Source organism: Thermobia domestica, chromosome 6 (assembly GCF_964235325.1).
Source record: "Thermobia domestica chromosome 6, izTheDome1.hap1.1, whole genome shotgun sequence".
NCBI classification, from domain to species: Eukaryota; Metazoa; Arthropoda; class Insecta; order Zygentoma; family Lepismatidae; genus Thermobia; species Thermobia domestica.
In genome coordinates, this window is record NC_137459.1 from 198,272,867 (window position 1) to 199,366,782 (window position 1,093,916).

At 35.9% G+C, this 1,093,916-nt stretch overlaps 1 protein-coding gene and 1 long non-coding RNA gene across 11 annotated transcripts; both read right to left on the reverse strand.

Annotated features, from left to right (window-relative positions):
* Nucleotides 1-32,854: 32,854 nt before the first annotated feature.
* NfI (Nuclear factor I) lies at nt 32,855-817,786 on the reverse strand. Of its 10 annotated transcripts, XM_081762574.1 has the most exons (15): nt 817,299-817,786; nt 706,144-706,252; nt 329,975-330,130; nt 272,981-273,172; nt 243,133-243,316; nt 215,064-215,123; nt 139,738-139,833; nt 104,336-104,470; nt 94,691-94,903; nt 91,903-92,082; nt 83,473-83,672; nt 61,247-61,364; nt 59,339-59,571; nt 55,550-55,784; nt 32,855-38,511 (listed from the first exon to the last, which is right to left on the reverse strand). In XM_081762574.1, exons 2-15 carry the CDS (start codon nt 706,150-706,152, stop codon nt 38,312-38,314), a joined length of 2,211 nt encoding a protein of 736 aa, XP_081618700.1. In that variant the 5' UTR covers nt 706,153-706,252; nt 817,299-817,786; the 3' UTR covers nt 32,855-38,311. The 10 variants fall into 10 exon arrangements, with proteins under 10 accessions (XP_081618700.1, XP_081618699.1, XP_081618697.1 ...); XM_081762573.1 differs by lacking the exon at nt 706,144-706,252; XM_081762571.1 differs by lacking the exons at nt 706,144-706,252; nt 817,299-817,786 and adding an exon at nt 702,980-703,220.
* Nucleotides 764,210-817,268, reverse strand: LOC145688397 (uncharacterized). Its single transcript, XR_014131892.1, has 2 exons — nt 816,039-817,268; nt 764,210-767,314 (listed from the first exon to the last, which is right to left on the reverse strand). It is a non-coding gene; the product is annotated as an uncharacterized LOC145688397 (long non-coding RNA).
* Nucleotides 817,787-1,093,916: the final 276,130 nt, after the last annotated feature.

The following is a 1,093,916-nucleotide window of genomic DNA, read 5'->3' on the forward strand; positions in this document are numbered from 1 at the left end:
TATCGTCGTGCGCAATTTCCAACCATTTTGCCACACCTCTACCAAATACGCCAACGCTACATAGCCACACTAATCCAATTGGCAAATCCAATCGTCCATGTGGTGTTAGACCAAGTTCCTGCTGTACCACGCTATGCCTACCCACCACTGGATCATCTGTTAGCAATATACGAACACAACAAAGCCACATACCAGTATAATACTGACCGCCGTATCTACCACCGAAATTCACATATATATTCCACATAACCTTCGTACATGTACTCAAGAAGCATTTCAACACAGTAGCCAAATCTGACACATTATCGTCAACTTGATTTTGTTATTAGTTTCCTACTTCAATCCATATTATTATATAGCCTGAAACCATTCTCCATGTCGCATAATTCAAAAAGTTGAAAATACCTCTGGCCACAGAGATGGTGTTGCCTTCTACGGTGGGAATGAAACTCTCGTTAAAAAAAGCGCTTTTATACCCGAAGAAAGGGCGCAAATTTTTAAACGGGACGACGAACAAAAAGAAAGCTTTCTTATATTGGCACAAGGATTCACAGGGCAGGGAACGATTGCTAACGCCCTGCGAGAATCTATTACCAGCATTTTTGTTCATTTAGGGAGGATTGTTCTGTTACAGACAATCGACGTCCCTTTGCAGTCCGTATTGCTGACTCAAGTGGGAGTCCGTGGCCATCATCACATAGTCGTCTTCTCATCTGTTTTTGTGGAGGGTCAGTGCTTGCACTGACCGATATCTCCGCGAGGACGTATTGCTGCCTCAAGTGAGAGCCACAGTGGGCTTCCTCTCAGCACCTATTTCATACGATTGCCTCAAAAAGCTCCGCTTTTTCAACCTATTACACGGGCAACACTCTTTAAGTGCCCCATTTTTGCTATTAAAACCTCCTTCTCTTGTTTCAACCATGCATAAGCTACCAGGAGTGTGTCGACCACCTTCTTCAACAAAACCTGAACCCAAAGAAAAACCTCATTTCACCGACCTGTCACGCAAAATACAAACCTTATCAGGATATTCCGAGAAATCAACAAGTTTCGAAAAACGGGCACGCTCAAGATCTCTAGTTTACTCTTATCAAGCACCAAACCAATCTTCTACTGCAGACCAACTAACAGATATGGATTTGGAACGTGTTCCTAATGAACCACCAGGATCTGTTTCTCACAAACCTACCATCTATAATTTTCTGCTCACGAAATACGATACTAAATTTAGAACACCCAAACTTGTCTATCTTCAACTTCAAAAATATATGCCGAGAGCAGATATTTCCGACATAATATTCACCAGAAATGAGATTATTCTCAAATCTCCGGATGTCAATTTCGCTAAAAAAAAAAAAAAAAAAAAACATTCGAAATAAGGCCTATTTCAAAATCTTCGGTCCACAGGCTACTATTTAACGCCTTTCACCTTCCTCCAAAAAACAACCACCTATTGCTCGGCGACCTCCACAACTATCAGGCGTCATTCGGGGTGTGCCTCCAGGCTACACTGATGTATAAATCGAAGACGATTACGCTATGCTGGACATGAAATCACAAAATGTATTCGAATCATCGGACAAAGTGGACCCACCTATATGATACGAGTGCTCACCAACTCTAAGGATACTATCGATGTACTCCTTCTTTCTGGTGCTTCCATCTATTGTAAAAGACATCGAGTAGAGCTTTCTAAAATTCCAGCTCCTTTATCAGTACGCTGTGGACGTTGCCAAGAATACAATCAACATACCACTGCTCAATGCACCAAAATCCCTATCTGTAAATACTGCACTGGCAATCACAATACCAAATCCTGCCACAATCTACAAGCCGCTCCCAAATGCCACACCTGCTCCGAAACTCATGCTACCTATTCCTACAAATGTAAGGCTAAACCTCAACCTCTGCCAGATAAGCCAAATCTAACCGTATCTGTCCGCAAAAACGATGAATCAACTACCAATAACTCCATCAGAGACCCAATCACCATAGAAGACATGTTACGACTTACTACCATAGTTCTTCAAAATATTCATCCATTTCTTAGAGACCATATCCTACTCCAAACCACAACCACTGCCAAGTCTCTCTTTAATGTCCAGATTCAAGCCACCTACTGAGGACCTCACGTTCACTTCACATTCCACCCTATTGCACCTCAACATGACTTGGACTCTTAGATTTATGGTTCTCACCTTCTTGTTCTTAAATATTCGATCCATATCAAAACACAAACTCGTTTTTGAACAACTCTTACGTTAAGAATAAGTATGTCAATTTGCACTCAATGAAACATTTCTTACCCACACTTCACCATTCAAAATTCCTGGGTACCCACTTACCCCCCCCCCCCCAAAGAGAGCTAGATTACAGGACCACACTGCCAGTCCCGCAATGATGATTGGATTGACTTGGATCCCAAACAATGAGCTCCGGCTGAGAATCGAAACTTAGTCTTCCGCGCAGAAGATCCACAAACTAACCATAGAGCCACCAAAGATTAAATGCTAATTGAAACGAGGGTAATCATACAACAATAATATAAGTTGCAAATAAAGAAGTGAGAGCAAATTTAAGATTTTGGTAGTCTGGTAGCACTGTTAGTAAAGACCTGAAATATTAGTCGCTCACCTTTGATTTGATTCCCACAGTCGAGCTTGTGGTAGAGGCCGCTATGGCTCAGTGATGGAGCGTTCACCTCTGGTGCGTGGAGTACCTGGTGTGACGCCAGCTCGCACCAAGTGAACTTTGTGGTAGACACACATCATGTGCGTAGGTTTTCTCGAAGTTCTCCCGCTTCCTCCACATCTCTTCATTCCCCATTTCATTCATTTCTCGTCATCACCTTTTCTCTTAGCCTCGTACATAACGTGAGACGTTAAACTAAATATTTCATTTTAATTTCATTTTCAAGCTTGTTGTGGACAACATAATGTCCGTGGGTTTTTGAGAGTTTTTCTCACAACTCCTACATTTTCACTTCACCATTTTTCATAATATTCACTTTCAATAATCATTCGTCTCATTTAGACTAGAAGGCATAACCATGAAGGCACGGGACGTAAAACTAGAATTTTAATTTCATTTGTAAAATATCAAAAAGAGTAAACACAAATGTTTGAATGGCAAAAGAGGCATTTAAGATTAGGAAGATCGTGGTTTGTGGGTTAACCAACACAAATTACAGTTGCAAAAGACAAAACAAAAAAATCTCATAAAATGTTTCACAACAGGGCTTATACTTACGAAACTGAAGAGTGGACATTAGGAAAGAGCAATCGAAACCATTGGAAAACCGAATGAGGTGTTAGGAATAGTAGGAAAGAAAAGAACGATTTCAGACATTATTAAGAAGAGAAAGAGAAACTGGTTGGGGCATTGGCTAAGGATCTGTATCATTAGGGACATGCTAGAGGGTATGGCGGCAGGAAAGAAAGGGAGAGGCGAAGGAGGCTATAATTAATGGACGGTACCAATATGGCAGGATACGTATTATATATATATATATATATATATATATATATATATATATATATATATATATATATATATATATATATATATATATATTCTAAAATTCTTCCAGTTTATGTAAGGTAGAGCAATTATCGTACACGGGAATTTGGACTTTCCCATCAGCTTTTATTATAAAAGATCTTAAATACAGAAATATATTACAATAAGTAATTCCTCTAATAATTTTAAGTAAGAAAGTGAAAGGAACCCAATGACCAGGCGTCGTAGGGCTTTTGTAGGTGAAGTTCCTCTCTTTGACCAGGCGTCGTGAGAGGGGATAAGTTTTGTGTGATTAGGTGTCTCTCTCGGTGACCGAGTGTCGTGAGAGAGAAAGGGAACCCAATCGCTTGGCGCCTTAGGGCTTTAGGATAGGTATCTCTCAATTGACCAAGCGTCGTGAGAGGGTAAGGTGAACCCAATGCCCGGGTGCCTTAGGGCTTTAGGTGGTTTGATCAACCTGGATAGATTGATGCTTGTTGAGGCGTGCTCTTGTCTTTTATCCTAAAATGTCGGCTACCTTCGGTGATCTCCGTCCTGCCGACTGCTGGCGATTGTGGGCGACTCCTATTCGTTACTGTCGTCAGTGCTGTATTTGTTTACTCTAAACACGTGCAGTACACACATGATTATCGCATGATATGAAAACATGCAGAACCTTACATCCCCGCGGCGTAGAAAGAAAATAAGCCAAAAGATTATTTTTTGCCATTATTAGGAATCCGCAGATTGGTTGCAGTATACACTGGAATGCACTGAAACTTGAACAAAAATTCAAAGTTAAAAGCACTTGTCACTTAGGTAACATTGTATAAGACACTATCACACAAAAAATGAAAGTTATAGCACTTACAGTTTGTCCTCTAACCTAAGCAGGATCCGTATACATTACTTCATCTCCCTCAAAGGACAAGCTGTCGAAGCTTTGGTGGTGATAATTAATAGGTAGAATTACGTCACTGGCAGTAATGTCCGTAGTACATTTTGTGAAGTGCGCACGTCAAAGGGTGCTACTATTGAAAAAGTTTCTAATATCGATCTAGTTCTTACTAGCCGTAGGGAATTAATAACAGAAGACACTTATATAATGGTTAAAGTCACTACTAAAATAAACGTAGGCATGCCGGAAGGAAGTTTGTCAATTAAAAATTGTGATTTTCTGAACATTCTGTGTGTGTATATATATAGTTTAATATGTTAGTGACAATTATATGATTCGTAGCGAAGAGGCGAAAAAATATCGTTGCTGGCCTTGTGAAGTTCATTCGCTCGTGGCGGAAAGAAAAATGCTGGATTGCAATTTTGTTCATTGAAGGAAATTGTGCGTATGCAGGCAGTGCGAATGACAGAATGTAAGGAGGTAAGGAATAACAAGAGTGAAAAAAGACAAGGGATCTGTTGCAATAGGAATACTAATGTACGTATTAGATTTGGTCACTAAAGATAGTAAGCCATATCATATGTCATATTTTGTTTACTGCTATCCGAAATTTTGGTTCTTTTTTTCTTCACTGCCGCTGAAACATGAAGAGCGCTCGTCCCGTGTCGCTGGTTTGTATCTGCTGGAATCATGTTATACTTGTTTTCCTCTCTTCTTTTCTTCTTTTTCTCTTCCTGTCTGTTGCGCTCTTCATTATCCCCGCATTACACGTTTCTTCGCCATCATAATATGGTTTTATTCTATCCATAGAGATATTCTGTTCTTTCTCCTTGAAATTGGGGGCATGCGAACTCTGTAGAGATTATTATTTAGTTTTGAAAGGATTGTGGCTGGTCCGCAGAACCTGTCGGTCCATTGTGACGATTCACCGACCAGTCGAAAAGGAAAATAAATTAATACCTTATGTCCATTGTGGAAAGTTTCTTGCTTATGTTTCTTGTCAATATAGTTATTTTGTTGTTCATGAGCTTTTAGTAAATTTTGACGTACTTTTTCTCTTAATTTTACAAGTTGGTCTCTTTCGATTTGTAGTTGGGTAGCAGTCTGTAATTGGCAATCGCCGATTGTCCTTGGTTCGTACCCGAACATTAAAAAGAAACTTGGTTTCTTCGTTCCTAATTGGACGAAGCTGTTTAAACCAAAAGTGATGTGAGGTAATAGTTTTGGCCATGTTTCATGATTTTGTTGGACGAAAAATTTCAAGGAATTTTGTAGTTTTATTCATGACCTCGACTAATCCTATATCTTGGTGATTAAAATTAGGGCAGAACTTAAATTCAAAATTATATATTTCTGCTAGTTTTTGAAGTTTCTTCGCTCTGTGTACTGCGTGTTTGTCCAGATGAAGAAAACGAAAGGCGCCGAATTTTAAAATATTCTTCCAATAAGAATTGTTCAATTGTATCTGCTGTGATGCTATTAACAGCTTTCGTCACTATATAACGATTGCTTGTTTCTTGTTTCAATGGCAACTTAAACGTAATTTGGTTTTCCTTCTTCGTGTGGATAAGGTCCTAAACCGTCAATCATTCATCGTTGTCCTATAAGGACTGACAGGTGATGAAGGAGTTCTCCTTGTGGCTTTTTCGAGAGTTTCTTTAAGAGCTGACACTCTCTGCGGTTGTTAATTCTAAATAATATGTATGACTTCATGTATGGCATATAGTATTTATTGAGGACGGTCTTACATGTCTTCGAAAACTCAAAATGGGGTGCTGACGGATCCTTGTGAATAGACTCGAACGATTGTCCTGCCAAACTTTTCGCGATACACAAAAGATAAATTAATCCAAGTTCTGGATGTTTTGTGTACGGTAAAAAAGTGTTTCTTAAGCGAAAATACTTAGCTGTTCTCATAGTAGAACTTTTTGTAGGTTCTTTCCCTTCCAAAACTGCTATTATATCAGCGTACGAGTCATCTTTGGGCTGTTCGTTCCATAAGTTCTTCAAAGATCCTGGTTATTGTACTTAAAGAATGGGTTCTTCTAAAGAATTGGAACGGTATGCATGCGTATCCTCGGTTGCCTGATATAGGTCAGTGAGTTCTGCAGTATCATTGCTGTTTTGTTCTAAGCGGCTGATGATATTGGCCAGATGCTTCTTTCCTACAATATGGCAGATGGCAAAATTACAGTCAGCTAAGAAAAGTCTATAACGTGTGTATTTTCCTACTTTGTCCGGATGCGTGTGTAGAGATGTAAGACATTTAGCGTCTGTAAACAATTTAAACTTACGATTAAGTAGGAAATATCTGAATTTGTGTAAAGCATATACAATGGCGTATAGTTCTTTTTGCCAGACTGAACTTTTAGACTCGGTAGTTGTAAGACGACGGCTGCAATAGGAAACAATTCTTTCTTCGTCTGCTTAGGGGTTATAACAAGCCAATACCCCAGTTGATGTGACCTCGTGTCAGTATAGAACTTTATCTCTAGCTTTTCGTCAAAAAGGTAAAGAGATAGGGCATTGAAAATGTCTTCTTTCAGCTTTTCAAATAATTCATCGTGCTTTTCGGTCCATTTGAATTTAGCATTTTTAGTAAGAACCTGCTGAAACGGTTCTACCTTGGCCGTGAAGTCCTTACTATGACTTCGAAGATAAGATCGAAGACTTATAAATCTCTTCAGTATTCGTTTAGTAGTTGGTTTCTTAAAATTCTTGATCTTATTTGCTATTTTCGTTGAGATGCTGATCTTTTCTCCGGATACAAGGAATCCTAATACTGGGAGTTCTCTATATAGCAAGTGTGTCTCCTTGCGATTGGCTCTAAAGTCATGCTTCCGTAATTTTTGGAATAAAAGCTCCAAATCTGAGAGTTGTTGTTCCCACGTATATGAACCAATGACGACGTCATCTGCAAAATTGGTAATGGGATTTGGTAAACCGTCTATTATCATTTTAATTACAATAGTCAAAGATTGGGAACTTGAGCAGTGGCCCATTACGCATCTAAGTAATTAATAGCTTTTTCGTGTATGGTTCACCTCAAAAATCATGTATTTAGTGCTCTTTGGTATTCAATAAGATTTGGAAGTACGATTGAGAAATGCCCAGGGTCGAAATTAGGGTTTTCCCTTTTAAAACCCGCAAAACGTCTTCTGTAGATTGAAAAGGGATGCGCAAATATTTGGTATAACTATTACATGCTTGTAGATTCAACACAAGCCTGAATTCTGAACTATTTGTTTTTTTGATCGCAATCAGAGGCGAAGAGTGATTACTCGTCTCAGTTTTGACTTTGGCATCTATCAGTTGTATCTGCTTATCAATTTGGTTCCTGATACCTAGTGGAATAGGTGGGAACGGTGAAGGAATGACGCACTTTTATCTATGCGTATTTTATGTTCGTATCTCCTAAAATAACCTATATCCTCCTTACTATATGAAAAAACATCCCCGTATTTGTATAATAAATTGCTTACAGCTATTCGCTGATATTCCGGTAAATTGGGATTAATATTAACAAGGTCAATCTTAAAGTTTTAGTGGTCTGTTTTAATCTTTCCTGTATTTCTTCTTGAGTTCTAAATTGATGTTTTTCCTTGTTATCTTCTTCTATTTTGAAAGAAAATTCCTCCGCGTCCTCCTCTGTATACGCCACATGTGTGCCTATACTGAAAGTTATTATGCCTGCCGTAGGGTTTGAGATTAATAACGTAAGGTCGTTACTTGGTATTCGCATGGCCATTGTCTCCAATCCGTATCGATCTAACAATGATTACAGTGGAGTAATGATGTAAAATGCTGCGTCATGATTTTTCTTCGAAATTCAAACAGGAAAGAGAAATGTGATTGTGCTGGGATCGTAATTTTACTAGCTGCGAATGCATTTGCGTTTCTCTGCAAATACAATAAACGAGTAGTGGCTGCAACATTTCTTCCGTCTCTTCTCTTTCTTTGGGAATAATAGGCTTCCTAGGATTTCTATATAATGATATAGAATTATGCTCTAGGTCTATTTGAGAAAAAAGTCTAGTGAGAATGTCGTTTCCAAAAGTCGGACTGAAGTCTGCATCTATAATGCGGAAATAATGTGAAAAGGTAGTGGTGCCAATTTTAAATTTAATTAGAGCTATTTCCTTCAAAGTCAGAACTTTGGTAGCAATGCCCTTTATACGAGTCTGAAATGGGATTAATTTACAATTTGGAGGTACGTCTCTTCTGGACCATAAACTAAGACTGGATCCTGTGTGTATTATTAGTGGCAGACTCCTTGAATTTACTTTAATATTAAGTAATAATTTATTATTTTTTATCCCCAGCTTGACGTGTTCTCGGCAATCGTTGTAAGCCGCCTGAGAGAAAAAATGTCCTACGTACCATTAAAAGTTTCCGCTATTGTCTGTTCTTTTTGAATGTGATGGTTTTTTGATTGTAGTAGTTTCTGTGTGGCCCGCGCCGACTTTTCTAGAATGGACGGCGAGGCTTGACTTTGGCCTGCGAGCCCATTTATGCGTTTCCCTGGTTGGAATTTTAGGGTTATTCCAACACGAAGATGCGCCGTGGTTCTTATAGCATATTGAGCATACAAATATTTTATCGCCTTTTACAAAATTTTGTTTTGCCTACCACCGTTATTTCCTTTGTTGTTATTTTTTGCGCCCACCTTTTGCTGGCCGTTTCCTTGACGATGTTTTCTCCGTTATTACGGGTGAAATTAGTGTTTATGGTGTTCTGTTCTACCATTAATGATAATTCGGTCATTTGATTAGGTAGTTTAGTGAGGTCGGTGTGAGGAGCTTGTGAGGGCGGGTTTTGACTTTGGTTGGGGTGCGGATTTAAAATTTCAGGCTGAATGGAAGTTGACTGTAAAGGGGAAATATTCTGCAATGGAGGTGCAGAAGGTAATGATTGTGAATAACAAGAAGGTTGGAGTATTGAACAGTAGAAGTTAGTTGTTGTGCATACGTTGGCAATAACGAACTAGGATTCGTTTGGTTATGAAAGTAATTTAAAGGAAGTGTTGAGGGGCGGTTAGGTTGGCCGATTAAAGAATGAATTTCCAGTAAAAAAATCCACATAATTCCTCTTTTGCATTAGATCCTGAGCCTTTTCTAATTCGTGGAGTCGATCGTGCAACTGCTGGAATTCTTGAAATGATTCCAACGCTATATTCTGTACTAAATTTCTTTGTAATCCTAGTGAAAGAAAATGGATCTTCTGTTCTTCCGAAGCCACTGGCATTAGCTGTCTAATGGCCCTTAATTTCCTTAAGAAATATGAATCAACCGACACATTTTCGTTCTGCTGTATTTGAAAAATTTCTAATTCTGCCTTATATGCTAGCAAATTTGGACGAGACAATGAAATGAAATTGATTTAGTTTTTTAAGTTGATCGTAGTCTAAGGTGTTAAATTAATTCTCATTTTGTAATTTTAAAACAAAATCGAGAGCTCCATCCTGTTAATACATCGGGAGAGTTTCTCTCTTCTTTTCGTGGGTCCATGCCTTGAGTAAAGATAAATGATCGAATAGTATGAAAAATCGATGCGAGTCGTCTGTGCTGTGACCTGAGTATCTAGTTAGATGGAGAATATTAACAGGTATTCGGGAGCCTGATTCTGATATATTACTATCGCTTTCTCTATACGTATTTTTTCCAGATCTAGTTGCCGGCATAAATACCTGCCAGCCTAAAACGAATCAATTCACCGCTAAGAGTAATGAGAGTGCTATAACAACACGGATATTATTCGTATAAAATCCTACGTTACTAACACCAACACTAATACACTGTATTTTAGAAACTTCTAAGTCCGTTTTTCCGTTAACAAAACGAGCGTCCCGTAGGAAAGTCCTTAAGAAATGTCTGTAAATAGACGCCGACGCATATACCATGTAAATTTCTCTCTATTTATGTAAGGTAGAGCAATTATCGTACACGGAAATTCGGACTTTCCCATCAGCTTTTATTATAAAAGATCTTAAATACAGAAATATATTACAATAAGTAGTTCCTCTAATAATTTTAGGTAAGAAAGTGGAAGGAACCCAATGACCACGCGTCTAAGGCTTTTGTAGGTAAAGTTCCTCTCTTTGACCGGCGTCGTGAGAGGGGATAAGTTTTGTGTGATTTGGTGTCTCTCTCGGTGACCGAGCGTCGTGAGAGAGAAAGGGAACCCAATGGCCGGGTGCCTTAGGGCTTTAGGATAGGTATCTCTCAATTGACCAAGCGTCGTGAGAGGGTAAGGTGAACCCAATGCCCGGGTGCCTTAGGGCTTTAGGTGGTTTGATCACCCTGGATAGATTGATGCTTGTTGAGGCGTGCTCCTGTCTTTTATCCTAAAATGTCGGCTACCTTCGGTGATCTCCATCCTGCCGACTGCTGGCGATTGTGAGCGTCTCTTCGGTACTGTCGTCAGTATTGTATTTGTTTACTCTAAACATGTGTAGTACACACATGGTTATCGCATGATATGGAGACATGCGGAACCTTACAATATATATATATATATATATATATATATAATTATGGATCGACTTGATTCTATACTTGAATACAACCGTAGGGGTCTATTTAAACTGGTACTCTGTGTGTTTTCTTGTCAGGTGAGGTCGCACAGGGCCTTTGAGGGCCTTAGAAGGGGAAAGATTTTTTACTAAACCGTTAGAAGGAGTCGAGTTGGACCCTGGAAGGCTCAATGACCTCTTTGTTGTGTGAAACATGGTCCTACATGTTTCTTTAATAGAAAAATATGTTTAATTATGCTATAATCAAATTAAAATGTGTCTCAAACCAAAAAACTCCGCTTTAGCCTTAAAACGCGATCCCTAGGTCCCACAAGCTTTTTTCCTTAATTTAATCGATGAACCACTTTAAATTGTGATCCTACTAAAAAGCTTGTAACATATTACTTGCTGTAAAAATGCCATAGGAATATTACTTGGTGTGCTTCTTGCAGAAGCTCTTTGTTAAATAATTTCTCTTAACAGAACACTCATTGAGTGAGAACAGAAAAATTCCTATGAAAGTTTAATGTTAAAATTGTTTTCAAAATATTAAATAATGTGTGAACACGAATGAGATGTGCAAGAAAGGGAAGAAATGAATATTTATTTAGTTATTTATTTATTTATATATTTATTTTTCATTTATTTTTTCACTGCGAAACGAACTTCGCGAGACGTGTGCTGAAACATAAATACAGCCATCTATTCACTACATGTGGTTTCTCTGAACTGAGAGCCAACAGCAAATGCTCATGCGTACATACTGCTGCACAGTCGTACATGGGGAGGGTTTGTTAGCCACACCTTCACCAGGCGATAGAAAAACTATTCACATACACACTTTTCAATCACTTCCTTTAGTTTTGAGTGAACGGAAGATTCCATTTTTCCCTACCGCTTCCCCCTCAATAGGCACAGTTTTCTTGTTGTGAACAGGTAAACTCCACCTTCTCTCTCCTTTCTCCCGCGGTGATTGACAACGGTTTAAATCTTGTGTACAGGTGTTTGCTCCACTCTTCCTCTTTTCCCGCTGGGTGAGAACAGTTTTCATGTTGCGAATGTAAGACTGCGTCCTCTTTTTCTCTCTTTTTCACTAATTGACGATCTTTCTGTCTGGGGGACAACTCTTTCTGCGAGTTGAAGTTCCCCCGCCCATTCCTTGGCCGTGAATAGGGTTGATTGGGTTTCGTCCTGCTTTTTTTCTTGTGAACTCTTTGACGCAACTGGGATGACGCGGAAGGGTTGAATTTATTGGTCCCCTTGTCTCTCCCCAATGCCAATGACCTGGATAAATGGTTGGCTTCTCAGCACTCACCTCTTGGGCGACCAATTGGCGGTCATTAAACAGTATGTGGAACAGCTTTATCTTTTGCTGAATGGGTTTATTGGTCTTTGTATTTAGATATCTGATTTTTTTGCGGCAGAAATACAAGATGTTTTGCTTCCGAAACAATAAATTTAAATTACTATAAAACTGACAACGGTTTCCATTTTTCATTGAAATGTATGGTTTATTAAAATTTACTAGCAATAAAAGCTTTGACGGGTATCAGAACATCGTGAGGGTGCTTTTCTTTTCTTGTTTTCAGTGAAATTGCAACTAAACACCCCGCATCAACAATGTTCCTTCTGAGAATAAAAACTGTAAACTTAAATTCTAAAATAGACTTTTTCGCTACTCTTTGTAGATTTCAGTTTCTTGTATGTTCGCTGCAGCCTCTCAGGTCATTAGGAGCGCCAATATGTCTTGTCTGCACAGCATTGCTCGTCACGATTTTAGACACTAGGAATAAAAATTGCCGACTAGAGTTATTACCATAGTATGAAACTGTCTGATAACTGATATTATTTTGAAGAAATTTACATTTAATGACCCTCTGCCTCCAGAGGTATTCTGTAGAGGTCTATGTGAAAGTAGAAAAAAGAAAGAAAATTTATAAATCGTTTTATTATGGGAGTTCATGTTTGTTATCTTCGAATGCATTCTGGCATTTTATTGAAAGAAGGAAAATAAAATCTGAATTGATGACTAGAAAAAGGAGACGGTGTAGCGCACTTTTGTCTGAAAATGGAATATCCTGACCTTTTCCTCACTGTACAATAAGAGAAATGATCCCAAGCGGCAATACAAACGAAAATCCATGTACCCTATCTTTCTGTTTCCCTCCTCCTGTAACGTTAACTAAATATACTATATAAAATCAATGCAGCTCCACATTGAATATTTTACTTTACTGCCGCGCTATGGTTATTTCTCGTAGTGTAAGAACTTGTGTTTTTAACATATCTATCTTATGTTGTTCATCAGTGACTACATCAAATCCAAGTAAGTTTTTATATTATTATTATTATTGCTTTAATATATTTGTAATGAAAAACCCTAGGAAACCCTAAACGTGGTTTATCATGAAAATAATTGAGGGGAAGTGGAATCGAACTATAAAAACCCATGCACCAGAGATATGTACTCTGCCACTGAGCCACCGTATTTCCCAAACCGTCTTGTGTCGTATCTGTCTTCATGTTTTAACACGTACCTGTAAGGTCATTACCCAACAACGCCATCTTTCACTTGGACCCATCCGGTTTCATAAAACGCGCGAAAAGTTCAGTTCGTCTCTTGAGTTCGACAGCGAAAGACGTACGAAGACCATGCTCTGTATAAGTACCAGTATCAAGAGTTTCCACAAGTTCTTAACAACGAGTGTGCTATGCATACGATCTCACAAATTAAAAAAAAATAATAATATATCCCGCATGAATAAAGTTCTTTCCCCCCCATTTATAACAACGAGTATTATTATAAATAATACGAAAGAACAAACAATTAATATGATCACACTTTTTAGTATTTGCGGAATATAATTCCTCTGAGCTTTCTTTAAAAGCGATTCCTTAAACAACTTGATCACAGCATAGGTGTTCTAATCAGCTTCATATCAAATCGAAAGAATAAATAATTAACAACGAGTTTTTTTTTTAATATTTCGGAATACAATTCCTTTGAGTTTCCTATAGAAACGATTCCTATAAAGAAATCACGTGATACATGTCATTCAAACTTTTCTAAAAACCCTCCTAACGGTCAACCTTTTCAAGAACCAGTCTGACTACCTAATAGTCTGGCAGTAAATCCTTCCCCCTCCTAATAACCTGTCCGACCACTCCTGAGAAAAAATACACAGAGTACCAGTTTGATTAGACCCCCTGCGGTTCTATTCAAGTGTAGAATCACGTTGATCTCTATTTTCATATATATATATATATATATATATATATATATATATATATATATATATATATATATATATATATATATATATGGAGAGAGAGAGAGGAGGAAGAGAAACTTAAATCTAAAGACATACCTATAAACACCAAAAACATATGAATAAGGACATGTACAATACAAAGAACACTGCAGATGTACATTAAACGTTTAGAGTCACCTGGAAAAATAGAGTGAACAAATCATTGCTTGTCTAGCTCTAAGAAAGTGAACTGTCTTTTACTGAACGCGGTTTAAGTATGCCAAGTAAAGATATTGGGCAAAGAACGGTCAATAATTGTCTATAAATAATATCGTAGAGCTGATAAACCAGGCCACTGCTCGTTGTTTGGCAGTTGGAAACCAATGAAACTCCGGAAAGAGAAGGTCAAAGGTAAAAGAACCTCACTGAACAAAGACAAATCAGCTCAAGACAGGAACACAGAGTTTGCCACACAGGGCTCGTAGTCGTATATCACGTGTACCAGTGTCCTAAAGCGTCCACCTGCCGATAAAAATCACATGTCACACGTACTCCTACCTACCCTAAAACTCTGGTCTTCGTAAGAATCAAGTTATGTATTGAACGATACCAAGCTTCTGTCATCAAGGATATAAGATATGGCACATGAATGGTACACCAAATAGTAGGTCATTTCTGGTGTGATTGCCTCTCTTGACGTAAAGGATGACACTCATCAACTTAGACTGCAACGAAGTAATATATGGAGATTTAGGTGCCCAAGACATAGAGGGATCGTCACTCAGCACCATCAACCAGGCTAGAATTAACTGTTAGATGTACGTGGGACACAATTCAGGAAAACGAACGTGGGCAGGATTGATTCTAGGCCAGAGACGATCTTCCTAGCATTGAAACCATTGCGCAGAGTGGGAGGGGGTACATTCCAAATGGTGGCGGTCGGTAATCATATAAAGGGTTCGACATTTGTGACGCACGCTAATTAATTTTACACAACCACGCGCAGACAGCATATATGACACGTCGTTGCACGCGGAATATGCAGTCTTTCCATATGAACAAACTGAATAACGAATCAATTTGACGCGCATATTTCTCGGGCAGTGAAAAAGACACACTGTAAACCAGAGTTTGGAACTAACATAAATATTCAGGTATTGAATGTATTAAACTAAGTAAAAATATGTAAGCATCATTGCTGAGTACGCAGCACCTGAAGTAATGGATGCCAAACATGGTCGTAAGAAGACTAGGACGGGACCTGAAATTGGTATCGGACACCTAAAATGACTGATTGTGTTGTGCAAGTTAGGAAAGCTAAAACGTTCCTGGGAAGCAAGATCTTAAAGTTGTTGAGTTTTGTGTAGGTTCAGTTACAAACCACTCGCTAAGGAAAAACTTTCGACCTTTCGTAACGCTGAAACAACTTGAGAAGTGGTAGCGTGGAGAGACGTTAAATCTTCCGTGTACGAAATGACTATTAATTGATGGAAACTGTGGAGTACAGCTGCAGAGAGGTGTTGGAAACTATGAAGTAAAAGATGTAGCGCAAGGCAAAATAATATGCTAGAGAGAGCACAATCTTATCAGACATCTTTATGAATAACGAAAGGTGGAAGAAGATGGCCATTGATTTGTACTTGAAAAGTAGCATCGTGATAAAGGTGGTGCAAACTGTGAGTATCTGAGGAGGGAAGCGATACACTTGTAAGACTTCAAACAAATAAAGGTGTTGTACTGTGTCAAAGGCTTTATGGAAATCGCTCGCAAGAACTCCTACAGGAAGAGATTGAAGCTGGGCATAAGCAAGGACGTCGCGAATTGCGAGAGTGGTGTGAATGTTATGGGAGCGGTGTAACGTAATTAGGGCGGGTCAGATATACGAAAGATTAACCTGCTTAATACGAGGTCCAAAAGTTTAATAAAAAGTTTGTAGTCTGTGATCGGAAGCGTGATCAGACTATAGTTTGTCGAGTTTGATGTATTGGCACCTTTGGGTAGTAAAATGATAATGCCAACCCAGATAGCACGTAAGCTTAAACCAAGGGTCACTTTCCCTTGAGTTTGGCTTAGCAATGTAGTTTATGCGACAAGCGACAATCAAGGTTTATTTTAGCTTGTTTTTAACTTGAAAAGAAGTTTGAATTTATCAACTTTCTACTAAGCCTATTTCAAGCTTGGTTCAAAGTGCTTGACGTTTGTCGATTGTTTAGAAATTGGAGCCATCTGTAGGATTGATAAGTAGTCTCAGAGATTTGGCGCTTGATTTCTCGCGAAAGGCACGGTGTGGTACGTTTCAGGACCAGGCCAATACAGATTTTATCTGGGCCTCTTTGACTATTACTTTATGTTTCACAGGCCAATTCAAATCGTAAGATTTGGGCCATAGTGTATATTACAATTTAATTCTTTTGCCATAGAGTCTATTACAATTTATTATTTCAAGCTTTCCATTTCAAGCGTAGCATGTGCTTGATATGTCTCGTTTATTGCAAGCTTCTCAGTAAAGCTTGACACAAGTTTATTTCTGCACGTGAGAAAATGATTCAACTGGTTGGCGTCATGTATAATTTTTGATGTGAAGGATAATATAATATTCAATGTAAAGGTTACATATATGATGGTGTATATTTTTTGCCATCTGAGGATGTTTGGATATTGGCACCACTTTATTGGCATTCTTTTAAAAATATTGCAGAAACCATAGCTTACTACTGTGTTTACTATTAATAATGCCAATAAAGTGGTGGCAATATCCAAACACCCTCAGATGGCTAAATAATACACACCATCATTTATGTAACTTAAACAATATACTAACTTTCACATCAAACATTATACATGACGCCTACCAGTTGAGTTATTTTCTCACGTACAGAAATAAATTTGTATCAAGCTTTACTGAGAAGCTTGAAATAAACGAGACATATCAAGCATGTGCTACGCTTGAAATGGAAAGCTTGAAATAAGCTCGAAGTGACAAGCCTGTAGCATTTTTTGTAGCAAGCATTATGTACCAAGTTTGAAATAGACTTGAGATCACAAGCCTGTAGCATGCTTCATGTAACATATTTGAAATAAGCTTGAGCTAACAAGCTTGAAACAATCTTATAGTATAAGCCTACAATATGCTTGTCGCCTGTCAACTTCGTCGCTTGAATAAGCATTGATATACGCTTACAGACTCTTCATAACAAGCTTGGAACAAGCTTACATCCTTGTCACGACAACCTTATATCATGCTTGTGACAAGCTGTTTCTGCTATCTGAAAACATATTAATAGACCGGTCCACCTTGCAATAGAAAGTTGAACAATTTACTGGGTATTTGGCCTACCAGTGTAAAATAGCTAGAGTAAAGGTGATACGTGATACCGTTTTTTCCCCGAAGCCGTACTTCGTTTAATTTGGGAGAGGATTATCTGTATTTCGGAGGCAGTGATGGACGCAACTAAAGAAGTACAGTCTTGTGCGGATAAGCAGGATGGGATATAGGTAATAAAAGGGGAAGATACTGTACTAATGTATTAACTGCGAACAGTGAATAAAACGCAGTGTAATATTCCTGAAAATGGTCGTATAAGGCATCTTTAACAGTGAGCTATTGTCCAGCCGAGGTGGAGACATAAGGGATAAACTGAAGTTGGTGATTGAGACGCTTAACATAATGATACAAAGACGAATGTTCAGAGAGAAGTTTGTCAGTTGTCCCATCGTCGATGTGAATGCTCAGGAATTGGGTGTGTAGCACCTGTTTCAATTTATGCTTAACACGCATGATTGTAGCCATATTGAAAACGCTACTTGGTTGGTAAGATACTTCACACAGGATAGTGTATAAAAATGAATATTCTCAGGATAGTTTTGACGTAATTTCCCTATGCCTTGAAAGAAATTTCGAACTTGAGGTTTAATGTTAGGACACAATCACATATAAGTGTTGGGATATATCGTGCAAGCACGTAGACATCGGGTACGACTAGCAGTAAATAAACATTGGACGTGGTCGCAGGGGCGGATCCAGGACGGACTTCTGGGGGAAGCGGTGGGTTGTAATACTGCTACTTAGAGCTACTTTTAAGAGCTCCAAACTCTGGAATGGGTTTATATTTATATATATAAAATAAGAAAGTCTCCCCTTCTGGGAGGCGATCGCCCCCTCCCTGGATCCGCCCCTGCGTGGTCGATGGGTAAAAGTTGCCTTTTAATTTCCAATAATGGCGACTATGCAATTTTGGAAATAGCGTCGAAAAGCGTAACACCAGCTTAATAGCTTCATGGTCTGTAAAGTAAGCTGGATATAGAGGTATATCAAATACTTTGCTTAGAAAGCTTGCTGGAAGATAACATCTGTCCAAGCGCGAACCCACTCGGACCGATTTGAAAGTAAAATTATGGTTCTTATAAAAATTAAGCTAAATGTCTTTTAAGCAAAAATATATAACAGTAAAAAGCTGGAGATTGATGATATTTACCACTCGTGTCTTAAGAAAGCATGTGGAAATTCATATCTTCAAGAAAGAAAATCATATATGATGTAATAGTTGGCATTTAAAAAGTTTCTTCGTGATAAAAACGTTTGCGGATCATACGCTGATTTGTACCTCAAGATCCATAGACTACCGAAATACATATGCCGTCAATAACACATCGAATGGTTCATGCTGGCGAGAAAATGTATATATGAGTGGCGTTGAGGCTCTGTTTCACAATTAAAGCAGTACCCAATAACGGGGACGCAATATTGACAATGGTGGTATAATTAGACACAAAGGATAAGTCTGGATCATTTACCTCTTGCAAGCAATAGATATCAGCATCGTGAATCACGAAATGCGCTAATAACTGTTTATTAGGAAGGTTGCTTATAAAATTAATATTTGAAGTTATATACGAACGGAAGTTGACCCCAGCTAACATTAGGTAAAATACAAGAAGCATACTCGTAAGATGAATGTGCACCTTACTACGCCATGAAAATGTTCGGGATACATACCTGAAAGTGTACCTCGCCCGCAGGACAATGCATACACCGAATAAACCTGGTATACACCATACGTATTTTTGACCCCACAGAAAAAAATAAGCACTGAATTGTACCGTATACACAAATTCAGGAACTCCAAGAAGATATGTAAATATCGTAAGTGTTCATAAGCAAGAGGAATCCAAAAGTACCTTGTTCCCCACACAATGCATGTAACACAAGCAGAAAGCAACACACAAGAAACAACATACAGCCAGTGTTTACGAGACGAAACAAACCAGGGAATTATTACCACAATCACTATTCCACAAGATCAGGCGTTTGGAGGTCACTCACACTGTCTCGTTTATGTTTTCACTTGTTTCACTGATAAGATAGGCGATAAACAGTATCATCACTAAAGACGGCAGCGAACGGGGTAAGGCAGTATCAAATTCGATTTTTTTTAGTAATCATCTTGATCTTTAGAGTGGACTGAAAGTGAGGGAGACAAATAGACTTGTCAATATTCGTCATAATTTTGTTTTCTTCACTGTCAGGACTTCCTGAAATTACTTTCAGCGAATTTTAGATATTCAAGTTTATCACAATTTGGGATGTGAGTTTGGATAAGAATCAAAATCTAAGATCCGGGTTCCGGACCCAGATCCGATATTAGAATTTGGGATCTAGATCCGAGATCCGGACCCAGATCCGATATTCGAGAATCTAGATCTTAGATTCGAGATCCGGATCCAGCCATTCCTACGCGCATCATGCTATATTTTACAGTGTTCTCATGTTAGACGTTTCATTCATGTTTCGAAATTTAATTTCATTTAGGGAACTTTTCTTTACAAACAAACATTTTTTATATATTTTGAATATATATGTGTGGTTTTCTAAAAAAAAAAAAGGTTGTAAGGACGAGTGTTCGCCCTTACTGTGTTTTATTTTTTGAACAAAGGACTAGTGTAAAAAGTGTATGTAACTTTGTTACTGATAAAGGTAAGTCTAGCCAGACATACATATTTATCTACGTATATAAGCATTATGAGTTATATATTTATAATTTCATCATAGATATTGCTTACTTATTTGTATGTGTATATCTGCTTAAACTGTGTATTTCTTACTTGGTTTTCTTTCAGCTTTATGTAACGAACTCAACATTCAAGTTTTCCTATATAGTTTTCTTCTTATTCTGATCGATGGAATTTTTCAGAGGCTTGCGACGATTGCTCCTATTCAAAAGATATTTTGCGAATATTTAAGCGAAAATAAAAATAAGTAAATTAAGAAAGAAAAGGATCTTCGACCATATAAAAGAGAGGCCTCTCAGCGCATAGGGGGCTGGATGACTATGCCTGTTACAGCCGTTTGACGTTGAAAGACCCTGCCTCGCTTGTTTTAAAGAACTTTCCTATCTTGTAGGGAACGATCTGAACGATGACCGAAGACAGAGAATAAATGATTTGATTTCTTTGGAGCCTGAGTGATGGCGTTAGATTTTCTGATTTTATAAGGAAATAAGTTGGGAGTAGCCTAAGTGATGGCTAGAGGAAGAAATGAGTGATATTCTTGGGTATAATTGATGACCAAGTTTGTTAACAGTTAGCTAGCCTGTAATAAGCTTGAATGACTGCTTACTGGGATAAGTGATTCCCATTATCTTCTAGATGGAAGAAAGTAGGTTATGCATTTTTTAACCTTAGAGGCAGATAACACTTTAAGGTTTCTTATAGAATATTTTTTGCTGGGCCAGAGAAGCCTGAGTGATGGTCTTCTTTTTAAAGAAAGAGAATCAGTCTTTGGGCTAAGTGATGTCCATTGACAACAAGGTCTCTAACATTTATAGACGGAAAGTTGTAGTCAGGCTTTCCCGATAGAGGTATGCGTGAGGGAGTGACGGATCGGTGGAGTCTGACTGAATAAATTTGCAGGAGTCTGTTGTTCTAAGTGATGATCATCCGACTTAAGGGATAGGGCTCTAAAGTGAAAGAGTTCCGGATTTTTTTATTTTCCCTTAAAGAATTTCGCCGAATCACTCACATTCAATTTATTCGTGGAGAAAAATTTATTTACCCTGATAAGACTAATTTTTCCATTGAGAATAAGACAATCTACAATATTTGATGGTAATTTTTATAATATGTTTGTGGTTTACTACGATTGGATTCCCTTAGAGAGTCGAAACAGTCTTGAAGGAGCGAACCACAACAAATTTTGGGGGCCCATTCGGGATTTTTTCCAGATTTCAGTAGAAGCGAAGGAATAGATAGAAAATAGTATAGTTAATGTTATTAAGGTCAGGAATGGTAAAGTAGGAAGTCATGGCGAATTCAACAAGTCTAGAATTGCTTAGAAACCCTCTAGATTTAGAGGAAAGTGAAAAAAAAAACGAATTTGTCAGTTATACTGGAAGAAATTAGGAAATTGAAAAATGTAAACAATAGTGAAGATAGAAGCGAAACGTATTGTAATTTCAGGAAGGCAGACAATATGATTGACATTAAATTATCGACACGAACTTTTTCGGCAGCTAAAAACAAATATCCATTTGAGTTTCTTGATTCAATAGAAAATTTCGCAAAGCAGAGAAAGATAACAGAAGGATATATTGGAGCTAGTACATCCGAAAATTTTACTTGAAGAAAAAAGACAATGATTCAAGTTCCACAGGCCATTTGAAAACTATGCAGCATTTAAACATTGTTTCTTACAAGAGCGTTTATTTTTGATTATAACTCCGAAATAGAGCGCATGATCGCGGTTAAGATACAGAAAAATGTATGAGATATGGCAACCCTGTTTTCGAGAGTCAAAAGTCTTCTGACAGAGAATGAACAGATTTCGAAAGTCATAGGTATATCACATTAAAAATTTAGACAATTTTTGCATAGGAAGGAATTTGATACTCTGAAGAAGCTCGAGCAAGAATCTTTAAAGATTCAGTCATATCTGTTAAGTGAATATAATTACGTGCAGCAATCGAGAATTGGAATTTCCAATTATTCTCACTCTGTAGCAGCTATAAGTACGAGAGAGAAATATGAAACGGCAGTTACAGCGGTTATAGCAAGGGAGGAAATTCCTCAGAAAAGTAATCAAAATGTAGAAAGAAAAAGAGTCCAATGCTTTTCTTGTAAAAGGTTCGATCATAAGAGCTATGAGTGCGTGGAAAAGAAAAAAAGAAGGACCGAGAGAGAATGTTGCAGCGTCAGTCCGAGATAAGAACCATATTAATAAGAAAACAGTTGATCCTTATTTGTATGAATTATTTTATACAGAGAAGGTATTTATGTATTTAGACATCGGCTCTTGTATAAGCTTATGTAATACGAAAATGGCGAACAGACGGAGAAAAAGGGGTGCCTTCTATGAGAAGCGATAATTTGAGATTTCTCAAGTGGCCTTACGGAGTATTCCAGTAATTACTCCAACGTTTGTATAAAATCACGTAAAATTAGGCATACGTTCTACGTTCTCCGTAACATTAATATTCCTTTAATTTGCGGTGCGGACCTGACACAGAAAATTGGTATATCATTATAGGAAAATAAAGAAGCGTGGGTGCCAAAATAAAGAAAGGATCTTTTGAAAAAAGTTTAGCATCTAGTTCTGCGAGGACGAACGGTTCAATAACCGTAAATGTTCAATTATATTGTCACACGGTTCATGAGACCTTTCATGTGGTCCCTAAACTGATTAAATCTATTTTGGTAGGGAGAGATTTTATTTTGAAGGCTGGGATCTGGATTCATTTAAAATCAGGAGGATGGAGCATAGATAACAATGAAACACTTGGATGTCTAGTCGATACAATGGGAGAAAATAATAGAATGAAGTAAAATGAATTAAACTTGGTTAATGACGCAAAAATAAATAACACTTAAAGTATGATTGAAAATGTTAACTTGAAGCCCCTCTCGTGGACCAATTTACGGAAATAATTTATGAATATAAAGAAGGTTTTTCGGAAAAGCCCGGATTAACAGATGTGATTGAACATACAATAGAGCTGTCAGACGAAAAAAGAAAAATTATGTCGAATTTATTAGATGATATAGAGGTTCAAGGGTTCATTGAGAAAATTACGTCTGATTACGTAGGCTGTTCTATTTTACATATAAAATGCAATGGTAATTACAAACTCGTGCTGGACAGTCGGCGTCTCAATTAGGCCAAGAAAAAGGAGCCGATGAGTATTCCAGGATTTTTTGAACCATTAAGTTACCCAGGGAGAAAGAAATTCTATCTTAAGCTCGACCTCACTTATGCGGATGCAATTAAAAGTCTTGAGAAGATTTAAAGATGCTAATTTGACCGTCAGCCCTTCCAAAGCATTATTCTTAGCTGAAGAAGTGTAATTTGTGGGATTTCAGATAAAACGCGGAATGGTGTCATACACAGAAAAGATATGGCGCAACAAATTCAGATTCCGATAACTAGAAAACAATTGCAGTCCTTACTTGGATATTTCTCTTATTTTAGACAAAATATTTCAAACATAGTACTATCACGGCAACTCTGGGTGATCTTCTTAAGACAGAGAAATTTAAATGGGAAAAAGACATGACAACGCTCTGCAGAAATTAAAGGAGGCTTTAATTACAGACAAGAAACTTTTACTTCCAAGGCCAAGGAAGGATTTTTCCTGTTTGTAGACACTTCAAATGTCAGAACCGGATATATTTTGTCTCAGAAGAATGAACAAGATAAATTATGTGTAGTTGCATATGGTTCAAAAATATAGTTGCATATGGTTCAAAAATATGATAGACGGATAACGTCAATATAGCACAACCATGAATGGATTATTGGGAATACTATTAGCTACTGAAAGATTCAAAGTTTATTTAATTCATGCACCTTTTTTATATGTCTACACAGATCATGAAGCGTTACTTACAATGTTAAAATCTCCTAAGCTTTCTGCAATACTAACAAGATGGACGGCTAGGTTGCCGAGATTTCCAATTGTATTGAAGTATAGAAAGCTAACTAGATATTATGTAGACTATCATTCTACAATAGATAGTGGATATACGGAACCAATATATTTCGAAGGCTCAAAACTTGCCAATGAACATTTTCTTGTGGAATCAGAAAATGATTCAGGATTTCTTAAAATTCAAGAGAAATATGTTTCTCTAGTGAATTACGACGGTTTTAGAAAGGAGAAAAGTCCACTAATTGATATTGAATTCAGTGAGAGAATGAAGGAATTCAGGAGGTTGCTGAAACAGAATAAGACGAAACCAAATAAAACATATAGTGGGAAAATAAAGATTAGAGACGAAGAAAAATTTAAGTTGCTGGAAGAGCTACCTTTCTCTTTACTTGTAGAAGAAGATAGGAAGGAGAAAGAGGAAGGAGAAGAAGAAAGAATGGAGGTTTACTCACATAAGACCTTAGCTGATTTGAAGGCAGTTAAGAAACTACAAGAGGAAGATACGTCTTTACCTCCAGTAGTTAAATTCTTACGAAACGATACATCTGATTTTAGCAAAAGAAGACTTAAAAAGCTAAAATCGAGTGCGAGAAAATCGTTTATTTCAAGAAATGGATTATTAATGAAAACCGTGAAAATTAAGGGAATAGAAAGAGATGTAATCTGGCTACCGTAAACGTTAAGAGCAGCTGTGTGTGACATGAAACACAATGAAAAGTACTCTGGACATCCAAGTTTTAAAGACACGCTACTAAGAATTCGGAAAAGGTACATTTGGATATCCTTGTATAAGGACGTAAAATAGTTCACGCAAGCCTGTGTAGCTTTTGCTATCTCTAAAGACTCAGTAAAGGCAAAATATGGCTTTATGTCGAGTTCTTTAGCGGAAGCCACAGGGCATTGTGCTTATGCTAATTCCTTGGGGCCGCTAAGTAGATCGAGTACAGGCGGTCATGTGTATTGTTTAGTCATAGTTGATGCATTCACTCGATTAGTGATTTTTTACTGTCTTAGGAAGGTTACTTCTAAGACAGTAGCAGATTACCTCATAAGTTTTTTTTTCTGTGAGAACGAAATTTTCCCTCGAATCGTAACTGACAATCATGCAGTCTTTAATAGTAAATTATGGAGAGAAACGCTTGAGATTTTGAATTTTAAGGATATATATATATATATATATATATATATATATATATATATATATATATATATATATATATATATGCATATAGAGCCTGTGCGAGTGTGGGTAGAACAATGTAAAACTAGTATTTCTATGTACAGTGAGAAACATAGCGACTGGTCAAAAGATTTTAAACTATTGGAATTTGCGACAAATTCTAGAACTTGTTCGTCGAGTGGTTACTCTCCTCTCAAGATGGCATATGTGAGGGAGGTACATTTTCCCTATCATAATACAGAAACAGCCGAAGGATCCATTAAGTTATTGAACACGATTACACCAAGTTTGTTAGGGGCCTTAAAAAAAGGATGAAGGAAGCTCAAGATGCGCAAACATAACACAACGGAAAAGACACGAGGCTCCGAAGAAAATTTATGACAGGGAAAAAAAAACATTATTCTAGAGTTGGGCAGAAAGATTGGGCAAAGACGGTGCGATTGTCCTGTCCACCAAAAACATTTCTGGCAGTTTATTAGCAAAGTGCTTTTGTCCGTAACTTCTGTTTAAACAGCGACGAATACATTTCTTGTGAGAAACACATTCATAAACAAGGTTGTAAAAGTTAATACAGATCAGATGAAAATGTTTAGGAGGACACCGGAATTTGCGAAATATATTTCAGAACAGAGAGAGGACTTCGTAAACGGAACTCCCGAAATGGTGCGAAGGGGAAGAGATGCCCCTCGAATAAAACTTCCGCTCACGGGGAAAAGACAGTAGAAGGAAATGCTATTTATTAATTCTTAGCTTACTAGACAACTTTAGTTTTGATTTAGTCATTCTGAGGTTAAGAAGTATATTTCTCTGACATGGCAGGACTATTTAAAAACATTTCCTAAGAGAAGATTGGTGTATACTTCTTGCAGACCTTATTTAGACAATTCGTTTGAACTAGAACTACTATTTCGAGTTGACCGCAAGAAACCGGAAGACCATAGCGAAAGAAAAGAACTAGTACCTCAGATCTAATATCAACCCAAGATTTTGTACTTTAGAGGAGCTTAGCACACTCAAAAGAGCAAAAATCCTTACATCAAAATGTATGAGGTGATTCCTTACATCAAAATAAAAGAAAAAATCCATATGGACCTATTGCGAAAAGTGTATAGTTTCAGATCTAGGGCTGTCCAAAATTGTGAAAAAGCCGAATTTCAACAGGCCCTATTTCGAATACCAGAAACTATGAAGTGTGGTCCTTATCAGTGTAAAGGAAGTCACGCACACGCAATCCAAAAATTCATATTTCATTAATTTTCAGTGGGTGTACAGAGTATTCCATACAGGGTTAAATCGTCAGACATGCCATCAACCAAATTCTCAGATATGCTCTGATATGACTGGCCCAAAATATGCAAACAATAATTCTAAATAGCAGTGAACACAGAATCCTTTGGCGCAACGTCGAAAGTGTTAAGGATCGTCAGCAGCATGGTCTCTCGTACTCGGGAATACGCATGCTTTAATATTTTCTTACACATTTATAAGTGAAGAAAACGTGAAATATACCGTTACGAAATACATTGCATCACACATTATCCCGAACACAAAAATTCATAGAGCTGCCGGTTCCCAACACTTCCAAATTCCCTCCAAAGCAGTTTACGTCCATTGTTGGCAAAGCTTACCCTCTGTCTACTTTGACCCTCCTTGAAATCAGGATATATCAGAAAATTATTGAAAACATATCTGAGAATTGCATCCTGTAGGAATACCCTGTATACCTATTGAAAATTGACGAAATATGCACTTTTGGATTGTGTATGAATGTCTTCCTTAACGCTAATAAGGATCACCATCCAAAGTTTCTAGAATTCGAAATAGCGCCTGTTGAAGTTTCGCTTTTTTGCGATTTTGGACAGCCCTAGCTCTGAAAGTATGCACTTTTCGCCATAAGTCCATATGAATTTTTTTATCTTATTTTGATGTGAGGAATCAACTGTTAAAGTTTGTCGGTATAGTTCATTAACACCCTATATATTTAACTACATATATAAGTATTATGTGTTATATATTTATAGTTTCATCTTAGATATTGCTTACTTATTTGTATGTGTATATCTGTTTAAACTGTGTATTTCTTGCTTGGTTTTCTTTCAGCTTTATGTAACGAACTCAACATTCAAGCTTTTTTCTATATAGTGTTTTGCGACGATTGCTCGTATTCAAAATATATTTTGCGGATTTTTAAGCGAAAATAAACATAAGTAAATTAAAAACGAGAAGGGTCTTCGACCATATAAAAGAGAAGCCTCTCAGCGCATAGGGGGCTGGATGACTATGCCTGTTACAGCCGTTTGACGTTGAAAGACTATTTTATTATTTTACTTTGACAGAAGAAAGTAAGGGAGGATTTGATATTTTTAATAATAATAATAATAAAATAAAATAAAATAAAATAAAATAAAATAAAATAAAAATAAAAATAAAAGTGACTGTCTTTGTGAGACTTCATTACTCTTGAACCACCCGACCGATCTCACAATTTTCAAAATATGTGAGATTCGCACCTGGGGTGTTTTTATCATATCATTTTGACAGTACAACTTAAGGGAGAGGTAGGGGAGGGGGATATATATAAAATAAATAAAACCAAATAACTCTTGAAACACTCCAGCGATCTCGACTCAATTTTCAATATAGATGTTCGGGCTTGGGATAATTTCTGTCATTTTACTTTGACGGTGCAACTTAGGTGAGGGGGTGGGGAGATATATATGTAAAAAAAAAAAATATTATATCACTTTGATGGTGCAATTTAGGGGATTTACGGGAGGAAAGAGGGAGAGGAACATCTATAAATTATCAAAAACGACCGATATTAGTGTCGAATCTATAGTTTTCGGGGTCGCTGAGATGAACAGTGGCACTTCCGATTCCGTTTACATCCAAATTAAGCCCCGCATCTTGGGGAGAGGGAAAGCGAAATATCTACAACTGATCAAAAAGTAACCCATATTAGTGTCGAATCCATAGTTTTCAGAGTCGCTGAGGGCGAATGGTGAAACTTCCGATGCCGTGCCCCGCAACATGGAGGAGGGAGGGGAGGATAGAAGAGGAAAAGGATAAATTTGTCTTTCTTTAGTCAGAAAGTACTCTATAAGTGGATTTGTTTAAATTGGGTGTATGCTCTTCGGAACACAAATATGTTCATTAAAAACACGTGATTCAGTGCTGTCAAAAATTCCGAATCTTAAGGGGTAAATAAGGGACAATTTCTACAATATTCAAATTTCCGGTTTTATATTTATTACAAGTTGTTCTTCTCGTGCTCAGAACGAAGATTTCTTTTAGTATTGATATAATTTAATGGGAATTTATTTTCTTCTGCAGTTTCCCCATGTGCGAAATACTAAATATATATATATTGTAGGATGAGCATGTTGTCACATTGTTTTCTGTTTAAGAGCATTCATTAGAGCTCCCTCGTAGCTAAGTGGTTAGCGTACGCCCCTTTGGCATGGGAGAGTCAGATTTGATTCCCGGTGGGATCTCACGTGACTTTCATATACCCTCGCTGCTGAAATGGACGCTAAGCTGAAAATAAAATAAAAGTGTATAGATTAGAGACAAAAGGGGGAAAATTAGAGATTTTGTTTAATATGTATGTTCTAATGGTACTATATTATACAGCTGTGATGTAAGTCTTCAACATTCATACATGGATGCATCTTGTCAATAAAATGAAGATTATTTAAAAAAAAAAGAAAGAAAAAAACATACTTTTGTAGATAGAATTTGAGCCCATGTCAAAATGAAAAGTCGCATGACGCTATTCACTACACCAAGAACGCATGACGCTGATTCTTCTCCGTTTGTTTGTGATACTTTTCTGTTGACGATGTGACGATGTATCCTTTGGGCCACATACAAACTCACAAATGAAATCTTTCAGTTTTACATCCCAGTTGTGCCGTGTAGGTTAAAGGATACGGTCATTACAAGAAATAAATAAAATGGTATAATGAAGAATGTGGGAAGAAATGGGAGATCTCCGAGAAAACCCATGTACACGGAGTTGGACCACCACAAGGCCCACTTGGTGCGAGTTGAGATCGAACCAGGAACGGGTCACACAAAGTAAAGCTAAAAGTATGACTAGACAATACTTATGTACTCCACTTGTGAAGACAATTCAAACGTATATTACGCCTCGATCACGTATATCGTCATGTATATTGTCGTCGTTCTAGCAGAAGTAACGAAGTACAAACTATTACGTTTCAGCAATAGCTGTTTTGAAGTCATTGCTAAAATCGGTTTGGCAACATTAATTAATGCCACTATACTTTTTATATCTTTACATCTCTTACCTCGTGTTACACATAATTGAGTACTTTTGCATGGTCAGTTTATGTATTAACTAATAATAATAATAATAATAATAATAATAATAATAATAATAATAATAATAATAATAATAATAATAATAAGAAGAAGAAGAAGAAGAAGAAGAAGAAGAAGAAGTAGAAGAAGAAGAAGAAGAAGAAGTTAGTGACTTCTGCCTGCAAAACTGACAGTTGTTTTCAAAATATTTTCTTTGTTACTTGTGGGTAAATAGTGTACTCGACCCCATCTTCCATGAGAGAGGCCCAGGTTTCATTTCCGGTGGTAAGTACTGTGGTTCAATTCCATGTGTAACTTGAAACAACGTGTGATATAATGATTCCAAAAGGAGAGTTAAACTTCTAAAACAAGCGAGAAAGTTTCGTGATGTCTAAAGCATTCAAGTCACTTCAGTACATGTGTTAAGTGCATTACTACGTATTTATTACTTACTTTGCATGTTTCTAATTTAGAACCTGTTAAAGGAAAAGTAATGATAAAGACATATAACAGCAAAGGCACAACACGCAGTGAAAAACAAGGAAATTGTTTCTGAGGTGAAAATACCCAATCCTGAATAAATTGAACATGCTGAACTCGAATAGCACATTGAAAAAAAATAATAATAATTGGCACTCGTTGTAGAGATATTGTCGTTTTGTTTGTTGCGTAGGTGCTATTGTGTAATATAATTAATTAGATTGCAATAAAATTACGCGTAAGATCACGTACATGTGCGTCATATTTCATCACCCCTACATGCAAAGAGTTTCGACGATCCTATGCACTAAGTTGTAATAGAGGGCATTATAAAATTGATGGCGCCAGATAGCACAATATTTTGTGTATAAACGCGCTGCTTCACAGTACCTTTCAGTTCGTCCGTGTTTTGTGAAGCACACACAAGTGAGTACTTGATGACTCAGTGATTGTTGTCGAAGCTGTTGCAAGTAAGTAAGTGTGTGCGTAAATTTAATAGTAACAACGCTTCACAACTGCATTAATAGTCCTAACAAATTTTGTTATATTTGCGTCAAAGTGTCATTTGTTGCACAGAAAAAGACCATCAGTATAATTGTCAGGTATATCATTTGTATTTCGGTCGCAAGATAGCCGACTAGGACAAAAACTCGACCCTACACGTACGCTGCCGCACTTATGCAGTGAATCTTTTACAGTGGCTTAATCACAAACGAAAGACAAACCATTTGCTGTGCTCATAATTTGGAGGGAGCCTACGAATCATGTGAATGACTGTTATTTTTGTTTGCTGCCATCAGCTTCTGTAGGTATCACAAAGAAAAAGAAGTGGACAGTGCAATACCTTAACGTACCATCTGCTCTATGATCTGCATTGCATGACGAAGATCTTCCCATTCCAGATCCTCCGACAGAGGTTCTGGTTTGGGTTTCAATCAGTTCAGACGAGCAGGATGGCCATTCGCCGTGAATTCTCTCCAACCGTCAAGACAGCATGTGGTGGCAGTAAAAATGATGACTTCTCGTATTTTTATGAAACATCTAAGCCACATAAAATAGCTGCGGTTGAAGTGAACGATCTTTTTTGCCATTTGGATCTGTCTAAAAGCAAAGTGGAAATATTGACCTCGCGACTTCAACAGTGGCTCTCGAAGAAAATGTTTGAGTAACTTCATTTTGCAAGCGTCATCATCAATTCGAATTTGTCTTTAGAAAAGAAGAAAGTCTTGTGTTCTGCTGCGATATTGATGACCTAACACAAGAACTCGGCATGGCACATGAGTCCTATGAATGGCGTCTGCTTATAGACGCTTCAAAACAGTCTCAAAGTGGTTTTGCTGAATAACGGGAACCAGTTTCCTTTCATACCTATCAGGCATGTTATCTACATGAAGGAAACTTAGGTTAATGTAAAGCAACTATTGAAGAAGATTAACTACAGCAAGTATGGCTGGAAAATCTGCGTAGACCTGAAGGTAGTGTCTCCGTTGATGGGTTTGAAGCACGGATATATTGTTGTTTCCTTATCTGTGGGACAGCAGAGCAAGTGATTTGTGCTACATTAAGAGAGACTGGTCTCCGCGAGCATCTTTTAAGCCTGGAGAAACAAATGTATGGCATCTACCATTGGCATAAAATCATCATTCCTCCTTTATACATCAAGCTCGGCGTTGCTAACAAATTGATTGATGAACGCGTACTCCCCAATATTTTGAAGTACAAAATATTCAGCATTTTATTCTAATTTAATTTATTTACTAATGACAGAATAACATATAAATAATAATAATTATATTTATTTGGAATATAATATTTAGGCTGTGAAACGATTATAACAGAGTTCTTGATATACCTCAGGGGGTCCGTGAAGGTAAGCAGAAAGGTAACACATGGAATCGAAGATAATAAACAGGTTGGGCTAGGTAGTACAATTTAAATCACTTTCTTTGATGCCCCCCGAATTTTACATGCTAGAGACGCCAGTGAAGTTAGTGACTTCTACCAGAACGACGATGATGTGTTTTACGTCATAACACGAACCGGTCATATCTGACACGTTAACTACTGCATAAGAACAAAATGTTAAATATCAAGCTGGAATGTTGTAACACAAGCTCAAACATGTTAGAATTTCTGTTCATTTATCCTCACGTCGTAAGACTGAAGACTAGATCCGATGGAAACTGAACCTATGGATTACACCACGGAAAGCAAGTTCTCTAATTATTCGCTACTTGGAAACCCCTTTAGAAATCTTCCCTTAGTATCCCATAAGCGCTGCAAGTCTAAACTCGTTTCTAAACTTAAAGCAGCATCAACATTTTTATATACAGATGGACTGACTCTAATCACAATTGTGGGTCATTTCCCAAAACTTCATATCTACAAAAATGATGAATTTCAATAATACTTTTTTCAATATTTTTCCTGGTTTATTTTATTTCATAAATATTTATCTCTAATGATTTTAAATTATTATGGATATTTAATTACAGAGGAAGGCATCATGTAATTACCAGAAAATACACGCAAATTGAAAATTGTAAATTTGTAGATATTTTGTTTTGTGGGTTGAGGACCGTTTTGAATTGAGAACCGTTCCTGACAGAAGTTCCTAAATCTGAAATTTCAATATAAGAAAACTTCGAGAAGAAAGATATTGCGATAATCTCCACAGAAAGTTCGACAAAGTGTTATTATAAACTCATTTTTTTCTTTTTACTTTATTTTACCTTATGTTTTGATATGTATTTTTTAAAGGTATACAAGAGGGTAAGAAAAACAATAAACTTTTCTTTTTTTATAATCCTCTCAGCTATATTGTCTCCATGATATACACAACTAAAGTTTAAAGCTTACAGACCACTTAAAAAATGTATAATAAGAGCACTGAGTATGACATGTTGAGAAACAACAAACATAACATGGGGATGTAAAAGGATGTAAAGTATTAGTACAAATCTTGCCAGTACTATTGTCGCAAGACAACAGTAATTTGCTTGTTAGGAATGAATATGAAAAAAAAGGAAAGAAAAAAGAAAAAGAGAAAAGCACAGATCAACACTTTTTTTTTAAACTAGTGTAACAAACTTCTCTAACTTAATCAATCAACAAAACAGATCACACATTGGTCTCCGGCTACCTTTCAAGGCAAATATACTACTACTGCAAATACAATACATAGTCAGATTAATATAAAACAAAGTAGTATCACAATGACAATTTGTACCGTCAAAACATCATCTGAATTGGCAAACGTTTATTCCCAGTCTCCCATTAAATTAAAGCCTGTTATAAAACCCTTGCAACCTCTCGGAAACTAGTAATACTAGAAGTCTAGTAATACTAGCCTAATTACAAGTTAAAGTGTGGTATTTAGCGAGTTATCCACACTAATATATCTCTTCATATAAATAAAAAATCTAAATAATTTATATTAAAAAAATCCTAGCATCTAACACATCAAAACTCAGTACCTTTTTTTTCATGTTTGTGGTTTTCGAGAAAACATCTAATGTCCTTAACTCAGCGCTTTGTATAACAGGAACCGCATTGACACAACAACTTAACATTCCCTCAATGGGGGCCTGTGAACATGACGCAGAAACTTAAAAGAACGCAAAGTTAACCAATGTAACTGTGTCATTTCACACAAACGGAGATGCTAGGCTTACTATGACACAAATGTACAGATTCAATCCTGACAATAATTCGTTATTAAACTGCTCTAATGTCATATATGTTACAGTATATATATTATTAATAGTTAATACCTCAATACAGTTCTCACTATGAAAGCATATCTTATCAACTTTTTACATGAGTTATTAGTAACCAATGCCCTTTACGTATTTTGTGTAATCAGCTTGCTTTTTTTTTTCAGTGACTTTGCAATGCTGTACAATTAGTGACTGACTATAACCGTACAGCTCACAACTGTGTTTATCTGATACTACTCTATACTATGCTGAAAAAAATTGAAGCAACTACAAAAGACCTCTCCCAAATGGAGTGCAGCACTTCAGCTCAAATTCTACACAAGACATGGACAGCTTTCGAATAGTCTTGCTTTCCATGTAATTTTTTGGTGTGTCCATGTAAAAAACTTGTTGTTTGGATCATATCATTCTCAGGCACTACAGGTATTTATTGCTCTGTTACAGTACAAATAAAATGTCTTGGCAAGTCGTTACCCTGGCCAAGAGATTACTTCCTACATTGAAGCAGCAAAACTGAGAACATTTGCTGTTCGTATTGGCAAATTCTATATTACAAAACAGAAAAACCTTTTACTTAAGGCAACATTATTTTTGTTATTTCTTATCATGGTATACCTAGATTAAATATTATACAATGCATTTCAGTTCAAATTTTGTATAACAAAATGTTTTAGTATTACATTCTGATGAACCCGGTTTATAACGAATGGTGTGATCACATTTCTTTTTAATTAATTTAATTCATTATCTTTTTGTTGTAGTTCATCAGGACACACGGCAGCAAAAATCAGAAACACCACAAAGAGAATCAGGGTGCAGTTCACAGTGGGGAAAATGCCACTGTAGATTTACTTTTTTTAATTATCATTAATATTATTATTATTACATAATGTAATACAGGAAGACTAACACTCTACCAGTAAAATCCCTGCATTCATAAAAATGACAGGGCTAATAATTTGTAATTGGCAACTGTTTATTCCCTTAGCCCAAACACAGCCAAAATGTGGCAAAATGAAATTCTATAAAAATAAAAAGCATATGATGGATTTTTTTTTTCTTTTACAACTGCAGCTACAAGTTGGATTAATTGTCAATAACACTGCACAAATTTATGGTTCCTTACAAACAAAACACTAAAAAGGTCATCTATAAAAATGAGTTACTACTCAACATGCTAGCTTTTTTTTTTCTTATTCTGAAGAAACTGTCTATATACAATTAATATATTGAGCCTTTGTTGTTAACAGAGTTATTAATAAAGGAACCAACTGACTATTTGCAATATTCTCAACAATGTGTAGATATAACAATATATAACAAGTTCCTATTTATCAAAAGTCTTTCCGGATTAATCTACTCTACAAACTGGGACCTTGTTTGCCACTGGACCCACTACATTTTGATTTGATAAACTACCATCTGGCTAGTCAAGTTTGTACCATAGCAAAAGAAGAAAAAACGTAAGCTGTTCATTGTACAAATCAATCTGCTAACATTAGGTTTATAACTAATCCATCTAATTCAAACTCTGTTCTAACGTTTCACTTACTAAAGATTGATACAAGATTTTCTTTTGTATCAAACAAATTAACTTTACATATACATTTGCTACTAATTAGTGTCTATTGGAATTGGACAAATGACTCTCTAAGTTGGACTAACCTAGAATTAGCAGACTGACATCAGGTTCAATTGGAACATGACGTTGCAATTTGGGAAATTTTCTTTTAAAGCTAAATATGCAACAATGTTCTTACTTTATCTTAAAATTCCCTGTTACATCAGTTTCAACTCAGGCTGAGTTTTCGCACACTATGCAATATTGCACACTATACACAATACGTGCTTCGTTGTTTGGCATCAACAATAAGATCCTTCCTTCTTACAAGTATAATCACGAGAAATATCATTTGCTTCATTATTGCATGCTAAATGTTTTTCATCTACCTTTAGCAATATTACAGTTCATTTTTTTTTCTCTTTTTTTGGCAAGGCAACTAGGGTAAAAATGAGTGTGAAGTGCCTTACTCCTGATAAAATAGTCACAATGGTTATGATATTAAATTCAAAACCTACAGCTAATCATGTAAATGTTATCTCCCCTAAACTAACAGGTTACCTCAGGAGCTATGAACGGGCCAGTACAATGAGCATGGAAATACCTACATTTTCTTATGGCACACATTCAAAATATGAACTGAACACCATAGAAACAAACTCAATGTTGGTTATATATAACAAAGATTTTTGCAGACTCTTTTGAATTTCACTTCCCATATTATATAGGCTTCTTCAGTCTTGTATGTTGAAGTTCAGTATATAAAGAACACAGATTGGTAAACGGTATGTAAAGGTACTACATTTCAAATTACCATGCTCAAGTGTTGTCAAATGGCCAAACATGTCAGATCTCTGATTAGATGAACATCGAGTTCAAAAATTGCAAACTATCAAACATTCACACTATAGTGTGTCATCAAGCTAGCATAGTTACAATCTTATGCAACATTCTGAGGACATTAAATCATTATTTAAAAAAAAAGAAAAAAGAAAAAAAGAAAAGAAAGAAAGGAAAAGAAATAGAAGGTAAAAATTTTAAACAATAATAAGAAAGGTTTTCAGAAAAAAGGAATTGAAGCTGCAGTCCTTTGATTAATAATAATAATAATCATAATAAAGAATTTACCCCAACCTTCTACGTCATTTGTCAAAAATGCCCTGCCACAGAGGTAATAACATATCACAGACACTACACACAACAAAGAAACATCCTGCATAACACTTGGCAACGTAATTCAGTGACTAGGACTCTGCTCAACTCTAATTTTAAAACTTTGGGTTTCGGTTAAATCCTTGTCATTTGGAAATCTCTATTTTTCATAACAATTCAATAATTATTTATTATCATTTATATATATCTTTTTAAATTGAATTATAACATATATATATATATACATTACACCAACATACTCTCCCTCCCTTTCCTTCAAATGCATTCAAACAACCAAGCACACTCACAAACACACATATTTATATATATACATAAATATATATATATAGATAGATATATATGTATATATATTCCTTTGTCTATAACTATGTCTCTAACTATATTTATTTATATATATGTCACCTTCAATAATTTATATTTTATTGTGGTTTTAAAGATTTAAATTACCAACTGCGATTAAAACATTACAATATTGCAAAAACAGTGCAAATGACAAAGATTACTTTACGTGTGTAAATAAGCAATCTTGACTAAAATAGGAGCATTTCTCTATCAACCAAATTTTATTTTCAATTTTTGTATATTTGTAAACCTTTTTTATATATAATGCCATAAATAACTTCCAACAGCAATTTTTAAATTTTTTTAGCAATGATTTGCAAAAGAAAACAACAATGTCTACAACAAAATAAATATTCATAAAAGTATGATAACTGCTGGTAATACATAATGTCATGTACTACAACGCATATGTACATATTTTCTATTTGTTATTGTGATCGTATTCTGTACATAACTTGTGGTCAATATTTCAAAAATTTATAAAATGAACACTAGAATTTAAATATTTTACTATAACAACAGATAACGTACGTCATGAATAGACTTAAGAAAAAATATATATATAACTTTGGTGTTTAAAGAAGAAAATAGTATTTCAAAAATCACTAAACTCATGGTGACGTTAGAAAGTATTAACATTACAAGTTACTCAAAAACTACGAAAAAAGCAACAAAATCTCCCCTGAAAATCGTTCGTATACACTATATAGCAACACAAACGGATTAGCATTATAATAAGCAAATAGTGTACACTTCAGTACAGTGGATAAAAACAATTATTATCTCATATTTAATATGTCCTTGCTATGCTAGCTTGTGAAAGACACCACTACACTCTAAAACAGGCTACAAGTCTTTGGTTACAAAAAGTAAATGTGGCCCTTTGTAATCAATAGGTCTGGCCTATGACACACCTTCTTCTAATTACAAGTTAACTTGTGATGTTCACATAGCATACTACTGTCTTTCCGTACTTGAACGTACATGTTTGATGAAGTTAGTTCATCATACTGTAGACAATATATACAAACAAAGTCACATCACCAAGAGCTTCAACTGAACTAGACACTTATCACATTCTGTTTCCAGCTTCTCTTGACTTCCATTCTTTTATTTTTTTTTCTTTTTCTTTCTTTCTATTCTTTCTTTTTCCCAATATTCTTCAATTTCTCTGCTGAAGTCTGGGTTGCAAGGGGTAGAGGATAACGTTTATTGTAAACTGTACAGACTGTAGTTTATTACCCAGAGAGCTGCTCATTTTCTAATATATATATTTTTTTTTTTCATAAAATCACTTGTGCAAACTACTTGACTACATAGATTAATGGCCAACATACACAAATGGTCATTACCACCAGTAGCCACTTCACGTCTTTGTTTTTGAACGTTTCTTTCCTTCACTTCTCCATTCATGGCATAAAATTGAGCAAAACCTAGCACTGAAACAAAACTTTAAGATGACTGTGACTTTGTTGGGGTTGTTGGAGCACTGCTGGGGTTTGAGGCTGTCCTTGCTGGAGGTGTAGGTGTGGCCCCACCGGAACCATGACTTCTACTGGAACTTTGAGCTCCCGTTCCCGATGTAGCTGCAATTGCTTGGTTGTTTGTGTCAAGCCCCTCATTGTTGTGGACCACCGGGTTGAAGTATCGTTCTGTTAGAGGACAAGAATGAAATTAAATTACCAATAGTAATAAAGAAAATAGAACACTGTAAAATATTACACGGAATATGACATAATAATAATAATAATAAACTGCAACTTTAAATTCATGTTTGTAGCTAACTCGTAAGGATTTTCTGACTGTAACTATACTTCCACTTAAATGTTCTTTAAAAACTCAAAAGCTTTCATATTAGGAAGTTTCGTCTTTACAACAAAACTTAAAGCAATACAAGGAGCGTAAATGCTCTACGAAAATTTAGTGGATGAAACTCCGTGTAACGAAGAAATTACGTGCTTAAAGCAATACAATTGTGGTATTTTTTGGTCCAAAGTTAAAGTTTGAAATATAAATCACTTTATATTTATTTCTATAATATTTAATATTCACTAAAATTGTAACATGTAGTTTGTAGAATATGAATATCAGTTTTGCATAATCATTAGATTGTCTATAATTTAATTTCGTACAAAAGCTTTATTTTGTTATTTGTAGACGTAACATAATAACAACTATAAGGTATTTTTCTTTACACATTTAAATATATATATATATATATACAGGGTGGGCCATTTTAATTAATCCACGGAAATATCTGAAAAATGATAAAACATAGAAGAAATGTTTGAAGTACACGTTATATATTGCTAAGGGGGAAAACCAATTCCGCCAAAAGTACCCCTCCTCACCCCCCGTAAATGGGGGTAACGGGGGGTAACTTTGAAATGTCAAATGGGAACATGGGTCGAGTAATACCTCGTTCGAAAGGTCTTGGAAAACTAAGTAACGCTGTACCAAAAGATGTTTCATATTGTGCACCAGTTTCAAAATGGCCGCCATGATATGGTTCGGAAACTCCAGCACCCGTAGTATGAAAACCATGGAAGGTAAATGAATGGAACAAAATTGAAATACGTAAATATCATAGGATGATCCCTCTGATCCCAGTGGCCTCCCTGAAGGGGTCTTGGGGGCTAACTTCAAAATTTCAATGTCCGACCGGACAACGGTTCGGGCGTACGCTTGACCTACCCAATGCTGTTTGGAAGGCAGACTTCATGGATAGAGAATTGGTGCACAGAGTTAATGCGGATGGCCACAGTTACATTTTGAGTAACTATTAGCGACCTTTTGAGAACACTGCCATTTCACCTCAATCGTTTTCTCCTGCAAGATGTTTGATTTTGCAAGATTTATCGAACGAGGTACCACTCGACTCATGTTACTATTTGAAATTTTGAAGTTAGCTCCCAAGACCCCTTCAGGGAGGCCACTGGGATCACAGGGATCATCCTATGATATTTACGTATTTCAATTTTGTTCCATTCATTTACCTTCCATGGTTTCCATAATACGGGTACTGGAGTTTCCGAACCATATCATGGCGGCCATTTTGAAACTGGTGCACAATATGAAACATCTTTTGGTACAGCGTTACTTAGTTTTCCAAGACCTTTCGAACGAGGTATTACTCGACCCATGTTCCCATTTGACATTTCAAAGTTACCCCCCGTTACCCCCATTTACGGGGGGCGAGGAGGGGTACTTTTGGCGGAATTGGTTTTCCTCCTTAGCAATATATAACGTGTACTACAAACATTTTGTGTATGTTTTATCATTTTTCAGATATTTCCGTGGATTAATTAAAATGGCCCACCCTGTATATATATATATATATATATATATCAAACTATTTTACTTAAAAAGTTAATTGTCTCACATAGCCTACTTTTGAAACCATATGTACCTGCCAGAATCCCCTTAAATAAGTACATAGGGTATAGGTTGGTAATATCGTGATATGCGTAATTTTATGTTAGCATGAAGTTGGAAGGTTTACACGTACCTTCTAGGCAACAGGAAAACAGTAAATTCCACGCATGGTTATATCGTAGTAACTGCTAATATAAAATTACTTATATAAGGATACTATCAACTTTTACCCTACATATCTTGTGAATATCGTGAGAATTGTTCGCTGTATATCCGATCAATTTCGATTCGATGTTGCTATCTCGCGTATCATGCTGGAACTATGAGTTTGCTGGTGGGAGTAGTGTTGTGTCTGACCTTGCAGGTGTGTGTGTGTTGGTACTGAGTGTTATGAAATGGCGACGAAAATCAACCGATATTGGGAGGGTTACGTAATGGCTCTTTTCCATGCTAAGTTTTCGTACGTACGCATTGTGAAACAACATCGGGAAAATAGGTTAACACTCGAGGTGACGACTGAGAAAGCTATTGTAGCCCGTCACACACAACATGCTCTCCTTGCGAAACATTCACCCACAAAAACCACCAGGAGAAGGGCTACACCCCTAGTGCTAAGGGGGATCCGCCTATTGACGTGACAAGAAAATCCACCGACGCAACGTAATGTGGGCCACAGATTCCACCTCACACCGTCAACTGTGAACAAAACAATTCGCAAGCGACTCAGGTTGAAGTGTGTGCGGATGACCCGTGTACACCACCTGCTACCGCGAACGTAAGGTAGACAGCAGAAAACTGTTTGAAAAATACCTGGCGGGTTCCAAATGGAAGAAAGTTGTTACAAAGAATGAATCATATGTCCATCTCACTGCTGGTGGTCACATTCGGGCGACTGGATACCGTGATATTGACAGCAAGGGGCGTAGCAACTTTGTTCGTCAGTGTAGGGAAAGTTTCCCTCGTGGCTTTATGGTTGTTACGGGATTCGGATATGATGGTAAGTTGATGATACGTAAGGTGGACAAAAACGTGAAGCTGAATGCAAGATACTTCCAAGAATCCATTCTAACACCTATCTATCGCAGACGTATCCAATAATTGTATCGAATAGACGCGAACCAGGTGATGATTCATTGGACAAGGCTTTGAGTCATGTCACCAGATAATCACTACATTTTTATCAGGAAATTGTAGATGAGTTAGGAATTCGTGTCATTCCGTTGCAAGACATTCCTGTGGAAAGCTCAGATGCCAGTCCAATGGATTTTTGCGCATTTGGGCTGTTGAAATGAGGTCTTGAACATGTCCGTTCGCGCACCCAGGATGGTCTATGAAAAGTTTACAGGGAAGAGTGGGACAGAATTCCCATGTCTGTCCTGCGGTAGAGCTTGCTGGAGTGCAAACTGTGATGCTATGTGATAGTCCAGAATGCTGCGGGTCCAATAGAACATGATAGGTGGTGGGGATTGTTATGTATCTTTTACGTGACATTCACAACAAGAAGAATACTCTGGAGTTTTGAAAAAAGCAACAAAAAAAGAAGAAAAAAAAGAAAAGAAAAAAAGAAAAGAAGAAAGGAAGAATGGAAAGACAATAATTTAAAACTTTTGAAATATGTGATATTTCGCCCTTTGAAAATAATAGTGAATGAGTCAGGTGAATTCATCGCTTCCACTCTCAACCTACATGCAACTATCTAAAACTCACAGCTTAGGTTCCAAACAATATGTCTGATAGGTAAAGAAGGTAAAGAAAGCATAGACTGGTGGTATACGTTTCACCTTATTTTCATGTATATAGTTTCCGTCCTTTATTTATCAAGTAATTATCTTTTTCATTAGTCAATGCACTCTAAGTTCCATATGCAGCTCACGGTTTTGGAACCCAGTGTAAACAAATAAATAACACATACCGTAAACTGGATATACTTTGGCCCTTTAAAGGCAACTTTGGCCCAAAGGAAAAGAAAGATTTGATTTTTTTCCTACATGGTTATTATTTTTTCTACCAATAAGAAAAGTTGTGGACAGAAGTATTACAGCATTAAGAACACATAAATATTGACGCTAGTGATTTATTTCCGGAACCTGGGAAGAAAAATGCTAGCAATTGTTAGCAAGTAAACATGTATTATATTTCAAGTTCCACAACTTTTGATCATTGCATTAAAGTTACACATCTTCAATGCATAAGTAGAATATAAAAACGTGTTCATTAGCGAATATTAATAAGCTAACGCCTTAAATGTGCGTTCAATTATGCACAAATTATTAAGCGTTTAATTGCATGGGATAACACTGGCCCAATTTTTGGGGCAACATTGGCCCATACCTTATAAGTGTTGGAAATGGCCCAATATTAAAGACTAAATGGTTTACAATTGATACGATGTAATAAGGAAAATTAACTCCCACTAGCTTCTAAACGAGAACAATACAGTGCCTGAATATCAAGAATTTTCTCCCTAAAACTAAAAAGTATGGTACTCTACCGCAATGAAGAATATGGTGCTCCTATTTTTGGATGTTAAGTATTCATCCACTTAGAGAGATTTTCATTGAACGATATTTTTGTTTGAGTAAAGTGATTTCACACCTACGTTTGTAATACAGGCATTTTAAGTTACGTATTCACAAATTTGTAGCGTTCTTTTATAGATGTTTCGTATTCACCCAAGTAAAATAAAAATATCTTCATTGAACGATATTTCACGTTCGATTGAAATTGAGTAAAAACATTGATAATTTCACCAATGTGTTTATAGTATTCTGTTCTTCTCTTCAGTTTCTCAAATACAGTGTTACAATAATACTTTCGTGTATTAATTTGTCATTTTGACAAATGGGCTAAAGTTACACCAACCATGAAAAATCTAGCATAGCATCAAAAACTTGGACCTATAATCATCATTCCTGGTCACACTGATTATTTACTGCTTTCAAAAGAAAGCCAAAGTATTGCATTTTAACAAGGAGAAATGAAAGTAAATTACTCCAAATATTAGGAGATATTAGAATGGGAATTTTGAAAATAAATAAAATAATAATAATAATAAAAAACTTGGCCAAAGTATACTCAGTTTACGGTAATGGTGGAAATACGTCATTCTTAACCTTTTCATAGAACATGATTTGAAACGGGAGATCTGGAACTGAACTGGGTTGAGAGCATATCACGAGTTGGTCCAACCAATAATAGAATGGGAGGAGGATTTTGGAATCCTTCGCGAATCAAAAATATCCTGATAAACGAACTCATTGTCCAATGTTAGAATTTGAACGTGAAGAAATTCAAAGTGCATGTTAAAGGCGGTGTAGCCAATGGGTGGCGTTGGGGTCATAAGTTACCCACTGACGAATAGGTCTCTGGTTAAAACACGGGGAAGGGTTTTGTCTTGATCATCTCTTCAAACCAGCAATGCAATAATAAATAGAACTAACAAAATGCCTTGAAACTGCGACCCGTATTACAACAAGAGCCGCTCACATGCTTAACAGAGAAAATAGTCAGTCCACCATTCACAAACCCGTTTGTTGTTGGTGGCTGCACTCACAGCCTTAGAAATCGGAAACTAGTCACAGACTTTTTGGTTATGAAACTCTCATCAGACTGTGATCGTAGTTCTTGGGGTCGAAGGGGAAGAAGAAAATATCCCCCATCTCATTTAAATAGACGTTATTTTGGACATTATATTTCATGTTTTAGTTAATTGCAATTGGAATAAAAACTTGAAATTTGATATGTTTGTCGATTTATGGCGCCGTTATCTAATGAAATCACCAAAAATAAAGGTTTCCGACATTAGTGCAGTTTTATGGGGAACTGAAAAATCGTTCTCATCTTATTTAATTGAGATACCTTTTATTTCAATAGGTTTTTATTTATTATTATTATTATTATTATTATTATTATTATTATTATTATTATTATTATTATTATTATTATTTTTTACATTAAATCTTATGTTAGGTTCTAGATAGAATTATGTATGTAAATCACCAAAAATAGAAATTTCCAACTTTGGTGGGGTTTTATGGAAATTGAAAAATCTTCCCCATGTCATTTGAATGGGGCATCTTTTACACCCCATAATTATTAGGCATCAACGGAATTTTGAGATATGCTCTGACTTTATGATTGGTTCAATGTAGGCAAATGATAAGACTTGATAGCAATGAACACGGAATCCTTTGGCGCAATGTCGGAAGTGTTAAGGATCGTCAACAGCACAATCTCTCATACTCAGGAAAACGCATGCTGGGATATTTTCTTTCACGTTTATAGGTGGAGAAAACGTGAATTATACCATGACGAAATACATTGTATCATACGTTATTCCAAACACACACACACCCAAAAAACATGGAGCTGCCGGTTCTTACTTCCGACTTCCCTCCGAGGCATTGGATGTCCATTGTTGTCTAGGCTTACCTCCTGCTTACTTTGGACCCTCCTTGAAATCAGGCTATATCTGAAAACTCTATTGAGAGCATATCTGAGAATTACACCCTGTAGGAAATACCCTGTATACCTATTGAAAACTGACGAAATATGCACTTTTGGATTGTTTATGCTTGGCTTCCTTTACGCTGATAAGAAGCACCATTCACAGTTCCTGGAATTCGAAATAGGGCCTGTTGAAATTTAGCTTTTTCGCGGTTTTAGACAATCCTAGCTCTGAAACTATGCACTTTTCGCCATAGGTTCAATATGAACTTTTTCTCTTATTTTTATGTGAGGAATCACCTCTTACAGTTTTTCGGTATAGTTCAATAACACCCTGTATATATATATCCGTTATTAATGGCTCTTCACAAAACGACTTTATATTTACATATATGTAAGTCGATTTGTGTAAAGCCGTTAATGGTGAATATTTACTGGACTACTTGAGAGTTGAAATCAGTCAATTGTGTAGGAATGAATTTATCTTTCTTCCCTAACTCGATTTAAAATGTTCCCGGATTAAACTTTCGTGATTAAAATTTTGCACGCTTCTAGAATACATACCATCACCAGTGTATATATGAGAACTTGCAGCATAGGTTGGTGGACTTTACTCTCTTATTCTTGATGGATTTTAATTCCAAGCAGAGGAAATATTGGGGAAACCTCAAAGAAGATAGGGGTAATATTTAATCAACACCAAATATAGTTTTAAACGAGAATTATTATTCTTATTCTTATTATTATTATTATTATTATTATTATTATTATTATTATTATTTAATTGGATGATATCAATTCTACCCTTTCATTCTTGATCGATTTCAATCCCAAATACCGAGTATGACTGGAAAGCCTGAAAGAAAATATACACGTATTCTCATCGAAATCAAATCTTTTACGACAGTTATGGTGTAAAACGGTATTCATAGCATTTTAGAACAGGACAAGGGCAGACTTACCCCTTCTTACCCGCAACTTTTGACTACTTTAACCCTTATGCGGTGGCAATCATTGACAGGGACTAAAGAAAACACACACCGTACTGCGTTCAAATCAAATAATCCTCAATAAAGTTATCCTCGAAAAGCGTGTCCTATTTGCACATATCTGTGTGCAAACTATCAACATCGGATGGATCCATTTGTGCACCTTCATTTTATGTGGAAATAAACTCCAAACAGTTACTCATTAAAACTGCTCACGTTTATCGTGGACAGACAAACAAATACAAAATTGTCAGCCAGTTAAGTCAAATAGAAACTCATACATTGAAGAAGCAAACGAAAGTTTCTCGTTTATTTATTTTTTCACAAACTTCCCTGATTTTAACCCCAAGCAGTGGCGACTTCGAGAAGCCCTTAACACATGCACTGCATCATATCAAAATCATACACTTTTTTTTTTTTTTTTCGATAATCATCATTGAATATACATTCTTTATTGTACAGAAAAAAAAATATGTAAGTCCGTGGGTAACGCTAATATGCCAACTTCAAAACACTTAAGAATTACGGGATGCATAAACATCTGGCCGAAAATATTTAGATATTCTTAATCCTGATTATAAACATAAGACACCTCATTCTGTCAGTATCGCTCGTCAGTTAAGAGAAAGGAAAACACAAAAGAAGACATAATAGAAGGTAGAATAGAGAGAGAGTGTGAATTCAACAAGTGACTAACGCTATCAATGGCTTTTTTTTTTTTTTTTTTTTTTTTTTTTTTTTTTTTTTTTTTTTTTTTTTTTTGTCAAAGAGATTAACGGAAAACCGTAAAACGCTGAAGCTCCTAACTTTTAAGCAAGTACACCAACTGATAGTAGTGTCAGAAGACTTACGATAACTTGTAATACCAATGACTACACGACACATAGCAAGTCACACGAGATTTAATACACCTATATATCATACAATATTTCAGGCAACCTTATACAATATTATTACATCATGGTTTACACCATAAAACTGCATAAGGTAAATTATTCTTTTAAACATAAATTTAAGTACAACATGTTAAGCTAGACAATGAAGGAAATGATCAACTTCGTCGAAACAGAAAATGGATTAACACCCCAATCACCATCACAATTTCAAATAACTCGAATAGCTTATGTTTGCTATAGCATTTGCAATTCACTCTTTTAATTCAATACAAATGTATAATAATTTGAATTCCTTAAAATTTTCATTGTTATGTTGTGAATCACATCTCATTTTCACGCATCTGAGTTTATATTGATTTTACCGACTGATCTGTGTGTTGTTATTTACTGTTTTACGTAAAAGCTAAAATTACACTTATTTACTGGAGAAAAATATATATACCATGTTTCATATCTATGTACAAATTTAAAACGAGGTAGTTTGTGTTTTATGTACAAGCATTAGAATTTGTCTACATTTTCTTTAATAGCCCTTACGCATAAATGACTGAACACAAGTTGTGTTCAATCTCTGGAAATTAAATTTGCCTTTAGTACTAAAGTTCATCTAGCTATTATGCTCAATTATGCTCTATATTTCCCATAAATTACCTTTCATTTCCACTTTTAAAATACATTTTACGAACATTTGAATGCGTCTCGCATAATTCCCACTTTTAGGTGTTAAAATAAACAAAAAAATATGGTTGTTTTCAGCACACTTTACTCAAACGAATGAAGTTAGAAATAAAAGTATGCGTTGAAGTTTAGTTTCGACCTTAGTTTGTGCAGGTATCAAAAGTGATTTTGGTACTTTAAAGTTATATATCAGTATTTCATATTGTTTAACTACATTTTATTTTCGATACACTGCAGATAGCTACACTGGCAGCCCTACTAATAAGGGACGTATGCGAACCATGACAGCTAGATATTTATGAGAATTAGTACCCTGACTACTTGTGGATCGCTAATTATCGTTGTGATAATCACTCGGTGAGGAAATGTCTTGTTTACCCGCTACGTATAATACATATACCAAGCAGTGACCGGGTGAGGCTGTGCTCAGTTATACCTCAAAAACGCCCGATAAAGGCAGAAAATGAAAAATGTGTGCAGGTAACCTGATACCTACGGATGAGGGTCATGTGACCAAGAACACGACAACAGTGTTAGACAAAGTAGTGCTGCCCTCCCAACACAAACTTATAGGTTTTTCAAACAGAACGAATACCATTTTATGGCATTAAAACTATTAGCATAAAACGTGAAAGAAAATAAGTAAAAGGTAGGTTATCAATGTTATCAAATAAGGGAGATATGAGGCTCTAATATTGAGATTTTATGGGGACCGTACAGAGAAACGAACAAATGTACAACAACAACAAAACTGCAGGAGGAACAAATGTACAGTAGGGAGTAAACTACAGCATGCACAGCATCGAATGACTAACGGACTTGATGCAGGATTCACCCAGAAAGGGTACATGTTAAAGCAGCCGTAGAAAGAAGTTCTATGTGACATAATGCGAAAATGTTAACAGTAAGTCTTCCTGTAACGCAGCAATTCCAATGGCGTTTGAATTTCTCGAATGGCAATTCCAATGGCGTTTGGAATTGATATCTCGAACCGTTCCCGAGAGCTGTAAAACGAACTATCTTCGGGTTGCAACACCGCATAAAACCTTGCATGCCCTCAAAACCACGAAGACGACGGCGTAGCGCCTGAAAAGAGTACAGGAAAGCTGTGTCACAAAAGGCAACAAATCTGTGACAAGAAAGTACGTCAGAATCGGTTCGCAAAGATCAATGACTTTTGATAGGTGTCATTCGAGAGTATAGGAAACGTTAGCATGTGAGAAACCATGAAGATAAAACACACTGCATTCAGGTTACCAGCAGGGCCGTGCCGTGGAAAATCAGCGCCCGGGGCGAGAGTATACGGCGGCGCCCCCATACATATATTCCAAGCAATTTTTCCTATTTTTTCCTTTTTCTCTCGAATTTTTCGCCCCCTTACTTCGGCGCCCGGGGCCGTAGCCCCGCTCGCCCCCCCACGGCAGGCCCTGGTTACCAGTAATAGACAGGCGCAAAATATTTTAACATAATACACCAATACATACAACAGAAAAGCCATAGATAGTATGGCAAAATACGTACATTTTTCGCCCTAGCCGCAAACTCGATATGACGTATCAAGCCCGTTAGTCACCGGATGCTGTGATTTAGTCCCTACAGTATATTTGTTCTTTCTGCAGTCTTGCTGTTGTATAATTGTTCGTTTCGTTATACGGACCCCATAACTTCTCTACTTTAGAGCCTCATATCTCATTTATTTGGCAACACTGATAACCCACCTTTTGCTTATTTTCTTTCACACTTTATGCTAATTGTTTCAATGCCATAAAATGGTATACGTTCTGTTTGAAAAACTATAAATGTGTTGGGATGGCAACACTACTTGTGTGACACTACTGCTGTGTTCTTGGTTACGTGTCCCCCTCCTGTAGGTATTAGGTTAGCAGCACACATTTTTCATTTTCTGTCTTTTTCCGGCGTTTTTGGAGTATAACTCGCACAGCCTCACCCGGTTACTGCTTGGTATATGTATTACACATTGCGGGCAAAAAAAAAAAAAAAAAAAAAGCATTTCTGCAACTAATGCATTTTTCCATTTCTGCACTATCTCCACGATGATTACCGATCCAAAATCAGGCAGGGTATCAATTTTCATAAATATCTAGCTCTCTTGGTTCGCATACGTCCCTTGTAAGCAATAATTATAAACCACATTCAGAATCTTTCTTCCATAATTGTGTGCAAGCATATGAGAAGGTAACGGTTGTCAGTTATTGAGTAAATACAAATTTTGAATACCAGAATAATGGCCTTATCAGATGGACATAAAAATAAGTGGTTTTATGAATACAATAGTCTTCCTGTTTTAAAGTATGTTTTAAAGGCAGTATTTTAAAACTTCAGAAACCAGTAACCTTTAAATATAGGATACTAGCATCGATTACCCGCTTTGCTGGGTTAAATTAAGAAAAAAATAGTAATATGTTTTGTTAGTCAGTCACTTTTTACTATTACTAAAGTGCTCCTTGATATTGGTCATTTTCGATGATTTTTATATGTCCCCTCTCCTTCCCATGTTCCGGACCATGGCACCGGAAGTATCATTGATCATCTCAGCGACCCCGAAAAGTATGAATTCGACACCGATATTGGTATATATATTCCCTTCCCACAATTTTTGCGGGGCTGAATTTGGATTTCAATGGTATCAGAAGTGTCACTGTTCATCTCAGCGACCTCAAAAGCTACAGATTCTACACTAATATCGGCCATTTTCGATCATTTGTAAATGCCTTTCCCCTCCTTTAAGTTACATCGCCAAAGTGAATAGATAAATACCATCCCAGAACCGAACCTCATCTATGTTGAATATTTTATCGAAATCGGTCAGGTGGTTCAAGAGTGAAGTCACATAGACAGTCACTTTCTTTCTTTTTTTTTTTTTTTTTTTTTTTTTGCATATATCTCCGCCCCTTCCCCCTTTCCTACGTTGTACCGTCTAGGTTAAATGATAAAAATTATCACAAGTCCGAACGTCATCTATGTTTAAAATTTGATCGAGATCGGTTGGGTGATTCAAGAGTTGTTAAGTTTTATTTATTTGTATATATCTGTCCCCTCCTCTTCCCCTCCCCTAAATTCTACCGTCAAAGTGATATGATAAAAACTACCCCAGGTCCGAACTTCATCCATATAGAAAATTTGATTAAGATCGGTACTGTGGTTAAAGCGTGATGAATTCACAAAGACAGTCAGTCACTTTTACTTTTATTCTTTTTACATATATATCTCCCCCTCCCTCTAACCTAGGATGCACCGTAAAAGTCAAATAACGAAAACATTCCAGGCCCGAACCATGGTAGAACTAAGATAAAGTAAACCCACGCGCAGCCTCTTCGTTCGCATGACGTCACCTTCGAGACCAAATCACTGACCCTCCGAACATATACTATTCTTGTCCCCTCAGTTGAGAGGTTGCTAGTTGTATTTTTGTTGATTTTCTACGTTTTCTTTGTTTTTAATGACATTTTCTATGTGCAAATATTATTGTATATTTTGTATTGTACATATTGTATAAATAGAACTCATCTGTATTTGTTACATTGACTTTGAAAGTTTTAACAATGCCCTCACGCGTTGTGTACGGCTGTAAAATGAAAACATTAAATAGAAAAGTTGGTAAAGAGGATGCCAAGTTCCATTCATTTCCAAAGCAGGAGGATAGTAAATCGTAAATAGCAATTGTAAAAGCAATTGTAAAAGAATAAGGGCGTAATTTTGTCATCTGCGGTTGGGTCCAAGAAGTCTGTAGGTCCACATCCTGCTTATGCCAGCCATAGTTTTATGAATTTTACCAAATGAATGAATATACTGTATACAGTAACACAACGTTTTCTTTGCTAATACCACTTTAAATACTGCTTTTGTAATAATATTTTTAGCATTAATTTGTTTATTGTGCATCGCCCTATATAAAAGAACAAGTCCTGACTGACTGATTGATCAACAGTCAGGCCATACCGCTTAAGTTCGAAACTTGAAATTTAGATAAGGCATAGGTCCCACAGAAAAAAAGAAAAGAAAAAAGAAGGGGAGAAAGAGGAGTGGAAATTATTATTTTAGAATCTCCATGTCCTGGAATCTTTGAACGTTAAAGACATGAAGTTTGGTATATGAACTTCACATTTAAAATAATTATACACATCTTCTAGTGTTTTGTGATATGTGGCCTAGATGGGAAGAAAAAGAAGTGGGAATTAGAATTATTGATCTCGGAATCTCTTAAGCTTAGAGACATGAAATTCAGTATTTGGACTTCTCATTTAAAATAATTAGATATTATGTAAGCGTTTATATATATATATATATATATATATATATATATATATATATATATATATATATATATATATATATATATATATATATATATATATATATATATATATATATATATATATATATATATATGCCCTAGAAGGGAACAAATCAGGGTAAAGTTATAATTGTTATAATCAGAAAGCCATATCTCGAAATCTCTTAAAGTTATTGGCATGAAAATTTGTGTTTGTTTTTAATTTAAAATAGTTAAATTTAAAACAATTAAAGATATATATCTGCGTTTTTTAATGTTTCCTTAGAGGAAAGAACAAAGGGGCTGGAGTTGTAATTGGTAAAATAAAATGGCCATATCCCGAAATCCCTTAAGAGTAGAAACATCTTATTTAATTATGTATTTCAGCGTTCTTTTATATTACCGTTAAAATGGAAAAGAGAGGGGAAGAAAAATTACTGGTTGCAATTGTTATAATAAGAGAGCCATATCTCAAAATCCCTTAAGATTAGAGAACTTAGGGATATAGGAAGTGAAAGACCGTGGGAAAAGCAAATGCAGGGATCTAGAGGCGAAGTTCCCGGCTAACCAAAGGCTAGTTATTCAATAAATAATCTGCATGGGCTAGACTTTACATACCGATTTCTGGGTATTGGTTTTTTAAGTCCTAAGTTAATCACATAACTTTAATTCATGTGTGCTTATTTTCTAATATTCAGTACTGATTTATAAGAGAGTATTTTGGAATGAAAATTTATATTTAGATTCATATGATTTTTCATCATTTATTTCTTTATCAGGGTAAGAGAAGATATTTTTTTTCGAATATTTTCATAGCTGTGGCTTTTGTTATGCAATAATTTCATTCTTAAGCAACTCCCTTTAATATGCTACATGTTTCATCTTTTTAAATAATATTATTTCTATAATTATTTTAGATCAAGCAGGGAAAAATAAAGAAATACAGTCCATTCTTTTCCGTTTATTTCAGCTGTTATTTGTTCCTTTCATTTTGATTAAGAATCAAATTACAAAAGTATGCAGGAAAAATTGCTCTTAACAAGGAAATTAAATTAAGATAGTTTAGAAAACATTTTTTCTTACATCAGAGGCATGGGTTCAAGCAACGATCATCCGGAGTCTCTAGGATTTAAGTACAGACTAAGAGGATATATAATGGAAAGAATTCTGCCGTTTTATTTACCCACGGTAAAAAAAAAGTCAATTTATTGAAGAATCTTCTACGCAGCAGGAAACGGTAAGATCTGCATTAATTGAATATATATATATATATATATATATATATATATATATATAGAAAAAAATCCCTACTGCAAGTGCATAATGAATTATATACAACAATGCAACTGTTGACTCATATTTTATCAGAAGATGAAAATGAAGGTCAAAAGCATTCATTAAATACGCAAGACCTTAAAGAACAAAGTCTTGAATTTATAGCTGGGCGGGTAGGTTTCAAATTTAAAATCATATATTCACAGCTCCCTGTCAAAGAACCTCTTCAGGGACTGCCATACAACTGGGCACAATTAATTTCAAAAGGAGGACTGATATTTCTATCAAAGGAACGTCTAGTCACAGTCAGAGTAGCTAACAAATATTGTCTTGAATGTCATAGAGAATTTATCCGCAAAGGAAAGAGTATCATTAGAAAATTAACGGTATCGTGAAAAATGAATTTGATAACCGAACCGAAAATTTTAACATATTTTATCCAGCTTAAAACATGCATAATAATAAATTAACTAAACGAGCAACTGAAAAGTTCTTCCTCCGAAAGAATATTTTACAAGAAAATGAAGAAAGTGGTGAACAGAGAATTAAGAGGTCAGTAGAAAAAAATTCTGATTGGCAAATGCAAGTGGACTAGGTTTACTGGGGATACCATTAAAAAAAAAAAAAAAAAAAAAAGGACAATGCTTCATGTTGGATAACTTGTCTATATAGAGAGGTGAAAGTTTGATTCTTTATTGAAATACTTGATTTATCCTACATTTCATTCTATGTGCATTTTAAAAAAATAAAATATATTCCCATGCCGGAATAAAATTCCGGTAATATACTAAACATTTAAATTAGAAATAGCAAATAGACATCTTAAAGTCACGCCAGCAAACAGACGACAGCTCGAAAAGCCCAGCCAGCCCAGCCAGCCAAAGGCTAGTCTATATTATAAAATTGAAAGTGACTATGTTTGTGACTCTTAATCTCTTGAACCGCCCGACCGAATCGGTCAAATTTTCAACGTAGATGCGGGTCTGGCCTGGAAGTTTTTTTAGCTTTTTACTTTGACGGTAGAAATTAGGAGAGGAGAGAAGGGGGACATAGAAAAAAATAAATAAAACTTAATAACTCTTGAATCACCCGACCGATCTTGATCAAATTTTCAATGTAGATCAGGTTCGGGAATGGAATGATTTTTATCATTTCACTTTGACGGAGCAACGTAGGGAAGGGGGTGGAGGGGAGATATACAAAAATCAATAAATATGAAAATAAAAGTGACTATGTTCATGAATTAATTACTTTTGAACCACCTGATCGATCTCAATGAAATTTTCAAAATATATCAAGTTTAAACCTGGGAAGTTTTATATCATTTCATTTTGACAGTAGATATTATGGAAGGGGGAGGGAAAAAAGAGAAATATATGAAAATGAATAAAACTTAATAACTCTTGAACCACCCAACCAATCTCGATCAAACTTTCAATATAGATAAGTTTCGGGCCTGGGATGTTTTCTTCACTTCATTTTTACAGTGCAACGAAGGGGAGGGGGGGGGGGGGAGATATGTCAGAAAAGTAAAAATAAAAGTGACTGTCTTTGTGACTTCATCACGTTTAAACCACCCGACCGATCTTAACCAAATTTTCAACATAGATGAGTTTCAGACACGAGGTGGTTTTTATCATATCAATTTAACTGTAGAACTTAGGGAAGGGGAGAAATCTATTAAAATATATAAAACTTAATAACTCTTGAACACCCGACTGATCTCGATCAAACTTTCAACATAGATAAGGTTCGGGCCATGGTAGAAATAGGACAAGGCAAGTTCATTAGCGAACGCGTTTTCGTCCTACTCGCGCAATTACGTCACCTTCGACACACGCTTGGGATAGGAGTCGAGCTGTCGTCTGTTTGCTGGCGTGACTTTAAGATATATATTTGCTATTTCTAATTTAAATGTTTAGTATATTACTGGAATTTTATTCCGGCATGGGAATATATTTTATTTTTTTAAAATGCACATAGAATGAAAGATAGGATAAATCAAGTATTTCAATAAAGAATCAAACTTTCACCTCTCTATATAGACAAGTTATCCAACATGAAGCATTGTCCTTTTTTTTTTTTTTTTTAATGGTCCCCAGTAGACCTAATCCACTTGCACTTGCCAATCAGAATTTTTTTTTTTTTACTGACCTCTTAATTCTCTCATTTTCAGAAAAGGTGCTGCACCTTAAAATCCGCTCTCTACTGATTACAATATTCCTTAAATTTGTTTTTAGTAGTTTCAATCAGATTTTCAGCACACCCTGGTTTTGTATACAGTACTTCATACATATCTTAATAGTGGTTCACGTATCTCAATTTCTGAACTTACAATTGTCACGACTATGGTCACTGTGTTCATGCTACATTACGATAATGATGGAATTACGTTGTGATTAAAGTAACAGTATACTGCACTATAAGGCACGAGTGCATTTGTTTGACAGCCACACTTACTACTTACTACTACTACTACTACTACCACAATAATAATAATAATAATAATAATAATAATAATAATAATAATAATAATAATAATAATAATAATAATAATAATAATAATAATAAGAAGAAGAAGAAGAAGAAGAACAAGAAGGCAAATTCGTAACTATCTTATGTAATTCCACCTCGTATTATTTTGCTAGAAACCTGAGAACTTGTTCAGACATGATAAAGCCAGTAATACAGTAACTAAAATTAAAACTACGCAAATTATATACTGCCATACACTTACCATCGTCCATGAGACTACCAGTATTATTTTCCGGATTATTCCCCGAGATGAGAGGAGTCATCATATTGTAGTCCTCATCCAAACTGATGAAGGGCGCATTTCCCCAGCGAGGAATAGGAGTAGAACGTGGGGTAGTTCTAGGAGTTGTTACTGGTGAAGTGAACAGACTAAGGTTTGTTGGACTTATTACTCCCGACATGGCACTTACAGGACTGATGCTAGGGTACGTAAATAACTGGAAAGAATACAAAGAAAAGTACACATAAATTTACTTTTCTGCAAAATATTATAAGTGACACTAGCAATACAGAACAATTTTGTTTCGACGTTCACGTGATTTCTAAATAACCAAAAGGTGATGTCAAGACATTTTGTCAGTCATGAGTTGTATTGTTTTGATCTACAACGGGGTCATGTTAAATTCAATTTGTAGAATGTTCTACAAGCTCCTAATACAATAGATCTTAGTCCATCATTGGTGCCTGAAATCAATTACGAGTACAACATATAACATGCATATCGCTTTCTTTTTTCTTTGATTTTTTTTCATATACAAAAGAGGGTCAAGATTAAGTTGCCTATAACTTGTGCCGTGAGCTTTCATTTTCTCAGATTCAAAGTAGTGGGTTTTGAACTCTACGGTTTAATATATTACGAATATCCTCGGGGAAATTCAATTTAAACTAACTAACACTATGATCTATGGAACCCAGAGGTTCAATTCCGCGTTCAGAAAAAGCTCTCCATTGACTTCTGTACTTAGCCAACTGGATCCAGTTTCTACTTTGTATTCTTACTTCTAAGAGATTCGTCTTAATTTTGTACTTCCATTTGCACTTAGGTCTTCCTGATGGCAGTTTTCCGATCGTATTTTCAGTTAAAACTTTGAAAGAGTTCCTATTTTCTTCAATTCTGACTACATGACCCACCTGAGTCTTCTAAACTTGATTACCTTAACAATGTTGGTAAACGGTCGGTCATTCCTCATTCCCGTTCCTCTTGGGTCCGAATATTCGTCTCAAAATGTTATTCTCAAATACCTTCAGTCTGTGATTTTCCCCTCGAAATGAATGAAATCTTTCAGTTTTACGTCCCACGATTATGCCGGTTAAGCTAAAGGAGACGGTGATGAAAAGTGAATGTAACAATGGAATGAAAAGAAAGTAAAAGGAAACGGGCGAACCTCGAGAAAACCCACGCATATGGTGTCTGTCCACCACAAAGTTCACTTGGCGCAAGCTGGGATCGAACCAGGGACCCCATGCACCTGAGGTGAACTCTCTACCACTGAGCTACCACGACCCTGATTTTCCTCTCGAGCAAGTGGCCATGACTTATAACCATACAACACAACACGCATGATTACGCTTCAAATTCTTCGACAGAATTCGCGACAACAGCAGATTTTAAACTAAATAATAACACATTTTTTTGTTATTCAATGTATACTATTATTATTATTTACTACTGTTGATCTTTTTAGATCAACGGACACTTAGTATACTTCCTTCTCTTTACCTAAAAATATTTCATCGATTACTTGAAACAAGCCAATGGCATATCTAATGTCCTTTCTCCTACCAAATCTAAACTAGTCCTCTTCAACTTCTTCATTTATTCGGTCATATAATTTGTTCAAGGCATGACGCATGATTAAATTGTTTATTTCATGCAAATATCACACTAATACTTCTATAGTTCTCATGTTTTTCTGGATTCGGTTTCATAGTCTTTGGATTCATTATTGTCTCTAAGAAGTATTTTCGCTACTCTCACTTCTCATATATATTTCACTGTCAATTCGAACATTTCTTTCCTTTTTTCCCTCCCTCCAAAGACATTCAAAATCAGTATGTCCTGCCAGTTGCGGATCTTCATTAACATACATTTATGACTTTTCCTTTCAGTAGTCGACTATTAAAGTTCCGAATTTTCTCTCTTGCTTAACTGCCAACTTTTCTTACAGTTCCCTTTTAACAAAAAGCGAATGCACCACTCTTCTCTTTCCATGACACACACCTATTGCTGATATAGAAGCGCTATTGTACCTTTGATCACACTATTGACTCTGCTCCTATCGCGATTTACTGTTTACAGAATAATTTAAATGTAAATGAAATTTTACGAGGTCCCACAAATATTGTGAGAGATACTAGTGCCTCTTCGGTGTAAATGAATAACATGTGTGATCCGATTTGATTCCCAATGGGGTTATTAAGCGTTGAACAAAAAACGAGTAGTGGGTCGTATCTCACTTTAAACAGTAGGTCTTAGCTTCCGTCTTGTATACCCCCTGAGCTTTAACGGTACGTTAAACTTCCATCAATCAGCCAATATGTGTAGTATTATAAAACAGGAGATGCAGTAAGCACTTTTATGCTAATCTAGACATAGTCATGCACGACAAAAAATAAAAAAACAAAACAAAGAAACCGCGTATACTGTAATTGATACTCTTTCACCAGCAATTGTTTTGTTGTATCCTGCGAGTTTATCACCAAAAGAGATTAGTAACTGTTAATTACTTACAATTTTGTGTAAAAGCAGTGCGAAAATTATAAGAGCCTAATTCGGTAGCAGACTGACTTCTGTCAATACTGGCAAACATAAGATTGAGACATTCAGATATTTGGGACTAGGAAAGAATAAGGACTACAAACATCATTAGGAACTATTGTCACGATGTTTTCCAACATGCAAAGGTAATCAACATTTTATGGGTACGAGAAAACTGTAATGAAATACATGGAGTTTCTTCATAGCACTTTCAGTATATTCATTTACAAAGTGCAGTTTTGATAGCTCAGCTTCATGACGTGACCTGTCCAGAATGACTTTCATTCGATGTTTGCCAGTTCAAATCGAGATGTAACTTTTTAAATCTTTCTTTAGAGTTTTTGCATACAATAAAATAACAATTGGTAAAACATATTTGTAAACAAAAGAACATAGTCATGGGCTCCAAAATTGCACGGCGTCGCAAGTATGACTGGGTATCTTTTTGGTATAGAGCATCACTTTTTCAAAGCAAGCACCTAGCTATTAAAAAAAATAAATATAAATAAATAAATAAAGTCCTCAGCGACACGAGAACAGTTATAATAAATAAAATTTGTAGTTGCAACCTTAATTTCAAACTGATCTAAACATTTTGCGAACCTATAGGCTTGCAACATCATTATCTCCATACTGAAGTGGGCACGATAGTGTTAAATGGACAGTTTCACTATCGCTTTTTCGAACTGCAGAAAGAGGTTGGACAATTTCCTCAGATCGAATGTCTATCCTGAAAGGCCTCTCTCTTTCTTGCTAAAGAATGGAAAGCTAAGCTTGTAATATTTAGCCCATATATTATCGCTTAACGATTCAAATATGTCAATTTTGGCTGATAAATTTGTTCCACCTTCAGGAAGATTGAATGGTTTCTATATGTATGCATCTAGCAGGAGTCTTAACATTTTTAGTTCCAAATCTTTCTTGGAACATAAGCTTTGATTTTTATTTACCTATCTTCGTTGGTTTTGGCATACTAGAGGAAGGCTCCTATAGAGGAACACAATATTGTATGGTTATTACCAGAATATGGAACAGTGTGTATATTGATTCTGATCAAAATTTCCATCGTTTTCTTTTTAACGTATATATATCCAGTTATATTTCCAAAATAAAAGTACGACTTCACTAGTTTACTCGTGAGATTGCAGACCTTTTGTGAAAAATGTATATTTACGTATACAAAATGCAAACTCGTTAGTTAAATACTCGTCAGCAGCAATGCTATGTACTTACCTGCCCTGGCTGAGGATGAATATGAGCGAACGCATATTCTCTTGTAACTGAAAAGGGACTGGTGACTACTGTTCTCGTTGGGGCAACATCCGTGGCTTGCCCCTGACTACTAGCTGAACTGGAAGGGGGTGAGGGACTTAGTGCTGGTCCTCGTCCATCACGTGGAGATGGCTCTCCCATTGGTGGTGTACTTGAGGTTGGAGGAGAGTTGGCTGTCGTAACAGTCAAATCCTCTGAAATAACAGCATTATTTAAAACACAGCAAGTACAGTGTCATGTTCAAAAGTAAACTAATTTTTTTATATTTACATGGTTTTGTTTAAGCTACAAATATAAAACATAAACAAAATAAAATTATTTTGATTGTCTATAGGTCATCATCAGACACGAAAAGAAATGAAAAATAGTCACTATGTTACTAAACATTGCTGGTAAATAATCCAATGTATATTTATTTATTTCATATACAGTGTTGATGTATACCTGAGTGTTACATATAGGCCTGGTACATCTAAATACTTTCCAGGAACACTGTGAAGGACCCAACTGTTCCCCAGTCCTGTCATATCCTGGAAGCTAAATCTCCATATTAGGATAAATGATTTATTCATAAATATAATTCTACATGTTTACCTTTCGAAACATTAAGTCGTCGTTGTGGTTCAGACATACGAGAATTCATAAAATGTGTAAAAATCATTCTTAATAGCTGTTTTAACTAGGAAATAAAGCAACAGACTAATTCCTTTTGTTACTGCACTCCATAGACACGAGTATATTTTTCTTTCCTAAAACACAGAACTCCGAGATGACTGATCGACGTGACGTCATTTTCTTAGATCGAACAAAACTAACAGACTCCAAGGATCGGCAGGATATTGTTTTTAATCAGGAGTGTGTATATTTGGTGAGGTTCGACCAATAAGGAGACAAGAGGCTGATTCCGGCGTAAAGTGAAAAAGAAACCTTCGTGTAAGTTCATCCTGGCCGAAAGGGAATCAGCCCAATGTGGAAGTAGAGAAGAACATAGTACAATCCTTCCTATTCGGCCAGCCACAGCATTATATTGTCGCCCCCAGCTGTTGTAAGTTTAACCCACTCCAGAGAGAGAGAGAGAGAGAGAGAGAGAGAGAGGAGTCTTTCCAGAATGGGCAACGTTAAGAGCCACTAAGGTGTCCGTCCAGTAATAGCCCAGGAAGTCACGAACCCGACAACACGAAGAACATTGACGAAGATCCAGGATTCATCGCTTTGGTAAAGGTAATGTGCTCGGCTATCTATCCTCTAAGCTAATTCATTCTCCTTCATCTTTCACCTAATTCTAGTCTGTTCTTTTTGAATACTAATACTTACGTTTCATTTAAGTATTCCTAGGCAAATGAGCCCAGTACCAACTAAAACCCGAAGGCGGGGTTTGTAGGTACCTGTCACCAAACACCCCATTGAATCTTCTTCCTTCACCGTTCGTGTCTCGGGATATTACAGTAGTACCGCTAGGTAACAAAGATAAAACCTCGCACAAAAGGCCATGTCCAAACAAACGGCTTTTAATTGGAATAGTGAGATATGGCATCGCAGCTATTTCTAGTTTTCTAGACCAGAGTTTGCTATTTTTAAATCCAAGAGCTGCCTAATTCTCCCACAACATTAAGTTAATACGTAAAGGCTACACCTTCACCTGAAAAACTCTATATAAACATAAATATTTCTCTCTCATTTAGTTTAACCTCTACGGATCTTCCCCGAATGCTAATAGAGACGGTGCTATCAACCTGGCTTACGGTATATCAAGCTGATTAAACTAACTTTTTCGCTATTTGGTTTATCCTGAGGTAACAAAATATTAAGATCGTTGTTATAATTAGTACAATAACAGCTATAATAATCTTAATGAAAAATTCAGCTTACCTGTGGATCTTATTATTGCTACTGGTCTAGCCATAGGGGGTGGTGGAGGAGGAGGAAGCATCGAACTTGGATAATATTGAGAAAGTTTGGATGGACTCCGTGATGTGGTAGGCTGAGACTAAAAAATAAATAAATATATAAAATTATTCTGAAGTAAAACATCATAATGTACATGTTTTAACAAAATATATATTTTTATATTGTAGCATAGTATTAGCATAAAATTACTATGTACTTCTATAGATTTTATAGCATCTATAGCATTACGCAATAATTTTATGCTATTTTGCAGATAACGTTTACCGTACTATGTTGAAATATTACACTTCCCAATATAACCTACAATCCAAAATAAAAGTATCATCTTAAACACAACCGATAAGGGAATACAGCGCATAGTACAGTTCATAATTCATGTCTATGATTTAGATTGCTATAAGGAAGCTCTACTAAAATCGGCCCAATTTAAGTTGGGAGTAAAGTGTATAGAAGATTTCTCAACTGATGTGGTTTTATTCAAGAGTGCACTGAAACGTAATATATCTTATTAATGTTTCATATCAATAATCATAAAAAGTTTAGGCCTCCCATTTCACGTTCTTGTTAAATTGAATATGTTGAATAGAACTGCATATATTTACAGACGCTTTCATGATTTTATGATCAATAATAATACGGAGTATAGCTACAAAAAATTAAAATAATATCACTTGAAAATTTTACATATAAATTTATGCTTTCTACTCGCAAATTCACCACACTGTCCACCAGAATGGGACGATAGAGCAGCCAGTTGAACTAGTAATGATATCTTGCTTCCAAAACAAGTACCATTTGCGTAACAACCATTCGTGAACAGCTTCTTAGTTCTGTTTTTGTACATTCTCAAACACATTAATACATAACTAATTTATAGATCCTAAGCCGCAATTCGTGAACTATTTGTGTTATCAGAGATAGGCATGAATGTAAAATATAGAGGGAATCGGATCAATGAAATAAGATTTGAGACAAATAAAGAACATAATTGAAAAAATCATGTAATTAACTTATCCTTTCTTTCCTCACTAACAAATTTATAAAAATAATAAAATAAACATTGAATTTTACGAATAATAATAATAATAGTAATAATAATAATAATAATGATACATATTCAATGAGATGAGCACAGAAGTAGCAATCTTATTCTAATGAACATAAACTTTTTGAAGTCCCTATATTCATATTCGTAAATAGATTATTCTAATAAAAACATAAAACACAAAAACACATTTACACTATAGAATCGTTAACAACACCAAGCTTTTGGAAGATACGCATGTTACATTTTCTTTTAAAAGATGACTGTGTTTGTAACCACTAGTGCTTCCAATTTCAATGTAGAGAAAATAAAACTTGTTTCAGAAAGAAGTTTGAGACTTAAAACAGCGTGTTTTAATTAAGAAAGAAACAAAAAAAAAAAAAAAAAAACATCATTCTCAATCACTTTTGAGGCAGGACCATAGGCGGAGCTATGGGGGGGCATTGCCCCCCAACTTTTTGACAAAAAATAAAAATGCCACCTATAAAATCCTTTGATTATGATTTGTATTTACCGCCCCCCCCAGCAGACAAAAGGTCTGTCCCCCTAGGAGTCAATTCCTAACTCCGCCCATCGGCAGGACAGAACTTCAGCATCAAGTACTCTTATGAAAAAGTGAATTTAACATTTTCCGGAAATCTGTGAATTGTAACAATAGAAAAAAAAAAAAAACAAATAAACAAACAAAAAATACACAATATCATATGCAGAAGAACTTCAGTGTGTCTGTTTTAAAAGAATGAAGTACAAGCTACTCCAAAATATAATAAGTACCTCTACTTTTATCACTGCCACATACAGTGTTGAATTCAGACATTTTCGCCCGGGGGGAATGTCAACTCCTCGGGGGGAGGATTGTTTTTATGTATTTTTGCAAGAAAGCAGCATATTTAGCAATTCCATTCACATACACATCTTACCTAATATTGAGACTAATTGCTGATAAATATTCAATGTGAGATTATAATTAAAAAAAACAATCATTTAATTTTATCTAAAACATTAAATAAAGACTGGCAAAAATATTTTAGACTAAACTTTAACTGCTATTTACAGTAGCTACTTTTGGTATTATTTCCTATACTCAGTAGTTACTGATTGTTACTAATGTAGAAGTTTTTAAAAAGATTTAAATTAAGTCAAATATTTTTTGTCCTAAAACAAACATACATAGGAAAATCTTAACAAAAAGTTATCATTCTTTCTCACACTGTTCCTCCCTGATCCCTCTAAATGACGCCCTGTGAATCTCACCCTTTAACTGACATATTTTTAATTAAAGAGAGATGAGTTTGCTTCAACAATCGTAAAACACATTTACGTCTGTTACTTCCGATGCGAGAAATGGGATTTAGGCGCTCTATTTCAAATAATGCAAGAACTGTACATTTTCAACAACAAGTCGGCTGACATCAGAGATCATATGAAATGATCGAAAAACCTTCCCTATCTTTCCTTTCCTATCTCAATCTGTGCTAGTGCTACCTACTAATATATAATATAGGGCGAGAGTATAGTACTTACTAAAATACAATCCTTTCTTCAACAGTTAATAATTTCATGTTCTGCCAAACTCGGTCATAGAGTTAAAAATACAAGTTCTATTGACTATTTGGTATTCTATCTTAGATGTTACATGTTTAATATTTATATAGAATGGGTCTGTGTCATTTATATGTATATTGAAAGATCGGATTTCGTCTGCACGTGCACGGAAAGAAAATCAAATAATTGGGTAAAGTAATTTCTACATTTTGTGACTGAAATTTTTTGAGTTTCTCCGGGGGGGGGGGATTCCCCCCGGGCTACCACCTGAATTCATCCCTGGCCACATACATTATTTTTATTTTTATTTTTAAAGTTAAAAATGTATTAATTATACTAGTAATGACGAACCAATTACAGAACCATATTTTCTGTCTTTCCGCTTTATGATCTGTACATGCATTAACCAGGAAAAAATGATCCTTCACTACTTTTTGAACGAAGTCGTTGGGCTGCCGTAAGAGGCACGAGAAACAGCATAACCGCGCACCAGACGGTGACAGGGATCTTGACACTTGATCACTCAGTGTGACACATATCTTGGAATAGGAGAGGCCGACGATATATCACAGTTTCATAAGGGCTAGATTGTGATGGCCAGACGACTGGGAATAAATATGTCGAAAATACCAGGACTTGTTGGGTGTTCGCGAGCTACTGTGGTTAATGTCTCCCAAAGTTGAGAAAAGGATGATGAAACAAGCACCAAGCGATAAGGCATGGGGTTGTCACTCCTCATTAAAGACGGATGTCGTAGACTATCAAGGTTAGTAAAACAGGACAGAGCGCAAACTCTGACCAAATTAGCAGCAGACGTTAACATAAGGTAAAGCACCAGCGTGTTTAAGCACACAGTTTACCGCACACTATTAGATAAGGGCCTCTGCAGCCAACATTCACACACGCATCTATGTTAACCGTACAGAATAACCGATAACGACTGGAATAGGCACATTCCCATTGTCGTTGAACCACAGAGCAATGGCACAACGTTGCATGGCCCGATGAATCACGATAATGCCTTCATCACATTGATGGTCTGGTCAGAGTCCGTCGTCTTCTGGGGAACAGCTGCTCGAGACATGCATAGCAGGACGACGACAGGCCGATGGTGGCTCCATTATGATTTGGAAGACCTTCATATGGTCATCCATGAGTCCGGCAGTGCTTGTAGAGGGCACCATGACCAGGACTGGATTCAAAATTTTAACACAATCTATATATATATATATATATATATATATATATATATACACACAGTGGTGCTATTCAGCCGGTTTGCACCGGTTCACTAGAACCGGTTGTTAAAATATTTCAAGTTCGCAGAACCGTTTGTTATACCCAGACATAAACACACACACGCATGACTTAACCAAAAGCGAAAGGAAGATGCCAAACAAATTAGTGAAAACACCTTTGTACTTTTCCCACTCGCATGGGCAGACAGAAATTTGAATATGAATTTCGGGATTTTGTCCGGGATCTGTGAGTGTAATGAATGTGATACGTATCTAAGGGGTCGCCCACATATTACGATTTGTATCGTCGACACTGAGAAACTCCAAATACAGGAAGCATCCTGGATTTAAAAAAAAAAAAAAAAAAAAGTCAATGCAGTAAAGAGAGAGAGGGGATTCGGCCTTGCGTTACGAAGTATGACAAGATGGAGGAAAGGGTTAACGTCTTCGTTACGTAACTTTTTTATGTAATCTTTATTTTTATTCTCAGGTTTATTTTTTTTTTTTTTAAGCAAATAATTTTGTTCAGTTCTTTTCATTTTTATAAGTAAATATTTATATTGTTTTGGAAAATTGGGAACATACAGCCTGTATAAATTGAATCATGCAGATGGGATTTGAAGACACTACTATACTCCAGAATGACTGGTGACGAACTCTGCGTATATTACAATACAATAAAGCTCTGTTTTATGGCTATCGCCGCAATGCATTTACGTTACATACTCTTCTGAAGTTAGTTGTTAGCGATCGTAACTACTGCTTAAAAATAACCTCGCGTTCCCACTCGTATCGCTATTTCTGAGAATAGATTTAAAACTTTTGATTTGAATCATTACCCACTCTATTCTTCCAAGGGGTTTCGCATGGAAAACAGAAGAAATTCTTTTTCGTGAAATAATATTTTCCGCGACAGAACGATCCAAGCAAATTACGGTATTAAAAACCGAATTCGTCTGACATTCATCTCATACTGAAATTTTTATCTTTAGATTTGAATTTACCAAGAGAAATCGAGTTTATTCGCATTCTGACACTGATTTAGGACAAAAAATTTTGAAAGACGTAAACCAAAGTCCAAAGAAGATGGCCGAAAGTTTGTTCACAAACGAGATGTCCCTGCTCCTTCACGTGTGCAACCACGTCGAATCTGTGATCTACGGGGAAGAGAGCTTCTTTGTAACGTCGACATTGAGAAACTTCAAATACAGGAAGCATCCTGGATTCCACAAAACATACGTCAATGTCAATTTTCTAGATCCTGTTTCACCTGCATCTTCCTGCAGCACTTCTTCCTTGCCAATCATCGATGACCTAAGAAGTTGGGTGCGATCTCCTTGGGAAAACGACAGTATGAATTTTCGAAGAATTAAAACTGCTTAATTAAACAACCTTATGGGGTTAAAGTATTATTACAGTACTACCATTTTCTAATACTTTGACTTGTTGGCGAAAAAAACTACAGATTTATTAGAATACAAGCATTTTGTAATGAAAAGTTCTGCCATTAAAATTATTATTTTATTGTGATAATCCCCAAAATAAGCAATGGAAGAAAAACGGAAATCAAAAAGCGTGGCGTGACAAAGGAGGAGGGGTTCAGCCTTGCATTACGAAGTGTGACAAGGGAGAAGGAGAGGGTAAAATTGATCAAAAATAGCGTTGCATAATGTGTGAACGGCCCCTAATGCCTATTGCGTGTGTTACCTATCTGCAACACGTTTTTCAATGACTCCAATGTCTTCATTAGTTCTCGAGATATGTACCTTCGAAGCAATGTGTACAAAGTAAAGTGGTCTTTTCATAGATATCTCGATCGATTGCTTGTCATGACCAATACTATCATTCTTCAAAATGTGGCACTTTCCTAGTTGATGGGACATAACGTTATATATATATATATATATATATATATATATATAGAGAGAGAGAGAGAGAGAGAGAGAGAGAGAGAACCTGTTGTTAAAAGATTAGAATAGCACCATTGTATATATACATATATAATGTCTTTGTGTGCGTGTATGTATTTTTCAGCATAACTCTGGAACGTTTGGAGTAATTTTAACCAAATTGGATACACATATTACTTACAGTCAGAAAAAGAATACTATCACGGTAAGACCTCGTAGCACACTTAACAGGGGAGTGGGAGAGAGTATATATAAAAATGATGGATATTAGTGTCGAATTCGTATTTTTGGAGTCGCTCAGATGAACAGTGACACTTTCAATGTTGTTTAAATCCAAATTCAGCCCCATTAGTACTCCTGAGAAGCGGGTGAATGGTAACATGTAAAAATAATTGATATTAGTGTCGAATCCATAGTTTCTGGGGTCCCTAAATTGATTGGTGACAGTTTTGATGTCCTTTAAGTTCAAGATTAGCTTCCAGTTGGAGTAACACCCCTGGCACTTCTATTGGGAGGGGAGGGGAGACATATAAGACTATCGAAAGCGACCGATATTAGTTTCGAATTCATAGTTTTCGGTGTCGCTTAGACAAATTGTGACACAAGTCCGATTAAGCCCTTAGTGTCAAATCCATAGTTCGCGATGTCGTTGAGATTAATAATGACATTTCTGACAACGATCAGCACCCATCGGCATGGTAGATGAGAAGGGGTAAAAACTAAAATATCTCAAATGACTGAGATTAGTGTCGGATCCATAGTTTTGGTTCGTCAAACTATTAGGTTAAAATCACGATGACATTTAATCCCAAGTTTAGGCATGAATGGGCATGTCAGCTGGATTGAGAATTTAGAGGAACTCACACATCTATATTATATATATTCCAATGTACCTCCGGAACGTCTGGAGCAATTTGAGCTGAACTTGGTAGATATACGACTTTCAATTTGGAAAAAAATACTGTGAGAGAAAGATACCCCAAAGGGTGAGAGCTGGAAGGAATGACATGTAAAAATAATGCAAAACGACTGATATTAGTGTGCAATGCATAATTTTCGAGGTCGCACAAATGAACAATGACGCTCCCAATGCCGTGTAAGTTCAAGTTCATCTGCATCGACAGAGAGTGGGATAGGGGGAAAGATGTGAAAAATAAAATTTGAAAAATGACAGATTTGTATCGAATTCATACTTTCCGAGGTCGAGAAAACCTTCGACCGTTTGAAATGACTTTGGAAGATAGATAGTACCAATTTCAAGCTTTGTTTTTTTTAATTATATCAATTTGATTAAAGGTGTATTCTGTGCTGGTAGAGTGCTTCAATATTAATGTCAATAGTATCTTCTGTATTTTTATCATTACAGTTTCACTGAAATAAATATTCTAAGGGTGAAGGAGATTAAAATATTTCCCATAATCGTATTCCCTCCGTGAGAAGTACCGACATTTCAGCTAGTAAGAAATAAAAAAATAAAATTATTTATCCATGCCTTTGTTTAAACGTTTTAAAAATAGATTTTAATTAATTTTCATTTTAAATCTGCTATAAAGGAAGATTTGAATCGTGACAAATTTACATTTTTTGGATCAAAAGAACCAATATATTTTTCAGGCAAAAATTTCCTCGTAGGCCTTTTATCCGGAGAATTACATATAATGTAGCCAAATCAAAACTATCATTTAACTCAGTATGATGTGCTTATGCCGTAAAAATACGAAAACTTGATTTAGGGGCCGTTAAAAATTTTTATGGGCCCTGATCCAAAAAATTCAATATATTTCATTCAATCAAAAATTTTCTTGTACGCCCCATATGTGGAGAACTACATATAGTGTAGCCAAATCAAAACTATCACTTAGCTCAGCATGATGTGCTTATGCCGTAAAAAATTCGAAAACTCGATTTAGGGCCGTTCAAAATTTTTCAATATATTTCATTCAATCAACAAGTTTCTTGTACGCTCCATATCTGGAGAGCTACATACAGTGGAGTCTCGTTAATTCGAACTTGGATAATTCGAAATATTGGATAATTCGAATAGAAGTCCATTCTCCTTGAAAACTGTATTGAAAACAATAGCAAAAAATCGTAGATAAATCGAACTTTTGAGCCTATGTATTGGATAATTCGAAGTAAATACACTTGAAAACTTGAATGTTGGACAGATGTAAACAGAGAAATACAGTTTTAACGTGTTTTCAGTTATCCAGATGCAGCCATAGGGAAGAGTAATACAAAAGATAAATAGAAAATCTATGTAATGATAAAGATGAAGGTGAGTTGAGGAACAAGTAAAGATAGATAACGTGTGCTAATCTCATCTTGTTTTAGAATTGGTTGAAAATTTAAGATGAATTATTGATAAAGTCAACATAATGTTATTAATATCGTATTCCACGCAATACATGAAATTCGAGATTTATTGAGCGTACAAAAACAATCAAATTTAAGTAAATGAGATTTACGACATCTTAAAAATGAGAACAGAATATTCAAATTGTTACTGGTGTCTAATTGTTTGGGCTATTCAATGTATGTTGTAGTCTTGTACGTAAATATATTTTCCATTGTACACGTAGTTTGAATTATGTGGAGTCAATGTCGTTTGTTAGTTTGCGGTATTCGATCATGCAAATAATAAGCTGCTTTAAAGATAAAGTCTACACCATATGAATATGTTTTTGATGCACAGTACTTTGGTTTGTTTGTTGTTATATATGTGAAAATGAATGTTGTTGGATAATTCGAAGTTTTTTCGTGTCCCCTTGGACTTCGAATTAAAAAGAATCCACTGTATAATGTAGCCAAACCAAAACTATCACTTAACTCACAAGGAAATGGTCCCAACCTGACAAGTCCGAATTGGACGAAATTTCGTATAGATACTAATTTAAGGTAGGTGAATAACGTGGAAATAGTCATTTGATTCGCTTTTGCGTACTTTAAGAGATATACAGGGTGATACAAAACAGAATGTAATATAAGACTATTATGTAATCCCAGTCCGAATTGGGCGAAATTTTGTATAGGTACTATTTGAGACCGGTGAATAACGTGAGGATAGTCATTCGATTCGCTTTTGAATACTTTGCTAGATATACAGGGTGATGCAAAACTAAAATAACATAGAAGCATTCTGTAATACACCGGTATAGAACGATGAAAGCCCACACGTGGTTACCAAAATGAATGTGCAGATTCTTACGCCGATAATGAGGAATGCAGTGGCATCGCAGGAAAATCTCCCGTTGAGTAAAGCGGCTTCCACATGAAAATAAAAGGAGAAACAGTGTTCGATGTTGAGATCCCGAAAAGAAGTACGAATCTTTGAGAACACATGTCCCTGAAATCGCACCGTTTACCAATTGCAGTAGCACCTTGGAAGATCAACATTAGAACGGAAACTGGGTTCCATTAGATACACGATTTTACATATGTTTCCAAGAAGCGAAAAGAGAGTTCGGACCTAAAATTAAACAAACTCTAGACAGACACCTTCCATTTAACCTTGTCGTTGATGCTAGCAAGTCAGGAAAACTCACGAAACTACATGTGAAAGATAGCTGATGAGCGTGTTCATTCCTGATGTTATGGATGACACGTTACTGCTATTAGATTCCTGGAGTGGACAGACTGATCATGATATATTTAACGACTCCCAAATAAAACAGATGTTAAACAAAAAGACGCTTCGAACACAAATAATTCCTCCCAAGACTACGAGATTTGTGCAGCCACTTGACATTTACTTTTTCCAGAAGTACAAACTTGACATTAGGAGAATTGAAGAATAATTTCGACACAAGATTATACTTGAAAATAGTACAGAAAAGTTAGTACAGAGCTATAGTCTAGTATATAGTAATAGTACAGATAGAGTCTTTATAATGAAATTACATTCCGTGTACTATCTTCAATTCTGTTCCCCTGCACTGCAAGACATGTTAGTATATGCGTGGCGCAAGGCTGGATATGTGACAAAAGAACTGAACAGTGGTTTCCGTAATATTCTTCAAACTCTATTTCAAGTTGACGATGATATATGTGCAACAGAACATTGTAAGGCAGCAGCATTTCTTACCTGCACGTACTGTTCCATGGCTCTTTGTCCAACTCACTTCGTTTGCAATCCACACTACCATCGATAGGGTATGTATCGTTTTAACTTCTATTCAATATATTTCAACTATAGTTATCTCCTTTGTGTGCTATTATGACATGCATTAGGGTAAAGCGAAGATCTTCAGCACTTGCTTCTTACATAGTTGTTTTATGTTGCATTCTGTTTTATATCGTCCTATATATATTGTAAAGTACGCAAAAGCGAATGGGATAACTATTCCCACGTTATTCACCGACCTCAAATTAGCATCAATAAGAAATTTCGTCCAACTTGAACTTGTCAGGTTGGGACCATTTCCTTGTCAGAGTGATGTGCTTATTCCTTAAAAAATATGGAAAATCGATTTAGAAGACAATCAGAAATTTTGTGGCCCCTAATCGAAAGAATCCAATATATTTCATTTAATTCAAAATATTCTTATACGCCTTATATCTGGAGAACTACATATAGTGTGGGCAAACCCGAACTATCACTTAATTCAGTATGATGTTCTTAATCCGTATAATAATAATAATAATAATAATAATAATAATAATAATAATAATAAAAACTCGATTTATGGGCTGTTCAAAAATTTTGTGGCCCCTGTTCCAAAAACTAATTATTGGTCAAGATCGTAACCTTTTGATCCATTTTTTAATCATTCCTAAAATTCATGTTAAATGAATTACAGAGAGTGATTAGTTTTACTTTTATAATGTGCACTAGCATAATTATAGAAGAAATTAGTTTTTATTTTTAATTTTTTTATTTATTTATTTTTGCGTAATAGCATGAATATTCAATCATTAAAAATATCACTAAAACGAATAGAATAATTGTTTTGATTGCTGAAGTTTATGTTCCTACTGTAATACAAAATGCCTGTTTTGATTGTTTTCTTGTATTCACACTAAAATCATGAAAGTAATTATTATTACTATTACTATTATTATTATTATTAATCTTCTTTTGCAATTTTTTCTCACCCTGCTCATTAAATTTTTGTCCAACATGTGCCCTTAGGCCTGGGGCTAGTTGGTCTAGTAGTAAATTCAACCTTGACCATAACGGCTCCTAGTTAACGGCAGATCACTGCTAATCACGTATACGATCCATTCATGTCGGCCATATTTTCAGTTGGAAGTGGCTTCATTCAGCAGGACAGCGCTTCTTGTCACAAGGTCAACGTTGTGCTACAGTGGCTCGAGGAGCGCAGTGGTGAATTTCAGTTGTTTAAGTGGTCCCCAAAGTCACCCTATCTTAACCCAATTGATCACCTTGTGGAGGTAATTGAACGTCGGATCTGAGCTCATCGCGGAATTTACAGGAACTAAGTGACTTGGTGGCCAATCTCCAGCCAGCTATCAAGGTCTCATTGCTTCCATGCCAAACAGCACTGCTGTTATCCTGTGAGTCACAGGTGACATACCAGATATTAGGTAGGTGGTCATGTCTGGCTCATAAGTATATATTACCAATTATGATATGGTAAGGTTTACATAATTAACCATATGTAGTTATATATTTATATGCAGTATATATGTACTTGTATATACATATATCGAGTATACTGAATCGCGATAAATAATACCAGACTATCTTGCACTTGGTCAAAATGGAGCTAATGAAACTCGAGAAATACAAGGATTGCAAACACATTTGACGTTAAGCAGTGTGTAAATATGCCATCTTGTGTGTATTTTTCCAGTTCAGTGATAGGCTAACGCGCATATTATGTTTATATGCTTATATAGTATGTTTAGATGTTCTTGCAACCTACCCTATCTGATGTACTGTTACAGTGCTAAGTAGAAGAACACTATGCTCTATATTCTAAAGTATAAGTTTACAGTTCGCGCCGTGTGACCTTCGCTTAAAATAATAAAATATTTTTTAAAAATTCTTTTTACATTAAGGCTGTTGCTACCTCTTTGTCAAGTCGAGTTTTCCCCTATCTAATAACATTGGAACTTTTTTCGAATTTTTCTCAGTAACCAATGAACAAATCCCTACAAAAATTTGCATGGAGTCAGGTCAATAATAAAGGATTCCTTATATGAGCTTATAATTTTACTAAAAGCCTCCAATTAAGTTATTCATTCCCCCCTTTTTTTTCATGTGAAGATTTGCAACAGTGCGATCTCTCTTTCTTCCTGTTTGTGTTAGCAGCGTGCGAGAAATTCGGGCTAGCCATTTAAAACAGGTTTTAAAACTGTCCATAACGCATGTGCGGAATGAATGTTTCTACCCCTGTCGCCTTTTTCGAGGACAGATTTATGGCACTCAGAAGAGTGGGCGCTCTTTATTTTCTTTGCTGAACCTATTGCTTTTAGTATATTCGTCCAGTCTTATTGGAAGTTTTTGTGGTTACTTTCAAATCTAGCAAGGTGCCTCTTGCATCTCGTGTATTTCAAAGTCTTAGATTTAGTTATTGGTTATACAAATATAAATTAACAGACGGTTGTGATACCAGATCAATCTCCTGTGTGAAATAATAATAATAATAATAATAATAATAATAATAATAATAATAATAATAATAATTATTATTATTATTATTATTATTATTATTATTATTATTATTATTATTATTATTATTATTATTATTATTATTATTATTATTATTATTATTATTATTATTATTATTATTATTATTATTATTATTATTATTATTATTATTATTATTATTATTATTGGGAATCCGTGGAACAAGAGCCTGTAAGGAGCAGGGAATCTCGGTGCGGCTTTGACACTAGTAACCTAGTTAAAATGTGAGGTCACCACATCGGTTCTCCCTTGCCGGTAATGCTCGTTTCCCTACCGCCTTTAGCGTGGGAGATCCTTATTCGATTCCCGGCGGGAGCTCGTGTGGTTCGGAATCCACGTTAATCAGTAGTCTCGTTTCATATAGCCTCGCTGCTGAAAGGGACGTTAAAATCAATTCATTGTTTCCGTGCCGACACCAGCTGGGTTTTCACATTGAATACACTAGCGCTCTTTCACATTTATAACCTCACGGAAACAGGTAAACCAGTTAAGGTAGCATTTTGGACTAATAATTATAATTATAATATGTATCGTTTTAACAACTTTGAATACTATTATAGAATTTTTATGCTAAATAGTAATCTTTTTTTTTTTTTTTTTTTTTTTTTTACCACATGCGAAGAAAATTTAGAAATAAACCTTCTTTGTTACACAAATTTGTTCTTAGCGTGAATGCTGTCGAATTCTATTTCTAGTGATGACAAATTTTTCGGTATTGATTCAGTATCGCGAATCAATTGGGAAATTGAGGAACTGACCACACATTACCCTTATTACAGAGCGCATTTGTAGGAGAAAGTGAACTGTAGTATCAGGGATTCTTTTGTTACACAAGAAAGACATCTATACATAATGAAATAGGCTCCACTAGACAATGTAGATAAAAATATCATTTTCTATTATTATAACTTTTCGAAATATGAATAGGGATTTATTTCTTGGTTACAGGATATAGTGTAACCTGATAATAATATGCTTGAAACTTACGCATTCTACACATGGAATATTTATTTCCAAACAGTGGAAGTGAAATTTCATATATGGTTACAACACATACAGTATTATACAAATAGTACAACATATTAATAGAATAATTTTAATTTTATACATTATCTTTTTGATGCTTCATTTTAAAATACAGGCCTTACTTTTTATTGAAGTACACCCGTTTGTCAATGTCATACTTATTCAACTAAAACATTTTCGCATGAGTATAAAAATATGTGATGGAATACTGTTTCATCAAGCTACCACATTAATGAAATTCGAGTCGAGACAAAAAATATACAAGTTAAAATATACACACACATCAGCGAGAACATTATGACTATCTACCTAATTGTCAGTATGTCCACCTTTGGCACAGATAACAACGGCGACACGTCTTGGTATGGACGCAATGATCCTTGGTAGATCGCTGGAGAGAGTTGGTACCACATATGCACACAGGTCACCTGATTCCCGTAAATTCCGGGAAAGGGGCGATGCGCTCTGACGTCACGTTCAATCACATCCCAGATGTGTTCGATTAGGTTCAGATCCGGCGAGTTGGACGGCTAGCACATCACTTGGAACTCGCCACTGTGATCTTCGAACCACTCTATCCCACTCCCGACCTTGTGGCATGGTGCATTATCTTGTCGAAAAATGCCACTACCGTTGGGAAACATGGTCGTCATGAAGGGGTGTACGTAGTCTGCAAACAGTGTGACGCCTGGGCCGTTGTGGTGCCTTGCTCGAGCTCCACTAGACACATGGATGCTCCCAGAAATTGGTTTCAAAACTGTTTCTGAGTGAATACTTTCTTCAAAATAATATTACAAATTATAGAAAGATTTTCGAGACATTAGAGTCGAGTCGAGATTTTTACGAGCAGTCTCGAATCGAAAATTCGAGTCGAGAAATAAGTTTGTCTCGACTCGTCTCAAATTTTACAAAGTGTGTCTCGACTCGAATTCGAGATATGTCTCAACTCGTGCGCATCCCTAGCTAGTGCCGTTTATAGTTTGTTTCGAGTGTTATTTATGAATACAGTTGGGTTAACTTTCTGTTTAACTACAAGGAAGCCCGTTGGGGATTATTTGAACGTGACAAGTATATAGCATGCTATTACCCAGAAATCACATCTATGGTACATCCTTTTTTCAAAGTTTCATTTCTTCCACGTATAACGCTACATGCAAATAAGATCTCTGGTTCAAGGAAAATTCGAAACAACATCTAAGTAGCAAAGTACGTAAAGCAGCGATCCCTACTGTGAAACATTTAAACTTTTGATAGATAACCAACAAGGAGCTATGCTATTAATTTTTTTTATTTCGTTTAGCCCTTATTTGTTATAAATTTCCTGAGTTTTCCAGACGGAATTGTCTTCCAATAAGAAAATAATAGGTTATCTAAAGCTCAATAAATCCATTTCAACTGGAATACAAAATTATTTGCAATGTCGTATAATATTGGTAACGTTATGTTCAAAAATCACTTACAGTTGACATAGAAACCAAGGAACACTACTAGCGTCTCTCGTATTTTTGGGAGAATTAGTTTTAATCAGCAGCTTTTCCCTCTTTCTACCTTTGATTTATTGACCTTTGAAAACAACAGTAATAGATGTTCTTCTCGTACAAGGTTTTTAAGAGATGAAGAAAATATTATACCGTGTGCCCAATATAAAAGTAAATAGGAGCCCAAAGGTAAGGAACACCCGAAAATGAGACTGCTTCAATGCGTCCGAATCCCAAGATAGATAGATAATCAATTTACACGGTAGCATGTAATGCATGTCTTGATCAATGAGAAAATGAAACTTCTACAAAACTAAGGTCAAGTTGAGCAAATGGCCAATTTTAGGATTACCATATTCTGAAATGTCAAAATGTGAGCATACTTCTACGTGTACTCCCCTCCTTACCTGGGTAATATGCAGAAAGCTTATACTAAACACAATAGTAAGAAGTAGAGTCCCGGTGTGACTAGATTTAGCCATGTTCAAGACAACGAAACAATTTGGTCAGGAAATGTATGTGGATGGAAATTTTAACTCTCAAAATGCGGACATGTCTGTAAAAATGCTAATGTATGGTAACCATACCCAACGTACTTTGAGATGTCGGCAAATTAACGGTTTTATTTCTGTAATATGAAATCTACGGTAGTTTCCATTAAGTTTCTTGGAGTTTAATTAGTATAAAAGTGCGGAACATTTTTTTTTTTTTTTTTTTTTTTTTTGCTTTTAAAATAGTAAACGAAGTTGTGACTATAACTGCAAAGGCAGTTATTTATACATATGCAGTTATATATATTATGCATGAAATATGATAATAATGCATTTGAAATTTGTTTCAGGTGGAAAGAAAAGACAAAGAACAGTTACCGGATACAGATATAGTGATTATACATAAAAATCTGCTCCTAGAAACGCTTTAGTAAATAACGTTGTTCAATATAGATTTTCTAATGGAGTTATGAATAACCATTTTTGGACAATTTTAGAGTGCTAAACACGAAAATAGCACTGAAAAAGCGAGATTAGTTTTTGTTTTGAATTGTCGCGGAGAAAAGGGTGAATCTAAAAATTACACTATTCTCCAAACTTTAGTAGGTATTGTGTAACGGAGACATAAGCAGACATTATTGGATAAGGGTGCTGAAGACGAAAATGGCAAAGGGGTTTCTTGTTTTGATGTTACAGAGAAAAGGGAGGAAATGGAAATAATGGAAGGTTTATGTATTTTTCCGACTTTCATGTGGGAACTTCACAAATTCTGCACATTTTTCAAAGCCACGCATATTATGGCCTTTGTATTATTTTTATATGTTTTGTATGGCACTTTATTTAAAAAAAAGTTATAATAATAATAATAAAGAGATATTCGCTCTCGTATACACTAAAAGTATCTTTATTCAATAGAGACAGTTCGCTTCTAATTGCTTACAACTGTCTATCCATGAACGGGGGAAAAGCTAATGTAAAAGAAGAATGGATTTGTTCTCATTGTTTTTATTTCTTTTTTTCTGCTTTCAGCAAAGAAAACGTACTCCAACGCCTCCTCACTGAAATGCCATAAATATGCCATTCTTGAAAAGGGTCCCCTCGCAGCTGTGGACAATGTTCAACCTCAAAGTAACCCTCCGCAACCTGCTAGAAAAGAGAACCGAGTGTCGTCAATGCGTTGTTGCGAATCTTCACATGATAAAAAAGGGGGGAATGAATAACTTAATTGGAGGCTTTTAGTAAAATTATAAGCTCATATAAGGAATCCTTTATTATTGACCTGACTCCATGCAAATTTTTGTAGGGATTTGTTCATTGGTTACTGAGAAAAATTCGAAAAAAGTTCCAATGTTATTAGATAGGGGAAAACTCGACTTGACAAAGAGGTAGCAACAGCCTTAAGGTCCAACGGTTATGCCCTTGAGGATAGGGGAGACGGATGATTAATGAAAGTGAATGATATTGGAATTATTTTTTGTGCTCTTCCACCGGGAATCGAACCCAAGACTGCGGCCCCGCGCAGCACAGTCGTTAACGCTCTCGCCTTTGGTGCGAGCTGTACGGGGTTCGATTTCCGGTGGGGGTCACTCGGTCGAAAATGTATAAAATGCTTTTTAAGGCCAGCCGTCCTGAATGAGGTTTTCCTTATTCACATCAGGCTAATATCGGGATGGTACCTAACATATAGGTCCCAGGCCGCTACTTAACTTCCCCAATCCTTTCTCCCTACCCTTCTTCCCTTTCCCCGATAGAGTGCTCGCCGAGGGACATCATCCCTCAAAACGTGACGGGCTAACATGGGCATAAGATGCCGAAAGCCCAGAAATCTAAATCCTAAATCGAACCCAGGATTACGTGCACGAAATGCATACGCGAAAAGCACTAGACCAGAAGGGACGGCTGTGTGAAATTTGTGATGGAAAAAAAATATACATAGGGGGATTTTCTAGAGTACTATGTCATTCTGCTTCATCATTCACACGTTTTGTTGTTACTATTCATTTATATTTAACAGAGATTCATTTAACGCAAATAAAAGAAACTACAAGACGTTGAAAGATTCAATTTAATTTAATTTGGTATACGTGCACTTTTTATGATATGGAAAATTGCAAGTATTTTACAAAAAACTGTTTCAATCATTCAGGAAAGCCATTTCTATCGAGTAGTCATTGCAGAATCTCAGATATGCTACGAAAGGAAACTAAAACTGAGATTATTCGGAAAAAAAAAAAAAAGAAAAAAAAGCGAAAGATACGATTGCCGGTTTCAACGTTGATCGTCATAGTAATATAACAGTAATAAATAGCGAGAAGCAGCTTTCTGATATAGATTCAGTAGCACATATAGGTTCTATCACTGACATTATAGACCTATTGTAACTGGAAATAGTAAGAATCTACTAACTCTTCCGGTCTCAATTTTGATATTCATAGACCCAAAACGGTAAAATCTAGAAAGAAATAAGTCTTTGATATGGATTCAGTGTCCCAAGAATAAATTTCATCCCAGTTTTTACTCTCTTACTAAACCACGAAGTACTACGAACTAGTACAAGTTCCAGTTTCAATACTGATTAATATATAGCAATAATTGTAAGACATAGCGAGAAACTATTTTTTGATATGGATTCAGCGTCAGATGAACATATTCCTTCTCTGACCTTATCCCTCTATTGCAATCGTAAGTTATGCATCTACTACTTCCAGTTTCAGTACTTAATTGGCATAATTTGAAAGTCTGCCGTAGTTTCACAATGAGAAACGAAACTCATTTGCCTTTTCTTTCTACCCTAATTCTTTCCCTCGTTATCTGACAAATAACTTAGCGAAAGTCTTATTTAGTGGTTGTTTAGTGTAATGATCATGTTTTCAATTTTCCGTTAATTCGTTTTATCTATCTATCTATACACTTAATTATCAAAGAATTGAAAACATTCATGTAACGCAACAAGTAATCTTTGTTAGTTTGTACAAATGAACATTTTTATAGCTTCAACTGTCTCGTGATAATAAGTAGTACGGATTCGTGTGTGCAACAGGATACTTTGTTAGGTGTGCAAAATGAAAAATTCCGACGATTTTCAAGGAAAGCAAATATTAGGTGCTCAGTTAGTTCGAGCAAGTGTATCCAAGACTGTAGTGTGTTAGATGTATCTGAAACAACAGTGCCCAAGGTGGACAACATACATAAATCTTAGCAAAACATCATCAGGAAAGAGGAATAGTGGACGGAAATCAAGCCTACGTGGAACGGATAGCATTGAAGAGAACTATCACGAAGAACTAATGCGAAATAACTGACTGTGGAACTCGGTTAACATTCGGAACGTACTGTTTCTATAATAACAGTCCCACTAGAGTTCAGGACTGTAGTATTAACAATCGGGTTGCAATTTCAAAATCTCCGATAATGTGGTAAAACATTGGTGCAGAGAATATATATATATATATATATATATATATATATATATATATATATATATATATATATATATAGGGTGTTACATACTGAAGTATACTGACAAACTGTAAGAGGTGATTCCTCACACCAAAATAAAAGAGAAAGTTCATATGAATCTATGGCGAAAAGTGCATAGTTTCAGAGCTAGGGCTGTCCAAAATCGCGAAAAAGCTAAATTTCAACAGGAGCTATTTCGAATTTTAGAAACTGTGGATAGTGGTTCTTATCAGTGTAAAGGAAGCCATGCATACAAAATCCAAAAAGTGCATATTTCATCAATTTTCAATAGGCGTACAGGGTATTCCCTACATCGTATAATTCTCAGGTATGTTCTCAATAGAATTTTCAGATATATCCTGATTTCAGGGAGGGTCCAAACTAGGCAGAAGGTAAGCCTTGACAACAATGGACATTCAATGCTTCGAAGGGAAGTCGGAAGTGTTAGGGACCGGCAGGTTTTTTTTTTTTTTTTTTTTTTTTCGGAACAACGCGTGATGCGAGGTATTTTGTCATGGTATATTTCACGTTTTCTTCACTTATAAGCGTGAAAGAAAACATCGCAGCATGCCTTTTCCCAGTACGAGAGATCGTTCTGCTGACGAACCTTAACACTTCTGACATTGCGCCAAATGATTCCGTGTTCACTGTTATCAAGGCTTATCGTTTGCCTACTTTGGACCAATCATAAAATCAGAGCATATTTCAACATTTTGTTGATGGCATGTCTGGGAATTTTACCTTACAGGGAATACTCTGTACACCAATCGAACATTAATGAAATATGCATTTTTGGATTGCGTATGCGTGATTTCCTTTACGCTGATAATAACCACAATCCACAGTATCTCGAATTCGAAAGAGGCACTCTTGGAATTTGACTTTTTCGCGATTTTGGACAGCCCTAGCTCGGAAACTATGCACTTTTCCCCACATGTCCATATGAACATTTTCTCTTATTTTGATGTAAGGAATCAATCACCTCTTACAGTTTGTTTGTCGGTTTAGTACATTAACACCCTGTATTTATCTAGTATTTATCTATCTATCTATCTATCTATCTATCTATCTATATATATATATATATATATATATATAACGTGCACTACCCATGATTACAATGGAGTAATATGGTCCGACGAGTTATATTATTCTTATTTTCAAAAACAGGCCCGGTTTACGTATGACAGACGCCCAAAGCGCAGACTGTCTACTTCCAACCGTAAACAAAGTGGCTGCTCTTTGCAGGTGCTGTGTGGGCTGCGATTGTATAGTATTCCATTGGTCTTATTCGTCCTAGTATTACTATCAAGCAACGAAATTACAACCTGTGATTAGGTGAACAATCTAGGTGACCAGGTTGATTTTGTGGTACAGATGATGTTTCCTAATACGCAGTCTACGAAGGTGAAATGCACCAACACACAAAACCAAACTTGTTTAATCGTGTTTTGGGAACAACAGGACAAAATTCAGCACCTTCCCTGGTCACTGAAATCCCCGATTTGAACATTATCTAGGTCTATTTTACAGCAGTGAGTTCAGAACAACTTTCTTGCTTCATAATCGCCGACGCAAGTAGAAGTTGCACTGCATGAAAAATGGTATACTATTTCTTTAAAAGCGATTCACGAGATACTGCCTCAGTTCCACGAATATTATAAGCTATATTAAAGGCATCAGAGGTTCTACTGGGTTGAAGAGAATTATATCAGAGTAAGTTCTTAACTTAGAGGAAGAATTGTGTTCGTGATTCATCAACCGGCAAAATTCTTTCGACCGGGTCAATTGGACCAAACTTCTGGAAATACTTAAAGAAATCGAGGTCAATTCGAGAGACCGACGACTCATTCGCAACCTGTACATACGACAACGAATGAAGTTACGCTTGAATCAAGGAGAAACCAATAGTGTGAAGATTGGAAAAGGAGTCAGACACGGATGTAGTATGTCATCAGAATTATTCAATATTTACAGTGAATATTTAATGAAGAAAGTACTAATGGGAATAGGAGATTTCAAGATTGGAAGGCAGATCTATAACAAGATCAGGTGTACAGATCACACGGTTATTATAGCTCGAACCGAAGAAGAACTACAGGAGATGATGGACAAAAGATTTGACATTTGAAAAATATATGGAACGGAAATAAACACTGAAAAATCGAAAACCATGTGAATATCACATGGAAACGCTCGTTACGGGTTAGAGTAGAACAAAGAAAACTTAAAGAGGTCGAGAATTTCAAATATCTGGGAAATATTTTGAAGAGAAAGCAGATTGCATAAAAGAGATCAGGTCAAGAATTGTCATAGTCAAAGAGGCATTCACCAAGATTAGATCACTCTCATGTAGTAGGCTTAAAGTTGGACTAAGGAACAAGTTGACTAAGTTCTATATATGGAGTATTAGACTGTATGGTCCAAAGATTTGGACATTACGAAAGGTAGAGAAGAAATATTTAGAGAGTTTCGAAATATGGTGTTGGAGAAAAATGGAGAAGATAAGATGGACAGAGAGAGCAACAAACGAAGATGTTTTAAAACGAATAGGAGAGAAAAGGAAACTTCTAGCCAGCATAATTCGTAGGAAGGCCAATTGAATTGGACACATCTTGCGAAGCAATTGTCTTCTTCATACCACCATATAAGCAAAGATGAAAGGAAAGCGAGGAATAGGAATAAGAAGAACACAACTGATCAATGATTTGAGAAACAGAACAAAATGTTGGGAGTTAGAAAAGGAAGCTGAAGATAGAGAAACGTAGAAGAAACATTTCCAGGACCAAACCTAAAATAAAAATACAACTTAAAAAAATAATAAATAAATAAAATTCATTAGTCCCAGGACTTGATAACAGGCAGAATACTTAGTAATAATAATAATATTAAAGGCTAAAATTGGTCTAAAAGTGTATTAATAAGGTGCATAGCATTTAGTTAGTCTTTTTGCACATTATGTATATTTAAAATAAATTCCTCGTGGTTGTGACTCCAAACTACAGCGTCTCCTAGAAAAGATACACAACCAAATTCAAAATTAAGAGCACACGAAGAATCAATAAAAAATACATGATAACACTCATGGTATATATACTATTCTCTTCCATTTATGCTAAATTGTCAGACATTATAACCCACGAGTAACTATGGCCGACTAGGCAAGATATATATAACACATATTGAAAACAGTTTCGTTTCACGTTATGAAATGTATAAAGAAATAATACTTTTTTTGTTGGTTTGTTTGTTTTAGCACACACATGTTACGCTAAAATAGTAATATATATTTTAAGCTAGTGCAACTATTCGTATCTTTTTTAAATATGTAAGTACTAACCTGTGAACCCTGCTGCGTATTTTCTGCTTCTTGACAGACAAATGTTACGAAATCTGACAATGTGTCATGCCCATTTTCTGGATACTTGTTGGGACTATGTTGCGACTGGTCAGGGGTTTGCTGGTAATAGCTCGCAGACGGGCCACTACTAATGCTAGATGACGCTATGGATGAAACAGAACTGTGCTGCGGAGGCAAACCTACAAAATAGACACACGTAAAAGTACGTACTTCGTAATATGTGTAATACGTTTTCATATTTAGTTGTATTTACACCTATACCACAATACAAAACATGTAACATACAAATAGGTGCCAACAATAATAGTAATAATAAGCATGCTTTGCAACGTTTGAAAAATAAATAATTGTAGTAAGTTTGAAACAAGTTATCCAATCTTATAAATGACAGTGTGAAAGAAAGAAAAGAGAAAAGAATACGTTAAGAAAATTTAAAGTTAAGTTATTAAATCTACGTTTATTGTACTCATATAATCATCATCAATGCTGACTTAATTGTTTATTATATGATGTAAGAAAAATAGTTCTGTAATGAAAAAAAAGGCTTAATAGGTAGTAAATTATTGCATTGTAAGCCAAAAATATCAACCTCTATATGCTAATAACAAATTACTGAATTGTGCAAACAGAATCAGAACTACTATAAAAATTAAAACATTATTAGGGTATGTTTACGCATGTTGCTGTCATTATCTCTTTCCCACATGCCTGATATCCAAATCCGTAAGCAAAACAGAAGAACTGGAGAGACACAGCTAAGAAAGACACCTTGTGTTCTGTAATTCTGCATTCAAGAGTGAATATAAAGTTTCAGAAGATGAAAGAATGTATTAAATTTTGAACATAGTGGTGTTATTCCTGACTTTAACTACCAATGCGTAGAATGAAGAAAAAGTCAAGTATTAAAAATCTAAGCATTTATGTGATGCAAAAAATTTCAGTATATATCTTGGGATTTTTTTTTTTTTTTGTTACGAATTACGTCTCAACTTGGATTAGTTTGCGAAATATTGGCAAATTTCAAGTGTGTCTCACCTGCATTTGAACAAGCAATTTTTAATGTAATATTCTCTTTAAGTAAATATCCTTTTAAGATGGTGCATAATTTCATTTTCTATATATTAGACACTAAAATATCAAAGTGAAATAAAAAAAAAAAAATACCTGAACCCAAAGATAGGCATATGCAGTAAGCATTAAAGAAAATTGTCACGAAGAATTCACAGTTTACATTATGATGGTCAGTAACCTAGATTGAACTTAGAATAACTGGTAATTAAAATTATGGGTAGTAAATATTACTTAAAATTGCAATACCATAATACGGAGTACGAAATAACACTTCCAAATCACATATTGCTATGTACATTTACACACATACACATGAACTTATTATAATCAATTTAATTGTCCGTATTATTTTATAATATATATAAAAAACCTTCAAATCCCAAGGGTGTCTACAGGATATGATAATAGAAATTTTGTTAGTGCTCCCATTCTATTTTCCATAGTTATAATTAATATCATTTTTATTTATTTTACTTCAGTCTTTCAAGTTAAGACATTTTCGCCTGTTTTTACGTGCAAAACATTCTCACGTGAACTCAGCATATAATAAATAAATTCAAAAGGCACTTATTTTGCTCTTCTCTGTCCTATCTGTATCTATATCTATATCTATGTCTATATATCTATTTATATAAATAAGAGGCTCGGACGAACACAATGGTAACCGCCATAGTCATCGCATTTTCTCTGACTATGTTGCTAACATTGACAAGACAGATGAGAGGCAACGTGATAGGATGGATAGGATGTAATAGCTAAGTGGATTAATATCAACTGTAAACATGAAATATCTTAAGAATGCTAGTGCGAGTTTTCACAGAATGCAAATTACAAGCAGTTGTGATTCTTCTTGTGTGATTAGTGACGATGGTGGAGGTGTCATTGATGTTTTCTTCAGATTGCTTGATTTGTTTCCCTTTTTTGTATTGTGTCAACTGGGTGATTTTTGTCCTTAATGAATAAATTCGTTTTTCGAGCCGTGTTTGCCATTTGAATATCCTTTTTTTTAATTTTCTTTTATTTTCCTTTCTTTTATTAATGCTTCTCGGATTTTTCTGTGTTTCTTTCCATTATCTAGGTTACGTTCATCACTGTAGTTCCAGTACAGTACATGATATTGTGAAGTTCTAGATTTTCACATTTACTACGGTTTGGTATAATCTGTGTGTTTACACAGTGAATAGCTTTCCTTAGTCTCTCCTTAATGGTTTTCTTAGTTGATGCTTTTCATTCGTGTTCATATGCATATATTTGCTATATTTATTATTATTATTATTATTATTATTATTATTATTATTATTATTATTATTATTATTATTATTATTATTATAACGAAGTTTGTACACATCAGTTCTGTAGATATATTTAAGTGCTGTTTTATAGTTCGAAATAGTTTTGAAACGTGTTTTGTAATTTTCTGTTTGGTCACCAATTTTAGTCTTTACAAAGTCAAAATATTCTAATCTGGAAACGAATTCTGGATAACTACAGCAAGTATTAGCACCCTGGTTTCGTAATTTAAGCCAGTTTCCAGACAACAAATATTATAATTTCTTTTTACTAGATATTGGATTTGTTTCTCTCGGTGAAAAAAAGAAAAAAATGTGACATATTAGATAATGTGCAACAAAAATCACATCAAATCCGAACCTTCGTTTTTAATAAATAAGAACGGTTACGAGCAGGGTTGCCAGGTCAGACGTTTCTTCTGCAAGTTTATCGTTTTCTAGTATGTTTTACGTTACGCGTTTTTATTTTCCCCGTAAAATATATGGGTTTGTTATATATCTACGAAAATTAAAATTTTTCTTTTTGTCCGAAAAATCTAGCAACTCTGGTTAATACATCAAACTTTTTCCGCGTCTTATTCGGAAAGACCATAAATATCTAAGGAAACTTAAGATAAATTTCATCTGCAATTAACGCATGAATTATACTTAAATGAGTCTGGATAGTGGAGAAAAAGAGAAAGAAGGCTAAAATATTAATTGGAAATATAGATTTTTTTCTACGTTAAACAGGCATTTAAAAGCTCTCAAGATTGCAATTTGTTGCCGAACAGTAGTTGGTGGTAACAAATTTATTTTCTATTTTGCACATTATAATCAATTGCAATGCTAAATGTGGCACTGGCTAAAGTTATAATGGAAATTCTGCACCATCTTAAAAAAAAAAAAAAAAATCTACCTATGATATAAGTATACATTTTGAGTTCAATATTGGAAATACTTGTTACATTTCTGAGATCACTTTTTTCACTTAAAAAAATAATTATTAAAATACCTTTTCAAAAGAATATTACAAGAGAAAACATTGAAACACGGAAGTTACGGAACATCTAATAAACGTAGAAACAACGATTCACACATTCGCACACATTTACACATCTGGGGAATATTTTCATATCATAGATATGAACCACACAGACACTCGTCACACAAACACACACATACACACACACACACTCACATACAAACATACAATCACACCACACAGCTATACATTTACAAATACCCTTTTATCTTCTAGACATTCTCTCTCTCTCTCTCTCTCTCTCTTTCCCCATCTTACATGCGTTAAGATATTACTTTTCCGTCAACATATTTATTTTTGCTTCCTTTCTTTTCATATACACTCACACACACACGACCACATAAAAAAGAAGAAAAAATCTCATTCAAAACACACACACACATATCTGAACAAAGATAACACACTTATTACAGATATATACATTAAGTGCATAAAGAGTAACAGTAAATGTGAATGAAACTCTTGAAGTTACGAGAGTGACTAACAGTGAATAATCTTAACCATTGGCGCTTTACTTAACGTATGGATATAAATGCAGTCCGTTTAAGCATTTGGATATGTAGTACCTCATTGTTTTATTATAAGATACAGTTGTGAATCATGCTATTTTCAAGCTGAAAATAATAGTGCTTCCTTAATCTTACTGTATTTAACACTTATATGTTTGAGAACTAAAACTTCGGACTATTATTCTGAACACTCTGCTAGGAAAATAATTAAATAAAATTATGTTGCATTAAGTAGAAAACTAAAATTACGAAGCTCATTTTCCGTTTTAATTACTAAGTGCAACATAAAAGTAACATGAAATTTTAGGCTATGATTGAAATTAAAACTCTGCACAAACAACAACGTAAAGTACATTATTTGACTAAAGGAACTAGTAGTATCATAAAACTTTATCCAGATGTGACATAACCTATATATATCCCAATACCAGTTTGTATCAAGAAAAGCAAAATTTCTGTCAAAATTTAGTCAGAAGAATGTCAAACCAAGAGTAAACAACAAACATGGTTGAAATGTAAATAATAAACCTTCCTAGAACTTCAAGAATACTGCTCATTCTAAGTTTGAAACCACCTAAAAATGAAATATAACGACATGAAACATTTATTATTACTATTATTTTAGTCTCTGTTATTATTTCGGAAATATATTATTGTCTCCATCAGATACATTGCCTTCATAATACATATCTAAAGGATATGTTTAAGTAATGTGTGACGAAGGACACGTATCATTTTTGAACTACTTTCGGCAAGATGTCTGCCTTCATCAGACATATGATCTTGCCTTTATCAAACACATCAAAGATAATGTGTGTCATGAAGGCAATGACATATTACAGAAACTAGTGAAAGAAGTTTATGTACCCTTTATCAGACATTACTTAAACATACGCTTCACCACACTTTATTTGAACATATCCTTTAGACGTGTTTTATAAAGGAATATAACGTGTGTGAGGAGGGCGACGATACATTTCCGAAACCGTAACAGAGACTAGTAATAATAAGTGTTTGCTATTAGAGTTACTGTTAGGCGGTCAAAGGAATAACAGAATAATCTGGAAGAAACATCAGTAAATTGCCGATTTCTACTTCAACCATTATTAAATAGACCAATCACAGGGCTGAAAATGAAATAAATTCTGCTGTACTTCACTTCTAAACTGACCTATTAGGTTGGTGCGACTGAAATAGAAGCCCTAAGTACGTAATTTAAAAAGGAAACAAAAAAAGTCAACTACGATAACTGGTTAATCAACATACTCGCCGATTGCAACCACACACACTTTTAACATCGCTCAGCCAATAACTGGGTTCCGCGGCGATAGAAGTCTGGTGTCTAGAATGCGGAGATGTCCTCAACTGCACGTTGCACCGGCCGATTGTCAAGGGAGATCTTCCCTTCCAAGAAGAGATGGTAGTCGGTGGGACACATGTCAGTGGAATATGGTGAATGAGGAAGGGTTTAATATTGCTACTCATGGAGTTCTAGGAACATCATATTCTAGTTCTAGGAACCGCCTTCGACTTTAATCGAGTTCTAATAACTGTCCTGATAACTTACAATTTGACTTAGCAGATCTATATTTCATCAAAAGTGGCAATCACATGCATAAAATTTTCAGTTATTCCTTGCAGTCAGAAAACTTCATACCTCCATACGGCGATTCTTGTTGACCGGTGTCAACTAATGTGGCACCCATCGATCTAACTTTTTTATTTCAACGACTGAACGGAGTTACCCCCTTCCCCTCCCCAACAATCAATAGCTAACTCTCTGTTATGGAGTATGCCTAACTCGTCTGCAATGGTATGTACATTTTTCTGAGGGTCCACTTCCACAGTGTTCCTGAGCTCATCCGAACATGATGTTAGTCGGTCCACACTGAGCTCATTTTGCAATGCTGTGTTACCGGAATGAAATGTGCCGAACCAATGGCGAATTGTGAATTCATTCACCATTAGTAGACTACATGCACTGTTAATGCTTTTTCTTTCTGCTCGCTTGGCAGAATATCCCAGTTTGAATTAGCAAAGAAAAATAGCTCACAATTGTGTGTTCTCCATGGTACAATTTCAACGCCCCTGTTCAACAATGCACTGCCTCCTGACTGCCTGGCTACCCTAGTTTGTTTACTGGACGTGTACAAAATTTGTAACGTTAGATCACCCTTGTGTTGTGTTATTGAGGCGAGTTTCCACCAGACTACAAAACTTCGATATTTCATTTGCACCAACCTAATACAATGCCTACGAGACAACATGCTTAGCATACAGTTCTCACTTAAAAGAATCTTTAGAATAGTACAATCGTTAACTCAAAACGAGCAGAATGGCGGATGGAAATAGTAGTAAAAAAAACATAACTTACTTCTGTTTGTCTTTTTGTGTCGTGTGCATTAAAATGTGTAACTGTGACTAAACTCTACGCAAATTAGCAATTACATTTTTATATTGCGTTCTTCAGGAGGTAGACTAGTTTCACTTGTGTGAGAGATTACTTGTAGTCATTCATTTTAAGAAATATATTGTGGTGTTTTCGAAAGAACTCTTATAATATTTATCATAGATATAATATTTTTGAGTATTTAAGTTTCATTTCGAAAAATTCACACAGCGGGCTTTACTAATCATTACTGTTTTTTTATTACTCTTCACTAAATTTCAATATTAAAAAAAAGAAAAAGAAAATTATTATTTTAATTGGACCTTATAAAATTTTACGCTTTGTCATTCTAAATATAAATCACTAGAACTACTATCCGCTTAAACAACTTGACCAACTAAATATTACGTAAATCTTGAGACCGATAATTTATTCCCATATATAAATGATTAATCCGGTGCCCACACAATTGTATGTATGTCCTGACAGCTGCAGGGGGGTACTTTTTAAGTACACGGACGTAGTTATCAAAACAGTTTCAACACTTGAGGCAAGCAGACCATCTCAAGAGCTTCTCTGCTTTTTCTATCTTTAAATATTTTCCTAGAGCGCACATTTGTGTCCGTAATTTTTTAAGAAATGAAATCAGAATCATTTTGTAGAATTAGCAGCCACTCTACCATATTGTCAAAAGAGCATATTCATTTTTAACCTAAAATTGTTTCTCACATTTTAATGCTTATCTTGAACCATGTTTCTCACTGATTGTTCTTTCTTTCTTTCTTTCTTGCTCTCCCCCCTTCTCTTCCTCTCTCTCATGCGGCAATGTAAAGAAAAATCTTTTTCGTTTCTTATAAACTTGACAGAAATGCACGACAAAGGATTCGTAATTAGTTACAAAAAGAAAGAAAAAAATACGGAACTTGGAAATGTTCCAACGCAATTCACAATGTTACACACTTTTGCAATGTGGAAATGTGGAGAGTAAAATATTTTCTCAGTCACGAGCATATTAAGTAGGGGAAAAAAAGTTGTATAAAGTATCTCTGTACAAGTATGAATATTGTTCTAAATTTGTTAGTTGTAATGAAGAATCAGCTATTCACTTATTTTAATGAACTAATTTACTTATTCAGCTTGAAAAGTTTTACGCTGCTTTGTTGAAATTCGTAACAAAGCATCATTTATTGGCATTTTTTTGTCCATCTGGATACAATATCTTCTACTAGCTCCTTACAAAGAGGAAACAGCTCAAACACATACCGCACCTTAAAGCTAACAAAAACTGCTTGGTGGTATTTTTTTTTAACCCACAATAGCAAATATACGCAACTAGTCTAAAAAATAATATAAGAGCAACAAAATATACATACAGAATAAACAGTACAACGTTAAAAAAAAGTAAGCAAGAAGACATGAGAATGTTAAAAGTGCTTCGTTAAAAATTTAACCACCATTTGAATTGGATTCTTATACCACAATACATATCCTATAATTTCGAAATTTACAGATAATTCACTGGTACTGAATCTGAGCACTCTGATCCCAGCATGAATACTAATTAAAGAACATAAACATGAAAATTTGAAAACTTTGTGCTTTTACTGAGTTTCATTCAAACTGTGTTAGGTGTGACATAAATCAAGACAACAGCAACCTGTGAGTAAAAGTAACACCACATCAATATAACCACACAGTTAACACACCAAACCACAGAAGTACCTGTTAACAGATGGGCCTGTCATCATGCAATGAGGAGGGGAAAACTGAAACAAAAGGATTAAGATTGGTTACTACACATTGGTTGACACCTTGCAAGGTTAACCATTCTCAGTTGCCCTCACTGTGCAAATATAAGAAGGTAAATTTTAGGATTGATGGATGTAGGTTTGACTATGAGCTGCACATTATATTAAAATAGGTTTCTCACCCAGTCACCTGGTGCATACAGAGAAACTGACAGGTCCCTTATTACCCGTAAGCACTATTTAACAATCTCAACTAACTCATGCTTGCTACTAAACCCCACGACAAGTCTTAAAATTAAACCTTCCTCTCACTATTAAATGATTTCAACTTTGATCCAATACTCATGGATTTTTCTTTGTAATGACCGTCAGCACCTACCTTCCCGGCTATGAGGGCTAACCACAGCCCGACGGCTCTCATGACTAGACAAAGGATCCTCATTACTGGGTGTTCTAACTGAGGGAAGAGCCCCACTAGAAACTGGCGAAAAGCTCGACGTCTCAGTCTTCGAAACCTTCCCCGCATGCACCAGGTGGGGTGAATGCACGGAAGGTGGACCTGCAAGCAATCATTCTACTAAGGACTCTTATCTGCATTCTACACTAAGCTAAAACTGAGGCAACGTCTTCTGACAGTTCTCTTTTTGTGAAAAATATTTTAGTGTGGCTGTTGTAGTTCTATGGGACTATTAAGCATGTAGAAGCGTTGTAAAAACTTTTGTCATTCCAAAAAAACACTCCATTCTTAGCAATTAAAAACACCAGTTACTGCTGAGAAATCACTGTTACTTTGCTATTCTAAGGTTTTAATATCATTACCGTTATTTATAGGCTAATAATCAAAAGCTCTTGCACAGACTTTACCACCTCCAAATAAAGTATTTGCTATTTATTTCAGAGAGCATGATTATCTATCACATCACAACCATGCATATATTTGAACAAGCTCACTGCTATGCCAAACATTGAAACACACTCTATGTACACATACAATACAAATTTAAAAAAATCAGTTTTGATATTTGAGTAATTAGCATCCATTACAAAACAGAAAATAAGAAAAATGAATTTAGATGATCGTGGAATATAACAACTTTTACTCACCACATTAAATTATAAGGGTAATTCAGCCAACTGTTCCATGAAGCAATTGCGATTTACGTACTTGTATTTATACATATTTTTCCTAACTTAAACACAATATGCTATTCTTGAGATAACAATAGTCATTTACATATTTATTTAAGAGAACATACAACTACAAATACTACTTTTCTCGAAATAACAGCAAAATTATGTAAACTGAACAATAAAGAGATGCATCAGACATGTACACATAAATACGCACACACACCCGCACACACACACATACATATTATATATACACACATACGGTTATCAAAATAATGGAAACACCTGTAGTTTGCAACACGTATGAAGTGTAACGTGGTTATACTGAAGATACGTATGCTGCATCTAGCAGTTGTTAGTACGGTTCTAACTGATCAATCTGCAGTATTGTAAACAGGGTAGAACGGAGACATGTATTGAAGCAAGTACATGGTGGTGATGCAAAATAAGAGATCTCTCTGAGTTTCAAAGAGGCTAAATTGTTAAGTGAGCGATTAGCTGGCTCAAATGTCTCCAAGTTCATTAGTTGAGTTGATTTTGAGTTTAGCGTCCCGTCCAGCAGCGAAGCTATATGACACGTGGACCTACTGATTGACGTGGAATCCGAACCAAAGAAGCTCTCACTGGGAATCGAACCCGGGTCTCACACGCCGAAGGCGCGTATGCTAACCGCTTAGCCATGAGTGAGCTCACCAAGTTGATTAGTGTGTTAGATGTGACGTGGAGACAAGTGTCTAAGGTGACGGTGGTGTACAGATCTCATGGCAAAGCAACATCGGTGGAAGAGTAATAGAAGAAGGAAAAGATGTCTCAATGACGAGATCGAGAATTATTGAAGAAGATTTGGACCGTACAGAGAATGGAGCAAATGTGACTGCGGAACTCAAATATCATCTGGAACAGCCTATTGTAATAATCATAGTCCGACGCGAGTTGCATAACCTAAATATATATGATTGCGTTTCAATTTCCAAACAGCTGATCACTACTGAAAATGGTGCTGAAAAGTGTTCCGATGGTGATTGGAAACGTATAATACGACTCGATGATTCTCTTTTACCTTATTTTCAACAAAAGGCAGTTTTTATGTATCGCAGACACCGAAAGAAGCTGATGCTCCGAAGTGTCTCCTCTCTATCTTAAAGTATGTGGAAGCAACCCTGTGATGATGGTGGCCGCAATTTCCTGGTATTAATTGGGTCCTTAGATTACGATCCAGGTCGCACTACTGCCAGTGATAATGTGAGCATTTTAGATGAACATATGCATCGTATGATCCAGATGTTGTTCTGACTAATGATACCACTTTCCAAGATGACAATGCACCAATTCAAGATACGGTTTCATGAGTATCTGGATGAATTACAACATTCATCTGGTCCGTCCAATCCTCAATCTCAACATTATTGAATACTATTGTAGTCAGGTTTGGAGTTCAGACTTCGCAGCAGATATCCTCCTTCATCCTCGCTAACGGAACTGTAGTAGTGCATTGATGAGCAATAGTGCAATACTCTTCTACAAATTATTTATGACTTATATGCTTCCATTTCGCTGCTGCAGAATAACGGTAGTCCCATGCCGTATTAATCAGGTAAGTTGCATTTTCTTCAGGTGTTTTCATTATTTTCATATCCATCTGTGTATACATATATATATATATGAAAAGAAGAAATAGAAATTATCTCAAGAATATATTTTTTTCTATATCAGATACTAAATGAATTTATGATGAAAAAGCAAAGTAGTATGTTGGGCCCTTCTTCATGCTGCATTCAATCACAGCAGATAGTAGCAGATGCAGGTTTCATGACAAATGAATGAGTTGAGAGCGAAAAGGAATAAATAATGACTTAACAAATCAACAGAAACAAAAGTAAAAATGAGAGATTATCTGCACAGAAGAAAGATTTGTAATGTTTCCCCACAACATACGAGAGTATGGAAAACGAGGAGGGGAAGTAGCGGGGGTGAATGCAAAATGAAAACCAAAAGAAGAAGAAACGCAGAAAGGGAAGAGAGAAAGGTAGAAGTACCTAACCCACCGTGGTCGACATCCGAATGCCAACTGGATGCCTGGCTGGAAAGTGACGCTGGACTTTGCCCATAATATGCAACTTCGCCGCTCTTATCCCGTCCAGTGGGAGGAGCACCCAGATCTATTTCTTCTTCTGTTGAGCTTAGACGACGTAATCGCTTGTTTCGAGGTTCTCCAGGACTCTGAGAACTGCGCGGCAGTGACAACGGACCTGAAAAGTCATAGTCTTGTATTACAATACTCATTAAAAATAAACAACACATAAAAAAAAAAATTTGATTTTCCATCCAGGAATATTTTATTGTTAAGTCTCGAAACAACATACTTACGAATAAAACATAAATTCATGTTTGCAGATGAGCATTAATCCTTACAACATAAAATTCTCCAGAGAAAGTACACTTAAAACATTCGCATTATTCTTCATATTTGTTGAGAGAGCAAATAATTCTCAAAATACGTAATTTGCATTAACATAATTTACGAACAACACTCCTATTAAATGAAAAAGAAAAGAAAAATCAACGCTAAAGAATTTAAATATTGTATACATTAAATTCTTCCTATCTGCGCTTTTTAAATTTTTACACGAAGTTTCATAAGACACGCGTAAAACTTTAGTTTTTTCTATGTTTGTGTTGCAACGCAGTAGTTGGGAATGGGTTTAATGAAAGACCATACAAACGTCCAATATTTCGTGTAAGAATGTACAGATTTTTAAGAGGATAATTTAAACTTTACGTCAATACATTAAACACAATAGTTATTCCACTCATATAAACTACAGGATTCACTCATTTGTATTCTTCCATTCTCTCTTTCTCTCCTGAGTAGATAGATGGCATGAATCCCTACTTCAAGAAAATTTACAGAAAATTATTTGCTGAAAAATTTACAGAAAATGGACATAGCGGCATCAAATGGGACATTGAGTGAAACTGACATCAACTCAAATAGAAAATATGTGATTGAGGACTACAATATTCTGAACAAGTTCAACAGAGAAAGTGAATATTAAAAAATGAAGTGTAAAATGCATCTTATGGCCGAACTAAAAAAAAAAAAAAAAAAAAAAAAAAGGATTGCAGGCAACAGACGGAAATGTGTAGAAAATAAGTTAAAAAAAAAAAAAACTAACGTAACTTATTCATTTGAAACTGAAGAACCGTTTCGTTGCACCAGGAATGTACACATTTCGTAAGCTAAAAAGGAAATAAGAGATTTTGTATATACAGCTACAAAGATAGGAAGTACTACAACTAAGGAGAAAGAGAAGAAAATCTCAGAAGAAACTTAAGGCAATTCAACGACCTCATGAGAATTACAATAGGGAGTAGGTATCCTGCATTTGTACTTGATGTTACTCGTACTGCGAGGGTTCTTACAATTGAAGAAAACACAGATCTTATTAAGTAAACCAGAGTCTAAACAGTAGCTGCAAGCAGAGTATATTGTTGAAGAAAAAAATGGCACACTCACTAAAAACGTGGAGAAATACTAGGAGATACAACAGTTTTACAGCAAGTTATATTCAAGTGGTGATCCGGAAGCAAGAGAAAGCGAAGATGATGATAAAGGCATATAATGTCCGGCGTGCGACAAAGAAAGGTTACATGTGCCAAAAACATGAAAAAGAGTGAAAGTACCAAGAGAAGCTGGAACATCTTCCGCTACATCTAATACATTTCAGAAATCTGGTGAAGAAGCAGGAAATGTATATTTTAAATGTAGTTAGAAACAACTGTGGCACGGCATATCGCAAATTTGCAGTCAGTATTAGTCGGAAAAGTATAACAAATGAACATTTTGGTAAGCTATGGGAAAAATCAGTTATTAACAGGTTTGAAATGCATAGAATTTTCCTTATAATTCTTGAAATTTTGAATGACGACGTTTTCGAATATGACGTTTATACAGTGATAACGGATAAATAAGAAATGTTTGTTTGTGAAAAATAACGAAGCATGTGCTTCTGAAAGCAATTCACTAGTTTCGTCCGGAGTATTATTTAAAAAACCTACCTCCTCTACTATATAAAAATGAATCAAACTACAAGCAAAGAAGAAAACAAGAGTCTGCAATGGTAATACCAAGAGTGAAAAGGACACTGAAAGCGAGAGCACTGCACAAAAGGCAATGGTAAATGTACGAGCTACGACGTCCAAATCTCTCTATTAAGTGCATCGAATTAATCTTACGACTAGTATGTTCCTGCAATGTTTACTTTCTCGATAAATGATTATGGATGCAATGCATGGAATATGAGAAGTGGTTTTACGTTAAATATTTATAAATGAATCACATGGTGTTTTTTGAGTACAGTTTCCGTATTGTGAATAGAAATCTCTTAGTTATGATATGTATTTCTTTATATAAGTAATGAATACTCTTTTTTATAGTTACATAATATCGAAATCTCCCATAGCAATGCTGAATTCTCCCGCAATTGTTAAAGAAGAGAATAAATCGAGTCGGTATTTCTTTTGATAGGACTTACATGTTTACATACTAGCGTTAAATTGTATTTGACGTATATAATGGAAGTAGTTAAGATTAGAGTACGGATTATTTTCCACTAAATTTGCAGAATTTTTTTAAATAGAATAAAATATCTCTAAAGGACCCTACAGTCACATCTTCCTCATTTCATTGCCATTCAATGTCTGTTTATCGACAAATAAAGACCACAATAGCGACAGCTGTTCTTGAGTTAACGTGCTCATTCCATCTTTTACTGAAGTTACACGTTCATAGCTTTGTGTTAACTAAACTTTACAAACTGGTGAACAAACTCGCTGCAATTGCAACGATTTCCGCTACAGAGCTAGTAGTGAAACAGGGAATGGTGAAGTGCAAGACATCTTTATCATGTTCAACTATTCATCCGCAGACATTAATTTGTGGTATGTTTTATCTGTTCTATGATACGGCTTGCAAGACAGATGTGACTGACTAGTAAAACGGAATATTGTGTTACAACGGCGTGACCACGAAGAGAACGTGAATGTTGTCCTATCTGTTAGTATTACAAATCAAAGAATGATGAACTATAACCCCGAATTTAAAATTAACTGAAAGCCGTAGATAATGCCACCTGAAGGAAAATCCTCCTGAAGGGTAAAAGGGAGTGAAAGACGAAGAATTGATTTAGGGTGGCATTATCTACCGTAAATCCTCCTCACTCCAAGCACGAACCTTCAATAAGAGGCGTCGAATGCACCTTTGATCCAATCAAATTCTTCATCTGACCTACGTTGAAGTTGAAATCATTGATCAAGTCGAAGGATTGTGTGATACTTTTAGGATTCTTACACACCATGAAACGAGTACGATTATGCATTGGACCTACATCTTCAGGATGCATTACTCCTGCCTTTGTGTATGGCAACTACCACATGTTCACAGCGGAAACGGATTAAGTGGAAAGCTACTAGAGAAAACTGTTTCATATCTACTGGTACCAGATTTATAATAAATGCTACTGAAGACATGTGAGTCTATTTGCACGGGCAGGTGAAACGCCAGGAGGGACTTCCACAGGTACCACGGAACTTCCACCCTCTAATGTATTAGCAGCTGGAAATAGATCCACTATTGCTACATCTACCATTTCTTCAATTCCCTATTAGGCACACTCCGTGTTTCTCTCAACACTGAAGCTGATGTAACCTATTTGCCAAGAATTTCTCAATTTTGTTCAGTGAGCTTTTGTCCTAATTAGTAATGTTTTCAAGAGGTTGGCCCGGAAATTCCCTGGCGCATATCTGCGACCGTGCTCAATCCAAAAGATTAGTATTTTCACAGTGCTACTCCCCCCCCCCCCAGAGTACTGAATATCCGCCTCGGGATTAAACGGTTCGGTACAACTGCGGGTATATCATATATTTTGAAAGACAATTCATATGTGTGTAGAATAAAATATTCCGGTGGAATAACCTAGATAAAATGACACCGACGTGACAATGCATTAACTAATGATTCGCAACTGTTGAAATGATATACATAAATACAATGAAATGATATATGGTAAAATTGCAATGACAAGTGCAATTGCAGAAACGAGAGCAAGGAACCCACACTATTTAACATAATATTGACGCAGATGTCATAAATAAATACATACATAAATAAACATAGGAATCTTTATATAATATTACACACATGCTAGGAAAAAATAAAGTATAACAATTGCAGAAGAAATTCTGTAAGTAATACTGTATTAGCAACTTAATATAATATACATCTCAATGCTTCAGGTTTATAACCAACAGATGACTATGAAGTTTTTCAGTTTAACGTCCCACAATTATGCAATTTAGGCTAAGGGAGATTGATTATTAAGGCAAGTGAAAAATGATGGAAGAATTGGTGGAATGGAAATGTGAGGGGAAAAGAGACCCCCGCGAAAACCCATGGAGACAACGTTGTCCACCAAAAATTTACTTGGCCGGGGACTATAACCGATTAATAATTAATGCAATAAACGGTAATGTGGCCACGAACTGCGAGTCAAATGTTTCACTCATAGACATAAAACGTCACACTGGAGAGATCTATATTAAGGTTTATGCTGGAGAGTTAAAATCTTCAGGATTCTTACGAAAATCACGACTTTTCACATTATGTAATAATAATAATAATAATAATAATAATAATAATAATAATAATAATAATAATAATAATAATAATAATAATAATAATAATAATAAGCGCAGCTTAATCCCTGACGATATGGAGTGAAAATATAAGGAATATATTATTCGAAAGCTGTTTTATTAAACTACCTTTCTTAGATACGTTACAATAATAATGACGCAATAATATTTTAGCATGTTTTACACCTACGACTGCTTAAAAACTTATGAACATGCACAGATGTCTAAGTTTAATAAAGGATACATATCTATATAACAACAAATGTATGTGGTTTTCTTTAGTTCCAAACGAAATAATGTAATGTTAACCCTTTTAGATGGCAACAATAGTATATAGGTATATTAAACAAACAAACAAAAAAAAAGTGTCTACACTTTTCAAACCACGCCGTTCGGGAGACACTCCTTAAAGTAACTACAGTTGATATCAATGAATATTGAGCATGAACTAAGTTTCTGAGCATGTACCAGCTGCAAAGTTTTCCAGTTCGATATTGAATTTAGGCTAAAATGAAGAATAGTTTTTTTTTTTTTTTTTGACTACCGAGGCTATATAAAATGAACAGATCATTTAGCGTAGAATTCAAACCACGTAATGGGTTCAAATGTCAATATTTTCCTACCAAGAATCGAATATTTCATATGTAGACGTTACCTTATTTGTTAATTGCAAATTGTACTTGAAATAAGTTTAATTTACAATTATATACTATGAAAACAACAACGTAATACACATTGTATTGTAAAGTCAGTCAAACATCATAAAACTATCATTTTTGGTGTAGAAAAATAGCCGCCCTCCTAAAAATGTCTCTGCCCCTCCTTTGCCCCCCTAAGAAATTAAAGCTGGCGTCGTCACTGATAGGAAATTAAATAGATCAATCTGGCAGTGCTTACATAAAAATGAATAATACATGCTGTACCTGTTGTTAAGTAATAGCATATGTTGCACTGTGCACCTATATGCAGGGGTAAAAGTGGATCTGAAAAGGTGGGGTACGGTAGGTAGCAGCATAATGTCACGCCGTTCCCCATGGCAATCTTTGTCCACTGTAATTTTTTAGAAACTGTGGGGACGTCGTACATACTTTTTCGAGGTGGAGGACGGCGTTCCCCCTCGTTCCCCCGCACTTTTACCCCTGCCTATATGAAAGTTGATGTGATCCAAGAATAGTAAATATAACGGAATTGTGTCGTCTCCCTAATCCCATAACACTAGATATTTCATTCTGTTTCTCTTTCGAAAGATGATATAATTATTTTATTCGTATTGCCATTATCTTTAAAACATGTTAACTTGTATGTGGCTTTCAATGCAACATATACTATTACTAAACAACAGAAATCATACTATTTCGTCCATCCTACCTCTACTGATTCTATTTAAGTCCTTTCATCTTTGGCCTCTTTCATCCAATTCTCTAGCAACTAATAATTTACTTAATTGTAGTTGGAGAATATGACAAATGCAGAGGAAATCATAGATAGAAAGGAAAGGGACGCAGTCGTAATTTTAATGGGTGGTATTTTTGTGGGGATAGGATGAGGAAATATGCATTTCTCCAATTACTATTGTGTGCTGGCTAATGTGAAATCTAAATTAAAAAATGTAGTCGGCAAAAGAGTAGGAAACAGAACTCAGATACTGAAAGGCATAAGATATAGAAAAGTGAAACAATCTTCTTTCATAACTCCGAAGAAAAGTATTTAAATTGAAAGTAAATGAACAGATGAATTAGCCGGTGATAGGATAATTTCGAATTTTACGAGGCCGACTACTGTTAATGGAGTAGAATGGAAAAGGCTAAGTTATAGAACAAATGTTGAAAAAATGAGGAAGATAAAAGTATAGGAACAAAGTTGCACTGAAGAAGGGTAAAATACTCGTATATAGAAAGTCGAACAGCGAACTAAGAGGATAAACTGACATTACGACACAGAAATCAAAGATAGGAAGGGTTTTCTTAAGAGAAATGAAGTTCTAGTCAGATGGAAATAGTGCATTGAGAACGTAATGAAAGCAAGTTAAGAATCTATTGAATATTTTGAATGTTAGAAAACCAAAACTAATAAACATTTTTAAAAATTGAAAGAAACAGAAACGAGACTGTCAAGGATTTTCGGTACTGATGGACGAGTTTTGAGAATGTTTTTATCAAAAGAGAATGAAAAGCAACAGGAGTTAGATACTAAACGAACTCTGTCCAAAAAGAAACCGAACTTTCTACATAAAATGGTACTTAGCATTTGTGGAAGTTATTTAAATTTATCTTCTCCAAAATAGTTGCCTTCGTTATTTGTACACAGTTTTCAGCGTGTCTTCCAACTGTTGGAATGACTTCTTGCAATAATAAACTAGAGGTTCAAAACAGGAATCTTTCACGGTGGATTTCAACTTGGGGAATAGAAAGTATTTTGCATGTGCTAATTCAGGCGAGTAGAGTGGTTTAGAGCACAACAATTGTATTGTTTTTCAAAAAAAAAAAAAACTTTAATGAGGAACACACGCAGAATGGATAGAAGCATTGTCATGATGTAGCATTCGTGTTCCGGTTTTTTTTTTTACAACTTCTGGTCCTTTTTATCCTCACAGCTTTTCTCAGATGTCTATTACTTCTAAATACTTCTCTTTGTTGATGGTTTGACCATGTGAAATGTATGCATATCACCACAAAAGTCAAAGAAAACAACAAGGATTACTTAAACATTTGAGTGACTTGATGTGCTTCCTTGGGTCTCGGCAACGACTTTCCCACCCACTGAGATGGCTGCGCGTTGGTTTCAATGTCATAGTCACTAACCTAAGTACCGACACCTGTTATGATGTTTTCAAAAAGCAATGGTCTTCGTTTGTACTATTGAAAAGATCTTTACGTATTTCCAAACGTATTCGTTTTGTTCGTTTACGTTGAACGAATTTTGCAGCAAGAACACGATACATGTTCAGTAATAATAATTATATATACATATTAAGCTACGATCACATGACAGGACGATTTTACTGATTTCTACTTCCTCAGCTATTTCGGGAACGGTCAAACGGTGATTTTTTCCACCACATCGCAAACGTGAACGTGTTGATAAGTGTTCAGGTTTTACCTCGTCTTCAATGAGATTTCTTCCTGCCTTGAAACTTCAAACTATTCATAACACTGAGATCGGCTCATATATTCTTTCCTGTACACTTCCTATAACATTTTAAGTTTCTGTAAATGTCTTGCCCAATTTCGAACAAAATGATACATACATGCAGCTCTTTCAAAATCATCACTTTCGTAATACAATGAAATCGCCACAAGAATGGAACACAGCTTCACTCAAACGCTCGCAGTCACACAATTACAAAGAACAATATGATGTAATTACCGTAAAAATGCTTGGAAAGAAGCCCACTTAGCAGCGCTGGCAAGCAGAAAGTCAAAGACAGTTTAGCTGATCATGTTGTTGGAAAGTTCGGTTTCTTTTTGGACAGCTCCCGTATATGTTTAGTCTATTAAGAATATGAAAGGAAAAGTGAAGTCGAGGCAGTTGGAGAGAAGAAATTGAAAAGATAACTTTCCAATAGAGAAAAGATAGCACACAGAAAGATACAGGAAACATAGAACTATTAATCTCACATTATGCAAAGACATAAACTGTTTTCAATATTGAGGGAAAGATAATATAGTTATTTAAAAAAGCTGAAAATGAAATAAAATATTGAACGTCACATGGTTATGTTTTGTAGGTTAAAGAAGCCGTAAGAAAGTGAATGATTGTGAATGAATTAGCGAATTAAATGGGAAAAGGTGCGTGAAAACCCACGGAATTATGCTGTATGCAACGAACTCTCATGGCCTGGGATTAAACTAAGAAAACGCTGTGCCTCCGCGAGGAAATTAAAGAGGAAAAAAGAATGACTTATTAGGAAAAGGGGCACTACTAGAGTAGCGATTAGCTTTCATCGAGTAGTAGGTGAAATATTTTCAAAATAAAATGAACGAAATTTATTTATTTAATTTAATTTTAATTTATTTTTGTCATTAAGGTCATCATCGTTAATTGGGTAATTTGAACGAGTGCTACAGAATTTTGGGACGACACATGAATATCGAAAACTAAACAGAAATTCGCCTTCAGAGCAACAATTAAGAGTTAGACTACAAGAATAACAGAGAATAGTTTAATTAGAAAAGGTATTGAACAATTCAATATCTATTTTCAAGAATGGTGTAGGAAAGATTGTGTAGAGAAAACCGTTGGTTAGAGGAAAGAACGTAAAACAGGCGGCTAGACAAATTTATTATGAAAAATAAGAAAAATCAAAGTATATCTTATCGTTGAATGAAGAGTTATAAAAGAAATACTTATCAAATATTAAGTACTGCGTTACACGAAGCAAGAGGTATATATGTATTAGAATATCGGTTGTTTGGAATTCTACTTCTCCTTTCAGTAGCAAGGATATACCAAATGTAGGTTTGGATCCCTGCTCTCTTGCACCGAAGGCAATAAAGCCAATCGTTGAACTCGGAGGAAGGTTAAAAAAAAGTTATTGAAATAGTATGAAATTTGTATGTTGAGAAGAATGGAGTGGTACCTGTGTGGAATGAAAAACCAAATAGGGTATAAGGAACAATAAAGAAGAAAATAACATAACTGGAGTGAAAAGATATGTCAAGGAAGTGAAACAAGCTGAGAATCATAGTGTATGAAAGCTCTAAATTTGTTGCAAGTAATCTGCTTACAATGGCAGACTTTATAATGAATTGTATTAGTAGAGATAAAAATTGAAGCACATTAGCTCTTGGTTCAACGCCCCCCCCCCCCTTTGTCTCACAATTTTAGTTAGATCTATAATTATCATATGCTCACATTGTCCCCCTCGATTTTAAAATGTCAGAGACGCCCATGATTAAAATCATCCTCTCAAGTCAATAAATACATTACCTTAGCAGTAGACCATCATGATTATTAAATTATCAAGTTCTAAAGGACCTGTTACTTACTGTATGCTCCAGATGTCATCATAGAAGCGTGGTCTGGTGCCGGAGGAGTATAGCTATTGCAGTAATAGCCAGTGTTTTCTATTTTGATGGCATTTACTGGGGGTTGCATACCGTTAGGACCTTGCATGATGGAAGCTGAAAAAAAAGAAGAAGAAAAACCGGTTCCTTTAATATAATCATATCCAAAATTTAAAATCAGTGCAGTAATAACTTTTACAAGACAAAAATTCATTTTATGTATAATTCTTCATAAACATCTGATTCTATCTAAATAGGGAACGGGAGTCGAGTTTATAATGTAAACTGCTTGGTCTATGTTATCTAACAATACAAATAGCTTCTTGCAAACTTATGAAGCTGAGACACAAAATAAAGAGTATTTATATACTTTAAGATTCTCGCCAATGTAATTTACATTTCAACGAATTTTAAAGCTAACATTTATTAATCAACATTATACATTGTATACACGAAAATACCATACTCAAGAAACAAGTATACACAATGTAATCTACCAATTTTGCGTTTCCTCCTCATAAATACAAAGGTATTATAAATTTTAAGTTTCTCAAATTTCTTTTAACTCAGCACTACCGCAAAAATTCAATCCAATAAGTCGGAAGATATTCACATCTCTCCCATAATAGAATCTGGATAATTGGAGCTTCAGTATTCTCCAGTGAGATTATATTTTATAGCACAACACAGTAATGTATGTACACTAGTAATTACCCTGTCCATTACCATTCAGTTGAAGAAATGTTCAACCAGCTGCATGCACACTGAGTTAACGAAATATAATATATCATCCATCAAACTCTTTCTTGCTAAATTAGCTACATTATAATTAGTATTCGCTTAACTCTTTCTTTCTTGTCAACAATTCTGTAGCTTGACAAACTCGTTTCTAAATTTTCGAATTTTCTAATGTCACTGAATACATGTTACACACAGGCAAACACCTATATCGAGGTATAGTTATTCGGAATGTTGGAATTCCACAACGTTAAGTGATCTAATATTATGTGAAATATACTTTTAAAGCTAGATTGAGATACTTCTTGATTAAATACATGCCACATAGTACGTTCGTTTACGGCTAGTAGCAAACACACGTGCTTCCTATGACCTTTAAAGTTCATGTTTTCATGTTTTCGGCAGCCTATAACTCTAGAAGGAAGCATTTGTGCACCCAGGTTGGTCTATACTTTTTGTCTTATCTTGGTGTCAGGAATCACCTCCCAAACGTTGTCGGTGTTGTTTTGAAACACCTTGTATATGTTTCCGCATATGAAGTGTCTTTTTTCGCCAAGTCAGACAGTCGCGACAGACAACAGTTCATGACTTTGAAAACAAGTTTTAAAACCACAGCCTGATTCTGAAGTCCATCGTTCGATAGCCTTTTATTATTATTATTATTATTATTATTATTATTATTATTATTATTATTATTATTATTATTATTATTATTATTATTATTATTCTGATACAGGATGCTAAAGGAGGATATATGAGGCAGACAGACAGTAAGAGAGGCCATGCCATTCAAAATGACAGACACATTGTGAATCTGAAATCTGTTTGTCGATAGATCATTCCTTTCTTCAGCTACACACAGATGGACACATGGATAGAGCTACAAAACAATACGCATGGACAACCTGATACACTGAACACACAACAGGTCATGATAGTGAAAAAGGCTGGTGAACTGAAAGTGTTGATTCCGAATCTTAAAGAACTCCCTCGTGACTATATGGTTAGAGTACATGTCTTTTGACGGGAGTCACAGTTTGATTCTCGGTGGAAGCTTACATGGTTTGGATCCCACGTTATGCTGTACGTTCACGTTGCATATACATGTAGTCCCGCTGCTTAAAGGTGGTTGAATTCCAATTCAACCAACAACCGAATCTTAAGCCTGTTAGTGAACAGAAATTTTCGTTCTCTGCATGAGAGTATTATTATATAAATAGACAGACGGACAACTAATAGGTAGAACTTCAAAAACGGATAGATAAACTATGCTGATTCCGAAATTCTTGATCTTGAGATGCAAAGAATTACGTAAGACTGGTATCCACTGGTGGCGCGTGCCTTTGGTTTACAGGTTTCTGGGATCGATTTTCATCGGGAGAATTTTGAAATTTGAACGCACTACAGATTCCACTTTATACTTCAGTTCCACTCTCATATAGCTTCAGTGCTAAAAAGGACACTAAACTCCAATCTAACCAACTAACAAAGCAGACGAACGGACATGAGTAATGACATCGAAAAGGGTCATGTAAATAAGATACGGACGTTGCTTCCTAACAACGATGTAGTCTTACAGGTTAACAATACACTTATGCATACAGTCAGACTTGTTCAGATGTGGTTTGAAAAATTGCATACACTTCAACATCTCCACTATCTCAACCACACACACACTCCACCTGCTATTCAACATTATTGAATAACAACGGATTAGTTTCAGAGCAGCAAGTCCGGTGCGTAGTTCTTCCTTCACCATTGGCAACGTAACTGGGTGCTGCACAGCATGAAGAATGATGCACTACTCTTTTGTAAACGACTCACAAATTATATATCTCAATTCTGCGATGAATACTAGTCTAAGGTGGTTCAGTGTCGTATAAAAAAGGGAAACCCCATTTTGCTAATGTATTTCCATTATTTTGGTATAATTCTTATTAATAGATTAAACAACTAACACGCAACAAACAAATTTAAAGAACATAAAGTCACCAAGAATAGTGTGCTTTGTCTATACAATAACCACTGACGGAATGGGATGGGATACTGACGGAAAAGTCAGCGTGTCAATACAGTAAGTAAATAGAGGTAATAATAGTTTCAAAGTATCAGTAACGTGAATTTCGTTGTTCACTATGTTAATGAAAGCGAAGTTGGTAGGTGAAATCGTGGCAGTGACAAATCCAGGAAGATAGTAGTCATAAATAGCGTTATATAGTATGCATACAAACAAAACCGAAATGTTACTCTGAATTGTAAGGGTGAAAATATTGAAGCGAACACCAATCTTATTGTCCCCTCTAGTGGCAATTGCTACAACTTTGTGATGACCTCAAGTAACTCACTAACAATCCGCACGCGACTCTAATACCCTTTTCATACTTATATTACTGATAGGAAACAGTTGTTTAGCTTGTAATTCTACTATATGTATAAGTTACTGGAACTAGTGCTGTTAAAATCATTCGAATAATTTCTTTGTTGCCATTATTTGAATATTTGTTATCAATGTTTGAATAATGGATATTCGAAGAATCTGTTATTCGAATTTTAACAACACTAACTGGAACTTCAATGCTACGATAGATTGAATTACGAAGAGTTTATCCAGCCATTTCTATGATCAAACCAAAATAAAAAAAAATATTTTATAGAAATGTTTACAACGCAAAACGAAACTAAGACCAAAATATGATTCATCTAAAATAATAGACACTCTTTCTATTACAAATATGCTACACATAAAGCTAAATACTGCTTTATAAATTATGTCTAAAATCTAAACTGCTTCTAAAGACATAGTAATAGAATTATAAATTATAGTATATTCTCCTTACATATATTAATATTACTTTGATGAAATACTTTTTCATTATTTTTTTCTCGGATACAGATGCATCCAATGGAAGGAATGGAAGTACCAAGCGAACAAGCGAATCCTTTTATGTTAGGTCAAAATAAAGTGGATTAGTGGAAGAGGATTGCATTTAATGTAGAGCAGTTGCTAACATTCTGGTGTGCCACTTGAACCAGAGCTTCTGACGCCACGACATTTTCCACTAAAAGTTCAAAACCCGGCGGCGGCACGGAAGTCTCTCTATAGAACGACAGAAAACAGGAAGAAAATCATAACCTGGAATACACACAAACACACACTAGCAACTGAGCTGCTTTTTTCTTTCCAACATGAAGTTTAAACATCGTTCCTAAACGATTCTACAACATAAATTATCAATAATGAGTTGCAGAAACATATTAAAGACGTCTTTACGGATAGCAAAAAGGAAGATGTTAACGCATGTTGTACTCGTATCATCCCATGATTTTGAAAATTCTACGGAAGATTAAAAATTAAAAGATTGGCAGATTCATTAATGATACTTGTATTAGCTAAAGAAATAGTGATATTGAGGCTCTTTCTGAAAATTTGTTTTAATAAAAGTATATTCAAGAAAGAATGAGGAACTATAGATGCCGGAACCTTGTCGACTCAATGAAACTCAATAATAATATTCTCAAAATTAAACACTTTTATTTAAGTTACTCATTGAAATCTTATATCAACTTTATATTTTAAAGAATGGTCTTCCGACTGACTAAATATCTTCGAGTGCCTGTATTTTGAATTAAAAACTAATTTATTAGTAATTAAGTGACATTCATATTCAATTATTACATTATGAATCTCCAAACATCATTTTAGTAAATTTCTTTTATTTCATTTTTATTATTACATCAAACACTTTAAAGTCTTTTGTCGCTATGCTTTCTCGTTTATCGGAGTTTCTGTGTGCATATTGGTAAAAGAAAATATAAAGAAAAAGAGAAAATAGCAAAATAGAATCGTAAATTGTGATAAACTTACGTTTAACGTTCCGCGGTAATTTCTTGTAGGTCAAAGGAGATGAATAATGCAAGTGTAAATAAATATTGACGGGTGTATCGATTGAATGGAAACAAAGAGAGGAAATGGGAGAACCCACAAACACAATTTTGTCCAACACAAGATTACGTTGGCTGAGATCGAGCTACGGGCCTTTTACAATTGCGGTAAGCGCTATATACTTCCCCCTCGATTATTCATCATCGTGATCCTTTGATAACAAATTAACACGTTCCTCATTGGTGTTAACACATAATTGAATGAATCCGAAGATGCGATAGGAAGTTTGCCTTTGTATTATTAACATAATACATTAAAACAATTTATAAATCTGGTGACGTCTGGTAACCTTATGCCAATAGTTATGGGTTTGATTTCCTAACTAGCCCACTTTATTAACTTTAAGATTAATTCCAAATAAATTCAGAAGATCATGGAAAAGGCTTAGAAAACATTTGGCAAACTGGCTTTGTGTTTGTAAAGAGCCCTACTAAATTCAAGATAATTAATTTCGAATATACTTTCTGTTAAATTGTTATTTATTTGAATTTTTATGTTTTGCATCTTTATGCAACATAGAACCGAAGTTATGAAGGGCAGAGTTTACTATAAACGTAGGTTCCAAACAATGTCCAGGGTTTGAACCCGGTACAGTTGGTGAGTACAAATGCTACCATATAAGATAAACCCTTATCTTGCTCCCAAGAAGAAAGCTGGATGTGTCACCTAATCTCTAATTTATACACACTGATTTATTATCTATAAAAAGCTGGTATTATTATTTTCAGTTGTGAAAAACAATTGCTTTCAAGAATCACTTTCTATTTCGCACAGGGGCAACTTCATTAAATGGTTAGCCTTTTTGCTTTTGGAAGACAGACATGGATTCGGTTACTGGTGGGAATACATGTGTTTTGGATCCAATGAAAATTTATATATCATCTTCAACATAACCTCGGTGCTGAAAAGGTAGTTAAAATCGAACAAAGAATAAAGATGTCGCCAATTAAATTTGAAGCTTTGTGCCTTTTGACATTCTTAAACTAGTCCTGCTTAGCATACGGTATAATAAATGGAAAAATAAATTGAATTAAATGTTGAAAAGTGTGGAGCTAACAGCACAACCCTTTCCAGGACATTCGTGCTTCATAACTAACTAAAAACTCCCTGAAATGAAGCTCCTAAAAACTTAAAACGGATAGTCGACGATTTAAGTTGGAAAGTTGCGATTCTTGGTGTCATTGTTGTGGTTTTCTTGGATATGTTCTATATAATTTTCAAATAAACTGTATTTAAAATCATACATAATGTTTGATTGATGTCTACGGTTGCCAATAAAATGAACAAAATGCTTTGTTGATTGGATGTAATTTAGCGTGCATTTCAGCATCGAGGCTATATGTGGTATATATCTACAACCTAATATGAGATCCAAATCATATGAGCTTCCACTGGGAATCGAACCTGGGTCTCCCATGTTTCGTCACACGCTAACCGCATAGCCAAAAGGAAACACAGCGAACAAAATACAAAAGATAATGTGCAGTGTAGAATTCGAAAACAATAATTGTTATCAATTTAGGAAACATCTACCAAACAACTGCGGAAGAAACAATAAGGAAAGGGGGATAAAAAAAACAACTTCGTCAGCTAAGTGAACTCAAGATAGGAGCAGAAAACTGGGATCGCTCACTTTGCTATCCTCAGCAATACTTCTATGATCTATCTCCATGCTCATACTAATACAGCACGTGACATCAATAGCTAATGGTCCCTACCCTATCGGATTTCCATAGGGTGAACATAAAGGGTGACTTCTCATTCCTACTTGCCTGACCCGGAAGTGCTCACACAAATCAAACATGTTCGCTCCACGAAGAATAAAAAAGAATATGGATGAAGCCAAAACTGTAGTCAACAAAATCTTTATTCCACTAATATTCAAAGAATATGCATTAATACAGCATAAATATTAATGCTTGAAGTAAGTAGATATTGAGCCATTGAGCCATATTATATATATATATATATATATATATATATATTCTAAAGAAAATATTGACCAAAATAAAATAATGATCACATTCTGGGCCCAAAAAAATAATAATCACATTTTCAATGGATGGAATCTAATAAAATTAGTGATAGTCTACTTTCACACATATAAAACATTTTCTCTACTTCTATGTGATCCAGAATAACGTACCCGAATCGAAAATAATATTTAAACTAGCGCAAGAAACTCGACATTCTTACTCCACAATATGGAGAGAAAAGGAAAGAAAGTGAATAGGGAAATCAGAAAATGTCTTAGATACAAGATACATACAATGCTAATAATGAATAAGTATTGCATTAACATTTATTATCAAATCGTATATCAATGTTCACGAAGCCGCTCATTCTTTTTGCTATAGAAAATAGAGAAATAAAAAAAAATTAAAGTATAACTGACTAGGGCGGAGAAATACATACCGGTAATAATGATTGGTGTCGCTCTTTGCCTCTTGCTATTTGATTGAAAAAAATACTTGGTGATGATTCATGGAAACTTCTTTTTCATTATAATTATTAAGAGGATTATTTCTAAATATTATAAGCTAAAGCAAAACTTAGTTTAATTTCCCGATTCAATTTCAGAATAACCTTATATATTATGTAAATTTTATTATTATTATTATTATTATTATTATTATTATTATTATTATTATTATTTTATAGACTATAAAACAATATATGTTGTAAATTAGGGTAACAAAAAATATTGGAATTGTTCTCGCTGAAAAGAGAAAAGAAACATCTGGTGTAGTTAGAGAGTCTTGAAGAGAGGCTTGCTTATTGATATCGAGTTTTGCAAAGATCCACTAAAAGGTATATTTAAAAAAAAAAATATGTATTTAATTTAACGTCTCGTAGTTGTTAGCATTAAAGTAAAAGAAACTAATGATTAATGAAATTGAAAGATTATGAAATAATTGGTGGTGTGTGAATGTGGGAAAACTGTAAAATCCACGAACCAAACGTTGTCTACTACAAACTTAGCCTGGGATCGAACCAGGGCATCAAAGATAAGCGCTCTACCATTGAAAACCGTTGTCCCCCAAAATGTTACTGTGTTAACCAAGTCACTTAATTTTAAAATTGTGAAAAATATTCTTAACTAAAAATCATCAACTTTTAACACTTTTCTTATCCAACTATTAACTTTTGTCTCCAACACCGGAATAGGATATATTTTAGGTGTATGAACGAGATATTTTATATTACCAAAAACCGTTAAACTATACGTTTCCTTCCCTTTAACAGGAAAACTAATATGGAAGTTTTCCGTCGTTCATCACTCTGTACTGAAAACACAAAAAGGAAGTATGAATCGTGCATTTTCAGACATCATGAACAAACTGAAAATCGACAAATTGAGAACAATGTTCATCTGTTGCAATTTGTATCTGAACAAATAGTGGCTCTTCGTTATATTAAAACAGAATAATAATAGCAGAATTCCAAATTCTCGGAGAAACAGAAACCTTTTTATAAATGAAATGTTCGAGCAAATCTCCTAGTTTGATTCCCGATTTCTGTAGTTCCACATCAATTACTCTGTTTGAGATGAAATGTATTTTTTTACTGGAGTAAATATTATTATTATTACTTACTTACTATTATTTTGAATAAACTTACCACCCAATGAACAGAGAATGAGATTCAGTTTGTGATAATGAGTAGTCAAAATTAAAAAAAAAAAGTTGACGATTTTTCGTAAATTCCAGTGAAATGCGCAACGTTAAATCTCGTTATGTTGTCTGAATCTCCGACGATGTTATATAGAATGAAAATTATCATATTTTTGAGTATGTATTACTTTCTTTTTCTTAAAAAAAACTGATATGTGTACTTTTTCAATGATAATACTTTATGTCTCCTCTTCTTAAAAATAAGCTTACCATTCCCTATTGAGTGTTCTAAATTTTTTAATGTCTAAAATTAATATTATATATATGATTTTTGAAACAGTTTTAATTAATTTTTTTAATTAAAAATTAAATGGGTAATTTTGAAATTTCTGTGTAATTTTCTAAGAAGCCTAGTAACAAAATATTTAGTGGATCAGTCCTATCATTAAAATTTCCATACTATCTACAGAAACGTATTTAAATAATTTACAACTTCATAAGCTTTTGCGATTAATTGTTCAACAATAAACAACACTTGCAAATGCTATTTCACTAAATTGTATTTCGTAAATACTAGAAATTACACAGGATTAGTCTTTGAATCGAGCAATATGTAGAAAAAAGGGAAATGGAAAAAGGGTGGAGGAATGATGCACATTCTTAACAACGCAAGAACAAGAATAACATTTCCATGTGGATATAATATACTTGCTAATTGGAAAACAAAATATATATCTCAGTACTAAGATTTCCATTCCTAACACTCCAGATCAGTACAGTACCTCGAAATTGAATCCAGCGTGAATTAAAGCCATTATGCCTATTTGATGACGAAACAACCACAGACTCGGCGAGCTGTTTAGTTTAATGGCTAGTAAAGGAAGCTCCTATACATCATCCATTCTAGCACACCACATTGACTTCCGCTCCCGCAGTTACTGTGTCGTGCGACAAGGTTTGGTGGGGAAGAGAGAGACAAGAACCCACAATAGGCCCTTACAAACGGGGAGGAGAAAGCCAACAAGAAGGCATAATGTTGCTAACGGCAAAGTTGACAAAACTTTCCACTGCTGCAATTGCATTACATTTTCATAATTTGTGATCGGAAGTTTCTAACTGTCAACAATAGCTAGTACAAATCCAAAGATGCTGGAGCCATGGCGTATACGCAAAAGAACGATAGAATGCACTAAATACGCTAGGGCGAATACTATACATCGCCTCCATTCGAAAAAGACTGAAACAAGAAAGAAAAAAGAGAAGAAAATAAAATACACACAAGAGGGATATGGATGGGAAGGGGAACATAAACATGACTAAGGAAACAAACTTTTTTTTTTAAAAAAAAAAGCAGCATAATTCGTAGTATGTACCAATGAATACGCAAATTTCTCGCGTTACTTCATCATCTTGATTTTGTGTTCATATTATAAAGCTGGTTATCTAAGTAATGCAGCACATTTGATTGAATTCCATCGAGAATTAGAATTATTTGTGACTGCTTTTGTTGAACGAGCTAACTATCGTTTCTAGCAATTCCCATCCGACAATGCAAGTAATACATCTTTTTATAACGATGTTCATTTACATAAGCTTAATGTTCCCTCTTTAGTACCAAGGGTGGATAAAACGTGGATAGCCGGTTCAATATACAACCCCAACTACATAAGCATAAGCAATCTCTGGGAAATGAACCAACTTTCTGAATGATGTGTATCAAAGGCTTTTTCAATGATATGACACATGTGAATCGATGTTATAAAATCTGAGGTTATGCAACACATGAAATACGACTCAATTATATGTTTGTTGTTGTTTACAGAAGTTATTGTCCTTTTCCAGCAACGAGGCTGTATGAGACGTGGACCAACAGTGAAAGATAGAATCCGAACCACCGTAATGCGATCCGATTTCTTAATGCTCTTTTACCAGGAATCGAAGCCGGGGCCACGTGTACCAAAGTTGCACTGGCTACCCATTAGGCCAGCGGGGAGGGCTTTTGGTATCCGAAAGTTACAGCCTGATTAATTCGATGGTGTTAATACATACATAATACGTTTATATATATATATATGTGTGTGTCCCAGGAGGAAGGGGCAATATTTTGGGAAATGGTAGTATCAGTGATTCTAAGCAAAAAAGTTCATATGAACATAGGTCCTAATCTCAACGCTTTGAGAGCTACAGGTTGTGAACCACTTTGTTTTATTGCGTATTGCTCTGTACTTGTTCTACAGAGGTGGTGCATAGCGGGTTTGAATGCTGATAGAATGACCTTTCCAACGATATGCAATATGTGGCAGTTGTATCTTTGGAAGAGAAGTTATTGACGGATATTTTGGAATCAGTGTTGCCATCCAATTTCTTTAAATAATCTTAACTTTCTCAAACTTTCCTCAATATCTTCCCTTCCAAAGACAATACTGCCACATGGTGCATACCGTTGGAATGGTCACTCCATCACGTTTGAAATCCGCTATGTTTTACGTCTGTAAAATAGTTACAGGGTGAACAATACGCAACAAAGTAAACAATGGTTCACAACCTGTAGCTCTCAAACGGTTGAGATTATGACCTATGTTCATATAAACTTTTTTGCATAGAATCACTGATACTACCATTTCCCAAAATATTGCCCCTTCCTCCTGGGACACCCTATATATATATATATATATATATATATATATATATATATATAATGGCGTCTACTTTAGATATTCCTTTCTCGGAAACATTTCAACCAAAGTTACAAATTTTATTTCTATAAGAATTGTTTTCAGGAAATGTACTATTGAACGTTTCTTGACAGAATCACAAAGACATACAAGAATATTGAGCTTATTTTTCAATCGTAACCGAACTGAAAATTTCATATGCAAACTATACAAAATCGCAGTCAGGCAGGTGCAAGTTCGTGCAGAACACGATCTGCATGAAGGTTGAAAACAGATATGAAGCCAGGATTCTACATAGGGAGTTATTATTATTTTGTAATCTGAACACATATCCTACATATACCACTAAGGTAGAGTGTAGCATTTATACAGATTCTTTTGGTTATAAAAAACTCGAATCTTAATCCGCTTTTAATATTTCATGGTTGAAGAAAAAATCTTTGAAGTTATTGTAACTAAAATGTTAGTCTCATTCAAATATGTATACGGCATATGAAAACCTTTGCATATACAACAAAAACAATTTTAATTCCAAGAATGTTTATAGCAGGATAAAGAATTTATATAGTTCTGTTAAGTTTTATGTACAACTATGATCATAAACTAAACTAACTAGAGTTAAACTAAACATTTCATTATGCAACTGAAATCTACCACATTCGTTTGTCAATACACGGAAGAGTTCGTTCAGAAATTTATTTATTCGTTCCCCCATGATGCCATGTCCACTGCAATTCAATTCCATCATACAGGTGAATAGTGATGCGTAACACGGTATTTATCTTCACGTCACGCGTAGAAAGGTAGAATTGTCGAAACAAACACTTGGGATGTATGTCACCTTTACTTGCTCAGAATGGTAAATCAATCCGTTCAAAGAAAAGAAAGGTCACAAGACGTGAGGTATGTTAGCTGCCAAGTGTGTAGCTCGTTCCCACGCTATTGACTCCACGTAACAAGGAACTTTGCCCCTCCACACAGACCTTTAGGAGATACCAAATTTTCATAGTAAAAGCACATCCTACGAATCTTCTAGGGTCTACTTTCAGCTCACGTATATTTTAACAAAGCAGTTACTGTTCCTGTTCTGAAGCATTTATTTAAAGTAATCACAATCCAAAGTGTGAACGTTAAGTACATTATCGCATATCTGAACTGAAGGATCTTCTGATTTCAACCTGATTACACACGGATTTGGAATACTTTCTGAATATTTTAAACAAAATATGATGTCTTGAAAAACGGGTTAAAGCAGTGATTTAGTTTCATAAACTACCCAAATCCAACTAATCTGATTAGAGCAAATGGATTAGTCTTATAATTTGCTACTTTTATATATAGCTCAGTAGTTTAATTAACGAACTTTTAGATTAATACATAAATTGACAAAACTTAATTTTGAACACAAAAGGGCTAGGCATATTAAAATTAAAAAAAAAAAAATACCTTAAAGCAATTCGTTTTGCACATTTGATTGGATAAAACAATGTTCTCCACAATTCAAATTATTTTATCTTGCACACAATGCTGTGTATAGTGAATAAAACTAAGCGAACTGACCATATCGCTGGGAATACGGGAGTTCACATAAGAAACAGAAGATCGAGGTGAGTACCCGCCAACTTAATAGTCATATTTTTTGCTTTCAGTTATCGACAATATTGGGCATGCTTTATAAAGTTAATTAGGCTTAGGTTCTAAAGAACATTTAGTTTGGGACATTTTCATTAAAAAAAAAAATTACGTGCAGCGTATTTTCCCTCTTTTCCGTATTCTAGGTTTTATCTTGATGTATAAATTCACAGTGTATTTTAAATGACAAAGAAAAAGAATGCAAACTTTAAGTTGCCTTCTTAGATTCCGTATTAAATTATCTTTTAACTAAATAAAGTTAACGTTTTGGAAGAGACTCGGATTCGATTTATGGTAAGAATAGAAATGGTTCAGTTCCCACTTTATGATTGATGCATGTCTTACATGCCCTGTGCCAAATAGAGTTTTAGTACACCTTTTCCGTTGGCCTTATGCACGTGGTCCCACATTTATTGCACGGTGGGAAGGTATTAAAATTTCAACGCAACAGGATGATTCGGATTCCATCTTAAACTATATATTCACGTCTCATATAGCCTTAATGCTGAGAAAATGCACTAAACTTCAACAAAGAGGAAAACAAAATTGAGAAGTATGAACAAATAATTGTTATTGTAGAGAAATGCGTAGCATGAGGATGAGGATGAGGCAAGTGCATGAGGATGGAATAACTGGTGGAATTATAATGTGGGACGAAACGGAAACACCACGAGAAAACCCACGGACACGATGTTGTCCACCACAAACTTATTTGACAAGGGATCGAACCAGGGACCCCACGCATCAGAGGTAAGCGCTCTACCACTAAGTCATCGTCTTCCCATAATTACGCTTTCATTGAAATGTGTATCATAAGGGAAGAAGAGGATTCAAACATTTTCATAAACCTATTTTCCCCATGCGAAGAACGGGCAAATCAGCTAGTATATACACATACCTAATTTCAACAGTTATCCCTATACAGCATTTGTATTTCCTATTACTAAATGCAATATTCTACGTTGACTACTGTTTGCATGACTTCCAAAAATCAAATATATAAATATTGGGCAAGACAAGAAAAGCTTTTCGAACATTGAGATAGGACAATAAAACCTTAGTTCGAAAACTTAACCAAAGCCCTATTTTTTGTCTTGTTTTGTTTCGCTGGCAATATTACTCACCCAAAGAAAAAAGTTTTGGATGTTGCAAATTGTTTATATTGGGAAAATTGAATTACACTCACGTAATTCAGGAAAATTTTACGGCGTTATCTCCAGAATTATATACTACGCAGAAAATGCCTAAATTATGAAGGAAGGATAAATATGTACATGTTTCACATATTTATATTTGTTTATATTTGTTTATCACTATATTTACAATATTAATAATTAAATGTTTTAATGAAAATTTAATTAATAGATAGTAATACATTCCAAAGGTAAAGCAGTCCCCCGTTCGGATCTCCGAGTGGGGACTACTCCAGGAAGAATCACCGAAGGAGAAAATAATAAAAATAACTTTCATTTCAGCATAAGAACTTGGAACGTACGAAACTTCACGACGTGCGGGTTAACCTGAAAATTTAAAACTGGAAATGGATACATGTAAAGTGAACATAGGGAGTTTGAGTGAAACGCGGTGGTTAAAAAAGACAGTATCAAGAAATTACACAATATTTTATTCGAGTGCCCTTAAGCCCGAGAAAGATGTCGCGATAACAATGAAGAAAGAAATAGCAAAAAAACTAAGAGGAATGCCACAATGCTCGACTGATGCTTGTAAAACTATGTGAAAAACCAATGGACATTGTGATAATACAAACCGTATATACCAACAACCGACCACGATGACAATGAAGGAGAAGTAATATATTATGAGATTAGTGACACATTGCATGAGGAGGGAAAAGGTAAGGTCAACGCCAAAGTAATGGGAGACTTCAACAGCGTAGCGGGAGCAGGAGTTGCGAATAAAATGGTGGGACCTATTTGGAGTAGATAGAAGAGACGCACGGAGTTAAATTTTAATCAACTTCTGTAGACAACACTATATGGTGGTGACGAATCCGTGGTTTAAGAAAGGAAAAAAAAAAAAAGCTGTACACATGGAAAACTCCAAGAGATAAGAGACACTACTAAGTTGATTACATTCTTGTGAAGTAATGTATCAGGAATAGTGTATGAGACATGAAAATGCTAACGCGAGCAGACATTGATTCAGACTACAATCTTCTAGTCAATTGCAGGCGGAAGTGCAAACCTGGTTAAAGTCAATCAAGAAAAATGGGATGAGAAATCCAAAATGGAACTTAAAGCGACTAAGAAATATTTACAGTGATGTGAAAAAAGAGACTGAAGAAAAATTCAGTGCAATTGGCGATATGGTAGGCAGCGTGGAAAATTCACGGGGAAAATTTAAGCAGAGTCTACCACACACACTCCACAACAACACTGACAGGATAGAAGAGCACCAAGAAAACCGTGGATAACTGAAACAATACTTAAGATGGAGCAGCCCAGGAAAGCGAAAACCACGGAGAAAAAAGAATATAGATGACCGAATAATGAGTTGAGAAGAGAGACGAAAAAAAGAGAAGTACATGGAACAAATATGTGAAATAATAATGGAGCCTTCAACGGCGCGGCAGATAATATCTGATGCATCAGAAAGCACAATAATTAGAAGGGAAAGCTAACAAAAGTATATGCACGTTTGGAAACGAAAATCAACAAGGTCATGCAGTCGCTAACCATCAAATAATCCTTAGGATCCGGAAGGAATACATAAGGGATTTGTAATACTGCGCTCGAAACAGAAGAGGTGGATGATGTAGAAAAAGGACCCAGTACATTGAAAAGTGAGGAAATACAAGCCATCAAAGACATGCAAAGGAAGAAAACTACTGGAAACAGCGATATATCAGCAGATTTGCTCAACGAATTAGAAGACAATGTTGAGTTGAGTTGATTTTGAGGTTAACGTCCCTTGCAGCAGCGAGATTATATGAGACAGGACCTACTGATTAACGTGGAATCCGAACTACATGAGCTCCCGCCGGAAATTGAACCCGTTTCTCCCATGCCAAAGGCGCGTACGCTAACCGCTTAGCTACGAAGGATCTCAGGAGACAATGTAATGAAAGTCCTGATTTCATTTATTAATAAGATCTTCCAGAATGCGGAATGGCCAAAGGATTTTCTTGATGTTACAATGGTTGCATTGCTCAAGAAAACGCAAAGAAAGAAATGCTGCTATCAAAGAACCATTAGCCTTATTTTCCACACTGGAAAGATTATTGCACTCATACTTAACACGCATCTGGAAAGTAAGATAGAAGAGATGTTGAAGGATGATCAATTTGAATTTCAGAAAGCGAAAGGAACCAGTGATGCTATTGGGTTGATGAGAATTGCATCACAACGGATTCTTGACGTAAAGGAAAAGTTGTATTTGTGCTTTATCAAGGATGTACTATGTCAGTCAACGATGTACTATGTCACCCCAATTATTCAACATTTACAGTGAATGTTTAATAAAATAAGCATTAATGGGAATTTGAGCTTTCAAGATTGGAGAGCAAAACTTTAACAAGGTCAGGTATGCAGATAATATGGTTATTATAGCTCGAACCGAAGAATGACTACAGGTGATGTACCAAATAGCTGAACTTAGAAATTATTGTCGAAAAATCTAAACTCATGAAAATAGCCGGTGGAAAGACGCTCTTATGGGTCAGAGTAGAACAAAGAGAACTTAAGAAGTTAATTACTTCAAGTATCTGGGAAGTATTTTGACGAGAGACGCTTACTGCATCAAAGAGATCAGATATTGGACTAAAGAAGAAGTTGATGAAGTGCTATATATGGAGTATATATGGTTCAGAGACTTGGGCATTATGGAAGTTAAAGGAATATTTACAGAGCTTCGAAATGTACTGTTGGAGTAAGATGGAGAAGATAAAATGGACAAAGAGGGGGCAACAAACGAAGATGTTTTAAAACGGATGGGAGGAAAGAGGGTGCTTTTAGTAATACTGAAGCAATACTTAAGATGGAGGAGCCCAGGAAAGCGAACAGCACGGAGACCAAAGGATATAGATGACCGAATAATGAATTGAGAAGAGAGACGAAAGAAATAGAAGTACATGGAACAAATATACATTGATTGCATACATCCCTCGTAGAAAGGCCAATTGGATTGGACATACCTTGCGAAGGAATTATCTTCTTCATACCGCCATAGAAGAAAAGATGGAAGGGGAAAACGAGGTATGGGAAATGAAGAACACAACTGATCGATGGTTTGAAAAATAGAATAAAATATTGGGAGTTAAAAGAGAAAGCTGAAGATCGAGAAACGTGGAAGAAACATTTCCAGATCCTAACCTAAGAAAAAAACAGTCATTAGTCTCAGGACTAACCAACAGGAAGAACACATAATAATAATAATAATAATAATAATAATAATAATAATAATAATAATAATAATAATAATAATAATAATAATCACATCCATAGAATCATAACTATTGGTCACTCGGTATTAATGTCAGTGTTAAAGGACCCCAGTCCGAGTTTGTTACTTAATTACAAAAGTTCTTATATATATATATATATATATATATATATATATATATATATATATATATATATATATATATATATATATATATATGTGTGTGTGTGTGTGTGTGTGTGTGTGTGTGTGTTGTAATAAAAGTATACATACATGTTGTGTGTTAAAAGTAAATTTTGGGAGAAATGTTAACTGAAATTAAAGACATTACTAAAATACATGTCATATTATTTACTTTGCAGTTGAATGAATTATAATCTTTCAGTTTTAAGTCCCACGTTTATGCCGGCTAGTCTAAAAGAGACGGTAATGATAAATGTATGCAATGGTGGAACGAATAAAGTGGGAGGAAACGGGAGAAAGTCGAGAAAATTCTCACATACATTGTGGGTTTGTCCACCACAAAGTCAACTTGGCGTGAGCTGGGATCGAACCAGGGACCCCACGCACCAGAGGTGAACGCTCTACCACTGAGCCACCGCGACCTCTATTATTTACTTCAAAATAATATGTATGTTTAGGTCATACATTCTGGGATTATACAAAATAAACCCAATAATATGTATATTGTATATTATTGATTGCATTATTTAACTTGCTTCGAATTCAAAATGTCTTTTCACCATTAAGACTATATGGAAAGTGAACTTAGAGCTTAACTATGGATTTATTTCGATTTAATGGGGCAGTATTAACTTAACAGGGTTTCGCTTCGTTGTAGAAAGTTTGTGTGCCGAAATTTGGTTGCTTTTTAATGTATTACTTGTATCTGTATTTGGCGCATAACAGAATAATACAATCAAAATGTAAGTTTTCATAACTTAAAGGAAACAAACTTTTCTCTCTCAATGATGATAAAACATTATCACACGTGATTAAAATAAGTAAATAAATTATTATTTTCACTATAATCGATCAAAGATGTTTCATGACACAGCGGTAATTCCATTAAAAAAAAAAGAACATTTGTGTTAAGTGTAACAAAATACACGTACACACACACACAAGATATAAAAATATACGGGTTTCTTGTTGAACGGTAGAGCGGCAAACGTACGTACTTACATTATTTTTGTTTTGTCCATACTTTTTAATTAACATAATGCTAATGCTGAAGCATACTCTAACGCGATGTATTGAATCCGCGTGCATCAAACTTGGGGGTCCCATCGGACCTACTCGTGTATTTTTTGTTTATGGGCAAAGGGATAAATTACAGTTGAATTGGAATCTCTGTTTGATAGTAATTTGTTCATTATTATATGAAGAAGCTAGCTTTGTATGAGAAGTGTAGATGAGTTCCTGTTGCTTTTAGTGCTAATAAGTAGTTTCTTTGTACAATAAAAAACAAAGAAATACGCACAGAACTTGATCTAATTTGTAATAACAGTACAGTGATTTAGTCCTTCCTGAAAATTCAGCAAATTGACGGGGACGTCACAATACTGACATCTTGTCAAAGTAAACTACAGTAAGTCATTCAAAAAGCAACACGTAGGTCCGATCGGCCCTACAGAAACAGCAAATAATTGTTAATTGATATTCAGCGCCTCTAGCGGCGTTAATCATCAACATCTAACCACAAAACATACAACATTAATATCTCATGTATTGTGTGTGATAGAAACATTACAGTTCACTAACACTAGAGGCAGCACTTTAAAATACAAGTACTCTAACTACAACTCCACGAATTAGAAGTTGTGGGTCCGATCGAACGTACGATGACATTTTCTTAGACTACTCCAGCAGGTCCGATCAGACCCACATGCCAGCTAATGTGTTCAACATCATACTCTCGATATTAGACAGGGAGGCAGGTATGCTCACTGGTAGAGCGCTTACCTCTGAAGCGTGGGGTAACTGTTTCGATTCCAGACCAAGTAAGTCTGTGTTGCACAACATCGTGTCCGTGGGTTTTCTCGGGCTATTTCCGTTTGTTCCCACATTTTATTCCAGTATTTTTTAAATCATCATGTGCCTTAATCACTCGTCTTCTTTAGCCTAAAGGGCAGAACATGGGGTGGTAAACTGAAATGTTTCATTTTTCTCGATATTAGGCAACCCAATACATAAAAGTGTATAATGGGTTGTATACATCGCAGGTATTAATACATTTCTTTACATTCAAAAGAGTAGCACAAACATAATCTCCGAATTATTCAGTACACTGCAACGACAATTTTATTAAACTTCAGTCAATTGGTTCATGATAACAAACACTGTCATATGTTCTATGATCGAACAAATTTGTGGGTGAGTTTCACATTGTGAAATTATGGTAAACTTCTCAAATATGGATGGATATTCAATACAAACATTGAACACTTCCGGTTTCAATAGAGGGATAAACGTAGATATGAAACCTATACTTGGAACGCTAAAAACATATCGAACGCATTTCGGGTGTTCTCTAGACTTCCCACACACAGATTGGAATTAACATACACCGTATCCACAAAGTCATCCTACAGTTACTATGACCCACAGCGCGTAAACGGTATAAGGCAGAGACATACGTCTTTTCCACAACGTTTTCTAGACCTCTCGAAGTTTTATGTACTCCCATGCGCAAAAAAAATTGCGCGTATACTGTAACTCAAGATTTTTCGCATTTATTCCATTTTCCTTACGTTTATGGGTAAAATTCAGTTATTAGTATGTGGAGATAATAGAAAGCAATCCATCTAAGGAGATATTTCCAAAAAATATAATAAAATAATAAAAATATAAGCAAAAAACAAAATTATGCTCGGTTTTGTGTATACTGGCAACGATGATTTCTAGGGATTTTTTCAGTAGCAGATCACAATTGCGGAGGGAATTCAGTAGGGGAATCGAGAAGTTGGATCAAGGAACTCGATAGTGGACTAAAATGTTGCATTTATTGGTTAAAACCTAGTGTGTAGATTGCCTGCCAAATATAAATTAGCTTCTGTAACTAAGATGTCGTACGAAAATATAGAATTAAACAGAAAAACTCTGATCTTAAGGTTCGAAGCGATACGCACCATGGTTATGAAGATTATTTCTTTAAAAAAAAGAGCCAACACAACGTAGCCTCCGTGGTTAGGTGGGTAAAGTGGTGGAGTCGTAGTTATTTTATTATTTTGACACCACATCGAATCCCATCCCATCCTTTTTTTTTTTTTTTTTTTTTTTACAAAACATTATAGGAAGTGTATAATTTTGATGTTAATAAGAACCGAAACAATATAATAAGGAAATAATTTATTGGTAGTATCCTTTAATCGACGTATTTATTCAGTATTAGAATACGTGTACTATTGGAAGCAGTTATTGTTTTCAGTTTATAGTCTTGTATGTTACTTCCCGTTCTTGAACAGCAGACAACTCACTTCGGGTTTGTGTGTCAGGAAGAACATACGCGACCTTGAAAATCTGTGCAGTCTTACCCCTTGTTACATCGACCTGATGTTAAATGATCGTTTATGTGTGTGTGTGTGTGTGTGTGCTTGTTTTTTTCTTTTTAGAGTATTGACTTTCTCTCTCTTTTTTTTTCATATCCACAAGTGCAAGAATGCTTTCGTTGAACGTAACTAAATTATACAGATCTATGTATACGGAACACGAATATTTCCAAATATAGAATGAATATGAACGATAATCATACCATATTTCTACATTATATAGTAGCGTGAAAAACTGATATTAAAATGATATAACAAACAGGCATAAGCTTTTTTTCTAGCATGACAACACATTAAACGTAACTCATTAAATTTTGGGAATTACAAATTATCACCTTACGTGTCGTTGTATTCCTATTCTTTTTCACGTTCAAGCGACCAAAGAAGAAATTGTAGTAATAGTGATAAAAATCGAATTCGAGATTTCAATGAATTCAAGTTTCACGCCCCCACATATCGAAAAAGTTATTTTGATGTCTGTCCATCTGTTCGTTTGTTGGTTTGTCACGCTTTTACATGCATTCAAATAGAGGCCATACTGTTCGACGTATCTGGACCTAAGTCTAGACATGAAGTTTTTATAACACTTTATCGTTTCGAATTCTATATTCTCCGACACCTAAAAATAAGGGTAGTTTACTGAAGGATGAAAATTTAAAATAATTAAATTGTTTCAAAAATAGCTGTAAAGATTTTGCTTATTTTTTTTACAAATATAGTTTGAATCATTGCTCTGAAAAAAATACATAAGGTGTAATTTACTGTATGGGATGCGTTTTTTCGAGCAATTTTCTCAATCACATTTCATAAATAATTGTATCATTAATAACCTAACAATATGACACAACTCGTTCGTCCTGTAAACATTCAGAAGAGGTAGTTTACTCTTCTCCGACGATTTTCCCATTAACGCCTGACGCAATTTTGTTCATATTTCATAAATGAATATCACATAAATAACCTAACGATATGGTATAATTCCATTATCCTAAAAAGCTAGAAGTGGTATATTACTTTTCGGGGCAATTTTTACTTTACGATTTTGTCGAGAATGACTCTGGCAATTTTGTTCGTATTTCATAAATAGCCTAACTCGTTTGTCCTGAAAAGATACACAAGGGATATTTTATTCTTGGGGATGACTTTTTTGACGATTTCTCAGAAAGTACTCAGACGCTTTTGCTCATAGTTCACATACAATTATTTCTTTAATAATTCTAATATATGGCATAAGTTATTTCTAACAGAAATATGACCAATGGGTACTTTACTTTTGGACATAAGTTGCTTCGAACAAAGTTTTCCAAAAACACATTATTTTATTCGCATTTCCCAAATAAATGTTTCAGTAATAGCTGCAGCCTAACACGAGTCAGTTTAAGAAATTCGAGCGAGAAAATTCAGTGCGTTTCATCCGTACCCATTCTTAAATATACATTTTAAATGTTACACCTAATCACAATTTTCTAACAAAATCGAAACTTCTATTTAAATGTGCCTTGTTGTTGCCAAATGGTTGAAGTCCATTGGTTCTGGATTTGATTCCCGGTGAGAGCTAGTGTATTTTTATCCAACGTTAAGGTATAGGTAATAAGTAGGTGCAAAGAGAAAAGTGTTGAAACAAGCCTAACCAACCTAATAAATAATACAAAGAAATAATACAATATTACGAAATTATAGAAGAAACGTTGTTAATATTAGATATTTGCGTGTGAGATTGTCCAACCGATGACTGTCAACTCCAAAGGTAAGAAAGTGAAACATCCAATACCAGGTTAATCAGTGGTCTCTGGGTAAAGCTATCCTACTAGGAAGTGATTGAGATACCAAAAAATGTTGTAATCGCTGGGAGACATGTTAGGAGATTACATTGGGTGAGAGACTTTAATTCATGAATAGTCTGCACCTTCATTGGTGTATTGAAGTGCGTAGGTGGTGTGTGTTTAGCACATCGGGTTCCTTTGTTGTTAGTCCCTGCTTTCTAGACCGGATGCAGTTATTCCCGGTAGAAAATACAATATATATATATATATATATATATATATATATATATATATATATATATATATATATATATTCTATTACTATTAAAGTAAATAATTACACTCATTCCCTCAATGTGATACTTGTTTGTTTAATTGTATACAGAGAGCTGATCCGTGGAAGAATCGTTCATAATAATTAATAAAATAAACTCGACAAATATTCTTGTAAATAATAGGTAAAAGTTTGCGTCACACTGTTCATTTTGCTGGGCACGCCAGTGTGCCACGTTATCCGGTTGTGGCACACTGGAATATAGGGTATGGCTTTCTAATTTTTCCCAACTATTTTAACTGCTTCAATTGAAATGAATTTATAATAATAAGAGAGTGAATTTAGTCTTCTTACCCTTCGATTTAGAAATAAGGTCCGCTAGAATTGTATATATAAAAAATAATAATACTCAGAATTTTATAGAGTAGTTTGTTTTATTCGAAATGACATACTTCCTGCAACTGTTTGGGTTGGAATTATTTGAAATCAAATCTTTAAGTTTTACGACCCACGGTTATACCGGCTAGGCTAAAGGACACGGTGATGATGAGAAATGAATGCAATGGTGGAATGAAAAAGTGGGAGAAAACGGGAGAACCCCGAGAAAACCCATGCACATGGTGTTTCTCCACCACAAAATTCACTTGGTGCGAGCTGGGGTCGAACCAAGGATCCCATGCACCAAAGGTGAACGCTTTATCACTGAGCCACCGCGGCCCCTCTGAAATTATTAATAGGAGAGAGTGACTACTTTTATGAAAACTTGATATCGAACACATTTGTTTAAAAATACCAGCTTTTTGTGAAATATTGCTTAATATTCAGGAAAACCTAAGTCAATAAAATAATAATAATAATAATAATAATAATAATAATAATAATAATAATAATAATAATAATAATAATAATAATAATAATTATTATTATTATTATTATTATTATTATTATTATCTTAAATTAAAAACTCTCTGAACCTAGTGCATTGGCACAATTCCACGAATTAAAAAGAATGTGTTTACTTATCATATAAGTGTAGAAGGACTTAATCCCTGTTGCTTTCAATATAAAAAGAAAGTGTCCAACTGTCAAATGATATGCTACATAAAATGCTCTATGCAACATAATGTAGTATAGAGTCATCATTCCAGGTTGTCTAAAGAACACTTTCGTTTTAGCAAGAAAGGAAGAAAATAGAAAATACTGAGTTTTAACCTAGTAGAAAGTTTGCAGATTTAAGGGAAAATGCACAGAGTTGTTGGATATAAAATGTAGTTCGGATTAATGGAGTAAGACACCGTAAATATTTTATTGTTTGAAATATACTGGGAGTGACCAAGCCATTACATATGGAAATATCGAAAGAGATACGTTAATGGTGTTATTTGCAAACTTTTTTAGAAATGAAAAAAATAAGGAAATCTCTAAAACTCTGATATCACAGATCCAAATTGACTGACTGTTAAGTAAAACTGCTAAATCTGAGTAAAGCAAAAAAAAAAAAAAAAGTATTAATGACCTGTGTTAGTTTCAGACATATCATTCTCATATCAAAACTACGATAGAAGTAAATTATGAATAAAGGTGAATTCACAGTTCTCGAATACCAAAAAATGATTTTGCTAGATGTAACTTTTCAGAAAACTTTTTTATAAGGCTTTAGATTTATTATTTTTTTTGTTTGTTTATTAGCTTCCCCATGCCGTAAACGTCGCCAACTCCTAGTGGCTCACTTGCCGGTAAATGGCGATCGTCGATATTGAAGAATCGGGGGTATTGAAGTTACCACAACGTAAGAACGAGGACTTCATTTTGGTCCGCGCTCGTTTGATTTGTCACGGAGAATCGTAAAGGGACCAACATGAACTATCGCCAGTCATGTGCATGCGGTTATTATTATATATTATTTTTCCCTGACGAATTGTTATTATAAGGACAATATTTGAGCTCCGGGGGTCAAGAGTAACTCCTGCCTTTACATCATGAAGTGAAAAATCTTGAGGTGGGTGCGTATAATTGTATGAATTTAGTTGGCAACTGTCGCCGATCACTAGCAAGTGAATATGAAAGAACTATGAAAAAAGTAAATAGACGCTTGCCATTTTGTTATAAAATTACATGACGAGTGCATTTGATTTGATTCCGAACAGTTGTCTTCAAATATACATGGTTAAAGAAGCACTCTGATTAGAAATATTAAAAAGACTTCAACGATTTATCACTCTACAAGCTGTGTCTTCATAATCGCCTCCGTGACGAATTCGGAAGAACACGCAATTAGTAACCCTAAGGTTGATGGTTCACGCCCAGCTCAGGGCACTTTCGCTTTATTTTTTTAAAATGTTTTTAGACTCATCTTGATGCAAAGAAATTACGCATATCGGCGATTTAACGTATTTTAGGGGAATAATTTTGTGGTTCGTTGGCGTTCCGTCGCTTCTCTGCCGGTGGTGGTATAATTTTCAAAACGGAAGTGGGACCAATTTTTGGCTGCGGGACCGCCAATTTTTGGGGACATGTCACTAGTTGCCTATCGGTGGTCCACCGACGCTTACGGCATGGGATTGTCCCCTCACGAGTGAGGCAGATTGTAATCGACCAAGAGTGTTTTGGAAAAATGGGAAACATCTTCCGACTTCGACTTCTGAATAATCCGTTTAGGATCAAGTCGAATCAAGGCTGCGCCACGGGAAGGTAGAACCAGTGAGGCAATCGTTCCAAGCACTACGCTCGACAGCTTCCGTCTCATTCACGACTTAGACTCTTCAGGAAAAGTAACAAGTTTATTACTTGTAATTTATTATTTGAGTCAAAGTATTTTGCAATAAACCATCGTTTTGTAAGATATTTTTACGATTGTATACTATTAATTTCGAAAACTGTACTCATAATATAATTTCCCATCATGGATTTGAAAAAATCAAAGTTGGAACAAAGAAAGATCTCCGATCCACATGTCTCTTCATGTTTGATATGGAAGTCTCATCTTCATTATTGACCCTTAATTTATTTTAGTCCTAGGCAACGCGAATCGACGGTATGGCTCTAAGTGAAAACATTCATTTAGATGGTTAAGTAATCAGGAAATTCCTGCTGTTATTTCACGAAACACAACAGATCTTGAGGGAAAAAAAAAAAAACAATTTTGCTTACCAGGGGGAGGGAGTAAATCATCTGCTTACGTTTGCTTAACTAGGAAGAAGGCAAGGGCGCCGATCCTGGGGGGCCGGGCCCGCTCAAAGCTCATGTAGGCCTCCTTTGTATTTATGAATATACAATATTTGGCATTATTTGAGTGTAATTTGTCTTAAAATCTTCATATATATATCTCTTCTGCATTTGAATGCCCCCCCCCCCAATTTACAGAGAAATTGGCGTCCTTGGAAGATCTAGTGAAATGAATAAAAATGTGATAACGTAATACTTGAACAACTCTATCTAATGGAGGAAAGTAAATTAGTATTCAACACTTCTTTCAGTTTTAAGCATTTCAAAGATTCTCGTAATTTAGTAGCGTCCCGGATTTGCATTTTTGAAGTACGGGAACTTTATCTATACCTTAACGTGGGAATCGGTTTCGGACCATGCACTTAAGCCGCTTTGCCATAAGAGGCACAAGAAATTTTTCTTTAGATTTCCTTAGGAATATTGCGAATGGTATAACTTTTAAAATAATGTTTAAAAAAGAATACACATCGACATAATAAGATGATAATCTGATACCTAGGAAATATATTGAATTGTTTTTAATTTGTTCTCACGCTTCCAAAACAGTACTTATGCTTTTTTTATTCCAGCCTTTTAATATAAGCATTCCAGACTATTGTCTGTTCTAGGACGATACAATTCTAGTTCATGTATATGCTAGCTTTGGAAATACAGTAGAGTTTCGCTTATCCGACATAAACAGGCAGGCGGAACGCTGGATAATATGGATGTGTTAAGAAAAGACCTATTAAAAGTAAAACTTATGATATAATTTTACATATTACGCATCTAATAATAATGTTTTATAACAAATAACTGCACTGCACTGAATCAGGGACGTATCCAGCGTGAGGGCCTGAGAGCTGTCTCTCTCCGAAACTCAAGCACTTTTTAATAAACTTGCCTTTACCCTTTTGAGGTTCTTTTATATCAGTTTACTAGTAGTCAGTGTCCAAACTTTGGGCAATGTGCTGTTGTCTTGTTATAATTCTAAGAACATACCATAATGCCATTATGCCAGGTGCAGTGGCGTATTTAGGGGGTGGCTTTCGGGCTTAAGCCCCCCACGAAATCTTACTTAGTATAGTAAAGTAAATGAAATATCTTGCAGAATTTTCACATTTCCAGGCAAAGCCCCCCCGAAAGTTAGCAAAGCCCCTCCCGAAACAAAATCGTAAATACGCCACTGACCAGGTGGAATTAAAGAACAGTCTTGAATAGGATTAACATTTCGTTTCCGTTCTGTTTTTAACTTTAATATATTAGAACGATACACTCCATGTCTTCTTGCTATTTTTGTTATGTGATATACGTAGCAGACAGTTTTCTTTAGTTACATTTCTCTCGAAAATATGTTTCATTTTGTTTGTGCTATAATGCAGTTTCCAAAATAAACCGGTTTATAAATGAAAAGTAGGAAAAAGTTTAAGAGAGGTACAGAACTGTAGCATTATTATTATTATTATTATTATTATTATTATTATTATTATTATTATTTTTGATATTTAAAAACATTAGAATTACGTGCTTACGAGGATTCGTGTTGGGCCCCCTCCGAATAGAAAACCTGGATACGTGTCTGCACTGAATGATAGACGTATGAGTCAAGGTGTAGACGGGCGCGCTAGGCGATAGACTCCACAGCATGAAAAATAGATTAAGACCACAACTTGGAGATCTTCTTGCCGATTGGTGCTATTTGCAATGATATATCGGATCATATGGTATGTGGAACAAAGGATGGTCGGATAAGCGAGACTATGGTGTATTGGTGTTTCACGCAACTAAACCTGTAAAATGTTTGTATAAACAATTATCTTTCACTCCCTAGCTAAATTTGTGGGTATGATCACACACCTTGCCTCATAAAGTATAGTCTTATAAAGAAAAAAATATTTTTTTAGCTAAAACCTAAAGAAAAGCCAACTCCATTTTTTTTTTAATAATGGCAAACTAGTCCACTTCATCACGATAAATCACGTTTGGTACTAAGATGTCTTTTTCTGTCCGTATATATATCCTTCACACTTCGTTGGAGACAAAATTGATTTTTCCCCAAGAAAACGGGATGAGAGAAACTATACAACAGCATGAATAGAAAACAATAGCTATTAACAATAGTTTTCTAATCCTGGATAAATACGTCATTACAGCAAAATATCAGTAAGTTGTCCTTATTATATTGCTTCGGTTCTTATTAACATGAAAATTATAATGTTCTGTAAAAAAAATAAATAAAAATAAAAAAAATAAAAATAAAAAAAATGGGATGGGATTCGATGTGGTGTCAAAATAATAAAATAACTACGACTCCGCCACTCTACCCACCTAACCACGGAGGCTACGTTGTGTTGGCTCTTTTTTTTAAAGAAATAATCTTCATAACCATGGTGCGTATCGCTTCGAACCTTAAGATAAGAGTTTTTCTGTTTAATTCTATATTTTCGTACGACATCTTAGTTACAGAAGCTAATTTATATTTGGCAGGCAATCTACACACTAGGTTCTAACCAATAAATGCAACATTTTAGTCCACTATCTTGTTCCTTGATCCAACTTCTCGATTCCCCTACTGAATTCCCTCCGCAATTGTGATCTGCTATTGAAAAAATCCCTAGAAATCATCGTTGCCAGTATACACAAAACCGAGCATAATTTTGTTTTTTGCTTATATTTTTATTATTTTATTATATTTTTTGGAAATATCTCCTTAGATGGATTGCTTTCTATTATCTCCACATACTAATAACTGAATTTTACCCATAAAAGTAAGGAAAATGGAATAAATGCAAAAAATCTTGAGTTACAGTATACGCGCAATTTTTTTTTTTTTTTTTGCGCATGGGAGTACGTGTTATGTGTTTGCAGCGAGTTCTACATATACATCAATGCTTCCTTTCTTTTCTTCGCAGATTGAGATTTGAACAACAATTATGACAGCACAAGAGAAATTCCAATATGTGTGGGGTGGTATTCTGTGCCTGGGAAATCATCAGCAAGGATTCAACAAAAAATATGCCGGCTACATGGAAGATATTCCACATTAAAAGCATCAATAATTAGATGGAGTGCTAAATTTTTAGGGAGAGATAACATAATGACTATGTGAAGTGGATAACTAGGTGTGGAGCAAACAACTGTGGACAATGCGCAAGTTGCATTTCAACGCAGATCGCAGAAATCGGTCCGTCGGGAATCACGGGAATTGCATGTTCCGAATTCAACCATTCGTAAGGTCCTCCACAAGCGGTTACACCTGCATGCCTACAAAGTGCAACTTACGGAAGCTTTGGAGCCAAACGACCTTCCTCAGCGTATTGCATTTGCAGCTCCCGCGCCGGACTCAATTGAATACGACAATCACTACCTGCAGAGGGTGATGTTCTCTGATGATGCCCTGTTTGTTTGTTTATGTGTGTGTGTGGACATCATAACCGCCATTGCTGAGAAGACGGTTACCGAGGCGGCTTACTACGACATGCTTCATGAGTACCTACTCCCTCAGGTGTTGAAAGTGCAGCCAAACATAATCTTCCAACATAATGGAGCACCTCCTCACTAATGTCTAGATGTTAGGTACCTTTTTTCTGGGAGATGAACTGGCCGTGGTGGACCAATAGCTGATCCCTACACTCCCCTAATATCAAACATTTGGATTTTTTCCTTTGCGGCTACGTCAAGAGTCGCGTGTACGAAACCCCTGTTATAGATATTGCCGCACTTCGTATACGGATTGCTACAGTCCTTGGAACGTTACACACTTTACACATTTCTACGATGCACGACGTCGTGAACTTAGAGTCGGAAAGGGCCTCAATGAATCCCACCCAAGAATCTGTTCAGTTTCTGTGGTATCATACTAAGCTCGATCCCACTGCTCTACTAAGTAAATAATGAGATACTGAGCCTTGTCTCGTACCTACAATTTCGCATGCGCAATGTAATTACACATTAACTTTGACTCAATATAAATGAATGGTCCGCTATAAATACATACATATATTCATTCATATACTGTAGACTAGGGTGAATCAAATATAGAAGTATTTTTTATTTTATAGTCTTATGCAATATTAAAAACAATTGCTATTCAGTACGAAACTAATAATTCTGCATTCCACAACAAGCATTCGCAGGTGTATCTTTGAATCTAAATTAAGTTTTATCTTAAAAACGAGACAAACCGTTTTCATTAATTGTATTACTATGTGAATCTACAATATCTACAATTTCGAGTGCAAGGTTAGGTGTTCCAATTATTATTATTATTATTATTCATACACACACAAAAAATCAAATCTTGTTAAACTTTTTCTCGTATCATAGACGTGAAGACCCTTGCAATCGTATAATATTATATATATATATATATATATATATATATATATATATATATATATATATATATATATATATATAGGAGTTTCATGACACCTACATGCTAAAAAGACATATTTTGGATGTCTGTCTGTATGCGCTAAAGCTTACAGCAACCACCAAAATTAAACCAATTCAATTTTCATTTTGTTTAAATGAACTCAGCTAGGTGTTTTCATACTCTTCTCTACAGTTACCTCCCTACCCACCTCAAGAGAAAGATCTTAATTGATGTAAAAAAATTGAAACGTGTATTTTTAAAGTATATTTCTGGTGTTTATATTTCGTAAGTTAATCCGCAGTTAACGAAACTAACGTTACCCCTCTTTGTCATTTTTAATTTATCTCGAAAAAAAAAAGAAAAGAAAAGGACAATTTGGTGATACGAGGTATTTTTTAAGCAAATACCAGTAACAATTTTGTCTATTCTCCCATAATATGATATTGCTGGTTTTCTTTTAGAAAAAAATAGGGGAAAGAAATGATAACTACAATCTCGTTTTGAACTGAATATAGTTTGGATAGTCTGTTTCGTACATCAATAGCAATGATTGCTTACGAACCAAAACGGTCGTTTTTGTAAATGCCTTAATACATAATGGGTTAGTTTCAATTGGGGATTGGTTTTCTACTAACTTTTAGTCACAGTTGTAGTGGACGAGTCACTTTTGCTCATTACCTCTTTCTCGTTTCAGCAATACTGTATGGTCCATCACGATAGAACACATTACTTAAGCCGTGACCCAAGCTTGCTTTCTGGATATCTGATTATTCTGATTGTATTACTACTCCAGCAGTACCATCTTTAATCACTCACTCAACAAGATTTGTACTCAAGTCCTTAGACGTCATTTCCACACGGAACTTTGCAAGTTGCAAATGGCAATGAACATCGAGTAACTGCAACACTGACTCCATTGTTTCTCACAATTTTTTAGTTTATCAGTATTTTCCGTAGCTTCAAAATGGAGATTCCTTGGTCAGAGCTAATTCTGTGACTTGTAAAGGTTTGTTTCCTACAGAATTATTCCCTTGTAGTTAGTTTATTTGGTGCAAAGCAGACCTAAAATCCTACAAAAAGATCGTAAGTTACTATGCCAGGTAAATCAGTTTATTTCTGAAATGAATTTCTGCTGTAATAGTACAACGGTTAGTTGAAATGTCCGTTCTTCGGACGGAAAGAAGTTTATGAAAAATATTTGAAACCCCTCACTTCCCGCAGGGTGCGTATATGAATCAAAATGAAATAATAAAAATCCATCTCGGCCCAAGAGTTCATTATGTTCAAAAGTTCATTTTAAACACTTCAAACATTTCCTCACTTTTGCCATTATATGAATAAAAAATGGGAAATTAAGATGTAACCATATTCCACCTCAATTCCAAGCAAGATCTTTGAAAATACTTGGACACGTGTCAACTTAAAGAAGTTTATATTCCGAACTTCGTCTGCCTAACATGACGGAATCATAAGATACTCAATTTCTCGCATAAAACTTGAATCCTCGAGTTTTCCCTTAGTATACATATTTTAATGAAAGTAACACGATATAAATCTATTTGAAGGAAAGTGATATTCAAAACTCGATTTCAAACGGTTCAACCATTTTCCCGTGATGCGATCCCACAAAAGATCACTTTCATGTTTATTTGTATGAATAACAGTATTATTATTATTAGAAATATCTTGCACGTTTATGCGTTTGACGTAACATTACGGATGTAGTTTAAATCCACGTTAAGGATTTACAGTTCTGATAATGATGCATAAGACGAATTCGAAGTAAATTCTGCGGACGGGCAGACGGTCAGTACAACCCTATAAGGTCCATTAATGTGATCCTAATAACTAGATTAGCTACTCGGAAGAATTGAAGCGCTATAGTGATACTACTGGAAAGCTTCAAAATTCCGATATACGAAGTAGAAAGAAACGACTCACAATCACATGTTGAAAAATGAAATGAAATCTTTAAGTTTTACGTCCCACGGTTATGCCGGTGAGGCTAAAGGAGACGGTGATTATGAGAAATGAATGAAATGGTGGAATGAGGAAAGTGGGAGGAAACGGGAGAACCCCGAGAAAACCCATGCACACGGTGTGTGTCCACCACAAAGTTCACTTGGCGGGAGCAGGGTTTGAACCAGGGACCCCATGCACCAGAGGTGAACGCTCTACCACTGAGCCACCGCGGCCCCAATCACATGTTGAAAGTGACGGCACGAACAAAGATGACAAGTCACATTAACAACTGTGTAACTGGGGAGGAATGGGCTACAATGCATATTGAAGAATTAATATTTATAATTTAGTTTACATTTCCGAAAGAAGGTAGCGACAAATGAAAGAAATTACAATAAAAGAATTGATGGAATGGTGTTCAAACGGGAAGTAACAAAAGCGCCACAGAAAACGATAGGCAAGATGCCCATCACAAGAGTGCAATCCTGGGATCAAAATAACGACTCATTACACCAAAGACGTGCATACTAACATGGAGTCACTGGTCTCTCCCATTATTGATTTCAATTGAAATAAAGACAAAATTGTAAGATGTATTGGAAATTAAAATTTTTCGTTAAAAATTTTCAGCATTGGAGATTAATGTCTTTCTGATTATCACTGAACATTTGTTTTCCGATTTTTTTTCTTGTGCGAGAAATGGCTATAGCCGACTAATGCTTCTGTCAACGTACTTACAATTTTGAGGTTGCAAAGACTCTTCAGTATTATCATTAGATACCTTATGCATAGCATTTGGTATAGAGTAACACTTATTTATATGTTTGGGTTCTAATAAAATGATTGGGGTAACGCTGAAATGAAAAAGGAAGTAAATAGCCTTGGTAAAAGTATAAGAAAAGGATAATAATATACAAGGTGTTTTTTTTTAAAAAAAAAACAGAGAAAATAAACAATTGTTTGACAAGAAACTGTGTTCTAAAGGATGTAACAAAATTATGATCGAAGGAAAAAATTGAATAGAAAGTTTAACGCATATTGCATGGGAACTTGTCAATTCATCGTAAGATCCGCCTGTGATAGCAGAATAATATTTCACGATTGTATTATTATTATTATTATTTCGAATACATTAAAGGGAGATCAACGAGGTATCGGAGTTTTATGCTATCTAACTTTTGAATAAATTCTACTTTTATTACAAGCTCTAATACACTGAGAATCAGCACAGTAGAAGATGATCGATAATTAAACGAAAACTAATATCAAATTAACTTCATCTACTTCATATTTTCTCCATGTACTTTTCTATAATATGCTGAGTTAAAACCAATTTGAAAGCAGTTATAAAGTTCTTTTTTTTTTTTTTTAAATTCCATTACACCGAAGACAGGAAGTACGAATTTGAGATATGCTGTTCACCAACACAAACACAAGTTTATTTGGTCTATCAGTCGCAGGCTTCATTAGTATTCAGAATAGAACGGTTTGTATGCTGGGTGTGGTAAGAATGAATTATACTCCCAGTCTGGGCGGGGAAATCCGTACGATTTCATACACATATAGACTACAAAATATTCTTCTACATATTGGAGAATATAAATATGTTCTGTGAACACATGGTAGAAATTAAAATACTGTTTACTATTTGTTTGCAGTCACGACACCAATATAAGAGTCTCATATAAAATCTATATAGCTTTAGCATAAAATTTGATTGTATATGAAGAATTGCAGAAAAAGCTTTATATCTTCTTTAGACTGGTTTTAAATGCTTGTTGTCAAATCTGAATTAAGTTTCATCAATTTATCCTAATCAAATAACTATTAAGGATTTATGAGATTTTTTTTTAGATATATTAGATGTACATTATATATATAATTCAAAAAATCAAAGGCTAGCAAATTTCAAGGTAAATATTCTCTTTCTCTTTCTCTCTCTCTCTCTCTCTTCCTCTTCTTCTTTTCTAATACAAAATTAATGTGTATCTACAACCGTAAACATTCTGCATTGCCAATAATAATAGCAAGAAACTAGATAAAGATTTGGTGACTGGGTTTTATTGAACGCTTTCTGTAAATTCAAACCGTTCAGAGGAAAAACAATACTAGTGAATATCAATGTGCATTCAGTCCAATGAAATGTGTCAAATTTTATTATCACACAGAAATACACACTTCATAAGGAGTTTTTCTTTCTAGATCATTCCTACTGTATAAGAGTACAAGTTTGTAATTCATTACTTTTAATTTTAGCTCTGAAATACCAGAGATAATTCGAGTTGACAATCCAGAAAGTGAATTATTAAAAACAAGATACTATTTGATTCTTTAAAACTAAATTCTATATGATTTGAAATCAGATTCTTGGACATCATGTAAGAAATTATTTGTAATCTAACTTGTACCAATTTGAACAAATAGGGAACATTCGCAGCTTCCGATCACGGTACTTCATTCGTTCCGCCAAACTAATGATCAGCAACCTTCTACAGACACTGCTGCAAGGGGGAAAAAGTAATCACGCAATGGATCTGCAATATATTTTCCACCTCGATAGTATCTCTGGCATATCTGACTCACTCTACACCTACCATTATCATAATGTGGCTACCTTTTAGTTCTTCCTTCCAGTTTCCCCATGCAAAAAAAAAAAAAAAAAAAAAAATCATGCTAACCATGCAACAAGCAAATATATGACAACAGGCAGTTAATTCTAAGTTACCATGCGATTGGCACTCAGAAGATGATTATTTAACTATCACATCCGTGGATATCTCTCAACAGCCGGCGAGGACTTAACGTCAAGTAGCAGTATGAAGATATGCCTAGATAATACATGTTTTGCCTAATTTGTCTTCTAAAATATTGGCATGTCAAGTAATAAAACACTCCTATTCTTTCAAACCATGCAGTAGTGGAATCGACCATATTGCCTAACAAAACTTTCACTAAATGTTGTAAAACATGAAAACAGCGGTATCATGCTCTTCATTTTTGACAAATAGTATTCATGAAGTGTACCTACAGTGATTTCTCATAACATATGAAGACAACTAAATCGATACATACGCGAGATTATTACTGTGGTTTTTGCATACAGAAACGAAATAGGATATACTCAATCCCAGCAGCTAGTAGGGAAGAACAGAAGACCATTCTAACTCATTCTTCAACTACTACCGAACCCACTACAACCTATTACAAGACGTGTAACCGCCACCAGTAACTAGATTGTTTTGTACGTACCTTTAGAAAGCCTCCACAGTTCTTTGGAAGAGAAGACACCCGTAGCTAATATGGTATCGTTGCATATCACTCCGTTGTATGGGTTGTGAGTATAGCCTGGAAGACACAGACAGAGGGAGGTGGCATATTACTCGCGGAACTGCAGTACAGTTCATAGGTGTCCTATTCTGCACGAGAACTAAATTATCCGTCTTCTTTATTAATATCTATACTAAGCGAAATATATGTAAAATCTTGGAGCCATTCCATACTGAACCAGTAAACAATAATAATGATAAATAAGTATCATTTAATTAAAAACAACAAATATATTTGTTAAACTACTTAAGATATGAATAAAAACATCGTATTGAAAAATACTACACTAAATGTTTATTCATAGCATTCATTTTACGTATTTGCAGAAGTAAAGAAAAATCTGGTCTGTGAAGATCACTGTAAATTTAGATAAAGGTGTATATGTTTTTGGTTTCATGACAAAGAAACCAATGTTAATGATAAAAACTACTTTATATTGGAGAATATGTAGTACTTAGGATTGGTATGCTTAACAGTTATATTGATTTATCGTTTTCCAGCAACGTAGTTCTGGATGCTGTGTTAAGCCAATGTTCACATAGATACACTTTCTATTAAAGCATAATGATTTAAATGTAAAATTGGTAACATTTCACAAGCGTCTGAAATTTTTCGTTCAGAATTAACTCACATCACTTTTACATTTTAAAGAGTTTAGTTTTGAAAGTAGCGCCACATTGGCTAAGAGTCTCCTCATATGGAAATATGTAATGTTCAAATTATTATCTTTCATTATTTAGTTTCTGTTCATTACTGTTAACTATTCTTTCACTCGTCTCATCTCCATTAATTTAGCTTAATTATCGAAAGAATATTTACTCATTTAACATTTATTAAGCATAGATTTGTATACAATACTGCTGTCTTTAGCAAGTACTTATTTAGGCCAGGCACTTTTTCAACAATACATTTCAATCAATAAGTATCTAGTGTTTACATATTGTTACATTAGACTTAAGAGAAGACACATATACTCAAGTTAGAGAGTTCACCCATTGTGTGCAAGGCTCCTGGTTCGATCCAAAATAAGAGTTCAGGTAGGATATCACTGTGCCCGTTTATTTTCTCCCATTTTTCCCTCACTGTTCTCATTATCATTTACTTGTAAGTTTCATTTGTCCCTTACAAATCATAGTCATGGGATTTTTTTTTTAAGTTATTTCATTACACTTCAGAATACAGTACTAAACATGTAAACATATCGACATATTTTCGCATTTACCCAAAAGATTTAGTGTATCCATATGAATAGAACAACTGAAAAATGGCAAAGGCACTAAAGAGAATTGGAATGATTATTGACATATTCAGCAAAAACGTAGTTGGTAGTCAGTTGACGAAGTAGAGATATTTACTGATTTCTCAAGAAGGGACCAATTTGGGAGAAAAACAAACATAGTTACGATATAAAACCACGCTACGTATACCAAGCGAGCATAAGTGACTAGAGTTCGCGAACCGCAATCGCGAAGTCCTACGTTCGAATCTCGATATCTGCAATCATGTCTAGGGTTGTTCTGAGTCTCACTAGGCAAATGTCGAATTGATGTCTTTAATATATATTCCCTGGCGACTACTCCCAATTTTTTCTTTCCCTTTTTGTTAATGTCTCAGTGCAAAATAGTATTTCAGCTGCTTGTGAAACGTTGCAAATAATAAAATACTAATGTCAAATTATACCAACACACCAGTTTCACTGGAATAATGTTTTCCCTGGGATCAGCGAAATCAAGCAGTGCGGGGCCTGCTCAGAGGAAAGATGAATGATAGTTCATACTCACCAGATGTGTTGGCACTGCGGCGTCTACCAAGCGCCGTCAGGATACTTGGAGAGCTACTTACAAAAAGCTAACTCCGGTCTAGAAAGCCAGTATTAACGCCGAAGCCGATGTGCTGATCAAAAGTAACCCAAAAATTATGGAACCGCAAACCAGCTGCTAGCTCCCCCTAAGAGCTGTTGCTCTAGGAGTTTAATGTTAAATTACACTTTATAGCTTATCCTTTTCATTTTAGTCCCATTATTTCTCTAGAAATGAATCGATCTGATGGTACTAATTGATTTTGCAATGTCATTTCGTTTCTAAGTCCTGTTTCGTAAGAGCTTTAACTATATCTTACTCCCGTATATGAGTACAATGACTAACGCTCGGATTCTTCCGACTTACAAACGACAACTCTGATGGGTGTAAACGAATTATCTCAAATGGTACTAAAAATATCAACTAACGTTTCATGTTTCTCCTACCATTATGGCGCGCATAATAATAGCACATGGGTGTTCTATCACTGGTCGGAGAAAAGATTTAAAACGAAGTAAAATTTGAGTGAATTTAAAAGTGAAGTAATTAACTTTAAATTTCAACAGCTTACAATATACGTAGTTCCACAAGCGTATATTCTCCTATATCAAAGTAGTTCAAAATGATAGCAAAAATCAAAATAATAAGTTGAAATTATAAATATAATGTAATGTAATTTTCCAAAAGAAATACTGTTTTAAAAATAATTAATGGATTTTATGCACATATCTTCTACATTTATTTTTGCCAACACACACCATACTATTTACAATTCCAATTTTTTTTTTTTTTTTTTTTTTTTTTTTTTTTTTTTTTTTTTTTTTTTTACAATATAGTGCATATATGGAATGGCTCTTTGGACAAAACCTTTTCTTAAAATAATCTATTAGACAAACACATCCTTATTAATAATACTACCCATGTCTGCTGTATTAAACAGAGACTAAACGTAAATCATTTATCAATTATCTTCTTAATTATGCTTAGTTAACAACTGCATTTAAAACTATTGAAACAAAAAAGAACACCTATATAGTTCCCTGAAATAAACATTCATTCACAGTAAATCACTATATATATACATTTGTAAGAACTATTTGATGATACAGTTCTGAAATGAATATGAGTCAGTCCACTATTATATATATATATATATATATATATATATATATATATATATATATATAGTTATCAAAATAATGGAATACTTGAAGAAAATGCCATTTATATTGTACATGCTTAATACGGAGTGAGACTAAAGGTAGCCTCCAAGAACAGCTCTACTTCATCGTGGAATGGAGGGATGTAAGTCACGAATAATTTTTATATGATCATTGTACCATTCCTCATGCAGTAAAGAACTCACTTTCATCAGCGAAGATAGAGGAGGATATCTGCTCTTGATTCTGAACTCCAGAACTGACAACAAGTGTTAAACATTAAAGTCTGGAGATTGAACAGCCCAATGGAAGCATTCTAGTTTACCTTGATGTTCACGAAACCAAACCCAAATAACTCCAACAGTGAGAACTGGCGCATTGTCATCTTGAAAAAATGGCCTCGTTGGCCGAAAAAACATTTGGATCATAAGACTCACGTAGTCATCTGAAATGTCAAAATACGATAATTATTGGCTGTAATGTGTCCAGTGAGCGTAATCATAGGACCCAAAAATGTCAGGAAAGTAAGACCCACAGCATCACAGAGCTATCGCCATGTCTTACGATAGGGAGGAATAGTTCGGAGCATAAGCACGGTCTGTTATTATAAATAAGGGGATGGAGTATTGACTGGACCATAAACTGTGTTTCTAATCATCGGTGTCTACTTTACATGTTCTCGGCACCATTAACTTTCGATAAAGCATTGTTGGTTGTGATCTGCTGTTTGGAAATTGCAACCGAGCTAGGATGTTCAGAATATGCAACTCGCATTGGGCTTATTGTTGTAATAGACTGTTCCCTGTGCTGATTGAATTTCGGTGTCACTTTTGACGCATTTTCTCTACAGTCCTTGATAAGAATCTTCTATACTCGGCAATGCTTGTCACTAATGTTTTACTTCCATTCACTACTACTTTTCAGCGATTCTTTTTCCTTTTGCCATCAGTTCTGTAGACCGTCATCACCCTGAGCATTGCTCCACGCGACGCATGTAACACACTGGCCGTTTTAGATACACTTGCACTAACTCTCAGTGTTACCGTCTCATACATTTTATGTGTTGCAAACTATAGGCATTCCCATTATTTTGATAATATATGTGTGTATAAAAATAAACTGATATGCATTTTTTCCCTTTTCTTTCTTTCTTTTTTGTATGAAATACTTATCATAGGATGCGCAAAGAAAAATACGCATTATACAAGATGGATATAAAGAAACTTCCCGAAACCAGAGACAAGATCAAATTTTAAAAAAATCGAGTGAGATAAATCTACTCATTTAGTTATAAGGACTAAAGAAGGGGTATCAGAAACTGTTCCATTTTACCAATTACTATTTCTCTACGGCCATGAAGCATGTCTGCTAGGATTCAGTGCTGTTGATCACTTGTAAATGCTGAAGCAAAAAGAGATTTGGACTCTGTTTCCAATACACTAAATGAAAGAAAAGTCAGTCCTGGCTACGGAAACAAACACGGATTTCATTATCCTAATGTTTGGATGTAAGACATTAATTTTCTGGGGTTAGAAACGGACCTCTTGATGTAAATACACTCCATACTGCATGTGTTGAGAAAAAGAACAGAAGAGAAGAAAATATATATTGATTTTTATACACGTTACGAGTTGTTTCTTGTATACAACAGAATACAACGAGGGGGAATATAGAAAGAAAAAAATAGCGAATGGCTTCTCAGTTGGGTGATTATCGAATCAGCAGGCACTACAAATTTGGCAAGCACAGCCATTGGCAACAAGAGGTGTAAACTATAGGACAGAGAAAGAGAAACACACAATAAATAAGTTCTAATTCAATTACTTCTTCTGTACAATGACTGGCTTTTAAGAGAAAATGAACAAATCAGAAACAAGAATGGACACAACCGCTTTTTGTAATGTTTGCAGAACAAGAAACCATCAGCCGCTTTGGATGATGTATTTGCTTCCTTCCGAAAAAAGAGAGAGAGAGAGAGACTGTACTATTTCCACTAATTATATACAACTATTCAACATAAAATTATAAGCTATCTGAAGTAAATCTGAATAGCTTACTGCTATATAGCTTCACAAAGCATGCTCGAATATTTCGAAAGTTCTATGTGCGGATTGCAGTTTGCAAAAGGAATATATGCAGAATACATTGAACCAATGAACAGTTTTTGATGTTTGACAGTTAATACTAATTCTATGCATATGTATATACATAATCCTTCTACTAACTCATCCAACAACTATTCAGAGCACGCACTAGAACAATAATACACACAAAACTGTTGTAAATCGAAAGTTTATTAAGTAATCTATATGTTTTAATTAAGCTAACACTCCACAATTTAATGAAGTATCAGAACCACCAGTGACACTGCTTCGTCACTAACTTCAAAAGCGCCAGCACATGTCCAGGATAAAATTAATTTCAAGTAGATGATATCTGATAAAAAAAATACTACTATGGAAATGCTATAACATATTTGCAATATTATGAAACAGTACATGCTAAAAGGAATTCAGAATACGCAAAAAATACATGCAAGAAAAAGAACACACAGAAACGATATACTACATGAATATATTGCTACGATTTCTTTAGAATTAAGACATTCTGTACTTACAAGAATCCTATAAGAATACAAAGATACGACTAAGTAATCTGTGAGTGACAAAATAGATCGACAGATTAAAATGTACCAACATAAAATACTGTAGTCTTCTTTGTTTCACTAAAAATTTACTATCCATGGAAATGAAGTGGAACATTCGAAAGTCGTATTTCAGAATAATATCTTTTAAGAACTATTTCCCTTTTCTCTAGTGCAGACGTAAGTAGGATTTATTTCCCAACCTCTACAATTAAATCAATAAAAGAGGATTCATAAGCGAGACGATCTGAGTTTGTTTGCCGACATATTACTCATCCGGACGAGAATTTTCCTTCTCTTCCGAACTTATGCAAATAACGCGAAAACATCTTAAGAAACTTAAAGACTAGAAAAATAATGTTTCCTTTCAATATCGATAAATTCAACCTTCTTAATCTTACTCTTTCAAAAAATATCTTTATCGAAAGGAGAAAACAGTAAAGAGAAATAGTGCAACATTAATACAAGTATATCTTGATAAAATATCGAATGTTAATACAATTTTAACATTAATTCATACTTCTTTCCTTAAAAAAAAAAAAAATAAAATAAAAATACAATAATAACATCGGATTTAAAAGTTTTAGATTGTATTAAATGGTAAATTGTCTGTAGACGGATATTTTAAAGTTTAATAGTACTTAATATACACGGGATACTGAAATGCTTTCGTAAACGAATAAAACAAAGGGGTTCTTAAAAATAATCGAATCTTCGTCCTTGAATACATAAGCAGAAGTCGTGGTAAATAAGTTTTAAAACGCATAACTAGAAACTAAGCGATTTCAAACCATGACCCAAGGAATTAGAACAAAGCGAAAATATAAATATATATGATACAAAATTAAAGAGTGCCTACGCAACAAATTTCATACGGGAGGCTGGGTGTTACAGAAAGTTAAAGTCACAAATTAATAACTTAGATACTAGCAACATTTGGAAATATTTTGAAAATTCTGCTATAATTGTAGATGTTAATTATAGCTATTCAGTTTCTATTAGATACGAAAGTATTATTAGTTTCGTTAATCTTTAGCAGTGATGTATTACATTTAGTACAAGAGAAACTGTATCTATAGTCTTTGAAAATTATACTTGAGCAAAGTTCAGTAAAGTGCCATCAAATATTAAGGATATTTTAAATTCAAAATTTTTAATTTACGCATATTTGATGTTTGTCATATGGATTTAATCGATTGATATATTGGAGCAAACTGAGGATCCTACTGTTCTAAACACAACTTGATTTTTCACCCGCTAAAACCTAAACATTCATACTACATTACACTGTTTGCTTTTTAAAAAAGTTAGTTACAGACCCACTATATTTCGTGTTACATTTATGCGGCTCCCAAGTGACTATCATTAGAATATGCTTTGCATTAGGAAGACAATACAATATGTATTGTCTAGCATATGGTTAATATATATTATATGACGCCAACAACATAGAATTCAGAATACAAATTAGTGTTTTTGAGAGAGAACTTCTCAATTTTTCACTTGAAGTTCAACTTTCCTATGAAATTCGTACATACACGGTTTCGACTCTATATATGTATTTTTATTTAACTGCATTTATTTTTACTTAGACGATTTGAAAATCTGAATTCATACAGACAACTGATTCTGAAAAAATGAAAGTATTTTTTTCAATTTGACGTCCCACGATTATGCCATTTAGACAAAGGGAGACGAATAATTAAGGCAAGTGAAGGATGATGGAAGAATCGATGGAACGAACATGTGGGATGAAATGGGAGTACCTGGAGAAAACCTACGGATATAATGTAATTCATCACAAACTTACTTGGTCGGGCATCGAACCAGGGATCCCACACACCAGAAGTAAGCGTTCTATGACTGAGCCACCGTGACCCCGCTAGCCCGAAGACTAGGGAAAAGAATGTTTGTGACTTCTAACGTCCCGCAAAAAAGTTATAATCCTAATGTGGTAGAAATAAATAAATAAATAATAATAAAGGCTTAAAGGAAGCTCTATTACTTTTTCGAGTAATATATTGTATATGCACCGTCTCAAGGCAGTACTTGACTTCAACAAGAAACAATAACTGGATACTTGAAGGAATACAAAACATCTACGTTGAGGAGAATAAGTAGTTGAACAATGCGACAAATTATATTGTTTCCTCTTTAGCAAGAAAAAGAAACGGAAGCCCGTACGAAAACTTTCGCTGTCGGAACTGTGCGTTACAAATGGGAGTTACGTGTGATCATCTGTCCAGAGAATTCCAGCGCGAGCACACTGGACTGGAGTAGTGCCCGAACTGTTCTAGTGGAAAGCATGGCCTCCCCTCTGCAGTGATGCTGACATGTGATCAAGATTTAGGGAGTAGCATCCCATGTCGGTAAAGTCAATGAGCCAGGCCGATCGAGAGAAAGGCGGAGACCCATAAATACGGTGCTTGGATATGAACCCAATGGAGAGATCTTCTACCGCTTTAATAATTACCACCGGCACTAAAGGACATCAGACATGGCGTCGTCGATCGTTTGTTTTCTTCGATTAATAGACTAGACGTACCAAATATTACATCAGTATTTTGCACCACTAACCACAGTACTTTTACAATATATAACTTCTCAATATACTAATATATAAATACCTTCTAACGTACCGGGTGATCCAAAATATATATTACAGAACTTCAGAAATATATTACTGATGCATAGATAATAAATAAGTTTGAGCTTTTTAGTCCTTATGTAACACCAAAGTCACGAAAGAAAATATATTAACATATAAGTGAACTAAGAACCACGACAGTACTTGAAGAATCAGGTGCAGTTAGTGGGTTCACACATCATCATGTAAGATTACCTCACACGAAACAGACCCCTCCCCAATACACTAGCTCTCTTCCAAAATATAGGGCCGCGGTGGCTCAGTGGTAGAGCGTTCACCTCTGGTGCTAGGGGTCTCGGGTTCAAACCCTGCTCCCGCCAAGTGAAATTTGTGCTGGACAAACACCGTGTGCGTGGGTTTTCTCGTGGTTCTCCCGTTTCCTTCCACTTTCTTCATTCCACCATTTCATTCATCTCTCATCATCAACGTCTCCTTTAGCCTAACCGGCATAAGCGTGGGACGTAAAACTCACAAATTTCATTTCATTTCATTTTCTCTTCCAAAATATATGAATTACATGCCATACAAAACTAGTGTAGAAGTGTTTAGTTTTTGAAGTAATAATGTTTTTTGGTAAACGCGTTACCGACTTCGAGGAAGTCTTCTCATTTTCTGATTATCGTATTCAAATACGTTGCACCTAGCCTTGAAATTAATAATTTATAGATTCTGAGTATGCATTAGATATGGTCCTCACTTGCTGATGTAGAAGAAAACGACGAGTAAAAATCAAACCAAATTCGTGCTTTAAATACTGATCTCTGGCATCACTGTCTGGACGATTATAAAACCAAACAACATAATACTACTTTCAGACTTCCAGACAACGCATAACCCAAGGATTATTGATTACTATAATGTACAAGGTAACAAATTTTCTGAAAAAAAAAAAAGCAAATATGTGAAGCTAGTATTTACCAAAAATATTTCAATTGATTTTCAATATTTCTAATTCCTCTGACTTTCTTCTTTACACATCCATATGAAACATTTATAATACATATTTTAAATATTACATATATATACGATGAAATTTTAAGCTGTATATAATTCATTTCAAAACAATAATCTCGGGATATACAGACTTCGTTTTTAAACAATGTTAGCAATTGCTTCACTCAATATCGGTATAAAGGTTTATAATATCTCACAAACTATACAAAGGTTAGAATCAATTTTAACTTGTTTTCCTAATTTATATGTCAGAAGTTGAAAGTCCTTTTTCACTACCAGAGCTACATGAGACCAGGACCGTGCCGTGAGGGGGCGAGCGGGGCGACGGCCCAGGGGCGCCGAAGTAAGGGGGGCAAAAAATTCGGGAGAAAAAAAGAGAAAAGATGGGAAAAATTGTTTGGAATACATGTATGAGGACGCCGTCGTATACTCTCGCCCCGGGCGCTGGTTTTCCACGGCACGGCCCTGCATGAGACGTAGATTTATGATTTAGGGTCGAATTCAAAACAATCATGTGTTAAATGCTCTTCTACTGAAGATCACAACCGGTATCATTAGAACACTGTGTATGATCTTTGTTTTCACATAGAGTGAGGAATGGAAGTGACAGGGTTAACCTTTTAGAATTGCTAATGATGCAATAATAGAACATAATGGTCAGTGTGCTAAATATGCCCCTTCTTGTATTACAAAATGGCATTAATGAAATGAAACGCACCAATGAGAATGCTGCATAATTGGAGTTTTTCTAATAAAAGAGAGAGAGCAAATAAAAGGATATGCATAACAATTATTACCCAAATATGCTCTTTTCTGGTTCCTGCCTTGTGAATATTGTGCCAAAATATAACAGGTAAGAAACACATTGCAGAGCAAAAATAAATATTTAGAAGTACAAAAGTCCTATCATAAGTTACAAATGCAACAAGACAATTTTAATTAAACATGAGCATATATTAAGACGTTCCTTCGAAAATTACTTCATTCAAATTGAAAAGTTTTGCCTATCCTTAAGCAAATTTTAGTAAATTTACTCACGTTCTTAAGAACCTAAAGTGCTAAAAGAAGATATTCATACCAGCAGCGTTCCTGCAAATACTATGGACTAATACCTAAGTTTAATGTAATATATGAGATTATCTATCACAGTCTTTTTCGTGCTTTTCTTATACGTGCCACCACAGGTGTGCAAAAAGTATGACTACTTGTGTAGTAGCACTTAGTGAAATAATTCTAACGTTACTGTATTTCCTGACGTTATATCAGAAATGTACAACTATATCCTGAAAGCATTTTTTGATAGAATCCCAAAATAATAAAAAATACTTGTAATTACAATGATTTTGAATAGGGAATTACGTTATACTGCATTTGCTAGAAATTGAAGAAATTTCTGATTGTACATGTTCTGAATCATTATTATAACCTTAATAGATTGAAATTTATACTATAACCAGGTTGTGGTTAAACAATATTTAAACGAAGCTTTTATTAAATTTATTTTCCTTAAAAGCATCACCTACTATTCACTTGCTACTTTGTTAAATAAGTGCTAACTTACTAAAAATCACGGTTTTTCCAACAAAATCAATCTAACGTTTTTATGCTTAACGGAATCTACAATAAATAAAATGAGGAATTAGTATAGTAATCCATCTAATACAAGCGACAGTGTGCGATTAAGAATCACCTTTGATAAAAAAAAAAGAAGAAAGAAAGAAAGAAAAGAAGAAAAAGCTTTAGCAAATTGTAACGGAAAAGTTCAAGATTAGTTATGTATGACTCGAAGTTAATTTATTTATACATATAGGCTATTCGAATTACTCTCACACACAAGTCAATTTGTCCAGAGATTGACAAAATCTTTTTTTTTTTTTTTTTAAAGTTTTATCTTACAAGTTCAGTGCAGACACAGACTGCGAGAAAACACTTCAAATAACCAAAATAATGAGTCCAATCGATCAGCAAGATTTTGACAGAGCATTGTAAACTTTATTGAAAGATCAAGGTAATTTGTGCGATATACTTTCCAATAGAAAATGCTTAGTACTTGACAAAGCCTTTCACCTCCAACGCGCTTGTAGTAGAATACCAAAAAGTCAAGTGCTCTAAATCATACATTTATATTAGTGTACATAATAGTCTTCTAACTTCTGAAGTCTCTCATCGCACCGCGTCCTATTTTTGCCAACGCATATAAATATCTGACATAATTAAACCGGGTTGAGAAATGCCGCGGCGATCTATTTTTACTGCAGCCCAGACCTCCGGAGCGTATAAAGGCAAGGCTTGGCTCAAGTTTCTACACCTTCGCTTGGCAGCGTCTTGTTTTCGTTTGGGTTGGCACAGCTAAGTCCGGTTCGTACCAAACGTTGTGAACTTGGCCTGGCAGATTTTGAAGTTCTCAGCTGGGCTGAAACAGCTGAGTTGAAGCACTGACGTATAGGAACCAACCCACAATTCGCTTTTCTGGACACACAAAATATACACGTGTTTCCCAACAATACACAGAATTCTTTGACAAAAGACACATCGTATCCCTATCACTAATAGGATTATGTGATTATATGGTAGGCATTGCATAGTTTCTAGACTTCCTTAATCAAAGTCTTGATATAAATGGAATATTTAAAGTTGTTGTAACTACTCGTAGATAACAAAAAGCGTGAACATTTTGAATGTTTTAATTTTTTCTTTAAATTTCCAAGAAATTTTCTTAATACTACAGGAAAGTTCTCTCTTTCTTAGATGATGTAAAAGTTAGCATCGAATTTGTGTTCTTGTATCTCGCACATTATTTTCCAAAGACAGTTTTACTAGTAAGCACAACCTTCGTCCTACGAGAAAAAGAAAGAATACCAAAACTATACTTAAATTTCAGTTGACAGGATATATTTTTATCAGTTATCTAATTGTAACTTAAATCTCTTTTAGAAACTATTGCAATATTCCCGAAAATTGTTGCGATCCATTTTACATAGAAGTTTGCGCAAACTTGGTAACACTTTTCTTCCAGGCTTAAAAATACAAATGTGTAACTTAAGACACAATATTTGATATAAAGAATCAAGAAAAATTCACACTCTGCTAGTCTTTGCACTCTGCACGAGTAATTGAGCAAGAAGCGATACAATTGAATGTTATGGTAATAATCATATTCACGATTTTCCATTAACTTTTGAGATAAACGTTCTTTTGAAGTAAAGATCGTTAAAATATTGCTTGAAAATTCAATTCAAACCTTCGGGTTGTGTCCACAATTTTAAGTATAAACCCTGACTCATTTCCCTTCAAAACTTTTTTTTTCTATTGTTATCTCCCACGTAAAATGGCTTTGCAACAGTGTTCAAAACTTTGTTAGTAAATACATAAATTGTGATTCATTCACTTCCATTTATTAGACATAGTAAATACATAAATTGTGATTCATTCACTTCCATTTATTAGACATTTACTAATTACTCGTTCAATTCTTTATATTTGTTACTATCGAATAGTTAACTAGTTTTATGCCAAGTGGAAGCATTTGTGTGGTTTGATTTTTTATTTATTTTTTCCTACTCGAGTCTTTCCCAAGGCTAGGTGCCCTTTCCAGGGACTGAACCCGGGACCATGCGTGTTAGTCATCGCCCATGAAGGAGCACCACATGTAGTTTGAGACCCATGCCAAATTGTGAATCTACGTCTCGCATAGCCTTGGAGCACAACGAAATGTTAATCTTCAAATAAGTAGAAACTCTCCCGTAAACACTAGACCGGAATAGAGAGAGACTCTTTCTTTAACAATCATAATTGTTCTTTCTGTGTAAAGTATCATTTCTCGTACCATAAAGTAAGAACAAATTTACAAATAATAACTGTTAGTTGTCGGTTAACTTTTATTCATAACTTGTTATATAGAGTTATAATGTAAAACAGGGAATTCTTGAAATCTGTCTAAATTGGTCAATCCTAAACTTTCTTTACGAAAGTTAGGCAAGCTCTTTAGTGGATAAACGGTTAGCACTATCGGTTCCGTTAGCGAGGCCTGGGTTCGGATAATAGTTCATAAGGTTTCGATCTCACTTCATTTTTTGCTTGCTTTACATATATTTATTAATAAAAAAATTAAAAAAGTATTTTTATTGTACTTAATTGACAATAGAAAGCACCTATATATTATTTAGTTATGAAAAACTGCACACCCGGTACACATTAGTATTCTGCAAACGTAAACAGCACAATAGTAAACACATAAATACAAAGAGCAAACAATAAAACCTGAAGACTGTTAGTTATTTTTAATTACATGAATGACACAAACATTAAAAAAAAGAAAGAAAAGAAAGGACTAACCAATACATTTGAGTAAGAGTCAAATAGTCACTATCAATGACAGCATTTTGAGTTCCATCAATGTGACGAACCATGACGAACGACTTTTCTCAATTTAATTAACTTGGGTTTACGCTATAACTGAGCCGGAATTCAAAGGGGTTGCTATGTGCCTCAAAGAAGAGGGAAGGAGATATGAATGAGAGACAAAATGGTCCATTAGAAAAGGAAACGCGCGACCATTTTCCCTCATCAAGGAGCTGTAACGGCCCAGGATATTGTGGTAGGTGGTAATTAGCCTATCTCCCTTTCAAATAGAGGCTACTGGTGGGCTTTAACGTAACGCAGGCATCTTGAATACAAATTGGCTCTTTCTGACACTTTTCACCGTCATTAGCCATCAACTTAACACGCTGAAAGCCTTTCTTCCACCGAACGAAATCGAGCTTATTAGAAATTCAACGATCCGATCCAGGCGGCCAATCGTAATCACTGCGGGGAGTATTGGTGGGTGATAAAAGGAAGCAAGGCAGTGAAAAGAACTTGAATATAGCAAAAGGAATTTCAAGGACTTGCAGTTATCGAAATCCTAAGTGCCAGTGCTAAATCTAATCGCCAGTCCCAGCAGCCAGGTGCAGATAAATGGAATTTAGGGTGCAAACACGTGAAATTAATATCACATGAAAAAACTGTTACGAAACTGGGAGTAAGCAAAACAATTTCTAGCGTAGCAATTCGAACCATTCAAAGCTCTCTCAGATGCAAATACATATGACTATTAGGAGTAGATAAATTTATTTCAAATTGTTACTAGGGTAAGAAATACAGCACACTGCTAATTTATTGGCAACTTCTAAACCAGTATGTATGGGAATTTATCAGAGTGATAACAAACATATCAGAGACTACACACACAAACATACATATACATACATATTATATATATATATATATATATATATATATATATATATATATATATATATATATATATATATATATATATATATATGGCCTATGGAACCCGGAGCTTCAATGCCGCGTTCACAAAAGCTCTCCACTGACTTCTATCCTTAGCTAACTGCATCCAGTTTCTACTTTATATATATATATATATATATATATATATATATATATATATATATATATATATGTGTGTGTGTGTGTGTGTGTACACTGCCCAAAATGTCCTGTTACCGTTACTATGATTTATAGCACGCAAACTATATTAGATGGAGAAGCAGTTTCTTGCAACGTGTTCTAGATCTCTCAAAGTTTTATGTACGCTTTATGTTGTGTGATTGAAACGTGTTCTACCATATATCTCAAAGTTTCCTTTCCTCTCTTTGCAGATTGTGATTTGAACGACATTGAAAAGACGGGAGAAGGCTCAATTTGTGTTTTGGTATGCTTATTCTGGGAAATAACTAGTAACTGTTCAGTGAAAATTACGCCAGCAATATGGAATGAATCCCCCATCAAAGGAATTCATAATTAGATGCGGCGCGAAATTTTTAGACAAGTAACGTAATGGACATGTCATGGCATGGACAACAAGGTGTGAAGCAAGCAAATGTGGATAACGTGCAAGTTCCATTTCAACGCAACCCACAGAAATCGGCCCGTCGTGCGTCACGGGAACCGCATATACCGAAATCAACCATTCATAAGGTCCTTTATAAGCGGTTACATTTTCATGCCTACACAGTACAACTTACGCAAGCTTTGGAACCAAACGACCTTTCTCAGCGTGCTGCAGTTGCTACTTCTACGCTGGACTCAATCGAACACGACAATCAGTACCCCTGCAGAGGGTGATGTTTTCTGATGAAACCACGTTATTTGTGTCTGGACAAGTTAACCACCATAAAGTTTGGATATGACGTTCTCAAAATTCTGGCGTTCCAGCTCTTTATATATATATATATATATATATATATATATATATATATATGTAACTTTGTAAAAAGTTCAGGTCCTATCGTTTTATTTGATTTGATTTTTTAAATCCTGTTTATACCAAAGGAAAGAGGAAAGTACCTGACATATACCAAAATAGTACTCCCCACTGGTCTACCAATCATTCATAAAATTTACATATAATTGACACATTTTGGATTGGAAACACTGGATATTTTGAAACTCCATGCTGGGAATAAAATTTGGGGGACAATTCAAGCGCTCAAGTCCCATAATTTCCCTTTGCTACTACAAAAATCACTACAAATGATTAAGACTTGACAAGATAATCTGTTGACATTTTACTATATTTCTTTTGAACAAGAAGTATTTCCAACCAGTATTTCTTCAGTAGAAGGAAAGACAGAAAAATAGAAGGAACGAACAGGATAAACATGAAATGTATTTTTGGGACGCTTAATATTCTCTATAATATAGTCTATGATTTTTTAGAAATCAGTTAAACATTTCTGCTCAGAGCCGAAAGAAAGAGAACAGATTGAGCAAAAAAAGATATATACGGGTATATACTTATGCAACACCCAAATCTATAAAATGCTTAAGTGGCCACTGGTAATAATTTCATTATTAGTCACTACATAATATTAATTCAACAGTTTCAGTGGAATTTCGATTATCATTTCAAACTGAATGGTAGTGCTTTAGTTATTAGTGATAATAATAATAATAATAATGAAAAAAGCAATTCAAGTTTCTCATTAATTTTAAGTAGAAAAATAAATAACATTAAAACAAATCTCTAGCTATGTAACTGAATTTGTAAAGGTATTCAGACTCAAAAAAAGAGAAAAAGGAAAAAAGAAAAAAAAAGAAAGTCCCCTACACATGAACGATAGAAAACACAAAACTGTTACACAAAACTTCAAACAAGAATGGTCTCTCTGTCTCCATCTCCCTTTTTCGAGTGGATAAAGAAATCAAATGCAGCAGTGCTGCCTACAGAAGCAAATCAAGTTAGAATATTAAGTTACACCAATTGTGAACCATCGAAATGTGCGGTGCATAAACCGTGCTACCCTCCTTACAGCCGGATGAACACGCTCAGAGGCACGATATCGGTCTACTACATGAAAAGGGCCGAAACGCTAGGGCTCATCAAGTGCCGTTCCTCTGGCAGGAGCTGAAAGTGGGACGAAACCAATATGTCACGCAATATTTGCCTCCCCCACAACAAGTTTGGTTAGTATTGTTAGTATTAAAGTACTTTCTCTTAGTTCTTTTTTTCTTCTTATTATTTTTAATTCCATTTAACCAATACCAAACTACACAAACTGAAGTCTGAAGACAAGCTTCACACAACAACATATTTTAAGAAAAACAAATGATCAGACTGAAGATACTCATGTCAATATCACATAAGAACTTCAATGTCGTCCTTCTAAACTGGACGATAGCCAAGTGGGTTTCAGAAGTTGGAAAGCATTACTAACCTACGAATCCGTTTGCAATTTGCAAGGAAGTATAGAACAAGCTGCACGTACGAATTTCACTGATAATAATAATAATAATAATAATAATAATAATAATAATAATAATAATAATAATAATAATAATAATAATAATCTAATAACAACATTACTAACATATTGAAGTGAAAAAATACAATAAAAATTATAAAATTTTCCTGTTTATTTTATTCGTGAGATCACATTCTATAACAATTTGCGTGAACGAAATGCAAAATTTCCGATAATAGACATGCAGTTATAATGACTTGTTGCAGAATTTTGCGAAGAGTGGTATAGAATGTGTCTGTTGGTCTCAAAACAATACTTTTGCTCTGTTTCAGTAGTAATAAAATGCTTTAATTTTCAATAGCGATCGTTATGAAATTAGCAGCGCTAATAACTGCTAAAATAGGCATAATTATGGTACATGTTTATATAAAAATGAGAAGAGGAAACGCAAAACGGAAACTGAATAATATGAATAAAGTACAGTAAAGGGGAAATTTTTAATCGTAAGGACCACCGGACACCAGAATACGCACTAAATCAATAATACTGAAGTAATAATGCGTGTATGGAACAACATTATGGAACAAAATTATAACACGTAACAACAGTAAACGGTAAGTTAACAGGGATGGAAATTAATCCAGATGGAAAATAAAAATAAATACACATAATTTTGTTGAGGAGAACTGGTGAAGCAAGTCAACACAACCTTTACAACTAGAACGAAATGCTCAGAACACTCATTTAGGATATATTTAATTATGAAGGATGTAATTGATAAACAAGACGAACAGAAAGGCATTGCGGAATGTCAATTTAAATATATTTATTACTGATAAGTAACATTATTCAAACTCTGAAACGTAGTAAGTAGGTAACGTTCTTCAAACATCTCATACGAAACAATGTTCTAAAATTCCAGTGGCATGTTACTTGGAGAATACTATTTCTCCTTCATCGAAGATGTGATCAATGTCGATTTGTTTTTTGTTTTTTTTTTCCTACAAAAGAATCGATTCAAAATACTAAAAAGATTGTGTCATATAAATACCTTCTTTAATAGGTAATTTATACGATACACAAGTGGACAACGATTCAACGCGATTCATAAGATAATTCTATGATCAAAGATTTTGTTTTCAAAACATACGATGCGAGTAGTGTTACAAAAGCACATTCAGAGTAATTAACACTGGAACCCACTTTAACTATTCAGTATTATTCTCACAAGATAATGCTGAAAAGTCACAACTGTTGCTGCCGTTTAGAGTTCGTTTATAAGGAACAAATAACGAGAGGGATTTCACCTGCTGCCTATTAATTAGTTACTGTTCCAGTTTAAAAATTTAGTACCTACAAGTTGGCATCAATACAAGTATTTTTTAATAATACACATCCAGTAAGTTGACACAAGCGCTATGCAAAAGAGCAGAATTGTACGAAAGTAGAGCAGAACTGTTATCACTTGTCAAATGCAAACACATTGTAGCTATAGCATGCTTGTATTTTCTTTTGCAAAATGAAATATTTGTAATAAAGAAATGAGTAATTAATTTATTTCAAATATTTCGGAGAAACTTAATAATTCCTAAAGAAAGCTGTAAATCAAGGATCATTGGAATCACAAAAATACAAATAATATTATTGAAAACGTCATTTACGACTCGTAGTCAATAATGTTGGTCCTAATAAAAGTTTTTTTTATTATTTAAATAAACGTGAATGGATATCGAATTAATATATGTGTATATGTTTTGATTACGTATATTACTGCTGTCGATCTATACAAGAGAAATGATAGGTTCCATTTTACACTCGAGAATTTGAATTCGTTTCTAGTTTAATCAAGCCATTTCTTATGCTGAGTAAAATTTTCAAATGCTACCAACTTTACGCATGCTAGTTTGTAAATAACACTGAAGCAATTATACCACATTGAGTACAGTTTCTCTTTGACCTAGAAATAAAGTAATTATGCGAATGTTACGAAAATCTCCAATTGATTACTCACCAATTACTCAAACTGATCCATTTGTTGCGTTATTTACAAAAGAACAATCTGAAATACGTGCACATACGAAGTTTTTCCTGCTCGTGTATGGAGAGATAAAAACAAGGGAAGGTGTGCATTGTTTGTTTGTTTGTTTGTTTGTGTATGTATGTTTGTGTGGTCCAGAAAAAATAATGATACCTTTCGATTAGTTATCAATTAGCAATTTGTTTATTGAAAACTATATACAGAGTGGAGCACCTCTCCGTGTAACTTCTAAACTTAAGAAAGCAAATAAACATCCAAAGGGGAAACAGAAATATCACCGGATTGGCATTGTCGCCAAATCAATATCAAATCATATTTTTCAAATGACACTACCTCAGGTTGTTACATATTTCAAATCTGCATTGGAAACAAAACAAAAAGTTAGAGTAATACATTTATTATTCAAGGATGCTACAAAGGGTACAATCGTGGGACATTAATTTGAAAGATTTCATTTTATAAGAGGCGATGGAGCAAACAGGTGGGATGCACAAAGTACAATTCATGGACTACATAACTTACTTACATAATTTTGTTTATCTATATCCTCGAAATGTGAATTAAATTTTTGTTGTGGACAGAAATAAATTTACTATTAATGAAGTGAGAGTGGAGAGAATATGCACAATTCAACAGTTATATATATATATATATATATATATATATATATATATATATATATATATATATATATATATATGTGTGTGTGTGTGTGTGTGTGTGTGTGTGTTTGTGTGTGTGTGTGTGTGTGTATGGATATTTATTTATTTATTACTACAAGATATGTAACAGTGTACTGCAATGTTAGAATTCCGTAGGGGAATACAATTTTATTAGTACACGAAATAATTTACATGTTTCAACCTAAACCTCGCAAAACAAAACGATAACGAATCTATAATACTATTGTACTATTGATAGACGAGACGACAGCAGAGAAACTTCTCTGACAGTAATTGCTTAAAAATAACTAATAGCTTTATATCGTACTGTTCAGCTACGCGTACTGAAAGATTAAAAAAAAAAAATACTGCTTTTATAGGTACAGGCGGATTAACCGACTGCAGTAGAAAGACAATTAATGAAAAAAAAAGAAAACGAATACATCGTGTACAAAACCTACAAAATGAGGCATCTTTTCTGTTTTTTCATTAACTTCCTTTAATATATCTAACTGTATCTTCTTCTGGTGGTTTATCTCGTTTCATATTTCTAATAGGCTATTGATGGAACCTCTTATTGTAGTACGGGATATACCTGTTTCCGCTACATCTTTACTTTTATTTCTAGTTAAATGCTTGAATATAAGTTGCTGTAGAACTAGTGAATATTTCGTAATATTTCTTTGTGGTATAAAGGGTGTCTAACCTTTGATAAATTATAAGTACTTTGATATATTATGGAGCAATATATAATGCAATGGAGAAAATGGTAATAAAATTCCACAATATTAATGGTTAACGAACAAAAATATCGAAAGACAAGACATATACAAATCAATAGATATCACTGAGCTCTACAAACTGATATATTTCAGTATATTTTTTTTTTGGGGGGGGGGTAAATATAAAACTTTATGCTGCACAAGAACCACGGAACAAGGTAAAATGGGCAGTGGAGTTTACTCTCATCAACCACTTGATTATGACGCTAGCAATACGACAGTACATAGAATGCTTAACGCGATAAAGTCCAACATTATCATTAACTCAAACTTGAATTCTGTTGAAACACTATGTTGTCCAATGATTTTATATATTAGCTAATAAACTTCGCAACACTGCTTAAAATCATGTACAATTACCGAGCTCCTTCGCTATAATGTTACACGTAATAACAGGAAAGGAAAGCAATAATCACTTTAAACATTATCCATAAATACGTCACTTTAAGAAGTGCTGCAAACTTTAGTAATGTTTATTGTATCTTTGGAATGGTTTGAGACATCAAATTGCCGTAAACGGCATTATGATGGCTTCGTCTATTAAAAACCACATAACTGCTTATCTATAAGGTGGTTATCTATAAAATCTTCAATTCCTTGTGAACTTGTTTTTATTCATTCCAAACTCATCACATCATAGTCATAGGATACTTCTCTAAGTTCCTTTCATTTCTAAGTCCACCTCAATTGTGTTATTTCTGTTCTAGAGTCCTGCAAAATATGGATTTTTGTGACGCTCTAGCATCCTTATTTGGAAACATTGAATAATAAATCTGGTATTATAAGTTTTCATATGTATGTAGATTTGAAGTATGTAATAACCGAATGTAATGTCATTAAAAATGCAACTTATGTTGGGTTCGCAACATAGCAAATTTGGTGATATTTGAAAGTATATCATACCATTTACCTCTCTGGATATTTGCTTGGTATAAAATTTCAGCTTTTCTGTTAATTACTTTAGAGTCTACTAGGAAAGGTCATGTCAAGTGGTCCACGCTGTATAAGAACACGTTATAAGCAAGGCTGTTTCCAGATGAAAGAAGTAGATGTCAGAAAATTTAGTAAACGAAGAAAGCTATTGGGGGCAAGTTTATGATTTTATGATTTTATAGCAATGTTTATGGTTTTATAGCACAGTTTATGATTTTATAGCAATGATATATCTATATTATAAAATTGGAAGTGACTATGTTTGTGACTTTAATCTCTTGAACCACCCAACCGATCTCGATCAAATTTTTGACGTAGACGCAGTTCTGGCCTGGGAGTGTTTGTAGCTACTCACTTTGACGGTAGAACTTAGGGGAAGAGGAGGAGGGGGAATTATAGGAAATAAATAAAACTTAACTCTTGAACCAAACGACCAATCTCGATCAAATTTTCAACATGGATAACTTTCCGACCTAGGATGTTTTGGTCATTTTACTTTGACGGCACAACGCAGGGGAGGGAGAGGGGTGCATATATGTAAAAAAAAAATAAATAAAAATAACTGTCTTTGTGACTTCATCACGCTTAAGCCACCGAAACTATCTTAATCAAATTATAGTTATCAACATAGATGAGGTTCGGACCTGGAGTGGTTTTTATCATATCCGTTTGACGGCAGAACCTAGGGGAGGGGGAGGGAAGAGTAGTATACAAAAATAAATAAAACAACTCTTGAATCACCCAACCGATCTCGATGATATTTTCAACAGAGATGAAGTTCGGGAATTTTATTTATCTATTCACTTTGACGATAGAACTTAGGGGAAGGGGAGTTAAAGTGAAACTTGATAATTCTTGAACCAAACTACCAATCTCTATGACATTTTTAACATAGATGAGGGTCGGGCCTGAGATTTTTTTTTTTTTTTTTATCATTTCAGTTTGACGGTAGAGCTTAGAAGAGGGAGATGAGAGGTGGAGATATATAAAAATAAATAAAACTTAATAACTCTCAAACCACAGGACCGATCTCGATCCATTTTTCAACCTAGATGAAGTTGGAACCTGAGATGATTTTTGTCATATCACTTTGATAATGTAATTTAAGAGAGGGGAAGAGAGATTTGAAAATGATCCAAAATGACCGATAGTGTCGAATCCATAGTTTTTGGGGTTGCTGGGATGAACAGTGACACTTCTGATGCCGTTTAAATTCAAATTCGGCTCCGCAACTTGGGGAAGGGGAGGTATATAAAAATGATCGAAATGACCAATATCAGTGTCGAATTCATAGTTTCCGGGGTCGCTGAGATGAACAATATGCTTCCGATGCCGTGCCCCGCAACATGGGGAGGGGAGGTGGATATATAAAAATCATTGAAAATGACCAATATCAAAGAACGCTTTAGTACTTGTGAAAAGTGATTAGCTAACGGAACATATAATTATTTTATCTTAATTTAATCCAGTGAAGCGGGGAATTGATGCTAGTATATAAGGTGTTCTAGAAATGGCACCCACAGACAACACAGCGCTATTCTACAGAGCGCTATAAAGCGAAAATGCTATACAACGTTATAGCCTCCGGAGCCTCGTTCAGCCGCTATGGGATTCAAAAGTTTCGCTATGTGGCAACGTCGTAGATTAACCTGAGCGTTGCTCTACGAATAAATCAAGCAGTTGCATCGACTGTTTCGCTGATAAGTGATGGTAGTGTCAACATCTATCGACTTTAACTGATAGCTGCAAAATAATGGATGTAACTATTTGATGGATTAGTAAATGTACGCTATGGTTCTTTACCTGCGGCGTTGCCACATAGTGTAATTTGCGTCTCCAGACGAAGACTCGTGTGTACAATTACATGTTTTTTTTTCTTTCTTTCGCTTTGACTTGTAGAATAGTACTCTGTAGTGCATGGGCGACATTTTTAGAACACATCGAGCTAAACAAAATGGCATGCCTGAGGACAAACTCTCATGCGTAGATTTCGAGAAAATCGGGAAAAACGAACTTTCACGTCACTAAGGTGTATGTCATTTATTACCAATCTGATACAATAAAGGTTTTGTTATGTTGGAATACTTTGCTTATTTATGTATTTACATGAAAAAGTACATATATTAATAATTGACAAATTGTATTCGTTGTTCATTTATTCCTCCTAACAGTGAAGCACATACTTCTTGTAACTTAAATTGTTCAACAGAGGAAGAAGAATTATTTTATAATACTCGATTGTACATATATTTTTTTAAATATCACATGTTATCATTTCATTTTTTTTTTTTTTGATCAAATCTCTGGTTCTTTCATGCCATATATTTGAAATATTCCGTCCGAAGTTACAGAGCTTATTTTATTTTATTTCACAAAACTGACCGGCAAGAAACTTAGAACACAACTGAATAAATAATGCTACTTTGCCTTAAGAGTTAAAATGTAAGTGATACAGCATTTATTTTTTATTTTTTTTTCACTGTAATAATACTTTGAATTCTGTTACCTCTGTATTTCATGCATCATTGAATTTAAACAGCTCTACAATGTCATCATTAAGCGAGCAACCAACCGTAACTAAACAGTTTTTGAAGATGTGTTGCACAAGAAACCTTATGTTATAATGAAAGAGAAGTGGCAGTTGCCATATTATTATTCTTAATCGATCCTTGGCAACTTCGTCTACTTGGAAAGAATGATTTATTGCATTTGTCACTTCTTGCTCTGTTCTCTTTAATCAATCGTCTTCATATGAAACTCCAGTTTTGTTTGATTTAAAAGAGAATGGCCAGAAACCACCTAACTCCACCTCCTTTCGTCGTTCTCCAATTCTTCTTCGTAAACGTTCTTGACTGATTTGTGTCTTCTGAAAGTGTCAAAGATTTATGTAAAACTTCTACTCACGTTGTTGGTCGACAGTGATTTCTTTTCTTTTTCTTTTTCCTATACTGAAACAACTTTCTGCATCACGAATATACTTAAGTAGAACAGGAAAACAACCGGAAGAAATGATTTAATATACTTGTAACACCACACGCTGTTATTAAATTGTCTCTCCACTACAATTATTTCAGCACCTCTTATGATCAATGGCTGCTTTGAATAATGCATAATAGATCTCGAAGTTTGAGTTCGTTAATCCTACGCAGGTAATAAGTTTCTAGTCGCAAACAGGGACGAAAACATTTGCTAATAACTTTAAATTTTTGTTTCACCTCATCCAACATCTGGTAACTACCTGTGCATGTCGTGCTCTTTTTCTAATGAGGAGATAGTATCAGCTATACTTATAGTTGTTAAACGTATATAGAGGTGTTAAATCAGGAGTATCTTAAAGAAGTAAACGAATACATGTAAGAACGTTACAATGATGTACTCACTTCTTCTATTTTGTCACCAAGCTATTACATATTCTAGAAGAATAGTAGGCTACAGTGGTAAGGATTTACACAGAAAATGTAACGCTGTGGAAAATCTTGATCGTGAATAACTTAATGAGTAGTTTGCTGAATATTAGCATCCCGTTTCAACACAGAGGCAATATCACATGTGGACATAGAGTTTAATGTGGAATCTGTTTGTTTGTTAATTGAAGTTTAGTGTCCCTTTCCAGCACTGAAGCTCTATGATTAGGGCTATAGCTTAAGGTGAAACCCAAACCATCTTAATGCGTTCAACCCCCTCCTCTCGAAAAGCGAAGTCGGAACTGCGTGTACTAGAGGCGTGCGTGATAGCCAGTAGATTAGCAGGAAAGGTTAAATCTGATGGGCCTTATGCAGAGTCGTTCTGACACGTGATTAGTACCTTACTAAGGAGTTCGACTAACATATGTCTCCTGCAGTAGTCAGGCCTTTAGTATGATGCTAATCATACGTCAAAACAACACTGCATAAGGCGCAATGAGTTTTTTTTAACTAACAAGGAAGTAAATATACGGAACATAACTGCAACTAACAATGCATGTGAAGTATCCATTAAAAAGTTGAAAGTCCAGAGTTATTGAAATAAATTTCGACATTTTGACATGTCTATTGTAATTCTTAACAAAAACTAATGTCATGGGGACCAAAGTTTGATTCTTAGTACGAACTCATGTGGTATGGATTCAAGGTTGAGCCTTAAGTCCATGTCTCACATAGTCCCAGTGCTCGAAAGAAGCGCTAAACTCCGAAGTAACTCACGTAACTAAAGATGTTTAGTTTCAATTTCACGTCAATTGGATTGAGTATATTTTATACCTACTCCTTGTGAATGCTCATTTTACTTAATATTTTGCTCATCATTATCTATTTTGTACTAAAATGATCATAACTGCATGTTTTTTTCTCGTGCACCTAAGTATATCTATTTTATGCAACTGACTAAACAAGAGATCAATTTACCATTCTGCTATTTATGTTGTATGTAATCAAACACTAAAATTAGATACTGCAATTAAATAATATATCAGTAGCGTCGGGGCAGTGATTGAAGATTGGCCTTCCTATTCCAACTCCCGCCGCGTGTGAAGTGCGAGCAGTGATAAAGGTTTTTAATGCACAGGGCATAGCACCGATTGAAATCCATCGTCAGCTGTATCGTTGCAAAAATGTCAATGCTGACCTTGTGCGCCTTGCTTTGTGCTCTAGGGTCAGTTGCTTTAACACAAAACTTCTTGATCAACAGGCACTCCGTGACAGTGGTGTGCAATAAGGAGCGAAAATCTGCAGGAACTGCTTGCTCATCTCATTAGGCCCATGGACCTGGCACAGCTAACGATGGATTTCGATTTATGTTATGCCCTGTGCATTCAAAAACTTTATCACTGCTCGCATTTCACATGCGGCGGGAGTTCGAATAGGAACGTCCATCTTCAACCACTGCCATGACACTAATGAGAGCACTAGGGAAGTTCTGCTAGTGCATGTGCCATGCTAGGACCTTACTCTCTTACGTACACGTAGTCGTTTCGCGCAACATACCGTTTCCTAGCTACGGGACGCGTGGGAAACTTACTTTCTGGATGCGCCTCGTATTTAACAAGTTAATACATTCATTTAAACATATCTCGAACCCAAAGTTTAACGTAAATACGTTTCCTATGTTACATATATATGCTTATTTGCTTTGTGAATCACATTAGTTAATTCGAGTTTGAATAGCTTTTCTCCTGACCCCTACAGCAGACAAAATTGCGAAGTGAAATTTATATAATTTAAAGTTAAACTTAATTCTTCTGATCAAAATATTAATCAAATGAATATCAAGTATAGAAAGTTGACACGAGTTACTAAACAAATCTTTTTTTTTTTTTTTTTTTTTTTTTTTTAATTTTCCTAGGAGAAATTTTCGGTAGATTGCTTATGCACTGATTTAAAAATATAGAGACAATCACAATACTGAAAAACAGAACAAAAGCGAAAGCAACTAATGAATACACTCTTCTATAATAAACTGTATTCTGAGGGCTAATTCGGTATTTTATAATAAAGCCCGAGCGAGTACACTATTATGTAACATTTATTAATATCTCAAACTAACTTCTACGTTTTATCGCATTGCCACAATACTCCATAATTTTTGAGTATATTTACTAAGAAGTTGGAGAAAAATTAATAAACATAGAATAAACACAAATCACGTGTTGGATATGCAATGTTCATAGTACTTAATATCGAGACACTATAGCACAGAGAAAGGAAAAAGGCGGAAAATCAAGACTGATCCTCAAATCTTTCCCCTCTACGTTTCAGTAAGTCATCGCCTTTCACAAGACGTCAGTTATTTATAGGAGATAGCGGGACATAGTGAACGAATGGAGGAATGAAGCAAAAAAACACTAGCACCTATCTCTCGGATAAGGCGTTACAGAGTTATCGGGGTGACAGATAGCATCTGAAGGCTCATAATTCTCGGACAAGATGTCCAGAGGAATTTCTTCTACAGTTAACGTCTGCCTCCCTTAGTTCCTAATCGGAACGTCATAACGGCAGAGTGCGTTGTGTTGAAGGTTCGATTTTCTCAAGTATTTTACTTTCCATATCCCGTCTTCAATATTGTAATTAAATATTGTAAAACTGTATCTACAAGTATGATGTCCACAATTACAATATAGTGCAAATTAGCGATACATCTGTCTCCCTCTCTTTATTATATATATATATATATATATATATATATATATATATATATATATATATATATATATATATATAAATTCAAATTCCAGAATAATTCAAATTTGAAAGTAAACTAATTTGAAATTTGAGAGGTCCGTGCAGCTCAATGACCAGAATGATTGTTTTATTTTATCGTTCATTTCTAGCACCGATACTTTATGAGTTACAGTGTAAGGTGGAATCCAACCTCCGTAATACGTTTAAATTTCAATATTCCCTCACAATGAATCGAAGCTTGGACCACGTGCACCAGTGGCGCACAGGCTAACTATCAGACTAAGAAGAGAGTGTTATGGGTCAGAATCAGCTTTACGGATGGGGGAAATGGATTTAATCCTTGTATTATTAATGTGGTATGGACTCAACGTTAGGACAGGTGTTAAATAGCTCCGTGATACATAGAGACATAGACTTGCGTGTTCAGAATGACAGGCCTGAATGATTTCCGCAATAAAATAATGAAACCTCTAATGAAAGTAACACGACAAACTTCAGGTAGAAATATTATATATATATATATATATATATATATATATATATATATATATATATATATATATATATATATATATATATATATATATATATATATATTAGGGTGGTCCTTAATTACATGGCGAATTTTTTTTTTCGAATTTCTTTGCTCCCAACCCCTAAATTGGTTCCATGTCGGACCCAATTTATCCATGACAAAAATGGGCTCAATCGAAGAATATTTAACCGACCCCCAAGCGACCTAAAGTTTGAATGCATATTCAATATGTTAATATCTTATATAGGAAAAGTCTGGAATAAACCCTTCTTACTTTAAAGCGGCTGAAGGGAAAGGGACCAAATCTTGGATACAGGGATTGGAAGTAATCCACATCTGACCCTGAGAAATAGCATGATGGCGGCCATTTTGAAGTTTGCAATTTTGTATTCGGACCCAAAATTTTAAATGGAAATGATGTTTTGTGACCGTTTTTGGGTAATCTTTTATTATAAAAAACATATCTTCCTATATTTTCAACTTATCTCTGGTCATTTAATTCTTTTTAGCTTTGAAATAATAGTTTATTATCTTTCAATATTGTTTTTTCCTTTATAGGTTACTGAAATATTAATAAATTACTACATACATGTAACAAGGAAATAATTATATATGTCGTTATATAATTACATCCCGTCGAAATACACACCAGCCTATATTGAAATTATTTATATGAAATGAAATTACATAAATAATATAATGAATGTTTAAAATGATAATAAAAAGAAAGCTGAAGGCTGTGGATAACTAGCCAAATTCTACTGTATCATTAAGCCAATTTTCGTAGCATCTGGATACTTTTTTCTGTGTTCACTGACTATCTGCAATATGTATTGTTTCTCTATTTCGTCCTTTGTTAAAATATTTCCGTATTCTTGTATCAGTTTCACACCTCTCTCTACAACATCATTCACCACCACAATGTTTTTCAATATATTCAACCCACGTTAAAAGTTCACATCTTCTTTCCAAGTAGATGGGCATGTGCATTTCTTTCTTTACTTTATGGTTTAATTCAAATAAGGGAAACTATTCAACAATCTTATAAATCTACAGACATATAAACTCACAGAATATTAAGTTTTATTACTTTGGGGCTTTTATTTTCCATAATTGATTATTATTACATGTTCAGAGATAAGTGGAAAATAAAGGCAGACGTCTGTTTGTTGTCAAAAGCTACCTCAAAATGATATATCACACGAGGTCATTTCTATTTAAAATTTTGCCTCCGAATCCAAGATGGTGGACGTAAAGATATGCCTCATCTCGATCACTACTCAGCATCAGGTATGGATCTACTCCTACAACCTCTATATACAGTATATATATACAGTATATATACCACTATCTTGATATGTGATATTAGTTCACATATCTTAATTACAAAAAAAAAAAAAAAAAAAAAAAAGAAAATAAAGAAAGAAAAAGCAAGCAACTCACTCGATACTTTTATTGTGTTCTGGGTAGTGAGGATGAACTCAATAAAACTTATATACGGTCTAATGCTCGAAAATTACATTTGAGATATTGGAGTAGCATAGCAAATTGTTCTGCGGCAGCCAGTTCTCGAGCCTATATGTATAGTTTATGGAAGTCGTTTGTCTTTCCCTGAGAAAATACAGCTTCAAAACAAATGAACTATTGTTATGGTTGTTCAGAGTGCACTAATAATAATAATGAAAAAAATCAGGGAACGAACCTTTTACTGAGCCTATCCTTACTACTTGGACCTGTTGTTCGTACATGTGGTATTCAAACGCAAGAACGTTCATGTTTTGATATACTCCCAATCTTTAGCTCAGTTGTTCGACATTTTGTGGCTAAAAGCTAATTCGTTATTACAGTTACTGTTCCACGAGAAGTACTGTGGTTAACCCTCTTAAATTTTGGGGCTTCTGAGGCATTTTGCAGACTTTCACCAATCAGCTATTGCGTCAAGACTATTTATTGTAGGATAATGGTTCATACCTCGTTTTGTTCGGAATGAAGCAATATTTCCAACTGTACCAGTCAAACTTCCCTATTATGTACCTAAGGCACGAAATTCCCGTCAAACGTGGGAAAGAGGGAATTTTAAAAAACGTTCCCGTTTATCGCGAATTTCCTTGTCAGGTACACGACACGAACATGAGGATGGTACCAGAAAAACTTTGCTTCACTGTGAAGAGAATAAGATGCGAAGAATGGTCCGAGGGAAAAAATAGTCTTCATGCTCTAGCTGGTTTAACAATTTTTCCTGAATAGTACATTTTCAGTCAATTTTTATTCAGTCAGCTTCAGCATAAAGACTATTCATTGTAGGAACATGAATCGTACCTCCTTTTCTTTGAAGTGTATCATAATTTTGAACGGTACCACTCGCATGTTGGTACAATGTATCCCTTTTTCTAAATTTTGGGCCCCTCTGGGCGTCCCTTGCGTTAACTCTCAGATAACAAAATCACCTGAACATACTACGTAATGTATGTAATACCTGTGCAAAATTTTAATCTTTCATCTTGAAAACTGAGAGCGGAAAAAATATTTCCCTATTTGTAAGGAATATCCCACGTCCTTTATATCATGACAGAGAACAAGATATTATATAAATATTTCCTGAGACACCTAATTATCATAGGACCATAAATCGTATCTCGTTCTGTTCAGCCTTTCGAATGGTACCATTCGCATGTCGATACCATGTACCTGAAGAGAGAAAATTCCCTAAAAAGGAGAATTTTTTCTCAAAAAATCTTTTTATTCAAAGTTTGGGACCCCTCTGGACGAACCCGGGGTTAACATTTGTATCTCAAAATCACCTAAAATATACTACATAATATATGTAATATTTGAGCAAAATATCAACACGATAAATATGGATGTGTAAGAAAATAATTGTGTGTTTCTGTCATAACATATAGGGGAACGTGGTATATTCTTTACACGTCGGGAAATATTTTTTCTGCCCTTAGTTTTCAAGATATCAGGTAGTTATTTAGCACAGGTATTATATAAACTATGTTGTATCTTTCAGATGATTTCAAGATACGAGCGTTGACGCAGGGGGCGCCCAGAAAGGTCCAAACTTAAAAAAAAAAAAGAATTTCTTCTCAAAAATCCCCTTTTTAGGGAATTTTCTTTCTTCAGATACATGATGCCAACATTCAAGTGGTACCGTTTAAAATCCTGATTTATTCCAAGGAGAACGAGGTTCAATCCATTATTTTAAAATAAATAGTGCTAATACTGTAGATACTTTACTAAACTAATTGACTAAAGTGTATAAATAGGGAAAAATTCAAAAAATCGATTTTTTTGACACATCCCTATTTATCCTAGGATCATGATTTGCAACTCGTTTTGTTTAAAATCAGGCTAGGTTTCAATACCACTCGCATGTCCCTATCACGTACCTGAGGGATGAAATTCCTGAAAAAGGAAACATTTCTCCTGAAAAGTCCCTTTTCCCAATTTGGATAGGATTTTCCCGCTTCTGGTACATAACAGGGAAAGTTGAGTGGTATAGTTGGGAACATGGCTTCATTACAAACACAAGGAGATACGAACCATGATCCTAGGATAAATAGTGATGTCAGGATTTTTTTTTTTAGAAAAAGCTCTAAAATTTCCCAATTTCCCTTCTTCCATGTTTGTCACGTCACTGCACCCAGGCATCGCACGAGTGACTGCGAAATGCCCATTAAACATGTTCTTTGATGTCTCCACGCTTGAATGAATGCAATAAAAACCCGGTATGAAAAACTTTACTAGAGATGTGTAAAGCAAATTCCAAAGGTCGATCCCATGGTCGATATATAAGCCATAAAGTGTAAAAGGTTTAACCGACTAGAGGCAAACCTGTTTTTGGAACAGAAACACAGAATAATATCCGTTTTGTGTAACTCTTGCTGTTACCTTTCTCAATTATAGAAAAGGGATTTATTTATTTTAAAAAATCCAAACAACACAACTTCAAAATTAATTTATGGCGTTCCGTACAGCAAAGACAGATTTCAATTGCGTATATGCTATCTTTCAGAGCTATTTGCTGAAACGCTATGTAATAAATGGAGATCCCACATAAAAATATAATTGGTGTATTAACTAGCTCATTACATCATACATTATGCGCTGTCCAAACTGACTATAATAATTATATGTATTTTCAGAACTGCCTTAAAAATTATACTACTAGTAAGTCTAAACAAGCAGATTTGAAGGTAACGTGATATAGTAGGTGATGAAGGCTAAAGTTTTTTTTTTTTTTTTTTTTTTTTTTTATGTTTGATCACAGAACACTCCGTGATGTTATTCAGAAAATCTAATAAAATAAATTTGTTACTATCTTCTTCCAATTCCAAACTCTAAGATCTTACACTAAAAGCAACATAAAATTATCGAAATAATTTCTTGTTTACCAATTCTAAAAGAAGAAAATTGATATAAATTATTTGGAGAGAAGAACACACTTTATGAAAGTTTCTTTCTTTGCTCATTCAAAACGGAAGAAAGCGCAATTTCTTCACTCCCTTTAAAAGAATTGAGAAATTGTTAATTTTCTTCTAGGAAAGTAAGTAAATGTTCTTGTCGTAATAAGGAGTTATTATGGAGAAAAACAAGCGTTATTTATAATGTTAATGGAAATTAGAGTATAGTTTCAGTAATGGATGCAAACTACGGAACAACGTTTAAAACCAAGTAAGATCTCATCCCTGAAATTAGAAAGGACTGCGATTTATGATCAAGTTTGTATTTAATTTTGTGACCAGTTGTACAAACAGAGAGAGAAAGAAGCAGGAGGATTTCAAACGCCATCAGGCAGCAAAAATTATGAAATATTTAAGTCGCTCGGTTAAATTGCAGAGCAATTAAGACGAGGAAAAAGCTTTATCTAGATCTTTATGCTGAATTTTCCTCCGCTACAAATTTTCATCACCGAGGGGAGTGGAGCTTCCCTGATGAAGTAGTTAGTCTGATGAACAGGGAAAACTTCTGCTCCGTTTGTCCAGTCGGCTCGAGCAACTTTAACTGCGTCCTTCTTATGAAACTAAGTAGCCCAAATGAACCACCTTGAGCCTGGAAGAACAACGACTAGCCTCGGCTATCGCAAAAAATATCTTTCTCGTCTTTACATACAGAGGGAAAAGTTTACGTCTATAAACAAGAGAAAGAGTTACCATAATGTTACATTAGTGCTTCCTTCGTACACAGGATCGCATGCAGAATATTCAGTTACGCTCCTTATGTTCTAAAAGTCAATTCGAAAGCAAGGAAGGTCATAGAGCTAACTTCGTTGGGAGATTCGCAACAAAGAAAGAAATATATGACATCGTTTGAAATATAGTTTCGAAAAGTTGCTAGAAGAATAGTTCAAGAATTTCTAGGCGTAAAAGCTCGTTTTCTCTCTCTCATGGATGCAATACATAAACGAAACCAGATTAAAGAAAAAAATAGACCGAGTGACAGGGTTCACTTAGCAATGCAAAAGTTAATACAAATACGATACTTCAATCTCAATGTAGACTGAATTGCCACTATGAAGGAAAAGTAAGAATAAACTATTTCATCGAAATGATTAAAGTATAATAGTTGAATATGATGTGAATATCGTAAGATCTCCATTTCTTTTAGTCTTATATTCATGCATATGTGAAATTCAAGGCCTGATTTCAAGCAATGTAAATGGTTTACAAATGTTATTCTTCTCTGTATTTTTAAGGGACAACTAAAATTTTGAGAGGGCCATTCAACATGTACTGAAAAATAATAATAATAATAAAAATAATTTGACGCGCTATACACAAACACACACACTTTATATTATATAACAGTGGTTCTTATTTCTACACTTCCGAGTTTTCTTTGTTAATTCTCACTCCCTCAAATGGTTCCATATCAGACCAAAGTCACCAATGAAAACAACTAGCTCAATTGAATAACACTAAATGGTGTTCCAACCGACTTTACGTTTTGAATGTATTTACAATATAGAATATGAGACAAAGGTACTTCGTACGCTAGGAAAGTTAATAAATATATATTATGAAGGTAACAAATATTAAAAATGAAATGAAATCTTTAAGTTTTACGTCCCACGGTTATGCCGGTTAGGCTAAAGGAGACGGTGATGATGAGTAATGAATGAAATGGTGGAATGAAGAAAGTGGGAGGAAACGGGAGAACCCCGAGGAAACTCAAGCACACGGTGTTTGTCCACCACAAAGTTCACTTGGCGGAACTGGAATCGAACCCGGGACCCCAAGCACCAGAGGTGAACGCTCTACCACTCAGCCACCGCGGCCCCGACGGAAAAAGAATCCCAAAAGTATGGCATATGACTCCTTCCTCTTTTAAAATTTTAAGCCTGAATCCAAGATGGCCACCATGATGATAGAATACAGTAATATATGAACTTCTACGACTATTACTCCTATAAAAGATACAGTGTCATTCCCTCTAGCCGTTCTACACTTACAAGGTGCACCTACCTCACGTTGTATATTGTAAATGAATTCAAAATTTTAAGCCGTTTTGGGCACCAATTAATATTATTCAATTGATCTTTTTTTTCATGGGCTACTCTTGGGTCTGATGTGGAATCATGTTGGGACTGAAACTTAGAAAAGCTCATATATATCAGTGGTGGGCAAATTTCAATTGAATCAACAATTAACAATTAATTAATCTGTAAATTTAACTGTTAATTGCAATTAACAATTGAAGTAAGTAATTGTCAATTGTTAATTGCAGTTGGCCATTAATAAAGAAGAATCAATTGAAATTAATCAACTGATTGAAATTAATTGCAGTGGAAAGTAATTGCAATTAAATTCAGTCATTCAATTGCAATTGATTTCCACAGCAATTACTTTCAATTGATTGATCAATTGCAATTGATTTTCACTGATTAATTTTCAACACTACTTCAGAGAGGGCGTGGGGCAATGAAAACTTTAGCCACGACCAAGTGACCCACGACCCACCGTGACCCACTCTAATCCACCACCCACCATGAACCACTCTCACCCAATGTGACTCACAGACCCACCAAAACTTATTATCATCAACTCTTACCCATGATTCATGCCCTCTTCTCTACTGATTAAAGAGTTTAAACTTGTAATAAAACAAGGCTATGAAATTATCACTCATCGGAGTTTGAATTTCTACGATCAATCGCTCAAGCATTGCTCCGTTACAATAACGGTGGATCTGACCTTTCTAACATACATAAAAAAAAAAGAGTTTGTTTGTACGTATGTCTGTCTCTGTGCGGCCTGTGGACCCGACAAATGGACCGAAAGTTTCCAAAATTTGGTCACGGGTACCTTGGTCTAGATCCCAGATCAAGACGAAGAGCTCTTTTCAAATTTCGAACTAGGGGGGTCTCAGGGAAACGTTTACCGGGACCGACCTGGGGACCAGACAAGCTGACCGAAAGTTACCAAATTTTGGTCACGGATACCTTGGTCCAGGTCCCAGACCAAGGCGAAGCGTTTTTGACAAAATTCGAACCAGAGGGGTCTCAGGGGGGCGTCTTCTGGGACATGTAAAAGTAGTCGAAAATGACTGATATTAGTGTCGATTTCATAGTTTTCGCAGTCACTGAGATCAATGGTGAGACTCCGATCGCATTAACTTCCAAATTCATCCTATTCGGTTGCGGGCTGGGGGTCATCGGGGGAGGGATACCAAAACGTAAAAGTAATCCAAAATGACCGATATTAGTGTCAAATCCATAGTTTTCGCGGTCGCTGAGATCAATGGTGACACTTTAATTAGCGACGATTTTCAAATTCAGCCATCATTGTATGAGGGCCGGGAGTCACTGGGCGTGAAGAATTGCGAGACATATAAAAATAATCGAAAATGACGGATATTAGTGTCAAATCCATAGTTTTCGCTGTCGCTGAGATGAATGGTGATACTCCCACAGGCGTTGACTTCCAAATACAGCCCCCATCGGCAGCGAAACAGCGTCAAATGCCATGAGCACCGCGCCGTTAATTTGTTCCACCACCAACGAATTTCGAGATGGTTTCTTTTCCATCGTTTTGAACCATTTTGTACACCTATTCCCACTTTCTGTGCATCACCGCAAGTGGGACAAAATGGGCCTACAAATATGGTGGAACAAGTTAACGCTGTTCCGCCACCAACGAATTTCGAAGTCGTTTTCTTCACATCGTTTTGTGCCGTTTTGTGCGTCATGGAAAGTGGGTTAAAATGAGTCTAAAAGGTGGGACGAAAATGACCCACTGTTCCACCACCAACGAAGTTCGAGGTGCACTCATTCGCATCGTTTTGCGCGTGTTTCTGCCGTTTTGTGCACCTAGTCCCACGTCTTGTTCGTCATCTGAAATGAGTCAAAATGGGCCTACAAATATTTCGGAACAAGTTAATGCTGTTTTCCGCCACCAACGAATTTCGAGGTCGTTTCCTCAAATCGCCTAGTGCCTGTTTTGTGCGGTTTTGTGTGCCTATTTCCACGTTTTGTGCGTCACCGGAAGTGGGTCAAAATGGTCTCCAATATATATATATATATATATATATATATATATATATATATATATATATATATATATATATATATATCAGTGTTGGGTAAAATCAATTGAAATCAATTGCAACCTACATTTGTGCTACTCTCGCTTTCGAATGTAAACAAATGTGTCAATGCCTGCAATGTATGCAACCCATTACACAACTATCTCTTTTGGGTTGTCTAATATCTAGAAAAATCTTTCAGTTTAACGTTTCTCGATTATGCCCTTTAAGCTAAGGGAGACGAAAGATTAAATGGGACGAATATATATAAATGAACGAAACTATGTTTATCCATGAAATTCTAGATCGCTGAACCAATTTTGATGACTTTTGGTGCATGGTAGGTCCCATGGCACAATCTAGGCTTGTATTATGTTACTGGGATTAAAATGGGTATCCAAACGGGAGAGCGAGAGGGGATCACAATTTATGCGAAAATTGAGTCTCTCATTTTCCTCTTAACTTAGGAAGGTGAAACTCGATATAGATATGCTTCATTAAAATAATAGGATCTGTGCTCCAGCGATATATAAACATTAATAAACTGATCTTTGTTTCTTAACTCCTCGTAGACCACTGGACGATTTCTAATGGTTTTTGGTACACTCCGCATCAAAAAAATTGCGACAGCTAACGCCGTGCAGTTAGGCTACCCAATATACACCTTCTTATCCCATAATCGTGTCAGGTAAAGAGACCCCCCTCTCTCTCCTCCTTTCTTCTCTCCAATACTAAAATTAGTTAACAACATGAGCGCAATTATGATTTCAAACTACACATGTATTAGTTTCGATAAAATAAAATAATAAAACCGAGACGAAACAAGATTCATAATTTGATGTAGGGAGAAGCTGAAACGCATACAATGAAAAATTGAAATCAATGGATGTCTATTACAAAGAGGTTCAGAAATGAGGCAGAGAGAGAAAGAGATAGAGAGGAGAGGAGAAGAAAAAATGAAAAGGGAGAACAGATAAAACTGTGGAATTCAAACGTATGAAGAAAAGAACCTAACATTATAAAGTTTCGTTTCCACAAATCCAACAGTAATATAGAAATAACGTTTGTTTTTACATATTTTTCAGAACTATTTGAATATATAGAGGATGCTTTAAACATTCATTATGCCACTTTCATAATGGATAGCACACTCAATTTCCAGTAGAACTGTATATCTCCGAGACACATCTAGGATAATGTGAAAAGCTTAACACACATGCTTTGATTCCGCGTGGTTCGATTGCAAATTCATTGGACATACTGATCCAAAATACAGTACATTCTAATATACCCAGTAGATAACGTTTGACCATATCCTCCATTTCAGACTACTAATGCACACTGAACAAAAAAAAAAAAAAAAAAAAAAAGGGGAGAGAGAGAGAGAGAGAGAGAGAATTGAAGAGTGGTATTTTACTGCTAAATTTCTACCAGAAACCCTATATTAAAAGTCCAAACTGTATTGTAATGAAAAGTTGCAAATGTTCGAAAGAAAAAAGTTTATGTTCCTCATAGATGTAGCATGTTTCAAATTTCAACGTGAATAAAACACATTGAATTACAGGATGGAAACAAATTTTGTGTCGAACTAGTATAAATAAAAGTTTGTTTAAAATAATCAAAGAGATTACCATTTTCTAGTCTTTTCCGAAGATGTATCTGTTCCGAACATACAGCATTGATTCCATCTCTTCCGGATATAACGTAATTTGCACAGATAGAATGAACACGCTAAGAGTTCAAACGGATCATCGTATCAGTCGGATGATGTTGATTAGGTTATATACCACCACTGGGTCGAGGATTCAAATCCGTAGTGACCCGGTAATTCGACTAAGAATCGGTAACCCAGAGGATAAAAAAAGATTTTACTTATTCCCTTGCGTTTAAACACTATTTCTGTCAGGGGTGACCAGGACTGGGGATGTTATCGCCTGAGCACGTGTGTGTGTGTGTGTGTGAGAGAGAGAGGGGGGGGGGTGAAGTGAAAGATGCAAAGACAGGATAGGGAAACGTCAAAAAAGAGAGAGATGGGGGGACGAATATAAATATTAATCATACTTATCATTGCAGTGTATGATGTAGAACGCACACACTGTTTACTCGAATTATCGCCAGTGATGCTTTGTAAGTTCTCCATCAGAAGATAAATCTTTGTTTGCAGCCATTATTTTACGCGAAAAAATCATACTACCTGATGGGGAATCGAACCAAGATTTCCCATTTGGAAGTCTGGCACGCTACCACTACACCACCGATTGCTTTAGCCAATATTTATTTAACAAAGGGTGTAGTGTTTCTTTCCGAGAACGATAACACGAAAAAAGTATACTGCAGATCAATGATGTCTTTGGAATGTCCTGGTAATTCCGTTGCCCTTTCCCAACCAACGTTCGTAAATCGTATCTATCATGATACTGGAGTTTGCTTCCACATTCTTACGTATTGTTTGTCCAGTATGACAAGTCGATTCTTCACAATGACTTTGTAAAAAATATTAACTCTGGCATGAACAGGATTAGAACCTGTTAAATAGCTGTATTATTCATAAGGCCATTAAGTTACCCCTACACTATCACGTCACCTGAAATTACAAGCCAAATATTACTTACTTTAGCCCTGATCTTTGGAACGTACCGGGTTCTTCCTGTAACGTTATTTGCACCAAAGTGCAGACACCGAAATTAATTTATTCGACAGCCTAGATAGAAATTAGTGCTCACTAATAAAGGAAAAAAACATACAATCCAGGAAATAATAGAGAAATAAAACGTATTTTGCAGTAATTTCGGCGTGGAAGTTCAAAAGTACGCAAATAATAATAATAATAATAATAATAATAATAATAATAATAATAATAATAATAATAATAATAATAATAATAACCTATATTATAAAATTGAAACTAGCTATGTTTGTGGCTCCTAATCTCTTGAACCACCCGACCGATCTCGATCAAATTTTCAACATTGATAAGGTTCAGTCCTGGGAAGCTTTTTTATCATTTCATTTTAACGGTTGAGCTTAAGGAGGTGGAAGAGGATTGATTTTTAAAAATGAATAAAACGTAATAACTCTTGAACCACCAGACCTATCTCTATCAAACTTTCAACATAGGTGATGTTCGGATCTGGGACGACTTTTATTATTTCAGTTTGACGCTGGAACGTAGGGACCGGGGAGAGGGAGATATATTTTTAAAAAAATGAAAATGAAAATGACTGTCTTTGTGACTTCATCACTCTTGAACCACCCGACCGATCTCGATTAAATTTTCAACATAAATGAAGTTCGGGTATAAAATGGTAATTATCTATTTAGTTTGGCGATATAAGTTAGGGTTGAGGGGAGGAGTTAAAATGAATAAATAAAACTTGATAACTCGTGAAACAAAAAATCAATCTAACAGTCAGCTACGTGCAATCAATTGGATTTATGTTACTGGAAGAAGTAGAAATAAAGACAAGCTTTTAAGGATAATTTAACTACGTTCAGAAAAAAAGTAGATAAGTGTACAAATTATGTTTCTTGCCATTGTTCATACAAGCTAATTTGTTAGAAGAAGCAATGTCCACATATGAATATGTACAGAATATATAAAATACTTCATAAACCTAGGTAAGTGTTACAAGAAGCTCTGGTGGAAATATGCGGTAATACAAAATAATAGTACTGGTAAATAATAAATATTTGATAGCAGTTTTGTAGTAGGTAAAATAACAAAATAAATGACGTAATAAACAAGCGAAAAATTAATATGCATTCACTATGCATATTACTTCTTTCTAAAAGGAACTACAATTCTGTAAACAATGAATCATAATTTATACTTTTTTCCTACTTCATTTTCTGTATGCAGCTAAAATTTGTGTTAAGCACTTTCTGGCCACTTGTACTTCGTAAATCACACAAATTTGACCTACTAAGAGTAAATGATATTTAGTAGATTATTTCAATTTGTTAACAGAATTTTGCAACACTAGTTACAGTACAGCATAGCTCACAACAGTAGAGTTGAATTCTAGTGAGTCACGAATGTTACAAAACTGACTTTTGCGTTTCAGATTGTTTCTACCAAGTTTTCAATGCCTGACACGAAATTCATCCCAGATATGATACTAGCCCTATCCTTTTTTCCTCTAGCATCACACACAGCACCATTTTGTTTCACGTTGAGGGACAAAATGGTGGCCCTCCTTTTCTCCTAAAACATAGGGGCCGAAAGAAAAATTAAAAATTACCTCAACAAACACAACAGCTATGATACCTATAAGAAGGATAAACGAAGGAAGTAAATCAAAACTTAAATCAATAAAAAGTGTTACATTATCCCTGAATAAGCAGGTAACTGCGTACCATTCACCTGATCTTAATTAAGGTGGAAAGTGAAATAAATAGATGCACAAAACGGTACGAAGTGTGTGTGTGTGTCTCCATCTTGATCCACATTTCCTGGGAACGGAGCCAAGTAATGTTTCCTATCACTTTATAGTGATGAAATCTTTACATGTGTTAAAGAAACTGTGAATGCTAATATCAATACTGAAACACAATTTCTAATATTTGACAAAGACCTAAATTCCATGATTGTATGTACTTTATACTAAATTTTGGTACACTAAAAGTTTCATATCAAAGATCATCAATATTCTAATATTTTCAACATACTTGCTTAATTTCGACTTGCATTTTCTGCTATTGATACGGAACAGGTCTAACCGATTATATCAAACTTTATTAGCTTACGATTCAACATAACACTGACATTTTAATACGAAAGTAAGCAATAAAATACTGCTATTTCAGTGCAATACACTGTCAGCCAAAATTTAGTCTAACGATAAGGCAAAAAGCTGTTCAATGCTGCTTGACTTTGTCACACTTTTGTCAGAACCAGTAAAGAAAATACTTAAGTTCAACAAATAGAAACAAAAAGGGTATATTTTGTTCACGTTCTTCAATACACTTCAGTCATTTTATCTTCCTAGAAAGCTTAAAACATTGTATTTTACTATGATGTACAAAAAAATCTGTCATAAAATCTCTTTTATGAATATACGTATACACACATTTACACACACACATATATATGGATAAGGTGAGTTACGTATAACAATGCAAAAACTGAAATCAAAATTTTAATATTAACGTTTATCACTGCCTCTACCGAACGCACCAGCCCAAGTAGACGAATTCCTCGCGAATGAGTCAGTAAATCTTAAACTATTGGATAAGAAAAATACCACTTGAGACAACAGCACTAACGTCAAGTCATATATTGTGGTAATAAAAATGTAGCTTTAGCCTCTTACGTACAGATTTTGCACAGTTCTGTATTTTGCATAATGTTGACTGTGCACCGTTTTTTAAACATTAAAACTGTCGCTTGAAACATTTGCACTATACAATAGAATATATTAAAATGTGCTCTCTAAGACGATGGCTGATTTCGTTTGGTAGTGTTTTATTGATACATTAGGAGCTTGTGCACAAATCAATTCCATGCACAAATCTTTACTTCTGGCGCAACGTTCCATTTCCATTTTAACAAGGTGCAACCACATCCTAATAGAACTCTGGAAACTAAAAAAAAAAAAAAAAAATACTTTCGTTCATATCTCATTACCAGTGCATTGTCTCAGTATTTTCATTTATTTATTTACAAAAATAAAGATAAAATAATATCCACTGATTGCACTGCATCATAACTTCAGATGGAGGGATAAGTGTCTACAATGTTGATTCTTACTGTAACTAGTTTCAGTCCATGGTTCGATCTCTCGACATGTGAGTTTGTGGTGAACAACACTGTTAACGTGGACATTCTTGGGTTACCCCATTTCCTCTCACATTCTAATTACAGCAATTCTTTCATACTCTTTCGCTTTCATTAACAATCTCTCTCCTTTATTCTACAGGATAACCATGGGATATAAACCTTAAAGCTTTTATTTCACTTTCATTGTATATACTGTTATGTTATTTTGCATATGACATGTTCATGTCTTGCGACTAATAATTTACCAATTGTCATCTGATTAGAGGAATTTTCTGATGTTCGCTGAGTTGTAAGTATCAATAGTGCAACATATATTTTTTTAATGTGTTGTTATGAAAGACAACTAACACCATAATACATTCATAATGACATATTAAACACAATTTAGAACTCTTGACCCCTCTTATGGCATGCTAAGAAGACAATATCCTGAAGTTAATACGGAGATCAATGCCGTGAGATGAACATTCTCATGGTCCATCTGTAACTATGACTACCCTTGAAACGTAATAAATGAATACGACGTTACTGTGCGGTAAATGGAGGAGACATATCCCATCTCAACTGTCAGTGTGCACCTAATTATTCATACACATATGAGAGAGAAAATGTTGTCGGACGTTGGTCCACTGCAATGCATCCTACAAAGTTTCACATCCAGATTCTAGGCGCTTGCAACCAACAAGTTCAATAGTAAATTAAGATCTTTTCCCTTTTATGTATTTCTCCACAGACGAGTAAGAAATCTTAGTTAAAAGGGGAAATGCATATTTTAATGTAAATCTTGGTATTTCAGACCCTATCATTTATTTGCAAAAGATACAGGCGATGAATGCAGACTAAAATAACCAGAAATTTCCGATAACAGCTCCAGTAGCGCACACAGGAACTTATTTCGGGAGGGGCCCAAACTCAATATGAAGGTATTTTATATTAAAATTCCAAAACTGCCCCTAAAATTAGGCTAAATTTACACAAAAGTCGAAATTTCGGAGGGGGTCCGGACCCCCAGAACCCACCCCTTGCGTACGTCCCTGAACAGCTCAAGAGCTGAGGCCATCCTACATTTACTACATAAGAAATAAAGGGTAGTTCGGTGTCAACTTCATTTGAGTTCAAATAACTCTGATCCTTTTTAAATCCACAACAAAAGATTAAAAACAATATTAATAAAATCCCACACACATCAATATTATAAAATAATGTGGAAAAATAAATTGTCAAGTAATATAATAATAGGCAAACTACAATGAAAATAAGAAGCCTCTTCGTGGTTCTCTGTGTATATGGTCACGTGTTTGTTTCTCGACTGTGGTGCTTGCCATGGATACAAACCCGATCAACGGTCCGGATCTCATTTAATGTAGTAAGACCAATCTTATCATTGGCCTGAAAAGAGGCATTAAACTCTAATCATTCGCTTACAACGTAAATTATAAAATGTTATAATAATTTGATGTAAACTAGTGTGAAGTGATTTAATAAATCTTCATAATAATAAACACACATTTGGAATAGAAGGTAATACCTTTTGTTGTAAATACATAACTGAACTTTTAGGATCACTGCGTATTGTAATGTGTTTATCGCAAGAATGTGCAATATATAAAGTTTTTGTAACGTATCGCGTCGCACCTTAAGCATGACATTAAGCCAAATTGCTACGCACAATCACGGCCAGCAAAAACAGAAGTTTTACCGTCGATTTGAGACTTTATATGAAACACGGGTGCACCACTTTGATCCGAGTATAAAATATAAAGCATGCAGTGGAAACAGAAGCTCACCCAGAACTTTTTTATTGGGAGGGGTCAAAGCTTTGGAGGGTCCAATCCTACAAGCCACTACGTCTATGTAGTATTGAACGGGTATTATTCTGCACCTGGAAAACAATAGTTGTAAAATACTTCTACCTATATTTTCAGAAAAAAAATATAGAACTAAATAATTTTGTAAGAGAAAGAGTACAGATGAGATCAAATGTTTATGCTACATCAATCATTTCCTTGTTAACCAAGATTATGTTTATTGAGAAAGTGTACAAACGTATGTTGAGTTACGGAGTTTCTGAAAGGGGTCTGCACCCACTGGACCCCCGTGAGTACGCCACTGAAACAACTTCCCGTGAGTGAAAACAACTTCCTTTCCGTCACACTATATGTTCAAAACTTCACCCCTACAGAGCAAGAGGCTGGCATCTGTTCTAGATCCAAAGGAAATATTGTCATTTATTTATTTCCAACATTAAACAAGAATTACTAAGTTTGATTTTGCAGAATTAATTTAAAAAGTATACAATCCCATCCAAAAAAGAACGAAGCGGAAAGTTGTCACTTGGGCACCTTCCTAGGTTTGCCTACAAGACAAGACGAAACAGACCTCTTTCAATAGAAACAGATAAACCTTCCGTGACGAGACATCACTTTCACAACATCTTTTCAAGAAGAGATCAACTTGTCTCGAAGGCAACTCTATAGCTTTCCATCGTAATAATGTTCCTACACACATCTCTCAAGTTGTGGTGGCGAACCAATTTTGATCCTGCCCCACATCCATTCTATTCTGCAGAGATAGTAAATAATGCTTATCACTTCTGTGTTCCTATATAATTAACAAAAACAGGACATAGTGGACCAGCGAGAGTGTGCTGGCCTTTGAGTGGCCCGAGCAGTCCCTGATTCGATCCCACGCATGGTAAGTGTGGTGGGCAGTATCGTATCCGTGGGTTTTCCCGTCCAGTAATGGAACAGGTCATGAAGTTCGTTATATGTGATCCGGAAAACCTGAATTCAGTCACACACATGACCCGGAGTAACCCGGGCAGACTCATGACCAGGAGTGACTCGCTGATGATGAAACATTTTCATACGCATGGGGAATATGTTCGAAAACGCTGAAATATATTTCCCTTATTTTTATATGAGTTTATATGCTGAATTTCGCAACTTCAACAAAAGCGAATTCTCACATTGGACATTTTCTCAATAAAAAAAAAGGTCGAAATTTGGATGTTATAGAATCTAACCTAGTTTTTCCTCTTAAGAGCAGAATTCTTGAAAACGCTGCAAGATGTCTCTTATTTTATATAAAAGTTTAAATATCGAATTTCTCATTTTAACTTAAAAAAATCCTGACAAGTGGTACTTTGTGAACAAATAAAGGGAGATTTCAATGTTAAAGAAATTGTCCCCCTTTCCTCCTTAAGAACAAAATTATCGAAAATGATGATGCACGTATTCTCTCATTTATATTTAAGAGTTTGTATACATATGTTTACATCTTCAACTTAGGTGAATCCTCACATAGGGTACCTTCTCAACAAAGAAAGGGAAATGTGGGTATCATAGAAATGATTCAACTTTTCGGTCTTACAAGAGGAATTTTTGAAAACATTGAAACATGCATTCCGTTACTTTTATTCAAAAGTTTATATACCGAATTTTCACTTTCTGACTAAACAAAGAAAAAAATGAATATTCTCTTTCCCAACTTTGGAGTTAATTTTCAAAAACACTTAAACAAGTAATCCCTTATCTTAATGAAGAGTTCTTATGACGAGTTTCATCTCTCTAAAACGCCACTGGTTCGTGAGATAGGTACACTATTCTTAAGGGAAATTTTTGATCCCCTCTTTACTCTCCTTAGAATGCGTACTTGGGGCGGGAAATCTTTCTTATCACTTACTTTCATGATAAAAAGTATATTCTGGCTAAATTTCTCATTTCTATCAGTAGTAGTACGGCCTAAGCAATGATGAGTCATCAATTTCTACTCTTCTATATAATAACATAGATTGTAACACGATAGTAAAACTTCATTATTTACATAATTCTTTCTTCCTTTATGTTATATCACGACATAATTTTTGAAATAAAAACTTATAGATACCATTTTAAACGTTCTCTTCCTCGAATTTTAACAACCTCAATAAATGTTATATATAGTTATAATAAAGTTTCAGTTTATTCAAAATTTTAAATAAATTTGTTCCACAAAATCTAATACATTTTCAGAACATTTATTTCTAACACTATTAAAGTTTCTACTACAATATTTTTGTCGTTGAACGTCAAGATGATAGCCCTACAAACTATCCACTGGAACTAGAAAACCCACTGTGTCCACCAATTTGCCGTCTTTTCTTATCTAATGACAAATTTTCTTTAATTTTTTTCAGCTTTCGTCTTCAGAATGCCGTAATTAAATGTATTTTTTTGTGCTATGATAAAATAAAAAAAATAATGTTATCTTCCCACTAAAATTAAAATGCTAAATATAATAATTTATTAAATGTAATTAAACTTCTCTGGTTAAAAAAAAAAAAAAAGCTGTTGAAGACTTCGTTTTTCCGTTATTTTCCAAAAAGCAGCTTTTTTCTACATCTTGCATCTCTCGTGTCTAATCAAAAGATCTAATTAGTTAAATGTTTTTATTTATTTTTAGAAATGATTAAACAAGAACAATACAATTTTTCAGTTGTAATTAAATTGCCACAATAATTTAAAATCAGATAATTGACTGCGCACTTTAACACCCGATAGTGCAGGTAGTGGCATCTATTAGCGTCAGAAAGGTAAGCAATAGCGCAGACAGCGACATTATTACGAATTAGCGTGATACACAGACTGGGACGTTTGCCGTTTATTATTAGGATATGTTTGTGCTTCAAAATACCCACATAAGACTTCCCATCAGACTACTACAAAATTTTCATTCTTTAGCCATTAAATAACATTACAACTTTTAAGTACACTATGTATATTTATTGACTTCGCTCTCTCCAAACAACGACTACGGACAAGTATTTTTTTTTTCATCTTACATTATGAATTCCATTAAATATAATGAGAAAGAAAGGTAAAATACTAAGTAAAGTTAATTACCATTTCAATTATTTACTTCCAATGTTTGAAAAAACAATATGTTTGTTTGATATATAGGAACAAACGATGTCTATATGTTCTTTAGAATGTAGAAGGAACCAGAGAACCTCTAGAAAACCCGCGAATAAGATGTTGTCCATAACAAACTCATATATTCATGGATCGAACGAAGGGTCCTTAACACCAAAGATGAGAGTTCTATTACTATACCACCGTGTCCCCCAAAACAATATATAACTACAGTTAAACGAAGTGTAATGACATATAAAGGGGCCCACACACCTTCAGTTTTGTTATACAGTCCACTTATGTTAAAAACTGGAAACTGACAGTGCGTGGAGTACGTTCAGGTTATCGAACAGTTGCCATTTCAGTTTATGTTTACTGTAGGTTTATCCACTGCTAACTTAGTGCAGGAATTTTAGGTCAAAACTAGGGATTTGTATATAAAAAAATCATACAAGCTTGGAACTTTGCACAGTTGTAGTACTTGACCTCTATATCAACATATTAAAAGTCCCGTAAGACTGACCTTGAGCTTCGGCCGCCATATTGGAAAATAGCCGCCGATTTTCAGTTTTTCGCCGATAACTCCACAATAAGCAGAGATAGCGTAAACTATAATGAGTAATGATATGTAGAGAATAAAAAAAATATACATTTTGATATATAACACATTTCTATAGCTTTATTCGTTCAGGAGATATGAAGTTTTAAGTTATGGGAACTTTGTTATTTTGTGCAAATAGTACAGATTCTTTGGCAGAATTCGATTACTACAGATTGCATACTTACTCAAATTGTGCATTAAAATGAAAGTACAAGTAAAAGTACAAATTTTGGTGTATAATATGTTTATATATCTCTATCAGTGGCTTGTAAATCACACAGTAATAACATTTGTAAATCAAGTGGCGATCCGTCAAGTTTACAATAAATGTAACTACTCTGTAATAAACATAAACGTCTATTGAGTGTAGTTTCTTTTTCTTTACAAATCTCTAAATTTAGTTTAGTATTTCTGCAGTGTTTATATTGTTTTCAAAGGTTCCACTACATTTTTATATGTGAGGATGTTACGATATATTAGAATATAAGAATATATATTGAAAATTATTATTAAAAATACGTTCTAAAGCTTGTTCTTTTGTCTATGTAATTTAAATATTAAATGCATATAATTCATCCTGATTTTGTTGTGATGTAGGAACATCTGGGTAGTTATTGGACGAAACATCCTGGGAATAACCACATATGGGCGAATAAGGCAACCCATCGTTGAGACAAACACAATTCTTCTTAGAACTATCTTTACACCCACATGATATGTGTAATAACTCCGAAGTAGCAGGTTCCAGATCTGAGCAAACCGGGATCAACTTGTTAGATTGAGTCCATTCCTAATTTGTAGCCTGTAATGAATTTCCCTTCCATGTGTGCACTTGATGATATATACGGGAAAAAATGTTGCTTTGCGGCTGCGCTTGTTGAGTAGTGCTGCAAGATCAAATATGGAACTTAGTGTTTGCTTACAGATGAGAAAATTTTACTCATAATAACGATACTCATGAAGGATCTAGCTTTTCTTGGCACCATAGATTTGAAGCAGAAATCTTTCACCAGCCTCAGCCATTGTTTCTTTGGTACACAGTGGATTATTGAACACTAAAATTGATGTCCTCAAAACTTTATATTTCTGGAGAAGAGGCATGGCTTGAAGTTTACCCTTTCGATATATAGCCGAGATTGTATCACAACCTGTTGATGCATGCGAAAACAACAACACATATTTATTTCCCAAATAATAACTGTTGTTGGTGAATGTTAAATATAGTACTATGTTTCTTTGTTCCAGAGGCAGGTCTTAGAAGCCACAAATCACACTTTTACTTTGTTAATGCTGTTAACAGAATCAAAAGATCAGTGTCCCATCCGATAACAATAACAGACACTTAACATTTTGTATTTTCCAAGGCTACATTAACTATTGAAATATCAGCATTAACTCCTGTTTGGCAAACCTTCGCATTGGACTTCAAACAACGAGCTACCAAGACATTAATTAAGGCAACTTTATTCTTAAGATTACCTAAAACTTCAGCTTGAATGCAGGTCGTAACTGAGTTTCCTTGAAAGTGAATTGTTGCCGACGTTCTACGTGCTGTTCTCTGTTCCTAGATTCCTTTAGTCGTTGGCTGTTCAGAATATCCATCAAAAACAATGATTCAATTTGCAACTATCACCGTAATGGGATATTATGAACGACATGTAGTAGTCAAGAATACCACCGTATGTCGCTGCTCTTGGCCATACAACAGAATGCGTCCTCCATCTAAAACATGAACAGTATTCGTTGGTACTTTGAAGTTGCTTTCTTCACATTTAAAAGCTGAAACTAAATATTACTTGATGCCTTTCCTCATTGAGAGTTATCAAATAATGAAGGTGGTTTTGGGAAAAAGTCATATCGGAAATAATCACTCAACTGATCAGGTCCTTTTACGATATACTGCATACTACGGCATACTACATTATATTAGTAACTACATTATTGTCACGAATTTTTATTCCTGCATTCATTGATGCCAGAGGGGAAACTTTGTTCTTCTGTTTCAGTTTATGAGTGCTGAAATCATTTCAATGCACAATTTGAGTAAGTATGCAATCTGTAGTGTTCGAATTCTGTCAGAGAAACCGTAGTATCTGCACAAAATAACAAGGTTCCCATAACTAAAAACTTCATATCTCCTGAACGAATAAAGCTATAGAGATGTATTATATATCAAGGAAGTTGTCGGCGAAAAACTGAAAATCGGCGGCCATTTTCCAATATGGCGGCCAAAGCTCAAGGTCAATCTTAGGGGACTTTTAGTTGATAAGGAGGTCAAGTACTACAACTGTGCAAAGCTCCTTGCTTGTATGATTTGTTGTTGTTGTTGTTGTTTTTCCGCAAATTTCTGCACTAACTCCGCAGTTTAGCGTTGCAAAGACGGCCCTGTTGCTTAGTACAAACAAATGTGTGAAAACCTGCCTAAACTGTACAGATCCCACGGCTTATCATTCAGTTATGATGTCACACAGAATAAATTCCGCTGTAAAACAAAGTGTATGGACCCCTTAGTATTTAACGATTTTGATGATTTGCAATATTAAAAATTCAGAACTCAACCACGCGTTACTGTGTAAATCATTTATTTGTATATATAAAAAAAAATCACAGCAAACATCACAATGTATTAAAATACCCGTTACACAATAATATACTGTACAACAAAAATGATTTATTTGCTAGATTAAAGCATTACAGCGTGTTGTTTACTAAAATTTCTAAGTTAATTCTCTGTTAAAGCAACCTGAAAGTCTCAGAAGGTGCTTCACACAACAATATGAATCAAATAACTCATGCTAGTGAGCCAAATCCGTGACTGACGCATTTCTATGTATAGTCTTATTGTCCAAAATGGTATTTTCACATGCCTACTTTGAAAAGTAGAACTTTGTTAGAAACATATCTCATTTATATAAAATATATACTACTTTTAACAATTCGAGTTTGAAAGAAATAAATAGTTCTCTCACGTTTGTTGTTCTTGTTAAAGGAAACCAAGTGATCGGAGAAAGATTTGACTTGTTTGTATAATTATTATGTGAATGTCTATGTCTGCAAGTGTGGGAGAGAGGGAGAAAAGTATCTAAACCATGTAAAAATATCGTCAAAATTAAAATTGGATGCGGCCAGTTTCTCGTTCGTGACAATTAATTTTAAGTTGTACTACATTCCTTCCGGTTTTAGTTTTCAAAACGATGATAAATAGTAGAAGTCTTAAGGAACGGCTATGTCCGTACGCACGTCTCTTGATAGGTATCAGAACAAAAACGGCAAGAAATAAGGAAAACTGGCTTTTGGATGTGGATTCGATGCTTCAAGAGTAGGCTATATCTTCTCCGTTAACCTTCTACTCAAACTACAAATGGTGGAAGTCAACCATTTCCGATTTCAACGTTGATCACCATAGAGCCAAAATGGCAATAAATATCAAGAAGTAGTGTCCAAACAATATGTTCTATATCCGTTCTTCTCTCTCTAATGATTTTCAAAGACCGAAAACAGTAAAGAAAGAACGAAAGATCATTTTTTTTTACAAAGATTTAGGATGAAAAGAATATATTCCGTATGAGCCCTTATTCTTCAATTTAAACTGGAAGACCTAAAACCTAGAAAACATTCGACTTTGATACGGATTCCTATGGAACAGCTTTTTCCCAATTGGTGGTCCGCGGACCCCTATGGGCCCGTTCGTGGTATTATTTATATCTCATAATTTACAAAATATACAAATTATGCCATTGACCGTACATACGACAGCAAGATCGTAGTGTATGCCATAGGCCGTAGTGTGTGTTCTATGCTTCAGAGATGGTGTGGGTCAATGAAAGCTTTACCCATAACCAACTCACCCACTACCCATCGTGACGCAAGATCGACTGGACCCATGACCTACCGTGATCCACTGTGACCCACGACTCCACCACCCACCATGATCCACTCTGTCCCGTGGTCGGTGGTTGAAAGTAGGTCACGTCCTGTTGACCCATGACCCACTCCATCTCTGGTATGCTTGTAACAAAAATCTAAAGCGAAAAAAAAACTCTTTTTGATAAGGATTAAGCAACGCAAAACCAAATTCCCTCTCTGGCATTATCTGCATATGGAAACCGAACATGAAACAGCTACCACTTCCGGTTCCAATATTGAATCCTTCATAGTTTGGAAATCTAATCCAGTTTCAAAATGTGAAACACAACTCATAAATTATGTAATTTGATAAAGCGATAGTAATTTTGTAGAAATTTACTGTAAAGTCAAGAATTGACAATGAATATATGACATAAATCAATTTTGTGATAATTGTTAAAAGTAACAGTTATTCTGGCTGCTATGAATGAATAATAACACAAATACAGATTAGCAATCTACTCTCTCTCTCTCTCTCCTTTTTTTTTTTTTAAAGACTTTAATCTTATGTGCATATTTCTTGTAAAACGCAATGAAACATTAAGATATTTATTGTTCAAGGATGTGAAAACAGCATCATACTCACTCAAATCATCTGATTGGGCATTGTTTGAAACAGTAAAACTTTTTTCATTCTATCCAAGGAAATAAAGCTATATTTGATACAGAGAAAATATTAAGACCAACGAATCAATTGACGTTATGGCATAATTCCCTTCTCTCTTCGGGGTTATAAACATTTTGTTTCTACATACTTCTCAAGAGAATGATTTTTTTTTTTTTTTTTTTTTTTTGTTATTGCTAATCTCAATCTCGCGTTAAAAATAGGGTTTGCTAAAATGGGTACCGGCCCGTTCCTCCTATAGAAGAAAAAGCAAGTCTAATTTTGTTGATACGACAAAAATAACATGGAATTTATCTCACCCAACAAGAAAATAACCATGTCACATTATGAGAGTAGCACATTTTAAAATCATTTTAATTTTACTCTGCAATAAAATTTTCTTTTCGTTTCGTTTTCTTTTTAAAGACACGTTCCACGAAACATAAAAAATACACTTCCTTGAAGTGAAAATATAAATTCGTTCATTTTATTAAACAAAGTAAGTTGTATATTTGAATAGCGCCACGTTTTGGATTGTAACTTTTTACACCTTATCATTTTACACTGTTTAACTTTCGGAACGACAAGATTGAATTATTTTTGACCTATTGATATTTTTGGTAACAAATGGAATTGTTTCCAGAATAGAAGCAACATCACTACAGCATTAAAAAAAGACTTTTAGACACACACGCTTACGTCGATTGACTCAATCTATGATGCTTTTTTTTTTTTTTTTTTTTTTTGCTGATATCACTGCTTAGCACTAATATTTACAAAGTATAATGCGCGGCTCATAAAAATAACATGATTGTCGCGTTCACTCATGTAATATTCGATTATTTTACATATCAGATAGAGAAAAAATAGTTGTGTTTACATCTTTATTACTAGAAAATAACTGAAACTTAAGATAGGTCATTGGGCAAATTTGTTAAACTTTTCAGAAAGTGAATGACCACCAAGACTAGGTCCATATTGACGAAACCTTGAAATTTTGACAATATTTTAATTTCAAAAAGTTGGTTGCATTTAACATCCCTTTCAGCAGTGAGGCTGTATGAGATATGGTCCTACAGTTTATCGTGGGATACAGGCCATATAAGTTTTAGTGGAATCCGCGTCTTCCGCGCCAAAGGACCTACGCTAACCATACAGGCATGAGGAAACTATTTTAAAACTGTGCTATCGTGTTGTATGGAAGAGGCAACAAATGACAATGCACATCACATATATTTACTTGTAATAATAATAATAATAATAATAATAATAATAATAATAATAATAATAATAATAATAATAATAATAATAATAATAATACATATACATGTTTTTCATAATACATCTTTTTGTTTATACAGCTTGTTTCTTTTCTCACATGTTTGTTAACGTACATATGGATGTTAGCCCTCCTCAAGTAGATGAACTTCTTCCTCAACTTCGATTTTGAGAAATCCTATTTCCCAACCATGACAATTTTAAATCTCGCTTTATGCATTAGTTTCTTAAATGCTTACTTTCTACACATTTGCTATAAATTGTTGATGTATTTTATCCACGATACTTGGCAAGATCTTGCTAAGTATGTGCATTGCATTCAGTGCTTAACAAGGAGGAAAAAGACGAAACGTGTGACAAGCAGGATTGATTGATTTTAAAATTTCGTATTACCCTCGAACCATATCGTGGAAAAATTCCCTGCAAATGTTTTATAGCAATGTTTATTATTTTAAAATGGCCATCAATTTATTAGCTAAAATTTCTAAAGATCATTTCTTAAACTCGTATCCTTCAAAAGAAATTTTACCATTTTTTAATGTTTTGAACGTATAGCAGTCCTACACCTAAGATTTTAAAATGGTAGCCCATTAATTAAAAAGAAGTCCATTAGTGTCATTTCGACATTAATAGGAAAAATGTTATATTTGTTTCATTAATAACTAAAGGCAATCAAGAATATATTATTATAACACGTTCATAAAAGCTACCCGAATTTGTATAACTTTTACAATATTATTTGATAAATGATAAAATATATTATTCATATAAAGTATGTGTTGAAGTTTCTCAATCGAATTGTCCAATTCCAAAACGACTTCTTATCTACTTTATCGAACTTTCGGCATTTTTTTTATCATTATCTTAATTTGTACTCTTGAAAATAAGCCAAATAAGTTTCGTAAAATGTAAAATAATTACCTGAACTTATTAAATGAGTGAAATTAGATATTAATACATCATAAAGAATTTAAAAATCCCCCGCCCCCAAAAATGTGGACAAGAAACATCGTAGAATTGGGCGACTGAAATAAAGCACGCGATACGCTATGTACTTAAATTTTATTTTTTTAAAATATCGTTTACGCACTAATATTCAATCTATGAAAACAACGAGGGTAGATGTCGAGGATCACAGTTTGAGAAACACTACTCTAGAGTGTTTTTCACACGACTAACAGGACACGGGTTCGAAGATTGTGTTCTAAGTAGAGCTAGTTCTCTTCTTCTCACACATAGGTTAAAAAAAACAGTATTAAGTATGGTATATTTAACTAAGGTAGCGTTTTTACTGCAGTGCTCTAGGAATATACATAGAATTCTCATGAAGTATTTGTATTTATTGCTTTTCTCCAGTAATATAATATTGCTGAGAAACTACCGTAATCATAATTTGTCTATACATTTGGAAATGAGAAATGAAATCTGGCAAATTCAATGAAATATGATAACTTCGTTGCATTCAGAAGAATAAATTTGATGTAAACTACAGGAAAGTGCAGAAACAACTTATCTACTGTTTTGAATGGTATAACATGCACGCGAAATACACACATACAACGTGTCTATTTAGTATAAAACATAACTATATGATTTTTTGCAAGCAAAGCGAAGAAAATAGCAAATTATATTTCATAGCTATAGGCAAAACATTGCTTGCCTCCATACAAGATTATTTTTTCTCTTTCTCTTTTACAAGCTATATCAAGGTCACGCTTTGACTACTTGCATGTAAAGTACTACATTAAGTTTGACACTGCATACTGCTAAATAACGTGCTACACAAGGTGGGGCACATATATGCCTAATACGATAATGTCGATAACCAAGTCACAAGTAAGATGAAAGAGAGCAATAAAAGCTGCTGCACCATAAAGATTCTAAAGGTTCCTTTCTTCAGCAAAAGTATGTATTCATTAAAAAAATGATCTTGAAACAAACTGTAATGCAATATCTAATTACAAGTGTCACTTCCGTTTTCCACAGAGATTAGATTAACATATGTACTCTATATAGAAAGAAATTAATGTTGTGATAAAAACATGCTATATTGACGTATAGAACTGTGAAAGATATTTGTAAAACGCTTCTGTTTTAATATTACAGAAAAGGTCAAGGCTTTACAAAAGGGCACTTGCCAGACTACTGTCATATTGCCTAGTCTTCAATAAATCAACACATTTACCTAGAATTACTTTGTAAAATACATTTTCCTGCAAGATATTAATGATAATTTATTCTACAAGATCAGTTAATACATGTAAACAAAACTTGTGAATACACTATTTAATACATTATTGTTTCCCCGTTAGCAGGACGATGACTACCTATCCAATAAATTACGCTGCAGTTTCCTTTTATTTCGATAATTATTTGGATTAAAATTAGTGCTGTATTCGAACAGAAGACCTGACACTATGAAATACCAATTAAAACAAATAGTTAGTACAGATTACGATAATGTGGCTAACATAATTGTACCCCGAACCGATTGATTTTCAGTAAACAATACCCTGAATATAACTTTCTTCTTGAATACTTCTAATATACAAACGAGTTTTAGAGAAGTAGCCATTACTGCACTGGAAATACCGGGTGTTCGAGTCCAGGTACATTAACGAACAATGATACTTTTCGATTTCTTTATGGTTTTGTTTCGATGATTTCTTTGATGTGGCTCCTGTTGTGAAGGGAATTAAAGTAAATTTATTCGAACAATTATCATAATAAGAGAGAGAAAAACCTCGATGTATATATATATATATATATATATATATATATATATATATATATATATATATATATATGCATTTGTACAGTCTTATATTGTGACCATTTAATTCCAACTTAAACTGTCTTGTTTCAATTCAATTATTTCAAAATGGATAATGATAATACTGAGCATGCGCGCACTTTACTGTTTATTATTAGGGAAAAGGCTGTAACAACATTTAGATTTGAGCATTAATATCTGTGTAATCGAATGCTGAAATGAAAATGAAATGAACTCTTTAAATTTTACTTCCCACGGTTATGCCGACTAGGCTAAAGAAGACGGTGATGAGAAATGAATGCAACGGTGGAATGAATAAAGTGGGAGGAAACGGGAGAACCCCGAGGAAACTTACATACACAGTGGTTGTCCATCATCAAGTTCATTTGACGCGAGCTGGGATCGAATCAGGAACCCCATGCACCAGAGATAAAAGCTCTACAACTGAGCCACCGTGCCCTATAATCGAATGTTGGTTGGTGGGCAAACTAAGAGTTAAACGTAAATAATTAGTTTTTAAATAAGATCAGTGGGCCGAAGGCTTGGGCACAACTGGTAGCATATATTTACACTGTCACAACTATACTGTATGTCCATGCCATTAACTATACAAACCCAGGTGCAGAACTAGTGGGAACTTTGATGTGAACGGATTAATTGACTGTCAGGAACTCTATTTTAATAATAATTGGAAGAAAAATTTAGACAATCTTGGTGAAATTTAATGGCTCAAAACATGCTCCTTGAAACCAGACATTTATTGTGAAATTCTATGACGTAAATGTATTTCAATAAGTGACACCGACAGAATACAGTAGCTTTAGCATTCTATGCACAAACACTCATATGTACGACACATCGAAATTTCTAGGCTTTATTGGAATCAATTTAAATTTTGTAATATATTGATGCTATTCAACGCTCGATGCAAGTCAAACTTTTCAGTGGTTCTTTAAAAGTCATTAATGTAAGTGTACGATCTCTTAGTATTCGTCTGCAATTCACTTAACATCAATGAAGATGCACAAATTGCTACTCTCACAATAACTAAAGATTGTACGGTCCAGTGTCATATTGTAAAACTTACGTCAGTGGTCAAGGATTATATAGTTTTAAAAATAATCAGCTATGTATTCAATAAATGCAATTGTCGTTGACTGTTGTCAAAGAAAAAAATCTTAATCTGAAAGAAGGAAAATTGGCAGCAAATTAACGCAATTTTTATTATTTTTACGAGTGTAAGAATTAATGGGGAAATTTATACAGAAGTAGTTTCAATTTGCTATCTTTTAAGTGCTCTAAATCCCTAAAGGGTAATGTGTCTTCCACGGAATATTACAAGAAAAATGAACTGTAGATTTTTTCTTCTTCTGTACATTCTTTTTCTTCTTTTTTTTTGTTCAATTTACCACCATTATCTTTAATAATAATAAAATAATGTGTATGTGTGACTGTCATCAAATTTTCAGATAGAAACTAGTCAGTCAGAGCCACCAAATTTTGTACACAGATAGATCTTTACCAGATCTAATACCGTACGAAGCTGTTTATCGATTTTCTGCTCGAGGATTTGGTGCATGAGATGTCAAAATTTATGGATGTTTCCAATTGTTTTTAAGAACGCCTTGCCTGTATGTATCCAACATTACATATTTCTTATGTAGGCTTAAATAACAACAGAGGACACATACCGGGACAATGGAATGGCTGTAATGACATTCCTTTAACGTCATTCTTCTCCCTCTCTTTCCATCTAGCTTGTAAATTATGACCCGACAACGATCGGTGCTTACAGCTAGTATATACTCTGGCGTGCAAAACTTAAGGACAAGATACATAAAGTAGCAAAATATTGCGTAGTCAATGGAAATGAATGAAAACTGGACAATGTGTTGCCAAAGGTCTTCCACAGGTGCACATGGGAGCAAACCGTTGCGTAGCGTGACGCCAGCACGGCATTTTGGTAATTTCACACGGGGAAGAATCATCGAGAAACTGAAAGGACGAAGTATGACGAATGTAGTACAGGAGTTTGGTATTGAATTGTTTTATGTACATGATAAGAGTTCAGAACCACAAACAATGTTGTGCGAAGGAGAGGTGGTGTTGCACCCGGGCCGCAGAGAACGACTACTTCATTTTGAAACAGACAAGAAGGAACGGACGTCAAATTGCGTGTGGAATTACAAACGCATCTAAGGGGACTGCGCTGATGAAGTAATCGAACTCCATACCACAAAAACTCATTACTCGTATCAACTTTGTGAGCAGCAACGAACCATCGTACTCTGTGATAATCACACATACTTTAAGATACAATCAGGGGTTTTCAAACCTTCTGCAATTGAGGCTTTCCTCAACCAACAAAATCTGAACACGCCTCCCAGTCAAAAATGAAATGTGTCAACAACATAAATACACGTGACCCTAAGACATACTATTGTACAGAGGTAAAGTAGAAGATCGTCGTTAGTGGCCATCTAACAAGCATTATACACGTTTAAGCCAAAGATGAAGGAACAATTCCTGATCGTATATGGAATAGAGGTGATACAAAGACTTAGTCCACTATCTACATTATAAAATTGATAGTGACTATGTTTGTGACTCTTAACCTCTTGAACCGCCCGACCGATCTCGATCAAATTTTCAACGTAGATGAATCACGGGCCTGGAAGTGTTTTTAGCTATTCACTTTGACAGTAGAACTTAGGGGAGGGGAAAGGGGAATTATAAACAATAAATAAAACTTAATAGCTCTTAAACCACCAGACCGATCTTGATCAAATTTTCAATGTAGATGCAGCTTGGGACTGGGAGTGTTTTTAGCTATTCACTTTGACAGTAGAACTTAGGGGAGAGGAGAAGAAGGAGATAAACAAAAATCAATAAATATAAAAATAAAAGTGACTATGTTCGTGAATTAATAACTCTTGAACCACCCAATCGATCTCAATCAAATTTTCAACATATATGAAGTTCAAACCTGGAAAGTTTCTTATCATTCCATTTTGACAGTAGATCTTACGGGAGGGAAGGTGAGGAGGAGAAATATATGAAAATGAATAAAACTTAACAACTCTTGAACCAATCGACCAATCTCGATCAAATTTTCAACATAGATAAGGTTTGGGCCTGGGATGTGTTCTTCATTTCACTTTTACGGTGCAACGTAGGGGAGGGGGAGGGAGGAGATATATGTATGAAAAATAAAAATAAAAGTGACTGTATTTGTGACTTCATCGTGCTTAAGCCACGAGACCGATCTTAATCAAATTTTCAACATAAATGAGGTTCGGACCTGGTGTGGTTTTTATCATATCTTTTTGGCTTTACAACTTATGGGAGGGAAGAGAACAGATACATAAAAATAAATAAAACTTAATAACTCTTTAAGCACCCGACCGATCTCGATCAAATTTTCAACATAGATGAGATTCGGCCCTAGAAATGTTGTTTAAAATATATTTTCACTTTGACGGTAGAACCTAGGGCTGGAGGAGGAGAAGGGGATATTCCCAGGTCGCTGAGATGAACAGTGACACTTCTGATGCCATTTAAATCCAAATTCAGCCCCGCAACTTGGAAGAGAAGGAGGGGATATAGGGTATATAAAAATGATCGAAATGACCAATATCAATGTCGAATTCATAGTTTTCAGGGTAGCTGAGATGAACACGGACACTTCCGATGACGTGTCCTGCATCATGGGGAGTGAGGGGGGATATGTATAAAAGTCACTGAAAATGACCAATATCAAAGAGCGCCTTAGTAAAAGTGATTGAGTAACGGAACATATTACGATTTTCCTTAATTTAACCCAGCGAAGCGAGTAATTGATGCTAGCGTATTACTAAAAAAGGGTGCAGATTTAAGTGTGAGCGTTGCATTATAAATATGTTCCTTTGTAGGATGATTTTAATAAAAAAGTTCTCACGCCTCCCCTGACAAGCTTTGGCGCCTCCCCAGGGAGGCGCGCAGCACAGTTTGAAAACCCCCTGGATACTATTTTACTCTTTCTGTAATATCAGGCGAACCATCATGAATAGCAGTGCTTTCAGCGTAAGTTATTGTCTCTTTATAAAAATACAATTTCTGTTCTTCTTATACCATGTTTCTATCAGCTGTTTCATGTATCATACTGTAGTACTACATTCTATGTATGGTTAAAATTTCTTCAATCTATGCCAGTCGGAAGTGATGTAATCATGCGGAATTTACTTTCGTCCTTAACTTTGCCCGTCAGTATACACAAAATAACGTGTGTGTGTGTGAGAGAGAGAGAGAGACTATTATCAGATTTTTACTTAGAAAAAAGTTGTCTAAAGCAACTACATTTTATACACTAATATATCTTCACCAGATCTAACCACGTACGAAGCAATTTCTTTTTTAATATTTGCCTCAAATAGATATTGGGGGAGAGAATCAAACTTTATGGTACATATATGCACAGTGAACCATTGTATCTGTGAGATAGGCAACTTATACTCCTCTATTGTGTTGTAGGTTGCATGCCCTGAGCATCGGTAGAGGCAGTGGCGAATGCGTTGCTGGTCGTTATATACGAGAAGTGTTTTCTTTTAACCTCCGTTAAGTCATCAGAGGAGAACCATGTGAGACGATGAAACGTAATTTAGCCATATCTGTTCATTAGAGGTCGCACATCTTCCACACCGAAGGACAGACTCTTGTATTCAATCATTGTGAAGTAGCAGGCGTGAAACCGTATTGAGTACACTCGAAGCGCCCGCTAAGGATAAAATTCCTGATGTAATTCGATTTCTCTAGGCCCAAGGACACAATACAACCGTCATTCATCGTCGAATAATTAGGGATTATGATGGGAACGTTGTAAGAGATTGCTGTGTGCACTAGTGCCAGAGGAAATTTAAATAAAGACTTACCAACCTATACAATGAGAGAAGCCACGGACGGATATCAGTGCCGGTAGACGACCTTGATGAACACATGAATCAAGTGGTTCGTGAGAAAGGTAAAATAGGTTTCCGAACTGTATGATCTTGGAATTTCAGAAAAATCAGCAGTTTCTTGGAGAAATCGAATTAGATCATGTAGTTCGTCATTGGCGGGCGATTCAATTGCACTCGATATGGTTTCACGCTTATTACTCTACAACGGCTGAACACCATAGTCTCTCTTTTGGTATAAGGGGTGTGCGATCTCCAATGGATAGATTTGACTAACTTGCGTTTCCCCATCTCACGTTGTTCTCCTCTGGTGGTTTAACGGAGATTTAAAAAAAACGGCCCTCGTATCACACGCATTCTTAACTTTCAAAGCTTTTACATAAACATTAATCTTGCCGTGCGAACAACGGACACTCTTGCTAATGCATAATATATGTCACCGAAAAAATCTTATGACACGTTTTCTTTTTCAAGAAATCAGAACTTTTACATTTTGCACTAGCTGTTATAGCATTCGTACTTTTCAAGAAACTATAACATCTAAATACGAATTGTTTATTTACTTATTTATTTTACTTTTCCAGGAAACCAATCACTGAAATCATTACTATCCGATTCATTTTTTAAATTTGTTAATTAAGCAAAATTCTTACGCAACAAAAATCCTAGATAAATAAAAAAAATAGTCTAATGGAACTGTACAATATATTTTATAATATTTTCGTTAAATGTTTTTCATATTAAATATGTCTAATAACCTATATTTTAACGATAAAAATATGTATTTGCTAAATACAACTAACGTTAAATTCCTGGTTAAATTCATGCCACTACTGTAGAATTGAAATTTTTCATAGTGCACTGATGTGTGGTATTAGTCCAAAACTTGGTTTTCATTCATACAAACAGTCCACTTGTAGCCACGATTAACTAACTGGTTAATTTGTTACTCTTAAACAAAGAGGAGTCTCTTATCACAGCCTAATCAGAATCTTCTCCGAAAGTCTACCACGCACATTTAATACATAACAATACGCCTACCAATTTGATAAGTTGACATGGCAACTACAAATGGAATTTTGTAGGTAGCTAATACCGGAATTTGGTACAAAAGAAAATACACGAAACTGTGTAAAACTCGCTTGTAATAATAGCTAATATGTATGCAAATGAATCAAATCTTAATTTAAAACGGAATCAAATGAAACAATGGTTTTTGTTACATCAATTTGAGAAACATGTGCAAAAAATCAAACAAGTACAAGAATAATAAAAAAGGAAAGCAAAATAAAGATTTCAAACAAGAAAAAAAGTACAGTATACAGGATGATTTGTTTTTAGTATTAATTAATAGGTCTCAATTCTTTATATCAAGAAAGCGCAAAAGTTTTACTATTGGTCTGATCGTTATTAATCACATTCTCAAAGGAAAAAAAGTACAATGTTGCTGGTTGTAAATTATTCAAAATTGCATTCGTTACTTCAACGATATACAATCGTTGGTATGCATATTGAGAATTTTACACATCCTTACCTCAGGTAAGAATAAGAAAATAAAAGTAACTTAAAAAATAAAAAAGAACAAATAATCTGACAGTTTTACAAATCCTTAAAATGATAGCCTACTTATTCGCTGGTAATATTTCATCCATAAACATTTGACTTTAATTATGTCAACGCTACCAGTTAGCATTGGGCCTGGATTCTGGTATACGTGTAGCATGGATATAAGCCCCTCCACTTCAAGGAAGACGCATCAAAATGCGAAACTATGACGACCCTTTAAAGAATGTTAAGTACCACTTATTGCATTTGAACTCATTCAAGCGTCTACCTATGGACTCCTATAGATCGAACCTTACGATACAAAAATGACGCTAGCTATAAAACTAAATGACGGGATATCAACAGCTGCTGCGAAGTAAATTTTAAAATAACACTGCGCCATCTTCAATCTGCAATAAAATTTAATTGTGCTTTAAGTAAGCAATTAACGACGCGCTTTTCAGCTCAACAGTGTTACCGTAAACTTGATTTTCTCGTATACAACAATGAAGTAAAAGGCAGGTGGAACTGAACAGTGTCAAAATTATTTTCTAATTAGAAAACGTTCTTGATAAATATTAGTGCTATTTCAATGCAAATTACTAATTTAAATTCAACGACAACCGCCAGCAAACTCTAAATCATTTTTAAATAATAATAATAATAACAAAAAGATAATTTGAAAGGCGCTAACATACATGATTACATACATAAGCAATATTACGAGAGATTAATTAGCAACACCCAACAATACATAAAATGAAATTAAACAATAAAGTATACTAATTGAATGTCAGTTTAGCGTATAGTAACAAATGACACAACCATCCCACTTTTTTATATTTATTTATTTTTTAAGGAATAAAGAGCATTGAACCCTATTAATATTCTACATCCTTAAATTTTTCATGTAAAGTACTGGTTGATGCTGATATCTTCTACACTGTAGCGAGTTGAGAAAAAGTACTCTCAACACGCAACTTACGCCCAATTGTTATACATCCGATATAGATGGATTCCATTAATAGATACGAGGATTGTTCAATTAGTGTTAACTCTTCTCTTGTAGATAATGAAAACGATCAGAAATATACATAAATAATGATTAAATAATATATACAAAACTAAAATAGAAAGGAAGTAAAAAAAAAAAAAAACTCGGTAAAATACACGCACATAGTTTAACTACCGACTAACTGATCCAGAAGTGAGCATCCTACTTGTGAGCCAAAAATAGAAAATGAAATGATCATGTCCATTGCCTTATGTTTTCCTAACTTTTCCAACATATATAAATCGACAAGAATTACTTTCACGCCAACCAGGTCAATTTAATCGAGTAACAGTGTTTTAAAAGAAACACCGATAATAATTATAAGATCTCCTTATGATTCTGACAAGTAAAACAGTAAAATCAATTTGTTTACAAGAATGGGCAGGTGATATCAGCGGAACGCACACGATCGATTTGTGCCCTCCCGCCAGAATGAGTTTCTGGTGTTGAACAGACGCAAGATTTCTGCAGGAAGAGGCAGAAGAGGTTGTCGCTTCCGGTTTTTCTGTCTCATCTCTTGACAGGGAAGATGGATAGTTGTGCTAATTGCCTGAATTATCCCGCAGTCTGGAAAGGGACATGACTAATTTGTTTCTCAGATTAGAACCGCGATTGGAGAAATTTCTTACAACTAAAAACCACATCACCTATTCGATCAAAGAGTTTTCCTTCAATCTGCACTCACAGCGGTGGTTCATTGCTTTTCTTGTTCGATCTCCGCTTACGTTTAATCAAACTAGTAAATTGTTCCATCGCTGACAAGCCCATTTCACAAGGGGAAGAATATAAGGGGCAAGTAGGAGTGGAGTTTTGTCTCGTACAATTAAAAGCAAATTAATTATGTTTAACGAGGTGTGCCATACCAGTTCATTTCACGATCACTAGTAGTCATTCAAAAAGAACTAGGATTGTGACACGAAGAAACCCACAGAGAACAGCTATTGTTATGGGTTGTGCGGCTATGCCATATCAATTTATCTATCATTTTATTCAATACTACTACTACTACTAGTATTTCTAATGACTCAATATTTGGCATGATTTAATCACAATAAATGGATACAAATTTCAGATTTCAATCATCAACATTGAAGATAATGCCTACTAAGTAATGTTAGAATAGTACTCTCAAACCTGAAACTGTTGTCTTCATTAAATTTTACAGCAATTAGGAAGCAAAGGCCTAATTCTCTATGACAATATCCTATATTCTATACTTCAACAAATCACAGTCAGAAAAAAAGAAAGAAACGCTCATTCGCTTACTTAGTTTCTGTTAGTCAAAGACTAGTAGTATATTATTAGAAGCTCAATAGCATTCAGCTATGAGTGATCTTTGTAATCGCATGACTAAAGTTTTTTTTTTCTTTTAGTACATTTCTTCGTAAGTTCATACCCTGCTGCAAGTCAAGTGCTTCAAATAAAAACTCGAGTAGTTGTTCGGATCCTACTTTAGTACTAGATCTCGTTTTTTCAACCTTGATAGAAATGTAAAGTAAAACGGCCTACCACACACTTCTTCATGGAGTAATGGGTACGATCAGTGCATAAGTGTTCATCATCGTATGTCTGGCTTTCAACACAAGGCTAAGTGACCCATTTAACCACAATAGAGTTCAATAATCCGAAGTTCTTTATACTAGAAGAAAGTGGGGAATGGTTCACTATTGATCTGAAAACAATTCACGAGTAATTTTTCAGTTTAGCGACGAATATAAGCTGTTCTACATGCTAAAGGAGACACAAACGCCGTATTATTGAGGTTAAGTGTTTCTATTATTTTGGTATGTTATTATTGCTGCTTGGAATTAAACCAGTAAATACTTATTTTTCTTAACAAGAGGTTAGCTTGCAATGTACCTAAAACTGAAAACAAGTGATTTTAAAAATATCCAACATAGCCGGGGTCATAATTATAAGAAATTAGGTTGTATACAGATTGATATGCTGTCTTCAGTTACCAACCAGAGAAACTAAAATTATTTAGACAATGCAATGTAACTATCACTCTCCTCTTTTCCTAGTAAATCTCATTTAAAAAAAATGTAGTTGATCGAAATGATGCAACATAATGACAATAAACAATTTTGAAAGGTTATTACAGTAGAAGGAAACGGAAGTATCTCGAGAAAAAAATATGAGAGTACATAAACTAGTAGGTACATATAGCTATGAACTATCAACTATTTTTCACTTAATGAAAGGTTATTTACTATGATTTAGAATTAGCGAAAAATCATTTCGGTTTTGATTGTAGCGTTATCTTTTTTTTTTTTTTATTGCAAACTTAAGCGCATGATAAAATCCTCGATTAGTTTCACTTCAAGGCAATCGAAAAATACGTTCAGTGATTTTTTTAAACCAAACTTTCCTGCATATTGACCATAATTTTTGTTCCTCCTATTCAGCAGGAGAACATATAGTCCCCATCTTTCTCGTTTCTTTATTGCAAAGTCTTAGAGCAGATCACCATACAGAGTCACAAACAGGAAGACGGGGACGCTATCGCAATGCCATTACTTGTGTGACACCATGAATCTCAATCCTGTCTATCATATGCTGGACATTATCCAAAAAAGATGTGGAAACATTCTCCGCTTCACTCGCTTCAGAGAATTATGGAAAAGGCACAACCCATTCTCAATCAAAAGCCGAGTTTAAACTTTTTTTTTTTTTTTTTTGGCATTACGTACTGCAAAACGAGCATTTTAAAACAAATATATATTTGTACAATTAAACATTCAAAATATTTCGCAGGCAAGTAGAAATGCAGATGCCAAAATCAAAATGTTAATTCCAAAACCGAAAAGAACTACGGAGTCAAGTTCGTTATAATAACATGGAAAATGGATGTGTATTTGTGTAACTTGGAACTAAATCGCTATCTCGTACTTCTTTGAAGGAAACTGGGAATTTTGTTGTTCGCCACGCTCTGAAACCGAAAGGATTTTGAAACTGTTGGAAATAGTATCAAATAAGTAGTAGTGCCAAGTGTACACCAAGTGAAGAAGTTTGGTTTGTATGATGTGACATGTTCTCAATTAATATTGAAAACGAGAGTAGCAGTGGATTTTTATCACTTCGAGTTTTAATAGAGAGATTAGAGTAGAGAAGGAATATATTCTTAGGACTCTTAATTTATTGTAGAAAACTACTTCTCGCTATTAGGATACCATTCTTACTCTATAAAGATTATCGTTAAAGCCAAAAATAGTTGTTTTCTACCACTTCTGGTGAAAAGATCACCTTCATCAGTGAACTCAATCCCCAGCTTTTAACCCTGTACAGCTTGCTCAAAATTACTGTTGTGTTCCGTCAAGTAGGGTTCTTGAGATTCTTTGAGTTTTGGCAAACAACATTCCTTAAAAAGAAGACAATATCCGAGGAGAAGTGAATATTTTACACCACAAAAACGTCCGTAGAGATGTGGGTTTGAACTTTGAACTTTTCAAATGCAAGTCCATATTCAAAAATTATATGTTTATAGCATAATCTTCATTTGTTAATATTTCCTGAATGAATTGACCAAGTACAGTAGAACTCTCACTCTAAGATTGCCTATAGAATTTACAGCAAACAGTATTAAAATCAGACTACATATTTGAAAGTTATTTTTTAAAGAAGTTATTTTGGAAGGGACACAACAACTAATCTTCACCTTACTATCAACAAGCCAGTAGCTGATTAGTGCACAAGTACAGTCACAGAATACATTAATAAACTATATAAATAAATAACATACTAAGAGTTAGTCATTGTTATGCCATATTTGAATATGAGTCAAATAAAACAGACAAAAAATAAAGAAAAGACAAAATCAAATTATTAGCAAGATATGGTTACTTGCGTACTACGTACAAAACGAGAACTGTCTGCTACGTACATGCAATAACAGTATTTTTAACTGTCAGGTCAATAAGAAAGATAACGTTTTCTTTTGAGAAGAGAATACAATACTGAGAGTATCTTTTGTGTAAAAACCCTCAGGAAAATTAATTTATTAATAGAATTATCACGAAAAAAAAGATAAAATTGTAACATCTATGATTTGCGTCGACTAGAACATATTTTAAATAAGTATATTTTGGGTGGAAGAACTTGATCCAGATTCAATCGAGTAATACTGTTCTGATTCAAACTTTGATACTGTCTTTCCTGTGCAGAATTCTGCGCTATATTTTGTCGATGATAACAAATTTATCTCCTTAACACAAACCAGTATAACAAATATATTCAAGTGTTAATTACACACGTGAGTGGAACATATCAATAGCTATTTAAAAATATTTGAGGGATTTCATTACCTGAAAACCTAGACGTTAAACTCAGTACATTAAAGATCAAATAACTTTCCAGAAATTTAATAATATACGAAGAAATTTGTATCAAAAGCGACTGATCATTATTCTTAAAAACGAAACTTGTAATTATTGCATTGAAAGTGAACTTGTTACGCAGCAAAAGATTCGTCTCTTACAATTATCTTGTTTGCATATAAACGCAAACGTTTGTATAAACCATTTACAATGAGAAATTCTTATTATATTTTCGCGGTTTCCCATCTTGTCTCAAAATTATCTCCTGCACTATCAATTTTCAGAGGGTAGGAAGAAATTTCACTAGCTACAGTGCCACACCATTATTTTCCTCGTATTGTACTGCATACCAAGAAGGTTGAAAATAATGTCATTTCTAATGATGTTATATTTAAGACATACAATTAAGAGATGCGAAAATAACATCGAAAGAAATTTTTCGAACACTTTTTGTAAATACTTGTCTCCCAGTGAAAAAAAAAAAAAACTAAAGCAAATTGTGTACTCATTGTCATTCCATACTTGAACAAAATAAAAAAAAAAAAATCTTCTTCCTGAATTATAGTACTGAATATATTCTATATCTTGGCTTCTGAATAAATTGATATCACGCCACAACAATTCCTATTTCCATTGCTACGCTAACGCGAGAAGAAAACGTATACAAATATCCCTTATCAGAATAGAGCAATTTTCATAGCTTCTGTTAAGAACTTTTCTTTCCCAGATTACGAGGGAGCCGTGGGTGGAGGAAGGAACACGACTGAAAACTACTCGTGGTAATCGAATGTGTAATTACAGGCGTTGTTTTGAATTCGGACTGACAGCGCCGCTGCAATTCTGCGTTGTGATCCGTGCGTACGGTTGAGGGTATTAAGATGGTCGGGAGATTGTGAGAGCGTTTCCATTGTAATGAGCCCTAGACAAAACGGCGGTCAACTCTGCATACAAATTCCCCGGATTCCTCCGACTGCTTCCTCTACTCTGACCGAGCATCTTCTTTGCAACTCGGATTAATGGAACAGAATAAATAGACGAAGAGGCACGGGGTAGAAGAGAGAGGTGTTGGTGGGGAAAATGTGTGTATCCCGGCGTTAAGACGTACAGCAGCCAAGAGATTACGTCTGATGTAGTGGTTCTTAAATCATGCCCTGGGCGACATTCAGGTCGGGAGTCGCTTTCCTCTCCAATGCGTCCCGTCAAAGAAGTGAACACGGGTCGTCTCCGCTTTGCGTCCCCATATCTCTTATACTCGGAGAAACCTGAACGAGATCTGGCAACACTGGATGAGTGGAGAGGGTAACCAGGGTGGTACCGGAACCAAAGGAAGTTGGAAGGAAAAGGACCATTCTGCGAAAGGCTCTTCTTTTAATCGTCTATCCGGATGTGCCTATTCCTCTCTTCCTCAGCAATAGACTGAGAGAAAAGGAGGCAAGAGAAAAAAATAAGCCAAGTCAGCGACGGGGAGCGATCTATACCGTGCTGTGAAGTTGTGAACTATAAAAGAAAGAAGAAACCAGGAAGAAAAGAACGGAAATGTTGACTGTAAATTTTCTAGTCGGTTCCAATCAGAGGCATAGTAAGACTAGTACTAAGTCGTAACAGTCGCACCTCTTTGGATGACTCCTCACAGAGGAAATAATCGACCACACAACACATCCAAGGGAGAAGGGAAAAAAATAAAGAACACGTATGAATGTTTAACAAAACACACATGTCTCAAATGTCACTTGAAAAATTCAACTAGTATATCACTATTTTACACTAATATAAATTATGGCTTGCTACATATAAAATATCCTGCTAGTTCTAAGAGGTATATTGTTTTTGGTTAACTAAAAATATATATCCAACTGATTTAAATATCCATCAAATTTTAGTGATACGAAATGTCACGATGGGGAAAATTAAATACGAAATTCATAATTAGAATACAGCCTTAGATTACTTTACTAGTAAAATATTGGTCATAAAAGGTGTGGTGTGAACAAAAAAAATTAAAAAAAAAAGTTTTAATTGAGAGCAACGCCCGAGCCACAAGGAAACAACCTAATATAATCAAGAACATATACACATAAGAAATACAGAAGAAGATGAGGATCAATCGATGTTGAAACAATAGCATCAAATGCATTGATTACAGCAGACCGCAGACATTAAATATAGCTTATATATGTAATCAAGAATAATAATTATTATTAGACTTCCAAACTATGCTCTGCATGAGTGTCAGAAGGCTCATAGAACGGCTCTGTCCGTCTGTCTGTCGACTGGCATCAGAGCAACAGCGGTAAGAGATACTGAGATGCGTTCTTTTCAGTCGACTCAGCATCCCAAGGATAGGCAACACCTTCTCCGTTAACTCTCTATTCAAACCTGAAGTGGTTCAAATTAATTTCCGGTTTCAACATTTATCGGCATAAATTAAAAAAGATAACAGATAGCGACAATCTGTTTCTTTTTAAACGATTTGACATCTTAAGATAACGTATCATGACTATTCACAACACTCTGCCAAAGTCGGAAGTGATTCGAATTTACTTCCGGTTTCCATACCGGCTTCTACGTTTTCACCATAGAACGAAAATGATATCAGATAGCGAGAGCGTTTTTGCAAACGATTCATTGTCTAAGGACAACATATAATGACTCTCCAAAACACTCTACCCAAACAGTAAGTGGTTCAATACTGATTTCTGTACAGCAAAAACGGTAAATGGTATCAAGATGTGGTTTCTAGCAATCAATTCAGCATCCCAAGGATAGGTTTCATGTACTCCATTAACCTTCTCTTCAAACGGGAAGTGGTTAAAATTATCCATTTCCGGTTTCAACGTTCATAGCAATAGAACGAATACGGTAACTGAACAAGACGCTGTTTTTTTTTTTTTTTTCGTGCAAACGATTCAATATATCAAAACAAAATATCACGACTATCAACAACAGTTTATCAAAACCGAAAGTGGTTCGAACGTAATATTGCTTCCGGTTTCAATACTGATTTCAACAGAGAAAGAACAGTAAGAGATACAGAGATGTTGTGTTCTGCAATCAATTCATTGTCCCAAAAATAGCCCCCTACTCAATCCCGAATTAGTTTAAATTAGCTATTCGTGTATCAATATTAAATTTCATAGAGCAAAACCGATAAGTGATAGCTAGATGTTTCTAGCAATCGATTCAACGTCCCAAGACTGGGTCCTATCTCGTCTATTAAGTCTCTATAAAAACCGAAAATTGTTCAAATTAGTCATTTTTGTTTCTAATGTTTATCGCCATAGAACGAAAACGGTAACTTATAACGGGAGGAGGTTTTCAACAGACGATTCAGCATCTTACGCAAACGCACCATGACTATTCCAAACACTCTACCAAAACCGGAAGTGTTTTCAGATATAATATTACTCCCGGTTTCAACAGCGATTTCCACAGGCGAAGAATGCTAAGAGATATAGAGAGGAAGTTTTCTGCAATCTATTAACTGTCCTAAAAATATTTCAAATTATCCAGTTCCAGTGTTAATACTAATTTCATTAGAGTGAAAGCAGTAAGTAATATCGAGATTTTTTTTTTTTTTTTTTTACTGATTCAGCTTGCCAAGAGTAAGCTTCATCTTTTCCTTTAACCCTCTATTGAAATTGGAATTTATTCAAATTAACCATTTCTGGCTTCAACACATCGCCATACAACATAAATGGTAATAAATATCGATTAACTGTTTTCTCCGATCGATTCGGGGCGTGGAGGAAATATACCACCACAAATCCGGAACATTCTACCAAAACCAGAAAGGGTTGAAACTTACTGGTACTTCCGGTTTCAACATTGATTTCCGTACAGCAAAATCGGTAATAGATATCGAGATGCACTTTTTTTCTTGCAATCGATTTAGCTTCCCAAGTGTAAGCTACCTCTTTTCCCTTAAACTTCTATTGAATTTAAAAGGGGTTAAAATTAACCATTCACGGTTTCAACATCTATCTCCATAGAACAAAAATATGATGACCTTATATATATATATATATATATATATATATATATATATATATATATATATATATATATATATATATATATATATATTCATTCAATCAGCGTCCGAGGTGCAGGTTCTATCTTTGATCTTATTAATCTACTCTAACAAGTAGCTACAGATGCACTATTTCAAGTTTGAGTATTGAATTTTTATTATTTGGATTTACCGTAGTTTCACACTGTGAAACAAAACTCACTTATTATTATTTTCAAAACTTTCAAATTAGCTTCAGTATGGTGTCTATCCAGCATGGAATATATTCAGTAACATTTCATAATTTGTGTAACTTATTCGAAGATGGTAGAACATGCAACTCCTTGGATAAAACGAGTAGAAGTTTCAATCGTTCAATTACATTTTAAAGAGTAGATATGGTCCTTCGTAATTTAGATGTTGCACAAGGATGTGATGAATAATTGATCTTAGAATTCGATGCAATTCTAAAGTTAACAGAAGTCTTATTACTGGGAGTTTCATGCAATAAAAAATATATCACATTGAGCAATATCTCTAACATTTAGAGACAAACACTTCACGTTCCGGCTGACCCTTCAGGTTGAAGTAACTGGATTGACCTTGGTTCGATTTTAACCTATGCTGACAACACATTTATACATAAGCATACCTAAAAGCGTATCGAAGTTGATGACAAAGACTTGAAGTCTAGAATTTAATTACCAATTACTAAATGTAATTCACAACACCATAATAAGTTCCTACGATCACAATAAAAGGCTAAAAATTCTCTCTACGAACAAATATATTGCACTAATCAAGACACAAGAGGGTTTAGGATTTAAATTTCTGGGCTTTCGGCATCTAAGGCCATTTAGCCCTTCACGTTTTGAGGATGACGTCCCTCGGCGAGCATACAATCCGGGGAAAGGGAAGGAAGAAAGGATGGGTTAGGAAGGAAGCGGCCTGGGATTGATAAGTTAGGTACCACTCCGGCATTTGCCTGGTGTGAATGAGGAAAACCCAGGAAGACCTCATTCAGGGTGGCTGGTCGGAAAAAGCGTTTTACACTTTTTCGACCGAGTGCCCCCACCGGGAATCGAACCTGGGACCACTCGCACCGAAGGCAAGAGCGTTAGCGACTCCACACTAATCAAGACACATATTTCTAGATAGGGACATGAATGACTATAATATCTAAAATTCATACATGCAAGAATTTGGAATAAAGCATTAGCTATACACTATACAAGACATTGTACTTAAGGAGCAAACTAAGCAGAAGTAATACAATCTATCCTATATTTTAAAACGCCAAAGTCATAACACGAACTAGACTCTGACTAAGATACATACTATCACTACACTGATAACTCCAACTTAAACTAGAGCAAACAGGTTTGCTGCTCACGTCCCCTATCAGTCCCAAATAGATCAAATAAAACTTTACTGAGATTCATATTCAGCGCGATGAAACCCTAATTCGATCCCACACTTTGTGTTGAACATGTTTTCTCACAGTTCTCCCGTTTCTTTCCACTTTAATCTCTTCATTCGGTCCTTTATAGTAATTTTCTGGCATTTATTATCTATCTCCACTAATCTTCAAGGTGCAACAAAGAGATACTGAACTCAAAATTTCACATAATTTTATTTTGTAAACTCGGAAATAAGCTACATTATATTGAAAACATACAGCAGTGTAGGATCTAGCCCAGGGCTGTGGAGTGCCTAGGCCCCCGGTTTTCTGACTGACAAGAAAAATTAAGTATTGTTTATACACTTTTGTAATTTTATAGTAAACTCACGATAATACTTATCACCGTCTCGGTTCAGGCTGCCTCTCCAATCTTTACCTTCTAGATCCGCCCCTGACATACAGTACCGGAAATGTTTACCGGATCTTGTATGATCAACTAGGAACCTACGTAATATGTACTTAGTGCCAACATCAGAAAATCGGGAACAAAATAATATCATTACTTTTAATTAACCACTGGTCACTGATCATATAGCAATACGTTTCAATATTAATTCATATCTCCTATTATTGTGGAGTAGTTGATCACTGAAAGCAAGTACAGATAAGTTAGAACAGAAGTAAATTTTACGAAGAAATTGCAACAGGCAAACAAAAACTACCGTTATTAGACACTTCAAATTGCTTTTTATGTACGAAAACAATAGAACAGGAATATAGGATATAGAACACAAGAAGAAGAATCCAAGCTGACATGATTTGGAAAGCATTTACTAGAGACACAACAGAGAATGAAACTAAATTTCATTCTTAGCTATTATACAACATGGTCAACTAATTTATTTTATTAATAGATTTCAAAGAATTATTTATTCTTCAGATAACAATGCATATTCAAATTCAGTCAAAATACTAGATGTAATACATATAGATTTCAAGAACTAAAAAGAACAACCAGAATGAAAGTGTTTTAAACAGAGAGATAGAAAGAGAGTGACAAGAAGAAAGGCATAATTTTATATTTAACATCACGTCACAAAGTTATTGCGACATAGCAATAGAACTAAAGAAAATGAAAAAAATCACGTGTTTTATATATTTTACTGGTCACATTAGCATTTTAGATTCAATGTAAATGAACTTAATCTCTTCAATACAGAAAAATATCAATAGTAGCAATATATAGCTATGTATGGAATAATAGGTCGACGATATTGACTGCTATGACAATCTAGCAAGATACAAATTAACTTTCATACTATGAACTCACTCACTAATATATCATGGACATGATGATGATCCGACTCGAAAATCAAACTATAAATCTCACATTCCTTTAAGTGTTAAGTGATAAAGGGAAACAAAACAGTAATGAGGCTACCAGCTTACAACATGAACTCCGAACCAGTAAGACAACGCGCACACACAAACACAAACAAACAAACAATATATCAATGTAAGGCAGCAACTGATAAAATAAGTTCTGATGAATATAAAACTTATGCCTACCTTTAATTTCTCTATCGTCTTCTTTTTCGTTATTATTATCACATATTCCACTCAGGATTTCTGAAATAAAAACCGAGAATGAATACTTCAAGGTAGTAGAAGTGGTGGTTTAGTTCCCTCACAATGAAAATGCTTTGGTGTCGCTTTGTGAGAGATCTAGCAAAATTCTCTCTAATGTACTTATTAAAAAAACAAACACGATAGTTCATATAAATGTTAACATTTTCTAGTTCATACAGGAAAAATACACTTATATAAAGAAGATAATATTCATAATAAATTCATATAAGCCGTTTGTTAACCACACGTATGTCATAAACAGAAAGTATTGATTAATTATCTAGATTATAGAATCACTCTACAAGTAAATTATAAAGAAAATATAATACTCTACGTAATGGTCAAAGCGAGATCATATGCACAATTATGCTATCCGGCAATGATGAGTATATTTTGAATACAAAGTTAGGCTAAGCAAGTGAAGTTACAAGCAGTATCACTGGGCAAAATTTGCTCAATGTAGTTCAGACAGAGAAACCAATATTAACATATAGGACAATTACTCGTCAATTATTTCTGAAGGACACGATAGATCATAATCATCTCGTTTCAAAACCATCTACATTATGACCATTATAAACATAAAACGTTCTACCGTTCTCTCTTTAAAATTCTTGGAGAGATCACTGATAATTCACGGAATAATTTTTGGATCACCATTTCTCATGAGCAAGATCGTTCATCTTGCTTTAAAACCATCTATAGATGGCCACTATCAAAGTGCAAAGTGTGGTCAGTGGAGCTTAATGGTCTAGTTAAATTCAGGCTAATTCAAGTCCCTGTTCCTGAGTCACTGTTCTTCACTGTTCCTCAATGATACGAGCAATCATCGTTTTAAAACTATCTACACCATAACCACTAACAATGCACAAAATTTGGTCAATGTGGATCATTTAATCTTGGAGAGATCAACACTAATACATGGGCCAGTATTTGATCCATCATTTCTCAAAGACATGACTGATCATAAACATCTGGCTTTAGAACAATCTACAACATGTTCACTATTAGCAGACATAACTCATTCATTCCGTTTCTAATATTGTTTGAAATTAGCACATAGAAGCTTTACTTGCACAGTTTTCTCAGCTGAATAAAATGTACAAGTATGAAGTTAAAGGATGTTTTAAAACATTCTTCTTACTGGAGAATCTTAGGGTACTTTATTCCCCCCCCCCCGTCTTGAAAACATTCCAAATATATAAAATCGCTAATAATAAAACTTACATATTGAATTAACAAAATCTGTTAGACTTAAGACCTTTAGAACAATCTACAACATGTTCACTATTAGCAAAAAAAAAAAAAAAAAAAAAAAAAAAAAAAAAAAAAAATTTAAGTTTTACGTCCCACGGTTATGCCGGTTAGGCTAAAGGAGACGGTGATGATGAGAGATGAGTGAAATGGTGGAATGAAGAAAGTGGGAAGAAACGGGAGAACCCCGAGAAAACCCACGAGCACGGTGTTTGTCCACCACAAAGTTCACTTGGCGAGGGCTGGGATCGAACCCGAGACCCCAAGCACCAGAGGTGAACGCTCTACCACTGAGCCACCGCGCCCCCCTTCACTATTAGCAGACATAACTCATTCATTCCGTTTCTAATATTGTTTGGAAATTAGCACATAGAAGCTTTACTTGCACAGTTTTCTCAGCTGAATAAAATGTACAAGTATGAAGTTAAAGGATGTTTTAAAACATTCTTCTTACTGGAGAATCTTAGGGTACTTTATTCCCCCCCCCCCCCGTCTTGAAAACATTCCAAATATATAAAATCGCTAATAATAAAACTTACATACTGAATTAACAAAATCTGTTAGACTTAAGTCCTTCAACGCTTCACGGTAGAGAATTCAGTTGGGCTAAAATGCTACCTACATTCGGCCGAAAAAACGTTTGGTATAACGTAATATAAAATTTAAATATTTGTCAGAATGAAATTTATAGCTAAAACAAGAAGAAGTGTCACGTGCACGTTACATGAAGAATTCTAGAATATTGAAAGGAACTGAATATGGAACCCACATGTCGTTTACATATTTGCGTTGCATACTACCAAGGAATAATTCATCTATAATAACCACGTATGGAAATACATGTGGGGCCATGTTTTCGGGTCAGCAGGATGGATCAATCGATTCCCTAACTTTTGGCCCTCTGCATCCTTGCCATAGTTGATGGAGATGCTTTGTCTACTGGATGGACGGATTGGTAGGATAACCAAACTCCTTAACAAATAGTAACAGACAATGAGCAACAAACCAAATGGATTAATTTTGACCTCGGAAATACAAAATTTTGCCTGTACTAAGAAAATAATGACTTTTCTAACACTTTACGTGTAATTTAATGATTCTAGCTGCTCATTTTACGCTTGCGTCTACCATTTGACGATCGGCATCTGTGTATCTGTCCGTCCGTCTGTCTGTCTATGTCTATTCAACAACAACTCTCGTAAAACTTATACGATTTCAATGAAACACGATATGTAACTTCCTCAAATTTTCCTAAACATGTTTATTTTCTGAGGTTGCAATTTACGAAGAATAAAGGGATCAAAGGGTAGTAAAATGCACTCTACGTTACAAATGTAAACATATACATAGTAAATAATTTTGATCCGCCACTGAACTTATTGCTATATTATCAAACTCTTGCGCACTTGGCTATAGTTTTGGAAACCGGATTTCCATTTCCACCAAAGTAATGTGATATAATGACAACTATATATCTGTTTACATAATTTGAAGGTGTTGTTGCCCATTCTGTTTTAACACACGAAATAAAATTGATATTTTGATGCAGTTTTTAGAGTTTGTCTTAAGTTGCAGCGACCAAATTGTCATCGACAATGAATCAGCACTTAGTCGCGGTTACACAAAACTTCATTGTACACTCATGTCCAAAATTATTGTCGCACGTCTATAAATATGTTGTTGTAGGAATATAATTTGATAACGAATTCGCCCGGTATTTCTTATAATGTTAGTATGTGTATGTGGCAAATTTCATGTCAAAAGAGCAGTAAATAAGAACAATAAAACGAAAATAAAACTTTCTTGCCCATTTAGCAACATTTTTTTTTACTCATTCTAATTTTCGTATTTATAATTCGTTTTCTATTAAATTTACCACAAATATACATTTCGGGATTATACACATAGTATCAGTACCTTGCAAAATCATTATCAAATTATATTCTTACAAGAAGACAGTTATAGATATGCGACAATCATTTTGGGCATGAGTGTACATAGCACGTTTATACGGCTGAATCACTCGAAAAGGAAACAGCAATGCAGAAACGTTCATATTAGACATTTCCAGTACAATTACTGAGGTTGTGCATTGTTGAAGCAAGCAATCCTCTCTCTTCTTTCTCACAAATTTTACGAGATTTATATTGCAAAATTTTACTTCATTCAATCTTAAAACATAGAGGTAGATTTTACTCTATTTTACCACCTTGTTCTTAATGGATTGCGACATCAAACAACGGTGTTATTTGTGCAAGCCAAGGTAAGATACATACCAAGTTTCATTAAAATCGGATGAGTTGGCGTGGAACAGACACACAAAGAAATACCGATTGAATCGAATGGTACAAACTCGCTATGTTTACTATAATAAACTAATAAACTACAATTGCATTTTTTTATTTTTTGCCTCGCATTTTCCCTTTGTTTGGTGTGCAACTAAACAGTTACAAAAAAAATGAATAAAATTGTGTAGCTTCATAGTACGTTATGAAGTGCAAACGTTTATTCTCATTTAGGGATGGGCACGAGCGAGTTCGAGCGAGTTTTCATTGAAACTCGACTCGACTCGAAACAGACATCTTTGAGCTCGACTCGAGAACTCGGCTCGAAAAATTTCCTCCAACTTGACTCGGAACTCGACTCGAATTTGACTCGAGTTTCGAGTCGAGTCGAGTCGAGCCAAAACGAGCCAAATACTGTGTGTAGTTTCAAGTACTTCCTTCAAGTACCCTACATAGACAATATAATTACTATCAATGATACTACTACTACTATAACATTTATTATTATTATTATTATTATTAGTAGTAGTAGTAGTAGTAGTAGTTGTAGTAGTAGTAGTAGTTATTATTATTATTATTATAACTACGCCGTGTATAAACATGAAATATAGGTGGTTTGTATCTAAATACTAAAAACTAGTTGACTGCTGACCTCGGTAGTCGTGAAGACTAGGAGGCAAGGACATCGAGGTTCTGGGTTTGAGTTCCGGAGGAGCAAGTATCCGGGCTCGAACCAAAAATCGTTAGAAGTTAGAGGGTGCCGGCCACACATGTTCAAAACTGCTTGGTGGGTTTAGGATTCTCAAGGGTTCAAGCGGCTTGGCTCACAGCTCATTCCCTATCGAGCCGAGCCAACAGCTCACCCACCCAAACCGACACGATCCGGAACAAACCGAGCTAATGGCTCACCCTAACCGAGCCTTCTCGAGACGATGGCTCACCTGAGCCGAGTCGGTGCTTCATCTCAACCAAGCTGGCTCGAGGTGTTCGCTCAGTTGAACCGAGATAAGCCGGTTAGCATCTCTACCTGGGTTGGGCTTCTGCTTCGGCTCAAAACTTTCACCACGCAGGTCTCAGCCTTGGTGGTGAGAACTACAATATATATTTATGTTAGTGTTCAAGACATTTGAGGCTGTCTCGTTATAAAAATCCATTGTCGTCTTGTTAATTGAGATGAGGCGAGATGCGAGCAGTTTCTCACCTCGTAAGCAATACTAAATATATTCCACATTACTGCTTACGTTTGTCATAGCTTTCGCTTTCCAGTCTAATCAGGCAATGATTTCAAAACGAGCTAAAACGAGCTAAACGAGCAAGCCATTTTTCAAACTCAACTCGATCTCAAAACAGTGACTCGGCTCAGAACAGGGACGTACGCAGGGGGTGGGTCCTGGGGGTCCGGACCCTCCCCGAAATTTCTACTTTTGTGTAAATTTACCCTAATTTTAGGGGCAATTTTAGGATTTTAATATAAAATACCCTCATATTGAGTTTGGACCCCTCGCGAAATAAATTCCTGTGTACGCTTCTGGTTTCGGCAATATATCACTAGGCAACGATGAAAGTGAAATTACATATTATACCAACTTTTATTATAAGGAGTGAAACTGTCAAAAGGATATTAGCGGCACGTGAGGACTATAAATGACCCTAATGTTACCTCCAGTACAAAAGGTTAGCCTCCAGCCATTGTCACGAGGAGGTAAAACGGGAGTAATCAGCTCTTAAGCTGAAAATTATTATCCTTGAATCTTGGCCTTCGTGAAAAAAAGAAAAACGTTGATTTTGTTTGCGTGCAAACTATGTATTATCAAAACGTAATAAATATTAGTAATAATAAGAATTTACTTTGGTCAATTTTGTTTTATTTCAGGTTTAGAGGGGGATATTGAAAAAGAGCCTACAAAATGAAGACAGCATTTCAGTAGAAGGCAGAATGATTAGGTGTAAACGTTTCACAGACGATATGGCGCTTGTTGCAGAATCTGAAAACAAACTCAATAAGACGTTTAAAAAAATTGAGCAAGGGTTATGAAGAATACGGGATGGACATAAATGTAAGAAAGACAAAAGACGTGGTGATAGCAACGAAGCGGTCAGTGTTAAATATTGAAGTAGCACGGAAGTAAATAGAACAGGTGGCTAGTTTCGATACTTGGGTAATAATGTTAGTGATGATATGAAGCGTGAACGTGAAATAAAAGCAAGGATAGCTTGGCAAAAAAGGCCTTTACACAGAGAAAAATCCGTTCTCCGGACAGCGGTATATTGTACAAATATACGGTATCCTCTTGCTTACTATAGAAATCAGTACGAACCATACGTTATCCGTATGCTACATAGGCACTGCCTTTACATAATACATCATGCCGTTGCAGGATGACTGACATCTAACGGTTTTCCGTATATCACATGCATATACTTATGTTACGTTCGTCAGCTATATGTTATATACGTCAATTTGTATGTGAGATCCTGACCGCCTACATTGTTTCATACAGAAAGTACGTATAGATTGAACACTTATACAGAAAGTATTATGAAACATGCGTTTTCAGTTATACGTCTGCTGTACGTTAAGTCCAAAAACTACAGGAATTACGCATGTGACCTACCTTTTTAAGTACGCCACCTACAATTTTTTTTCTCAGTGTAGGAGGAAGAAAATACTATTTTTTGGGACTTTGAATAAAGAAGTGAGAAAAAGACTCATAAAATGCGTTGTGTGGGGTATTGTACTGTATGGGACAGAAACATGGACATTAAGCAAAAATGATTAAAAAAAAACACTGGAAGCTTTCGAAATGTGGGTGTGGAGAGGAATGAAGAAAACTTAGCTGGGTGGAGTGGAAAACGAATGAAAGGGTCTTAGAAATGGTAGGGGAGAAATGAACAATTTTAGATATTATTGAGAAGATAAAGAGAAACTGGTTGGGACATTGGCTAAGAAGGAACTATATCATGAGAGACGTGGTAGAGAGTGTGGTCGCAGAAAAGCGATGGAGGAGGCGAGGGAGACTACAATAAATTGACAATATCAAAACAGAAAAATCGTACGTGAAGAAGAAGAGGTTAGCGGAAGACTGTGAAGCATGGAAGCTACTCAGTTGAGGGAAGTGTCTTGCTAATAATGACAGAATACCGATCGTGATGATGATGATGATAATTTTGTTCAACAGATGAAAACTTTTAGGTATATCAACTTTGTGTGTGTGTGTGTTGGTTCAATTACGTGTTCTACAATCAGAGAGTTATCTCGGCAAAAGTTTATCCTCTCTTACTTCTTACCAATAACCATTTTTGGTTTCTACTTTACTTCTCTGTTATCCAGTAACATTAAAACCACGAATTATAGTTAATCACCCATGAGCCATTTCTACCATTAAGAAGTGCAAAATATATTTATTTTGCCCAGTAAATTTTTGAATATTCCTTAATTTTAACGCAGAGGGCATGCAAATTACTGCAACAATAGTGACTACTGGTATAATCAAGATATCTTGCTCCTAAAAATTTACTAAAACCAACATAGCCCTCTACTGCGACAGTAATTTTAGACAATTATGTTATGAAATGCAGTGATTTTTTCGCACTGCATGGAGGGACAACTGAGAAGTCATGTGTTGGAATGGATAACTTACAATTAATGTATATGGAGCTAAATTTTCCTTTATATTTCTATAGCATACGGTTGCTAAGACGTTAAGAAATACTTTCGACAAAGTGGACACTGTCAAATATCTAGGATCAACATTAACAAACGAAACCCACATCTTCCAAGAAATTAAATGCCGGCTGAAAGCAGGGAATTCATGTTATCATTCAGTCTAAAACCTTTGTCTTCACGAATTCTGTAGAATTTAAAGCTTAAAATATATAAAATTATAATTATGCCTGTTGTGATTTATGGTTGCGAAACACTGTCGTTTACTTTGAGGAAAAACGCAAACTGAAAGTATTTGAAAATGAAATCCTGAGTAGAATATTTGGACCAAGAAAGATGGAAATGGGAAATGGCGGAAACTTCATTATGGAGAACAGCATTTTTGATCATTTATCTAACAGCATTTATCTAGGTACATTAAGTCTAGGAGGCTTAGCTGGGCAGGTCATGTAGGTAGAATAGAAGAGAGTAGGAATGTTTCCAAATTTTAATTGGAAACCCAATTGGAGACAGCTGATTAGTAAGACCTATAATGACCGCGAGGACTTGTGAAGCCTGAGCTCTCCACCAACCATAGAAATGCTTTGTCTTACGTGTGATACATCGGAGGAATTCGGTACGATTCGTGTAGCTGCCTTCCGAACGCACATTTGAGAAAACGTGAAACATCAGAAGTACATCAACAATTTTGCCGAACTTAGAAGACATGGCAAACAAGCTACGGGAAAAAACAACACTTGAAAGGGTATAGCAAGAACACTAACAATTATTCGAATTAAACGCTAACAGTTATAATAGCAAAACATATAAAACAACGACAACGACAATAACAACAAAACGAAACGAAACTTAGCGGTAATGTGACAACACTACATCCTCAGCAGATATTCTCCGTATAGTCCAAGAGACGACACTTAAATAATTTCATGGATGGGGTTGACGACCTTGATACACCCTTGCGTTCTATCGGATGCTAAACTTAGTAGATTTAGGTCAAGCTTTACGACTCGTTGCGATCATTATAGACGTAGATGGAAGGACAATATTAAGATAGATCTTGCAGAAATAGAAACATGAAGCAGAAACTGGATGTAGTTGGTTAAGAACAAAAGTCAATGAAGAGGTTTTGCGGATAATGCATTGAACCTTCGAGTTTCATAGGAAGCCTTTGGGAGTTATTTCGTAAATAGTTGCTGTAGTACTCTTAAATATTGCATATTATGACTATGACTACGAATACGTTTTTCTAAGAAGTCTATATTTTTTCTCGACTTTTATTATTGCAGTATCTCAAGGTGATGATTACATTATATATATATGATATTTATTCTTTTGCAAATTGACGGATATAATAATAATAATAATAATAATAATAATAATAATAATAATAATAATAATAATAATAATAATAATAATAATAATAATAATAAGGGGAACGTATTTCGTGCATTGATTAAAAATACCATTATGCAATTATATCTCATATGACCGAAAAGAAAATAGGAGAAACTCATTTAGGATAGAATGTATCCAAAACAGTGTGTGGAAACTTAAAATGAAGATTATTTTGAGATTAGTTAATTTTTAATTAGCAAGTTATACCATAAATTTGGCTCGCTATTTGTTTCAACAAACTCCGTGTGCGCGAGTTTCCTCGAGGTTCTCCTATTTCCTCCCACTTCATTCTACCACTTTGTTCTTTATCATTACTGTCTGTCTCTCTTGGCCTCGGAGCATAATTATGGGACGTTAGAAGAAAAAGGGTTCGTTCTTATAAAAAGAAGGTAACCTTATGAAACCCAATAAAAAATAACACTAATTTCAAAAGCAAAAATTCGAAATTTTTTGAAAGATTATTCGTTGCTTAAACTTTATCCATCGACAAAATACAACTTGTGTTATAGGAGAAACCTGCACCGAAAATATTTCGAACTATTTTCTTAGTGATTTCAAATTTGTGGCTTGAATCTAAAAGGGACAATGTCACTTTTTGGCAAAAATGAGATATTCTTCAAATTTAACGTCTATAAATGGGTTTTCGTGTGCAAAAAGAGCAAATGTCAACACGAAATAGTTTGAAATATATACCATTTGTATTAACATTTGCCTTTCTTGTAGAAAAATAATATCCATTTATAGGGGTTAAAATTGACGAACATCTCATTTTTGCCAAAAAGTGACATTGGCGCTTTTAGATCCAAGCCACAGAAATATACTACAAAACAGTACGGCAGTGAGTGAGTTGTAACATAGTTGATTTGTCTTTTCGAAGGTCTTGATAAATCAAAATGAATGCTCTTTAATTATGCGCTGTGAAACGTTTCCATCCACTCAAACGTGTTCTACGATAGTAAAATTGCTACCTTTAAGACGACTTTTGAAGACAGTTTTAGAAGGAAATCATATAAAATATGAAAACAATAACTATGTGTATACTAATTGCAAATTTATTGCGCGAAGCGATAGACCTTTATTGGTAATTCATATAATTTTTTAGTGCATCAATAATTTTCGTGAATGAACACAACATACAAATAGCTGAATTTGGCATATCAGCGGAAATCATAATGGCTTTAAAAAATCGTGTTCGCAGAAGAAAACGAAAAGGGCTTCGCTCTATTTGTAATGCTGAAACTTCTATCTTCTTTTGTTCACAATGAGAATTCGCGCGCCAAATGCTTTTCCAATATTAAGTCTATGGGCATCCCGTTTTACGGTGATTATTCCTCAATAGTATGTCCGATATGGACATTCAACCCCGACCCCTTACAACATTCAGCGCGCGCTCTCGAATCACCAGGTCAAATTTGGTTAAGAACGGTTCAGGCATCTCGGAGAAGTATCTGGATAAACGAACACTTAAGTCTAGTAAAGAGGAGTTTAGTCCTAAATATAATACGCATATACAATATACGATTTAATTTGGAAGCATGCACATTACTGACGCTTAATACAGCTTCTGTTTTACTTTAAAATGCTAAAGCTCCTTACATATGGAAATAAAATATTATCTACGTATAGGACACTGCGCCTCATACTTTAAAGTAAGTCTTTGAATAAAATTACTTCATATTCTGAAAGAGATAAATATTTTGAGTTTTTGTATCACCTGAAAGAATTCGAAGGTTCTTCAAATGCTTGATATTGCATACAATAAATCACTGTCAAAATTTCTTGAGAGACATTGAAATAAATTGACATAGTAGTAGAAGTCTCACGTAAACTATGATTATTTACTTGTAAAATTTTACTAATATTTAATACAATCTTTCGGAAGTTGTGTTTTAAGAGGGACTGCCTCTTTCCCTCTAATAACCATTCAACTGGAGGCCTTGGCAGGAACCAAATTTAGCTCTTGCTAATTCGCCTCAAATCCCCAGTTTGTTAATTTTAGAGCCATTTGAAGAAAAGGAAAGCAACACTAAGCGAAAAACTCATTAAAACGTTCTCAAACAGCCTTTTAACAAAAAATAAGGGGAAGCGAAGAAAATAAATGCTAGGCTTCTTCCAGCACTTTGAACTCTTGAGTTGTGGTTAAAAAATACTTTGACCAAACTTTTTTTTTTTTTTTTTTTTTTGAAGTGACAGTTCATTCGTGCTGCATGTACTGTAATTATATATTAGTTAATTACAACAAATAACCTTTAATAACCTCCAACTTTATATGCAATAATGTACAATATGTGATGCTGACGTGGTGAAGAACTTTCAAGATAGTATTAAAATCTGCATCATGGTAATTCAGTTATTACTTAACATTATGCCTTAACATTACGAATTATACAATTTCATATTTGAAACTATTTTGTTATGACATTTCACGTAGCTATTGCAACTTTTTCATCATAAATATAGTAAAAGTGAACATAATAATAATTAGCTTCATACACGCTTAGAGACCATGTACAACTTTTGATCTTAGTGCAAGTGGCCTCGGGCCGAATTTCTGCTAGAAGAATACACTTTTCTGCGAACCAATAGAATTGAGAGGCAACTTGAATTAATTAGTAATAAAGTTGAAAAGCCAGAAATAAAGATGATGGGAGCCAATAAGCCGTCAAAACATTATCCAACTAAAATCTGTCTGGTTGGTGAGTTCAGCGTCACTTTCAACATCGATGCTGTATGAGACGTGGGCGTATAGCTTAACGTAGTATCCAAACTACATAAGCTCCCACTGGCTATCGAATTTGGTTCTCTTGCGCAAAAGGCGAGTATGATGATAAAACCACAAGTAAGCTCTAAAATCCGTCTCATAAGCTCCTTAGTAATATATAATACAATGTAATTAGCTAGATAATTACACAGTAAATTAAAAAAAATAAACAATAGTTATTTGGTTTCTTCAAAGATCCGATGTGCCAATTTCTAGTGCCATTCTAGTCCAAGTCTACCCAACCTAGTATCAATTCTACTTTTTTGTAAATTAGAAAGGAAATACGAGGAAAATTTCTACGATCATATTGATGCCGTTACTGGTGGAAAACCAATTTGCCGCCAAATCTACAGAGCTCTACGTAGCTGGTTTTAAAAGAACTGTTTCATACATATGAAAATTATGTGGCCGTTGGAGGTAGATATGAGGTGAAATAAAAACTACCACACGAAGTTTCAGAATCCTGAAACATCTGGATCATGGTCTAAATAAGAACTTTTTATCTTTCGTATACGCTTGTTGATGAAATAAAAATTTAGGAAATGTAAACAAAATCGGACTGACTGTATTGTGTATACAAAAAATAATCTTTTAAAAAACTAAACGTAAACTACGATTTCTGGATTGTTCCGAGATAATTCACCTGAGACACACTGTAGCTTATTACTGAAATTTTAGTTGCGAAATATCAAGAAAATCATATCATTAGAGCTGTTTTAGGGAAAATCATCAGAGTAAAAGTAATCCCATCAGTACCAGTAAATACTGTTCTTTTTTTTTTTTTCAAAGTTTAATGTTCCATGGTTAATGTTCCAAATCTAAGGGAGACGGCGATAGAGACAGGAATCATAATGGTGGAATGACGAAAGTGGGAGGAAAGGGGAGCACTCCGCGAAAATCCACGCACACACTGTTTCTTCACAACCAAGTCTACCTGACATAAAATGGGATCAAACCGGGGACCCCATGCATCAGAGTTGAGCGCTCCACCACTAAACCATCACGTCCTAATATATATATATATATATATATATATATATATATATATTGTATTCGGTAAAACTGTTAAAGGATTATTTCATTCTGAGACATTAATCAAATTACCTGATTCATTTTCGCGGAAGTCATCTGAACAGAACCTATCCTTGGAATAAACTTTACTTTCCCACTTTTTTTTTTTTTTTTTTACACAAAGAAGTCATATCATTGGAATTTTAATGATACATTTGGACTTTTAATGAAACATTAATGAAACGATTGTACCTCTTTAAAAATATAGTAATAATAATAATAAACATTTACCTAGTACGATATTCATCATAAATTATTTCTTAAGAAATGAATCACACATATTTGTCAGATTGTTAATGAAATTATATCTATGAACTGTAACTTTATACTCCTTAGGTTTAGACGAAAACAACAACTCATTCAAACAATGAACTACTCTCTTTGGAATTTGGTAACTAAAAGTGAATTACATCGCACTATACAGCTGTCAACAAAATTACTTAATAACTTACGTTTGAAATATGATCAAAATTGCCGGAGTCATATTTGAAAAAAAAAAAAAAAAAAAAAAACTAGATTAAAGAAACTCAATCTATAAAGGTAGCAAAGGAAATTCTGTCGCTTTTTCACCCACCACCTTCGAACATAGATATGTCACCGAAGACGTACCTGGAACTAGAGATGCAAAAAAGCAGTTTTTTTTTTTTTTTTTTTTGAATCGATGGTTTCTTGCACATAAAAAGCCGGCTTTTTTGGGGAAAAACGAGAATTTTGGAAATTTTGGCTTTTTTTTTTTTTTCATTTTCATGATTTTTCTGTTTAAATAGCTTTCTTATAGTATACTCTAAAGTTAAATAAGATTCCATGACCTTAATGACATATTTCGCTCTGGAATTCACCATCATGATGGATGGAGCACATGGTTTATGAATTAAAGTAAACATAAAGTACGTAGTATTTGAGGGCAATTTTAGAAGCTATTTAACTTTATGTTAACTTCTGAATTACTTCTTAGAGCTTAGTACTCTAGCTTCTAGCACATAATTAAACTTATGTTTTTCAATATATCCATCAGAGCGTACGTTTTTCAATACGGTGTATATATGTCAGAGCGTACTTCCACATTTGCATTATACTGTAGCTGTGCTTTGATTTAACAATAATCTTCCGGACACAACCTTGAATACCATTTAATAGAAATAATCAGTATCGGATTTAGAAAAATATTTGGAAGGGTTTTTCTCTGAATAATGTTTGTTTTTTCTAAAAAATTCCTAACTTTTTTTAAGAGGAGCTTAAGTTTATGAGTACAGGCATAACAAATATTTCGTTTCGTTTGTATATTCAGCTATAATCTTCCAGATACAACCTTGAAGACCATTTTATATTGATAATCAGTGGTGGATTTAGAAAAGTATTTTGGAAGGGGCTTTTTTTTATTAATGCTTAGTTCTGCTAAAAATTCCTATTTTTTATTTGAGGACAGCTTGAAGTTTATGAGTAAAGGCAAAACTAATATTTTGTTTGTTTTAGAAATTCCGTAATTTCGGGGTAGAGGCTTCAATCCGAAAGACATCCCTACCCTAACTCTCTTCGCAAATCCATCACTGCTGGTAATTAGTAATAACAAAGGTTTAAAAACAATTAGAAAGGAAGTCGGCCAGGACTCTCAGTATACGCACTATCTCTACATTCACAGATGAAATTAAGAAAAACTTTTGTCAAAATGGTCAGATGTGGGGTTGAATCCCGGATTCACGATAGAAATGAAATGAAATCTTTGAGTTTTACGTCCCACGGTTATGCCGGTTAGGCTAAAGGAGACGGTGATAATGAGAGATGAGTGAAATGGTGGAATGAAGAAAGTGGGAGGAAACGGGAGTACCCCGAGAAAACCCACGAGCACGGTGTTTGTCCACCACAAAGTTCACTTGGCGGGGGCCGGGATCGAACCCGGAACCCCAAGCACCAGAGGTGAACGCTCTACCACTGAGCCACCGCGCCCCCCTGGATTCACGATAGAAGCGCGAAAGCTAACCACTCACTCATGTTTGTTTTGCAGCTGTGTTTTAACTTAAATGTATTCTCTCTCTCTCTCTCTTTCTCTATGCCCACAAAAGCTCTCCATTGACTTCTGTCCTTATCCAATTCAATTCAGTTTCTACTCTGCATTTTTATTTCTGCTAGATCCATCTTAATATTGACCTCCCATCTGGGCCTAGGTTTTCCTAATGAACATTTCCCGGTTGGATTTCCAGTTAAAACTTTGAAAGTGTTCCTACTTTCTTCCATTCTGGCTACATGACCTGCCCACCTGAGTCTCTTAGACTTGACTACTCTAACGATATTTGGTAAACCGTATAAATTATGTAGTTCCTCGTTATGAAGTTTCCGCCATTATCCATTTCCGTTCCTCTTGAGTCCAAATATTCGTCTCGGAATTTTATTCTCAAATAATTTCAGTCTGCGTTCTTTCCTCAGTGTAAGCGGCCATGTTTCACAACCATAAAGCATAACAGGCATGATTATCATTTTATATATTTTAAGCTTTAAATTCCTTGACAGAATTCGCAACGACAAAATATTTTGAACTGAATAATAACAAGAATTTCCTGATTTCAGTCGACATTTAATTTCTTTGTGGGTATGATTTTGGTCTGGTAATACTGATCCAAGATATTTGAAAGTATCCACTGTGTCGAAAGTATTAATTGATATTTTAACGCATTCATAATTTGTCGTATTACGATCCTTGTGAACTTCCTTGTATTTAGATTTTTCTGCATTTACTCATGTCCCTGCAAGCGTTTAATAAGGCCTCTGCATTTCTTTCGATTGTTCTTCTATCAGATTCACATCACCAGCATACACCATAACCTGGTGAATACCATTAAACTCTAGGCCCTGGTTCCTATCTTTGCTTTTTCGGTATTCCAAATACAGTAAGAATGTTGTACAATGTTTCCCTCCTAACCGAGTTGTAAGCCTTTCTAAAATCAATAAACAGTTAATGTACTGGGTAATATATTCCCATTTCTTTTCAAGCATATGTCGAATGGTAAATATCTGGTTGATTTCGACTAAATCCACACTGATAATCTCCAATAATTTCATCTGCGTATGGGGTCAATCTTATTAATAGAATGTTAAGAGAAATGCCTCGATCATTATTACAATCAATTTTGTCGTCTTTCTTCTGAATTGGAACAGTGATTGGTTCTTCCACTCTTTTTAAATGTATTCCATAGTTTTTTTTCTTTTTTGTAAAAAAAAATCGTAACGATATGTTGAATCGACTGGGTAAACCGTGATGGTGGTTATATATTCTACAGCCTAGGAAACCATACGCTCGGATGAACCGTCTATTATGTATATGATCCATGAACAGAAAATTCGATACTTTCCCGATTCTGACTAAGCTTAAGGAACAGTCAGTGCATTACAGAATTTGGAGTTGAGTTGATTTTAGTTTAGCGTCCCGTTCAGCAGCGAGGCTATATGAGACGTGGACTACTGATTAACGTGGAATCCGAACCACATGAGCTCCCGCCGGGAATCGAACCCGGGTCTCCCACGCCTACAGAATTTGGAGCTTTACCGATTTCGCAGATCCGAAGCACCTGATAAGCGGTAACAGATTATTACGTATGTGATTTCTCTCATGTTTTTCTTTATTTTGCTTCAAAAATAGGGTGTGTGATATTTTGAAGTAAAAATACTACATACAATTTTGCTAGTTATTTGTGTATCATCTTTTTAAAGTATTTATTGCATATAAGGGGTTAAAATATTATTACATATATTGGTTAATCCTTAGGAATTCATAATGTAAATATGTTAAGAATTTCAAAAATTATTTTTGAAATTCATGATTTATTTTCGAGGTTTCATATTATTATCTGCATCATCCACTAATTAAATGATTTTTGTTGTTGTTGTTGTTGTAGAAAAGCGAAACAAAGTTTGCTTTATCAGTTTAAAGCAAAATTTTCAAAAAAAAAAGTCCAAAATTTTTCAAAACAAAAGACCGAGTTTTTTTTTCAAAAAAGCCGTTTTTTTCGAGCCCTTGCATCTCTACCTGGAACCTCAAAAATAGCCTCCATTAGTATCGACGAACTTCTGCCAACGTTCTGGAAGGCCACGGATTCCATCGCGTTAGAACTTGGTGGGTCGTGAAGCGAAAAAGGTATCAAGTGCATTTTGCACCTCTACTAGGGATTTGAACTGGCGTCCTCTAAGGTGATTGTTCAAGAAATGGAACAGGTAATAATTGGACGGTTCATTGTCCGGAGAGTATGGTGGATGCAATAGTATTTCCTATCCAAGGCGCAGAATGGTGTCCCGGGTCATCCTAACCACATGGGGCTTAGCATTGTCTTGTAACAGGAGTGCTATTGCTATCCAGAAGTGCTGGCTCCAGAGTTTTGAGTTTTCATTGAATATGGCTCAACTGCTGACAGTACATAGTTGCATTGATGCTGTGATCAGCTGGTGACAGTTCCCGATGCAAGATACCGCGAGCAGTCCATCAAACACAGGAGAACATTCTTCTGCTGCAGTGCTGGTTTTGGCTGTTTCGGAACCAGTTCATGGGATGCTAACCAATAATGACGGCGCCGTGGAGCTTTGTGCAGGACCCACTTCTCATTACATGTCAACACTCTGTTCAGAAATGGCTCCTTCCTCAGACGAAACAGCAAAGAAACACAGGTGTGTGCTTGCGTTACCTTCCGGCCTGGAGCCAAATCATGTGGGACCCATCGACCGAACTTGTAGTGCTTCCCAACTTCATGAAGGTGCTGCCGAATGGTTTCTCCACTCACACTGAATTGTAATCCAAGTTCTTCACATGTCTGGCCACTGTTGCCTCAATTGCTGGCTGAAGATCTTCATTTTGTACATGTTTTGGTCTCCGGCACGTGGTGTACCTTCAAGTGTTTCGTTAGCGTCCTTAAACTTGTTAAACCACTGCTAAACTTTCCGCGTAGTCATTACACCCTCGCCAAAGGTCTGATATATCTTCTGCCTTGCTGCAGCGGCGTTTGACCCAAGTTTGAATTTGTACAGCATATACGCCCTTATGACGCTCTGTGGAGGTCCAATGTTCATTCTGTCCTTACACAAGCTCACGGTGTAACTGAACTGCCACAACCAGGTAGTATGTTGGATATATCCACTCCAATAACTGAGTTTCGCCTTATCTCCATTCGCATTCAACTCACGGTGTGAGGACCTATTGAACACTGATCTTTACAAAAAGCGACAGAACTTTCTTGGTTACCTTGATATTAATAAGCTACCCTTTCTGAAATATATATAAGCTATACTGTCAGGTTAATGAAACATTTATTTACAAAGTACAAATAAAAATCCGCAGAGTCATTTTCGAGAACATTCTACGAACAAAATCGACCCCTATTAATAAAGTAACTAACTCTACAGTATCTTTACGTGAGAAATAATGAGCTATAATTTCCAAATTTTATATATTTCCAGTACATTACTACGCTCTGTGATGATTCTGGCTCCTTGACACGATTGGAAGTCCTAGCGTTTTATACTGAGAAATATTAATTGACGTGTTTAAGTGACTGCCTACTTGTAATTATCCCATAATCGCCACAACGTTTTTGTATATGTGATGCCTCAAACCGTAATTCTTAACCTAACCGCCAACTTCAACTCTTAAAGACCTAACGATCGTGCCACTAGTAAAAACTGTTCACATTCGGAAAAAAAAAAATTGTGCTTTTATACTAACTTGAAGATGCTGGATCCAATTGAACCGTTTTTAAACATATTTGTCCATAGGATCATGAGAAAATTACCTGAAAGCTGGGATCTCGAGGTACCTCTTATGCCAATGGTAACAGTGCCATTCAATGCATATAATTGCGTTATTTATACTACTTTGAGAAAAATGAGTTTAATAAAATTACTTACGAATATTTACGTTCATAAGTTCACGAGAAAAATGACCTCGAAGTTTGGATCTTCGAAATACCCCTTATTCCAATAATAAAATTGTCCACTCTTGGACACATTTCTAATTGCGTTTTTATACTACTTTTAGAAAACTGAATCTAATGAAATTATGTAACACATTTGTCCTTGGAGTCACGAGAAAAATGACCTCATGGTTAGGATCTTTGAAGTACCATTTATGTCAATAATAAACATGTCCACGCTTGAATATATTTCAAATTTCATTTTTTTATAATTATTTAAGGACGGTGAATATAATGGAAATATTTTTAAACATACGAATCCATGGATTACATAGAAAAAATGATCTCAAATTTGAAATACTGTATAAATAAATACAAGTATCCTAATTTTGAGACAGTTTTTCTCGTGACTCTATGGACAGATATGTTTCAAAAGAGTTCCATTGATTCAGGATCTTAAAATTAGTTCAAAAGTGCAATTGGAAATGTATCGAAGCGTAGGTACTTTTACTATTTGCATAAGCGGTACTTCAAAGACCCCAACTTTAAGGTATTCGTTTTCGTGACCCCGTGAATAGATATGCTTCAAAATAATTTCATTGGATTCAGGATTTTCAAATTAGTATAAAAAGCGTAACTGGAGTTTTATCCAGGCGTGGGTATGTTTTATTAGTGGCATAATCGTTAGTTCTTTCAAGTTCACCTAACCCTTTTTGAAACACATTGGGAAGCAACTGGTCATTCTACCCCTGCCTATTCCTAAATGGCTCTGCCTAGCTATGTTAGGGTGATTAGGATAGAATGTTATACTCACACATACAGTATATTACTCTTATTTCTGGGTGTACAAGGATAAATTGAAATGATAGTGGGAGTCAAATAAATACATAAATAAATAAATAAAATGAAAGCTTTAAAATTTGATCTCGGTACGTTGAACGATGTTGTCTATAAGGTTCAGCATTTTAAACGTATGAACAGAAGGAATAGCGCGCGCGCGCGCACGCACGCACGCACACACACACACACACACCTACACACGAAAAAAAAAAATCTTTTCAACTTCTTGAGATCATGAAACGCGTAAATCGATTTAAATATCAAATTTGATATTTAAAGTATAATTTCTTTTGTTTTTACCCCTATGGTTGTTCGAAAGAAAAATACACAAGAATATTGATTCATATATTCCAAATCCGTTCAACGAAACTGAGTCCCATGTATGATTCTTTGAAAAACTTTCTACTTGAAATAACAAAGAGCACGTCTGAACTTGTTTACACACATTATACCATACACGCAGACAGAGGGATATTTGGTGGATTCTTATTTCCAAGAGATTTCTATCCATACCTGATTGGTAATTAAAACTATACTTTATCATTGACCTTAAGTGAAGGTATTTTTTTCGTTATTTTTCATCACGCAATACTTAATATCTGTAGCAAAGTATTACTTCATGCTGTCAGCGAATAACAACAAAGAAGTGTTACCATCAGAACTCTGAACACGCACTTATGTTTGAAAATCTACTCACATATCGTACGTCACGAATTCTGTCTACATGCGTCAAGAGGATAATTCAGAGATTTTGAAAGACAAATATTCAACAATCATTCGTCAATGAGGTTGTGTGGCATTCATTCATAATAAAAGATGAAAACTATATTACAATGAATATGTTTTTACAAAAAGAACCAATGTACCGTGACAGTGTACTCGACTTGCGACAGATCACATGTAGACGCACAATACCAAACCGCCTGAAATTAACTCTCTGAAATTTACTGGAAGTATATATTTCATTACTAGACAGTCAGTGGTGCTATTCAGCCGGTTCGAAACGGTTCGCTAGAATATTTCAAATTCATAGAACCGTTTTGTTATACTCAAGATCGGATTAACCCATTTGGAAGCCTAGGGCTAGAAAAAAAATATGTGCCGCTGCTGACTCGCCTAATACTTTTCCGTGAAAGTACAGTAAAAAAGTTAAGGGAATATTTGATATTTTTTGTCATATTTTATGATGATGATTGTATCTTCATGATTCTTTTCAGATAACCTGAGCTGAGATTTTGATCAGAGTAGAGGACCCTGTCTACCTGGAGGTCTGGGGCTACAGCCCCCCCTAATACCCCCTTTAATCCGGCCCTAGTTATACCCAGACATAACAATAAATTTTACTCGGTTAAACCCACGGACACTAAATTTTAGTTCACCTATATTCCGTTTTATAAATTCTTACAGCTACAGGGTTAAGCATATGATCTCTGAGAACACGGTATAAGCTTTTATTTCTTAATCTCAAATGCTCAGACAGTCTTTTTTTTTTAGCCTAGCTGGCAAAACCATGGAACGTAAAACTTAAAGATTCCATTTCATTTCATTTCAAATGCTCAGATATCAGGAATGAGAACTGGGATCACATGAGTGCAGTGGTGAGGGTTATTTATGTTTGAAACGCATTTATAGAATTATCCACAATTGCAGATTCATTGCTGGATTAAGTTCTACATTTTACAAGCATCTATTTTGGATAATTCGTTTCCAAGATATTCGCAGAGTTACCTAATTTCATCACAGCACCTTCTATTAAGATGTTCTTTACGTCTGTACTTGGCATTGTGGCGTCCAGTAAAAGATTTGCCTTTGTCTACCTGCTATGGTTTATATCCTAAGAGGGTGATATCTATCCATCTACTCTCTCTCTCTCTCTCTCTCTCTCTCTCTCTCTCTCTCTCTCTCTCTCTCTCTATATATATATATATATATATATATATATATATATATATATATATATATAACCGGTTGTTAAAAAATTAGGATAACACACACAACTGTAGACAGTACAAAACACTTCCTAGTACTAGGAAATCACTGTACCCGAAAATGATAACCGACAAACAATACTACTAACGCAAAAGGATTTCATTAAGGAATCTATAATTACAAATGCTAAAATTTAATTGTGTAACTTCGAATATTCAAATCTGAATTTAGGTCAGTTTGTTAAATGGTTTAGGTTATACTAATTTCAATTATATATACAGGGTGATAATGAACTATACCGACAAATTCTAACAAGTGATTCCCCATATCAAAATAAGCAAAACAATGCTAATTTCTTAAGAAAATCGATCTTGCCTGATTAATACAGCGTTCGATCACATTTAACCTGGTGAATTTGAGTCATATAATTAACGACTCGTTTCCAGTAGAATAGTAGACCATTACTACTAGGGCACTATGCACTCACTTTCGTCAACAGTAATGGAGAAGAAAACTACGCTAGAGTCGCTGCCCTAAAACTGACATAGATATTTCCTAACGTTAAAGTCGGGAGATTGAGAGGGCACGGAGAAGTGTTGCAGTTCATCTTAATTATCCTCAAACCGCGCCTGAAAAGGTCTGGTGTTTTTGTCAACTTATAGACTGCGTATTGTTTATGGAATATATGTACTATAACATACTACCTAGTCATCTAAAGTATCTACGTAATCATTGACAGTAATTACGTAGTTTTTTCGGAGTGAAAAAAGAACTTTCATGAAAATGTGGTCCTAAGCACAGAGCCGCCATCACGCTGGACGGTAGGAGCTCCGAAGCATATGCGTCTTTGGGCATCGTTCATCATACATAAATCCGATCTGTTGAAAGGAAAAAGATGGCACATCAAACTATATTACTCTCTTCCTATTATCATCGGTCAGTGCTTTATGTTCTCAACACAATATTTTGCGCGCTACTTGTTGGCGGCGCTGATCAGAGGTTTCGAAATCTCAACCTGAGCATGGGTTATGCACAGGTCTGAGTTGAGGTTATGCAGCTCTCGTCAGACTGTGATTGTATAGACAGGTCGTTACAAACGCTGATTAAGTTCTGCAATTAGATTTGCAACAATGGCTGTATGATTCTTTGTAGAGACGTTCCATAATATTCGGTGATGACATTACTGATGGGTTTCTCCATTATTTTGACTTAGAAATAAGTTTGCATAGCAATTTTTAATATGTGTTCAACTACTAAATAAGAATTGTATTACTATGACTAGCTTCGGCTAAATGGGAGCCTCACAGACCTTCGCATTTTCTCGGCCTACGGCCTCGGATCGAGTTTTTTTTTTTTTGTAACATTTTTACTTTTCGTTAAATACTCCCCCCCATGCGATCAATAGTAAGGAAGTTATAGGTGTTTTAAATTTTAAAAGGGTCGTCGCTTTGAAACAATATTGCAGATCGAAAAAAAAAATGACCGAAACAAGAGTTGTATGGATCCTTACGACAATTAAGAAACATTTTTCATTTTCCCTCTATCATCAATATCAAAGAAATTACAGATCTTATAGTTTCAAACGCCGCCATTTTCAATCAAGATGGCGGATGTAGCTGACGAACAAATCAAACCAAGTACTTTATCAAGAAAAAATCACATGACATGTATCATCATCACAAGATCAAAATATCGAACGCTATCGTGTCAACAAGGTTCGTTATACCTATATCTACGGTTTAAACCTAACATTCTAGACTTTCCTGTTAGTTACACAACAAACCCCAAAAAACTTTGGTGATTTATAGAGCAACCCACATTATGCTTTATTTTTTGCTTAATTATGCTTTATATTTTTCCAAATTATGCTTTGTTATGCTTTATTGTCAATTTCAATCATTGTTTAACATAAATTGTGTATACTGTATAATATTTACTATACATTAAATATTGTAAATATCTTGATGTGTTTATTAATATTTTATACAACCAGTTTCTTTCATATTCAATGAACTTTCTACTTAATGCACTGTAAAGAGATATGCTTTACTCGAGTCATTTTTTATCACTTGTGTGCAGGGGTAAAAGTGAGTGAAACGCGGGGGACGCCGTCCCCCACCGCGAAAAAAAATATGTACGGCGTCCCCTCATTTCCTAAAAAATTAAAATGGGCAAAGATAGGCAAGGGGACGGCGTGACGTCATACCGCTACCTACCACCCCCTACCTTTTAACATCCACTTTTACCCCTGCTTGTGTGCCCCTTAGAGGTGCATAATATGCAGAAAGGGAAACTAAAAATGCCACCAAAAGTGCTCAAGTTCAAGAGGTACAGATGTGGAGTTTTTGTGCACTTTTGTACGTTTCGAATCATCATACATAACTGCTCAGTTACACTTAGAATAAAGCTATTGTTTATTTATTGTTGGTTGAAAAATTTCTTCTTGTTTTCCTTTTTTCTTTTCTGCACTTCAAAGGATTACACCGAAAAGTTTACAGAAATAAAAATAAGCTTTTTATTGTTGCATTGTTATGTTCTCAAAGGTTTTGCACTGTAAATATTGGTTTAAAATATTAATCACTATGTTAAACTTGCAGTTAAACATAATTTTTCAAGAATTGTGCCATATATTTTAAATTACGCTTTATGCTTTATTTTACAAAATTATGCTTTCAAAATTAGTTTCTTCTGGACCCTTGGACAACCAAAACCATGTTGAAAGTACCAACCATATGTGTAAATTGCTGTTATGCTTTTTATGCTTTTGGGTTGCCCTAGTGACTTACTTAGATAACGCTATTAAAAACCTGGAATCATACGGTACCAAATTTCAAGTTTCTATTCCAATTCGAATTACCCAAATTAACTTTCTATATCAAATAAGAAAAAAAAACATTTAAATAGCATGGTTCATTGTTTCAATCCCTCCTCTTTACTCCTGGAAACGGAGGAAATATAATTTTAACAATTTCCCAATTGTTTTCTTTTCTAAAATTATAAGTGTACCAAATTTCAGCTTTGCACATCAACCTAATATACCCGTAATTTTATGTTAGTTCATGTATCTTTATATGTTAGCTTTTGACTAGCTGGGGGCTCCGCTTCCCGCGTTTGCTTGGTTTACGGCCTCGCATCTCTTACGTATCAGTCTTTGCATCAACAGTGAATTTCGTGCATTTGCTCTTTATTTACATTTATTGAATTTGGCTCAGCTGGGGACTTCGCCCCCTGAGCCCCACGTTTATATGGCCTACGGCCTCGCAACTTTTAAACCCAAAATTCTACCAAATTTCAAGTTTCTTTTCCTATTCCAACTATCTAAAAAAAATAAGATTTTGTTTCTCAAGAAAACGCCGATTTAAACAACACGAGACTTCCTTCATCTCCATTTAGGCCCCTTAAAAACTAAAAATATTCACTTTTGGCAATTTTCCAGTGGGTTAGTCCCGGAAGGCTACAATCATGCGGAATTTCATCATTCTAATAATGCCGGAAGTACCTAAACATTTTGGGATGTAGAAGACGTCCCATACAAATAACACATGGGAAAGATTTTTCAGTTCCCCATAAAACCAATCTACTGTTGAAAATTTTTATATTTAACGATTTACTTAGTTAACACTGACTAAAACGTATAAACATACTAAATTTTAAGTTTTTACTCCAATTCCAAGTACCTAAAATATGATATTATAGGTGCAAATAAAGGCCCATTTAAATAACACGAGGAAATTTTTCATTGCCCCTTTATATCCCTAAAACTTAAACATATCAACTTTTGGCAATTTTCCTGCGGTTAATCCCGAAAAACTACAATCATGCCAAATTTAATCATAGTAGCCCTACAGAAAGTGTCCAATAATTTTGGGGTGTAAAAGGTGTCCCACATTAAGTAACATGGAGAAGATTTTTCACTTCCCCATAAAACCACTTTGAAGTTAGGTCTTGTTTTTTATTTTTTTATTTTTAGTGATTTACATGAAAATATACAATCGTACCGAATTTCAAGTTTTTATTCCAAATCCAAGTATCTAAAACTTGAGACTATAGGTAAAAAAAAAAGCCCATTTAAATAACATGGGGAATTTCTTCATGCCTCCTTTAGACCTCCTAAAAATTAAAAATATTCACTTTTGACAATTTTCCTGTGAGTTAGTCTCGGAAAGCTACAATCATGTAAAATTTCATCTTTCCACATAACCCAGAAGTACCCCTTTATTTTATGTCAGTTCATGTAGTTTTATATATAGTTAGGATATAATACCGTTGCGATCTAAGTCATATATATATTGAATGTTCGAATCTTGTGTTCTTAGTTAAATATGCACTAAGTAAATTTCATCAAATTTAATGGTCAATCTAAAAGCAATGTATATGTATTTCATGGATACATACACACTAATTATTATTATTATTATTATTATTATTATTATTATTATTATTATTATTATTATTATTATTATTATTATTGGAAAAGTGAATGGTCACTGTAGATGAAAAAAGAGAAAAAGAAAAGAAAAATTCTCGATTTCAGTTAAGTTAATGTGGAAAGCACTGTAGCTCATACAGCAAACTTCCAATTAATCATGTTAATGATTGATGTAAGCAGCGCGGATAATATTGAATTCCGTTCCGGTGAGGTACATACATCGGATACAAATCTAAGTATTTCTTTGGTTTCTGAAAATGGACCTTATACTCCGATCAACTAACGAATATGAACGAATATATACATACTTTTTGCACTTAAAATTAGTTATAATTGCGTATTTACATTCCACATTGTAAAAATAACTAACTTCAATCATCGTTTCCAATGTAATTCTTTAAAAAATAGTATTCTTTTATTCTTAAAAAAAGAAACTAAAAAACAGACCAATACTACTCACAAACTAATAAAGATAAAACTAAACACAATTCAGTGGGCACGGTGGCTCAGGGAGTGAGTGGGGTCCCTGGTTCGATCCACGGCCAAGTACGTTTGTAGTGGACAACATTGTGTCCCTAGGTTTCTCGGGGGTATTCTCGCTTCTTCCCACATTCTTATCCCCCTAATTCTTCCATTATTATTCACTTGGCTTAATAATCAGTTTCCCTTAGCCTACAGGGTATAGTCGTGGGAAGTTAAACTGAAACACAATTAAAAAATGAAACGGTTAATTAATTAGTATTGAGTTAGCTCTCAACATTTATTTTCATTATTAAGTGGCTAAGTTCCAATGAACTGCTGTTATTTCCTTGTCGCAAAATATGATTATTAACAATAAAGGTAAGACTTTTCCGGAATCACCCAGCTTGGTCAAAGACTATACTGAACAGGAGGTTATATTTTATATATATATATATATATATATATATATATATATATATATATATATAGGTGCATTTGCTGGTTCTCATTCCATTGTAGTACGATCTCCATTTTTTCAAAAAAAAATCTGAAGCGAAATAAATCATTGCTCTTTAACAAGACAATACTGATGCGATTCTCAAAAATTAATTTTAAAAAACCTAACTAGAAGAAAGTGCTCTTTACGTTTATAGTTGCATAAGCATTGCAATTACATCCAGTAAGATTGAACATATGCCAGCAAGATTCTATTTCTTAACATGAAAAAGCGCATCACTCTTATCTTCTTGTATTGATGGCAAGAATCGCAATCACCCTACAATGACCAGCCTACCTCCATAATAGTTACGAATTTCTTCACCTTCTAGTAGCGCTTAACCGTTTCTTTCAAATTTCTTGTGGCAAGTAAGGGGGAGAGGATAGAGGAAGAATGAATGATGACAAAACGCAACTATGCTTAAAAAAAAGACAAATGTGTGCATACAACTGAATTAGAATTTATTTTCATGGACAAAGAGAGTGTTGTTTAAAATATTCCGCGTTTATTTTCAATTTGCCTATAAAATGTTAAGTTTCATGCCTTTTCTCTTATTTTATTGCAAGTGTGCACAGAGAACGTGGTAGTGATATTGATTCCATAAATGAAATGGAACATTCGTAATTATTAAAATATATACGTTATATCTTGCACTATATGCTATATTTAATTTAACTAGTGTTTAATAAAATCAATGTAGAAATTTTTGATAGAAACCATTTTTGAACTTACGCTGAACAGTAAGTGTGCATTATGTTCAAACTAAATAGTAATTGAATATTACAGTAATAATAGAGAATGTAAATTTACATCAATGTGTAGAAAAGAATATATTTTCTTGTCCGTGTGCGCGTGGACGTGTATGAACTTGATTTTGATATTGCAATCTCTTTCTCTTTTGTTTCTTTATTTTATTTTTTTAAGATTAACGTTCCAGAATTATGCTCCACGCTAAAGGAGGCGGTGATGATGAAATCAACGAATTGGTGGAATGATGAATGTGAGAATCCGGAAAAACCTCGAGAAAATCCACGTACACTGCATTTGTCCACCGCAAAGACCACTTGGTGCGAGCTGGAATCGAACAAAGTACTCCATTCCCTATTCTTGTTTGTCTTTCTTTAAAACCTGCTATCGTAATTTAAATGACTGCACGACAAAATGTGGAATAATACATATATGCTTTCGCGAGGTACACAATTAATAAGAGAGAAAATAAAATCAAAGGGGTACTTTTTTTTAAAGAAAAATCGTAGTTGCTGTAATTCTTTCAAATATGTTTTTGTAATCAATATATGAAACTAAAAGATGGTAACATAAATCTCTATTTATCGTTCACTAAATTTACAGCCAAAACAATTATCTTACGCAAGCGACTTTGAGGTGAGCCGTTAAATATATCTACTAACGTAATGATATCATGCAGCTACACACATACCTATAAACACACTACAAGAAACCACTAAAAGCTAAAAAGAAGCACTAACGATATGTAAACTAGTTCATTAGCTTAATAAATGGACAGAAAGACTAACCGTGGCTATTGATGAAGTTGGCCAGGTAGAGGTCCAGTTCGCGGACGGATACGTTGATGTGGTAGGGATTGACGCAAAGGCCGGGATGTGCGCACTCCGGGGACTTTTCCAAGCGCTCACCGTCCGTACTTTCCAATGGGATAGCCTTGAACAATATCACCATAACAAGGTCCAACCTCCACACCTGAAACACAATATATACAAAATTAATGTTATACACAACATACAAACGCGTTATAGATCACACTGACACTTGCGTTGAATATTCTTTCTTGTTATATTAACAATGAATGTCCTTAAGTGTAAAATAGAGCGTGTCTTCCTGGTGGGAGCTTATGTGGTTTGGATCTCACATTAAGTTTTAGGTGCACGTCTCATATAGTTTTGATGCTGATACAAGGGACGCTGAACTCTAATCCAACCACACTCGTAAGTGTAAAATATGTTAAGAAAGCCTGAGAAGTGTAAAATTTCTTGAAGTTTTGCCGCTTTCTAAAGTCACGTCCGCTAATGACAATAAATGTATTCCAGTAATATGTGACAATGTATTAAAATGCACAGCTAATATTTTAAAGGATTTGTTTTGCTATGTTATTTTCAGTGTCCACTAGTTACACAATGGAGGTGGTTCACTTGATTGATTAATGCATTTATGTATCTCAATCATACGCACAAACGTTCATGAAACCAAACTAATATTTCTATCATCAAGGCTATTTATGTATTCTTATGAAAATAAATACATTATAAGTGCTATGGAAATACTTTTATAAGAATATCATATTTTTTTTAGACCAGTTACTGAATCACTCAATCAGAAGGTATGCAAAAGAAAGGAAAAAATAAATTATAAAGAAACGTATCAAATTCTTCAGATACTAATTAAGAAAAACAGAGATGGAACATATTAAGTATCTACACGTTCTAGTTACTATTGAAGACAAAAAAAGTACTAGTTACTTCATATTATTTAAAAAAAAAGATGACATGAAAAGAAAGAAGATAACCAGATTACCAATGAATTTGCTATTTAAAAGAGCACAGAAATTTTATTCTGCTCTTCTTTTCGTTAGGTGTTGAGGTGCAGTGCATCTGAAGCATGGCAACATGGGACCGCAAAGTTCACAGAAATACCAACCTCTCATTTCACGTGGTATTTCCAAGTTCCTCTAATGCAGAGAAGACATAGTATCCTCGAAGGATTTTGTAAATTTCATTTTTTCCCTGACGAGTTCAGAGAATTAGGAACGCCATTATCATAATCAATTATAACTTTAAAAATATATATGTACACAAACAAAATTCAAGAATCAAATTTAATTTATTACGGCAAACGTTTTCCTTCTGTGATACACATGCTTTACCAGATAAATACTTATGCGATTTAATAATCGCATTCTTAAATGTCCTTCTCTAAGGTGGACTGCTTCAACCGGTCGAGAAATGCCACAGCAACTAGCGGTAACTACAATGCTGATCATTTAGAAGGAAGCCGAATTATTCGGATAATAACTTGTTACGAGAATAACGCTATATTATATTTAATAAGTAATATCAAGAATTTTTCCTATAGTTGTTAACTATATTAGCATTAGGGAAACGCAGAAGTAGCTGCGTGTTCGAACAGTCTTACCGCTATAAAGAAAATACTTAGTAGCATCAGGCGCAATTTACAAATGTGGGATCTATCATTGTTAGGTTGATGGAAGTGAAATGTCCGCTTTGACATCTGGTGGGAAACTTACCTCAGCAACACAACACAGAGATGGGGTACTGTTATGCATCCACCTCACAAACTCTGTACACGCGTCGAATAAACAGCTTAGGGTACTCGAATAGAAGGTAGTGCGTTGCTGAACAGGGTCACATGAAAGTTCACTATGGGGACACAATTGCGAGTTATTTCCTTTAAGACTTCAAACTGGAACATTCTGCGCAGCAAGCCGCAAAATACATTAACAGTGCATTTGGGACAGGAATGGCGAATGAATACTATTCAAATTTCATTCCGGTGACACCGTATTGCGAAATGATCCCAGTGGGTCCGACCAACATCATCTTCGGATTACCTCCTCTGGAACACCATGGAAGCGTACTCTCGGCAAAAGTGTTTGTGCTATTGCTGTCAAGTTTCGAAGACATCATACCACGGTCGTTCGGTGGCTTCGTGCAATCGGTAAAGGAAAAACGTTGGGACTCATGAGTGTCATATTTTGACACCGGCGAACAAGAATCGCTAACTGAATGTGCGGTTCTCTGAGCGTAAGAAATAGCCGGGAAAATTTCCCACATTGAATTTTACTTTAGATGAAAAATGGATGTTATGACAATTATGAACGATCAGGACAATGGCTGGATTGCGATGCCGAGGTGCCCACAGAAATGATTTTGCCGACATGTGGTCTATAGTTGAAGTGATCCATTATGTTCTTCACAGGAGAGGTGAAACATTCGATACAGTATTGAACTTTACGAAACATACAGAAAACTTTTCGCAAGCATCCAGTAATGGCAAACAAAGTGTTCTCATATTACACGATAACGCTGTCGCACAGAGGACGATGCACAATCTCAATAAGTTGCAGTATGAAACCCTTCCTCATCCCATGTGTTCTCCTAATATCTCTCCCACTGATTATCATTTCTTCCGATCTCTTCTTGAGAGGAAAGACCTTCCCTGATTGAGAGGTGCAACATGCTGTTGGGGATTTCTTCGCATCGAGAAATCTACTTCTTTTGCCATGGAATAAAAGCGTTGGCTGAGGGATCACAAAAGTTTGCGGTTGCAGGGGATGGTGAATATTTTGATTAACTAGATATTGCTGTTCTCATATTCTTGCCTTTTGAAATCATGCACCTGAGACGGACAATAAAATGATAACTCGTTTTATTCACCGAAAAGGGTATAACTGTTAGTTTTAAAAAAATAAATAAATAAACGAATCTGGATTTAATGTAACAGAATTAAGCGTGCCAGCAGAATGAAAAATTCGCACGTTTCTGAAAACTGAAAGCGTTTATTACAATAGATATCAAAGTCTTAATTCTATCAAATACGAAAAGTATTCTTCATAGTGAGTAACACCATCATTATCAAACAAAGTATACTTTCAATTATAACATTCTTTATAAGCAAGTGAAGTGAATGTAAGTGAAATGCATGCATTGTAATTAGAGGGTTAGCCTATCTAGGGACACAGTATTTCCTTTCAGAGAGAAAACAAGCTCTCCGAAAATACCTGAGATGTCAAATGTTGCTTTCAGTTGGGAATATAGATAATTTTCCAGTACCTTTATTCCACTGTTGGATCCTTTACTCCCTTAATGTGTCCCTAATTCTATTTATCCCTTTTCCTCTTCTTTTGCTGTTATTTTTTTAAAAACTGTTTTAAATTTTCCGGTATTAATAGCACTGCTCTGCATCAAAAATGATGTTTTCGAATGAATGGGTGTTCCTAAACCAATTTTTTGCGCTGAGTTCAACGGTGCAATCCGCTTAGTTCTAGCATGCCAGGTTTCTGAGTAATTGAAAGATTTGTGTTTAATAAAAGCCCTGTTTGTATGCTATAGAACGCCAAGGAATGTTTCCGATCATCTTTATTTCTAGTAATAAATCTAAAGTGAAATTGTGAATACCGTAGAGCAGCGTTTCCCAACCGGTGTGCCGTGAATGAGCTGCTGGTGTGCCGCGAGGAAATCGAAATAAAAATTATTAATTCTATAGCAATAGAAAAGCAAGATATAGGGAAAAATGAATATTTGTACAGGGTGCGGCACGTAAAACCGGCCTGTAAAGTGAACACATAAAATGAAATGTAATGTATTGAATATGATTAACTACAACACATAAATGAAATATAATGTATTGAATATCTCCTGGTTGACTTTCGAGGACTTCTTGTCATTATCTCCTCCACCTGCATCTTTAATTCAGGTGTGCAGACAGATGGTCGTCTGTTCCTGGGAGCATTTTGAACCGATCCTGTACGCCGCCATTTTTCAATCAATTCCTGAATGGTGCTTTTTGCTGGCACAGAACGTCCTGGAAATTTCTCCCGAAACAAATTCTTTGTTTTCACAAAAGATCCAGTGAGAATGAACCCTTCAACAATGGCAACACGCTCGGGTATCGAATACGGCATTATCACACACTGACACTCACCCGGCTTAACACAACGAGGCCTTTTTCTCAACTGGTTTCGACAAGTTTCACTGGCTGCGGCTGCACGTGACTGCTGCAGGTCACGTAAGTCGACCCGACCTCGACACGCCATCTCTTGGTAGGAAGGTAGATTATTTAAGTGTTGCCAAAAACACAATATACCAGAATATTACGACGGGCCGGTTTTACGTGCCGCACCCTGTATTTAACATTACTATGGACCTCTACTACGATCTACAATTTTAAGTTTCAGACCTTGTTACTTTTCTATACATTTTTAATGTTGAAAAAAGTATTTGTTATCATTTTATGACTATTATTGCTTCTTTATTGTTGCAGACTATTTCGTAACTTGAAATTTTAAGATATCATTCAACGCTTTTGACAAACCAAACATGCATATAAATTACCTACATTTGTGTTTTAAAAGAACAAGAGATTTGTTTGTTCGTACGCTATTTAGCGATCTTCCTTCTTAGTGAAAGGTTGGACACAGTTTTCGAAAAAGAAAGCGTATGTTTAAAAACCTGAACCTAACATTACATTGCAATTGTTTTCTATTTTTAAATTGCAATAAAAAAAAGCATAATGATTTATCACGGGGAAAAACCAGTGATCGAGTTTTTTCTCTATGAGAAGGAGATCAGTAATCACAGAAAATATACCACGGTATTTTATAATTACAAATACGTAATATTTATCTATGAGTGTGCCGCGAGAATTCAAGTTATACCCGTAGTGTGCCGCAAGTTGGAAAAGGTTGGGAAACGCTGCCGTAGAGTATCTGGTCTGGCAACACTATTTACGCTGCTCTTTACTTCACACGTAGTCTGCTAACACGGACTGGAGTGAGCTGGACGGTGTCGTAAAATGTGGATTTGTGTATTAAGAAAACACTGTCTTCACGTGGCAGAAACGACCCGAACACTTTCTGTTATATATGTGGAAAGTACATGTTGTGTAAACAAAGACTAACCATAACACCATTTGTGAAAGAAGCCTATTTTGCCTATTTCGGACTTATACTTGGTGACGAAAATAAACCATGGGCACCCCAGAAGGTATGTAAGATGTGGTGGAAGGATTGCGGTTGTGGATGAACGGACAAAGAGATAAATTTTATTTTGCTCTTCCAATGGTATGGAGGTAACAATTAAACCACACGGATGATTGTTACTTTTGTCAGGTGAAAGTGCAAGGTTTCAGTGCCAAGAACAAACGTGATATAGTGTATCCTCATTTGATTTTGATTTGATTTTAGTTTAGCGTCCCGTTCAGCAGCGAGGCTATATGAGACGTGGACCTACTGATTAACGTGGAATCCGAACCACATGAGCTCCCGCCGGGAATCGAACCCGGGTCTCCCACGCCAAAGTGTATCCTCATTTGAGATCTGCAATGCGACCAATCAAACATGACGAAACTTTGCCTGTATCGTCTCGTCCATCATGCAGTACATCGCCGCGAAAGGAAATGTTAAGTGATACAACAGACAACAATGGGTCAGATACAGACGACTACGTACCCAGTACAAGTGACAATAAACCACACTTATTTAGTCAGACAGCACTGAATGACTTGGTACGTGATCTTGCGTCACCAAAGGAGCGTGTCGAACTATTAGGGTCCATACTGAAAGCCAGACATTTATTGTTACCTGGAACAAAAATCTTACATTACAGATCCCGGGAACAAGAAATAGTGTCTTTATTTTCAGAAGAAAGGTCTATGATCTACTGTAATGATATACCACAACTTATTACGTGGCTTAGTGTACAGTATAAGGCTTCAGACTGGAGACTTTTCATAGATTCGTCTGTAACCAGCCTGAAAGGTGTTTTACTCCACAATGGGAATGTCCTTGCTTCTGTACCAGTTGATTATTCTACTAATGTGAAAGAATCATATGAAAGTTTGCAATTTTTGTTGCAGTGTGTAAAGTACTCCGAGCATGGGTGGGTTTTATGTGGCGGCCTCAAGGTTATCAACCTTTTACTTGGACCACAGCTGGGTAACACAAAAATGCCTTGCTTCTTGTGCGAATGGGACAGTCGCGACAGAAAAAAATCACTGGCAAAGGCGGGAGTGGCCAACCAGAGGACCGTTCACACCCGGAACCAAGAACGTTCAACATGCGCCACTTGTAGAACCCACAAAAGTTCTTCTCCCTCCCCTTCATATAAAGTTGGGAATCATGCACCAGTTCGGACGTACTCTAGATAAGGACGGTGCATGTTTTAAATACATATGTAATGTTTTCCCCAGAATAACCCTGGAGAAACTGAAAGCAGGTGTTTTTACTGGACCCCAGATCAAGAAACTAATGTGTGACCCCAATTTTGACCTTACAAACAGAAAAACAATCTTCCTAATGTAGGTACACTGTCTACTGAATATATATCATACGTTTATAAAGAGCCATAGTTACTTACAATTAAACAGAAGTGCACCTGTCAAAGTAGTTGGGAAAGTAACACATTTTTCGCCTTAGTACATTTTTTTCCCTTGCAAGTTTTGTTGTGAAAGCTGCCCCTAGAAATCCTAACCCTCGTAATTAGTGAAACGGGACATAATCAATTTACGCTGGTGAAAGCACAATTAAACTTATCCAGTGGGAATTCTCGTATCTGGTCTAAAGTTAGAACACAAGAAGGTGTTGGTAATTTGTAGTGGTCCGGACATTACATTCGTTAAACATCTCGAACATAGTTGTACTCACTTAAAAAGCACGTGTGATCACTTGAGCTTGGGATAGGTACAGGTTATCTAGCAATTCCTGTTTATGTGTACGTCTATTGTGCTTTAACTGCAGTTACCTTTGCAGTTGCAAAGAATGTCCTGTTGATCAGTCCAAATAACTGCGTGAAAACCTGCGTAGTTCGCACAGTTTATCTTTCAATTATGACGTCATAAAGGACAAATGGCACAGGAAAACAAAATGTATGAACCCTTAACAAAGGAACCAGAAAGCATGCACAGGGAAATATTTCACATCCATACTGACTTCATCAAGGTGTATCAAGGTATGTCACGGTGTGTCAGGGTGTCCCACGTTTGACCAAGATTCGATGGTGTCAAGATCTTGTTTTCCGGAAATTGACTAACTAGGGATATACTTGAACCTGAACCCACAAAGTGGGGGTGGTGTATATATTTCCCGAAAGCTTGGGTCAAGGTAATATCAAAACCAGTTACCAAAAGTGGGAAGGTATCATGCATTCCGCTTGGAGGCAGCACTTTACTCATTGTTCTTAAAATCTTTAAGCGTGTCCATAAAGTCCGTTGCAACCCCGAAAAATCTGAAACGATGAGACAGATATGAGAACAGAAAAACATGTCTTTCATTATTTCAAAAGTACAATGTATCAAAGTGAAATAAATTATCCCAGGGTCCCAGACGGGACCCAACTCAAAATTTGTAAATGGAAAGGGGGGTCAACTTGCATATCGTATGAATGAAAGAAGATAAATCAAGTCTCGACTCTCTACGATAAGCATGTGCAAAATAGTGGTGGGTCAAAATATCAACACAATGTTCGTTGTAAAGTCCATGGCCACTCTTATGAATCCGAAACGGTGGGATAGGTGTAAAAACAACAACACAGATATGCCATTATTTCAAATGTATAATGATTCAACGTAAAAAGAAAATTCCAGGGTCCCTCGGAGGGTCCTAGACGAGGTCCAATTCAAAATATTGAAATGGGAAAGGGGTTCAAGTTGAAAATCGTATGAAAGCTGATGTTAAGTGAAAGAAGACGAGACAAGTCTCGACTCTTGATGATAAGCCTGTGCAAAATGGCGGTGCGTCGAAATAACACAAGCGTCATTGAAAAGTCTATGCCCACTCCTATTCATCTGAAACGGTGAGACAGGTGTAAAAACAAAACAAAAAACTAGAATATATCAAAATAAAAAAGAAATATCCTAGGGTCACCGCAGGATCCCACACGGGGTTCAACTAAAAAATTTCAAATGCCAAGTGGGGCAAATAAGCACATCATGTGAAAGCTCAACTTGAATCCCTTTCCCATTTCAATATTTTGAGTTGGACATCGTCTGGGACCCTGCGAGGGACCCTGAAACAGTATTTTACTATGAATCACTATAATTTTGAAATAATGACTATAATGACATGCCCGTTCTTTTCTTTTCACCTATCCCACCGTTTTAGATTCATAAGAAAAAGACTCTGCCAAAGAAGATTGTGTTGATATTTTGATCCACCACTATTTTGCACAGGCTCATCGTAGAGTGTCGAAACTTGATTTATGTTCTTTCATTTAACACCAACTTTCATACGATATGCAAGTTGACCCCTCTTTCCATTTACAAACTTTGAGTTGGACCCTGTCTGGGAATCTGGGATAATTTATTTCACTTTGATACGTTGTACTTTTTAAATGACGAAAGACATCTTTTTCTGTTCTCATATCTGTCTCATCGTTTCAGATTTTTCGGGGTTGCAACGGACTTTATGGACACGCTTAAAGATTTTAAGAACAACCAGTAAAGTGCTGCCCCCAAGCGGAATGCATGATACCTCCCCACTTTTGGTAACCGGTTTTTATCTTACCTTGACCTAAGCTTTCAAGAAATATATGCATCACCCCCACTTTGCGGGTTGAGGTTCAAGTACATCCCGGGTAAGTCGAAACCCAAACACTGGTGGTCCATAACTTGGGAACAAAAGGCCTACCTAAGTCTATCATCATGTGAAGCATGGTCAAGATCGAACGAGTTTTGAAGATCGCGTATGATATATATACAACTCTTGTGATTTATTTATTGTTTTGAACATTCAGATGGACGGAAAGGAAGAAAAAGGTGACAAGTTATTTTCTCATTTTACTAGCATAGCTCAGGACTGTTTCAGCCGTATGGAAGATGCAGCTAGTGTCAATATTAAATTATAGTCTCAAAATTCTTAGAAGAATTGCACTCGAATCTCTTCTATATTTCATTTTGCATGATCGCTTACAAAAGCTAAAATGCTAATACCTGTTATGTGCTACTATTTGTAATTTCTAGAAAAGAAAGAACAGAAAGTTACAATTGTATGTTTGAACATCTATCTTAAAGGAATAATCACGGATTAAAACACTACGGTGGTCAAGCTCTCTGAAATGGATTGGCCAGCCTATCAATATGCATACTTCCAGTCTCTCTCAAAATTATTTCAACTTGCTAATAATCTTCCCTATATTTTTTTAAATATTCTTTTACTTTTTACATTTTGACTTTTTCTATATTTTCATTTGCTCTTTCTTTTCTTCAAACAATAAAAGAATTATAACGTTCCTCTACCTGTTTCGTTTAGTAATTCGCTACTTAAGTTACTACACACCTTTTTGCCATCTTCTGTAGAAATCATGTTTCCAGACATTTCTTTTCCCTCACTTTATCACTTCTTCTGTAATAAACCAGGCTTTCTTAGCAGCATTCTGTTCATAGTTGTTTATTGCATTGTGGAGGTACGAAGGATCAGTTATGGAATGCTCACCTATGGTGCGAAAATTCTTGTTCGAAACCACAGCATGTAAGTGTGTGCAAGTCTGCATTCCATACTACATCATCTCTGCGAGTTTCCTTAGGTTTCTTTCATTTCTCCTCACATTCCAATCATTCACTTTCATTAATCTCTCGTCTTCTTAAAAGGTATAAATGTGGGACTCAACTACTTTTTTTCAGTCTGATGCACAGTAGTTCCGATTGTCAAAATCGTGGCAAAAACCTACTAAATTGAGCTTTCAATTTGAAAACCTTTAAAACCCTAAACAGATAAGTTGCTATCTTTACCGTTAGAAACAATCATTTTTGAATCTCAAATGTATACCTAGCTGTCAAAATCAATTTTAATGTGAAGGCCGAATTCGTCATAACGGAATTTTGCTGACAACGAAAGTAAATGAAGTTTTCAATCGCACTTCATTTCTTGTGTTTGTAGTTATTTTTTAAAAACATAATCAACGACTGAAATTAAGTAAATTTCAACTATGTAAATAAAATACAATAGCATTTGACTATTATAAAATATTAGAGCATTTACAATATACGTTTCTTTTATAAAGTTTCCAGTTTAAGTCACAAAACAACAAAATATGCAGTCAAAAGTCCCGTGAAATCCCAACCTCAAACATTTTTTCGAACTTTTTTAAACAGTTCCTCACTAATGTAAAAATAAAAAACAGCTTCCCTACTTGCTCTACTTTATTTTATTCAAATTTTGCTGCAGTAATGAATATATAAGATTTTAGGCGTGCATTGCAAGTTTCCTTTTGATCGACGTAAAATGAATAAAAATATTCAATAAAAAAGTAGTAATTATATTATTTTGCTATTAATTTATTTAAAATTTAAACCAGAGACTTTGGAAACCCCTCAATATAAATTAATCTTGATATTAAACTATATATAAACTTCATTTTATTTTTTCAAACAACAATATGAAATTCGAAATCAGCGACCTCGGAAATATCCCCATGCCACTTTTTATTGAAACCAAACTAATTTACATTTGAATTTCCCTTTCTGGATACGCCACTTTGTTGATAGTTTCAGTAGCGTAACGCAAAAATATCGGTCCTCCCGTAGGATTATATTTGGCCCCCCTTCGCATGCTCATTAACTTCCCACTATATTATGTCTCTGTAGAAGACAATGGTTAATAAATCCATGGAATATAATAAAATTACAATTAAAATTAATACTTACCGAAAAAGGCAAAAATTATTTTCCCTTAACCTTCAAGTGCTAAGATGATTTTTTAAACTGATGTTGCTAGAATGGATGAATTTTCACTCAGAGCATATTTTTCTTTCTAAAGTAAATAACGTTCTAAAGTAATTTCTTCTTATTTTATTTTCTATTCCCTTCTGATACATGAGTATGAACGAATACATTATACACAATCACTTAAGTATGTGCATCATTTTATCTATACATAGTCAATCATAGGAATGTGTTTTATATGTTATATATAATCAAGATTGATTTCTTTGTTTCTCCTTGTCTAGTTTAACATGTCTTCAGCATTGTTGCTTGTTTATTTTAGTTATTTTATATGTAATAAGTTCCATTTTCACTTTTCATGTTTTATTTTCTGTATTGTTTTGTATGTCGGTAACTCCTTAGCGTACCTAAGTGTATATCCTTTTTATTCTCGTCGTAAAAAAAAAAGAAAAAACTATTATGAGATCCGACTGTACAAGAAAAATGTAAATGGTTTAGTGGAAAAAGGTTATGCCTTAACTCCGCCATTTTAAATAAATAAATAAATAAGAAATAAACGCTGTTCAGGGAAATGGGTATTCCGTATTCAGCTCACTTTTTGTAGCCTATTGTTCTTGGCATTTGCTTCGCGGTGGGCCTCCCCGCATTGCAGACCCTGCGGGTCCCTCAGTTACGCCACTGGCTAGTTTTGTTTCTTTTAATAGAATCAAATTCAAGATTACCGATCTCAAAAACCCGGATGCATTGAGTTTTAGAAATACTGAATTACGTTTTCGATTTTTGGTCATGTTTTTGGGGACCGAAACCTGTGTATGACGTATAGTCCAATCTGCTCCCTCAACCCATTAGCAAACGTGCGTTTTTCTTCTAAATGTAAATAAATTTTCTTTGAACTTTCGTATGTATACAGGTTTACTTTTCTAGCTCCAAGGTTTAGTACCGAAGTTATTGCTACCTACCTTTCTTCTTAGTCAAATATTTGAATAGATTATTCACTTCGGCAAGCACAAAGTTATGATCTGAGTAGGTGTCAATCCTAGAGAGAATATGTGTTCTTTAAACTATTTCTATATTTTTCCTGAATCATAATAAACTATTTGATATTTTCATTGACACATTCCGTTGCGCCGGCTGAGCCAAGTGTTTCGCAGTTACGGAGCTCTGTCGGTAGTAAATATACAGTTTTATTCCATTCTTAATTTCTTTCGCCAAACCACATTACTTCCTACTTCCTGCCATTTCCTCAAAACAACATTAAAATCACGCATCTATTTTCTTCTCTTTCACGTTTCTTTCGATATTCTTCTACTTGAGTCATGTGGTGCTTGTTGCGTATATCGATCACATCCTTCTTATTTCTCTAAGGTTTTATCATCATTACTTATCTCTACAAATAACAATGAACGTCAGGATATCTGGTCCCCATCACACCGTAACTACCGAATAGATTTTAATATTACTCACTCACTCACACACACACACACACACACATACACACACACACACACATACACACACACATATATATATATATATATATATATATATATATATATATATATATATATATATATATATATATGTGTGTGTGTGTGTGTGTGTGTGTGTGTGTTACGAAATTCGATTACCAAACACAGAGATATTTCCTTATATCAAATGAAAGAAAAGAAGTTAAACAAAGACTTTTCAGAGGTATGAATCGCCGAAAATGCAAAAATCACGTTTCGAAACGACCTGATCACTGTAAGACCAATCAGAAGCTATTCAAGTAATTAAACAGGTACTAGTGTGCACTGTATCTAAATGTCGATGTTTTAAAATCCTGCGTAACCGGCGAAGCGAACTGCGTAAAGAAAATTGGGGTACGGAGACACAATTTAAAGTAATAATTGTGCGTTAATGGCAATAATCGGTTCCATGATTTTTGCCTGACGTGTTGATTCCCCGTAAAATTAATTTGAAAATACAAATGGAAATAAGAGAGATTGGGAAAGCTGGTAATCAATAAAGCAGATAGTGAAATTTAGATACGGAATTTTGGTATGTTTTGAAAACTGAGAAATGCCGATATAACAAAAGGGAAAAAAAAGAACGTCACCGAGAACAGAAAAAGAAAGAACAATACCAAAATACAGTAAAATATCCAAAAGCACTAAACAAAAAGGATGTGAATGCGGCAAATCCCAGAGCCAGAGATGGAGTGGGTCAGTGGTCGTGGGTCAACAGGATGTGATCCACTCTTACCCACCACCCACCGTGACCCACACTGACGCACTCTCACCTACCGACCTACGGTGACCCACCGGCCTATTCAGCTCAGTGCATTGTAGACAGCATCTTCTGAACACTGGTGAATTCGTCTACGTTATAATTTCAAGGGATCCACTCTTCTTCTTCTTTTTTCAACTGCTTCTAATGAAAAAAGAATTTCAGGCACTTTTGGATATTGATATTTGCATTGTAATAATAGCAATACGATTTACTACTTGGCTTTTGAGATAGCCTGAGAGTTTTCAGTTTCTAACTACTGAAAAAAAATATTTTTGAATCACCTGTAATATATGAACTATTATATAAAAAATGAATGCAACTATGTGTGCGTGATCATCAAGGTCAAATTGCAAATTCAAATGAAATATGTTTTGGTATATAGTTTGGCCCCAACCCCAACTGGGAAGTTATCATACGCAGGGCCGGATCTAGAATCCTGCGAACTACTCGTTCGCAGGAGCCGCCAGGTAAAGAGGGCGCCGAACTGGAAAATTAATGTTGTGTTTTAAATGTGAATATTAATTAGAGAAAATGTTATGATGAAAAATTTTCCAAATATCGTCAAATAAATATTGTACAGAATGAGACAAATAAAATACATCAAAAGAACAATAAAATCGAATCTTTGCGTGGTTGGCTGTAAAGGCCCTTTTCAATTGAAATTGACTCGTACATCAATTGGCGCCAATGCCACACTCGCAAGTGATGTTAGTTTGAGGAAAATTTCCCGCGGCTCAGAAATACTTAGAAAGGATGTTTTAAAGAGGGAAAGGGAGCGATTTTACGAATAGTAGATAAAATATAGGGAAATTTAGTTCTTCAATAAATGTTATATTAAGATTACGGCAGTACAACTAAAAACAATGGCATTCGTTCTACAATCTACCATATGTACAAAATACAAATATAACAAACATACTTCACTCCTCTCCCAATAGCCCTTCCTCGACCTTACTAAAGAATATCATTGCCAAATATCTCTTTGAAATGGGAATTGAGCAAAAAGAAACGGAAGTTAATTGCACGCATTTCTTATAGATTGGGTGGCATTATCACAGTAGAAAGAAATGTCTTCAGGAGTGCTTCGCCTTGTCATAAACAGTGTCCGCGCATAGCGAGTCTGTTCACTGACTACAAGGGTTGAGAAAAGTCACCGTAAATGAAATGTACATTACTGAAGTTCACATGACTTTTGTTGTCCATTGGTCCAGGGATGGAAAGGGGCTAATATTAAGAAAAGACGGGTGGTACAAATGCAATTTTTGATCATTTCTGAGTTAAATTTTAACTTGAGTTCCTGATATCAGTGGCTCACTATCGCTGCCCACTGCTTAATGCTCACTTTGTTATTGTCTATTAGTCCATTTGTCACTTGTCAACGTTTTCGTTTCTATCCTGAGCCGTTTCTTTTTTTCTTTTTAAATGGTGTGTGTTTTCACTTTTCAATAGTACTTTATTTTTCATGTAATGATAATGGCCAACGACAAGAAAAACAAGTGAAGCATCTTATCAGAAAAGAAAGCTACGAAACTTGAAAGAAGATGAGAGGTAAGCGAAGGCTCTAGAAAGTTTCTTTTGACTTCTGGACAAAATTTCGAAAGTGATAATCATAGAAATGTTAAGGTGGGGGAGTTGTCAATACCAGTTAATGGAATAGAAACGGCCTCTTCTCTTACGAGTCTGAGCATGGGCGTCGTTAGCGAAGAAGGGTCGGGGGTCGGGGGACGCATCCCCCAGACTTTAGTAAAATATTTTAAAAGAAACTATACTAATAACTTTTGTCGGAAAGAGAATTTTGATTTTTATTCATCCGACCCCCCAGATTTAAAAAGCTAACGACACCAGTGATCTGGGTTAAATTTAATGCATTTCAAAATTTGTTTGAATCCAATTAGTTTCTATGCAGTATGTGCGTGTATAACTCGTTGGGTAATTGTAATCGACATCGAAATTGTAATCGAAAGGTCATTAGGATTATAAGTAACAAATTTTTCTTAGAACTTTCATTGTCAATCATATCAGCGTATTCATATGCTCGTTGTGTTATCATTATCATTACAGTGTAATTATCATTATCAATCCACTCTCTCGTATTAAATTTAGATGGAGCGATATTTTTAAACATTCGGTAATAGTCCTGTACAAAGTAGGGCTTTAATTATTAGCTACTTGGGTTCAGGGCATTCCTCAGAAGTTTTATTTTATTTATTTATATAATTATTTTTTTTTAATTAGCACAATTTCAGGGGGAAAATATACAAAATTGTTTGCATTTTGTAGGCTACTCCGAAAAATCTTCGGACCCAAAAGAGAGATCTTGGGCGCGCCACTGCTTGTGTTTATATTGTAATACTCATTGCCTGATTTTGATCGTCTTTGTTGGAAAGAGACATGAAAGGACTGAATTGTTTTATAACCCAAGGGTCCCTGAAAAGAACTTCTTAGGGGGGACTTGATTTTGAAGTTTCGCCACTGGATCGAAGACAAATTAAATATGGATCAAAGTACATACTTTAGTCGTTTGTTGTATATTAACAAATTCAGCTAAAATTAATAAAGAATTATTTGAGATCAAGCATATCTCAAGAACGATTATATGGATTAGCTTAGATGGCGATTGAAAATGACATACCCAATGAAATGGAGACGGATGCAATAAGAGATTTTACCAAATTGAAAGCCAGAAAAGTGTTTCTATAACACAAACTTTTCAGTAACAAAGAAAAAGAGAAAGTAAGCAAATTACCATAATTGCATCACAAGAAAATACTATGTAAATATGCTTTTAATGAAGCATAGGAGCATATCTCTTTGTCAAAATCAAACCTGTGTTAGTGTTAGACAGGTTTGTGTGTTAGAAGTGAGTTTTATTCTGTTTCGACTTTTATGTTTCAATTGTACTTGTCCAAATACATTTTAGGTAAACAGTATATCTTCTTGTGTCTTGTGCACATTTAATAAAAAATGCTATTAATTATTAAAATTGGAACTTTGTTCAGTATTCATCCACAGTCAACTAATTATGATTTCGCCATTTTTTGCTAATATACACAGAGAGACTACAAATATTGGGAAAAAATGCAATTGTAACATTTATTTGAAGAATTACGCCCATTACAACTTTCTACTCTTTTATTGTCATTTAGGTGGGACACCTAAATATTGTTTGCTTACAGTTAAGAAATGTCTCGAACCGGGCCTGATCATACGCTTATCGCTTTCATTGTAATACATATCCTAAGGGGGGAGTGGGGGTCCGTCTTTTGCGAAAAATTGAGAACCTCACAAGCCGTTCAACTTAGAGAGCTGAAATTCAGTATATTACTTCTTCATTAAAAATAAACAAAACATGTACCAGCATGTTCTCTTCGGGGGTTGGGGGGGGTGCATTTTCCATATATTGAAAAGTGGTAGTGGGTTGATTTGTGAACAATCGAAACGATCGATATTAGTTGAGAAACAATTATTATTTGAGAAACTAAACTTACAGTACTTCGCATTTTATGTCCACTGCTTTCTATTATAATAATTGCTGAAGCTTGTGTTTGTTATGTGGAGCGGTTAGAGCATAAGGCAATCAAGCCATACAGGCATGAGAAAAATGTACATAAAATTTGCACTGTAAGCTTAATTACATGGTAATTTTAAATTTGTACTGCTTTTTTTTTTTAACGTTGGTCTACTTTACCTTGATTTGATACTCAAATTTCATCCTATTTTCCACTGAAAAGTATCTGTTTTTCAACAAGGAATTAATTATTGAAATTCTTCGTAATTTTGCCAATGACAAACACTTTACCATTTATATCGTAAAGGTCACATCCACCGGTATTGTAACAAATTGGTGCTTGGGCGATTGACCGTAGAAATTCAAACTCCGATCAGTGAGAGTTCCATATTTTTGTTTTATTACAAGTGTAACCTCTTTATTCAGCGGAGATGAGGGTGTGAGTCAGGGGTCAGTGTTGATGACGATTTGTTTTGGTGGGTCGGAGTTGGTCACAACGGGTCAGAGTGGTTCATAGTGGGTGGTGGGTAATGGTGGATCAGAGTAGGTCATGGTGAATTAGTGAGTCACGGTGGGTGGTGGGTCACGATGAGTTGTGGGTCAGTGGGTCGTGGGTCACGATGGATGATGGGTCAGTGGGTCAAGTTTTCATTGACCCACGCCATCTCTGCGCAGAGCACACTAGAAAATGCAACCGTTGAATTGGGACACATTAAAAAAGGCAACTGTTTCGGAAGAACAATTTCATTTGTCTTTATAATACTTTCAAAGAACTTGGAAACTTTTTTCCGTTTTAAGTAATGCAATTCTTATAAAGGTCTTCGTCATCAGCTGTACATCAGTATATTGAAGAGGATCTAAACGCATCACCGTCATCATCATAGGTATTCTGTCATTATTGGCAGGTCACTTCCCGCAACTAAAAAGCTTCCATGCTCCACAGTTTTCCGCCAACCTCTTTGTGTTAACGTACAATTTTTCTGTTTTGATATCGTCCATTAACCGTACTCTCATTCTCCCTCTCCCTTTCTTCCCTGCCACCATACACTCCAGCATGTCCCTCATGATACAGTTCCTTTGTAGACAATAGCCCAACCAGTTTTTCTTCCTGTTCTTAATACTATCTAAAATTGTTCGTTTCTCCCCCATCATTTCTAACACCCTCTCACTCGTTTCCGGATCGACCCAGCTAATTCTCTCTGTTCTTCTCTATACCCACATTTCGAAAGCTTACAGTCGTTTGTCATCATTTTTGCGTAATGTCCATGTTTCTGACCCATGCAGTACAATACTCAACACAAAGCATTTCACGAGTATTTTTCTCAAGTCTCTACAGTCTCTATTTAAGGTCCTACAAAATACGTAGTATCTTCTTCCTTCTAAAGCCTTCTTTCCCCATTCCTATCCTTAGTTTTATTTCACGTTCACATTTCATAAAATCACTAATTATACTACCCAGGTATCAAAAACTAGCCACTTGTTCTATTTTCTTCCCTCCTACTTTTATATTTGACAGCGACCGTTTCGTTCCAATCACCATAGTTTTTGTCTTTCTAACATTTATTTCCATCCCATACTCTTCATAGCCCTTCTTCGAATCTTCTAACATCTTATTGGATCTTAACACAAGAAAGGTGACAATAACCTTGCGGTGAGAAGTCATTACTGGCAGATCACTTGCCACAAGTAGAGAACGCTTGCATGCACTACGGTCCTTGACAATACTTTTCGTTTTATCTTAAAGTTATCCCCTTTAACATCTCAATCAATTGTAGTGTACTGTCATTTTCCTTCGTCTCCCTTTCACCATATTTTCTATTACGTCCTTTAGAGTATACCTTGGTAATTTCTTCTCAAGAATGTCCTAACCAGTCTGTCTTTTTTAATTGTAGAGGGCATTATATTCATCCATCCGTGAGTTTCAAACGCACCGACTGCGTTAGTCATAAGTATTCTACTAATTTCGGGAATTGGTGTAATTTTGATTGTTATATTTTATATTTCAATATGAAACAATCAAAAGTTGTCACAATTTACAGTTTAATTTATATTTACATTTATTACCATTTTCATAAGTAATATTTTCTTCATTTTCATATCATTATTATTGTAATTGTAACAAAACTTCCAAATATCACTCAATTTCAAACCTTTCTCTCTGTTCAATGTGCTATCACGTTGCTTCTCTTAACATTTTTTATTAATGAGTGCATCTGCATATAACGAACGCATTTTCAAACGACATTTTACGCTGTTCTTCTAGTGTATGTTACACTAGTGCCGATTTCTCTGGTTGATTTAATCGTGCATATATGTTGTATGTTCCTCACATCTGGGACGTCATGTATATCCTTCACATGTTAGGCCACACTCCATGAATAAATACCTGGGTGTCTAATATTCTTATTTTTTCATGACACGTAATATTAGTCTCATTTTTAACGTTGTATGTGAATTGTTGTTATTCCATATTTATCCAATAAACAACTTATTTTATTAGGAATGGTGTGAACGAAGTTTATGGATGCTAATGGAAGTTTTTCGTGTTTCTCCCAAAGTCCTGTCTGAATTTTGCTTCTTGTTTCATTATATGCTTTTTGTTCTTGCTTTACAGATAAGTTTTTATTGCAACCATTTTCTTTTAAAAAATGTAGTACTTCTTTTAGAAGATGATTTTATATTATTTTCTTCCTGTGTAACAATGTTTTAATATTGCATTTTTCTTAGATGGATGGTGATTTGAATCAGTTTTTAAGTAAAGATCGGTATGAGTTGATTTTCATAATAACAAATAAATATATTCCGGTAATACAGTAGAGAAGATCATGCGAAATATTTCCATGTATGGGATATGAATAGTCACCGTTAGTCACCGTTACTTGTCAAGATAACGGATTGATTACATTAATGAACTTGCAGGAGATAATATTCCAGCTAACCACTTGAAAAACGGAATTTTTAAGAGAATCGTTTACGTACGTGGGATATGGGCTATAGATAGCCAGAGTTAGTATCACTGTTATCCGTTAAATATTAATATGTTAATGGATTTACTTCATTAACGAACTCAGTTGAGATAATCGCTTTAGCTATGTGTTGCAAAAAAAAAAAAAAGAAAAAGAAACTTATATTATGGGATATGGGCTATAAATAACCACCATTATCCGTTAAGATGTAACGGATTGATTCCAGTAATAAACTCGGCCGAGATAATTGCATTAGCTATACATGACAACTAACAGAATTAAAACATTCGCTTACATGGGATATGGGATATAGATAGACACCGTTAAACTCGCCGTTATCCGTTAATCCATTAGCGAACTGACTCCGTTAACAAACTCGGCCGAGATAATTGTTTTAGCTATTTATTGCAAAGAAAAGAGTTAACAAAACGCATCCGTTCAAAAGATATTGTCCGGAGTAAAGGACGGATGGATGGAAGGAAACAGAAGGAAATATTCTGAAATCTCCTGTTAGGAATCTTATCTTGCATAAATTTAGCAGCAAAAGGTTACCTGTGGTCCACTACTGTTCGGCATTTCGTTAATTTTTAAAAAAAGTAATTAAAATAAGAAAATAAATTTGTCAGTATTTTACTTAAAAATAAAAAAGATAGTCCTATTAGAGATTTGGTATAGCTACGAAAATTGTACGAATTCAAAGCGGAAGAATTGGGGCTAATAAGTTACATTAAAGAGAACATTCGGAAATTAGCGAAAGACTGTAGCACATACAAAGTTCTTAGTTTTCTGTAACTGACCTGTCAGTGATAACAGGGTACTTACAAAGAAATGTCTTTCCACTTTGTCCCATGAAAAATTTCAAAATAATTATGTTTCTACTATTTCCTGTACATTTAAAAGTTACTCCCTATGCAACCCACATATAAACAGTCTTGCCATCATAAGCACAACTATCTATTTGACGAACTAATTAGATATATTTTAGTTACGGAAACTTCCAAATTTATAAGAGTTCTAGCAATAATCGAGACTTAACAAATACTTTCGAAACAATTCACTAAAATGTCCCGTTCGCACTGATGAAAACACTTTAGCTTAACAAGCTTTTTAAAATTATATAAGATAAACAAATTAGGTACTGAATGATCATGAAACACGCCGAGTTGTGCATGTTGACTATCAAATTTTGATCTTAACATGGTGTTGCATTCCATGAACAGAACGACGGTGCATCATCACGCAAGGCTGGTTTGCCTACGAGAAAAAAAAAAGTTAAGGAAGTATCGTCTCGAACGGAGAATCTGTTTCTGTTAGAGGAGTTTTGTCTCGTCCTGTGTCACGTCACGAAAATCATGTCTAAAGTCGTGAAAAAACCCTAAGGATCGCCATTAGTCCTATTATTGTTGGTTACCCAATGCCTAGAGCAGCGTTTTATGATAATTCCTTCGAAAATTCAACCCCTAAGCAGAAAACAGGGGTTACTCATTTCACTAGTATCATATACTAGCATAAATTACCCGCTTCGCTGGGTTAAATTAAGAAAAAATAGTAGCATGTTCCGTTAGTCAGTCACTTTTTACTATTACTAAAACGCTTTCTGGTATCGGTCATTTTCGATGATTTTTTTTATATATCCCCCTCTCCTTCCCATATTGTGAGGCACGGCATCGAAAGTGTCATTGTTCATCTCAGCGACCCCAAAAACTGAATTTGACACTGATATTGGTCATTTTGATTATATATATCCCCTCCTACAATTTTAGCGGGGTTGAATTTGGATTTAAATGGCATCAGAAGTGTCACTGTTAATCTCAGCGACCTCAAAAACTATACCTAGGTAGATTCGACACTAATATCGGTCATTTTTGACCATCTGTAAAGGTCTTTCCCTTCCTTTAAGTTACATCGTCAAAATGATATGACAAAAATCATCTCAGGTTTAAACTTCATCTATGTTGAAAATTTGATCGAGATCGGTCCGGTGGTTCAAGAGTTATTAAGTTTTATTTATTTTTATATATCTCCCCTCCTACGGTGTCTTCCTGTTTTGGCTAATGTCTGTTCTTCCTAATGACCCTCCAGCACTTTGTAACGCTTTTTGATCTAATCTTATCTTTAGGCAGAACAGGAATTCATGTTGTGCCTAGTTCCTGTTCTGCCTAATTCACGCAAAAAGGGATATTTAGATTTAAGAAAAATTTAATACTAACTATTTTCCCGACAATTCCAGTTGCTTTCAGGACCTCTTGATTGTCTTATATCGTTTCAGTTTCTCTGAAATTAAATCAGCAATCATAGACTACCATTATTTTACTACGAGTATATCTACGCGATATCTGTTGGCCGTCTACAACTTCGCCGAGGAGATCCGGACCTGCTCAGCGAGAGTGCAGCTAACTGAACAGTAACATAGTTAAAGACATATAACTCCCCTACGAAAATGTGGATTCTTATGACATGGAAAATTCTTTAAAATAATACAGTAATAGGATTTTTTTTTTTAAGTGACTTTTGATAAGATAATTCAGTCAACATTTCCTCGTAGAGAAGCTGAAATATTAAGAATAATAATAACATAAATATGTAAATTGAACAATAAGACCTAACAGATTAGGTTGCATATTATATAAGCAATTATGGACAAGCATTCTTTTACTGTATGGTTAAATTACCGATCTCTGTCGGTAGCCTAAATAACAATTATTACTATAGGTACAGTAAGGTGCTGTATATAAAAATTCTTCAGTTGCGTGGAATTTAAGTGTTTTAATATGCAGTATTTTACCAAAGTTAAAAAGAATTATCCATCTGAAAAATGTACACAAATGCTTGTTTGTGATTGGTCAAAATTAGAAAACGTAAACTAATGTTTATCCCTGATTGGTGGAACGCCTGTTCGCGATGTTTAACTTTTTATCCTTAGATATTTACCGGACAGTGCGTATTAGAGAAGGAAAAAAGAGTAAGAAAGAAGATAGGAAAGCGCGTGAAGAATTTTTCACTTCACCATTGGCTTGGGTAGTAGGAGGAAAAACCCCGGAAACCCATTGAGTCCCGGGAAACCCCCTTTATCGGTCATGCACATGCTCAAGTTATTTACATGGTAAACAACACAAAGAAGGGGTGGGAAAAATCATGTAAAAAGCATACTTCACTGTCTGTAATTTTTCTAACTTAAAAAGCTGAGTGTAGGTTTAATTTGTTATATGTTCGTAGTTTGGTGGGAAAGTTTGGTTAGTGGGATATAGTATGACGACTCGGGTCAGTTTCTTCTGTTGGTTGTCGTCTTTTTCCGGATTTTGGTTTTTCACCTGTGCTTGGTTTCTCTGTGTGTGCGCGTTGTGGTTTCTCACCTATGAGGTTTCTTCCTGTGTGAGTCTAGCTTGCTGGCTCTGAAAAGAGACAGTTTCTTCTCCTTAGGAGCTTTCGACGTCTTCTTGGTTGCGGAACGTCGTGCATAGACCAAACTCTTCTTCCCCGAAGATATGTAGAAATATTTCTCGAGCTGCATGAGTCGGGAAATCTATCATGTATATTCGTTTTCTGAAATGTATAACTTCCATCTCCTTACCCGTTCTAAATCTAGAGCCGACACGATACACCACTACAGGTAGCGGTTGCAGTTCACTCTGTTCGGTTTCTGGGTCAGTTGCGAGGCATTTATCTGCTTCTGGATACTGCTGATCTTGGCTTGTGAGTTCCTTCTCCATGATAGGGATTTTCTTCTCTCCCTTCTTGGTTGGTTCCTTCTGTTTCGACATCTTGAACGGATTTCTGTCTTTTGTTGAGGGTTTGGCTCTAAAAAAGGGCCGAAGTACTACAGTAGGGTTTTGGTCCTAAAAAGGACAGCGTTTCCTCTAATTTTCTGTCTTTTTGCCTCTACAGCACTCCAAGAGAAATGTATTGCACCCACGTCAGTCGACTGTCGGCAAAACCGGTACAACCTATATCACCAGTGCGATTCTTGATCCACAATAGGGGGACAGACCGACGCAATGTAATACTATTTATCCCGGTTATTCTTGTGTGTGTAAGATACCGTCGTTTTTGAAGTTCTCTTTATTATTAAGGAAACCTATCTCAAAAGACTGATTCCTTTGTGTGTATGCTTTTGACAGCACCTCATTTAACACCGCAAGGTTTACTAGTGTGACACATTCTCTTCATTCTGCCACTGCTGCTGCTGAAACTTCATTTGGCCGGTGATATCTTTTCTGCCACTGAAATCTTCTATCTGCCGCAGGTAATACGAATTTCTTAGCTCTCGTCTGTACGTCTTGTCTATATGAAGTTTCTTTCCTCAATCATGTACTTGCGTTTCAATAATGACATATCCATCTATTTGTATTTCTGTCTAATGTACTTTAAAAAAACTCTCAATCAAAGTTCTGAGGGTGTACTATTCGAATATTAGTGTCGACAGTGTAAAGTCAGAATGGAAGTATTTGTGAATTGAAAGAATGATGGAAAAATGTTATGTTATTAATAGATTTCCTATGTAGACGCTATAGCTTACTGATTAGATTTATAACAATGAAGATTGTGTGTGGGTTTAGTATGTGCTTATAATAAGTATGATTATTAAAGTTTCGAAGTTTTGTTCTTTCGAATTTACAAGATATATATGTGACTTTAAGAAGTTAAAACTGTATTTCCTTTCCGATATTTTAATTTGCTTTTGTAGAGCAAATTTTGTTCTTCTAAAGTTTCCTTTGTAGATATTTGGAAGTATTTATCTCTAATAAATTGTGAAATCATTTTACTGAACGTAATTGTAGTGTTTCGCTTTTTACATTATACCGGCACTGGACACTTTCACTACATTTGTTATACTAAAAATGATTTTTAGGGGTATTTGGTTACATGAAACAATTCGTTCCACTCGCGTGTTCAATCTAATTAACCTCACTCGTACATTAGAATTTTGGAATGATATTTGAAAGTCAAGGGGAAATAGGTACTAATAAATTTCCCTCAAATTTAAATATCCCTTTTGCGTGAATTATGCAGAACAGGAATTAGGCACAACATGAATTCCTGTTCTGCCTAAAGATAAGATTAGATCAAATATGCCTTACAAAGTGCTGGAGGGTCATTAGGCACAACAGGAAGGAACCCCTCCTACATCCTCCCTTAAGTTCTATCGTCAAAGCGAATAGATAAATACCATTTCAGATCCGAACCTCATCTATCTTGAAAATTTGATCGAGATAGGTCAGGTGGTTCAAGAGTGAAGTCACATAGAAAGTCACTTTCATTTTTATTTTTTTTTAAATATATCTCCACCCCCTCCCCCTTTCGTACGTTGCACCGTCAAAGTTAAATGATAAAAATTAGCCCAAGGCCGAATGTCATATATGTTGAAAATTTGATCGAGATCGGTTGGGTGGTTCAAGAGTTGTTTTATTTATTTTTATATATATGTCCCCTCCCCTCCCCCACCCTTAGCTCTACCGTCAAAGCGGTATGATAAAAAACACTCTAGGCCCGAACTTCATTCATATTGAAAATCTGATTAAGATCGGTCCTATGGTTAGTGCGTGATGAAGTCACAAAGACAGTCAATTTTATTTTTATTATTTTTACATATATCTTCCCCTCTCCCTCCCATAGGTTGCACCGTAAAAGTGAAATGACGAAAACATCCTAGGCCCGAACCTTATCTACGTTGAAAGTTTGATCAAGATCGGTCTGATGGTTCAATAGTTATTACGTTTTCTTCTTTTATAGATTTCTGCCCACCCCTCCAACCCTAAGTTCTACCGTTAAAGTGATATGATAAAAACCACCTCAGGTCCGAACCTCGTCTATGTTGATTTTTTTAAAGATCCGTTGGGTGGTTTAAGCGTGATGAAGCCACAAAAACACTTTTATTTTTACTTTTTTTTAAACATATATCTCCCCTTCCCCTGCGTTGCATTGTAAAAGTAAATGAAGAAAACATTCCAGGCCCGAACCTTATCCATGTTGAAAGTTTGATCAGGATCGGTCTGGTGGTTCAAGAGTTATTAAGTTTTATTTATTTTTATAGATTCATCCAAACCCCGTAAGTTCTACCGTTAAAGTGATATGATAAAAACACCGCAAGTCTGAACCTCATCTATGTTGAAAATTTGGTTAAGATCGGTCGGGTGGTTTAAACGTGATGAAGTCACAAAAACAATGCTCCGTCAAAGTGAAATGATAAAAATCATGCCAGTCCCGAACCTCATCTACATTGAAAATTTGATCAAGATTTGTCGGGTGACTCACGATTTGTTAAGTTTTATTTATTTTTTCTATGCCCCCTCCTCCCCCTTCCCTAAGTTCTACCTTCAAAGTAAATAGCTAAAAACAGCACCAGGCCAGAACCGCATCTACGTTGAAAATTTGATCGAGATTGGTCGGCGGTTCAAGAGATTAAGAGCACAAACATAGGTCACTTTCAATTTTATAATATAGATTTATTTTGCACTATTGCTCGTTTATATATAATATTTGGTAGATCTATATCAGGCCTTAATTCACAGAATATTTAACCTGTCGAGTTTGGTAAAACAGGATAGACCGCAAATTGTGGCAGAATTAACAACAGTCTTTAACATAATATGAATGTGTGAAGCATGACGCTCACCGCTTACTGTTAGATATGGGCCTCCGCAGCCGATATCCCACAAAAGTACCAATGTTAATCGTACGGCATCATCGATAACGACTGAAATAAGTACACGACCACAGTCATTGGTCACAGAGCAATAGCACAACGTTACCTGGTTCGATGAATTACGATACTGTCTTCATTATATCGATGGCAGGGTCAGAATCCGCCGTCTTCCATGGAAAGAGCTATTTGGATACGTGCGCAATAGGATGACAAGCTGGTGGTGGCTCTGTTATGATTTATGGAACTTCCCATGGTCATCCGTGGTCGCAAGAGTGTGTGTAGAGAGCAATAGGATGGCTCATAGCTATCGGCAGGTAACTGCTGATCACACATACCCATTCATGTGTGATCATATTTTCATGTCGGTCATATTTTCAGCTGGAAATGCCATATAACAGCAGGATAAGACTTCTTGTTACAAAGCCAAGTTGTGCTCCAGTGGTTCAAAGAGCAAAGTTGTGAATTTCAATTGATGCAATGTCCCCAACCTCACCCAACCGTAACTCAATGTAACACCTCTAGGATGTTATTAAACGTCAGATTCCCCCCCCCTCTCTCTCTCTGAGGAATTTACAGAAATTAAGTGACTTGTGTGTGTAGATGAGGTGCGCCATGCCTCCATCCACCTACTGCCACAAGGTCTCATTGCTTCCATGAAAAACTGCATTGCAGTTGTCCTGCAAGCCAAAATTTAGGTAGTTGGTCATAATGGATGACTTTACCCTTACCTAGCTTAAAGTTTTATCATGTTACTTTCATTAAAAATCACAACCTAAGAGAAAAGCGGGGAGTTCAAAATTTATACGAAATATTAGTATCTCACGATCCTCTCAACCTACAAGTTAGAAACATGAAACTTTGTATATATATATTCATTTAAAGTAATAGGATACGTAACCCCAGTATTTTTGAAAATCCCCATTCGAGGAAGGGAGGGTTCATCTTCTATATATATATATATATATATATATATATATATATATATATATGACTGAACCATAATCTAACTTTGATTTTTGTTATGTTACATTAGTTGGAGAGAGTGGAAATTCAAAATTGATGCAAACTTTGAGCATCCCACAATACTATCAACTTTGAGAGGTGTATCTTAGTACGTAATTCTTCATTTAAAATAACAGGACCCGCTTCCCAGCGTTTTTGAAAATTTCCGTCATATGCATATAAAAATGAGCGTACGGATGTTTGTCCACAAACTCTTTTAAACTGTGCCAATTTTCATTATTTCTATTCCTTGTTCAGCGTAAACTCCAAACTCTGATAAACAAAATATTTGTTTCCTTCCGCTTGTCACAATTACGATTGACTAGTAATGTATCACTCCCACTCCCCAAGAGGAGGAGAAAATTATACACGTGCATTTTGACAATACTATCTCGTGTTATCCAGATACTTACAGCAGCACCAGAAAAGAAAAAAAAAAAAACAACGAAAGATTGAAAAAAAAGAAAAAAGAATTTCACTGGTAAACAATTGCTGCTTAGTGAGTACAGGTTTACCTTATTGGTGTTTCACCACAACACTCGCGGAACAGTGATTCATGCCAGCCATCTTTCAGACTAAAAGCAGAACACGCCTTCACAATTGAATTGGCGCCATAATTACTGCGCATGCTTAGTGTCTATTTCTATTGCTTCATTAACCACACTCGATTGCAGAATTATTAGATAATCCGTATTATATTTTTGTCATTTGTAATAATATAGCAGTTCTATATCGAGCTTCATAGTAAAAGTAATAATCCAACCACACGAACTATTTTGTGAAGTTCGGTAGGACAACAGCAAATCAGCGAGATTTAGTTTCACGTGACCTTATTTATCGTAGTTTAGAGCTTACGCCGAACAGGTTTCAGTACATGAGTGTTCCTTGGGCTAACTTAGGTTTCAGTATATTTTCGGAAAACTGAGAAGGCATGAGGAAGTGATATGTACAAATAATCGAATCTGACCGATATTAGTGTCCAATCATTAGACGAATAGTGACACTGCCGATTCCGTTTAAATCCAAATTCATTTCCCATGCATATTCTAAGGGAAGGAAGGGGTTCAAATACTTTACATAACCGTAAAATGAAATGAAATCTTTGAGTTTTACGTCCCACGGTTATTCCGGTTAGGCTAAAGGAGACTGTGATGATGAGTACCCCGAATGAAATGGTGGAATGAAGAAAGTGGGAGGAAACGGGAGAACCCCGAGGAAACCCACGCACACGGTGTTTTTCCACCACAAAGTTCACTTTGCGGGGGCTGGGATCGAACCCGGGACCCCAAGCTCCAGAGGTGAACGCTCTATCACTGAGCCACCGCGGCCCCTTTACATAAACGTATTATCCCCATAAAAGAACGGGCATGTCAGCTAGTATATATATTAGCTGAATACCCGTTCTTCGCACGTAAACATAAAGGGCTGAATTTGAATTTAAACAGCATCGGAAGTCTCACTGTTCTCAGAGACCTCAAAAACTATGGATTTGACATTAATATCGGTCATTTTCGATCATTTTTATATATTTTCCCCATCTCTCAAGTTGAGGACTGAGTTTGGATATAAAATGGTATCAGAAGTGTTACTGCTCATCTCAGCGACCCCGAAAACTATGGATTCGACACTAATATCGGCAATTTTCAATCATTTTTATGTATTTCCCCCTCCTCCAAGTTGCAGAGTTCCAGAACTAAATTTGGATTTATACGGCATCGTAGGTGTCACCGTTCATTTCAGCGACCCAGAAAATTGTGGATTCGACACTAATATTGGTGATTTTCGATCATTTATAATATATTCCGTTCTCCTCCCGCCCCTAAGTTGCACCGTCAAAATGAAATGACAAAAAAAAAAAAAAAAAAAAAAATCCCAGGCGAGATCAGTCTCGTGGTTCAAGAGGTACGAAGTCACAAACATGATGACTTTCATTTACATATATAAAGTTATAAAGATAAATTAAGGAGATTTTTTCTGTCATGTTTAAGTCCAATACATACGCATATTATTCTCAAGCAAATGAAGATTTGATCATGAAACACATGAATAAAAAAAATAAAAATGAATCTCTCATTTTTTATATATAAATTTGAACGTAAAGTTATTGAAAGATCTGAAACTCTTTACATGTAAGTTAAATTTCCTATTATTCGAAGATCTTATTTAATTATACACTCAAACAATTAATCAGTAAAGAATAAATCGATATGATACAGACAATAAACGTTGTTGCTATGAAACGCGCCATTTTATTTCACAAATAGAACTATCTGCAACAATTTGTTGACAACAATTTGAGAAACCGTGAACAGAACTGGAGAACAGTGTAGATACGGAGAGCACACAAATCTAGTCTGTGACAGATTCAATCAAGGACTTCGTGGATAGTTCACTGCAATTGCATCTCCAATTGTGAAGTTCGCAACGGCATTAAGGAACTCATCACTATTGACTTCAGAAGATAGATGCGCAGGTTTCCCAGTATGAAACAGATTTCCGATATGACTAACCAATCTAAACTACTAATCAGGTGGTGAATAAAATATTGGAGAAACTTCACGTACCTTATCGGCTTGACGGAGGCAGTCGATGCGCCGCATTTTCCCTTTCTGATCAGGATTCGAGAGCACACACATAGCTGGTTTTCTCCCTGTTATGCTCAGAACAAAGTCCTCTCGGCACTCTTGCGTAATGTCTTTGCGAAGTTTCCCAAGTAGCCGAGAAGCCCACTTCTGTTTCACTTCAACTTTCTCGTTCTACGGAAAGAATGAAAACAAAGAAATGAAGATACAAACAAATTAACAATATACAGTTTTAAATCATGAATAATACAGATTATAAAAATGCAGCAATATTTTAGGGAAAAGAAAAATTGGCACATTTTAAATATCCACAATATAATTTCTGAATACGGCTTCGAATCTGTTGATTTAAATTAATAAAAAAAACTGCAAAAAATATCGAAATATCACTCAGGAGATTCATGCGTAGCATTCATGAAATATTTTCAGCCACCTGTGGGACAGCCACAATAGGAGCTAAGAAAGAGATTAGAGATGTCGGCTCCCCAAAGGCAATTATGGTCATCCCCAGAATTATTTACTGGACGAGTTGATTTTGAGTTTAACGTCCCTTTCAGCAGCGAGGCTATATGAGACGGGATCTATTGATTAACGTGGAATCCGAACCACATCAGCTCCCGCAGGGAGTCGAACCCGGGTATCCACGCCAAAGGCGCGTACGCTAACCGCTTAGCCACGAGGGAGCTCTATTTACTGGACGAAAATAATGTTATAGATTGACCTCAATTTACGCAAAACCCTTTAAGTGACACTTGCATTCGGCACATTTTATAGTGAGTCTAAATCATTGATTCATTGATTTATTTTTTAAATATGGTCTTGGTGCCTGGATGTAAAAAAAAGTAATTGGAGTATTGTGATAGTGGGTGGTGCAGCGGACTTTCAAACTGCACTACATAAGTATTTTATTTGAATAAATTAATTAATACACATAATTTGTTTATTGTTTCATGTAATTAGAATTATTGACGAAATACAGTTTATTATATTGTTTATATCTACATATGATAATGAAGTATTAGTATTATTATTATTAAAATATTAGTAAATGTTACGCTGTTTGTGATTAGTAGGGACGTCGACTGGTTGTTACATTACTGGTTAAGAATTTTTCTTAGGCTGTACCATTTATCTTGATACGCCCTTGTAACGTTTAAATTAATAAGACAAAATAAGTTGAAATTCTTTAACATACAAATATCGGCAGGGGAACATTGTTTGGCATATTCTTTGATATCGTTAAGTTAAAAACGATGACAACCCAACATAGTTGTTTCTTTTTTAATGACAATCGTCAGGTTACTACATATTTGAAAACTATATGTCAAACGAAAACTTACAATATCACACCTACTATAGAGTGTTGCAAACAAAGATCGCTACATTGTCGCAAATATCGAAATTTTGGTGACATTTACAGCGATAATAACGCATCAGAATCCCTTATAACTTTGTTTCTATTTGTATGAAATACATAGTATGATGGTCATAGTATATAACACTAAGGCTCTTTGAATATGCATTACTCCCTCCCTCTCGCATATATTATTACTGTTGTAGAAGCTTCTAAAATCGGGTTGTCTTTCGATGCTTGTGGTACTGTAGCGCCCTTAGTTTGCAACACTGCATAACATCCTTGCTAATGTAGGGTTTTGTTTAATTTAGATTCTTGAAATATGTAATAACCTGACGCAGTGCCATTGGAAAAACAAAAGAATACAACTTTATGCTCGGTTGGCAATATTATGAATCTGGTTATATTGCAGTGTATGAGGAATAGTTGTCCTGCTGCTATTTTTTATAGTTTGAAATTTTAGCGTTTTGTACCTATTAGCTCAAAAGTTACAAGGATGTATTAAAGTAAGTGTTCACCCTATATATTTCAAAGTTTAAAATAGAATTGTTTTTAATTAGTTTTGAGGATTGAGTGAGTGTCGGTAATTTTATTCTTTGAAAGTTGTCGATCCTAGTGGTTGTAAATTGTAACCATATTTCCCGATGATTAAAGGTAATGATGCAAAAACAATACGCTAAGAAGGCTTATACTGTATGCAATTCATTAATATTACAAGAGTTGTCTAATGTTTGCTGCAAAACGTGGAATATATTCATTCATTATCTTGTGTTTAACCCTTCGAAAACAAAAGTGATTTACACCCTTAATTTAACTCGTTTTCTTACTTTGCCCAAATCTTTCGTTCACAATTTCAGAAATAACCTGAGACGATTTCTCCTTGGGGGAGAGGGAGACTTCAATACGTAGGTGGGTAATGTAGTACTGTGAAAATACTGGTAATCCTTATTGTGAACGATCGATTTGACCCGCGGGAAGTTCTCCCGGGGCCACCCCCTCAAATCATCACTGCACTATTATCAATCATTTCTGTTAGTAAAACCTTTACATTTCATTGAATGTTTGTTGTTTCAAATTTTACAATCAATCTCTCATCCATTTCTAGTTTCTACTTAAGCTAAGTTTAACCAAAATATGCATAAAACAGGCTATAGTTTATATACTGTATACGGGTTGTTTCAGGAAAGTCGTTCAGCACTTTATAAATTGGAGATAAAATGAAAAAAGTTAAGACAGGGAAATGTGAGATCGGATGAAATTATCTTATTGTCCCATAGGGTCCATTATATACAGGGTGGACCATTTAGCTTGATACACCCTTGTAACTTTTAAATTAATGGACAAAAAATATCATTGAAAGTTTGTAATATGCAAATATTGACAAGCGGACACTGTCTGGCATACTCGGTCAAACTGTAAGGTTGTCAACAAAACATAAAGTAGTATTTTCTTATGGCATAACGTCAGATTATTACATATTTCATATCTTCATGTTAAATAAAATCCTACAGTATTACAGTCGTTAAGCAGTATTGCAAATTAAGTACATTACAGTATCACGAACACCACATTTTGGTGGCCTATACAGAAGCAATAATGTAAATGAAAAAAACGACGCAATGTACATCCACAGTACTTTAGTTTCTAATACTGTGGTGATGATACGAAGATTTCAAATGAATACCAATGAAGTTACAATGGATTAAAAATCTGACTTTTTTCAAAATTTGCTCAACCAATTGCATGCATGGTTTTCAATAGATGTGAAGATGACCAAACAATTTACGGCAAATTGATATATCAAATTGTTTTGGAGATAGGGTAAAAATTAAAATTCCGAGAACTTATTGTAATTACCTCTACCAAAAATTATTGTTGGAATTTTATAGAAGCAAAGTAAATAAAAAATGTTTTAAGAATTCCCACTGATACACTATTTTAAGCAATATATCAAATTGGTGTAAACGGCATTATGATATTTGTGTCTATATAAAACTGTCTACGTTATTGGATGTGATATTTATTGGATGTAATATTTTTTTTCGAAATAAAATCCTTTGAAAAAGTCAAATATTCAATTCCTTGTAACTTTCTTTCTATTTGTTCGAAATACGCCATATCAATCATAGTATTCGACATTGGGGCACTTTAGATGTGCATTACCCTGCTCGTCTCACTTGCGTAATTACTGTTGTAGAACTTCAAAATTTGGTTGATTTTTGATGTTTCTGATACTGTACTCCCCTTAGTTTACAACACTGCATGACAAGTGTGGTACTGTATGTATTTGACACACATGTAGATTTGAAACATGTAATAATCTGACGTAATTTGAAAAAAAAAAATACAACTTTATGTTGGGCTGGCAGCATTGTTAACCTTGTGGTTTGGAAAGTTTGTCAAAAAATTTCCCCTGCTGTTATTTCCATGGTGCAAATATAGAAAAGTTTAGCAAAATATAAATCATAAAATCGTCACTATTCATATATCATATTTACACCTCTTTAACTTGATAATTTTAATATAACAAATAATACGAAATGATTTGCATAGTTTTAACGTAGAATACAAATAACGGCACTCCCACCAGAACCAAAAGCGAAGACGATAAAAAAAATCATATAAGCACATGTCTTAAGTGTAATTATTCACAGCGTAATAAATTACAATTAACCGGCTTTGCCGGGAACATCCTTCCATACTCATAGGTAGAATACTACACATATTGCATAAATGTATCATGTGTATCTTTCTCTCCGTGTGTGTGTGCGTGTGTGTGTGAATCTATATCCTTGTTATTAATTTCTTAGTACATACATATTTTGGTCTCAAATGCATTTACTAATTGAATTTTCAATATTAAAATTTCACTTTTTTTTTTAAATGAGCCTTTATAATCTTATGACTCAGTCTTCTGCATTTATTATCCTACCCCATGGACACTACGAAAAACTGGTGCAGAATGACTGGATGTTTTTGAAATATGGGTGTGAAGAAGAATGAGGGAAACTCGCTAGGTTCAACGTGAAATGGATAAGAAAGTATTACAAATAGTGTATGGGCAAAGAAGGATTTCAGATATATATTCAACAAGAGAAAGAAAAACTGGTTGGGACATTGGCTGAAAAGAAACTGCAACATAAGCGACGTGTTAAAGGATAAAACAGAAAAGTGGTACAGAAGGTTATTCAGTCTCTATCTCCAGTTCCTACAATAAATGCTTAGATAAAATTTGCTACATCGAATATAAAGCTTTTTCATCTTCAGTTACAAAATTTTGAAACAATCTTTAACACTTATTCTATGCAATTCTCAAATGATGCTACCGCAGTGTATGCGTTTGTTTTCTTTATTCCGTAAATATATAAGTGACCCACTCTGGTCTTATCTCTTTATTTGTTTAGTGGTCTCAAAATGAACGAAAATTAACATTTTCTTCTAGATGAGGATCCTACCATAGTAGAACGAAAGAGCAAATTATTATAGTTGATAGCAAAAACATCCACTTTCTCGTCAGGAAGCGTTCCACGTATTATATATATATATATATATATATATATATATATATATATATATATATATATATATATATATATATATATATATACGTGTGTGTGTGTGTGTGTGTGTGTGTGTGTGTGTGTGTGTGTGTGTATGTGAGAGAGAGAGAGAGAGAGGCAAATAAAAACATAACACGTTCGGAAATTAATAAAGCTGTTGTGCCACAAAGATAATTCGTAAATGTGTAGAAATAAGGAAACATACTTAATACTAATAGTTTACACATTTTTGATGTATTTGAATGTATAATAATAATAATAATAAGAAGAAGAACAACAACAATAATAATAATAATAATAATAATGTGAAATCCTGTCGTTGCAAATAGGCTCAATGGATGTCAACGTGTTTGAAATACGTTGACTCTCTTATTAATGCATATTGCACTTTATCAGATAAACTACATGATAATCACGTTCTCAAGCGAAAACATCAAAAGTCGAAAGAGTACAAAATATATATTTCTATTTCCGAATTATTTCAAATTTATTTTATACATGTAGCGATATGGCATTATCTATGGAGTTGGAAAACTTTTTTTTTTTTTTTGGTAAAAAATAGTGTTATTTGCCGAGACCTCAAGAATGTCCAGAAGTATTTTTATACTTTAAAAAATCAAGAAAAAGAAAAGGGGAAAAGAAAAAAAAATCTCAAAAAAGTAATGCCACTGTCTGCCACCATATGTGCAAATTGTCCACCCTATTTAATTATGACATTTCAATTTGCATTTCTTTGTAATCTCCGGCTGCTTAACTTTCCATATACAAGCTAAACAAATGCACCTATGTCGCGGAGGGAAGGGTAACAAATACAAACGAAAAGTGAGAAACAAACAATTATTTTAACTGCGGATACGCTTTGTACGAGGGTCGTCAAGTCAATCCGGGACTTTTTAAAAAAAACAAATAGAAGAACAAATTTCAAAGTGTAGAAAGTGGTTTTATTTTTCCACATACCCTCCAGCTACAGTTATATATTCATCCCAGCGTTTAACTAACGCCTGGAATGCTTGGGCATAGAAATATTTATTATTACGACGGAACCATTCTAGGACATCATTCTTCACTTCATCATCAGTGTTGAAATGTTTTTCTCCAAGGAATTCCTTCAGGGACTCAAAAGGTGGAAATCACTTGGTGCTAAGTCAGGACTATAGGTGGGTGGTAATATCTCCCAGCCGAGTTCCTGGATTGTTTGGACCAGCTGCTTTGGGTCCCAGCGTGCACCCACTTTTCGGAACAACAAAGGATAATGAATTATTGTGTTCACTGTTCCTAACGACACATTACACATCCTTGCAATTTCACGACAGGCTAAGCGACGATTGTCCAGGATCAGCTGCTCCACGCGCTGATGTTCTCAGGAATGACTACCGTGGTCTGTGATCCACCACGACCGGGATCGTCAGTAATAGAGATATGGCCATCTTTGAAGCGCTTACACCATTCAAATGTCTTATTGCGACTGAGTGTCTCATCACCTTACTGAGCCTGATGTATTGTGTAAATTTCAGCAGATTTTATGCCCTCGTTCACTAAAAACTTCACAACACACTGTTCTATGTAAAGACGTTCACATTGTTGTCCGTCATCTTGAATAACGGCCTATCCAGATTGCAGAGAAGCATTTCTTGATAACTTTTACCGCTGTTGCTCTATATAAATTAGTATTGAAAACAGAAATAAAAGTAAATTTTTATCAATTTTGGTTTTGGTTGAGTGACGTGGTATGTTATCTGCGGCCGCTATATTATCTGAAAGAAAGCCGCTTCTCGCTTTTACAGCGTTCATTATATGGCGTTATTATGTTAACCGGTTTGAGAAAGGTTTAACTGAGGAAACAGAAACCTACTCTTAGGACTCTGAATCGATTGCAAAATACCCGCTTTTCGATATATGTAAGCATTTTTGGCACGACACCTTTCGACAGACAGACGGATGGACAAAGAAGTCTATAATACTTCCGATATATTATAGTTTGTGAGTCTAAAAGAATACTTATAACATATTCTAGGGCTGTTAGTGAAATATTGATTTCTGAAATACAAATACATTAGAGCAGTTTCGAGGAAATGGTAATTCTTGATCTTCACCTTGCAAGAAAACTACTATCACCTTTGAGGTAGGGAGAAACTTTGGAACCCTTCCGGAAAAGAGTTTTATCTATCTATTAAAATGCTACAATAGCAATTAAAAGCGCCTGAGCTCCAACCTATAACTTTGGCTTTCAAATCTTTCATTTACGGTTATGTGTGATTTCACGTTTAACAGAGACAAACATTTTGAGTATTTGTACTTTAAATAGTCCAAATTAGTTAACTATTTCTTTTTCATAAAGTTTATGATATAAAATTATTGTTCAAAGCTTTTGTATTTTAATAAGCCTTCTCTAATATCAATGATTGTGAATTGTGCTTCCATCTTCCGAGTTCTTTTAAACTATGTTTATATGTTTGTGGTCAATCCTTTCGACAATGAGATCTCGGAAACTACAGGCTCAAGAAAGATGACGTTTTCGCTGATCGACTGGAAATTTTGCGTAGATTGTCCAGTTCTAATTGAATATTAAAAAATGGCCATTATTTCTTTATTTCATTTTTTTAGGGTACATTGGAAGCGTTGAAATTAAAAAAAAAAAAAACTAAAGCATCATATCCTAAGCGTTATACTTTCCAACACCACGATGTTGTATATTGGGGTTGTATATGTGTCAGGCGTTTGTTCCATGGCCAAATAATAGTGAAAAAGGAAGGATAACCATTTCTCGAGTCTAAGATAAATCTTTATTTTTTGAGTGTTTTGCCCAATGAACACCCTATATTACTGACATTATAATTAATTGTATATGTAATGTATTTGCTTATTACATACTGCATGCAAGAAGAAGGAAAACACTGGTTATACATGAATTAGAAACTCCAACCAGAAGTAGGCTCAAATCTTGCAAACGGTGCGAGATATTGAGAAAAAATAATCGAAAAAATCTCCCCTTTATGATACCCCTTGCCGATTTCTCTTTAATCAAGACGTCTGTCACTTGTGTCTGTAAAGGGACATGTATATATGTTGTGAGGAATGAGAAGGAGATTTATGCTCATATACTAATGATGCGCTGTGTAGAGAGCGCAGGTTCAGCTAGTATACTTTAAAATTTGGTTCGGGCACTTAAACAGTATTGTCTCTAGGTGAATGTGCATACGCACATCGAGGCTAACAACGGACAGACATTCAGAAATCAGATTTCTCGGTGTGTATGGACCATGAAATGTGTAAAATCATTAGGGTATCAAATTCGATTATTTTCACAATTATCATACTATTTTTTTCTCCAATCGCTGCTCATAATAATAATAATTATTAATACCTTTGTATTTAAAAGAAATTGTACTTACTTAAAAACGTTGTCAATGAATACGTTTTAATATTAATTGTGATGTAGACTGTAACGAGCAACTGGAAAACTACAGAAAATATTTGAAAACTGACAAATTAACTAAGTATTTTTTTTCTGGAAAATTACAATGACAAATATATTGCAATTTGATTTGAGCAATATTACCCCTTTAATTGGCAAGCATTGACAGCATTACCATTAAGATATTTAGTTTCTTTTATATGGTTGAACTATGTCTTCCTGATCATAATTTCGTAATTTTAAACGTATTTTTTGTATTTTGGTTACAAAATACAGGCTGTTTATTTCAAAGCAACATTGCCATAAATAGATCTTTTGTGTTGCTACTGAGCATCATTGTCCTCTTACGGTCAAATATCGTAAGAATATTTTCAGTAACTAGCAGCAATTTCGTTAAAATATCTTCCTACAGAGCAAGAAACCACGAATTAAAATAAAATAAGAAAATAACTTTCGCGAAGCGTAGGAAATAAAGCTTCTACAACACTAAATTTGACTGCCCCCTGTTGAAGAAGATTAGAAATATCTAAACAAGCGACCCGCAAATCACGTATATGAATATTGTGTGAAAGCAATAATGCCAACTAGATGATCACTGAAGTTATAATTCGTGCGGTAACGCAATAGAATGCGATGTTGCTTGTAAACAACAATGTCAAATAAAGGGTTAAAAATAACAATGTGACATAGTACACTACGTGAAGAAGTTTAGTTTGCAGCAGTCAAACCCCTTAACCGCTTAACTTTTATAATTTTCTTCCCAAAAGTCGTTCCAAATTTTATAATTTTTTTATTGATTATTATTATTATTATTATTATTATTATTATTATTATTATTATTATTATTATTATTATTATTATTATTTGTACGTTGAAGGTAGAGGTACGTGGAAGCAAACATTACTAAAACTATCTAAAAATTTACGCCCGAATTAGGTACTTGAAAATCACCGATTTTAAAACCACGAGTATATTCGTTCGTAATAAAAGCAGATTATCTTATTGTTAGTCTTACCTTTTTGAACACTTTTTGTGTACATGAAGCAACAACGAATCTTTTACAATGTTTTATTCAGTTGGTTCAATTTATTTTAACTACAAGCTGATCAAAATTGAGATTTAAATTTTCCGGCAAGAAATATTAAAATCCTGAATATTTGCGTTCCAAGATAAACATTACCAAATTACACTAGCATCTTGAGAAAACGAAACAGTGGGGAAAATGAGTACGGTGTAAGTAGATATTCCATTCAATCTACTACGAATTTTTCTATTCTTTTTGTAAAAAAAAAAAAAAAAAAAAAAAAAAAAAATCAAAGAGAAATAACAGACAAATGATTTCTCGGTACAATGTAGATATGCTATTTCAGTTCTATAATTTCGTAAATAAGCATTTGCCGCGAATGCAAAATATTAGCCGAAAATAGTTAAATGAACCTTACCCAAGGGCGCCGATCTTGGGGGCCCGGGCCCCCCAAAGCTCATGTGGGCCTCCTATTGGATTTTATGAATGTACAATATTTGGCATAATTTGAATGCAATTTGTCTTAACATCCTCATATAAGCACGTTCTGCGTCTGAGTGCCCCCTCCAAATTTACTGAGAAATCGGCGCCCTTAATCTTACCCACATATATCGGACACCCACATACTCAGCTGCGTATGGCGAACGTAAGGAATCTCCGTTTAAATTTATATTCAGATATTTTTTCTTTGCACGAATATATTCGTGATCATAATTTTAGGGCAAAAAAGTAATAATTCGTGGTTTTAAGTTAAGCGGTTAATAAAACAAATTCCTTAACAAAAATTGGCAAATGCCTTAAACGCGTCGTATATGCAACCCACACAACTCCTTTGCTAGAAAGGTTGCCTGACGGATTTACAAATTCCCTTCGATAGAAAACATGGAAAACCGATTTTTGATTGTCCATATTGTGGAATTAACTGGATGGAGTTCTCCATCAACGAATTCTATTCCTAATTTTTGATTCTCTACGTCTAGGCCAAGGGTAGTGATAAAATAAAGTAGTTCTTGAGATTTTGTCTCTTCTAGACTGACACATGGACAGGCAGAGTAAATATATAAAGGGGACGATTGGTTCTTAAAATGCGAAGTTGAGATTGACGAGCATCTTTATGGTTTATCGTAAGTATTGATCGGATTAGAGTTTAGTGACCCTTTCACTACCGTGGCTATATAAGACGGGGACCTACAGTTTAAAGTGGAATCTGAAATACCGCAATACGTTCATGTTTAAAGGTTTTCTTACCGAAAATCGAAACCGAGACCGCGTGCACCAAATGCGAGCGCGCTAGCCATTAGACCATCGGGCAGAGCCACTGTAAGATTACCCCCCTGAATTCCGATGTGTATGGTTCTTCATTTCCAGTAATGTAGAGCAACCGAGAGAATCAACCATCGGAGGTGCAGATAAAGGAAACGAAAAGCTCTAATGCGAATCCCAAAAGTTATTCGCAAATAAACTTAGGGAACGAACAAGAAATTTTAAAATTACAAATTTGTCAATAAGGTATAGAGGTATAAAGTTCAATAAGGTAAGGCATAAAGATATGAAATGCATATAGATTATCTCTAAAAATATTTGAAGATACAATGTTTGGTCCAATAATTTTTGACATTTATTACAAGACATTATGACAGTGACACTTAAAGCAAGATTAAAAGAAGTATAATTTCATTGACAAACAAAGCTTGTAAAGACGAATATTTCAAACTCCTTCTCAAGCTCTTCCAACATTTTTTTCAAGCAGTTGAAATTAACTAAGAGGTCAATTTATGTGTGGTGAGAATTTAAACTTTCTGCGGACAAGATAGGAAGTTACATCTATTGTTTCTAGCAAGAAAAAGCAAAAAAAATTCCATGTATGTGCTTATCTTTGAGAGACAAAGGACACATTTGTCCTGTTTTCGCATTTCTAGACAGTGTTTCACATTAAGGATTCAAAACCTATAGTAATGTTTGCCTCATATTTCCACAGCTGACCGATATCTTGAAAATCTGACAACTAATACCACAAAAGAAGTTGTTCGTTGGTTATAGAAAATATATATAATGTTAAAAAATTTACGTTTAAATGCTACTTAAATAGTCATTCTGTCGGAATAATAAGCTGACTGAACACAAATTGGGCCAATTAATTTTATAATGTTAGTTATGAACGATCCTCATTCTAGCTATGAAACTACTATAACGTAAACGAAAAAAAATACGAAAGCAAACGTTTATTATTACTAATCTGTGTTATAGATTCGGTAATACATTATTCCCTCCATTATACACATTATGTGATGAAGGCAATCCTATATTGTTAAAATTGTAACACAGATTACTTATACTCGTAATAAGTATTTGTTTTGACCAAATTTTAGTCTTTTTATGAATACGTTAATACATAATTCATTATCTAAGTATTTTAAATAACTTCATTCGGTTGTGTTAGACATTATTTACAACATTACAACAACTAATTTATGTAATATAGCTAAAAAGTATTGTAGACGTAACAATTTTCATAATTTATTGGCAAATACCTGTGTCGTACATGGACTATGAAATAGATAGTTCAGTACGAAAGTATTTACAGTAACCCTTTTACGACACAGAAACTAGCTGTGTCCAAATCATTCCATAATATTACATAATAAACCTTGCTAAAGACAGTAAAGAGCACATGATTCCACGTATGGGATATTCGGAGGGATAATTTGCAGGAATAAAAGCAGTATATCTTTTATTATAAGCAGCAAACATTTATTTGATACTGCACAGGTTCCATAGAAGCTAGGGAGTATTATAAATCTTAAAGAGGATATGGATAGTCAGTGTTAAAGTCACAGTTACCCATGAAAATGTTAACAAATTAGTTCCATTAACGAACTCTGTCGATATAATCACTCTAGCTATCTATTGCAAAGAAACATAATTCAAAAATTTACTTTCGTTTAGGAGTTATGACGTGGTGTAGAGGATGGATGGACTAGAAGTAAGTTTACAATCTTGTAAGTATCACTAGCGTAATCTTAATGATTCATGCACTGTATATACTTCAAGGAATATAGAACTCTTTTAATATAAAAAGTGACACAACTCAAAATAATCAGCTTTTCAGGAGAGCAAGTTGAATATTTCCACTGCTACAGTTAACACGGACGGAGAAATTACACAGTTGTTTCCTGGAGTGGGAAGGGAATTGTGCCTTCACTTGTGATGTTCCTACACAAAACTCTCCTAACCTTTAAGACTATTTTCAACATGGTATATCAATAAGAGTAAATTTCGAGTTGTATCGCTTTCCTGTTAAGGAAACAATATATTCGCGTTTGTATTTAATGCAATAAGTAGAATTAGTATTTGTCTGGCGATTCCGAGGTTTTCAGCTTAATATTACAGCACATTCGGTTTATTCAGTCATATAAGATTTATTTTTACAATATTACAATGAAACATGTCTATGTGCACGGTGGTTCAGTGGTAGGGTGCTTAACTCTGGCGCGTGGGGTACCTGGTTCGATCCCCGTCCAAGTAATTTTCTGGTAGACAACATTGTATCCGTGGGTTTTCTCGGAGTACTCCCATTCCCTCCCACATCTCGTTTCAGCAATTACCCCATCATCATTCACTTGTCTTAATCTTAGTCTCTCTCAGCCTAAAGGGCATAATCGTCGGACGTTAAACTGAAAGATTTCATTTCATTATTTTCATCCGAGTATCAAAGCCGGGACTAGATTTGCTAAAGGCTTCAGCCCATAATTCTGCTACGTTGCACACCTTCCAGATAATTGCTTTAAACTTTGATTAAGACAATAAAGGTGATCACGCGAAACGTACTTTTGTGAATCAATGGACTTACGTTTACAATAAGGATTAAAATACCTAAAATTTTCGCCTAGATGTTTATCAAACCCGAAACTCTTACATATTTTGTGAGTTGCGCATTAGCGATACGCGAAACGTACAATTATGAATTAATGGAACATGGATAACCAGTATTATCTACATAGATGTTAACGGATTTACAACAACAACGAACTCGAATGAGATAATCGCTCCAGCTCTTTATTGCAAAAGACAAAATTCAACAATTCGCTTTTATTCATAATTTCTCGTGTGGAATAACGAACGGATAAATGGACGGATGTACTCACATTATAATCTTATACGGCCCACTAGCATGATAATAATATCCAAAGAAAAAGTAGAAATTAAATAATTTCCACATTGTTTCTGAATAAAACTAAATAATTTCGTGAATGTCTGTTTCAATACTTATGAAAATGCTACTTATTTCGTCGCTTAATAGAATAATCTATAATGAAAAGGAACATTAGAATACAAACATATCAGTAACTTTTCATCTTCTGATTTACCACAATCCAATTAATGAATTAGAAAAATGAAATAAACGAAACAAGCCATTCAATTTATTGTCAGTACCTTTTCTTTTCCACAAGAAGAAAATTGACTCTTGAATATAAATAAATCAGGTAGATAACTTGCACAATTAAACGCTGATTGATATATGAATATTTCAAACTAACAGTAAGAAAAAGAACACCTCATAGTTAAATAAATGCTATAGAGAATATAAGGAGTCATAAGAAGGAAAATTTAATACTTTCAACAGGTTAAACCAGATCTGACAAATATCTTCATACAATTTGGAAATGCACCTCGAGCATGTTGACAGCAGAAGTCATATCTCAAACCATAGCACATGTTCTATAATTCGTTTCTACTTGGTTGTTAACATTCTCAATGTGAAATCAACTAACAGACACTACTAGACAGTAGAATTAACTTATAATCCATGCGAGGATGAAGAAGAAGACGAAGTGTTTTTAAATTGGAAGTTGCACAAAGTCTTCTCGTGAATAGCAACACATTTACTAAAAAGATTTCAATCAAATCTTTAGTTTAACGGTTGAAAGAGATGGATTATAACTTTCAGTGTTTGTGTCTTGAATCATTATGAAACAACTACGTTATAAAGGACATGACTTGCTACTTAATGTGGGCTCTCAACCATGACGGGGCTTGAATCCAGTGCAGTTGGTGGATGGTAGACAATCCATAGAAGATCAACTCTTACAATATTCCACCACACTAATATTCCACCCATTTTCCACCACACTAACTCACCTCCAAGACAGTTGGATTGTAGGACATCACAACCATCTCCGGCGGTAAGTATAATCGAATGATGATGGGAGAATTACTGGAATATGGACACGGACGTATATAGACATTTATTGCGTGGAGGCCAAACTCAACATGAAAATAAATTATAAATTAAATGAAATCTTTGAGTTTAGCGTCCCACGTTTATGCCCGTTAGGTTAAGGGAGACGATGATAAAAGCAAGTCAATAACGATGGAAGAACTGATGGAATGATAAAGTGATGGAAACGGGAGTACCCCGAGAAGACTCACACACACGATGTTGTCCACCACAAACTTACTTGGTCGGGGATCAAATCAGGGACCTCACGCACCAAAGGTAAGCGCTCTAATAAATTATATTAAAATTTGTACAATTACCCCTAAAATTAGTCTAGAGCTCCTTCGTGGCCAAGCGATTAGCGTACGCGCCTTCGGTGTGGGAGACCCGGGTTCGATTCTCGGCGGGAGCTCATGTGGTTTGAATTCCACGATAATCAGTAGGTCCCTCGCTGCTGAAAGGGACGTTAAACTCAAAATAAACTCAATTCTAAAATTAGACTAAATTTGCAGAAAAGTGGGGATTTTCGGGGGTCTGGACCCCCAGGACCCCCTTGCGTACGTCCTTAAATGTGGAGAGTTGATGAAAAACGATAAAATCCGGAGAAAATTACATGACATGTTCCGAGATCGTAAGAGGCACTCTTTGCACCGAAGTTGAGCATTTTACCACTCAGGTACCATGCTTGCATTAAATACTGTATATAACATGAAATTTGGAGAGTGGAAAAATCACATTTTTATTTTCTTCACAAGACCGCGTTCGAATTTGCACAGCTATCATTAAACACTTCTGTTTTTTCCACTGTTCTCGTTCTAAAAATTCTGCAACGAATTCAACTTACTCGATTACTGGTTTATTTGGCGTCAAGGGCACGTAAGTCACTGTAACGTAACTGCATTCAAATTAGTCAAATTTTGTCCTGCGCCATTGCTTGTTTATTGAGGATAGTTGAGCGCTTCCAAAACAAAGATGTTTCAATTTGTCTATTTACAGCTTAAAGTAGAACTGGAAGCAAATGTACTTCCATCATGGATCAAACCCTAGGCTTTTGCATGTTACGTCGATAACGCTAATCATTTAGAAACTACGAGATTATTCATCAAGGATGATACAGGGTATCCAGTTTTGCTGCAGACTGTGCAAAAGAATACAATGGTAGCAGCCAAGTTTATAATTTTTTAAAAAAATTATTTATTAATTTATTATGCTGTCGGAGAAACAGTGTTAGAGGCTTTGTATGATTCAAGTGTTGGTAAGTGATTTTTTTTTTTTTTTTTTTGTAGGTTTGGATTCTTCTTGAAGGTTGTGTGGGCGGAACTTGATGTATTTCCCTGTGACTTTCGTTAATGCCGAAACAAATTTGTGTTCATTCCCAGTTTCCATACATAAGATTACGGTAGTAAAGCTGGCATCCCCCTCCCCTTATTGCTTCTTCGATAGCTTGCTGTATGAATTTGTTCAAAGTAACTTACGTGATTAGTACGGGTATCTCAGGATTGTTATATTCTTTATGTCTGATCTCTTTTTTCAAGTGAAGATCCTTCTGCTTCAGCTTCATGGTCGATGTTTACGTTAGGTTTGGTTTTCATATCTCTGATCAGAATTGTTTTGAGACATGATAATGGAGATTTGTTTTATTTGAATATTACGGCCTATATATATTACAAGTATAACCCCGATTCTCTAAATAATCTAATCCTTCAACGAATGCAAACCTACAAATCTCGTAGTTCAAACGTTAATTCAACTCTAAGTTGATTATAGTGTGAAACTTTCGAATAAAGTGAGTTTAAGATATTGTACTGTGTACGTGACCATCCATTGTTGATAGGATATACAAAAATGACTCCACTGGAATAAAACGGGAAATATAACTCTGGACCATTTACATTATTACCAACACACTACAAGTCACAATTATGAACTATTTAGGTTTTGCCACCGATAGCAGCGACATCATGCGAAGCAGCTATTAATCTTCGCTTTTCACTAAAGTCGAAGGGGAACTTCTTCGGTTATTGGCATATAGATTTGCAATCGCTCTTCAATTGAATGGCTCCGCCGAACAACGTTGCAAGTGACAACAGTCCAACTTTACAAAAATCTTAAAAAGATTATATGTTGATTGTGCATAGGCTTGAAATTTACTTTCTCAAACTCAATCTGTGTCTTTATAGCAAATGAATTGTTACACAGAATTGGAACTTCTATTGCAATACAGTTGTTCTGTTAAAATCTCAATGTGACAGAAATTGTCGCTTGCAACGTTGTTCGGTGGAGCAATTGAATTAGTGAAATGAAGTAAGTGGGAAAATACCGACAAAAAACTTGAACGTAGTGTCATTCAATGGAAACTAATATGATGCTACTTGGGATTAAGCTTGAAATCACACGGTTTAAAAAGTTGATTTACTTACTGGAGAAACGCTAGATTTTTATAGCAAAATGAACTGTTTCTTCCGACAGGGAACAATCAATCGTATAAAGAAGTGATGTCTAAATAGTGGCTGGCGAGTATGTTTCATCCTGTACGCGAAACAAATTGAAGTAAAAAAGTATGATCTGCTCTTTCTTAACTCCAATAGTAACAGGAAAAACGTAGCTAGTCATCGTAATCAACCTGAATTGAGTCTTGACTTTCAACTGTGAATATACTTTCTTTACGCTTGTAGTTATCAAGCCCATTCTGCAAGGTAATTGGTACTTTAAAAAAATGCAATCTCATATAGTTGCTTTGAATTGTTTCTAGCTTATGGCCTAATTGGACTAGACACTTTTATTATTTTTTCTGAAAGTGTACTAAAGAAAATAGTCTCTATTTAGATATAAATACCAGCAGAACGGTAACATTAGACCGCATTAAATCCGCATAGATGGAGAATACTTATTAAAGTTATTTGATTGATGCTTATATATAAGAACTGCAAGCAGACAAATCATTATTATTATTCTCTTTAATTCAATGGACTTAGCCACATTAAAAATAACGCTACATATAGAAGCCACCCTTCACATTATAAAACTATGATGACTACTCGAAGTGCTTTCTCGTTTTCACTTGTATCATTATTTATCAACGAGAAAAGTTCGATGTTTTCTCGTATCTGGCTAATAAATTAGAAGAATAGCGGCGTCATAAGAAGTGTCGCTACCCGTAAATGACTATTAAAAAAAAAAAAAAAAGCAGCAGCAGTTGAAATGTATTTTTCTATGTGTAAAGTTTTACTTTTCGGAAGCTCCAGAAATGGGGGTATTAGTTTGACATGGAGCCAAGACAAATGAAGTACCCTTGTACGCAGAGAGAGAGTGAATAACACACCATGCGAACTGAATACCACCACCACAGCTCGCAAGTTAGAGGCAGTTGGTCCACAGAGAAGAGGGAGGGGGTGTACAAGACAAGAGAATAGAAAAAAATCACCTGTCAAAGCCAGGAGGAGGGAGGGTGTGAAGCGCAGTCTGGCTATAGATTCTCTCGGTTACAGGCAAAGGCTCCCTCGATCACCCACAAAAGAAAAATGGTGCATGAATTTAATAGAGTTGAAATGAAATGGCTCCTTCTCCCATTTGCATTCAAATTCGAACGGCACTCTTCCTGGAGCACTGAAGCAGAGGGAAAGAAAAAAAAGAACGCATTAAATCTATAATTAAAATGCAATTTTGGGGGATTTAAATGCTACCAATGCTCCTCAAAGACGTACTAATAAGTCACCCAGAACGTTCGCTTGGATTAAGGGCAACAAATCTACTTTGCAGTTATCTCGTCACTTCCAACCAGATTCTTCCTTTCCTCTGTCCCTGCACATATAAGTTGACTTAAGAAAGCGAAGACCTTTTCTTCCTCTCTTTTTTAAGAAAAAAGAAAAAGAAAGAAAAGAAAGGTAAGATCACTTACAGTTTCCATAAAGCATGAAGTTATCAATACAGGTGCAAGAAATCGTCGAGTCTCTTTGAGGAGTATCATATGCCACTATAAGAGATCATACAGTTACTAAGAAGAGTTCCCTTCTACCAAGAAAAGAACTTTAGAAACTCATTCGTACACCTAATTAAGAATTGCGAAAAGGATTACATGAAGATATTCAATATACTAAGTTTTGTGAAGTATTAAATAAACTTTAATACCAGAAAGAGGACGATTCTAATTTCTACAAATAGGTGATACTTGAAATTAAATTTTAATAAGCCACATTTACAAAAATGTAGAAGAGCAACTACACATACTGGGTCCCGTTCAGAACGGATTTCGTCTATGCAACGCAACATCTAAGTTTTAGTTTGCGATAATTGGCATAGCATACCGGTATTTAGTTGTTTGTTGCAAATTCTGTGTTTCTCTGTGATCCGCAAAATTTCCTAAGACGAATGGAATGCTTTTGAAAAAAAAAAAAAAAGATACATGGTGTTTAAAAAATACGAAATGTGCAGGTAATACATTTCAATGCTTTACACTATATATGAAAATATGTTCCCATACATTTTTCTCGAGTACCGAGGATATATGAGACGTGGACCTACAGTTTAATGTGCAGTCCGATCCACCGCGATGAGTTCAAGTTTCATGGCTCTCCCACCCAAAATCGATGTTGGCAATACTGTACATCAAGATTTCACAGGTATGGTTCTACTCATAATTAGAAACAATGAAATGAAATATTTCAGTTTTACGTCCCACGGTTATGCCGGTTAGGCTAAAGGAGACGGTGATTATGAGAAATGAATGAAATGGTGGAATGAAGAAAGTGGGAGGAAACGGGAGAACCCGAGAAAACCCATGAGCACCTGAGGTGAACGCTCTACCACTGAGCCACCGCGACCCCTTTACTCATAATTAGAGTTTCTACATGTTATAATTTGTGTTCCGTGCCATTTAACAAAACTTCATTTTGTGCTTAGTTGGCAACATTGCATTACATATGATGTTATTGAGCATGTTTGTGGGTACAATGTTTGCTTATTATACTGTTGTGTAAATGTCATTTTGATTACTTTAATCATTTTGAAGTTCTTTCTGTGTCAGTGTATCTTTTGCATTGCTATCTTCACATGATTCTAATTCTTCTTTCCTCTGTATAACCTGTGTTTTTAGGTGTCGGCCCGTAAAACTTTGGATTTCTCACTTTTCTTCACTTCTCTATCGATTGCACATTGTTTGATTGGGCAAAGCTACTATCAATATAAGATGTTCCCTTGTCAGTCTCTCTCGGCTGTCTCGATATGCTGAGTCTCGATCCCGTCTCGGTGTATAAATGCCCATCTGGTTCTTGGTCTCTCTAATATCCCTACTTATTTGAAACTTTTACTCTGTTTCCTGATCTTAATTTCTGTCACATTTCCCTCGCTTTACTAAATATCTCATCCATAACCAACATAGTCATCCGTTTTATGTTCACTGTGCCCTAGTACTTCTATAGAATAAAACATGGAAAAATTAACATGCTTCTACACCCACTAGTACATGGGTCTATTTTGTTCATGTTTACATACTATTCCCCCAATTTCTCAGTTCCTCATTCTTTATTATTTTTTTTCCAGTAAACTCCAACTTATTCTTACCAAACCTTCCTCAAGCTATATTTTTCGTTGGAAATCAACTTCGGCCAAAACGCTATAATATCCGCTTCAGGAGAAACGTTCGCATTCTTTAAAAACAGCTTCAGAATATGTGCTGAATCATAACGCAATCTACTTGATATCCCAGTTCATCTACGAGGAATTCCATGTACAGTAATATTTCCTTTCCAGTGTTATTTGTTTATGTGTAAAAGGATTTATGCATTCCACTAATGAACACATTTTCAAAATATTATCTGGAACTATGATAAGTATAACGGAAATTAGAAACAAGACCTTGTGTCAATAAAATCGTGGATTAGTCAATCTTATATTCAGAATCATTATGTTTCCTCAACTTATTCAATGTTTACAAGTAATTTGAGAAATTAATTCGAACGATAAAGGAAGTATTCACATAGTTTACGCCACGAGACAATACGAACAATGGAAATCCTACACCAAACCTTATTAACTACATCCTGACAAGAAAATATTAGTGAATGAAATCGACTGCACAGTTAGACACGTGTGAGATGACTACATCGTAGCATTCATCCGCAGTATCCTGTAACACTAGAACCTTATTTGTAAATATGATCGGTATCTGATTTATTACGTATCAAAATATTGTATCCATTTCCGGCTGGAAGGAATGTGCTCTCAACATTGCATTGCCAAAGAAAGAAAAAAAAGAGCTTCGAGGCTTGCAAATATATACAGAATGCTCATAAAACACTTAAATAATATGCTATGATATTCTGTTTATTTTAGCTCGACAACCAACACAATGTAAATCATACAATTCGTAAAACTTACTGGTAGTTGTAATAAAAAAAATAACAAAATAAAACCTTCCCTTATCTGCATTTTATTTTACGTATGCCTTAGAAACCAATGGCTTCGCATCATAATGTTTCACAAGCTTATATAGCAAGCCAAGGTGTAGCACCGTGACGATTTTGATTAAGATCCAATGACTTCGGCTGTGCAAGTACGATGCACACAAAAAGATCTTTTGTATCAGAAAACAACACAAAACATTGGGTCGTTTCCGGATACAAGATTTTGCCGGATCATTAGATATATATTATATACATAATGCCAGGGGCGGATCCAGGACCGACTTCTGGGGGGGGCGGTGGGTTGTCATACTGCTACTTTTAAGGGTTCCAAACTTTAAGATGGGTTTTATTTATTTATTTATATATATATATATATATATATATATATATATATATATATACATACATACAATAAGAAAGTTTCCTCTTCTGGGGGGGCGATCGCCCCCCTGGATCCGCCCCTGCCTATGCTTGTATAGGTACTAGATATATACAATGTACTGTGTTTCGAGAGTTTGCCTATTTATATTGCGTGACACCATGTAAACTGACACCAGTTGAACTTCAAACTGTATATTCCTCCCTCAATTTCGATTTACTGACTTCTCTTGCCAGTTCCTCCAGAAATCCCAATTTAAGAATGAGAATATTTCTGTTACCTTTGGAGCACTATGTGGACAAATATTTTAAAATGTATTTACGTAAACTCAGTACAGTGGGATACACTGAATTATTTGCCAAAGATGTTTCGGTGCCAGTTCCGAAATATATATTTCTCCAATGAGCCACATAAAGTAAGCTATTGTGTGAACCCGGTGCTTCTATATTTGCCTGCACGAGATGAATCAACAAAGGATGCAAAAGTGCCGTTGTTTTGGTATTGCCGGTTAGTCGGGTGTCGCATATATTTTGTAAAAATATATCTTAATGTATAGTGTCCTTGTCATTGAATTTTCAGGGAAGTATGAAAAAAAATATTTATGCTTGTGCAGACGGCTTCGAAAGTGCAGATCCTATTATACGGTATCACTTACAAACTAAAACTATTCTGACTTGATAGTTAATTGACTACAGTAGATCAAGGGAAGCTAGCTTTTGTCAAGTTATTAGGATGATACAGTCTATTCAGAGCATAGCTTCTATTACTTTTGGCATTCAAAAATGGAGAGGTGCTTCTTCTATTTAATGCTCCTTTCAAGCAGTGAGGTGAGACGTAGACCTATGGTTTAACACGCAAACCAAACCACATGTGTACAACTACTCGGTGTCAAATCCGAGCCTTCAACGCCACAAGCGCGAATGCTAACTATATAGACAATTTGGAATATTTATATTGACAATAGTTTTCTGTAACTTAATGTGATTAAAAAAAGAAAAAAGAAAACAGAACACTATAGTATAATTCAACGGTTCCCAACCTTTTTGATCAGCGACGTATTTCTCCGAATACCCACAATATCGGACACACTTGTTTGATTTTTTTTTATTACTAATAACATAAATTTTAACAGTATAAGCTTATAAGTTTCTATGAAGTAGTGACATTATGTACTGAGCATCCTTCCTGCCGCTGGAGGCATAGACTGGTACAACCTGTCTCAAAACCTATTTTAACTATTAATTAAGTGCTTCATGATTTTCAAATTCTAAAATTTCACGACACACCGATTGAGAACAACTGCTGTACTTTGTATAGGTCCAAAGCATGAACGGTTTATGGTGGTTCCGATTCCACCTTAATAAACTATAGCTCCACATCTCATACAACATTACCACTGAAAAGGGACGCTAAGCATATTTAAAAAAGAAAAAAAAAAGCTAACTGTAAGTTTCAAGCCTAGTAAAATCGAAATAATTTAAGCTAGAGAGAAATATAGAAAAAATAACGTTGCTTAATCTATTAATAGGATGATTATTCGAAATTACAAAATGTATAATTATGGATTTCATAACATTGGTCAAACGTTACTGGAATCAGAAATTGGTGGTAAAGTGGACATCATACAAAAATAAATCATGAGACTCTCTCTGTAGTAAATCGAGAGACTCGGATTGAGTTGAACGAATAATTTCAATATTGGTAGCTCACATAAATTTTCAAAAACGAAACGTTCCAGCGCAACTGAGCTATTGATTCTCAAGAAAGGAACGTAAGAAAAAAAATCCACATATCTGCATACTCTATTTGTAATTCCTCAATTTCTGCATTAAAAGATCTAATACTTCTTAGTTCTCATCGTGCTTACAATCACCAAAACAATGACAGACGTAAGAACTATCTAACACGCGCAGTCATAACTAAATTCCAATAACATTGTAAGCAAATATAAAATACTTGTGATTTACAGAATTATTTTAAGTTAATTTGTAACAATGTTTATTTGATACTTTAAAACAACTCGAAATAAATATTTAATGAAGAACTAAGACCTTCGCAATCTTTTATTAATCCGTAAACCTGAAACATATTGTCATACAGTAAGAATGAAATAGTATATAGATTTTCTGGAGAATAACCAACAATAAACCTCGGAAAGAGAAAAATAAAATTTTTGAGTTTTACGTCTCATGATTATGCCGGCTAAGCTAAAGGAGAGGTGATGAGAAATGAATGCAATGGTGAATGAAGAAAGTGGCAGAAAACGGAAGAACCCCAAGAAAATCCATGCATACGCTATTAGTCCACCACAAAGTCGAAATATCTCGGAACAGTTAATCAATGAGTTCTTTCCGCAACACAATTTTAAAAACGGATTGCAATTTATGTTCTTTCGATAATAGTAATCAACTACGACTTTCGAAATCCGTGTCGACCGCCCACAAATAATATTACAAATTTGAGGAGAGAGAGAGAGAGAGACAGAGAAGCAGAGGTGTTTATTCTTACGAGACAGTTTGTTTCGAAACTTTCTAAAGGAAACAGAAAGCGAGTTAAATCCGGAAATCTAATTCCATATTTTATGGACATTTGTGGATTATAACTTGCTCTTTGTGGTTCAAATGTTTGTAATCTGTCAGAAGATATTACAAAAGTGTGAGCTTGGAAACTGGACTCAAACGCAGTTAGCTGTTCTCATGAGTTTTTTCTAAGCACTTCCTCCGTTGGTGATAGCGACTGCAGGGGAATCTCCCCAACCCTCAATATGACATAAAAAAAAGATACGCTTCGCGACCATTTTTTTTCATCCTACATTTTTCTTTCATCTTTCTTTCGCTGGGAATCTTTTTCTCTTTCCAGTTGGCCAGTGGTAGTTTCAGCATAGCTTACTGAAAAGTGTACAAGTGATCCGGCAGAAGAATAGGATAGACTTGAAGCGTGGAAAAAACACAACACAACATGTAAACAAGTAAAACAAATAAAAAGAAAGTGTATAACGAAGCACAATACTACGAAAAGATTTTTTTACATAAAACTTTATCTACTCATCATGTATTTTCTTACACAGCCATATATAAATGTATATTCTATATTCTTCGAAAGTTCCAACAACAGAGCAAATTGTATATACAAACTAGTAATAACTATGTAGATAAAAGAAAATATAGGAATCGATAATCATGAGAAAAAGTGTTTCAGAGAATGGATATACACTTTTTTTTTAAAAAAAAAAGAGAAAATGTTTAAAATTAAGGCATACAAGAAAACGCCATTGTATCGAGAGATCCATTCATTCATTCAAATCATAAAAACGAACAACCTTTCAAGACACGTGAACATATAAATAAAATAATACATCAATAATCATCATAGACATATTACCAATTAAAATATTTCATAACAAATATTTTGCAGTACATCGCTTAAACATGACAACAATATACATTTAAGAATCGTTTTCTTAACTATATAAAATAACATAGTTAATTGTATAAAATTACATTAGAATTTGCATGATAAACAATATTTTCAACGAAATTAAATAGTTCGTTACTGAATTCTCTATGTCTGTGTGTCTCTCTGTCTGTTATTTGCGATTCTTTCATTTTTGAACTGTGCATTCGATAGAACATCAAAAACTACCTGAAAAAGTGATGGAATTTTTCGCATCACTCTTACTGTTCTCGAGATATTGGCCAAAAAAGGGCCGATTTCCAGAGATTTAAGGAGCCATATCTCGAGAATCATAAGTTATACCTAAGAGGGTGGTAAATATTTTGGTACCAAATAGTAACCGGTGGCCACTGATCTAATGGCTACTGGCCAACTGCTCACCGTACCCCAGATAACTAAACTAACTAACTCACTCTATGTCTTATGGAACCTGGAGGTTCAATGCCACGTTCACAAAAGCTCTCCACTGGAACCAACTGGAACCTTAGCCAACTGGAACCAGTTTCTACTTTGTATTCCTATCTCTGCGAGATCCATCTTAATATTGTCCTCCCATCTGCGCCTAGGTCTTCCTAATGGTCGTTTTCCGATTGGTCTTCCAGTCAAGACTTTGAAAGCGTCTCTACTTTCTTCCATCCTAGCTACATGACCGGGCCACCTAAGCCTCTTAGACTTGATGACCAGGGCCCGGATCTTGTTGACAAGTCAACTTTTTTCTGTTACGCATAGGACAAGGCAACTTCAAATAAAAACGTTATCTGTCAACTCAAGGTTCCAAAAGTATATTGTTTTAGGGTCAACTTTTGGTCACTTTTTGCCGTTTTGAAGTTTCAGGTCATTTTTTTAATATTTTAAGGTAACTTTCAGGTCACTTAATGTCTTTTTAGTTTTTTTCTTCTACATAAGGAAATCTTAAAATGAGCACTGTTCACGGATTTGAAAAATACAAAGTTATCTCTTTTCCTGGTTCCTGATTATTGGGGTGGAAAACTGCATTCCTAAGAAGGTAATAAACACTAAGCTTTAGCTTGTTGATTTAGGGTAGGGGTTGGTCGGTGGCCAAACAGATGATTTTAGATCATTGAACACAAAGGATGTGATCACGTGAATAACTAACAATGGATTAGAAGACGTACAAAGATTTTAAACGGGGTTTTTATCTATTATTATCATGTATACGGTCTACACTTGCGAACATCTATTCTTTAAGTGTGCTTCCTAGTTTCAACTCGGGAGTGAATTGACGCTTTCAGTACGTACAATGCCGTACAATGGACTGATCAATAGACTACAACTAACTGAAACAAAACTTTTGAGAATGAGTCAGAAAAGGTAATTAAAATCTAATATATATTCAAAAATGACAATGTGTAACGAAATAATCATTTTAAAAAAACAAATTTTAGGGTCAATTTTTGTGAATTTTAGGGTCATTTTACAGGGATTTTAGTGTCATTTTATAGGCCACTTTTTAGAAAATTTTAGGCCAACCAGATCCGGGCCCTGTTGATGACCCTAACAATATTTGGTAAACCATATAAATTATGTAGTTCCCCAGATATTGGCAAAACAGTTCGAATTTCGGGAAATTTAAGGAGTCATATCTCGGGAACTGTAAGTTATAGAGAGATGATATTTTGCCAATTTTTGTGAGAAACAGAAGATGTGGATAAAAAGATATACTTTCACATCTAAGAACAATCACATTCATCGTTCTCGCTCCATCTCTCCATTCTTTTTAAGTTTGTTCTGGTAATGCTGTTGGAGCATTCTCAACTGTTATGTTATTATTATTATTATTATTATTATTTTCTGTCCGAAGAGTACATATCAATTTTCTGTAACACTTTGCACATGATTCTCAATCATGCTTTCCCATATACATATTACATTAAAATAACAACTTATTCTGATTTGTCTTTTCAACTAAAACCTACTGGTAAATTTAACTTGATAAGAGGTAATTTAACTTTATTATATTTTTCTCAACGTAATAATACTTGGTTAGTTGGATTGGAAGTTGTTTTCAGCACTAACGCTATATGAGACACGGACCTACAAGTTTAAGGTGGAGTTCGTACCACAGTAATACATTCAAAGTTGTCAAGGATCTTCCACTGGGTATTGAACCCGGGACTCAGTGAGTATACTGCCTCCAGCCAATATATATATATATATATATATATATATATATATATATATATATATATATATATATATATATATATATATATATATATATATATATATATATCTTCATTCTAAACGTCAACCTTAATAGTCAATAGCATCAACAATAATAAAATAATCTATGTACAGTTTCTTTACTTACGTTAGACACAACTTAATTTTCAGCATGTTCCCGAAAACTTAACTTCAGTTGGTATATTTACTCCAAAGTACTTGTTCGGGGCGAATAACACTTCTGCTGGGAACTCTACAGCCAACAAGATAAAGCTCATCGTTTTGATATAGCGAACAGCATTTTTTTTCTTTTTCTTTTTTTCTTTCTTTTTTCTTTTTCTTTTCTTGTTTCTTTTTCTTTTTTTTGCAAACAATTCACTGTTTCAAGCCAACGTGTTATGACCATCTCGAACACCGTGCAAATATAAGAAATGTTTCAAATCAATTATTACTTCCGGTTTAAATATTGATTTCTACAGACTAGAAACAGTAAGAGATATCGAGATATGGTTTTATACAAACGATTAACTGTCCCGGGAATAGGCTCTATCTCCTTTATCAACCCTCTATTCAAACCAGAAGTGGTTTAAATTTGCCATTTCGAGTTTCAACACTTATCGCCATAGAACAAAACAGAGAATTCCTGCAAATGATTTCGGGTTTCAGGAGAACATTCAATCAAGTTGCAAGCCCAATCATCAGGGAATTTCTTTCCTGTCAAGATGCCGGAAGAGAAATCGATTAGAAAGACATCAGGAGAATATAGTAGGCAACGAAGGATTTCATACTGCAAGTCGTGAAGAATCTACAACGTCCTTTAAGTGATACTTAAATTGTGCATTGTTATGCCACATGAAGACACCAAGTCTGTTGACTATTGCTGAATGCTTGCGGACAAGTTTGCGGTACATTAAATGGAATTCTGCCCTATAACGATCCCTAGTGTTTGTCTCGTATCGACAGAGAAAGATATGATGGATCATCCCCAACACAGACCATCAAATCGGCAACAATAACGCAAGATACGTAGTTTCTGCAGATAGAGGGGTGATTTTGGAAACAGTTGTGGACGTTCCTTACGATCCCACCACTGTGATCCTGAATATGTGCAATTGTCACAGGATATCCGTGTTAAATCAAAAGTGTCAATCTAACGCAACAAACCATACCGGTTATTTCTTATCTTCCAGAGAACTGCGCACCTCCAGATGGCGTTCCTTATTACCGGTGTAAACTCATGAGTTTGTTTCACCTTATCGATTTTGCGGAGCGTTACAAAAAGTTGTTCCCACTAGATGTAAAATTTGACTTCCTTATCGCACCAACCGAATACAAGGATAAATTGGACGTTGATTGAAGCTAGTCATAGCAACTACAAACTGCAATATTTCATGAATTACTGAAGTTTAGTTTAATTTAAGGAACTTTTTTTCTTATTTATTACTTTTAATTTTAAGTTTTTTTTTCTTAAGTGTTCCTTTCTTTCATAGAAATTAGGAAGTAATATAGTGTCATTTTTTTTTGGGGGGGAAGGGGAATATCAAATTTACTGTAAGAATTGCCTTCAAGAATTAGTCCAGTTTCCTCTCACTCGTATTTACAAGAAGCATTTCGTGCTTCGATAAAAATCATTTTACGAAAGAAAATGCCATTACGCGATAAATTAAATGAATTCAATAAAACCATTGAATTTTATGATACTCAAAGTATATCTTAACATGAGAAACCTCTTCCAACGTTGCTACTGCAAAACCCCAGACAGGTTGTATCCAGGGTTAGTCGATAACATTCGCCCGCATACAGTTTCCAAGACCACATAACTTACTGCCAATTTGTCCACTCTCAGACGAATTTTTCAGTACAAAGCCAAGGGTCAAACAGGCAGAAATGCGTGATCTCTAGCAGTGATTTTATGAAGCACCGGGAATAAATCGTAATTACTTGCAGATCGCATGAATAAACTATGACATATTAGTGTAGTAGTACTTAATCTTCCCACATTCTGAAATTAATTTGTGACATAAATAGTAACAATCATCATTTTTAGTGTTATTTTAAACATACACTGTAATAAGTTGATTATCCTTGGTCTTGAAAAGAGCATCATGGCCAAGAAGTAGAGCCCTCATCTCTGGTCAAGGGATACCAGGCCGAATGCCTTGTGGTGGGCAACATAGCGCTCGTGGATTTTCTCAGGGTTCTTCCATTTCCTCTGCATTCACTTAATTCTATCATGTTCATTTCGTTGCGTTACCATACGTTTTCCTTACAATTGGTTTAAACAGCGTAACAATCAGAAATTAAAACTAGAGATTTTAATTTTGTCTTAAAAAATTAAATATGTTATTTGTTGTTTATTGAGTATTTAATGTATTTTTAAAACGATAAAAAAAATCAGCAGAATTTCTACACCATAATTCTCAAGTATTTTTGCAGCTGTCACTGTGAGGAACAGAGCGTTGATCGTGTCAGGTGGGCCATGGAAGGAGGTAAGTCAGGGTGAGTCATGGGTCGGATGAATCATGGTTGATAGTAGTCGGTCAGTAAGTCACAGAGGTTGTGGATCCAGTGGGTCGACTAGGGTGAGGGTCATGCATTAAACTTCATTCACTCACGCCCGCTAGTCGTTATAAACCCTTATTATTCACACTAAACCCTACTAAATGCTTCTGTTGCCGCTCCTATTTTTGCTTTTATTTCCCGTTAACATTTGATGCCTTAATTTACAATACTACCTAACTACCTAAAACTGCTTACTTTTCACCTTCTCCCCTTCAAATTTTATAATATTCACACTTCCGTTTCAAGTATGTCAAAATCGCCAACACTGCATTTTATGATTACTAATAAAACTTCAACTGACCAAAGCAGTATATATATTTTAAAATTATATATTTGTGTTACAGTCTGAGGATATATCTGTTATATAGATAATGTGTGTGAGAAAGGCTATGTTACATAGCAGAAACTGTAACACGAATATACAATTTTACTGCATTTCAAGTACAAACTGCACAACTAACACAGATTAGGACAGCAGAACAGAACTTAATAACAGGAACGTAAGTTGTATTTGATTCTGTTCCTTAATAACTTGCTTCATCTTCGAGTACAAAATTTTAACCCACAGATAATTAAATTTTCATCAATTGTCTTTCTTTAAAATAAATAATTGTCAACCTGAGTGCAACAGTAGTCTAGCAAACAATGATTTTAAAATGAGAGATGCACGCTTAAAGTTGTCAATTCTCTGAAGAAAATTATTTTACAGAGCTTATATTTGCCAGATAGTACAACAAAACTCTTAGCGTGTACGCTGCACTGTAGATTTGTGCTAGAAGATGAAATTTTATTTATTTATGTTGTGGACCTAGAAGTGTGGGTGTTGGTTAATCCACTATTAATCCCAGGTTGACAATTAGAGGGCGTTAAATTATATCTTAAAAAGCTATAAAAACTACATAAACTTACGAGGAAACGGTCCCAAGTGCAAACAACCAATTTGGCTGGGGTCCGGATATGTGTTACGGGAGACCAAAGTAGGAGATACGTATTTTGGCGTTTGGGCCCATACGCAGAAATTTCCGAAATACGGGTCCCCAAAGTGGCCCTACATGCTATAACTAGGAAGCGAATGACGTTACTTATACATAAACTATTTGGCTGGGGTCCGAATATGTGTTACGGGAGACCAAAGAAGGAGACACGTATTTTGGCGTTTGGGCCCATACACAGAAATTTTTAAAATACGGGGCCTCAAAGTGGCCCTACATGCTATAACTAGGAAGCGAATGACGTTACTTGTACACAACCGATTTGGCTGGGGTCCGGATATGTGTTACGGAAGACCAAGGTAGGAGACAGTATTTTGTCGTTTGGGCCTATACGCAGAAATTTCCGAAATACGGGCCCCAAATTGGCCCTATGCTATAACTAGGAAGCGAATGACGTTACTGGTACATAATGTTGGCTTGGGTTGGAATATGTTGTAACATATCCAAAAGCATGAGACTTGTGTTTGTTGTTAGGTCCCACAAAAAGGAATGTCGAATATACAGGGTCCCATATTGCTAGATTTTCAATAACGCCATGAAGTTGCCGTATGTGGTACCCATGCAATTCTAACAGATGTTCATGCAATTCTGGCACGCTCCGTCGAGGGGGGATCTGCTAACCACGAGGGTGTCAACGGAGCGAAAGAATGTTTGCGTTTTTCGCTTGTATTTCTATGGCTAGGATGTGTGGAAACAGGCGGAACACTTTTGTGCAAGAGAGTGAACATTAATATTTAATCGATACGGCATTGTTGTCAGGAAATCGCGCAGGGTGCCGGAAGTAAAGTTTGAAGGCCTGTCATGTTTGGTCGGAAGAAAAACTACATCTCTTCGACTTGGGCTTATAATAGCCATATCCGGACTCAGCCAAATCGGTTGTGTACAAGTAACGTCATTCGCTTCCTAGTTATAGCATGTAGGGCCACTTTGGGGACCCGTATTTCGGAAATTTCTGCGTATGGGCCCAAACGCCAAAATACGTGTCTCCTAATTTGGTCTCCCGTAACACATATCCAGACCCCAGCCAAATCGGTTGTCTCCAAGTAACGTCATTCGCTTCCTAGTTATAGCATATAAAGCCGCTTTGGGGCCCCATATTTCGGAAATTTCTGCGTATGGGCCAAAACGCCAAAATACGTGTCTTCTACTTTGGTCTTCCGTAACACATATCCGGACCCCAGCAAAATTGGTTGTTTACACTTGGGACCGTTTCCTCGTTAGTAGTTTGCTGTTATCCATCGTAATTGTCACTGTGGTCGGTTCTTCTTTACTTGAGTGTTGTATATATTTTGCATGCAATAAACATTTCTTTAACATTCGGTCTCCAGCCAAATCGGTTGTGTACATGTAACGTCATTCGCTTCCTAGTTATAGCATGTAGGGCCACTTTGGGGACCCGTATTTCGGAAATTTCTGCATATGGGCCCAAACGCCAAAATACGTGTGTCCTACTTTAGTCTCCCGTAACACATATCCGGACCCTAGCTAAATCGGTTGTGTACAAGTAACGTCACGCGCTTCTTAGTTATAGCATGTAAAAGCACTTTGGGGCTCCGTATTTCGGAAATTTCTGCGTATGGGCCCAAACGCCAAAATACGTGTCTCCTACTTTGGTATCCCGTAACCATATCCGGATCCCAGCCAAATCGGTTGTTTACACTTGGGACAATTTCCTCGTTAGCCACTTAATTTGGAGGAGGAATGAAATTTTAAAAAGTTGGTTGAATGTAAAAGAGCGATTTCAATTATGACCTGGTGTGCTTCTGTAGAAGATAAGAGCAAAATGTCGATCGGCTTCCACAATTTATTCGCAAATTAGGCTATGCTAATATTTAATTAATGTGTTAGCTTCCAATACATGCGCAATAAGAAAATGGGCTAGTGACTGTGAGAATAGTTCTCAAGGCTAAACAATTCACTTCAAAAAAGTATCTTATTAATAAGTTTCCTGACAAGATCAAAAGAAGAAAAGTAGTTTTATGGAAGGAGAAAACAGTTTCTAATCAAGAGTAAAATAATTTGACTTATTGAGGAATATTATTCTACAATAAATAAGCATGGTTCTCTACACGCACAAATATATATATATATATATATATATATATATATATATATATATATATATATATATATATATATATATATATATATATATATATATATATGAACATTTTACTTTTTGTTCTAGCTATCGGACTAAGTTTTAAACAATGATACGTTCCTTCAAGATGCATCTACCTTTCTCTTCTCGGGATTTCTTTTTATTTTGTTGGTCACAAATAAGTAGTTTACGTGAGCATCGACTATCTGGTGTCCTCTAACCGTGTGGGGCCAGAAATTGGCTACTGCTCGTGCAGACACCTAGCAAACCACCCGAAAATAAATAGCTTCTTGTAATCCGGACCTTTTCATTAAGAGCTGGGGCAACCTCTTCGTAAATCAGACGGCTTTTTCAGGGCTAATCAGGGTCGTAGCGTAAGGGGGCGGATCCACGGTGGAAGAAACTCTCCTTTTGTGGTCTGCAATTCTGTTGCCATGACAACTAATTATCCTTCTTCTCAAGGGAAGACTTTAAAGTCCTGTCAACTGATACACTGGATATGAGAAACATCTTCTTACAGCCTATAACCATCCAGTCGTGGACATGGCGCAAATTTTGGTAAACAAAGTGCAACTGAACATCACAAGCAATGTCACAAAAAAAAATAAATAAATAAATAAAAAAATGAACATTATTTAGTAAGAAAATATTGCCGACCAACCTCTTTATTATATTGAATTACTTCTGATATTTGCTCTATATTGACAAATTGAGACAATTCTAACTGAATTATGGCTTAAGAGCATCTTCAAAGATCGGAATAACAGAGAGAGAGAGAGAGAGAGAGACAGAGACACACACAGAGAGAGCGACAGACAGAGAGAGAAAGAGATAATAGATACTCAACTGGTACATTCCATATTATGATATAGTGAGGAAAGATTTCGGAATACTCGAAAATACCTACTCAATTTTTGGAATAACTCGAAAATACACATACAAAATGTAGGAGAGTGATTAGCATATACATATACAAAATCATCAACGGTACTAACTCAGGGGAAAACAATGATATAAAATAATAATAAGGAAGTAAGCTAATGAAACCCAAAGACATGTTGTTCGACCGTCACAAAGATGCCACGTGAATTGTAACACGTAACAATGCTCTTCAGAGGTGAATATTTTACCACACAACATTTCTAAATTCTACAAGGAAAATAATTAATATTTTTATTTGAACACTGCAGTAAATTGCGAACTATTATTATTATTTTCCTGTAGAACTGCAAGTAATCCCATTCCATGAAATTGTTTTGAAATTACATTTATAGTTTGTCTAATACCTTCCTATCGTTTTACAACAGACAGGTCATAAACCGGAATGAATAATGGATATAATTGGTAGAATGAGAATCCAGAGAAAACCATAAACATCACAAGCTTACAAAACCTGGGATAGGACGAGAAACACTTTCCGTCAGGGGGTAGGCGCTCTATCACTGCTAATCATACACTGTCTTTCCAATTAGTGTAAAATTAACAAGTCCGTTGTGTGGCGACGCTAGTTGCATGATCCTGTAATTCAGTGCTCTTACAGAGAGACAGTCTGGTGAGAAACGACCAATATTGTAAGGGTTGATTTTGCATGGTGGTCTATATACCCAACAACGGATTCAAGCCCCTAGTGAGGTTCGAAGCCCAGGTAAGTAGTAGGTCCAGTCTTTCATAATTTCGGTGTTGCACAAGAATACAAAACTCAGAAAATCGTTGCATAAAATATTTCTTTACCTTACCATAGCTTGGAAACGAATCTTCTGGAAATGAATATATACGTTCAAGTGCCAAAAAGTCATGAAATGCCTACCCAATAACGTACGGAACCTTCTCACACGACAAGCCGCTGGTAGCACGCTTGAGGGATGTGCAACCATGTAGCGTCGATAGCCGTCCAAATTCGATGATAGTTGCAGGTGAAGGGTCCTGGGCACGAATTGTCCGTTTGATAGTATCCAACATGTACCCAATATGAGTCATGTTTGGAGAACTACGGGACAAATCATGCGTTAGAAGTAGCCAGAATCTTTCTAAAACAAATCGCGCACCGTTGCAGCCCAGTGTCATGGCGCATTCATATCCTGGAAAATCTTATTGTTGGGAGGGTACATAAGGTCTATAAGGGGCTGGTGATGGTTCACCAAGCAGCTGAACATAACGATTGCTGGTCAATGTTCGGTTTAAGCAAACCAGAGAATCCACATCATGTCATGTAAACATGCTCCAAGCAATTACTTAAGTCACCAGTAGCTTGGAGAGTGCCTTGTTAACAACTTTGGTCCATTGCTTCATGTGATACGTGTCACATCCGAACTCCTTCATTCACACGTACCAACTGGAAACCAAGGTTCATGAAAACGTCACTAACTTGATCGCACTAAACCCTGCCAGTTATCTAAGGCCCGAACCAATGCTGCAGCCAATGGACAATTTACGCTTTTCCCGGACAAGTCTGCCCAGACATAGTCGGTCACGGTCATTCAGCACACGTGTGAGCGGCCACTACGTTGTAACTGATCCAATGTGGCACTCACAGTCCACCTTTGACACTATGGAGTGGGAGAAGTTCTATACCCGGGCAACTTTCGAAATCGAATGTCCAATTCGTCTAGTACCAAATATCATCCCGCATTTAAACACGGATAATTCCCGTCGGGTTGTCATCACCGCAGTATACAACACTTCATTACAGCCACAAAAGTGCAACTGATACTACTGAAGCTGACTCGTACCGTTCAACTGGTTTTCCTTAATGATCCCTCAGCGTTAACTAGTTTCCTGAATTTTGACAGTTCAGTGTATTATCACAGAGCAAAAACGGTAAGAGATGCGCCAAGCGGTTTTATGGAATTGGTTCAATGTCCAAACAAATGATACCATCTACTCAGTTAATTCTATTGAAACCAAAAGTGGCAGAAATTAACCTTTTCCGATTTCAACGCTGATAGGCATAGAGTGAGAATAATAAGAGATAGTGGAAAACAGTCTTTCGGAATCGATTTAGCGTCCCAAGAATAAGTTATGTTTTTTCCGTTAACCTTCTGCCCAAATCAAAACGGATCCAAATTAATCATTTTCGGTTTCAACGTTGATCGCCATAGATCAAAACCGGTAAGCAAGAAGCAGTGTTTTGTGATCGATTCAGCACCTAAAGAATAAGTTCTAATCCTCTGAGACGAAAGTAGTCGAAATTATCCATTTCCGGTTCAACGTTGATTGCCACAGAACAAAAACGTTAATTGATAACACAAATGGTTTCTTGAAATTGATTCAGAATATCAAGCAAAGATACATTCTCTACACGTATCATTTTACCGAAAACGGAAGTGACTGATATCTACTAATACCTTGGGTTTCAATATTGATCTCCACAAAGCAAAAACGATAAGATATACCGGTGGACGTTTTTCTATTCTATTCAGCTCCCCAAGAACAGATATAATCTCCTCTGCTAACACTATATTCAAGCCAGAAGTGGTACAAATCAATCGTTTACGGTTTCAACTCTGACCCCCATAGAAAAGAAAATGGTAATAGATAGCGACAATCGGTTTCTAGATTCAGTTCAGTCTATCACGAAAAAAAATATCTCCATCCCTATCACACTATTACTAAAATCGTAGGGGGTAGAAATTTTTACTACTATTTCCGGTTTCAACATTGATTTCCATTGAATAAAAACAGTAAGAGATATCGAAAAACAGTTTCTTGGAGTCAATTCAGCGTCCCAAGAATAAATTTCGTCACCTCTGTTAGTCATCAATTCAAACTAGAAGTACGGGGCACGGTGGCTCAGAGGCAGAGCGTTACCTCTTATGCGTGGGTCCCTTGTTCGATCCCCGACCAAGTAATTTTATAGTGGACAATATCGTGTCCGTGGGTTTTCTCGGAGTACTCACGTTTCCTCCCACATTCTCATTCCACCGATTATTCTACCATCGTCCACTTGCCTTAATCATCCGTCTCCCTGGACCTAAACGCCGTAATCGTGGAAGGTTAAACTGAAAGATTTCATCTCATTTAATTTGAAATCAGAAATCAGCCGTTCTCAGATTCAATATTGATCTCAAAAGCTTAAACACAGCAATGCACAGCGATAAACAATATTTTGGATTCGATTCAGTGTATCGAGAAAACATATCATCTCCACTCCTATCACTCTACTACTAACACCGGAAGTGGTAGCAATTTATTACTACTTTCGCTTTTAATATTGATCTCCATAGAGCAGAAATTAGAAACTATACTGAGAAACTATCTTTCAAAATAGACTGGGAGTCCCAAAAACAAATCTTGTTTCGACAGTTATCAAATATGTCAATAGGAAGTGGTGGAAATATACGATTTTCAGTTTTAACACTGGTCACGGTAATAGAGGGAAGTAATTGTAATTTTTAAGAAAATATGGAATTAATACCATAAGAATAGTTTCCACTTCAGACTTTATTCTTCTATTACAACCACAACTGGCAGGAAAAAAAATAGTACTGCTTCTGGTTTCAATATTGATCTCCGTAGAGTAAAAATGGTGAAACGTAGCAAGCAATGATTTTCTGATATTAATTCATATTTCCAACAGTACATTTCATCTGCATTATTATCCCTCTATTCAAGTCGGAAGTGGTGTAAATTACAATTTTTAGTTTCAGTACTGATCGTCATGACGGAAAACCATAATAGATAGCGATCTGATGTTCAGTTCTCTTATTGATTCCCAAAGAGCGAAAACGAAATTAAGAGGCAACAAACATTTTATTCACACGGATTCAATATTCAAAAAAAAAATCATCTCAGTGTTATTCTTTTACTGAAACCGGAAATGAAAAAAAACTAGTAGAGGAAGTTCGGGTATTATGGAATAGTCGGGTAATATGGAATACCTCATTATCTCGCTTGTGATGCGTTGCTTCCAAGCGGAGAGCAAAGAAACTACTAGCTCACCTTCCCATAATGCTCTACAGTCAGTCTCCTTGTGATTGTGACATTCGTTGTGTTGGTAGACGTGAAAATCTGATTTCTTATTCGTGAAAACTTTAACAGGTAAGTGTTTTAAACCTGTATTTTTCTATTGAAATGTAATAGACCAACAATTCTTTGTTTACTATGATGTTGGGTATACAGAGTAATAGTATGATAAGCGTCATTATCCTATACGCCTTCGAATGCGTTTAACAGCTCTTTCGTTTCCAAGGTGGCGTGGAAGGCAATATGGAATGCCCGCAAGAAAAGCATGGTATTCCGTATTCCGTATGGTACTCCAATTACAAAAATATACATCGGAGATTGGGCAATTAAACACATTTATGATGACAACAATGCTAAGTGTATTTTTTGTTACAGTAAATTTTCTGATGATACAATGGGTGAGCTTTGGGTCCAGTGTTCATCATGTTTAATGTGAGCACACAATGAGTGTGCCGATCCTGAAGGAGAGTATTATATTTATGCCTTTTGCAAGTAATCACAAATAGTTATGACTTGGCATTCAGAATTTTCATATATTGTCACTGTATTCATTGTATGTTCAACAGAAAACTCATTTCTTTTCTAAATAGCATTTGTATTCCATATTACCCGACTATTTCATATTACCCTTCAAAGTGGTTTCTTTACAAATTACGAATTTTGCCCACCCCTGTAACGAGACTTCTTTATCAAGATACGCATAAATAAAGCCAAATATGTAAGGTGTATACTTGTTTTCCTTTTCGTTTTAATGTGCAATTATTAAGAGTCTTCATCCCGGTGAAATTAAAATACCGCTAATTTTACAGTAATTATGTGATATCTTCAAATAAATAAAATATAATTGAAATATGAAACAAGAGCGCCCTAGACAATATTATTTTGCGTGAGGTAGCGTTATCACAAGTCACCTAGTGGCTTTCCGTTTTCAGCTGTTTAGAAACGCGAAAAATGGCTCGAAATGGCTCGATTTTGTCGATTTTCAAAATGGCTCGAAATCGAAAGTAGGTAAGTGAGTCGTAATAACAGTATCTCATGTAAAATAATATTGTCTAGGGCGCTCTTGTTCCACATTTCGATTATCTTTTATCTATTTGAGGATATCACATAATTACTGTAAAATTAGCGCTATTTTAATTTCGCCGGGATGAAGACTCTTAACTGAGTTACAAGCGAAACAAAAATTGTATTCCATAATACCCGAATTTCCTCTATAACTTCCCTTTCCAATTCTAGAGGGATTGCAAAGAAACTGTTTTTGATATGGATTCAGCGTCAGATGAACAGATTCAATGTTTCCTCTTAGTTCGTTAACTGATTAAGATTTTAGCGGCGGCTTCAGCAACGAAACTACATGGGACGTGAACCAACAGCTTAACGTGGGATATGAACCATATACGCCCCAATCGTGAATCAAACCCAGGTGTCCCAGTCAAAGCCACTACGCTAACCATTAGCTACGAGGTAGCTCCTCATTTCTCATCATGTATTGCAGTCGGTAGTTATAAATTTCCTAATTCCGGTTTCAGTATTGAATCGGCATAGTTTGGAAGTCTACGGTAGTTTCACAAATGTGAAACAAAATTCACTTGTTTTATTTTTGTTCATAGATGTACGTAGGGAAGGTTAAACTTTCTCAGCCCGGCAGTGAGAGACTATTTCTTTATTTATATTTAAGGTTAAAAATGCATTATATCCAACGGTTCTAAAGAGAGTACATTCCATCTCTGAAGTGCAAACCTGGAATATCTGCACAACACCCACCTATGACTACGTGCTTTATTGACTCAAAAAAATTTCCAACCAAAAAAAAATCTTTAGATGTGGGACAAGTGTAGATCAGGGTTGCGAAATTTGAAGAATAAACTAGATATTCCAACAATTCGTACTCCAAATTCGCAGTTTTCTCATTTTAAAAGCATTCTATCCTGTTCTCATAAAAGATTACTTTTTTGTTTTTATAATTTAGTCCTCAGCTGCTCTAGAAGACTTTCCTAGTGTTATTTTATTTTATGTATTTATTTATTACCTTTTGTAAGGTAAACAATCCCTTTTGCATTCCAGAAAACGTTGGTCGACTTTCCGACAGAATCACTGACTCCCCCTTTTATTGGCGCAGGTTCACCGGTTTCCACCTACTGCCTTGACATCTGTTTCGTTTCTGACGTGTGACCACGTCTCATTTATAGTAACAAACCGCTGCACAAAATCAGTTCAATTATTTTTAAAATGATCCAAACATTGCTGGGAAATCCATTTAAATCAGCATTCAATACGGCATCCATACTGCACAAAGTTTTCAAATATTTAATTCTTGACGTAAAATATATCATACTATTTCCTCGGATAAGCCTATGGCATCAGCTATTTCATTCAAATCTAATCGACTATCGCTCAATACCATATTGTGCACTTCTCGACATTTTCATATGTGGCTGCAGATTCGGGGCGTCTTTTATGAGGATCATCTTCAAGAAAATAGAATCACATTTGAATTTAGTCGCCCATTTTTTAACTGTTGAAAATGACGGAACAGCCTCATAAACTTTCCCCAACTTCGTAAAAATTTCCGTCATGTATCGTCTGTAATCCGCCTAAAACGAAGACTCTTATATCAGCACGGTATTCCAGCTTAACCATTTGAATGGAACATACACAATACGTCTATTCTCACAAGCCACATAAAGAAAACTATTCGCTAGTTGAAGTTCCCCTGACTTACTTTATTGAGAAAAATGTACGAACATAAAATAAAAAAATACATTGATATTAACCCCATCTCTGCGCAAGGCCTAGAATTTTTCATCTTGCTCACGCATTTCTTCTGTTAAGTAGTAAGGTTTATACCTGAAAGATTTCCTAACCATAATTTTCGAATTCATATTTCGGAACATTTTCATATACACTCACCAGACAAAACGCTGACTACCTACTTAGTATCTGGTATGTCTACCTTTTGCTCGCAGGACAGCAAGAATATAGTTTAGAATGGAAGAAATGAGATCTTGAAAGGAGACCTGGTGCGCCACATCTGTATACACAAATCAATTCCTGTAAATTTCGCGGAGAGTGGCGATGAGCTCCGATCTGAAGTTCAATGACATCCCAAAGGTGTTAAACTGGATTACGATCTAGTAAGTTTGAAGGCCATTTCAACAACTGAAATTCAACACTGTGCTTCCCAAACCACTGCAGCACAAGTTGGCCGTGTGACAAGAAGCGTTGTTCTGCTGAAACAATGCCAGCTGAAAATATGGCCGATATGACTGGGTGAACATGATCAGCAATGACTGCCCATAGCTAGGAGCTCTCATGATGCCCTCCATATGCACTAACAGGTCCATGGATCATCATATGAAGGATTCCCAAATCATAATAGAGCCACGCAGGTACCTCATTGTCCTCATGCATATCTTGAGCAGATGTTCTTCTAGAAGACGAAGGATTCTAATCCGAGCATCGGTGGGATGAAGGCTGTATAGTGATTAATCGGACTATGTACCGTTGTCCCATTGCTAGCGGTCCAATAATGATGAGGACGTGCCCATTTCAGTCGTAATCGATGATGTCGAGCGGTTAGCATCGTTTCACGTGCAGGACGTCGGCTGTAGAGACCATATTTAACAGTTTAAATAAACGGTGTGCTCGCACATACTCGTGCTTTGTCACTCTTGAAATCTGCTGCTAATTATGGCAGAATTTCCCCCTTGCTTCTTTCACTAACTTTGACATTCCACGATGTTCGATATCTTTAATGAGGAGTGTATACCTCATGCCTTATCACTTGGTGCTGGTTTCACCGTCTTTCCCACTTTTGGAAACACTATCCACGGCAACTCGCGAACACCTCACAAGTCGCGCTGCTCCAAGATGCTCATTCCCAGCCCACCAAGCACAGCACAGGCTGATCAAATGTGATTCTTGTTACTATCTGGTGAACCGTTCTGCTGTTCCCTGTGCCTCTTATGTCAACCCAACGACATCGTTCAAAAAAGTAGCACGTAATACTCATGGCTTCATTTATTTTCCCTGAGAAGTTTTATAAATAATGAATAATATAAATGATTTCATGTTTGTTTGCCGAAGCTTAACATCCATTTTCAGTACTAAGACTAAATGAGACGTGAACCTACAGTTTAATATGGAATTCGAATCTCCGCAATGCGTTCATGTGTTCCCCCACCAGGAATCGAATCTGAATCCCCGTGCACCAAAGACTCGTGCCCAAGCCAGTAGAACAGAGGGAAGTAGTAGTAATATAAAAGTATTTAGTCTATAAACCTGCTTGAATGCAAAGAACAACGTTCTATTACAATAACACATTGACTAACATTGATTACAGAGAAATTTATCGATTTTATCCACATGGGTACGTTTACCGGATTTTGCTGTGAGTACACGTGCACGCACGCATGTTGTAGGGCGCGGACAGGTGGGGATATGCCCCACCCAGTATACTTTTGTATTTTTATATCATGTCTAAGGTCGCCAACTGGTCAGTATTTTACCAGTAGGACGAATATATTGATGCTAATTTGTTCTCGTTTTAAAAGAGTCAAGAAGAGACGTACCTAATTAAATTTCACATAAGATGTAAATATCGTAATCTTTGTCTCGTTTTCGAGAAACAAGACGAAACATTTCAATAGTCTCGTGGGCAACACTAGTTTACCCCAATTCTTAGATCTCAAACAATGTTTTAGTGTTACATGATTTATAACATAAAATACTGAACAGGGTGTTTGAAAAAGAACTCCCTAGTTTTAAGTATAAACTTAATTGGGAAATCAATGAAAACTTACATCAATGAGTACATATCATGAAAGAGAATTCCTTGAAGTTTTGTTTAATGCTGGTAGACTTCAATGTGGAATCCATTTGTGGCCCTGCACACGTCGAGACGATATTCCACTTCACGCCACGTATTCACCAACATTTCAGGTGTAACTGTCCCAACCACCGCGACGATTCTTTCCCGTAAATGATTGATGTCTCTGATCTTTTCACTGTACACAACATTACAACATTTTTATGTGGCCCCAAAAGAAAAAGCCCAGTAGAGTTAAGTCTGGGCTTCGTGGTGGCCAAGGTATTGGGCCAACCCTGACTATCCACCTTCCTGGAAAGCGAGTGTCAAGAGCAGCACGCACATGGTTACTGTAATGAGGTGGGGCGCCATCTTGTTGGAAAAACACAAGCCCCTTTTGCGCCTCAATATCGTCCATTTGGGGAAAAACGTACTCTGTCAGTATGTCATAGTAAACGTCCCCGTTTATTGTTTTTTCTACAAAAATGAAATACCAATCACACCGTCTTCCATCAAACCGCACCAGACATTAAGATTGGAAGAGTCACGTTGATGCTGAATAACTTCATGTGCATGCTCTGCCCCCTAAATTCTGCAGTTATGACGATTAACTGTTCCATTGACATGAAATGTAGCCTCATCAGAAAAGAGAATCTTTTATTTAAAAGAAATTGACATTATCATCAATTCTGTGTACAAAGTCAGCAGCAAACTCATACCTTTCGATTTTGTCAGTAGGTTTAATTTCATTCATTAACAGTTGCATTTTGTAGACGAGCAACTTAAGTCTTTTACGCACAACATCATACACAGTACTTTTAGGCACTTAATTGTAGACTACGTCTGGCCAATGACTTCTTCGGGCTCCGGACACAAGAAACACGGATTTGTTCGACATCTTCAGAAGTTCTTGGCCTACCTGGTGATTTTGCTTTTAAAACACTACCGGTTTCCTTCAAAGACTTTAGCCAATGACGGATAGTTTTTGATCTAGGTGGCTCACCACTATACTGACGTCTAAAATTATGTTGCCCTGTTATAACTGACTCAGTTTTCACAAACCAAATAACACTGCGCTTTCTGTTGAGGAGTACACATTGTTACTGAGTTGCTCTGCACTGCACGCCTGCCTGGACTGAACTGAAGAAAAACAGGAAAAAAGCAGCACTGGTGCCGTCTCAGGGTCAAGCATACCTACCAACTGCAGGGAGCCAAACTTGACGAGTTGATGAATCAAACACCACAAACTAAAATAGTGTATGTCACTTTGTACATATTCTAGGACACATTAAAACTAGGGAGTTCTTTTTAAAACAAGCTGTATATAAATTGATAAAGTGATTGTACGATCACAATGAAGAAAGTCATTACACAATATTTCACTACTCAATATACTACAATAATAAATATGATTGAAATGTAGGGATATCACATTCATCGTGGACCGTTCCTGACGCGAAAGAATTATGATAACTGGTAGGCAAAATTTAAAAAAAAAAAAAAAAGATCTGAGAACAAATCGTGTACATAAATTTACAAAACGAGACTAGTAAAATCGAGATGAGACGAGCTCTTCCCCCAATATTTAAAAGCTAACGACGACACCAGTGCATATACATAAGAGAAAGAAAATGACGAAGTGCGATCATATTTTCGACAATTTATTCAGAAACTACAAAATGATTGCGACACATAGGTTTCAAATAACATGGAAAGTTCATACCCTTTTCCGGGAAATCTTTTATTGTGTAAAGTTGTATTTAAGGTAGGCGAGAAGAGCATTTAACAAAAAGGATGTGTAGGAAAATCACAGCGCAGAAGAGATGAAAATTAACACTTCACACGGCAACACTGTTTGACACATCTCATAATTAATTAGTAACATGAAACGTTAACGTATGCAAGCTGGTTAGTCTGAAAGTTATTAGCACGTCACAACCAATTATCAGCAAATAGCTTGGACTGTGCTGTATTTTGCCTCATAAATTGTGGTCAATTTTGAAATTAGCCTTAACCTTTCATTGATTCAGTGCAGCCCAGCTTGCTCTTTCTAAAATTTGACATCGTATTGCTACTGAACATGAACATGGTCACGCGAAAATCATCAACGGTGCGAGTGAATTTTCATAGCTGATATCCATGGAAGAATAGGAATTTATTTTGTTTCCAACACACCCCTAATAGTAACAGCACTAAGAAACACTTATCAGAAGACTAATTATTTCTGTATCATTTCAGCTCTCTTAACACGGATTATAAATACAAATGTGCTTCAATGCAACTTTCTGAACAAAATCACGCCCAAATAAGGTAAGAACTAATGAAACCAGAGTAAAAACACAACCATATAGCATAAAAATTTAAAAATGTTCAGGTCATATGAAACTTTCTACAAATACAGAGAAACATAGTGCTAGATTCAGCGACTTCTCTTGTGAAAACCCTTCCTTATCTAGGAGTGAATCCATCGGAAAAGTGATAAACTGCTTCGACTGCAACTTGGGCCTTCAAGGGTGGTTTTTGGTTTTGGCTTCACACTAATTTAAATATATAGGAAATGATACGCCTAATGGTCTCAGGGTGTAATCTAGCCGGGTTTTCATGGCAAACTTCAATGGAGTGGGGAGCAGTAAAGAGTCCCTCCGCCGCATCGCATAGAACCGTTCTCTTATTGGATTTCTATTTACTTTTTAAAAAAATGCATGGGAAGGTAATATGTGCATTCCAGTGGAACATAATGCCCTAAATGAGTCGTCATAAATCTTCAAAAATAGCTTGAAAATATTGTGTGGCCGTGTTCACGGCAAAAAGGGGAAATTAAGCAGACAAAATAAAGAAATCTCGCGCACACACTTTGGCACACACCCACGCTATGCTCATGGCGCAGCATCACGATGAGAAGAAGAAAGAAGACACCTTATGGATGGCCCAGCACCTCCGTCACATAGAGCAGAGAAGGATTCAAAAATCCAGCAGACGATTTTTCCTCCTTTGAGCTTCCAACCAGTGCACAATACACACCAATACAAAAACGCATAATTTTAACATGTTTCAGCAGATTCGAATGGAAACCAAACTAAGTTACTTCTCTTTTGTGAACTTTTAAACAGAAGCTTAAATTTTAGTCAAAGAACTTACGCATCTACACTTTTGGATATCTAGAAGATATAGAAAACAACGGACATATCAATGCCAACAGCATTAACTTATATTATATATAATATAGGTTAACGATGACGCAGTGATATGGCTGTTGTTTTCTATATACAAAGAGTAAACGATATGGACTCCATGGATATTATATATATATACAGAGGGAGAGAGAGAGAGAGAGAATCCATTGACTGACTCTCACTGATTCATTCAACAGATCTGAGAAACTACTAGGAATAGAACCTTCAAATTTTGTGAAAATGTTTCTCTTGCACCCTAGACTGTAGATGAGACGACAGTTTGCGAAATGGTATTCTAAGTAGGGATGGGGGATGGAACATCAGACGTCGTGGAATGTCAAAGTTAGTGAAAAAAAAAAAAAAAAAAAAAACAAGGAACAAATTGTTTTACAATTAGCAGCAGTCTTTAAAAGTGACAAAGCACGAATGTGTGTGAGCACACAGTTCATCTTAAACTGTTTGATATGGGCCTCTGCAGCAGTTTTTTTCATCGCCGATCACCAGATCCCCGAAATTATTAGACGTAGAACCTTGAAAACTTTTATAAATGTTCTGCTTTCATTCTAGCCTGCAAATAAGGCGAGGTTTTGAGAATATATTCTCCTAAGGGGGTGGGATGGGAATTAAATTGTTTCTTTTAACGTTCCCCATATCTCCGTAACTATTAGACGTAGAATCTTGAAATTTTTGCATAAACGTTCTCCTTGCACCCTAAGCAGTAAACAGCGCGAAGATTTGAGAATTGTATAACCAAAGGAGGGATGGAGACTTAAGTAGTTTTCTTTCTGACCTCCGAAACTAAAAGTAACAGAACCTTGCAATTTTATATAAAATTCTCCTAAGGTCCTAAGCTGCAAATAAGGCAAAGTTTCAGGAAATGTGTAATCTAAGGGAGGATTCGGGCTTAAACAGGTTTATGACATGATTGTATTATTCACTTATATTCAATACTGGAGACGAAGAGGAACGGAATGCAGGGAGAAGAAGAGATGAAAAATATTGTCAGCAGTAACACGTGGACGTAGACACTGGTACTTTTATAATCCTTTTCTAAATAGTGTTTAGGGTTGCCCTAGAGACAAGAGTTAAAGTTGTTTTGTCTCGTGAGAAAGGTGTCGGGAAAGTGATATATATTCTCGGAAAGTTTATCTGTTTTTATTGGACGAATTGCGTTTCACCTCTTATCTCGTCACGGAAATTCTGTCTCGTCTCTTCTCGTGAGCACATATGATACAATTTCCGATCTCCTGGATTCTGAGTTTTTAGAATAGTTGCTATGAATAAAAATATTTTTTTTCAATTTTATGGTGGCTTACACTTACTGAAAATGAATTACTATGAAAAGAATTGATAGTGAGAATGTGGGAGAAACCAGGTGAACCACGAAAAAAAAAAACATCGAACATGATGTCCACCACAAACACAGATGGCTTGCGATCGAACAATGGACCTCTGACTCCAGAGGTGAGCGCTATTTCACTATATATATATATATATATATATATATATATATATATATATATATATATATATATATACAGGTCACTCGAAATCATAAAACCTTATTTAGGTACGAAAATTGGTGTATGCCTTTGTCGTGGGAGACGTTGGTTCGATTCTCGGTGGAAGCTCATGTGGTTCGGATTCCCCGTTAATTAGTAGGTCCACATCTTCTATAGCCTTACTGCTGAAAGGGACATTAAACTCAAGATCAAATCAAAACAAGATGTAATGCGTTGATCAGAAAAAAAGACATAATTTATTTTACCAATCCTAGACGCCTTTTCCAAATATCCACTAAACACTCTGAACAAGCAATAAATAAATAAAAGTATTGGCTACATACTCAGTACATCGAGATAGTACACGCAGTTAGAAATATAGTAAAATCCACTACATACCCTTATTTGCAAGTTGTAGTTTGACCTGATAGCATTCAATCAAGCACGACTGTGTATGTTAAGAACCCTTAAGCTTAGCTATGAGTGAAACTGAGCGCGTGGGAGAGGGCCAAGTCTACAAGTCTGATGGGGAAAATATCATTGTAGTATACTCATCTAATGGTTCGAATCCCAGCATTGGAAGGCCGGGTTCGAATCCCAGCATGAGCTCAAATTGTTCGGATTTCACGTTAAGCAATAGGTCCACATCTCGCATAACCTCCATGTTCAAAGGAACATAAAACTTCAAGGAGCGATGAAATGTGAAAAGAAAGTATGGGAATCGTTTACAAAAAATGAATTCGAGATTTCCACGGATTTACACGTTTTATGGTTCATAGATACCTAAAAAGTTATTTTTCGATATGTGTCCGTCTGTTGGCCCGTTAGTCCTGACGTTCACTCACCTAGGGACTATACCGTTGAACGTATCTCAACAAAATCTTAAATTTAAGGTTCTTATGTAATTCTCCAGGGAAGGTTTGGATTTTCTTCCTACTCCTAAAACACGGGTAATTTAAGGGTGAAAACTATATATTGTTAATATTTTATAAATTAATATTTCAAAAACTGTTCCATCAGGTGCTGTAAGTCATTTCTCTAGAAAAAATCGAGAGGAGTACTTTACTCTTGGAAATGAGTTTTTTCGGACGATTTTCTCGACAACGACTCATGAAATTTTGTTCAGTTTCATTTATAAGCTGATAATGTGGCATACTACACTTGTCCTGAAAAAATCTATAAGAATGGTTTATTCTTCAGGGTGTTTATTATTCGGAGAAAATGTTTCATCAAGGATTTATTTTAAGGAATTGTAGAGATAAAGTTTAGTATGCTGGCCCGTACTTTTTATTTAAAATTAATTTTTAATTTGTACTTGTAGTTTAGTATGCTGGATAACCTCTTGATCGAATAAACTTTCTTCTAGAAATTCAAGTACTTTTATTTTGACTCAGAACGGCAAGTACACAAATTGTAAGTCAAGTTCAATTTGAACTAAACGTTGGGCTGGTTGTGGTTATCTATATTTCTTGCAGTGATGTGGACATTTTACTTTTTGGTATGAACAAGACTTAAATTGATAATTGGTCAAATTCTAATACTGACGTCATCTAGAAGTGTTATTGTCAACTGCAAATAGATCATGAAATTTGACGAAATATGATATTCTTATATGCATTTCAAAGTAACTAGAGGACAGAAAAACATCTATATTCAGAGATTCCGATTAATACAAATATCCCGACGCACCCCCAAAATGTTCTCCAATTGACATTCCCCGAAAAGAAATCAGAACTATTTTAGAACTTACTCAGTGCTTTTGATTTCCAATACCCTATCCCAAGGAAGGCTTTGATTCAACTGGTATTTCTCGTTTAATAAATACAAATTTTATACATTAAAAAAAATGGTGATAATTAAAATGTTTCAGCTATTTTGTTCAACCACACTAACAATTTCAGTGACCACACTCATAATTTTCCTTTATGTACATCTCTGCTACAACATGATAATACAATACTACAACCGTATGCTTTTGTTTGACAGAGCTGGGCGAAACGAGATGATTATAAATTCACTTTGAGCTAACTCTCCTAAACGATCTTCTACAAAGCTGTTTAAGATATATGACTCAATTTTGTACGATGGAAGTGGTCATAGTGTAAACTTTTCCGAAATGTAATTGTTATGACTGATTATGAAGTTGAAAAAAAAATGACTGAAAAAAATTTCGCATTAGCACATTGAACTTCGAACTTGTCATAAAGATTTCAGTTTCATGGAGCAAACTTTGCACGGTGATAGTAGTTGTGGTGTAGATGGGATCAAAGCGAGACAGTTACGATTGATTAAGTCCTTCAGAAATGATGACGGAAAAGCTGTTCTGTTCTCTTAAATATATTAACATATTAAAACATATTTCCGATCTCAGTTTTGAAGCGAAACAGGATTGATTGCTCATGTCCTTGGGGCAACATGATTTCTACGGATATCTTAGTTCTAATTTTCCTGAATTTTCCGAGGAAAGGGAAAGAAGGAAGCGGCCAGGGACCTATATATTAGGTACCATCCCAGCATTTGCTTGATGTGAATGAAGGAAAACAGGAAAACCTCAATCAGGATAGCTGGCCTGAAGAATCTTTTACACTTTTTCGACCGAGTGTCCTCTGTTTTGTCGGCCTTCTCTTCCCCTTACACCCAACTGTACCTCTCCTTTCATGTTACATGTCATAAGGTTATTTCTAATATCACGATTTGAAGTTTAGTTACAAGGTAAGAAATATATATAAATCTTCATGCAAATGTTTATATCATATTTTAACATTCTTGTTTCAATTCCACCTGCTTCGTACTGTATCAATATACGTATCCACGTATACTGTTTGCACGGAATTACATATTAACAACTCGATTACTACAAACTACTTACGAAATTAATAACACTTAAAATTTTAACTGCTACTTCAGATATTTCTCTCTCTTTCTCTCTCTCTCACACACACACATACACACACTCACTGTTTACTTTTGGGTGACGACAGGAGAGAAGAATGTACAATGACCATGAAAAAAAAATGAACTATAGATATCAACGTTTCATGGACCAAAAAGTTATTTTTCGACATCTGTCTGTTCGTCCTGATGTACAGTCGTGTGGGCCATACCGTTCAATGTACCTGAACCAAATTTTAAGCTTTATATAATTAGCCAGGTGAAGCGGGAGGTCAAATTTTCATCCCACCCCTAAAACTAAGAGTAGTTTATTGAAGGATGAAAACAGAAAATGCAATTTTCTCGAAAACGATTTTGTTTATATTTCATAAATCAATTTTTCGATAACAGCCCCATACTGTATTACATGTCATTCCTCTGGTGAAAATCGAGAAGGAGTAGTTTATTTTGGGGGTGAGTTATTTTGGGCGATTTTCTCAAACGACTCACGCGAGATTATGTTTTTATTTAATAAATAAATATTTCATTAAAACCGAACAATGTGGCATAACCCATTTGTCCTGAAAAATCTACGAGGAGTAATTATTTATTTTTTAGATGATTACGTCTTGCATAATGTTGGGTTACATAAGAGCGAACACACACAATATTTTTACTCTAACGTCATTAATAAGCACGTATAAACGCAAATAATAAGTTTTACTCCTCGAATAAGAAAGAATAGAAAATAAGTTGAGAAGTCATAGCATAAGCAACAAGATTCTCACAACCACTAAACAACTTAGAAAAAAAAATAGTAGTGATATTCCTCCTTCCAAATCACGAATAAAACACAACTACATGATGAACTTGTTAATACCGTGCGTACACCTTTACGAAGAACATCACAAGACAAAAATGTTTCAGATTTGAGTTTACACAATATTCTAAATTTCGGTTCTATACTGTTAAACAAAATCGTAGTCGTGATACTGTGCTATACACCCTTGACATGTCAGCGTTTTCTTTCCCTATCTGTAGGTGAAAGAGAAAAGTTAAAGAGAGTTGCCTTCTCCCCACCACAACCACCATTTGCTATTCAACACATCTAGTTCACGCAACTCTGCACCATTCGCTCTCGCATTTTGCCAGGTAACATATGTTTGTTGCGGATGTTAAGGTATGTCAAGTATTCTTGTTTTCCAAAGTTGTTTCTCTTGCCGAAACAAAGTTTTAGAAAAAGATGCAACTAAATTCTTCGTATAAGGTACGCATTTCTGTTCTGTTTTCTTTTCTTTTTATTTTGTGTGTGTGGACAACATCTTCTGCAAAAGTTAACACTTCAAAAACCTATAATATTCATTTACATAACACAAAGAAATTATGCTTGAAAAGCCATGAGCTCTTCCATGCATTTGAACACAACACAACACTGTGTGATGATTAAATGTTATGTTTTATAAAGGAAATGATTTAGCACAAATACATCATAACATCGTATAATTCATTAGGAGCATTGAATATTTTCAAAAATAAGAATAAGAATAAGAATAGCAAATGAAGTAATAAAACAAATAATAAGTGAAAATGCGCAATGCACCAACTCAATTTAATTCTAAACAAGACAATCATGAAAACAACTGTTGTTTGCTTCTTTAGTTCTTATCTATAGATGCAGAAACCGGAAAGTAGAGTTAAGAAATTAAGAACAATAAAATAGAGACGTATTCCTTGATTCTCATCGCATATTCTTTGTACTTGTCGGAGCCGACTGTTCAAATCTACACATCATACATACTTTTGCTTCTGGCGCTTGCTCGCATTCTCTGTGGAACTGAAAACAACAAACCGCGTGGTTTACTTCCTGTTGGCCACCTTCCACATTTACTATAAAAAAAAGTCTGGGGCGTCTCAGCAAAGAAAATCATGTATCTTGACTGAAACTTTAGAATTAAGATTGCATATGGCTTCAGGAGAACTTTTCCCTGCCTAATTCACCATTATCTGTACTGAGGCTGAATAGGTTCACTGAGCTTAGTTAACGAGGGCACAAAGATCACGTTACTCGTTGCGCATACACCACAATTTTGGCTCACCCCACACTACCTCCGCAAAACAACCACGAAACCATTTCTTCTACACTGTAGAAGTTAGTCGGAAGTGGTAACGAGACTATATGCTTGCCTCTTTTCAAGCTTAGATCCAGAAAACCGAAGTCTCTTTTCTCGCTTTGCTTCACCAAGTCTCAGAAACATTTTCTTTCCTCATATTATGTCATTTATATGAAAAAAATCCAAGTAGGGTGCCAACAAATAAAAGGAGAATGAAATCTCAGCAGAAATGCTCCATCTACTTTACACATTTTTACCATGATTGTGAAGGCCACAGTTTCCATATTGCGGTCCGGGATTCATGTAAAAACTATGCATACTTGTTTACTACTGAATCTGTACAGCGATGTAAATCAAAAAATGTGTCTCTATGTTGGAATGTTGATAGCAATATAAAATCACGTAATGCAGCATACATAATGTAAGACCCTTGTATTTCATTTACTAAACCTCTGTTTCAGGCTCTACTGGAATAAACGATACAACACACTTCTGCGCAGATACAGTTGGCAGTGGTCTATCCCGCCTCACACAACCAACTAAACTGGTTGATAGAAGATGAGTTGGAACACCAATAAAAGTCTTTCAACATTAAATTTTGAATCAATTACATCATATTAAGGGAACTATTACTCTAAAGTTGGTAATTAACTGCACCATGGTAATATAATGTAATCTTCTTCATATTTCATAATTTCAATGAGTTTTACACTTACAAATGTCTTCCCATGTTTGTGAATTTTCGTACCTTAATCATGAAATATTAGTATTACTGTCCGAAGGAAAACAAAACAATTAAAACAATAACGGAAATCTAGAAAGTAAAACATGTGGAAATTTAGAGAAAAAATATCTATAAAATGTGTTAAATGAACTAATATACAATTCGAGATATCTAAAGACAACCTTAAATTTGCCGTAATTGCGGAGCCATGATTTTCTTTTTAACTTTATGCAACGCTCTGAATATAAATACTGCTTCATAGTAAACGACCTACCGTAATTTCTACAGTTGGAAAAAAAATGTTAACTGTTATAGTACGCCTATTTACAAAATTAAAAGAAAGAAATAATCTAGAAAATAATCTTTAAAAAAATATTAACCGACTCAACAAAATCTCTAAAAAGCAGAAAATAACTCATTAATATATATATATATATATATATATATATATATATATATATATATATATATATACAAGGGCAGATCCACGGGGGGCTATAGTCCCCCCTTGACCCTCAGGTATTAACTGGATAAAATGGACTTCAATCCTGTTTTACACTGGATAAAGCGACAAACTATTGTTTAACCCCTTCCTTGATCATATTCTGGATCCGCCTGCATATATGTAAATTGAAATCCGTGTCCAGCTAAGCAAATTAATGCCTAATATAAAATTAGTTCCGAAGATAATTTTATGAGCCATTAATTTGTTTGACTTGGCATAAGCTTCATTTTTTTTTATATGTAACTAGCTCAACCTGCGCTGTCTACTCAGCGCATCGTTCTGTTATGACCATGAATCTGCTTCCTACTGTGCATGTTCCCTTACTCACACAAGTAAAGGATGGGAGACTCACAAAGGAAGTGAATTGCTATGTACAGATGTTGTAGATGTAACACGATATAAAGTGGAAATATTTTTTTCTCATAAATCAATATCCGTCCGAGTACGCTTCATTACGTCTCTTGAGGCCTTTGAAGTTGCCAGCATGTAATAGGTTTTTCCATTAAGATTTAAGCAAAGTGCTTGCAATTCCGTCAACCCGACATACGTAACTTCTCTACTGGTTGCCTAACATCGTAGTTTCGGCCTGCAACAATGTTCATCTTATGGGCTCAAAACGGTCCCCAAAATGTTGAATAGAACAATAATGACACGATTTTTGATAAATTTGAATGGGAACTGGGCAATCTACAAAAAATTTGGAATCGACCAGTGAAAACAGCACGTATCTAGTACTTGTGGTTTTCGACATCTCATTGGAGAAAGGATTGCGGACAAACATATAAACTTAGCATTTTAATATACACAGTAGACTTGCTCAACCTGCACTCTCTACACAACGCATCATTCACATATGAGCATAAATCTCTTTGTCATTCCTCACATCTGTACATCTACCTTTAAAGACATAAGTGAAGGACGCCTTGATAAAAATAGGTAATGGTTATTATAAAGGGGACATTTTTTGATTATTTTTTCAATACCTTGCTCCGTTTAAGCCTACTTCCTGTTGAAGTTTCTAATTCATGTATGATCAGTGTTTTCTTTCTTTTTGCATGCAGTATGTAATAAGCAAATTCATTACATACAAAATTATAATGTCAGTGATATATGGTGTTAATTGGGAGAAACACTTCAAGCAATATTCATCTTAGATTGGAGAAATGGTTATCCTTCGTTTTTCATTATCATTTGGCCATGAAACAAATGGCTGACACACATGCAATCCCTGTATACAACTATGTGGTGTTGGAATGCATAACTCGTAGGATATGATGCTTTACTTTTTTAACATTTCAGCACTTCCAGTGTACCCTTAGAAAATGTTATAATGAAATAACGACCATGTTTTTTTTTAAATATTTAATTAGAACTGAATAATCTACAAAAAAATGGAGTCGACCAGTGAAAACGGCACGTTTCTAGCAGTTGTGGTTTTTGAGATCTCATTGTCGAAAGGGTTGGAGACAAACATATAAATTTTCTTTGGAGACAAACATAAAAATCTAGCATTTTAATATATAGATAGTAATTAATTATTCTGTTTTTAATCGTTTTTTAATGCTTTTAGTGATTTGTTTAATATCTGTTATTAATTGGTCTGTGTGTTATGGAATTATATCGTTGATATAGACACGATTATGCAACTAAGAGCATGAAGTGCGTAAGTCACAAATCCTTGTTTTCCAGAAAACAACAAATACCCTTACTTAAGCACTATATACATATTGGACATACTAGAATATATACTTGGTTAATTACGTCATCAACCCGTATGGAACAAAATACAACCAACCATTCGTTGCAGACCTCCTAAAAAAAAAAACTAACTGGTTTTAACTAATTTTCGGCAAAATTGGACTTACGCACTTTATGCAGTCCGGTGCAGTTATAAACACTATCAATCTGTTGAGGAGTTTCATGGTTTAACTCCAAATACTGTAATCAGGCCCTCCTAAAATTTATTGGAACTTGCGAAGAGGTATCCTCTTCGAAACTGAAAAATAATAATCGAAATCAGTGCACCAATGATGAAATTATGTGTGAATATGCACACAATGAAGTCGATTAATTACGTTATTAACATTGTGAGTTGTTGAAGAGTTTAATAGCCTAGCTCTGAAGATTATTGCTAGATCCTTAAGAAGTACAAGAAGTCAGGGCCAGAACTAAATAGATTATGAAGTTTATTCAATGATTTGCAAGTTTCTCATTTGTTTATAATAGTGTATTTGTAATCCACATGTGTGGAGAGTTTTGTACCGTCTGTGTTAGCACAATACGCCATAATGTCGGGAAACAGGTGATTTTTTTTTACGACACGTCATTATCAGGCCGTGAGATGTGTACACTTGGTGTCGATGTGCCGTTCTTGTTTCAGAACGATGCACTTATATACGGCCTAACCATTAGCATTTCCCGTTTGTCTACAAAAAAAGCCACAACTGCCTTTCATTCCTGATTTTTCACGTTTTGTAAAAAAAAGAAAAAAAAAACGTTTGGAATGAGGACAAACATCGAATTCTCACCCCATGCTTTGTATCTCAAAAATATCTACAAGAACAGGCCTTCCTTGAATGAATTTTGTTTCATTCGCCCTTAGGGTCCAAAAGTTCTGACGCTTCAAAGTTTGGGCTGAGGGAGTTTACTGACACCTTATAGTTCTGAAGACTACTGTTAAATCTTTATGAACTTAACGTGAGACCATAAGGAAATAACAGCTTTTCAGTCTCTCTCTCTCTCTTTCTGTCACACACACACATATACACAGACACCCCCCCCCCCAACACACGGACAAAAAAGGAATAATGAAAATCGTAAAAAAAAAAAAAAAAAAAAAACATTATTTTGTGCTTAACCTCCACTCTATTTTGATCAAAAAGAAAGACAAAAGTCCTACGTGGTTTAACAATTGTTCAGCAAGCAAACAGTTAAACCCAAAACAAGGAATAGAGCTAAGTTGGCTCTTCGGTAGAGCGCTCACTTCTGGAGTAAGAGGTCTCTGGTCGATCCCAAACCATGTGAGCTTGTCGTAGACAACATAGTGATCGTGAGTTTTTGTTTGTTTGTTTGCTCCCACATTCTCGATCCATCAGTTTATTTCATTTTCATTCACTTCCATTAAACATCCCTTTCTTTTAACGTACCAATCATAACCGAACGACGTAAAACTGAAGCATTTCATTTTATTACAATGCATGAAATGGAAGGTTATGATCATGCTTTATCATATGGAAAATTATGCAAAACTGCCCATGAAACAAGAAAAGATAGAACTTTTGCGTCGAGATAAAAGACGAGACAGCAGCCTTAATTCTTATTTCGAAGCCAATCCTATCTATAATGGAAGAACTTCAATCCATCTAAACAGCTATATCACAATACTTTACAAAGAAAATCTTACTGAAAAAGACACAAGAGAAAAACTGCAACTCTTACAGCTGGACATTTCGAAACATTGCGCTATACAGTATTATTACGTATTATGCACTATTAGCACAGCTCCATATGCATTTCTTGAACCAATGCCTGAAATCATATTCCCGTCATTCATTCTTACCAAATAGCTTAGTCTTACACTTGTAACCAGAGACGAAGTATACCCAATCCTCCGCATTACGTTTTATACATATAAACAATTAATGGAGAAGCTTAATTTGCATAAAATATGGTACTCACTTGTAATTCCTCCTTGCATCGTCTCTCCTCTTCCAAGGACATACGTTTCTCATGCTTTTTAAAGTATTTCCGTTTGGCTGCCTGGAGATTAAACCACGTGTAAGAAAACGACTTCACATAGGGCAGTAAAGCCTCAATAAACGGGTGGAATTCATCCTGCAAGACAAAAACACAAAAATATGTAAATCATTGGCAGTCTTAAAAAAATGACATATTTTAGAACAAACACAATTTAGCGGCTCGTGCGAATATAATGGTACGCCACATTTTCTAAATTTCGAGTAAACTGAAGCACAAGGTTGACCATTGCCATGCGACTCTTACGAAATGGCGCATATCGAACAAGCTTTCCTTGCCATCTTCAAGTACAGTTCCAAAATTTAACTACCTCCATACCCTTCTGTGGTTCGATCATAACCCATTCCACCTAACTACTCAATTTCACCTGAAGTGGCGCTTACCATTACGTTCACCCGAGTCGCTCCATTATTTACAGGCAATTATAGTCATTTCTTTTATTATGGATGCTAGTCTGCAAAATATCAGCAATGTATTCATGAGATGTAGAACATATTATATATATATATATATATATATATATATATATACAGGGGCGGATCCAGGATATGATCAAGGGAGGGGCTAAGCCATATTTTGCCGTTTTATCCAGTGTAAAGCAGGATTGAAGCCCATTTTATCCAGTGTATACCTGAGTTGCAAGGGGGGGGGCTATAGCCCCTATAGCCCTCCCCTTGGATCCGCCACTGTATATATATATATGAACTTTGGATTATTATTAATATTACAGTTTCACTGAAATGCATACCTTAAGGGTGAAGTGGATTGAAATATTATCCATAAACTAATTCCTCCGTGCTAAGAACGGGCATTTCAGCTAGTTATTTCGTTGATTTTATGCTAATGTTTTGGACACTTCCTAGTGCTACTAACATTATGACGTTACGTCCTCCAGTGACTGCACGTATACTTCCTGTGTGCGTGTTTTTGGGTTTAATCCTCGACGACAGTATAAAAGGCCTCGGATTAAAGCCCTGGAAATGAATCATACCCCACCTTAAGTAGGTCCCGTCTCATACAGTCTCGGTGTTAAACAAACAGAAATCTCAATAAATCAATCAATATATATAGGGGCGGATCCAGGATATGATCAAGGGAGGGGCTAAACTATATATTTTGCCGTTCTATCCAGTGTAAAGCAGGATTGAAGCCCATTTTATCCAGTGTAAACTTGAGCGTCAAGGGGGGGGAGGCTATAGCCCCTATAGCCATCCACTTGGATCCGCCACTGTATATATATATATATATATATATATATATATATATATATATATATATATATATATATATATATATATATATATATATATCGAATTAAATCAGTCGAATCCTGAAGTGCTTAGTTTGTGAAGTAATTACAGATTTTGGTAAACATATTCCTGATTATATTTCACACGATCCTGGGCATACCCTAATTTCATAAATAGCTAGTTTCGGACTTCTGTATTGATTTCCAATTAGTTCCTCTCTTCGTAATCACGGAAATCAACCATTTTTGGATATGTTTAGTATGAAGGTCTCATATATATATATATATATATATATATATATATATATATATATATATATATATATATATATATTCCTGTTCTTATAGTTACGTGGACAGTGTTGCCAGAAGTGAGAATTGGTGAAATTGACAGCTTGAGTTCCCTATTTCATTTTTTATCATTATTTTCTACATAGGTGCGTGAGGAATTTATGTAGCACATATTCAAAAAGAAATGAGGAAGAAAAACTTTAAAACTAGGTATCACTTATTTCAGTAAGACAGTTACGTGTTTCCCAAGATTGATTCAATCGATTTGATAAAAGGACACTCAGAGAACCTCGGATGTTATTTCTGATGTTTTCCTCTTATTTTGAAACAATATATGTTGTATAAAATTATAGATGGTTGAACGGAGAAGTCTTTCTCAACAAGTGACTACTACTTTAGGTTTCTGAAATGTTAATCTTTATTCATTGTCATTCAAAGTTTCCTCCAATGGAACACACAACTTACTACGTTCGTCTCCACAACGAACAAAAGAATTTCAAGAAGGAGCAACACATTTTCTTCTCTTCAACCGGCGTCAGAAAATTAATTACGTGTTTAGAGCATGGGTCAGTTCCTACGTATCTTCTGCTTATAATGTTGAGTCGCTGTCTTTCTTTGTAGTTGAAGGGTAACAGGAGATTATTCATTAATTGCTCTTTGCGTGGTCTAGAATTTGTCACACTACTTGACATCATATTGTACCACAAGGAAGTTACAGATATTAATGGAATGGAAACTGGTCATTTTAACGGTCAAAAGGATACACCTATACATTTATGCCAAGAAACATTCAGTATTACCCATCCTGAAACTAAACTGAAATTATGCAAATATTGTGTTGTAAGGTCATTTAGTTCAATGTTATATGTAAGCTTATTTAAAACAGTTAAAATGTGTACTTTTAGCAATGATATTGGAAAGACTACTCTATTTCTTTCTTTTTTCCTTTTATATAATATGACAAAATGAAATATCATTTAAAATGTGAGTAATATTTGCGCTTCGCAACCGGGAGGCATCGGATTCGAATCCCGATGGAGACCATTCTTGCTACATTTTCCTAGGTCCACTAGGTGAATGAAAGGATGGTACCTTTAATATAAGTTCTGCTTGAGTTGCTTCCGAATTCCAGTATAAGCTTTCAACAATGAAATTTTTACTAACGGGAATTATGCCCCTGCTCCTCCCATTTCTCTCTCTCACACACACAGAATCGAAGCAAATAAAATTTAATTTAAGCGTGATATGAACATTCTATGTGTGCATGTTAACAAATCATTTGAATATATTTCTCTACCTTTATAATTGTGGCGATGCTTTAGTGCCACTTCCTTCTCGGCAAAGATTGATAAGGACGATTTCATCCTTAGTTCATTTACTCTCCGCTGTAATTTGAATTAAATAAAAATAAAAGGTATAAAGTTTACTAAATAGTTTACTAAAGCGACTCGGGCACGCTCCGTAAGTTTTCGTCAACGCAACGCAAAATTTGCGATGTAGTTTGCCATAATCAGCATAGAAGTTATATTGACGTTTTGTATTTCTTGCGTTGCGTTGTTAAACGCAGAATTTTGGAAAGACTGGCACGGATAGACCCCCAGTAAATAAAATCAGGCAATGTCATATATGGGATTTTCAGAAGGATATTATACTGTTAGAAAACCTACATATCCTTTTATTATAGGCAACCAACGTTTCTTTTATATGTATAGGGTTGAATAAAAGTTAGGGAATGTTAGAAGGGAAGTAATGAGGTATATCAAAACTATTCATGAATTTCCGATTGCAGAAAAAAGTCTTCTGTCATTCATTTTAGCAAATCTTTATTATAAGGAAGTAGTGCTTTTACTTACGTTGTGCACATGTTCGTTCTACGTACTTTCCCTTAAGTCTTCTTCTAAACGCAATTGCTTGATTTATTTATTTGATTTATTATTATTATTATTTTGAAAAAAAAATAGTAAGCCCAAACTCTAGATTTGATAGTCAATAATTTGAAAACCAAAGGCTTGCATATTTGAATAGAGAGCTGACTTCCGGAACGAGGACTCTAGTTTGATACCCGGCCACGCAAGTTGTCAGTGGACAACATAGTGTTCGTGGGTTTTCTCCAGGATTTCCTGTTTCATCTTAAATTCTCCTTCCACCAATTATTTCATAATCACTCACTCTCATTAATCGTCTGTCTCCTTTGGTCTAATAGAGTATAATCATGGGACCTAAAATTAGAAATTTAATTTCATTTCAAAGGTCATGGTTTAACTTCCACTGAAGATTGAAAGGTGGAAAGAAAGCACTGAAACTAAGAACTTTCATTAATGTAATCAATATTAAATCAATAGTCACGCTTTAAATCTGAAGTCAAATAATGACATTCCATCAATTTAGCAGCACTTTCCATTAGACTGGTAATCACAAGACAAGCAAATACAAACCTAAGTTATAAGGGTATTAGTTTATGTCACTATTTCGCCATTCAATTCGTAATATTAATTCATCACCCCCATTACCTTAATACAGAAAAAGCAAATTATATATATATATATATATATATATATATATATATATATATATATATATATATATATATATATATATATATATATATATATATAATAAACAAAACAAACACTAACAACATACAACACACGCAAAGGAACCACTTGATTGTTCTAACATAAAAACACGGCACGAAGTTCAAGGCGCTCTTGTTTGGGATAGTAATATTGCACCTTACCTCTCACGTGAGCTATTCGAAGCGTGCACGAAAGTCCCTTTTGGAACGCCAGTACCATGTCAATAAGTTTCTTAACTGTTTATTTTCCATTTGAATTGCATTATTTTCTTAGGATGCTAAACTTCGGTTGGGTAAACTTTGCCGCCAGTTTGAGTGATATTAATTGAATACTTCCGGATCCTCACGGAAGTCTCTAGCCCACTACTCGCAGTTCTTTCATTTGGAGCTTGGTTTTATAACAAAAGCTCGAACTCTGTTTTTCTGTTTCTTTTTCCTACTCATTGATTTAGTTTTCTCTCACATTCTTGGAGCCAAAACTTGTTGTAATCCTGCCATTTGGCAACCATGGGAGGCGAACTTGGGACCAGCTGTTCTGTGCCCTATGTTGCCAAGTTCCTGCCCCTGACCTCTAGTAGTCGTAGTACTACGGGCAATTCTTCCTGACAGTAACTCTTCAATGAAGTCCCCGTTCATCCAATCATTTAACAGGACTCGAGCATCTCTGTTGTAATAATGATAGGTTCCGTAATGCTCGCTTCGTATCCAAGTGCAGATCTCTCACGTTAGTCATATCTGAAGCCATGTATGCTATGAACATGTATCTGAATACTGATCTTTAAAATGTGCACCAAAGCTGGCATAACTCACACGCCATATGGCGTAGTTCCAATCTTTTCAATATGTAGCCGGAGTTTATAAACCAAGCAGTACAAAGCTCAATCCTCCTCGACCTAAAACGTTTCGAATGAGATTTCTTTTTTTCCCCCTTTTTTAGTCATTAAAAAGACAGGAGGTCTAACATCGATATTATTTTCAATAGCTCATCAAACAGCAGATTTTTAGCAAGAATGTTTTTTTTTATTGCATTTCCTGACGGGTAGTCAATATTTAAATGACACTCAGTCAATAGTTCTCTGCAGGCAAATACGTGATAAATTTATAAATCTTCATAAATGAAACAACATATAAAATATTGGCATATTCTTCAATGATCATATTTTGTTCCTATATTTTAAACATGCTAATAAATGTTTGCACCTCATTATACCTGCCGTTCTAACTACCTTTCGCTTCTCGACAGAAGCTAGAAGTAAAAGCGATTAACTTATGCCCTGCAGTACTTCAACATTCAAATCCTTTGCAAGGAGCTATGCTTTTGCTTGCAATTCATGGTCTCGATACTACATGGATCACGATGTCCTCTCTCATTATTTCAAGACGACAGACAGACGCAAAAGGTAATAAATAATGTTACTTAATTAAATCAATGTCTTTCCTAACACAGTAACCAACTCGCTTCAAATGTTACTAACACTTGTTACATGTTAATCTGCACATTTGTGAACCAGAGCGATTGGAAGAACCCAAAACTCCACGAACACCCACTGACGTTAAGCAATACTTCTACCGTAATAATTGTTATCTCCAACTACACCCTTTCCTACACAAGTTCTATTACTTTGACCTTGCATTTTAATGAATTAAGACCGGTAATCAGCTTTCTAGTTACCACACCTGCTCAGCAACAATTCATATTTCTCTTGTTTTCAGTCTACAAGCTCTAACAATATGGAACTGACAATAGTCAAATAAAATAGCAGCAACATTTTACAAAATACACAACATATTTACATATTCGAAGAACTTATAATAATTAAAAAGAAGTGATTTTTGTTTTGTCATTTTTGATTACTCAAGTACATATTTACACAGGGTGTAACGAAAAGGTGCGACAAAATTTCAGGGGTGATTTTTTTAGGAGTAGACAAGTAAAAAAAAAAAACATATGGCCATATGTTGGGAAATGTATCGGTACAGAATTACGGCCACTGAGCCGCCTGACGGTGTAAAATAGTCACTCTGGCCGCTCCTTAATTCGACTCAATTTAAACCTCAATAACAGCCCCTAATTAAGCTAGGAAGATAATTTTGATATCTATGTATTCCTGAAGGAACCTTTCCCCCGATATGTATTTTATATATGAGGGGTAAACCGGCGGACAGGGGAAAGTAATTATGTTTTTATTGTTTGTTTTTTTGCATCAGAATTTTGGGGATAGCATTCTTTCCCCCTTGAGGGTACAATCATAAAACATATTGGTGGAAAGCTTCATCCTTCATTTCTAGGACAATTTCTCATTCACATCACAGAATTATATATATATATATATATATATATATATATATATATACCGGGTGCGTCATTTATAATGTCAAACCTTGATGACGGAAAAACCAAAAGAGAGAGAGAAGCGAAACTTTGCACGAAGCAACTATACAAAGGGGCAGATTGGTAGACGTATTACTTGACATCACCGGGTGAACAGCGTTGCCAACCCAATATAAAGTTATGATTTTTTAAATAGAACTACCTAAATTGTATTTCATAATTGAATTCAACACTAAAAAGGAAGACGAAAGATATGCCACCCGCAGGTCAGTGTTGCAAACTTCTCAAGAAATAACGTTAAATATGTGGCACATTTAAACGCCTTTTGCACACACAGGGAGTGAGGTAGGCCTACACACTAGTTTTGCACAATAATTTAAATATTGGTCAGAACGTTTTAAATTGACACCAAGTTTAGATGGGTCCGTTAAACAGTGTTGATATAACAGAAAAGACAAAAGTCGAGTTTGGATATGGTGCTCGAAAAAGGCCATAAGCACATTACGGTTTAAAATGAATAGGACAAATTGGTATGTCACAAGAAGCATTCTCACGTTTATTTCTAGTCGATAGCTGAGGTTTGTAGTCGAGTTTTTCGAGGTAGCTGAGATTAATAGTCACACTCCCGTTTAAATTCAAGTTTAGCACCCAATGAGCGTAATACACCCAAGCACCCGTAGAGGTTGGGGAAGGAAGGGTTAACATGCAAAAGTAATCAAAAACGACCGATATTAGTGTCAAATTCACCGTTTCCACTATCGTTGAAATGAATTGTAACACTCCCAATATCATTTAAATCCAAACTCAGAGGAGAAGGAGTGAAAAAAAATGTCCAAAATTACCGAGATTAGTATCGAATCTATAATTTTCAAGGTCGCTAATCTAATTAGTGAGATTATCGATGATATTTAAGCTCAATTTAAAGAAGAACGGGAAAGCCGTCAGGCCCTGGAACTGACAGACCGAAAATGTTGCCCGTACATGTATCTACCTATATACATATACAGGGTGTTAATGAACTATACCGACAAACTATGAGCTGATTTCTCACATCAAAGTAAGAGAAAAAGTTCATATGGATCTATGGCGAAAAGTGCATAGTTTCAAAACTAGGACTGCCCAACATCGCGAAAAAGCTAAATTTCAACAAGTCCTGTTTCGAATTTCAGAAACTGTGGATTGTGGTCCTTATCAGCGTAAAGGAAGCCACGCATACACAATCCAAAAGTGCATATTTCATCAATTTTCAATAGATGTACAAGGTATTCCCTAGAGTGTAATACTCAGATATGTTCTCAATAGAGATTTCAGATATACTCTGATTTCAAGAAGGGTCCAAATAGACAGGAAGTAAGCCTTGACAACAATGGACATCCAATGTGTCGGAGGGAAGTCGGAAGTGTTAGGTACCGGCTGCTTCATGTTTCCCTGTGGTAAGAATAACGTGTGATGCGATGTATTTCGTCATGGTATATTTCACGTTTTCTTCACTTATAAGCGTGAAAGAAAACATCGCAACATGCATTTTCCCGAGTACGAGACACCGTGTTGCTGATGATCCTTTCCGACATCGCGCTGAAGGATTCCGTGCTCACTGCTATCAAGACTTACTGTTTGCCAACTTTGCACCAATCATAAAGTCAGAGCATATCTCAAAATTCGGTTGATAGCATGTCTGGAAATTTCACCCTGGAGAGAATACTCTGTACAGTTATTGAACATTAGTGAAGTGTGCATTTTTGGACTGCGTATGCATGACTTCCTTTACGCTGATAAGAACCACCATCCGCAGTTTGTTGAATTCGAAATATTTATTGCCCCTTAAAATTTGTCTTTTTCGCGATTTTTGACAGCCCTAGTTCTGAAACTATGCACTTTTCCCCACAAGTCCATATTAAATTTTTCTCTTATTTTGATGTGAGGAATCACCTCTTACAGTATGTCTGTTTAGTTCATATTATATATTATATATATATATATACAGGGGCGGATCCAGGATATGATCAAGGGAGGGGCTAAGCCATATTTTGCCGTTTTATCCAGTGTAAAGCAGGATTGAAGCCCATTTTATCCAGTGTATACCTGAGTTGCAAGGGGGGGGGGTATAGCCCCTATAGCCCTCCCCTTGGATCCGCCACTGTATATATATATATGAACTTTGGATTATTATTAATATTACAGTTTCACTGAAATGCATACCTTAAGGGTGAAGTGGATTGAAATATTATCCATAAACTAATTCCTCCGTGCTAAGAACGGGCATTTCAGCTAGTTATTTCGTTGATTTTATGCTAATGTTTTGGACACTTCCTAGTGCTACTAACATTATGACGTTACGTCCTCCAGTGACTGCACGTATACTTCCTGTGTGCGTGTTTTTGGGTTTAATCCTCGACGACAGTATAAAAGGCCTCGGATTAAAGCCCTGGAAATGAATCATACCCCACCTTAAGTAGGTCCCGTCTCATACAGTCTCGGTGTTAAACAAACAGAAATCTCAATAAATCAATCAATTTCGATAAAATTCAAAGTGACAGTTTAGAACGAAATATGTCTAGGGGTAATTTGGTAGGTTGATTCATTTTTAATTTGCTCTACAACTTAACATGGAATTAAAACCATGATCACAGGATTTATCTTAGGCGTTTACTTTCATCGGGAATCGAATTCATGTTTCCTGCGCAGGAGAGATGTATGATAACAATACTACATATACACGAGAAGGCTGTTGAGGAAATTTGAAACATCATTAAAGATCATGACCGAATTCAGGGTAGGATTTTGGAAGTTGTAATTGCATCCTTTCTTCGTCATTATTACACAATACACAAATACATTGCCTGAGTTCGTAGTTTACTTTGAAAGAGTACTTGTTTATACGAACCCAATATGTTTTTCGTATGTAGAAGAAGGTACGGTATTTGAAAATGATGACAAATTATTTCGCTGTAAGCAATGCTTTATTATTTAATTTCACTGTCTTCTGCCATCACTAAGTCACTATAATAATAGTATTCTTTATTGCTCTCTTACTAAACATTGAGTCAATTCTTAACAAAGACGAAGCCTTCTCACTCAATTAGAAGCTAGATATGCTCCTGATGTAAAATACTCTGTGAGGAAAAGAATAAAGTAAATTCTCAAATATTCTGAAGGTGTGGATACGTTACACATCCATTTGTAACGCTTCATTTTATATTTTATTTCCTTCTCAACAATGAAGCAACACTCTTTTTTTTTTAATATGCGTGTTCATATAATTAATTCTCCAATAAAAGTTGAAAAGAACACTTCATAACGAATAAAAAAAGTACAAAATTGATACTACAAACATTAGCACTTAACAAGATTTGGTGTTAGATATGTTCCATTTTAATTTATCACAATAAGCAAATGGAAAAATTGTAAACTCCCGAACACGTCAACCCTTATTTAAGACACAATACGTTAATACATTTCATTGTTAACTTATACTTAACTTTAAAAAAATAATTTAAAGCGGTTTATATAGTTTGCGAAAATTTACAGGAACTCCAAATATTGATATCAAAACAGAATAGAAAATCAAATTTATGTTTAATGTTATTCTTTCTTCTGTTAAGCATATTATTATTATTATTATTATTATTATTATTATTATTATTATTATCTGAAAATTAATTTCAGGTATCCTACGATCTCTCGATACGTCCTCCCACTAGAGACACACCCTATAATTTGGATGTTATCGATTAACTTCACCTCAATATGTGGACGTTAATGGTATGGTTCACATACGGTCCGAGCAGCCCACACATAAACAAGATGCCACATCAAGTAAGTCGAAAAGATTCCTTCTTTTAGTTCGGGGCACTATAGCTGATCGGAATTGGTAATTGCATTCACTAACGCAAATGCAGTGACTAATAGCAACCAAGAAGTTCGTGGCTACAAGTTTGTGGTTGCAAGTTAACGAACCAACATACTTAAAATATATATATATATATATATATATATATATATATATATATATTCTGAATACCACGCTAGGTTGTGCTCAAAGTATAAAGTAAGGCCGTAAAATTAAATTAATACTTTCTGTGCAATAGGTTCCCAATGTTAGATTATTTATATGTAAGGTGTAAACACAGCCTACTTGTGAACCACAATAATAATGTAAATAAATATGAAATTTTACTTTTCATAATCCAAGATATAATACACAATACCTTATTCTACCACTATTGATGCCAATATTTCTAGAGGTTAATTCAGCGAACCAAGTGAGAAGGAAGGACTTATTTAAAGATGGAAGTAAAGGAAAATTGGAGAAAATTGGAGCTAACCGTAATCTTTTTTTAAAAAAAATCAAAAATTAATTTGATACTCGTGTAATATACAGTCAACATTAACCACACACACAAGCATCTTTTTAACAATAATTTCTAAAAGAAGAAAAAAATAATCTACTCAATTGTTTGTAAATAGGGATATATAATTGAAACATAATAATATTTAACGAAATCTCGTTCTTGGAATTACAGCAAATTCTCGATTATTTGTGCTAATCACCAGACAAAACGCCACGAATAAACAAACAAATAAAAAATAGGAAATATTTAATTTCTACAATAATGGTTTCGCATAACAAAATCATAAACAAATCTAGTGTTATTACACAACAACTGTTTTCAGACTGTTGATGTTTATGACACATTCATTGCTAATTGTGAGAGCCTAGCTCACACGTATTCAAATTTTCTTGTCGTTTTGATCTTTCGAACAGCTTCCCAGACGCAATATAATAATAAGTATAACCTACCCAGAATGAATAACTTACGAACTGCATAATAAAGCACAAATGATCGGGTGGAAGCTGTAAACCAATATAGAGAGAGGATGTGTAAATAACATATATATTATGTATAATATATAATATCAAATAATTTTAATATTTCATACTAACTTCCAAAGTGCACAGATGATACGCCTGCTTACATTATATATAACGTAAGCAGGCGTATCATCTGTACACTTTGGAAGTTAGTATGAAATATTAAAATTATTTGTCTGTTGTTACCTTCCCGTTATAAATATTCAATAATCGAGCAATATTTGTTATCAATTCGAATCTCTCTTTGTCACGCGAATAAATATTCTCTGAAGATACGACGCGTGAACGTGAATTAAAAAGCAAAGACAGGAAAAGCGAAATGTCCTTTTAGAAATAATAAAATTTTGTTGATGGATCTTGGAGTAAAGAATTAAGAAAGTATGATGAAACACAGTAAAGCGGATCACACGAAACATACATTTATTTATATTTGTAAAAGTTTCTTCTGGCAGTGTTACACGCTTTCGTTTAAAAGCAGAACATGCAATATGGATAGCCACAATAAAAGTCGTCGTTATCTATGAAGATGCTAACGGATTGACTCCATCAACGAAATTGACAGTGATAATAGCTTTAGCTATCTATTGCAGAAGACAATTCAAAATTTTCCTTTTGTTCAACTGTTATTGTATGGAATGAGAACGTAAGTACTAACATTACGATCTTATAAGGCCCATTTGCGAGATTCTAATGAAGAAACTTATTAAATGCGTGTTGTGTACAATACGCAGAAACAACGTGAACATTACGAAAAACAATGCGATTTCCAATTTGGGTATGAAGAAGAAAATGAAATGAAATCTTTCAGTTTTACGTTCCACGGTTATGCCGGTTAGGCTAAAGGAAACGGTGATGATGAGAGATGAGTGAAATGGTGGAATCAAGAAAGTGGGAGGAAACGGGAGAACCACGAGAAAACCCACGAGCATGGTGTTTGTCCACCACAAAGTCCACACGGTTATGAAGAAGAATTGAGAAAGTTAACTTCGTTCTGCGGCCAGCTAGTAAGGCTGCACAAGCAAAAAAAAAAAAAAAATAATAATAATAATAATAAAATAAAATAAATAAAAAAAAGTTATGAAAAACTAGAAAGGAAATTCAGCAGCACATCAACTAAGGGTATGATTATACCAAAACTTTCTATTTCATCCATCTCTTTTCCTCTTTCAACGGGCCGAAAAAAAATCAAAAAAACAGTTTCAAACGGAACCTGATGATACCGGAAGCTGAATCAAGCTACATATCTTCTTTCCTTTCTCAGAAACAAAGTGTTTGTTTTCTGCAGTGGACGATCAAGTGGACAGTGATTTGATTGCTACTCTCTCACACATGGATTGACTATTCTTCTTTGGGAAATATGAAATTAAAGCGTGAAAGAAAAAAAATGTAAAAATAAACTATGTATTAAATATGTACTATGAAGTCGAGTGATGGTGTTTGAACCACAATACACTTAGGGATTTGAGATTGATTACTCTGGCCTTTCAACTTCCAATGCAGTATTTCACTCCAGCTGAGCGTTGCTTGTATTGCGAGTATTAAATGTATATACAAAAACACTGAAGTCTTTAATTAGGAAACTTTGGTTTTACGTCTTATAATATACCCCTATAAGCTAATGAACAGTTAAAAGTATATAACTGATCACGAAGAGAGAGAAATGCTTATAAAAATAAAACTCCACATAGTCCTCTCGGCTGGTCTAGCTGTTAACCCGTGTGTCTTTGGTGTATCTGGTCCCAGGTTTGATTTCCGATGGAAAATTTAATTTCACTATAATTCATTTTCATTAACAATCAGTCTCCTTTACCCATAAATCTAAAAAAAAGAAAGAAAACATTTCAAAGCGCACAGACAGTGTTGGTCATTACCAAGCATATTTGATGTACCGTACTGTCTACCATGATATACCAGGCTCTTAGGACAGTGTTCGAAAAATTCTATAGACAATCTATCCATTATATGAAGTATAACTATACACTGATTTGTCTATAATACTAAAATACTGTAGGTGCGGGTTCCTACACAATTTAAGAACCATATTATTTCCTTGAAGAAAATATTTCAGAGGCAATAAAAACAATCTACGAATTCAAATATTTTTTTTAAAAAAATATAGCTTGGAATGTAGTCTTTGGACGTAAGAGTTTAAAAAATCCCTAAGTAATGTTGATACATTTGCAGACTGTATGTTAATTATTTTAGCTGTGCTATCGGTGTAACAGAAAACTCGCGTCGTTTAATAATCACCAAATTTTCATTGTGCGTGGTCCCGGGATCCAACTTTCCGGTAAGAACTATACTTTTCGGCATTAACTCAGTGTGAGAACAAGTGCGCTTTTACCCGAACAAACAAATAGAATATTCAAAAGATAGGCGAAGGTTCTGGAATGAGTATCGTTGTGCTGACTACTCACATCTAGATGAAAGTACTCCAATTTCTCATTCAGAACCATCTATGAACGGTACGCACTTGTTTTGTATATGTTTCTGTCAATAGTTTTCAAATTGTTGGATTGATGTGAATACACTAAGGACAACATCGTACCCATGTATTTCATTAGTGATCTATAGTTTTCCCCCTATTACCATCATTGATCAGTTTTTTCACCATCATACTTGAATTAATCATCTGTAATCCCAGCTTGCTTCACAAAAGTTTTATTTGAAGAAAATGTCATCATTTGGTCACAAACTGAAATATTTAATCATAGCTGATAGTATAAATCTTGTCATTAAATGAATGATAATTAACTTGACCACAAACTGGAATGTATCAAAAACTACATTACTGGAGACGCCACTGACAGGTAGACATTGAAAATGGCACGAATGACCGACGATGCTGATTTCAATACTGCCGATTATACTTGTTCTTGGTTTCTATTTTGTTCCTCGAGATACAGTCGCTGCCGATATATGAAACAAGGTACACGAAAGGGTGAAGAAAAAAACATTATTATCTACAAGTATAGATTATTGCAAAAAGAAGCATGCAATTCTACACTCAAAATTGTTTCAAAATGCAGAAATAAAAGGGCAAAATTTATCAATGCCCTCAACAATTATCAATCTTGAACTTTTGCTCCATTCAACATAAACACAATATTTGCTTTTTTTAAAAAAAATACGAAAGGACAGTCATTATTGGTGTTGTGATTCAAATCAACAAATCATACAGTAAGAATTATGTCAAGAGTTAGTGTTTGCTAATCTTCATCAAACCTGATATATAGAATGTAATCATAAAGAATTAATTGTGGATAACAATTGTAATAATTGTTGCGGTAGGGGGAAGTTTATTTATACCATTTACGTATCATCGTTAAAGTCATTAAGCCGGGAAGGCTCAGATAGGCAGGTCATGTAGTCAGAATAGAAAGAAAGTAGGAATGCTTTCAAAGTTTTAGCTGTAAACCCAGTCGAAGAAAAAAAACATCACGAAAACTAAGGCACAAATAAAGGATAATATTACTACAAGATAATTTGTTTGGCAGATGATTATACATGTAATAATCTCAACCAGGGGCGTCATTTAAGTAGGGCAGTAGAGGGCAATTGCCCCCCCCCCCAAGAGTTTGAGGAATACATATACTTTAATCGATTGTCTACTAATATACTAGTACAAAACGTGAAAGTCTTATGTCGGTGGTACTCTTGCCCTCCCCCAAACGAAGTCTGAAATGACGCCCCTGATCTCAACTACTTGTATAAAGTAAAGACTTTGAGAGTTTTCATGTGGCGGCTGTAAAAGGAGATCCCCGCGAGAGTCCACGTGGTTTGGATCCTACGTTAAGCTGTACGCCCCAGTGATGGAGTGGGTCAAGGGTCATGACTTTTGTTCGGGTCATTCGGGTCTGGGTCTTGGTTTTCAGAGGCAGACAGTCCCACTGATCCAGAAGCAGTCACAATATTATCTCTGAAGAAATTTATAGTTGTTTATTGGTGTTCATTACTCGAGCTACAATATTCATTATTTTATTCTCAATGTGAGTTTTCGATTTCCAAACTATGCTATGCATAAGCGTGAGAAGTCCTATAGAATCACTTTGTTCGTCCTTCTGTTGACAAGTATCATAGCAAAAACGGTATAAGAGATATTGAGATGCAGCTTCTTGCAATCAAGTCAGCGTCCCAATAATAAATTCTATCCCATCCCTTAACTCTATTCAAGCCTGAAGTGGGTCAAATTAGTCATTTCCGGTTTCAAGGTTTATCGGCGAAGAACAAAAATGGTAATAGATAGTGGCAGGCTATTTTTTCGAACGATTCATGGTCTCCGGAGATCATACCATCACAACCCGTAACTCTGTCGAAACCGGAAGTGGTTAAAATTTATTATTACTTCCGGTTTCAATATTTATTTCCGTAGAATAAAAATGGTAAGATATATAGAGATGCAGTTCTTTTCGCAATAGATTCAGCTTTCCAAATGTAGATTCTATATCCTCTCCTAAACATCTATTTAATTCGTAAGTGATACAAATTAATAACTGCCGGTTTCAACCTTTATCTCCATAGAACAAAAATAATAAGGCATAGTGAGTAATAAGTTTCTTATATGAATTCAGCATCCAAGGAACAGGTTCTATCTTTGATCTTATTATTCTATTTCAAGCAATAGTTATAGATGTACTACTTCAAGATTGAGTAATGAAGTTCCGTAATTTGGAGTGCTACTGTAGTTTCACGCTGGGAAACGAAACTCACTTGTTTAATCAAGGTATCATGTCTTGAACATTGCAAACACAATTTCATGTTTATTCGTCTTCTCACACTTGGTTTTTGAACATAGCCTATGGGAATAGAATTAGGAAACATTGTTTAGGTTCGAGGTGGTGTTTGTATTCTAAACGACAAATTTTACAGATCGGTCATAATTTCACAATCCCTTATAAGATAAACATATAGGTTATATTATTTTCTGTGAGTCTGACACTTTTTTTCTGTTTTACACTGATAAGCCTTATAGTTGTCTTTCACTGCAATGAAAGAGAATCATCTTTGATAAAACTGCGTTAGTAGTTCCACAGATACTCCCCATGTACGTCTCTAAGATTTTGTCTCCGGGTCATGGGTCACTCGAGGTCATAGGTCTGTTTGAGTCAGCGGGTCTTGTGGGTCACGAGTGTGTTTCTGGGTTGTCCGCTTCACAGGTCACGAAGGTTGTGACCCATTTTATCTCTGCTGTCTCATATAGCATCGATGCTGTAAAGGGACGTTAAAGTCAATCCAAAAATAAAGATATTTCTTATGTATTACATAGTTATTATCAAGACGTCATGTATCTATTTTATAGTTTTCCTCTGTTTTCAATACGTGCAAGACCTTATATTCTATATGTTTTATAAATCAATTTCCCAATTGGGAAACATTTCTTGAGAGCTGTATAGTATTCATAATAATTCAATTGGCCTTTATGAGTTTACATGTGGCATAAAACACTGAATTACGTAAACAAAAAATGTACACATTTTTACTTACTTAGGCGAAAAGACTAGTAGTCACTTTCAGGCAGAAAGTTATTTTTTTCTTTTGGTTTAACGTCCTACGATTATGCACTGAGGCTAAGGCAGACGATCAATGATAACGATGTGATGGTGAAACTGGGTGGAAACGGGAGAACCTGGAGAAAACTCACGCACATGGCGTTTGTTCACCATAAAGCCCATTTGGCAGGAGGTGATAGCGAACTAGGAACCCACACGCCAGTGGTGAGCGCTCTACCACTAAGTATGGCGGCCCCCACGCAGAAAATAATATAACCACTTGAGCAAATATCACCTCTGGTGCTTGGGGTCCCGGGTTCGATCCCAGCCCCCGCCAAGTGAACTTTGTGGTGGACAAACACCGTGTGCGTGGGTTTCCTCGGGGTTCTCCCGTTTCCTCCCACTTTCTTCATTCCACCATTTCATTCATTATTCATCATCACCGTCTCCTTTAGCCTAACCGGCATAACCGTGGGACGTAAAACTCAAGATTTCATTTCATTTCATTTGAGCAAATATCATACAATTCTTTTACGGATAGTGTTACTTGAGAATATATTCTCACATTTATTTATTCCTAGTAAGAAACAATTACAAAAATAAAGTTGACTCTAAAACTTAATAGATTAGAATTTGAGCTATATTGCCTTTACTGAAAGGTCTAGTTCATTTAACATATAGGAACATTCGATTATCGATTAAAGTCGTTTAGCAATTTTGAGACAGGTTGAATATACATTACTCCAAAACCTTAACAAAAATCAGGAAGTTGATATTTTTAGATTTTACAAGATGCTGAAGCTCCAAATAAGGGTTAAATGTGGAGCTGTATGTTCATGGACTAATGTCTTACCCTATGTATTTTGGAACAAGTAGGCGTACTAGTTCTCTTTGCCTAGCATTGCTCAATATATAGCACAACGTAACAAGCACGTGAGCGTGAAGGCGCCAGTAGAAAAGGTGAAAGGTGGTTAAAATTTTCTAACTCATTCATCTCTTCACTCTATAATTTTATATTTAAAATAATAATAAAAATATTACTAGAAATGAGATTTTAAAAACATTATTTTCGAGTCAACACCACCTAACATTGAATTCCACTGATATAAATGAAGCTGAGTCAGCAAGTCTCGAGTCACCTTCATCCACGCGCTGTCTGCTTACAGTTCGAAAACGGAGGCACCTGGGAACGATCCAAGTTTAGCTCTGGTTTGCTTGAACTTAGTTTGGAATTAACCCTGATCTCTTATGTTGCGGAAAAAACACGAAGAAATATATTTCAGTATTATACGCTTTTCGAATTTCGATCAACGACCGTCTCGCAAGACAACATTCACCATCTAACGGCTGTTTATAACAAAATAATTCAAGTGAACTTTTCGTCTGAATTTATTACCGTTGTATACGCGTGTTCAGTCGCACACTGCGTACATTTCGAGTAAAATACGCAAAATTTGTTTCTATATTTTTTTCTTGCATTTAGAAACTCTCACATGCTTTTAATAATATAATACTAGGCTAGTAAAAGCGGAACTTGCATACGGTACATGCATAACTACTCCAAGATAAATAAAGTGGGCGCTGTGGATCAGTGGTAGGGCATTCACTTCTGACGCATGATGTCCCTGGTTCGATCCTAATTCACGCCAAGTGAACTTTGTGGTAGACAAACACTGTGTGAGTAGCTTTTCTCCCACGCTCTTCATTCCACGATTTCATTCATTTCTCATCACCACCGTCTCCTTTAGCCTACCTGGCATAAGCGTGGAAAGTAAAACTCAAAGATTTCATTTCCAAGATAAATAAAATAAACTTTCAAGTTCTAACCAGTTTTGGAGTATATTATAAATTTCCTTTGGGTGGGTGCAAAGACGATTTATTTGACAACAGACAGCAGCGTGTTCTCCTATGTTTCAAATGTACTTTAAATGATTAAGAAAAGCTGACGATAATTCAGTCAAATTCCAAGAAAATAATAATGTTGAAACATTACTCAAAGCTAAATTGAATCAATAATCAGAGATTAAATTGTGTACTTCCTAATTATTTTGTTTCTTTCATTGTTGTGGAAATTTTATTTTATATGTCTTCCGTTAGTGTAATTTCATTCTCATCCGAAGATGGACGGGCCGCGGAAGGCAACGCCTTCTCTGCGACCATGAGCATTCCTTTATTGGTAGTATCTTTGAGAGGTGGGTATCAGAATTTATTTATTTATTGATATATTTATCTGGTTAGGTATACAGAAGAAAGTAACCTGAGAAGGGTGTGTAACATATATGTGATGAATTGAAGTGCAAGCAACAGAACACAAAGATATATTATGTTAGTAGTGACGATGGTGTTTTATATGTTCAATTTTAAACTCGCCTATTAACCAATGGAAGAAAATACTTTAGAAAAGCAGGGATTAATCGCTGAATAATTAATTTAATTTGCCTCACAAAAAGCTTCAACATTCATCTCTAGGTATGACTGAATTATTGGGAATATTTTAATACGTTAAAGATATATTGGAAAACATAGGAGAAACGTGTTGTCATTTATTGACAAGAGGAGCTCTATTATACACACATCAAAGAAAGGAAACTTGTACACTGCGAGTCAGGAATACATTAATCACACCCCAACTTCAGAAAATTTTATTCTTCTAAAGTTACATTCATTCACAGTTTAAAGACAAACAGCCCTTCCTTTCATAGTCTGACCGTTTTTAATATTCACTATGACTCGCTTTGCAACAGAAATAGAGGTAATTTTATCGCCTTGCCTCATATCACACAGAAGCACTGATTATCGAGGAATGTGCTCAAACTATATGGATCAGAGATAAACATCCTCGAGCGTAACATACACGTGCAAGTTAATTAATTACCTCTGCCCTGGAAGTAAATTAAATATTTCAGTTTAATGTCTTATGATAGTGTCCGTTAGGCTAAAGAAGATGAATGATTAAAGCAATTGAATGATGATGAAAGAATTAGTGGAATAAGAATGTGGGAAGAAACGGAAGTACGCCGAGAAAACTTACGGACACGATATTGTCCACCGCAAACTTACTTGACCAGATTTGGGAACGAATCAGGTACCATACATGCCAGAGGTCTACCACTGAGCCACCGTGTCCCCTACCTCTATAATACACAACCCCGTATTATTGTCAAACCGGCTCTACTATAAGTATGCTTGTCATTTTTGAGGTTAATGCGATAAACAGTCAGATTATATACATAATGAGCCTTTCTATTAAGCAGTAGTGTAGTACGTAAGATGGAATCTTAGTCATCTTTGAACTTTACTTGTTATTGGTTTTCAATTATTAAGGAGACTGATTTTGAACATTGCTTAAAAATATATAGAAATAATCAAGCAGCATTACATAATAAACATTACATTGTAAATGCAGGAGTGAGCCTCATTATGTCTTTACAACATTCATAATGAAACACTCCATAGCTACAGTCAAGTACATGTATCTTTGTGCGCATATATTTTCAAATATTGTCAATAGAGAACCAAAGAATCAAGCAATAAAGATTAAAACAACCAAAATAGACAGGAACAAGCTTTCTAAGTTATTTCTCAATATTTAATAACTTTCTCCTCCTCAGCGGAAATCACCAAATTTCAATAAAAACGACTGAAAAGAAAATCACTCGGTCTCACATAGCTAGAATAATACATAGTAGTAATATATACATCCAGACCACTGAAGACAAACATAATAATTTTATTTTTTAAAAATATACATAATCACCTTCGTATATGCACATTTCATTGAAAATCAGTATCATGAATGTAAACATACTTATACAAAAAGTGAATCTTCTTTGATTTTAATGTCAAGCAAACTTGTTAAAATATGTCAGAGTAGGTCCTTGAAAGAGAAATAGCTAGTCAGCTTGGGACATGAATGTACAGTACACATTGCTAATTTTGCACACACAATAGTGGTAAGCGTTTATTTTGTAAAAGAACAAAACCGCTCCGCATTACATTTTCAAATGTATCTTGCTTTTAAGCTAGTTCAGAGCAATGAATTTTCTGACCAAAAAAGAAATGATCGTAAAACAAAAGCTTGTCGTCAGCACTTTTCAAAGAGAAAGAATTTGTCGGACCACATTTTTATAAACGTTTAAAAAATCCATGAATTGATATACAGATGCATTTCTTAACCGCTCCTTCTCATAAGCAATCTAGTTTGTCTTCCTGATGCACATTCTACATTCCTAGAAAAAATCTTTCCTTCGTTTCTCTCTCTGGCTTTTCCTTCTGGCGACAGAGCCGACGCCAATATCAGCGATTGGAGGTGGTCATAGTTGAATTTACGAGACAATTCGACAAGCTGTAAAACTCCAAAAGGACATCCACAAGATCCACCACTTTGCTCACGATCTCCTTTGACGGAGGATTCCACTTATTCAAGAGACGGAACTAGGAGCAATTTTGTAAAAACTGAAGACGAACAGAAGAACTCAGGCGAAAGTAGTGACCTCTTCCTTCCTCCCCACTCTCGCGAGGACTAAGATAGAAGAGAGTTAAGAGAGAGAGAGAGAGATCCCAAGTGCAATGTTTCTTCTAAGATTTTACATTTTACCTTCCCCAAAATTCTTTTCTATTATATCGATGTCTGTATAAAGGCATTATATTTAGTGCAAATACTTTGAACCCATCGATCCGTACAAATATATTCAAGCCATGATATCCTTAAGCATTCTACTATTGTATATTATATATATATATATATATATATATATATATATATATATATTCTCCAGTTGAACTGTTAAAATTATTTCGTACCAGTTGTACCGCCTACTTAGACAATATTCACGTTTCTGCGGCATATTCGTGTTGATCGTGACGCCACATACTGCCATTTAAATAAAACTAAATTTCAAAAACTGTATGTATGTACATGTATGTACATGTATTAAAAGTTTGTCAAATTATTTATAGAGGGCTAAAAGTGGCTAAAAATTGAAAAGAAAAAGTCCCAGGTATGAGTAAAATTTTATTTATAACTGTATGGTAATAAAAAAAACTGTCCAATGTAGAACAAAATGTTTCATCCACCTTGAGCAAATTTCGCTGTGCTTAGTCTCATCATAAGTATTCTGTCATTATTGGCAAAACTGAAAACTTGCTGCAGCTGAGAAGCTTCAATGCTCCACAGTCTTCCGCTTACCTCTGCGTCTTCACGTACGATTTCTCTGTTTAAATATTGTCCATTAATTGTACGCTCTTTCGACCCTTCTCTCTCCTTCCTGCCGCTATACTCTCTAGCACGTCCCTCATGATACAGTTCCTTCTTAGCCAATGTCCCAACCAGTTTCTCTTCCTCTTTTTAATACTATCTAAAATTGTTCTTTTCTCCCATCACCATTTATAGCACCCTTCCATTCGTTCTCCGTTCGACCAAACTAATTCTCTCCATTCTTCTCCACACCCACACTTTGAAAGTTTTCAGTCATTTCTCGTCATTTTTTATAACCCATACAGCACAATACTCCACACGAAATATTTTATGAGTATCTTTCTCGACTCTTTTAATTGTGCTAATTTTTAAACCTTATTTTAAACAAGAATAACAATAAAAAGTCAATTTTACGTTTATAAAAAAGGCACTGACAATGAAAACTATTCATTATAGTTATTTGATTCAATTAGTATAAATTTAAATAAAACTAATCCATTGAAACTTGGTTCTGCAACTTCCCTCAAATAACTCTCTACAGCTTAACACAATATCAAACGAAGGTCAATGTCAGTTCGTAGCTGATCTGCAGTTACATAACACCGCATAATTTATCCACAATTTTATCGGAAGTTTTATGAAAAGCTCAGCCCATCAACCATTCAAGTGTTTTGAGGAAGGTCACGTTCGGTTGCAGATAACCTACATCTGAGAACAAAACACATTTCATTAGAGTGAACTTCACTAAAATTAACATTGATATGATGTTTCTTCTAACAAATTTCATTTCAGTTCATATTAAAAGTTGTGTTTTCACCTCACACTGATCGTAACATCCTGTCGGTTAACTATGATACCAACTAAACGTTTTCTATTTCGAGTACGTGTACAATGCTATACGCATTGTTAACATTCTTCGTGCTAGTGCAAACTGAAATACTGTAGTTTTCGAGTGGCCAGATAAACGTCATTATGACGGTGGCATATGAAGTTTGGATCTCACGTTCAAGCGTAGGCCTAACCCAATTTCCCCAACTATCGTTAACATTAATGCCTAGTGCTCAATAATCACACATGTATGTCAGCTCACTACGACTTGTATGTCTCATATTTTCAAGAAAAATTTAAGGTTCTGTCCTTGACTGAATCAGGATGCAAATTTATTTATTTGGGTGATCTGCCATGACGACGTGTTCGTAACGTAAAATACACTTTAAAAAACTAACATAGAATTCAGATAACTTCATACTAAAAACAGAGTTCATTTCTGAAAATTCTGATGACTTTTATGTATTAAATGACTATTATTACAAACTGAAAAAATATTGAAATAAAATCTCTAAAATTGCACATTTCTGCTGTGTAGGTCAACAGAAGCTACACGAAAGAAACTCAAAATCACATACACAAGAGAGTAGTGTAAATACTCTCACTTTGCATTTTCTCCATCGGTTACTTTTCGTCATATCAAAATAACCCTGTAGACCATTGAAAATAATGCACTGAGCTGCATATTAGTAACTTGTTATTCAACTATGACTAACGAATTTGAAATTCAAAGTACTGATATATATTAATGTAAGTAGATGAACAATAGATAATTTGCTCTTTACATTTCTAGATATATTTTACCCACTGGTTGCTATTATGTGTATTTCAACGCTTTTTCGCGAAGCCCCATGAGATCTTCTACGACATTAAAGTTTGTTCTTGACCTTCCCATAATCAGGCCAGGAAAGATGACCAATAGACTAACTGCTTACACACTGACACATATTGTTGACCTTCAAAGGTTCTAGTGGCATCACCACTTGATTCAAAAATAAAACACAAATTATATTTACTTCTTTAATGGAAGTGCGTCAACACCTCGATTGCTAAGTGCAGAGATTGAGATTGCGATTGTGCTTTACGTTCCAGAGAACTACTAAGGTTATGAAAAGTAGAACATACTGCCGGATGTCCGACGTACAATCGGCCCGGCTCGTCCGAATTATACTCCTAGAATGTTGTTTCATATTGTCTGTTTGTAAAATAAATTACGATTTACGGTTGCTAGTTTGCCTGAGTTCATAGACGATTACTTTAATGTACAATTACAGACAGCATGTTACAGGACAACGAACAGGCGGCAAAGTATCCTACGGACGGGATGATTTTACATGGAACACCCGGTACTAAAGTGGAATTCGAACAATATTTGAGGTTCTATTCGAAGTGTTGCACTTCTAAAAATGTTTAAACCCATAAAAACGCGTATTGTGTTAACAAGTACGATAGTAACGAGAGTCATAATATAAAGAAAATATTAAATTTTGTACGCATTCTTTTCATATTTATTCCAAATAAGAAGTCCTATGTGGACTCTAATTCAGGAGCTAAAGACTAAGTCTTGTCTGGTGGTTCGAGTTTCGTGTCCAGTTTCAGCGCCGAAGTACAATCTGAGACGTGAAATTACATCTAAACGTGTAAAAGAACCGGTCACAAAAGTAATAAAAGGCAAAAATATCTATAAAATCAATAGCGTAATTTCAAGACTATAACTGACAAATCGTGACACAGAGGCCGATGTACAAAATGTCGATTTGATAACAACCAAATCTATTGGGGAGAAAATGCAACGTGCAAACACTTCCATTAAATCGTCAATAATCAAGTTCTACAAAACTTTTGGTACTGTGAACAAAATGTTCTTAAAAAAATAAATAAAGTTCATTTCCGTAAACCAACAAAGGAAAATATATAAAGTTGTTTTTCCTAGAAATAGAGCGAAAATATTCGTTTTAAAAAATCTTAGGAATTTAAACTTCGTCTGTGAAAAAGAGCAAATAAAAAACAAAACACTTTTATCTTCAACTTGTCTTTCCTGTTTCAGGAAACGGTCTGTCTCTTGTACAAAATAACTGTTCTAGTTTTGATCCTACTTCTACAACCTACGTTCAATTGTATATACTCTTTGTTATTATTATTCTTAGTAGTAGTAGTAGTAGTAGTAGTACGGAAGACTGTAAAATTCTGAAGTCGCGATTAACTGTCAATCTTCCTTCTGTTTTATTTGGTTGGGTCTGTGAAAAAAAAATATTAATATAAAATTTCAACAAGAATTGTTAAAGTAGTTAAAACTATCTAATTATATGATGTATGGAGCCTAGAGGTTCAATTTTGCTTTCACAAAAGCTCTACATTGACTTCTGCCTTTAGTCATTTTCATCCAGTTTCTACTTTATATTTCCATATCTGCGAGATCCATCTTAATATTGTCCTTCCACCTACAACCAGGTTTTCCTAATGGCATTTTCCCTGTGGGTTTTCAGTTAAAGCGTTCCTACTTCCCTCCGTTCTGCCTACCTGACCTACCCACATGAACTTCCTAGACTTAATGACAGTAACTATGTTAGGTAAACAGTGTAGATTATGCAATTCCCTGTTATGAAGTTTATCCTTAGCGAAAACTTAATGTTAAATTATTTACATTGAGAAAATAGTTATAACAGAGCATTATCAAAATAACTGAGACGCATGTGGTTTGTAACCTGAGACGTGTCAGAGCATAACACTAAGGATACATATTGAGAATACTGAGGATCTTCGAATATTGAAAAGAATTGTGATCATGAACCACAGAGCTAATGCGACAAAAGTAATTGTGCGACTCAATTAAAAGCTGGAAGAGCATATTGCGAAAACCACGATCCAATACGAGTTGCAAAAGCAGAAAATCCGCGGTTGAGTTGCGATTTCCAAACTGCCAATCACCTCCAACAACGTTTTAGCACAACGAAAATGGTACCGAGGATATGCAAAGTAGACCATCGATGACTCGAAGCGTGTAATGTGGCCAGATGAATTATCTTTGGCCTTATTTCCAACAATTGGCCGTACTCATGTATGGAGGACGCGCAACAAAACATATGATCCGAACTGCCCCTCCCCTACTGTAAAAGATTGCTTTGGCTCCGTAATGATGTGGTCTGCTATTTCCTCATATGTCATGAGTTCTGTGACTACGCTCACAGGACCCATTAATATCAGTGATTATGTGATATGTTAGGTGACCACGTGCATCCTATGGTCCAGACGTAGTTCTCGGCCAATAATTCAATTTTCTAGGATGATAATACACATCCACATTGTTGAGCTGATATGGCATAGTTTCATGAACATCGGGATTAACTACAATGCCTTCTCTGGTCTGTCTAAATACCCAGATCTCAACACCATTGAAGAGCTGTGGCCAGTTCTGCAGTTCTGACTTCGAAGCAGACGTTTCTTCCAGCCTCGCTGACGGAGCTGAGTCCTCCATTGCATGAGGAATAGTCATCCATAACTTGAATACCTTTATTGCACAGCGAATCGGAGGTATTCTGCAGTCATGCGTACTCCTAGCCTGCTGGATCTCTTTAAAGTATATATTCAGCATTGATGATGTAATCAACGTAAACCTACAAGTTAAAATAGAATTCGAATCAGGCATATTCTAATCCGGAAGCAAACCCAGACATATAAAGGCATTTGTACTGCTCAGCTATTCTTTAATTGTTTCTAGATGGTTTCAGTATGCAATCAAACCTCAAATTACCGTACATTTTTTTTTTTTTTTTTGATCCTCGAATAACATTCGGGAAACGAAAAAAAATGCTATATGAATGGGATAATTCCGCCAATTAATGTGTCATATTTTTACTGTTTTAAAAATCACAGACAAAAGTGTTTTCTCCAATGAAAGATCTCGTAAGTGATTTTAAAATCTCCGCGCAATGCTGTGATTGATTCATGGACATGTTTCTGGATGACCTTGAAGGTCGCATGAAAGACCGGTTTAATTACGCCAATCTATAGTCAATTCTCAACTAATATATGCTAGTATGAGAGTTTTCCTTAAACACTGGCGCTTATATTGCTATATAATATAATAAACAGTGCTAACGAAGTTTATGTACAATAAGTGCTGCTTCTCACGGCCTTCGTCAATGTCATAATTACAACACATTAGTTTTATATTAAGAATATCGCAGAACTTAAATACGCATTGAACACACAAACACATATTTTGGGTTCACATGACTTAGATCATAGCGTTTGTCTCTGAAGAACAGGGACACTTATAATAAATCAAGGATTTGTGGAATTACTGACACCAACTCAATAGAACAGCAAAATTTTCTTAATATTAGTATATGCCATTAAATGGAAATTCGAAATTCTTAAGCGTGGCAGAATAATTACGAAAAGTTTAGAGACGGAAAGGGTTCGTTGGCAGAACACTACGTCAATGTTGAAAATGGAAGTTTAAAAATATGGGCCAATCCACGAGAAATCACCCAATTTCAGATTAAAAGGGTGCTGATTGCTTTTTGTATTTATTATTTTTATTTTTGTGCATACAAAGTCGTACTGTATTTGGAGAGTAGGAAAAAAAACATTCATTTATTTTTTAGATGTTTTGTTTGAGTGACTAATTTATCTGGGCACCTAAGCGTATTTTGTGCTTTACAAAAGTTTGCGTTAAATGCTGCAGAACTATCATTTTTGAAGACATTGATTTCAAACAAAATCCATTCGAAAGAGGATTGAATGCACATTTTATGCCCAAGGCACGTTTATGTCTACTACCAACAAATATTTTTAAAGAATTGTTAAAATACAGTTTTAAAAAACGCAAATTGTTATTTTTGAAACCAAAAAATAGAAAGAAAAATAACACTCACCATTACATTTTCCTAAATTTAAATTTCATGGTATACCACTTCATAAAAGACTGATACCTGAGAGTTATATCCTTTTTAAGAGTTTTCAAACATTGCAATTTTCTGAAAATCAGCTATGCTCAACCTGAAATATCTCACAAAGGAAACACTTGAAAATCTAAAATTTTCAGAAAACCATGATTATTTGTATAATAGGAAGTTGTGAATAATAGTAAGTTTGTTCACAGAGACATGATTAGTTTTTGAGATGCATTTTTTGGCGAAATTCGGTTTATCAGCAACTAAAGTATAACTAAACTGACAATTCATTTTACAACTAAACTCTATATGTTATGGATTAAAACATACAGTTCAGTTCAATTAGGAATGTTGTTTTGTTGTAATATTTTACTGGAATAAACTAATTTGTTTTGAAGGGAATAATTATTTTTAAAATAAGTAAACTTGTTTTGTCTTAAGTAGTTTTTGGAGCTTTAGTAATTCATAAAGTAGTCGAGACCACTTTCCATTTATAGATGTTCCTGTTTAGCTTATTGTTTTAGCATATTACAAAAGAATACACAGAAAAATCATCTTTAAGTCCATGCGAACTCACAGTCCTCATACTACCTTCGTACTAAAGGTAGAACATCTTCCATTGTAACAAGTAAAGTTTGTTTCGTGAAAATTTTAGAATTTTTAAGTGTGTCTGTTTGATATATTTCAGGTTGGACACAGCCGATTTTCGAAAAATCGCAGTTCAAAGACCCATAAAAAGATTAGTCTCGCAGATATAAAAATATTTTCGGAAATAGCACACCACGAGGCGTATATCTATGAAAAAAATAACGGTTAGTCCTATATTTTTCTTTGACGTGTTTTGTTTCAAAAATCCCAATTTGCGTTTTTTTTTTGTTTTTTTTTTAAACTTTAACTTTCAGCAATGTTTTAAAGGGTATTTGTTAGGCACAAATGTGCACCAGGGATAAAATATTGTACGTATAATTTTCCTTCAGATGTGTTTTGTTTGAAATCAATATCTTAAAAAATAACGAAGCTACAGCGTTTACTGCAAAACTATGTGAAGTGCAAAATACGCTTAGGGCTCTATATAAAGTTACTACTCAAACAAAAACTGAATATATTTTTTAAAAATGCTTGTTTTCTACTCTCTAAATATAGTACAACTTTGTGTACACAACTGAAAATAATACAGTTTATCAACAATCATCATTGGTTGACATGATTTGGATTTATCCATGTGTAATAGAAGAAAAAAGTGTGTATATTACATATAGGATATATTATATATAGTATGTTTTGTACATATTATATATAGTAAATATCATTATAAGTGAAGGGTAAGGGGAAAAAAACAATGAATGTCCATGTGTGTGCTTTATCTGGTTCTTTGTCCTATCTGTTGGTGACTATTGGTACTATTTGACAGTATATGCCATGCATGCGTAGATGGCGAAGCGTCCATGTAAATAGGGGCTAAAGATTTGACTACCCTATTCATTTTACGCGGTTTAAAATACAATAACGCTGTTTTCTCGAAAATGCAGTTTTGTGACATTCCTCCTTTTCCCCTTACCCTTCAAGTGAAGAAGTTTTGTTTCATTAAAAAAAAATCTTACACATGTGCGCTTAAGTGTCCATGTGACTAACATGTGTATCTCGTGTTCGATTCTCAGTGAAGACAGTAAGACTCGAACATTAAAAGAAAAAGACTACTAGTCGATATCCAACTTAAGCAAGAAGTTCTGTTTCATATAGCCTCGTTTCCGAAAAAAAATCACAAAATTTCAATCAATCAAATTTTAAAAGGAACTTGCACGTACTAATGTTTTAAACTGTGATCATAACAAAAATTATGACAATTAACTCGATTGTAACTATTCGTAGTTAGTTGGATTATGTCTGTCTATCTGGCTGAGTATTATGACCGAAGGCATGATCTAGCCCACTTACTCTATCGTAACTAGACGCGACTACTAAGCTTCGTGGTTGAACAGGGGATATGACAAGCTAGTAAATACGAGCTAGAGTACTATGTCAATCGTTAAACCTTATATACTCAAGTTTATTTCATTACATATATAGATATATTCATCTAAAAAAAAATAACGTCTTCCCCACACCATTGGACTATTTAATGGGAAACAGACATTAAAGTGCAGCCTTCTTCTGCCAAATGCCATCAAACGGAAATATGGAACGAATAGGCAACACTAGTGTAGTTACGTTCGTAAAGTCAGATCCGAGAAAAGCATGCGCTAGAAATAGACACGAAGGAAAGATATTATTTCGGCTTCCAGACAGAAGGTGCGTGTGTGTGTGTGTGTGTGTGTGTGTGTGTGTGTGTGGCTTGTATTTCTAGACTTTACATAATTTTGTCCTTTCCCCTCTGCAATACAAGAAAGAAAAACTGCCAGAGCATATGGAGATGTAGGATTTCTGTATCTATCTGTCAAGCACAATAAACGACTCAGTACGTTTATTCTCTGTAACAGCTCCGAAAAGCACACACTTGTATCTACGTTATATACGTATTTCTACATCATTGTCTTTTTTTTCCCTCAGCCACAATATTTATATTTTACAAATGATGTACTTACGATGTACTCTATTTTATTTATCTAAAAAAGACATTCATACCAAATACTTTTGTGTATAGAAATCATATAAAGTAATTCAAGTGGAATTAAGGAATTAAATTTTGTGGGCTTTCGGCATCTTTCAGCGCACAATGGAAGAAACTTCGAAAGGAAACACGTTGGCATATTTCTTCCTCTTTGGCAGCAACACGGTCGCATTACTAGGTGAAAGTCAGATGGTGCGAAAGTGTTTCCTCTCGACGTTTCTCCCATTGTACGCTTGTTTCAATGGAGACACAACCAACCCTTGTCAAATTTTGCAGATGACCCCCGTTGGAGATATTCACGATACGCCACTGGTGTCGCTACTATTTTTGTTGCATTCTACATATACGATTTGGTAGTTAAACTGTTTGTTTGACGGCTCTATGTGCATTATTAGCTGAGATAAATGCCTGCTACGGGTAGTCAGATACAAGTCTGCAACAACGCCTCTAGCGGCTAAATGGGAAAGGATATGACAAAGTTTGTCCTCTAAAAGTTGCATGACATTTAGTGTCCTTTTGAACGATTCCAACAGTTACAACACTTTCCATTGCAAATTTTGAATCCCCCCCCCCCCCCCCTCGTTGGAGGTATTCACGAGACACCACTGGTCTCGCTACTATTTTTATTGCATTCTACACATACGATTTGGTAATGCAATTTTTTGTTTGAAGGCTCTTCGTGCAGTATTAAATGCGATATAGACCTGGTACGTTCTTATTGAATCACCCGGTATATATATATATATATATATATATATATATATATATATATATATATATATATATATGTGTGTGTGTGTGTGTGTGTGTGTGTAATTGACACTTTAAAATAATTTTCGAATTCATATTTACAGGGTCACAGTACATGATCCACCAACACACACAAACACAATTTATATATAGATATCTGATCCATGTGTAAACAAAAGCAAGAGCGTGGAAAATTGATCAGATCTTCATCGTTCGCTGAAAACACTGACCACTTACATTTGGTTTTGTAGTCTCGCTTCGTAGTACGTCAACGGTTCCAATCCCAATCCCGTAGATTTTCCAATGATCACCAATACTTCTCCTCTGGTCCGTCTCGTTGACGTCGGAAGCTCGTAAACCAGGGTGCAGATCCCTCCCTTCCACTGTCCGCCAGCTTCTGTGTCCCGCCCAGAGTGCAGCCTCTCTCTTGCTACCAAAATCTCCCCCACACCACTCACTACCGAGAACAAGACGGGAAACTCAATGGATGGGAACACGCCTCCACATTTTGCTTGTTTCGAAAGCTTATAAGAATTTTTCCGGTAACATGTCTGTTTTCCTTTTTCGCGTTTCATAATTTTTGCTGCCAGTTCTGTTTTAACACTGGTTACTAGTATGATACATACATCCGACTTTTGAACAAAACAATACAAGTTAAAAGACCTGCTATCACTCATGTTGGCACTAATCTGATGTTCTTGTCACCAAAGACTTCAATAACTTAATTTAAAATATGTATCGCAAGGCAAAAGCTGATATGTGACATTTAACCAAAATTAATTTGTATATCGATTGGTTCCGCATCTTGGAGCAAAGTGTGGTCAAATAGTCGTAAAACTATCCACATTTTTTATCGACAACTATTAAGAAAAATAACGTTGATATATCAGATTTTGCGTCAAGATGGAACAAATTGATACACAAATGAATTTTCGTTAAACGTGAGCTTTGTCCTTGCGGCAACTCCCACACAATAATTTCTATTATTTTGTCGTTTTTTAATTACATCTATATAAATCTAATTTTTTGAGTTTTTGTTAAAAAGACTTCCACTAACAATATCTTTTGATTTTTCTATATTTAAAGTTAGTTTCATTTTTCCCCTCCTATAGCTATATATTGTATAAGTAAATGCACTACAATTGACTCCTGTAGCCATATATTGTATAAGGAAATACACTACAATTGACTAATGAACTAGAAAGCAGCTAGGAAGTTTAAAACGTTGACGAAAGCTTTTAGAGTATTATTGAGACTTATTCCACGGACCACCTTAGCTTCAGCTTTCCTTGTCTCAACCACCATCTCAATTGTATTAGTCTATCCATCAACGGACTTTCATAGTTCAGTACCAGGAACCTTTCTCTTGTTATAATCTGCTCTTCTAGTGCTGACTGGACTCCATCGTTTATAGTGGATACAGAGAACCAGGGGTCATGTACAAAAGTCGCGCGCGTTAGCAATTTGGCTAAGCAGGATCTCAGTAATATATATTTTTAAACTTAAATACCTATTCTTCTAAAATGTTTTCTATTCGCACCCTCAGATGGTAAATATTGATTTATATGTTAGGAAGGAAGTGTTTTACTTGTAAAAAGAATGCAGCATATAACTATATGATATCACATGAAGGGTTAGATATAGTACTTGTGGGAAGTAATGTTAACAGAAACTGACACAACGATGGCTCAGTGGTAGAACTTTTACCTCTAGCGCATGGGGTCCCTGTTTTGATCTCCGACCAATTAAGTTTGTGGTAGACAATATCGTGTCCGTGGGCTTTCTCGGGATCACCCCCCATTTCCTCCCACTTCATCATTCCACCAATTCCTAAATCATCATTCACTTGCTTTAATTATCGTTTCCCTCAGCCTAAAGGGCATAATCGTGTGGCGTTAAACTGAAAGATTTCATTATTTAATTTCCAATGTAAATTTTACTCTTACCAAAAATTTGGAAGTACATATGTTACGTAATAATTTCAGAAACTTCACAATTACACTGAAGGGAGGTATAGGGAAATAACGATTCCATCCGCTTCAAATACTTATCACCGGACGTTAAGATCGAAGGAATGAATAAAATTCATCCTTCTTGTGGGATTGACAACGTGACAAGCAATCATTAATCAAAGCAACCCGCATCTATCCTGCTTCAACCTACAAGGAGCTTCTTAACCTCCAAGAAGATTGTAAACACGGGCATCGTTTATCCTGGAGACCACGTTGACGAACGCATGATCTAATTAAACACTGGTTTCACATAAAGAAACCATCAAGAGTAGCATTCTAAAATACGATCACTTTAAAAAATAAATAAATAAAATAAGAACAAGCTATCATGAAAAAGATCGATGAAATATTTAAACAAAGTAAGCCTACCTACATCAATGGTTCTTCGAAAACTGTTTAACCCATATATCTTTCACCTGGGCACAATTTTCTGATCTTTTCGCGTTACTTTATTAACTGGAGTCTTAAATGTATGAAAAACACATGTATTATACGCAGTAACGATTTCCGATTTTCTACGGTGGGGGAGGGGGAATTTCAATACAATGCACGTGGAAAGCACTATTACGAAAATAATGGGAATCCACATTGAGCAAAATAGGATATATGGTCCCGAGGAGGAATTTCGTGTCTCCGAGGGAAGGGGAATTCTTCCCCGGGTCACCCTTGAAATCATCACTGATTATACGCACAACATATGAATCAATCCTATATTAAATATCAATGCTGTTCGAAATTGCATTGTTTTAACGTTGAACAAACATACCATTCAGACTAACGGATATTAATATGATAATAGAAACGTAGAATGATAAAATGGGAAACTGAGATAATGTACGTATTTAGCGTTTCGCGATAGCAAAAGCTTAATGAAGGTTGTATTCTGTTTCAAGAATATCTATGTTTTGTGAAAGTCTATCATTTTTCATATATCATCTCTTTTTTTTCCTTTTAAAACATAAACCACAAGTATATATATCATATCATATTGGCTTACCAAACATACGATTCATGAAACTGAATATACAGTATACTGACCAAAATTGGATTGCTGTTAAAGCTTGACAAGGTTAGTAGGCATATACAATATTGAGCTACTTCGTGGCTAAGCGGTTAATATAAGCGCCTTTGGCGTGGGAGACCCAGATTCGATTTCTAGCGGGAGCTCAAGTGGTTTGGATCCCGCGTTAAACTGTAGATCCACGTCTTATATAGCCTCGCTAGTAAAGGGACGCTACACAGAAAATCAAATTGAATCATGTAAAATATTATAAATACTAGCAGGTCTTTGTTTCCCAAGATATTGGCCATCAAAGTTGGGGTTGAAAATTGATTGGATGATTTGGAATTTAGCGTCTCGTTCAGCATCAAAGCTAAATGAGCTTCCACCGAGAATGGAACCCGGGCCTTCCGCGCCAAAGGCATCAGTGAAAAAAATAACTAAAATGCAAGCATAGGGATCATTCGATCCTGGCCAAATTTCACGTGGTAATAGATCTTCAAGAGTTTAATACGCATAATAAATACAGAGAACAGACCTTTGATTCCCGAGTTATTGGCCATTAAAGTTGGAATTTTGGCCTATTTTCTAAGTCAAAACCTCAATTTGGATGGTAAAAGAACCTGTACAAGATAACATTTCATATAACCATTCCACAAAGCTCATCAAGGTGTAACACAATTTCAGATATGGTGCGGTAGATGCCTTCGGTTTGCGAATTATTGGCCACCAAACCTGGGTTTGAATTTCGTAAAATTTTCACCAGAAAGAAAGAAAGAAGAAAAAAACTAACTTTTATGTAGACGCGACCGACAAAATTCATTCGATATTACTCAGATTTTGCATGGTGGTAAATCTTGACAAGCAGAGTATGTGTATGAAACATTGTGGTGTGTAAATTCATGGTTCCTGAGGTTTTGACAATCAAATTTGAGATTTAAACTTACAAACCTATTAAATGAAAGAGTTGATTTTAGTTTAGCGTCCCTTTCAGCAGCGAGGCTATATGAGACGTGGACCTACTGATTAACGTGGAATCCGAACCACATGAGCTCCCGCCGGGAATCGAACCCGGGTTTCCCACGCCAAAGGCGCGTACGCTAACCGCTTAGCCACGGAGGAGCTCTATTGAATGAAAGAAATACATAGCGTAATTATGATAATAATACGGGAGAAGATCTTTCCATGAAAGGGAAACTTACTATTCTTTTATTTTTAATTTTTAAAATAAAGCCTAATGTTTTAGCTCACTGAACAGCTTCGATAAACCGTCGCCGACCACACGCATCCAAGCTGGAATTCACTTCTGATATTCGAAATCCAGGATGTTTTAATGAATTTTACGTAACTGAAATCATATAAACGCTTAGTTTGAACATTCTACTCATATATTTGAGTTTTAGGTTCCAGGTTCATACACTTTAGGTGAAAAGAGACAATAAGAAATGAATAATGATGATAAAATGATTGATGAAAGAACGAGGTCTTCCCATTCTGTCTAATTCCAGTTCTGCCTAGAGGCCTTCCAGCACTGTAGAAAATATTTTTAATGATCTTATCTTTAGGCAGTATGGTAATTCCCGTTCTGCCCAATCTTTCGAGACGGGGAATTCTGTGCACTGAGGAATCTTTTCTAGGGAATTTTTCTTTAGTAATTCTAATAGATTCTGTAAGAATAATAATTATTTCTTCAAGTTTCATCCTATGTTATAGATGTTATTCTACTTGTTCTTCTCGGAAAAATGAGTAGGTACAATTCTGTTATTAGCAGCGTTATTTACGTCTACTTTAGTAAAGATGCGATTTTTTAATACTTACAGAGAAATGGAAAATTAATTGATTCAGTTACAAGAAAGTCGTTTGACATTGTAACTGAAACGAACATAAAATAAACTTATTTCGGTCTAATATCATTTCATAACAAAATTTTATTCAGTTTTCCAATAGTTCATCTCCACCATCCTAAGGCTCGCAGTACGTAAAAGGTGCTACAGTTCACATCCTCAAGATATGTTTGGCCATATATTAAATAAACAATGCAAAAAGATGCATAATTCGGTCTGTTTTCTTTTGCTAAAAAGAGCCTTTGTCTTCTACATCACAGCTCTTTTCCCTCATCACTTCTATACATGATCAGGTGCTTTGTCCTGATTCTGTACTACACGATATATGGTACTTAAATTGTAAAAGTGGTAGAGTATTCACCTCTGGTGCATGGGATCCATGGTTCGATCCCAGCTCGAGCCAGGTAAGCTTTGTGGTGGACAAACACCGCGTGCGTTGGTTTTCTTGGTGTTCTACCGTTTTCTCCCACTTTCCACTATTTCATTCATTTCTCATCATCACCATCTCCTTTAGCCTAGCCAGCATTACCGTAGGACGTAAACCTTAAACATTTCATTTCATTTCATTTATACTCTCAATGTAAATACTAGTAATACTAAATACCACATATCGTCAATATAGCCAATACAATTTAAATAACGATCTCATCATCGCTGTTCAAAATGTAAACAGTGTGCAACCACATCTATGTAAGCCACCAAGCCTATTACACTTGGTTCCAGCCTTCCTAATAATCGTAAATATCTGTGATTTTATTCTATATGTGACAACACAAATATCATTTTAATTTCGATTATTTTACGGTAAAAATATTCTGTGAAATGTAATGGAAATTCAGAAGGAGCGTTCTTTGCGAATTTCTCAAAGCCTTAATTCTCACTGTCGTGAGTAATCCGATTGGGTAGAGAAGCGTGATTATCTAAGCAAACTCATCATCAACAAAACGCCGAACACGTATTTCAGACTTTGACCGTTTCTGATTTTGAAAACACTCCTGCGTAGACTATAAGTCATTACTCGGCATTTTGCATATCACACTGACATTAACAAATCATATATAATAACTTTTTAACGTAATAAGTAAAAGCTTGCTGTGATTCTTATTGAAACATTTATGTTGCGAGCGGAGCAAGCAAGACAATTTGTATCAAATCTATTTATTTGCAAACTAACAAAATATTGATTTAATAGGACGCCAATACGTTTTCAGGGCGACGCGTCGTTTACTGACTTCCAATATTTTTCTTTCTTCTTGCTCTTTCGTCGACCCCTGCTATTAGCGCCCGGGGCAACCGCCCCGCTCGCTCCCCTCTAGCTACGACTCTGATTACTATAACAGTCTTATGTGTTTCATTGGGTTTTCAGTATTTAGAAAATGTTATTTCAATAAAGTGAAGAATTACATATAACATTTTAGATGCATGGCCGCTGAAGAAAAAAAAAATCTCCTTATTAGGCTGCAACTATGATTCTGTTCCTTGAATTTTGTCAGTTTTATCAGAATTTTCCCTGGGTTTTGTCCTTTTGGATTTTGTCCTGCATTCGCAATAATCTGTTTAGTAATTCTAAGAAATTATGTTAGAAGAATAACTATTTCTTCAAGTTTTATCATAAATTTTAGATGTTATTCTACTTTTTCTTCTGGGAAAAATTGCTGGGATATAGTTCCATTATTAGCAGTGTTGTTCGCATCTACTTTAGTAAAGATGAATGTTATTTCTTTTTAATTCCTACAGGAAAATTGATTGACTCAGTTGAAAAAAAAAAGCAGTTTGACATTGTAACTGAAACGAAAACGAACATAAAACGAACTTTCTTCGGTCTAATATCAAGTCATTTCAAAACAAAATTTTATTCGGTTTCCAGTATTTCATCTCCAACGTGCTGAGGCTCATAGTACGTAGAAAGTGCCACAGTTCACATCCTCAAGACAGGTTTGATGACCATATATTAAACAAATAATGCAAGAGGATGCATAAGGGGACCGTTAAGAAAAGGTCTTAGTCTTCTACATTACAATTACTTTTTTGGCATCACCTTATCAGCTGATTTGTCTTCCATACGTGATTCTATACTATATGCAACAATATCATATATACTTCTATTTTCATATTTATATTGTCAATGTAAATAGCAGCAATACAAAATATAAATATCACACACTTGAATGTTTTTGTAGAGTTTCAATCAAATCAAAAGGTCAGATAATCGAGGAGGGAAAGGGATTTACAAGATTTTGTTTCAGTTTGGTACTCTTGAAGGTGATTGGCTACCGGGTTCACCGGTAGGAAATCAGTGTTCAGAACACCTGACGGCTTCGAAAAGTGAAAGTTCTGAGACCGAGGCAGTAATCTGTATAAAATGCAATTCAAATTTTTAATATGTCACTTTATACGTATCAACAGGAATAGTAAGCAGCACAGAATGGCAGAATTTGTTAGAAATACGGAGGAAAAATGCTCGCGTACGAAGGGTTCTTATACCGGATTAATAGACGTGTTAAAGAGAAGACATATTGGAAATGTACACGTGGATGCAAAGCGACAGTTGTTGTTTTCGGTGACGATGTTTTATCAAACAGTGGAGTACAATCTCATGAAAGAGAAAGGAGCACAATTGAAGCAAGAAGCTTAATAGACAGGATGAAGTGTAAAGTGTCCGAGAATCCTGCAGATGCAGTTCCAAAAGTTTACAGGTTAGTTTTTTTTTTCTTTTTTTAATGAGCAGTTATTTTATTGGTTACTTCTATCTTCTAGTTAAAAATTAACTACTTTTTTCTTTAGTTTTTTAACGTCACGTTAAGAGACAACAAATAGTTGATATGGTAAACTGGAGCCAATTTCTTGAAGGTAGTAGCCTAGTATCTCGTTAGTCGTGTGATACAAGTTCAAGTTAGCAGTACAAATAATCTCAGTTTACAAAAAAGTTTACAAGTTTTGACTTCAAGCTTATTACACTAGTCATGTGGAGAAACTTACTAGTCAGATGAATGTATTTTGGAAGTAAATTTTAACGAAACTATTCATATATTTTTTTATTTAATTTATTTCTATCTTCAGAGAAGTGATAGCAAAGGAAGGGATACAGGAAGAGGTTGCAGCCGCTTTGCCAACATTTGAGGGAATTAAACATATCCTGTACAACTGCCGAAGCACAGAAAGGCCTGAGCTTCTCACGACAAGAAATTGTATTAGGTTAGAAGGCAGGTGGAGACAGATATTAACAGAAGAAGAATTGCTCTTAATTGATGATGGTATTGATTCTGATCGATTATTGGTAACTTATTATTTATTATTATTTCAATTCTAATTACACAATAACTTTCGTAAACTATTTAATTTTAGCAGATTTAAGTTTAGTTTTGGAACCAGAGATGTACTAATAAAATTAACTGATTCAAATAAGGGATTTCAATTCTATTGTATTCTGGGATATATTTGACCAAGAAAGCAAGAATAACTTGAATAATGTGCAAAACAAGGTTGAAATTTTAAGTGCATGAGCTTTAAACAACTTTAACATTCAAGTATGTATACTTAAATTTTAGCTAGAATCATTTATGCTGGTTACCACACTTAAAGCTCGCAGAATGTTTGAAAATTCAATATTAAATTTGTATTTTGTTTAAATTTAATAAGTTTATTAATATATTACTTAGCTAATACACTAATAATTATTAATATATTAGGGGAGCTAAGTATTAATATTATATTCTGCAGGTCTTTGGGACAACTGGAGATTTACGGAAACTTGCAACCATAAATACAATTTGGATGGATGGTACATTTAAAGCAGCTCTCCGTATATTTCAGCAGCTTTACACCATACATGGGACTTATTTGGGGCAGACTTTTCCGTTCCTATTTTGTTTATTGCCTACTAAGAAAGAGGAAGACTATCACAGGATGCGGCTTCTGCAAGTGGTCTCAACTTTAACCCTACTACAGTGATTATAGACTTTGAAAGAGCGGTTATTAATGCCGTTACTGGTGTTTTTCCGGATGCAGCCATTCGTGGATGTTTCTTCTATTACACCCAATGTTTGTGGAGAAAAGTTCAGTCATTGGGATTGTCCACTTTTTACGAAGAAGACAAAGAGGTCAGGAAGTGTATACGACGTGCTGCTGCACAACCACTTGTGCCAATGGAGCAAGTGAGTGACATGTTTCTGCACCTTCAAGAAAATGCCCCAGAAGTACAAAACGCAGAAAAGTTTCATGACTATTTAGTCGAAACATGGCTGGACGATGCAGACGCCATCTTCACAAAGTAAGTACAATATAGTAGTTACCTTATTTTCTACGCTATTTTACTATCTGTTCTTCGTTTGAAATGTTTTTTTTTTTTTGCCAAATATATGCGGTTTTCGTTTGGGAAACGAAATCTACGTTAGCAGTGATTAGTATTTCATATGTACTCATTTGGTCATTTTAGTCCTTGTGTTTTTCCAATAGTTTCGTTTGGCATTATTGTACTGCCTATGTGTTCTACAATTGTGAGCTCAGAAGTTTCTGGATATGAAATGGTGCATAGGGTATTTAATGGAGTGCGGTAAGCGAAATTGTTATTCTCATTCCATAAAAAGATCATTTCTGAAGTCTGCATGCCAATCCGAAATTTTAATCTGACCGTACCAGAGATCTGAAATTAACTCCATACTAGTGTAATGATTACAAAACTAAATACTTATAAATTTACCGTGTTACTAACAAAAAACAGACATTATCTTTAGTCAAACTTCTAATCGCTGTTGAATGTCTATTGTCAAGCTTTGATTTGTTTTATGTAATTACTGTTTCTCTCTTTTCCAGAGATATATGGAACCATTATGATAATGTTGAGGGAAGAACAACTAATGTTGTAGAGGGGTGGCACTCTAAATTAAACAGAAAACTGACAAGAGAACATCCGAATATTTTTACATTTGTACAGCTGTTGCAACAAGAACAAATTGAGAATGAAGCTTGTATGCTGATGTTGGAGGTAGGAAAAAAGCCGAACGAACCAAAGCTGAAATATAGGCGAATTGAACAGAAAAATAAATCAGTGAAAAGACGTCTAGAATCACATGTGCTAGACTTGGTGGCTTGCACAGATGCAGTTGCATACTGTTTGCAATTAGAACAGTGATGGTGAGATGTTTTAAATATATTGGCTATATTGACGATATGTGGTATTTACATTGACGATACGTAGTATTTACATTGACAATATAAGTATATGTAACATTGCATGTAGTATAGAATTGTGTTAGAAGACAAATCACCTGTTAAGGTAATGCCGAAGAAGGAGCTGTGATGTAGAAGACAAAGGATCTTTTTTCAAAAGGGCCGCCTTATGCATTCTCCTGCATTGTTTGTTTAATGTAAGACCGAACATGTCTTGAGGATGTGAACTGTGGCACTTTTTAGTACTTCAAGCCTTAGTATGCTGGAGATAAACTACTGGAAAACCGAGTAAAATTTTGTTGTGAAATGACTTGATATTAGACCGACGTAAGTTTGTTTCGTGTTCGTTTCAGTTACAATGTCAAACGGGTTACTGGCAACTGAATCAATCAATTCGAGGAAAGAGATATGATGGAGACATACGCTCTTTTTTTAAAGGCAGCCTTATGCATCCTCTTGCATTGTTTGCTTAATAGTTGGCCAAACATGTCTTGGGGATGTGCACTGTGGCATTTTTTTTAGTACTGCAAGCCTTAGCATGCTGGAGGTAAACTACTGGAGACCCAAACAAAATTTTGTTTTGAAATGACTTGGTACTTGATTTTTTTTTTTTTAATGTTCATTTCAGACACAATGTTTAACGGCTTCCTTGCAACTGAGTCAATCAATTTTCCATGTATGATGAAACTTGTAGAGATAGTTGTTGTTCTTACAGAAGCTTTTAGAATTACTAAAGAAATATACCCTACAAAAATTCCTCCCTGCCCAGAATTCCCAGTCTCGAAAGATTAGGCAGAACGGGAATTACCGTTCTGGCTAAAGATAAGATCATTAAAAATATTTCTACAAAGTGCTGGAGGGACTATAGGCAGAACGGGAATGAATCGAAAGGACAATATGTCATATCCAGACATTGAATGGGATTCGAACCCGCGAAAAAAACGGGTCGTGATTGCAAGCCGAACATCAACGCCTTAAGACCGCTAGCTTGACGCTAACTTGCCAGCTAACTTGACACTTTTTATCTGCGGTGAGAACAAAGACTATGTTCAGGACCCTCTGAAAATTAAATCACTATACATTCAAAAGGATTTTGTTATCACCATTTGCATGTTCGAGAGTGTCCAGCCAATGCACAGGTAATACTATAATCCCGATTCGTTTTTATAGAATAATAAAGGAAGCATACTTAAGATGTAATTCTTCCTGAAGAGTAAACTTCAAATTCATTTTCTTTGTATGGAAAATGAATTTCAAAAAAGACTTGGGTTTTACACACTATTCAAAACAATATTAACTAATTTAAAAAATGGAATGAATCCCATCCATCAACGAACACAATAATATAGACTTTTATAATTGTTTAATATAATACAATTGCATTTTACGACTAAGATACGTAATGTCAACACACAAGTAGGTACATATTTTGTAGTTTAATTAAATAATTGCTTCTTGTATGGGTCGCTACTTTGAAAGACGATAAGAATCATAATGAAGTACACTATTCACTCTAACTTAACCTGATAGTATACAAGACTCAGTGTTCCTAGCCGGTGACTAATAATTAAAGTCGGAGAAAAGAAAACAATTTCTGTAATGTATTTATAATACGTGCTACGTCTGTCCGGTAACCTATTCTCCGTTTACCTTCTCTTTCACGTGTATGTATACTTAAACGTAAAATACGAATGGTAAGTTAACCTTGCAAGAAAGTATTTAGTCTTGAGCCCCCAAAATTCTCTCTCACTACGCCACTGTATAAGAGTATATGATATAGTATTCCTCAAATTGAATACTTTTCTTTTTTTAATGATAGCACGGTGGCTCAATGATATAGCACCCACCTCTGGTGTGAGCGGTCCTTGGTTCGGTCGTCAATCATGTAAGTCTGTGATATAGAAATTAGTGATATTGCTTTTTTTTCTGGGATTCTCCGGTTTTCCATAACATTATCAGTCCAGTCCAACATTTACATTCCATCGATTCTTTCATATTCATTAATTGTCGCTCTTTTGTTGATTGATTATCTCTCTTTTAGCTTAAGGGATATAGCCATCGGACATTAAACTAGAAAATCAATTTCGTTAAAAAAGAAAGTGAGTATCGCTTCACAGTGAACTTGCAAACTATACGGATTCAATACTCAAACTTAAAGTAGCACATCTATAACTTCAGGTTACGACAGACGGATAGATGAATAAGAGATATAATTGATGTCTGTAACTTCCGCTTTTGGTTAAGTGTTGCGAGTAGTGATAGTAGTGATAGCGGTCTCTATCTATTACCATTTGTGTAGTATGACGATCAACGTTGAAACCAGATTTTCACTGCTTCCGGTTTGAATAGAGAGTTAACGGAGGAGATGAAACCTATTCTTGCAATGCACAAGCGATTGAAAAACAAAGTTTTTTTTTTTTTTTTTTAAATCCATCACAATTTTAGCTTCTATGGAAATGAATATTGAAACCGTTAAGTACTGGTAAATTTCAACTACTAAACAATACGTCGTATGTGAACCTTGAATGGGATTCAAACACTGAGGTTTTTGATAGAGTGTTGCAGGTGATGGTGATATGCTGTCTGGAGATACTGAGTGGATAACAAAAAAAAAAAATCTTTTGTTGCTATCTATTAGTTTTTTTTTCGATTAACGTTGAAACGTTAATTGTTGATTTATATCTTCTCCGGTTCGAATTGAGAGCTAACAGAGACGAATCATATTCTTGAGACAATGACTCTATTGCAAGAAACCGCTTCTCGATATTATTTACCACTTTTGCTCTGATACCTGTCAATAGACAGACGGACGGAGGGACATAGCTATTTTACTTATAAGACTTCTGATATGTATAGCACATTTTTTAAGTCTTACAAAGAATGTTAAGAAAATAAGGTACACTTAATAAAGTCCCACGAAAATTTCAAGCAGAATAACTGTAAGTCGCGTAGAACTTATTCTCTATCCAATTGCTTATCACATAATTTAGACAGAATGTTATATGAATCGAACTAAACTAGGAATTTACAACAGTTCACCGTATTTCTAGGATGTGCGAAACGTTTCTAGAAATTTCTGTAATTTATTACAGACATAGTTGGAGGTACAGATATCAATTACAATCTTGGAAAGCTAACACAACTGAAAAAAAAGGACTAAAGAATTCATCGTACGCAATGCAACTTAAGTAGTTACAATGTAACCTCAATGATAAGGACAAGATTACGTAATCCAACTGCAAGTCTTCTCTGCAGTCCAATGCATAAAAGGGTTTCAAAGAGATCAAGGGAGACAGTACCAGTGAATGAAAACACAAAAGAAACAGAAAGACAAGAATCAATTCCAACTGGCCTTGCGGTTCGGGAAAGAGAAAAAAAGCGACTGTGTTAGATGGACTGGCGAACACGAGGAACCGCAAGTACGTCCCATAGAGAATAGAAACCTCGCAACACAATATAAATCAATACTAAAAAACTTCCGGCTTTATGTGCTTTTTACGTACACCGGTTCAAGAAACACATATTAAGAAAAAGGAAAAATCTGTAAATTCAAGAATCCTTCTCACTTCGTTTCAACTTCCAAGTCCAATATTCTGCCTCCTTAGTTAATTAAAGTTGTGCATCACCGAAGATTGAATCAAGGATTAGAAGTGTTAATCATTAGAAAGAGGTCATTTCAGGCTTCTACTGGTATCATATGGCTATTCCACAGTATCAACAACTCCAGCCAGAAATATTTCGATAAAACTAACAATAAATAACGTATTCCCTTCAAACCAAAATTACAATGTACTTAGCTTATAACAGCTTATAGCAAAATAAAATTAAAATAACTCCAAGGAATGCTGAGTTATTACGTAAATTTTAAGAAATTTAAAAAAAAACGGACTGCAAATTAAGAAAAAAACGGACAGACCAAGAAAACACTAGGTTCTCAGCTCATTACTCACCACTTTACTACTGCTGCTGTTGCTCTCAATACAGGAGTAAATCTGACACATTTATGGAACCGAAACGGTATTTGTCTGGCACAAATACCAAAACGCTCAAAATTATTAATCAGGTAACCGATATGAACAAGAATCAAATGTCTCTTTACCATCATTATTTTAAAGTGAAAGACGATCGATTAGAAATAATAAATTCTAACAACTTTACCCTACAACTACACCACAAATTAGATCAATTTGACCCTACATTAGTAACAAAACCACGAATTCAACCGAGAACAACAGGAACCAAAAACTGTTCACTAACGAAGCGTTTGAGCTCAAGAAACAAGTTAAAGTAAGCATGTGAGGAAAACGGATTTTTAGGAAAGATGATTCGTAAAGAAAATTAACGAAATGGGAACAGAATAGCGTTGCCAACATGCAGTATCATTAATCGATTATAGTAGGATCCGTAATGTTAGGAGTACCATTCGTGCATCAAACATGGTTCAATATCCCTCCAGAAATCATTCATCATTTGCACGCCTCCATTCTACGACGAATCAGAACTTTTCGGCAGGTTTGCGGTGGTTCCACGCCGTATTAATAAGGTACACTGAATTTTCAAGTGTTTCAATTATTTTGATAACTACCTGCACATATATTACGAAGGATGAGTATATATTTTTTCCTTAAATAGTAAATGCAAATGGCAAAATTGATTTCTTAAGACTATGGTGGACTGAAAATCAGGGATAAAATGCAAGATGCAAACGGTGCATATGAAGCAAATCAGCTGTAGTGACAGAGATATTTTTGCAGGATTATTTGATGAAAATGTGTTCTATGCACAGTATAGGATAAATATTAAAGCAGCATCAATATATATTTAGGGTGTAATATTAATGTGGGAATAAGCAAACCAACTTGATTGGCTGAATACTCTGTTTGGATGACATACACACAGGTGTTACAAATCAAGTGAATCACTTAAAAGAAAAGAAATTGCAAGTTACTCTCTGAATTTTTCATTGACCTCGGAGACGTATACGTTTTTCTCCAAGAAGCTTACTGCGATGAAGAATCACCTGAGGTGGCACGTCATTACATCCGCTCTTCTTTCTGCTATTCCTAGTATTCGTTAAAAATAGATCAACGACTACAAAAGGAGTCGTACATAACAGGTCTGCTCCACCATCAACAGGCTTTGGTCGGAAAAACACCTCGAGGATTCAAACTTCTCGTAATTCAGCACCTTTCACCCTCCCATTGGATGGTCCATTTAATTTCTATTATTGTGCAGAAAGAAATATGAAGAATACAGAGAGAGAGAGAAAGAGAAAGAAAGAAAGAAATACTATAAAACCTCTCGAGTCAAAATTCATCTGGTTTTCTTTCTGAAAGAAAGTACAGATATCCATACTTTAAGTTGCAATGTCAGCCGTAAGTACCGAACCGGAACCGAATTTTGAGGAGTCTATAACAAAACACATAAGTAGAAACCAACTAGCAAACAGTTACTTACGGCATAATCTAAGAAATCTCTTATTCAATCCACTCACAAAGGACTCTTGACGATTCAAATATATTTGTATAGGTTAACAACTACTCCAAGCTCTTGTTCTAATCCCAACTTCACTTCTCCACAATAGTTTGGTCAAATATGGTCACTATTTTTTCAAAAACTACAAAAACAACTCTCTGCTTGCAGTAATATCTAAACACGTTCCATGTTAGTTAAGAACTTGCTCAATTGCTTCACACACTATCCTATCCTATCTGCAACTTCACGTACATACGAAACAGACATTTAATATATAAACAAATCTATTCGATAAAAAAAAAGTCCAGATCCCTAAAATGGAGTGCAACTGCAAATAATGTAAATGAAATAATAAGATACATTGCTAGCACTACTGATGAGTCTGAAGTTCATAAGCATGTAAATAATTGAAATTATGTAGTTTGGAAGATCGCAGACACATACAGATCTACCCACTCACATATACACATTTGGATCCTAATATAGTATATCACCACTACAGCACTTTCACACACAACTGTGGCTACACTGATACTATGACATATATAAAAGTTACACTTCTAAACAAAATTATGTCACACGAAATATAACGATGCGGAAATGAATTTTCTGATACATGAGGAGAAACGTATGGCTTTCACTTATTTCAGCAGTTTTAAGTAGGGATCCAGACTTTTAAATTGTGTTTTTTCATGTTTTAAAAAAATAGTATTTTTTTTTCTTAAAATCTGCGTCTTTCAAAACAACTTAAATAGAGCACGGCATATACAATCGGTTTACTTCTTCGTTATTGAACGTGACGGGGAAAAATAGCCTAGGAGCTGACATTACCACATCACTCAATCAATATATTCATTATTAAAGGTCACATCACACTAAATATGCGCAACAGAGATTATATTTTTTTTATTTTGTACCTTTATTTGGAATATGAAAATACGACGTAAAGAGAAGTAATACAATAAAATATAAATGAAACAAGCGCGTAATTAGTCTCCATTATCCACTGATTTATGTAAAATGGAGGTTGGCTGACGGATTACAACCTACTTTTTAAATAATCAATAAAAGGAATGTTTATAGTTTTCCTGGTGTAAAAGAAAATCCTAATTCAAAAATCTCACAGTCTATAATACACGAAATTATCATCATTTGTCTATATTTCTTTCCATGTATGTATGCAGCTCGTGGCAAAAATTGTAAAATCATAAAATATGGATATTCATTGAAATACACTTCTGACTTGAATTTCCGCAAAATTAAATTTCGAATATCATAGGGTGTCCATGTACATTATTATTTGTAGTGTATTTAGTGTAATGAAATCTTTCAGTTTTACGTTCCATGGTTATGCCGACTAGTCTAAAGAAGACGCTGATAATGAGAAATGAATGCAATGGTGGAATGAAGAAAGTGGGAGGAAACGGGAGAACCCCGAGGAAACTCACGAACACGGTGTTCATCCATCACAAGGCCCACGGGCCCAAGCTGGAATCGAAGCAGGGACCCTACACACGTAGTGGTTTTTGAAATGTTTGCAATTAGGTTTAATATTGGATGTAAACAAGAACTCTTACATAAGTTTATCAAATCTAAAAATATCCAAATTCCAAGTTGAAAAAAAAAATAGATATACATGGAGTTTAAAAGGGTCTTTTGTTTCTGTACCTGAAAATATGTTTGGGTTGATGAAAAGTTCTATAATTCTATCCCCAGACAGTAAAACGGCTACAGAACACATTACTCGCCAAATCAATTGCTTGTATTGCAGGTAGTTCTTCCTTGGTTTCTAGCAAAACACATGTGGATGCGGTGAGTTTCGCATTTGAGTGATCATATTGATTGCTTAATGCAGCACTTCTCATGAAATTAAAATATCTTCTGAATAGCAATACGACTCACAACTAAAAGTACTATCAAACACTTAATTTAAAAGACCAAGTATAAATTCAATCATATCTGATTTCACACTAGTAGAACACAACAATTTATTTATATTCTAATATCCAGACACACTACGCATTCACTATCATAACTGGATGGTTTTTATACATGTTAATCACAGAAAATTCCATATTGCTAATATTCAAATGATGATAACCACCTTCTTACAGTTTCAAATTTGGACGATAATGCAAAAAGAAAATCTGTAATAATTTCGCATGGTAAAGGCTATAATAATTCACAGAAGCCTGATTATATTTTAATAAAAGTGAAGATCATAAATAAATCGTATTCAGCCTTCACCTATAAAAGATAGTTAAAGAAAAGAAAACTTAAAAAAAATATGATGAGTTGTTTAATTTCAGAGGAAAATAAAATATTTATGCAAGATTTTCCATCTTCACTCTATTTCATCCTCCACATTTGTCTACATTTAATGCAATCGAAAGCCTTAGTATCGTATGTCAAGCACAATGTTCAAAGGAATCAAATCTTTTTTTTTTTCTTTTAACGGGTTGGTTTTAAGAGCGGAATCAATGAGTAAGGCTAAAAACAGGCTGTGTTATGTTTCGTCCCACATAAAATCCAGATGGGCAGAACAAAGATTGCTCGAAAGGAGTTAAGGTTTATTTTAAGAAGAGAAAGATGCACAGGCGCGGACAAACGCGTAAACAAAGCATCTGCCATTTTGTTTGCATTTCTCCATGAGTAAAACTTGCTTAATTATGTTTAAAATTTGAAGATTATAATACGTGAGTGATTTATTGGTATTATATACGGAACACTAACGCATTATTATTACTTCCGATTTAGGTAGTAATATATATTTTCTATTTGTAGCGTCTAAGTTGATATGACGAACAAATACTGTATTTTGATTAATTTTCCACCGAGAAAAGTCAATGTATAGAGCAGAAAGAAACACAAAAAGCCTCCGCTCCTAACTTTGATAATGTACTGGTTATGTTAAATCCACACAAGTACAAAACATTTAAGTGCAAATGTCACAATGAATAAAAAAACCTCCACGGACAGCAACACTAATAATAATAATAATAATAACTACTATAGATAGCTGCATTTATAAGATATTGGAGTCTTTTATTCCGTTCTGTAGAGGAACCGTAATTGCTCTAACCCTGAATTAAATCTAGAACTACACGTGCACATAGAGATTCTACCCAACAATAAAATATCAACTGCGAGTAATATATTTAGGTGTCAAGCTAACTTGGACAGAGATACGTAAAATGAAGGCAGAAATATGATGTATACAAAGCATATTATTATAATTAATAACTTTTGTCTCACAAAACGTTCACTCTCTTGTGATTTAAAAGTGCGTTATTAAATTAATCAGTTTTACTTCAGTATACACAATTATATACCTACGATGAGTAACATACATGCTTAGGAATTGGATCGTCAGTTTTGTATACCAAAAACTTACGCTCTAATCTAGAACAACCGTGATTTTAAAGAACAGTACACCTGCTCTTGTCAATTATCATACGCGGAAATATGAATATACATTAATCTACCTATGTAGCTTCCATTTTTAGATCCAAACCTTTCTTTCACCGCTCCATAAGCATCACAGCAACTCACACAAGAAAAAATGAACAAGAGAGATGCAAAAGACACTCCTGTATACTGGATTAAGCACGGACAGAAATACTAACACGTAAATATAATAGTTTGCTGTGGCGCTCACTCGAGCAGTCTACGTAGTCGATATTTAAGTTACATGAGAAAATAGCACGAAGTCATGTAATGAACACTCCAAAAGCCCAGCCACAAAGCGCTCTCTGCAACTCTAAGTGACAAACATACGACAGGTTTTTCTCCCAAAAGAACAAAAGTTCCATTTTCTGTAGATAATAGCTACATACCCCGTCAGTTTATGCCTCCAGTGTTCTTACGAATTATTAAAACATATTTTGAAGAACGCAGAATAGAGTTTCAAACAATTAGCTTGTTTAATTCTATGAAGCAGTAGGTAGCAACTTTTGTATTTCGGGTAGCAAAGAGATCCCATAGAGTTGATAAAATATCCAAATGAAAAATGAACTTAGAACTTCTTTAAGTCGAAAGAAAAAGAGCTGTTGATTCTTCCACAAACTGCCTTCAAACAGTACTGTCATAATTCACAGACAATACACTTCTCTGTCTGAGTTCTTCCAAACCAGAAGAGAACGAGAATTTACATTTTACACAGTTAAAAATTGGTATACACATTGATCATGCAAGCGAATTCTGCTTCAAATCCTTATATCCTTTCGCAAACGTTCGAATATCAATACTTCACCCTAATATGGCTTTGCGAACCTTGGATCCTTATCAGATTGGGAGTTAATTCCAGATTTACGGCTTAACATGAAACTAGTGCTTTATCCTCCGGGAACTAAACTCATACAGTATGTCCCGCAACAAACGTGATACTGTAGATGTAATGGCATGTTCTTTGAGTGTGTTTCCACTAAGTGCTTATTATAGGCTAATTGCAGAAACTGTTTTCACAAGTAGGTGGCATAACAATTGAGTTAAAATTAATGTATTAACATGTAATCAACAGGGGGCTCTTACTGTTCATCAGCATGTTCAACTATTAACGTATTCAGATTCGAAATAAACGATAGGTATAGCAGTTAGTCTACTATAGAGCAGAATAGTTGAAGGTAGAATGAGGTGTAAGTTGTTATTCAACAGCTTTGAAAACTAAGACACTTTTCCGTACCAGCCTTCGAAAAAATCGCACAGCGTAAAGTAGGGCAAAACATGCAAAATCAATTATAAATGGTATGCCTATTATAGCAAACTAAAATGTAGATTTTGCGTTGCATTGATGCAAACCAATACCGAATGAGGCCCTACGTTTTTATTATTATTATTTACATACGATCCGGAAGACAGACGTTCGATCGATTGATTTTATGAATAGGACAATTATAGCACTACTGAACAAAGAAACGGGGTAAAGGAAGATTTGATTTGTTGTGCATCGTATGACGTAAGCACATGATTTGTGTGGAAGTATAGGCACCGACGACGAGAATATGGTGTTTTCATGTGAGTTGTGTGCGACATTACGATCGATTAACGCGCAATACCTCATTGTGGTTGTAAATGGAGCGAGACGGGACAAGTTTAATCCCCTTGTAAAAATCTTAATTTATTATTAGATGACATAATATAGTTATTATTATTATTTTTATTATTTGTTAAAGTAATAAAAGCTGTATCAGCATTATCTTACTAACTCACTCCCATGCATGTCACTACAAATACAGGACTGAATGTTAAGTATCTTATTCATCCCCTTGCTCCCTATATTTGTAAACAATTCACTGTGTTCAGTAAAATATATTCAAAACAACTACTTATCAGCATATTTTCAGTGCCCTTCAAACATACGCTAGCCAAGTTAATCTGAGACTTCACATTTTTACCCCAAGAATTATATATATATATATATATATATATATATATATATATATATATATATATATATAACACAGTAGTTTTGATTAATAGCGTTTTGTAACCAAAGCTTAGAACTTCTATCCTTTGGTGTTCTAAGCCGAATACAACTTTTGAACCTCCGGTATTTGAAGATCTCTGGAAAAATTATCCTTAAAGATAGATATCTTTCAAGATGATTTTTCATAAATTTTCTAATAACATAAAACGTAATGAAAGGAAACCAATCACACTATAGAAATACACACACAAAAAAAGTTTAAAAATTCCCTACAACTGAACGCGATCACATTTCTTTTAAATTATCATCCCATGATAATGCACCAAGGCTAAGATGTATTTTCTGTCAGACGGTAATGATAATGAAGAAATGAAGAAAGTGGGAGGAAATAGGACAACTTCGAAGAAAGTCCATGCGTACGGTGTTTGTACAGCAGAAATCCTTCTTGGCGCGAGCTGAGATCGAACCAGAGACCACACGCAATGGAGGCGAGCGTTCTACCACTAAGCCGCCCAGGTCCCCACACGCAAATAAATGTATTTCCCCTATTTGCATCTTTCACACCGAGAACACTAGAAACAACGTAACTTCATTATCTTCATATACGTTCAGCCAATGAAGACGCAAATGCAAATCTGGCTTGCAAAACCTTGTGATGCATTAATTTCCTTTCGGTTTTAATACATTGTATATACTGATTTAACATGCAAAGCAATTAATATATTCTCAATTACAATAAATTGTATTTCCCTGCACTGTTTTATCATAAAGAAGTTAATTTGTGTCATAGACGAGTTTTTCTGCTAATAGCATAGATATAACATTAAAATAAAGAAACAAATAAATAAAATAAAGCCAATATAATTGTATGAATATTCAATGTCAAATAATAAATGCTGGAATTTTTATTGTCTTTTCAAGAATGCCTACCAGTTATGACATAATAAACGGCGAGCTCAAACTATTGCCTTAATAATAATTTAAAAAAAATGTCAGCAAACTGTTATTAATTCACTTGATAGCATTTTCGAGATACTATCTAGTTCACGTATTTTAAGATCATTATTGTCTTTAAGATATTCATTAAAATGTTAAAAAGTCGTGGGTGAGCACAGCAATGAGCCTTACATGTTAGTAAAAGTCAGAAAGAAGTAAAAGAAAATTTTCCTATGTATGAATACACCAGGTTTTTGTTAGAGAAAACTAGAGAGCACTTTTTGTTTCCTCCATCCTTTCTCTCCCATATATCACATGTTTTAAAAATGACGCCCACGGACAACAGAGCGCTTTCTTCAGGTCAAAATAAAGCGAAAACATTATATAATGATATACCCTCCGAGACATCCTTCAGCCGCTATAGAGAACCAAAAGTTTCAATATGTCGCAACGTAGAGTATTAACTTAGAACCATTCGCATTGCTCTACGAATCCATCAAATAGTTATATCGATTGTTACGATAATAACTGGTGGTAGGTCAAATTTCATTGACTTTAATTGCTGCCTAGAAAAATCGATGTAACTATTTGATGGATGACTAATTAGTAAAGTAATGCCCTGTAGTTCGTGGGCGCCATTTTTAGAACGCCCGATATATATATATATATATATATATATATATATATATATATATATATATATATATATATATATATATATATATATATATATGGCTTAGGTCTAAAAGGGCCAATGCCGCTTTTTGGCAAAAATGAGATATTCGTCAAATTTTAACGCCTATAAATGGATATTTTCTTGTGCAAGAAGAGGAAATGTCAATATGAAATAGTTTGGAATATATACTACTCATATTAACATTTGCTTTCCTTGCACAATAAAATATCCATTTACAGCCGTTAAAATTTGACGAATATCTCATTTTTGCCAAAAAGCGACATTGGCCCTTTTAGATCCAAGCCATATATATATATATATATATATATATATATATATATATATATATATATATATATATATATATATATATGTATGTATATACATGGTGAGTCGAAATGAGTATTACAAGCCAACATCTCGCGAACTATACATCAAATAAGAAAAATGTTAAGAGTCAATGTACAATACAGAGGGGCCTAAACTGGGTCAAACAGGAGGTTCTCCCGCCCCCATTTTAGGGGAGGGGGTGTACGTGAAATTTTCAAATGGGAACATAGGTCGAGTGATACCTCGTTTTAAAGAGCTTGAAAAATTGAACAATTTTTTGTAGGAAACAATTTTTGATATGAGGCACCGTTTTCAAGATGGTCCCCCAAAATGGTCCTGTATCAGATAAAATTTCCAGTACTTATAAACGGGACCAACTTGAAAATTTCAAATGGGAATATAGGTCGAGTGATACCTTGTTTGATAGATCCTGGAAAACCAAACAGCTTAGTACAGAATTTGTTTTGATTTCGGGTAAGCCTGTTTCAAAATTACCGCCGAAAATTTTTTTACTAAGCTGTTTGGTATTTCACGAGCAATTAAAGAAGGTAACTGTCGCCCTATGTTGCCATTTGAAAATTCCACGTACACCCCTATCTCCAAAATGGGGGGCGGAGGGAACCTCGTGTTTCACCCATATTTTAGACAGTCTGTATCGTACATTGACTCTTAAAATTTTCTTATTTGATGCGGGTTCGCGGGATATTGGCTTGTGACATTCAATTTGAACACTGCGCTTTGTATCTGAACTTGGAACCATTTTCCACTGCCATTTTGAAACAGACTTGCCCGACATCACAACAAATTTTGGACTAAGTTGTTTGGCTTTTCCACGAAAATTTCACGTATACCTCTTCCCCCAAAATGGGGGCGAGGGAACCTCGTGTTTGACCCATTTTTAGGCCCCTCTGTATCGTACATTGACACTTAACATTTTTCTTATTTGATGTATAGTTCGCGAAATATTGGCTTGTAACACGTATTTTGACTACCCTGTATTATGCTTTTTAGGCTGAGAGAGACGGATGATTAAGACAAGTCATTGGTGGAATGAGAATGTAGGGGAAAACGGGAGCACCTCGAGAAAACCCACGAAAACGATGTTTTCCCCACAAAACTACTTGCCCAGGGATCGAACCAAGGACCCTAAGCACATAAGGTAAACGCTCTACGACTGAGCCACCGTTCCCACCATGTATTATATATACCGATGACAGAAATAATGTTGATACAAACTCGTTGTACTTCACTTGCTTTAATTTTGTTCCTCAAAACTAGAGTTACAATTTAAGAAAATGATAAATAAAATAGGACTTTGAAAGTAAATTTGCAAACACTTAGCACGACGGTCACAAATTGTGTCAGCCAGTTTGTTTTCACAACTAGGGATTAAACCTTCTGACTGAAAAGTGATCTCTCACACAGACAGCAAACTAATCGAATTTGTTTCTTTTCTCTTTTTTCATGGTCTTCCTGGTTATGGACTTGCATAAACAAAGTTGGGTGATGCTCGAGTTCAACTATAGGATATCTCTACAGGGAATTCTACGTGTTGGTATCAATAACTATACTCAAAGGCGCTTTGCTTTGAGCTCAGAAATCTGCATCCCTCGAAGTTACATGACCCATACGCATTTGATACCATCGAAAAACGCTAATTTCATCAATAAACTTTCTATGTAGACAGAGCCAGCTTTGATCACTGAACCCTAGCATATTATCTGAAAATTTCCCATGAAAGTCACTTTCCTGTCAGTAAAATAATATTATCCTATTATTATCTATAAGGCACATAAAGCACATTTCACAGAAACATCACAGCATCTTGGCAATGAACGATAACGTATCACATGACGATCAAGCTTAGTTTAAAATTCTAACGTGCAATTAGTAGCTCGAGCAGAAAAAGATCGAGTTCATTTGTTTTCAGATTAAACATCCTGTCAATATAATATAATATATTATAATAACTGACAATCACAATTTATATCTTACTTAACAAGCATACTAAATACCAACAAATCAATGAAATGAAAATTAAACGAATGTGCTGAACTGAACATGAAAACAAACCAGAATGTAACATTAAGTGAACAATATTAAATACATATTCCGTCTTCTTCTTCTAGTCTATTGATTATATGATGATTTATTATTGGAGCGAAGCTTCTCTACACTTGACTTTGGCGTTCATTTCTTCAGATACTCCTTCGAGATACCTGAACCAAATTTGACATGGTGATTCAAGTTGGGTTAATTTTAACGTCTCTTTCAGCAACAAGGCTATATTAGACGGCACCTAGTGATTAACGTGGAATCCGAACCACATGAGATTTCGCCGGGAATCGAACCAGGATTTCCCACGCCAAAGACGCATACCGCTTAGCCACGAAGTAGTTCGACATGGTGATTCGAGAGCGCGAGCTGAATGTCATAAGGAGTCTCATGTCCTGACCGGACATATCACCGAGAAATAATAATCGAAAAACGTGATGCCCATAGACTTCACGTTGGAAAAGCATTTAGCGCACTTATTCTGTCAACAATGAAAAATGGAATTTTCAACATTATAAATACAGCGTAAATAAGGGCGCCCCATAAACCCTGCATTGCGGGGGCAAGCCATCAGGGGCCCTCCAACTCGTGAGGTGGGACGTAGAGAAGGTGCCCCACTCCACGCTGTCTGCGGGGTGGCCCCCAAGCCTTTAGTTACGCCATTGGTGTAGCCCTTTCCGTTTTGTTGTGCGAACACAATTTCTAAACCATTGTGTTTTTCCCTGATATGCCAAATGCAACTATTTACATATCGTGTTCGTTCACGAAAATAATTGATACACTAAACATTTCTATGAATCAAGTCGATCGTTTCATTCCAAGTTTGTGATTATTTCATTCCTAGATATTTCATTTTATTTTAGAAATAGAGTCGAAATTTAATGACGTCACGTTACCTTTACTGATCTCTTCTTCAAACGCAGTTAAATGTCATTTGCATTGTGACAATGATTTCACCATATATAACAGTTCGCAACTCAAATTAAAATTGATTATTAAATATTAAATTTGTGTAGCAATATTTAAGTTTTACGAAGTAAGGATAATTGAAATAAATTTGAAGATGAAACCGGTAAAAACAAACCATTAAAATCCCAAGTCATTTCAAAGAAAACGGACACAGTTTCCAATGAAAATCAACGGGATAAGAAAAACAATGATGGTGCAGTTATTCAACATCGTCAAATTACTTCAAGTTAGATAAACTGAATAGCTTAGATACAGAGTTTCTAAGAATTCCTCATTTGCTTCGTTCAGTCTGATGTTCTAATATTCTAGGGCTTCTAGACGTCCCGGTGATGCGAACAGTCCCAGATTTAGTTTTTTCCCCCTCTCAAAACTTGTTTAAAACTCCAAACGTCCCGGTTTCCCTCCAAAACAAAAGTTGATATCATTCATGCAATATATTTTTTAAATCACGTTTTCATTAGTAATCAATACTCAACTAATAAGAGATCCCGGGTTCGATTCCCGGTAGGGACAGTGAGTCGAAAAAATGTAAAATCTCTTCCAGGTCAGCCCCCCTGAACGAGGTTTTCATGATCACACCAGGCAAATGCCTGGATGGTACCTAACACACAGGTCCTAGGCAGCCTATTTCTTTTCCTTTCCTCGGATAGCGTGATCGGCAAGGGAGGTCATCCCTCATACATGACGAGCTAACATGTGTGTAAATGTCGTAAGACCAGAAATCTAATTCCTGATCCTAATCCTAATCAACTAATAAGAATAATCTACTTTCTGTCACTCACTTTTGGTGACTATCGACCTATTATTTAGTTAATTCTGATGTTTCAGTAAAAATGAATTGCATAAATATGGAATTGTAAATTTTCATGAAGGTGCCGCATTCTTAGTCTAAAAATATGGAATTCTTATGTATAAATGTTCTCAGCCTAAAACTAAACAAACAACAGTTCAAATAACGAATGATTAGAATAATTCTGTGTTGATATGTGAAATTGTGATATGCCACTTGGACAATATCGGGATTTTAACTTGCCTTCATGATTAATGTTGAAAACGTTACGATGAGTAAAATTTCAAACTAATTTGATTTAAAAAAAAATGAAAACAATTTCCTGATTTTTTATCGCTTATCAAACTTCAAAAATTTTTACCCTGTGAACATTTTGAAAGCTGAGAAGTCAAAATTTTGCCATCGCATAGTAGGCATGTTTGAGTAATAAGATAGAATGATTAAATCAATTCTAATGATTATTTAAATTAACATAAAACAAGTAATTAAGATCCTCTCCACAATCAAACACTCATAACTGCCAATAAGGAAACAGAGGACACTTGCAGCCTTGCAACACACAAAAGTGCAACTTGCCAGATTAAAATGGCGCTGGACCATCTTTTACCCTCAGAATAACTCTGATGCGACGTGAAGTCATACAGGTCGTGACTAGTATTGTACAATTTCCGGAAATTTTGAACCCGTTGTTAAAAAACAGTTTTTTCCGGTTTCTTTCCGCAAATTTTGGAAAAATTAGGAAAATAACAAAAAGGTTTGTATTAGGTAAATTTTACTATAGTGGAGTCGGCCCTCATAGCCGAGCGTGCTAGCGCAACATGCAAGTAAGGAAAGTAATTTTAGGGGGCGCAGTGGCTCAGTGGTTGAGCTTTCACCTCCGGTGCTTGGGGTGGTTCGATCCCAGCTCGCGCCGTGTGGACTTTGTGGTGGACAAACACCGTGCTCGTGGTTTTTATCAGGGTTCTCCCGTTTCCTCCCACTTTCTTCATTCCACCATTTCACTCATTTCTAATTATCACCGTCTCCTTTAGCCTAACCGGCATAACCGTGGGACGTTAAACTTAAAGATTTCATTTCATTTTTTTACTATAGTGGAACCTTTTTTTTCGAACGCATGAAAAATGTTGATAAATTTCAATACTGCGAATATTTAAGAAAGAAGCATTTGAAAATAAAACTGTTGTAATTATTTTTGAAAATTAATAGTCTGCACTCATTCCCTTTATGTACTTTTTAGTCGTTTATTCTTGGTTGTGCATTAATTACAGAACTTATACAGTTGCTACTAAATCTACCATCATGAAGCGTTTCTATTGCAACAAATAGGGCTCTTGACTGAAACTAAGTTCTTTATATGCTCTTTGATCTGGTGAAATTTTGTTAATTTTAAACAAATTATTTCTTAAGAGAGAGCAGTAGGTGAATTTCACTAATATTCACGCATTAAAAAATATAATAACTATTATTTAATATTCTAATATAGGCTTCTGTATAAACTTTATGTACAAAATTTTCTATGTAAACAAATACGTTTTCTAGTGCGACAAATTATATATCCAATTCCAAATTCAGCGCCGTAACTTGGGGGCTGGGGAGATATATAAAAATGATCGAAAATGACCGATATTAGTGTCGAATCCATGGTTTTTTGGGACCCTGAGATGAACAGTAACACTTTCGATGTCGTTTAAATCCAAATTCACCGCCGCAATATGGGGGAGGGAGAAGGGTTAGATATATAAAAATGATCAAAAATGCCCGATATTAGTGTCGAATCCATAGTTTTCGGGGTCGCTGAGATGAACATGCATATATAATCATGTTGGTATAACGAGGAGATGAGAACTGTTGAAATATGATGGTACCCGTTACACCAATATGATTCTATGTGCATTCCTTAAGAGTGAATACCTAGCAGAACGTCCAGAACGGTTTGCAACCCCCACGAAAGTCGCCTTCGATGTTGATAGTGCGAACGTTTGTGATCACTGTGGCGCGTCATTTTTCATTCGGTGTTCATGGTGCAAGTTAAGGGTTTGTTTTGAACATTTCGTGAATATCGACGATTTCGATTATGTGAAATGTACAGTAATACATACATCCCATTGAAGGCTGATCTCTGCACCTCTCGAACAAGTATTTTCTGTCGTCTCCCTGATGCACATGGTGAGTCATTAGCAGCTAATATTTTTCCTGTCATCATTGTTCACATTACACTTTCAAATGAGCCTTACTAGAGATTGCACTTGCAACCTTGCACTCAAGAGGTTCCTTGTCAGTCTCGTTAAGAGAGGATAGAAGCAGTAATCTGCACCGCATTAATTTATCCAAAACAAACCACAATTGTTCAATTATGTTCAGCTCCGGAGACTGAGTGGACCAGAGGAGGTGTTCAACTTCATCCAATGTTTCTCAAGCCATGCCACAACATCTTCAGCTGTACGAATGGGTGCATTAACAATCTGGAATATGACATCATTACCTAGAAATATCTCGACCATAGCATGGACAATGTATCCTAATAGCGATATAATCACGGATACTGATACGACCGGCAAGCATCAGCACAACACCCACCGAAAACCAGGATATTGTGGCCTAGAGCATCACAGAACTGCCGCCGTGTTTTGTGGTTGGGCGGAGATCCTGCGGATCAAATATTTCCTTGGGCATCCGCCGCACTCGTGATTTGATATAAGGTGAACGATGACTTATCCGACCATATCACACGCTTTCCAATTATCAATGGCCTGTTTCATGTTCAGGGCACCATTGGCGTCATGCTAAAGCGTTATAGTTGCTTATCAAGGATTTCAGCCGTGCAACCTGACCCATTATGTCCATGTCATGTAACACGTGGCGAACTGTGATTGTCCACAGGCTGTGAGAGATGTTCCTTGAGTCCTTCCGTCACCTGCACTGCAGTCGCACGACGATTATGGGTGCAAATCCGTTTTAATGCTCAGCAGGACTTGCCACTAATTGTTTTCTTCCGTCCACTCTTCCTCCTTGATGCAATTTTGCCCTGAGGTTTGTAGGCCATCCTCACCTGGGTATTATCCCTCGTGACACACCCAACACGCTTGCCAATTTCGTCGACCAAGTGCCCACAATTTTCTCTCTTTAGAACTCAGAGGGATTGAAAATTGTACACTACCAACATGCACACTGCCATTCTACTACACTTCACGTAGTGAGGAGTTTTCTATAAGACACCAGCGTTTAGGTCGCATCTGTAAATCAGTACGATGTGAAGCCTTCACATGTTGCACCCAAAGTCTCTGGCGTTAGATGTTTTCTTAAGGAACCGCCAGCAACACTCCTTGTATACTAGTTCAAAATACATTGACATTTATCTCTTAGAAGACTGTAATGAAAAAGGTGTATGTACAACCATGCAGACCAAGAAGCAGTGGTACCAGCCGTCCCATATAAAAAGACTTGTACATTGCAGAATACATTTGGCTGGATATGGTTCTTCTCAAATATGGCGTCTAAATAGTCTGAACGAAGCACTTCCAATATAACTTCCTTGATGTAGCAGTCACTGACAAGGCTGCCCTTAACGCATAGCAGCCGATATAAATAATGGCGTCCCACACTGTCACATCTGCACTTCTTCCACTTTACGTTTGACAATGCACACTGGTAGATTACACACACCCCGACAACGACTAATGCGTATGTCACTATCAGTATACACTGCGATTCAGTCCTCGAACTCGGGTTTAAAGTGTAATAATTGAAAGACGCGAAAATATTTATAAGTATTGTTGCTTGTGATACTTGTGAAAGACTTTAGAAAACATTTGCCACCAACAGACTGTAGCGCCAAATGACACCACATGCGATACAGTTGGCAAGAAGTCAAGGACGAAGGAGTCCGTACGCTTTTTAACCATACGGGAGAGAGTTTTTTTTTTTTTTTTTTTTTAAATAGAAGCACGTTTTGCACAAACATTATATTAAACTTGATTCAATATCTTTCAGCATCGGTGCCCTGATATTACTATACCAAGAAATCTAACAGTGTATGCGTTAGTCGATAATTTTTGCGAGACAATGATTGCTGCGTAACTCAATTTCTGAGCAGTTAAATCTGGGGCCATTTTTTCCGACACAACTGTAAATTAATATGTATGCGTTAATATTATCAAGTTCGTAGTGAGCTTGGAGAAGATGAGCGGTATTGTTGAATCCAATAGACAAGGCAACCATGAGCATGGAGATGTTCAGTGAACTATTCCAAAATAGACTGATAAAGATTTGTGGTATTCTTGCTCTTCTGACTTGCTTACACCAGATTTTCGTTTATGGGGTTATCTGAAAGGATTCTCCAAGAATTGCCAAATAAAACAAAGCCGTAAGACACATCTCAGCTAACATATTCATAAAAAACGTAACCAACAAGTGTCGCCAGGTCAATTTGTGACTTGAAGTTAGTGGACGCCATTTTAATATTTTGTAAATTAATGATACGATTTTCATAGTTAAAATATATTGTATATACCGCAAAAGATAGATATTTACTGTATGTAATGCATCTTGTGCATCACTGCATTAACTAAATAAATTTGAGCAAATTTAATTCAGAGTTCGCGTACTTTTGAATTGCATTGAAGGTGAAGAATAATTCATCCGCAAGCACGAATATTTGTCACTCAATACGCCAGAGATCTCAGCAGAAATGGATGCATCCAAAAAAATGAAATGAAATCTTTAAGTTTAACGTCCCACGCTTATGCCGGTTAGGCTAAAGGAGACGGTGATAATGAGAAATGAGTGAAATGGTGGAATGAAGAAAGTGGGAGGAAACGGGAGGACCCCGAGAAAACCCACGAGCACGGTGTTTGTCCACCACAAAGTCCACACGGCGCGAGCTGGGATCGAACCAGGGACCCCAAGCACCGGAGGTGAACGCATGGATGCATCCACTGTTGCCTAAGACGTTTGTAGTTTTGAGTCAATAGAAGCCGACACGAAGTCATGTGTACCACCAGTCCAGCGTTCAGAAAACACAATCAATCCAGGCAAGTCTACATTTGTTACCATGCTGCATCATCTAGCTACTACTAGACGTTCATCAGAGTCATGCAAATCAAAGTATTGTCATCTTTTGGTGTCGTCACGTTGTGCGGTTCACTTTCCGATCATCGCTGCAAGCGATTCTCTTGTTCATTGGTTCTACATATGCATCACTGTAGTAGCGGCATGACCCGTATGTGGTACGAGAAGTTGGTTTCCCATAGGAGAACCACGCGGCCTCGACGAACGAAGTCCTCTGTTTATATTGTATCCTTTCACGCCAACGAAGAGCACTAACCCCTGCCAACGTATTTCATATTTGCTTGTCCACCCTCTACTACCCGAATACTGCTACAACATCGCTCCGCAGTACACAAAACGAAGAGCGCTTCTGGGCCTACAAATGCGCCGTCTCTCGGAAATCTTAATCATTCGTGCATTATATCTTGCTGTACAATCTTTAAGTTTCGACGCATTCAAGTGATCTCTTCTTGGTGTTTGAATGTTCTCAGACATATGTGGAATACTGACGGCGGATATACCACTATGTGTTACATTCAATACATTTCTTGTATTTTTCTGGATATTTTGGTAGCTGGTAAAATTGAAAGTAAGTACACCTAAGTTAAATCTTAAAGGCACTTTTCGTTCTCCATCAACCCATACGAATTTGAATAAATCTACGACAAACACAGTATCCATGAACTCCACAATAAATTTGAGGTTGTTAATTATATATATATATATATATATATATATATATATATATATATATATATATATATATATATATATATATATATATATATATATATATTAAAAAAACTACCCGCACCCTGCGAGACCAGCACGATTCTGAGAGACAAATTACATGCAACAATGAGCTTTCCCTATTCAAACCGTAACAATAATCAACTTTTGAACTACAACAAAATAGTTACTACATAAAGTGAAACAAACTTTATGATAGTAGAAAGCAGCTAAAGCATAAATTATATTTAAAAAATAAAATTCATTCCTTACTATGATATATAAACTTTATTCCCTTGCTCTCTACTTGTTCTCCGCACACATTTTCAAGTACGAAAAAAAAAAGAAAGAAATAACCCATCATGTTAAATTGAGATATGCTGTGCGTTAAAAGTAACAAGATAGGAAAGTAAATAATATATAAGATACGGGTTTGTGGTTGGCAAGATCATGGAAATAATAACCAATAATACTACATTACTCCAACTGTTCATTTATCGTTAGCCGTTTCACCTGTAGAAAATGACTGCTGATATTAAAATGAATAATTCATTATATAAGTTTAGAATGTGACTGTCATTTCCTATTTTTTCATTTCTTTAAATTGATTTATTAACAAAAATAATAATAATTCAATAAATATTGTTGCTCTGTTCTAGGTCTTTTTGCAAGTCCATAATTCTCTCACACACACACACACACACACACACACATATTATATATATATATATATATATATATATATATATATATATATATATATATATATATATATATATATACACGAAATAATAAGCAAAAATGTGATGGATTAATTTTAAAGTAAACCTTCTAGGTCACAGGTAACCTATTGAAGACAAGCGCCAGTAGTACGCTCAAAATTGCTTCATATATTCTAGTGTTGAAAAATGGCCAAGTTATTATTACTAAATGGGTTCAGCCGACTGTTCTGTTTTACAAACAAAATAAGCTTTCTTTTCATTCACCATTTAATGGAAGCGGGAAAGAGCAAAACTAAAATGCAACTCCAATTCAAAAATTCTTGAGTAGTACGTTCAAATGCACAGGAAAAGTGAAAGAGACGAACTGTTGATTGGCCATTTTATTTTTCTGGTATCTCTGGCACACAGTTTAATGTATAGTGGGTTTCATATGTTTCAGGCATTAATTCATTAACATATTTCAACTTCGCAATTTTGATAGTACATCAACAAAAGTTTCGTAAAAACAATGTAATTTTAGAAATGTTCTCTTAATAATCCTTCGAAACTTATATTAAAATGTCCAGTGTGTTCCAGATAGGGTTAAAGTTGTTCTAGCTTTCTTACCAAAATACACATAAATGAGTAAAATAAATATGCGAAAGTTCTATTATTCTGCCTAATTTCCAACAATACAAGGAATATAAAATAATAATAATAATAATAATAATAGAAAAATTAAATTCGTTAAATAAATATTGATAATGATATTTCTTTTTCTAATGTTTGTGAATAAAAGCTACACTTCAGAATTTCTGCTTAATTCCTGGCTTCATAAATAAGAGAATAGGTCGCCATGTATTTACACACTCATCAGAAAACGCAGTTAATGTAGTTTTTAAGATCATGATAGCAAAATCACGGAATTATTACTATTCTACAACTCCTTTTTTCTTAGGCTGTTTGATATTACAAGTATTATCTATGGATATTTATAAAAGCTTACTCATCTGACTGACATACAGATGTGTAGTAACTGTAAACGCCTGGTATTACGCACAGTTCTCCATGGCTTATGAACGACTGATACTTTCCCAACTGTTGAAACAACTGATTCCAACTAGTGATTTCACGCAATATAAACCCAATCATTTCTCTTTTTTTTGCAAAAAAAAAATAAATAAAAAATAAGAAACATGCTACTGACAGTTGTTTTTCTTGTACTTTTTGTATTCATATATCGCAATTTGCAATCATTATGCTTCTTGCTTATGATTCTCGTGTTACATTTGCTAACGTAACATTTCAACAGTTAAGATACCACTGTAGCTCTATTCGCAGCATTTCAGAAAACTAATTAACAATTCTGCTTTGAACCTCCGGCTCCGAATGACGTATGTTATGAAAAAATACTAGTTACGGTTAATTCTGAGACTAGTAACCGTTCGGGATCCTTTTGCGACAACGTACTGAATATATATGTTACTATTTAACCGGGTAAAGTTTATTTAAAAAAACATATACGAGATTTATATATATATTTAAAAAATCTAGCAAGACTAACGTTTTCTTTTTTTTTACCGAGCTTGGGAGGAAAGACCCAGAGAAGAAATTAATACGTAATGCCAAAGAATAGACACCCACTGCATAGTATAATAATAATAATAATAATAATAATAATAATAAGAAGAAGAAGAAGAAGAAGAAGAAGAAGAAGAAGAAAGCCATAACGACTACCCCTAGTAAATTCAATATAAATTAAGAAGAAAGTGGATGAAGCCAAAAAGTTTTACTGCAATTAGTATATTACATGTGTATAATTATAATTGTTTGTCGTTTGAGGGATACATTCCCTTCGAACGAGCTTTACTAAATTAATAGTTAAAATAACTTATTTATTGTTAAAAGCTACGAGTTGTAATTTCTACAATCTAAACGGCTACCAGAATACAAAAAAGAATTGTTTTCCATTTCATTATCTGTAACTGCCTAAGAATCAAATATTGTTAGGGAAAAGACTGAATATTTTTTTTGACTTAAAAGGAGACGGTAGGAGACCGTAAAAGGAGGAGACAGAGAACAAGACATAAAATAAACCGAGCTCAATTCTTATTATATGAATTCGGATTCCACTTTCATATACCCTCGGTGTTCAAAACAAATTCAGATTCCGAACAGTCCAAACTAAGGCTTGACGGTTTTTACTAGGAGCCACGTTGGTAAAAGAAATTAATCTTTACTACCGCAAGTTAAGGGAAGAAAGCTTTATCCAGCATTATAAAGCTATATACAAGAATTAATAAAGATAAAAATAAGTAATTTCTATTATATGGAACTGAATCCGCAAACATACTAAAACGGTACAATACAACGGCAAATTTGCAAGTTTTCAATTTCTCGAACGTTCTAGGTTCAGTCATGTGTATTTTAGAAAGTGTTCACTGAATACATTAAAGGTTTTACAAAGTGTAAAGTGTCATTGCACTGAAAATTATATAACAAGTATCGATATGTTTTAAAAGGCAAAACAAATACCATCGGTGCTAGGCCAAAGTCTATACTGTGCGATTTTGAATGTTTTCACATAAGCATGTTCTCAAGTGAAAAACAGTACTCTTATGGTATGGCGAAGGTAACAACGTAAATCTGATTTGAAATAAGTCAAAAAGGAACATTATTAACTCTCCAAAAATGGAAACATATGCATTTGCTGCATATTGGTGACTTCAGCATAACGTAGAAGATAGATACCAACTAATATTTACAAAGCAGTAGTCTAATACTTTAAAAGAGCATACCAAAACAAAAGAAATAGCATATACCTATTTTTAAACATCAATTTCAAGTGTTTCTTTTTAAAAAAAATCGAAAACTTTTATATTACACTCACTAGATTGACTGACAAACTTCTCAGTGCTAAAGAACACGAAAACACTAATCACTCGACTTTGAAATCTTAAGCGAGTACTGGATGATTGTTCTAAATTTTAACATTCTTATTTATATTTCTCTTACTTTAAAAACTGTGCAGATATGCTGTTCCTTGTAATACTAAAAGTATAATTGTTATTAATTTAGCATCGTAAATGCAAAATAAGCTACTCTGCTATTCTGTTCAATCAACTTTTTTAAATTTATTTTATTTTATTTATTTATTTATTTTTTTTTTTTTTTGTTAATATACTAATTTCTACCTTTCACCGGTAAACCTACTACTAAAAAAAATGAATGGGAAGTTGGTTGGAAAATAATTGTCAAAGTTTTACACTGATGACTAAGAAATCTTTCGACAGCGTTTTTATCATCGAACATCGCAACTTTTGATTTTGACCGACCGGTAAACCACATCTAAAGAGTAATTGGTTTGGGTACAAAACCTAGCAGCCACAACCTCGCCGCCCGAAACCTCGCGGGAAAAATTTTTGCCACAGCGATTTCCTACGTGTAGGATGACCAAAATATCAATGCAAGTATATAGAAAAATATGCTTATATTGAAAATAGCAAAATGACACCTCCATAACATGGACAGATCCCTATATTCTATGGACACTCTCAGATACAGACACGGGCCGTATTCCCCTGGACACTCCCAGATACGGACACAGGCAGTACCCTCCTATACACTTTCAGATGCGGACACGGGAGCATCCCCCTGGTCACGCTCAGATACGGATGAGAGTATACATTCCCACCCTCAACATGTTCCTAACATGCTATTTTACCTCTTCATAACCGTCAGGAATAATTTTGAATTCAAACGTATTTAGCACAGAAAACTTCTCCTTTCTTCAATTTAGGATTTATAAATTAGATTTCTAGGCTTTCGGCATCTATGGCCACGTTCCGGATTTTAAAAAACACTTCTGAGTACACTACAGCAGACAGAAAATTCATTACAAATGGTTCAGCTGTATTTAAATGATCATGACAGACAAGTCGATTTGAATGTGAAAAAAAAAAAGCTACAAAAACTGTCGTCCCTTGAAGTTTCAATTGTCGAAAACGCTAGAAAACGTTTCAACTTATTTTAAATAATGAGTTTATAGACAGAGTTGCAACTTTTTAACTTTAGTATATGGATTCGTGAAATGCTAGATTTTTTTTTCCTTTTTGCAAAAACTTTGAGTCTTCGGTGGAGTTATGTTCATTCTAGTAAAAAAAAAAAATAAATTAAATTAAATAAAATAGATTCGACAGATTTATCCTAATTTGGGTTTATTTTATGATTATATATATCCATTCATTTCGAAACTTTTTTTTTTTTTTGCTTAGTGTCAAAATTAAGCATTATCGGATTCTTCTTTTTTACTATTACTATTTTGACTACAGAAACTTATACATTGTTATGACGAAGTTTGTCCGTACGAGATTTGGGCAGGTAAGATTTTTGCTACACGAGATTTGACCACGCGATATTTTAGCACATGAGGTTTTGGCCATGCGAGATTTGGTCCGCGGGATTTTGGGAGGCGATGTTTCGGCAGCGAGATCTTTCCGTATATCGAGTAATTTGGGTGTAGGGCGAAAATTCAAATCCCTTGGAGAATCTGCTGAAAACTTAAGTTTAAAATGTGGTACGCAAACGTTAACATCTAGACGCGTTCATATACGTTAGAATGAACGGACCACCAGACAGATAGAATCAAAACATCACCTTTCCGGCATGTGACGACCATAAAACACGTAAATTCGTTCAAATCTACATCTTTTGATGCTGATTATATATTTTTAAAATCCTACCGCTGCTTGAAAGTAAACAATAATAATAATAATAATAATAATAATAATAATAATAATAATAATAATAATAATAATAATAATGAATTGGTTTTGTGTGTGTGTGTTTTGACTATTTTTAATAGTTAGCACACAAAGATCAAAGTTCCCTCTCCTCCTCAAAATAATTAACCTAATATATACGAATCTTTAAACCATACGATCCACGAATAATGGACGAACCTAGAACTGCGGTGAACAATTTTCAATATACAGGAATAGCCCTTATAATGGAGTGCCTATATAAGTAATTACTGGGCATAAAGAAAGTGGTTGTGTAACACGACCTAAAGAGCACGAACTCTAACATTGAGAAAATGAACATTCTTAGTACTAGACGCTAATCCTTTAACAATGTGCTACTTCGTACACAGATAACAAATGTTATTCTATTTAATAACTAAATACCGTAAATACTTGCTACCAGATAGTTACCGGAAATTATAAGCCAAACAAAAAGATGTAAACCATAAAATTTGAAGTAAATGTTTGCACCATAAATAGTGGTACCAAGACATTAAATAAAATCGTATTTTTTTAGAATGTAAATGGATAGATATCACTAAGAAATGAGAAAATAAATATGATTCTGAAAATCAAAGAAGTACAGTAATAATAAAATCACACCGTAAAAAGGATAAACTGCTAACCCACTAGTTTCTGTCATATGTGTACCGGACTCAACTATTTTAATTTTTATTTAAGGCTTCACTTGTTCGGCTGTAACAACATTTTGACGAACTTTCTGTTAAGACACCATAAGTTTGACGCGAAGAACCCTCCGATCACGATATTGACGATTGGAAAAGTTTGAATTTTACCTCAAACAATTATTTCCATATTAAACTTCGCTTTCAAATTTACATATTAGTTTAATTATTGTATAAAAACAGATACAAAGAGTTGCATCTTCTGTTTTCTTGACAATTTCCATATTTTACGCCTAATTTTACATGTAGCGACGCAGCTATCGTGTTGTTAACAGGAAGTTTGACGTTTTAATCTCTACAAATATTCTCGAACACTTATTTGAATATTACCTATACGCATTTTACACTCACAAATGTTAACTGTCGTACCCTTTAAAAAGTATTGTCCATTATAACGCATTTTTTTTTCGAAATACACATTCTTCTATGTACTTCACAAATGTAAAAGAAACACTTTCCCAGAACTTGCCACATTTAACTATATTTCCAACAACTTCAATCCTTTTAGACATCCTGTGAACAATACCGCAGCATGTGACAGTATCTATGCTGTTACCCAAACTACATACTATTGCTTCCATTAACTGTGGTTTGTTTTCGAAATCCTTTTTCCTCTTTCTTTTCTGTTTGTTCAAAATAGGAGATCTCTATTGAATTAATGATTAGCAACTCGGAAGGCCATCAGTATCTCTGAATATTTACTTCCTAAAATCAAATGCTTACGGAGCAAGATCGAAAGCATGAAGATGGTAATCTAATACTAAAAGCAATTGAAATTTAACGTTGTAAAATAACTATTAATTGCAAAAATCACCTTATGATTTAGAAGTATCAATGTATTTCATGCAATCAATGGAACAACAACATATTTATGTTCTACCTACACTTTAGATATGAGGAATCTGAACATTTTCCGAGTTTTCTGCGGGAAAAAAGGAAGGGAGGTCACAAAACACATATTTATTATGGTTCTTTGCCTTTTCTCATTCACTGTTTTACTCCACTATCATTTCATGCAAAGACATATTTCTCTTTCATCGAAAAAAGATATGCGATTTTAATCTTCTTTTGTTCATTATCCATGCAACTGCACTAATTCTGCGTTCTAAACATGTGATTTTTTTCTGAATTTATGCTTCTCTGCAAGGTGCTTTATATTTAATCCTAAAATTTGTGTCTAGATAAAAAACCAAATTGTAAACTTCCAACACTAATTGGCTAAAAACATGTTAATATTTTCTTCTCAGCAAATCCTTACCTCTTTTGATCAACCCTTGAAGATCAACTCATCAGATCTTAATCCTATACAGAACTTATGGCATATTAAAAAAAAGTCGGGGAGAGGGAGAAGAGAAGAAGTTTTTTAATAACAAAATACAGTTAGGGAGAGCAACTGTCTTGTATATATTTGGTATTATGGTTTTAGCACAGACTTATATCGTTCTCTTTTCCGCAATATATCTAGAAGGATTGAAGAAGAAAAGGAATCGAAGGATATGCAAAATATTAGCATTGGACAGCTACATAAAACTGTTATAATACTCAAGAACACAAGAGTGTGTGCTTCATGTAATTTGTGATATCATAAACTAATAGTTGTGTCCGAATCTTAGGCTCACTATACAATATGTTAACATGGTGCTTAATTAAAAACTAAGGGCCTTGTGCAGAGTCGTTCTGACGTGTAATTAGTGCCATACTAAAGTATTTGATTAGTATATGTTTCTTGGAGTAGTCAGGCATTTAGTATGACACTAATCATACGTCAAAACGACTCTGCATAAGGTCCTAATTGTTTACGTTTGAGAAATGTATTTATAGTTTACTCAATAACCACCCTAAACTCCACGTTTTATTTTTATGCAATTATTCAACGTTTCCGCTATATAAAATAATCTCACACTTAGCAACATCTATTAGCGTTACGCAGGCAACTGATAGTGCACGTATCAACATTAGCGCGATTGTTTATTATTAGGAACTAGCGGGACGTATAACAATTCAGGATACCACGATGCACAGACTGACGTGTCCCTATTATAATTAAAGTAATATAATACGGCATTTCTCCAAACTTTTCGGAGTAATATATTTAAAATCAGCGGAGAATCTAGAAGGTAAAAACTGGGAGGACAGCCAGAACCCAGACTATGACAGGTATATCATGAGTTTACTATATACTTTCAAAAATATATAATAGCTTAAATTATTTTCTCTCAAAAAAAAAACTGGGGGCCTAATCCCGTCCCTGGGATAGATCCGCCACTGATTAGTATTTTAGTCAATGTAAAACACAAGTTAATATTCAATAAGTGTTGAGAATATTTCTAGAAATGCAAATAACAAATTACATATTAAAGGTATGTAAATATTACGTTGCAAAATTAATTACTTAAAAAAAAGAACAGCAACTGTCAATGAAGCAAAGGATGCTCTTATATTATTATTTTACAAATTGTACTCGTACGCAATGAATATATCTGATGAGATACATCAGTGCTTCGGTTTATCACCTAATGCATTTCGTGCGGGGTTTGGAATAGAGAAGCCCGAAAATGGTTTTCTTTCATTCAAAAACTACGGGTTGAAAATATCAGGCAATTTAATTACAGGAAGATCATTCTTTACGAATCATGCATCAATGTCAATGTATGCCAATTTATGAGCCTATTTTTATATGAATTTGCATGAAAATTCTAAAAACGCGGATATGTTTAGCTCCATGTATTTGTATTGCTCTATTTTTAAAATCAAACTTTTGTTTCTACTCTTAAATAAATAGCAATAAATTGGTGTACTGTGGAAGGAAGTTTTATTCACAACCTTTTCAACGAGCTAAGCTAAATTTCAAGAATTGCATTCACTGTGTTTGGAAACAAGGTTTACAATAAAAAGTATGTAACGCTCTAATTAAACAGCTCCCTCGGACGTGAGGAAACAAGAAAATTTAGAAGAAGGCATCTCGATATTGGCTGCAACAATTGAGCGTTGAAAGAATATTATTCACCCATGACAGGACAAACATATTGTTGAAATCATGAATTAAAGTCAGTACGAAATGTACTGGGATGACAGTCACATTTTCCACAAAATATTTCATTTGAAACTAATATTCGTAATACCACGCTTTCAAAACAGGCTGAGTTTACTCACAAACAAACACAGAAAGCAAAAACTACGGACAAATGACACACACACACACAAAAAAAAATATATATATATATAACCCTTTTACTTGTTCCGCAACATTAAACAGTATGTCTACGCAATTAGGATTACGGTAAATAAACAATAATATATGAAGTCGTTAAAAGTTGGCCAAGGCTATACTGTATGTGTTCGGCAATGAAAATAGGAACGCGTAAATCGTCTCTCGGGAGTCCGCCACAGGAACGTTATCTACCGGCCTCTTCCAAACTCTCCGCTGTTCTCCAATTGTTTTCAACAATTAGTGGGATGTAAAGTACCCTATTCGTGCTCTATCCATATCTACAAAAGATAAAGTATCATGCAGTAGTAAATATTAATATACTACTGCTGAGTTCAAAACTCTTTTTCTTCATTTTATAATGGAAGTAAACGAAGAACAAACATGTATGATTGTCACTTTCAATTATTTTGTCAAATAGTGGCTGATTGAATCTGCCGTTCTGAGTTTACAGAGCAAGTGATTAATGCTCTTAGGAACCTCTTGATTAGACGGGGCCACAGTTCGTAAGAATTAAAGTATCAATAATGTTTAAACTATCCTTTCTGACTGGCAATTTTAAACAAGTTAGAAGGCATTCAGTACATAATTGGAAGAGAACATAAATATCGAGATATTTTAAAATTCCTTCTTCTTCTTTTTTAAGCATAATTAGTAATTTATGTCACTTCCGTTTTGTCTCAAATCTATTGCAGACCACGATCTCAATATCTTTAGGCGTACTGATGCATGCAGCTCAGCGTTCAGTATTTATACCGAGTACATTCCATGAGTTTAAGAAACACAAGTAATATTGAATGTTTGGCGAATGGTGAAGTGGCATAAATGGTGTACTATGACAAACACCGCGCACAAATGTATCCATATGGCATGACGGTCTGGAATCGAACTCTACACACTCATTCCAAACGTTAGGTAATTATTATTTCGTTAATTGCTAGCGAAGACATTGAACTTCAATCTAGTTAAGAATTAGTAACGAAATGGTAGGTTATCACAAGCTCTTAGAATAAGATGAAATAACGATCGCCAACCACGATCAACTTCTACGCAACGCGGGTGATTACAAGTAAAGGAAAGATTCACAAGATAGTAGAAGAGAACTGCTACAAATGGAAGCCGGCTGACCCGTCCATGCTATAAATATCGGGTCTCTGTGAATTCCTCTACCACTGCGTGACGTGCTTCGAAATTTATACGTCACACAAATAGAAGAACGAAAGAACGAACTTGGTACGAAGAGTAAACAGAAGCAACGCAAGCATACCTCAATTCAAACCAACCCCCACACGCATTTTTTAAAAGAAAAAATCTGCCTGCAATGTTAGGGCAAAAAGCAGGCAAAAATATAAATTTCAGAAACAAATGAAACAGAATACATCTTTAAAAGATAAGGATTTAGAACAAGCATTAAGAAACAATTTCGAAAGTATAAAATATTAAAATAATCCCCACAGTAATATTTTCAAATTATTGTGAAACAGCTTCAAGTCTCACATCACACACTTAGAAAATAAAGTTGTTTAACACACTTAAACAACTTTGACACGTAACGAGCAACTTGAAAATTATCTTCTCTTAAGACTGTCCAACTGCGACATCTCACGCTTTTTATTCAATGTTTCTTGCTCGCGTTGGAACAACTAAAAGCTTTCTTTCAATTTAAAAGATTTTTTCTTTTTGGACACAGATTCAGTCGCGAAAGAAATTTGGCATCGCAATTCCCGCGATACACCGTGTGCTCCGTCCACATGCCAATCAGAAGAAGCCACGCCTACCGATCACGTGATCCTCCCCGCACTTAACACAACACAACAATCTCACCTCGTGCTCGGTTAATAAACACGCTTAAGACACGTTTGTTTTCTTTATTTTTCTAATTATTCTAGCACTCATCTATAAATAATAAGCGATTTTAGAACGACAGAATTATAAAGAGAGGTTAAGATAACAGTTCGTAATATTAAATCCGCACATGTATTCACATTAACATAAACGCGAGTAAGAAAACAACGTAATCGCTCTTCACTGATATTTCTTCGCGGGCAAAATTCACACATTTGTCGAATCACTAAATTAACACTGTTGTTATGTTACATAAGAAGAGAGAATAAAAATCCACCTGGCCTGAGGAAGGCGCCTGTAGGTAAGTCGACACGTCGGGCTCTACCATGCAGCTCCGCAGTGTATCCGGGATAAACATGATCACCACCTGCTCCCAAGCTGCCTGCCACCACACTGCCATCAGCTGACCGCCGCTACGCGCGCCCACAGCAGCGGGGTGGGGACAGCGGAACAGGGGCGGGGCGGAAAACACGGTCACTGCTACCAACACGTGGCGAGCTTCTCTCTTACCATGACTGTAGGGCTGCTCCATCCGGCCGGCTGCGGGCAACGAGACCGGCCCACGGGGAAACACTCCGCCAGCTCTTCCGTCCACACACATGCACACAGCTACACACACCAGTCCACACCACGTCAAGCCACAGTACACCACAACTGCCACCACCACTGTCTCGTCTCTCTTCGGTATATCTCGGAGAGTTTCGCTACTTGTCGAGTCTTAAATCCTGAAAACAAAAATGTCTCAGAAAAACTTTGGATATACGTAAACATAAAATGCATCACCAAACATACCCTCGCGGCTTCTCAGATGTTCCGCTGCCGCTTCGAGGAAAGAACGAAGCTTCATATGCGTGCTCTCGGCTACTATTATCTTCTACTTACGACGTTCATTTATTATTTACAAATACACAGAACAGATTCTCTTGTGAATCCCCTCTTCCTCTAATATTATAGGCTTCTTGAATAGTTTTGTCTCCAGTTGTAATAAGATTTACAGCTTACATTTTAAGAGGAAGTAACAGCTGCATCCCCCTCCTTTCAGCTTTCTCCTTTATACAAGTATGTAAACAAAGAAAAACAATACACTTTAAAACGACACACTCACGTTGCATCACATGGATATTATGGGAATACTTGTATGCCATGTTGTGCAATAAGGTGATGAATGTTTCGAACAATATCTAATACTAGCAACATGTGTTTAAGACTAGTGCTTCAGCAATAATATCTCAGCAAATTTCGTTTCAAACTAAATTGCTATGAACGTAAGCCACAATACAGTTACTTAATTAGGTTTGATTCTAAGATGAAATGACGTAAATATTACGTACGAAAATTTGCTTAAGAGATATTTCAACTATCATTTCCCTATTTTAAATTTTACTTTTCACGTCATAATAGTACGTACAATTATCATCTTGGCATTCGAATAACTTAGTTTTTATAACAAGGGTATTCCTTTTCTGATTTTTAAGTTGCAGAGTACTCTATAAGGCAAAAATTTGTGAGACACCATTAATGATGTTTTTTCCACTTTTAAAAAATACTTTAATGAGTAACTTATAGTGAGAAGCAAAAGATTTTTACAAAGTATGGCAGATAGTGTTTGCGAAATTGTATAAAATAAGCTAATTTTGCTTGCAAAGTTCTTCGTATAGTGCTGATATTTAGATGCCTAACAATTATGACGGCATGAACTGTACACCTAGTGTAGATACCTGGTCTATGAGAAAAGATTCGGAACCAGTTATTAATTTATTTAATTGCATTCTGCAAATACTTTCTATATATATATATATATATATATATATATATATATATATATATATATATATATATATATATATATATATATATTAATTAACTGTCAGTTATTCGATAAAATTCAAAATAGTGAAGATGCCCGTAGTGAAGACCTTACCAGTATTTTATATTAAAAAACAAAATACAGAATGGGAGCCTTCACCTTAACACATGAACTAATTAGTGTTATCCATGAGTCGAGACATTTTTCGTCTTTTCCCAATTCTGGTTTCTCGATACGATTTTATTTTGTTTCGTTTTTAAGTTTCCGGTTTCTGAGAGGGTACTTACTTTTTACATGCTTTTTTTTTTCAAACTTACAATTGTTCAATCATGTCTTCAAATCTTGCAACCTTGATATACCTCATTTTCCAACGTCATACAACGATAGCATTTTGCACAGCGAGATAAGCAGGGTGACGATAGAATGTTCCAACTATATATGAAGGGTAAGGGAAAAAAACAAGGAATTTCCAATGTGTGTGCTTTAATGAATGATTTGCCCTATCTGTTGATGACTCTTGGTACTGTTTAACTGTATATGCTATGCGTGCGTAGATGTAGAAATGTCCAAGGAAAGCGGCAAAAGATTTAACTAACCCTAATCATTTTGTACGTGGTTTTCAATATTAAAACGTCGTTTTTTTCGAAAAAACAGTTTTGTGACATTTCTTGTTTTTTCCCTTATATTCTAAGATATTATTATTTTCAATTATACATCCTACTCTATTATGCAACCAAAGTTGTCCTGGAGTTGGTAGGTATAGTATAACGTCAAGGAGATTTTTGTGAATAACGTTTCCGATTGTGACACTATAATAAGACTCGAGATAAGAAGTGCATTTTCAAGGTCAAGACTAGGCGAGAAATTTCTCGAGTCTCGTGCGCAACACAACTTCCCCGAAGTCTTAGATCTCAAATACAGTTTTAGTGTTACATGATTTATGGTATAGTATTTTAAAAAGAAAAAAAATTATAAATTGACAGTGATAGTACGAACACAATGAATTAAAATTATCAACGTTTAAAGATATGCAAGTTATTACACGTTATACTCCAATAATATATATGGTTTAAATGTTGATATATCAGACCCATCGTTGATTTGCTGTGGATCAGAAAAATTATGATCACTTCCAAACGATTTTCGTTTTAAATCAGGGCATAAATTTCGTACCTAAATTTACAAAACGAGACGAGAGAATGTTCGAGACGAGATGATAAAAAGTTTTCCGTCAATTAAGAGAGACGAGAAATTATTCTTCCAGGATCGAGACAAGAGTTTTACAAAATAACGAGACGAGAAATGAGATTTTCTCGTCTCATCTTGTGGTCAAGACTAGAAAACTTTATAAATGCTTTCAAAAGATAGACTACTTCCTATAAATTCCAATTTACTTATGACATCATAAATATCGGTAAATAAAAACACTGTGTAACGTTTTGTTTCATTATAATTCACTATTGCCAGTCTTTAACACATCATAACCGTCAGAAGTTAAAGATCTTTATTTTAGTCTTGTTGGAATCGCCAGTAATTCAATCCTTAGTTTGTTTCGCTGTGAAGCTTCTAGTATCTGAGAGGGTATTTACTTTTTACATGCTTTTTTACAGTGGTTCGATCATGTCTTCAAATCTTGCAACCTTGATTCTTTACCCAACGTCAACAATACAGTTTCGCTCCGATATAAGTCAGATGACAATACAATATTCCAGTTATATATTCCTATGTTTTATTTAGTTATAGCTATTCCCTACTATATCCAATTGTTATGCAACCAAAAATGCTCCAGAGTTGGCATGTACAGTACAACATAAAGGATATATCATATTCAATCAGGCAATATTACATTTCAGATTGTGGCCTATGGGAAGATTTGAAGAACTGATTGAACATGAAAACATCTTATTACAAAAAATAGTAAATAAATAGAGTTAAAAATAATACAATTAATGATTTTATAAAATATACAAATAAGGAGATTTGTGGGAGTAAAATAAAGAAATGGGTCTAAGACTATAAAAGCACTAAGTGCAATGATTATAAAGGACTCTAGCAAACTACTTAGAGCGCCTAGTGCTTTTATACTCTTAGTCCCACTCCACTTCATTTTGTCATGCAAACTCCTTTTTATGTGATTTTGTATCTCTTCCTCAGATAGCCCATAGCGAGGAAAGACATCGTGTTTTGTTAAGCACGTAGGAAAGAAAACAAGCAAAATTCTACTATCATAGAAATGTACTTTAATTATGACTTTAAAAAGTAAATAAAAAAACTTTTATTAAGAAAATTACTTAAATAAAATATTTATGCCCGACTAGGACGAAGCATAGGGATCGCTCTTACATACAACCAATTTATAGATTATTCTATTCTCATGTAATATTATGTGTGAGTAAACTTTAATTTATATAAATAATAAAACAAAAATGTTAAAATAGCAACATTATACCTAGGTTTTCTGATTGAAGAATTTGCTTTTCTTTTCAGTCATGCATAAACATATTTTTGTTATATATACATATGAAACAGAATTATTATTCTTCACTTTTTAGCATGATTTGCTTTATTTTATTTTAAAGAAAGCATGTTTTTAAAAATATTTATTTTATTTTATTATTTCTATATCTTACAAATGAGAGTAACTAAAAAGTCCTTGAAACATAACACTATAAACGTAATCAAGTAGAGAAAAGAGATTCAATATATCGATCCCTTTTCAATGACCACAGCCAACATTAAATAAATAACCGAAAATATTTTAAGCACACTAATTCCGAATTAATTACACTGCATCACACAATGCTGATACAATTACTAATAAATCATTAATTCTTAAAATACCTTTGAAAATAATAGAAACAATGGATACTAGTTTTTTTAAGAGAGAGAGAGGGGGGGTCAGGTTTCGGAGCATGCATTAACTGTTCTTAATTTAAGTAATCTAGATAGTTTTAATGGCAATTAATTGAAACTGAATTGATCGGTAGAAAGAAGAAAGTGTAAGCAAAATGAAGAACTGAGGTATTTGCATCGGAAGATTTTAATTAATTCCGCAATTGGATATTTTCACGAACACCAAGTTTCCAAATATATTAATTTAACTCTAATGATGAAATCCTTCAAATGTTATTAATTAATTAAAATAGAATATAACAGGTACTGTACCCAATTACGGTATTCACCTTTGGTAATAATTACAATTTCACTTTTAAACACTCTAAGGCAGTCTGCATTATATTGCGTGTTCCCCTCCCTAGTCTATTGTAGGTTGAACACATGCTCTACACTGGTGATTTACTTATCATATCCATCAGTACTTTTGAAAATAAAAGAAATTGTACTCTTCCATGCGTATTATTATTAGGTAAGTTTATTTGAGAGTTCTAAGGGACTTCGTTGCAATTTAGTATGACACTTTATAAGTTATTGAGGTTCTTCTTTTCTTAAAGATTAATATGATTATTTTCTATAGATACACAATACGAACATTTATAAGTGACTGATTAAATTCATCTACCTAGCATAGCAGTTAATCTAAACTTAAGTCTTCGTCGTCCTTTGCTCAACAAAGGTGATGCTATTACAATTTGACTTCATAATAATTGTGAGATGATTTTTCTTTTAAGTGGCGGTTTTTAGAATGAAAATTACAGTCAATCTGTATCTGTATACGGCATTGAAATTTATGATACCCCTCTGATTATTTTTACATTTTCCATACATTTGTTTGAGAAAAACATGTAGCGTAAGTGTTAATATAAAACTTTTCTACAAAAATCAGTAATAGCTTCTACACTAAAACAAAAGCAAAAAAGAAAAGTATTGTGAGTTCATGCAAATAATTTTAGTTTCAAGCAAAAATAAACAGAAGAGTTCGCAGCACCTTTGAAGCCCTTCTTTATTATACACATTTCAATGAAATTATAATTATTAAAGAAAAAACACAAAATACTTTATTCTTATCCGTTTAGAACACGCATCTTAATCAATGCGATATGATATAAATCTTGATACGGAAACTAACTTTGCTGTTTTCAGTGATACGATCAGAAACAACAGAAAACGTTTATTCCAGAGCAGCAAAATATATAGAAGTTACATCTTCCGCCTGAAAAAACGGAATTTTAGAAAATGTTGGGCCACCTGCCCGTCTATTTTTAATGAGGAACTTATCTAAAGATTTTCATCTTCTTGATTTAGGGGCTCATAAGATACTCTAATTTTTGTATTGATTTTGAACCCCCAAACTCCTTCCGGATACGCCCTTTAATCAAAGTGATGACTGAAACCTAGCTCAAGATAGATACTAAGAATGTTCCAAAATTCATTTCAACGTTTTCAGTCATTTTCTCTTGGTGCGATCACAAACAACAGCCAACAAACATGGTTTTCAATGCGGAGTGAAAAATAATTTTAAAAATCCCTCTTTCCTGTTAAAACGGGAATTTTTGAAACGGCTGAGACACGTGTCCGTTTATTTTTAATGACAAATTTATGTGCTGAAGATCAAGATCACTTCATGGATTATGCGGTACTATATTCTAGACAAAACATTTGAGTTCTCTTTACCTTCTTTAGCGTGTTTTTTTTAATAGTAAAACTTTATTATTCACTTCTCTTGTATGACAAAAGGAATATCTGTCCAAATCTCAAGTTTCTAGATGCATTAATATGGCCTGAATTTTCAATGAATCGCGGTTACTATTACATATAATCGTATATATTCCTCCTCCTCCTATCCTTACAGTTGCAGAATCTTCGAAAGTAATTTTTAAAAAAATGAAAAGAAATTTTTACTTTTACGTCCCACGGTTATGCCGGTTAGGCTAAAGGAGACAGTGATGATGAGAAATGAATGAAATGGTGGAATGAAGAAAGTGGTAGTAAACGGGAGGACCCCGAGAATACCCACGAGCCCGGTGTTTGTCCACCACAAAGTCCATACGATGCGAGCTGGGATCGAACCAAGGACCCCAAGCACCGGAGGTGAAGGCTCTACCACTGAGCCACCGCACCCCCCTCGAAAGTGATTAAATAAGTATTTCCCTTAATTTTAATGAAGAGTTGATATAACAAATTCCACACATCTAACTTAAGCAAGTCATAACAATGAGTCGAGAATCACCGCATTTTGTAGTCAAGAGTTCATAAATACTGTAATTCTGTTGGCCACCTATTGACAGCTTCACCAATCAGATTAAAGTATTTGCTTTTGTAAGCAAAACACACAACAAACATTGTGAAACCATAATCCTCTTAGTTATGTATCAATTTGACATATACTTTTACGTAAGCAAGATTCTCACTCAACTGTCTTCGGCTACCTTTTAGCCTAGATATGAAATATTAATTCTAAATCTGACACAAATTTATAAGATGACTAAAAACGTAGTAGAAATTGTCGCAATTCGTATTTTTAAAATTACCTTTGAAATAAAATGATCGCAAGTGTGTCACTTTTTCACGTAATCGCAATTGTCGCTTGTCGCAACTGTTACTTATTCAACCATGGACCCAATGCAGCAGAGGTAAACGATCTACCACTGAGCTATCGCGACCCCATATCAACACAGGCGCTGCAGATAGGCGTCCATGCGGAGATGCTTTGGATCAGCATTAAGAACTTGCAGAATCCATTCTGTACACACTTTATGATACTGTATATTCTTCTACGTGATAGTATAGATTGTACAGCGCGAAACAGCAAATTTCATGGCCAAAGTACGTAACACCTTTCCGCCAATCTTCGCGTACAGCAGTGTCAACTCTCACTACGAGGTTATAACCGATTGTGACATGTGCCTGGCCTGGGCATGGAAAATCTTCCATGTGTTATCCACCTTTCTGGAACATTCGTGCCAATTTCTTTACAACTGTCTTCGATATACTGTTCTCTTCATAAACTACACTCATTCTCCTCTGATTTTCACTAGACTAACATCCTTCTGTTGACAAGAATTTAATCGCAGAGCGTTCGTCATCGCGGGACAAGTTTTCAATCACCGATATACATTTTCCTATCACTACAGTGAAACACCACGCATTAAAACCTAATCTGTTATGCATAGACGCCTATTACTAACTGTTGCGTCACTTGACCATAAACACTTTCCTGGATGCTCAGTCGAATGTGAAACGTTGCCCGGGGGTTTATTTGGACACTTTCTATTTTACATTTACTGAACAATTTTATGGAGATATTTTTCCTCATAGAAAATGTCTGCAACATTGCTTAAAATTATTGTAACCAAATATTATCGCTGTAATGGTATATGTAGATGCAAAAGAAAGAAACGAAAATTTTAAACACTCCCTACAAATTTCTAGTTTTAAACAGTGTTGCATACTCTATCAATGTTCATCATATCTCCGGAATGGTTTGAGAACGCAAATTTATGTAAATGGCATTATGATTGTTTTGTCAGTTGAAAATCATCCAATTCTTTAGACAATAAAACCAGTTGGGAATGTCCCAAGAGTATTGCCAGAACGAACTTTAAAAGAATGGAGAGATGGAGTGGGAAGGATAACTGTGATTGTTCGTACATCTAAAAGTAAATCTTTTATCCGCACCTTCTTCTGTTTTTCGCAAAAAATCGTAAAGTACCATCTCTCTATGATTTACGGTTCCCGAGATATTACTCCTTAAATCTCCCGAAATCGGAACTATTTTTGGCCAATATCTCGGGAACGGTAAGTCATAGATAGATGATATTGATGTTGATCAATACGTAAGAGGATGGTAAATATTTTGGTACCAATATTAACTGGTGACCGCTGGCCAACCAGTGACCAGTTAAACAGCGGCCACCGAGTAGTATTTGATACCAAAATGTTCAACATCCTCTTAGGTATTGATCAACGTCAATGTCATCTCTTTATATCTTATGGTTCCCAAGATATGGCTCCTTAAATCTCTCCAAATTGGACATTTTTGGCCAATATCTCGGGAACGGTAAGAGTGATCCGAAAACTTCTATCACTTTCTCAGATAATTTTTGATGCTCTATCGAATGGATGACTCAAAATTAAAAAAAAAAATCGGAAATAATAGACAGACAGACACACTGACATAGAGAATTCAGTAACGGATCTTTTAAGTTCGTTGAAAATAAATTTTCAATTTCTTGTAACTTTGTTCCTATTTATCTGAAATGCGTCATATCATGATCATAATATTCAATACTAAGTTACTTTCGATGTGTATCGTCTCGTTCATCTAAAATGCTTTACTACTGTTGTAGAACCCCCTGAAATTTTGATATTCGTGATACTGTAACATCCTTAGTTGGAGTACTGAATAAAAGTTATGGTATTTTAGTTTCGTTTTACAGGCAGATTTGAAATATAACCTGACGTAGTGCTATTTGGAAAAATGAAACTTTATACGGAGGTGACAACACTGTTAATCTGGTGATACTGTCAAATATGTCAAACTCTCTCCCCCTTTCGATAGTTGTTTGGTGCAAAATTTTAGCTATTTCTGTCAATTAGTTTAGAAATTATAAGGCGGGGTCACTTTAAGTGGTTCATCCTGTATAAAGACATTGTAAGTAATGTGATGAGTTAAAAATGTGAGGTTTCAAATTTCAGATTGACAGCTATATTTGGTGCTCGATTCTCAAGTTAGAGCGAACTCTACAGTTCTTAAACTCTTAGATACAAATTTCATGTTCATTTATTCTCCTGCTTTAGAATACATAACAGAATGATATTGTGGTAGAAGAAACATTCATAGGAAGTAAAACCAAAGGTTGCTTCTTCCAGTATAGCTTTACGATCAGCAATACTAGTGCCCATTGCATCCATACAGAGCCAGGCTGGTAGTGAATCACCACCAAAGAAATAAGAAGAAAATGCAAAATAATTTCCATTGAGTCTGGTTGGAAGCAGAACATACTAAAGCTCGTGTTATATTTAGCCAAGGCCAAGTTTTCACATTATTTTCTCCTATAGCAAACTTTTCTGAAGGAATGTTAAATTTGATGCTCAAAACAATGGAGAACCACATGCATAATCGCCCAAAGAGGGTTTTGGATTGACGTTTGAACTTCATATTTAAACCTAAAAGACGCCGCTTCAAAGATTATAGTTCTCTACGACATTCATACATCTCTACAACAATCTTTGAACTGACGCAATGCACAGCCTGTTTCACACAATTCTTGTGGTTATGGTAGAATCACGTTCTGTCTCTAATTGGCCCAGAGGTATTTTTAAACGTACTGGCAGCTGACCAAGAAAGCAAACCAGTGCTTTGCACTTTCTTTTTTACCGTTATAAATTCAGGGGTTAAAAAATCAGAGTTACATAAATCACATAAGCATATCATATTACCAATCAACTCTTCAATTTTGAATATTAGAAGCCCTGTGTACAAGTAAATACTAAGGATGCACTGAAAAACAGCTGATTTCGGGATTAAATAGAAATCAAATCAATACAGCCATTTAAGAGAATGGTTTGTATGTAATAAACTATTTGTTATATGTTCACCCTATGGACAGAAATACAGTGAAGTTAGACCTTGAGTGTCAAATGTAACGTTAGAGACAAAACGTGAATCTACCACTCAACCCATACTGTAAATCTTGATTCAATGAGTGAACTACTTTACCTCACACACGTAATAAGTGCTAGATTTGAGCCTTCTGTCCCAAGATACTAATTTATGTTTTCTTACATCACTTGTTATCCAAACTTTAAGTGAAAAAAAAAAAAAAAAAAACAGCAACTAAGGAAGTGCCCTAAATTTTAATCAGAAATAACAAATGGAAGTATCAAGAATTATAGAAACAAACATCATTCTGGTATTATAAACAATCATCATGTCATCAATTTCACAGTTTAGTTATTTCAGCGTGTGGCACATGTTTTCATAAATTAAAAGATATTATGCTAACCACCATGTTTGTGCTTCAGTACTTTTCAATATGTGAAATTTAGGATTGAAAGAAGCGAAAAGCTGGATTGGTACTAACTAATGAGCCCTCTTCGTCTGTCTGATTAAACTGAATTAAAACCAGGCAGATAAATCTTTTAAAACAGAAAAATAAGAAAGAAAGAAAAAGTTAAAAAGAACGACAGAGGAAAGCAAGACACAAGATTAGACTTTTAAGACAGGCTGTATGATCCATAAACTAATTATTTCCAAACAAAATATACGTACATGCAACCAGTCAAACCATGGGTAATATTATCAATTTATAGAATTATATTCCACAAAATTTTTTGTTTGTCCCAGCTGCAATTTAAGAGTTGGTTGCGTACAAACAATAGCTCTAGCTTTTAGTAATATTGCTAGAGTACTTTGTGGCATTGTTGGTTTGTTTCGAGCTACTTTACAGTAATTCAATCTTAGAAGTTGGCGCATTTAACCGACTTGTTCTTGCTTGGAAGTGGAGTTTCGGTCTAAGTTCCCCCAAACTTTAGCATTTGAGGTTGGCTTCTCTCGGTTGTTTCACACTTTGTGCTATCGGTTTGAAAAGTACTGCTCCATTACCCTAGAGCATCTCATCGCGAGGGATTCCAATAAACTGATTCGACCGGTGGCCGCAGTATAACACATCGAGGTCAGAAGATCCAGCATCCAAGGGGAAAGCCGGGCGGTTTTGTGATTAAGTAAAAAGACGAGGATAACCCCTCTCTACCCCGAGAAAGCAGTAGCTCAGATAGATTTTTTTAAAGGGATTCAGCAGTCCCTCTCTGTGTGTGTCTCTCTCCTTCCTTCTCTCTCCGGAATGAAGTCATAAAGTCGGAGCCATGATACCGGTCTGGTCGGAAGGAAGAGGACCATATTCTGACAAGTTATGACTAGACTGGATAGTTGAGCGGACGCTGTGGGGAGTTTCTGTTGAAGTTCAACTCTTCTTACCAGGCATTCCCGGGTGTCGGTGCTATCAACTCCACTCATAATACAAGGATGGCCCATGTTTTATTCCCTGTTAAAAAGGCCGTGTAGAAGCGAACTTCTTCAACGCACAAAAAACGACGAAAAACTATCGCAAAGGATGCTCTCTATATTCATAAATGTAGCTTTGTCGGAAAGACAAGTCACATCAGCACAAATAAGACATCTAGAACACAAGGGATCGCAAGCTATTCTTTACTAACTCCGGACTTTTTTCTTACATAGCAAAGGAAAACGAATACATAGAATTAAAATGTTTCGTCGAAAACATACATAAAAAAGACTATTGTTACATTACATAGTTGCTACTATTTCTCCACATTAACTACATTACGACTAAAAATCCAATTGGAAAGATTTCCTATTATGCTTATTTTCAAACCTTCCAAGATCTATTCGTAGGAATGTGTAACAACCTTACAAGTGAATGAAAGTTTAGTTTAACGTCCCACGTTTAAATCCTTTAGGCTAAAATAGACGAATAATTTATAAAAGTGGCGACTATTTTTGTGCTCTTCCACCGAGAATCGAATTAGGAATCACGTGCACCGAAGTCGCACGCGCTACCAACTAGACCAGCACGAAGGGCTAACATCTTATAAAGGAAATCTACACGTACATACATTTTATTTTCTTCACCGGGACTGTAACTACAAGCATACACTGTATAAACAGTAAACAAGTACAAATAGAATGAAATACACAGAAGTGGAATGTTAAAACTATACGTAGTGGTTACTACAAAAATTAGTTAGTTTGTTGGATTGAAGTTAGTGTCCGTTTCAGCAGCGACACTATATGAGGTGTAGACCTAAACTTTAATGTGGATTCGAATCACATGAGCTCGCACCGGGAAGAGATCCCGAGTCTACTGTGCCAAAGGCGTGTCGCTAACCATACAGCCACAAGAGTCCTCGTTATTATAAAACCATTTGCGCAAGTGAAACATAACTACATGATACACTAAACAAATTAAATTGAGAAACAGAACTAGACTAACAAACATATCCATATTTTTGAATTTATTTATGACATGGAAGCAGGGCCGTCGCGTGGGTGGGGCGACCGAGGCAATTGCCCCGGGCGCCGCGACCAAGGGTTGCCAGGACGACAAATCAACAAAATTCCAGGAATTCAGATTATGTTGGTAAATGATTTGTTTAAATGTTATTTGAGATATTTTAATAATGATCAGGCTACGGCTAAGTAAAATTTATTTATTTATTTCATAAGGACAACACAAGAGGCTGAATGTCCAGTTATAGTATCGTGTACATAATTATCTTACATACATTATTATACATACACAAATATATGTCGTTTAATTATGCCGAAGTTATTGCCTGTCAATTGTTTCTGAACTTGTTTTCGGACATACTAAATATATCTACTACATGAAATCTAGTAGCACCGACACCCGTGAAATCTAGAAGCACACATTCTCCACAGATGAGACTTACGTATATAATATGTTAGTTCTTGCATTTCTACAATAGAATGTCCCAGTGTTTGTTGTTCTAGTCTTGCCTGTTGGGATAGGTGATGATACTTCTGAAACTAATTCTGGACAGTCAATTTTAACGTTCAGAAATTTATGTAAGAACAGCAAATCAAAAACCCATCTTATTTTGTCTAATGTTTGAAAAGTAAAATTCATTACTAAGTTTTCATAGGGGATATACACATACACATTGGGTAGAAACCCGTTTTCTTGTATGCAAGCATTTAAAAAAAAAATAAACTGTATATTTTCTATTGCAGAGTATTTAGTGACATTTGGTGTCAAAACAGTACAACAGTATTCTAATTTTGACCTCAAATACTAAAAATATAACCTTACAAATGTTGATTCTTTTTATTCCTGCCACATCCTACAAATTAAACCTAGGTTTCTAGGTACACTACTCGTTATTGCGCCAACGTGTTGAGCAAAGTTTAATTTGCTATAAAATATAACTACAAGATCTTTGACAGTATTTGGAACGAAATACAACTTATTGTATAGGTAAAGTTAATTGGATTTTCTTCCCTCATGAAAGATACAGATTTACATTTGAATACATTCAGGACTAATTTATTCTTTTTACACCGTATTTGAACTCTCTCTAGATCCTGTTGAAGTTTCACGCAACCATGAATTGAACTCAACTTTGGAGTATAATTTGAGACCATCGGCAAAAAAGAACAACTTGAAAATTTTTAATGCACAGAAATATCATTAATAACAAGAAGAAACTAGAGGGGACCTAGATTAGATCCTCATGATACCTCCGATAGAGTATTGAACTTGAAAATTACCCGTAATGTAAAACATCGTCTAGGGTTATTCAACTGGAACTCTCTCCAGCCCTCTCTGACAACATTTTTTTTATCTTGAAATATTTGTATCGTTATTTACATATTCTATGCTATTACAATGTTGATGTGTAAAGTTCTAAATAAACAAGAATAGCACTGGATTTCAATAATTCAATACTTTGTTTTCATTAAGTTTATTATTTAACTACAAAAACCATTCACTTAAAAAAATGGCACAAGTTCTTTTGTCTTACATTATGACCTTACATTATGTTTAAATGTAGGAGTACAGAATAAACTCTGGTTGTTTTTATAACATACTGGGGGGGAGCCTGGGAATTTTCGCCACGGGCGCTTACAACCCACGCAACGGCCCTGCATGTAAGTAATACTATTTGACATGTATTGGAGTAACAACACATCGAACTAATACTACTTTGCGTGTACTGCGGTATTGTGTAAATATTTTATGCTCAAAGATATTTCTTTTTTTTTTCAGATATAGAATTAAGGTTAAAGAAAGAAACTTATTGGATAGTTCTTCAATGTTAACGCAGAATATTGATTCTCCAGATTCTCCAAATGGTTTATTGTGTTGTATTAAGGTTTCCTAGCATTCATGAAACTAGAACCTGTATACTTTATTAAAAGTGTTTCCATGCAACGACACTGGATAAATTTACTCTCATTAAAAATAACGTATTTTTTCACTTTGAGTACAAAATGTGTTTTACAGCCTAACCACTCATAGATATTAATTTCTCCAAATTTATATGTTAATTAGATTTTAAAAAAAACATTTAATATTTCATTTCAGAATCGCAGAATTTACTAGCGCTACTAGAATTTACAATAAATAAATCATAAGGTCGCAGTATAACACTTATTTAGTTTTTGGTATTAGACGTTCAAACGGATGCTTATACATACGAATTTGCACATATTGTATAAATCAATGCATACTGCATTTTTAATTCTATCAATTGTTCTGAACAACCAGAAATAGAGCAAAGGAATTGCAAATATGTTGGATACTAAAGAAAGGGAATCGGTAAATGCTATATTGAGAATTTAGTATAGATTCATTTAATACATGAAATGAATAGTAAACGTGATAATAAGACATTTCGTTGCTTCAAATATAATGTTACGAAAATTGACAGTTTAAATAATTCACAAGCATTTTTTTCACCTTGCTCCTGCTAAAACTAGCAAAATTCATTAAAGATAAAATAAACTCAGTTTCTCGTGCGTTCACCTCTGGTGCTAGAGGTCTCGGGTTCAAACCCTGCTCCCGCAAAGTGAACTTTGTGGTGGACAAACACCGTGTGCGTGGGTTTTCTCGGGGTTCTCCTGTTTCCTCCCACTTTCTTCATTCCACCATTTCATTCATCTCTCACCATCGCAGTCTCCTTTAGCCTAACCGGCATAACCGAGGGACGTAAAACTCAAAAATTTCATCTCATTTTTTCAGTTTCTTGTGGCATTCATTTACATACTTTATTTGGATGTTAATACACTTCACTGACAACAAACACAGTGAACCGCTAATTTAACTACTCCTACATGTTCAAAATTGATTCCAAATGCTACGAAAGTTTTACGGAAAATCCACGAAGAAAATTTTCAGATGAAAATGAAAGACTACTATGAAAAATAAAATTCAAATTGTTCATTACATTCGCTGTTTGGAACTGCCAAAGCTATTTCCTAACTAACTGCAGTTATATTCAGACATTTTGCGTATAGAGTTATAACTTGTTTGAAAGGTATTATTTATTTATCTTTTAGACTAGTTTTGTAGATTAATGGATGGCGGATAACCATAAAGATCAAACACAACAACACGTGTACTCAAAACAAGCGTGTACTTTTAAAGATTTTTTATTCCTTGAAAATTAGTCTCTCAAATCATAAAAAACAGTGAAAGATGCATATTATTATTATTATTATTATTATTATTATTATTATTATTATTATTATTATTATTATTATTATTATTATTTATATAGTGTTTTGCGTTGATTAAATATGAAACCTACCCAAAAGTAAAAACTCATTACTATCACTACAGAAAAACATAACTATTTTGGTTTCAACATTTTTTTACAAAATTATATAACTTTTTCTTATTGTATGTAACTGTTGTGTGTTCCTCAGCAAGCCCATCGTATTTCGCAATTCTGATAAGAAATCAACTTAACGATAATCTGAAGTATCAGTCGTGCTACTAGATGCTTGTCTCCTCATGTATTTACCTAGTACTCATGCGCAAGACAATATGATAGCAAAAGTATTGCAAACTATTATTTTATAGTATTCGGTGGTAATGGATAAAACAAATCAAGTGCATTTTGAAATCAGAAATATCGCAGTCTTCATACCACAAACATTAGAAACTTTATAATTGAAGTTAGAAAAATATCTATGCAAAACTTTTTTCTACCTATACGACAGCATGATGTCAAATATTGCATACCCTTGTCACACAACATATTTTACACGTTCAGTTTGTCACACGTATTCACATCCACACATCATCATCATGCATACAATTTGTTCAACATAGATACGTGATACTCATTCAATAACCACTTCCTTTCTTTGCTTCACGTACAACCTTCGAATGGAGAACAAGAAAAAAGGATATGAACTACAAAGGTTTGGTATTCGCATACGTTATTGCCTTTATCTTTCTCCCCTAAGGCATTGACGCGTGAATATACAGAAAATAGTACGTACGTAAACATAAAGATCAATGAACCAAAATCACTCAAGAAATGCACTTCCAAAAAAAAAAAAATAATAATAATAATAATAATAATAAACAGAGTATGCATAATAAGCTTTGAAACGTACAGAAAATATAGCACTATTTTTTTTTAACCAAACGAAGCAAATAATGTATTTTTGTATACACGACTCCAAAAGTGCATTACCACCTGCAATTCTCCTTTCCCTGCAATAGCTGGCAAGCGAAGAAGTTCGGCGGTTGGGTTGGTTGCGAATTCGAAAGGCGTTGGACTAAACCTCAATTTTGTAACAAATATACCAGTGTGGCAAACTACAAATAAGAGAATAAAGCAAACCGTTAAGAATGAAAATTTTATTACCGTGACGGAGTTGGGTGACATCAAAAGTTACAAAATGATTTTACTTAAGCAGTTGAAACAAGATGAATGGCAAAAAACAAATATCAGAGGAAAGCATTTCTCTCCTTCCCTTCCCCAAAAAGAATCTCATAAAAAAGAAAAGTATAAATAATGTAAAGGTTTAATATAAAAGCCCCACCCAAATTTTTGAAATTTGACACCCGAAAGGCAAGAACAACTGAACCGAAGTGAATGAAATTGTACACAGATATTGTAGACATAAAATGAAGAATACGGGTTGCGTATTTTCCTGAAAAAAGAAACGGTTGGGTGGGACACGGACTCCACCCCCACCTTTGATCACGAAATATCAAAAGTGCTAGCAACAGTATGTCAGATGTGTGTAAAGGACATGAAGAATTGCAACATAGCGTTATGTATAGACAATAATAAACGAACAGGTGTTTTTTATGTTCTGCTGAAAAACAGTTTTAGGGGCAAAAGCCCCCACCCAAAATTTTGAAAGTTGACGGCCGAAAGGCCAGAGGAAGTAAGCCTAAGTGAATGAAATTGTGCATAGATATTGTTGACATAAAATGAGGGAATACGGGTTATTTTCCTGAAAAAAAAAAAAAAAAAAAAAAAAAACAGAAAACCGTTCAGATGGAACACAGAACCCTCCAAAACTTTGATTGTGAAATATCAAAAGTGCTATTAACAGTATGTCAGAAGGGCTCGAAGGACATGAAAAATTGGAACGACACATTGTGTAGGGACAATACGGAAAAAATAAACGAATACGTTTTTTTTAAATTTTCTGTGGAAAAACGGATTTAGGGGGCAAAAGCCCCCATCCGAATATTTAAAATTTGATGCCCGAAAGACAAGAAGAAGTGCAGCGAATTGAATGATATTGTGCACAGATATTGCAGACGTAGATAATTGGGTTTCGTATTTTCCTGAAAAATGCGGTTGAGCGAGACACGGACTTTCTAAACTGTTGATTACGAAACATCAAAAGTGCAAATAGTCCAAGCATACGTCAGAAGTTTCTAAAGAATGTGGAGAATTGCAACGAAACTTCGTATAGGGACAACTTGCAAAACAATAAATGAAATGTGTTTTAATTTTTGCGGAAAAACAGTGTTGCGCCCTAGGCCCCATCCGAAAAATAGTAAATATTACCGTAATAGCGCAGGAAAGAGTGGACGAAGCAAATCAAAGTGTGTATAGATATTATATAGACCCTATGTTAAAATAAGGCCTTTCATCATTCTCAAGTGTCCGTATCCGTTTTGCTTCAAATATGGCAGATGAACAGCAAACTGGAAATAAATCGACACGTGTTTTTGTTTGTGCGCAAAAAACATTGTAAGGGTTAAAGGCAGGGTTGAAGAAAATACATTTAAAAAAAGAGAACAAAACACGTGTTTAAAACATGAAAAAGTTGTTCAAAATATTTTAAACATTTTGAACAGTTTAAAACATTTCAAAATCGTGTAATAACTTATTTGTTAAGACTTTTTACTCTATACTTGCAACTATTATTACAGATTCATCCTTATATACTAATTAGTGCAACATTGATAACAGAAATAAAATCGCTTGACTAAAAATGACTTTTATATATTTTTTAATGAATTTTTACTGGCCACTTGTTGTTCAAGATGATTTTCGAATAAAAAGATTAAATATTTTCGTAGTACACTGGTGATAATGCAGGTTAATATATCAAACTTCGTTGTCGTAGCACCAGCGGTTTTGGAAATGACCTTTGAGAGTCACTGATAACGCACCTTTTTTTTTCTTTTTTTAAACCTAATTTAACTTGTGTAACACCAGTGATTTGCAAAATGACTTCGAATGACCATCGGATTTAATATATTTTTTATGGTATTTGGCTCAAATAATTGTGCTGTTATTGGAATTGTACACACATGTACATAATTTTTACTCAATTGATCACCTGGAGGTGGGTGAAATTTTAGTTGCAAAAATTTTATTGCTATTTCGGAATACTGATGCTAATAAAATAATTTTAAAATAATAAATTTTCCAAACGTGATGTTTCAAGCATATTGCATGTTGTGCTAAATTTAGAATATTTTCTGCAAGCCTGTATATTGGTTGTTGTTTAACTCAATAACTGTATTGAAGAAAAAACAATATTTGGGGCATTCAGACCACAATGGATCCAAGTACATTTTCAATAATGTTCCGTTTTGTTCAGCAAATGAATGCTATTTCAAAACGTAATATCTTTGCAGTCAAGAGTACGAAATAAATGAAACTAAAACCACATGAAAGGGCGTGGGCTAGTTTCATATAACAGCGGCTAGACAGGGGCGTCAGTGGGGGCAGGAGGGCAGCCGTACCCACTCCCACTTTGAATTTCAGATTTTGGGGGCAGTAAGGCAGATTTAGAAACTTTTGATAAGCAAAGTCCAACAGAACACGTTTGAAGTCCTTACACCGAATAAATACGGAGGAAATATAATGATCAAAATTGGAAAGTTGCTTAGGTCCAATTTCCAGAATTTTAAGCAGGCCGAAACTCGAAAGTAGAGCCACCTTTGGAATCCTTGGGTCAAAAAGAAAAAAAATACAAAAGAGCAATATAAGCCTATAGCTCCTTGTGGCCAATGGAAATGAATTTTAACTGATCAAACTCCGTATTTATTCGGTGTAAGGACTTCATTTTTTTTCTGTTGGACTTTGCTCAGCAAAAGGTTTCTAAATCTGCATTACTGTCCCAAAATTTGAAATTCAGGGTATGCGGTAGGAAGGCGGATGATCTTTAAACGGATGCCCCTCTCTAGCGGTAATCATATAAAACTCTAGATTGCACCTTGTCATGTAGTTTTCTTTCTTTTTTTCGGATTCGTGGTTGCTAATATATGACGTTTTCCGCCGGTGTATTCTTTTTGACACACCCTGCATTTATTTTATGTAATTATGCATCATTGACAATGACATTTGGAGCTTGACTTGTTAATCTTTCTCACGTTGCAACGTACACAATATCTTGAATTTATGAGCAGGAAGGGGAAATTAGCTCTCCTGTTCCCCTGTTCTAGAAACGCCCTTGTCTAGCGGTTGTCCTATGAAAGTCTACCCCACACTACACCTTTTCACGTGGTTTTTGGTTCATTTATTTCGGACTCTTCGCTACGAAGATACTACGTTTGCTGAGCAAAAATGAATCTTTTTGAAAATGGACTTTTATCCTTGTGCTCTGAACGACCCATATCTAAAAATATTTTTAAAAGACGTTATGTTGGAGCCAAATTTATCCTGCAACTGAAGTTTGTTCGAAACGTATAAAATTAGTTTCTTCGGTTTACTCGAAATGGTGTCCTTTTTTCTTCCCGTAAAACTCATGTTAAACGATTCCAAGTTGTACGAAGACTGAGAACCAACATGTATGTATTAACGAATGCCTGCGATATTTTAATTTCAGAACCGCTATTTAGTAAAGAGCCCTTTGTTTTCTGAATACAACACAAAAACTTGTTCCAATGATAATTATTTTATTTATTGTTTAATATCATTTCTACAAGTAGTCCAATCTTCGACTACAACGCTTTCTCGCAAGTTAACTGATAAGCATTTAAGAAATACAATAGACGATAAAGAAGAACAAGGGAAAAAGAGACGAAATAAATTGTGGATCACCACATCGACCTGCAGTAGCCATGAGAAATCAAAACATTCACACGGGAGCATTGTTGTCACAGTTCTAGTTCTGGAATGGGCTGAAAAATAGTACCAAATTAAAACAAAAAGGGCTGAATTCATTATTTTATCACAGTGTAATACATGGCTCTATAATACGAAAATAAAACAAAGTTTTAGAACACTCCGACTCCTTTTTCCAAGAGTCCAAATCAAGAAATTGCTCTTTCTAAAATTTACTTTTTAAAAACATCCAAATAGGAAGACCCCGAACAATTGTGGAAATAGATTTAACTTTTCTCGCACGTAGGAAGTATAACAGAGGCCACAAATTAAAAGGGAATACAGTTATCATCTTCGATATGTACTGTAAGGAAATCAAACGCGCCTCTATTTCAAAGTGACAAACAGACCAAAACAAAATGCTTTCCTCTTATATCTGTTTCTTGCCATTCATCTTGTTTCAACTGCTTATGTAAGATCATTTTGTAACAGTTGATGTTATCCAACTCCGTCACGATAATAAAATTGTCATTCTTAATAATTTGTTTTATTCTCTTATTTGCAGTTTGCCACAATGATATATTTGTTACAAAATTGAGGTTTGGTCCAACTCCTTTCGAATTCGCAACCAATCCAACCGCCGAGCTTTGGGTTGCCTGCTATTGCAGAAAAAGGAGAATTGCAGGTGGTAATGCACTTTTGGAGTCTTGTATACAATTAAACAATTCCAGAAACTTGTAACAATGCATGATTACGTAACATTTTGGATAAAAAGTTTTTAATGTGGTTGTTCTGGTATTAATATGATATATTTAACACGGTCTGTACTATTTCAGAATTACGTTCCTACTGGAAAATTAAAATTACTAAAAATAGTTGTTCGTTTTGATTTTGTAATTTCCCTTTCCTAAAAAGCAACGGAAAAAAAAGTTAGCACTTTTATTCAACGTTAACACCGAAAACAAATAAGTTCCAACGAAACGGTGAATACGTATTTTATCTTATTTTGACATGAGGTAACTTTTAAAACACACCTCCCTCAGTTATAATAACTAAAGTATTGTAATGAGATATATAACTCAAAGAGTATCAATCAAAATAAAAGTAGATAAACTAAAAAAAAACATTGATAAATGCATTACTGATAAAAGTAGATAGACTTAAAAGTAATGTTAAAAGCTTTTATAGCGGTACTATTCATTTTGTATTACAAATATGGCCAATACTTTAGTAGTAGAAACGGACAATTTACTCCGAATGGAAGAAATGGGAAATTTCTTTAAACAGTAACTCAAAAATGCCCATTCTTTTTCTAAGCCAGAGCTCCCTCGTGGCTAAGCGGTTAGCGTACAGTACTAGCAATATCTTAAAAACCTTAGTGGGTGGTAATCGGAACTGTCCGAACAGTCATATCCTCTTACTAGTGACATTGTAACTTATGTTCAACGACGTTGCCATAGCTTTGGTCCCCATTACACTGTGATTAATGACTTACACATGTAGGTTCTTTCTTTCTATACAGAGAAGGGGGGAAACAAACAAAGAGTGACCAACTTGCCTGCATATATAGATCGTTCCCTCTCAATGGAAGAATAACTATTCTGTTGAAAGCAGGTTGAAAGTGTCAAATAACAAAGCAACATCAAGCACTCGGAGTTTCCAGACTACTTTTTTCTTCACCCAAACATTTGAGACATTCCATTCCTTACTCATGTGACGGAGGAGATCAGTTTTTGCTCACCCCCTATTCTCTCTGAGAGCTGTCGTCCAGTTCGAATCTTGTTGACAACACCGAATTTCGGAGAAAATATCTGTTTCACTACCATGTAATGGGAGGAGAAGGCTAATAGGTCAATTTTCTATACCACCCACTAAGGCTTTTAAGATCTTTCCTAAATAGTACGAGCATTTGGCGTGAGAAACCCGGGTTCGATTCCCGGCGAGAGCTCATGTGGTTCGAATTCCATGTTAATCTGTAGGTCCACGTCTCACACAGGCTCGCTGTTGAAAGGAACATTAATCTCAAAACCAATCAAAGAGACCATATGAGGTGTGTTAGAGAAGTAATGAGACTTTTCATTTAACGTTGAATTTTGCTAATTTTACAAATCAAGGCTATTTCCTTCAAAACAGTTCCCATAGCAGCTACATAGTGATGGAGGTGTTACCTCCATTCTTTGTAGAAGTGCTGGAAGGTTACTGCAGGAATATCTTTCAGTTCGTCCGTTACGCTCTTCTGGATATTATCCAAAGTACCACAATGGGAAACTTTTAAGTAACTTTTGAGGAAGGAAAATGAAGGAGTAGCAAGGGATGAGGTCTGGTCTCAAACTCAGGGGGTAATTGCACCCTGTTCTCCTCAAACGACGCCCCAACCACAAACTCACATAATCTAGTATCATGTCAGGACCTCTCGCACCAGAGGTGAGTGCTCTATCACTGAGCCATTACGTTTCCGACAATAATAATAATAATAATAATAATAATAATAATAATAATAATAATAATAATAATAATAATAATAATAATAATAATAATAACTTTCTATAGCTGCTCTGTATCCATATGATTAAAGTGTTCGTCTTCGATCCGGCGATCCCCTGTAAGGATTCATGTGGTTCAGGTTCCACGTTAAACTGTAGGCCCCATCTCATTCGATTTCACCTAACTGCAGAAATGAAAGAGGAACGATAGACTCGAAATAAACAAACAGATAATAGTCAGTTTTCAAGTCTTGTCAAACATTGACATACGATACTGTAACAAAAGGAAAGCGTCAACGCCTAGGTGGTATGCAACCCAAATTACAGGAGAGTCATACGGGTTTAAAACATTCACAGACGAAGTGGAATGGATTTCGTTCACGTTGATTTCACCCCAAAAACCACATTTGTGACTTTTTTCTTAATGTCTTAGTTTCTTGAATTAAATAAAATTGAACACAAAATTTTCTCCTGAATTCTACGCTAACTCTTGTGCGTAGGATTGTATAATATATTTATTAGACCCAAACTTAAAAAGTGCACATGCTAATTTAATTATGTTTACCGTGAGGGTGTGAATTTTTGTTACAATGTATGGTTGCCTATTTTGTATTGCTTTTATCACATTTTATGTAATCATCTCACTCTTCATGATATATAAAACATATTCCAATAATTGCAGATAGTTCTATTAAGTGACAAGCTCTCGAATTATTTCTCGACTATAGTGAATAATACAGACTAAGTTATAATAATAATAATAATAATAATAATTAGTAGTAGTAGTAGTAGTAGTAATAGTAGTAGTAGTAGTAGTAGTAGTAGTAGTAGTAGTAGTAGTAGTAGTAGTAGTAGTAGTAGTAGTAGTAGTAATAATAATAATAATAATAATAATAATAATAATAATAATAACAAAAATTAACTCCAAAGCTGCAACATACAAAATAATTCAGTAGCTATTGTGAAGTGGACTGAAACTTACAAAATTATTGCCATTTATACTACAAACTTGACATTTTGAAATCGATCAAATAATAATCTACCTATTATTGGACAGTGCTAATATAGCCAAACAGACCATCTGAAAAGCCACGAATATTTCAGAGTTTTCATCGAGTGCATACGTTGATATCAGCATACACATTGTGGTGTAAATATCCACAGGAACTTAGCGGCTAGAATAATTTTTAAACGAAGAGGTTAAGGTTTCCATTATATTAAACGTTATACGATAAATGGAGGTTGCAAGACTCACCATTTCTTTGTTATTTATTGCAACATTACCTGCAAGAAAATTAAATAAAAGAAAGTACGATTGAAATGAAATAGCTTTTACAGAGATAATTGGAGATAGGAAAATTTTACTTATAAAGCAACAAGTAGTTCACTACATGTTTCAAAAGATCGTGAATAAAGTGATAAAGTGAACTCGTGGTGAGTAGGATCTGGGAAATAGGAGTATGTTTCTTCTTTATGACGGCACGAGTTGGGCATAAGCAGTTGTATCTGCACTCGTTTTCATTTAAAAAGCGTTTATTTTATTGATACTGTTGTTATTTCTACACTGTAGATAAGTTGGCAATATTAGTTTAAGTTTAAAACGGAATCCATTATTAATTTTTGTACTTGGAACGAACTATCAAATTAATTATTCAGCTCAGTAAGTCTAGTTTTATGTTGGTTTATTTGGAGTTTAATCTCTCCTACAGCAGTCATGTTATATTGCATCTTTCCTTCTCTCTCTAGAAAAAAGAAAGAGAAAAAATGTAAGACGTGGTCACTGCACGGAAACTTTAACACGAAAACACTACATTTCGTTAATCAAGAAGCATAAAGAAAGAAAAAAATATAAATTATGAAAAGTACCGAGATTTCCCATTCGAATCCTAAGTTTAACTTTGATTTCTATTTGTTGTGTAGTGGGTAACTAGGTCTCTCCATCTAGGGCGATATCCAAAGTTCGATTTCTCTTCCATTCATTTTCTTTTGTTTGTTATTCTTATACTACAAATAAATTCTCAATATTAGTATGTGTTTAGATGGAATCAATTATTAACTCGTGTACTTGTAAACACGCATTACAAGAATTACTTCACTTCTCTGATCACTCGAAAGTTAAAATATGCAGTAGCAAGTCATCAGCAAAGGTTCAAGTGTTTAATGCAAATGTCAATTTCTAACTATTCTGTGTATCCTTGGATGCCAAAAGTTCACAAAACAAAACTGCAATGAAATTTCATTATACTCAAATGATTAGGCGTTTATCTGACTGTGAGTGTGAGATTCACCTTCATCCCCTTTAAACTCGTCAAACGGTCCAACACCGGACACGCGTATCGGGGAACATCTTCATTAATGTTCAATAGAGAATATATGCTTCTTTTCTACCACGCAGAATACCACTGTAGGAGATTTGTTTTCTTCCCTCAAGCCTTCTTCTCTTTCACCCCCACTTCTCCCTCTCTTTCTCATCCCATAATCAATGTGGCCGTTTGCCCTCATATATTTGTTTCCTCCGTGACCGCTGTTCATTGCGGACCAGAAAACCGCTATTTAAATCCTTACACAACCAGCTACAAAGTACATACTTAGTAACACAATGGTACCTATGACCACAAAGAGATCTCAATTTCATTTAAATCAATACCACCGATATTGGTGGCAATATTTAACAGCATTGAAAAGAAAAATAGTATCCTGGGCATTTACCTTTGAAGAACACAACATTGTAACAAAAACTAAATAACTAAATAATAATACCACCTAATTTAAAATAAAAATCTGAACAGCAAAGTTGAACAGAATAATCATTAAAAACTATCACATTAACAGTTATAATTGGTAGATCATTTTAAAAGGACGAAACTACACATAAAGGCACAAATAATTATGTATTTAGGTTGCAAGTCCATAAAACCAAGTCCAATAATAGGGTAACGGATTTTAGTATCGGCTTAAATGAGACATAGTTCTATGAATTAAATTGAATGCTGACAAGCCTTATTTTTTCTGTGAGATTCCCAAAAACAAAATGATGCTATTCAAAATCTCCTTTTAAAAAAGTTATTTCTCCTTACAGGAAATTACTGTTTAAAATCAAAGTTTTAAGCCGGGTTTAAAGGTGGCTTACAAAATTCATAGACTTGTCGATCGATAGGGACGCCCATTATTAACAGATATTTATTTCTGCAGTCATGGGCAACGATACGTTAACGTTCCATACAACGGGTTATACTAATAAGTTAAATTTAGCAACAAATCTAAATCCTATTTCGATAAATTGTGACTATGGCAAGCAGAAATCTAATTTTATGACAAGTGAGATTATTTTTGCAGATAACTTCTGCCTGTTTCACATATTATATACACTAAAACAAATGAGAACACGAAAAGTGATGAACACCTAAGACTATCATATTCCCTGTTCACGTTCACAGAGTATTGTTGGTAATTAAGTTAATTGGGAAACATCAATATTAACGTGCAGAGGATTAAAAGAATACTGTAAATAGATTTTTTTTAAAAAAAGTAGCATATTTGTTGCAATATTAGCCTTACAACTGATGATATTCAAGTGCACGTCCAAAGAAGTGTGATATTCCATATTACTCAATTCTTAAGCTCTCAATATTTCAAAATACACACAAATTCATACTTCAAGTATCATAGTTACTAAGAGTCACATGCGCACCTATTCAAAATGCACATCCTCTTGGCAATTCAAAAATCAATGATTTTGAAATGGATAGGCTGAGTTATGAGTAGTTACATTCAATTCTATGCGACAGTGCACTGTGAAAATCGTTCGCTTGCTAAATGGGAGTTAAACGAAAACTCAGCTGATAGTAACCGAATTTCTGTTAAAAATGTCCTTTTTGAAGAAATATTCTGGATTTCTAGTAACCAAGCAGTACTCGATCACGCCTTACTTTGCTCTTTTAACATATTTCTGGGCTACTAGTTACCGAGAGAATGGGCAAGAATATTGTAATCCAATTTCCTCGGTTGATTAAACCAGTTAGAAACAATGTCTTTTGGGTAAAAGGTGTGAGAAGCTCTGAAGTATGACATGACATAATTTACGTACAAAATTTCAACCAAATTGGTCCGTTTGGGAGGGCTTCAGCTGTGTTCAAATGATAAAAGTGTTCCCATTATTAGATTCTTAGTTGAGAAGCAAAAAATGGCATGATTTTCCGCAGGGTATTAGAACAACTCCTTTGGTAGGCGAGCGTGTTCACGCGTTATCCTACTGATCCGTGGGTTGGACTGAAGATATTGAATCACAATTCCACGTAACTCAAAAATGACGAGATTTCAAGCAATCCCGCCTGCAACAGAATTATAAAGGGTGTTAATGGACTATACCGACAAACTTTAAGAGGTGATTCCTCACATGAAAATAAGAGAAAAAGTCCACATGGATCATGGACCACACATGCCATCAACCGAATTTTGAGATATACTCTGACTTTATGATTGGTACAAAGTAGGCAAACGATAAGCCTTGATAGCAGTGAACACGGAATCCTTTAGCGCGATGTCGGAAGTGTTTAGGATCGTCAGCAGCCCGGTCTCTCGTACTCGGAAAAACGCATGGTGCGATGTTTTCTTTCACGCTTGTAAGTGAATAAAACGTGAAATATACCGTGACGAAATACATATAATCACACGTTATTCCGAACACTAAGAAACAACAAGCTGCCGGTTTCTAACACTTCCACCTTCCCTCCGAAGCATTCGACGTCAGTCGTTGTCAAGGTTTACCTCCTGCCTACTTTGGACCCTTCTTGAAATCAGGGTATGTCTGAAAACACTATTGAAAACATATCTGAGAATTACACCCTGTAGGGAATAACCTTTACACGTATTGGCAATTGATGAGATAAGCACTTTTGGATTGTGTATGCCTGGCTTCCTTTACGCTGATAAGGACCACCATTCAGTCTCTCGAATTCGAAATAGGGCCTATTGAAATTTGGCTTTTTCGCGATTTTGGACAGCCCTAGCTCTGAAACTATGCACTTTTTGCTATAGATCCATATGAACTTTTTTCTCTTATTTTGATGTGAGGAATCACTTCTTACAGTTTGTCGGTATAGTTCATCAATACTCTGTATATACCACTAAATTGAAAATATCCGAATTATGTAAATTGCAAAAATAACACGTAATTATTATTAATTATCATATACAGCATATCACCCTAGTATACGGACAAAGAACAAAATCCTAATAATGATATCACCATGCAATAAAATTCAATATAAAATGAAAGGTAAGTACACACAAATTTTATACTTCTATTAATTTACTTTCAGACACTGTTGCGTATATATTATTTTTAGATACGTATTTAGTATTTCACAGTAAGACATGAAGAAGTCAAACACGAGCCTAAATCACACTGTTGACATTTAATTGTAGTTTTCTTTTGTTTTCATTTTTTTAAGTAGCGCTGATGTTTCGGTGAATCCCGACAGTGGCGTGATAATAGTTTGAGCCTTCAAACGAAACGCATGAGCAAGAGACGCCTAGTGTGAGACCAAATAACTACTTGCAGTTTAGTTTATGGTAGACTGTGCTACTCAGCAGTTTGACCGATTGATCTTTCCCTTTCCCTTCCTATCAATCTCTTCTCGCCTGTGAAAGAGAAGAGGGATGAAGAGATAATCGCCAATATATAATGACTTCTTGTATAGATTCGCAAAAAGTATAGTGAATGAATATACTTAATATGTAACTATATTACTTACAAAAAAAAAAAAAAAAAAACTATTTGAGTTTACCCTTTAAAATGTCCAAACTGTACCAGGCGAAAATCTCTGTCTAGGCATGGGATCCGAATTCTCTCTGAGTAACAAACACGGGTCAAAGGCGAAAATGCTAACTCTAGCCAATAAGATCTCGTTGTGCAGAGTTGAAACTTTTATACATTAGTATTAACAGCAATCGATGAAACTTTAACAAACTTGGTGGATCAGGCTGATCCTTGATGAGTCGAGTACAAGGTTCACAGTGTAATGAGTTAGCATGAAATAATTAAATCATGCGAACTTCGATAAATGTCGAGTCAAAATAATTATGTGCGCTATTACAGGAATAGTAAAGAATAAAATCAGCAATAACGCTAAGTAATCACTAAAAATGAAATGCAATACAATGATATTACGAACTATACTTTTTTATAAATCCAGTATATCGATACTATACATCAAAATCTGTTTGAACGCCGAAGTACTCGAGTAAACACTCTGTTTGTGTGTGACCAGGGGTGCCCACAAGGGGGTAACATGACGTCAATGGCGCCATTAACATTTTTGGGGGGTTAATGTAAAATAATTAAAACTGCCTCATTTCACTATCCACGGCAGCTCGCGAACAATCACCAAGACACGCTGTTTCCGAGCTGCTTGTTCCTAACCGATTGGTCATCACAACCTGACCCCTATTAAATCCTGGTCTTATCCATTGTATGCAAAAGCATCCACTGACTGATCGAGTGAAATCCTTGTCATTGTCTGACGAGCGCCTCTACTGTACTCCTTGTTTTACATCAGCCCAGCAACTTCGTTCAAAAAGTAGCAAGTGGTCATAGTTTTATTTTTTTGGCTGGTAAGTATATATTATAATACTTTGGGCATTATATATATATATATATATATATATATATATATATATATATATATATATATATATATATATATATATATATATGCCCCAAATATTATAAATTGAATATTAGTAAATTAAACCTTATCCTTAAATTGTATTACATTAATATATATTTAGTACACACAACACTACACGATGAATGAATAACTTTCCAACTTCACAAGTCCAGAACGCTGTTTATTATTATTATTAACTATTGCATATTGTATGAACTACCTACAGGCAATTATTTGTGGTTCACTTGCTCCAGTAAACGATGAAGCCTCTGCTAATTGTATTTAGAATGATTCAATGTTTCGGAATAGTTTGTCAACTGAATTAAAATTTCTTCACCTTCCACACTCAACGTTAGGACACAAGTGATAAATCTGGGAATAGCATGTATTTGATCGATGCCCTTTAAGTTTTCCACTATATGTCCGAGTAACTGTTAATGTGTTTGTTCGGACATTCAGTCTCATTTTAAAAAAATCTCACAAGGGACATCACCCAATTGTCCGGCTCCGATTTCAATGAAATTTTTATTGCTGATAGAGGACATGTATTCATTACTTGTGATGACAGAAATTTTTGCCATGGTGCATGTTTTCTATTTTTTAACAATTTTTAAAGGTTGTGATGTGGTTAATAGAGATTACTGCAGAAGTCCCTTACTACCCTTTGTAAACGGAGTGTTAATGAAAAAACAACCATGTAGATACGTATAGGACCTAAGGGGAAGTCGTATGGTAGTCATGACCTTGACGGCAGCCATATTGAAATCCACCATTTTGAATTAAGGTCAAGTTTTTTAAATGGGAACAGGGTAATGTGATACATAATTTCGGGCTAGAATTTAATCAGGAAGACAATGGTGAAGTTAGTTTTAAGATGCGCTTATTTGGTGAAAAGTTACAGGCATATTAATTGTTTATACTTACTATGTGCGTAAGTCCCTTACCGCCGCTTCTAACCCGCGTATTAATGATAATAAGTGGATAAACTTTTCTCGGTAATACATATTATGCCTAGAGGGAAGTGATACGATAAGGGTATCATTGACGGCAGCCATCTTGAAATCCGCCATTTTGAATTAAAGTGAAGTTTTGAAAACTGAAAACCATAGCATGTGGCACCAAATTTTAATAGTAACAGTCATTAATAGTAATAGCAATTTTAATGTGACAGTCATATTATGTCTCTTTGATATTTTCTATCATTGCTGCTGTTCCTTTAAAGTTGTAAAGTTGTATTTATTTTTAAAAAATAATGTTTGTCGTTTGCGCAACATGTAGGCTACATTTCATGATAATTTTGAGTTCGTGTTCTACCAATTTCTTATAATTTCATTTGTATTTCTTTACTTCACAGAGGTCCATAGGTTCCTCATGTATTCGGGTTAAAATAAATAGTTACACTGCCTAGGAAATTAATAATTACATGGCAAGTCTTCAAAATTCAGAAAGATTGCTAGATGGTAATCCCAACACTATTCATGAACTGACAAATCGCAACTCTTAAAAAAAAATGTAATAAATTTAGAAAACATGAGCCATGGAAACAATTGCAAAGTGCCAGTTGGAATCTTAAAACATGCGATGAAAATTAGGAGTGTTGCCACTTTGAAACATCGAATAATGGAGGTTTCGTGCACATTAGAAGTCATAAATTCATACTGGTTAACTATAGAACAAAAATAAGCATACCATTTTCTTTTGGGGAAAATTTACTATTAAAATTTGGTGCCACATTCTATGGTTTTCAGTTTTCAAAACTTCACTTTAATTCAAAATAGCGGATTTCAAGATGGCTGCCGTCAATGATACCCTTATCGTATCACTTCCCTCTAGGCATAATATGTATTACCGAAAAGTTTATCCACTTATTATCATTAATACGCGGGTTAGAAGCGGCGGTAAGGGACTTACGCACATAGTAAGTATAAACAATTAATATGCCTGTAACTTTTCACCAAATAAGCGCATCTTAAAACTAACTTCACCATTGTCTTCCTGATTAAATTCTAGCCCGAAATTATGTATCACATTACCCTGTTCCCATTTAAAAAACTTGACCTTAATTCAAAATGGCGGATTTCAATATGGCTGCCGTCAAGGTCATAACTACCATACGACTTCCCCTTAGGTCCTATACGTATCTACATGGTTGTTTTTTCATTAACACTCCGTTTACAAAGGGTAGTAAGGGACTTCTGCAGTAATCTCTATTAACCACATCACAACCTTTAAAAATTATTAAAAAATAGAAAACATGCACCATGGCAAAAATTTCTGTCATCACAAGTAATGAATACATGTCCTCTATCAGCGACAAAAATTTCATTGAAATCGGAGCCGGACAATTGGGTGATGTCCCTTGTCAGCTAGATATTTCCCGTCATTAACGTAAGAAGGGTACACGGAAAGAAGGGGCTAATCGACATTTCACATTTCTTTCAGGAGAAGCAATTTAAAATATTGATGGACCCTTTCTTTCCCTGTATGACTTTTTCTTTTGTAAGCTTCTCTGCAACGAGTTATTATTTTCACAATATTCGTAGTGCAATTAGAAGTACAAGCTATCACCAACAGGTGATTTCCATATCTGCTTTTTCGCAAAAATTGCAATGAGCTCCTCTTTTCCGTGTACCATTCATATCAACATAAATAATATTACACGTTTGTTGTCCGACACGTAGAAACACGGAAGGAATGGAAATAATCATGCTCTTCTATACAAACATAAGAAGGACTCATTCCTAAGATAATTGCTTTAAGGAACTACTCTCGTGTATAATCTATAAAAATTGTTTCCCAATGGAGATTTAATAGCACATAATACACTTGAGTTGATTTTGAGTTTAACGTCCCGTTCAGCAGCGATGCTATATGAGACGTGGACCTACTGATTAACGTGGAATCCGAACCACATGAGCTCCCGCCGGGAACCGAACCCGGGTCTCCCACGCCAAATGCGCGTACGCTAACCGCTTAGCCACGAAGGAGCTCGCACATAATACAGTGTGGCCCAAAAGTAGGTATACATTCCCGTCCCGTATTTTATATCATTCTTATTTTCTTTATTATTTATTCTTAACGTCTTTTTACTTATAACTTAAGCCCAGAACAGTCGAAGCAAATAAATCCATAAACTAGAATGTTATACTTGATCAATGCAGGGGTATATAACTACTTTTGGGCTACTCTGTACAATGCAACTCTTTCAAGGCTAATCAAGTTAGCTTATATGTCTGTCACATACTTCGTTATCCTGGAAATTCAGGGGAGAATCAAAGTCGTTGAATCGTTGACAGAAAACCAATATCCTTGCGAAACACTTATTTCACTTGATTTATTTGTTAGTTGCAGTTTCACAGTCTTCTACTTCACTATAAATGAGTATGTAGCAGATTTCCATGCAAATATCTACCTAATAAGTTAGTAGATCATAGATGGCTAAAAACAATAATACTCTACATTTCTTACCTTCTGTAATCCTACACTTGTTTCCAAGTCATTATTACTTACCTGAAAAAGAAAGCAGAGAATTAATACATATTTCATGAACTAGTTTGGAAACATTTTGTTATAAGTTTTGATTCGTAAGCACTGTATGTTTAGACTACAATATTAATTCAAGTAAAGTTAGCCAGAATCAAATTGACTATATCTGAGCAAACGCTATAAATCTGTAAGAAACGAAATCTATAATAACAATTATATTACTATCGTTCTTGAAACACTTACCACACAGAAGTAACTGTTAGACAAACGAATCAATCCGTAACTCACTCACTCCACGGCCTATGAAATTCGAAGTTCAATGCCGCATTCACAAAAGTTCTCCACTGACTTCTTCCCTTAGCCAACTGGATCCAGTTTCTAATTTTTACTTCTGTTTCTGGGAGATTCATCTTCATATTGTGCTCTCATCTACGTTATAGGTCTGCCTAATGATCGTTTTCCGATTGGATTTTCAGTTAAAATTTTGAAAAACGTCCTAGTTTTTTTTTTTTTTTTTTTAACGATATAAAATAGAAGTGATTTATCTGGGAAAAATTGAGAAGGGGTTCTTTGTTCTTGGGAATGAGTTTTCTTTTGGATGACTTTCTCGAAAACGATGCAGGAGAGTTTATTTATATTTCATAAATACATATTAACAACCTCATAATATGACATAACCCATTTGTCCTTTAAAAAATGTACGACGGGTAGTTTATTCTTAGGGGTGTTTCTTTTTCGATAATTTTCTCAAACACGACGATTTTCTTTATATTTTGTAAATAAATATTTCGTTACCGATCTGGCAATATAGCATAAATCATTTGTGCTAAAAGAAAAAAATGTACGAGGAATAGTTTAATCTTGACGGTGATTTTTTGGGATTATTTTCTCAAAAACTGCTCCGGCGGTTTGGCCATATTTCGTAAATAAATAGTTCATTAGTAACTTGAAAATATGGTATAAGTCGTTTGTGCTGAAAAATTCTATGAGTAGTAGTTTATTCTTGGTGGTGAATTTTTTGGTCTTTTTTTTTTTCAATAACGAGTCATTCCATTTTGTTCATATTTCGGAAACAAAAATTTCATTAAGAACTCCATAACATTGTGTAAATTATTCCTTACAAAAAAGTATTTTACTCTTGGGGATAAGTTTCTATCCAGGTTACCTTTTCAAAAACGACGGGCGATTTTGGTCGCATTTTATAAAGAAATATTTCATTATTATTCTTATAATGTTGAATAAATAACTTCTATGAAAATATCCACAAGCAGTTGTTTACTCTTGGAGTGAGTTTTGTTTCTTTTCTTTTTTTCTTTCTTTCTTTCTTTTTTTCTTTTTTTTGACAATTTTGTACAATACAACTCATGCGATTTTATGATTATTTTATAAACAAATATTTCAATAATAACCCTAACATATAAAATAAGTTATTTCTTATGAAAATATCTACAAGGGTAGTTTACTTTCGGAAATTTGTTGTCTTTCGGTTAAGTTTTCCGGAAACGTCTTGGAATTTTGTTCGTATTTCACAAGAAAATGTTTCATTAATAACTCCAGCACAACATGATTTAGTTTACAGAATTGGAGCGAGAAAGCTTAGTACGGTGGCCCGTACCTTTTATTTATTTAAATTATAATGCAACGTGTAAAACGGTCTACATTACGAATATGACACAGAATTCAACAAAGGACACTAATTGCTGAACATTAGTCCTCGAATACAGATGCCACAATATTCCTTTTACTCTCTCTCTCTCTCTCTCTCTCTCTCGATTTACTACATGTAGTTCGCAGATATAAATTTCAGTCAGAAAAGTTTAAAAGCATAGAATATTAACTCAAGAAATTTGAAAGATTAGGAACAAAGAAGAAGAAGAAGAAGTCTCGCCTCAGCTCAGTGATTCTTTTCCCTCACCTCTCTCCCCTGGAAATGTACAGGTTCTCTTTCAAAAGGAAATGAGGTGGTCACTTTACACAGCTACAGTCGTTTGCTGAATGCAACAGGTTACAAGCAACATACTCCATCTTCAATAAATGGTTGCTCCGATGCACGTAAAGAAACACAATTTGCTACGAACAGGTTAAATGAGGTCATTTATAACAGCCATTGAAAACACACAGGAATATGGAAATTAAATGCAATATTTCAATACTCCCCATAGCTTGAAACGGGGAAATCTATTAAAACGCTTTTATTTTTAAGACTGAAAAATTCGGGAAACATCATTTTTAATACAACAACCGAACAAATAACACATTTAATCACGATGTAATAATAATAATAATAATAATAATAATAATAATAATAATAATAATAATAATAATAATAATAATAATAATAATAATAATAATAATAATAATTGTTAATTTGTACACAATAAATTCTTTGAAAACATCCATCCTCGATCAAATCAAACAGTGAAAAAAGACAAAATGCAATAATTTGGACTCATTCGTAATTTCGTACAGGTTTCAGGGAGTTAACAGTAAAATATAATTGAATATATATCAAATCAACGAACATCGTGAGACCAGTTCGAAAGTAAAAAGTATAGAGTATACATGTTTGAATACAAGAATATTCAAATCAAGAGTAGCTGAAGCTCCAAAACATGCGATGATGATGGCAATGGGAAGAAGAAGGAAAATAAAAATCAAAGCATATTGACAAAACTTGTTTCTTCATACACGTTAAGAATTGCTACATGACGCTTTAATAAGACTATAAGAATAATAGATTTATGATTTAGATTTCTGGGCTTTCGGCACCGATGGCCATTTAGTCCGTCACATATGTTGGATGATGTCCCTCGGCGAACACACTATCCGGGGAAAGGGAAGGAAGAAAGGATTTGGAGAAGGAAGGAGCGGCCTGAGACCTATAAATTAGGCACCACCCCTGCATTTACCTGGTGTGAATGAGGAAAACCCAGGAAATACTCATTCGGGATGGCCGGCCAGAAAAAAAGCTTTTTACACTTTTTCCACCTAGTAACACCACCGGGAATCTAACCTGGGACCGCTCGCACCATATAAGAATAAGAGAGTTAATCATATACATACATACATACACACACACACACACACACACACATATATATATATATATATATATATATATATATATATATATATATATATATATATATATATATATATATATATATTAAGAAGTAAACAAACAAACTAACTAATAGCAGTAAATATATTATTTAAACATTACAATATATTAACCAATACTGTTAGTAAAAAATACAATTAACTTCATATAATAAAAAATAATAAAAGTTCAGTATTACGATATTGATTGATTGAGGTTTAATGGGGATGTCAGCACGAAGTGTACTATTACAAATTTAGACGTGTGCCATATACTTATCTTTAACAAAACGTGCTGAAATCAACATTATAATTACTCTCAAACTGACAGCATATACCGGTACATACTTGTAAATAACACACATAACGACAAACTGGTAAAGCGCCATTAGTTCTAATGCTTTAAATGACACAAGATGTTTAGAAGTTTAATAAAAAGTGTATTTCTAATGTATTAATAAAGAATTTGTACCCAAGTGAATATACTGACATTAAGTTGCTTATTTCATAGACACGTTAGGGAATTAACTTGTTTAGTACAAGTCTCGCACCAAACAAAACTAAGTGGATTGATATGTGCTTACATTTATAACATGCAGTGAATTTTTCTTTAGTGTAGCAATATTAAAAGATTTCCAGATTCTAACTTTGTATCATAATATTCTTTGAATTTCTTCTTTTATAGTTGTAAAGGCTACTGTGTTCTCGATAAATTGTCTTGTATAATACACAGTTAATTTCCAGGCAGAGAAAGATATGGAACAGTTTTTAGGACCTTATCTCAAAACATTTACAACAGTTTTACGAGAAACAACTTTCAAAACTTTCATATTGTCCCTGGAGCAATCGTCCGTCTGGAGACAAACTGTATTTAATGTTTGCTCAAGCATCGCTACTTCCCCACAAACTTGGACGAAAAACTAGCGAAAGAAGAGAGGAAAAGTTGATTATTTTCATAGTTTCAGAAAAGACGGCATTACAAAGCAAGTAATCAGGTAGTTCGATAACTTTATCTCGCATTTTGCGTACTTTAATCTTTATAAACTACTATGTCCCATCCACAAATCTAACAATTACAATTTTCAACAATTACTGTCTCAGAACATTCAGAAATGATTACACACAATGAAGTCACAAAAATATTACAAAGGATAGCTGAAAGTGACCACAAACAGGTTTGAGTGGACAAAAATAATGCCATAAATAGACTTTCTTTTTACTGTTTTATGTAAATGAAGTTACTCAATTATCTTTAGAGATCAGATCCTATACCGTTTTAGTATTTTAGGAAATTCGAAAAGAATAAATTGAAGTTTTGATTAAACAAATTAAAACTTCATTATTGCGAAAGCATCTCAGGTTCAATGATTATTTCATCTGCTAGAGTCATGTATCACTTAACTGATGTGAAGCGTTCAAACAAACAAACATACAGAAATACATCATGTGTATTGTGGTTAAGAACCTGAAATATTTTAATCAGATTCTGTCCTTACAAACATCGATTTCTCATGTCGTCATATATTAAGGCGTAAGTAGACTCATAAGCCATTAACTAACTGTGTGTGACAATTACCTTTCCGTTTTAATAGGTTTAAAGAAAGCTTATCAAAGAATGCATGGCGAAGAGCATCACAACACACCCCATGCATACAAAGTAACATCAAACCGGATTGAGAGAAGGCATTTTTTTCATCTAATAATCTTGGAAGTATTGAAAGAAATCTAAAGAAGATACGTAACGAAGTCTTTTTGGTAAGTTCCTTTGTACAGAGATTCTAATTTCACAAGCACACAACATTTATTCATTATATATATATCGAAAAATTGTTTTATTAACTTAGATTGTCTTGAAACAAATGTGATTTTTCTTTTTTCAAATTACGAACAAAATCTTTATAAATTTCGCTTTTATGAAAATTGAACTTGTTGATTTAATGGAGTAATTTTCTTTTAATTGCGGATTAAGAATTCTAGATTTAAAATTTGACTCCAAACCACTGACTGCAATGTAAACCAGACTACTGCACATGAAGACTGATGTCTAAAAATTTATCTTGATAATTTATGGACCATGGAAAGACTAGATATGACCAAATTTTGAGTTACATTTATTTCAATAGTATCAAACGACCCTCAGTCATTGCTTGCGAGCAAAGAAGAAAGAAAAATATAAAAAATAAATAAAAAAGAACAAAAGAAAGAAACATGGCCAAAAGTTTATTGGAAACAAGGAAGACTGAGAGACTGCAAAAAAGGGAGAAAGAAAGAGAGAGATGCAGTCCTAGATGGACTAATTGTAACGTATGTAGGGCTACGACAGATGTGGCTTAGAACGAGATTACGTACAAAATGATTCTTAGGAGGTACATAATTTTAGTATTTTAACAGCGACTGAATAATAAGTATTGAATATAATTATAATTTGTAAACACGTTCATAAATACTTCTGATTTTGTGGTACTAGTCGGCACATTGTTCACCAACATGACTATATCCGAGTCGTACTATGTATAAGTTACTGATACTTTTCAATGCAGAAAGTAGATAGCAGATAAACAATTTACGTAGTGCCACTATCACCGACCATTCAGAAACCCTGTTACAAGAAAAATATATCAGAAATGGCAATGCTGCTGTGATATGGTGTGATTAAGAAAAGTTCATATATTTTGAAACTTGGCATCCTTTGTTTAGCTTGATTCTCCCTATTGCAAGATTTCCCATCATGTTTCTAAAGTAATGAAAATTAAATTAAATCTTTAAGTTTTGCGTCCCATGATTATTTCGGTTAGGCTAAAGGGGACGGTGATGACGAGAAATGGAGGAAATGGTGAAATGAAGAAAGTGGAGAAAACCCGGAGAAACTCATGGTGCACACAGTGTTTGTCCACCACAAAGCTCACTTGGCGCGAGCTGGGATCGAACCAAGGAACCCATACACCAGAGGTGAACGCTCTGCCACTGAGCCACCACGGCCCTATTCCCAAAGTACTTTAGCTCGTTCCAAGAGATAGATGGAGATTCACTACACAATAATAATCATGGTTCAAACTATCGGAAGTGAAATCCATCTCTAAAAGTTATTGCTAAAGGGGTGTATCACACGAGGTATATGTTTCTCCTCTATAAAATATCTAACTTCGTCTGGGTGAGAGTATGTAGCCAGTAAGATTATTCCTTAATATTTTAAACTATGCTGATATAACACTTTCAGACTTGGTATTATCTTATTTATTGCCATATCCTTTCGTATGTGTACGCAACACAATCTATTTTCTTGAAAATCATCTAGTATTTCGCCTTAATCTAATTCTTCAACTATCTTATCGTCTTAGATCTTGAATCTATATAATACTCAACTCTGTCTTAAACTACGATCATGACTAATCTCCCTTGTCTTCACATACCATATCTTAACGACAGCTCGAGTTGCACGTCACTAATTCAATCGTCCTTTTTGTCAATACTCAACCCAGCAGTAGAACACATCTTCTCATCCCTTCAATAATATATGGTGGAAGACTTTTACAAGTCAAAAATGCACATTTGAAGGAACATGATTTTTAAAGTTTATTATATCAAAATCGCTCCCTAAAATACTGGTATTTTTGCTATTTAGGGGTTAATTTGTTTAGTTACGTTTCTGCGAAAACATCACCAGGTAAAGCTCACTCTTCTCTCTCTATTCTCTTTTGAGCGATGATAACTCAAAATTTCCAGTCTTTGAGTTGTAGCACTCTTCCACCGGTGTGCGATATGACAACCAGTGAATAGGTTTGAAAATGAAAATACAACCTTTGGTAACTAACAGAACTTTCAAAATTCAAAGATAGAGTTGTACTTTTCCGTAAGATCTGCCTAAACTGACTGATTTTCAGTTCATATGTAACATAATGTGAACATATAGTGAAAGAGGATCATATTACATATTTCCAGTCATTGGAGGTCTATTTTCTACGTTTGATTTGCGTGCTGATTCGAGTTTTGCAGTCACTTTGGCCAGGTTCGCTCCATGGTCCCTGGTGCTAATCTTCAATAATAAGTGACCCTTGTCTCTGAGGCTTCTCTTCCGTTCACTATTCCACTTCACCGATATTGTTCTGCTTTGAGTTACGTAGGCCGTCACCTCCCTGGACACCGATCCTCAAGGCACAACTAATACACTGGCCACCTTAGATACACTTCAATGGGGATGCAGCACTAATCATTAAAAAAAAAAAAAAAAAAAAAAAACTTGTAGTGATACCATCGCGTCCATGCGAAGAATATTGTGGAAGCAATATAAATAGGCTACCATATTTGATGGAATATTAAAGTTCGTGGTTTGTAGTAGGGGGTTTATAACTCACAGTGCGTCAATGAAATTTTAGGGGATCTTTCAAAACCAACGTGACGAATTTACGACAAAATTGAAACTTAAGAATGATTAATACAGTCGCGCAAGTCCCAAAAAGGTAGGAGTTCTAAGTGGCAGAAGATCTAAAATTTCCTTCAACTACCTTAGGTACACTCATGTCCAAAATTATTGTCGCATGTCTATAACTGTCTTATTGTAAGAATATAATTTGATAATGATTTTGCAGATTACTATTAATACTGATACTTTGTGTATAATCGGGAAATGTATATTTGTGGTAAATTTCATAGGAAATGAATTATAAATATGAAAATTAGAATGAGTAAAACAAAATGTTGCTAAGTGGACAAGAAAGTTTTATTTTTGTTTTATTGTTCGTATTTACTGCTATTTTGACATGAAATTTGCCACATACATATCTTTGCCGATTGTACACATACTAACATTGTAAGAAATACTGGGCGAATTCGTTAGCAAATTATATTCCTACAACAACATATTTATAGATATGCGACAATAATTTTGGATATGAGTGTACATACACTACCTCGGAATTAGTCGATCTCACTCAAATTTTCATACTAAAATTAATGGTTAATGAGATTAAGGGCATATTCCATGAGTGTATGACCTTGGTCACCTTTTGGATGTATATAGATTGGACAAGAATATAAAGGCGTAAGGACTTTAACTGGAATTTGAATAAGAAAATAACGAAACTCAGACCTTACGAAGCTCTTGCAAAGTAAATATGCTTCAACTCCTCTTAAGCATTTTATTTAAACTAAAATTACTCATGCGCACAAGTGCATGTAGCAAAGGGAAATTAATATAGATCTTGAAAAATTTTCCGAACTTTTTCAAAAAAGAAAACAAAAAGATAGATCTAAACGTCTCTCTTGCATTTCAAAATGTTGATATATCACGAAATGTTACGTTCTCGCAGTGAAATGTGAGACAACTACTTCAGATTTTTTTTTATTTCGAAAATTAAATACAAATCGTGGATTTTTTTCGCATTTTGAAAACAAACAAAAAAATACGCATTTATTTTCAGGTGACTTTAAAAAACTTTCACAAGTTGACTAATAATTAACAAATTATTAGTAAACTCAAGGATAAGATTTTAAAAAAATGACAAGATTTTTATTTCTTTGCGGTAGAAAATGTTATACACGTTCTTCATAAATTTTACAGGAACATACGAAAGGTTTCAAGCTTTTAGTTAATATTAGAAGCCATTATCAAATATATAATCAGCCATTACGTAAAGTTCGCATGGCATGTTATGAAATTACATTTTTAATTAGATGCTATTATCACCGATGATTAAGTTTTTGATAAAACCTATGAAAGATTACATCTGCATCATAAGATTAATAAAAGTTGGTCACTAGATCCCGAATAATTATAATATGAACTTTCTGATTGTAGAGAACTGTTACACTTTACTTCATTACGTTTTGTGTGTCGTTCGGCTCTGTGTTTCCCATGTTGTCACCACCATATAAAATGTAGATGTCCTGAGCTTATGTCAATCGCCGTCAGGTGCTGGTATGCAACTTCGGCACACCCAATAGCGATCGATGACCCCAGCAAATACGTATAACCTTGACAATGCCTCAACGCCCCTTGGCCTGCAAAACAAGCTGGATACAAGAAGCACGAGGTCAAGCATTTACATGCCGCCCCAGCAGCTTATTCTTGACACGACAGATTTCCCTGCTAAACATATTTGCTTTATCGGAAATTTGCCGGATGAAACTGAACATTCCCACGACTTCTCACAATGATCCGCTATATATTCAGCAAACAGTGTGCATTAACCCAAGTCACACATAACTACTCGGCTGACTACTGATCAGATAAAATCGACAATAAACTTTTGCTCAGCAATAAGTGTACGGAATTTATTGGTATCCACAAAGTAAACATAATATACTGTTATAGACATTTCAAATAGAAACAGCTTCTCGAAGTTTCTGATTCCTTTCAATTACATGTTCTAGAATAGTAAATAATGTTTTGATAAGATTTTATGTATAAATATTTTTTAAATATAATTATTTTCAAATTCTGTCAATAATTACGAAACAGAAGAAAAGGTAAATGGTCCTACTAAATGCAATGGAAAATTCTGTGTGGATGTCAATTGGCTGTCCTTGCAGGTAATAATGGAAATAGGATTACATTTTTTCCCCAAATATTGGGAATCGAAATCGTAATTATTATAATATTATTCGTGTATATATAGTGTATGAATTGAAACGAATTCATCCGATCTGAATCAAGCTTGGTATGAACACAGACAACAGACGTTGACAAGCTTAGAACGCATATGGAATATTATGGCATGCAGGTTTTTGGTCCCCAAGTTATACTCCAGAAAATTTGGGATTTGGACTAGTGAAATTTTCACAATACCATTTTAATAAAGATTTGCTTAAGAATACTTTTTTTTTGGGGGGGGTATTTTTCGTAATTAGAAAACATATAATAGTTTGACTTTCTTTTTCACTTAAAAAGAGATATGGCACTTCATTAGATAATGGATTCAAACAAACACACACACACACACACACACACACATATATATATATATATATATATATATATATATATATATATATATATACTGAGTGGCCTAAAAGTAGGTATACAGTCCCGTACTGACCAACTCGTTTTTTTTTATATAATTTCTTATTGTTATCCATTAGGTAGACTTAGTTTCTTTATCATTTTTTCTTAATGTCTTTTTACTTATATCTTAAGCTGAGGTAAATAAACCTATAGAAAATAAGCTATAATGTTATGCTTGATCAATGCAGAGGTATATACCTACTTTTGGACCACCCTGTATATATGCGCAGAAAGCGTACTATGTTTTCGCCTTTGGTGATAGGGGTCCCTAGCAGGATCCTAGTTCATGTGAGCACGTGGTGGACAACATCGCTTCCGTGGGTTTCCTTGCGGTTCTCATGTTTTCTCCCGCTTTATCTTCCCACCAATTATTTCATAATCTTCCACTTCCATGAATCATTTCGCTATTTTAGCCAACAGGGTATAATCGTGGAACGTCAAACTTAAAAAGAAGTCAAATTCATTAGTACTGTTTTCAATTATTTTATTTGGTAACTTTCACTCGAACTTTTTTAAAAATGTTAATTACGTGGTGGTGTGGTGGTGGTGGTGTTGTTGTTATGTTTTTTTTTTTTCCTTAAATATATTTTGCATAAAGAAGAATCAGATAAATTTTCAATACGTGAGGGTAGCTTACATAAATCAACGAGGAACGTAGATTCAAATTGGAAATCGTTGATTTATAAAGATTTTTCTTTCTTTCTTTCCAAGTTAACTTACTTGATGACAAGTCGCTATATTCAATTACGAAATAAGGAAAAGTGGAGTATTATGTAAGCTCCTATTTCAAATGTTTTTCCCTTTCCCTAATCTATCTCTATCTCTCTCTCTCTCTTTTTTCTTGCTTTAGTATTTTGTAGTTGATTTTCTTTCAACAGTCAATAAAAAATTCAAAAGACTTGAAGTCAGTTCACGTAGCCCTAAAGTGGCTGGATCAACATTTTTCATGTCACTGAATAGGACATTTGGGACTAATACAAAATTCACTGCGATTACTCCCGGCCCAATCCCTCTTTTCTGAACATTTGATGCTTGCTATTATTTGTCACTTTAAACGTAAGGATAATATTAATTAACTCCCTCGAGTGACATTACATTTTCTCTACTATACTTCAGGATGAGGCCATTTGTGGTTGTTTCACACTGATGTGACAACTAGAAGAATGTCTCAAGGCTTCCTGAGCTCTTAGGAGGTCTCTGCAGGGCATACGGTACTTGAAAGCTTTCTCATATGTCAACATAAGTAGAACTTTTTTTTTGTTTTACTTTTCACAGTGATAGTACAACTTCTTAATGTTAATCATAATACAACTGTATAAACTTAGTATCTTAAACCCATCATTATGAATTTATAAATAGGTGTCCAACATGTCAGAGTGTAAAGTTACATGCCAAGAATACTCAAAAGAACATAAGAACGTGTTTAAAGATGTTCTCAAGCAGAAGTATCTCTTACAGATTTACAGCTTATGAGTATACACTTACGTCACTACGCTGTTAATTCAACAAAATGATCTCAATACAAAATACCCAGCCATCTCAAATGGAAGTCGAATCTCTTTTCCTTTATTTGCTATACATATTGCTTTTATTACTTTTTTCTACATGTTTCAATGTTTCTTGGAAAACCGGGGTGACATTAAAAATACTTATATAAAACTATCTTTTCTATGACAGACCGATATAAGCCGGACTCTCACCCATGTATAAATAGAAAATAAATTACACTAGTTAGGAACATGCCTGACACGTGGACAAGTATGCCATTTTAACTAACTTGACCCTCGTGAACACGAAAATGACAGTGTATTTTCTCTAGCACGTAACGTTTTTGTTTGAGAAGCTAGTAGGATACTGGCGAAAACTGCACAATTAATTAATTTTGTTGATACTTGATACAAAATTTCAATTAAGTCACTAATATACTTTTGTTAACTACAGAATCTGATTAGAATATACAAAATTATGTTTCACTTAGTTGAATATGACTCAATAAATACTTCTATTACTGACAGTTACCTAAATTATTTTCAATATTCTAAATAAAAATGGAAATTTTGTTCCAAGCTACAATTTTGATCAATATTTTAATTTTTATTTAGTGTATTAAGGCAAGTTTTTTTTTAAATCATCTTTTATTAATTATAAAAAATCAGGAATAGTGTTCTTATAATGTCTGTAGTAGTACTAAAATAAAATATATAATTAATATACAAGGTATTTTAAAAGTTAGTTCTTTTTTTTTTCTTTGTTTGTAATGCATTTCTATTTAGCTAACTAAAAATCAGTAATAGTCGCCCATCATGTAGTGATTGCATCTATTTTGATACCTTTGCTCAATTTTATGAATACCATGAAGAGACTTTTCTTGTCGCTCGTCGCTCATAGCTTCCAAGTTCTTGGTGAAAATTCTAGGTGCGAATGTAACAAGTTAATCTTTGACAAAGCTGCTCACGGCTAGGGATGGGTACAAGTCGAAACAAAACTCGACTCGAATTCAACTCGAGTTTAGAGTCGAGTCAAAGATAATTTTCTCGAGTCGAGTTCCGAGCCGAGTCACTGTTTTTAAGGTCGAGTTTCGAGTCGAGTCAATGATAACTTTCTCGAGTCGAGTTCCGAGCCGAGTCACTGTTTTTGAGGTCGAGTTTCGAGTCGATTCGAGTTTGATAAATGGCTCGCTCATTCAGCTTGTTTTAGTATCATGATCTGATTAGACTGGAGAGCGAAAGCGATGAAAAATGTAAGTAGTAGGGGAGAGGTGGGTTATTACGTAGTTTCATTTGCAAAATATACTGAAACAAATTTGTAAATACGTACTCCAATCCTTCTACAATAAGTGTGTAAAATAAAAAGAGGATCATTCTTTCAGTTCGGGAACACGATGGAAAAAACTCAAATTGCTACTTTGGTCGCCATTCCCATCACATGTTGGTAATGGCGATCACGGTACAAGCTTAATAATGACACACAGTTCCATAGGAAGTTCAAGTTTTTTTTCTACACTGCGAGTTCCAAAGACTGAGAAACATCAACTGAATGTTTTATTGACGTCTTTTCAAAGACACGTCACAGATATATCCATGTGGTGAGTCCACAACAGTACAGTCAGCATGCACCCACGACCTATAAATGTTACACCGATACCCAAGTTTCAGTGTTTGACTCAAGTAGGCGTATTACCTATCTTAGGTCTAGCCTTTTTTTTATAATTTTTGGCTGGAGAAGTATTCCAAATGTTTGTTCGGAATGACGATCACCATGATGGTAAACCGATCACGTTGATCGGCATTCCCAACATTGCGCCATTTTGAAAATTGAGCTGGTTATACTGTAAAACGTAGTTTATTTGAAATATAATACGTGTCGTGCATTAGACGTAAATATAACTTTTTATGAATCTTAGTAACTTCAAGATCTTACAACTTAAAATTGTACGTATCGTGAGTTGAAATATGCAGATCATTATAAGAAAATCAACGAAAACAAGTTTCAGCACACTGTAGACTTCAGTCTTCTCTGACAACTTCCTCGACAATACACAAGAAACCTTGCTACAAGAGGCAGATGTCAGCACTAGTTTGACTTCTCCTCGGGTCACGCAAGAGGCCAAAGTGGGCTGATCGCTATTCCCAACTGATCGCCATTCCCTTCCTCTCCCCTAATATGGAATACTTTTACTAATACGAGAGGTAACACTACTCGCATCTCGTCTCGTCTCGATAACAAGACGACAATAGATTTTTATAACAAGAAAGCTTCAAATGTCGCGAGCACCAATGTAAGTATATACTGTAGTTCTTAACACCAAGGCTGAGACCTACACGGTCGAATTTTTGAGCCCAAGCAGAAGCCCAACCCAGCTAGTGGTGTCAACCAGCTAGGCTCGGTTCAACCCGAACCGTCTCGGTTGAGATGAGCGTCGACTCGGCTCGATTGAACTGATGGATCGAGCCGCCTCAGTTGAGATAAGCCACCGACTCGGCTCAAGTGTGCCATCGGCTCCAGCTGGCTCCGTTGAAACTAGTTCATCGGCTCGGTTGGGCTGAAATGACCCGATGGCTCGAACCGGCTCGGTTGGGGTAAGCCATCAGCTCTGTTCGGTTCGGCTAGTGTGAGCCATCGGTTCGAGTCAATTTGGTTGTAATAAGCCATGGGCTCGAGCCGGCTGTTGGCTGGGATCACTTCTCTGTTCTGCTCGGTAGTGAATGAGCTGTGAGCGTACTTGAAAGAGAGTACTTGAAACTACACATAAGATTTGGCTCGACTCGACTCGAAACTGGACCTGAATTCGAGTCCAGTTGGAAGAAGTTTTTCGAATTGAGCTCAAAGATACGTTTCGAGTCGAGTCGAGTTTCAAAGAAAACTCGCTCGAACTCGTTCATGCCCATCGCTACTCACGGTTGCAACGAAGTTCTACATTTGGCCTGGTTCTGGATGTAGGGAAAGTAGGAAGTTGTACTTTGTGTGAATTTACTAAAGGGATATACTTAATGTTGTGATGTCTTAGTGTATACGTTCTTCTGAAGAGGCATCTTTCACAGTGTAGTAAGACTCACTTGACCTACGTCCCAAAAGCAACGAGGACAACAATATTTTCAAGTATTATAGCACCGACTTTCTAATCTACATAAATTTGCCAGCAGTACTTGTAAAACGATTCATATCTAATAATACACATAATAGTTATATGTTTTATTTTTGACTACGGAATATGCCATTAGTATTGATGGTTTACTGTTTCCGTTGTATAATAGACTTGGTATTTTGAAGCTTAGTTTAGAAGAGTCGAAAGAAATTTCTCTTCAGAGGTGTGTTGGAAACCTTATATAAATGTACATGGTTTGACTAAGTGCAAATATATATATATATATATATATATATATATATATATATATATATATATATATATATATATATATATATATATATATATATATATATATATATATATAATTACATGCTAACCCAAAACTTGTCCATGTTCATTAAAAAAAATCAGTTCTTGTGCTGGAATCCAGTATATTCTTGTAGTCTACAAACAAGTACCTCAGTTTGATCCTTAGTGAGATTGAGATATCTCACTAAGCTGTCCAGTCTAGAAAAATTCATCAGGAAAATACTAAATTACTTTCAGTTTTTGTGTTATAGTTTGGGGTCAAAGGACGTGGATGTATCGAGTAATTAATTTCACAAAAACATTGGCAGAATAGAAAGAGCACCGAGTACCATGGGTAACTTAAGAAGATGGAGGAGCGCAGAAGGGTGAAAACCATGGTGATCAAAGAATACAGGAAGCTCAATAATGAAAAAGAAGAGAGACGGGCAAAGGTAAAGAGAAGTACATAGAACAGATATGTAAAAAAATGGAACTTCAACGGCGCAGCAGATAGGATTTGATGTATCAATTGGGAGGGAATTTGGGAGGAATACATAAAGGGTCTGTATGATCACAAGAACTGCCCCAAAGATATTGCAATGAAAGCAGAGAAAGAGGATGATGATGATGAAAAAATAATCCAGTATATTAAAAAGTAATGCAGTACAAACCATGAAAGACGTGTGACAGGAAAAGGCCATTGGAGACGACGACATACCAGCAGATCTGCTCAAGAGATTAGAAAACAATGCAATCAAAGTACTTACTTCACTTATTCACAAGATCTAATTCACGTGAGTGGAGAATGGCCAAAGGATTTTCTTGATGTTAAAATGGCTGAAACGCCCAAGAAAAAAAACAAAGAAGAGCAGTGATCACAGAATCATTAGTTTATTTTCTACACCAGAAAGAATATTACGCGTATACTGAACTGGCGGCTGGAAAGTAAGATAGAAGAGATGCTAGAGGACGACCGATTTGAATTCCAGAGAAGAAAAGGCACCAGTGATGCTATTGGGTTGATGAAAATTATATCAGAACGAGTTCTTGACAGAAGTGTTGTGTTTGTGCTTCATCGACTGACAAAAAGCATTCGACTGGGTCAATTGGACCAAATTTCTAAAAAATGTTTCAAGAAATCGGAGTCAACTGATTCGCAATCCGTACGGAGGGCAACGAATGGAGTCCTTGAATGAAGGAGAAACCAATAGTGTGAAGATTGGAAGAGGTATCTGACAAGGATATAGTATGCCACCCTAATTATTCAACATTCGCAGTTAATGTTTAATGAAAGAATCATTAATGAGAACTGGAGATTTCAAGATTGGAGAGCAGATAATTAACAAGATCAGGTATGCAAATGATACGAGTATTATAGCTAGAGCCAAAGAAGGACTACAAGTGGTGACCGACCAAATAGTTAACATTGGGGAAAAAGTATGGAATAGAAATTAACGTCGAAAAATCGAAAGTCATGAAAATATCCCGTAGAAATATACCATTACGGTCAGAGTAGAAGGAAGAGAAATTGAACAGGTCGATCATTTCAGATATCTTGGAAATATTTTGACGAGAGACGCCCACTGCACCAAAGAGATCTGTTTAAAGATTGCCAAAGTAAAAGGGGCATTCAACAAGAAAAGAACACTTAATATTAGACTAAGGAACAAGTTGGTCAAGTGCTATATATGGAGTATTGGACTATATGGTTCAGAGACTTGGACATTACGAAAGTTAGAAAAAATAGAGAAGAAATTTGATGTCGGAGGAAGATGGAGAAGATAAAATGAACGGAGAGAGTAACAAACAAATATGTTTTAAAATGGGTAAGAGAGAAGAGGACGCGGTTAGCCAGCATTCTCGTAGGAAGGCAATTGTACACATCTTGCGAAGAAACTGTCCTCTTCATAGCCATAAACGGAAAGATGGAAGGAAAGCGAGGAATAGGAGGGAGAAGAACACAATTAATAGATGATGCGATAAACAAAAAGAAAATATTGGGAGTTAAAAGAGGAAGCTGAAGATCGAGAAACGTGGAAGAAAAATTTCCACGTCTGAACCTAAAAGTCCCAGGACCTGCCAACAAACATAATAATAATAATAATAATAATAATAATAATAATAATAATAATAATAATAATATTGTCAGTGATAAACACTAAAAACATGAAAAGCAAAAATATTTTAATAACCTATATTATTAAAATTTTGACATACTAAATTGTATCTTTCATATGTGCAGTAGACAAGGCAATAAACTCTCTACGAATGTAAAGAGTATTTATTGATAGTACAATATTTAGTTATATTGTTTCCGATCTCTTTACGAAGAATTCTTAACCCTTATTCACTTATCTTGCCGTGTATAAATTAGGTACCAACTGGCAGGTTTTTCACAGGCGTGGCCGGAAATATTGCTGTAATTTTGATTAAAGCCGGTGAACGGTACAATTTTTTTACCAGGCCCTTTATGACCTTCTTTTTTTAAAAAAATGTATCTAGTTCGAAGCAATTTCATCTAGTTCGAAGAATAGATTTTGAAAGTAATTTTAATTCTGAAAATCAAAAACTGTCACCTTTCACCATCTATCAACGATTAATATATTTTGTTCATCTGTTTCGATAATTTTAAAGAAGTGACAGTTACTGGTAAATACAATAAAATGACCAATGCCAATTTCAGTTTCTCATTTACAGATCTATTAAGCTTATTAGTGAATGTACTAAGGATATGCAGAATACAGGTATTAATGCACTTTTATTCACGATAGTACATTTCCTCCCCATGGATGGGTCCGAACAGAAATATTTCACACTTAGACTTATAGGGAATTTTGAGGGGGTGTCTTTTTTTTTTAATTTTCCAGAGCTGGCAACCCTAGTATAAATAAAATAATGATAAATCTTTCAAGTTAACGAGCTTTGATAAGAAAATTATATTGCAGATGTGTTACGGTCTACAATAGTTTTTGTTTCAATATATACTTATTTTTTTTTGCAAGTTTGTCACTTTTCAATGGAACCGATGATGGCCAACATACGCATGTTTCATTCTATTAAGAAATTTCAATCAGCAGATATTTACATGCTTTTGAAGAAATCTGATTTTTTTTTCAGTTTACTGAAAAATGAAATGAATTCTTTAAGTTTTACGTTCCACGGTTATGCCAGCTAGGCTAAAGAGACGGCGATGATAACAAATGAAGGAAATGATGGAATTGAGAAAGGAGCAGGAAACAGGAGAACCCCAAGAAAACCCACGCACACGGTGAAGTTTACTGAAGACTAATCGCTATGTAAATCCGGTGTATGCATAACATGTGCTTTATGGATATAGCAATTGGTGTGATTTCTTTGTTTAGATCTACGCCCATAAAGCACCTTCCTAAAACGCTAAAGAAAAGTAAATAAATAAGAGAAAAAGAAAATAATCCTCTGAGACTACGCAAAACACACATGAATTTAGAAATGAATAAAGTACACAATTGTAACTAAATGTTGAGCTTTCGAAAAAGAATTGACAAGCTGAAATTATGAGATACAAATACTAAAATTAGTAGCTTGGTATGAAAACGGACAGAGTTCATATTCATTACAACACCTGATTTGAAAGCCACAATCTTAAAACCATATCATGAACTTTAGAATGTTAGTTTTGATTATGCCTTGTATTATCATTAAAAAAAATACACATATAATTCATTTAGCTACACTTACACACCAGGAAAACAACACGCAAGGAATAATGCTATTGAATTTTATGGTAATACAAATCGAATTTTATGAAATATTAGCTGCATTCTCGTAATTTTTCCCACGCTTTCTGTACAATCCTGAAAGCACAGAGAGCTTCATTCTGCATATAGCCGCAGAGCTGAATTTCCACGTGATTTGAATGATGCGTATAATGAATTCTGATGATCATGTATACCCCACCAGTCTCTATATAGCCAATACAACAGTCCCCAGCACGTCGAAAGAACATGTTCTGACTTCTACTTTTCCATGGGTTATAATGCAAGTACTGATGGTCAACAAGGGAATAAATTGACAATGGAGTTGTTCCACGAAGCCTGCTTGTTCAGATTCCGCAAGGTAACAGCGAACACACAAGTTCATGACACAACATGGATCATCCGAATTCCCAGTTGTTAACCAGGACGAAACACACTCTTGAATATTCAAACAACAGTCTCTACGACATCCATATCATTTACTACAATAAATTTAAGGAATCAGTAAATCTCTATTGGTACCGATACTCTCCCTATTCCCCTCTCAACCCCTCTCTCTAGAATACCTATTACTACGATGTGCTCCTCCGAAGTTGTCGAAATAAAATATGTGTAAAACGCCTCTGATATTCCTCTATGAAATGAAAACCCTTATTAATAATACACGTGAAAATGGCATAATTGGAACACAGCTCATCATTATCTTTTCTGTCTACGGCTGACCTTTAATTGTTATTTAAACAGCATTTATTACGTTTTTGTTGTTTTCAATGGATCTATTTACTTCTTTGATTTGCATAGCTTAGAAACGAGAAGCATACGTACCTTAATATTTCACATGCTTGCATAGACGATCAAAGTCTACCACTATGACAAGTTTGAACTAGATCGGTTTAGTTTGACTGATGCGTTCTTTCGAAAATCTGACTCTATGGGCCGCGATGGCTCAGTGGCAGATAGCTCACCTCTGACGCATGAGGTCCCTGGTTTAATCTTAGCTCCCGTCAAGTGGCTTTTGTGGTGTACACACACCTTGTACCAGGGTTCTCTCAAGTTCTCCCGTTTCCTCTCACTTTCGCCATTCCACCATTATCATGGAAGTGTTACATGTTAGTATAACTTGCACCTAATACTGGCAGATGGTAGCATCAAATTTGTTATTTATTGTTTGTTTTCTTTTATGTTTACTGCCCCTTTTCAGTACATACACTATATGAGTTGTGGATCTACAGTTTAAGGTGGGATTCGAACAACCGTAATGAGTTCATTTTTCTAAAACACTTTCTCACCGCCAACAAGGGGCAAGGAAGGACTTTCGAAAATCCCATTCTAAGGGGGGTGAAGAGAGTTCAAAATTTACCCTAAGAACAGTTTATCTCATGAATTCCTGAGGTTAGAGAGATGAAACTCAGCATATGAACTCTTCATTAACAATAACGAAATACGTGTTTCAGTAATTTCGAAACGGGGGAAAGGAAGACATTTAGCCCTATAAAATACTAAAATTTCAATTTGTTTCAACAGAAAGTACCGATTGAAGTTTCTCTTTATTCATTAATAAAGTGCCAAATGTGAGGATTCGCTTAAGTTTGAGACATAAAATTCGACATATAAACTCTTGAATTAAATAAGGGAACACGTGTTCCATCATATCTGACCCAAAATTCCACTTCCAAGAAAAAAAGGGCTATTTTTATAATATTTAAACTTCAGTTCCTTCATAGTAGAGCGCTTACCTCTTGTGCGAGGAGCCCCTGGTTTAATCTCCGGCCAAGTAAGATTGTGCTGGACAACATCGTGCTCGTGGGCTTTCTACGGTGGGTGGGGCATCATCATTCACTTGCCTGTAATTCGGTGTTCACTTTAATAGTAGGTACCGTCCTTCGTAACCGATTCTTCGTAAGGACATAAATGACAAAAAATAACTCAAAATGCGCAATGCGTTTTAATATCACGACTGCCCATTCTGTTTCCTGGGGTCCCCTTTAGTCCATTCAGGCACACGGTAGAATGATGCCTTTTGTACAAAGTATTTCTATCTCTTTTCGCTGTTAACGACTCTAATGCAAAATGACGCTAAGACTTGCATCTGGACTTTAGTTCATACATACGTACACAGTACTTGCACGTATCTTGTCTAACATGAAAAACTAATAATATGAAGAAACTGTTATTAAGAAATTAAATCTAAGTTTTACGACCCACGATTATGTCGTATAGACTAAAAACAGACAGATGATTAATGGAAATGAATGATTGTGAAACAAGTAGTGAAATGGGAATGTTGAAAAATCCCGGAAAAACTCACGGACACGATGTTGTCCACCATAAATGGTCTGAGATCGGACTATGGACCCCTTACACCAGAGATGAATGCTCTACCACTGAATCACCTTACTCCAAATCACTGTTATAGAATCGTACTGACCGATTCTGAAATTGCACTTGAACATTCGACCTGCGAGGAGATAACAGTATAAGCTCATTTCCAACACAGAACATTCATTCTGTACCAAATTAATTAACTCTGGATTGTTGTTATGCAATCCCTACGACCTGCATTGTTATTATGCTCGGATCTTCTACTTGGGTCTACTAAAATAGTTCTACATTAAAGACCCATGGGCACAGAGCACATTTTCTATGCGAACGAGCAGGGCCATCCCGTGAGTGAGGCAAGTGGAGCGGGTGCCCCTGGCCCCGTACTCCAGGGCCACGCACCATAGCCCTTTGCGAAAAGTAACTACTTCTTCATTGATATGCGTTACGTGACCAAGTTAACTTTTTCTTATTCATTCTCGGAATTGAAAATATATATCTAGAGATGATGAACTACCACTGTGTGACATTTTTAAACGAATATGTACTACTGATGTTGTGAAGTGCACACACAGTGGGATATTACTATCCTTGATATTGAAGATCAAGGTTGCGGCAAGGTAATTTGTTCATAAAGTATAAAAAAAAATCTTTAAGTTTTACGTCCCATGATTATACTGGCTAGGCTAAAGGAGACTGTGATGATGAAAAATGAATGAAATGGTGGAATGAAGAAAGTGGAAGGAAACGAGAGAACCCCCGATAAAAAACACGCACATAGTGTTTTTCCATCACAAAGTTCATTTGCCGCAAGCTGGGATCCAACTTAGGACCCCATGCACTAGAGGGCTCTACCACTGAGCCACCGCGGGCCCTTGTTCATAAAGAATATGAAATTCCGACCGTAATTGGTTGCGCAATTTACTTTCGCTTTAGACGCCGTAAATCGACGAGACGACCCTATGAACTAATGTCCTATCAACCTTACAGATTTCAATTCAATTCATTTGAACACAAACCATGATAAGCAGTATTCATGTGATAAGCGCATACGGTAGAACTCCACGTTCTTAAAGTTTTTTTTTCTTTTTTTAAAATCTGTTTATAACCCATTTGTTCGTCAATTTTCAATCCAAATTGTGTTCGTTCGGTTTCTAAACTTTAAAATGTATCTACTGTACATTTACTTTTCAAATGAATTAATGCAACTAAGAACACGAATTACCTAGTGTGATACGCATTAGATCAATACAAACAGCAACATCTCTTTATTAGCAGGTCAGATTGGAAAAAAGAATAAAGAAAACCGAGTGAAAACATGTTGCCACTAAAAACTTATCCATCCACGTGTCTGATTTCACACGACGTGCTAATCTGTTCTATTTGGTACGCGATTCTGTAGAATGCTGCTCGTCATTCGACAAATCGCTTTCTTGTTCATGGCCAAATGTAGAGGAGAGTGAAAAGCACCCTCGTACAGAAGCTCCCATTATCAAGCCGAATACATATGAATTTGAAAGCAAAACGGATCACATGTAGTGTTCAGCACACCATCTCCCTTTCCGGCGCGACGATTCCCACTGATCGACCGGAAAGCTCAATGAAATACGACTTGTTGACAAAAACGAAAGCACTGAAAATTTAGAACTAGTATTAATCCATTCTAGTTTAAAATTATGGGATTCTCCTCTAGAGACAAGTGGTTATATTAATTACACAAATCAATGCAGAGTCTGCAAAGCACAACAATCACAATTTATATACAAAAATGGGTCCCAGCATATATTCTAAATAAAATAGTGATAGAGTCGTAATACACACAGAAAACTAACTCTTTGTTATAGCAATTTGTCTATTTCAGTTCAGAACTTCACAAAAATAGTACACTGTTGAAAATTACTTTTATGTTATTATAATCAGTAAGAAACTGCTTTATATACAGACAATTCAAACTTTAAACCGAGTTAGATATTTTTGCAGATGGATTTCAGTGACTACTGTGCACACCTTTGTTTACAGGGTTCTGAATTCGATTCCCGTTGAGAGAGCCTTGAAATGTGAACGCATTACTGTAGTTCGGATTCCACCTAAAAACTGTAGGCCCAACTCTCATGAATCTTCAGTGCTGAAAAGGAACGCGAAATCCCAACCAACCTAATTTTGAAACATTAAACATAATTTAGAAAGCTCGAAGTTGTATACCTATTTCTTACTTTCACTTCGATCAATTGAGATTTATATTTCATTATGGCTTTCCAAATCTTTGCGAATGATTCCCAGCTTAACATGGGATCCGAACTACATGCGCTCCCATCGGGAATTGATCCTGGGTCTCCCATGCCAAATGCGCGTACGCTAACCGCTTAGTACGAGGTAATTCAACATACATAATACACACATATATACAGACACACACGCGCGCACATGGAAATACACAGTATACATTTTGCTTAAATAGCATCACAGTGGTCACACAAACATTGATTTTACAAATAGATAGATAGAAACAGAGGCAGAAAGAAATAAGAATTTTTTTTTTTTCGTCCAGAAAGGCAGAATTTCGACAAGACCCACAATTCAAGATATGTGGCAACTAACTGTAATGCAATATATAGTTGTCTGGTTTAATTGGCGATAATCAAGGGACATATCCCAATTACTGACATCGGAAAACGAATTGAAGACTTTCCAAATAAGAATGCTAAAGGCTCTGTAACCAAACGTGGAGTTTAGATCAGAAGCTTTTAGGAAATTCGAGATGGAAGAGGAGAATGGAAGTTCAATTATTATAATAATATGTCAATATCTTGGAATCCCATAGAAACGTAAAATTTCGTATTCAGGCTTTTCATTTAAGATGGTTAACACATGTTACAGCGTTTCGTGCAACATTCTGCAGGTATGCAATATTGACGAATAATAATAATAATAATAATAATAATAATAATAATAATAATAATAATAATAATAATAATAATAATAATAATAATAATAATAATAAATCGCATATTGATTCAGAAATAGTGGCGGCAATCAGGGCCTCGCAGAGACGCTATGGTAGGTACTAGGTTTGGCCAAAATTTGTCGGATTCCAAAAAAAAATATTTTCTGGAATCGGAAATTTCACTTTAGCGATTTCAGAAAAAATCCGAAATCGAAATTGTTTAAATTTCGGAGTTTTTCCATATTTGGGAAATCTTCCGAATTCCGGAATTTTTCCGAAAAAGGAATTTTCACGAATTACGGATTTTTTTCCGAAATGTGATTTTTTCCGATTTTACTTTCCGGATTCCGGAAAGTAAAAATTCCGGACTTGGCCATCCCTAGTTGGTACTACGTGAAAAAATAATTACACACTAACACACAGATTCTCCAAGTCATTCTTAAGTCAATAATAAAAAAGGTGTGTCATTGAAAACTGGAAACTCCATTTGAATATTACGGAACTACCATAAATGATATATGGCTAACTATACCTTCTCTTCAATAACATTGCAATGTTATGAAATAAAACTACACGAGAACAACAATAAAACACTTAAAAGTAGCGTATAGTCATGTAGCAACAAACAGCTGTAGCGTTTTTTCTAATTAGATACGTATACTAGATCGTACGAAAAATAGTTTAATCCCCGCAAGGAAACAGTTTTTGGAAAGTTAGGATACGATGTTAAAATTAAATAAAACCTGATTTTCTTTCTTTCATTTCGACAAAGCTTCATGAAGCACGCACACACCTTTCTTAATGATCACTATATTTTCCTTCATTTATTGGGCATTACGTCATACTATTGTATTCTGCAGGCTAAAAGTATTTCATTCTTACCGTTAATGGATTTGGGATTTCACGCATACAAGCTGCTCAGCAATTGGAATTTCGGCAGCCGATACAGCTACTCAGCACATATTAAGGTTCGAAAGTACAAAAAAATTTCAATAGAGAACTATCATTATGATATATCACTGACAAGTTTAATAAAGTGTTACTTTAGCTAAATTCGAGCTTGCAAATACCGTGTGCGTGGGCTTTCTCGGGGTTCTCCCGGTTTCTCTCACCTTCTTCCATTCCACTATTTCATACATTCTCATCATCACCGTCTCACTTAGCTTACAAGGCATAATTGTGGGACGTAAAAAATGGAAGATTTCAATTCAATTCATTTCATTTAATTATTATTGTCAGACATAATACAAACAATTGCTTCAACTTTAACCAAATTTATCTCCGAAAACTTTTAAAGTTCTTCTCTATGTTTGCTACTGAATAATAAGGTTTCTATAGAGATCTTCAGAATTCCTAATTAGTGCACGAAAAGATCCATGTTCCGTCATTGTTGTTCAATTATTGTATTTTCCGGTACCCGGCAAAACACCTCTATAACAATACGAGTCCCGCGATCTCCCTCCATCCTAGTACATGAAAAAGCAAAAACCCCTGTAACAAACGACTTGTAAACAGAACCACGTGATGGATCAATATCATACCACGTGACTATGTAGCAGAACGACTCACACAGAGCATCCGCGATTCTGAAAATTGCTCTGGTTCACCACTTGTCTTCTATCGCTGCTCACAAGAGCATGTTCTCCAGCCTCCGCTCCCTCCAAGGATAAAATGCTGTTAAGAGCTTACGCTCGCTGCTTAATGGAACCTAACAATGCGTGGCACATATACAAAAGAACAGTTACATACGCACGGACAGAGAACGATATATATATATATATACTGAAAATACATATATCAATCTTTTCATAATGCTAGTGATGTAAGCTATTCTTTATATAGCCTCTCAACTGTTTACCGTCGAAAATAAAAATAAACCAAGGGGATTGAGGTCTGTTCCCAGTGGAGAAAATCCAAATTGAGCATACATACATACATACATACATACATACATCCTACAATCGGTTGTCAGGTCACTATTAAGTTAAATTTTCCCAAATTAAATTAAAATAGGATTATTAGTACCATAATTTATCATATAGTTGTTTTAACACGATTTCCACTTTTTCAGTACTTTTCCACGACGAACGTTCATTTTCTCTTATGTTAATGTTAGAGAGTTTCATTAGCATCTCCTAATACTTAGGACCCACAAGTTCATCGCTGCAGAAATTAAATCCTGTCAATTGATTTTCCTGCATTCTAGTCTAACGCAATTGCCAAGAAAAGAACAGTTGAGAATGCTCCATGAGCATTGCCAGAAAGAACTTAAAAAGAATGGAGAGATGGAGCGAGAAGGATAACTGTCATTGTTCCTAGATGTAAAGGTAAATCTTTTTATCCGCACCTTTTTCTCTTTCTCGCAAAAATTAGTAAAATATCATCTCTCTATCACTTACAGTTCTCGAGATATGATTGATTAAATCTCTAGAAATTTGAACTTTTTTTGACCAATATCTCGGCAACGGTGCCCAGTTGGCCAGTAGATAGTTAATTAGTGGCCACCGGTTACTATTTCGTATCAAAATGTTCACCATCCTCTTAGGTATTGATCAATACAAATATGCTCTGTGTGTGACTTACGGTTCCCGAGACTTGGCTTTTTAAATCTCCCGAAATCGGAACTATATTTTGGTCAATATCACGGGACCGGTAAGTCATACAGAGAAGGTATTAGTGTTAATCAATCCCTAATAGAATGTTAAACATTTTCGTACCGATATTAATTGATGGCCACTATCCAACTGGCCACTGGCCAAACCAGTGGTCAGTTGTACGGTTGCCACCGGTTACTGTTTAGTACCAAAATATTTTCCATCCTCTTAGGTATTGATCAATATCAATATCATCTCTCTACAACTTATGGTTCCCGAGATATGGCTCCTTAAATCTCTGGAAATCAGTCAGTTTTTGGCCAATATCTCGGGAACGATAAGAGTGACGCAAAAAAAGAAAATGATCTTCTCTGATAGTTTTTGATGCTCTATCGAATGCAGGGTTCAAAATTGAAAATATCGCAAATAACAGACAGACACAGAGAATTCAGTAACGAACTTTTTAAGTTCGTCGAAAATCAAAATGGAAAGTTTACACACCGTACGCTTATGTCGAAATGGGAAGTCTTAAATCCTTATACCAACGTAGACTTTTACCTGTTTAATGATTTGCTTATTCGAGAAACGACTTAGTGATTATTTAAATGATTAGAGAACGACATAATTTCCTTACATTCGGGATTCAAATCTTGTACCTGCAAGAACTATAAGGATTTAAAATTGCAGTAAATATTATGTTTGTAAGAAAGCAGCGGAAATTGTGACTGTTATGACTTATGTTTGCATTCTTAGCTTCGTCTTTGTACTTGAAATAAATTGTTCTCTAGAAATATTAATTACCTTTATGCAAACTGAAAAATAAAATCAATAATAGTTTTGTGAAGATATATAAAGATACTTGACATACAGAAGTATATATGTATTACTTTATCGTTAGACTTTCAAACTATGCTATGCGTAAGTCTTGGAAGTCTTATAGAAGGACTATATCCGACCGACCGTCTGCCTGTCAAAAGGTATCAGAACAAAAACTGTAAGACATATGAAAAAGCGTTTTTTTTTCTTACAAGCGATTCAGCATTCCCCAACAACAACAACAACAAAAAGAAGTTCTACCTTCTCCCTTAACCTATTATTAATCAAATCGCGAGTGATTGAGACTAGCCATTTCTGATTTAAACGTTTTTGCTGTATAACGAAAACAGTAATAGACCTAGATAGCGACAAATTGAGGAGTGGTTTCGTGCAATCGATTCAACGTCCCAAGAATAGGTTCCAGGTCTTAAGCTAACTCTCTATTCAGACCAGAAGTGGTAAAACTCAACCATTTCCGGTTTCCAAGTTTATCGCCACAAAACAGAAACGGTAACAGAAAGCAATGCAAAGTTTTGTGCAGTTGGTCCAGCGTCTCAAAAGAATATATCATAACCACCTGCAACATTCTCCCAAAACCGAAAGTAGTTGAAATTTACTAGTACTTCCGGTTTCAATACTGATTTCCGAAGAGTAAAAACGGCAAATGATTTCGAGAAGGGTCTTCTTGAAATAGATTTACTGTTCCAAAAATAGGTTCCACCTGATTCGTTAACCCTCGATCTATACCAGTAGTGGTGGAAATCGAATATTTCCGGTTCTATTGCTATAGAACAAAAACGGTAGGCCATTAATCTAATAAACAGCAACAAGGTCTCTTTTTTTGCACCTGATTCGGTGACTTAAGAGAACGTACCATTACCATCCTTAATACTCTACAAAAACGGAAGTGGTTAAAATTTACTAGTTTTTCCGGTTTCAATACTGATTTTCATAGAGGAAAAATGGTTAGAGATACTAAGAAGTTGTTTGTTGTAATCGATTTAGTGTTCCAAGAATAGGTCCTCTTCTCTCCGTTAACTCTACATTCAGATCGAAAGTGGTAGAAATCAACCGTTTCTGGTTTCAATCTTGATCACCATTGAAGAAAAATGGTAACATATTGTGGGAAGCGGTTCTTTGCAACCGTTCGTTCTTAAGAGAACTATCATCACTTCCTGGTATACTGTAACAAAACTGGGAGTGGCTGAATTTTACTAGTACTTTCGGTTCCAATACTGATTTTGATAGAGAAAATGGTACTGAATATCAAGAAAAAGTTTTAGGCACAGGTTCAGCGTCCAAACAATGAGTTTTGTCTCGACTTTTAAGTACCTGTTGAAATCGTAGGTGGTCAAAATCTACGATTTTTTGGTTGCAACACATTATATAGTGAATAAAACGGAAATATTTAAAGACAAGCAGTTTTTTTGACATGAACTTAGTACCAAGATTATGTTTTACCTCTGATTTTATTCCTCTATTGCCTCCGGAAGTGATTTACATCAATTACAATGTTAATCTCCATAGAGCAAAAACATTGAGAGAGAGTGAGTAACGGCTCTTTTTATATAGATTCAGCGTTCGAAGAACATTTTCTACCTTTGATGTTATTCCTCTATTGTAACCAGTAGTTATCGATGCACTACTTCAAGTTTAAGCATTGAATTTGCATTGACTGGAAGTCCACCGCAGTTTCACATTGTGAAATGAAACCAACCTATTATTATTATTATTATTATTATTATTATTATTATTATTATTATTATTATTATTATTATTATATCTCAAATTTGAAATATTAGCACATTTCGTATCATTTATCTCAACTCCTAATTTTTTAAGTGCATTAAGAATTTTGTGATGAAGAAGATAAAATAGTGTTGATATGTAATCCTTTCAAATAAGCCGTTCTTTTAACTTTTAGGGGGACATGGTGGCTCAGTGATAGAGCTCTTACCTCCGGTGGTGGGGTCTCTGGTTCGATTCCCGGCCAAGTAAGCTTGTAGTGGACAATGTCGTGTCCATGGGTTTTCTCAGGGCATTCTCGTTTCTTCCCACATTCTCATTTCACCAATTTTTCCATCATCATTCACTTGCCTTAATAATCTGTCTCCCTTAGTCTAACTGGCATAATCAAGGGGTGTTAAACTGAAAGATTTCATTTCATTTTTATCTCTTCTGTGAAATTATGTTTTGCACTGAGGTACTGGCTAACTAAATATGGTTTACAAACGTCGCAAGATATAACAATATTTATCTGGCTGCTAGCCCGAGAAGACCTGCTCACAATACGTCGCCTGGAAAGCTTCAATAGATACTTTGAATCTACAAAAGTTATCTCCTGTAGAAGTAAAACACTGCCATTAGATCCATACTCTACTTGCAAATAACGTGTCGATCTCATCTTACACATTTGTTTTCAACTATTCACAGTAAATTTGTTGACGGGTACACATTATAAATTTATTTATTTACTAGCTGAACCTGCGCTATCTCTACACCGCACAGTGAGTGTGAATCTTCTCATCACATCTGTGCAAGACACTTTACCAATACAAGTAAAGGAGAGGGACACTCTCAAAGGGACATAATTGCTATAAACAAACATATAAATATAGTATTTTAATATATAGAATGTTGTGGGGAGTTTGTGCCAAACTTGGATAAGTAATAGGTGATACCAAATGCAAACATTTTTTTTCTTAATACTCCATGACCCGATAGGTGATGGCGAGGGTGAAGATAATGAATATTACTACAAACTGTTAGAAAGCTAGGGGCCGCACTGGCCAGTGAAAGCGGGTGGGTGTAGCTGAACAGCCTGAGGTGTTAGCCTGTAGTGTTGCCAACGACTTGAGTGGCTCGGCTTACGGCTCAGCCACCACCGAGTCGAACTGACAAGTGAGCCAAGCCCACACCTCACGCTACCGAGCCGGCTCGAGTTCTCGGCTCAAATGGACCAAACCGAGCCGAGTAAATGGCTCACCCCAGCGGAACCGCCTCGAGCCGAACCGAGTCAGTTGCTCATCGTAACCGAGCCTGCTCGAGTTGTTGGCTCAGTTGAACCGAGCCGAGCCGGAGCCCGAGCCGAGCGGGTTGACATCATTATTAGACTGATGATCGAGAGGTATTTGAGTCCCTCTGTAGTAGGAAGAAGAGAATTTTAATTGTTCTCGATATTTCTCAATTCATGTCCCTGTCTATTCTAGGGGTCCTGAAATGTGATTGAAATAGAGAATAAGTCAGGAAGTTATAACAAATATATAGCGGTCACCTCTGCCGCATAGGATCCCTCGTTCTATCCCGGCTCACGCCAACTGAACTTTGTGATGGACACAGCGTGTGTGGGGGGTTCTCCTGTTTTTGCCACTTGCATTATTCCAACATTTCATTTACTTGTAACAACCACCGCCTCCTTTAACCTAGACGGCATAACTATGGGACGTACAACTTAGATTGCTTTTTACTTTTGTTGTTAGAGGTAAATGACTAAGTAAAGTACTTTAAATAATTGTGAATAGAATTTTGTATCCTCAGATAAAATATTAGCTTTCAACCCTTCCCGTTGGTCTAGCAAGTTGCACGTGTGCCTTTGGTGTATGCGGTTCCGGGTTCTATTCCCGCTAGAACACAAAAAATATTTACCTTTTCATTTACTCTTATTAATTGCCTATCATTTTTAACCTGAAGAGCATAAACGTGAAACATTAAACTAAATAATTCCGTTTCAATATTGTCCAGTGATTTCATTGTGCCAATCGTCAGTTGTTGCGATTGTGCTATATACTACCATATGTATAGAATTGGCTTGTCGCAGCTGATCCGAATTTGAATGTGGTCTTTTTGTTCTTGTTCAAATATTCAATGCTTCTTTGTGTTAATTCTTCACTACTGCTGTGGCAAGCTGTCTTTCCTTTAGGCAGTTGCCTGCGTGAAATCATCTAACCACTAGCTTTAGCTCGGGCCTACGTGTTCTGTGTTGTGCTTAGCACAGTAGTCTCAATACGAATAAAGCAATATTTTCCTTTCTGCATGAAGTCTATCACACAAATCAAATATAGGTGAATGTATTTGGGAACGACAAAGTTTTCACACGTCATTCAATACAGACTAACTTCTATTATCCAGTTTTGTTTGCTGGCAGAAGCTAGTGTTTTATTCTAAAAATTGGCATTAGGTTCACTTTCGGTATAAGACTTCTAAACTATGCTATGCATAAGTATCTAAAGACTTATTGAACAGTTATGTTCCTTCGTCTGTCCATCTGTTGACAGATATCATAGGAAAAACGGTAAAAGATAGAGAGACACCGGATCTTGCAATCCATTTACCGTCCCAAGGATATGTTTCATCTCCTCTGTTTACTCTCTGTTGAAATCAGAAGTTGTTTAAATTAATCATTTCCTGTTTCAACGTTTATCTACATAGAAAAAAAAATGGTTATTATATAATAACAAGCAGTTTTCTGCAAACGATTCAGCGTTTCAAAGCAACGTATCATGACAATGGCGAACACTCTACCAAAACCGGGAATGGTTTAAATTTACTACTACTTCCGGCTTCAATACCGATTTCCGTAGAGCAAGACAGTAAGGCAAATCGAGATATAGTATTATCCAATCGATTTAGCTTCCCAATAGTACGTTTTATCTTCCCTTTAACCACCTATTCAAGCTGGACGCGATTCAAATTAACAATTTCCGATTTCAACCTTTAGCGCCACAGAACAGAAACAGTAAGGGATAGCGATAGGGATGCACGCGAGACGCGAGAAGTCTCGTCTCGTCTCGCGTCTCGTCTCGCATTTGCGAGACGAGACACGAGACCAGACTCAAAATTTTATGCGAGACGCGAGACGAGACTAAACCATGCGAGACGAGACGCGAGACGAGACTCGGTTAAGTCTCGCACGAGAAGTCTCGCGAGACTTCTCGCAGTCTCGCAACATTTATGGATTACATTTAATTGTATATTTAGTGATTTTACATTTATTGAGTTTTCTAAGTTGAGCGTTAATGTCTCCAGTAACAAAAAAGTGATCGGGGCAATAGACATTTTATGAGATTTATTATTATTCAAGGTTGATTTTCAGAATTAAAGCCTTCTTTAGTTTCTAAACATCATTAAAAAAGAAAAGATTTGTAACTTGGAAATTTATTACAGCATCGATTTAGGACTTTATTTTGCGACACAAACACACACACGTGGGCGTTCACGAATACATGAACTTCTGTTTTTGGTCTGAAAAGCGAATAAGACTCCCTATTGTTGCGAAATGTGATATTTCTGTTGTTTCTGTCTTTTTCACATTACTGCTAGCAATTAATGTTGGGGGATGGCGGGGAAATCCCCTCTCGTTAAAGTTTATCCCCGGTCCGGCTCGCAGAAATAACATAATATTTTTACATGGAATAAGTATTTTTTTCTATATATTTATCAAAAACATCCCCCTCCAGTTCGGAAGTTTAATTCAAACACTGGTTTGGTAGGATGACCATATAGGTTTGGTGGGAGATGGTAGGAATGGCCCTATATCTGTCAGTAATTTTATTTTCTAGATATGGCAACACTATATAAGTTGAAAGCGAAAGTTGATAAAATGCGATAATGCAACATTGCTATAAGCGCGAATGAACCAAAAGAATTGAGTCGTATTGTGTTGTGAGGAGTTCTTTTGTTATCTACAAGCGCTTTTGGTGGTATAAAAACATCTTTATAATGGAAAATCACCCTTCAAGGAAACGACCAAAACGTGTAAATGTTGATAGTGGCGACGATATTTTAGAAGAGCCAAATGGGGACCCAGTTGAAAGTGAAACGGATTCAGGTACTGTTTCTGCAAGTTCGAGTCTTGATCCATTCGAAACAGCAGGGCGTAAAAGTAAGTTCCAGGATTACTTTGGAATGCGACGAATGCTGAGTTGGCTATTTGTAAATTATGTAAGCCTAAGAAGATAGAATTGAAAATGCATTCTCGTAATATAACGCGGTGAAGAAACACTTGAAAAATATTCACAAGAAAGAGTACGCGATTCTCTACCCCGACAGCGACAAAGATCAGAAGAGTAGCTGCAGGAAGGAGGATACAACAATATATTTCCCTCAGAAGAAGGAAACTAAGGTAAGTGCATAGCGTACTTGACAGTGTCTCAAGTTTTGAAAATTAATTATCACTATTCCCCGCTGCGAGCCATTGATATAATTGTTATTAGTATATAACATAATTATGTTGTATATCAGTTATTTAGATTAGTATATTAGTATATGTTATCCACAAGTCCGTTCACACAAGTAATGTTATTCCTTGGTGGCTGGTGTGAAAGGAGATAGGCGACAATAGATGGCAGCACTGTTCTCCTACACAAGTAACGTATTTTTATATTTTCTCTGCTGCTTCCACAAATTTAATGCTAGAGAGTTTAAACGTTCTGAAAAGAAAGTTAAAACCTATTTTAAGGGAACAATCCGTGTCAATTTTGGATATTGTGACGCTAGAGCATTCCTCGGACTAGAAGCAGGAAAGACAAGGTTGAAATCCGGTTAAATAAAGACGAAGAAATTTACATATAGATTACCACATTGCGCTTCGACAAAGCCGACTGGCCAGGATATCGAAATTACCTTAGTAGCATTTTCGCAAACTCAACTCTATCAGAAACGGAGGAAGATCTTCATAATTCTTTGGATAGAATATCTACAGCACTCCATGACGCTACCAGCCGTTTTATACCGACTAGTACATCTCATAGTTATCACCCAACGCTCCCACCCCATTATTTACCACTTATCAGACGTTCACGAGCACCCTACAGAGATTACAAACGTACAGGAAATCTAGAGTCATTGCATTTACATCGTCAATTTCAACGCACAGTTCACAATTATGTTAAAGCATATAAACTCCATCAATGGATAAAAGCTTGTAATAATTTGGGAGACGATGCACACCCATCCAGATACTGGAACCGTTTCAACATGCTTACTGGTCGCAAGACCCACACTACCTATCCTCTCCTAGAAAATGAAAATACTCTTCAGACAGATAAAGAAAAGGCAGACGCCTTCGCAACCTACCTACAATCTATTTTCACGCCGTCTGAAGCAGCCATTCCTCGCAGGGATCCCACACATACCTTTAACATAAATTCACCAGAACTTCAACCCAGCACGTCTCATGTTTTACCCGACCATCCTCTTGCTACGCCTATCACTGTAATAGATATCAACTACGTCACGGCTCGCAAACGCAATACTGCCCCTGGTCTGGACTCAATCACTTACCGTCATGTCAAAGAAGCACCTCTCGCCTTACTACACCTTTTAGCAACTATATTTACGTTTATTCTCCGCACAGGTTATCTTCCCCCTCAGTGGAAGACTTCCAAAACACTCATGTTTGCTAAGCCACACAAACCACTAAATTCCGTATCATCTTACAGGCCCATACAATTAACTCCGACTTTCAGCAAAATATTGGAACGCATCCTTGTGAAAAGACTTCACACTCAGTTAACAGCGAAAAATTTGCTACGTTTACATCAAGCTGGTTTCCGACCAGGATATAATATTAACGATCAGTTACTTCGCCTCACCAACATGATCACTAATCATTACAATTCTTCCAAGCCTGCCTGTTTAGTTTTATTCGATCTCGAAAAGGCATTTGATAAAGTATGGCACCTGGGACTTTTATTCAAGCTTCTGTCTTTCCGTCTTCCTATCACGTACATCCGCTTCATCTTTAATTTTCTTTCAAACCGCCTGGCTTACATCTACATCAATGACAGTGTCTCTTATCCTGTTTTTCTTCATAGCGGCGTTCCGCAAGGCTCTGCCTTGTCCCCACTGCTGTATCTGCTTTATGTCGCTGACATGCCGTCCTTACTGCAAAACATTCATACTTTTCAGTACCCCGATGACACGGCTTTCCTGGCGTTAACGAAAACTATCTCTCAAATAAACCCAATGCGATGAACGAAGCTATCCGTCGCTTTAGCGATTGGTGTCGGACGTGGTGCTTAACAATAAACGCTACCAAAACTCAGGCCATAGTCTTTATTCCACCAAAACGTCGATCACGAGTTCATCGAAACCCAGCTCGTCTTGCCCTTACCGTCAATGATACTGCCATACAGCACTCAAAGACAATGAAATACTTGGGCATAACATTTGATCATCATCTTACATGGCGTCCACACCTCGCTACCGTTGTAAGCAAAGCCAAAAATAGATTAAATTTACTTAAATGTCTCATAGGTACAACGTGGGGTCTCCATTCTTCTACGCTCATCAACACCTACAAGGTCTTCCTCCGTCCCGTTCTTACATATGGTTTTACCTCATGGGTATCAGCAAGCGCAAAACCTTACGAAAAGCTGTTAATAATGGAACGACATGCTCTCCGCCTTGCCTACCGCATTAAATTACCAAGTCCAACCCGTGAATTGTACGACCGCATCCATTTCCTCACCTTCTTTATCATATTGAAGTTCTTCGTATTAAATATATAACTCAACGGTATGACAGCGAACACACTTTATTTTTTGAAACCGTTTACAGCGACGCTCTCTACACTCACAGCCATCACCACACGTCTACACCTCTTTCACTGCTTTTCGCATTAAATAAATATACCGTACCTCCAAATCACCCGGACTATAACATCATCAGTATCCTCAGCACATCACACGTACCGGCCCATATCTCACCTTCGTATCATGCACAGTAAACCCGCTTGTTACTAACGGGACCTCCTCACGTACAACAAAAATAAATAAATAAATAAATAAAACTTATGGATGTTTAATAAAGTTAATAAATGCCTTTTTGCCCAACAGAAATTCATTTTTTTCGCCATAATAATGTTAAGTCTCTTTCCAAATAGAGGGTGTAGCCCTCGCAATGGTTGCTAGCTACACCGTAGCTAGCTAACTTTAAAAAAATACATATAGATATAGTAAAAGGAACCGGGTTTGGTTCAATGAGTTCAGAAAAACATATACGGAAACGTTATATTCTTTATATCCTAATTACATTGGCGACTTTTTTTCTCGGGGCAAAAATGTGCCCGCATGGCATAGTGGAAAATATTGCCGGAGAACTCTAAGCTGGAAAACAATCTTGGATCCAGCAAACAATTTATGCTGGTTTCGCTGTAAATTATGCTATGCGAAAATTAATGGTCCAGCAATCAAATTCCAGCACAACTTTTCTTTTAATTTGGAGCGGAGTGGACACAAGTTCGGATACCATGTTGAACTCTAGGTTCCGTCTCCTTTGGATGTTATGGACATTCATCCCATGGAAAGCAATGGCAAACCACCATGGGTTCACCTCGCCAAGGGACTTTTAGGTCAAATATCTACCTTCGGACAGAATACCACATCATCATTCATTAACAGCCATAGAATAAAACATTGCAAAATTTTAACCCAGAAAATATGCGAGACTGCGAGACCATGCGAGAAAGTCTCGCGCGAGACGTGAGACGAGACTCAAAGTTTTATGCGAGACGCGAGACGAGACTTCACATTTGCGAGACGAGACGAGACGCGAGACGAGACCAACATTTGAGACTGCGAGACGAGACGAGAATTTTCCATTTCTCGTCTCGTCTCGTCTCGCGTGCATCCCTAGATAGCGAGTAATGGCTTTCTGATGTGGATTCAGTGACCAAGGAACAGATTCTATCTCTCATCTTATTAATCTATTGTAACCATTATTTATAAATATCCTCATGCCGTAAGCGTAGTGGACCACCGATGGGCAACTAGCGACATTTTGCCAAAAATTGGCTGCCCCGCAGCGTCGATCCGCGGTGGCCACAGTTCCGTTTTGAAAATTATACCACTCGCGGCCCACCAGCGGCAGAGACGTGACGAAACGCCAACCACAAGATTATTTTCTCAAAATATGTTAAATAGCATGTATGCGTGACGTTGTTATATTAAGGTGAGTATGAAAACAATAAAGGAGAAACAAACACTACCATTAGGTGAGGCGAACAACCAACATTATGATTTCTAGTCGTGAGTTCTTCCGATTTGGCACGAAGACGATGCAGAAAACCTGGCTTGTAGAGGGATAAATTATTGAGGTCATTTAATTTTGTTAATAAGAGTGCTTCTTTAACCTTGTATATTCGACGATAATTTTTTGGGATCATATAAAATGCGTTCGCCATGTAATTTTGTAACAAAATCACGCTGGTACATTTACTTTATTTCAGAGTTCTCCCGTATGCAGTTTCCAACGATCGGGAAAAGGTTTATTTGAGAAATATTTGGAAGACTCATTTAAACCTACTTCCTCCCCGTAGAATGGGTATTTCAATTCAAGTGAACTGATGAAAACTAATAAGGGGAAAACAGATTTTGGTGAACGAACTTCGAGGCCATCTTTCGCGAGGTAGCAGTGCACATTTAAAGTGTTAATATTACAATCAGGAGAGTGCATTGGCCAGTGGTTGCAGATAAAAAGTTGAGTCGCAGCATATACGATGCAACGCGTTATCAAGTGACCCCGAGAACCTCCCTCCCCCCCACACACGCCGTGTTCACCACAAAGTTATGGTGGATTCAAGGTGTCACCTCACCTTCCTACCTAGAAAAAGACCCGGGTTCAATTCCCGGCAGAGGCTCATGTGTTTCACATTCCATGTTAATCAGTAGGTCCCGTCTCATATAGCCTTGCTGTTGAAAGGGATGTTAAGCTCAAAATCAACTCAACCTATCTAGAAGAAGGGCGAAACAAAATTCATTACTGCTACCAGCTAACAAATATTTATACTCCATTTCATGTTCTCATAAAATAATAATTCTATCTGTCAATCAATAAATGTAATAATAAGGTAATATTACGTTCATGTGTAAACCTAAAAACAATCTTACAAAGTACAGGGTGAGCATAAAGTCTTACCCTGATTACAAAAAAATATTACAGAAGAACCGTTTGACATAATAATGTAAATGCTGGTCAGTTACATAGGTTAGTATTACAAGTTTTTTTAAGACCACTTACGTTACTTAAGTTACTGATGGGCGATTTGTTTTCGTGATCCCACAGCACGCATTGCGCTTTCTCCTGCTTCGATGTCATTTCGCCTACTAACCCGCGCGTGCCAAGTAACGTACTGCGTCACACTTGGGTAGCACTAGTGCCAACTATTGGTCTTTAAAAATACTTGTAATACTAACCTATGTAACGGACCAGAGTTTACATTATTCTGTCCAACGGTTATTCCGTAATAAATTTTTATATTCAGGGCAGGACTTTATGCTCACGGTGTATATCTCTTCTATTCCTATCAATAGATTCGACTACGTGTCTTTTTCTTTCCTTCTTTTGTCATTCTAATAATAATAATAATAATAATAATAATAATAATAAATGGACTGTTTTTCTCAGAAACTTGCGACTTTAAGGTCTACAGTGTAGAGCTCTGCCGACGACGACACATTGGACATTGTTTATAAAGAGACCGAAAAACATTATTCACTAACTTGTTGTCTACGGTTTGAACTACAAGAAATTATCATATTTCTTCGCGATAATGTGAATACAAAAGTAAAATGCTGTGTTTCTACACTATTTCCTCTTCTGGGATGACTGGATAATTTTAAAAAAAAAATTCTATTGTTGTAAAGAAAATAAGAAGTATGTCTTCAGGGGGAATCGATCTTAGGACCACATGAACTACGGTGTTACCGATTACACCATCAAGACTTGCTTGCAGGGAAAGCGCTATATTGAGTAATTTGTCGAAAGAGTCCAAGTACTTTACATTGCATTGTATTTTTCCCTTGTTACGTTTTTATTGCGTTCACTCTGTTTTTCGTACAATGCACGAAAAAGCAAATACATTTTTTGTCACGATGCCCAGGAATACTGTTTTAACTGACTAGCAAACAGAAAGCTAATGGCGAAATGATATGGGATAATGTGTAGTATTTTTTCATAGCAGCAAGGGGCAAGATACTATCCCGCAGAAAACATGCATTTATTTGTTTGACAGACAATACAATTCAACTGAAAATCTGATCAAAATGGCTATAATTGAAAGTAAGGTTGGGATTTTGCAATTAATCTCTGCACCAACACGAAAGGCAAAACAATTGTCGTTACTTCTATTTCATGCCTTCTACAGGAAGTACAAAACGCGCACATCTACCATAAACAAGGCAGAATCTGCCATCTATTGTCCCTAGCGAGAAGTAAATAAATTACACTGAACATGATTACTTGCATTACGCGTCACAAGTCTACGCCAACAGGTTTTCAATCGACTAAACTTGCCAAAGTACGTGCAACTCCTACAAATGCAGCCAACGTACAAATGTCTGCCGCTAAACATCTACCAAAGATTCATATATTTCACATATTATTACTCTCTATTACTATTATTGCAATAAACTGGAAAGTCTCATCTGATTCATTATTTTTGTTGTCCTTTATCAAGCTGTCAGTCATATGAGTTAGTGATTCTATTTGAATTGAATGACTGATTGGAAATATTACAACAGCAGTTTGAGCAAATTTAGGAGATACTAAAAAACGATGGCATTTTAAAAGTGCTTGCATTACATTCGTTATTTACTTGTATATTTGTAATGTTCGGTATCCCTGGAGTTCGGACATTCCGTACAGAAAAAAAAAACTGTACTACTGCAGACTTCAAAATTACTTACAATTTAGTTTCACAAAAACGTGAATCATTATCATTTTCCAATCATTGATTCAATAGTTCAACGATAAATAATAATAATAATAATAATATTTTGGGGCCACATTTTCTCAAGTCAGTGGTAGAGCGTTCACCTGTGGTGCATGGGGTCCCTAGTTCGATCCCAGTTCGCGCAAAGTGAACTTTGTGGTGGACAAACACCGTGTGTGTGATTTTTCCAGAGATTCTCCCGTTTCCTCCTACTTTCTTCATTCCATCATTTCATTCATTTCTCATCATCAGCGTCTCTTTTAGGCAAGCCGACATAATCGTAGGACGTAAAACTGAAAGGGGGAATAGGAACCGGTACTCACCATGAATTAGATATTCTATGCATTCTGATTGACTGCGAAGGCAAGCGCCAAAACAAGTAGAAGAAATTAGCAAATGCTGTTATATATTGATCTATTACTTTTTAAGTGTGAATAATGTACGCTCCAAGTCGACTTAAATTGGAAAAATCGTATCATGAATACAAAACTAATAAAATGTTCGGAGAAACTAGAAAAAAAAAATTCCGGTAGTGTGTACTGTTGTATAAAGGGACAGGCACATCGACATAGGGGCTTCAGCTGAATAAGTGAATCCCGTGTAGTACTAAGAAGCTGGACTTCTACAGCTTGATTTAAAAAAAAAATGAAAAAAAGAAACAGCTATATGCATGATACTTTACGCAGTGCACTGCCTTAGACGTATCTCTTCCCTGTCCTAGTGCAGGGGCGTATTCAGGGAGAAATCAGCGAGTTAGTTTGAAGGTGTACCAGTTGCAGCTTGATCCCCTTGCCAGAAGCTATAATAGAGGGTCCTCTTGAAATGATTTATATATATATATATATATATATATATATATATATATATATATATATATATATATATATATATATAGTACCCCGGCTAGTTCTTTGGGGCCTTTTCCTACAGCCATGGCCGGCCAACGCGTAACACCATTACAAGAAACTCTGTCAGTCTAATAGACCTTTTGATTTCAATGGATATATTAACATAAAATTTTGATAACATAATATATTAATGACTGCTTTGTCATTGTTTTAGTGACTTTTGTTCTCTGCATTCAAGACCCACTTTAAGCTGCATATTAGCAAGGCATTACGTATTATGGAATTCAAGGTGTTTTAATCGTTTCAGAATTTCAATTATCTTTATATTTTAAACAATACTAGCGTTTTAACAATGGCAGGAGGAGGAAAAAACTAGTTTGCTACTAATCTGAAATTTTCTAGTAAACAAATTTCATATATAAATAACAAGGTAATTTAAGTATTGAGTGGTAATAAATGTGAGCTTCAAACAGTGAGTGTAAAGGCACCTGAGCATTGCACCACTTGATTGTCGATTGTTACGGCTATGACCACATGGGACAGGTTATTCGACCGCATACCTTAAGGAAACGATCGAACATAACCATCTGATTTAAAACTGTCCACATTATGATTACTACCATATGTACAAAGTTTACTCATTCTATTTCTCTTAAAAAAAAACAAAAAAAAAACGAAGAAACGTAAAATGGGTGCGCATAGAAACTTCTATAGCTCGTTCTATTAACTAGCAAAACAGCCTCTCATATTCTTAAGGTATCACACATTTGATTACATTCAATTTATATTGTCATCCCTTACAGAAACGTCATGCGAAATTCAGTTTTGAATAGACTTAACAAGTTGTGAAGTAAAAATAATCTTAAGGTTTTACGTACCACGATTGTGACGGTTGGGCTAAAGAAGACGGTGATTATGAGAAATGAGTGAAATGGTGGAATGAAGAAATTGTGAAGTAAAACTTGTATAGTTTAAAACTACTGTAAGTATATTTTTAATTAGCCATTCTATTAAAATTAAATTTCGAAAAACAAAATAACAATAACAACCTACTAACAGTATTTTTTTAACGTCCTCGCTTTCTATTCAGGTGATAACAAGTATGATACGTCTATCGCAGTTTCGAAAAATAATCATATCACGAGTTCATAGAAAAAAAAATAGAAACCACTACGGGTGCATAAATGCATCAAGAGACCGCGGCAATTAAGTGGTAGAGGGTACACCTCTGGTGCATGGGTCCCTGGTTCCATCCTAACTCGCGCAAAGTGGACTTCGTGGTGGGCAAACACAGTGAGCGTGGGTTTTCTTGGAGTTCCCCGTTTCCTCCCACTTTGTTCATTTCACCATTTACTTCGTTTCTCATCATCACCGTCCCCTTCAGCCTAGCCGGCATAATCATAGGACGTCAAACTGAAATAAATTCATAATTTCGGAGCTGCTGAAAATTTCTCGAGACCATAAAATAATGCGTCATAACTCGAAAACAAAATGTCGAATCAAAGACTAATAAAAGAATGAAAGTGTTTATTTCGACCCTAGATTTCAAGAATTTACCAGTGGAAATGAAACCTGTAGCAATTGTCAGTTTCTGACCTACCATTTTTATTTGTAGAAGTTCTCATAAGTTCTCTCTATGCTTCGAGGTTAACCCTGTTAGCACCCCTGTTCTCATACACTCATCTTTTAATGGGATCTAAGCTCAAAATGAGCAATGTGCTCTTTACCTGACCTTTTTCCAACACTTTGTTCTTGTATCCTTTTATTCCACCCTTCCGACCAATTTTCCACCCATTATAGCTCCGAAATTACGTATTTGTGTACCCATATTGGACTACAATTGGATTCATGTTTCGGTGTGAGGGTTCATATCCCAAATTATTTTGGTGTTTTTTTTTTTCTTTTTTTTTTTCGAACACCATGTATATGCATACCGAGATGAAGAGGACTGATCCTCAGTGGAGATTTTTGTTCTATAAATCATATGAAATTTATTTTCTGGACACGTTTAATTTTATTATAAAAGAAAGAAAGAAAATGTTGTCCATGTATACACTATTCTATTCAATGAACATAACACTTTGCAACATCTTTACCAGAAATTTGAAGTGACTCAAACCTAGATTAAAGGTTTCCGTGTAGGGTGTGTCGAAGACATTGGTGCCACAAAAAGAATTATAGTTACTATTAAAATCAAGTAATATGAGATCCATATCAAAAAGACACGCATCGGAAGATCCAAATTACATATTTAAACCGAAGATTGTACTAGTGAGCAATATATTTAACGCAAGTGGCGACACAACCTGTTCCAAGTGTAATTCAAATACTAAAACTATAATTGCTTCTCATAAATGTACACAAGGCAATTACGTGTTGTTTCTTGAGATTAACATTCAAGCTTTTGAAACTGTAAACTTGTCAGCCAACACTGCAGAATAAATATCAAGAGAAACGGGTCAGTAAATATTAGAATTTTTCTGAGGGGTTACTCTAGGGAATATATAAGTTCGTTAAAGTGAAACGAACAAAAAAGAAGATAAAGACAAACAAGACCATCTATTTTCTTTTTCTTTATTGTTGATTGAGTGCTTCAAAACTTGGTCATTGGAAGAACTTTAAGCGCCAAGGAGAGTAAATGCTGAAAAGTTTGGATGAAAGAAGATCAGAGCGTTTGAGATGTGTGCCTCACCATTGACTGCATGGGGGTTAACCCTTCGTGCGGGGAGCCCGAGTGCGCACTCGCCATTTAAATTCCTACCCTAAGGGCGGGAACCCGAGCACTTGCTAAATTCAGTCTTAAGACCACGTTTCCATTTTACATTAATCTTGTAGCAGTCATGAAAAAAAAATTGAAACCCAATATTTCTATTTACTGTTTACTAGTTACAACTTCCTGAAAGCACGAAAGATATCTCCACTCATGCAGCACTGCACTCTACTGGACAAATAGTGAACCTCCTGATTAAAAACGTGTTTTTTGGCGCACTTCCCCTCCCTGTCCAAAAGAATCAGTGGTTTAGGAAGCGGCGAAACTGTTTTTTCCTTTATGTCAGCGGGAGGGCGATAGCAGCTAACAAGCAAGACGTCCCAGAAAGATGCACATGGTTCAACTCTTTGCAAGACGGGAAAAAATGTTGTATGTCCCTTTCAAGACTATGTTTACATGGTGAAATATGGTAGGGTTTCAAGATTCTTTTATGGCAGCTACAAGATTCATGTAACGTGGCAATGCGGTCTAAAACATTCGGCATTGTTCCGCAATCTATGAAGTTGTTTTTATACTTTAAATACACTGGTTTCAGTGAAAATTGTAACACCCAGAAAAATTGCCGGAATGACACAAAAACTTAGATGATTAATAGAACAATAAAGAAGCAGTAAGTAACTGAATTTACAGAGAGATGGGCAACGCGTAGTTATGGTTGCGACATCTCTCGTGAAAGGTTGCGCCTTTGCTTGTGGTAGCGTCCCGCCACGCTATGTCAGTGAAAAACCACCCAAAACCCAATATCAGCACGCGAGTACGTTCCAATGCGACAAAGTAGTCAGTTTCCGAAAACCGGGAATCCCATAACTTAACATTCTGACTCGTATAGGACACGCTCTTACGACAGTGATGTGTGCGTAAAAACATGGGTAGAAAATGGACGCACGAAGCGGAGAGCGGACACTAACCCACGGAATGTGGCCATAGCACCGCATGTGGGCCATCTTGTTGCCGTGGCCGTAACGGACCGAACAGCTTCGTTTACAGTGTTAACCTTACGCTGGAGCACTGTAACAAGTGTGGTCTTCTGTGTGGTTCAGCGCTGTTTGCTGCAGGATAAACTGGCGGCACGCATGACATTGGTTGACTGGCATTGGCTAGCAACCGGAAATCCCTCACTACAATGGGTACGTGAGCGCCGTCACTGGCATGCTGAATGACAAAATGTGGTGTTTTCAAAGAGTCATATTCCAACCTATCCGCCATTACGCAGCAGATGTCGTCGAATCGTTGATGCACACATGTCCACGTCGTCATAGTGCCCCAGTATCAAGCCAGTACTGTGAACGAGGCCGTACGGGCCGTTACGGCCATGTGGACAAGATAGTGGTTGCCATGTGCTGAGACCACAATGTGTGGTCCAGTGTCCTGTCGTAGATTTGTACGAACTGTTTCCACACTGTAATGCTTATATCGCGCTTTTTGACGTCGACGAGACTTACTGACATTTGCTTTCATGTTTTCACTTGGTTTGATTGAAAAGCTGAACCTACGCGCTCATTCATCTCCCTGTCAACTTAATCACTCATTGGTGGCACATCGTTCTACTAATCATCCAAGTTTGGTGGGTGTTACAGTGTTTACACAGAGTAGTGTACAAGCTTTAGGACATTATTTACATACCGCCAGTAGAGTAGAGAAATAAAAATTTTAAATGCTGACTTAAGTGTGGAGTTAAATGCTTTCCAAAAATGAAGTTTTCATACTGTTAGACCTAGCAATAGCATGGCCTGCTGGGAATATATGAAGAAAAATATATGTATAAAGATGATATTCTTTCTGGCACGCTCTCTCATGTGTTAAAGCACAAAGAAGTTGCCTAGTTTTCAGTTGATTATGAATTGGGCAGCACGTTTTATCAAATAGCCAGTCACACTCAGGCACGCCACGCACTTCAGAGAGATGAGAGAGAAACACTAAAAATCGAAAATTGCCTGAAGAAACACTTTCTAGGGAGTCCGGCTACAAGTATGAGAGTATTTTCACTACGGTGTCATACGACGATTAATAATAATAATAATAATACATTTTGTACTTTCCGAGTTAGGAGGTACTTGAATGAAGCATTTTTATATACAAACAAGATATGCGGTGTGGGATGCTGGTTCCTCTTACTGCTAGTCAATGATGAAAGTCCCATATCGATAAGATAACGTTTTCGAAAGATATATGGTAAAATGTAATGTAATGTAATATGATTTTCAACTAAAATATATATATACGAACTCCCCAATGTTCAGTCGGCTATCGATTAGATATTGCACAATCAAAATAGCGAAAGACCGTAGTCACCCCAAGGTGATTTTTAATATCAATTGACTCATAAAACAACTTCCGTCTTGTGGAACATGAAAAAGAAAAGCAAATATTGTTAGACATGGAATTTGGTGCGCATGTCTTCACATACAGGAAGTTGCTTAATTCAATAGATATTCACTAGTATCAAGTTGCTTCTACTTCAAATACGCTACGGAATTTTGAAATGGTCACGAATCGGGTTATTTTTACTTCTATATATGGATCGGCATTACGCTTAAAGGTTCGCGTATTCACTTAACTCTTTTACAATTAGTCAACCGGATGTGGCCGTCATAAGGTGCTGTTATTCGACTGGAATTTACATGTTTTTAAATAGATTGTAGGTGCATCTTACGAAATTCATCTTACGCACAAACTAAGGGGCTACGACTTATGTATAAGAACCTACTCTCTCTTAAAAGTGACATTTGCTGTAAAAACTATTGTTCTTGGTTCGAAAACCTTAATCAGTATCTTGATAGCAATAACCATATTTCAAAACCTAGGACTTGCAGAAGTTTTTCGGGTATCTTTCATGCATGTACCTGACCTTCGGCCCTAATAGGGATGTCCAGATTAAAAAAGAGCATTTCTTAAGGAACATTTTGAGATTTTTTCCCGAATTTATGGATCAATACACACGTGTGTGATATCACTCGAAAAGTCGCATCATTCTCAAGACAATGACGTACGATCCATTTCTACGTTAATTAGGATAGAAGAGGGAGATAAGTATTTTTCTTAGTTTAAAGAATGTTGCATAGAGATGGGACCGAGACAGACTTTTACATACCGAGACGAGACCGAAACGGATTTTATATTACCGAGACGAGACCAAGACCGAGACGTCAGTCTCGAAAGTCTCGGTCTCGTCTCGAATATTGATAGCTATTAAAATTGTCTTCACTCAGAATTTGTGTCCTTGCTGTGTTAGATAATATGGGAACGGTTGACTGATGTACAGTCACGTATTTTGGGGGTAGGTATTGGGCTCAAGCCCCTCATAGTTTTCGCGGTCGCTGAGATAAATCGGGAAACTCCAATCACTTACTCCAATCTAAGTCTACTCCAATCTACTCCAATCCAAACTCCAACCACCCCATTCAGCAGCGGGCCGGTCACCAGGGGGGGGGATACCGAGACATGTAAAAATAATCCAAAATGACCGATATTAGTGTCAAATCCATAATTTTCGCAGTCGCTAATGAATGGTGATACTCCCCCAGGCGTTGACTTCCAACAAAAGCCCCCATCGGCTAGGAACTAGGGGTGTTCGATAAGGCTGAGGACCTATCGAACTTCGGGAATGAAAATTTATCGAGTTGTCATCGGTTACTCGAAACCGTTCGAGTATTTGAAATTATCGAAGTTTCGGGTATTATCGAAATTTCGAGTATTAAAGAAGTTTCGGGTATTATCGACATTCGAGTATATCGAAGTTTCGGGTATTATCAAAAGTTCGAGTATTACCGAAGTTTCGGGTATTATCGACATTTCGAGTATAATCGAAGTTTTGGGTATTATCGACATTTCGAGTATTATCGAAGTTTCGGGTATTATCAAAATTAGTGATGGACAGTTCGGTTCCTTCACTTCTCCAATGATTCCTTCTTGCAGCCAAACTAGTCAAACAACTTTTTTCATCTGATAAGCTATTGCAAAGTTGTATTTGTGAGGAGAATGAAAAGCGTACTGAAAGGGATTGCTTTTTCGACCCCCCCCCCTCCCACACACAGAGGAAGTTCAATTTCTTAATGAATTTTATCTCTTGTTTGTTATTTCCTGACAGCTCTTGTATCAGTGTTGCCAGACATACAGTCTTAAACGTACAAATAGGGTAATTTGCTCTTCGTACGATATACTATACGCCCAATACCTCAACTATATTAATCACGTACGGTGTTGCTAAAATGTTGTAGCAAAATTTTATTTTTAAGCCAAACGTGTTATCTTCTGTGGTGTTTGCTTTCTCTTAATGGCCACTAGTTCACACATTGCCGCAATCAGATATGATGATGGTTTGGGCGCAAACTCCCCCTTTAGCCTTTCAGTAAAATAAATGTTAGTCAAATCAGTGGTGATTTCAGGGGGTTGTTAAGGAGCAATATTCCCCCACAAACATACCTCTCTGATCATGTTCATTGTGGCTTACCAGTATTTTTGCTACTTTCACTCTCCGTGTATTCAAAATTCCCCGGGTAAGATTACCATAATTTCTGGATATTTTAAAGAATGGTGTGTTTATTGAGAAGTTAAGAAAAGTCTAATCTTAAGTTCCAAAAATGCTTATGCTCATTTTCTATACTTACAATATATTTTTATATAATTGTCTTAATTATTTTCCTGAGTAAAGTATTCTTGCGAAGAACACCTTATCGCCATTGATTTTTTCATAAATATCAGCCAGCTAACTAACTAACTCTATGGCCTATGGAACCCGGAGGTTCAGTGCCGCGTTCACAAAAGCTCTCCACTGACTTCTATCCTTAGCTAACTGCATCCAGTTTCTACTTTGTATTCCTATCTCTGCGAGATCCATCTTAATATTATCCTCCCATCTGCGCCTAGGTCTTCCTAATGGTCGTTTTCCTATGGGTCTTCCAGTCAAGACTTTGAAAGCGTTTCTACTTTCTTCCATTCTAGCTACATGGCCTGCCCACCTAAGCCTCCTAGACTTGACGACCCTAACAATGTTGGGTAAACCGTATAAACTATGTAGTTCCTCGTTATGAAGTTTCCGCCATTCCCCATTCCCGTTCCTCTTGGGTCCGAATATCAGCCAGCACAAGACAGAATTGCAAGCGGAACACTTGACCAAACACAGCGAAATTTCCCAGTCTTCCATTTTCCCTAAAATTTCGGGCATTAGTTAATCCCAGACAATTTTCCGGACCGGGCTTGAATCTAGGACGTATGGTAAGCCTACCCGGCGGAAACCTTGAAATCATCACTAAGTTTAATGAGGATGAAAAACGGAAATAAATAATTTTTCTCGACAGTGAATATACAGTGTAGCATATGTTCTATACAGTCGGTTTGTACATTATGATGAATCCACACACTAGCGGATCCAGAAGCGTCGTTTGGTGGAGGCAGATTGCTTCCTGGACTAATAATGTAGACTTTAAAAACGTAAGAGTTTTGCATCAATTCAGAATAACGTGGTACATTATTTTATACAGACTGTTTCAAAACAACACCGCCAACGTTTTTGAGGTGATTCCTAACATAGGGTTGCCATATTACCTGATTTTAGCGGATACCACCAGATTTTCAGGTCTTATATTCGTCCCCGCTTAATCACTTCTTAATCACGAAAAACCACCCGCTTTTTTGGATTGGAGAAAAATCTAACACGACTTTGCTGATAAAGTGTTGTTACATTCAACGTAAACCGCTACATTTCTGTGTCAATCTCAATCGCGAGTGGACAGATAAGAGAAACAAGAGGAACGTAGAAACTGTCAAATTATTACTACTGGTTTTGTACAATATGAAAGGCATATCATCCTTAGAATTTTATGATAAGATTTTATGCAATCGAGATTTTTTAAAGAAAGTTAAAGGGAATGAAAAATGTAAAAAAAAAAAAAAAATGGCATAATCATACACATTTTGGTTCAACCCATGAATACTAATGTATGATCTCAAGGGTGCGTATTTCTTTGATAATATTCTGTCCAGTCCAACTGAAGAAGTCTATGTTCTTACGTAATCTATATGTTCAACTAGTCTTTATATATTCAGAAATGATTGCAAATTGAACTACGGTATCCTTAGCATTTTGTTTAGATTAGATTCATTATTAGTATTTTTTCTTTTAAAATGTTTATACTGTATTTCATATATTGTGAAACTGTGGTAATTTTGTATGTTAGTATGATTTCAAGAAATAGAATTAGAAATCTTTCAAAATTATTAGAAATTTTATAAGAGATGGACCAAGACTCCTAAATATGTTTTAGCTTTCTTACGATAAAAGCTTAGAAATTATTTTGTATTTCTTAGAGAGAAAACCGTATGAACATCTGCTATATATCACTTGCTTTTTTTTTAAAACTTGTCTTATAGATATCCTTATTAGAGATATCTTAATGTAATACTTATTTAGTACTTACTTTACAATTTGAGACTCACATTTGTTGAACTTAATAAAACATTAAAGGCAAAAACTAAATTTGCTTTACTTTAGTTTTGTTAGAAAAGTACGAGTATAATGGAAGTGTCACTTAACAAAGAAATCACTAAAAGAAAAAAATATGGTCAGAAGGATCGTCAGTATTTGTAATATACAAGTTCACATCAGTACTTACGGTTTAGAATCCTCCGCTTTTCTAATTTCAAAATATGGCAACCCTATTCTGAGACCAAGATAAAACAAAAATTATACACAAACCTGGGTGCATAAATGCTTACTTTTGGAGTTATAGGCTGCCGAAAACATGAATAAATGAACTTTATGAGTCCATAGCTTCAATACTATATGATCTACCGTGGTCGGGTCAAGATTTTATTTAGGAACTAGTATGTGCCCTATCCAAATATCCAAGTTTCAGAATGATCCAAATATCCCATATGATCTTTTCGCTGACATTTTCACTGCAGTAACTTAAACACACTTTCCAGCACCGTTTCAGCTTGAATTAACAGTATAACCTTGTTTCCCATAGAAAAATCTGATTACAACCGAAGTGCAATATAATCGCAATCGGTTTCAAAGACATTGGCTTCTTGTTTCGGAAAAGAAAGAAATAGCGATAAGTATTTTATTGTATGCAGGACACAACAGGAGAGATAGGGTCTAATATTACTTTCAACAACTGCAAAGCAAGTAACTGCATGACCATCTTTCTTTGGAAATCTGTTTGCAACAATATACGAAGCAGCTGAGAGAACTCTTGAGGAAATAATGTTTTTCTTTTTTTCCTTAAGAACTGATCGGAATTTATTTTAATTTGATATGGAAATTGAATCAGAGCCATTGAAATGAAAGTCAGAGCACGTATGTTTTTCTCCCCTTTCCCCTTCATCCCTTTTGTCACTCCCTGGTTCGATCCCCGACCAAGTAAGTTTGTGGTGGACAACATCGTGTCCGTGGGTTTTCTCAGCGTACTCCCGTTTACTCCCACATTCTCATTCCACCAATTATTCCATCATCATTCACTTGCCTTAATCATCCTTCTACCTTAGCCTAACAGAGATAATAGTAGGTCATTAAACTGGAAGATTTCATTTCATTTCATTTTCCTTTAGTCTCTGTTCTGTCATATGTAAAGTTCTCCCTTATGCATAGCACCATGCCATGAGGGCAAATAAGGAGTGTGAAGTTAACTCTACAAACTTTCTTCATTTCAGTCGTAGATGAATGGTGTTTTCGGCACCACGCTTCGGCTGTATCCCCCCTCCCAGGTACGCTTTGAATCTGAGGTTGGTAATGCCCCAGACCCGCACGGCATCTTATGTACAAAATCAAATTCGTAAACTAACCAAGAGCAACAGATATTTGACATATGCATTTAGACCAATCCCCTTTAAAATCGGACAATTCATTCGAAAGTTATCGTAGCTTTTACACGCCTACGCTCAAAGTAAGAACAAATACTTGAATTCGGGAAAATTCCCCTTGTCGTATTGCAACCAAAACAATAGGTGTCTGGTGAAAGCAAACGTGAGCATTTTCAAATGAGTTCCAACAAAATCGGACAATTCGTTCGAAAGTTATCATCGGATGCCACATACAAACCACATAAGGACGGCCTGTAATACGGAGCTTCGCACCCAAAATTCTCAAGGTTTGTTTTACGACAATCTCAAATACTTAAAGGCATTCGAGCGCCGGATTGTAAATTTTCGAAACGGAAGTTTGATAAGTCTTCAGCCTTATCGAATTTCCTTATCTCTACCTATATCAGTAGATGTCTCTATACAGAACTTTAAACTAAACCCTCGAAATCATATGTAAAATTATTTTTCTGCCTGTCCCGTTATTGGCGCAATCGGCAAAGTGACTATTAGTACACTAATGGAAAAATGAAATGAAATCTTTGAGTTTTACGTCCCACGGTTATGCCGGTTAGGTTAAAGGAGACGGTGATTATGAGAGATGAGTGAAATGGTGGAATGAAGAAAGTGGGAGGAAACGGGAGAACCCCGAGAAAACCCACGAGCATACACTAATGGAGTCTTGGATTCCAATTCCATTGGGGTGAGCATGTTTTCTCTTCCTCTTTCTCTATTCTGATAGACTGCTTAAACCCTGTACAGATCTGTGGGGAAAAACCTTTTCCTTCACTTCATTGCTAAGGAGAGAAGTTTTCAAATAAACACCCTGCATATATGTAATACATATTATATACAACTATGATAACCTCGAATACATTGTTTCTTCCGAACACTCCGATAATCCCGAACTTTTCAAAATATTCAAGCGACTCGATAAATGCGATCATATTGATATTTTTCTGTATTTGCTGCTTTCAAACAATTCGAAACTCTCGAAAAGTTCAAGTGTCTCGAAGTTGTCTAATGTTTCTTACATTTCGAGTGACTCGAACACTTCGAGAGTCCCGAAGATTTCGAGAGTCCCGAAGATTTCGGGAGTCTTCATCATTTCGAGAGTCTCGAACATTTCGGGAGTCTCGATCATTTTGAGAGTCTCGAAAGTTCGATAATTCGATAAAATTAAAATTCTTTATCGATGAAACGGTTTTGAAATTTTATCGAATTCTTATCGATTACTCGATTATCGGAACAGCCCTACTGGGAACCCGGAGGGTCTCAGGTGGCGTTTACCGGGATATGTAAAGGTAGTAGAAAATGACCGGTATTTTTTGCTTTTGTTGCTCAGTTTCTTTACATAGATATTTCAGCTGATCCATGCGAAGAATGGGTATTTCAGCTAGTATATATATATATATATATATATATATATGTGTGTGTGTGTGTGTGTGTGTGTGTGTGTGAAATTTTCTACCATGTGCTATAAAATACTGAAGGGGAAAATTCTTCTAGATACTCTGCAATACAACTAGATAAACAAGCAGTGTTGCCAACGCAACATAAATTTGTATTTCCTCAAATTTCATTATGTAAGGCATTACATATTTCTAACTTAAATATTAAATAAAACCATAATACCACATAAATTATTCAGTGTTACAAAGAACAATACAGTATCACTAATATCAACATTTTGGAAATCTCTAGTAACATGGCATGGACGGTTCATTGCGCATCAACTGTATGTTAGCGTCAAACTATGATTATGGTATAATGTACGAGTATTTCGAATGAATGAAGGAACGAAGTTTTTTTTTTTTAATGGAAAATTTAACTTTTTCTAAGGACTTTACTTCGAAAACCTGCTGACTTATAACGTATCATCATGTGGATGCTTCCAAAAGACTTATATGATCATAATGCCATTTACAATAATTGTTATTTCAAACCGTTTTACAAATATCAAACACATGAGTGGTGATTGTTATACTGCTTAAAATGACGTATTTCTGTTAAATTTTTATAATGATTGTTGCTTTCCTTTGCAACAATAGTTTTTGGTGGTTTTAATTACAAGTCGTAGTTACATTATTTTAAGCAATGTTGCCAACTTAAATAAATTGCTAAATATGGCCCAAATAACGTAGCTAAACTGCAAAATATTTTAAAATTACTTGTAATTTGTTTTATGGTGCAGGTATGTTTTCAAAAGACGACGTTTTTCATAGTCTTTGGTCTATGTATAATGTTAATGTGGAAGGTTTCGTTCCAGCGATACGTGTAAATGCAAATTGTAACTGAAATTTAATGTAACGTATAACTTTTCAGTAAAACTAGTTGCTCCTCCTATGCCTTAGGCCTGGTGTACACTTTAGTTAAAACCGTCCTTAATCAAAAGTTCTAATTACACCCTAATTACATTTCACTTGTTTTAGTTTGACCACCGACCACCTCAAACTCGATCCATACCATATAGCTATATGCAGAGATGGAGTAGGTCAGCGGGTCGGTTGGTAAGCTGTTCAAATGGATCAAGATGTGTGTGGGTCGTGGATCAATAGGATGTGACCCACTGTGATCCACCGTGACCCACTCTGACCACCACCCACCACGACCAACTGATCCACTCTGACCCACCTTCCCATTCTGCCAAGTGCATTGTAGACAGCATCTTCTGAACACTGGTGAATTTGTTAACATTTTACTTTCAATGTCCCCCTTTCTCTTCTTTTTTTCATTTGTTTCTATTGAAAAAAGAACTTCAAACATTTTTGAATATTGATATTTGCAATTGTAATAATAGCAATATGACTTAGTACTTGGCTTTGGAGAGACAGCCTGTGATTTTTAGAGGAGTTATATACTAAAAAAAAAAAAAAAAAAAAAGTACTTTTGAATCACCTGTTATATATAAATTATTACATAAGAAATAGATGTAACTATGTGTTCACGCTCATCACGGTCAAATTGCAAAGTTAAATGAAATCACTTTTGGTATATACTTAGGCCCCAAACCCAACTGGAAAGTTATTATACGCATATCGCTTTCACTATTATACATATCCTAAGGGGCAAGTGGGGATCCTTATTTTTGCGAAAAATTGAGTATCTCACAAGCCGTTCAACTTAGAGAGCGGGGTCATGGTGGATAACGGTGGGTCGTGGGTCACGACGGGTGGTGGGTCAGTGTGTCATGGGACAAGTTTTCATTGACCCAAGCCATCTCTGGCTATATGCAATTATTCAAGGACGTCAAGTTAGTAATACACATTGTGTTGATTTTTGGGTTGGTTGGTTTTAGTTTAACGTCCCAGTTATACTAAGGAGGCTAAAGGAGACGTGGAGCTACTGATTATAGTGGAATTCGAATCACTTCGGTCGTTTAACTGTACCCCCACTGGGAATAGAACTCGGGACCACGCGAACCGAAGTCAAGCGTGCTAGCCGCTAGACCAAATGGGGGTCCTCACATTGTGTTGATTTAAATCATTGAGTCAGTGTTGCCAGATCCGAAGATCAAAAAGTAGGTGTCTGTGCCCCAGAAGTAGCAGATTTGAACTATTTGTAGCCCAAATATATAGAAATGAAAAAAATACATAACATCAGGGATGCGCAGGAGGTAGGTTCTGCGAGTCTAAACTCCCCCTTCCTTGAAATCCCGACTTTCCTGTAAATTTTACCTAAGTTTACGGTCGATTTTACGAATTTTAATACAATTTGTCTTCATATTGAATTTGGACTACCCCGAAAAGGTTTGGACTCCCTCCTCCGAAATAAATTTCTGCTTACGTCTCGGCATGAAATCATTGAAATTCTATGGTTGATCAGAGCACATATATGCGAAGAGTAGTATGAAGAGTAAAACGCGGTAATTCCGGAAGAAAACAAATTATTGTTTTGTCCTACTTAGTTGCGTAACAATAACTCTGTGGACACCCAAAGCTAATTTCGTCGCCACCAAGGAGCGAAATTTTTCCTGGCGTACAAACAGATAGGTCTGCAGTACCCATGACAATTTATTTAAATTATAGCATTAAATTCTTCAATTTCTTGGGTATTACCCTTTATTCAGTTCTCAGAATAGAAATTTTGAAGAATGACTGTTTTTTTCGAGACCCTTATGGGTGAGGACCCCGGGGTACTGTCCCAGTTGCTCCTGCCTGGTTACGGCTCTGGATATATGCCTATGAAATGCCTGAAGACCTTCTGAACTTGTATAAGAAAAATAATGTATTTAAAGTGAGACGCGAACTACGCGAAACATTAGATTTGAATCTAACTTGTTTGGTGATCCAACCCAAGACCACACGTTGCAAAGATGATTCCCACTACGTTCGTGTTATATAGTGCCAATTAAACACAGAGATGTGAAACGATAATAAAGCATTTGATCAATTTAAAACAAAATATATTGTAGTAATAATTTACCCTATTTGTTAACATAATGAACGTTATATTCTGTTTCCAAATGACAGTCAAAGCAGAATGTGTTGGACAATAAATGAGAAATTGTAAAATTTCAATTTTGGTACGATTTAATACATTCGTGCTTCTATGTGTTGCATTATCCGTTTGGAGGTATTGAACAATTCTGATACAAAGGAAATAAACTACTGTATAGTACTGGAGTTAATTTAATAGAGTTTAATTGTATATGCAGTACTGACAAGTAAACCTTACGTTTGGGTGAATCGAGTTGCTGACTGAGACACATATGAGAAAGTAGTACTAAATGTGGTCAGTATTTCAGTGAAGTTGTAGGTGCGAAGCTCCAGGGGTTTAGGAGATACAGCTACCAGAACATCACATGGAAGTACAGAATAGTCTTCATACAGTTGGAGGTAAAAGCCCTGTAAGACCTCTTGTAACGACAAAAGGTGAATAACAAATATATGGGTACATATTAGGACTAGGGGGAAGTCATATAGTAAGGGTATACCTGACGGCGGCCATCTTGAAATCCGCCATTTTGAATTAAGTTTGTTTTTAAAATGGGAATAGGGTCATGTGATACATGATTTGAGGCGCAAATTTAATCAGAAGAACAATGGTGTCGTTAATTTTGATTTACGCGCAATTGGTTAAAGTTACAGGGAAATTAAATATTGTCGCAGCATATGTATTAGTCCTTTACCCCACCTTGTAAATTTTGTGTTAATGATAATAATTAAATAAAAAGCAGGTGGATAAATATTAGGTCTATGGTAAGAGTTGCCTTGATGACGGCCACGTTCAAATCCTACATTTTGAATCAGACGAAAGTTTTAAACAAAACGCATAACAGTGACACCTTATTAATAGCTAATTTTACCATAAATCAAACGGTATAACCATTTTTGCTTTATCATTAACCAGCATTTGTTATCGAATAAACAAGTTGCTAATTTAAGGAAAAATGACCAAAGTGGAATTGAGTCATAATTGAACTTGGGTCTTTCTTCCAGAAAAGTCCTCAATTACTACAATCAATATGTAGTTCAGAAAAGAGTGCATGACTTGCACAAATGCTTTGCTCACAGTGAGCACACCTGACAAAGGCAATCGATTTGAACATGGCCGCCATCAAGGCAACTCTTACCATAGACCTAATATTTATCCACCTACTTTTTATTTAATTATTATCATTAACACAAAATTTACAAGGTGGGGTAAAAGACTAATACATATGCTGCAACAATATTTAATTTCCCTGTAACTTTCTACCAATTGCGCGTAAATCAAAATTAACGTCACCATTGTTCTTCTGATTAAATTTGCGCCTTAAATCATGTATCATGTGACCCTATTCCTATTTTTAAAACTTAAACTTAATTCAAAATGGCGGATTTTAAGATGGCCGCCGTCAGGTATACCCTTACTATATGACTTCTCCCTAGTCCTAATATGTACCCATATATTTGTTATTCACCTTTTGTCTTTACAAGAGGTCTTACAGAGCTTTTACCTCCAACTGTATGAAGACTATTCTGTACTTCCATGTGATGTTCTGGTAGCTGTATCTCCTAAACCCCTGGAGCTTCGCACCTACAACTTCATTGAAATACTGACCACATTTAGTACTACTTTCTCATATGTGTCTCAGTTAGCAACTCGATTCACCCAAACTTAAGGTTTACTTGTGAGGCTTTACGAGACAAAGTCTATTGCTGAAAGTGAAATATGGGTTGTTATTAAGACTTTTATCCCAAGTATGATATACCCACATATGATTGAACCTGGAACACACACATGGAAAGCATTAGCGCTAGTAAATTGGCTATGAAGAGGTACATCATACCATAATACTAAGTCAAGAATGAAAGCAAAAAATAAGAAGCGGAAACGACAGACTGTACGATAATAATACTTTCACAATTTTAATCTCACAATATTTATTTCGAGACTTTCGAGACAAGCATCTGTTGACCGAGACGAGACAGAGACGGCAACTTTTGACTCGAAACGAGATCCAGACTGAGACCGCTATTTATCAACCGAGACGAGACCGAGACTGCGCCAAGTCTCGTCTCTTCTCGGTACCATCCCTAATTTTGAAAGAAATCCTATCTTCATATCTACTAAACGTACGCCAGTGGAACTTAACAATAATCTAGTTCATGTTATTATTTTTTTTCTGGGATGACATTTTCTGGAAGTTCTAAGTCTGGATCTCCGCTAGGAGCACACAGATTGCTAAACAATATTTGTTGGGGGGAGAGAAAGTTCACGAATTTTTCCGGATTTCTCCAGTCTATACATCGTGCGGCATACACGTGGTATTCAAAAGTCTGATTTATTCTATGTAATTGGAGTACGATCAAGAGCCCCATAATATTTTTTAATGATTTTTAGTTGTTTTTTTTTCATAAATTTCAGCTATATTTTTAATCGAAAATGTAGGTTATTTTCATACCTATTACACTATTTCAATAATTCGGAAAATATCTCCTGCGCCAACTCTGGGTCAGGTGATTTCCATATATATATATATATATATATATATATATATATATATATATATATATATATATATATATATATATATATATATATATATATTGAAAATTACCCCCTCCCCCTAAAAGACCTTCCGAGTTTCGCATTCGAGTAATATCCGTGTGGTATCATTCAAAATATAATTATATACTAACCATAGCCCTAAGGTAATTAGGATATGAACACACGCTTGGAGCAGATTCGTAATTGAAAGATTAAAAATGAACAAGGGAATGAAAAGACAAAAAAGAAAAAAATAATTTTAGAAGGGTTACTGGATAAACACTCAGGATAAACTATGTCAATATGGCAGACTTGAAGAGTGAATCGAGAGTGAACTTGGAATAAATCAGTCCGTTACCAACTAATATACCATATTTGTTTGTTCCTAATTTGATTATGCTAGTTGCATAAAAACGAAGATGATTTTTACTATTTCTATGGTTATAATATACTATATCTACATTATAAACAAAGAAGCAGCAATAAAACCTGAGACGAGCCGTTAACTCGTTAAACAATTACTTCAAACATAAAAGTTCCATTCCATTCACAGTTGTGTTGTATATGGATATAAAGTAAATAAACTATCAGCATTAGCGTACTGTGACAAGTGCAAAAGCATTTCTCTTCAGTGCCAAATAATGTCTTACAAGACATCAGAATTACAATAGTAAAGAATTTAGAAAGGAATGCGGTGGATATCACGTCTGGGTTTCAAGAAGTAATGCAATATATCTGTGTGCACTTGCTATCTCTAATGTTTTGACAACAGCAAATCATTGGTCCTTGTGTGTGTGTGTGTGTGTGTGTGTGTGTGTGTGTGTGCGTGTGTGTGTGTATGTGTGTGTGTGTGTGTGTGTGTGTGTGTGTGTGTGTCTGTGTGTGTGTGTGTGTATGTATGTGTATGTACAGGGTGTTTCAAACCAACGCCGACAACGTATGGGAGGCGATTCTTGACACCAAGATGAGAGAAAAAGTATAGACCAACCTGGGTGCACAAATGCTCCCTTTCGGAGTTATAGGCTGCCTAAAACATGAAAAAATGAAGTTGAAAGGTCCATAGCTCCAAAGCTACGGGACCCACCGTAGTCGGGTCAAGACTTCACTCAGTAACTAATATGTGCGCCGTCCAAAAATACATGTTTCAGAATCTGAATGTATTCACGCAACAATTTTTATAGTGGGAGTTTGGTACGGACATATAATTTGAAGTACTCAACATCTACCTCTATAAAAATTGTTGCGGAATCACCGCAGGATTCTGAAACATGCATATTTGGATAGGGCATATACTAGTTCTTAAGTGAAGTCGTGACCCGACTACGGTAGGTTCCATAGTTTCTGAGCTATGGGCCTTTAAAGTTCATTTTTTCGTGTTTTCCGTATCCTATAACTCCGAAAGGAAGCATTTGTGCACCCAGCTTGGTCTATACTTTTCGTCTTATCTTGGCGTCAGGAATCACCTTCCAAACGTTGTCGGTGTTGTTTTGAAACACGCTATATATATACACACGTCAGTACAATTCTGCATTATGCAACTACCACTGGACAATTCGTGTTAATCTATTAATTTGTTTGAATATAATTCGCAGATAAAGATTCTGGCTCCTTGTACAAGAGACTACCGCACATTTCAGGTGTGGAGTTGGTCTCAGTCAAAGCGATCTTAGTTTTACGCATTTCTATCCATTTCATATGGACTTCACTATGAGCCTGTTAACAGTTGTTAAAGGTACTCTTAACAAAACTGATAGTTTGAAGTAGGGATGGCCACACGGATCCGGATCTCGGATATCCGGATCCTATAAGATCCGGATCCGGATATTCGGTTCCTGGATCCGGATCCGAAATTTCGGATCTTGGATCCGGATCCGGAATTTCGGATCTTGGACCCGGATCCGAAGTTTTGTATCTTGGATCCGGATCCGAAGTTTTGAATATTGGATCCGGATCCGGATATCCGGTTCCTGGATCCACACCCGAAATTTCGAAGTTAAGATTCATACTCCTGTTTTGAATATTTTAGGCCTTAGATTGAGACCCAGAACTAAAATATCCATATGTATAAAATTGACTAGGTGAATTTTATCTAACTCAGTGGGAAGACAATTCAATTTAAATGACAAAAGATTACATCAAAAGCTCATTTTCACATTTTTCGGGTTAGACCATTGTTCCGCACACCCCATCATTTAGTCTTTAGTATATCTTTAAACGTACTACAAGTATGCCACTTTCATCTGAAGTCAGTAGTTGTATAGATCTGCCTTTTGTTATATATTAATCGAGTTAGGATTAAAATTCGATTGTTTGTGAGACCTATGATAATATTTTCAGAATGAGTTATAACGTTGAAAAACTGCATAGTAATGCTGCATATTTTCTTTGTGCCACATTGGAATTTAATGTAGTCTATCTTATACAATCGGCTCTTATGATTAATTCAATGATCTGAACTCCTGCAGCATTACGCTAAAATCATGGATGTCTTTGAATTTTCGTCATCATTTCTATTTTTTTTTATTACGAGCAAATTAAATATCATAAGCGGTATTTTACATAATACATATAGACGCAGATCAGTCAGTTGATTGCTTAAAGTTTATAGCAAAGCTATTACATTTCTAAGACACTGGCGGCCTTAGAACAAAATCCATGGCTTTCCCATAAAATCTTAAATATCTCTTTATAAAAAGGGCAAAGTCCTGAGTGACTGAGTGAGTGAGTGACAGATCACCGTACAGATCAAATCGCTTAAGCTACAAACTTGAAATTTGGACAGTTTATAGGGTTTGTGACGTAGGATACCACTAAGGAAGGACTTTGGGAAATTCGACGAGGAAGGGGGGAAATGGGGTGGAAAATATTGATGATTCTTGACGTTAGATACTTCAAATTTGGTATTTGGGTTTCTCATTGAAAATAATTTGATACTTGTTAAAGTGCTTTTTGATATTTAAATTAGAAGGGGCAGGGAAGATGTAGAAAGTAAAAGAACGGGTGGTAATTGCAATTATTGCAATTAGTATAATAATATGCCTATATCTCGGAAACTTAAAGGGTTAGAAACATGGAATTTGGTATTTGGACTTCTCACTTAAAATAATTAGATACGTATTTCAACGTTTTTTTTGTTTTTTTTTTTATGTGTGGCCCAGAAGGAAAGAAAAGGGCGAGAAGAAAATTAAGTGGGGATTACAATTATTGTATTAATATGTTATATCCTTTAAGGTTAGAGACTTGAAATTTGGTATTTGCACTTCTCATTGAAAATAATTTGACATGTGTTTCAGTGCTTTTTGACGTTTTAGTAAAAAGGAAAAGAAAAGAGATGGAAAGGAAAGAGGGTGGGGATTGTAATTATTATAATAACATGTCGATATCTGGGAACCTCTGAAGGTTAGGAGCATAGAATTTGGTATTTGGACTTTACATTTGAAATAATTAGGCATGTACTTAAGCGTTTTTTTGATGTATGTCTTAGAGGGGAAGTAAAGGGGCGGGGAGAAAAGACTTTTATATCTCGGAATCCTGGAATGTTAGAGAAATGAAACTTGTTATTTGAACAAAAATTCGTTATCTTGTGAAATGAAATGCTTGTGTTTTACATCCCACGTTTATGCCGGTTAGGCTAAAGGAGACGGTGATTATGAGAAATAAATGAAATGAAGAAAGTAGGAGGAAACGGGAAAACCCCGAGAAAACCCACGAGCACGGTGTTTGTCCACCACAAAGTCCACATGGTGCAAGCTGGGATCGAAACAGGGACCCCAAGCACCGGAGGTGAACGCTCTACCACTGAGCCACCGCGGCCCCTTAAAAATTCGTTATGTTTGCAGGCGTATGATGTGCGAGGCCGTAGACCGAGCAAATGTGTGGGCTGGGGGGAAAGCCCCCATGTACTCGCACTGAAATTCGGTATGTCTCGGGATACCGGAATGTTATTACATACAATTTGATATTTGAACTGAGATTCGGTATGGTTGTGGGTTTACGAGGTACGAGGTCATAGGCCGATCAAATGAGATATCAGAGGGTCTAAGGGCAAATCCCCAGACATTTCTTTTTAAATTGATTATGATTAGAGGCTTTTGTGGTGCGAGGCCCTAGTAACGGGGGTCTAGTGGCGAAGCCCTCAACTAGCCGAGGTCTATTAAGTATATAAATGTATTTGCGTAATGACTGGAAATTGCATGTATGCCTGTGGACAAAATTGCATAAGTAGCCACGAGAAATGACAATCCTTTAAGATAAAAATTTTAAAAAGCTACCAAAATGTACTCTTGAATGAGTTGTATAAAATTATGTTTGCGCAGGGGCGAATCCAGAGCGGACTCTTGGAGGGGGCGGATGGATTCTTAGGGGGCGGTTGGGGATGCTAGCAGTGAAAAATTACTTAGATGATCTGAAATTGCCACAAATTACTACTAAAGTACACTGTTAATGGTGGCGCTGGGTAGGGGCAAACGACTTTTCGCCCTCCCCCTGCATCCGCCTATGTGTTTACATGAATGATATAGCTCCTTATACAACCTATGCAGAGTTAATAGAAGTGGATTACTAATTACAAAGATACGTGTTACTGCTCGAGCCTCCATATGGTATTTTGTATACACATACAGTACATTAATACATTGATTTTGATACATTAATTGCCATTTAGAACTTCATCTCTACTACAATTCTTAATTCTAACTGGAGTGGTACGGTCACAGAGAAACGTATTTTTAAAGAAAGAAAAAAATGCTCATCAAGAGCAAGAAAAGGAAGTTGCTCCTTAATTCGATTTGATCTATATTTTATGGGCTGTTCTATTAGCAATGGCCTAGCCCATCACGACTAGGAAATGGCCTCATTCAGTGACCACAATAACTCAGAAAGAATTAGAAAAGTAAGCAGCCAGAGTCTAATGAAGAAGCTTGGGCTTGAGACTAAGGTTTCATCCCAGCAGTTGACTAGTGTTACAGAAAACAAAGGACAAATTTCCACCAGGACGACAGCTTTAAAAAAGATTTACTACATTTTCGGTCAAGTATTTCCACTAGAATCTAATCTGACAATGAGATTGCTCTCACCTAACTCGACAGTTTTACTCAATCAAATTTGGAGTAATTGTGACATATTAAGGCACGAAAACCAAATATCAACAGAATGAAGGGAACGCAAGGCTGTCACGCGATCAGATACCAAAAGTGTCTTAAAATCTTATTTTAAGCATAGGAATGAAAATCACTTTGTCAATAATTTCGAAAATTTTGCTGATTCGGAACACCCGAATTTTCTGACACGGAGTTTCGAATCCGGATCCAAGATCCGAAATTTCGGATCCGGATCCAAGATCCGGTTTTTCGGATCCGGATCCAAGATCCGGATTTTCGGATCTGGATCCAAGATCCGAAATCTCGGATCCGGATATCCGGATACCCGGATATCCGGATATCCGGATCCAAAAATATCCGGATCTGGCCATCCCTAGTTTGAAGATCTACGACGCTCCCAACGTGTAATTTTGGAACCTCAATTAATCTCCGTCAGCTCGTCACAGCCACGGCCGCGCGCCATGCTCACACCACCATCTTCGTCATTCTCATCGGCGTCTATTTACTTAGGGTAGTGTGTATTAATTTACGTAGATAAAGGAGAACATTACTCTACCTGCACAGTTAAATATGGAATATGCTATATTTAATTAAACGCTTATTGAAATTCATACATATTATCAAAGAAAAAAGAACTTAACGATAAATAATAATAAGAGAAGTATATAATGTAGTACATCGAATCATACGGAAATTAAATAAGCAGAGAGTAAAAGAAGCAAGGTTGCTCAAAAATGTACGGACTAACCTAAATATGAGTTCTTCACACAAAAATTGTGTATGCAAATTAAATTCAATAGTTGGTCATTCTTCTGCTACGTACGATCATGGATTAACTATATACAACTCCGTTAATTCCCGGACAGACGTTTCTCTTATTCTATGCGAAGAGCTGGTTACTGACACGAACATTATTTTCATATATTACTTTTGGTCGTTAAAAAATAAGTTAGTAATGCATCGACTTTTCCAAAACTACGTTTATTTTAATATCAGTATTACAGTGTTGTAGGGAATGTTGCCAGTGTTTCAAACTGTTTCATCTTTAGTAATAATAAAATAATATCCGTGTCTGTAATAAGCTTTTCGTACACAGTAAGAATGGCGTAGCGACACACAACTTCACTAGATCTAATCGCGTACAAAGTCATTTTTCGATTTTCAGCTCGAAAAACAAAAGTGTCAAAGTTTATAGACGTTTCTACGATTACTTCTAAGAATATTTTGTTTATATGCAAAAAATACATATTTGTCATGCGGGCTTACATAATGACCGGGGTAAATACTCGGGCAATTGAATGGTTGCTCCTTAACCTAAAAGGATATGATCAATGTTCACTAATAGCCGAGACCAATTCCGTTTTAGTGTCGCGAAAAAGTAGGAGTAGGAAGCGGGTGACAAGTGAAAATAATCGAAAATTACTGATATTAGTGTCCAATCCATAGTTTCCGGGATCGCTAAGCTGATTGGTCACAGACCCGATGGCTCAAGTTTAGACGAGAAGGAACATGTAAGCTGGTCCGGAAAATGATGGAGTCAACGCCAAAGGCGTTGCTCGTCCTTATTTATTTATTTTACTCATTCCTTTACTTTTTAAATATTTTGCATTAATCTTATGCTCCCCCTGTGAAGAACGCGTGCTTCAAGTAATGCTTTTACAATTAAGCACCTAGACATTAGTTCTCACAAGAAACTTGTGTTATTTCTATTTGAAAAACATATATTCTAACTTTGTTCAGTACATTACGAATACTCTCCATATATGTTTTTTAATATAATGAAAACAAAGTTCTGCTGTAGCTAATCGCCCCTCTTTCCCCATTAACTTAGGCAAAACATGAAATTTAAAATTGTATCTTACAGAATATATGTAATCTTAGTCAATTTTCTGATTTTGCTAACATTTTCAGCAGCAAGGTGATCGGGCAACAAGAAACAGAAGAAAGAAGTTGCATTCTGCGTGTGTTTTTGGGGTGCGAAAAAGAGAAGTTGAAACAGGTTGAAAGACAACTGCATTGTTAACAGTAATTTATATGTATATATACACCAAGCAAACATCTCGCAAGAAGACAAGAGCGTTGTCTAGAGGAATGCGATACTCACAATAGTCGTTGTTGCCTCATGGCACCACTATGTCGCTAGTGTCACAATAGGTAGGCTCCTCAGCCGCTCGGACAGCTTAAAATATGGACCAATAAATTTTAAACCACCAACATGAATAGAAACGGAAAAAGAAAGAATAAAAACTCTAATCACACCATACAACTTCGCACTTAAGGTAGAAAAAACTGTGTTCGACTATTATACAGACATGTAAGTGACTGTCTACACTTCAGCCATTACTAAAGCTATCAATTAATCTTTATTTTAGATTGTATATTACACTGACTTACGTCATTTCTACTACACCGTACTTGATGATTATTCTCAACATGTTCCCTGTTAATCAATAAGAAAAGGACGATGTTCTGAAACTTGTGACCAGAAAGCAAACGTTTCAACTACTATTCTGTAAATCCAATCTCTCATAAGAAAAAGGAAAAAGAAAGAAAGAAAGGGAATGAATTACTGAAAAACTGAAAAGCAAAAATTAGGAGATGGTTACTAGAAAAAGAGGTCATTTCAAAAGACAAAAATCTCTGTAACACTTTATTTCTAAATGACTAAAACGGGGTATCAATCATTGACAGATTTATTTAGAGTTAATTACATTAGTATACTAAAGAAAAGTGGAGAAACAATAGGTGAAATTGAAAAGAAGTTATCTTTCTCAAAATAAAGAACATCAACATTATTGTATTTGAGGGTTGGTATTTCCGAATAGCGAAGAACATATATGATAAACACATCATAAACTCTCACTCTGCTTTTATTTCGTAGTTTAAAACTGTTTCCAATAAAATAATTTGATTGTTAATATCGTAATAACGTTCTATTAACATCCTAATAAATTGGTACATGAGAGATGCAGTCATTTCACTTTATATATACTCACAGATCACTATTTATTACGTCCAAATAAAGTAAGAAGTATATATACTTAATTGTATACATTTCGGGTCCCTATCTGCAGACGCGAATTTCACTATGTGGCAACGTCCCATGGCATCGCAGATAAAGGACCAAATAGTTGATCTTCCAACTCACCAAATAGTTACGGACACTTTTTAGAATTCAGTTAAAGTCGATACGCGCAAATATTGATACTAGCACCATCTATTAGTGTCGGTAGAAAGAAAATGAATAACTTATTTGGTAACAGAAGAGCAAACACTTCCAAACTGTTTCTACAAAAAATGCCTATAACTAAAGAAGCGTAATTTTATTGTTTTGTAATGAATATAAATCGCAAATATTGATTTTCTTTTAAAAAGAAAGACTCAAATCAAATTGTCTGTCAAATTCAAATTTCGTAATAAACAAATTAAGATTCGATGAATACATGCTTTTATACTGTTCACCCCAATCCAACATCTGTTAGGTTTCAAAATATACACTTAAATTTTAATATTCCTTAAAACAAATACAAAATCAAATGCATTTTATGTAGTAACAGAATGTTTGGCATTCCAAAATTTGAAGAGGTGAAATGTCTGTCGGTGCAGTTAAAACAGTCTTTGAAATTTAGAAAGGTAAATGGGTATAATGTTGATATTTAAATAACTTTACGTCAGCTTGTGTCTAAATTGTAATTTCCATACATAACTCACGCACTGAGAGAACAGGTAGCATTTATTGTGCAGTGCGTGTATTCTGCAAGACGCAAGCTTTATTTCCTTTACGATCTGGATCTTATATACAGCAAAACATCGAGAGAAATGAAACGTGGACATTTTCGAAATTACTCCATAACAGGTAATGCATCAATACGGAAACAGTAATATTATTTAATAATAATAATAATAATAATAATAATAATAATGAGCAATTAAATATATTGCTGGAAAGAAATGTGAATCACAAGAGGCTAGCAACATGTGGCTTGGCGTTGTTCTGAAGCTGAATAGTTCCTCTACGATTCACAACCATTAGCTCTATTATTTTCGAATTTTCATGCATCATGCATAGGTTCTAATTACTGGAATTACAACATTCTTGATCGTTTTGGCAGCAGTTCGCAAAGCACAATAGCTAATAAGCAAAGCAGAACATTCAATTGATCTAGTACTGGTAACAGTTATTTACAAATGAGTATGTGGTGCCAACTGATGGTAACACAGCAGACTGCAATACTTCCCATCTCACGAGAACGCGCTATCCAGAAAAGGATATTTCCCCTGAGAAGACAACAAAGAAAGAGAAATTTATTTGTTCTTATCACTTTTTGAGACGTACTCATGTGCGACCCACCTTCTCACTTTATACTGTTCCTAAAGCTGATGGAGGTGTGGATGCATAGCGTTTGCACTGCAAATGAATGTTCTTTCTAATGCTTCACACATTTGGCCATTACTGGCCTTGTTATCTCCGGTCATCTTACGTCTCACTGTATATGGCTTGTGGACGTCCCATATGTGATGCATCCTGGAAAGATTTGCCACAGTTCTTAAATTTTTAAACCATCATTGTACGGGTCAGCACCGAATTCCAGGCATTTTATCTTTCCACTTCATTAGCCTTTGTTCGCTGCTAAAAATCAAAAGCATGCAGTCCATATAAACCTGTTTGTGGTTCCTATGTTTGACTTCCTCTGACGTCCCCAATTTACTGCGGCGACCATGATCAGCAGGTTATAAGAGTAAATACTCACTAACACGTTTTTTTTCTTTCCTCAAAACAAAAAAAAAGTGTAGGAACCGTGTACAGCACCACCACGTAGAAAGCATAACTTTTCTTAGGTCCCAAATATCAATTTTGGGTTTTATATATATGAAATAGGGCAAATACAATCATTAATGAGTAGTAACTGTTATGATGTTTATATTCTTTCAAATTAATTGCATTTTACCAGATTTGCATTACAGATCGATATTTAATGTCGTTGTTTATTACATAGAATAAGCACTTAAACTATAATGATGAGCTGAATAACACGCTAATAATAATAATAATAATAATAATAATAATAATAATAATAATAATAATAATAATAATAATAATTTCTAATTAAACACAACTTAGTAAACTTCCTTCGCTAAATTATCAACAAATGATTACGGAATGTCTTGATTTTCGTTTCAAGATACAATTTAAAACAAAGTTTCATTATATCGCTGCTTGTCACGTACACATGAAATTCTGCTATGGAGTGAAATGGATTGAAATATGGAAATCCTCGCTTAGTTAGACATTAAATACAAGGAAAATTCTAAATACCAGGGATACGGTAGGAAAGTAAAGAAGACCCTAATATATTTTTATGTTGAAAACCTAGAAAATTCGTTATTTGTAGTAGGCCACAATAATACTATTTTGAAACTTTAATGTGATAAAAATCATCACCTAAAACATACATATCCAAAGCATTGTATATAGGAAAAAGAACAACCACAAAGGCTAATCAGTATTGCTGATGGAATTACAGAACTAAAAATATGTCAAATACTGAAATCGTTTATCTCATTGAATCTGAGTTAGGCGTTTTTTTCTGATTCGTGGTTTAAGGAAGTTTAATTCTGCTACGAATCGATAAAAAAAGAAATACGAACTTCTAGAGCAGGTGCACAGTTATACTAATGTACTCCAAATGATTCATTAACATCATTCAAAGGGAAAATATCAACACGGATTTGTTTACCTTCTATACACTTAGACTTAAAGAATATGTATTTTAATAATATATTAACGTAAAACTACATATAATGTACACTAAACATTCACACATACTCGTAATGCACTATGCGAGCTGGCGGCTGAATCCATAGTACTTCTGCACAATTAGGATGCGAACTTCAGAAATCGGTGGTCGAAATCGTATCTTGGATTCTTATACCGTCACGTAGAGATCTTCATATGCAGGTATGTTTATCTCCCGAACATGTCCAAGGAGCAGCAACAACAGAAACACTGAATCATTTTTATGACTTGCTTGAAAATACTTTACGAGAACCATGTCTTAAAATCAAGATTCACTATAAGCTACATGAAGACAACTAACCCATCAATGGAACTGAATAACAACATCCATAGACGGCTTTCATTGCCTCAGAAAACAACTATGTAATTAACAACAGGCATCCACAATAAAGAAATAACTATCTTGAGCTAAGATGATTGACGTTCAAAAGAATCTCGTATTATTACGACAAGTTATATATTTTCGCAGACTGCGTCAAACTCATAGTTTTGGAAACAACTTGTTCACAGGTTCTTAACAGACGAGAAACAATAACAAACACTCAAGTAACTGTTACAACATATTTACAATATAGCTATATACTTACGACGTGGCTTGGATCATCTTGGAAGTAACAATGAAAGCTACTATTTATTTACCTTTACGTAGTAGTATGCATAATTTATTTTTTACGCTTGGTATAGAAAACTAGTATATTATATTTATTTATTTATTTCGAATTTAAACATAACGGAAACGAAAAGTAAATACAGTCTTAAATAGAGACATTCCTTACTAGCATTTTGAACATGAATGATATTGTAATTACAGTTAAAAACAGCTTTCTCTACAGAATTAATGTTTCCTATTCATAAATTTACCTAATATTGTATGTGGAATCGAAGCAGGAACTTCATGCACCAGATGGCAGTGGATCGCAAGATCTCAAGATCATACTAGTATAGATTTCTTCTTGTTAGGTTATTCGAAATATGAAGTGTTTACAATCAATCCACACAGCACTGAGAAGCTGAAGATAAACATCACTTATTCATGGTGAACCTTGGTCACTACAAACGGTGATTAGGAACATGGTGAAATGTAAAGACGCACGTGTTCAGGTGGACGGAGGTCATTGTCAACATAATAATCCACATTATAATAGCTATATATAATATGTGCGCGCAGTGGTTCATTAACATGATAACTAGAACGACTGAAGAAAAAAGTTTCAAAAAGTAAGATTTTTGATTTATTGCAATAATTTGACAATGTTGTTTTACATTGTCAGAGTGAGAATATATTTCAGTTTGTATGTAGTTTAATACATTCATACAAAAATAGTGCTATTTCAGCGTATTGATTTGAGCAATACTGTCAAAAACACATACGCAGGTAAACTTATCGGTGATGATCAATTGGGGAATTAGCAGCAATCGATCAACTACCGACCAACCATTCGACAAATACTCGAAAAGAAATGGGAATACAATACTCCGGTATATCAATTATTTATAGATTTTACAAAAGCATACGACTCTGTTAGGAGGGAAACATTGTACAATATTCTCACAGAATTTGAAATACCGAAAAAGCTAGTTAGATTAATCGAGATATGTTTAAATTAATCCCAAAGTAAAGTCCGAGTAGGAAAATTCTTGTTCACGAGCTTTCACCCGAAGAATAGCCCGAAACAAGATGCGTTGTCGCCATTATTATACAACTTTGTTCTGGAGCACACTATGAGGAAAATCAAAGACAGCAACCAGCTGAATAATATTCACTAAGTTATGGTATATGCTGATGGTGTAAATATAATAGGGGATGATATGACAATATAAAGAAATGAAGAAGTTTTATTCTACGCCTGCTGCAGACATATTTTTATAAGTAAATTCAGAGAAAACTGCATACAGGGAAACCTCTATTTAACCCCAGGTATATACAGGGTGTTAATGAACTATACGGACAAGCTTTAAGAAGTGATTCCTCACATCAAAGTAAGAGAAAAAGTTCATATTGACCTATGCCGAAAAGTTCATAGTTTCAGAGCTAGGGCTGTCCAAAATCGCGAAAAAGCCAAGTTTCAAAAGGTCCTATTTCAAATTCGAGAGACTGTGGATGGCGGTCCTTATCAGCGTAAAGGAAGTCACGCATGCGCAATCCAAAAATGCATATTTCAATAATGTTCAATGGGTGTACGGATTATTCCCTGCATGCCATCAATCGAATTTTGAGATATACTCTGATTTTATGATTGGTACAAAGTAGGCAAACGATAAGTCTCAATAGCAATGAACACGGAATCCTTTGGCGCGATGTCGGAAGTGTTAAGGATCGTCAGCAGCACGGTCTCTCGTACTCGGGAAAACGCATGGTGCGATGTTTCTCTCATGCTTCTAAGTGAAGAAAACGTGAAATATACCATGACGAAATACATATCATCACACGTTATTCCAAACACAAAGAAACATGAAGCTGCCGCTTCCTAACACTTCCACCTTCCCTCCGAAGCATTCGACGTCAGTCGTTGTCAAGGTTTACCTCCTGTCTACTTTGGACCCTTCTTGAAATCAGGGTATGTCTGAAAACACTATTGAAAACATATCTGAGAATTACACCCTGTAGGGAATAACCTTTACACGTATTGGCAATTGATGAGATAAACACTTTTGGATTGTGTATGCCTGGCTTCCTTTACGTTGATAAGGACCACCATCCAGTCTCTCGAATTCGAAATAGGGCCTGTTGAAATTTAGCTTTTTCGCGATTTTGGACAGCCCTAGCTCTGAAACTATAGACTTTTCGCCATGGGTCCATATGAACTTATTCTCTTATTTTTTTATGTGAGGAATCACATCTTAAAGTTTGTCGGCGTACTTCATTAACACCCTGTATATACAGAGTATTAATGAACTAGACCGACAAACTGAAACAAGTGATTCCTCACATAAATGTAAGGAAAAATTTCGTATGGAAATGTGGTCATAAGTTCATAGTTTCAGAACGAGATATGCAGAAAATCGTGGGAAAACGAACTTCGGGGGCGAACATCTCCAAAACTATTAGTCATTGAGCTAAGGCGGCATGTTATTGTCTTAGACTTGTAATCTGCTCTATCCAAAACTGCATGATTCCTAATCGTCCAGTAGCGGCGCAAGGTGTCCCCAACAGGAAATGGGAAGTCCCGAATATTCCGTTTAGGAAAGATGGGTCCCATTTATGACAGATGGAATGACGTCCCAGCAAGTAACAAAAAAAAAATCGTTAACAGACCATTTATATTTTCAACAGAATATGGTAAAAAAAATAGTGTCTTGTGCGTGGTTGGATAACTACAACAGAGACGGAATATAGTGGACAAAATGAAATTAAATAAAATGATTAAAACTGCGGGTTCATGACCCACAATCATGACCTATGTGCTAAAAGAGACAGACATTAATAATACTTAAATTATTTTGGAAGAATTGGTGCAATGAGGATTTGCTAGAAAATGGGAGTATCCACCATAAAAAGAAGAAAGAAAGAAAAATTGATACATTGTTCTTCTTCACAAACTCACTTGTCATGGTACAGTGGAACCCTCTTACTATATAGGTGAACACTAATACTAAATTGGCATTAATCCCTTTTCCCCCTCCCACGTAGCGAACAGTAGATGATCACAAATAAAGGCAACAACACTGGTTATGTAACAAAAAGGATAAAAAGCCCTGTTAAGGAGGCAGATATCTCGAGAAGAGTTGGTAATTTATTCCCCCAGATTTATTTTAAACAAATTAACAGTGTTGCCTCTTAGGCGAAAGGATGCGGATGATTAAAGAATAAATATACTCCATAGTTCTGGATAATCACAATAACATTTTAAAACATTTTTCTGACCAGAACAAAATGAATTATTTAATAACTATACGGTTTTTGTTACAGTTTCAAGGACCTAACGTCCTCTTCATCAGACATTGAGAAAAGACAGATGACAGCAAATCTTATATCTTCCTCAGCCGTTAGTTAGCATTTTCATTTATATAATTTTAATTGTTGTTTTTATATATATAAAATTTTTAATAATATGTAGCAATATCATAATTTCATTGTTAATACATGTTAATTGTCATATACATTTTTGTAAATAATAATATTTACAAACATGTGAAAGAAACGGGACATATGATAGATTGGGAAGGGGCTAGAGGTTTAGAAAGAGAAAAAAGAAAGATTATTAGGAAGTGGAAGGAAGCGAGAAGAATAAAGAAAGAACAAGAGGAGAACTTAATGAACTGGACAAGTGGTATAAATATACATGAGCAATGGGATAAATTATTAGAAGTGATAGAAAAGAAAAATGCATAAGACTATTAGTGCAATTTGAATATTTTCAAATTTCTGTTACTTTATTTTATTTTATTTTATATAAAGATCAATAGAATTGTAAAATTGCATTGACAATTAACATGTATTAACAATGTAATTATATGATATTGTTACATATTACAAATTTAAAAATTTTATATATATAAAAACAACAATTAAAATTATATAAATGAAAATGCTAACTAACGGCTGAGGAAGATATAAGATTTGCTGTCATCTGTCTTTTCTCAATGTCTGATGAAGAGGACGTTAGGTCCTTGAAACTGTAACAAAAATCGTATAGTTATTAAATAATTCATTTTGTTCTGGTCAGAAAAATGTTTTAAAATGATTAAAGAAATATGAAGATTTGATCGAATTAGAATACACAGGACAATGGGTGAACCACAAGGAAACCCATGGACACTCCGCGCATGTCGGTGACAAACATAAAAATTCCTTAACATGCGGATCATGTGGTAGGTAGTAATAAGAAAGAGGACACATGGTATTGTCAGGCAGTCACAATAGAGAGTGTCATAGAACGGATCAGAAATGACCAAAAAAGTACTTACACAGTGTCATGGAATAGCACACGGACATATCTAAAAAAAATAGTACAATCTAAAATGAAAATCATCCGTTTCCCTTTAACTCATCCTGCCCTCTTTGATGTACGAACATATGAGATTATCACATGGATAGTACACTGAAAACTCTTTGTTTACGGGTGTACTCACATTGGCCATAGGTTCAAACCAATGGTAGGTCATGATCTTATTTGTAGTGTTATTGGTACTGAGAAAGGTCATTAGACTATAACATAGAGTGCAGTAAGAAACGTATCTGTATCTAGAATGGTCCTTAAAAGGGTAAACAAAAAACAATAAGTTTTATTTTGAACATGAGGAAACATGGATCTGGCAGTCTATAACCATATACATGTGGAGTCATATGTAAGCTATTAAAATGCATATGTCAGCAATATGCAATGGATGTTCTAGTGATTCTGTAGAAGGCATAAGAGATTCCCAGACATGGTCATACGTAAATGAGAAGTCGATCTAGAGACCAGATGGGGTAATTGTGTCAACTGTGCTTGGTTTATAACAGAAAAATAATACTAATAATAATGAAATGAAAACATTGCTACGCACTCTAGAGAAGCTGCTCAAAACGCCATCCTCCGACATCAATCCAGGCATTGCAACGACGACGCAGTGAGTCACCAATACGTGTAAACGTATGTGGTGCATCCCTGATGCTGTGGTTAGCGGTAACAATTCTTGGAACTAACTCTTCTTCTGACAGTACCGGTGTTTCGTAGACCAGTGTTTTCTATGCCCCCTACAGAAAATGTCAAATGGGTTTTGGTCTGGTGAACAAGTAGGCCATCTCATGGGACAACCTTGGATACGCATTGCCTCGGATACATATGATTTAGGTATTCCTGCACGTCATGTGAGAAATGGGATGGGGCTCCGTCATTTTGGAACCAAATGCGCTGACGAAGGTCTAGTGGAGTCTCCCTCAATAGTTCTGATAAAACGGTTGCCAATAAATAACGGTAAAACTGTCAATTTAATCGAGATAGTAAAAGATATGAGCCAATGAGGTAATCTCCCAAAATACTAGCCTAGATATACACTATGAACGTGTATTGGTGACTAATATGGATTATAGCGTGCGGATATTCCTTGTCCCATACATTCTGGCTATTCAACACAATATCATTTATAAAGCACGCTTCATCACTAAAGAGTATTTGTTTTGGAAATACAGGATTATGCTCACATATTCGATGAAAGCACTCACAGAAGTTCACACGTGGACTGTAATCACTGTCTGACAGAAGCTGTACTCTTAGTAAATGATACGCACTTAACTGCTGTTCTCGTAATATTTGCTATACAGTGACATGATTTGTTCCCCACACTCGCGCAAAAGTTCTTGTGCCCACGCATGCAAAGTTCTAGTACATCCTCTTCTAAATCAGGAGTTCTGATAGTCCGCGGAACACCAGTCGCGCATATCCGTTAGCATAGACCTAGTTCGGCGTAAGCGTGCAAAGATATTCGCAAACATGGAATGATGAGATGTTTGTCTCATGGGGTATCTTGCTTGATATAATCTGGCTGCCGTTCGCCCACACCCATCAGCTTCGCCATATACGAAAACTATATTATCAGTTTCTCAATTTGATAGTTGACCATTTTGAAATACCATTCAACAGTCCCAATGTGGATGAATAATATGCTAAGTGAACACAACTAACAAACAGGGTTGCACATGGAACGTAACACAAAACAACCTGCTGCTGACACCTCGCAGATATTGGATATACGAATTCAATGCTATACAAGATATATTACTCTTGTACCTTACAGTATGATAGCAGGTCATTATTTGGAGAGGGCAGGGAGCAACTGCCCCATCCTGAGTTTGAGAAATACATATACTTTCATCACTCATCTACTAATATACCAATCAAAAACGTGAAACAGTTATGTTGCTAGGGGTCTTGTTCCCCAATCAAAATATGACATGATGTCGCTGTACGAGTTAGAACAGAAGGGACATGACAGCTAGTACAATACTACACTTCACCTTGAAATACTCCATGTGGCTATGTGTATGTTCATATGCATGGCTGCTACGTGTTGAGAAAACACTGAAATGCAAAAAGGGTGTCACTTATAGGGGTTTGACACTTATCATTAGTTATTTGTGTATGCCATATGACAGCTGCATTCAATATGACCAACATGGTGAGAGAAGAGGCCACGTACTGTTTCGAGCTTCGTATGTTGGTTACTGTACTTATGTCATGGTTTTATAACCTTTCCCCGTACCCATACCACAATAAATAAGGACATGATCTACCGTTGGCTTTGGACCTCTTGTAACCCCTATGAATCGAACCCAAAATCCGTTGACTACAAGGCAGCGTGTGATACTTGTAATTTCCAAAACTTGAATTTCTAGGCAACCAAATTAGTATTTACCAAATCTGTAAGTTAACTTTGTTACTACACCATGATAATTGCATTACCCGAACAAGGTATTTAACTGCAAAGTATGCAAGTAAATATTGTACGATGTGTTAACCCTCAGTTTTTTCTATTGATTAATAATTTATGATGGTATCAGACATGGAGTGGGGCAGTGGGTCGTGGGTCAAGATTTGTGAGTGGGTCAGGGTGATGGATCTACAGGTCGTGACCCACTACGACTCACCACTCACCGTGACCCACTCTGACTTACAGACCCACCATGACTTACTCTGACCCACTACGACCCACCGACTCACTCTGTTCAGTGCATTGTAGACAGCACCTCCTGAACAATGGCGAATTTGTCTATGTTTTACTTTCAAAGCCTCCATTTTTCTTCCTTTTTCATTTGTTCCTATTTATTTACCTCAGATGAGTATATATAAGAGAAAAAAATACTTCAGGCACTTTTGGATACTGATATTTGTAATTGTAATGATAGCAATATGACTTGCTACTTGGATTTCGAGACAGAATCGAATTTTACACTTTTTTATTTCTTCTTTACGTTAGCCTACATTATCTTGATTTGAGATTCAAATTTCATCCTATTTTTCACTGAAACAGGTTTGTAATTCAACAAGGAAATAATTATATATGATAGTTAAATTGAAATTCATCACAATATGGCCCATGACAAACACTTTATCATTTTATATCGTAAAGGTCAGATCCACCGGTATTGTAACAGAGCGGTACTTGAGCGATTGACCGCATAAAATTCAAACTCTGATTAATGATTATTTCACAGCCTTGTTTCATTACAAGTGTATGCTCTTTAGTCAGTGGAGAGGAGAGCGTAGATCATGGGTCAGAGTTGATGACGATAGGTTTTGGCGGGTGGTAGGTCATGGTGAGTAGTGGATGATGGGTCATGGGTCAAGTTTTCATTGACGCACGCCACCTCTGTATGGTATCGTTGTAATATAAGCAACATGAACGCCTTATGTCTTTAAAAACTTTATACTAACCGAAATCATAAGCCAACTCTGATTTTAAACTCCTTTTTGAAAATTACAATTAAGAAAAAAATTGGTGAATAAAAATACCAAGATTGTATAATAAAGAACTATATTTTTGTATTCACATGACAAAACTAATAATAATGAGAACTGTTGTTACAAAAACAGCGAAATTACTTCAAGTAAGTACGAATGCATTCATGCCTTAGATTTTACTTTACTTAAGTGGGGCGGAAGAGGAAATTTTCTTATTTTATATATAAATAAAACCCACTTCAGAGTTTGCAGCTCTTAAAAGTAGCTCTAAGTAAGTAGTAGTATAACAACCCGCCGCTTCCCCCCCAGAAGTCCGTCTTGGATCCGCCCCTGAGTGGTTATTATTGATTTGAGTCCTTCTTCACCCTGAATAATAAGTATATTTATTTCATAACTTTTTAAATTATAATTACTCATTAGTTGGTGTCCTTTCTCAGCACTGAGGCAATATGAGACGTAGATATACAGTTTAAGATGGGATCGGAACGACCGTAGTTCGTTTAAATTTAGAGAGATCTCTCACCAGAAATCGAACCCAGGACCCCATTTTGCCAAAGGTGCGTGCGCTAGCCGCTAGACCAGCTGGGTGACCATACCATTACTCATGCATTTATGTAGTTTCCATCTAACTTACAGAACGTAATCGTGGAACGTAGAACTCTTGTAAATAAATAAAGCTATTAGGAAGTCAGATAATTTTACTTGGTGGCAACCCCGATATAATTTCACAAGTTGGCTAGCCCTATTCTCGATTTTTTTTTTTTTTTAAGTTATGATCTGGGGATCTACTTTCTCGAAAACTAGTTTGGCACCATATTTTTTCACAATTTTAAGAAAATTAATTATACACTAATGTTCAAATGTGGATACTCATCTTTAAAACCCACGTTGGAATCTTTTCACGATTCTTGCAAAAGACGTTGGTCACGCTGATTGCCTTTGATATTATGATCACGACTTATTCAAGCTTTCTTGGTCACTCGTTACACAAGAGTTCGCCACCCTGGCAGTGCTTCAACTTATGCTCTGAATTGTCAAATAGGTGCTCCACTGGATTAGAGGATTGGATGCTTGTTTGTTACCTTTCTTCCACAATGAATTTTGAATTTTGCGTTTCCCGGTGACGATGTTCCAATGTGGGTTGATGTGAAGAAAGAAAACTAACAAAGCGTAAACTAATTCTCCTAGAAATGCGTTGGAGCAAAAGAGGAACTATTCAGCAAAAGAAAATCGTTAGGTTTCCATTGCGTATACTTCTTCGTGTTGATCTTCCTAGTGATGCATCTGACACTATTTTAATATAGACTTCTTCAACCCAATTCTTCACTTTGTTTTTGTATTTGCAATCGACTAATATAACTGTTCAGTTTGAAAAGTCGTAAATCTTGTTTGCCGTACTCGGAAACACTTTATTCAAAATTTAGAATCAGACTATAACATGAAATGTATCTATTTGTTTAAATCAAATTCTGTGTACATTTCATCTGTTTTACACTATAAGCACGAGAGTTCCTTATATTTAAGGAATACTGATTAAGTGCAAATGACTATCTGTATAATGAATTACTGACATTCTTACAACTTTTATTGTCTTTTACATGACATTAGAAGTCACTGTTCTATTTAAAAGAAGTATATTATTTTTTTCTACAAAACTCCTTTCGACTATGTTTTTTCTATGATGGGATGAAAATATCAGCCCTGCTATACATTTGATGTCTGTGAAAACAGCTAACTGATTGTATCTTCCATTTCAAATGTATTCATGGTGGAAATTTTAGGTAAATCACCCTGTATACACTCTGTAAAGAAAAAATAGCGACACTTGCTCGGATATGGTTTTCGCAACATACTTTAATCAATATGATTTTTTACATGAATTCCTGATAATATTACAATGCATATTCTTAATGAGTAGTTCATTCTTAATACTTGCGCCAGAGTTTCAGGCTTTTGATATGAATTTATATGCATATATAAGTAGCTGTGTGTGTTTTGAGCAAAATCGTTTATAGGAAGAGTTATACATAAAACTGAAAAAGATCAACAACAATAGCAGAAAACAAGAAATGGAATTTCTTGAGGGTGAGACATATTATGTGCAAACATCGGGAAGTACCATACACCAAACTAGTATTTTGTATGTGCACCATGGGCTTTCTGCAGTGCAGCGAATCATCGGAGACCTTTGGTAACAAGGCTATTGCAAAATGCAACCTCGATTTCACGGAATAACACCCGGATTATCTGTTCCTTGAATTCCATTCTGTTTGAGATAGTTGTCTATTTAATCTTCTACTCATATTGATCCACAAATTTTCAACTGGATTCATGTCAGGTGAGTTTGTAGGCCATATGAGTTTCTAAATAGTCATATTCTTGAACCACGTATTAAGGATTTTCGCTCGGTGACATGAAGCATTATCGTCCTGGAAAAGGAAGTAGTCCAAATTTTCTTCAGTAAAGTCGTCTTTAGCTGTTGTAAGAACTTTACGTACCAGAATTTGAAGATATTTTCGTGCATCAAAAGATCCTTTACATATATCCGTTGTTCTGACGTCTTTAACGATGAACCAAGCCCATACCATCACTCAGTAACTGAGTAATTGCATCTCTTAAACAAAATCCTTGTCAAGTTCCTTGCTTGTTCGTATCCACAACTTCACACCACCATCGTTTCTCTCTATTCTAAACTTCTTCTCAACGAAGAAAACGACGTGCTTCCAGTTGTCATAAGTCCAAGTTGCATATCAACTCACAAAACTAGATGTTGAAATCCTCTGTGTTTTGTCAGTTTGGACTTTCTACGCGGTTTCTTCTTTGTAATATCCTCTTCATACAGTCAAGACAATACAGTTGTACGAGTAACTGCAGTTCCAAGATCATGTCAAACTACAGAAGCGATTTTTGGGGAAATCACTCCTGAAATCGGCAGTGCTATTGATTTCATTTAGCAATCTGCTCTGGGTGATGCTTTCATTTTTCTTGCACACTATTGACGAAGGGACGATTGTTATACTGTTTCCACTTGTGGATTACTCTTCCTGCCGTAGAATCATGGATTTTCAGTATTCCATCTATTCCCTTAGAGATTTGCCTTAGCTGCGCAAAGCAATAATTATGTCTTGTTCACATGGCAACAAGTCACATTTCTTACCCATCTTATTTGTTTACAGTCCACATGTAGCAACAATATCACATACAAACAACGCTGCACAACAACAATTTTGTCACTTGACAATCAAAGAACAATCATAAAACGCTATTTACCTCAGCCTATAGATCACAAATGAAATACAAAATTCTCACTACAATAATCTACGAGACGCACTCAGTGCCATCTAGTGAAAATATTACTGATACACAAACAATTGGCAAGCGATGTCGAACACCACAGGTGTCACAAATAACGCAAATGAACTATCCCACTCTTCATTTCCTTCTATTCCTCTTCTAACGGGCTGCAACTATGGTTTTCTGTGTAAGTTCGCTTGAGAATTGAGGTGTCGCTATTTTTTCTTTACAAAGTGTACATAAACATTTATGCATTTTCATGTTTAGTTGGCAAAGTAAAGAAGAGGAAGTAATATGAATATTAAAAATTTATGTAACATTTTATACTAAATGTTTGATTCTAGTTGGGTAAACAAACCCTGATCACGTGAGTTGTTCTCGTTGCTTATAGACACCACTTATTTCACCCAAGCCCTCGGTTTTTTGTATAGTTACACTAGTTTAAAATTTGCACATTACCTGCAAGTCGCCGTATTCTAGTAGCATTAATCAGGTAGCACAGTTAGCAACACGAATTAGCGCGACTGTTACATATTAGTGTTACTCACAGACTGACCTTTTTTTTCTTTCTTTTAGGGTTTAGATTTGTGGGCTTTCGGCATCTAAGGCCATTTAGCCCGTCACGATTTGAGGGATGACGTCCCTCGGCGAGCTCACAATCCAGGGAAAAGGAAGGAAGCGGCCTGGTACCTATAATTTAGGTACCACCCCGGCATTTGCCTGGTGTGAATGAGGAAAACCCAGAAAAACCTCATTCAGGGTGGCTGGCCTGAAAAAGCGTGTTACACTTTTTCGATCGAGTGTTTTTTTTTTTTTTCTTTTATAGTATATTGTAAATTGCAGGTTCATTAAACACCGGTTTAGTAATCAAATTGACTTCGTAGCTTCCAAACGGGAATTTCAAATCATGACATACCTTTTTAGATACACATTTGTTTATAGAGAAAATAACAATGATTTAAATATTGAGTATACATAAGTAGATGTTTACACTGTTTTGTGGTAATATAAATACCTGCGATTGGATTTCCTCCAAGAGCATGAACCAAGAGTACTTCAAATTAGAAGGCCGCTTATGTAGAAAAAAAAATTTCTAAGCGTAAATTCCTTTTCAGAAAAAAAAAATGTCCTTGGAACAATGTATAATTTTTAAAGAAATGAAAAATAAAAACATTTAATATCTGTTGACTGAAACATTCATCCAAAGTTCATTGAATACTAAGAAGCCTTTCCAAAGTTGCACATACAAATAAGACTGATATAAGGGATGTGTTTTTATTAAAACTGTACTAATTAATAATTAGAAAAAAAACATATTTATAACTTTTCTGGAATGTTTTCATATATAGATTCACCACTTTAGGATTATAAACAGTATTTTGCATCGACGTGCATATACAAAGTGATTTATTTCAATTTGAGCTGACCGTATTACTTCTAAAATAATATATATGCACATTGCTTAAAATTTGTACGAAGTAAACACAAGCATGGAGGAATCGTTTGACATACGCCGCAGTGCTAACAAATGAACAGTGCTGTAGACCGAACATTAAAGTTACATATATATATATGTATTCAAGTGACATTACGTAATATTATTACACATTTCTAATCTACATGCTAATCAAATTAGTATACAATACTACATTAATTTAGTATTGCAGATGAAATGAACAAAATCTTTCAGTTTAACATCCTACGATTGTGCCAGTTAGGCTAAGGGAGACAGATGATTAAGGCAAGTGAATGATGATGGAAGAACTGGTGGAATGTGAATGCGGGAGAAAACCCACGGACACGATTTTGTCCACCACAAACTTACTTGGAAGGAGATCGAACCAGGAACCCCACGCACCATGGGTAAACGCTTTACCACTAAGCCACCGTGTCTGTTGCAAATAAAGTACGCTATAGTATCACCAACATACGAATTCTGGAAGCCTCTACCACTAACAGCACAACTGAAACATACGGGGGTTATGCACATCCAAAGTGTCTTAGTGCTTGATACCATGATCGTATGACATTTCGAACTCATCGGAACGAAATTACATGGGGTTGAAAATTTGACTTTTACCAAAACAACTATATTTCGAAAAAAAAAAGTATCTATGTAGGGTCTAGAAAGTCTAGGGTCTCAACACTCTTTGTAGGATCAAACCGGAAGTGGGGGCCGGTGGCGGTGTGTGTAGGTTTTCTTCGGGTTCTCCCGTTTTTTCCCACTTTATTCATTCCACCATTCCGTTCACTTCTCATCATCACCGTCTCTTTTAGCCTAACCAGCATAAACATGGGACGTAAAACTGAATTATTTCATTTGATTTCAAACTGGAAGTGGTTTGAATTTAATATTACTTCCGGTTTTAATACTGAGTTTTATCAAGCGAAAACGGTAAGATATATCGAGATGCAGTTTTTCTTTCAGTTAACTCAGCGTCCCGAGAATAGGTTCCCTCTCATCCGTTAAGCCTTTGTTCAAACCGAAAACGGTTCAAATTAACTATTTCCGGTTTCAATATTTATCGCCATAGAAACTGGTATTATATAGAGACAAACTATTTTCTGCAACCGATTCAGGGTGTAAAGAGATTATATCACCACAATCCGCAACACTCTACCAAAACCGAAAGTGGTTGAAATTTGCTACTACTTCCGGTTTCAATAGTGATTTCCATACAACAAAAACGGTACGAGAGATCAAGATGCAGTTTTCTGCAATCGATTCATCTTTCCAATAATAGATTATATATACTCTACCAAACCGGAAGTGGTTGACATTTACTACTTCTGGTTTCAATACTGATTTTCATCGAGCAAAAACGGTAAGAGATATTGAGATGCGGATTTTTGCAATTGATTCATCTTCTCAATAATAAGCTCCACCTTCTCCATTAACCCTCTATTAAACTGCAAGCGGTTCAAATAAATGATTATCTGTTTGAAAATTTATAGCCATAGAACAAAAATGGTAATATGTAGCAACGAGTGTTTTCTGCTATCGATTTAGGGTACTAAGACATATTATCACAGCCCGCAACATTACCAAAACCGGAGGTTGTTCAAATTTACTACTGTTTCCAGTTTCAACACTGATTTCCGCAGACCATAAACGGTTCGAGATATGGTGATAGTGTTTTTTCCCCTTTCAATCGAACCAGCTTCCCAAGAGTAGGTTCTATCTCCCCACAGTCACCCATTTACGCATAAATTGGGCTCGGATATAGAAAATTATATGCAAGCGTTATTAATGTGTTATAGCTCTAAATAAAACTTTTTTTTATTAAAAAAAGAAAATTATAGTAGAATTTTCCCACCATGCCTCATAGATGATTGACAGGGCTTAAATATCGACACCTGCCAAGCCAGGGTAGAAGGCATATTCCGAGTAAATATGCTAACTTGCCCTAACGGAATAGGGACGCTCGTTATCCTGATGGAAGACGGGGCATCACAAAGCCCTGAAGTGAGGTCGGATGTCGGAACCAGATCGATGACGTTGCAAATGCACGACACGCCGGTCACAATCTCTGAAGATTAGAGGAGAGAGTGATGCATAGTTTATTGCATCTCATATCAAGCTTTTATGTAAATCATGCAAGCGCGAACACACGCTTGATTTCCCCCCCTTACCTGCACGTCTAAGTACACTCATGTCCAAAATAATTGTCGCATATCTATAACTGTCTTCTTGTAAGAATATAGTTTCATAAGGATTTTGCAGGGTACTTTTAATACTGATACTATGTGTATAATCAGGAAATGTATATTTGTGGTAAATTTGATAGGAAAAGAATTATAAATACGAAAATTAGAATGAGTAAAACAAAATGTTGCTAAATGGACAAGAAAGTTCTATTTTCGTTTTATTAATCTTATTTACTGCTTATTTGACATGCAATTTGTCACATACATGTCTTTGCCGATTATACACATACTAACATTATAAGAAATACCGGGCGAATTCGTTATCAAATTATATTCCTAGAACATATTTATAGACATGCGACAATAATTTTGGACATGAGTGTACGTATACATGCCCGACACTGTGTCCCAGGCAAGAGAGATTCTCACCGCTGAATACCACCGTTCTCCATTTGCCACGTTAATGCCATTCGTTTTGACAACACCGAAGAGAATCTTAGCAACGAGTAGATGTCAGAAGAGATTGCGCAAGAGGAACGCTGGAATACAGACCTGCTCTCTAAATCATATCTTCGTCGTTCAAATAGAAGTCAATAACTTCAAAAATATTATGGATGGACTTACGTCCAGTACGAGGACGATATGCAATGTGAAATACATGACGTTCTAATATTGTCAGACTATGTGTAGCAGGTGAAATTGTGATGCCAAGTCTGGCTACATCAAGCCTGACAATATTGTAAAGTCGTGTATTTCACGATGCATATTGTCCTCGTACTGGAAGAAGTTCCTAACTCCATACATAATCTCTTTGCAAATAGTGGCTTCTGCCAGTTTTTTTCTTTCTTTTTTTCTGATTTAAACTCAACTTCGAGCAAGATATCATGCAAAAATTAGCATTTATCATATTACACATATGTATACAAACACCTAAAATGATAAGAACTCCCACCCTTGATGACATCCATATCCTGCGTACGCTATTATAGAGAACTAGGCTGTTTCAGACAAATATTTTATTTAGCCATATAAGTATGGCAAGGTAAACCGTCGTACATACATCAGTGCATGTTCTGCATATATTTCATTTGATGGTATCCCGAAGAGATCATTCTGTAATATTATACACTACATTGATATTGATTTAGTTCTGATCAAAAATATTAAAATTAGCACCTTCTTTATTTGAAAACTTGAGACGTTTTTCTGACGATAAAAATAAAACCAACATTTTTTTTTTCTACTAGAAAGAAAATAATACTCGATTTAATACATGTGTTGAGAAGTTGTTAGATGTAAACTTTTGATGACAAGTGAATAAGATAACGTCATGGTGTACATTTTCCGTTAAACTAGTGCATGTTTTCCAAATAGCAGGTTATAAAAAGTTCACAAGAAATAACATTGGTCAACAGTGAAAATGCTAACGGAGATAAAAGTAACCAATTCTTACTAATTTTAAGGTGCTGATAAGGAATATGAAATTAGTTTTTGAAGGTTGGTTCGGGTTTCAAAGAAATATGTTATAACAAGATGTGCTCCGGTGCGCAAATTAAGGGTTCGTCGAGACATGAGCTGTCTGTTTATTGTTTATTTCAATAAACTTCCATTGTTTGAAAGTTAGCTTTATTGCTATCATTATCCCTTGCACTTCATCGCTAACAAAGAAACATCAACCACATCACGGTTTAGTTTGTATTGAAGAGTTTGACAGAGAAATTGTGTTGTGTAAGGCTGTGTATAGTTACAATTTGCCATCCCGGACATAGTCGTGGTGAGATATGGGTGAGTATGTGGTGTTATTATTTTTTTTATCGTTCTATGACTGTACTAAGCAGAAAGTGTCCATGTATCGGATATGTCAGAAGCTCCTGGAAGAGTATTTTAAGTGGAAAGTAACATAGTGTGTTGTAAAAATGTAACCGGTCTTATGACCAAACAAAGAATATTTTCCCGATGACTGTCAGCTATTCATAGACGCATCAAAACTAAGTCTGAAAGTTGTGTTAGTGAACAATGGAAATGTGTTGCCATCAATTCCAATCGGTTATGCAATGCACTGGAAGGAAACACATGCCAACATGAAAAAACTACTGAAAGTCATAAATTATAACGAATATAATTGGAATATTTGTGGCAACTTCAAAGTTCTAGCCATAATTCTTGGCCTGCAGCTCGGCTACACGAAATATTGTTGCTTTCTATGTGAATGGGATAGCCGTGATAAGGCTTCCCACAATATAATAAATATTGACCACTCCGTAAATGTTTGGAACTAGGAGCAAAGAACGTTCGATGTAATCCCTTGATACATTCAGTAAAGTTTTACTTTCTCCTTTACATATTAAATTAATCAAGAACTTCGTTAAATACATGTACCAAACTGTGATGCCTTCAAATATATTCTGCACAAATTACTGAAACTAAAATCAAGGAGGGAAGGAGGGAGGGCACTCCAATTCGACAACTTCTCAATGATCCTGAATTTGATGCAGTTTTAGAAGAAAAGAAGAATATTGCATGGGATTCTTTCCGAAACATGGTGACGATTTTTTTTTTTAATGAGTGGTCTCAGAACTATAAGGAAATAGTGGAGCACCTAATATCTTCCTAGCAAGCAATGGAGTGTCATATGTAACTAAAAATGCACATGTTGCACTCACACATAGATCTCTTCCTAGATAGTTGCGGTGCTATCAGCCATGAACATGGGGAACATTTCCATCGAGTTATATCTACGATAGAGAAACGATATCAGGGCCACTGAAGCAAATCTATGCTTGCTGATTATTGTTCTAGAATTGCTAAATATGTTCCAGAATCATGATACAAACAACAGGCGAAGAGGCGCCGTTTGTAATATCCACGTAAGTTATGTTTTATCACTTTCATTTCATATAGTTTTAATTTCTTATTAACCCTTTTTAAATTCTTTGGCACAAACGCTGTGCCACGCACAAATATAATAAATTATCACACCATAAAACCTATACTTGCTTCAAGTGATTTGTTTTCTTATGTTTAGAGAGTCTAACGTTATAACAGAATGCATCTTCGTCTCCTTATGTACGAACGTCACTTTATATGTTTTTATTTTATATCTCTCTTTTCCCTATACGAAATTTGATATTGTCAAACAGGATTGAGAAATATATTTCCCTCATTTACTGCGCCTTCACACTACTTCTTATGAGCCGCTCATGTGAACCTGTAGTGTGAAGGCATTCAATACTTCTGAGACGCTCAAAAGTTCGTGATCTTAAAATGGCTGCCATGCTAGAGGCAGAAGAAGTTGCAGCCTTATCTTGGCGATAAATTGCAAGGAAAAGAAGATACACAACAATGTGGATTCATCCTATAAATCGATCAAGACTTGAAGAATTCCTTCTACAGTATAATAATTGTTATATTTTGCCTCAGTCCGGTGTTACATTTGAAGTACAACTCATATATAAAAATACAACTACTACTTACTACGGTAAGTATATATTGATTACACACTATTTGCAATCATTTAAACGCACTATGTTTCAGAATACTTGATTTTTGTTTCACAACGATTCAGTACACTTATGATTCAATAAAGTAAACATTGATATATATTGACTGACAATATAACATCTACAAAATAAAGTTATTCATGACATTATATTATTTTCTTCTTCCTTTTCTATCATATAGCGAATACATACGTTAAAGCACTTTTGCCCTACATATTAAACGAAATAAACAACGTAAATACAGGTTATCGTTGTAATAGTCTGTTTCCTAAACTGAAAAAAGGTGAAAGAAAATTTTTCAATTACTTCAGAATGTCTATATCGTCGTTTAACGAACCGTATAATAGTATAAAATGTGTATTTCATCGGAGTAACACCAATCTGAGAAAATTTTCAATATCAAATAATATGTAGTGCGCCTTCGCTCTTATAAGACAGCGTGTTATTTTCTTCCCCTCCAGCAGCCCGCTCGAGCCGACAGCTGGCACGGTGATTCTTCACAGAAGCTCAGAGCCGCGGCTTACTTGAACCGAAGCGCGCGTGTGAAGGCGTACATTTAAGACAATGTAAAGCTAGCAGCTGCAACTCACGTGAGCGGCTCACAAGATCTAGTGTGAAGGCATATTTATAGATTTTACAATGAAACTTGGCACACGTATTAAATATACAGTAGTTTCCAAGGTAAATTATATTTGGGTACTTCTAATCGGGGCCGCACCAGGGAGCGCTACATTGAAAAAAGGGATTTTATGGATGGAAAATTCCGAATTTTACCCCAAATTTCCCTTTTCTCGTACGTCACACACACGCACATTCCCATGGTAACATTTAAAAATCTGTTTTGTTCTCAAGAAAATGACGTGTAAGTCAAGATACTCAGATGAATTCTCTTCTTGACAGGACTGTCCTACTCAAACTAATGGTGGTCCATAGCCTCACTAGACAAAGAAGTTGCCTTTTCTTCAGGTGTTTCCATTCTTTTGATAACATCCAAAACTTTACGTTTGTTTCAAACATGTTTTAGTCGACGTATTGGTACACTGATCTGGCAGTAGTACTGGCTGCTGTGACATAATAGTTCCCGTGAACTTCATTTGTCTTTGTAAGTTAACAGCTTTCGCAACTGCCATGCCATTAACAAGGTTTATATCTCTAACTATATACTTGACACGTTTTGCAACCATATAAAGTTTTTGACAACTATAGCCGGTTTTAAACAAAGAATAGTTGTATTTGAATCAAATGATTACTTAATAAACTCGCGAATTTTCCACTTAAAAGTGCAGCACGCAGATCTTTTAACACAGCTAATGAAAAAGTGCATTCAAAATGCATGAACAATTTCGAAAGATCTATATTTAAAAGTCAGCAATATTTTGGCAAACGAAGTGTCTTCTTTCTCTTATGGAAGTATTGAAATACTATATATAACACTTTAAATAAATTGCTATGTGCATTTCAATATTTAGTATTTTTAAGAATTTGAAAAGAACAAATATTTCTTCCAAATACTACATTTTTTGTTTAAAAAAAGAAAAGAAGAAAAATAAACAATTAGCTACAAACACAGGTCACTAATCCAGGGGGAAAATATCAAGTTTTATAGGTAAAACTTCACAGCAGTTGATAAAGGATGCACATCTTACCTTTCATGGGTCCTCAGCACACGAACAACTCCATAGATTTCCATTTCAAATATGTTTGCTGATAGTTCATTCATAGATATGTTAGAATGTTATTGCAAATGAATCTGTTCCTTGAGATTAATATACTGTCCCGTTATCCACAATAACAAGAGCCACAGTTCTATAAATAACTTTACTTCCATTATTATTATTATTATTATTATTATTACTTGAACTTGTAGAGCACTATATTGAAAATTATTCCATTCACGATATGAAATTATTTAATCAAACTCAACTATTTGCGGAGAACTGAAGAAATGAATCATATAAAATTATGTTGCACAAATACAGTTAATTTACTGTTTCACCATCTACAATAGCTTTATCACTTTATTAATGGTCGAAAAATATGAACTGAAAGCTTCACATTATGTGACATATTCAGCTTTACGTGATACCGTTTTAAGACACATGATGTGCTTTATTAACTTTTCGTCAACCACATAATGAATTATCTTCTTGTACATGTCATGCTAAGGAAATCATTATCGTGATCACAACGCTCCAAAAATTAGTATTTCCCTTCTCATAATGTTTATCACTAAAGTAAGTGCAGTTGCAAAACTACTTTTGTTATTTTCAATAAATACTTCAAACTATTCATTCAAAACGCAGCAATGTCAAAAAATGTTATTAAGATAATAATGTACGTAGTTATAAACATAAATACTCTTTATTTTAAGTACGTATACAAAGTGTTTGACAGGTGTTCCGGCAGTAAATATTACCTAATTAGAAATGTGTTGTATAAATTTATAGTTTGTTGCCATTCATCAAGTTGTTTCATAATTAAATTTTTAACAATCATATCAGAGATGTTTAATTCTTGTCAATCATTCGTCACATATTTTGCGTTAATAATTTCATTTCGTGTTTTGCTGATGATGTTCCGCATTTTCTATTTATTCTTTCACTTTCTTGTTAGGCTGTTATTTCTTACAACTATGCCCATTATGTAGTTCTGATCTCTTGAAGTAAAAATTATTTTCAGTAAGATACCTGCAATAGAAGTGATTCATATTTTCTCTTGTGTGATTCAGTATCTAAAAAATCGCCGCTCCAAAAATTCTCATACATATATTTTTTTATTATTATTACTAAATGTTTCTAAAGCCACTCTTTATTCATTAATTACAAACAGAACCTTTTGTTAGTTCAATAATTATGTCACTATATGAAGCAAATATTAATTTGGTTACTAACGTACATGGCTAGTTGTAATAACTCTCGAATAAACTATGCACTATTCATTGCATTGCACATACCGTAGTTTTATATGAAATGTTATTTTATTTTCCTAATTTGGATTTTCAATTTCTTCAACTTTTACATTTCTTAACTTGTAACTTCATTAGTATTATCAACATCTCAATTAAGCTAAATTATCTTCCTTATTTTTCTCTTTCTATAATTTCATACATGAAAAGTTATCATCGTGCATCCTTTCCATATATTTTGTTACATAGTACTTGCATTAACACTTGATTCATTCGCTGTGCTGTATTAGTTAGCATTCTTGTAATGTAAATATAACCAGCAAATTAAACATATAGTTTTAATATTGTGCTTCTCATTTCTTTAAATTCTGGTGTTGTGCTTAAAATGTAACAGACTATACGTAATAGTTCCATATATGTACACAACCGCTAACATAACCAGAAAAAAGGTTACTGAATCCCCTGCTCCTACAGACAGTGAGAAAAAAATATGTATCTATATAAAACCCATTCGCCTTCCTAACATCTGCTGCAACTCGCTACCAACTTACACGGGGCATTAACATAGTAGAGTGAGTTAAAAATAACACATTACTGTAGCCTCTATCAGGGTCGTCCTTAGTTTTTACGTAAAACACTCGTCAAAAACATATTCGTGTTGAAAGTTTCCCTGTTACCCTTCCACACACTTCATAAATTAGGAGTTTCCAGTTCATAAATTTTATAGCATAAAAAGTTTCAGTTATAACAGGGGCTTTGCTAATTTCTTACAAAGTAAATCAATAGAGCCACATTTGCAAAAATATGGAAGAAACCAAATACCTGACACTGATAAAAGAATTAAATTTCAATTTACAGCAAACACAATCCAAATCTCCTAAATGAATAACCACAATTGTAACTGTTTCATGTATGATATGAAATCAAATAGTTCACACACCAAGAAAGAAAATACTATAGTGGAAAGCAACATAAACAAACAAAGTCTAAAATCAATGTCACAAGTCAGACTACAAAGGCAAGTAAGCAAAACAGAATTAGAATTATCTTGTTCCGATGCACATAAAATACCTAAAGCATTAATCGAAATTGTTTTCCCAGGGTTAGGCTCGTTCAATTTGTAACTCTGCATGAAGCACACAACAACTATTATAAACAAGCCCTATTTATTTATAAATACAGTATATCGAAATGTGAAGAATCAGACATTTCTCAACCAGAGATCATGTTCCATTGGATTTAGATACTACCTAGATAGATACAAATTCTCATGTTCGGGTTCTAAAACAAGCAAAAGCCATTTTTGCGATCCGAAGATAATAAATAGCACGTGACATATGTTAATCTAATGAGATTTAGAAGAATTAGAATATATTGATATTAAATGTGAAGAAATATGTTAAACATAACTACAAACAATCCATCATTTAAAAAAATAATAAAATTGAATATTTCAGAGTTCTCTCAAGTGCAAGATTTTAAATTCACATAATGGAATGTATTATACACTGATTCCACTACTATCCAAGGGAAGACAATATTTATACATCGCTCCATCAGAAATGATCAAAGTAACATTCTTGAGCGATAACGAAAATTTAACTGTAATTGAACAACAGAAACATTCCTCAACATATGAAAACATTCTTTAATAAAATTTCACCTGCTGATATGTAAATATAGATAACTATTAGAGGAATTGTCCTGTACGTACAAGAAAATCCATCATACTTTGATTGGAATTATGTTAACACAAAGAGTGCGGTCATGTGCTGAAGTGAAACAGTACGACAAAATATTTGAGATTTTCATAATATGAAATCATGACAGTAACGGACAGAAAAAATAAATTTAAAAAATAACAACAAACTTCAATTAATACAATTTGGTATACAATATAAGAAGATATAAACACGATTGATTACTCGCGAAACATAAATAAACAACTTTTCTATTAAGGAACACACAATACTCCTTGCAATAATCTTCGTGAAAGAAAACAAGTTATCATTTTCTATCACGTACAGCTAGCGACTATATGCAGTCCCTTTCCTCATAGGAATAAAAACTTCATATATTTCTTTTTAAAAAAAATCATCCAATATTTCTTAGTTAACGACTGTAAACAATAAAGGGACAACTAACATTCCGGATAACACGAGATTCATATCATGGAGTTGTTTTCACATAAGCACGAAGAGAGGAAAGCATAATGCATTTATCATACTATACTCATTTATAGCATTTCGGAAATATTAAATAATAATTTGATATCCCCACAAAAAAATCTTGAATTGTGAATTCAAATTAAAGATGTACTATCCACATACTAAAACCAATATATTTTCAAACTCTCTTATTAACAATAGCCTCATCAAAAGAAAATGATAAAGGGAGATTCTGAACAAACAAAAAAGCTAAAGTATTCAGTTGGTTACATGCTCTTAACATCCGACAATCAAGCCATGACACTCAAACATTCGGATGGCTATAGTCACGACTAACAAATATTCGGATATACCATATTTGTATTTCTTAACGTTACCTCTTTGGGTGAATTTCGAAAGCACCAGTATAGCCGAATAATACTATAATAAAACTAGGTGCACACTCGTAGTCTGCAAAAACAAACTGATTGGAATGAAACGAAATCTTTCAGTTTAACGTGCCAAGATTATGCCTGTTAGGGTAAAGGAGACGGATTATTAAGGCAAAGTGAATGATGGAAGAATTGCTAGAATGAAAATGTGGGAGGAAATGGAAGTGCCCGGAGAAAACCCACAGACACGATGTTGTCCAATGCAAACTTACTTGGATGGGGACCTAACCAGGGACTCATATCAGAATTACGCGCTCTACCACTGAGCCACCGTGACCCCTCAATCTTATCGAATTTTCTAACAATCGAAAGTTTAAAAGTATCAGTAAATGTACTATATTATATACTATATGAATTACCCATTCTTCGCATTGGTCAGATAAAATATTTATGTAACAAACTAAACAACGAAAGGAAAAATATCAGCCATTTACTACTACCTTCACATATCCCGGTAAACGCCCCCTGAGATTCCCTGGTTTGAATTTTAAAAGCAAACGCTTCTGGCCCCCAGCCAATGGTAGCTTAATTTGAAAGTAACCGCTGATGGAAGTGTCACCATTGATCACAGCAACCGCGAAAACTATAGATTTGACACTAATATCGGTCATTTTGGATTATTTTTACATCTCTCGGTATCCCTCCCCCCGGTGACCCTCGGCCCGCAGCCGAATGGGGTAAATTTGGAAGTTAACACGATCGGAATTTCACCATTGATCTCGGCGACCGCGAAATCTATGGATTTGACACTAATATCGGTCATTTTGGAATATTTTTACAAGTCTCGTTCCCCCCTCTCCCCTGGTTCCCATGGCTTACATACTTTGGTAGCTGAATTTGAAAGTCTTCGCTAATGGAAGTGTCACCAGGGTCAATCCATGCCAAGTGATAGAGAAAAAAGAAAAATTGCCACTCGAACTTTTTTAAAAAATATAACTTTTTCATGAATGTTTATATTATAACAGGGTACTTCAAAACCACAATTAATTATGTTTTAAAACATCTCATAGCGACGCAGCTTCTGAAGCCATTTTGCATTTTCTTAATTTCAGGCGTTTAAGTTGTTTTGAATATTTCAGCATGTATTTGTCCTAGCAAATTGAAAATTGCTGGGCGTATTTAACTTATGCAAGGCTAAAACTTTATCCTCTTAACATTTTTGCCTAAAACGACTTGAAAGGGTGAAACCTGGGCCTACAGTAGCATCGTTTTTGGACATTGAAGACATGTTTGGGAAGAGGAAGCAACTGACGTAGAGCTCTGAATTTTTGTGTGCATGTAGTCCGGGGTTTTAAGTTTATACTCGAAAATTGCTCATCTGTAGCCACTCCCAAAGGCCTGAAAAAATATCGTAATATTGGGGAATTATGCAAATTGGCATATTTCACTGCACAGTATCTCCAATGGGCCTGGATAAAGAAAATCTGAAATTTTGGGAATAGTTACTTCTTTAGCATACCATAACACACAACAAAGCGCGTTTTGTGTTTTTGAGCAGAAGGGGGTCAAATTATTAAGGAATGACGTCATACTCCAGGAGGTGTTTTGTTCACAAATTCAACTCCAAATTCGTTGTTGTGATGTAAAATAAAGTAGGATGAATGGCTAGACAAGTTAAGGCTCTCAAGCTCCTTTCCTCTGGTTGTGACTCACTGTCTTATCACACACAGCAGCACTGGTGAAGAATGCCACTATCAGCAGAAGGCAAGAAAAGTAAAAATGCTCACTTGGCAAAAAGTAAGGGAGTACTCATTGTTGTTTGTTATATCAAAAATATTCAAACATGATAATGCTTGTTTTAATTGTCAACCCATACAGGAGACTGTTGTCCTTTCGTTTGATCTACATTTCCCACTCAGTGAACACTCACTCACTGTAAACACTGACTGGAGAATGAAAATTTGACGAAAGGACAACAGTCCCCTGCATGAATTGACAGTTAAAACAACAATAAACAGAATTGAATATCATTGAAATAGCAAGCAGCAAGAGAAGTGAGTACTTACGGACATTTTGCCAAGCATGCATTTTGACTTTTCTCGCCTTCTGTCGATAGCGACATTCTTCACTAGTGCTGCTGTAGGTGATATAAGACAGTGAATCACAACTAGAGGAAAGAAAGAAGCTTGGGAGCCTTGACTGGACTAACCATTCATTCTACTTTATTTTACTTCACAACAACGAATTTCCAGTTGAATTTGTGAACAAAACACCTCCTGGAATATGACGTCATTCCTTAATAGTTTGACCCCCTTCTGCTCAAAAACACAAAACGCGCTTTGTTATGTGTTATGGTATGCTAAAGGAGTAACTATTCTCAAAATTTCAGATTTCTTATCCAAGCCCGTTGGAGATATTGGACAGTGAAATATGCCAAATTTGCATAATTCCCCAACATTACGAAAAATTGAAATCAATGGATGTCTATTACACAGAGATTCATAAATGAGGCAGAGAGAGAGAAGAGGAGGGAAGAAGAAAGAGAAAAGGGAGAACAGATAAAACTGTGGAATTCAAACGTAGTAAGAAAAGAACCTAACATTATAAAGTTCCGTTTCCAGAAATCAAACAGTAATGTAGAAATAACATTTGTTTTTACATATTTTTTTCAGAACTATTCGAATATATAGAGGATGCTTTAAACATTCATTATGTCACTTTCATAATGGATAGCATACTCAATTTCAAGTAGAACTGTAGATCTCCGAGACACATCTGGGATAATGTCAAAAGTTTAACACACATGCTTTGTTTCCGCGTGGTTCGATTGCAAATTCGGTAGTGTTCATTGGACGTACTGTTCCAAAATACATTCTTATAAACCAAGTAGATAGCATTGGTCCCCCATTTCAGACTACTAATGCAAACTGAACAAAAACGAAAAAAAAACGAAACGAAACTAAATTAAAGCGAGAAAGAAAGAAAGAGAAAATTGAAGAGTTCTATTTTAGTGTTAAGTTTCTATCAGAAATACCTTATATTAAAAGTTCAAACTGTATCGTAACGACAAGCTACAAATGTTGGAAAGGAAAAGTTTGTGTTTCTCATAGATGTAGCATGTTTCAAATTTCAACGTGAAAAAAAAAAAAAAAAAAAAACATTGGATTATAGGATGGGAATAATTTTTTTGTCGAACTAGTATAAATAAAATTTTGTTTTCAAATAACCAAAGAGGTTGCCATTTTCTAGTCTTTTCCGAAGATTTATCCGTTCCGAACGTCCAGCATTGATTTAATCTCTTCCGGTAATTTGCACAGATAGAATGAACACGCTAAGAGCTCAAACGGATCATCGTGTCAATCGGATGATGGTTAGGTTATAGACCACCACTGGGTCGAGGATTCAAATCCATAGTGACCCGGTAATTCGACTGAGACTCGGTAACACAAAGGATAAAAAAGAGATTTTACTTATTCCCTTGCGTTTAAACAGAATTTCTGTCAGAGGTGACCAGGACTGGATATATTATCCCCAGAGCACGAAAAATACGACGCCGAATTTAACAGTTAATTAGATTCTCCAGACCAGGTGTATCGGGTTCTTGCTCCGTTTTAACTTTGAAACAGGAAGTGCGTGTGTGAGAGAGAGGGAGAGATAGGGGGAGAAGTGAAAGATGCAAAGAGAGGATAGGGAAACGTCAAGACAGAGAGAGAGCGGGACGAATATAAATATGAAACATACTTATCATTACAGTGTATGATATAGAACGCACACACTGCTTATTTTAATTATCGCCAGTGATGCCTTGTAAGTTCTCCATCAGAAGATAAATCTCTGCAGCCATTATTTTATGCGAAAAAATCATACTACCTGATGGGGAATCGAACCTAGATTTTCCATTTGGAAGTCTGGCACGTTACCACTACACCACCGATTGCTTGAGCCAAACTTTGTTTAACGAATGGTGTAGTGTTTCTTCCTGAGCACGATACCACGAAAAGTGTATACTGCAGATCAATGATGTCTTTGGAATGTCCTGGTAATCCCTTGCCCTTTTCCAACAAGCATTCATAAATCGTCTCAATCATGATACAGGTGTTTGCTTCCACATTCTTATATATTGCTTGTCCAGCATGAAAAGTCCATTCTTCGCAATAAGTTTGTAAAAAGTTTAACTTGGGCGTGAACAGGATTTGAATGTTGGTTCGATAGCTGCATTATTTATAAGGCCATTACGTTACCCCTACACTATCATGCCATCTGAAATTACAAGCCAAATATTACTTACTTTAGCCCTGATCTTTAGAACGAACTGGTTTCTTCCTGTAACGTTATTTGCACCAAAGTGCGCAACGAAATTGATTTATTCGACGGCCTAGAGAGAAATTAGTGCCCACTGATAAAGGAAAACCACACAATCGAGGAAAAAATAAAGAAATAAAACATATTTTGCAGTAATTTCGCCATGCAAGTTCAAAAGTACGCAAATAATAATAATAATAATAATAAAATGAAGAAAACATCCCACGCCCGAACTTTATCTATGTTGAAAGTTCGACATCGGTCGGGTGGTTCAAGAGTTAATAAGTTTTATTTATTTTTATATATCTGTCCCCTCCCCTCCCCTAAGTACTACAGTTAAGGTGGTATGATAAAAACCACCTCAAGTCTGAACTTCATCTATGTTGAAAATTTGGTTAAGATCGGTTGGGTGGTTTAAGCGTGATGAAGTCACAAAGACAGTCACTTTTATTTTCACTTTTTTCACATATATCTCCCCCCTCCTCCTCTCCTTCGTCGCACTGTAAAAGTGAAATGAAGAAAACATCCCAGGTCCGAACCTTACCTGTGTTGAAAGTTTGATCGAGATCGGTCGGGTGGTTCAAGAGTTATTAAATTTTATTCATTTTCATATATTTTCCCTTCTCTCCTCCCCTACGATCTACTGTCAAAATGAAATGATAAAAAACTTCCCAGGCTTGAACTTCATATATGTTGAAAATTTGATTCAGATCGATCGGGTGGTTCAAGATTTATTAATTCACAAACATAGTCACTTTTATTTTTATATTTATTGATTTTTATATATTTCCCCCTCCACCCCCTCCCCTACGTTGCTCCGTCACAATGAAATGATAAAAATCATCTGAGTCCCAAACCTCATCTACATTGAAAATTTGATCAAGATCGGTCTGGTGGTTCAAGAGTTATTAAGTCTTATTTATTTTTTTCTATGTCCCCCTCCTCCCCCGACCCTAAGTTCTACTGTCAAAGTAAATAGCTAAAAGCACTCCCAGGCCAGAATCGCATCTACGTTGGAAATTTGATCGAGATTGGTCGGGCGGTTCAAGAGATTAAGAGTCACAAACATAGTCACTTTCAATTTTATAATATAGATTATGCATACTATATTCAGTGGCATTCAAAGCAGAGCTACTCTGCTAGTTAATGTAACAGTGATTAAGCATTATTTGCATTGAAAATACACGTATATATTTGTATACTCATCTTATTTAATTTGAACTTCCGGGTAATTTCAAACTTATTTTTCGTTACTAGTAAATTACGCATAGTAGTATACAAATCGTTCTTTGTTTGGTTTTTATTTTACGTAAGCATGAACTTAGTGACTGTACATCATTTTCATTGGTGTGAAAGTGAGCCATCACTCTACTATAGAGTTATGAAGAATTATATTCAAAAAGAATTGAAGGTTAATTTTTATACAACAAACCTAGCCCTCACTGAAATCTTCAGTAAACTTTATGAAATAGCTTGTAACTAAAATGGGTTTGTCGAATGGTTCTCCCCTATGTAATACTCAGCTTTTGTTAGAACATTGACTAGGGATAACTTATGTACCTTAGTTCTGCACACCAGAAATTTCACAAGGTTGTAAAGCAGGTCAACACCACGATGAGTTTAATTCAGATCGGATGAGTTCGGTTGAACTCGTATGATGTACGACCTTGCGATTTACTTTCTTTTGGAGGGGACAATCAAACGGACGACGATAATGAGTTTTTTTTTTAAGTGTATAAATGATACACTTATTAGATCTATCATTATTTTCGTTCGTAAAGAATGAAAACCAGTGACGAAAGGGTACTAAATGTCTTCTCGACCCAAGTGGCTATCTAGCATGTTTTTTCTTCTTGTGGTTTGGCGTTCTATTCCCGAGTATTGGAACAACGTAAGACGTGAATAAAAACCCTAGTAGCAGTTCTGATATTCGTATCACACTTCAAATTCTCATATATCTTCGATGCTAAACAGAGATGTTCAATTCCTATCAACCACATTAAAATCAAGAAAACGCCGGTTGGTTTGTCTAACATTGTGTCCAATCCATATTCAACTGAATATAATTCATGTATTATTTGCTTACGATGTGCTAATAAAAGCTTTGAGTTAAAGATCCGCGACTTCGATTTCAAGTCGGACCATGTGAATGACCACTGTTGTATGTTTTTCTCCGGACATTATTGTTTCTTACCACTTCTGCTTCCCATCTCGTTTTAAATCATTCAATCATCTATATATTTTGTATCACTATCGACTTAAAAGTGCTTATTTCGAAATGTGTACATAAATTTTACGGACCTTTCTCGTACCAAGCAGCAGCCAAAATAGGAAGAAAAGGAACTTTAATGTGATCGGAGTCGAAATTTATGGTTCCTAGATAAATAGTTTCGAGCGAGCAACAAAAGACAAAAGATCTTCTATTCAACTATGTATGTTAAAGGATGCTGCGATACACCTGTGAAAAAATTTTCGAAAGAATTCAAGATGTATAAGGCAATTGCAAGTTCAAATGAACTACGTGGGTCGTGCTACCAAAGATTCGATAGACCTACTAAAAGTTCCGTTAACTGCTTTTATTAATGCTAGAAAACTTGTCCTTGTGTCACGAGAAAAAGTTTACTTTTTATGCAGAGGAAACAGTATGTAGATACAATCTTGTTCAAAAAATCTTGGCCAGACATTCTCACATAGGAAATTCTAATACTTTGGTTCTAAACAAAGATCTCAATTGGTGAAAGAAAACAAATATTTGTTTGATCTAATTCGAATTGTGAGTTAGAGTACAGAGGTTTTCAAAGAGAAATGGGTGGTCAGTTTTTTAAACAAGACTATACATTAGGAACTACTTGTGCAGAATAAATACTACAATACAGTATGTGCATGATGAAAGTATTCATGGTAACTATTATTTATTTCGAAACGAAGCTCACAGCAAAATATCGTTGATTGTCTTACTCGTTCAAAAATTTCAGGTTTACTGTGGACTGTTCCGGTAGCTGATGAAGATCACCCACGTAATTGGCTCGTCTGAAACTCGTCTGAAAATTGTGACACCGTGATATGCTTGGATTGTTCACCAACCGAACATCTCGTTGTGTCTTCTGAAAACATTACATCCCTGGGTGTAAGTAATTACTAACTAAAATGAAATTACTAACAACTGAATTAAGAAATAGTATTGTGCAATTACAATTAAACACCTAAGTTAAATGAGAATTGACTATGAATTGAAAATACTAATTCTAATGACCTAATACAAAATCTCTCCATCAACGTGAAGAAAAGTAACTTTATAACGTTAACTTCGCTATGAGAAAGTATGTGAGTGATAAGATGTATTTTATTATTATTTTTGTTGTTTTGAAAGTCACCTTCACATCTACCAACATAAATACTACTTGGCACTTCAAAATCAGTGAATATATTATTATTTTTATTATTATTATTATTATTATTATTATTATTATTATTATTAATCAACGTAATTAAAACTGATGGGGGCCTTCCTTTCTATTGCCGCCGTGCTGTGGAGCAAAGAAGACGCTGATTCAGGCCGTATGACAGTAAAACATCAGTATGATGCACAAGTTGAACAGCAAATGTAACTTTTAAAAATTTATTCTAAATACTGTCTTGTGTGGTTGCATAACATTCGCATTTCTAACACTCGCTCTACAGTATAAAACGACTCGTGTGCCACTATTGATAACATTAAACAAGACAATATTAAATTTGAAAACATCGTGCCTTCGGTAGCACGATCTGCTTGCTTCTTTGCACTTGAAATTGTTATATGCAACACATCCCCCTTTGTGAAATCTGTTCCGCGGGTATTGCAGCATCCTCTTGCACACACCGTTGAATAGAACATCTTACATTTATTTTTTGCCGCTCAAAAGGATTCTCCTAGGATCCATAGGTTTCGAGTTTGGTTACGTTAAAATTTGTTTTCCCGAGCTTTCCTACTTTTTTCATTCCTCCACTTAGCGCTTCCGGTCATTGGTTCATTGTCATTCTTTCTTTTTCACCTTTCCAGTACGAGGTGATACATGTATATGACAGTTATTAAGGCATAATGCTAGAAAAGAACAACAAACAATAAGGAACTCATACGTAACTACTTTATTACAGGTGAAAATACTTTTGAAAGTATCAGCATAGTTTTGTTGAAGTTACAATCAAACACGAAGCGTTCTCAGTGAAATACAGAACTATTACAGCTATATTAGTTCTTAGTGCTTGCGTTTACGAAAAACAACACACTTTTCTCGTAGGGTTTGAGAAAAAAAGAAAAAAAAACAATAATACTTTCTATTGGTGTTGATAATTTATATATTTCCTCATCGAGTACGCAAAATTGAATGTTCCAGCAAATTATCTAATTATTGTTGAGGTTTGTAATAGTGTCATAGTGATAAGTCATTACGCTCAGTCAGGTATCTTCGTCGATAACAATACATACTTCAAAATTGGAACATAATAAGACGAAAATCAATTAGCTGATGAATCAACTATTTGCAACTTCGTACATGAGGTGAGATATCTTCTACACTTCATTTAGATTTTAATCTGACGTAAATCATAATATTAGATCACAGCTACTTTAGTACACGCAATGGTTATTAATGCATTCAAGGGATTCAAAATATAATAAATTTCCTTTTATTTACAAAACAAAGAACAAATTAAGTGTTTTCCAGCTGTGTAAAATGCTGGGGACTCTTTTCTAGTTCAATGTTTGTAACCGATAGGACATAAAAATGAGGCAAAACATGGTTTTATGGTCAATAATAGACTTCAGATCCAAGCTATTGAAAAAGGAAGTTGGATATTTCATACAAGGGCAAGATAATACCCATAAAAATGACTGGATTGAAACAAACTGAGGTTTATTGTCGTCGAAAAGAGATGGCGTGCAGATAAACGTTCCTGAAAACATCGTCACAAGGACTCTGGAATAGTGCTTAAATTCTCACACTTCCCTCTCGTTCCTACATTTCTTCTTTCCAATAAAGGAAACGGGACACAGTCTATCCGAAAACAGCCAAACGAGAATTTTTCTTTCCGTAAATTGGAGAAAACATTTATAAACGGTTCCAAATTGTTTAAAATAGTTACTTTCGTTTTAAAACTGACATAATACGAAATAATGCAGTAAATCAATCGTCAATACGATTTTTATGTTATTAAAATCTTTCAACGTTGGCCTAAATTTATAGCATTTATTTCATATGATTTTGTACTTAGAAAATGTTCCACAATTTATTCAATAAGGCACACATAATTTATATAAAAACAAGACCTGGAGAGGTTTCATTGTGAACAAGGTTAGAAACTTCTTTTAAGAAGTATCACCATCTACAATATTAGAAGCTATGTCCCCTTTAAAAAGTCAAATCAAGTTTTGAAAAAAAAAACTTCCGAAATATCCAGCTTCACACTACGAGATCACTCATACCCAAACAAAATGAAATTTCGCATTTGGTTTTCATAGAGGTTCTACACGACTTGCTCCACAAACATCCAACGTATTTTTGTGTATTACATTTCGCAATGTTTAAAAAAGTTAAAATTACAACCAAACAGTGGGAAACTTTCGAACTCCTCACTGTTAAGTTACACAGATGTCTAATGCAAGAAGTATTGTTGACATTAAACTATTGATCGATAATTATCACATTCCGCGGTCATTTTAATATCAGACTTTAACACCAAAACTTAACAGCGGTGAAATAACAACAAGTTTACAATTTTACTGAAAAGATATAGTGCGATCACTTGCGTACAAGATGTTTGTCATGGACATCATGAATAATCTGTGATAAAGAAAACCATTAACTCTCATGGAAAAGGGGTTACGTTTGATTCGTTGTGAAAAACGTAATGTATATGACTCCCTGTTTCGTTGAACTTACTCATCGTTAGACCAACGCTTTAATCAGTATTTGCTTGCTATTGTTCTTCCTAGCAGAAGACGAAAAATTAGATATATTTTCAGCAATTTAACTCAGCAATGCAATAGTTTCTAACATTATTTTAATTATATCATAATACAAAAATACATGCACCATAAAATGTGCAAATATGATAATTGTGTGTGACCAAACCTAAACAGCAAACAATGTGGTGTTAAACCAGGTGTTAAAACAACTCCATGAGGTTACCACATGACTGTGTTATTTTAATATTATTGTACCTACATCAGAAATATTTAGAATCTGACAGTGAAAATTTGTATTTGGTTTTATTTTCTGCTATGAGCAAAGTTTTATGCGGTATATTTGTATTTTATACCAAGTAGTGTTTAAAGTATATTTCTTGCAATCGTGAACAAAAATAAATTTGAGCATATGAATTTTCTGATAGAATTTACATGAACAGCAATTCTACCATCTGTTGTTTTCTTACTTCTATTAGGAACATATTGCACATAATATGGTAGCACTGCTACTCATGTAATATGCTTACAACACTATTTTCATGGAGGATTATACGAAATATACTGCGTTATACGTTACTTAATATAATTGTTAAATATTCCGCATAAAGCTTTGATCGTAAACCAACCACCTCTATGACATATGGAACCAGGAGGTTCAATCCCTTGTTGACGAAAGTTCTCCATTAACTTCTGTCCTTAGCTAACTGGATCCAGTTTCTACTTTGTGCTCGTATTTCTGCGAGATCTATCTTAATATTTTTTTTCCCACCTGCGCCTAGATTTCCTAATGGACGTTTTCCGATTGTATTTCTAGCAATGACTTTGAAAGCATTCCTACTTTCTTCCGCTCTGGCTACACGACGTGACTGTCTGGGCTTTCTAGACTTGATGACCCTAACAATGTTTGGTAAACGGAACACATTTCCTTGTTATGAAGTCTCCGTCAATCTCTATTCCCATTTCTCTTGGGTATGAATATTTATCTCACGATCCTGTTCTCAAATACTTTCAGTCTACGTTCTCCCCTCAGAGTAAACGACCATGTTTCGCAACCATATAGCACAAAAGGCATGATTTTCGTTTTATACATTTTAAGCTTCAAATTTCTTTACAGAATTCGCGAGGACAGAAGATTTTGAACACTATTCGGGGAAAAAATAATAATACAAATTCTCAATATCAGTTACTAAATATTTCTGATATTTTAATACTCTCGTACAAGCGAGCTGTTTCAACACCACAATTTTCTATTATTTTACTGTGTAGAAATGTGATTCTTCCTTGTTAAAACAGAATTGCGTATTGAGTCCGGAAATGCTTGGTTTCCGAGTTGATGAAGTTTACTGCTAGCAGTATTTTACAGTCATCTCAAATGAAAATAATACATTTCATTTACAAACTAGGAGAAAATATTTTTTTTTCCTTGATCGATGGTAATAGAAAATTTATAGATACGTCAATATCGAAATTATATTCGTGTATGTTAGAAATATTTTGAATGACTACACGTGTCAGTTCGTACATTATTTCAGTAAAAGCATATCCTAATGCTTTGTACGAGTCCTATCTATTCATAAGTTACCCAACTCAAAAGCAAAATTTCCACAACGTTATTACTTTTAAATTACTCTCCTTACAAAAATTGCGAATACACACACACACACAATACACTCATATATTAACAAGGATGCCATAGTGATGAACATATCAATGACGACAAAATATTTCATTTTGATGAACAATACCATAGCATGAACAACTACAAGTATATTTTACATTAAAAAGGCGCGAATATTGGAATATTATAGATCGACGCACTCTTATAACCCAGTAGCAAGCATTGATGTATACGTCTAATGTGTGGTAAACCAATTCTGTACATAGAGTTAACAATCGCAAGTTATGTTATTTTAGAATTAATTGGATAAATTTTGAGTTAATTGTGCTATTTTGTGTTGATTTCTTAGTGTGTGTCACTCTATAAATAGTGATTAATCGAAGTTGCTGATAAGGAAACTCATGAGATGTCAATGAGGTACCAAAGAGACAACCAATTAGCTCGTTGCATAGTTCTTATTATACAGATCATCATATCCAAAACGTTGAACATTTGTCGGGGCATTTTTCGAAAAATCGACTTTAAAAGATGCTGAAGAATCGATATGATGCCCAATATCTCAGGAATGCGGAAGATTGTTATCGGGTCAACGACGTACATATAAGAGCGGGGCAGTTGCCGTGCAACGTCGATCCCCACAGAAAGATGAACCCCGAACGAAAAATAGGTACTACACACACAAACACAAGCAAGCAGAAAAAGACCGAAACAAAATGTGATAAGATCCACAAACAGCACTCGAAAATAAGTCACTGTGTCCTGGTAATGTGATCGATTCTTCTATCTGCCTCAAAGTAATTTTCGCTGTCTCCTGGAATTCCCCTTTGCGCACCTGTTGGAAGTTCTTCGTTTTACATTGTCTTTATTTGCGGATCTCACTCGTATTTTGTCGCCCTTTTTCTGATTTGTATGTGTGAGCCTCTGGTATCTGTTTTTCGTTTGGGGTTCTCCATCTTTCTGTGTAAATTCACGTTAGGCGGCAACCGCTTCCTTTCTATCTGTACGTCACTTCATTTACTGGGTATGACTTTCTATGAAATATTTTGACCCGACAAGCGACATCTTTCTGTGTTCGTAAGATATTCGACATTATATAAATTATTCGTCAAATTTTAAATTCAATTTCCTGAAAAACGCAAAGATAGAAGGTTTAGCTTTTTGGATATTACAATATAAGGGCTATCTAACGAAGCAAATATGAGGCTGTTGGGTACCTCATTGGCATCTCGTGAAGTTCCCGTGTCAATATAGAAAAGAAAATTAGTACATACGTCTTATTTCATGATGCACAATGCAGTATGTTTGTCAAATGTTTAGTATAAAGTTGAGATAAACACACCCACCCATATATATATATATATATATATATATATATATATATATATATATATATATATATATATATATATATATATATATATAAATTCTGCTGAACCCCGGCAATTCTCAAGTCATAAGCCATAGTGATTTTTCTCATAGCAGACGAACACTTGGACAGTGCATTCACTACGTACCATTTCATTTTCATACCTATATTCTTTTCTTTATTTTGACTAAGACTGTGCACTTTGTGTTAAGGCTGGAATTGGTATTAATTCAACAAAACTTTCTTTCTACTACAAAGAGAATTCAATTAATTTGTGTTTCACATTTTGGAAACTGCGTATGTGCAAACTCAGCCCGAAATCTTAATAATTTCTTCTTCTCTCTCCTTTTCCTGGCAAAAAGTAGCAACACAGCAAAAATAAGCATCTTCGCTTGTAAGAACGTTAATAATATTCTCGAAGACCACGTCAAATACTGAGTACAAGGTGGCTCAAAAGATTTAATCAACTACAACAATTTGTTTACTTAGTTACAACAAAACAATTCTTTTAAAAAATCAACGAACAATTCAACGGCTAGCATGAATGTCTATAACGTCCCTGCATCCAAGTTTGATTTCGAGATAGCTATTGGTTAATCTGAAAGGGAGAATTGTCGGACGTTAGGAACTAAATATTATATCTTATTTCAAGACACTCTAAAATAAGATGGTGAAATTTCACCTGGTATGCAGACTTGCCTTTGTATTAAGGTCTACTAACTAGGGCCTCATAATTCGCAACATATATATTTTTTTTGGGGGGGGGGCGTTGGTCTTGCGTAAGAGGTAAACAGCGTCCAGAGTCACATTCAAGCAGTGTTGGGCAAAATCAATTGAAATCAATTGCAATTGATCAATCAATTGAAAGTAATTGCTCTGAAAATCAATTGCAATTGATTTCAATTGCAATTGATTTCAATTTGTAATTGACAATTAATTTCAATTGCAATTGAATTCAATCATAAAATTTGCAATTAAATTTTCGTCAATTGTTAATTGTTAATTGGTCACCAGGCAATTGAAACTTTTAATTGTTAATTGTCAATTGCAAAGGGTGCAATTGAAACATTTAATTGTTAATTGCAATTGACAATTGAAACTTGTAATTGTTAATTGTAATTGTTAATTGCAATTGAAATCAGCAATTAAAACTGAAGATAAGAAGATGTGTGTGTATTGTGTGGTCAACTTGTTACTGTTTTACATATTTCAAATAAGGTACTTATAAGAAATGCTGGAAACCTACCATCCCTTCCCCCCCCCCCCATGGGAAGAAAGCCGGTAAACTAAGTATTTTTTAAAATATATTATGTTTATGGTTCTATCCCCCTCGAAAGAACTCTATATGCCCGTCATGCATACAATAGGAATGGGCACCAACGAGTTCGAGCGAGTTTTCTTTAAAACTCGACTCGACTCGAAGCAGACATCTTTGAGCTCGACATGAGATCTCGGCTCGAAAAATTTCCCCCAACTCGACTCGAATTCGGATCGAGTTTCCAGTCGAGTCGAGCCAATTCGAGCTAAATTCTTTGTGTAGTTCCAAGTACTACTATCTTCAAGTATCCTACATAGACAATATAATTATCAATGATACTACTACTACTACTACTATAATTAATTATCATTATAACGCCGTGTACCTGTATAAACATGGAATAGAGGCGGTTTATATCGGAATACTAAAAATTAGTTGACTGTCGATCTCGGTCGTCAAGAAATCTTCAGGAGGCAAGGCCATCGGTCACGAAGTTCTTGGTTTGAGTTCAGGAGGAGCAAGTATTCGGGCTCGAGCCAAAAATTATTAAAAGTTATGGGACTTCAGCCAAATATGTTCAAAACTGCTCGACCCGGGTTTAGGGTTGTCAACAGCTCAAGCGGCTCGCTCACAGCTTATTCACTTATCGAGCCGAACCGAGAAGTGAGCCGAGCCAACAGCTCATTCAACCGAGCCAGCTCGAGCCGATGGCTCACACGAGCCGAGCCGAACCGAGCTGATTGCTTACCCCAACCGAGCCGGTTTGAGCCATCGGCTCAGTTAAGCTGACTCGAACCCAGCCTATGGACTCGTTTCAACGGAGCCGGTTCAAGCCATTGGCTCAATTGAGCCCAGTCGATGGGTAATCCCAACCAAGCCAGTTCAAGCTGTACGCTCAGTTGAACCGATCCGAGTCGGTTGACATCACTATTGCGGTTGGGCTTCTACTTTGGCTAAAAAATTGGACCGTGCAGTTCTCAGCCTTGATGGTAAGAATTACAAAAAATGATATGAAATCTTTAGTTTTACGTCCCACGATTATGTCGGTTAGGCTAAAGGAGACGGTGATGATAGGAAATGAATGAAATGAAGAAAGTGGGAGGAAACGGGAGAACTCCGAGAAAATCCACGAGCACGGTGTTTGTCCACCACAAAGTACAAACTGCGCGAGCTGGGATCGAACCAGGGACCTCAAGCACCGGAGGTGAACGCTCTACCACTGACCCACCGCGCCAACTGGTAAGAACTACAGTATATACTTATATTGGTGCTCACGGCGTCATTAACTTGTTCCGCCACCAACGAATTTCAAGGTACTTTGTTTTGCATCTTTTGTGCTTGTTTTGTGTCGCTTTATGCGCCTATTCCCACATTCTGTGCATCACCGGAAGTGGGTCAAAATGGGCCTACAAATATGGCAGAACAAGTTATTGCTCTTCCGCCACCAATGAATTTCGAGATCGTTTCCTTCACATCGTTTTGTGCCGTTTTTTGCGTCTACTTCCGTTTTGTACGTTGTGGGATGTGGGTTAAAATGAGTCCCCAAGGTGGGACGAAAACGATCAAGAGTTCCGCCACTATTAAACCTCGAGGTCGTTAATTTCACATCGTGTACCCTTTTGTACGTCTATTTCGACGTTTTGTGCGTCACTGGAAGATGGTCAAAATGGGCCTCGAAGGTGGGACGAAAATGACCCACTGCTCCGCCACTACCGAATTTCGAGGTCCTTCCTTTCGCGTCGACTAGTGAATGTTTCGTGCCCTTATTTTCACGTTTTGCGCGTTACCAGAAGTGTGTGAAAATGGACCTCCAAAGTGTGACCAAAATGACCCATTGTTCCGACACTGTCGAATTTCTAGGTCGTTTCTTTCGCATCATTTAGTGATTATTTTTTAAAAAGTTTTCTGTGCCTACTTCCTCGTCTTGTGCGTCACCGGAAGTGAGTTAAACGGGCCTTTAAAGTGGGAGTTAAATGGCTCACTATTCCGCCACTATCGAATTTCGGGGTTGGTTCTTTCGCATCATTTAGTGTGTATTTTGTACCGTTCTGTTCGCCTACTTCCACGTTTTGAGCATCACCAGAAATGCGTCAAAATGGTCCATCAATGTGTGAGAAAATAGAGCCATTGTTCCGCCACTATCGAATTTGGGGGGTCGTTTCTTTCACATCGTACAGTGCCTGCTTTGTACCGTTTTGTGCTCCTATTTCCACTTTAGTGCTTCTATTTCCACTTTAGTGCGACAACAAAAATGGGTCAAAATGGCCTACAAGTATAGCGGAATAACTTAATGCTGTTCCGTCACCATCAAATGAGGTCGTTTCTTTCACATTTTTTATACATGATTTGTGTCACTTTGTGCATCAGTGGGACAGGGTCAAAATGGACCTTGAAAGTGGAATGAATATGTCTTTCTCTGCCATATTTGTAGGTCGCCTTTGACCCACTTTCGTTGGCCTACAAAACGTGAAAGTATGCGCAGAAACGGTATAAATATGCACTAAACAATGCGAAAAAAGCGACCTTGAAATTCGATACTGGTGGGAGAGTGGATCAGTTTTCTTCCCACATTGAATGCCCATTTTGACCCACTACCATTGAATCACAAAACGTGGAAATAGGCTTACAAAACGGTAGAAAACACGCACAAGACTATGTGAAGGAAACGACCTCGAAATCGTTCCTGACGGAACAGCATTAACTTGTTCCGCCATATTTGTAGGATAACATTGACCCATTTCCGGTGACGCAGAAAACGAGGAAATAGGCGCACAAAACGACACAAAAATTGAAATTTAGCTTAATTACATGGAAATTTTAAGTTTGTAAGCTTAATTATATGGAAAATTTTATACATTTTTCCTTTATGTTGGTCTACTTTACGTTGATTTGGGACTTTTAAATTTTATTAATTTTTCCACTGAAAAGTATGTATAATTCAACAAGTTGATTTGATTTTGAGTTGATTTTGGGGTTTAACGTCCCGGTCAGCAGCGAGGCTATATGAGACATGGACCTACTGATTAACGTGGAATCCGAACCACATGAGCTCCCGCCGGGAATCGAACCCGGGTCTTCCATGCCAAAGGCGCGTACGCTAACCGCTTAGCCACGGAGGAGCTCTACAATTCAACAACGAAATAATTATTAGTTATAATTATAATAATTATCTATATAACTGAATTCATTGTAATTTGGTCCATAACAAACACTTTACCATTTCGTACTAGCTGTTATGCCCGTTCTTCGAACGGATCAGATAAAATATCAATGTAAACAAACTGAACAACGGGAGAATAATTAAGAAACATTTCTAACATTGGATATGTTTTGTGTGAATATATATCCAACAACGTATATGTGTTTTCATTGGGAAGGCCGATGGGGGCTGAATTTGAACGTAAACACTATCGGGGGTGTCACTATAGGTCTGAGCAACCCCGATAAATATGGATTCGACACAAATTCTAGTACTTTTACATGTCCCGGTGAACGCCCCCTCAGACCCCCTTGGTTCGTATTGTGAAAAAATCTCCTCTGGCCCCCACCAACCCCCAACTAATACCGCGAAAACTATAAATGTGACACTAACATCTGCCATTTTCTACTACTTTTTACATATGCCGGTAAAAGTCCCTATAATCCTCTGGTTCCAAATTTGAAAAAAAAAATGCCTCTGGCCCGCAGCCGATGGAGGCTGTATTTGGAAGTCAACGCCTGTGGAAGTATCACCATTCATCTCAGCGACAGCGAAAACTATGGATTTGACACTAATATCAGTCACTTTCCATTATTTTTACATGTCTCGCAATTCCCCACCCCGGTGACCCCCGGCCCGCATACAATGGTGGCTAAATTTGAAAATCATCGCTAATGAAAGTATCACCATTGATCTCAGCGACCACGAAAACAACGGATTTGACACTAATATCGGTCATTGTGGATTATTTTTACATGTCTCGTGATGCCCTCCTTTATAATGCCCCCCTTTCTTAGCTGATGGGAGCTAAATGTGAAAGTAAACGCGGTCTTGAGTTTCATCAATGAGCTCAGCTACCCCGAAAACTATGAATTTGACATTAACATCGGTCATTTTCGATTATTTTTTTACATGTCTCGGAATTCCCCCCTCTGGTGACCCAAGGCCCGCATACAACGGTGGATGAATTTGAAAGTCATCGCTAATGGTAGTGTCACCATTGATATCAGCAACCGCGAAAACTATGGATTTGACACTGATATCGGTCATTTTCTACTACTTTTACATGTCCCGGTAAACGCCCCCCTGAGACCCCCTGGTTCGATTTTTTTCGAAAAAGCTTTGCCTTGGTGTGGGACCTGGACCAAGGTATCTTTGACCAAAATTTGGTAACTCTCGGTCGACTTGTCTGGTCTCCAGGCCGGTACCGGTAAACGTCCCCTGGAGACCCCCTAGTAAGGAATTTAAAAAAACTCTTCGTCTTGGTCTGGGGCCTAGACCAAGCTACCCGTGACCAAATTTTGAAAAGTTTCGGTCCACTCGTCTCGTCCACAGGTCGCAGAACAAACTCTATTTTCTTTATATTAGAAAGGTCAGATCAGCCGTTATTGTATTAGTGCGGTGCTTGAGCTATTGATCGTAAAAATTCAAACTCCGATGAGTGATAATTTTATAGGCTTGTTTTATTACAAGTTTAAACTCTTTAGTCAGTAGAGAAGAGGGCGTGAATCATGGGTCAGAGTTGATGACAATGGGTTTTGGTGGGTCTGTGGGTCACAGTGGGTAAGAGTGGTTTATGGTGGGTGGTGGGTCAGAGTGGGTCACGGTGGGTCGTGGGTCACGACGGGTGGTGAGTCAATTGGTCGTGGCTAAAGTTTTCATTGCCCCACGCCCTCTCTGAACTACAGTGTTGAAAATTAATCAGTGAAAATCAATTGCAATTAATCAATCAATTGAAAGTAATTGCTGTGGAAATCAATTGCAATTGAATCAATTGCCAATTAATTTCAATTGCAATTGTATTACAGAATTCAATTGCAATTACTTTCCACTGCAATTACTTTCAATCAATTGATCAATTGCAATTGATTCTCCTTTTTTAATGGCCAACTGCAATTAACAATTAACCATTACTTATTTCAATTGTTAATTGCAATTAACAATTAAATTTACAGATTAATTGTTAATTCAATTGAAATTTGCCCAACACTGCATTCAAGTTATCTGTCCTTGTTCCCCCTTCACCATTGTGGAAAATTACATGCACCTCGCTAGGCAATCAGTATTTTTCATGTGTTATTATAACAACAAAATTAACAACACCGACAACGTTTGGGAGGTGATTCCTGACAACAAGATAAGACCAAAGAAGTATAGCCCAACCTAGGTGTACAAATGCTTCCTTTCGGAGTTATAGGCTGGCGAAAACATGAAAAACTGAACTTTAAAGGTCCATAGGTCAAATCTTATGGGACCTACCCTAGTCGGGTCAAGACTTCACTTAAGAACTAGTATGTGCCCTATCCAAATATCCATGTTTCAGAATCCTGGAGTACTCCTGCAACTGTTTTTTTTATAAAGGTAGTTGCTGAGTACTACAAATTATATGCCCTTAGCCAAACTCCCTCTTTTCGCTGTACATGGATTTTTTAAAAGTATAGCACAGCAATGCTCAAGATCTTGTTATTTGTATATTCAGGTATACGTGTCAAAATCCCACGACAAGCACTCATTCCATACGTTTATTAGTACTGTAGTTCAGTTGCGATTATTAGAATTAAGATATCAATATTAATAGGCAAAGTTACTCAATTATTTAAATCACACCTTTGAAGAATATTCAGCAGTTCTGAATTCGATTTGATATCTTTCAGCACTATCGTTGGTAGATGTGTCCGCTATTGAGATGTTTGAATTATTCCTAGCATAGTAGTCTGAATACATGCAGAACACTTGAACTCACAAGGGAGGGTCATGAAGTTGCTCCGCTGAGATCCGAACGAGACAGTTATGTTTCCATTTTATATGTTATAACTAGACGAATCCCAAAGTTATACGTGCCACCGGGCAGGATATCGTGAGTTAGAACATATTTTGTAGTGCAAAAGCTACAAAAAAAAAAAAAAAAAAAAAAGCTAGCAGAATAGTTTGAATCGCATTTGTTCGGAAACATTTGGGTAAATGGAAAACTCGGCGAACACATATCCCACTTTTTAGGATAAAACATTTTGTCCCAGGATCTCCCGCAGGGTCACAGATGAGGTTCAAATCAAAATTTTCATACGGCAAGAGGGGTTGAGTAGCACATCGTTTGAAAGCTGTTGCTAAATGAAAGAGGATGGAGCAAGTCTCGACTTCCTACGACAACCCTGTGCGGGGCGGGGTGTCAAAATGTAAACAAAAGCTTAATTGAAAATCTATGGCCACCTTGAATCCAAGATGGCCGCTTAAAACCTATGTCATTCATAACAGTACAAATCTAAATCTATATTTTTCTCTATTGTGTACTTAGAAACAATAGGAAGACTAAAGAAAAATTGAATTTCGTAGCGGAACCCCTCTTGCCATTTGAAACTTTTTTAGTTGGACCTCACCTAGGACCCTGTGGGGGCCCTGGGACAGGACGTTATAACTTATATCGTACTTTGAAAATAATACCACATTTCCTTTCCTGTTTTCACATTTCTCTCACCGTTTCCGATTTATAGGGGTGGCCATGGACTTTTCAATTAAGTTTTTTTTTTTAACATTTTGACCCGCCGCCATTTTGCACAGGTTTGTCGTAGAGAGCCGAGCCCTGCTCCATTTTCTTTCATTTTACAACAGATTTAAAACGATGTGCTACTTAACCCCCTTGTCATTTGAAACTTTTGAGTTGGACCCCGTCTGGGACCCTGGGGCAAACTTTTTTATCCCCAAAAGTGTGTCCTTGAAAATGATGGGATACATGTTCGCCAATCTTTCCATTTACCCAACCGTTTTCGAACAAATGACCCGGTTCAAACTACTCTGCCAGTTTTGTAGCTTTTACATTACAGAATATGTTGTAACTCACGACATTCCGCCCGGTGGCACGTATAACTTTAGGATTCGTCTAGTTATAATATATCAAATGGAAACACAACTGTCTTGTTCGGATCTCATCGGACTCACTTCGTGACCCTCCCTTGTCAGATCACATTTGTCATCCATACATTTCAGCAACGTTAGTCACAGTAAGAAAAAGCAAGCGAAATCCAGAAACATATACATTAGGCCGGCTTGTCCACAGGTATTTAAGAAAAGGAATGATCACTATAGTGTACATTATAGTACAGGTTGTTCAAAATATCCAGTAGCACACCTCTTCTATAGAGCTCTGTATTTTTAAACATACAGAATTAAATATACAGGGTGTTAATGAACTATACCGACAAATTGAAAGAGGTGATTCCTACGTCGAAATAAGAGAAAACGTTCATATGGACCTATGGCGAAAAATGCATAGTTTCAGAGCTAGGGCTGTCCAAAATCGCGAAAAAGCCAAATTTCAACAGGCCCTATTTCTAATTCCAGAAACTGTGAATGGTGGTTCTTATCAGCGTACAGGAACCCACGAAGCCAAGTGAAATTAAACTTGCCACAATCAAGGTAATGTTGTTCTGCAGCGGAGGATCTCAACCTGAAGAATTTTCGGTGTTGCCAGAGTGGCATTTTCCCGCAGGATCTGGGTTAGGGCGCCGACTACAAGAGCGAGCTCAACCGCGTTTGGTTACGTATCATGTTGGTTTGGTATCCTGTGAACTATCTTTTTGAAAAATTGTTGTATTTAGTTTGTAGTAAACAAAATAGTTTAAATATATAGTTATTAAAATTAAATAATAATATTATTTGGGGGGTAGTTTGCGGGATGCCAAAGCATGATGCGTGGTCGAGTGCAGTTGATTTCGTTCCTCTAGTCGCTGCCTTAACTTGGATTTTGCTGGAACTGTTGTTCTGGCAACTGTAATTTCTATGAATGGCTACACTGTGGGTTCTTCGGGTTCATGTTTTCTGTTGTGGAGTGGTATCAATGATTGTGGTGACTTGCATTCACACTCCACGAAGTTATTCAGCAAAAACGACCAAATAGGTGAAATTGTTTTCTGGAACGCGACAAAACCAATCCTCTCATCGCCAGTATGACTAGATCCGCAATCCAGGAACTCAAATGGAAAGTTATACCTCATTTTCCGTACTCTCAAGATCTGGTGCCACCAGATTTTTCTCGGGGGGTGCGGTGGCTCAGTGGTAGAGCGTTCACCTCCGGTGCTTGGGGTCCCTGGTTCGATCCAAGCTCGCGCCATGTGGACTTTGTTGTGGACAAACATCGTGCTCGTGGGTTTTCTCGGGGTTCTCCTGTTTCCTCCCACTTTCTTCATTCCACCATTTCACTAATCTCTCATCATCACCGTCTCCTTTAGCCTACCCGGCATAACCGTGGGACGTAAAACTTAAAGATTTCATTTCATTTCATTTCAGATTTTTCTCTCTCTCTCGAATGCTTTGCGCGGTGTATCGTTCAATAGTTACGTGGAATTAAATGTTTGTTTCTATTAATTCTTTTAAGTCAAGACCGGGAGATTTCTATCGCCAATTATACAGGATGGTAAACTATTTAAACAAACTTCGGGAGCTGATTCCAGACACTGAAACCAGCAAAAAAAAAAAAAAAATCCTCTGGAACTTCGCAATATAGAAATAAGTGCATTGAATTAAGTTACGCAACACTGGGAGATAGACATGACTTCTGGAAGTCCGAAGTCCTGTCATCTCTGAGTGCCGGGTACGTTAAACTCTACTAATGAAGGGAATCTAGGAAGTCCGATTTCCTTTAAAGAAGTAATAGCACTTATAAGTAGAAAATTTATTTGTTAATTTCTGCAGCAGTTATTTTTCTTATTCTTTCATTTTATTTACATTAATATTTTGTATATTATTATTTTATAATTTAATATGTTTATGTATTTTTATGTATATTCTTAATATATTGGATACATCCAATATATTAATTTTCTTCTTCTTTAAATAAATAAATAAAAATAAATAAAACTTTGGTAAGTGAGGGATAGTTTCGGCGATATAAGGTGCCGAAAGCCTGGGAAAATGAACTTCAGGGGGCTGTAATTCAGAAACAATGCAACGTAGAGAGTGCGGTTTAGAACATGACACTCGAAGTCATACCTGCTCGACCTGTGTGCGAGGGATTCCCCAAAGGAATATAGGGGTTACTTGCCAGGTTATAGGGAATCCCTAATTTCCTTCGGGGACTACCTCGCACATATCTTGTGGAGGTTTGAAACACACATTCTTCAATCGAGCAGGTATGATTTCGAGTGTCATGTTTTAAACCGCACTCTCTACGTTGCGTTGTTTTAGAATTGCAGCCCTCTGAAGTTCATTTTCTCAGGCTTTCTGCACCTTATATCGCCAAAACTATCCCTCACTGATCAAAGTTCCAGAGGATTTTTTTGCTGGCTTTAGTGTCGGGAATCAGCTCCCGAAGTTTGTTCGAATAGTTTCTTACCATCCTGTATATATGCCAGGTGGTTCACTTGCGCCTTACAATACATGAGTAGATGACCAACCATACTTATTGTGAGAAAGCAGTTGCCTAACTCTACGGCGCTATCAAGTTGCGAATAATTACGAAAGTACGTATGATTGTTATATGGAATTAATTTATTCCTTTTGAGTCTGTATTTCTGTATGATGGTGATAGACTGCAGTAATAGTAATAGTAATAATTAGGACTTTATTTGTGACGAGATGGATGTTGTTGGAAGTGATTCTACGTGAGGAGTACATGGACATGATTCTTATGTATGGTGAAACACAGCGAAATGCGTCCGAAACTCGGAGGGTTATATGAGAAACGATTCGCAATGCGACGATTACCATCACTACATGTATTTAGGTGTACAGAAATAAGACTTTGAACGCAGGCTCATGCAAGGTGCAAGGAAGAAGACACACACCAGTGCGAGATAACGAGAATAATGTAGAAAGAGTGATTTCTTGTTTTCTAGAACATGCGACAGATAGTGAATATGTAATGGTATTTATAGTATTTCGTCTTATTTTTTTACATTTCACGGTATTTAAGGCGTCACACTTAAATTATAATGAACTACTGCGAGTTGACAGCTTTTCTTAAATAGTCAATGAACGTAAAACTGGGGCTCCCAGAGGTGTTGCGGCCCAATGTGAGCGTCGTAGTGACTTGTCAAATTTCAGTTAAAATGCCGTATTACATTAAACAACAGCTCGTGTTTTTACGTGCACAATAACCTCACCATGGATAGTGTTCGTTTTTTTTGTTTAAACAGTGCGAGAGCTCCTTCGTGGGTAAGTGATTAGTGTACGCGCCTTTTGCGTGGGAGACCCGGATTTGATTTCCAGCGTGAGCGCATGCGGTTCGAATTCCATGTTAATCAGTAGGTCTACGTCTCATATAGCCTCGCTGCTGAACGTACGTTAAAACTCAAAATAAACTCAACTCATTGAAAAGTGTGATAATGACCTTTATGGGTTAACACAAACACAAGAATGGCCTTGATGGGTTAACACAAACACAATCGCGAAAATTCTTATCGTTTAAGATGTTAATTATCATTCTTCCTCTATCTCTTTATTTCTCTCTCTCTCTCCCTCTGTCTCTCTCTTTCTCTGTTGTAAACCTAAAAGAAATTATTCTTATAGGTGTCTTCGAGAACGTAACCTTTCTATTGAACCCTAACTTAACCCTTAACAGGAAACATGTGTCTGTCAGACACGTATGGTTTTTCTTTGTATTACATTGGCAACACTGATTCACTCAATGTATCGGTCTTCTCAGTACCTTCCTATTATTTACTTGTACGTGTGTTGCAGTAGCTCATTGTTGGCGTTAATGTCTGAGTGAACATTTATAGATGATTTTAGAAAACCTACGGTGTCTGAGAGGCACGCATTTCCGTTATCGTCTATATTTTTGCGTGTTTATTGGACACACATTTCCTGAAGAGACAGTTTTTCTTTCAAAAGGTTTTGTGGTTGACTTTTATTTACCATGAAAGGGAAGCTATAGAACTCTTTAAACATACTATTTTGTTTGTATGAGATTTTATGTATTTGCAAAATATAGACCTAGTACTTCGAGAAACAAATGTAAGAAAGAAACTGTAAATACAGCAGATCGTTATTCTACGGCAAAAATTCAAAAAAATGCTGAAAGTGGGGGAGGAATTTGTTACTGTCTTCAGTAGATTCTTATTAAGACCCCTCATTTTTTCCTGAAAGTCAAGAATTACCTACTGACAGTGAGGGCGATACTAATTCTGATACAGTGCAAGGTGTGAGGTCAAGTAGTAACAGAAGTGTCAAGGTGAGCAGCCCTACTCAAGTTTCATGTGATAATCAAAGCCTTAGATACAGAGGTAAAAACAGGTTTGTTTGGAATTCAAATGAACCACTAAGAAACCAAAGGGTTCATCAAAACGTAGTAAGAGGGACGCCTGGTATAGCCACCCATGTAAGAAATTTGGGGGGAAAATCCTAGCAAAGTTGATATTTGGTCTACCTTATTTGATGATATAATTGAAAAGATTTCAACATGAATTTGGAAGAAGGTCGAAACAAATTTGAAGTAGAATAAAGTCAAACTACAGATCTACTGACCTATCTGAAAATAAAGCCCTTATTGCTCTTCTAATGTTCTGTTCTATTTGTAAATCAGGATATGATGACATACATTCATCATTTTCAAAACACTTTCGGACGACCTCTATTTAGAGCTACCATGTCCGTCAAACGTTTCCAAGCTCTTTTGGACAAATAGCACATTTGAACAGGGTAGCTGCATGTGGACAAATAGCATATTTGCATGGTAGTAATGTGTAGAATTATACTAACTTAAAATTTGTCACTTTTTAAATTTATGTACTATTTTTATTTAGATATTGAAATATTTTCTGAATTTATATGCCAATAGAACCGAATTAATGTATGTAATTCTTGTTTATCATATTTTCCCCGCAGTACAAAATATAAAGGTTAACAAATCTACATTACACATATGATTTTTTTAAAAAAGATATTGCTTTATACATGTCCGTGTCCCACAGACACACATTTCCTGTAAGCGAGAAAAAAATACGTTTCCTGTTAAGGGTTAAAGGCTGTTAAAGTAAATTACGTTTGTACTTTTCTGAAGATGTTTTCCCAACACAACTGGATCCCTATCTTATTCCCTATTCTCGTGGAATATCACCCCGAGAAATTAAAAACTGGCTTCGGGGTTGGAGGTGTTGATTAAACTGGAAAATAATATTCAAAAACTTACATTCAAATGAAATGTTAGATTCATACGTCCACAACCTCCCACTATGGAGCTTAAGGAATTATGCGATTCCTCAAGAAAAGCTGGAGAATGCGTATGCACTTGGAAAACCCAGAACTCACCAAACTTATGAAAAAAAATGTCTACGTGGTGTCTTTTGTATGGAAACTATATCCCGGGAGGAACACGAAAAGGAAAACATGGAGAATTGTTGGAGACCATACCGTTACCGAATTTTGACAAGATGTGGAAAACTAATAACGCACGTATGAAAAGCAAGAATTGATCAAAGAGCTTTGCTTAGTGGTAAAGCACCTATTCAACATGCAGGAGACTGGGTTTCTTACCGCCAGTTCAGCGTTCCTCTGCTTATTTGATCACAATTGCACCCATAAGGAATTGTTTTTATAATTACCGGTAATTTAATAAATTTCTAGTATGTCTATTTCAGTATCAACCGTTGTCGATCTACTGCTGGATGAATGTCTCTCCAATACTGTATTTCTCCACAACCATCCGTCTTGGGCAGTCCGCTTTCAAGTTCACTCACGAAATTAGGAAATTTCGTGTACACCATTTCGTATTAGTACGTTTTCCGGGTCTCTTCTTGCCTCTTTATATCCAGGCAAGGATTGCTTTTGTCCATCTGTCATCAGCTATTCTTACAATCTGTCCCACCCACTGTCCTTTTAAATCCCTTTATTTTCGCGATTATAACCGTTACTCCTGTCATCTTCCATATTTATTTTCCTAACTTTCCGGGTTGGTTATTCCGAACATATTTAGCTTATTTTATTGATTTCCTACGTTGTGTTAATACAAACTGTCGAAGTTCCTATACCCTGTGCGCATACTATTCTTCAATGAGATGCATGTTTAACATAGTGCAGTATCGATAATTTAAAATTCAACTTGTGTGTGAAGTAAATCTTGTGAAAATATGTACAATTTGAAAGACACTTGTGTATGGTATTTTGATAGGCTACCCGTTTATGACAACACTGATTCAAGTTAAGTTGTTGGTGGTGGTGTAAAAATGCACGAAATTCGCGGTAAGAAATGGTAATGCACATCTGCGAATGTTATCCAAATGCTCATTTGGTATTATTCTCTATCGTTTGTTTCGGTGTGCATGCATCTTTAGAAACTTTAGGTAAATGAAGATCGTGTAATCTTAAATTGTATCCTTAATGTTCATATTGATGTGTCTGAAGTTTTTATCTGGCATATCTGGATTGTCAGTTAAATGAAAGAACAGATTTTGTGAATTAGTTAGCATTAAAGATATAGTTATGTAACATTCGTTATTTATTTTAGATGGAAGATGTCTTATCTAGTGATGGTTTTGGAACCTATTGATTTCTGCTAATTGAAAACTACAGGTGTAATTTAGATTGTCTAAAATAAAATGGTTCCATTTATTTAATTGGTGAACAAATTAGATCAAAGCTTTGATTATAATTGCTAGTACATTATTCAGGAATTTAGGCTAGATTTCACTAGAAACATTTACTCACGATTGATTCTAAACAGACCTTCTGTCATGCTGCTCGATCTCATAATAAGGTAAATTTGAAACACGTAACCTGTCTTAGAAGTTTCCTTAACTCGAACTTTTAGATTAATTTATTTTATTTTATTTTTATCTCTTTATAGTAAAGGTAGATTGTTATTAAATCTGTACGGTTCTTGGAACAGTAATTGATTTTTAAGCCATTTCCACATCTCTTGTGCTATACGAATGTAACTTGTCTATCTTAGTATCAGTGAAAGCGAATCGAATGTCAGCTCCAATACCATTCTTAAATGTATGATATACATTTGTTTATATGAAGACAAAAGACCTCACAGTGTATTTACATTAGTAACACTGATTGACTGCAGTAACGGTATTCAGTAAGAAATTAACCTTTACAAGGACAGTGATTTTTGTATCTGGCTCATACTGTGGCGGGAAATTTCTGAAGACGTTAAAAAAAAGTTACTTGCAAAAACATGGTTTGTTCTTCCTCTATTAACAGGAAATCTGTATTCAAAATATTGTATTACTAGTATTTGCTTTAAATGAGTAACTGGCTTACTAAGCACCGACTCTCCCAAATTATAGGTACTATCCCAAGTTAAAGACGCAAATAAAGGTAAATTACAGCGAAAGTTTAACCATGATTTGGTGTACGGATACGACTAATATGTCAGTGTACTAAAATATTAAATGGTTTCATGGAGCTGTAGAAAAATAAAGTATTTTCTACGACATGGTCACTTTACTCTAAAGTTTGTTTTAACCTGTACCATAATCAATGACAGAGAGCCTCAAGCAAACCAATCATCAGTTTCCAACCAGAGCCTCCACCACATTCAGGAGTCCTAGGTTATAGTTCTGGTTCTTCCCCTAAGTGCAATTATTGTGTTGTAAATTATAACCAAATTGTCGTCGAGAATGGATCCAGCATTCAGTAGCGGCCACACAAAATACCATTGTTGAATAGACGTTTATATGACAGGATCACTCGGAAAGAGAAAAGCATATTACAATCTCTAATGTAATGTATAAAGCGGGGGAAGGGAGCCAAATATGCGACTCTATGTTCCAGCATACTCACCTATGCGTTAATCAGGGTCTCAATTCAGGTTAGGCGCGTAATGTTCAATTGTAAGTTAGCTGGATTTTGTGAATGATAAATACTGTGCTCATATCGTTCTATGGGCACTCCTATTCTCTTCACCTATCTTACATATTGTTTCAAAGCTGTTCACTTACGTTAAACGTTGTCTCCTGTATTTTCACACATACGAGGGTACGCTGAAAAGTTCCAGGCTTTGCCCTCCTCCCGTCCACCCAAAATCCAGGTCCGTACGAAAACTTAGAATCGTGAAAATATATATTTATTGAAATTAATGACAGAATTAAAACAGCGACGAGGATGGCTAAAACCAGTTTCGTAGACAGCTCTGGAGTGTTAGGCTGTCATGGATTTGTATTTCTTCAGGGAAAGTCTGAAAAGGACACTCACACTGAGATGTCGCTAACATTTATTGAGGAAGCAATTCTCTTCCTACAGCACCATCAAAACCTGGACAGTTCATTTGATGACTGGCTGTTTCACTGTTGAAGATAAGCCCAGCAGTGGACGTCCCGTATCTCAACCAACCCAGCAACCCATTACTTTGCGGGCATTCCTGGCGTTCAGCATGCTGCAAGACTTTGTTTCAGACCCAGCCAAAGGAATTTAATTTCTACGGTTTAGAAACGACGAGACTTACAGTTTAAAGTGTGATTTTAACAACAGTAATGTGTTCGATGCTCTCCCATCAGAAATCGAATACGAGCCTTAGTGCAGAAAAGGCACATGCGCTAACCAAAATACCAACAATGATAACCAAGTTCAACTTCCTGCTTAGAAAAATAATAACTACGGCTACTCGAGAAAGAAGCCGAATTTCTCCGTAGTAAGCAAATAATAGTCTGTGTTTCAGAGTGATAAACGACATTGATAATAGGAAGAAAATCGTACCGAAGTAGTTAGGTAGCTACATTACATGATTTCTATACGTGTGGAAGTTAGTTTGATTCTCGGTCAAATACAAAAGCTTAGAATAAAATCGCAACAATGATACAGTTCCCCTTTAAGCAGTAGGTTCGTTTTTACACACCTTCAGTGCGAAGAGACATTAAGCTCCAAATTAATTGACTAGAAACTTGATATTGATGCTCCCATTAAAACCCTACTCAATATATCTTTGATGCATAGTATTTCTTTAATTACTGGACAGTAATAATCACGTAAAAAAATCTTAACAAAACATATTATATTGGATTTCACTAAAAAAAAGAAAGAACAAATCAAATAGTGTTTTGAAAGTTGACCTCGCTTAATGAAAGTTAATAAATAATTCATGTATGAACTCTTCTACAATACTTCACTACTTTCAATAATTTCTTACAATCGAAGCAACAATCAAACAACCAAAATGAAGTACGAATAGATAAACAACACTTGCGAGTATTTTGATGTAGGTGCCTTTCTGAATGACAATACTAAATATCATCATGTCACATCCTAATAATTTTTGTTACATGATCTAAAATTCTAATTCAGACTAGTTTGCCACAATAAGGAAACAACTTTCAAATTTTCTACAACGAAATCTTACAACATGCCATACATTAAAATGAAAACATAATTATGATAGCTTACATGAATCAATGGAATGTTCTGTGCTCACAAACTTTGGTATATAAAAACAAAATGGTATGAGCAAAACAAAAGACATTTGGCAAATTAAGATCATTGTTTAACTGACGACATTAGCTACTATAGCTTCAGATATCAACTGTCCTCATTTTCATATAAAATATGTCCTCACAACTCAGTATAGTATTTGTTTTCTTATGTGCCTGTAGTGTATAGAAGTTCTCTACTTGATTCTTTCGAGAACAAATTTCGAACTTATTTCCGTCTTCAGATTAGCTCAACTTATACAATTGCTTTAAATCACAGCACTTTGCATAGTATTATTAGTCGGTATATTTCAAAACAATTTACTTGCTATCATTGTAAGAATAGCACAACTTTATCCGCACCAAGAAAGACGAGCATTAAAATGCAAAGAATTCTTCGTAAGTCAACTCCGGATGATATTGTTAAAATACATACATGATCCCTCTTCTTCTACATATGTTACCTGAGCTCTAGATTATTTTTATCAACTTTAGCTACTTTGGTTTCACTAGATAGCATTTACTGAAATCGGAGTAGATTATGTTGCATAATAGGATTCCATTCCCGCAGCAGTTTCCTGTTCGTATTTTCATAGTTTGTAATCTGATGAAGGAATCTTACTTTTTCAGATGCATTCTCTGATATGTTTGTTCGATACTGCAAGTCAAATTTTTGTTATAGTCAAAATCATTATTTCCATTATGTGGGACCAATAGGTAAATAATGCATCTATATAACAGAATGCGTCTATATATCATACTGTACAATACTTATTTTCTGTCACTTCATTTTAACCTGTAGTAGAAAGTGGTCACATGAATTTAAATAATTTTTCGTAGTCAGGTAAATTCTATACGTAAAACAGCTCGAAACAGAATACATTTGCAACAGGAATATCTGAATTTAATCAATGTTTATTCCATGTGCCTAAATGTAGAAACACTTATTCTCTTCGTTACTTTTACTAGTTTACTTCTTATAGCTGCTTGTTGAAATAACATAAGTTAAGTCATTTAAAGAAAATCATTCTAGATTTTATATCTTGAATGTTCCCAGATGATTAAAAGCAAAATTTGACGAAAATGACCAGTTTTGCAAACCTTTGCATGAACAAAAGAAAAGGTTTCAATTAATAATACGTTAAATCTAAAACTGCAGTTCCCTTTCTTAATTTATTTATAGTTTTCTCATTGTAAACTCGTAAATCAAACACATTCTTTAAATATTAAAAGCGATAGTGGTTGTATTCTAACTCTTAAATCACTTTTCCTTTTCTCAATGAACATTACGAACATCGCTTGCTGTTGGAAGATTACGCACTTAAAACAAACAGAAGAGATGTGTTATGGAAATTATATGTGATTAAGGTATTCCCAGTACAATATTTAATGAGTTCAATGTTGAATAGCATTATCCTACAAATTGAAGAGATATTGAGAAAGCATTGGACCAGGTTCGCAACATATATCTAAGTGTATATTCCAAACGAAGTTCTAAATACTCAAGCTGTGTTTCTCATAGGAAAACCAAAGTTTCCAGCTTATTTCTACTATCCATTATGTTTGTCGTTGCTGCAAATAATTGGGGAACTACTTTCTTAATTTACACCCTTCATTACTCAAAATTCCTTACTCTTCACATTCCGTTAATTAAAACAAATTTTGAAATAAACAAATAAATATATTGGTTTTTCCTTAAAGAAAGAGTGACAATTCTCATCTCAAGTTTCATTGTGAATAAATAACTGAGATATTCTACTATGAAACTTCGCAATTTATTTATCATATTTCAGCATTTTTGGTTTGTATGCTTTTAAGAAGTTCAAAACATCAATCAGATCGTCCGCGTTGCATCTCTAAGAAAGATTAAATTGTTTTCAAAATTTGGCTGGTTTCAACTATTCTGTTCTTTTGTTCTTCGTTTACGCATCACATATCAATTGCGTTTTCGCAACATGATTTTCTCTCTTCATCACCTGAGTCAATAGATTATGCATTGTTTGGTCGGCTTTCATTCGACTAAAATAAATAGTACTCCTTTTCGATTTACACAATAATTGCATTGGCTCTTCCTTATCGTTATTATTACCGTCCGCATATGAGTAAATCACCAAAACATTCTAGTATTATACATATTTTTAGGATGAGCACAAATAATAATTTATTTCCACAAGACTTCTCTGCAAATATTTAAGAGTTAGTAGATAATGCAGTTATTTCATTTTGATGATTTTGTTTTCATTTGGTATTGCCTTATTATATGTTTTTACGACAATTTCATTGTATCATATTTTAATGCAGTAACTTCTGTTTCAACTATATTTTATTTATTTAATTGTCTTTATAAATGGTTTGTATAAAGTTTAAATCTTGTGTTATTTTTAAAAATGTCAATGTATCAATCTTCACAATTATGCTTCAAATACATTGCAGCACTCGAAAAATGAATGTAATTGCAAATTCAGCCGATGTGTCTTTAAAAGGAAACATCACATATAATTTATCACAAAAAATTATTCCCTGAGATTATTAAAAGACAAAAGTTTATATTAAATTATTTTCAATGTGTTCTTCTTAATGTAAGGAACACATGTGGTTCTTTCATTTTCACAAATGTTTCACAGAAAAAAATCGTTAATTTGAAGCCAGCGTTATGAGTAATTAAAATGTTATTCTCCTGTTTAATACAAGAATCAAGGCCACGACAAAGACTTCACCTGACGGAGCGTATATGACTTCATAAAAAAGTGTTGACACTATTTTTGTACAATATATTCCATGTTTAAAGCACTATTATTCTCCATCAAGTTGGAAACTTCTGCATATTTACGTTCAGCTTGCTTACCCACCACCGGCTGACACAGTCAGAACCAAACACTTCTATCATCTTCCACTTCGCACCACTTACCTACAAGAAACAGAAAAGAGATCGTAAAACTTATTATCAAAAGCAAAACATTATTGTGAACATAAAAATAAAATACAAAGATCAAGTATCATTGTTACGTTCTTTCGTCTCGAGTAAGAGTTTTTAGGCTGCATTTGCAGGAAGCTTACATTTATTTATTATACGTATTTCCCGTATGACATATTTCTTGTTCGATTAGACGTGATATGATTTATGTTTAAGTGACACCAAACGCATCCATCAGGTGGCTTTGGACACAAAAACGTCGAAAAGTGAATGTGTTTGTTTTACGTCCCACAATTATAACGTATAGACTAAGGAGACGCTGATGATGAGAATGAATGAAATGGTTGAATGAAAAGTAGGAGAAAACTGGAGGACCTCGAGAAAGTCCACGTGTATGGTGTTTGTCCACCATAAAGCCCATTTCGCGCAAGCTAAGATCGAACCAGGGATCCCACACAACAGACATTAACACTACCATAAGCTAAAGGTGGTTCTTTCCCGTTTCGCCTACTGGCCTAACTACCAATTTATCTCATTACATCCATCTTATCTAAAGAGGGGGCGGGTATTCTCGTTTTACCTATTTCCCTTTCGCCTACACTCAATCAATCAGGGATATTTAGTGTCTGAGGGAATTTTCTTAATGTAAGGAAAAGCTCTGACGTGGTTGGCTATTATTCTAGCTGATGATGTGCCACTAGCAGGGCACTTTACAAATGACTCGTTTATTAACGATTAATTACCCGAAATGTTAAGTTTACTTTCCAGATAAAGTTTTGCTAGCAAAAACAGTCATTTAAAAAAAAAATCATTTTAAACTGACTTTTCGACGTAAACAAAAGCAAAAGTAAGTAGGGAAAGTATATACTAACTAGATTTGCATTGTAGTTAACTGATCAGATTTTGATTGCATACCAATATGTGTAATCACCACTCATATAGTTTCGTACAGCATGTTGGGCTAGGATTTCGTGTGCAATTATTCACTGCACAACAGTTAGTAACATAATTGACTATCAAGAGTTTATATTATAGCGCTCAAGCATGCAGATGATATGCAAATATAAGTCTGATCAATTAAATTTGATCAATGTGATTTGTAGCGTGTTGTCAAACAGGTCTGAGCACAGCAGTAACAAAACAGAAGGACTGGGATCATTCGAGAACTGCCTATCACCACTAGAACAAGTTCCCTCTAATACGAAAAGCTGACTAAAGAATGTGTTTATTATTTATACAATGAAATTGTAATTTACTTACAAATGTACGCGATTACTGGTTTTGTACACTTACATTTTGTTAGTTCGTTACTGTCATTGGAATTTGCTCTTCATAGTTGCTGACAACATGTCCGTGACATATTAAACAGAATATTTAAAATAAACGTGGAAAACATTTCTCAATTAGCACCAACAAAACATATACCATGTTTCTGATGATTTCTAGCAAAAAATAAGCTACTTATATTTAGCCTGTACAATAAATCCGTTCTCTTGCCCCTGCTTGATCTCAACCCTAAGCAATTTGAATAATTGGAAAGCTTTAATGGAAATATACGTATTGCTACTTCAAAACCTACTTCTTCTTGTTGTTGTTCTCTAAAGTTATTGGAGAAAAGTTTAGTTATCACACTGTGTATATATGAAAACACAAAGTTGAGGTCGAATTTATCCCCTTATCCTTGATTGACGTTCATTCCCAACCAATAGACTTATTTTCTAGATCTCAAAAGAAAGTCCACGTTAGGTTTCATTACAATTGTGAATTGTACACCGTGACTTTGTAGAAGAGGAATAACCGACAGCTGCATGTGTGCATGTTCCACTGGCTGATGGAAGCTCTCTCATACTTCAATAATTTTAAATGTTCTAAAGAAAAATATTAAAGGTGTAACATAGAGGAACAAAATATGGTATATTCTATCAGGTATTTGAGTGATTAGTACACTTAAATTTAGTGCATACTCGTATAGTCGGTAGAATAGAATGTTTTATTCACACTAGAACAGAGAAGTGTCGGGGTTAATAAGCTAAATTATTTTATCTTAAGACGTACCAAAATTATATTGTGCTTGTAAAATCGCCTCCTCAAAATTGAGTCTACCTCCTCAATATCAAATATACGGGGAGTAAGTGATACATATTCAGGGCCGGATTTAGTGTCTTGTCGCCCCTAGGGCCAAAGCTGTTTGCTTCCCCTCACCCCAACACACAAATTTAAAATACTCGATAAAAATTTAACTTGTTTTACGCATAGTTTTATTTCAAAATTTTTGTAAAAATTTTTAAAGAATTTTGATACGGTGATCAAAGGCGCACTTGCACAACAATCTACGCACCTGTCCCTATGCATAATTGTGTTCAATAAAACTGATGACTTATCGAATTTTGGGAGTGAAAATTTATCGAGTTGTCATCGGTTACTCGAAACCGTTCGAGTATTTGAAATTATCGAAAGTTCGATCATTATCAAAGTTTCGGGTTTTATCGAAAGTTCGAATATTATTGAAGTTTCGAGTAGAATATTATCGAAGTTTCGGGTATTTGAAAGTTCCAGCCAGTAGCGTATTTAAGGGGAGGTCTTCCGGGCTTAAGCCACCAAATTTTATTTACCATTTTAAGGCAAATTAAATATCATACAAAATTTTCACATTTCAAGGAATAAAGTTAGGAACGGTCGCGAAACAAAATCGTAAATATGCCACTGGTTTTAGTGTTATAAAAATATTAGGTAATTTTGAAAATTTGATTATTACATAAAATTCGGGTATATTCGAAACTTTAAATATTAACAGCATTTCCGGTATTCTCGAAACTTCGGGTGTTATAGAAATTTCGTGCATTATCATAACTTTCAACATTACTAACATTTCGGTTATTGTCAAACCATTACAAAACTTCATTCGTCCAGTATTCAAAAGTTTTCGAATGTCGCCAAATTTTGTCAACCATGATCTCTTTTTTCGAAATGTGTTTAGGCCTCTTATGGGCACGGCTAATGGGCCTCCCAAAAATGTGCATGCCCGATTAACATTCGAATCAAGGATCCATAGCTTCGGAGTGCAGCAAGATAACCCCCTTTGCTAGCAAGGTTGGCATGAAATCTGAAGTGTTGGTAACAATGCGGAAATTAATAATATGTAAGGTATGAAGCAAAAAAGTGCTTATAAATGGTTGATGTCTTAATTGTAATTTGAAAGGATTAGATTTTATCAATCTCGTTTCATAGGAGAGGAAATGAATCCTAGATGTTAACATCGTCTTCCAAAAAAATGGGTGGTTCAAATCCAAACCTTATAGCCGTCGAGCCGTCCACTCTGACTCATTCTTTTCTGTCCATTTAGCCCGCAGTATAAGAAAGGACAGGCTAATGTAATTGCTCGGGCCGTGTATGTGTGTGTGTGTGTGCCATGCAAAGGGCACCAGATAGATCGATGCGCTTTTACACACACTCTAACATCGTAAGTTAATGCCACAGAACAGAACCGGCACGGTAAAAGTTATCAGTCGCAGCATTTCAAGATGGTTGCCAAAAGAAAATGGAGGCAACGGAAAAGTGACGAAGTACAATAATGCTAATATTGCAAACTGGTGAACCGAATCGAGTGATTCACTGCACGATTACTAACATTAGTCACCTACAGCTTACAAGCGCGTGCTCCGGCATGTGCCAAAAGGAATGTTCGAAAACAGCAAAAATGAGGGTTCTTTTGGGACCTTCTTATCGGAGAGGGGAATGAATCCGATTACTGCGGTATGTGATCATACGCATTTCAAGATGGCGGTAAAACTGAAATTTTGGCCAGGGTGTCTCAAGTCCCGATTTCTAATCGTTACGTGTTACTGCAGAACGTGATCATAGACATTTCAAAATGGCAGCAAAGAAGAAAATGGCGGGCAACAAGATGATGGCAAAAATGAAAATGCGAACACTGACGAAGGACAGGCCTAGCTTCTTTTTCATACACATACAGTAAGTATTTTGTGAAAAGAGTGTATCATACATATTGATATGTATTCTAAAACATATCAATAATTTAGTGTAAAATCTGCATACTTCACACAGCCTATATAATATCATGAGTCGATAAAGAAGAAAGGAAAAAGGCTAAAAATATAGTTATGATTAAGATTTAGGTTTCTGGCCATTTAGCCCGTCACCTATGAGGGATGAAGTCCCTTGGTGATCACACTATCAGGTGAAAGACAAGAAAGGATGTGGCCTGGGACCTATATGGTAGGTACAACCTCGGTATTTGCCTGGTGTGAATGAGGAAAACCTCATTCGGGATGGCTGACCTGAAAAAGCATTTTACACTTTTTCGATCGAGTGCCCTCACCGGGAATCGAACCCGGGACCGCTCGCAGCGAAGGCGAGAGCGTTAGCGACTACGCTACGCGAAGCCACAAATAAATATAGTTCTGAAACGTACTAAACGTCAGTTACAAAAATGACAGTAAAAGATTCTAGTGGTAGTAGCAGTAATATTAATAGTGAAAAAACAATAATATTAACAATAGTCGTAACATCACGAATACGATCAAAGTAGGAACAAACACTCGGATTCAAGAGAGTTCCCCTTCTCGTAAGGTAAATAAAAACAATAATAGATGCATGATCGTGGGGACCCGAAGAAAATTTCCTAGAGGGGGCATCTCCATGGTTGGTATTTTACGTCTGGTACTTAAGATATGTGGTTTGCTAAATTATGTATACATTTTCGTAAGCCAGGGGAGCGCCCATGTGTATGATGAACGCAAAAAGGAACATTTTAAATTAAGTTCCATCAAAATCTTACAATCTGTTTGAAAGTTATCGTCGAACGCCACATACAAAAAGATTGACGATGTACAGGGAGCTTCGTATCCAAAATTCCCAAAGTTTGTTTCAATGATATTCGAAGTTTAGGTATTACACGAAATTTCAACAATCTCAAATACTCGATGGTTCATCCAAGTGCGCTCCTAGATCCAGACCTAGTGGTAAATCCAGCTTTGTATATATATATATATATATATATATATATATATATATATATATATATACGTTCTGATTATTAATTTCTGTAATTTATCAAGGATAACTATCTAGGTACAATATTCATGAACTTGAACCACAAAACACTAGTACAGTACACTTATTTCTGCACTTACGAGGATAGAATAGGATTTTTGAAGTATTGCGTACTAGTTACTCTGATCCAAGCAGAACGAAGTGACGCCATTTTGAGATTGCTCTGCGTTGTGTGTCGTTCGTAGTGATTGTTTATAATGGCAGCCTTGATCAAAAATCCTGCAACTAGAAAAATTAGATCTGCGATTCGTTTTCTGAATGCGAAGAACGTAAAACCAAGTGATATTCATCAACAAATCTGCGAGGTTTACGGAGAAAATGTAATGAGTGATTCAATGGTGAGAAGGCGTGATCAAGTGCATGACGGAGAACGATATGGCAGTCCATCTGTTGTTTCTGATGAACTGGTGAGTGCAGTCGAAGAAATGATTAAGAACAACCGTAGCTTTACAATTAATGTACTTACGTTAATCTTGAATTTCCACAAATTTCACGAACAGTACTTTACGAGATTGTTACTGAAAAACTGGGTTTTCATTAACTTTGCGCACGTTGGGTCCTAAACTTCTTAGTGAAGAACACTAAAAAGAACGAATGGACAGCGCACTTGATTTTCTGACACGTTATCATGATCATGGCAAGATCTTTTTATCGCAGGTAGTCAGGGGGGATGAAACTTGGGTTGCTTATAACACCCCTGAAACGAAACGGCAATCCATGGAATGGAGGCACACTTCGTCCCCAACAAAAGTTAAACCAAAGCAATTCTTGACACCCCAAAAAGCCATGTGCACAGTGTTTTGGAACAAACATTGCAATATATGCAGTGCATAAATAAATTACAGTATCTTCCAGCATTTTACTGATTGAATTTTTAGCACGAAGTGCAACAATCAATAAAGATATTTATTGCGAGGCGCGTAAGAAACTGCGCCGTTCAATACAGAACGAGCACAGAGGAATGCTCTCAAAAGTTGTGGTTTTCTTTCACGACAACCCGACCACGCACTGCGAATGTGACCAAACAACTCCTTGAAAGCTTTGGCTGGGAAGTTTTTGGCCATCCTACGTTCAGATCCGACCTCGCTTCTCTTTCTGCAGATCCGACCGCGACTTCCATCTCTTTCTGCATCTGAAGTCTTTCCTTGGTGCTAAGCGCTTCAACAACGATGAAGGGTTAAAAGAACATGTTACCACATGTTTGGCAACAAAGGCAGCAACATTCTATGACGCAGGAATACATAAACTTATACCACGCTATGAAAAATTCTTGGGAAATTACGATAGCTATGTGGGAAAGTAGTATAAGTGTTATTGATTTTTTGCAATGCAATATATAAAACACTTTGCACTTATCAGTACGCGAGACGGGAATACGCCAAACGTGAAGACACTCAAAGGTTAGTTACTTTTACTGGCGTGTTTACACTTAGCAAATTAGTAGCAGTATGTGCGTAAACAGTATGTGTGTCACCGTTAGGAATGTAACAACCAACAATAGATACAATCTGCTAATTAACAATGCACTTTACTATAAAAATATATGCAGTACATAAATAAATTACACGAATTATCTTCCAGCAAAATAAAAAACTGTCAGGGGCACAGTGGTTCAGTAGTAGTTCGCTTACCTCTGGTGCGTGGGGTCCTTGGTTCGACCCAAGCCAAGTAAGTTTGTGGTGCACAACATCGTGTAACTGATTTTTGTGTACTCTCGCTTCCTCTCATATTCTCATTCTATTATTTTTCCATCATCATTCACTTGCCTTAATCACCGTTTCTCTTAGCATAAGGGGCAAAATCGTAGGACGTCAAACTCAAAGATTTCATTTCATTTTCAAATAAAAACTGTCAATTATTAGTGGTAACAAGTGACATACTTTTATCGCCACAAAAGTTAGTTTTTTTTTCCTAGAAAAACTAAACATGAGATTTTACTCTCACGCATGCTATTATTTTGTTCAGTTTTATGTGATCTGTCGACTGATACATACATATGATATTTGAACGATACTTTAGTTAAACAGAAATTATAATTTAAGAGTTACTGTAAGTTTAAAGTTTATCTCATTAATCGTATTATGTACTGTTGCTTTGTATATTGAAGAGCTTGGTAAGGTTATATTTAAAATGCCAGTTTCATCTCAATAAGCTGGATAGTGCTCGTATAGCATTAATTTTGTGGTTTACAAATTAATTGATTTTCTCAAAAACTACGCATGAGCTTTTACATTTATGCATATTTTATTCAGCTCCGAAAGATCTAGAGCTTTATATATGTTCCATCTTTGAACACTTCTTCCCGTTAAACGCCAATCATATAGTATAAGGAACTTTTGGTACAATTTGTACCATATGCGTTTTTCATGGTACATTGCGTTATTTCTCTTCTATTTGAGCTTTTTCGTCCGTTTTTTTTTTGTTTTTTAAGTCCAGAGGCATTGTTGTGCACACACATTTAGCCCACCGCGTAGTATTTATCAGATTTTTTCAGATCTCTGCATTAAAACAGGGGGGTCCAGAAGGGAGAAAAATTGAAAAAAGGGATTTTTAGACCAAAAAAATCCCGTTTTTCAGTATTTTCTCGCCTCACATACATGATGGGGACACGTGAGTCATACCGTCTGAAAGGCAATTTTATTCTAAAGAGAATGATGTGCGAAACATGACCCTAGGGTAATTAGGGATGTCTCAGGGAATTTTTTAAACGGGAGTACCCCGAGGAAACCCGCGAACACGATGCTGTCCACCACAAGCTTATTTGGCTGGGAACGAACCAGGGACTCCTCGCACCAGAGTTAACCGCTCTACCACTGAGCCACCGTGTCTCCCAAATAAAAATCGATAATGAAAATAAGCAAATAATCAAAATGTATCTAATCTTACCTCAAGCTTACTTGGTTCATGAGAAGTTAACACTATTACTGTTGATTCCATTCCAGTAAAATGTTCCGAGCTCTCTTGCGGCTATGGCTATATGGTAGCGTACGGCGAATAATCAGATTTAGAAGTAAACGCTAAGGTGCAAGGCATATGATTTTGATATGACTATGTATTAAGTAAAGAAAAAATACATTATTTTCATTCATTTATACGTAGCAATCCTTCGACAAATCCCTAATTTTCTACTACTTTACAAGATCACAATCTACAACGAAATCCCGTAAAAAGTATCAGATCCAACTTTCACGACATTCAACTTATTTCGTAACTTCTGAATGTTCTTTGCGAAGTTAGTATTTCCCTTCTACCTTGTGAGGAATTTTTCAACTAAACTAAAACTTTCGCAAAGCTCGTCTACTCTTACAGACATAACACCGAACTTATAACGGAAAGGAAAATCATTATCCAGTCAATAACACCTTTACTAGATGAAGTTAAAAAAAAGTCAAAAGGGCGCTTTATTTAACTTTCTTGACACCAAAATTAAACGGGTCACTTTAACCTGTGAAGGTCGTTCTTTTATTGTTTTAAGGCATGCTGTTAGATCTTTTATAGCAATGGAATAACTTTAACTATCACTTCTGCATTATGGGAGACTGAATATACAAGATATACCCACTCCTTTCTTTCTCTGTAAAAATGAAAGGCTACCATCACAGCTCGAGGAAAGTGCTTTTCTTTTCTTCTGTTCTTCATAATAAAGTATCAAAACTTTTCTGATCCTAACTTCCGCGACTTCGGACTTTAATGGACAACAATATTGATTTGGAAGTTCATCCAATGCCAGTTTAGGTTCGCAGCTACTTTAAAAGTAACATCTAAAGTAGATATGTCCCTTTCTTTCAACACGTTCACCTAAATGACGTGTAATTCAAATGCTCTACACCTCAGCAAAACAATTAAAACGTGGGAGAAACAAGAGGGCTCAGATATGTAAAGTTTAATAAGTGTCAAAGGTTTCAGATAATTTTTAGTTTTCACCCGGGCCGGTGGAGTGGTCATGTAATTCAACTCTCTTGGGAGCAAGAATGTATTGTGGGGAACGACCTCTGTAAAAGTTCATCTTGTAATCTATATAATTGTCCACATGCCAATTACACTAGATTCAAACTCCAATCGTGATTCAGAGACCATATTAACAATATGTCCCGTCCTTTGTAACCTCGGTGTTGCACAAGGTTGAATAAATTTAGTTTCCAAGCATTGTTTTGAAACACCCTAATATATATATATATATATATATATATATATATATATATATATATATATATATATATATATATATATATATATATATATAAGCAGCTCAACTAAACACAAACTTATGTCACATTTTCTAACTTACAAGTACACTGGAAAGATTAATTTCAGCATTCTCATGCAATTGAATGCAATGGCACATAACAAACAAGATTCCCCTGCCACGAGCACTCATATATATATATTCTATTACCTTATCTTACATTTATGTTGTCTTAGAACTTAATGAATACTCATTTAACAGTTTACTCTCAATTGTCTCAATTCCATCTGAGTAACACACAACACATATTATCACGGGAAAAGGATTATTACCGTTATTGCATAATCAAATAAGTGCCAGTTTTTTTTTTTTTTTTTTTTTTTTTTTTTTTTTTTTTTTTTTTTTACTTGCATGGAAATTTTGATCATTAAGACTGAGACCGTTAAAGCTCTTTTTGTGTTATGATTACTGAATCTTTGATGTATAAGCAACATAACACTCCTGTTAGAAATGCGCAATTAAGTACGAAATTCAAACAGAAAGGGAGAAAATGTTGAGAATCAGATAATTAAAAACAAAACTAATGAAAATGCTATCCTTGCTGGTCTGGTGGGTAGCGCGCGTCCCTTTGATGCACGAGTCTGTGTTATATTCTTTGTAGAAGGACACACTTTAAACCGTAGGTCTCGTCCTAAATATCGCTGCTAATCAAAGAACATAAATATACAGGGTAGCCCAAATGTAGGTATACACCCCTGCTTTGATCAAGTATAACATTCTAGTTTATGGACTTATTTGCTTTGACTCTTCCGAGCTAAAGATATAAGTAAAAACATATTAAGAACAAATAATAAACAAACTCTGTCTACATGTTGGATAACAATAAGAAATTATATAAAATGCAATGTGCTGATCAGTACGGTATTTATACCTATTTTGGGCCACCCTGCACATCAAAACTGAGGGAAATTTTCTTCTGGGTGTTGCTTTTTCAATTTACGTATTTATAATAAACGTAAGAACAAATTGATTGTAAATAGCTGGCATTTGACTTAACCAGAAAGATTCGTAAAACCATAACGTGGACAGGAAATTAAAAACACTTTTATATTATAAGTATTCAATTTCACAAATGCTAATGATATCTTAACATGCAATGGTGAGAGTTAACACTTAGAATCTTGATTTTATTTGTGCCATATGTACCCACGTTCCGACATTTTAAAATTTTTATGTATTAATATTCTGTACTAAAACTTTGTAATTTCTATCCAGCTTAATAAACAATTCCAAAAAATAAATAAAAATAAAAATAAAAATAAAATCGCTGAACAGCATTTTTTCTTCATATTCAGTATGTTAAAATACGAAAATTAAAACAAAAAGTTTTCCCTTTTCTTGCCCACATATTAATTTTTCAGTCCAAATATATATGTAAGTCCAAATAAAATATTGTTTTCTTACTTACACTATTATGCGATAACCGACATAACAAATAATTTTACATTTCAATTTTTCAGTGTTTTGTTTAAAAGGCAGAGAAAGATTGAAAATCAGTGCCCAAAGTCATGATACTCACAACACGAAATTTTACTAAAAACTTCAAGGTAGCGATGTAAGTATGCATCATCATTAAGCGCTTACGCTTCGCTGGATTGATGCAAGTGTGTATCGGCAGGAGTCAAGGTGTTAATAATATAACGAAGTTAAAACAAATCTATCATCTATGTTTCAGACAACACAGGCGTAATCAGCAACAAACTAGAGCTTTAAAAAGTTTCCTTCTTTTAGTATAGACATCTGGAACTTGAACATTCCTAGCCTACAATTACTATCAGATTTTAAAGCATATGGGATACCATTTAGCACACGGCAAGTACTTAAAAAATAATTAAAATACATTACACCTTTCAGAAGTATGATTAAAGTACCCATATTATATATCGTGTGTCACAACAGATAGAAGTTACAAACACTTGGAACAAATTAAAGTAGATAGCCCAAAGCCTTCATCTCCTTGAATGCACATTTTAAGAGTGTACATTTTAACATGACAGTCTAAGATATTTGAGTTGCATATGATATTTGAGAGTGAAAAAAAAAAATTGATTTCTAACCACACAGATGAGCAAAGTGGAGTCGTCGCCGGAAGGTCAAAGCCAGAGAGAAACAAAGTTAATTTATATGTGACAGCAAGAGAGCAAGAGATGGTGTGAACGTAAATTAAAATTCATTTCCATGCAGAGTTCTATTACAAAGTCTAATCGGACAAGGAGTAAATCAGAGCAGCCATTCTGACTGGCAGATGAAATAAATGGGCCCGTCAGGATGTCCCTGAATTGCATTCTTCACTAAGAGCTATTCCGTACGCCATTCTTCCCCGCTAACCTCTACCAACAACAAAAGCAGCACTTACACATAAAAGGAAGAAACATAAAAGACGACATAGTGGTTCAGTACATAGTCCCCGACGCTGACACCAAAGGAAATTATGTAATAACATTCAAATCCGAAATGATTTCAACATGAATTAATCTAACGTGTCTCCCTTTAAAACTCACACTATATCTACAGAGTATGTCTAATTCTAGAAGTTAAGACGAGAAATAAAAATACGCTAGGCAATGATCACAAAATTATATACTCTATGTGTATAGAATTTTAGTAAAACTCAAAAATAGAAATTGCTATAAAGAATTTTTTAAAAACATCTGGTTGTAGACGAAATTTTGACTAATTAAGTTTTAGCTAGAGGGGAAAAATTGTTGAACAAGATACACAAACTAGTTCTCCTCACGTGGAACAACGAGGCATTGCCACAATACTGGAAGGAATCAATCACTGTTGCAATTCATAAGAAAGACTACCAAATTGATTGCAATAATTATGGTCTCTCTCTTTGCTAACCTATAAAGTCCTCTCAAATATTTTGTTAGGAAGATTGATCCCATACACAGATGAAATTATTGGAGATTATCAGTGTGGATTTACGAGAAATCGATCAACTATCGACCAGAACTATCAACTATTTACCATTCGACAAATACTCGAAAGGAAATGAGAATGCAATAGTTAGGTACATCAATTATTTATTGATTTCAGAAAGCCCTACGACTTGGTTAGAAGGGAAACATTGTACAACATCTTTACTGAATCTCGTATACTGAAAAAGTCAGTTTAAATAGCTTTAAATGCATTCCACAGTAAAGTCCGAGTAGCACGTCGAGAATGGAATACGCGACAAAACGTACCACTTACCCTGAGGGATGCTTGTGAAGGGTTTTCTAAAAACACTTTAAATAATGACAAGCGACAAAACGTACCACTTGCCTGGAGGGCTACTTGCGAAGAGTCTTCCAATCAGCCATCAAATAATGTCAGGCGACAAAACGTACCACTTGATAGGACGGTATATATATCGGCCAAAATAAGGTTAAAAGTTGAACAGATTGGTGGTGAGAAAAGTGCCAATACAAGACTAAGACTAAGACCATACTTGCAAGATTTTCGCCAGACCAAGACCAGCAAGAATCTTGCATATGCAATATTTGAATATTTGCTGATTTCCATCACACTTTATCCAGGCTTTGGACCAGGGACGGATAGGTATTATTAGAGGGGCGCGGGCGCTTTCTCCCACAAGGGCCACCAGCATCTCAATGTCACAAATCAAGTTGCACAGTTTTCTTTCTACAGTATGTCAATAGTATTAACAATTGCCAATTAAAACCTGATATTCTTTCATCAGTATATTATTCTGAATTGTTCAAAATATTATATGAAGTTCAAGGAGAACGTATACTATATTACAAAATTAGCAGATGTTTTAGTGTACTAGTTTTTGATGCTACTGTATCTATCACTTTTGCATTCGAAATATTTTTTAATAAATCTTTTTCAATAGACATCAACATAAATGTTTTCAAATGTTCCTGAGACATGGTACTCGTTAGCCTATTTTTAATGTATTTCAGTTTATTTCAGTTTTGAAAAATTTCTTTCACATGTTACCTAAGTTACGGGCAAAGTCAATAAAAATTTGTATGCTGGAAACCTGGATAAGTATTACTGCAAAATTTACAATTCTGCAAAATTAAAAAACAGCACATTGGACAATTTTGCAACACGTTTTGCATTCGCTTTCCTTGTAAACAAATGTATTTTCTCCTAATTCTGAATCACTTGCACCATCAGCACCGTCATTTTTTCTCGGTTGTGCTCGTCATCAAGACCGACTTTCAAGGATATCCACGTCCTTCAAAAGTCCAAGAGAATACATTTATAGTATCCTTGGAAACTTCTTTACTGAAGTTTTTCAGAAAATATGTAAGTTTATCGAAAGGCACGTCTGGAAGTTCTGTTACTTGGTTGAAGTGTCTAGGGTCCAAATAATCCATAAAGTACATTGCTTCTTGAATCTTGAAGAAATACTCGAAACTACCATGTCCAATATTGTGTTGAATGCTTCGATGCAGTACCTGGTCATTGGATAGAAGCAGCTTCATCTTCATATTCGTAGGAAAAATCTTTATCCATCTCTGAAGGCGAATTATCGATAGGTCAATAGAAAAAAAGCAATTACGTTCTAAGTCTTCAAATTTGTTATTGGTCCATTCTGCAAAGCTTAATGCTGCATTCTTAACAGATTCAAAATCATCTCTCTACTCTTTCAATTGGAACAGCGTAGTCTGCACCATCCGATAGGACTATACTAGCAGCATCCTCTATTTGGAGATAGTTTGACAGAGAGGTCGTCACTTGAAATATCTTAAGGAACATTTGTGCTGTCCGAGTTGTTTTGAACTTGAAAAGATCTTTTATATATCCTTTCGCTTTACATCTAGCTTTTGGTTTGATATTTTCTGTAGAAGCAATTTTCTTAACTATTATGGTCAACTTTGTATACAAAGCACTTTCTGGGTTCGAAAAATGACCAAACTTTTTCTGAAAAACAGTGTGTTTTCTACCATCTTGTTTCCGCAATAACTGTAAGACGCCTTTGTTAACAGCTGATCTTCTAAATGTCCATTCGCTGATAAGCAAAACAATGACACAGAATAAATGCAATTTTTTGTCAGATCACATATGACATGATTGAGTATATGAGCGTAACACCACACGTGTAACTGAGTTCCTTAGTGGTTAAGCGGTTAGCGTATGCGCCTTTGTCGTGGGAGACCTGGGTTCGATTCCTGGTGGGAGCTCATGTGCTTCGGATTTCCCGTAAATCAGTATGTCCCGTCTCATATAGCCTCGCTGCTAAAAGGGCCGTTAAACTCAAAATCAACTGAATCACACATGTAACTGATCACAGGTGAATTGAAAAAATCCGAATATTGTTCTTGCATGTTACTTGAGCCATCGGTTGAATTTCAAATACACTTCTTAATATCAAGGTTCAACTTCTGCAGAATTTCCACCAGTAAACCGCAAGGACACTGCCCTGTGGTAGATATGCATTTTACAATGACAACAATACTTTGTTTAACAACCATTTTAACAACATACTGTAAAACAACAGAGCACTGGCCTGAAACTACTATGTCTTGAGTAGTGTCTAATAGAACAGAAAATATTGAAGCTTGAGAGACTTCTTTCGAAATATCTTCTCTGATAAGTGTGCTGATAGTATTGAAAACATAATTCACCGTGTTTAGTAAAAGTTAGGCGACCACTATCCTGCTTACTTCCTCGTATATGACTCTTCTCGGTGACCTTATCTAAATTACTTTTAAGCGGAAGATCAAATTTGTTTAAGAAAGGAATAATATCCAAAAAGTTTCCATGATCTATAGCTGTGTCTTTCAGTTTATAGGCTGCTACCTTTCCTCTGTAAATGAGCCCTCTTTTACCAATGAGTGAGTTTTTGCACTTTGACAACTCGATACATTACCTGTCTGTTCTTCTCAACCTTATACTGCCGTTGTTTTACCTGTTCATGTGGAAGTAGTTTCTTAACATTATGTTCTCTTTTGTTAGATATGTAAGCACCCACATTGGTCTAATGGATTTTGGAAGACTTGTGTTCTCTTACTCGCTGATAAACGTGTTTAATGTTACGTTTGTCACGTACAGAACCTTTAAAAGAAGTTTGCTCGATCTGGAGAATAATCTGTGAACACGCTGCAAAAAGAAAATGCTTGAAGTGGTACGTTTTGTCGCGGATTAAATATCCGAAATGTTTTAATTAGTCCAAGACATGTTGTAATTTATATAAGTGGTACGTTTTGTCGTGGAATAAATGTCAGAAATGCTTTAATTAATCCATGACAGGTTGTCATTTATGACAGGTCGTCAAAAGTGGTACGTTCTGTCGCGAAAATTCAAGTGGTACGTTTTGTCGCTGGTACGTTTTGTCGGGACACCCGAGAATGGACTGAAGCAAGGAGATGCATTTTCGCCATTATCATTCCGTTTTGTTCCAGAGTACGCTATAAGGAAAAAACGGAAGATAGCAACCAGGGCCCTAAAGATGAATGGCGCTCAACAGATATGGCGTATGCTGATGGTGTAAATCTGATAGAGGCTGATATGAGAACAACAGAAAGAAAGAAAAGATTTTGTTGAATTCACGCAGGGACATGAGTTTAGAACTAAATGCAGAGAAAACTTAATATACGGAAATTTGCCGTGATAATTTAGTTCTGCAAATTATGGATACCTTAAAATACCAAGTAATACTTTGAGGGAAGTGACATTGAAAATATTAAAATCTGAATTATTGCGGCCGCAAGATATACCCCACTACATATGCAACCAGAATTACATTCAGTTTGAGTCCCTACTTTTCAATCGGGAGTGGGATGGGGTAGCATGATGATTAGTAGTAGCGCGTTTATCTCTGGTTCGATCTCCAACCAAGTAAGTTTGTGATGGACATCATCGTATCCATGGGTTTCTCAGGGTACTCCTGTTTCCTCTCACATTCTCATTCCACCAATTCTTCCATTATCATTCATTTTTTTTAATATCATCTCCCTTAGCCTAAATGGCATAATCTTTGGACATTCCTGAAGGATTTTTCCACTTTCCAACCGAGCGGCAGTACACGTGAAATTGGAAATTCGTTATGTATATGAAGATTAAAAAGAACGATATTTTTCTTCCTAAATACTTTCATTTCTTACAATTTAACACATTTCTTTATTTTTACACTATATACGAAGTGCATTAAAATTATTGGTAATAATCAGCTATTTTTTACAAAATGATTCTTCCTCATTATCGTGGATTCTGCTATTGTGGTATTTAATGTTGCCCTAGAGCTCTTCTAATAGAAACAGATACGCTATTCGAGACGAGAATTTCTCCAAATGTTGTCTCGTGGGCAACACTAGTGATATTTTTTGTGGCAACAATAACTGCTAAAATCCAGGTATTCCTATACTATAAAGACGAGGAATGTGCTGCCATCTATGTATTACTGATTGGCACGCCCTTACACTTACCTTAAATTACGCACATGTGCCTCGTCTGTGTGTAACATCTTTCTTTAGTGCAAAGTCATTTCCAACACCATACAACTTTATCTCACAAGTTAGGAGAGTTACTTTTTTTTCTTTAACTGGTAGCATTACAAGTCTAAAAGAAGTACGTATGAGAAAGTGTTGATGCAAATTTATGGAACTTCCACAACATCTGCTCAACTTGTTTACTTTCCGACTTGCTGTTTTTATCAGCGGAAATAATTTTCCTAAGTCTTCCTTAACACATACAGTAGTTCTCTTGTATTGTGAAGAATTGCAAATAACTGGTTTTCAAAGCTGCACAAGTTTTGTGTTAATAACACGATTGCTTTTAGATACGGAGCCGCATTAACAAGAAACTAAAATGAAAAAAATAAAAAAGCTCATCCCCTACTGCACACTTTGGTTTATGTCTAGGAAATAACAACTTTAAAGTTCAAGGTAACAAGACAACCTTAAGGAAACGTGCTACTGGTCACTTAATTCGCATTCACATGCTGATTTTAATTGACTGGAAACAAAAATAGAAATTTGCAAAAACAAAGCAAACGAGTAAAAAGACGATGCATCGGAGCGCTGCTGGAATACAAGTTTGAGCTATTCGCCAAAGAAAAGAAAAATCTTCATGTTTCAGTTTCATGTCACATGTTAATGCCGCAAGGCTAACAAAGCTACTGCCTCCACCCACTTCCCTCTACTTCTGAAAGACCTTCACTTGAAGGTCGTCATCTCCATGATGCTATTCAAGTAAGTACGGTCTGTTCCTTCCTGTTATCAATATGTCTCTATGTGCACAGCCGGACACAACATAATTCATCTCTTTACAACAATATTTAAAAGAAAGTAATTTCTTTCTGTTTTAATCGCACTTCTTGTTCAATCATTTTACACGTTCAAAAATTATGGATGCTTATTTTTGCAAAATTTTAACCAATTGTTTGAAATATGAAGAGTAATAGCAGTAAGTTATACAGGGCCTCTACTGGAGTTGATATGGATATTTCCGATATAATTCCAGTATTTTTAGTGTCCTCCTAGGAAAATTTTTCGTACGCTACGATGAACTGAAAAAAAAAGTAAGTGCTACATACGACTGTATGTTGTGGTGGTATTTAACAGCATGCAAAAATATGTTGAAAAAAAAATCTTCCGTTCTAATAGAAAGAATACAAAAACTAGTAAGATATTAAAAAAAAATGTTTTCTGGACGTTATTTCTCCCAGGATGCATATCGTAATCCACAGCCAGATTTGCGTGCGTGTTTTTGCGTCTATTCACCCCTTACAGCCAACCATTTCCTTACCTGTTTCAACGTATACAATTAGACCTTTTAAAACATTTTTATTACATTTGCTACAGAAAACACTGTTGAGTAGAAGACCAATTAGTTACAAATATCAAAGAGTAACATTTGATGTTCAAGCTTACACATGTAGATGTGCTTGACACTTCACAAATATTAAATAATTATAATTATAAGCTATATATAAATAAAGCTGATAAAAAGTAACGTTTGCAGATGACCATCTGACTTGTTTTCTAAATCCGTTCATTTGTGTTCGCATTATTATATCACTATAAACAATGTTCTTTCAGCATAAATAGTATCCCTTTTTTTGTCGTAGTTTTTTTTTTTTTTTTTTATGGTTGGCCAGTTAACCCTATCATTACCTGCACAAAGACGATGGAGTTGCCATTCTGAAGAGTTCCCACGGGAATTTTCACATTTCTCCCGTGTTACACAATAATTTCCAGTACAGTTTCGGCATTTTCAATATCGATACAAATTTCCAGTATTTCAAGTACCAGTAGACACCCTGTTCTACTTCTTACTTCAAATGAAATGAAATCTTTAAGTTTTACGTCCCATGTTTAAACCGGCGAAGCTAAATGAGACGATGATGATCAGATATGAATAAAATGGTGGAATGAAGAAAGTGGAAGAAAACGGAAGAACCCCGAGAAAACCCTCGCACTCGGTGTTTGTCCATCACAAAGGTCACTTGGCGCGAGCACTCCTTACTTCAGTATCTCCTCTGGTATATATAGTAATGACCACCAAAAAAAAAAAACTTGAAAAGTGCCACATACGCATAGAAAGGGTAGGAGGCAAGCCAGTAGTTAGAACACTAAGACAGGGAGTGGCACATTTTGAAGGAAGGGAGTTAGTTAACTTGAGTTCACCTTACAGTCTTGACTGCTCGTATTCAAGGAGTTTGGCTTACCAACCAAAGCTCCTTTATATACTTACCCTATCTACCTTTATGTCCATGCGTCTAGGATACAAAAATAATCTCAAAAACTACTTGATGGAACACCATGATTTTTGGTCAGGATGTAGAGAGTATAAATTAGAAATGCAATTTACTGATGGAGACGATCCATCCACTTAATCTCAAGATAAAGACAACTAAAAATCGGTTTCCCCTATATATATATATATATATATATATATATATATATATATATATATATATATATATATATATATATATATTTGCAATATGCAACCCAAATATACATGTGTGTCAACTTGGTTGCATACTTTCACACCAAAGTCCTTCACATGGGGTACACATAGCATTGCTACTTCCTTGGACATTTATATTTTAACCAAACAGCTGAATGTTTTGAACGGGCTGAATTTGTTATAAAGGGAACTCTGCCCCCCGGCCAATATGCCCGGAGATGGTACAAAAGCACCAGATTTACAGCTGAACTTGAGACTTCTCTATCTGATAGGAACAACGTTCCTGTTACTCCAGTTTGTTTGGTTAAATATATACTATAACATCTTACTCCTCTTTCTTTATGCATTTACCCACTTCACTCTTTACTTTTCACTTTTTAATGGAAATCAATGCCACAAATTGTATCTTGTCTCAGGAATATTCTCTTCGAGAAGACAACATTTAGGAAATGGAAGGAGACTATGTAAGCAAGGAGCTTGATTTAAATAATAGCCATTCCACTGATTATCTGTCGTGACTGAATAAATGCTCCAAAATATGTCAGAATATCTTATTTGAATGAGGTTTTGCATTAACACCGAGTACATTCCTCAATAAGAGTAAGAAAATCAATCAGTAATACCGACAGTGTAACTCAGGCTGAATAATATTATGTACAGTAGGACGACGATAATCCGAACGCGGTCCCTAGAAGCTTTTCATATTTTGTCTTAGCGCTAGCGAAAAGCAAACAATAAGGTTGACTGTTAGCGCTGTGTAAAGTCAGTGTTTTACAAAAGCTTATTCATATGTAATTGTTTGTCACATATTTTTATTATTTTCCCTTAGGCCTATACAATTTAAGTTTTAAGTATGAGTTTCAAGAACAAAGTAATTTAATGTACGAGCAGGTTCTTCAGAAACATTAAATGTAAGTAGCCTTAAGTACGGTATTGCTGTTATTGTATGTACGGTATAATCACTGTATCGATAAAAGAGCATACCGTACAGTACATTTAAGCCTGAATGGCATTTTCTTTTCCATTTTCGAAAATCCGAACAATTTGAAAATCCGAACAACTTGTGGTCCCAATTAGTTCGGATTTTCGACTTCCTACTATATATATATATATATATATATATATATATATATATATATATATATATATATATATATATATATATATATATATATATATATATATATATTCTTGAGCAAGAAAACTTGAAGATTGCGTGCGTAACAGCATAAGTCGGAAAATCCGTTTTTGAGGAAAGAAAGGAATCATACATACACAAGAGAATAAATAAAAATAACCGTAAAAAGATATTTAAGAAAATTGGTTTGAACATAGACTCCAAAATATACAAAATAATAATAAAGATAATCTCTGCTTGCAGAAAACTAAAAACTTGCTACTCACTGTTTTCTACTGAAGTTACAACGTTACTTAATAAGAACAAATTAAAGCCAGTCTTCATCCATATTTAAGCATTTCTTTACATCTAATATATCTAATATAAAGAGTTTATTTCGCCGTTCTCATGTGCATATTGCTAAACACACCTCTTTATCTACAATGATGACATTCTCCAGCGACTACTTTTCAGTAGCAATTAAGACAAATCTCTTCCGCTATTCTTCATTTTCTTTGCCACATATCCATTTTTTCTTTTACGTCTAGTACCGAATTTATTCTCTCAATTCTATTACGAATATTGCCCTCTTAGGGTGAACTATATGACATTACGTGTACACTGCTCATAAGCCAAACACAAAATTTCAGGAACATTGGGCATAAATAACTTTATGCACCTACACAAACGTAGCTTGTAGTCACAGTCGCGTCTTGTGATATTACTTACTAGCAGAAGTGTTCGCACGGGAAGAATAATATACAGGGTGTCTCAAAAGCACCCTCACATAGGGCAATTCTGTTATTATAAGTAGAAGTTATAATAAAATGTACGAGGGGAAACAGTCTCCAAATATATTTTCAATTTAAAGTGAAGGATTTTTTTTTTTAAATCGGACGAACCGTTTGGGCTGTACACTCTTTATGGGCTCAATGTTAAATGAAAATGCAACATTGCCATTTACCTGGGACTTGGGAAGGGAAGGACGGGACGGAAAGTGGACAAATTTTGTAAAAGTATGGTGAATGGAAGCATGTTTGAAATGGGGGCTGGCCATTGACACGTTAGCATAACAGACAGTAACTTCATTCACTTATGTTGTGGATCCAGGTAAATGGCAACATTTTATTTTCATTTAATATTGGGCGCATAAAGAGTGTACAGCCCAAACGGCTCGTCCAATTTAAAAAAAAAAATCCTTCACTTTAGATTGGAAACGTCATATTTGGAGACGGTTTCCCCTGTTACATGTTGTTGTAGCTCTGATAAGAAGAAGAACCCTATGTCAGGGGACTTTTGTGACACCCTGCATATGCAAAATCTTTTACTTAAAAAAAATCATATGCATAAACCGACTATTGTTTCCGGGCCATGACAGGGGACTTTTGACACACCCTGTATATGCAAAATCTTTTATTTTTTTTAATTGTATGCGTAGACCGACTATTGTTCTCGGGTCATGTAAACTGCAACCCAACCGAGAAGTGTGGATTGCCTAGATCATAGGTACTATATATACGTACTGTAAAGTTTGATTCTCTCCCAAATACCCACTCGAGTCGCAACTTCTAAAAAACTTTGTGTGTTTATTACCGGATTTTAGCATAGAAGGAAGTCACCTAGAGCTACCAATATAATTACACGAAGTTTCTTTAATATATTAATATAGATACCGACGACATCTCCCGCCCTCTATGAGGATGATGGATGAGAGCCACTACTCATGCATATAGGAATCCAACACTTCTATAGTATATTTTTGAACAATAAAAGCATTAAACCAGTTAGTTGTTATGGAACATGAATTTGCAACACAACTAGAAAATCGCTATTTCACGTAACACAATTTACACCAGAATAATCGTGTAGATCAAAACACTAATATTCATATACCATCGATGCTGAAAAGATGTATTGAACTCAAATTAAACAATTTTTCTCCAACACGCACACAAGCGAATGATGACTTAATTGTCAGATTAACTGGTTTAGAACTCTAACTTCAAGTGGCAAAACAGCTCGTTTCAGAAATGTTTGATTAAATGATTTTTAAGTTGATATAAAAAAGTTATAATTTCTTCTGAAACTTAATGAAAAGTGAAAAGTATTTCAAATATATTTATGAAAACACGCCTCACAAATTTACTTTTCTAGGCAAATATATAAAAATACGAAAAAAAAGGTACCGAATTAGATACTTTTGTATTCCAATTATGCATAAATCACAAACATCCATTTCCAAGTAAAGCTTGTGTGAAATGACAACCCTTTAACCTAAACACTTTCATTGCTTCAGTAATTATACCCTAGAAGAGCATGTTATCGAAAACAATGATGTCTAAATATTTTTAACCGATGCGCGCATTCTCCACTGTTGAAGGAACAACTACGTATTAGGTTACTATACGGTACAATGTTTTACAAAGTTGATACGCAATTAGCTTTTCAGTTTTTTTTTTTTTTTTTTCGTTTCTCCCTATACTTTCCTTTTTCACATCAAGCCTTTTACTGAGATTATAACAAATCAGTGGTAACTTTGTACTAATGTATCGCTATTAAAGTGCAATCAAGTGCAACACAAGAGATATGAATTAAATGGAAGTAAACAATTGATTCAGTATTTTAATATCAATCAACGTTATTTTGATACCACCAGTGATCTTTGTGTTACATTGGATTGCTTCCTTTAATATCACTAGTGACATTTGTGTTACACTGGATTGTTTATTTTAGCATCACCTGTGATCCTTGTGTTGCACTGGATTGTATTTTAGTAACAATGTCATGAAAACACATTAGCGCATTAGCATTAGCATCAGCACATTATCACATTAGTAGTGATTTGCTATAATTTTATTCAAAAACCTTACATAATACTTTTATTACTTTTCCTTTCTTTTTTGCTTACAAGTAGAAAATACTTAGTCTGTATTACTATCTCTAACTTGTTCCATTTAAATATTTATTTGATATTGTCGATCTTGTTTTGTCACATCAAGCATTTTTCTTACTTTCTTCATAATACAAGCATTTCATAATACAGAAATACTTTTATGTAATTTATTTACGAACACACATGATACACACAGCACGATTGTATGTTTTATTAACTTTTACTACGGGTAACACTCTACCTTCACAACACGGGCGCAGCCACGGGGGTCTACTGAGTTCGGAACCCCCAGCATACATATGCACACTTTCTCAATAAAACCATACTCATTTAAGAGGGAAATGACTGATGGAGCATGAAAATTTGATCTTACACTTCATCTATATACTCTTTCTCTTATAAAAACAATCTAGTTCTATCATTTTTTTCTCTCAAAATATAGGTGGAAGTAGTTTCCAATTACTTATTATCTTTTCGCATGCAGAATAATACCTGTTCAATACTATATAGACGTAGTGGCTTGTAGTATTAGACCCGCTCCAAAGCTTGGAACCCTTCCAAAAAAAAAATTTCTGGGTGCGCGCCTGCCTCACATATAGTATTTCATCCAGCTCGATGAAAGCTTTTGATTGATATTACACAATAAATTACATTGACATGCTAGGCGTATAATTTAATTTTCATAATAATAATAATAATAATAATGATAATAATAATAATATATTAAAATGATAGGTTTCTATGTTTATCTCCAAAGAAAATTTTTATATGTGTTTCCCGTCCTTTTGACAATGCTAGAAACGTGGAGTTATCCTTGGTCGATTCCATCTTTAGTGTAAATCGTCCAGTTCTACTTGAATATTTAAAAAGAAAAAAACGTGGCCGTATTTATTTACTACATGTTGAGAAGTACACTGGAAGTATTCAAATTTTACAAGCATCATATCTTACGAGTTATACATTCCAACACAACATACTTGCAAACAGGGATTGCATATCTCTCAGGCGTTTGTTTCATGGCTAACGGATAATGAAAAACGAAGGTTAACCATTTCTCCAATCTAAGATGAATGTTTATTGTTTGGAGTGTTTTGTCCAATGAACACCATATAACACTGATATTTTATAATTACTTGTGTATGAAATGTATTTACTTATTACATACTGCATACAAGAAGAAAGAAAAAAAACTGATTATACTCCAACCGGAATTAGGCTCAATCTTTAAAAAACAATCCAAAAAATCTCCTTTTTATGGTACCGCTTGCCGATTTTTTTTTATCAAGATGTCTTTCACTAGTGTCTGTAAAGAGACACCTACAGACGCTGTGAGGAATGACAAGGACATCCATGCTCATATGTGAATGATACGTTCTGTAGAGAGCACAGGTTCAGCTAGCAATATTATTATTATTATTATTATTATTATTGTTAATAATAATAATAAACTACCTATTAAAATGTCACAATACCAACAAAAGCGACTAAGCTCCAACCTATAAATTTTCATTTCAAAGCTTTGATTTACGGTTATTTGTGATTTCAAGTTTAACAGAAACAAATATTTTAAACTATGTATACTTTAAATAAATTATTTAAGTAGACCTTTTTATATAAAGTTTATTGTTTAAAATTATTGTTCAAGGCCCTTGTATTTTAATAAGGCTTCCCCAAATCAATGCAAATGAACTGTGCTGCCATCTTTGGAGTTCTTTTAAACTATACGTTTGTTGGCATTTATATGCTTGTGGCCAATCCTTTCGACAATGAGATCTCGGAAACTACAGGCTCTAGAAAGATGACGTTTTCACTGATCGATTGCAAACATAGTGTGGATTGTCCAGTTCTAATTGAATATTAAAAAAAAAAACATGACCATTATTTTTTTATTACATTTTTACAGGTACACTGGAAGTGTTAAAATAAAAAAAAAATAAAATAAAAGATCGTAGCCTACACATTATACATTCCAACACCACAGAATTGTGTACAGGGGTTGCAGACCTCTCAGGCGTTTCTTTATTGTTTCGAGTGTTTTGCACAATGAACTCCATATATCACTGACATTACTAGCTGAACATGCGCTCTCTACTCAGCGCATCATTCATATATGAGCATGAATCTCCTCGCCATTCCTCACAACATCTGTACATGTCCCTTTACAGACAAAAGTTCGTGATAAAAATCGGCAAAGGATACTATAAAAGGGAGATTTTCATCGATTATTTTTTCAATATCTCGGACCGTTTGCTTGATTTGAGCCTACTTCCGGTTGAAGTTTCTAATTCATGTATGATGAGTGTATTCTTTCTTCTTACATGCAGTATGTAATAAGCAAATACATTACGTACACAACTAATTATAATGTCAGTTATATATGGTGTTCATTGGGCAAAATACTCCAAACAATAAAGATTCATTTTAGACTGGAGAAGAGGTTATCCTTCCTTCTTTCATTATTATCTGGCCATGAAACACCTGAGACATATACAACCCCAATATACAACTATGTGGTGTTGGAATGTATAATACGTAGAGTATGATTCTTTAGTTTTTTTTTTTTTTTTTTAATTTCAACAGTTCCACTGTACCCGTAAAATGTAAAAAATAAATAATGGCCATGCTTTTTAAATATTCAATTAGAACTGGACAATCCACACAAAGTTTGCAATCGATTAGTGAAAACGTCACCTTTTCAGAGCCTGTAGTTTCCGAGATCTCATTGTCGAAAGGATTGGCCACAAACATATAAATGTCCACAAACATATAATCTAAAACAACTCCAAAGATTACAGCACAGTCATTTGCATTGATTTTGGAGAAGGTTTATTAAACAATAATTTTAAACTATCACTTTATGAAAAAGATGTATTTAAATAATTTATTTAAATTCCACACATTTAAAATATTTGTCTCTGTTAAACGTGAAATCACATATAACCGTAACTAAAAGATTTCAAAGCCAAAGTTATAGTTTGGGCTTCGGCGTTTTTAGTTGCTATTCTAGCATTTTAACGGATAGATAATTAATTGTGTGTGTAATGTATTTGCTTATTACATACTGCATGCAAGAAGAAAGAAAACACTGAAACTCCATCCGGAAGTAGGCTCAAATCTTGCAAATGGTGCGAGAAATTGAATAATAATAATAATAATAATTGAACAAATCTCCCCTTTGTCGTACACCTTGCCGATTTTTATCAAGACATCTTTCACTTGCGTTTGTAAAGGGACATTTACAGATGTAAGGAATAACAAAGAGATTCATGCTCATATGTGAATGATGCGCTGTGTAGAGAGCACAGGTTCAGCTAGTCTATATATTCAAATGCTAGGTTTATATGTTTGTCTCCAATCCTTTCGACAATATCTCAAAAACCACAAGTGCTAGAAACATGTCGTTTTTACTAATCGATTCCAAATTTTGTATAGATTGACCAGTTCTAATTGAATATATATAAAAAAAACATGGCCGTTATTTCTTTATTACATTTTTAGTAGTACACTGGAAGTGTTTTTTTTTTAAATAGCATCATATTCTACACGTTATACATTACATCATCACATTATTGTATACAGAGTAGTATATATCTCAGGCGTTTGTTTAATGCCAAAATGATAATAAGAAACTACGTAAGGATAACCATTTCTTCAGTCTAAGATAAATCTTTATTGTTTAGAGTGTTTTGCCCAATGAACACTATATATCACTGACACCATAATTAATTGTGTTTGTAATGAAACTGCTTATTACATACTGCACACAAGAAGAAAGGAAATACTGATCATACATGAATTAGAAACTCCAACCGCAAGTAGATTCAAATCTTTCAAACGGTGCTAGATATTGAAAAAAAAAATAATCGAAAAAATCTCCCCTTTGTGGTACCCCTTGCCGATTTTTATCAAAACGTTTTTCACTGTGTCTGTAATGGGCCATGTATAGATGTTGTGAGGAATGAGATGATTTATGCTCATATGCAAATGATGCGCTGTGTAGAGAGCACAGGTTCAGCTAGTATATTAAACTGGTAGGTTTATATGATTGTTGCCAATTACTTTTCACAATGAGATCTCAAGAACCACAAGCTCTAGAAACGTGTTGTTTTCACTGGACTACTTCAAATTTTGTGTACACTTGCCAGTTCTAACTCAGTTTCTTAAATGTGCCGTCATTGTTGTATTCAACATTTTATTGATCGTTTTGGAACCATAAGATTAATATTGTCGTTTGGGCGAAGATAAGGTTCATATCCTTGTGTTAGGCAACCAGTGGAGGAATTTCGTATGGCGGGTTTACGGACAATGCAGACACCTTGCTTTAACCTACTGCATGAAAGGAAAAACTAATACATCCTGGCAACTTCAAAGACCTCAAGAGCCGCAGTGAGGCGTCCTCGGACGGATATACGTTTGCACAGTGATAGAGACATCTATAGTCAGGACGTGGGAAGGAAACCTGTGGTCATATCAGAATCATGCGATGGTGGACAGCGCAGGTTCAGCTAGTAATAATAAAAGCTTTTGTAGATTTTATATTATATTATATTGTAGAATTTGTTGTATATTATATTGTAGAACAATATTGTAGAATTTGTTGTTACCATGCTCTGGTAAATTAATTAATACGAGTTTATAACTATATTTGTTAAGCACTATAGACCTATATCGCGATGGCTATAATTTACCTAAAATACTGGATTCAACTCGTTCTGTTTATGTATGAAAGTAGTGTAGTCAAGAAGTGCAGAAGCCCGAGAAATGAATTATAATATGTATGATAACTGTACACTTATATTTAAAATACCATCCCAATTTCAACTTAAACGAATTAAGAACCATCTACGGAAACGTTAGTTCAAACAACCGCTGACAGAATAAGATAAGGAAATGTTTTTGCTACTGTTTACCACTTAACCTATATCTTCATCTTATTCATCTGATAATAAATTTCCATCAACAAATACCTTGGACATCTTCTGTCCACGATCAATGATCAAGTGGCACACACACACAAAAAGGCTATTTTTACAATCATCTTGTGGCAAATTAGTAAATTTTGAAAGTATAATTTTATCATACAGAGTACAGAGAATGGATGGGGATACCTGTGGTTGGGATATCCTTTTAAAAGATTGTGGTTAACGTTTCATACAAATTCAATGCTGATGAGAAACTTTACATCCTAAAGAAAATAACTAGGTGTAAGATTGTTGTTTAACTTCCGGACTAAGCATATGGTAATACAGGAGCTTATAGTATCACTGCCAGTATGTAATGTGTGTTACGAGGGTAATTCAGAAAGTAACGCCTCCGAGCCCACTTTTTCGTCAATAGGACTACAAATATTCTGAACTGTTTATCATTAATGCACTGACGTTTAGGCTATAGATTGTCAACATTTCACTTTCCTATCTCTTCTCGTTCCAGAGTAGTGGTGCAATCCATGGCATCCAGTGGAGAAATATGGTTGAAACAGCAGAGTGTCATTGAATTTCTGACTGAGGGAGGTTGTACGCCCAGGAACATTCATCTCCGACGACGAGTCGTTGATACAATGTTACGACCCGGAAACGAAGCGCCAGTCGATGAAGTATCGCCACACGTCCTTTTTCTTCCACCAAAAATGCCAAATTGTCCCATCTGAAACAGTGTTGTTAACATTCTGCCTCATCCTGCTTATGGTCTGGATCCTGCGTCCTGCGACTTTTGGCTCTTCCCGAAACTTAAGATCACCTTAAGAGCCAACGCTATGGTTGTGACGCGTAGGTGGAAGCAGCAGTTGGGCAATGGTGTTGCCAGCAGCCACCGCAATTCTTCGCTGAAGGCATGAAAAACATTGTTTCGCGTTGGCGCAAGTGTGTTACCCGTAATGGAGACTATGTTGAAAAATGATGCCACCACATAGCTGACATTACAAGCTTTACACTGATACCTGTATCGGTGCTATCTGTCAAACACAAATAAAAGTATCGCCTTGTAGGCATTACTTTCTGAATCACCCTCGTACTTTATGTCTCGATAACTACTGGGTAGATCGGAACCAAATTTGATGGGCAAGTAGTCCATCGTCTAGAAACCAAGTTCACTAAACTTGATGATCGAGCTCTGCCAGTGACAAACTCGGCTCCACTTATACATGATACATTATTTATCGGTAACTATTACCTTGATATGAACCAAATTTGATAAGCAAGTAGCCCGTGGTCCACGAAATACATATTGTATATTTGGTGAGCAGACTCGGGGAAGGATGAGAGTTACCTCGCTGATATGTGGATAGTGTATTGTGTTAACCAATATTGTGAAGACATATGTGATCATTGTTATATACAATATAAACATTTTGGAGTACTCAAACTTCCGTCAAAATTGAAATATATTATCTTCAGTCAATATTGTGTATAACTATAACGTACGTAATTATTGCGTGGAAATGTTTCCAAATTGATCCCACACAGAAAGTAAAGGTCATCATTACTAACAATATTAATTCCAATGCATATTACAGCATGCCCTTGACTATACGATGCCCTTTATTTTCTTCGTTTTTATCCCTCAAATCTCTTCGTCATTGCCATTGTTGTTATTGTATATTTATCAGTGGCTATTTCCGAATTAAATAATACTATTGATAAACATTTGAAGTCGGAGAAAATATCGAACGAGGTCACCTTGATAAAATTAGGAACATCCTATTTGTGATAATGCATTTAGAAAAAAATGGATAACCCCGACCTGGTTCGCTCACGCTACGTTCATCCTAATGACGTGTCAATATATAATGAATATTAAAATTATTACATTCTAATGATTCAACGATTGATTACTTATGTAATATCAAAATTAATAAATGTAATAATTTCAGTGTACTCTGAGAGAGAATTTACATTGTGAACAGTTAAGTCAGAGCCACATGTATGATTACCAATTATTCACAGAATCATCATTCACACTTTCATCAAACTTTTCGTTTCCCCCCCCCCCCCGTCTTTTTTTTAGTTTTCACACGTTTATGCAACGAGGCTTAGGTGATGACAATGGGAGGAAACAGAAAAAATCCAAGAAAATCCACGCACTGTTTGTCCACTACAAAGCCCACTTGGCGGGAAATGGTTCAAATGTTTCCGAGGAGTAGTGATCACAAAATGGCGGACCGGGAGCCGAACCCGACCCACAAATACAGTTCATCCAGACCGCGAATAAAAATAAAAATTTATGATTTTCTAAATTCAATGTGCAACAGGAAGGCTGTGGCCATTATAATATACGTGACGGAGACTTGAATTTTAGGTGTAATTTTCTTTAACCTTTTACCAAATCATTCTGCAAGGTAAGGTCTTTAATACCAGGCCGATTTTTTTTATTATTATTTAGAAAAATGTAATTTCATAGTTTCTTTCAAATATTCGTACACTACAAAAAAATATTGTTACAACAACTCAAATTCTTTATCACTGTTAGCGTGTTATATCAACACCAATGCAATCATCTTCCTAGGGTATCAAATATCTAGTAATTGATAGTGAGAACTTGTATTAGTTGTTACTATCTATTATGAGCAAAGCGTTACATGGTACACTTGACATTTATATCAAATAACGAACAACGTATGATACTTCCTGTATTCCTTCACGAAAATAGTATTGTGTGCGTATGAATTTTGCGACAGCTGCATATTCTTCGACACAATGGGCGATATTCAGAAGGAATACTGTTCGTTACTCACGTTAATCACGCGATTAGTACTAAGAAGAGTGTAATATTAGTAGGCTATTCAGAAACTGCTTGGAGTTCAGCTAATAAGCTGATTTGGAAATGTTTAACTAATATAACCCCTAGCCTTGGGTGACAAAAATGAATGTGGCAACTACGAAATTCTAGACGTGTGCATGTAAAGTCTGTAAAAATGAGAATGTATTAAATACGAAGGGCCTTATGCAGAGTCGTTTTGAAGCGCGATTAGTGCCATACTAAAGAGTTCGACTAACATAAGTCTCCTGCAGTAGTCAGTAGTTTAGTATGACGCTAATCAATCGTCGAAACGACTCTGCATAAGGCGGGAAATGTTTTCTTTGTGGTTTGACATCACACCAACTTACAAATAGTTACGAAAATGGGTTATAATTAACATATTCATTTTCGAGGGACGTATTTACAGGGGTAAAAAGTAGAAGTTAATCTTAGCGATAATAGAAGGATTATATTGTAATTATGAGGGAAGATAATTTATCGATCAGTTGTAGTATCCATCAGAAAACTGGAAATTTTCTACTCCTCTCTCACCGTTCACTTAAAAAACAGTTATTTTACTATAGAGGACTCGGTATAATAGCTGCTTCATAGTTAACACCCGATGAGGTGAAAGAAACGAAAGAGAGAAAGACAGATAATTAATTGATTGCCTTTGTATTCTCACAATGTAAGTTTGCTGTGGCTACACCGTAGCTAAACCAGGGCACCTTGTGCTCTAAATTAAGTCACATGTTATTAACTTAATCAACTACAACGTGCTAATCAGAGATTCTGAATACACTTATGATAACCATGCGTTAGTCAAACTCTTAGTATGGCGCTAATCATACGCCAAAACGACTGCATAAGGTCCTACGTACCTTATGCACGTATGAACAACGGATTGCAGGACTTCTACTTATGTGAATGTTTTCAGAAAATTCATACGCTTCTATAACAATTTCCATGAAAGATTACAAGAAATATCATACGTTGTTCGTTACTTGGTATGTGTGTTTAATATACCGCGTAAAGTAACGGCAAGTAACAACTACTACTAATTCTCATTGGCAGTTCATAGACGAGTATGACACCCTAGGAAGGTGATGGCCTTGGTACTGAAATAACACACTAACAGAGGTAGACAAATTGAACTGTTTTAACACCATCATAGTTTGCAGAGTAACCTAGGCCTTAATTGACCTAGGATCACGTTGCGTACAAGTCATCGAACAATTTTGGGAATCGCAACGCAAAATAAAACCTGCAAAAATCAATTGTAATTGGTATGTCTACTATCGCAAACTAAAACGCAGATTTTTTGTTGCGTTCACTCATACCGTTACGGAATGGAGTCTCTTAATAAAGGAAATAAGAAACAGGATACGAATGAAGTGAAATGATTTTTATGTTTAACGTCTCACGATTATGCCCTTTGGACTAAAGGAGACAGATTATTATTGAAATTGTATGACGATGAAATTAAACTTTTTGTGTTCTACCACTAGGAATCAAACCGGGACCACGTGTCCATCAAAGGCACGCGTGCTAGCCACTAGACAAGCGAGAAGGCCTAGGATACGAAGAATGAAAGGAATATTTAGAAAATATGTGACTGATTGACTTCAACAAACCGAAGACTCAGGAGGAGGAGAAGAGAAATGAAAAATTACTCCCAGGAATGGTTCTTATTTTGTCTGTTCTGACCTCCAATACCTTATAAATTGCTCAGCACTGGTATGGATTATCGCACTATAGGCCTACGGACCATAAACCTAAAGAATACAAAATGGCGAAAGAGAGCCTTATAGCTGTTAGAAATGTGGATGTGAAGAAAAGTCGGAGAATAGATGAATCTACTGAAAACCAAAGAATGTGATGAAAGAACTGTACAGAAAGAAAAACATACTAGGGTAACTGAAAAAAAAAAATTGGCTGGACATTAGACTATATACTGAAGTACATAATCGAAAGTGTGGTGGAACAAAATGAGAAAAGTGAAGAAACGACTACACTTGAAGGAAGGTATTAAAACAGCAGAATGCAGTGTTAATCGAGGACCACAGTGCATGGAAACTCTGCAAAAAATAATATGTCAGTGACGCCAGAATAGTATAGACGATCATAAATTAGCAAGACCAGTTTCTTTACGTTGCATCTCTAACAACTGAGTTTCGTTTCTGATTGTAAAACTACGATAAACATCCTCCAAACTGTGAGTTCAGCATTAAAACCACAAGATCTACCACTTGTGGTATCAATATAGGGATAAGAATGGATATTGTACATATTCTTGGAATACCTCGAATTCTATACACACGATGAGTATGTCAAATTAAGGGCTGATGTTTAAAAAAAATAATAGAAGAAATTTATTGTGATTCATATACCTTGGTTATTTTTTGGCGTAGTCATCAGGAATTTCCAGACATTCCTCGCAGCTCGGTATAAGATTCCGTATATCCTCTGTGTAAAAGTCTGCCGCCTGAGAGTGCAGTCAGTCCAGAATTGACGTCTTGAGTACTTCACTGTCGTTGAAGGCCACTCTTTCAGGTGAAGAAAAAGAAATCACTAAGTAATTGGTCGAGGCTGTAATGGGATGACAACTGTTCCCATCGAAATATTTAATTTTCTTAACAGCACGAGCAACTATGTGAAGGCAGGCATTGTCATGGATCAGAAGAATTCTGGAGTGTAGTATTCCTCTCAGCTGATTTTAGATGGCACATCGCAGATTATTCAGTGTTTGGCAATACACATCTGCTGTAATTGTTAGTTCTCGTTCCAAGAATACCATTAGAATCGCACCCCTTTTGTCCCAAAACACATTGCCATGGTTTTGTGAACATGGAGTGTTCGTTTGAATTTCTTTGCCAAAAGAACCAGAGTAAAGCCACTGCACTGACTGCTGCTTCGACTCTCCAGTGGCGTACGATACCCAGATTTCATCTCCAGTCCTATGTTGAAAAGGATATCATCCTCATTCTCCAATCCAGTGCGCCAAAAAATCACATGAAGCGGCCATTATTTGCTGTTTGTGACTGCCTATCAGCACATTTGGCACCAACCTTACACATCGTTTGAGATAACCCAACTTATCAGTCACAATTCGATTCACTGTTTTCGTAGACTCTTCTGGAAACATTTTGGCGAGTTCATTTATTGTGAACCGGCGATTGGATCGCACTTTCTCGTTAACTCATTTTACCAGATCGTCCGTCTAAACACTAGGTCTTCTGCTAAACTCATCGTCATGAACATTTGAACGCCCTTCCTGAAACTACCTGCTCCACTGACTTCCCTTTCCTTCACTCATTACTATTAGTCCGTAAATGACAAACAATTCCCGATAGATGTCACCTGCATTCTGTCCTTTGGAGTTCAGAAATCGTATGACAGATCTCACTTCAGATTCGGCAGGATTTTATATTATGATATCCATTTTACCGTACTGCTATTCGCACGTGCACAACTCCACTCTCTCTGTTGGAAGCACAGAATACTAGGACATTTATCGTTATTTTTCACTACTTTTGACAGACAGATTGATGGACTTGTTCTGCAAAGACTCATAATTTGGGAGTCTAAGCCATCCTGTTGCTCTATGGCCAGTGCCCACGCCATTGTTGCACGGGGCTCGGAATTCAATTTACAGTTGTTGAACCTTGAAATTTGAATCTGAAGCTGAGTTTGCATTCCACCTTAGGCTGTAGGTTCACGTCTCGTAGAACCTCTGTGCTGAAAAGTGACGCTGAACTCAAGTTTATTAATTATGACTTTGTTAACTGATCTTTACTAAATTATAACACTCCAAACATCAAAAATTCTCACACATCCTTCCATTTATATCACTACAAGTGTTACCGCGGAAAGCATTTGCACCAATTCCCATTGGATGGTCTGTACTGAAGTCATGGAAATAGGTAAACTATTAGTATTCTTAAAAGCATAAACCTCTCATATCAATTTCCGTGGCTTTATATTCATAGGTTCAAAACCAATATAATAAAACTCAAACTTTCTACTTTTGAATGAAATTTACTACAACGTTATAAATGTTTATATCAAATGTTCGCTCACGGAGACGAACACGTCCACATACTGTAGATGTAATTTTCTTTATTGTAAAATACGATCAGAAACTTAACACCTACTTTATAAATTAAAAGTTGAACCTCAAGTGGGAGCTGTAAAACTAAACTCTCTCAGATCCGTATTTCCATATAAACACATTCGACAAAAAGAAACTAGTCACCCTGTAGAACTAATCTAAGTAAATACTGCGTTTGGCCTACATAACGATTTAGATTTTGTTTACACGACATTTTGTGGGTATGTCATTACAAAGCTACTCACCCGTTCATCAGTGTATGCCTCACTTTCAGAAAAATGTACGGGGATACTTATTTCTGTGTTCGGGGCCGCGGTGGCTCAGTAATAGAGCGTTTACCTCTGGTGTTTGGGATCCCGGGTTTGATCCCAGCCACCGCCATGTGAACTTTGTGGTAGACAAACACCGTGTGCATGGGTTTCCTCGGGGTTCTCCCGTTTCCTCCCACTTTCTTCATTCCACCATTTCATTAATTACTCATCATCACCGTCTTCTTTAGCCTAACCGGCATAATCGTGGGACGTAAAACTCAAAGATTTCATTTTCATTTTTTATTTCTGTGTTTCACTCGCTGCTTCACTCACTTCCACTGACTTTCAACGGGACTTAAATCTGGAACTTTGCAGGCCAGATTAAGTGCGACAGGTTCCTGAATGTTCTACGAAATACGTATGCACAAACATTCTGAGTCATATGAACACTGCAGTTGTTTTCTTGGAGAATGAAGGTGCCCATTGCATATTCTTAATACAGACGGTGAAGAAACGGCAGGACCTGCTTACTGAGAATATTCAAATAATGTGTATCCATGCCACATTCACCTAGAAGAGTAGGCTCAAGTCATGTTTCAAAAATCACACCCACACATCACAAAATCTTTATCATCTCGGATCACACCTCCAACGAGTGTGGGTGATAAGTTTACGTGACTTTACTTCGTTAGTCAGTATCAAGTACGATTCACAATAAAACAAAATTTTCGTGATTATTCTTCTTGTTGTTCACCTCACGGAAACGTGGACATTACGTAAAGGTGGTGAAAATCGACTGGAAGCCTTCGAAATGTGGGTGTGGAGAAGAATGGAAAGAATTAGTTGCGTCGAGTGGAAAACGAAGGAGAGAGTGTTAGAAATGGTGGGTGAGAAAAGAACACTTTTAGATATTATTAGGAAGAGGAAGAGAAACTGGTTGGGACATTGCCTAAGAAGAAATTGTATGAGGGACGTCCTAGAGGGTATGGTGGCGGGAAAGAGAGGGAGAGGGCGAAGGAGACTACAATTAATGGATGATATAAAACAGAAAGATCATACGCGAAGACGAAGAAGTTAGCGGAGGACCGTGGAATATGGAAGCTTCTTAGCTGCGGCAAGTGATCTGCCAATAAAGGCAGAATACCTATGATGATGATGTTGACCTCAACCATAGGTTGGTGGGCAACATGGGAATTTTAAAATATTTATCTCCTTTGGGAGAGATGTTTTATACTCTGATAAGGTCTCTTCTTAGTAACTGCATTTAGATATTCTATTCTTGTTCTTCCTCTTCCTGGTTTTCCTTCTGTCTTTCCCTCTATCAGTACGGAGATCCAATCTGAGTGCCGAGAAAGATGGCCAAGTATACTATTTCTTCTTTTTCCTATTATCTTCATGATCTGTCGTCCTTCATTAGCTTCCTTTAGTACGTCTTCATTCCTTTCCTTTCGGTCCATGATATGCGCCGCATTCTGCGCCAACACCACATTTCAAATGTTTCCAGCTTGGATATTTCAGCTTTTTCCAATGTCCACGTCTCTGATTCATAAAGCGCTACGCTCCATATCATGGTCTTAATAAATCGTAACGAACGTCCATCGACACATTTCTTGATGTTAGCAATCCTCTTTTCCTATTGAATGCTTATTTAGCCTCAGGTATTCTGAAATTACTTATTTTTCACTTCTTCCGTCCGAGGATATTAGACTTCCTAAACAGGAGAAAGTCTTAACATCTTCGATTTTCTCTCCATCTATCAATACGTTTGCCCCTTCCTGTCCTGCTCTTGTGCACTTTGATTTTCTTCTTATTTATCCTCATTTTGCATGTTTTTTCCAGTTGGGCATTCAAGTTAGAAAGTGCTTCCTGCAAGTCCTTTTCGTTCTCCGCTATCAGTGCTATGTCATCAGCAAACCTTATTGTGCTGAAAACCTGGCCATTTACTTTTACGCCTTTCTCGTTTTTATCAAAGAATTCTTCCATAGCGTCTTCTACCTAGGTATATAGATGTTGAACAGAAGAGACAAAAGTCCGCATCATTGCCTTGCTCCTTTCCTTATTTTTGCTTCCTTCTCATCTCTTCGTATAACAGCTGTCTGGTTCCTGCAAAGTTGGTATATTTTTCTTATGTCTCTGTAATCTACCCTCAGATTCTTCAACGCTCTGAACATGATATTCCAATCTACGTTGTCAAAAGCTTTTTCTATATCTACAAATGCTATTACAGTTGGTTTGCCTATTCTGTTGTGCTGTTCCATGATCAACCGTAGACTCAGTATTGCTTCCCTTGTTCCCAATTTTCTCTTGAATCCAAACTGGTCCTCCGATAGCTCTTCTTCGATTTTCCCTTCTATTCGTTGTGCGATATTTTTGGATCCAAAGATCCAATATATTTCAGGCAAAAATTTTCTTGTAGGCCTTATATCTGGAGAACTACATATAGTGTAGCCAAATCCAAACTATCACTTAACTCAGTATGATGTATTTATTTCGTAAAAAAAAAAAAAAAAAAAAAAAAAAAAAAAAAAAGAAAAAAAAAAAAAAGAAAAAAAAAGAAAAAAAAATGAAAACTCGATTTAGGGGCCGTTCAAAAATTTTCTGTGGTCTCTGATACAAAAAATCCAGTATATTTTATTCAATCAAAAATTTTCTTGTACGTCTTATTCTGGAGAACTACATATAGTGAAGACAAAACCAAACAATCACTTAAGTCAGTATGATGTGCTTATTCCGAAAAAAGTCAATTTAAACTTCCGTTTAAAAATTTTGTGTCCCCAGATCTGAAAACTAATTATTGGCCAAGAGTGCAATCTTTTGATGCATTTTTTGATCATTCCTAAAATTCTTGGCCAAGATCGCTATCTTTTGATCCATTTTTTGATTCCTAAAATTCTTGTAGATTCATGAGAAAGTACATTTAACGTTCTGTGTTTTTGGCATTTCCGTGCGCCTTTTCTCTTCGCGATAAGGACCAATATGCTTTTCCCGAAGTCTCTTGCTATTTTTCCCGAAACGTATTTGGTCTAGGAATTAATTCGTGCGGTTTTTAATAAAAATTGAAGCTTTATTTCAAAAACAAAGTAAATGAATACGTTAACAAAAATATTGTCCATCGCTAGCCACTACTTTCTCCCATCTTTCAGGCAATTTACAGATTCCGTGTCGAAAGAATTCCTCATCTTTTGACGCAATCTAATCAAAGATCCATTTTTCGATATTTTCTGAAGAAGTAAACCGCTGTCCAATCAAATCGTTATTCATGCAATCGATCAAGTAGTAGTCAGACGGAGCAGTGTCTGGTGAATATCGCGGGTGGAGTAACACTTTCCATCCGACATTTTCCAAATAGGTTTTGACCGGTTTTGCGACATGTGGTCGAGCGTTATCATCTTGATAAATAAGTTTATTATGCCTGTTATTCCATTCTGGTCGTTTTCAGGCCAGAGCTTGTTTCAAACGCATTAATTGTTGTCGATAGCGGTGTCCATTAATAGTTTCACCAAGTTTCAGAAGTTCATAGTACACCACACGTTTCAAATCCCACCATATATACAGCATAACCTTGCACAATGAATATCTCGTTTCGGTTGTGAAGGACCTGGTTCACCTTGCTTCACCCAGGACTTTTTTCGTTTAGGATTCTCGTAATGAATCCACTTCTCATCACCAGTTACAATTCGATGCAAAAATCCCTTCCTTTTCTGTCTTTGAAGCAGCAATTCGCAAACGGTTTTTCTTCTTTCAACGTCTTTCTTTTCAATTCATGTGAAACCCAATAAGACATCTTTTGAATCATTCCTATGGCTTTGAGACGTTTGGAAACTGTTGTTTGCTCAACTCCAAATGCTTCTGCAAGTTCGTCCTGCGTTTGACACGAATCCTGATCAAGCAATGCTCTCAATTCTTCATCTTCAAATTATTTTGGCTGTCCAAATTGCTTTTGGTCTTCCAAGCTGAAATCACCACCTTTAAACCGTGCAAACCACTTCTGACACGTTCGCTCAGCTAGAGCATGGTCACCAAACACTTCCACTAAAATATGATGACTTGCGGTAGCACTTTTCTTCATGTTAAAGCAATGAAGAATAACTCCCCGCAAAAACACTTTATCAGGCACAAAATGCGCCATTTTCAGTTGAAGAAAAAATGTTGTTGTTTCCGCTTCAAGCAACTGACATATACTAAACGAGATGCTCAATGACAGTAGTTTTCAACGCATGTTTGGATCAACGAAACTATGGGACAATAAGCTAGTTACGCCATCTTTTGTAAAACCGCACGAATTAATTCCTAGACCAAATACATTTCATTAATAAGTTTAACTAGTTTCTTCTTTGTTGATATTCCGAGATACTTAACCACTTCCGTTGTTATTTGGTCTATTCCTGGTGCTTAGAATGCAAAAATATTCCTACTCAATATCGAATAGTAAGATATATATATTCTACATATAACGACTGAGTACTAATTTCTGTAATTTAAAGAGAACGCTTCTAATAGTCCTGAACATTCAAGCACACTTATTTCTGCAGTTAAAAGAATAGGAAATTTTACGTACAGATTTAAAAAGTTTAAAGTATGTAATACATAATTATTATAATTTAAAAAGTGAACACATTTCAGTGAAAAGTAAAACAACCAAACTTTTAGGCTTACTATTTATCTGCATAGTTATTATTGAAAAGCATTGCAAACACGTGTACATTTCCCATATTTGAGGAGATAATTCGGACGTAGTGGACCGGTATCATATTTGCGTCCCTGTTAAGGAAGCATAGAAGATAGAACAGTTCTTTAAGATAGCTCAACCTTATGCTCTAGTCTCCGAAAAGAATATATGCTTTTTACGGTTTCTGATGTTCCGTTTTATTTGTTGGATTGTCAATTCCTTGCTATTATTTAAGTTCCAAAGAAGGCCAAAGAGCTGCTAGAATTACAACTAATCATATTTGTTGTTACAGACGGCTCTTGATGCTGTTGTTTTCGTTGAAAAATGTATCTTCTGAATGAATTTTTGTAAGAATTCCCCTCAGACATTAAATATCCCTCGTCTTGTACGCGTAGGCAAAACGGGAATACCCGTTCCTCCTACATTTAAGATGGGATAAAGATAATGAAAAACTGGTAGTTAGATCAATACGCGAAACGAGATAAAGCCAAACGGGAAGATACCACAATGACACAGTGTAAGGTTAATAAAAATTATTCACTCATTATTATTTAGATTATTTGTCATCACTTATATGCAATTTTTACTTAAATTTTATCATGTATATACGTATACACACATATTATTGGTGTCTCTCTCATAATTCTATGGAAGTGAGATGGAGCAGGTCACAAAGTTCGTGACGTGTGACCTGGGGTGACTCGAACCAATAATACCAACCCGTGGGAAAAATCCCACATTGTGGGATCTTTTGACAATGATTTATCGAAATGGGTTTGAGGGAATTTTCGTAAAAATTGGCAGGATTTATGGAATTTTTCATCTATCTATTCCATTGACGCCAACAAAATTATATATGAGTTTGGAGTAGACAAATGAGTCTGAAATAAACTTGAAATTAATGCTGAATGTCAAATTGTGTTACTATAAAATGCATAGTGTTCAAGTGTTCAAGTGTCCAAATATATAGTGTTCAAGTTATTTATGCAGAGACTTGTGAATTTCAAAAAAAAGTGTCCAGGAACGTTAGTTGTATTCCGGTATTAATGAAAAGAGAGAAATGAAAGAAAGAACAGAATTAACGGAAGAAAATAAAACTAGAAACGTCCAACTTCTAAATTGTTCCATACACAGTTACTGAAGCATAGAGTTTACCTAGTTTTATTACGTTCAGTAGAAGACTATGACACAAAAGCGTGATGGAAATACTGAACTCTCAACAAAATGTACTCATTTTCATAAGCATTTTAAATTGTCTCTTACAATTAAGGAAAATACTTGTTCATAAATTATTTTATTAACGTTGAAAATCGAACTTTTGAATAATTCACTCATATATTGAAGAAAATGACTGACATACGCAGATTTCACTATTCATTATTTCTCAGTTTAGAAAATTTTGTTATTAGTATAGGGTGGGAAATTCAAGTGCAGAATGGGAATTTCTCTCTCAAGATGGGATTTTATAATGTTTCAGGTTGGCATCACTGACTCGAAAAGAACCAGGGAATACAAAACATTGCTATGAGGCTGCTAATGTAATTCTAGCAAACACATTATATCCACTCTCTACCTGTCTCCAGGGGCGGATCCAGGACCGACTTCTGGGGGGGGGCGGTGGGTTGTCATACTGTTACTTTTAAGGGCTCCAAACTTTGGGATGGGTTTTATATATATATATATATATATAAAATAAGAGTTTCCTCTTCTGGGTCTGCCCTGGATCCGCCCCTGTCTGTCTCCCTCTCCCTCCCTCTCTCTGTCTCTACTGACTAAATCTTATAATTTTCTTCTTAGTGTCAAGATATGCTACCTTGATTAAGAAGTATTATACCGGAAACCGAACACGTGAATATCCAAGCTCGAGCAGTGGACACCATTACGTCACCATAAAATTGTGTAGTAATGCTGTCGGCTGTTTCCAGTCACGATTCGTCGGTTCAGAGATATAAGACCCAGGGTTCCCGGACAAAAGCCATAACTCAGCTGACTCTTGCCATCACTGCTGTACAAACTTACATAAATTGTATTTACTTTTATTGCCATACTGTACAATGTAAGATATGGACAGAAATATGCCTGCAATATTTCGTTACTGCTAGTCACTTCTACTCCTTCGGAGTGGTGCGTATTTACGATATATCTCCTTGTCTAAAAAGAATTGAGCCTTTGTAGGTGAATATTGAGAATATATTTATTGTGACTGAAAAATGCCATTATGAAAACACGTATGCACTATTTTGTCCCATGCTCTTCTGCCATTATTTTTAGACACAATCGTCCCGTCGCTACAGAAATTTCGTAGTTTCTTGTAAAACAAAATTGAGATACATGGTTTAGGGAATTCTGCAGAGACCGAGACAAATGATAGTATGACGGTGTAAAGTTAGGACTATAAGCAGGATGTATTAAAGCCTCCCATCTCAATCACTGACGGGTCGTTAAAAGCACACGCGGTCTGGTTTGTCAACATGGTATACGACATCCTTTCTACTGACCAGTGTCGGCCATTTTTTGAGTTGTTACACGCAAACACACTAATTGTCAACAACTGTATGTGTCCGAGTCTGTCGTTATTGCCGGTGGCAACAACTTGTGATGCACGATGCCCTTCAAATCTCACGCACAGCATAACCTTCCTAGTTCGTTGTGAGCTTTTCTACAGGCTGTTGAGCTTTTACTCGCTTGGACAACTATCTTTTTTGAAACTGTTGTCCCAGGCTATCCACTTTTCATCAGTCGTGATCAACTGCTGCAGAAACTGGTTGATTTCCTTACGTTTCATTAGAGATTTGCAGATAGAAATTCGATCGAGCAAATGCTTTTGAGTCAAATCATGTGGCGACCAAACGTCGAGTTTGTTATTGTACCCAGCTTTCTCCAAATGGTTCTGTTATGGATGTTTTGATCTTAGCAATGTGGTAACAATTTACATGCCAGTCTTGCTCGACTTTTGCTAGAATATAATCCCCCTTTGCTCTGATTGGTCGTCCATTGCGAGGAGCATCTTGGATATCAAAATTTTCAAAACAAAAGCGAGTGAACCATCTTTTGGCTGTTGCTTTTGATAACGTATCTTGGCCATAAACAGCACAAATTTCTTCACGAGCCTGCGAAGCATCCGCGCCTTTATTGAAGTAAAATTGTAAAATGTAGCGCAGTTACTCATTTTCACGACGCAATATCTTATGTCTGATAAAAATTTCAACACTTTTCAAGCATCTACTAGCGTCGACTTTGAGCTATGAAATAACGTTGGGCCTCACCCCTTGCGACTCAAATACTCTGAGATTTGGGAGACTAACGCCATCTCCTGCGCAAAAGATTCAATACTCTTTAAGACTACATGGCATGAAAAAAATATATATATATTATGTAAATCCAAGACCATGAGTCAAAGAAAGATTGCCCTTATACTTTCCTCACACCTTGAATATACACTATTAGAAATCAGAACATTTGACAGATTTATTTAAAGTACATCTTTCTTTTACAAAATCAAAAGGAAGTATGATTGTATATTACTAACAATATTCATCTGGAAGCAATAACAAATATTTCGATGCCTTTATCTTTGTTTGTTTGTTTATACCCCATACTTATGAACTACACATAATTGGAAACCGCAACCCAATCAGATATTTAAAACAGAAACACGTGCTCGAAATGTAAATCCACAAGTAAAAATGGCACGACTGATTAGAATTCAAGCAGCACTAGGAACTTTCCCAAAGGAAAAATAAAAGTTAATAAAGTGAAAACATATGTCCACATTCGTGTTTCTTCTTTGTCAATTCAGTACTCTCTTCGACAAAATTTAAATTCTGTCTCTTAAATATATAGGAACAATACATCAAACTCCTTATACTAATATATCCAATTCATCCTTAACAACATAACCGACTTCATTTTTCTTTTCTTTTCCGGTGCTACTACTAGAAAATTGTCCTCCTCTTGTACTACAAAGGCGTGACCATATACGCTGCGCCAAAGGATTCTTTAAGCACTCACTTCAACTGACACCTTGGAAGCTTAGGGAATCCCTATCGATCACTGCCATAATGGATGGAACCCAATGAGATCTAGGGATTCATCGATCTTGTTTCCAATTGATTTATCGAAGTGTTCTTATCCTGGGGATCCGAAAATTATTCGCTGGAGAGCTTGCCATCGAACAATTTACTCTGTCAGCACGACTCCCACTACTACATATTTCCATATACCAAATGTCCACAAACAGAAGACGTATTAGTACTTCCCACACCAGTTTTCGCTGCTAATGTGATCACTAAATTGATGTCGCGGTAGAAGAAAACATTCTTTCAAAATCTCTCCCTCGCGGGTCAATATCGCCTTCATTTTTTTCTATCTGCGAAAGAGTAAGTGTTATTAATGTTAAATTACAACGAACGTAAGTTTTGAGTTCGGATCATTTGTGTGTGTGTGTGTGGTACCGGTACATGCTACGCGAAAAGTACGTATTTCAGTTTCAACAAGAATCACAAGTACTGTATTGAAGATGTAGAAAGCTCCGTTAAGCCTGGCATGGAATAATTTTAAACTGTTATAACCCTTATTTAAGGTATATAGCAAGGTTTCCACTAATCTTAAGGTATAAGGTTTCCACTAATCTTAACAGCGCGTTCATAAAAAACATACACTAAGTCTTTTTAAAACATATATTCAACGAAGTGTACGATAGCAAAATGTCTTAGCTATACTGAACAACTCGAAGTTTCACTCCCTTTCTATTATAATTAAAAATAATTATTTTTCAATTTAGATTTACAGAGCTCAGTATACTCCTCATAACTGCTTAATAAAATAGATGGTATCTTTATATGATACAGTGAAGAAAACTAAAATTATTTGGTACTTTATCGATTTAACACGAAAATATTCGCTGAAGCAGCAAAATATTCAATTCATGCTTTCCTTACTATATCAAATTTCGAACATTCCAATAGTAAAACATATACGGTATACGTCGGCAAATATGGATCAAAGAACTGATATTCAGAAGTTACATATCCATGGTTTTGAATCTTATGTTATTTCTGGACGATTGTGTTCAAATATACACACTGTAGCTTTCACGAATAGTAGGAATGGAAGAAAATTACATGGAAAAGACAGTAAATGACAATCATATGAACAGTATATTAACGTGGGTTCCTGTCACCACGGCATGGCGCATCCTCAGCTTGCGGATCGAGAAGAAGACCTGTAGATATAGAGGTTAGCTGCGAATATACTAAATAAGCAGTCGCGGACAGACGACAAGGAGTGGTCCTCCAGCTGGGGAGTTTGGGTAGGGCTATCAACCTCATCCTGTAAAAAAACACTTGTTCAGAAATATTCACAAAAGCCTCGGACAAGGACTGATAACTTGGCACGCCCTCAGCAAAAGAAAATGGACATGAGATTTGCAACAAGGAATATTAGGAGACTTTATAGGGCAGGCGCGTTAAAATCCGTAACGAGAGAGTTAGAGAAATACAGGAAGGACGTAGTAGCAGTTCAGGAAGTTAGGTGGGAAGAAATGGATCTGTGAGTTCAGGAAGTTAGGTGGGAAGAAATGGATCTGTGAATTACGGAAATTTTACGTTCTTCTACAGGGAAGGAAATAAAAATCACCAATTAGGAACAGGGTTTTTCGTTCACAAACGAATATTACCAACAATTAGGCGGGTTGAATTTGTTACTGCCGGACTTTCTTTTATTACTCTTAACGGTCGGTGCTGTGATATTATTGTTTTAAATATACATGCCCCAACAGAATATAAGGATGACGATATAAAAGACAGTTTTTACGAAGAAGTGAAACGGACATTTGACCAACTCCCGCGATACCATATGAACATTCTATTAAAGGATTTCAATGAGAAGGTAGGACGAGAGGATATTTTCAAACCGATTATAGGGAAAGTAGGTCTGCATAAGGGAAGTAATGACAACAGTGTTAGACTCGTGAAATTTGCAACATCCAAAAACTTAATCGTAAAGAGTACAAAATTCCCACATCGCGACATTCACAAATACACCAGACATTACCAGACGGAAAAACACATAATGAAATTGATCACATTTTAGTAGATAGAAAAAGGCAATCTAGTATAATTGATGTCCGGTCGTTTAGAGGGGCTGATTGTGACGCTGATCACTACCTGGTAGAAGCGATAATAAGACAGAGATTATCGTTGAATAAAGGAAATATTCAATGTCCGAAACGGAGAGATTTAATTTAAAGAAATTAGATGAGAGCCAAGTAAGAGAGAAATACCAGATTGAAGTTTCGAATAGATTCTCGGTTTTAGAAAATTCGGAATGCAATAGTGTTGAGGATACTTGCATTGGAATTAGAGATATCATTAAAATGTCTGCAAAAGAAAAATTAGGACACGCGGAAATACGTAGGAAGAAACTATGGTTCGATCAGGAATGCATTAAACTAGTAGAGAAGAGAAAACTGGCAAAATTACGTTGGCCACAAAATCCGAATGAAATAACTACACAAAATTATGCAGACATCAGGCGGGAAACTTCCAAAACTTTTAGAACAAAGAAACGCAATTTTTTGAAAGCTAAAATTAAGGAATTTAAAGATAATAGTAAAAATAAAAACATTCGGGACATGTATAAGGGGATAAGCGAATTTTAGAAAGGCTATCAACCTCGTGCTTATATACCGTATTAAAGAAATTTGAAGGGACGGTCCTCACTGATACGGATATCAATTTAAAAAGATGGAAAGATTTTGTTTGACGATTTGCTGAACACGTAGCCAAAAACTAATGTGCGTGGAGAAAAGAAGATACACACCGCAGAACCGTATATTCCAGAACCCAACCGAATAGAAGTAGAAACCGCTATAAAGAAATTAATGAAACACAAATCTCCGGGTGTAGATGAAACTTCGGCTGAGTTAATTTTAGCTGGAGGCGAAAAATTGTGGAACAAGATACACGAACTTATTCTCCTTATCCGGAACAACGAAGAATTGCCACAAGAGTGGAAAGAATCAATTATTGTTCCAATTCACAAGAAAGGCGACAATACTGACTATAATAATTATCGAGGCATTTCTCTTCTGTCAACATCCTATAAAATCTTTTCAAATATTCTATTAGCAAGACTGACCCCATACGCAGTTGAAATTATTGGAGATAATCAGTGCGGATTTAGACGAAATCGATCAACTATCGACCAAATAATTACCATTCGACAAATACTCGAAGAAGTGGGAATACAATACCCCGGTACATCAACTATTTATTGATTTTAGAAAGGCGTACGACTCGGTTAGAGGAGAAACATTATACAACGTTCGAGTACCGAAAAAGCTAATTAGATTAATTAAGATATGTTTAAATGAATCCCAAAGTAAAGTTCGGGTAGGGAAATTTTTGTCCACGAGCTTTCACGTCGAAAATGGCCTGAAAAGGGGATATGCGTTGTCGCCATTATTATTGAACTTGTTCTGGAATACGCTATAGGGAAAATCAAAGATAGCAACCAAGGTCTACAGTTGAACGGTGTTCACCAGGTTATGGCATATGCTGTTGATGTAAATTTAATAGAGGGCGGTAGGAGAACAATAGAAAAAATGCAGAGATATTAGTAATCGCTTGCAGGGACATGGGTTTAGAAGTAATTGCAGAGAAAACTAAATACATGGAAGTGCGTCTGGACCGTAATACAGCAAATTATGGATGCGTTAAAATATTAAATAATACTTTTGATCAAGTGGATACTTTCAAATATTTAGGATCAATATTAACAGACAAAAATCATATTTACGAAGAAATTAAATTTCGACTAAAATCAGGGAATTTCTGTTACTATTCGGTTCAAAATCTGTTGTTGTCGCGAATTCTGTCAAGGATTTTAGAGCTTAAAATACATAAAACGATAATCATGCATGTTCTTCTGTATGGTTGCGGAACATGGTTGCTTACTCTGAGGGAAGATCATAGACTGAAAGTATTTGAGAACAAGATCCTGAGACGAAAATTCGGACCCAAGAGGAACGGGAATGGAGAATGGCGGGAACTTCATAACGAGGAACTACATAATTTATACGGTTTACCCAACATTGTTAGGGTCGTCAAGTCTAGGAGGCTTAGATGGGCAGGTCATGTAGGTAGGATGGAAGAAAGTAGAAACGCTTTCAAAGTCTTGACTGGAAGACCAATCGGAAAACGGCCATTAGGAAGACCTAGGCGCAGATGAGAGGACAAAATTAAGATGGATCTCGCAGAGATAGGAATACAAAGTAGAAACTGGATCCAATTGGCTAAGGATAGAAGTCAGTGGAGAGCCTTTGAGAAACGCGGCATTGAACCTCTGGGTTCCGTAGGCCACACAGTTAGTTTTTAGTTAGTTAGTTCATATGAATAGTATATACAGCAGAAATGGTGTCACGCACAAAGGAAGTGAAATGAGGACGTTTTAATTTATGAGAATGTTGAATTAATCCGCTTGTACTAGGTAAATTTAAACTACAACACGGGAAACTGATAAGTTTGAAGAAAAATATCACAAACACACTGTGTCACATAAAAATAACTTTTTAGCGGAATTTTTAAAATAGTTGGAGATAAATTTACACTATAATCTTGACTGATTCAGACCTCACGCAATACGAATGTTTTTTAAGCTTCAAGCACAACATGTTCATGATACATAAACATCATTTTAATTATTAGTATTATATTATTACAGAAGATATTGTTAAACATATTTACTTTCGGATTTTGGATCTATATTCAGTATGATTCCGCCATCCTCTAGGTAAAAATACCTGGAGCCTGTTTTCACACCACTCTTCAAAAACTCTGCGTAATGCAACGCAAAAGTTGCAAAAAGTCATTACAACTGCTATTCCGGTTATCAAAAATATCAAATTTTACGTTTCGTTGACCTAAACTGTTATGGGATGTGCCCACTAGAGAACGACTATTCAGAACAAGACATCCATCCCCATTGATGGGGTTAAGTTTCAAAGTAAACAGAAACCATGATTAATGAAAATCGAAAAATTTATATCGAAGTTAGCGTAGAACACGTATTTTCAAGTTATTGGTCGTGGATGATAAATTCACTTTCTTAGCATTAATCAATTTTAACTCCAAGCCACGGGCATAATTCTTGGGCCCCTTTATAGGGTTTACATGTCATTATACTGAAAATACTTCAAGTTTGACTCACGTAGTGAATAGCTGTGGAGTTGAACACACGGGGCGCCACCGGTCAGTCGTTGAAAATGGACACTCTCACTGGTGCGGGAAAAGCTAAGTGCGTGTTTTGGTTGAAGAAACGAAATCAGTAACGAGTGTACAGCCCAAGTTTCACACACAATACGGCAAGGAAACACCCAGCAGACCAACAGTGTACAAATGGCACCAGACATTTGTTGAAACAGGTTGTTCTGTGTGACACACAAAGGCTCCAGGGCGTTCACCCCGTGACTGACGATGTGGTGGAAGCAGGTAGGGATAGTTTTGTCCGCAGTCCTCGAAAATCTATACGACGCGATGTGCATCACAAGAAACTGGTATCCCTCAGACCATTGTTTGGCGTGTATTGCGTACACGCTTGTCCATGAAGCTATACAGACTGTCCTTGGTTCAAGCACTGAGTGAAGCGGATAAACATGCCCGACATGAAATCTGCGTTATCATGTTAGATCGCATTGGTGGTGATGAATCATTCTTGAACAATGTGGTATTCAGTAACGAATCAACTTTTCACCTTTCCGGCCTTGTCAACACACACAATTGTCGTAATTTGGGCACGTAAAATCCGCACGCGCACGTGGAACTGGTTCGTGACAGCTCCAAACTGAACGTGTTATGCGCTGTTTCCAGAGCAAAGGTGTATGGACTATTCTTCTTTCCTGAGAGCACCACTACACACATCGCCTATCTCGATATGCTCCAGAACTTCCTTGTTCCATAGTTAGATTATGACCACGATGGCTGCTTATGGTGGCAACAAGATGGCGCCCCGCCGCACTACCTGATAGACGTAAGAGAATTTCTTGACCAGCGTTTCCCAGATAAGTGGATAGGACGTGGTGGACCAATTTCCTGGCCGCCACGGTCTCTAAATTACACGCCACTTGACTTCTTTTTGTGGAGGGTTGTGAAAGATAAGGTGTACACCGCTCCACTACATGATAATGAACTGAAACATCGCATCACAATAGCCATCGCGGACGTTACGCCCGAAATACTGGTTACTGTTTGGCAGGAAATCGACTTTCGTTGGGATGTGTCCAGGATGACCGCACACATTGAGCCATAATGGATTTGTCACAAAAGAAAAATAAATAAGTAAAAATTCGAAGTGTTTTGCAGTATATGGCATATAAACCAAGTCTATGTGGTTCCAATAAAGAATTAAAATATTTAGTTTGCTTTTATGGTTCAGCCATGTCTTCCTGATCATAATTTCGTAATTTCTAAAATATTTTTGTACTTTGGTTACAAAATACAGGGTGTTTAGTTCAAAGCAACATTGCCATAAAATAGGTCTTATGTGTAGCTACGAAGCAGCATTGCCCTATTATGGTAAAATATCGTAAGAATATTCTCAGTAATTATCAACAGTTTCGTTGAACTATTTTTTTTTCTACAAAGCAAGAAACCACAAATAAAAAAATGAAAAGATAACTTTCGCGGAACGTAGGAGATAAAGCTTCTGCAATACTAAATTTGACTGTTCCCTGTTGACGAAGATTAGAAGTATCTAAAGAAGTGGCCCGCAAATCATCTAGGCATAGATGAATATTGTATGAAAGTAATAATGCCAATTAAATGACCACTGAAATTATAATTCGTGCGGATAACGCAATAGAATACGATGTTGCTTGAGAGTAACACTGCCCACTGAAGATATATCAATTGTAACTCCACTCGCAGTAACCCTGGATACGACAAACGTAGTGATTTGAAGTAACCAAAGAAGACAATAAGTTCAATACGCTAGTGCTAAATATATATGAGACAGGGCCAACAATCGCCATGGACATGGCCATCACAATCATCTCACTTCAAATCATAATTAGAACCACTATTACCGTGATGGATTTTTCTTGTGTCATTGAAACCATCTTGGACTTGTCAGGTTAGGAAAGAATAGAAGTGTGTTCAATATGCTGATGTTAAAGAGCATTCGTTTTCGACTGAATGTTCTGTGACGTCAAAATTTGCTTATCCTCTTCGCAGTAAACCACATGGAGAGGAAAAAGAGCTGACAGGTAGCCTGGCGTTGATGAAAGACAGTGGTAACAGGAAAAAACTAGAACACCGATAGTATAGTCGATGGTTCCGCAGGCATTCTACTTATGAATCCATTACTGTGTGCACTACCAACACCTGCTCTCCTACCTCATCTTCTCTTTTCCTTTCCTCATTGTACTTATCTCTGCTTTCTCAGATTGTAAAACAGAATTTCTACGTTACGCGTCGCTTCCTGGAATTAACTGCTAAAGAATAACTGAGATAATTTAATTACCACGATCGATCATAAACATCTCGCTTCAAAAAAAAAAAAAAAAATTACAGGATAATCACTATTGTGTAATGCATGGAATACGCTGAACATGAAAGAACGAAAGCTCTTCAACCTAGTAATATGTATATGGGACCGTTTTCCAGCCAACATTCCTCAGGGACATCATTGATCATATCCACCTTACTTCAAAATCATCTACACCACAAGAATTATCGTCAACCAACATGTACTCAATCTATCTGCAGTGACCCCGTGTAGCATAGAAATACCGCTTTTGTCTTTGGTGCAAGCGGTTCCATGTTCGATACCCGATGGGAACACACAGTCAGAAAAGTGTAAAAGCTTTTTCAGGCTAGCCATCCTAAGTGAGGTTTTCCTGAGTTGTCCTAATTCACACCACGCAAATGCCGGCATGGTACCTAACATATAGGTCCCAGGCTGATTCCTTAATTTCCAATCATTTCTTCCTTCCCTTTCTCGGATAGCATGATCGCCGAGGGACGCCGTCTCTTATACGTGACAAGACTAACATGGCCACAGATACCGAAAGCCCAGAAATCTAAATCCTAAATCAATGTCTGCAAAAGCCCTGGACAAACCCTAAAAGCAAGACCAAGAGCGTTAGCTACTACACTACACGGGGTCACTGCACATAAATTGAATATATGTTGGTTGACGATAATTCTTGTGGTGTAGATGATATAAGAAACGCATAATAGTTTCGGACAGCCCAGCTAAATAATGCATGAGAAGTAAGAGGTTTTATAACTAGTCATACATCTTGAGTGGTACAGGAAGATATTAGTACACATTTACAAACATATAGTACAATACTAACTGCTGAATACTGTATTATAGGATAATAGTGAAACAGAAGAAGCGAAGCTTTAACTAAAAGCTTAAACCAACCAATTAGAGCTTTAAAGACATTGAACACAATCTGTAAAAAGAACACGAAAAATTAGCAAACTTTGCCAATTTATTGCTTGAAACACCTCATCAATAGCTCACATCGATCCCGTGAAGGTCGACTCAGTTATGCTTGTCGTAAGTTAATTCATACTAACGTTAACTAAGAAGACTTAAAACAAAAGGCAAAAAAAAAAAAAAAAAAAAAGTTTAGAGCATTGCCTTCCAAGAGGAGATACCGGGTTGTCTTGTTGATGGGAGTGCATTGTACGAACTGGTTGTGACTCCATTAAGTCTGTCCTCAGAAGGTGCCAGTTCAATTGTCATGCCAGATGCTTCATAATGATCAATTACTAACGCAATCAAACCCAAGTTTGACCCTTGGTAAGCAAGAATCTTCTCTTTCAACAATAAAACCTAGATTTGCGAAGGCCAGGAACTACTTGATTAGTATGTGGCTTATTCCTCCGTGTAATAGGCACAATGACGAGCCAAATACACGACCTTGAAACTGTTAGCGTGTTGTTTTACTACTGAATGCATATTAACGAGTGCTGCCAGGGAATGGGGAATGCACTCCAACTGTACAAACGGAAGATCCGATCCAAGACTCGTGTCTGAGTCTCCGCCTCCAGTACAAAAAGTCCAGGCCGGCAAGTTGCCTTCAGATGAAAGCTGCCAATTCCATTGGCACAGCAGTGTATGAGTAATAGACCTACTCCTGCATTTAACGGAGACCTCCTCTAAAACATGTTTCATTTTCAAGAAGCGTGGCTATGTTCGAAAGATTCACTTCGTATTCTGTAGAACTTAAGGTCGGTTCAACGTCCGCTTGGCTACCATAGCATCCTCCTGATTTTCTTCAGATTCCTTACCTATCACCAAGAAAGAAAAAAAATAGATTTACGAGATACTTCCTCAGAGTATATTAACCTTCCACTTCATTGTAATGAAAACTATGTTTTCTTTAGAAACAAGTAAAAACAAATTTAAAAGAATGATAAACTAATAGGAAGAAATTCTCCAGCGTCTAATATGTGTTTGTGAACATCATCACAAATGCAGCTGTAAGGGTTTAAAATGATTATACAAAACAGTTTTGAATCAAAATTAGAATCATCTAGAGATTCTTTTATCTCTCCCAATTTTTATCAGTTTTCTTTCACAAAGAGAAAATAATAATTTTATTTCAAGTGTGTCAAATAATTTACAGGAACATAAACGAGTTGAGTTGAGTTGATTTTGAGTTTTACGTCCCGTTCAGCAGCGAGGCTATATGAGACGTGGACCTACTGATTAACGTGGAATCCGAACCACATGAGCTCCCGCCGGGAATCGAACCCGGGTCTCCCACGCCAAAGGCGCGTACGCTAACCACTTAGCCACGGAGGAGCTCAGGAACATAAACGAAACCATAATGGTAGTTTAATTATAAATCTCATAACTTTATCTTCTATAGGCTTCATAAAATTATTTTCAATTAAATCTGTAAAATCATACATGTAAAATCTATATTGAATGTCCATTAATAGAGTTTGCTAGTCTGTCTGATTATGGTGAAGATATGTATATTTAAATAGCTTAGATCATTTCTGAAAGCAGGGTATTCAGAATTGAGAACTCCTGTAGAAAACAATGTGACACCTTGAAATTGTTTCACTTATTTTATTTTTTTAAATATGTTTATGCCTTGGTTATATTTTTATATTTCGTTATATGCTAGGTTGTATTTCTAAGCAATAGTGTTTTCTATTTTGTGACGCTTGGACACAATTTACTTTCTTTTGACTCTGCTGTTACAGTAACTTTCGTTGTTGGCACTTATTAATACGATTTAAGAGTACCTGCAAACGATATGTGTGCGTTTTAGTTTTCTCTTATTTGGACTATTTCACGTCACAGCTCAGAGTAAAAAAGGATGAGATTTCTATGAGCATCAGAAAATCAAAAATACAAATTTAAAAGGAAAATGTTCAGAATTGAACTCCAAACTCATGAGTTCAACCCCGGATAGCAATGAGTAAGTTTTATACAAGTACACACTGTGTTCGTGGATATCCCCAAGATACTTTTAAAAACAAATTTAGAAGAATGATAAACTAATAGGAAGAAATTCTCCAGCGTCTACCACTTAGCCATTCGATCAGCTGCATCTTCAGCTTTAAGTGTTCTCGTATTTCAGTTACACTACAGAATATTATAGTAAAAATTTTACTTGCACATAACAAAAAATAAAGGGCTGACTTGTATAACCCAAGAAGGGCCATGGCCGGCAAACGGCTTTTAGATTAAATCCACACATTATTACTTCCTGAATTCTCAAATCAATTCACTGAACAAAACCGGAGTCTCTAAAGATATATGCATTTACATGAAATTGATAAACCTTAAACTTTACAACAGCATCTGAAATTATTAACAAAATGTGAAGTCCCACTTTAATTGTGAAAGAAACGTCACCCGGTCAGAAGTCTAGTAATGGAACATCGGCTATTGGCAGAAAACTGCAATTTAGCTACTCGTTCTTTGAATATTTGACTGCATATTAATAATATATTCGAAAGTTTACATAGGCCTAGCTATAGTTTATATAAACATGGCCGTAGATACGTGGGCCAAGTGACCACAAATAAATAAAACACGTGTACAAATTACAGTTCTAGTCGCAGAACAAGTCAGTTGTAAAAAGTAAGGTAGTATACTATGTTCTCCCACCATTTTCGGATTAATGCCATAATAAAATATTGAATAATGTAAATACATCTAGAACAATAATGTAAATAAATAATGGCTACTGTACTGAACTTTTTGATTGTTATTTCTTAAATAAAACCATAGCATTCTTGTTTTCATAATATAATGCGTTTTCCGAAAACTTGGTCAAAAGAGAACTCACCACAAGAGTAACTTACCGATAGTCGGTTTTATTTCTCACAAGAACGATTTACTCCATGAAGTATGATTGTTATGAAAAATTTATAAAACATAAACAAAAGTCGGCACTCAATTTTAAGGAAACTAATATCATCCCAAGAGTGAACTAGACCTTCGGGATCCTTTCTCCAGAGAAATCACTTATACTATATTAAAGGGCTACTAATCAAATGCTGCTTTATAAAATTTGCATTAGTGTTGCTCTTGGAAAAAATTTCCTATTTTCGCTCGCCATGACACCAGCTTTATTTTGGGAAGTAGAAATAAAATTATAGCCCTTACTACCTGAACTGTTTATTAAATTCATAATTTGGTGAGAACACGTTGAACGGTATGGCCTCTAGGACTGTGTATACTGATTCCAAAATAATTTGATGTACTAAGGATCATGAAACGAGTAATCTTATTGAAATCTCAAATTTATTTTTCATGATTACAACTTTCCTCTCTCCTATTGTCATTCGAAAATAAATAGATATACGCACGACTACAGTTTTCTGTGTATTCGCATTTTGCACTGTTCTTGTTTTTGTTAAAGTTTATCGCCAATTTTCAGCATCGAGGCTATATGAGACGTGGACCTACAATTTAAGGTGAGATCCAAATAGCCGTAAACGCTTCAAATTGTTTGTTCAATGCTCTCCCAGCGGATATCGAACCCAGGACCATATGCGTCAAAGACACATTCGTTTGTCATCAGACCTATTGTATATTACATTACTAGAGACCGGATGTTTAGGCATTAAAAACCTGGAAAATAGGCAGGCAGATAGGCACTTAAAATTTACAAAATAGGCAGTAAAATAGGCACTCAAATATAACTTGAAGTAATGAAGAAAATATTCAATACAATTAAAATATAAATTCAAGTCATTAGTTAATGTTCAAAGAATATAGAAACATACCTGTTTGTTAATGTCTTATTTTACTGCAACTGTATGTATAACAACGAAGCTTGGCATGTATTCCATGTATATTTGATAAATACATTCTATACAGGACTTTATCACTACATATTAGTCCAAATTTTACACATTTTATCAGTACACACAACAGTTCAAAGCTTTACAGCACTTTATCAGTGCACATAGCAATATAAAGTTTTACGGCATTTTATCACTACAAAGAGCACTTATATTTCTCGGGAGGCAGAATCCTTTCCTGAAATACCGGTACTAAATTTACTTTTCGCAATAAATTCTTATTTTACTTTTCCCAATAAAATCTTATTTTTGAGGCCGTGGTAGCTCAGTGGTAGAGCATTCACTTCTGGTCCCTGGTTCGATCCCCGCTCACGCCAAATGAACTTTCAGGAGGACAAACACCGCGTGTGTGGTTTCCTCCAGGTTTTCCGGTTTCGTCCCACATTTTTCATTCCACCATTTCATTCATTTCTCATAATCACTGTGTCCTTTAGCCTAGCCGGCATAACAGCAGGACGTAATACTTAAAGATTTCATTTCCATCGCAAATCTTATTTTCAAAAAATGCATAGAATAGGCAACATTAGGCACTAAAGCAATTATTTAGGCAGGAAGGGGCGAAATAGGCAAAATAAAATTTGCTTAAATTGAAACTATAACCCCCTATATAAACTTTAAAACTTTATATTTCATCTTATCTTTAATATTAAAGAATAGGCATTTTGCCTAACATCCGGTCTCTATACATCACACACATACATACTGCATAACTAGTTTCATTCCAATATATGTTTGCCCTGTGTCACTTTTATTATCATGTCAGTGAAGCTGCTTTGAGTTACAGTAGCGTAGTGTGCTGTAAACGTAGCATCAATGTGGTGGTAGACAATGATCGTTAAAAGCAATTGTAAAATATGTGGTAAAAAGTGAAATTACAAAATCTCCAAACTGTGCATTTTTATTTATTCTTATCCTTCTTCTCCTCCTCCTCCTCCGTATTATTATTATTATTATTATTATTATTATTATTAATAATAATAATAATAATATTTTCAACTAGCACCTACGATATAATATGTCAATAGTATTCTTTGTTATAGGAGTGTCTATTAACCCCTTACCGCATGCCGTGCTATATATGGCACATACCTTTTTTTCACTTCAGCTTTTTTTGTGATTTATCAAAGGCATCAAATGACTGTTTTGTCTCATGTGTGATATATTGACGTGTATGAATAAGAGATTTTGTTGTCATCCGGCGTGTTCTTTGTGAGTTGTGTGTCATATAAGGCACTTACTTATTTCTCGTCGGAATTAAGTGAAAAATCTAAAATTCAAGTTTTAATTCATTTTTCAAGTTCCCATATGAGGATTTCCAATACTGATTATTTTTTTCGCTAAAAGAAAAAAATCATGCAGAAAGGGTGCATCTTATTATTTTTTTTTTTAATTTCTGAGATTGTAGATTTTTTTCGCTTGTACCCAAACATTTAAGCATTTTCTTATTATTGCAAAAAATCTCGAAATACTGTGTTTGTCTCTCATGTACGTGATAATGTGCTTGATTCAAGATAAAGCACGATCTCTATTGGACTGCCGAGCGCATTCGTGGGACATGAAACAAAAACAATTAATTTCTTAATGGAATTACCATGTTTGACACCATATTAGACGCATTAATTGCATTACTAACTACAAAAAAAAAAAAAAAAAAATCCTATATTTTCAAGGGAAAAAGGAATGCAGTCATAGAAAATAGAGAGCTTCAAACTACCTGCTGACGTATATTGAGGCAATGGCCTATTTAGATTAAGCTCGTTTAGGTATATTCCGACGTATATATGACACGTATGATACACAAAATCAATCAAATAACTATAGTATATTTAATCTTAGTTGGAATTGTTTGACAATAAACAAAAAGAAGAAAGCGTCCATTCCAAACCAAATGGATGAAAATTCTCAAAGACACTGTGCGAAAGTAGCGAGCAATTAAATTCCACATATAAAATCCTCGTCAAGTCGATTTGCCAGGCCTGTTTTTATTTATTTACCTATTTACTTAAAGGTGTCTAAATTCATCAGCGAACCTGTTTTCTACCAGTTCACAAGGCACACAAGAAAGTCTTTGAAGTGTAAGAAAATATTTCCTCCTGTTAAATGTTTATCATTAATGAGCTCAACTTCCTACTCCAGCCAGTCTCTCTGTGTATAACTACATGTCTGATTAGTGAAGGTAGAGAACAAGATCCTGTATATTGCCTATAATACAGATCCTGCAACCAGGAGAAGAAAACTCTCGGAGGTCAAACTGCTGTTGTGTTGGAATTTATGAACCCGAGCCAAGGCTTGTAGCTCGTCCTTGCTCCAAGGCCAACTACTAAGTCAGTGACCGAAGCTACTTCCTTCTCCTCCCTGTTCGTAGAATATTCAACAGGATGGAACTTCACAGCAATGGTAACATACACATTCACACGCACATATATATATACATACATACATACACAGGTATACAGAAATTAAAATTATTTCTCATGGGAGGAGAAATAAAACAAAATAAATTAATTTAGCAGCTTCCAAATGCGAAATTACAATTAAATGTAATTTTCAGCCACCTTTTATTGGCTCCAATGTTATGTTTATATTTCGTTGATTGAACTACGATGACATGTGCAAGGTCTTGTGCTAACAACAGCAACTTCATACTAACCTTGCAGAGCTCATTGTTACACAAATACTGCACTGTTGTTTCATGATTATATATTTCCCGCCTAAAATTGTGCTGCTCATGCTAAACGTTTACATATGTGACCAACTGCTACGATAATGTTTCTCTTGTTCTTAACATAATTGGTATATCTCTGTACATCAATATTTGTTCAGCACCAGCAGTCTCATGATTCTGAAAATTTATTGTACATATTATTCTTTCTTGACGGAAAGTGAAACTACGAAAAAGAATCATATGATGTATTCATCTATACAAACCTCCTTCAAAACTAACATAAAAGTTCATGTTTCAAAACAATTTTATTTCATGTCTATCAATAAATAAATAAACATTGTAAACAAAAAAAAAATAAAAATAAAAAAAAATAAGCTACAAATTTCAGGCTTTTCGAATTACCAATTCTCAGTGTTATTTATAATAAACGACAAACAATACATGATACTGACATTCTTAAAGGGACATAACTGATAATGCTTAGGCCTATAAGCCATTTCTATCTATGTTGCTCAATTCTGATAAAAAATTAGAAAAAAAGACAGAAACAAGCAAACACACACACTGACGAGGAAGTAAAGTGCATGTACTAAGGTTCAAGCGAAATAACTAATATTCATGAACTGCTAATTATTTTGCTAGTAAATAAAGAACAGATGGATGACCACCAATAAAATTTTCGGAACTTTGATCATACCGAATTTTTATTTAACTCTCTGAAAGAATTTGTTTCTGAAGCAAAGTAATGTATCTATCTATTAAAATGCTACAATAGCAACAAAAGCGCTTGAGCTCCAACCTATAACTATGGATTTCAAACCTTTGATTTATGGTTATTTGTGATTTCACGTTTAATAAAGACAGATATTTTAAGTATTTGTACTTTAAATAAATTATTCAGATCCGTTTTCCATAAAATTTATCTTTTTTAAAATTATTGTTCAAGGCCTTTGTATTTTAATAAGCCTTTTCCAAAATCAATGAAAATGAATTGTGCTGCCATCTTTGGAGTTCTCTTAAACTATACGTCTTAAACTATAAACGCGAACGTTTATATGTTTGTGGCCAATCCTTTCGACAATGAGATCTCGGAAACTACAGGCTCTAGAAAGATGACGTTTTCACTGATCGATTGCAAATTTTATGTAGATTGTCCAGTTCTAACAGAATATTTTTTTAAAACGGCCATTATTTCCTTATTACATTTTTAGGGATACACTGGAAGTGTTGAAATTAAAAAAAAAAAAAAACTAAAGCATCATATCCTACGTATTATACATTCCAACACCACATAATTGTATAAGGGAGTTACATACCTATCAGGCCACATGATAATCAAATGAAATGAAATGAAACTTTGAGTTTTACGTCCCACGGTTATGCCGGTTAGGCTAAAGGAGACAGTGATAATGAGTAATGAATGAAATGGTGGAATGAAGAAAGTGGGAGGAAACGGGAGAACCCCGAGAAAACCCACGCACACGGTGTTTGTCCACCACAAAGTTCACTTGGCGGGAGCAGGGTTTGAACCCGAGACCCCTAGCACCAGAGGTGAACGCTCTACCACTGAGCCACCGCGGCCCCCACATGATAATCAAAAACGAAGGATAACCATTTCTCCACTCTAAGTTTTGTTTGGAGTGTTTTGCCCAATTAACACCATATATCACTGACGTTACAATTAATTGTGTGTGCAATGTATTTAGGTATTTGCTTATTACATACTGCACGCAAGAAGAAAGAAAACACTAATCATACATGAATTAAAACTCCAACCGGAAGTAGGCTAAAATCTTGCAAACGGTGCGAGATATTGAAAAAGTAATCGAAAGTATCTCCCCTTTATGATATCTCTTGCCAATTTTTACCAAGACGTCTTTCACTTGTGTTTGTAAAGGGACATGTGCAGATATGAGGAATAACAAGGAGATTCATGCTCATATGTGAATCATGCGCTGTCTAGAGAGCGCAGGTTCAGCTAGTCTATATATTAAAATGCTAGGTTTATATGTCGACGAAGAAAAGTTTATATGTTTGTCTCGATCCTTTCGACAATGAGATCTCAAAAACCACAAGTGCTAGAAACGTGCCGTTTTCGCCAGTCGATTCCAAATTTTGTGTAGATTGTCCAGTTCTAATTGAATATTAAAAAAAAAAAAAAAAACGTGGCCGTTATTTCTTCATTACATTTTTAGAGGTACACTGGAAGTGATAATTTTTAAAGAAAGTAAAGCATCATATACTGTACTACGAGTTACACATTCCAACATCACAAAGTTGTATACAGGGGTTGCATGTCTCTCAGGCGTTTGTTTCATGGCCAAATTATAATGAAAAGCGAAGGTGACTATTTCTCCAGTCTAAGATGATTCTTTATTGTTTGGAGTGTTTTGCCCAATCAACATCAGATATCACTGACATTATAATTATGTGTATGTAATGCATTTGCTTATTATAGTCTACATGCAAGAAGAAAGAAAACACTGATCATACATGAATTAGAAATTCCTACTGGAAGTAGACTTGATCTTGCAAACGGTGTAAGATATTGAAAAAAATAAATAAATAAATAAAAGTCTCCCCTTTATGGTACCCCTTGCCGATTTTTATCAAGACGTCTTTCCCTTGTGTCTGCAGCAGGATATGTACAAAGGTTGTGAGGAATGACAATGAGATTCATGCTTATACGTGAATGATGCGCTGTGCAGAGAGCGCTGGTTCAGCTAGTCTATATATTAAAATGCTATGTTTGTATGTTTGTGGTCAATTTTGTTTATATGTTTGTGGCAAATTCCTTTTTACGATGAGACCTCGGAAACCACAAGCTCGAGAAACGTACTGTTTTCACTGGTCTATTTCAAATTGTGTGTAGACCTGCCAGTTCTTATTCAAAATTCAAAAGAAAAAAAAAACGAAAGTGCCGTTATTGTTTTAATGAACATGTTATGGGTCGACCTCGCGATAGAGGTCGAGGTTTAAAAGTCGCGGTCGCTACCTCAATAATGGCATAACACATTGATTCAAACGGGTAAGTGCATGTCGGAGATGTACGCTACATCGCGACCGAGAGGTCGACCGCGAGAGTGAATTAGTGGTCGCGATTATAGACAACCGAGTTTGTTTTTACATCAATGTTCAGTGGAAGCATCGATGTGGCTCGTGTTTTCATTGGTTCTCCCTGAAGCGCTGCATGAAATAAAAATCTTTATATGTTCAGAATTTCGTCTGCAGAAGATTGTGTGCATGTATGCTCAAGACGTTTTCCTGCACTTCAAATTTGATTATGAAAGACATATTAGTAGAACTAATGAAGAATGTTCCAGCAATATTGGATAAGAGCCACATCATAATAGGAACGTTTTGAATAGAGAATGGAGGAAAATAGCAACCAATGGAAAGCTATTCATATTTATTTGAGAATTATACTGTAGCTTATTATCGTATAAGGCAGTGGCGGTTACAGGGAGGGATACTTTCGGGCTGAAGTCCCTAATTCCCGGAATTTCTAATGATAAAAGAAGCTAGGGTTCCAAATCTATGCTTAGAAACCTCACGCCCCCCCTTGACAATACCAAGATTTTAAAAAAAATAACAAAAGGAAATTTCTTCCAAATTTGTTACTGATATAAGGGAAAGAAATACGTGTAAAAACAGGCACGTATTCATAGGGAGGCAACGTCGAATAATGAAATTGCAGTGACGAAACTTCATTTGGTGAAGCAAATGCCCCCTGCATCTTGAAACCTGTAGACATGCCTGCTTTTTATTTTACTGGGAAAAGATTTCTCGCCTCAGTGCTGAAAGAGGGCATTTCTTCACAGAAGTCTTTGATTTATTGATAGAGATGGACAAGAGAGAAGACTAAAATATTTTTGAGAAACAAGAGACGAGACTTCGGTATTTCTCATGTTTCGTTTCGCGTTCATTCCTGTTTAAAAACTGTTTGGTAATTTAAATTTCAAAACGTGGTTTCGGAGTGACTTTTATGCCCTACTGGAATAATTTCACACGCGTCACAGTAACGTTTCTCCTCAAACTAACAACTTACGGCTAGGATGCGACCTCTTTGCTATGTGCTCCCTTCATCCATCTAAACCTGGACATTGAGGTAGCGACCGCGACTTAAACCTCGACATCGATCGCGAGGTATCTTTGGTATGTCTTTACCCTAAAATTAACATTGTCGCTAAGGCGACGCTAAGGTTCATATCCTTGTGTTTGGCAACCAGTACAGGAAATACGCAGAATGGGTTGGCGGATATTGCAGGCATTTTGCTTACATCTGAATGGAAAAGCCTATTGCATGTTGACAACTTCAAAGATCTTAAGTGCCCCACTGAGGCGTATTCGGACGGATATGGATTTATAAGGGGAACAAGTCCATTTGACACCATCTGTCACATCTCCATGTTTGCCACAAACTCGATAGAACATCTATACATTAAAAGACACGTTTATATGTTTGTCTATAGCAATTCACTTCCTTTGTGAGTCGTCATGTGCTTCACTTATATGTGTAAACAGACATGCACAAATATAATATAGTGAGGGAATGGGAAGGAGATCCATGGTCATATATGAATATTGCGCTGAGCAGACAGCGCAGGTTCAGCTAGCTAGTTTATATTATTGTCCACTTCTAAAATTTATTTTATTCTTTTTAAATGACGCTCTAAATTCGATCTATATGCGTGTTATGTGTGCACAAATATTATTTTGTACAATCAACATCAACTTTTACGGACTTACGAGCTTGAGTACGGTTTGAACATGTACTTCCTACAAATATGTTTTCATTCCAAAGTTGAATGTTAGCTATGAGAAAGCCGAAAGAAGGTTTCGTATAACACACTAAGCATATTCACCGAAGATAAGGAACTCAAATCCTGTCAATGTTGTGGAATAGATTATTCCTGAAGTATCTGTAACCCAGTAAACACGTACCCTCATAAGTTGCATAACCTCTAGGAATCGATCTATATGAGAAATGTTTTCGATCTGGTATTCAAAAATGATATACGTAGAGGAAGTTCGGGTATTATGGAATACCATTTTTGTTTCGCTTGTAACTCAGTTAATAACTGCACATTGAAACAAAAAGGAAAACAAGTATACGCCTTACATATTTGGCTTTATTTATGCGTTTCTTGATAAAGATATTTCGTTACAGGGATGGGCAAAATTTATAATTTGTAAAGAAACCACTTTGGAGGGTAATATGAAATAGTCGGGTAATATGGAATACAAATGCTATATAGAGAAGAAGTGAGTTTTCTCTTGAACATACAATGAATACAGTGACAATATATGAAACTTCTGAATGCCAAGCCATAACTAAATGTGATTACTTGCAAAAGTCACAAATATAATACTCTGCTTCAGGATGGGCACAGTCATTGTGTGCTCACATTAAACATGATGAACGCTGGACCCAAGCTCACCTATTGTATCATCAGAAAATTTGCTGTAATAAAAAAATACACTTAGCATTATTGCCATCATAGATGTACGTTTAATTGCCCAACACCGATAGATATTTTTGCAATCGGAATACCATGTTTTTCTTGCAGGTATTCTATATTGCCCTCCAAGCCACCTTGGAAACGAAAGAGCTGTTTAACGCATTCGAAGGCGTATAGGATAATGGCGCTTATCAAACTACCACTCTGTGTATCCAACGTCATAGTAAACAAAGAATTGTTGTTCTATTACATTTCAATAGGAAAATACAGGTTGTAAAACACTTACCTGTAAAAGTTTTCACGAATAAGAAATCAGATTTTCACGTCTACCAACACAACGAATGTCACAATCACAAGGAGACTGACTGTAGAGTATCATAGGAACGTGAGGTAGTAGTTGTTTTTCTTTTTCCTCTCCACTTGGAAGCAACACATCATAGGCGAGATAAAGAGGTATTCCATAATACCCGAACTTCCTATATATCCCCAAACAATGATTTAGTTATGAAATTGAAGTAATCAACAGAAGACTTCACTCATTGTCAGTGCGAATCTACAAGCAAAACATTAAGGAAAAACAGAAAAGAAAATTCAAAATGTAGTTGAATCGAGAGTTTTGCAATGGTACTCTTCAATTAACTTCTTTCATTTTCCCCGGACTTACAAAGATATTTGAATTTACAGTTCTAAAATTATTTGAGTGGGTTGGATTTTAGTTTAGCGTCTTTTGCAGCCCCAATATTATATAAAAGACGTGGACGTGCAGTTTAATGTGCGATCCGAAGCAGATAGCTCCCACAGGAAAAATTGTAACATGGAATCAGCAATTAGACTATACATTCAGTACAATATCGTATAAATTATGCTCACGATTTAGGTAAAAAATATTTTAGCATGACCAACAGTGAATCAGAATTGCACTGTAAGCTGTTTATTGTCAATAAAGAAAGTCAGTCACAAATCGAAATGTACAATTTGTCGATTACTAAAGTATGACATAAATAGTGCAACTAGCAAGCACACATAAATATGGCAATTCTTGTTGGCTGAGAACTTATTTTTCTAGGCGCATCATGTAAAATTGGAACACGTTGATCACGAATCACAACTCTATTAGATAGCAAACATTTGGCTACCAAATGCTGTGCAAATATTATTATTATTAATAATAATAATAATAATAATAATAATAATAATAATTCTCTAATGTTGTTTTCAAACACATGAAAAAGTGGGGCTGATACATATGAGACATTTTGATGATGTGTTGTTGCATGTTTGTTTAGAGCTCAACGTCACTTTTCAGCATTGGAAACGTGAATGTGCAGTTTAACACAGATAATTTCATGAAAATTGTTCATTACTTTTCGCCGTAAGGAAAAAAAAAAGAAGAAAGAGAAAATTACTCTTATCAGATGAGCCTCGTTCTGAGGTACCTAGAAAATAGGAAACTAGAAGCACCGTATCATGGTAACTGGAAAATTCTTTGATTTGGTTCTGTCATAATATCCACTTTCCGGGCCACAATGAAGGTGAGACGATCGTATAAAAAGAGGAATTTTAGATGAGTAACAACCCACACAGCACCTGACGCATATTATACGTAAATATTAGGTAGATAGAGCCATTTTATAGATACGTAGATTTGTTACGTATAATATCCACATATTTTAAATCGGTGTCAGCCGTTTCCCAAGGCGTAGACAGTCATACATAAAATATACGGATATTATCCGTACCAAATATACATTCACTAGGTGGTGTGCATGGCAACTAGTTTGCGCATGCGTCAAATTTCAGGCGTCATTTCTTGTTATACATTGTTGTTTGTTGTATTATTGCACTAAGTTCCTATGACATAAGAAAAATAGATGGCAGCACAGCTACTCGTGTAAATGTTGTCAGACAATTCGTAGGCTTACAAAACTATTTTCGTGACCGATTACAGAATACATTGCACGTTATTTGTTGCTTAATATAAATACCCAATATACCGCGTAAAGCTTTGGTCATAGCATACAATGAAAAATACAAATTATCCCTGTCAGTTACTAGTTAGTTATTTCGGATATGCTCGGAAGGCAAAGTCATTGGTTCCATTTAATGTTGAAGCTTTACGATCGAAGTATATTACTAGCAGATTTGTAGTAATATTCAATTCATTACTCCTCGCTACCATGCAAGCAGACGTTCCATACAATCCACCTCGCAAGCTATTGGAAACGCCTTTATTACTTCTGTTTGCACTTTACCAATATACACTCCCTCCTGATCATCCGGATTTGGACGCAGTTGCAGCATTTTCAACATTCATGGTTCCTCCATACCTAGCACCATCATTTACTGCACAGTAAGAACCTCATGTCTTAACAGGGTTCTTCATTACGTTTTGTCTTCATCACCGATTTTGTCTTCATTACGTCCAGAGTCACCTCTGGACAGAAGATAGCTCTCATTTGTCACACTAACCATTACCTATGTGTTGTGTTGTTACAGTGCACTTCATATTTCTCATTCTTCATTCTCTTTTCTCATGTATCAGATAAAGGATACAAATAAAATAGTAAACCAATAATATACAGCCTAAATCCATTTTAATGAAATTAAAATAGAAAATTCTGCTCCAGCTCTACGAACATCCATTAGCCCATCGAAAATTATAGACATCCAATAATACGTTTAAATCTATTACCGCACAGAAGGCGCAACCTTCTAACGGTTGCTGGCTGATCGCCAGCATTGGGACAAAAAAGTCATTGGTGTTGAAGTAATATATTAATGATCTGCTATAGTGGTTCTAACTCTTTATTTTTTGTTGTGTACTGCGTTTTGATCCGGTGGATTTTTTTTTTAAATTTTTGCAATGCAAATGTTGATTTTTGTACATGATTGAAATGCAAAAAATATATTTCTTATTAAACGGACAAGAATCTTATGAGACATGTGGTCAGCGTCGAAGAGTAAGCACAGGGTCAACAGATGGTATTACTTCTATTCAGGTAAATGTTGTCAGAAAATTCAAACTTTCACAAAATTATTTTCGTGGAGATTAGAGGAAATATAATACGTTGTTCGTTACTTGGCATAAATGTCGAATATACCACGTAAAGTTTTGCTTATATCAAAAAATTTGGATATCACTTACTAGATATCTATGATATTCATGAAAGGCAATATGCATGCTTAAAGTTACAGTATTGTCGCGAAATGGTCCTTTTCCCCCAAATAACAGTACAGTAAAAGTATATATCTGATACGAAGGAGTTTTAGGTGACTGGGAAACCTTTGTTAAATCATTGTTCTTAGCAAATGAAAGATTTTCCTGAGCACTATGAATAATCCAGTTATATTAGCATCTGAATGGATTACGTTTACAATGATAGTTGGGGTGTTACTAACAACACATGGGATATATGTAAAAATATCATCGTGGCTCTGTTCATATTTCCGCGTTCTTTTGTTCAATTACAGAGTGAGTAAACACCTCTGTGCTGTTATCTTTTTTACAATACTTACCACCGTTTCTATGTCAAAACGATAATACTAGGCCTGTGTTAACCGCAACACCAGAACCTTGGTGCTGAAGTCACATTTTGAAGAGAGAGTCATACTGGGATCACCAGCCTGTGTTAAAACTGAGTAGTTTTAACACAGTAATATTTTGTTGTGCATATTGCAACAATCATTCTTTTTAAATGTGAATCGACTAAATCTATTTACTTATTAACAATATCAGGGATAAAATCGATATGAATAAATTTTATAATAGAAACGTTATAAACGAGGGATGAAGATGAATTTTTAAGCACGAATAGGAACTACAGTACACACATTTACCATCCCAATGTACACTCATGTCCAAAATGATTGTCGCATATCTATTATTGTTTTCTCGTAATAATATATTTTGATAGTGATTTTGCAGGGTACTTTTAATACTGATACTATGTGTATAATCGGGAAATGTATATTTGTCATAAATTTTATAGGAAAATAATTATAAATATCAAAATTAGAGTGAGTAAAACAAAATGTTGCTAAATGGACTAGAAAGTTTTATTTTCGTTTTATTGTTCTTATTTACTGCTTTTTGACATGAAATTTGCCACATACACGTCTTTGCCGATTATACACATACTAACATTATAAGAAATACCGGAAGAATTTATCAAATTATATTCCTACAACAACATGTTTATAGACATGCGACAATAATTTTGGATATGAAAATGAAATGAAATTTTTGAGTTTTACGTCCCACGATTATGCCGGTTAGGCTAAAGGAGACGGTGAGGATGAGTGATGAATGAAAAGGGTGGAATGAAGAAAGTGGGAGGAAACGGGAGAACCCCGAGAAAACCCACGCACACGGTGTTTGTCCACCACAAAGTTTACTTACGGGGGCTGGGATCGAACCCGGAACCCCAAGCACCAGAGGTGAACGGTCTACCACTGAGCCACCGCGGCCCCAATTTTGGATATGAGTGTAAATATATCAATTTTAGAGAAATTTCAACAAAAATGGCTGACAGTGGGATTGAGCCCGGCATTTTCCCTTCTACAACACAAGATCGTAAACTGTTTCCCTACACTCGCCTGATGAAATGGAAATTTCATTAAGAAGCATCTTCACAAAGAAATTTGCAAGAAGGCGTTTCTACCCTACAGCCTTAATGACCAGTAACGAGCACGTATGTTATTGGTTGAGTCTTTACACTTACGTATCATGCATATAATACGCGCATGACACTTGACAAGATTCACCTCGCTGAGGTTTATCATCTACACGCACATAATTCTCATTTAAATAAATATAAAAGCCGATAGCACAAGTGATAAACTACTTCATCAATCCAGAGGGTAATGTCTTTCCATGATGAATGCTATTACTGGACACGTACCTACCTACCATAACCTGTTTAGGCCACATATCTAAACACGCTTGAGTTGCGTAAGAAAAGCAGGCTTGACTAGCACTATACATTCGAGTTCCCTCGTCTTTATTTCCTCTGTTTATCCTCTCCCTCTCTCTCTTTCTCTCTTTCTTTCTTTCTCTCAATTTAATAACATTGAACAAAAAGAAGTGAAGACGACCCACATGGTACCTGAAATATATTTTTTGTCCATATTCATTAAAATAAATTCTTCATTTCAGGCACAAACTAATCTGTAAAAACAAAATATAAGGTATACATATTTTTCATGGATGAAATTTTCTAAATGCCATCTCAAACAAATTACGATGATAAATTAATTAATTTCTTCCATTGCGTGTATTCAAGTCTTCACATGGGCTTTGCAACACAAAAACGAACTATGATAATTTTATATTCATTGTATTCTCGAAACTGCTTTTGCGAGTTGAATATTCTATGAGAAAGCACAGTTGCGAGTATTACAATCATACAAGGTGATAGTTGACAGCACGTCCGGCTCTGCCACAGTGTTATTCAACCAGGGGTACGCGAAGATGTTTCTGGAGATACGTAATGCTGCTTCTGAGGGTCTGCTGGAAATGTCTGTTGACAGTTCACTGCAAATGAAATTCAATATCTTGTCAATTTGTGACTTTTGTATTTATGCTCAAAAAGAGTACAATGAAATTAGTGACAGTGTTATTTCACAACTTCTTCCATTTCCATCAACATATTTGTGTTAACAAGGTTTCTCTGCATTAACATCAATAAAAACGAAGCACAGAAATTGCTTGAATCTAGAATCAGCTCTGACTCTCTCATTCTCGAAGATTCGACCGAGAATCGTGTGGTTGGCGTCCCGAAAACAAGCCCAGTCTTCTCATTACCCGGTTAGTTCTAAAGTTACTTTTAGTTTTTCAACTGTTAACATTGTCCTCAGTGTACGAATTATCAGGGAGGATGAGGGGAAAACCCTCCTCAGTGGAACTGGATATCTCCCATATGTTTTGAAATATCCAATGTTAATTTTCCCGGATGTGTACTTTATCCCCCTGTAAATAGTATTTTGATTGGTACACTGATTGCATTTTTGTTGGGTCTGCATCCCCCCCCTTTTTTTTAATCAACAGAGGATGTGTATTAACTTTAATAAGTTAAATTCGATTTAATGTCTTTTAAACAGCTGGGGCACACAATTGGATGGCGAACTGTGTCTAGGGGTACACGAGAAAAAAAAAAGTTGAATAGCACTGCTCTACCATATGTGCAACACGTGCATTTACATGGAGAGGCAAGTTTCGAGAGGCGGCAAAATCTGTCAACTATATTCTTTAAAATAAATATTTCTTGTTGGAAACAGATTTCATGATGACCGTACTTAAATTTACTAAGTTGATCTTCTATTTGAATACTACATTCATAAATCATGTTTAGGTCGCATTAGTTTAACGTCACATGGACAGTGCTAAAGACAATGGTCAGATAAATCCCAGCATGAATTGCTTGATTGTTGGCAAATACAAGAACTCAATTCTCGAACACCTGTTCCATTTAGTTAGTTATCACAGTTCTGATATGAAAGTTGTCTTTGTCACAAACAAGTTCCTCATCATTGAAGGTGGAAACAAGTTTTAAAAAGCAGATATAGAAGGACAATCAAGAAATAAAGGTAAAAGAGCTAGTTGCACTGGAATTGCAAACCGATATATTGAGATTGAAGCTCGATATTGAATTCTATAAAAAGGAATTACCATTTCTCCTCTGCAGGTGTGTTTTCTTTTTCCTTCACTAACATAATAGATTATTATTTAAAGAAAAGAACACAACAAAACTGTATTTGAAGCGTTTAGACCTTTCTGAGTGCGAGTGCCGTTTCCATTCCTTCACTGTTCATGATGGGGAGCATACTTAAAATCGTGGCTTTTAAAATTTGTTCTTTCTGGAGAAAGGAGGCGGCAAATGATGTTTTTGCACAGGGTGGCAAATTTCCTAAGGCCGGCCCTGGTTGCCAGTCATCCGTAGTTGGCTGATAGAACAAACTCAATAGAAAACCGTACTTAATCACTTTTGTACTCTTCTTTTTTCCTCAATACCACTTACATGAACGTTGTGATATCGTCCTAAGGAAGCATCGCGTATTACGTGTGTATACAGGGACGCATCCACGAAAAGGGGGTCGACCGAGTCCAGACCCTCCCAAATCTTAGTAACTTAACATACATTTGTATACTTTCTCAATAAAACTATACTTGTTTACCAGGTAAATGACCGATGTAGCATGAAAATTCGATCTTGCACTTCATTATTTTCTTTTTCTTATAAAAGTAACCTAGTTCTATTAGTCTTTTTTCTGAAAATATAGGTAGAAGTATTTTACAATTATTAATCCCCTTTTCGAGTGTAGAATAATACCGCGTTGAATACTACATAGGCGTAGTGGCTTGTAGTATTGGATCCTTCCCCAAAGCTTGGACTCCTCCCAGTGTGTGTTTAATTTCTATTGAAATAGATTAGAATTAGAAATGAGACTTGTGGGCTTTCAGGAGCTATGGCCATGTTAGACCATCACGTATGAGGGATAACACTGCCCGGAAAATTGAGGAGGAAGGAAGAAAGCGGTCAAGGATCATTATGTCAAGTACCATCCCGGCGTTTGCCTGGTAGGAATGAGGAAAACCAAGGGAAACCTAACTCAGGGTGGCTAGCAAGAAAATATATTACACTTTTTCGATTGAGTGTTCAAACCGGGAACCGAACCCTGAGACCGTTTCCACCAAAGGCAAGAGCGTTAGGCGACTACACTACACGGGGCCACCTGTATTGAAATGGAAAGTAACAAAAGTTATTAAGTAGTTAGGCAAGTAAAGCATTCATTAACAAGCTGTTCAATTGGTTGTATATTTGGAAGAGGGTTCACTGTGGTTCAGAGGAGGACAAAGCGGTCACCAATTCTGCGGAAGATCTCTGGTTTGATTCCAGGTCATGTGAGATTGTGGTGAACATCTGGACTCTGTTCTTTCTCAAATTTCTTCAGTTTCCTTTATTCTCATTCCAGCATTCTTTAAATAATCATTGATCATCAAATGCCAACCATCCCCTTTACTTTTACTCTCTACTGGTATAAATCCCCGGGACGTTAAATAAAAATTTCATAATCCCTAACGAGCAATGTAGAACATATAGAAGGAAAGACTACTTTTGTTGTCATTCGTTTTGTTTGCCTCTAACTTCCAAGACTACGAGTCCTTCCCGTTGATTTAGTAGCTAGCGCGTCTATTTGGTACCACAGAGTCCCGGATCCATCTTCCGATGGAAGGGTCATGAAATTTGAACGAATTACGGTGATACGGATTCCATCTTGAAACACTGACTCTCACATTGTTTTTTTTTTTTTTTTTTTTTTTAATTTTCCCTGGGAGCCGGGATGTTTTATTACGAACATACAGAGTGACTCATCAAATGTATACACTGTTTAATTGTGAATAACTGAAATGTATTGACGGAAACATCTCACTTTTGATAGTGGTACAATTTACTGTTTCATGTTCTATTATTATATTCCATCCAGATAATGATTTCATTTTTTTTTTTCTTTTGTGTAGGTGATATGGTGGAACCAACATAGAAGCAGGGGTGAAGCAGGGGTATGCTGACATTTGAAGAAAGGAAGATAATCTTGAGGTGGTACATCACGTATGAAATCATCAGTGAGGTGTAACGACAATGGCGAAATAAATTGGAACACAACTACAGACGTGTTTAACAATTGCCCAAGTTCATGATATATTTGAAGCCGACGGTTGTGATACAGATGTGAAACAAAAATTCTTCTAGCCGACCTGTTACAGCAACAAGTCCTTTCGTTCTATGTTAGAACAATTCACTCGCTCACTACAGAAGTTTGTGAGACAGTGTAGCCGTGAAACCAGTACGTGTCACCCTCTCATCGCATTTTGAGGGCTGCAAATTAGAAGGTCTTCATACCAATATTGCCGCGTGGTGCATCACATTTTTGTAATGTGATGGGTTGCCTGCAGTTAAATAACTCACAGACATACAACAATAAAAAATATCATTTTTTTCATAATGTACAAAGTGGTTAAAAAATGGATACACAAATTGTGAATAACTCTCAAATGGATTGATGAAGACGTCTCATTTTTGGAAGTGTAGTTGAATGTTCTGTCATTACGCTGCAATTGATGGTGAAGAACTGATATTAGTTCATGTTTTCAAAGTGTTGGGCGTTAGCATCAATACACTGTCTGTGCCACGAAACTGCTGCAGGAATTACAGACTGCAACGCATCAAGTTCAATATATGCACAGGAACGTTCGATGGCTGCTCGTAGGTCATACAGTGTACGAGGTTTTGTCCATAAATATTGGTATATGTGTTACAACTCTTTTTATATCAGGATAAATAGTACTGCGTTTATATTTTTTATATTATGTTTTCGTTATAGGTCAGGTCATAGGTTCGGTTTTGTATGTACAGACCGTATTAGTATACTATCTTTCCCCTCATACCTATTATATCTATCAAAGCAAAACTTAGTACACTCATTTCTTATCTCCCATAGTATTTTTCGAGATACATTTGGATTATTTGATTTTACCCAGGACCACTCTAGAGGGGGCAAAGTAGATGGGAGGGATTTTTGAGGAAAATTTCCCGATATTCTCCCAATTTTCCCTGTTCATGTACGTTATGGGGTCTAATACATAACACCTCTGGAAAGCTTGTTTTATGCTGAAGAGAATGAACTATACAACATGATTTTCCAACGAACAGTGTTCATGCAACAGCTATTTCACTGCGAGTCTATGATTTTCTTTATACTGTACTAACAGGGTTAATGGGTCCCAGGGACTTACTCCGTTGTCCATGAAACCTAATTTTTTGTGAATGAACATATCTTTGTTATGTTTATCGAATGGATTAGGTTTGATTCCGATGTCCGGATTGCACGTTCATGCCCTTTCCTTGTTAGTATCTATCTTGAGCTAGGTTTTAATCTCCACTGTGATTAAAGATCCTAGAGGAGTATGGGGCTTAAAATTATTGCGAGAAATATAATATCAAGAGCCTATCAAGTTAAGATGATGAAAATCTGTATATAACATTCTCATTACAAGTAAGCGGAAACGTAACCCAGAATTTTCCAAAATTCCGACTTTTAAGAAAGGGAAATTGCAATTTCTATATTATTTTCGCCACATTGTAATAAACGTTGTCTGTTATTTGTGATCGTATCACAGAAAACTGCTTATTTGTTTGAAATAAAACACTGAACGTAACTCCTGCCTCAAGGCTTTTATAATATCACATTGATTAACAGGTGTATCCTAAGAGGTATGGGAGTTCAAAGTTTACACCAGGAATATAGTATCTTGTAGTCACTAGTATAAAAGTACAAATATATATAATCTATAAAACCTACATTGAATAAGGTAAACTCCCTCCAGTTGGGCTTCCTCGTAGCTAAATTCTTAGCGTTCTCATCATTTTTGTTTCACTATAAAATTTATTATTCCATCATCAGACTAATCAGCCGCTATTTTTGTTCTTTTCAGCTACGTAACCTCTAAAATGAAGTATGTGTAGCAAATATTACATTTACTCGTACCTTGAGCAATGTCGCGGAAAATAATCAATTTCCATACTTGTGCAACTACATTACTCGTTAATTTCGAAGTAACGATGCAAATGATTTAAAGGCCATAATAAAAATCACGTTGTTTCATCACTGCTCTGGCAAATTGTGTATCCGTTTGTAGGATTTCAAACTAATATCAGCATGAATACGCTGTTTGCTGTGAAGAATTATGGACAAGTTTCAATGCAGCAAACGTTTTCTGATACTTCTGACTCCAATTGGGGAATTTACAGTCATATGTTTTAGATATCTTCAGCAGTCTTAATACCATGGCTCTCCTATGTACACCCGTCATGTAAACTACAAAATATCCAGTGCAATTGAACGTGTTTCAGTTAATATTATTACACATATGTTTACCTCTCAATGATGGAGATCGTGGAGACATACTCAGGAACATTTATGCAACCGCACAAAATATTCAATACTAAAATTTTGTGAATTAAAATTATAATTGAATACAGATTTACGACTACTCCCAACGCTTAAATGAAAGTTTTGAAAAATTTTGCGAAGCAGCAGGGAAAATATGGTCAGTAAGTAAACCCGTATTTTCTAGATTGCAAAACAAAAATATTTTGTTTAGCTATTTTCTAACCTTATGTCTGCATTGTTGCCAGAGAGACACGTATGTTTTGAATTCCACGTTAAACTGAAAGTTTTGCTTTCAAACAGCGTTACTGAGTTCCTTCATGAGTATGTGGACAGTGTACGCGCCTTTGGTGTGGAGGACCCGGGTTCGATTCCCGGCAGGAGCTCATGTGGTTCAGGTCTCACGTTAAGCTCTAGGTCCATGTCTCGTATTGCTTTGCTAATGAACGGAACGCTAACTCAAATCCAATTCAATCCAATCAAATAGGGTTTTTGCTAAATAACTGAAAGCTGATGACTTTAAAGCAACTCAACAACAAGTTACCATTCTTTCACCTTGAATTTGTGCATTTTTCAATTGTTTTCCTATACAACAGTACAAAGAAAAGTGAATAAAAATCGAGTATATGAAATTTGTAGTAAGCGACCTACGATTGAGTGTACTTAGAGTAAATATTTCGACCAAGCAATCAATCTGTGTGTCTTCTGCTGGGAGTAGAGGATATAGCTGTGGATTAAGAAGCGCATGCATAATCATAGAAGTAATATCCTTCACTTTTGTTCTGATGGATGTGAATTTTTTTTATACTAACACAACACGTTCTTAAAACCCTAGTCTTTGCATATCACATTTAATAACTATCAAGTCGTCTAAACAGTATTAAACCTTTTGCGCAGGAGGTGGCGTTAGTCCCAAATCTCAGGGTATACGAGTCGCAGAAAGTCAAACCTAGCTTCATTTGGCAGCTGGCAGTTGAAGCTAGTAGATGTAAGAAGTGTTGGAATTCATATAATCAGAAAAAAGGTATTGTGCCGTGAGAATTAGTGAAATTTTCGCAATACATTAGATTTTTGTTTCGATAAAATCTGAAGTGCTAGGAAGACTGAAAAAATGTGTGCCGTTATCAAAAGCAACGAACAAAAGATAATTCAGTTGCACTCGTTCTTGAAATTTCGATCTCCAATATCTCTTCACAGTGAGCGATTACTCACAGTGAAAGTGGATGATATTCTGGCGAAAGTCAAGCACAATCGGCATGAGCAGTGTTAAATCATTTGGAAAAAGGTGACTACGAAAAGCAGCTTAACTTTTGGGTCGCACATGATCTAACTCAATCGAATTTTTATCTGCGAATCTCTACCAAAACGTAACGCGTTTAATGAGATTAGAAGAGCACCGTTCCTCACGACTTGCTGCCGCCGGCCAGAACGATAGACTCGTACCTGTATTTTCGACAATTAGCGCGAGTGAACCTAGCAAATCAAAGGAAACGGGCACAATTAGTGAACGAAAAGGGTTTTGTATACCACGATGGCAAAATCAAACCTCATACCTCTTGAACGACTCGTTAGAAATTGCGAAAGTTTGATTACGACATTTTCATGCCCTCGCCGTATAACCCGGGCGTAGTACCATCACACAATAATTTGTATAGGTTCTAGAGAACTCCCTGAATTATGTTTAGTTAGTTTCAAAATAGGCCTGTGAAAACTACGTCACATTATTATTATTATTATTATTATTATTATTATTATTATTATTATTATTATTATTATTATTATTATTATTATTATTATTATTATTATTATTATTTACCAGAAACCACAGAAGTTCTATAGCGACGAGATTATGGTGTTGCCGGAAAAATAACAAAAAGATCATCAAATAAAAATGTGTATATATGATTTCATAATGTTATTGTTTAATAGTAAACATATTCTCGATTCTGACCTTCAAAGGCTCAATACTTTTTTAGACAATCTTATAGGAGAGTTTCAATTAAAATTTTATTGTAATAATAATTAAACGGTTTTCTGGAAGAAGGGACTGTACGAATATGCTTACTTTAGGTAAAGCACCTCAAATGATTGACTATAGTTCACTTTATACTGAAGTAAAGTTTCATTTCGATAGCTTCGGACACAGCACATGATTTGCGAAGAACTGGATTACACAGACTTATCAACACTTTTAGACATCATGTGCTTCGCGTATTACTTCCAGGTACAGATTGCAGGTTTGGACAAAACCTAGACGAAAGTCTTTCTCAATATTGTGCAGTACATATTACTTTATGCTTATGTTGTTTTAATGTTATTCATTCTTTTTCCGGCATGCAACACCTGAAATAAGCTGAAAATGTAATAACTTACTTCGATAGTTTTGATGGATTCTAAGTTGGTACTTATTAAATTTCAGGGGTATAGAAGCAAAACCTGCTAAATCCATTTTTCAATTTTGTCAGGAGACGAAGCAAAAGTGACTTCTTTGTGTTTCAAAATTGTTGAACATTTTTTTTTTTTTGTTTTCTTTTGTTTAGTGCAAATGAGTGCAGACTACTTAATGCAGATGAGTGAAATCAACCACTAAAGGAAAACAATTGTTCAACAATTCTAAAACAAGGGAGTCACTTTTGTTTCGTCTCCTGACAAAATTGGAAAATAGATTTAGCAGGTCTTGCTTCTATACTCCTGATGATTGAAAAGAAAAACTAACTTTAGCTACAATAACGGAGAATCCTCTCTCTCTTTTATGCTATAGCATAGAACATAATTTTTCTTCTAACAAAAGAGACACTGACCAAAGCTTAAAACTTTACTTTATTTTAAATTATAATTTGTAATTTTTTTTTCATTAATTTCGATCGTGTCTGAAGAAGGATATGCTAGATATCCGAAACAGTTACAAATTATAATTTAAAATAAAGTAAAGTTTTAAGCTTTGGTCAGTGTCTCTTTTGTTAAAACAATTAATCCAAAGCCATGAATAGTCTTACTAATTTTTCTTCGTTTCAGTTATATTCGTAGTAATCTTTTACATATTGCAGGGGGCACGGTGGCTCAGTGGTAGAGCGTTTATCTTTGTTGTGTGGGGGTCCTGGTTCGACCTTCGGCAAGGTAAGTTTGTGGTGGACAATATTGTGTTCATAGGTTCTCTCAGCAAACTCTCGTTTCCTCCCAAATTCTCATTCCACCAATTGTTCATTTGGCGTTGTCATCCAACTCTCTTAGCCTAAAGGGCATAATCGTGGGACGTTAAATTGAAAGATTCATTTCATTTAGGTTTTACATATTCCATTTGTGAATTAATTTAAAATCTCAAGTTGCGGATACAGTATAGTATTTCGATTCTCCATTCTTGTCTAGGCCTGAATGTCCTCTTACTGGGCAATTCCCAAAAATTTTACTAAAAGAATACAGAAGAAGTCAGTCGTTCATCCACCACTGACGACCTTATGCATTTTTTAATCAGTTTAATTTAGAAAATATTCTCTCTGGGTTTTACTTCGCAGAAGCTTTCACAAACATTACGAGGCAATGCAAGACTATGCAAAACATACAGAAACAATTTTAACAAATATGGTTATTATCGCAAACTAAAATGCAGATATTGCGTTGCGTTGACACAAACCGTTACGGAATGTTCCTGCCCTCTGTCCATGTCATGGTTACAATAATTGTATAAGTATCCATAAACCACAAACACATTCGTGAACATTTCTTGTGTTGTTTCTATTTTCCTTCTTAGTTGATGAATTAGCTCTTAAGGTGAAATGAGGTGAGTGTAAAGGCTCGACCACACCAATAGAAGGCATCACTTGGCTCCTATCTTTCCAATGTATTTTGCAGGGAGCGACCATGTTCGAATAATCGAATCAAACTCAAGACACGAATATTCAAACTTTGTCCAAAGGCTATTTGAATATACGAAGAGAATTGGGGAACAATCCGTAAACTTTTTGACAACTTTGTTTATTCATTGCGAAGAGAACTTAAATTTGCTATTCAGAAGCACATCCTCTCCTAACTATACAGAGTGTCTCAAAAAAACACCGACAACGTTTGGGAAGTGATTCCTGACACCAAGATAAGACGAAAAGTATAGACCAACCTGGGTGCACAAATGCTTCCTTTGGAGTTATAGGCTACCGAAAACATGAAAAAATGACCTTTAAAAGTCCATAGCTCCAAACCTATGGGACGAACCGTAGTCGGGTCAAGACTTCACTTAGGAACTAGTACATTTTCTATCCTAATATCGATGTTTCAGAATCCTGCGGTACTTCCGCAATAATTTTTATAGAGCTAGTTGGTGAGTACTTGAAACTATATGATCGTAGCTAAACTCCCTGTATAAAAATTGTTGCGTGAGTACGGTACCTTAGGATTCTGAAACATGAATATTTAGATAGAACACATACTAATATCTAAGTGAAGTCTTGACCCGACTACGGTAGGTCCCATAGGTTTGGAGCTATGGACCTTCAAAGTCCAATTTTTCATGTTTTCGGCAGCCTATAACTCCGAAAAGAAGCACTTATGCACCCAGGTTGGTCTATACTTGTCGTCTTACCTTGGTGCCGGGAATCACTTCCCAAACGTTGTCAGTGTTGTTTTCAAACACCCTGTATATAAAACTACATGAGCTGACATGTTATTGAGCACTTCCAGTAGGACTAAAATTATTAAATTTGCCATGATTTTAGCTTTCCAGAACTAACCGACAGGAAAATTGCTAAAAGTGAATATTTTTAATTTTTAGGGGCTCTAAAGAGGGGATGAAGAATTTCCCCATGTTACTTAAATGGGCCTTTTTTTGGAACTATAATCTCATGTTTTAGGTACTTAGAATGAGAACAAAACTTGAAATTCGGTATGCTTGTAAGTTTTCGTTAGCACTACCTAAGTAAATAATCAGAAATAAAAATTTCCAACCATAGAGTGGTTTTATGGAGAACTGAAAAATATTTCCCATGTTATTTATATGGGACGTCTTCACCACCCCAAAATGTTTAGGCACTTCCGGCAGGATTAGAATGATGAAACTTGGCATGATTGTAGCCTTACAGGACTACCCGACAGGAAAATTATACAAGTGAATATTTTTAATTTTTTTAGGAGTCTAAAGGGGAGATGAAGAAATTCCTATGCTATTTAAATGGGCGTCTCCTTGGGATACAAAATCTTATCTTTTAGATAGTTGAAATAGGAAAAGATACGATAGAATTGTGGGTTGAAGAGGTGCGAGGCCGTAGGCCAGCAAAGACAGTGTGTGGGGGCGAAGCCCTCGGATGGGCAAATTCAGGAAATACGAAGAGCAAGTTCACGAAATTCACTTTTGATGCGAGGGCCGATAGATAAGAAATGCGAGGCCGTAGGCCGAGCAGACTCGGGAGTCTGGGGCGGAGCCTCCAGCTAGCCAAAGGCTAGTCTCCAACAATAAAACTCGCGCAACATGAAACAGAAAATAAAACAAAAGTATAGGGACTGTTCTCAAATTCTTAATTCAATTTTTCCTTATACAAAGTTTGAGTATTCATTTCTTGAAGTTTATCCAATTATTTTGATACTGTCACTCCCTACAAAATACAATGGAAAGATAGGGGGTACACATTCTACCATTTCTTGATTATTAACTCTTCTTTACATTCACCTTAATTGATAACCCCTTCCGTTCCCTTGATTGATTACAAATCGACTCCCTTGTTTCTAATGTTCTACATTTAAATGACTTATTTCGTTTTCGGAAGATATAATTTTATTCCAATACCAGATAGAAGAAAAGAAAGAAAAAGAAAAGAAAAAAAAACAAAATATTTCAATAGCTTTCGTGACCCTTTCAGTTTGACATTACCAGTAAGTTTTTAAGAAAACTAAAGTGGCCATTCAAAAAGTCACATTATTGACGCAGTTTAAAACTGGTGTTCGGATATATATATATATATATATATATATATATATATATATATATATATATATATATATATATATATATATATATATATATATATATATAAACAGCCTTAAAATGGAATCTTCATTTCAGTTAGTACTAATCCTTATATTTTAGTATCTACGCGATAAAGTCTAACATAATTAACAAAATTTATTAAGTATATTTTCGGCACAAAACAAACTTAAAATCTGACAACTTTTAAAAATTAAAAATGAAGTGTTTCTCCATTACACTACTACACTTTCCTAAATATTTCGTTCCTAAATATTTGGGATGGCTACAAAGTTTCGGTGTCGACGGAACCGGTTCCGCGAGGAAACGGTTCTTGGAGATCCGGTTTTCAGAGCAGGTTCCGGAACCAGTTCCACACCTGCATCCGAAAACCCGGTTCCAGAACCGGATCTTAGGAACCAGTTCCAGACCTAGATCTGAAAATCCGGTTCCAGAACCGGATCTTAGGAACAGGTTCCAAACCTGGATCCGAAAACCCCCAAAGACCCGTAAAGGAGGCACAAAGTTCATCTTCAAAACACTGCAAAGGGAACCACGCGCTTGGGCCCTTCCCGCCCAGACCCGCTTGTGCCCCCAGAAAAAAAACTTGGTCCACCAGTGGGTGTTTAGCCAAATGAGTTTGCCTGTTTAGTCAATGAGTTTGCCAATTATACAGTTTGTTTAGGCAAATGAGACAAGCGGCCGCCGCCTGGGCGCCTGCCTGTCGCTTCCACCATTTTATCTAGCACACTGTTCGCAGACTGCCAGCAGCTCGCATTTAGCGTAGGGATGGCCACAAAGTTCTGGAACCGGTTGCAGACCTGGATCCGAAAACCCGGTTCCAGAACTGGATCTTAGGAACCGTTTCCAGACCTGGATCCGAAGAACCGGTTCCGGAACCGGATCCGTTCAAAGCCGAAAACCGGTTCTGGCCATCCCTACTAAATATTTCGTGAACAAATAATAACAGTTTGTTTCAGACAAGTGTGAGTTTAGTTTTCCGGACGTTTGAAATGAAATTAATTTATATTAATGTCATTATACGCGAAGTCGTGCGTGTTGAAAAGTGGCTCTCGAGAGAAGTCATATCGGTAAGGAAAGAATTATCGCTACAAGCTACGGGAAGAAATCTTACGTAATGTAATAATTATTTTGAAATCTATATTTCTAAAGCTACATGAGGCTTTCTTCATTTAGATTGTTGATATTTTTTTTTTCGGACATAATTTCCCTCACGAGCCGGCGTGTACATGAGTGATGGTGTAATGAAAAGACAGGTAGGAAGCGAATGTTATCCACCACTAACTCACATGACTAACATCGACAAAGGAATTTCGCAACAGAAGTAAATTATCTATTATAGACATACCTGTACCCTACCCCAATGAAATTTTAAAATTTGAGACCGAAATATAGTTATTTTACACTTACAGCCTAAGTCAATATTTTAACCCTCCCAGTCCCTAAGTAGAATCAGGAACCAGGCTTACCCATTGGCAATACGTTCAATATTCAATCAATTTAAATCAAAAGATCTGCTTTACTAAACGCTATGGCAACACACTTCTTCCCTCTCTCTCTCTCTTACACATACACACACACATTATATATATATATATATATATATATATATATATATATATATATATATATATATATATATATATATATATATATATATATATATATATATATATATAATTAGGATTATGAGTAAGATTTCTGGGCTTTCAGAATATGTGGCCATGCTAACCCGTCATGAATGAGGCATTACGTCTCTCGGCGAGCATGCTATCTGAGGAAATGGAAGGAAGGAGCGGTCTAGGACCTGTATGTTACGTGCCGCCCGGCATTTGATTAGTGGGAATGAGAAAAACACAGGAAAACCTCAAACTCAGGACATCTGACATGAAAAACTTTTAAATTTTTCCGACGGAGTATCGCTTATATATATATACCAAAATTGGCTCAGTGATCTAAGAGGAGTTCGCGGACAAACATCGTTATATTAATTTACCCATAAAAAATGCTTCATTGCTCCCCTTTAAAAGGGGATTCTTTTTAAACGCTGGGACATAGTGTATCATTTCTTAATTAAAATAACAGAACCTAAGTTTCATCCTCCTGAGTTGAGCTGATGTGAGAAACTAAATTCTCGCATCGATTTTAACTTCCTACTCCACTCTTAGAGTGCGCACTTTAATCAAAATGAAATCTTTAATTTTTACGTCACAGAGTTATGCCGGTCAGGCTAAATTAGACGGTCTTGATGAGAACCGAATGCAATGGTGGAATGAATAAAGAGGGAGGAAACGGGAGAACTCCAAGAAAACCCACAGATACGGTGTTTGTCCACTACAAAGTCCACATGGCGCGAGCTGGGATCGAACGAGGGACCCCAAACCCTAGTGGTTCAACCACTGAGCCACCGCACCCTTTGTACCTTAATCAAAGTAACATGATAAAATTACGGGTTTGATTATGGTCCAGGCATATACAAAACAAATCTGTGTTCCCCATAGTGTGTTTGATACGCAATACTATATACAGGTTTAATTTTGTAATTTATGATTCCAAACAGAACAAGAAGTAGGTGTACGTGGAAGTTCTATAGTAATCGAAAAAAGTTTAAACATTTCTTGGAACCATCGTTATATATATCTAGAAAAATTAATTATTTTTCTTGGGTTACACTGATTAAACGTGCCGAAGAACATTGTTGTTAGACGAATATAAAATGCTTACAGTAAATTTAATATATACCCTGTTTTCAGGGAAAAATTTTAATACTTATTGATACAAACAATTTAAACACTTATCTCACCTTCAAGAGCTCTATATATTTTATATGTAGGCAGGATGCACCAAGGATATGCATTCGTCGTCATTTTGAAGTCTTTCTCACAACTTTGTGTCTCAAAACACTTTATATACATATGGATAAAAGCAGAACGCCTGGCAAATTTAAAAGTGTTCAATTTTTAAAACCATGACCATACACGTAAAGAACGACATTGTTTTTGTTTCGCCTATTTATTGCATCTTTCTTCTAAATCAATTTACTAAAGTCCCCAAGAGTATGACCGCAATGATCGTGAACAGTGAAACAGTAGTTCTTTGAGCTTTAGTATGTCAATGTAAACAATACACAGATGAATACACAAGATCAGTCTTAATTGTAGCAGACGCTTTTTAGTAGAATACATCGTTATTATCGATAGTATAGACACACTAGTATCATTAGTCTCACATAAGGTAGTTCGAATTAAAACACCATATAATTTAAAAGAAAAATGTGCATAATTTAAAACTTCTTTTCCATTCACATCTTACAAGATATATTATTCTGAAAATGTACGAAATTTACGAAACAAAGCACAAATTCAATTTTAAACACTACAAAAATGATAGCAATTATTTTACCACTGAAAATTGAAATTTTTAATTGCAGTCTATGCTTTTCTTTGTACATCTCAATACGTTTTTGATTTGCTAGAAATATCTCGTAATGTGAAAGTCTCCCCCGAGCTCTATTTTCAACTTGTAATGCATCATCTGTAACCTCGCCGTTGTTTTCTACTATCCTCTTCTCCCCCACAGAAGCCATGAATCCCCTTCCCCTCATAACATTCGCCATGTTCACTTGTCGCCAGCCTCCCATTCAGTCCTATTTAAGATGCTCTCTCCCGTCCCACCTCCTGCCGCAATGGACCACCGCTACAGACGGCTCAGCACCGTTTTTGTACTATCCCCGGATGCTTCCAGCGATAAAAATAAACTCACTCCACTGACGAACCCACTGCTTATACAAGGTTTCAGCGTTCAGGGCGCACGTGCGTTGATGTATCTTAGTACACAGTCGCAACTTAAAGAGTTCATGAAAAAGAGAGAAAGAAAGAAAAAGAAAAAATATTTTAAACACGCCTCATTATAATGATCAATTTTCACTATACTATTACCTAATATGCACAGCCCACACAAAGAACTATTTTTGTTGCTTCAAGAGTACCTTGTCCTGACGAAGGTCTGTTCCGCAGCTAACTGTAATTAATCTACTGAGAGATGGAGGGGGAAGATTATGTAAAAAAAAAATAAAAAATAAAAAATTGCAGTAGCATTAATATGGTACAGGCGCGTCAAAATGTCATCTGTTCGCGATTTAATTTGTTGTGTCACTAACTTTGAAACGGTTAAACCCGTTATAACTATAGTTAGCAGTCTTTGTCATTAACAAAATCGTCTCTCTTTCTTCTTCTTTAAACAAATTTACACTGTCATAAGTGTAAAATTGTAACTTCTAAGTGATAATATCGTAAATTAAATATTTAAAATGATTATTAAAGAATAAAGCCAAACTTGCATGATTATTATACATTTTCTACTACTTTTAGAAATATAACAAAGTTCCAAATTTAAGTTAGGCCTATGTTGTGAAAAATATTAATTGGTATAGCATTCCTACGTGATAATTAAGTATGAACAGTGGTGATTTCAGATTTCACCCGGGGGTCCTTGAATAAAAGAAAAGTGGAAGTAACACTGAGAAAACAGTGGTAGTCCACGTTGATTGCGATCAGAGAAATGCCTAGGGGGTGGGAGGAATTGGATCCCGGGACACCGTCTGAAATCATCATTGTATATGAGTATCCAACTCTCACATAATGGAAGTGTGCACCTATCAGCTTATTCTCTCGATTGATTATTAGGTTCTTACCTTGTTCGCTGTTTGGTGATTTCATTCTTTTTTACAGTGGGGCTTATAAACGTGTGTAGGATTAAACGATCTACGCGCACTGTCACCGAAGATCGAATCTCGAACCACATACACCCTTGGGAAATAATCGTGCTAACCACTCCGACAGCGAAGAGGTGGTTCCCGTTACTCTATTATTATTATTATTATTATTATTATTATTATTATTATTATTATTATTATTTTACTTTCACGCATTATTTTGACAGATACCAAGAAATGAAGGCTCATGCCATGATTTCACTTCACAATTATCTGGTACTTACAAACTATTACGAAACAAATTATAGTCATTAGTATACTTGGATCATCCTCATCATCGAAATTGTTTTCCTACTAATGATATCATAATCAGAAACAAGTTTTATCCTAAAAACTATATATCATGTTTCATTGAAGAATTCTATAAAAGCCAAAATCATGGCGAAATAATACTGTAAGTATACGGTTGACAATGATAGGGTTGCTCACCAAATATTTCTCGTGTTTCATTTCAAAAACAAGAAGAGACATTTTATGGAATTCGGATGAGATGCCTGTCTGATCTTGAATGTCTCGGGGGGAAAAGTTTAATTTATTTTGAAGTAATTATAGACTCGGAGTAAGGTATCCACCCAGCAGTCTGAATCCAAAATTTATTTTACGGAAGGGTACCCTACCAAAAAGTAGAAAATACAAGTACAGTGCTAAAGAGCCGATATGTAGCAAGCAAATATTGCCCGTGGGACACTGTTTGACACACTCCTTGATACCACAAAGTGGCATTGTATGTTTTACTTTTACATGTAGATTTGATATATGAAATAACTTGACAGTCATTCGAAGAAACGTAACTTGACGTTACGTGGACAACACTGTTAACCTTGTCTTATTCGTTATTTCTTATGATGTTGATCTTTAACGATAAAATTTTAGATGTTTTGCCCATCATTTTAAAAATTACAAGGACGTATGAAGATACGTGGTTCACCCTATAAATATATGCAGGATGAACCGCTTAAAGTGACCCCTCCTTGTAACTTCTAAGATAACTGTCAGTAACAGCTGAAATTTTGAACCAAGCAAATATCTGATGGGGAGAAACGTTTGACAAACTAGACGATATCACCAACTTAATAATATTGCAATCTCAATATAAAGTTTCTTTTTTCTCAAATGGTACTACGTCAGGTTATTATATATTTCAAATCTACATGTAAAACGAAATATTAAAGTATCACAGTTTTATTCAGGTAGCCAACTAAGGACGCTACAGTATCACAAATATCGAAATTTTGGAAAGCTCTACAATAGTAATAAAGCAACTGAGATGAACGAGGCGGTGCATATCTAAAGTAACTTAGTGTCGGATACTATGACCATGCTATAATGCACTTCGGGCAAATAGAAACAGTGACAAGAAACTGAAAATGGGATTTTTATATAAGGCTTTATTATTTTTTTAAGTGCTAAGGTAAGTACCGTATCTAAGCAGTTAGATGGTCTCCAGCAGACAAAATAATCATAATACCGTTTACACCAATTTGATATCTCAAACCGTTCCCGAGATATGATAAACATATGAAGACCTAAGGTTTACAACACTGCTAAAAATTATAATAGTATTATCAAATACTATCGCTGTAATATTATATGTTTATGCAAAAGAAAGCAACGATCATTTCAAACATTCACTACAAATTCGTCGTTTTAAGCAGTGTTGCACACTACCAATCTTTATCAATCTAAGATACATATAAATATTGCATTGTGATTTTTTCTTACTCCATTAAAATACACTGAAAAGAAAGAGAAGAACATGCTGACATATATTAGCAATTGAAGCATCTTCATATTCACCTTAAAGTAAGTTTCTAGTAGTTTTCCAAATACTTATATAATGGACTCGGCTCGTGTGATACATATCTTATGTTTGAAAGGGCCAATTCGCGAGTTTAGCTATGATTTTCTGAAAAAATACCTGAGGTTGTTTCATCTCGAAAAGGGTTAGCCTTCTCCCCTTGTGTCTTATCTTGAACATTTCTGTCTTATATCAAATCGTACAAATAATACGAAGTAAAACTCACAATAATAGAAGTAATTAGGAAGATTCGGACAATCATTTTAAATTTACGAAAACCTTCATACCGCACATAGGAATACCATGGCATCTCATTTTCTCAGTACAGGATTTAGAATCTAAACTAGACTAACACAATCTGTCAAAGAAAAATTACATTTACATAGGCTAAGACAAATCTACGTTATGATTGCTTTGAGCAAGGATAAATTTATAGTATTCCTTTACTTAAAAGTTCACAAATATTTGTAGCAATAAAACACACTTCTAGGTTCATGTTATGTACGTTTAGGTTAATGTCATCTACGAGAATTGCGGATTCATATATGCATATAGTCCTACTGACTAGTATCAACTATTGTACGCCAAAGATACTCGTATTTGGAATCGAAATGGGTTACCTCGGATTGAAGACGAATATACGAACAAATTACTCAAAGCGGTGTGGGCCCAATTTCATGCTATTCTGTTGGTCCTAAAGGGGAAAACTACTACCAGTGGATATTCTAGGTGTCACATATGGTAACAAACGTTTCATAATAATGACGCAATCTTTCAAGATGAAATACGTTAATACAACCAGCCAGATCTGTTTGGAGGTAGTTTGGAGAATATTGAAATGAATTTGAACAACACTTTCTCTACCCGCTAAGAACAAACAGTCCGGTGAAAAATTCATTCTTCTACATCGCAGACACAGCTGAGTACTACAATACATTAAAAATGATCAACTGCTTCTCAGTAAACAACTCATGTATTGTATTCTTCAATTTTGCGACGAATATAAGCTATACTACAGCCTAAAAATAATCAAGTATGGTATTAATCGGGTAAATTGAATTTGAAGTGTTCCCATTATTATGATAGGTATATCTGTGTGTACATATAGTTTTCGTTCTGAAATCTTACACAGGAATATAAGCAGTGTTGAATTCAGATATTTTCACTCGGGGGAATATGAACTCCTCGGGGGGAGGGGAGTTTGGATAAAGTAATTTCTACATTTTCTTATTGAAATTTTGAATTTCTCCGGGAGGAATGAATTTTCTTCGGGGGAGAGATTCTCCCGGGCTACCCCTGAATTCATCCCTGAATATAAGTAACAGAGCATCAGAACACTAAATAAGCTTTTTGTTAAAATGAACACATGCCTAAAATAAAGTTTAGCTTAAACAAATTACATGAACCAGTTTTTGTGCAGAAAATTCTTCAGGCAAACCGGACTTTATTATTTTTTTCCATTCTTTCGCCGGAGATTTCATTAGGATTTTGTACAACAGGAAAATGAGGAAACGCCACTGAAACTCTCTAAAAATAATTCAAATAAGAATTATCTGATTGTAGTGGTTATTGCTGTACTATTACTATTACTTTCTAGCGCCAGCAATATCAAAGAAATTTTAATATAATTTTCATCACAGATAATTATGTTCCCTATATTTATTTTCGCTTATAATGAGTTAATAGGTACTAGACAGACAGTGAAACATATCCTATTAATTATATAATGCAAACTACGAACCAACGAAGAATGCAGACAGTTGGTTCCTTTGGATCTTGAAACTTCTAAGACATACATACCTGGAAACAGAAAATAACAATAAATAAATAAATAATTTTCTTTCATTAAAGAATAATATGCTTATTATACTTCTATTAGTCAACTAGCAAATACTGATAACTTACTAATACCTGGTATACAACCCAATATGACTCATGTTATGAAATGCTCCCTCTTTTATGTAGGAGTAAAAACTTCAGCTAAAAATATATCGGAATGGCCAAATTCTCTTAGAAAATTCGTCTTTGAGAACATAAATCTGAATGTCGAAACAGTGAAATCCAAGAATAATGCACAATATCGCAGGCATAACTTAGATATTGCAGAATTCAGCCTACACGTTCATTTTATGTGGTTCGTATTCGTTATGCGCGATATATGGTGGTAATAAATTAACACCAACATGACCAGCGACACCCACAATTGCTTTTCTTCTTTTAAAAAATCTTACTTCACCACACAAATAACTAATATAAAGAAATGAAAGTGATTCTATTCCCTCTGTAAGGAACAAACACCCTCGTTTTTAACAGCAAGTAATACTCCTGGTATTTCTTTTCTTTCTTAAGCAACAAGTGATTTGGCTTGTATCATGAACTGCTCCGGCTGCTCAACTATGCGTATGCCTTGCATTTAAAAATCGAAAACTAATAGTGAAGACTGTACTACACTGCACGTACGCACTCACGCCCACCAACAGTTAAACCGAGGATCTTGACATACAAGGCAGCACGAGGACAATATTAAATAAATCAACTGAATCTCCAAGTACAGCATCGAAGATGACAAGTACTGGAAAGCAAAGTGTATGCAAGGCGCAAAAATGTTGATCAATCTGTTTGTATGTGTTTCTTATCAGAAATATATATGGAAGCTTGTGCGTTTAATCAGATTTTCGCATCCAGCAGATCTAATAGTGAACGAAAGTTTATTTATTTATTTATCGGTGGGAGATTCTTGAAATTTGAACTATTACGGTGGAACGAAATCTGCCTTAAAATGTAAATTCATGTCTCGAATAAGACCTATGCTGAAAAGGAACGCTAAACAGCAATAAACAATTGTAGTATAATAAAGAAAACATCAATGAATCATTTTGTGTGAATTATCAGATGAAAAACATTGATATAGCTTCCAACACTACTTAGAATTATGTAATTGCAAGAATTTCTTGTAATTACAGCTACGAAAAGTTATTGCTGAAATGTCATAAAAGCATAAGAAAACAACCATTTTAAACATTAAAAAAACACCGTTTTAACCCTTACGTACTCGCGCAGGGTGTTCACAAACCCCCAACCAGGTAACTTTTGTGTTGCTAGGCAGAAGTCCTGATGAGTGAATATTAAACAATGTCTCAAAACGAGTTCAAAAAATCTGACTGCAGCAAATACTTTTAAAAACATGTCTAGAGTTACGCTACAGTGTCTTAATCATTTTTTTTAAAAAAAATATACTTTTATTGTAATAAAACAAATATCAATTTGGGGGTCTATTGGACCACCACGCGAGTACTAGTGTCACAAAAAGGGCGCGAGTACTTACGGGTTGCAATGCAGCAACCTCTAACATGTCTGTAGTATCACAGGAACGGTTTGAGACATCAAACCGCTGTAAAGAGCAAAATGACTTCTTTTTCTTTCTATTGCAAACCACCTAAGTAATTATATGTGATACTTATCTAAGTTTTGTTTTTAATTCAAACGAAAATGTATTTTCAATCCCTCGTAACTTTGTTCCCACTCATTCAAAATACATCATAATCATAGTATTCAACACTAAGATAATTTGCGCAGACCTTGCTCCATTTGTCTCATTTGTGCGTGGTATAGTTTTCCAAGATTTGGGTGTTCGGAATATTATAGTTTTCATAGTTTGCTAAATGAAATGAAATTTTTCAGTTTAACGTTCCACGATTATATCCTTTCGACTAAGGGAGATGATGATGATGAAGGCACGTGAATGATGATGGAAGAATTGGTGGAATTGGAATGTGGGATGAAACAGGAGTATCCGAGAAAACCCACGGACACGATGTTGTCCACCACAAACTTCCACCCGCCAGAGGTAAGCGCTCTACCACAGCCACCGTGCACTCCTCGCTGATGGCTGGGAATTGGGCAGGCCAGGGAAGGTAGGTATTTACTATAAGTTCATTCCGATGTTCTTCAAATCTCGTCTCAACGGCAGTAGTATGAATTGGTATATTATCGTCTTGAAAAATTCCATCATTGTCCGGAAACTCTGCAATAAAGGATACACGTGGTCATCTAAAATGACAACGTAATCACTGGCTGCAGTAATGCGTTCTGTGATCGTAATCAAGAGCCCACGGAATGCCAGGAAACTGTGGCGTACAGCATTCCAGTCTTCGTAATGCTTCACGGTAGAAAGGAGACAGAATGGAACAAGAAGCTTCTTGGGGTGTTCGCCATGTATACACACAAGACTGCTTTTGACAATTATCTTTTTAATACTCGATTATTCCTGTCATTGTGGCTTCCTTCACCTCCGTTATACCCACCTAACACCACTGGTTATAATTAGGCCCTGCCATGTATCCTCACTTGAACTACCTCACAGTTATTACGTGTTGCAAACTGGGAGAACAATCTGTACATAATAAAACTTCACTTCTTTCTATCGCGCCTACATGCTCAACACTATTTGCGTTAGAACAAGTAACACACAATGTTCATCTGTCTTTTAGCTTCGCCGATTGGTAATTAACTACGATATCTTTGAATTCATATATTTTATTGGAAACACAACGAAAAAAGAGGCTTTAGAAACTGGTCATATTTTTTTTTTTTTTTTCAGATCTCGTTGTAGAAGTACTTGGAGAAATCATAGTGCAATATCGGTTTCAAACATGATACTCACACCTGGTTGTCCAACAAATTTGTCAAATTATGAGTCTTGATAAATGTTTACAGAAAGACTACGTTAAAAAAAAAAAAAAAAGATTCATCTAACAGCGTACTTTCATCGTAGCAGTGTAAACTTATTGTCCTCGGAAGGTGTAGTTGAGGGCAAATTGGATGCGACATTTGTATCCTACGTGGTTGCACCTATCTGAGAAGTACATTTGTTCATTCTCTGCAATTTTTTATGTATTGATTTTGAATAATTTTGGATTTCCTTTTTTCAAAGTTGTGTTGCATGAATGTAGAAGGCCGTAACTATTCAGTTCAGAAATGTTTAGTCCTCCATCTCGAGAGAACGTGCACCTCAGTCGTGTATGTTACCATTCGGTTTATAAAGTTTCATAAAACACTTAACATTTTTATCTGTTCATCCAACATCGTATTTTTATGTCTGTAACAGAATTATATTATCCACACATCAGCAGGTTTTGATTTACAGTAACAAACAGGGATAAATAACTTTAGCTACAGGTTCAAACTACTCAAATGACCAACAACGAAACCATTTCTTAGATTTCAAAAATTTAGTATGCAAGATACATACAAACGTTCGATGAACTGAGTGCTTGAGACGATTTCCACGACGAAACGCCAAGATAATATTGCTCCCTTGTAAGCAATAAACTTGACACAATAAACAAGAGATCTTTATCTCTGAAGTTTTCTACTGGGAATTGAATAAAAACGAGAACTGACCCATATAAAAAAGGAGAAAAGAGATGGAAAAATAAATACAATGAAAATTCTTCAGTCACAATATAGTGCGGATATGCAAAACAATTCATTGAAAGGGCTTATAATGTTACCCAATAACAGATGCCAATAACCCAATGCAGATGTTACCCAATACCCTTGTATTTTCTATCAATCTTGCATTAATTAATTTACTATATTTAAAAGGAATGTAATAAATGATACCAAATGTGTTCTTCTATCAGTATTAGCTATCATTTACAACTTTTTTCTCTCAATCTTTTAATGTATCTAAAATTAAGGATAAATTCTTGTTTTGAATATAATATTGTGTTGAAAACAGATTTTATGAAAAAAATGAATAATTGGATATGTTAATTTGTAAAAAAAAAAAAAGTGATAGTTCTTAAGTGTAATTATAAGAAAAAGCCCTTAATAAGTAATTAAGAGGAACCATTAATATATTTTAATTTTGTTATAATAACTTGTCCTAAGAGAGAACGGTGATAGAAACTAATGAAATTTTTTAATTGTAAAAAATCATAAAGCACTTAATTTGAAATTAAAAACTAATAAAATTTGGTAATATAATGGGAATTTAAGCTGGCAGAATGGGAGAGTGAAAACGGAGGCAACAAAAACGCCGTTTTTTAGCCATGTGCAAAAAGACTAACGTTGGACTTCGGGTAAAAGGTTACCATATAGTCATGTGAGTTCCCCAAAGCACTATGATGTTGGACCAAGAATAGGGTACGAATTAACTCATTTGAATTTAAAGTCCATTTCTTTTTTTTAGCACAAGGATATGTGAGTCAAAGGATACTGTTTAAAATGGAACTGCAGGCATTATTCCGATTTTTATCAAAGGCAAGTACTCGACAGGTCACCAAATCTGGAACCAAACACCACTCACACAGTAAGCATTCATGTTAGCTACTCTATTTCACGACGCAGGAACACAACTAACTAACTTTATGCCCTATGGAACCCGCAGGTTCAATGGCGCGTTCACAAAAGTTTTCCACTGACTTCTATCCTTAGCCAATTGGATCCAGTTTCTACTTTGTATTCCTACCTCTGCGAGATCCATCTTAATATTGTCCTCCCATCTGCGCCTAGGTCTTCCTAGTTGTCGTTTTCCGATTGGTCTTCCAGTCAAGACTTTGAAAGTGTTTCTACTTTCTTCAATTTTAGCTACATGACCTGGCCACCTAAGTCTATTAGGCTTGACGACCCTAACAATGTTGGATAAACCGTATAAATTATGCAGTTCCTCGTTATAAGTTTCCGCCATTCCCCACTCCCGTTCCTCTTGGGTCCGAATATTCGTCACATGATCTTGTTCACAAATACTTTCAGTCTACGTTCTTCCCTCAGAGTAAGCGACCACGTTTCGCAACCATACAGAACAATAGGCATGATTATCGTTTTATATATTTTAAGCTTTAAATTCCTCTACAGAATTCGCGATGACAAGAAATTTTGAACTGAACAGTAACACGAATTCCCTGCTTTTAGTCGACATTTAATTTCTTCGTGAATATGATTTTTGTCTGCTAATATTCTTCATAAATAAAATTCGTCAATTTGAAAGTATCTACTTCATCAAAAGTATTATTTAATATTTTAACGCATCCATAATTTGCTGTATTACGGTCCCGACGCACTTCCATGTATTTAGTTTTCTCTGCAATTACTTCTAAACCCATGTCCCTGCATGCGTTTAATAAGATCTCTTCATTTCTTTCTATTGTTCTCCCATCATCCCCAATTACATTTACATCATCAGCATATGCCATAACCTGATGAATACCGTTCAACTCTAGGCCCAGGTTGCTATCTTTGATTTTCCTTATAGCGTATTCCAGAACAAAGTTCAATAATAATGGCGACAACGCATCTCCTTGTCTCAGGCCATTTTCGATGTGAAAGCTCGTGGACAAAAATTTCCCTACCCGGACTTTACTTTGGGATTCATTTAAACATATCTTAATTAATCTAATTAGCTTCTTTGGTATTCCAAATTCTGCAAGAACGTTGTATAATGTTTCTCTCCTAACTGAGTCGTAAACCTTTCTAAAATCAATAAATAGTTGATGTACCGCGGTATTGTATTCCCACCTGCTTTCGAGTATTTGGCGAATGGTAAATATTTGTTTGATAATTGATCGATTTCGTCTAAATCCGCACTGATAATCTGCAATAATTTCATCTGCGTATGGGGTCAACCTTGCTAATAGAATATTTGAAAGCATTTTATAGGATGTTGACAGAAGAGAAATGCCTCGATAATTATTACAGTCAGTTTTGTCGCCTTTCTTGTGAATTGGAACAATGATTGATTCTTTCCACTCTTCTGGCAACTCTTCCTTGTTCCAGATAAGGAGAATGAGTTTGTGTATCTTGTTCCACAATTTTTCGCCTCCAGCTAAAATTAACTCAGCCGAAATTTCGTCTACACCCGGAGATTTGTGTTTCACTAATTTCTTTATAGCGGTTTCTACTTCCATTCGGTTGGATTCTGGAGTATACGGTTCTCCGGTGTGTATCTCCTTTTCTCCACGCACATTAGTTTTTGGCTACGTGTTCAGCAAATCGTCAAAGAAGTCTTTCCATCTATTTAAGATGATATCCGTATCAGTGAGAACTGTTCCGTCAGCTTTCTTTAGTATATAACCAAGAGGTTGATAGCCTTTCTTAAATTCGCTGATTCTCTTATACATGTCCCGAATATTTTTATTTTTACTATTATCTTCAAGTTCCTTATCTTTAGCTTTCAAAAAATCGCGTTTCCTTGTTCTAAAAGTTTTCGAAGTTTGCCGCCTGACATCTGAGATTTTTTTCTTTTCTTTCTTTTTTTTTTTTTTTTTTTTTTTTTTTTTGTAGTTATTTCATTCCGATTTTGTAGTCAGCATAATTTTGCCTTTTTTCTCTTCTCTACTAGTTTAATGCATTACTGGTCGAACCATGGTTTCTTTCTACGTATTTCCGCGTATCCCAATTTTTCTTTTGCTGAACTTTTAATGCTATTTCTAATTTCAATCCAAGTATCCTCAACACTAGTGCACTCCGAATCTTCTAAAACCGAGAATCTATTCGAAACTTCAATCTGGTATTGCTCTGTTACCTGGCTCTCTTCTAATTTCTTTAAATTAACTCTCTCCGTTTTCGGACATTGAACATTACCTTTATTCAACGATAATCTATCTCCTATTATCGCTGCTACCAGGTAGTGATCAGTGTCACAAGCAGTCCCCTCTAAACGACCGGACATCGATTATGCTAGATTGCCTTCTTCTATCTACTAAAACGTGATCAATTTGATTATGTGTTCTTCCGTCTGGTGATGTCCAAGTGTATTTATGAACGTCGCGATGTGGGAATTTTGTACTCTTGACGATTAGGTTTTTGGATGTTGCAAAGTTCACGAGTCTAACACCGTTGTCATTACTTTCCGTATGCAGACTTTCGAAGGAACACAAAGGAACATGAATTCTGTAAATTTACAATGGTGACCGCTAGATAAAGACAACTGAGAACCTATGCTGTAACTCATCGCGTCGATTTCTGGATAGTACTTTGACAACTTACTCCGTTCAATTATAAGACGTAATAAGAATCTAAGACTAAACACGAGTAAGACAATTGTCTATCTTTAAATATAGCTAGTTTTCCTCTCCAATCTTCGGGCCGATTGCAAATTGCATGCACGCAGCCGACATATCTTGGTGTCAGGTAGGAGAGAGTGAACCTAGAGATAACTGTTAGTTTAACTAAGTTATTATTATTATTATTATTATTATTATTATTATTATTATTATTATTATTATTATTATTATTGAATTATATACTACGTAACCTTCAATTTTATAGAAGCTACACGCTTCTCACAGCGTGGAATGAAGAAGAAAAGTAACTTATTTCACTTTGATTCTAATTCACAAAGCTTATCCACAACATATCGTTCACACATTTTGGTAGCTTCTTAAAATAATCGCACACTATCAACAAATAAGGCAGCACAGCAAGTGTTACATAAATGCTGGCAACGCTGTATCGTCATTGTTCGCTGTTAACAAAGACTTCGGTAAGCTTCCTCCACCCACACTTAATTGAGCGCCGGAATACAACTCGAGTTCCATCTAGCCACCACCAGTAGATGCTCCTGACAACCAACCTTGAAGTATCTGAATTTAAATAAAAATGAACTCACGAGTTTTCACAGTATTTGGATGAGTGTGATGTAACTGTAGTACATTTAGACATGATTTCTAATGTCGTTAACTGAAATAAATTTCTGATGACTAGAAAGTGAAATAGAATCGATTCCTGTTCACGAAATCTTGTAAAAGATTTTGCACGTCATATGGTTATGCCCTGAAAGCCAAAACAAACGAATAATAAATTCAAATTAATGATGATGAAATAACAAATAAGCTTATACGGAAGAAGAATTCAGAAATACCACTGAGAATATTCACTTCCTATATTGACCGCCGCAAGACCATGAGGTATGAAATCGAACCTGCTACCATTTAAACTAAGCGCTTTGCCACTATCACCGTGATCCACGACAAAAACAATATTGATGTATTATAAGGATCTAGTGTCTGGTTTTACCTTCATTTCAGTATGGTGTAGTGATGCTTTATAATTGTCAAATAAGATGACTATATAAACCTTTACCACTTTATTAAATTATAAAATGTAAACAACTTAACAGATGTAGGTAGTCAATTCTGATCATACAGTAATTTTTGTCACATCAGATGTTCGAAATGTACACCTTGCTGTAAACACAACTAAATCGGTCAAACCATGTTCTGTGGCAGCGGTTCCCAATCTTTTTTACTGACAACATGCTTTATTGAACGCTTATGGCAAAGCGACACACTTGTTTGGTTTTTTATTAATAATAAAATAAACTATGTTTCTAGAAAGTAGTGATTATGTAGTAATGAGCCGTGTTGCTGCCGCTGGAGGCGTTGACTGGTACAATCAGTCTCAAAGTTGATTTTGACTAATTATTAAATGCTTCAAGATTTTTAAATACTAAAATTTTGCGATACACCCTATAAGACTGCGTAACACACCGTAGGTTCTATGTTGTTAGCTGAAAAGGCGTTTACATGTTCTACCTGTTTTCCAAGTAACTTCAAGAGAAAGAAGTGTCGGGTGAGGTGATATGAGAGGCCAAAGGTTCATTGAAATTACGTGGTCTCCAAAGAAGCTGATAATGAGTTGTAGAGGTCATTGGATGCGGGAAACAAAGCACTATCTTGCTGAAAGTATCTTTTCATCAACTTACAAGTGTCGTCGAGTAGTTTCACAACTTCACTGAATGATGGTACAATCAAGTGTTCATGATCTCGTCAAGAGAGATCCTTAAGAGTCTTCACTACAGCGAAATTAAGCTACCGCTAATTTTAGAGTTTTTCTGTAATATCTTCAAAACAAATAAAAACATTCGAAAAGCAGAAACGTAGTGAACTAGACAATACGATTTTGCATGTGATACCGTTATCACTGTTTTCAATTTGCAACTGTAGATAAATTTAGCACTTGTTGCGGGTTCTGTAAATAGTGGCATACCAAAAGCAGGTAGGTGAGTTGTGGTAAAGGTATCAGATACAAAATCGTATTGTCTAGTTCGGTAGTATAATTTCGCTCTAGTGAAGACCCTTAATAATCTCAAAACACAAAGTGCACACAAAAAACCAACATTTTCTAAATGAACTGGTCTTTAAATAGTAATACTGGGAGTTCCTACAGGTCAATATACGGGGCCTTATGCAATGTCGTTTTATGTATGATTAGCGTCATACTAAAGGCCTGACTACAGCAGGAAACATGTAGTCAATCTCTTTAGTATGGCACTAGTCACGCGTCAGAAAATTTCTGCATAAGGCCCATGTTGTTTAAATGTTAGTGTAGCCTGATTGGTAATCCAAGCCTTAATCGTAAACCATATATTATACAGAGAAAAATATCCTTATAGAAGAAGAGCTTGAAATCATTGACAAAAATGCACTACCATTTCATTGTCTGGTTCTTTCAATCCATGAACTAATACTCTTTATATTGTAGAATGCTCGGTTTCCTTGGTTTCATCTTACAAGTATCCTCTAAGTAATCGGCTTTAAGCTTCATTAGCGCACGATTTTGTGAGAAAATCAAGTAAACATCAGCGAATAACATGCATGCAAATTTGATGTATCGCATGCCGATGATTACCACTCTCGCTGAGAAGTGGGAAGTTCTTTCGAGCTTCCTTGACATTGAAAGAAATGTTTGCTTGAATGGCAAATGAAGAATGTACTTAATGTTTAAATCAAAGAATTTCACGTCTTCATACACATATATACAAAAAAAAAAAAAAAAAAAAAAAAAAAAACTTGAAAGCCATAACTATATTCAGATTTGAGCATTAATATTTATGTGCAACTGACGTTGTATTGGTTCAAATTAGTTATTTGAAAACGGAGAGAGATTATACTAAACATCAATGTGCTTTGCGGTTTATTATTAGGACAAGGGACATGCTGAGATATTTCCAGTTCAGCATACAGAAAACCGAGGAAAACTGTAAGATCAATGCGTTTTGAAGAACTGGAAATATCTCAGCATGTTTCACATGAACACACTGAAGTATTACCAGTTCTACAAAACATGCAGATACAAATTTTCTGGGATTTGCTATAAACGGACAAGAACCGTTTTAGAACTGGACGTCTCCGATGAAAGTTATGATTTGTTTCAATGAACGTAACAAAATATCTGTATGCTGAAAAGTACATACATGATTATGAAGTCTTATTGTTCTTCATAAGTTCTTAGAAGGTTTCCAATTGATATTAGAATCATTTACATGAAGTCGAAAGCTATTCCTTTTATATAATATATATATAAGTAGCGTATAATTTTGTCACGACATACAAAATATATATGAAAATATCCTAGTATGTTGGTTTGAAATAACCACCTGAAGACAAAAATGGTTCACAATTTGTTTGACTTAATTGAGGTTATCGACAAAAAGGCAACCATTTCCAACTGACTGCTGAATGAGTACGAGCATGCTTTTACAATCCTTTAAAAGACAGAGAAAAACAAGCAGAACAAGAGAGCGGAGGGCATTAGGCAGAACAGAATAAACAGGTGTTGAAAGTGCACCACCAATAGTCATAGATCCGAGGACAATGTGCCTGCAAAATCATTATCCTTGTTTTCTTGTCAAAACGGACTTCATCAACGTGTCCGCTCCTTGGTCTCTCTAGTGTTGTCAACGGCTCTAGCGGCTCGGCTCACGGCTGAGTTACCACCGAGCCGAGCCAAGAAGTGAGCTAAGCCAACAGCTCACCCAACTAAGCCGGTTCGAGCCCTCGGCTCAGTTGGGCCAAGCCGACCAGATGTCTCACTTGAGTCAAGCCGAAACGAGCCGAACTGAGCCAATGGCTCATCGCAACCGAGCCGGATCGAGTCGATGGTTCACCTGACTCGAGCGGAACCGAGCCGATGGCTCATCTGAGTCGAGCCGAACCGAGCCGAGCCGATAGCTCACGTGAGTCGAACCGAACTGAACCGATGGCTCATCGCAACCAAACCTGCTAGAGTCGTTGGCTCACCTGAGTCGAGCGGAACCGAGCCGATGGTTGACCTGAGTAGAGCCGAACCGAGCCGATGGCTCACCTGAGTCGAGCCGAACTGAGCCGATAGCTCACCTGAGTCGAGCCGAACCGAGCCGATGGTTCACCTGAGTCGAACCGAGCCGATGGTTCACCTGAGTCGAGCCGAACCGAGTCGATAGCTCACTTGAGTCGAGCCGAACTGAGCCGATGGCTCATCGCAACCGAACCGGCTCGAGCCCTAAGCCATTGTCTCTAGCCGAGCTAGTTTACATCACTAGTTCTCTCCGTGTGACTTACTACGAATGGGAGCAGGAATTTTTTTTAACAAGGCTGTACGCATTTCTGCAACATCGCTTAAATTATATTTCCATTCGAAATTTTGACAATACTTGTAAACATATAAACAAACAATAAAGATGTCATGACCATACTAGACCAATGGTTCCCAATTTTCACAGTTGTGGACTCCCTTTTAGACTTTCAAACTATGCTATGCGTATGTGTCAGAAGTTTATAGATCGGCTATGTCCCGTCCATCCGCCCGTTCCTTGACAGGTATCAGAGAAAAAACAGAGATATCGAGATGCATTATTATTATTATTATTATTATTATTATTATTATTATTATTATTATTATTATTATTATTATTATTATTATTATTGCAATCGATTCTGTTTTTCAAGAATCGGTTTCATCTCCGTTAATCATATGGTTAAACTGGCAGTGGTTCGAGTTAACCATTTCTGGTTTCAACATTTATCATCATAGAACAAAATGGTAATAGATAACGATAAGTTTCCTTCAATCGATTCAGGGTATTAATAGAATACACATAATGACCTACAACATTCGACCGAAACGGGAAACGGTTGAAATTGCCGTTTCTTATTTCAGTAGTGATTTCCATAGAACAAAAACGTTAAGATACCGACATATGCTTTCTTGAAATCCATTCAGTCCCAAAAACAGGTTCAATCTTCTAAGTTAACCGTTAACCAAATTAACCCTTTCCGGTTTCACCATTTATCCCTACAGAACAAAAATAGTAGTCGTTAGCGACAATGATTTTCTGCAATTGATTTAAGGTTTCAAAAGAACGTATCACAACACACAATACGTTACCGAAATCGGAGGTGTTGAAATTTACTACTACTTCCGGTTTCAATACTCATTTTCATAGAGCGAAAAACAGAAGAGAATCAGCTTTTAGCAACTGATTCAGAGTCCCATGGAAAGGTTCCATCTCCTTCGTTAACCCTCTATTCAAAGCAGAAGAGATTCAAATTAACCATTTCTGCTTTAAACATTTATCAGCGTAGAAGGGAAAAGGTAATAGATAGCGATGAACTCTTTTCTGCAACCGATTCAGTGTCTCAAAAATATAAATAATCACAACAGCAACACTCTACCTAAGCCGGAAGTGGTTGAATTTACTAGTACTTCCGGTTTCAAATCTGAATTTCTAAAGCAAAAACTGTAAAGAATATCAACAAGCGACTTTTTGCAATCGATTCAGTGTCTCAAGAATAGGTTCTATCTCCTCCCTTAAACTTCTATTCAAACCAGAAGTGGCTCAAATTAACGATTTCCGGTATCAACATTTATCGCAATAGAACAAAACAATAAGGGATAGCGAGTACGGCTAATGATTTTTAATAGGGATTCAGCGTCCGAGGAACATGACCTATCTTTGATCTTGTTACATTATTGCAACCAGTAGTTATAGATAGCATTTCAAGTTTGAGTATTGCATTCGCATAGTTTGAAACGAAACCCACTTGTTTAGTATTAGAAGAAGTTACGAACACCCACAGCTTTAAATTTTGGTATCTGTAAAAAAAAAAAAAGCCCTGTAAGGTAGGTTAAACGGAATATAAAATTACTAACATCGATTTTTGTATACGCATACTGTATACACATCAGAATCAATACATATCCTGAGAAAAATCATACCTCTTATTGTTGCTTATTGTCGCGGTCAATTCTTTCCAATATGTGGCTGAATCTTGCAAATTTCAACTTTAAATCAAATTTAACATCGAAGCGATTTCAATATTCATTTTCTTCAAGAAATGAAGTACTGAAAATGTTTGTCCACAAAGATATGTGTTACAAAATGAAATTGTGTGTTTCAATGCCATTTTATCTTCTGGCTTATACTCAGAAAATACTTTCACCCAATTAACTGTACATTCTTCGAAGAGTGGATGACTCATCACCGCCCAAGCCATACTACTCTAGGCAGAAACGTAAAATTTGAATGGTATACGCCTTTTGACACGAAAGTACGGGATAAGGAAGAATCTTCCTAAGTATCCATTTTAAGGAGGTAAAGGGGAGTTGAACATTTTTCCCAAGAATAATGTGTCTCAGGAATCCCTGCGAGATCAAACTCCACATATGAACTCTTCATTAAAAATAAAGGAATATGTGTTTCAGCGTTTTCGAAAATTCTCCTCCATAGGAAGAAAAGGGAGGCATTTTAAAAAAATCTCAAATTTCCCTTTGTTTAACCAGAAAGTGAAGACTGTGAAGATTTGCTTTAGTTGGAGATCTGAAATTCATTATATATATTTTTGATTAAAAATAAGAGTACACGTGTTTCAGAGTTTTCACAAAGTCTGGTTTTAAGAAGGAAAAGTCGGATCATTTCTATACCGAAATTCCCCTTCCTTTATAGAGAAAATTGTCCAATGTAAGGATTCACTTAAGTTGAAGATATAAAATTTCGTATATAAACTCTTAAATTAAAAAAAAAAAAGAGAACACGTGTATCAGTGTTTTCGAAAATTTAACTTCTAATGGGGAAAAGGGGACAATTTATATAATATTGAAATTTCCATTTATTTACATATAAACTCATTTAGCATATGCCCCACACGAATGCCAACTGAGGAACAGAAAAAAAAATCTCCGCGCACTTATATTTGCCTTGGTTGCTCTTTATGTCCAAGAATAATACCATCCTAAACGTAATCAGTGAATATTTAAGGGGTTTGGGGCTTTCAGGCTGAAGCCCACCCAAATTGCACGATTTCCTTCTTTAAAAAAATCTGATGTTAGTCATTCCTATGCGTATAAGCTTCAAGCCCCCCCCCCCCCAAAAAAAGTCTAGTGACTTCTATACATACACATAAAAAAATTCTGAGTGAAGCCCCTATCAAACTATTTTCTGGATCCGCCACTATTCGTAATTTATTTTCCAACAAGAAATCCATTCCGACATCTACCTAAATAGGAAATCTACTTAGGATTAGAAACCAGAAGGTAGAGCAGCAATAGTAATTTCCTATCTAAGGGGTTACTTTGGACCGGTGCAAAGTAACCAACAGCCTTCTTCCAGTTTTTTCTTTCTTTTTTTTAATGGTTTTAAAACCTTTCAAGTTCAATTTCAACTATTATCTCGAAGTCTCGTTATACACAGTAATATTCTACGAAACTGACTTAACTTTGACGGAAATTCCTGTAGGTGATATCTTTGAAATTTTGTCAGTCTTTACAGTGACTGCTTTCCATGCCTCTACAACAACAAACCCTCCGGGTAATTAGAACTCATATTAACAGCCGACATTATATACAAAATACAGTTAGATGTTCTATCTTGGGGTGGCAATACAAACTTTCTCTTTACAGTTCATAGTTTTACCGACAGAGGACTGTGCAACTCTTTTCATATTTTGTGCAAAGTTACTCCTGAAGTGCAAAGTAACCCTCACGGTATAAATAGAGAAAATACACATCAGAATCTCATGGCTCTATTATAAGTTATTACCGAAATGAGCTACGTTTTGCGACAAGAAAAAAGACATTATTTTCCCTTTATTACATTTTTTTTTTTAAATCTCACGTACTGTTAAAGCTTAGTAATGAATGTCTCCTTAAAAACACGACGTTTTCCTTTAGATACTTCTCACGTCATCAGTAATACAAACCCGTGTCGCCACGTTTGGCCTAATCCTCGTTTCGCCTAACCAATTATCTGACACTTTTATGACAGATAAATGATAAGATTTGTGTCCGCCATTTTAGGCGAAATAAGGATCCTCGTTTGGCCTAATCCTCGTTACGCCTAAAATGGCGGACAATAAAAAAACCGTGCAAATTCAACACAGGGAAATTATATAAGAGAAAATTCCCTAGTATATAAATAATTAAGAAATGCAAAATATATAGATTATATAATATTAACTATTTTCGAGGAGTTAGGATTACCAAAACTTGTTTATGTATTTACTAGGACCATGGATATATACGAATATATATAAGTAAGCGAATAGCAAAACCCGTTAAATTCACATTTTAAAATTTGTGACAAATCGAGAAAAACTGTTTAAACACGTCATAATTGTAAAATAACATTAGAAACTAGAGAACATTAAACAATTAAGAATAATGTGAGTGTTGGTCTGTGGAAAGCTGTATAATCACATTAGTCTGTGAATTGCGTTATTGAAGAAAATAGTTTGGATTTAACAGGTTTTGCGTATGTAAATGGAAATAACAGCTTTTACATCTGGACTAGCGGCCATTTTTGTTGAGGCTCAAGATACAAAACCTATCAAAAAGAAAGGGAGCCAGAGTCAGAAATCAGTATTATGCCTACTAAAATATTGGGGAAGGGGGAATGTATTATCAACTATACATTGCACAAGATTGGCACAAATGAATATGGATACATAAATGCTACATTAATTTTGTTCTAAATTGAAAACAATCGACTCAAATGTGCAAAAAATTGAGTTATGTAACCTCCTCTCCATCATCATCTACTAAATGGAAATCCATATCGTCGTCTTCCTCTGGTGCATCACCATTTTCTCGGTTTTCTATTCCTCAAAAACCTCTTTGTAAAACGTGAGCTTTGAGCTGCTTTCAATCGTCAAACCCTTCGTAACTACAAGCGGAGTTAATTATACCTATCCGTATACATTTCTAAACTGAATGACTATATTTTGGAAGAGTGTAACTTTTTTATGGACTAACATAGGATGAATATTAATTTGCCAATTATCCCAATATATGACTTTGAAATATAGCAAAACAAAATGTGCAAATGTTGAGTTTGAACAAAACAGCGGCAGAAAGAGAATCAGAAGTGGTAAATAAGTGGCAATTTTTTAAAAACATGTTGTACCAGAAGCATGTTAAAATTTTGAATGATAATTGACACGAGACATTTTAAGAAAGAGGTTCTGCTGAAGCTGAAGAGACTGTTTAGAGAAGAACCTAATCCAACAATGTTCTGTTCAAAGTAAAGAGTTACCCTGAAATAGAAAACAAACGACTTTTAAGCATAGAATAGTCCACTCACCTTGTCTTTTAGGCTACATTTCGTTTCCAGTTTTTCATGTGTCTTGTACGTTTTCTAGACAATTTGGGTGTTGTCTGATAACAAAATTATGATCATCGCTGCCTAGAGTATCGTTTTCTTTCGATTTTGCGTGCATTTGTCTAGTAATTATTAGAGAAAAGAATATAAGCACAGAAAAGTTTCACGAACAGTTAGGTTAAGACATATAGTGTCTTCATTTTCAGTCCAGGGTGCGCGGTGATTCAGTAGCAGAGTGTTCACCTCCTGTGCTTGGGGTTCCTGGTTCGATCCCAGCTCGCGCCGTGTGGACTTTGTGGTGGACAAACATCGTGCTCGTGGGTTTTCTCGGGGTTCTTCAGTTTCCTCCCACTTTCTTCATTCCACCATTTCATTCATTTCTCATCATCACCGTCTCCTTTAGCCTAACCGGCCTAACCGTGGGACTTAAAACTAAATATTTCATTTTCATTTTTTTTTCAATTTTCAGTCCACAAATAAAAAAAAATGAAAGCACACACTTCAAATCCTGCCAAATAAAATTTCGAATGATTTACGAAGAGTTGCAGTAAATATTCAGATTACTAAACTCATATAGTTTAATCTGAACTCATAAATTCATATACTAGACTAAATTCAGATAATCCTATACAGTACGAAACCTCAAATTGTTTGAAATATGGAATTAACCGGGTTTGATTCTGCTTTTCTTATGAGGTTATTTGCAGATTAGGGATTTAACAGTTTATGAAACTGAATATGAAAGAGAAATTTAAGTGGTTTTGCATCTGTTGTCATGATGGATTTAACAAGTTTTGGTAATTGGCACATATTTCAATCTCAATTTTCAACTAGTTAAATGGCTTTTTCTACTGAATACTGTTTGGAAATAATAGCTTTCCAACTAAGGTTTCCAGAGCAACCACTATCTCATTTTTTTAAGTGAATTTAACGGGTTTTGCCATGGGCCTACTCATATATCGCATATATATCGACACGTTCTCTAACGATCCAAACGATTTATGGTATGGATTCCAAATCTTAAGAATATATTTCATCTCAGTTTGAGTCTTCTATTAAAGTAAGAACTAGCACAACTTTCGGTTTCAATATTGATTCCTAAATATTTAAAATCGTAAGAGATAATGAGAAATCGTTTTTGATGAGAATTCAGCTTCCGATAAACAGGTTCCATGTCTCACACTATCACTCTATTCCTGCCGTAAGTTATAGATATATTTCCGGTTTCAATATTGAATCTGCATAATTTGGAAATCTACAGTAATTTAACAATGTAAAAGAAACTCACATGTAAGAGAACAAGGTATAAATGTTTTCATAACTTTGCTCACTGCACCGAACACCAGTAAACCTTAGCCAAGACGGACACCCAACTGAATAAGGGGTTCAGCCAGATAGTAGACAACGTTCGCTTCATCGTATGGACTTCAGAAGCCGATAACCCACGAGGTTACTACTTGTCATTATATGTCACTACCGTTAATGTTTTACACTGGCAACAGAATGCTGTGACTGGACCATAGAAACGAGTAACATGGTGCGATGCAGGGTTGGCAAAAACCATGTTTAAAAAAACAAAACAATAAACCTGTTTTTCTTTTTTTGTTTAAACCCGGTATTTTTTGGGTTTGAACCAGGTTTTTTGTTTAAATAATTTGCTGTATGTATTCATATCACATATATAGAGAAATAAGTTTGTTTCATCTTGGGTTATTGTGGAACAACCGGGTTATGCTGGAAGAGGTCACATAAGCTTAAAGCGGAATCAAACCGCTTCTCGGCTTACATCCAAGAGAAATTGTCCTCCATTTGAACTCGAAACCGGGACTAATTGACCACAAATGCGATATGTCTGCCGACTCACTCATGAAGGACTCCTGGTAAAAATACGTTGTGCTGATCTTTAGGTACTTGCTAATGTAACTGTCAAGAGTCATTTCAGAAGGACAAAAAGATAACCAGTTGCACAAGTGAAACCATTATACAGAATTACATATGGACAATTTCAAAATGCTGCAGAGCACAGAAGAACTGATTTAGTCCAAGTTAGTTCATTACGACTTTTATTAGTCCAAGTTAAAGAAATACAACGAGAAGAAGAAGAAATAGACTTAATTTGCATATCAGTAAGAAAAGCGAATAAAGATACGAATTATTTGAGTCCACTTTGGCTCTGACCTATTTATACATAAATAAATACCAAAGATACTTCTGATTTCAATAAATGGCTCTCGTGGGATTTGTATGAACCCTCCTCCCCCAAAAAATACAGCATTTCGATGTATTTTATCAATAGTAAACATTATTAGAACGAAACAATATTTAGAATTTTTCTTTGATTGAAATTGCATAACAATAATAACAAACTATTAAAAAATCACAAAAGAAGCATTCATAAACTTATAAAAAAATACAAAAGTTGATTTTGTAGTATAATCTTTTTGAGTAATGAATGGGAAATTTAGGTCTGAATATAATACGAATAATATACGGGAGTGAAACGTAATAACCCATAAGTGTGTGTTCATCAAGATTTTACGAACACTTACACTTTTACGAACATTTTTCGTGTTTTGCTTTAAACCAGTTTTATTTATATATTTATTTTTAACAGCTGGTTTAAACCAGCAAACCCTGGTGCGATGAGTCTCGTTTTCGATCTCATCACGCCAATAGTGATCCATAATTTGGTGCCAGCCCAACGAACTCATGTCAGGTTGGAATTGTACAAAATAACGGAGACCATGTTGATTTATAGAGTGTTTTTCTGTAAGCAATGTTTCGGACCTTTGGTACCTACTATTCACCCGTATTGTATCGAAGTACAAAGATCACCAGAGTTAACTATATCTTTCTTTCTGTCATACGAGTGGAAATGGAGTGTACCAGCAGGACAACCACCCTCGTAAGAGATCCCGGTTGGCCACCATCTGTTTGGAGGAGCATTCAACTTCTTCCTGCTGAAACAACCACCGAGAAGCCCGGATTTCAGTCTCATTGTACATCTCAGAGACTTATGCTATGGACATTACCGGTAGTGTGTGAAACGAGTGGAAATTCAACTCAAAAGTAGTAATTTCAAAAGTAATAATAAGAAATGAAATATATTTTTTTTCTTTCTTTGTCAGTAATACATTGAGATGTTTGAATTGTGGAATTATCCAAAGAACAATTTGCCAGCAGAACGATTTGTCACAAATCACTCATTTCGATCACAGTTGTCCATTGTTAAGTTATGAGCAAATTTACGGATCTTTTGTCAGATGTAGCTCGAAATAGCTACAAATTTCATACGAATTGTAATTACAATAGAATCACAATAGGATCCCTTGTAATGCATTAACAGTTACAAAAATGCGTTGAAACTGGAATGAAATCTGGTACAATTGTCGAAACACTTTTCCGAAAGCAAATAGTCCTATTACAAATTAGTTATGGGAAAACTAATTTGTATTTCTCAGTTCTTCACATAGTAGGGATTTTTTTTTCGAAAAATTTCCCTCCAGTTTTATCTCCGCGATTTTTTCTATAGTCCACCATTTTAGGCAAAACGAGGATTAGGCCAAACGAGGATCCTTATTTCGCCTAAAATGGCGGGAATAAAGCTTATCTTTTATCTGTCATAAAAGTGTCAGATAATTGGTTAGGCGAAACGAGGATTAGGCCAAACGATGCAAGATCATACAAACCAATTCACTACGGATACCATATGGTGGAGATTGGCCATCGACGACAGAGATCTTATGTATGTTGACATGCAAGACCCCAGCTTAGAATTAGATCAATAGAAAAAAATTTGCAGCAGCTCATTTTCCACCCTTCTATTTTTCCATTTTTGTTATAAGTTCGGGTAAGATTTCACGTAAAGTACAACTAGTTGTTTCATAACATTGACCCAGAGGTGCCGTTTCTGCTGCACCGTCTTGTGTTTGAAATGGCAAGTGTCCGGTTTAGGAAGATTTTCTTTCCGTTTTTTAAAGAATGGAAAACCGAACTGGGCCCGAGTAGCGTTTTGCTGCAATATGAGTTAGAAAATGAATATTTGTATGGCATTATGTTATTGTGTATTTGTTGTCAAAGTTAAATTTCACTTCCTGGACTGCAAATTCATATTCTCCAGTTTCTTACACCATTATAGGATGAACACTTATTAAAAATATATGTACAGACATACTGGAAACTAGGTAATGACTAAGTTATTGTTACTTCTTTTTTAAGTATGTAACTTACATTAGGCTACTTCTCTACTTTGCTTTCCATTGCCATGCTTCCCTGAAGTTTACAAAAATAAAAAAAAGTTTATTTTTATTATTATTATATCCACGCACAACAGTAAAAGACAAAGACAATAATATTTTTTGTGCCGAAAGTGTTATGCAGAACTGAGAAATTGCAATAGGTGTTTAAATTTGTTTAGTAGTTCTCTATGCAAAAAACAAAATGTGAAACTTTGATATTATATATATAGGGTAGAAGGGAGAATTGGGAGGTATGTTTCTGCCAACATTTTTTCCCCTCACAGGTTATACCTAGGGAAGTCTTTTTTCGGGGGGGAGGGGGGAGAGTTAAGAACTGATTGTATGTCGCAGGTTCTTCTGCACCTACTGTGGTAGTGGTAAGCTTTCGGCATCTTTACTTTTGACGCTGAAACATTTTTATTTTTGTGATCTGATTTCCAAAATGATTAAAGCCATTGGCGGTGCACATAAACCTGTGGGAGTGATTCGGTATAAAAGAAGAAAACTCAAGCTTTCATTGTGTGTGTATAATATGTATTCCCCTTAAAAACCAATAGTTTCATGTGGCCTAGAAAGAAATATTCTTTTGTTTACGCAAAATAAGGAATAATTTATTTCTAAATTTCAAAGGTATTTGAATGCCCCTTCAAGCTTTCCAGTTTATTATAGCACAGTATATTGTCCTGTGAACTAAATCTAAAATATATCACATACGAAAAAAAAAACTATAAGCGGTCACAACTTTGGCCGAAAACGTAAAAAAATTTTAAAAAAACAACAACAAGAAAACAGGCTCTGATATTAAAACAAATATAGGGGAAGGTAATAAGACTAACGCTAAATAACTATAAACTATTACAATAGAACACGTGTTGGAAATGTGGATTGATAGACAGATCCTATTTACAGCATCAGCACTATTGGCATACGCAACGGCCACTGGAGGCCCAAGTTGAACAAAATAGCTTAGCTCTAGCCTTCGGTGCGAGTGGTAGCGGGTTCGATTCCCGGTCGGGCATTCGGTCAAAAAAGTGTAAACAGTTTTTTTTAGGCCAGCCATTCTTAAAGAGGTTTTTCTGGGATTTCTTCATTCACATCAGGCAAATGCCGGGTGGTACCTAACTTACGGGTCCCAGGCCGCTTCCTTCCCTCCCCAATCCTTTCTTCTTTCCCTTCCCCGGATAGTGTGCTCGGCGAGGCGCTGAGGGACGCCATCCCTCATACGTAACGAGCTCAATGGCCTTAGATGCTGAAAGCCCAGAAATCTAAATCCTAAAAATAGCTTAATAAGCAGAATGCACTGTGAAACAAAAGTGTACAAGACAAAACATTCAAATGAATTCTAAGCAAAAAATGTTCACTTAAGGCATTCCACCCATTTACCCCCACATCATGCGCTCAACTACCCCGTGGGGGTAATTGGAAGGTACATGTTTTTTTTAAATAACTGCCTCGCGGTTAGAATTCAAGATTGTTGCTCTTCACAGCACCATTCTTATGATCTTTTAAGCATCAGTAGAAAATTTGGCTCAAAACAATAGATGAGCGACTTATTGTGACAAACCAAAACACATACAGACCTGAAACTCGGTTTTAAATATGTCATTTCTCAACCAAAACATTTTTTTGTCATTATTACACCCTCTCAAAATTCATCTAAGCTTTTTTTTTTCCTGATCAACATCTACCCACCCAAATTTTTTGTATAATTAAATTCCATAAAAATATACTGAAATACAAGATATAAATTTTTGATAAGTTTTCCGCCCAATTACCACCTTCTACGTTAATATATATATATATATATTATATATATATATATATATATATATATATATATATATATATATATATATATATATATCGGGTGTTCTAAAAATGGCGCCCATGGACCACAGAGTATTATTCTACAAGTCAAAATAAAGCAAAAAAATATATACATGTGTACACCTTTGGAGTCCTCGTCTGGAGACACAAATTGCACTATGTGACAACATCACAAATAAAGAACCATAGATTAGATCTACCGATCTATCAAATAGTTATATCTATTTTTTTTTTTTTTTTTTTTTTTTTGCAGATGGCAGCTGAAGTCGATATTGATTGACTGATTGACACTAGCATCACTTATTAATGTAACAATCGATTCAACTGCTTGTTATATTCGCAGAGTAATGCTAATGATTGTAAGTTAATCTGCAACGTTGCCACATTGTGAAATTTTGATTCCCGATAGCGGCTGAAGGAGGACCCAGAGGGCAAACATTTTCGCTTTATTTTGGCCTGTAAAGTAATGCTCTGTGGTCGCCATTTTTAGAACACCCGATATATATATACAATGGTCTTGATTTCAGTATTCTGCAAACCCTTTTTTGTATACTTTAACTGTAATGTTGACAGTAAATTTTAGAATCTTTTGAACAATTATTCAACTAGTCAGACCTCACAATAGTGTTTCACACAGAAGTTGAGTTGATTTTAACGTCCCTTTCATCAGCGAAGCTAAGTGAGACATGAACTTACTAATTAACGTGGAATCCGAACCACATAAGCTCTCGCCGAGAATTGAACCCGGTCTCCCACGCCCTCTTTTACACAGAGAAAAAGTTTGAGTTGCAGGAGTCTAAGCAACTTGGCATAAATAAATTAACTGCTGACTATATTATGTGTATAAATATGTAACCACACCTGACTTTACAATTGATTACAGAAGTATTCAGATGTAAGGCAATTTTAGAATTGTGTATTTTAATTTATGTTGTTGTGTAACTTTCATCTCGCATAGTTACAAAAGAGATTTCATACTTCCAAATTCAATCATACGTCATACATTATTATACTTTACCATTCCAACATTCAGTTACACTCGCTTCCCTTAGCAGTCTTGAGCACAAGATGTGCGGACCGTGGAGAATGATCAACGTGTATCCTCATTCACATTGTTTCCTTCAGTTGGATGGTATTAAGTTGGCGAAATCCCAAACAAGCATATGATCCTAAGTATTTGATGCCAACAACATCGCAAAGAGTAACTCAGTGATGTCACGAATACTACGTATCTCCTAGCATTTCTTTGGAATCTTCATAGCCCTACATGGAATAAGTTATTTCACAATTTATTGTAATTTGACTGACTAATTGGGATCCTATCTTTCTTTACGGAGTACATTTTTTTTCTCTAAATGAACTAAGTATAGCTCATATCGGCATTATTTATTCTATAGCATAAGTATAAGCTGTTCCTTGTAACTTGCTCTGTGTGTTTTCCATGGTGAAAACGATCTAAGCCAAGCACTGTCGGATTGGAGTATAGTCTAATTTGTTCCAAGCGGTCAAAGGTAAAATGAACAGTTGCCACAAACGAAGAAAGAAGGTTGGATGATAAAATCTGGGATAAATGGTCAACTTTCCAGAGGTAAACAAAATAAACAGTGGACAAAACCTAAAAGTTGTGATTTGAGTTTACAAATAAATAAAATATGAAAAATACTACATAACGGCGGTCCTTTTAGACTACACGTTTTTGCTAATAAAAATTTGTTCTAATAGTTTTGTTTAAAAACTATTTTATGAGATCTAAAAATGTAAGATGTAATTAAGTAAGGCACCTCTGTTCTATAATAATAGGCCGCGGCGACTCAGTGCTACAGCGTTCACCTCTGGTGCTTGGGGTCGCGGGTTCAATCCCAGCCCCCGCCAAGTGGACTTTGTGGTGGACAAGCAACGTGTGCGTGGGTTTTCTCGGTGTTCTCCCGTTTCCTCCCACTTTCTTCATTCCACCATTTCATTCATTAATCATTATCACCGTCTCCTTTAGCCTAACCGGCATAACCGTGGGACGTAAAACTCAAAGATTTCATTTCATTTCATTGTTTTCTATAATAATAATAATAATAATAATAATAATAATAATAATAATAATAATAATAATAATAGCAGAGACCCTGACCAGAATATTAAGTAACAGGAAACATGTAAGAGGGCTTGATTTGAGAAAGTTTTGAGTTTTAAACCATTCCTTTATGAATCGGGCGTAAGTAAACTAACGATCTCGCCTCATAATCAGAAGGTTCAAGGTTTAATTTTGAATTATATTTTTTTTTTTTTTTCAGCGAGCTCAGTCTCACAAGGCAAATGGTGAGGCACCAATAATATTTAGACCCTAATCCACCCTTTCCAAAATGTTCTCCATATTTTTTGTTACAATCAGCCTATTTATTTACGAAGATAGTTCCAGATATGTCTATGAAGTTATTTTACACGTTAAACATTAACAATGAAATATGGGAAACAATTTGGGAGGAAGTCTGTTATGGGCTAATTTTAAAATACCATCAACATTAGCACGCTGATACTCAGAACAAAAATAAAGAAATTTGGGTTATGATTGCAAATGAAGGAAGGATATGAATTAAAAATTCCGATTGTGAAGCAGAACATAAACGTTCATTTACATGATTTATAATTACTATTATTATTATTTTCTTTTTCTAGTTTAACACTCCTTTTCATTGTCAGAACTGTAAGTCAACCTAGTTTGACGCGAGATTCGAATTTTATATGCTACTCCCACGGGGGAATCGAATCCGAGAATGTAAGGAGAAAACAACTATACATTAAACAATGAGGAAGCTCACTCTATTTAGTCTCATGTGTCCCTTCTTTCAAACTTTCATCCCACTCGTTGTTACGATAAATTAAACATGATGTATCTGGATGCTGAGTTTTACTTCACAGAATATAACGTTCTCTGGCATATTAAATACCGTAGGAGGGGGTTACTTTGCACTTCAGGGGTAACTTTGCACAAAATATGAAAAGAGTTGCACAGTCATCTATCGGTAAAACAATGAACTGTAAAGAAAAAGTTTCAACTGCCACCGTAAGATAGAACATCTAATTGTATTTTGGATATAATGTTGGCGGTTAACGTCAGTTCTAATTACCTGGAAGGTTTGTTGCTGTAGAGGTATGGAAAGCAGTCACTGCAAAGACTGACAAAATTTGAAGGATATAACCAACAAGAATTTCCGTCAAAGTTAAGTCAGTTTTGTAGAATACTACGGTGTATAATGGGACTTTCAGACAATAGTTGAAATTGAAGTGTGAAGCGTTTTAAAGTCATAAAAAATAAAACTTGGAGAAGGCGGTTTCAGCCTCTAATCGGGGTTACATTGCACCGCTTTAAAGTAAACCCTTAGATAATAAATTATTAATGCTAGTACTTCCTCCTCCAAATTTTAGGTAAATTTACTATTTAGTTAGATGCCGGAATGGATTTCTTGTTGGCTACAAATTGCGAACAATGGTGGATCCAGGGAAAAAAAAAAAGTTTGAGAGGGGTTTTACTCAGAAAGCTTTTTTTTTATTTTTGGAAATCACTAGATCTTTTTGTGGGGGGACTTGAAGTTTACACGTATAGGAGTGACTAACATTAGACTTTTAAAAAAGAAATTCTGCAATTTAAGTGGGTTTCACCCTGAAAGCTCCAAAGCCCGTAAACCTTTCACTGATTACGGCTGGGATGATATTCTTGGACATGAAGAGCAACCAAGGCAAATCAGTTCAGATTTTTTTTTCTCTCTTTGAGTTGGCATTTTTGTGGGACACATACTAAACTATCAGAATGTGGTTCCTGTGCCGGTACCAGAAAATGCATAATTGTCTTTACAAATATCGATCATTCATACTCAGTATTGATACCGGTACCATCATTCTAATATCAATATTTGTAGACTGCATGCAGTTTTGTCTAGCAAGTGAAATGTATAATACCGAAGGGAAAACATTGCACAGAAACATTGTGTTCGTATGTAGAGCATACTTTTCTGGTATGTTGTGCAAAGTATCCTCACCTATGGGGTTACTTATTCCAATAACTATGGTCATACTGAATGTTAACCAATGCATTTGCACGAATGTTTCCGTTATATATCTAGCTATTATATGTTTAAAATAAAGTATTCTAAGTCATTACGTTTGTAAGTTGCATGCAATTTTCTTTAAAATTCCTTACGTCTGGTGCAAAGGAAACCCAGATTTACTTACGGTATCTACTCAGTTACTTTCTTCTGAAAAATAACGCACAATTCTTCCCAAGTTGGAGTTAAATAAAGTTGATGTGAATGACTTGCGTTTGTGTTTGTGTTATACTTTACATGTATTTTACATATACTGTCATCGCACTGGATTTTATTTTTCACCCTCAGTAAAAGCACTTAACATAGTGCCAAACATATCAATAAATTAAATTCCTTGTGACTTAAAAATCTTTGAGTTTTACATCCCACGCTTAATGCCGGCTAGGCTAAAGGAGAAGGTGATGATGAGAAATGAATTAAATGGTGGAATGAAGAAAGTGGCAGGAAACGGGAGAACCCCGAAAAACCCACGCACACGGTATTTGTCCACCACAAGATTCACTTAGCGGGAGCAGGGTTTAAGCCCGGGACCCCATGCACTAAAGGTGAACGCTCTACCACTGAGCCACCGCGGCCCCCCTTGCGACGTGTTCTGCCAGTTTACCAAGATAAAGTTGCACATAAAAGCTTGTACCCTCGTGTGAAATCTGAAGGCTTTAAAGAATCCTGAAAAAAAAAAAAAAGTAGCAAGCTGGTATTAGCTCACAAAACTTTATTAAGATTTGTAATTCACTCCGGTAGACTAGCAAACTACAAATCAATTGTAATTTCTTGCTCCAGTTTTTTCCATAGCACGTAGACAGGTACTTGATAGCAGTCCTGTTCTTCAACACAAAAAAATATTTTATTAAACAGACATACCAACATATGCAGCCTCAAAGATTAAAGCAACCTAGTTTTTCAAAACGCATTACTTCTGTGTTCTAATTGCAATGGTAGATCGTAAAATGATTACTCAACATGTTCCCATGTATCTATAAAGATCTAGTATAGATTTTGAACAGTACATTTCGGATGATGGTCAAATGAAAAGATACTTAAGGTGCCATGGAGTAATTGGTGGTTTTAATTCATGTATCTCTAGTATATTTGGCAAGATTGTAAAGCTGCTCTTTTGTTAGCAGAATAATTCCATTTAGCAAACACAGGTGGATGATCAGCTGGACAATGTGCATTTGCAGTAAAACCACTTTACAAAAGCAATAACTACTTAGAAACTGCAAGACGAGTATTTCGACATCAGTTTCAACTTCGGCGTCATGACAAGGTTTTGTCAGTTCAGACAAAAAAGACCTCGGTTGAGAATTTTGAAAGAAGAGGTTCAGCATTAAGCAAGAACCATCCACGACGAAGGAAAACTGTCCAAACACCAGAGATTGCTGAAACTTTCAGGAGGAATCTCTTTCTTGCGGAGTACACAGCGTTCTGCATAACGACATGCTGTTTCATTCAGTTTATCATGCCGTTCTTTGGTAAGAATATTCTTTCTTTTACATTTCCATAAAATTAACGTGGTTCAAGAATTGGGAGTTTGTTAGTAACAGTTATTTTTGACAGCTCTTAGCTAAAGGAAACGAAAATGGAATTCCCTGGAAAATCTGTGAACGCTAAGAGGAAATACACTTTCATCTGAATGTGTAAATAAGCAAATAACGTTCACTTGACCATTCATCCACGCCTACTAACTGGCACTATTGTGGAAACAATCTTGTTAACGTTATCAGTGTCGGACTTATGTATAAGCTAAACAAGCTATAGCTTAGGGCCCCACTCTCTAGGGGGCCCAAAAAATAAAGCGAAAAACTGGATTTAGCTACATTTCCAAAATATACGAGAAACAGTAAATAAGAGAATATTTACAAATAGCATAAGTGCTTCGTGTTGTGTAAGTCCTATGATGTAAGTAATGGACTCCTTTTTGCTAGCTTATTTTTTAAAATATCACTAATTTCTTCATTTCTGTATATAGGACGCCTCTGTTCATCTGGACACATAAAGGTCTCCATTACGGTACCTTCAATAGCTTTGGTCCCCGCCAAACCTAAATCCAGTTCGGAAGATATATATATATATATATATATATATATATATATATATATATATATATATATATATATATATAAATTGAGTGTAGGTGGGTGTGTGTTAGTAAACCATCGTATGCAAGTTTCGAGGGCTAAAATGAAATATAAACAAAACAAAAAATAATGTTACAGGGACCTATTTTTTAACATCTTACTGGCAGCAGAACTATAACAATAAATATTCCAAACACGTACATTGATGCTTCTATTATTGACTAAACGACAAAGAAAAGAAGGAAGAAAAAACGTAGTGAAACAAATACATAAAAATTATGATTTCTTCTTTCTTGACTGACAGGCTCAAAATTCTCAGATTTCATCCTCAAGGCTGAACGAGTTATAATTAATTGTTTCATTACCATTTTATCTGATATAATGTAGCTCTAGAGTGAAAAGTGGGATAATAATTATTAAACAGTTACACATCGTATGCATAGTAGCATAAATTTTGCTTCATTTCACGTTTTGCAGCTAAAATTATATTGCATATATTGTACACTGAGAATAAAACACAACTAATGTTAGTAGTAATACACAACTCAAATAAGTTTGGATATCCATGGTATTACACTAATAACTAAAATTGCCAAGTAAACAATTACACAAACAGACATCATATTTATTTCAAATTTACAATATTCACTAGGAGCAGGTAGAACACAAATAAAGCATTAGTAACCGTGGACGGTACTATAACCAACCATGCCAATCAAAGGCGCCAATTTCTCTGTAAATTTGGGAAGGGGGGCATTCAGATGCAGAAGGTATATATATGCAGATTTTAAGACAAATTGCACTCAAATTATGCCAAATATTGTATATCCAAAAATACAATAGGAGGGCCCACATGAGCTTCGGGGGGCCCGGGCCCCCTCGGTTCCCCGGGATCGGCGTCATTGATGCCAATGAATAAGCTCACCAAAATAGAAGTTGCACATTGAAATTCTTGATCTTCAAAACAACTCGGACAGTTCAAGTTTGATCCATATGAAATTAGCATTTAAATTAAACTTCACGTCAGTATCGGAGGCATATGATTAAAATATTACTCGCCCTGTTTCGAAGCAAGACGCGCAACATTCAATGCAGCGGTCACACTTTCTTTCTCTTCAGTTCTCATTTTCCCCCGAGTCTGTAATTGAAAAGGATGCTAATCTTTAGCAACACAATATCGGAATCGAAGTAGACACTAACACTAAAGATGAGAAAATATGGGATTCTTCTTCCAACTAAAATTTAATCTGTGTAATGTTGGTTTTCTCTTGGACACAGACTAAATCGTTAGATAATATTTGCATATATATGAACTCAAAACGTAAAGGGTGGAAAATGAAAAACATTGCAAAAGCATTCTCCGAGCTTCTTGTTTAAGGGAATTTGTGGCGTCCTAAAACGATAACACAGCAGAAAAACCAAATATCATGAAATCTTGTCAAACCGCACGATGCAATATATATATATATTAGCCACAAAAGTCATTTAGTCACCAAAAACGCGAAACCAATTTATTCTAAAATGCAGCACCATATTATATATATGTGTGTGTTTTCTTGATTTACTAAACGAAGATGATTTATTACTGCAGTGTTTACTATCGTAAACTAACTAAACTTACAAATCCTGCAAGAACAAAATTTGTACAAGATATGGCAATTTTACTCTCTTCAACTCTTCTAACCTTTAGTGATGTATGTCCGTCCTAGTGAAGATTTTCACTATTACCACTAGCAATTATAACGGTCCAAAAAATTGTCTAATTCCTAACTGTAAGATCTTCCGTGTCAACTCTTTATTACTGATAATACCCTAGGAAAAGACTGTTTTATAAGTTATAGTTATCAGTTGAAAATAACATTATTATTATCAATACACCAAATACAATTCAGCTATCGGATTTCAATGAAATATAGATCTTAAAATTTGGAGGAATTAAACATTTCTGGCAGAAGTCGTTCATCTTTCTAAACCTTAGTAGAGTGGGGTTTGAGGTAAATCCATAAATTTGGCGAATGTGTAGCCCTGGTGAAACTAAGGTTGCCATGTTTTGGTAGGTGTAGAGAGGGACACATTAAGCATGTGCAGATCGACGGTTCTTCATACCAAATTTGTACATGGAACAATTTATTAAGAATAATACAAAGGACATACGTATATTCATGAATGCAAATTGCAACGAAAACTTAAACCAACAACATAAGGAACAGAAACTTCGGTCTGAAGTATGGTGAAGTGAACAATGTAGTTCCAAGATACTGCGCTTCTCAACCGGTCCCTGTTCGTTGCAGTTTCTACTCAAAATGCAATGTCTGTTCTTCAACGTCCCGCATATGCACTCGACTTAAACTCTTCGATTTCTAGCTTTTTCCTCGGAGGAAACAACATTTCAAGGAACGTAATTTTGCGTCAGAAAATGAGGTGAATGCAGTATCGCAGGATACATTACGGAAGGGGTGGTGGTGGTGCAAATTATACTGTACATCTAGAAGCTTTAGTAACACTGACAAAAGTGTACAGTTGCCCAAGATGACTACTTTTTTTTTTTTTTAAATCACAGTCCCGGCTCGTATGCAATTTACCTAAACCAAGAAGCATATCATTAAAGGCTTACCAAATTAGTACACAAATTACGTACTGACACTTTTATAGCCTAAATGAAACGTTATGTGTAAGTTATTTATACTTCATTACATGTTACATTTTACGTTGTAACAATAACCTAGTCATTTATTTTATTTATGGTATTGATCCCAAGTTCGCTTTGTTTCTCGATTAATGTATATGGAAAGTAAACGAATAAGTAATTTGGATCTCAGCAGAAATACCATTTTGATATGTCTGTGAAGCCTGAGTATGATTCCAGTGAGAATGTACAACATGAACCGGACTTGGACCCTGTATAGTCTAAGTGTAATAACGATTACACACTCAACCAACAGAGTGATGTAAAGGCTTCTCGCTAAGATCATCCTATTTAAATTTTACTGAATAAGAAAAGTAACAAAGGACATTAAAATAAATAAATAAATAAATAAATAAATAAAGTAAGCTAGAGAATATCTACGTATAAAATGTTATTACACCAACTAATATAATTGTTTTCAAAACACTTCGTAGGGAATATAAGCTTCCGTACCCAAAAATTACTATGTTATCAATTGCTCTTCCAAGTTTTTGGTCTTAAAATAAGATTTGGAAATGGTTATTTGTTTATTTAATACCATTTTGTAGATACTACCTGGTTAAGTTTCTAAATTTCTGATATTCGCTATTGTCTTTAAGATATTCGACTTTCTTAAATATACAGAAGAGTGGGGCTACGCATAGCAAAGTTTTAACATTATAAATAACTGAACAATTACTTGTGCTAAAAATAAAAATTCAACAGGTGGTCCAGTTGCGTATTTAGGGGAGGGTTATCAAGCTCAAACCCCCAGAAAATTTGTTAGATTTTCGCATTTTACGTACAACAATAATTATTCTTACCATTTCTAAGAATTTCTTTGAATTTCCATTTTCTTATGCTCTTTGTTTAGAAATAATACTGTGTTTGTCAAATGTCATTCCATGTAAGAACTGGGTTCTTTTTCTTTTCTTTCGTCCATTCTACTTTTCTGTCTCCTTTTCTTAGTTGTTACTTTCTTTCGTTTCTCCTATCACACTTTCGACCGCTATTAGTTAAGATTCAAGTCGGCCGTCGTCAGGAACACCAAAACTAAGAAGAGCTGACAAGCGAAACTGGTGTTCCACACTAACTTCCACGGATATCAACATAACGAGACTTTAGTTATTATAGCAAATGAATATTTACATCGTTTAGTTATAAAGAAAGGTAAATGTTTGAATTAAAGCAAATCAAGAGAAGGGAATAAGTAGCCGGGGAAATTAGGTAGGCCAAGGGGATGCTTCCTTTTATTTTTATCAATAGAATAAAAGATTAGATTCACTGCTAAATTTTTGCTCCCTTCCCATTCTCACGCAATGTTTTCATCATACCTGGAAGTGTCATTATACAAATATTAAAGCAAGGAAAACGAACTTTATTAAAATTTGTCTGCACCCAAAAGGAAAAATATAAGTGCTTATTCACGTGTTGTGCATAGCCCCTCCCACGAAACAAAATCCTAGATACGCCACTAAAGTCGACATATATTTCTTTTCAGAGATACAAAACCACTGAATTGCAATTAAATGAGAATTTAATTTACTATTTTAGAAAATGTAAATGTTCAACAGATTATTTTCCTTTTTCTTGAAACTTGTATTTTTGAACGAGTGCTTACATGGTAATGAATTCCCTCTCCCCAATTAGAAAATTACCTGCTAAAAACCTATATATATATATATATATATATATATATATATATATATATATATATATATAAACTATCATCTCCTACTTTATTCTCTCCAACTATTTCAAAATAAGATGTATTACAAAACTGTTCCATTGCCCGTCAGCAGTTTTAATTTTGGAACTGTGCAACCACTTGAAATCAAAAATCGCTAAAGCTTACGGAGAATATGAAACTCATGAAAATAGTGCGTATTTCTGGAGAACACATTAAGATAATATATTACACAATTTATTTGAATCAACAAGACTGCTAGTACAGCAAAATAAAATACTACTAAGCTAGAAGTGTGGGATCTGGGTACAATGAAAAGAACCACACTGCTGCAAAATTCTTCTTTAATGACTAAGAGGACCCAACCAGTAACACATGAATATCGCTCCTATGTTCGACCTAGTTTCCAAGTCTAAATTATGGCAGACTACATTTTCTCGAATCATATTACACTCGCAAAGGAGAGAAAAAGAAGAGAGATAAAAGAAACACTCTGTTATTCCCCTATAGTTTTAAAGGATTATCAGATGAATACAAAGGCAACCTACTATGCAATCACTGCAGAGCCATAAATAATCTTCAGCAAATAAAAATAAAAATACGCAAAGTATAGAGTCAGCTTTGCATATGTGTCAACTTTCTTAGTCACAGAAAACTAACTTAGCACACAAACAGAAACATAACTTTTGTATACATGTTCTTTTTTATGTATCTATATTATTCTTCTTCCTTAATCGACAAGACTACCGAAAGAGCACGGTAGCAACAAGAAAAAAAAATAGAACGAGCGATATAGATTCTTCTGAATGGCTCCATCACTCACTACAGCCCGAAGGAAAGAAGCAGCAATAAATTCGTAAAGCGAAGCACAGAAAAGAAGCTATTCATTTCAGACGAAATTCCTACAAATATTCTAAATGGAACAAACATTCCTCTTTCAAGCCCAAAAAAGTTTAGTACAAGTATTTGGTTTATATATCGAGTTTCCTTTTTCCTCCAAACAATGTTACCACGAAACAAAAATAAAATAAAACGTACGAAACAAACTCGCAAAGTAATACTTCGGGATCTACACTACATAAAGCAGAAGATCGTGTAGTCACGTGTGGAAAAGTGACGAAAAAAATATTAACAAATTTTTACTTTCAGGAAGCACGACTGCAATGAAAACTGTATTTTCCCTATAAATATGTACTATATGTTTTAAGCATGTTTCTACTATCTCCTCCAATACAGTGGTATTTTATGGACTATATCCAGCAATACGTTCTGGATACCTAATCTGTATTTACTAAATTTGAATTTTAACTCCTACTGTAAGTTTTTTTTTCATATTCATTCTCGTTGTTATGATACCATGAATCGAATTTCGAACTTTTTACTGAGTTAATAAAGCACTATCACTCTTATCTTCAAATCTATATCTCGTTCCATAAAAACATGTACACTATAAAACTACGTTTGAACGTACTCTTCAACTGATGTCGAAAGTAGATTTTATAGAGATTATTTATGGTGAATACAACACCAACATAATATGGACGCAGCCTTGCTACATTTACAATAAACATAGATGAATGGAAGTAAAAAAAATCTGAAAATGGGTGCTCCCAATGAATTCTAAAGTCCGTGAGATCTAATACTATTCCACATAATGTTCTACATTACTTGGATTTAAAAAAAAAATCGAATATAAATAGAACCCAACAATTACGAGTATCTTTTTAGTAATCCAGTACGTTCTTCCTGCATTAAAAAAAAACGCTTTTCCATCTACTGTCAGAAATTAGAAGTTTTATATGCCTGAAAAAGAACTCCCTCGTAGCTACATAGTTAATCCTTTCACTGTGGAAGGCGACGGACAAAAATTTCCCTAACCTGCGAATGTCGATTATAGTCGACGTGTTAAAATTTGTCTGTATCTTGGTTTTGTCGATTGTAGTCGCCAAAGGTTTTCTGTGAGATTTCTATTGTTTATCGAAAACAATAGAACACAAACAAAAATTAAACGGTACAACTTTGGCGACTACTCTCGACAAAGCCAAGATACGGACAAACAAATTTTAACACGTCGACTATAGTCGACATTCGCATTTTAAGGAAATTTTGTTTCTTTCGACAAAAGTCGACTTCCTCTGTGAAAGGGTTAACGAGCATGTTTTCGATTTCAGGTGAGAGCTTACGGTATTCGGATCCCACTTATGGCTGTAGTCCACGTCTCCTGCAGATGAAAACGCTATGTGAGAAGCGGAACTCTAAACTAACGAACCAATATATTTTGAAAGAAATGTACATCAACAAATTCTACTCATTCATCAAGATTAAAAAGAATAACTCTCCATCTTTTTCTATACAATACTTACCTTCAAAGTTCAGTTTTGGATTACCAAAACACATTCAAATTACTTCTCAAAAAATAATGATGTATGTATTTGTCCAGAACACAAGAGAAATGCCCTAGTGAATTATTCTATACGGCGGGTGGGTGCTTTATACAGTGTTAAATATTTGTTGTGCGAATGAACAGTTAAGCAACGGTTAATTCAATAGATTATGCTATCGGCTAATGATATGAAACAAACATAATATGTCACAAATTTCAATATTATTCTAGATTTATTCAATATACAGGACAAAAATGCATTTGCAGGCGTATATTGCTGTATGTATGTCCAAAAAGAATTATTTAATTCAATCAAATTTGGCAAAATTACATAGTGTGTTCTCTTTAAGAATCATGCCAACTATCTTACGTAGAAATCCATCAAGAACAAAAGGACAAATTCCTCTTCAATCTTGAAATTTTATTTACTATTGGTCGAAAAATGAAATGAAATCTTTAAGTTTAACGCCCCACGGTTATGCCGGTTAGGCTAAAGGAGACGGTGATAATGAGAAATGAGTGAAACGGTGGAATGAAGAAAGTGGGAGGAAACGGGAGAACCCCGAGAAAACCCACGAGCACGGTGTTTGTCCACCACAAAGTCCACACGGCGCGAGCTGGAATCGAACCAGGGACCCCAAGCACCGGAGGTGAACGCTCTACCACTGAGCCACCGCGTTCCCATTACTATTGGTCGAGAAAATTGGTTGTGATAAAACTTTGCGTGTGTTCTATGAAGCTGAAATTGGAAATATAGGCTTACATACCAGTATAAGAGAGAAAGAGAGAGATGCAGAAATACGATGGCGTAGTTGTCAAGGCGCCTATCTACAAACTCAAGAGGCCTGGGTTCGATCCCCAGTGGGGGCAGGAAATGTTTTTCGGTTTCTACCCTTGGTTCAATCCTGAGATGAATCATGGAGTACAAAGGCAGACGAAGAGTATTGTTGACTACACCACCGAAGGCTGTGCCCAAATCTAGAAAGTATGGACCTATGCCCAGTTCCAAATGTCGGACGTAGTCTACCTTAGGGTATATATTTATGAACACTAAATGCAGAGTGCTGAACACTTAACAGATACACCGTTCGTTTCTGCAATATTCAGGACGACTAGTTTATACACTAATTTTACAACTGATTTGAAAATAACAAATTTATCAATTATACGGTATTCCTAGATGCTGTATAGATCAGAGTGCCTTCAATCGGGAGGCATATTAATTCTTAGTATTTCCTTGATCATGAACAATTATTTCAGCATGTTTATTATTATTATTATTATTATTATTATTATTATTATTATTATTATTATTATTATTATTATAGGGAGTTTGGTTTGCATATATTTATCCCGTCCATGTGTCTGCCCTCCCGTCCGGGAGACAAATAAGGATCCCAAGAATTACTTGATTGATCACTATGAATTTTACCCAGGATGTAAAGGGTCCAAAGATAGCAGTTGAGTTCGTTGATGACGATTATATGCAAACCGAAAGTAGTAGAAATCAATCATTTCCGGTTATTACGTTGATCATTATAGATGAAAACGGTAATAGTAGTAAGAAGTGGTTCCCTGCAGTTGACTAAGCGCTTCAAGTATACACTTCGCTTTCATCCTTAACACTCTACTAAAAAAAAGAAGTGTTAGAAATCAACTACAACTTCCGGTGTCAATACTGCTCCACACAAAGCAAAAACGATAAGACATAAGGAGACGCTGCTTTTCAGCAATCGATTTAGTGTTCTAAGAATGGGTACTATCTTCTCCTAATTCCCTACTCAAACTGGAAGTGGCAGAAATAAACAACTTCCAGTTTTAACATTGATCGGCATAGAAAAACAGCAATAGAGAACAAGAAACGGTTCTCTCCAATCAATTAAGCGTCCCAACAACATATTACATCTCCAGTCTAATCTCTCTACTAAAATCGGAAGTGGCAGATATCAGCTAGATCTGGTTGTAACGTTGATCGCTATAGAGTAAAAACGGTAGTATGATAGATGGGGAGAAGTGGTTTTCAACAAGCAAGCGTCCTAAGAACCTACTGCATCTCAACTGTAATCTCTCTATTAAAACTGGAGCTTGTAGAAATATATTACCAGTTCTGGTTTAAATAATAATTGAGAAAATGTTGCGCCATATATACCAAATTTCATCTCGTAGTGTACACGTCACACTGCTACTACTTATTATTTAATATTTTGTTGCTTGTTAATTTTTCATACAGAACTCAAAGTTGCCACTTGGTGTTTGAACTCTTCGAAGTAATTCTACGGAAAAGGTAGGAGGGTATTGTATTCCTTCACATTTTTGGGGGACGGAGGAAAAATATCTTTCTAAAAAAGTTAATTGTCGTGTAAGTTACAAATGAATATCTAACGAAAGTACCTTATAGTATATGAGAAACCGTTGCTTTAATTATCAAGTGTTCCTTCACTGCAGTTCCCTGATTTCCAATTTTAATATACACCAACCCATGGGGGAAATAAACTAGCCAACCCAGCCCCTATATATATATATATATATATATATATATATATATATATATATATATATATATATATATATATATATATATATATTGAATAAACGAATCAGAATTGTCTTCGGTTGGAATATTTACAGAAGATCTCTAACGACATGTCTAAATCTAAAGCTAGTCATGTTGATTTTCTTCCTAACCCTTGCAAAGAAAAAAAAAAACAAAAAAAGCAGTTTTGTGCTCTAAAATACTTTATTTTGTGCAATATTCCAATCCATTTGTTGAAATTCCTTGGTTGCACACTAACACTTTTACAAGTTAGTATTTGTACTGAGCAGTTTAATACTATGGAATATTGATCAAAATAAATAATTTTGTAATATAGAGCGCATATATTTACTAGATTCCACAAAGTTAACAACACGCCCAACATATTAATTAAAGTTGTAGATGTTATAGCCCGGAAAAAGAAAAAGAAAGACAGAAAAGGCAAATTCTGCGAAGAACAGTACTTTTCCTTTTCTCAACCACAAAAACATCTCATTTCAAACGAAATAAATAACTTTTCTACCTCTTACAATCCAAAAACATAATTAAACTATAAAGCTACACTCGCAATCAAGTACTCCTAAGCTTGTTACTCCCATCCATTTACATTATCTCACGAGGAATAAGAACTTCCCGATGGCCGTAGTATAAAATTTGAAGCACCACAGTTACTGATTCCGAAGATAAAACAGAGGACTCAATATAAGGACAGAAGGGGGTGACAAAAACTTCCCGTACTTCCTGGTCAGAAACCTCCCACTGGTGCTGCATCCCTGAAGGGAACGGGGGATTTGACTGCGGCTAGCAAAACATACGACGACGATATTGATTTTTAACCGGGAGCACCAGCTACGTAAACTCGCCTAAGGGGCTGGGAGTAGGATTTTAGAGATTTAGGGAAACACGAGAGAGACAGAGAGATTGAGAGAGTTGTTCCGCTTACATCCAATTATGCACTTAACAAGCTAAAGACTGCGGAAGAGGTTGGGAGATGTTCTCCTTGTTTCGCGGTGGGATCCTCACAGAAAATATGAAAACGCGGCAATTTAAAATTTCTTCACACAGACACCACACATAGCGTTTATATATTATATATATATATATATATATATATATATATATATATATATATATACTGTGTGTGTGTGTGTGTGTGAGAGAGAGAGAGAGAGAGAAATATTTTGATCCAAGTAAATATTTTCTTTTCATTTCTTTCTCTCTCTTTTTCCCTTTTTCCCTCCAAGATCTCTAAAGAGCTTTAAAACTGCATTTAGTGCAGACATTTCTCTAGATCTCTTACAGAATAAACACCTTTACTCGCTTCTACTTCGCATACTGATTTCTATGCAAAATTTTTAATTGGATCATCACAGAAGGAAATACACATCAACTGCATATTATATCTTCTACTCTCTCTTTTACCTGTCATCTCTGTTCAACTCTTAGTACTTAAAAAAAATCAGTCTAATGTTTGTTCAAGCGAAACGAACTCAATGTTAGTCAGTGATGGATTTTGAAAGAAATCGATACACTCTAAAAAGAGAAGGTTTATCTAATGTACTAATTAATGTATACAACTTTCTGTAGCTGTATGAAGCTGACGCAACCTCTTTCAACAGCCGTTACTGATTTTAATATAATGTTATCATACCTTAGTATTTTTACTTTACACTTTACGCCCTTAGCCAGGGGATTAAAATAAAAGACACCGAAAAATGTAAATGAGCAATAATTATAATGAAACTATTTGTGGAATAATAAAATGGAAAGAAACACGAGAACCACCTGCAGAACTTCTTTTGAAAATTCAAGTACTCAAGATTAATTGTGATCAAACTACTCGTGGCCCTCTTTTAACGAATGAAGTTAATTTATACCTCCTGATCACTATGCCACTGAACCATTGTGGCCAACAGAATTCTTCATGTTTCTTATTTGCACTCTCATTCATTCATTCCATTTGTATACTGCATAAATTTCTTATTCGTTAAGCTGTATATTCGAATTCCATCACAATGTGTTACATGTCCTTACTGAGGATCTGTATAAGGTCTTCGCGTAAACATCGATTAGGATTACGAATTAAAGTTCTGAGTTTTCTGCAGCTAAGGCCATGTTAGCCCGTCACGTGTGAAGAATGACGTCCCTCGTTGAACACACGGTCCGGGGAATCGGGGAGGAAATGAATGGGAAAGGAAGGAGGGGGCTTGGGACTACTGTATTAGGTACCATCTCGGCATTTGCCTGGTGTGAATGAGAAAATCCTAGGAAAATCTCATTCAGAATGTTTTGCCTGAAAAAAGCGGTTACACTTTTTCGACCGAGTGTCCCCACCGGGAATCCAACCCGGGACCGCTCGCAGCAAAGGCGAGAGCGTTAGCGACTACGCTACGCGGGGCCATCGCGTAAAGATCGACATGGCACTATTCATTCCAACTATTCTATTTAGAAAGGACGCTCCGTTCCAAACATATTTTGTTAATTAAAGTTGTACCAGTATATATTTTGTTAATTAAAATTGTATAGTATATTTCATGACCTGTAAATATATATACAGGGTGTTTCAAAACAACACCGACAACGTTTGGGACGTGATTCCTGACACCGAGATAAGACGAAAAGTACAGTCCAACTTCGGTGCACAAATGCTTCCCTTCGGAGTTATAGGCTACCGAAATAATAATAAAGAAAACGAACTTGAAAGATCCATAGCTCTAAAACTATGGGATCTACCGCAGTCGGGTCAAGACTTCACTTAGGAACTAATATGTGCCCTATCCAAAAATTCATGTTTCAGAATCCTAAGGTACTCACGCAAGAATTTTTATAGAGGGAGTTTGGCTATAGGCATATAATTTTAAGTACTCGCCAACTACCTCTATGAAAATTGTTGCGGAATCACCGCAGGATTCTGAAACATGGATATTTGGATAGAGCACATACTAGTTCGTAAGTGAAGTCTTGACCCGACTGCGGCAGGTACAATGATTTTGGAGCTATGGACTTTTAAAGATCATTTTTTTTTTCATGTTTTCGGCAGCCTATAACTCCGAAAAGAAGCATTTGTGCACAAAAGTTGTTCTATACTTTTTGTCTTATCTTGGTGTCAGGAATCACGTCCCAAACGTTGTCGGTGTTGTTTAGAAACACCCTGTATATATATATTGAAGTAACATTAGGTGAATAAATACTAACTGCTTAGAATTCCGTCTATTTAAATGCATCCACAAATTTTATCTAACCACATAATAAGGTAAATTTTCTAGTGTACATATCTCCGATATGAAATTTCCCTAGTTAAGTATAATTCATGGTTCTTGAAGCACAATCTACACAATGATACAGTTTAAGGTGAAATTCTAATCACTGTAATACATTTGAATTTGAAGGCTGTCCCACCAGAAATCGAATCAGGAACTATGTGCACCAAAGGCGCACGTGCTACACACTAAATGAGCGGGGAGGGCTTATTCCGCGGTGATCATTGTTGTAGCTAGGGGAAAAAAAGCTTTGGCGTAAATGTGAAAGCATAACTTCTGATCACATAATGCACATTGTCTATACTCTGTACGTTGCCCTCCTGAAGTCACGGATATAGCGTCCGTTCTTGGTGCGCACAGGTTCAAACCTACTTGCACTATAATACTTTGGACATAAAAGAGTAGAGTTTCAAATCCCAGTTAATACAAAGTCTCGTCATTCATGGTCTTGGTGTTGATATATCAACATTATGGCCCATATAAAATATTAAAAGGTGATAGGACAACTAGGAATAATTTATCCAAATCAACGTACTTTAGAGAACAGAGAAATGAAATACTATTAACAGTAAATCAATGAATTTATTTTTGATCTACCTAGGTGTGCACAGGTTACAAACAAAAAATGAGGAATGCTTCAAAGACTTCTGCACGTCATAAATGTGTGCGCTCTCTCAAAGCTGACTGAAGTAACATGTACTAGGTTGATGAGAATGAGATGCCCGCCCCAGGCACATGATTTCCACAGGAAACTAAAATGTCTAATTAATCAAAATAGTCGTCGTCTGCAAGTCATCGCTCAGCCAAAGATTGGAATCCGTGGCAGAAGACGCCTGTAGTCCTCAACCGCATGTTGCACTACCCAATTGTCAAGGAAGGTTCTCCAAGCTGTGACGGAGATGCAGGAAAAGGCAATCAGTAGAAGAGATTTCGGGGAAATAAAGTGAATGAGGGTTTCGCATTGCAACTCATGGAGAGCGTTCACCATCCTTTACGCGCAAACAGGCGTGTGGCGAGCATTGCCGCCCAATGTGATGACGCCATTTGACCATTAATGGATATTTGCGAAAAGGTTTGAAGTGCATTTCGTGTAGTTCAAACGTAACGATTCAATTGATGGTTTCACCTCGCCTGAGAAAGGCATTATGGATTACTCTCCGCAGACCTCAATACGAACATCTTCTATAGGTGGAGAGCTGGTTGAGGAAATTGCCCTGGACGTTAATTACCATCCAACCGCTGTCATGACGATTTACAATTGTCATAGCGGACCCATTTCCCACCAAAATTGACAATTTAATGCAGGAAACTTTCTCAATTATTTCTTATACTCAGAGTTTCACACTTCCAGACAGCGACTCTTGTTAGGCGGTGTCAACTCACGTGGCATCCACGAGTGCAACTTTTTCACATTGCCGATTGTACAGTCACTGAACGACAGTGTATAGTGTGTGTTCAATTTGTCTGTAATGGCATGAATGTTTTTCCGAGAGTCCGCTTTCACGGTATTCCTGATGAGTTAATACGAACATGATGTTAGTCGGTGACTACGGGTCCCATTTTGCAATGCTGTATCATCGGAACAAAATTTCACAAATCAACAGCGAACGATATATTCATTGACAACTCTTGGCCCAAATGCATTGTTAATGTTCTCGTGGGTTGCTGTGCAGAACATCCCAGTTTGAATTCGAAACGAACAATTACTCGCAATTGTGTTTCTACGGTGCACTTTCATATGACTCTGATCAACAACGCACTGCTTGCTGACTAGATACTCCAGTCTGTTCGCTGAGCATGTACTGAGTACTGAGGTTAGACGCGTGAACTTGTCCATCCCGTGCTAAGAGGAGTTTCCCTTCAAACGTCAGTGGACATTTGAATTTGACCACCCTATTATATAGAGATTGATTCAGTTTATATTGATCCGAAGTCAATGTGCAACTATACCGCCCATGCGCAACCCATTGTCGTAAGATTGCCACAACGCAAGCAAAGGTATATCGTTAGTCACTCTGCAGAGTTGTGTGATCGAACGCAGTCTGATACCGCAGAAATTGAATAGACTCTCGGAGGGGTTAATTGTGCCCCTTTTAGATGATAAATTTGCGTATTGTATTAATGTGCCAAGGGCATAAATTTTCGTGTAGGTCGTGCCACTGTGAACTGTATTACAGAAATATGCAGCACAGAGTCATGGGCCCACCACACTGACGCGATCAGCTAGAAACTGGCCTCCTGTAAGGAGGACCCCGCCCCTATTGTGACCTTCGAAAATCCCACACACAGCGTGCGATGGCCAGAAAATGTCGCACATCACAGATGAAAATCAATCGCGCCATTCACAGGAATTTACGACCCACGGTCGTTCGCTAGAGCAGTGTAGATTGCCTGAAACCAAGTCATGTGGCTGAGCGAGAAAAGGAACTATAGGAATTATATCACCGTATTGAACAGGAAACTGAAATTTCTGCAATTCCCTTCTCTGGCATCCCTCTAAAGAGGCAACATGCCAGCCAAATTGACTATTGTGCTTTCAAACTCTTCAAGCGACGCCTGCCCCACAGTCGAGTCCGCACTGTCTCCGGCCTGTGGAAGGTTTGTAAAGGAGTGGGATGTAATATTCATGGTCCAGCTGCAACGCAGTCTCCTGCAATAGAAACTGATGCCGGGCATTAGTCAGTAGAGGTAGCCTGCAAATCGAACACAACCGATGGTGGAAACACGGCATTCCCCAGGTAAATGACACATTCAAATTGGGCTTAATATACATAAATCAATCTCTGTGTACAGTAAAGTGCGTTTCAGAGAATTTTAAATTCATTAAATACAAGGTGGCTCAAAAGTAGATATACAGTACCGTACTGATCAACTCATTGTCTTTCTTATTATTATCCATAAGGCAGACTTAGTTTCTTTATTATTTGTTCTTAATGTGCTTTTACTTACATCTTAAGCTCGGAAGAGTTGAAGCAAAAAAAATTCATAAATTAGAATGTTATATTTGATCAATGCAGGGCTGTATACCTACTTTTGGGCCACCTTGTATACTAAACGCACAGAAACGAAACTCGTGTCTATCGTGCCAACAAAGTTAAGGGAGCTAAAACCCTTGTTACCCATTTTTAAAGGTCATCTCTCATTTCTACGTAACCCCCACTTTTTTGACATCCAGCAATATCGTTTTATTTTCCAAAATTTCGCATTACGTAACTTTTCCCATACAGCTGTTTTTTTTCTGTAATGAATGTTTTACTTTAAACTTGTGTTTTCCAAAATTCTCAGCGTCTCTCAGTGGTCCTAATTCCTACACACGTGGCCCAAAGACAAAAACGTAATTTAGTCCAGGGGCGTCATTTCAGACTTTGCTTGAGGGGGGCAAGAGCTCGACCGACATAAGACTTTCACGTTTTGTACTAATATATTAGTAGACAATCTATTAAAGTATATGTATTCCTCAAACTCTTGGGGGGGGGGGGCAATTGCCCCCTCCTGCCCCACCTAAATGACGCCCCTGATTTAGTCTTTATAAAACTCAGTGCATATGGGTTTCTGAGATTGCTGTTAAATGTAAAAGTATTATTCTTTTTAAAAAAATGGCGTACCCTAACCAATATGAAGGATGTATGTTGAAAAATAACTTGATCTCAAGAAAAAATATATTGGGCGTTTCCGAGTTACTGATTTCGAATTTCCTGTTACTTTTTGAAAACAAAATGGCGGATCCAATACGGTGGTCTTAAAGATAATTCGATTTCAAGAAAATTCGGCATTGAGGGCTTTCCCAGGTCATTGATTTTGAATTTTTGATAAATTAATGACAAGTTAAATTTGTTACATTTGATTGACTTTTTAAATTTACGTCAAACAAAAGAAAACTAACAAAATCAAATTTGTGTATCGTCGTAGAAAAATGTTGATGAAATAAAATGGAGCAAGTGCGAGCAGCCACTTTTTAGTTTTATATAAATGAAGAACAATTTAAAAGGTCGGGAAAACTGTTTGATAGTGGGATCTCGTAGATGACTTCTGTATATGTTGATGTTTGCGATTTAAAATTAAAAGGATAAACAATAATATTATAAATGTTTCAATAATTTTATAACTATCAATTTTATTTGAATTAATTTACATAATTGAAATTTACTTACTTTCAGCCATTGACTTTATTAAAACAAAAAAAGTTACTTTATTAAACACACACACAGGCGCGCACACATACACACAGAAATTGAGCGCTTTTGAAAACTGCATTTACTTGCGTTCTAAGCAAGATCGGCGTGACTTTTTCGGCGCTTAGATTGAAATAGATTTCGACAGCTCTATGTACATCTGACTTTCAAAAACAGGTGGTTCTATCGTAAACATAGCAACCTGATTATTTAGGGTCCAAACAGGAACTTTGATATAGAGGGTTCTGGTCACGTTTCTGGTAGTCGCGGCCACTGTGCATCTGTTTCGCTTCGTTCTCTGACAATAAGTGATCCACTTTCATGCACTTACAATATGACCAGAATTAAAGTTTTATTATATTTTATTTTTCATTTTCTTCAATATCAATCGGGACGATGAAAAAAAAAACTTTCCATCGAGCAGCATAATTAATTTTCCACTATTTAGTTCCTCGCCGACTTCGATCTTATTCGTTATCGCCAAGCCTAAATAGTAAAATTATTCGTTTTTTCCTATTTTATGATTATTATTACTGATACAAGTGACCTGGTCCTGTAATCTACCTCTCCTGGAGGCGAGACACTGTGGTGGGAAACGGCTTACACTGTGAAGGTTGCTCTTGCACGATGGTTTATGCACCCATAAACTGCACTGGATCCAAGCCTCAATAATGGTTCGAAGTCCATGTTAATAGTAGATCCTGGGATGCATAAGGAAGTCAAACACAGAAGCTAGAATCTATTGCTATTGTCGTTGTTTCTCTGAATACGGTATCTCTTATCCCCATATATTTCGTGTTATTTTCAGACCAATTTCTTCGTATGTCGACAGGAAGATATTTGTACTTTTTGGCACATGTCCTATAGCATTTCCTATCAAGTCTGCGTACCCAAATAGACTATTTCAATGATAACATCTGTATTAATGAGTTTAATTACTTTACTAAGATGCATTTTATTCGTTATCTTTATCGTATTCGTATCGTTTATTTATCCAGATTTAAAGTTTTATAATTTAGATTTCAGAGTGGCATGACATCTTATGCATTCAATTTCCAGGCGACAATGTAACTTCAGCATTTTAATGAAAAAGGAACTCCCTTGAAGTTCTTACCATACATTAAGGTTGAATAAATTGGGTAAAATAGTAGGGAAAAGTATTGTCCATTATACTGCTAGATACGCATAAGTAGCTATACTAGTGTTGAGAGAGAAATATTTACTTATATATATTGCAAGATTATTATAAGTTGTTAAATTTTTATACATACTAAAGATTTCCTCTTGTTGTAGACAGACACTGTTTTCCAGGTCAAAGGTCTCAGAGAGTATGATATCCTGCTTACATCAAATTCACCCTTGATCTAACATGACGTCAGACGCTCCTTAATCAAAAATACTGATTCATTAAAATGACTGTAGTGGTGTGAGCAAAGCATGTTTTATAAAACGTGATAAATTTTCTCGTTCTTAGTGTACATAACATTTCCCAATTTCCCCTTCAATGTCCTCCTATTGGACTCAAAATTTCGGTCAACTGAATGCTACTAAGAGGAAGACCGACAAATGAAAATATTCTACAGCGATAAGTTTTAAAATTACCTCTTTGTAATTAATTATAACGGTTGTTAGATATATTTGTATATGTAAATATTGTCGAATGGCAGTACGTTTCATTTCTCTCAAATGCGCGTTATAGTAAAATTTGCTCAAATATAAAGATGAAAGTCAGTTTGCTTTCATTTGTTCAGTAACGAGGGTATAATTTAACATGCTCCCTATTGACAAAGTCACTGGTAATTATCCCAGTTTTAACTCCTGTTAACACTAGTATTATTACTACTAACGGTATTATGTAAAATAAGTATTAAAAATTCAGTAAGAACGTAACATACCTTTGTCAAGAAAGTTTCAGTGTGCGATATTACCAAATATATTCTTCGCTCGAACTGGAAATGCATCTACGAACTTGTGTTCTCGAGACACTAAAGAGGTTCTTAAAAATATTTGCCACAGAAAATATGTCTCCCATTATCACTATATTGCCCGATTGAAGAAGTCCAATCCGTATATACTTTCTTGCTTAAACCTATAGTGATAAGCATAACGATTCTAATTTACTGTTACTCCAGAGGGAATGCTACTAATTGAACTTTGGATACTTGTGGCGTTCCAATACTGAAAGCCATGATTGTAATTTGCCAGTAGTACAAAGGCCATACTTCTGTTGATTCTTTTTTTAAAGATTATGCTTCATTGGTAATATAGGCTATATTCTCATAATCTTTATTTTATACAATACATGCCTGTCACATGAAGAATAAGAAAGTTTCAAAGTTCTTTTCATAATTATATTTTTCTTTTTAAAAATTAGTGAAAATATACTAAAAATAAGACTGAAGATACAATTGTAAGATAAATAATAATTTTACTCAGAATAAATTTGAATGGTATTTTACGTAAGAATTTGTACTATAACATTACATATTTTCTTAGGAACATAATGAGCTAGAAAAAAGCATTCAAGAAATAAATAGTTAGTGTTGTATTTAAAGCATCATGTTCTTAGTGTTGTTCCGTACATAATACGTACAGGTCATCGGTTTGGTTTGTGACAGTGATATCCTTTTCCAACACCTATGTGAAAAGTGCGTATATCTACAACTTAACGAGGGATTTGAGCTGGAATGAAACCTGAATTCCCCCACACCAAACGCCAGAACACTAATCAGCTGACCACGAGAAAACTTATATGCAATTTGGGAACTATTTTTATTGCGATCCTTTAACATACACATACATATATAAAATTGCTTTCCAAAATATAATTTTCCTTGTAGTTTTTTTTTTCTTTTTTTAAAAAAATTCAATAGAAAAATCAATTAAGACTTCTAAAATGTGCCTTAAGTTAAAAAGTAATTCAGTAACTAAAACCAAATAGAGTTTTTAAACATATTTTGCGCTATTTGGTAAATTTGGAGTAAAACTAGACACTGTCAAGCTAATTAAATAGTTTATTATATATTTATAAAATGTAACATGATCATGGTATATTTAGCAATCACCAATTCAAATGCCTAATTATTGTTGTAGTAACGTGCCCTAACGTTACAGTCGCCACTTCTATAATTAAGTTTTAAGCAGTGATTCTTGACTGCCGACGCTACGACATTTTTCAATTTAGCAATAATGATACGCTTAGAGTTAAGTTGCATATTAAAAGGAGGAGCTATGCAGTCTCTTATAAAATGAAGTTAAGATTTAAAAAGAAAAAAAGAAAAACTGCTCGCCTTTGGTGTGCGATACAATTTCTGCTTCTACTATTGTTAATATTCCTTTGTTGCTCCCCTTCCTTTCTTTCTAGCTTCTTCAGAAGTTTCTCAGATCTTTTCTTCCTTTCTACTTGGAGCAATTTTGAATACAACATTAGCAAGGACTTCCGTCATAAGCAGAAGTCAACAGCGAGAAAAACAGTTTGCAATCTTAACTTTCTAACCACGTTTAACCACTTACAGTAATTCTGCTACGTCGTTATTTTCTTTTCTTTCTTTTTCAAAATCCATTTCAAGGTTGAACGAAGCAAATGCGTCAGCGACAGTCTAACGTTGTTGCATGCACTATCACATGATTCCTACGTTTAACGTAATAAATTGTCTCCAATGATGTAATTCCTGTTTTCAATATAATATATTTTTATTTTGTTATTTTATCTTTCTCTCTGTAACATGTTGCCTACAACAAAACGAAACTGGTCTCTCGGAGGACAACTCACCTTTAAAAGATTCAAGTTCTCTTTACTTTTCAATGCAATTCCCTGAGAATAAACAAGACGAACATTAAATGGCCTACCCCGTACGACTTGATGACAGCTGGGATAAATGTATGACTATTATTATTATTACGACTAATAAACAGAAAATGATGGTTAATTTTGTTTTCACGTTAATAGAATAGGGAAAGGACTACTGGGACTACTGTTGCACTTACAATAAGAGAATTTATATTGCGGAATTATTAATGATTTAATGTGTTTCAGAACATACAGTATAATTTTAAAGCATTTCTACTTGAATGTGAATCATTGTATTTATTTTAAATTATTATATTAGACTAGAACGTAAATCGAACTCTGGAAGTAGTAACAACAGAACTTCTAATAAGAGAAACTCAGGAGAAGGAACATAAGTAATAAATTACAAGGAAATAAAAAGAAGCATTCGAAGGCTTTCCTTATGTGAATGTTACACATTTTCACACTATTACTAGTGATCAATTTACTTCTGTATGAATTGAGGCATGTTTTACAAAACTAATTTAAAAAGAAAATCAAACACAATAGCATCTTATTAATGACGGATTTCTTATTACATCAACATAAAAAGTTCATAGATAGAACAGTTGGAAGATACATTCCATGCCTTTATAGTTAAAATTTGAGCGGATAAAACGATCACTATGAACTGTATTTTCATACGCATGTATTTACGTATTACTGATGTTTTAAATGAAACATCATACAAAGTTATTACAGTTTTTTTTTTTTTTTTGTATTCATATACTTTTATTATTAGATTTAAACATTACAGGCAATAATAGTTAGTATAGACGTAATAGTTGTCCAATTTCAAATGAAAGGATATCGAAGAAAGTAACACAAAATGTACTCCCCTTATACGTAATGATAAGTACCATAAGATAGTTGAGTATATCTCGAATATAATTTACAGTCTTTCTATCAAGCATTTATATACTGCGATACGACAGTTTTTCAAAAAAATTATTCAGCCACTTTCACGATCACCAATATAGCATTAGCACGACTGAAATTAAGTCTGCGTCTCACATGGAACATCATTATGGATATATGCGAAACAAAATCAAATTTAAAGAAATTAAACTTTTAAAAAAGTTTATTATTGACAAATTGTCTTACAGGTAGAAAAATTATTACTTCTACTTTTCTATTTTGAAATATTGCATAATAAAATGCCCAAAACCAAAGGCGAAAACATGCCGCTAAAATAGTATAACTTTGGAGTGACTGTGAGGGTGAACTCACCAGCCCCATCGGTGAGCTTGTCCAAGGAATGCAGGATAAGGGGTGGGAGGCTGAGCCTGCTTTTTAGAACCACATCTTCTGCCCTCTCGCACTGCCACCCTGGACTAACCTACAACGACAAAAATACTAAAAAAGCAACCTTCGAACTACAATCCCAAAGACCCCAATAGTTGATTTATATTTCTCAATTTATGTTTAAAAATACACACCCTAACAAATACCCGAGACTTTCCTTATGGACAAACGGCTTCGGCTATTATTTTAAAGGTGCTCTTTCAAGTCTTCACGTCTTACCGAACAAAACTCATATTGGGCACAGCCGTCGGAAAGGCTTCCCAAGCTCTCCAATCGACTCGTCAATTATTAGATTTACATAAGTGAGACTTGTAAGATAGTGTTGTTCGTCCGTTGCTCTGCACGATAACTCTTGAACAAAACAGAATTTTTGAATTCTGTTTATTGCAATAGATAGCTGGAGCAATCATCTCCAGCGAGCTTGTGAATGGAGTCAATCTCCTGAAGATTACGAACAGGCGGGGGTAGGGGAGATTTTTTATGTCTGTTAGTCTATATGACAACTCTTGAACAAAATCTTTTTTTTTTTTTTTTTTTTTTGCAATATATAGCTAGAGCGATTATCTCTGTAAAGTTCGTTAATGGAGTTAAACCCATACAGATTAAGAATGTGAGGGTCTCCTATTTATCTCTTTTGTGTTCCTTCATATTGCCTTTAGCAGAACTGTTTTGTTTCTTCTTTTTTTACTTGTTTGTTTCTGTCTAATATTTTATTAATATGAAGTGAAAAGAGGTTATAGAAACATATAAGCTTGTTGTTTCTTTCCTATTTTGAAACAATGTTAAAGAATTCAATATATAGTTTTCTCGTGTACTTTTTAGAAGAGAAAAATGTCTATCGTAAATAACCACAATACATTAATGATTAACTTGGATTAACTGATTTAACAGAAAATTGAATGATTTATAACTAGATTAATATTCGGTCAGCCAGCCAATCATTCATTATCGACCATTCCATTAAAATGAAATCTTTAGAGTTTTACGTCCCTCGTTTATGTCGGCTAGGCTAAAGGAGACAGGACTGATGAAAAATGAATGAAAATGGTGGAATGAAGGAAGTGGGAAGAAACGAAAGAACCCCGAAAAAATCCACGCACACGGTGTTTGTCATCCTTCATTCCACTACTCAGTCATCTAATCACTTCTCATCCATCTATTCATTCAAAAATCCACTATTCTATCAATGAAACATCCACCTCTTGACCATTCGATTAATCATCCATCATTCATTCATTTAAATTCAATCATTCAGCACCTGATCATCCATCCACTTATCATGCAACGGCCCACCTTCCTATCATCTCATTATTTATCACCCGGTCATCTTATTATGTATTATCCGGTTTTCCAATCATCCACGATTCGATCAACCAATAATATTTTATCGAATTTTATATCATTCAATCACCCACTTATTAAATCAATTAACCCAAGCAATTCCTCAATGCACTGAGATTCTTTACGAAAGACACTTTTTTCTCTCTTTTCTACAAAGAACACAAGAAAACAAAAATATTCAATTCCTTAACATTATTTCAAAATAGTAAAAAAAAAAAAAAAAAAAACCTAAAACCTTATAACTTCTTTTCACTTCGAATTTAAAAAATAGTAGGCCAAAAAACTAAAGTCCGGTAAAGGTAGTAAGAAGGATCATGCAAAACGTATGTAAGTGCACCCCATATTCTTAACTGCTTGGGATTGTCTCCATTAATAAACTTTACCAAGATAATCGCTCTAGTTATGCATTGCAAAAAAACGAAGCTCAAAAATCCGCTTGCGTCCAAGAGTGACTGTGTGGAGTAACGGAAGTGGCCTCTGTATTTTTAAATTGTATGGGATTGAAGAACTCGGCAGAGATATCCATTGCAAACACGAGAGTTAAGAAATTCCGTGTTGCTCAAGAACTATCGAGGAGAATAACAGACGTAAAGAAGTGGCATCCATATTCCTAATCTGAACTGGATTGACTCCATTAAGGAACTTGGCAAACAGTAGCCGAGTAAGGATGAATAGGCGCCCCGAAAAAATCAAAAGAGCCTCCTCTCCTCCAACGTTCATGAAGGCACGTAAAATGTATACAACAATAGAAAACTTTTTTTTTTTTAACTTTGAATGTTCCATCTAGTTACTCACTACTTGCTCATACTATACAAAAATTGCACATTATGATTATTCCCAGCTTAATTTTGTCTTCACATTGTTACCAAGCGAAAAAGTAAAATTTAACTCAATCTAAGTTGAAAATTATTGAATACTGTCAATCGTTTTTGTTTATCATTCCAGTATCTATATGGAGTCCCTTTAAGACACTAGTCTAAAAATAAAGAGTATCCCAATAAGAGCGACAGATTTCATATGCAAAAACACTATAATTTAATAAATTGACAAATATTAGGAAATTATCACAACTGGAAAAATTCCTGATTTAAGAGTGAAATACATGACATAAAGCATATGTCCCTTCAATTTGCAATCTCGAATTTCATAACACTTCTGCACATTTGCTCATCGATTTCGTTCATCACTCGTTGAGTTCCCTCCTGGAATTCTTGTACAATTCGGCGTTTATTTGAGTATATCTTTGACTTACATGAGCATGTAAGTTTATTGTGAAACAACGAAGATTTTGCTCCAAAATAAATGTGTATTGGAGGACGTTGAGGTTTCTCCTGCATGATTCGTGACACTTAGACGTTATGTTGATTCCCTGGGCTGGTAGGCGTAGTTTCACAATAAACTTAAATGCTCATGTTGCAGGTTTTTTTGCTGCGGACTGTACATAACAACAGCCTTGGCAATCCCACGAAAAGAGATGCTGTGCAAATTAAATCCTGCATTCTAAACTCGGAACATTTACCCTATGAAATTACTGTATATAAAAAGATCAGATATTTTTACTTATATAAGCTTTATACATATTAAAGATACTAAATTCGTCGCTCTTGTTGGAAGACTACAAAACAATATTAAGCAAAAAAGAAAAAAAGGGAAAAAAAGAAAAAAGTCTGAAAGAGTATGAAATTTGAAAAGTGGATTTTTATATCCTATCTTCGAAATTTAAATGAACCCCACTTATCGTGACTCCCTGCATTGCATACCCGTTAGTTATGCCACTGGCTATCGACAAAGATAATTGCTCTAGCCATCTATTACAAAGGCCGAATTCAAAAATTCGCTTTAATTCAAGAGTTTTCATGCGGACTAACGGACGTAAAAAGTGACACTCATATTAATTATCTGAATAGGATTGCTTGCAGATAATCGCTCTCGCCAAAGTGCTCTAGCTATCTATTGCAAACAAACATAACTGAAAAATTCAGTTTCGTTCAAGGTTTATCGTACGAAGTAATGCACTAACACCACAATCTTTAGAAGTCCCATTTGCTATTCCAAATAATTGAGGACTTGATTAGAGGGCTTGGGCGCCAGTTTCGACGCTTATATCCACTAAGACTTTTTTTCAGTAAGGTATGAAGAACCGAAATATCACAAATTAAGATAATAACCTAATCCATTTATCCATAAAAGAAGTACGGTATAGGGTCCTCTGCTTATGACATTATGAAACAAAATTAATGCTTCAAATATGCAAATTGTACAATATGTGTACTACAATCTACTATATCAGATTCTTTTAAAGTTCAAATTCAAAATATGTTTGAATCCAAAATGCAGTGGCGTATTTAGGGGGGCTTCCGAGCTTAAGCCCCCCCGAAATCTTACTTATTATATAGTAAAGTATATGAAATATCTTGCAGAATTTTCACATTTTCAGGCAAAGCCCCCCCCCCTTCCGAAAGTTAGAAAGTCCCTCCGAAACAAAATCGTAAATACGCCACTGCCGAAACGTATCGATATATTACAAATTCTTTCACTCTAATATCCCTATTTACAATTTCAAATTATCGACAAGCAGCTCAGAAGAAACAACGTAAGCAACGTAAACAACGTAACCAGCAATGCTAATATTGGTCACGTTAGATTTTCCAAAGTGCAATTTTGAATAAGGAAATTATTGCCTAAAATGGAAACTCACCTCTATTTTCGGTTGAGAGGCTACAAACTAATGGAGTGTAACTAACAACTTGTTATCGTCCGAAGTACTTCTTCATTTTCAAAATTCTTGATTAGAATGTATGTTGCAGAATAAGGATATTAAAATATCCTTCCATACGTAATACAAGCATTACACAATACAACTCTGCCTAGTCATAAAATAAATAAGGGGCCACGTCAAGGTATATTCAGTTGTGTTTTTCTTTTTTATGCAGGATTAGGTCTAGGAAACTATGGTAATTTAACTGTAAATTCATATAAAGTTCCGCTATCTGAATATTTGGATTTCTAATACTTTAACTCACAAGTTGTTACAATACATTTTTTTCTGTAATAGAATTGATGGTTATTCATTAATATATAGTAAAATATGTAATATAGATCACCCTGTGATTTGGTTTATATCAGTTTGAGCTCATTATAGTACATCCAAACATATATATTGTGTATTAATGTCCCCTCAAATTGTCATCTGGGTAAGTTAAATAATTTACTACGGTTACTTACAAATAACACTACGTATATCAAATGGAATCGTATAATGTATATTATTACAGCCAGTAAGTAATGTTGAATTCATGGTGCTGATGATGAAATATACAAGGCTATGTGGAACATATATGGAGTTGATTGGGGCAATGAGTGTAGAAATAATGAGTACGCAATTTTGACCCCCCTCCCAAAAAAACGAATGTTATTCTGTAGGAATTGATGCTTGTAAACAGGCTAAAAACAATTGTCAGGCCATTCAAAAACCATTGGCGAGTGAAAAATCAACAAATATGCTGGATCATTTCACTTCACTGTAAATGCAGAAAAACCGGCTTTTTTGAGATGGAGATTTTTTTAACCATAAAAAGCCGTTGTTTTTGTCGTTTTATGGCTGTTCTGCTGAAATAGCACCTTCCTTCCTTGTAGTGGATTCTACAATTAAGAAAGCGCGTTCACAAAATCCACTACTTTTGAGTCCTATCTTAAGTCCGGTGGTAGCTGCTTTGATAAATTTCCAAACTGGATTGTAGTTGTTACCTGCAAGTATACGTTATGCAACCCACATATCCCCAACGTCGCATTGCTTGCCTAACAATCATATCCAGTAACTGGAAATGGTACATCTGATGTACGTGCTTTACTGGTTGCCTAAATTCAATCTAACACGCAAGTAAATCATACCATAAACCAAGGAACAGATACAAAAACATTTCTGTTTTAGTATAAAATCTTCCTTACATCTTGTTCTCCGTTTGAGAAACATTTTATCTGCAGCTTCAAAGAATTCAGTTTACTAAAAGTCATAAACAAGTATTCTCGGTATGATGTTAGTTCAACATCATTATTTACTGAATTCCTTCTTTCTTTACTGTTATATAGTGTCAAGATTTTTAAAATAAGACACTTCTGGATAGCGTTTTAAACGTTCTCTCCCTCGAATTTTAGCAGCCTCAATAAATGCTAAATATATAGTTACAAAGAAGTTCTAGTTTATTCATAAAGATCTAACGATCATGCTATTCCAGGGTTTCCACTTATTTGGTGAGCACAAATTTCGATTTTCTCAGTTTTACAAGGTCACGATGGACAAATTTTCAGGTCTATGTATAATGTAAAAAAGCAACTATATTTTTTTCCGAACAGGAGGTTCTTCATATACTATGCATATTATATTATATTATATATACATACATATATATATATATATATATATATATATATATATATATATATATATATATATATATATATATATATATAATACATATATATATATATATATATATGTGTGTGTGTGTAGATAGGTAGGTAGGTAGAGAAGTTTTGCAAAACAAACTGATTTTATTAAAATATCTCCTACCAAACAGTCGGATAAGGCAAGAAGGGAAATGGTTTCTGACGTGAGAAGTAAAAATCCGTAGTAAAAATTCCATTTTCCTGATTTTATTTTATTTATTTTTGGTTTATAACGAAATTCCCTGATTCTTCCAAAACTTTTTATGAGTAAGTTAAATTCCTTCATTTTCAAGATTTTCCAGATTAGTGGGAACCCTGCATTAGTAAACAGTGCCAACGCTTGGATAAATTTTCAGTTGCGCTTTTACTGCGCTTTAATATGAATTTGAGAATGCTGAACTCAATGAAAACAGTTTTCAAACATATCTGTGGACGGATATATTTAAAATAATATCATTTGATTCAGCATTCTCAAATTAGTATAGAAAGAGGAATAACAAGCTTATCCAAGATTGGGCACATTTTACTAGTGGCGTGATATTTAGTTCTTTGTAACAATATTTTTTTTCCACAAAACCGACTACATTTACAGAAAAGTTATTGCTAATACAATTAGCCTATAATCTAAAAGTGTTTCCGGTTCGATTCTCGGTGGGAAACACGCGGTCGAAAAAGTGTAAAAGCTTTTTAAGGTTAGCCATCTTGCATTTCTACTTCATTGACAATTTAAATTTACCACTTCAAGTATCTATGACCTGAATTTTATAAGAACACGTCTTTTTTTCCGGTTAGGCTATCAGCATCAAGTGCATCAAACGTAAACTTAGAGATTACAAAATATTAATATTTTACACAGAATTTCTATGGAAAATGATTCAGTACGAGCTAGCAAATTTATTTTTCCTGAAAGAATCTACGATGAGTGGTTTATTCTTGACGGCCAGTTTTGTATGGACGATTTTCTCAGAAACGATCCAAGCGAGTTTGTTTATTAATGAAATATTTATGAAATATGATCTGACAATATGATATATCATATTTGTTCTGAAACAATCCACGAGTGGTAGGTTACTCCTTGGGGTAACTAACTTCGAACGATTTTCCCGAAAATGACTCAGGCGATTTTGTTAATAAATCATAAATAAATATTCCATTAATAATTTGGCAATATGGTATAACTCACTGCTCCTGAAAAAAAATATACGAGGGATATTTTATCCTTGTTTTTTTTTTTCGGACGACTTTCTTAGGAAGGACTCAAGTAATTTTGTTCGTATTTCACAAATACACTGCTCCACAAAACTTAAGCAACCCGAGAGAACGTGGTATAAGTGACGTGTGGGGCCCATTCAACACTGGTTAGTGGCATGCACATACACAGAGACACACAGGCAAGTCGAGCACCCACTCTATCGCATAAGCAGCATCGTTGCAAGCGCGGTGAACAACTTATGCCATGAGCCGTACACCACAGCCTAGTAGTGTCCGAGGCTCCAAGCATTGAGTTGGTGGTTCTTGTGTGGGGTACACACCTTGCAATGGCTGGTAGACGACATTTGAGTGACTTTGACCGCGGGCAAACAATTGGGCGGTGGAATTCGGCCGATCGCAAGTGGAAGTGGCGCAGGAATTCAACGTGAACAAACGTGTTGTGTCAAGGCTGTGCAATCGCTTTCAAAATGGAGGTGAAGTCAGTAGACGTCATGGAGAAGGCCGTCCGAAGAAGATGTCGGCCGTCGAGGACCGATTTCTCACAATTTCTGTCAAACGTAACCGTCAAGCTTCATGCTCTCACCTGGCCAATGAGTTGTTTCACGCTACAGGACAACGCGTGAGTCGTGAAACTGTTCGTCGGCGACTCAATAGAGCAGGACTGTATGCAAAAAGGCCTGCGCTGTGTGTGCCATCAAACTGGAGCACAAACGTGCGCGTTACACATGGTGTCAGGAACATGTTGTATGGGGGGAACACCAGTGGGCGCGTGTCATGTTCTCTAATGAGTCGAGATTCAGCCTGTCGTCAGATTCTGATCGAACTTTAGTGTGGAGAGAGCCAGGAGCACGCTATCATCCAAACTTCATTGCTAAACGGCCCTCCTATGGCGGTGGTTCCATTATGGTGTGAGGTGGAATTATGCTGGACGGGAAAACGGACCTCCATATCGTGCAACATGGCACTTTGACAGCACAACGGTACCTGGATGAAATTCTCAATACACATGTGTGCAATTTCCGCGGAGCATTTGGCCCAGACTTCCTGTTCATGGATGACAATGCCCACCCACACCGTGCACATCGTGTGTCCGAGTATCTGGAGAGCGAAGGCATTACGCGTATTTCATGGTCTGCATATTTGCCGGACTTGAATCTCATCGAGCATGTGTGGGATGCTCTTGGGAGGCGAATAGCGCAGCGCAGTTCACCAGCACACACTCTCCCTGACCTGCAAACAGCTCTCCTCGAGGAGTGGCGCCATCTGCCGCAAGACTTGATCAACACTCTGATTTGCAGCATGGAGGCCAGATGTCGTGCCTGTATAGCTGTTCGTGGTGGTTACATGCCATATTGACTGCCTGTGCCCTCGCACAACTCAGCGTCACCTGTTGAGGGATCGTAGTGCTGCACTTTTTGGTCACCCTGTACATCCTAACTGTATTGTTCGTCTTCACTTGTGTTGCATTGTGCATCTGGACCGTCTGCTTGTTCATTATACTTGGTGCAGTGATCGTGTCGTTTTATTTTCTGCCACTTTCTTCGAGTTGCTTAAGTTTTGTGGAGCAGTGTAAATATACCATTAATAACTTGACAAAATGGCGTAACTCATTTGCCCTGAAAAATGTACGAGGGGTAGTTTATTCTTAGAGGTGTTTTTCATGCATTATTTTCTCAAAAACGACACAGACGATTTTGTTCATATTTCATAAATAAATATTTCATTAATAACTGTATGGTGTTGGATAAGTTACTTCTTCCGAATAAGTTTCTCGTTTTCTTACGGAATAGGGGTAGTTAACTTTTCCGGTGAGTTTTCTTTGGGCGAAATTTTTTGAAAACATCTTATAATTTTGTTCATATTTCACAAGAATATGCGTAACAACTGCAACATATGATTTAGTTTAAGGAATTGTACCAGCAAAGTTTAGTGCGGTGGCTAGAACCTTCCATTTAGTTTTAAAGAGTTTACTTTGTCTCACGTTCTGTATCAATTTTGTCAGGATCTGATGAGAGTCTTCAGAGACAAGTCTTGAAGTCCAAGAGTGATAGAATGTGTGGCTGTTCTGGGTCCGGACTGGGTATCGTAGTGGTTACACTTCGGCACAATATGCCGAGATACCGGGATCGAGTCTCGGTCCAGTCGTTCACATTTTCAACATTTGTGTAGGATTGAATACAAACTTATAGATGATTTGGTGTGTAAAAAAAAAATAGGTTGTTCCTCCTTCTGTCAATATACAAACTAAACTAACTGCTTTGGTTCTGGCAACCATTATTTGGTTTGGAAAATTAAAACCTTTATTTACCCAAAACCGGCCTCGAAAATTAGTTAAGCCAATAAACTTCGTCTTCACTGCATGGTACACAATCATTCCTTATTAAATTTGTCAGATAAAATTATCCGATAAGAAGCATAATATTCGCAGACAATAACCACCCTTATTAAAAGGCCTAAATAGAATTGTGTTGGTGACTGATAGTTCAAATTTTTATTATTACATGCTAGTACAGTGAAATCTGTATATTGTGACCATCATCGACTTCACTGCAAAGTGGCCAACTTATATAAAATAAAAGCTCTTTAAAACAAAAACTATTATAAATCCAATATACTAATGTCAGCTATAATTATTATCTATTAAATTGTTTGCATTTTATAAATGATACATAGTAGAATTTATTTCTAAAATATAAAAATATGCTATGAAAATATGCATTGTTCTTTGTGTGTTGGGAATTTAACTGCTGGGGAGCAGACCTTTTGGTCGGTCTCGGACCTGTGGAATACTTCCTAGACGAATGTGGTAGGTGGACATCTTATAAGTGGCATTTTTATTGTTGTTAAAAAGTTGGAACAATGCCCGCATAGCTCCGCAAATGGAAATAAGTATGTATCTTAATTTGTCATACTGTTTTATACAGGGTTGGCTGTTTTAAACCAAGATGGATTAAACCACGGTTTAAACCTTAGTTTAAACCATATGGTTTAAAAAAAACTGGTTTAAACCAAAAAAAGAACCAAAAATGCTTTAAATCGTGTGAACTTCATGGTGACGTCTCCACATATCACACCATCTGCATTACGTTTATCTACCTTTCACCTTTTAATCAAGGGGTGCCGTGTTCAATTCTCGGTCGAACCACAACCCATCTTTCAAGTGTAAACCAAGTAGCGATTCGAGGTGTCCCTTTAAGCGAAAGTCTTCTCCGTGATAGCCTTGGTATTTCATAAGGATGTTAAGCCTAAACATACGAAACGAAACCAAATTGTATATTTCTGCTTCTCTGAATGCCTGTTGTTTTATAAAGAAGCCAAGGTTGCTTAAATATATTGTTAGAAATTGGAAAAAAATATCAACTGCCTACGTAGCTTCCAACATCAGCTTGGATTCGACTTTCTTTGTTTGTTTTAGTTTTATTAAATGATACCTACAGACCAAATTTGTAATTTAATACCTCAATTTTAGTGTAGTGATTATGATACGTTGACCTTAAAATTTTACATACAAATACATTTAAAGTAATAACAGAATTTTCAAAATGGCTAAGGCGGGAGTTTCCCGATTTATATATAATTCTGTATAATGTTTTTACTTGTGTAACTGTTTATCATTTTGTCCTTCTGAAATGACTCTTGACAAGTATATTAACAACTAGGTATATGTAAAGATCAGTACAACGTATTTTTATTAAGAGTTCTTCGTGAGTGAGTCGGCAATCGCATTTGTGACCGATTAGTCCCGGTTTTGTGTCGAAATAGACAATTTCTCTTGGATGTAAGCGGAGAAGCGGTTTGGATTCTGCTTTAAGCTTATGTGACCTCTTCCAGCATAACTTTGTTGTTACATAATAACACCAAGGCTAAACAAACTAATTTCTGTCCATTCCTAATATAAATACATAGGGTAAATTATTTAAACCAAAAAAACCGGGTTTAAACAAAAAAACGTTTTTTTTTTTGTTTTTTTCAATAAAAACCATGGGTTTTGCCAACCCTGGTTTTATATGTACACTAATCTGAGCAAGCTAATTAGCTCTGAAACGCTACGGCACATTGCTTTCTCTTTTCACTCCCACCTATGATCATAAATGAGATAGAGTAAAATGCCAGTTCCAAGAAATACTCAAAAACATCACACTGTAGCCCGCAGCTATCAGCATTGAAACATTAAAAAGATCTATTGCGCATCTGGAGCAGTGATCAGCAAGAAACTAAGTATAAACTTGTTGTCCTGCACTGCTTATGTATCTTTCTTTTTTAACACTTTTGCAATATGTACGGTATCCGATCGTCATTTGTTCAAAATTTCCTGTAAACTCCACGAGGAGGACGCCAAGTAAACTTTGTGATGGACAAACACCGTGTGCGTGAGTTTTCTCGAGGTTCTCCAGTTTCCTCCCACTTTCTTCATTCCTCATCATCACAATCTCCTTTAACCTATTTGGCATAACATGGGACATAAAAAATATTTCATTTAATTTTAAACGAGTAGGAAGAATTCGAAGAAGAAAACAAAAGAGCATCTAAATCCGTCTGGACTGAACCGCAAAATGGTCTTGCAGTAAATAATATGAATGGGAAGCCTTATTAATATACTTACCAACAACAGTCATAAAAGCAATAAATAATGTCAACGTTTTCTGTATTTTGGAGAAGTTATTTTCAATTGACAAGTTTTTCCTTTGTCTCCCTCCGGAATACAGACCTCCTGGAACACACGACAGTAAAATATGTGCTGAAAGATTTTGTAAGAAATAAAAATGGCGTAGGTGTCCAATATACAGAGGTAAATTTAACCTTAGCAGCATAGGAGTAGCGTTGCTTCAATGAGGCCAAGTTCCAAGATAGATAGATGATCTCATTACAGAATAATAAGTAAATATCGTATTGGAAAATGTAGGTTCCATAGGAAAGAGGTCAATATAGGCAGATGGTCCAATTAACAGGTTTTACTGTATTATGAAATAAGACCTAAAATGAACGAGTGAAATTTCTAAAATATTTTGTATGATCCTAAAGTGACATTTATATTATTACAATTACTAACTTAAATACTTTTTTTGAGTATTAAAATTGACAACTTGCATTTACGCACATTAGTAACGTGGTTTTGCAATATGTTTAGCTTTTGGTTTGTATTGATAACGGTCCTTTATTCTACAAAGTTTCAGAGGCAATGAGCTCAAGATCAGCTGGACTAGCCACACTGGCCGCAGTTGTTTCAACTTGTTACTTTCAATTTCACCAGATGAATGTCAAATCTTAAACTGAATATAGACTATTCTTGTATGATGTTGACTTCGAAATCCGGTAAATAAGCTTTACGAGGTTTATGTAGTGTATTAATATTCATAATTCATGGCAGGTATTTTACGTGTTACTAGTTAGAGCAGATTTGTATATTCTTGACAATGCACTGAATAGTCAAACAGGTTTAAGTCAGCTATCCAAAATTATATGTTCAACAATTCCTTCTTAGCATATCAGCCAAATTCGAAGATGACTCGAGCTGTCCCTGACATACGAAGAGTGTTCAAAAATATTATTGTCCCTGATATCGGAGTTGAACCAAGATAAATACTGTACTCTAAAGCTTTAGGAGTATGCGTGCCAAACGACAGGGCAGTGCCATTGATACTGGTTGTGTTCTTTCTGTTTTGCAGGTAGCAAGTGTGTCAGGATTGTGAAAATGGAGAACTGAAGTGTGTTCCGTGGTTAAATACTCCCAGGTGAAAGACATAACACCGCTGGAGATGCATACTGATATTGTTAGTGAGTTGGGTGAGAGCGCTTCTTTCTACCAAGAGATAAAAAAAAAAAAAAAAAAAAACTATTTACGTGAAATGTGGCAAACAAAGATATTGCACATGCTGTGCAAAAATAGCTTGATGACCAAACCGCCATATTTTACCGCCATTATCTAACAACTCCAGAAGATAAGTGGTGGAGCGACTATTGGGTGACTATGGAAAAATAAATTTCCTTCTATATCAGGGACAATAAATGTTGAACACCCCTCGTATTACCATGTGAGATTGAGGTGAACAACATAGTGTTTTTTTCTCAGATTCTCCCATTTCCTCCCATATGTTCATTCCACAATTATTTTACAATCGTTCACTTTAAATTACTTACTGGTTTCCTTTCGCCTCCAAGGTATAATCGTGAGACGTAAAACTAATTTTTTAAATGGAATGATTATCTTCCCGTCCCTTTTACCGGAATATTATTACACCATTCCCCTTCGTTGAGACAGACTTGTCTTAAAGACAACCAGGGGCGTACAGAGGAATACATTTTACAAGAACTGTTATTGAAGAAGTAACATATGTTCAATAATGTAAATACTGCGACTCCATCTAGATAAGCAAACAATACTACAACATATTATCTTAACGAACTATTTATTCTTAATTATCCACTTATCTTTTCTGATAAACTGGAAATATGTTATATTTAACTTTGATCTGTATAGTCCATTCAAAATAATATGAACTTTAATACAGAGACGTGCCTCCTGCTGACGTTTATTTAGATAGTAATCAAGTTGAACAGCCAATCTAGAAAACGTTAACTTGTTCGTATACTTTGGCTAACTTGTTACAGTTCTTACGATTGAGGAAGGTAATGGTTGTGTTGTGCTGCCAAGTCAACGTGGAAATCGTATCACATGAGCCAAGAAAATATTGCCAGTGCTAGTCGATGAGCTCTAGTAAACTCTCCAACATTCAACATGACAAGACCGATAAATCATCGGTACTCAAGCTCTTCTGATGCACATTGAACTGAAGATAGATGCCAAAAAAGATCTGATTCATTCAAGACACATTATAAACACTAGAACCAATTCTATGTTAGCAGAGAATATTTATTTTCTCCTCTTAAGAATTCGGTCACTTACAATTCACTAACTGGTCGCTAAGTTTTCGATATTTGCAAGTGTTTGTAAATAGTAAACGTTTGTTTAAAAAAAAGTACTGGTTGTAAAAGACAACAGCCCTTTCACAGAAGTTACAATTTATTTCGTATACATCAACTTGGCACAGGTCTATGATTTGCTTGTGGCTTCGGAAAACGCCACATTCTTACTACAAGAACGAGATTTTCTTTTTTCTCTAGAAGTGGCCAAATATATCTGGTAAATGTCCCTGCTAAAATCAGTGGAAATCAAACAGAAGAAATACCATACAATAAGGCAAAAAAAGAAAAGAATCTTTTTAAAAAAGAAATTTTGTTGCACTTACGCTCTTCATATAGTTCGCCAAACAGAAGTTAACAGTTTTGCACACTGAACAACAAAACAGATTTATTCATACAATACTGTGAAGAATACCAACGACCCCTTCGTGAAATAAAATTGAATGAAATCTGTAGTTTACGTTGCATATTATGCCCTGTAGGCTAAATAAGACACATAATTAATGAAAGTAAATGACTAGTAGAGTAATTAGTGGCATGAGAATGTGGTAGTGAAATGAAACGGGAGAACCCCACGAAAATCCACGAATCGATTATGCTCATCACAAATTCACATGGACTAGGATTAGACCAGGAATTCCTCGCACCAGAAGTGACCCCACCCCTCCCTCTAATGCGCCTTCGTGTACAAGCCGCTAACACACACTTTCTGCAGGCATTGTCTCGATTTTGATCCCCGTAAACTTGTTAAGGGTTCGGATCTTCTTTAAGCTGTACATCCTGTTTCATACAAACTCAGTACTACAAAAGACATTAACCTCTTATCACTCAAATAACCTTAAAGGACAACTGTGGTAACAAATAAAAGGTATGGGCCACCGCACTAAAACTTACTCGTTCAAATATCTCAAACTAAATCATGTTATGCTGCAGTTATTACCGAAATATTCACTTGTGAATACAAACAAGATTATAAGGCGTTTTCATAATATTCTGTCCAAAGAAAACATCACCCCAAAGCTGATACTTGTAAATTTTTTCATGAGAAATGGCATACCATACATTAGCGGTTACTGCTGAATATTTGTTTATGAAATACGAGCAACATCGCATCAGTCGTATTTGAGGAAATTGTTTTTTAAAAAATTAGGAAGAGTAAACTAATTTATCCCATTTGTATATCTTATCAACAACGATTTACGCGTCTTTATAGAGTCGTTAGCATCAATTACCCGCTTCGCTGGATTAAATTAAGAAAAAATAGTAATATGTTTCCTTAGTCAGTCACTTTTTACTATTACTGAAGCGCACTTTGATATCAGTCACTTTCGATTATTTTTATATACCCATCTCCCCTCCCCACGTTGTAGGGCACGGCATCGAAAGTGTCATTGTTCATCTCAACGATCCTGAAAATTATGAACTCGACACTGATATTGGTCACTTAGTTCATTTTTATATATATATATCTCCCTCTCCCCTCTCACAAGTTGTGGGGCTGAATTTGGATTTAAACGGTATCAGCAGTGTCATTGGTCATCTCAGCGACAAGGAAATCTAGATTCGGCACTAATATCCGTCATTAGAGATTATTTTTATATATCTACCCCTTTCCCAAGCTGCGGGACTGAATTTGGATTTAAACAGCACTGGAAGTGTCACTGTTCATATCAGCGACCCCAAAAGCTATAGATTTGACAAACATCGGTCATTTTCGATCATTTTTAGATGTCTTCCCCTCCCCTAAGTTACACTGTTAAGTGACATGACGAAGTGTTCGAGATTGGTTGCGAGGTTCAAGAGTTAAGTTTTATTCATTTTTATATATATCTCTCCCCTTCCTTCCCCCTCCCATAAGTTCTACCGTGAAAATATGATAAAAATCACCCCAGGTCCGAACCTCATTATGTTGAAAATTTGATTAAGATCGGTCAGGTGGCTTAAGAGTGATGAAGTCACAAAGACAGTCACTTTCATTTTTTTTTTTTTTTTTTTTTTTTGTTTTTACATATGTCTTCCTCGTCCCCCTCCTCTACGTTGCACCGCAAAAGAGAAATGAAAACATCTCAGGTCCGAACCTTATCTATGTTGAATGCTTGATGGAGATTGGGCGTGTGGTTCAAGATTTATTAAGTTTTATTCATTTTCGTATATCCCTCTCCTCCCCTACACCGTCAAAGTGAAACGATAAAAATCTTCCCAGGTTTGAACCTTATCTATCTTGAAAATTTGGTTAAGATCGATATGGTGGTTGAAGAGTTACAAACTCACGAACATTGTCACTTTTATTTTTGTATATTTCCCCCTCATCCTCCCTTCGCTGCTCCGTCAAAGTAAACTGATAAAAATAGAAACATTCAAGACACGAACCTCGTCTATGTTGAAAATTTGATAGAGATCGGTCGGGTGGTTCAAGAGATTAAGAGTCACAAAAATAGTCACTTTTAATTTTATAATATAGAAGATTTATGAAATATGAAGAAAATCGACTGAATCGTATTTGAGAAAATCTTCCAAAAACAAAACTCACCCCAAGGGTAAAATACCCTTGTGGATTTTTTTTCAGGACAAATGATTTACCCCATATTGTACGCCTATTAATTAAATATATATTTATGAAATATGAACAAAATTGCCTGAGTCGTTCTGGAGAAAATCGTTCGGAAATTTCACTCTAAAAGTAAGCAACTCTTGTGATTTATTTTAGAAAGGGCAAATGAGTTGCGAGGGTAGGCTGATAAGTTCTCGGCCCGACCCCCTTGCGAATGTACTACCCTGATGTAATTGATGTCATGTGAAATGTTGATCTTTTATATGTTTAAGTACCAAATTTCACGATTCTACCATGAACGTTTTTTTTTTTAAATTTTTTTACAGGTAATTGAATGAACCATGGCGGAGCCAGATGTTAAATTCAGCGAGGAGGAGCTGCGAGGTGTAATGAAGTTCTTCTTCCTGCAACAGAAATCGCCCAAGGAAATCCACGGTTGCATGCTAGACACAATGGGTGGACAGTGCCCTTCATACTCCACTGTGAAGAAATGGCGTGCGAACTTCAAGCGTGGTGAATTTTCAACAGAAGATGGTGACAGGTGTGGCAGGCCAGTGTCACTGTCAACTTCGGAAAAAGTGGACCAGATTCATGACCTGATTTTGAGCAACAGACGGATTTCGCTTCAGGAGATAGCTGACAAAGCGCACATATCCAAAGAACGTGTTGGGTCAATAATCCATGATCAGTTGGACATGCGCAAGCTTTCTGCAAAATCGATTCAGAAATGTTTGAACGCGGATCAGAAACGCGAACGTGTGAGATCATCACAGGTGATTTTACGGCATTTTGCGAACTCCAAGGACGATTTTTTTTGAATCGGTTTGTTACCCAGGATGAAACGTGGTTGCATTACTTTGATCCGGAAACCAAACAGCAGTCATGCGAGTGGCGCCACTCAGGATCTCCAAGGCACAAAAAATTCAAAGCACAAAAGTCCGCAGGGAAGGTGCTTGCCTCATTATTCTGGGATAAGGATGGTGTTTTGCTCTCAGACTACCTTCCAAAGGGCCAAACCATAACTGCAGAGTATTACTGCAGTCTACTGCCTAAGGTAAAATACGCCATTAAAGAAAAGCGCCGGGGAAAGTTGACACGAGGTGTCTTGTTCTTGTAGGACAATGCTCCCATCCACAAGGCTGGCAGATCAATGGATTTTCTGAGGGACCTAGGGTTTCAGTGCATTGATCACCCATCTTACTCGCCAGATCTTGCCCCTTCTGATTATTATCCGTTTACAAACTCAAAACAGCACTGAAAGGACAGAAATTTCACAGTGATGAAGAGGTGATAACAGTTGCGGAACAGTTTTTTTGCAGACCTTGAGATTTTTTTTTTTTTTTTTTTTTTTTTTTGGAGGGGCTGGAGAAGTTGCAGCATCGAAGTGCCAAATGTGTTGACCTTCGAGGGGTTATGTTGAATAGCCTCACACTTTCATGCCTGCAGCTCAAGTCCTTCTGGGTCGGGCCGAGAACTTATCAGCCCACCCTCGTATGTCATATTGTCAAGTTATTAATAAAATAATTATTAATGAAATATGAACAAACAAATCGCCTGAGTTGTTTCTAAAAATCGTCAAAAAAAAAAAATAGACTGCCGCTTCCGGATGTTCTCATAAAAATAACTTAGGCCACAGTATGTGGTTGTTAGTGAAATATTGACGAATTAATAATAAAGAAAATCGCATAGCATGCATCCATGAAATTAAATGGAATGGTTGAAGATCAAAGGAAGTAGAAAATGCATATGCGCTTATATACACGGGGGGCAACAACAAAAGGAATGGCGTTGAAATTGTCCTAGATAAGAATATGAACAAGAAATCGGTGGACGTTCAGAGAGTAAGCGAGAAAACTTTTATAGTCAAGCTCCTACTAGGAGAAAGAGAACCCTTGAATATAGTCGGCACTAGGGATGACTAAAATTTTCCGGTAAATTTGTTTTCCAGAATCGAAAATTTCACTTTCTGGTATTCGGAAAAATTCGGATTATTTCCAAATTTCGGAATGCTACCGATTTTACTTTCCGGATATATATAAAGAGCAATGTGGTGGGTTTCATTTCGTAACGGGAAAATTTGCGGGTCACAGCATAACGCAAGTAATGCCACAAGTACAGTAATTATAACTACTATCCTGACTATCTCAAACTAAAACTCAAATTTTGCGTACATCAAGAGATATTATCAGTAAAACAAGGACGAGTTCTAATCATTCACTCAACAGTACAAGTACGGGACAGACATAATGCGCCAGACGATGTTCCTAATGCTAACTAACTAACTCTATGGCCTATGGAACCCGGCGGTTCAATGCCGTATTCACAGCTCCCCATTGATTTTTGTTTTTAGCCAATCGGATCCAGTTTCTGCTTTGCAGTCCTATTTCTGCGAGATCCATCTTAATATTGTCCCCTCATCTGTGTCTAGGTCTTTCTGATGGTCGTTTTACGATTGAATTTCAAGTTAACATTTTGAAAGCGTTCCTACTTTCTTTCATTCTCCTCACATGACTTGCTCACCTGAGACTCCTAGATTTGATGCCCCTAACAATAGTTTGGCAAACGGTATAAATTATGCAGATCCTCATTATGGAGTTTCCACCATTCGTCTTGGATCCGAATATTCACCTCAGAATTTTATTCTCAAATACTTTTAGTCTGCGTTTTTCCCTCAGAGTAAGAGACCATGTTTCACAACCAAACAGAACAACAGGTATGATTATCGTTTTATATATTTTAAGCTTCAAATTTCTCGGCAGAATTCACGAAGACAGAAGATGTTGAACTAAATAATAACACGAATTCCCTGCTTTCAGTCATTTAATTTGTTCGTGAATATGTCTGGTCTGTTTAATATCGATCCTAGCTATTTATAAGTATCTATTTTGTCAATAGTAGTATTTGATATTTTGACATCCATCATTTGCAGTATTACGATCTCGGTGAATTTCCATGTATTTAGTTTTCTCCGGATTACTTTCTATCTTCCTTATTGTTGTTCTATCATTCCCTATCAGATTTACATCAGCATATGTTATAACCTGGTGAAGAGCATTCAGCTCTAGGCCTTGGTTGCTATCTTTGCTTTTCCTTATAGCGTACTCCAGAACGAAGTTAAATAATAATGGCGATTTTTAATGATTCGACAGGAATATTATCCGGTCCTGGGACTTTACCACTTTTATTCTTTTTCATGGTGTTTTCTACCTCTACCATCTTCACAGACCGAACCAGTCCCTGATTCGTGGGTAGACTTTCACAAGTTTCTCTCGGGTTTTCTTCATTGAGTAGTTTCTGGAAATACTCCTTCCACTTCTTCTTTATCTTGTCTTCACTTGTCACAACCACGTTATTTTCATTCTTGATACAGCGCATATGCGAAATATATTTCTTTTGCCCCTCTCTCACTCTCGAGAGCTCGGAAGTATTGTTTCCCTTCTTTTGTTTCCAGGTTGTTGTACCAAATTTCACAGAAGTAAATCCCCACGTTAAGCGGGTTTGCATATCCAAGCTCCTAACTATGAAAACATTTACGATCACTCCAACCCCAAGCATTTCACAAATTCAACCTGTTGTATATAAGTTATTAGGACGTAAAATTGAATGTAGTTTATAAGAAAAAGACTTTCATGCATTGCAAGATCTGTAACGCCCAAATATTCACCACAAACTTATAGTCGTATCGACATAAAAAAAAGTATGGAGCAACAAACCACTTTAAAAAAAGTCTAAAGAAGCCCAGTGAAGACGTACGAACTGGTCGAGCGGTTTGGATCAATAGTCTATCAATCAGAAGTTTGTGTGTTCAAAACGTGTAGGAAGTATTCGTTTTGCATTGTTTTCTTAAAAGTGTGTTCCTATTTTTATCCGAGGACTGAGAACATTTCTATGAATAAATCTTTCGCAACTACTTTTCTTTCAAATTCGATTAGAAGGGAACATTATATGAAGTGCAAATCTAAAATTCAAAGCTGAAAACAAAATATTTAGTATGTTCAATATTTCATTATTATCCTTTGATTTGTAATGAAAAACTAATTATAAGCATTGATCATTTCAGAAGGTTCTCCCCAGGTAATGGTCAATATATGAATGAGAGAAAACTGATAAAACATTATTAGTCCACTTTGAGCATGATCGAAGATATGGCCACGAAGGGGAAAATTTATGTCGACAGGGTCTCAAATTCTCCTACAGGTCATGTCCTGAAATCATCAATGTTTGAAAGGTATCCTTAACAAATACCTAGATAGAATATTACATTTATTTCTCGTTCTACTTATCGAAATGGCAAAATCATAATTTTAAAGAGAATTATAAATACGATAAGTATAAAGATTTATAGAACTAATGCAGTAAATATTATTGTGTAAGTTATCAATTTCTAATCGGATTAAAACTAGAATATTCGTTTGCGTCGCACTTTAAAGTAAATCCTCACTATATATAATTCTTACTCCAATTACTTAATCAATATATTTTTATTGTAATATTTTTACTATTCAATGTCGTATACAATTCATTTCGCAAAGCAGAACCTCGCAAATGTATAGTGGGCTAGAGAATATTATCAAATAAAGTCTCATTTAGTTTACGTAAATACTGCATCGCCTGATTTGAAACTTCGTACTTTAACTAATAATAATAATAAATTCATAGCCATATATTGTAAGAATTTCAGGCTTACTTAATAAATGGATTCAACGTGGTCTCTATTCGAAGTTCTATTTATTCGAAATAGAAATACAAAGAGAAACTTCGAGAACAGGTAAAAGAAAAAGGTTACTTTGGTGGGACTGGAACTAACCTTTACGAGTTCTTTACAATTTACAGACAAATGCCTTAGACAATTTGCTTCTTTCCTTTAAGTTAACTCGTTATTATATATATATATTAGGGTGTAACGGGAGGTAATGCAAATACTGTGGTAGGTGATTCGTGACATCAAAAGAAGACAAGAAGTCCTCTAGCATGTTGTCAAATTCCTCGTCGTGTATGAGTGACAGTGGTGCCAACTTGGAATCGAAACTCGAATCGTGACAATTGGAACAGAACAGAAAGATGTCACATCAATGCATCACCCAAGAGAACTTTTTGTTTTCTTTTGATGTGACGAATCACTTCCCGAAGTATGTGGACTCTTTCTATTCCGTTGCAATTGCCAGTATTCGAGTTTCGATTCGAAGTTGGCACTCCTGTCACTCTTACACGACGTGGAATTCGAAATTACTTCCCGTTACACACACATACATACATACACACACACACACACACACACATATTATATATTTTATATATATATATATATATATATATATATATATATATATATATATATATATATATATATATATATATATATATATATATATATATATATAAACAACACCGACTAACCTGAGTGAACAATTGCTTCCTTTCGGAGTTATAGGCTGCCGAAAACATGAAATTTGAAGGTTAATACTTCCAAACCATGGAATCTACCGTAGTCGGGTCAATTGAGTTGATTTTGAGTTTAACGTCTCATTCAGCAGCGAAGCTATATGAGACGTGGACCTACTGATTAACATGAAATCCGAAACACATGAGCTCCTGCCGGGAATCGAACCCGGGTCTTTCGCGCATCAGGCGCGTACGCTAACCACTTAGTCATGAAGGAGCTCTGTAGTCGGGTCAAGAGTTCACTTAGGAACTAGTATATGTGGCCTATCCAAAAATCCATGTTTCAGAATTCTAAGGTACTCACGCAACAATGCCAGAGCGCAGTAGGGTAAAGCGCACCATGGGGCGAGTTTTATTGGAGGAAAATATGTATCATAATTATCAAATAATTTCTGAAAAAAAGAAAACCGCCAGAAGCCGGAAACCAAGAATATCGAACATCTTTCTGCGGAAGAAGAATATATTTCACCATTTGAAACTTACGTGCTTATGCATCACCGGTAAGTCACATGGCTTCAAAAACAAGGATGTGAATCATCGGTGATGCGCTTGGCGGTCAACGTGTTAGAGAGAGAGTTTGACTACGGGCATGTAATGTGAAGTACTAACGAACTACCTCTATCAAAATTGTTGCGAAGTACCGCAGAATTCTGGAACATATTTGGATAGAGGATATATTAGTTCCTAAGTGAAGTCTTGGCCCGACTACGGCAGGTCCCATAGTTTTGGAGGTATTAAACTTAAAAGTTCATTTTTTCATGTTTTCGACAGCCTATAACACCGAAACCAAACATTTGTGTACCCAGGTTGGTCTATACTTTTTGTCTTATCTTGGTGTCAGGATTCACCTCCCAAACGTTGTTATCGGTGTTGCTTTGAAACAGATAGTGCGGCCGAGACTCGAGCTGTAGAAAAAAAAAAAGTGAACATAGAAGGTTTCTTGCTTTGGATTATTCAAAGTAAGATTCTCCTGCATCCATACACCGTTGCGTCCTGGCCGTTAGTGCATAGAAGGTTTGCTGGAAGTCCTTTTGTGGAATGCTGATGGAAACCCTTGTCGTAACCCTCTTGATGGCCGTTACGTTATCGAAATAAGAATTTAAGTGCAGAGTTGAGTTTAGGAAATAGACAATAATCGAACGGGGCTTGATCCAGTGCATAGTTAGGGTGGGACAACATACAGATCACCTTTGGGACAAAAAGTCTTGCACAATCACTGCCTTGAGTGTATGCGTGCCGTACGGTCTAAGCCAAAAGAACAAAATCAGCAGGTATATGAATCTTTGCATGCTCATCATCGATTGGCACATGATCAACACGGATTACTCCTATCCAATGCCGTTACTGATGAAGAGAAATTATGTCTGCACGCTGACGTAAGGAAAAGAAAGGAATGGTTAAGTCTGAACAAAAAAAGCAACTACCCGTATAAAGGGTAGCGCGCATCCACAGAAGATAATCCATATCTCGGAAACGTTCCACTTTCTCCACTTGATACTACATTTTCTAGTGTCCAAAGTTATGCAAAATCAAGCAACACATTTGAATTTCAAAACAGAAACGATAGTCGATAAATAAATTATAACAACCAGAGTACCAACACGCGAAATAAATACGCTACAAACTTCTGCACCAACTTAATACTTTGTCAGTACACTTGAGAAATCAGCGTGAATTCTATTAGTTTCTTTCTTAGTTTATTTATATAATTAACCTATTTCAGAGACACGATTTGTTGCAGACTGAGATCATAGAAACAAGACCTATTCATACATCTCGAAAACACTGGTGCACAATAATCCAGTAATAAAGTACTCACATCTACATCAGTGAGCCTGAGCGCGGATATGATGCTCTCTGCATGCACACAATGTAAGAGGTTTTCCTAAATATGACATTAGTAATAAATTTGTCAGGTAGCTACTTACGAGCGGAGAATTATCTATATTATAAAATTGAAAGTAACTATGTTTGTGACTCTTAATATCTTGAACCGCCCAACTGATCTCGACCAAATTTTCAACATAGATGAGGCTTGGGACTGGAAGTAGGAGAGTTATAAAAAATAAATAGCACTTAATAACTCTTCAACCAAACAACCAATCTTAATCAAATTTTTAAAATAGATTAGGTACAAGCCTGGAATTTTTTTTTTTTTTATTTAATTTTGACGGAGCAACGTAGGAGACGGGGAAGAGATGAGATATACTAAAATCAATATAAATAAAAATAAAAGTGACTAGGTTTGTGGCTTAATAACTCTTGAACCACCCGACCGATCTCAATCAAATTTTCGACATAGATGAGGGTTTCTTATAATTTCACTTTGATGGTAGAGCCTACTGTGTGCCAAGAAAAGGTGGTTTCTGACAGTTGGGTAGAGCACGTGGAGTATTGGAGGCGCTGTTGCCAGAGGCTCCGCAACAGCGACAGCAACTCTGGCTACAAACTTAAGATGTTTAACAAGTCGTCTCAACTACCGGCAACAGCTCGGTCAGTGGCATGAAATAATATTGCTGTGATTGGTTAACAATCCTCCCTCTCGTTTTGTTTACAACCTACGCAGTTATCTGTCGGAGGCCAACTTTCAGTAACTCGATAGTAAGGGAGCGCGAAGAGAGGGGGAAATATATATATAACTTATTAACTATTGAACCACCCGACCAATCTCGATCAAATTTTCAACGTAGGTTAGGGCACTGATGAGTGCCGAATCCATAGTTTCCGGGTTCGGTGAGATGAACAGTAATACTTCCAATGCCGTTTAAGACTAAATTCAGTCATGCAATATTGGAAGGAAGAGATGAGAGGAATATAAAAATAATTGAAAATGACCGATATCAGAAAGCGCTTTAGTAATTTAAAAAGTGACTGACTAATGGAATATATTACTATTTTTTTCTTAATTTAACCCAGCAAATTGGGTAATTGATGCTAGTTTTGAACAATAAAATCAGTTTTCTCATTAAATGGCAAAACATATTTACCGTGCTTGTTGTCCTGAGTACCCCTGATCTAGTGATTGGCAAACTATGGCCCGTGAAATTATTCATAATCTGTCGAATTGAAAGCACTGGCTGCAATGTTTCTGATATATTATATTGACTCGCCTAAAGTATCTTCTTTCTCCTTTGTCTCTCTCCTAAAAAAAACTATTGTCCATCACTGCCCTAGTCGAACCTTTTGGTACTCATGACGCTTCCAGCTTAATTTTCCTGATACTAGGAGTACATAAACCTAATTAATATGTCAATAATATATTAACAATAGATAAATATGTATCATATTATCAGAAAAAAATCTGACGCTCCTATTCCTTCACTTCAGGTACATAGTTAAAACCCATTTTCCGTATCACTGAACTCCATAAATAAGCATCTCTCACCAAAATATTAAAAAAAAAAATCAATTTGTCATAAAAAATACACCGTATTTATATTTAGAAAATGCTGAGATTAACAAAACGTGAAAAATAATCAAATTTTATAAGAGAATTGCATCATCTACTATCATATAATGTCGATCTGTCAGGTTACATCTATTTTTTAAAAGCACCCTTCTATTTACAGAAGACATTAATTCGATAGAACACCCTAAACAGCGGCACCAGAACTACTACATCCAAGACCCCTCTAGCGACAATATCTGAAACCAATTGAATTGTGTCCGCACACCAGTGGTCCATCCCAGTAAATTCAATAGTTAATCCAATGGTGAGTATTCCCTTGCCTTTAATCTTCAAACGCCGTGAACTTACAGTTAACCTTTTATATTTACAAGTACATTTTGAAGAGCATTCCTTGTCATATATTTTTTTTTAATGAGTACCCACATTTCATTCAAAAGTTATATAGACCAGGAAGTTATATTGAGTACACATTTTTTTATATATTTTTTTATGTTCAAGTCTTTTCCGAAAGTCTGTATGTAAAAGCATTACCATGAGTGAGAATGCCGTAATTGCATAGAGGGAGAGAACTGGACTAGTATAGTGGCTAACACGTGTACCTTGGTACGCAAGGTCCCGGGTAAGAAGCCGGTGCGCCCTACAGTATTATAGATATTGCTTTAAAATATTGGTCTTGTCTTATACTGCCTCGCTGCTAACAAATTACGCAAGCACAAGTTAATCAGTCAACTTAATACAGTCGACTAAAGGAGAGCATCCCGCTTACTGGGATTATTCTTTCTAGAAACTCTTTCCCTCTCCTGAAGTTGCTGAGAAAAGCATTCTATAACTGGTTCATCCATTATCTGATGAAAAGATCGTATTCGTGAGTTTTTTTTCTGAATTCTCCCGTATTTCCCGCATTCTCACACAAACATGTTTCCATTCCAATCACTTTCACTAGTAATCTATCTCCTTTAGTCTACAGGGCATAACTGACAAGGGAACCTTCCGAAAATGATAGTTGCAGGGAAAGATGTAACCTATGCCAATTGAAAGAGCTGTAACAGAGATGTTCATTCCCAAAAAATTAGCTGCCCATAGCAATAAGTTCAAGAAATATAAGGGATGGAAGTTCAGGAAACAACAAAGTTGGACAAGGGGGAAAAAGTGCAAATTTCGCAAAAAAAAAAAAAAAAAAAAAAAAAAAAAAAGCACGGCAAAATACAATGCTGACAAGTGATGTATAGAAAAAGACTTGCCACAATAGGGAACAAAACAAATGAAGGCCACCAGTGGGGTTAACAGTGTTGCCAGCTGCAATGAAAAGTACATGTTTTGCAAAGAGCACTAAATAAAGTGAGTGCAATATTCAGTGTCAACCTGTAATGTAGAACATAAGATATGACGTGTATAATCAGTGGTACAATATAACAAAAGAAAATAAAAAAACAGAAGTACGAAAAATACGGAAAAGACGAAGTTGGCCATAATGCGCCACATTTGATCACGAGTAGTGCATATTAGAATGAACAAAACAAGAAAGCACCAACTATGCAGAAAACCGACGTACCTAGAGTCGAAAAGAAAAACGAGTTCCAAAGTTACCAACACTGGCCATGAAAATCCAAACAATTCTAATATAGTTAGGTCACTCGCTTCACAAAAAGAAAATTCCGGCTACAGGCATTAGCCTTCGCATCATTTGTACATGCTCGTCAACATTGTACGTGCAATTGTTCGATGAGACAATGGTCCAAACAGAAGATACATTTGCAGTGAGCACAGCGGAATACTGCTAATCCGTCACACATGGTAGAATGATCGCCTGTAGATGTCTCGAAACAGTACTCTAGAGGTGTCGGAACCTTTGGTGGTCTTTTTATCACATATCCACACTTGTAGAAAGCAAACATAATCAATGGCTTGATCTGCTGTGTGCTGCTGTCTGCAGTACTATCACCGCCTATATGATATATCCAGAGTGTCCCACCTAACTCTACGACTGAAATAGTTTCAAAGCGAAAAAAATGTGACACATCTAGTTGTGCAGGAATGTACCCATGTCAGCGAGCGACAAACTTCTGTGAGACGTAAGTGCCCCCAAGTCCCCCATCATAGGGTCCCAGGGGCCAATTTCAAAATTTCAAATAGCACCATCGGTCGAGTTATATTTCTTTCGATAAAACTTGGAATATGCAACAACGCATATCAGAAATATTTACTATATGGGATTTCAAAATGGCCGCCAAAAATATCTGCTCGGTGACAAGAACAACGTACATTTTTGGCGGCCATTTTCAAACCCGTGCTTCATATAGCAAATGTTTCTTATAGGCGGTGTTGCATCTATCCTTCTGTTCCCATTTGAAATGTTGCGGTTGACCCCTCGGGCCTTATGATGGGGGCCTTGGGGGACTTCCTTCTTACAAAGTTTTCTTGGCCCTCGAAATGAGTACATTCCTGTGCAATTGGATTTGCAACATCTCTTTTCGCTTCGCAGCAATTTGAGATCACAATGTTTGATGCCATGTTAAGACACAACATATATTTGTGGCGGCTATTTTGAAAACCATGCTTCATATAGCAAAAATTTCCTATAGGTGTTGTTGCACATTCCATGATCTATCGAAAGAGGTACCACTCGGTCTCTGTTGCCATTTGAAAATTTGAAGTTGGCTCCTGGGGCCCTATGATGGGGATCCTGGGGGCACTTGCTTCTCACATACTTTTATCACCCCCTGACATTGGTACATTCCTACACAACTGGATCCGTCACATTTTTGTTCGTTTCACAAATCTTGCAGGTCACAAAGTTTGTTGGGACACCCTGTATATTCCCACATACGACCCAACCATGACATAATGTTCACTACTTCTATTATCGCTTGTTGGCTCAACCCAACCATTTCATGTTCTCCGACTTGACATGCCTCAATCACTCTAGCATTGATGCATTCCGAGTGATGTATGTTGCCGGAAATTTCTTTTTGTGAAGCGAGTGACCTAACTATATTAGACTTGTCTGGATGTTCATGGACAGTGTTGCCAACTTTGGAACTCGTTTTTCTTTTCGGCTCCAGGTACGTCGGTTTCCTGCATAGTTGGTGCTTCTTGTTTTCTTCATTCTAATATGCACAGCTCGTGATCAAATGTTGCGCATTATGGCCAACTCCGTCTTTTCCGTATTTTTCGTACTTCTGCTTTTTCTATTTTCTTTTGTTATATTGTACCACTGATTATACACGTCATATCTTATGTTCTACATTACAGGTTGACACTGAATATTGCACTCACTTTATTTAGTGCTCTTTGCAAAACATGTACTTTTCATTGCAGTTGGCAACACTGTTAACTCCATTGGTAGCCTTCATTTGTTTTGTTCCCTATTGTGGCAAGTCTCTTTCTATACATCACTTGTCAGCATTGTATTTTGCCGTGCCCACCTTTTTTGCGGAACTTGCACTTTTTCCCCCTTGTCCAACCTTGCTGTTTCCCGAACTTCCACCCCTTATACTTCTTGAACCTATTGCAATGGGCAGCTAATTTTTGGGGAATGAACATCTCTGTTACAGCTCTTTCAATTGGCATAGGCAACATCTTTCCCTGCAACTATCATTTTCGGAAGGTTCCCTTGTGAGATGTTAAATTTAACATCAGCTGTTGGATACAGTATAAGAATGCTGAAGTAAAGCACGTATCGTAGGAGTGATAGACATACACTTACTACAATTGTCAAAGTCAAGTATAATTAGAAAGCTAGAAAAATGAAAGGTGGAGTTGTGCAATGACCATAAATATTTATCAAGAAGTATAACTCACCTTAATGAAAGGGGCAACGGAACTGTCATGTCAAATAGGCCTGCGAGTAAAAGATAAACAAAATAATATGTCACACCAATAGTATCTCCTTGCAGAAGTGTACACAGTGTAGGAACAAGACATAAAAACTTCTGTCGGGAAATTTTTCATGGAGAAAAATCATCCGACTCCTGAAAGTTTGTGAGACACAGACAGAAGTATTGTATCAATAGACCTGAATATGCCACAAAGTTTCATTTTCAGGCTTTGAAGACTGTTTTGAGGCACTGGAGATGTTCAGCGTAGCGCAGTAAAAGACCACTCAAGAGTAACAACTTCACAACAGGACCGACACCTGGCCTTCATTGCACAATGCCTATAAGACAACTGGCCTCTGACCTTGACCCCCGTCAGGAGTTAAGAGCTTATCGGTAAACTGTCCAACAAAGACTCAGGACAGATGGATTCTATGTCGAACGTCCGATAGTATATGTCCCGTTTGATTATGCATAGAAAAGTTCGTTTACGGCGGAGTCGGTACCATCAAAATTTGATCCTAAACGAACGGAGAAATATCCTTTTCTCACGTGAGTCTAGATTCAGTTTGAAAAAAAAAACAAGAAAAAAGAAAAGAAAAGAAACAGATTCCCGTCGCGTACCTGCTTAAAGTGAAATAATATAATCCAAGGAACATCGTGGAAAGGGGTTTCGCTTGGTGGTGGTTAAACACTTAAGTAGGCACGCATGATGTCCAATGGATGCAGTGAGTTGCACTTCTTCGCTGGAGATATTGTTATTGCCCAAACGACGTACTCCAACATGTACGACTTTTCAGAGGAGCAGTCAGCACAGTTCACTCATGGTCTTATAATGCACGTGCGCACTAGTGAACTTTGAAAATGTATTTCTTGAAAGTGAAGGCATTCACCGCATGGACTGGCCAACAAACCCTTCAATCCTATAAAGCATTCCTGGGATTCATTAGAAAGACGAAATGCAACTCACCAGATTACAACAAGGATACTTGCACAATTAAACAATGATTCTCGGGCTAAACATAATCAGGTGCTGTGGAAATCTTGAACTACGTCGTAGAGAACATCTCAAGTCATTGCGAGGCACGTGTGGTCGTTAGGTGTAGGGTCTAACCACACTCCATCGTAACCTCTTGTTTTATTCAAAAAGTGATCATCAAACTGTCTTATTGCTTGTAAGTATTTAGTCTCTTGTTTTGTTTAAGTTCAGTGCTTGTAGACCACCGAGGAAATGTGAGACATGAACCCTCCACTTAAGGTAGAATCCGAACCACCGTAATGCATTCACATTTTAAGGCTTTCCCACCGGGAACTGAACCTGGAACCCGTGGACCAAAGGTTCGCGTGCTCGTCACTATAAGAGCGGCGAGAGCATGCACGTCTTTTCAATAAATAGACAATTAATATAATCTATTAGGTTGCCTAAAAAGTATTGAACCTTTGGAGGTCGAAACTGAAAGTACATTATTGTGATTTTAAAACATTATGAAACCAGATACAAATAATTTTGTTTCATGACATACTACCATTTTTCCGGCAACACAAGAATCCCGATGCTATAGAACTTATGTGGTCAAAAAATTGTGACACAGGCTTTTCACAGACCTCTTGAAACAACTCTGACACCATTCAGGGGATTCTGCAGAGACGAAAACAGAAAATAGACTGATGGGGCCAGGTCCGGTCTATATGGCGGATGCGTTAAAACCTCCTAGACAAGTTATTTAAATTTCTAATGGATCGTTAAAAATACATGTGGTCTGGCGTTATCAGTGTTGTATATGACACTGTTTCTGTTGACTACTTCCAGCCAATTTCGTTTAATTCCTATATGCAATCGCGCTAATTGTCGACAGTACAGATTCCGAGTATATCGTTTTGTCCGGGGTCAGCATCGACAGGGTGATGCACGAAGACCTCCCAATCCCACCAAACGAACAGGATAACGTTCTTGAGCGTCAGTGTGGGCTTTGCACAGACTGTGAAGGTTCTACAAGTATTCGCTTCGATCTTTTTCGTACGTTGTTATCGTAGGTTATCCCCTTTTCATTACTTGTGACCAACCTCTTCAGAAATGTCTCGAGTTCGTTAACGTTTTCAGTTTATATTCGCAGATAGAAATTCGATCGAATAAATGCTCTTGAGACAGACCATGTGGCGCACAAACGTAGTTTTTTTTTTTTTTTTTTTTTTTTTTTTTAAAGCCAGATTTCTCCGAATGTTTTAACACTGTTTGGTGATGAATTTTTAGGTTACTGGAGATGTCATGGATGCTTAAATAACTTCTGCTGTTAGTCACCCACTGAGAGGAGCATCTTGGACATCGAAATCTCCAGAACGAAACGACTCAACCACTTTGGCTGTTGCTTTTGATAACATATCCTGTTCATAAACTGCACACATTTCTCAGTGGTGCCCCCCCCTCTCAATTGTCTATCCGTAAGTGTTCTTCCATGAAAAAAAATCTTTTCGATTAATTTTTACACACCCTCAAACATATTTATATAGATTTTAAACCCCCCCAAATATTTCAATTACGCAGTTTGCGTCATAGCCCCTCCTTGTGGGCACCCCTGCATTTCTTCACGGGCCTGTGCAGCATTTAAGTCTTTATCGAAATAAAATTTTGGAATGAAGTGTAATTTTGGGGAAAGTTCATTCATTTTCACGGAGCAGTGTCTTACGTCTGATTAGGAGAATTCCAACACAATTCAACCGCTCTCGAATAACTGGCCTGACTCGCTGCGACTCATATACCCTGAGACACCCAACGTCATTTTGTGCACACAAGACTCACTATTTTCTAGACTACTTGATACTGTACTGTAGACTAGATAACCTTTTAACTAATTTCTACTATCTGGTTGTACAATTCTGAAATTTCATTAATAAAATACTTCTCATATAAAAATGAGTTATGCTTAGCTTTTAGACAATAATGTATAATGAGCGAAACATCATTTCACTCTATCGTTCGATTCTTTTTATTCACAGCATAACCATGAGACGTATATTGAGAAAATTATTCGCTTGCTGAGTGAGGGTTAAATGAAAATTCGTTTGCTAGTAGCCGAATTTATGTTGAAACTATCCTTTTTGAAGAAATCCTCCTTGTTACTAGTAACCGAGCAATACTCGGTTAAGCCATACTTTGCTCCTTTACCCTATTTCTGAGCTACTATTTACTAGTTACCGAGAAAATTGGTAAGAAACATTTTTAACCAATTTATTCGGTTACTTAATTCCCTTTAAAAATGATGGGTTTTGGGTCGAATAGGTAAAAGGTCTGAATCAACATGAAAGAAACCTACGTACCAAGCTTCAACCAAATTGGCATATTTTGAGGGGGGCTCTAGTTGTGTTGAAATGATCGAAGTGTTCCTATTATTTACATTCTTCGCAGAGCACGAAACAATATGATTTTCCGTAAAATGTAACGACCATCGTCTTTATAGCCGAGCGTGTTAAGGCGTTTTACTACTAGTCTGAGGGTCAGTGGTTCGAATCGTCTCAATTTCGTTGTTTTTTCCCTTGTTTTTTCTTAATGGCCTGTACATACTTGATCAACTAATCTCCTCGGTTGAATTAGTCAACTACTCCGTTAAAAGAATGAAAATTAAACAGCCAAGTAATATTCGGTTGCACTAACAGAGAGTTCGATGTTGACTCCGTTACTAGCAACCGAATTTTGACTATTATCACCATGCACATTTTCTCAGTGTACTCATTCATTCTCCTTTAATGCTACTTCAGTGAAAAATAATTATTTAAAATATGTAAGATCCTTATTTACTTTCCTGCGAATAACAATCGTGCTCCACCTGGCAGGAGCTCATGTGCTTCGGATTCCACGTTAAGTTGTAGATCAACGTCTCATATAGCCTTGCTGCTGAAAGGAACGCTAAACTGAAAATCAAATCAAATCAACAATTGTGCTCCAAGTAGAGAAGTGTGAGGAAATTCATCCTCATTGCCAACTGACTACCGCCCATACTTTCTCTGCGTGTGGTTCCGAATTAGATTCCCGGTGGGAATACTTACAGCTGATATAAGCCCAAATGGTGGTTCGAACTACACTTGAAACAGGTTCGGTACCAGTGACGTACAAAGTTCGGTAGAAGTGGTAGAAACTTTAGTCAATGAGCATACTAGTCAGGTCCGGGAATTGCAAGAAGAAGTAAATACGATCAAAGAGAAGCTTAGTACTGCAAATGGTGATCGAGTTCTGGCTGTCAACGTTGAATCCATACCATACGAATCCAGAGTAGTAGTGGAGGATAGTAATTCATCCGAAGGATACTCAGACAAGGACGATAGTGAAGCTAGTATGGAGAGAGATAGGAGAAGAAATCATTCATCTCACCGCCGGAAAAACATTCCCGTAAATCCTAAACATTGTAAGCACAATAGTAAAAATAATCATTTTCGATTCAGTGAAATTAGATCCCTAACAAAATTTGGTGGAAAATCAGATGACATCCCAGCCAGCATTTTCTTAGAAAAGTTCGAGGAGGAGTGTGAGTTAATGGGAGTAGACAAATCTAAATTGTTGAAAATTCTGCCTCATATTTTATTACCACCGGGTTCCGTATGGTTTAAAGCAATCCGAAGTAACTTACGTAATTATCTAGATTTTAAAAATGCTTTACTTTCTAATTTTGAAAACGATTTCATGTTGGCCAATAGAGATGCCTTACTTCGAAATAGACATTATAACTCAAATTTGATAAGAGTCTCACTGATTTTGTAATATCCGTATATAATGAATTGAAGTTAATTAATCCATACCAACAGGAATCAAGAGTAATAGCATCAATCCGAATCTTGTTACCTTTTAAATTGCAACAAATGTTGATTTCTGCACAATGGGTTAATTTCAATCACCTTATTATGGTACTGCAAAATTTTGAAAGTCAATCTATGTTGCAAGCGAACAGTAATCGTAATCAAGCCAATACTAATCGTAAGTTCAAGTTGGTTATGTACCTGTTCGCAACATTAATGGCAGGGAAGAAGGTAATTTTAATGCTAGAAATAATAATAGATTCCATTGTAACGAGAATAGAACTGAACCTAATTTTACCGGTAATACAACTGAATTTAATTTTAGGAGAAATAGGAACAATAATCGTAATACATTTCGGAATCAAGTGAACAATAAGTTTAATTTTCCACGAAATGGATTTCGCAATAGATTCATAGGTGGCAGAAGTTATCAAAATAGAAATCGGAACACTGTTGAAGTACATAAAAGGCAGGACCGTATACAAGATTGTAGTGTACAATGCATCTTAACCTAACCCTTTGGCAATGTAAATTAAGCTAATGTGGTGTCCGAGCAAATATATTCAATTGATTTTTGTTTTATTTCATTTTGAACATAGTTATGATTTCATTTGTAATTCGTACTTTGTCTGAATTCTATACAGATAATAAAAAATAATGGATATTAAGTTGCAGCAAGTTGTGGTATGAACACGAATATTGCTTACTAAAAGTTATGATAAATATGCTCGAATAAACAAAACAAACTTTACTGATTCTTAATATAATAATTTCTTTATTTGTATTGTTCCGTTATGTTAATGAATTCTTATTTTGTTTCATTTAATGTATTGTTATAATTTCTTTGTAATTCGTACTTCTGAATTCTACGTAATTTACATTTATGCATGGATACAAATATTATTTATCAGTATTGTACGTTTGTCCAAATGGAAGAAATAAGTTATATAGTATGTCAACATATACTGAGTTGATTCGTTTATGAGCTCCAACGATATTCAACTAAAGAATGTCTTAGAACCTGAATAATTAAAAGACGTTAATCGCGTTTTGAAAAAGTCCTCTTTGTTGATAAGTTAATAGAAATAAAATGGAATTAATTGTTAAATGAATATAAAAATGAGATAAAATGAAATTAATATATATTATATATATATATATATATATATATATATATATATATATATATATATATATATATATTATAATATATATGAGGGCTATTTGGAAAGTAATGTAACCGTATATGTAAAAATAAGTAACGGTCCAGCATTCTTTCTTAAATTGTAACCAATTCAAGAAGTCATCGTCGGGAGCCATATACACAACGATATTGTATATTTATTTTGTGAATTTCTTTTATTTTTATATCTTGGTTTTGGGCAACGGCGCATAAAAGTACACAATCTGTCGTGTAGAAGAAGAAGAAAGAACAATATATAATCTTATTGTTGATTTTAAATAGAAAGAAATAAGATTTAATCTCAGTAGCTAAAGATATATGTTAATTTTGTGTGTATAATCGATGATCTTAGTTACCGCACAGCAGATAGTCGTTTATTTAAAGGTTGCTATGACAACTAACAAGGAAAATTATTATTATTAATGAAGTTAAGTGAAAAGGAATAAAAGGTAATAATCACACAAGGTGACGTGTCTTATTTAATGCAATTTGATCGTGTTGATATAGCTAAAAATTACGCGAACTGTGGGCTGGAATGTAACATAAATATAACGTTACAATAAGTTTTTTTTTTTTTATGGTAAACTCACAAATGAGGGTTACTTTTCTCTTGAAGTTAAGTCATTTTGTTGGCGTGACGGCTGAAACTATTAAGAACAATGTCTTGACCTGATACGACTATGAATGCATAATTCATTGCTGGTTCGCAAAATATCGTACAGGGATACGGTAAATTAAATACCAAGACAATAATTACAATCATTTTCAGATCACTACAAACAATTGAAGTAGACTCCCAGGCGAAATGTAAGTACGGTAGTCGAGATGTGTGTCCAACACTCTATTGTGGTTCAGCGACTAGCTGCAATAACCGAATTGAAAACGTTTGGTACATAAATGTACAAATGATCGGACTTCAATGAACAAGATATGTTGAGTCAAATTGTGTACGTCCTTCAAGACAAAGTACTTTTTTTTTTAATTTTTGGTTTGGCATGGCAATCGTCGTACATCAGTGTGGTACAATACGCCAAACTATACACGCACATTTCAAAGGAATCACGTACATTTACAGTATTCTCAGAGGAAATTAGGCTTTCGTGATGGCGAGCACGAGTTCTTTTACTTTTCTTTTTGGTCATGTAAAATCACAAATTCGGACCATTATTGTGCCGAACTTAAAGAAAAAATAACAATATGCCATTAGTTTACGCTAACAGTTCCCTTTTTGTCACAGAATCCCCTTGACATTGCGGAAGTTAAGAGCATGAACTGTTCCTCGCCTGTTATTTCATCCACATGATTTAATATTTATTGTTACTTGCACTACTATATGTTGGCTACTGTTGGGAATTTGAATAACTCAACTAATCAGGGCTGGCAAGGAACGACGTATGCTTCAATGTCACTATACTTCGACGACTAAGTGAAATGTTCAAATATGTTTGTTATGGCGAAAGTAGAATTCGACAGTGGAAGTTGAGACTAATTATAATAGTTGAGGAATTTTATGATAAGAGCAATCTTATAGTAGTTCGTGACAAGGTGGGTCAACCAGATGATGATGATAATGATAAAGAAGTTTGAAGAGTCGAAAGATATTTGTGGAATTAATGCAGTAATTGTAGTTAGTTATCTTGGTACCTAAGAAGTATAATATAACTGCATATTAAATATATAAATAAGAAATCTATTAACTACTACATAATAATATTAATCTTGGAATTTCGTAATTCACTAGCTATGAAGTTTCAGAACGGAAGATGTGTGCTCAGTGGTAAAGAGCACATCTCTGAAGCGAGGGGTTTCTGGTTCGATGCCAGATCATGTGTGTTTGTGGTGGACATCACGTCCGTGGATTTTCTCACGGTTACCTGTCCCCATCACATCCTTATTCCACCATTTGATAATCGTTCACTTTCACTCCACCTCCTTTAGCCCACAGGGCATTATTGTAGGACGTAAAACTACTTCTTTTCAAGACAGGTTGCTAAAATAAAAATTGTGTGTTTACTCGAAATTTATTTTAGTCTTGGAATTTTCACTGAATTTGCCATTCAAGTTCTTCCATTATTTCTTCTTTCTGGTGACAGCATGAAATTTGACATCTGTATTATTATTTTTTTTTTTAAATCTCCACAATCTACAATTGTCGTTAGTATTTACGAGACATTTGTTTTATGTTCTAATTAGCATTTATCAAAATACAATTTTTAAGATATTAGGCTTTGAATCTCTTCAATCATCGGTGTGAAATCTGACGCACACAAGTAAACTCGCTATCGAGGAGAATACTGAGGGTCAGGGAAATATCAGGTTGCACCTTGATATTTACTATTATTAACTAAAATACCACAATTAAGAGGCCAGACTAATAAGAAACACACAAACTCATTTACTTTTCTCATTACAGAAAATTAACACAAAGCAAGTTTATAAACTAAAACAATTTTACAAGAATACTTAATTTATATTAGCTGAATCTGCGCTCTCTACACAGCGCATAATTCTTATATAGGCACGAATCTCCTTGTCATTCCTCACATCTGTACATATTACTTCGCACACACAATTGAAAGACGTCTTGATAAAAATCGGCAAGAGGTACCATAAAGGGGAGATTTTTTCTATTATTTTTTTCAAGCTCTCGCACCGTTTGCAAGATGTGAGCATACTTCCTGTTGGAGTTTCAAATTCATGTATGACCAGTTGGCGCGGGAGACCCGGGTTCGATTCCCGGCGGGAGCTCATGTGGTTCGGATTCCACGTTAATCAGTAGGTCCACGTCTCATATAGCCTCGCTGCTGAAAAGGGACGTTAAACTCAAAATCAACTCAACTCAACTCATGTATGATCAGTGTTTTCTTTCTTCTTGCATGTAGTATGTAGTAAGCAAATACATTGCATACACAATTAATTATAATGTCAGTGATATATGGTGTTCATTGAGCAAAACGCTCCAAACAATAAAGATTCATCTTAGCCTGGAGAAGTGGTTATCCTTCGATTTTTATTATCATTTGACCATGAAACACCTTAGGGATATACAGCCCTTGCATACAACTATGTTGTGTTGGAATGTACAACTCATAGAATTTGATGCTTTACTTTTTTTAAAAAAAAAAAAAAAAAAAAAAACATTCAACACTACCAGTATATTCCTAAAAAATGTAATAAAGAAATAACGGCCACGTTTTTTTTTTTTAATATTCAATTACAACTGGACAATCTACACCAAATTTGGAATCAACCAGCGAAAATGGCGCTTATGGTTTTCGAGATCTCATTGTCGAAAGGATTGGAGACAAAGATACAAACCTATCATTTTAATATATAGACTAGCTAACCTGCGCTGTCTACTCAGTTCATCGTTCTGTTATGACCATGAATCTCCTTCCCACTGTGCATGTCTTCTTACTCACACAAGTAAAGAATAGGAGACTCAAAAAGGAAGTGAATTGCTATGTATAGATGGAGTGAGTTTGTAGCAAATTTGTAGAAGTAACACAATATCAAATGGAAATATTTTTTCCTAATAAATCCATATATGTTTGAGTACGTCTCATTGCGTCTCTTGAGGCCTCTGAAGTTGCCAGCATGCAATATAGTAGGAACGTCAACATAAAAATTGTGCACTCCTGGGAAAAAGGTGAAACTTTCAGGAATACTTGTTTACGCCTGTCAGAACAAATCTAGAGATAGGACCCAAGGATTTGGCTGCCATATTGAAAAATGGCCGCCATCTTGAAAAATAGGATTATTTTTCAGAATATCCATTTTAAGTAGGTACTGCTTCAACACTACTCATCCGAATTTTATGGTTAATACGCCATTCTCTTCAGAATGAAACAAGCTTTTAAATGCAACATGGCGCATGTCCGTATGACGTACAAGGAAAGGGAAATTTAGAGGAAATCGGGAATTTTTCTTTTAAAAATTCCGTTTTTGGAAGTTTGCGTCCCCCTAGAGTGGCCCCAGATGAGAGTATGCAACCCTAATATGCTCTGAAATAATACAAAGGATTATGGTAAGCTCTTTGCCAAATTGGAATATCTTGTATAATGACATGAGAAAAAAATATTTCCTAATCCTGCTTGAAAGTAGAAAAATTACTCTAATAGGGAAAATTTCGATATAAAATGTCTGGATAAATTAATATTCCAACGAATTTCATGGCTAGTACGTTATTTTCTCTAAATTATAATTTATCAATTTGCAACACTGTTCATGCCCCTGTGATGTAAGGGAAAATGGAAATTTGGGGGAAATCGGGAAATATATCTAAAAACCTTTCTTTAAAAATGTTTCTTGCTCCTAGAATGATCCCGGGTGAAAGTACGATTCGTTAATGTACCCTGAAAAATACATTGGGATATTGGTAATGTACCTGTCAAAATACAATACCATTCCGATATCATACATAGTAACGTTGTGAAAAATAACTCCCCAGTCCTCTTCACAATTGTACATTAGGATGGGTCTTATGACACCCTTTATTTTGAAACCTGGAGATATAAAGGGAAAGTATTTATAACATTTCATCTGCTCGTTTTTCATTTAATTTTACATTATTGTGCTTCAACATGTTTTTATTTTGACACGAAAAACACCTTTGCTCCTATCTGACACGTTAGAAAGAAAACGCGAAGAAGTACTATTAGTGATTAAGAAACTTTTAAAATAAAGTAAAACTAATATCATGTAACAAACCACATTAAATGTCAGTCTCAGCGTCGTCAAAATTATCATCGCTAGTGTCAACACACGTAGGGAGTTGGAATTGTTAACTCTCATTTTCAGTCAGCACACCTGCAGCGTTGTACACTAAATCCATGAACTTTTGCTCTTGTAAGGTGCTGCAGTTTATGCAATCGTGTAGCAAACCTTATTAAATGTCAATCTCAACGCCATCCAAATTATCATCATTACTGTCAACAAAAGTAGGAATCCTGAATTCTCCACTTTCATTTTCATTTTCACTTGCAAAGCATTGTAGATCACATCCATGAACTTTTTCACTTGCAACGAGGAGTGTTGCAGTTTTTGGAAGAACAACTGAATAATTCCGTTACGTGCACGAGCTGCTTCAGGAGGAGTTGTCCATGTTGGTTCCCAGCTCCGGTTTCATTTCTGTACCAAACCCAAAGGTCTGGATCGTGTAAAGTAGGTTGTTTAACCGAACACTGTCCCAAACAATAACCAACCTGAAAGCACTCTTCAAGACATGTTGAAATAAAGCTGATTTTGTTGTTGTTATTCTTTCCATGGAACATCCTTTCTTTGTAGAGCTCATTCCTAAACTCATTAACTGGGCTATGACATGATGACTTATCACACATCAACACATTTTTTTTTCTTCTTCGTCCATAAACATCTCAATTTCTACAGATTGCTGGGACAAAATTCCGAATGTCTGTGAGATCTTCAGGAGATTTCTGTGTTTCCCAAGCGGATTTTTTCCCATAACCAGCAAACTAGGAAGTTGTGTCGCAACCCCACAATGCATGGAAAAATGGAAGGAAAGTAGCTTTTTCGTCTCCAATAGTAGGTGAACTGGGATGTACACTGAATTCTTTTCAGTGCCAAATGCAATCCATAAGAAGTCTGTTGAAGTAGTTGATTGTTTAGGTGTTGAAGTAGTTTAGCAGTTGATTAAATGTTGCCAAAGAAAGCACAACATCAGTGTCCACTGCCCGAATAACGATAGATTTGTGTCCAGCTTGACACGATTCCTCGGCACAAAGCAAAATTATTGTATCTGCTTCCTTGATTGCATGGGTGAAGATCTTCATGGGTACATAATGGTGTATTGCACAATATCGCTTGTCCTTTCGTAGTCACCACTTTCTTCCCGACTCGAGATACGAGTTTATTGACAACTAAGTCGATGAGTTCTTTCTTGTTTTCACCATTGAACAAAAAGTTCTTCCAATTTCTAGGCACAGGCGTTCTCAGCTTTCAAACTGTTTGTAGTCATCCCACACAATGGCAATCTTGTCTACACTGTCCCATTCGTGAAGAACTACGCTGCCAAATCTCTCTGCGTACTCATCAAAAGTCTTGGCATCTCCAGGAGGTATTATGTGGACTAAGGTTGGGCCATCCAGTATGGCATATGATGCTGAAGGTTTGTCACTAGGATAGTCACACACATTTCTGAAACATTGAAGATAAGATTTCTTAGATATTCGAAGGCGCCCACAGTCTGACAAAGAAGGTGGAAACGGCTGGTTTTCATGGCTTAAAAAAAAAAAAAAAAAAAAATCAAGATCAGAACCTTGATGTTGACACAGGATATATAATTTTGAAAAGAGGCAAGCATCACTTCTTGTGTTTCTCATCAGAAATTAGGATTTGCTTTTGGTTGGAGTTTTTGTTTTGAACAATTTCACTTGATTGCCTTTGATCCGTTTCTCAATAGATACTACTTGCTGTTCCAGTCTGTTATTGACAAATTCTTTAAATTGCATTCCAAGGACTCTTACTTCTCTTAAATCCGTAATTCCATTTTGAAAAACATCACTTTATTATGAATATTTTTCAAGTTTTGGCTACTGCCTTCAAATTTATTTTTTAAATCTTCAATAGTCTTTTTTAAAGTCATTACGCGTTTAAAAAATAAAGACTGGGTTTTTAATGAGTATTCGTGGTGCTCTTTTGAGGCTATGTAAGGCATTTTAAACTCTTCTTCAAATTTTTGTATCAATATGTCAAGTTGAAAATTCGCGACGCACCACCCATTTTCTGATATCCATTGCCCGTAATTCATGTAAAACATATTATTCGCTTTTTTAAAGAACTATTGTGCTTTTATATTCAACCCACAGTAGCACTGTTGATCTATGATGAAATAGTTTTTAAATAAAAATTTCGAAAAAATACTGCAAATGATCCGATTCCTTAATTTATCGTAGTTGTTCACACACTGACAAATTAACTGGAAATGGGTGGTTACGATGCTACTAGTTGTACGAATGTGTTAATAACGTTGTATGAATGTGGCGACAATGGGATTAATAATGTAAGAGTTAACTCTTATAAAGTACTGCTAAAAAGTGGTATTATGTCTTTGCAAACAAGATTGGGAAATTATTTTTCACAACGTTAGTATGTATGATATCGGAATGGTAGTTGGCAGGAACCTTACTAATACCCCAATGTATTTTTCAGGTACATCAAGGTCACATGCTTTCACCCTGGATCATTCTACGAGCATTTTAAAGAAAGGTTTTCACATATATTTCCCGATTTCCCCAAATTTCCCTTTTCCCATACCTCACAGGCATGTGCTCCCAGAGGGGAGGGTTAGGTGGCCCCCAGCCTCACGAAAATGCATACGTAATATAGCAACCATGGAGATGCCCCCTATAAAATTTTCCACGGGCGCCCCTGCTCACAGGGGCATGATCAGTATTGCAAATTAAGAAATTCTAGAAATTCCTTGAAATATTAATTTACCCAGAAATTTTATATCGAAATTTTCCCTATTAGAGTAAATTTTCTACTTTCAAACAGGATTAGGAAATATTTCTTTCTCATGTCATTATTCAAGATATTCCAATATTATTTGGCAAAGGGATTATCATAACCCTTTGTATAATTCCAGAGTATATTAGGGTTGCATACTCTCACCTGGGGTCGCTCTGGGGGAGGGGGAGGCACAAACTTTCAAAACGGGAATTTTTAAAAGAAAAATTCCAGATTTCCTCCAAATTCCCCTTTCTTTGTACGTCATACGGATATGCGTCAAGTTGCATTCAAAAGCCTGTTCTATTCTAAAGAGAATGACGTATTAACCATAAAATTCGGATGAATAGTGTTGAAGCAATAGCTACTTAAAATGAATATTCTGAAAAATAGTCGTATTTTTCAAAATAATGGCCATTTTCCAATATGACTGCAAAATGTTTGAGTCCTACCTCTAGATTTGTTCTAACAGGTGTAAACAAGTATTCCTGAAAGTTTCATATTTCTTTTTTTCTTTTCTTTCTTTCTTTCTTTCATTTTTTTTTCAGAAGTGCACAATTCTTATAGAATTGCCCACTTAACCTCCACACTAATAGCTTTTGCCATTCAGATTTAAGCAAAGCGCCTGCAATGTCCGTCAACCCACAATACGTAACTTATCTACTGGTTGCCTAAGACCATAGTTTCGGCCTGCAACAATGTTAATCTTATGGGCTCAAAACGGCCTCTAAAATGTTGAAAGAACAATAACGACACAGCTTTTTGAAAATTTGAATGAGAACTAGACAACTAATACAAAATTTGGAATTGTCCAGTGAAAATTGCACGTTTCTAGCACTTGTGGTTTTCGAGATCTCATTGTCGAAAGGATTGGAGACAAAGATACAAACCTATCATTTTAATATATAGACTAGCTGAACCTGCGCTGTATACTCAGCGTATCGTTCTGTTATGACCATGAATCTCCTTCCCACTGTGCATGTCTCCTTACTCACACAAGGATAGGAGACTCACAAAGGAAGTGAATTGCTATGAATAGATGTTGGAGTGAATTTGTAGCTAATTTGTAAAAGTAAGACGATATCAAGTGGAAATATTCTTTTCTAATAAATCCGTATCTGTCCGAGTACGCCTCATTGCGTCTCTTGAGGCCTTTGAAGTTGTCAGCATGCAAAAAGATTTGCCATTCAGATTTAAGCAAAGCGCCTACAATGTCCGTCAACTTGTCATACGTAACTTCTGTACTGGTTGCCTAATACTATAGTTTCAGCCTGCAACTATGTTAACCTTATGGGCTCAAAACGGACCCTAAAATGTTGAACAAAACAATAACAAAACGGTTTTTGAAAACTTGAATGAGAATTGGACAATCTACACAAAATTTGGAATCGACGAGCGAAAACGGCACGTTTCTAGCACATGTGTTTTTCGAGATCTCATTGTCGAAAGGATTTGGGACAAACATATAAACACTGCATTTTAATATATAAACTAACTAAACCTGCGCTCTCTACACAGCGCATAATTCTCATATGAGCATCAATCTTCTTGTTGTTCCTCACAATATCTATACATGTCCATTTACAGACACAAATGAAGGACGTCTTGATAAAAATCGGCAAGATGCCATAAAGGGGAGATTTTGTCGATTATTTTTTTTTTCAATATCTCGCACCATTTCCAAGATTGAGCCTACTTCCAGTTGGAGTTTCTAATTAATGTATGATCAGTGTTTTCTTTCTTCTTGCATTAGTATGTAATAAGCAAATACATTGCACACACAATTATGTCAGTGACAAATGATGTTCATTGGGCAAAAAATTCCAAACAATAAAGATTCATCTTAGACTGAAGAAATGGTTATCCTTCCTTATTCATTATTACTTGACCTGAAACAAACGCCCGAGAGATATACAATGATTGTGTACATCTATGTTGTGTTGGAATGTATAACTCATAGGATATGATGCTCCACTTTTTTTAAAAAAAACTCAACACTTCGATTCTATCCCTAAAAGTGTAATAAAAAACAATACCATTTTTTTAAACATTCAATTAGAACTGGACAATCTACACAAAATTTGGAGCCGGCCAGCGAAATCGGCACGCTTCTAGCACTTGTGGTTTTCGAGATTGCATTGTCGAAATGATTGGGGACAAACGTATAAACCTAGCATTTTAATATATAGACTAGCTGAACCTGCGCTCTCTACACAGAACATCATTCACATATGAGCATGAATCTCCTTGTTATTCCTCACATCTGTACATGTCCCTTTACAGACACAAGAGAAAGACATATTGATAAAAACGGTAAGAGATACTATAAAGGGGAGATTTTGTCGATTATTTTTCAATATCGCGCATCGTTTGCAAGATTTGAGCCTACTTCCGGTTGGAGTTTTTAATTCATGTATAATCCGTGTTTTCTTTCTTCTTGCATGCAGTATGTAATAAGCAATTACATTACACACACAATTAATTATTATGTCAGTGATATATGGTGGGTAAAACAATGCAAACAATATTCATTGGGCAAAACACTCCAAACAATAAAGATTCAACTTACTGTTAGAGTGGAGAAATGGCTATCCTTCGTTTTTCATTATCATTTGGACATGAAACAAACGCCTGAGAGGTATGTAACCCCTGTATACAATTGTGGTGTTGGAATGTATAATGTGTAGGATATGCTGCTTTAGTTTTTTTAAATTTCAACACTTCCAGTGTACCCGTAAAAATGTAATAACGAAATAATGGCCATGTGTTTTAAATATTCAATTAGAACTGGACAATCTACACAAAATTTGCAATCGATCAGTGAAAACGTCATCTTTCTAGAGCCTGTAGTTTCCGAGATCTCACTGTCGAAAGGATTGGTCACAAACATATAAACGCCCACAAACGTATAGTTTAAAAGAACTCCAAAGATGGCAGCACAATTCATTTGCATTAATTTTGGGAAAGACTTATTAAAATACAAAGGCTTTGAGCAATAATTTAAAAAAGTAAACTTCATATGGAAAAAGGTCTACTTAAATAATTTATTTAAAGTACACATTGTTCAAAATAGTTGTTTCTGTTAAACGTGAAATCACAAATAACCGTAAACCAAAGTTTATAGGTTGGAGCTCAGGTGCTTTTGTTGCTGTTGTAGCATTTTAATAGATAGACGATTATTAAAACCAAAAGATCCTGACCCTGATAGCTAGAAACAAGAGAATGTAGCTGTATAGTAAACTTTCTTGTTTCGTAATCGTGAGCTTACAGTTTGAATCCGCTGCCTTCCAATCGTAACTGGGATTTTTCCCACGTTTCTTTATCTTCATTAAAAGAATGCTAGGACAGTACCTTAAAACACACACAACTTCCTTCGTTTTCCTGTAAGTTGGATTTACCAGCTTCTGTATTTGAAAACTTGCTAATCATTTATATCACCTTTTACTACCTTACCTGGAAATATATAGTGAGCGAGCAGGAGAAAAAGTAAGGATTAATACTGTAATGTGCAAGTAATATGTTTAGTTGCACTAGCAAATTCATTCATATTATGTCGAGTGGGTTTAAGCATTTGGTCATTAGCTGTTGGAAACTTAATGTGCATACATTTTGGATAGTCAAAAGTATCTTGGGAGACGTATAAAAGACAACTCAAAATCATCAATTATTCAGGAAAGTGATTTGAATATTTGCATTGCTGCAATTCTAAAGGACGAACTATGACACTACTGCTCCCTAGGAGGGGGAGGACGGGTACTTTAGTCTGTTACATTTTTTACACAATTCTCGCTTAGTCCCTAAGACCATTTGAAACAACATACCTCAATAAGGGTAATTTTTAAGTTGTTACTTTTCTATCCATACATAACAACCATATTTTTTTTTCTTGGTGTACAGAGAAGAAAATTTTAAACAACCTAGTTAAATTAGTAGACAAAGTAGCCCATATGTTCCAAATTACATGTTAGGAGGAGCAAAGAACGAACTGTGTACTGATGACCGGACAATCGATCAGTGAAGACAGAACGAGACTACGTCAACTTGTTATTGTTTAATACTTCATTTCAAACCAGAAAGAGGGCCGCGGTGGCTCAGTGGTAGAGCGTTCACCTCTGGTGCTAGGGGTCTCGGGTTCAAACCCTGCTCCCGCCAAGTGAACTTTGTGGTGGACAAACACCGTGTGCGTGGGTTTTCTCGGGGTTCTCCCGTTTCCTCCCACTTTCATCATTCCACCATTTCATTCATTACTCATCACCACCGTCTCCTTTAGCCTAACCGTGGGACGTAAAACTCAAAAAAAAAAAAGAACGAGAAATTCTGAGTGAAAATAGAACTTTATCACGACACTCGTTTATTTTGAGGACAATCCCACAATTAACTTTTAAGTTCTTGCAATGATCTTTGACCAACATATCCCTTTCAATTATTCGTTCTTCCCACGTCTATTGGAGAGCCTTACTACTTCGCTCATATCTGCGGACGAAAATAATTGACTGCGAATATTTTTTCAGAAAATCCACGATAAAGAGAAGCAAAAAATTTTCTGAAATGTGTGTACCCCAAGCTCCAAAATTAAAACATGTTAAAAACAGAAAAAAAGTGGCAACTCCCAATGTCTCTTTTTCTTCCTTTTATCAATATGAAGGAATACAACTATGAAAATTAAACTAAAGCTAACCTAGAAGATCAAGGTATTCCCTCAGAAATGAAGATAACCATTCGCAGCTGTGTCTAAGACACGCTCTTTTAATCTGAATATGAGTTAAAGCATGCTCACTTTAGGTGTATCCACACCACTATGAGAGCCGCAAACTTCTGAGGAAACAGAGTGCCTTTTCCATCCAGCAAATTCCCATCCAAAACGTTCCGTCGCCGTTGTACATCAAAACAGCAAAATACCAAGTTCCTACTCTGGTCAGTGAAGACACTCAACCAACCTTGCTGTTCAGTTTAATGGGGCGACTTCTCGACGATGGCTCCAACACGACGCCATCGTAAAAAGCGCTCTTCCATATTGAGTTCAGATCTGCTGACGTGGGCAGAAAGGCAGTTTGTCTTTCCTCTTTCCCCAATATCCAGCCCCGGCACGCAATTCTACTCAAGAGTGCATGGAAGACACAATCGATACAACGATAGACCCTTATTTTGCAATAACATCAAATATCTGACATTAAAGGCAGTAATTTTCAACGTATGACAATTCAAGATACTATGTTTTCCTACGTTTAGCAACTTTTGTAGTGGTTAAGCAATATAACCCATTCATAAAATTAGGAAGTTTGGCGCCACAAGAAACTAAAAGAACAAGAAAAGTAGTACAGAAATTTCATTGAAGGAACGTGAAATCAAATATCTTTTCATATCTTTATTTAAAGGGAAGTAGAATGTATCTGCATCCTGTTCAAATCGTCTACCTTCCAGCAATTCGGTCAATTTTTATTTCTCATGTCCACCAATATATTAAATGGTATATGCAAGGGAGAACTCCATAAGAACTCGGAAATTGGGGGGAAAAATCATTGTATACAGAAAACAATATGTTATTTCAATACAGATAGATCTAAAAGAAATTACACAAGTTATATTATCTCAAACGTAGAAATACAAATTTCAAAGTGCCAATAAACCCATTATATTCATATTTAATTGTAGTGCTGCTTAATTCGAGAATCTTTAATCCTTTATTCATGAAAATTAATTCGAAAAAAAAAAAAATACGCAAGTGAATTAGATAGAAATACACCTATTTCCTTCTTCAAGTTTAGTCGTGGGTCATCAGTATCGCCTTTTTTAAAATTAGACTTTTATACACAAGGCGGAGCTTGTAATGAGGGACGTAAGCAGTAAGAATATAACATTCGCCAAAAATAAGCTAAAAGTCATTAATAGATACGGGATCAAAAACGCTTCGTTCACGAGATAAAGAGGGTTGAAAATAGGGACAATTACGACCATGTACAGAATGCTAAATGAGGCAATTATGTAGCAAATTCAATATACAATAATATTAAAAACTAATGAGAATTGTCAACACTAATCGAATGAGATGTATTATGGCGGGAGATCAGAAAGTTATTACTCTCACCATGATAGAGATACAGTGGTAATGCAAATATCTGCTTAACGATAGGTTGACACCTCACTAAAATGTGTGCTAATTTGTGCTTTTACAGGTCCTGTTGAATGGATGCTACAGCCAGACAACTAGGTGGTGGAAGAGAGTTGGATAAAATTGAATACTGAGCTATTATGTTCCTCCATCTCCAGGAAAAATTGGCACAAACAACACATGAAGAGAAGATGGTTGTATATGGCGAGAAATGTCCATCTTATGACAGTGAAACGATGGGAACAGACAATTCAAATGTGGTCGCAAAAGTCTACAGGATGATCAAAGAGATGTCCATCCCTCAACGTCTACAGACTCAAGTGTGGTGGTAAAAGCTGAACAGCTAATGAGTGAAGATGAACGTGTAGCTATTAATGATTTGCCTAGGGAGCATGCCACACAAGTAACATTATATTCTGCATACCAGCAAAGAGGCAGCAAAGTAGATTATCTTCTTTTCAAAAGCAGCAACATGTGCAATGTGCACAAAGCACTTTGAACCTACACCACACGGACAAGAATGCTTTTGTGAACAGATTAGTGACTATGGTTGAATGCTGGATGTACTTATTTGATCCCGAAACCAAGAAATGAGTGAAGCATTAAGAAAATCATGCGTAACCTTCCACCTCAAAAAGAGGCTAAAGGTAGCATTCATCCATTAAAGTTGTGTCCATGTTTTGGGGGCATAAAGATGTGATTCTGAATGATTATTTACAAAAAGGGGCTACAATTACAGGAACTTGCGGCAAACGTTACAGGACATTATCAAAGCGAGGAGGCGGTGTTTACTATTGAAGAGTGTGTTCCTGCTAGTGGACAATGAATTGGCACAGTAAACAGAAGAAACATCATTTGTGCGCCAATGTGGATACGAACCGTTGTCCCACCTATAATATTCACCAGATCTGGCTCCGTCTAATTACTCCACGTCTCCAAACATGAAGAAAAACAGGACTTTTACAGAAGATAAGGTAATTAATGTGGTGGAAATCTGATTTACATCCAACTTCGCAAACTTTTGTACAGATGGTCTAACGGGCTGATTCATTTATGTGAGAACTGTAAGGTAATACAAGGTAAACCATCTGTAGAAGAAAGCATCTGTAGATCAAATGCTATATCCGTAGATCATCTCTATAATGGTGAGAGTATGAACTTTCTGGTCTCCCTTTCCAACATCCATATTTCTTCAATGAAGAACTACCGTTCAATCCAACGGTAAACGTGCCCATGCTTGCTTAAATTTCTAATTGAGCCTATACTAATTTGAGGATGAATAATCCAATGGAATTATTGTTACATATATCCATCCATCAGTTCACAAGAAAAATGATAAACAGGTGAGATTTTTTTTAAATCCCAACTTTGATGTCATTTTACTTATAGCGCCATAGACGGATATGTTGTAAATTCCAAATATTTATAAATTTAAAATTCATATTCTCTAATTCATACTTGTAGTTAATTCTACATATATGTTACAAGTAATAAAGAAAAACTCAACGAAAGTTCAGTGTGACCTGAACTTTCTGAAATTTGTATTTGAGGTGATCGAGTAGTAATAATAAACTTCTCTGTGGCAGCCACTTTTCGTGCCTATGTGTATAGTTTCTGGAAGTCTTTCCCCTTTCCCTTCGAAAATACAGTTTCAAAACAAATGGACGATCATGTTGTCCATTTAGAGTGCATTTTCAGGAAACAAGCCTGCGTTAAACTTTACCGCCCTTACTACTCAGTACGCCTTATATAATCACGTAACATCATTAGCTAGACACCAGATGGGTCACAAAAATTACTCTGCATGTCAAAATCATGCAAAAATGCTTTGTAGTTTACCCTACCTTCTTCACACACCATGGCCAAATACCAATGTAATGATATGGAAAAATCGTGGATAAATATTAGGCTATAACACTGATCTGTGATTGGCTGAAGTTTGGCGTTCCTTTCAGTATCATGGCTATATGAGACGTGGACCTACAGCTTAACGTAAAAATATGAACCACGAGCTCCCACTGCGAATAGACTCTGAGTCTCCCGCGCCGAAGACGCGTGCGCTAACCATACAGCCACGAGCATCGATCTACGAATTCATCCAACAGTTACGTGGATTTTTTTTCAAATAGCAGTTAAAGACGGTACACACTGACCCTGTTTACTAACATCGGTACAAGTTATGCATATCAATACAAATAATCACAGTAACGTGCTAACAGACCACAACAACACAACCTTTTATATAATTATATATATTTACGACGTTCCATATTATGAAATTTGTGGTTGGCTTTATGGCCTGAAGGATGTCTCAGATAATATAACATTTTCAATTTATTTTGACCCATAGAATACTTTCCTGTAATCCGTGGGTGTTATTCTCAGAACATTCGATATATATACAAATTTCAAAACATTTCATATATACACAAATTTCTATGTATTTTCAACTTGAAATTGTTAGCTGGAACCAAACATGGTATGATCAATAGCACGACAGTATTCTCTGACGACGAATCACATTGTGAGACGAAGCCACTTTCCTCATTCTCTACCACTGGTACTGTTTTGCATGGTATTATCATTAACCACCATCTAATGCAGGAGAATATGGAATACCCGAATACGCGACAAAACGTACTAGCGACAAAAAGTACCACTTACCCTAAGGGCTGCTTGTAAAGGATTTTCTAAAAACACTTTAAATAATGACAAGCAACAAAACGTACTACTTGCCTGGAGGGCTACCTGCAATGAGTCTTCCAATCAGCCATCAAATAATGACAGGCGAAAAAATGTATCACTTGATAGGATGGCATATACGTATATGATATATATATATATATATATATATATATACCGGCCAAACTAAGGTTAAAAGTTGAACAGATTGGTGGTGACAAAAGTACCGATGCAAGACCAAGACCATATCTGCTATATTCTCGCCAGACCAAGACCAGCAAGAATCTTGCACATGCACTATTTGAATATTTGCTTATTTCCATCACACTTTATACAGGCTTTGGAATGGCAAAATATAACTATACAGTGTATAAATATAGCTAGTTTTGCGTGTTTAAAATCGGCTGTGGCTAAGCTGTCGTCAATATTTTTTCCCTTTTTCTTTCTTTTCTTTTCTTGTGCGTACTTTTGCTTTTCATTTTATTTACATCAGCACCGAGAATGTTTTGACCTCTTGTCATTTCAGAAGATTGTTGTAGTTTATTCCAGTTTCTGTACGTAAGCTATTGCCTTTAAGCAAGATCTTAGACTTCCATTTTCTTCATAATGGCGCTTCACTGTCCTTTCAAAGCATTCATCATACTTTATGTTCTTCTTCTTCCTCTTGGAACTTCGAATGTTTTAACTCCAGGGTGGATTGATTTAAATCAGTCTAATTTAAATCACGATTTAAATCACTTGATTTTTTAAATAAAAATCGTTGATTTAAATCGAATTCCGAAATAAATTAATTTAAAGTGAAATAAGTAAAATCCAGTTTCTGTTCTGTTATTTCGATTCTGGAAGTTAATAATCATAATACAATGAGACTCAAATGTACAGTATAGTATGAAAACAAGTGCGATGCAGAAGATGATTAGGCAAAATCCCGTTTTGAACAGGTAACGGAGCAATTGCTTTCTTCTTTTCGTAACATTGGGTTTGGGTTTTAAAATCGTTAAATATTCCAACGGGGAAATCACATCGACATTTAAGACGAAAATTCTTTTTTTGTGCCTGTCTGTTTGTTCCCAGATAATAGGGCGTATTTAGAGGGGTCCTATCCCATCTCCATTTTTTTTAAATGTTAATTTTATAACTTTAGGCGACATTTATGTATTTCATGCCGCAAGCTAGTTATGACTTTTTAAAAATAGGCCCCAGCGAAATATCAGTAACTTTTGTGAAAAAAAAAAAAGTGTCATTTTGATAAACGATGCTGTACTTTTTCCTTAATGTTTAACCTTTTAAATTATATCACCTATTTTTAGGTGATAGGGTAGAATCTTCATTATTCGATTTAAAAAGTACCAATAAGGCTTTTTACTTCGTTTTCTTCAAGACTGGAGGCATTTTAGAACATGTTACATATGCTTTCACGCCTTTCTGCGTTGAGGCATAGTGTATGATGACGTCATAAATTTAAAAAGATATTTTTTGTTATGCGTAATTATTTTTTGCGAGTTACATTTTGCATTCAGAAGACTGAAATTTTGCACACTCGTTCAGTGCACCCCTTAATAATTTTCAGATGTTTTCAGATCTCTGCGTGGAAACAGCGGGGTCCAGAGGTGCAAAAATGTTTAAAAAAGATATTTTTAACAAAAAAAAAGCTATTTTCGTGATTTTCCCGCCTCAGATGGAGACATATGAATAGTACCGTTTGAAAGGCTGTTCTGTTCTGAAGAAAATGATGTACGTACTATGCTCCTAGGATAAATAGGGATGTTTCATGAAACTATTATCTGAGATCCTGTTTTATACGGGAAACTGGGGTATTTGAGTAATATTATTTTTCGCGTGCTTACTTTTGCACCTACAAGATTGAAATTTTGCACATTTACTCAGTGCACCCCTCAGAATTTTTCAGATTTGTTTCAGATCTCTGCCTTAAAACAGGGGGAGGGGTCCACAGAGGTAAACATTTAAAAAAAAAAAGATATTTTAATAAAAACAAATCAATTTTTTCGTGATTTACCCGGCCCAGATACATGATGGAGACATTTGAAGGGTACAGTTTCAAAATTTGTTTTATTTTGAAGAGAATAATGTACAAATCATGATCCTAGGATAAATAGGAATGTCTGAGGAAATTTTTATATTACATCTGGGTCTTCTGGGTATTGTGGGAATGTTCTTAGCTCATTGTTAAATAGTTTCCTCACCTTTACTACTCAAGATAGAAGCTTGAAATTTTGTACACACATTTCGTATACCCCTTAGTATTTTCCAGTTGATTTTGAGATCTGTGCGCTAACACAGGGGAGTCCAGATGGGATCAAAATTAAAAAAAAAAAAAAAAAAAGTTTAGAAAATGCTGATTACTCTCAAAATTTCACGCTTCAGGGATATGATAGGGAAATGTAAATGTTACCGTTTCAAAAGCTGTTCTATTCTAAAGAGAATGATGTATGTACCATGATCATAGGATAGCTAGGGATGATGCCGTAGCTGCTTGACTGAAAGTCTATAGTTTACCTTTAAAAAGAGCCATAATTTAAAAAGGTTAAGAAACCTTGTTTGGGATTGATATAGGTTAACGATTGGGGATAATTCAAAATTCAACCCCAATACTTTCACTTAAATGGCATAATTAGCATTTAATACTAATTCCTAATGCTTTTTCTTCAGTTCGTGACTTGTATTATACGAGGAGAAATATTTGATTTAAATCAAAAAATCAACAACAATGATTTTTTTAATCATGATTTTTTCCACCCTGTTTAACTCTGACCTAAAAAATGCACAGTGTGATCTCTCGGCTTCTTCTCTCAAACAAATAGTGGCGTCTCTAACGCGCGGGTTTGGTCTTCCTAAGAGTGTTCAGCCGGTTGTTCCAATCCTCTACGGCAATTGTAGTTCGGTGTCGTTTATTATTACAGTTCCACATTGTTACTGGAATGTCCTCGTTTTCCAACCAATTATTTACAAAGTAATCGAAGAAAAGAGTTAGCTTCGTTGATTCTGGGGCTTCCGAGTGTATTTTCAGCCAGTCACCGTACACTTCCTATGGTTTTAAAAAGGCCAGAGCCGCACACATGCGTATAAGCAAATGGATTTCCTCATTCTGTCGATACTCCACCGAAAGTCCTATCTCCTGAACTTTCCGCCAAAGGCATTTCTTTAAATGGAAGAAGCACCCACTGATTTCTGTCGAAGGAAATACTTGGGGAAGCGCAGATATGGCCGACGATTCAAAATCCAGGTTCACTATTTCTGGTTTCCACTCAGGAACAGACTGAAGGATGAGTCGAGGCAAACGAATATATGTGTCTTTATTCTTATTGGGTAATAAAACAAACACTACTGGATTGATGTTAGTTTCTTCATACGTACTGCCAAAATCTGCGTGGATTCTGTAAATCTGAGAAAACTACTAGAGGACTTGAAAGTACCATCCATGAAAAAATGATTAAAGCGTTTCAAACTCTCTTTGCTCTTATAAACCGCAAAAAATTATAATTCTATTTTCTTCTCCGTCGTCAGCTAACAGAAAAGAAGTACCGTCAAGCATATTGAGTGTTCCTTCTTCTAACACCACTTATTTTCAGTTGTTAGGCTCTTCTGTATTTCCTTGCGCCGCACATCTCTGCCTTTGTACAGTTGTTCTCATTGAGTCTTATCTTGGCATTTCGGCCACAAAGTCGTACCCTAAAAAGAAGAATAAAATATGAGAGACTATGAGAGAACTGTGACATCCCCATGGATGAGTGGTTACGCTCGTCGCCTTGTAATCAAAGGGTTAACACATTAATGTCAGATTTCCTCGAAGTAAATGCCTGGCATTTCAAGATCAACTTTTTCCTTGAAGTGGTACGTTTTGTCGCGGATCAAATATCTGAAATGTTTTAATTAGTCCATGACAGGTTGTCATTTACATAAGTGGTACATTTTGTCGTGGAATAAATATCAGAAATGCTTTAATTAATCCATGACAGGTTGTCATTTATGACAGGTCGTCAAAAGTGGTACGTTTTGTCGCGAAAATTCAAGTGGTACGTTTTGTCGGGACATCGGAATACCCATCTGAACTCACATCAGGGGCGTCATTTAGGGGGGCAGGGAGGGACAATTGCCCCCCCTGAGTTTGAGATGTATATTGATTTTATCAATAAAATAGTAGTAAATCAGTGAAAAACGCGAAATTTTACTTATAGGAAGAGGTCTTGCCTCCACCCCACCCCAAGCAAAATCTGAAATGACGCTCCTGATTCTCAGCTACTGTCCTAATCAAAGTCTTACTATGGAAGTCTCGTAAAATTCTGACCTTGCAAGGAAACCCGAATACTTGATTTCACAGTAGTATATTCTTTAAATTAAGTTTCATGGTATTATTTCACCTTTTCCACTAACACTACAAAACCGTGCGCATTTCCAATGAGCGATGGATGGGTTTTACTATCTAAGACTAACGGTCCAACTGTTTGCACTATACCAGTATACGGTAATGAGTACAATCGAAATATATTTGAAATCCGCGTTACGTAAGTTGTTTCACTTCTCATGTATTCGTCTGTATGTCCTCAACAAACAACTTTTTGCATCCGAAAGTACAGTGAAACCTGTCTATGGTGGCCACCATCTGTTTCTTTAAAAAGTGGCCAACTTACAGAAAATAAGTGTGATTGGTGTATTTTTAGAATACGATTTCCAGTATAACTTGATTGTAAAATTTTAATAAGCAGTGGCCCGACAGCTACTTTTAAATAATGTATATAGAGTAATCATAACAATACACAGTACTAAAAAATACTACAGTACGTTTTCTTCTGTTTTTCTTGGCACATATGCACATTCTAATTTTGCAGTTAACTACCTCTTGTTAATGAGCTATACGTGTTTCCCTCGGAGCAAAAGATGTTTTGAGAAAATCTTAAGGGAATTCATATTTCAAAACCTCCGCTACTTTTCGACAAGCACTCAGGTGTCAATAGTTGACAGTTGAGATGGTTAGCTTTAACTTGAGAATTTTGAGGAATTACTTAAGCTCCCCACTGATAAAAGGAGCCGATATCGCTAATGATTTTACCAAAACAGACAGGGTAAACAAATACAGGTACATACTACCATTTTCTGAATTCCTGTACGCGGTTTTTCTTATTCACCATCTCTTTATCAGGGTAGTGTTGTGGCCATTGACCTCCAAGAACAAATCGTGAGATTCCATGCTTCTTTGTCTCTAGTCACAATTGCAGAACATCTGCCTTTCATATGGGATTACGAAAGAGTTAAGAAAACCAACCAAACGGTTTTTACATGGCCAAGATATGCAGATAAATTTATCGCTATCATCATAGGGTAAACACTGCGGCCAACTTACAGAGTAATAACTAACAAATGTCTTATGGGAAAATGCAGGTTCAAGACGAACCAGGTCAAGATGAGCAGATGGCCAATTTAGAGAGGTGACAAGGTGACATGTTTTACTGTACAAGAGACTTTATTTTTCTAGATTTACTTTTAATTTACTTTGATATTAGTTGAGTCAATAATAGATGTTGAATGCTGCGATCATATTCACTTCGTCATTAATTGTAATTTCAAGTAATCAATCTACTGGTTTCTGTTAGATTACCGATGTCAAGCTATTCCAGGTCTGAGCAATACCAAGATAGACGACCTTTACGGAAAATTAGTGGGGATTGGCAACGCAGTGCAGTCCAACATAGTGAGGATAATTAGGGAACTAACTGAATGGGAAAAGTAGCGGACTCTGGTAATGAAATCAGCAACAACAGCGATCCCCACACACTCCAATTTCAAATCAGAAAGACTTAAGCTCCTCGAGGCTATATGCTAGGCAGTCCTGTATTAATTTATTCTTAGTAGTAGTTACGCCCAAGCCATCGGCTCGTACACTATAGGGTAAAATCGTGCTTAATTCACGTCTCTAACTGTTTACATTTAACATATTTATTTATTAGAATTTGCCCACCAACCATCCCGAACTCTACATTATACTTTTTATGCAATTATTCAAGGACTTCCTTATACACAAGAATCCTGCACGTGGTGACATCTATTAGTGTCAATCAGAAAAGTGAGGGTGCATGTGGCGACCCTTATTACCGTGACAGTTTACTATTAGGAATTAGCATGACACTCCGATATGTTTGCCATTTTTTATAAGGAACATTCGATGTGCTCCTTTCTATCTACAACCAATATTATATAAATCTCTTACGCGTAACATTCCAGGTTAAAGTGAAGTACAGATTGACATGTTTCATTTTTATAATTGAGGTTTGTTACAGTTACGCCTAATTGTAAGCATGTACTTTCATTTATTTGTCTCGTCTACATTATTGATTACAATAATTTTGTTGGTCCATGTCTAAGACTTCGACACATCACAATGCACTTATCTTCTACATTCACTGCAAGGCCGTCAAGAAGATACGTGTATTCACATTTTTCGCTAATCTGGATCTAATTAAATTGTGAGCTTGTCACTAGAACGAAATACTAACTTAAAATTCTTTGTATTTCAGGCTTTCTGGCTTAATTTGACTGTCAACAAATACATGAAGCTAAACTGAATTCACAGTAAATCATTCATATAGGGTGAAATAAATAAACAGTAAGTGGATAAGTATATAATATTATTTATTATCCATGTTGTACAAAAAAATATACGGTCCCAATCTGGTATAAATATGAATTCAATATTTAGTGGACACAGATGTAAATGTAACAATACTGTAAAAATGCATAAATGTGCAACAGATTAAACACGTATGAATCCTATGTTTTCCTCACACAATGATACGATTTTAATAGAATAAACTACAGTCCGTTTCAAAAATAACTGCACCACCTGTGAATATTTGAACGTTTTCATTTCCCTTCGGAAATTATCAATTTTGTCTCTAAATGGGGCTGAACGTATCAAACGATTATTGCGCATTGCGGTTTGAATCGTTTTGTTGTCTGTGATTGTGGACCTGCTGTGATCTCTGCAACAGGTGGCAGTGTATTCACTTTGCAAATGGTTATCTCATTCTGTTTACACAAGTGAATGTTGATCCGTTGAACGTCTTTCATCAAAATTTGTCCCGTACGTAATTTTTGTTTGTGCATTGCTGTTTACGATCTGTCAGAAATATCGGCGATTTTGTGATTGTTGTTCAATTGTTATTGTGTTTGCGTACTGAAAATGGGCAAAGTACTAAAAAACCTCTCTCTTCGTAAGCATGGGAAGATACTGGTGCTACATCATGTCAGTATTTATTTGCCTCGTCTACACCACTCAACGTTAGATTGCAAAACAACTTGAACTACTCTATAAAACAACTGGTATGTTATTAAAAAGCAAACCCTAGACAGAAAAGGGCACATCTTTACGACAAATTGCTCAAATTGTGTCTGCTAATGGAGGTGTTAGTGTAAGGTACGTATGAGACAGTTGTTAGACAGCTAAAGGACAAAGAATAAGGAATAAAACAACAAGGAAAAAGTTGATACTTAGCGAAAACCACGTAAGACCAGGAAATAGTTTCTTAGCATGTACGAAGCGTGAAGGTTGAAGAAAGGGAATTTGTGGTTTTCCCGGATGAAAATAAAAGTTTAGGAGCCTGGGAATGACAATGATGATCGACTGTGAACAAAAAGTGCTGAACTAGTGACTGCATTTCATTAACACAGACATTTGGTGAAAGTGTAATTGTGCGGCGGTCTTACGTCGAAGGGTATTGAAAGAATAGAAATTTGTAGGCTAATTAACGCATTACATGAATATTTTAAACCGTAAACATCTACCAACTGCAAGGATGAGAACTTAGATTATTCCATATTTCGAGACGATAATACGCCGTGTCAGAGAGCTGAGGTTGTTAAGAAATGGTTTTCGGACAAGCATATCCGGAGGTTTTGATCGCCACATAACTCTCTGGAGATGGACCCTACTGAAAATTTGTGGCATATGTGCCGCAAGCTTTCAGGAGTAAAGTCTTTCCAAACAGAGCCTTATTGAAGCTCTGGTGCGGGTTTGGTTAGTCGTATAACTGTATCAATCTCTCGTACATAGCTTACCACAGAAGTCCACAGAAAGCTGCACGTGGGAAACAGAAAATACTGAATGCTGTGTTCTCGTAATTTTGGTATAACTGTTCAACGAAGTCCGAATTTTTTCATTTTCATTAATAAGGTGTTAATATACGTTCAAACTTAATGCATGAAAATAATTATATTCTTGATTTTATATTAATATATGCGTACATTGTATTTGAATCATATTTTTAAATGTGTAATATATTTTAAAAAAATATATGTGAAATAAGTTAAATATATTGTAACTAATATCCTTCATATACATGGTACAATTAACTAAATGTATCGACTTTTCATAGGTGTTGCAGTTATTTTGTAACAACCTATATATTCTATTACGGAAAATTTTCGCTAGTAAAAATGTCGTGTATATATGTGTATACTGCTGGTTGTGGAGATTGCAACACCAAGAAACATATGTATCAGTCAAATAACATCTACACGACCGATTTGTTATATGATTATACAGAAACGAAGTAAAATTTCTGAACTTCAACATTTCTAACTTAATAAATTAGTACGGCGTGAACTTTTCAAGTGCTGGAATCAGAACCTTTATAAGTCGAATAAAGAAAGGGTTGGATGTTTTCTCTACGAAATTGTCTACCACGCTCTTTGCATGCGAATCCCCACTGTCTACTGGAGGTCCGTAATAAATAAAGTTTTGACAAATCGTATCCCACACGTTCCATAAGCAACATATCAGGCGCCATACAAGCTAGGGAAGCAGCAGTACCCGTTGTTCGTCGAAGATGCTTTTCACATTCCAGGATACACGTAGCAGCATTGCCTAACTGGAATATGGCGTCTAGAATTATCTGAAGAAAGGGGACCTCGACCTCTAGAACTTACCTGATGTAGTGGTCACTAGTAAAGTTGTTTTCAATGCACAGCAGCCGAAATTGAGTAGCATCCAATGGTGACCCACAACATAACATCTGCTGTTTGATGTTGCACGCTAGGGTATTACGCTTATTGCATTGGACAAAATATCTGTCATCCCGTGAAGTAGTCATATTGCGCGTGCCGCTGCTACGTCATCATGGCATATGGTCTAATGTTTTAATACAAGAGAATGGTCGTAGCGACAAACACTGTACGCGTATGATCTTTGCAGTACGAGACTATATATTCTCGTAGGTCGATCATGTCACTCCGTTCAAATGCAGTCGTGTTTATGCTGCATGCACCCTTTGACATCAATGAGACATAGTGACACTTGCCCAATGTTCCATCACCTGAGTAGTTTATAAACCGTCCTCTCGCGTACTATTCTACGCAGCGAACGGGCAACGCTGTTGGACCCACACTGCGCCATCCCGCTGAAAATATAATCGTTCGTACATCATATACTTCTGTACAAATCGTGTCAGTTTAAACGCATTTCTTCTTGGTGTTGCAATTTTCGGCAGCAGCAATATATATATATATAGTTAACACATACTTAAACATAAAAACACTATGTTCTTCCTATCTAAAGATATCAATTTCACGTACAACTTCTTCTTGTCTGATCCCACGTTTGAGTTTAATATATGAAAACAATGGAATGTTTCTTGAGAGATGTAATTTCATCCAAGACGACAAATTGATCCAGCATCAGTGTACACTTAATGAACTCCGCGTGTCGTACAAACATGAATACCTGAAAGAAAGAAAGGAATTGTGTAGAGAGAGTATTACTAACACATTTAAGTCTGGATTAAACATATTTCGACTTTGCCTAACATAATAGTTTAGACGGAAATTTTATACAACCTAACGTGAGTCGGTTAAGATTTATGAATTCTCTCTCTACTATGCAAAACCCTTCTACACGGAACACGAAAACGCGAATATAACTACAATATATATTGTAGACTATATATTCAAAACTTGAGAACTATATATTCAAACCTGACACTTCATTTTAAAATATAATCAATGTAACAAATATCAAAAGTTGAAGTATGCGTTCAGCAATTGAAACCGTCAAATAATTATATATCAGCAAACTCCACTGAATTTGATCATAATGAAGAGTAATCCTTGTACACAAGACTTCTTTAGTGTAGTTAGGAAAACACTACGTAAGAAGTATGTGGAAAAAGGACATTGAGTTTCACACCGCCTAACTCTACAACGTCTAATAAATATCCAGTTTAGCTTTTCTGCTTCGATAACAATGGTACTCAGTCATATTGTTAAAAAGAAAAATTTCGGAAACAATCGTAGCAAGCGAAATTCCATAGTTACACAACTAGTAGGCTCATGAGGTACATTTAACTCATGCACTTGCCTACTTGTCCAATTCATGGTTCTATTGTGATATACTGCTGTATAAATTTGTGGCAGCATATATAGGACATGAAAAGAAACAGCGAAAAACATATATAATACATTAAATCAAGCAATAAAAACAAAACACATATGTTCCTATCATGCTAACATCCATTCAGATACAACGAAATGCTTTCACAAACAATTTACATTGATCCCTAAAACATCCTTCAGAAGAAAGAAAAGGAACACTCTTTGTTCCAAAAGAAATATCACGCATTCGAACAAGCCTTGATAAAATAAGTTTTAAGGGGGAAAAGAATGCGCGAAACTAACAAAACTATAATGAACATTTAAGACCATTTAAAGAGACTGAAATTAGAAGGAATTCATTAAAAGATACTTTCAGAATGTTGTTGCAACGTATTATTATGAACTCAATCCTATTATTTCAATGTGAAAATGTTCTTTATAGTATTGTGATAGAAGAAATCACATGTTTTAACTATTAAAGTATTCAAGTAGCTCATTAGCATCATTTCTTACATAAAATATCAAGGAATGCTTCGCTTTTTCAATATAATAATTACATGTTTTTTTTTTTTTTCACTTTGATCACTTAAAAAGACAGATAACACAGTTCTTTTGTTTCGTGTTTCATTGGTGTACTGTGCAAAATTATGAGAAACAAGTAGATCTGGCTAATACTAAATTACAAAATCATAATTTCTCACTAAGGAAACCAGTCCTTACTTTCTAGTAACTTTTACTTTCTGTTAAGATATTTTCTAGAAACTTTTTTTTAAACTGTACTGCTTCCCTTACAGCAGCAAAACACCGACGTTACTATCCTAAAAGTCAAGAATGAATAGATCTAAAATTCATAATTTGCTTTTATGCGATTGTAGCAAACGCATTTTGTAACTGAAAACGACTCAAACACGACGCAAATAGTAACAGAAATAACATATTTTCCTGTGCTAAGTAAGTTATATTTCTGAAATTCGCCATATTTTAGGGTCTGATCTATATCAAGGGAAAATTTTATTATATGCTGGAGGTCAAGCATACTCATTCAACCGTCATAAAATGCTTCAACTTTAAAAACTCTTTAATCAGCAGGTTCTCGGCTCAATTTTTGAAATTTGTTACGTTTATCTAATTTTCAAAGTCAAACATCGAGTTCTCGTTTATGATATTTTTTTTTCTTGTATTTAAGTTGAGCTAGTAACTACTGAAGTTCATCGTTGTGACAGCTTGTAAGTTAAAGAAAGAATACATATTAAGTGTAATTAAAATCCAAAGGATTACGTTTCAGTAAGATCCAATTATTGATTTAATTTTGCAAGTATTATTTAAGGACGGACCACAGATCTATGCGTCAGAACATTATGTACTATTTTGTCATATAATCTCAGCACATAGATTATCCAAGACATGGAACTACTATTTAATGTGGAATCCAAACCATATGCACTTCCACCCGAAAATTAATTCGAACTCTCGCACAAAAGGCGACACTACGAATCATTCAGCCAGAAAGAATTCAGGAGACCTGTTGTAGGTTGTGACTGATTACAATATATGCTTTACTAAATGTATTTTGAAACAAATATTGGCATCTTTATCTCTGGGTAACTGAAACTTCATTATATTTTGAGAAGCATGATAACACAGATCTTACAATCTGATACATTAATGAATGGTATATTTATTCAGGAATTATCAAAATATCCGGAAATGTGATCACCTGAAAGCATTTCTGAGTTTCTCTTCCCATCTGATCACCAGTGCTCGAACATGGTGAACTTCAACTAACTTACACATTGTAGGTCAACATCTAAGTGATTGATTGATTGGAATTTCCATGTTCCTTTTCAGGACTGAGGCTATAAGACTGGATCTACTTAAAATGAAATCATAACCTCCATTCAAGTTTTTATCTGAGGTAAGTACTCCACCGAGAATAGAATCTGGAACCAAGAGTCACAATCTAGTTACTGTGCTTAACAAAATGCATTTTCCATTATTCACACTGCCAAGTGAAAAGCAAAGAAACCTACAATTGAATACTTAGCTTCTGCTAAAATAAGCACTGGAAGCATTATAATCTATTAAAAAATTCGGAAGGAATGTACTGAAATGTCTTCCCCAAATTACGCTGTTCGTTAGTATTTTGAAGTAGGTCTGCGAATACGTCTACAGCAGTATGTTAAGGTTCTTATGGATTATGATACCCTCCGTATTTATTGTAGCTTACGTAATTCAAAAATAAAACTATATCAATCACAAAAAAGGAATGATTTGTGGATAAAATGAACAAATTCAGATTATATACGTACTATGTACAGACAAATCCATATTTATTTGTGAAATGTGAATAAATACAGTAAACTTGAAAAATTCCACATATTTGTACTTAATGCAAGATTTAAAATACAAACTGAACGAAATGCAATTTGAATAAACTATAGCGTTGAATTGGATTGACTATATGGGTTACTCAATTTCAAAGAGCAAGCAACGAAAAACTACAGCATCAATACTTTGAAGTACTCTACCCAATAAAACTTAGCTCACATGAAAAGTCGAAATATGTTTTACTTTTGAAAACGAGAACTCTCTCCTGTCAGTTCCATAGTAATACTGTTCGTACCACTACCGAAGTACCTTTGTGTGTACACTGATGCCAAGTCGTTATGTCGTCATGAACGAAGTGTCACAAGTGCTTCCACTGTAGTAATCCTGCAAAAGTGCTTTATAGTATAATAAAATACGTCAACAACAATCAAGACTACTTCGCTAACGTTCAACGAATAGCTGCAACCTGCATTTATGGCATACCAATTTCGTTCAGAATAAACATTTTAAAAATAAGTATTTAAGAACAATACTTAAACTCTTGCTGTCTTCCATGCATATAAAACAAGATTATGTAATTCTACTCATTGCACATCTCAATATTTCAGTAAAAGAAGCAAGTGGTTGCATGTCAAAGGAAAACAACTGGTGAGGATAATTATTTAAAATGAGTACTCAAAAAATTGTTTAATAGACAAGATCTGACAATACCCATCTTATTAAAAACAATGAGGCTCTATAGTTTATATCTTTCGTATTGTTTACTTAGCAAGTACTTGCAGTCTCTTCTGATTCCTTACACCAAAATATAAGTATTGAAGTCTTGAATTACAAAAGACACTGGTGTGTTCTGACACCGTAGTAAATATTACTAGTCTATACTGAATAAATCATCATCAGTCCACAAATTAAGAGACTGGACTCAAGGTGTACAAGATAACAAAAATCCAGCAATGGGGAGCATATTAAGTTTAAATAGTGTTCAAGACAATCAGGGAAGTTTTTCTGGATTTTCTTTACAAAGCACAAAGCGAACGACATACTATATCTTCGACCCTCACAGTATCCCTTCACCTCTCATTTCCCCCAAAATAATAATACTCTTTAAGGAGCGTTACCCTTCACATAACAAAATACTCCCAACATAAGCGATAAGCACTCTACAGTAGAAAAGTGAATAAGAAGGTAAGAATACGCAATAAGAAACAGAGAAAGAAGGATCGAGATTCAGATGCTACAGGTAAACTGTGCTGCAGAAACTGTGATATACAAAAAAATCCATGAATGACACAAAACAGCCACATGAATGACCAAGAACAACGTAAAATACAGCGACTCTCGCTAATTCCGGTTAGAATTGTAATAGACTGCCGCTGTTTTTGTGGCGCTGTCTTGTGACATTGACTGATACTATTTGGAGAAAAAAAGAATCCAGTGAGAGGTCTTCAACATGTATTGTGGCCATCTCTTCATTTTAACAAAATAACGAGGAAAAAAACTGTTGTTTCTACACACGGCACCAAGATGTAATCATTATATGTTTTCCCACCTCTTTCACAAATTTCCATGGTTGGTTGTTTGCGAAACAGGTCCATGATTGTTAATCCTGATCTAACAATATACTTCCTAATATTGAGCTTGCGTTTGGCTTTTACTTACAACCTATCATTCCTTCCGGTCTTTTTGATTGTCTTCTATAGGTACGAATACATACGCGCGAATGACATGAAGAAATGGAAGACCAACTAGACAAACTTCAGTAAATTTTAAATTTTACTGTCAAATGAATTACTGTGTATAGCTCGAAAAACTCAGCACAGTAACAATTTTGCAGTAACATTTTCAGGACTAGAAAAAACCTGTAGAGTTGATTATTAAAATCAGAAAATTTGGACGAATTATTTATGCCAACCTACATATATCTTATACTCGAAATGGAAGAAACACACTCCTGAAGACAGACCTGAGAGTGTGGATAAGTGACTGGTCTACGGACAGACTGTTCTGGTTGATCCCAGACCCGGTCGCATTTTCTCCCTTTAAATAATTTGAACTCTCTCTCTTCAAAAATAAAGAGATCGTGGAAAACCATCGTATACTAATAACGCATTTTAGTAGATTAGTTTCAATATGTAACCTGCAAAATATTCGGAAGAACACACTTTGCAAATCAAAATCTATGTTCATATAGTTAATTGTACTTGCAAAGGTTTGGCTTAAATTGTCTACGGTGTTCCCTGCTAGCTACCAGGAAGAGAGGAGAGGAAGTAGCAGCAATGTACGAAATACACTCAATGAACCAAGGAAACTGACAGCTACACATAAATTGCAGATCATTTGGTCACTGTGTACAATACATAGGAAGGAGTCAGGCAAGGCAATCACTTTGAACTTCAATAGTGTGTTTTAAGTATTTTGCAATGTTTTGTTAACGATTTTACACCTACTGATCTAAATGTATTAAGTATAAACGAGTGTGTATATTAGATTAAACACTTGGGAAGATAAAATAACTGAAGATGCTCATACCAAACACATGTCTTTAAAGCAAAATAATCTTGTTTTCTCCTCTCACATCATCGAACTTTTTTTTCTGTCCCAGTACCTAACGAAATGTAATGCAGCTCATATTGCTTAACAAATTTTGTTTTACTGCAGTTACCGTGACAAACAGATTTCAAAACCTTCAACTCAAAAAAGTTACCTGTGGTTATACTATATCAATCAGAAACCTCACGGACGGATTGCAATAAATTCGCAATGTCCCCAAAGATTCTCAAATCATGTGAAGGCAACAGGAATACTTTTGTTTTTCAATCATGTTGGCCTTCAGCTTATTCAACTGATTCTTTATATCCACAGACCACAGAATTTTTCGCAGAATGCTCGAAGCGGAGGATGCTGTATGAATGGACATTTCTTTTCTGACCAAAAGTTTTAATTTAATAATTTCATCGCGTAGAACTAGTCTTCAATACCACAGAAAAAAAAATCTCAGAAAAATGTGTCTTAGTTACGGAGATACAAAGTTTCAAACAACGCAAAAGCGCGCTGCTTACATCACGGCACCAGAAGCAGACTGTTTGGCGTGATATCGGGTCCCCTCTTTGAACCGCATTGAAAGCTTCAGGGAGTCCTTTTATATTGCAGTTTCTTTGTAAACTACAAATAAATTTAGTAGAATAGTAAAGTAACAAAATAAGAAAATACTTTCTGCGTATAAAAATAACACGTTAATATAAGAAATATTCTCCTAGTACAAAATACACAAAACAGTCATCTGTAATGTTCTACCATTACAAATATTTTAAACACAGCAGGGTTATTTTACATTAGACCAGAAACATTAGATATCCAACTACTACATCAAACTAAATTAAAATAAATCAGATCGAGAATATTCACGACACTGTATTAGTTACAAATAGGCCTATAAATTTTCTTTATTTTCAAAACTTGGGTCCCAGTGCTTTGAAAGTTCATGTTCTATTGGCGCCTATACATTTCTCCTACTCTTAACTTTACATATTCAAACTTTGTAGGCATACATATTATAAAGTTTTCAGTTTAACGTGTCACGATTATGCCCGTTAAATTAATATAAGGAGGATGATTAAAGCAAGTGAATGAAGATCGAATAATTGGTGGAATGATAATGTAGGGGAAACGGGAATATCCGGAGAAATCCCACGGACACGATGTAGATCACCACAAACTTACTTCCACGGGGATAAAAACCAGGGATCTCACGCGCCAGATGTATAGATGTAGTGAATTTCCATGCTATTATACTACCGCTATAAATAAGGCACTTTCTGCACCAAATAGCTCTTAATTCCTTTAAAAAATCGTATTTTACTACATTCTTTACACAGTTTATACCATTTACTGTACACATTAGCAAGTGATCACCACACACCATTGCTACAATTAATTATATCTTAATGGCGTAAGAACTCTTATTATATAGCATTTTTACTGTTTTTCTGTACTTAGAAAATGCATTCGTGGTCACCGCAGTAGTTTGAACCTGAAGAAAGCTATAGCCCGCAGAGGCAAACTAGTAGTACAGATGGTTAGGTTGCCGAAAGAGCATCATGAACAAGAATAGTGCTATTTTTTTTTCCTTCTGACCTAGGCGCCTGTTCTCAAAACTAGACACCATAATGATACAAATACAATTTGACACATGTACTTACATATTTTGGATTCAAATTATCTACGCGCCAGATTCATATTTCAAGTCGCAATAGCTATCTAGCGCCCGGTATTCTTCGAGCCTGAACAGGAGGAATAGCAGAAATTTATTCTGTGTTACTACTTTTCTTTTTTCTTTTCAAACCGAAAAGAAACCAATTTTTCTTTTCACCAACCTAACACGAAATAGTTTTCTGAGGATACAAACATATTTTGTAATTTTTCTCTCGTCAGCTCTGATTGTGAGTAATGTTTGGAGTACGGTAGTATATTTGCAAAGATTAGATCGTGTAAGTATTGCGTTTTGTACGTTTTCTGAAATTCACAAGGGAAGTCAAAGAAAGAATTCAAAGAAATTCAAAGAAAATCAGAAAAGAAAATGCTTGAAGAGTTTAAATCCTTTAAGTTTGATTAATGTGGATTGATTTTCCTTATATTTCTTCACTTACTGGAACAGAATATTGTGTGTATTACTCGTCATGACATACCACAAGTGTTCGTACCTATCAAGGGACTTGGTGAACAAGTGTGGTCTCCAGTTCAATCCCAGGTCATGTAAGTTTATAGTGCAGCATCGTGTCCGTGAGTTTCTTTGTGGTTTTGGCATTTCCTCCCACATGACAATTCTACCAATTATTTTATTATCGTTCACTTTCATTAATCAATCGCTCCTCTTATCCTACAGGATACAAACGTGGGACGTGAAACTAAAAACTTAATCTCATCTCATTCAGTAATCAACCAATTGGAACTAGTTTGTTATCATTAGTATGCTATCGTATATGTTTATTTGTTGACTTAAATGTTAACTTATACGTTCAAAATACTTTAGTCGATCTCTAAAATTTAACATGGACCATTACTTACCAAACTCTATCAATTATGTCACTTATATACACTTCATGGACTAATATAATCAATTTACGAGTATGCTCTGGACACCAAAGTAGAAAACCTCTAACCTAATGGGCATTTTCGAGGAAAAGTTGGCATACAGCATTTTCGCAAAGTTCATGTCCACATAATACAGATCCACCGAATTTAGGTCCCCGTTGTTTTTCAAAATTCACAACAAACAAAAAAACAAAAACAAAAAAATGTAGGCACTATGCAGTCTTTTGTGTATCAAGATTGACAGGTACGTTGCACAGTTATATGAAAGTCGCTACATGGCAGGAGACTTAAAACTTAAGTTCAATGCAACTAACATTACTCACAAGAGTCTTTTTATTAGCAATAAAGGACGGAATATAATATAAAATTAGAAATCTTAATAAAATAAACTTAAATCTGAAGTTATTTGTATCCAGTTAAAATAAATATCAAGTTTCGCAGAGTAGAGTACTGAACTTCCATGCTTATAATCTTGGTTCACCTTTTGATCTTGTGTTCTTAATTAATAAGCGTTCTACTCTTCATTGTGCTTTAAATATTACGTACATGATGTTCAAGTATTTATATTATTAACAGGGCTCCAAGTGTTTAAACTCGCTCTGGGACTACTCAGAGCTTAACACTGGGGGAAGCTTAACACCTCGCAACCGTTCTCTTACTGCACTTGATTTTATCATATAAATTACACACCATGCTCAGGTCATCTTCCTCTGTATGCTTAACCAGGTATATATACTAGTAAATAACTCCTGATACCCATCTCTCAATGATACGACTAATAAATGAATGTTCATGGCCCCAGAGAAGGCGTTATCTTTTACGGCCCGCTCATCTTTGGATGGGAAAGAAATTGAACATTTAAAAAATCATTACAAAGTATTTTTGAGGTGATTTAGTTTACGTAAGATAAAGTCAACGCTATCATTGGTCTCCAGTCCTTTTATTCATTAGTGTTGTTGTCATTACGATAGTGTCGGACTTTGTTGTGCTTCTGAATTAATGATATCGTTCAGATTCCAACATGGAAGCTATTTGCACCCTCAAAAGCAATGAGAAGCCCGATGTTGAAGAATGCCTTATCTGTCAAGATAGAAGTGATAGATTAATACGTGGCACCAAACGAGGTCTAGAGACGTTGTGGCATAAATCATGTTTTTCATCCTTCACAAACAAGACTAAGATTCAGTGACTACAAAAGAGAACAGCACAGGATCCGAAAATTGCATATCACCCAAAAAGGTGAGGAGCTCAACACTACCAATCAATTTGGAAATTTTGGTTTTCTAAGCAACGGAAAAAAAAAAAAAAAACTATGTTCATAATGAGAGAATGGAAAGCAGAATGAAGTTGGATTCGAGATATGAAGATGCATGGATTTTAATTTTGCAGGAATTTTGCCTTTTCTCAAGTAATGTGCCTCAGACATTGCAAGCAAGAGCTTGGCTGCCCAAGACATCGAGAATGATCTATTGACAGTTGTACAGAAAGGACAAGATCGGTTGGATGGCTTTGTAAATGACAGGTTTCTGCCAACTGAAGAAAGAACGATAAATCTTAGGGACAAATTGCCTAAAACAAGTATCTGACCTTTGCATATCTGTATGAAGTGAAACAGTTAGATGCACAAGCTGGGAAGAAAGAAACAGTGAAAGCTGATACGAACATTCTGCAGCGGCTCATTGCTGCATATGAAGCAGGACTTCCTGTTAACCTTAACAACTTTATGGTGCATTAACTGTTCGTTGTTACTCTATCTCTGATAAAAGAAAATGGGCAGCTTCGCTTAGGCTCATACACAATTCTTACTGAATATTGACTGATCGTATTCCTTGTCCCAGCAAATTTGACGCCAAAGACTTACGGCGAATCACAGCTAATCATTGATGGACAGGCGCTGGTAATAGCAATTGGAAAGCCACAGGTAGCACACACTTTCGGAAACCTCGTAGATACTTTTGTTCAAAATGTTTTCCAAAGTGAGGAACACTTCCAGCGAATTAATATAATTTTTGATCATTACTACCGTCACTCAATAAGGGTGGCACATGGTAATGTCGTGGGAAAAGCTTTGTGGAAATCAGGAAAGTAATAGATAGCAGAGATGTGCCTCTTCCTGCAAAGTGGGAGAACTTTATTATTGATGGTAACAACAAAGCAGATCTCGCAAAATTTCTTTCACACCAGTTGATTTTGCAAGCACCATCCAACAAGACAATAATTGCTGAAGGTGGCTTCAGTGATGAGGAAAGGGTCTAAGCATCTGATCAATCCTAGAGGCTAATTACTTTCATTCAAAATACGAAGTTGACACCAGGGTTACTTTACACTGCGTTAAAATCAGAATAAGAAACAAGTGTTTTCCCGACAACAGACATTAACATCTTAGTTCGTTTGGTTAGTTATTTCCATTTGATGTCATGCCAGAAACTGTGCATGAAAGCAGGGACAGCAAGTAGCAGAAAGTACATTCCACTTCACACCATCGCTGAAAAGCTGCAGATGGAACCATAAGTTCTCCAGCTTCTTCTATCTTTCCATGCTATCACTATATGTGACTCAACCTCGTCCATTAGTGGACGTACGAAGAGGACCTGCTGGTATGTGTTTGCACCGCATAACTATCTGCTGAGAGAATCACGAGCTGATATAGTCCTTAGCAACCATTAGGAATGCTGAAATCATCATCTGCAACGTTTATGGCACTCTGAACGTTGACAGCATCAAGGAAATTCTGTCTAGAATGTTCGTCAATGGCACTGTAATAGAGAAACTTTCACCAACCAGATATTCTCTCCACATTCACATACAGCATTCTCATTACCAGGCATTAGTATGGAGACAAGCCAGATTGCAGCATCCAGTTCTGCCTTTCCCTTTAAGAATGGGATGAAAAATGGAGAATAATTCACTTGTCTCTCATTTATCAACATTGCTGCTAATTCCAGACGCTTTTGGAGAGTTGCTCATCTGTACCTGTACCACTGAATGCAAGACAGTTGCGTGCAACTGTAAACCAAAGCCATGCACAGTGTCTTGCAAATGTAGGAAGTTGATTGACACTTGCATGAATCAGTAACTGAAATTTGATCGAAATTTTAACATTCGAGCTGATATAAAATCAACAGTTTGATACAATGCATCATGTACTTCACATATTATCATTAGAAAATACCAAATACCCTACAAACCTATGCAGTGTCATTTCAAGAAAATAATGTTCCTAGGGTATCAAGTAACGTTCATATCAAGTTTGGCGCAGAACGTTGAACGGCAAGGAATACATCGGAAAAACTCATTTTGTAATAGGTTGCGAACATTGGCAACTGGGTGCTTGAAAGTTTTGAGTTCATCAGTCGCTTTTCTAGAGCATCGACCAATATTCATGTCAACTTTAATAGAAATTTTGTTGAGTGGTGTGCAAACTGCTGTCGAACGAACACACATTTTGAGTTCTGTATGTTGCAAAAATATGCTTTTGACCGCCATTTTTTGTGTGTGAATTATTGAAAAACAGTGAATGTTACAGCGTGGCATACGGCAGATATGGATTCATCAATAACAAATCATACTAAAACTGCACTTGAAAGTGAAAGTGTTTTTCCCCAGGAATGTCTACTCAACGTTATCCTTGAGGATTTCTCCATGTGTGCACCTGAGTAGTATGTTCCATTTGCTAAAGAAAACGACAGAGAAATAATATTGTTAATGTGTAAAGTAGTTCGATAATATTACTGAAGAATTCCCAGAAAACTCATAGATATGATTATCATCTGAAGTTTGTATGTGCTAGTACTGAATTCAGGAAAGAATTTATGCATTTTTGTTTTTACTTGAGGAAATGTTTCCTCTGTGGTAAATTTCCTCTGGTTCCTCCTTGAATACAGAATTCTTCATTCGCCATTCTTGATTGGAGAATGGGTTGGCTATAACTGTGTGACTTCCATTTACTTTTCGCACACAATAACAACGCGTTCTTTTCATTTTTTGTATCATATTTAACTACACTAAGAAAGAAAGAGAAAAATATAAAGAACCTGGAAAAAAAAAAAACATTTTCAACGATAATTCACGTACGTAGTTTAGGAGGAATTAAAAAATGCAGGAATAAATTTCTGTCATCCCCTACTCCTTGGTAATTTGAACCGTAGTAAAAACCAGGGGTGGGGAAGATGCGACGTGCGGTCTTGTAGCCATGTTGTGAAAATGCTTTTAAGGAGTATGAAATGTACGACAAACCAAGAATACTTTGAGAAGTCAAGATTACAGATGTACAGCTTCAAGACAAATCAATGTTCAACGCCTAAAGAAAAAGTAAATACAATCACAAGTAATATCCACGTTCTGTCTTGATCAAAGAAACCTCAGACAAATCAGTAGGTGAACTATCTTTTTTTTTAAGTTAGTGCACGGATGCAAATAACCACTCGCCCGGGGCGCGTGGTTCATCGGTGAAGGCGAGTTTTTAATATTATTGAAACACCAAAGGTAGGTGAATGATTTCTATTGTGGGATGTGGGCTAGTAGCTTTTTCCTTGGGTTAGTAAAATCTTGTTTCTTTTTGCATCCATGCGTTAGTGTTATACATTTTCACGTAAATTATTAATGTAACCAACAGTAAAATACACACAAAAATTAGGTCTATTTAAGACTATTATCTACGCCCTTCTTGAAAAATGGGCACTGTCAATGTGGTCTCTTAAAAAACACTCCTAGTAGAAACTCTACTCAGTGATTACAATTAGCAACACTGATCTACTTTCCAATTTCAAACACAGAAACTTATGCGTGCTTGGTATGTTGTGTTAATTGTTTTAAAAAATGTTAATTCAAGAAGCTGTCATTAGAAAAACAAGATTATAGCTGATATTGGTATTTTTTTTTTAAACTTTATACTACCTCTTAAGATAAACTAAATACACAAAAAAAGTCACTTGAATAATCAAGGTAAAAAATTAATAATAACGAAGATTAAACGAATGGCCACATGTTTATCATAATCCTGAACGTAATCATTCTTAAAATAACTCAATTCTGTGAAAAGCTGAGAATGCATGTATGTGCATTACTTTCGTTTAGTTGCGAGTCTAGCTACATTTTCTCAGCAATGTATGAAAAGATTATACTTATCTTACTGGTAGGTCAAGGCTGCGAACTTACAATAAGGAAATCTAAGAATTGGCACAGATATTGCGTTATTTACTCTTCAGATTCAGATTGATTTTTTTTTTTTTTTTTTTTTTTTTAAGTTCAAAATGTGTATGTATCCTTCCGCTGTAATATTGAATGTGCTGCCTATACGTCCTGAATTGGGAAAATAGCAGTAAGACTATATCACTAATTACTCTATTTTATATAAACATGATAACAGAACTGCAGAAAATAAGAATCAAACACCAAGCAGAATCAAACACAAGAGGGGTGCATAATACAAGAAATAAACATTTAAAAGAAATTATTTAGGAATTTTCATTACGTTTCGGTATGATGAAATTAAAACTGAATTTACAAAATTATTTTTATTCTCTTTTTACGCAAAAATAAATAAATCAATAAACGTATCTGTTTGCCTATTTGAAAGTGAGGACTTCTTTCATCCCATACATCATGACAAAACTGAACTTCTTTCAGAAGTTCAATGCCTCAGAAATAAAAGCTCCTCAGCCCGGTAGTGAATGCTATCCTGTGTCACCCAATCCATCCAACGTCTATCAGATCTTACCTTATACAAAGACTGATAAGCTTCCATACAGACAACTTTGCTGTGTTCATTCACCCATGATACTCCATCATTTACGAGCGATTGTGTTCTATGTGACGAACAGCTCTCTTGATAACTGCCTAACAAGGCGCTATCTACTGGTGTACAATATGAAGTTTATTTCCTTCCTGTTGTGGAGTTTTCCAGAGGCCGGAAACTGTGCGGTTTTAGAAATCAAAATGCTAAACAGTCTATTGGGCTGCCATCGGAACTATTCACTGGGATCTTGGTGAAGAGAATACCGATCCTAGCTTCCATCAGACTATAGAACGTCAGCGATGATTGGGCTGTGACTATCGCTGCCTTGGACTAATGCAGTTTAAGTTCCATGTCATTGGTGTCCGCTCCATACACTGTGGGGACCTCGTTGTTGTAAATGCCTCTCAAAACATGTTTCTGATAATAAGCAACATTGATTTTCACATTATTGGCAACGCGACATAGATTTAGTTCTAGTCTGTAGCAAAACTCAGCCACATGCATGAAGCTGCGTGGAGAACTTTCGGCTCACTAACGAAATAAATTGCTTTGTCTTTTTGCATCGATGTTTCTCTACGTAACTGCTCGAGCCTTCCCACAGTCGACCGCATAATTTTTTTTTGTTTACGGTGACTACAAACTCTCACCGATGTCCCGTCAAGTGGCGACGTACTGCTTTCTGTACTTCGATTTCCATTACATAACATCGAAGTAGAAAATCGTAAGAATACCCCGCATAAACACCCCCTTAAGAATCAGAGTAGAACAAAGAGAGAGCTTGAATAGGTCTATCATTTCAAATATCTGAAGTACCTTGACGAGAAACGTTTACTGCATCAAAAAGATACATCGAGAATTGCTTTAAAAAAAAAAAAAAAGTATTCAACAAGGGAAGACCACTCATAACTAGCAAGATTAATACTGGAATAAGGAAGAAGCTAGCCAAGTGATTATACGGGAGCATGGAATTGTATGGTTCAGAGACTGGGATATTTCGGAACTTAAATTAATATTTAGAAAGTTTCGAAATATAGTATTGGAGGAAAGTGGAAAAGATCAAATGGTCAGATATACGAGTAACAAATGAAGATGTTTTAAAATGGGTAGGACAGAAGAAGACGCTCTTATTAAGCATCCTTCGTAGAAAGGTCAACTGGATTGGACACGTCTTTCGAATAAATTGACTTGTTCATACCATAGAGAGTGTGATAGAAGGGAAGCGATGAGTAGGAAGAACATACGTAACTTATCAATGACTTGAAAACTTGAAGAAAATATTGGGAGTTAAGGGAGGAAGCTGAAGACCGAGACGTGGAAGAAACATTTAGAGACCCAAACCTAAGGTGGGGAGGGGGAATCTCCTGTTAGTCGCAGGACTTGCCAACAGGTAGAATACTTAATAATGAGCGAATGGTTGTGGACACACGGAATTGATTACCATAGTTCGAGGTTTTCGTAGATTATTCGACGCCCTCGTTGTCTTAATTTCAAGTGAACACTAGTGGTATCAGCTTCACTGAGACCTGCTCTGGATGTGACTTATTCACTGATACACAAGTCTGGAAGCGGGCGAGCCATACCACCATCGCCTTATGAGTTTCGCAGTAAAGCGCCCAACAGCAAATCCGTATCCATTGCACTTACTATGCTGGAACAACTGAACATCGAAAATTGCTACAATGTACTCCAGGAGTTCTCAACAGTTTCCACTGGCGTACAAAAAGCATATTAATTATTAATACCACCATAAGTCGTACGTACCACATGCTGAAAAACTCTAGTGTAGCCTCCCCAGAATCGATTCACTTTCAGTGCTATCAGACTAAGAGTAACATAACTACTCTACCAGCAAACATCAGACACTACTGCCTCAGTGGCGCAACTCAAACGTTTCTGTGCTGTGCGTGCATCGTACCGCACCCTTTGCATTTCGTTTATAAGGAAGCCTATCAGCTTATGTATTATTATTTTCGTCTCCTCGGAATATCTCGCAACCATTGCAGAGGGCCATATGTAATTCGTGCCCATTTGTAATTCGTGTCAATCTTACAAGGTACATTCGCGAAGTGTCCCCTCGGGACTCATGTAAAATTGATTTAAATGCAAAGTTCTCCATGGCTCAATGTATATTGTACTAATTTTAGCGGCCCATATGGGTAATTTGCATATTTATGAGCCTTCATATACCCGGAATTCAATCATACACTACTATAACGCTCGGTCACAAAATTGCTTTTAGTTTTAGATGTAACTGAACATAAATGTGGGCATATGCAAAACAAATTAGATGAAGTACTGCTTCTCTGACATGTGTTATCCATCTTGGATTCAACTTTCGTTTTTTCAAATGGGAAAGGTGCTTGTGATACATCAAATTCATATAAAATTTTCTCGGAAATTCATTGGTGTAGTGAGTTTTACGGTAGCTTGTACCATTTGCGAGATATTACATGTTAAATCCCTCTAGGTAGTTCGTGAATAGACACTGCAGACTAATATCAGTTACGCTTACGTTTTTGATGGTGACAAATCAAACAATTTCTAACTGAAAAAGTACTGTAGGTATAAACAAACTCTCTACAACATTGGTGTCATAATCTTACAATATGTCCGTGAGTGATTGTTATTACTTCTATGTTATACTACGTATAACAAGGAAGTATTGTATTATGAACAAAATGCCTAATGTAAATCTAGATACGAGCAGATTTTCGTGAAGATCTACCATATCCTATTTACGTCTGTGTGTCTGCATGTATGTACGTCCAGAAAACACTTCGTCAACAATAAATCACGTAAAAGATCACATATACAAACGGGGGCCTGCACAACTTTTTAATGGTTGAATTTGTTAAGTGCCTCACATTTAACATGCAATACCTTGCAAATGGTGCAAGCTACCGTAAAACTCACTACACCAATGAATTTCCGAGAAAATTTTTGTATGAACTTGATGTATCACATGCACCTATTCCCATTTGAAAAACCGAAAGTTGAATCCAAGATGGCGGCTGGTGTGGATAACACGTGTCAGAGAAGCAGTACTTCATCCAATTTGTTTTACATATGCCCACATTCATGTTCAGTTACATCTAAAGAAACTAAAAGCAATTTTGTGACCAAGCGTTATAGTAGAGTATGAATTCCGGATATATATGAAGGCCCATAAATATGCAAATTACCCGTATGGGCCGCTAAAATTAGTAAAATACACTTTGGGCCGCGGAAAACTTTGCATTTAAATCAATTTTAGACGAATCCCGAGGGGACACTTCGCGAATGTACCTTGTTCGACATATTCCATCTAATTACGTGCAATATATTTCGCAGCAGATATTGTGGAATTCTGCATCGTAAAATTTCACGTTGTGTAAAGCCAAGTATGTACTATGCACAAAAAATCCAGACAGGAGTTATTCAGAATCAACACAAGATCTGAAAAATCAGACAAGTAGTTTGCAAAATACCAGAGGCAAGCCACCTACTCCCCCCCCCCCCCAAAAAAATCAAAGTATCAAGGTAAGTGTGAGGACAAGAAAATCTCAGCTTTTTCTATTTAAAAAAAATATACGACAAAGCAATCAATTATATGTTGGTAGAATTAACGAGAAACAACAATTAAAAAAAAAAACAGTTCAAAGTACAATGCATTTCAAAACAATGTTCTTACGATATGTTACGTGTTGCGAGGTACACCCTATTAAAAAAAAAAAAAAAAAAAGCGCATTGGTTATGGATGTTCTGAGGTAAATATTTCCTAAGTCGAACATCGAGTATCTTCGGAAACAGTAAAACAAAGATTTCAGGTTTGAGCCACAATGGAAACCTTCGTAATCGAGAACATTTGTGCTGATGTGTTTTTCTTCCTCTTTTTAAGTGTAATAAGACATACTGAAATGTTATTAAGTATGGAAAAAAGTAATGTTCAATGAAATACTTAATGATACAGTATTTCGAAAGTATGTATACATGTAACCACATGCTGTTTTGTCATTTACGTTTCCATACGTAAAAGAACATTTCCAATGAAAGGAAAGACAGCGAACATAGTTCTCGCACCATACTAAAATAAAAAAAAAAAAAAAAAACAAAAGAGGGAAAAAAAAGTTAGCAACAGATATGAATGTCACTTTCTTGGAAATTCAGTTATATTTCTTCAGAAGAAGCTCGGCAGGAGTGTTGATGTTAGTTCAATGGTAAATCACGGGACTTTTATTCGTAAGGTCGAAGTGCTGAGGCTTTGATTGCTCTCTCTCTCTCTCTCTCCCGTACCTGAATATGTATATAATATGGTGCTAAATTCGTTGTACAAAATCAGAGGTGTGATTCCTGAGAACAAAACAAAGAAAAAAGTTCCAATAAACATAGGGCGAAAAGCGCGTCGTTTAAGTGTTAAAGGCTGCCGAAAGCGTGAGAAAAATTTCAGAGTTAAACATTGCACGAACTAATGAGCGTAGACGTAATGCGGCATGATATCGTCAAAGTATCCTAACTTGCTCCATCCAAATTTGCTGTTTCCAGATTTATGCAATGGCGGCGCAAGGAATTCCCGGACAATTTATAACGTAAATTGAGTGGACAAGAGCATGTAAGAAACGTTTCACTACCTGGAAATAATACTACGTGGCAAGCCAATACTCATACATGAAAATAGAAGATGGAAGATGAAATAATAATCACTGCGTGGTTGCATACTGCTAATCTAGTCATATTAATGACTTCACAACCTTTCTAACGACGAACAGTTACTACTGCTACTGTCATTTATTTGTGTTTCGCAATTACACTCATCTCCAAAATTATTGTCGCATGTCTATAAATATGTTGTTGTAGGAATATAATTTGATAACGAACTCGCCCGGTATTCCTTTTGTTAGTGTGTATATAATCGGCAAAGACATGTATGTGGAAAATTTCATGTCAAAAGAGCAGTAAATAAGAACAATAAAACGAAAACAGAACTCTCTTATCCATTTAGCAACATTTTGTTTTACTCATTCTAATTTTCGTATTTATAATTTTTTTCATATGAAATTTACTACAAATATACTGTATATTTCCCGATTACACACATGGTATCAGTATTAAAAGTATCCTGCAAAATCATTATCAAATTATATTCTTACAAGAAGACAGTTATAGATATGCGACAATCATTTTGGACATGAGTGTACATACTCGTCTGCCATTCTCTCCAGTATCTTTAAAGAAACAACAGAACTACGGCAACTCATATTTGTTTGGTTCTTTTGCTAACCCTTTTCATTTGTCTGTTGCACTGTGCGTGCGCTGGAGTCATTGCACATAAGTGAATGTGCTGGTTTGTTCGTCGCGTGCGGAGGAACCGGGACCGATACTGTGGTTATTTAAATGAATCCTCCTTTGAGGGCTAGTTCTGCTCATGTGTTTCTCATCAACCGTTCCATAAACGGAAAACTAGGTATGCCATTTCTGTTAAAGGCTACGTTCGCTCTTTGGATTCATTAGAGTGCATTGCACCTCTAGTTTGGATGTATTGTGTTGTGTGTGTTTTTCTTTAATGACCAGAACCTTGTTTGTGACATTGTGCTTTAGAGGAGGGCAATACGATTTGTGAAGTGTTCGATAAGGTTAAGGTAATCCGTATGTCGTACTAGTGATGTGTGCACTTTTCTGTCTTGTGTGTCTTCTTCGTCACGGTATAGCTTTCGTACATATGCCAATCGGTACACACAAATATCATTCTCTGACCGAAGAGTTGCACTAAGTAGTAATCTCGCTATCTTCGATTCTGGAGAGTGAATACAACGGCGAAGGGAACATCTACCATTTCCGACCATAATTTCGCTTCATTTCATCGCCATACGGTGTACATATCCAACGCTTGCGATTACACAGGTAATGGAGCAGTACACACGCGAGGAATTAGACATTCATCTAGCATATGGGAAAGCGGACGGTTATGGCCGTCTGGCACAATAGCTGTAAAGACAACAGTTTCCTAATCGTAGAGTTCCATACCACACAACTTTCTCCAGTGTAGATCGAAGATTACAAGAAACAGAAGTACTGGAAGCAAACAAGCCCAATGTTGAACGAAACAGAACCGTACAGACTGGCTTGAGGAGGAAGTTCTTGGTCGAGTTCAGAGAAACCCGTCCAGTAGAACACGGACAGTAACTGCTGAACTTAACACCCATCATCGGCAGGTTTGGAACGTTCTTCACAAAAATGAGGTGTACCCTTTCCACGTACAAAGAGTGCATGCATTAGACGCCGCTGATTATCCACGTAGGCACGGGTTTGTCCAGTGTCTACGCGAACAACACGCTAATACACCCAGTTTCATGTCTCGTGTTTTCTTCACAAATGAAGCTACGTTCTCCCGTGATAGAGTGTTCAACACTCACAATCAACATTTGTGGTCTGAAGCAAACCCACATACAATGTCAATTGGTACCCTTCAGGAACTGTGTTCTATGCATGTTTGGGCAGGAATCGTTCTGATGGTACCAACTACAACTACGACTAACCAAGTAGCATTATCACTTTTTTTTTTTTTAAGAGGCTCTGCTTGAACTACTAGAGAATGTGCCACTGGCTGTTCGTCGAAGCATGCATAGACGTGGAAGCATGACGGTACTCCAGCACATTTCGCTGCGGAGGTGTGAAATTGTCTCGATTCATCCCTTCCGAACTAACGGATTCGCAGAAAAAGGTCGATATCGTGGCCACTTCGCTCACCAGACCTTAACACCTTAGTTTTCTTTTCCTGGGGCCATATGAAACAACTAGTCTATGCGACACCTATGCAATCAGAGGAGGATTTGGTTGCTCAATTTGTTGCTCCAGCCTGGAGCATTAGGAAAACGCCAGGAGTGTTTCAACGCGTCCGCCGGTCCCTTCGCCGCCACTGTAACCTTTGCATTGAAGTGGCGGGTCGAGACTTTGAACTCCTTTAGTAGTGACCGATCTGACAATCTTCCTCTCTCCTTTAAGAAAGTCCCTCCTCTCTATCTTGCTCCCTACAACCAGGGTTTGCCCAAGTGGACCCACCTGAAAAAAACCACTTTAAAACCCACCTGGGTTTTTGACCTATTTGTTAGTATATTATTGATACAACTAAGGTGATCACATTCTAAGTGATTTTTATCAGATTTCAGACTTTCCTTGGGCGAATTAGAGGCTTTCACGTTAAAGTATACAACAACACAAGACCTTTATAAAGTTCTGAATGCACTAAATGAATTAAAAAAAAAATACCTTAGCTTGAGATAGTTATAGAACAAATTAATGTGTGGATTATGCTTATAGCCTATTTGAAGTAAAATAAGCAATTCTGTACTTTAGAAAATATTTTCCGTGAATAGTATGCTCGTCGACTTGGCGACACCCAGGGACATTATCACTCATACGTTTGACGGGTTTAAGGTCATAGGTGCCAGTACTAATAGTACATATATAAATACATTAGTAAAACTATTAGTATTATTTCTTACCTTTGATGTAAAACACAAGGTTCTTCAACTAAAATTTGAGTTGAGTTGATGTTAGTTTAGCGTCCCTTTCAGCAGCGAGGCTATATGAGACGTGGACCTACTGATTAACGTGGAATCCGAACCACATGAGCTCCCGCCGGGAATCGAACCCGGGTCTCCCACGCCAAAGGCGCGTACGCTAACCGCTTAGCCACGGAGGAGCTCTATTCAACTAAAATTTGGTTTTCCAACAATAACAGTTTAGTTCAGTCATTTGTTGCTACTCTTCAAGTAAGCATTCTGTAGAATCAACAGCGTAAAAATTCTTGTCAAATTTAAGAAGCTTAATGCTCGGGGTTTCGAAGACTATGTAACGCTTACTATTTCAAGTGCTGAGTTCAAATTACCGTACTAGTGGAAGTTTTGATGTACACGCTGTGAAAGAAGTGCTCGGGAAATTCCCGAATTAAACGCAGAAGGATCGGAAATGAATACTTCAACAATAAAACTATTTATTTTACGTCTGCCATACGTCCCGTAAAAAACGGGAGTGTCCCGGTTTTGGGCCCCTAGTGTCCCGCGTCCCCGTAAATTTAGTCGGGACAGGGAAATGTCCCATATTTTAACTCCGTTCCATTTTTGCTATCAATATCAGCTTATTCGAAAAGTGAAAAACAAAAAATTCTGACAATGGCTGGGAATCCTGTAATTAGTGTATGAACAGTACGCTGTTGCATGTAACAGTTTCGAGGAAGTTATAATACCACCCTGTTCGACTTGATAGCGAGCCAAATTTGCAATGCTACTTTTTCCATTGCACTTGATGGAAACTCGGATACTCTCCGGAACATTAAAAAAATGGCTTTGAGTGTTTCTACATTTACAAACATAGGGAAGATGACTAACCTTTTCTTAAGCAACACATTAGATAAGTTAACAACAATCATAACCTTTTTCAAAGGCTAGGGGCACAGAATTGTGCTTTGGTTTAGGTCTTAGAAAAATGTAAATCTGGTCCTGACAATTACACACGACACAAGGAGAAAAACAAGCTTTTCATCAGATTAAACTGACGAACGTAATTTTGGCAGATACAGCCATGTAAATAAATATTGCTAAACGCGCGAAAAATGTTGAAAGTAGATTGTACCACTGATTTAAATAATTTGCATATTGTTTTCCTGTAAAGCATTTTTATAGCACATCTTAAGTTTTTAGGCATCTTTAGTCTATATAATTAATTGCAGGGTACGAAAAGAGAAAAGCAGCTGCTGCTTAGTGAACTTTCGCCAATTATATTCTTGAAAAAATAAATAAATAAATAAATAAATAAATAAATTAAATTAAATGAAATCTTTTACTTTTAGTCTTACGGTTATACCTTCTATGCTCAAGGTGACGGTGATGATGAGAAATGAATGAAATGACAGAATGAAGAAAGTGGGAGGAAACGTGAGAATCTCGAGAAAACTCACATAAAGGTGTTTGTCCACCACAAAGCTCACTTGACGCGAGCTAGGATCGAACTAGGAACCCCATGCACTAGAGGCAAACGCTCTACCACTGAGCCACCGCTGCCTATTATACTTTTGTTCATAACCAGACTACAGTTCATTGCATTGTGTTGGAAAGTAGAGGAAGAGAGGGGGTCCGAAGTGTCCCGTATTCTCATGGAGAAAATATGGCAGGTTTATTTACGCTGGAAGATGTTAATTTCATATAAGACATTTTAAAACATGTATTTATTTCATACAACATGAATTGTATCTTTGTTTTAAATTAATAGACTCCTTTTAGTATTCATATTGGGCGAACGTCAGTCAGGCTTCTGGATGACTTTATCTAATTTGTTCGTTTGTCTGCCGAGCTCCTTCATGGCTATGCGGTTAGTGTACGCGTCTTCAGCGTGGGACCCGGGTTTGCTTCCCGGAGGGAGCTCATATGGTTTGGATTCCATTAATCAGTAGGTCCCGTCTCATATAGCCTCCCTGCTGAAAGGGACGTTAAACACAAAATCAACTCAACTCGTTTGTCTGCCTCTACCACACACACTACTGGGTACAACTTTTGGTCTTTTAAGTAAAAATTTTCAGAATACAAGCACGAGACACACTAAATTTCCTGTATACATTTTGGCGGCATACCAACGTAAAATTTCAAAACGGAAGAAATTTTTTTCAAAACAGCGAGTATCCAAGCTACGAAGCACAATTTTCAGTCTTTAAGTTGAAGTTTTGACGGTGAAAGCACGAGATCTGCTAAATTTGCTGTATAGATTTTCTCGGCGATCGAATGTAAAATTTCAAAATGGCGGTCATTTTTTTCAAAACAGCAGTAAGTAGAAAATTGTTGCAAGTTGTGGCAATGACAATTTTGAAATATAAATCACATTTTAGCATGTTTACCCCAAAGACATTGAAATATTTCGAAAAAAACCGATTAAACCCGAAAAAACCCAATTAAACCCGAAAATACCCGAAAAAACCCATATGGGCCCAGGTGGGTTGGGCTTTTTCAAAAAAGCCCGGGTTTTTTCAAACCCTACCTACAACTCTTTGGTATGAAGTCCCGTTGTACGACTTGGGGCAAGAAATGTCGGCCCCTCTGACAGCACTTGCAAATACGGCAAATGGAATGAATGTTTTGTTTTACGTCCGTAAGTTTAGAACATTGAAATATGGATGTATGTGTGTGATCCAGCGTTACTCTGGAACACCAAGAGAAATTTTAACCAAACTTCCTACACACATTACTTACAGTCTGGAAAAGATTACTACAGGAACAAGGCCCCCTAGCACATCTATGGGGAGTGGAAGAGGATACCTACAGAAGTGATAAAAAGCGATCCATATTAGTGTCGAATCCATAGTTTTCGGGGTCGCTTAGGTAAATAGTGACACTCCCAATGTCATTTAACACAGATTTAAGCTCCCATTTGCATCTGTGGTGACAAAGTGACCTTAAAATATGAAATCGACTGGTGTTAGTGACGTATCACGTTTTCAGCGTCAAGTTAACTGGCGGCAGTTCTGATGCCGTTTAAGTCTAAATTCTGCCCTCAGTCGTGGCAAGGACCTTTCGCCATCTCGGGGGAGTAGCAGGGCAGACATAAAAATAAAAAGAAAAATAAAAAACGACCGATAGTGTTTCCCATAGTTGTCGGGGTTGCTTAGATAGTGACACGCCAGATGCCACTTAAGTTCAGCTCTAATTAGCACCCAGAAGGGGTGTGTGAAAATGTGACGTAAAATAACTGACAATGATCGATATTAGTGTCGAATCTATAGCATTTCGAGTCCCAAAGTTGATTGGTAGCAGTTCAGATGGCTTTTAAGTTTAGCCTCCAGTAAGGGTGAGACCCTAGCACAACTAGAGAGAGTGGAAGAACATAACATATAGTGTGTTCGAAAACGACCGATATTAAAATAGAGTCCAAAATTTCAGGCTCGTTGAGATGAATAGTGACACTCCCGATGCCGTTTAAGTCCAAGTTCAGCCCTGGTAGGGGGAATGATGAGAAATAAAACGACCGATATTAGTAGCGAATCCATAGTTCTCGGGGTCCCCAAATTGACTGGCGACACTCCTATACTATTTAAATCTACGTTTTACTCCCATTAGTAACCCTGAGGTGGTGGGAAGAGTTTGACGTGTAAAAATAATCAAGATCATATTGGTGTTGAATCCATAGTTCTCGGTATCGCTGAGGCTAATAATTACTATTCAGATAGCGTTAAAGTCCAAGTTCAGCCTCACGGGAGAAGGGGCGAAAAAATAAATGTCTCAAGTGAGATTACTGTTGAATCCATAATTTGGGTTAGTCAAGCTATTAGATTACAATCACGATGACATTTAATTCCAAGTTTAAACGAGCAAGAGCTTGATTGGGAGGAGAGCGCCAAAGGCGTTGCTCGCACAGCTATAAATATTTGGATTTATGTATGTATGAATTTATATTTCTGCGTACACAGGAACGTTTGGAGCAACTTTAACCAAACTTGGTGGACATATGACTTTCAATCTGGCAAAAAAAAAAAAAAAAAAAGTAAAAACTGGTAGTAAAACATCCAAAGGGATAAGGGTTGGGAGGGATGACATGTAAAACTAATGAAAATAAATTAGATATGATTAAAAAGTCCAGCTTGAAGTGAGTAGTAACAGCCTTCAAAAGTAATTAAAAACGGGTCAGACGCTCAACTGATATCGAAAATTATGAATTCGACTAAAATTTCAGTAATTTTTGACATTTTATTTTTCATCCTAATCTTAATTAAGAATTTCTCGATAATTACTCGAATTTAAGACGTCCTCGAATCTAAGACGCACCTCGATTTCGCTGGATTAAATTAAGGAAAAATGCTAATATGTTCCGCTTTTACTATTACTAAAGCGCTCTTTGATTTGATTTTCGGTGATTTTTATATCTCTCTCTTCCCTCCCCATATTGCGGGGCACGGCATGATAAAAATTATCCCAGGTCCGAGTGTCACGTATGTTGAAAATTTGATCGAGATCGATTGGGTGGTTCAAGAATTAAATTCTATTTATTTTTATATATTAATCTCCCCTCCTAACCCCTAGGTTCTACCGCCAAAGTGAAATTAAAAAAAAAAAAAAAAAAAGAACTTTCCAGGCTGGAACGTCATCTATGTTGAAAGTTTGATCGAGATTGGTCAGGTGGTCCAAGACAAGTTATTAAGTTTTATTTATTTTTATATATCTCTCCCCTCCCCTCCTCCTATCCTGAACCTCATTTATGTTGACAATTTGATTAAGATCGGTTCGGTGGTTTAAGCGTGATGTCGCAAAGACAGCCACTTTAATTTATTTATTTATTTTACATATGTCCCCTTTCCCCCCCCCCCTACAATGTGCAGTCAAAATAAAATGACGAAAGCATACCAGGTCTGAACCATATTTATGTTCAAAGTTTGATCGAGATCGGTCGGGTGTTTCAAGAGTTATTCCGCCTTACGCAGAGTCGTATTGACATGATTAGCGTCATACTAAAGGCCTGATTACTGCAGGAAACTTGTTAGTTGAACGCTTTAGTATGGCACTAATCACGCATCGAAACGACTCTGCATAAGGCCCATTGTTTTATATATTTACATATATTTTTCATATATTTACCATCCTCGCCTCCCCTCCCCTAAGTACTACCATCAAAATGAATTAATAAAAAACTTCCTAGGTTGGAACCAGAGATGGAGTGGGTCAGTGGGTCGAGGGTCAACAGCATGTGACCCACCATGACCCACTGCGACCCACCACCCACCGTGACTCGCTGCGACCCACAACCAACCATGACCCACTGCGACCCATCACCCACCGTGACCCACTGCGACCCACCGACTCAGTATGATCTACCAACCCTCTCTGCTCACTGCATTGTAGACAGTATCTTGTGAAGAGTGGTAAATTTGTCTCCGTTTTACTTTCAAGACCTTCATTTCCCTTCCTTTTTCACTTGTTTCTGTCTACTCACCTGAAGTGAGTATATCTAACCAAGTGAAAAAAGAACTTCAGACACTTATGGATATTGACATTTTTAATTCTAATAATAGCAATAGGACTTACACTACAACTTGGCTTTCGAGACCTGTGAGTTTTTAGAGCTAACTACTGGAAAAAATACATTTTTGAATCACTGTAATATATAAAAAATTGAATGTAACTATGTGTGCCTGATCATCACGGTCAAATTGCAAAGTCAAATGAAATTACTTTAGGTATATAGTTCGGCCTTAATCCAAATTGGGATGTTATATTACTTTTATTATAATGCATAATATCCTAAGGAGGTAGTGAGGATCCAAATTTTTGCGAAAAAAAAAATGAGTATCTCGCAAGCCGTTAAACTTACGGAGCTGAAATTCAGTGTATTAACTCTTTATTGAAAATAAACAATGTGTTCTAGCATTTTTTTAAATTCTCCTTTATGTGGGGGAGGGGCACTTTCTATATATGGAAAATTGGTAATGAGTTGGTTTGTAAAAATTAGGGATGGGCATGAGCGAGTTCGAGCGAGTTTTCTTTGAAACTCGACTCAACTCGAAACAGACATGTTTGAACTCGGCTCGAAAAATTTCCTCCAACTCGACTCGAATTTGGTTCGAGTTTCGAGTCGAGTTGAGTCGAGCCAAAACGAGCCAAATCGTGTGTGTAGTTCAAGTACTCTTTTCAAGTATCATACATACACAATACAATTATTATCAATGACACTACTACTACCACTACTACTACTTATTATTATTATTATTATTATAAGGACCGCCGTGGCTCATTGGTAGAGCGTTCACCTCTGGTGCATGGGGTCCCGGGTTCCATCTCTGCTCCCGCCAAGTGAACCTTGAGGTGGACGAACACCGTGTGCATGGGTTTTCTCGGGGCCCGCCCATTTCCTCCCACTTTCTTCATTCCACCATTTCGTTCATTTCTCATCATCCCCATCTCCTTTAGCCTAGCCGACATAAGAGTGGGACGTAAAACTCCAAGATTTATTATTATTACAGCGTTTTTGCTTCACAATCGGAAGGCCCCATGCTTGAATCCAGAGTTCAGTATCCTGACTGAGGTTTTCCAGGGTTTTTCTCAGTTACACCAGGTCAATGTTGAGATGGTACCTTAAAATACAGACCCTGGCAGCCATCCTTCCACTTCATTTCCCAATGTTGTTATTATTGTTGATTTGAGTGCTCCAGTGTAAAATAGCCTCTGAGATTGTATCTGGTAGCTTAGTAATAAATAAATATCTCTAGTTCACTTAATTCTGCAAAAGATGGCTGATGGTGGGCATGAAGTCATACGTTTCCAGATACATATACAGTTCCTAAGAGACCACCACTTTTACGATACGAGACAGACACAAACTTTGTCTCCTAGACTATTGTCGTGGTCTGTATATGAGTAAATTTAAGACACAATCTATGCTACATTCGCGAAGTGTTCTCTCGGCATTCGTGTAAAATTGATCCAAATGCGCAGTTCTACGTGGCCCAATGCATATTGCACTAATTTTAACGGCCCATATGTAATTTGCATATTTATGGGCCTTCATATATCCGGAATTCAATCATACACTACTATAACGCTCGGGAACAAATATTTTTTACACTAGTTTCTTTAGATGGAACTGGACATGAATGTGGGTATATACAATAAAAAATTGGATCAAGTATTGGATCAAAGAATTATTTTGAATGAATATTAGTCTAGTGGTACTTTACTGAGTAAATAATCAGAACGATGTGGAGGAGAGATTTGAATCGGATAAGCACAACAGTGGCTTGTGATTGAAGACGACAAAATTATGCATGTAACACTGCTGTCAGAAATAAGATAATGATAATATATTGTAGATATTCACTATTATTATTATTATTATTATTAATAATAATAATAATAATAATAATTTCAGCACGCAAAGTGTCACACACGTAAATATTTCGTGAAAGCAGAGAAATGAACTTGTTTTTCCGATTGCCTTTGTAAATAGCTGTGGGATTCTTCCTGTTATTTGAGGAGTGTCTGCAAATTTTGACTACCATAGCTTTGCTCAAATAAATGACACACTGCCGCAGAAAAGTAATATTATACTTCTCCTATTTTTATTGCCTACTATATAAAAGGAAAGACCTTAAAACTATTCAGTAAAGAAAAGTCTGAACCTCTGAATACAGATTCCGTTTGGTGGTAACTTGTTTACTTGCAGAGTTGCAGGGCTGTTGAACAATAAACCACACGTGTTCAGTTGCAGTCCAGTCTAAATCTGTAAAATTTCCGGCAATACAAAATATGAAGAAGTGAAGTCAGCACTTTATTTACCATGATATATGGGGGACGCGGTAGCTCAGTAGTAGAGCGTTCACCTCCGGTGCTTGGGGTCCCTGGTTCGATTCCAGCTCGCGCCGTGTGGACTTTGTGGTGGACAAACACCGTGCTCGTGGGTTTTCTCAGGATTCTCCCGTTCCCTCCCACTTTCTTCATTCCAACGTTTCACTCATCTCTCATCATCACCGTCTCCTTTAGCCTAACCGGCAAAACCGTGGGACATAAAACTTAAAGATTTCACTTCGTTTTTTACCATGATATGAGAGGATTTAGCGAACATCATGATAATTGTCACTTCTGGTAAAATTAAGTTATTAGGTGAACTGGATTGGTATTAAACCACAAGGGAAATTTGGCTGGTATGTGTCATTGTATCGAATTGCATAGGAATGATGGAACTTTCTTTTCATACTTACTCAAAAGTCAGAAAATGTGGCATACGTGTTTCCACGAGCTGCCCATATTATACAAATAACAACATTGTTATCCGAAATAGGCTTTTTATAATATTGGTAACAACAACAACAATAATAATAATAATAATAATAATAATATGTAGAAACTAGATGACGATTATTATTCTCGCAAGAAATTCTAAATATGAGGAATTTAAAAATACCATAGGAAAATTATAAAACTAAAGACAATATAGGAATATTACGAAAGAGTATTATGAAGATAATTTAAAGTTATGTATGATTTCTTTTGTCACTAGAATTCTTTATAACGACTGATACTAACCGAAAAACAGACTAATAAAGCAATATGTTAATACTGAAAAATTAGTAATTTCTCCATATAGCCTATGATAAGATATTCAGAAAAGTGATCAATTTTGAATTATCCCTTTTATTAATCATTCATAATGGGAGCCATTTCAACACAGCTATACACAGTCACATATATAAAGACGGAGATTTAATGTTGATAATTATGGTTGCAGGGGTTATTCGAGATAAATACAGTATATGATAAAATATTGGAAACTATGGTAAATTTTACGTATTAATTAATTAATTACGAGTAATCATAACGTGAGAGCTGCTTCAACACGGCTATAGCATAAAGGTGTATACCAGGACATAAATTGATACCCACATCAATTTGATTAAACAGGGGTTACATGAGACACATCATTTATAGGCCTATATCCATCTTAGAATACCCCGGCAACCCTGTTATTTTTCTGTTCTGGAGTTACCAGTTATCTGAATCACCGCGGTGCTCCGCCCGGGTTTAGGGTTGTTAGCGGATCGAGTGGCTTGGCTCACAGCTCATCTACTATCGATCCGAACCGAGAAATGAGCCGAGTCAACACCTCACCTAACCGAGACGGCAAAACCCGATGGCTCACCTGAACCGAACCGAACCCATTCGGTGGCTCATCCCGAACGAGTCGGCTCAGGCCATCGGCTCAATTGAGCCGAGCCCGTTGACATCACTACCCGGGTTGGGCTTCTGCTTAGGTTCAGAAATACGACCGTGCAGGTCTCATCCTTGATGGTAAAAACTACAGTATATACATATATTGGTGCTCACGACATTTGAGGCTGTCCTTTTATTAAAAGAAAAAAATCTATTGTGGTCTCGTTATCGAGACGAGATGAGATGCAAGCAGTGTCCCCTCTCATGAGCAACACTAAAAGTATTCCACATTACGGCTTACATTTCTCATGGCTTTCGCTTTCCAGTTTAATCAGACCATGATTTCAAATCGAGCTAAAACGAGCTAAACGAGCGAGCCATGTATCAAACTCGACTCGAAACTCGATCTCAAAAACAGTAACTCGGATCAAAACTCGACTCGAGAAAACTACCTTTGACACAGCTCGAAACTCGACTCTAATTCAGATCGACTCGTGCCCATCCCTAGTAAAAATGATCGAAAACTATCGATGTTATTTAAGAAAAAAAAAAATCAAACAAAAAATACAGTGCTTGGCTTCATATATCCATTGCTTTCTGTTATAATAATTTCTGAAGCTTATGTTTATTATATGGAGCGCTTACAGCACAGGGCAATCAACCCATAAAGTTGAGAGAAAAATAGGCATAAAATTTGTACTGTAAGCTTAATTACACGGAAATTTGAAGTTTGGATTGTACGCATAATTGTATGGAAAATATTACACCTTTTTTCCCCCTTTACGTTGGTTTACTTACTTTGATTTGGAACTTTGAAATTTCATCCTTTTTTCCACTGAAAAGTATTGATAATTCAACAAGGAAATAATTATATTATGATAATTTAATTGAAATTCATCGTAATTTGGCACATGGCAAACAGCAGTGTGGTAATTGAAGAAGAAGGAGGGAAATTCCCGTTCACCTCTGAACACTTTCCCGGAACCTCGTTCCTTTTCGCTTTCTAGACGGGGGAGGGAACTTGGTAATGGTATCAAACCTTCATGTGTAATTACAAAAATTAAATTTATAAACAAATAAGAAATCATCAGTTTATCAGGCTTTAATTGATAATTTATTCACAAGATTCCCTATCAAAGGCGTGGTAGATGAAGTTTCTGTTCTACATGGGTCGACATTACCAACTGACATGGTCGATATGGAAAAGATGTTGCATGGTGATAGAGAGATGAAACTTCTTGCTGAGTATTTCAAACCTGACCAAGAAAAATCGTTATCAGACTTAAGTCTAACAAGTAGATTGTCGATGAGAAGTTGCAGAAATCGGGGTAGAAGTATTATCAATTTCCACGACAGAGTGGGAATGGGGATTTCCCCTTATGAATTTACAGATGACTGATACAGTGAAACCTGTCTATGTTGGCCACCATCGGTTCCATCGAAAAGTGGCCAACTTAGACAGGTGGCCAACTTACAGAAAATAAGTGTGATTTGTGTATTTTTAGAATAGAATTTCTAGTATTACTTGATTGTAAAATTTTAATAAGCAGTGGTACGACAGCTACTTATAAATAATGTATATAGAATAATCATAAAAATATACAGTACTAGAAAATATTACTATAGTATGCAAGAGCGCCGATTTCTCTGTAAATTGGGGGGGGGCATTCAGATGCAGAATATATATATATATATATGAAGATTTTAAGACAAATTGCACTCAAATTATAGAAAATATTGTATACTCATAAATAAAATAGGGTCCACATGAGCTTTGGGGGGCCCGGTCCCCCTCGGTCCCTCAGGATCGGCACTCTTGATAGTATGTTTAATGTATATGCATACCTTTCTCTTCCTGAAAACTAGTCTGGTACATTGGATTATTCGGATTGAAAACACAATAACACAAACAACCATGAAATAGAAGTGTATGTACGCAGTTTATTGAAATTGATACTATAGCACACTGAGTGATTCAGATTGAAAACAAGTAAAGCTAAGTTATAAATTGAGAAATTCATATGCAATTCATATGACTTCTTTTCAGTTGTTACTGAATGATGGTTCATTCTAGACATATTTGCTTTATTCTTTTTGGCAGATATGCACATTCTAATATTGTAGTTAACTACCTCTTGTTAATGAGCTAGAAGTGTTTCCCTCGGAGCAAAAGATGTTTTGAAAAAATCTTGAGGGAATTCATATATCAAAACCTCCGCTACCTTTTGACATGCAGTCAGGTGCCAATAAATGACAATTGAGCTTTAACCTTGAGAATTATCCGGAATTACTAAAGCTTCCCACTGATGAAAGGAGCCGATATAGCTAATGGTTTTACCAAAACAGACAGAGTAAACAAATACGTACAACCATTTCCTGAATTCCTGTACGTGCTTTTTCTTATTCACATCTTCCTTCACCACCCTTTTATGAGGGTAGTGTTCTGGCCATTGACCTCCAAGAACAAATCGTGCGAATCTATGCTTCTTTGTGTCCAGTCACAAATACAGAACATCTGCCTGTCATATGGGAATTCGAAAGAGTTAAGAAAATAACAACACTGTATTTTCCGTGGCCAAGATACGCAGGTAAATTTATCATTATCATTATAGGGTAAATATTGCTTCAGTGTGGCCAACTTCCAAGATAGACAGGTGCCCAACTTATAGAGTAGTAAGTAACGAATATCTTACGGGAAAATGCAGGTTCAAGACGAACTAGGCCAAGATAAGCAGGTGGCCAACTTAGAGAGGTGGCCAAGTTGACAGGTTTCACTGTATTAGAAATAGAATAAGTGCTCAAACATTGTCTAACTTGTTGTTCATCAATGTTTATGGCCCACCGGTAGACATGCTCAAAGTAGACGAGCTAGTTATTTCTTGGCTGAAGGATGGAGATCATTCCACTGCGGATGATTTACTGCCCAAAAGTTTCCAACAGGAAATAAATCCGATTTCAGATTTGTTTTAAGGTGGAAAATTACGAGTTACGGAAAATGTATACCTGTATTACTAATGGCTTATTTGTGTTATTCAACTTTGTACCTAATTTTTAGTAAGTCTCTTCTTTGCTTTAGGTAAACTACTTTTGAATAAATATTCATAATAATTGCAATTATGCATATTTGTAACTTAAATTTAACGTGGTGTTTTAGTGATTACACAAATTACAATTATGAGCATACTTTATGGAGATGTTCTTACATAGGGTACCCGAGCACCTTTATACACTATGAAAAACTGATTTTTCAAGTCTTTTGTGAGAAAAATACTGTGAACTGAGAAACCATAACCTTTTCCGTATTCTACAGGGGTATTTTCCTGCGAATAGAAGTTTCTTGTGGAATGCATTCAGAAATTAACACTTGCAAGAATACTCTCTTAGTACAAGTATATTTGAGGCACACACTAATTTCCCCCCCACCTCGAACTGTTTCAATTTCCTCACTGACAAACACTTTACCATTTTATATCGTAAAGGTCAGATCCACCGTTATTGTAACAGTGGTGCTTGAGCGATTGACTAGAAATTCAAACTCCGACTAGTAACAGTTTCACAGTCTTGTTTTATTATAAGTGTAAACTCTTTAGTCAGTTCAAAAGAGCCCGTGGATTAGTGTTGTAAAAAAAGTTTTTTTTCTGTGAAGTTTTTTTTCAATAAAAAAACGTTCTTTTTCATGTTTTTTTTTCAAATGTCTGTTTTTTTTCTGGCAACTATTATTTATTGATTTACGTTGCAGATTATTGAAATAATCAACAGAACTTCAGTCGAAGCCTTCGTAACTTACAAATCTTTTGTTTCTTTGTACCTATATACTAGCAAAATTGTGTGATTAATCCTTTCGGCCCCAGGTCATTTTTGGCGTTTTCCTACATTTCCAGTTAGTGACTTATTGCTCAAAAACCATTCATTCGATTGATATGGTTAAGGCCTTGTTTTTTAGAAAATTGATGTGGCTATCTTTTGGTGTAAGTTGCATTGCAATGTTGCCAATGGGTGGGAAATTATTGAGGGAAATGTAGAGGTGAAAATTCACAAAAAATTCCCTAACCGAATTTCAAATTTTTTTGTATCTAGTACCACTGCTGCTATATGGGTTCAAGTCACCTAAAAAAAATCTTTGGTGTGTTGACATGGTACAGTGAAGTCCTGAAGTCGCTGGCTTAAATTCAAAGAGGGAAAGAAAAAAATACTGTCATACACATGAAATTTTGACACTTTTTACGCCTCAGAAGCAAAAATCAAATATGCCGGGCTACAGCTTCTCTAATTATCCTACTGAAACTTTTTATGGTGCGTTCTGTAGGGCAAAGAAAAAGCTTTCAGGTAGTGGTACGTTTGTTTCTATGTAGCCAGTAAGAGAGTAATAATAGAGGGGAAAAGGGAAATTTTCCGAATTTTTCACCTAAAAGCGGGAATTAATTGTTTTGGCTGGAAACACTGCCATCAGACAAACGAAAACTGTCTGAAAATAAACCTTAGTACTCCAAGAATATATCCTGCAAGTATCATGGCGATATATAACAAAGTAAGCACGAAATTAAAAAAGAAATCTCATTCTACCTCAGAAATTCACCATTTTCTTACCATTTCCAGAACATGGTTTATTATAAACCTCAACTGTACTTTCCCTAATTATTCTAGTGAAACTTTTTATGGTGCGCTGTGTAGGCTAAAAATAAGGCTGTTAGACACTGGTACGTTTGTTCGAATGTAGCCAACAAGAAGGAAATGATAGAAATAAGAAAGGGAATTTTTCCCAAAATTTGCCCCTAAAATCTGGAATTAAAATTTTCTGTAGCCGGCACCACTACTATCAGACACACACAAACTATCTTAAAATAAGCTTTGGTATCCCTTTAATATATCCTACAAGTATTGTGACGATATCTAATCAAGTAAGCATGTCAATAAAAAATATCTCATTCTACCTTTAAAAAAATCAGTTATCTTCCCAATTAGAGAACAAGGTCTACTGTAAACCTCAACTGTACTTCACCTAATTATCCTATTGAAACTTTCAATAGTGCGTTGTGTAGAGCAAAGACGAGACTTCCAGATACTGGTACGTTTGGTCCGATATAGCCAACAAGAGGGAAATAATAGAGACAAAACAGATAATTTTTCCAAAATTTCCCCCTAAAATCTGGAATTAAAATTTTCTGTAGCTGGTAACACTGCTACCAGACAGACGCAAACTATCTTAAATTAAACATTGGTACACCACTAATATATCCTACAAGTATTATGACGATATTTATGGAACAAAACTTCTAATTACCAAAAATATATTACGATACACAGAAAAGTAGGGAAAAACTAGAAAAATCAAGGGTTAGAACCTAAATACGAATTTTTCGTGCGTTCCCTAATTACCCCATTGTAGCGATTTGTACTTCCGTTTGTTAAGTAAGGACAAATGTTAGATTGGCGTAAGTTGACTTGCACTCGGACGTATAGGTACGGATTTATAAACAAAAATTTCCAATTTTTTTCCCAAATTTAGGAAAATTTTAATTTTCCTAATTGGCAACACTGCGCGCAGGCCCGTCTCATTGATATCAACTGTTAGGTATCCATCGGAGGTATGTACTTGGCAAGTCTTAAGGAGGTCTTTCTACAAGGAAGCTATAGGGAAAAAAGAAGTAAAGGAAATTCGAAATTGGAAAATTCTCGAATATTTGGCTGGGGTGAAATTTGAGAAGGAAATTCGACACCAGAAGAAAAAAAAATAATATGATAAACTATAGTCCAACCATATTTTGCAAGAATAATATCCCGATATCTTAATTAGTGTTCACACAGGAGCGGATAAACAAATGACACACCCGTGTATGCCACTTTGGCCACCTGGGCCACCGAGTATACATTTGATTACATTTTTTTGACTACTAACTCGTGTTGTTGTTGTAGTTATAGTCTCGACTAATAATAGCCTCGACTAATAATATCGTTGTTGTAAACAATAACTTTATAGGGAAAAATTTCTCTCCTTTTTACATCTTAGTTCTAACACTGTTGGTGAGAAATAGAGGGTGTTTCAAAATGAATTTCGGGGTTTTAAGTCTTTGTAGTACTTATTACATTTTACGTACAATTATAAGTAATGCATCAAGTAAAAGAGCACCTCAAACAGTCTTTGCTACCAGTGTTCAATGTGAGATACATTCGTCACACGGCACACATCTAGTCGATAGGCGAGAAAGGCCCATAAACTTTCCGCCATATGGCACAAAACACATTCAATTTAGGAGAGTCTCGTTTCAAGTGTACCATCTCCTGAGGATTTGCTGACGGCCAGATACAAACATTATGAGTGTTCACATTAGCTCTTAGGTGAAATGTCGATTTACCACTGAAGACGACACGATCCAGAAAATCTTCATTGTTGTGTAGCAATATTTCACTTGCGAAATTGGACCGTAAACCGTAGTCTGTACGCTTTAGACCTGTAGCAACTGCAAACGATAAGGACGTAGTTGCAAGCGTCTCCTTAATATTCTTCACACAGACCGTTGCACTGTACAGATTCAGTCTTTATTAAAACACAAAAAACTTTCTGCTCTCTAGTCTCTATCTTTGCTGCTTGCTCTCTCTAGCGGTAGACAGAAGAAACAATGCATGTACATGCGTGCGTACAAAACTGTTTTTGAGTTGCTCTTTCATTTGATATAATATTTATAATGTAATTGTAATAGATACTACAAAGTTTCAAAACCCTAATATTAATTTTGAACCGCCCTGCATTACTTCAAATTGTCATCCTATATTCATGTTTTTATATACATATCGTAAGGGCCGGTCCTAGTCAACTTGTCGCCCCATGCAATGGCATAATTTGCCGCCTCCCCCTTTCTCCAGAAAGAACAAATCTTAAAAGTCATGATTTTAAGTATGCTACTCCGGCATGAACAATAAAGGTGAGGGTAAGTGCAGTTGCACTCAGAAAGGCTTAAATACTTACCAAAAATGCAATCCTGTTGTGTCTTTTTTTTTTTTTTAATATTAATTGATTATGTTAGTGAAAGATAAACCAAACACACCTGCAGAGGAAAGATGGTAATCCTTTTTATAGAATTCACTATCGAGCTTCAATCTCATGTATCAGTTTGCAATTCTAGTGCAACTAGCTCTTTTATCTTTATTTCTTGATTTCTCTTCTATATCTGTTAAATTAAAAAAAAAAAAAAAAAAAAACTTGTTTCTATCTTCAATGATAAGGAACTTGTTTCTGACAAAAACAAGACTAGTTGTCATATCAAAACTGTGGAACAGATATTCACTACTATTCGAGAATTGAATTCTTGCATTTGGCAACAATCAAACAATTTGTGCTCGGATTTATTCGAACATCTGCTTTAGCATTGTCCATGTGGCCTTAAATTAATGCAACCTAAACATAATTTATTAATGTAGTATTCAAATAGAAGGTCAGCTTAGTAAATGTAACTACCATCATCATGAGGTCTGTTTCCAACAAGAAATATTTAATTTAAATAATATACTTATGACAAATTTTGCCGGACCATCCAAACTTGCCGCTCCATGCAAATGCACGTGTTGCATATATGGTAGAGCCGGCTCTCCATATCATATATATCTAATCGACAAATTATTTATATATGACATTTAGAAAAATACTTTTAGGCAAATTAGTATGTTTTTACCTTTAGACAAGTTATTTGAATTTTATACTATTCGTGACATTATTTTCGTGCTTATTAAAGGTCTGCTTTCACGAAAAAACAAAATTTCATTTCTACTTTTATTTCTTAGTTGATATTGATGAAAACTGCTGAAACCCGAATTGTTAATAGGTATGGTGTTCATGTAAATTGTAAAATATTTGTACCGTATCAGTACCTAGCGTTTAATTTATGTTGCATTTTACGGTGATTATACCTACATAAAAATTTTTAATACTTAAATAGACGTAAGATGAATTACAGATGACTATTTGAAAAAAAAAAAAACGAAATTTAGAAAAAAAAACGAGAGTCAATTTTTTTTTCTAAAAAAAAACGTACATTTCTGAAAAAATACGAACGTTTTTTTTTCTGTTTACAACACTACCGTGGATCGTGTTCAGAGTTAATGAGGATGGATTTTGGTGAATCAGAGTAGGTCAAAGTGGGTCACGGTGGGTGGTGGGTCAAGTTTTCATTGACTCACGCCAACTCTGTTATACACATGACAGTAATATGCATCTATTAGTATCACTGAGATGAATAGTGACACTCTCAATAGCGTTCATTTAAGATCAATTTCAAACCCCATCGGCATGAGGGTAAGAAGGGATGAAAAATGAAATGTCTAAAATGACCGAAATTGGTGTCGAGTCCGTAGTTTTTGTAGGCGGGAAAATGGCTGACTCCTTTGAAATGACATTTGGAGGATGGTATTTAACGCTTCTTTTTCTGCTTCTCTTTTTAAATCATGTCACTTTGATTCAAGGACTATTCTAAAGGCGTACAGTGTATCAAAATTTATATCAACAGTAGCCTAGATAATCTAATGGATTTTTATCACCACACTTTCATTGAAATACGTATCGAAAGGAGAAAAAATCAAACAGCCTATTTTCCATAAACCTATCCTACACGTGCGAAGAGGGGAATTGGTGGCTTAGTGGTAGAGCGGTTATTTCTGGTGCGTGCGGTCTCTGATTCGATCCCCAGCCAAGTCAATCTGTGGTGTACAATATCGTGTCCGTGAGTTTTCTCGCGATACTCTCGTTTCCTCCTACATTCTCATTCCACCAATTTTTCCATTATTCACTTGCCTTAATCATCCGCCCCCCTTAGCCTAATAGACATAATCGTGGGACGCTACACTGAAAGATTTCATTTTCCACGTACGATTAACGGGCGTTCCAGCTAGTACTTTTATAAATATGAACTGTCAGTTACACCGTAGGTTTCTAAGAATAGTGTCACTTGAATCATTTCCCAGAAAAATCGGTCATATAAGCCACATTCATGGTCGGCCATAACCGCCACATCACACACAAAGTTCATTGGTTGGTGCCTCATTTACTTGACTTGGATATTCCCAGTTTTTCCAGCAGGGTTGGGTGGTATAAACCAGCAGTTTTTTTTTTTTTTTTTTAATAAAAACAACTGGTTTAAATAAAAAAAAACGAAAAATGTTCGTAGAAGTGTTCGTAAAATCTTGATGAACACACATTTGTGGGTTATCACGTTTCACCTCGTATATTATTCGTATTATATTCAAACCCAAATTCCCATTCATTACTCAAAGAGATTATACTACAAAGAAACTTTTTTTTTTTTTAAGTTTATGAATGTTTCTTTTGTGATTTTTTAAATAGTTTGTTATAACTGTTATACAACTGCAATCAAAGAAAATTCATTTTAATAATGTTTACTATTGATAAAATACATCGAAATGCCGTACTTTAGGGGGGGGGAGGATCATACAAACCAGACGAGAGGCATTTATTTAATTCAGAAGTATCTTTGGTATCTATTTATGTATAAATGGGTCAGAGCCAAAGTAGACTCATCAAATAATTCTTATCTCTATTCACTTTTCTTACTGATATGCTAATTAAGTCGTCGTATTTCTTTAACTTGGACTAATAAAAGTCATAGAGAACTAACTTGGACTAAATTAGTTCTTCTGTACTCCGTAGTATTTTGAAATTGTTCATATGTAATTCTGTATAATAGTTTCACTTGTGCACTGTTTGATGTTTTTTGTTCTTCTGAAATGACTCTTGACAATTATATTAACAAGTATGTAAAGATCAGTACAATGTATTTTTTATCAGGATTCCTTCGTGAGTGAGTCGGCAGACGTATCGCAATTGTGGCCAATTAGTCCCGGTTTCGAGTTCAAAAGCAGGACAATTTCTCTCGGACGTAAGCCGTGAAACGGTTTGGATTCCTCTTTCAGCTTATGTGACCCTTTCCAGCATAACCCGGTTGTTGTATAACAACATCAAAGTGAAACAAACTTATTTCTGTCCATATGTGATATAAATACATAGAGCAAATAATTTAAAAAAAAAAAATGGTTTAAACCGAAAAAGAACAGGATTCTTTGTTGTTGTTGTTTTTTTTTTTTTTTTCAATCAAAACCATGGTTTTTGCCAACCCTGATTTCCATTGTCCAGCTTGGAAAATTTGAAGTATACTACGGTGAGCTGAAGAAGAAAAGGTGAGTGCAACATACGACTGTATGCAGTGATATGTAACAACTTCTAAAATATGTTGAAAAAGTAACTTATTCTCCAATATTCTAATGGAAAGAATGCACAGAAACTAGTAGGTTAAAATCAAGGGAAGAAAAACAGAAGAGTTTTCTAGACGTTATATCTCCAAAATCACCTGTCGTAATCCTCACTCACTTTTTATGTGTATGTGTGTTGCTCCTCACTCACATCTCACTTAGTTCACAATGTTACATATACTTCGACTTTTTTTTTTTTTTTTACATTGGTATTCCATCTGGCATATAAAACGCTGTTACACAGAAGACCGAGTAATCAAAAAAAAAAATATATATATATATATATATATATATATATATATATATATATATAAAAATTAGATGTGCTACTATCTTCACAATTCACAAACATTAAATGAATATAAACTGCATAAAAGGCACCTTACACGAAAACTTTTCAGGTTTCGATTTAAGAATTTTTCTCAAGCTCTCAATTTCTGTTGTAGTGCTGGCTCAAACAAGAAAGCCTCAAAGAACAAAAACAAGTTCATCTGATTAAGCCTTTTTACATATGTTCCGGACTGATTGATGCCAAAATTAATTAAAATCTTATATTATAAACACTATCCATTTGCTTTCTCGAAGTGACTAGTTCTTCTGTGCCTGGCCAGTTAGCCTTATCACCACTTACGCCCAGATGATGGGTCTGCTATCCTGGAACGGTCTCAAAGTTTTTTTTTTTTTTTTTCCCACAGTAATTTCCAGTACATTTTCAATATTACCAGTATCGATACAAATTTACAGTATTTCAAGTATTCAAGTATCAGCAGACATCCTGCACTGGCCACTGCCGCCAACGGATAGGGATCAACATATGTGCAGTATTGATAGTACAAATTAATTGCTTCTTTGAAGAAATGATGTATCTCCTAATACCTTAAAAAGGCATATTCCATTAACAATGATGTTCCATTTTTATTCCCATTATGCTGGCATAGATATAGAATGCAGGTATCTCCATATAATGATTACTCACTATAGTAACTTTTCACTTTCGGTCAAGTTAATATAAGCACTACCAGTTGGCATTCTGAGGCAGATACTAACGTTGCAAACAAATCTTCCTTTACGAGCATACCCACATTCGCTAATGCGTTAGCAACTACGAACGCCCCCCCCCCCCACACACACACATATGAGCATTCCAACTTCGTCCTGCCATGAACTGGAAAGCAAAACAAACTAGCAGTGACCACCTAACACATGTTAGTTATTTTCTGTAGTGGAACATCAACTGGCAGTGCTTGTAAACTAATTTCCTCACTTTTACTAGTCCAATAATAAAATTTGAGTCACAGAACACTTCCAAATGATCAGAAGACTAAAGAAAGAAAAAACTACGGTACGCATGAAAAACAGCCTTGCACTGCTGTGCATGTATGGCTCCAGTGTCCGTTAGTGCCTATGACCGATAGCGTCAAGGAGCAATGACTAATCTTGCCAACTTTGTAGTTTCAACAATATTACAAAGATGGCTGCAATGGCCGTTGGCATCTATGACCAGTGGCATGAGTGTCCAGTGGGTTCTGCGATCGATTTTGTGATGTGGAGTATGTCAGTGTTCCCTGTGTCCTGCACCCCATCTTATATGATTTTCCTTTACTGCTAGAAATACGTTTACCACAGTATAAGTTGCGTGGCGGAAAGAACATGACAATTCATTTTACAATCGTAGTAAACATTTGTTGCTGTAGTTTTCCTTAAATTCATTTGCAGCACCACACATATTCTTAACCACTGTAAACAGATTCTCTTGGACAAAGGAAGAAGGAAAAAGAATCTTGGATGAATTACTGGCATCTCAAATCATGACCAGTCACGGCATTTCTTGAAGTGCATCTCGAAATCGTCACAATAAACCGGTAACTACCTCTGTACACGGAATTCAATAAATAATTTGATACAAAGAAATCGCAACGCAACTCAATGAACACTGAAACACATTCAACTTTTCCATACAAGAAGCTTATTTTTATGAATTTCAACATCTAATCCAGAAAGACATATAATATGAGAAGTTACATACATAAATGGAAGACTGTCCCCCCTTAAAAGTCAACAAAACTTAAGCACTTGCTTCATATCCAAGGGAAGGTGATAGCATCTTTCGCTACAATGAATCATTCGTTCACCAAAAATAGGTATTAAAATAAAAGCCCAAGATGAGCAATGACTGGGACTCCCACTATTACAAAATCCAGTGAATTATAAAAAAATATCCCCCTTAATGGCATTAAACTCATCACAAACATTAGCAAAGGTATATATATATATATTAAAGGCTGTGTACTTTGGTGCAAAACTGTAATTAGTTATATATATATATATGTGTGTGTGTGTGATATTATTAGGGTATTTGACACCTTGATTTAAAGCAAAGGAACTAAATATCATTCTTGATGTTAACAGAATGGGCCTTTATAAGAGTTATATATTTTCTGCGTTACTGTGAACCCATTATAAATATTCAAGAAAATATAAATACTATTTTACAACTGACACTACACACCAAGAATGTTAAACAGTAAGGTAGTTTCCTTCTATCAAAAATTAATTACGAAGTAGTATATGATGAAATCATACAATTTAGAAGCAACTATGCACCCACAAATTCCTTTTAATAGAAATTTTCGATTAAAAAAACATATTACAAAGAACGGTGATGTGGCTAAACGCATAACTTTTACTTTCTGATAACATCCACTCAACAAATTTACGACTCAAAATATGTTATCTATATTCTTAAATGAATAAATATGAATACTCCGATATCTTCTGAGGGCCGTGGTGGCTTACTGATCCAGAATTCTCCTCTGGAAATCATGTTCACATATTTGTACCTACATGAGTTTTCCATGTGATACGCTACTCTCAATTTGTTTCAAACGTGGCCTTATTTTCAGGGACACTTCAATTCAAATATAAGGTTCACAATACACGAAAAACTAACGAACGAGAACATGCCCACATAAAACTACTTATATTGACAGAGGAGTGAACTGAAAGCAACGATTAATTAACCGGATAAATAAACGAGTACCGAAATAATCAATGTCTACAGTTACTAATCTAAACTCATTTTAACTCTCTATTTTTTGTGCACATCATTATTTTTAAATATCTTGCTATATAGCAAAGGCTCTATAACAAAGTGAACCAGGAAAGATAGAAGCATATATAATATAAAAGGCCCAACCCTATACCTAAAACTAAGGAAAAAAAAGTTAATAAATTCGCTATAATTCGCGTTAATGAAATTAACTCAAGCTAAGTAACTAACACATCAGCATGCTAGACAGAGTAATGATAATGGAAAATATGGAGCTTATGACATTTCCTGTAACAAACTATTAATACTTATAAAACAAAAGTCAGGTATATGTATGTATATATATATATATACTGATAAAAAAAAAAGAGAAAAACTCATTGTTTTCAGCTGGCCTTACCCAAAAGTGACCATAAAACAATGAGATGTTACTTGAAAGTTACTACTGACTATGCAAATTAATCACATTCCTGTATGGACCAAATAATATATTCATACAGGAATGCACCTACACTCTAGAAAATAGTAGCAATGCAATTGTTTATTGTCCTAAAATAACGAAAGTCCTTTTTTTTTCTTTTTTCTTTTTTTTTTTAATAATCATGAACAAGATATTGTGAAAATTAAAAAGAGAAGTACAGTACAAAATATAACCTCAATCTATAATAAAATGTCAACTATATTTGCTCCAAATGATTTGATTTTATTCTAGTTATTTCTTTCTTTTAAATGGGAGACTTCGATGCAACAGGTTTATGATTCTCAAATCATAGTATTTCACTTGAGTATACATTCTATATCTGTAAAGAAAACTGAGCAAAGCAATAAGTAAATATATATTAACAACATTCGTGTTACATTGTCGAAACAGTTACAAAAGTGTTATTAATATATATTTAGTGCTTTTCTCAGTTTGTTTACTGATACTGTCGAATATTTCCAAAGCTATATTGAACAATATATATTATATCTGTACGTGTGAAGATACAAGCAATGTAAGCTGTTTCAATGAAAGATTTCTCTCCTCATTTCATAGGTTCCCAATACCTACATCATGTCACATTCATTTAATCAAACACCCCTCCAGTTCAGAATCAGGTGAATTTGCATAAATACGCCCACCAAATAGTACTTTAACCTCTTACTTCCATCCTAAGGTGTGTTTACAAACAATAGGAACTTTTACTGTAAACAAATGAAGCTATATGAGAACATAAAAGAACATACTATTATATACGATGTGAGTGATCTACTCAGATCATACTAAACTGAAACAGATACACTAAGAACTATATGTTCAAACTGGACCCAACGAAAAAAAAAAAAAAAAAAAAAAACTGACCTCTGCGAAACCATAACGCAAAGTAGTTATAGAGGGGGTAAAAAAGGTGTTGAAAAAACTAGCATACAATAACCTACACATGGATCAACATAATTAAATTTTCATAACAAGATTACGACCGTTTCAAATCAAAATGTAATACGTAAAAATATAAATTCATGCATTCCCTGTAAATAATTAGCAATTAAATTGGACCCATCCACAATAGTTGTTTAAACTCAAGGGTTCTGGAAATTTACACTACACTGTAATCGAGATTTTCAAGACAGGAGGTGACAAATGACAGTTGGGGGCGTGTATTATATTTACACAAAATACGAATGGAGGTAAACGCAGTAGGAGACATCATAGGGACCAGTAAGAATACTAAACATGTGTATTCTGCCGTATGGCTATTTATCATACAACCATATTATATTTTAAGTATTATAGAAACAAAACAACTGGGAAGTCAAATAAGTTGAAAATGACTGAGGACAACAAACATGAAGGAGTTCTGTGTGTGGTTCCCTTTCCATGTGTAGTGCATTACCTGCACGTTTTTTGGGAAAGGAACTTGGGCTTTGTATCAAAATCTAAACAATAAAGGGTAAACTGAACGATATGCCTGAAAGATGAAGACAGGAAATAATACACTGCACACAGTCCAACTCAGACGAAATACGTTATCGAGTAAGAAGAAAAATTCAAGTTGTTCATAATGAAGATGATACAGCCAATAATAATCTGAAATTATATCAGTTCATAAGAATATTTTACAAGAGGAAAGTATATTAATCCTGTGCAAACTTCAGACGCCCACATCACCGGTTCCTTTTTCATTAACTGTGAATCAATTTATCATTAACTCAGAAAACTGTTCATTATTATTATTGTTTAATATAATGTCGTATCAAACACCACCAAATTAGCTAAAATCAGTAATTGCAACATTGTTTGTCTGTAATGCGACTGAGCATTGTCAACAGTCAGAAACTCAACAAACTGACAGAATACAAATAAAATACCGAGAAAAATGAATTATATAACACTACTTGTGTTAACAATATGCTGAACAAAAGCACACAAAGTACGTTCAAACAGTATCTCCAAAAGCAACAGCACTTAAGTGTAAGGCATTATTAACTTCTTTCCAAGCTAGGTAAGAGGAAACATTAGAAACGTCCAGCACCCTGACTCGGTAAAACTAAAAGCAGAATAGAATAGAATTTTCCCAAGGAAAGAAAGTATATGTAAAATATATAACATAACAGGTTCAGAACAAACGTAAATACCATTACTACAGGCTACAACTGAAAGTTTTAACTAGTAAGGATATCCCAAAAAGTAAATGAATACTACACAGCATATAGTACTATAAGTGGCACTTAATGTTACGATCACATTTAGCAACTTGAAAGAAACCAAAGACAAATGAGCTAAGATTACATCTATTATGAGATGAGGAGTGAGACATAATAACTCGACATGTACACACAATAATGTCATTACTAACGCCAACAATGTACAACGATCGCGACCAAGCACAAATAACAATATTGCTTTCAATGAAAGAACATAAACTGTATCAGACTGAAAACAGTAATGCCCAGTGTATCCTGAAACTCAACAAATAACTGGCAAATCTACAAATATTGAACTTAAAATATGTGAAAAAATGTTACGCCACATAGTTATCATTAATATGAGACTCATAAGAGAGAAGAGATTAGTCAATCTTCTTCCATAACAGAACAAAGATATGTGCTTAAAGCGCAAAAGTATTTTAAAATTTATAAATCTGATTATAAATGGTTGGTAAACATGAGATCCCATTGCAAATAAAAGGTCTTAAACTAATGTTTATTCGACCTATCGAAGCACATTTTACTATTACTTGTTGTATGCATCTGGACCTAAGTTTGTCTCGACATTAAGATAGGGACATATTTCAAGGACTACATTAAATAAAGATAATTCCTGGAGCCACAAGTGGATTGACTGCCAAGTTCTTACGTACTGTCTGTAAAATACTACAAGGGAATTCTACTACGAAGATGTACACACAAGCTTCCGAAACATTAGCAATCTTATCAATGAAAACGTCAGAGAAATAATTAAAAAAAATATTGTAGTGTTAAATCCTAATGCAATTTGTCAGGAGTTATGGTATGATTATTATGGATATCCGTACAATTCAGGTCAATAAATCAGAGATCATTTAAATTCAAAATGTATGTCTGGAAACTTTTAGGGTTGATACTCATACAAATCTCGTTTTTCGCTCATAGAAGATATTTGTATTAATGAAAAAAAATAATAAAAAAAGTGAAGAGAAACAGGAACATTGAATTTTTTCCAAAGATAAGTAATACCAATACTTTTAAAAATCAGAAAACATGTCCAATTAACTGGCAGCAAAAATGCATACCCACCCCACAAATTATTTTCTCAATAATTTCAAATTGAATTAATCAGTTGCTAATTCCATGTTTCTTTGCCTATGTGACTTAGGCAACCAGCACTAGCAACTGTACAACTCATTCTGAATTTATTGATACAACATTTATGAGCATGAAGTAAGCACTTCTGTTGCCAACTAAAGTACTGGAGAAATATCAAAGTTTTAATAGAAAAACTCATATTCCAAGGTGTCAAATAAACAAAACACAATCGCAATTCTATTTTTCCAATCAAGAATTTTATCCTTAAAACTTCTGATTCTTAAATTTCAATTTTCACAGACATATATTTACAAATTTCACTCGAGCACCACGAATTTAATCACACAACCTCGACATGGAGGAATACAGAAAATGCATAATTTGTGCAACAGTTTCAATTGAATACTTATGTTCGAATCAACGAAATGGGACTCGAATGTTCTTCCGTTTATTTATTATTATTTATTTTTATACATTTTTACGAACACCGATCTTTAATCTAGACGGAAATTCACCTTATCCCCCCAGGCAGAAGGATCTAGTACAGTCGGCAACATAATATATTCCCACCCCATATTTGCTTTTTTTCTTGGTAATTTGGAAGCGAAGGGATAATCTCAAAACGGTTTCAGTAGCTTATAATGAAATAGTATATTTTATCTGTATCTTAGTAAAACTGATCGATCAGTTCCAATAATTTGATACACACATACCGGTACACAGAATTTGCCTTAAACCGTACAAATTTTCTCTAACAGTTTCAGATTTCATAGCCGTGGAACTAACTTCCTTCTTGTATCAAAACACAACATTTCACCCATAAAGTAGCAAAACTCTCTACTTGCACTGAATTATCAATACAGGTAAAGGCAACATATTTTACTGCAAAAACCCACACGAGTATGGCAACACTTGATTGTACAATTCACTGATATGAATTATTTCAGTAAACTATTTCATTCAGCCACTGTATTGAACTGAAGGTAAACACTGACAACTGTTTCAGATTTAAAATAATAATAATAATAAAAACGAAAAAGAAAAACCGCGAAAATAAAGGTCATAAGGTGAGCTAGTGAATTCCTTCATGCAAATGATGAAACAAACTATGATCACTAGTTTAACAATCTATACAACATTAAAGAGCATAATATATAAAAAGCATTCTAAAGTAAGGAGCCACAACAAATCTAATTACCTATTAACCCATGCATGTTCTTACAGTGCATTTCTCCTTGTGTATTTTTTCTTCAATTTCTGAAATAACTGTTCAATTACACATCTCCCCGTCTGAAATTTAATCACACTCACTAAAAGTGGCATAAAAACTAAGAGAACTGGTCCCTTCCAATTCGAAGTTAGTGGGAGAAAAATGCAATCGAGAATGTATGTTTCAGACCAGTGCATACTGCAAATGGTAGTGCAACTAAACATAAAATTTAGCAATCAACACTTGCACTAAACTAAAATTGTAATCACTTTCTTAAGTCGCAAAACAATTCACTGCCTTGGGTAGTGTCTGATACAATTATATCAATTATATAGAAGACTATACAAAAACGAGGTAGCACTATATCCATGTGTTCATTAAAAAAACAAATTGAACGTATTATCCCCATCACATATATTTACTTAGCAACGGCTAAATAGCAATATAAAAAGTAATGCGAAACATGGCTCATACTGCTACAGCATGAACGAAACGGTAGGAAGAAACGTAGTGCAAGGGTACGATTATTCACATTTCCAAAAACACACACACGCAATTTCGTGTGCTTAATACTTAACATATCAGTAATAACATACGATAAATGCTTCAGATGGTAACTCATTTTGCCACCCATTATGGGCGAAGTGGACGACCGAACACGCCTGATGAGTTACAGCTGGTTTCATCCCACATTACATCTTGTGACCTTGACGATACACTGTGCAAGTACGTTTACTTGAACAGTAACAACAACAATTTAAGATAATGTTACATCTTAACTATTTACGAACTGAAATATTAAAGGTTTTCATAACTTCAAATTTAAGTATATATCAAAATATGAGCATTGGCTTATTACTTCTACCCGCGAGCTACTAATTCGTTTGGAGTGAATGATATGCGCAGTATCAGTTTACGTATCTATTACTCAGGAGACTTTAGACGTCCATAAAATATCTATTTATCATTGTATTTTACGAATTGAACTCTCGTCGTCTATTCGCAACCTGAACTTCACAACAGGCTAGTATACAAGTATTTCTTTCTAAAGAAATTGATTATGGCGACAGCCTAACAACGCTGAACAACATGCTTACTAAATCAAACAGCTATACGTGCAACTACATACAATTTTAACGAAAATTCTCATATAACAGCTGTAAATACAAAAGCAAGCAATGAAAATCTTTGTACCGGAAAGAACAGATACTAATTCCTTTAATTCAAAAGTATGGGAAGTCCACTTACCATAGTCATTTTAGGCCATAATCCCGCGACTATTTCCACATCTTCATCGTTTGTATTAGCCACCTTCTGTTTTCACACGATATAAATAGTCTTTTTATCGTTACGTTTACGGTCTTCGTCGTACACTACGAACAATATACGGTATATTTTAAAATTTGGTGTTCTAACGAAGTGGCCCGCAGTTCTGTAATATTTTGTTGCGGAGAAGACTTTGTAGTCAAATCAGAATCTCTGGATCTCGTTCATATCAAGCAATATTGAGCGCATAATAACGATTGAATAGCACGGGCAATTAAATACACGTAAGGGTTATTTCATGCTCTATCCAATAGTTTGTACACAATGTCTTGACATGCACGAACGTCGCTATAATTTCACAAACCTTTTCCAGGCAACGTAGTGTATTTACGAGGACATCAATCAAATTGTAGCGCACCAATCGTATACCACGACCAAAGCTGAGCTCCGCCATATTAGGAAAGGTAGGTGATATCATAGGCGGAGCATTATTTATTACTCCTCCTCCCCGTAAAAACGCGGCAAGTAAATTTTATGTAGTCGGAAACTCAAAGTTGTTATTAAAGAGAGAGAGAGAGGGAAGAAATCAGTTATGTTTTTCATTCATCCACAAGATTATTATTGGGAAGTAGCATATTTGATAGTTGAAATCTTCTAATGAGATGAATCATATTTCATTGCTTCCAATAACTGATCATAAATAAGATCCCAAAACAATTTAGTAACTCCTATCTTGTTCTGTTTTTACGTTAGAATCAATAACGTAAGTGTGCTCACCAGAGTACCGTTTAACATGAACTATACAGAAAAGCTAGTTCATGAACATTTTTACTTCACAAAAACAATTCTTTGTTCTTCGCTCTATGATTAGAAATCTGACGAGATTCACTCGCTGCTCTGTTTATAACATGTAGGGCCTATTATACCTGCATCGCCGCAACGTCCCTTGGTGACCTCAAGATTTAGTAATAGTATAGCTTATGGAACTAACCTATGGTACAGTATCACTCATTGTTATTCTGGAACAGTAAAATGACACCATAAGCATATTTTTTGTTTCATTTTCGTGTTTGTCCAATCTGCACTCACCAGCAGTGATGGAAAAAATGAAATCTTAAGCTCTACGTACCACGATCATGCCGGCTAGGCCAAAGAAGACGGTTATGATGAGAAATGAATGAAATGGCAGAATAAATAAAGTGGGAGGAAACGGAAGAACCTCGAGAAAACCCACGCACATGGTGTATGTCCACCACAAAGATCATTGGGCCGAGCTGAGATCGAACCAAGGACTCCATGCACAAGAGGGGAACTCTAACACTGAGCCACCGCGGCTTCTAGCAGTGATGGAGATTACCCACATGATGCATAAGTAATAGAGCGTTCCCCTCTTCTGGCTCAGTGTCTTCATCTTAAGATACTGGCAACAACGAAATGAAATTTTTAGCTTTGCGTCCAGCGTTATGCCCTTTAGGCTAAAGTAGGCAGATGATTGAAATAATTGAATGTGGGAGGAAATGGGAGAACCCCGTGGAAATCACGGGCACCATTTGTGTTGACCATGAGACGCGATTTGAGTAGTCTTGTCCCCAGGACCGTAGCCAGACCTATTACTTAGAACAGCGTTTCCCAACCGGTGTGCCGCGGCACACTAGTGTGCCGTGAATGTGCCGCTGGTGTGCCGCGAGGAATCGAAACAAAATTATTAATTTTATTCCAATCAATCATTTTATAGCAAACGTAGGGAAAAATGTATATTTGTGTTTCATATTACTGTGAAACTCTACTATGAATCTACAATTTTAAGTTTCATACCGGGTTACTATATTGTACATTTCTCATGTTGAGAAAAGTATTTGTTATCATTGTTATGACCATTATTGCTTCTTTATTGTTGCAGACTATTTCGTAACTGAAAATTTAATATATCATTCAATCTTTTCGACAAATTACCTACATTTGTGATTTAAAAGTAAAAGAGAATTGTTTGTTCGTTCGTTATTTAGTGATCTTCCTTCTTAGTAGTAGGTTGGATCCAGTTTTTAAAAAGAAAGCGTATTTTTAAAAACCTGAATCCAATATTTCATTCCAATTTTCTATTTTAAAATTAGAATGAAAAATAAGCACAACGATTTGCCACGGGGGAAAAACAGTGATAGAGCTTTCTTTTCTGTGAGAAGGAGATCAATAATCACAGAAAAAATACCACTGTGTTTCATATTTACAAATAAGTGTGCCGCGAGAATCGAAGTAACACGCGTAGTGTGCCGCAAGTTGAAAAAGGTTGGGAAACGCTGACTTAGAAGGAGCAATCACAAAGATAAAGGAACACTACAAAACTGTCTGTTTATTTATTATTTATGGAATCCGTAATAGAGCTGTGGTTTCTTTTACGAAATATATAGGGTACTATACTGATAAATATTGCGGTATATAAATCCAGCACTACAATTTTTAATATTAACGTATAAATGTCAGAAAAGAAAAGAAAAGATGGTACGTAACTCAATTCACTTACGTATTTTATTTAATTTGATTTTTAGTTCAGCATCCCTTTCAGCATCGAGGCTATATGAGACGTGGACCTATAGCTTAACATGGAATCCGAACCACATGAGCTCCCACGGGGAATCGAACCCGGGTCTCCCACGCCAAAGGCTCGTCGGTGTCACTTACATATGTTTGTTACAGATTTTTTTTTTTTTTTTTTTTTTTTTGCATCCAGCAAGAAGTATAGGCTATCATTTTATACAGAAATGAGTAAAATGTGCTAAATTGAATTTGGTAAATAAGTTGAAAGCAAGTTATTTAGGCTTAATATCTAATTTTGAGTCACCTTTAAAATTCTCTACAACATGCTGACTTAGAAAGGGCAAAACATTATTTAGAGCGGACATTGCCCGCTCTAGCCCCTGCCTACGTGCCTGCTCGTCTCGAAAAGGTGTTGTCAAAGTGCTTTCTTGTCTCGAAACTTGCATTTTTCTATTGGACAACCTCTTTCTCTTCTCCTAGCACATCAAGGAAATCCTGTCTAATCTTGTGGCGAACAAAAGGTATGACTGTTCTGTAGCGTCGTTTAAGGTCGAGCTTGGGGAAAGGGCTAAACTCGCCACAGATAGGAGTTTAGTTTCACTTTTTCATTGGTAGAGGGAGCAATGGTGGTTCAATGGTAGAGTGTTCACCTCTGGTGTATTGGGTTCTTTGTTCGATCCCAGCCAACTGATCTTTGTGATGGATAAACACCGTGCGCGTGAGTTTTGTCGGGGTTCTCCCATTCTCTCCCACTTTCTTCATCCCACCATTTTTCATTCATTTCTCATCATCACCGTCTCCTTTAGCCTAGCCAGCATAACCGTGGGACGTAAAACTTAAAGATTTAGTTTTTTCTTTGGTATATTTTTATACTATTGTTTAAAAAGTACTAGTGAATCTTAGTACTGTATTACTACTGTTAAGGGGAAGTAATTGTCATTTCTGCAGCTCCAAATGACGTTTCAAGTTCTTTACCACAAGGAGCTCATGTGGTTCGGATTCCACGTTAATCAGTAGGTTCACGTCTCATATAGCCTCGCTGCTGAACGGGACGTTAAAGTCACCTCACCACCTCTTTACCACAAGGTCATTTATCCTGAAACCGAACTAAAGATTCATCGCACCAGATGTATGCGCTCTACTACTGAGCCACCTTCCTCCCCTATTATAGGGGGACCAAGAGTCCCGGAAATCCTGAATTGTTCCGACTTTTACTCTACATTGAAGAGTTCCGAAGAAAACTTTCGATACTCTTTGTGTGTGTGTGTGTGTGTGTGTCTCGGTTTGCTTAACTGAGTCATTGTGAACTATTTTGAGGTCACCTGATGTTTTTTTTTTTTCTTTTTTGACAAAATGTTTCATGTTTTTAAGGCAATGTTTTCAATGTACTGCGTAGTGATGAAATGGATTGGTCACTTGGCTCACAACTTTTGTCTGTGTTTGGGTCTCCCTTTTCATGGCAGACCCGGACAGGGATGGTGACAAAAACAGAGTTGAAGGTCCAAACAGATCCAGTGACCCAGAAGGAGCCAAAATAATAGCTCTGTAGCATTAATGCACTTTTTTATAGTTGTCTAGCAGAAATGTCCGTTCTTCGCATGGAGGGAATAGGTTTATATGAAATATTTTAATCGCGTTCCCCTTAGCATATTTATTTCAATGAAAGTTTAATGACAACATTTAGAAGATTCTCTACTTTTGGCGTAAATGCCCACACAATACACCTTTAATCAAATCGATATGATTAAACAAAAAACAGATCCCAAAAGTCATTTTAAACGAATCAGGCTTTTTTCTAACGCAGGAAACGACGAATTAGACACTAATTCCAGTCATTTTCGAAATTTTATTTTCACTTTTTTCACCCTTGCCGAGAGGCTCAGCTTGGCTTTGAACGCCATTGAGAGCGTCATTGTTAATTTCAGACACCCCGAAAACTATGAATTGCTATGGAAAACTATGGATTGCACACTAATATCAGTCGCTTCGGATTATTTTTACATGTCACCCCTTCATTCTCCCACCAGGGGCGTCATTTCAGACTTCGCTTGAGGGGGGCAAGAGCACAACCGACATAAGACTCGCGTTTTGTACTAGTATATTAGAAGACAATCTATTAAAGTATATATATTCCTCAAACTCTTAGGGGGGCACTTGCCCCCTCCTGCCCCTCTAAATGACGCCCCTGTCTCCCACCCCTGGGGGTTGTCACACTTCCACAGTGCTTTTCTTTTTTCTTTGTCTTCTTTTTTTAAAGATTGAAAGTCTGTGTCTACGTAATTTGATTGAAATTGCTGCAGAAACTTTGGAGTGACGGTGGAATATACGAATACGCGACAAAACGTACTAGCGACAAAACGTACCACCGACAAAACGTACCACTTACCCTGAGGGATGCTTGTGAAGGGTTTTCTAAAAACGCTTTAAATAATGACAAGCGACAAAACGTACCACTTGACTGGAGGGCTACTTGCGAAGAGTCTTCCAATCAGCCATCAAATAATGACAGGCGACAAAATGCACCACTTGATAGGACGGTATATATATATATGTATATATCAGCCAAAATAACGTAAAACGTTGAACAGATTGGTGGTGAGAAAAGTACCGATGCAAGACAAAGACTAAGACTAAGGCTAAGGACCAGGGACGGGTAGGCATTATTAGAGGGGCGCGGGCGCTTTCTCCCACAAGGGCCACCAGTATCTCAATATCACAAATCAATTGCACAGTTTTCTTTCTACAGTAAGTCAATAGTATTAACAATCGACAATTAAAACCTGATATTCTTTCATCAGTATATTATTCTGAATTGTTCAAAATATTATATGAAGTTCAAGGAGAACGTATACTATATTACAAAATTAGCAGATGTACTAGTTTTTGATGCTACTGTATCTATCACTTTTGCATTCGAAATATTATTTAATAAATCTTTTTCAATAGACATCAACATAAATGTTTTCAAATGTTTCTGAAACATGGTACTCGTTAGCCTATTTTTAATGTATTTCAGTTTATTTCAGTTTTGAAAAATTTCTTTCACATGTTACCTGAGTTATGGGCAAAGTCAATAAAAATTTGTATGCTGGAAACTTGGATAAATATTACTGCAAAATTTACAATTCTTCAAAATTAAAAGCAGCACATTGGACAATTTTGCAACACGTTTTGCATTCGCTTTCCGTGTGAAGAAATATGTTTTCTCCTAATTCTGAATCACTTGCACCATCAGCAGTCATTTTTTCTCGGTTGTGCTCGTCATCAAGACTGACTTTCAAGTATATCCACGTCCTTCAAAAGTCCAAGAGAATATATTTATAGTATCCTTGGAAACTTCGTAACTGAAGTTTTTCAGAAAATATGTAAGTTTATCGAAAGGCACGTCTGGAAGTTCTGTTACTTGGTTGAAGTGGCTAGGGTCCAAATAATCCATAAAGTACATTGCTTCTTGAATCTTGAAGAAATACTCGAAACTACTATGTCCAATATTGTATTGAATGCTTCGATGCAATTCCTGGTCATTGGATAGAAGCAGCTTCATTTTCATATTCACAGGAAAATCTTTGTCCATCTCTGAAGGCGAATTGTCGACAGGTCAATAGAAAAAAAAATACGTTCTAAGTCTTCAAATTTGTTATTGGCCCATTCTGCAAAGCTTAATGCTGCATTCTTAACCGATTCAAAATCATCTCTCTACTCTTTCACTTGGAACAGAGTAGTCTGCACCATCCGATAGGACTACACTAGCAGCACCCTCTATTTGGAGATAGCTTGACAGAGAGGTTCTGTCTGAGTTGTTTTGAACTTGAGAAGATCTTTTATATATCCTTTCGCTTTACACCTAGCTTTTGGTGTGATATTTTCTGTAGAAGCAATTTTCTTAATTATTATGGTCAACTCTATATACAAAGCACTTTCTGGGTTCGAAAAATGACCAAACTTTTTCTGAAAAACAGTGTGTTTTCTACCATCTTGTTTCCGCAATAATTGTAAGACGCCTTTGTTAACATTTGATTTTCCAAATGTTCATTCGCTGATAAGACACGTATAAATATCGCACAGCCATTCAGCAGAACAATGACACAGAATCAGTGCATTTTTTTGTCAGATCACATATGACATGATTGAGTATATGAGCGTAACACCACACGTGTAACTGAGTTTCTTAGTGGTTAAGCGGTTAGCGTATGCGCCTTTGTCGTGGGAGACCTGGGTTCGATTCCTGGCGGGAACTCATGTTGTTCGGATTTCCCGTAAATCAGTATGTCCCGTCTCATATAGCCTCGCTGCTAAAGGGCGGTTAAACTGAAAATCAACTGAATCACACGTGTAACTGATCACAGGTGAATTGTAAAAATCCGAATATTGTCCTTGCATGTTACTTGAGCCATCGGTTGAATTTCCAATACACTTCTTAATATCAACTTCTGCAGAATTTCCAGCAGTAAACCGCAAGGACACTGGTCTGCGGTAGATATGCATTTTACAATGACAACAATACTTTGTTTAACAACCATTTTAACAACATGCCGTAAAACAACAGAGCACTGGCCTGAAACTACTATATCTTGAGTAGTGTCTAATAGAACAGAAAATATTGAAGCTTGAGAGACTTCTTTCGAAATATATTCTCTGATAAGTGTGTTGATAGCATTCAAAACATAATTCACCGTGTTTAGTAAAAGTTATGCGACCAATATCCTGCTTAATTCCTCGTATATGACTCTTCTCGGTGACCTTATCTAAATTACTTTTAAGCGGAAGATCAAATTTGCTTAAGAAAGAAATAATACCCAAAAAGTTTCCATGATCTATAGCTGTGTCTTTCAGTTTATAGGCTGCTACATTTCCTCTGTAAATGAGCCCTCTTTTACCAATGAGTTTCTGCACTTTGACAACTCGATACATTACCTGTCTGTTCTTCTCAACCTTATACTGCCGTTGTTTTACCTGTTCATGAGGAAGTAGTCTCTTAACATTATGTTCTCTTTTGTTAGATATGTAAGCACCCACATTGGTCCAATGTATTTTGGAAGACTCATGTTCTCTTACTCGCTGATAAACGTGTTTAATGTTACGTTTGTCACGTACAGAACCTTTAAGAGAAGTTTGTTTGATCTGGAGAATAATCTGTGAACACGCTGAAAAAAAAAAAATGCTTGAAGTGGTACGTTTTGTCGCAGATTAAATATCCGAAATGTTTTAATCAGTCCAAGACAGATTGTAATTTAAATAAGTGGTACGTTTTGTCGTGGAATAAATATCAGAAATGCTTTAGTTAATCCATGACAGGTTGTCATTTATGACAGGTCGTCAAAAGTGGTACGTTTTGTCGCGAAAATTCAAGTGGTACGTTTTGTCGCTGGTACGTTTTGTCGGAACACCGGAATATACATTCATTCACATACATCCTAATGTACTGTATATAGACGAACGAATAACCCTCTCAGTGTTGCCACTGTAAATTCCTAATCCAGTTGACATGCCCGTTCATGTCTAAATTTTGAAATAAATGTAATCGCGATGATAACCTAGTAGCTTAACGAACCCGAAAACTATGGATTCGACACTAATCTCGGTCATTTGAGACATTTTGTTTTTCACCCGTTCTCGCCCCCATGCAGATGAGGGCTGAACTGGGACTTTAACGCTATTGCGAGTGTGACTATTAATTTCAGCAACAGCAAGAGGTATAGATTCGACAATAATATCGGTCATTGTTGATTATTTTTACGTCACACTTTTCCACCGTACTAGAGGTTCTAATGGAGTTCTTAAATAGCACAAAGAGTGTCACAAATCATCTCAGGGACCTCAAAATTATGAATTGCATACCACAATAGGTCTGTTTATTATTTGTATACGTTTCCTGCTTCCTAAGCCCTTTAGGGACTAGAGACCCTTACCACCACTAGGTACTGAACTTCAACTTAAAGAACACGGGAACTGTCACCAAATGAACTTAGAAACCCCAAAAACTCAAAGGCGGCTCCAGAATATTTTATACCCTAGGCGAAAAACATGTCTGTGCCCCTATAATCTCCTTCTTCCCCAAACCAAAGTGCAGCCTTGTCATCCCTGATATTTTCACTACATCATCACATTGTTACCATTTGTTTAAGTATTAAATAAAATAAAACGTATTCCCAATGCCTCTCTTTATGGTATTAATAAGTAATCTATAAGCCAATTATTTTATAAAAAATGTATTTATTGCTGTAGCATTTGGAATGAAATTTTACTAATATAACAACATGGCAACAGGAAATTAAAGTTTTATTGTAATGTAAACCATGTCGATGTCATTGTAAATATAAAACAAAAGATGGTTGTAATCAAAGGTAAAAGTGGATTTGAAAAGGTAGGGGACGCATGACGTCACACCCGTTCCCCTTGCCTATCTTTGCTCATTGTATTTTTGGGGAGGGGGAGTGGAGGGACGCCATAGATATTTTCTGGGAGCTGGGGAACGGTGTCCTCTCGTGTTCCCCGGAATTTTACCTCTGGTTGTAATTCTTTCTAGAAAAATAAGTTCCATAGAAAACGTGATTAATGACTACAATGTGTCAAAAAATGTAATTTTTGCCCCTTTAAGGAAATCAAAAGTTAAGAGGTATACTATTAACAACTTTGTGTTTTGAACAATTTTTACGTTAATAAGTAGTCTAAACTAGCGATAGAGAGTTTATACTTACATATAATTTTTGATTGGAGTAGCTTTATCTACATTCAAGAAATATCATAGAAAAATCAGTTCTGTTTACACCAGAGTTCGTGATGTTGGGATAGTACATTTTAATATTTTCGCAAGTCTCCCACTCACTGTTTGAGATAAATTGAGCAACAGAATCTATAATCTTAACGGTACTTTCCTTGTTTTCACACTTGCAAACCCTTTCACTAGGAATGTCGGGTCTATTTTTTTATTTGATTTATTTATTTCCACAGATACTCAGATACAGCATAACGAGTGCCATTTACACAGGGAAAATGTATTAAAAACAGAAAAAAAAATAATAAAAAAGACAAAGCAAAGATGACATTTCTTAATTCATTATTAGTTATTTTCAATGGGAGTAATTATTCTGTCAAACAAAAGCCGAGCAGCTTAAAAAATATCCAAGTCAGTTCTTTATCTTATTATATAAATTTGGTGCTCTGTGAAAGAAGGAACTTTGAATAATTGACAGTCTATAGGGCGGAAAGGTAGAAGAGGTGGGTATTTGGTGCTACATGGATAGGAATGTGTAGGGATAATTCTTGATGTAGGGCTTCAGACCTTAAGTTTCCATTGATTACCTTGTGTAGAAACTTTCGGTTAGCGACATTTCTGCGAGCATCCGGAGTCTGGATAGGTAATGCAGGAAATCTTTAGTCATAGAATGAACGATTACGTGTTGTTTGCCACAATTACATTTTGGTGTTGTTTGCAGCGGTATTGTTCTCTCTGGCTTATCTTATATCACAATCGTGAAGATTTATTCATAATTGACTCATAAGCTGAGGGTTGCCAGATGACCATATCATGAGAATCAAATCTATTATATTTATAAACAGAATGCATACAATACAAACTGTCCTAAGCACGTTATTGGGTTACTACGCTGAGTGTAATCAGCTGTTAACGCCACAGTTAAATTTATTCAAATCGAGTTAAAACACTCGAGGTATTCATTTGTGTGCTTAAAAACTCCCCAAATGCATTTTCAAACTTGATATGGCGTACAATTTGTGTGTGTTCGAATGTGTGACCAACATTGAATCTAGGCATATCATCAGAACCACCTATAAGGTTGGAGGGTAACAATGCCTAAAAATGGTGGGGTGCTGACTGCCACACCCAATTATTGGTGCTGATTGCCACGACTGGCGCTGATTGCCAATAGCAAGGTGCTGACTGCCACGATGGCGTGCTGACTGCCACGAGCCTGAGAGAAAGTTGCTAGACGTAACATTACCGGACGCCAAGAAGCATGAAAGAAACTAGATGATCCTTAGGATCGTGTTATTCAGACCAACACCTAACAAAGGTAAACAGGTCTCTGTATGTACACTCATGTCCAAAATTATTGTCACATGATTATAAATATGTTGTTCTAGTAATATAATTTGATAACGAATTCGCCCGGTATTTCTTATAATGTTAGTATGTGTATAATGGGCAAAGACAAGTATGTGGTAAATTTCACGTCAAAAGAGCAGTAAATAAGAACAATAAAACGAAAATAAAATTTTCTTGTCCATTTAGTTACATTTTATTTTACTCATTATGATTTTCGTATTTAAAATTCTTTTCCTATGAAATTTATCACAAATATAAATTTCTTGATTATACACATAATATAAGTATTAAAAATACTCTGCAAAATTATCAAATTATATTCTTACAAGAAGACAGTTATAGATATGCGACAATAATTTTGGACATGAGTGTACTTTCAGTTTTGTCAGGAAGCGGTGCGTACAAAATTGGTACGATTTATGTATTCTCACTTGAACTCCCTATGTCAGCATGAACTGTGTACAGCTGTGCAAATTGTTTCGAGCACCTCTTGAAAGTTCCATCAAAAAAGCACTGCTGGCTGTACCTCACAAGGGAAGTTCAGGAGAAAGCACTCACCTGCAGAGAAACTAAGCATGCCATTTGAAGTCCCAATTCATGCTGATTATAACAAGCTAATAAAATTCCTGTACGGTTGAGAACGGTTCGAGATATTCAACTTGGAAGTTTATATGAGAAAATGAGGATATACGCATTTATACGCGTTAAGTACAACATAATTAGTAACGAATTTTGACATACGAATTGAAAGCTATCGGAAGTAACAGAAAAAAGTGTTTCGCAATAACTAACGGATTTGTTAGATACAATTAGTCATTACATTGTTCACAATAATCATAGGTTAGAGATGAAAATTGATCACTGTTGTTCTTCTGTTTTATGAAGAAATGACGCGGGCAAAATACTCCCTTGCACCATGAACATTTTATATGTGCAATTGTGTTGCATCCGTCAAGAGAACAGTTCGCAGAACCAAAGCAAAAAGCAAATTCGACAAGTGATTCAAAAGTTATAGGCCTATAATTTGTTCGTAACCTGCCTTGCAGAACGCAAATGAAACAATATAATGTATCGCGGTGATCGGAAGTGATTCGTATGGACACGAACTTTATTTATTTGTTTCGTTGGTACATTATAACGTCCAGATGAAGAAGATTCATACTATGTACAAATCTCCTGCCATAATCTTTGATTGATCGGAATCAAAACACATCAAATGGTTGCACAAATCGTGTGCAATTCTTTGGTATCTTCTCAACCATTAGGTCTTTGCCATCCGTCATGCAACTTGTAATGGACAATTTATCTGTGAATGGACCCAAAGCAATAGAAAGTTCAAACCATCAAGCTTCGCCATTGGTAAGAATACTTAACGCATTGAAACGTGCATCCACTCATTTTCTCATATAAATTTCTAAGCTGAATATCTCGAACAGTTCTCAACGTACAGGAGTTTTATTACCCGCTGTAATCAGCATCAATTGGTCCTTCAAATGACATGCTTATTTCTCTGCAGGCGAGTGCTTCTCCCAAACTTGCTTTGTCAGCTGGCTTCAGACCATCATATCCATTAAATAATACAATAAAACAATTAATATAAACAATGAAATGTGCAAATTGTGCATATAACAGAAAAGACAATCCCTTTATAAACATCGAAGTGTATGTCGTTCCACTTAGTGAGCAACTTTGTAACTTATAGGATGCCACATAGATTTGCTGTGATGATTACTAAATTAATCCCTACTAAATAAATTAATAATCATAAATTTAGTATGAGGGATTAATTCCTCTCTTTCCAAATACAGTTTCTCCCAGGTTCGTGGCAGTCAGCACGCCGTCGTGGCAGTCAGCACCTTTATATTTGCAATCAGCGACAGTCGTGGCAGTCACCACCAATTGGCTGTGGCAGTCAGCACCCGTGGCAATCAGCACCTATCCCTAAAAATGGGGACCCCGACCTTAAGAAGGGGGCGTGATATTTTTTTCTTTTAATCTTGCATAGCTTTCCTAGAGATTAAATTAAAGAAAATTAGATTTAAATATATGGATTTAGCAATATTTTAAACATCTTTGATGAGAGGAAGGAAATAATTCTATTGGTAATGCAAAAATTTAGTGACTTTTGTATTGTTACTTGACTATTTTCAAGCCCATACAGAGAGTTCGCTAGTGGCTAAGCGGTTAGCGTATGCGCCTTTGGCGTGAGAGACCCGGCTTCGATTCCCGGGGAGCTCATGTGGGTCGGATTCCACGTTAAACTGTAGGTCCTAGTCTCATATAGCCTCGATGCTGATTGGGTCGCTAAAACTGAAAATTAAATCAAATAAAATCAATTCAACAGAGATGGGTGGGCATTCCCTCCATAGCCTTTTTAGAACAAGATGGAATGTGCATGAATTGGAGAAGATTTGAGTTAAGCTTCGCATTCAGCAGCAGGCTATGAGACATGGACCTACAGCTTAACATGGAATCCGATCCACATGAGTTTCCGCCGGTAATGGAAACCGGGTCTCCCACAACAAAGGCGCGTACGCTATCCACATAGCCACAAGGGAGCTCTATGTATGATTTGATACAATAAAGCCTATGACAGAATTAAACGGGCTGATTACATTTCTAAGTTTGAGTCATTAATTTCTTCGAAAGTTTGAAGGTAAAATTTAGACCATATAGATGTAAGAAGTTGAATCCCGCAATCGATAAATAACTAGATAACTCATTTGATACTGAACCACTCCCAGAAGAAACCAAAGAAGAACATGTTATAAATATATCGTACACAAGATCGTATCTCAGGTGGATACTCGGTGTGCAGAATTGAGAAATATTTGCTTAACTTTTCAAACAATTCAGTAAACACTTTGGATCACAGAGACGCAATCAAGAAAGTAATTACAATCTATTCTGATGACTTTAGTTATAATTTTGTAAAGAGAAACAAGTGTATAAGTCAGTCTGTGTGCAGCTACTTTCTCGGATCTTCACAATGAAATTCATAAATTGAAGTTTGAAATGTGCTTGTGTTTCCTGAACTTTACAACACACTCAGAATTTCCTCGCCTGCAGTTGGTTTTGCGGTGGACAAACACCGTGTGCGAGAGTTTATTCGGGGTTCTTCCGTTTCCTCCCACTTCTATCATGACACTATTTTTCATTCATTCTCATCATTACCATACCCTTTAGCTTACACGGCATAAGCATGGGAAGTATAACTGAAATATTTCATTTCATTTTTCTAAAGTACGGTATATAAAACCCAGTTCTTTAGTCGCGTAGCATAACGAAAAACATAACATTATACAGGGTGATTTTTAAAAAATTCACGGATTTCATTTGGGTATAGAATTTCTAACTGAAGTCTGATTTTCATGCGGTTTGTAGCAAATGATCAAGGAAGGGTGGGAGATTTATGGAACTATGTTTACTGATTTAAATTCATCCCGGGTAATACCGATCACGCCTCAAGAAAAACAGCAAATACTCGCTGGTGTACCTTACAATTGGAATGAGGTTGTGGATTATTGAAGCGAAATTGCAGAATACAAATTAAGTGTTAGTGGTAACACCCATAAATCATTTGTTGAATAGCTCTAGCCGGTTTCTTGAGACAAACGACGGAGAGATTACTTGGGCGACTTAAGAAGTCGATAACTGACATTTTCCACAAATTCCACCTGCGGGGTCCGATCCTTCCCCGTCTCACTCAGAAGCGATCCTGTTTCTTCCAATTTATTCACTAGCGATCATATTATGTCCCTGTCTGGGGTAGAGCGTGAGGCAAACTTGTTTTTAAATGCCCTTTGCGTAAAAACAGACTTCGTTCTCCGAAACTTTTAACGAGAAATGTTACTCCAGTGTTGGGTAAGTTACTTGTAAAAATGTAACGCGTTACAAGTTACTTTACTTTCTCTTAAAATGTAACGCGTTACTAACGTGTTACTTGCCTCAAAACAGTAACTGTTACTTTACTTCGAAAGTAGCGCGTTACTAAAGCGTTACTTTTAGATCCGAAACTTTGAATATGTGAAAAAAATCTTATTACTTCAATTTTCCGTACTACTATTACTACCGCTATTATTATTATTATTATTATTATTATTATTATTATTATTATTATTATTATTATTATTATTATTATTATTATTATTATTATTATTATTATTATTGCACGTTCTGAATCGATTTATGTAAATGCAAGGACAATTTTTTACTTGACAGCTATATGAACATTTTAATGTAATGTAACATTGACTAAAATGCCATACTGCGTTACTCGTAGGGATGGGCACGGCTTCGAGCAAGTTTTCTTTGAAACTCGATACGACTAGAAACAGACATCTTTGAGCTCGACCCGAGAACTCGGCTTGAAAAATTTCCTCTAACTCGACTCGAATTCGGGTCGAGTTTCGAGTCGAGTCGAACCGAATCTGGTGTATGGTTTCGAGTACTCTCTTCAAGTATCTTACATAGACAATATAATTATATTCAATGATACTACTACAACTTATTATTGTTATTATTATTATTATTATTATTATAACAACAACACTGTGTATACACATGAGAGATAGGCGGTTTATATCTGAATACTAAGAAAGTAGTTGATTACCAACCTCGGTAGTCGTGAAGTCTAGGAGTCAAGAACATTGTTCACGAGCTCCTGAATTTGGGTTGAGGATCTAGGTTGAGTATTCGGGCTCGAGTCAAACATTGTTAAAAGTTATAGGACACTGGCCAAATATCTTCAAAACTGCTCGGCTTGGGTTTAGAATTGTCAACGACTCGAGCAGATTGGCTCACAGCTCATTCACTATCGACCCAAACCGAGAAGTGAGCCGAGCCAACAGCTCACCCAACCGAGTCAGCTAGAGCCCTTCGCTCGTTTGAGTCGAACCGAGCAGATGGCGCATCCCAACCAACCAGCTCGAGCCGATGGTTCATCCCAAGCGAACCGGCTCGAGCCATCAGCTCAGTTAAGCCGAGCCGAGGTAAGCTTGTTTAAAAAAAAATAAAAAAAATCTTGTAGCCTCGCTATTGAGATGAGACGAGATGTGATCAGTGTCCCCTCTCGTGAGCAACACTAAAAGTGTTCCATATTACTGCTTAGCTTACATTTCTCATGGCTTTCGCTTTCCAGTGTAATCAGACCATGATTTCAAAACGAGTTAAAACGAGCGAGCCATTTATCAAACTCGACTCGATTCGAAACTCGACGCCAAAAGCAGTGAATCGGCTCGGAACTCGACTCGAGAATATTACTTTTGACTCGACTCGAAACTCGACTGGGAATCGAGTCGAGTTTTAGCTTGACTTGTGCCCATCCCTTGTTAGAAAAAATGGTTGCTTATTATTATTCTGCTTAACAATGTTGCTATGTAAAATTAAAAATACAGAATATAGAGAAACATTACACTACAACTGAAAATGAGAACACATGAACTGGGGGTGAATCAAAACTTGCCAGTAACTCTAAAATCGATACATACTTTTTAAAGCTAGTTGTTCCAAACTCTATAATCAACGGGACTTTAGGATACGCAAACTGTTCTAAAAGAACTCTAATATTACATGCCATCAACATTACATCAATAAAGTAGGCCTGCTAATCAGAATACAATTTATTCATATTAACCCCTTACTAAATGTCGTTAATTATGGCACCATAGTTGTTGATAAATATTTCCCGCCGGGGCACCACTTTACTTTTAAATTCTGTTCACCATCATCTTCAGCTTTTAAGAAAAGTATTCTCTCAAATGTTCAAACGATAAAATATTTTCGTTCTCCATCTTTATAAAAACAACACCAATCACAGTAAAATATACTACCAGTACCATTGCACTCGTGGTTCACTCATCTGAATGTATTGATTTGGAGCTTTGAAAATCTAATCTTCCAATTGCTTACAATCAGTACACGTTATTTCCCTGAGGCTATCATCATCTTCCAAAAAACAGCAAGTTGCACTATATTTTGTTATATAAGTAAATACACCAAATTGTATCTATGAATATATTTGCAAGCCTACCAACATAAAGTTCGTAAGGCGAAACGGGAAGATGCACATCGAGATTTCCCGTTCCGCCTTACATTAAGATGAAAAGTGATAACAGGTTTTACATGCAAAGGACCCCGCACTTTTCTTATGGAAAGTGGCTTTCGGCTAATGTTGTTGAAACTTCGCTGGTTGATAGTTCTTAACATGTGGATCAAAAGTCTCAATGGGCACAAAGATCGAAATCCACTCCTTCCCCCAAAAAAACCGCCTCCAATTAGCTGGGGGGGGGGATTGAACTGATTTCAGCATGTAAAACAATTTGTTGTTTTAATCAACTCAACAAGGACCCCATACAACCACATGTTAGACTATCAAACTACCCCACTTGACACCGCCCTTTGCCCCCACATATTCCCCCCGCGCATTACCTTACGGATGTTCCATATTTCTGTAGTTTATAGTTGCGCGTATGTGTTGAAATACCTACAGTTTTGGTCTCACCTTCGATATAATGGGTTTCACGTATCGCTGATTACGAATCTGAGGTGAGAGTTCTAGAATTCAAGATGGATGATCAATATGGCGGACCAAAAACACGAAACTCCTGAATGTAGCCACAAATAGCTGTTTACTAGGGTATTTTGGGTCGTTGGTTACGAATCTGAGGTCAAAATTATTGAATTCAAGATTGAAGATCCAATATGGTGGATAAAAACATCGAAGCCACAAATCGTAGTAGACTAGAGTGTTTTTAGATCGCTGTTTAAGTACGCAACATTCCTTGATACTTCAGCCACTATGTAGAATTATTCTGCACCCTTGCCCTTTACCAAAACCCACCACAGATATCTTAATGCTGAACGGTGTTAAAATAATTCATCAATTATCTGTTCATTATTTTCATCATTTCGGTTTGCAGCATCTAATGTGGTACTTAGCAATGAGACATCGGGATATCTAATATTCTGTAAATGTCGTGCATGGCCTAAATACCACAAGACACTTGCAACGTGCGCACATGTACCTAATGTACGAGCACCGCTTTGACATGTACAGTAGTAACCTTGAATAACATTTTGATCATAATCCTGGTCATCTTCATCATTGGCTACATATGCTATGAAAACTTGATGCTTAATTGCATTGCGGAACCTTGAGTAGTGACGTATGCTCAGGAATTCCGGTTCAGTTACGTTTTCGTCAAGCTGGAATTGCTCATCCTTATCTCGCATTAGTTTATCTTGGACCTAAGAGGATGAGAGATCTATTTGATATGTGCCTACAGTCAAATCTCGTAAGTAGTTTAAGTTAAGTACAGAGAAATCAATTAGGCCTTGATCATTCAGCGGTACCCATTGACCGTTCCTTCTTATAAGATTATCTACCTCCACTCTTGCTTTAACAATACCTATTTCTCATTTCTCTAGCTAATTCAATGGTTGCATCTTGCATGAAAATAACGGGATGGTATCTGTTCAAAATAGCTCCAGCTATGCGATAGAAACTATTCAGTTTCTTTGCATGTTGAAGATTCAACGTTTGTGCTAGAAACTTAAAAACAGATCTTAGATGCCCGTTTCTTGCCTCGACTATCCATCGACTTTTAGTAACTAGTCGAGAAGTATTCGCATCTTCTGTTGATAGTTGTCTTTCACGTGGTAGTAGGAGTGCGGGCATTCTATGATCAATTCCTAAATATTCCAGTAAAGGAATTGCATCGCGGTATCCTCTGTCTACTAACACAATGACTAGGATTATGATCTAAATGTTATTCAAGGTTACTACTGTACATGTCAAAGCGGTGCTCGTACATTAGGTACATGTGCGCACGTTGCAAGTGTCTTGTGGTATTTAGGTCATGCACGACATTTACAGAATATTAGATATCCCGATGTCTCATTGCTAAGTACCACATTAGATGCTGCAAACCGAAATGATGAAAATAATGAACAGATAATTGATTAATTATTTTAACACCGTTCAGCATTAAGATATCTGTGGTGGGTTTTGGTAAAGGGCAAGGGTGCAGAATAATTCTACATGGTGGCTGAAGTATCAAGGAATGTTGCGTACTTAAACAGCGATCTAAAAACACTCTAGTCTACTACGATTTGTGGCTTCGACGTTTTTATCCACCATATTGGATCTGCAATCTTGAATTCAAGAATTTTGACCTCAGATTCGTAACCAACGACCCAAAATACCCTAGTAAACAGCTATTTGTGGCTACATTCAGGAGTTTCGTGTTTTTGGTCCGCCATATTGATCATCCATCTTGAATTCTAGAACTCTCACCTCAGATTCGTAATCAGCGATACGTGAAACCCATTATATCGAAGGTGAGACCAAAACTGTAGGTATTTCAACACATACGCGCAACTATAAACTACAGAAATATGGAACATCCGTAAGGTAATGCGCGGGGGGGATATGTGGGGGCAAAGGGCGGTGTCAAGTGGGGTAGTTTGATAGTCTAACATGTGGTTGTATGGGGTCCTTGTTGAGTTGATTAAAACAACAAATTGTTTTACATGCTGAAATCAGTTCAATCCCCCCCCCCCAGCTAATTGGAGGCGGTTTTTTTGGGGGAAGGAGTGGATTTCGGTCTTTGTGCCCATTGAGACTTTTGATCCACATGTTAAGAACTATCAACCAGCGAAGTTTCAACAACATTAGCCGAAAGCCACTTTCCATAAGAAAAGTGCGGGGTCCTTTCATTGCTAGAGGCGAAACGGGAAAAGGCGAACAGTGCAGGAATCGTCGGTCACTGACATCGTTCATGCTCCATTGTTCCATTCTGAGAAATTCACTTACAGGGAAGAAACATTTGTTTCCGAAAAAAAAATTGCATATATTGTAGTTACTCATCCGAAATGTAACGCGAAAAAAGTAACGCAAACTAGGTACGTTACTTAAAAATTTGTAACGCGTTACCGTTACAGTTACTTTGTAAAAAATGTAACGCGTTACTAGGAAACGTTACATAAAAAGTAATGCGTTACTTGCGTTACGTTACTTCCCAAGACTGTGTTACTCCAAAGAGTACACTGTTGTTATTATGTCCTGATCATATTTAAACAGTAGCACAGAACTGTACAGCACAATTCCCAATACAACGGCCCAGTTTCCTCTTGTTATTGACGTTAGCGAAATTGCCATCTAACGAAAAAAACTTAAATCTCCACACTGCAGCTCACCCCATTCCAATTGTAAGGTACACTGGCGAATATTTGATTTTTTTTTCTTGATGTATTACCTCGGACGAATTTAAACCAGTAATCATAATTTCATAAATCTATCATCTTTCTTTGATCACTCGCCACAAATCGCATGAAAATCGGACTTCAGTTAGAAATTCTAGAACCAAATGAAATCCGTGAGTTAAAAAAAATCACCCTGTATAACAGATGATACTTAAAATTCCGTTAAAAGTGAAAATACAATTATATCGTTTTACCAAGGTATTGTGATATTAATTATGCTTGGTGTTCATTTGTTTGGAGCTTAATATTTCTCTTTCAGCAGCGAGCCTAATGAGTCCCAAAGGCGAGAACATTTACCACTTGTTTCAGAGGATCAAAAACAGAGGTGCTTGGCAACCCTTCCTTTTTCTCCAGGTGTGTGTGAATTTTCACGATAGTGTGATATGATCGGAATGCAAATACCATGGCAAAATCGTGGCAAACAACACGAAACTGGATTCGTGGCAAACAACACGAAACTGGATTCGTGGCAAACAATACCGTGGCAAACAACATGCCACCGAATGAACAGTGGAAACACGGAAACGTACTATGACCCCCGCTCATATAGGTAAGCAGTAATCGATCATCCTGGGTGATCCCACTCTTCATTAACTTCCTCTTCCTAAATTTGTAGGATGTACTACCATGAGCAAAATAAATGACGCGTCTCTTTATTTTGAAGTTTTTTGAAAATATCTCCGTTTTCTTTATATGTTCGAAATTTCGGAAGGTTTCCCCAGCAGGACAGGTTAATAACAAACCCGTTTTTAATATTTGTGTTAGATATTAGCTTAAAATAAAGAAATTAGAAGCAAAAAACATTAAATCGACAGAAATCTCGAGAATTACCAACTCTGCTAAAGTGGGAAATTTTCAAGAACACAAGGGAATTCTGCAGTTCAACACGAAGCAGCGACATCTATGACATTGAGAGAAATGTGGATTAAATCTACAAACTAAACTTTTAACGAATATTTCTAGTATGTCTTATTATATGCATTATCTGCAAACTCCAAATATATGAATATATGCTAAGTATTAACATAAAGATAGAGCAAATAGTGGAAATTATCTATGGAAAAGGACGAATTGGTAGGACGATCGTAATGAAATATCGTCTTTACCGGAACAGGCTCAGTTCACGTAAAAAAACAAATAGCTCAGTTAGTTAAAGCAACGAGTCTGTATGCTGAAGTTAGCGGGTTCGATCCCCTGGAAGTACCGTTATCATTTTTATCACTACACTACGGTTATTTTTTTTATTTTTTTATTTGGGAAAAATCAAATTGTAACGTATGTGTAAAACTAATGACGATACCAAAAAAAGAAAAAATGCTGTTGTCGCACTTGCAGTAGCGTCCTTAATTTTGTTTGCAAAGTTTCGTAATTATTTCCCCTGTGCTCACTGCTCACCATATGCTCGCTGGCGCATAACGAATGTTTCCCAGTAAATGTTAATTCTAATTTGGAGAATTTTATAAAGTTTCACAATATTTCTCACTAGATAGTCTTCTATCTACGTGTTTGGATATTTTGATAACAGATTTCCCAATTAAATGTTTAATTTTCCCTAGATGTTTAATTACGGAAAAGTTTTACAATGTATTTGTATTGAATTGAAATTGTTTTGAATTTACTACATAAGGTAAGTAGACCGAAGGAGGAGAACTCAAGTAATTGATATTCTACGTAAAAGCAACCTATTGTAGAATGATGATGCTTCTTACCTTCAGCACATAATCTTTACGTTAGAGAGTCAGACAGAGAAAAATCCTGGTTTTTCCTCCTCTATGACCACCCATCTTAAACCTCTACATATCATTGTTCGTCTCACAAAATTTCGGTGCTCCAAAAACATTCAAATAATAATAATAATAATAATAATAATAATAATAATAATAATAATAATAATAATCCTGAATATGCCATCCTTACATAATGTAGGATATCTTAGTTTCCTAGTTTAAATCTTAAATATCTTAGTTTAAAATGCTTTCTTTAGTACTTATTTGAGCAACCATGTAGGAGGGGGTACGACTTTTTATTTTGCCCCTCTCATTTCAGTAGCCTTCCAACAGAAAGTAATTTTTGATAAGCAGGACAGACAAAATGAATAAGAAATATATTTACAGCATCCTCTCCCCTTTCATGGTTCGGTATATCACGTAATATTTTTTATTCTACGAAAGATGGCCCTATGCGGTTAGGGGTAGGTAACTAAAAAAATACCTAATATATAGCGCCCCTTGATTGTAATATTACCGCTTCTTTATTTGTACGAGGGAGCCCCTACACAATCAAGGGTGACAAAAAGAATAGGAAGAGTGTCTATTGATTCCAGTGGTGGATCCAGCACGAACTCCTGGGGGAGGGGAGGGGAAGTGAAACATTCTTTTGATGATGTGAAGCTGTCACAAATTACCACTTAACTAAACTAAACAATAGTGGGGGGAACCGGAACCCAGTCAATTTAAATTGATGTAAAAGTTTAATTTTTGGCTTCATATTAAAGTTTTGGTTTCAAATGAGAATTTCAGTCCAAGTGGTCAATGATCAAATCTCGTGGGGCTCTTCAGTGTAGGCTTATGAGAAAAGGCAAAATTATTAACATGTTTATAACTTTCGAATTTTTCGTCTATTTTAAAGAAATATTTTGCTTCGTATTAAAGTGTTGGTTCCAAATGACAAATTCAGTCCGAGTGGACAATGATCAAATCTCCGGGGGGGTCTTCAGTATAGGGGGCTACGGCTCGCTTATGGGAAAAGGCAAAAATATGAAAATGCTTATAACTTCCGAATTTTCCGTCTATTTTAAAGAAATTATTGGCTTCATATTAAAGTCTTGGCTTCAAATGACAATTTCAGTCCGTGTGGACAATGATCAAATCTCGGAGGGCTCTTCGGTGTAGGGGTTTCGGCTTCTTTATGGGACAAGATTCACGTAGTTGATATTGCAAAATTGTTTTGTATATATAAGTGGAAACTTGCACCATTTGGTTAATTTTACCTCGTATGTTTTGCAGATTCATATTCCAAGCAATAGTTACTTCGCAGAGCTAAAAGAAGGCACTTACTAGTTTCATTAAAATGAAATGTCTTTTATGAGAGGAGCAGACGAACGAACAGGCACCCAAACGTTGGTTGAGTCGTACGGTTGAAACTCGTTTAGCTCGCTTCAATTATTATTATTATTATTATTATTAATAATAATAATAATAATAATAATAATAATAATAATAATAATAATAATAATAAAGCATTACAGGGACCTTTGGTGCAGGGGGTTCGTGGCTCGATTCCACTTCGTGCCAAGTGAAATTTGAGGTGGACTAATACCGTGTGCATGGGTATTTGTTTTCTTGAGATTTTCCATTTTCCTCCCACTTTCTTCATTTCACCATTTCATTCATCATCATTCTCCCTTAGCGTAAGTGCATAATCGTCCAACGTTAAACTAGATATTGCAATTTCAATAATAATAATAATAATAATAATAATTAATTCAACTGAAAGGACTGTAATTTATGTGGACAGCAATTATCATAAATATGCAACCATTATAAAAACAATGCTTTGAGTTGAAAGATAATCCTTCCCAAGTGTTAACGAATGCGCACGAGATAAGACATGTCTCGAGAAAGAGACAAGACGCGCTTTGTGACATCCAAGATAATACGAGGCAAATGTTTTGGACACGAGATAGCTTGTAAAATGTCTCGTCTTGTCTGGAATGTCTCGAAAACAAAAGTCTAAGTTTTAAAATTATTTTTCAAGATCTATTCTCTCAGAAGTAGTTCTCTGCCTTAAAATTAATAACGACATTTGTGATTTAAAAAAAGATAAACAATGCCTAAAGTTAGTAGTTAACTTTTCGAAAAGAAGCTTCATTAAGGGTGAACCTGAAAGATGTCCACAAACTTCGGGAGATGATTCGTGACATCAAAAGGAGACAAATGGTCCTCTTGCAGTTTTCGAATTCAGCTTCGTTGTCGAGATACAGGGTTGCCAACTGGTCGTGTTTGAGAAACTCACTGGGAATAAATTCAAGTCCAAGAATAAACTACTACTCATATATTTTTCAGGTCAATTGACTTATACCATGTTGTAAGGTCAAATATTTATTTATGAAGTGTGTACAAAATTCGCCAGGGTCTTTTCTGAGAAAATCGTCGAGAAAAAGTCACCTCCAAGAATAAACTACCCCTCGTAAATTTTTCTAAGAGAAATATCTGATACTGCAATATAGGGTTGTTAATTAAATATTGATTAATGAAAAATAAACAAAATTGTTAAAACCATTTTTGAGAAAATAGCGTTTTTCGATTTTCGGCTGTTTGTAAACCACATTTATTTTAGGTGGTAGGAAAAATGGAAAAGCTCCTGTAAGAATACTAAGTAAACCCTAAGTTTAAAATTTGGTGTAGATAAGTTGAACGGTATGGCCTCTAGGCGAGTGCATATAAAAGTGTGCCGAACGGACGGACCGGAAGGACGGGTGTCGAAAAGTCACATTTTCGATATGTAGACGCCATGAAACACGTAAATCCGTTGAAATCTGAATTTGATATTATTTTCACAATCACTATATTTTCTTCTCTCTTTTGTCGCTCGAAAAAGAAAAGCCTGAGTTTACCACAAAAAGCTAGGGAGTTTCTCAAAAAATATTTAATTACAGGGCCACCGCACTAAACTTTTTCAATTCAATTTCTTAACTGTGTTAGGCCGCAGTTGTTACTGAAGTGTGTATTTGGATAATACGAATAAAATTATCGTATTATTCAAATACATCGAATGTCAGATTATCGAATAAAAAACTTCGATTGAAGAAAATCCATACTACAAAACTAACTCACACTTTGAGCACATTTTCATAGACATATAATAGACCAATTAATGCAATCATTGTTTATGAAATATGAAAAAAAAATCAAATGAGTCACTTTGGGAAAGTCATTCAAAAAGAACACGTCAGGAGTAACCTACCTCTTGTGAATTGTTTCGAACAATGAGTTAAGGTATACTTTTGGTTATTAATGAAATATTTATTTGCGAAATTTGAACAAAATCGCCTGTCGTTCGAGAAAATTGTCGGGGAAAAAACTTTGACCCCAAAAATAAACTATCCGTTGTAATTGTTTTTCATAGAAATGACTTATACTAAAATATAGGGTTATTAATGAAATACTTATTTATGAATTATCAATAAAATTGTCCGAGTAATTTTTGAGAAAATCGTGAGGGAAAAATAACTCCCCGAATAAACTATCTCTTGAGGATTCTTTCAGGGTAAGCGAGTTATTCCATATTACTAGGTTTTTAATGAAATATTTATTTCTGAGTACGAACAAAATTGCTTGACTCATTTTTGAGAAAACGGTGGAGGAAAAACACCCACAAGAGTAAACTACCCCTCGCATATTTTTTCAGGACAAACGAGTTTTGCCATATTGTTCGGTTATTAACGAAATATTTATTTTTGAAATATGAATAAACTCTTTTGAGTCGTTTTTGAGAAAATCGCCCAGACAACACTCCACCAAGAATAAACTACCCCTCGCATTTTTTTTTTTAGGACAAACGAGTTATGCCATATTGATAAGTTATTAATGAAATCTTTATTTATGAAATATGAACGAAAACATTTGAGTCCATTTTGAGAAAATCACTGAGAAAAAACTCACCCCCTTAGTATAAACTACCCCTTGTAGATTTTTCTCAGATAAATGCCTTATACCACAAAATAGGGTTGCTAATTAAATATTGATTTATAAAAAAAGAAAGAAAACAAGATCGTTAGAGCCAGTTATGAGAAAATATCTTTTTTTTATTTTCATCGTACAGGAAACTACCCTTGTTTTGGGAGTAGGAGAAATAAAAAAAGAACTATAGGAAATACTATAAAAATCTTAAACTAAAATTTGGTGCAGATAAGTTGAACGGTATGGCTTCTAGGCAAGTGCATAGAAAAGTGTAGCGAACGGACGGACGAACTGATGGACATGTATCGAAAAATAACTTTTTCGGTGTTAGGGGCTATAATACGTGTAAATTCGTTGAAATGTCAAATTTGATTTTTTTTTCGAACACCATACTTTCTTCTCTCATTTGTCACTTCAAAGTAAAAGGAACTCAGAACTACAGATAAAAGACACCTACTTTTACACATAGACATTTATTGATTTAAAACTGTTTTAGTTTGTGTCATTTCACTTCCAATTGAAAGGTTTTACAATGATTAACGGCATACCAATGACGAGACGGAAGTTTTCAGGAAGTAAATGCATTCAGAAGTCTAGACTGCATTACAGCCTGTTTTTATTTCTGCAATTGTTAACAGCTGTAATTTCGTCCAAACGCTACATGAAATAATTTTTGGTTGACGTCAATGTATTACTATTTTAGTATTGTTCTCTTCAGACTTGGTTGAAGTTTTGTCTTAACGGTTATACATTTTTTCTTTCTTATTTCATCGTTACACATAAGAACAAAATGTTATGGTGAGTGGATAGATTCGAACCTACGAACATTGAGTTTATATTCTTCCAACACTTTACCAATGGACCAAGCTTTGTCTTCACGTTAACGCCCGGTTACAGGGTTTACTACGATTTAAATAAAATGGCTGGCTGTTAGAATTCCCTGCTCACATATTTCGATAAATAATTTTCATTGCTTCGGAGATACGTAGAGCAATGTTTAGATACACATTTTAGGAGAGTGAATGTTGGTGTATATAATAATTTCATGCCAGGTAAAAGCTAGATAAGTTTCGATAAAATGTTTCATATGTAGTTCTCAATAATAAGCTTGCTGTTCGGAGTGAAGTTCCAAGGTTCAGCATTGCCTAGCAGTTTTTGCTATTAATATCCCTTCTAACAATATTGGCAGTGGACAAAAGTTAGCCCGTGTTGAAGCTTTTTGCTCCTAATTTAGTTATTTTACTTACTTAAGGAATATATTGAAAATTGTCAGCAGGCACGTATGCAGTAATTTATTTCGGGAGAAGTCCGACTTCAATATTAGGATAAATTATAATAAAATTTAAAAGATAATCCTTAAATTTAGGCTAAATTTACAGAGAAGTTGGGATTTCAGAGGGGAGTCCGGACCACCTGGACCCACCCCTAAATGCGTCCTTGTTTGTCAGTAACGTTTCCTCATTTTGAAACCCTCAAAAACTTCGGATATATAAAGGAAAACGAGTTATTTTCGATAAAATATCACTTCAGAAGACGCGACAGTTTTATTGCACATGGTGGTATCCCAAGTTCACAAGGGCAAGAATTCATTAATTTTGATTCTCTGTCATTGTGCTCTATCGAAAGGTTAGGTTTGTAATATATTACTCCTACGAACAAGCATGACTGGCAGATAGGAGTACTGAACACAACTCCAGAGAAATGCATGCTGAACTCTACGCTTTGGTGATTTGCCCTCAAGGTCAATCGAGTGGTAATTCAGTTCCGTCTCTGTTCTTAAGCCATGTTCGTATTACTTCGAACAGTTTTGATAATGAAAAGCATGCCTCTTAATATAACAGACTTCTTTCTCGTAAGAAATCGAAACTCAGTTGGTCAGAGCAACTAGTCTGTAAGAATTAGGTTGTTAGTTTGTTAGGAGCCCAGTACGAGTAAGGGTTTTTATTACTATTGTTTTTATCTTTTTTATGTGAGGAAAAATCAAATTGTGACATCGCGATATCAAATGTATTTGATTAGGTAGCTTTGTCTTAGCTAAACTTTAAACATCAGTAACCGTCGAAATTATTTCACCAACTGATCACTTACTGAACATTTCAAACACGTCAAACCAGTGGCATAACATGAAGGTTAACCTCTCCTCCGCAGTCCTTAGTTATGCGTCCGTACTTTCAAGGGCGGACTAAGGGCCGGGCGACTGCCCGGGGCACCAGAGAAAGAGGGGCACCAAAACGAGCCTCAAAAAGTAAATTTTATAATGTGCTTTCTACTGACGTTTTTGGTTTATATTCTTGTAAAGTAGTGGCAATTATATGATATTTTTCCATTTCACTATGGAAGAAGAGAGTTTCATAGTACTAAGGGGGCTGTATCGAAAAATTGAGAGATGGCATGTAGAATAAAGAGTGTTAAATAATAATAATAATAATAATAATAATAATAATAATAATAATAATAATAATAATAATAATAATAATAATAATAATAAATATGAATGTCTTTGGAGAGCCGAAATTATGTGAGACGAACAATGATATGTAGAGGTTTAAGATGGGTGGTCATAGAGGAGGAAAAACCAGGATTTTTCTCTCTCTGACTCTGACGTTAAGATTATGTGCTGAAGGTAAGAAGCATCATCATTCTACAATAGGTTGCTTTTACGTAGAATATCTATTACTTGAGCTCCCCTCCTTCGGGCAACTTTGCTTATGTAGTAAATTCAAAACAATTTCAATTTAAGACAAATATTTATAGAGAAAATTAAACATTTAATAGGGAAATCTGTTATCAAAATATCCAAACACGTAGATAGAAGACTATGTAGTGAGAAACATTGTGAAACTATAAAATTCTCCAAATTAGAATTAACATTTACTGGAAAACATTCGTTATGCATCAGTGAGCACAGGGGAAATAATTACGAATCTGTTTGCAAACAAAAATTAGAGACACTAATGCAAATGCGACGATATTTTCTCTCTCTCTCTTTTTTTTTTTTTGGTATCGTCATGAGTTTTACACATATGTTACAATTTGATTCTTTCCCAAATAAAAAATAAATAAAATAACCTTAGTGATAAAAATGATAGCAGTACTTCCATGGGATTCAAACCGTCTATCTTCGGTATACAAACTCGTTGCTTTACCTAACTGAGCTATTTGCTCTCTTACGTAAGCTGAACCTGTTCTACAGTAAAGACGATTTTTCATTACGATTGGGCTAACAATTCGTCTTTTTCCATAGGTAATTTCCACTATTTGCACTATCTATACGTTAATACTTAGCATAGATTCATATATTTGGAGTTCGCTGATAATGCATATAATAAGACATACTAGAAATATTTCGTTAAAATTTTCGTTTGTAGATCTAATCCACGCTTCTCTCAATGACATAGATGTCGCTGCTTCGTGTTGAACTGCAGAATTCCCTCGCGTTCTTGAAAATTTCCCACTTTAGCAGAGTTGGTAATTCTCGAGATTTCTGTCGATTTAATGTTTTTTGCTTCTAATTTCTTTATTTTAAGCTAATATCTAACACAAATATTAAAAACGGGTTTGTTATTAACCTGTCCTGCTGGGGAAACCTTCCGAAATTTCGAACATATAAAGAAAACGGAGATATTTTCAAAAAACTTCAAAATAAAGAGACGCGTCATTTATTTTGCTCATGGTAGTACGTTTTGGCTGATGTTGATAAACAAACGTTAAAAAGAAAAGCCTACCATTCCGCCCCTAAATGTTTCCGCCCTAGGCAGCCACCTAGGTTGTCTATATGGACGAGCCGGCCCAGCGAAAACTACAGATTCGACACTAATATTGCTCGTTTTCGACTACTTTTTCACATTGCCGTTACCCCAAGGGTACTAAAGGGAGCTGAACTTGGATTTAAACGTCATCAGGACAGTGGTGGATCTAGCCCGGGGCCGGAGGGGGGCCAGGCCCCCCACTTTTCTGAGTAACAAAAATAATTTAAGCTATTATTATTGATATATTTTTGAAAGTTTATAGTAAACATGATATACCTATCATAATCTGGATTCTGACTGCCCCCCAGTTTTTATCTTTTAGATCCGCCTCTGCATCGGGAGTGTCGCTATTGATCTCAGTAACCTCGAAAACTATGGACTCTACACTAACACACCAAGGTAGATCGTTTTTGACTATTTTATATGTTACTCTCCGCTCCCTCTACACCTGCTAGGGGATTTACCCTCACTGAGGGCTGAACTTGGACGTACATCGGATCAGAACTGTAACTAGTCAACTTAGGGAGCCCGAAAACCATGGATTCGATACTAATAGACCCTATCGGATATTTTCAATTACTTTTTCATGTCACCGTTCCCCCTTCCAGAGTACTAATGGGAGTTGAATTTGGACTTAAACGGCATTGAGAGTATCATTAATTCATCTCAGTGACACCGAAAACTACTGATTCGACAATAATATCTGCCGTTTGCGACCATTTTATATGTCATCTCTCTTACTCCCGTATGTGTGGTAGAGGGTTTTACCCTCACTGAGGACTGAACTTGGAATTAGATGGTTACGAAACAGTCATCAATCAACTTAAGGGCCCGAAAACCATAGATTCGAGACTATTATTTGTCATTTTTGACTGTTTTACATTTCACCATTTCCGTTCTCGTCTTCAGAGGTGCTAACATTGGTCGTTCGTGAGTATTTCACATGTCAATCCCTCCCACTCGTCGTAGGTATGGTAGGGATTTTTACCACCACTAGGGATGAACTTAAGTGGCATCGAAACTGTCATCAATCAGCTTAGGGACCTCAAAACTATGGATTCGACAATAATATTGGTCGTTTCCCATCTTTTTATATTTCCCCTCCCACTTCTCCTAGGTATGCTAGGGGGTCTTGCCCTTAGAGTACTGTTTTCCATGTGTAACAAGTTTGGCTAAAATGTCTGCAGACGTTCCAGAGTTATGCTCGAATAGATAATACAGTAGACTCACAAGTATCTGCCCTAATGTGGTGGAAAAGCAGGCCGGATAACAAAAAAAGGCGGATAGGCCATAGTTTACTGAAGTACACTTAAAAAAAACATTAAGCATATCCCAGGAACCATTTACGAATGCAATACTGTACGTATTGTACAGTTATAATCAGGATGTGTTCCTGTTTCGCAGAAAGGGGTTCAAACTAGTTTTTCACGCTCAGGTTTGTCATGTTTCGCAGAACAGAAAACTAATCCAATGTGTGTGTTCCTGTTTCGCAGAATGAGAGATTTTATTTTTTATATAAGTTTGTGGAAAGCCACTACTGCACCAGAAGTACGCTGATATTTGTATTAGATTTTAAGAGATTGATTTCATCTTAATATTGTAAACACATATACAAATTGCAACAAAATGATTCATAAATTATTGTCAAAGTAAAGATGGCTGGTATATCAGCACATCGTAAAGTGAAAGGAACGAAAAGATAGTGACGATGGAACATTTAAAATTTGTCCACGTCTATTTCCATAGTTATATACTCTGTACGGAAAGTATTTCGGACATTTTTTCCACTCCTCTTCTGCTCATTGCAAAGCAAAACTCAGTCATTGCACACGCTCATGCTTCAGCAAAAGCTGAAGATTGTTGCTTCCAGTTTTGTGTGCAAGAATTTATTACTGACTTTGAATAAGCGGCTATAAATGCTACAAGAGAATAATGCTTGTACCATTACGCATTCCAGCACGCGACATTACGCGTTTGTTTGTTTCATTTTACTCGATCCATATGGAGAAAAGTACAAGATGGCTCTACTTTACAAGGCTGACAATGATATGTGGAAATAGGTTAGGAGAGCAGATACACTTCCACTCATTCTTTTTGAAGACATTTGTAGAAGGCCGATGTCCTTCTCCATCATCTGCATATCGAAATGCAGATGAGGGGCACATTTGCATATTGATATGTAAATAGAAAATATGATAATTTTGTGGTCTAATTATTTGCTTAACATTAGCATATGCAGTGCATATTTATTTGATATTATTAGTAATGAAGTGTGAAACACCTAGCATAGTACGTAAATATTAATACAATATTGTATTATATTGTATTTATTTCAGTGTGTTTTTCCATTTATTGGCATTATATAGAGTATTAATGGGTTGCATATAATTACTTCATTGTTGCATAATGCATAACTTACAGGGGATGATGGAAGATAATGAATTAAAAGCAGAGATGAAGAATTAATTAAAAAGGAAATGAGCAGATTCTATAAGAATCATACTTGATTTTTCTGAACGCTTGGAAGAGAGCTAGAGCTGAGAGAAGTTTTTTTTTTCTTTCCCGACTTACTGTCGCCGATACTACAGGATGGGAGGTCTCTCTCAACTCACCACGGAAAGAAATACCCAGAATAGAAACTAAATAAGTATCGTATTCCCAGGAAGTAGCCTATAGATTTCCTTTGGTGAATCTACACTGGGTTTGATACAGTGTGTTGAAACACGGAGTTCGTATTGTTTAAAATGCCATAAACTTTTTCGCTTCTACATGCGAAATGTTTGGTTTCTATAGGTGTGATTTCCAATGTACCTAGCGTCAGCGTCTCTTCCTCCCCCCCTGTTCACTAAAAACCAGTAACCTGGCTAGCGAGCCTTTTGCTTGGTTCCCAACATGCAACACCAATTTGAAATGTATACTCTAATTTGACTTATTTTCTGTGTTTAATATTAATATTTACGTACTAAGCTATACTCGTTCTTGGAAATACCGCATAAAATTCTGTTTATTTTTAACAACGTGTTTCCCTTATCGAACAAGACACTTAGATCTTGTATTTGTGAAAAATAAATAATTAACAAATATGTTTCCTTCAATCTCTCTCCAAGAAAGCATGGCTGCATTGGAAGCAGACACTTTGAACGACAGCCACAGAAATTGAGTGTACCGCTGCTTCTGAGAGAGATGACAGTTAATAAAATGTATAAATATGTATTCTTTGTAGGTTTAACTTTAATTTAATGTATAATATCATATGTTTCTATGTTTTTATTTGTATGTAACAAGCGAAGGAAAACAAAAGTAGGCGGAAATCTTTCATAGTTTCTGCTGTAAGCAAAAACTTCTGTGCTGGCCGCTATCTGGAGGAGGGGCAGCACGTGTCAGCCAAGAAAGGTGAAGTTGGCTACGAATGGTGGCTGAAGAAGGGCATTGACACAGGAGACCACCCGCAATATTCGCCCCAAGGCAAGTACCTTTTGTCAAAGGGTGCTGGGAGAAGCGAGTTTTCTCGTTTCCTGTGTTTTGCCAGAAACATATACTCGTTTTCCTTGGAGAACGGGGGAGTTGAAGCTAGACTCGTGAAGTAACAAGAGATAGTTTTGCGGTGTGGTAGGAAGTCACCTGACTTCCTGTACAGAGTTCGATACCCAGGACACGGTGAGAACAAGTGTTTCGGTTCCCCGGGATTTGTCCTGTGAACAACTGTATCGCGAGTGAGTTGTACAAAATTCTTCAAGATCACGATATAGTCCAGTGACAAACAGTGTATGACTTACACACATTTGTAGTTATACGTCAGTGGTACTCATTCTATTCAGTGACAATGGAAGTTTAAATGTTGAAATCATTGTTTTAATATTCATCCATTCTCTGAGTGCTTAGAACACTCAGTAGAGATCAGATAATTTGAAGCTTATTCGAAACTCCCAGTGTTAATATGGGACACTCGCATTATGCCAACTATGGTAGAAATATATTTCCTAACATATCTCAAATAGAGATACAACACCGAGGTCAGTAACGCTATTAAACTGTGCCTGCCCTTGGACAATTTTAGCACAAGGCTGCAAGTAATTAATTTGCTTGTTTTAATTTGGAGCTACTAAAACGTTCTTTCATTGAACGCTTGAAATTCAGCATGCCATATCTCCTACCAGAACATTTTCGTGTAGTGGAATGAGCATCTAGGAGGACACTGTGTCATCAAAAGGGAAATTTGCGTACATCAATTGAAGTTTGAACAGTGTATCACCATATAAAAATCTTGTTTATGTTTATCTTCAATCTGTGTTGTTAGCCCACAAATATAGTGAAATATGTTTCTTCGACAGTGAAATACATCTCTCCTCTAAACTGTTAGAGACAAGAAACTAAAAATTATGAGGAGATAATAATCTTGTAAATATTTTTATATAAGTTTTTTTTTATTTAATTAAAGGTCAGACAGACCTTTCAAGTTGTCAGTTCATTCTACATTATTTCTCATTCAATTTTATTTTTTTTTATAAAGTGTATCAATAATACAAGTAACGTGTTTATGTGATAGTGCACTACAAAGGTGATAAGTATTTAGTGTATAAAGTGTGATATCATCTCATCTACCATGTGTGAGATGCCTGTTTCCTATGTGGGAAATAAATCTGTCAGCTCATACCAGAACAACTGTTTATTCAATTGCTGTAGGGTGAGTACCTGCACTAATGATATCTTTGTTTCAGGAGTGTGATTCAAGGAGACATTTTCCCCTTGATTGTGTATGTTGACCATCTCTCTGTATGGGGCTCAGAGAGAATTCTGCCCAAAGAACCAATAACAGCCATGAAATAGTGAGATCAAATACAGGCTGCTACCTGTAAGAATTTAAAGTATAGATTTTTTTTTCTTTTTTCTTTTAACCTATTTGAAACTTCAACTGACTCACTATTATAGCATCCATGAGCATGGCTGTTATGCAGATGGCCCTGAGATCTGCTGTTCTACAGAAATAAATACTTTTTGCTCTACCGACTTCATAAGAGAGTGGCGGCCCTTACAGGAGAGAACCTGATCTCCAAGAGGAAATAAATAACTTCTTATATTTTGTGATATTTGCATTTTAAGTAAATACTTCAGTTAATTAAATATTCCCAGCCACTCTCCTTTATCTTTTGTTTTTTTTTTTATATTTGTGTTGGTGTCGTTTAGGTAAACAGTAGCTTCGGCTCTGGCCACCTAGCACCTCACAATAATAAGTGGCGCCATCAGCGTTAAGGGCATGAGAGTATAATCCTATATACTCAATGGTCAACATACAGTTGGTTTAAAATTTCGGTATATGTTTTGTTTTCTCCTCCCGAAAATTTCCAAGAACGTAGGTGTCTTGTGTTTGAAATTTATTTGTGACTTGAATTTTGTCGTAACATTATTAGAGAATTCAGTTTTTTTTGAACTTTGGGGGGAAGAAAGTTTTTGTAATTCCGTTCGTGTTTGTAAATGGTGGTAACGCGAGCACAGGCTCGAAGAGTTAGAAATATGGATAACGAGTTCGTATTTGAAGAGTTCGCTCAGAGAGCTGGGGAGCTCTCTGAAGAAAATAGTCTTAATGACGTGCAGAGCGCTAGCGAGCGTCCAGTCAGCGTTGTGGGAGACGCTGATGCAGTGGATACCGTTCCGCCAGTTCCCAGTAGGGATCCGGAAGTACCATTAAGGGAGGAAAGGGAAGAAATCATCAGAAATCAAAATGAGGTTAGCACAGCCAGTAATATGAGTAGCACCTTAGATAATATGACTAATTTAACTATTGCAGCTATGTTCAGGGAGATTTTGTTAAAACAGGAAGAGAATGTAAGGAAACTAAAGGAGGAATTAAAAGAAGATAATAGAAGCCTAAGGGAAGATTTAGACGTTAGGTTTAGGGAAAATGCATCCCAATTAGAAAGCAAGATAGAAGAAAGCGCACAAAGTTTAGAAAGAAAGTTAGAAAAGAAATTAGAGGAGAACTCACAGGGAGTAGAAAAGGCTATAGAGTCAGTCAATGCTCGTCTTGAAAGGCGGTTAGAATCCATGACGTCAAGACTTGAGCAGAGTGAGCGGGAATTGACAGAGCGACTGGAGATCACTACTGTAGAGCTGAGGGGGGAGATAGAAGGCGCTCGGGAAGATCTCAATTCTCGTGTCACAGAAACCACTCGAAGATTAGAAGAGAATTACTCAGAGCTTTCTGAGAGTGTTAGACAGGTCTCGTCTCGCGTTGAACAGACCACTCTTACTCTGAATAACCAGGTCAGGCGAGTGGAAGTGAATTTCGCTTCCCAACTAGCAAGGATCCGGGGGGAACTAGAGCAGGAAACGCCACTCGATGAGATCAGGTCGGAATGTAACGGTAGCATCCAACAGATGCAAGAGACCGTTCATGACGTGTGTGCACAGCTCGAGAAGAAAATGGAGGAGTGGAAGAGCTCCATTCAGAAGGAGACCAGTGAGGTGATAGAGGGGAGACTCGCTAACATCTCTGTCTCCGGCACACAAGAAAGACCACCATCTCCAAACAATGTCTCGAGTCGCGATCTGCCTGGTTCTCAACCTGGGAACCTCGCTACTTCCCGCGAGACAGAACCTGTCCCGTCGACGTCTCGCTCATGCAATCATGAGACGAGACAACACCTCGCAACAGCTTTTGGACTAATACACAGGGATGTTACTTTGCCTGTGTATTCAGGGAACGAATCTGAGACCGAAACATACAACTTTCTCAAAGATCTCGACCGGTACTTTGAGGTCACTGGAGTACCGGACGAGATGAGGCTCAGCTTCATACCGCGAGCGATCCGGAATACTTGCTACCAATGGTTTCAAGTTAACCGGAACAAGATCCACACATACGAAGATTTTGTGCATAACTTTAAACAGTGCTACCTTAGTGAAGAGCGGCTGGCGAACCTAAGGGCAACGATTCTCACCTCCCACTTCGACAACCGTATACACAAATCCCCCGCAGAATATCTGCTGGATTTGTTACATAAGAACAGTATACTAGAGCCAAGAATGTCTGACGCTACATTATTGAAGGTACTTCCGCGTCATTTCCCGAACTGGCTATTTAGGGCGATAGTCTCTTCTCGCCCGAAAACAATAGCAGAGCTTTTAAATCTTGTACAGGAACTGCAGTCGTCGATGACGAATCGCGACCAGTTCTTCCAGGGTAACCAGAGGAAAGGGGTCAACATGCTCCAAGTGAGTGTGGAAAACGAGGACAATAACCCCTCTGGCCACAGTGGGAAGCACGCTGCTCGTAAGAAAAATAGAACGAGAGAAAATCAGCGTCCTTACCAGAGACAGAGACATCAAAACACGAATAATAACAACCACCAGCGATCCCCGCCTCGCCATCCGAGCAGCGGAAGTGGGTCGTCTGGCTGGTCACGTGGGGGGAACTCCCACTCCTCTCACAACAACAACAACATTCGTGGAGCCCGCGGTAGGAGGGGAGGAACGCGCCAGACGGAAAGACCACAGGGAAATTCCTTCCGTCATGCGGACGAGGAAATCCAACTGCTGGAACACTATGACCGGGCGCCTCCTCCTACCAGTCAGAACCAAAACATGACCAGGAGTAATCAATCCTCTTCTTCTGCTCCCAGAGAATGAGGATTGTCCGCATGTGCTTGGGACAACGTTAGGATGGCTATGGAGAACACGAGTACATCTGAGTTGACAAATAAAAATTCCAAGTATGTGCGTAATTTAGAAGAAAATGTAGGAAATATTCATTTATATGAAGATACGTGTGAAACCGCAGTTAAAGAGATTTTTGAAAATGTTGTAGAAAAAGAAGAAGAAAACTGTAATATTTGTTCAGAAATAATAGCAAAGAAGCATTTTAGTGAAGGCATGTTCAAAAATAAGTTAACCTTGTTAAGTAGGACAGGAGAACACATCGATTTAGATAGGGCTGTATATGAAGAGGCCAATGGCATTTTTAAGAATTTATTTGATTCAAGTAATGAAGAACTACCCAGTAATAACGTCATCTCACTACCAGAGATTAATGTACTTTTGTTTGGAAAGGAAGTTAATTCTTTATTAGATACAGGAGCTACTTGCTCAGCTATTTCTAAAGAAATTTGGGACTCCGTCTCAAATAGCCACCCCACACCCGCATTTTTGAGTGCTAAGAATATACGGGTTACGTCTGCTTTCGGAAGTAAATCAGCGACGATCATAGGCCAGACGCTGTTAGTCATTCAGATACATGGGAAGGAATTTCATACATTAGGCATCATTATTTCAGGTCTTAACAGATCTTTGATTTTAGGTTCCAACTTCTTTACAGAATCTCGTGCCGTGTTAGATTATGATACTGGCCTTCTACATCTCAAACATCCTCATGATGTAGAAGTCAAATTTAGATCTGTAGATTGCGAGACTGAGGATCTAGTAGTTCGGTGTTTAGAATTGAATGGTGAGTGCGAGAAACCATATAGTTTCATTGAGGAGTTAGATAATTTTGAGTGTAATTTTTCCCCGTCAGATGAAGGACGGAAGGCCATACGGGTTAGTGCACAGAATGAGCATAAGACCTGCAGAGAAAAGGCTGCTCGTGCCCCGAACTTGGATGATGGTAGATTCCCAAGTGCCCAAGAAATGGCAGTTCATGTATTCCCACCAGAAGAGTGGCTTAAAGTGAAAACACGTGCCTCCCATTCAGATATAGAAGATTTTGTTGCGAGCTACTCAGATCTCTCAGCCTCCCAAAGAGAGAGTTTGAAAGCTGTTCTTTTAAAGCACCAGGCGCTTTTTGATATCAAGCCAGGTTGCATAGCTAACTACGAGCACGAGGTTGGAGTAACGGACGAACGTCCCATAAAAACTAAATTGTATCCTTACCCAAAGAAATTCAGGAATTTAGTATCGAATGAAATTTCGCGTTGGGAGGCCTGGGGTGTGATCAAGAAGATGCCTACCGCTTTTATAAACCCTCTGGTAGTGACGCCGAAGAGCGACGGACGCATTCGAGTTTGTATAGATGGAAGAGCTCTGGCCAAAATTTCAGGGGATCTCTCCGACAGACCTATGCCACCCCTATCTGTTCTCCAAGATATTTGCGACAACTCTTGGTTCAGTTGCGTAGATGCAACCGAGATGTTTTTACAGATTAAGGTGAAAGAAAGTGACCAGAAATATCTTGGGTTCCTACATGAAGGCATTTCATATGTTTTTCAAAAACTTCCGTTTGGGACAAAACAGAGCCTTGCTTCTTGCGTAAGAGCATTAGATATGCTAATTGGATCAGAGGCTAGAGAGTACTGCGGCGCTTATGTTGATGATTTAATTCTAGCCGACAGGAGCTTCGAAGACCATTTGGTACACCTCGACAGAGTGTTGGGTTTACTCACTGCGGGCGGCCTAACTCTCAGGCTGAAAAAGTGCAATTTTGCGAGAAAATCACTGAACATACTTGGTTTCCATCTTTCGCAATCCGGTATCGGCAAAGATCCGGCGAAAGTGAAGGCGGTGTTAGATTTTAGGACACCACGGAACGTGAAGGAACTGCGTTCCTTCATTGGCTACTGCCAGTACTATCGTTGCTTTAGTAGGAAGTACTCGGAAGTTCTCCATCCGTTGTTCCAACTGCTAAAGAAGAATGTTAGATTCAAATGGGAACCAGTTCACCAGGCAGCGATGGACAGGATTAAGCAGATCTTCCAGGAGGAAGTAGTTCTGAAAACCGTCCTGCCTGACAAGCAATTGATTCTCGAATGTGATGCGTGTGATATTGCGTGTTCTTCTCTATTGTACCAGCGTGATGACAATGATGACATCCGTGTCATTGCTTTTACATCACGTGTGTTCAATGCCGCGCAACGCAACTATTCAATAACGGAGAAGGAATTTTATGGACTCATAGATGGCGTTGTTAAGTTTAAACAGTACTTAGTTGGTACTAAATTCATAGTACGCAGTGACCACCTTGCTCTTAAGTTTATTCTCTATTGTAGGCTGACAAACCAGCGTATCACCCGGTGGGCGATGTTGCTCTCAAATTTTAATTTCGAATTCCAGTTTGTCAAGTCCAATGAGAATCTGAGTGATTATCACTCTAGGTACCCTCCTCACACAGAAGAAGACCTCAGTGTTGCACGGAAGCCTATCCTCCAGGAGTCGCTGATGTCCATCCTGACGGAAATCCCATGTGAGTTGAGGAAGATGATAGCCATACTACCGGAGATGCAGTCTTCAGATCCTGTCTACGGCAAGATCAAGAAAGATGTCGAAGAGAAGACGGACTCACCAAAGGTGAATGGTGCCTGTCACCGTTTCGAAGTATTGAACGGGCGCTTATGCAAGCGTGACCGGGAAGGAGTCCGGATTTGCATCCCAGAAGTGTTAGTAGTTCCACTGCTCGATTATTACCATTCAGATCGAGGGCACATGTCGGCCAGTAAACTACTACCGCTTCTATCAGAGTTTTTCGTATGGCCAAAGATGAGGGCAAGTGTGAGGCAGTTTTGTGCTTCCTGCGAACTATGCCAGAAAAGCAACCCCCCCCCAATGTTATCGTCCGGGACCACTGAATCCCGTCGTAGTTGAGAAGCCAGGCTATTTGGTCTGTGCTGACTGGTTAGGGCCTCTAACCAAGGGAATTGGGGGAGTCCATTACGTATTAGTATTTTATGATGCTTTCTCCAAACTAATAGGCTTGTACGCATGCAGAAAGGCAAACACTACCACTGCCATAAGGAAACTTAAGGAGTATCTGAAAGTTAACCCTAGTGTGGAACTAGTCTTAACAGACAGAGGGTCACCTTTCCAGTCTAACCGCTGGAAAACAGACTTAGCAGATCTTGGTATCAGGCACATCACTTCGACGCCATATTATCCGCAAGGTGAAATGGCAGAAGTGGCTGTCAAGGCTACAGTACGTCTGCTACGTAAATTGTGCCATGATAACCAAAGATTGTGGCCCAAATACCTGGAAAAGATAGAGAAGTGCTTAAACTCGGCCAAACACCTGACCACTGGCGTGTCAGCCTTTGAGTGTCACTTTGGGCAGTCTATGTCTAGAGACATAGCTAGGCTGTTTGAAATCCCAGAAGTGGATCAGCGCCATGACGTGCAGTACTATGTAGAAATTGCTAGAAAGAACCATAAAAGGAATGCTGCTGCACGAAAACGCAACTTCGACAAGTCACACCGTACTGTAGAGTACAAAGTGGGTGATCTTGTGCTAACTAGAGTTTTCCCCAAGTCGGATGCTCTAGCAGGTGTGTCGAAGAAGCTCTTACTCTTGTACTCGGGACCATGGCAGATTGTCGCCGCCACTGGTCGTAACATGTACACACTAGGGGATCCAGCGACTAAAGAAGTAAAGATGAACAGAAATGCGTTTCTATTGAAACCATACATTTCCAGAGAAGAGAAGAATCAAAGTGGTACTGGTACATAGAGAAGACACAGATCACACATATAAGCATCAAATACCGGAAGTGACAACTAGTGTATATAGTGTTAGTGTTAGTGTATATTTCAGTGTATTAGTGTAAGTGTATGTATGGGGAACTTATGTCATTTATGTTCATGTAACTCAGGGAACACTGAATTCTCTTATTTAGCTTTGAGTATTGATTTTCATTGATTATGTTTATTGTGTGTTTAACATTGATTTTTTTTTAACCTTGGATGTATTTTGTAACTCTAATATTTCAGGAACGGGAATGTGCCCTCCGTATGATCTACGTCCTGTACTAGAAAGTACAGCACCTAGAATCATAGGGGGGAAATTTATGTAGAAGGCCGATGTCCTTCTCCATCATCTGCATATCGAAATGCAGATGAGGGGCACATTTGCATATTGATATGTAAATATGATAATTTTGTGGTCTAATTATTTGCTTAACATTAGCATATGCAGTGCATATTTATTTGATATTATTAGTAATGAAGTGTGAAACACCTAGCATAGTACGTAAATATTAATACAATATTGTATTATATTGTATTTATTTCAGTGTGTTTTTCCATTTATTGGCATTATATAGAGTATTAATGGGTTGCATATAATTACTTCATTGTTGCATAATGCATAACTTACAGGGGATGATGGAAGATAATGAATTAAAAGCAGAGATGAAGAATTAATTAAAAAGGAAATGAGCAGATTCTATAAGAATCATACTTGATTTTTCTGAACGCTTGGAAGAGAGCTAGAGCTGAGAGAAGTTTTTTTTTTTCTTTCCCGACTTACTGTCGCCGATACTACAGGATGGGAGGTCTCTCTCAACTCACCACGGAAAGAAATACCCAGAATAGAAACTAAATAAGTATCGTATTCCCAGGAAGTAGCCTATAGATTTCCTTTGGTGAATCTACACTGGGTTTGATACAGTGTGTTGAAACACGGAGTTCGTATTGTTTAAAATGCCATAAACTTTTTCGCTTCTACATGCGAAATGTTTGGTTTCTATAGGTGTGATTTCCAATGTACCTTGCGTCAGCGTCTCTTCCTCCCCCCCTGTTCACTAAAAACCAGTAACCTGGCTAGCGAGCCTTTTGCTTGGTTCCCAACATGCAACACCAATTTGAAATGTATACTCTAATTTGACTTATTTTCTGTGTTTAATATTAATATTTACGTACTAAGCTATACTCGTTCTTGGAAATACCGCATAAAATTCTGTTTATTTTTAACAACGTGTTTCCCTTATCGAACAAGACACTTAGATCTTGTATTTGTGAAAAATAAATAATTAACAAATATGTTTCCTTCAATCTCTCTCCAAGAAAGCATGGCTGCATTGGAAGCAGACACTTTGAACGACAGCCACAGAAATTGAGTGTACCGCTGCTTCTGAGAGAGATGACAGTTAATAAAATGTATAAATATGTATTCTTTGTAGGTTTAACTTTAATTTAATGTATAATATCATATGTTTCTATGTTTTTATTTGTATGTAACAAGCGAAGGAAAACAAAAGTAGGCGGAAATCTTTCATAGTTTCTGCTGTAAGCAAAAACTTCTGTGCTGGCCGCTATCTGGAGGAGGGGCAGCACGTGTCAGCCAAGAAAGGTGAAGTTGGCTACGAATGGTGGCTGAAGAAGGGCATTGACACAGGAGACCACCCGCAATATTCGCCCCAAGGCAAGTACCTTTTGTCAAAGGGTGCTGGGAGAAGCGAGTTTTCTCGTTTCCTGTGTTTTGCCAGAAACATATACTCGTTTTCCTTGGAGAACGGGGGAGTTGAAGCTAGACTCGTGAAGTAACAAGAGATAGTTTTGCGGTGTGGTAGGAAGTCACCTGACTTCCTGTACAGAGTTCGATACCCAGGACACGGTGAGAACAAGTGTTTCGGTTCCCCGGGATTTGTCCTGTGAACAACTGTATCGCGAGTGAGTTGTACAAAATTCTTCAAGATCACGATATAGTCCAGTGACAAACAGTGTATGACTTACACACATTTGTAGTTATACGTCAGTGGTACTCATTCTATTCAGTGACAATGGAAGTTTAAATGTTGAAATCATTGTTTTAATATTCATCCATTCTCTGAGTGCTTAGAACACTCAGTAGAGATCAGATAATTTGAAGCTTATTCGAAACTCCCAGTGTTAATATGGGACACTCGCATTATGCCAACTATGGTAGAAATATATTTCCTAACATATCTCAAATAGAGATACAACACCGAGGTCAGTAACGCTATTAAACTGTGCCTGCCCTTGGACAATTTTAGCACAAGGCTGCAAGTAATTAATTTGCTTGTTTTAATTTGGAGCTACTAAAACGTTCTTTCATTGAACGCTTGAAATTCAGCATGCCATATCTCCTACCAGAACATTTTCGTGTAGTGGAATGAGCATCTAGGAGGACACTGTGTCATCAAAAGGGAAATTTGCGTACATCAATTGAAGTTTGAACAGTGTATCACCATATAAAAATCTTGTTTATGTTTATCTTCAATCTGTGTTGTTAGCCCACAAATATAGTGAAATATGTTTCTTCGACAGTGAAATACATCTCTCCTCTAAACTGTTAGAGACAAGAAACTAAAAATTATGAGGAGATAATAATCTTGTAAATATTTTTATATAAGTTTTTTTTTATTTAATTAAAGGTCAGACAGACCTTTCAAGTTGTCAGTTCATTCTACATTATTTCTCATTCAATTTTATTTTTTTTTATAAAGTGTATCAATAATACAAGTAACGTGTTTATGTGATAGTGCACTACAAAGGTGATAAGTATTTAGTGTATAAAGTGTGATATCATCTCATCTACCATGTGTGAGATGCCTGTTTCCTACGTGGGAAATAAATCTGTCAGCTCATACCAGAACAACTGTTTATTCAATTGCTGTAGGGTGAGTACCTGCACTAATGATATCTTTGTTTCAGGAGTGTGATTCAAGGAGACATTTTCCCCTTGATTGTGTATGTTGACCATCTCTCTGTATGGGGCTCAGAGAGAATTCTGCCCAAAGAACCAATAACAGCCATGAAATAGTGAGATCAAATACAGGCTGCTACCTGTAAGAATTTAAAGTATAGATTTTTTTTTCTTTTTTCTTTTAACCTATTTGAAACTTCAACTGACTCACTATTATAGCATCCATGAGCATGGCTGTTATGCAGATGGCCCTGAGATCTGCTGTTCTACAGAAATAAATACTTTTTGCTCTACCGACTTCATAAGAGAGTGGCGGCCCTTACAGGAGAGAACCTGATCTCCAAGAGGAAATAAATAACTTCTTATATTTTGTGATATTTGCATTTTAAGTAAATACTTCAGTTAATTAAATATTCCCAGCCACTCTCCTTTATCTTTTGTTTTTTTTTTATATTTGTGTTGGTGTCGTTTAGGTAAACAGTAGCTTCGGCTCTGGCCACCTAGCACCTCACACATTCCTGATGCATTTACATACATACGAAATGGTGCACCCGACATCCCAGAGGCACAGGTTTTCCTAGACTATTTGGGGGACACCGATGTTGACCTAAATGCAACCTTCCACCCGTTAATACAGCAATATTTGAAAGTTTACTTTTTTATTGGATTGTTATTTGACTCCTTATGTTGTACTAATTATATTTTTTTTTATTAATGTTTCATGGCAATAAGAAAACAATTTGATAACAACAGCGAAAAAAGCACGAACCATGCCGAGGTTTAGCATTTCAAGTTTAATAGGAAGTAGACATAAATCATCCCTATATATACACATTCATTCTACTTTTGAAGCAAGAACAGTCCGAGAATGCGGCTGCTAGAAGCAGGCAATTTAACTTTGAGGAGAAGATTGTGGAGACGTTTAGGCTGTTGTACTCGGGTTTTTAAGAGTAGGTTTAGGTGAGGCGAGGTTGGCCTTATTCCATACTTTAATGCAGTATCGCATTGCATTCATTCGAATAGTTGAAATTAAAATCCAATGAAAACAAGATAATATTAACAGTCTCACCTGTATACTAAATTTATTACGTAAGGTTCATGACATTACTGTTCATTGCAAAATATTTTCTTTATTTATGTGTCTCTGTGCTTGTAATTCGTTTTCGTTGCAGTAAATCACGATGTAATTCGTTTTCGTTGCAGTAAATCACGATTGCACTTATGCGACAAGGCTCTTTTGCGAGCCGCACATCTTTAGATTTGTGTTGGTGTTTTGTTAATTTCACCAAATATGAGGTCGGTTACACTCTGACGAAACAATGAACAAGGAGCATAACGCTGGTCTTTTTCTGTCACAACTTGTCTCGGTTCAGACGAGCGGAAAAGACTGCTGGGGACCCGCGCGAGCCGGAAATACATTGATTCTTATAATTCATGCCACACTATCTGCGGACCCGCAACGGGCAACAATTGAGTTGCGGGGACTACTGGCTCGCAGCGAGTCCGCGCAATGTGAAGCATGTTGGCAAACCATTAGTGGCAATGAGTCAAGCCATACCAACAGACTTTCCCGCGCCCGCAGAAATGGAAATCGAAGAGCTTGACGAAATCTTTATAAACGGAATTCAAAAATGTCCGGAGATATTGTATTTAAACTGTGATTTTTTTAGGGTAATAGGGTTAGGGATTGGTAGGTTGTACTTTATTCATCAATTTGTAGTTCCAAAAGAATAAATGCTTTTGGAGTATGTCTCTTGACCCTAGCCATTAGAGGGTTACGCCCTCTCTTTGACACAGTATTTATGACATTGACGGATTAAATCATGTAGGATGGTCTAGGAGTAGTTTTATAAACAAACAGTGCTGAAAAGTTACAATAAACAAAATATTAGATGAGTGAATAAATAGAAATGTGCATACAAGAAAGCAGCAAACATCTAAATGGTGCAGGTATAAACAGAGGGAAACTTTAGTATAGAAGCAATGTGTTGTGCTTTTATGAAATAAAGATGATGATGTAAAATGAAATAAAGTGCATACACGCCACAGTCACAAACACAGTGTTAGGTATACGAACGCAGGTTAGTTCTTCTGTCTCGGGACGACTCGAGACTGATGGCAACAAGGGGGCAGTCCAAGGTTAATATTGAAGTCAGACATTGTGCTACAATGGAAACAAATGAGGAAGATGATCGGGTATATGATATATATTAAAGATGTCGTGTTCTTCAGATGTAGGATGTGCGGTTTTTAGATATAACGTGAGAAGAATGTTTAATGCTGAATGCAAATATTTATACGGTGCGTCAGTTTCCGCATCAGCTTGTAAAGTATCAAGAAGTAATGGATGGGAGGCTCATAGGCGGGATAGTATGTATTTCAAACGAAGGTCGGCAATATGTTGAATAAGGTGAGGGAAATTGATATGTTCATATGTCAGGAAGTTCGGATATGGTAACTTTATGCGATATGCAAGTCGGATGGCATGGCGTGCCAATATCGATAAACGGTCGTAGAACTTTGTTGGAGCATTGCACCAAGCAATGTGACGAAAAGTTAAGATAGGCCTAAGGAACATTTTATATGTATTAAGTAGCAATGGGGCGTTTAATCCCCAAGTAATTCCAGTTAGCCGACGTAGAAGGTTGACCCGGTTATTAGCCTTTTGTGATATTTTTTCAAGATGAGCCTTCTAATTGAGTTTTGTGTCGAATACAACCCCGAGATATGTTGCCGTGAAAGTTGTTTGCAGAGAATGTTCATTAAGCGTGACTTTGAGGTTTCGCGGATTGCGGTGGACCTTGGAGTGGCGTTTCGGAGGTAAAAATACTAACTCTTGTGTTTTATCGCTATTGACAGTAAGTTTCCAAGTTTTACACCAAGCATAAATTCACTGAGAGTGGATTGTAATCTCATGCTAATCTGATCCATAGTTTTGCCAAGAGCTAGAAAGGCCGTGTCATCGGCATATTGAAATAAGTTTACGCTGGTTTTAAAGCTGTTTCGTTGAGAGCTACGATATCAATTTTTTCTTCTAAAAGAAGAGGTTCTAGAAGTACTTTGTGTTGTTGAAATGATCTGATGTTAACGAATAATAAAGTAAGAGCCATAATGTATACTGCCATATTGGTTTTAGACTTCTGTCTCTAGAGGTGCGATGTGGAAGTGAACGAAAGTTCCTGAATATGTAGCAGTAAAGTTAAGATTGAACAGAGATTTGGCTATTTATATGGATACACGAAGAATGTGCTCTCACTGGAAAGGGAAAACATTTTGTAGTACAATCGTGATATAATGAAGAAGATCTTCGACAGTGACAGGTCGAGCAAGAGATTGTGAGGGTGGTGTGGCTTTGTTGATACTTTGTACTGGCACTGTCAGTTCTGGACGTTCCGGTTGTGCCTGAGGTTTTCCCTTACAGCGGTAGCTGTATGTTGGATGATTTTCGTTGCAAGTAGAGCAGTGTGGTGGTTGCTGCTGATTTTTGCATGCTTTTGTGTTGTGAGATTCACCACAATAGCCACATTTAGATGGATTTTGGCACTGGAGAGTAAAGTGTGCGTTATAAGTTTGGCATTTCTCACACAGAATTGGCAAAGGCCCCGGTGTCTTGGACGGCTCGACTCCATGGAGTTTCTTATAGATAGGAGCTCCATGAGCTAATAAACAGTCAAGTGTTGTCTGATCTTGGGACAAATCGCGTACCATGTAAGTAGGGCCATTGTTATTTTTAATGCGAATGCAACTTAACATTTCAATGCAGTCCGCCATAGATTCGTTTATTAAATGGTGTGAAAAGTGGCGCCTCAAGATAAACGCTTTGAAGACCCAGACTATAGTTTTCTTGCCGCACAAAGGTCTACCGAAACCCCAACCTACTTCATCTCACAGTCGATGATACCCGTATTCAACTCAGTAAATCTGTCAAATACCTCGGCCTCACTTTAGACGCATCTCACTTGGAAGCCACATTTACAGGACGTGATTACAAAAGTTTCAAACCGGCTCAATTTATTAAAACGTCTCACGGGCACTACCTGAGGTCTCAGTTCTACAACTGTGTTAAATATAAAGTTTTTTTTTTTTTTTGCGTCCAGTTCTGACGTATGCTAATCTAGCTTGGATCGCTGCACCACAATCCTTCTATAACAAATTAAAGATCTTAGAACGCCATGCACTTCGCATTGCTTATAGGATAAAATTACCAAGACCAACATGCGAATTGTACGAAAGAATACCTTTTTCACATATTCTCTTCCATCTCGAATCTCTCCGTCTCAAATATATCAATAAACACCTGCATGAACTTCATCCGCTTCTCATAGACACCATGAACGCCCACACAGACTTTCCTATTTCAACTCCTATTATACATACGTCATTATCTCTTCTTTTCACGATTAACACTACACACTACCTCCAAACCACAGGTACCTCCACTTAGCAGAAGAATTGAAGACCGACAATCCTCAGCCTCTCATCTGTCCATCATACGCACTGTAATACCTCTGTGCCTAATCTGGGCTTTCCCTTGTCTTTCATCAATGCTTGGAGCAACTCCAAGCGAGAAGATTAACCAGCATCAGTCAACTAACATAACCCTGTGGTGTGTTTGTGATTCGCACTTTACCACATCCTATTATGCCATCTCATCTTCACCTCATGATTGTGATCTAAACATCACAATGTTCAACCTACCAATGCTGAAATTAATAAATAAAATAAAATAAAATAAAATCCTCTCTATAATAACCATACCACTTTTCTTCATTTTCTATACCCCTCCTCTAACTCAGTAAGACAAACATCCCATAGACCAACCACCACTACTGCTATTTCTTCCCATTATTATGTTACCCAATTCCCAATAGAGGGCGTAACCCTCGAGCGGGTAGCTAGCTCTGGCTAACAAAAAAAATCTGCACTTCATACTTAACCAGTTGGCGCAGTACAGCTTTCGTAACAAATCTAGACTGTCTTCTTTGCGTACGTGTGGACGCACGGCGATCGGAATTCAATTTCGGGCGACAGGTTACGAGAGATCGAGGGTTTCACCCAAGTGGAAGCCTGCTGAATTACACTATTATTGTGTATTTTTTGTTTATCATTTCTTATTACTTCGTTTCGCTTCGCTTCCATCACTTCACCGTAAGCTGTGTATAACTTCTCATCGCTTATGCTATCTGGCTATGGATACCAGACAGACATCAGGACCATCAGCTTCCCGACCATCTACTATCTCTACGAAGACAGAAAAGCGGAAGCCTGGTAGGGAAAAGTCTAAAGCTGAAACAAGCCCAGATCGATCTCGCTCACCTCTTAGCTGCCCAGTACCGTCGTCACGATCGCCACCATCCAAGAAACACCATACAGATGCCCACAGCATCTCTAGTTTCGACGAAGACCGTCTCATCATTGACGAAGAGGAATTTCCTCCTCTACCTTCTTCAAAGCTGCAACCGAAAGTTTATAGCTATCTTCTTCAAAACTACGATCCTAAGTACCAGAATTCGAAACTGCTTCTTCAACAAATTCTGAAATACCGACCACGCTCTGAGATATCAGAAATCGTAGAAACCAAGAACGGCTTCATCATTAAGTCGTCATCAGCAAACTTTGCTACAACCATCCGAGATAAACATAGCTTTGAAATCTTCGGGAAAACCGCAACACTTTCTCCACTGACTAACAATAGGCAGAAACAGCGCCCACCCCTACGCCAACCACCTTACGTGTCGGTAGTGGTCCGCGGGGTTGATCCGTCGACAGCAGATGCAGAGATTGAAAATGAACTACGAGAGGGAGCCTATTCCTTCAAAAAAATGTATCCGTATTCGTAATAATCAGGGGTCTACTTATATGGTCCGGATCTTGACAACTTCACAGGAAACGATAAACGATCTACTAGATAATGGCGTTTTTATCTTTAAAAAGCGGCATCGTGTAGAACCGTCACGAACACCAGGACCAATTCCTCTTAGATGCGAAAGATGCCAGGAATACAACACGCACTCCACTGATCGCTGCACAAACCAATTCAAATGCGGTTATTGCTCTAGACCTCATCCAACTCGCACCTACACTAATCTTCAACAAGCTCCTACTTGTAATACTTGCCACGAAAGATCTCATCCAACTTACAGTTATAAATGTAAATCTCGGCCTGCAACATAAAAGACTAAACCAGAACTAGTAGTACCATTACGTACTCACGACGCTCAGAATCAAACAGTGGGTACACCACTGGAACCCGATCAATATGTCACCCTTCATCAATTATTAGCATTCATCACTTTGACACTTCAGAACGTTCATCATTTTGCACGGCCACTCGTGCTACAGCATGTTCAACATGCCTCTCGCAACCTTTTCTATCTTGACTTCTATGCTACCTATAATGGCCCCTGCGTACATTTCCATTCAACTACACTCACAACTGCTGTCTAAATCCATCTTCAATATGGCTTTTAACATGGCTCTCATATTCTTATTCCTCAACATCCGCTCATTTTTCACTCATAAAATCCTGTTTGAACAACTTCTACTAGAAGAAAAAGTCAATACTTTCCTTCTGAATGAAACGCACCTCACACCCAAGCTCACTTGCCACCTTCCAGGATATCACATTCTTCGCCATGATAGTGCCTTACCAGCCCGCCGTGCCAATGGCGGCGTTGCCATAGTTTTTTCAGCTCATATACATCACCGTATTCATTCTTCACCGATCCAAAATCTACCAGAACATCTCATTACTAATCTATATTATAAGTCATTATGTGTAGCCACCATTTATGTTCGTCCCGGTCATTCAATTCCACTATCATTCTTTCACTACATATCCAGCAACTTCGGTCATAACATCACTATAGCAGACATTAACTTTCACAGCCGCTCAGATAGAGATAAGACAACTTTCCGGAATTTGATTGCTACAACTACGACCGGTATAATTCATCCTTTACCTAAACCCACCCGCCCAGAATCCAATACTACTCCAGACACCGCCATAACTTCATCCTCTTTATCACAAAATATTCACATCGATATCTTAGATCCAATAGGAAGCGATCATGTCCCAATTAAACTCAGCCTCCGAGTATCCACTACCTCTATCACCAACACACCACCCCCTCCAAGACTCATCCCCCGCTATGATAAAGCAGATTGGTCGAAATATCGAACTTACTTAAGTCACTCTCTTGAGCAATGCGTTCCTCCCACTACGGAAAATGAGTTATACTCTACCCTAGATCATATCACTAATCATATACAAGTTGCCTCCGAACAGTTCATTCCTCAATCTACATATTCACCCCATAAACCTAAACTACCCACCCACTATCTTACTCTCATACAGTGCTCCCGTCAGTTTTATAAAGAATATGTGCGATCTGGAAACCGTGGAGCTCTTCAACATCATCGAGCCCTCCACCGTACAGTCTCAAACTATGTTAAAGCTTATAAATTAAGACAATGGATCAAGGCTTGCAATTCTCTTTTTGATACATACCACCCTACAAAATATTGGAATCACCTGAAAATTCACCAGAACATCCTGATCATCATGATTCATCATGATCAAGCACTCCACTTAGACTAAGATAAAGCTAATGCCTTCGCTACCTATTTATAGGATATCTTTACGCCCTTATCAGATACACGTCATTTTCGTGATCATCCTACAGAGCACTTTAACTTTTGGTCTCCACATCTTCAACCCAACGTGAATCACACAGTCTCTTCTCATAAATCACTCACTGAACCCTATCACTCCTACCGAGATCTCGAATGCAGTTACCCGCAAACGCAACACTGCACCAGGCATCGATAACATCTCGTATCGCCATGTGAAAGAAAGCCCACCCGATCTGACAAATATTCTTGCCCTGATCTATACTTTTATCCTTTGAATTGGCTATATACTCGATTCGAGTAAAACATCTAAAGTTCTTATGTTTCTTAACCCAGAGAAAACTCCCGACCAAGTATCCTCTTAACGTCCAATTCAGCTCACCCCGGTTTTCACTAAAATTCAGAAAAAAAATCATAGTACAACGCCTTGATCTCCATCTTTCACGGTACAATCTTTTGCCAGTACACCAAGCAGGATTCCGCCCACAGTTCAGTATTAACGATCAGCTCATGTGTCTTCTAAACAGGGGTGTAGCCAAGGGAGGGGGGGCCATCGGGGCCAGGCCCTCCCAAATGGTTTCCTGCCCCCCCACAAATGACCAGCTTTTAAAACATCATAGTAAAATTATCTCGCTTCATTCATTTAAAAGTAACAAAGTTTATTGACAATTAATAATTTATGGTAAAATAGTATGGAGAAATATTGTTTTTCCATACCGATCGAAAAATAGTATAGTATCTCTTCCTTATACCGATCGAAAAATAGGATACTTTTTTGTGACAGCAGACTAAACAATTTACTGCGATTTATATTTGACAGTTTGAAGACAAACGTTTTAACAAAGTACTACAAATACAGCTATAAAATAAAGGTACTAAACTGATTTGTAAGTACAGTATATTTTTATATGCTTTAACAAATGTTTTAAAAGACATAGAGGATGGAAAATTTGGTGAGAAACAATGCTTTTATTCAATTTGCATTTCATTCGCTCTCACTTTTATTTCTACTCAGTGTAATAAAATAATTATTTTTTTAGTCACAATTAATAAATAAATATATTTGTCAGGAAACCGTAAGTGAAATTAAGTGAAATTTCAAAGAAAATCAATCTTGTGTAGATAGGTTCTGTATACAAGGTCTTAAATTTAAATATAAAGGTAACCAAAAAAAGTGTTGCTTTTTCACCTACCACCTTCGAACATCGATATGTCACCTAACCTGGAAGATCAAAAATAGTCCCCATCAGCATCGACGACCTTCTGAAAACGTTCTGGAAGGCCATGGAATCCATTGCGGTAGAACGTGGTGGGCCGTGAAACGAAGAATGTATCAGGTGCATTTTGGACCTTTACTAGGGATTTGAACTGGCGTCCTCTAATGTGATTGTCCAAAGAATGGAACAGGTGATAATCGGACGGTGCAATACCCGGGGAATATTGTGGTTGCAATATTGTTTCCCATCCAAGGCGAAAAATGGTGTCCTGAGTCATCCAAGCCACGTGGGACTTAGCGTTGTCCCGTAAACGGGGACTCATTTGCAATTCAGAAGTGATGGCTCCAGAGTTTTGAGCTTTGGTTGAGCACAGCGCAACTGCTGACACTACATAGTTGCATTGATACTCTGACCAGCTGGTAGCAGTTCCCGATGCACGATGCACCAAACACACAGAAGGACCTTCTTCTGGTACAGTTCTGGTTTCGGCTGTTTCGAAATCGGTTCATGGGATGCTAACAAATAATGACGGCGCCGTGGAGCTTCGTATAGGACACACTTTTTATCATATGTCAACGCCCTGTCCAGAAGTGGCCCCGAAACAATAAATAAACACAGGCGACTGCCGCGTTGCCTTCTGGCCCGGAGTCAAAATATGAGAGACCCATCGACCCAACTTGTAGTGCTTCACAAGTTGGTGGATGTGCTGCCGAATGGTTTCTCCACACACTGAATTGTAGTCCCAGTTCCTCTTTGTACATGTGTTGGTCTTCTGGCACGTGTTGTTTTCGGGTGTTTTGTCATCGTCCTTAAACTTGTTAAACCATCGTTGCATGTCCGCGTCATCACGACCCCCTCACCAAAGGCCTGGCATATCTTCTGTCCCGCTACAGCGGCGTTTGACCTCCATTTGAACTTGTTCAGCATACATGCTCTTATGACGCTCTGTGGATGTCCCATGTTCCCTCTGTCTTTACGCAAGTTCACGGTGTGTCTGAATTGCCACAATCAGGTAGTATGTTGGATATACCCACACCAACAACTGACGTTCGCCTTATCTCCACTTGCATTCAACTCACGGTGTGAGGTCCAACAGACCTCCACGAAAAGGGACAGAACTTTCTTGGTTACCTTTATAGTTATGCACAAAAGTATAGCGTTTGGTCCCGTTCTTGATTAAGCATAATAAAAACTATCTTGAATATAATTTATGGATAATAATAATAATAATAATAATAATAATAATAATAATAATAATAATAATAATAATAATAAGAAGAAGAAGAAGAAGAAGAAGAAGAAGCTAAAATAGTGTTTTTAATTTTCCAGAAGGAAACCAAAATTTTCCTTTCTTTCAGGCCTCAAAAACACTAGCAGCAACACATTTTTTTTTGGCTTTGTACATTGTAGTTGGCCCCCCCTCAAAAACGACGGGTCCCCCTACACAAACCTGCTGGCTACACCCCTGCTTCTAAACTACATTACTAATCAATACAATACGGCAAAACCATCCTGCCTGGTCCTTTTTTATCTGGAAAAGGCATTTGATAAAGTTTGGCATCAAGAACTTCTCTCTAAGCTACTTAATTTTCGCCTCCCCCTCGCATACATACGATTCATTTATAATTTCTTGTCTGGACGCCTCGCATACGTTTTCATCAATCAACAATCATCTCATCCTATCTTCCTACATTCCGGTGTACCACAGGGCTCTTCGCTCTCTCCCCTACTCTACCTGCGATATATTGCAGATATGCTTCCACTTCCTACCAACGGTCATCTATTTCAATATGCCGACGACACAGCCTTTCTTCCCGTAGGTCACACTGTTCACCAACTTAACACAGCACTGCAGGAAGCGATAGATACATTTGTCCTCTGGTGTGATAAATGGAGGCTTAAGATCAATGAAAGTAAAACTCAAACCACAGTATTCCTACCACCAAATAAAGGCTGCAAAGTTCACCGCAATCCATCTCTATTGAATCTCGCCGTTAACGACACTCGTCTTCAGCTTTCTAAAACGGGTCTAGGTCAAAACCCCCACAGCCAAAACCCCCACACTCAAGAAATGTCAAAACGCCCACACGATCGGTCAAAACCCCCACACAAATGGACAAATCCCCCAAACGCACGAACGGTCAAAACCCCCACAGCCAAAACCCCCACACTCAAGAAATGTCAAAACGCCCACACGATCGGTCATAACCCCCACACAAATGGACAAATCCCCCAAACGCACGAACGGTCAAAGCCCCCACAGCCAAAACCCCCACACTCAAGAAATGTCAAAACGCCCACACGATCGGTCAAAACCCCCACACAAATGGACAAAACTCCCACACATAGCAACGGTCACAATCTCCACATAAATGGACAAAACCCCCACACAAATGGACAAAACCCCCACACAATCGGACAAATCCCCCACACTCTGAAAATACCGTGATTGCACGTCTTTGTTGCGGCTCTTTACGACGCCCACCTTAGTGTTTCTGTCATTACAAAACAGTGCAAGAAGAATAGTTGAAACATCGGTTTAAGTGGAATAAAAAATGTTATTAAAAAGTACAAGGGCAAGACATACAACCAGGATCATTTCAGAGTGTGGGAGATTTGACCGATTGTGTGGGAGTTTTGTCCATTTGTGTGGGGGTTTTGTCCATTTATGTGGGGATTGTGACCGTTGCTATGTGTGGCTGTTTTGTCCATTTGTGTGGGGGTTATGACCGATCGTGTGGGCGTTTTGACATTTCTTGAGTGTGGGGGTTTTGGCTGTGGGGGTTTTGACCGTTCGTGCGTTTGGGGGATTTGTCCATTTGTGTGGGGGTTATGACCGATCGTGTGGGAGTTTTGACATTTCTTGAGTGTGGGGGTTTTGGCTGTGGGGGTTTTGACCGTTCGTGCGTTTGGGGGATTTGTCCATTTGTGTGGGGGTTATGACCGATCGTGTGGGCGTTTTGACATTTCTTGAGTGGAGGTGTTTTGGCTGTGGGGGTTTTGACCGGTTCCCTCTAAAAAACAGCCAAATACCTGGGACTTACATTGGACAGACATCTTACTTGGAAAGCACACTTACAGGATGTCACCGCAAAAGCTTGCCGACGACTTAACTTACCTAAACGACTAACTGGCACAACTTGAGGTCTTCATTCAGAACTTCTTGTAAACACCTATAAAGTATTTCTTCGTCCGGTGCTGACCTATGGCCACCCTGCCTGGATTGCAGTTCCCCCTTCCTATTATCACAAACTTAAGTCCTAGAATGACACGCCCTTCGCATAACCTACCGCATCAAACTTCCGAGTCCAACTCAGATTCTATACGATCGAATGAATCCCCAGATCTTATTCCATTTCGAAACGCTTCGCCTTAAATACTTTCAGACACGTTTCCATTTTCATCACCCGCTCCTCCTTGATACTATTAAAGCTCATACCAACTTTTATCTTTCACATCCCATCACACATTCTCCTCTTTCCCTTCTTTTCACCTATTATCATTATTCTCTACCACCCGACCACCCTGATCTTCCACTCACTCGTACTTTTCTCATCGACCATCCTTCACCTCACATCACACCGTCATATTCTGCACAGTAGTCCTCTCTTACTAACAGGGCTTCCCCTTGTCTCTCATCAATGCTTGGAGCTGCTCCCAAGCGAGAAGATTAACTTGCATCTGTCCTCTAACAATCACCCTCGTGTTGTGTTGTCTAGTTCACTTCATCTCATAGCCAACTTATTCTTCTCTTCTTCCATATAGGAAGTATTATTGTCCAATCTTACAATCAATCATGCAATACCGACATTCCCCTATCTCATGATTGCTATCGCAAAGATAGCAATATCCACCTGCTGAATAATAATAAATTTTATGAAATAAAGTAGAGATGCAAGGGCTTGGAAAAAACCGGCTTGTTTGAGAAAAACTCCTTTTTCTGCTTCGCTTTTTTGCTTGGGAAATGTTGGTCATTTTTCAAAATTTTGCTTTAAAATGATAAAGCATATTTTGTTTCGCTTCTCTACAGCACAAGAACTCATTTGATTAGTGATTGATGTAGATAATCATATAGAACCTCTAAAATAAACCATGAATTTCGAAAAGTTTTTTTTTTAATTCTTAAAATATTTACATTATAAATTCCAAAGGATCAACCTATATATATATATATATAATTATTTTTTAACTTCTTATACACAAAAATAAGTACTTTTTTAAAGAAAAGAATACACAAATAACTAGCAAAATTGTATGTAGTATTTTTACTTCAAAATATCACACACCCTATTTTTGAAACAAAAAATAAAACATGAGAGAAATACATTTATATGATAATCTTAAAAGCTGCACATCAAGAGATTGGTTTCGGGTGATTCTGTACATTCTTGAAAGTTTTAAGTTTTAACTTTCATATACATTGTATGAATATTTGGAACAAATTTTTCATTCATTGATCACAAACATAATAATGTTACCACCTATCAGGTGCTTGGAGTCTGCAAAATCAGTAAAATTCCGAATTATATAATGCACTGACTGTTTCTTAAGCTTGTTCAGAATCGGGAAAGTACCAAATTTTCTGTTAATGTATCATATGCGTAATAGACTGTTCATCTGATCGTGCGGTTTCCTAGACTTATAACCACCATCACGGTTTACCCAGTCCTGAACGTTTCTGAATTTTAACGATAGGAATTCAACATATCAGTACGAAACATTTTTTTAAAAAGAGAAAAACTATGGAATACATTTAAGAAGAGTGGAAAGAATCAATCATTGTTCCAATTCACAAGAGAGGCGACAAAACTGAATGTAATAATTATCGAGGCATTTCTCTTAAAATTCTGTAACAAGATTGATTCCATACACAGATGAAATTATTGGAGATTATCAGTATAAATTTAGGGGAATCGATGAACTATCGACCAGATACGTATTTACTATTCGATAAATACTCGAAAAGAAATGGGAATATATTAGCCAGTACATCAGCTGTTTATTGGTTTTAAAAAGGCTTACGACTCGGATTGAAGAGAAACATTTTACAACATTATTACAGAATTCGGAATACCGAAAAGGCTAGTTAGATTAATTACAATGTGTTTAAATGAATCCCAAAGTAAAGCCCGAGCAGAAAAATTCTTGTCCATGAGCTTCCACATCGAGAATGGCCTGAAAGAAGGAGATGCGTTATCGCCATTATTGTTCAGCTTTGTTCCGGAGTACGCTATAAGGAAAATTAAAGATAGCAACCAGGCCCTAGAACTGAATTGTAAAGATGTTGTTCAGCCTACGTTTGGCCGATTTCGTTCCTTCCCCCTCCCGGGTAGAATGGACTCACCCGACCTGACTCGTAGCGTCCTGCAGTATTGTGCAGTGGCTTCCTGGGAACGGAGTTGTTTTTCCGCGCGGACGACAACAACGCACAAAACAGGACCATTGTTGTGAGTGTTGTGTTAAATTTGTTTCCAAGTGTGTGGGTTTCCGCTGTGTGACCAAAATGCCGCCCAAACTAAGCCGGTTTCGGGAAGGCTATGTTGCGGCTCTTTATGACACCCACTTTAGTGTTTCTGTCATTAGAAAACAGTGCAAGAATGGTTGCAACATCAGTTTAAGTGGAATAAAAAAATGTTATTAAAAAGTAAGGGCAACGAAGCTCCACCATTTGGATCACCAACGAAGTTGCCTAGGGAGCGCAAATGCACCAAGGCCACCTCCACCATGCAGAGGAAACTTAAGCAAAATGGCAATGCAAGAAAATCCGCCAACACAAAGTTGTATTGCTAAGCGTTTGTTGTGTCTTTGGGGACTGTGAGCCGGACGTTACACCATCAACTCAAGCTGGAAAAAGTCATGAAAGCTCGCGGCCATCTTCTCACGGATGCCCACCAAAAGGAACGAAAGTGTAACGCCCGGAAGCTGTACGAACGGCATCTGGCAAAACAAAGGTGGATGTACGTCGTAACGCTCGATGAAGCATGGATTTACCTTTCCGACTGCGGCAAACCGAGAGGCATCATGTACCGACAGAAAGCCTCAGAAGGTGGGTCCGTGTCTGTAAAGAATCCTTCCGAAAATGGTTCATGGTCGTTACTGGCTACTGTTACCGAGATAAACTGAAGATTCGTAGGGTGGCAAAGAACTGCAAAATAAATTCGCAGTATTTTCAGGAGCAGATCATGTGGCTAATCTACGAGCATGAGATTCCAACAATGTACGGAAATGACGCCAATCTGGTGCGCATTCACATGGACAAGGTCTCATCACATACCTCACCATCGTCCCTCGCATTCTACAGGGAGATGGAGGAGGCAAGTGGTATACAGGTGATACCTCTCAATGAGGTACCTGTTAAATCTCCAGATGCAAATCCTATGGGCTATTGTGGATTTGCATTGCTGAAGCGGGCTTTGGGAAAACGGGGTATGACAACTGTGGAAGGACTTTGGAAAGCTGTGCAAAGGGAATGGGACAAGATTCCCCTCCCAGTTCTTCAGAGAAGCCTATTACAGTGAAAATTACGCTGTCGGGCTATTGTTAGGAACCAAGGGAAACACATCGAGCACTTACGGACCTGGCGCCATGGATTCTTCTAAATTTTTAGGTAAGTCGAAATTGGCCAAATGTAGACTGGACAACCTCTGTATTCACCATTTTACGGCGTATGCTGATGTAAATTTAATAGGGGATGATAGGAGAACAATAGAAAGAAATGCAGGGTCCTTATTAAACGCTTGTAGCGACATTAGTTTAGAAGTAAATGCAGAGAAAACTAAATATATGGAAGTTCACCGGGATCGTAATATGGCAAATTATGGATGCGTTAAAATATCAAATAATACTTTCGACAAACTGGATACTTTCAAATATCTGGGATCAATATCACCAGACCAAAGTCATATCCACAAAGAAATTAAATGTCGACTGAAATCAGGAAATTCGTGTTATTATTCAGTTCAAAGTATTTTGTCGTCGCGAATTCTGTCGAGGAATTTAAAGCTTAAAATATATAAAACGATAATCATGCATGTTGTGTTTTATGGTTGTGAAACATGGTCGCTTGAGGGAAGAACGCAGACTGAAAGTATTTGAAAATAAAATCCTGAGACGAATATTCGGACCCAAGAGGAACGGGAATGAGGGAAACTTCATGACGAAGAACTGCATAATTTATACAGTTTACTAAACATCGTTACGGTCATCAAGTCTAGGAGGCTCAGGTGGGCAGCTCATGCAGCCAGAATGGAAGAAGGTAGGAACGCTTTCAAAGTTTTAACTGGAAATCCAATCGGAAAACATCCATTAGGAAGACTTATGCGCAGATGGGAGGACAATATTAAAATGGATCTCACAGAAATTGGAATACAAAGTAAAAACTGGATCCAGTTGGCTAAGGATTGAAGTCAGTGCAGAGCTTTTGTGAACGCGGCATTGAACCTTCGGATTCCATAGGCCATCGAGGGAATATATTTAAGTTAAGCACAACTGTACAACAACTATGAGTGAGTGGTTAGCTTTTGCGCTTCTATCGGGAAGTCCGGGATTCAACCCCGTATTTGACCATTTTGACAAAAGTTTTTCTTAATTGTATCTGTGAATGTAGAGATAATGCGTGTACTGTGAGTTTTGGCCGATTCCTTTCTTATCGTTTTTAAATCGTTGTTATTACTAATTACGAACATTAACAGATTTGCGAAAGGGGTTAGGGTGGGGATGTTTTACGGGTGAAGCTTGTACCCCGAAATTACAGAATTTCTAAAACAAACGAAATATTTGTTATGCCTTTACTCATAAACTTCAAGCTCTTCTCAAATAAAAATTAGGTATTTTTAGAAAAACTAAACATTAATAAGAAAAACCCCTCCCAAAATACTTTTCTAAATCCGCCACTGATTATCAGTATAAAATGTTATTCATATGGTTTGTCATCTTTCGCAGAACAGAAAACTAATCCAATGTGTGTGTTCCTGTTTCGCAGAATGAGAGATTTTATTTTTTATATAAGTTTGTGGAAAGCCACTACTGCACCAGAAGTACGCTGATATTTGTATTAGATGTTAAGAGATTGATTTCATCTTAATATTGTAAACACATATACAAATTGCAACAAAATGATTCATAAAATATTGTCAAAGTAAAGATGGCTGGTATATCAGCACATCGTAAAGTGAAAGGAACGAAAAGATAGTGACGATGGAACATTTAAAATTTGTCCACGTCTATTTCCATAGTTATATACTCTGTACGGAAAGTATTTCGGACATTTTTTCCACTCCTCTTCTGCTCATTGCAAAGCAAAACTCAGTCATTGCACACGCTCATGCTTCAGCAAAAGCTGAAGATTGTTGCTTCCAGTTTTGTGTGCAAGAATTTATTACTGACTTTGAATAAGCGGCTATAAATGCTACAAGAGAATAATGCTTGTACCATTACGCATTCCAGCACGCGACATTACGCGTTTGTTTGTTTCATTTTACTCGATCCATATGGAGAAAAGTACAAGATGGCTCTACTTTACAAGGCTGACAATGATATGTGGAAATAGGTTAGGAGAGCAGATACACTTCCACTCATTCTTTTTGAAGACATTCCTGATGCATTTACATACATACAAAATGGTGCACCCGACATCCCAGAGGCACAGGATTTCCTAGACTATTTGGGGGACACCGATGTTGACCTAAATGCAACCTTCCACCCGTTAATACAGCAATATTTGAAAGTTTACTTTTTTATTGGATTGTTATTTGACTCCTTATGTTGTACTAATTATATTTTTTTTATTAATGTTTCATGGCAATAAGAAAACAATTTTGATAACAACAGCGAAAACAGCACGAACCATGCCGAGGTTTAGCATTTCAAGTTTAATAGGAAGTAGACATAAATCATCCCTATATATACACATTCATTCTACTTTTGAAGCAAGAACAGTCCGAGAATGCGGCTGCTAGAAGCAGGCAATTTAACTTTGAGGAGAAGATTGTGGAGACGTTTAGGCTGTTGTACTCGGGTTTTTAAGAGTAGGTTTAGGTGAGGCGAGGTTGGCCTTATTCCATACTTTAATGCAGTATCGCATTGCATTCATTCGAATAGTTGAAATTAAAATCCAATGAAAACAAGATAATATTAACAGTCTCACCTGTATACTAAATTTATTACGTAAGGTTCATGACATTACTGTTCATTGCAAAATATTTTCTTTATTTATGTGTCTCTGTGCTTGTAATTCGTTTTCGTTGCAGTAAATCACGATGTAATTCGTTTTCGTTGCAGTAAATCACGATTGCACTTATGCGACAAGGCTCTTTTGCGAGCCGCACATCTTTAGATTTGTGTTGGTGTTTTGTTAATTTCACCAAATATGAGGTCGGTTACACTCTGACGAAACAATGAACAAAGAGCATAACGCTGGTCTTTTTCTGTCACAACTTGTCTCGGTTCAGACGAGCGGAAAAGTCTGCTGGGGACCCGCGCGAGCCGGAAATACATTGATTCTTATAATTCATGCCACACTATCTGCGGACCCGCAACGGGCAACAATTGAGTTGCGGGGACTACTGGCTCGCAGCGAGTCCGCGCAATGTGAAGCATGTTGGCAAACCATTAGTGGCAATGAGTCAAGCCATACCAACAGACTTTCCCGCGCCCGCAGAAATGGAAATCGAAGAGCTTGACGAAATCTTTATAAACGGAATTCAAAAATGTCCGGAGATATTGTATTTAAACTGTGATTTTTTTAGGGTAATAGGGTTAGGGATTGGTAGGTTGTACTTTATTCATCAATTTGTAGTTCCAAAAGAATAAATGCTTTTGGAGTATGTCTCTTGACCCTAGCCATTAGAGGGTTACGCCCTCTCTTTGACACAGTATTTATGACATTGACGGATTAAATCATGTAGGATGGTCTAGGAGTAGTTTTATAAACAAACAGTGCTGAAAAGTTACAATAAACAAAATATTAGATGAGTGAATAAATAGAAATGTGCATACAAGAAAGCAGCAAACATCTAAATGGTGCAGGTATAAACAGAGGGAAACTTTAGTATAGAAGCAATGTGTTGTGCTTTTATGAAATAAAGATGATGATGTAAAATGAAATAAAGTGCATACACGCCACAGTCACAAACACAGTGTTAGGTATACGAACGCAGGTTAGTTCTTCTGTCTCGGGACGACTCGAGACTGATGGCAACAAGGGGGCAGTCCAAGGTTAATATTGAAGTCAGACATTGTGCTACAATGGAAACAAATGAGGAAGATGATCGGGTATATGATATATATTAAAGATGTCGTGTTCTTCAGATGTAGGATGTGCGGTTTTTAGATATAACGTGAGAAGAATGTTTAATGCTGAATGCAAATATTTATACGGTGCGTCAGTTTCCGCATCAGCTTGTAAAGTATCAAGAAGTAATGGATGGGAGGCTCATAGGCGGGATAGTATGTATTTCAAACGAAGGTCGGCAATATGTTGAATAAGGTGAGGGAAATTGATATGTTCATATGTCAGGAAGTTCGGATATGGTAACTTTATGCGATATGCAAGTCGGATGGCATGGCGTGCCAATATCGATAAACGGTCGTAGAACTTTGTTGGAGCATTGCACCAAGCAATGTGACGAAAAGTTAAGATAGGCCTAAGGAACATTTTATATGTATTAAGTAGCAATGGGGCGTTTAATCCCCAAGTAATTCCAGTTAGCCGACGTAGAAGGTTGACCCGGTTATTAGCCTTTTGTGATATTTTTTCAAGATGAGCCTTCTAATTGAGTTTTGTGTCGAATACAACCCCGAGATATGTTGCCGTGAAAGTTGTTTGCAGAGAATGTTCATTAAGCGTGACTTTGAGGTTTCGCGGATTGCGGTGGACCTTGGAGTGGCGTTTCGGAGGTAAAAATACTAACTCTTGTGTTTTATCGCTATTGACAGTAAGTTTCCAAGTTTTACACCAAGCATAAATTCACTGAGAGTGGATTGTAATCTCATGCTAATCTGATCCATAGTTTTGCCAAGAGCTAGAAAGGCCGTGTCATCGGCATATTGAAATAAGTTTACGCTGGTTTTAAAGCTGTTTCGTTGAGAGCTACGATATCAATTTTTTCTTCTAAAAGAAGAGGTTCTAGAAGTACTTTGTGTTGTTGAAATGATCTGATGTTAACGAATAATAAAGTAAGAGCCATAATGTATACTGCCATATTGGTTTTAGACTTCTGTCTCTAGAGGTGCGATGTGGAAGTGAACGAAAGTTCCTGAATATGTAGCAGTAAAGTTAAGATTGAACAGAGATTTGGCTATTTATATGGATACACGAAGAATGTGCTCTCACTGGAAAGGGAAAACATTTTGTAGTACAATCGTGATATAATGAAGAAGATCTTCGACAGTGACAGGTCGAGCAAGAGATTGTGAGGGTGGTGTGGCTTTGTTGATACTTTGTACTGGCACTGTCAGTTCTGGACGTTCCGGTTGTGCCTGAGGTTTTCCCTTACAGCGGTAGCTGTATGTTGGATGATTTTCGTTGCAAGTAGAGCAGTGTGGTGGTTGCTGCTGATTTTTGCATGCTTTTGTGTTGTGAGATTCACCACAATAGCCACATTTAGATGGATTTTGGCACTGGAGAGTAAAGTGTGCGTTATAAGTTTGGCATTTCTCACACAGAATTGGCAAAGGCCCCGGTGTCTTGGACGGCTCGACTCCATGGAGTTTCTTATAGATAGGAGCTCCATGAGCTAATAAACAGTCAAGTGTTGTCTGATCTTGGGACAAATCGCGTACCATGTAAGTAGGGCCATTGTTATTTTTAATGCGAATGCAACTTAACATTTCAATGCAGTCCGCCATAGATTCGTTTATTAAATGGTGTGAAAAGTGGCGCCTCAAGATAAACGCTTTGAAGACCCAGACTATAGTTTTCTTGCCGCACAAAGGTCTACCGAAACCCCAACCTACTTCATCTCACAGTCGATGATACCCGTATTCAACTCAGTAAATCTGTCAAATACCTCGGCCTCACTTTAGACGCATCTCACTTGGAAGCCACATTTACAGGACGTGATTACAAAAGTTTCAAACCGGCTCAATTTATTAAAACGTCTCACGGGCACTACCTGAGGTCTCAGTTCTACAACTGTGTTAAATATAAAGTTTTTTTTTTTTGCGTCCAGTTCTGACGTATGCTAATCTAGCTTGGATCGCTGCACCACAATCCTTCTATAACAAATTAAAGATCTTAGAACGCCATGCACTTCGCATTGCTTATAGGATAAAATTACCAAGACCAACATGCGAATTGTACGAAAGAATACCTTTTTCACATATTCTCTTCCATCTCGAATCTCTCCGTCTCAAATATATCAATAAACACCTGCATGAACTTCATCCGCTTCTCATAGACACCATGAACGCCCACACAGACTTTCCTATTTCAACTCCTATTATACATACGTCATTATCTCTTCTTTTCACGATTAACACTACACACTACCTCCAAACCACAGGTACCTCCACTTAGCAGAAGAATTGAAGACCGACAATCCTCAGCCTCTCATCTGTCCATCATACGCACTGTAATACCTCTGTGCCTAATCTGGGCTTTCCCTTGTCTTTCATCAATGCTTGGAGCAACTCCAAGCGAGAAGATTAACCAGCATCAGTCAACTAACATAACCCTGTGGTGTGTTTGTGATTCGCACTTTACCACATCCTATTATGCCATCTCATCTTCACCTCATGATTGTGATCTAAACATCACAATGTTCAACCTACCAATGCTGAAATTAATAAATAAAATAAAATAAAATAAAATCCTCTCTATAATAACCATACCACTTTTCTTCATTTTCTATACCCCTCCTCTAACTCAGTAAGACAAACATCCCATAGACCAACCACCACTACTGCTATTTCTTCCCATTATTATGTTACCCAATTCCCAATAGAGGGCGTAACCCTCGAGCGGGTAGCTAGCTCTGGCTAACAAAAAAAAATCTGCACTTCATACTTAACCAGTTGGCGCAGTACAGCTTTCGTAACAAATCTAGACTGTCTTCTTTGCGTACGTGTGGACGCACGGCGATCGGAATTCAATTTCGGGCGACAGGTTACGAGAGATCGAGGGTTTCACCCAAGTGGAAGCCTGCTGAATTACACTATTATTGTGTATTTTTTGTTTATCATTTCTTATTACTTCGTTTCGCTTCGCTTCCATCACTTCACCGTAAGCTGTGTATAACTTCTCATCGCTTATGCTATCTGGCTATGGATACCAGACAGACATCAGGACCATCAGCTTCCCGACCATCTACTATCTCTACGAAGACAGAAAAGCGGAAGCCTGGTAGGGAAAAGTCTAAAGCTGAAACAAGCCCAGATCGATCTCGCTCACCTCTTAGCTGCCCAGTACCGTCGTCACGATCGCCACCATCCAAGAAACACCATACAGATGCCCACAGCATCTCTAGTTTCGACGAAGACCGTCTCATCATTGACGAAGAGGAATTTCCTCCTCTACCTTCTTCAAAGCTGCAACCGAAAGTTTATAGCTATCTTCTTCAAAACTACGATCCTAAGTACCAGAATTCGAAACTGCTTCTTCAACAAATTCTGAAATACCGACCACGCTCTGAGATATCAGAAATCGTAGAAACCAAGAACGGCTTCATCATTAAGTCGTCATCAGCAAACTTTGCTACAACCATCCGAGATAAACATAGCTTTGAAATCTTCGGGAAAACCGCAACACTTTCTCCACTGACTAACAATAGGCAGAAACAGCGCCCACCCCTACGCCAACCACCTTACGTGTCGGTAGTGGTCCGCGGGGTTGATCCGTCGACAGCAGATGCAGAGATTGAAAATGAACTACGAGAGGGAGCCTATTCCTTCAAAAAAATGTATCCGTATTCGTAATAATCAGGGGTCTACTTATATGGTCCGGATCTTGACAACTTCACAGGAAACGATAAACGATCTACTAGATAATGGCGTTTTTATCTTTAAAAAGCGGCATCGTGTAGAACCGTCACGAACACCAGGACCAATTCCTCTTAGATGCGAAAGATGCCAGGAATACAACACGCACTCCACTGATCGCTGCACAAACCAATTCAAATGCGGTTATTGCTCTAGACCTCATCCAACTCGCACCTACACTAATCTTCAACAAGCTCCTACTTGTAATACTTGCCACGAAAGATCTCATCCAACTTACAGTTATAAATGTAAATCTCGGCCTGCAACATAAAAGACTAAACCAGAACTAGTAGTACCATTACGTACTCACGACGCTCAGAATCAAACAGTGGGTACACCACTGGAACCCGATCAATATGTCACCCTTCATCAATTATTAGCATTCATCACTTTGACACTTCAGAACGTTCATCATTTTGCACGGCCACTCGTGCTACAGCATGTTCAACATGCCTCTCGCAACCTTTTCTATCTTGACTTCTATGCTACCTATAATGGCCCCTGCGTACATTTCCATTCAACTACACTCACAACTGCTGTCTAAATCCATCTTCAATATGGCTTTTAACATGGCTCTCATATTCTTATTCCTCAACATCCGCTCATTTTTCACTCATAAAATCCTGTTTGAACAACTTCTACTAGAAGAAAAAGTCAATACTTTCCTTCTGAATGAAACGCACCTCACACCCAAGCTCACTTGCCACCTTCCAGGATATCACATTCTTCGCCATGATAGTGCCTTACCAGCCCGCCGTGCCAATGGCGGCGTTGCCATAGTTTTTTCAGCTCATATACATCACCGTATTCATTCTTCACCGATCCAAAATCTACCAGAACATCTCATTACTAATCTATATTATAAGTCATTATGTGTAGCCACCATTTATGTTCGTCCCGGTCATTCAATTCCACTATCATTCTTTCACTACATATCCAGCAACTTCGGTCATAACATCACTATAGCAGACATTAACTTTCACAGCCGCTCAGATAGAGATAAGACAACTTTCCGGAATTTGATTGCTACAACTACGACCGGTATAATTCATCCTTTACCTAAACCCACCCGCCCAGAATCCAATACTACTCCAGACACCGCCATAACTTCATCCTCTTTATCACAAAATATTCACATCGATATCTTAGATCCAATAGGAAGCGATCATGTCCCAATTAAACTCAGCCTCCGAGTATCCACTACCTCTATCACCAACACACCACCCCCTCCAAGACTCATCCCCCGCTATGATAAAGCAGATTGGTCGAAATATCGAACTTACTTAAGTCACTCTCTTGAGCAATGCGTTCCTCCCACTACGGAAGATGAGTTATACTCTACCCTAGATCATATCACTAATCATATACAAGTTGCCTCCGAACAGTTCATTCCTCAATCTACATATTCACCCCATAAACCTAAACTACCCACCCACTATCTTACTCTCATACAGTGCTCCCGTCAGTTTTATAAAGAATATGTGCGATCTGGAAACCGTGGAGCTCTTCAACATCATCGAGCCCTCCACCGTACAGTCTCAAACTATGTTAAAGCTTATAAATTAAGACAATGGATCAAGGCTTGCAATTCTCTTTTTGATACAAACCACCCTACAAAATATTGGAATCACCTGAAAATTCACCAGAACATCCTGATCATCATGATTCATCATGATCAAGCACTCCACTTAGACTAAGATAAAGCTAATGCCTTCGCTACCTATTTATAGGATATCTTTACGCCCTTATCAGATACACGTCATTTTCGTGATCATCCTACAGAGCACTTTAACTTTTGGTCTCCACATCTTCAACCCAACGTGAATCACACAGTCTCTTCTCATAAATCACTCACTGAACCCTATCACTCCTACCGAGATCTCGAATGCAGTTACCCGCAAACGCAACACTGCACCAGGCATCGATAACATCTCGTATCGCCATGTGAAAGAAAGCCCACCCGATCTGACAAATATTCTTGCCCTGATCTATACTTTTATCCTTTGAATTGGCTATATACTCGATTCGAGTAAAACATCTAAAGTTCTTATGTTTCTTAACCCAGAGAAAACTCCCGACCAAGTATCCTCTTAACGTCCAATTCAGCTCACCCCGGTTTTCACTAAAATTCAGAAAAAAAAATCATAGTACAACGCCTTGATCTCCATCTTTCACGGTACAATCTTTTGCCAGTACACCAAGCAGGATTCCGCCCACAGTTCAGTATTAACGATCAGCTCATGTGTCTTCTAAACAGGGGTGTAGCCAAGGGAGGGGGGGCCATCGGGGCCAGGCCCTCCCAAATGGTTTCCTGCCCCCCCACAAATGACCAGCTTTTAAAACATCATAGTAAAATTATCTCGCTTCATTCATTTAAAAGTAACAAAGTTTATTGACAATTAATAATTTATGGTAAAATAGTATGGAGAAATATTGTTTTTCCATACCGATCGAAAAATAGTATAGTATCTCTTCCTTATACCGATCGAAAAATAGGATACTTTTTTGTGACAGCAGACTAAACAATTTACTGCGATTTATATTTGACAGTTTGAAGACAAACGTTTTAACAAAGTACTACAAATACAGCTATAAAATAAAGGTACTAAACTGATTTGTAAGTACAGTATATTTTTATATGCTTTAACAAATGTTTTAAAAGACATAGAGGATGGAAAATTTGGTGAGAAACAATGCTTTTATTCAATTTGCATTTCATTCGCTCTCACTTTTATTTCTACTCAGTGTAATAAAATAATTATTTTTTTAGTCACAATTAATAAATAAATATATTTGTCAGGAAACCGTAAGTGAAATTAAGTGAAATTTCAAAGAAAATCAATCTTGTGTAGATAGGTTCTGTATACAAGGTCTTAAATTTAAATATAAAGGTAACCAAAAAAAGTGTTGCTTTTTCACCTACCACCTTCGAACATCGATATGTCACCTAACCTGGAAGATCAAAAATAGTCCCCATCAGCATCGACGACCTTCTGAAAACGTTCTGGAAGGCCATGGAATCCATTGCGGTAGAACGTGGTGGGCCGTGAAACGAAGAATGTATCAGGTGCATTTTGGACCTTTACTAGGGATTTGAACTGGCGTCCTCTAATGTGATTGTCCAAAGAATGGAACAGGTGATAATCGGACGGTGCAATACCCGGGGAATATTGTGGTTGCAATATTGTTTCCCATCCAAGGCGAAAAATGGTGTCCTGAGTCATCCAAGCCACGTGGGACTTAGCGTTGTCCCGTAAACGGGGACTCATTTGCAATTCAGAAGTGATGGCTCCAGAGTTTTGAGCTTTGGTTGAGCACAGCGCAACTGCTGACACTACATAGTTGCATTGATACTCTGACCAGCTGGTAGCAGTTCCCGATGCACGATGCACCAAACACACAGAAGGACCTTCTTCTGGTACAGTTCTGGTTTCGGCTGTTTCGAAATCGGTTCATGGGATGCTAACAAATAATGACGGCGCCGTGGAGCTTCGTATAGGACACACTTTTTATCATATGTCAACGCCCTGTCCAGAAGTGGCCCCGAAACAATAAATAAACACAGGCGACTGCCGCGTTGCCTTCTGGCCCGGAGTCAAAATATGAGAGACCCATCGACCCAACTTGTAGTGCTTCACAAGTTGGTGGATGTGCTGCCGAATGGTTTCTCCACACACTGAATTGTAGTCCCAGTTCCTCTTTGTACATGTGTTGGTCTTCTGGCACGTGTTGTTTTCGGGTGTTTTGTCATCGTCCTTAAACTTGTTAAACCATCGTTGCATGTCCGCGTCATCACGACACCCTCACCAAAGGCCTGGCATATCTTCTGTCCCGCTACAGCGGCGTTTGACCTCCATTTGAACTCGTTCAGCATACATGCTCTTATGACGCTCTGTGGATGTCCCATGTTCCCTCTGTCTTTACGCAAGTTCACGGTGTGTCTGAATTGCCACAATCAGGTAGTATGTTGGATATACCCACACCAACAACTGACGTTCGCCTTATCTCCACTTGCATTCAACTCACGGTGTGAGGTCCAACAGACCTCCACGAAAAGGGACAGAACTTTCTTGGTTACCTTTATAGTTATGCACAAAAGTATAGCGTTTGGTCCCGTTCTTGATTAAGCATAATAAAAACTATCTTGAATATAATTTATGGATAATAATAATAATAATAATAATAATAATAATAATAATAATAATAATAATAATAATAATAAGAAGAAGAAGAAGAAGAAGAAGAAGAAGAAGAAGCTAAAATAGTGTTTTTAATTTTCCAGAAGGAAACCAAAATTTTCCTTTCTTTCAGGCCTCAAAAACACTAGCAGCAACACATTTTTTTTGGCTTTGTACATTGTAGTTGGCCCCCCCTCAAAAACGACGGGTCCCCCTACACAAACCTGCTGGCTACACCCCTGCTTCTAAACTACATTACTAATCAATACAATACGGCAAAACCATCCTGCCTGGTCCATTTTTTTCTGGAAAAGGCATTTGATAAAGTTTGGCATCAAGAACTTCTCTCTAAGCTACTTAATTTTCGCCTCCCCCTCGCATACATACGACTCATTTATAATTTCTTGTCTGGACGCCTCGCATACGTTTTCATCAATCAACAATCATCTCATCCTATCTTCCTACATTCCGGTGTACCACAGGGCTCTTCGCTCTCTCCCCTACTCTACCTGCGATATATTGCAGATATGCTTCCACTTCCTACCAACGGTCATCTATTTCAATATGCCGACGACACAGCCTTTCTTCCCGTAGGTCACACTGTTCACCAACTTAACACATCACTGCAGGAAGCGATAGATACATTTGTCCTCTGGTGTGATAAATGGAGGCTTAAGATCAATGAAAGTAAAACTCAAACCACAGTATTCCTACCACCAAATAAAGGCTGCAAAGTTCACCGCAATCCATCTCTATTGAATCTCGCCGTTAACGACACTCGTCTTCAGCTTTCTAAAACAGCCAAATACCTGGGACTTACATTGGACAGACATCTTACTTGGAAAGCACACTTACAGGATGTCACCGCAAAAGCTTGCCGACGACTTAACTTACCTAAACGACTAACTGGCACAACTTGAGGTCTTCATTCAGAACTTCTTGTAAACACCTATAAAGTATTTCTTCGTCCGGTGCTGACCTATGGCCACCCTGCCTGGATTGCAGTTCCCCCTTCCTATTATCACAAACTTAAGTCCTAGAATGACACGCCCTTCGCATAACCTACCGCATCAAACTTCCGAGTCCAACTCAGATTCTATACGATCGAATGAATCCCCAGATCTTATTCCATTTCGAAACGCTTCGCCTTAAATACTTTCAGACACGTCTCCATTTTCATCACCCGCTCCTCCTTGATACTATTAAAGCTCATACCAACTTTGATCTTTCACATCCCATCACACATTCTCCTCTTTCCCTTCTTTTCACCTATTATCATTATTCTCTACCACCCGACCACCCTGATCTTCCACTCACTCGTACTTTTCTCATCGACCATCCTTCACCTCACATCACACCGTCATATTCTGCACAGTAGTCCTCTCTTACTAACAGGGCTTCCCCTTGTCTCTCATCAATGCTTGGAGCTGCTCCCAAGCGAGAAGATTAACTTGCATCTGTCCTCTAACAATCACCCTCGTGTTGTGTTGTCTAGTTCACTTCATCTCATAGCCAACTTATTCTTCTCTTCTTCCATATAGGAAGTATTATTGTCCAATCTTACAATCAATCATGCAATACCGACATTCCCCTATCTCATGATTGCTATCGCAAGGATAGCAATATCCACCTGCTGAATAATAATAAATTTTATGAAATAAAGTAGAGATGCAAGGGCTTGGAAAAAACCGGCTTGTTTGAGAAAAACTCCTTTTTCTGCTTCGCTTTTTTGCTTGGGAAATGTTGGTCATTTTTCAAAATTTTGCTTTAAAATGATAAAGCATATTTTGTTTCGCTTCTCTACAGCACAAGAACTCATTTGATTAGTGATTGATGTAGATAATCATATAGAACCTCTAAAATAAACCATGAATTTCGAAAAGTTTTTTTTTTAATTCTTAAAATATTTACATTATAAATTCCAAAGGATCAACCTATATATATATATATATATAATTATTTTTTAACTTCTTATACACAAAAATAAGTACTTTTTTAAAGAAAAGAATACACAAATAACTAGCAAAATTGTATGTAGTATTTTTACTTCAAAATATCACACACCCTATTTTTGAAACAAAAAATAAAACATGAGAGAAATACATTTATATGATAATCTTAAAAGCTGCACATCAAGAGATTGGTTTCGGGTGATTCTGTACATTCTTGAAAGTTTTAAGTTTTAACTTTCATATACATTGTATGAATATTTGGAACAAATTTTTCATTCATTGATCACAAACATAATAATGTTACCACCTATCAGGTGCTTGGAGTCTGCAAAATCAGTAAAATTCCGAATTATATAATGCACTGACTGTTTCTTAAGCTTGTTCAGAATCGGGAAAGTACCAAATTTTCTGTTAATGTATCATATGCGTAATAGACTGTTCATCTGATCGTGCGGTTTCCTAGACTTATAACCACCATCACGGTTTACCCAGTCCTGAACGTTTCTGAATTTTAACGACAGGAATTCAACATATCAGTACGAAACATTTTTTTAAAAAGAGAAAAACTATGGAATACATTTAAGAAGAGTGGAAAGAATCAATCATTGTTCCAATTCACAAGAGAGGCGACAAAACTGAATGTAATAATTATCGAGGCATTTCCCTTAAAATTCTGTAACAAGATTGATTCCATACACAGATGAAATTATTGGAGATTATCAGTATAAATTTAGGGGAATCGATGAACTATCGACCAGATACGTATTTACTATTCGATAAATACTCGAAAAGAAATGGGAATATATTAGCCAGTACATCAGCTGTTTATTGGTTTTAAAAAGGCTTACGACTCGGATTGAAGAGAAACATTTTACAACATTATTACAGAATTCGGAATACCGAAAAGGCTAGTTAGATTAATTACAATGTGTTTAAATGAATCCCAAAGTAAAGCCCGAGCAGAAAAATTCTTGTCCATGAGCTTCCACATCGAGAATGGCCTGAAAGAAGGAGATGCGTTATCGCCATTATTGTTCAGCTTTGTTCCGGAGTACGCTATAAGGAAAATTAAAGATAGCAACCAGGCCCTAGAACTGAATTGTAAAGATGTTGTTCAGCCTACGTTTGGCCGATTTCGTTCCTTCCCCCTCCCGGGTAGAATGGACTCACCCGACCTGACTCGTAGCGTCCTGCAGTATTGTGCAGTGGCTTCCTGGGAACGGAGTTGTTTTTCCGCGCGGACGACAACAACGCACAAAACAGGACCATTGTTGTGAGTGTTGTGTTAAATTTGTTTCCAAGTGTGTGGGTTTCCGCTGTGTGACCAAAATGCCGCCCAAACTAAGCCGGTTTCGGGAAGGCTATGTTGCGGCTCTTTATGACACCCACTTTAGTGTTTCTGTCATTAGAAAACAGTGCAAGAATGGTTGCAACATCAGTTTAAGTGGAATAAAAAAATGTTATTAAAAAGTAAGGGCAACGAAGCTCCACCATTTGGATCACCAACGAAGTTGCCTAGGGAGCGCAAATGCACCAAGGCCACCTCCACCATGCAGAGGAAACTTAAGCAAAATGGCAATGCAAGAAAATCCGCCAACACAAAGTTGTATTGCTAAGCGTTTGTTGTGTCTTTGGGGACTGTGAGCCGGACGTTACACCATCAACTCAAGCTGGAAAAAGTCATGAAAGCTCGCGGCCATCTTCTCACGGATGCCCACCAAAAGGAACGAAAGTGTAACACCCGGAAGCTGTACGAACGGCATCTGGCAAAACAAAGGTGGATGTACGTCGTAACGCTCGATGAAGCATGGATTTACCTTTCCGACTGCGGCAAACCGAGAGGCATCATGTACCGACAGAAAGCCTCAGAAGGTGGGTCCGTGTCTGTAAAGAATCCTTCCGAAAATGGTTCATGGTCGTTACTGGCTACTGTTACCGAGATAAACTGAAGATTCGTAGGGTGGCAAAGAACTGCAAAATAAATTCGCAGTATTTTCAGGAGCAAATCATGTGGCTAATCTACGAGCATGAGATTCCAACAATGTACGGAAATGACGCCAATCTGGTGCGCATTCACATGGACAAGGTCTCATCACATACCTCACCATCGTCCCTCGCATTCTACAGGGAGATGGAGGAGGCAAGTGGTATACAGGTGATACCTCTCAATGAGGTACCTGTTAAATCTCCAGATGCAAATCCTATGGGCTATTGTGGATTTGCATTGCTGAAGCGGGCTTTGGGAAAACGGGGTATGACAACTGTGGAAGGACTTTGGAAAGCTGTGCAAAGGGAATGGGACAAGATTCCCCTCCCAGTTCTTCAGAGAAGCCTATTACAGTGAAAATTACGCTGTCGGGCTATTGTTAGGAACCAAGGGAAACACATCGAGCACTTACGGACCTGGCGCCATGGATTCTTCTAAATTTTTAGGTAAGTCGAAATTGGCCAAATGTAGACTGGACAACCTCTGTATTCACCATTTTACGGCGTATGCTGATGTAAATTTAATAGGGGATGATAGGAGAACAATAGAAAGAAATGCAGGGTCCTTATTAAACGCTTGTAGCGACATTAGTTTAGAAGTAAATGCAGAGAAAACTAAATATATGGAAGTTCACCGGGATCGTAATATGGCAAATTATGGATGCGTTAAAATATCAAATAATACTTTCGACAAACTGGATACTTTCAAATATCTGGGATCAATATCACCAGACCAAAGTCATATCCACAAAGAAATTAAATGTCGACTGAAATCAGGAAATTCGTGTTATTATTCAGTTCAAAGTATTTTGTCGTCGCGAATTCTGTCGAGGAATTTAAAGCTTAAAATATATAAAACGATAATCATGCATGTTGTGTTTTATGGTTGTGAAACATGGTCGCTTGAGGGAAGAACGCAGACTGAAAGTATTTGAAAATAAAATCCTGAGACGAATATTCGGACCCAAGAGGAACGGGAATGAGGGAAACTTCATGACGAAGAACTGCATAATTTATACAGTTTACTAAACATCGTTACGGTCATCAAGTCTAGGAGGCTCAGGTGGGCAGCTCATGCAGCCAGAATGGAAGAAGGTAGGAACGCTTTCAAAGTTTTAACTGGAAATCCAATCGGAAAACATCCATTAGGAAGACTTATGCGCAGATGGGAGGACAATATTAAAATGGATCTCACAGAAATTGGAATACAAAGTAAAAACTGGATCCAGTTGGCTAAGGATTGAAGTCAGTGCAGAGCTTTTGTGAACGCGGCATTGAACCTTCGGATTCCATAGGCCATCGAGGGAATATATTTAAGTTAAGCACAACTGTACAACAACTATGAGTGAGTGGTTAGCTTTTGCGCTTCTATCGGGAAGTCCGGGATTCAACCCCGTATTTGACCATTTTGACAAAAGTTTTTCTTAATTGTATCTGTGAATGTAGAGATAATGCGTGTACTGTGAGTTTTGGCCGATTCCTTTCTTATCGTTTTTAAATCGTTGTTATTACTAATTACGAACATTAACGGATTTGCGAAAGGGGTTAGGGTGGGGATGTTTTACGGGTGAAGCTTGTACCCCGAAATTACAGAATTTCTAAAACAAACGAAATATTTGTTATGCCTTTACTCATAAACTTCAAGCTCTTCTCAAATAAAAATTAGGTATTTTTAGAAAAACTAAACATTAATAAGAAAAACCCCTCCCAAAATACTTTTCTAAATCCGCCACTGATTATCAGTATAAAATGGTATTCAAGGTTGTATCCGGAAGGTTATTGCTGAATATACAATCAAAACGAAATATTAGTTATGCTTGTACTCATAAACTCCCAAATAAAAATTAGGAAATTTTAGAAAAACCAAACATTAAGCAGAGAAACACCTCCCAAAATACTTTTCTGAATCCGCTACTGATTATTTGTATAAAATGGTATTCAAGTTTGTATCCGGAAGATTATTGCTAAATCATTGCACAGCTACAGTATAACAAGAATGTGGAAGTACGCTTTGACAGATATACTGACAAACGTACGCTCTGACTGATATATTGAAAAACAAATGTTTAACTTATGTGCTATAAACACGGATGACTAACAAGAAATGACGTAGAAAAGAAAAAATGTCGATAACTCAGAAGTTAAAATAAAATTAAATATCTTCTGCAGTTGCCCTCAAATACTACGTACTTTATGTTTACTTTAATTCATAAAACATGTGTTCCATCCATCATGATGGTGAATTCCAGAGCGAAATATAGCATTTAGGTCATGAAATCTTATTTAACTTTAGAGTATACTATAAGAAAGCTATTTAAATTAAAAAATCATGAAAATGAAAAAAGCCAAATATGAATCCTCTAATTCTTGTTTATAGTGGCATATATTCAAAACAGTTTCACATTATCTTTTAGTACTGGTTCATACTTCATACTACTATGCACATTTGAAGATAATAACAGGTTCGAATAAGAATACTTTTATCCAGAAACACACACAAGATTTTTCCAAGGGCGAGGAAAGGGCAAAGAAGACATACATTGATGCGCATAACGCTTAATGCAAAACAATTATTATTGAGGCATATTGGATAACTCTTTGGACTGCATTAAATAGGTCTATATAAAACATTCTAGTGGGTGTAACCAAATATATTGTGCCTTGACTTGTGTTTCTGGATAAAAGTGTTTTGAAACAACCAAACACCTTTCAAAAATGCAGGGAAAAGCGAGTGCTCTCTTGCCTCCGTTGCGGGCGCCCATAGCTTTATCGTTGACAGAGCATATTGCTTTTGTTCAATGGTGTCATTCAGCTGATTCGCCCGAATTAAAGTTTTTGAAGTTATTGGAACCGGTTATTAAAATTGTATCTCCACTTCCGTATCCAGTACTTACGGAAACAAGAATTGTCTAGTGTTACGAGATCAGTCAAAAAACCTTAAAACCATTTATTTTAATGAGCAAGTATGAAACACATGAATTTCATTTTTCTACACAATCTACTCTACGCTCAAGTTTCCCGTTACTTACAAAGTGTCCCAATGCCTCTGAAAAACTTTTTTTTTTTTGATTGGCTATGCAACCAGTCATCCATCATTTGTTGCACCTCTTCATCAGATTTCAACTTCTTTCTCTGTAGTGCTTTTAAGAGATACAAATATGTGGAAACCACTGAGGCGAGATTCGGTATTCAAGGTGGATGGAGTAGACATTCCAAATGAAGATTTTCAATGATCACAGCCAAAGTACAGGCAGTATTATAAGCAGGCCCGCAACTAGAGGGGGCTAGGGGGGCCTGGCCCCCAGACTTCAACACAAAATGCCATCATTAATACAAAAAAAACACAACTTAGATATTTGTAAAAGAATTTTTAGTGACTTAGTCCCCCTAACTTATTCATGCCCTCCCCCAAACCTCTGTGGCTGGTTGCGGGCCTAAGTATGAGGCCGAGTATTGTTATGTTGTAGAAGGAAGTTTTTTGTCAGAAGTCCACGTCTTTTCGTATACCAGGTTTAGGATCTTTTTGGAGATCGGAATACAAGATATTATTGACTATGCGTTCCCTAAGCTCTAATGCTCCAAAATGATACCCTTTTGGTCATAGAAGAAAGTACTAACTTCCCTGTAGATGATTGTGTCCGATAATGGATATTGCCATTGCATGCTCACTTTTTTCTTCCGGAATGTAATAGTGCATCCATATTTCATGCGCTGTAACGAAGCTCTTCTGAAAGTCACTACCTTCTCGTTTGCGGCATGGCAAAATCTCACCACACATCAACAAATCGCTGCTTCAGTTCATCTGTCAAATGGCGTGATACCACCCTGGCGCACACATTCCGAAATCTGAGCACAGCGTGGATAATGTTACAGATTGAACCATGTCTTATATCAATGATTGTAGCTACTTCATCCAGTCACTCTGCATTGCCCCTTATCATACTTTCAATTTACACAGAACAAAGATAGCGATAACAAGAAATTATTTGTTGGTATAGATTCACCGTCAAAAGCATGGGATCCATCTACGCTCCTTATTCTTTTGTTGAAACCGCAAATGGTAAACGTATCACTTACGGTCAGGATATTGGATTAATAAGAGCTAGACATAGAGCACATATGTGTGGGTTTCCTACTGGTCCCTTCCTTTCTTTCATTCAACCATTTCATTCGTTGTCATCTCCACCGTCTACTTTTTCTTCGGAGCATTATGATGGGTCGTTACAGAAAAAAAAAACGTTTCTTGGTTATACTATGTAGGCTAAAAGAGACGGTGATGACAAAAATGAATGAAATGGTAGAATGAGAAAAGTAGGAGCACATGGGGAAACCCCCAGAAAATCTACACAACCACATGGTGTTTGTCCACCATAAAGCCTGCCTGGGAAAGTTAGGATCGAAACTGCGATATCACGTACAAAATGTCAATGCTCTACCACTGCAACTCTGGAGTAGAAGTATTTGCATTTCTACAGTAGTGGTTGCGTTTCTGAATTGAAGATATACATACTTTCTTTTCTCTATAGAAAAAAATCAAGCTGTAGGTTTTGTAATTTTTTTTTTAAATAGTACATAGGGAAAGTCGCGGGGTGTTACTCTGGCTTCGAATTGATATTATGCTCAGTCGACGCCTTTTTACATATGGAACAATTAGGTGACAGGAGAAATCCTCGATCGCATGCGTGTCCGAATTATGAGCGTTAATAGTTCAAAATTGAACATATTTTGCATAAAGTTTGAAGTACCATTTCTTGAGATAGACGCTTCATTCTTGGTATCGGGGGTTTTCTTGGGTTCCCAGCACAGTGATAAGATCAAAACGTACGCATTTTGTAAGATAAGGATAATTATTTGGAAGAGGGTGAAGGCTTATGGCGTCTTACACCTTGCAAATTGCCTCCCATTTGGCATACTGGACCAATAGGCTAATAAAATGTATTTGCTTCCTTTATTCGACTGTAGTGCCATTCAAATATCACTTTCCTGTATGTCCACCTCCAAATTCAACAGTAACGTTTGTTTTTAAACGCTTTGCCAGAAGTGGGGAATGTCGTGGTATTCATAATTAAAATTGTGATGATCTATATTGTAGTATTCTTCCCCTTCTGTAGCTAGGAGTGAGACCAATATTTTCTCAAAAGGCTGTCACCAATATGTTGGTTTGTTCGGATCAGCTGTTCAGCAAAAATTTTGCACTGGGACGCACCATAACATAGTATCATATGTGGAAAACGAAAATCAGGTTATTGTTAAAATGAGGTTAAATCAAATAAGTTATCCACTACAGGCTGGCATTGACAGTGAATACGAATATTAGTTTATACCACCGGTATTTTATTTGTAGTTAATCGTACGGAAATAGCAATCCTAACAGCTCGCGCAGCGCCAGAGAGGCCTGCCGCAGAACAAACCTGAGCAGTATTTCGAGCTCTATCCGCCTATGCTTATGCATCGCAGAATACAGTGTTCTAATACATCATCTCCAGCTATGTGCTTAGATTTCAGCGAATTGGAATGTCGATTATGGGGAAATATTGGCCAAACTCCAGGGAATATGTCATATGTCAAGAGCAGTCGACTGAGCATAGTATCAATATGAATTGAGAGTAACACCCCACGACCTTCCCTAGTATGTGAAATTAATTAGTATTTTCCACTAACGGGTTCAGGCAACTATTCGTGTACATATGAAAGCTCAAAAACATATATAAATTATTTTCAAGGAGATATAATTAAGTTTCAGCAATAAATAAATAAATAAATAAAAGAAAAGAAGAAAATAGAAACAAAGAACACATATTACATATTTAACGCTCAAAATGATCGTCAAAATAAACTATGTTACACGTGTGTATAATATTTACGTGGCAACAAATAGTTAAAAATTGAAAAGCGCTCAGCTATTCAAATTATTCTCCCTTTCTCTTCGCTTCCTTTGGCTCTTCGACCTTTTACTTTAGTTGTATTCTTCTTTCTTTTATATAATTTCTTCCGTTTCCCCATTTTAAACTTTTATTAATTATAATAGTTTTGTCACAATGGCGTTCTTATGGCGTTCTGCGGAAGCATGAGATTCAGCCGCTAAAACTATTTCCGTAAACATAGAATCATCTTTGGATAAATTGTAAAACATAACACTAAACACTGCCATATAATATCCATATTCTGTAATGAGATAACTACTTGTAAAATAATTTATGTTTGTAAGTAAAAATTTCATAAAACTGAGCACAGGAGTAGCAAAATCTAACAGAAAACGCCATCTTGCGTACTCATCTTAAAACTCATTAAGTTTTCCTCTTATATGTTACTTTTTTAGACAACAGAATACATAACCAAAGGGAATAGTATCTTATGTTGTAGCTGACGCATAACTCTACTGTATTTTATAGTGCAATACCTATAATATGTGCCATTTCGTTACTCATTGGTTAAGGCAATGAACTAATTCTTATACTGACTTCCAGGTGGTGATCCACATTAACGCGTTGTATCGTATATGCTGCGAGATAAAACTTTAAGACACTTTTTATCTGATATCACTGGCTATTGCACTTCCTAGTTTGTAATATTAACACTTGAAATGCGAAACTACTACCTCGCGAAAGATGGCCCCGAAGTTCGTTCACCAAAATCTGCTTTCACCTTATTAGTTTTCATCAGTTCACTTGAATTGAAATACCCATTCTACGGGGAGAAAGAAGGTTTAAACGAGTCTTCCAAATATTTCTCAAATAAACCTCTTTCCGATCACTAGAAAGTGCATACGGGAGAACTTTGAAATAAAGTAAATGTACCAGCGTCATTTTGTTATAAAATTACATGGCGAACGCATTTTATATGATCCCAAAAAAATTATCGTCGAATATACAAGGTTAAAGAAGCACTCTTATTAACAAAATTAAATGACCTCAATAATTTATCCCTCTACAAGCCAGGTTTTCTGCATCGTCTTCGTGCCAAATCGGAAGAACTCACGACTAGAAATCATAATGTTGGTTGTTCGCGCCTACGGTAGTGTTTGTTTCTTCTTTAGTATTTTTAGACCCACCTTAATGTTACAAAATCATGCATAGAGGCGATTTAACATATTTTTACGAAATAATCTTGTGGTTGATTGGCATTTCGTCGGGTCTCTTCCGCTGGTAGGCCGCGAGTGGTATAATTTTCAAAACGGAAGTGGGACCACCGCGAATCGTCGCTGGGAGCCGCCAATTTTTGGCAAAATGTCGCTAGTTGCCCATCGGTGGTCCACTACGCTTACGGCATGAGGATATTTATAAATAATGGTTACAATAGATTAATAAGATGAGAGAATCTGTTCCTTGGTCACTGAACCCACATCAGAAAGCCATTACTCGCTATCCCTTACTGTTTTTGTTCTGTGGTACTAAAGGTTGAAATCGGAAATTGTTAATTCGAATCGCGTCACGCTTGAATAGATGATTAAAGGGAAGATAGAACATACTGTTGGGAAGCTGAATCGATTAGATAATATTATATCTCGATATCTCTTACCGTCTTGCCCTACGGAAATCGCTATTGAAACCGGGAGTAGTAGTAAATTTAAACCATTCGCGGTTTTGGTAGAGTGTTCGCCATTGTCATGATACGTTGCTTTGAAACGCTGAATCGTTTGCAGAAAACCGCTTGTTGTTATCTAATAACCATTTTGTTCTATGTAGATAAACGTTGAAACCGGAAATGAATTGCTTGAACAACTTCTGGTTTCAACAGAGAGTAAACAGTGGACACAAAACCTATCCTTGGGATGGTGAATCGATTGCAAGATCCGTCATCTCTTTATCTTTTACCGTTTTTCCTATGATACCTGTCAACAGATGGACGAACGAACGGATATAGCTGTTCTATAATTCTGTAGATACTCACGCATAGCACAGTTTAGAAGTCTCATACCGAAAGTGAGCCTAATGCCGATTTTCAGTATAAAACACTAGTTTCTGCCAACAATCAAAACTGGATAATAGAAGTTCGTCTGTAGTGAATGACGTGTGAAAAATTTGTCGTTTCTAAATACATTCACGTATATTTGATTTGTGTAATAGACTTCATGTAGGAAGGAAAACATTGCTTTATTCGTATTAAGACTACTGTGCTAAGAACAACACAGAACACGTAGGCACGAGTTACAAGCTATTGGTTAGATGGTTTCACGCAGGTAACTGCCTAAAGGAAAGACAGCTTGCCACAGCAGTAGTGAAGAACTAACACAAACAAGCATTAAATCTTTGAACAACAACAAAAAGGCCACATTCAAATTCGGATCAGCTGTGACAAGCCAATTGTATACACATGGTAGTATATAGCACGATCGCAACAACTGATGATAGAGACAATGAAATAACTGGACAATATTGAAACGGAATTGTTTAGTTTAATGTTTCACGTTTATGCTCTTCACATTTAAAATGATGGACAATTAATAAGAGCAAATGAAAACGTAATTATTTTCTGTGTTCTAGCGGGAATAGAACCCGGAACCACATACACCGAAGGCGCACGTGCAACTTGCTAGACCAACAGGAAGGGTTGAATGATAATATTTTATCTGAGGTTACATGATTCTATTCGCAATTATTTACAGTACTTTAGTTAGTCATTTACCTCTAACAACAAAAAGAAAAAGCAATCTAAGTTGTACGTCCCATAGTTATGCCGACTAGGATAAAGGAGCCGGTGGTTATGAGAAATCGATGAAATGGTGGAATAACGAAAGTGCGGAAAAACAGGAGAATCCCGAGAAAAACCACAGATACACGCTGTGTCCACCACAAAGTTCACTTGGCGCGAGCTGCGACCGAACCAGGGACTCTATGCACCAGAGGTGACCGCTATACATTTGTTATAACTTCCTGACTTATTCTCTATTCCAATCACATTTCAGGACTCCTAGATTGGACAGGGATATGAATTCAGAAACGTCGAGGACAATTAAAATTCTCCCTTCCTACTACAGAGGGACTCGAAAACCTCACGATCGTCAGTCTAATAATGATGTCAACCCGATCGGCTCGAGCTCTGGCTCAGCTCGGATCAACTGAGGTAACAGTTCGATCCGGCTCGGATTAAGTGAGCCATTGGCTCGAGCCGGCTCGGTTGGGATGAGCCATCAGCTCGGTTCGGGTCGACTCAGGTGAGCCATTGGCTCTCGTGGGCTCAGGTGAGCCGTCGGCTCGAGGCGGTTCCGCTGAGGTGAGCTATTGGCTCGGCTCGGTCTGGTCCAACTGAGCCGACGACCCGGGCCGGCTCAGTAGGGTGAAAAGTGGGCTCGGCTCACTTCTCGTTTCGGTTCTGTGGTGACTGAGCCGTGAGCCAAGCCGCTCGAACCGTTGACAACACAACAGTCTAACATCTCAGGCTGTTCAGCTACACCTAGTGTGGCTTCCACTGAACCACTGCGGCCCCTAGCTTTGTAACAGTTTTTAGTATTATTCATTATTTTCACTACCGCAATCAACTATCGAATCACGGTGATTATATTATTCATAATATGTAATTTATTTATTTATTTACTAAAAGATTTACGATACAGCCAAAAATTCTTTTTTGTAAAATGTTCATTATTTTCATGAAGCAAAGAGTGAATATTCTACTTCGGTTTAGAGCTATCGCTACTACACTTTTAATTGACAACTAATAGTTTATGTTCACTATTTCTGTCCGTTTTCTACAAATTACTTGCAGAGATTATTCGTAGTAAATGTTTTATTTTAGTAATGTTTCATTAAAGTTTAGATATATATTAATTACTATTTCAAATATTTATAGATTCCCCTTTCCGGTTAGGATAATGATTAGAAATGAAGTTTCCTCTTTTTATAAAATTCTTGATAATTGTAATACTTTATTTAAAGGACGAAATTCTGGATTATTTGGAGATATTCAAATAAACTAGAATGAACGCGATTGTACTAAGCAACATAATTAGAACAAAATATTGCTATTTAAGAAATTGACAGAATCAAGCTTTTCTAAAAACAAGAGAAGCGCAGGGTAGCATGGAGCGTGCGCTAACCGTCTACTCTCCGAAGGTATGTTAAGGTTCATTCTCTTAGTAAACGCATATTAGAAAGTCACTACCACAAACTGGCTGATTGCTTCGCGTATTTTGTGGATTATTTCCTTTTGTTTGTTTACACATAAAATGTTTAATATCTATTATTATTAGAGCTGTGCAATGTGTATAGTAACTAGCATAATGAAAGATTTACGTTGTATTTCTAATAAAGCATAAAATTCCTTCTTTGTAAATTTCGCGACGTTTGACACGCTACCGAACATGGAACTTAGAATTTGCAGATGAGTGTATGAGATTTCTTTTATTAATTATAACTTCTTTATTTCTTAATTTTTTACAGAAATATTTTTTTGGAAATATGTGGGTGCTTTTTCTGCATATTTCTAAGAAGACATTTAACATTTTATATAATAAGAAACATAGTTATTTCTATTTATGTAATTTTGAAAGACATGCGACAGAAATTCTGGACAGAAGTGTAGTTTCTTATTTTTTTATACTCCATTCCTAGACACAGACAAAACAACTTTCCTCGATTTTATTTTTCTTAAACAAATCACGTAATGACCCACACCTTTGGTTCGGTCTTACTTGTTAGCTCTAAACTTCATGCATCTCGATTTGTTTGTTTTTTCCTTTTTCTTTGCTGAAGAAATTTTAATGGTTCTGCGTGCGCGGGAATCGAACCTTGGACTACAAGTTCTTCAGACCACCTTGCTATCGAATACTTCACGAGGGATGATGGTCAGAGCAGAGAAACTGATTTCTTTGTTCAAGACACATACGCACATTCTTCTGGCTTCGTTACCTTGATATGTGTGCAAATTTACACAACTAACTCGGTCTTCAAATTTTACACGTGATATCGCCAATAAGTTATTATTAAATTTAACGCTACATGCAATGTTGATAAAGCATAAAAGGAATAACACAAATTAGAAATAGTGACCGAACTTACAACTCTAGTCACAAGAACGATTCTATTCAAGGTGTCACCTCATCTTCCTATCTAGAAAAAGACTTGAGTTCGATTCCCGGCAGGAGCTCATGTGTTTCAGATTCCACGTTAATCTGTAGGTTCCGTCTCATATAGCCTTACTGCTGAAAGGGACGTTAAACTCAAACTCAACTCAACCTAACTAGAAGAATGGCAAAACAAATTTTATTACTGCTACCATCTAACAAATATTTATACTCAATTTCTTGTTCTCATAAATAATAATTATATCTATGAATCCATAAATGTAATAATATTATTACGTTCATGTGTAAACCTAAAAAGAACGTGACATAAAGTATATCTCTTCTGTTCCTATCAATAGCTTCGACTATGTGTCTTTTTCTTTCCTTCTTTTAGAATAATAATAATAATAATAATAATAATAATAATAATAATAATAATAATAATAATAATAATAATAATAGTAATAATAATAATAATAATAATAATAATAATAATAATAATAATAATAATAATAACAATAATAAATACAGACCGTTTTCCTCAGAAACTTTCGACGTTAAGGTCTACAGTGTATAGCTCTGCCGACGACAACACACTGGACATTGTTTATAAAAAGACCGAAAAACATTATTCACTAACTTATTGTCTACGGTTTGAATTGCAAGAAATGATCTTATTTCTTCGCGATAATGTGAATACAAAAGTGAAATGTTGTGTTCGTACACAATTTCCTTTTCTCGTATGACTGGATAATTTAAGAAAAAAGAACTTCTATTGTTGTAAAGAAAATCAAAAGTATGTCTTCAGGGGGAATCGATCTGAGGACCCCGTGGTCCATGTTGTTACCGATTACACCATCAAGACCTGCTTGCAAGGAAAGCGCTAAATTGAGTGATTTGTGAAAAGAGTCCAAGCCCTTTTACATCGCATTCTATTCTTTTCCTTGTTTCGTTTTAATTGCGTTCTCTCTGTGTTTTTGTACAATGCACGAAAAGGCAAATACATTTTTCGCTACGATGCCCAGGAATACTGTTTTAACTGATCAGCAAATAGGAAGCTACTGGCGAAATGATATGGGGTAATGTGTAGTATTTTATTTTCATAGCAGCAAGGGGCAAGGTACTATCCCCCGGAAAACATGCATTTATTTGTTTGACAGACAATACGTCTTGAACTTGAGCACTCTCTGTACTTTTTGGTGGTATCTTTTACTCTCCCTTTCTGTAAATGTGCACCTCTAAGACGCACACAAGTAATAGAGAAAACTAACTTGAGTAAAGCATATCTCTTTACAGTACATGAAAGTAGAAAGTTCATTAAATGTGAGAGAAACTGGTTGCATAAAATATTAATAAATAGATCAAGATGTTACTTATGTAGAATATTTAATGTAAATATTATACATTATACACGATTAATGTAAAACAATGATTGAAATTAACAATAAAGCATAGTTTGAAAAACATAAAGCATAATTAAACAAAAAATGAAAGATAATGTGGATTGCTCTACTTATAAGTCATGAAACCTTAAATTAAGGAATTTATTTCTGTTTTCAACTGGCCTATTACAATCTCTCAGTTTTAGTAATAATATTTGTCTCTTTAATTCATAGTAGATAAGACGTAAATTTGTTACAAATAATGAAATTATTCCTTCCTGGGTTAACTATGGAAGTATTTACTGTGCATACTGTAGGCAGCGTTTTATGTTTCAGAGCTATCTTTTCTCACTACAATGGATTCGTTATTTTCTTTAAACACACACCAGAGGAGCAGTTAAAAAGTTAAAATCACAATATAACAATAAATCGCTAGAATATATGCATAGAAAGAAACTTCAAATATATTTCCCACTTAATCTGTCTCATACAGAGATGCACGAAATTTTGTTATATCTTTAAAGTGAATCCAATGCGGTAAGGCCACACATTAAACTATTTTGAACATCCCGATTTCAATTCAACCTCGAACCGTGGAAGGGACTGAATCAATAGATCAGCTCCGGACGGTGGGCCGTGATCCATTTCCGTGTGTACGAGTGAGAGTTTGTACGTATAAACTATGTTGTGAGTGTATGTGTTAGTATTCATGTGTGGAGGACAACGAGGAGGGATTGAGCCATTGACTACTGCTTTCCAATTCAACTGTTGAATGTCGATTCAAACTATTGTTCTTGTAAGCTACGGAACATTATACTGTAATAACTAATAATAATAGACCTATACTTACAGTAAACAAGCAAAAACAATTAGGTATTCACGAAGCAATTTTTATAGAGGCAACGGGCATATAATTTGAAATATTCACCAACTACCTCTATAAAAATTGTTTCGGAATACCACAGGATTCTGAAACTTGGATATTTGGATAGGGCACATATTAGTTCCTAAGTGAAGGCTTGACCCAACTACGGTAGGTCCCATACATTAGCAGCTATGGCCCTTTAAAGTTCATTTCTTCATGTTTCCGGTAGCCTATAACTCCGAAAGGAGGCATTTGTGCATCCAGGTTGGTCTTATCTTGGTGTCAGGAATCACTTCTCAAATGTTGTTGGTGTTGTTTTTAAACACCCTATACATATATACCCTATATATATATATATATATATATATATATATATATATATATATATATATATATATATATATATATATATATATATATATACAAAATAAAGAAAGAAAAGAGGACAATGTGGAATGCTCCTGTATTCCACCTCTCTTCAAGGTAACATAGAGTGGCAGGGAAGGGCATATAGTGTGACAGATGACTTTGCATGATGGTCTGTAAACGCGCTGCTACAGCGGATATACGCTTCAATTGTGGTCTGGAGCCCACGCCAATAGCACTTTCCATTCTTCATAAACTTGTTGTTGCATAAGGACGGAGAACACAAAAATACATGCTTAAACCTACAGGGTAAAACTTACTTAGGAAAATTTTCGAGGAAAAATGAAATCTTTGAGTTTAATGTCCCACGATTATACTCTCTAGGCTAAGGGAGGTGAGTAATTAAAGCAAGTGAATGATGATGGAAGAATTGGTGGAATAAGAATGTAAGAGGAAATGGAAGTACCCCGAGGAAAAACACGAGCACGATGTTGTTTATCACAAACTTACTTGGCCGAGGATCGAACGAGGAGCCCAACTCATCACATGTAAGCGCTTTACCACGAACTGCCGTGCCCCCCAATTTTCGAGATTTTTTTGAAGAAGAATAGTTAAAATAATAGTGCTTATTACAGAGATTTCAAAATAATTTAAACTCGAAATTATCAGAAGCGATCTTACCATCAATTTCCCTTGGTTAGTACAACCTTAAAAAAAAAAAAATCTCTCGTAACGTTCCTTAAATTCTCAAGTTTATGCTTGGTATAATAGCATTAAAGTATCTCGCATTTTTAAAGAGAACACCTTCTGCGCAATACTTTTCTGATCGATATACTTACGGCCCGTAATGCATGTAGAGTGGACCATTTATGTTGAAACATCCTTGTACACTTTTCAACTAATCTATATATTAAAATGCTACAATAGCAATAAAAAAAACTGAGCTCCAACCTACAACTTTTGATTTCAAACTTTTCATTTGCGACTATTTGTGATTTCAAGTTTAACAAAGACAAATATTTTAAAGTACATGTACACCCAGCCACAAAAGTATTTCCCCCCTAAGTACTCTAATTCCATTACTCGGGGTCCAGGTCTTTTGCAGTTGTGAGAACGCCTAGACAGATGCAACCCAACTTACACGTAACTCTTCTCGGCAGTTGGTAGCCCTGATCCAGGTGTTTATCCAGGTAAAATTGTAAAGTAGGTGACTAACGAAACAGTTCTCCATTCTAAGATGAATCTCTATGGTTCGGATCGTGTTTTCCAAAGAATACCATATATTTATCTTAATATTGATGTGTATGTAATGTATTATTTCTTTATATACTGTATGTTTAGAGAAATAAAATGCTGACCACGCATGAATAAGAAAATGCTTGAAAGTAGCTGAAAATATCAAATCTAGAACAACTGCTGGAAATAAGTTTGTAAATGATTGCCTTCATTGAGAGACCTTCTCCAATTCTCCTCATTCCAACATCTTTTTTTTCTGGAGGAGAGAAAATCTTTCTTGTCACACTGAGTATGTATTGAAATTGAAATTGAAACATTTCAAAAAGTTTCAACCTGGCCGGAATTCAAACCCGGGCCCGCCGAACAGAAATTCAATACACTAACCACTTACCTACCGCGTCACTTAACCTTTTATCTAAACTTTTAGCTAGTTAAAATCGTTGCATGTAAGACTATACAAACTACTAATGCTCCTGTGAGAAGACGCTCCTTATGAGTGGCACAATGACTTTCTCGAGATTTCCTTCTTTAACTCAGAAGCAAGTTATATAGACCTTCGTCAATGAGGAAAATATCACGAAACCTTCTTCAAGTTGAGGCTACCTTATCGCTTTTAACTGCTCCCAATTTACATTACTACTATTCTTCCTCATCGTAACTTCTAATTTCCAAAGAAGAACAGCCGGCAGCATTTACGTCGATCCCAAGAGTTTCAGTATCCGCGCGCTACCATAGCAGATGTTTGAAGTTGGTCATGTAAAATGTACAGAAAAAATCGAACGAGAGAACAGAACCTAACCAACCCCTGCGGGGCTTCTAACCGTTCCTACTACTAAAACTACTGCTACTACTACTACTACTACTACTACTACTACTACTACTACTACTACTACTACTACTACTATTTTACTATGGATCCGTATAGTACAACTGCAAGTTTATTTTAATGAAAAAAGTATTATGAAAATATAAAAAATCCTTGGGCAAGGTTTGAACCCACGCCAAAAACTATTTTCATTACTAGAACGTTGCCCTGGAACAATTGGCCACCAGAGCAGACAGCAATTGGCCTTAATTTCCACTATACGTAGGTCATGACTCTTGATGTCCTATCTGTATCGGCAAATAAGATCAGATGATATCTGAAATTCTTGGAATCTCCCGCACACCACGGTCTGAGCGGAAATTAAGACCAACTGCTGTCGGCCCTTGTGGTCGAGTGTTACACCTCGTGACCGACTGTCAGCGTTAATTACGCCTCTTGCCCATTCCATACGCGACAAATTAATTAAGGTGACAATATTGACAAATCTGACAATAATATACGAATATATATTATTTCTAGTGCCCCTAATAGTAGACATTTTTTTACTGAAATGGGCCCACGACTCATTATTGTTTTATTTACCTTTAGTGTGCTATTCCGTTTATGTAATGTACTGAACCTGTTTGATGCTTCATTTCTAGTTTCATTTTCGTATGTATATGGAGTAAGAAAATTTTGTCTTAAAATGGGAACCCCTCGAACGGCGGGGAGCTTTCCTGGGGGCAGTGGCGGTTTCAAGTTACGGTCCTGCGTCGTGGCAATCATTTTTTTAATTGGAAGGTATTGTTTACGTAATTGATTTTGTAATTCTGTTATTTCTTTATTATTATTATTATTATTATTATTATTATTATTATTATTATTATTATTATTATTATTATTATTATTATTATTATTATTATTGAAAAGTCGAGACTTGGCTACATATTTTACATTTTATGAATTTTCTGATAGGATTTCAAGTCTTTTTGTTGAATAATCAATACACTCCACTCTAGGGGGTTTGGAGGAGGGAAATATTATCCTGTTGCTTTTCATTTGTTTACTTGCACGCTACACCAAGCGTGGAGACTACATTTCACCTTTCTATATCTACGGGAAGTATCCTAAAGGTTGTGTCGATCACAAGAGAATAAGTTAATAATGATAAGATCAACGAACTTTGCGTATTAACATCTCAAATATCAGGTTGTCAGAAAAGACATGACGTATTTCATAAAATATGACAAATGGTGGTTTGTGGATAAACTAGAGTTATTCGGATCATGCAATAGTTTGTCATGAATAGCTAAGATGTTCAGTGTTTTGTGTAGTAATATTGCGCTTTGTTTGGTTTGGTTTTACAGATTTGATCAGAGATGGCGTGGGCCAATTAAAAATTGACCCACCATCCACCGCGACCCACTGGGACCCATGATCCACCACCCACCATGAACCACTGACCCACGAAAACACATCGTCATCAACTCTGACACATGATCCACGTCCTCTTTTCTACAGACTAAAGAGTTTATACTTGTAATAAAACCAGGTTATCAAATTCTAACTAATCGGAGATTGAATTTCTATGGTCAATCCCTCAAGCACCGCTCTGTTACAATAATGATGGATCTGACCTTTATGATATAAAATGGTAGTGTTTGTCATGGGCAAACTTATGATGAATTTCAATTAAATTATCATGGTCTAATTATTTCCTTGTTGAATTATCGATACTTCTCAGTGGAAAAGCGGATGAAATTTGAAACTCCCAAATCAAGGTACGCAGACCAAGATACAGAAGCTTACATTACAAATTTTATATCTATTTTTCTCACAACTTTATGGGTTGATTTTCCTGTGCTCTAATCGCTCCATATAACAAACAAGCTTCAGTAATTATTATAAAGCGCATGGTAAGTATATATGGATATATGATGCGAAGCACTGTAGTTTTTGTTGAGTTGAGTTGATTTTGAGTTTAACGTCCCTTTCAGCAGCGAGGCTATATGAAACATGGACCTACCCCCATGCCGTAAACGTTACCAACACCTAGTGGCGCACTTGCGGGTAAATGTTGATCGTCAATATAGCGACGAGTCGAAGGATTGCCGCTAGTGTCTCACTGCCGGCAGGGTTTCGTCGAGTAGAAACAGATATCTCGCGTCGGGGTTTTGAAGTTACCGCCGCGTAGCGGCGAGAAGTTCGTTTTGGTCCGCGCTCCTTCGATTCGTCGCGGAGAATCGCGAAGGGATCAATACGAAAAATCGCCAGTCATGTGCATGCGGTTATTATTATATATTATTTTTTCCTGACGAATTGTTCCGAAAGTGAGTTCCGGGGGTCAGGAATATCGTCTGCCTCAACATCATGAATTGAAAAATCTTGAGTGCGATAATTGTATGAATTTAGATGGGAACTGTCGTCGATCATTAGAAAGTGAGTACGGAAGAACTATGAAGTAAACTAAATAGACACGCGTCATTTTGTTATAAAATTACATGTCCAACGCATTTTATCTTATCCCAGTTATAGTCTCATATATACGGTTAAAAGAGCAGTCTGATTGACCAAATTAAAAAAGATCTTAATGATTTATCCCTTTACAAGCGACGTCTCCTTCATTGCCTCCTTGGCGAAGTCAAAGAACACCCGCCTAGTAATCATAAGTTTGGTGGTTCGAGCCTCCTAAGGGGTACTTTTTGGTACCTTTTATAGTGATTTTAGACTCACCCCAATATAAACAAATCACACATATAGGCTATTTAACATATTTTGGGGGAGTAATTTTGTGGTTCATTGGCGTTTTGTCGCGTCAGAGAATGCTGTCTACAATGCAGTGAGTAGAGAGGTTCGTTAAATGAATTATCTTTAAAAAATAATTCAGTGCCCTGGAACACCAGATTCCAATCAATATAAGTATCTGTCCAATGCAGTGCAGTGAGAAATCAGTGCCCGAGGCGAGAGCATATGGCAGCGCCTCTGTACATGTGAGTTGTCAATTTAATGTTGACTTCTCTGGACTATTCTTTCTGCATAATACTTTACTATTTTATTATGACTGAAATCAGAAAGTTTCAGCATAACTACACTGGAATCGTAAAAGTGTGTAATTACTGAATTCACTACATTTCCATTTTTCCTTCTCCCAGAACAGTGTTGACTTAGAGTAGTGGCTTAAGCGTTAGTTTAGTAATGTTGGGGAGACGAGTTCGATTCCGGCTGTTGCAATTTAGCAATTTTTTATAATCTACAAAACTGATATTTCTGATGTATACTAACATGAAAAATATTCAATTACTCTGGGTCTAAGAGTTGAGACAACTTCCTTTACGAGTGAAATGCCAACAACACAAAATTACGTCATCCGTATCAACCTTCGTAACTGTTTGGCAAGTAACGTGTTTGGACAAGAATTGATGAACACATAAGGTCTAAACACGTCCTTACTGCTGTATTATGGGCCAAAAAGGAGTTCCAAGGAATTGTTCGTAGCTGTGCACAAATTGCAAATAGTGGTCGAACTTACAATACGGATCGCTAGTCACGAGAATGATTCTATTTAAGATATCACCTCACCTTTGTACCTAATGCGAAACAAAATGCATTACTGTTATCAGCTAACAAATCTTTATATTCCATTTCTTGTTGTCATAGAATGATAATTCTATATGTAAATCCATAAACATAATAATATTATTGCGTTCATTGTAAAACTAAGAAACATCTAACATACTCTATATCTTTTGTGTTCCTATGAATACCTTCTACTACGTTACTTTTTCTTTCCATTGTGGTAATAATAATAATAATAATAATAATAATAATAATAATAATAATAATAATAATAATAATAATAATAATAATAATAATAATAATAATAATAATAAAGGAATAACATAATTAAAATACCAATTACATAAACATTATCTTCCCATTCAGAAAAAATACTAATTACCACGACGAGATTTGAACCCAAGTTGCTGCAATGGGAGTTTCCTGCTTTCACATTTAAAAAAAATCGCCCCAACTGGAGTATTGTTCGCCACTGGCACATCATGTCCTTTCGACGTATTCCAAACACTACAGGAACACGAACACACAAATACTCAGGACAATTAAAATTCCGACCTTGCTCTTCAGAGGAATTAGAACCCCTAGTGGATTGCGCCTCACGATCAGAAGCCGAACGCCCGGGATCACTCGGCTAGTGTCAGCGGTTCAATTTGCCACAAAATCTTCATATGAATATAAGAAAATATACTAGTAGTTATGGAACATAAACACAGAACTGTCTATTTCTACACGTGTTGATAGAATTTTTTAGAATGTGAAAATAGTTTCTGTCATCTTTTCTTCTTTGGAAATTAGAAGTTACGGTAAAGACGAAATGTAATGTAAATCGGGACCATCGCTGTCACCGATGACCAGCGCCGAGACTTAGATTCTTTTCTGGGGGGCAAGCATTAATAAGCTTATTTGGGCCCCCTAGAAAAAGTTAATTTTCTAATTATTGGACCCCCTCTCCCCAACTTTCTCTTAATCTTTTTGCCCCCCCCCCGGAGCCTGTGGGCCCTCCCGCACCGCAAGGTCTGCGGTTCCGTTAGTTACTCCCTGGGCACATTCCATACATGACAAAATTATTAAGGGGACAATATTGACAAATCTCAAAGCCATACGAATAAATATTACTCAAATGGGTCCACGACTCATTTTTGTTCTATTTACCTTTTATGTGCTTTTTGTTTATGTAATGTAGCGACCCTATTTGATGCTTCATTTCTAATTTCATGTTCGTATCGTACAGGAGTAAGAAAATTTTGTCTCAAAATGGGCTCCTACAAGTTACGGCTCTGCCGATGACGTAGGCTCAAGTTGAAGAACATTTCGTGATATTTTCCTCGTTGAGCAACGTCTATATAACTTGTTTTTGAGTTGAACAAGGAAATCTCGAGTAAGTCAGTAAGACACACAAGTTGCTTATATTTTCTTATTTATATTTTGTTTATATTTGTTTCTTTCTGTTATATTTGAGTATCTTGTTTATATTTTTCCATGAAACGTTTTTAACTAGGTATTAGTTTGAGTGGAAGTTTACATGGCGCGGTAGGTGTGTGGTTAGCGCATTGAACTTCTATTTTTTGGACAAGAGTTTGAGTCCCGGATTGCCTGAAACTTTTTCAAGTGTCTGTTTCAATTTCAATGTATACTCAGTGTGACAAGCAAGATCTTCTCTCCTCCAGAAAGAAAAAGATGTTAGAATGAGGAGAATTGGAGATCTCTCAATGGAGGCAATCATTTACAAAGTTATTTCCAGCAGTTGTTCTAGATTTGATATTTTCAGATACTTTCAAGCATTTTCTGATTCATATGTGATCAGTGTTTTTATTTCTTTGAATATACAGTATATAATGAAAAAATACATTACATACATAGCAATATTGAGATTAACATATGATGTTCATTGGACAACACGCTCTGAACCAGAGAGATTCATCTCAGAATAGAGAAATGTTTCGTGCGTCATCTATTCACAATTTTTCTTCCATACAGACTTGACTCAGTGCTACCAACTGCTGTCAGTTCCGAGAAAAGTCACGTGTAAGTTGGGTTGCATCTGTCTAAGCGTTCTCACAACTGCAAAAGACCTGGACTCCAAGTAATGGAATTAGAGCACTTAGGGGGGAGATACCTTTGTGGCTGGGTGTACCTTAAATAAATTATTTAAATAGATCTTTTTCACAAAGTTTATTTTTAAAAATTATTGTTCAAAGTATTTGTATTTTAATAAGGCTTTTCCAAAATCAATGCAAATGAATTGTGCTGCAATCTCTGGAGTTTATTAAACTATATGTTTGTGGACGTTTATATGTTTGTGGTCAATCTTTTCGACAATTAGATCTCGGAAGCTACAGGCTCTAGAAAGATAACGTTTTCACTGATCAATTTGCGTAGATTGTCCAGTTCTAATTGAATGTTAGAAAAACATGGCCATTATTTTTTATTACATTTTTACGGGTACATTGGAAGTATTGAAATTTATAAAGAGAACTAAAGCATCATATCATACGCGTTATACATTCCAACACCACATAGTTGTCTATAGGGGTTGTATATGTCTCAGGCGTTTGTTTCATGGCGAAATAATAATGAAAAAGTAAGGATAACCACTTCTCCAGTCCAGTGTCGAATTAGACAATTTATATTGGGGGGGATAAAATTAGGCCAACTTGACGTAGAGTATGAAGGTGCAATAATTCAAAATGAGATAATAATGCCTTACACCCCTTCCCACACACATATAAATATGATATTACATCTGAAATAAATAAGGGATTTATTAATTCAATAAATATACCGACAATAACTATGTATATATTGTTTGACATGCACACACTACACCTAATCTTTCTGGACGTGTTTAAATGTTGTATTCACTCTTGTACTCGTAGCTCTCTAGGGTTTATTTACTTAATAATTCGGCCCGAGTGGTAGCCATGATCACAAGCATATGTTAATTTTTCCCCTCATATTAAAATCTTCCACTTTGTGTTATTACACACACCCTTGTGAACGAAAACTACTGAAGTTAAACCGGACTGACTTTTTTTTAGCCTATCATACGAGAAATGGATTCTTGGCGGTCCCGATTTCTGGTATCAAGGGCAAATCGAAAGCCAAGTATTTTAAAGCTCTCAATTCAAATTTCGGGCTTACGCTTCTACTTCTCGCTAATGCTGAACTCTCCATTTTTTTTTTTTTTTAAATTTCGATTCCATGACGGAGCTCAGGAAATCAACACTTATAATTACTTTCCTGTTAGGTTACAGATGAATTGATTCACTATGTGCTACATTATCAAATAAAGTATAAACATTGCATTAAAGTTTTCCAGACAGCATTATTGGCGTGGACAGCAAACTATGAGCGAAAAGAAAGATGGAAAGTCAAGGGTTAACTTTAAAAAGTTCGTTCTAGTTGAAGTACTTATACAGACACGGACAATGAATGACACGGAGAATCATTCGTATTAGCAAATAATGAAACAAATATGCTCACTACGGACACATCGTCAGCATGTACACTCATGTCTAAAATTATTGCCGCATGTCTATAAATATGTTGTTGTAGGAATATAATTTGATAACGAATTCGCCCGGTATATCTTCTAATGTTAGCATGTGTATAATCGGCAAAGACATGTATGTGGCAAATTTCATATCAAAATAGCAGTAAATAAGAACAATAAAATGAAAACAAAACTTTGTCCATTTAGTAACATTTTGTTTTACTCACTCTAGTTTTAGTGTTTATAACTCTTTTCCTATGAAATTTATCACAAATATACATTTCCCGATTATACACATAGTATCAGTATTAAAAATACCCTGCAAAATCATTATCAAATTATATTCTTACAAGAAGACAGTTATAGATATGCTACAATCATTTTGGACATGAGTGTATGTTAACATATAGCCACTAGAGAATACATAACTCAGATTTTGAATATAGTTTCAAAAGTTCATTTCTGTAAACTGTAAAAAGCAGTGATGTCCAGGCAATAATGGCCCGCTTAAGTTCTATTAAGTCCACTTGTTCTATTTCTTGGATATTATGAACATTATGCAACTTGCAAACTAAAATGAAATAAAAATTAAAACAAGATGATAATCGATACAAATGTAGAGAATGGATATGACATGCTCGAGTATGATGGAAGAAGTGTTATGGAAGAAGCTATTTGTTTACTTATTGGCCAACCGCTAAGAGTATTTATAAATCCATATGCTATTTTGTTATGCGCAATTAGTACATTCAAGTTCACGAACGACGACGAACTGAAGGGTATGAGGATACGGTTGCAAGTAACAACTATAGTAATAATAATATAGTTCAACTAAGCAACGGTGAAAATAGTGGGGAAATTAGAAATGACCAAAACTGAATAGTTTACATCGCTCATTTCGAAATACGGCTAGCAGATTAAACTTACAAGAAATGACAAAAATAAGTGAAACTTGGCGTTACACTAAGCATGGTTTGGGGGGAAAGCGAGCATCCCCGGTGGGGATACTTCAGTTGATTTCTTTGGGGTTAACAAAATGTGATTGAGGGGGAAAAACCCTCATCCCCTCCGGTAATTCCCACCCTGCTCCAGTCTAAGATGAATCTTTATTTTTTTTGTGTGTGTTTTGCGAATGAACACCATATACTACTGAAATTGTAATTAATAGTATATGTAATGTCTTTGCTTATTACATACTGCATGCAAGAAGAAAGAAAACACTGGTTATACATGAATTATAAACTCCAACCGGAAGTAGACTCATATCTTGCAAACTTTGCGAGATATTGGGAATCGAAAAAATCTCTTCTTTATGATACCACTTGTCGACTTTTCATCAAGACGTCTTTCACTTGTTTATGTAAAGGGACATGTAGAGATGTTGTGAGGAATGAGAAGGAGATTTATGCTCATATGCGAAGGATACGCTGTGTAGAGAGCGCAGGTTCAGCTAGTTTATATATATAAAATTGAAAATCACTATGTTTGTGACTCTAAATCTCCTGATCCGTCCGACCGATCTCGTTCAAATTTGCAACATAGATGAGGTTAGAGGCTGGGCTGGTTTAGGCTATTCACATTGAAGGTAGAACTGAGAGTTGGGGTGGGGAAGGTGGTATAAAATAAATAAAACTTAATTAACTCCTGAACCACTCGAACGATCTTGATCAAATTTTCAACGTAGATGAGGTTCGGGCCTGGGACCGTTTTTGTGATTTAAATTTGACGGAGCAAGGTAGGTGAGCAGAAGGAGGGGGAGATATATAAAAATCAATTTATATAAGACTGAAAATAAATATTTTTGTAACTTAATAACTCTTGAACTATCCCACTGATCTCAATCAAATTTTCAAAATACATGAGGTTCGGATCTAGAAACATTTGTGTAATTCAGGGGGTTAGCGCAACAGTGCTCTAACCCACATTTTTAAAAATGGAGAAAAATCAAGTTAAACTTAAACACATGTAGTCTATGTACAATATAACAAAAGCAAGCACAAGAGGTTGAATGTGTCATACATTGTACATACATATATTGTACAAAAAACACGTGTGTTTAAGTTTCACTTGATTTTTCTCCATTTTTAAAAATGTGGGTTAGACCACTGTTGCGCCAACCCCCTCAATTTCACTTTAATGGTAGATCCTAGAGGAGGAGGAGGGGAGAGGAACATATAAATAAAAACTAATAAACCCTAATAACTTTTGAAACACCCAACCAATCTCGATCAAATTTTCAACATATATGAGGGTCGGGCCTTGGGCGCTTTTTATCGTTTCACTTTGACGAGTCAACTTAGGGGAGGCGGAGGAGGAGATATATGTAAAAAAAAAAAAATAAAGATGACTGCCTTTGTGACTTAATCACACTTAAACCACCCGACCGATCTCAATCAAATTTTCCACATACATGAGTTTAGGGGCAGAGATTACTTTAGGCTATTCACTTTGACGATGTAGCGTCAGGGAGAGGGATAGAAATTTAAAAATGATCAAAAATGACCGATATTAGTGTTGAATCTATAATTTTCGGTGTCGATGAGAGAAACGGTGACACTTCTGATGCTGTTTCAATCCAAGTTCAGCTCTGATAAGTTCGGGAGAGGGAGGGTACAACGTAGGGGAGGGAGATAAACATTTAAAAATGATCGAAGATGACTAATATTACTGTCGAATCCATAGTTTTAGGAGTAGGTGAGATTAACAGTGACAATTCTGATGTCATATGCCGCAGCACGAAGTAGGAAAAGGTGGAGCTATATATAACAATGATCGAAAATGACCAATATTAGTGTCTAATCCATAGTTTTCGGGATCATTTAGATGAACAGTGACATTTCCGATCCGGTTTAAATCCAAAATCAGCCTCGCCAGTTGGGGGAGTGGGAAAAAGAGATATATAAAATTTATCGAAAATGGACATTATCAGTGTCGAATTTATAGTTTTCTGGGTCCCTTAGATGAACAGTGATACTTTCGATCCCGTTTAAATACAAATTCAAACCCGCAACTTGGGGAGGGGGAGGAAAAGATATTTAAAAATGATGGGGAAAGGACCGATATTAGTGCTGAATCCACCTTATTTTGGTCGCTGAGATGAACGGTGACACTTCCGATGCCATGGCCGCAACATAGAGGAGGGGGAAATATATATATGTATATGTATATAAATGGTCAAAAATGACCGATATTAGTGTTGAATCTATAGTTCTTGCAGTCGCCGAGATGAACAGTGACACTTCTGATGTTTAAATCCATTTCAGCCCCGACACTTTGGTGATGACGAGGGGTGACGTACCTTGAAATGATCGAAAATGAACAATACCAATGTTGAATCCATAATTTTGGGGGCAGTAAGATGAACATTGATAATTACGATGCAGCATAGATCCAAATTCAGCCATACAATATGCAAAGATGTGCATTTAAATAATTTATTTCAACCCAGCGAAGCGGGTAATATATGCTAGTATAAAATAAAATATAAAATAACTTTCAAAAACATGCTTTCCACAAAGAATAAAACAAATCACAATAAAAAGTAAAATAAATTAAAATAACAAGTACAATAAGTACCAAATAATCGTTTTCAAGAATTTAAAAAATAAACTCCTTTTATTCACGACTATAAAGGCATGGTATGCGTTACCATACACAAGCAATTTAGAATATACTAGCTGTACGTAGTCATTGTTTCCGGGTTGTATTTCAGAACCTGCAAGATAATAAGAGGAAAAAGAATGTCCTTGAAGGAATGGCCCCACAACAATTCAAAGCTCAAGTATTAATCCTCTAATATTTTGTAAATTTACGATTTTTGATTGTATCATTGGTTGCATACATACTAGGAATTCTTAGGGGAAACCAGAAACGACGTATATTTTGACCTCTTATAATTCCCCTTGAGCCGAAAACCAAGGAAACGTCTTCGTACGCGATTAGATCTGGTGAAGATCAATTTGTATACAATATTTGGTATTATGTTTTTCTATATTATCTATAGTTAAACACTGAAAATGCTCCCAATGCTTTTCTTTTTAGTCATGCTTAACTAGAAATTATCTTTTAAAAAATAACTAAATGATTTAAAAACAAAATACGATTTGTTTTCTTTTTTGCTTTTTATTGTCATTTGTTTTATTCCATAAGTAAAAAAGATATATTATTTTCTACATTGTAATTATAATTCAAATACATTTTTCTTTTGTTGTACAATTTTGTTTGTTTCCTTTCCCACATGCTTCCCGAAACCAGGTGTATTTTGACTCTATGGTCTACCTGAAGCAGGTATTCGAAAATGTAAGAAAATAAAGTTTTCTTTTGATCGGGAAAAACGAAGAAATAGAACTAAAACTAAAAATCCACTAGGCATTCTAAGTGGTTTGTTGTAATCCATTGCGTCCTATGAGTTTATAGTTTTTGAACCATTTCTTCATTTTACACACAAAAGAATCTCATTTTATGAAAACATTAATGTCATTACCTTTATTATTTATTTATTTTTTCTTATAGGGTGTTTTCAGATTCAACCAGTTCTTCAATATGAAACTAATTTATGAAGATATCCTGGATGTTATACTTTACATATACACTCCAAAGTATTTCTGGTTCGGTAAAAGTCCTGAATGACTGATTGATCAAGTCCAGCTGAAATTTGGACAGTTATAAGATATGTAATGTAAGGTAGGGATTTCTGGAAATTCGAGGGAAAATGGGGAAAGAGGGGTGCCAAATGTTAACTTAAAAAAAAACATATCTCGGAATCTCTGAAGGCTAGAGATATGAAATCTGGTATATGGACTATTTATTTAAAATAATTAGACACGTATTTCAGCATTTTTTAAATATTAGATCTAGAAGAGAGTAAAATGGGGTGAGAAGGAAGAAAAAGGGGGGAAAATGAAATGGAATCTTTAAGTTTTACGTCCCACGGTTATGCCGGTTAGGCTAAAGAAGATGGTGATGATAAGAAATGAATGAAGTTGTGGAATGAAGAAAGTGGGAGGAAACGGGAGAACTCCTAGGAAACCCACGCAGACGGTGTTTGTCCACCACAAAGTTCACTTGGTGCGAGCTGGAATCAAACCTGGGCCCCCATGCACCAGAGATGAACGCCACTGAAGGAAAAAAGGGATGGGAATTACAATTATTATAGGATTTCTATATCTCGGAAGATCTTAAGGTAAGGAACATGAAATTCGATGTTTGGACTTCTCATTTAAAATAATTAGCCACGTGTTTTAGCGGCTTTTGATATTCTCCTCAAAAGGGAAAAAAGGCTGGCAAAAAAAAAAAGAGTAGGGGTTATAATTTTTAAAATAAGATGGCCATGTCACGAAATCCCTTAAGGTTAGAGGTTAAATTTGATATTAAGACTTTTCATTTAAAATAATTAAAGACGTTTTTAAGCGTCTTTTGATATTTCCTCTACAAAGGAAGAAAAAAGCAGAAAGAAGAAAAGAGTTGGGTTTGCAATTGTTAAAATAAAATGGCCACATCTTAAAATTCCTTAAGTATAGAGACATGAAAATTGGTATTTAATCTTTTAATTTAAAATAATTAAAGATATATTCCAACAGTTTATTTTTTCCTTAGAAGGAAAGAAAATAAGCGGAAAGAAAAAAAGTTGGGGGCTGTAATTGTTAAAATAGCATGGCATATCTGGAAATGCCTTGAAAGTAGAGAGACGTTAATTGAAGAAGTGGTTAAGCGTTTCTTGATTTCCTTAGAAGGGAGAAAAAAGGTTGGGGGTTGTAATTGTTACAATAAGTTGGTCATATCTCGAAATCCGTAAAGATTAGAGGAATGTTAGGGATATGAAAATTACGAGGGCGTAAACCGAGAAAATTCGGCTGTCTCGGGTCGAAATTACCAGTTAGACGAAGGCTAGTATAGACTACATATAAGGTATAATTAGAAGAGAGAAGTATTATTAACTTAATAAAGCATAGAAATATATAAAAGTAACAATGAGGTATTGTATTATCATCCGAATTACCTTATTTTGTAAACTTTCATCATTGTGTGATGTCGGGAAGTGAGTTAAATTAAGGTTTCTAGGATTTGAAAAATGAAACTATTTTTAAACTTCTGTCCATTGAGTCAGAACCACTTTTACAATGAACATACGATTCCATCTTTTTTTTTCTCATGCCTCAATGGACAGATAAGTTTGAAAATAGTTTCATTGAATTCACCATCCTCAAAGTAGTATAAAAATTGCAATTAGAAGTGTATCCAAGCGTGAGCACCTCACCATTGGCATAAGCAGTAAATCAAAGGTCCAACATGTAATTTTCTCATTACCGCTGAATAGATAATTTAAAACTTCCAGTGGACTTAGCATCCTCAAGTTAGTATAGAGAGACCACTTACAAATTTATCCACGCGTGCGCAATTTTTTTTAGTTGCATGGTCATTAGTTCTTTCCCGCAGATTCTGGCCAGTTACTGTTTTTTTACGTTCGTGACTAGGTATGTTACTTTCTTTTATAGAACTTCTTTAACATTCTCTTAGCTAGAGGCTGTCTTGGGATAGGTTTGATGCAACAATAATTCTGGTAAGTGACTTACTCATAGTTTCAAGATAGATAGTTAAGAGTTACATTGATCAGGTTCTATTCAATTCAAGAAATATGAATCCAAAATGCGTATATGAGTGTTTGAAATAAAAGAATGTCCAAATTCATGAGTTTTATTGAATTCACTCATTTGAATTCATTACCCATATATTTCACTGAGTCTATTTGAAGATTAACTAATATGCAGCAGCTATACTAAACATCCTATGAGGAAGCGAAAATAGGGAAAGAGTGAGACGAAGATAATAATGTTCAATACTATTGAAAGAGTGATAAAATATTTTTGTTCATATTATTATTACTAATAACACGAATAATAATATTCAATAACATAAACTGAGAGTTGTTCAGTATGAGATTAGCATATAACACCGCATTGGTGACAGGTAAAAAAAAAACTGCCAAGAAGCTTTAACAAACATATGTTAGCACCTGAAAATAAAACACGAAACTGAAAATCGACAATTTCAGGAAGAAGGATTAGCAGTGTATAAAATTTTTGCTTGACAGTGAGAAAATTGAAGAAATGAAGACATTTTAAATATTCAGGTTGCACGACATCCTCCGAAGAAAGAAGTAGAAAAGACGCTAGAACTAGAGAAGCACACATTCTACACAGAAGAAGTTCTACTGACATAAAAAAACGTATCGGTAGTAATAAAGAAAAGATGTACTGAGAATAGCAAAAGTAAGTAAAAGTTACAGTAAGTAAAAAAAATAAAGATAAGAATTTAAAAAATAGTAAAACATCACGAAATTATATACTTTCCTTTTGAAATTACACTGATTAAAATAGAATTTTATAATCCAAAAAGGTAAAAATTATATACGTTCTCAGCAAGAACAGAAAACGTGTTAAACTATACTTTGTGTGGATTAGAATCACGAACACTTCGGAAAATAAAAAGAAAATTGATAGAGCTCTAGATGAGATGCTGGAGAAGAACGTTATGAGCATCTTGGACAGGAACATATATCTCTATCTCTATCTATCTATCTATCTATCTATCTATCTATCTATCTATCTATCTATATACTATGTGATCAAAAGTATCCGGACACCTGGCTGAAAATGACTTACAAGTTCGTGGCTCCCTCCATCGGTACTGCTGGAATTCTATATATTGTTGGTCCGCCCTTAGCCTTGATGACAGCTTCCGCTCTCGCAGGCACACTTTCAATCAGGTATTGGAAGGTTTCTTGGGGAATGGCAGCCCATTCCTAACGGAGTGCTGAACTGAGGAGAGGTATCGATGTAGGTCGGTGAGGCCTGGCACGAAGTCGGCGTTGCAAAACATCTCAAAGGTGTTCTATAGGATTCAAGTCAGGACTCTGTGCAGGTCAGTCCATTACAGGGTTGTTATGGTCATGTAACCACTCCGCCACAGGCCGTGCAGTATGAAAAGGTGCTCGATCGTGTTGAAAGATGCAATCGCCATCCCCGAATTGCTCTTCAACTGTGGGAAGCGAGAAGGTGCTTAAATCATCAATGTAGGCCTGCGCTGTGACAGTGCCACGCAAAACAACAAGGGATGCAAGCCTCCTCCAAGATAAACACGACCACACCATAACACCACCACATCCGAATCTTACTGTTGGCACTAGACGCACTGACAGATGATGTTCACCGGGCATTCGTCATATCCACACCCTGCCATCGGATCGCCACATTGTGCACCGTGATTCGTCACTCCACACAACGTTTTTTCCACTGTTCAATCGTCCAATGTTTACGCTCGTTACACCAAGCGAGGCGTCGCTTGGCATTTACCTGCGTGATGTGTGGGTTATGAGCAGCCTCTCGACCATGAAATCCAAGTTTTCTCACCTGACTCCTAACTGTCATAGTACTTGGAGTGGAGTTTGGAATTCCTGTGTGATGGTCTGGATAGATGTCTGTTTATTACACTTCATGACCCTCTTCAACTGTCGGCGGTCTCTGTCAGTGAACAGACGAGGTCGGCCTGTACGCTTTTGTGTTGTACGTGTCCCTTCACGTTTCCACTTCACTATCACATCAGACACAGTGGACCTAGGAATGTTTAGGAGTGTGGAAATCTCGCGTACAGACTTCTGACACAAGTGACACCCAATCACCTGACCACGTTCGAAGTCTGTGAGTTCCGCGGAGCGCCCCATTCTGCTTTCTCACGATGTCTAATGACTACTGAGGTCGCTGATAATGAGTACCTGGCAGTAGGTGGCAGTACAATGCAGCTAATATGAAAAACATGTTTTTGGTGGTGTCCGGATAATTGTGATTATATATATATATATATATATTTATATACAGGGTAACTGGTAGCTCGATGTATTCTTTGCAAGGGGATATTCTACAAGTAATTTTTAACATTTTCACCTATATGAACCGATGGTTGGAAATCAATAGTTCCTGAGCAATTTGTACTGTGATTTCTTTGAAATTTGCTGATTAACGAGAGGTGCGACAAAAAGTTTTACCCTGACCCACTTCCACATATCGTAGAACGATGATATTTTATGTGTGTAATCCTGCGTATCTATGTAGGTCATGTGGTATTGTACAGCTCGTAACTCTGCACCGTTGCTGTGTTATAGGTCAGAACTGAAGTAATATGTAGTGGTCCAAAATCCATTACTACACCTCAGAATACAGCGTGGCAACATCACAGAAGTACTTACCTCTAGGAAATGACTGCATAACTGGGAAGAGGTGGAACGAAGATAGTGTGCGGTCAAGAGTAAACTCGTACTGTGACGGACTTCATACTCAGGTTCGTGTATCTGTCTGGCCTACATTCGAGCAATAAACTCGTACGTTGTTTCCCAGTAGGGTGACACCTTTTGTTAGCATGCCACTCTCTGGGATTACACAGAATCCCGCAATTCACGCAGAAGTGAGGCATTGTATATCCTGGTAATAGTGGTACCCTATGCATGGCAAGCAAGTAGTACTACGCCATGTTCATCCAAAGTAAAATGATCATCACTTTGATCGTTCAGAGTTGAACACAGACTTCTTTTGGCGGTCTTACGTCGGCACGCTGTCATTCGTTTGCTAGGATCTCACTGGTTTTCTTTACTTCCACTAAGCGAATGCAGGGATTGCACCTTCTAGAAAGCCAAGACTAGTTCCCTCCCAAATCATAGATCCACCTAAAAGACCGATGTGACCAAGGACTTAGAAGTCCGACCCCTTCCTTGAGCAATTCCTTTGCATAAATAAATAAATATCAGTCAAAGACATCACTTTAATAACTCAAAACAAAATTACGATCATTGCCGTACCAATTGCTACAATGACAATCTAATGTTATAATACCTAACTATCAAAATCTTGTGAAAAATAGAAACAGAGCGTGGTATGCTGATAAAAGATATCCGTTTCCTGGAAAAGAACGCACCCGTTCACTGCTCGAATATTGACTGACAGATGCACGATCCTGGATATGAAGTCCGTCGTAGTTCGCGCTTTCTCTTGACCACACACTATCTTCGTTCCACCTCTTACCAACCATGCAGTCATTTCCTACGGGCAAGTACATTTGCGGTGTTGCCATGATATTTTCTGAGGTGCAGTCATGGATTTCGGACCACTGCACCTTACCTCACATTCGGGTCTCTAACACAACAATGGTGCAGAGTTACGAGCTGTACATTACCACATGACATACACGGGTACGCAGATCACACATGTAAAATTTCATCGCTCAACGATATGTGGAAGTGGGCCAGGGTGAAATTTTCTCGCGCAACTCTCATTAGCCGGCAAATTTCACATACTGTATGTGTAAATTATGGGAAAATGTTGATTTCCGACCCCCGGTTCACATGGCTGAAAATGTTCCAAATTACTTGTAGAATATCCCCTTGCAAGGAATGCATCGAATTACCTGACACCCTGTGTATATACACACACAAAGTGTCCATAACCTTTTGTGTCAAATTTATACAGGTGATAGAGGATCCAATATAAGTATTTTGAGATTGGAAACCGAAAGTCGGAAACGGCTAGTTCAAGCGCCACGCCATCTTGAAGTTGCACCAGTCTGTGGGAACAAATCCAACGTATCAATAAGAAATGAGTTTATCAAGTAAATGTAACCTGCTTTATTATGCATAACACTACATCTGAGTACATAAGATTTAGTACAAACAAACTACTGCAGCACTGTACGTCCGCAGCACTCACAGTAACTGCTCAAAGTGATGACCAGCAACCTCGATGCATGGAGCACAACGCCTAAGGGAATTTTGCCTTATTCGCTCAAATATCCCCTGCGCAGCGTTTGTTGCACAATCAAGCAGGCAGCTAGGACTGTTACAAGCAAGTTTTCCTCGGATTGATGTGCCACCGAAAGAAAAAGGAGAGAGGGTCGTAATCCGGTGGCTAGGGCGTTCCCCGAATCTCAATCCTCTCGCTTTTTTTTTTTATTTTGAGGACAAGAAGACTTGCTTGCAAGAGTCCTAGCTGCATGCTTGATTGTGCAAGAGACACCGGGAATATTTGAGTGAGTGAGGCAAAATTTCGATAGGCGTTGTGCTACGTGCATCGAGGTTGGTGGTCTTCACTTTGAGCAGTCACTGTGAGTGTTTAGAACGTACAATGCAGCAGTAATTTGTTTGTACTAAATCTTACGTACTCAGATGTAGTGTTATGCACAATAAAGCAGGTTACATTGACTTGATAACATATTTTCTATTGACACGTCGAACTTGTTCCCACAGATTGCTGCAACTTCAATATGATACGTTGAACTAGCAGTTTCTGACCTTCGGTTTCCTATCTCAAAATACTTATACTGGACCCCAATATAACCTGTATAAATTTGACTCAAAAGGTTGTGGACACCCTATCTATCTATCTATCTATCTATCTATCTATCTATATATATATATATATATATATATATATATATATATATATATATATATATATATATATATATATATATATATATATATATATATATATATATATATATATATATATACTGAAACCAGCAAATGAAAATCAATACGTTTTGATCACGATAGATAGATGAGAAAAAGTGAGTTTAATTTTCAATATGAAAGTACGAAAGGCTTCTGAGCTGTGGGAATTCAATATAAAAAAATGGAAGCAGTAGCACTTCCGGTTTCGATAGGAAAATAAGGCGTTTGTTGCTGTCTCTTACAGTGTGTGCTCTATGGCAATCAATATTGAAACCGGAAGTTGTAATAAACTTCAGTTAGAGTAGAGAGATGGAACGTGTTCTCGGAAGACTGAATCCACATCAGAAAACCGATTCTCTGTGTATCTTGCGGTTTTTGATCTATTATGAGCAATGTTGAAACCAGAGTTGGTACATTTCTAGAACTTTTCGTTTGAGTAAAGAGATGAAACCCATTCTTAGGACACAGCCATATGTAAAAAAAGAACTATCAATTTCTCTTGCCGTTCTTGTTCTCTGTCAACATGCAGACTAGTTGAGGTGCTACGTGTATAAAAACTGCCAATTGTGATAAGAACATCCCTTTTGGTATAAATAATGTTTTATGTTATGCAATGAAATTAAGTCGGGGAGTCGTCGTCTAAACGCAAAGAAATTCAAGATGGCGGCCATATTTCAAAATAGCTACGCAGTTACAGTTTTACTGTTATACGTCGCAGGAATTGAGTGTTTGGTATTGATTTATAGGTTTTTGAGGTCAAAAATTGCAAATTTTGTGTTAAAAATGCGTTAGGAATTTTATATATATATATATATATATATATATATATATATATATATATATATATATATATATATATATATATACCGGGTGAGGCATTTAAAACTGTTTTTTTGAATATCTGGAAAACTACAAATCGGATTTTGAAAAAGTTGTAATAAAAGTTGTTCGTCTCGAAGGGAGACATCCAATGATACCACACTCGACCCCCTGCCCCCACCCCCCGGGGGCGGGAGGGGGGCAACTTTAAAATCTTAAATAGGAACCCCCACTTTTTATTCCATATTCTGATTCCCCGTTAGAAAATACGTAACTTTTGTATTGAACATTTTTTTCGTTGCGTGATAGATGGCGCTGGAATTGACAAAAATCAAAATGGCTCACAAACATTTGAAAAATGAGGCATTTAAAACTGTTTTTTTGAATATCTGGAAAACTACAAATCGGATTTTGAAAAAGTTGTAATAAAAGTTGTTCGTCTCGAAGGGGGACATCCAATGATACCACACTCGACCCCCTGCCCCCACCCCCCGGGGGCGGGAGGGGGGCAACTTTAAAATCTTAAATAGGAACCCCCACTTTTTATTCCATATTCTGATTCCCCGTTAGAAAATACGTAACTTTTGTATTGAACATTTTTTTCGTTGCGTGATAGATGGCGCTGGAATTGACAAAAATCAAAATGGCTCACAAACATTTGAAAAATGAGGCATTTAAAACTGTTTTTTTGAATATCTGGAAAACTACAAATCGGATTTTGAAAAAGTTGTAATAAAAGTTGTTCGTCTCGAAGGGGGACATCCAATGATACCACACTCGACCCCCTGCCCCCACCCCCCGGGGGCGGGAGGGGGGCAACTTTAAAATCTTAAATAGGAACCCCCATTTTTTATTCCATATTCTGATTCCCCGTAACTTTTGTATTGAACATTTTTTCGTTGCGTGATAGATGGCGCTGTAATCGACAAAAATCAAAATGGCTCACAAACATTTGAAAAATGAGGCATTTAAAACTGTTTTTTTGAATATCTGGAAAACTACAAATCGGATTTTGAAAAAGTTGTAATAAAAGTTGTTCTTCTCGAAGGGGGACATCCAATGATACCACACTCGACCCCCTGCCCCCACCCCCTGGGGCGGGAGGGGAGGCAACTTTAAAATCTTAAATAGGAACCCCCATTTTTTATTCCATATTCTGATTCCCCGTGAAAAAATACGTAACTTTTGTATTGAACATTTTTTTTGTTGCGTGATAGATGGCGCTGGAATCGACAAAAATCAAAATGGCTCACAAACATTTGAAAAATGAGACATTTAAAACTGTTTTTTTGAATATCTTGAAAACTACAAATCGGATTTTGAAAAAGTTGTAATAAAAGTTGTTCGTCTCGAAGGGGGACATCCAATGATACCACACTCGACCCCCTGCCCCCACCCCCGGGGGCGGGAGGGGGGTAACTTTAAAATTTTAAATAGGAACCCCCATTTTTTATTCCATATTCTGTTTCTCCGTAAAAAAATACGGGTGCTTGTTTTAGGTGAGTCCTCTTGCCTCTCACCATCGGGGTGCTTGTTTAAGGTGAGTCCCCTTGCCTCTCACCATCGGAAGCTCCATATTTTATCGAAGCAAATGTTCAAAATGGTGTCCGTTTTCTGCAATACACATTACAACTCTGTTTCTGAAGAACAATTCTACTGCTCTAAGTGTCTCTTCGCTAATGTTTGCACATGCATTGATTATGCGCTGCCGCATATTTTCTGGGGTTGTTGGTTCTTCCGTGTAACATTTTGCTTTTAGCGTTCCCCACAGGAAAAAGTCGGAAGAAGTTAAATCAGGGGATCGTGCAGGCCAATTTTGAGGACCACCTCGTCCAACCCATCGATCAGGATATTTTCTATTCAAAACCTCACGAGATATCCGTAAATAATGCGCTGGACATCCGTCTTGTTGAAACCAAATATTCATTCTTGTTTGAAGTGGGACATCTTCCAGTAGTGTTGGCAAAATATTATCTAAAAAATCGGCATACATTTGACCATTCAAATTCCCGTGTATGAAGCATGGGCCAATTATTCGAGTACCTAAAACACCGCACCAAACGTTCACACTCCATGTACGTTGACGCTCGGCTTGCCTTAACCAATGTGGATTATCTACTGACCAATAATGCATATTATGCCGATTCACTTGACCAGTATTCGTGAAAGTTGCCTCATCAGAGAAAAGTATCTGTGAAATAAAATCATCATTAACTGCTAATTGCTGTTGTATCCAATTGCAAAAGTTCAAGCGGTGTTGAAAGTCGTCCCCATGTAGTTCCTGATGCAACGAAACGTGATATGGATGGAATCTGTGTTCATGCAGTATGTGCAGAACACTTCTTTGCGACATTCCAGAACTTCGTGCGATTTGCCGAGAACTGATGTGAGGATTTGCAGCAACTGCAGCTAAAACATTCACTGCGGCATTTTCGTTCGTCACAGGCCGTGATCGGACTCGTTGTCTGGGTTGAATACTTCCAGTTTCAATAAATAATTGAATAATACTGCGAAAAGTCGTTGCAGAAGGAACATTCCTATCAGGGAACAGGTTAGCATACCTTAAACGTGCTTCTTCTACTGTCTATTTGACTCAAAGTATTCCTTAACTTCGTCACCTAATGTTACTGATATCTTCAATTGATCCATAATAAGAATTTTTCTGTAACTAATGAACAACTATTTTCATCATTATTGATCACAGACTCTAACTACATAGCAACGTCCAACTTCATCATACGATACGGACTATTGTCTTGTTGCCCATATTCTTTTCTTTCAGTTAACATCCCATTAAAAGTGAAATCCACAATCGAACTCCACTCAATAGAATTTCATCAAGAAACTAATCCTTGAAACTACATGTTATTCTCACCAATACAAACAACGACATAACCCTGAATGACATGTGAACGTACTTTGTGAGTACGTTATGTAACATTGTCTTTCTTGGCGCTGTCTAATAGATAGCGCTCTAATAGACAACAATCAAAATGAGTAAACACCGCTGACAAGTGATAAGAAAATGTTCGAAATTGTGACTATTTTTTGCGATATATTTTGCATTATTCAAACTACCGTCTACGAAGCAAGAACTGCTATCACGCGTAGCAGTCCATGGTTAGATTTCCTGTAGGTGTAACACTTGCAATTAGGGATGGGCACGAGCGAGTTCGAGCAAGTTTTCTTTGAAACTCGACTCGACTCGACTCGAAAAACTTCCTCCAACTCTACTCGAAATTCTACTCGAATTCGGGTTAAGTTTCGAGTCGAGTCGAGCCAATTCGAGCTAAATCCTGTGTGTAGTTCCAAATACTCTTTTCAAATATCCTACGTAGATAATATAATTATCAATGATATTACTAGTAATATACCACCACTACTACAACTTATTATTATTATTATTATTATTATTATTATTATTATTATTATTATTATTATTATTATTATTATTATTATTATTATTATTATTATTATTATTACGCGGTTTGTATCTGAATACTAAAAACTATTTGACTGTCTATCTGCGTAGTCGACAAGTCTTTAGGAGGCAAGGACATCGGTCATGAGGTTCTGGGTTTGAGTTCCGGAGGAGCAAGCCAAAAATTGATAAAAGTTATAGGGCGTCGGTCAAACATGTTCAAAACTGCTTGGTCCGGGTTTAGGGTTGCCATCGGCTCAAGCGGTCGGCTCACAGCTTATTCACTATCAAGCCAAACAGAAAAGTGAGCCAACAGCTCACCGAAGCGAGCCGGCTCAGCCATAGGCTCAGTTAAGATGAGTCGAACCGAGTCGATGGGCTGCTTTTAATGGAGCTGGCTCGAGCCGATGGCTCACATGAGTCGAGTTGGTGGCTGATCCGAATGGAACCGGCTCGAGCCATCGGTTCAATTGTGAAGAGTCGCTGGCTCGTCCCAACCAAGCCGGCTTGAGCTGTTCGCTCAGTTGAACCAGCCGAGCCTATTGACATCACTGCACGGATTGGGCTTCTTCTGGGGCTCAAAAAGTCGACCGTGCAGGTCTAAGCCTAGACGGTAAGAACTACAGTATATACTTATATTGGTGCTCACGAAATTTGAAGCTGTCTCGTTATAAAAATCTATTGTTGTCTCGTTTTCGAGACGAGATGACATATACTAAACGTACCCCCACCAGATGTACCTCTGTCGTGAGAAATATTAAAAGTATTCGACATTACTGCTTACATTTCTCATGGCTTTCGCTTTCCAGTCTAAACAGGCCATAATTTAAAAACGAGTTAAAAAGAGCTGAATGTGCGAGCCATTTATCAAACTCGACTCGACTCGAAACTCGAGCTCAAAACAGTGACTCGGCTTGGAACTTGACTCGAGAAAATTACCTTTGACTCGACTCGAATTCAACTCGAGTCGAGTTTAAGCTCGACTCGCGCCTACCCCTGCTTGCAATGTGTAGTCTATTGCAGAAAAGGGGGACCATTTCGAACGTTTGTTCGTTTGTTCAGTAAACAATGAAGATGTGTGAGAGGCAAAGAGACAACCCCAAAACAAACACCCGAATGGATGCAAGAGGCTCAACTAAAACAAACACCTCGATGACGAGACTCAAGGGGACTTACCTGAAACAAGCACCTCCTTAGTGAGAGGCAAGGGGACTCACATTGAATCAGCAAACAAAAGGCAACAAACTAATAGATACTACGTCCACGTAGTCCAATTGAAGTAAATTTCACCTACATCGGTAACAGAAATTACACCAAAAATATGGGTTTTCAAATGTTTGTGAGCCATTTTGATTTTTGTCGATTACAGCGCCATCTATCACGCAACGAAAAAAATGTTCAATACAAAAGTTACGTATTTTTTCACGGGGAATCAGAATATGGAATAAAAAATGGGGGTTCCTATTTAAGATTTTAAAGTTGCCTCCCCTCCCGCCCCAGGGGGTGGGGGCAGGGGGTCGAGTGTGGTATCATTGGATGTCCCCCTTCGAGAAGAACAACTTTTATTACAACTTTTTCAAAATCCGATTTGTAGTTTTCCAGATATTCAAAAAAACAGTTTTAAATGCCTCATTTTTCAGTTTGTGAGCCGTTTTGATTTTTGTCGATTCCAGCGCCATCTATCACGCAACGAAAAAAATGTTCAATACAAAAGTTACGTATTTTTTCACGGGGAATCAGAATATGGAATAAAAAATGGGGGTTCCTATTTAAGATTTTAAAGCTGCCCCCTCCCGCCAGCGGGGGGTGGGGGCAGGGGGTCGAGTGTGGTATCATTGGATGTCCCCCTTCGAGACGAACAACTTTTATTACAACTTTTTCAAAATCCGATTTGTAGTTTTCCAGATATTCAAAAAAACAATTTTAAATGCCTCCCCCGGTATATTGCTTTGCGCTAAGGAAATGTTCTAATCACAAGTGAAGGATTTTATATTTCAGGTTCTTTTATAAAATAGAGCTCCTCCGTGGCTAAGCGGTTAGCGTACGCGCCTCTGGCGCCGGAGACCCGGGTTGGATTTCCGGCGGGAGCTCATGTGGTTCGGATTCAGTATGTCCACGTCTCATATAGCCTCGCTGCTGAACGGGACGTAAAACTCAATCAATCAATAAATAAAATAGTAAACTCGTTGTAAGAAATGCAATACCCAACTAATCCCTGTTTTTATTTCTTTATTATTTTGTTCAGATTTGAGTACGTGAAGGTGGCAATCGAAAATGGCAAAGCGTCTCCGATTAGTTCCTGTATCTGACCTGGGAGATTAAAAAAAGTGTTGATTGGACAAAGTGTATACTGCGTCAAAAGATATCTGATGAACATTTGGTATGTCCTGCAAATAACCCAAATGCATTTTTTCGTAACACTGGATATGCAACACTTGCGAAGAATTTAGAAAACTTTCAATCTATTTATATTTATGCCTTACCCAGTGATATGGACATAAAACTATTTGATGAAGATAACTGTGAAGTAAAAAAACATTTTTAAAACGACGAGCTAAATGGCGCAAAAAATGTACATTAAATTATAACTCAACAATGTTCGAAAGAGCAAAGAAACGGAAGCTTCATGAAGGTGACAAAGAGTCTACATCATTATCGCATGAGCGTAAACACCAATCATCTACTTCTAAAGAGATATGCTTCTTTTATGATGGTTCTGCGACCAGCAAGGATCAGTTGTTTAATGTAACCACGTTACAAAAAGGTGACGAAGTGTGCCATTGAACAAGGAAATAGTGTTCTACTAGCAAAACTTAGTGGTGGTGATATGATTGCTCTAGATGCAAAATATCACGCAAAGTGCCTAGCAGTATTGTATAACAAGTCTCGGAGTAGTCAATCGACATCAACTTGCAATGTTCATGTATGTGAAGGGGTAGTTTTCGCAGAGCTAGTTAATTTCATGGAGGAAAGTATGAAGGGTTCAGATGAAATGCAACCAGTTTTCAAGATGAGTGTCCTGACAAAAAAGTACAAGATGAGATTAATGCAACTACTAGGAACGGATGAGAAAATGCCACACCTCAAGTTTACGACAGATGATTCTTGCACATTTCCCATATATGACGGTACAAATGTCTGGCAGAGAGTATATATTAGCATATGATAAAACTGTTGGTGATACCATGTTGGAATGTTGTAAAAACGACCAAGATGAAGACGCCCTTGCTTTGTTGCGTGTTGTTAAAATAGTAAGGAAAGAAATGCTATAACAAAAGAACGCATTCAATGGTGATTTACATGTTGAAACCCAGTGTAAATCTGTTCCTTGCTCCCTACTTGCCAATGTGAATATGCTCTTGTATGGATCCAACATTGAAGACAATGAAGTTGTTACACAGCCATCTTTAACAATATCGCAGTTGCTTTGTTTTAATATACAATCCCGAAAACCAACTGGAAACATATTGAGACATGAAACTGATAGAGAACCTCCGCTGCCAGTTATATGGGTCTTTCAATATTTGGAAAAACACGAAAAAAAAAAAGAGACAGTGGAAAAGCTACATTCACTTGGACTTTCAATCTCCTACACTCGTGTGCTGGAACTCTCAACGGCGATGTGTGAACTTGTGAATGTTAGGTACCAAGAAGAAAAGGTATTGTAGCCATCAAAACTACGTAAAGATATATTCACAATTAGGGCGTACGATAGCATAGACCACAATCCTAGTAGTTCAACTTCGGAGAGTTCCTTTCATGGGACAAGAATATCATTTCAAAATCCGACACCTGAATGTTTAGGAACAGTAAGGACTACACAAGATATACAGTATAAGTAACTTCAAAAAGCGAAGTGTGCCTAGTCTTCCGGACGAGTTTTCTTTGGTGGAACCAGCAATCCTTAAGTCAAAAGAACCGACTATTCCAACTTGTTCTGATGTTACATTGAAACTCATGCTGACACCCACTGCTACGAATCAGAAGAAAGAAGAAATTGCATGGCTAAAACATGTCATCAGCGAGGATATCGACATTGGACTTGATACGTCGTGGGCTGCCTACCATGCTTATAGACAAACTTGCTTCAACTGATTTTGTTTCAGGAATATAATCACTTTTACCACTATTCTACAAAGATTCATCATCAATAGCTATGATCAAGCATGCGATGAACGTAACAAAACAAGTTACACAATTTCTTAACGGAAATCAAATTCCTGTCATGGTAGTGGATCAATCACTGTTTGCGTTATCAAAAGTGATTCAGTGGAACTATCCAGACATGTATGGTGAGAAAAAGTTCATGGTGATGTTTGGTGCCTTCCACATCGAACAAGCTTTTCTCAGAGTTTTGGGTCAGTGGATGTCAGAAAGTGGATGAAGCGCTGCAATTTCCAGCGCTGATATTGCATATTCTAGCGCTGCAGAAAGCTATATCAAAGTAACCCGTGTAAAGAAAGTCAGAGGAATTCACCAAGTGACTGCAGGAGCACTATACCATTTGTTGCAAGATGCTTACCACCAGTCTTGTTCCGAGCTTGAATTTGACATTTGGTGTGAAGAGCGAGCAGCAGACAGTTCAAATATTGGCTGACTTGTCTTGATATGGAAATCCGATTACTTCTCGCTCAATTAGAGAAGGCAACTACTTTTTGTATTGTGACTGCTTAAGAGGCATGATTTCTTGGTTTTTTGTCCTGGATCATCATAACTATGCCCGTTGGGTACCGGTCCACCTGAAAGACCTTTTTGATGCAGAGTCTCAGCTACCAGACATACATCGCTCATTTTCTTCTGGACAGTTTGTGATAAGAAAATCAAACAGAATCATTTCAGCAATCAGCATAGACCAAGCACATGAGCAAAATCACGCAATAGTGAAAGATGATGGTGCAGTAGGGCTGACGCAGAATCCATCGGCACTGAGACGTTGGATGGTTGCCGGGTCAGAAATATGTGAGTTAATACAGGAATTTGAGAGTGCCATTCAGCTAAAACCTGAAGTAAACAATCGACGCCATCATGAGCAGTACCAGTCATATCAAGTAAAATATGTCGCGAAGGTTCAGGCACTTTACAACACATTGACAGAGTTTGGAAATCCATTTTTAGAAGAAGATGAAGATCTTATTGTCATCGACAACAGAATTATCGTAGACAAGCAAGTTAATGCATACTGGTATTACGCTATTAAATAGTTTCATCGAGGAAATATTAGTAAAACAGTCTACAACAATATTTCAACCTTTGAAGAAGAACAGAATATCCCTGTTTAGCACTCCTGTGAAGGATGCTAGCAAAGACAATAGTATACTTAATACTTTAAAAACAGATGTTAAACTGTTTTCTAGACTCTTTATAGCTACACAGAATCGTCAGTTTTATATGAAGATTTTTTTAAGCACGAAAACCAACCATTTCCGCCTGCATTTTCAAGTAATGACGAATTTAGATTAGGCAATAAATCTGACTTAGTACACATTCTAGAAGATACTGTAGGCAAGAATGATAATGCCTTTCCTTGAACCTGTGATGCTATAGTTTATGATTGTGCAGTTCCTACTAACATTTTAAAACCACATTCCTCAAGAACATTTGGTGGCTACTATATAAACACATTTCATCCTCACATTTGTAACGACATTGAAAATTTTGTTTGTCAAAGAATTGATTTGATTTGGGATAGATACATTGCACCAAGTATTAAAGGTGAACCTAGACTGAAGAGAGGAGCTGGAACTGGGAGACAAATGCTTTCACACGTAACTTTTCCTAAACATCGGCAAGATTTCTTGCGGAATTCCAGCAACAAAGAAGAGCTTTTTTCTCTACTTGGAACACTAGCTGTAAATAATATTACAAATATTCAGGTTCTAACTACTGCAGGAGAAGAAGTTAAAGGCAATATTACTGCACGGAGTTCTCTAATTGGTGCCCGCCCTTGCCATGAAGAAGCGGACACAAGGATAATACTTCATCTCGAAGACAACGTAGAAAACGGCTTCAAAAATATTGTTATACGCACTGTAGATACCGATGTCGTAGTCTTAGCAATTGCTTACTTCTTTCCCTTCTTAACAAAGGGCCTGGATAAACTTTGGATTGCATTCGGAACAGAAAAAAAATACAGATTTATTCCAGTTCATGGTATAGCTGAAACAATGAGAAGCGAAAAGGCTATAGCTTTACCAGGATTCCATGCGTTTACGGGTTTTGACAGCATTCCAAATTTTACAGGGAAAACAAGAAAATCAACTTGGAAGACATGGATGCTGTTTAAATAAGCCACTACTGCATTTTCTTTCATCTCACAACCTCAAACTTCCATTCCAACGGCAATTTTTGACATTCTTGAAAGATACGTGGTACTACTATACTGCTCAACTAGTAACAGTAGAAGTGTCAATGATGCACGACAGGAATTGTTCACGACGCAAAACTCGTCCCCTTGAAAGTCTTCCACCGACAAAGAACGCATTACAACAACAAGTGTTACGTAGTGCTTTCCAACCTGGACACGTTTGGGGACAAGCAAGCAAACAAACGCACAATATGTGTACCTTCTCCAGCCGACTGGGGATGGTGGTTGGATGATGCATCATGGCACGTGAAAAAAAAATGAAATTTTGAGTTTTACGTCCCACGGTTATGCCGGTTAGGCTAAAGGAGACGGTGATAATGAGTAATGAATGAAATGGTGGAATGAAGAAAGTGGGAGGAAACGGGAGAACCCCGAGAAAACCCACGCACACGGTGTTTGTCCACCACAAAGTTCACTTGGCGGGAGCAGGGTTTGAACCCGAGACCCCTAGCACCAGAGGTGAACGCTCTACCACTGAGTCACCGCGGCCCCCATCATGGCACGTGAAATGGTCGGATTTGCTAGAAATTTCGGACTCATGTAGAACTAATAAATTGTACGTGCAAAAACTGTAGAGATAAGTGTGGATACAAACATGTTGGACTGTCTTGTACACTATTATGCAACTGTAAGAATGAATGTAAGAATCAATGGCTGTGGTGCTAGTCGATGTGTTTCGTTATGGTCTAGAAACATTGTTCAACTTCAGAAATATTCAGTTTAAACGAAGCATTATATCATATATTTTTAGATAAAAATATTGTATGATGATTTCGCCTATGTTTCAATTTAAAAAGTGTATGGAACAGAAAAACACCTGTAGTAATTCCTAATTTGTTTCTAACATAAAAAATGGAATCCTTGACCTCAAAAACCTATAAATCGATACCAAACACTCAATTCCTGCGACGTGTAACAGAAACACTGTAACCGCATAGCTATTTTGAAATATGGCCGCCATCTTGGATTTCTTTGCTTTTAGACGATGCCTCCCCGACTTAATTTCATTGTATAACCTTAAACATTATTTACACCAACGGGAATGTTCTTATCACAATTTGCAGTTTTTCGTTGATTTCTGCGATGTAGCACCTCAACTAGACGGACATAGTCATTGCATATGACTTCCTTTGCATTTGCATAACATAATTTAGAATAATGCTTTTAAAATTCAAATAAATCATTATTCCAATATTCGAATAACGGATTCTTCGAATATTCGTTATTCGAATATTCAAGCGAAATTTGGTATTCGAACAATTATTCGGATAACGGATAATTATTCAAACAATTGCCCAAATAACGAATAGTTGTTCTCGTATTGGAAACGAATATTCAAGAAATTTGAATATTTGAAGACAGAAGAAAAATTATTCGCATAATTTTTAGAGAACTAGATTGAAGTACAAAACCAAATAGCATGAATTACAATTCAATTTGCCACTGCGTATAAGCCAAAGTACAACTAGTAAAAAGAACAATTCTTGAACAAAGAACTGAATATGGAATACATAGAACAAAGTATTTGGACATTACCCCGTAAAAAATCTATGTTACATTAAATAAACAGGAACATGAATTCTCCTACGTTGCCCAACAACTTTCGGTGGAAAGAGAACAGGACAGCTTACAGTCCATTACAATAACATAATATTGTACTGCTGCCTGCAACCTACGAAGAACTTGAACAGCTCACATGAGAGACATTTAGTTGTCATGAGTGGTCAGCGTATCAAATAACACTAACGTTATTAGTTCTGGATTTCGTGGCGTTCTCCCCAATACTTTCTTATTCAAATAGTTTTAAAGTTGTATTACATTATTACATTAAACCCCAACATTCTATGCTTTCTTTAAGAATCAAACAGTCAACCACGAATGCTAAACATTCAACCCTTCTGAAGTTGAACTTTTATTGGAATATCTTGGGAATTTTTGTTTAGCAAAAACAGTTTTCCTAGATAATGCCAAAGGCTATTTTTCTCTTTATTTTCATTTCTGAAGAAATGAAATCACTGTCGTCTCTTATGTAAATATACAGGGAAAAAGAAGAAACGAAATAAACCATAAGAAAATCCAAAAACGTACGGTGCAGTGAGATAAACATTTTGAGTAAAAAGCAAACAAAGAAACAATAAAAAAAACAAAAGTAAATAATAAATCTTATTTGCCACAAAGAAGATTTACTATTTGACACATCTGCATATGTACGGAGGAGGGAACTTTCCAGTAATAAAATTAAGGCGCGGTTTTATTGTAAAGAAATCCAAGCTAAAACGAATACCAGAACGGCGCAGAGCCCAATGCATGTTCGAGATACCTCGATTCTTTCAAGCCTAAGCAATTTACAGAATTCATATGTAGTGTTGCCACGAGACGAGACGAGATTTCAGGCTGTCTCGTCTCGTCTCATGCAAAGCATGTCTCGTCTCGTCTCGAAAAAATGTGCTCGTCCCGTCTCGTGCCTCGTCTCGAGGGCTTCTGTCCCGTCTCGTCTCGTCTCGTCCCGTTTTGTATCGTCTTGTCTCGTAAAAAATATAGCAGTATACCATGGGAACGAAAAGAAATGTAGCAGGCTACACCATGCTAATCAAGACACAACTAAGCTACAAGTATTACCCAGAACACACAAGACAAGAAATGTCACGGTAGCTACACCGTGAAGCCTTCACCTCTGGTGTATGTGGTAGTCGGTTCGATCTCGGTTAGTGCCATGTGAGCTTTGTGGTGGACAAACATTGAATGTGTGTGGGGACCGCGGTGGCTCAGTGGTAGAGCGTTCACCTCTGGTACTTGAGTCTCGGATTCGATCCCAGCCCAGCCAAGTAAAGTTTGTCGTGGACAAACACAGTGTGCGTGGGTTTTCTCGGGGTTCTCCCGTTTCCTTCCACTTTCTTCATTCCACCATTTCATTCATTACTCATCATCACTGTCTCCTTTAGCCTAACCGGCATAACCGTGGGACGTAAAACTCAAATATTTCATTTCATTTCATTTCACTTCATTTTTCGAATGTATGTGTTTTCTCGAAGTTGTCTAGTATCCTACCACTTTCTTCATTCCACTAATTTTCCCATCATCATCCATTCGGCCAAAGTTGCCTAAAGGTCTTAAAAATAAACTAAAATAAGCTCACAAGGCAAGGACAAATAGTTTACAAGATAATATATCTCTGCTGTTAGTTGTCTGAGGCTTCTCGACCCTGGCTTTTTTTTTTTTTTTTTTTTTTTTACATTCTGAAACTGAAATTCGTTTCACCAGTTTCAATACACGAATATACAGTAAATTGCCCATAGGTACGTCGAAGATGAAGACACTAATGTCAAATAATGTTTACACGACAAGCAAAGTTCGATGTAAAGGTGTCACCATCCCCGACACTATCGTATACTATCAGCCCACTTCCTTTATAGTGTCTGTATATATATATATATATATATATATATATATATATATATATATATATATATATATATATATATATATATATATATATATATATATATGTAGAGAGAGAGAGAGAGATGGAAAGATATATAGATAAATAGAGAGATATGTGTGTCCACTTTGATTTCATATATTCCAGCCTTTAGGTTTCAGTGTTAACCCATACCAATCCAAAAACTGCTAGTTTCCCACTCTGACCCACGACCCACTCTGACCCACACTGACCCACCACCCACCATGATCCAGTCTGACCCACCGTAACCCACTCTGACTCACCACTCACCATGACCCACTCTGACCCACCACCCACCATGAACCACTCTCATCCACTGTGACCTACTCTGACTCACCAAAATCCATCGTCATCAACTCTGACACATGATCCACAGTCTCTTCCTAATGACTAAAGAGTTTACACTTATAATAAAACAAGGCTGTGAAATTGTTACTAATCGGAGTGTGAATTTCTACGGTCAATCGCTCAAGCACCACTTTGTTACAATAATGGTGGATCTGACCTTTATGATATAAAATGGTAAAGTGTTTGTCAGTGTGGAAATTGAAGCACTTCGAGGTGGGGGTGGGGGGATTAGTGTGTCCCTAAAATATACTTGTACTAGGAGAGTATTCTTGCAAGTGTTAATTTCTCAACACATTCCAAAAGAAACTTCTATCCGCAGGAAAATAACCCTATACAATATGGAAAAGGTTATGATTTCTTAGTTCACAGTATTTTTATCATAAAGGACTTGAAAAATCAGTTTTTTATAGCGTATTAAGGTGCTTGGGTACCCTTTGTGAAAGTATGTCTACAAAGTATGCTCATAATTGTAATTTGTGTAATCACTAAAACAAAACGTTAAATTTAAGTTACAAATATGCATAATTGCAATTATTGTCAATATTTACTCAAAGTAGTTTAACTTTTAGTATATAAAAAGCAAGGAAGAGACTTATTAAAAATTAGGTACTAAGTTGAATAACACAAATAAGCCACTAGTAATACAAGTATACATTTTCTGTAACTCGTGATTTGCCATCTTAAAACAAATCTGAAATCGGTTTCTTTCCTGTCCGTCTCCAGAACTTTTTCGTGGTAAATCATCCGCAGCGGAATGATGTCCATCCTTCAGTCAAGAAATAACTAGTTCGTTTACTTTGAGGTTGTCTAGCGGAGGGCCATTAGCATTGATGATTAACAAGTTAGACAATATTTGAGCACTTAGTCTATTTCTAATATTAGTCATCTGTAAATTCATAAGGGGAAATGCTCATTCGCACTCTGTCGTGGAAATTGATAATACCTCTACTCGACGTAGAAATTCCTGCAGCTCCTCATCGACAATCTGATTGTTAGACTTAAGTCTGATAATGATTTTTCTCAGTCAGTTTTGAAACACTCAGAAAGAAGAATCACCTCTCTATCACCATATATCTTTTCCATATCGACCATGTCAGTTGGTAATGTCGACTCATGCAGAACAGAAACTTCATATACCACACCTTCAATAGGGAATCTTGCGCATAAATGATCAATTAAAGCTTGATGACTTATTATTTGTTTATAAATTTAATTTTTGTAATTAAACATGAAGGTTTGATGTCACTACCAAGTCCCCCCCCCTAGAAAGCAAAAGGGAACGAGGTTCCGATGAAGTGTTCAGAGGTACCTGTTAATTTCCCCTCTTCTTCCTCTTAAATTACCACACTGTTGTTTGTCATGGGCCAAATTACGATGAATTTTAATTAAATTATCATAGTATAGTTATTTCCTTGTTGAATTTTCGATACTTTTCAGTGGAAAAAAGGATGCAATTTGAAAGTCCCAAATCAAGATAAAGGGGAAAAAAGTGTACGGTTTTCCATATAATTATGCGTACAGTCCAAACTTAAAATTTCCGTGTAATTAAGCTTACAGTACAAATTTTGTCTATTTTTCTCACAACTTTATGGGTTGATTGCCCTCTGCTGTAAACGCCCCATATAATAAACATAAGCTTCGGCATTTATTATAGTAGCAAGTAATGGATGTATGAAGCGAAACTCTGTATTTTTTGTTTCTGAATTTTTTCCCAACTAATATCGATCGTTTTCGATTATTTTTACAAACCAACTTACTACCAATTTTCCATATATAGAAAGTGCCCCCCCATAAAGGAGAATGTAAAAAAAAATGCTAGGACACATTCTGTTTATTTTCAATGAAGAGTTAATACACTGAATTTCAGCTCCGTAAGTTTAATGTCTTGCGAGATACTCAACTTTTTCTCAAAAATTCGGATCCCCAACTGATATAACATCCCAGTTTTATTAAGGCCCAACTATATACCAAAAGTCATTTCATTTGTCTTTGGAATTTGGCCGTGATGATCAGGCACATCTAGTTACGTTCAATGATTTATATAATAATTTATATATTACAGTGATTCAAAAATATATTTTTTTCCAGTAGTTAGCTCCTCTAAAAACTCACAGGCCTCAAGAGTCAAGTAGTAGTATAAGTTCTATTTCTATTACTACAATTACAAATATCAATATCCAAAAGTGCTTGAAGTTCTTTATTCACTTAGATATTACCTAACCAGCGAACGAGTATGGGAGGCTGGTTTTGTAACTAAAATAAAAGCAACAGTGTTTCTAACCGGATTACTTGTAATTAATCTATTACCGTTCTTTTTGTCCGTTTCATAATAAACCACTTCAAGCATATATTCAAGTTATGACAAACACAGTTTCAAAAGTTATGTAAGTTATTTCCAGAACATTTTAAGGGACATACACCTTCCATATTATTTGGCAATAACTTGCAAATAAACTAACCTCAATGTTGTACAAAAAACACTAAGAGCTTCGTAGCTTTCGAGTATAAGGAATTCCTACTTATCCTATTAACAAAACCTCGAAGTTCATCTTTGTGAATCAAAGTAATATTTTGGCAACTGCGCTTTCATTGTTTAAAGCAAGATCTATTGTGTAGTTTTGAGATAAGACGTATTAGAAATTGCGACCAAGTTGGACAATTTGATCTCCGATCGGTTGTCTAAGCAGTGTTTTGAGTAAAAAAAATTCTTTTGCATTGAGATTATTTTCGGATGTGCTGCAAAAGTTCGGTCAGATAGAAACTGATAACCTTTGACAGCCAAACTCCTAACCACCTCCGAAGGAGACTTGGATCCGCCCCTGGTTGAGATGGTAGATAAAGATAACTTTCTCTGATGCCTAACCTGTCATTAGGTAATATGGTTGTGTAATTTAAAAATCCAGTATTTCTGCCATATTTTGAAAACTTTATTTAAAAGAAAAATACCCAATGTTACATTGAGGGCGGTAGGAAAGCGAGTAAAGTTTAAACTGAGGTGCCTGGCAGTTGAAGGTTACTTATAACTCTAGTCAAATTCAGAAAGAAATGAATTACGTATTAAAAAAGAAAACATACAAAACACATTTTCAGACTAAGTTACAGGCATTATGTTATTATAAAATAAATGCTACTTCTGAATCTGATTAAAGTGAATAGATATGTATTTGAATAACAAAACCACTTGCATAGGTTTTTCAAAGTATGAAGTTTGAGAAGAACGAAGTTTGTCTCCCACTGTTATCTCATTGTTTAAAGATACCGGTAATGAAACAATTGGCCGAAAATCACACAGCCCCTTCTTACATCAATTCATGAAGAAGAAAATGAGTGCCAATGTTAGGTACCTGAATTCAGTATTTAAAAAGAACCCTTCTTGCAACCATACGTAGTACATTTTAATACTTAGACTTGAAACGGAAATACAGCTGCCTAAAGACGATTGCCTTTATCTTTGAATTTCATGTGGATAACAATACAGGGCTTTTCAGAAAGGGGAGGGGCAGAGTTTATTAAACAAGACCGTACATATGATAGATATGTTTGAACCATAGGTAATTTGTGCGTAAGGGCTAAACTCAGTCCTCTGAAGTAAATCGACAAATTATTATGTATTACAGACACAAAGATAACACTAGGCTCCCAAGTTTCAAAATTATATTGTGTGTGAAAACAGTTAGTAGAATTAATTATTTGTCACCTGAGTCCTAGAATCTGAAAGAAATTCAGAGGGAGTTCAAGGTGACTTTCTCTACTCATAAATAAAAATTGTGAATTTACTATGTGTTGAATCAATGATACGCTTACATTACCCAGACGCTGATGTTTTATCAATGCTTCTATTCCACATTTATCAAAAGTCTGGATTTCGATAATAATCCTAAAAGAAAGATGCACTGTAATCAGATTTTACACATCAATCCCGAAAGGCAAGCTTTGCAATCCCATAGGTTTTAAAGAAAATGCAGGAAAAATTCTTCTTCACCTTCCTTTCCCCCAATGGATTCACATTCACCGAGAAAATGAAATGAAATTTCTTTAGTTTAACGTCCCATGATTATGCTCTTTATGCTAGAGGAGACAGATGATTAATGAAAATAGGTTGTAAAATTAATTTTTGGGCTCTCACTCTCACTTTCAACCCAGAACCACGAACAGCAAAGGCAGATGTGCTAGCCAATAGGCCAAGAGAGAACTTCCACAGTTCTCGAGTGGAAACGTATCGGAATTCTTCCTTGGCTAAAACTCGAGAAAATAATTTATTTGTCAACCGATAAACATACACTTAAAACAAACACAAGCATCGTGAGCCTTAATTTGGTTTACCTTACAGTTACAAGGTATTGTAAAGTATCTAAGCTATCAACCCTAAATTAATCCTCTAGCTATTGACCAGAGTTGGCGTGGGTCAATGAAAACTTGACCCACGACCCACTGACCCACCACCCACCGTGACCCACTCTGACCCACGATCCACCATGACCCATCGCCCACCGTGACCCACTCTGACCCACCACCCACCGTGACCCACCACCCACCATGAACCACTCTCATCCACTGTGACCTGTTCTGACTAACCAAAATCCATCGTCATCAACTCTGAACAAAATACACGGCCTCTTCTGTACTGACTAAAGAGTTTACACTTGTAATAAAACAAGACTGTGAAATTGTCACTAATCGGAGTTTGAATTTCTAGTCAATCGCTCAAGCACCACTCTGTTAGAATAACGGTGGATCTGACCTTTATGATATAAAATGGTAAAGTGTTTGTCAGTGACGAAATTGAAACAGTTCGAGGTGGGGGGAAATTAGTGTGTGCCTAAAATATGCTTGTACAAAGAGAGTATTCTTGCAAGTGTTAATTTCTGAACGCATTCCAAAAGAAAATTCTATTCGCACGAAAATACCCCTGTACAATATGGAAAAGGTTATGGTTTCTCAGTTCACAGTATTTTTCTCAGAAAAAAACTTGAAAAATCAGTTTTTCATAGTTTATAAAGGTGCCCGGGTACCCTACCTGAGAGCATCTCCATAAAGTATGCTCATAATTGTAATTTGTGTAATCACTAAAACACCACGTTAAATTTAAGTTACAAATATGCATAATTGCAATTATTATGAATATTTATTCAAAGTAGTTTACCTAAAGCATAGAAGAGACTTAATAGAAAATAGGTACGAAGTTGAATAACACAAATAAGCCATTACTAATACAAGTATACATTTTTTTATAACTCGTAATTTTCCACCTAAAAACAAATCTGAAATCGAGTTTATTTCCTGTTGGTAACTTTTTCGTGGTAAATCATCCGCAGCGGAATGATGTCCATCCTTCAGCCAAGAAATAACTAGCTCGTGTACTTTGAGCTTGTCTAGCGGTGGGCCATTAACATCGATGAACAACAAGTTAGACAATGTTTGAGCACTTAGTCTATTTCTAATATCAGTCATCTGTAAATTCATAAGGGGAAATCCCCGTTCTCACTCTGTCGTGGAAACTGATAATGCTTCTACCCGATTTCTGCAACTCCTCATCGGCAATCTGCTTGTTAGACTTAAGTCTGATAACGATTTTTCTTAGTCAGTTTTGAAATACTCAGCAAGAAGTATAATCTCTCTATCACTATACAACATCTTTTCCATATCGACCATGTCAGTTGGCAATGTTGACTCATGGAAAACAGAAACTTCATCTACCACGCCTTCGATAGGGAATCTTGTGAATGAATTATCAATTAAAACCTGATAAACTGATGATTTCTTATTTGTTTATAAATTTAATTTTTGCAAACACATTGTTCAGAGGTGAATGGGAATTTCCCTCCTCCCCCTTCAATTACCACACTGCTGTTTGCTTTGTGCCAAATTACGATGAATTTAAATTATCATAGTATAATTATTTCCTTGTTGAATTATCAATACTTTTCAGTGGAAAAAAGGATGAAATTTGAAAGTTCCAAATCAAGGTAAGTAAACCAACGTAAAGGGAAAAAAAGTGTAAAATTTTCCATATAATTATGCGTACAATCCAAACTTAAAATTTCCGTGTAATTAAGCTTACAGTACAAATTTTATGCCTATTTTAGTCACAAGTTTTTGGGTTGATTGCCCTGTGCTTTAAGCGCTCCATATAATAAACATAAGGTTCAGCAATTATTATAGTAGAAAGCAATGGATATATGAAGCCAAGCACAGTATTTTTTGTTTCTAATTTTTTTTAAATAACATCGATCGTTTTCGATCATTTTTACAAACAAACTCACTACCAATTTTCCATATATAGAAAGTGCCCCCTCCCCCACACACACATAATGGAGAATTTTAAAAAGTGCTAGGACACATTTTGTTTGTTTTCAATAAAGACTTAATACACTGAATTTCAGCTCCGTAAGTTTAACGGTTTGCGAGATACTCATTTTTTTTTCGCAAAAATTCGGATCCTCTCTATATCCTTAGGATATTATGCATTATAATAAAAGCAATATAACATCCCAGTTTGGATTAAGGCCTAACTATATACCAAAATTAATTTCATATGACTTTGCAATTTGACCGTGATGATCAGGCACACATAGTTACATTGATTTTTTATGCAATAATTTATATATTACAGTGATTCAAAAATGTATTTTTTCTAGTAGGTAGCTCCTCTAAAAACTCACAGATCTCGAAAGCCAAGTAGTAGTAGAAGTCCTATTGCTATTATTACAATTAAAAATATCAATATCCAAAAGTCCTGAAGTTCTTTTTTTCACTTGGTTAGATATACTCACCTTAGGTAAGTAGACAGAAACAAGTGGAAAAGGAAGGGAAATGAAGGTCTTGAAAGTAAAACGAAGACAAATTTACCAGTCTTCAGGAGATACTGTCTACAATGCAGTGAGCAGAGAGGGTCGGTAGATCATACTGAGTCGGTGGGTCGCAGTGGGTCATGGTGGGTGGTGGGTCGCAGTAAGTCATGGTGGGTGGTGGGTCACAGTGGGTCACGGGGGTGGTAGGTCACAGTGGGTCATTGTTGGTGGTGGGTCACAGTGGGTCACACGCTGTTGACCCACGACCCACTCAGAAAACTTGACCCACCGACCCACTGACCCACTCCATCTCTGCTATTGACATCTCATTCCTGCGTTTAAGAGGTTGCTCCTGTTTTATAATAGAATCGAATAAAAGTAATCAATGTTATACAATCTGCTTAATACACGGTAGAAACACACTTACGTACTGTGTTGTTCTTAAATTGTTAATTTCTATGCATATGTCATTATCCACAATACATCTGCATTACTGCAGGAATGGTGAATCATTCCTGCATTCAATAATAACTATATAATTTATGGCGTTCTTTATTAAGCGCAAAGAGATTAGGCTACTTACAACATGTAAACTGCAACTTTTAAAAAGCGTTGGATACACTGCGTAACGCTCTCCGTTCCCCTGTTCCAACGCGCTTACTTAGAAACTGATGAAAACACAGCAGCGCCGTCCGCCAAAAACCGCACTAATATCCTACCTCAGATAAGTAGACAGAAACAAATGGAAAAGGAAGGGAAATTGAGGTCTTGAAAGTAAAATGCAGACAAATTCACTAGTCTTCAGAAGATACTGTCTATAATGCAGTGAGCAGAGTGGATCAGTAGGTCAGAGTGAGTCGGTGGCTCTCAGTGGGTCATGGTGGGTAGTGGGTCGCAGTGGGTCACGGTGGGTGGTAGGTTAGAGTGGGTCACGGTGGGTGGTGGGTCGCAGTGGGTAACATGCGGTTGACCCACGACCCACTCAGAAAACTTGACCCACTGACCCTCACCATCTCTGGCTCCAACGTCTATATCAAGGCGACGAGCCAAGCTCTCTGGCTGGGGCACGACGTGTGTATATAACACGAAGCAACTAAGACATTTTTCGAACACCCACAATTTCGTTTCCCATAAAGACAGTGCAACGAAAAATTACTGCGTTACTAATCTGTTTTTTTTTACAGGCTAGCCTGAAGGACTAGCTGCCTTTCAGAGGGTTACGCCCTCTTTTAGGAACGAGATTGGCGGTTAACAATGGAATGAGTATGTTGGATGGGCTAAGTGATTTTAATCTTTATTAGCAGCAACATTTACATAAATAAATAATTTTGAAGGTGGAGACTTAAGGAATATTAATCCTTAACATTAGGTGTAGGTATAAACACAAAGGAGAAAAGAATACGGTATATTTTAAACAAATAAATTATAACACAAGGATAGCAATGCTTAGGTATAGCATTCATGATCTGTACAAGTGTAGCTATGAGCGTGAGAGATGTGGTGAGGTGCTTTCACAGGACAACACATGGGTGATGTTAATTAGACAAATGAGGTTATCTTCAGCCTAGGGGCTGCTCTAGGCAATGATGAAGACGAATGAGGCCCATGTTAGTAAATAATGATAATCACTGTGCTGGAAATGATGGATGAATGAGAGGAAGATGTTCATGAATGACGTAATCTGTGATGATAAGTAAGGCGGGATCTAACGGTGGTAGAGTGTAGTGATATAGCGTGAAGAGAAGCGAAAGTGGAGGATGATAATAACGGTGAGGTGTTGGGTGAAGAGCTAAATATCGCATTGTATCCTGTAGTAAAGGATGTCGTGTTTCGAAGCGTTTGGTGATGAATGTTAGCCGCAGCTTTTCAAGGAAATATTGTAAAGTCGGAAAAGTGATTTTACGGTATAGATTCTGTGTAGGACTAGGCAGCTTAATGCGGAACGCTGTACGGAAAGCATGGCGTTCTAGAATTAAAAGTTTATTGTAGAACTTAGTTGGGGCAGCTATCCAAGCAGTAAACCCGTATGTAATGACAGGTCGTAAGAAAACCTTGTAGGTATTTAGGATGGTGTGTGCTTTAAGGCCCCAGGTGGTACCAGTCAATCGTTTCAGGAGGTTGAGTCTATTATAAGCTTTAGTGGTAATGGTTTTCAGGTGTTGCGACCAAGTAAGGTGGTGATCATAAGTAATTCCCAGATATGTGACAGTGTTACTGATTTGAATAGGCACCCCATCAACATTCAGAGAGAGATTGCGTGGGTTTCGGCGGACTTTGGAAGTTCTTCTAGGTGGTAAGAATACGATGGCTTGTGTTTTGGCTGCGTTAATAGTAAGCCGCCACTGAACGCACCAGGTGTAAAAACGATCGATAGCTGTTTGTAAGAGAATGTTAAGCTGCTGGATAGTTGTTCCAAGTGCGAGAAGCGCCGTGTCATCCGCATATTGGAAAAGATGGACCTTATCTGGAAGTCGGGGCATATCAGCTACATACAGTAGGTATAGTAAAGGAGACAGGGCTGACCCTTGTGGTACTCCAGAGAACAGAAAGATAGGATGTGACAAACTGCCTCGTACTGAGATATAGGTGATACGATTTGTGATGAAATGGTAAATAAGACGAATGTAGGAGATAGGAAGCTGAAAGTGCAGAAGTTTGTATATGAGCCCATGGTGCCAGACTTTATCGAATGCTTTCTCCAAATCAAACAATACTAAGCAGGAAGGGTTGGCTGAATTATAGTGCTGAGTAATGAGGGTTGTGAGACGAAGTAGTTGATCATTGATAGAGAAAGCTGGTCGAAAATCAGCTTGTGTGAATGGAAGTAGGCCGTGATCTGAGATGAAGATGTGTAGTCGTTTAACCAGGATACGTTCCAGGATCTTACTGAATGTGGAAGTGAGTTGAATAGGCCTATAGGATGCAACATTCTGGGGAGGTTTATGTGGTTTAGGAAACATTAGCGTCTTAGATGTTTTCCAAGCTAAAGGAAAGAAGCCAGTGCGCAATATGAATGTATAGATATTCGCAAGAAGGAGTAATAGTGAAAAAGGACATTCCTTGATGTGTCGATACGTCACGTTATCTAGGCCAGGTGCAGTATTTCTTTTATTATGGAGAACTTGAGATATTTCATGAGTGGTGATTGGGGCGGACACAGCAATATTAGGGGGTAAAACATGAGAAGTATGTGGTTGCAGTTGTGGTGATGAAATATTGAGTCTGTCTGCGGGATGAGGTGCTTTTTCAATTGGCGGTGTGAAAATTTCTTGGAGGTGATCTGCAAAAGCATTCGCCTTATCGCTATCGGTACTAACAGGTGTGTCACCCAATAAAATGGGATAGGGTGTAGTAGAGAATTTGCCACACAGTGCATTGAAGCGAGCCCAGAATTTAGTAGGATGCGATGTTTCAGACAGAGTGTTGCATGTCTTCACCCAGCACCGGAGCTTATAAGCTTTGATGTAATTGTGCACTGTACGTTGTAGTTGTTTGTGATGTCGGAGTGCTTCTGGGTTGCGAGTGTGGAGATAGTCTCGATAGAGCTGACGGGAACGTGTGATCATGGAGAGATATTGTGGCGGAAGTTTAGGCTGATATGGAACGGATTGTGCTGTTGGAATATACAAGTTGCTGGCTTCCTGAATTGCGGATGTAATGCGATCGACAGTCTGGTATAATTCGTCACTTGTGGCGGGTTCTGTTAGATCACTGGTAAGATCTGAAATATGCGAACGATATTGATCTCATTTAGCTTTATCGTAGCGCAAGCTGACTCGAACTGGTAAAGAGGAACGTGGTGTGGCTGAGTATGGCTTGTAGACAAGCTTGATGGGTGCATGATCACTACCAAGAAGATCAAGAATTTCTATAGTGCAATGTGAAACAAGATTTGAGGAGGCAATGACTATGTCAGGTTTGGTGTTTGAGATTGGGCGTGTAGCTTGTGGAAGATCTAGAATTATCCCTGTAGTGTGGGTCGTTATGAAGTTAATGAAATTTGTCCGGTCACCATTGCTGCGGCTGTGCATATTGAAATCGGCCATAATGATGTATCTATTGAAATTATTGGAAATATATTGAACGAACTGCTGAGGCAAAGGATGATTTGGTCTGATATATACAGTTGCTAAGGTGATGACGATATTTTTGAAATAAACTGTGGCAAGGAGATGTTCGGGAAGAGCTGCTGCCGTATACTGATGCTGGCGATAAGGAATGTGAGGGGAAATTCCTATAGCTACTCCCCCATTGGCTCGAAGTGCAGGTACCGGATTTGCAGAATGTAACATGGTATAGCGTGGTAAACGGCAAGTACGAGAGTTTGTTAGAAAGGTTTCATTGAGTAAGAAACATGTAACACGTTCCTCAAGAAGAAGCTGTTCGAATAAAACTGTGTTTTGGTAGTGATCGGATGTTCAGAAAGAGAAAAGTTAGAGCCATGACGTTAAACGAGTGAACTAGCATGGGATTTATGAAAATGAACAGTATTGCCGGAATAGGTTGCAGTAAAATTAATATGAAAAGTAGTTCTTGCTGCAAGAATGATTTGTTGTAAGATATGAGGCCTAATGAAGGGATATATATTTTGCAAAGCTAGTGTTAGAAACGTCAATAGCTGGTCTAATGATACTGGAGCGTCAATCGGATGTGGATTGGTTTGAGCTGGTGTCGGCGGTCGCAATGGAACAACGAGCTCGGGATGATCCTGAATAGGGTCCGGCTTTGCCTTACACTTGTAGCTGTAGGCCGGATGTTGTTCGTTACAAGTGGCGCATTTTGGCGGCAATTGCAAGTTGTTACAAGTCCGGGTGTCATGTGGACCAGCACAGTAGCCACATTTACTTAAACTTTTACAATCGGACGTATGATGGGAATTGTAGACCTGGCAACGTTCACAGCGGACTGGCATAGGTACTGGTGTTCGTGATGGTTCTACTCTGTGCTTGTGGTTGTAAATGTATGCACCTGATGCTAGTAACTCATCAATGGTGTCTTGATGGTTTGTAAGCACACGGACCATATAGGTAGGCCCGTTATCATTTCGAATGCGTATGACTTTCGTAATGGCGTGGCCCTCGAGCTTGAGCTCCTCTTGGACTTCTTCATCTGTATAAGATGGGTCAACTCCCCGAATAACGACAGATAGCAATGGTAATCGTTTCGGAGGTGGAGGATGCTTACGTGTAGAGGAATTGAGCGACTGAATTTTCGCATTTGGACCAAAAGTATCAATAGGCACTTTGTTTTTTATTGTAGTGAGCAGAGTTGGATCCGGAGTTTTTAAGATGATGCCATTCCTCGTATGAACGATTTCTGAAATAGCTGCTCGAGGGAGATACTTGCGTAGTTGTATGGCAACAAACTTCGCATTGCTGAATTTTATGTCGAAATTAGTAAGCAACATGGAATGAACTACAGGTGGAGTGGATCCGTCAGAATGATTTGTAGTTATGTCCATTGGAACTTGGTTAAGATCTGAAGTAGAAGCAAGATGTTGCTTTTTCGAAGGTGGAAATTGTTGAAGACGTTCTGCGTAACTGTCTGTATGTTCTGATGGATGTGGCGATCTGCTGCGGACAGAACCAGAAGAGATGACTGAAGTTGCAGAGGCAACTGAGGCTTGAGAACCTCGCCGCTGCTGAGATTTGCTAATATTGGAAGAAGTGTGATTCGGATCCTTGCGAGTCCTGGCCTTCGGGGTGCTATCTGAGGGTCCAGGTAGAACTTGAGGTAACCCTGTATGTTTGCCTTTCATCGTTTTGCCTGTTCCTAGCCGTGAGTCCGCCATCGAAAATCCGCCCCTGGGCTGATGCCCAAATGTAAATACGAAGATGTGTGCCTATAAATGTGTGATGAACGATCTGATGATACAAGATGGAATGATGATGATAGTTTCACCCTCCAGCACTGTAAAGCGCTGTCAATCCCAATGAGAGCGTATGCGTGCTTGTCTCGATTGTGCGTGTGCTACACAATGTCCTCGAAGGCACGTTAACACTTCCCAGCTGGGCTAGGCTTTACACAAAAGACAGCGTATGACGTTTGGTACGTCAAGCTGATCGGAAAGTATGACTAATCTGTACTAAACTACGTCCTTTATACAATTTTAATGTTTTATCTTCTACCGTTTAAGAGATACATTGTCATGAAATCCTAACAAAAAGAAAGAAAAAAACTCAAATGTTGGCACTCACTTATCCAAACTTATAGGGCACTTCTTTTAGACGTAGAAACTTGAAATTTGGCACGAGTGTAAGACTAGTGAGATAAGTAAAGGGAAAATCAGAAAACTGGAAATTTACTCACCCAAGGAAGAAAATTAAGAGGCAAGTCCCTCACAGCTACGTGACTTGACTCTGAACATATAGGGCACTTCTAGTAGACATTGAACTTGAAATTTGGCACAACTGTAAGAACTGTAATACAAGTAAAGGAAAAAGATCAAAAACTAAAAATTTTCCCCTCTAAGGGAAAAAAATTTGGTGACAAAGCAGAAATTATATAATAATAATAATAATAATAATAATAATAATAATAATAATAATAATAATAATAATAATAATAAATCGTATTGTCGAATCAGCTACATAGCCATAGATAATGTCAAATTATAACTTACTACAATAATGTACAGCAATAGTGATTGTTCATTATATACAATAAGTGCTAAAGTATTAAAGTTCACCACAGTAACATAACTTTAATATTATTACCTTACAAAAAAAAAACTTAAATATTATCGTATTCAAAAAACTCATCTATTGAATAAAATGGTGTTTTAACTAACCAAGAATATAATATATTTTTGAAGCTACCCATAGGTAGTGGTGTCAGTTCTATAGGTAATTTATCATACAACCTCACACTCATGACTTCATAGCTATTTTGTGATTTTGTTAATCTCAAATATGGTACGTTGACACCTCTATTATTTCTAGTGTTGTATGAGTGTATGTCATGTCTATAGGATATTGCTGACGTTTTGTCCTTTATGTACATCAACACATTGCATATATATATATATATATATATATATATATATATATATATATATATATATATATATATATATATATATATATATATATATATATATATATATTTGGTCTAGGAATTAATTCGTGCGGGTGGACAAGAGATGGCGCAACGAACGGAGCGTCCCACAGTTCCGTGTATCCACACATGTGTTGCAAACCCCTGTCATCGCGTATCGTTCGTAGTATAGGGCAGTGGATTAAAGCGTCAACAACACCAGTTTGTAGTTAAGTGAACATGGCGCAATTTGTGCCTGATAAAGTGTTTTTGCGGGGTGTCCTGCTGCATTACTTTAACATGCAGAAAAGTGCAACTGAAAGTCATCGTATTTTGGTGGAAGTGTATGGTGACCATGCTCTAGCTGAGCGAACGTGTCAGAAGTGGTTTGCACGGTTTAGAAGTGGTGATTTCGGCTTGGCAGACCAAGAGCAAGCTGGACAGCCAAAAAAATTTCAAGACGAAGAATTGACAGCATTGCTCGAGCAGGATTCGTGTCAAACGCAGGAACAACTTGCAGCAGCATTAGGCGTTGATCAAACAACAGTCTCCAAACGCTTGAAAGCCATGGGAATGATTCAAAAGATGTCACATTGGGTTCCACATGAATTGAAAGACAGAGACGTTGAAAGACGAAAAACCATTTGCGAATTGCTGCTTCAACGACAGAGCAGAAAGGGGTTTCTGCATCGAATTATTACGGATGATGAGAAGTGGATCCATTACGAGAACCCTAAACGAAAAAAGGCCTGGGTGAAACCAGGTGAACCAGGTCCATCACAACCAAAACGAGATATTCACTGTGCAAAGGTTATGCTGTGCATATGGTGGGATATGAAAGGTGTGGTGTACTATGAGCTGCTGCAACCGGGTGAAACTATGAATGGAGAACGTTATCGACGACAATTAATGCGTTTGAAGCAAGCTCTGGCCAGAACACGACCAGAATGGGAGAACAAACATGATAAACTTATTGTTCAACATGATAACGCTCGCCCACATGTCGCAAAACCGGTCAAAACCTATTTAGAAAATGTCGGATGGGAAGTTTTACCCCACCCGCCGTATTCACCAGACGTTGCTCCTTCGGACTACTACTTGTTCGATTGCATGAACAACGATTTGATTGGACAGCGGTTTACTTCTTCAGAAGGTATCGAAACATGGGTCTCTGACTGGATCGCTTCCAAGGATGAGGACTTCTTTCGCCACGGAATCCGTACATTGCCTGACAGATGGGCGAAAGTGGTGGCTAGCGATGGACAATATTTTTCTTAAGGTATTTATGTATTTTGTGTTTGTACTACAGCTTCAATGTGTGCGTACCAACCGCACGAATTAATTCCTAGACCAAATATATATATATATATATATATATATATATATATATATATATATATATATATATATATATATATATATATATATATATATATATATATATATATATTGATTAGTCATTAGTTTTAATCTTATGAATAACGGTTTACAATGACACATATTCTCTGCATTCATCATTATTCTCACAACTTTTTTGTAACAACAGAACGTCATTCATATGACTACCGTTTCCCCATAACAGTATACCATATTACATAGTTTTGTGGTACCTGATTCCTCAGATTTTTTATCAAATATATAACTCTTGAAAGTCTTCTTGTAATATATTGAATATGAGAGTTCCATGATAATTTATCAATAATAATGCCCAAAAATTTAACACTGTCCAAATTGTTCTCAGTTGCCATATCTCTTAAACTGAAGTTTAAATGTTTCATTTTACCTTCATTAAGGAAAAAAACCGTTCGTCTTAAACCACGATCCTGCTTCAGATAGTGTTCTTTCTGTGATTTCTTCTAATTTTTTCAAGTCGTGGCTAACACTGAGAAATGTTGTGTCATCTGCATATAAAATTGAGTGACTAGTTACACAATTTGGTAAATCATTAACCATTATAGTAAAAAGCAAAGGCCCAAGTACTGAGCCTTGTGGTTCACCATATACAACCTGTGCAACTTGAGACTTTTCCCTTCCCACACATCGATCCTTAAGGTAAGTCCTGAATAAATTTAGACCATATTTCCTACACCATAATACGCCAATTTATGTAATAATAGATTATGGTCAACACAGTCGAAAGCCTTGCTCAGGTCACAGAATGTGACCCTCGCTAAACCTCTGGACTCAAAAACTTGTAAACCTTTCTTACTAATGAGTAGACTTCGGATTTTTGCATATTTGCATATTTTTTTCCTGATGTGATATTGATATGCTCTTTAAACAGAAATTCGTTTCAAGTGTTTTGGTGTAAAACAGCAGAGTTTTATAGTGCATATATTTGCATATTTTGGAGGTTAGTGCATGTTTATGTCGTTACTGCATATAGATGCATATTTAAAGGAACGGCCAAATTTGATAATTTTTAACGTCCAACAACTTTCCTCAGAAATGGAATTTCAAGTTTCTAATATAAATCTACTCAAGATCTTTAAATGGTTCATTGTTGTCGGTTTAGAGTATCTTCCAAGGACATGGGAAAAGAGAATAACAAAAGGGTGTGTTATTCATCCGCCCGCCAATGATGCATGACTGTCCCCTTTTTGGAAGAAAACATGAATAACGGTGTCAAATCACCTACAACAAAATTTCCACGTCACCCATCTCGGAAGTTAAAGTTGCTACTATTGTGTTTGTGTGGCTTTGAAATTGTGTGATACTGTGGTAATATAAGAATACAAAATCTGAGTCCATTTAGTTGTAGTGCGACATCTTCAAATCTGAATTTTAACTAGCTCAGAATTTTGTCCAATTTTTGCCCATTTTTGTCCACCCAAGAAAAAAATTTCACCATTCAAACTAACAAAAGAGGGCCATTACAAAATTTCGGCCACTTCGATCACCTGTAGTGCGATATCTTCAAATTCGAATTTTAACTTGCTCAATTTTGTCCAATTTGTGTGCACCACCAAGAAAAAAATGTACCATTCAAATAAACGAGGGAGGGCCATTTCAAAATTTCGGTCACTTCGATCACCTATAGTACGACATTTTTAAACTAAAATTTTAATTAGTTCAGAATTGTGTCGAACATTTTTGTACCACCAAGAATAAATTCTGTACCATTGAAATAAATCAGACGGTCACTGGTTTATTTCAATGGTACAGAATTTGGTCACTTGGATCACCTGTAGTGAGACGTTTTCAAATTCGAATTTCAACTATCTTGGCGGTACAAAAATCTACAAAAAGTAGGGAAAATTCTAAGCTAATTAGAATTCAAAATGAAAGATATTACACTACTGGTGATCGAAGTGACCAAAATTTTCAAATGGCCCTCCTTTGTTAATTTTAATGGTACAAATTTTTTTGGTACTACAAAAATGTACGGAAATTTTACAAAATTCTCAGCTAATTAAAATTCGAATTTTAAGAGGTCGCACTATAGTTAATCTAAGTGGCCAATTTTGAAATGACCCTCCCTTGTTTATTTTAATGATACAGAATATTTTCTTGGTGGTACATAAATGCACAAAAATTGAACAAAATTTTAAGCTTGTTAAAAATCGAATTTAAAGATGTCACACTACAGGTGATCGATGTAGCCCAATTTTGAAATGGCCCTCCGTCGTTTATTTGAATGACGTAAAAGTGTTTCTTGGTTGGACAAAAATGGACAGGAATTGGACAAAATTCTGAGCTAGTTAAAATTCAAATTTGAAGATGTCACACTACAGGTGATCGAAGTGACCAAATTTTGAAATGGCCCTCCTTTGTTAATTTGAATGGTACGAAATTTCCTCTTGGCTGGACAAAAATGGATAAAATTTGGACAAAGATGTCGCACTACAACTAAATGGGTCCGAAAAATCTAGGAATTATCTTCTGAAACAATGGATTGAAGTTGAGATACATTAACAATCCAAGAAGAAAATATATTTTGCAAAGTATATGCTAAACAAATAATATTTTCAAAGTAAGTAAGCTTGTTTTCAGAAGAGGACATTTCTATTTTGTTCGACACCAAAAGCTCAATCTTCAGCAGAGCTCAATTTTTTGGCCGCCTTATATTTTCATAGCATTTTCTAGTTTAATAAGGAGTTTATACAACTTTAAAACAACCCAGATGTGGCCTTTTTTTCATACTCGACAGAGTTCATCCCAAAGAAACTGTTGAAGAATGTATTTCGGGAAGAAATAAACAACCATTTTGAAAATGAGCTCTAAATTAATTAAAAGATTTGCTTTACAAAATCTAAAGCTTTGTCACAGCAGTTACTTTCTGAGATAAGGAGATAAGTTCCCAAATTTTTCTTTAAGGAGTTTATGAGAGTATTTAAATATAAGCTTGTGTTGCTTTGATACGCAGCTCGGTCTCTCGAAACGTAATTTTCCTACTGTCTTCTGTTATGTTTTCGATAACTTTACCTTCTTCCCATTCATGCTCCATGTCAAATTACTTTATTCCATTTAAAGTATCAATATTATACAGTACATTGTAAATTCTTACTGTTTTAAACGAACAATGTTACGCTAGAAGAAAATATTCTAGGATTTAACACAATTGGACATAAAAAGTAATTTCAAGTGGATTTATTTTCTTTTAAACAAGAACATAAAGTTTTTGAATACAGGCTTTTAATACAGTAAAAGCTGCCTTCAACCAGGCCCAGTATTAAACAGAAATTTATTTTAAACGGAAATATTTCAGTTCCATGAATGTAAAGGTTAAAAAAATGGTTAAATTCTCTTGATTAGGCGGAACCTGTGTTGCGAACAACGGATGTTAACTATACTCTTTAACGAAAATTTTCAAGTTCCGGAATGCAGCGTTTAGAAAAAAAATTGACATTCTGTGAGAGGTTAGATATATGAACTACGTTGTTTGTAAATGTCTTCGTTTACTTGTTACTCTACACATTTAACCATTAATCCACCGCCATATAAGGCCCTAGATACCGTGCGACTTTTTGAACGAAGTGCAATCTACACAGTAATTTCCAAATACCAATAACTCGTTCTCTAGCTGGTCTAGAAACATGGAATAAGGAGCAGACTATACACAATAGATCAAAAGGAAGCCAGAAGTAGAGGGAGGAGGGTATATCAACTACTTTTTGTCTCGGCCTTTGAAACCGTATATAGTTTTTTTCTGTAAGTTTTATATGTATTAATTCGTAGCATAAATAAATACTGTAATTGAATACAATAGACCTATGTACACTCATGTCCAAAATTATTGACGCATGTCAATAAATATGTTGTTGTAGGAATATAATTTGATAACGAATTCACCCGGTATTCTTTATAAATGTTAGTATGTGTGTAATCGGTAAAGACATGTATGTGGCAAATTTCATGTCAAAAGAGCAGTAAATAAGAACAATAAAACGAAAATAAAACTTTCTTGTTCATGTAGCAACATTTTGTTTTACTAATTGTAATTTTCGTATTTTTATTTATTTTCCTATGAAATCTACCAGAAATATAAATTTCCCGATTATACAGATAGTGTCAGTATTAGAAGTATTCAGTAATTTGTAAGATTATTATCAAATTATATTCTTACAAGAAGACAGTTATAGATATGCGACAATCATTTTGGACATGAGTGTACATCATTTTATTTTATCTCACTATGTCCATTATATGTATGTACATTATTTCTTTTTTTTTCAAAGATCTATCTACGTTAACTTTAAAACCTTTCACGGAAATTTTTGCGAGTCCTGTTCAATTTCGCTAGGCAGGTTTTACTATATGCTTATGCCAGATATGTTTATTTACTTCTCTGAGTATATTTATTCTTTATTGACAGATACTTGGCACATTCTTTATATATATATATATATATATATATATATATATATATATATATATATATATATATATATATTCCATACTGACTTTGAGCTGTGCGAACCCGAAGAAACCAAATGTATTCAAGAAGCCTTGGACGCTTGCGGAGTTGAAAACATTAAAAGCGACCTTGCGACCTTTATCAATACTCATTTCAGTTCAATTTCAAAGATCATGACGAGATTAGAAGAGCGATTATTAGCACCTTGTAGTGCATTTGAGCTGTTTGATTCAATAACGAAAACAGACGCCATCAAGACCAATCGGACACGCATTTCTTCGAAAAGCACCGTCAATAAACGCGAAAAATCCTGGCATAAAATTCTTGTCTAATATCAATAAAGTGTTCCTGGGAACAACGGCGCACGAATTTCAAGATCTATCGGCAAGTAACATTGCTTCTTTGAAATACTGTCCCTTAACGATCCGTGACACGGAAGGAACATTTTCAATGTACAGTAATATTTTGATGGATAAATGCAGGTTGTTGCCAGAAACACCGGAAACTACACACTGTAGTTGTGTATTGTAGCATGAATGCATCATAGTTATACACTAAGTATATGTAGTTCAAGTAATACAACTTTTTTTCTCTAAAGATAATAAAATTCCTCATTTAACTTTAGCTTTTGATTGGCGCATATTTACAATTTTTAGTGCATATTTGCATATTTTCAGTGCATATTTTCGTGATTTTTGGCGCATATTTGCATGCATATTTTGCCGTTTTTTAGTGCATATCGATCCGAAGTCTACTAATGAGTCTAAAGCGTCAACTGTAGACCTTCCGGCCCTAAATCCAAACTGTGAATCACTAATTATATTAAATTGTTCCAAATGATCACATAAATGTATTTTTATAATGTATCCGATAATTTTCGAAAAGATAGGGACCAGCGAAACAGGGCGATAGCTAGTTGTACAATGTTTGTCTCCCTTTTTATAAATTGGAACAACCCTAGACAGCTTTAGTACGTCAGGGAAAGTACCTTCATTTATACATCTATTTATGCAATATGTAAGTGGACTTACAATGCAATCAATTACTTTTTGAATCAGAGTTGTTGATAAATCATAAATATCAACACTATCCGAGGACTTAATTCTTTTAACAATATCTAAAAACCACTGCGGTTGTTACCCGGTAAAAACTAAATTATTCTATTCCCATTTCTTAGCATGCAGTTCAGTTATGTCGGAGACCCCTACATTTTTATTTTTGCGTATTTCCTCAACCGATTTAATAAAGAATGTGTTAAGTTCATCAGGGGAAATGGGTATACTATCCCTATTACCAACCCTAGCTACCTTGTTAATTAATTTCCAAACGTCTTTACATTTATTAGGTGCTGCCTCAATTTTTGCTACATTATATAATTTTTTGTTTGATTTAACGCTAATTTATAATCCTTTTTTGCTTTTAAATGCTTTTCTTTGTTGTTTTCACTTTTATCCCATCTGTATAATACCAATAATGACATAACTGTACAATTCATAGTTGCAAGTTGGGTAATATGCCAATTTGCGTTACCATTTTTTCACGTTCCTTTTTTTAGTCTTGTAACTTTCCTTTGATGAATAGATGTATTAAACACATTCAAAAAAAACTTGGATGAAACGCTCAAACATATTATTAGCTGATTTCATAGATGTAGGTCCAGTTAACACATTCAACCAATTTACACTATTCAATGTATTTCTAAAATGTAAAATTCTTTCATCGGATATTGGTCTTGTAATTATTGTTTTACTCTCCTCAATTACACATTTCCTAGCAATAACGAAACCTACTTTAATCCAGACAGAGTCATGATCTGCTAATGGAAAGACTGTTACATCACTAGATATACGATCATTTGTTATATTTGTAAATATATTGTCAAGACAGGCTAATCCTCTAGTTGGTTTGTCATTCGTATAGTAGAAGTTGTACTCTCTAAGTAAGTTACATAATTCGGATACACTGCGTTTGACCTGCCTTACATCAAAGTGGGAGTTTACACCATCCCCAATAACAACACTAAAATGCTTCCACCTAGGTCTACTTAAAAATTTAAACATTTTATCAAGATTTTCTAACAAGTAAACCTTACGTTTGGGTGAATCGAGTTGCTGACTGAGACACATATGAGAAAGTAGTACTAAATGTGGTCAGTATTTCAGTGAAGTTGTAGGTGCGAAGCTCCAGGGGTTTAGGAGATACAGCTACCAGAACATTATATGGAAGTATACAATAGTCTTCATACAGTTGGAGGTAAAAGCTCTGTAAGACCTCTTGTAAGGACAAAAGGTGAATAACTAATATATGGGTACATATTAGGACTAGGGGGAAGTCATATAGTAAGGGTATACCTGACGGCGGCCATCTTGAAATCCGCCATTTTGAATTAAGGTTAAGTTTTTAAAATAGGAATAGGGTCATGTGATACATGACTTAAGGCGCAAATTTAATCAGAAGAACAATGGTGACGTTAATTTTGATTTACACGCAATTGGTAAAAAGATACAGGGAAATAAATATTATTGCAGCATATGTATTAGACCTTTACCCTACCTTGTAAATTTTGTGTTAATGATAATAATTAAATATAAAGCAGGTGGATAAATATTAGGTCTATGGTAAGAGTTGCCTTGATGGCGACCATGTTCAAATCCGCCATTTTGATTCAGACAATAGTTTTAAACAAAACGCATAACAGTGACACCTTATTAATAGCAAATTTTACCATAAATACAACGGTATAATCATTTTTGCTTTATCATTAACCAGCAATTGTTATCGCATAAACAAGTTGCTAATTTAAGGAAAAATGACCAAAGTGGAATTGTGTCATAATTGAACTTGGGTCTTTCTTCCAGAAAAGTCCTCAATTAGTACAATTAATATGTAGTTCAGAAAAGAGTGCATGACTTGCACAAATGCTCTGCTCACAGTGAGCACACCTGACAAAGGCAATCGAGTTACACTTGACACATTTGTTGTTAACAATTCCGTCAAAGCAGTAGTCGTAAGGAGCGATCCATTTAATTTTGTGCTGGTTAATGATAAAGCAAAAATGATTACACCGTTGGAGTTATGGTAATATTTGCTATTAATAAGGTGTCACTGTTATGCGTTTTGTTTAAAACTATTGTCTGATTCAAAATGGCGGATTTGAACATGGCCGCCATCAAGGCAACTCTTACCATAGACCTAATATTTATCCACCTGCTTTTTATTTAATTATTATCATTAACACAAAATTTACAAGGTGGGGTAAAGGTCTAATACATATGCTGCAATAATATTTAATTTCCCTGTATCTTTTTACCAATTGCGTGTAAATCAAAATTAACGTCACCATTGTTCTTCTGATTAAATTTGCGCCTTAAATCATGTATCACATGACCCTGTTCCTATTTTAAAAACTTAACCTTAATTCAAAATGGCGGATTTCAAGATGGCCGCCGTCAGGTATACCCTTACTATATGACTTCCCCCTAGTCCTAATATGTACCCATATATTTGTTATTCATCTTTTGTTGTTACAAGAGGACTTACAGAGCTTTCACCTCCAACTGTATGAAGACTATTCTGTACTTCCATGTGATGTTCTGGTAGCTGTATCTCCTAAACCCCTGGAGCTTCGCACCTACAACTTCACTGAAATACTGATCATATTTAGTACTACTTTCTCATATGTGTCTCAGTCAGCAACTCGATTCACCCAAACGTAAGGTTTACTTGTAAGAAAATAACGGGGTTCCCGTCAGGTGACCTATAAACAGATACTGTAACTAACTTAAGATACCTGTAACCTCAAAATGTAGTTCATTACATAAATAGTTTAAGTCTAGTATACTAATATATTTCATCATATACGACTTTTTTTTTTTTACATAAATTGGTACAAATCCGCGTTTATGTTTTTCTCTACTATAACTATTGGCTACATAATAATCATCCCTCACAACATATGGTATTTCATTTTCATGACACCAATGTTCACTGACACCAAGAACGTCAAACATATTCCGCCTTATGCAGAGTCGTTTCGAAGTATGATTAGCGACATACTAAACTACTGACTACTGCAGGAGTCTTATGTTAGTCGAACTCTTTAGTATGGCACTAATCGTGCTTCAAAACGACTCTGCATAAGGCCCATTATCTTTAGCATAAACGTTTACAGCCAGCTGTTTGTTATTTAAACCTTGTACATTAAGAAAACCTATTTTTAGGTCAAAATTCATATCATATTCACTCAAGTCAGTCATAGACGTAGTATTATTATTGTTAATAGACTTCCTTTCTGAATTAGTATATTGTTCCATGGTATGATTTCTAATATTATTGTTATTTAGCTTGTACGAAACCGGCCAAACTTCATCTTGAATCAGCTTGGCCTTTAATTCACCTTTCCCTGTTCATTACTCAGCGTGGTAATTTTACGATTCATATTCCAGTACCTGTTTTCAATAACTTTACCTATAGACTCACGCAATTTCCTTTTACTATAAACATTAAAATGCTGACCGTGTCTAGTGTGAAGCATTCTGTCAGCCTTATTGATATTTACCATCGTTACATTCTTAAAACGTTTACATATCTTACTGTACACCCTGTTTGCTTTTTCCACTTCTTTATTAAAGGAGCAGTTCGAGTTAAAACCAAGTTTGGTGCAATAGAAAGAGAAACAAAAAATAAGAGACCCGTATTTTTTTATATCTTGATAGGCCGTCTCGTTCAGCTTCTACAGTCATTTGTTTTTGATGAATCGATAATGGTGACGTCATGGGTGGGATACGCGAGAAACTCAATGCGAATCAGCAACCACTTCCTTGTACACAGCTGATAAACCTTTAATAGCGCATTGGATTTAATAGATTGTGTTTTGGATTTATTAGCAGTCTTGCTGTGTTGAATTCTTGAGGGAAGTATTTGTTAGTTGTTTTTCCTATAGCATAAGTATAAAAAAGAATAGAGAGAGAGCAGTAATTACGTTTGTTGTGCGAAACAGTGTTTCTTCCAGACATGTTTTTAGGGTGGCACTGTCTCCCGGAGTTCTGAGAGACTACCCCGGAGGAGACCAAAATAATACGTCTACAATGTAATAAATATATTAGTACTTAATGTGTAAAAATAATGTGCCTTTCCGAATACTAAGTGTCCCTTCCCCCTCCCCGGATTTTTTTTCTGGAAGAAACACTAGTGTGAAGTAGAAAACACGTGTTAGTACAGCGCGTGCTGTGTCTGTGAAGTGAAGTAGAAATGCCTAACACCTGCTGTGTTTTCGGTTGTAATTCTTGTGCAATTGAAGCTGAGGACGTAAAGTATCTTTTCTTACGTTTCTAAGTCGTGGGAAATCACCAGATCGATATAAATTATGGCCCAAGAAAATCAATGGAAAAAAAATGTACCAAATAAAATCACTCGTGTTCCAAACATCTTGAAGAGCCTGCCTTCGAGAAGTCAAGTTTACTGAAAGAAAAGTTAATGCCAATGGCGGATCTAGGCTGGGGCCGGGGGCATAGGCCCCCTACTTTTTGAGTGACAAAATTGATTTAAGCTATTATTTAGATATTTTTGATAGTTTTTAGTAAACATGATATACATATCATAGTCTGGGTTCTGACTCCCCTCCCCCCCCTGAGTTCTTACCGTCTAGATCCACTTCTGGCTAATGCCAGGATAATTATTTACACGCAAACTGAGAAAGAATGCTGTTCCAAGTATATTATTGAAAGGTTTAAAATCCGAGCCATTGAACAAGCACCGATCTATGTCCAGTTACCAACGTACAAATATCGTACAAAACGCAATTGACGGTTGTAGTCAAGACGAGGCATTAGAGGGTAATAGAGACGATGTCACTCATGATTATGAAGATACTGCTTTAGAAATAAGCTATACAATGTGAATTAGGGAGTGAAATATACCGGCTTGTAGAAGGAATCAGTGACGATGACTGTTCCTCAAGACATTGATCCATCGTTTGATTTCTCTGTATCACGTGACAATAATGATGAAATGGGTGATGAGAGTTGTTCCGCGGACAGCTATGAGAATAAAATAAATTTAACCGGTGAAGTGTTTTTTCGTATTCTGGCAAACTTTACAGATGTTATTTCATTTTTGCCTCATATGTTGCGCTCCTGTACATACCTTGAAGCACAAAATTATTGGGTCATCGTTAAAAATTGCAACAAAACGTGAAAATAAACATACTTATGTTTGGGAATCGGAAGAATGATTAAAGAAAAGGTACTTAAGTGTTGCAGCAATCTCGATTTTTTTTTTTTGAAACGCTGGGCTCATGCTTTATAGGATACGTTTTTTAATATTATAAAAACGTTTGTACAGCCCACCATCAGATATCATTTTCTACATGCAGATGATATTTGTAAGTCTTTGCAATCAGTTCTGGAAAAGGAAACCGCACCTCTCACAAACGAAATGCTTGGCACTGTGTAGTATGTAAGCCTGCCCTCGCTCCTTACCCACCTATGACGTCATCACAAAATCTTTCTTCCTCTGTTACTCGTTAACGACTGAACGTATCGCGATCAAACAAACACCATTCCTTTTAGAATTTTCAACTCTACAAATGAAAATAAATTGTAAAAAATGCATTTCTAAGTCGAACTGCTCCTTTAACAATTGCCCAATCTAGAAGATCATGTCTATGTGGAATACCCATAACGATCACGTGCGTGTGCGTTAGTCCTGCCAAAGTTTTCCGTGGTGTAGCGGTGGCGGCTTCTGTCTCGTTACTAGCAACATCATTCGCACTTCCCATGAGTACCCGTTAGTTTAGCACAATTATTCCTTACCTCTATCACAATTTTATCGAATTTCGCCCCTGGTTTCACTCATGGTTCTGTATCAAACTTCTTATCATGGCTCATATTTCTTAATATTGTAGAAATTCCACGACCATAACTGTCTGCATAGACCTTGATTTTATTATTTCTTACATCTGTCGTACTATCCTTGCACTTTAACTTGATCACTGTCGCCTTGCACTACTGGTACTGAGTTTTCTTCGTCTATATTTATTTCGGTTAGTACGGAATATCTATTCGATGTAAGAACACTAATGCAAGTCTCATTGTTTGAAATTTCTATATGCCTAGACCTACGCAGTTTAATTTTTGCCACTCGGTCTCTACTACCATATTATCACTAGTATTTATATCCACATTTGTTTTCCGGTTACTCACACTATGCCTAACTTGTCTCTCTTCCACAGAAGTATATTATTGCTTGATTTACACAATATCACCTTTCAAAATATTAATAACTTCTTTCAAACACATAATTTCATCTAATAGTTCACTTACCAGATCCCTATTATCACATTCACAGTTCGATTTTCTTTTGTTTTCACACCTTTGAGTAGACGCCATTGTCGTTTGTAAGCATCCTTCACAATCCCAGTCATTTTTGGAATATTATCCGCTCTAACTTCAGAACATTTACCAAAATGATACAATCTATCACAGTTATCACATATAATTCCGTTTCTAACTATTTTGCAGCATTTCGCACAACTAGCATTCCTTACTAGTTTGTCTTTTTGTGAACGTGATCTTGACACCACTGCACTATACGACGCCATCTTTATAGATATCATTTGATTCAAAACTTATAGGGTACTTCCTGTAAATATGGAAACCTGAAATTTCGTACACTTGAAGGATTTGTACGTGAAGAAAATAATCCGAAAACTGAAAATTTCTTCCTTCAATGGAGAAAATTACAAGACAAGGCCAAATTACGTCACTTGATTCAAAACCTATGTCCTATGGACACGGAAGCTTAAAATTTGTCACAAATGTACAACATGTGATGTAAGTAAAGAAAACAAATTAAAAAAATAGAAATTTGTCCCATCAAGGCGTGAAATTACGTAGCAGTGACAAAATTACATACAGGTACATTACGTAATTCAAAACCTATAGAGTACTTCCTGTAAACATAGAAACTTGAAATTTGGTTCAATTGTAGAATACGTAATACAAATAAAAGGGAAAATAATCCAAAACCTAGTAATTTACCCCTCCAAGGCGGAGAATTACGGGACAAAGCTAAATTTTATATAGTTACGTTACTTCATTGAAAGCCAGTATAGCACTTCCTGTAGAGATTGAAACTTCAAATTTTGGTATAAACGCACGATATGTGATACAAGATGTGGAAAACAATGCGAGAACTTTAAATTTTGTTTTTAAAGGAGAAAAATTAGGGAAAAGGCCAAAATTACGTTACTTGATTCAAAACATACAAGGTACTTCTTGCAGACATAGAAACTCGAAATTTAGTACAAATGTAGGATTTGTATTACAAATAAAGGGAAAAATCCGAAAGCTAAAATTTCCCCTACTAAAGAGGAAAAATAGGGGGAAGGGTAAAATACATATAGTTATTACTTGATTCAAAATCAATAGGGTACTTTCTGTAGACATTGAATCTTAAAATTTGTGGGAAATCTAGGATTTATGATACAAAGAAAGAAGAAAATTCAAACATTGGAAATTTCTCCCTCCATAGAGGAAATTTCAGAGGAAGAAGAATCCGTAGCTATTTTTGAATAGCTACGTCACTTGATTGAAACCCTATTTTCTATTTGCAGTACGATGCAGGATTGAGAAACGATGCCAAGTTCTATTGACATCTAGCAATCGGGAAATGAAATTTCCAACTTCAATGCTAAGAACAAATTGCCAGGCAAACGACTCTTGAGGTGATTTTGAAATAAAACTTGCTCTCAGCACTAAAGTTACAAATTTTGTTTTCGAATTTCGATAAAATTTGGCATCGTTTCAGAATACTTACACAGAAACATTCAGTTCTGTTGAATATGAAAGAGGATTTGAACTACAGTAAAATTTAATCTAGGAATCTAGAAATCTGAGACAATGCCAAGTTCTATTGAAATCCGGAAATCGGAAAATGAAATTTGCTATTTTACTGTTGACTACAAATTCTATACAGAAGGCTCGAGAGGCTTTTGCCTGGCAATTTACCCTTAGCACCAAAGTTGCAAATGTCATATTCCGATTTTCAGATTTCAATAGAACTTGATAACTTTTCAGATCTCTATTCTTTTCTTGCCGAATAAACTAATAAACGTACGAGAACTTGCGTCCTTTCTACACATTTTTGTTTTTATTGGGCTATGAAAGATGTATGTGTGCGCATATGTATATGTATACTCATGTTCAATATTATTGTCTCATGTCTACATAAGAACTACAAAAAACAAATCAATAGACCACAAAGAAACCTATTAATCAGAATGTCTGGAGCTTTTAACACTACTTCGTATAGCGCACTCTGTATAATCCTTGGTATCCAACCAATGAACTATGTGTTATTGCAAAGGGCAACTAATTACTGGTTAAGAAAAGAAGAGAAAAGGAAAATTAGAGAAATTTTTAACAGGGATCTAAAAGATGAGAAAGAAATTAATGACAACATAATACAACTATGGGATAAAGAATGGCAGGAATACAGTGGAGCGCAACGATTACATAGAATCTTTCCTAGCATCGTCGACAGACTAAAAATAAATCACTTAAATCCAACATATGGATTGGTTCATTATTTATCAGACCATGGACCATATGAACAACACCTCCACAGAATCAAGTTAAAACCCAGCCCAATGTGTGAATGCGGAGAAGAAGGAACTCCTGAGCACCATGTCATGTGGTGTCCATTAGAAGAAATTTTAGAACTAAGAACTCAAATAAGAGAAAAACCGCTGAAAGAAATAATAGTAGAGGAAGACTGCAAAAAATTGGAAAATTTGACAAATGAATACTCCGAATTAAGACGAAAAACTTACAGAAGAACAGAAGGATGAGTGCAAGTGGAAGAATGTGTGAAGAAGTCCTCAGACCGGAGAAAAGACTCCTGGAACCCCAGCACTGGATTACCGTGCTTTCGCCGAGGACCAGAATGCGTGTGCACCTCCAGCCTCTCGGTTTGGAAAGGAACTCCGGTGCAAGAGTGAATGTTGCGTGAGTGCATGAGTAGAGATGAAGCGAGGATAGTGTCTCAGAGAGAAAATATAGAGCAACTGTCGCCAATAGGACGGTTCATCCCGGGCGTGCTGACCGAAGGATAAAACGGACCAGGGCCTGCACTAAGTGCTCTGAGTGGGCCCTGGACCTCAAGCCAGCACAAATGGGTGGAAACTGGCATTGATACGCAACTGAGAACACTAAAGCATCAAAGGAAAAGTAACAGGAAACGCTTATATAGAAGCATAAGAAAATTAAAAGTTTTGAAAATGTGAAAATTTAGATCAAAGTAAGTGTAGTGTGTGTGTTTTATAGTGTAAGTACTAGTTGGTGAAGGTTAGTGATTTCATCAAAAGCAGTCAGTGTCAATATCTGTAGTGAGTGTAGTGTAGTGTTGATGCAGGATAGTGAAAAGAGGTAAAACATACAGGCAGAAACCAGATAAACCAAACATACAGAGTGAAAACCTGAAAAAAAGAAGAAAGAAGAAGATGACCAAAAGGTAAACACCAAAACACAAAACGTACGACTTACAAAACAACACACAAAACTCAATAAAACTCAAAAAACACAAAAAATCTCACAAGACTAGAAATGAGAGTAGAGTTAAGCAAATATTAAGCTGCTATTTTTGTTCCTTTTTTGTTCGATTTTTATGTTATTTTTATTTTATTTTATTCTTTTCTTTGTCCAATCCCCTGTTTTGGTTTCACGTCCTTTTTCCTCTCCCCTTTCATTCTTCAAAATTATGAAATAAAAATCCGAAAAGAGAAATCGTTCGCAATGATGTTACTTCGCCGGTTTTGAATCCTCAAGGCACCGGCTGACAGTAACGCGGTTGAGCGAATGAAAAATAAAAAAAATAATAATAATAAATAAATGTCTCATGCCTATAAATATGTTGTTGTACGAATATAATTTGATAACGAATTCGCCCGGTTTAAGTTTAAGTTTTACGTCACGAATTAGCCTGGTATTTCTTATAATGTTAGTAAGTGTATAATCGGCAAAGACATGTATGTAGAAAATTTCATGTAAATAAGAACAAAAAAACCAAAATAAACCTTTCTTGTCCATTTAGCAACATTTTGTTTTACTCATTCTAATTTTCGTATTTATAATTCTATTTCTATGAAATTTACCACAAATATACATTTCCCGATTATACACATAGTATTAGTAATAAAAGTACCCTGGAAAATCATTATCAAATTATATTCTCTCAAGAAGGCAGTTATAGATATGCGACAATCATTTTGGACATGAGCGTACGTTCCACCATAATTCTGAAAGACATGAAGTTATTTCAGCCAAACCTGGAATTTGGTGCATGTATGATTTACAATCTGATAAAAGGAAATACTGTGGAGTAAAACACTCTTAGCTCTCCTAGAAGTGGGTTTAGAAAGGGGTGATATGTATAAATAATTGAAAACAACAGATATTAATGTCGAATCCATAGCTTTCGAAGTCGTAGGGTGAGGTCGGAAGGGGTGATATGTAAAAATAATCAAAAAGGACCTTTATTAGTCTCAAATCCATAGTTCTTGGAATCTCTAAGATGAATACTGACGTTTGTCATGCTGTTTAAGTCTACATTCAGTCCCCGTCGTGATGGTGGGTGAGAAAGCGGGAAAAATAAATTATCCAAAATGATCGAGAATAGTGTCAAATCCATAGTTTTCGGATTTGGCTCACCCGTTTGGAATAACTTTTGGAACATAGCCAATATCTACCTCAATGTGGGTTTCTATCATGTCACTTCGATTGGAGATCGTATTCTATGGGGGTAGGGTATTTCAAAATTTATGCCTAAAGTAGAGTGTCTTATGGATCCTTATCCTTACTTTTTGATTGGAATGCAAATTCTAAGGGAAAATGCATTCATTTTTTTTCATACAACTATTCTTCCTATGCGAAGAACGGGCATTTCAGCTCGTGTATATATATATATATATATATATATATATATATATATATATATATATATATATATATATATATATATATATAAATGTATAATTGTATGTTCCAGCATAAATATGGAACGCCTGGAGAAATTTCAAAATAACTTGGTACACATATGGGTAAAAGTACTGTAGAGGTAAGACGCCCAGTGCCCTAGGAGGGCATTGAAGGTGATGAACGTAAAATAGTCGTAAACGACCAATATTAGTGTCGAATGCTGGTTATGTCCAAATTCAGTCCCTATAGGATAAGATATCCCTAGTACTCCTAGAGGTGGGGTGAAAAGACGATAACATGTAAAAATAATCGAAAACGACCGATATTATTGTCGAATCCAGTTTTCTGGGTCGCTGAGATGAATAATGACACACCAGACATCATTCAAGTTCAAGTTTAGCTCCCATTGACATAAGGGGTGAGTGAAAAACGAAATGTCCAAGATGACCGACTGCTGTGTCGAGCTCATAGTTTTAGGTGTCGCTAAACTGATTAATGACAGTCCCAATGACATTTCAGCTCAATTCACGTTTACAAGAGGAAGGAGATGGGAGGGATGACATGTAGATATAATCGAAAACTTCCCATCTTGTTGTAAAATCCACAATTGTTGGGGTTGCTAAACTGACTAGTGACAGTTGTGATGGTTTTTTTATCATTACACTTTCATTGCAATGTGTTTCTGAAGGAGGCTCAAATATTTTCAATGTACTTATTCTTTTCGTACGAAGAACGGGCATTTCAGCTTGTTTATTAACACGAAAAACGAAGCTCAATCAATGATATATTTTCTATTTAGTTAGATGATCCTTTCCCATCTTTGAGTGAGCTTTATAATTCCTCATTCGTAGAAAGATCTGTCTTTCTCAACAAAAAAAACTGAATAAGTTGCTGATGCATAGTTTCATTTGAACTGAATACTATACAGAACGTCTTGAAAAGAGCAAAATAGTTAGATGCCTGAGGAGTATGATGGGTGTGGCAACATATTCCATTCAAGCTCCAATAATTCTTGCCGGATGACCAAATGTTTAGTTTTGCTTTGTCGTGATGGAACTTAAGTTGTAAATGGACAAAATTGTTAAAAAGGACAAGAAAAACTCAAATCGCCATTTTATTTCTAAAAGATTTTTCTTTAAAAAATATGAAATAATTTATATAAAAAGAAGCAGAAAACAACATCATATTTAGAATGTGGATTATGATTTAGATTCCTGGGCTTTCGGCATCTAAGGCCATTTATCCCTTCACGATTTGAGGGATAATGTCCCTCGGCGAGCACACAATCCGGGGAAAGGGAAGGAAGGAAGCGGCCTGGGACCTATAAGTTAGGTACTACTCCACCACGCATTTGCCTGGCGTGAATGAGGAAAAACTCATTCAGGGTGGATGGCCTGAAAAAACGTTTTACACTTTTTCGACCGAGTGACCCCACCGGGAATTGAACCCGGGACCGCTCGCATCGAAGGCGAAAGCGTTAGCGACTACGCTACACGGGGCCACTGTTTAGAATGTGATGTTACTAGTTACTAATTTAGATTTACACAGTGAAGGGAAAACACAATAACATTTGAACTTACGCCCCTCATATTTTGTGTAAGCAATTTAAAGAACAAGTAGCTGTGTCATCTGAATACCATATGATACATTAAACGTAGAGTGATTATTATAATTATGATTATTATTATAATCACTCTACGTACATTAAAGAGTACGCTTGTTATGGCGTGACATTGTGGGGTAATATTGGACATCTCAATTGTGAATGTCACAATTAATATTGAAACTGGAAATGTAGTAAATTTTTACCACTTCCGGTTATAGTAAAGAGATTAGAGTGGAAACGGAATATACTATTGAGATCCTTAATTGATTGCAGAAAGCCGCTTCTCGCAGTACCGTTTTTACTCTATAGCGATAAACGATAAAACCGAAACTTGTTGATGTCTGCGATTTCTGGTTTGAGTAGAGGATTAAGAGAGAAAATGCCTATTCTTAGAATACTAAATTGATTCCCCTCCAAATAAGAAAAAGAAAGAAACTTCTCGCTATCTAATCGTTTGCTTTGTGTAGATCGATACTGAAACCGGAAGCTATAAGGACTTTCTATTACTTCCGGTTTTCGTAGAGAGTTAAGGATTAAGACGAAATGGATTCTTGAAACGCTTGATCGATTGCATAAAATGAATTCTCGCTATCTATTACCGCTTTTGCTCTATAATGATCAATGTAAAAACCAGGAATGGTTGGTTTCTAACACTTCCGGTTTAAATGTCACCTTCACCAAGAACTCGATTTCTAACTTACGATCCTCTATATTATTTTGGTGCATCAAGTAGTTCATGAGATTTCTGGTCGTCGGTGGACGAAGACTACAACTGGATAATGGTGACCTGAAACAGCTGTTGCAGCAAATCTGCATCACATCGTTGGAAAATTGGCCAAGAAACTCCAGAGCATCATGCAACTGTTGACTCTCATATAGGGTTCGAATCACGATTTTAAGAAGGGGGACTTTTCCATATATATATATATATATATATATATATATATATATATATATATATATATATATATATATATATATATATATATATATATATATATATATATATATATATATATATATATATATATATATATATATATATATGCAGAGATGTTAGATCTACATATATGAAACGGAGGAAATATTTCCCTAACAATGAAGAAATTTTTCTTTAATGAAAGGGGGAAATTACTTTCAAAAAGATGAGGAATCTTCTTCCTCCCCCCGTTGATTCAAACATTGCTTTCATGGTATGTAATGCAAAATACTATAAATGAAGTAGCGATTTCTCAATGGTACAGAAGAAACAACGTATTCCGTCTTTGTGCATCTCCAAGTAAAATTTACATAATTTTAAAACACATATTTTCTAGGAGGAAAAAGTCCCATCATTCCCTTTCTGCATTCAAGCTCCATATCGTCTGTTCTGCAATAGTACAACGCCGTTCGCATTTTCGCCGACCCCAAGAGGTTCATCCAATACATGGCTGAAGTAGTATTCTTATTGACTAGGTACCGATGACGTCACAAAGTTTCAAGTTCAATCTGTTTTCTGTGTGTACGTGTTTTAAAAAAAGGGGAGATTATCAATATTTTTACTTGTGAAATACATTGTATTATAATTCCTGATTTATGTTCACTTTTTATGCGATACAAATATATTATCCTTAAGTAAGTCTTCGTCCTAAAAAAGTTATAAAAAACGAACTACACATAAATGTTATTACTGTCTACAATAAATTTTAACATTTTTATTAGATCACATATTAGCTGATGGTGCTCACAATACAATAAATACACTTGCTTTTGCAGAAATCGTGCATTTTGTAATGCAACACCTTCTTTTGATTTCAAATTTACATACAGAACTTGGATTCCACTCGTTTGATGCAAAATTAGAAATGTCTTGGCTAGTTATTTTTACTATGTACAACAATGGCTCTCAAATTAAGTTTACATTACACGCTTCAGTTCATCTTCATTTGCATCCAAGAGTAGGTCTGGTTTAGAAGTATTTTGCGGCAAACAATGTCGTAGTGTCTTTATAGATAAGCCATATTCTGTTCAATTGCACGAGAAATTGCCCATCGACTTGAGCTGGATGGCTATTATTACTTAGCATTGTTTATGAGCCACATAAGGATACCAACTGGAGCATATAATGTAAATTGCATTACATTTCGCTGGAGTTTAGGGCCCCTTTCAACACCAAGGTTATAATGAGGCATGGATCTACTGTATCACGTGGAATACGAATCACATGAAATTACACCGGAAATCTAATCCGGATCTCCCGGGCCAAAGACGCGTACGTTATTGATATGGCCACGAGATAGTTCCAGACAATGTAAAGTTAATCCTGTTTTTCTTTAGAATGAATATACTAAGATCAACTTTGCATCGCCTTAAACTTTAAACCAATGGTTCTAAAGGGCCAGCCTCTTGGAGGGAACTTGTAGAACAAGCGATGAATCATAAGCTAAGGATAGAAATAAAATATAAAATTATCAATAAACTTAACAGATGTTACGTGTTTGATATTTTGTCTTTCTTAGACTCTCATTCGAGATCTTTAAGTAACTACACTTAATAAGTACAAACAGAGGAAAACATAGTGAGTTGTTTGAGGTTTGGTGTCCCGTTCAGCAGCAAAGCTATATGAGACGTGAAGATACAGTTTAGCGTAAAATTTTAATTACATGAGTTCTCGCCGAAAATCAAACTCAGGCATGCGCAGAGTTATGGGGTCATTGCTCCCCAACTTTTTGACAAAAATGAGTTATTCATATTAACTCCACAATCGTATAGGAAATATTCCACAAGTCCGAGACCGACCTAAAGGCTGCGCCCCAGCAGACAATTCCTAACTCCGCCCATGAACTCAGGTCTCCCGCTCCGAAGACGTCTATGCTAATCATATAACTACGAGGGAACCAGAGATGAAAATATGCTTATTGTATTACTGTGTTATTATTATTATTACTATTGGAAGATTTAAGATTTCAATGCTGAATCTGAAATCATAGACGAGTTAGAAAAAAAAAAACATTTGGCCAATGAGCGGGAGGGATGTTAGCGAGAAGTATACAGAGTTTAAGAAGGAGGCACCAGGTAAATTCAGTTGGAAACTACTGATTTAAACATTATCACTTAAACTTTACAACCTACCACTTGTGCTTCATGCTTTGCCCTGCCCTTGTGCGGATTGGATGCAAAACTAGCTTGTACACTACTCAGCACAAATTGGCATGTATTTTACACACTTGGTGATATAATTCCATCGAGAAACTCTTATCAATAAAGACAGGACAGCAACATCTGTTACAAAATACTTCTACATGTCGAATGCATGTACGAACTGCAGAATTATTTCTTTAATTATCTTTGTACGGAACTCGTAATGTTAAATGAGCCTATTCCATCAGCGGATTTCCATTCTTCTACGAATGCTTTCATGAAAGGATAGGTTTCATAATTCACTGTGAATTGTAGGGGACCTAAAAAAACAGACACCTAAATAACACTGGGAGTGGTGTTAAGAAGGGGCCGCGGAGGCTCAGTCGTAGAGCGTTCACCTCTGGTGCTTGGGGTCCCGGGTTCGATCCCAGCCCCCGTGAAGTGAACTTTGTGGTGGACAAACACCTTGTGCATGGGTTTTCTAGGGGTTCTTCCGTTTCCTCCCACTTTCTTCATTTCATTCATTACTCATCATCACCGTCCCCTTTGGGCATAACCGTGGGACGTAAAACTCAAAGATTTCATTTCATTTTTATTTCATTTTGGTGTTAAGAACAAGGATAATAGACCTGAAAACACTAGCCTCAAAACACCGCAGACAATTGTATGTTGCATTTGCTGGAGATTTTGAAATCATGTTCCAAAAACTGGAAATTTACAGAAAAGTGGTGGAAATTTAGAATTAATTTTCGATTTGAATTTAGCGTCTCTTTCAACAAAGGCCTATAGACGTATGAGACGTAACACTACACTTGCAGGTTTCAGTATATACATAAGCTAGTTCCTTAAAAATGCTTTTCGTTTCTAAATTACTACACATAGCTTCCTAATGGGTAGGTGGATAGCGTACGCACCTTTGGCGTAGTAGGGCCGGGTTCGATTCCCGGCTGAAGCTCATGCAGTTCAGGTCTCATATTATGCTGTAGCTCAACGTCTCATTCAAGCTCATGCTGAAAGGGATGCGAAATTAAAATCAAAATCAAATCTTAAATACTACAACTTTCCTGTACATTTCCAGCTTTTGGAACACGATTTCAAAATCTGCAGCAAATGCAACATACAATTGTCTGCGGTATTTTGAGGCTAGTGTTTTCAGGTCTATTATCATTGCTCTTAACACCACTTCCAGTGTTATTTACGTGCTTGTTTTCTTAGGTCACCTACAATTCAAAGTGAATTATGAAACCAATCTTTTCTTGAAAGCATTCGTGGCAGAATGGAAATCCGCTGATGGAATAGGCTCATTTAACATAAAGATAATTAAAAAAATATCTTTATGTCAAAGTATAAAATTATCTTTATGTTAGAGTTCCGTATAAAGATAATTAAAAAAATACAGTACAGTTCGTACATGCATTCGACGCGTAGAAGTATTTTGTAACAGATGTTATTGTCTTGTCTTTATTGGTAAGAGTTGCTCAATGGAATTATACCATCAAGTGCATAAAATACATGCCAATCTGTGCTGAGTTGTGTACAAGTAGTTTTGCATCCAATTCGCACAAGGGCAGGACGAAGCATGAAGCACAATTGGTAGGTTGTAAAGTCTAAGTGATAATGTTTAAATCAGTGGTTTCCAACCGTATTTACCTGGAGCCTGTTTCTCCTTAAACCCTTTATACTTCTTGCTAACTTCCCTCCCGCTCATTGGCCGTATATGTTTTTTTTTTTTTTTTTTTTGTCTGACTCATCTATGATATCGTATTTAGACAGCCATGTAGGTCAAGTTGATGGGCAATTTCTTTTGCAATTGAACATAACATGGCTTATCTATAAAGGCACTACGACGTTATTTGCCGCAAAATACTTCTAAACCAGACCTACTCTTGGAAGCAAATGAAGATGAACTGAAGCGTGTAATGTAAACCTAATTTGAGAGCCATTGTTGTACATAGTAAAAATAACTAGGCCAAGACATTTCGCCATCTTCCAGGATGATAATGCACCCATTCACACAGCTGGCGTTGTTGCAGCGTGGTTTGAGAAACATCGGGATGAAGTTCAACACCTCCCCTGGTCCGCCCAATCCCCAGATCTCAACATAATTGAACATCTGTGGTCCGTATTGGAAACACGACTCCGGCGAGGATTTCCACTTCCATCCTCTCTCACAGAACTGGCCCATGCCCTGCACGAGGAATGTTGTAAAATTCCACTTGCTACCATTCACGACCTCTATGCCTCCATCCCACGTCGCATCAAGGCTGTTCTGAAGCGAAAGGTATGCTGCTGGTATGGTATGCTCATGCTGGTATGCTGCAACTTACCAGACACCATATTAATCTGGTAAGTTGCAATTTCGTTCAGGTGTTTTCATTTTTCTGATCACCATCTGTATTTGTACCGCGTATAATGTGAACATAAATCAAGAATTATAACTCAATGTATTTCGTAAGTAAAAATATTGATAATCTCCTCTTTTTTTTTAAAACACACACACTCAGAAAACAGAGAAACGAAAGCAACAAGCATATTAGCAGGTTGAACTTGAAACTTTGTGACGTCATCGGTGCGTAGCCAATAAGAATGCTACTTCAGCCATGTATTGGATGAACCTCTTGGAATCGACGAAAATGCACGCCATTCAACATTCAGTTGTCGATGATGCAAAGAATGTTCTCTTCCGAGTAAATCCGAGCAAGCAGGAATATAGCGAGGGACGGGGGAAGGCAGGGGAAGCTTTAGTTGTTCCATCTCCTCTATTGGGCACAGTGGAATTTAGCGCGTTGTATAGTTTAGTTTGTTTATGTAATTTTAATTTGCTAAGGAATAAAGGAATCTGTTCATAATTTTACATAACTTTGTATATGATATATCACTCTTTTATAAAAACCTGGAAGCCTTAGGTTTCCATACTGCTAGTTAAACTTGTGCAAATAAGGCGACAACGGAACAGGTGAGTGGTAACAGTTCTAGGTTTACGAATTGAGAAATTTCGTCTTGCACAGAAATAAACTAGCCAGTGTATGGCAGATTAAGTGAAATTATGTCCATTATGTTCACTGATCTTTATGATAATGTACGTTTATTTTAAATGGCAAGCCTACACCTTACCTTACAGAATTTAAAACAAAAAAAAAATACACTAGGCATTTTCTAAGTAACCGACATAATTCTACGAAACAGTTAACTGAGTGTTCTTCAAGTGATTAATTTTCATATTAGTCGTGCTTATTTTGTTCCTGAAAATGCGTTTGGAATGTCTCAGACTTCAGTTATCAATTTTTATCTAAATAGTGGGTATTATGAATATCCCAAAACCATTTCCATCCAAGTGCTGTAACGACATTCGATTTCACAAGGCGTGACGGTCAAGTAGATACAACATCTCAATGAGATATTTAAAAACAATAAAAATGTAAAGGCAAACAGAAAAAAAGAAAATGTCTGATCAGCGTTAAAGTTTTTTTTCTTTTTTACTTTGGATTATAGAACACATAGAGTGTGCAGCAAGTCATTGAACAAGAGCAGCTACACTGAACTGCTGAATTTGATTTCAGTTTGAATATGAGAGAGTGTTAACATATGAAGGGTACACGGAAGAAAGGAGCTCACTGCAATTTTTGCGAAAATGCCGATATGAACACCACCTGTTGGTGCTAATTTGTACTTCTATGCACTACGAATATTGTTTTTAAAAAAGTGGCTCGTTGCAGAGAAACTTACAAAAGAAAAAAGCAATACAGGAAAAAAAGGGGGGCATCAACTTTTTAAATTTCTTTCCCTGAAAGAAATGTAAAATGTCGATTAGTCCCTCCTTCCCGTGCACCCACAGTGTAATGTAAACGCTCACACACACACAAACAAAATCATCGTAATCACCTCACTTCTACTTATCACTCTCTCATATTCACAATAGTAGTAGAGTTGCCAATGCAACATCTGAACTTTCCGGTAGTTTTTTCCTTCAGTGTTAGACAAAATGACAAGTGTGTTTTAAGAATCGTTTTTCAAAGGGACATTATGGCAATTTAACACTTTATAGATGGAGCTCTAAAGGTGATTTAAGATAAACAACAATTTAACAACAAGAAAGTAGCGTTGTTTCTGGCATTTACGAATTTACCTTAAAATAAACTAGACTGCTAATCCTGTAATAGTCAGAAAGTCGAGCGTCTTTTATAGAATTCTACACGACGAGTGTTTGGTCCTTTACTTTGCGCGCAGCTGGTATTCCTATGGTTCTCTAGGTTGATTCAAGAAATATGGATTTAACGCAAGGATAACGTTCAAGGTTTCGCTAGACGCTGGACGATATGTCTACCTGCATGCAAGCAGATTCTAGAAAAGGATCTAGTTTTAACGTGAAAAAATATAATAAAACGGAAAGGGAATTATAGGAAATTGTAAGTTATGAAAAAAGAAGCAACAACATAAACTTAATGCATGTGAAATTCAAAAGGGTAGACGCGGTAGACATTGCCTACCCTTTCTCCCTTCAAGTCTCACCACTGATCGAGACTAAGACATTTTCCAAACGACATTATTGTCAATTCACCATACCTTTTCATCACCACTTATTAGTAGCTTCGAAACAGGATCGTTTTCTTCACGTTTAATGGGCATACTATATATGTTTATACACGCCGTCAAATGAAATTCTTTGAGTTCTTGGGGAACCTAAACATCGAGCTTGCTTACATATCTCAGCTTCTTTAGGTGATTGTGAACTTTGAATGATTAGTGTTTCTGCAATCTCTTGTGTCATGTAACGTGAATTTAACTTGCTCAATGCCTTTATTTGGCGTCAGTGGGTCTCTCTCTCTGAACAAGAGGGGTCGTTGAGATCAAAATCACTAGCACGAAATTTCGTGAACCACCAATGACACTTATGTTCTTTTTGAGCATTGTCACCGTAAACTTTGATTTTCACAAGCCTGACAACGGAAGATGCTGAAATATATTATGATGTTGCTCTAACCGTGTTTGAACTAATCTGTCTATGTATATTCGCGTTTTGTTATCTTGAAGGACTGTGTCTTGTTACGAAACAAAACCTATATCATAGAATGCACCGAGTCACCGAGAATGTTCATATGGGAGGAATTCGTCACGACGTATGCAATACCACGAAGATGCGACTCACACTAACATAGAATCTCCGCTTGTTCAATGATAAGAAGTAGGGAGTCTGGAGCATACTTCTCTTTGGACGTTCGTCATACATAAGCATGGCCTGTTGTTGAAAACAAGGAGAAAGATAACTCAACGTAACATATTACTCTTTTTAAGCGATTATCTGTGGATCTTTTATGTTTCTTGCACCACCTTTCTCGTGCTACGAATGTGGTTTACAAAGTTTTCAAATCGTAACCCGACCTTTTTTAAATACAGAAATGTAAGATGAAATGAAACGAAATCTTTGAGTTTTACGTCCCACGGTTATGCCGGCTAGGTTAAAGGAGACAGTGATGATGAAATAATGAATGAAATGGTGTAATGAAGAAAGTGGGTGGTGGATGAAGAAACGCTCTACCACTAAGCCACCGTGGTCCCGGAAATGTAAGATTTACATATTTGAAATGGAGGAAATATTTCCGTGACAAGGAAGAAATTTTTCTTTGACGAACACGGGAAATTGCTTTAAAAGATGGGGAAATCTCCTTCATCCCCTGTTGATCCGAACCATGCTTTTATATTATGTAATGCAAACTACTGTAAATGCAGTAGCGATTTCTCCATGGAACAGAACAACTTGTTCCCTCTCTTCTATGCATCTCAAAGTAAAATTTGTTGGCCATGGTTTTCAATGTTTGCAAATCATAATCTGACCGAGGATCATGACGTTATGTGGTCCTCGTTGGACAGTGATTCTACAAACTAATCATTCGAAATGCTGTTTGAGTTCTGTAATCAGATTTTCCATAATCACTATATTCAGACTTGAGTTCCATCCGCTTTTTAATTTTAATCAGGTCCTAGACAATTTTTGTTTGTTATCATCGACTTGAATACTATTGTTTCTGACACGTCTTATGTAGTAACAGTGTTGGACACACTTCCTCCAAGTAACAGCACCTCCGCAATTTGCTTTCTTTGAATATCAGAAATCTTTAAATATCATATTCTGTTGGATTATTGCATACAGAAATCCATCCTATGCCTCCCTGCTTACTAGTCACTATTACCCAACATAGTAGTAATACGAGGATATTTCCAAAAGTTTCTGGTCTGACACTGAAATATCGCACCACTACACTGGTAAGAAGTCGTTTATAACATTTAGCGCCATCTAAAGAAAACATAATGTATCAGTTTCAACTAGGGATGGGCAAAATCGTTTTTTATAAAACCGAAAACCGGTTTCTAGAAAACCCGAAAAACCGACATTTCGGTTTTCTCCAAAACAGGTTCGGTTTTTCACCGGAGCTGGTTTCAGTTTTCTCCAAAACTGATTTCGGTGAAAACTTTTGGAAAACACATAAAACTATTTCTGCGGAAACGGATTCGGTTTCCGAAAAACAACGAAACACTATTCTGGTCAGAAATAGAACAAATTTTGGAAAATCCCGGAACCGGTTTTGGAGAAAACCGAAACCAGTTTTTCTAAAAACCGAAAGACCGCTTTTTGTGCCCACCACTAGTTTCAACCGTCCAGCTGCATCAGTCGAGTCAATCATTTGAATCAGTTTTGCGTTGAGTTTGCATCTTGCGTGATAATGCTCCAGTCCACACGACTGTTGTTGCTAAGGTGGAAATAGAAGATTGTGACTTCGAGGAATTGCAGTCCCTCCCCCCACCTCTACAACCTAGATTTAGTACTGCAGCCTTGGGAACAACAGCCATATGGACTGGAGCACTGTCATGCAAGATGCGAGCTCAATGAATAGCGACTGAATCAAACGATCGCTTCCAATGAACTAACGCAGGTAAATGGAACTGATACGGCGTGTCTTCCACAGATGGCACTATGTACCACGAATTTCTCATTAGCAGTGGTGCGATATTTCAAATTCAGGCCGGAACTTTTGGAAATACTCTCGTACAAAGGCAGTCGAGGTTAAGGAATGTTCAGTGATACTACGTTATAAAGATTATGTATTGCTGTGAATGGGGGTCAATATTATTGTATTGAAGGTACTAGTTACAAACGTTATGACTGAATCCCTATTTTACAAATTCCCAAATCGAACCCGTAAGTAGCATAGTATGACACATGACCTTCCAGAAAGCTTTCAAATAGTTGAAGAATAAATTCTTCTACTGGTTGCAAGCCAACAAAGAGAAACTAATATTCTATGTCTTGTTTCTATTTTATTGTTATTATTATTTCAGTCAAGTCTGAGATTCAACCAATGTGCCACCATTTAACATTGGAAGTATTAACTTCAATAAAGGGCAAAACGTTCATTTACTGAATAAAATTGTTCGAAGTTTGATATCTAAAGTAGCCATCACAATATTCATCCGTCAAGACTGACGAAAAACTCGATAAATGGGACTTTGGACGATTTATTATGGTCAAAACTAGAACCTTCTTATAAACAATTAAGAATATTAAATTGATTGGTTGAATCGAAATTTAGCGATCCTTTCAGCAGCGAAGCTATATGGTACATGGACCTACAGATTCTTATGGGACCCAAATCACAAGAGCTTCCCCCGGGAATCGAACCGTTTTCTTGTGACTGGCGCGTACGCTTAACCACATAGCCACGAGGAAGCTCTAAGAATACTAAATGTTAACGAACTACAGAATATTTATACTTGACATTTGTACCCTTAAAATAGCAAATGTAAAGAATTTTTTATTCAATTTAATGTTTCATTCTTGAGAATTATTTCGAAGTAATTTTATAAAATACCTTAAAAATTTCTAATGCTCCTATTTGTTTTGAAATCTAAAATAGTTTAGCTTGGTCATAAACTTGGTAACCAAAGTGTAAATACATGCATGTACACTCATGTCCAAAATTATTGTCGCATGTCTATAAATATGTTGTTGTAGGAATATACTTTGATAATGAATTCACCCGGTATTTCTCATAATGTTAGTATGTGTATTAGTGATGAGCGCAAGAGCCTTCGTCTTGCAGTTTTTGCAAGAGTCTTGCATACAAAACCAAGACCAAGGGGTGGAAGACTAAGACCATACCTGCAAGACCAAGACCAAGCAAATGTACAAGTACCGGTACTACTTGAATTTTCTTATAGAATGTAAAAAAGAAGGGGAAAAATCATTACATCTTTCACTTGAATTTCCTGCTTCAGTAAAAATAACGCTGGAGTGAATGTGTTCCCAGTAGTTTATGCAATCCGTTTGAGTCGATCTGCCCCTGTAGCACATACCTACAGTATCTAGTTTTCTGAATTGGTTGTTCGCGTTTTCTGTATATGCTGCTTGTTTTCAAGCCACACGGGTGTCATCTTGCGCTATGTGAGCTTTTTTGGTGGGCAAACACCGTGTGCGTGGGTTTTCTCGGGATTTTTCCGTTTCCTCCTATTTTCTTCATTCCATCATTTCAGTAATTTCTCATCACCTTCTCAGTTAGCCTTGGTGGACAATTGTGGGACGTCATTTCATTTCAAAGCATATTAGTGGTGTTTTTATTCCAAAACTAAAGGGGAAATGTAGTATTGAACATCGGTAATTTCGTACACCATAGGTGCCGACTACATGAGTATGGTCTTGACTCCGAGTCTCAAGCATCCGTTGGAAAATTTTTCGAAATAACATTTTCATGACATTGAAAAAAGTTTAGTGCGTGTGACCGCAAGTTTCATGATTTCATGGGCGGATGATTTTATGTTGAATAATTGTTTATAACTTTTAGCCTCCTTAGGTATACGGGACATCGAGGATTGAGCGATATAACATTATACTACAACAATAAATCTATATTATAAAATTGAAAGTAACTTTGTTTGTGACTCCTAATCTCTTGAGCCACCTGACCGATTTCGATCAAATTTATCACATAGATGAGGTTTAGGCCTTGGAGTGTTCTCATCATTTCACTTTGACAGTAAAACTTAGGGGAAGAGGTGGAGGGGGAGCTATAAAATAATAAATAAAACTTAATAACTCGACCAAACGACCAATCTCGATCAAATTCTTAACATAGATGAGGTTCAAGCCTGGAATGTTATTTGTCAGTTCACTTTGACAGGGCAACTAGGGGAGGAAGAGAAGGGAGAGGTATACAAAAATCAATATAAATAAAAACAAATGTGACTAAGTTTGTGACTTAATAACTCTTGAACCACCCAACCGACCTCGATCACATTTTCAACATAGATGAGGTTCGGACCTGAGATGGTTTCTGCCATATCACTTTGACGGTGCAGCTTAGGAGAGGGGGAGGGGAGAGATGTTTAAAAATGTTCGTAAATGACCAATATTAGAGTGGAATCTATGGTTTTGGGGGTCGCTGAGGTAAACAATGATACTTTTGATGCTGTTTAAATCTAAATTCAGCCCCGTAGTTTGGTGGAGGGATGAATACTAGTGTCGAATCCTTAGTTTTCGAAGACGCTGAGTTGAATACTGACACTTCCGATACCGTCTACGACCAAATTCAGTCTCGTAACTTGGGGGAGAGTGAGATACATAAAAATGATTTTTAAAAAAATGATCAAATAGTAGGGTCGAATCCATAGTTTTCGGGGTCACTGAGATGAACAGTGACACTTCTGATGTCATTTAAATCCAAATTCAGATTTGCAACTTGGGCAGGAGGAGTAGAGAGAAATATAAAAATCATCTAAAATGACCGATATCAGAGAGCGCTTTAGTAATAGAAAAAGTGACTGACTAACGAAATATATTATTATTATTATTATTATTATTATTATTATTATTATTATTATTATTATTATTATTATTATTATTTTAATTTAACCCAATCAAGAGGGAATTGATGCTAGTAATCCACATTTACAAGTGAGACAGATGTTGTACAGTATTTCAAATAACTTGGAGTTTGATGCCGTTATTTTGTATTTCTAATATAGGTCAAAAGTATTTATATAAATTGAGTTTACAGAAAAGACATAGACAGTTGAGTCGTTTTTAGTTTTCACTCAAATTATTCTAAAATATTAAGAGGTTTGGTTATAGTAATTATTATTTTATTTTCTCTCTCTTTTTTGGTCAATACCTAGTCTAGCCATAAATATTGTCACAAACTTTTGGCTTTGACTGTAGAACCTGTTGTGCAGGTGGCAAGGTACAATTTAGCTCAAGGTCAGCCCTGGCCAGTGTGTGTCGAACAAGGAAAGAATGGATGGATCTGCTTCGCTTAAGCATGGAATGGAGTAAGTACAAAAATAGAGTTGCAATGTTTGCCTTGCATAACGGTGGAAATTCACCAAGTGAGATTTTCAAACTGCTGAAACTTCTGAAAATCAGCAAAAGATTTGTTTACCGCACAATCCTGCGGTTTACTGAGATCGGCAGTGTACGTGACCGGTGAAGGGATGGTCGTCCTCGCAGTGTGAGAACAATGGCAGCTGTTAAAGCAGTGGCTGCTCGTGTGCGGCGAAATCCACTCCGGAAGCAGATCATGGCACGGGAGCTCAACATGGCCCCAAGATCAATATCCAGGTTACTTTCTGAAGACCTGAAGGTCAGAGCTTATCGGCGGAGCACGGAGCATTTCTTGACACCACAGCTAAAGCAGCAGAGGAAACTGAAGCAAGACAACTCATACAGCGGTACGCCAACAATGGACATCGGCAAATCCTCTTTGCCGACGAGAAAATCTTTACCATTGAAGAGAGCTTTAACCGCCAAAATGACAGGATATATGCAGCAAGCTCCCGAGAAGCTCGTGGGAGAGTTCCTAAGGTTCAGAGAGGTCATCACCCCTCCTCAGTCATGGATTGGTGGGGGTGAGCTATGAAGACCATACCAGACTTCACTTTTGTGAGCAAGGTGTAAAAACAAGTGCCAGGGTATATTTGGAAACTGTTCAGGAACCTATTGTGAAGGACTTGAGTGACATGTTTAACAATGATCACTGGACCTTCCAGCAGGATTCTGCGCCAGCTCATAAGGCAAGGATGACACAGCAGTGGTTGGAGACCAATGTATCAGATTTCATCTTCAGTGCTGAGTGGCCTTCTGGTAGCCCCGATTTAAACCCTCTGGACTACAAGCTGTGGGCAGTGTTAGAAGACATGGTCTGGAAGAAGAGACCCTTCACTTAAAAGTTTGAAGTGTTCCTTGGTGGCAGCAGTGGCGGATTTTCCGATTGATACTCTCCGTACTGCAATAGATGACTGGCCCAAGAGACTCAAAGCCTGTGTGCGTGCTAATGGTGGACGCTTTGAAGTTTGATAGGTGCCATTTGTAAAGAATATATGTGGTTATAACATATTAAAAGCAGATTGAAAAATCTCAAACCGTATTTCATATATTCACAAAAAAGTGTGTGACAGAATTTATGGCTAGACTAGGTATTGTTAAACATGTCATCATCATCATAATAGCTATTCTGCCATTATTGGTAGGTTACTTGCTGCAACTGAGAAGCTTCGATGTACGGTGGTCCTCAGCTAGTCTCTTCATCTTGACGTAGCAATTTTGTGTATTAATACCTTCCTTCAACTAGTCTCCTTCGCTCCCTCCCTCTCTTTCCTTCCACCATACCCTCTAGCACGTCCCTCATAATACAGTTCCTCCTCAGCCAATATCCCAACCAGTTCCTCTTCCTCCTCTTAACAATATCTAAAATTCTTCCTTTTCCCCTACTGCTAATATTTCTAACATCTTCTCATTCATTTTCCATTCAACACAACTAATTATCTCCTTTTTTCTTCATGCACACGTTTCGAAAGTCTGCATTTTTTTCATCGCTTTGCGTAATGTCCATGTTTCTGCCCCATAGAGAACATATTGGAATCAAACAAAATCTCAATATTTAATTGGAAGTTTGTTTAATATAAGGATTGGCTAATCGTGATTGAAAAGAAAACTCTAACGCCTTTAGAGTGTAAAAATAATTTTGCAATTCATGGTATTTCAATAATCTGTGCCGTCTTGATTTTCTTTCATGCGTCTCAGAGGTAGCATCCCCAGTTTGGGAACCAGTGGAGTGTTGGATTTGTTTAAAAAATATAAAAAGATTACGAAACGTTGTGATCTATCTTATAAGTAGTGAAGCGTGGGCACATATTAAAAAAATAAAGGTCATCACCTATGTTGTACATTATCATCATACGTACACGAAGGTAAACTATATTACATTTAGAAACATACATTTTATTTTCATTACTATTGACGCACTGTAGAATTTATTATCCCTTATATCCAGAGTAAAATTTACCAGTGGAAAGCATGCTTTCTTAAAAGCAAGACTCTTGCAGGGAAGACCAAGACCAAGACTGGGTGTGCAAGACCAAGACCTAGACCAAGACCAAGTATTCCAGTGCAAGACCAAGACCAAGACTGGATGTGCAAGACCAAGACCAAGACCAAGACCACCCCGGTCTTGGTCTTGCATTTGCTCATCACTAATGTGTATAATCTGCAAAGACATGGATGTGGCAAATTTCATGTCAAAAGAGCAGTAAATAAGAACAATAAAAAGGAAAATAAAACTTTCTTTTTCATTTAGCAATATTTTGTTTTACTCACTCTAATTTTCGTATTTATAACTCTTTTCCTATGGAATTTACCACAAATATACATTTCCCGATTATACACCTAGTATCAGTATTAAAAGTACCCTGCAAAATCATTATCAAATTATATTCTTAAAAGAAGACAGTTATAGATATGCGACAATTTTGGACATGAGTGTACATATATGGTGTGCGTTGCATTTCTTTTTACCCTGAGATTATTGAACTTTTGGAAAACAGTGTAATCATAACTTTTGAAATACAGTGTCAAAACAAAATCTCTCGAGTTTTTTTTTTTTTTTTTTTTTTTTTTTTTTTTTTTTTTAAAGAAAATTGCTCTTTAAGAAACTTACTCAAAGGATCTTTCTCAGAGAAATGGCATGCATCACTATAGGGTTGTTAATGAAATATTGACGTATGAAATTTAAACAAAATCGTTAGAGCTACTTTCGAGAAAATAGCAATTTTCAATTTTCGCCCTTCAGTAAACTACCCTTAATTATGGAAGCAGGAAGAAAATTCAAAAATTCCCCTAGGAAATCCTATAAACATTTTGGTGCAGATATGTTTAATAGTACAATCTCTGTGCGAATGAACACATTTACATGGGGACGAATGAGCAGACGGACGGACAGACATCGAAAAGGCCATGAAACATGTAAATCCTTTGAAATCTCGAATTAGATTTTATTCATGATCACCATACTTTCTTGTTTTCTCAGCAGTGAAAAAACATAGCCCTATATTCAAGAAACTATATAATTTATATTCGTACACTGAGAAAATATTGTATGTGGCGTAGATAAAATTGTATGTTACATTTGTAAATCCTGTAATTTTTGGACTTAACGTATATTAAACGTATGACTGAAAACGCATGTTTTATAATACTTTCTGTATAAGTGTTTCATCTGTACGTACTTTCCGTATAAAACAATATAGGGGTCAGGATCTCACATACAAATGGACATATATATAACATATAGCTGACGAAGGTAACATAAGTATATGCATGTGATAAACGGAAAACTGTTAGATGTCAGACATCCTACAGCGGCATGATGTAACATCTAAGGGCTTTGCCTATATAGCATACGGATAACGTATACTCCATACTGACTTCTGTAGTAAGCGAGAGGATACCGTATATTTGTACAATATACTGAAGTTCAGAGAATGAATTTTTCTCAGTGTATGAATATCTTGGTGAACTTTGCTTATCTGACATCTAAAGGATGATGCTGAACCATGAAATTGCACATGAGAAGAGAGACTTACTGCTTCGTTTGAAGAATCACGCTAATATTTGCCTAATAGAACTCAAGACAATATTGAATAAATTTAATAGGAATTCTTCAAACTGAAATAAATATTTACAATGTATTTTTCCTAGTATTTCTTAATAAAATTAAATATGACCTGATAACTTGCCTTTGCCTCTGGTATAGTGGCGAATATACTCGCCTTTCGTAAAGGAGTCCCAGATTCGATTCCTAGTAGGAGAGCTTTCAAATTTGAACCCATTAATCGGATCCGGATTCCACCTTAAGTTGTAGCTCTACGTCTCATTTAGCCTCGGTGCGGAAAAGGACACTAAACTCCAATCCAATCAATCAGCCAACTAACTTAATATTGGAAGATTATATAAAATTATGTCAATTTAGTGGAGATTCTTAAAGAAAGTAATTAATAGTATTACTCTGTTGGATGGAATTTACCAGGTTGCGTGATATGGCTGGAAGGAATTTACCAGGTTTTAATTAAATGAATTTTGCATGCATGATATATATGCGTGTTTCGTCTTTCTTCTATCTTTCTTCCTCATCCTCTTTCAGTCAAGAACCATATAGGTAAAAAAAATCATATTCCTTCTATAGGGTTTATATTCGTTTCCCGACCTAAGATGTATTGGTCATTACCCAAGCAGAAGAGGCTCTCAGTAGCAAACTGAAAAACTACAAGCGAAAACAAGTGAAGGACGGGCACTCCGCATAGAGTACAGGGAGTCCGCAGGCACCGGGAGGCCCGGCCAATCCTTGTGATTTACAACAAAGATGGCGAGGATTTACGATCGTCTGGGGGAATTGGAAGAGAGCGAGTGGAGCCGGAACAGCGTCACGGGTCATGCATCATATCGAAAATGAAGAGCTGGGAAATCGGTTAATTTTGTGCTGAACTCATATGGGGGTGGGACATACGAGAAAGGCATGATATGTGCGTTAATCTGTGGTTACGATGTGCTGAACTTCAGCAACTTCTGCCCGTAGGTTTGTCTCAGAGTTTCAAACTACACTTCAGTTCAATTCGTAATGAGTTAAGCAATTACTCGAAGGATGATAGAACGCTGATGTAATTGATGCATTAATATTGGTCGCACCAGGAACAAAATGAAATTTTAGAGTTTTCTCGCCCGTACGAGGAAAATTATTCCATTATTGTTTTCATCACATGAATGCGTCGGAAATTTATGGAGCCTTTACTTAAGCGTAATGTATTGAGAGCTCCTACGTATTGGAACCTAGGAATTGGGAGAAGTCGTATTTTTTTTTACTTATCTAAATTGATATAAATAATTGGTATATCATATATGCTTCTATTTGCGAGCTTTTGCCACGTGTTTATGTTCATTTTATTGCATATGCCTAACATGCTTAATATAGTGGATCATTCTCTTATTTCCTTATACTTTAAAAGTTATCTCATTTTAAGACATGACTTGCACACATATGTAGCACATATGAAGAAACATTAAGAAATTCGGTTTTGTAAAAGGGATCAGAAATCTTTCATAAAGAGAAATTATAAACTGTACATAATTTGTTTAAGAATTACATAATTTGTCATTAATCTGTTTTCATAAATTCAAGAGCTTCTTGATAGTCAAATAAGTAACATATTGGCCTTTGATGTAATTTATCTTAGGTTAGGTTTCCAATAGGAGCATAAAATATCAAGTAACCTAACTAAACAAGACATTACATTTAAAAAGAAGGAAAAATTTCTAGAAATGTTCTTAGCATATCTTCTTATCATATAGGTCAGAATTGTTTGATTACTAGAATTAATTTTCATTGATTTGTTAATTAATCGAATCCCTATAAAATATAATAAATGAGTGTTTAGTTGTCATCTTTAATTATATTTAGTTTGTAAAAGTGAATCCAAGAGGAAATAAAGCATCTAACTCTTCTTACTGAGATTATGATAGACACAATTTTATCTGTCAGGATTCTGGTATTTCGTAAGTTCTGGTCTGCTAGAAAATTTTCTTGAACTATCGATTGTCATCTGTAGAATTATATGCACTAACCAACAGGAAACTGGTTAACTTGCATGTCTTTTTGAGCTAAAATTTTTATTCCTAGAGCCTGTCTATTTCAAGCATGCCCTCGGAAAATATATGAAACATACTTCGGCCCCACCCTCACCATCCTCTGACAGAGGAAACCCTGCCTTTGCTTAGACAACAGAAGTGAATAACCTCGACTGTGTTGCCAATTTATCATTCAGTCGTTTGGTCTTGACGAGTGAAGGTCGTAGGCTACTTAGAACGGCTAACAAGACAGAGCACAGCAAAGTCCGTGAAATAATTCATTGTGGCAACGCTCCCGCATCCAACAATTGAAAGATCTTGGCTATAGCAACTTGTCCCTCCTCTTTCGAGGGAGGAACGAGAAAACACACATCGACAGCAGTGCCAGAAGGGGCACACTTGAAATAGAAAGTCTCCAATTGCATCACAATTTCCATTAGCCTACAAGGTATAAATTTGTAATATTAACCTTAAAGGAAAATATAATTTTCCCTTGAGTTGGTATATGAGAGATGAAGGCCGCAACATTAGTATGCAATAACCAATCGTTTCTTAAACTATGACTTGTATTAAGGTGTTTTCGTGGCTATATTGTTAGTGCATGCGCCTTCACTGGGAAAATCTGGTTTCGATTCCTGATAGAAACTCATGTGGTTTGGATTTCACGTTAATGTGGAGGTTCACGTCTCATATAACCTCGATCCTGGAAAAGGACGCTAAACTTGAACCGATCAACAAACCAAACCAAACCAAATCAAACGTTCTCTCTTCGGGGCAGGGACGCACCCACGCGGATGGTCCACCGAGACCGGACCCCCCCAATTTCAAAACTTCGTAACTTAAAATATATCTATACAATTTCTTAATGAAACTATACTTGTTTAGCAGAGAAATGACTGGCGTAGCCTAAAGATTTGACCTTACATTACATCTATATTCTTTCTTTTCTTATATAAAAAAATATAATTCTATTTTTTTCTAAGAATATGGGCGGCAGTACTTACCTATTACTTATCGTCTTTTCGGGTGAAGAATAACACAGGTTCAATGCTACGTAGTAGTACCTAATGGTAGTGTCTTGGAGTATATTGGATCACACGTCAAACTTTGGACCCCTCCCAACAAGTATTTCTGAGTGCGTGCGTGCTTCGGGGTTCGATTTGATTACCATGTGTATGGAAAGCATATACAGTAACTGTTCGGATACTCAGTAAACAATTAATCATTATACGATTGTTGATTGATATTGGTGGAATAAACACATTGTAGAACATTTTACTGTACTCTATTTAAAACTTGCGTTTACGTATGAGAACGTTATCACTAAACTTAAGTTTCTTCTGGACGGGTTCCTGAAATATCATAAATTCGACTGACTAACAGGGCATATAGTTCTGGAATCTATAAAAGAGTGTTACAATTAACTCATAATGCAATTTCATGATTTAACTTAGTGTTCCTCAATCTAATTCTACTCGCGACACAACATAAATTTCGTGACTCAACATGGCACACCAGAAGGTTATTTCCTTCAAGAACATATTATATGACACTATTAATTATAAATGCATATTATTATTATTATTATTATTATTATTATTATTATTATACACAAACTGAATCATACATCTATTAATAACTTATGAACATGAATTATAATTATGACAGATATATACAATGGATTTAAGCTTCATATATTGGGTGTGTTCAGAGCACAAGGAATCAAGCCACACTACAAAGTTGTCAGAAAAAATACATAAAGATTGCACAGAACACTTGAGTACGTGGAAAACTTTTTACTATTTTATACATTATAAGAGTTAATTACAATATTTGGACATGAAACTGTTCAGCTCTGAATGGAGCTTCAGATAAAGATCTTCAAAATTATACAGGGTGTTAATGAACTATACCGACAAACTGTAAGAGGTGATTCCTCACATCAAAATAAGACAAATAGTTCATATGGACCTATGGCGAAAAGTCCATAGTTTCAGACAGGGGCGTCATTTAGGGGGAGGCAGGGAAGGGCAATTGCCCCCCCGCTACGTTTGATATTTATACAGATGTTATCAATATAATAGTAGAAAATCAGTGAAAACTGCGAAATTTTACTTATATCAAGGGATCTTGCCCCCCCGCCCCAAGCAAAATCTGAAATGACGCTCTTGGTTTCAGAGCTAGGGCTGTCCAAAATCGCGAAAAAGCCAAATTCCAACAGGCCCTATTTCGAATTCCAGAAACTGTGGATGGTGGTTCTTATCAGCGTAAAGGAAGCCATGCATACACAATCCAAAAATGCGTATTTCATAAGTTTTCAATAGGTATACAGAGTATTTTCTACAGGGTGTAATTCTCAGATATGCTCTCGATATATTTTTCATTATACCCTGAATTCAAGGAGGGTGCAAAGTTGGCAGAAGGTAAGCCTTGACAACAATGGACATCCGATACTTCGGAGGAAAGTCGGAAGTGTTAGAAACCAGCAGCTCCATGTTCTTTTGTGTTCAGAATTATGTGTGATGCGATGTATTTCGTTGCAGTATATTTCTCGTTTGCTTCACTTATAAGCGTGAAAGAAAACATTGCTGCATGCGTTTTCCCGAGTACGAGAAACCGTGCTGCTGACGATCCTTAACACTTCCGACTTCTCTCCGAAGAATCGGATTTCCATCGTTGTCAACGCTTACCTTCTGATAAGTTTGGACTCTCCTTGAAATCAGGGTATATTGAAATCTCTATTTAGAGCATATCTGAGAATTACACCTAGTGATGGGTAAATTTCCGGGAAGATATTTTTCGGGAATATTCCCGAGAAGATTCCCAAAATGGGAATTTATCCGGGAATTTATGTACAATCAGAAAGAAAATTGCATTCTATTGCTACATTATGATTTCAAAGTTGAATTAATTTATATATCACAGCATATTAATACTGTTGTCCACAGAGGATTCTTTAAAATCTTTATATTCTGAACGACGCTTTCAAAGTCTTGACTGGAAGACCAATTGGAAAACGACCATTAGGAAGACCTAGGCGCAGATGGGAGGACAATATTAAGATGGATCTCGCAGAGATTGGAATACAGAGTAGAAACTGGATGCAGTTAGCTAAGAATAGAAGTCAGTGGAGAGCTTTTGTGAACGCGGCATTGAACCTCCGGGTTCAATAGGCCATAGAGTTAGTTAGTTAGTTAGTTAGTTATATTCTGAACGGTACTATGTTACTTTATTAAAACTTTACTATATTTAGAGAGAACACATAAATGTATAATTATTTACAATATGTTCTATCAATTAAATATGTGTGAAAAAAATCTATAGTAATAGTTTAAATTTATATGTAAGTGGATTTGCTCAACTTCACTCTATTACTGATATTATAAACACATTAAATTTATAAATGTTATAAACCAATTAGATTGGGTAAATGCTAGAATATACATGTCTCACCAATTTATCAGCATTTGCGTATACATATTTATGTTCACAAAATTTGCAAGATACTTACTTATCTTTATATTTTAGCACGTAACATTGCCATACACGGCCTTTCATTCTACCTATTTCTCCAAATTCCATACGTTAATTCACATGTAAAAGAAGTCCAAGTACCTCTTCAGAAATTCGAGTCAGAGAGAGGAGACAGACCGACATCTATTACTGATAGTAATTCAGGGTTCAGGGTTTATTAATAGTACTTCATCTCTATTTCTACATAATTCTAAATTACTTTACAAAATGGTCCTTTTCATCATTTGTAAATTTGTAATTTGCTAATTTTGGCTGTTCTTTAGCATTGGGGAAAAGCTTTTGCATCTACTTTTTTGCGATATTCTATTCCGATGCGGTAGTTTTATGGTTTCATACGTTAAATTACGTTACCAACATTAAATTCTGACAGCATTGCAGAGCGAGCGTTAGCGTATGAAGGCGGGTTAGAGCTCCGCATGGCACGTTGTTTTCTATCTTCGTTACCAACAATTCACTTTCTTTTCTCACATAAATCACTTCCACTTACCTCTCCGTTTTGTATAAATTCCCTACTGCCTTAAAAAATATGTTCGATACTTTCTTGACTACTTGAACATCACTATCAACTCATTTCTTCCGTAAATCGTCCTACTTTTTGCTAGTTTTGGCCTCCAATACTAAACAATTACCCTACCTTTTTGTGCAAATGGAAATGGAACTTAAAAGTCATATTATTAGTTATATAAAGTACCGTCAAATAATTTTAAGTTTCTTAACCTCCAAATTCTTTAAAACGCAGAAGTAAATCATAACATATTGAAATAAAGTAATTAGTCATATGGTTCTTATAATTTGGAAGGTAAAGTAAAGAAATGGAAATGAATTCCTTCCCGGGAATTTATAGGCCAGGGAAAAACCCGGGAATATTCCCATTTTTAAATTCCTTCCCACCGGGAATATTCTCACTGCCCATCGCCAATTACACCCTCTAGAAAATACCCTGTATACCTATTGAAAATTTACGAAATATGTATTTTTGTATTGTGTATGCATGACTTCCTTTACGCTGATAAGGGCCACCATCCAGAGTTTCTGGAATTCGAAATAGGGCATGTTGAAATTTGTTTTTTTTCGCGATTTTGGACAGCCCTAGCTCTGAAACTATGGACTTTTCGCCATAGGTCCATATGAACTTTTTGTCTTATTTTGATGTGAGGAATCACCTCTTACAGTTTGTCGGTATAGTTCATTAACACCCTGTATATGTTCGAAATGACCAAAAGTGGACTTGATTCTTTTCTACACTGAACACTTCAAATGAAGTTACTCTATTGTAGAAGATTTAACAAAATACACTTCTATCACTATCAAAGTAAATAATTGTACTCTTGCTTACAATATTATACTTCTGCCTGCTTAACCTGCACACAGGTGACTGATAAGTGGAGAATTCATTTACAATCAAAGTTTCATTTCTTTATCAGTGAATTTAAGTATTTCCTTTTCTTACCTTCGAGCGACGAAAGGAAAGAAGAAAGTATGATGATCGTGAAAAAAGTCGAATTCGAGATATCGACGGATTTACGCATTTCATGGCCCATAGATGGCTCAAAGTGACATTTCGTCATCGGTCCGTCTGTTCATATCTGAACCAATTTTAAACTTAAGGTTTTCATGTAATTTTCCTGTAGGAGAGGTTTCGAAATTTTTAATATTTTAATTTCAGACGATGTCGAAGAGCCCACTTCACGCAAATACATAGTTGAAAATGAAGTCAGTGACTAACTGTGTTAGCAGTAGAGATGCAAGGGCTCGGAAAAAAACCGGCTTTTTTGGAAAAAAACTCGGTTTTTTCTGCTTTGCTTTTTTGCTTCGGAAATTTTGGGCTTTTTTCAAAATACTGCTTTAAATTGATAAAACAGACTTTGTATCGCTTCTCTATAACACAAAAAATCATTTAATTAGTGGTTGATGCTGATAATAATATAAAACATCGAAAATAAACTATGAATTTCGAAAAAATATTTCAAACAATTTTTCTTCAACATATTTACATTATGAATTCCACAGGATTAACCAATGTATATAATAAGAATTTTTTAACCTCCTATATACAAAAGTAAGCAGAGTTGGCAAACACCGTGGTTGTTTTTGAAAATGCCAAAAACCCGTTTTTGGGGGATGTTTAAACCAGGCTTTTTTGGTTTAAACCAGGCTTTTTTGATTTAGATTTTTTGCTTTATGTATTTATATTACATATTCACAGAAATAGCCTAGGTTTGTTTCGCCTTGATGTTATTATGCAACAGCGGAGTTATGCCGGAAGAACTCCTATAAGCTTAAAGAAGTGCGGTCAGTAAATTTCTTAAGTTGAGAATCTCCCGCCCTAGCCATTGGGAAAATCCCGTCATTACTTGAAATATAAGACAATAACAGGAAAATCCTGTTATTGCTTTGCATGTAAAATTTAAAGGTCAACGTACCATAATCAGTACGCTAAAACTGAGGTATTAAATTACAAATTTAGTACCGGTACGTAGATATCATTAAAAGTCCAATCCAAGCTAATGTTGGAAGCTACGTAGGCAATCGATAAATTTTGCCAATTTCTATCAATATATTTAAGCAATATTGGCTTCTTTATAAAACAACACGCATTTAGGCATGTAGAAATATACAATTTGGTTTGTTTCGTATATTTAGGCTTAACATCCTTACGAAATACCGAGGTTATCAAGGAGAAGACTTTCGCTTAAACTGACATCCGAACCGCTACTTGGGTTACGCATGAAAGAAGGATTGTGGTTCGACCGAGAATTGAACATGGGACACCTTGATTAAAAGGTGAAAGGGAAATAAAACTATTGCAGGTAGTCTGATATCTGGAAACGTTACCATGAAGTTCACACGATTCGCATTTTTCATTCTTTTTATTTTTGTGGTTTAAACCAGTTATTAAAAAAAAAAAAGTTCGTGTAAATCAGCCAACCCTAAAAGTAAACACTTCTTTTTAAAGAATACACAAATAACTAGCAAAATAGTATGCAGTATTTTTACTTCAAAATATTCCATACCCTCTTTTTGAAACAAAATAAAATTAAAATAAAACATAAGAGAAATACTTAGATTTATATGATACACTTAAAGGCTGCACATCTAGAGCTTTTGGTTCTGTATATTCTTAAAATTCTACAGTTAAGTTTTATAGAACCACCATCACAGTTTACCCAATCCTCAAGTTTTCTGAATTTTTAACAAGAGGGATTCAACATATCATTACGGAACTCCCCCCCCCCAAAAAAAAAGACTACGGAATATATTTAAGTTAAGCTAAATACAACTGCACAACAAACATGACTGAGTGATTAGCTTTTGCGCTTCTATCGGGAAGTCCGGGATTCAACCAGCATTCGACCATTCTGACAAAGCTTTTCTTCATTCCATCTGTGACTGTAGAAATAGTGCGTGTACTGTGAGTTGGGCGACTTCCTTTTTTTTTATTGTTTTTAAATCGTTATTATTACTAATTATCAGCAGTGACGGTTTTGCGAAGGTTAGCGGGGCGGTCTTTCGGACTGAAGCCCGTTCCCCAAAGTTACGGAATGTCTGCAACAAACGAAATATCTATTATTTATGCCTTTACTCATAAACTTTAAGCTCCCGTCAAATAAAAATTACGAATGTTTAAAAAAACTAAACATTAGTAAGAAACCCTTCCCAAAATACTTTTCTAAATCCGCCACTGATTCTCAGTATAAAATGATTTTTAAAGTTGTATCCGGAAGATTATTGCTAAACATATAAACGAAACGAAATATTAGTTATGCCTGTACTCATAAACTTCAAGCACTTCCCAAATAAAATTAGGACTTTTTAGGAAACGAAACAATCAGAAAAAACCCTCCTAAAGTACTTTTCTAAATCCGCTACTGATTATTTGTATAAATTGGTATTCAAGGTTGTGTCCGGAAAATTATTGCTAAATCACTTCACAGCTACAGTATAACAGAGATGTGGAAGTACGGTTTGACGGATATATTGAAAAACGTACGCTTTGACGGATAAATAGAAAAACGGGCAAGTTTAACTTTTGCGCTAGAAGCTAGAGTACTAAAAGCTCTTAGAAATGAAACACGGATGACAAACTAGAGAAGAAAAAAGATGTCGATAACTCAAAAGTTAAAATAAAGTTAAATAGCCTCTAAAATTACCCTCAAATACTACATTCTTCATGTTAGCTTTAATTCGTAAAACATGTACTCCATCCATCTTGATGGTGAATTTCAGAGCGAAATATCACATTCAGGTCATGGAATTTTTATCTAACTATAGAATATACTATAAGAAAGCTATTTAGATAGAAAAATCATGAAGTTGAAAAAAGCCCAAATTTCCAAAATTCTCGTTTTTTTCCCAAAAAAGCCGGCTTTTTATGTGAAAAAAAAAACCATCGATTCAAAAAAGCCGGCTTTTTTGCATCTCTAGTTAGCAGAGAGAGTAACTTTTGAAATTTGACAAGCAGTTTCCAAACTGAGAACTATTTTGACCAACTCTTTACAACGAGGAATTATCAACGTTTCAGTGATTGCTTGACCTTTAAGATAATTTTGGCTAACTATACTTTCTCCAGAAGACGATTTTTCTTGTTTCGAAGACAGACAAAAATACTGCACCAATAATAAAATACACTAGAGGATGAAATAATGTACAAACATATGAAATGCAGTAACTGGAAAATAATAATGGCAGGAAACTCGACAACATACAACAGGTTATTAAATCTTGCATCAGACCTTTCACCTTATCATTGTGCTGTGGCACAAAGTTGCAGAACACTGACTTAACTGACGTTAATATATCAATTTACAATAAGTAATTCGTTTCATGCTGCCACTAAAGACTCTGATTTGTTGATGTAAAGTTTCGTGAAAGTAAATTTCACCGTTTTAATAGTATTTTTTTTCTCGAAATGAAAATTTATTTTCACTGCAGGATATTGTTGTTTAATGCGCCGCTATTTTGAATCTGTACCATAGCGCATTACAAGATATGAAGAAACCGGTAATACGTTTATTGGTCTTTACCACAGGATATAAATTTAAAATATATATAACGTTTTCGATTCGAAAAATATATAGAAAATAAAATAAATGACAATTTTAAGTGAGAAGTAAATAAGCAACCTTGGAAGATACAAAAACGATCACCTAAAAGAAAATCAAAGTGGATGTAAATCGTTGTGAAGCAAAAGGTAACCATTTCTAGAAAATTAGGTAATTATTTTTGTGTTGAGAAAGAACGAAATAAATATGACTTGCTAAGTAAAAAAGGTTCGGAGGAGACTCCTCCTTCCCTCCAAATCTATCTACATGTCTGAAATGAATAACAAAATAATAAAAATTTCATTTAATGGATCAAAGTTTTAAGTTGCAGAAGTTTTATTTGTGATTTTAAATCCTTCACATATTTCGAATCAAATACTATTAAATGAAAATTCTATGTAATGAGATTTTAGCAGGCTGTGGTACAAATCGTTGAGAGTTTACGTTCATTGTATATGGCTGGGATATTACGAAACGATTGATTGTATGGAATATGTTACAAAGATGTAAGTATCCAATGCAGCAGTGCACTCGTATATTGATCGAGGTTGATGGATGGTCCAAGTGGAAGATTAGTAATCTGAAATAAAAAATATAAAGATAATTAATGAAATGATACATACATATAAAGAATATGAAGTAGAGGTAAAGTGAGGAAATATATATGAATGAAAAATATAATGCTACATATTAAAAGGAAAGAAAAGAAAATAAAACAAATAAAGTTTAAATACTTACCCTTGCTACCATATTGGATCCGACAGCGCGGTGTACCGATTTCGTAGATCTGAAATAGAAAGAATCCATGAATCCCTACTTATATGTATAACTATATCTTTGCTAAGATTTAGTGTTATATGTTTTACGTAATTAAAGAATTGTTTTGCTTACCTGTTGTCTAAATCACGTAATAAAGTACCATTAAAACCAATCGATGAAACCGATTAATGTTGAATCGATGAAACCGATTAAAACTAATCGATGAAACCGATTAGTTCTTAGATTTCGAATAATATATTGATGCTTATCCATATTTTGTGATAATGTTCCATATTTTCTTGTATTTAACATTGTTCGATTATTTTTCCAAGCTCTTGTTTCGTCTCATTATCTTACACTTTAGGCCTTCAGGAATTTTTCCGCAAGTGGGATGGCGACTGCTCAATGGGCCAACACTTCAAACGTTTCCAACGTTTCGACATTCTTCAACACTTACAACATACGTTATTGTTGTAGTATTATAATAAAGGAATTCCGTATAACAACAATACACATCGATGTAAAGATAACATAATACAACAATTAGCGAAATAATGAATTAACAACATGCACACAATCCGAATCACTCGTATTGTTGCAGCACAAAATGTACCGCCAGAGTAGCAGTACAGTTGTACATCATATCTTATAACACAAATATCCAGGTCATATTTTATGTTTGTTCTCCTTTATGAATCTATTCCCGCTAGTCTAGTGCGTAGCGCGTATGCACGATTTCCAGTGAGATTACCAGCATTGAAATTTGTACCCATTACGGTATTTTGATCCCAGTTTAAAGTGTAAGTCCACGTCTTATATAGCCTCGGTACTGAAAAGCAACGCAAAACTTCAATAAACAAGTACAAATTGTTATAAATACATTGACGGCTCCAGAGGGATACGATGGTACGGAGGCCGGGGCGACATGAAGGCAGAACGTAGCCAATTTTTATATACTGAACGCATTCTTTGGGGATAAAGGGCGTGGGGATAAGTATAGTGAAATGGCCCCAGATGAACCTTGGGACGACAAGTAGGTGGTATATAGGTATCCCCAAGACATATTAATCCCTCACGTTTCAAACCTCAACTCTCATTGGTTCATGAAAAATGGCGCAAAATCGAAAAGTGGGATTAATTTATCTGTCGACAATATCTCGATCGATTTTGTTCAAACTTGGATGTATGTATAGATGTATACAAGGGCTTTGTCAGAAAAAAAAAAATAACAGCTCCCCCGACCATTTCCCCTCTTAAAAATTCGATTCAATATTTTGAGCCCCTTTTGACCTATGATGGTCTGCGAGCACAATTATGAAAAAAGTAATTTAAGATGTAGCTTTAGTCCTACAATCACATATATTTCTTTCCAAAATTGTGTCACGGGTACGTCGTAGTCAAAATTGGCCAAAACCAACCATACCACACCTAAAAGGGGGTATTTGCAAAACGAATATGCAGCTTTAGACGTAGCTTTAGCATATTTGCTACTTGAATGAATGAAAAATAACATATAAAAAGCACCAAACTCACTGAGGCCCCATTTAATGCTCTGTGGCGTCCCCATCCCCATTTTCAGGCAAACTGAAACTGTTGATATTGATGTTTATTTAAGGACGCGGCAGAAGTCTTAAACGGCAGAAGATCTAAACGTCAGAAGTCCTAAAAATCATTTTGCTTCACAAGTCCTAAAAATCATTTCGTGGCACAAGTCCTAAATGGCACTGGACCTAAGAATCTCTTGTGGCGCTACCATCGCGTCCGTGCCAAGAATACTGTCAATCTGTTAGTCAAAGTTTTAGATATACTGTTTCATATTACAGAACCTTAGTTCTTACAAGTAATTTGTATAAATACATATTCTATTGTTCTGAACTAACCAATAAATAAATAAATAAATAAATAAAGTCTATTGTCCTTTCTTGCTTTTTCCGTGATATATTTCTATGGTGACAAAATTTTAATTTCCTACCAAATGTGATTCCCAGATCTTTCATAATGTCTGTTTTTTCCTATTTCCACAACATTGACCTCATATTAGTAACATAATATTGTGTTTTAGTTATGTACGTAATAAATTTTGCTTTCCTTGTGTTGTTTTCAAGTAAATTATTTTTACACATATCTATTTCTTGTACAGAAGTCTTTCTGTAGCAAATAATTGTCATACTCATAATTAACTACTCCTTACACATATATTTATTGTATACAAGTCTTTCTGTAAGAGATAGTTGTCATACTCGTAATTAACTATTTCTTACTCGTTATCATTATTAATAATAATAATAATATTACTAACACAGTTGTTACCGTTGGGATTAAATACGTTCATAATAGGATTGTGGCAACTACTTACTACTGAAATGATTTATCGAATATTTAAGTCTGTAGTTTGCAGCAGGGGTGGCTACAGAATGGCTTATAACCCATAGTGCGTCACTGAAATTTAAGAGGATCTTTGAACAGCAACTTAATTGAAATTAATGAGAAACTTAGATATATTTAAAATAACTTTATTTAATACAAGAACTTTACGTTTAATCAATGCTGCAACCATGGTTGGAGAAGGGATGTATTAAAGTACGAACCATTGAAATAGTGTAGAAGCAATAGCTGAGTTTTTTTTTTTTTTTTTTTTAATTTCTGAGTTTTGTGTCCTTATACAACGTCGTGATTACGAAGGAGGGATTCGACTTTGTAAGATTGTCAGATTGTCAATGGCAAGAAGAAGTGGACCGAAGTGAATGAAATTGTGCACAGATATTGTACACGTAAAATGAGGGAATACGTGTTCCGTATTTTCCTAGAAAAAACGGTTGGGTGGGGCACGGACCCCTCCAAACCTTTGATTACGAAATATCAAAAATGCTAATAACAGTGTCAGAAGTGCCTAAAGGACATGAAGAAATGCAACGAAACTTTGTGTTGGGACAATACTCAATAATTAAACTAACATAGTTTTTTTTTTATTATTTTCTTCGGAGAAACGTAATACGAGTTTCTTTATTTTATGCCAAAAACGGTTTTAGGGTGCAAAAGTCCCCACCCATAATTTTGAAAGTTGAGGCCCGAAAGGCAAGAAGAAGTAGACCAAAGTGAATGAAATTGTACACAGATATTGTAGACGTAAGATTAGGGAATACGTGATTTGTATTTTCCTGAAGAAAAAAAAAAGAAAAGAAAAAGGAAGAAACTGTTGGGTGGATCGAAGCGTTGGGTGCCGGAAAGAGTGGACCGAAGCGAATGAAATTGTGTGTAGATATTATAAATAAAGTAAGGCCTTTCGTGTTCAACAAGTGTCCCCATCCGGTTTCTTCAAATTTGGCACATCAACAGTAAGCACAAATAGTATAGCGTATTTTATAATATTTCGGGAGGCCCCTTTCATCTTACAATGTTTTTCCGCATAAACAAAAACACGTGTCGATTTATTTTCTGTTTACTGTTGATGTGCCAAATTTGAAGCAAATCGGATGCGGACACTTGGGAAATCCAAGAGGCCTTACTTTATATCTACACACAATTTCATTTGCTTCGGTCTACTCCTTCCTCCGCTACTACGGTAATATTTACTTTTTTTCGGAGGGGGCCCTATCCACAAAAGTGTTTTTCCACACAAACTAAAAACACGTGTTTTTACGAGGGGGTCTTACTCCACCCATTTTTTGTTTGCACAAAGTTTCGTTGCAGTTCTTCATATCCTTTAGGAACTTCTATCGTACACTTATTTGCACCTTTCATATTTCGCAAAGATCAGTGCCCCATCCAATATTCTTTTTTTTCTTTTTTAGGAAAATACGAAACAAGTATTCCCTCATTTTACGTCTACAATATCTGTGCACAGTTTCATTCACTTCGGTCCACTTCTTCTTGCCTTTCGGGCGTCAACTTTCTAAATTTTTGTGGGGACTTTTGCCCCCTAAAACCGTTTTTCGCATAAAATAATAAAAAAAACTGATATCCGTTTATTTTTAGCGTATTGTCACTACACAAAGTTTCGTTGCAACTCTTCATGTCCTCTAGGCACTTCTGACTTACTGTTATTAGCACTTTTGATATTTCGTGATCAAAGGTTTGGAGGAGTCCGTGCCCCACCGATTTTTTTTTTTTTAAGAAAATACAAAACACATATTCTTTCATTTTACGTCTACAAATTCTGTGCACAATATCATTCACTTCGATCCACTTCTTCTTGCCTTTCGGGCGTCAACGTTCAAAAATTTTGATGGGAACTTTTGCCCTCTAAAACCGTTTTTCCGCAGAAAGTAAAAAAAAAACAACAAAAAAACACGGATTCGTTTAGTTTATGTGTAGTATCTACCTGCAAAATTTTATCAAAATCGGAGTGTTATCATTGGGAAGTGTTACATGTTGGTATTATATGTAAGTGAATTACAAAGAAGTTCTTCTTCTGAAGGAAGAGCGTGAAGCTTTTACTTGAAACAGTAGTCCCTGCTTGTGTAGTTGCTAGCGCGTGTGACTCGCACACAGGGTTTCAAGTTCGATCCCCATTGAGAGTTTATTATGCAAGTTTTTTCCTCAAATTTACGAGTTACGTATATATTTGCCACATCTTTAAAATAATAAAATTTCAAGTGCTCTGGAGTTTATTAATGTAGAAAAAGGACTGTTTTATATAAACCCGTTTCCATATTAGAAATTTTAGTTTGGATTTCATGATTCATTCCCGTTCAGCCTAATTCCCATTCTGCTTAAAGGCCCTCCAGCGCTTTGTAGAAAATATTTTAAATGATCTTATCTTTAGGCAGTACGGGAATTCCCGTTCTGCCTAATCTTTGGAGAAAGAGAATTTTATGCTGGAAGGATTTTTAAAGGAAAATGTAGCACCAAAATGCTTGACTCCTAGAGTGTTTTTATGCACATCGGAAGTCATGTAGGTGCATATTGTAATCATTTTGGTAGAGTCAATAATGGACAGAGATTTATCCCTTTCAGTAATTTATTATAAAATTCGTTAAATACAAAACGTCTTTGATTACAAAGAGTAAAATAGTGTCTACCTTGTTATTATCCAGATGAGAGGAAATGGGTGTTTGCACGGTGCCCCTTCTCTCAAGGCAGTCTCCAAGGCACCTGCCGGTTCTGGTGAGTCTTGAAGCATAGCCCCCTCAGCTCAAGGCAGCTTCGCGAGGTTTGGTTGTAGTGAGGATCCTTAGTCCAGTGCGACCTCGGGTAAGGATAGGTGTACCCCTAGTCCAGTGCGACCTCAAGGCGGTGTAGGTGATTTGATCAGTTGGACGACTGATGCTGGGTCCCTCGGTGGTCTGCCTTTTATCTGTCCTCTTCGGGTTCTTCCGTGAGGTCCGTCCTCTTTCGGCGATCCTCGGTGCTTTTCCTGTCGGCTTTTCTTCTGCTCTGCTGTTTACAATCAATAGCACGTGTTGTGTTGACATGTGCCCTTGTCCTGATGTGGGGATCCTTACAATATGATGACTGTAGTAACGAGGGCGGGGACAAAATCCAAGCGATAAAAACATCCCCGGAGGTTCAATGCTGCGTTCACAAAAGCTCTCCACTGACTTATATCCTTAGTTAACTGCATCCAGTTTCTACTTTGTATTCCAATCTCTGCGAGATCCATCTTAATATTGTCCTCTCATCTGCGCCTAGGTCTTCTTAATGGTCGCTTTTAGGGATGCGCTCGAGTCGAGACATGTCTCGAATCTCGACTCGACTCGACTCGAATTCGAGTCGAGATTCGAGTCGAGACACACTCTGTAAAATTCGAGACGAGTCGAGACAAACGTATTTCTCGACTCGAATTTTCGAGTCGAGACACGAGTCGAGTCGAGACGGTTCTTAAAAATCTCGACTCGACTCGAATGTCTCGAAAATTTTTCTATAATTTTTAATATTATTTTGAAGAAAGTATTCACTCAGAAACAGCCTTGAAACCAATTCCAGCTTTTATTCCTTCAGAAAGGTACAGAACGCATAAAATTAATAGTTAATCTTTAAAGATCAAGATTTAATTTTCAGCTCAATTCAGTTAATTAGAACTAATAGTTAATGCCGTTGTATTTGGCTGTACTGCAAATATAATGATAATAATAATAATAATTGATTATCTTGTTTGTATAAAACTATTATCCGTAGTCTAAATCTAGTTTGTATAAAACTATTGCGATAAAGTGAACTTCATAAATTCTCTGAATGAGCAGTTGGTAGTCTATAGTAATTTAGCATAGTTATAATTATTGTGTTTTCGTTCCCATGAACGCAATAGGGTTACGTAACTTCTGGATTATTCGCTTGCCCAACTATTCTGATGCTTTAATATGTTGCAGCATATCACGAGCTACGGATAATATATAATGTAACATTTGTTGTACATCACATATTATGATACGAGACTATTTTACATAGTATATCTTATCTAATATAAATAAAATAAAGAGTTTGTTTGTGTATTTGTCTGTCTGTCTGTGTGCGACCTGGGGACCAGACGAGTGGACCGAGAGTTCCCAAAATTTGGTCACGGGTACCTTAGTCCAGGCCCCAGATCAAGACGAAGCGTTTTTTTTTTAATTTCGAACCAGGGGGTCTCGGGGGGGACGTTTACTGGGACCGACCTAGGGACCAGACAAGTTGACCGAGAGTTACCAAATTTTGGTCACGGATACCTTGGTCCAGGTCCCAGTCTAAGACGAAGCGTTTTTGTCAAAATTGGAACCAGGGGGTCTCAGGGGGGCGTTTAGCGAGACGTAGTAAAAGTATCCAAATTGATCGACATTAGTGTCAAATCCATAGTTTTCACGGTCGCTGAGATCAATGGTGACACTTCCATCAGCGATGACTTGCAAATTCAGCTACTACTGTATGCGGGCCGGGTGTCAGCGGGTGAGGAATACCGAGACATGTATAAATAGCCCATATTGATTGATACTAGTGTCAAATCCATAGTTTTCGCGGTCACTGAAATGGATGGTGATACTTCCACAGGTGTTGACTTCCAAATACAGCCCCCATGCGAAGAATGGGTATATTAAGCTAGTAATACAATAAATGGACTGCTTGAATGCCAAGAACTAGTACAGATAAGTACCATTCACTTCTATGAATAGGTATTTTTTAAAAGGATTTTTGTAAACACTATTGAACTTCAACTTTCACTCCTGGAAAATTTCAATTTTGGAGTTAGGCCACTTGGCATCAAAGCAGTTCACTGTAAGATAAATACATTCCGCACATTAGTAACATAGTTGTTCAGGGGCCTTCGATTTCCATCCTCTCAAATGAAAGCTGAACGATTGCTTGATACATGCTGACTATATAGGAGAAATAGTGTATTAAGTTTTCGAGCTTTGGTGCGTATCCGTATTTACACTCTGATATAACTTTAAGTTCACACTGAAATCGTGCTAATCGTTTAATGCATTTCGAAAGCTTTTGTTTTTATGCAGCTCATTAAGGAAAATCTATTTCATAATCGTAACATTTATGTACTAAGAAACTATGAACGTAAAGTGGACTCGATCTAGCCCCGTGGCCGCTGTGACTCAGTGGCACAGCTCTCACCCTTGGTGTGTGAGGACTCTGATTCTGTGTGTGTGTGTGTGAGGCAATAATCCACAAATATTGCCTCAAGTGAGTTTAAAGATTTCTAAACACTAGTGCGAAACCGGGCTCTGCCGTTGCGATCGATTTACAGGTCTTGAGACGAAAGTAAGAAGGGACTTACGCACACAGTAAGTAAAAACAATTAATATGCCTGTAACTTTCCCCCAAATGGGTGTATCTTAAAACTAACCTCACCATTATTTTTCTAATTAAATTCTAGCCCGAAATTATGTATCATATTTCCCTATTTCCATTTTGAAAACTTGACCTTAATTCAAAATGGCGGATTTCAAGATGGCTGCCATCAAGGTCATATCTACCATACGACTTCCCCCCAGGACTTATATGTATCCACATGGTTTTCCTTCACTTTTCTTCATTAACGCTCCGTTTACAAAGGGTAGTAAGGGACTTCTGTAGTAATCTCTAATAACCACATCACAACTCTTAAAAGTTATTTTAAAAAAATAGAAAACATGCACCATGGCAAAAATTTGGCATCACAAGTAATGATGCATACATGCCTTCTATCAGCAAAAAAAGTTTCATTGAAATTGGAGCCGGACATTTGAGTGATGTCCCTTGTGGGATGTGATTGAACGTGACGTCAGAACACATCGCCCCCCTTCCCGGAATTTACGGGAATTAGGTAACCTGAGTGATCACATGTGGTGCCAGCTCTCTCCAGGGATATATCAACGATCATTGCGTGTATGCCAAGACGTGTCGCCGTTTTTATCCATGCCAAAAGTCGACATACTGACAATTAGGTAGGTAGTCATGATGGTCTGGCTGATGTGTACGTATATTTTAACTCGTACATTTTGTCTCGACTCGAATTTCGAGACGTCTCGACTCGAATTCGAGTCGAGTCGAGACAGAGACTGTCGAGTCGAGACACGAGTCGAGACAGAAACATATTTTCGAGTCGAGACAACATTTTCTCGAGACGAGTCGAGACAGGCTTAAATCTCGACTCGACTCGACTCGAATGCATCCCTAGTCGCTTTCCGATTGGTCTTCCAGTCAAGACTTTGAAAGCGTTTCTACTTTCTTCCATTCTAGCTACATGACCCCCCCACCCAATCCTCCTAGACTTGACGACCCTAACAATGTTGGGTAAACCATATAAATTATGTAGTTCCTCGTTATGAAGTTTCCGCCATTCCCTATTCCCGTTCCTCTTGGATCTGAATATTCGTCTCAGGATCTTGTTCTCAAATACTTTCAGTCTATGTTCTTCCCTCAGAGTAAGTGACCATGTTTCGCAGCCATACAGAACAACAGGCATGATTATCGTTTTATATATTTTAAGCTTCAAAGTCCTCGACAGAATTCGTGACGACAAGAGATTTTGAACCGAATAGTAACACGAATTTCCTGCTTTTAGTCGACATTTAATTTCTCCGTGAATATGATTTTCATCTGTTAATATTGACCCTAGATATTTGAAACTATCCACTTTATCAAAAGTATTATTTAATATTTTAACGCGTCCATAATTTGCTGTATTCCGGTCCCGACGCACTTCCAGGTATTTAGATTTCTCTGCATTTACTTCTAAACCCATGTCCCTGCAAGCATTTAATAAGATCTCTGCATTTCTTTCTATTGTTCTCCTATCATCCCCTATTAAATTTACATCATCAGCATATGCCATAACCTGGTGAATACAGTTCAACTGTAGACCCTGGTTGCTATCTTTGATTTTCCTTATAGCGTATTTCAGAACGAAGTTAAATAATAATGGCGACGACGTATCTCCTTGCTTCAGGCCATTTTCGACGTGAAAGCTCGTGGACAAAAATTTTCCCACCCGGACTTTACTTTGGGATTTATTAAACATATCTTAATTAATCTAATTAGCTTCTTTGGTATTCCAAATTCTGCAAGAACGTTGTATAACGTTTCTCTCCTAATTAAGTCGTAAGCCTTTCTAAAATCAATAAATAGTTGATGTACCGGGGTATTGTATTCCCCCCTGCTTTCGAGTATTTGGCGAATGGTAAATGTTTGTTTGATAGTTGATCGATTTAGTCTAAATTCGCACTGATAATCTGCAATAATTTCATCTGCGTATGGGTCAACCTTGCTAATAGAATATTTGAAAGGATTTTATAGTATGTTGACAGAAGAGAAATGCCTCGATAATTATTACAGTCAGTTTTGTCGCCTTTCTTGTGAATTGGAACAATGATTGATTCTTTCCACTCTTGTGGCAATTCTTCCTTGTTCCAGATAAGGAGAATGAGTTTGTGTATCTTGTTCCACAATTTTTTTGCCTCCAGCTAAAATTAACTCAGCCGGAATTTCATCTACACCCGGAGATTTGTGTTTCTTCAATTTCTTTATAGCGGTTTCTACTTCTATTCGGTTGGGATCTGGGATACACGGTTCTGCGGTGTGTATCTCCTTTTCTCCACGCACACTAGTTTTTGGTTGCGTGTTAAGCAAATCGTCAAAGAAATCTTTCCATCTATTTAAGATACTATCCGTGTCAGTGAGAACTCTACCGTCAGATTTCTTTAATATATAAGCACAAGGTTGATAGCCTTTTTTAAATTCGTTGATTTCCTTATACATGTCCCGGATGTTTTTATTTTTACTATTATCTTCAAGTTCCTTAATTCTAGCTTTCAGAAAATCGCGTTTCTTTGTTCTAAAAGTTTTGGAAGTTTCCCGCCTGATATCTGCGAAATTTTGTGTAGTTATTTGATTCGGGTTTTGTAGCCAGCGTAATTTTGCCAGTTTTCTCTTCTCTGCTAGTTTTATGCATTTCTGGTCGAACCATGGTTTGTGCCTACGTATTTCCGTATGTCCCAATTTTTCTTTTGCTGAAATGTTAATGCTATCTCTAATTTCAATTCAGGTATCCTCAACACTAGTGCACTCCGAATCTTCTAAAGCCGAGAATCTATTCGAAACTTCAATCTGGTATTTCTCTCTTACCTGGCTCTCTTCTAATTTCTTTAAATTGAATCTCTCCGTTTTCGGTCAATGAATATTACCTTTATTCAACGATAACCTCTCTCGTATTATCGCTGCTACCAGGTAGTAGTCAGTGTCACAATCAGCCCCTCTAAACGATTGGACATCAATTATGCTAGATTGCCTTCCTCTATCTACTAAAACGTGATGAATTTGATTATGTGTTTTCCCGTCTGGTGATGTCCAAGTGTATTTATGAACGTCGCGATGTGGGAATTTTGTACTCTTTACGATTAGGTTTTTGGATGTTGCAAAGTTCACGAGTCTAACACCGTTGTCATTACTTTCCTTATGCAGACTTTCATTCCCTATAATCGGTTTGAAAATATCCTCTAGTCCTACCTTCGCATTAAAATCCCCTAATAGAATTTTCATATGGTGTCGCGGGAGTTGGTCAAATACCCGTTCCACTTCTTCGTAAAAACTGTCTTTTATATCATTATCCTTATCTTCAGTTGGGCCATGTACATTTAAAACAACAATATCACACCACCGTCCCTTAAGAGTAATAAAAGAAAGTCTGTCAGTAACAAATTCAACCCGTTTAATTGCTGGTAATATACGTTTATGAACGAAAAACCCTGTTCCTAACTGGTGATTTTTATTTCCTTCCCCGTAAAAGAACGTAAAATTTCCGGAATTCACAGATCCATTTCCTTCCCACCTAACTTCCTGAACTCCTACTACATCCATCCTGTATTTCTCTAACTCACTCGTTACGGATTTTAACGCGCCTGCCCTATAAAAACTCCTAATATTCCATGTTCCAAATCTCATGTCCATTTTTTTTGCTGAAGTCGTGCCAAGTTATAAGTCCTTGTCCGAGGCTTTTGTGAATATTTCTGAACAAGTGCTTTTTTTTTTTTTTTTTTTTTTTTTTTTTTTTTTTTTACAGGATGAGGTTGTTAGCCCTACCCAAACCCCCAAGCTGGAGGACCACTCCTAGTCGGCTGTCCGCGACTGCTTATTCAGTATATTCGCATGGACAGCATTATATGAGTATATATTTGATTTACCAGTGCTCGCCCTATATGGCTATTTTTTCCTTCAATCGTCACATTTTCTTTCTTTTAAAGTACGGAAAAACCAATAAAACTTATTCCTAAAAATGTTATAATAAAAGGGTAGATTGGCTTTAATTACTTTCACACACACCCACATGAAAAGTTCTTGGTACTCCTATTTATTATACATTTAATACATTTGAAATACGTTCAGCATGTTATTGTTAGACGATTGATTTTAATTGTGAAAAATAACTATGATGTTATTTGATTACTAGCAGCGTTCACCCCGCTTCGCTGCGGTCACCCCGGAACGCAATAAACTTTGTTACTTAGATAATTTTTACTTTTTCGCTTTCAAGTGATATGATAAAAACCATAGAAGATTGCACTAATGTTAACATTATATCGCCTGTCATTTATGTTAACCCGCCCCGCTTCGCTGCGGTCACCCCAACCCGCCCCGCTTCGCTGCGGTCATCCCCGAACGCAATAAACTTTGTTACTTAGATAATTTTTACTTTTTCGCTTTCAAGTGATTTATAGCGCCTGTCAGTTATGTTAACCCGCCGAGTCACAGGGTCATGCGGGTTGCATATAAATACGTTTATTTTTATACCTATGATGAACTAATAACAAAGGATTTGTACGTATGGACACCTGAATGGTCAATTATCTCAAGACACTGGTAATTGAAAATTAAAGTGATATGATAAAAACCATCTAGGGTCCACATCCTAACAACCCCCCAAAAATGAAAGAAATCGGTTCAGCCGTATTAGCGTGATGAGCGGACAAAGGATTTTTTGTACGTATTGACACCTGATTGGTCAATTATCTCAAGACACTGGTAATTGAAAATTAAAGTGATATGATAAAAACCATCTAGGGTCCAAATCCTAACAACCCCCCAAAAATGAAAGAAATCGGTTCAGCCGTATTAGCGTGATGAGCGGACAAAGGATTTTGTGCGTTCTCTTTTATATATATAGATTTTTAAATGTTCATCTTCATGACGTAGCATATAGTAGCCTTATTTTGAGCCTTGTATAAATATTTATTTATTTTAATTCTGAAATACTGATCAAGATATTTTTTTTAGCAGAGATCAAAATGTGAAACATAGTCTATACTTACTACAGACGTGTTCAAATTATTAGACTCAACATTCAGTTTCTGAATATTTTCCAGTTCTTACAATATTACATCAGAAAACGCCTTTCAACTTAGTCCAAATTACTGTTCTGTAACTCTGTTCTTAATTCTTGTAGTCATGGCACATGTTTTTTAATATCAACTAAACAAATGCGCACGTGATATTTAAATATAAATATTATAGTGTGTGTATCTAAATTGGAAACAAAAAATAAAATGGAATACTTACAAGAAAATGATCTCTCATAAAAAGATTAATATTTCGTGTGAAATCCGTTATTCTTTATTAAGTCTTTTATCCTTTGTACCATGCTATATACGAGTTTAGCACATTTTGACTTTAATTCAGCATCATGATACCACAAATTGTTGATCTCCTCGATCAGTTAATGTTTGGTTGTAATATGCTTCTTCTTTAGCTTTTCCTTCATAAAGTTCCAGGGAATTTCAATCGGGTTCATATCAGGACTATTGCCCGCCCACGGAAGAACACTAATTTCGTTGTTCTCGAAGAATTTTGTCACAGTTTTGCCCCGGTGGCATGGGGCTCCATCATGCATAAAGATGAAGTGTGCGTCATCAAACCAGATTGCAGTCTGGGAAAGCAGTTCTTCTTGAAGAACTTGGAGGTATTGGTTGTGCTGCATTGGGGGCGAGGTGGCTCAGTGATAGAGCGTTCAACTCTGGTGCTTGGGGTCCCGGGTTCGATCCCAGCTCACGCCGTGTGGACTTTGTGGTGGACAAACACCGTACTCGTTGGTTTTCTCGGGGTTCTCCCGTTTCCTCCCACTTTCTTCATTCCACCATTTCACTCATCTCTCATCATCGCCGTCTCCTTTAGCCTAACCGGCAGATCCGTGGGACGCAAAACTTAAAAATTTCATTTCATTTCATGTTTCGTGCCTCATTGTTCCCTCTAATATAGGGCAGCTTGCCCCAGTACCGGGCACCTAAGCATTTATTTTTATTTGCTTAAGAATCAATCAACAAATCGATAGAAGAAAACACACTGACAATAATCACAGCATAACATTTTTATTATAAGATTTCAACACTAAATTTTTCTACTTTCTAAAATGCTCAAAATTTCATGGTCAAAAAACTGTTCCCAGTACCGGACAGATTACTATAAATAACAAAGCGAGGAGTGGTTGTAAATATGCAAGCAAATGGTATGTTGTAGTTATGAATTACAATTTATTTGCTATGTTAATAGTATTACATAATGCAGTTCTCACAATATTAGCTGACAAGATGAGCTATACCCTCTATAAGTACTTTCGGTTTTTAAAGTATGAAAATTGAGTAGAACATTAAAAAAAAATAGTACTTCATCGCAACAATGTTTCTCTCCCTACTAAATTGTACACAGAAGTGACTACTGTTACAAGCGTTGGTACAAGCAACATATTTATAAGCTTCTACAATAATACTAAAACTAAGACTATAGTAACAATAATGTGTAGGAAATTAAACCCAAAATATTTTTCAAATTAAGTGATTCATCTCAGTAAGCTCACTGCTTATAATTTTCACAAATGAAGTAATCAATATTTTCACTGTCGTTACACCCAACATGTGACCATCCTCGGCAACTGGAGCACTGTACTCAATCCTCATCGAAACCTCCACAAATAAGACACTTCGTGAGAGTATTTTCCTCTGCTTTGTCCAGCAGCTCTCCGAACAATACAGTTTCCCGCTAACACACTATCCACAGCTTTCTTCATACTTTCTTCATCCCGTTTCCCTTTCTTGTATGCAGCCATTCTTGTATCAAGTTCCTAGAAATCAAGTCCACCCTAAATATCTTCTCAACTAAGACTAATTGAGTAATTTCTTCTGTCCGGTACTGGGAACATTCGGGGTGTCTGGTATTGGGACCACACGATCTATTAGAAAAAAATATTACCAACTAAAGACCATGGAAATTTTAGTTAATGTTTCCACACTGTAAGCTTCTTTAATTATTAAGAAATATTATGAGAGTAAGATAAATTTAGTTCACTTACCTGAGGAGTGTGAAAATCTGTAAAAGTTACATGTGTAATGCAAGATAGCACCGAGGATCAATTTTCAGCTATTTACTTGAGACTGGCGACAGACAAGTGGCGCCAAACACTTACCCTGTTGACAAATGCTACAGACGCATGTAGAACAGCTACTGCTCTCTAATGCCGGAATGCTAAACTAGTACTGTCCGGCACTGGGAAGAGCCCGGTACTGGGGCAAGCTTCCCTATACAGTTTCCCAGGCCCGAAGACAAACATCACACCCCAGACCATGACTGAAGTAGAATGCTTCATTGTTTGTTGGAGGCATTTCAACTTGAATTCCTCCAGAGGTCGACGTCGCACATATTTTGAACATTCACCAGACACAAAGACACATGATTCATCACTCCTGTTCTCCAATCATCAGCAGTCCAATGTTCTAAGCCTAGTGCCCATTCGAGGCAATTCTTTACAATGATAGGAGTAATTTTTGCTTTCTTTCTTGGCCTGAGTGCTTTTATTCCCTCAACGCAAAGAATCTTTCGAACATGTTCAGGCGAAATGTCTACATCATACTCAGCCATTTTTATGCTTAAGTCTCTAGAAGTTGCGTTTCTGTTTCCCAGAGCCAATCTTTTTTAGTTTTTTGATACCTCTTATCGATAGCTTTGGATCTCGCCCACACTTCCAAAGCCTATTTTACTGATACATTTGCTTCTTGTTCATCGCAACGGAGATTTTACTCACAGATTTTTGCCCTACCCCAACTCTTATAGCAATTTGTCGTTGTGTATATCTTCCTTCCGCCAAAATTGTTTTCACAACTTTCACTTTACGGGAAGAAAGGTTTCTGGCTTTTCGAATTTTTCCGCGATTACAGGACTTCATAAAATAAAATATTAATACACAAAACACGTCAAGATGACTTTGAATTGGCCCATTCGAACTGTTGAACGCTTTGAATGTCGTGACTGCTTAAGACTGTAAGCACAATACTTCAGATTGTAACTTGTGATTAGAAACCACAATAGCTGTCTACAACTGAAATACCACTTTCAGAACTCTCTCCCCCTCTACTAATGTCATCTGCTGTTCAACGGTGATATCACCACTTCAAGTGTACAGTAAACAAAAGAAGGATTCTATATTGGTGGTTTAAACCATTAAATTACATGTTTAAGAACTCCGAAATTAGGACTCCAACATCAATTTCGCATTTTTCGAGGGTGAGTCTAATAATTTGAACACGTCTGTACAACAGTCTCACGTGTTTTATTGAGTTTTCAGTACTTTAAAAAGGTTCTTCAATAAAGTGAAGAATTACAGATAACATTTTAGGTGCATGACAGCATCATCATCATAGTATTCTGCCATTATTGGCAGGTCACTTGCTGCAACTGAGAAGCTTCCGTACTCCACGGTCTTCCGCTAAACTCCTTCTCTTCACGTATGATTTTTCTGTTTTGATATCGTCCATCAATTGTAGTCTTCTTCGCCTTTCCCTCTGTGAAAGGTGTGTGACAGTTGAAGAAAAGAATAATCATCCTTTTATTAGGCTGCGCCTATGATTCTGTTCTTTGATTTTAGTTCATTTTGTCAGAATTTTCAAGGTCTTGTCCTTCTGGATTTTGTTCTGCATTCGTAATAATTTGTTTAGTAATCCTAACAAAGTCTGTAAGAAGAATAACCATATTTTCAAGTTTCATCATAAATTTTAGATGTTATTCTACTTGTTCTTTTCGGAAAAAATGACTAGGATACAGTTCTGTCATTAGCAGTGTTATCCACGCCTACTTTAGTAAAAACGAATGTAATTTTTTTAACACCTGCAGAGAAATGCAAAATCGATTGATTCAGTTGCAGGAAAGCCGTCTGACATTGTGGCTGAAACGAACATAAAACAAACCTAATTCAACCTAATATCAAGTCATTTCACCTCAAAATTTTATTCAGTTTTCCAGAAGTTCATTTCTAACATGTTAAGGTTCTCAGTACGTAAAATGTGTCACAGTTTGCATCCTTAAGAGATGTTTGGCCACATATTAAGTAACAATGCAAGAGAACGCATAAGAAGGCTCTTAAGAAAAAGTCTTAGTCTTGTACATCACAACTCCTTTTTCAGCATCACCTTATCAGCTGATTTGTCTTCTATACATAATTCTATACTGTATGCGATAACATACTTCTATCCAAATATTTATATTGTCAATGTACAAGCTTGTAAGTAGCACCAATACAATATCACACATTCAAATACTTGTATGTTTTTATCGAGTTTCAACCAAGTCAAAAGATCAGATAAGGGCCTCTCTCTTGGATAAGGGCCTCCCTCTTATGCACCCTCTTGGATTATTTGTTTAATGTACGGCCAAACATGTCTTGGGGATGTGAAATATGATACCTTTTTTTACTGCTAACCTTAGCATGTTGGACATGAATTACTGGAAAACTGAGAAAAAAATTGTTTTGAAATGACTTTATATTAGACCGAATTAAGTTTGTTTTATGTTTGTTTCAGTTACAATGTCAAACGACTTTCTTGCAACTGAGTCAGTCAGTTTTCCATTTATCTGCAGGTACTTTTAAAAAATCACATTCATTTTTACTAAAATAGATGTGAATAATATTGCTAATAACAAAACTGTATCTACTCATTTCTCCGAGAAGAACAAGTAGAATAACATTTAAAACTTATGATGAAACCTGAAGAAATGGTTATTCTTCTTATAGAATTTCTTACAATTAAGAAGAAAAATCCTAGAAGAAATCCCTCCCTGTACAGAATTCCCCACCTCCAAAGATTAGGCAGAACGGGAATTATTGAAGCTTTCGTAATCTGGAAATAAACTTTTGGTTTGCTTTTAATATATAAAAAGCCTGCTCCCCTAGAAATATTTGCAGGCTACACCTCCTAAATGGTTTCACCCATTGGTTTCAGAAGTCTGGTAAAATATGCTTTTTAAACATTTTCACTTTTTTTTTTTTTTTTTTTTTTTTTTTTTTTTAGCAATTTGTCTTGGGATTCTCGTATCTCCATTTGGAAGAAACGAATTTCTTAACCAATTATATCATTAATTCTTAGAATGAAATAGATTATACAATGTATATCATGTATAACTGCAGAACAGATAATGATAATAATAATCTTAGTAGTACAAATATAGACTGAAATAGTGTGACGTCACATCCTTCTCGTTGCCATGGTGATCGCAGTTTTATTTTCTAAACTACATGGCCTAAGAACCTAAGTACAAAGCGAAAACAGTGACGTATTAACTTCTGGATTGCAAACATTAGAACAAAAGGAATACTTCTATATGTAAAAAAAAAAAAAAAAAAAAAAATCCAATGAATGAAACTACGAAAAGATAGGAAAATTTTTATTTAGTACCATCAGTATCACATATTACATTGCATATGTGTGGGACTACAGAACTAGTGTTTAAAACTTAACCGATCAGAAATCGGTCCAGACTGAACATTGTCAGCACGCATATGGCTACAAGCCTAGTGTCCTTTTTTTGTTTTGATTTTTTTTTAATTTTGTAGCCACTGTAACTATGCACTCATATTTTAAAGCCTGGGTGTAAGAAATCTGAATGCGCCAACATAATTAACATTATTTTCAAAGTAGACAGGGATTTTTCCTTGTAGACAAATCGTATATTTGTTCTAGTTTCATTGTGCCGACAGCTCGTCTGTCTCTACCTTAGAGTTTCTACATTGCGTATAATTGCTTTTGTTCATTATGGATTACGTGGTAATGACGCTAGCATTTCTTATATAATTTCTATCTTATCATTTTACGTAGAAATGTGGTCCCTGTAGAAGATTTCTTAGATGTTACTTCATGAATTACTGAATTTCACTCGTAATTTTTCTAAATATTGGCCTCATATTCTTAATCTGTACCATTTCTTACTAACTTTACTGTGTCTTCAATTTTTTTTTTTTTTTTTTTTTTACAATTGTCTAATTAACAGTCTGTGATTATTAACAGCAGACTTAACAGCATTCCTTTCGGTTCATGTATTTGTTTACAAAAACGTGGCGATCACCATGGTAACGAGCAGGAAATGACGACATCACTATTTCAGTCTATAGCTGTTACCGTTGGAATTAGCTACTTTCGTGACATTGTCGCCGACTAGTTGCTGCTTTGTTGCAATTTCGTGTGGTGGTGGCGAATTTCAGAACTAAGGCAAGTGAATGAAAAGGCACAAGATCTAAATGGCAGAAGTCCTAAAATCATTTCGTGGCACAAGTCCTAAACGGCAGAAGTCCTAAACGGCACAAGACCTAAAATTTAAGTCTAGTGCCTATATTTTTAGGACTTATGCCGTTTAAGACTTGTGCCGTTTAGGACTTATGAATGTCACCCGTTTATTTCACTTAAATCAATCAGCCTGAATATGAATATAAGGTTAAAACTGCCATTAGACCCCCGTAAATACCCATTTGAGGATGCCTGAAGTTTCAGTGTGAGTGTTCATATAAAAAATCAATGTTGCCTATACCTACAGTGTCCAATCAAAGTGAAATAACCTCAGCTGGAAAGAGAATAACCATCAACAGCATCATAATGTAATGCAACCTTTCTTGTAGTGTCTCCCATAGGTCCTGAGAGGGGGAATGGGGATAAGAAGTAGAGTAGTGAAAAACGGAAACACTTGAATAAAATGTATTTTCATCCAAGAAATAGAAGAAAATATAATGCAAACGGAAAGTAAGTTACAACTAAGGAGTACAAGTATATCAATGTGTAAAACAAGTAAGGATGAAAGGAGCATTGTAGTACGTACTTCAGTCCTTGTCACTGTTTTCAATTATGACCACACAAATGTCGTAATCGAATAATTTGTTCAATATTTGGGCTGGCTTTCGGATCCTCGACAAATATCTTTCATAACTTAAGTAATAAATAATATCATTTAAGTAATAAATAATATCCTATATCATTTGCTTCTACAATGGACAATTGTGATTTTTGCCTTTAAATGCAGGCATAGGAACCTCATAACCTTTGACCTCAATATAAGTTTTACAGGATCCATATTTTAATCCATTGACTACTAATTTAACAATATAAAAGTACAATTCATATGTAGATGGGAGCTCTTGCCCCCCCCCCCCCCCAAGAAAAATCGCAATAGACGCTTATGGCTGTCGGTATTCATTTTTTCGCGACAAATTCATACAACTACAAAGATTCATTGTTTCATGTTTGTTTTAAAGTCAAGTGAAACATTCCCAAATAAATTGTTAATTATCAACAGTTTTACTATATCTCAAACTAGGGATGAGGGCGCCACAGACCATCAAATGGGGCCTCAGTGAATTTGGCACTTCAGGTGTGATTTCTCATTCATTCACGTACCAAATATGCTAAAGCTACATCAATAGCTGTTCGTTTTGCAATTCGACCCGAAACTCAAAGGGAATTTGAGTCGAGTTTCGATTCAAGTCAAAGGTAATTTTCTCGAGTCGAGTTCCGAGCCGAGTCACTGTTTTGAGGTCGAGTTTCGGGTCGAGTCGAGTTTGAAAAATGGCTCGCTCGTTTTGAAATCAATGCCTGATTAGACTGGAAAGCGAAAGATATGAGAAATGTAAGCAGTAATGTGAAATATTTTTAGTGTTGCTCACGAGGTGAGACACTGCTCACATCTTGCCTCGTCTCGATTAACAAGACGACATTGGATTTTTATAACGAGACAGCCTCAAAAGTCGTGACCACTAACATAAGTATATACTGGAGTTCTCACCACAAAGGCTGAGACCTGCACGGTGAAAGTTTTGAGCCGAAGCAGAAACCCAACCCGTGTAGGGATGTTAACCGGCTTAACTCGGTTCAACTGAGCGAACAGTTCCAGCCGGCTTGGTTGAGATGAGGCACCGACTCGGCTCAAGTGAGCCATTTTCTTAAGCCGGCACGATTGGAGTGAGCCATAAGCTCGGTTTGTTTCGGCTCGTGTCAGTTTGGGTGAGTGAGCTGTTGGCTCGGCTCGATAGGGAATGATCTGTGAGTCTAGCCGTTTGAGCCGTTGAGAATCCTAAACCCGGATCAAGCAGTTTCGAACATGTTTGGCCGGTGCCCTCAAACTTTTAACGAATTTTGGTTCGAGCCCAGATACTTGCTCCTCCGGAACTCAAACCCAGAACCTCGTGAACGATGTCCTTGCCTCTTAGACTTCACGACTACCGAGGTCAGCAGTAAACTAGTTTTTAGTATTCAGATACAAACCACCTATCTTTCATGTTTATACACGGTGTTGTTGTACTACTGCTACTACTACTACTACTACTACTACTACTACTACTACTACTACTACTACTACTAATAATAATAATAATAATAATAATAATAATAATAATAATAATAATAATAATAATAATAATAATGTTATAGTAGTAGTAGTAGTATCATTGATATATATTGTCTATGTAGGAGTCGATTTGGCTCGACTCGACTCAAAACTCGAATCAAATTTGAGTACAGTTTCGAGTCGAGTTGAAGGAAATTTTTCGAGCTGAGTTCTCGAGTTGAGCTCAAAGATGTCTGTTTCGAGTCGAGTCAATTTTTACTGAAAACACGCCCGAACTCGCTTGTGCCCATCCCTAGGTGTGGTATGGTTGGATTTGGCTAATTTTGACCATGGTGTACTCGTGATACAATTAAAAAAAAAAACATTTGTGATTGTGAGGTTAAAACATCATCTAAATTATTTTTTTCACAATTGTGTCGCAGACCATCATAGATCAAAAGGGGCTCAAAATATTGAATCGAATTATCAAGGGGGGAAATGGTCGGGGGAGATGTTGATTTTTTCAGACCAAGCCCTTGTATACACCGATACATACATCCAAGTTTGAACAAAATCGATCGAGCCATTCTTGAGAAATAAATTAATCCCACTTTTCCGATTTTGCGTCATTTCTCATGAACCAATGGGAGTTGAGGTTTGAAACGTGAGGGATTAATGTATCCTAGGGGTACCTATATACCACCCACTTGTCGTCCCAAGATTCATCTGGGGCCATTTCACTATACTTATCCACCCATGCCCTTTGCTCCTGTTCTTGCGAATAGACTGTTTGTTCATAACGACTTCTACGTTACAAAGTTACGACTTAAACCGTTTGGGGAAATGTAAGAGAAAAAATATTGAAAACGTTTTATTTTGTCTCTTTCTTTCTTCACTGCTTCAATCAACTGTCAACAATTGCACGGAACCTGTCCTCTAACGCCAACAATCTATATATATAAAATTGAAAATCACTATGTTTGTGACTCTAAATCTCCTGAACCGCCCAACCGATCTTGATTAAATTTGTAACATGGATGAGGTTCGAGGCTGGGCTGATTTTAGCCTATTCACTTTGAGGGTAGAACTGAGGGTTGGGGGAGGGGGTACAAATAAACTTAATAACTCCTGAACCACTCGATCGATCTTGATCAAATTTTTAACATAGATGAGGTTCAGACCTGGGATAGATTTTTATGTTTTAAATTTGACGGAGCATTGTAGGGGAGGAGGAGGGAGAGATATACAAAAATCAATTCACATAAGACTGAAAATGACTATTTTTGTAAGTTAATAACTCTTGAACTATCCGACCGATCTCAATCAAATTTTCAAGATACATGAGGTTCGGATCTGGAAACATTTTTGCAATTTCACTTTAATGGTACATTCTAAGGGAAGGGGACGTATAAAAAAAAAAACTAATAAAACCTGATAACTTTTGAACCACCCAACCAATCTTGATCAAATTTTCAACATATATGAGGATTAGGGCTTGGGTGTTTTTTTTTTTTTTTTTTTTTTTTTTTTTTTAATCGTTTCACTTTGACGAGCGAACCTAGGAGAGGGGCAGGGGAGAGATTTATATAAAAAAATAAAATAAAAATGACTGCCTTTGTGACTTCATCACTCTTGAACCACCCGACGGAACTCAATCAAATTGTCAACATACATCAGTTTAGGGACAGGGATTACTTTAGGCTATTCACTTTGACGATGCAAGGTCGGGGAGGGGGAGAGTAATTTAAAAATGATCAAGAATGACCGATATTAGTGTTGAATCCATAGTTTTCGGGATCGATGAGAGAAACAGTGACACTTCTGATGCTGTTTCAATCCAAGTTCAACCCTGATAGTTGGGGAGGGGGTACAACATAGGGGAGGGGAATAAGTATTTAAAAATGATCGAAAATGACTAATATTAGTGTCGAATCCATAGTTTTAGGAGTAGCTGAGATTAACAGTGACAATTTTGATGCCGTATGCCGCAGCACGGAGGAGGGGGAGGGGAAGCTAAATAAGATTGGTCGTCGAAAATGAACAATATTGGTGTGTAATCCATAGTTTTCGGGCTCATTCAGATAAATAGTGACATTTCCGATGCCATGGAGCAAACATGGGATATATATATATATATATATATATATATATATATATATATATATATATATATATATATATATATATATATATATATATATATGGTCGAAAATTACCAATATAAGTGTCGAATTCATGGTTTTCGGGGTCGCCGAGATGATCAATGATCTTCCCGATGCCGTTTAAATCGATGCGATTAAAAACGAAAACAGCATATTTCACGGGTACTAAACACATGAGATACGCAGTTGTGCATTTAACTTTTCATTTCAACCCAGCGGGTAATACATGCTATTCCCTTATAAGATCCATTTTTATTTTTATTTAATTAAATTGTCGAAGGATTTCTTTGCTTTGCACTTACACTTGCTTTCCCTTTGCAGTAGATTGTACATTATTCACGTAATTTGATAAAGGTATTGTAATATACAAAGAACGATGTAAAAGGTTGCAGTCTTTTTTCATTCCGTATAAATATAGAGAGTGCTGTTTCGCTTATCATGCCCCTTGCTCACGAATCCTGAAACCGCCAGTGCTTCAACGAGTCAAATGGATTATACTGTAACTCTATTGAAAACAAAATTGTCAAATGCATGACATTTTTTCCGATATAGTAAACTATTAACATTCAATCATTATAATGTTGCAATGCTTAAGACATTAATTAGAATGTGGGATTTTACAAGACAAAAACATTTACTTGAGTTCAGTTCCTTAGTAACTGAACACTGTTTTTGTAGGTTTCCTTAAGAAAATTTCCCTCGACTGACATATTTTCCCTAGTTTGTTGAGTGTCAAGTTCCTGTGACAGAAGTTATGTGATAAGATTAATTTAGCTATATTAAAGGAAGTGCCAACTACATTTGTTTTATTCATTTTCTTTTTGCTTCTATATTTTTACCTTTTTCTTCATTTTTAAGCAAAAGATACATACAAATGCACCCAGCCAACAATCAGTGCAAATGATGCTACTTTCAACACAAACAAAAACTATTGCTATTGTGTTGGTTTATTTTTGAAGAAGAAATAAAAATAAATAAGCATTTATATTGGTCAGTCAGTAAGTGCGAAAATTTCCCTGGAATTTTACGTTTTATCGAAAAATTCTTTTTTTCCCTTTTTGCTAAAACCTACGAAATTTTCCTCACACTGGCTGAAGACATTCCAATTGCATGCAGTTAAGCAACCAACAACTTATGGCCGTATTGATGGGTTGCATAACGTTAGCATACATGCCCTGCATTGAATTTTACGAAACCAACAAAACAATATTGAACTGAATTTATTTGAGTTTCACATCTGCCTTTGGAAAGTCGGGTGATTGCTAGTAGCTTAAAAGTTATATCGTTTTAAACAACATTCCATTATCTTGTCATTTTACGAGGTAATACTAATTTGCTATCTAGATAACGGAGAAAGCGGAAGATGAGAACGTTTGTCAACCAGAGCTCCCTCATACCTGAGTGGGTAGCGTATAAGCCTTTGGCGTGGGAGATCTGGGTTCGATTTCCGGTGCAAGATCGTGTGGTTCAGATCTTACATTAAGCTGTAGGCCCACGTCTCATATAGCTTTGTTTGTGAAAGAGAAGCTTAACTCAAACCAAATGTTAGACAGCCAGTTTTGTAATAAGAATATCACTTCATCTATTAATACAACAATACTTTGCATAACGTGGTTATTTGGTTCAGCACTGTGCAAAACCACATTGCGCGAGATATATTTACAAGGGAATAGTGTGGTTAAAATTCGAATAATTCATTATTTGAATATTCGAGTAATGGATTCTTCGAGAAAAATCCTTGCTCGAATAATTATTCGAAGAACAAATACTTACTCAAACAATTGTTCGGATGACAAATAATTATTTGAACAACTGTTCGAATAACGAATAATTATTCGAATATTAATAATGAATATTCGGATATTCGAGTACCCGAAGAAAAAAATTGAATAATTATTCAAATAATAAATATTCGAATAATTTTAACAACACTACAATAGACTTAAACTAAATTTGTTAATCACAAAAATTCAGAATAATACACAACAATAAATAAAATGTTATTTTTAAAATGAATTGGCAAATTTATTGTCAATTCGTAAATATGTGTACTAATATAAATCGCGTTAGAGAAGAACCCGTGTTTATTACGCAAGATATTCCTGCATATTTAAACAAATATCCAAAGGTACTTACTTGTTTTCATCCATACATAATTGAGCGGCTCGGGCGAACATAATGGTATGTCACATTTTCTAAATTTCGAGTCAAGTGGAAAATAAGGTTGACCATACCCATGCAATTGAATGCAATGGCACGTACCAAACAAGCTTCCCCTCCCATCTGCAGGCACATTTCCGAAATTAAATTGCTACATACTCTTTTGTGGTTCGAGCGCAACTCATTCCACCTAATAACTCAATTTTACAGAAAGTGTTGCTTACCATTATGTTCGACTGAGCCGCTCAAATATTAAAATACTTTCACAAAATTCGGAAATAGTAATTAGAATGCAACCCAAAATAGCTCATATGGATAATTGTATAATAGGGAAACCAGAGGGTTGACCATAGCTATCATAGTACAATGAAAAATGTTCATTCCATCTTAACATCACATACTGTATTGCGCTCTTGATCAAGGTTTGGACTTCATTTCTATTAATCATAACTCAACTGTTTTGTCCTTTGACTTTTCTTTTCTTTTTTCTTTTTTTTTAAAGTCACAATAAAAGTATACAGGGTGATTTGGTATTTCTATTACAACGTCTCATATGTGATTATGCATTCAAAAAGAAAGTATATATGAACAAACACCGAAAGAGGTTTCCTTTCTGCGTTATAAACGTCAGAAATATTGCAAAAGTAATCTTTAAAGCCCTATAGCATAAAAGGAAGCTATAATAACAATAAGAAAGGTTGTCTTTAAATTTACACAGAAAGTCATATGTTTAGTTTTTTTACTTCTTTTATTTTCTTACCGTATTCAAGACTTCGAGGTAATTGGGCCATTGTGCACGGATTTCTCCAAAAGAAGTAAATGATTTCTGGAAATTATGTGAAGAAAAGACAGATCCAAATGAACCTTTATGGTAGGGTTGGCCACCAACGAAATGTGCTTCGTGTAAGACATGTCAGCATTTCGCACAGACGAAAGATGGTAGCGGATTACTTTCTACCCCAACATACCCCGTGTTGCATACCCCAACAATACCTATTATCCTACAAATAGAAAACTTGAACAAAAAATACTGTTGCGTGATTGTTACAAATTAAAATAATAGTAATCAATGATCAGATTTTATGCATTATAGAGATATCGTTTTCCGAGTGAAATCCGATGTACTGCTTGGTACAGGGATCCGAGATCTAATGAATGATGCATGTGCATTCCAATATTTGTTTCGAGTATGGTATTCACGAAAGCAATTCACAGAAATTTTTGTTACAAATGCATAAACACAAATTTACTTGAGCAGTGTTCTACGCGAAAATATCAGTTTGTTTTATTTTCACAAGATGTGCCTTGTTTGGGCTAGGATGCTTAGAAAACATCGTTTACATTTACTAAAACTTAGTTTCAATAATAAGTAGACTTGGGAGGGTCTCGAACTACTAGTACTTTCTCTGTGAAAGTGCTTACGCTAGAAGAGGCAATTATTTTACTGGGCTATGACATTATTTCTGATTTGTATCAACAATGTAGTATTTTTTTTTATAGTTTTCTACTTGCAAGCCACTATGCACTCTTAGGGAGTCCCCCGTTAGTCTAGTGGCTATCGTGTACGTTTTGTGTGCACGAGACAGATAAACTCCAATCCAACTAATATATACAGGGTGTACCATTCATATCTTGAAATTCCCTTGTAACTTTTAAAATATGAGACAAAAAATAACTGAAATTTTGTACAATGCGAATATCAACAGGAAAAAATTGTCACATTTCAAAATACTGCCAGATTAACAGTGTTGCCAATCCAACATAAAATTGTACGTTTTCAAATAGCACTATGTCCTTTTATTGCATATTTCAAATCTACACGTAGAACAAAAAAAAAAATCACAATCTAATATAAATAAAATAAAGAGTTTGTTTGTGTGTCTGTCTGTCTGTGTGCGGCCTGGGGACCAGATTAGTGGACCGAAAGTTACCAAATTTTAGTCATGAGTACCTTGGTTCAGGCCCCAGATCAAGACGAAGCGTTTTCTTTTAATTTCTAACCAGAAGGGTCTCAGGGGAGAGTTTACCGAGACCGGCCTGGGGACCAGACAAGTTGACCGAGAGTTACCAAATTTTGGTCACGGACACCTTGGTCCAAGCCTCAGACCAAGGCGAAGCGTTTTTGTTAAAATTCGAACCAGGGGGGTTTACCGGGACATGTAAAAGTAGTAGAAAATGACCGATATTAGTGTTGAATTCATAGTTTTCGTGGTCGCTGACATCAATGGTCGCCGATCGCATTAACTTCCAAATTCATCCTATTCGGCTGCGGGCCGGGATTCACCGGGGCTGCGGATACCGAGACATGTCAAAGTAATCCAAAATGACCGATATTAGTGTCAAATCAATAGTTTTTGCGGTCGCTGAGATCAATGGTGACACTTCCATTAGCGATGACTTGCAAATTCAGCTACCATTGTATGCGGGCCGGAGGTCAGGGGGAGGGGATACCGAGACATGTAAAAATAGTCAAAAATGACCGATATTTCATAGTTTTCGCGGCTCCTGAAATGAATGGTGATACTCCCACAGGCGTTGATTTCCAAATACAGCCCCCATGCGAAGGATGGGTATATTCAGCTAGTATCATAATAATTACTTAGTGTTGAACTAATGACTTGAATATCACAAAATACAAATATTGGAGGCCTATACAACAGTGATAATAACGCAAGTGAGACGGACGTGCCAATGCACATCCAAAGTATCTTACGTTAGTTTCAAATCCTGTGGTCAGATACTGTGTTTCAAATGCGTTACCTACACTATCTCAAAATAGCCTATTTCAAATAAACAGGAACAAAATTACAGAGGATTGAAAATGTGACTTTTCAAAACGCTACTCTGCCTAGATAACTATCGTATCTAATCAAGCAAACGATTTTCAATAGACATAAATGTCATAACACCCTTTACAGTATCTTGATATCTCAAACCGTTCCAGAGATATAATAAACATTGGTGAAATATACGATAATGTTGCTTCCCTTTTGCGTCTTGATACTACAAATTACATAACTTTTTGACGTTACAAGTACAGTATCTTATATCAGAGGAATATTAGTTGGCTTGTCAAATGTCTACTTGTGTTATGAAGCCATAATTACATAATTCTTATACACGTGTATCCCTGATCCTAATTCATGACATATCCTTCTATTTTAGTTTCTTAATTTATACATAGCTTTTCTTGTACTTTTTAGAACCACAGCTCTCCTTGCTGTACTCACTTGCTTGCCCTACATAGTCAACTTAGGATAAATGTGCTAGACCCTATTTCTGGGAGAACACCAAGACGAGATAAGTTACCAGCAAAAGTATATGATTCCATTCAGTACTTATTGCTAATAACTTCACGTGGTATGTATCAATTTAAGTAGAGTTTCAGTTTGAGTACAGAGAGACATAATTAGAAACAGACACCTTGCAACATGATGAAATGTAAGGATTTAAAATCATTAATAGTCTTAATTTGTTTGATATTCCAGCTGGGGCAGTGTGAATATTCCACAAGAGAAACAATGTCGCAACCGAAAGGAGCCAAAGAGTTGAGTGATTTCAATGTTGTCGGACAATGCGACATTGGTGCAAGCCAAAAACAAAGGGCATGGGTGGATGAGTATAGTGAAATGGACCAAGATGAATCTTGGGACGACAAGTGAGTGGTATGTAAGTACCTCAAGATACATTAATCCCTCACGTTTCAAAACTCAACTCTCATTGGTTGATGAGAAATGGCGCAAAATCGGAAAAGTGAGATTAATGTATTTCTCAAGAATGGCTAGATCGATTTTGCTCAAACTTGGATGTATGTATAGATGTATACAAGGGCTTTTTCTGAAAAAAAATTAACAGCTCCCCCTAACCATTTCCCCCTTAAGAATTCGATTCAATATTTTGAGCCCCTTTTGACCTATGATGGTCTGCGAGCACAATTATGACAAAATAAATTTTAGATATTCCTTTAACCCTACATCACATATATTGTATCCAAAATTGTATCACGGGTACGCCAAAATCACGGGTACGGTTAAAATGGGCCAAAACCAACCATACCACACCTATAAGGGAGTAATTGCGAAAAGAACAACTATTGATGTAGCTTTTGCATATTTGCTATGTGAATGAATGAGAAATCACACCTGAAACTGCCAAATTCACTGAGGCCCTATTTGATGGCCTGTGTCGCCTCCATCCATAGTTTTGGATATACTGAAACAGTTCCTAATAATTTATTTAGGAATGAACACCCTTGTCACTTTAAAACAAACACGAAACAATACATCTTTGTGATTGTGTGGATTTGTCGCGAAAAAAGGAATGCTGACAGCCAGGAGCGTCTGTTGTGATTTTTCTTGAGGGTATGACCCCCCATCTACATAAGAATTGTACGTTTTATACTAGTAAATTAGTAGTCAATGGATTAAAATATAGACCCTGTAAAACATTGAGGACAAAGGTTATAAAGTTCCTATGCCTGCATTTAAAGAAAAAATCACAATTGTCCACTGCAGAAGCAAATAATGCTAGGATTGTTACAAGAATTCGTTAGGTAGTTGAAGCTACACATGGAATGCTGAAGGAGAAGTCTCGTCTGTTGAATGAAATATTTGACAATGAAGTGATAGCTGGATCAGCCCGTATTACAGAATTGCTAGTTTTCTACACAGTAAATTTCCCATATGTGTGACACCAGATAAAACCACCCCGCAATCACCGCAATCATGAAATCTGCGAAAATTATAGGAAACGAAAACACCTTTACAGCCTTTGTTGAACAGAAGAAATTGCGAACATGAGAACTTCCGTTTACATCTAATTCTTTACAGGATCTTGAGAGTTTCCTCGAATGACCTAGAAATATTTGAAAGGATTGTTTTGTGGATCCTTCCAATATAAACAGGCAATATGTTATTTGGCTGAAATGTTGGATGAAAGAGGTAATATTATAATGCAGCATGATAAATACAACGGCAAGATATTGAAAACGGCAGTGCATTCAAGACATACGCAAATCAAGATACAAATGCTTAATCTAAAACCAAATACAGAAGGTTACAAAAGTGTCATTATGTATTGTTGCGACTGTGCAAATGGATTGTAAACAGTTGGCTCTTGCTTCCATATTGCAGCCATTATTTATTACCTAAGTTATGGAGGATATTTATCGAGGATCCCTAAACCAGCAGAAATATTGAACAAAATATTCGATCACGACAAAATTTGTGTAGCCATAAGTGAAAACAGTGACAAGGACTGAAGTACGTACTACTATGTTCCTTTCATCCTTATCAGTTTCACACATTGAAATACTTATACTCAGTGGCGGCGGTTGGACGTGAAAAGTGGGGGGGGGGCAAGACATGATCTGACTATTTGATATCAATGTTAGTTTTCCTGGTTGCTTGTAACACTTTGTTTGACGAAAGGTTGTATAACTATTAGGATACTGTCTTTTTCAGTTATACCGTATATCTTGTTTCATATTTTATTAAGTAAATTGACAAGAGCAACGCAAGTAGATACTAGCCTTTTGTACTCTTAAACAACGAAAGTGTAAGAAGAGATTTGATTCTTTGCTCATGAATATATGTCTGGAAAATTGTGTGATCAGATTAGGGGCCTATTTAATAACAAATATGCAAAACAAATAAACAGAAAGGATAATATTAATCAAATAATCATAGTAATCAATAATGAGGCTTGTTTTGCAAAAGTTATATTGAAACTGGAAATTAATGAACAACTTATATTTTTAATTCCACGAATGCTATTATATGTCTTATTACTCTTAGAATGACAGTGAATACCATAAGCATGTGCTACGACATTTAAAGAAATACTTTTGCAGCTTCCCGAAACATGTTCGCTGCCATTAAGTACAGTTTTCACTTTCTTGGAATATATCAAAACTCAGCAATACTTAGAGTCACTCCACATTTCAGTTATACAAAATAATCCTAAAACCTAGAATTATGCTGAATTCACTAAATTTAATTGTATATACAAAACTGCATATGTACACCCCTAAACTCGTATATTACACTGCAAAATTAATATTCCTTACTTAGCTCCTTCGTGGCTAAGCGATTAGCGTACGCGCCTTAGACGTGGGAGACCCGGGCTCAATTCCCGGGTGGAGCTCACGTGGTTCGGACTCCACGTTGATCATTAAGTCCACGTCTCATATAACTTCGCTGCTGAACAGGATGTTAAACTGAAAAAATCAAATCAAAATATTATTATTAGAAAGAAGAAATACATTTTAGGAACTGTCGATTTTTGTACAATTAAAGAATAACTTGTGAAGGACTTCTTTTCTTGCGAAATGTTATCCCAATTAGTTTCAGAGCGGCTGACTAACATATCGATCAATTGCAAGAAGAAATGAAAGTACGCTTGAATTGTGGTGCTCCAATAGGTTAATTTTTGGGCCATTTTTATTGGCAGTTCAAACGCAATTCCTGTAGCTTTCTTAATTCCACGGGAAGACAACCAATACGTACTCATAGAACGACAAGTATTTTATGGCACCATTTTTATTCTATGAACCAATAATACCTACAAAACTTTATATTTCCAAATGAAACTATATACATTAATAGGTAATTTCAAAAAAAGTGGGGGGCAACTGCCCCCCTTTGCCCCCCCCCCCCCGAATCGCCGCCCATGCTTATACTTCTTACATGTAACTGACTTTCCGTTTGCATATTTTCTTCTATCTCTTGGATGAAATGTACCATTTATTTAAATGTTGCACTTTTTCGCTACTCTACTTCCTATTCCCATCCACCCTTTCAGGACCTATGGGAGACACTACAAGAAAGGTTGCATTACATTATGTTGCTGATGATGGGGCTATTTTCCCAGCTGGCAGTGGTTCTGGCAATGCTCTTGGATCATTCTCAACTGGTTTAATGATTTTCCCAATTTTCATCCAGTTGATATACATTGGTCTAAGCTTAGATTGCTTACCACTAACGGTCAAACAGGAAATATTTTCACTGATAGTGTGAGGAGTCATTTCGAGCTCTGGACGTTCCAAGTCGCTGGAATGTGTTGACACGCACAACAGCGCTGGATACATTGACAATTCGCATAGGCCTGCTGTCAATATTTTTCACTGCATTGCTTATAAAAAACAACCCTATTTATGGAAAATAGCGCCCCTTGGATTACTGTGAAAAACACTCAAACCTGGAAGACATAAAATGGGTCAATCCATCTGAAGTGCTCCAGAAATTCTGAAAATGGTTGCTCGACTATCTCCGAAAATTCCAAAAATTTGAGTGTGACGAACCTTGTGTATGAGAAGGTCAATAACATCATTCACGTTGTCGTATGTACAAGTGTTCCTGAATGGCGGTCATCTTTGTTGTCGGTGGAGTGCCAATTTTTGCATTTGCAAGCGTTTACGAAAACTACAGTTGCTCAGGATTTACGAATCAGACGAACACCAAACAAAAACGAATGTTTAGAGGAGAGACTGAGGCACACGAAAAATATAAACTTTTGCGTCTAAATAAATATGTAGGGTTGCAAACCAATACATGAAATCACCAGAAAACTAGAGAAAATTACACTTTTAAACGGGTTGTATTTTGGAATGGCATAAAGTGGGGGGTTCATAAGTTTTGTGCTGAATACCATTTCATGTAAAGAATCTGTAGAAATATCCACAGCTATGATACTACTGGCACCGTAGATCTATGGGGTCCGAAATTTGAAGTTTGTTATTTTGATGCAATTTTAGGGCCTAATATCTTAGGAGGGCAAAGTGCTAAAAATTGCTGCTTATACCACAAAGTAATACTGTATGTGAATAAACTATTGCAAGAAAATCATGACTGATATTTCATGGAGAGAAAACTAAGGACATGGTGAAAGCGCGAAGAAAGCACCTGCAAGACGATGGTAGTAGCTCTGAAAAATTTAAATGTTTGGATATGTTTCATGCTAGATCTCATAAACTATGCATGGTGCAGCAATTGGGCTCGCTTTTCTTTGTGTTCAATTGTGCAAAAGCTTGTGAGTGGCCTTTGACCCAAATTGCATCCAAAAACTGCCATAGGTCAGTCAGTCCCCGGATATGAGCCCAATTGAACATATATGGGCTATTTTAGATCGTTCCATCAGACAGCGTCCTCAAAAACCCACTTTTAGTGAACTTCTCCAATGTTTGCGTGAAGAATAGGAAAAGATCTCCCAGGCCAAAATCACGGAATTCATTAAATCTATGCCGCAACAATTTAGGACGTCACTTCAATCGATTAAGAAGGCATTAACTTGTATCATTTGCGTACTATTAAGTTTCTGTATCAAGTGGGTATAATCCGATAAAGGGAAGAGCTTATACAAACTGCGTTCAAAAACAAATTCAAAGTTTATACAAATGCCCAAAAATTTGACGCACAAAATTCCATGGTCCTAGTGCAACTATTAAAAAACTTATGGCTCAATGATCAAAACTTTATGAACAACCTTTGTAAATAGGGGTACCTATTTACTTAATGATACGTTTTTGTATTCTCTACTCTACACCAAAGAATGGAATAGTCAAATTCATCAATTTGACACCAAATTATGAAAATACTAGCAAGATTAGGACACTCTTTTATCTAAGTGAACACTCTTTTTTTCTTTCTTTTGGAGCAAAAGGGTGCTCTGCGAAAGTATTTAAGGTGTAAAATGTTGCTTTCATTTGGTAATACTTATTACGTCACGCTATTCTGGAAAGTTATACAACCTTGCTTAAGAGATTTGTAATGTTGAATGTAGGAATACAAAAGATACGATGCAAATTCTTTATATAATAAACATCTCACAGTCAACCTGTCACACTAATTCGTAATAGTAAACAGTCACGCAATAGATATCGTTACGTGCACTATCATTTGCTTTCCTGGGCGCTAATAGATGTTGCTACCTATTGAGGCGTGTATAATGAAGTTCATGAATAATTGCATGAAAAATATGGTATGGAGTTTGAGGTGGTTGATTGACAAACTCAAAGAAATGTTAGAAGTAAATATTTAACTTATAGTATACAGTGGAAAGAAGACTTGGAAGCAAGAACTAGTAGAAATAATTTTCAACACCTTTTCCCCTTTTCTTAGACCTTGTATTCCCTCTACCTGCCCCAATCACATTTTCTTTCGCATTATTATTATTATTTTTTACTGCTACTTTTAAAATTTTATCCCAAATTTCTTGGTCATCTTGGATTAAGTGTGATTTTTCTAGTCCGGGAATTTTCACAAAAGGAAGCAGTTTATGCAGTGGTGCCCCCCCCTCATGTCCATGACGCACCCCCCTCAATTGCCTATCCGTAGATATTCTTCCTTGAAAAAAAAATCTTTTCGATTAATTTTTACACCCTCTCAAACATATTTATATAGATTTTTACCCCCCCCCCCCAATATTTCAATGACGCAGTTTGCGTCATAGCCCCCCCTTGTGGGCACCCCTGGTTTATGCTTTCTTTTGATTCAAACGACGAAGTTGGAATTTCCAAAGTGTACCAACTTGTTCAGCCAGAGAAGATTCATGATTCGCACACAACAGAGATGGAACAGGTTTCGAATTTCGTGATCCAAACCCGAAAACAGTCAGATCTATGACTCACTAGACCCAGTGATACGGACAGACTAGTTACCCGATATGACTCGGAGACGAAACGTCGTCATATAGATAGAGACTACGAATCAGATTCTAACAAAAATACGATTTTCTCCCCTCTGTATCTCTTCTCACCCAACCTAGAATGTTTTCTCGGTTGTTGTGCGCGTCTGTGAGTAAAAGCAATACAGCCAAAGGTAACTACAAGGTATATCAGAGTAAAAATATGTTAAAAGTTACATGTTTTTCTTATGAGAGATCATCAAAGTTTAATCAAGCGAGCTTGTAAAACTTGTTGTCTAGAATATAAGAGATACCACTAGGCCGAAACAGTGCTTTGTCATATCTTTTTGTATCGACTATGTTCAAAATCCTCTTTTCCGTTTTTCTTTTTTTTTTTTTTGTGTGTGTGTGTGTGTGTGCGCGCGGAAGTATGTAAACATGAAATTATATTTGAAATAGTCAAGATATGGTATCTTAATTACAAAACATTACACCGTTAATAAAAACTTGAAAATTCGAGTTCGAATAGTGGACATCATTAATCTATATTATAAAATTCAAAGTGACTATGTTTGTGACTCTTATTCTCTTGAACCACCCGACCGATCTCGATCAAATTTTCAACATTCATGAGGTTCGGGCCTGGGAGTGCTTTTGTCATTTTATTTTGACAGTAGAGCTTAGGGGAGAGGGAAGTTATAAAAATAAATAACTCTTGAACGAAACGACAAATCCCGATAAAGTGTTCAACATAGGTGAGGTTCGTGTTTAGAATGTTTTTTATCACTTCATTTTTCGGAGCAACGCAGGGGAGAGGGAGGAGAGGGAGAGATACTAAAATCAATATATATATAAATAAAAGTGACTATGTTTATGAGTTAATAACTCTTGAACCACCCGATCGATCTCAATCCAATTTTAAACATACATTAGTTCGAACCTGGAAAGCTTTTTATAATTTCACTCTGACGGTAGATCTTAGGGGAGGGAGAGGAGAGGAGGGGGAAATATATGAAAACGAATAAATCTTAATAACTCTTGAACCACTCGACCGATCTCGATCAAATTTTCAACATAGATAAGGTTCGGGCATGGAATGTTTTCGTCATTTCACTTTTACGGTGCAAAGTAGGAGAGGGGGAGGGGGAATATATGTAAAAAAAAAAATTAAAGTGACTGTCTTCGTGACTTCATCACACTTAAACCACACGACCGATCTTATCCAAATTTTCAACATAGATGAGTTTCGTACCTGCAGTGGTTTTCCTGCCTGCAGTGATATTTTCGTACCTGCAGAGTGGTATAACATCACTTTGATTGTAGAACTTAGGGGAGGAGTGGGGAATATATATAAAATTTAATCACTCTTGAACCACCCGACCGATCTCCATCAAATTTTCAACATAGATGAGGTTAGGCGTGAAAAGTTTTTAATATTTCCACTTTGATAGTAGAATCTATGGAAGGGGGAATTTATATATAAAAATAAATAAAACTTAACTCTTGAACCAGCGAACCGATCTCGATCAAATTTTCAACATAGGTAAGGTTTGCACCTGGGATGGTTTTTTATCTATTCACTTTGACGATAGAACTTATGGAAAGGGATAGGGGAATTAAAATAAATAAAACATGATAACTCTTGAACAAAAAAATTAATCTCGATCAAATTTCTAACATAGATGGGGTTCGAGCCTGAGATGATTTTGTCATTTCTCTTTGACGGTAGAACTTAGGGGAGGGGGAGGGGAGGGGAACTTAATAACTTTTGAACCACTCGACCGATCTTGATCAAATTTTCAATCTAGATGAGGTTCGAAGTTGAGATATTTTTTGTTATATCACTGATGTAACTTAAGGGAGGGGAGAGATATTTAAAAATTATCGAAAATGACCGACATCAGTGTCGAATCTATAGTTTTCGGAGTCGCTGAGATGAACAGTACACTTCATCCACTTATGCTGTTTAAATCCAAATTCAGCTGCGCAACTTGGGGAGGGCGAGGGAGAGATATATAAAAATGATCGAAAATGAGCAATATCAGTGTCGAATTTATAGTTTTCGGGGTCGCTGAGATGAGCGATGATACTTCCGATGCCGTGCCCCGCAACATGGGGAGGGGAGGTGGATATATAAAAGTCATCGAAAATGACCGATTTCAAAGAGCGCTTTAGTAAAAAGTGACTGACTAACGAAACATATTACTATATTTTTTCTTAATTTAACTCAGCGAAGCGGGTAATTGATGCTAGTACACTATAAAATTCTGCAGTAATGATGCAGAGTTGGTATTTCAGCTGCTTCGGAGTCATCAGGTTTGTCTGGGTTACCCGATCAGACCGGTTCTTTGAAGCGAGAGCTAGACCCGGGTGGCCCGGACAAAAGACGTGACCCACGTTGCACAAGTGACCAGGTAACCCGCGACGCGTCCTATCAGTGGCAGATAAAAATGTTTTGTATCTCTAATTACAAATATATGATGGCTGCCATGTGAAAAAATTGAACAGATGACTAATTTTCGTCGCTCAAATAGAGCTACAGTAAAAACTGTCAGCTTGGCCACCTGCTCATCTTAGCCTTGTTCGTCTTGAACCTGCATTTCCAAATAAGACATTCGTTACTTATTACTCTATAAGTTGGCCACCTGTCTATTTTGGAAGTTGGCCACATTTAAGCAATGTTTACCCTACGATGATACTGATAAATTTACCTGCGTATCTTGGCCACGCAAAATATTGGTTTGTTATTTTCCTTAATTTTTTCGTATTCCAATATGAAGGGCACGTGTTCTGTATTTGTAACTGGAGACAAAGAACCATGGATTCCCACAACTTGTTCTTGGAGGTCAGTGCCCAGAACACTACCCCGATAAAGGAATGTTGAAGGAAGATGTGAATAAGAAAAAAATAAGTACAGGAATTCAGGAAATGGTTGTACGTATTTGTTTACTTTGTATGTTTTGGTAAAACCATTAACTATATCGGCTCCTTTCATCAGTGAGGAACTTCGGTAATTCCGAAAAATTATCTAGATTAAATCTAACCATCTCAATTGTCAACTACAGTAAAACCTGTCAACTTGACCACCTCTCTAAGTTGGCCATCTGCTCATCTTGGCCTGGATCGTCTTGAACCTGCATTTTCCCATAAAACATTCATTACTTATTACTAGAGACCGGATGTTTAGGCACTTAAAAGTTGCAAAATAGGCAGGCAAATAGGCACTTAAAATTTCAAAAATAGGCAGTAAAATAGGCACTAAAATATAACACGAAATAATGAAGGTGCGTACTCAATACAATTTAAAAATAAATTCAAGTTTTAGATAATCTCAAAGAATATAGAAACATATCTGTTTGTAAATATCTTCTTTTACTCTGTATATGACAAGAATTTTAGAAATGATCCAAAAAATGGATCAGAAGATTGCGTTCTTGGCCAAGAACTTTAGGAATAATAAAAAAAAAGTGCATCAAAAGATTGCGATCTTGGCCAATAACTAGTTTTTGGATCAGAAGCCACAAAATTTGTGAACGGACCCTAAATCCAGTTTTTTTTTTTTTTTTTTTTAACGGAATAAGCACATCATACTGAGTTCAGTGATAGTTCGAGTTTGACTATACTATATGTAGTTCTCCAGATATATGGCGAATAAGGAAATTTTTGCCTAAAACATATTGGATCTTTTGTTCCAGAAACGAAGTTTGGCATGCATTCCATGTATATATATATATATATATATATATATATATATATATATATATATATATTTGGTCTAGGAATTAATTCGTGCGGTTGGTACGCACACATTGAAGCTGTAGTACAAACACAAAATACATACATACCTTAAGAAAAATACTGTCCATCGCTAGCCACCACTTTCGCCCATCTGTCAGGCAATGTACGGATTCCGTGGCGAAAGAAGTCCTCATCCTTGGAAGCGATCCAGTCAGAGACCCATGTTTCGATATCTTCTGAAGAAGTAAACCGCTGTCCAATCAAATCGTTGTTCATGCAATCGAACAAGTAGTAGTCCGAAGGAGCAACGTCTGGTGAATACAGCAGGTGGGGTAAAACTTCCCATCCGACATTTTCTAAATAGGTTTTGACCGGTTTTGCGACATGTGGGCGAGCGTTATCATGTTGAACAATAAGTTTATCATGTCTGTTCTCCCATTCTGGTCGTGTTCTGGCCAGAGCTTGCTTCAAACGCATTAATTGTCGTCGATAACGTTCTCCATTCATAGTTTCACCCGGTTGCAGCAGCTCATAGTACACCACACCTTTCATATCCCACCATATGCACAGCATAACCTTTGCACAGTGAATATCTCGTTTTGGTTGTGATGGACCTGGTTCACCTGGTTTCACCCAGGCCTTTTTTCGTTTAGGGTTCTCGTAATGGATCCACTTCTCATCACCCGTAATAATTCGATGCAGAAACCCCTTTCTGCTCTATCGTTGAAGCAGCAATTCGCAAATGGTTTTTCGTCTTTCAACGTCTCTGTCTTTCAATTCATGTGGAACCCAATGTGACATCTTTTGAATCATTCCCATGGCTTTCAAGCGTTTGGAGACTGTTGTTTGATCAACGCCTAATGCTGCTGCAAGTTGTTCCTGCGTTTGACACGAATCCTGCTCGAGCAATGCTGTCAATTCTTCGTCTTGAAATTTTTTTTGGCTGTCCAGCTCGCTCTTGGTCTGCCAAGCCGAAATCACCACTTCTAAACCGTGCAAACCACTTCTGACACGTTCGCTCAGCTAGAGCATGGTCACCATACACTTCCACCAAAATACGATGACTTTCAGTCGCACTTTTCTGCATGTTAAAGTAATGCAGCAGGACACCCCGCAAAAACACTTTATCAGGCACAAATTGCACCATGTTCACTTAACTACAAACTGGTGTTGTTGACGCTTTAATCCACTGCCCTATACTACGAACGATACGCGATGACAGGGGTTTGCAACACATGTGTGGATACACGGAACTGTGGGACGCTCCGTTCGTTGCGCCATCTCTTGTCCGCCCGCACGAATTAATTCCTAGACCAAATATATATATATATATATATATATATATATATATATATATATATATATATATATATATATATATATATATATATATATATATATATATATATTATATATTATGTACCGTATTATTTGTGGTATATATTTTCCCAGTGAAGTCTTATTTTGAAGAAAACGCTTAGAATAGGTAACATTAGGCACTAAAGCAATTATTTAGGCAGTAAGGGGCGAAATAGGCCAAATAGGCAAAATAAAATTGACTTAAATTGAAACTATAATCTCCCATATAAACTTTAAAACGTTATTTTTGACCATATCTTTAATATTAAAGAATAGGCATTTTGCCTAACATCCGGTCTCTACTTATTACTCTGTAAGTTGCTCACCTATCTATCTTAGAAGTTGGCCGCATTGAAGCAATGTTTACCCCATGATGATAATGATAAATTTACCTGCGTATCTTGGCCACGCAAAATACCGTTTTGTTCCATATGAGAATACGAAAGAATTCTGTAGACCTGAAGCATGGATTTCTAAGATTTGTTCTTGGAGGTCAGTGGCCAAAACACTTCCCCGATAAAAGGGTGCTGAAGGAAGATGTGAATAATAATAATAATAATAATAATAATAATAATAATAATAATAATAATAATAATAATAATAATAATAATAATAATAATAATAATAATAATAATAATAATAATACGTACAGGAATTAAGGAAACGGTTGTACGTATTTGCTTACCCTGTCTGTTTTGATAAAACCATTAGTTATATCGGCTCCTTTCATCAGTGAGGAGCTTTAAGAATTCTGGAAAATTCTGAAGGTTCAAGCTAACGGTCTCAATTGTCAACTATTGGAACCTGCAGTGCCGGACTGGACACGTTGGCTACTTGGCAAAGGCCAAGGGCCCGAGGGGTCCCGCAAGGATCATGAGGCGCAGGACCTGTAGGTTTTGGTCGAATTTTCGCGATCGCAAATGCTTTCTATAGTCTTCCTACCAAAAAGTTTCGTCTTTCCGAAAGAAGTCTTCTCGGGCCCCCCTTGTTAATATCAGTACGGCCCCGTGAGCCAGTAAAACTTCGTGCTTAGCAAAGGCACCTTTTAGTCCGTAACGGTCCCTTGCGCTTATTCGCTTTCACCTGTTGTCTCATGCGTAACAGTTTGCTAATCAATGTGATAGTTTCCAAATGATGTGGAGAGAGCATTACAGACCAAAGCCAGAATCTATTGAAAACCCGAGTGATAGCGAACCTGAGTATGTAAGCGAAAGTGAATCCAACACACAAACTGAGTACGAAAAAAAAAAAATGTGAGCAATCAAAAGTGCTTTAAATGTCTATCATTTACATTTTCTCTTCTGTTTCAACTTTCGCAACACAGTGATTTGTTTAGTAATTTGTACACTGCTTTAAAATGTATTCTTATCCCCCTATGTACTCAAGTCACATGTGAGACGACATTTTCTAAGTTGAAAATTGTTAAAACTAGACTAAGATATACGATGTCAAAACTGTATCCTTTACTTTTTAAGTTTATAGAAGATTTATTACAAAATGCAAACAAAGAAAAAAATAATTGACTTGATTGCCTCATCAAATGAAGAACTGCGTAAAAAAAAAAAAAAAAAAAAAAAAAAAAAAAAAAAAACTGCCAAAGCAACTGAAGTAGCTCACGATTACGTTTGAATGTCTTAGTATCATTGTAACATTTTTGCGATAGGTTTTGTACTACATATTTATTCAATACATAAAATATGATTTTGTCACTTATCATGTTTTGCAACTGACGTATATATATATATACGGCCTTTAAGGACCCGCGCCAAGAGCCCTCAACTTGGCCAGTCCGACTCTGGGCACCTGACGGCTTGTTGAAAGCTAACGGATGTTTTAAGGTATGAATACCCTTAAGATTTTCTCAAAACATGTTTTGCTCCGAGGGAAATATTTGTAGCTCATTAACAAGAGATAGACGATACTACACAAGAACTACAAAATTACAATGTACATATGTGTCAAAAAGAATAAAAGAAATACGTCTAGAATGAACCACCATAGCATACGTAATTTTTTCTAGTACTATATTATTATTATTATTATTATTATTATTATTATTATTATTATTATTATTATTATTATTATTTATATATATATATATTACTAGCATATGGGTAATGAAAAACTTCGCTGGGTCGAAATGAAAACTAAAATGAAGAATTACGTATCTTGTGTGTTGAGTACCCGTGAAATATGCTGCTTTCGTTTTTAACGGCATCGATTTGAACAGCATCGGAAAGATCACTGATCATCTCGGCGACCCCGAAAACCATGGATTCGACACTAATATTGGTCATTTTCGATCATTTATATATATATATATATATATATATATATATATATATATATATATATATATATATATATATATATATATATATGTGTGTGTGTGTGTGTGTGTGTGTGTATTCACCCTCCCCATGTTGCGGGTCGTGACATCGGAACTGTCACCGTTCATCTCAGTGACCCCAAAAATGTGGATTCAGCACAAATATCGGTAATTTTCCCATCATTTTTAAATATCTCTTCCTCCCCTAACCTAAGTTGTGGGGTTGACATTGAATTTAAACGGGATCGAAAGTATCACTGTTCATCTAAGCTATCCAGAAAACTATGAATACGACACTGATAGTGGCCATTTTCGATCATTCTTATATATATATATATATATATCTTTCTCCCTCTCCCCCAAGTGGTGGGGCTGATTTTGGATGTAAACCGGATCGGTAATGTCACTACTCATCTGAATGATCCCAAAAACTATGGATTAGACACTATATTGGTCATTTTGATTATTATTATTATATATAGCTCCCCGTCACCTTCCTCCGTGCTGTGACACACGGCATCAGAATTTTCACTGTTAATCTTAGCTACTCTTAAAACTATGAATATGACACTAATATTAGCCACTTTCGATCATTTTAAAATGTTTATCCCCCTCCCCTATGTTCTGCCCTCCCCCTCCTCAACTATCAGGGCTGATTGAAACAGCATCATAAGTGTCACTGTTTCTCTCATCGACCCCGAATACTATGGGTTCAACATTATTATCGGTCATTCTTGATCATTTTTAAATTACTCTTCCCCTCCCCGACCTTGCATCGTCAAAGTGAATGGCCTAAAGTAATCCCTGTCCCTAAACTGATGTATGTTGACAATTTGATTGAGTTCCGTCGGGTGGTTCAAGAGTGATGAAGTCACAAAGGCAGTCATTTTTTATTTTATTTTTTTAATATAAATCTCTCCCCTGCCCCTCTCCTAGGTTCGCTCGTCAAAGTGAAACGATAAAAAACACACTAGCCCTAATCCTCATATATGTTGAAAATTTGATCAAGATTGGTTGGGTGGTTCAAAAGTTATTAGGTTTTATTAGTTTTTATTTATACGTCCCCCTCCCCTAGGACGTACCATTAAAGTGAAATTACAAAAATGTTTCCAGATCCAGAACTCATATATCTTGAAAATTTGATTGAGATCGGTCGGATAGTTCAAGAGTTATTAACTTACAAAAATAGTCACTTTCAGTCTTATATGAATTTACTTTTGTATATCTCCCTCTCCTCCTCCCCTACGATGCTCCGTCAAATTTAAAACATAAAAAACGATCCCAGGTCTGAATCTCATCTATGTTGAAAATTTGATCAAGATCGATCGAGTGGTTCAGGAGTTATTAATTTTTTGTACCTCCTCCCCCAACCCTCAGTTCTACCCTCAAAGTGAATAGCCTAAAATCAGCCCAGCCTCAAACCTGATCCATGTTACAAATTTGATCGAGATCGGTCGGTCGGTCGGTTCAGGAGATCTAGAGTCACAAACAGTGATTTTCAATTTTATATATACAGGGTGGTAGGTAACTCCACCGACAAACTTTGGGAGGCGATTCCTTATACGAAATGAAAGAAAAAAGTTCTAATAAACATGGGCCGTAAAATGCCTCCTTTCAGAGTTATGATCCATTGAAAATTCGAAAAATCTCTTTCCAAAACTTTCTAACCGTTTGGGATAGGTCCTATAGTTTCTAAGTTAGGGAGTTTTGAAAAATGATTTTTTGAATTTTCAATGGATCATAACTCTGAAAGGAGGCATTTTTCGGCCCATGTTTATTAGAACTTTTTTTCTTTCATTTCGATTAGGAATCGCCTCCCAAAGTCTGTCGGTGGAGTTACCTACCACCCTGTATATACTAGCTGAACCTGCGCTCTCTACACAGCGCATCATTCACATACGAGCATGAATCTCCTTGTTATTCCTCACATATGTACATGTCTCTTTACAGACACAAGTGAATAATGTTGTAAAAAAAGTTTTTTTTCTGTGATGTTTTTTTCAATAAAAAACATCGTTCTTTTTCATGTTTTTTTTCAAATGTCTGTTTTTTTCCCTGGCAACTATTATTTATTGATTTATGTTGCAGATTATTGAAATAATCAACAGACCTTGAGTTGAAGCCCTCGTAACTTACAAATCATTTGTTTCTTTGTAACTATACGAGCAAAATTGTGTGATTATTCCTTTCGGACCCAGGTCATTTTTAGCGTTCCTACATTTTCACTTTGTGACTTATTGCTCAAAAACCGTTTATTCGATTGATATGGTTAAGGCCTTGTTTTCTAGAAAATGGATGTGGCTATTTTGTGTGTGTGTGTGTGTGTGTAAATCACATTGCATTGTTGCCAAAGGGTAGGAAATTATTGAGGGAAATGTAGGGGTGAAAATTTACAAAAAATCCCTAACCGAATTTCATTTTTTTTTTTTTTTTTGTATCTAGCACCACTGCTGCCATATGGGTTCAAGTCACCTAAAACAATTCTTTGGTGTGTTGACAAGGTAAAGTGAAATCCTGAAGTCGCTGGCTTCCATTCAAAGAGGGAAAGAAAAAAATCTCTGTCATCATACACATGAAATTTCGACACTTTTTACGCCTCAGAAGTAAAAATCAACAGATATGCCAAGACTACAGCTTCTCTAACTATTGAAACTTTTGATGGTGTGTTCTGTAGGCCAAAAAGGAAGCTTTCAGGTAGTGGTACTTATATTTCAGTGTAACCAGCAAGAGGGAAATAATAGGGAGGAAAGAGAAATTTTCCGAATTTTTCACCTAAAATTGGGAATTAATTGTTTGGCTAAAAACACTGCCATCAGGCTGACAAAAATATCTGAAAATAAATCTTGGTACCCAAAGAGTATACTCCAAGAATATATCCTACAAGTACCATGGTGATATCTAACAAAGTAAGCGTGAAATAATAATAATAAAAAAAAAAAAAGATCTCATTCTACCTCAGAAATTCACCATTTTTTTTACCATTTACAGAACATGGTTTATTATAAACCTCAACTGTACTTCCCCTAATTATTCTAGTGAAACTTTTTATGGTGCGCTATGTAGGATAAGGACGAGGCTTTTAGCCACTGGTACGTTTGTTTGAGTGTAGCAAAAAGTGGGAAATAATAGAGACAAAACAGGTAATTTTTCCAAAATTTCCATCTAAAATCTGGAATAAAATTTTTCTGTAGCTTTCAACATTGTTATCAGACACACACAAACTATCTTAAAATAAGCTTTGGTATCCCTCTAATCAGTGTGCGAATTGAAAAATTTTCCCAGGGGAGATGAATTTCACCCATATGCGCACCGTCCTCCCCCCCCCCATATATATATATACTAACAAGTACAAAACAGTTGAGATGTGAGATCTTTCATAAATTTTCACTCAAGTAATATTTAGGTTAGCTACGCAAAGTAGACCTACTTATCTTTATGTCCACTTAAAAATACTCCAGAGGGGGAAAAAGTTATCCCTTCCAGGGATAAAATTTTTCTTCTCCAGGGTGGGAAAGATTTTTGTCAGGGGGGGAAATCCCTGGCATCCCCCCCGCCAATTCGCACCCTGCCTCTAATATTCTACAAGTATTGTTACGATATCTAACAAAGTAAGCATGTCCACAAAAAATATCTCATTCTACCTTAAAAAAAATCATAATTACCCTTCCACTTAGAGAACAAGGTATACTGTAAACGTAAACTGTACTTCCCCTAATTATCCTATTGAAACTTTCTATAGTGTGTTGTGTAGGGCAAAGACGAGGCTTTTAGAGATTGGTACGTTTGTTCCGATGTAGCCAACAAGAGGGAAACAATAGAAACAAAACAGATAATTTTCTCAAAATTTTCTCCTAAAATCTGGAATTAAAATTTTCCGTAGCTGGCATCACTGCTACCAGACAGACTCAAACTATCTTAAATTAAAATTGGTACACCACTAATATATCCTACAAGTATCATGGCGATATTTAAGGAACAAAGCTTCTAATTGCCAAAAATATATTACGATAACCAGAAAGGTAGGGAAAAACTAGAAAAATCAAGGGTCAGAACCTAAATACGAATTTTTCATGCGCTCCCTAATTACTCCATTTTAACGATCTGTACCCGCGTTTGTTGAGTAAGAACAAACGTTCGACTGGCGTAAGTTGATTTGCACTCGGACGTATAGGTACGGATATATAAACAAAAATTTCGAATTTCTGCCCAGATTTAGGAAAATTTTAATTTCCCTTATTGGCAACACTGCGCGCAGGCTCGTCCAATTGATGTCAACAATTATGTGTCCATCCGAGGTATCTACCGGGAAAGTCTTAAGGAAGTATCTCTTCAACGAAGGAAGCGACAGAAAAAAAGAAGTGAAGGAAATTCGAAAATTCTCGAATTTTTGACTGGGGTGAAATTTGAAAAGGAAATTCGACACCCAGAAGAAAAAGAAATTAATATTATAAACTAGGGTCCAACATATTTGGCATAAATAATGTCTTGATATCTTAATTAGTGTTCACACAGGAGCGGATTAAAGAAAGTGACACACCTGTGTTTGCCACTTTGTCCTACTGCGTCCGAAAGTGTTACGAGTGTACATTTGATTACATTTTTTTGACTACTAACTCGTGTTGTAGTAGTTATAGTCTAGAATAATAATAATATCGTTGTTGTAAACAATAACTTTATAAGAAAAATGTTCTCTCCTTTTTACATCTTAGTTCCAGTACTGTTGGTGGGAAATGCAGGGTTTTCAAAATGAATATCGAGGTTTTAGTCTTGATAGTACTTATTACATGTTACATACAATCATAAACAATACATCAAGTAAAAGAACGCTACAAACAGCTTTTGCTACAGGTGTTCGATGTGGGCTTCATTCGTCACACGGCACACATCTAGTCGATAGGCGAGAAAGGTCCATAAATTTTCCGCCATATGGCACAAAACAGGTTCAATTTAAGGGAGTCGGGTTTCCCCTGTACCATCTCCTGAGGATTTGCTGGCCGCCAGATGCGAACATATGAGTGTTCATATTAGCTCTTAGGTGAAATGTCGATTTATCACTGAAGACGACACAATCCAGAAAATCTTCATTGCTATGCAGCAATATTTCATTGGCGAAATTGACATGTAAACCGTAGTCTGTAGGCTTTAGACCTGTAGCAACTGCAAACGATAAGGACGTAGTTGCAAGCGTCTCCTTAATATTCTTCACACAGACAGTTGCACTGTAACTACAGATTCAGTCTTTATTAAAACACAAAACGCTTTCTGCTCTCTAGTCTCCATCTTTGCTACTACGTACTAACTCTTTCTAACGGCAGACAGAGGAATATGTGCATGTGTGCGTACAAAACTGTTAGAGTTGCTCTTTCATTTGATAATATTTATAATTGTAAGTTAATTGTAATAGATACTACGAAGTCTCAAAACCCTAATATTCATTTTGAAACACCCTGCATTGCTTCAAATTGTGTCATCTTATATTCATGTCTTGTATGTACATATCAGGGCTGGCCCGAGGAATTTTGCCGCCCAGTGCTATGCCATCATTTGCGGCCAAATCTTAAAACTCACGATTTTAAGTATGCTATTCCAGCATGAACAACGAAAGGGAGGAAGAAAAATACACTCGCACTCAGGAAGGCTTAAATACTACAAATACAATATCGTTGTGTCTGTTGTTTTCTTTAAATAATAATCTATTATGTTAGTGAAGATAAAGCAAACACACCTAAAAATGGTAACCCTTTTTATAGAATTTAATATCGAGCTTCAATCTCGATAAATCAATTTGCAATTAAAATGCAAGTAGCTTTTTTGTATTTAGTTCTTGATTTCACTTCTACATCTGTTATTTTTTTTTAAAAAAAACTTGTTTCCACCTTCAGTGATAAGCAACTTGTTTCTGACAAAGAAAAGACTAGCTATCATATTAGAACTGTGATAACTAACTAAATGGAAGAGGTGTTAGAGAATTGAGTTCTGGCATTTGACAACAATCAAGCAATTTGTGCTGGGATTTATTTACCCATTTGCTTAAGCATTGTCCATGTGACCTTAAACTAATGCGACCTAAACATAAACTTACGAATGTAGTATTCAAATAGAAGGTCAGCTTAGTATGTGTAACTACCATTATCATGAAGTCTGTTTCCAACAAGAAATATTCATTTTAAATAATATACTTATGACATATTTTGTCGAACCCTCCAAACTTGCCGCTCCATGCAAATACACGTGTTGCACATATGGTAGAGCAGGCTCTACTTATCATATATATATATATATATATATATATATATATATATATATATATATATATATATATATATATATATATATATACTCGACAAATTATTTATATATGATATTTAGAAAAATACTATTAGGCAAATTAGTATTAGTTTTTACCTTTAGACAAGTTATTTGAATTTTATACTGATCGTGACACTATTTTAGTACTTATTAAAGGCCTGCTTTCACGAAAACACGAAATTTCATTTCTACTTTTACTTCTTAGTTGATATTGATGAAAATTGCTGAAACCCGAATTGTTAGTAGGTATGCTACTCATATAAATTGTAAAATATTTGAGCGTATCAGTATCTTGCGTTTAATTTATGTTGCATTTTACGGTAATTATACCTACATAAAATATTGGATACTTAAATAGACGTAAGATGCGTTACAAATGACTATTTGAAAAATAACGAAATTTAGAAAAAAAACGAGAGGCGATGTTTTTTTTAAAAAAAACCTACACTCATGTCCAAAATGATTGCCGCATATCTATAACTGTCTTCCTGTAAGAATATAATTTGATAATGATTTTGCAGGATACTTTTAATATTGATATTATGTGTATAATCGGGAAATGTATATTTGTGGTAAATTGCATAGGAAAAGAATTATAAGTACGAAAATTAGAATGAGTAAAACAAAATGTTGCTAAATGGACAATAAAGTTTTATTTTCGTTTTATTGTTCTTATTTACCGCTGTTTTGACATGAAATTTTCCACATACATGTCTTGCAGATTATACACATACTAATATAATAAGAAGAACTGGGCGAATTCATTATCAAATTACAATCCTACAATAACATATTTATAGACGTGCGACGATGATTTTGGACATGAGTGTACATTTCTGAAAAATACGAACGGTTTTTTTCTATTTATAACACTACAAGTGAAAGACGTCTTGATAAAAATTGGTAAGATATACCATAAAGGGGAGATTTTGTCGATTACTTTTTCAATATCTCGCACCGTTTGCAAGATTTGAGCTTATTTTCGGTTGGAGTTTTAATTCATGTATGATCAGTGTTTTCTTTCTTCTTGCATGCAGTATGTAATAAGCAAATACATTACACACACAATTAATTATAATGTCAGTAATATATGGTGTTCATTGGGCAAAGCAATCTAAACAATAAAGATTCAACTTACTGTTAGAGTGGAGAAATGGCTATCATTCGTTTTTCATTATCATTTGGCCATGAAACAAACGCCTGAAGGTATGCAACCCGTGTATACAATTATGTGGTGTTGGAATCTATAATGCGTAGGAAATGATGCTTTAGTTTTTTTCTTTTTTAATTTCAACACTTCCCGTGTACCCGTAAAAATGTAATAAAGACATAATTGTCATGTTTTTTAAATATTCAATTAGAACTGGACAATCTACACAAAATTTGCAATCGATCAGTGAAAACGTCATCTTTCTGGAGTGTGTAGTTTCCGAGATATCATTGTCGAAAGGATTGACCACAAACATATAATCGCCCAGAAACGTTAACTCCAAAGATGGCAGCACAATTCATTTGCATTGATTTTGGAAAAGACTTGTTAAAATACAAAGACTTTGAACAATAATTTTAAAAAAATAAACTTTATATGAAACAAGGTCTACTTAAATAATTTAAAGTACACATAGTTTAAAATATTTGTTTCTGTTAAACGTGAAATCACAAATAACCGTAAATCAAAGGTTTGAAATCAAAGTTTATTGGTTGAAGCTCAGTGGATTTTGTACTTCCGGAATACCTTATAGTCACGACCTATTTTCGCCAACTATATGTCACTCTTGCAACCATCTATATACGTCCAGGTTACCATATTCCACTTAACTTCTTTTATTATATCTCCAATATCTTTCGTAATTATATCATTATGGCAGATATTAACATTCATAGTCGGTCAGAGCGAGAGAAACAACAGTTCATTAACTTCATTGAAACAAACACGACAGGCATCATTCATCAATTTTCAACGCACACACGACCCATCTCAAAAACCACCCAGACATTGTGATTACCTCCGCTTCCCTTCATAATCGCTGTAATGTTAGAGTTCTTGGGAATCTGCGAAGCGATCATTTACCAATTAAGTTAACAATCACATGTTTAAAATCTTCTCAAACCCTATCTAGTCATACTACTCGACGTATCCTGCGTTTCGATAAAGCAAACTGGGTCGCTTATAGAACTGATATAGCTACTGCGTTGGCGGGAACTCCTAGTCCAGAAACCGAAGAAGCTATTTATACTACACTAGATACTATCAACACAGCAATTCAAAATGCCGGGAATAAACACATCCCTACTATCAAGCTTACTTCTCCATGCCGTCCTCCGTTACCCTTGCAATACTTACCTCTCATACGACGTTCCAGAGCCCTTTACAAGGAATATATCCATACCAGAAACGAAGAAGCTCTTTGTCATCATCGTCAACTTAAACACACCGTCTCCAATTACCTTAAAGCTTATAAATTACACAACTGGATAAAAGCCTGTAATTCTTTAACCGAAACAGCTCATCCAACACAATACTGGAAGCGCTTCCATTAGCTCACAGGACAATCCACTCGTACATCATATCCGTTAATAGATAAAGATTCCCCACTAAAAGGTGACAAGAATAAAGCCGACGCTTTTGCAACATATCTCCAGGGAATCTTTACCCCGTTACCACCTGCATACTCTCAGCGTCTTCATCCGGTTGAGAAACTTAATTTCGACACCTTTCGTCTTCAACCTGACATCTATCACACTCTCTCGCACAAGACTGCTCTTACAGAACCAATTACAGTAACGGATATAATTCGAACTGTCCAAAACAAGAAAAATACTGCACCTGGTTTCGATGGAATTACTAATCGACATATTAAAGAAGCGCCTTATCAGTTGCTTTAACTTCTTGCTCTCATTTATAGATTCATCCTTCGGACAGGCTTTGTTCCTTGTGAGTGGAAGACTTCCAAAACACTGATGTTCCTAAAACCACACAAACCGCCAAATACTGTTTCTTCTTAGCGGCTTAATCAACTTACTTCTGTGTATTACAAAATTCTTGAAAGAATCATTGTTCGACGCCTTCATTCTTATCTAACAGACCGTAATATAATCCCTCTACATCAGGCTGGTTTCCGCCCCGGTTTTAGTATCAATGATCAATTACTTCGTCTGTCTAATATTATTACCAATCAGTTTAATACACAATTTCCATCTTGTCTAGTGCTCTTCGACCTGGAAAAGGCATTCGATAAGGTATGGCATGCAACTCTCACATATAAACTTATCCGTCTGACACTTCCCATATCATACATCAGGTTTATCTATAATTTTCTTCACAACCGTATTGCTTATGTTGCTCTTAATGACACCCTCTCGCACCCGATATTTATTCTCTCTGGAGTACCACAAGGGTCTGCCTTATCACATTTGCTTTATCTTCTATATGTAGCAGGTATGCCACCATTGCCCCAAACACACATATTTTTCAGTATGCAGAAAGTACTGAAATTAATGCAGCAATTCAAACTTTTCTTTACGAAATTATGCCTTTTCCACATCTTCTGTTCCATCTTGAACCTTTACGGACGAAGTATCTTAATAACAGATTCGAGTCCCGGCATCCCTTACTCCTCACAACAATGCAAGCAGACATCCCGTTCAATCCACCTCGCAAATTACTGGATACACCTTTGTCGCTACTCTTTCCACTTTACCGCTATACCCTACCTCCTGATCATCCGGATTTAGACGCAGTTGCAGCTTTTTCATCATCCGTCGTTCCTCATTACATAGCACCGTCACTCTCTGCACAATAAGAACCTCATATCTTAACAGGGCACCTGTTTGTCTTCATCACGTCCAGAGTTGGACAAAAGATAACATTCATTTGTTACACTATCACGTATGTGTTGTGTTGTGACAGTGCACTTCATCATCCTCTTTTCATTTACTTCTCCCATTTTTCTTTCTTTTTTTAACTAACTAATTAATTAACTAACTAACTCTATGGCCTATGGAACCCGGAGGTTCAATGCCGCGTTCACAAAAGCTCTCCACTGACTTCTATCCTTAGCTAACTGCATTCACTTTCTACTTTGTGTTCCAATCTCTGCGAGATCTATCTTAATATTGTCATCCCATCTGCGCCTAGGTCTTTCTAATGGTCGTTTTCCGATTGGTCTTCCAGTCAAGACTTTGAAAGAGTTTCTACTTTCTTCCATTCTAGCTACATGACCCGCCCACCTAAGCCTCCTAGACTTGACGACCCTAACAATGTTGGTAAACCATATAAATTATGTAATTCCTCGTTATGAAGTTTCCGCCTTTCCCCATTCCCGTTCCTCTTGGGTCCGAATATTTGTCTCAGTATCTTGTTCTCAAATACTTTCAGTCCATGTTCTTCCCTCAGAGTAAGTGACCTTGTTTCGCAACCATACAGAACAACAGGCATGATTGTCGTTTTGTATATTTTAAGTTTCAAATTCCTCGACAGAATTCGCGACGACAAGAGATTTTGAATCGAATAGTAACACGAATTTTCTGCATTTAGTCGACATTTAATTTCTGCGTGAATATGATTTTTCTCTGTTAATATTGATCCTAGATATTTGAAACTATCCACTTTATCAAAAGTATTATTTAATATTTTAACGCATCCATAATTTGCTGTATTCCGGTCCCGACGCACTTCCATGTATTTAGTTTTCTCTGCATTTACTTCTAAACCCATATCCCTGCAAGCGTTTAATAAGCTCTCTGCATTTCTTTCTATTGTTCTCCTATCATCCCCTATTAAATTTACATCATCAGCATATGCCATAACCTGGTGAATACCGTTCAACTCTAGGCCCTGGTTGCTATCTTTGATTTTCCTTATAGCGTATTCCAGAACGAAGTTAAATAATAAACGCGACAATGCATTTCCTTGTTTCAGGTCATTTTCGACGTGAAAGCTCGTGGACAAAAATTTTCCTACCCGGACTACTTTGGGATTCATTTAAACATATCTTAATTAATCTAATTAGTTTTCTCGGTATTCCAAGTTCTGTAAGAACGTTGTATAATGTTTCTCTCCTAACCGAGTCGTACGCCTTTCTAAAATCAATAAATAGTTGATGTACCGGGATATTGTATTTCCACTTCTTTTCGAGTATTTAGCGAATGGTAAATATTTGGTCGATAGTTGATCGATTTCGTCTAAATCCGCATTGATAATCTCCAATAATTTCATCTGCGTATGCGGTCAATCTTGCTAATAGAATATTTGAAAGGATTTTATAGGATGTTGACAGAAGAGAAATGCCTCGATAATTATTACAGTCAGTTTTGTCGCCTTTCTTGTAAATTGGCACAATGATTGATTCTTTCCACTTTTGTGGCAATTCTTCCTTGTTCCAGATAAGAATAATGAGTTTGTTTATCTTATTCCACATTTTTACGCCTCCAGCTAAAATTAACTCAGCCGGAATTTCATCTACACCCGGAGATTTGTGTTTCTTTAATTTCTTTATAGCGGTTTCTACTTCTATTCGGTTGGGTTCTGGAATATACGGTTCTGCGGTGTGTATCTCCTTTTCTCTATGCACACTAGTTTTTCGTTGCATGTTAAGCAAATCGTCAAAGAAATATTTCCATCTATTTAAGATACTATCCGTATCAGTGAGAACTGTTCCGTCAGATTTCTTTAATATACAAGCACTTGGTTGATAGCCTTTCTTAAATTCATTGATCCCCTTATACATGTCCCGGATGTTTTATTTTTACTATTATCTTCAAGTTCCTTAATTTTAGCTTTAAGAAAATCGCGTTTCTTTGTTCTAAAAGTTTTGGAAGTTTCCCGCCTGATATCTGCATAATTTTGTGTAGTTATTTCATTCGGATTTTGTAGCCAGCGCAATTTTGCCTGTTTCCTCTTCTCTGCTAGTTTTATGCATTCCTGAGCTCCTCCGTGGCTAAGCGGTTAGCGTACGCGCCTTTGGCGTGGGAGACCCGGGTTCGATTCCCGGCGGGAGCTCATGTGGTTCGGATTCCACGTTAATCAGTAGGTCCACGTCTCATATAGCCTCGCTGCTGAAAGGGACGCTAAACTAAAATCAACTCAACAATTTTATGCATTCCTGGTTGAACCATGGTTTGTTCCTACGTATTTCCGCGTGTCCCAATTTTTCTTTTGCTGATATTTTAATGCTATCTCTAATTTCAATCCAGTATCCTCAACACTAGTGCACTCTGAATCTTCTAAAGCCGAGAATCTATTCGAAACTTCAATCTGGTATTTCTCTCTTACCTGGCTCTCTTCTAATTTCTTTAAATTGAATCTCTCCGTTTTCGGACAATGAATATTACCTTTATTCAACAATAACCTCTCTCGTATTATCGCTGCTACCAGGTAGTGATCAGTGTCACAATCAGCCCCTCTAAACGACCGGACATCAATTATGCTAGATTGCCTTCTTCTATCTACTAAAACGTGATCAATTTGATTACGTATTTTTCCGTCTGGTGATGTCCAAATTGTATTTATGAACGTCGCGATGTGGGAATTTTGTACTCTTCACGATTAGGTTTTTGGATGTTGCGAAGTTCACGAATCTAACACTGTTGTCATTACTTTCCTTATGCAGACTTTCGTTGCCTATAATCGGTTTGAAAATATCCTCTCGTCCTTCCTTCGCACTGAATTCTAATAGAATTTTCATATGGTATCGCGGGAGTTGGTGAAATATCCGTTCCACTTCTTCGTAAAAACTATCTTTTATATCGTCACGCTTATCTTCAGTTGGGGCATGTGCATTTAAACCAATAATATTACACCACCGACCCTTAAGAGTAATAACAGAAAGTATGTCAGTAACAAATTCAACCTGTTTAATTGCTGGTAATATACGTTTATGAACGAAAAACCCTATTCCTAACTGGTGATTTTTATTTAATTCCCCGTAAAAGAACGTATAATTTCCGGAATTCACAGATCCATTTCCTTCCCACCTAACTTCCTGAACTCCTACTAAGTCCATCCTGTATTTCTCTAACTCACTCGTTACAGATTTTAACGCGCCTGCCCTATAAAGACTCCTAATATTCCATGTTCCAAATCTCATGTCCATTTTCTTTTGCTGAGGTCGTGCCAAGTTATCAGTCCTTGTCCGAGGCTTTTGTGAATATTTCTGAACAAGCGTTTTTTTTTTCAGGATGAGGTTGTTAGCCTTACTCAAACCCCCAAGCAGGAGGACCAGTCGTAGTCGGCTGTTCGCGACTGCTTATTCAGTATATTTGCAGCTAACCTCTATATCTAGAGGCCTTCTCTTCGATCCGCAACCTGAGGACGCGCCATGCCGTGGTGACAGGAACCCACATTACACAGTTTCTTTCCTTTTTTTTTACAATGATAAAATAAAATAGAACCTGAATACAATGATGATTAAATCCCATTTAATGAAAATAAAATAAAACATCCTGCTCCTACTTTACGAACATTTCATAGCCCATCAAATTATAACTGAGCTCCAATGAATTATTTGCATAATCTCTTACCTTCTAACCTCCTAACGCAACCTTCTAACGGCTGCTGGTTTTTCGCTGGCATAGGAAAAAGAAAAAAAAGATTTTGTTGAGAACTCAGAATTCAGGATCGATCATCGATTCATAGGTGTGAGAACGATTACTAACGCTCTGTGAGCATCTAATAGTAATTTTGTTCATTTAGGGAGGATTGTTCTGCTACAGACAATCGACATCCCCTTGCAGTCCGTATTGCTGACTCAAGTGGGAGCCCGTGGCCATTATCACCGTGTCTTTTCTTCACCTATTTTTGTAGAGGGCCAGTGCTTGCACTGACCGACATCTCCGCGAGGACGTATTGCTGCCTCAAGTGAGAGCCACAGTAGGCATCCCCTAGCACCTCCTTCATCCGATTGCCTTAAAAAACTTTCATTCGAGTTACCTACTCTGCTAGATTAAATCGTCATCATGCCCCCCTCTCCGACGGGAGCGAAGGGCACAGCCACAAAACCAGGTAACTCTGCTGGTACGAAGACCACTAAAGCAGACTCCTCGAAACAGGCTGAGTCTCGATCTCGCTCACGATCTTCAATCGGACACCCAAGTAATAATAAACCAAGGCATTATAGCTCTGAAGGAGAAGGTTCCACTGCCTCAATGAATGTGAGAAACATCGAGATGGACTGGGCTAATACTCCACCATCTCCCACTTTGGCAGCTAATCAGGGTATAATGTATAATTTCATATTAAGGAACTTCGACTAAGTACCGAACTGCACGAGCATGTACCGCAGTACCGAATCTTCATGCAAATCAGTAAATATGTACCGCGCGCAGATGTGCATCAAATTATACCTATTAGGGACGGCATCATCTTGAAATCTAATCATAACTTCCGTATACATGTTCGAAACAAGGCTACCTTTCAAATCATTGGCCCGCAGGCTGTGATGACGTCTCTTACCCCGAGCCAACGAAAATCACCTCCACCGCCTCGTCGTCCACCATTGCTTTCAGTTGCTATCAAGGGCATTGAATCTGAACTCACCGACGATGAGATATTTGACGAGCTTCGCTACGAGGGTCTCGGAATCAAGAAATGTATCAACACTGGCCCTACCTACCTCGTTCCGACCAACAACAAATCATTGATCATCTCTTAGCTAATGGAGCCTGTATCTATCGCCACCGTTACAAGGTAGAACCGTCTCGAACGCTTCTTCCGCTTCCAATCCGCTGCGAGAAATGCCAGACGTATAATGATCATTACACTCATATCTGCACAAACACTGTCAAATGCGGATATTGTAGTGGGAGTCATTTGACCCGAAATTGCCCAAATTCAAGTGCACCTCCTCAATACACCACGTGCCATGAAAAACATCCAACTTACAGTTATCGCTGTCGTGGCAAGCCTGCACCTGCCCCTGATAAGCCAGAATTAGTAGCTCCCATCAAAACTTCCGATGACCCCACTTCACCTGCAAACTCGCTGACACATCCTGTTACAATAGAAGATCTCTTACGATTCTTAACTTTGACCTTACAAAACATTATGCCATTTCAACGCCCGCACGTTCTCAATCAAATTATTCACTCTGCTAAACTTCTCTATAATCTCCAACTACAAGCCACATACAGCGGATCCAACGTCCATTTCCAAATACAACCTACTGAATCTACTGTTTGAACACGACTTGTCATCTCTATAGTACTATCATTCTTCTTGTCCTATACGTTATAACATACAACCAGCTATTTCTTAACATAGGGCTCTCCTCACGCATCAGGTGCTGTTTCAGCAACTTCTTTTGGAGGAGAATATCGCCGCATTTGCACTTAATGACACATATCTAGCTCCTTACATTACATGCTTTAATCCCAAATATACTCTCCACAGACACGATGGACCCAGCGGCACACGTCTGCATGGTGGAACAGCCATTGGTTTACAATATCGCATACCACATCGCACTTTTACCCTCCCACACACATTGCAGTTGCCAGAATATAATGTTCTATTATTATATCTCAAGGGTCATACAATAGCCTTCGCAACCATCTATGTCAGGCCGAGACACGATATACCTTACCAATTTTTTTCAATACCTCTCCGATACCTACCGTCAATTCATTATCATGGCAGACATCCATTTTCATAGTAGGCTTCAAGATGAGAAACAGCGATTTTTGGATTTTTACCAGTCTTCATACAACCGGCACCTTTCATGTTCTACCACAGGCAACTTGTCCCTCTAGCAACACCACACCAGATATCGTTATTTATTCCACAGCGATCAACTCTCACATCACTATTGACGTTTTAGATTCTTTGGGGAGCGATCATGTTCCAATCAAGCTATCATTAACTACCATACCATACCCAAGAAGAAAGTGTATCTATATCATCAGGCTAACTGGCCAGCCTACCATGAGACCATTACACATTATCTCTCAGCTAATTTTTCCTTAACGTCACAAGATGACCTTGACAATGCCGTTACCCGACTCACTCAGACTTTACAAACAACAGCCCAACAGCATATTCCAACTACTTATATTACCCCGCATAAACTTGAACTTCCTCCACGATACCTACTTCTCATTACTGCAGCTCGGCGTGCTTACAGAGAATACACTCGCAGTCGTAACTTAGAAACACTTCGCCTCCATAGACAGTATCTGCGCATCACTCACAATTATATCGTTGCATATAAACGTTTTCTATGGACCAGAAAGTGTAACAAACTCAACGAAAACACACATCCTACCAAATATTGGCGACAGTTCAATCAGCTCATCAGAAAATTTCAACGGACGCCCTACCCATTAGTTGTTAATCAGCAAGCACTATCTTCTGATCTAGACAAAGCCAACATATTTGCCCAAAACTTTCAAAATTCTTCACTCCTCTACCTGGCTGGCATATCCCATTACATCTAAACGCAGCTGTCGATAATCGATCTGACCCCAACTTAACACATTTACAACTAATCCCAATCACGCCCTGGAATTAGATCATCCACTTGCAGTACCGATTCAACCTACTGATATCCAGGCCACACTCTTTACCAACGAAATTTCGCTCCAGGCTTTGATGCTATTACCTATACTCTGATTAAGAACGCCTCTCCTGTTGTCTTCACCATACTAAGTATCATTTATACATTCATACTTCGAACTGTTTTTTCCCCATAACTTGGAAGTACTCAAGTCTTACTTTTTCAAAGCCTAATAAGCCTCCTTCTGACCTCACGTCTTATCGGCCGATACAACTAACATCTACACTAAGCAAAATTTTGGAACGCATATTAGTTCGCCGCCTCCATGACCATTTGCAGAATCACGAGTTACTTCCGTTGCACCACGCTGGGATTCGACCTAACTTTAGCATTCTAGATCCCCTGTTACGTCTCAGTACTTCTATATATAACCAATTCAATCGAGGCTATTCATCTAGTCTGGTCACATTCGATCTAGAAAAGGCGTTCGATAAAGTTTGGCACCAGGGTCTTATATACAAGTTATACTCTTTTCAACTTCCCCGCTCTTACATCAGAGTTATACATTCCTTTCTTACAGCCCGCCTTGCCTACATCTCCATCAATGATGCTCTGTCCTTTCCAGTCTTTTAGAATTCTGGCGTTCCACAGCGATCTTCTCTTTCACCCCTATTATATTTGCTGTACGTATCCGACTTGCCCACTACTCCTAACGTACAACTTTTCCAATTTGCTGACGATACAGCATTTCTGGCTGTCGGTCGGACAATTACTACTATTCAATATCGCCTTCAACTGGCCATGGATGCTTTTGTCGACTGGTGCGACATCTGGCGATTGGCAATCTATCAGGAGCGTCATTTCAGATTTTGCTTGGGGGGGGCAAGACCCCTTGATATAAGTAAAATTTCGCGTATTTCACTGATTTACTACTAGTTAATTGATAAAATCTATAGAAATCTCAAACTCAGGAGAGGGCAATTGCCCCTCCCTGCCCCCCTAAATGACGCCCCTGCAATCAATGCTACGAATACGCAAGCGATCGTTTTCTTACCATCTTGACGACGATCACGGGTCTATCGAAATCCCCACTTGCTACGTCTCCATGTTGACAACAGTCCTGTTACAATCCATAGTACTCTTAAATATCTTGGCATTGTATTTGACTCCAAGCTCACTTGGATGCCTCATCTTCTTACTGTCATCGAGAAAGCCAAAAACTTACTCTATTTACTAAAACGCCTAACAGGTACCACGTGGGGTCTAAATTCTTCTCTCCTTCTCAATACATTCAAGGTTTTCATGCGCCCAATTCTAACTTATGGCCACACAGCCTGGATATCAGCTCCCCCTAAATATTACCTTTAGTCATTCTCGAACGCCATGCGTTTCGTTTAGCCTTTCGCATCCGTCTTCCGCATCCGACACGCCTTCTTTATGAACGCATCAATTTTCCTCCACTATTATAACATCTTGAGGCTCTCCGCTCAAAGTACATTCAGAAACGCATTGAAGCTGCTCATCCCATATTCCTGAGCATTCTCCGCAATGACCGAGACTACGACACTCCCGCTGTATATTATCCCACACCTCTTCAGAATCTGATGACCCTTTACCATCTCAACATCGGCCAAGACAACATTGATCCAGAATTTTTCTGACATTTATCATCCTGGCACAGTTTCACCACTCATCTATCCATCTCATGCACAGTAAAACCATCCACTAACAAGGTTGCCTTTGTCTCCATCAGTTTCTACGTCTGCCCAGGAACAGAAGATAACAGCATTTGTCTAAGTAACATCACCCATGTGTTGTGACGTCGTAGCACTTCACCCTCATACCATCCATCATTACAGATCTAATGACTGTCGTATACTTAGCTGTTAAAAATAATGCTTTCATAGCTCTCCATGTATTCAACTAACCACCATATGTTTGCTGTTTCTATTCATTTCAGGCACCGCAGTTCCAGCAAGACCATAACTTGTATGCCAGCCAACCAGTCTGGACCAGCATCCACTGCAACTGAGGCTTGTCCTCACTCAATTGATGACCCTCCTCACCGAAGAAAGGGAGCAACCCTTTGAACGGGTAAACGTAAAATAAATAAATAAATAAATAAATAAAAATAAAAAATTGGATTTTGTTGCTATTGTAGCATTTTAATAGATAGATAGATAGATAGGTAGATAGAAGATTTAAAAGTAGCTCTGTTGCCATTGCTTATTAAAATTTTGCAATCAAGGAATACTAGAAATCATATTCTAAAAACACACCAATCACGCTTATTTTCTGTAAGTTGGCTACCTGTCTAAGGTGTCAACTTTTCAATGGAACCGATGGTGACCACCATAAACAGGTGAATATATGAAATGTAAACGGACAATAGAAAACAAGAACAGATGTATAAATAATGAAAGATAATGATGATGGGAAACATGGTTCGTTTGTTAAATGAAGAGTTACGGAAAATACTCATCGTCTGTTGAGTATTGTTTTGTACGAAGCGGAACATCGATATTACGAAAATGAGATGCAAAAGAACCGTTCTCGGAAATTTATATATTGGGAAATATGGAGAAACATTCCTGGCTGGAACGAAAATCTATAAGGGACATTTGGAGTAATAGATGGAAATATGTAATTAGAAAAAAGAATATTAGGACAGTTTGAGAAGATACTTCATATTGAGTAACATGGTAGAACGTATGGTAGAAGAAAAACAATAAAGGGGAAAGATTATCAACACCGAATATCATTAAAGCGGACAACCCTTGTCAAAATGAAGACCTTGAATAAGAACTATAATGCATAGAGAGTTCTAAGTTTGTAAGAAAGAAAAATAAAATAGATCAAATCATTTTTATCTTGGCCAATAATTAGTTTTTGGATGAGGGTCCACAAAGTTTTTGAAGTCGCCCGAAATCGAGTTTTCGTATTTTTTAAGGAATAAGAACATCATACTAATAATTTGGGTTCGGCTACACTATATGTAGTTCTCCAGATTTAAGGCCTACAAGAAAAGTTTTGATTGAAATATATTGGATCTTTTGATTTAAAAAAAAAAAGAACAAAATGAAATCTTTCACTTTAACTTCTCACGATTAGCCCTTTAGACTAAGGGAGACGATGATTAAGGCAAGTGAATGATGGTGGAAGAATTGGTGGAATGAAAATGTGAGAGGAAACATAAATATCCCGAGAAAAACCACGGACGCTGTTGCCCACCAGAAACTTATTTGGGCTGGGATTGAACCAGGGACCCCTGCACAAGAGGTAAGCGCTTTATCACTTAGGCACCATGCTTCCCTCTAAATCTGTAACAAATGACATACTAGTGATGGAAAAAAATATGATAACAGTAAAGGCACAAGTAAGGGTAGTTTTTACAAAATGGCGTAAGTCTTGATATTTTAAATTTTGATGAAAAACTTCCACTTTCCAGACATTCATTAACTAAATAAATTATGAGTTTTGGAAATATTTCTCTCTTCGTGTTAAAATCATTTTCTTTTAAAAGAAATCAATATGTCAAGAAATGAGTCAACCATCAGTTGGCATTCTCATCCACTTCAATGTTGAAAGTTATGAAATATGTGGTTTATAAAAATATGATATATTATTTTACGTTCTGTTACCTTGTTAATAATGCATTATATTCGTTCCAGCTGATTACGTTAACACTGAAGAAAGGCATCACAAATATTAAAGTAATTTGTAAGTAATAATAATAATAATAACTGAAGAATATTTGCATATTGTTTCAAAAACAACGTTGATCTGAAAAGCAACGTATATCTTGTTGTTTGTTTGTTCAAGATTAACGTTCCTTTTCAGCACCGAGGCTATATTAAGACTTGGAGCTACAGTTTAAGGTGCAATCCGAACTACCGTATCTGGTACAGTAGAAAATCCTTAAATATACTGGGCGCGTCCAACAAATATGTATACATGTATTTCAGAAGGAAAGGACAATACTTTGGGAAATGGTAGTATGGGTAATTCTAACATGTAAGCAAAATAAGTCATAAGAACATGGGTCCTATTCTAAAAGGTTTGAAAGTTATAGGTTGTAAACCGTTTTGATTTTATGTTACTTATGGCTCACCCTATAGTTATTCTACAGAGGTGGGACATAGCTCATTTAAAATATGATGGAATAGCCAGTCCAACAGTACGCAAAATGTGGCAGTGGTGTCTTTCTAAGGAAAGTTATTGAGGGATTGAGGGAAATTTGGGAATCAGTGTCTATACAATTTCCTTAATCTTAACTTTATCAAATTTCACTCAACAGCTTATATATATTGGTGGTGCGCAAAAAGTCTCAGAGCGGTCCAATATCTCACAAAACACACAGGTCAGAAAAAAAATAAAAAATAAAAGTAAAATAAAATAAAAATAAAAAAATAAGAAAAAAAGTGTTAAATAATTTTGAAAAAAAAAAAAATATCCAATGATACCAAAACGTAACCCATTACTCTCACCACCTTTGTGGGTACGGGAGTAAATTTAAGATTTTAAATGGGAACCTCCATTTCTTTTATTGCACATTTGGATTCTCTAGAAAAAGTGACAATGATTTGACCCAGAATTGAAAACAGTGCCTTCACGGATGGCGCTTCAATCGACACACAAAAAAGGGGGAGCACCAAAACGTTATGAAAATGCAAATTATCAGTACCGTATTCTGTAGCCATATCGAACTGCGAAAGCAGGAGTCCTGAGTTCGATTCCCGCACAGAATTACATTTTTGTGTAGTTTTGTATGTCAATTGTCTTTGGGTTTCGAAATTTGGATTCTGCGTAACAAAATACATCAAGTTGAGTTGATTTTGAGTTTAACGTCCCGTTCAGCAGCGAGATTATATGAGACGTGGACCTACTGATTAAAGTGGAATCCGAACCACATAAGCTCCCGCCACAAAATACATCGAATCCATACCCTGGTATCCGGTGCACATAACTTTTGTTTTTTGTGTGGCTGTGTTATCAGTTTGTGTGAAAACCCTAACTATTCGTAGTAATCGATTTATTTTCCCATATTCATAATTTTATCCACTAAATTCTACATTTACTTTCATAATTCAAAATAGTTTTTTATCACATAATACTAAAAGTTGCCATTTTTAATTTTAATCAATTAATTTGAAATTAACTTCAATTTTAACCGTTACTTTTTTCCAGCTTTAACTTTTTTTTATTTAATCAATTATTTTTTTAAGAGCTTTAATTTTTAATTTTAATTTTTAATTTTAATTCGATATTATTTTCATTGATTTTTCCAAGTATGACTATGGGGTCAGAAAAAGGTCTTGTATTGAAAAACAACATTCATTTGACTAATAAATACTTTATTTTAAATAACCTATTCAGTCTATTGTTTTGTAGATGATATGGCTCTAAAAGTGAAATCTGAATCGAAACATTACAAAAGGTTAAAAATTTACGAGAAAGCTGTGAAGAAAAACAAGATGAAAATAAATGTTAAAAATATGAATGCAGTTACGACAGGAACGAAAGAGACTAAGAGTGTAAAAGTTGGAGTGTAGAAAGTAGAACAAGTTTTAAGTACATTGGAATTACTACTATTAAAGATCTAAAAGTGAACGGAAAATAAACGCAACGATAGGAATGGCAAACTAAGCGTTTTGAAATTAAAAAAAGCGTATTTTGTGGATCGTTAAAACCAGATATATCGTATGAATGTAATAGTGCGATGGAAAGCAACTGGAAGTGTTTAAAACATGGATATGGAGAAGAATGGAAAATATGGTGAAACAAGGAAAAAAATTAAATAAAATATTCCAGTCTAATCTTCCTCGACTAGTCCTTTAGGCTAAGGGAGACGGACGGTGGAACAAGAAAAATAAATGTTGGTAAAGGCTAAAAGGGAAGAACAATGTAGGAGGTAGTGTAAAAGAGACTAGTTAGGACGTTGTTTGGAAAGAAATAGTTTTATTAGAATCTGATAAAGAGGATGATAGAAAGCAAAGGAGGGGAGAAAGGTTGACGGACTATATTAAATATGGTAATTCGTACGTCAAAACAAAGATATAAGGGGAGGACCATATGCATTTAAGCTGTTGGATTTGCACAACGTGATTTGTCAGTGATGAGAGAATAGTTACGATAATGATATGTTATCATGAAACAAAGGGTGCTTCAAAAAGGGCTCAACAACTTGTAAATTCATACGAATTTATTCCGACTACTTACAGAGTTACTTTTGGTGTCATTTTCTAGCAAAACAGATCGAGTTTTTTGCTTTGCAGTTAGTTCAATATGACTTTTATTGATGGTTTTGCAGACATCCTATCTGATATATCGTGAGACTAGAGATGGGCGAAGGGTGGAAAAAAAAACAATGGGAGGGAAAATATATTTTGGGTTTAAACCGTTTTTTCCCACCAAAAAGTTTTTTTTTTAATTTTTTATTTTATTTTTTTTTTAGCTTATGTATATTGATTTTAATTTTCAGAATCTTTACCAGTGTAACCTTCATCCATTTTAGTCACTTCTTTGAACGTGGTGACACTGGAAATGTTATTCACTTACGCAGAAGCTGAAAGTTATCTGGTTGTGTAATCAGTGCCATTTTTATTGCTAGTACTTGATGAAAGTTTTGTTTCACCTGGATGGGCCACATTTTATCATATATTTCAATCTTCAATTAGAGAGCAAAAAGTCTTCCCTGTGCTCATCCAACCTAGAAATGTCTTTGGAAGTAATCAGATAAGGAATTTTGCAGGTGTTCACTCAGCCGTGGAATCAGCACCTCTCTTTATCTTTCGATCAGCTTTTTCTTCAAGGAAGTGATTTATTGTCACGCATTAAAAATAACAGGAAATCACTAACGAGTTCATTTTTAAAATACTGATTCCATTTCACAGGTAGTGAGGTATATGAAGGCACAATTATATATAAATCTCCAAAACTCACTTCTATTCCAGTTCAAGTTGTCTAGTATAAGTATATATCAAATAAATATTATTCCTTCTTTAATTTTCTTATTACTGGCCATTGGGAATAGTTTGGGTGTAATGGAGGGTATACTCGGGTATACGGCGTATACCCACCTATAATTTTTGGAAAATATCGTATAGCCACCTAAAATTTAGGAAGTACTAGGGTACACGCTACATTCAATCCATAGTATACTCACTTCATTGGAACATACAATAACTGCTTTTCATGTACTCTATTTCAAAACAAAAAATCTCAATAAAGAGCTCGTCGTCAGGCTGTTGCCGAGAATTATATCTAAATTCTTTTAAAATGTTTGCGTTTTCGGGGTGTGGGAATCGACTTTTCCGAGAATCCCTTCTATAATGGAAAACAGTATTCTGGACCTGCAGTGGTTTTTCATCAAAAAGTCAGATGCGATGTCCCTACCTTCTGAAAGCTGACCTCTGGTATTATTAACTAAAGCCAAGCTGTTTCCAAATATTTTTCTTGGAAACTCTTAGAAACTCTTTTGTTTCTAAAGATCAGTGGGAGATAGAGTTGAGGGTAAGGAGTAGGACCTATACTCATGTGGTGACATTGAAATTTTTCTGTTTTAACATAAGAATGACCACAGTTTTCACGCCCTCTTTGATCCAAATTCGAAGTCTGCCAAAGGGATACAATTTGAGCGAGGCAATATGGGATGGAACCAGCTCCTTTCTAATCGCCGAATGAGGTTCTGAAAAAATGTGGACTATACTTTAGTTCAATGGTTAAGAGGAAACTAAATAAATACATTTGCGCCAAGAAAACGCTGACTCCACAAAAGATAACAAAACATGTGACCTATAGTCGGTTTAATTTGAAGCATTCACAGTCTTTCCCAATATCATCAACTACGACAGCGAACCTTGGATTAGTACTGCACATTTGTAGCATAACTGACATCAAAGAAAGGGGAAATTTATTTCTATAAATACTCGACAGCTAGAACTGTAGTAGTAGTTTTTCCGCAATCTACTGGGCAAAAAGGGAGGGTAAAAATAAACATTTTCTTTCTTGTTTCTTTTTCATTTAGATAAAAATATTTGAAGAGGGAATAGAAAAACGTCAGGAAAGACTTGTAGCGTATGAGCATGTCACAGCGATCTTTGATCATTTCAGTACAACCGTCATTTCGAAAATATTCGTTTAGTAGTGTTTAAATTTTCTTAGTGGTTGACGATTTACGAGTTGCTTCGCAATTTGCAAGATGTCCAAGAAGGTGCTAGAAAATTGGTTAAAAAAGGAAAAGAGACACTACCTTTGTAAATTCCGTTGATGAAAATGTAAAAGCAAAGACATTGAGAAATAGAAAAAAAAAAAGAACATAATTTGCCATTACTACTTCAGAGAAAGACGTAAGCATATTTATTTATTTATTTCATATAAAGTACATACGAAGCCAACACATACGGATCTTTATCTCAACGCAACCAGCTTCCATCAGAAGTCACAACTTCTTATAGTGCTAAACATCTTGATCTACAGAGCAGTCTCCGTAAATGACGAGGAAAGTTTACAAGAGGAATTCAATCATCTTTGTTCGACGCTACAAGATAATGGAGAATGACTACAGTCTTACAGATATCAACATGGCCATAAAAAGGGCAGTTACTTCCCAACACAAAGTGATCAAAAACGTTAATAGTAAGGATTATTTCTGTACTACCGTATTGCTTTACATTGGCCGCACCTCTGGCAAACTCAGCAGAATACTTACCTTGTCAGACATAGTATAAGGGTTATTCATAAACCTCCAGCCAACACCAGATCATTACTCAAATCAGTGAAAGACGACCTTCACTTGCGCACTCGTGATATATATCGTATATCATGTGAATGTGGCAGATCATACGTAGGACAAACTGGACGTACAATAGAACAACGAGGCAAATAACAATTGATTTTACAAATGCCACCATAGTAGTCGAGTGCAGCAATTTCTGGGGCAGAATAATAAAGAAAGTTATAGCTGTCTCACGTAAAAGGGACATTCTCTATAGAGACAATGGGTTTCAACTCAGCTCTATCTGGTGGACATTCAACAAAGCCATTTCTTGTAGCCATAACAATAGCCAATCAGGAGCCAGCGTCCCTCAGTTAGCCAGAAGCCAGCATTTCCCTAAACCAATCACAAGCCCGCATTCATAGCTCCGCCCCTAAATAGTCACCATATATACATGCCCATTATTTTCGGTCTCATCGACCCTCGATGCATTTCACAACCAGTTCAAAATCACAGATTTCGGCCCCAAAGCCAAAATGACCACCATACAGACTCCTGAAGACATCAAGAAGGCAGACGGTCTCTTACCATCATCTCAGAACACACAAAACAAGAAAAATAGCAAACATATATATACATGTGTCATAAAAGGGGTAGATGTAGACTTCACAGTTCAAGAGCTTAAGGATTCATTCACAGAAGCTAGATTGGATTATTGCAACTTAACAAGAATTCGTAACTCTGCTGGTCCACTTCCACTAATAAGGCTTTTTTCCACCAATCCAGAAACCATTAGCAGCTTAATTGCGAAGGGTATCATCATCAACAACAAGAAGCATCGAGTAGAGGCATCAAGATCAGCGCCAAGACCTACACCTTGTTACAATTGTTACTATTACGACCATCCAACCCATCTTTGTACTCAGAGTAGAGTCTGTTTTCGTTGTGGCGAAAGTCACAGTTCACCTTGTGGAAGACCGATCAACCGCTGGTTCTGTGCTACCTGCAAGACAATAGGACATCGTACCGGTAGCAGTGACTGTCCCAAGAGGCCTCAATTCACAGAAAGAAGACAGATCATCCCAAACATTTTAAACACTATCGAATTCCCACCACTTCCAGAATCTGGCCCTTGCAAGGACCACAACCCGAATCCTACCATTCAAGAGGATGAAGAAGAAGAAGCAGCAGAACCAAATCCACAACCGGCCAACCAATGTTTAGATGTTCAAGACAAAATTAATGCAGCCATAGAACAGGCCACAAATTCCATCATGAAATGGGTAGCATCAATACTTGCAATAGTTACCGAACCACCGAAACAAAAAACACTTCACCAGGCCATCTCTCAAGCCACTAGACAAATATTCCGAAAACAATTAAACATTCTTACAACCACACATGGAAACATTTACATCACTCACAAAAATCTACCACCAGTGGCACAGAAAAACAGCACAGTTCATTCCTCACACATTACATAAAATCACTTCCCATATCGCAACAACTTAACAAATACACACTCATAGAATTATAACACACACACAATGTTTTTGAACTCAGTACCAAAAGCTTCTTTCTTTGGCACTCTTCACGGATTTACAACGGGAAGAAGATATCAAGACCAGAAGCCCACACCAAGGACATACGAAGATTTTCCAACGGCCAAGTACAGGACCACGCACAGGACCATTTACCGAAGATCTTATACATCGGCTTCACTCCACTTCGGAATCGCACACATAGAAGACCCAAGAACAGAAGCCTACGTGTTAAGACTTGTGGAGAGCAGTTGTGCGCTTATCATCGCTGCTACCAATTCATCACATACATTTATTAATATTTTCTCTGGATGAAATAGCAAAATGCTAATATATCCTTCCATCTTTCTGAGATGGTAAAAAGATTATGCCTATGCCTATTCGGTCTCATCATAATGCAAACGTCCACGGACCAAAAGGCAAGCTACAGTCCGCGCGACCGCTAAAGAATTATCGTCTACAGCGTACAGGAGCATGCAAGTCTATGGAAGCAAGGAGCAACAGGATAAGTGACCACACTATGTGCACGTAAGACTTAAATCTCAAAGAAAATTTACTGTTACGATTATGTAAGACAAGGCAAAGAGATCGTGCGCTCTTATAAGAGTAGTATCATCCGGTTCTTATTAAAGCTACTTTACATGAGATTTCTTTCCCCGGTAGTATTGACGTTAAACAAACCGAACGGAGAGGTTTAGCTATTTGTTCCCCTGTCTCTTTTGAGTGACTGAGCTTAGAGTAGGCATTCTTGCATGTACAGGCCCTGCCGACAGTCGGAGACCAAGTAGGCTAAGCTTATCCCAACAGGACGACACTAATTACACCCACAAACAACTGCACGTACATACAACATCGTAGCTCTGGACACCTTACGGTGTTATACCAAGGGGGTGCTTATACCAAGAAAACAAATACCTACCCATCTTGTAAGTTACTGGAAACAGAGGGACAAGGTGTTAAGGCCATTTTCAGGCCCACAAAGGAATTTAAAAAATATATATATATGAAAACGGCATGGAACACAAGGAGTAGAAACCTTCTAAGGAAAAACAGACAAGAGATATTACACGTAGAAGACCAACCAACAAACAAAGGAAAACAAAGAAGGCCTTTCCAGCTATCCCCAGAAAAGTCGACGGAAAACACTCATGAAAGGGATCCACATTCTGAAGAATACTTGCCCCCAGAAGCAACCTTCTCTCCAGCTACGGGATCACCTACACTAAGGGATCGAAACAACTACTTACTAGTAGACAAATAAATATTCGAAAAATGGCTGAGAACAACTGATGCTACACAGATATGCCCATAAAGCCACACTCATGAAGATCGCATAACCAAGACAAGATCTAAGAAAAGGATATATATAAAGATGAATAGGAAGAAAACAGACAGAGAGATGAAAAGAAAATCATGCTATAGAGGGGAAGGGAGCGCTATCCAGGGAAACAACTACACATCATATTCAGAAGAAAACTCAACAATCAACAGACAATAATGGTCACAAAGAGTTTTTTCAGTGGCCATTTTAACACAGACCCACATAAGGCAGGACCATTTGCCCTGAAAAGAGCGATTGCACAACGACTTCGCAACACAACAGTGACTAAATGTCACCTAAACCGCAATAATGGAGTGAAAATAATGTTTGAAAGCTAGAAGGACAAAAGAATATTTCTAGACGGCTTCCAAGCAACAGATTTTGGAAAACATTCACAATGGAACATAAACTACTATGTGAAAATCATAACTCCGACAAACAGTCACAACATGCAACCTTCACATGCATTGTTAGGGGCGTCCCGGTATATGAAGAGGAACCTCACTGAGTAACTGCACATCTAGTAATCACAGAACCGGAAGTAGCCGATGCCCAGACAGACCATTCCAGAATGCTGACAATCAGATCGAAAAGGTCATCACACCACTTAACACCAAAGTCTCAACGCTGCAATATAGAAAGGATGAATAATATAGGAACCACAGTACTGAGAAGTCTAAGGATGATGAATTACTCAAACCCAATCTACTGAACAAGTTAGTCGAATAGATTAGAACTGAATTACAAATATTACAGGACATCCTAATTGGGTGAGTAGCACTCTCACAGTACTGTACAAGGACCTAATAAATATCCAAAGAAGAACAACGGAGGACGTCTTCAATGAAAGAATCAATATTATGTTGTTGATATTGATGTAATATATCAATATCAACACAAATATTTCAGTCAACATATATAGCAGGATATAGAAGCCAGTAATTGGAGCAAATTTAACATATGGCTCTCCACTATTTAAACTTCATGATATACAACAACTACAGAGCACAGAAAATTTCTGGGTCAGAATGATAAGAGAATATACAGAAATGGAGGAAGCGTATCGTCTAAGCAACGTTACAAAACTAGAAGACTTCATAAGACACCTTAACAAAAAGTCCGCAAACAGATTAGCAAAATCATATTTCTATAAGTAGAATTTCGATTAAGCAAAGGTCACAGAAAACTTGGGATCTTGGGAACAATAATCGAGACAATAACTAACCTCGCAAAACATTAAAATAGTAATAATACAATCCATGTTGAAATCCAGTTTTTCAGTTTAAATCCATGTTGTGAGCTTTGCATGTTCTTCGCGTGTATGGGCATTCAATCTGGATGAACTTAAAGAATATGATTCAGAACTACCTAAGATGATTAATCCTGCTTCCACTATAAAATCCTATCTACACAAAATATAATATACCTTCAGAGCATTCTGTCCGCAATAAACACATCAACAGAAAATGTACACATTGGAAAAAGTGGCCGTTTAAAGGCCCTCCCCTGTTTGGAGGCGAAGACAGACAGACTTGACTTGATTTGGCTTGACTCCGGTCTCTTCACTATAATTCTTGTAGATGAATGGAATGACTGCATTCTAAACATCGAATGTCAATACCTTCACCTGGTTGATAGCCCGAGAAGATTTACTAAAATTTTAAAGATTGTTATGGCATCTCCGGCTTGATAACGATGTCAGAGGAATAACATCCTTCGTTAAAAGCATTGGGAAGGAGACTACTTGCGGCCTACAAGTTAGGTACCACTCCATCTGCCTGGTGCGAGTGAAAAAAAAAAAAAAAAAAAACTCTTAGAATAGCTGATCTGCAAAGGTTTTTTCACACCTTCTTGACCGATTTACTATTATTATTGGAATTTACTTTTGTGTGAATGGCCCTAGTAGATGAAGAATTTCACAAATTAAGGTCCAGGTCTCATAGATAATTGTGGATTGAATGGGGCAAGATTTAATGAAATCTTGCGAAATTTCCTGAACATTTTGAATGTGGCAAATTTCGAAAATACAGGTAAGGTTTCGTCTAAAATTTACCATACTGCTTCTTCTAACTTGCGCTATTAATGCTTAAAGTTCAATTTTCAGCACTTTCCCGCGCTCATAACTCGGAAAGGACGCCACTTTCGACTTCGGTGTAATAAACTTGATTTTGCATGTTTTCCTGTCTACTTTCAACCCCCAAGGGCTGTAATAGTAATTATGAAACACTCTATACATATATGTGTATATGTATTTGTGTGTGAGTGTGTGTGTGTGTGTGTGTGTAACAAGGAATGGAGCGTATACCCACCTAAAAAATTAGCATTACATCACTGAGTATACAAATGCATTACCGTTCAAGTTAGACCTTTATGTTCTGCCGATTGAAAGTTTAACTTCCCTTTTCAGCACTGACGATATATGTGAGATGGGACCTTAGTGGGATCCGAACCACTACTCAGGTTTGCATTTTCCTGGTTAACAATTTTAGACATCCAAACTATACAATGCACAAATATCGGAAGTCGTATAGAAAGGTTATGTCCGTCCGACTGTCCTTTCAACGTTGATCGGCATTGGAACAAAAACGATAATATATTGCAGTGATCGAAACGATAATATATACTAGTAGCTCCCGGGGACATTTTCGGTAGATCGCGTTAACGCTCTGGTTGGCTAATCTTGATTCCTTCACTGACCTGACGCAACGAGTTTTTTTTTTTTTTTTTTTTTTTTTTTTTTTTTTTTTTTTTTTTTAAGTCGGTAGTTCTTTTGGTTATAGCTCACAGTAGGATTTAAAAACGGTACGGTAGGTCAGAAGCTTCATAGCTTTGGTGAACACTGATTTATAGCGACAAGCTGCTTTTTATTATTTATTTTATTTTTAAGAATTGATTTAGGTTTTCAGGAAAATATGTCATTTTCGCTTTTAACATTCTACTAAAAACCGAAAATGGTTGAAATTTACTAGTACTTCTGGTTTCAATATTGATTTTCATAGAGCAACAACGGCAAGAGATATCGTGAATCGTTTTCCTGGAATCGATTAAGCGTCCCAGAAATATGTTCCATCTACTCCGTTAACTCTGTTCAAATCTGAAATGGTTAAAATCAACAATTTCTGATTTCGACGTTGATAGCTATAAAATAAAAACGGTAATAAATAGGACGAGCGTTTTCGGAAATCTATTCAATGTTTCAAGGACTCGTACGATTTGCAGTTGTAGGACTCTTAAACACGGAAGTGGTTATTTTTTCTAGTTCTTCCGGTTTTAATTCGATCATCATAGATTAGAAGCGGTAAAATATCATCAGTAATGCCTCTCTAATACAGGGTCCTGATTTGAGGAGGGCAGGGAGCAATTGTTTTCCCTTAAGTTTGAGAAACACGTTTTTTTTTTTTTTTTTTTAATAAATTGTATACTAATATATTAACAAAAAACGTCAAACGCTTGTTGGTGAACAATCTTGCCTTCCTGACAAAATCTGAAATGACACTATTGTTCTCACATGGATTCAATGTTCCGAGAATAAGTTTTCTGTATTGAAACCAGAAGTGGTTGAAATCTACTTTTCTGATTTCAGCACTGATCATCATACTGAAAATCATGGATAGCACGAAACAGGTTTTTATATATATCAATTGAGAACCGCCAGAATAGTTTTTATCTCCGACTTTACTTCCACTCGTATATTGCAATCTGAAATGACAGAAATTTACTGTTGCTTCATGTCGTAATATTGATTGCGATAGAGCGAAAACGTTAATAGAAGGTGACTAACTATTTTTATTTGGATTCAATACCTTAAGAATAGATTTTGTCAGATTTATTATTCTACTTAAACTAGAATTAGTAAAAAGTAGTAGAACTTTCGATTTCAATATTGATTTGTATACAGCAATAGTTGTAAGACATAGCTGTTTTATACCTATATTCAGCGTCACTTGAACAAGTTTCATCTCTCACTATGCCTAAATTGCGGCCGGAAGTTGCACATCTATTTCAATATTGCATTCGTATAGTTTGGAAGTTTAGTATAGCTTCACAACTATGAAATGAAACTCCATTGTCCAGAACTGTATCCGGTTGAATTGGTGGGTACATAGTTCATCATACAATGTGAAACTTCTCGTGACGGGAAATGTGCCCATTAACCCTATCACTAAATTAGAGAATAAATCAAGAATCATATTATAAGTGGCAGACCTTTACTCACTACGGTATCTGCGTGCAGGACAAAATCCAAGCAATATGCTTGTGAAATGGACAAAATCGAAGAGACAGAATCCAAGTGGGTTCTATTGATGAGAAGTAGAAATAAAACAGAGAATTTAGAAAGGAACGTATTTATTTCTCTCTTCTCAAAACTTTTATGTTAATTATATTTGCCAATAAGGCAAGCTAGTATAGACCCTATAATAAGCCAAAAATACTTCACGTCAAAAATTAATCCACATCAATTACATCTCAGGTGCATTTTACCCTTGGTTTATTGTCAATTAGACTAGTGTATAATGTCTGAGCTCTTGTTTCAAATCGAAGAATTATTATTATTATTATTTTCACTTTTGTGTGCTCTGTAGCTACGAAAGCTTGGTCCTTCTTGATACCTTGGATTGCAATTCAATATGCTTATGTCCAATCAATTGCTGAAAGTCTCTGTTTTGCACTTCTCAGAATTTATTCTTATTCGTACGTGATAAACCACATTCATTCTATGCTGGCGGGTATTCATTCATTCATTCATTGTTTATTCATCCATGTCGTACATTATTGGTCAGAGACCAGTACATAGGACTTGTCAAATAATAATAAGACATTTCAATATAATTGATTTACATTATTTTACAAACTATCACCCAAGTATTCATTAATATGATAATACATTTTGTTACACAAAAAAATTAAATAGTTCATTTTTGAAATTTCGTATGTTTTTGATATTCTTCAAATAACTTGGGAGCTTATTAAACAACTTAGCGGACATAGGAAGAACACTTCTTTTGGTGCACGCATAGTTTTGGTATGCTGTGAATATGTTATTCTTTTGTCGTGTGTTGTATGAATGTACATCGTCAACATGAAGAAAACTACTTTCATTTCTCTTTACATATATGATACTTTTGTATATGTACAGACAAGGCACAGATAAAATTTTATTTGACTGAAAGACCCTTTTGCATGAGGACCTTGGTGATAGATTAAAAATAGATCTTATTGCCTTTTTCTGTAGACGAAAAGTAGTAACACTGGAATAGGAGGCTCCCCAGAAAATTATTCCGTAATTTAACAAGGATTGAAACTTACCATAGTACAATAACAGCAAAGTTTCTTTTGACACTGAACCACGTAGTCTATAAATGACAAAACATATACGGCTTAATTTGCTGTTTAGCTCAGTAATATGTGCATCCCATGTAAGCCTATTGCTTATTGTTACACCTAAAAATTTAGTGGATTTTGAATAGTCTACATCAGTTGAATTTATCACAATGGGAGGTACTGTTCGAGGTGTACATGAGTAATGAAAATTTAGTGCTTTTGCTTTCTTTGCATTTATCAGCAGTTGATTCTGAGATGTCCATTTTATCAAACGCTCCACAGTTTGTTTTAATTTACTTTCTAGTTCAAGTGTAGTGTCCGCTGTTACTATGACATTTACATCGTCAGCATATAGTACAATATGTTGGGGATACATATATTGAACAAGATCATTTATGTAAAATAAAAAAAGAATTGGCCCAAGAATTGAGCCTTGAGGAACACCAGCAGAGATAGTAGCAGTTGTGGATGAAAATGTGACTTGTTTATTGTTAATTATTTTTTGTATTTTTACTACTTGTTTTCTGTTTGTCAGGTACGAGCGAAACCATTCATGTACTACACCCCTAATACCATATTTCTGGAGTTTTGCCAGTAGAAGAGAATGTTGAACACTGTCGAATGCCTTGGAGAAATCAACAAATAAACCTACTGCATATTTTCTAGTGCCGGTACCCTTAGATTCCTCAATTAGTTGCTGAGTTCGACGAAAGACTCTCTCAAATAAGCAAAATAATCTACCAAATCTGCAGTTTCCTATTCTCCATTGCATATATCTCAGGCCACTTTAAAGTAGGTACATTGTTAGAAATGCTCTGCCGTCCTAAGCGAAAAGACCTTAACTCCACATTTTTCGAAAATCGAGATATTGGTATGGGAATGTACGTAGTACAATTCTGCATCTATCTAAAGTGAAATTGACGTGGTTTGACCAATAGGTAGGGGTAATGACGTCATGAGTGTTTACCTTATGTTCAAAACTGTAACTGAAAGTAAGCAAAAATACCTTAAGTGGCAATTCATAAGCATAAATATTTAACTGTATTACCACACAAATTTTAGATCGTGAAAATATATTTAATAAAGTTTTACTGAAATACAACAAATTTGAACGTACAGCCTAAGCCAAAACGCGTTTTGCTTATTTTCTCGAAAGTATGTGAAATGGAGATAAGGCCTTTTCGCTTAGCAGGGCAATGTTAAACAAAAATCACTACACTACGTGTACCCATTGATTCGTCTTCCCTGTATAAAGTTTCAAAACCTAATGCTTGAAATTTTCTCTACACAGACTGCGACAAATGGTAGAAACGTACCTTCACAATTGCACTGTCAGAAAATATTTTTTTACAGTGTTCATCATCGCCATTTCGAAGTCCATTACAATAGTCAAAGGATCAAGTATTATATTTAGAGAAACATACTTTTGATACTGTGTATCACTTACCACTCTTAATAGTAGGAACTTCATTAATATGAGGTATTACTTTCTTTTAAACACACTATAAATTGTATGCAATAACTTCTTGCTATGTCTAGACCCTGTCCGTTCGTAGCCTCCATTTTCATTTTCAGTTGTAACTTAAAAGCTGTAACTGTTTCTTGTTACTGGAATGATCATGCTGTACGAAATTGCTTGAATCTTGATTCTACATTCATTTTTGAATGATATATCAACCAAAAATTATATAATATCATATGATGAAATACATTTTATCCTCTTGGATTTCTTCTATCTCGCAAGAAGTTTGCTAGGATTTTATCTGCTTAGATTCCGACACTTGATTTTTTTTTCTCTGTGTCACGGCACCTCGTTTTTTGGAAGTGATTTAGGTGAGCGGTTATGCAGTTTTCGTTTGAAAAATATAATTAAAATTTTTGTTATTCAAATGGAACTCTACTTAGAACAGACTGAAATACGATATCTATAAAAGTATAGAATTCAAGGGGACGCGGCAGAAGTCCTAAACGGCAGAAATCCTAAAAGGCACAAGACCTAAGCGACATTAGACCTAAAATGCACAAGTCCTAAACTGCAGAAGTCCTAAAAGTCTCTTGTGGTGCTACCATCGCGTCCGTAAGAAGAATACTGTCAATCTGTTAGTCAAAGTTTTAGATATACTGTTATATCTACTTATATAACAGTTATTGCTTATTTTTATTATAATTATTTGTATTCCCTAAAGGAAAAGAGTTTTCTGCCCAAATCTCATAAGCAGTGGGATATTTTAATATAGAAATAGACCCTCCTTCCCCTTAGAAGTGTAATTTTCAAGACGCTGAAACATAGTATTTCATTACTTTTAGTTAAAAGTTCAAATACCGAGTTTCAAGCATGTAGCTTAAACAAATCCTTCCTTAATTTATTTACATATTTTCTGAGTAAGTAATGGGGAATTCGAATATTAAAAAAAGTGCTCCCTTTGCTCTTTCCCTTTTATGTGTTCAATTTTCAGTTTTTTTTTTTTTTTTTTTTTTTAACAGGAAAGTTTATATGCAAAGTTTCATTTTACAAGCTTCAGAAACTTGCGAGATACACTACCCTTTAAAAAAAATCCTGCACCACCCTTTTTACGATACTTATTTCCAAAAATTCTTTCTTATGTCCTGCTCTCATAAGAAAATTATATTTTATAATTAAAATTTAACGACTCTACGTGTAGTAGTATGCCCAAAAATCACTCATCTTTACTCTTTTATATACGAGTACAGAAGATAAATACAGTCAAACAAATGGACTTCCATGAACAGTTTCCGATTTCTTATCACTAACTTATTCGTACATTTCCCACAAGCTGTGGTTTTAAATTTACGCTCTGTCAAGGTCCAGGTTTCAAAAAGGAACTAACTGGAAATATAATAATATTATGTACTTATGTACATGTGTAATATGTATAAATTTATTGTCTTATTGAAGCTTTCGTAATCTGGAAATAAACTTTTGATTTGCTTTTAATATATAAAAAGCCTGCTCCCCTAAAAAAATTTGCAGGCTACACCCCTAAATGACTATGTAGTAATTTCTGCAAAAATGGCACAGGACCTAAAATTTAAGTCTAGTGCCTATATTTTTAGGACTTGTGCCGTTTAGAACTTATGAATGTCACCCACTGTATTGCATAATAAATTTTCTTTGTTCAATTTTAAATTTACTGCGTTCTTTATGTATACAGTTGGTATTTAATGTTCATTTCTAGTGGGCTTTTGTCCTAATTAAGTAAACTTTGGTGGATTTTTGTCCTACTCTTAATAAAATACGCTCCGCACAGTATATATTGCAATTCTGAATGTTTGCTTGGTTTCAGAAGTCTGGTAAAATATGCTTTTTAAACATTTTATACATTTTATTTATTTATTTATTTATTTATTTTTTTTAGAAACTTGTCTTGGGATTCTTGTATCTCCATTCGAAAGAAACTAATTTCTTAACTAATTATGTAATTAATTCTTAGAATGAAATAGGTTGTATTATGTAATTCGTGTATAAGTGCAGAACAGATGGTGATAATAATAATCTTAGTAGTACAAATATACCTGTTACTGTTGGAATTAGCTACGTTCATAACATTATTGCCAACTAGTTGCTGCATCGTCCCAATTTCGTGTGGTGGTGCCGAATTTCAGGACTAAAGCAAGCGAATGAAAAAGGCACAAGACTTAAACGGCACAAGTCCTAAAAGGCAGAAGTCCTAAAAATCGTATCGCGGCACAAGTCCTAAAAATCATACCGCGGCACAAGTCCTAAACGGCAGAAGTACTAAACTGCAGAAGTCCTAAAATTTAGGTGTAGTGCCTATATTTTTAGGACTTCTGCCGTTTAGGACTTCTGGATGTCACCCGAATTCAAGGATAAGGAAATAACTGCATTATTCATATGGAAATAGAAGAGATTCAATAAAATACTTCACGATTTATAGAATAGGTGCTAGATTATTATCGCAAGGTTTCGATGTGGATCAGATATCAGAATTAGGGTAAAACATACAAACGGATATATCCAACCATCATCTTACAAATAAATCAGTAAAATATATGTTAAAAGCTTTTTTCTTAAAAAAAAAAAAAAAAAAAAAAAAAAAAAAAAAAAAAAAAAAAAAAAACGATGTAGTTGTACACTCGAGATCGACAGTAATCGCGAATATATTCAGTGATTTATTGAAGGTATTTAGTAAGGGCACAGGAGTTGGAACCTAGGCTCACAGTTGCCTTACCTTTCCTCTATTCTTTCTGAGCACTAACTCCTAAAGTAGGATTTTTTCTATGTTTTATATTAAATTGCATAGGCATTGAGAGGAAATCCTATGAAAAGCCAATTATAATTTATTAATTCATTTTAATTACGGAAATGTTAGATTTAGTCTTGTCGGTTGTTTAATAATGTTGCTAGTTTGGATGATAGAAAAATAAAACATTTGGAATCACTCAAGAGATTTGTCACTATCAGGACAGAACAATACTGGTTAAAATAAATATACAAATCTGAGTTTTTTTCGAGTTTACTAACTGCAGTACTTATTTCTCCACAATAGAGAGATTTACGTTCTTTCTATGTTACAAATAATAATAATAATAATAATAATAATAATAATAAAACAAAACTCTTGTTTTAGCATTAGGGATAGAATAACAGGTATTCACTTTTGCTGTGGATGTATATAATTTTAAATTTTAAATAGAATCTAATATAAGAAGTAATACGAATCTTCAGTAATAAAAACAATGTTGCAATTTATTGAAGACAATTTAAAATTAATAATTTTTGTTTACCTAATGATAAAAAAAGATATTTGGAATTCCATTCAGCAAATTGCAGCTGATATTTAATGTTTAAAAATCGATGAAGTATAAGAAATACAAACTTCTCTCGTCCATTTTTCCTCCTTCGCAAGTGAGCATCTGTTTCACACCTTCACATCTGCACATAGGGGAAAAAATAAAGCACTATGATTCATCGAACACTTTGTCTATGCCGAGCTCCTCCGTGGCTAAGCGGTTAGCGTACGCGCCTTTGGCGTGGGAGGCCCGGGTTCGATTCCCGGCGGGAGCTCATGTGGTTCGGATTCCACGTTAATCAGTAGGTCCACGTCTCATATAGCCTCGCTGCTGAAAGGGACGCTAAACTAAAATCAACTCAACTCAACTTTGTCTATGCCTTTCGGCGTTTTTTTTCATTTCTAGACCCCTATAAAACTAAGAAACTCGACCGTATTGAATCAAAATTTTGAAGTTCATTGTGGTGAAAGCATCTCTCTTACTACATAATTATGAATGATTTAAGCAGCCTGAGAAATCTTCGTCAAGCTATTTCGACTCAGGGTCTAAAAGAATTTCTTCTGCAACGGAATTTCATCGCTGTCCAAAAGATATGCAAATTTTGCGGAAGAAATAGCAGAATTCGTATTCAGGGAAAGGGTAACTGAAAGAGGACTATTATGTCTAAGATATTTTATTTGAAAATAGCCTTTTGCTGCTTCTTTGTAATAGAGTTTATATAATAAAATAAATGTTATATAATTAAAGCTTAGTTTCTGATTGTCCATACGATAAATCGCTCACATGCATTTAACCAACAGTTGTTAAATAACTTTAAGCATGTGTAAATAACGATTGTGTAAAATTTTAAAAATTCACGTACCTTAATGAGAATTCCATTTCAATAGTTATTTAACAAATGAAATTCTTAAGTACTATTATCATTGTCTATAAGGCTTTGATAATATGGCCGCTTCTTTTGGCGACATATTAGGTATCATTTAAAGGACACTTATTTTTAAATGATCATTGATTAAACTGGTTTTCAGGATTATAATTATCATTTGAACACTTTAGAAAACAATGAGGCAACAAAACAATGGCATGTACGCACAGTAAAATACAAGAAAGTTTAGATATTTTCGTTTTAAATTAAACTAAATTTATTATAATTCAGATTACATTAGAATTTATTTATTTATTTTTAAGGGAAGGAGCTTCTTTACCGACGTATGAAAAGAAATTGCGTATGGTAGAACACTGGCTTGATTATGACGAGATTAAACTTCACAATATTAACGGCCACAACATTGCAAACTATTACTGTAGACCTGCCCGACAACATGGCGGCTGTTTAATTTATGTAAAAAAAAAAAAAAAAAAAAAAAAAAAAAAAAAAAAAAAAAAAAAAAAAAACCGGTATAAATTATAAACGATTAGGTGTTACGGGATTTTCAGTTGAGATGGAATTTGAAGTAACAGCTATATACCCTGTAAATTTAAAAATAATTATCATTTCCTTGTACAGACCAATACAGAGAATAAGAATTTTGATTTATTTTTAGATAGGTTAAGCTGCATCTTAGAGTATGTTTGTAAATACAATTGTAGAATATTTGTGTGTGCTGATTTTAACGTTGATTTTAGAAAAAGGGAAAGTAAAGAGTGCCAAGACTTACATAATGTCCTCTTTCGGCCTAAGCATATCAACAACACAAGTAACTAGAACTAACCCACCTAATGGAGGGAGTTGCATAGACAATATTGTTACTAACAGTAGTAGTAGTATGAGTTGTTATGTGGTAAAAACTTGGATTTCAGACCATGGCCAGTAATAGGTAGCTTAGACTTAATTGTTACGAAAAATGACAAGTACAAGAAATCTAGTTCTAATTCTCAGGTGCATACCAAGCAACTGGACGCAACATCACTGATGATAGTAAAGTTACTTTTAGACATCTTTTAAGTAACGTTGATTGGACCAGTATGTATTTAGAACCTTCAGTTGATTTTAAAATTACGTTTTTGTTGAATTCATTGATTTACGCAGCTGAAACTGCATTTCCCTTAAAGCCATTAAAAGGGAAATCGACGATGCCTAAAGCAAACAAAGTTAATGGCATAGAACTAGATCGAGTTAAAGATCTATGTAACATGTATTATGATTTCTACATAAGCACTAGCAATAAGTCATTTAAAGAACTTCATGTAAAATATAAAAAGCAATTTAGGAAGTTATTGAAAGAGACCAGAATAAAAAAATAATGACTCACTAATAAATAATGCTGGAAACAAAAGTAAGGCCATGTGGAATATTGTAAGAGGGGAATGCAATTTAACTAGGAAAAATGAAAATGAACCTACTTCAATTACTGCTTCAGATTTAAATAATTTTTTCATTAATAAAATAAATGAAATAGTAAAGGAGATTAAGTCAAAAACTCCTAGTAGAAATTTTTATAATTACCTGAATTCTATTCGTCAACCTCTTGTACTTTTAGCTTCAAATTAGTAACTGTTAAGGACGTCGAAAAAGCAATTTTGAAGATGAAAAATAGTAGTACTTGTGATGTATATGGTCTTAATTCTATTATACTTAAAAGTGACATACTTTTTATTGTTGAACCTTCAACACACATTGTCAACAGTTGCATATTAGCGTCGATATTTCCTAACATGTTAAAGTAATTCCAGTACACAAAAAGGGCAATAATTCAGAATGTGACAACTATAGATCTATATCTATAATCCCTGTAGTAGCCAAACTTGTCGAAATATTGCTCAATGATCAAATAGTTAAATATTTTGAGAGTAACTCATTGTTTAGTAGCTCCCAATTTGAATATAGAGAAGGATTTGATACAATTAAAGCAACAACTTCTTTAGTTAAAGATCTTTTAGACAGCTTATAAAGTAAATATTTTACTAAAGTTAGATTTTATGACTTGTCAAAAGCGTTCCATACGGTATCTCAGAAGATTATTTTAAGTAAATTAAAATACTATGATTTTCAACATGATGCGTTAAACCTTATTAAATCATACTTATCAGACAGATATGAAAAAGTAGATTTCCATAATTCGAAATCCAAATACTTGCAAGTGGGTTCTGGGGTACCACAGGAATCTGTTCTGTGTCCCATTTTATTCCTTATTTATATCAAAGTAGCTACTATTCCTGCTAAAGGCTATCTTTTCGCTGGTGACTTTAGAGTCTGTGTAAGTTCTAAATCAGTTGTCGAAATTAACCGAAATTAACCGAACAATTAATCCAAGATATAACAACTGTAGTTGAGGATTGGTGTACTGCAAACGTTTTGTGTTTAAACCTGAGTAAAATACAAGATCTTAATGTTACATATAACAATCTAGATTACACAGAAAAAGATTCTAAAGTTAAATTTTTGGAATTTGAACTTGTTTCAAAATTAAACTGGTATAATCACATTGAAATCACGGCAGCTAGTGTAAAAAAGGGTATATACATGTTCAGAAAATTAAAAAGTTGCGTTAGTTTGAAAATCTTAAGAAATGCTTACTTTACCCAAATCCACAGCTTTCTATCATATGGTACTATTCTTTGGGGTGAATCTAGTAACACTTATAAGCTTTTAACGCTGCAAAAGAAAGCTGTCAGATTGACATGTAGTCTTCCTTCTCACAATCACTGCAAACCTAGCTTTAAGCTACTCAAAATAATGACTCTTCCTGCTATTTTTGTTTTTCAATGTTTAATGTATGTGAAAGAGAACAGAGATAACTTCCCTGAACATTCCAGGTATCATTCATATAACACAAGATACAAAAATAATATCATGACAGTGTATTATAATTATACGAAAACACAAAAGAGTTTTATTGGCACGACCGCAAAATTATTCAACTTTCTCCCGAAAGCACTGAGAGATGCCGAAGTGGGTACTTTTAAAAGTAAACTCAAATCACTCTTATTAGATAATCCAATATATGATATAGAAGAGTTTTACGAAATTACAAAGCAGTTGAAGTGAAAAATAACATAGCATTGAAGAACTATGAGAAAAATGAATAGATATGTATAGTAGTTATCTATTGTATGGTGTTGTAATCGTTATTCTTTGTATTGTATTGGAATTACAATCGAGAATTCATATATATTAGGTTATGTATTACAGTTATATCTTTATATATATATATTCTTTCTTTCTTTTCTGTATCCACATCTGTAAATATTATGTATCCATTTTTTTTTTCCTTTTTGTAAATATTCTGTATGCATTTTAATCTGCAACTTTAAGATCTGCCGATTGTAATGCTTTGGATGGCCTCTGAAGTTTCTGCAATAAAGACGATATGAATAAGACAAGTGAGAAAATTGGTGGAAAAGGGCATATTGAAGATGATGAGAGTGCGTTTGGGAAACGAAAGTATAACAGAGGACGTCTGATGTGCACACAATGGGTTGTTGGTGGAATAGATCGACAGACACGCCGTACTTTTCTTGTGTTGATTGAAAGAAGAGATGCAGCCACGTTAGAAAACGTTATTCTGGATAAGGCTTTACCAGGATCTGTTATTAACACTGATTGCTGGAGAGGCTATAGTAGACTAAATAATTTGGGGTATGTGCACAATACAATCAACCACAATGTTAATTTTGTCAACTCTAACAACCCTGACACACACACACACACAGATGATCGAGAGTTTTGGTTAAAAGTAAAGCGAGACATTCGGCGACGAATTGGAAAAATGAGCGTCAAAAGAATAGAGAGTTATTTAGCTGAATACATGTGGCGTAACAAATTTGCAACAAGCGAAGAATTGTTTGAGGATTTTTCGCGTGCTGTTAAATACTTTTACCCACGTTAAAGTATTTTTTGCTGTTACTCCTTGACAATGGAAATCCATTTCCTGCAAGTTGTTAAAATTGGAATGTCCGTAGATGAATAATAAGATTTGTGTAAATATAATTGACAAAGGGAAACGCACTTACCCTAAAACTTTTAAACACGCCAATGTGATGGTCAGATTTATACATACAGAAATCGATTGTCGCATTGCGTCCTAAGCCTGGATATAAGTGTGAAAAAAAGTTGGTATGGTCTTTCAATCTTTAATTTAAATAATTCACTAATGTCGATGTTTCGAATTTAAGTAAAGATGAAGAGAAAGGTATTGTCCGCAGCACCCAATGGATTTGATTATTATTATTATTATTATTATAAACACTGCGAAATATAGCTGAGGCTATTGTGTTGAAGAAAAATTCTGTAATCGAAAGTGACGAACAAACGTGTGAATAGAAAAACTTACAGATCGTGGAAGTCTAAAATATACATTTGTCATCGGATATCGTACGAGTTGTTACACAAGATGCTTAAGATGGAGGGGAACACATTGCTCGAACTGGAAGTTCGCAGAGGTGTATAGAGCTCCAGGTGGAAAATCTTCGGGTAAGAGGCCTACAAATGATGGGAAATTATGTAACACAGAATGTTGGGAAAATAAGAGATTCGTAAGGGATAAATATAGGCAAAGCATCGTTAGTTATGTCTGCAATAAAATATCTCAACAAATATCAAGAAATATCTTCCTACCCCTTCTCTAACTGATTTAAATGAAAATCAAAATTTAAAATTTTTATGTGCACACACCAGCAAATGTGAGTATATTCCCCTACCAGTTATTTTTATCTTTATTGTCAGGACGACAGTTCTATTTTTTTCTTTCCTTTTTAAACGTTGTCTCTCTATTGTGTAGACAAGTTTTCTACAATTAAGAAATTTATTGAGCCTTAGACTTTAACGTCAACGGGTAAAAATATCATGTTAAGTATATGTATCAATTTTGACTAGTATTGTTCTGTTCTGATAGTGACAAATATCTTCAGTCAGTTAAAATGGTTTATATTGTACAAACTAACACTTGTTTGCTCTCTGTCATAAAACGGTGGGGCAAGATGATATCCAATATTTTTGTAATTAAAACGAATTAATGAACTAAAATTGCTTCATTTTCAGGTGAATTCTTTTCAACCTCTATGCGATGTAATATAAAACATAGAAAAAAAAATCCAGCAACGTTAGGAGTTTGTGAGTTCAGCTTGAGTAGAGGAAAGATCAGAAGGGTTGTTCACGTCTGTTTGGCCTATTTTTGGGTATTTATCCTCTCCTTTTATGCATACATTTGATCCCCTCCAATCTCTCCCTTAGCCGAAAATCAAAAGAACGGCTTCGTATGCGCTTAAGTCTATCTGTGGCTCTAGATGTCCTCTTTCTATGCAGAAATCCCTCCAAATACACACATTTAGTTTATATATATAATTATAGGTTTATACAATTCAACAGCAATTTACTCATACAATTAAAGGATTGCTGATTTGATACAGTTACGTTTCGTTTGTCTGTTATTGGCATTTGAATTTGTTATTCATAGTTGCCGACAACATGTTTGAAATATTGCACAGAATATTTAAAATATAAATGTGGAAAACGTTTCTCAGATTCAACACCAACAAAACACATGCCATGTTTAATAAAAATTTGGTAAGTTCTGAGAACTGGATATGGGTGTCTAAGATATGGTTAAGTGATTTATATCTATATAATTTGTCCATCCTCTTGCCCCTGTCTGATCTCAACTCTAAGCAATGTGAATGATTGGGAAGCCTCAAAGGAAATATACGGTATGTAGCTTCAAAATAATTTTTTCTCTAGTCATTGGTTGTTTAGTTGTAACATTATGTGTATATGGAAATACACAAGTTGGGGTTGAATTTATTTATTTTGTTATTCTTGACCGACTCCCATTTCAACCAATAGGCTTATTTCCTAAACTCCAAACAAAAATTCAAGTTAGATTTTCATTAAAATCGTTAATTGTAAGCCATACGTTGTTGTAGAAAAAGCTAAAAGACAGCCACATAAGTGCATGTTTAACTGGCTGGTAGAAATTCAATCTTGCTTGTTCAATAAGTTTATATTCTAAAGAAAAATATTAAAGGAGTAATATTGCGGAATAAAACATGTAATATACTGCCAGACATTACGTGACTTTAGTTCATATAGTCCGTACCAGGTTGTATTTACAATAAAACAGATTTTCGGGGTTAAAAAAGCGAAATTATTTTAATGTGATCTAAAGATGTACGAAAATTATACTATGCTTGAAAAATCACCACCAAAAATCTATCTCCTTAATATCGAATATACAGGGAGTGATATATATTCTGCATGTATAACGGCCTGAGTATTAATTTTTGTAATTTATCGAGGGCAACTATCCTGAACCCTTAATAAAATATTCCTTGCTAAGTGAAAGTGGGTAAAATGGGCATACCTATTACGCCTACATCTAAGATGAAATGGAAATCATAATGTAAATTAGTAGTTAAGTCAGTAGGCAAAACGGAAATAGGCCAGTCGGGAAGTCATCATTAGAAGTAGGGATGGTATCGAGACTAGACTTTGTACAGTCTCGGTCTCGTCTCGATTGATAAATAGCGGTCTCAATTTCGATCTCATCTCGAGTTAAAAATCGCACTCTCAGTCTCATCTCAGTCAACAGATGCTTATCTCGGCCTCGAGGGCCAAGTCTCGGTCTCGTCTCGAAAGTCTACAAATAAGTAGTGAGAAATTAAAATTGTGAAAGTATTATTATCGTACAGTCTGTCGTTTCCGCTTCTTATTTTGTGCCTTTATTGTTGACTTAGAATTATGTATTTTGTACCTCTTCGTAGCTAATTTGTTTACGCTAATGCTTTCCATGTGTGTGTTCCAGGTTCAGTCATCAGTGTGTACATCATACCTGGATAAAACCCTAATAGTAACCCATATTTCACTTTCAGCAATAGACTTTGTCTCATATAGCCTCAGTACTGCCTATACAATTAAACTCTATTAAATTAACTCCAGTACTCTACAGTATTATATTTCCTTCCTTTGAATCAGAATTGTTCAATACTTCCTAACGGATAACGCAACACATAGCAGCACAAAAGTATTTAATCGTACCGAAATTGAAATTTTACAATTTCTCATTTATTATTCAATACATTCTGCTTTGACTGTCATTTTAAAAACAGAACATACCGTTCATTATCTTAACAAATAGGGTAAATTATTACTACAATATATTTTGTTTCAAATTGATCAAATGCTTCATTATCGTTTCACATCTTCGTGTTTAATTGACACTTTACGACACGAACTTCCTGAACCTTGTGATGGTAGCTACGGCACTCATCTTTGCTATGTGTGGTCTCGGGTTGGATCATCAAACAAGTTAGATTGAAAGTTCGATGTTTCGCACTTCAGTTTCACAGTTCGCGTCTCACTTTAAGTACATTCTGTTTCTTATACAAGTTCATAAGGTCGTAATTTATTACATAAACATATATCCAGTGCCATAACTAGGTAGGAGCAACTGGGACACGTATTACCGTTTTTGTTCTATGCCTGACTTCAACGGTCATACATTTCTACACTTGTATAAACTATTCTCAATGATCAGCAATAAGAAATTCAAAGCAGGAATATTTATTTGATACATATACTAGACAACTTTTTCTGGAATGGCAGTGAAGTTTCGAGATCCATATATAATTGTGCCTTTATATATCTCACTACCTTTGAGATGGAACCACTATTTTAAAAACGAACTAGTTAGTGATTTCCTGTTATTTTTAATGCGTGACAAAGAATCATTTAGGAAAACTGATCGAAAGATAAAGAGAGGTGTTGGGTACACGGCTGAGTGTACACCTGCAAAATTCCTTATCTAATTACTTCCAAAGACATTTTTCGGTTGGATGGGCACAGAGAAGACTTTTTGCTCTCTTATTGAAGATTGCATTATATGATATGATGTGGCCCTTCCAGGTGAAACAAAACCTTGATGGTTAAATGTTTATCTCTAAGAATGGGATGGCATAAAAGTGATATCTGGAAAGTGTACACAGAGAAAGGAAATAAATCGGTGAAATATCAATTTTGTCAAAAGACCTACAGAGCTGCAAATGTACAGAAAATGTCAGCCCACATATTATGGCGCTATTCAGCCGGTTCGCACCGGTTTCCCCGAACCGGTTGTTAAAATTTCTCAGGTTCCCAAAACCGTCTCTTCACCTCTAGATTCAGCACTTAGAAATAATAATAATTCTCTAGTAGTATTTCTTTTTCTGAAAATCAGTATAAAAAACATCAATATACAGATGTTATACAAATGAATCCTACTCATTATTGCTAGTATCATTTAATAAATAAATAAATAAATAAATAAATAAACAATAATAATAATAATAATACCAAGTTAATCAATTACAAAACCGGTTGTTAAATGATTTGAATTACATCACTGGCTACAGGTGTCCGCAAGATGTAAAAACAAAAAAGCTTCTCCAAACAAGCTGGAAGCGTACATCTCTATTTATGAGCATTATTCAGAATTAAGGGACAGATACAAATACTAGGTCACCAAATTTATACCAATTTCTAGATTCTATTAAATTCTCACCAAGTAGTTCGAGTGGAAGTGCATCACTATTGTTAACTGAATTAGACTCACAACAAAGAAACAATCTGCAATGTGAAGTCAAGAGAGTATGAGATTTTCTCTTTTACGTATAGCATGGATGAAGTAGAAACGGTAAGAGCATATTTTGTCCGTAAGAAAAAGTTCAGAATCGAAGTTTAAGAAAGGGTAAAGAAAACTGGTCCACCTTACTTACATCTTATTGACTTTAAGTTAGGTAGTTTTTTTTTTGCTTAAGAATGATAACATACATCTATCTACATATGTATGTAATAAATGTGATGATTTAGTAATACTTTACCCCTCGTACATAAGAAAAATATAGAATTCTTACCATTTTATACGTGTGATTTTATACAGTTTTCTTGATCCTTATATAAGTTTACATCATAATCAGCTTTTTATTAGCTTTTAAACAAAACAAGCTAACTTAACCTACCTAATTCTCATAATTGGAAGTCCAGCTGAGATTTACTTTTCTAAAATGAAAAAAAAAAGTATTTATATTAACAAAGTATTTACGTTCTTTTGCCATTTCTTACTAAAATCAACGTAATTTTAATTAACCTAGAGAGAAATTATCTTCAGTGCGGGCCAGTCAATCACTACCTTCCCATTCTAACCCGAAATTACTGATACTTGTGGTCAAAGGTGTGTGTGAGCTAGCCCTCATAATTATTATTTATTAGTCATTAAGCAACTTCATGATAAGACTTCGTCAATCAATAAAAATTACAAACTTTACAAATATACTATTATTAGCATACTTGGTATTCTCCTAATTCACACAAAAATAATTTGGCTTAGGTAAAGTTGTTTTGCGTGATAATTAGTTTGACTCGGACACGTAACATATCCATAAGCTACTATTTTTTGTTTCTTATATCGTATTTAGGATTGTACTCAGATGCGTGTTTAGTGATGTCTTGAGAAATATTTCTTAACTTTTATAAAATAGTAAAATTTATGAGAACTGTATTATTATATTCCGAAAGATCCTGTAATTTTTCCATGTCAAGAGAGATACACTTTACGAACATACTATTATTAGCATATTTACAAACATACTATTTTATAAATAATAATAAAAAAAAACAATATAGATAAAAGATATATTTTTCTCGTCGTTATACGAAAAATCCTCATATTTTCCCAAAATGGGAATAAACCTTGGTTTAAAACCAGGGAAAAATCCAAAAATATTTTCCCGGTATTTTGCCCATCACTACGTCAGACATAAGAGGACGCCCTGAGGATTTTATGTCATACTGAACACTCGGTTTCAACAAAACATTTATGCCACTCATAAATAGCACTCACTGGGAAGATCTTTGCCATATACGGTAGGAAAATTCCGTT

Excerpts from the sequence above, each read along its gene's own strand:
- NfI (XM_081762569.1), bottom strand. The coding sequence starts at position 405,240 with ATGGCAGTGTGGTGGCAGGCAGCTTGGGAGCAGGTGGTGATCATGTTT. Across the intron at positions 94,904-104,335 it reads GATGACATCTGGAGCATACA|GTCCGTTGTCACTGCCGCGC; the intron begins GTAAGTAACAGG and ends ATGACTTTTCAG. Across the intron at positions 59,572-61,246 it reads AGCAATAATAAGATCCACAG|AGGATTTGACTGTTACGACA; the intron begins GTAAGCTGAATT and ends CTGTTATTTCAG.